Source organism: Phalacrocorax aristotelis, chromosome 1 (assembly GCF_949628215.1).
Source record: "Phalacrocorax aristotelis chromosome 1, bGulAri2.1, whole genome shotgun sequence".
Classification (NCBI taxonomy): Eukaryota; Metazoa; Chordata; class Aves; order Suliformes; family Phalacrocoracidae; genus Phalacrocorax; species Phalacrocorax aristotelis.
This window is the reverse complement of record NC_134276.1, coordinates 60,273,295-61,426,727: the sequence shown is the minus strand read 5'-3', so window position 1 is coordinate 61,426,727 and position 1,153,433 is coordinate 60,273,295. Positions and strand designations below refer to the sequence as shown.

At 39.8% G+C, this 1,153,433-nt stretch overlaps 10 protein-coding genes across 23 annotated transcripts; 4 read left to right on the top strand and 6 right to left on the bottom strand.

Annotated features, from left to right (window-relative positions):
- Positions 1 to 5,976: 5,976 nt before the first annotated feature.
- LOC142052098 (protein-lysine methyltransferase METTL21E-like) lies at positions 5,977 to 25,868 on the bottom strand. 2 transcript variants are annotated; one of them, XM_075081929.1, is made up of 5 exons: positions 25,793 to 25,868; positions 10,939 to 11,096; positions 8,370 to 8,487; positions 7,289 to 7,433; positions 5,977 to 6,425 (listed from the first exon to the last, which is right to left on the bottom strand). In XM_075081929.1, the coding sequence occupies exons 1-5, from the start codon at positions 25,854 to 25,856 to the stop codon at positions 6,359 to 6,361; spliced, it is 552 nt and encodes a 183-aa protein (XP_074938030.1). In that variant the 5' UTR covers positions 25,857 to 25,868; the 3' UTR covers positions 5,977 to 6,358. The 2 variants fall into 2 exon arrangements, with proteins under 2 accessions (XP_074938030.1, XP_074938029.1); XM_075081928.1 differs by having other exon boundaries at positions 5,977 to 7,433.
- A 3,690-nt stretch (positions 25,869 to 29,558) lies between these two features.
- Positions 29,559 to 45,371, bottom strand: ERCC5 (ERCC excision repair 5, endonuclease). 4 transcript variants are annotated; one of them, XR_012660217.1, is made up of 15 exons: positions 45,101 to 45,371; positions 44,119 to 44,294; positions 43,495 to 43,610; positions 43,307 to 43,399; positions 41,854 to 41,914; positions 40,788 to 40,931; positions 39,657 to 39,864; positions 38,400 to 39,380; positions 37,776 to 38,005; positions 37,269 to 37,388; positions 35,324 to 35,537; positions 33,090 to 33,625; positions 32,455 to 32,655; positions 31,572 to 31,656; positions 29,559 to 30,226 (listed from the first exon to the last, which is right to left on the bottom strand). XR_012660217.1 is itself a non-coding variant. In XM_075090299.1 (15 exons), exons 1-15 carry the CDS (start codon positions 45,354 to 45,356, stop codon positions 29,675 to 29,677), a joined length of 3,582 nt encoding a protein of 1,193 aa, XP_074946400.1. In that variant the 5' UTR covers positions 45,357 to 45,371; the 3' UTR covers positions 29,559 to 29,674. The 4 variants fall into 4 exon arrangements, 3 of the variants coding, with proteins under 3 accessions (XP_074946400.1, XP_074946411.1, XP_074946423.1); XM_075090299.1 differs by having other exon boundaries at positions 33,481 to 33,625; XM_075090310.1 differs by having other exon boundaries at positions 33,481 to 33,625; positions 45,107 to 45,371.
- A 459-nt stretch (positions 45,372 to 45,830) lies between these two features.
- On the bottom strand, positions 45,831 to 61,276 carry BIVM (basic, immunoglobulin-like variable motif containing). 4 transcript variants are annotated; one of them, XM_075090351.1, is made up of 11 exons: positions 61,125 to 61,276; positions 59,186 to 59,788; positions 56,995 to 57,121; positions 56,005 to 56,100; positions 55,813 to 55,917; positions 53,847 to 53,941; positions 52,479 to 52,611; positions 51,253 to 51,324; positions 50,311 to 50,394; positions 48,250 to 48,346; positions 45,831 to 47,329 (listed from the first exon to the last, which is right to left on the bottom strand). In XM_075090351.1, the coding sequence occupies exons 2-11, from the start codon at positions 59,673 to 59,675 to the stop codon at positions 47,045 to 47,047; spliced, it is 1,584 nt and encodes a 527-aa protein (XP_074946452.1). In that variant the 5' UTR covers positions 59,676 to 59,788; positions 61,125 to 61,276; the 3' UTR covers positions 45,831 to 47,044. The 4 variants fall into 4 exon arrangements, with proteins under 4 accessions (XP_074946452.1, XP_074946442.1, XP_074946471.1 ...); XM_075090341.1 differs by having other exon boundaries at positions 59,186 to 60,517; positions 61,125 to 61,256; XM_075090370.1 differs by lacking the exon at positions 51,253 to 51,324.
- Positions 61,277 to 64,407: 3,131 nt separating this feature from the next.
- Positions 64,408 to 76,326, top strand: POGLUT2 (protein O-glucosyltransferase 2). Its single transcript, XM_075090267.1, has 10 exons — positions 64,408 to 64,787; positions 66,963 to 67,168; positions 67,586 to 67,791; positions 68,561 to 68,638; positions 72,469 to 72,641; positions 73,710 to 73,947; positions 74,534 to 74,743; positions 75,111 to 75,200; positions 75,742 to 75,846; positions 76,064 to 76,326. The coding sequence occupies exons 1-10, from the start codon at positions 64,618 to 64,620 to the stop codon at positions 76,079 to 76,081; spliced, it is 1,494 nt and encodes a 497-aa protein (XP_074946368.1). The 5' UTR covers positions 64,408 to 64,617; the 3' UTR covers positions 76,082 to 76,326.
- A 1,889-nt stretch (positions 76,327 to 78,215) lies between these two features.
- Positions 78,216 to 84,307, bottom strand: TEX30 (testis expressed 30). Of its 2 annotated transcripts, none has more exons than XM_075090277.1 (5): positions 84,242 to 84,307; positions 83,019 to 83,249; positions 81,493 to 81,544; positions 79,736 to 79,941; positions 78,216 to 78,567 (listed from the first exon to the last, which is right to left on the bottom strand). In XM_075090277.1, the coding sequence occupies exons 1-5, from the start codon at positions 84,257 to 84,259 to the stop codon at positions 78,394 to 78,396; spliced, it is 681 nt and encodes a 226-aa protein (XP_074946378.1). In that variant the 5' UTR covers positions 84,260 to 84,307; the 3' UTR covers positions 78,216 to 78,393. The 2 variants fall into 2 exon arrangements, with proteins under 2 accessions (XP_074946378.1, XP_074946385.1); XM_075090284.1 differs by lacking the exon at positions 84,242 to 84,307 and adding an exon at positions 83,800 to 84,003.
- A 31,452-nt stretch (positions 84,308 to 115,759) lies between these two features.
- METTL21C (methyltransferase 21C, AARS1 lysine) lies at positions 115,760 to 123,582 on the top strand. The gene is made up of 5 exons (XM_075090259.1): positions 115,760 to 116,060; positions 120,122 to 120,282; positions 121,078 to 121,220; positions 122,656 to 122,773; positions 123,064 to 123,582. The coding sequence occupies exons 2-5, from the start codon at positions 120,132 to 120,134 to the stop codon at positions 123,456 to 123,458; spliced, it is 807 nt and encodes a 268-aa protein (XP_074946360.1). The 5' UTR covers positions 115,760 to 116,060; positions 120,122 to 120,131; the 3' UTR covers positions 123,459 to 123,582.
- A 236-nt stretch (positions 123,583 to 123,818) lies between these two features.
- Positions 123,819 to 182,710, bottom strand: TPP2 (tripeptidyl peptidase 2). 3 transcript variants are annotated; one of them, XM_075090243.1, is made up of 30 exons: positions 182,479 to 182,710; positions 175,948 to 176,076; positions 174,709 to 174,804; positions 174,183 to 174,287; positions 173,424 to 173,548; positions 170,122 to 170,285; positions 167,898 to 168,052; positions 166,799 to 166,875; positions 166,176 to 166,303; positions 164,186 to 164,285; positions 161,875 to 162,023; positions 161,643 to 161,758; positions 159,886 to 160,054; positions 157,926 to 158,083; positions 156,522 to 156,598; positions 154,550 to 154,656; positions 153,579 to 153,733; positions 152,291 to 152,407; positions 150,637 to 150,737; positions 148,479 to 148,575; positions 148,066 to 148,203; positions 146,057 to 146,301; positions 145,777 to 145,855; positions 143,946 to 143,984; positions 136,752 to 136,903; positions 136,561 to 136,657; positions 135,539 to 135,669; positions 134,019 to 134,226; positions 125,793 to 125,912; positions 123,819 to 124,734 (listed from the first exon to the last, which is right to left on the bottom strand). In XM_075090243.1, exons 1-30 carry the CDS (start codon positions 182,638 to 182,640, stop codon positions 124,645 to 124,647), a joined length of 3,786 nt encoding a protein of 1,261 aa, XP_074946344.1. In that variant the 5' UTR covers positions 182,641 to 182,710; the 3' UTR covers positions 123,819 to 124,644. The 3 variants fall into 3 exon arrangements, 2 of the variants coding, with proteins under 2 accessions (XP_074946344.1, XP_074946335.1); XR_012660195.1 differs by lacking the exon at positions 143,946 to 143,984 and having other exon boundaries at positions 135,528 to 135,669; positions 182,479 to 182,709; XM_075090234.1 differs by lacking the exon at positions 143,946 to 143,984 and having other exon boundaries at positions 182,479 to 182,706.
- A 77,108-nt stretch (positions 182,711 to 259,818) lies between these two features.
- Positions 259,819 to 671,344, top strand: FGF14 (fibroblast growth factor 14). 4 transcript variants are annotated; one of them, XM_075090213.1, is made up of 6 exons: positions 260,361 to 260,556; positions 489,583 to 489,622; positions 560,288 to 560,398; positions 569,550 to 569,653; positions 660,638 to 660,836; positions 663,440 to 671,344. In XM_075090213.1, the coding sequence occupies exons 3-6, from the start codon at positions 560,347 to 560,349 to the stop codon at positions 663,574 to 663,576; spliced, it is 492 nt and encodes a 163-aa protein (XP_074946314.1). In that variant the 5' UTR covers positions 260,361 to 260,556; positions 489,583 to 489,622; positions 560,288 to 560,346; the 3' UTR covers positions 663,577 to 671,344. The 4 variants fall into 4 exon arrangements, with proteins under 4 accessions (XP_074946303.1, XP_074946312.1, XP_074946314.1 ...); XM_075090202.1 differs by lacking the exon at positions 489,583 to 489,622 and having other exon boundaries at positions 259,819 to 260,556; XM_075090219.1 differs by lacking the exons at positions 260,361 to 260,556; positions 489,583 to 489,622 and adding an exon at positions 527,569 to 527,761.
- Positions 670,550 to 815,248, bottom strand: ITGBL1 (integrin subunit beta like 1). The gene is made up of 11 exons (XM_075090186.1): positions 815,036 to 815,248; positions 813,535 to 813,746; positions 754,420 to 754,566; positions 749,482 to 749,604; positions 745,768 to 745,908; positions 742,958 to 743,098; positions 737,502 to 737,648; positions 692,337 to 692,453; positions 677,742 to 677,888; positions 673,020 to 673,133; positions 670,550 to 671,524 (listed from the first exon to the last, which is right to left on the bottom strand). Exons 1-11 carry the CDS (start codon positions 815,131 to 815,133, stop codon positions 671,433 to 671,435), a joined length of 1,479 nt encoding a protein of 492 aa, XP_074946287.1. The 5' UTR covers positions 815,134 to 815,248; the 3' UTR covers positions 670,550 to 671,432.
- A 10,339-nt stretch (positions 815,249 to 825,587) lies between these two features.
- On the top strand, positions 825,588 to 1,072,479 carry NALCN (sodium leak channel, non-selective). The gene is made up of 44 exons (XM_075090175.1): positions 825,588 to 825,725; positions 835,696 to 835,842; positions 838,173 to 838,355; positions 858,191 to 858,274; positions 859,849 to 859,988; positions 860,818 to 860,946; positions 881,090 to 881,244; positions 912,319 to 912,461; positions 912,581 to 912,685; positions 915,471 to 915,557; positions 952,368 to 952,499; positions 961,507 to 961,674; positions 966,438 to 966,629; positions 973,847 to 973,984; positions 978,456 to 978,530; positions 1,011,107 to 1,011,243; positions 1,012,952 to 1,013,093; positions 1,027,063 to 1,027,136; positions 1,037,136 to 1,037,237; positions 1,037,672 to 1,037,741; positions 1,039,018 to 1,039,109; positions 1,039,272 to 1,039,394; positions 1,041,709 to 1,041,765; positions 1,042,140 to 1,042,260; positions 1,042,362 to 1,042,493; positions 1,044,220 to 1,044,387; positions 1,045,567 to 1,045,671; positions 1,046,366 to 1,046,472; positions 1,048,239 to 1,048,359; positions 1,048,445 to 1,048,543; positions 1,053,430 to 1,053,523; positions 1,054,058 to 1,054,164; positions 1,054,574 to 1,054,648; positions 1,056,547 to 1,056,666; positions 1,057,734 to 1,057,802; positions 1,059,628 to 1,059,776; positions 1,060,479 to 1,060,572; positions 1,061,363 to 1,061,495; positions 1,061,992 to 1,062,107; positions 1,064,416 to 1,064,573; positions 1,065,234 to 1,065,384; positions 1,067,549 to 1,067,698; positions 1,068,376 to 1,068,493; positions 1,070,215 to 1,072,479. Exons 2-44 carry the CDS (start codon positions 835,735 to 835,737, stop codon positions 1,070,406 to 1,070,408), a joined length of 5,217 nt encoding a protein of 1,738 aa, XP_074946276.1. The 5' UTR covers positions 825,588 to 825,725; positions 835,696 to 835,734; the 3' UTR covers positions 1,070,409 to 1,072,479.
- The last annotated feature ends 80,954 nt before the right edge of the window (positions 1,072,480 to 1,153,433 follow it).

Sequence of the window (1,153,433 nt, the reverse complement as noted above, 5' to 3'; positions counted from 1 at the left end):
CAATAAAGCTTGGCTTTTTTACATAGCTCAGCAATAATTTCTGTATGATTTCTTATCTCTGTAACCTTCTGCACAGCTTGTTCAATAGATTTCTTCCCACTACCTTTTGCTAATTAGAATTAGCTGGGACTCTTCTGACAAAGTTGTCTTACAGTACAAAACACCAGTATTGCAGAACATATCAGTTTCAACACACTTTGAAATTATTTATTTGCCTACTGTGCTGCTAGGAAAAACAGATTTCAAAAGTTGAAGAGGGTCTGTCTACCAAGTAGTCTGAGTGAAAGTCTTTTAGTTATCTGTGCTAGAGGGCTGTGTACCACCCATCTTGGGACACAGAGCACTAACAGGGCTCTCAGACATTCACTTTCACCACGCAAACCCCAGATGACTCTGAAACTGTGAGGCTTCTCATCTTAATTCAGACTAAAACACTCCCCAAAAACTTCCTTTCTTTGTTGAAGCACTGCAGTCTGGAAAGAGGTGGACTGTGCTGATGAAGTGCACTTTAAAATATTTTCAGAGTCACCCGTTTCAGACAGAAATGGCCAAGAAAGTATCCTTTCTGTCAATAGCCTCTCATCCTCTAAACCAGGCTTGTCGTTTATCTCTATCTGTGTCTTTCCATTGTAAATCAAAACACTGTCCAAGCTTCAATGAACTGAAATGAAGCCACAAGACTTTCTTACCTTTTACAGCAGCACAACAGGGTCCAGGATTTCACTGTCAGGGCATCAGGACCACTTTTTGTAATTGTTCAGGCCATTTGGGGAACATTGCTAATAATTTTCTTTTGAGAGATCAGTAGAAGAAATCACAAGAAATCATGTGTTCCAAACAAAGACGGTCTCCTCCACCATCAAGAAATCTGTTCAGTTACCCAGAGTGCCCAAACACTTCTACCAATTAACACAGAAGTGTTAATGCTACTGTAAGGTGATTGACCCCTGGCAGGAATGTAGCCAGTATCTAATGACCCTTTTACTCTGCTGCCAAGGCTGAGCACCTCGGAGTGCAGCAGCCACTGCTGCACACATGGGTGTAATAATCACAGGCATCATGAGAGCAATAACATTTTCTGTTTTCATGAACTGCTTTCAAGCCTGAAAGGAATGTGAGTAGACTCAATAACACAGAGGACAGATGGCCTATGGCTAATTTGTAGTAATAATAATAATAATAATCTGATAATATATAATCTGGGTAATTCAATAATGCAATAATCTGATACTAGAGATTGATCGTATCTAACAATTGATGAATAATGTTCCATAGCAAACTCATGTAATTATGGACCTCCCAGAACATGAGTGCTCAGGATTTCAGTGCATTCAGACTTTACGTCTGGATAGCTCCTAAAAGTCTGCAGCATCTCTTAAGTAATCCTGATTTACTCGTCTCTCTATTTCCAATAACCATTTTTCCTCAGAGATAGTAATAGAGTCACGCTGGTATATTTTAGACCCTTGTCTTTCAGATAAACAGTGCAATTGCAGTGCTGTGCTCTGCAGGCCTCGAAGAGAGGACAAAGACATGGGGGGCTGGATTTGCACTCTGTGTGAGGTAGAGGTTCAAATACATGACACCCTTCTACCTATGAGACAGTGGGCTACCCAAGAGCTTTTGGGGAGGATCAGAGGGGAGACCAACAGGGACATCTGCCACAGACCATCTGGTAGAGACAAGGTAGTGGACAAAGCCTTCTTTAAACAGTCTGAGGAAGCATCAGGATCATGGTCCCTGGTTTTCACAAAGGACTTTAACCAACGCTGATGCACATTGGAAAGGTAATTTGCAACACTGCAAGCAATTCAAGAGGTTTCTGGAGTGCTAGGAGAGATAGGGAAAGAAGTCTGCTGACTCTGTTACTTGTAAATAATGGTTAGGGATATGATAGCTTGTGGCTGCCTTGACTGCAGAAACCCTGAGATGGTGGCTGAATATTCTGAGAAAAGTGAGGAAGGCAAGAGCAGAAAAGAGATATTAGATTTCAGGAGAGGACACTTCAGACTGCTCAAGGAACCAGTAGGTGGGATCCCATTGTGGACTGCCCTGAAGAGCAAAGGGGCCAAGGGGCTGACTGATCTTCAGTAACAACCTCCTCAAAGAAGCTTGGTCTATCCCACCATGTAGAAAGTTGAGCAAGCTCTTCAGAAAACTACTGTGAAAAAGAGATATATCCTGACTGAGCTAAAATGGGAAAAAGGAAGTACGCAGAAAGTGGAAGCAGGGATGGGCTACCCAGGAGGAATACAGAGTCGTTGCTCAAAGATGCAGTGGTGGAGTTAGGAAAGCCAAAGTTTAGCTCAATTAGAAGACAGGGGTGTGAAGGGTTTTATAGGGACATCAACAACAAAAGGAAAATACAAATCCAGTGCTGAATGGGGCAGGGAACTGAATGACACAGGACATGAAAAAGGCTGAGTTAATCCTTTCCTTCTTTGTCTTGGTCTTTACTGGCAAGGTCAACTCTCAGGATTCCCATATCTCTGTGCTTAGTGACAGAGTTTGGTGAAAGAGGTAGTAGTAGGGTAGGACAATTGAGGTGGGGCCCACTTGAGTAAACTGAGCATACGCAAGTCCATGGGAATGGGCAGAATGCTTCTGAGGATGTCGAGGTTGCTGGCTGATGCTATAGTAAGATTGCTGTCTATCAGATATGAAAGGTGGCAGGCAGAGACGGTTCCCAATGGCTGGAAAAACTCAAATAATAGCCCATATCCCGAAAGGACTAGAGAGATGCTCAAGAGGACTATGGTCCAGTCTGCTTCATCTCAGTCCCCAGGAAGACTATGCAACAAACCCTCCTGGAAGACATTTCCAAGCACATGTTTGCAAACAACCAATACAAATTTGCTGAGGACCTGAACAAGCTAATTGCTGTCTATGACTGGTCCTGTGGACGAGCAGAATACAATGGATACAATTTGATTTTTCTTTGATCAATTTTATCACACTTTTTCCCATAGAGGCTTTGTAGATCAATTGTAGAGATGCAGCCTGGACGAATGGACTACAAAGTGGTTAAAAAAATGAGTGGACTGTTAGACTCAAAAGGTAGCGAGCAAAAGCTCAAAGCCCAGCTAGCAGCCTGTAGGAGTGATGCAGGTGCGATCAGGACAGAGACTGATATAATTAAGCATTTTCATCAGTGACCTGGGCAACGGATTAAATACATTGAAATGAAATGTTGTTAAGACCCCAAACTGGGATAAGGGCAGAGCTGCTGCTCAGAGGGACTTTGACAGGCTGAAGGAATAGGCTGACATGAATTCCAACAGAATGACACCATGCAACAGCACAGGCCATGAGCTGACTGGCTAGAAAGACCTATGCAGAAGAGGACTTGGAGGTCCTGATGGAATGGGAACAAAGTAGTTATCTGAGTATTTTTTGGCAGTCACATTTCTTAGGCTGGGCCTCCATTACTGCTTCTAAATGAAAAGGAGGTTTGCACAGTAGATCTGTATTGTCATTTGAGTGTTTTTTCTAAATGTTCAGGGCTACATCTTTTTCTTACAGCTGTTATAAGAGGCAAAAGCCCAAATCAGTGGGTTTTATAATGCAAATGATGCCAAATCACTCAGAGCTACAACATCACGATTCAACAAGACAGCGCCAAAAACTCGGTATGACCATATGGAAACCATACAATGTTGAAAGTGTTTGTTACTTTAATTCTAGGAAGGAAAAGGCAATTATTTGTAAAAGACCTTGATGAAGATGTTATATAATAAGCAGCATAGTAAATCACTGTAATGACTTTATATATACTTTATACAAAAAGAACCCTTCCTGAAAACATTAGCATTTGAAAAGCATATTGTTTGTGGAAATTCTAACCAAAAACTTCAAGTTACTTAAACATATTTTTTCCCAATAAATTATTCTTAAGTTGGAATACGGATAATCCAAGGAATCAATTGAATCCACACCATACATCCCAGTTTATCTCTTCAGTTAGTATGATTACCATAACACTCTATAAGACACTGTAAAAGCCTACCAGCTTAGGCAGCCTCTCTGGCATTCCTCATAGGTGGAGCTCTTTCACACACAAACTGAACTGACGTTTTTTTCACTCCACCTTTCACAAACTATGGATACAAATGCCATGTGTATTAGCAACATAATGCACTGAATGACAACTTGATTCTTTATTTGAAATATTAGAACAAAGAATCAGTTATTATTACAGTTATGACTGACTTGAGGAGTCAGCAATACTTGACATTCGTATGAGACTTGTTCTCAAAGAGCAGAAATAAACTGTAGGAAAATGTTACATACAACCTCACCCTCCATTGGTCATGGTTAATAACCTGCCCGTCATACCAGAGGACAAAAGGTAGCTGTACAATAGAGCAGTCAGTCCCTAGAGCTTTCCCAGGAAGCTTCACACAGTGGTGCTAGACAGACTTGTGAGAAAGAGGACTAATGTTACGTTACAGTAAACGTTAACAAGCTGTTGGGCCTAAAGGACCCAGTCCTGGATCCATTCTACAAACACATCTCCTGTTGACTTCAGCAGAAGCTCAGCTGGGGACAGCCTGAGGCCCAAACAGGATGGCTAATAGGCAGAACAGCTATTTAAAAGTGATCACACTTAACTACTTTGCTGTAGTCTTCCTTTCCTTCTTTAGCCTTCACCACTTTGGAGTTCACAAGATATTTTCACTGTTACCCATTAACTGCAGTGCCAATCCATTTATCCATGAAACATTTGTAAACAGAGATGCCCTTTAGGATGCAAGGATTAGTTTCTGTTGCAGTGGATTTAATGGTTGCAAGTAAGTAAGGAGGAAGGAAGCAGGGAGAGGAAATCTGGAAATGGCACAGAACCATGTTCATTTCTTTATTCACTTAAACTAATCTATTTCTGTTACACAGTATGGAAAACGTATTTCCGTTCTGTAGCTGTGTTTTTCTACAGCTGTAATTGTCTACAGACATAAGCATAATAACATCTGTAAGTAGAGGTAACACTCCATATCAGCTGGCATAGAGTCTAATTTTCTAGCTATACTGCTTGATTAAATAAAAGATGCTACTTCTACCTACAAACCTTGTCACAGGAAACTAACAGATGAGGATTAGAAGATTTTCATTAATAACCTCCAAGCCAAAATCTCACATGTGATCTCCCAGCAGGACAGCCAGATAGTAGAGTCAATGTACTTGGCTTGCTTTGTTCTCATTTTGCTGTCCTGGGCTAAGACACACTGATTGCTCTAGTATTATCACAGAGCCATCCTCTGTGGCTCACCAAGGATGTCCCCCTTATAGTCAGTAGCAAGGGAGATGGTCTGCTCTTGTGCTATGGTTCCTAACCCTTTTTGAAGTCAGTACTGCTATTGCCAGTGATACGTCTCTTTCTCTTCCTCCATCTTACCTTCTCTCTATAGCTACCTTTTCTCTGCAGTCCGCCCTCCAACTCCAGGTCCCACCTGTCACATCCTCATCCATCCTCCGCCCCCCCCAAATTCTCTTCAGCACCTCCTTTCACATCATTCCCACTGGAATAGCTTGGCAGCTTGCTCTCTGCACTGCTTCACCTCTAATGCCAGGAAACTCTGTCCCAAGAAACCAAACGTTCAGCTGGGAGTAAGAGTACATTCCAGTTACACCAGTCATTTACCATAGTTCTGCCCCATACTTGCGCCAGGCAGCAGAGCAAATAAGAAACATGCTTCTGTCACGAGAAAAGGTACAACCACTAGTATGTTCTGGAAGTCATCATAAAAAAAATGCTCAGATCTGACAGTGCATAAAAAACTCCTGGAGGGCACACAAATAGGAACTAAAAAGGCAAAGACTGACAGCCCCCAGAGACCTCATATTACTAGAGCAATCGTCTGCTATAACAGAGGTGGTAAAGCTCTGCCTGGACATTAGCACATGAGCTGAGTTTGCTTCTCTAGCCTGCAAGGGACTTGGAGGTCTCTCACACTCAATTACAGACAGAATCAGAAAATATGGGGTGTGCAGAGAATAATTTTATTAATCTTCCCAAAAGAAAGTTCTCTCATAGGCTTTCAAGGACATTAATCTGACCACTGACAACACAATACTGAGCAACTAGGAGAAAAGTATTTTGTCTGTCCATACTACAAAAAAAAAAAAAACCTAAGCCTACCCATTCCTCAGCTACGTGTCAGGTTGGTTTAGTTTTCTGCCTCTAGACACCACGAGCCGGCAGTGCAAAGATCCTCTCTTGATAGCCACTGTCATCTTCCCATTGTTGTTCCCTGAGGTGCAGATAACAGTCTATTTTTGGAGGAGCAGACCTCCAAGAATTTAAGGTCTTTGCAAAGGTCAGCTGGTGATATGCTGTACTCTTCTTATCCAAGACCTTTGTTCAAGCAACAAAACATTTAACTCCCTCTTGCCTCATGTGTGTGGCTGTCTGTTGAAGAATCCCTGATCTAAATGAAAAATGGAAGGGGAAAAAAAGCATAATCATTAAATCAAAGGGTAACTAATATATTCTGTCCCTTCATTATGACAGTATATTTCCCAGGTGGGTTTTATTCCCAGCTAATTTAATGTCCTATAAAGGCTATTCAAAGGAAGGAATTACACAATAGTGACTAGGGGGAAAGATCAGATTTAACACCACAGCTTCTAAACACAAAGATTTATCATAGGCTTAAGTTTTAAATGATTAGTTGGTCTTATAAGACACCATTCAAAGCTGCAATTGAAAGCTATTGGAAATATTCATTACACACCTGTAACAATAATGGTAAGACTTGTGAAAGTTATTAGTGTTGTCAGCTTAGCACATGAAAGTCAAGGAAACATCAAAGATACATTTCTTCTGTGTATAAAACTATCGGCAAATTGAATTTAGGAATTCATTAGGGATGCACTAGGAATCTGATGCTTTGTTTTAGCTGTCTCTAAAAATGTCATTCATGCAGGTGTTAGCAGCTACTAACATGGAAATTATTAAAAAGAGAACAAGCTGCAGAACAGCTGAAGCTGTCACCTCCCTGTATCTCTCTTTCAGACCATCAGTTTGGAGGGTCTCGTTTTCATCCTGCCTTTCCTCATTGCCTTATATAAGGTTATGTTCAAACTGGGGAAATTAGAGACCACCTCCAAGTCAAACAGTGACTGAAACCTGCCCACAAATTGGTTCTCTTTGTCCAGCCTAAATTTCATAGCCCACAGAATAACAGTGTCATTCTTGCACAAGTGATCAAAAGTTAGGAGGAGTTCATCCAGGAAGGGATGGTGGTAAACTACATCAGCAGCCATAATATAGTCAAAGTGACAGGAAGACCTAGGAAAGTTCTTTTCGAGATCGATTCCCCAAGACAATTCCTTAACACGAGGCTGGTGCTTGCATTTCAATTTTGTATTTTGGAGAACGTTGTGCTGAAGGTTTCCCAGCAGTTCTGGCAAATCAGTGGCAGTCACAAGTGCACCTGTGACAGGGGGAAAACAAACATAATCTTTGAATATACCTCAAGACTTGAGCAAAAGCCCATTCACAAAAGCTACTGCACAAGGAACTGATTTTACCAGGTAGTTCTCACTGAGGGCAGCAGAATAATGTAAATCCTTCCACTAGCTCTTAGCCATTGTGCTTAAAATAAATGTTTGATTCCCAGTAGTTCTGTTCTACAGATTGCCATCTAAATGCAGCTGTAGATGTGTGGGAAGAAATCAGATACTTACTGCATCTTGATCTCATATTGGTTAAAAGTACATTGAGCAACTAGGGATCAAAGAATACCAGTTACTGACTCCAAGAAGTCAGCACAAGATTTAAACATTGCCTCAGGTTCTTTCCTTTTTCACATAGGTAGAAGTTTTCTCTGACTACAGAAAGCCAAAATTCTGTTAAAACAAAGAAGTCACTGCTCTGGATTACTCTTAAGGAGGAACAGGCTACCATGAGAGAAAACACAACAGTGTCTGTAGCAGAAAAATCAAGTTGCTGACCTGTTGCTGACCAGTTGCTAAAAGAAAATGCTGGAAACAAATGGAAAGAAAGTGACCTGGCATCCAAGAGCTGTTCCGTCAATGGGAGTTGATGCATTGGTCATACCTACATCTGGCTTCACCTGGTTGCCACTGACATCCCATGAGGCCACTAGTTTCTTATTTTGGTCCTCTCTTCAACACTGTTAATGACATCATCATCTACTGGGACGTCCTTTATTGAATCAATACGCTCACAGCTTTACAGAAAAAAACCAACACAGCAGGTTTTCAAACAAGCCCTTTAGAGTTTACTTTTTCATGCTTTTGGAAGCTTTCAGACAACATTATTTCAGAAGAACTGAGCACTTCCTTTGTCCTCCAGTATTCATCTGAGCAATGATTCCAAGAGCATAAAAGCAATGGCATGTACTCACCCAGTAAACTGGCTACTATGGAGACTAACCCAGTTCCAGCTCCAATTTCAATCACATTTTTGTCAACCAAATTGTATTGTTTAGAATTAGTTTCCAAAAAATAACACAGAATGAGAGCCTGTAGGGGAGGGAATGCATTAACACACTGAACAATAAATGAAATAAATTCCTTCACTGAATATGCATTGTCATTTAAAAGCATGCAAAAATATTCTTGTCTGTTAAAAAATTCATTTCTGATCAAACGAGCAATATTCATTCAAGCGCTGTCCCTAAAGGATCACTGCTCACTGTGATCTTTGAGCTCTATAGGCTGACAAAATAAATGCCGCAACATGCCTCAATGTAGGCTTGCAAAGCATTACAGCCAGCAGGAACAACTGCAATTATCTAATCTGTCACGCTGCATAACATGAGCTATAACATTCCAGTCAGCAGTTCCTGCTTATAACTGCACTTACTTCTGGTTGAGTTAAAACGTGTCCTTCACAAAGACTTCTTGATATAAGGACTGCTTGTGAGAGAAAATCCACAACAACCCTTGTTAAGCTCTTCCAATAGTTAATTATTTCTAACAATAATTAATTACCATAATGATTCAAAAGGGACCAATAGATTTACCCCTTTTTTTCCAGTTAATTTTCAGTTTCTCTGTGCTTCCCTTGTTAAGCTTAGCAAGCTTTTATAGCAAACAAAGCCACAAATAGCCCTCTATAACAGACTCCTTATATATGCATTTATAAACTGTGATTAAGAAGCTTCTTCAGTTTTTTTGCCTTGTCTCATACTGACCAGTGAGCTTTTATTCAGTGTTGAAATAGAAATTGCTAATTTAACTTCTCTGGCAAAGATAGTTTTAGTTTCCAGCTTGTCTTCCACATTTTTTCCCGGACTTCAATAATTATATAGTCTTAGTCTCCACTGACAAATATGTACAATAGTTGCCACGTCTTCTTGTAATACAGATGACTGTTTGGAAAGGCAACTATTAGTGGCTTAGTCTGGCACAACAAAACTACGCTCTTAGTTTTACTTTTAACTAATTAAGAAGTAGAAGGAAAGGAACAGGAGGACTGTTGACCCAATGTCGATATGCTAGAAATTCAAACAAAGTTTTTGCTTTCTGTCTGTTAATTGAGAGCAGTAAGTGTAGGGTCTTTTATGCAAACTTACATATATCTCGTAATCAACAAAGCTTTGACATAGAAATAAACCTGTGAGCACGAGGACTAATTAAAGACAGGTTCATAAAGATTGTGTCTGATGTTTGACTGGCATTTAAAACCACATCATATTAAGATCTCCTATTAGTTCCATATATTCCTATAATTTCTTTTCTCAGAGTTTTGCCATATTCTGTTGTAGAAACTAGCTTGCAGGATGCAAATTCCTGTCAGTTAAATTAGGGAAACTTTGAAATCTGGCTTCCTTTCCATGCAACTTTTGTTTCCTTAAAGTTTCTGCCCTCTCAACAAATTTGGTGACTTTTTTCAGATACTGCTGGATGGAACACGAAGGGAAAACATGAAAAGACACAGACAGAAGGGTTGCCTTCTTTCCATAGCAAAACTGGCTAAACCATTCCAGAAAAAAAAAAATGCTTTTTAGTACAACCCATGATTTTGTGAGAATAATTGGCAGTCAGCCAACCTTTACTTGAAGATGTGCACTGAGGTATTGAGAGATACAGTATAAATGATTTGTCCAGGTCTGCTAAGACAAGGAAAATTATTTGGAGCTCAAAACAGCAAAGTACGCTAACTCTCTGAACTATGGCCATACTTCTTAAAAACATCCTAGGAGTCTGATACCATTGGGACAGAAATGGAGCCTCCTGGGTTTTAGTCCTCTCCCTCCTATAGGGGCTGCTGGGGATGGTTCTGTTTCAGGGATGTTCTTTGAATGCCACAAGTGTCAATGGTGCATTGTGGCATCTCCCTGACAGCGGTGGTTTCTTTCACTCTTAATTATTCCATAATGGTCAGTTAGCTGCATTGCACAGATTCAAAACCTTGAAGAATTCTCTTTGTATGGTGCGCATGTTGATTTCTGGCTGTTTAAGAAACTGAAAGCTCCAGCTGAACATTTTCCCATGTCTGTGTATTTACAAGGTAATTTTTTTTCCTACATGAGTAGGTTGAGTGGCTTCTATGAGTGTTAACACCTTGTGAGCTCATATCACAGCTGGTTCTGCAAACTGGATCTGCCTGCTATACAGCCATCTGTATTTATAAAATGTATAGAAATGTAATCATCGTAAGACTGCTATATTTCCTTCAAAATATGCTTGCAGTTGGCCAACATGATCAAAAGTTACTGGTACATGAGGAGGGGGACACAAGATCATAAATCTTGTGAGATAGGGGCACACACAAGAAATACCATTTAAGCTTTGAGAACCAGGAATCCATATGAAATCAGGCAAATTTGGGTTTGGGATTTGCAGAACAGAGAAGCATAGAATGTTTTCCTTGGGTTTACAACATACAACAGAACATATTTATCATGCAAAACAAATTAAAAGAAGACTCCAAAGCTAAAAAATAACAATATTGCATAAATATTGTACCGATGGCCAGACGACTGCCCCGTAACAATCAGTGGCTTCTGTAATTCTTATCTCATGACCAGCAAAGTGAAAGCCTTCCCAGGCCTTATGAGTTATAAGAGCAGGAAAAAAACGCCTTCTCATGATTTCTGCAACTATCTGTTCGTCTTCTTTTTCCCCTGGAAGCAAAAGTGTAAAAGGTCAAACACGCTGAGTGGACTGATAACGAAACTACCAATTTATATTGAAAAGCTGATTTGGAAACAAAAATGTTGCTTGAATAGAATACATCAGAAAGGCCTACACCCCATATCATGGCCACCTCCACAAGGAAAAAAAGACAGGTTATAGTTGTAGGCAACTCCCTTCTGAGGGGAACAGAGTCCAATATACCAGACACGCACTCCTCTTAGGGAAGTCTGCTGCCTCCCTGGGGCCCAGGTTAAGGACACTGCTAGGAAACTTCCTAGCCTGGTATGGCCCTTGGACTATTACCCATTACTGTTCTTCCACATGTGTGTGGTGATGAAGCAGCAACATGTAGTTCAATGGTGATCAAAAGACACTTCAGGGCCTGGGGACAGTTAGTAAGGGAATCTGGAGGACAGGTTATTTTTTCCTCTCTCCCTCCAGTTGTGGGCAGCGACATTGGAAGAAACAGATGGGTCCAGTCTATTAATACATGGCTCTGTGGCTGGTGTCACCCCCACAATTTTGGGGTTTTTGACAATGGGATGGCCTACATTGCGCCAGGCTTGTTGGAATCCGATAGGATTCCCCTTCTCAAAGGAGGAAGAAGATCTTTGCTTACAAGCTAGTGAGGCTCACTGACATAGCTTTAAACTAGACTTGAAGGGGGAGAGGATAATATCAGGATTGCCCATGGCAAGCTGTGGGATGACACACCAAGGTTAGAGGGATGGGGTGCTAGCGGGGGCCCTCAGCCTCTTGCTCTAAGACTTGCTGGCTACACTGCAGCACGCTTGAAGTCTTACAGAGATGAGCACCAGGGGGTCCTGAAGTAACAGGACACAACAGGGAAACCAGTGAAATACCTCAAAGGAATTAAGGGGTGTCCCTCTAAGAAGGTGACACAGCCAACAGCCCAGCTAAAGTGTCTCTGCACCAATGCACACAGCATGGGCAACAAACAGGAGGAGCTGGATGCCATTGTGCTGCTAGAAAACAACAACTTAGTTGCCATTACTGACACGTGGAGTGCAGCTATCGATGGCTACAGGCTGTTCAGAAGGGACAGGCGAGGAAGGAGGGGCAGACGTGTTGCCCTCTACATCAAGAATAGAATGGATAGAATGTGAAGAGCTGTCTCTGAAGAATAGCCACAAGCTGGTTGGAAGCTTGTCGGTAAGAATGAGAGACTGCGGCAACAAAGGCAACTTTGTGGTTGGTGTCTACTACAACCTGGCCGGTCAAGTGGAGCCTATTGGTGAAACCTCCTTACTCTAGCTACAGGAGACATCAGGATCACAAACTCTCATCCTGCTGTGGAACTTCAACCACCCCAACATCCACTGGAAAAGTAGCACGGTGAGTTGAGGAAATCCAGTAGACCCCTAGAATGCACTGAGGATAACTTAAGCCAGGTAACAGACAGCCCTACCAAAGGGGATGCAATACTGCGTCTGTTGGTCACCAAGGCAAGTGAGCTAATTGGCGACATCAAGAGTGGAGGCAGCCCAGGCTGCAGTGATCATGCACGGGTGGAGCTCGCTGTCCTGAGGTATATGGGTCAGGCAAAGGGTAAAGCCAGGACCTTGAATTTTAGGAAAGCAAAATTCTAGCTCTCCAAGGTGTTAGTCAATAAGACCTCCTGGGGAACTGTCCTCAGGGACAGGGAGCAGAACAGAGCTGGCAGATATTTAAGGACACTTTCCATACAGCGCAAGAGCTCTCAGATCCCAGGCGTAAGAAATCAGGCAAGGAAGGCAACAGACTAGCATGGATGAGTCGAGACCTGTTGGTCAAACTAAAGGTCAAGAAAGAAAGGCATAGGCAGTGGAAGCAGGGACAGGTATCCTGGGAAGAGTATGGGCATGCTGCCCAGTAGTGTAGGGATGGAGTTAGAAAGACCAAGGCACAGTTGGAGCTGAACTTGGCAAGGGACACAAAGAATAACAAGAAAGGCTTCTGCAGGTACATCAACCAGAAAAGGAAGGTCAAAGGAAGTATACCCTTCCAATGAGCAAGGATGGCAAACTGCTAACAACAGACAAGGAGAACGCTGAGGTACTCAGCAAAGTCTTTGCCTCAGTCTTCACTGGTAACCTCTCTCCTCACCCATCCCAACCTGATGGACTGCAGGATGGAGACCAGCAGGATAAAACCCCTCCCACTGTATGGGAAGATCAGGTTCATGGCCACCTGAGGAACATGAACATACATGAGTCTACGGGACCTGATGAGAGGCATCCCAGAGTCCTGAGGGAATTGGATGATGTAGGTGCCAAGGCACTCTCCATTATACTTGAGAAGTCATGACAGTCAGCTGAAGTCCCTGGGGACTGGAAAAAAGGGAAACATTGGGCCCGCCTCTAAAAAGGGTGGAAAGGAGGACCTGGCGATCTACCAACCTCTCAGCCTCACCTCTGTGCCTGGGAAGATCATGGAACAGATCCTCCTAGAAGCTCTACTAAGGCACATGGAGGACAGGGAGCTGATTTGAGACAGCCAGCATGGCTTCACCAAGGGCAAGTCCTGCCTGACCAACCTAGTGGCCTTCTCTGATGGAGGGACTACATCAGGACAGGACAAGGGAAGAGCAACGGATGTCATCTATCTGGACTGCTGTAATGCTTTTGACACAACAGGTCAAAGGTCCCCCACAATATCCTTCTCTCTTAACTAGGGAGGTATGGGTTTGATGGGTGGACTAGTTGGTGGATAAGGAATTGATTAGATGGTCGCACCCAGAAGATAGTGGTCAATGGCTCAATGTCCAGATGGAGATCAGTAACAAGTGGTGTACCTCAGGGGTCCATACTGGGACCAGTGCTGTTTAACATTTTTCATCAATGACTTAGACAGTGGGAACCTGTCTACCCTCAGCAAGTTTGCAGATGACACCAAGCTGAGCGGTGCAGTTGACACGCCTGAGGGACAGGATGTCATCCAAAAAGACCTGGATAAGCTGGAGAGGTAGGCCTGTGAGCACCTCATGAGGTTCAACAAGGCCAAGTGCAGAGTCCTGCACCTGGGTTGGGGCAACCCCTGATATCAGTACAGGCTGAAGGGATGAGGGGATTGAGAGCAGCCCTGCAGAGAAGGACCTGGGGGTACTGGTGGATGAAAAGCTGGACATGAGCCAACAATGTGCACTTGCAGCCCAGAAGGCCAACCGTATCCTGGGCTGCATCAAAAGAAGCGTGGCCAGCAGGTCGAGGGAGGCGATGCTGCCCTTCAGCTCCTCTCTGGTGAGACCCCACCTGGAGTCCTGCAACCAGCTCTGGAGCCCTCAGCACAGGAAACCATGGTCCTGTTGATGCAGGCCCAGAGGAGGCCACAAAAATGGTCAGAGGGATGGAACACCTCCCCTGTGAAGAAAGGCTGAGAGAGTTGGGGTTGTTCAGCCTGGAGAAGAGCAGGCTGTGGGGAGACCTGATTGCAGCCTTTCAGTACTTAAAGAGGGACTATAGGAAAGATGGGGACAATCTCTTTAGCAAAGCCTGTTGTGACAGGAAAAGGGGTAACAGTTTTAAACTAAAAGAGGGTAGATTCAGACTAGGTACAAGGAAGAAATTTTTTATCATGAGGGTGGTGAAACACTGTAAAAGGTTGCCCAGAGAGGCGGTAGATGCGCCATCTCTGGAAACATTCAAGGCCAGGCTGGACGAGGCTCTGAGCAACCTGATCTAGTTGAAGATGTCCCTGCTCACTGCAGGGGGGTTGGACTAGATGACCCTTAAAGGCCCTTTCCAATCCAAACCATTCTATGATTCAATGGATGTGAATTACCTTTTTGTAAATAAAAATACATTTCACCATTAACGGTTAGCATGGTACTTCGGAATTCTCATAAATTCTAATTGAAGTTTTCAGTTTCTGACTAAATTTCTTTCCTGTTTTGCTGAAGAAGCCAAGTTCATTAAAAATAAAGTGGAATGTTACCATATATTGTTTTCCATTTCAGCAAACCAAAAGAAATTTTTTACCTTCTTTTTCCCTTCAGGAACAGCTGCCCTTCTATAGACACTCATGGTCTTATGTGCCCGGATTTTTTATTGCTTTCCATAACCTTTTACTGTTCCCTTTCCCCACATCATGGTTCTTTCTGACAGTAAACAAAAGGAGCCACAGTATCATATATAAGTCTGTCACAAAACTTGTGAAACAGATCCTAGCAACACAAATTATGACAGACAGGAGCGAAAGCACTGGTGGTGTCAGGAAAGCTTATCCACCCACACCAGCAGAGCCCTGTCAGAAGGATTCTTTCCAGTTGGCTTGATATCCTGAATGCCATCCCCGTTGCTAAGCAAAGGATATTTATGATAGCTAACATAATCCTGGATAACTCTTCTAACAGGAGAGGATTCATTCTTTTTTAGCTGAATACTAAGCCAGTTTCAGTTTTGCCATCATCACACAAAGCTGCACCACAATGTTACCAAAAAAAAAAAAAAAAGTAAGCGAAGCTGTCCGGAGCACTTTCTTAGCAAAGTCTAAAACCATTCCAAGTTTTCACAGGAATTTTTCTTTCACGGCCAACTATGATCTCTTGACAAATTAGCTAAAGCAAAACATGTTTACAAGTTACACCTCCTAGAAAGCATGCTAGAGATTTAGATGACTGGGTTAACATCTTGTCCAACGCAGAGTTTCTGTATCAAGCCCGCAGTTACCATCAAAATCACAGATATCAAGATCAGGATCTGCACAGAAACTGCAGGTCCAATGGCTTTTAAAAATTAAAACATTTATGTTTTTATCAGATTGTAACACATTGTTCTTTTGAAGATTCTTCATGTTTTCTTCCCCCTCAAGTCACTGCAGTCACAGGATATGGTGGCCTCAATTGCTGTCATTTGCTCTGTCATACGCCTCACTATTTTTCTTGCCATAACCTATTGACAAAGTCTCTCTCCTTCCTTGTGATAGAAGGACCAAGGAACAAAAGCAGGAATGAACAAAAAAAGAGATGATACCAAACAAAAACACATCAGGAAGATGCTCAGGCTCATTATACAGTGCTTTAAGCTTGTAACAACGTACTCTAAGCATCAAAGGAAACTAGAGAATAGCAACAAACAAGGAAGAAAAAGCAAAAATGTTCATGTTCAATCTTAGTACGTTGACACCAAGACATAATCTGAAATGAAAACAAACAAACAAACCAACAAAAATATGCAACTAACCAACCCACAGTAACCTAAAAATTGGGGGGGGGGGGGGGGGGAGGGAGGGGCAGGGAGGGAACCTTAATAATGGGATACAGTGAAATTAAAAATAATGTAAGGCATATACTAGTAGAAAAAAAACAGAGAGTGTAATTTTATAAAGGTAACAAATAAAGTAGTCAATGTTGAAACTATGATATTTTAAGATGTTAGGAAACACGTAGTATGTGGCAGCCCATTACAATTTCTGCAAGCCTCTAGTGTTGAGTTGAGAGAAAACACATGCATCATTGTGCCTGCAAGCAGGGATCCCTGGGCAAACATCAGTTAAGTGCCCAGGAAATGCCGCCCCAGGGCAAAATTAATCTTTTCTTATGAAAGAATTAATATGAAGCTGTCTTATTACACATATTGTAAGTGTATTTAATATATTATCCTGTTTCCAGGCATACCAGATATAGTCTGCTTTTAATCTTCTCTGATTGCTTAGAGCAGTCTGATCTCTTTCTGTGATCAGTATTAGCTGTAGAAGTAAAAAGCTATTCCTTCTATTACCTCCCAATTACAACCATTTTTCTTGATTCTTCCTCCCTTGACATCTGTTTTGGATCCAATTTTGTTAGGAAGCCTTAACTTATTAAGTCTTAACTTATAAAGCTTCTGCCAGAAGGTCTATAAAACTTTAGCAGTATTACAGCTACCCCTCTAGCGCTCAGTAAACATTCACCTATCCCCTACATTATCAGCAATCTTGCTACTTAAGGCTCGCTTAGCACCTACACTAACAGAGTTTGTAGGCCACTGTTCCCTACCTGAGCTAAACTGTCCATACCCCTGAATGAAGAATCCCAATCCCAACCCTGGGATTTAATACCACCACTTAAGTCTTTGGCCATCTTATCCCTTTGGTAATCCCCCAGATGGGTTATCTGGAGAATTCTACATAATGTTTCTATTTTTGTCTTCCCCTTAAGAAGACCTGACTATTGTGGAGAATCAAAAAGAATATTTGTTTCAGTAAAGACATCATATGGTGGACAGGGTTAAAAACCCTAATAAGAAATTTTACCAGGACCAAGATGCTAATGATTCTGAGTAAGAGTGCTAACAAAATAAAGAGCACAGGCTTTTAGTCAGATTTGCTTACTTACATACAAGTTTCCCTTCATACTGCGAAAGGCACTCTTCTATTTTCTGCTTTATATCTTTCAGAATAACCAAATTCCTTGTGGGACTGCACAAAAGGAAAGAAGATAATTTTTCTGGAACTGCCTTCAGAGCAGTCAGAACAGAAAAATAATGAACTAGTGGGAAATCTTTCAAGCAACAAGAAAATTGTTGTCAGAGTAAGCAAAATCCAAGAGAGATGATGTCTTTTAATACCTGCAAACATTGAGAAAGTTCTGCTGGTATTTTGATCAAACTAGTTTCTTGACAACAGTTGTAAAAAGTTGATAGGAAGTTGTTATTCTGGGAGTGTTTATCTCTGTGCTATTCCATATTGTCTTGTTCAGGAAGAAAAATTCTTGGAATTATGACTCAATGAATGGATTTTAATTATTTTAATGACATTTTAAGAGAAGGACTGACTCATCGGTAGAATAAGGTCAGATGAGAGGAAAAGGCTCAGCTGACCTCAGTCTCAATTCTTGTAGGAATATAAGCACATAACGGGCATTTCCAGCAATACTACTCGAGCACCCATACTAAACTGTCAGACCTTAAAGGTCTGGTAGGACTCGTTCCTCCTCTCTTTGTCTGCCTGGGTTTGAGCACGTAGGTTTGCTGTCACTCTTCTGTGATTTGGAGCGGCATGGAGGTGGTATATACGTAGAATTACTTTCTTCAGCCTATTCATCTCTTTGCATGAGCTCATACACACAGAAACCACTGGAGTTCCAAGTGCTAGAATGTTATTTACATTAAGATGAGACACTCTGATCTTGTTCAGGTAACATATAGAAATTGAGGTAATTCTTGTTAGTGAAACAGATAATGCTCCTTTGGTCTTGAACTTGTGTTCGCAAAGAAGTTTCCATCTATAGATGCCCCAAATTCTTCTTGAAATAGAATTTTAATGTCTAAGTGTCTTAAGACTTTCTGACTAATAGGTTGATTTCTTATAGCATCCTTTGAAATATTTCAGGTAAAGTATTATCATAAAACTCTAACGTCTTTGGAGCATGTTCTTTGAACTCCCTTGATTTTAAGTTAATATCAGGGCTGAGGGAGAAAAGTCATATACTGCTGACACATCTTGTGCTATATCAACCACATCATTAAGAAAACAGCATAAACATCATTCTTAAAGGCAAAGCAATCATTGTTATTACAACTAAAATGTGAACATAGTTTTCCAAAGAGACATACTAAATCATGTGGAAGACTGGAGTTGTGATGTCGGTGGCAGGTCAGAGAAACACGTGTCAAGCTGCGAAATCTTGTGTAGGGAAGCAGAGGATTTTGCTGACACATTCAAATATCAAATGAAATGTTTTATATCAGAACAAATCTAAAGAAAGAAAAAGACATGAGTTCTGCTAAAAGAGTTGGAAAAGTCCTTCAAGCGAGGAAGGGAAGGCAGAAGGAAAATAACAGGAGATAGACCAGGTCAGAATGGAGCAAGTTGTAAACTGCAGCACCTTTTTTTTAACAAAGAAGAAAATGACATGAATGGACCCCAGGCTATCTTTATCTGCACACTTTTTGCTTGGAATGAGTAGAAATAGTACCTGTTTAGAAACATGCTACATGACCAGGTCTTCCCTTTATACCAATTGTTACGTAAAATCATGCTTGAGAGTATACAGCTCCATCAGGAATTCGGTTGGGTATTGTCCATCAATCAATAGCGTATGTTAAATCTCTCACTGCATAACTAATGATACTGCCTATATTAATGCATTCTCCACTGAATAAAAAGGGAACAGAGACAGGCACTGTTGAACAGCACTTAAAATGCAGGAAAAGCAGCAACAACAAGTAGGCTGAATTAAAATTATATTTAAAATGAAAACAGACACCACTGTCTAGATGCCTGAATTAAAACGTGGCTAAAAAAAGGAAGTAAAATGACCATTCCACATAAAAGCTGTGAAGCATATACTAGCAGTCAATATCTCCATTTTCAGACTCATTCACAAATAGCGCACAGAGTAACAAAACATCCTCCGAGTACTTTGCTAGTGGATTAGGACAGCATTAATTCAGAGACAATAGTTTCACCCAATGATTCATCAAAACAACCTACAGGGGCAAAAATACAGATTAGTCTCTTTCAAGTGCTGGCCTGACCCTACTTAATCTCTTGAGGTCAAATGGTGTCACAGCCCAAGGTGATAAGGAAATAAGACCCAGCCATCTTCTGCTTCTCTCCTGCTTTGATGGATCTTCTCCAGCTGGCAAAAGGAATGAAATCCAAGCCTTCAGCATGAACTTGACCTGACAAAGTTCAACCCTACAGCAACAGATTTTTCCCTTCTTCAGAAGCAGTATACTCTCATCTGTAGAGTTTAGATTTAAAATTTACCATTTAGACTTGTACTTACAAATATTTTAAGAACCATGTATCAACAGCTGTGAAGACATGCATGGTTCCTCCAAGACTTCTCAGCAATCGCGTCTGAGTGTGATGAACACAGAACTACCTGTGCTGACATTGCCGAGTAATGCATGAAAATTCCAACAATTCATGATATCCAGGACTCTTCAGATGTCCCCACTCTGGACACATGGAACATGGAACATGAGTCATCCAAAGTAAGATTCAAGATGTATTTTTTACATATATATGTAAAATATACATAATAGATAAAATACACATTACATATATATACTATTGTATAATAAAATAGCTATCTATAGACCCCAATGTCACGAAGATACCTGCAGAAAGGTCAGTAAGGGAACAGATCTGCAACTAGTTCTGTAACTGTAAAAGACGACTGGAGAAGAGTTACACTACTACCCTGATAGGCATCATCAGAGGGTAGTCCTGTGACTCCATCTGGGTATTTCCAATGGCTCAGAAGAATTCTACCCCAAATCTACATTAGGTCCCAATTCTAAGGGTCGCTGGACTCACAATTTTTACTGAACTACTGACAGCTCAGGATCAGAGCCCTGGTCTTGCAAGCATTAGAGATGGCTCCATGGAAACATACACAATCCTGAATCACAGAATAGTCCCCACATGCCAGGTGGTATCACTTTAGTATCTTTATTTCATTCTACTTACTTCTATTTCATTCCATTCCAGCCTAAGGATCCTTAAAGGAAGGTGTTAGGAGGGAAATCTAATCATGCCCTTGACTTTCTAGAAGTCAGATGTAACCTACACCTTTCTAAGAATATAAAGCAAAGTACTGTTCCAGTACTTATCTAAGCTACACAGGTAATTTTACTTTACTTTATCCCTACCAACAAAGGGGCAAATGATCAGGTAACCGGGTGTAGGCATTCTAGTACATTCATGATGAGCTCAACCTGCTGAAGTGATGGCAACGACGAGGTATATTTTATTGATTAATCTGAGATACTACAACAGGGTAATATAATGCTTGAAACTTTATACTTTGAAATGCAGAAATACAAAACTGCCACCCACGGGCAGCCTCTTCTCAGCCAAGAGACAAGACGCACTTTGCTCGGAGCATGAGGAGACAAGAACAGGAGAAGGGTTATGTTCACAGTATCCAGTCTGTGTATTTACCCAGGCTTGAGAGGTGTACTTTCAATTTGAAATTCACACCTCTGATATCCTAGCCTCATCCAAGTCACAGGTCATCCAAAACCATTAGAAAGCTGAAAATAGAAGTACCATAGTCAGATTATCTCTTGAACACATAATGAATTCAAATGTGCCAAGTATTTCCCTTGTTGCTTCATTATGTTTGTCTCTCATTGAAAACATCTTCAGGTCTAAACTTAGCAGCTATTTAATCTCTAAAGATAACTAAATTATTTCCCTTTGACTACAAAAGAAGACCGTGTTCTTAATTTAGATGGTCTAATGTACATTACAAAACACCAAGATGGATAGGAAGGCTCTGGGTAAGTAATTTAGACACTGCATTTTTTTTGTCTGGTCTAATCTTTCACATCTCTTACCTTGCCTGGTCAAGAGGGCTCTGTGCCACTGAAAGCTCTTATTTCCTTGTAATGACATGCCAGAACATGCCAGGTACCACAGCCACCAGACTCAACAAAATGCCCGCCAATTTTCCCCTATGAATAATACTCATCTTCTAAAATTTTTTTGAGGAAAGGACCTGAAAGTAACCTAGCAACAGCAATCCATACAAACATACCACCATTTTTGTGTGGCAGTTGAGAAATATTTAATTTATTGTTGAAATGCAGCTCCTATAAAGGGGAAAGATGAAAACAGACAAGGCAGACACTTGGCTGAGAGGGAAGACGACGTTACAGACTTCTCTATAGAGTTAACACATGCTTTGGTTATTTGAGTGTTACCTCCAACTTCTGTTCTATCCACACATGAGAAGTTTCCATTCGAGTTTAGTAACATCTTCAGCAAAAGCGGGTCTACTTGTTGAGGGAAGAGAAAAGGAACAGATAAGTCTTAATTCAAATTAGTATGTCTGATGTTTACTATAGTATTTGAGTGCTGTCACTTTCAAAAAAACACAAGAGCTCAGAGATAAGTTACTATAAGATAGCCAAGAGGTAAATTCAGAAGAGGTATTTTTAGACTATTCTGATTTGCTTGGAGGTGCAGTTTAGCTCTAGCCACTCCTTAATTGGCTTATACTCAAGTCTTATTCCAAACTGCCTCTTTTAGTCTTTTTTAGTTTGGAGACAGCTTGCTGCCCAAGGTGAGTAGGGTTTGAGTTCTAATATTTCGGGTCACTCCTGCAGTGTAGAAGAAGAATGTAGGAAACTAATGGTATGAATTCCATGAGTCGGGGGGAAGGGGGGTGGAGGGGTGGATGGTGTTGACGTTTTTGAAATGAGAATTAATGGAAGAGGTTGTTTGGGGTTTGGGAGGGGTGTTTGGATTGGGGGTTTTGGGGCGTTCGTTTGTTCATTTGTTTTTTGTTTGTTTTTGTTTTGTTTTAAGATATAAACATAATTCAAAGCCAAGACACAGAAATGAGGAAGATGAAAGACGGGAAAGCGGTAGTGGGAAGATATAGCAAAAGGGTCATTTATATATAGTATAAATAGGCTTATTTTTTTAAACAGCACTGTTACTTGCCAAAGTCCACTATATAAAGAATGGTTCAGCAATTTAAGCACTCAGAAAATAGAGGAACTGGGTGCTGGACCTTCCTCAGAAGGATTCAAATTCACAACTCACTCAGCCAAGGGGTATGTTCCAGCTGCCCTACAGAACCAGGTGCTTCCCCCCGCCCCCATCACCATCAGAGGCAGGCCATCAGGAAACCAGGATGGCAAGGATCATGCTAGATGGACAAGAAGCAAGGAAAGGCCCAGCGATGAACTGGTCACTTAGTTGTGAAGAAACAGACTTAGGCTCTGTCCTCTGGTCCCAGGATGTTTTTCACACTTTACAGCAGTCTTTGAAGTCCATGGAAAAGTCTCAGTAGGGAAGGGAGTGAGAAAGAGAAGGAAAACAGAATGAGACATTAAGTCACCCCCTCTTTCCATCTGAATATCTTAAATTCTAAGTTACAGGGTGTCTTGGTTTTGGCTGGGATGGAGTTAATTTTCTTCCTAGTAACTGGTACAGTGCTGTGCTTTGGATTTAGTATGAGAATAATGTTGATAACACACTGATGTTTTAGTTGTTGCTGGGTAGTGGTTACACTGGTCAAGGACTTCTCAGCGAGAAGCTGGGAGGGGGCACAGACGGGGCAGGTGGCCCAAACTGGCCAAAAGGATATTCCATATCATAAGACATCATGCTCAGTAAACTGGGGGGAGTTGGGCGGGGGGACAGCGATCGCCGCTCAGGGACTGGCTGGGCATTGGTCAGCAGGTGGTAAGCAGTTGCATTCTGCATCACCTATTTTGTATATTCCTTTATCATTATTTTCCCTTCCTTTCCTGTCCCATTAAACTGTCTTTATCACAACGCACGAATTTTACTTTATTTCTCCCCAGTTCCCTCCCCCATCCCACTGGGGCAGTGAGCGAATGGCTGTGTGGTGTTTAGCTGCCTGCCGGGTTAAACCACAACACAGGGTTAGGCTGCTTCTCACTTGCCTCCGTTCCAGCTACGTCCCCTTTAAGGCACCTTTCTGGACTCCACCCAGAGCCTTGAAATGATGGCAGGAATTGTTGTCAATTAGGACATCTGTCAAGCAGGGTGAGTAGAAGGAGTGTGTCCCTTCTAAAATGCCAGGAGATATGCGAAGGTTACCAGGTCAGCATTTTCTCAGACATTTATGGATTAAAAACCTGAGCCCTGGCCAAGTGAAGCAAGGCGATGGAGTGTCAAGGACAAGTACGCCTCACAAACTTGCTCTCCTCCTTTTGTATCAGAGACAAAATTATTCTGGAGTGAATTTATATAATGCAACTGTGGTAAAGTAATTTAGTATCCCAAGAAGTGAAGATGGGAGTGGCAGAATCTGATCTCAGAAAAGTTTAGCCAAGGAGAGTCAAAGGTAATGATCAAGAGAAATCATGAGAGGAGGGAAGAGAGACATCTAATGATGCAGGTGTGATGGAGAACTCATTGGATAAAGACACCAGAGGAAAGATCAAACCAGGTAAGGACCTATCTGTAAGATGAGAACCAGTAGTAATGGGAATAATGAACAATAATAAGGAGCTTTGACCTGGAGAACTTATGACAAGCCAGTTAAGAAGGAAAGGGGAAGGCACTGAATATAGAGAGATCAGACTGGAACTTGCAGAGAAACTGAACCTGAGAAACAGACACTGAGACTGGGTAGGTGATGTTAATGAAATGGGAATGGGGAAGGCAGCAGAGGTAAAGGATGAGAACAAGAAAGGCTCAGGGTGATCAATCAGGTAAGTCTCCGTGCAGCAGGTTCAGCACACTTCACCTCCAGAAGCTGGCATGGAATTTAATATGCCAAAGCCTGGTGTCAGATGAAACTGTAAAGATATCCCATTTTCCATTCATGTCTCCTCGGCCTCTTAAACTACTGTTTCTAGACATGGAAGAGAACCACCTGCTATTGCTGTCAACACAGTTACTCTGTTATCTAAGTGGAATACATTTCTGCATTTGATCTAAAGATTCTGCCCTACCAAGTAATTTTACCTACTTTGACCTAATGTGCCAGAGCTCAATCTATTTTCATAATTCAAAAGCTAAAGAAATTACACACAGACTCACTTCTTCCCACCCTAAATCCTGCATGAAGACAGTATCAATATTAGAGAACCAAGCTTGCAGAAGCATAGAAATGCCCGTGCAACTTTACCTCAACCCTTGTGTACTACAGAATACATGACAGTGAGCAATATTTCAGCCTTTAGTAGTCCTATCTCTAATATTTCTTCTCCTATATTTTTCTTACCCCAGCAATCATGCTTCGTTGCACAGGATCAACTTGAGCTCTTTGTTTCAAGGCAGAATTACACAATAGGAAAGAGAATTGCATTAAAGAAAATCTCCAGATTAAGGCACTTGAAGAGTACTTTGTGCAACGGCAATCTATACCAATCCCTGTCAGCCATCTTCTTGTGCAATGTCAGCTTTCCAGAGAAGGTCATCGCTTTGAGGTACTTTAAAAAGTATTTGAAAACAAAACAACAATCCTTAGTTTCAGTAAGCAAATAATTAGTTTTAAGTATTGCAGTCATGCCCAAAGCTCCACTTTGCTTTGCTGAACAAGTGGCAAAGCAGACCTGATGCTGGGGTCTTTTGAAAAAGCAGAAGCTCAAAAGCCTGGCTCTACATGGACCACGACTCACCTGAGATTTTCAACAAAAGTATTATGAAAAATAAAATAATTTAAAAAGAACCACCTCTTTCTTTCACATTCAGCTGTAGAACGTAACTAGACCCCATCCCAAAACAACACACGCACTTGCGCTAAAACCTTGTCTACTCCTGGTGACCTTACAAAGGGGATTACTCGTGATGCTTTAGGATCCTGAAAGATGTGCAGCCATTAATTTGCTTAAGAGGAAAAGCTGCCAACAGCCCCTGAAGGTATTCAAAGATTAGGTTTGAGGTTGTCTAGACAGAAACAAACCTTGTAATAACCAATTCTCCTTAATTGACACCCTGCAAACAAACCTACCCTGAACAGCCTGATCGTAGTCACAGCTTTGTTCCCTGGAACCAGTTGCAGGCAAATAGCCAGGGGCCACATGCCAGGCACTGATGGGAAACCGCCGGGACTGGCGTATGCCGCTATAGCAGATACTTACCGCATAGCTAGAATACCTCAACAGCGCTATCTGTTGTATTTTCTGTACAAGCGCCATAAATGCAATTCTTCACAAAAAATTAATGAGAAGATAGCTCATTGTGAGCAAAACACCTTGTTCCTTACACGCAACAATATTCCTAAGTGCAACAAGAAAACACAGTGAAATTAGAAACATTTTACCTTCTTGTCTTTCTCTTATCAGTTCATTTTGTAGATGATTATGATGTGATGATGTCAAATCCATACTATGCCTCAAAACCTGGGAGGGACAAACACAAGCCTGCCTGAATAAAATTACTCTCTTTCTTTTCCCCGATACAGCACTTCACAAAAAACCCCAAACTTTTTCACACGCATTACACTATAATTTACTTGTATTGATAATAAAGACATGCAGACACATAAATACCGATATTGAAAGCACCAGATATTCCATATTTAATGCATCAATATTCAAAGAACCAGAAGCAGCAAACCAGTTCAACTGTTCTTCTCTCAGAGGGGAATAAGAAGTAGATTAAAAACAAACAAACAAAAAATAACCAGCCAAACAATAAAAAACCCACCAGGAGCTTTGATAAATGTTTAAAGCTATTTTATGAAAATTTAAAATGAGAATCAATTTAAATCAGCATTGGTAAGCTTGTAAATGATTGAAAGAAAAGGTAGCAACGAACGTCTGAAAGAGAAGAAAAAATGCACAAAAGGATCTAATCTTGTTTGAATTAATTGGCTTGGAAGGGAAGGGAACAACCTATTAGTAAAAGGTGCACATGAAAATAAGTAGGAAGCAGCACCTACAGACAACATGCAGAACAGAACGTGTACGTGCCTGTATAAACAGACACAGAACATGCAGGCTCAGGAGAAAAAAGAAATAGGAAAAGTATGACAGAGGACAGCACAATTTTCAGCCGTTTGCAGAAAAGCAGACAGACAACAGCCTCCAGTTCTTGATGTTTTACAATCAGGAAAACACTGACTTCACAGAAAAAAAATATAAATCAGTGCTCTGATAATTTTGAAAGCTCTTGCACTGTTATATGGAAATTTGATTTTTGCAGGAATGGTTACAGTCAGCATATAGTTCATAACCTACATGTGTCTAAACAGCCAATAGGGATGCAATTAAATAAGGCAACGGATGAAGGAGTATCTCTACCTAGTTAAAAAAAAAAAAGGCAAAGTAAGAACATACACTGAGTATCGAGAAAACTGCCTCACAGTGGGAAGCCTGAGGCAGGTTTTCCTCTCAAAACTTCAGATGAAAGAGGAGAGTATAGAACAGCCCTGTCTTGTTGGAGGGCATGCACCATACTCTCTTGACTTCACCCTACAGAAGACACGCAGGTTTGATCTTTAAGTTTACCACCACACTGCCGGCAGCCATGAACCTATTTGAAGGTGGAAAAATAACTTGGGAGGCTCCTACACATTACCATAACACACAGAACCAAAGTACTGCTATTATATTCGTGCCTGTCTATGAAGTTAGCAATAGTCATTACATGGGGAACAGAAAAGAGGTTCGATGGGATTCAAAGTCTTTGTAGGCACCTTCAGAATAATAAGTAGCGTTAGAAACTACTGGGACATTAAGCAGTAAACGTTACATATATCCATCAGCTTGTCATCTACCTCAGAAGTCTAAAAAAAAAAAAAAAAGACAAATTTTCTTCCCATTAGAAGATAAAAATAATAGGTTAACAATCAGTCCCTTTGCACTCTGAAGGACAAGAAGCACTGCACCAGAAAATCACCCTAAAAGGGAAAATCTTTGTATTTTGTGGCCCTCTGTTTTTTTTTTCCCCCTTCTAAAAATATACTTTGTGGTACACTGAACTACACAACAACCTGTCCGACTTCAACACATGAATTCAGGAACACTACAAGCAACTAACCTGTGCAGAGCAGCTCCGTTGCTGAGTTATGCTGCTTAAAGTAAATGATACAAAGTAATTTAGAGTAAAAGGCGCAGACCAGTGAAATACCACCGGCATCCGCCGTGTTTCAGTGAACAGTACCTGAATCTCCCAAGACGGTACTCGAAGAGAAAAGCCCTTATCTGCCCGGTCGCGTCCCTCCCCGGCAGCCCCAGGCAGAAGCGTGCTCTGAAGCGTGTCACGCATTGCCAACATCCCCACACCAGGAGCGATAATAAATCACGACAGCTGCAGCCCGAACACAAAGTGGGCACCGCACACCGCGTCCCCTGCGCAAGGGAGCGGGTTTCGTAACAGCAGCAGGCACCCAGGCAAGGGAGCTCCAACCAACGAAGTAACCAACTTCGGAGTACTTTTTACAAAAACAAGATAGTGCTACCATGTCAGTAACAACCTCGCTGTTAGTAAAAAGTAACCGAAGAACAAAACATCCTTTTTCAGGGTCAAAAAAGTCTTCCGAGCACCGAGCGCTATTTACAAGGGGGAGGGGGTGCGTTTGTAGCAGGGGTATACGAATGCGTGCTCACTTTGGAATGCAGAACTGTAACAAGGTCCACAGCCCCCAAAATCCTAGCCCGCTTTACCCCGAGACAGCTGTCAACATGCATGATTACCCACATACCACTCCTTTTTTGGGCATACGGGATGTACTTTCACTCAACAGATCACGACCACTTACTGCCGTGGGAACAAATACAGGTATCGTTAAGACTCCTCTTATTTAGACCGTCATCAATTCAGGACAGGAACTGTCTCTACCCAGTTTGTAGCAAAATTAGACTTCAACCTCAACTGGGGTTTCTAGGTGCCATTGAAGAATAATAAATTATTGTACAAGAATGCTAAACAGGCCCGCCAGAGAACTGAAGGTCTCTCTACTTTACCACACTTGGCAGAAGAAATTAACAGCTCTTCTACATTTATAAACTATCAAACACATCACAAAGACCCAATCTACTCTTTTAAAACAAAATTCAGTACAACTAAAGAGTGATTGGCAAACCACGCGTGTAAACTGGATGAGAATTCACTTAAATTATAATCTTTTACAAAAGTAATATCGAAAGGGATTGGTTTTGCCCAGTAAATACCGTACATGAGTATTAGACTCTCTGCAAATATAAGGGCCAAATCCTACCCAGTTCACCTCAGCCCTCCATCCTTTCAGGGCAGGCTAATGTTTCGTAGGAAACTGAATTGTATGGACTTGGGCTTTCAAACAACAAAACAATGAGGAATGAAATAGAAATACCAAACAAGGCAGCAAAAGAAGCACGGACTAAGCTGTAACCTAAGAACAGAAGCACAACTGGCAGCATTCAGTGTTTTCCCACCTTAATCCACAGGAGCTATAAATAAATTCGACAATCGTTCAGAGAGGCAGGTGAGGTGGGGGGAAATCTGAGCCTAACACACTCTTTCTCTCTCAGATAAATCTGACATGAGTGCTGCAACCAGCGGGTACCTCTGAACATCACTTTTGCAGACAAATTCTGTCTTTGGACGTGGTCATCTAACTCCAAATCTAGAAACATGACATTTACAATCAGAACATAAACAATTATGGCACCTCAGATTATAGAAGGACTTACTGTACTGCGTGATCTTCTGTGAGATTTTACCAGGGCTTACACTGTCTCATGAACAGTTCGATACTACCTTGAGCACAAAACTTTTGAGACGGGCGTAACGAGGGGAGTAAGAACACCACCACTAACTCTTTTAGTGAGATTTTCCCTCTCTCAGCACCTTGAAAGCAACTTGGGTTATTTCTAAGTTTCATTTAAGTGGAAGTTAAGGAAGCAACAGACTGCATTTGGTTTTTAACAGCTCTCTCACCTCAGTTAGAATGCAAATGAACGGGCATCACATTTTGGCTCAATTTTAAAATCTCAAACCAGAAAACTTGTATCAAGTCCATTCTAGGTCTTTGTGAGTAAACGTCCTAATTTCCCCGCCCCTCCATCATTTAAAGTCCCCTCGTTTAAGTTCCGGACACAAAATGCATGACAAATAGGGATAATTTATTATTTATCAAAAACTCATTAGAATATATACACAGCTTAAGTCATTAAAAACACACACAGACACAGTCTCTCTTTTTACAGACTTTTTGCCTTTAAGACTTTTTCTTTTTAATTCCTCTCTTACTCTGTGATTTCTTTTTTCTGCCCTCAAACACAGGCTTGGCAGTCACCATGACTACATTTCCTGGTTCTTCATCCTCACCACTTGAGCTGCTGCACCCCTTTTTATGGTCTGCTGTCTCCACTGCAGAGACATTTTTCTTCCTTTTTCTCTTGCCTGATTCTCTGCTTTCCAATTCCTCTACTGAGGAGTCACTAGAAGTTTGTGAAAGATGCAAATTCCCAATAAAACCACCTCCAGATAAATGTTCTCTTCTGGAATCTGAATGTTTTCTTCTCATTCCTCTTCGGGCTTCTGTTGCCACAGCGTGAAGATTTGCGACGCCTGCAGTACCTTCCCCTTTCCTTTCCTCACACTGTTTAAGTTCAGTTTCCATAAGAGCAGTGGCCTCCCGGATTTCATCAGCTTCTTCCTCCTTTTCCTTTCTCTTCAGACAGGTCACAGCTCTGCGCAGTCTCTGACTTTTAATAGCTAGTTTTTCATGCTGTGCTAGTCTGAAGAATGAATCGATTCGAAGCTGAGTCTATCAATATAAAACAGAGAAACACCTTTGGATGTTTTTGTGATGGGAATTCAGTTGTTATCTTAGCTATACCACCAAGCGTCCAAAATTAAAGCAGGGCAAAGGACTAATGACGTTAATATGCATGAAAATAGATGTTAATAACAAAGTGTTATAGTAATACCTATACTTTGTTATAAACTATGCAACAAGAAGCTTTGCAGAAACTAAATAAGCAAAGAGCAGTGAAATTTTATAAACACTGCGCTGCTGCTTAGACATATGTTGCTACTTTCAACCCTAATACAGAGAATCTCTGTAGCTCTTTTAAGTACGTCCTTACAAACGCATCCTTAGCTTCAAGCTGTTAAAACAACAGAATGTTTACTAAGCAAACATTGTAAGTGCACTTTACAGTTGCATATGCTAGTGCAACAAAATGCCGACATTTGACTCTAGTTTGTTGTAACACATGCTGCTACACCAGAAAGATTTAAGAGTAGAACTAGAAGTAGTCACGCACAATGGGTCTGTGTTACTCAGCCACACCTGGGCTTGCTGTATAGACCAAGCTAGCCCTCTCTATTCCCTCTAAAACTGTCTGAGACAGATACTTCCAAATGATGTTCTACTCAACCTGAAAGCATATGGGTTTAACTACGGGTTTTGGCACCTTTCACTCCTTTGAGCAACAGAGAGAACCTAGAACACTGGTTTAGACCGTGAATCTTGCTTATGGCAAAAGCAGAAAAGAATCTGACCTTAGGTGGCCAGTTTTACAACTGGCTTTCACAGTATCACAGCGCGTACCACTATTCACTTTTTTTTTTATTCACAATTAAAGTTCACAGAACATTTATTTGGAAGTTAGAGTAATATTATTAACGAGCACTCACTCCATGATTCAGCCTGCACTCCTCCTCAAGGGATATGGCTGGTACCAAATGGTCAGTTTCACTTCACCAAAATCTCAGGGGTATTTTTATAAACGGTTTTTAGAGACAGCACGTTGTCTTTTAGAAGTACTGGAGGTGCTTGAGGTACCTGTAGCTTCAGCTACACCCATAACAAACGGCAACTTGGACTTGAGGTAAGTGCTTGATAGCAAAATTTTAAACCAACAATTGAAATTAGAAAGTGCCTCACAGCACACCCAAATCATACAGAAATGAAGTCTAGAGAAGTTTAATGACTTTTAAAAAATAACATATATAAAAGACAAAAAAAGACCAAATTAAGATTAAAAAAAAGGCCAAATCCCAATTTCTGAGAAATGTATTTAGATGAAAACCTTGCTGTTCATTTGAAAATGCTTCTCTTAAAATTTTCCAGTTACTCTAAAACTACACATAGTTTTATACTTTACCTGCTGCAAGTTCAGCTGTTTTATCACAGGCAAAAGGATTTCGTCTATCTTTGTCCTGGTCCAGCCGAAGTGATCCTTACAGAACGTGCAGAAAGTTAAGGAACTTTACAAAACGGCTATTACTAGTATTTTGTAAACACATAAAATGAAAATTCCTCAAACAGTGACTGGAGGAAATTTGCTCTACTTCAAACCTTTTTCTACTACAAAACCAGAGAAAATACTCTAAATTATTACAGCTGACTTACGTGGATGGTTCCAGTATTACGCTACGTATCTTAATCATGCTGTTACATCTCTATTAGTTACAGAGCTTTTTCTCTAATACCAACATTTCCAAAAGCATGAAGACAGAACTCATTTGGCTATACGGTACTGCCATATGAGAAAATACCTGTAAGTAAACCTTACTTTTGCAGTGTGTGCGAGTGTAAGTTTCATTTAATGTTTAAAACAGTATTAGCTCTGCATGCATTGCCATCTACTTTTCAAGAATTCACTGCAGCTCAGCCTGCAACGGGCACAAGAAACAGACATCACTGCAAGAAATGCAGTGAATAACTAGGGAAAAAGCGCAGACTGAATCACCATTTCCAACTAGGTTTTGAAACGTATTTGTGAAAGATGGGAAACATACAAACAGTCCTGTTCTAAGTCGCGAAACAGGTAACATCACAACAAACTAGCCAGTCCAGCTACAAGACTCTCTTTGCATCCAGAGCCGGCATCACTGGAGCAGAGCACATGCAGGCAGGGCAGGGGCCCCCTCACACCTATGAGGTGTTAAGAATTTGACACTATGTTACTGACTCACCAACCAGCCTCATGAACTTTAATCTGAGTACTTTTAGCTAACAAGTCCTGCCATGCAGTAAAAGGATATTCTCTGATCTGCTCTACATCAGGCTTCCCCCAGGAGAACAAACCCCTTGTCTCATCCACCACAGGCTTCAGGTACGCTTCTGCCACTGCTGGATTTGGGAAACCTGAGGAGAGCTGCAGCTCCCGCAGTTTCTTCTTGACTTTGGTATCATGTGGATTAGGTCTCAATTTCTTATTCTTCTGAGCCTCATTCCACCACTCACTGAAAAAAAAGAGGAAAGTATTCATTTGCATCCAAAAAATATGATTTGGAATGTCAAGAGCCACCATACTAATTTCAATAGCCTTAGTCTCCCTACTTCAGTTACTACATGAGATGAAGTAGGAAGTTTCCAAATAAAAAATGGCCAAAGGGACATATAATCTGAAAGTAGAGAAGACAAAACATACACAGTAAATGCACCCATTGTAAGCCACAGCAGCAAACATCACCTGGATTCCCCATAAGCTGCTAAACAGAAGGCCCTAAATTCAGCCTCACTTGCGGAGGATGTTCCACACATGATGATTATTTTTGGAGATTTTTCAGTATGCAAGGAAAAAAAAAGGAAGAAAAAAAAATACTTCTAGCCATCCTTGCCATTGCCAATACAACTGGTTGGCCCTCTTCCAATCTTGTTCTTTGCCAGAGCCTACCTGTCTGTCTCTTTCCAGGTCATCCATTCCTCACTCAAGTCTCTTTTCTCTACGAGCAAGCTACAGCACCTTCTCACAAACTCAGGGAGAATAAACCTCCACTCCACTACGGATCCAGCTCTGCAACAAACTCAGAGGCAGTCGCATAGTTCTACAGCTGTTCTATTGTCTTCGTTAGTCTCACTGCAATTGCTGTATCAACATGGCACCTTATTTACCTGCCATTTCAAATAGTGATACAAGGAGTCAGATATTTTACAGTTAACTTAGTCTCCTTAATGATGGTCAATGATGGTCATATGTTTTGTTGTATGCTTAAACGGCAGGAAAGTATATTCATTAATATTCATAATATGGAGAGACAAAAAAAGCAAAACGTGATGAAGCATACGCGAATTTTAAGAGAGGTTCCAAGCCATGCCCAGGAAATTCATTTAAAATCTCCATCGCTGTTACAAAGCCAACATTTGGGATGCCCTCAGTGTAGTCACTTCCAAGCAAGTATGCCAAGTTAATCAGCTTGCTTCGATCCAACCCTGCAAAAGGAAGTGCATAAACCAAATAAAACCAGTGGATTCAGCATCTGATCTCTTACAAACTAAAAAATAACATATTATCTGAAAGGCAAAAACCAAAAGGAATACAAAGGCATTAACTCTGTAAAAATCACATTTAATTCAACATCAGAATTTGCAAAATTATATTCTGGAGCAACATCAATACACTACTGCTGGCTCAAGCACCGGTAGTTGTCCTAACTCGGCAAATACATCTTGCCAAAATTAACACTTTACAGTGTAAAGGGCAATGGGAAATTCTGAGTTTCTATGAGCTCAAAGATATTGTTTTACATATATTACTCCAGTTACTGTCCTGTTCACATCTAACGCTGACCTAAATTTAATAACCCCTGAACCGGAAATAAAAACATTCAGTCTGAACTCTAGTCCATAATGTCAATGCCTCTGCTTCTTAAAAGAGTTCCCAAATTGGAATCCTTTTGCTCTGTGCTAGTGCAGTTACTAAGTAGACCAAAAGAGCCTGTGAAACAGCCAGAAAGAAGGAAGAACTCAGCTTACTGCTTCTACTTGGTACGCTGTAAGATCTGAGGCAACCAGACTGAAAATCAGTGACTAGCTTCAGGAGTTTAGATTTTTAAAAAAATTTTAAAAATTAAAACTTAAAAAAAAAAAAAAAATCAGTGGAGAAAAGGAGGGATGTGTGTCTAAGCACGGAAAGCAAGGCCATCTGCATGCCAGTTAGGATATTCATCAACTGTCAAGAGAGAAAAATTGTGCAACGCACAGGAAAGGAGTAAAGTACAAGACCACAGGAATATGACATGAAGATGGATGGTGACTATTTTCCCCAAATAAATAAATAAATAAGAACTCTGGTTTATTACACTAATAACAGCTAAAATCACACACATGCTTTTACAGCAATACTTTCCGAGTAAGCTACAGTAGCATACCTAAGTAGGTGTAAGTAGGGGAAAAAAAAATGTTTCAATTTGCTGGGAGAAGAAACCAAAGACGCATTTTTCACCACCTAAAAATGTTGTGAAATTTTACATGCTGAAGATATTAAAGTATTATTTCAAAGTCTATATCCCCTCTCAACTTTGAAAGTGTCAAAACTGATTTTAAAAAGAGTTCTGCTTAAACAAGGCATAAGAAAATGGTAGAATTGGCTCCCATTTTCCTTAATACACTATGTGTCACTGAAGTTTAGTAGTTCAACATAATCAGCAGCAATTTGACTGGACTGCTGCCAGAGGAATCTGAAAGAAGGAAAAAAGCTGTCAGCATTAACAAATGAAATTCCTTTTACAGAGCATATGCCAGATCCTTTTCTAATGCATTATATGTCAGTATGTCCAAAGTTAACTTCCATTGCCAAGAGACTACAAATCTGATGACATCAGAATATAGTTTTCCCACCACGTCAGAAAAGCCATGCTGACGTTTATGCAGAACCTGGTACCATACTTCATCCCTCCTGCCCTGATGATCACGTTAGCTCAATGTATTAAATGCAGGTGTCTGTAAATTCAGGGGGGGTCATCTGGCAGTACAAACAGCAACCCAACTGCATGTCTTTAGAGACTCTCCAAAGAACAGGCATTCTAATAACAGACACACAAAATTCTGTAGAAAATACAACTTCAAAAGACACACGGCAGCACTGTCTTATTAAAGATGGTATTTAACAAATCAGTACCTGAGGCTTACCTAGCTGGTTTTGAAAGTCAACATACTGATAATATTCCACATATTTGTTTTGACTGAAGAAGTTTTTATAAACATGTCGTGCACCAAATAACCAAACATCACTGTCATCCGTGATCGTCCCAGAGGTCTGGTCCGTAAGGTCCAATAAAGCACACTGTGCCTCTGCCTCCATTGGAGCTTCAATGTATGGAATGCCAAACAGACGGAGGAGTTCCTGCAGGATGGAGAGAAAAGAGTTAATATTTCATCTGAAGAATGAACTTCTATTATACTTCTGCTTGACTTTGAACTGCTGGATTCCTGCTTGGGAGGTATTTAATATTTCACAACAAATCTTAATTTCTGCTGAAAAGTGCCACGCAGAGTTGGGTCAAGGGGGAAACCTCACTTACTCATCTCAGGCAGACAGCGCCACTTAAATCAAGCACTACTTGGTCACACTATTACTACACACTTTGAGAATCTGCTGTCTTAAGTACACAAGCGTACTTAAGTATTGTGCTTTCCATAACATGGAGAAAAGTCCATGCATTACAATTATGTGGGCTCCATGAAAGAAAGATAAGGGTTAAATAAAAATTTTAAGAAAGTGAAAAAAATAATAAAAATAAAAACCAGTCATCACCTTAACACAGAAAATAGTATGAAAGCATAGAGAAACATTAATATCAAGCAGGAAACAGTGTGCAGACTGGTGATCCTTTGGATGGTGTTTTGATATATATGTATTTTGATACATTTTACATAATTTGCTTTTATTGAGTACATTATTTAACCTCAGTTAAATATCCCACACACACACGGTTTACAGGCTTGTGTTAGTTACACAATGCTGGATTACATCATCTCCAAGAATTATGCTTTCCATTTACTCTCCTGCTCCCAAGCTGGATGTAATAATCACTGCAAAAGCTAAGGTGTACAATTATTAAATACGTTTGATATGTGTACGTATACCTGCATATACACACCCTTTTCTCACTGCAGTTGGCTTTTGAGCCCTGATAAAGGTAGTCTCGAGACTTACAACTTTTATTGTAATAAAGACCAAAAGCACAAGGTCAAAAGACTTACAACAATAATGGTGCATCTACCATTATATGGCACATAATATTACAGAAGCGCAATCTACTGCCCTTCAAATAAATAATCTGAAGAAACAAGTATGAGCAAATATTTAACGAAGGAAACAAAAATGTCAGTCCTTTCAAGACTCTAAATTAAGCCTTTTATGCGAAGAAAATAAAAGCAATTATATTTCACAAAATTAGTTAGAATAAATTCATTACATCACAGATACTATCACTAGTATCTGTAACATATATATATTCTATATTTTGTACCTGTAACATAACATATCATAGACATGTTAACCCCAACACATTGTGTCCTTGTATTAGACTGCATTAACCTTCAAATGCTAATATTGGAACAGAAGTTAGAGGCTTATGCTACTGGGGAAATTCTTTGCAATCAGTTACCCAGGGCATAAACCTGGGTGACCATATGGATTCCTTATAAACTTTTATCTTTTAATCCCTAGAGGAAATCATAATTTACCTAACACCCAGATTACATCAATTCCATACTGCTGAATGTAACTTCCTCACTTCTTTTTTTGGCTCAATTTACGCCTTTCACAGCAACAGGCCATAGATCAAACTGACCGAACCTTTAAAAGTTGGTGCTTAAAAAGAAGTTAATTTATTCATAATTTTATTATTATTTTATACTATAACAGTTATTTAAAATTGTTGGAATTCAAGATTATCTCAATACTTTCAATATTTTAAATCAAGCAGACTGAAGAAAACAAGCTCCTAAGAGGAAAAAATGTGACCTATAATTAAGCAAAATTACTAACAACTTTTAAGAAAATGTTTGGCTTGGGTGGAGGGGGGGACCACATCACACTATCAAATCAAAATGATTCAACAAATACTACCTGGCTTTCCAAGAACATCTGTCCCGTTACAGAAGCAGCAACACGTTCCTGCTTCTGTTTTTGAGCCTGAAGCACATTCTGCTCAGCAGAAAGGTCATTTTCTAATTCTTCTAGTTCTTCCTGAAAAATAAAACAAGATTTTCATTGTTTCAACAATTCAGGTATACTTAGTTAAGTAAAGCATTAAGTCTCCAACTATAACTATCCTAGAGTTACATGCTTCATTAATTCACACTTGGAAGTTGTCATAGCTTCTCTAAGGCAGTAAATTATATGACCAGAGACAGGTCTATTCATCACAGTGGTAAAACCCTAAAGTTCCCCTCTGATTTCAGGGAGATTGTGGTTAACCATCATCTTTAAAGAAAAAAAAATTGGTTTCTATGGAATTAGATACTTATATGAGAAAGCAATGAAACAGTAAGAAACCATCCAACAGTTTTCCTTAAGAACTACTTGGGGACAGAGAACTTCATTAGTAGCTCAGAACAAACAACAAGGAGTTACCAAACTGATGTCTTCCCACTCATCCACTGCATCTTTACCATCATCTTCTCTTTCAACATTCTCATCATTTGCCGACTGCACTTCAGACTCCTTCAGCACATCCTGTGTGACAGTGTCATGTCTGTCCGTCTCCATTTCTGGAAGTGCTGTTTCACCACCCAGTTCTTCATCATATTTAGTAGGAAACTCAGCCTCATTACTAATTTCAGTATCCACTTCAATAAAGCTTCCTATTAAAGGAAAATAAAGATTTCAACTTCCTGCTGTTTGTGTGAAAAGAAGTATTTGTATGCTTCATTAACTTGGGCAGTGATTATATGCAGTAAATAGATATAAGGATTTCAAAATTACAGAAAGCAAGTGGTTGACCATTAATACACCAGTTAAATTCAATGTACACAACAGCATGCTGCCCTGACTCCCTATTGTATGCTCAGGCTTCAATGGTAAAAGATAACACCAAGGGGAAAAAACATAGCTCAGATTTTCTTCCCATCTCCTACATGTGTAGGAATAGATGTATTTTAAAGCACTTCTTACTAGGAGAAAAGGTTAACTTCAACTGACTACAAATACAATGAGGTCCTATTTTCTTATCTTTTTACACAATTAAAAGGCACATACCATCAGAATCACTGTCTTCAGACTGTGATATCCCTTCTCTTTCCTCCTCCAGACCTTTTTCTTCTGGAAAAAATCTAATATCCTTTTGTACCTCAGATACATTCTCTTCTGTCTGTGAAATTACTTCCTCTATATTTTCAGAAATTTTCAAGTCTTCCTCATTTTTAGAAAGGTCTGTTGTTTCAGCATGAATCAAATCCCCTATATTAGTCTGTGCAGGGGAACAGCTTGGCTTCTGCGTGTACAAGTTTATATCCTTATCTCCCAAAGAATTCAAGTCCATTTTGGAAACATTTTCTTCTCTGCCTACATCATCTTTGCCTTTTCTAGTATTGTCAATATAAGAAGAACTTCCAGTTCTGGATATACTGGTGCCCTTTGGTGTAATATGATTTTTTTCCAACTCCTGACTCTTTTGTTCAAATTCAGTGTCTTGCGCAACCACTTGGTTTGAGGAATGAATTGTAGAAGTAGGTGTAGATGTAGATACAGATATAGACATAGGTATCTTTTTTCCTTCCATAACTTCAGGAATCTGATCTTCCTCATCTGAGCTACTAAGCAGAAAATCCTTCACTTCTGATCTCTCTGGCAGCACTCCTTCAGTTCTAACAGTAACAACTTCCTCCCTCTTTTCACCATCACTCAGAGCTTGCTGAATTGCCTGTAGTGTTCTCGGAGACACATTCCCTTCCTCTGTTACAGACTGGCCCACGTTCAATCGTCCTGTATCTTCACCCCCAAGTTCTTCTTCTGAGCTGCTTTCTACCATAGCTGCCTGGATAGCAAGCAAAGTCCGAGGAGAGGGTGGTGCTGTCACCACATTGTCGTCTTGCTTTATCTCTAGCTTGTCAGATACAGCTAGCTTTGCATTAGCAGGAGATTCATTGGTTTTATTTGATTTAGTAAATTCAAGCATTTTTGAGGAGACTCCTGCAGTAGTTTCCAAGTCTCTACTGGTAGCTTCTTTTGCTTGAATACCTGAAAGAAAAATTTATCTTCATTTTCTTTTTTTTTAATAAAAAAACCACTTCATGCTATCATTCCATTTTACATAATGAACATCATTATATAAAGATAATAAACGAGTTTTCTATGCATTTACAGATCACATTTAATTATGGCTAACAGCAACACATATTTCATACAAAGTATCGGCTACATGCACCTGTAAACAATATTCAGGTGTTTCTTAAAACTGACAGCTGCAAACGGCACACACCAAACGAGGTTTTATAAAAATAAAACCTGACATACCCTTTATTAGGATATAGTGAGAAGTATCTTCAGAGACTACCCTCCTAGATTCCACTTCTTTCACAAAACCACCTTCATTTTCATATTGTGTTTGGATTTCACCCGAGTGCTGTTGACTCAATTCTTTTTGTACATTTTCTATGCACCGATTGAGGTTGCTTTTCTTAAGCAAACCCCTAAGCTGGTACTGGGAAAAGTCATTGGACTCCTTAAAAAAACACAAAACAAAACCAAAGAAACACAACAACGAACAACCAAGTCAATTTAAATAAAATGCCACCAGCTGCACCTTTCAAGCAAGTTCAGTTACCACACTCTGGAGAGCCTTTTCAGTTTCCTTTAAGCAGGTAACATTTGTCTTTTACTGACTGCTGTTCTCCCATGTGACAGCAACACTAGCCCCATTACACACAACAATCCTAAAAGGTACCACTAAGTAGCTCTGAATGCCAGCTAAACACAACAAGATCTCAATGACGTGACCAACAAAACTTAGCTGGCTAACAAGCCAGTCCCCATCTTCAAAACAATGCAATTTTAACAGAATCCACACAGATGGTTTTAAGGTGATGGTTCTTAGCTTACCCTCGGGCACAAGCTATCATTTGAAATTACAAATATTGTACTTTTAAAATCTAATTGTGCTCTGAAAAGGTATTGTAGAAGTGGCACTATAGGACAGGATTCCCCATTTGTCCCTGAATGGCTTCAGTAACACATCTACCTAAATTACAGAAGCCGCCTCCCCCAACAACCTGAGGGTTTGGAATTGAAGCTGCGTTCATTCTGCCTGGTTTATCCACACCAGTGGTATGTTCTTGCAATAGAAATCCTGGGTGTAATGCTGAGGAGGCATGAAACACAGCAGGTTTCTTTTTTCCCATTCTTGCCAAACTGAATTAGCTGTGCCAATTTTAGCTGAAATCAAGAGATAGGGACTCTGGACAGACACAGGGGAAGGCTCTGTTAGGAGTCATTATCTCATTGGGTTTTTTTCCCCTCCACATAACACCCTCTGATTAAACAGGCCTGGGGGTAAAGCCTTCCAGATGTGATATTCTTATGTAGTCTTCACCTGCATTAATGGCAAGAGCTCCATTCTGATGGCTTGAAAATTATTTTAAATATTACCTCTGGCATTGCTTCAAATAATGTTCTTTTTCGTTTTGTAAACTCTTTCATATCAGTCAAGATCTCATGTTTTATTTCTGGAGGCAGCTTGTTGAAATCTTCTGACTCAATATCTATAGAATGAGGATTTTCACACAACTCTTCCTATAAAAATGGAAATCAACATAAACACCTATACTACGCAGTAAAATATTTAGAGCATCATTCCAAACAACAACAAAAACACCCTCCACAAAATCTTTGTTGCTACTTCCTGTACTGTGAAGAAAACAGTTAAGAAAAAAGAATTAACTACTACCTAATAAAATAAAGTACATAATTATTGAAGTACACTATACAGAGAAACTTGGTTTTAGTCTTTTTACAAAAATATATTTAGTATAAACCACACAAGCCGGTCCTATAGCCTCAGCTAGTCTGATTTTACCTTTCCAAAGAGGTTATCCTTCTGAATTCCAACTACTTCAAAGATAAACTGTATTTCCAAGAGTTTTTTGTTTGTTTGGTGGGGGTTTTTTTGTTACTCTGATGAAAGCATAGATAATTTTATTATTCATTATGCCTTCTTCTTAGGTTATATATTTCTTTTTCTTCTCTTCCCAAGAGATCAGCACATCAGAAAGGAATACAGAATTTATCTATGAAACCTCAAGGACTGAAGTGCTTCAACATCAATTCATATTTGGAGAAGCATGGGAATTTTGTTAAATATGCTGTCTTCTTTGTGCATACACATGTGCACAAATGCACACATTTCACTTATATCATTATAAAAAACAATTTCTTTTCCACATATCCAGAGAAAGTAGTCAGAAAAAAAAAAAAACAACCAACCCATAAGATATTTTTATTCTGCGGTGTTCTAGTGGAGAAAGTTACATTTGTATTTCCTCATTAGTAGGAATTCAGAGAGTACTGAAAATTAACTTGTTTCCTTGACAAGTAATGCTACAGTAGGACGTATACCTCCAAACACTTTTTTTTTTATAACCTTGTTGTCTTGTAAGCATAGCACATGAACAAGAGGATTGTTTACAGTAACAGGGCCATTAGGACACGCACTTACCTGCAACATCTTTTTCTGGCTCATTCTCACTTCCCATTCTTTTTCTTCTTCCTCCTCTGAGCTAAAAAAATCGCAAAGAGAAAAAAGATGTAGATATTTGCCTAGGAAAATAAAGTTCGTATTTTAAGCAAAAGGACATTAGTCACCAATAAGTACAAAAATTCCCAAAAGCATCAAAGTACACACATACATACATAGGCGTATCCATACAAACACATACATGCACAAACAAATACATACACAAGTCAAAAAATCTGAAGAGAAAGCAAGAAGGCAGGCTTATGCCAGTTAAAACTAGATTGAGAGAACTGTTGCTGTTTAAATCATTAGCTGATTCTTATTTGGTCAGCACTTGAAGTATATAGAAGTACATATAAGATGTGCAAAGAATAATCTAATGGATAGCTTCATGTTCCCACTTAGCATTATTTTAGAAGATGTCACAAGTTTGACTTCTTCACCAGTATATACAAAGCCTACTCCTGCTGAGCACATCTACACTACTGAACGAGGGACTGCAAACCAGAATCGAGCTGCCACACACAAGCTACACAAGCTTGAGCAATTGGTTCCATTTAGTTGTAGAGATATGGCCACAGAGACCGAGGTAGCACTTTCATCCTTAAACATGAGTCCAGTGTAGAAATTTAATCTGTGGGCTGAAAGCTGCTTCTGTTACTTTACCATAAGTAACTAGAAGGCTTCTGTAGCCAGAGCTATAAACAAAACTCTCCAAAAAGAAACTGAAATAAAATATAAATTAAAGAAATACACTTCACATATTATGGAGTTTCCTGGGTCAAAGGCCTTTCGGCAGCATCAAAAAATGTGGTTCGTATATCTGAGTTTGTTACAGCTGTTGTCACAGTTCAGCCCCAGTCGGCAACTAAACACCACGCAGCCGCTTGCTCACTCCCCCCACCCCTGTGGGATGGGGGAGAGAATTCGAAGAGACAAAGCAAAAGAAAAACTTGTGGGTTGAGATAAGAACAGTTTAATAATTAAAATAGTAATAATCATAATGATAATAATAAAAAGGAAAAGGGAAAAAAACCAAAACCACAAACGATGCAACTGCTCACCACCCACTGACCAACACTGCCCCTCCCCGATCTGCAATTGCTGCCTGCCCCCCCCAGCCAGCCCCTCCCAGTTACCGTACTGGGCATGACGTTACATGATATGGAACATCCCTTTGGCCAGTTTGAATCCGCTCTCTTAGCCGTGCCCCCTCCCACCCTGGCTTCTTGTGCACCCAGCAGAGCATGGGAAGCTGTAAAAGTCCTTGACTAATACAAGCACTACCCAGCAACAGCTAAAACATCTCTGTTATCAACATTATTTTCATACCAAGTCCAAAGCACAGCACTGTAACAGCTGCAGTGAAGAAAATTAACTCTATCCCAGCTAAAACCATGACACCGTTTAAGCTATTTTTCTTAATTCTACCTACCTGTTCTTCTCTTCATCCTTTAAAGAAGGCAATACATACATATCATCAATTTCTTCCCTTCGAACTTCTGTAATACTGGGCAAAAGTTCCTTGCTTAGGGAAATAAAAAGAAAAAAAGTAGTGATTAATAGCTACATAAAAACACACCTGCCACTTATAAACAAAGGGAAAATAATTTTTATTCTTGCCTTTTGCCCGTAAGAGCAGTTTTGATGACTTGTCTCTTCAGAAATGTTTTCAAGAGTTTCTCTGTAGTTTTCCTGGAATCACTGACAGCGATTTCCTTTCTTTGTCTTCGCTTAGCCTATGAAAATAAGATTAACACCAACAAGATTTTGCTGGATTCTGAAGACACACATCCAGTGAATTACTGTTATAATTCTATGTGCTGAGTCTACGAGCAATTCCTAACTCATCCTACATAAATGGGGACATCACCTTCAGATCCTCTAAACCTCTCTATGTTGGTTTCCTCTGTGGGACCTGGGAAGAGTTCTCAGCTTCTGGGTACAAATGCTTGCAAGAGCTGCATTCAGGTCCACTCTGGAGCAAGACCCAGGCTTATACCATCATCTACCTCCCTGCAGTCTGGCTTCTAGGCAAATCAAACCTGAATGTATCAAAGGGAGATGCTGCATGCTCCAACAGCTAACCAAGACTGGGACCGCAAAGAACACCTGCACAGCAGTGCACTTCAAGCCCTCCATCCTCATGGCTCAGAAAGTTAAGCAGAATAAGAAGGAAACTGAAAATAGCTGCTTAGCACACATACATCCTATTTTGCATTGCAATGACTCAGCAAAGGTACTTACCAAGGTTTGTCTCTTCAGAAGCGGTGCCTCTCCATCAAAAACAAAGACAGGTCGAATTCGGAAAAACAGTAACTTGCAGAGTCGATGAAACAGAGTGAGGAGGTGAGCATTTTGTATAGAATTACCACCACGATCTCTGGCACCCTTTATTGCTTGGTTCAACCAAATACTGATATCTTAAAAAAAACGTTAAGAGGAAAAAATGTGCTACCATAAACATGTACCCTATTAATAGTTTCTATAAAGTGCGCATATTTGACTGAGTGTTCCAGGTTTGGCTTATTGAAACCAAGACTGTCCAAATCCTGGTGAACTTTGGAGAAGAATTCTTGCCCCTACTGCCCTGGACAAAAAGCAGAGTTGAAACAACCATACAGCAGTAGTACTTCCCCAGTTATTTCTATAAATACATGAAGGGTAACTTCTTCCCACATCTTTCCAGCATTTAACCAAGTATCTGATAGGAAAGTTGATGCAAAAGTATTTAAAACTTTTTCATCTTAGTCCTAGTGAGAGCAGCACATGTATTTATAAAGCACAAAATCCTATAGCCCAACACTTGTGTAAGGAAGCTAGTAAAAGTTTTTTTTAAAAAAAACCCCAAACATTAAAAAGATAAAGAGCTTAGTATTACACATACTATAAAGCATAAAATCTACTTATCATAATGTTTTCATAACTTAAAATATTTTTTAAAATGCTAAACACAATATATTACATCGGAATAAGTGAAACAGTTAAAACAGTCTCCCCCGCAAATCTGGTTCCTCAGCTTTCTTTCTAAAGGATACCAACAGCGAGAATTTTTCCTTCTAGGGTTTCAGGGTTTATAGGCCTCCCAGTGCATTCAAGGAGCTTCCAAAGCCCTTGAACTCCCATTGTCCCTTCTCAGCCACTTCGAGAGAGAAGAGCCTACGAGGCAGGCAGAAGGAATAACCCAGCGATTACACGACCCACGCAGGCTCCATCACGGAGAACGCACCATCACCTCGAACAGCTGTGAGGAGCGGGGCCGGGCTGGGCAGAGGCGCCGGGCCGAGGCGCCCCGCCAGCCGCTCGAGCCGCCTCCGGATGATTCCCTCAGCTTTCTGCACAAGAAAAACCTTTTTTTTTAAAAAAAAAAAAAAATCCCAGCCAGGCGGAGCGCAGCGGAGCGTCGGGGCGCCCAGGCACGGCACCGGCCGCCTCAGGCCGAGCGCCCCCAGCAGCCCCGCGGCCTCCCCGCGCGGCCTGCGCATGCGCCCGCTCGCCCCGCTGCCCGCCGGGAAGTGTAGTTCGCCGGGGCGGGGCCGGGCGCCGCGGCGGTGCGGGGGCCGGCCCCGCCCCGGCCCCGCGGGGAGCTACTGCCCTGCCCCGCTCGCCCCTCACACGCCCCGGCGTCGTCCCCTCTGGCCCCAACTGCCCTCTTTGAGGGACCTCCGCAGCCGACCGTGGGACACCTTTTTTTTTTTTTTTTTTTTTTTTGTAACACTCGGCTCCCCACTTCTCCTGCCTTTTCTGTTTTGTTCAGTCATCAGCCTGCAGAATTTGAGAAGTTAAATGTTAGAAGTCACAGAGGCCACACAGGCTTATTGAGCAAAGACATCCTACCTCAAGGCTGTCTTTGCTAAGCAAACGTCGCAATTCTGACCCTTCCTTTATCTGCTTTCCAGAAAACCTTCACTAAACGTAGGGTCATGGTTCCCAAGACAAAGGAAAAGCAAACAACAAAATAGAAAACAAATTTTATTGAATGAACAAAAGTCTAAAAGTCTCCCATTTTTGGTTAACAAAAGCAGCAACCTACAAAACCCCTGCATTCCATGACAAATCTGTTTATGTCAAAAAATTAATCCTTGAGCAGGTATGAACATTTGTACGCAGAAGTTACAACTGTTGAGATGTGTTTGAGCAAACAGCTGGATACATTTCAAATCAGGAAAAACAAAAAACCAAAAAGAGACTGCACATGGACACCTGAAAAAGCTTGAATTGTTTGCTGGCCAAGAGGTATATAATATCATCAGGGCTGCCAGCAGTTTTCGGCACTTGCACCCCTTTCAGACAAAATTAGAAGAGCAGCAGAAAAATGACAGAGGGTTTAAGACTGAACAAGGAAAAGAACTGCCAACAGAACAGAGCGTTCAGCTGGCTCATTTGGCTAATGCTAAATGCAGCTTTTTAATACTGAATTTCACAAGCTTGTATTAAGCAAGTCCGTGCTCTCAAGAGGCTTCAGGATAAGAACTCAGCCGCTGTACCCACAGAGCAAAAGCAATAAAGAAGGTCCGTCCTCCAACGTTCCCTGCCACAGGCAATTCCTCTCAGTCTAACACAGGCATCCAGCTAAGGGAAAAGTAACTGAGACCTATCTGACAAGGTATGATTACCTGACTGATAGAAGTCTGCGGCGAACTAAACAGAGAATGTACATTCAATTTGTAAATTCAAGAGGGTCTTCTAACCTATGTGATTTTTTTTTTGTTTTCACTGGATCGGGGCAGCCTTAATAAAATGGAGTGTTAAAAGGAAGGCAATGTTTACTTTTATCCTTACACCATTTGCAGAATAACCCTTTTTATAAAGTCATATAATAAGTTTTCATGCTTTTGAAGACTACGTATTTTCAATGAAGTCCCTTTATTACATTGACTAACTTCAATCTGCTCTTCTGTTTTCACGGATCAGGACACAGTACAATTATTCAAAAGAAATTATTGATTTTGCTGTCATACTTTTGATTGCAAAAGTACAATAATCTGTGCTTATTGTCACTTTATACATCAGATCTAATCCGTTGCAACCACATAATCAGATTTATTTAATAATTATGAAGCTGTATCTTATACCATGATTTCTATTCATACGGATTCTAGGATTAAAGATCCCTAATATGTCTTGATTAAAACTAACTTTAATATATCAACTCTATTATCTAAAGTTAATTTTAATCATTTCCATCATAATCGTTATAACTCTGATACCCACTGTTCCTCCTCTCACGAAGGTTCGATTTCTTCCACGTGGATTCCTGATGAAAGCCAGCACTGAAAGATCGACCCAGTCGTCCATGCTGTTTCTTAGAGATATTGTCTTCACTCTCAGATTTGGAAATGCCTTGTGTTTGGGATTGTTTATCCTGTCTAACATTTCCAAATGGAAAATTCCAAGGACCAAATCTTTGCCAGTTAAGTCTCTGAAAGGCAATGATGCAGTGAAGATTTCCTCCCACCTAATCGAAATAAAAAGGTTCTTTGTTAAATGCACACAGGCGCATTTCTAACAAACATAGATATTTGAAATTAACACCTTGGCAGGTGACAGAATTCATTTAAAAACAAACAAACAAACAAACCAAAACAAAACCCAATAAAACAGCACACAAGCAAACAAAACCCCGCACAAAACCATATCCACAAACAAACAATTCTGCTCAATTGATTTTGATTGTTTCCTAGATCCAATTGCTGCCTTCTTTCTCATCTTTCTAAGTTATCCTTTTCATTGTTCATGGGCTAGTATAACTTATGTTCTGCTAGTCTGTTTTACTCCCCAGCCACTTTCACAGGAATTTTCTCTTCTGGTCCCCTCTCAACCTGCTGACAGAGTCTTCCGTAGGGTCTCCACGTTTGAAATCCCTTCAGCCCTATTATTTCTCACAAACTTTCAATCTGCAAATCAAAAATACATCCCCTGCCCACAAGATATAGCCCTATCTATAGGAAAGCAAGCTACATGTATTGACAATAAGTCCGTGCAAGAGACAGACATCTGTTCTTTTGTCTGATCCTACTCAACTGTACTTCCGTTCCTGTGCACATATAGCTAGAAGGCTGTGCACCAGAAGGATCTGCCTGTAACTGGTCTGCAGAGTATTTCAATACTTGCTGCAGCCACATTTTAAGCCAGCAAGGTTAAATATTGTGACCAAATATACTGTATACGCAGATATCCTGGTTCTTCCTAGCACATGCCAGGTTTCTGCTGCATTGTATCTTGTCCTGCAAGTACATATAAATGACTCTGGTATATAACTACCCGCTTTTGCCTTCAGCAACACTTTTAGTGAAGTTATCTTACACTGCTGACGTATGAGTAAGTTTGCCAAAAATCTACCATGAATTTCCTCCCATCTTATTAAGTTTACCTTACCTTCTTTGTTTTTCGATGCTGCAAACCTCTCTCTAGGTGCCGAATATCTAGATATTCTGGATTTTGGGTATTTAGGTCAGTGACAATATCCGCCCACCTACGGAATAAGATTATTACTGTCAGCTGACACTTCCGAAACCTCAGCACCACTAGGACTCATGTCCACACACACGCAAATAAGGATCTGCAGCTTTAAATACTCTTATCAGGGATTTAAAGATAAATGAACTATTAGAGACATCAAGCTAGACATAAAAGCATCACTTCTAATCAAAGCATTCAGTGATTATTCCTGTTCTTGGGAAACACCTTCCAAAATGAGTAAGAGCACCATGAGTCATTGGTTGCATTGCTTACCCTTACCCATTCATCAGTTTGTGAAAGGAAGAAACAAAAGCGTGGTTCAGGCAAGGAGAAACATTAGCTTTTCTTTATTTAATCCTCTCTTACTCTTTTAAATTATTTTGGTCAAACCCTCGTTTGTTTTGTTTTCGCCCACTAAATCTTTTTTTACCAGAGAGCTCTCACCATAATTCACTCCTCCATTTTATTTAATTCCCATCTTTAACGCACTATCAATTCAATCATTCCCCATTCACTCAGCTCTTCAGAGTTTCCTAGCTCCTTCTAGCCCAACTGAAAGAAATATCCCCATATCCCAAACCTCTGTAAGCCTACACATCGCCTTTTCAGTTCTGTCAATGTCTAATTACCTGCTTCTCACTAACATCACCCTCCAAGTTCAGAAAAATCCATTTCTGCCCCAACCTTTGCCCTCCTACCTTAAGCACAGAACTTTCTCCTAGCCCTCACTGGGACTGTAGCAGGAGGAAGGATGTCTCCACAATCAAAATTAGGATTACGAAGGTTTGTATCCTATATTCAGAAACTCTTCCCGTGCCATTTGCAGCTCATATACCACAGGACAAAATTCTGTCAGTGGGATGGATAGCGCACCATTTCTCAGCACAGCAACCACATGCACAATGCAATTTTTATTTTGTTGCACTTCATCTCATTAGTCTAAAATATATGGCTATTTACAGTTATTGACATAGTCACATCACTGACAAAACAAACAAACAAAAATAAAAGATATCTGGGTTTTAGGTACTGGGATAGATCTGACTGGCTATGAAACTGTCAGATAAGCACTTTCAAACAATTTTTCAAAATAATTAGAGAATAGAGAAGACAAAGCAAAGAAGTAGTTGTGTGGCATTTTTTTCCCCCCACAGCTCTTTTTCGAATGTATCGAGAAAAATCCATAATTAACTCGGGGGGCGGGGAGGAGGGAGGGGAAGGGGGTGGCAGAGAAGCTGTTTGCTAAAACTTATGTTTTGGCCATGGAATTAGTTTCCTGAGAAATACTATTTTTTTGCACTGCTCCCTCATTTCAGAAATTAGTATTTGGCATTATGAACTAGCCCATCAAGCAAAGCCAAGAAAGCTGTTCTATTAGTTTATCATGACAAATACAACTGATTGATGAAATTTCTACATAGCACCCTCTAGCTCTCCTAGTCTGTCTAGTTTAGACACCAACTTTGTATGGGGTAGGCCTCATCAGAAACATATTGTTTTAACACATAGATAAGCTAATAATGCAACAGAGCACAGGCTGTACCAGTGCCTGAGCTAGAAGACCTTGGTAGCAGCGTAATATCCTGTGCACGCTCCAGACATAGCCTATGTACGTCCTCAACTGCGGCATGAAGTCCTCCGAGGTTGGTACAGCCTGTACATCACAACTGGCATGACCGCAGGCAGCTGAGGCACCTTTTCGTCTTAACTAACGTCAGCCATGTCACACTCAAACAGGAGAAACAGGCTTTGGCCTTCAGCAGCCCACACTTGTCCTGCCACATGATATAAAATTGCAGCACCAGCCTCGAGGTCAAAACATGAGGTTTCTCACTAAAGCATCTGTTTCTGTTAGAACTATAGTATATTCATTAAAAGAAAACCCTATCAAGTCACTTGGTGACCCTTAAAAGAGAAATACAATTTGTTTTGAAGGAAAACAGACCATTTTAAATTCTTACCAAGTGACGAACGTACCTTTTACAGTGTATTGTTGGATGTTTTCTGCTCGGCTCTCCAATTAAGATCCAATATTCTACCTCTTGCTGCAAGACACGACCTCTGTTCAATAGAAGATACAATCCTAGTAAGATTTATTGTGCATACTAAAAAGAGAGATTAACACTATTTTTTTTTTTAGGATTTTCTAACATTTAAAGTAATTTCCTCAACCAAACTAAAAACCAGCTCCTACACTATACATAGTGTCTGCAATTCCATACAGGGAAACATTTTGTTTCATAAGGCCTGCAAGCAAGATAGAAGGTATTGCTTATTATTTGGGGAAAAGACAGATCTTCCTAAAAAATAGTGTTACTCAGGTGAAAGGCAGTCTAGTGTAAGATCCAAATACAAATATGTACGTAACAATGGAAATAAGAGCTGTGGAAAGCCACCTGCAGGTGGAACAAATGTCTTCCTCCCTATCTGTGATGTCCAACAGAGTCACAAGAAAGCCCCTTCCGCTACTTTTACACTACACCCCAGCTGACAGTTGGTACTAAGGGCTGTAGGGTAACCTGTATGAAAACAACCGGTAACTTCAATCCCTTCCTCCTAAGCATCCAACACCACGTATTAAAAAACTAAACCCTCAACTGGTACTTGTTCAAGTTTGCAAGCAACTTCCAAGGAACTCAAAGCCTGTGGTAACCTCATCAGGGAAAACTTGTGTCAGGCAGGGCAGACTGCTGAGATACAGAGGACTGTTCTGTGACTTCCTGTGTATAATTATCCCATGAAAAACCGCTTCAGTTTCAACTCTAACAAAAACTGAGATTTTTCTGCCTAGGGAATTAGACATCATACGGCCTTACTGCTTGCAATAATTTGTTTACTTATAATTCCCTGTAAAATAACAACGTAAGCCATCATTGTACAGATGGGAAGCCAAGACACACGATAGGTTCATTGACTTACCTAAAGTCACACTGGAAGTCTGTGGTTGAACTGGGAACTGAACCCAGGTCTCCCGAGTCCAAATCCAGCAACCTAAGATCATACAGGAAGTCTGTGGGTGACCTAAGAACTGCCTCCTAAGCTCAGCCTAGCAACCTATCCACCCATTTCTTTTGGAACTTAAAACATTTCTTAGCTTGTTTTTAAAGAAAAGCTTTCCTTTGTAACTAGAATGCAAAAACAGGTAAACAAGAATTGCTAGGAAATCTATTGATAGCGCTTCTGGAGCCTAAATATAATTTTTCCCAGTAAGACATTAGAAGATATGAAGAAAACAGGATACTCTTCTGGTCTGACCACCAGCGTAAAATAAGGCTGGAAAAGCTCCTTGAACTCATTACTTCATCTTACATTGTTAGAAGAGATGTTTTAAGGGAGAAAATCTAATATTGACTTTAAAATATCTCTAGTGACTAAGAATCCATTTCAACCATGGGTAAAGTATTGAAATTTTTGCTTTCATCTTTGAATCGAGTCTCATCGTACAGAAATTTTGCTCTCTGGTCATTACTAAACAATATAAATTCAAACTAGATACAAGGCATGTGAAGTTTCCACACACTGGACCATATTATTTATCAAACTGCATTTTCAATCTAGTAATTTTTTTTTTGTACTCTGCTCTTCCAGTGCAGATTCTTAATAACTGATGAATTAAGCAAGCCATTAACTTTTTGGTAAATTTAAACAGACTGATGCGTTGGACTTTTGTTTGGGACTCATTTTCCAAACTCTTCTCATTCACATGGCATGTTAGTGAACACAGCCTTAATAAAAAACCTGGGTATTCTTTTGTTCATACACTAAAAGCTTTCATTAACCCCGTGGTCACAGTCTCACACTGGGAACAAATTCGATTCAGATGATTACGCTTTATTACCTCCACTCAATTACCATTTTGAACTCTAAAAGTAGAGTTAGCATTCTCCATTCCTTGATGTGACTCTACACCTTCAGCGCAGCCAAAGGTATTCTGCTTGGTAAGCAAAGTGGAGGACTGAGGTTCACTTTACACCAGTGACCTACTCTTTCCGTTGTTTAGCACTCCCCACTACCTGTATCTGCTAATTTTGTCAGGGATTGTCTTCTTATGCTCGTGTTATTCAGGGAAAGAAAATGGTATCAACTCACAATAAATTTTTCTGTACGTTTCCTCCACTAAAATAAGCATAAACACAGTATCTTACCTATACGCTTTACTAGCTTTTACTGGGGTTGCTTCAAATCCAATTGGGCAAAAATAATGGTTTTGGCAATGGTAGATGTAGGCCATTGACTCATCTTTCAGTCCACGTGTTAGCTTCGCAAGGGCCCCTGCAGCTACAAAGAAAGATCTGGTTACAGTCCAGAGTGCTTTGGATCCTGCACAACATATTCAGCAAGAAAGGTCTAGCTGATAACATAAAGTAGTTACACTGCTTTTTAAATGAGAGGGCACGACCCAACAGGCACGTACAAAATCCAGTTTTGATTTCAGACTTCTTAGTATTTCATTTCCTGCGTGGTACAAAACAATAACATCTGCCACACAGTCTGTACTAGGGAAATGCAATGTAAAGTATGCAATGTATTTAGATCTAAGTCATATTAAAAATTACTAGTTCTGCAAAAAAAAAAGAACCAAAAGTGTCTCTTAACCTAGGAAATACACACTGCAACACAACGCAGTCCCACTGCCCCAAGCCAGGTGTAGCACCTATCAATGGTGCTGCTGAAACCCCTGAAAGCTTTCAAACATTTTGGTATCATGAGCTTCCCAGTCTCAGGAACACCTCCCACACTTGGGCATACAGTATTTTGTAATGGGACTGCAGCGCTCAGTTTCAGGAACAGGCTAGAAAAGGCACTGAAAGAATTCTCAAGGGGGGTTCCCACTTGAATAATCTCCCCTCGAACTTTTCAGCACAGTTTTATCCTTTTAAAGAACCTTCCGGTTAGAAGATAAATTACCCAGACTACACCAAGGCTAATAAACTGTACGGGAAAGTATAACTTTCCTTCAGGTAGCACACTTAAAAGCCAACATAAAAATACAGCTTCATAAGCTAATTGAGAATAATCACCTAACTTTAGCTAAATCTGTCTCCAAAAGTCATGCAGAATGGATGAGTTCACTAACTTTAAAATGCATTTTTAAAAGTACAAAACATTTATTAGAGACATTAATAACTTTGTGCTGCACATTCTAGGTTTTTATACAACACGGATTTCTAAAATGCTGAAGTAAAAATGTGCTGCTTCCCTGGGGTATTAGACCAATCACTTCTTCCAGGACACCAACACAGAACTGGAAGTGCAGTGTCCTCCTGGATACCTTAAAATTCCAGTTCTGTGACAGGAGAATATATAGCACAGGATATATTTCATATAAATAAAAGTACAAATGAAGGTTTTAACAAAATAAGAGAAACAGTAAAATCAGAAAAATCAGGCAACTTGGAGCTATCCGGTGGCTTATCTCAAACTGGAAGTACTGTTACACAATTTGTCCTGTCAAGTACTACACATTGCAGGACTTTTTTCGGTTTATATACTGTAAGATGAATGCTACATACCAGTTTCTCCAGCTGTCTTGTTCTTCCCATGAGGTTTATACAGAACATATGAGCATCCCTTGATATGGAAGTGATCGTTTATTTGCCTAAACCATCTGAAACAATAAGCTTGAAGATTGTAGTAACTCAGAAGTTATTAAATGCAGTTGTCTTTCCTGCCACTTTTCCTCCACTTGACAGTTTAGAAAAAAGGCTTCTATGCACTACTGAGTACCTACATATCAGTATATAGATTGTAGATGACCATGGTACCCCAATACAAACAAAACTTAACATATCCTAGAGAGGTAAATAAATACCCAAAGCCTTTTCCTCCATCTTGTTTTTTTTCAGACCCAGCATAGATTCATAACAATCAAAGGGCTGGATTTGAAGCGTTGGTCCAATTATGTTCGGTCCAGTCACCTCTAACTTTCAGTTACTCAGCCTTCAGAAAGACACTCAAATTCTAAGACGCCAAGCTTCAACTGTGATTTGTAAGCTGCACAAAGGGAATCTTCTAAGATACCAGAAGGCAGAACCCTTCAAGTGATACTTCCTGCATATCACCTTGGGCTTCTACCACATAAGCTTCACAATGCCCAGGTGTTACAGGAGTCCCATACCACAACTCCTCAGAACAGCAGTAAGTGAGCATAGGTCTGCCAAAAAGATTCTGTCTCAGAAATTTACTTTTCTGCATTAGAAGATTCAAATTCACATCTCTGAAGAGAATACCTCAATCATAAAACCAAGTTGAGTCATGGGTTTGGCTCTTGGTGCTCCCTCCTGTTTCCCAGTCTGCCAAGTACTAAAAAATTATTTGACCAGGCAGGGAAAAAAAAAAAAAAAAAAACCAAAAAACTAGTAAGGGTAACTTTTCTGCAGTACTTAGGGCACTCACAGGGCACAAGGAAGAAGAATTCCAAGTTTAACTTTTGGCTGTATAGACTGTTGACATGAAGAGAAAGAGCATTTATCAGCTTAGTCTATAAAGGCTGTTACACCCTGACATACTCCTAAAGACATACAAAATCTGGATCCAAGTCTCCTAAGGCAGAGAAGGAAGTTTTCATGACACTCTTCAATGATCTAGCCAGTATGCTACTATTAAAGAACATGCTGCTGCCACATTTTCAAATCCAGCACCCACGTTCCATGACAAACCTTATATATCGCCTTCAAAAAATACTAACTAGATCAAATGCAACTCATGAAACAGGCAAGAACACTGCAAAATTTTTAAATTTCACAGAAGGGTACCACACCAAAGCCCTGTCAAGATGTTCAAGTACAGTATGCTCCTGGTCCTGTTTAATCCTAAAATTCCTTATGAATTTAATAAAAACCAAAGATTTTTAGATCGAACTCATCAAGACCAAGAAACAGCAGAGCAGAAGTGAAACAGAATTTGAAAGCCCAAGTCTTCTGTGACTCCAACCCCATCTTTTCTTTTTCTTCTCCCCTCCTCCTCCTGAGCAGCTCCACTGCAGCAGAGGTGCAGCACTCACTATCTCATTTTTGCTACTTACATTAATTTTTATATTTAAAGCTCCCAGCACACCAAGTGCCTTTTCAGGCTGTTTCAGTGACATTAACAAGCATTTAACATGCATTTTCAAAAAAACAAAATGAGAGCAAAGAAAAAAATTCCTAACCAGGATACTGGATTCATTAGAGTATTATACAACTGTTAAACAAACTGAACCAAAAATTAAATAGAATTTCATGTTCACCTGGTCTGTGTAGCAACATTGCACTATACAAAACAGCTAGTGCAAAGAAGTCTGGAAGGTTTCTTTGGGCACTGTCCGAGTACCCAGGCATGCTTCATTATTCTAAAACTTAAGAGGACTAACTTGCATCAGCCACTTTTTTTTTTTTTAAGTAAATGAACTCCTACTGTATTTTTAAAGGCTCTATACCTTAGTTTTATGTTATTTTTGCTACCTTAACAATTTAGCTACATCAAAAGTACCAGACATACCTCATTAAAGTTGTATTCCCAGTGAAAGGACCAAACCTAATCTCCTCAAATGGGGGCTGAAAGCCCAGTATATGCAAAGCTTCTTCTTGAGTAATAGGTGGTAAACTGAAAAAAAAAAAAGCCTTGTTTAATAAAGTAATGAGCAATATATTTCAGACTCTATAGAGACAAAGCGGTCTATGTGTGACTTACCTTCCAGCTCCCAGCGTACTATATAAGAAATTCCAGCAAGACACTAAAGACGAAATTCCACAGGAAGTCTTGTATTGAGGTCGACTAACACAATACCTAAAGCAAACAAAACCCCAAACACATTAGTAAGCATTCTTGATTTAGTTGCAGGAGCAACCTGAACTACTTCTGTGTGTGCCACGCCATTAAAGTTCCGTGTTACATTAAATACTTTTATTTTGCCTATACTTTAAAAAAAAATAATATCCTGAGCAAATATGTTAACCAATTTCTTTAAGTTTGTCAGATACTACTACCTTATTTCATACAAATTGGTCAAATTTATAACAGCTGCCCAGAAGTTCTGTACAAATGATCCTGTAGGAAAAAATGGTTCTGTACTAATAAAACGTACAGTTTGATCCAGTCTCTTCTAACACGTGAACTTGTAGTAAGCTGTATCTCTACCAATTTACTAATGAATGTCATTGCAGGTCGCAGATTCCCTAGGCTAACACGAACTTTCTGATGTCATAGATACACAGAAAGAACCAGACAGATTCAATAAATTAAGGGAATTCAGCGAACTATATTTGTATGATGTAGGTTGTATAGAACTGCGAGATTCTAATCAAGTATTTCCCAGTCAAAAGAAAAATCAGGAGTAAGACATATCGGTACTATGTTTAAGATTACTTTTTGCCTGACCATGGTAATGAACTTGCATTTTTTTTAAGCCATGAATCCCCACATAAATTTTTTCCTTATTGAAAGGCAAAAAAAATGTTTAGAAAGAAAACCATTTTTAGAATTTCAAAAGATGGGAGGGAAGCTCTCATTCTTCTTGTAGAAAGCATGAAATTTAGTTTATGTATGCTTAACATACCCCGATTTCTAATAAATAGAAAAAGCGTGAAGATATTATTAAGAAGTTTGAAATCAGAAAACCAGCAACAGTGTTTACCAACAAACTGTATGGGGGTAATCTTATATGCAATTCATAAACACTACCATCTCCGGAGGTCCAACACTTTCCTCTCCTTCACGTCTTCAAGAGCAGAACGCTGAGGACACTCCCTGTATTGTTTGCTTTTTTTGTCTAGGGACTTTTTCTTTGTCGTTTGTTTCTTCATGTTGCCTACAAAACAGATTTCAGAAACCAGTGAATGCCTAGTTTACCTTTTATATCTTTCTTCTTAAATATTTTAATAGCAGCATGCACCTCAAATAGAGTCCCTGGTTGTGTCACTAAGTGCAAACTGGGTCTAAACGTTAATTGAAGGAAAAAGCTCAGATGCATAATCAAGATTGTCAACAGGTTTGTAAAGCTTCCAGTAGCTACGTAAACATCATGTTTTCCTGAATGGAATTAATGATGACCTGCTTGACTTTTTAGAGCGAGCAGTCAATCTGATTATTCTAATAAGTTAAATCAGCCATCCCAGAAACAGACTCTCAGACCAGCATGGACTTCCCATCCCCGAGCATTAAATGCACAGGGAAATCTAATGAAACACTTGTTTTTCACAGCCAAGCTCTGTAACTAGCTACACTTTCTGATTAAAACTTCCGTCCAAATCCAGTGAGAGTAATACACCCTCAAGGTCTTTTCCTTTTTGTACGCCACTGAGACAGTGGAAAATGAAAAGAGTTGGGCCACATGCTAGAGCAGGAATATTTCTGTCCTATTTTGAAGCCATCATATCCAAATGAAGTATACCACACAGATCGTAGCAAAACTTATCAACCTATAAGATATTACCATTTGTTTCTTATTTTTAAAGACACTACACGTACACATGAAAAGGCAATGACAACTTGCTCACCGTATTTAAGTTTTGCTGAACTGGTTTCCCACTAACAGACAAAACAGGAACTTGACTAGCTAGCCAACCCATTAAGGAAAAAATCTACAGCAAGCTCTAGATAAACAGAGGGATTACAGGACAAAGAAAACCAAGTGTGTGTGAAAGTGCCTGATTCACAGTTGCAACCTGTGGCTAGGCAGAGAAAGAACAGAGGAGGCAGCAAAGAAGCCAGTCTTAAAGAAATGGGCTCCCTAACACTGTATGCCTACTGCAAATGAAAATATGTACAATTTTGTAACAGTAACCAACTGCTTTCCTAAATAACTGTAAGGATTTGATTTACTTCTTGTTATAAACAAACCACACCTTTAATTTCAAAATACATCTCTGAAGTACCTTGAAATGTTTCTGCAAATGACAAACCTGTACTTAACAGGTAAAAGTAATCACTGTGCAATGCACTAAGTCCTATGAAAAGAGAAAAAAGAGAGGAGAGAGAAAAAAGAGAGGAGAGAGAAAAAAGAGAGGAGAGAGAAAAAAGAGAGGAGAGAGAAAAAAGAGAGGAGAGAGAAAAAAGAGAGGAGAGAGAAAAAAGAGAGGAGAGAGAAAAAAGAGAGGAGAGAGAAAAAAGAGAGGAGAGAGAAAAAAGAGAGGAGAGAGAAAAAAGAGAGGAGAGAGAAAAAAGAGAGGAGAGAGAAAAAAGAGAGGAGAGAGAAAAAAGAGAGGAGAGAGAAAAAAGAGAGGAGAGAGAAAAAAGAGAGGAGAGAGAAAAAAGAGAGGAGAGAGAAAAAAGAGAGGAGAGAGAAAAAAGAGAGGAGAGAGAAAAAAGAGAGGAGAGAGAAAAAAGAGAGGAGAGAGAAAAAAGAGAGGAGAGAGAAAAAAGAGAGGAGAGAGAAAAAAGAGAGGAGAGAGAAAAAAGAGAGGAGAGAGAAAAAAGAGAGGAGAGAGAAAAAAGAGAGGAGAGAGAAAAAAGAGAGGAGAGAGAAAAAAGAGAGAAGAAAAAAAGAAAAAAAAAGAAAAAAAGAAAAAAAAGAAAAAAAAAGAAAAAAAAAGAAAAAAAAAGAAAAAAAAAAGAAAGCGAAAACCCACCCTAAAAACCCAAGCGAAAAAACCCCCAAACCAAAAGTCGCCACGAACAATACTCCAAAAAGAACCCACACACAGTTACGCAGAAGCCAGCCTTGTTTTGGAGCCACTTCCCCAGGCAGCCACACCTGACTGTCACTCCTCCTCCATCACTCCCTCCTTTCCCGCTGAGGAAATCGTTTGAAGTGACGTACAGGCTCTTCTATAGCACTGCCTCAGGAGACGTCTGTGCTGACCAGCCCCCCCCACAACCACGCTGTAAACAGGAAGCCTCTTCCTGTCACAACATCGAACCTTCACCACCTCACCTGCTTTGTTCTTCAGATTTGTGGTCACGCCATTGAACTCTGATTTGTCAATTTCCCATGCCAGTGGAAGCCTTCCAAGATCACCAGGCAAGGTTTCCAAGTTAGCATCTTCGCTGTAGATTATCTCCGAAGCACCAGTTTGAATGCTGAGTAAGCCAGGCGTGTTATTTCCAACGTTTAAGGCAGCACTGCCTGACAGGCAGGCACTAACTGAAGCACTTGGGCTTTTACAAATAGATGTTACTCTGTTTAAAAAAGCATAGTCTGAGCAGATGGTATAAAATTTCTCTCGTGTATGAGTCACGGGACATCCCCACGGATAATGCCCATCTCCCCTCAACACCAAGGGCGCGGCAGAGGCATCCGACACGCGGAATGGCTTCACGGGATCACGAAGAGAAGCTTCTTGGGTTTCTTTCCCAGGTTTGTTTTCAGTGTTTCCATTATCTCCAGAACCATTCTCCTTTTCATCTTCTGAAATGTTAGGCATTGAATGATACTGCAAGAGTATTGTACAGCTAAGAATATATTTTCTTTATGTTTCAATTACAACAGAGTTTTCATCGTTGCCTCCATCACCTCTGCAAGGTATCGCCGAAGTACCTGAAAGAAAATGAGAAGTTAGTGCAGGTGTCTCAACCAACACAAAGTCTACACAAAGCTTATCTTTGAACTCATATCCAAGAAAAGCTGAAACACCCTTTAAGACACACCACAACGTACACTGTGTCCTCTCCCACGCATCTCCAGAATTCTACAAACAGCACTTGTTATTACTTGTGAGGTGGCAACAGCATACACCATAGCAATACCATGATGAAGACATCATGAGTAACTGCAATTGTAAACCAGCGCATGAATAAAAAAAAAGAGATTAAAAAAAATGAAAAGCTTCTGCACTTCCGTGTTTGCGGTGGGTCGTTTTTATTCCGTACAGTCACGATACCTGGCATACGTGGAGTATAAAAGAATTTGTACAAGTTAATAAATCACAGAAAGAGCAATTTAAGGCTGAAGAATCCTGCACGCTTTTGCTGCAAGTGAAGGTCAGACTTACAGAAAACTACAGTAACTATTAGCTCTGTTGACTGTAGATTCACAACACTACCCCTCAACCCGTTTCACTGCTTTCCCCCTATGGCTGTTAACCTTCCCTTTTATTTGTATATGCTTCCTCTTCTTCAGGAGCGAGAAAGAGAAGTGTCAGATTTCACTTAGCGTAGCTAAGAACTACCAAACACAATTTTCAGAAGGCCGGCTTGCTTTTAATCATCTTTTTTTTAAAAGCGAGTTGACGGTCCGTGCTGTGCGTCACCTCAGCAGCTCGCACGCCTGCGGTGGGAAGACACGCGGCAGATGGGAAACCTGCCACGCAGGAGGCGGGACTTCCACCCGCGAGCAGGCTCCCGCGCCACCGGCTTCTGGTCCCCGCGCCGACCTGCCAGTGCGCGAGCGCTCCCCCGCCAGAGGCGGGTCTCGCAGCCCATCGCAAGGAGGGCTCCGCTGGGAGCATTACACGGAAATACCAAAGCGCGTGCCCGCGCTCCGCGGCCGCCGGCGGCGAGCGCACCCGAGCGGCGCCCAATCCCGGTTCTGCCGCCCAGCCCCGGCACAGACCGCTCTCACCACGCCGGGGCGGGAGAGTCACCCACGGGGGACCCCGCGGCGTGGGAGAAACCCTGCCTCGGCGCCAGGAGGGGGGCGAGGGAGGGCCTCGGCGCCGCCAATGGTTGCCCCGGCGCGGCTCCGCGGCCCCGCCCCCCGCCCTGCCGTCAGCCGGTTACAGAGTGAGCAGCCCAGCGCTGCGGGGAGGGGCGGTGGGGCCCGACAGGAGGGTGGGCCCGATCCCCTCCTCAGCGCCCGACGGGGCAGCGGAGGGAAGGGGAAGGGCAGCAGCCCGGCGGCACAGCCCGCGCTCCCCACGCTCGCGGCGTGTTACCTGCGCGGCGCCCGGCTGCGTCGCCTCCCCCGGCCGCGGCGGAGCGGGGACGCGAGCGCGCCGGAAACAGACACGGCGCGCGGCGGGGGAGGGTGCCGCGCGGCGGGCTCACCTGCGCCCCCACCGCCCCCCGCCTCTTCAGCGCCGTCGCCGCCGGCACCAACTGCCGCAGCCGGCCGGGGGAGGGGGCGCGGGGCAGCCCGGCAGTGACGGCCGCCCTCCCCCCGCGGGTCATCGCGGTATCTCAGAGAAACGGGCTGCGCATCTCCCGGCTGGGCCGCGACCGCGCCTTGGCGCAGTGAGAGCCACTTCTGGGGCCGTGTGTGTGTGTGTGTCCCACCGGCCCCCCCCATACGCGCCCTCGTGGTCTCGTCCGCTGCTGCCCCGCGGGCGGGCGGGGGAGGAAGGGGCAGCACAGGGACAGGGATGGGCACCGGGCCGTGCCGCGGGAGCAGCCGCGCTCCCCGCTGGCCTAACGGGGACAGGGCTGGGTTCTCACCCGTTGGCCGAGGTGGGGCTCCGGGTGCCGCAAGGGAGCCCGGGGGAGGCCGGCCGGGCGCTGGCGGGGGGTGCTGTCCGGGCGGGAGGAGAGCAATGGGAGGCGCGGTTCCGCCTGCGTGGCCAGCCGCGGCGGGGAGCTCCGAGGGCGCTTGGAAAAGTGGGGCTGTGCTGGCTGACGAGTGTGCGGCCACGGGGAGCCCCGGTACGGCCCCGGCAGGGCCAGCCGTGCCCCTGCCGCAGCGGCCCCTTGCCGAGGAGGGATTGGGTTGGGGTGGTAGGAGCGCTGGGTTCCTCCCGGGGAACAAGGGACAGATGTCCGCGCCTTTTATTTGCACTAGACGTCTCTTTGTTTCCCTGGCCGTAGTGAGAACACATGTAATAAAAATGCTTCTGGAAAACTGTATAAAGGAACAAAGGATTGCTTCGAGTAACAGTGGAACTGCCGACAGTACTCCCCCTCTCATATTCACTGCAGTCAGCAAATTTTCAACATGAACACAGTAATGCTGAAGACATGAGCAGAGCCCTTCTAGAACTGCCACAATTATTTAAAATCTATTTGTTTTTAAATATTCTGATTTGTAATATTAAATGATTGCTTTTATAACGAAGTAGTTATAAAATTTACAATAAAAACCAAAACAGATCTAGCAATGACAGCACGGTGCCACAGCCCCGGAGCCCCAGCAGTTGTTTCCGTGAGAGGTGCTGCAAGTGATGGAAAAAAGAATCTGGTTTCTCCTCAAATGTTAGTGAGTTATTTGACAGCTTTCAGTGGTGAGGCAGAGCAAAGTTGCAAAAGTCCTCCAACGCTTGTTGGCTCAGCCAAGCTTGCCGTCCCCTGGACATGGGTAAGACGACCTAGATCAGACCCAGGTTTTGGTGTGGCTTCATCCCGAGGCAAGGGGATGGAGATGGAGAGTGTACATTATGTCTTGGCCAGCTGGAAGCCTGCTGAACCTTCGTGAGCCAACAGTCTTTGCAGTAATTAAACAATTCTGCCTCCAAAGCATTTTTCTCTGAGCCAAATTACAGGCATTAGGATAGCAGCAACATTGGCTTTGCCAGCCAGGACTAAAATTAGGTTGCATGATTTATTTTACAACTTCTTTGGGTGCTGACAAATAGCGTGAGATCTCTACACGGATTCCCTGAGCTGTGCTTGTGTGGGGGAGAAAAGCTGGAGAAGAGAACGGCAGGAGGGTACAAGTGTGTCACCTTCATCTTCATTGCTGTACTTTTTTTAATGTGTCAATGTCACCCTACTAGGAAGACAAAGGATGTTCTGTGAATTCTATAGCTATGAAATCTCTTTTTAAATAACATCTTTAAAGTCCTTGTTTGCTAAAGGAGACTGGCATGTCTCCTACAGCAAAAAATAAGCTGAGAAGGAGTGTGATTTCAGCCTGTAAAATATATCAGGAGAGTAAAGATGGGGAAGGGAGAGGAGCTAAAGGGTCAGGGATATAAAATAGGGCCTGCATGAATTTTTAGACTGGAAACTACAAGTCTTCCATCTGCTGAATGTCCTGAAAAATCATATAAATGGGAAGGGCAGGAGACGAAAACTATGCCTGTAGAAGCCTGATAATTTTTTTTAGGTGTTTTGTAGCAAGGTCACTGGTTGGAAAACACTACGTTCATTGACCCAAGCGATCCTTTCTCAGCTTGCAATTTTCTCAGAGCAAGTGATTTTTGTGTGTGCTTATCTATAAACGGATTTACGGTATTTCAAAATGCAAAATACAAAATCTCTTCTAAATTCGTGACTCTTTGATGATGAGGTTCAATTTTCTGATATTGTTTGCCTTAACAAGAGGAAAGCAATAAAGAGCAAAACTGAAAGTATCTTTTAGAATCAAAGTTCTCTCACAAAGAAGCCTTAATTTAGGTGAGGTTTCTGTAGCTAAATGACAAAAGCAAAGCATGGTATGTGTACAGCCTACCTGAAAGGAGGTTGTAGCGAGGCGGGTGTGAGTCTCTTTTCCCAAGTAGCAAGTAATAGGATGAGAGGGAATGACCTCAAGTTGCAGAAGGGAAGGTTTAGATTGGATATTAGGAGAAATTTCTATTAGGGTTGTCAAGTGTTGGAACAGGCTGCCTGGGGAAGTGGTTGAGTTTAAATCCCTAGAAGTATTTAAAATATGTGTGGATGTGGCACTTCGGGACATGTTTAGTGGTGGACTTGGCAGTGCTAGGTTAATGGTTGGACTCAAAGATCTTAAGGGGTCTTTTCCAACCTAAATGAATCTATGATTCTATATGTAGTTAAGAACAGCATCAGCGTTTCATGCTAGCTTTCTGCAGCCTGAGGTTGGATCACCCGGTGGCAGCAGGCTGGTGAGGCGCCCTGTCACCTGTGCTCCCGGCAGGCCAGGACGGTGACCGGAGCTACCAGGCGTCAGCGGCCTGCTTCAGCTTCTCCAGGGAGGATTTTGAAAACTAGTTTTCGCAACAGCAAACTCTTTATTTCTCACCCTAATGTTACAGAAATGGAGCGCACGGGGGGAAACTTCAGCTCAGGACACGGAGAGAACAGTGACACCGAGACGTCCGAACGCAAAAGTCAGAGACGGGCAGAGCCGGCCTCTTCTCGGTCCCCTTCCTCTGAGGCGGGTCCCCGCAAAACCTGCCCGGGGTTAAGCCGGCGCGAGCCGCCAACCGCCCCTTCAACGGCTGCCAACGGCCGCCCCGCCCAACGACCCCTCCCCGTGCGGGGAGTGCGGCCCTGCCCCCGCGGAAGCTGGGGGTGTGGCGGGCGATCGCCCCGCCCCGCTCCCCTGCGGCGCCGCGGGGATGGTGCGCTGAGGGTCCCGGTGGGGCGCAGCGATAGTGCGGCGGCGGCTCCGCGATCCCCCCGCTCCCCCACACAGCCCCGCTCCATGCGGCCGCGGCGAGGGCGAGGCTCCCCGGCGCCGCGGTGAGGGAAGGAGGAAGGCCGCGTCCCGCGCCTCAGCGGAGTTCCTCCGTCCGTCAGGGAGGAGCGCTGTAGATGCGTGTCCTGTGGGCGCTCTGCGTCGCCCTGGGCGCCGTCGCCGCGGCGGGCGGGGGCGGGCGGCTGAGCCCCCAGCGCAGCGCCGTATGGGGGCCCGGCCTGCGGGCGGAGGCCGCCCTCCCCGCTCGATATTTTTACGTGCAGGCCGTGGACGCCGAAGGGCAGAGGTAAGCGGGGCGGGAACGGCGGGCACAAACAAATCCGAGAGATGGGTTAAAAGTGCCGCTCCCGCCCGCCCGCCCCCTCACGCTCGGGGCGGCAGCGGCAGAGCCTCCTGCGGCCGCTTGGCCCGCCTTGGGCCCGGCAGCCGCCTGAGCGTGTGCGGGCCCCGCGCCCGAATCGTGGTGCGGGGGTTGTTGTGAGGGAGCGGATCGACACGGCTCCCCCGCCCGCGAGTCGCAGCGGGGCCCCGACCTCGGCGGGGCGGGCCTGGCCTGGCCTGCCCCTGTCACCCCTGAACCCCTTTCGCCTCTTAGGCTGAAATCTGCTCGGGGTTTTACTGTGGAAAGGGAAGGCTGAAGGCTCCCTGCGTGGCTTTTTTTATGTATATCGCTTAGAAAAAGCTAATTAATCTTTTTACAAGTGTCAAGTAACTGCAGAAGGGGACGAGATAAGAGGATGAGAATGTTCAACAGCCAGACACGTATATTAGTCCAACCAACAATCTATGATTTATTCTGCTTTGTCAAAACCTTAAAAATATATAGTGTTAATAACATATATATATATGATATTATATATGTAATTAATATACCTGCTCGGGCATCCTGCTTGTTTCCACTGTTAGGACCACCAGTATTTCTCCTAAACACATAGGCACAAGGTCAGTAGAGTCCTTTAGGAATTACTCTGTAGGCCATTAGTTAAACTTCATAGGAATGAAATAGGTAAACTTAACTTTCAGAGGACACTCACGGCTTTCCATTTCTACAGGAAAGAAACCCTGACCGTACAAGCTAGATAAGAGCTCAGAGCGCTCCATCCAGGTTGTCCAGATTAGATGCACCATGGCACGTGCAAGTCCGGAAGCTGCCGGTTCAGCTTATCTTGGAGAGTAAATATTTCCTGCATTTAGTTGAACTGGCAGCTCCCTAGTGTGTCTGGACAAGTTTTAGGAAAGGTGACCAGGCTGCTGGGCTGTAATCTGTTAGTCCAGCCACTCCCACCACCTCTCTCTCTATCCCAAGCTCTCCCTACACATCTGGGACCATGTTTAAAGAGGTGGAAGAAAGTTGGCACATGCAGCATTTTAACTGTGCCAACTTTGTTAATACCTCAATGATATGTGATAACTTCATGATTTTTCAAATGATTTTATTTGGTTTTATGGAGATTTTTCTGTGATTGGTATATGGTGAATTTTACCCAAACGTCAAAGTACACATTGAATTGCATGATCCCACTATAATGTTTTTTCCCTGCCTAGATACTGGCTTCTGTAATATGATTTTTTTTCCGCTGTATGAGCTACCATAATGATTAAGAAGCTTAACTGTTTTCTGCTTCCTTAAACAATACCTGGAAAATAAAATAATCTGGAAACATTTTGCTTGTGTATGTAAAATAACAGATGTACTAAGCTGCTGAAGTGAAGCTTGCTCTGGTATGTTTTTTTTATAGAATCATGGAATGGTTTGGGTTGGTAGAGACTTTTAAAGATCATCTAGTCCAACCCCTCTGCCGTGGGCAGGGACATAATCTTCCACTAGACCAGGTTGCTCAAAGCCCCATCCAACTGTGCCTTGAACACTTCCAGGGATGGGGCATCCACAACTTCTCTGGGCAACCTGTTCCAGCACCTCACTACCCTCATTGTAAAGAATGTCTTCCTTATGTCCAGTCTAAATTTAACCTATTTCAGTTTAAAACTGTTGCCCCTCGCCCTGTCCCTAGAGGACAGGATACCAAGACATATCTACCAAGATCCATTTATCTGCATGCTCTCCAGCTTCCCATCCTTCTACAGTTGAGCTACTACTAATCAAGAGCCATAGCTCTGGATTTTTAAATGTGCTCTGTTCCCATATAATCAAAAGACTGCATTTGCAACACTGTTCAACATGCAGGGCACCAAATGATTTTGGAGATGTGTTCATGAGTATCTGAGGGGAACCTTCTTGATACCTAATGCTTCTAACAGCATGAGATGTTACAGGTAGCCTAACAAAATTGTCTTTGGAAAAATCATGCCTTGTGTGTGAATGCTAAGATGTGCTCATAAAGACTGAGCATGGCTCAGTGAAGTCGCTGGAAATCTGTCAGCTCGAAAAGGAATGGATCAGACTAAGAAAGCTGTTGTGTGTTTCCTTTTTTATTAAAGCTCCCACTTACTTTCTGGGTAGGTTCACTTCATCACCGGGTGAAAATGCATTCCAGGTGAAGATCACTGCTCCCGATGAACAATTCACTCGGGTTGGTGTGCAAGTATTAGACAGGAAAGATGGTTCCTTCCTTGTAAGATACAGGATGTACGCAAGCTACAACAACCTGAAGATAGAAGTCAAAACTGGAGATAAACATGTCGCAAAGTCTCCATATATTTTAAAAGGTAAGAAGTAGCGCTACGCAGATTTCCTATCATGGCTGCTTCTCACAAACTGTGTCCCAGAATGTTTTCTAGGATTAGCATAGGGTTCTGCAGGATCTCAGTACTGCTCCAGACTATCAATTCCCATTGGAATTATGGAATCATTGTAAGTGTCCTGCATGTACTATTAAAAATAATAAAAAGAAACAAACGCTGTGAAGCTGTTGCCCAGCAAATACATGTAGAGGGGTCACACAGAAGCTAATGTAGCTTGGCGTGACTCCATTGGAGTCAAAAAGAGTTCAGACATGTCCATTTAGAGTTGCTGAAGGTTTGGCTTTAAGGAGTGAATGGTCAGTGCCTTGACCCTCTTTTGTGATCAAAACAGCTCAATAGCATGACTTACTAAAAATAAAATAATAATTGTGTTCCTGATAGGACCTATTTACCATGAAAACTGTGACTGCCCTCAGGAGGAGAGCAGTGTATGGCTGGAAGAGATGAACTGCCCTCAAATCATTCCACAGATTCAGAGAGACCTAGCAAATTTTCCCATTGTTGATCCAGATAAGATTGCAAAAGAAATTCCACAAAGGTTTGGACAAAGACAGAGTTTGTGTCATTACACCATCAAAGATAACAAGGTATGGAATGCATTGATCTAAAGTCCGTACAGGGATTTGGTGGCAAGTCATACAGCTAGGCTCTTTGGCTGTTCCCAGTTGAAAGGCTTCTTGTAGTCTGTTCTGTAAGAAACTTCCTTTGCTTGCTTCACTGTCCTTGAATACTTTGCAGTTTGTATATGAGCCCAACAATATCTGTCCTGCTTTGTAAAGTGCTTTTTGTCCACGTCACAACACAACTGAAGCATAGTGAAGGCAAACTGCTTTCCAAGCAATCGATGTGAGTACTGGGCACGGACCCAAGTCTCGTACATACCAACTCAGTTTCCTGCTCGCTGAGTAACATTGCTGTGGAGTGTCACAATCATCTAATTTGACATGCACCAATAAATTATGTTGTGCATAATTGTGAGGTAAAGAAATGCCACTTTTAGCTCCACTGAGGATCAGGGCTACAGTTCTTTTTAACAAAATTCTACGGACTTCAGTAGAGCTTCATAAGGAAATGAGAACAATGGAACACAACAGAAACAGGCAACTAATTTTTACTTCTATGAGACAGACCTAAAATGTCTGCAAAAGTAAACAAAGCTTGTTTCTTTTTTGGTGACTTTTCTGTGACAAGTTGGAGGGATGAGATTTCTAAAGCTTCCCAGCTGATTCATAAATTCATATAGCCATACAATCTGTCTGACTAGTTACTTACTAAGTGATTAAAAGAGCTCTAAATTGTGCCAGCCGTTCTCTGAAATGAAAACACCAGAGCAGTAAAACCTTTGTTTATTTTCAGGTTTATATAAAGACATATGGGGAACATGTTGGCTTCAGAATTTTCATGGATGCCATACTGCTTTCTTTGACAAGAAAAGTGAGTACATCTGTACAGTCATTTATTCTATATGTCCTAATGTATAGAAGCTTGGGCTTAACAAGTATACTTCAGCATATTTGTTGCTATTTCTGTTAAAAAGCCCTTCTTGTTCTTTGATTAATAATGGAAAGGTTAGATGGGTTTTCCTTGTTTGAAGTTTCCATGTTCTAGTATGCTATCTGATCAATGGATGGAGTATCACAAATGTTAATTGAATAGCAGGCTTTTATAGGGGAGTTCGATAGGCTTGAACAGAGTGTGGGTTTGGTTTTTTTCCCTATAGACTAAATAAATCATCCTGTAGCATCTAATAGAAAATTCTGTCTCTGCTAGTACACTTTATAGGATGACTGAAAAAAATAAGGAACACATATCATTCTCCATTAAATTCCATGTGTTGAAAACAAGATGGGAAGGGTTGAGGAAGGGCACCAAAAGCCCACCAGGTGACACGTGGGGAAACTCCCTTGATGTACAAGCAACTTTGGGAAAAAAACAACGTTATGTACAGAGTGACAGAATATAGCAGGGCTGAAGTTTCAGCACACAGAAATATGTGATTATTATGTAAAGAGAGCAGTAAGAGAAATATTAAGATATCTGAGTTAATACCTATTTTTGACTGTAAAAAGACAAACTGCTTTGTCTTTTAAGAAGGAGAGAAACGAGAGAGGAGCTACTGAAGTACAGAGTTGTTCACCTAAAAAATGTTCCTTAAAAAGCTCATAAAAAATAAACACATTATTTATAAGCAGCTGAAAGATAAGGTAATTGGTATGAAACAATATGGATTTATCATAAAAAATAAGTTGTAACTATATAATTTCTTTCTATAACAAGATAATAGGCTTCCTGTATGGATGTCAGGAATCTTCATTTTAGTTAGGCTTTTGAGGGTAGGTCTCACAAGATAGGAAAACTTTGCCTAGAAGAGACTTCTGTGGCGTATTTGGAAAACCTTACTTAAATAATAGCTGCCAATGTTTCCAGAGAGACAAAAGTTGTCACAAATGTATTCTGCAGAGGTTTGTCCTAGGTTCAGTCCTCATTTAATAACTTAATAATATTTTGACTGAATGGTGGACTAGAGAATATGCTTATTGAATTTTAAGATAACAAAAATGAACGAACCGGCCAGCACCTCACAGAATAGCATGATAATTAAAAAATTTTTTGACAAGCAAGACAAATTGTACGGGAAAATGGATAAAATAAAGTGACCAGGGCAGGATACTACACGAAGGCTGGATACGTCATATAGTTACAACACCTATTTAAAACAGGGACTGAGTGGTTATTTTCTGCAGAAAAGTGTGAAGGTTGCAGTATCACAAATTTAACATGAGTCAGTAGCGGCATGCTGTTGCGAAAAGCTGAACACACACACACACACACACACACACACGTTAACAGAACAAACACATGAAAGAACTGTAAAGTAACCTTTCTGCTGTACTCAGGGTTAGTAATGGATCAGTTATGCTCCTGTGTGTGTCTCTGGGTGTCACGCTTTAGGAAAGATTGTTCAGTTACTGACATGGCACAGGAAAGTGCTGAGAATGACTAGAGATACAAATGAAGTTTCGTTTAAGTGGGGATTGTTTCATCTAAGAGTGTCTAACGGAAGACACGAATGTAACCTTTAATTATCTGAATGGTTGCTCTATGGAAGATAGAAGTAAGCTGTTCTCGGTGGCAGTAGTGTTGGACAAGAAATAATGGAATTAAATTGCATCAAAGGTGTTTAGGCTAAATATTGGAAAAGATTTGCTAACTCCAAAGACAGAAACTGTTTACAGATCTAGAAAACAGTTTGTCTCATCTCCATTAAATACTGCAGGAATTTCTATTAAGACGGTGTTACTGAAAGACAATAGAACTATTGGGTTGGAGGAGAAGGTTTACCCTGTTGAATGATTCTGCCATTGAGGATGTAGAACATGTAATTTGTAGCTTTTCTATATCCATTATAACCATTAGATGGCACTGTGCTAACAAAGTTTAGTGCTGAAGATTAGAACGTGTAGACAAACCTCCGGTGAAATGAAGGTACACGATAAAACCTTTTCTGTTGGTCTGTATATTATACTGAAGACAAAAAGTACTGCTTTGGGTCTCCATCTTTAGAATTTCTGGATGTCTCTGCCAAAAGTTTTCCAGTGTCGTCAAATTAGAGGAGAATATCTCCAACCATTTAGGAGGATGGTTGATATTTGGCAAATTATTAATTTCTATCTCATCTATAAATATCAATTAAATTAGAAACTGCAGAAGGATCCTGAAATGTTAGCCTGCGACCAGCCATTCTGATCTGAAGAATAACAGGGTTTGAGAGGAGAAACGCTTTGATGCATATGTATTATGAGTCAGCAATACGTTTAAAATCTATTTTTATATGTATATGTGTAATTTGAAAATTAACATTCATAACTGTTATTTCTTCAGAGAAGATACTTTCTCATGTAAGATATTAAGATAGCTGATTATAACACTTCAACAAAATGTGCGAATTACACACATACAATCCTGATCTCTAAGTTACCTGTTAGTAGTCAGGACAGAGATCTTGGAGTTATTCCAAAAGTTTTCCAAAAATGCCAGTGTAATAATCAAATGTCCACAGTAGTCAAATACCCAATTAAGATTTATTGAGGAGGGAGGCAAAAACAAAAGAAAAAAAGGTTGTGTCACAGTATAAAACCTGTGACATGGCTGTCGTGTGAAAATGGTGCAGTTGTCATTTCTCATTCTCAAAAAGAGCTACACAGCAAGAAGGCTGTTTGGGCATGCAAAGACAAGCTAATGTGACCAGGATTCTTTTGCTTTGAAAGCGGCAGCTGAGGGAGATGTAGTGGAAATTTATATTTAAAAAAAAATCAGTGTCACAAAGAGGGTGAACTAAGAACAGATAGGGCATCAGTTCTGCACTGACATTATACATGCCTTCAGGGTTCTGTAAAACTCAACCGTGTGTCACCTTCAGCCTTCTGCTCTCCATAGCGAAGTGTCCCACCATTTTCAGTTTCTCCTCCAAGGCAGCTGGTCCACCCCTATCACAGTAGCTGCCTTTCTTTGTACCTTCTCTTACGCCATCTGCAAATACTGGTACTACACACAGTGCTCAAGGTGGGGGTGCATCAAAGTTTAATACAGTGGCAAAATTGCACCTTCTGTCCTGTTGTTACAACATTTCCTGGCCATCAACACTATTTTGCTTGCTTTTTGGCTGCGACAGTGATTTCAGATACGGTTCCATACTACCAACTATTTTAAGTAAGTGAGGATGTTACACTTCATAATTAACCCCAGCGCTGACTAAATGTGGTCTTCCCATCATGGCTGTTCATTTCTGTTACTTCTGTTGGATTTAGTCATCATGCAGACACTGGGCAAATCAGTTCACTGATGCGACAGAGAACCAATTTACCACCCAACCGCAATTTTCTGTACGGCCAGCAAGGTGGTTCAACTTGTCTTGGAACTGTATATTATTGCTTACCAGATCCCAGTGCTAGCCTGGTACAAAGATTGTGTGGCCAATGATGTAAGGTATAACAAGAAACCATCCTCTAAACTGAGGTGTTTCTATCCCTTAAAAAAAGAGAGACTATTTATGCGACTTGTCAGATCTTTAAAGAAAAAGGAATTGCCTTGTAGGCTTTACTCTGTGGTCTCAAGCACTTCTAATATGTTTCTAAATTTCAACGATTTATTAGAGAGCTGGCTATTTTTTCCTCTTAGCGAGGTTGTTTTCAAAATGCAAGGTGCCAGCAGAAGACCAGTGCTTTGTATTAAAATGCATTTGTGCCTACTTTGCTTCTGTTTAGGTGAAAATGCCGGATGTAGAATTTTTTGTTAACTTGGGGGACTGGCCTCTGGAGAAAAAGAAGCCCCCGCAGAACCTGCACCCTATCTTTTCATGGTGTGGGTCCAGTGAGTCAAAAGACATTGTCATGCCAACATATGACTTAACAGACTCAGTTTTGGAGACTATGGGACGGTAAGAAATTGCTTAAAATTTTCACAAAATTCACAGTGAATGATCTTCCAAAAAGATACTTGCATTAACGGTATATTAGCCGTTTTACTCTTTATTTTTCATTGAGACATTGGCACCTGGTAGGTAGGCAATAACCGTGTAATCAATGTCTTAACATCAACCAAGTTATGTATTAGAACATAAATGACATATATTAAAATACTTCACTGTTTTATTTAAAAAAATCAAAATTCATATAAACATGGTCAAGTCACTGAAAACAGCACTTAGAGGGAATGTTTGAGGAGTAGGTATTTTGTTTGCTTTGTTTCCCCGCCATGAACATGTTGACAACTGGCTGGGTCTCTTTTTTCCTGAGTTTCCTAGAATCTTTTTTCTGTACCTTTTAAAGCCCTATGTAGCCAGAATTCTCGACCTAGGGCCTACCATCTCCCACTTTGATTACTGATCATAACTGCCCTTCGTACCTGCTCCATCGCTGTCTTGAAACACTACAAAGCCAGCTTCTAAGAGATCTTTGTTATCCACTTTGAACTTGTTCACCATTTCGCTGCATTCAGTGCAGGTTCCTCGTCTTTCGTATTGAGACTTCTCCTAAATACGCTCCCTCTTGCCTTCCCCCCCGCCCCGCCCCAATTTTTGTGCTTTAATTTAGCAAAGGAAGAGAAATATGTTGTATTAAGCTAGTTACATAAAAAACTTGCTTTGGACTATGAGGTCTGCCTCATCACCATTATCAGCTATTGCATTACCCTGTATCACCTTCATCTGTCCCGGCAACCGTATCCACTTTTAGCCACTTTTTTCCATGACAACTGGCAGGTAGGTACTCCTTCCACACACCGTGCTGTCGTTGAGCTGATGCTGTCTTGCCACAGGCCTGTGAATTTGACAATCCTTATCTATTTTTATCACTGCAAAAATACTGACACAATACATGTACAGGTGAGCTCATGACTTACCTTCATCACTGGTATTTGCCTAATGGCACTGTAAACTCTTTTAAGTAATTGCACTTAAAAAAATTTCCAGTAGGCTTCACTATTAAATCACTTCTTTCTCCTCCAGAGTCAGTCTGGATATGATGTCAGTTCAAGCAAATACTGGCCCATCATGGGAAGAAAAGAATACCACAGCATTCTGGAGAGGACGCGACAGCCGCAAAGAGAGGCTTGAACTCGTAAAACTGAGCAGAAAATACCCAGAGATCATAGATGCTGCTTTCACAAACTTTTTTTTTTTTAAACATGATGAAAGCCTCTATGGCCCCATTGTTAAGCACATTTCATTTTTTGATTTTTTTAAGGTAAGCCACTAGCCAGTTTTCGCAGAACTAGGTTCTTGGTGTTTCCCCGTATCAAATAACTTTGTAGATATTACTGATAATAAAGCGACTTTTAGTTTTTCAGCACACCGGCAATAACAAGCGTGAATAGGCATCCCTCCAGTGGGATTAACTGCTATGTAGCTCTTCCACTGAGGATAATAATGTTTGATTTACATCTAAAGGTTCTGTAGAACCTTGTGTAATCTTTGTAACTCCAAGTTCCTTTTTATCTCTTTTTCCTGATTCAGCGATCAGGACTACTAACATAACTAACATAGCGGGAAAATCAGTGGATGAAGTGGCACAACTACCCTCGCATCCGAGGATGAGCATCTAAGAATTTCCGGAGAACTTAACTGATGAAGAGGGCATCTCTCTGTACCCTGCACTGTGATGAATGCCAAACTAAATAATAAAAGCTACTTAAACATTGATGCTTGCCTAGCCAATCCTACATTTCTCAATATCAGCAAGTCAGTAATACCAGTGCCCTCAGAATAATATAACCTAACCAAGCTACTTGGATCTTCTGTTTGTTAATAACTTACGGTCATTTTCTTTCCAGTATAAATATCAAATTAATATTGATGGCACAGTGGCAGCATACAGATTGCCTTATCTACTAGCAGGAAACAGCGTGGTGCTGAAGCAAGACTCCATCTACTATGAGCATTTTTACAACGAGCTGCAGCCGTGGAAACATTATATTCCATTTAAAAGTGACCTGAGTGATCTACTAGAAAAAATACAGTGGGCAAAAGAGCATGATGAAGAGGTAAATATATGTTTAGAAGTACTCAGCGATGTTTCTAGACGAAATAGAGCAAAAAGTGCATTTCTTTAAAACAAAAAAAAAAATCTGCCAGAAGGACTTGAAAATTATTGTCATCAACTCTACAGATAAGAACAACACTTTTTTTAAAAATACATAATGCTGCCCTTAATATGAAATTTAATTGAACTTCGGAAAAATTAAGAGTATTTTCGTAAGAATACCTTACTTTTAAAATTAAGAATGCTTAAATAAAAATAGATACATTATCCTAGACTGTCAACACTATACTTAACCCCAGAATCAATACTGAAATTACTACTATTTTTTGAGAATTTTTTTTAAAAAACCCTTTCGTTTTCCTTGACAGGCAAAAAACATTGCAAAATCTGGACAAGAATTTGCAAGAAGCAATCTCATGGGAGATCACATTTTTTGTTATTATTTCAAACTTTTCCAGGTTAGTATATTTTTAACAGCTACTACCACAAAAATAGAAATCCCACAGAAAGAATTCAGGGTCCCGGAGCTGCTGGCGATCGGCCAGTCCAGTACACGAAGCCGCAAAGCAAGCAGCAGCAATTAAGAACCTCAGTTGGTTTACAAACACTGCATGCAGTTCTTCCCTGTGAAACCCCCTAAGGCTACGCTGGTGGTTTGAGAGAAGCAGTCGGATCCCATAAATCTTGATCTAATCTGCAAGAATATGTTGCCCACAATGATCAAAGAATTCCACGTCAGACGCACACCCTGTGAACCACAGCTGCAAATATCTGTGCATTAGCACCGGCATAGCGAGACGCCAGTGGGGCACCCGGCGGGGCTCCTGTCTGCAGTTAAGTATCTGCTTACCCTGTCATCAGTGACCCAGTACGGAGTAACCGACTGCGTAGCCCCAGAGTTCTTGGAGAATTACTCAGCTGAGTCGGTGCAGTATTTACCACCAGACGTACCATCTAACAAGTTTACAAATTAACAATACCTTCCTTTTTTAAAACTAGGAATATGCCAGCTTGCAAGTGAGTGAGCCAAAAATCAGAGATGGGATGGAGAAAGTGCAGCAGCCCGATGATGACCTTTTTCCGTGTACTTGCCACAGAAGAAAGGTACGGTACCTGCGCTGTTACATGGAAGGTGCTGGGTGTCTTCAGTTCACGTGCAACCAAGGTGGAACGGCCGTTGCGCAGTAGCCCCTGGTATCAGTTACCAGACCGACAGCACCTATCAAACTTGGAGACGTTTCTTAGTGTGCTTGCAGGACTAGACAGTTAAAAATCGAGCTTCCAATTCACTGAAAAGATGTTTCTTCTGTCTTGACTACAGGCCAAAGATGAACTCTGACAGAAAGAAAGGAAATAATTTTCTGAATATTTACCTATGTTCAGAGCACCTTCTTTAGGAAAGAAGAAATATTTGGATCAGAATGCCAATGGATGTCAACGGATATTATGAAGTTTACTGTATCATGATCTACATATGGAAGAAAACTGAGGACCCCGTTTCCTTTTTATCAGGCAGTGGTTGCAGAGCCTTGTCCAAATACATTTTTATAGTTGTTTTTTTTTTAAATAAAAAACACGTTTGTATCAGCCATGTGTTACTGTCCTGAGATAGCCTGGATATGCAGGCACTTCTTACGCATGCTTGTTATACCGAGTCTATTCGCAAGTGTGTTCTGCAAAAAAGGGCAGGTAAGAACTGTCGTCTTTTTCAGACCATGACTTTGTTCCTTCTGAGAGATGCAGTATTCTCAGAGACGGTGATGACACAGGGTTTACCCTCTGTCCTATTTTTTCATTGGGGTTTATCCTTTTATCCTGCTATTATCAGGTTTTAACCTGAAGGAAAAACACAGTGGTATTGGACACTAAAGGAATATTAGAGAAAAGTTTTAAGTTCCATATGATTTCTCACAGATGCTCTGTCTGTGAAATTCAGTCTCTTTGGCAATACGAAAAGAATCGGGTAGCACTCAGCAGCGACTACTGAAACTAAACCGATCATTGTTTAGACAGTCTATTTTTAAAATACTTGCTTTCCACTGATACTAAGTAATTCAACTGTTACTTTCTGAGCACATCAATATCATCTGAAAATGATCCATAGGTGGATTTAAAGTCAAGTTTAAATTAACTGAATTCTAAAGTTAGCGCATATGTTTCCAGTCCAAAGTGAGGGTTTTTCTCTGTAACGCAGCCAATTAAAAGACCACGTGGTTCTTTTGTTTGCAAACACTTGGATGGGTGCTATGCATATCGAACAACATTACTGCTGGGAGATCAGCATTCCTGAGGCATCTTGTGAGAAATGGCAGAAGAACATTGTATTTGATTTTTAACTTTCATCTGCCAATTCTTTTTACTGTATTAAAAGCAAGCCTAAGGAACACTTTGTTTGATCATGTGGTAAACAATATATGTTATAATTTAATTATGCTAACCTAGAGTCTTAAGTAGATCTTTTATACAAGACAGCGCCAAAATACAGCTATCCGATCTAAGCACATCACAGAAATCCTCTCGGCTCACCAGGGCTGACTCAGCCTATGTTTAAGCAGCGCTGCACTGTCTCAACAGCTCCTCCCAGGAACAGCCTCCAGGCTAAAGCTGCCTGTTCACGTTCACCTGCCACACTGCAGCTGCAAGCCGTAAGACGCAGAATGACTGGGGCAGGCTTTGGGCGACTCTTGGCAGCAGAGGCAAGCCCACCATCTTGGGAGACAAAACCAAGATGCTTTTCTCAGGACCAACCAGCCGTTTCATCTCAGGGTCATCATTCAGCTGATACCGCTGATGACTTGGCTGAAAGCAAGTAATATACTGCTATAACCTTTGGTTATTCCAACGGGTTACTCACAGCCCATGAGTTCCTCCACCAGTATAAACATAATTTGTCTTTTATCAGATCGAATACTCTTCCCTGCCCATCTCTCCCAAGGACCTCTGTGATCAGTCCTTCACACAACAGAAGTTACTGGAGGGTGACTTTTCAAAACTCACCCATGTTCTTTGCTTCTTGTGCACAACTGTGCCTGCCTTACCTCCTCCTCCTCCCTACACAGGGATCTTTAGGAGAGCGATGTTGTAAATGACAAGAGATGCCTCTGCCACGCCAGCGTGCCAGGATACAGCACCAAGGCAGAGCAGCACAACCCATGCTGCCCTGCCTCGGGGTGCGCTCGCAGAATTCTACAGATCAGCAGGGTTTAATTTCCAACCAGTATAGAATCAGTAATATACTAGGACACGAAATGCATCTAAAAATTTGCTGCCAAAGTAGATTCTTTCCAGTACATGACTTAAAGTAACAGGCAAAAGCGTTTACTCGTTAATGCAGAGCACTAAGTGTTATATCCACTTACTTGCATAGAAACACAGAAAACTCTCTTCATCTCAACCCACGAGTTTTCTCACTTTCAGCCTTCTGATTCTCTCCCCCATCCCTCCATGGTATTAAATATTTGGTAAATTTGCTGTCCTTTAAAAAGTTCTTTAATGTTTTGCATATTTTTTTATTCACACAAAAATGTTTTATTTGCATTTACACAGAGACCTCTGAAAAATAACTGTTCTAAAATATGTCTCTCAGAAATAACAAACTGATTTCCTGCATTTAGGAAAAGCTAAATGAAAATACTGCTTATACACTGCAGATCATCTGTGCTCCAGTTCAATATTCTCTCTAAGCCAAGAAAAAACTTGTGCATTTATTTCTTCCATGACATCGTCTGTTGTTCGTCCTTTGACTGCCATCCCATGGTTTGCTTTATCAATCCAATGGATTTTTTTAGGGGCTTTCATTTTGCTTGCCACACCTTCTAGCAATTGCTAAGGAGGAAAAAAGAATGAAGAAGTTAGAGAATCAGCTGCTACAAACTGCAACTCACAGACTTTTCACACTTTGCCTGCTCAACACGTAATAGGAGCTTAGAAACAAAATGGATCTGTGTGCATGTTACAAACAAGTTGATAGGGAAGGCGTGACGATACCGCTCAGAGGTTAGCCCTCAGTGAAACACAGAATAGCAGGAAGTCAGAACTTCTAAAACTGCCAGGGTCACAACCCTGTGCAGGCTGCTTCTCCACAAAGGGGCAAGGACGAAGGAATCCACTTCTACTGCCAGAGGGTAGCACCAGCAATAAAATGACGGAACTTCTTAGGTCAGATTTGTCTGCAGTGGCAGAGTAGCAATACGATTCCCTAGAGACTGGCTTTGACTCTGTTCAGCTTTCTCAGCAAGCAGATCTAAGAACCAGCTCAGAAAGTCTTAAAGATTCCCCATTAAGAGGGCACTCCAAGGACCTGCTGGCTGCTAGCCTGACTTACTTTAGTGACAACTCCTCATGAAAGCATTATGACTCCTTAGAAACTGTCCAAGCATGGAAAAAGCCAGTTGCACAGTCCCAAATTCAAGCTGAACCGTTGAAGAACAACAGATACCTATTTGCCAGAAAGCAAGGCAAAAAGCCACTGTGTTCTGACCTCTGCGCACCTGTTCTTCATCTCTATGAAAATACTGCTTTCTACCACAGAAGTCTGACTTGTGGGCAGAGCAGCTTTGCTAGAATTTCTCATGAAAACATGGTGAATGTGGACAGTAGCGCAGCACAGGGTTTATGTTTTGTAACCTGAAATGGTTAAAACAGAATAGCAAATAACTCGCTCCTTCCATAACCCACTTTCAATTTCTACAATCTTTCCCTATCAAAAAAAGACAAAACATTTACATGAGCAGCATTTTAGTGACCTAAAGATGAGTTTGCTAAAGTGGATGATCAAGCACAATCCAGAAGTTCCAAGCAGCAAAAGAACGCACACCCAGGCTTCCTTATGTCTGATGAAGTTTCCTGCCCAAGGCTTCCTTCAGAAGCTACTTCTATCTAGAGAAGGCTGTTAATCAAAGTCACAGCTGTGTGCGCCAGTACAGACATCACTCATGCTCATTCCCGTTCCCCCATGCTGCCCCTTCATAGCAGGACCGATGCGGGTACTCACTTTTTCACACATCTCATCTGCTGATCCTGAGACAAACAACACCGGACACCTGATGAATAATAAATCTTCATCCCGGAGCTTGGACTGAAGTTTTGGTCGATGCAATGGGTAAGATAAACATACTAGACCTTGAATGAAGTCATCATCATCCTCCTGGCTAAGATGGCGTATCACAGAGGCAGCAGCTCGTGAGCCCATGGAACGGCCTTTCTCCCATGTTAAAATAAAGGAACAGAGCGTATCTGCCGTCAACTCATCTACATTCTGTTTGAGAAACAACTCCTAAAAACAATCCAACTGAGCGTATTTCAGCATATTAGTAGTACAAGATGTTAGGGGTGCTTTTATTCAACTACTGCATGAAAAATATTAATCCGAATTTCAACATTTTGTGCTAAAATATTTGTCTGGTTATATTATGTTTTCATACCTCCATTTAAAAAAGGCGGCAGGGAGGAAGCTAAACAGAGAGGGATCCTTTGCAATACTGGAAGGAACAGCAGCCCATCCTGGAGGGGTGGGCATCACAACCAACCTCCCCTCCATCCAGGAGGAAGAGAGGGACGGGTCCTCTGCTCCAGACCCTTGAAATTCCAGATAGCAATGCTATTATTTTTATTGTTGGGTTTTTTTTTCACGCAACCTTAAACTATTCAAACTAAAAACAGTTTTGCACACCTTATTCTGAAAACAAATCCAGCAAGAGTTTATACACAGCTCAAACTTCAGCCTAAAAATAAAAGGGGGGGCGGTGTGTGAATAAAGTGTGAACTCGTAGCATGAGGTCAGTCAGCAACAGCAAGGGGATATCAAAATACCTCCTCAAAGAAGAGGCACATAAGCTGACAATTCTGTGTAATTGAGTGTTAGAAGTGGCTGATTCCACCGGGATTAACTTGCATCAGCGCAGATTTGGTTTCGCTTAGTCAGAGAACATTCAGGGTTCCCGTATCAAGTTATTCCTAATCACACCCATCTACTTCCCTCTTTCACATAATATAACTGATTCGCTATCTGCTGCTGGGTTTTATCTACCAAAAGTTCCTTTGGCAAAATGGTTTTCCATTTACCAGTAACTGGAATTCTTCAAGACCTGCAGTTAAAAAGTACACATGGGTTATCAGAGGACCCATGCCCTGTCACTTACAAGCGACAAGGAAGCTTTCTCCCCAGTACTGCGGAGAAGTACCTGGAGAACACAGTCTATTGCTCTTTCCTTCCTCCTTCTGGAGCAAGATCTGCGGCATCAGTAGGGTGAATAGTTCTGGACAGCCACGCTCCCAAGAGAATGCAGTGAAAGCTGCGGGCTGGATGTTCCCATTTGTGACCCGAGAAGCAGTGCTGCTCGAGCCACCCGTGAGAGAGCCGAGCTGCGCGCCCACCCCTCGCAGCCACCGGCTACAGGGCCCGCAGCATTCAGACACCTGAAAGCAGAGCTGTAAGCGGGCCTGGCACCTGCGTTCCCATGGCAGTCAGTGGGCTGCTAATCAATTAATGAAGATTACAGTGCATTCAACTCCATAAAGGAGGCCCTCCCGGATAGCTGAATTGCTCTCCCCAGGCAATGCTGACTAGTGGGAGTTTATTCAGCTTATTCCCAAGTTAGACAGCAGGCTGCTAGTGCCTACCTCAAACTGGAACCTGTCATCTACATCTGTTCACACCAAAGTGGGACAGACTTAAAAAATGGAGTAATTACGGACTGCTATCATCAGAGGCAGTATAAGAGAGAAAATTATAGGTGATAAAAACAATACCTGCAAGGAAGACACCCAAAAGTTTATAATCATCAGAAAGCTTTAAATATTCCTAAAGAAATAAGATAAACATCACAAGTTAGAATTAAGGCAGCTTAAAGGCTGGGGATTTTTTTGTTTGTAGCTACTAAACATAAAATGGGAAACTCTTTCAGCACTGCAGATTAAACAAAGAACAGATACATACAAGTTGCTATCTTGGTTTTTTCACATACATGATTTCATAACATTTTGCAGTAACAACATAATAAACATAGGCAATTTCACATTAGTTGTAAGCAAGATTAAAATTTCAAATGCCCTGTAGGAAGTTATCCAAATGTAAAAGGTTACTGTGTATCAACTTGGTTCTAGTAACAGACCACATGCACACTCTTAGCCCAGCAAAAGGCAAAATAAGTTAGCAAAAATGCCCTTCACTGAGGCTGAGGTCACATATTTCCAAAGGAAAGTTTAAGACACAATCAGATATGTCTGACAGAGAAGATAAAAACTGAAAAATTTGTTGCTGAATTTTAGGAGATAACTAATCAGATGCTATCTTAGCAGAGGCCTTTAAATTACGTTTACACAGCAGCATATTAATATAAACTCACTAACGACATTATGCTTCTTCAAAAAAGAATGGAGAACACTTCCTCACTAAAGCTAGCAAAGTCGAAACTCAAATTAATGTACATATAATCACAATGACATCATAGAAACAAATTCCTTAAGAACTGGACTTAGTTCCCTGATAAAAATGTCCAATACTTAATGCAAAGCACTCAAGCTACCTTCCCATGCCCCAGCAAAAGTAGTTTCATTCTTTCCTACGCACTCCAGAACAGGAAGATACACTACGCTGATACGATTATCACAAAGGTTGCTCATTTTAACCAAATCTAGGCATACAAGAACACCTTAAATAATGTAGCAGCAGCAGAAAAACATACACATATAACAGTTTGGAAATCAAAGACTATTTAGGTTCTTGGGCTCCCATATGCTACACGCAATCTCTCTTGCTTCAACCCCTCCTGCGACCCAGAGTCCACTACTCTTTCCCCAAAGCCTTGTTCTCCCAGCTGCCAACCCTCAAGAGACCCAGCCCAATCCCCAGGTCAGCCTCTTTCCTCTCAAAAGCACTCCCAAAGCTGCATCCCTTAATCCCATTGCCCTCACTAAGCCCTCCCAGCACACCACCTTCTGGATTCCATCCCAAATACTACTATTTCCCCAAAACATCCTTTCCTTAACATATATTCCCCCAAGTTTTTCTTTCTCTCCCTGAACTCAAACCCATGTATTTGCTGCAGCTGTTCTAGCTATTGCCTGCATTAAAACTTCTCCTGCTGTTTCTGCTCACGGGCACTGCTCCATTCAGCTAACCGTCATTCTAATCTTCCCATTGCTGCTTGACTAATAGGTGGTGGTAATTTAAGAAAGCCAGAAGCAGACAGGAGTGTTTTGGGGTTTGGTTTTGTTTTGTTTTAATCCTGCGCACCCGTGGATCTAAACTTTGGCATAATTTGGTCACTTCTTACCACAACTGTTTTGAAGGCTTTAGTCCTATAAGCAATGTTAAGGCCTTTACAAGTAAACCGCAGGCACAGAACTCCATGGGATGCAAGATAGGCTGCCAGAGACACTAAGTGAGGGAAATTCATATCTCCTCCAGCTCCATGGGTAAGAATCACCCCATATCTTGATTTCTTCTCTGGGACAGAAAAGATAGCATCAAGATATTTGTTTCCAAAAGGTATTTTCACTTTAACCTAGAAATTAAACGAAAAAATATAATTACAAAAATAAAAGCAAGCAAGCATATTCCCAGTCTACACGTTATGATGAAGAGAAATCAGACAATTGAGAAAGAAACCAAAATTGCAAGTCTACTTTTATTTCTTCTGTTTAAGAGCACTCAATGACTAACTCGACCTTTGGCTCAAAGATTTTCCACGCAATAATGGACAAGTCACCTTATCACTCCACACCTTATTTTCTCCATGAGAAAATGAAGCATCCCTGGCTTCAAAGGATGATTCAAGGCATAAACTGAAACGCTTCTTAGCTTCTCTATATACACCTATATACCTCTGTCTAGCTATTCAAGAGCCAACTGCCATAACTGACTTGAGTATTAAGTCCTTTAGAACAAGAAAAACTAACTCTTTTAGAAGACTTGAAAATAAATAGGGAACACAAACTCTTCTGTAGTTACAGTTTCCTGTCATGGAAAAAGTTATTTTCATCTCACATCTCTCACAGACATTATTACATAAAAGAACTAAGGAAGCCCCTAAACATTTATTACAAACAAATGACCTTTGGGTCTGCAGAACCATATGGAGTCTACATGGGTAAAAGAGCTCCGTGCTGGCGGCAACTGTTTAATGCTGCGGCACGCCTGGCCCTGCGCCCGCCGCAGCCTCTGCGAGCGAGGAGGGCACGGCGGGGCTGGGGCGAGCACTGTTCCGTGCCGCCGCTGCCCACAGCGCCGCTCCCGGCGGCGGTCCCGGGAGGCTCGGCACGGCGGGAGTGCGGAGGCTGCCGCTGGCCTCAGGGTGTTCCGCCCTCGGAGCACCCTCCCAAGGGAGGCCCGGCAGGCGGGGCCCCACGGACGGCGGCTCCGTGGGCTCGGGACCCCTCCGCCGGGGGAAGCGGCCCGCCTCCCACCCGCGGGACACCCGCCGCCGCCTGCAGGGCTGAAAGGGTGGGGGCGGGCCCCGCGCCGGGGGAACGAGGAGGACGACGGCAGCAGCCATACCTCCGCTTGCCCGCTCATCCCGCTCCCGCACCCGTGACGCCACCCAAATGACAGCCCTCCCCTCCACTGCCGCCCCGCCGCTGGGCGGAGCTTCACCGGGAGGGCGGGCGGCCGCTGTGCTTGATTGGCCCAGAGGTGTGCGAGGCCCCGCCCCGGCGGGCGAAGGGCGGGGTTAGTTGGCCGGGCCGCGCGGGGGCCGTGGGGAGAGGTAATGGCGCCGGGGAGGGGCGGCGGCCGGCGCCGGTAACGGTGTGTGTAAAAGCTGCCGGTCTGCCAAGAACAAACGTCTTAACAATCGTAGCGGCTAGACAGGGAATTTAAAACACAGTGGCTGTTTAGCCGCTGAATTAATCGCGTCTGAGCTGTGCTGCTGGGGGAGGTCACACCGCTCCCCCTAAATAGATTTTATTCGTCCATGAGTGGAAAACACAGACTTTATTTCAGAAGAAATAAAGACAGTTGCTTAGAAATTGCTTGGAAAAGCAGGTTCTTACTGGCTTCCAGGAGTGCAGGTGTGACCCTTACCGTGAGCTGGGCGACCGGAGCAGTGTCAACACACAGCCGTCCCCCAGGCTGTACTTTATTGTACAATGAAAGAAACTAGTCTGCTCAAAACACAGCCTTAAAGTGATGGAGGGCAGCACCAATATTCTGCAACAACACTTGCAGTATTTATATATTGGGTATTTCACAGATACATAAAAAAAAATTTCTAACATCCTCTGTGGCGAGGTATTTACCCAGACATCACATTTTCTTTGTTTATCAGTGCATAAAACTCACACAAATTAGGATGCCCTATCATTTAGCAGACTGAAGATGCCACCACCAAGTGTAACTTTGGTTTTCATGTGTTTACCTGCTGGAAAATAAGCGCACTCTGGCTTGTGCTCCGAGCGTCTTGCCATCACTCTGCCAGCTGCATGTTCTCAAATGCTGGGATCCAAATATTGCGGCCCTCTGAGAAGCGAGCCTGGCAGGGCAGCTCAGACGTACCCGCTGTCTCAGTCACCACCCCTGCCACCTGAGGACTGACTGCCTCATAGGCACTTTCCCAGCCCAGGCCTTATTACCATAAAATCATGGAATCATTAAGGTTGTAAACCACCTCTAAGATCATCAAGTCATCAAACCAACCCCGCCATGCCTCCTAAACCATAACCCAAAGTGCCATGTCTACACATCTTTTTAACACTTCCAGCGATGGTGACTCCACCACCTCTCTGGGCAGACTCTTCCAATGCCTGACCACTCTTGCAGTAAAGAATTTTTTCCTAATATCCAATCTAAACCTCCACTGACACAGCTTGAGGCCGTTTCCTGTTGTCCTATCACTAGTGACTTGGGAGAGGAGACCAAAACCCACCTCACTACAACCTCCTGACTGGTAGCTGCAGAGAGCGATAAGGTCTCCCCTCAGCCTCCTCTTCTCCATACTAAACAACCCCAGCTCCATCAGCCATTCCGTATAAGACCTGCTCTCCAGACCGTTCCCCAGCTTCATTGCCCTTCTCTGGACACGCTCCAGCACCTCGATGTCCTTCTTGTAGTGAGGAGCCCAAAACTGAACACAGCACTCGAGGTGCGGCCTCACCATCACCGAGTACAGGGGCACGATCACTGCCCTGCTCCTGCTGGCCACACTATTCCTGATACAAGCCAGGATGCCATTGGCCTTCTTGGCCGCCTGGGCACGCTGCTGGCTCATGATCAGCTGGCTGACGACCAACACCCCCAGGTCCTCTCCACTGGGCATCTCTCCAGCCACCCTTCCCAAGCCTGTAGCATTGCATGGGGTTGTTGTGACCCAAGTGCAGGACCCGGCATTTGGCCTTGTTGAACCTCACACAACTGACCTCAGCCTATTGATTCAGCCTGTCCGGGTCCCTCTGCAGAGCCTTCCTACCCTCAAGCAGATATAAGTGTTAAGGACAGAAGTGGAGAAGTTTAGCTCTAATCAAGCTGAAAAAGATGGGAAGCTTGATTTGATTTGTCTAAATTTCTACCTTGCCTAAAAAATGGCAAGGTAAAGCGAGATGTGGAAGCATAAAGCTGAGTGAAATCCACCAGCACAGCCTGCATGAGTTGTAGGTGTTTCAGGTCACTGGTAATGTTGACACGGTGGCTTCTTGAGCCATAGCTCACATTTGGGGAGTCCAGCAGATTAGGGGGAAGTAAATGCTTCAGAGTAATGCCAGATTAATTTGTCTTGGGTGGAGATTGCACTATTCTGATCAATACTTAATACCAGTTAAGCCTTTATAAATGAGATACTTGGCAAAAGGGGACTGATATTTGTTATCCTGAAGCAGTTACACCCTCAACCTCAATTCAGAACAAGATTATGCAAGAAAGAAGAGAGTTAAGGAAAAGTTCATAATATGCTTCTAGTTTATTCTTCTTCGTTGCTTTCTTACCTGTACTTAATGGATGCTTCTGTGTTCTGGTATAGTTTATATTTTTGGTGTTGTTTTTGTTCTTTCTTGGTCTGATTTTTGCATGCATTCTCTCTTTTTTTTTTTAGTTTTCCTCCCTCTTCAGTCTCCCTGCTGTATTTCTCCTGATTTTGGTTATTCATATGCTCTTTCCAGGGCAGGCCATGTGGAACGTGTAGCCTATTAAATCTCTCCATGTGTAACCCCTTGCCACTGGAAAACTATTTTCTTATGCTTTCTGCGTACAGCAGGTTGCTACCAGTTTACTTCCTATTTTCTCTGTTCATTTTTTTTAGCCCCAATCTCCTTTCAGTACGTAAAACTCTTCTCTGCATAAGCACAGTGTTCAAGGTAGGCGAGCTAATACCCGGGAGAGTCCTGAGCAATGCAGATGAGCCTGTGAATGTGCGGGGGAAGGAGAGACTGTTCTTTAATCCGGTGGTCCATGGAAATAGGGCTGGACCAGTCTATTTTGGCCACGCTTTTTCTGCAATAGCTTTCCTTCTGGAAAATAAGGGTCCTTTATAGTGGCCCAAGTATTGCTAATATGTCAAAGACTAGGAACTTTAGAGAGAAAAATATATGTATTAGATTCCAACTCATGGGTATGTATTTTATAGTGCATAAATTCTGTTTTTATGAATTTCTGCATATGTAATGAAATCTGTTTATTTAAATGTGAAGGAACTGTTTTTTAATTTTGCAATGCAAGGCAACTCTCATATCTAGCTACTCAAAATTAGTTTTCTGTGGTTTTAGGGGAATATTTATGTAGATTCAGGTTGATTCTCAAGTGTGCCGAGTAACTCTTCTGAAATCCAGAAGTATTCACTGCCAGCAGTCATTGAAAATCATAATGCATTTCTTTACATGCTTAAATATGAATTAAGAGTCTAAGCTCCCACCTTTGAAAATACCAATTATGCAGAACTTCTGAATTAATGATTTTAATTAAACATCTAAGAAAACATGGTTCCTTAGATGTGTGGCATCATTTTATAACTTTAACCTTGCATCACTCCTGGAAATAGAAATTTATTCTGAAAACAATATATGGTGCATAATAATCTAAATTTGTCACGAAATATGAAAATTATGAAAGGCATGTGATTTGACATGTCTCAATGAGAATATATGTTGTCTATTATGATAATCTATACACTGCTGTAAGTACCTCTGACAGATTTGATATGCCAAAGACAGCTGCGTTTGAAGAAACAGTGGCAGTTTATCAAAGAATGACATTATCCCCACTCTAAACTTGGGACCTGCCAACTTTTGGTAGCACATCAGACAATCCCTGTTCTTTTCCTTGGATTATAAATACAGCTTTTCATACCAGAGACTTAGATTTGCACCCAATAGGAACAACAGAGACAACCTTTCCCACTAATCTCATGTTGGAACAGATTTCTTTCAAAAAATGTATTAAAATAATTATAAAAGTATAAAATAATACATCTTTTTTCATAAGTTTCAGTGTGAAATAACTAAAGGCTGAAGGGCATGTGGGAATCAGAAATCAGAAGCAGACCTTTTTTTTTTTTCTCAAACTTCTTAATAAAAGACCATCAAAGGAATTTGTTGTTGGTTTAGGCTGGAGACATACATACTTATTTAAAAAGTTCAACTCTTACTCTAAATTAGAACCTTGGCTTTGTCCAAGATCCTTTATTTTTTCTCTTCCTGAGGATGTAGATGCACAGCAACCATGCACATGCTGTGGGCAGAGGTATCAAAAGCACCTTAACTGATTTTCTGAAAAGTGATCAGCAAACTTGTTTGATTAGCCAGTATAGTTTCCTGAGTTAAAAAGTAGTGATATCCATAACGCTGACTGATTTTAACTATTGCATCATACTTCTTGAGGGTCTGAAAAGATTTTGAGCTCCTCTGTGATGTAGGAAGTGTTGGGCAGGTGATAAGCAGAAACCACTATAATGTGCAGAAAAATGCAGGATTTTAGGGTGGCAGGTGTAAATCCCCATGTCTTTATGACAAGCCGGAGACCTCGGCTGTTTGCATTGGATGACTTTCTCCAGGAAGGGTGAAAGAGCAAGCCAGGTGCTCACATTCTGCAGGTGTGGATGTCACCACCCAGCGAGGTCAGAAACTGTCTTGGCTGTAACATCCCTTGGGACCTTAGGCTGGTCAGAAGGTGAATTACCCAAAGCAAACTGAAAACATTTCTATTAGTGGTAATTCTGTAATTCAGGCTGATAAGATGCATTTGGAATCATAGAATCATAGAATGGTTTAGGTTGGAAGGGACCTTTAGCGGTCATCTAATCCACCCCCTGCATTTATTAGGCTATTTGTTTATTTGACATTGATAACAATAACATTGTTTTATTATTCTAGTTTTTCCTGTGATCTCAGCTTTCTCGTTGTGTCCATCCTATTCATACTGTAACGTATCAGTAATACACTTACCGTAATGGCTATTTGTTAGATAGTGACTTCTATGAAACTATGACATATACAGAGGACTGGTGTCTTTTGTAGCATTATATTGGTCACAAACTCTGTGAGCACGGATAACGTCAGGTAGTAAATGTGCAATGCATAAAAACTTTCCCTTTCAAACTGCATGAGGCTCTTTGGAAACATCTCTGGTGTTGTAATTGTGGTGCTAAATGGAAGGTGTTTACTTTAACTAAGGAAGGTGTCATCATGACGCATGCTTCTGGATGGCCACTTTTGGATGCTATACATTTCTCAGAGTCTTTGTTAGGGATTTTGTATTCCCTCATTCTTCTTGATAAATGCAACCACTTTGTTTTCCAGTGGCAGCTGTTAGAATTCGTTCCTGTGCTCGGACTGCACGGGGGACTGCTGGCGGGACGTGGCTCTGGCCATTCTCTCCCCTTGGCTGATGGTGAACTGACATGGCCAGGAGCCAGTGGAACAAACGTTTCTGCTCCACTGCTGCAAGGGAAGAATTAATAGTTTTGGCATGTTTGTGCAATCTTTGAGTGCTGACCTCAATTCCATGTATGTTTTCACTCTGAAGTTTCACTCTGTTTCTGTCTTTTGCTTCTTCAGAAGATTAGCGTGGTTAGGGATGGTAAAGAACGTTATTGCTGCTGCTGGGATTACCTTTATTGTGAACATTGTGTTAAGATGTGAAACTCTTTCACATTTAACTCTCAGTCCAAAAAACTCATACCCTCTGCGGTCATATCAGCAGCCATCCAAGTGAGTTACTTATCTGGAGATTATCGCTATTTATAATTACAACCAGCATGTTACAGCCCCTAAATATGGGAACCTGGTGCATTTTGCATCTTGTTGCAAGCTCCTAGGCCATTTTCACTTCCATTAATAAATTGTTTCATTCTAAGATGCAGAAAATTACATTGTACCTCTCTTTAACTCACAGAGATTCACACAGATTAGAAAATGAAGCCCTTCGTTCATCCATAAATCGTCAGAGCATGGGCAGCTGCAGAGTAACCCTGAGACACTGCAGATGTCTGTTGTACCTTGCTCAGTTATCATTCCTGTAGGTCATTTCTTTCATATATGCAGACGTTTGCCGTCTAACCTCATTCTCCAAAGCATTCCAGCAATCCCTCTCAGCCTCACATTACCTGTATGCTTAAGAAGTACATTATCTTCTCTGTCATCCAGGATATTCCTAAACACAGTGAGTGCCAGAAAGGAGGGTGTGGAGCCCTCTTTGATTTGTTCTTCTGTTCCGATAGAATATCACTCGCATCTGAGAAGTGTTTTCTGGCTTTGCACATGTGCTGTTGGAAGCTTAATTTACATTACGAATCTCTAGTCTGACAGAAGCAGTAGCAAAGTTTAGTAAAGTCAACATCTACTGCTGTTCACAAAATCTGCTACACTGGGGTAGGAGGAAAAACAATTTGGTTTGACAAACTTAGAAAATCCATTCTGGATAGTGTTCATTTCTAAGTAGATTTCAGTGCACACAAAGAGTGTGTATTTGCTTTCGTAGTGCCTAGGAACTGAAGTTAAACTGAAAGGTCTAATTATTGGCTTCACCTAATTTTCCTCTTTTAACTTGCACATCGTCATAAATCTACATATGCAACAGGATCTAGTTTGCTACCAACATATGCACACTAAAAGTGTTAGCAAGCAAGGAAACGAGTCTGTAAATGTCTGAAAACTGACAGATGTGGCTATGGATGGCCTCAGGAATAATTTTGAAAAGTCCTGGTACTGCTCAGAGCCATCTTCTAGCTCACAGTCTGCCCAAAGGACAGTTCAGACATGGCCTGACTATATTCGATAAACCTTGGGTGGGGGAATGCTTACATGGCTATTGCCAGCTACTTTAAATCCTGCAGAGCTCTGCTCAAAGCTCAGCAAACTAGTGAACTCCTCTTGGCATGTGTGCTCCACGCACCAGTGCTTTCAGCAGTTCACATCTTGCTGCACTCGGTAGTCCCAAATAGGTGGGCATTCTTGAAGTCTTGCATTTACTGCCGTATCTAAAACCAGTCTGAGCATATCTGAAGAGATTACATTTGTCTTGGAGTCAAGTATCTTCGGCGCAAATATCTTTATTTACAGGACCTGCTCTTCTGAGTACTGGAGAAATCAGCTGTAGAGAGACAATGTCCTGCCTTACAGCCTTCCTGTGTTCCCAGCCACATCACTAGCTGAAAAGCCTTTCCCTTACCCTTTTCTTGGGCCCTTGTATCCATAGTCTCTCAACTGAGCAGGAGATCCCCACTTTCTGTTTCTGTATACTATATTTTTATAATCTCAGCTGTCCTACATTCAACCTCCTTTTTTTCCCACAGTCTCACTCCCAGGGAAAGGCCAGCCAGAAACAATGTTGTTCAGGAGCTTCCAATCCTGATGAATGGTACTTGTCACCTCAGATCTTACAAATGTGCTTCGCATCTTTTATAGCTACCTGGAAAGCAATGGTTAAGTATGGTGTCAGTGATCCCTACCCCACCTCTTTGTGCTCTGTAGTTTTGGTTGCAAAATCTATGCAAGAGATGCACAGAAAAATTGAGTATTATTTCTGGACCAAACAAAGAATTCTCTTTGAATAAGATCTGGTCAGACTATGCTAGTTTATTTCTCATGATGGGGTCGGTCTTCTGGAACTCAGCTGAAATTAATGGATCAAAGATATTACGAAGTCGTACAGGAATGGCTTTTATAGCCATCACAAAGACTTTGATAGGCTGGAAGAGAAGATCTGGGAACGGTGCACGTAGTAACACTCACATTGTACATGTGGCTCATTTAAAATACAGATTTTAAATAAAACTGAGCCTCATAGGACCTCCTCTGATACAAGTGACCTATTTCTTTTCTGTGATACACCACTAAATGTGTCCTGACCTATTTCATCTCTGACCTTCTTGCTATTGCAAAGTTAGCCATGCCAGGTATCCTGAACTCCACTCAAAGTTATGGGTTGCATCTCACTAAATCTGCCTTCCTTTTACAAGGACTCTGTTAGTGCCAATTGGAAAATCCTCTATGAGATGCTGCAGGGGCAACAAATTACTGGAGTCCACGTGATGGCTTTTAGTCCCAGATACATTTGGAAAAGATACTTCTTTTCCTCAGCACTTGTAAATCAATAGATTATATGACACAAATAAGTTTAGAAGAAAGATGAAGCACAGGACTTCATCCATAGTGAGTACTTCAAAGATCCTGTAGCGTCACAAGACTTCTATTTATGTGAGACTGGTCATCCCAGTTTTAACCTTTGAACTTTGGGACATGCAGCCTTGCGTCGATCACCTGGTTACTTCAGCAGGCAAAGCCCAATAATTTACCTCAGAGATTAGATCGAAGATCACAGGTCTCTCACATGTCTGTTCTGCAATTAATACCATTAGCTGAAAAACAACCACAAAAAAAAAAACTCATTGCACTTTAGAATTCTGGGAAAATGCTAAGGATAGTAACATTACACTCAGAGGCTGGAGGACTCGTTTCCACAGGGAATTCGTAGGTCTTCGCCAGTGGCAGTAAATCAGATTGAGGATGTCTGAGCAATGACATCAGGCACACCGCCCCTGGAGTCAAGAGGCAAGTTGGTGATAAAGTCAGAAGGAGGTAGGCTTGGCAAACTGCATCACGCCAATGCCAGCTTGCGCCGGTGCACACGGCGAGGTTTTGGCCTTGTGCTTTATAGTGTGATGGACAGGGGCAGAGCTAATGAAAGGGGTGGTGAAAAGGGGACCTACGGAAAGACCATCCGCAGGATTGAATTTATGGTGCTATTTGTTCTGTGGTTTAATTGGAAGGACTGAAAGCAGCAATTTTATATGCTCCAAAGGGAATATTTGCTCCCTGTGGCGTTTCTTGGTTTTGCTTTTGTGGGTTGTTTTTTGTTTTTTGTTTTTTTTTTTAATTTTCCAAAGGTAGTAATTGCAGGGTTTCTGGGCAGTGAGTTTAGAATTTTGACCCTTAATAAAATGAAACACTTCCAGATTAAGGGAGATCTATCAGCCTTCAGTTTGGATCAAGATCAGATTTAGCAGTGTGTTGTACTGTGGCCAAATCAGTCTTAAGTAGCCAACTGTGTTTATTAACTTGTCATTCTCTTGGATGCTCGGTTCGCTTTGAGCTCTTGGCCTTGTCTAAATGCTGAGATTGTAGGCCCTCACGTGGTCTGCACCCTATCTAAACTAGACATCAGGTATGAATTTGTATCAGCAAAGAAGGAGGTCAGTTCAGTTGATTGGTGAGATCAGTCAGTTGATTTGTCAAATAAGAGCTGGAAGAAAATAATGAGTTTGCATCAGTTTTGCATTAATGCATCAATCTATTAAAATTCTTAAAATCTTTCTTTCAATAACTATTAGTGGGATCCCACAGCAGAAGTGTATCTCAGTAGATGCTCTGACATCACTGCAGTTAAGTATCTTGTAAATGGTAGGGCATTTTCTGAGGACCATATAAATTAGAGAATCAGAAGCCAGGCATGTCATCTAGTCCTATACCTGCCAGTGCAACATTTTATGACATGCACCTTGGTAGCTGTTGAGAACTTTTAAGGCTACATGATGGCAGCAGTCCTTGCGTTTGCAGTGACACAGCCCCAAATAGGGGAAGGAAGAGACTGTCAGTAGAAACACAGCAGGTAATCTGTTTACTCCCTTTAGCCCTCTTGCCCCCTGTACTTATATACCTATATTAAAGATTATCATTAACATCAGAAGGTTGCCCTCTCCCGCTCTGTCAAGGGGAATTGTGCAACCAGCTGCATATCTTCTTTTGAAATGGGTTGCTTGTTTTCTGTTTGCACACACAATGCAGGTTAGTGCATATTTATTTTAATGTTCATATGACAAAGTACTTATGTGCAAAGTCCCAGGACTTGCCTCTAAAATACTGAATACTCTCTCATAATGTTTAATCATAAAATCATAGAACCATTAAGGTTGGAAAACACCTCTAAGATCAGATCTAAGTCCAAACACCAACCCAACACCACCATGTCTCCTAAACCATGTCCCAAAGTGCCATGTGTACACATTTTTGAACACCTCCAGGGATGGGGACTCCACCACCTCTCTGGGCAGACTCTTCCAATGCCTGACCACTCTTGCAGTAAAGAAATTTTTCCTAATATCCAATCTAAACCTCCCCTGACACAGCTTGAGGCCATTTCCTCTTGTCCTATCGCTAGTGACTTGGGAGAACTTGGGAGAAGAGACCAACACCCACCTCACTACAACCTCCTTTCAGGTAGTTGTAGAGAGCGATAAGGTCTCCCCTCAGCCTCCTCTTCTCCGTACTAAACAACCCCAGCTCCATCAGCCACTCCTCATAAGACCTGCTCTCCAGACCCTTCACCAGCTTCGTTGCCCTCCTCTGGACATGCTCCAGCAACTTGATATCCTTCTGTAGTGAGGGGCCCAAAACTGCACCTAGAGTTTAACACTGTGTTTATTCAACTACTCCCAAGAACATTTCCCCTTTCTTTGCTGCAGGCTGACACAGTTTGTGGGCACACCAAGTGGCTTGGCTTGAGCACTTTGTGCTGACTTGAGACTAGGCAGGGCTCTCACGTAACTACAGGTGAATTGACCAAGAAGGTGGAGGATGTTACATGCAGTTTGGGGCCTCTCTTTCCTGGACTGACCTCTGTCTGTCCTCTTTCACTTCATTCCATGGAGAATTGTAGAGAAGAGTTTGTTTTCCACAACGCTACCATTCTTTGACTCTTCCAGACTCACCTCCATGTTTTAGCATAGCAGAGTGGTCATAAATGCCACATTGTCATCTCTCAGATACATCCCAAGGAAACTGGTGTGCCAGAGTTGTTTGTTACTAAGGTGGTGAAACCAGGTGGCCACTAGTTGAACCATCAGCAGCCGAGTGTCTCTTCTGATACCCAGCTCTACTGGATACGCATGTAACTGTGTGAAACCAAGTGGTGACTTGCAGACCTTGCTGAGAAGTCTCATCACCAGCCAGCTGGCGAAATACCCAGAGACTCTGGGGGACCTGAAGGTGGAGACTTCACACCTTCATGAAGATGTACTCCTTTAAGTGTAACCATACTACTTGTGGGTTCTTGTTCTGGCCACCTTTCACAAGACCTCTAGTTTATTTTTTGAGGCTCACAATACCCCAAATAAGTCAAGTGTTGCTTTTTCTCCTCCAATCGTTATATCCCTTTCTCTTCTTTCCAAAGACACTCTCAGTTAGTTTCCTTCCTTCCTTCCTTCCTTCCTTCCTTCCTTCCTTCCTTCCTTCCTTCCTTCCTTCCTTCCTTCCTTCCTTCCTTCCTTCCTTCCTTCCTTCCTTCCTTCCTTCCTTCCTTCCTTCCTTCCTTCCTTCCTTCCTTCCTTCCTTCCCTCCCTTTCCTTCCTTCCCTTCCTTTCCTTCCTTTCCTTCCTTTCCTTCCTTTCCTCCTTCCTTCCTTTCCTTCCTTTCCTCCTTCCTTTTCTTCCTTTCTTCCTTCCTTTTCTTCCTTTTCTTTCTTTCTCCCTTAAATCCTCCAGTGGCAGTTGCTTTTTTTTGTTATCACCTTGAGGAAAGTTTCCTCATGTTACTTGTTCTAAGAGTTTCTCATACTAACTCATATCACTTTCTCATACTAGCTTGACCTACGCTGTACCTGCACATACCACAGGATATTGGTTCAGCAGCAAGAGCACTGAAGCCACCAAAGTGGTAGCTGTGCTGGTAAAGCTAATACATGCTGCAAGTTAGGTGTCATCCGTATGGATGGCCTGTTGCTGGCTCTGCGTGTTGAAGTGCTTGGTCCTCCTGGAGCCTGAGTTCCTGTCGTAGCCAGAACTGCAGGAGCATAGTAAGCGTAGGCTTCTTCCTTCTGCATCTTAGAGGTGGTGAAACTGCTGAAAAAAGCAAGGGAGGAAAATGGCAGAAATGTTAATAGAAAATGTTATCCATTTCCCAGTTTACTTCTCCCAGTCCCAAAGCAGCTGTAAAAATAAGACGACATCTTTGGAAGATACATGTCCGTTTATTACACAATTTCTGTGACAGCAGGCAATTCTTGACTAACATACAGGCAATTCACAAAAGGATTTTCCAAGCCACAAGGACTGGTTAGACCATCTTGAGCCTCAAAGGGCTACAGGGATCATCAGTAACACTTTCCATCCAGCGCACTGTGGGTTCACATGAAGACTTGCAATACATACACATCAGTGGGCTACGTTCACAGGTTTGGAGTTTCTCATTTTTCATTTGCAGTGCTAATGTGGTGCTTATTGCAGCCAATAAAATATAGCCAAAAAAACCCCAAGCTTGTCTCATGTCTAGATTTATAGTATTCAATCTTTGGCTAGAAACTTCATGGGGTGCATTTTCAAATACCAGCACATGGGAATACCCACAAAAATACACAGATGTGCACATGTAAACCAGCACTTTTTTCTTTTTACTTATACCAGAGATGCTTTCAAGTTCTTAAATATTAGGCCTGCAGGATGAAATAAACTTCCATCTAGAAGGTCTAGTACATACTCATTATTTAAGCCTTGTTAAAGCCCTATTTTGAGAGCTTAAATAGTACTACATGTATAATATTAATAAATAGTATTAAATGGCAGGAGCCTCATGCCACATCTCTGCAAGGGGAGTGGGTAGAGTTCGTTCACTGTGAAGTAATGCTTGTGTTAATAGTTACAGGTAGGGTGACTGGGAAACCATGCCTGGAAAACCTGTGATCTTGCTGATTTCAGTGCCCTCTCTGGCATCCTGTGAAAGGTCTCACATGACAGCTTTGAGGGCAGCTGGATCCCTTGCCGGTCAGCTGCTCCCTTCAGAAAATTCTTCTCCAGATATTCCCCAGACAGCAGAAATCCCCATTAAAATGCCCGTCAGAAGAGAAAGAGCAGCGGTGCTATGAAAACAGCCTGACGTATATCTGTAGTGCTCTCATTTCGGATAAGCCCATCAAAAACACTTCTCGGTCGGTAGCGTCAAACCAGTAAAACGTTGCGGCATGGAGCTCAGCTTGAGCTGGTTTGTTCATTTGTGGGGTAGGGTTTGAAGCCTAGACTGAACCCCATGCTGCTGTGGGTAGCCAGCCACCGGTGCTTAGGGTAACAAGCTTGAAGGCACATTCACGGGGCAGAAACACGTATTGAGTATCTCCCTGACATCCCGGTCCTTTGGGATCAGTCAGTCAGCAATATATAAATAAATACATCTTTGTGCAAGGGACACCATGTTTATGAAAGGTATCTAGTGTGCAGCTCAGGCAAAATGTGCGTGGCTAATGCCACAGAGGTGAGGGCGGCACATCCTCACGTGCGCCATGAGGCTTATGAGAAACCTCAGAAAATGCCTGCATCTGGGCATGGCTGTGTGCGTCGGCGGCAGTGTCCTCCTTGCTTTCAGCATTCAGCTGCCGCAAGATCAATGACCCCCAGGGAATATGATTTTTTAGATATGCTCCTCAGGCCGTGCTTGATATACATAGCATTAGTAGGCGGCCCATGAGGCAGCTCAGTGAGCAAGAGGTAGGCAGGTCAGGAAGTTTGCTCTGCTGATACAAGACTGTGTCTGAGGCTGTATTTGAGACAGGAGTGGTCTGGGTGCAGCACAAAGCTCTTCTCGGGGCCCACTTCCCTAACTGCTTGCAATGTCTCGCCCTGGAGGAGCCTCCCACCCTGCTGTCACCATGCCCCAAACAGTAATTTCAGGCTGCCTGGCCTAGCAGAGTGATAGACTTTGAAATGATGCCAGGACATGAGCAATAAATTGCCAGGTACCTGCAGGAAGGGCAAGGAAGGCAGTGCTGGGAACGATTGTGGAGGACATTGCCAAAAGCATGAGTTGACCTCCATCACGGCTATGCCTGGGTGTTCCCCACGAGGCAGCAGAGAGGTACCCACAAAGTCCCGACTGGATTGTGCCCCACAGCTCCCATTCCCTGGATGGGATCTCTTTTTCTGGGCTGCTGAGCACCACCATCTTGGCCTCAGCAGCAAAAAGTGCTGTTACCAGTCAGTCAGGAGAGGTGACAAACCTCGGTGGCAGGAGGCAGCCCCAGGGTGGCTAGAGGCCACTGGGCTGGGCTGTGGGGGATGACGTGATGACTACTTTTGTCTTTGTTTCAGTTGCTGGAGAGGAAGGATGCTCTGCCTGCATCCCCCTAGGGACCGGGCAGCAAGTTCACTGAGGGGCTATGAGCAGGGCTGTGGATTTCCTGCTGCTGTAGCAAGTCTTCGAAGGTTCATCTTTTTGCATTTTCTTCTAACTGCCAAAAGTCAGAGGCATGTGGTTCAGTCCCTGCAAGACATTGCCTCCACCCTAGTGAGGCCACATTTGGAGTACTGTGTCCAGTTTTGCACCCCCCAGTTTAAGAAGGACATGGAACTGCTTGAGCAAGTCCAGTGGAGAGCTACGAAGATGATCAGGGGGCTGGAGCATCTCCCTTATGAGGAAAGGCTGAGAGGCTTGGGTTTGTTCAGCCTGGAGAAGAGAAGACTGAGGGAGGATTTCATAAATACCTATAAATATCTGAAGGGTGGGTGTCAGGAGAATGGGACTAGGCTCTTTTCAGTGGTGCCCAACAACAGGACAAGGGTCAATGGGCACAAGCTGGAACACAGGAAGTTCCACCTCAATATGAGGAAAAACTCCTTTCCCGTGAGGGTGCCAGAGCAGTGGCACAGGCTGCCCAGGGAGGCTGTGGAGTCTCCTTCCCTGGAGACATTCAAAACCGCCTGGATGTGTTCCTATGCCCCCTGCTCTAGATGTGCCTGCTCAAGCAGGGGGGTTGGACAAGATGATCTCCAGAGGTCCCTTCCAGCCCCTGCCATTCTGTGATTCTGCAGTGCTGTGAAGATGTCCGTGTCCCATTGGCAGGTGGTCACATGAGGTTACACTCCCTTTAACTTTGCTCTTTTCCCTGTCAGTGACTGCCTGGCACTCCTCCCGCTCTCTCCTGTATTCCTTCAATGAGTTGCTTGATGATGCACCCGTATAAAGTCTTGCTGCATTCAGGGAACTGAATGGGCAAAAAGCTGGAGAAAATTATTCCCTGTTTTGCCCCTGTAGGGTTAGTTTCCTGCCCACTCTGTTTTCTGCATCGGCTCCCTATGGGGTGACAGGAGAGGGAAGGAACAGCAGCTTGCCGAGGCTGAGACACCCCAAACCTGTGTAAGAGAGTGAAGAGAGCAGCTATGTCTGCGGGTACACATGGCAGATTTTCTTTCATCGCTGCTTATTATGGAAGGTTGGGAAGTGGAGTGTCCCCAGGGTATTTTTGACCGTGAAGGCCTTCTGAGTCACGAGTAACCTAATCCCCACAGAGGCAGGGGTTCCTAAATACTGATGCGCAGAGGGTAATATCTGGTGCCATTCTTTGCATCAGCCTTTTTAACACAAGTAACAGTTCGCCACCGACTCTGAAAACCACAAGCATAAAAACCCATGCCAATGGACATGTGAAATGAACAGAATAGAAATGGAGAAAAGTAAACTGTGTTTCCGAATCTTAGTGAGGTCTTGGATGTTGATCAAGATAACTTTAGTTTTTGATAGTCCTAGACAGTTTAATTTCCCCTTTCTCATACATTAGCAAAATCTTCCTGTGCATAATGTCCCTTGTACTGTGGAAGAACAGCTACACATTAAAAGAACCCCTTGTTTTCAACTGAAGGGAAGCACACCTCACAGTAACTTAATTTATTTCATACTTGACAAAAACCCCTCTCTCCCAGGAACAAAAATCTCCAAGAACAATGGAAAGGCAGCATTAGTTTTTCCCTCGGTTGCAGAGCTCATTTTTTCCTGTAATTGGATGTTAACACCTCTGACACTATGACAGATATCAGAGGCGACTCTCTGGCACCATCCCGGCAGATCGGTAGCTGATGCAACAGCAGAGCTGTAACATGTGCTTCTGACTTCAGGTTTCAGTTTCCCAGGGAAGGACCATGCCAGGATATTTCCTCTTTCCTTGGGGGTGTGGGGACCAGAATCAGGACGGGGCTGGCCTGATGGTGCCTGGCCGTGTCGGGTGTCCAACTTCAGCGTATTTCCCGGTGCCGCAGGGATCCAGCTGCAGGGCTAAAGATGCAGGTGTGTTTGGGGGTGCTTGAAGTGAGACGTGTTCGCCTCCATTCAAAAAGCTCACTGCACGTTTTTAAGTAGGTGTATGTCAGAGGATTTGTGAGGTCTTTTTTTAAAGAAATGTGTGCATGCACATATGTGTGTAGAGTCCATGTACACACATATGGATATATATATTTCAACTGAAAATTAATTTCTCTTAGGTGTATAGTCAGGACCACTGAATGAGATAGCAAGGCTATTCCAGGAGGGTTATACATCTTAAGTGCACTGGGATCAGATTATTCCCAACACTGTCAGGATCCTTTTATACAGTAAAACCAAAGGATTTTAGGAAAAGTTGCTGAGGGAGGCTGGGAAGCTCCAGGATACAAGAATAATTACTTGTGAAGACTTGCACCCCTGACAGAAATAAACTAGAAGCACCAGAATAGCCACGACAGCTAATTAGGCACCTGGCAGAGGTCTAAATGCAGGTCTTTAAAGCAGAGGGAGGACAAGATTAGAAAAGCTCTTATTTCTGTGAAAGGAGTCTTTGCTTATGTAGAACTGGGCCAGCGTCCTGGAAATACAGCAGGGTAAGAGGGAGGATGGGGAAAAATGGGTGAGAGACATGACTCCTCAACGTCTCTGCCGCTGTCCATGTACAATGCAAACGTGCTGGGTCCGGGTACTCCTGAATATGGCTGGAGAAGGGGCGGCTGCAGAACTCCTGCAGAGGACAAGCCCTCAAAACACAGGCTTCATTCCTGGTGTGTGAGTACCCCATTGGATTGATTTAGACAAGTCAGCTGCAGGACGCTTGGCAGGGTGGGAGCCTCCGTGCCAGCACAGGATGGTGCATGGAAGCAAGAATGAGGTTTCTTTTGTTCCTCCTTCACCACAAAATGTCCTGCTTCCTGTGAGGGGGAGCTGCCGGCTGGCTGCACCAAGGGTGGCTACTTCGTGACATGGGGGTGGGTGAGCAGGTGGGTGCTATGTTGCCAAGCTCCCCGTGAGCCCTGGCTTGCTGGTGGCCCCCCTCCTGGAGAGCTCCTGGGAACCAGCTCGGGTGCCCACACAGGCTGTCCACTCCCACCCCACGGAGAGATCCACGACTGAGTGACTGATGTTGTGATGCTTGACTCAGGAGGGTCTCGGGGCTCATTGGAAACTCAGCCTGAGCTAATTAGGTCTTGAAGACAGCAGGTCAGAAACATCCCATCTGGCTCTGGGTGGCACGGCTGGAGACCAGGACCAGGAAAGCTCACCTCTCCCACTTCTGTGCTTGGGCAGCTCCTCACCTGGCACGTGCCACGAGGTTTGCATTAGCCATCTCAAACCCTGTCCAGGTGTCCCCTGCTCAACCCTGCCTTGTCTGCTGAGGGGTGATGGAGGAAGGGTTTCCTGAATGCTTTTTCCTAATTTATTTTGGCTCTGCCAAAAGGCCTGTAGCTTCATGTTTGGCTCAGGTTATTGTTCCTCTGGATTAATAACCAGAGCAGGTTTTCCCTGCGTGTGCTGGGCACCATTTGGATTAACCTCATGTGCTCAGCCAAGGTCGGCTCTGGCAGCCAAGGGTGAAGCCCACGAGGGTCATAGCCTTGTCCTTCGTATCACCAACAGGGATGCAAAGCAAGGCAGCCCCTGGCCTTTGCTTCTCTTCTGCCCCACCTTTCAGCAACACTACAGAGCCCAAATCATATCAAAGGGGCCTTTCCAGAGACAGGGGACACCAGTCGTTTAAATGCTTCCGATAAATTGGTAAGAACTGATACAGTGGAAAAAATGAATACCACATTTGTATTCAGAGATCGGAGCAATGGAACAAGCACAGAAGCTCTTTTAATAAACAGTCATCAGACTAATATTATAATTAGTATTTATATATTATATAATACATTATACCTATATATATATAATTATTTCCCTCTTACACTTAACAATTAATTTCTGATTCTTCCTCCCCTGGATGAGGCAGGCTGTTGCTATCATGCTATCTTTATGATTTCTGACTTGGCTTCTGCAATGAAACAAAAAACCAGTCCTCACTTAGCAAACATGTGGTCATGCTTCTTAAATGAAAGGGTGTGATGCTTGGAGTACCAAGTCTGTAATCCAAGTTGCTGATCACAAACTGCCAAAGTCATTTTTCTTTCAGGATATTGCCTTGCACTGAACCCAAAGATTGACTTACAATTTGTTGGACCATCCAGGATATCTGTTACCGTTAGGAAGAGTGATTAGCAAACACTGGCAAGGCATTCTCCTAAATAATACATCACTATTACTCACTGGTGAATTTAAATGAAACGATAAATATTACACACGACAAGCTTAGCTGGATGTGTGTTCTTCCTGTTGCTTATTACATATTGCTTAGCAGCAGATAAGAATTTTGATGTTTTGTAATCTGTAAAACCAACAAATTAAAGATCCTTATTAAAGGAGTTTTCGAGCATAGAAGCAGGTCTTCCCCTATTCAGAGCAGCATAGCCAGATATTAAATTAGAAGCGCAGAAGTAAACCTTTAAAATGCCGTGAGTTAAGCAGTACGTTTGCAGAAACTGTCCCCTTCAACTGAGGCTATATCCATTTTGTCAATCATTTAAAAGAAATGGAAAGTGCCATTGTTTTTAAGGAATTGCTGCTGCTTTGGCTACTTCCAGTTGACTCTGGTGGCTTTGGCTATTGCTGTCCTGGTCCCAGATAGCAGCTGGCTGAAAAGAGCTGTGCTAAGATGCTTGAAATAGTCTTGCCAGCATTGGTGTTTGAAGATGTATTTTACCACCAAGAACCAAGGCAATGACTCACTGGTCCCAAATTCTCCTATCAGACGAGCAGCAGAGAAACATTTGAGAAACGTTTTTCTAGTCAGACGACACACAAAAGGGTGATATGGCTTTATACAGGAGAAGGTTGTCAGATGCCACAGAGAATGCTCTTAGACAAGTCTTCCTGCTTTTACAGGTGTGCTACAGCACATGGGACTCGTGAGGTGGTTGCCTTCAGAAAAGAGCACTTAGCAGTTCAGTGTTGAAGGGGAAGGCTTGAAATGATGGAAAAGCTTGAGTGTGCATGGGGGAGTTGACAAGAAGGAGCGGAGGCAACCTTACCCTCATTAGCAACATCTTAAACCACAGAGAGAGAATGTCCTTTCTCATGTTTCCTGCACAGATGCTGGAGATAATTCTGAGTCTATAAAACTTTGCTGGATATAGCTCCGTTTGCAGGATCTCATTCCAGGTTTGAGGAGCGAGTACATTCTTGTCCAGTCTTCAGACTGATGCAGTTTGGAAAAATAAACATGCCAAAGCAAAGTTTCCTTCCATGCGGTCCTCTGTCAGGAGAGATGTCTGCACCAGCGGGTCACATCAAATTTGCAGTTTAGAAATAGTTTTGAAATTTAGTGGGGGTGGGACTAGAGCAGTGTATCTGTCTACCTATGCTATTAATTCTCTTTAAATGAGCATTTTCCCTGAAACCTCGCTAAGAAGCACAGTTTAACTCAGGGGACACTCAACACTTACTGTTCCCTGTGAAACTTGTTGGCTTATCAGGGGTCAGAGCGACTTCTTGCCATGTAAGTCTCAGTCTAACGAGGCACCAAGTGATATGGTAAGGCGGCAAGTAATCCCAGCTCACGCTCAAACACATTTGCATTTGTCATTCAGCAAAGTGCTTACATATATTTTTTTTCAATTTAATCTTATTGGATTTAATGGGATTTGGAACATCCTTAAAGACTGCGCTACAGCTGAGTGGTGATCTGACGTGGAGCTTCAACTGGAGGCTGTACAAAAACAAACCATGCAAACCAGCTGTCACCCTTGCGCCCAGGCCCTGCATCTGCAATCCACTGCTCATCACAGACCTCAGTAAAATGAAGACTGCATCTCTTTGGTGGTCTTGAAGAGCAAAGAAATGTCTGCCAGGAATGGTTTAGGTTTAAGGCTCCTGCCTTGGGCTGGAAGAATGGCCTTCTACAAGCAATTGCAACCCAATTTTCTGCAACTTCTAGGAAATTATGCTACGTGACGGTTAGACTATTACATGGATGACAAGTACAGCTACTAGTTAGTAGCCAAAATTAAAAATTATATTCATTAGGCAGATTTTTCTGTAGCTCTTAAACCTTTTTAAGTTTACCTAGATATCTTCCCCAAGAAGAGAAGATTGGAGGAAAGAGAATGTTTTCCTGTTGGGAAAAGACTCCTTTTCAACTTACTGATTGAGAGGATATACTTTCCATCCCATTTTACCTGCTATTTCTCCCAAGGGTTGACACAGACAGAAAAAAGTCTAAATCACAAAGGGCTATCGATCATAAGCCCCACTTGGGCAGCTAAATCCAAAATGTATATCCTGTGAATTCCACCCTAAGCTGCCACGTGACTCTGGCAAAATCTACCCTGTAGCTCTGTTTCCATGGTAGAATATCCATCCCATCAATTTCTGGCTGTAGTTAAAATTAGTCAAATCCAAGTGCTGTTGTCCAAGCACAAGACCCAGTAGATTTCCCCAAAAGATGCTTTCCGATCTATTTCACCTTGCAAGGGGAAGACCTAAGTTCAAGCCTAGCCTTCGCCTTACATTGTACTTTGCTGCTGACTGCCTGGTTGAGCGTGTCTATGGCACCCTTCTCTAGGTAATAGTGGATGCTCCAGCCTCCTCATATTGGGGGCACAGTTATAACAGTAAGGACTGTGAAAAACTGCCTTTAAAATAACCACCAGCCTGTAATGATTGCTGTTTTGGGAGGTCAGAGAAGGGTGGTACAGAGGCAGTTGCACCCATAAATCATCCAACTCCAGGTAAAAAGGGGCTTTCAGTGTCCCAGCTCTTGCGATTTTGTCAGTGAGGTAGCTATTTTGGGGAGTCAGGCTTATAGCTTCTCCTAAAATTTAGTCTCTTGGCTCCTACTATAACTGGCAGAGACCTGGTTGATACAGTCAAAGGAGCCTGGAGAGCGATTCAGATGCCCTACAAGCACGAACGGTCTTCAGTTCCTTTAACATTGGCTCCTCGCGCCATTTGATACTCCAGGGCAGTTGAGACATCTGCATGGGGCTGGCAGACACGATGCAAGACAGAGGAAGCCCATGTTCTTTTTGGTGCAGCAACAGGATGCCAACCGGGATACTCCACAACACCTAAAATAGCATTAGACACCTGCTTTTAGGGAACTGAATCCTGGTTTTAGAGAGATTAATTACTTCTAGATTCATCGATTTTACAGAATATATCTCCATGGATAGGAACGAACCAAATTCCCACATTGATGCCTGAATTTAGGTGTTCTCACCTGGAATCGAATCTCCTCCCCCAGCAGGATTAAGTGGCCTAAATATGGGTGTCTAGTACAAGCTTGAGTACCCCACCTAGACTCCAGCCACCGCTGCAGGAGGGTGAGGGTGCCCCAGCAGTGCCGTGTCTTCTCTGTCAGCCCCACGCAATTACTCTGGAGGTGCCGAGGTGTCTCAGAGGGCTTTGGGCACCCGTATTTAGGCCACTGCATCCTGCCTGTAGTGTCATGAAGGTGGCTGGGAGGACGCTGTCAGTATGGTCAGTGCCGGGGCACTCCGATGTCATTGGGCAGGGGAGAACCGAAGTCTGCACTGATGCTGTTCATACGATTTTTGTCACATCTACTGGCTGTGGTGGCTTCACCGCTGGCTTGCACGGGCAGCACTGCTTTGTTCCATGCTGATTTTGCGCTATGTACTGCTTTCTGGCTTGAGAAGCGCACCGGAGGCTGATGCTGAAATTTCTGGTTTTATCCTATGGTTCTCTGACCCGGTGACCCTAGCACAGTAACATGAGCTGCGCCCTCTCACACTAACAGCACCCATCACAGACCCCCCAGCGCTTTCTTATTGGAGCTGCACAGCTAGCTTTTTGTATTTTTACTGCAAACCCAGTCCTCGAGAGATTTGTGAATTTTACTCCAATATTCAGTAGTTTGAAATTCTTTTTTTGGTATCAGCACAGACTTTGCAGAGTGGCACCACGTATCTGAGTAATTCAGATAAAATTTATCATTGGAGGACACAGGCTTTGTCCGCTCACCTTTTTGGGTGAAAACACACCTTATTGTGCTGCTGTGCACAGTAGAAAGGGGGTAGAGACAGTAGAGAGTGAGAGAAATCTTGACCTGCACTGGAGCCGTGACAGGAGTGGCTAAACCAAAGAAATTAATGGGGGTCATCCCCAGACAAAGGAGGAGCTTGAATACCTTCCCATACTTAATTGTTTACGATGTCTCCTCTGACTTTGCAAAGAGGTTCACTTGGCAAATATACAGAATTGTCTTTGCATGTAAGTACTCTTAAACACTCTTGCTTGTGAGCATGTTTTTCTATTGTGAGACAACAATTCATGTAGTTCCAATCTCTTATTTAATCTCACTGAGCAGGTGTAAGGATAACAAACTCCCTTCCAATAAACCCCTAATGCTGTGTTGCTGTTTTGTGTCAGCCGAGGAGTAGCAGGGATAAAAGGAAACTTCGGTGCCGAGATGATGAAAGGTTTCCATTGTCAGCTCCAGAGGCAACCATGTGAGCATTACAGGAGACCAAAGACGACACCTAAATTCAGATGGGTTATTTGTTATTTGAGATCCCTGAACCCCATTCCCGGCTGTTTCAAAAATGGAAGCTTTAAATTAACAGTTTGCACAGGGACAGGCAATAAATATCTAGAGCATTTCTGTATTTGCAGATAAGTTCACATTTATCTTCTCTCTTACTAAAACAGGGATAAATTCTGCTCCCCCTTAGCCAGCTTTCAAACTCAACTCGCCGTGTATAATCCAAGGAATTCCCTGGCATCAAAATTCAGAAGCATAATTTTTTTTTAAGAAAAAAAAAAAAAAGCCATTTTAGTGCAAACCAGGAGGCTAAAAGCACGGCAACACCCTGCGTACGTGCAGGCTTTCCAGGATGGCAAATTGTCTTTCCCTGGTACTTGATTCAGTTGAACCAATTCACAAGTTAGCACTCACTGGGGAAGAAAGTAGCAGCAACTCCTTTAGACAAAATAAAAAATTCCTTCATTTAGTGTTTCAGAGACTTCTACAGCTATAGCGAGATTCTTGTAAAGGACTCCCCTCCCCTTCAGTTTGTAAAAAGGAGATGGGGACAGAAGAGTTATAGATGCTTCTAGAGCCCCAGGCACGAGCCCGGACCATCCTCACTCCCTGGCGCTCTCGGCTTCTCACCAGCACTGAACTACCCATGTTCAGCACATACTTGACTTTCAGTGGGACAAGTCTGCTCACAGTGTTTAGATATTGAATTTCTTTGTTGGTGGTGCTTAAATATAGGTTTAAGATTTAGAGCACCATGTATTGCCCTGAGGCCAATCGGGGTGGTCCCTGAGGAGCATCCGGTTCCCACCATCAGCATCAGTTACCAACGAATGCCTAAAAAAAGGCCCTGCTGCGGGGGGTACGTGAGCAGCCGCTCCTGTCGCCAACCTGCAAACCTGGCACAGAATCAGCAAGGTGTGAACATCACCGTGCTCTCGCGTCCTCCCCAGCGCCTGTGGGACATCGCGGGATCTGGTCAAGGACTGAAGAAAAAAAGTCCTGCAGAGGAAGACCTTTACTGGTGGGACATGCAGGGTCCAGCACTGACCATGTTCAAATCCAAGTGATAAACCATAAACCAGCAATGCCTCAAGCACCCACCTACAAGCGTCTTGCTCAGCATGGGAACGATAGGAGGCTGCAGCGAAAGAGGGTAGAGCTGCCTTAACTCACGCAGACGCTGGATATACCCACAGTAATTAATATTACAGAAATAATGTATTTAAAACTAGTGTTACAACACAGAGTTATGCAAGTTACAATTACACATTTTGCAAAAACTTGAGCCATATTAATTACAACAACAAGTTTTATTCATAGCAGACAATGTCTCTGGTCTCTGCTCCTGTCTTTCCCTTTTGGGTAGATCATGTTTTAGACAGACTTTGCTGAGGATCAAGCTGCTACCAACTGAACCAAGACGACTGTCCGGAGTTGCCAAAATGTTAGATCAAGGACCTGGGCCAAAGAAGATGTGTTCTTATAAACAAGTCTAATACTGCAAAGCTCAATTCTTGTTTGCTTATTTTTTTAAAGTCTTTGTAGCTGGCAGTTGCTGCAGGGAAAACTGGCTCAGCCCACATGGTGCTACCACTAACTACATTCTTTAGAAGAGCTGCATTGCAGAACAGGTGATAATTAAAACCAAAATAAGACTATTATTCTTCTAATTGAATTTCATAACTCATGCATGGATAACAGCATTGGAAAGCATTTACTTTTTAGCATCCACAATAACTGTTTCCAGATAAAACAGCTGGAGAGAGCTCCTTGCAATCTTAGCAATACATTTCAGTATTTCACCAGAAAGGGAAATAACATAAAAGCATCCATACAACAGCACAGTGTTCTTCTGGAGATACATGAATAATAATTTCCCTGCAGAAAGGTGTCACTCAGAGCAGTGACAGAAGAGGAGGTCACCTCTCTTCACGCAAGCACGAGCATCGCTCTCCACCACCCAAGCGCGTGGGGGCAAAAAGGCACCGTGCCTGCCAGTGACAACAAGCTTGCAGACAGGCAGATTAGAGCTCTGGGACGGAGGAGAGGATGAGTAAGGGACACAAAAGCGGGTTTTCAACACCAGATGTAATTGCCCAGGATTGCTCATGCTGTAGCTGTGGATTAGGCTGCACTCTGTGGCAGGATACTGTTACTCATGGCATACATTTCCCTTGATGATTTCCTACACAGCACGGCCACACCGCCTCTGAGCTTCTGTCTGCACTGAAATGCTGTAATCATGGTCCTGAAACAGCTTTCAGAATAATTGTCTTTTTTCCCAAGCGGGCTCAAATACTGAGACCCCGGCTCTCCGCCTGGGACCGCGTCCTCGGAGGGGAGCAGGCCAAAGGCGTATCTGCGGGGCCTATCACTGGCATAAAATGCATGAAGTGACCCCTCGTCTTTTTGGTAGTGCTGCTGGGGAATAGTTTTAACCTTGCCGTAATAGTCGTCCCAAAATATCTTTTCTGAACAGCCTTACAAAAGCTGCCAGACAAATCTTTCATAGCTTTAAGTACTACTGGTACTTTCCAGATAACGTAATTCTGCTGTCTCTGGGCCATTCCTAACATATTACACACACGCTGCGTGACTGCAGAGGCAGCAGGACAACAAAAGGTTTGCCAAGACCGACTACCTCCCTGGAGCCGAGCTCCTGGGACTTCTCGCTCCTCACCTCCACAAAACACTCTGATATAGGAGGTGAGGCTGAAGAAATATGCCAAGGTCCCAGTGTCCCTCTGACCAAAACAAACAAACAAAGTCAAAACTCTCCCTTCAAACAGTCAAACTTTGCTTTATATCCCCAAAAGGCAATAAAGGCCCACCTGTGCATCTGCAGACCAAAACCAGGAACTGGTTTCAATGTCCTAAAGAAATCATGATGGGTATGCGGCCAGCAGCTTCCCCTTTAGTGAGCTAGGAAGGGCTTAACAATGACTTCTGATTGTCGTAGGAAGAAAGCTGTTTCTTAAATATTCAGGTTGTAATCCTTTTAGACTTTTACAGAGCAAAGTCAGCATTCTAATTCCTACTTAAGAGACAGCCAGCACAGGTTTGCCTGTGAAGCAGGTGCCCAGCAGGATACAGCAGGTAAATCAGTACTGAATTTAAAGCCCATTTATAGCTCGGGACAGCAGTTACAAAAATGTGGTGATAGATCTAAGACCTTAAAAGATTTATTTTTTTTTTTAATAAATATTAGTAGTGACTCAGGATTACATTCTGCAGTTCTTGCTTAGACAAACCTGCTGAGCTTTCAAACACATTGCACACTGCAACATGCAGGTGTTGGTTAAAGCCAAGTGAAACTGGAGGCTTCGAAGTATCCCTTTCACACCTAAACTCATTCTCTAAATGCAAACAAAAAAAAAAAAGAAAAAGAAAAAAATCACCCAATGCACAAAATCCCTCCTACAGCTAAACCTGAGGAAATGATGAAATATTATATTCCTTGCCGTCCAAGGGAAAAATCCCACTGACTCCAGTGACACAGAAATTTACCTTATGGTCACAATCTGACACTTTTATTATGGTTTCAATAATGTCATTAAGCCAAGGACTAATTCGGGCACAGAGCTGCTCCATTTGCATTAGATTTTTGATCTGCGTGCACAATAGCTAAGGACACAGACTTTCCATTGCCCTTTGTATTTGCACAGATAGGGTCACGGAAGGTCAAGTTTGTTAAAAAACACTGCATTAAGGTGGCTGCCAAGTCGATAGAGACTTTTCCATCCCATGCTTTTTAATAAGGTCAAGTTACTTCTAATAATAGTCTGCATAGACTAATTTCTAAATAATTCCCTTTGCAAAACTAATTGCTTAGTTGTAAATGTTGCTTGAGCTACTCATTAGTCATTCATTTGAAATTACTTTAAAGCCACTTTTATCTGCCTTCTAGAGAAACACCAGATCTTCCCCAAGTGGAAGAGAGGCAAGGAGACTCTTCAGTGGGACACCATTCATCATATCTTGCACTCTTGTCATTCAGCCATTTAATCATCTCTCACCACAACAAAGCTCTCCCTGCCTTTGGCAGAATTTAATCCGAGGCAAATACTATCACAACAGGGGATAACTAAGTGTCCCCCGCCAAAAAAAAAAAAAAAAAAAAAAAAAAGGCTTTTAAAAAAGCCCTGCCGGTTGTATCTCTGAATGGTGGCAACTGTAGTCAACCAGAGCTGTGGCACTGAGCGCGGTGTGTTCATCCTTAACACAGCCAGATTAAGTTGGTCCCTCATTTGTGTGTACAGTAACAGCCCCAAACAGATCGTGTAAAGGCAGCCCTGCTGTAAAACCTCCGGTCCGGCACATTAAGACCATCACAATCTTTGCTCTATAAAAAGCCCCACAGAATTAGTTCAAGGTCTCTTTCCTTGCCATAAGGAAAAAATAGCAGATGGCATCGAGTCCTTCTCTGAGCAACCGGCTGAGAAATGGCAGAGGGACCACGGAAGGTAAGACAACACCCTGTGGCAGGGCAGAGGGCACCTTAGCGAAGAGGTAAAATTCTTCCCAAGCTTTGAGAGAGTTCAGGTGGAAGTTCAGCTTTAATGACTTCTTTCCCCAGGAGGCAGAGGATCTCCAAACAGGTGCGGTGAACACGCAGATGAGAAAGAAGTGGTACCAAGGGAAAAACCTGTCCCTATTAAAAGCAGTGCTGTCCAAACACAGAGGAGAACTAAGATTAACGAGGAAAATCAAAACTAAAACAGCAAATGGCTTCAGATTTTGAAAAACTAACTACAGAAGGCTTGAAGACATCCCCCAAAACTCATTGCTGACAGGAGCATAAGTGTGTGGCTTTATAATAAAACAGGAGTTAACCAGCTGCAGAGAAATCCCTGGGTGTGTTATCTTGCCTCTGCAGTCAATATAGTGAGTACGAGGGCAAAGCATCCGGTTCACCCCCGACTTCACACAGTCAAACACACTTTTCACATCCAGCAGTGCCAGATGTTGTGCCTCCCTGTTCCCTCCACTGCCTTCCCTCTGCAGTTGTAGCTCTCTGATCAGTCTCCCCATGCAAGTGCATGGTACCTAAATGACTTGTGTTCCTTTATGTAACAGGCCTTTGCTGGGACAGGAGACACAGAAGCTGGACAAAAACCTCAGCAAGGAAATTACTAATGAAAAAAAACCCAAACAAAACTGTTACATCTGGTATTACAGAGCATGTGCTTTAATAACACTCCAGGACTCTTCACTTAAGGACAAGCGAAGGGGGGTCCTACTCAGGGCACCCAAAGCCAAATTTTGACTCACCTGCCTCCTCTTCTCCTGCAAGGCAGGAAGGGCACTTGCTCAACAGATCATAAAGACAGGCACAGAAAGTACAGAACACATCTGTTCTCACATAAACGAGGCTCTTCAACCTAATCCACAGCAGCTTAAGTCACAGGGGGTGGTTAGTGGAGGAAATAAATGCTCCATTTATAGCCCCATTCCTCACCAGCCTGGGCTCGCTGCAGGAACCAAGTGACACAGCACTGGTTTCGCCAACAGCTTTGCTGCGGAGCTGCAGCGCTTGCACAGCCAGGGAAGGACAGAGCAGGCATTAAATGCACGATACGTGGCTAACAGCAGTCAGGAGCTGCTGGCCAGGCGGGCGCAGCCTGGTGTCCCTCTTCTCAGCATAAAATTTTGGAGCGTTTCTTCATTCTTCCATGCTGCTGAACATGAAGATCCCCTACGCCACAGCACAATTTTAAATAATTATTCATCTGGCAACACTCTGCTTTGCTCCCTTCTTTGAGATGAGTGACATCTCACTGTATGTGCAAATACGATTAAGCTTGATTAACTTAACATGCAACATTAAATCCATTAAAGAGAAAAAAAATCCAGAAAGAATGCTTTCGTCAAGCACTGGAACAGGCTGCCCAGGGAAGTGGCTGAGTCACTATCCCTGAGTCACCTCAGCGAGGTGAGGAAAAGAAGGCCTGTACCAAGGAGAAAGGATTTCCCATTTTAAAAATAATGAAAACAGTGGGTTTGGTTCGAGGATCAGATTCTGCGTTGCTCCACGCCTTTGGCTGCTGCTGATCAGGAAGGCCACCAGCATTACCTTTGGGTATTAGCGACTTTAAGCTGGGGATTCACCTCACAGCCATAAGGAATAGGAAAAAAAAAACCCACATGAAGATGCTAACCTGGAACAAATTTCACCTTGCAGTTGTTTGTACTTCAGCAAACGGCACAGGCCCTGTCAACACCACGCTGTAGACATTTAGCTGGCTGCTGACAGCAGTTAAGAAGTCCCTGCGATTTGGAGAATGCAAACGTGCTTTCCACATCCAGAAAAGTCCAGCAGATGCCTCCAGCAAGAAGGACGAGGAGAATCTGCTCTAGAACTGGGAGTCTGCCATCCTTTGCCAGTCATTCACCAGGCCACCCAGGACCTCCGGCAAATCCTGCAAGAGCTTTGAGACCCCAAATGCTTTAATCAAAGACTCGAGTCACACACACTGAACATGTGAGGCAAACTCTGACTTCCTAGAGTGGAAAAACATTGTTCTTTTTTGCTGTTTTGGGTTTTTTCTTCTCCTTATAAAAGAAAATGCAACAGTCCGTTTGTGTTTTTGATTACTGATATGGTTTACAGCAGTATTTTTATATAGTCGTCTCTGGCGCCATTAACATCTCTTTCCTAGGCGGTACTGAGCTAGTGTCCCTGTGTGTTACGTTATACTTGTCAGCACCGTATTTCATTTATCATATTATCACCTCTCATAACGTGTCAGGGATCCTTTCGGAACTCTCCAGCTTGTTTTTGTTTTCACTATCTTGAATAATTCTACATTATTGTCACCACACTATTTTCTTCATTTCCCGTTAGCTTTTAGGAATACACTCAGTAGCACAGCTCCCCGTGGGACAATGCAAACCCGACCATTTACTGCCTCCTTGCTGTTAACAAATTATTCAAACAAAAGAAAACTCCCCTGTCTTATCCAAGCAAAGATGAATTTCTGTAAGGATCTTTAGTGAGTGACCTTATCAAAAGCTTGTGGAAACCCACGTACGCTGTATTAACCAGGGGACCCTGAGCTACATACTTGTAGCCCCTTTCAAAGAACGTACAAAAACTTCTTCGTCTTCCACACTATGCCTTACTGTTTATCAGCTAACACCAACACTCTCAGTCGTTGGTTCCTCTCAGTTTATCTAGCACAGATGCCAGACCTACTGGCCTACTGTCCCCTAGATCCCTCCAAGACCCCCTCAGAAACACGCCTCACATTTGTGCGATTTCCTGTGCTCTGGTATCGGGCCGACTTTCAGCGGCAGGCACCGTGCCCTGGTTCGGAGCTGGTAATTTCACGGCAGAGCTCTGGGTCCATCTGGTCCTGGTGATCTGTGACTATTAATATAATTGATAAGAATATCTTTTAACTTTCCTGGTTTAACTCTGCCTTCTTTTGGCACAATCTGGCAAGCTGCTGGCTCCTAATGGGTTCAGAGAAGAACCATGGGGCTACCCTTCCAGGCAACACTCATTTTCAGTGTTAAACAAGAAATGCCTGGAGACAGACTGTAGCAGGAGAAGCATTTATAGAAATTATATAATGAATATATGCCAACAGCGGCTCCATTTCAGAGTACCAGTGTTGATTCCTGTATTGCTTATTATCAAGAAACGAAGCCATACCCACACGATCTGTAAATCAGCTGTAACAGTGTCCCTACAGTTGCCATCCTTTTTCGTTGCTTACACGAGACACACGATACAGAGTAAGCCAGTTCCTCTGATCTGATTTAAAAAAATAAACTATTTATGTTGAGCATCAATCCCATTGCCAAAGCTTAGGGCAGAACTTTAGCAGCAGCACTGGTCTGAGCTACATTCACCCCCGGTGACAAATACAATAAATATGACGGGGGGAACGTGCCTGCTAAAAAGACGACGTCTTTAAAAATGGTGTGGCAGTCATTCCGACGGCAGCGTATCTGCCTTTTTTTTTTTTTTTTTTTTTTTCTAATAACAGCTACTGACCTGGCTCGGCACCGCTCATTTGCACAACTTCTAAAGTCAGGCGGGCCCGAGACATGCAACGTTTACAACATCAACTTAATATCTTAACGCTAGGTCCCAAGTATAAAGAAAAAAAAGCGCCTCTTAACTATCAAATTTCAGGGGAACGACACCGGTGGGCATTTGAATGAGCAGCCGAGCGTTTCCTATCCTTGATGTAGCTGCTGGAGACACGTAGTGGCTAACGTGTGAAACACACACCCGCGGTGACAGAAACGGCTCATTTTTCCCTTTGCCACTCAAGAGAGCATTACCTGAATTTAAAAGCTGTTCCTCCAGGGATGCAGGTGCCTGTAAATTCAGTTAAAAATCTACACACCCCCTCACTCCCCCTCATTTCTATTGCCAACCTTCAGTTGTTCATTGATCAGCCAGGGTTTTTTTTCCTAGCTTTATGACTTTCAAGGTTCCTTTTACATTTTTCTACCCTCTAGTTTAATTTCTTTCTACAGAATCTTTTCCAAGAAGAAGAGGGAGGACAGAAGGGCAGCAAAGCGGTAAATGTATATATATAAAATGCTCAAATTCTCGAACTGTGTAAGGAATACGTATTTGGTTTAGCGCCAACGTCTATAATATCCATCTGTTTTAAAACAAGCAGCTGGGAGATCTTCTGATGAAAGTGTGATTTTTCACGTTTGCGCTCTCCTTCAGTAGATAAAATATTTTGCTACGGTTACAACCGTAAAGGCGACGGGAAAGCTGTTATTTCCTCAGGCCCATCAGTTCCCCACACTTGCTGTGGCTCAGGGCAGGGGAGGGTAACCCAGAGCTTCCCCAGGCAGACGCTCAGCAGGGCAAGGAAGCCTTGACCTTTTCCGGGTAGTAGGAGCTTCATGAACTTTTCTCTGCCTTTGGGCGGCTGCCAGGTGGCCTCACGCACGTTACTTACGCGCCGGCTTGCCCACGGTTCAGTAGCTTGTTTGGGTCAGCGCTGCAGACCGCGAGGCGAACGCAGGGAACACTTAATCTCCAAAAATGGAACAAGAGGTCGGAGGAAGCCGAGGTTTTATTTTGAAGGTTGGTACGCTCGGGGCTTCAATGCCTAAGAGCGTTCCCATTTTGTACTGCAAATGTGGAAAAGTTTAGTGTAACACAGTAAGTTCTTCGAGCGCTGCCTGGTAATGTTACTCTAAATAACCTGCAATCCGACTGGCCGGAGCAGAGCGTTACTCCTTCCAGGTGCATGCCTGTATAAAAACCTCTGGAGCGTGCATCCGCCCACAGGAGACTTCCAAGCGCCCTCTGCCACAGCAGGTACCCACACAGCTGCCCCGCTAACCTCATCCGATGCGCCTTTGTGTTCTCTGCTAACTAACGAAGGAAATGCGTTCGTCTGAATTCTTGTATTTCAGGTCAGCCGCGGTAGCCAACAAAATCCAGCTCAGCTCACCCCTTCTATTTTGCAAGGAGTGACTACCGTTGCTGGATTTCAGTATTTGGATGCATTTACCTTGTGGACTGAAATTTGATAGAGGTTTACTATAGTGATGTTCCTAGCACTGACATTTCCTTTATTTCCTAGCATTTATATTCACCTTGTTATAATACTTTTTTTTTTTAAATTTAGTGCATGAGAACACGGGAAAATTGCATGAGCTCTAAGAAACGCGGATGTTTGCGTATGGTATGAATGTATGGCTAAGTCCTGTCTCGCAAAGAACACCCTGCAATTGCATTTCCCACATGAGTAAATGGAATTGGATTTTGCCCAAATAATTCAGGCTAAACCAGACTGTGCTGTGTAACTTTGTGCGGAGGCGAGAGAAACACGTTTCAGCAGAACTATGTTTACAGCTGAAGAACCCGGTGACGCAGCACTGCTCACTGACCTACTTTTTTTGGGGGGGCCACGTAGGTAGATTTGAAAATCTCTTTCCAAGCAACAGAATTTAGAAGTTAAGAGCTACAAAGTTAATTCTTATAGGGGATAAACTGTTACCTTAAGGTTTATCATCATCTTACAACTTGCCCTTCAGTGTTTAATTACCTCGTTAATTTTATGTGGCACTGTCAAATAGATATAATTTTGTGAATTATTATTTCTTAAGTTCTCAGGAAAGCAAGTGTGATTTTATAATTTGTTTTGTTCACAACAGTTTAAGACTGTTAATGAAATCAATATGGGTTTAAAAACTTTGAAAAGCACAGAATTTAATTATAATTTCCCTTCAGGATCATTTTGCAAAGAAATCAGCTGCTAGCATTCAGAAAGACCCAACATTTTCTAAGGGAACAGATTTTGGTTGCAATATTATTATATTAAATCAAAATGATTTGAGAGATATACCATTTTCAGTGAAATATGGATCAGAAAAATGTCAAAATAGTAAGAAACGTCAGTATTTACAATTCTAGAAGCACAGCAGCAACTTGACCATATTACACACGGGGTGTGTAATAATGCAAACACCACCTGCCTGCAAATAGCTTACTCAGTCCTTGCTTGTGTCTGTAGTCTTCAGGTACAGTTTGTCATTTAAAATGATAAAATAAAGCTGTGCATTGTTAAGGCCAAGATGCTAATAGACTTGAATTCTCAAAATTAAAAGACTAAATCTGTCCTGTAGTTTGCAGCTAAAACAAGCCCTACTTTTTACTCCAGTTTATGAAATATGTAATTCATAGTTTTGGTAGTAAGCTACATAAAAAATACAAAACCAAAACCCACCAAACCAAAAACTAACACCACTTTTCTATTTTGCAAAAACTATACCTACGAAAAGATATTATTAGAGCATCTAGAAGTCCCAGCCATACACCAGAGCCCAGTGTGTTAGGTGACATACAAGCACAAAGAGCATGATCTTTACACCCACCCCACCCCGCCCCCAGGTGTACCACCTAAGAACTCGGGTAACTGATGGACTTAAGGACCACAGCAGTCTCACCACGGTACCGGTGTAACCACTAGGCGCTGTCTAGACCTGATTGTTTTAAGAAGGGATTTAATTAAAACAACAAAACATCTTGACTTAAGCAGACTCTTCTTTCAGAGGAGCTCAAAGGACCAAGCACATGGAAGCATAGCAATTTTTATTTTGAAAATTTAATGTAATGTGTCTAATTTAATGTAGAATTTAGTCTGTACTGCATGAGTGCTAATAGGGGGGGTGTGTGTATACATATATATATATATCATGATCAGAGATGCAATTGTATTTACTGCAAGTACTTAACAGTGAATTAACAAATATATATTTACTAAGCTTGCTTCCAAGCTATTTTATGGTATGCACTGCTATGCATAGCCAACCAAAATTTTGACCTGTTGCAGTAAAAACTTATCCAAGCAAAGGAAAAAAAGAGATACAGAAGGATCACTTTCTACCCAAACTGACAAGTCAAACAGTCTACTCGTTAAACAAGCTTTTCTGGTTTTTACATATAAGGGTATTGGACAATGCAGTTTCCCCCTGCTTTGTAATTTCAGGATCGGCCTTTCACTTAAACAGGACAGATTTCATGCTACTAGAGCCTTACCAAATAAAAAAAAACCACCACCCCCCCCATAAAAAAAAATATCAAAAAAACCCCAAGCAAAACTAAGCTTTGAAAATGTAGTGCTTTGCATGTTTAAACATGTCTTCAAGTAAGTGTTTTCTGGCTGTAGCCATCACCAGTTCTAATGTTTTCTAAAACATTAAAACATGACCAGATTTTATTCTAGCTCAAGATATGAAAGAGAGGCCTTACCAAACACCAGAAGTACTTCTGATTGCATGAGATTGCACAGAAACCACTGCTGTTGTAAGGAGGCACACTTTCATGTGTGAAACATGAACACGGATGCATTCACTCATGTGTCAGGGAATGCTGTGACTGCAGCATTATCTTCAGTCTCTGACCTACCATCATCATATCTCAAATTACCCACAAAAGGTGTGTAGCTAGAACTTGTTACTAGCTAGATGGAGGCCCTTTGAGGAAAAAAATCTGAAGTAATAATAGAAAAAAACAACATCTGCAGAAATTTGTTTACTTCAAAGCACTGTCTTTTCTGAAACCCTACAAAATCACGGCCATGAGCGAGCAAACGCAGTGATCGAGGAGTTAGAACACAAATCCTGTCCTTGTGAATAAACAGAGCAGCAATACGGAATATATGAGGTATCAGTAAAACTGCAACGGTGTCAGTATCATGTGTGCAAATAAACCACCCACACAAGTCAGCAGCCACTCTGCTCCTTAAACTACCTGCAGGCATCGCTGAGCCTCTCCCCCTTCTGGCCAGGATCTCTAGAAGAGCTGCCTGCAGTATGATGCAACCCAAATTCTACGACGCTGTGCCTGCAGTGCATGTGGCTGGAGAGAGCAGACACATACGCGTTCCCAAAAATGAACAGAGGAAGGCCAGTCATGAATAAAAACAGCACGCTCCAGCCATCATGGTACGTGGGAAGGGTGAACTCGTACAGCCTCCGGCCAGAGCAAGTTATAAACCATTTTTTTTCTCTTTATACATATACAAGCACGTGTACACACGCGCGCATATACATCGGCGCTATTGCTGAAGAACACTCCAGTTAAGCGAAAAGTTTCCCTGGCACACTTCTCCCCAGGCAAACTGAGATCCAGTCCTACTCCTGCTTTTACTGCTTATTAGCTGGTATCAAGCAGTTCCTTCTTAGGCTGGGTGCTGCCCTGTACGCTGAAGACGCACAGTCATTCATAACACACACAGAGTTCTCTAAAAAGGCTTACCTATCCAAACTTCTCACCGCAATTATTTCCCGTCTGCGATCTGCATCCTCTGCAGTTCACCACATTTCAGGGTGATTGACGCTGTTCTTGCAGGAAAAGGCAACTACACGAGGAGAGACAAGAAATCAAGAGTACTGGCTACAGCAAATTAACCAGTTTTATCACAGGATTGCCAAGTCCTAGGTTCTTTGGGAAGCTGCAAATTACACAGATGAGAAGTCAGACATTGAAAGACAGCTCATCTTTCTCAGATGTTGCTTCAGCTACCAGGAGCTCACTTTGCTCTGCGAGTAGCTCACCTTTCATACTGATTAGTGGCATCCATTTAGTGTCATAAAGCTAAGATTTTGCATAAATGGTAAAGTAAACATGATAAAATAATACATATGATAAAAGCTCTGATAGTATTACTGCATTACCAGAAAGTGCTCGCAGCAACTTCCAGCGGAGTGGGGATGTCACCACTCATCACGGCTTCCTGTCCCTTCAGCGTGTCACCAAAAAAAACAAACTAAAACCAAAGCCCACCCAAATCACTGTCTTCTCCCAATCATACCTCATACAAAGAGCGCCCCCCAAGCTTTTACAACATTATTTTCCCCCTTCCATTTCAGCTCTTTTGCCATGATCTCTGCCCAGCAGCCACCGTTCCCCAACAAAATTCAAAGAGCAATGGACTGCCAAACGGAGGAAAAAGAATCCTGCGAAGAGCAGAACGACTCTGAAAACTGCACTTGCGGCTCCAAGTGTGCATCAACAGCAGACTGCAACTCAGGTTTAATCCAATTTAAATACTGCAATTGCCACGGCAGGCTAGCATTTCGTACTTTCACTTTTCTCAGTCTTCAAGTAGTAGATGTCACCGTATCTCTATTTTCTTTTCCACCGTTTCACCTTATGTTTGTAATTATTATCAGACCAAATCTACAAAAGGGACTATCTCCATAATTAAGACGTATGTTTAAAGAGGTCTCTGGATTTTATTTAGACATCTAAGAATCATTTCAAGGTTGTAATCAGAGATACGATTATAATACCTATTAATTGGGCTGGCACTGTTGAAGCTGTGGTATTACAAATGTCAACAGGCTACACTGCTCGAACGCCTACCAAGGACTCCAGACAGGCATCAATTAAAACCCACGCAAGCCAGAGCAGAATTTTTCTTTGCAGTTAAAGATAATTTTGTATCCCCTACATGGCACACTCTGGCATAGTATGAACTAGAGCATACCCCAAAACACAAGCTAACTTGGTCCTGAAAGTCTTGTAGCTGTTATTAGCAGAGTTATATATTTGAATTAGTAGATTTTTTTCTAAAAGGCTCATTTCTGTCCATACGCTGCCCACTCAAACACTCAGAACGGCAGGAAATGAGCATTACTGCTTTCGCTCCCCAGCCAGCCAGACCATCCATGTCTGGGCAGCAACCGCTCTCAAACACAATGGCCTCACAGCTTTTCTAGTCCACGGGCCTACGCACCATCTTCACAAAGTACTTTCTGCTCTTTAACAAGCTGCATACAAACAGCTGCATAAAAAAATACAAGTTGTGTCTTTTCTCTCACAGATTCACCAGTAACTCTTAAAATACTACAGAACTGGGTTCCTAAAGTTTCCCACTACTTCGATAAAGAGCACTACACATATGTTGGCCACCAGATCGTCATTCAGGAGTCCATAGAACACTTTGGAGCCGTGGTATGGCCGGGGGTAAGTACGTGACACGGCACCCAGAAAGCTGACACGAAGAAGAGCAAACCACGACAGTGGCACACAAATATCAAGGAAGCTTTCTTAGATGACACTTCTGACAGCAGAGGTTTCCCTGTGCAGAACAAAGCTGAGAAGTACTTCAGCAGAAAGCTCTGCCTTATGCCAATTTGCCAGTTCACGCCAAAAGAACTGTGGCACGTAAGTATTTGTAATTTGGATGCGGATATTGAAAAAAATTAAGAAAGGTTAACTTGAGAAGAAGTGTTCAGCTTCTTCCACGTTTCCACTCAGTCGCTGTTGGGAAGCAAACGATCAGCAGTACGAAAAGGAGGCTGAAAAAAGAAAACTGTGAGAGATTAAATAAGGGAGTTTAAAACAACTAAATATGCTTCTTTTAAAGAACAGGCTGGAACAGTTCCATTGCAGTACGGAAAACCATACCTGAAAACTTCTTCAGTCTTTGCTTCTGCAGTTTGATGCGGACTGAGAAAACTGCCTTTGAGGGAAGGGAGGGGTCAACTCATGAAGACATGAAAATTAGGATTTCAGATTTTTTCAGATCCATGTTTATTGAAAAAGCTCACAGATGATGGCAGACAGTTTCAAAACAATAGAGAAAAAGCAAGCGTATGGGTGGGTGAAACAGTATCTTATTCTGAAATGTCAGATCATCAGTTCTCGCATTAATCAGGTGTCAGAATGCAGAGGGTGAAACTTTCCAAGAAAATCGAGAGCCTGCACAAATTGGACTGGTGATTCATTAGCTGTCAGCTTTCCCAGAGCAGGTAGCCAGTGTTGCATTATGAAAAGCACAAGAGTTAAAACAGTAACACAACTCTGAAGAAGCAAGAGAGGGAGATTAGTTTCTTTGGCATCAGTTTATGTTGTTTATAAACAGCCGATTTGTGTTCTGTTGATATTTACAAAGGTCTGATAAGCAATACTTCCATACAGTGCAGTTTTTCTTTTTTATCAACAGACAAGTGTTGAGCTGGTAGATAACAACAACAACAAAAAAACAGTTTTCAAAAAAAAAAATCTGCTGAAGCCTGAACCTACTTTATGAGAGTGATAATAAACCAGAACATTACTTTTTACATATTGTTAAACCTCTTTTTTGCTGTTCTGACTGTATGGTACACATCTAGACACCGTCTATCTTGAGCTGTCAGAGGACTCACAGTGTATGGAAGTGTGTAGCAAATCCACATCCCACAAACCTAAAACTAAAAATAAGCTGTTTAAAGTTTGGGGTTTTTTTTGTGTATATAAAAAACAGGACACAATAATTTTTTCCACATTACATTTCTATGTTACAGCCTTCAGTTTTCATTGTATTTAAAAAAAAAAACAAACCCTGTATAAAAACATCTAATGAGTTTTTGTGCAACTTACCTGTTACCCCCTTATGAATATGTGTTAACTGTTTTAGGCACTGGCTTTATCTCAATATCTGGAATCAAATCAAGAACAATTCAACCTCAAAGATAAAAAAGTTTTGGAAATTGGTGCTGGAACAGGCTTGGTTTCCATTGTGGCCTGTATTTTAGGTTAGTAAATTCACATTTTCTTTTGGATTTCTTGTGAAAGATGATCTACATCTGCCACTGTCGCTTTAAGGCAATGAAGCAACAGCTGAAGTAAACTTTGTCACTGCTTTTTTTTAAAATGAAAATTACTGTAAAATACTGTTTTGTTAATAAAATAACTACCCTAGTTACTGGTGAGGGCGAAGCTGGGGAAGTTACGTAGATAAAGTGGGTGTTTTTATACGTGTGTGTGTGTATATATATGCTCAACTACATACCTATGAATTGAAACAAATTTGTGTGTTCTTTAGGAGCTTACGTTACAGCTACTGATTTGCCTGAAGTTCTTGAAAATCTGTCATATAATATTTCAAGAAATATACAGAACATGGATATGCACAAACCTGAAGTGAGAAAACTGGTATGGGGAGAAAGCCTCAATGAAGACTTCCCTGCATCAACTTACCATTACGATTTCTTACTGGCAACTGATGTTGTATACCATCAGGCAGCTCTGGAACCCCTGCTAGCAACAATGGTGTATTTTTGTAAGCCAGGAACAGTATTACTCTGGGCAAATAAATTCAGATTCAGTACAGACTATGAATTTTTGGAAAAACTTTCCAATATATTTAACACAACCATTCTAGCAGAATTCCCAGAATCGAATGTCAAGCTACTTAAAGCCACAGTAAGAGAGAATTAAAGAGAAAACTATTACTAATTCTGATGTAATGGCAGCACCTTATAGTTTGGAATGTTTTGCAGCATTACGGTGCACCTTCTGTGCATCCACGTTTGTAAAGTTGCAGTTTTATCTGAGTTTTGCGTTACAAGTTATGAAAAAAACGGTAAGACAAACGACATAGCAATTTGTCTCTGGTTGATACATTTGACCTGTTCAAACAGACCACCTTCACTCCACTGAAGGAACAATGTTAGTAGCAATAGTAAAAAGGCTTTAACAGAAAGCATTGATCTTCCAGGCTGCACTGAGCTTCTGTTGTTTGTAAGGTCTTTTCTTTCAGCAAGTTTCATTTAGATACTCCTTCAGAAAGCAATACAGTTTTCAGCTTCATTATTTGTTTTTATTAATTATAAAATAATATTTTAAAGGATCAGTGTGCACATGGTGTTTTTTTTTGATCTTCAACTTCGCACATTTATTCTGCTGTGTTGTACATTTTTAACATTATTAAACATATATGTATAGCTTTACAATACCTGATCAAGATTTAACCATCTGGCACTTTTATACATGTATCAGCCTATCCTGATACTCAACTTCACATGGATTTTTGAGTTTGCCTGAAATCACTCCAAAATGAAGATTTACAAGAGCACCTATGCATCAGCAATTCCGAGTTAAACATTGTGACAGTTTGAGAGGTTGAATTTTTCTTAAAAAAAATTAAATGTAAACTCTTGCAGACAATACAGGTAATGATGTCCCGTTACTTTAGTCTAATAAATAAGATTTTAGCTACTCTTGAAGTAGCTTTAAGGCCTTCATACAATTGAAATTAAGATCAAACAAGTTAAAATTCTGTTTACTGTAAAAAATACAGAGCTTTTACAGGTTTGCAGTTAAAAGAACTGTTAAGAACCTAACATGCATGCAAGTAAGCCTTTCCAGCCTAATTCCAAATCCTTGGTGTTGGCAGTTCTGGCACATCCATTGCCAGCAATGGGATGCACAACAAGGAAACTCCCTGATGACAGGAGTTAGGTTAACAGGTATTAAGCTGTACCCAGGTGCCTTTACTGATAAATACACACAATTTAATAATCAGCATTCGGTAATGAAAACATGCATTCCAATAAAAAGTCAAATTTATCTTTTCATATCCTGCCCCATATAAAATCACTTAAAGTTTACAATTGTTGGTTTTCTAGAATACACAGTAATCAGGTGGATACATGACAGGAAGCCAATTTTCAGTGAAAGTTGCACAATGAGTCCATCCAAGCAACTTCATTAGCTGAAGAAAAAAAAAGCAAATATTACAAATTCAGAAGCTCTAGAGCCTTATTCTTTTTAAAGCTTAAGTCCTTCCAATAAACACTGCATGGATGTCAACATCTTACTAAAGATGTCTATTATCAGAAAGATAACAGACTGGAAAACTGGTGATCCTCAGTCCTGAAAGGGGAAAAAGAAAACTATTCTATATGATCTACTGTCTTTCAACTCAACACACAAAAATCTTGTCCTAGGAGTTACAGTAATTCCCATTAATTCTCCATCTATATTCTACTAGTAATAGAATAATAGAATCATTAAGGTTGGAAAAGATCTCTAGGATCATCAAGTCCAACCATCAACCCAACACCACTGTGTCTCCTAAACCATGCCCTGAAGGGCCACGTCTACACATTTTTTGAACACCTCCAGGGATGGTGACGCCACCACCTCTCTGGGCAGCCTGTTCCAGTGCCTGACCACTCTTGCAGTAAAGAAATTTTTCCTAATATCCAATCTAAACCTCCCCTTGGGGCAGCTTGCTGCCATTTGCTCTTGTCCTATTGCTTTTTACTTGGGAGAACTTGGGAGAAAAGACCAACCCCCGCCTCGCTACAACCTCCTTTCAGGTAGTTGCAGAGAGTGATAAGGTCTCCCCTCAGCCGCCTCTTCTCCAGACTAAACAACCCCAGTTCCCTCAACCTCTCCTCATAAGACCTGCTCTCCAATAATTATGGTTAATAATAGTAAAATTAACAGTGGTTAAACAGCAACATAATGAGATTTTAAATAAGCCGAAGATCTTCGGCTAAGTCTACTTTCTTTATATCCCAAATTAAGTTCCAGAAAGTAAACCTGATAAAAATGTCAGTTACCCACAAACTAGCTATTCGAGAAAAAGACGAAATCACGATTAAAAATGGAGGCCAACCCACAAAAGCCTGGATAAAGTTAAAATCTTAAGTTTATTGAGTTCTACAGTGTAAAAGGTATCAAAAATTCAAAATATGTATACCTTACTTTTAAAAAGCTTACTCAGCATGGACATAGTCCATTACTTTACCAAATACACCTTACCTGAATGCAGTTTTTCAAGTTGTCCTTTGTTGGCTTCTCTTCTGCAAGTTTTGTGGCAAACTTGAGGCCTCTCCCATACATTTTATTTACCAATGCATGCTTATAGGCAAAAGTCAAAACCTACAACGTGAAAACAAAAACAACTTAGATATTTTAATATTTCAATCTTACAAGGCTTAACAAGTAATAGTAGGTTCAGGTAGCAGAAGCGATTTAAACAAAGTAAAACATTTACACAAGATAGCTTGCATTTTTCTTTGCAGTAAAACAGATGATTCACAGTCGTAGTTATAAACATGAATTTCCTAGAGATTATTTCTGAGTTCATGAACATATTTGACTTCAGAACATCTTATGTAACACAAATGTCACTATTCTAATTTTTTTATTCATCACATTTCTAGCTTCTTTGGATTTTCATTCTCTAGAGGCAACTGTACGGTATAAAAAAAATTTAAGAAATCAAGAACAAGGCAGGTATATCTTTGACCCACCGAAACAAAGACCCAATTGAGAGTTTTGATTCCTAGGAAGTCCTAGACTTCCCAAAGAAACAAGTATGAATGTACACAGTGAATGATATACACACACACAGAGAAATGCACGTAATTATAAACAAGCAATGAAGACAGGAAAGCATGAAGACAAGCCTCAGGTTTTGGGTCAGCTCCTCACTACTGGTAATTTAAATTTATTACGAAGAGGTTGATAACACTAATTCTAAAGAGACCGCTTACAATACTTGTCATTGCTATAACTAAATTGTGCAAATGAATGTGTCTACTTAAGAGCTAATGTAAAATAAATCAGGTTCTTAACACCCAAACACTGACAGCGCTCAGGTGTTCCGAGATAGTTCGTACCATTTCACCAGTTACAGTGCTAAGAATTAGTGCAAGACATTGTTTCATATATTCCCTTTGGACCATTCATAAATAGCTTCCACCCCATTTTTTTACTGAAGAGTGACATAGCAGCAAAGTTGGTGAATATGGTGGTGTTTCTTTCTATTGCTGACAAAGTTTATGAAATCTCATATTAGAGTTTGCAGTTCACTTCCCCTCACTCATTACAGTATTCTTCCTTTCCTCTGACCCCTCCAACAAAAGCTACGTTTTCCCAATGTCCATTTAAAATACCCCATTAAAAAAATCTAATAGAAACACTTCAAGGATGTTCAAAAATAAATATTTTGCATTACAGAAAAAAAATTAAGAATATAAACATTAAGGAACCTGAGATGCAAATCCTCAAAGATTGAAGAACCGGCCTAATTTTAGCTCCCTGAACACTTCCATTGAATGTTTATCAGACACACAAGTCTTTGTAGGATCAATACTTAAAAGATTGAGCTAAAAAAACCCAAAAAACCCCACATGCTTAAATATCAAGCAAGTAATGGTGTAATTTCGAAGCTCTAAAGTATATGCCAAGCACTCAAAGTTGCTCATTCTTCTTCTGCCTTCAAGTACGTGTTTTGTTATGTTGAAGTATTCACTTAAGCTGTTGTAGCTTAAAACACACACATATATGCAACAATGAGCATACAGCACTATTCACGTACAGATTTTTCCAAATATTGCTATTGGAAGAATACTTTGCATGCTGCACTCTCAATCCAACTATTTTGGATGTCTTCCTAAAGCAACGCACATTAGCAAACACTTCTGAATAACTGCTCAGTGGATCCATTAGCAGGTTTAGTTAGTTAAACTAAACTTCACAAAAAGAAAAAAAATCCCTTCTGTAAAAGACAATAGAACCACAAAACCAAACCAAACAAAAAAAAAAAAAAAAGGAAAAAAAGAAAAAATGCATCAGAGCTCTCAGCAAATAAAACATATCGGAGGCTAACCAGAAATAATGTCACTGCTCTATTAAGAAAGCTCTTACCTGACCCTGTAAGTTTTGAATGGTTATTGAACATCAGTGATAAAGGCAGGAGGAAAGCCACTTGACAGCATTTCTTTCGTAACAGGGCTTCCTAGAGTTTTTGTGGCAAGAAAACAAAGCATTTTACGAAACACCCTTGCTCTGGCCAAATAAAAGTTTGGGTATTTCTAAATGAGAAGAAAAGTTCTCTGCTGGACCAAAAGGTTGAAAACAATGCTCCAAGAGCTCTTGATAAGAGACAATAATTTATGTCTTAGTGCTTGGAAAAAAAACCACAATCAACTGTATACGACTTAAGTATAACTACTAAAAGGTCATTAGCACTTCAGAAGTTAAGAATAATGCATGAGATGCTTTAAAATCAGAATAGGTTTACAAACAAAAAAATGTTAGATAAGAAATAATACTTTATAACTTGTACACATATTGTTCAAATTAAGCCTTATAATTAAAATACTGCAAGCTTTACAAGATCACGGAAGTGACGATCATGATTCCTTGACATGTGTAAACAATATGTAAACTGAAGTGCTGTTAAGCTGTAACAGAGAAAACAGCTGCTATCTGAATGTATAACAGCAGCAAATAAATGAGTTTGTACTATCTAAAAGCAGCTGCTAGATGAAAGAATAGGAATGAATTTTTAAGTATTTGATATTATTTCATAATTCCCATAAAATAATTAAGGTTAGCTTTCAAGTGATATGGCCCAAATATTGGCCAAACAGCAATAAACAAAGGGTAATAAGAGAAAGCAATGCATAATTCTAGGATACTGGGAGGAAATCACTGTTAGATACTATCTTCCCCAAGGTAATTGCCTGTAACTGTGCTAAAAGCCAGACCCATGAAAGTGATAGGATGTCCATCTCCTAATTAGCTGCCTCATTTGACACTGGCTACATAAAGATGCATATTTAGGACAGTAAAATGCTGAAACGATCTCTCCCATGACATCTGCCGGGGCAACGTATTTAAAAGCCTGAAAACACTCTTGAAAAAAAAGTACACTTTTTGGATCCAGCAACACTGAACTACCTAATAAAACTTTTCTAGTATCCTAATATTGTTACCTATGAAAAGGAAAACAGACTTGTATAATCAGTTACTTACATCTTAATCAAATGTTTAAATAATGATCTACATTTACAAGTGATTAAAATACTAGGTTAAGCAATATAATCCATAGATAACACACTCCAACTACTTGCAAGAACACTAAAGTTGTAATGTTTATAATTACCAGAAAACAAGTTTTTTTCAGGTCCGTATACATACATGGTAATAAACTAAGGTTTCTTAGCTACATTTGTTGACTCCTCTCTGCTCTATCAACTAGCCTATTACAAATAAAAGCAATATTCATATTAAAAAATTGACTTATCGTATTTTCAAGAGAGGGAGGATGTTAAGGGAATCAATTAGAGAGCAACAAGGTTTTGGCAGTGACTGCATATGAACAGCTGGAGGAGACAGCTGCATCTGACACTGCAGGCAGTAATATGAAAAAGAAATCCAGGTTAAAGATGTTTAAGAGACAAGATGGGAAGGTCTGGATCTTTTACTTGTTTTTAAACATGACTTTTTGCTTATCCTCAACAGTTAATTTAAAGGTTGAGAGGTATCAAATTCTACAGAGGAGTAGTCATCCCCAGTAACAAACAGGCAACATCCTACTACTCTCCTGTAGCACTTTTGTTTGAAACTGGGGATTTTGGCCTACAAATTTTAAAGCTATAATCTAGGTAAAAGAAAAATTGCACAACTTGTATCCCATTCATAAAACCCCTAAAGCACTATCACAAATGTGTTAGCATGAATCAAACAAATAGAGCTGTCTCAACTGGAGTTTATTTGAAACATTTTGTGTACACGGGGGACAAATATTTTCTTTCACATTTCATTTAAAATAAACCTTCAGAGACAAGTGATCTAACTAGAACAGCTGAAAGTGTGATCAAATGCACTTACTGTCAAAAGTCAGCACCAACTTCCCTACGTACTTGCTACAATATGGGGACAAGCACTTCAATGGAAAACAGGCAATTCAAAGCAACTAACAAATGCTGTGTGGCAACACAGATGTTACACCTGCAGAGGAGAGCTGAAACAAGTCATAGTACTTGGTTTACTAGAGGATGAGCAGAAACGCACAGAGAAGTGATGTTCCTGATTCATCTTTAAAAACAACATAGAAGAAAACATGGTCTCTTTGTTTTCAAAATTTTACTTAGCCTTTTAATCACTGACATCTGGATGAACTTTGACTTATAGGAAGCTTAGAAGTAAAAACACTTAGAGCAATGTTTCTACCTAAAGCCATATATATACTTGAATGGTCAGCGCAGTATTCAAGTGCCTTATTTCCATCCTTTCTCACTCAGTTGTTCCATCTTTCTAGTGTCAATGCCACAAAGCCATGCCCACATACAGGAAGAGCTCCACACTTTCGTTTCCAACATAGTGCTTTAGAATAAGCTGGCTGCCCCTTGGGGACTCTCAATGGAAGGACGTTCACACAAGGTCTAGCCCTGATCCTACATCAATACTCCACTCTATCTCTCCTCCTTCCAAACCTCTTCTACTCCCCAAAAGGCAAATGAGTCATGCAAGGTTAGGTGATAGAGCCAAGTCACAACACTTCATTTTATCAGTCTGGTTTAAGTCAGTCCAGGGTAGCATCACAGAAAGGGCATTAAAGCCATAACTTCTTGTTTTCTATACCAAGGTGAATTTTGCCGAGCACACGTCAGCTGGACTGACAAACATAATCAAAGCTTTTGCCCTTACCCTAGCAGAAATACTTGTTTCTTTGACAGGATCTGTTTTGAAGCCTTAAACGCTACTTGACAAAATTAAGTCCTCAACATTGTTCCTAATCTCCCCATCTCAAAGGAAGGAACAGCACAGTTCCCCTTAAACGGTCAAAACTCCAAATTTTCCTCTAACAGTCTGGAAAATAAAAATATTTGCACTAAGCTATTCAATCTGTTTTTAAAATAGCAAAATATTGCAGAAACACAACAGCATTTTGCATACAACACTGAGGTGGAGATTTATACAACTGTTTCTTCCAAATAGACAGAAGCAGCTGCAAAGGAGGAAGGCCAAAGGCCACTGCAGATATTTAAAACATTCTATTGGCTCATCTCTAGGGCAGAAGACACTTATTTTTATTCAAACAGGAAGCTGAGAGAGCTTTAAGCACAGTGCCACTTACAAAACTTGTCAGCCATTAGAAATAAAAATTAATGAATACTGATCAGACAGCTAGAACATACGATGCAGTTTTGCAGAAATGGGTGGAATGAAGGAACTGTAAAGTATTAAGTTAATTTTCGAAGAGAAGTTACAGCCCATGACACACCTGTACAGCTATTCTCACAGTTTACAACACAGACAGTAGGAATACAACTGTATATTTTTTTCTTATGCTTTTTTGTATCAGGTCATGTCATAATTATGTAGTCTTGGTCATTAGTAGTGACCCTTTAAAAAACAAAAAGCTGTATAAAGCATAACTGGATCCTCATCATAAGTTTATGATTTTGAACAACCACAGACTATTCTGTCATTGGCTGGAAACTGTAGTGATGACAAATGAAACAGCTGGTTTGAACAGTGTAATTGCTAACTACAGCCAGGTCCTAAGAAAACTACTAGATGGACATGAGACCTGTTAGTAAAGGAAATGAAAAAATATGAACAGCAGCAAGCATGAAACTTCTAGGAAGCAATAAAGGTAAAACAAAAAAAGTGTTTTCTCAACTAAAAATAACTCCCTCTGCCCTAGCCTGAGTCCTTTTCTCCAAATCTGTTATCATGGAAAATCATTAGAGTGCTCTACTATCTCCTTAAAAAGCAACATTCTCAATCCTATCAAGGCTCAAGTCATTTTTCCCACTCCTCATCCCGTTCAAAGAGTTTCCAGAAAAAGAAAACCTCAAAGTATAGAAGCGAACAATTAAAAGTCTCAGTTCCAATAATCATATGAAAGCTTTGAGTAGCAGCACATATTTCTTTCCCTTCCAACTTTTTTCCCCACCTTATCTATAGGTACGGCTAGGTTTAGAATTACTGAACAGTATCACAGGAGAGATGAGAGGATACATCCATCATGTGATCTTTAGGCATGCTAAATTGATAGCTAGCAAAACTACATCATTACTAACCAACATACATGCTCCCAGATCACAGAAAGCATGAAGAAAACCACCAGAGAAACTAGTGAGCTAAACAAATTACTTGCCAAGCAGTCATGAATCACAAAACGATTCAACATAGAAATGAGCTCTGGAGATCGTCTAGTCCAATCCCCCCGCTCAAAGCAGGGCCAACTATAGTAGGTCACCCTGGATCATGTCCGATTAAGTTTTGACTGCCTCCAAGGACTAAGACTTCACCAACTCTCCAGGCATTTGTGGCATTTCATCACCCTCACAGGGAAAAAAAAAGCCAAAACCAAACACCCTCCACCCACACCCCCCAGAAGAAACACAGAAAAACCAAGAACCAACTTTTTCTTAAGCAGAAGTTCCTGTGTTTCAGTTTTTGCCCACTGCCTCTTGTCCTCCTGGCACTGGGAACCACTGGGAAGAGTCTGGCTCCATCTTTACTCCCCCATCATATATCTATACACATACACAAAATCTCCTTGAACTTTCTCTTCTCCAGGGTGGAGTCTCAGACTCTCCTCGTACACAGATGCTCCACTCCCTCAATCATCTTTGTGGCCCTTGTAATACTGCTTATAGTAGCAATCATAACTGTACCGATATAGGGCAGTTTGTCCAGCAGCAAGACAACACAGAGGATAAACTGTATGAGGGCCAGGCAGGGTTGAGTAAGTGAGGCTATTCACAGGTAAAAGACAGAAAGGCTGCAGAAAAGCACAGTACAAAGATGTACCCCAGGGGTCATTATGATGAGGTACGACAGGCTTATTTATCCATTTTCAGAAGCCACCCATTTAAAATACCCAGAGCACTCTAGAATGTTTCTGGGCTAAAAGTACCACCAATGTACTCATTTTGGCTAGTTAATTGTCTTCACAGTAACTACTATGGGGCTATGTTTTGGATTTGTGATGGAAATAGTGTTGATAATATACAGATGTTTTCATTGAGAAAAAAACCCAAACATAACAAAGGGCGATAAACTCCCAACAAGAGGTCTATATTGGCATTGGCAGTTTTTCCACTGAAATTATTCCCATCAGCTTTAAAAAATCAAAATACAGAAGTAAATCAGGAGTCACTATACTGGAACACAGTACCGTATTTACAAATAGCAAGAAAATCATGTGCCAGACAATATGATTTCAGCACAAAACCTGCTACCGCAGGATATTATAATCACTTAAAGATTAGAAGAGGAATGCCGAAGGTAGGTAGGTGTACAAGAACATATATATTAAAAGAAGTGAGGGTAACCACTATCAACCTTTGTGTTCAGGGCTCCAGCTAAAGCACAAGTTCTTACCAGGAAGATTATTTACTAATAAGGAAATTAAGCAATTTTTTTATTTCAGAGTTTTTCTTTTGTAACTGTGTGAAGTGCTTTGGCAATTCAACTGAATGATATACAAATACATTGGTCACTTCATCTTCCACTAAAACACAGCTATACCCAAGAGTTACATACAGCAACTAATTAATATTCAATAACTCTACAGTTAAACATAAAGTCAAACTCTAAAGTTAAAAGCTATGCAAGTAAATCACCTACAATGGGTATTTTTTCTTCTTCTGGAATAGCTGTCTTGAACGAAGCAGACAAAAATTTAAATCTTAGGATTAGGAACCTTGAAATGACAGGGAAATCTGTCCTAATAAATATGTAAGCAATTATTTCTAAGACTTTCTTCCTTTACCTCTACAAACATTACTGAGAGTAAAACACAAAGCTTCTCTTGTCCATAGTGTAGAAGAGGCTACAGAATACAGGACTGAACAGAGTAAGGATGCTACATACTTCTCTGTGTGTACAGCTAGAACAGCGTAGAGGCTAATCAAAAATATTCCCTGAAAGGTACAGAAAGAAGTAATTCAGCAGAGCAAGCAGCTTTTCCATGGGAAGCTGGTACTGTTCTATACCCTTCTCTTAACCTCTACATTCACATGCACAGAGATGGGCTTACCACGGATTTGACAGGCTAGCAAAACCTCTGTGGAAAAAGGTCATTAAGGAATCACAACATATGGGGACAGCATGAAAAAGTAGAAGGGAGGAATGTATGAGGCTGTGCACACAGAGGCGGTGCATAATTCCAGGAAAAACCATCAAAAAACACAACATGCAAAAGACAAAAAAAAATCTGCTCTGTGCTCTTACCTTGCTGTCAAAAAGATCAGTCCATTTTGTTGTCTCCCAGAATGTCTCTGTCAAAGCGTCTGAGCAGCTCTCATGATCCTCATCTTTGCCTTCTGCATCACTGGAAGCAGCCCCTTCTTGGGCCTGTAGATGAAGAAGTTGGTCAGCCAGTGCACTTCCTTTTCGACAAAGTGCATCCACTAAAGTAGTCTTCTGTTTTTCCATTTCACTAGAAGAAAAACAGCATGAAAAATACTAAGGGCTTTTTACAGCTACCTCATTAAGAACAGACTGAGTGCTCTACTGAGTTTAAGCTAAAAGTTTACAGCAGTTAGTACACACAAAATGAAAATAAGCACAAAGATTGTTTTTAAAGTGTGGCTATTTACTATAAATTAATCTAACTGTAAAAAATTACCTAGAGACACCATGCATTAAACAAGCTCAATCATTCTTCTAAGTCTGAAATCCTTCGATGCCTTAAGGCAAGGGCAACTCAACATTCTAAAATTGAATACGCCAGCATCTAGAAATATAGCTTTATGGTTCTTGGCATTATAAACAGAGAGAGTCAAATCCACCACTAACATAAGCAGATACAATTCTGCTGACTTCAAAGGAATTGCACCCTTTAAAGCACCATTGAATTTGGTGTTCAATTTCAGATGTTAGATTCAACCACATGACCTAATGGGTCAACTTACCAAGAAATATTTAGAATGAAGTTTATTAGGTCATAGCTTTACTTTTATATCAGCAATTCCAGAACTCTACACAAATATTCTGGATAGCTAGAACAGACAGACTAGTTTTAAAACTGAAATCTGGTATTTTATCTAAAATAATCAACAAATATGCATCTCCCATTTTAAGAGACTAATCTCCAAGTCTGCTGCTCTATTTGCAACTAAAAGAGCACCACGCCACACACTGCAAAATCCACCAGTTATTCTCCAGACTAGGGTGTCACCTCCAAAATACTGTCTTCCTAAGGATATACACTGGGAATTCAGAGAAACAATCTAAAACTATAGAAGAAAAATTGGTCTCAAAAATACTCTGAAGCACAACTGTGGTCGGCATGCTTTTCACAAGTGAAATCTTTTGCAAGCAGTTACTTCTCTAACTGCTGTCAATTTTTCTTCAAATGCAGATCCAAAAGGTTGCAAAGTATTATGAAAAAGGCAGGTAGCATTCAAAACACACACCTCTAAACCAATATTCTAGTGGTCCCTCTGATTTGCAATTAAGCTTGACAAAAAAACTTAATACCCCATTTTTCTGACACATTTAAATACTGAAAGCACCCCTCTATTTTATTTAATATTTCTAAGTAAAAATTTGAAAGTTTCAGTGTTCCTGCATTCTGGAGATAATAAGAGAACAACACAATTTTGCAGTCAAGTTTGAGATTGCCTGTGCCCCAAAAAAGTAACACAAGTTATTCAAAAAGGTTATAGTCGTTCCATTTCTTATAAGCAGAGACAAAGGACATAGATTACAGAAATAGGATGCAAGAAAATTATTTACTGGGTAGGTACTTTTTTATAGTAGTTGCATCAGGCCTGGGATCAGTCTTCATGGCAAAATATACTGCTAATGCTGTCTGATCAATATGAGAGATTACAGTATTTGCAGCTTCAACAATTTCATCAAGTCTTTTCATTCGTTCCTAAAGGAAGAATAAAAAAAAGGTGTTTAGCACTATGAAATCACACTAAAACGCTGATACTACTAATATAGGGTAATTGCAAAGGTATGCAGCAATAACATTAGATAATTCAACATGTCTTTTTCTCTACTTTCTCCAACTTTTGATTAAAAAAACCCGACTAGAAGTCTGCATTATGAAGATTTCCCACATACGTAGTCTGTTTCACTGAAAACAAACTGTAAAGTATGAGGTGGGTATATGTAAAATGCAGAGTTTATAGAAAGAAAACCACCTTTCAGTACAAATGAATCCTCTTAAATAATGGTAGCAGTTATTCATTTCAGAAATAAATATGAAATCAGAATCAAGTAAACAGAAAAGTATTCAAGCTACTGACATATAAACAAAACTGTTCAAGTTAAACAGAAAAAAGCAGACATATGTAAACCCTTCTGTTCACAGTTCTCATTTTTAGAGAACAACGACAGATAGCGGATTTAGCTGCGTCATTTCAAGGGGTTACTGCCCTCAGCTGTCTGAGCAATTCTGCTAGAAGAAATTGCCAATCCAATAGAGGAATGGAATGGTCTGTGTGCTTCTTTCAGTAACCATCATTTAGAATTATATTCTTGTAGCCTAAACCAGTGAGGAAACTTACAATGTGTTTAACTTAGCAAGGAGTCAATGATAAGCAAACATACTATAGGTAGGCGTACTTTCTGCTGTGGAATTAAGTAAATCACGGTCAGTTAGGGAGGCATCTGTCAATCTACTTAGGAATTTCTGCTTTATACTATTGAGTACAGCTATGGCAGTCAGTTCAAGAACAAACACGTATGAAGAAAGACTCAGTTGGTCAGGCTACATGAATGTGTTGAGACAAATCAAGTTTAGAAAGTGGTAGATAACCTTTTCAGAATCCAGCTGATGAAGTCTTGCAACGTACAATGGAAGATGATTAGGAAAAGCTTCTTTCAACTCATTGTACATGTCAGAAGTATCCAGCCTGGAAGAGAGGAGGACATAGCATGAAAGTACAGATTCTGGATTGTTTTTTGTACACCTGATTCAAGCTTGTGTAGTCATGACAGCAGACGTACTTGGTCATCCACTGAATTTTTAGATCTCTTAAAGCTTCAGCAAATTCTTCTTTTACATCTTTTTCTTTTTCCTGTTCTCTTTCTTTCTCTTTGCTGCCATTTTTACTCTTTGATGGCGATGGTATCAGATGATAGTGAACAGTAAGGACATCCTGGAGGTAGGAGGAGAGACACATACTGAGAGGGATACAGCACACTTTTTTTCTGATGCTATATAAAAGCTAAATCATAGCAAGCAACAACACGTACACTGAGTAAGAATTCTGAGAGAAAAGATATTAGTCATTAAGAATTCAAGAACTGCCTTAACTTTTCATCTTAAGCATTGCAAGGATGTAAATATTAAAACAGCATACTAAGTGTAAGACCAGAAAGCCTAAAATTTAGCAAGTTTGACATTTTTGTATTCACATAATTTTACATAATATTAGTCAGGGAATCAGAAGGGTGGGTTGTTTTTTTTTTTAATAAAACAAGCAAATAACTTGGTTAAAAAGCAAAGGCAAAAAATCAGGTAGAGACCCTATCCTACAAATCTGGCAATAAACAAATGAATAAATATGATTGAGTTCTGAAAAAAAAAATACCACAGTAGCATAAATATGAAACACGCCACAGGATACAAAGTTTATTCTTCCTAAGACAGTATTTCTTCCATGTGCCTACTGAAGTAGCTGATGCATCCAGTGAACTGTTTTCCAGTTTGCTGCTACAGATTTTTCAATTCCACCTGTATCTGTGCTCAAATTAAGTAGATGCAACAGCAAGATTTTTTTCAACCCTATATGCTAGCAGAGAAATACCACTACAGTTTGAGTTCATGCTAGACTAGTCAACAACTACTCTGAGGAAGTCAGCTACAGGTATTTAGAAGGAAAATCCTAACTGATGTTAGACCACGCTCTGAAGTCCATTTCCTAAGATGATTTACATATAAATTTGCAAATAAGCCAGCATTAGATTTCAGTCATTATTTCTAAAACGTTACAATTGCTGGGGAAGGCAGTTATGTTGGTTTGGGTTTAATGTTGCAATTTTTGAAAAAGCCTGTCTCCAGACAGTGAGGGCCCATTTCCCATTATTTTACGCATAGGATATTTCGCGGAGGAGATCACTTAAGTTTAAACCCTCTAGATACCATTACTCTGCTGCAACATTGTAAAAATATTGTGCTGCATGCTCACCTGCTGTGGCATTTAATTATTAATACCAGTTATTTCAAGATACATTTGTGGGAATATGTTTCCCATATACGAGGTCAGTGTTGCATAATGAAATGAAATCTTACATGCAAAATGGAGTTATTTCAGGTTACTTGAACAGTGAGTATAAAGGTGACTGTTAGAATCTGCTATGCATAATCTTGAAATAACAGACCTCAACACTACACTTCTGAAACTATTCAAGAACATTGATGCAGAAAAGTTTTATTTGAACTGATAGTTCCAACAGACCAGCAGCTTGCTATGGGTTGCTGAAAACAATACAGGTAAGAGAAAGTTACATCAATATTCCCTTAAAACAATTTTTCCAGCTACTTTATATGTAACCACAGATGAACCACAAAATTCACATTTACGTATTTTTGTTTAAAACTTAGTTTAGATTACTGATCTACATTAAAGTGTAGCTTTCACAGGAACTATCCTGCACACGTGCATTTCAAGTATGAAGTGCATGACCAGGCAGTACACTTAAAGACTTCATCAAGACCTAGGCCAGTGCATGACAAAACAGGCCATGAAGGCAAACACATGTAGTGGAGGATACAGAAGTCAGGAACATGGTATGGGGCTGGCTAAGGTAATTAGAATGGTTGAAAGCAACAACATTGTTCATTAAAGCAAACCAAACATTTTAAGATGCCTAGGAGGTTAGTTCCGTAGAAAAGTCTGAATCAGTACTTTACAGAGTTTTTAAAAAGACTTCCTCTACTGAGACTACTAAGATACTCGCCTTCCTAGAAATATTCTCCTAATATTTCAGTATTTCATTCTTGAAAGTCCTCTTTGGTCTTACTTGGCAACATATGTTTGGAATTATGTATCTAAATGGTCTCTGCACTTTCAAGCCTTGTCTATATGAGAAGGCTCTACTACCCCTGGTTTAAGTTGCAAACCAAGTGTACCACTTACGTGGATGAACACTCATTTAAGAGATTAATCCTATGTAGCTAAACTATCAACAGTAAAATGGCATCTCCCCATTCTCTCAGGTAGCTATTTTTGGTCTCATGAGATCCTGCAAGCATTAAAAGCTATGACCATTGAAGGGAAAACAATGAGCTTCAGAACTAGGCACCCTCCTTTTTCAAAAGAGCTTACAGAGAGAGGCACACTCTACAGACATCAGACCTTTTTCCATGGGATAAATAAGGTGTAGGCGCTTATCACATTTAACTAAACTACCACAAGACCATAAGATGAACTGAAGGCTTCTTTCTTTCTCCATTTTGTCTCTAAACACTAGCATCATTTATAAAACTTGGTAAGCCCCTAGATACCAGAAGATCCCAGAATGCCACTGTCATTGCCATTACAGAAACATTCATCATTAGAGATTAAGGAGAAGAAAGGCAACTCTTCACAATTCAATGCTTTAATCTGTTTTCTTATTCAAACTTCACTCTAACTACTCCACAGCAACAGAATTGCTACAGTAGTGTACTAGATTTGATTTTATATATACACCTATAGAAAGATACAGAGCTATAGACAGAGAAAGGCAGCAAAGCAAGCATATTATCCACTGAAAAAATGACTTTAAGGAAACTTTCAAATTCATGAGAAAGCTGCCCTTCATTTATCCTCTTAAAAAAATAAGCAATATTAAAAACTTTGTAAGCATACAGAATATGCATTTTGGCCAGCGTACTCTGTGCAGTTTGATAAGCCTCAGTGAGTTTACTTTTAACTAGAAACTCCACACATAAGCAAGCACAATGACCTCCAAACAGTCACCTCTTAAAAAAGCTAATTAGTAGTTAATTTTGTTTAAAGATTTGAATTTAGATTTTTGTCTAATGATTCAACATCTGCTACTTTATGTGGAAAAGACATATGAACTACTGTTATTTGTACTTTAAAGCATTCACCGCAAAACTAGGCACAGAAAAAAGCTCCATGAAGGAACACATGCCAGGTCACATTTCCCATTTAAAAAATACCACGCCCATCTGTACACAGACACAGCTGAATGTGCATATGGAATTTGTATCTGCTTTAAGATGCATGCAATTTGTGCAACATTGCTTACTTTAACGGTGATACTCTTATTTAACTGAAAATTAATGAAGTTTCTTAAAGTCACCAGCCAGGCTTACACAAAATTATACCAGATGTGCTTCATCCTATTTTTGAAGGCCCCCTGAGTCACAGGGATAGTGTCTTAATGCTCGAAGGAAACCATCCTTTTATGTTTGACTTCACAATGGTATTTATTAGTCTTCCACTAGTACCTATCCATACTTGCATAATGATTTCTTGCTTCAAAGTGGAGGAAAGGATGGCAGAGTAGGAAGAAAGATGTAGAAATTTTCTATCCCTTAGTTAGTTGTCACATATTGCTGTTCAAAAGCTGCATTATGTAAAACAAGAAGAAAATTCTTCTTACAGACCAGAAAAAGTCTATGATCTGTTTTTATTCTATGTTCAAAACAAAACTGGGAGATAAGCGGAAAAAAAAATCAGATTATAACTGCATTACAAAAGTTAGATTGTGAAAGAAGAAAGGAACATAGAACCAGTTTGTTTTTCCCATGGTTCTTTAGCACGTGCCTCCCCATTACAGACCAAGGGCACTTTGAAGCATATATCAGCTTCCCAGACCACAACAGTAGGGCACACTCTACTTCAGTGGGGATCAGTTCAAAGGAAAAATCACTGAATTATCTACTTCATACATATCACAGGTTCAGCAGTCAGACAGAAAGGATTTTTTTTAAAAAAAAAAGTCCAGACATACTGAAGACAGGAAGACAATAAGTAAAAACCCATGCCCAAGGGTTGCTTTGGGTTTTGTTTCAAGTTTGGGGTTTTTTTTTTTAGATAAAATTAAGTTCCCCAGAGTAACTGTTCGAGCAGAAAAGTATGGATTAGGCATACAATTTTGCTGTATGTGTCTAGTAAAATAAAGACACCCGTTTATTCTGTGTAAAGAACCCATTGAGATTTTTGTCCAGTTATAAAAGAATTAACTATCATCTTTGGAAGATTAGGCTGCTTTTCCCTGGCATAACCTCAAACTGCTTTCATGGATAATAAAGAAACTGTTGAAGTATGGGCTGGATAAGCAGTGAGGTGGATTGAAACCTGCTAAATGGTCAGGCCCCAGAGGGTGGTGATCAGCAGCACACAGCTGGAGGCCAGTAACTGCTAGTGTACCCCAGGGGTCACTACTGGATCGAATTGTGTTCAACATCTTCATTAATAGCCTGGATGATGGGGCAGAGTGCACCCTCAGCAAGTTTGTGGATGACATCAATCTGGGAGGAGTGACTGATATGCCAGAAGGTTGTGCTGCCATCCAGGCGGCCCTTAACAACCTGCAGAAACGGGCTGACAGGAACCTCATGAAGTTCAACAACAAGAACTGCTAAGTCTTGCACCTGGAGAAGAACAAACCCATGCACCACTACATGCTGGGAGCCACCCAGCTGGAAAGCAGCTTGGCAGGAAAGGACCTGGGGGGTCTGGCGGACACCAGCTTAAATGTAAGCTAGCAATGTCCCCTTGCGGCAAAGAGGGCTAATGGTATCCTGGGCTGCATTAGACATACTACCAGCAGGTCGAGGGCGGTGATCCTTCTCTACTCTGCACTGGTGAGGCCACTCCTGGAGTACTGTGTCCCATTCTGTGCTCCCCAGTACAAGAAAGACATGGACATACTGGAGAGAGTCCAGTGAAGGTCCACGAAGACGATGGACTGCAGCATCCCTCCTGTGAGGAAAGGCTGAGAAAGCTGGGATTGTTTAGCCTAGAGAAGGCATTCTTGGGGTGGATGAACAGGAAGCATTTGGGGATTGATCTCATCAATCTGTGTAAAAATGTTTAGGGAGGGTGTAGAGAAGTCCAGGCTCTTTTCAGCAGTGCACAGTGACAGGACCAAAGGCAATGGCCACAAAGAGAAGCACAAGAGGTTCCCTCCGGACATCAGGAAATACTTTTTCACAGCGGGAGTGACTGAACACTGGGCACAAGTTGCCCAGATTGGTTGTGTAGTCTCCATCCTTGGAGATATTCAAAAGCTGTATGAGCATGATCCTGGGAAACTAACTCTAGGAGGCCCTGCTTGAGCAGGGGGATTAGACCAGATGACCTCCAGAGGTCCCTTCCAGCCTCACCCATTCTGTGATTCTGTGAAAATAAAAGCACTTTCAGCAACCAGAAATGCCCACCCTGGATTTCTGGTAGCATCATGCACATAGGTGCAAGCTGACAAGCTCCCTTCCCTCCTCAACCATTACAAAAAAAAAAAAAAAAAAGCTTTCCATAGACTAGTCACCAGTATCCAAGCAAAAAACATAAAAAATGGGACTTGTAAATTAACACTCCTAATCCTACAAGAGGGCCTGGACTTTTCTGTGGAAAATACGAAAATAATCTACACGTACCTTTTTGACTCACTGGGTCACAAAGGAAATAAACAAGATAAACAAGTTTTCCATGCTGGAAAACATCTTAACCACCTATAAACTTATGACAGGGCAGGGTGAATGTTCAAAACTTGTAAACTAGGAAGCCCTCAGAGTTGCATTCTCAGAAAAATATATATATATTAATGGAGCTCTTACGGATCAATGCTCTGAAATACACTGTATAATTTATTTGCTGCTAGTACGCTAACGCCTGTTACGAATAACGGAAGTATCAAGAAGAAAATTTTTATTTTGGCCTGGGTAGGTACACTCCTCAGATTGTTTATATAACAGAGATTTGTGGTCAAAGATCAAAAAAACAGAACATGCAATCTCTTGGATTTCTTTAATAGGTTTTGTTATGCAAATTAAATTACAGTTAGAGTTTAACTCCCTTGTTAGATATTCACTTAGTGAAGATTTCATACCCTAATCATCAGGAAGCCACACATTCACATGGAATTTTAAATCATCTTTCTAGAAGTGATATACATAATTTTCAGATGCATCGTGAAAATAAAACTGCAGCAACATGCATTAAAATCCTTCTTGTAAAGCCTAATCACATCCCCACACAGTTATTACACCAAGACCAGAATAAGTTAGCAGGCTCAATTACCAGTTCACTGTTAACAAAATAACAGATTACAGCAATAAACTGTGTTATTCATGATTCTCATGCCTTATTTCTAAGAAGAGTCCTAACTAGTTTGTATGTCACTCCAGAACACGGTCCCTTGAAAACAAAAGAATGTAAATAGCCTTACAACTTAAGAACAAAACGAGGAAAAAAACCCAGTGATCTAAAACAGTTTTTTTAATGAAGACTGTTTCAGTCTCTGACTGCTGGCAGAATATTGTATTACCTAATGTAAAAATATGAGAAAGCACAATATTCAACATTGCTATGTTAAAAGTCACTTATTCCCTACCTGAAATATCTTATATACACTCCAAAATTTTTAATGTAGATTCTACTACCTGCTACATCACTGTATAAACTCTAGCCTATAATGAGTGATATTCAGTTTGAGTAGAATCATAAATTGAGAGACTTTTCAACCAAGTCCATCTCTCTAAGAAAAAGCTGTTTGCTACACTATGGTTTTTATGACTAATGAAGCCAGGTCTCAATTCAGTAGACTTGGTATGCAGTTAGATATTCCATTCTACAACAAGGTGTTAGGTTCATATTCAGTTCTCAATTTGCAGACAGAATAGAATAGGCAGAAACACCTGCCACAGAAAACCTTGACCACAAACACTGAAGATTCCTGAGTATTTCATGAAAGGAAAAATTACAGACCACTAATCACCACATGCATTTTTACAGCACTTATTGCAGAAGTATCCAGACGCTCACATGCCTCTCAGCTTTGTATTACAGTAGTGTTTTGTCATTCTACCAGTAGACATACTTAAGGTGCTCAAGTAAATAACTCAAGACTAAGGAGGTAGATGAGGAAGACAAAGTAAAAAACCAAAACTGGTAGACAAATTTTTTAAGTCATATGCAAAAAGACTTAAGTATATCTTTTTCAAAAACTAACATTCAGTACCTTTTTAAATTTTCCTTGTCGCTTTGCTGCAGACTGCCCCTGGGAGTTAGAATAACATACTGTAAGAAAACATGCACACACCACACAGGATGGAGACACCTTCTGTGTACAATTACGGTTATACTTTCAACCTACAGATTTTTAAACTTTTAGAGAGTCACATCTATGATCAAACATGCTCTTAAAGCATGCTCTTTCAGGTTTTTTAAATTAATAAAACAATGCATTATTGTGTATACAGTCCATTATTCCTGTAAGACAAGCAAGTGTTGTTAACCACTTAGCTTAAATTAATAAATTACAGAAATTCAGCCTCAAAAGTGTAGATTTAGATTTTGACTGTTTAGTGGCATTGTTCTATTTCATAATAAATATACAGACATTAGATACATTTTCCCTCACGTCACATCACTTGCTGACCTAGAGACAACTTTGCTGCCTAGTTCTCCTTTTGTCTCCTGGTACATAATGAGGTTCACCACAGGCAGCAGAAAGTATCTGATGCTGTTTTATACCATCCTTTTTTCAGGGAAAAATGACCATAACAGTAATGCCTTAGACTATGACATCAGACACACCTCAGCTAGAATTTCTCTCCCTGTAAGCTCTTAAGTATTCTTAATTACATGAAATTTGATAGGCAATACCCACCTACCTCCTACTTCCCTTCCCAGAAATCACTGTATATAACCACTTAGTCTGGTTTTAAAATAAGGTAGATGAGAATTACAACCAACAGCTGGAAAGAAGTGCAGGATTCAAGTTAGGGAAACTATACTACACTACTGCAATGGATTTACCAAGGATTTCATAAAAGTATACTTGCAACCTTGCAAGAATCACAAAGAAATATAAAACTATTTTAGAGTTATTCGTTATTGGGTTTTTCCTCACTGAGACATAAATTCTCCTGACAGACATTATCTAACCTGCACTTATATGCAGTCTGCCCCCAAAGTACTATCTACAACCAACTCAGACTGAATTAACTAAACTTTTCTACTCAACAAGATCTAAAGGTATGTGCTCACCTAATCACAGCAACTTATTTTCTATGAAAACATATTCTAGTTTTATACATGTTGTTCAGCCACATCTAGTGACATATGGACATAGATGAATTACCTCTAAACACTAACAATCACCAGGATTGTTTCAAATTTATTCTCAGGTTTGCCATCTACTTAAGATTAGCTAAAGGGAATCTTCTAAATACCTCAGCACCAGATACACACAAGAGAGATTTGGTTACTATAATTACTGTTGCACTGCAGATTCATACAAGTTAGGAACCAGTTTTTACAGGATGCTGCATTATGAGCAAAAAAATCCCTACAGCTGTTTTCTAGCATCACATACCGAGATCTCACATCATTCTGTTGGAGCATACGGTCATATTAGTGGTTGACAACATCAGTACACAGCAGGTAAGAATATCTGCTTATGCATTTGAGTCAGCAAAATTCCTACTACTTTGTAACAGTAACATGTAGGTGTTAAGAAAGCATGTATTTTTGCTGAAAATTGTATGCATGCAAGGAAGAGTATAGCTGTTTATTAGAGAATCAACATGCACAAAACTATATATGCACGTATTTTTTATTCAAAAATTATACTAAGCTAGGCAATTACACAAAATCACTTTTAAAGGCTCCACACCAACAAAAAAGCAGTTGCTTCTAGAAATACAAGGATTCAGAGCAAAATAATTAAAATTCAAAATCTGCTCTTTAAAGTACTAAAACCATGAAATACAGTACTTCCTGGCATGCCATTTACTTTCTTCAAAAGTTTCAGAAGAAACAGTCAGTCATCCATTTCAAATACTCACAGCTTTCTTTCCAAGTTCTGTTTTAGACAGTGTAAGAGCTCCTGCAAGATAACATCCTGGTCCTGCTCCTTTAGGTATTCTATTCAAAGAAAAAGTTCAGTGTTAAAACCAGGCTCATTAATGTTCCATGGGGACTACGATAAAGAATCCAAACAGTGAAACAGCAACAGGAGGAATTACCAAGCCTAAACAGGCAGACATTATCAAAGTATCATTTTTACTTAGGTGCAGAAGCAGCTGCATAGATGTAGATGAGAAAAACAAGACTTCAGTAACTTACTTGTCATCAGGTAGAGATGTAACAAAGAATGGCTGACTGTGTTTTGGTGGTAATGTCAAACTGTTGGATTTCTTCTTCCCTAAGAGAGCAAGGCTATGGTTTTCATAAATATCTAAGGTCAAGGTACTAGACAACCTGTGAGAAACAATAAATGGAAGGTCTTTGATGCGATCCAGCTCACTGTTCTGTTCATGACGAATTTGTAACCGAATAGTGTAATCTCCTTTTTCCAGTTTCACAGAATACTGAAAGAAAGAAGTTCGCATAAATGTCAAGATTAAATACTTCACTGTTCACAAAGAAACCCAGAAATACGATTGTCATGTTCTTGATCCACAGAGCTATAGCTAGATTAAATATGCTAGATCGCTTAATTTTGGAATCTCCTGAAAACAGAGCGCTTTCAAGACTTGACAGTGGCCAAAACACATTTTGGATTGATTGGGGGGCGAGGGGAAAGAGTTTTCAGACCACAATAGGCTGACATAATTTGTTACTATTCTAAGACTGTATTAACTGCTCAAATAATAGTCAGAATTCTTGCTAAACTTTCAGTTCAAAACCTCTAGCAGGTTTGCCTTGATACACTTTTAGTTTAATATATAACTTTGGGTGCTCTGTGGTTTACATCACAGGGTATTTTCTACTGTCTCAAACATTGTACCAGCTTTCACGCTGAGGGACCCAGTATTCCTGTAAGATTTAAGGCTGCAGTTTAAAGAGGTGATACTCTTTGCCCTGAGATTTTTTTATATATTCAGTTAGGAATACGCAGATAACAATCTCCGTTTATTAAAAACAAAACAAAACCAAGCAAAAAAAAAACCAAAAAAAACCCTCAAACACAAAAAACACACCCCAGACTCAAATTCTTAGTTTTGAAAACATTCTTTCATTTTTATCAACCTAAAAGGGCACCATGCGGATGTTTTAAGCAGTAGCATGCTACATTTCCTTTCTGCTGCTGCTGCTATAATTACCCTGCTCCCAGAATCTCCCTCTCCTGGGTTAGGGAGTCATAATTCCTACTGGTATTTCTTCATGGATTAAATAATTTTGAATTGCTTTAAAATTGTCCTATGATGTACAACACCAGAGATTACGGCACGGTGGTCCACCAGGTGTAAGTAACAGACTACTTTGGTGATTTTTAGATTTTATAGCACCTTAAAAATGAAGTTTAAATAATGCGATTTCTGTAATTCTTTATAAGATTCAAGAGACAAGCTTTAAAGCTGATCTTTTGCATACTTCTAGGTTGATCAAAATAAACATTACATTGATGAAAAGTTCAACTGTGATTTTGGATTGTAAAAAATAGTTTCAAAACAAAAAACTAGGAAAAATGTTTCTTCTATGTTTTTTTAATTCTGCCTGCCCTCCCTCTCCCCTCCGTGATCCAGACACATGGTCTGTTCCAGCAGAAAGAGATTCCCACAGAAGGTAAATTATCTATAAATCTTGTGCAAAAAACTCCCTTTGAAAGAGAGCAACAGGAAGTAAAACAAGCTATAGCATTTAAAAGGCTGTTTGAAGACAGCGGCAGCACAGAAGACAGCCTTCATGGATACAGAAGTGCCTGATCTATCAGTGGACAAGTCAGACAGAAAAAATAATGGATTTTTTCCACCTTAAATACAAGAGTCCAAGGTATCATCTTTGGAAAAAAACACCCAAAAGTAAAGGCAAGAGAACCTGAATTCACTTCTTGAGAAGCACCAGTCAAAATCATAAGTTAATAGCTTTTTGTAGAAATAAAACACACCATAACTCTTCCTCCTTCCTTGGAAGGGGAAAAAAAATCATAATGTTCTATTTCATGGAAACAAACCTGTCATTACTTTTTTCATACAAATATAACAGCACTGAACCTGTCTTCTTGTGAAGATAAGAACATTATACCTATGTATCATGAAATGTTAGGAGCTAGTAGCAGGCCTGGGAGGTGAGAAAAAAAATTTTTGCACTGTGCAGAAAACATAAGGTAAAATAAAGAAATTACTCTGTACCTGGTGTGGATAGGCATCTCCTGAACCCATTTGTCTTTTGTTCTGGTCAAAAATAATCCATAGTTGACTATCAAATTCAGATTCGTACAACAATTCACAAAGAAGTGGGCAGCTTGGAGTTACTTCTCCACTCTTAGGCTATTAAACGAAAGGTCACAACATTTAATCCACTACCGAACAAAACAAGTATAATCTTCACACACACATTAAAAAGAATACCTGAACTAAAGCCTATTTCAAGCAACAGTAGCGCCTAAACAGAACCATATCAGAATTCTGACTGTAGAGAGTCTAAAGTGTGAATCTAGACATTGTTTCTGACAGAAAGCTAAAGTTAAAATCTGGATTTAGAAAACATGCTGCATTTATCAATGACTTTAAAAAAAAGAAAAACAACCGCCTATAACCCTTACCTGATGGAAGTTATAGGTCAAAATCATCTCATACAGTTGACGATTATTTGGTAAAATATCTCTGGAGCCCAAAGGTTTTATTTTTGCACTCACTGGTCTGCAGTTAAACAACAGAAAACAACAGAAGGTACTCTTAAGAAACAGGTATCCTCTATCAAAACTTGTCTTGCTTAAGCAGAAGCATAATCTGAAGTACAACTGAATTCAGCACATATAATAACATCTCTTAAAATATTTTAACCATCCAGGCAGCATAAATTCCTCAGTTAAAATGAATGTCAGTTCAAAAACAAGGTTTAGTGACACTGCAGGCACTGCCAAAGAAAGAAGCCAACAGAATATAGCAAGCACATCTAAATGCTCAAAATTAAAGGCCATTTTAAAAAAAAAAAAGAAAACCAGACTTCAGGATTAGGGAAAAAAAAGTGAAGTTACTTTACATCTCTAGTATCCATGTTGCAATCAGCACTTTTATTCAGAGATTGAAAGATTAACGGCACAGTAATTAGAGCACAGAATAAACAGTTGATAATTGTTATTGAAGGTTGTATCAGATGAGAATCTGCAAAAGGCTTTACAGAAATCAGACTAGTAACACAGAAGAATGTTAACATACACTACCTACGTAGCGTATGTTAACTCAGATACAGTTAGGACAAGCTATTGTTCAGAGCAGCACAAACACTTTGGACCTTAAGCATCAAAGAATATAGGCTGAATAATGATATAGGAAAATCAGAGCTTCAGAAATAAAGAGTAGCAAAATGAGGGTGCCCTGGCATCATTTAAGTTTGCACTTCATTCATTTATTCTGACAGCCTTTAATTACATGATCAAATTTTTTGCTTTAAGATTCTGTCAGCTCTTTCATTGTCAAGAGCACAGACTAGTCACCCAGCAAAGTATCTGTGCTGGCTCAGACCACAGGTCCATTTAACCCAGGCTTCCTAGTCTGGCAGACACCAGATAGACTGCTGACAGAAGACTTAAGAACCACGCAATACCACACATGATGTATCTCCCTAATACTCAGCCTGCCTCCAAGCATTTGAAACGCAAGAGACCAAATAAGAAGCCATTCTGTACTTTTTTTCCCGTGTTACAATTCATTACTTCATTCAAGAGATACTATTCATGCCTTAATTTAAATACATAAATATTTCCCATGAGTTTACTTAACTGCAGTTTATTTACTGTCAGATATGTGCCTCAAATATTACAAGGAGATAAGAGCATCTCCATTTCACCAACCAAGAATGAGGCAAAGACGTATTAGGAGTTTGGTTTTTTTCCTCACTTAAGGCATATCAATTTGGGTATTTCTGATTCTAACATTAGGTGGAGTGTTCATTAAACAACAAATTCTTAGCCACCTCAATTCCAGTTACAAGTATTCAAAAGCCCCATACAGAGTCCAAGGTCTCCACTTAGAGGCCCAAATAACGGAAAACTTTGGATTACTGACCACTATGAAATTGTCTGGCCCAAGTCTTAAGAGTACTGCTTAAACTGTATAGCATTTCTTTTTCCTCCTGCAGTGACCAACTTTAGTAATTGCTGCACTGGTTACGAATTTTCCAACAAAGCTTTTCCTCCAAACCAGCATGTGTCAAACCGACAAGATAAACACAACTTTCCATGCAGAATTCTGCACCAGATCCTACAAAAACACTTCTAATCAAGCAAGAGAGAAGAGACAGTCTTTCCAGGTCAAAACTGGACAGGATTTGAAGGACCTGCTTGAAAAAAAACCAACCAAACAACAAACAACTAAAAAACCACCCAAACAAACAAAAAAACCAAAACACAAACAAACAGTAGCACCAAATAACCCTACAATTTTTTTCTTTAGATACTGAAGTGCCTTTTGCCTCTAAGTGTCTCCTTCTGAAGCAATGGAACGTGTTTGTACTTTTTTTTTAAAATAGCTTAAAGAAAATAATTTATATGCAAAAAGTCACCATAATTCTCAAATTTTGTCAAAGGTGAAAGGAACCAAAAAAGAGAATGCTGAGAAAATTAATTGATATTTCCAAACCTACTTAAAATTTGACAAGAATATTGTTGTTACCCTAAATTTCACTGTTAACTTGTTACTATTTTAATTACATACAAATAGTTCTCCCACTTTCCCAATGCAGTTCCCCAGAAACTCTACCTGAGCGTTTGAACCCAGCTTTTCAGATTTATGCACGGAGCAATATCTTCATACTTCAACAGTGACTGAACATCAAATCGTACGATGCCTTCTGAAGCATGCTAAAGGAAAGAGTGTATAACAATTATTCTTCTGTGCAGTTATGACATCAGATGTGGACCAATGCAAGCTGTATTCACCTATACTATAAGAAGAAATACTGTGTGAGTTTGAAAGTGGCACAACACTTCTATTTTACAACAGCAGATACACCTGGACCTGCAAAACTTTTGCAATTGGAGCTAAAGTCTTATTTATATTTTTTCCCCTTTATAATTTAAGTGCTTTCTGCAGCACTGTACAAGTCACACTTCGGGCAGGGCTGGGTTTCATTTGTGATGCTTTCCTCTGAATATGTAATTCAATAAATACCAGTATTATTCGTCTAGAATCTTAAAACAAGTATTTTATATTTTATGGTGGTTCTGCTTCGGATTATTATTACAGAATAGTTTAACATTGCAAAAAAGAAACAATACTGCATATACAGGCTAGTGATGGGCAAATAATCTGACAACTTTTTTCTATGTATCCCATGACAAAACTACCAGTATATGAGCCCTATTAAAATTTATTTTATCAAAGTTACAGATGCTCAAGAAGGGCAAAACTGTTTGTATTCTCCCATTTTTAATTCTCTATTATTCAGCTGATGTAATCATGTTGAGGTGGGGGAAGGTGCTGTGCGCACACCACCACAACCATCTCTTTCTTTTACTGCTCTACTGTTTCAAGACCTAGTACCTTAGCACAATGCACCCACTCTTTTTTCAGTTTATTCAGCTCTTAGAGCCTGAATACATCCAAATTCACCTGTGGGGCAGCTATAATTTGCTCTGGCCCTTAGCTGAAAAAAAGGGAGGAGCCAGGATAAATAGCATGGCACTGTTTCATGTAGGTACTGCCATGTCAGCTCTCAAAGAGAGCCCTCTCCTGAGGGAGGGAAAGTCAAGTGAAGCCAGGTTGCACAGGACAGCAAAGAACACAGGAGCAAGACAAAGTACTGTAAATATTATGAAACCAATGTTTTTAGCAACTTTTTAATCCTTTAGTATCATAGAGCCTTAGGAATCTCCACACTGCCCATCCACTGTGCCTTCAACTGCCCTAAACAATTAATCTTAAGCCAATGAGCACATCTCAATAAAACAATGAACAGAAAATGAATTTTAATGATATTTTGTACTTAAAACAGTATTCAAAGTACTGTCTTTTAGCAATGGAAGCCTAGATATTCAAGTTCAAGAACTGTGGTCCCAGCAAAGTTTATTCACACAAACACTTGCTAAAATAAGTATAGTTACAATTTCATCCTTTTAGTATGTTCTTTCTATTGGTGCTGGGTTTGAAGTGTTTTTTGGTTGGGGTTTTTTTCCCCCTATTTTTCCCGCCTACTGATTTATAATGAAAAGGCATAGAAAAAAAATAATAATGGTAGTGGGAATTTCTGTGGCACTGAACTCCTATTTACCTATTTTTAAGAGAAAATATGAACATTTAATGTATATCCTTTTAATCTTTCTAAATACAGGCAAGAATGAAGAAAAGCTTTTTTTAATTCTGAGATACCACAAGATTTCTTAATAATTCAAAATAAACACTCTGGAAAACTTACCATGTTTAGCTGAGGAGTAGCACAAAGTACACCATGGAAAGAAATTGTGTAATTAATGCTAACATCGCTAAGGCTTGCCCACCACCGAGCAACACAAAATTCAATGGTTTTTCCAGCCTGGGTAACAAAAGCACAATGTTAGATTCAAGCTCCCATATTCCCCTTCTATTTACCCCAGCCTCCCTCATACCAAGACAAAACAAAAACAAAAACAAAAACAAAAACAACATCAGAGTATAGCTCAAAAAAAGACCCTCTTCTGTCCAGTTTACTGCAATTGTATAGGTTTGTACCAAGTAAGACATTATACTTGGTCCAGAAAACACAACACAGCTCCAACGAAATAGCATGACTGATGACCACATCAAAGCAAAGAGTGCCAGGGGTATACCCTACAGAGAAAGGCACAGCTTTTAAATGTTACTTCTTCCCTTCCTATCCTTCAAACTAGGTGGACAGGTTAGTTCATACATAAGTTCAATATATGTGCCCTGGAAAATGTGTATCAGAAAGAGATCCTACTTTCTGCCTAAATAAGAGGACATGAAGCTTGGGAAGTTTGGGGGTTTTGTTGTTGTTTGGTTGGGGTTTCTTTTTTGTGTGTTCTTTTTTAATTAACATGATAAAATTCACAGTGTGTCAGTGGGACAAACTTAACTTAGGGTCTGCACCTGATGTTTTCACAGAGGGTATGGAACTGAATAGCACAGAAATCATAATTACTCTTAGGCTTTAGAGCTATACAACTAAATCAAGCAAGGCAGGGTACAGACTTGAGAAGTAGACTCTCTTATCCACACCTCTGAACTGCTAGCTCACTCCTTGGTTCTGTTCTGGACTCTTGAGCTAGCATTATTCAAGCTAAGCCTGCTGTATCTAAGCAGTATGAATGTAAGCCAGTCAGTTCTATCACCTGGCTTCAACATCACAGAGATGTCCCAGATTACCACATTAAGCACTAAAGGCAAAATATGCTGAATTACATCTATCTGAGAAGTCACAGCCCCTATTTGAAAGGGAAACAAACTGATTTGTAAAAACAAGTACCAACAAACCAGAGAGATTAACACATATTATAAGGGCATTACCAAATAATTAAGAAACACTAGCAAGCTATTAGAGATCTTTTCAAAACTGAAACGCAGATGCATTCACTACTGTAACAAATGTATGATTTCCTGGGTTTGGAGTTTTTCTTTGGAAAAAAAAAATCCAGAATCAGTTATGTTATAATGCACTGATATATTACTTTTTCTCTCTTCCCCCACACCATCCTACGGTAACTTACTAAGACAGGAAATGCTTCAGTCACTGATCCTTTTTCTGGTAAGGATGAAAATTTGTAGAACTCATGACTTCTATACGCTTTTTGTTTCACTAGCTGAACAGCATGAAGCACAAACTTGGCAGTCACATCAGCTGAACACGAACATACTGTCACTTCTACATTAAAGAAAAGATTAAGTTTTGTTTCAAGAGCCAAGAATTTTAGAAGGAAAGCAGAGATTCACCAGAAAAACACTAGTTTCACAAGTAATTTGTAATTTAATAAGTTATGCAGTACCCCAAGTGGCTCCATATGTGAATAATGCTTATATATCAGTTATATACAAAGACCCTTTCAGATTAAGGAAAACTAGTTAAGTTTAAAGATCAGTTAAGAGAAACATGACTAAACTAAATTATGAAAATTAATTGTATAGCACAGATGTATAATCTGTACAGGACAGATTGCTGCTGAATTCTAAATTAAGAGTCTTACCACTAACTTCAGTCTAAATAAAAGATTCTTGAATGCATTATTATTTAGTAATCTCACAGAGAAATATTAGAAAAAAACCCAAACACAAACCTTCTTTTCCTCCTTGCAGAATTATGAGCTACTTGCCCATTATGAAAATCACATTTTCTTCAGTTAGGACATCTTTCAATACTACATCCATACACCTTAAAAACTAGGCAAACCTCAGACAGAAACAAGTTTCCATAAACATGGGGTATTCCCCAGTTATGGGCAATCACTTCAGATTGTATTTCCTGGTTTCTAGAAGACTGAAAATCAGGATTCTACTACACCAGAAACCATGGAGATAACTCAAAATCGCTCTTCTAACAGCTTAAAATCAAATAAATATTTTACGTATTCATGGGTCAAATCCTTCAGTTTCTTATTCAGGCAGAACTCACAATTATTTCAAAACAACTTTGTCAAGTCTGACATGCAATTTTTCATTTAATTAACATAGTCATTTTCCTTACCAGCCCACGTAGCTCCCTGTGGAACATCGATGAAGTGCCTTCGGATTTGACCAGGTTTAAAATGAACATCTGTATATGTCAGGTCATAGCTTGATGATTCGTCTACTCTGTAGATCAAAAAGAAGGCACAAACAGTAATCAAACAAGCTGTGAAGCTTTTTTCTTTAAAGTATTTTTAAATGCAAAAATACTCACAAAAAAAGTGTATCATGAGGATATTTAGTCCTCAGTACCGATTATTTTAAACCGTACTAGTACAGAATCTGACAGCACAATGTATCTACAAGATTTACATCAGCTCCACCACATTATTTAGGCACCCTCCCTGTCTCACTGAAGTTACTGTGCTTAAAGTTAAGTATCAAAGAATCCTAGTTTTCAGTGGATCTGTTTTTCCTAACTGAATAACTTTCCACTAAAGTGAGCTACCACGTCCCCAAGTGCCACATCTACATGTTTTTGAACGCCTCCAGGGATGTTGACTCAACCACCTCTCTGGGCAGCCTCTTCCAATGCCTGACCATTCTTACAGTAAAAAAATTTTCCTAATATCCAATCTAAACCTCCCCTCGAAGTAGCTTGAGGCCATTTGCTCTTGTCCTATTGCTTTTTACTTGGGATAAGTGAGTGACACCCACCTCACTACAACCTCCTGACTGGTAGCTGCAGAGAGCAATAAGGTCTCCCCTCAGCCTCCTCTTCTCCAGGCTGAACCACCCCAGCTCCATCAGCCGTTCCTTATAAGACCTGCTCTCCAGACCGTTCCCCAGCTTCATTGCCCTTCTCTGGACACGCTCCAGCACCTCAATGTCCTTCTTGTACTGAGGGGCCCAAAACTGAACACAGTACTCGAGGTGCGGCCTCACCAGCACCGAGTACAGGGGTACGATCACTGCCCTGCTCCTGCTGGCCACACTATTCCTGACACAAGCCAGGATGCCATTGGCCTTCTTGGCCACCTGAGGACATATTCAGCCAGCTGTCAACCAGCACCCCCAGGCCCTCTCTGCCGGGCATCTCTCCAGCCACTCTTCCTCAAGCATGTAGCATTGCATGGGGTTGTTGTGACCCAAGTGCAGGACCTGGCATTTGGCCTTGTTGAACCTCGTACAACTGACCTCAGCCTATTGATTCAGCCTGTCCAGGTCCCCCTGCAGAGCCTTCCTACCCTCAAGCAGATTGACACTCCTGCCCAATCTGGTGTCGTCTGCCACCTGACTGAGGGTGCACTCAATCTCCTCATCCATGTCATTTATAAAGATATTAAACATACCCCCCTTTACTCTTTTCTCACAATGCTGCTATGTGTTAATAAACTTGATGATCTTAGAGGTCTTTTCCAACCTTAATGATTCTATGATTTTGTAAGTAATATTTCTATGAATTATGTAGAGAAGTTATGCTTTGTTGTTTTTTTTTTTCCTCAAGGCAGATTGTCCACTGAATAGGTTTAATAAGATACTCTCCTTCCTTATCAACATCACTGAAGTCATATGTTTAAACCAATGATGGGCACAATACTAACTCTCTAAGTTCGCTGTATTAAAGTCATGACGGAAACTTATCCCAACTTTTACCTGCCAAATAACGTCCCCTGCCTTTATGTACTCTAGTCCATCAGTTAGAAATGAAAAAAACAAGCTCCAGCTGGCCTACACCTATGATTGTGTTGACTGACACTTTGGTCAACAAGCCAGAAGTCATCTGTATTCTTATGTACCAGGAAGCTGCTGCCACTGTGGCTTAGGCCAGCAGAACACACTGCCTTCTGGCTGCCAGGACCAGAACTACAGAAAAAGCCACTGCTGTGTAAGTCTGCTGCAAGAATCTTTTCAGATCTCCGTTCATTTATCAATGTTAGTAGTAAGTTCAATAACTCCCAAAAAAAGAAGGTGGTGAAATAAATGACAATAAGTGGGTAGAGAAAACCAACCTAAATTAAAAAATGCAGATAAAGCCTGGGTTTACTGACCTTGTCGGTATAACAACAGTTATTGGAACTCTGAACAGAGGGCCTGCATTAGGCATTGCTATATCATATCCACACACCTAACAAAATAAAATACAGCCACTTAAAACCTTCAGTCAAAATGAAGTTATAGAAGACAACATTCAGCTTAAAGTAGTTGCAGAATATTTTGAAACTCTGTAGTCATCACTGAGAAAAAAAAAAAAGATCTTTCTAGGGTGACAGTGGTCAAATGAATAGTAAAACCGCAACATTCGCCAAGAAAAAAATACTAGTTTTCACACTCATTTCAGTTTTTTCCCAGAAGTCTTCAAGCTTTCAACCTACGTTTGATAGTCCCTATACCAAAAGCTCAACCCTGTTTCAACTCAGAATTTGTCCCAAACAGCCTTATTATTTTATTTCTGCTTTTCTGTTGTTGTCTTAAACAGATTTTAACCCTTCTTTTCCAGGATTATGTCTGAGAAAATGCAGTTTGATTTACCATGCTTTTCATGGTCAAGCTTTAAATACCATCTCTGAAAATTTGTTCCACCATCACTTCGCTAAAATGTTCTCAGTGGTACCATAGAACACTTGAAGCTCCAAGCATCCTAAGCAAGTCACTTCTAAAAAGAAAGTTGATATCATCTTCATTATGATCAACTACAATGCAATGGAAACATTTCAATGTTAATATAAGGCTTGGGATGAGGATGAAAATGGCTGAAAAATATTTTTTGTCGGTGTGTTTCTTTTGCAGGAGTGAAAGAGGATGGTTGAGAGAGAAAATGAGAAAATTAATGGCTTTCGTATTAGATTTGTCCAAATTTGAACACAGCCGCTCAAAGTCAGCAAAATGCTTCTGCCGTACACAGCCTTTACCAGATATTTTTCTCCTTCATCTTCCACAATGGGATGGGGTTAAAGTGAGGAAACAAGAAAATAGGCTGCATCATTGTACCCAAACAAGTCCTAAGGTAGAACAAAATCTTGAGTCTGTATAAGACTGCATGGCAACACCACAAAAACTAGGCCAGTCCTCAAGCCAGCACAGAAAGAGAGAAATATTTACCATAAAACCACAAATCTCTATCCTCAATAATAATAAAGAACCGAGCCAGAGAGCCAAAGATGAAAATACCCCCAGAGAAAAAACCTTAATGAATGGTTATTTATCAGGTTTATATTTTTATATGCTTTTATTTTTTAGGCACAGCCATAGTTATGCTATACAAAGTCCCATGGCATAACTATTGCTGAATCCTGGATTCAGCCTGTACACTGAAATGGAGTGTGGCAGTACTTTCTGGTCTGTACAGCACATAGCTTTCATTTCCTTAAAAATTACTTCTATAAAAAGTGGATAGAGACCACAGGAAAAGGTAAGGGCACACAATCTTACTTAGAACACCAATACTTCGATACCTCTGTATAATGTAGTCCTTCTCTGAGGCCACGTGGATCCACACGAATATTTATGTGTCGACATTGGTTCATAAGTTCTAAATGACTAGGACACTGGACCCATGGTGCATTTGAAGTTAAAGCTAAATGAAGCTGGAGAGATATTCTTTCAGTGTTTTCTGTCAAGAAACAAATTCAAAAAAAAGTTCAATAACATAAATATGTGCTCATATCCTTCGAAAGCACAGCATTTTCCATTAAAATGTACACATCAATAAAATGTAATAGGAATTAATTCCTTAGGGCCCCTGGATGTCAGATTCTCCAAAAAGGACAGTGTTCTAGATTATTTCTTCTAACTTGAGAAAAACAGAACAGAAGCAGCATACAGTAAAATAAAGGTTGTACACAGCTTCAAAATTTCCCCCCGTGAGACAGTCAAACCTGACCGAGTCTTAGACAGGCTAGTAAGCAACACTTTAGTTACCCACAACATAGTCTGGAAGCAGGTATAAACTTTCTTGTATAGACACAAAGTCTTGCCTAATGCAGAGAAATACAATAAAAAGCAATTGTACGAATTCTGAAGGTTATGCTAATTACCAAATTACATTATAGAGGAATCCACGTGAGAGGTATAGTCTATTAAAAAATTACTACGGTAATCTAATCTGACTTTGCAAACAGTCAATTTAGCCAATCTCACAAATTAGCTTCCATGTCAAAAAAGATATGGGTTAAAGCACAGCTTCTGGAAAAGCATCTGACCCTAGCTGAAATGCTTTAGTGATTAAAAACTAGCTTTCTCCTGCTCTGAAGTTAAATGACACTTTGAAAAAAGACTCCCACGCTTCCTAGTGCTAATTAACCTTAGCTTTATTTTCAGACATTTCATTACATCTTTGTTAACTAGAGAAATGAGCACTCTATTATCAGACATAATTCCTTCACAGGTGCATGAGAAGCAATAAAAGCTCAAAGACAGCTTCAGACAGACTGAGCAAATCAGCCTCCCTCAGCCTTTTACTACAGTTTCTTATATTCAGTCTTGTTGAAAACACCAGACACAGCACAGAAATAACAATTGGACAGGTACTAGGGGAACAACATTATGCTACAAGACAGTCATCCATTACAAACGTTTATGTTTTCAGATTGGTTCCTTCCTGCAGAAGAACCTATTGTACAACAATTTTATTTCTGTGTGTCATATGGCAAATTTAAAAAGCACTGACTGCAACATAACCTGCCAAACAACTAAGTTACTCTGAGTCAGTAACCTGTCCTAATTCATACCCTTTCTCCCCCTAAATAAACTCACCCCATTGTCACATGCCAATCTTCTTGGGGATCACTGGTTTTAGGAAAATTACTTTTACCCTGTTAGTAATTAAAACCTGAATCAATTCCTGTATTGCCTTTAGATGTAGCCATGTTTATCCATTATTAGATACTGAATGTAAGCCTAGTTTGTTAAGCTAAGATTTTTCTCAGGTTATGGAAAGTTAGATAAAGTACAAATCTAGAAATTACAGTCTTTAAATAGCTGAGAAACTGATTTCTGGGTAAGTTCTTTCCTCTTTAGAACAGTAATCATTCTTTGTCAGGAGTTATCTACAACAAAAACCCAAAAGTTCTACAATTTCCTGAAACATTAGGGATATTCGATTGTTTTCCTGTATTCTTCCCTGGCCTCACAACTTCACTTTAAATTTCTTCAGAACAGAGAGACATCTCTTTTTTCAGTGAGAAGAAGCATGAAGTAACAGACTCCCCCAAAACATGAAAGTGCTGCAGTTATATATCTGAGGTTAGAATGGAAAAGTTGTTTAGCTGCATGCCTTCATTTACCATCAAATTTAGAGTTGCACTTACTCCTTTTACTGTACAGATTCCTATCACTCCTCATTATGACACCTTTTTTGTTTCAAGATTACACTTAATTTCCTCCCCGCCCTGGCATACAAAAGCTCTTTCCTACCTGTATTTTCAGGAAAGACAGGTTCTATGCCAACCCCATGATCAGAAGGTGCAGCTATCTGGGCAGGATCTCTGAGGTAGATTCCACGGTTGCTGCCGACAGTAACCGTAAAGCCTATGTTACTTACGAATGATGAATTCTGAATGAGGTAGTCATAGGCTTTATCAACCTGTTAGAAAGAACACATTCAAATTAACAAATTTCAACTTAGTAGTAATTTATGCCTATTATCTTCAATATGAAGTGTTCAGCAAACACAGCAACAAACAGCGAAGTAACTCACGTGCTACCTGAGGCACACTGATTGCACCTTACACAATATTCAGCATAGAAAATGAGGCAACATTTTCAGTCTGCAACAGCCACACAGAGCACAGAAAGTCAATTTAAAAAAAGACAAATCTCCTTTGCTATAAACCCATCAAAACATGCATAACGTAAGTTTTCAGAGATTACTTCAAAGACAAAGAGGACTTCAAAGGGCCCAGACCTACTAAACTAATTTAGGAGTGTGTCTCCTATGAGGAGCCACTCCAGCTAAGCATTTAAACCTTTTATGCAATACAAGACGTTGAACAGTTCAAAAGAGACAAGCAATATGGGATGCCCATAGAAGTTTTATATATTCAAAGGAAATAGGAGAATCAGGTCATGAAATCCAGCCCTGGATTTACGTAAATGAGCTGTCACAGTAAAGTCAGATGACAGGTTGACCTTTTTGTTTTGAAAAGACATCCTTCTATCTCACTTTCTATTCTACTGACTCCAATAATCTTACATTCTCTTCTCCATAGTGAGCTACTTTCACCAGCGGAGATTGGGACACTCTCCTTTGACACAAGTAGACATTCAACAGCCTTGGTCTCCCAGATCAGTTTTAACCACGTTTTAACATGTTTTATTCACAGACTGCTAAATCATAAGATATTACTGGTGCGTTTCATTTTTCTGTGGCAATGTTTTTTAACTGATATGGCTACACCATTGTTGCCTTCTCCATCAGTGTTACAGATGCACTTAGCAGACATTACCTACTAGGTTCTAGCCTCCCCAGAACATGAGTTTAGGGCTAAGCGTTTAATATCTAGCATCTTTAAGCATGAGAGCAAAATCTCAGTACCTCTATTTCACTAGGATGGGAGTGACTAGTCAAAAACCAGCAGCAGCTCTTTAAGAACCTAAGCTTCTGCATAGGGAGACTGTCATTCACTTCATCATACAAATGATCACATCACAGATTTCCAAGCTACTTAGAAGTCCACAGGATACAAGGAACATTCAGTCTTTTCAGCGCGGGCCCAGAGCAAAGTCATCACACAACTGCAGCTGTACTGCTTTGTGAACCAGCGTGGGTATCTCTGTATATTCACTGCCCAGAACTTACAGTTCCAGCTTTTGTCTGCACAGAACAAGTTCAGCTTGCTCTGACAATAGCATAAAAACATTTTTTGACATTAGGACAGTTTTGGTATCCAAATCCACATGTGGGTGACAAAAACCCACTTCCCACTTTTACGTCCACAGACCTTTTTGATCAGTCTAAGAATGTGTCAACACAATCATTCTACAGTAACTGCATGCTGAAACTGAGAGAACCGTCTCATTCCTCCTCCCCTCCCACTACATTCCCTTCTTCTCCCTCAGTCAGAATCAAGTAGCAAACTTGTGTAAGCACATCTAGAAAGCTACTCTTTTTTGTGCATTAGTTTTCCACTGGCAGTCATTTATATTATGTTAGGTTTTTTGCTAGCAAGTACCTGAATAATACCATGTCCTTGTGCAAATACTTCTATGTTTTCAGCTTTCACTGCAGTATTTTCTAAAGCTCTTCTGACAGAATGAACAGTGTAATGAATATCATTAGCTTTGAGTCCTGAAATTAAAAATAAGGGTATTATTGAATACAACAAAAAAATTGAAAGATACAGCATTTTTTTTTTAAGAAGAAGAAAAAGTATCTAATCTCTTTTAGACTATGTAGCACATTACCTGACAATACTAATGCAATGCCTCCACATGCATTGGGAGAAGACATGGATGTACCATTCATGAGTTGTGTTCCTCGCAGAGTCCAGTTTGGAACAGAAGCAATAGCACCTCCTGGGGCACTGATACTTACTCCAAGGGCTCCATCAGTGCTAGTGTTAAAACAGAATGGTTGAGAAACAAACATTCTTTTCTGCACACTTTGTCTTGAAGTTATCTATGCACTTAAAAAAATAATCTTAGGGAACATTCACAAGTAAATAACTTCACTAAATCCATTAATCCACTAAACTCAAGAAAAAGCATGCCACTAAATAGCAATTTAAAATGTCACACTAATCATCAGCTACAGCTGTTTTACAGTGAAAGTTTAGAAAACTTTCACTCCTTCAACACTCTTCACCAGTCTTCAGTTTAGTCAGCAGAATATCTTCTAGGATTTGAATTAGCAAATGCATGCAACCAAACCTATTGAACACTTCAACACATAAATTAGTATTCTACATAACCTGTTTAACAGTTGTTATTTTTAAAGAAAAATTGTCAAAGGAGAGGAAAACTAGAAAAGGTCCAAAATCCAGATCTCTAATTTTGCATGTTGCCACTTCACTACCAGGTCAAATTCTCAATTACAATAGAAAATCAGAGACTAGGAGAGCAAGGGGAGAAGACAAAAAAAAAAAAGTCAGAGGTGGGTCAGGATCTCAGGATCAGCTGGGCCCCAGCTACCTTTCTTTCTTGCCTGAGCATATTTAAGAATGGAGCAAGTACCTGTGGCACAGTTAAAGCAGCATCTATTTTTCAAGTGTATGAGCCACATATACTCCATCTTCCTTGCTCAGAATAGACAAAAATTGCACCACTCTGATAAGGACAGCGCTGTGCCTGAGCTATTAAGTTCTGCAGAGAGGCATGGTATTTTACGGGATTTATATCCCGCACTAACAGCTTCCTATGTCAAATCTGCCTCAAATCAGAGCACTCTCAGTATGATACTGTAATGTATTGTTTGTGGACATATTTTATGACAGCCCTATATAAACAACAGGTTCTGTCTCATGAAGCTTCTAGCCAAGCAGAGCACAGCTTATCTGCCTGAAAGCCTCTGCTGGACAGACTGATCCCCTACCCCAAGACTGCTCTAGCAAAGCTTCAGGAACTCTCCAGTTACCTGTGTGTTGCACCTTACACAAGGGGAATCCTCCTTTGGCCAGACTTGGCCTTTCAACTGACATATGCTCATTCTGACTGTTTTACAATGCAAAGCGACAAAGCACACAAAAAGTAGTTTTTGTATATGTGGGGGGTGGGTGGGGTGGGTGTGTATATGTATATCAATATTAATTACATGTCTTTCTGCCTTTCTCAGCTGAAGGGAGAGACCACATTTGTCTTCTCCCTACATGAAATATGACAATTCTACATAAGGTCTTGGAACAATATACTTGCCTGTAAACACACAAACACCAAGACAGCTAACTTTAAAGACCAATTTTAATAGGGAAGCATTTGCTATGTAACCAGCAAATAAACCAAGGACCAACCTCAAGCTATGTTTTTTATTTTTTCCTTCACCCAATACTATTGTAGGCTAAACTATAAAAGACAGTATACAGTAACTCCACGACTTGCAAGAACAATTCCAAACTCTAAACACAGGCAAGAACTCAGGAAGAGACGCTATTCTTTTCTTCTTCTTTTGGCTACCAGATTACTATCAAATGCTTCCCAAGGCAGGAAATAAAATGAAATTTTCATTGCCCCAAAATTTTATTTTATAGATATTTGAGATAGTTTTATATAATGTAAGGTAGAAAAGAATTTTTTTCTGCCTACTCACACCTCTACTGGACTGAAGTAAAATCCGAGTAAGTCATGCCATCACAGCAATGTCACTGAAGCCAGAAGTAACACCACTGCCATAACAGTATTTCTTTTAATCTTCAGAATCTTAACAGTTAACTTCACCACATTAACTTAATGAAATAATTACTATGGAAAAAAGAATCTGAAAAGATAAATTTCAGGAAAAACCCAAGCTTCCTAAGAACTTCTATCATTTCTGAAGAGGTCTGTGCTCATCAAACACACTGTCCTGAAACATACAGGTTGTGCCGAGGCAGTTTAGTGGTCTTCCCCCTTCCCCAGAAGTCCTAGAGCCCAACATACAAGGGCCTTCCAAGACCAGCAGGCTACCTACGCCCTTCCAAGAGAAAGAAATACTTCAATTCTGGTATTAATGATCAGGTTTTAGATATTTAATTACATGATCTGAATCCCAAAGTAATGATTTTGTTCTTTCAGTATAACCTACCTAGGCCCTCTGGATGACCAAGTATATTGATTTGCTGGCAGTTTCTCTCTTAAAGAGTATTCAGCAACCATCATGTCAGGTGATACATAGGCACCAACACCTGTAAAAAATATTGAAGCATTTAGTTGTACAATGAATTTTTATTAGAAGCAAAAATAAAATATTTCTGTTTAAAATTCATTATAAGAAGAATTTTTGCTTGGCATTTCAAACTGGAAACACATTTTCCATCCCATTAAATCCAGATATTTTTATAAAGCATGTGTAAAGCAGCATGCTACACCATAACAATGCTGATGGTCATATTGTACAATATTAAAACACTATGTAAACATCAAAGTTTCATTTTGATTCAACAGGAATAGAATGTCTTCACCGTCTACATTTCTTTCACAACAGATCACTTTTACATGTCTTCACTCTCTTCTGCACACCTTTGTCTGTGTTTACACTGTTACAAACTACATCAACCATACCTCAAAGCAATCTATGTGAATGGGTTCACGTTCACCTGGCTCACAGCTACACCACCTGGAGCAGACGGCCACATCCACGCAGCTCAAAGGCAGTGATAAGACAGTCAATACTTTCCTCTGTATAGGTTCAAAGTGCCCAGAGCATGTAAATGACTACATCAAAGCCTGCTGAAGTTGTATTTTTATAACACGACATCTAGGATTGACATTGCAGCCATGCCACGTACCTATTCTAAAGTGTACACTCTATTTTATTTATGGCACAAGCATTATCAGGATGGCAGAAAACTACCATACCAAGCCGACAAATTTGGCAAGGTCCATGTCCATACTGTCTCTGTGAACCAGGCCAACCTGCCGACTGTATTTTGCTTTACCTTCAAAAAAACCCAACACCCCCCCAGTCTGGTTCACCCCGGAAGGAGGACAGGAGGCAAGCCACTTTGTGTGCAAATTGAATGATCATCCAGTCTCTAGTGATATAACAAGCTGAACTGAGAGAGTAGATGCACTGTAAGAACTAAGCCAATGCAGACCTGGAAAGAGCTTGTTAGTTCCAGTTCCAACCTCAAGTCTCAGTAGTGGAGTAATTGCAGGTTAACTTTTAGAAAGTCATCAGCATTAATTCTACTAGCTGTCCTGAAACAGTGTCTCTCCAACTTCCAAGTCTACGTGCTAGTCTCCTTGCATGAGAATTCTAAGATTTAACAAGCATCCTGTGTAATGCAGTAATGTGGCATCAGAGGATTTATAGAAAAACTAAGACTAGGGAAGTTACCCATGAATGCTAGACATTTTGCTAAGTCTTATACCTCAATCTTTCACTGAAATATCAAAAACATATGCTAGCCCATCAGAGAGAAACCCAATTCTTATGCCAGTAATAGACTTGCACAGAAGTGGCACAGCAGCTGAAAGAATTCTTCCCCTAAAAGGACTTGTCTAGGTCACGTCATGGGATTATTTTACATCCAAATTAAAAAGCTTTGTATCACTACAGATAGGAATTAGAGTATCTGATGAAGACAGATGATCTAAAATTGTGATTCTGACAGTTCAGAATGCATTACAGGACTTTCCAGAAGATTAACTAGAATCCCACTTGCTTATATTTTTACAAGTTGCATTTACCAGCAGCTGAAAGTCTGAGTGAAGTGGTGTGCTCAGATGGTTACAGTTAAAAAAAAAAACCAAACCTTGAAATCTTCGAATAGGTTAAACCACAAAGAGTCCTTTTGCAAATTTTATACAAAGCCACATCAAATCAAGAGCATCTACCGCCTACCTTTGCTTTCAACATAAGGTCTTGAATTGTAAGACAATAATCTATTTTTTTTTTATACCTAAGCATACAGCAAGTGCCTCCCTCAGAATTAATCTTATAGCCCAGTAGTCTGATTTTTTTCAGATTTAGTTCAGCAATGAACCGCTGATCTCATGTGTAACAAAAGTACAAAGCTTGAAAAGACAGAAGCCAAATGCTGCCAAAAGTTCTTTCAGAACAAATTATTTACCTATTACACTAGATGTAGTTCCACCAGGACATCCTACTGTAGAAAGGCAAGGGCCATTATTTCCTGCACTTGAAACATAGATTACATTGTGTTTCCACACTGCTTCATTAATTACTTCACAAATTCTCCTGATGTAAGAGAAAAAAAAGTCATATAATCAAAAATATTGCTTTCTTCCCACAGGACAAAACTCCCATATTTAGTAGAATCTCTATGACCAGTCACAGAACAAGGAATATTATGCAGCCTGCTTCCCACACCTAAGAGAGGCTGTTCTAGTACAGAAGCTGACCACAAAAAGCATCTTCTGGTTTTCAAAAGGAGTAACAGTTATGCAGAAATGTTAGGTCTCCAAAAAACCCCACAGATTATGCAGTGTTCCAGCTACAAAGCCTCTTTATTATTCTAAAATAATCTTTGCATTGTAAATCAATAGCACTTTTGATAGGCTTACGTAACTTTCAAAGATAGTTAAAAATGTAAATGGCAACAGTTTAATGTATATGAGTCATTTGAGCCTAGACAATTCATTCTTAGTGACAGTGCGTTTTCACAAAGCTCAACAGATGTAATTCCACTTCCACAATACTGAAATACTTTATATTAAACACAGTAGTACTCACCCAGAATTTGGCCAATGTGTTGCCTCTCCATAGCTATAGTTGACAAGATCACATTTGTATTTTATTGCTTCTATCATCTGATAAAGTAAAAATAAAAGCCAAAACACATACCAGTCAAAGAATAAGTCACTTCAGGAATGGCAAAATACATCTGCTTAAACTGATCTGCTACAGATCTAAGAAAAAGGGATAAATTTCTTTTGACTCTACAAAAGAAAATAATTTACTTCAATCAGTTAAGTGGTATTTTCCCAGTGAACAGAATAAAAAACCCAAACCACTCCCTGAGCAGTCTTACTCTTGCCATGTTCCAAGCTATAAATTAAGACTTTACCCTAAGAGAAAACTGGAGACGTCATTAGTATTGTCTCAAATGTCTGTCCTCAATAATATAAAGTTTTCCTTTCCTGTGCAGTTTGGTTAAATTCCACAAAGTCACAAAAACATTCTTGTACATCTTCATGTTGCTATGGCAAGATATTATAAGGGTCCCCAAAATAATTTTCTATTTCCAGTTCCTTTTCTGCATAAAATTTTTCCCCATCAACTCACTATATGGAAAAGCTCTTGGGCCTTTCATCATTGAAAAGGAATGATGCTTTTCCTCACTATTAAGAAACAAAGATAAAACAAATTCAGCCACGTGGGTAGAGACTAGTCTCTATTCTAGATCTGAGTTCTACAGTTATCTAAGTAACTATAAAAATACACTCACAACACAGAATAAGGAACTTTAAATAAGCATACAAGTAACTTAGCCCATGTGTCAAGCTAGCCAGACACTGCAACTCTACCAATCTGAAAAACCCTGTAAGTGCACTATGCAACAGAAGTCTTGTTTCGTATTAAAACATTAGTCTTAAGATAGGTTTTAAAATATATTCTGGTTGGTTTTAGGGTTTTATTTTGGTTGGGTTGTTTGTGTTTGTTTTGGTTTTTTTTGGGGGGGTGGGAGTTTGGTTGTTTTTTTTTTCTTTCTGGAAATATTCTAGAACCATAAAAACACAGCCTATAAGCACGTAGAGCAGAAAGTATTCCATAATATTCCACAAATAAGTCACACTGCTGATATTAATCATTAATTCAATAAAATACCCACAGCTCTTATTAGACCAGTGCCAGTTTCCATTGTACTTAATCTTGTATCACCAATCTTGATTGCAAGAATCTGAGCTCCAGGAGCCACACCATTTCGTTCTGGTTCTTCCGGAAAGTATCCAGCTGCAATACTAGCCACGTGTGTTCCATGTGCTCCTGAGCAAATGAAAAGTTGTATCACTGCTTGTTTAGTGAACTTCATTTATACCAATTTAATACACTACAGCTCAATTAATTTTCACTTATTGAGCTATAAGTATATAAATCCAGTTAGCAGCTGGTCACGAGCGGGGTTCCCCAGGGCTCAGTGTTGGGGCCAGTCTCGTTTAATAACTTTATCAGTGAGCAAGATGAGAGGATCGAGTGCACCCTCTGTCAGTTTGCAGACGACACTGAGTTGAGTGTTTATCTGCTTAAGGGTTGGAAGGCTCTGCAGAGGGACCTGGACAGGCTGAATCAATAGGCTGAGGTCAGTTGTACAAGGTTCAACAAGGCCAAATGCCAGGTCCTGCACTTGGCTCACAACAACCCCATGCAATGCTACAGGCTTGGGAAGAGTGGCTGGAGAGATGCCCAGTGGAGAGGGTCTGGGGGTGCTGGTTGACAGCTGGCTGAATATGTCCTCAGGTGACCAAGAAGGCCAATGGCATCCTGGCTTGTGTCAGGAATAGTGTGGTCAGCAGGAGCAGGGAGGTAGGTGATCATACCCCTGTACTCGGCACTGGTGAGGCCACACCTCAAACACTGTGTTCAGTTTTGGGCCCCTCAGTACAAGAAGGACATTGAGGTGCTGGAGCGTTTCCAAAGAAGGACAACGAGGCTGGTGAAGGGTCTAGAGCACAAGTCTCATGGGGAGCATCTGAGGGAGCTGGGGTTGTTCAGCCTGGAGAAGAGGAGGCTGAGGGGAGACCTTATCGCTCTCTACAACTACCTGAAAGACGTTGCAGTGAGGTGGGTGTCACTCACTTATCCCAAGTAAAAAGCAACAGGACAAGAGCAAATGGCCTCAAGCTACCTCGAGGGGAGGTTTAGATTGGATATTAGGAAAATTTTTTTACTGTAAGAATGGTCAGGCATTGGAAGAGGCTGCCCAGAGAGGTGGTTGAGTCACCATCCCTGGAGGCATTTAAAAGAGGTGGCACTTGGGGACATGGTTTAGTGGTGAACTTGGCAGTGTTAGGTTGATAGTTGGACTCAATGATCTTAAGAGTCTTTTCCAACCTACATGATTCTGTGATTCTATAAAATGAGCCCACGGTTCAAATCACTTTACTAAATATCATATTATGCTACAAAAAAAAAAAAGCGCCAGTAAATAGCAGCAATCTGCAAAGTAAAACAGCTTTTTGAAGGAAGGAGGCAGCAGGCGGAGAGAAAGGAAGTATTAACTTAATTCCACTAACAGAAGTTACTTAAAAGGCTCAGCAATTCCTACTTAAAGTTATGAAATTTATACCTGAGATGACTCAGATGGTGGGGATTAAGAAAAGAATTAGCAATAAAACTACACAGGATTATAAAAAGGAATCCCTCAAACAAACTACCATTGATTTAGCAAACAGAACTGCTTCTGTAGTTCTACTGAGATGGGATAGTTTCATGAGAAATTAAGAGCAATTTTCAAATTGAATAAATCCATACCACCTTAACCACTCAAGATGCTTCCAAAACAAAACATGATGATATAAAGAATACACAGATACAGGTTCAGAGTGGTTGGTGCTACAGCTATAGCGACACGTGCCAACACAAGAAAGTTTGGATAAACCAAAATAAAGATTAATACCCCTTTTGCTCATGGATGTCTTATTTAAGATTCTTAAATTATACAAGCACAAAGGACAGCAACTAAAAATCAGTCTATATCACCCTATATTTAAGAAACAAAACAAAAAAGGTACTTTGAAAGAACATTCTATTTTAGGCTTTAAAATGCAGGAATATCTTAAAGAGTACCTAAGTATACACATTCTATATATACATGTGTATGAACACAAAGTTGACAATATTTCAGACAAAAATGCAGGCAAGTTTGATAATGAGCTGTCATTATAGGTTTAGTTCAGGAAATCTGAATACTGATCTTGATTGCCATAGTAATGAACACTGTATTAAGACAGCTGCCTTGAGCCATCCCAAGTATCAGAATCAGGATGCAATACAAATTGCTCCTTCTCATGATACCTACTCACAAACAAAATTTTCTTAAGATTACTTCCATTTACCTCCACTTGTCACAATGGAAAGAAGGTTTCCATCATCATATATATTCACGGAATAATTCAACATCTCAGATGTTCCAAAAGACCCATATTCCTGAGCCTCTTTGTAGGTTCTCAACACTGTACAGCTAGTTAAGTCACCACTCTCACTTGTATCTACGCAGGCTCTGTTGACAAAACAAAAACAAAACAAGGCAGTTTTCCAGCTTTTGTAAACTTTCAGTTATCTCCCTCCCCACCTCAGCAAAGAGTACCTCAAAGACTTCAAGAAGTCTGGCTCTGTGTTTATGTATTTTACTTCTTTAACTCAATATTTTTAAACCTGGTTGCTTACACTTCGATTCAGAAACTACAGAGATCTCCAAATAAAGCGATGTTCAAATGCTAACAAATTCAAATAAATCTGTCTTTGAAAAACAAGCATATGGAAATTCAGGCAATTTCTTCAAGGAAGAAATTTTACTAAAGCTGTCAGTGCTGGTACACAAACATTTGAAGTCTTACCCATTCTTTTCCATGTTGTACTTTATCAGAAGGGGAAAAGGGTTTTTGCTCAGGAGGTAGCAGGGCTGATTGATAGAGCTTTAAACTAGATTGGAAGGGGGAAAGGGATAATACCAGGCTAGTCAGTGACAAGCAATCGGATGGCATGCCAAAGACCGAGGAGCTGCATGCTAGTGAGATTCTTCAGAGTGCTCCATGCGGACATGGGCACAATGAGCTGCACCTGAAGTGTTTCTACACAAATGCGCACAGCATAAGGAACAACCAAGAGGAGCTGGAAGCCTTGGCCCAGTCCCAGAGATATGACCTCACTGGCATAAGTGAAATCTGATGGGACAAGTCCTGTGACTGCTGTGCCACGATGGTTACAGGCTCTTCAAGAAGGGTAGGCAGGCCAGGAGAGGCACAGGGGTGGTATTGTATGTAGTGGAGGAGCTGGAATGCACGGAGCTTGCAGATGGTGGCAGCACAGTTGAGAGCCTCTGGTAAGGATTAAGGGATAGACAAATAAAGTAGATGTTGTTGTGTGAGTCTACTGTAGGCCAGCCACCCAGCCAGGAGGATGACACTGGTGAATTATTCTTTAAGGAACTACAGGTTGCCTCTAAGTTAGCTGTCCTTGTCCTTATGGAGGACTTCAACTTGCCAGACATCAACTGGAAATATCACACAGCTAGTACAAACAGGTCCAGAAGATTCCTACACCATCTGGATGACAACTTCTTGGAACAGGTACTAAGGGAACCGACCAGGAAAGGTGACTTAACAGACAGAGAGGGTCTCATGGATGAAGTGGCAATTGGTAGCTGCCTTGGCCACAGTGACCATGAAGCTGGCAGTTTTTCTCCTGTTACCATGGATTATAAACTTGACTGCAAAAACCTCAACTCTGGACATAAGGATAGCAGACTTCAGGCTGCTCAGGGAAATGCTTAGTAAGGTCCCCTGGGGAAAACCTTTTCAAGGTGCTGGGGTCCATCAGTGCTGGTTGCTTTTTAAGTACCACCTCCTAAGAACACAGGAACAGGCAATTCCAAAATGTAGGAAGTCAAGCACACGTGGCAGAAGGCTGCTTGGCTGAGCAGGGACGTTCTTCCAGAAATAAGGTACAAAAACAAAGTATATGGCCAGTGGAAGAAAGGAGGACTACAGGGATCCTGTTTGCCACTGCATGGAGGAAATACGTGTGGCCAAAGATCAGTTAAGAGTTGAAGCTGGCCAGTACTGTGAGGGATAATAAAAAGGGCACTTTAAAATATGTTAAAGGAAAAAGGCAGGCCAGAAATAACATTGACCCATTACTGGATGCGCATGGTTACCTCACAAATAGGGACATAGATGAGGCTAAGATGTTTAATGCTTTCTTCACCTCATTCTTCAACACCAAAGATGGGCTCTGGGACCCCCAGAAACTTGGGCTAGGGAACCTCAGGCCTGTGGAAATGATAAATTTCCAACAAACCCTGAATTTGTGCAGGGCTTCCTGCTCCAGCTGGATCCCTGTAAGTCGATGGGGCCTGATGGGATTCATCCAAGGGTACTTAAAGACCTGGCTGATGTCATAGCGAGACCTCTCTCAGTGATTTTTCAATGCTTTTGGGAATCTGGAGAGTTGACTGGAAGCTGGCAAACGCTGTCCCAGTCTTCAAGAAGGGCAACAGGAATGACCCCAGTAACTATAGGCCCATCAGTCTCACTTCTGTGCCTGGTAAAATTATGGAGAAGATTATTCTGAGAGTTACTGAAAAACACCTGAAAGACAACACAGTCACTGGTCCGAGCCAGCATGGGTTCACGAGGGGAAAGACCCGCCTAACAAATTTGTTTTCCCTCTATGACAAGATTACCCACCTAGTTGACCAAGGAAAGACGGTTGATGTAATTTTTTTGGATGTCAGTAAAGCTTTCGATACTGTCTCTCACAGTATCCTCCTGGACAAAATGTCCAGCCTAGAGCTGGATAAACACGTAATGCAATGGGTGAGCAGTTGGCTGATGGGTTGGGCTCAAAGGGTTATAGTAAATGGGGTTACATTGGGCTGGGGGCCAGTCACTAGGAGGGTTCCACAGGGATCCATCTTGGGGCCAGTGGTCTTTAATGTCTTCATAAATGACTGGGATGCAGGACTTGAAAGAATAGTGATTAAGTTTGCTGATGACACAAAACTGGGAGGAGCTGCTGACACTCTTGAGGGCAGAGAGGCCCTGCAGAGAGACCTGGACAGGCTGGAGAGCTGGGCAGTCACCAACCGTATGAAGTTTAACAAGGGCAAGTGCTGGGTTTTGCACCTGGGGCACGACAACCCTGGATGTACATACAGACTGGGGAACAAGAGGCTGGAGAGCAGCTCTGCAGAGAGGGACCTGGGGGTTCTGGTCAATGGCAAGTTGAACTCTATGATCCTCGTGAGTCCTTCTAACTCAGGACATTCTATGATTCTATGATAAGAGAAGTGCTATATTACATCCTGAAGTTTGTGCGGAGATTTCCATTGGTTTTGGTTTTTTCTTTTCCACTCCCCATTACTAACGGATACTCAAAGCAATTTTACTCTGCCTCTGAGGAAAATCCCACAAGCTTACACTTTTTATCATGCTGTCTTTAGGAAGTCTTCATTCTTCCCCATCTCTGTTAGGGATCAGAACATTGTCATGAAACTCAACTCAATACAGCAGGATTATTTTAAAGCAAATAGTATTTAAGACCTCTAAAAAGTGGGTAGATTTATAAGTTACACAGTCTTCAATGCAAGCTCTTTAATGTGTAGAACAAGACATTTTAGACAAGTTTAGGCATTTACCTCCAGGTCTCACCATCATTCCATACTAGACAGTCATATACTGGGCCAGGATCACTATATTTTTTCTCAAAAGAATTCAACAGTTCCACTTGATTTTGAAGTTCTTCCTTTATTAGCTTATTTACCTAATAAAGCAACAAAAACACAGGTTATTTCTAAAATTATTACAAGATAGGTAATCCTATATTCCTTTCTGATGCTATATATTTGTTCTGTTACTTCATCAAGAATATAAGACTATCCTAGGAGTTGCAAACATCTAGAAGTTCAGTGGTCTTCAACAGTGCACTATTTATTTTTGGCCCATTTTGTGTAACCATTTCCAGTTTCTGTAACTAACATTTAAAGCCCTCATTTTTTTTTTTTACAGATTGCTAAACGATACAGAAGTGATCTGAGGCATTTCTGGTACTTCACTGAAATAGTACCTAGTTTACAAAGGAAAGGATATGTTTAGAAGATTCCAACTCTGAACATAGCAAGACCAACAGCCTCAAAAAAGAACATATTAAATTAAAAATAAAACTCACTAAAAATATGCTTCATATTTGACAAGTTTAGAAAGTTAACAACACTAAGCAAATCAAACCACAATTCATATGCAGACTTATTAAATTAATCACTAGATACACAGGAAAGGCTTCTGCCAAAATGATCACAAGTATCTCTCCTTCACTCATCTAATAAAATACTTTAATCCTCTCAACCAGTAACAAATTGTTGCAAACAGCAAGTTTACAACTTTAGACTTGTACAAACCTGGGAGGAAGAGTTATGAGCAGCATCAAATTCTTCTTGTTTCCTACAGGCTTCTGCAAGAGCCAGTCTGTGAACAGGATCCCAGAGCTTTTCTTTGCGTTCTTTCTGTAAAATAAAACCAGGTTCCTCAATATGTTGACAAATGCATACGTCAAAGTATGAAGACTACAAAAATAATTTGAAATTTCTGATTTAAGACACAATGGCTAAAAATTTCAATACAATACTATAAATGAACATCAATTGCTACACAGGAAAAAAAGAAATGATTGTCAGTAATTTCTAGACTTTTTGCCTCAATGGACCACTGTGAGGAGGACTACTGAGTAACCTCCTGTTGTTCTGAAAAATCACAGAAGAAATGGATCATATCAAAACTAAACAAAAAATCAGTGGCAGCACAGCTCTCAAATGCTGGCTAGCAGACTATGTGTGTTAGCAAATCACATCGTCTAGTTTCCTAGAAAAACCTAAGAATCAGAACAGTGAAATATAACTACACAAGAAGCAAAATGTAATTCCTTACCTGAATCCTCTCCTTAAGAGCTTTAGGATAGATATCATAGCCATTTTTTATGCCAATGTGATATTTGCCTGAAGGATTTACCCAGTTCGCTGGAATCTACAGAAAAGTATATTCAGAAATACGTTAACTAATGGTGTTTAAAAAAAAAAATCAACTCTGTGTAAGAGAGCTCAGCAGAATGGATATGCAAATATCTCCAGTTTAATTCCCTGCCTCCATGACAGTAACTACTGCACTAAGTTTCAACAACATGACACGGCAATTTCAATCCAATTCTAAAGGAATCAGTATCAATTTACTTGACACTGCCATTGAACGTCTTGTATCAGTTGCCTTAATACTCTACTTTTAAAACATACAGCCCCACTACTGACTTTATTGGGCAGAGGTCTGGGGGGAATAATAGCACTAGAAATGCAGAGAAGCACCCTAGCATGAAAGGGTATTATGGTTAGAGGTCATGACAAATATCTGAATGTCTAACTTCATATCTTGCTGCAGTTTAGACGCTCAGTATATCAGATCCACTCAGTATTCCTAGTAACAACAGCAAGAGAGCGCAACAGATTCACCCTTACAATCATATTCCGTGCAAAATTCAGAAGAAATCTGATAGCACGAAGAGATCCAAATATTTGATGCCTCCATATCACATCATCAATCTAAACAGCCAATCAAGAACATGACGGCATCAGCCATTCTGTGTAGCCTAGACTTCTAGATTTCATCATATCCGTTTTGAAAACCCTATACCATTTCTCTTCTATTCACAGTGAGAATACAGTGAGCCTCCAACTTAGTCCTCACAGATTTTTCAGTCTCCAGAACTATTTATGACAAGATTAACACGATTCCTCTTATAGGTTATACAAATGTGGAAAATATTAGCACTTTTAAAGACAGAACCGTGAATGATATTCTTAAAGCATGTTAGCATGTTTTCTTCAGCCAACTTCCAAAACTATATCAGATACTCATTTGAACAAAGAGTAATTAAATTATTATCAAGCCCCCAGCAAAACTCTGTATACCCCTCTATTCAGCTATAGAGAATATTCAATATAAAGGCATATGAAAAGCAAAAGAAAGGACAAGCAATCCTATGAAGATTAGTTTTGGATAATATCTGGCTAAAAGGAAGTGAGCTCTGCAGAAACCAAAACAGGTGCTAAATTTGTTGTTAAACAAGAAATAAAGAGAAAGATCCCCAGTGGTGCCTCTGTATCAGCAAATTCTCACCTTTAAAGTTCTTCCAGAAAGACCAGTAATTTCCCCATCTTTAGGTTCTGCAATGGTACACGTTGTTACATCACCACTGCCTGTTGTATCAATTATATCAATTATCTTGGGTTTCCCATCAGTTGTAATCTGAAAATACACAAGCACAGAAAATTTGAAAATGTAGTTGATTACCCTTTAGCACACAAGTCAGTGAATTGCAAATAAAAAGATAAACTTCTTAAGCGCTCAACCTTTAACTCAACGACATAAAACCAACTTGAATTTAGTTAAATTTTCAAGGAACTAAGAGGATTGTGCCCACCCTTTTGCTTTATACAAATTCACTAGGTCATTTCTAAAAAGGATTTAGAAGAGAAACAAGGAGAAACATTGTATCAATAAAGCACAGACACCTCAATTTAAAACCAGGCCTAAATTTGCAAAGCCATTTGTAAAAACTACTATTTGTGTTCAGTGATTTGCTGCATTGCTTCTATCCTACCATTCTGCCAAAATTTTACAGTAATGAGTGCACAACTAACAAAATGAAAGGTGCTGAAGTACATACACTCACAAGCTTGAGCTTCTTAACAGAGCTTAAACCTAACAGGAACACAAGCTCTTATTTTTCCTGTTTCAAGGATTCTGCTTCATGTTTTAATCAATCTGAAGTATTAGTAACTATAGCTATATACATCTAATACTGTATAAGGAGTATTTTTACTAGGCTGAGGAGAAAGAGTGCTGACTAGCTAAGAAGAGTTTACGAGCATAAATTTAAAGCCTTCTCAAATTAAATGAAAACTAGCCCTGATGGACTTTACAGTAGTTGCAGATAATAAACAACATCAAAGAAAACCACTAAAGTTCTTTTCACCTAGAGGAACCTTCTACACAATCACCAAGAGTATGATTAAGATTTTTTTTTTAACATCCAGCAAAAATATTCAATGTAATTTTCTTGTAATAAAATGGTTCATCTAATAGTCATTGTATGAGTCTATTCAGCAAATGAACTATAGTCCACAGACAGTAAATTTGCTTGAAGGGCAATATGAATTCAGAGGGCTGGAGCACCTCTCCTGCCAAGATAGGACGAAAGAGTTGGGGTTGTTCAGCCTGGAGAAGAGAAGGCTGCGGGGAGACCTTACTGTGGCCTTTCAGTACTTAAAGAGGGACTATAGGAAAGATGGAGACAGACCTTTTAGCAGGGAAAAGGGGTAACGGTTTTAAACTAAAAGAGGGTAGATTCAGACTAGGTACAAGGAAGAAATTTTTTATCATGAGGGTGGTAAAACACTGTAAAAGGTTGCCCAGAGAGGTGGTAGATGCCTCTCTGGAAACATTCAAGGTTGGACAGGGCTCTGAGCAACCTGATCTAGTTGAAGACATCCCTGCTTACTGCAGGGGGGTCGGACTAGATGATCTCTAAAGGTCCCTTCCAACCCAAACCATTCCATGGTTCTATGAATTGGCCATATGCACCTATTTTTACAGTTCTACATTAAAGATTGTTTTTTAAAAAAAGAAAAAATGAGATCAATAATCTTCCCAACATCTCCTATACACTAACTACACTGAAAGTAAAAAAAGTTTCTTGTTCAGAAAGGCAGCAACATTTGCTATTTTCTACCATTTAAATATTTGGTATTGTTGCCTTTATTCTCTACTAATAATTTTGATGCTGGTCATAACATTTATGGAGGGTAGTTTTGCTCAAATCACACTCTGGAATTGTGAATTCAGCTGCTTAAGTCAACAACATGATCAAGCTGTTTCATAAAAGTCGCTCTGTTGCTGCCAAAAAGACAAGGGTCAAGCTTTTATCACACCTCAACAAATAAGGGCAAATACTTCTGAGGTCTCAAATTCTCACGGTTAAAAAAAACAAAACCAAAACCACAAACTAAACCAACAAAACAAAAAAAAAATCAACACAGCTCCAAAAAAACTCAACCAAAAAACCCCAAACAGAAAAATAACAATGCCCCCCCATAAATACAGATTTAAACAACAGAAGAAAAAAAAAAAAAAAAAGAACCAAGTCCCAAAATCCCAAACCCATAGCAACCATAAAATGGACATTCATTTCATCTCCCAGAAGGTAACAAACATTGCTTTTGAAGAGGCTTGCTAAGGAACAACTTCCATTACAGAAACCAACACTGTTACTCTGTTCATAGAAATTCATATTTGGTTAAGAAAATTGTTAAGGCGTGTTAACATGGTAAAACATCTACTAAACAAGTCTCACAGTAGTGAAAATTTACTTGAGAAGCACAATGTGTAGGCACTCAAACCACATAATTTTCTAGCCTTTGTAATTAATGCCTTCAAATGCCAGTCTCCACGCACAGAAGAGCTGTTCCAATAATAAAGCAACTGCAATTGAGATTATCAGAATCAGACATTTTTCAATATGCCTCTAATCAAAGGGAATTATTCAGTGATCAAAGCACAAGAAAATAAGACTGAAAATGTAATCAAAGGCGACTTGTTTGAAGTAGACAAGTTATACGGCAACAGGTGGCCAGAACACAGATTTATGCCGTAGTGAGCTTGGGTAGTTTTAAAAGTTGTTTCCTAGCCAGGAAGACAATGCGCAACTCCTACACTATACAACTTTTTGCCTCCTAGCTGAGTAGCAGGTCCATACAAGCACATGAGTTTGTACAATTAGAATCAACAAATCAGAGTCTTTCCATCAGACACAAGACACTCAGAGTTTTGGGTGAAAAGGTCCAAGGTTCAATTCCTAACGGCAGCGATCCAGACAGGCACACGGTCATTTAGTGCAAGTAACCGATACGGCTTCTGCTGACATGAACCATTGTTTGGCATACTGCCCACCAGTAGTAAATCTACAGTGAAACTCAGAGTTCAACTGCGTTTTCCTTTTCAAATCTTGTCATTCTGAGGACAAGAATAATTAAAAAAAAAATAATCACGTGAACTTGATCAATTCCCTTGTGTGAACAGAAAAATCCTGAAGTAATGAATTTATTACAGACAGAAGGCATGCTTAAGTACTTTTCACATTAAAATTCAAAAAAAGGAAGAACTTGTATACAATTAAAAATATTTTATAGTGTATTTATAAAAAAATTGCCAATCCTACCTTTAATATCATGGTTTGCTTACAGCCATTAGAAATAAATAAAATAGGCTACTAGTATATAACTACTTCTAAAATGATTTTGTTTATACATTTTAATTTGAAGTTTGAAAAACATGCTTTTATGTTAGCTCTGAATTTGTAAAACAAATAGATTATTTTTAATGTGCTCAATTTACTAATTTGTATGCATAATCCTGACAGCCGATCAGTATAATAGAAGCAGAGGAGCACCAGTATCTGTGAAAATCCAAAATTAAAAGGCAAACCCAGATGCATTTGAACATATTTTTGCCAGACCATACAGTGTTACTGATTCCAACTGACAGCTATTGCGGCAACAAGAGATGAACAGGTTCTTCAGCACTTCGATCTCAGGACAGCAGATCATCATCCCAAATAAAATAATTTCCAAGAATTATTTTTTTTTAAACTCAGTGCTGAAAAACAAGTCAAACCAAACTAGCTGCTACTGCTAAAAGGTTGTCTCATAAAAGTACAAGCTAATTTTAGTAAATAATAATTCCAACAGGTACTTCAAAAAATACGCAAACTTGCAATAAGCAGATGAACTGACTTATCTATGGTGAAACATAACAAGAAGTGACAACAGCAACAGGGAAGGGACAGGGTGAGGCTGAACAAAGACTAACATACACAACCACAATGCTCCATTAAATGTACCTTATCTGCCCACCTAAAATTTCAGTCACTGTGCCTTAACGAGGCATTATAAGCCATGATTTGGCAGACAGCAATAGGAAATAGATTCTACCAAGGCTGACAGGGGAAAAAGCTAGCATGAAAGAAGCAGACAAAGTGAACTTACAGCTGGCATCAACAGGTGGAATGTAAAGCAATGGAAGACAAGGTGAAAAATGTTCCCTAGAGGGCACTGACTACAAAAGACTCAGAAAGACTCAGAAAGAAAAAGAAAATAAGTACAAGTTAGATTAATATTTTGTGTGGCAAAGCAAGCCAACAAACAGAAAACTGAAATTGATGCAAGAGAGTTTAAGCCCAGTAACTATTTTCTCTATAGCAGCAAGCGTCCAGGGCAGAATATAAACATAACGGTACTTCCCTGTTATACTCTGTACCCAAATTTTTTTGTCCCTCAGCAAGTGATCCTTTGCCATACATTTATGGTATCAGTGTTTACAAACCAAAGTATAACATTAACAAGCAAAGAAACTTTACCCAGGTATGAGACATTAGGGAGCAGCAAAACATGAACTGTTTTGTTTTGACTAAAAACCCCCACTATATTCAAAACAGAGTAGCTCATTTTGGCCTGTAATCATTACTGACATTAACCTGAACTCAGAACTGTAATACCTATTAACCTTGCCACATATAATGCCTTCTCTTCCCTCTGAGCAACTGACTCAATTCTCATAGTTCTAACTCAATGCCAGGCCAAGAACTAACAATAAGTCTGACAGTAACAAAAAGCAGCAGCAGAGAAGACAGAAGCATTAAAAAAAAAAAAAAACCAACAAAAAAACAAAACATTGTCCCAAGGTTAGAAACTACTTGTCTCAGTAGAGCTACACTGTCTCAACTGTCTCTGCCCAGGACACACTCTTGTTCTGTGGACGCAAACTGTAAACTGCCCAATACTCCACAGAGGACATCCACTTACTGAAAAAAACACTTATAAAGCTATTCTACAGACTGCACGCTGCCTACGTCTCCTTTATAATTCCCTGTACCCTGTTCAATAAGTCTCCTGTTCTGTAGTTTAGCAACTAGCCCAAATCAGATGTATTAAGTGGGCAGCATGGAGGGAGCACACAGCTTCTTTATGTGTTTTCTAACATCCCTGCAAACCCACTCTCAGCCATTGCAAGATGAATTTCACACATGCCCCCCCCCCCAAGTTCTCTACAAATCTTTTTATCCTCCACAGAAAGAAAACAGGTTGAAGAAAATTAGTATGGTCAACACTGAGATCATGAGGGTTCATAAGTACCCCTTATGAGCCTTGGGTTACCCATCTCAGAATAAACCTTCCCTCTACTACCAATAAACTCATGCTTTTTTTTTCCTTTGGTTGACCACTCCTCATTTATAACCTCTAGAGATTTAGGTTTTTTTGCTTTCATATGTGAAACTTCAGAACTTTTCACATCCCATTTATATTCACACCTTCCTAGTTGTCTTTTACTACTTCCTGGTCTGCCCATGGTATTATCTTGCTTGCTTTCTAGCTAGCTTTCTTTAAACTTCCTAATTACTATTCCACTTACCCACAATTTTTTGCCAAAAGCACCAGTTTCGTTCCAGCTTAAGTCAATCGAAGTTACAGCTGTCCAGTCCCTCCTTCCACCCTACCTGTCCTTGCCACTCATCCTTTCACTTACCTGAACCCCATACAGAGTCATTTCAGATCACTGAACTAAAGATCTGCCATGGTTAGGTCCCTGAGCTAGGTCACTTAAGGAGTAAAATATGTGCCTGTCCCAAGGAAAGGGCAGAAACCGAACCAGGCACTCCCTCGTTAAAAAAAGTAAAGGATGCAGTATCCAGGCAAGTTGCATACAACTCTCTCTGAATCATTTCTCACAGCTTCCTTTGCCACATCTCAGAGTAAACATGTTGACAAGAAATTTGAAGCAGTAGTGACATAAAAGACCACGTACAAACTTACACAATAAAGAAACGTTAAGAGACAAGAGTTGAAAGAAATAAGGAAATACTGTGAAATGCCAAGATTAAAACCACATACACAGAAATTTACAAATCTGAGACGGAGATCATAATGGCAATCACTGTGCAATACCAGCGACAATGCTAGCAGATCCAGATCTGATACAGAACTGGTATTGTAATACAATGCACACACGCACAAAAAAAACCACACTGAGAGATATGCAAATTTTCCCAGAAGTACGCTTTCCACGTAAAAGATCTAAGCGGCTGTTTATAGCCTCTAGCTACCTGCTGCTGAACTAACGCTAAGGTTTAACCAAAACACAAAGTATTCTTTCATAATGAGTTCTACGTGAAGGAAGCCAGCCAAAGAGATTTAAGTACCACAAATCGCCCGTGAAGGGCTTAAGGGAGGGACCCTTACACACACGCCGAGGTGACGGGCGGGGAGCCGCTGCCTACGGGACCCCTCCGCCCTGCCGCGCCAGAGCCCAGGCTCACGCCAGGGGACGCTCGGCGGGAGCTGTGCGCTCACAAACAGCGACAAGTCCCCGGGACAGCCCCTCAGGGGCCTCCCCTGCTCCCGCCGAGCCTTCGGGCCACCCCCAGCCGAGCGCCCCCGGCCCCGCACTCGGCCCCGTTTCCCCGGGAAAGCGGCCGCTGCCCGCCACGGGAAGGGTCCGGCAGGGCCCTGGCGCTCCCCCCGGCGCCACTCCCCCGTCCATCCACCGTGACTCAGGGCGGCCGCCGAGGCTTGGCTATTCCCCACCGCCCGCTACCTGCATGCCCGGCGCCCCTGGGTCCACGCCGGTGTCCAGCACCGCCAGCAGCACCCCCCGCCCATCGAAGTCAGGGAAGCGGGCGAGGAAGGCAGCGGCGCCGGTCTCTTTCTTGGGCAGGAGGCCGTGGAAGGGGAAGGGCTCCTCCGCGGCGGCCGCCATGGCGGGAGGGAGAGGCGGGGGGGAACACGGGGCCGCGCGAGACCAGAGCGCGGCCGGCGGCGGCGGCGGTTGGGGGAAGGGGGAGGGCGGGCGAGGCCACGGGGAGGCGCATGCGCCGTGTCGCCTCACCAATCCGTGGGGAGGCGCACCCTCTCGCGGCCCGCGGCGCGAGAGCAGCGGGGCTAAACCGGCCAATACGGCCGGGCGGTGGGTGGGGCGCTCGCGCTGGAGCGCGGCGGGGCCTGTGGTGGAGGCAGAGTAAGCGGCGTTCTCCACGCGCTGTGAGCCGGTGCGCGCGCTGACGGGTCTGAGGGGTGCCTGGGGCAGCAGCGCGTGCCGCGCGGGGCGGGGCCGCAGGTGGCCACGTACCGCGGGGGGGAGGAAGTCGCCTCCCGCAGCCGCCGGCCTGGGGCACCTTGGGGCCCTGCTTCCTGCATCCCCCGGGCGGGATGGCCGCAGCCTGCTCGTGGGGCTGGTCCCGCCTCGGGGCCGCTGCCCGGCCGCGGCGGTGGCGGGTGCCCCCCCACCCCCACCCCGCCTCGTGCACTGCTCCTCAGCCGTGAGGGGACACGCCGCTGCTGCAGCGCGGGAACGCGCGAAATCCTCTGAAGGGGAAACGGAACCGATGTGCAAGCGTTTACGTCCAATTTTTATTTTTTTTTTAATTTTTCATTTTGCTGATTCATCGTCTGGGGTAAAAACACGTTACGTGATTGCAGCGCCTGCAGGAACGCTGCATCCCCGTTGCTGTGGGTCGAGGCGGCTTTTGTAACGTGTTGCACGGCAGTTTGATGCCTGGGCAACTGAGCACGGCAAGAACTGAACACAGTTCTTCTTTCAGCAAAGAGAATAACTATAAAGACGACCTAAAGGCTGCGGCGAGCTCCAAATAAAATTTTTGGTGAAGTAGTTAAGGGAAAATCTCAAGTCTGAAGAGGGGTTTTAAATTTAGTTTCTAGCCTTCGCAGTCACATATCAACTTGCAAAGAAAGGTGAACTGTCGAGTATCTGAAACCAAATACACAGAGGACTTCTGTTAAAAAGATGTCTTGTTTGTAGTGTCTGATGTATGCCTTTTTTTAGCCATTTTAACTAGCAGTAAGGGTACAAACTGGTTACTTGGGTATCACTTCGATTTCCTCAGGCAAGTTTCTGTTCAGAGGGTTGCCTTGGGGGAAAAACATTATTTTTTTCTGGATACGTTAACAAATTTGCTGTAAAGCACAGGGGATTTTGGCATTTGAGAATTTTTGTGTAATTTTTTTTGCTTCATGGGTCTGATGAGATTGTTATTGAATGTTTGTCACACATTAATATTCATTGAACTAAAGCTGGCATTTGTTCTTAGCAGAAATGGGGGGAGCTTTGCTAGCAAATAGTGACGTTAAGCATTTTCCCTGTGTTGTGGGCCACCATCAGCAATGTATTCCAGCTCATCGGTGGCTTTAGAGATCAATGGAGTTTTTTATGCAAGTAAAGTACTAAAATAAACCTGAAAAGCACTGCCTTAAAAACACATATTATAAAAAAAAGTCAACGCGGTACCATATGTACTTACCGTGTAACTCAATCTGCTTCCCTTTTTGCTTTCAATCATAAATCAAAATTTTACATTTTGATGTCTAGATACCATGTGCTTGACTTTCTTAGAACACTGCTGGTGTCTGACAGCGATATTCAGGTTTTTTGGAATTACATAAAACCTTGGCTGAGCTTACTTCAGGGAGAGAATTATTCTGACAAGGTGGTTATTCACTTGTTTAATAATCTAATTCAATGCCCGTTTGAGCTGAGTTTTCCTTCTGTGTCTCATTGCAAGTGCATCTCCGTGGAAGATGCATGTATTTCTGGCAGCACGTTCAGATTAACAGAAGTCTAATATATCCTATTCTGAGTATATTTTGAGACATTAAACTACATCAGATTCTCAAAATATTTCATATCCCATGCAATAAACAAGCTCTATGTTACAATTTGGAAACATGTATTACTAAACATGAAAATTTCTGCTCTGTTCTGTTGCCTTGGTCTTAGGAGTTATACCACAGACAACTCGTCTAATTAGCAGGTACAGTAATTGTACAGATATGTGCAACCCAATGATGTGCACTGCCAAGTAGCAGGGCAGGTTCTGCAGGAAAAATCAGGATTTCAGGAAGGTGTGCCCAAACGTCTTTTAACAGACTTTAAAGCAATACAGTGAGAGAAGAAAGAACACCCACTTTCGGTTGCAGTCTTTAAAACATAACTGTATTGTATGAGTACAGTTGCTGGGTTAGGACACAGGGTTAAGGTGGTGCACCTTACTGAGCCTTTGCAGATCTGAACATACTGAGATTTTTTGAATTCTGCATTTGATTCTGAGCTTCTCAGCCTTCTGATCTTTCGTTTGCTTATAGAGCTTGTTACAATAATTCGGCAATGTATTTATTTTATAATGATAATATGCTCACTCAACATTGATTCCCCTTACTGTATCTAAGTTTGTGAATTGACACAGATGGAGCTATATTTTGCTCTGAGTAATACTGTTGCTCTTCCACAGACGTAAAGGCAAAAGTAAAGTTGCCATGTTGAAAACACAGGAGTGTTTGTCACAAAACTTCTTGAGACAATGTGGTTTGGCCATCATAGTGATGATTTAGCCTCTCTTGGGATCTAAGTTTGTACAGCAGTTTGTCTGGCTTTGTTGTGTTAAATAGATTCACATCTCCCTGTTAGGAACCATTTCAGCTGTTTGTATCCAAGTCTGGGGACTGAGCCAAAGTGAAAGAGTAAAGCAACTGCTGCCACATCCCAGGACTCTGATTTTCAAAGGTGCACATGATTTGCAGATCCTTTTGAAAGCATTGGAAACCAGGGCTGCTCATTTTCCCCAACAATCATTTCTCTACTGTGAAACAGGTTTCAGGCCTGGCAACATCTAAGTGTCTTCAGGTGGCTAGATTTCCGTGGGCATGTGATGCTCCATCCAGATTCAGCTCTGAATATTCCCAATACGGATGTGTGTCTAGGTCTGCTTCTGAGAACCAGCTGCTTCAGCCTCGGCAGCACTGTGCAGTTCCCCGTGTTGCTTGTGTTAGTCCTGTCAGGATGCAAAGCCGGGCCAATGATCCCCTTTGATTCCACGTGCAGCCCCAACACACCTGTGGCAAGAAGGTTGAGGATACTTGCTGTGTCTTCTGCCTGATGTTACACACAGAAGTTGGATGCCGGGATTAAAATCTCTTTTCTGTCTGAGCTTGTATCTTCCTGCAAACTAAATGCTCTAGCTGCTGCAGGGTTCTCTCTGCGTCAGGCGTTTCTGTTTTGCATGGAAGCACCCCAAAGTGTACAGGAGACAACATGACCTAGTATCGTGCTCGTGCAGGCATTGACATGGATGGAGAAGTACTGGGGTTTTCATTCTTCCTCTAATTAACACTTAATTATTATATGCAACATATTAATCAGAGTTGAGCACAAGAACTCTTTAAATTTCAGTTGCAAGCAATTACCTTAGTCACCATGTTACAGATTTCACCGACTCATGTCTTCTTTCAACCCTGCCTTGGTTACAACATGTCGAGAAGAGGAATGAGCCTACCAGTTAGACCGGGAAAAGAGGTGTTTGATCAAATCATGTTAGGTGAGGGAGGCACTACAGTATTCTGAGTGAGTTAATTAATTACCAAGGTGTTCAGCAAAGACTCCTCCCCATTCCCACTTTATGAGAGTATTCAGTATTTAACTTCTAGGTCACAATGGGGATAGACGATCCTTGAAAGAGGTGGACATCAAGATGTACTTAATTCGTGCCATCGCCTTTTGTCTCCCTTACCTTCACACTGGCTCTTGTTATTCCCATGTAAGTGTAAATCAGCACAAGTCCTCCAGAAGAAGTTTCCCACTCCTTCCCAGCCTGATCCTTGGCTGTTCACTCTCTTTCCTCTGCATCCCCAGTCACTTGTGCTGGTGTGGCTTCATGGTGGAGCAGATCAAGGAATAAATCTGGCTGAAAACTATCCCACAAAAGCAGTTGGGAGCGTTTACCCGAGACAGGTTCCTGTGCCATCTCTGTCGTGCTTGTTCTGGTGCAGTGTGGAGATGGTTCCTCACAACATGGCACTCCCTGGTTAAATAGGCCATGGGATGACAGTGCCGCATGGGGAGCCCTGGCCACCGCACACGTTCTGCAGCATGCTCCGGCAGGGAAGCTGGGTTTACAGGATTTAGTTTGTGTTTACCAGGCCCTGTACTGAGAATTCCATAAAGTGCCTGGGTACCTACAAGCCTGTGTAAGTTTTTTGGTGGATCTATTTCATAAAGATTTTTAGAGGAGGTTCAGTCCTAGTACTTTTTTCTCTGATTAGCACAAAAGAGTTCAGGATGGACAAAGGTAGCAGATCTACACGGTGAGCACTGTGGCACTCTTTCATCGTAGACAGAAAACCACATACCCGTCTTTTAGTTTTGATAACAAATCTTCCATCCTGGACAATGTGTCCTCAGCTTTGTCTTCATGAAGTTGTTTACCTGGTTGGGTCAGCTTGCCATGTTTGTCCCTTGATAAATATAAAATAAGAAGATAATTGTATACACATAAAATGATGAGATCATTAGTCATCAACAACTGGCTGTTACTCCCCAATATAATCGTATTTCAGATATGCCTGTCAGAGTTAGCAGAAGCTAAAATTAATGAGTTCTTATTGTCCTCTGTCACAGGCTTTTGAGGCCCAGCTAATGGTTTTAGGCTATATTGTCATTTATAAAATTTTTTAAAAATTTCTGAAATGATATCCATATGGAGAGCTGTTCATATATTGCGTTAAACACTTTCCCAATACTCTGTTCAAAGAACCGGTTAGTCCTGGAAGTTTAAGAAGGTGGGGTTCATTTAGCAAGATACTGGCCTCAGCAAAAAGCTGCAACTGAAGTTCAGTACCAGTTGAACCTCAAACATCTAGTGGTCTTCTGTGGCAAAATTATTAGTAGGGTTGCTGTTTAAAAAACATATTTAACTGAGAATAGAGGCACAAAGCCAAATGGCATACTCACTTTTTATCTTCAATGTAATGAATGTTTTTCAAGTTTGCTTTTTTTTGGTATAAAAAGAAGTAAAGAAGAGAATCACACCCTGTGACAACAGATGCCTACAATGAAAGAAGGCTCAGAGGAGATGGGCGAGGTTGATGCGCTCAGAGGAGAATATAAGGAATGGCCTCCAATTATCATAAGAGAAGCTGAACTTGCGTCAGCATGAAGGGTGTTGAGGGTCATATTTGTTTTAGATATCCAGCTGTACCAGTGGGGTTTTGATTTGTGTAAACAGCCTTGCCTGAGATAATGGGGGGAGAGAAACAGCATGGATGGAGAAGCGTGTAGGCAACTCAGCCAAACCTAAAAGTATAAAAGCTGAAGAATCAAGAGAACTAACTTTGAAGAGAGCAGCTGGCTTGAGCTCGTTTCAACTCACTCCTCCCTGGAGACTGGGATGCCCAGTGTTGTAATGGTGAGCATACAGGGACTGGTAATGGCAATCGGGTTTGTACTGTGATCCAACAGTGGACTGCAACTGCTATATTGCACTTGTGGTTTTAGTACATTGCTGTATCACTCTGCTAAATCAAAATCCTGTGTAACATCAAATATCTACAAATAAAGAAATTTGGCATTAAACATTAAGCCTTCCTCATGTGGAATATCTCAAAGAACCTGCTTAGAGATTATTGGGCTCTGACAGACACATCCCCCATCGTAAGCGTCTTGAGGGCCACCACAGGCCCTCAACACAGCTGGTAGCTGACCCTATGGGAAGTATTCCTTCTCTGAATTCAGAATCACCCACATCATTGGAGGTTGTGTTCCAGTTGCAGAGTGACTTTTAAAAACCTGTCTTCCCTGAAAAATTAGACATGCATTTTTTGCTGGACACGGGGGAGATGAGCAGACATTTAAAGGAATGAGGGAAGGTACTTCCCTCATTAACTTACAGCTGAGGTTTGCAATGGTGTAACAAAATTATGAGGATACAGCAAATGTGGCCTCCATGATCCATTACTTAGCTGGAGAGCATTCAAAGCCAAGGTAATATGTTCTGTTTAAGGACGTGAATGAAACCAAGACAGCCATGCCTTCATGAGCAAAGGACAGATGCAAGAAGGCCTGTGGGGCCTTCTTTAACTATGCTGCAGAAATGAGCACAGAAATTGCTGAATATAAAAAATACTTGCTATTTGTAGACCTGAGCATGCAGATTCATTTTTTAGGTTTCTCTGAAGCTGGTCACTTTTTAAGTATCACCTATTAAAAGCACAGGAGCAAGCAATCCCGAAGCATAGGAAGTCAGGCAGGCAAGGCAAAAGATACATAGATAACGCAAAGGGGACATAGATGAGGCTAAGATGTTTAATGCTTTCTTCACCTCATTCTTCAACACCAAAGATGGGCTCTGGGACCCCCAGAAACTTGGGCTAGGGAACCTCAGGCCTGTGGAAATGATAAATTTCCAACAAATCCTGAATTTGTGCAGGGCTTCCTGCTCCAGCTGGATCCCTGTAAGTCGATGGGGCCTGATGGGATTCATCCAAGGGTACTTAAAGACCTGGCTGATGTCATAGCGAGACCTCTCTCAGTGATTTTTCAATGCTTTTGGGAATCTGGAGAGTTGACTGGAAGCTGGCAAACGCTGTCCCAGTCTTCAAGAAGGGCAACAGGAATGACCCCAGTAACTATAGGCCCATCAGTCTCACTTCTGTGCCTGGTAAAATTATGGAGAAGATTATTCTGAGAGTTACTGAAAAACACCTGAAAGACAACACAGTCACTGGTCCGAGCCAGCACGGGTTCACGAGGGGAAAGACCCGCCTAACAAATTTGTTTTCCCTCTATGACAAGATTACCCACCTAGTTGACCAAGGAAAGACGGTTGATGTAATTTTTTTGGATGTCAGTAAAGCTTTCGATACTGTCTCTCACAGTATCCTCCTGGACAAAATGTCCAGCCTAGAGCTGGATAAACACGTAATGCAATGGGTGAGCAGTTGGCTGATGGGTTGGGCTCAAAGGGTTATAGTAAATGGGGTTACATTGGGCTGGGGGCCAGTCACTAGGAGGGTTCCACAGGGATCCATCTTGGGGCCAGTGGTCTTTAATGTCTTCATAAATGACTGGGATGCAGGACTTGAAAGAATAGTGATTAAGTTTGCTGATGACACAAAACTGGGAGGAGCTGCTGACACTCTTGAGGGCAGAGAGGCCCTGCAGAGAGACCTGGACAGGCTGGAGAGCTGGGCAGTCACCAACCGTATGAAGTTTAACAAGGGCAAGTGCTGGGTTTTGCACCTGGGGCACGACAACCCTGGATGTACATACAGACTGGGGAACAAGAGGCTGGAGAGCAGCTCTGCAGAGAGGGACCTGGGGGTTCTGGTCAATGGCAAGTTGAACGTGAGCCAACAGTGTGCCCTGGCAGCCAAAAGGGCCAACCATGTTCTGGGGTGAAACAAGCACTGTATTGCAGCACGTCGAGAGGGGTGATTGTCCCGCTCTGCTCTGCGCTGGTGTGGCCTCACCTTTACAACTTTGTGCTTATTTGGGCGCCACAGTACATTAAGGATATAAAGCTACCAGAAAGTGTCCAGTGGAGAACCATGAAGCTGGTGAAGAGTTTAGAGGAGAAACCGTACGAGGAGTGTCTGAAGTCACTTGGCTTGTTCAGCCTGAAGAAGAGGAGACTGAGGGGAGACCTCTTTGCGGTCTACAGCTTCCTCATAAGGGCAGGAGGAGGGGCAGGCGCTGATCTCTTCTCTCTGGTGTCCAATGACGGGACCCAAGGGAACAGCAGGAAGATGTGCCAGGGGAGGTTTAGATTGGATATTAGCAAAAGGTTCTTCACCCAGAGGGTGGTGGAGCACTGGAACAATACTGTACTAATAGGGTGATTGCCAAAGCAGTCGGCATTGCAACAGTGTTTATTCTGTTACACAAAAGTCACTTTGGGGTTTTTAGGCTTAGTCAAATAAAAAATTAGTCAAATTTTGTAAGACACCACAGCATTGTTTCTTTTCAAATTCAGGAACGCAAATACTCTTCTGCAAGTTACTCTGTGTTATGGTTTAACCCCAGCTAGCAGCTAAGCCCCACACAGCCGCTCACTCATTTCCCCCACTGGGATAGGGGAGAGAATCAGAGGGGTAAAAGTGAGAACTCTCGTGTGTTGAGATAAAGACAGTTTAACAGGTAAAGCGAAAGCTGTGTACACAAGCAAAGGAAAACAAGGAATTCATTCACTACTTCCCATGGGCAGGTAGGCGTTCAGCCATCTCCAGGAAAGCAGGGCTCCCTCACGCTTAACAGTTATTTGGGAAGACAAACGCCATCACGCTGAACATCCCTCCGCTTCCTTCTTCTTCCTCCAGCTTTATATGCTGAGGATGATGTCCTACGGTATGGGATATCCCTTTGGTCAGTTGGGGTCAGCTGTCCCAGCTGTGTCCCCTCCCAGCTTCTTGTGCACCCCCAGCCTGCTCACTGGTGGGTGGGGTGAGAAGCAGAAAAGGCTTTGACTCTCTGTAGGGACTGCTTAGCAGTAACAAATCATTCCTATATTATCAACACTATTTTAATCTCAAATCCAAAACACAGCCCCATACTAGCTACTGTGAAGAAAATTAATTTTATCCCAGCCAAAACCAGCACACATTACTAAAGATTTAAGTACAGCAATTCATGCTGATTTATCATAGAATCATAGAGTGGTTTGGGTTGGAAGGGACCTTTAAAGATCATCTAGTTCCAACCCCCTGCCATGGGCAGGGACACCTTCCACTAGACCAGGTTGCTCAAAGCCCCATCAAACGTGGCCCTGAACACTTCCAGGGATGGGGCATCCAGAACGTCTCTGGGCAACCTGTTCCAGTGTGCCACCATCCTCATAGTGAAAAATTTCTTCCTTGTATCTAATCTAAATATACCCTCTTTCAGTTTAAAGCCATTACCCCTTGTCCTATCATTACATGCCCTTGTAAAAAGTCCCTCTCCAGCTTTCCTGTAGGTGCCCTTCAGGAACTCTAAGGCTGCTATAAGGTCTCCCTGGAGCCTTCTCTTCTACAAGCTGAACAAGCCCAACTCTCTCAGCATGTCTTCGTAAGAGAGGTGCTCCAGCCCTCTGATCATCTCTGTGGCCCTCCTCTGGACTCAGTTCAAGAGATCCATGCCCTTCTTATGTTGGGGGCTCCAGAGCTGGAAGCAGTACTCCAGGTGGGGTCTCATGAGGGCAGAGTAAAGGGGCAGAATCACATCCCTCAACCTGTTGGTCCCGCTTCTTTTGATGCAGCCCTGGATACTGGTGCCCTTCTGGGCTGTGAGAGCACATTGCTGGGTCATGTTGAGCTTCTCATCAACCAACACCACCAAGACCACCTCCTCAGGGCTGCTCTCAATCCATTCTCTGCCCAGCCTGTATTTGTGCTTGAGATTGCCCCAGCCCATGTATGATGGAACGTAAATCATACATCCTTACAAGCTGTTTCTGAAGATTTCATATATCTGTTTCAACTCTGAAGCCCCACATTAGAAAGGCTGAAAAATGTGTCATGTATCTGCATACAGAAATATATACATATTCTCTATAATGGATTTCAGGAGCTTCTGCCTGAGAAATGCTTTGTTCACTTAGAAGTAAATATACGAGGTGATTGAAACTATATTTTCGTAGTCAGAAACTATACAATAAGCCAAATAGGAATATTGCCAGATTTTCCTGAAACCACTTTTACAACATTGTTTGGCAATGCTTTTTATTATTGATGAGCCTGGACTAAAATGGAGAGATGACCTGAGCTCTAAAGTCCTAGTTCTTGTCTCTAAGGGACAAATCTGAACACCAAGTGTCTCTTTGGCTTACACAAATATGAAATGGGCAGCAGCTATTGGATTCCAGTAGACAGGATTAAGGAATGTGCTTTAAGTACCAGCTTGTCCTGAAAGAAAAAAAAAGAAATTTGCATCAAGGTAAGAGAAGTTACTGTGAATTTCCTTTAATGTAAGGGGTGTCTTTTGTGAGAAATATCTCCAAACAGAAGCAGCTCTTTCCTTGAAGATAGGGATGTGCCTATCTCTCACATAAATCTTTCTTTGTTGTGCACCATGCAGTGGCACAAATAGCGAAAGTTTACCTCCATTTTAAAACCGAGGCAGCTGCAAACCTCATACAAACTAGTTACAACACGTAGCAACTTTTTACATCTTGTAAGTAATTTCCCCCTGTTTTTTTTTAATGACTACTTGAACACATTAGTAGCCCTCAGTGGGATATTGCTGTCTCTCTTCAGGGACATGGAGACAGTTATGTGACAGCCTGGACTGACAAGAGAAAAGGAAGCACAGGAGAAAATTACAAGGTCCTGTACAAAGTAATGGCCTTCTGTTTTCCAGTTGGTGACAAAGAACAGCATAACCTGTGCTGTTCTTGGCTTTTATGGAACTGTTGTCTCAACCTCCAGTGTTTTATATGCAGGTGCAGACATCTGGTACAACATTTTCTGTTGAGATCCCCATCAGCTAAACAGTATCACAGGCATATTCTCTGTATATGGCATATGAGCCTTTAACATAATTTCTTGAGCAGCGCAAGGCTAAAAGAACATCTAGTAATTAAGGAAAGTATTTCACAGAAGGCTTGAATGATACCTGAAACTAGATTGTTTTTGAGCTTAAATACTCAAATATTTCTTTTGTTTGTTTGTTTTTCTTAAGTTGCTCTCTAATTCCATTTGTTACTCTTCAGTTTTCCCAGAAAGACAGAAATGTGGCAAAACAGAAGTTTCAAATAAATTTGTAAATCCATTAGTAGAGTTTTGCTAAAAGAACAAACTACCAAGAATCTCCCGGAAATTTTTTGACTTCCAGCAAATACTTTTTCTGAAGAGCTGCAGAGCTTCTTCCAGAAATAATGAGGACACTGGGCTCCTCAGAGGCATTTGCTAGATTACTTAACCCAAGAGTGGCTAATGGGTCTGTCTGATCCAGTGTCCTGTCTCCCAGTGAAGCCCATTAGCAAACGCCAAGGGAGGAGTAAGATCTGTGCAAACACAAATTATATTTGTGAGTAGTCTCCTAAACTTCTACTACTTTCAGTTCAGGGGACTTCCTGAACCTGATGAGGCTTGCCTATTTAGTAACCTTACATGGATCTGTCTTCCAAATACATATTTAATCTCCAGTTGAAACTGTGTGTTGGCAATGGTGGGGTTACAGCTATCTAGTACATGTTTTTTCTTTTTATATGGTTTAAAAATATGAATAACTCTAAAGCTAAGTGTTTCAGACTCTGCAAACTCTTTAAAGACAGTCAGCTGGAGATTTAATGACTGGGATGTGTTTTTGTTTTGCAAAACATAAAAACGACACCCCTCGATCATTGCTTTTAATAATGTCATGGATTCAATATTTGTTAAAGTTCTCCTCTTGAGGGCAGCAAACAATCAGAACTAAACGTTGTTCATGTTTCTTAATGGTGTGATAAAGAATATCCTGAATTTGAGATAGGCCAGGGCTAGCTTGCCTGTTGGCCTCCATGGTTCAGAGTATAGCCCTACTTACAGCTTTACAGCTCTTATACTAAAGGACAAAGCCTGAAAGCTTAAGTGAAAAATTAGGTGAAAAATACAGCAGATGAAACCAAGGCTTCACCTTATAAACCAACTGAGAACAGAGTAACTGAGAAGTAGAAACATCCTACACTTCATAATGTCACCACTGTTTGTAAGGTCAGGTGAAAAAATGTGCACATCCACTAAAAATTAAGCAGTTTTCTTTTTCTGTGCGTTGTTGCAACTAACGCCAGTTGTGTGTGATAAAGTTTAAAATTAGCTTTTAAAATATGGCTTCATAATAACGGAGCTCAACCAAAGGCCCTGTGAGAAGCTCGGGTGCCTTGGACAGCTCTGATGATTCATGAGCCTGCCCAGCCAGGACAAGTGACATCTCTGGCTATGTTCTGTCTACTGTGTCTTTATCATGGACGTAGTGCTATGCCTTCAAACAGAGAAAAGGAAACAACTACAAACAAGATAGCAGAACCTACTAGCATACGTGCTGGGTCTGCCTGTATATTGTTTGAGTGTCTCCCATGTGGCTTCATTCTTCAGTGCAGTCTCATGCTGCTGAACAAGTAAATGCAAATGATTGCAGTGGTCAGTACGTCTGCGACAGGTTTCAGGAAGTATTTCTGCACCTCAGCATGACACCTGCTCTTGCTACTTCTTTTGTTGGTGCAGTGTACTGCATCAATGGTTGGCAAAATTCCTTAACTGCTGTTATCAAATTCAGTGCAAGCCTAAAAGGAACAATGTTTCTTTCATCATTCTTTAATTAAGAAAAAAGCTATCAAGAACAGCTTGAACTAGTGCTATATTTACTACTGAAGATAACTATGACTTCTATGTACTATTTGAATGAAGCTAGATAAAAGAATAAATTAGGCAAGTCTAAGTGTAACATTTCATGCTGGCCATGCTACAAATGCACATTGGCATGTCTTAATTTACTGTTACATTGATCTTATTAATAGAAACTCTGTGATTCAGAACTTTTCTCTTTGCTTTTGACCCCGAAAGTATGCCTGACCCAGGAACGACCTGCTTCCCTTGAACTCACTTCATGTACTAGAAAATAGAATGCCCTCAAACTTGGAGAGTGATGCAGAGCTCCAGGAACAATGGAGGGAGTTTGATTGTCCTTTGCTTGTTCTGTGGCGTACTTCCAGCTCCCAGGAAAGCTGGATTTCATTCTCAGTGTGGGGTAGCTGGTTTGTACCAAACTGCACTCTACAGAAATACTTGCAGTTTCGTAGCAAGAACGTATACTCTGGATGCATTATCCAAATCCCATACCTCAAATCCCCAGGTAGTTTACATATAATTAGATTCTTCATTCATGATATTGATCAGTTCATCGTAAGGCAGAGGAAATTTGGGGAAGGGATTTGGGGAAGGGATATTCAAGGAATATCATGGAGACCAGAAGAATGAAACGCATAATGATGTGAAAGGCAGTGGGTGTTGCATGCCCGTTCAGGCTTACGGAGGAGTCCTGCCCATGTAGGTTGTTCTGTATGGTGTGCAGGGGAAACTGCATCTAGGTTGCATCTAGGTGAGTGCACATATAATTCAATGCTCCATCTATCCTTATGGCTGGACTTACTCCCATCACTTTCCGGGATGGTTGACTTGTTAGCAGCTGTTGCAGCTTGTTTCTTGCTCATCTGTAAGAGGCTGTTGTTGGATCATGTGGAGCCTCCTCCTGCCTGTGTCATTGCTTGAAGAGAGGCCAGAGGACAAGATCAACATCAGATGAAGCATCCGTTCATCCTGCATAGGGCTGGGCTGGGGAGCAGAGCTATCCCTTGTCCATGCGTTGTGCCATATCCTCTCTTTCGGTTGGGGAACTGAAGGACTGGATGCTGCTGACTGGTCCTCATTGGGAATTAAGGCACTGGTGGCTCTGCAGGGAGCAGTCCGGAAGGCCAGGTGCCATGGTAAGTGGCTGCACTAGGGGACCCAGGGAAATCAGCATAGCTTCTTTGAAATCCTTGAGAGTGGTGGCCATGGAGCCCTCATCTGATCTCCATGAAGAGTTCCTTTTCTTTTCCCAAGCAGATCTCTCTTCTGCCAGAAGAGCAACTTATCTGGGCTAGCAAAGAGAGGAAAGTTTTTTGTCCATATACTCTAACATGCCCTGAAGGATTAGTTTTATAAAACATTGTAAAAGTCTGCTTTCTGTCATATATGGCAAGCCTCAGGATGGTCCTTCTGCTTTCAAGGGGATAAAAACCTCAAATCCTTGATAATTCTGGCTATATTATCATTTTACATGTTACATTTGACTGGATTCATAAATGGCATCATCCCCTGCCAAACTCAAAAAGGCTTCTTTATCCATTTGAGTATTCTTAAGTCTTCTTCCTTCTGTTAGTTTTGTAGCATTTTTTTCTCTAACAGAATTCAGAATTATAAAATATATATTGGTACACAGTATATGTGTGTCTTCCTAATATGGGTATTTCAAATTTTATTAAGATGCATGCAATGTAAATAGAAAATAATAGCATCAATATAAAAAATTCATTTCAGATTAGCCATGCAAGGTGTATAGAAATAATTAACTTTATGGCCACTAGATGTGACTGTTGCTCTATGTAAATGTAGCTGAAGCATCATTCATTGCTCTATGTTGTAGTCCCTTAAAAAAATTTGTGGGATAACTATAGCTTTCTAGTGCTGTGTCCTTAATTCTGTACAGGGAATATTCAGCATTTCTGTTAAAAATTACAGCTTAGAAGCTGAAGAGCAACAAAAAATATGTTATTTCATTATTCTGAAGTCTTAACAATTGGATCTTTGTATTAGAAGAAAACATTCTAGAAAATCATATTGGTAGTAGAAAAATAAATTAGTAGTTCTTTGCATGGAAAATCTGCTAGATGCTCTTTGATTCTCTGATTTCATTAGATGCTCAAAATATTTTATGGTTCAGATAGAACTGAGAAAATGGACAACATGCCTTTTCAATTGCTAATTTATTTCCTCCTGCTCCAAAATAACCCTTAGGCCTAAGCAATAAATTCAATAAATTTAGTGATTTTTTTTTCCATATCACACCAATAGGATGCCTAACACCTGTTTGTCCTGTCCAGAGAACTAGCCCAAACTGTCTCCTGCAGTCAGTCTTCTACTTATCCTTGCCTATGAATTAATGAGGAATACAAATATGATCAGGCAAGTGGAATCACCAAGGGGAATTGCAAGCCATTGTGAGGTGAAGACCAGTTCAGAATGGGACTCCACTACTTCTGAATCCTCAAAAATAAAAGAGCTATTTTCTGTGAGCCTTAAGAGACTGTGAGGCATGGGCATAACATATCGGTTTTTAAGTTTTGAGTCAGTGCAGACAGTCCACAGGTTTTAAAATGTTTTTGTTTGACAGAAAAGGTGAAACTTCAGAGAAGATTAAGTTTATGTCTAGTGTCTCTTATCCTCCCACTGCACACCACATTGGAGACTCTGACTCCCATCTCCTTGATGACTTCCCTGTAGGCACTGGGGTGGCTGTGAGGTGACCCCAGAGCCACCTCTGCCCCAGGCTGGACAAGCCCCCTGCCCCATGCTCTCCTCAAGGGCACTGCTCCAGCCCTGACCATCACTGAACTCGCTGAAGTTTATCAATGTCTTTCCTGTATTGGGGGACCCAAAGTGGCCCACAGTATCTACGTGTTGTGTAGTGACTGCTGAGCAGAAGGGGATAACCAGTGCTTCCTGATCTCGTGGCTGTGCTCCTGCTGATGCAGCACCAGATGTTGTTGGATGCCTCTGCTGCCAGGGGATGCTGCTGGCTCGTGTTCAAGTAATTGGTTGGAATAGGAAACAGCACAGAAATAAGTTTTCAGCTCTTTAAATGGGAGGAAGTCGTGAGTTCTGCATGGATCTGTGCTGGGACATGTGCATGTGCCTAGAGAAGGGGATGTGACAAGGTAGGTTTCAGATAATACTAAATCATTCAGGGAAATGAGGTCAAAGGAAGATTGTATCTTATATATGAGACATAATTATACATTTTATATGTCTCTATATATACATGTACTCAGAAATGCCATTTTGGATTATTGTGGATGTTTTGATGAAATCATCCGATGAGTGCCTGCGAGGTCAAAAATCCAAATGAAATATTAAGAGTTATTAGCAGAAGGTACAGAGAATAAGACAGAGCATCATTATGTCACAGCACGATGGTTCATTGCATGCAGTTCTGCTTTTTTCTCTCGAAAAAGGAAGAACACAAAAAGTGTCCAGACAGGAGAAATAAGAAAACAGAACTGGAAGAAGTTCAGAAAAGAGCTACAAGGATGATCAAGTTCATAGATTTCACAGTAAACTGGGACTAAACGTAGATCAACTGTCTGCTTTACAATTAACATTTGGATAGCCATGAGTGCTGGAAGATTGCAATGGAGAGTGGGAGACATCAGAGACTACATACAATAATGTGGCTTCCAAGAGGATTTGCAAGATCGCTTACAGTAAAATATGTAATTCTACTGGTTCTCCACCAAAAAAAAGAGGTTTTTGGTCAATTGGAAATGACTGCTTGATCCAGTTCTCCTTCCTCTACATTTTAGTGTTTTGACTGCAGTCAAAAGTTTTTATATATTTTTCTTATAATATTTAATTTGTCCTTTAAAAAAGAAATATTCCACATCACATCAATCTTTGTTTCTTTGTTTGCAGTTTTTACAGAATTTATTAATCTTTACCACATGCCCTTGCATATCAGATCTTGCATCGTCTATTGTCCTAAGGGAGTCACACCTTTTCAGACTCTGTCAGATGTTATAGTTATTAGATTTCTTTGTCTCATAACCTTCTTGTATTTCAGTTTGTCCAGCTAGAATGTGAACCAAATATCAAAAGCTGTCATTTTGCCAACAAAGTATCGTCAAACCTCAGAACCAGTTTTTTCTTGTGAGAAATAATGATGTTTGCCCCAGCTTCTGCTTTAAGCTATATGTTTCTTATTCATGCCCATTATAAAATTACACTAATATGTTATTTGATATGAAATGGAGTACAATCAAACGGCAAAACCATTACTAGCATGCTGCAAATGTTTGAGTCATTATGGTAGTTTTGTAATAAAATAAAAAAATATATAAATGGCTCAATGTGTTAATAGTACTTCAGGTAAAGATTGCCGGATCAGATTGTGACAGGCTAGTATATTAATGAAAACAGAGAGATAAACATTAAAAAAAAGTAGATCTCCCTTTTTCTCACTCCTTTGGGAGATCAGCATTCTCAGTGCCAATTTCACTACAGCTTTAATACGCATTTCAAACTTTATTAGTGAACCCTAGGCTGCAAACAGTGAAATATCAAGCTTTTTCTGAAGCATACGTAAGCCTGTAGTTTCACAATTTGCAGAGAAGGTTACTGTTCATCTCCCATCACGAAGAGAGGGTGGTGTCCAGCTGATCTTGTAACGTCCTCATGAACTTCAATTAGGGAAGGAAGCAGGGATCAGCCTTTACTGGAAGAGTTCTGTTGACTGGGTCATCTAGGACTTATTTGCCATGCAATTAAGTACTAGTTTAGGACATTTTCCTAAAATATGCCTCATATATATATGCATATATATAGACATATATACAGTTACCATTTCTACGTATATCTATATATACACCATTTTTTATATATGCACATACACCCCATATATATACACTCCATTTATATGTATACACCATTTAGGGATACAATTTTATATATATAAATATATATACACATACATGCATATAGTGATGTGTCATATATTTGTGTTGTTATTTGAAAATATCTGAATGAGAGAATTGTGGTAAAAATGTCCAGGGGAAGGAGCCACCTGAGTTAGCTGCTGTGGCCTTGAAAGGGAAGTGGAACAAAAAAAGGCCATCAAAGGCTGTCTCCCTTTTTGTGACAAAGGTGCAGGCAAAGGTTCTAAATGGCATTTGTAGATGATGCCTCTGACAAAAAGCAGACTTCTGGCAACTGAAGGAGTGCAGGCAGCCACCAGCACCAAAGTGGTGGTAGCAGAAATTGTTGTTAATTGGGGCCACGACCACTTCCTGCAGGAACCCTCCTGGTGGGCAGCCCTACTGTGTGGCAGAGCCACAACAGACACCAGAGCTACCCAGGAAGGTAATGAGGCCCCTGCGCATTGTCCATTTGGCAGGAATGAGAGACAAGAATTTCCCAGTATTTGGGGTCCAGGTTTCAGTGGGTGTACGCATGGAGGAAGGTGGTACCTGGTGATTCAACAGCTATTTACAACAACGGAAGGACTGAAGAGTAGGAAGAGTTGCTTCCTTCTGTCAGGAGGTGATAGCAGTAGTCCCCTGGACTAGTAACAGTTTGAGTTTCCTAGGCTGGTGCAACAGTAGGTTTGCCAGCCTTCTCTTCCTCACATACTGCCCCCAAAGAAAGTACTGTTGATACAAAACCTTTTGTTTATACTCATTCAAGTTATTGCCCAGGTGGTGCAATTTGATCTGACAGGATTCTGGCTGGCAGCTTGAGCAGCTTTTACACTGGTATTCTTAGAAGTCTAAAAGCAAAACCCTGATGTTCATGAGGTCAAATAGTGTCCTGCAGGAGAGAGAAGTAGTGACATGGCAGCCGCTGTACCCAAAAGGGGCAGGAGTCACTCCTTTTGGCGTCGTGTAGGCTCCAGTGTTCACTGCCGCTCGGAAGTGTGGGCAAAAAGAAATGCTGTTATTTACCTGTTGGTAAAATCAATAGTTACTTTCTCCATTTTATAAGATTGCTTAAAACTAATTTTTTTTGAGAGTCCTGTTGAGGATCTTCCAGCCTTGTGTGCTGTGAAGTCTGCTCTGTCACTGGGTTAGTATTTTTTTCCTTTCCTGACAGCAAGAGCAATAGCTATAATCCCAGCACTTCCCGTAGTATTTCTCAGTCCTGTGACTAGACCCTTTGAAGCCCTACTGGAACTGAAGTGACTGACCACTCAGGGCACCTTCCCATCTGTGAACATTATTAAAAGGCCTGAATGAATTATTTAAGCACTACTGGACATTTAAAATATCCAGGGCTCATCACCTGGAGCAGTAAAACTTGGGTGGGCAGTCGGAGTGGCTCAGGAAGAGAAGCAAGGCACTGGCTGGCTGCATTGCAGAGGCTGAGGACCAAAACCTTCCTGTACAAACGTGCTCAGATTTCAGCCTGCAGACTCATGTCTCAAAGCTGAAGGATGGGCTTGTGGCAACTGTCCATCTTGTACCATGCAGGCATGGTGCTCCTTAGTCAAGTGGAGTCTGCCAGGGATCAGTGTGGGCATTCTGCTTGCCTATTCCCTGAGAAAAGACGTAAAATTAATTAATAGGTGTTAAAGGCACATTTCTGAACCCTGAGACCTCAGGAACGATTCCTTTTCAGTCACTCTGGCATATGTAATATTCAGTTTCTTGGCTTTTAAAATTAAGTATGAAAATTTTGGCAATGCTCACCACCAGTAAGAATAACTTCACATACCATTAAAACCAGTGGCAGTTGTCCTGATGGTAACAGTGTTCAGGGTCCTGCTCATCACCTTCACATTGTCTCATATTTTGTATAAAATATACAATGGCCTCTAATGTCTTTAATGTGCTTTAAGAGAAGCTTCTTTTCTTTTTTGATTAACCTTATTACCCCTTTCTTCTCCCTTGAATTTTCCAGAAATTGCTGAGAACAATGGCAGAAGATAAGAAAGGCTAGAAAATTACGACAAGCTGTGCAATAAAATGGATTTCTAACTACTTTTGTTGGGTAAAGTTACATGTTTTAGGTTGGTTGAGCAGAAAAGGCCTGATTTGCAAAACTGCTAGTCAGTCAAAGCTCCCGTGGGTCATGAGACCATTGCACACACTGTAAAACACATTTGCACTGGCTGGTGGTAGCTACCAATCACATTTTTCACAGTATACTCCAAGTGAATGAAGAATCCATCCCATGAGGATCTCCATGGTTCTCTTAAAAGTAAAGGTAAGTAAAATGGCTTACCTGTCTCTCTGTGGATCCAAGAAATTACAGAAGTCAACTGTTTTTCAAAATTTAGTGTTGCAATCACCAGATCTCTGGTCCAAACCGTACCAGGTTGGAGGGATTTCAAAGGAACCATCTATTTTGGAAAGACTGAACATTAATGGAGCAGCACACTGCCATAAGAAACTGCTTTTTCCCCGGCCTCAAGTTTTGCTCCCTCAAACTTACGTAGCTGAGCTTAGCAGCACAACTGGGGAGGAATAATAGTGGGATTGTATCCACCCAGAAGTCTTCCAGATTCTTTCCCTCAGTGAGCTGCAGCCCATTGCTGAGTTTCATTCATGTAACTCAGGGTGATGGGAAGTTACCAAAAAACCATCAAGTGCATCACAGAGTTCTCGTCACTTCCAGTCTTGTGCTTGTGGATAGGTGAGAGACGAGATCCAGCTGAAAAGCTCAAATCAGCAGGAGCCCCAGGAGAAGAGCCGTTCCCTTCAGGTTGGGAATGTGTGAGGTGCTCCATATATAACATCGAAGAGTCAACATGAAAATGGTCATACACCAAAAGGCGTGGGTTCTTTGTTATCTATATGAAAAGGGACTGGAACAGTGTAACAAAGACGAAGCTGATGGTTGTTCCTCCCAACTAGGAACTGGTAACTACGAATGCTGTGCTGCAGAGATTTCTGTTTAGGAACATGTAGTAAAGGAGAATTATACCTGTGAGCTGTTTCAGCGGCTGCTGGTTTACCATGTCTAGGATGGCCAGCTCCTCATGTTGGTACTCACTGGTCTCAGGTGAGTTTGCAATACATTTCTGAAGCCCTCTTCTCCAAGCCAGCCTGGCACCACCGCCTGCTTGGTGTTGTTGGAGTCTAAACTTCCTCCCTAATTCGTTGGCATTGCAGTTAATAATACCTTCGTACTTACACAGCACTTGAATATTCAAAGCGCTTTACAAATATTCTCTAATTAACTTTGAAGTGTTTCCTGGCAGCATCATAGAGAGTAGAGATGGAAAATGCTTAGAGATAGAAAATTGCTTTACCCAAGACAATTTTCAAAATACTCAAAGACAGGGGCACCAGTCACTTCCTTCGGAGACAATTAGAAAAAATTATCACCAACACTTATTAGCGCCCTCTCTTCTTCTACTCCCTACTCCCACTCTCCAAAAATCTCCCAGGATTTCATAAGATGTCAACTAATTAGATATTGGCATGTGTCTGGACCAGCCTCTGTAATTCCTCTTCTTCCTTCTGGCTGATGGAGTGTCATCTGCACTCTAATTTGACTGATAGTATTCTGTCTCATTATATGGCATTAAAGTAAAGGATTAGGGGAAAGAGGATGGTGAGTGAAGCAAAGATGAAATATCTCTTGAAAAACTGCTTAGAGTAGTTGTGGGAACAGCTAAAATCCATTGAGTGAAATTATATCTTCCAGGTGATAACCAGGACTGATAAAGCTATTTTTTCAAAGGCAAAACCAAGAGTTTTTGTAGAAATGGGATTTAGGGTGTGTTCCTAATGTGGACAGGGTGAGGCACTGACAAAGCAATGCTAAAGCATTGATGCACCTTGAGCAATCTCAATAAGCATCTCTCTGCAGTTAGCTTTTTAAATGAATGGACTGAATTGTTGGTTAAATTGCCTTGAATTGCAGTTAGGTAAGAGCCATTTTAAAGTCACTAGGCTAGAAGCTACTCATCTCTCTACGTTCATAACCTAGTTTCACAGGACGGGGTGAACAGATTTAAAATCCACAGCTGCCAACTGAGAGGTCTTGCTTCTTTTTCAGTCTGCCTCGCTGCCTTCTCCTGCATGCATACTCCTCCTGCTGAGCTTTTGGAAACAAATTTGATTTCTTAACCTAGCACAAAGCAAACCATTCTTTTTGTTTGTGTGTTTATTTGCTTTGGTGTTTTTGGTTGCTTTTATTGTGGGAAGGGAGCACGACAGAGAAGTGAATCATCTCCTTTTTGGTGGTGACAAGCCATTATATCAGGGCAACTGTCTGTGAGATCACAGGCTAACACAGGGGATGAACCCTTGAAGCCAAGTGAGATGCAGTTGTTGCTGAGGAGATGCCCAGTGTGTTTATATGGCAGGTGCTGACCAGGAGACCTGACAGCTACAACTCTTAACCCCTCATCAAGAGGGAAAAGAGAGTTTCTGCCACGCAGGTACGCTGATGGCATTTCCCACGTTTACCTCAGAAAAGCTTGCCTCTGTGGTTAAGTCCTCTGCCAATGTTCAATAAAAACCTTGTTTAAACTTGCCAAATGAAATACAACCCTGAGCTCATACTGGACAAGAAGGTGGACACTGTGTTACAGCATGGGCCCATGTCCTTTTGGATCCAAGCCTGTCTTGCACCTGCACCAGCCCAACGTGACTTAAAGGCTTAGGGCTTTGAGGAGCTTCAGGGCATGTTAAAGGGGAAAGCCCAGGCCTCTGCTTCCCCTTGGCATGGGCTTTGCCTTTCCTGCAGTATGAAAGGGATGGGCTCAGCAGGTCTGCTGTTCACCCCACCCACCCTGGAAGAAGCATTACACATGGACACAAGGTGGGCAGGTCAGCCCAGGGGCCTTCTGGTGAGGAGCTCAGGACAACCTCCTCTTGTGGCACCAGAATGAAAGGTGGGCCAAGGAGCGCTGTGGACATCTCAGACTAAGTCAAAGAAGGGACAGGAAAGCATCAGTCTGGTTCACCAGCAGAAGAGAGTGGTTGCTTGTCAGACCTGTTTATGTTCCCAGGAAAATCGCAAAGACCAGCTTTTTATTGCTTTAATTATTTCCCCAGACGTTTACAGACCTTTAATTAAACATGGGTTTTTTTTATAAAACTACAGGTTTTTGGCCACATAACTCCCGGAGAGAGATTTTTTGGTGCCTGTACCATGAATCTTGTCCCAGACTCCTGCTCCACAAGTGGCTCTGTCTTTAAGGGGAGATATGTAGGAGGAGGGATGGGCATATTAGGAGGTCAGACAGAGGAGGCAAACTGCAATTTGCCTTGTAAGCAACAACAGCGCTTGCTGAACTTCTTCCTCACCTGCTCTCCTCTGCCACATCGCAGCAGTGATCCTTGTGTATGGGCACGTCTCCTTGTCTTCTCAACCAGACACCTACAGAGGAACGTTGTCTCCATGATTCTAACTATCTAACTCAGAGCTGACCTAGGCTCCAGGTCTTTGACAGGCAAAAAAAGCCGAGTGTTATAATTTATAAGAGCTAAATATGGAACAGCTTTAAATTATTAAACTCTTACATGCTTTTAATGGGTTAATCTAGGAGACATGGCAAGGATAGATGAATATAACTAAGTATTAGCAGCAGTTTTCAATAACTACTGAGAGAGGGATGTTCTTGCTTGACTGACCATGGCTGGATAGCTGAACTTACCTTTACCCAACATAGGCAATGAACTCATTTCAAATCCCTGCTCTTTGGAAGATGTGAACCTGTAATCCTGAGCTACAGGGAATGTAGTATATGCAGTCTCTGAACTGCAATTAGGAGCATTCATATGTTTTATAGTGTGCTTCTGCCGAAGCCAGGAGCAAAATAAATGACTGAATGAATAAGTTCTCTGTACGTCAGTGGAGACCAAATTATCTAACAAATTAACAGTAAATACCTTGCTAAATTAAATCTTGTTTTCTTCAAATAGCCACAAGGAGTTTGAACATTCAGCAGCAAGCTGATTGCATAAAAACAAAGACATCTCAGGCAAATGCCAAATACTACAAACAAGATATTGTTTAACATCCTGATACTCAGATAAGACTTTATGAATGTTATTCAGATTTTACATAAGCATTCCCTTTTCTCTTTATAGGAAATCAAAGGCCAGACTCAAGGCAAAGCAATGCTTCAAGTCAAAATTATTGTACTATTAAAATAGGAACGTATAATGAAAGCTTATTGTATCTTTCTCTATAAATACCTGCTTCCTCTCAGTGAGATACAACCTACTCCTCATAATATTACACTGCCCATAGCTATTTTCTCTCCTCCCCTATATATACACACATGCATGTCTATATGTATGCATGCATTCCTGATCTAACATACACAGAGACACTCTCACACGCCACTTTCACACATCCTCAGGGGCTTTTTCAACTAATGGAGCACTCTGGCATCCTTAGGCTCAGATGAAATATTCAACACCTTACAGAGGTTATGCAATCCTTTTTTATATGTAATGAAACTACTCTGGTTTACATGGATTAAAAAATTCATAAACACTTCAGTCATTTTGGTTAAAGCTTCTGCTGGTACAATAGAGTCACTCCCTGCAAATATTCTGTACAGTTTCTCATGGTGCCAGAGAGCGTTTTCTTCCTTTCCTCCTGAACAACTAACAGGAAGAGACTGACATTAAAATTATGAGTTTTTTGTACTTTTTGCTTTCTTGTTATGGAAGCAACAGTCTGAAGCAAGTTGTCTGTAAACAGTAATCCAACTGCTTTACTGTATCCTTTATCCTCTCATCTGCCTTCCCCCAGTATGCCCTAACCCTAACTGGCGCCGCGATGCTCGTTTGCCAGAGCCAGCCCTGCTGTAGCTCTCTGTGCAGGCTGGCTCCTGGGCTGCTGCCACACTGGGTGCATTGCAGCTGAATTTTGCCAGGCCTTTTCTCAGTGGGAATGTTAATAGAAGCCCTTTTCTAGAACGACCAATGGTTTATCGCAGACTTCTCTTATCTTTTTCAGGTTTTGCTAAAAACAACCAGCGGGTTCAATGCTTTTTGGTGGGTGTGAGAGACACCTGGACACACAAGCAGGTAGCAGGGCAATAATATGAATTCCTTTTGCCCTCAGAAAGCCAACCTAGAAAAGAGAAGTGATACAAAGCATCATGTTCAGCTACAGCTGAAAATGTTCAAGCTACAGATATTAACTGAGAGGGCATGGGAATAGAGGTCCCACTGTGGATGGGCAGTTCTGTACTTCTACAAATGGGTTTTTTGTTCCAGCCACTGCTGGAAATAGGATATGGGTTAACTGATTTTATGGGCTCATCAAAAAGGACAGACACATTTCCATCTCTTATACAACAGAAAGATTTTTTTAAAAAAGCAAATAGTTCTCTGAGTAGAACTGGCATGTTCTGGTTTTCCCTAAACTGCAAGGGGACATGAGCTGGTTTTCCCCACCCCAGCTCTCATCTTCCCTGTCCTTTGGTGTGGCAGACCATGCTCCCAGCTCCTGGGCACCCAGTATGAGCTCTGCCAGGCTCAGGGCTGTCATGCCCTGGCCAGCTGCCCCTCAGGCACTTGCTGTTTGCCGGGGGACAGCTTCTCCTGGGGACTGATAGGAGGCTGAGAAATCTCTACCTTTCCTTTCATGGCAGTGTTCTGTGGGGACCTTCTTCTACCCAGCCTCCGCTTTGCCTGGTGCCCAATATATTTAGGACCTCAACCAGTCCGTCAAATTTGATTGAAATTGGCTAGTAGGTTCAAAAATTATTGGACAGTGAACAAACAGAGAGGTGAACACAGAGGTGGATAGGCAAGACAAAAATACCTCTCCTCTCAAATCTACACCTTATTAAAGTTTAATTAAACTTTCTCATGAAAGTCACCTGGATGAGAATCCTGATTTATGCTCCCATGATTTAATCATATCATCATCTGGCTCTGTGCCCGAGGAATCTAAGTATTACTGTAAGCGTATAGATGCCCCACCAAATTTCTTGCCTAAGAATCAGAAGTCCTTAGGTGCTGGTTTTCCAAGCTCAGAGTAATATTTTAGCAATAAATATACCATGAATTTTATTTCCTCCCATGTGTTGCTTTGCCCCCTGTTACTAAGCTATATGAATGAAAACCCTCTGGTTTTTGTAGACAGTGACCACAGAAAACAATGCATAATTCAGAGAGAGGTCCTGAATTCAGTTACTGGAAGCTGCTTCACTCTCCTCTTTTTTTTCTTTCAGCTTTTGCTCCTTAGGTATCTTTTAAAAATCAGTTTAGTGCTTGTTTAGGAGCCTTAGTGACTTTGCACAGTGTGAGAGCAGAAAGGGGAGTGATGGGGAGGTTGTTCTGGGGGAGGGTGAGAGAGGGTGAGCTTGTGCAGAGATTTTCCTGGATCTCAATAGTAAAGGGCTGACAAGAAAAGGCTTAACAAGATAACTTCTTTAATATGACAGAAGAGAAATATAAGAGAGTGAGTAAATGTTATGTCCCTTCAGACGCTGCGCACCTGCATTTGTGCAGCATCAGAGGTAGCCTGGGTGGATTTGCCCCAGCTGTGCAGAGCAGATCCTGTCTGTGGAGAGAAGCTCTCCCTTTTTGGCCGTACAAGATGGCATTTTATAAGTCAAGGAGATAGTATAGTACAAGAATTGTGCTGTATACAAGAAAACAATTCTGTTCCTAAAGGATGCTCACACCAGAACTTCTTGCTGCTCTTTTCAACAAAGGCCAGGTCAGGCAGGCGGTGTGATCCCGGTACCGAGTGAAAGCTGCCTGCAGGCTCCCCGGGTACAACCAGCTGGCTGAGCTCATCCCACAGCCAAGGGGCATGTGCAGCACAACAAGGCCTGAAGGTCACGCTGGACGTGCAGCCCAGCACAGGACTGGCCTGTGCCCACTCAGCTTAACCGTGATGTGGCTCATTCCCTCCGCAGAAAGCAGTGCTCTCCTGGACAGGATCAATAAATACCACCCCTTAATCTATGTAGAGTTTACCCTTCCCAAAGCTATAGTATAAGTTGCAGGTTATATTAATAACATCGGGGCTTCTCAAGCCCTAAGTATGAGCCCTAACAGAGCAGATGTGACCTGTCCAAGACCACCAACTCCTCAAATCAACGTCTTCAGCAAGGCTCCCCGTACAGATGTGTGTGTCTTCAGGTTTTCCTCTACATCTGCAATTTAAAAAATAAGCTGGTACATATGAAATGTGCATGAATCATTTAGAAATGTCACCAGAGAGTTACATTAAGGGGTAATGTAACATCCGGTAGCAACTAGAAATAAATCCTTTAGCATGGAAAACTGCTGTACTGCAGAACAGCAATTACAAGCAAACAAAAGGAAACAACACGATTCTTGAATGTTCTTGTTGGATCTCTGAACCTAATTAGTATAGCCTCCAACCACGTCGAAGAGTGCTTCATTAATGAACCTCTGAATCATCTGTACTCCTCTGTGACTGATAACCATGACTCAGTATTACCAGCTACGATGGTGAGTTTGGTAGTAAAGGCATTAAATTTCCCTCTATTTCCAAGTTCTGCCATGAACTTGCATGGGCAGGCTGTCATCTCTGCACCTCAGTTCTTCACTGAAAGGCAATGTTCCTCAACACCATGACATTTATGTTACTCATAGAATGGATCATGCATTGCAATGAGCCCTGAGCCCAGCAGAGTCTTCTAGGCAGTCCTGAGGTCCTTGAGAATGCAAAGAAAGTGTTCACAGCTGGAAGTCCTCAAATACAGAATGACCTAACTTTCCAGATGTTTCACAAGGAAGAAATTTTGGAAATGTCTAAGTTCTAGCAGTTGGGAAAGTAGGAACATGGTTTTAAGGAAATGGTCATTAAGGGTTCATAGGAGACGAATGGATAAAGGAAAGGGGAAGAAATAGCGAGCAAAGCCAAGTTTAAATAAACAGAGAAAAGACTGGGGTAATTCAGGGAAAGAAAATGAAGTTACTATCAGATTTTGTGGAGGGAGATTAATGAGTAAAGTGAACACAGAAATCCTGGTAGGGAAACAAGAGAAGCCTGTTTAATAAATGGAGGAAAGAACTACCTCAGATAGTTAATTAAAACAGAACTGCTCTTGTAAGATACTAGGTAAAACTAATATCCACAGACGCCATCATATCCAGATTGATCCTGATGACAAAGACACATTTTTGCTGCTTCTTTTCTTGCAGAGACACATCAATAATGCATATCTTAATTACATTCAACTAGAGAACCTATGTATTACAGCGGTGCCATTTTGGTGATGAATAGAGATGTCTACCAATTTGTCATCTTGCAAAATACAGTACTGGGAAAAGCCTAGCTTGCCTGTGTAAAGCTATAAGGGCTGGTCTGTAACAGCAGACTGGAAAATATGTATTAAAAGTGCACTATATTGAATAGTAGTAAGTCCCTAACATGAATACTGGGCTGAATTCTGGCCTCCTCTTTTCAGCTCAGATGTATTGTTAGATGTACCTTAAGTACACACAGTCCAAAAAGTGACGGCAAAATGGAATAAAGATGAGGCTCTACAACACAGAACATTGCAAAATCAAAGAACTCTTAACCTGAAGATCAGAAAAAAATAATGAAAATGTAACATTTCAGGGAAAAAAGGTTTTATAGTTTAAGGAATTTAGATACTCTAAGTAGGTTTATCTGATTTTTCTAATGTTCTTGTAAATCCATCAAACAATAAAAGCTGAAGCTGTCTTCACATCACCTGTTTTCAAGTATCATCAAAAATTCTGAACAGTTTTGTTGCATATTGCACATATACCACTTACTCTGCTCTACCGCTAACATACTTTTCACAATACAAGGATGGTAAGATTCTCTCCCTGAGAAGCTGTCAGTCAAAATTCTGTTTACTCTAGCATGTCATAAAATCCAAGTATAAAAAACTTTTCTGTCAGTTTTAGGTTTTGGCTATAGCTGGATCTGACATCAGTTCCCTATGTAACAAATTTTGACTGCCAGTTTAGATACTATAAAACCTGCTTGTTCTGAATCAAAATATGGGTAGCAATGTTGGAATTTCACTTCTTTAAATTGTAAAGTCTAAAGTTAAAACCTCTTCAACCATAATTACTCTAACTGGAGAGCAGTAACTGATTGCTGGTTGACATCGGAAACAACCTTGCATGGCAGGAACTGAAGTTGCTTATTGCTTTTCTTTTCCTCTTTTTTGCTTGACTGTAGACAAAGACACACTTTCCTCAGGGATAATAAAGAGCACCTTCTCCTAGGAATTGATCTGTAAGCATGGAAATAGCATTCAGATACTTTGGCATAGCATTAAAAGTCAAAATATTTAAATGCTATCAGATTTGACTTCCAGGGAGAAAGATATTTATTTACAGGTGAAATACTGAAGGAGGACTGTATGGGCTATGTCTATGACATCTTGTAGGAGAATTTCCAAGAGCATCTTCAGGACATGAAGATGCACAACCTGTGTTGGCCTTGAGGCTGTCTTGTAGGGAGGCAGGAGTGCTGAAGAGGGGCTGCTTTTGCACAGTTGGGAAACTGGTCCCAACTAGGCATCCCTCGAGTACTCTCAGCAACCTCACATCATGGAGCTTGCCACACCCACAGGCTGCTCCCTTGCCCTTTTGCAGTCTGATGTTGTATCTTGGGGCCCACCCCCTTGTGCACAGCACTCCTTTTGATAGGTCCAAAGTGCAAGATGCAGCTTTTCCACTTCTGGGTGCTAGGGATGCTAATCAGAGGGGTAACTGCCAGGAGGGACTCCTTCCCTTCCCTGCTGCACAGAAATTTTGATGCTGGACAACGCACATCTCTACAGCAGCCGGAGCCTCATTCATGATGGACTCTGTCAAATGCGTCAGAAACATTGATCAAAGCAGGTTGCATGACATGGAATGGCCCTGCCAGGGACAGTCAGCACACGATACTTTCAGGCCCTCCCCTCCTGCCATGCACTAATCCCATGGCAGCTCCCAGTACACCCAGATCTCTGCTAAACCCCTCTAATCCCACAGCCCAGCTTCATATGTGCCTCAAGCCTGCAAACTCCAAGTCATAGGAGGCAACCAGGCCTCTCTTCATGTGGAGGAAGCTCTATGGGGCTTAGGTGCTTCATATGGTGTCAGAGGGACCCCATGGTAGAATGCCAGTACAAAGCAGGGCGCCTACTTACTGGCTATCAAGGGTTCTCCCACTGCCCTTCCAGGATGTTTTCAAAGCTCTCCTCACCTCCTCATTCACAGCTGAGTGAAACCTTTCCAGGAGTTGTGGAGTCATGTACAGTGCTGCCACACCTAGTAGTAGTGTCTGTGCAAGGAAACTCTCCCATCAATGGGGTGTTCAGATGCTTCTGTATCTGTAAGCGCTCAGAGCTTGTGCCAAATTCCAGTTCCTCTTAGGCACGTGTAAGCTGCTACATCTAGGAAACTTCCGTGTGCAAAGAGATGGTTGGGGAAGGAAACACTCTTTTTGGGGCACAGTTTCCTGGCTCCTGCACCATACTGTCTTCCCACCTTTGTTGCTGTGTTTCTGAGATTCCTCTAGGCTATCACGCAAAGGCAGTGTGGAAACACTACAGAAAAATAAGGCAGATTTACTAGCTGTGCTACTTCTATCATTGAGATGTCCCAGAACGGTAGAAGAAGTGGAAGGAACCTCAGGAGACATTATAAATCCCAGGTTCAGTTTCTTGGCTGTAAGACCAAGACCTTTGACACCAGCTTTAGATGGGGATGCCATAAACCCAGTGGAGCAAACACTGAAAATCTCTGTCTGAAGCTATCCATGTAAAGGAAACTTGCAGTGCTGAGAAGAACTTAAGGAAGCTGATTTATGTCAGTACTGTTAGTCTCTTTTCCAGGGATCTGACTATCTAGTATTTAGTTTTACTTTTTCTCACTCCTCAAACAAAACCCTCTTATAGTCATGTTCCTTCTGCTTTCATTGCCAGACTGCAAGGACCACTGATCAGACACAAATGAGGCTTTGTCCTCTCTATCAGAGTGCTGTAACATCTTATTTCACACTTCCACTCTCACCTTTCTTTGAAAGCCCATTCATGTTGTCTGTTGTTTTTGTTGAACTTCCTCAATCTCTCCTTTCTACAACTCTGAGCTCAGAGCACTTAAGCATTTATCTTCATGTGAAATTGCACTGGAGTGATGTGAGGTGTTATCTCTGAATAATTTTTCACTTAAAGTAATCCATCATATGAAGTCAGACAGGGCAAGCTTTAAAAGTTTTGTGTGGCAGAAATAAAGCTCTGCAGTGGCAGTGGAACAAGCTAAAAAGATCATATAGGAAGTCTTACCCTTCTTGAATATTAACTCTGGATTGACCCCTCTTTCCATAATACCTGTCAGTGAAAAGAGTGGTGATTTTTGTGAATGGAAAGGAAGACACAGGTAACTAAAGTCTTCTATTGCTTTTTCCTGTCAATAGTATTCTAGAGAGAATACAAATTCAACAAGGCCAGAATTTTTGGTCAGTGAGACATGGCAGTAGATGCATGGAAGTGCATTTCTGTGGGAAAATGACTGATCAGCTCACACTATTTCACGCAGAGAACTGACATGTGCTAGAATGAATGCGTGTCTTCTGTCCTGTGAGACCCTCTCCTGGGAACTCAAAGTACAACTAGGACAAAAAATAGAGTTCACAGGCAGGTAGCATAATCGTTCACTGTTCAAGTGAGTACGACAAAAAAAATGTGTCCTGTAAAGATAGTTTCACCTCTGCAGCTTTTGTGGTCCAGAACCTCTCATTAATATTTGCTCTGTCATTCAAGTCTAAGACAAATATTTTAATTGAAATATTACTCTCAGTGCAGTTTAAACATAAAATCAAGGAAGGTTAAAAACCATCTCCTGACATGAATGCTTTGATATTAAAAGTAAATCTGACTTGTAGAAATAAAAGCTATGTGAAAAATACAATTTGAAGCAAGCACTCCCTGCACATGAAAACACCTTGTACAAGTGCCACAATTACCAATATCCTTCAGATTTAAAAGCGTGAATTCCTCTGCTCTCCATAGCAATCCAACTTGAAGATACTGTTGCCCCTATCCACTAGGCAATGACCCAGGGAACCATCGTTGAACTGGAAGGCTGAAGACAGACAAATAGGTTTTGGATATAGGGAGTTATAGGGAAAGATGTACCTTAATATACTACAAGAAAATCACTAAGCAGAGGGAAGAGTATAGGAGAAGACACAGTGGGTGGCTGGCCCAAGAGAAGCTTGCTGTCTTTGCCTCTTTCCGTAGTCAATGGAGAGAAAAAGAGGGTCCTGCCAAGCCAGCCAAAAGCAGGAGCTTACCATCACGTAATTTTGCATTGCCCCTATCTCTACCACCTTAAGCTAAAGCTACATAAAGAAGCTCAAAAAGAGGGAGAAAAGGGAGAGAATGGACAGAGAACAACAGAGAGGGAGTGAGGGCAGAAGGGCACTCAAATGAGAAGAACCACAGTTGCACAGCAGCTTAGCGTGGGTTCTCTCATAGAACCATGGAATGGGTTGCGTTGGAGGGGACCTTTAGAGGTCATCTAGTCCAACCCCCCTGCAGTGAGTAGGGACATGAGAAAGAGTTCTGCTTTCTCTCAACAGGAGAAAGCAGAGTTAATGCTCTTTTAAAGCATTGTATAATATATATATGTATCATATATATATAAAATAATATAATTAAATAGCTCTTAAACCTCTATTCAAGAGGTAAGAACCCAACTGACAATCTGGGAAATCATGTTAGTTGAAATTTAGAGCAGAACTGAATGAATGTTGCAAGCTGAGCAATTATAAGAAGGAAATGTTCAGCAAGAGAGACTGAGGAAGAGAAGGATACTGTAACCTTGGATAAACTAAAAAAAAAAAAAGAAAAAAAAAAGACAAATAGTCATGAGGCTTTTCTGGTTGAGATGTAAAGAAAAGGATGGATTTTGAAGGTTGTTAGAAAAGTAAAGCTGCCCACAAGAAGCATAAGACAGGTCACGGAATGGCACAGCTGGAAATCTGAATTACCAAAAGTTCATGTGAAATGTCAATGACAATAGCATAAAAGAGGGATAGGAAGAAAAAAAATTCAGTGTTAGTAGTCTTGAGCTGAAGAAATACAGGCCTAAACAATATCCCATCTCTGCATCCAGAGAGTCACAGAACATGACACACAGTGTGCCTAATTTAAGCTTTTAACTTGCACTTAAATTTTAGGCAGATAGGGCCTCCTCCTGAAGGTTTTCAAAACCACACTCTTCACTGCATTAGCTACACAGGACACTTATCCAGTTTACAAGGACCGATGAACTAGGAACAGAAAATGGAGGCACAAGTCTGTTTTCTAAGTCCTTTAACCTAGATTTTCCCCCTCAGAAATATTTGGGCAGATGGAGGTTTAAGAAGCTACAAGTATACAACAGGGTGATTACAGAGAATATGGAGCCAAAGAAGTCTCCCAGGAAGTGGGATTCCAGAAAAGTAGGAAAAATGAAAATATATGCCAGCAATATGAGGAACCGAGGAATGGAAAGACTGAAGGGCAAGCAGGTATAGGACATTGAAAACAGTAAAGAGCCAGGGAGAAGCTAATGGACAAGAGCAGAAGTGATGCTCTGGTCACTCAGTGACTCAGAAAGATGATGATTCCTTCAAAAACACCTCAAAATTGTACTACAGTAGAGCTTAGCAGAAGATCTTAAGTTTTCCTGTGCCCTGGATATGTTAATAAATCAAGAAAGAATTGCAACTTGGTAATTCAACTGTTGAAGACAGGTTTGAACCACATAAACACAGATTCAGTTCTAAATTTCACTTGTCCACTTTGAAGGGTACTTCCATTTGGATTTGATTCAGTACCTTTATTATTTCCAGTGGAACTCAGGTGCATATTGAAATCTGGGGATATTCCTAAGTTTCAGTGGTGTTTGGATTCAAATGTAATGATTAGAGCAGCTCTGTGGAAAGGGACCTGGGGGTCCTTGTAGACAGGAAGCTCAGTATAAGCGAACAGTGTGCTGCTGCGGCCAAGAAGGCCAACAGGATGCTGGGTTGCATCAAAAAGGGCATCACCAGCAGAGATAAAGAAGTCATTATCCCACTCTACTCAGCACTTGTCAGGCCACACCTGGAGTACTGGGTACAGTTCTGGTCCCCGCTATACAAAAAGGATGTGGACAGGCTGGAAGGGGTCCAGAGAAGGGCCACCAAGATGATCAGAGGACTGGGAAGCCTGCCATATGGGGATAGGCTGGGAGAACTGGGCTTGTTCAGCCTTGAGAAAAGGAGGCTCAGAGGGGATCTCATCCCCATGTACCAGTACTTAAGGGGTAGCTACAAAGAAGATGGAGACTCCCTTTTTACACAGAGTCACATGGAGAGGACAAGGGGGAATGGACACAAGTTGCTTTTGGGGAGATTCCGATTGGACATGAGAGGGAAATTTTTCACAGTGAGGACAGTCACCGTTGGAATAATCTCCCCAGGGAAGTGGTTGACTTGGCCACATTGGACACCTTTAAGAGTCGGCTGGACAGGGTGCTGGGCCATCTTGTCTAGACTGTGCTCTTCCTAGAAGGGTTGGACTAGATGATCCCTGAGGTCCCTTCCAACCTGTGATTCTGTGATTCTGTGATTATTAAAGAAGGTAATTGGTAGGATATATTTGAATTGGAACTTCTTTTTTTTGCCAAGGTAAGCTATAGCATCATGAAGTTAGATCAGATTGTATATACATTTGTCAATACTATGAGGGTAAATGGAAGCTGATCATGTAGATCTGAGAGTAAAATTTGGCTGTAGCTCCATAGACAAGGCTGTCCCTCTGCAAAACATTAAAGGCAACTTCTGTGAAATCTGTTGTCCAAACAAACCAACATTTTTTACACCATAAAATATAGTGGTACAACAAAAAAACCTGTTAGATGTCTTATGCATGAGAGGTGATTACTGTGGGAGTGCATTTTGGTTAAAATCTGTATAGAAACCCAGCCACCCATGTTTTTGACGCAGTCATTCATTCTTCACTGCTGTTATGGTGAACTGCGAAGTAGCAGTGCATAATCACCTCCTGGTCTGACGTAAAGATGGGATTTTTTATTTTAAATAGCAGTTCTCACATTGCCTTCTCGCCAGCAGAATATTTTAGGCAGTACCGCATATCATAGTTCTCCATACTATGATCTGTATTATATTAAAATTCAAAGTGAAAGGAGATTGATTCACGTATCTAAGCTATGAAGCATACATTCTGTTATTGATGATCTGACTCTAAAATCTTGACCTCTGTAGGAATACTGGCATAGGAAATTACATGTGGTAGCTTTGAAACAACGTTTTACCATTAGAAGCCTTCTAAATTCAACCTGAAGAAAATACATAAGATGAACACATCTTCTGAAAAATACTCCAACCTATCTTATTTGTGTTCACTTTAAAATCAGTGGGAAGTAGCTACATGACACATCAATTTTTAATCAGAAATATTTTAGCAAAATATATTTGTTTGGGAAGCTACAACAAAATGAATTATACAGTTCTTTCACTGTACAACTTAAAAGAGAATACCTAATAACACCATGCAGCACAAATTGTGCTTACATAGTGATTTTCACAGAGCGTCTTAAAGAAAACTACACATAAAGGATAAAAACCCACAAGTTTAGTTCATTCAGTGAAAGCCACAGAGAACAAATAAAATTTAGGTCTGGATTTATAATCAGAAATTGAATCAACAATACAAACCTCACTGGGCAATAAGCTCCAGATGTGAGAAATAGTACCCCAGCTAAATCTCTAGCTTCCAACAAATGTTAGCATACCATTAAAACAGCTGAAAAAAATAGCAGTTATTACCATAGTGACATTCTGCCACATATGTGAACAAAAGGCAGTGGGTTGTGCTAGGTTAAAATAGAACAAAAGATTAAAGGAAATATAGTGTTTTTCATAACAGGCCTACTGGCTGAAAAATGGAAGGATGAGTTAGAAGATACTAAACTATGGTAGTCTGTATTGATTAACATGTGTGTTGAGATACTCCTAACAGACTAAAAAAATTGGCTAATAACAGTAATCCAGAAACAAGTAAAGTTTCTGGATCAGTTGATGCTTATATATCAGGTGATAGTTATGCAAAGCTGAATTTTAATCTACCCAGGCCTTTGAGACAGTGACTTCCCAAGTGGATTCATATGATATTCTGTGGTTTTCTAGCTAACTTATATACTGTTGTCATATAAATTTAATGCTATTGCTAACTGGTAACTAAGTAGTCCACTATAAGCAATACAGTTGCCACCGGAAAATTCTTAACACTCTCAGTCGTCAGTAATCTAAATAAAGGGCTTTCATTAAAACTTTTAAGCCTTTGAACACATTTGGAAAGATATGCGCCAGGAGCCAAGTGTGGTATGCCAAATGCCTCTAACAATACTCCAAACACATTGTGACTACAGCAAAATATTCTCTCTTCCCTCCGAGCTTTTCTACATTAGCACGTTCTTCGCTGCTTTCATCACTGGGCTCAGATACATGACCAGGTTGCTGCAGGGCAGAATGTTAGTGAATATCTGCTGAGAAGCAAGAGCTGTTGGTGCACATGTTCCTGGACCGTGACGAATGTACAGGAAGCGACTTGCTGCTATCTTTCTTCACAGTGGGCTAAGTAAAATCATATTGCAATGCATTTGTCATCAGCTGGGGCACATTTGTCGACAGTGACTGTGGCTCAGCCATCAGGCAGTTACGGTGGCTGTGTGAGTCTGAGCTTGGAGACCAACACTTCTGTGCTTGCTCAGATCAGAAGATCTGAGCTGGTGTCTGTGTCAGCTTCCCACTTAATGTCACAAAGCAGTCAGGACTTCAACTATTGTATCTGCTGCCTTGTCTTGCCTAGTCAGAGAAATCACAGTTGTTAAAGTCGAGGAAACTAATCAGCAAACCAGTCCATCGCTCTCCAAATTCCAAGGGTTGCTTTAGGAAAAAAAACCCACACAACCCACAAAAGTGTAGAAACAGTCACAGAAGGAAAGAAACGAGAGTAAAACTTCTTTTCCTTCAAGGCTGAATGAGACTGGAAAGCTGAAGGGACAGGAGTTCTGTAGTGTTTTATCATTCATTTGGTAGGGAATACTTCTGCCTCCTTACTGCCCAATAGCTGATGTTATGTGGTGGAGTTAAGGTAGGATGGATCACATGGAAACTTGGCAATTCTGTTTACCACTCTTTAGCTCTGATATATTTTTCCTTTGGAAGAGAGACTTGCAACAAAATCACAGAATACCAGTGTTTAAAGGAGAGACAATTGAAGTTCTTCTAAATCTGAAGCTATTTTTTGTCACAGTTAAACAGAACATCAACAATACAATGGCAGTTTGTTTACTAAAGAGAAAATATCATAAAAGATAACACATTAAAAGTTACATCAAAATGTCAATAAATGAGAGAAGGGAAGTGAAAGACTTTGTGTCTTTATCAGAAGAAAAGCAAAAGTAATAAATTAATTTTTAAAGCATTAATACTTACACAAGGATACATTAGGTCAAACACAAAATACTGCTGTCTTGGGAGATACAACTTGCTTCAGACAAAACCGATCTGCTTTGTTGTGTCCACGGTGTGGTAATGCACAGGTAATGTGTGGTCCCTTGGGGAATACGGAATATAAATTCATCCATCTCCCCAGGGCTGAAACTTCAGCAGATGATAAAATATACATTGATTGATCAACAGTAAGTTTTGTGGTTTTTGAATGGGTGAACACTGGAAGGCTTATCATGGCTATGCTACAGGTTGTATAAGCATGAATGAATCAAATAGTAAGTCAGTAGGATCAGCTACAGAGATTTTGTTTAAATTTTTCTCTATTTCAAATGTGAATGCTGTCCTTTTGGTGAAATCATATAGAAGAACTGCAGGTTTTCCTATTGACTTATTATATTACTCTGGAAACTCACCTACAGATATATACACAAACATAGTATTAAGAAACATTGCTGACTAATAACAGCCAATTTACTGCACAGTTAATCAAAATAATTCTTTTACCATGGTAATTTATTAAATTATTAGAAGACTGATCACAAAAAGAAGAACAGATAGATTTTTTAAGCATAACACTGATAATTAGCACTTTGGGAGAAACCAAAGAGTATAAGATGTTTGTTTCTTGTGCAGCATCTTTTCTGATTTACATGTGGAGTTCTAAAGCACAGTAATGATGCTCCAGAAATCTGTTCGTTCTCTCACTGAAGGGTGAGGATTTAATTTTTAAAGGGTAGTGCTGAGAGATGAAAGCCTGGGTATTTGGGGAAATTTCTTCAGATCTCAAAGTCCTGATGCCATCCATTTCCTCAGAAGTCTTTGGAAAATGCCAGCTATTTGAAATTAAACACTGACAAAAATACCGTCCTTAAGAAAAATTCCTTATGTCTGATACATATATGGTTGGTTCACCATTAGTCGGGGATTAAAAAAAAATGAATGGCTTTCTGCTGCATGAATTTTCTTCCAGCCTTCCTCTATTTCCTCACATATTTAACAAATGTTACACTAGCAGGATTTACAAGTTCATTAACACTCAGGTTAATTCTGCCTTCATTACAAATACCAGGAGAAACTTCTGGAAAAGTCTGGCCAACAGTAGCTTAGTATAACTTTGCAGTTGCTGTGTTAAGGCATGTAAGTTACACATGCTTAAACACTTAATTAAATGTTATCAATATTATTAATGCTTAAACTGAAACCTGACTCGGTATCATCTACATTCCTTTCCAGATCAGACCCTTAATCCTCAGTTCCAAAAAAAAAAAAGGATTATGTCAGGTGTTAATTAACTCACAGCAGTGTTACAAGTCTCCATTATTTTGTAAAATGCCTTGAAAATCTCAGAAGTTTAATGCTAAATTAATGATAACAGTCCTTATTACAATAATTATTAACTGTTTACAGTTGTAATCAGGGTGCTCAATGCCCTGCTCATTGCGGAGATGCCGGAAAAAGTTCAATTTGTTGCGTAATCAGCGATCTGCTCTTCAGTACACAAGCTAAATATAGTAAAAGATGTCAGTTACTAAATATGTAAGACTTGATAAAACAGGTCCTCTCTAACCTCAATTCTTCCAAACAAGTGCTATCAAATTCTGTAGAATTTTAGCTTTATTTAAATATCAGTATGGAAATAAACAGGCTCTAGCACATGTAGTTTAGGTGAAAACCCTCTGGAAATGAAGCAAGAATGACCAGAGCGATGCTGTCTTCCTTGAGATTACGGGCACACATCTGCCAGTGCTTCTGCTGCTGCTTCCAGCTTTCCCAGGTGTTATGGCTGGATGAGGTCCTTGGTGCTCTTATCTGTCCTAGGTGTCTATTTTAGAATAAGATTAATTGGTACCCCTGGGATTGCTGTGGACAGTGGTAATGCTGGGGTCTGTGGGGACAACTGAGCAACTGACAAATCTTGGGTCAGAGTCATCCTCCATAAGCCTGGAAAAGCTTTGAAGAAGAATCACGGTGACAGTCTGGAACTATTTACAGCAGCAGGAGATACAAAATAGGATAAGAAGGGAAAGACAAGCTGTGGCTTCTTGCTGAACAATAAATAGTTTAGCGTTTCCAAAATCAAAGGTGGGAGAAGCAGAAAAAGAAATCTCCATCTGGCTTGACACTATCGGAAGTGCTCATGGGGAAGAAGGACTTTCTTTTATTTATTGGACTCTTATTCCTTAACAATGCAAGTGAAGGGTTTCTCCACCAGGGACAAAAGCCAACAGCTTCATAAAAATCCATGTGTAACATGTTGAGAAGTGGAGATGTGATATTCCATCAGAGCCATGAGGGAATTTGTTTTGGATCAGTTTTCTCAAAGTGATAAAAATAAGAAATTCTTGGACTAAATTCGAGGGAAATCAGAACCCTAATTTTTAAAGAGGATTTTAAATAAAAAATTGGCCATGCTATGTTTAAAAATGGCTTACAGATCCTTCTTCCTTTAGATTGTTATGAACTTGGATAACAACATAGCTTTTAGATGTGGTTAGTCCTCAGAGCTGGCAGATGTGATTGGGTTATTAACCTTCTGTTTATTTGACTGCGTATGTTTGAATTTGCCTACTTAGTATTTGGGTTCAGGATGGTATCCTCACTGCTCTTGGAGAACGACAATAAAATGTTAGATGACACCTGCAAATGAAGGCGAAGATTTTGTGAATTGCTCGTTTCTTTGTTCATCATCTGATGGTGAGGAGAGTAATAGCGAATAACTCCATTTGGGATGGGATTAATTTCGCCTAACTTCAGACACTTCAAAGCTAGTTATGTGCAGAAGGGTCACTCAAGAAGTGGTAAAGGGTCTTATACCACATTTTCTCCTGGATTTAGTTCAAGACATCTATGTTATCTGCATGCCCCAAGAGGCCAGAAACAAGGACCAGGAAGATCCTAGATCATCAGACAATAACACTAAAAAGAGCTGTTACCTGAGGTAAAACCTAACTGCAAAGAAAGCAAACCTGTGAAAAAAGGGTAGTTATGATTAACTGCAGTAACGGTGATGTAATGAACAATTATCAGTCTCAAATAAGCAAAACTATTAGGAAGGGTGCAGTGCTCATGCTAGTCATGTTTTAAGACATATAGTGGTATCTCCAATAGAAGATGAGTATAAGAAATCGTAGGCATAGCTGACAATCCCTCCTACAGTTCAATTTGCCTGACACATCCCATTAGAAGACTCTGTTTTCAGTTATCTAAAATGTTGCCAAAGATTAACCAAAGTTCTGGGATAATTTTTTTTCCCCAGGCTGGGAATTTGTAATTTCTTACAAGATTTTAGGTAAAAATGAGACTGGGGACAAGATCTTTGTCTTTCTGCTATTAAAAGCATTTTTGTGAAGAACACTAATGTTCCCACTCTCTAAAGAAGAACCTTCAAGTTTATTGGCAGGATGTATGTTTTCTCTCCCATAAGGATCTGCACAAATTTAAATGATTCAGAAAATTGCCAGTCTTGCTCAGTTTGGCAGTAGAGGCAATAGAGTTTGATCATCGCAGCGGCTGAAGATGTTGTCTATGCTAAGCACTGGTTAGATGGAACTGCAGAGTTCCCTGCACCCCTCAAAATGAGCATGGTGGCTTCACTTTAGAAATGGTTAGATGCTGGATTGAGATCCCAAAATAAGCACTGTGATGCTATTATGAAAAGTACTTCCTGGCTAGCACCCCAAACTCTTTCCAGTAGGCTCTCTCATTAGCTCTTATACAACCGGCCCAGTACCTGCGTGTCAGGGGCTGCAAAACAATAACAACTTTGACATACCAGAATCTTGTTGTCTCAGGCTTGGCACCAAAATTAATGGCCATGTATATACTTTTCTCCTTGATATCTGTGTCTAAACAATAAAGGTCAGGTTGTCTTCCAGCTCCTGGAGGCAGGTTCCTATCCCAGCCATATCTGGACCGCACATTAAGATAACAGCTCTGGCTGTGTTTCCTCCATTCTCTTCCCACAGGCTGGTTTCCACCAGAAGAAAAGGCAGGGTAGGAAACAGAGGGTGCCACAGTAGCTTCCTTGATTTAGGTGATGGGGGAGCAGGACTGTGAGCTTCTCTGAATCATCTGTTTCATGGCCCTGCATGCACGAATAGGCTCTACAACCTCTTCAGCCTTCTCACCTCCCTTGGGTTTGGCTGTCCATGTTCAAGCCAGCTGTGGTATGGCCCAGCTCTGTCACCTGAGAGCAGATGGCTGGGAAGGAGCTGGGTCAGAGAGAGCAGTCCTACCCTCCCTTAACTTGGATCTGCTTTTAAACCCAGGCTTAAGCTGAACTTTAAAATCATAGAATCATTAAGGCTGGAAAAGACCTCTAGGATCACAAAGTCCAACCGTCAACCCAACACTACAAGCTTAGCCCCCTATTCTTACCTGAGCTACATGACAGGGAAGGCAGCATTCAGTCTTGTACTGCATTAAGCCTGGCCTTGCTGTGCTGACTTGGCTTCCCAGCTTCACCTTGGCCCTGCCTTGATGCTGTGAACTGCGCTGGCCATCTGGACTCTCAGCTAAACCAGGCAACCGTCCCCGGACCTGCTCTGCTCCTCTTGTTTGGGTGCTGTGGGTCTGCGCCAGGTGGGCCAGGGTCCTGCCCCACTTCCTCCCTCTGCTCCTAGCTCCTCTGCCTGCATGGGCAGCACCTGCCCTGCTTGTTCCCTGGCACAGAACCTGCCCTGGTGTAACTAACAGCACATACCATTAGCACGTAAACTCTGCCACCCACATCGAGATGGTTGGTTGGCAGCTATAATGGTGTTTAAACATAGCCTTGTTTTTTTTTAAATAAAATTACATTCAGTACAAGAGAAGGTAGTCGTGAACATTCAGGAACCTAGAAGTCCGAATATCCAGACAAATATCCAGTGAAACCTATCACTGCTAGATGATCTTGCAGTTCTCTGCGGTTGCTGCCAGCAGTGTGCAGTTTGGGGGAGTCAAGAGGGATGAGGCTCCTTCCACTTGGGAGCTGAGTAATGAAAGTGCCATGATGAAACCGGGCACCTTAGGCGATATCTTTGTACACCTGAAACTAAAGCTAGAGATCACTTATGCCTTATGCACACAAAGCATAGGTTTTAGAAATGCAGCAAGCCAAAATAAAAATAAAGCATAGGAACACAGGAACAGTTTTGCCAACCAGCACGTACCTTTTTAAGTTAAACATGGAGAAGCAGCACATACATCCTGTTTGCACGTACACATAGCCGAGGCACCCTGTGGGATCAGCACAGAGCAATATCAAGCGATATGATAATCATCCTGTCAATGCTTTGCAAACCTGGCTCACCGTACCGGAGCAACAACAGATTCTAAAGAAGTCCAGCATTCAGATGACCAAACATACAACTGTACTCACTATTCAATAGAGATACATCAGCCATTTGCCAGGAGTTACTGGTAGGAAGATGTATTGTTAGTACTAGCCCAGGATCGTTGTCTACTGAGGTTAAAAAACAAAAAAATAAGAGAAACAAGAAGAAAAAGGAGGGTTTAACTACCAACTGTAATGTCTAAATAAAATGGTCAAGAGATTGATATTTTTTCCAGATGCGTGACTTTTACAAAACAAAAATGTTAGCAAACCCAGCTGTTAAGTTTATCACAAGTTTCAGCTTTTCACTGTGAGATGTTTTTTGGAAACTCTGAATTTTATGTGCTATGAATTTTTCATTGGATGGACCATTCTTACACTAAAATCAGGCTGTGCTACTCTGCAATAAATTATTCTGGCACCTGTATATTCCTGAACCGTGAACTGCACTTGAGAATGACTGAACTTTGGCTGTCTGATAACCTCTGCACAATGTAAAAAAAGAGAAAAGTAGAAATTTTATGGAGCTACTTATAAGCTTATCTCTCCCAGAAAGCTTCACTTTCCAAGTCAGTCAGTAGCAGAAGTCAATCCAAACCTGCCAGTGACACTATTCTCATAGAAAAGCATGCACTGATGCATCTAGAAGCAAAGAGAAAGCAATGTCAAACTCCAATATGTGCTAGCAAAAGAAATCCAGACAAGAAAAGGAGCTGCTGGCAGTGTTCTTTTTACTTGAAATTCTTCTGTTTGTTTTCCTAAAGCATTGATCTACAACTGGAAAATCAGATTCATCTCTCATTCTCTCTCCTGCAAGGCAAAGGGTAATCCTGAACATGCCTCAAAACCTGACAGTCTGAGGAAGAGTCAACCCACATTTCACTGAGCACAGTGATTAAAAACCACAGATCTATTACTGTAGCTCAGTGTCCTCCCCTATTGCTTTGTCCCTTTCCTTACATTAGCTGACACCTGCCCCTTCCTTTGAACTGCGCTACTCCACACTTAGGGCCAGCGTAGAGCTGGATTTTATTCTTCCATGCCTGCTATTTCCTTCCTTTCTCTCTCATCGGACTGCTCCAATAAGGTCTTTGCTAACATTTCCTTCTCTATGTTTCTTAGACACAGCACTTTGTGTCTGTCCACAGCTCTCATTTTTTCCAGTCCTTTGACTTCCCTCCCTTACTCCAATGCCTCTGGGTTTAATTCTGCGAGTCTCTGCCTCAGCTGCCGCACATTTCTTTCACCTTCTCTCTTGCCCCTCAGCCCTAGTTCAAGTCCATCTCTCACCTACCCATCAAGGTTATTTCTGGACCTGTCTCTATTTGCCTGCATGATATGTTTTCTCTATCATTTCCTCTACCTAAATCTCTTCTTTTGCAGCCAGCCTTTTCACATTTGGAGTAAAAAATAATAGCTCTAATGCTCTTTGTCACTTCTGTTTCTTTGACCCCATTTAAATCGAGGTAATAGTTCCAAACTTTGTGTACAGCTGGTCCCTAGAACTATTGCATGGAGGGTGGGCAAACAGCTGATCCATTTGCAGAAAAGAGGAGGTTGTTCTTCAGCATCCAAGTGCCAGGTTAGGTAACTTCTCTCTCATACAGGAGATCCACTGACCATCCATCTTTAAGGAAGTATTAACTCCTGCTCTCGTATTTGAAAACTAAATAAGCCTGAGAAACTAAAAGAAGGCTTCACTAGAAGTTTAGAATAAGAAAATCTAAATGTCTGTAGCACCTTTCTGTTGTTTCACTGGGCTGAAGCGTAAGGAAGAAAGAAGGCATACATTCAATATAGATCATAAATGGATTGAACAATAAATAGGTATACATAGAAAAAATTAGTTATATAATTAAAGGTACAAAAATGAAAATATTTTAGCTGTAGCAATGCAGTTGTATCCCTTAAATCTCCCAGTTCAAGAGAAGATTTTTTTTCCTTTTTCTCATGCCCATTTTACACTAAAGTAACAGCCCTCTTTATGCTCTGCATAGTGCCTTGCACAGCAGAACTCTGCTCTGCCTGGACAGTAAAATAAGCTATAAAAATGATTATGCATCCACAGTTCTACAAAGAATAAAAATGAAGAGCAGTAATGTACACTGCCGCATTTATAATTTCCTCCTGTTTTACATCACTACTGGAAATGAAAAAGGTGAGGATGAAACAGGAACTCTGAACCAGAAGGAACAGCACTGCTATTCTTCATTCAAACTCTTTATGAGAGGTAGGAAAGGAGCAGCCTCAATTGAGTAAGACAGTTTTCGTCACATGCTGCTTCACCAAACGGGCTTTTGACATAGTCATATTTTGTGTTCCCCAAAATAGCACTTCAGCATGCTTCAGTTTCTGAACTTGTTTTTTTTTAACTCCTTTGAATTTAATTAGGCTATTCATCAGCTTGGTAAATGCAAAGAACCTTTTAAAAGGGGAACAGTGATTGATTTTTAAAGTGCTATAATCACTCCATCTAGCTGTAAAAAAATATATTTTCCAGTTAGGTATTTCAAAGGATATTAATATTCACTTTTATTAATATTCATTTTAAAAAATAAAAAGTCCTCTGTCCTTATTTTAATACATAACCAGGAAGCTGCCATAACATCACTGGGTGAAGTTCTTCACCCAGCAAAGCCACTGTATAAAGCTCCCATTAACATCCATGCTTTGTGTGAATCTGGCTGACACAGGAGGAAATTTGGGGAGTCAAAGAAAGTTTGCTCTGCCCAGAGTCTGGATCCGGGCCTGAATGGACTCGCATGCAAACCAAAGCTGTATGGCCATACCAGCACACCACTCCGCTAGCGTAAACTACAATTTTCTGCATCCAGATAACAGTCTTGAGAGGAGTCTCAAGTGCAGGGGTATGTCATTGCACTGGGCAATGTTGAAAAACTGCAGAAAAAAGGAAGCCCAGATCTGATTCTTTTGCCAGCAACCCAAAAGAATCAGGTCCAATTCAAGTCCCCCATTTTGCAGAGCCTTGCACCGAGTTACATCAGAATAGTACTTTATAGACTGCAGCACTGTAACTTAAACAGTCAGTTAGCCTCAGGGAGGGAATTCACCCCTGAAAGATGCTTCTTCCGATTGTTTTCAGTCTTAGATGGTGTCACAGACATGCCCCTGCTGAAGAAATGGAGGTTATTCCCTAAATGGCAGAGTTACTCTTCAGGCAGTGTGACAGCTTGCAACTTTTGCGTTCTTAGCAGGGACCTAGAGCAACAGCTCAATCACCAGAGGCATTGCCTGTGTGACGAGGCTGACTGACCCCCAGGTGTGTTGTCACTACCACAAATTTGGTTGCTGAGACCTCTTTGCGTCTTCCACAAGGCCACTCTGCAATCAGCAAGTGCTGTCATGTAATGGAAGCAAGGCAGCAGGACACCTTCAGCTTCTCAGTTCTGTACAGCACGTGCTTCACAATGCTCCCTCATCCCTTCTCTGCACTAGCCCAAGTAGTTGTCCTCCCTGTCTCTCACTTCTTCTGTCTGTCCTCCTCACTTATCCCTCAGCTCAGGTTCAGCTCTTTGAGCTATCCATTGAGTATCATCCTGCACTTTCTCTTTACTAAGTATTTTTCTCTTGCTTTGTCATTAACAACATTTCCTTTCCACACATCCCTTCATGTCACTTACTCTGCTGCTGTTTCTTTGCTTTCCTTGCCTCATCTCTCTATCGTCTTTGCTTGAGCAACGCACAAGCAGACTTGATCCCATTCCAGCCACAGCCTACAGTCCACCAAAATCCTTCACGGGGACAGCGCAGTGTGGTGGTGAACACCTGCAAACTGCCATACCTTCAGAAAAGATGCACATGTTCTGTCCAGCCCATGGAGATTAAAAATTACAGAACGTGTGTGGGAGTATAATTGCCATTCCTGTCATTTTACTGTTGGGTATAAAGCATGTTAAATTGACCACTGGAAAAGTATTTCAATTCTCCCATTAACGGCACAGGGAAAGCCAGTCATGAGTCACACCAGTAAATTTTAGGAAAGACAAACAGACTCATACTGTGTGCACACAGTCCTCTTCTATTGATATAATACTTTGTAATCCCAAAGTGCCTGACTCAGTGCTGCACGTAGAGAGCGCTGCGTGCAGCTCAGGAGCCTGCTAGTGCTCAGGGATGCTCTCACACCTCCTCCAGCCACCGGTGGGCCCCCAAAAAGGAGCCTGGAAGAAGCAGAGCACAAGGCAAATGTCCTTCTCCCATGCCGGGGAGGAGGGGAAGGTGGCACCAGAGTACGTACGCTGTTTTGCCAGACCATGACTGGCTTCATGGAATCTGGCCTTGCAAGATGAAGCAAGCTTCAAGCAGAGAACTCTAGACCAAATGTTTTTGTTTCAGGACAAAACAGCATGCAAATGGGCACGTAACTGCAGCATTTACTGAGCTTTTACTCTCATCTGTCGCGAGTCTGCAAAAGGACTGCACTTTTGTTTTGGGAGGGATTTTCAACTCCCTTCAATGGAAAGCACTAAACAGCAAATGAATCCTCTTCACTATCCTCCATTTTATCTAACAGATTTAAATAATACATGATATAGCTACAAAAAATCCCGGAAAGCAAAAGTGTTTTAAAATTTGCTTCCATTTGTGTACTTCAGGCTTCAGAGAAACCACTTAAAAAATATAGGCCCATTCAAGCTGAAACGGCACAATTTTGGGGGTTCTTGCACAAAATACTTTTACACTTAGTCTGCTCTGTGTGATCCTTTTCTTCCTTGATTTTGTTGTTACAAATAGCAAAACCTCCTGCCTCCAACCTGCATCACCTTGAGAGAACAAATGCTACTTACAGGATTCAGAACACCATACATGTCATCAAAATATTACAATGCGTTTCAAGTCTGGAGACAACACCATAGAAATATGCCCCAAGAATGCCAGAGGTGATGAAAAGCTGATGAATAGAACATGAGATGAAAGAGCCCTGCTTCTTTTTTTCCTGGGAAAGCTGATAGCTTTTCCTTTTCCCAAAGAATAAGCTATTTTCATTTATTACAGTTCAGTCCCCCTGTTATGTGTACCCTGCCCCTGATGGCTACAGAATGTGTAAGTGCTTAAAATGGATTCTGGTTGCGAAATTAATTTCTGCTTTCACTCAGATTACAGGAGGTTTTAGCTATGGTTTTTATAAATGTTTGATGCAGATACCTTGTCCAGTTTACTAAAGTCATCAGGTTTTGTTCTTACATAGTAAAAAATAATTCTTTAGAGATTGTACTTTTTTTTTTGCCTGTAAACTATTTTTATACATAAAGTAAATTAGCCATTAATAAGCCCAATATAATTCCAACACAAGAAATAAAAGAGGATTGTATCAAGTTGGCCTAATTTAGCAGTTTGCCTGTACATACATTTTAGGTGCCTAACAGAGCGATTGTTCTGAAGTAAGGGCCACATTTTCCTGTATACACAATTAAGATGCGTCATTGACTTTGATGGTTTCCAGAGGGAGAGAGAGATCCTGTTTCTCAAAGCAGAATGTCCTGGACCCTGAGTGATGAGAAGCAGGAAGAGACTCCTTTTATCTGAGATCCTATTATATTGAAACATTTCTGCTTGCAACTTTAACTAGGTAATCACCTCTATTTAGAAGAAGGAGCATGTTAGCAAGGTCTGGAGTTCTTTATGCTTTTGCACATACTTTCAGTTTGTTGCCTTTAGATGCTGAAGAGTTAAGAGAAGGTGCTCTTTCACCACACTATGCTTTGCAGAAAAGTACTGCATGTCAAGGTCTCATCTCTGGCATCCTCCATTGTGCTTCATGACATCCATTTATACCAGGCTTGTTGTGTTCCACCCCATGACCTGGGATAATGAGGTGTGTGGCTGGTGTGCCAGGATTTCATGTGTTGCAACATGGCATTATCTGCCTTGGGAAATGTGAAATGAAGGCATTGTATGAAAAAATATAATTAAGGAAAAGGTTTCTTAGCCCTTAATAGCAGAGCAGGAACACTACCAAGATTGCTGCTCTTATCTAAAAAGAAATAGAATAACTAATGCCATATGAAAATGTTTTTATTCTTACTTCTTTGGTTGGAGGAAGGATTCTGGAGAATACACAGCTTCAAGAAAAATGGAATGAACTGAAGCAACTGAAATCAAGGCTATATAGTGCTCTTGAAAACTTAACTGAAGCTTTGTGTTTGCATAATATATTATTATATTTTCACATCACCTGCACACCATTAAAAGGAGCTATTCCTTGAAAATAAGTATTCAGAGGATTTATATCCTCACAAAGGAGTCACATCATGGGAATCAAAAGCAAAAGGTTTGCTGGGTGATCAGGACTCTGGGGTGAATTTGCTCCTGTAATGCCTGCTTATGAAACCAGCCTATACTGCTGCTGACCTCACAGTGCTTTTTTCATAGGAAAAACCACAGTTGCATAGTTCACAGTTATACAAACAAAAATGCAACACTAATCATATGCTCTTTTGACTATTGCTAATACTGTTAATATCTGTAATGCAGTGGCACATATAAGTAGTCCTAATATGCACTTGGGATCCGTTGCACTGGGCACCCTGGAGTCAGGTGTTATACAAGCATAAAAGATGGCACATGTGCTTGGAAGAGCTTACATCCTAACTTGACATAAGAAATCAATGAACTTCATTGGTATCAAATTGGAGGGAACATGGAGAGAAAGAATAAAATATGGAGAATAAGACCATACACTTATATAAGTGAGAAGGAATGCTCATTACTTTTCCCTCCTAAGGACTCCTGAGAAAGGCAGAAGTATATCTGTGTAAGACATCAAGGCTCATTGTATGTGAGGATGTGAGAGCTGGGCTTGCACTGAGCAGCCTCAAAAACAAGGCCCTGGCAGGGATGCTGCACTCCCCATGAGAGATCAATGTGTGGCAAAACACTATGAATATGTATCATGAATAATACAGGGGGACAAATGAAGTAAAACACCCCAAACAAGAAAATGTTTGTAGGATCAGGGCCGTAGCTTTTTATCCTCTACAGAGTCCTTTATATTGAGTTCAGTGGAATTTAAAACCCATCCTTTCCCTTTACTCATGAGATGAGCTGTGTAGAGATGATGAAGTGAGTCACGCAAGCGAGGTGAACACTGTTTGGCCTCTTTGGCCCATTGGGGAAAGGATGTGGAAATTCTATTTTCATGGTATGACAGAATATAAATAATAATAAGTGCAGCTGTACCTTTGCAATGATCTAAAGCCCCTGTATTGACAGCTAGGTCAGTGTGAGAGGGCCTTACTATAAATGAGAATTAGACCGTGAGCATCTACGTTCTTCTCTAGTACTTTCCTCAAAGGGATGAAGTGCACACACACCTCTGCCAGGATGTCTTTAGGCCCCCCACTTCAAGAAGACTAGCTGGCCCACTTCTGCTTGACGTTGTCAGAAATAGCTTCTTGAAGTAGCAGAAATAAGCGGAGTTACCCTGCCCTAATACATCAGTCAAGAGTGCATTGATAAAACCTTAGCAAGTTCCTCATGTTGGCTCTGTATTTCATCCCACCTTTAGGTTTTAAATGTGCAGTTGTGGCTTTATGAAGTCATCGAAGTATGACAAGCAAGCAAACCAAGACGTCCCACTACTTGAAGAGCTGAATACTGGTGACAGCGCAATTGAAAGAACACTGTACCCAAAAAGGGCAGCAGTTCTAATTTTGCCCTGTCTGTCCTGCATGTGTTGGACATCCCATAACTGTCAAAGGAGGCCAGTGACAAATGCCAGTAAAGTGGAATTGCCTTTTCAGCTGTTTCAAAATAACAGTCACCAGGCTTTGGGTAAAATTGCTGAAAATGGTGACATGAATATTGCACATTCAATCACATGCTCCTAAACAGTCACTGATGTAAAAAAAAATTGATTACTAAAGATGCAAGACTTTGTTACTTGCCGTCACGCACAAAAAACACTGGTTGTCCAATAAGGCAAGTGTTGAATAAATGGGCTTCGCTGCAGGATGTAATTACTTACGTTAATAACAGTCACGAAAGACATTCCAGGCTCCTTCTGAAATATTTGCATCTGTTGAATTTGCATTTTTTTGCTTATATAAGGAAATTTAAGCAATAATATTGAATTCATACTGAACCACTTCTTCTCACAGATGGGGTCTCTTCCATGAAGAAGAGATGCAAATTTAGGACTAAGTTTTCAAGGCTTTCATGATATACAGTTATATCACTGCATAATTATATTGTTAGCAGAAATCAAGCAATAGCATTCAAATTCACTTCTGGGCTAGACTAGGGACTGGAGTCCATATTTAAGCTTTAAGCAAAGATTCATTTCAGGCTTCGCTAGTATAGAAATCCTCAGAGTTGACCTTGCAAGAACGTGGGTGTGCCCAGATGGGAGGATGCAGGTGTGCCTCTGAGCTCAGGGGTCCCAGACTGCTCCTTGGTGGCATCCCGTCATCTTCTCACATTTCCAGATGAGCTCTGTGTGCCCATCCCAGAGACACTCTCTTCATACTGCATGAATCCTCTAACTAAATGCTGTGAACTTCCTGGCATGTAGAGAAATGTTCAAGTAAAATGGCCATTTAATTAGCTCACTGGCAATTTCACTCATTAATTGTTGGTGTTGGTCTATTGTTAGAAATGCCATGTTGGTTCTGGTAGTTTCAAATATATACATCGTCTCACATCAGCCTGTAGAGGTGAACTGCAGGTCCTGCAGGAATTTCCATTACAATGTACTGGGTTTATCCAGAGCGACCAGCGAGAACAGAGAGACACATTTTATCTTTCAGCTTGGCATGTGCACATATATTTCATGCTAGAACCTGCAGCCGCATAGAAAGTTTCAGAGGGCGAGCAGGAACGGGTTGAAGGAGACTGACTGAAAATGTTCCCTCCTCAGTTTTCACAGAAAGTCAGAGAATATGCATAAGATATTTTTAAAAGTCTTTTTACCACTTCCATTCTTTTCCTGGTGGTTCACTTTTCAGCTGACAAAGTGATTTATTAACTGTCTTTAAAAAGTTCCATTTCACTGAACAAATGATAAATACCAAAACCTGAAGCCTGACCCAACATCAATATCAAACTGGCTCAAACATTTGCAGGCTTAGTTTATTTTTCAAAGAATAAACAAAAGGAGAGTGAATGAATACTCAATATAAGAATGCACTAGAAAAGAATTATTGTTAGTCACACTGGCTGGAAGACCCAACTTGCTGCGTTAATTCCACTAAAGGCGGAAGATAATCACATTTAAAAATTGTGAATCGGTTACTTTTTCCCCTCCTCCCCTAGAGAAAGGGGCTCCACATGAGGCAGGAAATGTAGTTTTAATAAGTGAAATAAAACAAAACACTAAACTCTGTCCTTCTAGTTCGCCTTCTCCTCTCCACCATCTACCTTTTGAAGGTCATGTGTTGTCACTTCCATTAAACTCCTACAGGGGCATGATTTGGTACTCCTGCAAGTAACCACAACAGGGAAGATGGTATCAATCTCAAATGTGCACGTGTGCACACACACACACATATACAGAGAGAGTGCAAAGGCAAAAACTGTGAAGGAATCACAATTCATTCATTCTTTAGAAAATGTGATTTCCTACTGTTCATGAATGCCATTACTTTCACATAAGCAGGGTTTCATTTAAGCCATTTATAGCTTCTTCATTATATTTTGTTTAAGCTGCAGTTTTAAATGGACTTTTTTCCAGATGAAATACTTTTTAAATATAGAAAGACATGTAACTATGAAAATACTCACAATTTTGGTACAACTTGTTTTACATCTTGTTGATGCTTGCTGAACTGGCTGTCAGAGGAGTTAAAAATAGAAGGGATCAAATGGTGCCCAGCGGTGACTCCTGACAATTCTCTACACCTACCAGTGTCAGTCAACTCAAGCCCAGGGTCCTGCAAGAAAAATGGAAAATCCACGTGATCAAGTGAGACCTCTTGCAACAGCACCATCACCTTCTTTTATCAACATCAATTGTCACTCACTCCTTCGAAGGTAGTGAAGGGCTGAAGAGGTCCTAAACCTCCCAGAATGGACCCAAAAGTTCTGCAGCTTCTTGTTCTTAAATTGCATTTCAGCCCCAGTAGGAGAGGAGCAAATGGCACATGAGTTTCTTTTTTTTGGCACTGTAATACTCTTTTCCCCAAGCAAATCCTAGGCATTACCTAAAAGATGATTTACCAGCATAAGCCAAGCCAGAATACCTTTAGGCTCTTAGAAACATAGCTACTCTGCACATTTCCTGGTGTCCATATGGCACAGCAGCATGTATCAGAAACAAATTCAGTTTTCAGAAAGAATCTGGAAAACTGCTCAACAAAAACTGTTTTTGAGAAGGGGGAGAGGGTCAGGAGTGAAAGGAAAAGCAAGAAGCTGGAGGCAATCAGGACAATTCCTCCACTGACACACATGTGTCCTCAGAGGAAAGATAATCCCTGAAGAAGACCAGAGGGAAGGCAGGTTTGAATCAGTAGCTGAAGGAATTAAAGGCTTTCTGGATTTACTTCCAAGCTCAACCTTTTCTAAAGGAACCATTGCATGCATTTCCTTTAATGATTTATAAAGTAAAAGTTAATTCTACATCATCTTGTGATTTCCAGAAAGATGAACAAGAGGAAAATTTTTTGCAGCTCAGGGAAGAGTGTACATATTTATTTTCAGCTGCTTTCATAAAGGTCCCCACTGTATCAGAACCTGCTGAGAGATAGAGAAGCCCCTGCATGAAAGTGAGGAGAGAACAAAGAAGAGGAGAACATCATTCTCCTGCGAGACAAGAATAGAGCAAAGAGAAAAATTGGAGTTTCTGACCTATCTTTTCTTGTGTAGGATACCAGATTAGTAAACAGTAAGTGTAGCACGTCTCCCTGGCACTAGCTGAAGGCCAAAGATAGCACATCGACCTTCTCCAGGGTCTGCTGGGACAGGGGTGACCTTCAGGGTCTGCCTTGTCAGATTTGCTGATATCACAGGAGGTTGTCTCCATGGTTAAAACACAGGCTGTTGTGATACCTGTTTTTGCTGCTTATCCAAGTGACCATAAAGAAAGATGAATTTAGTTTCTCTGAAGCAGAAATGCACAAAACTTGTGTGGGTGGAAAAACGTGGAGCTGAACGGTGTTATGGTTTGTCGTAAGAGTAAATATATTTGATGATATGGCCCAAACCTCCACCAACATTTAGCTTTCTACAAAATAATAAGAAACTCAATTTATGTGAATGACTGTAGCATCAGGAGGTTGACAGAGCCTGTGACACATGCTTCTGGGGGGTGAGAACAGAAAGAATTAAGAATAATTGTGCAATACGGACTGGAAACTTTCACAGGGAAACCCTTCATTTTAAGGGGAATACTCAATAAGCTCAGAACACTGAAGTTGAAGTCAAAGGAACTGTGTTCCTGAGCAATCCCATGTGTCATCCAGGTCCAGCTTAGTCACAACCAGCTCTGATTGGTGTTTCAACCCTCAGCATTCATAGCCAGATGCCTTGTCCACAATGTTAATTACCCTGGTTACTCTTTTCCCTAGACTTTCCCAGAGAAGTTGTGGATGCCCCATCATTGGAAGTGTTCAAGGTCAGGTTAGATGGGGCTTTGGGCAACCTGGTCTTGTGAAAGAGTTCCCTGCCCCATGGCAGGGGCATTGGACTCGATGACCTTTCAAGGTCCCTTCCAACCCAAACCATTCTGTGATTCCGTGATTCTGTGACTCTATGACTTCTGCTTGTACCTCCTCGAATAAAGCCAGAATACACTTATAACATCTCAGCTCCAAATTTAGATGGTAGCGGCAACTCTATCATTTTGGTTTGTTTTGCTTTTATTTGGTTTCAGAGATCAGATCCTTTCAAGATGCTAAATTCCCATTCTGGGAGCTTCCTGGTAGGGATCGATCCTTCAGGACTGAAAACATCAGCAGAAATTGAAAATCCTGGTGGGCTACACCCCCCACTGATGATTTGGTAGAAAGAATATGGCTTCTTCTAAAAGAAAAAAAAAAGTAATTGTGTTTCTTAGATCAGATGATTGCAGGAAAGACTTTTAAGTGTGCAAGAATCAGTTAAGGACCTAAGTTCCATAGGGAGATGGTGGAAATCATATGTCTAACTAGCATTTGTGTCTTACGAAACTTTCCTCTTCAGAGAATATTAAGTTATTCATTTTGCAAGCATAAATGAACAATTTTCATTACTTACTTAGGCCAACATATTGTACTGCAATCTGAAATGGTTGTAAACTATTTATATGTCTATTTTACTGTCAGTATAATATACTTTTTTAATCTGGAAATGTTCCTTTCACTTAGCTTCTGCTGATGATTGAAGAAGAGAGACATGTTCATTACACTTCATATAGATGTCCATTTGGTGATGATAAATATGTTCTGAAATATCTATCACAAATGGTTCTCTGACATTTTTTTTTCTTTTCTGGAGTAACAATGTCCAATTACTTTCTGTGTTTTCCCTGAGGATAAGATATATCCATTTCGTCAGATACCTCCAAATAAGTTTGCTTTGGTCACTACATACATTTAAAAATATTTTACTCTATTTGATATAAATGGTTATTAATAAAACTATACTTTCAAAGATTTTCTTGAGAAGTATCTCTAGAAACATTGATCTGTTTTTCTTAATGGCCTCCAAACCATTTTGAAGGGATATATTTTGGACAAATTAGAATTTTTTTGACCCTTGCATGTAAATTTTAAGTTACCTGCTTAATCAGGGAGTTAAACACCTCTTCCTCTAAGTAGGTGCACGTTACAGGTTTCAAATGCATTTTTAGAACTACCCCTAACCAAATATTTGCTATCAAATGTGGTATGTGTTCAGCTTTTTTCTTCCTTTTGGATTTGAGCCTCACTCTGAGAAGTCAGGCGGTCAGGATATTTCTTTTCTGTTTGATTTTCTCCTTGTCCTGTCCTTGACTCTTAAAATGTTGTAATTTCTTGTTAGTAAAGTGGTTATAGGTCCATAATGACAAGGCAGGTGTCAGCCAAGTAGTGCATTCCTCTTTCTTTTTAAAATATAATACACAAACATTCTAGTTCTCCACTTTCTTAACAACTAAAAACTTATTTCTTTTTTTTTATCCCTAGAAATATTTTCAAGAAATCTTTTCCAGAATTCAGAAACTAATTTTTTTTCTTTTTTGGCTTACTCAATGTCCATCTTCATCACCTAACTGTCAGCTTTCAGTCTTACACTGTCCTTAGAGATATCAGCATCACCCTCGATCAAGGTGATGCTTGTCCTTGGTCAAGGAAAGAAGAGGGAGTATCAAAGTGAAGGGGGGGATATAATATTGCCTTTGCACACAGGAGCAACACACCACTGTAATAGTTCTATTTCTGCAATAGCTGTACTACTGTGCTGCAGTAATATGCTGTGCTACTGTAATAGACTGGACTATCATAGCAGCTCTGCTATCCTTACTTCAGGAAGAAGAGTCACAAAATGAAATCGCTAAAAATAACTCTTAAGATGGGAAGCTGGTCCTATTCAGCTTATAAAAGGGAGGCTGAGATAAGATCTCGCACAGCTACTCATACATGTAGGGGAAAAAAGGATCTGAAAGCGTGTAGTTCTGGCTTTTAGGAAAGAAAGAAAGAAAGAAAGACTGAAAGTCTGTTTAGTCTTACATAACATGAGACAACCAGATCCGATGAGCAGAAGTCAGGCAAATTCACCTTGACATATGATGCAATTTTCTAACAGGGAGGATGATAAATTAACACTGATTTTGGAGGGTGGTGCAGTCACTATAATTGGAAGGTGACGTTAGTTGCCGTCCTAAAGATAGGATTTGATCCAGCCTTTGAGAGCTTGAAGACTGCATAGGTAGGTACCTAAGTAACCCTAGGTGGTTGTGTTCCATCTTTCCTTGGATCTTGTGGCTCCAAATACCTCTATGTCATCCACTTTCATCCACATATCCCTAGGGGAAGGAACATTCAACAGTCTTGCCTGCATGATCCCACAGAACTGGCAGCTCTGCAGTCATAGAATAATAGAATCATAGAATATCTCGAGTTGGAAAGGACCCATAGGGATCATCAAGTCCAATTCCCTGCTCCTCACAGGACTACCTAAGACTAAACCATATGACTAAGAGTATCATCCAGTTGCTCCTTGAACTCTGACAGGCTTGGTGCCGTGACCACTCCCTTGGGGACCCTGTTCCAGTGACAGACCACCCTCTCAGTGAAGGACCTTTTCCTAATGACCAGTCTGAACTTCCCCTGATGCAGCTTCATTCCCTTTCCTCGTGTCCTATCGCTGGTCTCCAGAGAGAGGAGATCAGCACCTCCCCCTCCACTGCCCCTCCTGAAGAAGCTGTAGACTGCAATGAAGTCACCCCTCAGTAAAAAACTGTAATCTGTTCCCAAGGTTCTTCACTTGAATAAGAACAAGAATTGGCCAAATTTTTTTTCCTCCATTTTCTGCCTTTTTCTAAAGCATCAGACTTTGACTGGAGCTGGATGCAAGACAGCAGATGGACTGGTACTCTGAGATGCACCAGGTGGGTCCTGTCAGTTAACTGATGATTGACACTTGCTCAAAGTCCAATTGAACATCAAATCTGTGATGATAAAGGAATGTTTCTGGGATGAAAAATATTTCCATACTGGAAGGACTCGTGACACTTTTTCCAATTTAGGTAAAAGGAACACAGGTCCTTTCTGTTGTAGTAGGTCCCCTTCACTGCAGACTGATGCCTCAGTCTTGTCTGTTCCCTCTCTGTGGTACAAAAGGGTTTGGTAGCCTGATGATTGAAATATTTAAGTCTAATTAAAGTCATTGTGTTCAGCAGAGCAATGAGTGGGTGACATTTACATGCCTTTAATATATAAGAAGTCAGTTTAAGTAATTTAACAGTCATCTCTGGCCTCTGAAGATGACATACGCCATGAAAAGATGAAATCACCACTTCTTTTAATGATCTCCCTCATGAATATAGCATCAAGTTCACCCATCAAATGTCATTTGTTACCCCAAAGTTTTCTGCCTAGGCTTTTTGGACCCTTCTTACCCCCAGCTTCTTTCAGTCTCTCCTACAACATGCGCACCCTGCCAGCATGGATGGGCAGCCCACCTCTGCCTGCCCTGGTTCCTCTCTCTTTCCCCGCAGGGGATTCTGTGGGTCTCTCAACCAGGAGTAGAGAGCTGGTGCACTGAGCCAACTTCTGCAACATCTGGAAGGCAGCACCTGGGACAAGACCCCAGATCATCCTCCAGAACTGGGAGCTGGTGCCTCCATCCAGAGCCAAGGGGTTTAGGCTTGTAGCTGTCACCAGCACAAAGGTGTCACATCTTATTGGGAAAAAGCAAAAGGAACCCAGTAGCTAATAGGCTCTGAGTGCGTGTCCCCATGGCTCTAAGATACGGAGCTCCAGAAGCTATAAATACATTCAGAAGGCAAAGACAAATGGAGAAGGTGCAAGCAAACAGAGGAACAGTCCTTCTCAAACAGGGGATAGGTATCCACCACCTTTAGCACATCTGTATCAGAAAGTGAAGCAATCTGTAATGAGGTCTGCTTTACCACTTCTGTCCAGAGCTAGCATAGTTGTCCAACACCTCAGATTCACCTCTCCCTGGACCTGTTCTACCTGGATGATCCACACCCTCACCTTGGAGCATTGCTTCCCATCCCTTTTCCCACAAGACCAAAGTCACACCATTTGCTTTTGGTCACACCTTCGAAGTTTGGCTCCAAGTTCTTACTAAAATCCTCTTGAAATAGACTTTGCAGGCAGGGGAAAAAAAAAGATGTTTTGAGATGAAATAGACTCCTCATATACAATCACATTAGTCATAGCATCCCAGAACTCCACTCCCTGCGCAAGGCTCCTTTGAGCTAGACAGAGTACAAACACAGAATAAAATATTGCCATGCCACAGACACTTATAATTCTTTGAGTATTAGCTTAAAAAAGCCAAGAAGTCTGGTAGATGGTGTTTTACATTCACTTTGTGCTGTACAGACAGACCAAAGATAGTACAAGTGGACAGTCAGGTTGGTTCCTTGATCCCTTGGAAGTCAGCTGATCATTTCATTGTATCCTGAAAGTACCAAACACATATATAATGTGATGTGACACAGTTTTTTTTTACACTAGGAGTTTTAAATTACTTAATAAAATAAGTCCTGTGGAAGGGGAGTCTGTGCAAGCAAAACACAGTGTGCCTAACTGATGTGCAAAAATCTGCAGAAATTTTAGGCATTTGGACCTGTAAGGAGGAAAGTAAGTGCCTACATTTCCTTTAAAGTTAATGGAGTGGGGTAGATGTCTCTGAAGGTACTGGGAGGGAGGTGCAGCCTAAGTCAGATGTTTATCTTTCTTCATTAACTACACAGTCTTAAATGCTAGATGACTTTGTCTATTCAGAATCCACTCTGTGCAGTCCTCTTTGAAGACATGGACCTAATATACCATGACCAGCTCTTTTTAAAAACAAAAATTATAACCATGATGTCCCACTTTCCTATCATGGAGATACTAACAGAGCGATGAAAATGCTTGCTCCAGAGCAGGACAGCCTTGGTTATGCACCCTCATAGACCCAGGGAAGTTTGTCTCCTTCTTTCGCAGGAAAATCTCCTAACAACCTGTTTCTGGTGTACTGAGTAGGGGAGGAAATTTCCACCCCTTCTTCTAAGGTGAAAAGGTTATAGACTACCAGGTGAAAAAGGACAGGCATAGGCTTTCTTACTTTGGACACTGTCATCCAGGGATTTTTTGAGTGTGACTTCTGTCATTTTCATACACTTTCCCTCATCTTTTCCTGGAAATAACACAAATACGTCATGCGATTGAGACTGCTCCCTTTCTGAGTTGCGCGGAAGATATCATTTTGCTGACAGCCGTGTCAAGAAGTTGCCAATATGTATGAATTGGATATGACACCTGGGTGGAGGACACCATAATACATGTAGTATAGTGAAAGCTTTAACATAACCCCTGAGTTTTAGCTACTAACAGAAGTATCTAACTTACCCCTGTGGGGACTGCTGATTTCCACTTTATAGTGATGTGCTATCTTCAAGTTTATCAGCTGGCTTTCTCCAACTCTTACCAGCTATTGGCAACATAAGCACATATCTATCTTATTGATCTGAGGCTTTTATCAAGCAAATTTTTCCACAGTAACTCAGTAACGAACAAGAAGAAGCAGACAGAGCAAGAAGTTATGTTTGCATGGGAGAAAAATGCAACTATTATTTTAAAAATTTAGGTTAGGAGGCTTCTTCCTCCCTTCCTTCTCCTCCTGTCAAAGGTAAAAGCCAGTTTGTCTTAAAAACCCCATGTGCAGGTTTGTGTGAATAGGCTCTATAGAGACATAGGGACATGGATGGAGAAATTGTTACTGAAAACAGCTGGCCAAAGGCAGGCAATGGAGCTGAGAGGGAGTATGTGAGGGTCTCCTGAGAGCTGATAAGCTCTGTTGATCACTCCTCCCCTGAGCCCATGAGAACCAGTAAACTTAGAGCATCACAAGTTGGCTGAATTGGAGAGCAGCTGCTAGTGGGCACCAGCCTTAGCAGCCAGTGGAGTGTCTTGCAGGAGGAGGAGGAGGAGGCGGAGGCGGCTGCTGTCCTGCAAAGGCTGCAGGTGCACACCTGCCCCACGGGGCCAGGACCCTCGGAGGACAGCGAGCAGCCGCCCACCCCATAGCCATCCGCCCCCAGAGCGAGTGTGTGGCCAGAGCAGTGATGGATAATTACCTGCTACTAATTATAACAGCCTATATCTGTTAAGAGCAATGGCTTTAGTAAAAGAAGGTCTCCTAGCAGATACTGGCTGTGGTCTGTCTCCCCTGATTTGGCAGCATGTCAGGGGAAAGGGAATTTTCAAATTTTCCAGCCTATTTTTCAGTAGAAACCATCTTTTTTTTCTTCTTCTTCCACCCCCACCCTACAAAATTTTGTTCTCAACATTTCACTTTTTTTGAAAGGTTGACTACTATTTGGGGATTTGAGTTATTTACAATTATTCTTATGTCTTTTCTGTTTATCCCACTGGCAAAACTATATATGTGGGGAAGAGAATGCATCTTGTCAAAGCATTAAATGCTTGTTTGTTTTTCAGGGAAAAATAATAAAATATTTTCTTAAATTCATCAAGAAGTGTACCTGAAGAAGAACCAACATTTTTCAGTTAGCTGTAGGAAATAATTGAGATACATCCTTGAGCATACTATGATAGGAACAAACCAATTCAGCTGTGTAACTACCACGTGTTCTGGGTAGAAGAGGGTAGCAAATGGATTGCAAAAGCGAGTGTCTTCTATCCTCAAGATTCACAGGCGCTTTCTGCCTAGAAATAAGCTCAGGTTAGTCTATTAGGAAATGAATAAATAGTAAGATCATTCCAGAGGCTTTTTGTAAAATTGAGTCTTCAGCAATCCTAAATATAAATCCACATTGCTTGGTACCAGTCTTGTCCTGCTCTATCTATGGTTAGAGTTTGTCTGTATATGGGAATTTAGCTACAAGATAAAATAGTCCTTTATATAAATATCTTATGAGTCAGTCCCAGCTGTAACTCCAAAGTGGTGAAGTCGTTTACTAAAAGAGAAATGTAAAATGAGCTATGATTTCTTCACAAGAAAATGCTTTTATGGCATTTCATATAAGAAAAAATGCTTTAAAAAGGCAGCGTTGAACCCCATGTCATGCTATACAAATGACTATTTGAAAAGCAACAGGGTAAAAATAAGGTGGAGATAGGAATCGACATGCCTGGTATAGCTACCATGACGGGTTTACACCAACCACACTGGGGCATCCGATGGTGCTTCTGTAGATCAAATCTCGTAGTCTTTTCATAAGAAGAGAAATGGATCTTTTATGAATATGAGAAATTATGTGCCCTGTGCATAATGTGTTTCTGTCTGTAGATAAATCTTTGTATTATTAGCTCATCAACTCTAGTCTGTTATTCTATTATTAAAATTGGATAAATTATTTATATAATTTTAATCAGTTGGATTAATGTTTATAAAGGTGGCTTGTGATAACTTTGATTTCTACTTCTTCTCGCTATGAATTTAAAAAAAAAGATAATTGAAAATCGTACCATATTTCTGTTTCCTTTTTCATCTGTGGTATCTCATGGAAATGTAATCTATGCTTTTTTTTTTTTTTTTTTGTCACAAAACAGTTAATTTCCTTGTAGCTTCACGAAAACTGGACTGCCTGGGGAGCAAGCCAATTTTATCAGCAATTAGAAAGGTCATTCTTTTAGATTTTAAAATTTACTGACTAACGTTTTTTATGGACCATGTGTTAAAATATAGCCATGTTCTGATAATTGATCATCATGTACAACTGGTTTCATGGGATTCTAATTTTTATTGTTCCTCAATGGTTTCATCCCACATCTGTCACTTTACAACCAAATTGTGATTGCCAGCTATGCAAATGTAAGCAGTGGAGCATATGCTATGTTTCTTAGGTATACACAGCCAAATTGGAAAACAAGCATCATCAGCAACAAATTTTGTTTCAGTTTCATTGATTTCTTTAGATGTTCCTGGATGTTGCCATTGAATTGTCTTATAAACTGCCAGTAGCCTAAAACTGGTAACAGAGCCTTGTTCCTGGGTGATCACATCTGGCCTACATTGCTAACAACAGCAGAAAGCTTATAAGCAGTCCCTTTTGATCTGATGGCTTTACATAACTCCGAATTGGCACTGAGAACAGGTCTGTGGCTGATGGAGGTCCTGGTGTTGCTAATCTGGAAGCAGATGAAGCTGACAATGAAGTCAGCAAGACATTGTACAGGGGAAAGGTCTGCCCAAGCAAACTGTGCTGACCAGAGCCTCAGCATCTTCCTAAACTGCCAGCACCACAGCGGTCTGGGTCGCTCAACAGGAACGTGGCAGGCTAAAGAAAAGGGTGGCTTCGATAGAAAGGAAGGGAACTGAGAAGCTTAAACATTCCTACTTGTTTTGTGGGCGAAAGCAGGAAACCTGAAGTCCTGCTGTATTTTCCAGAACAACTGAGGAACACACCAAACTTAAAACAATGTTCACTTCTTTAACAGTGGAAACTGAGCAGAAGGTCAGGCAGAAAAGAGGAACAGCTCCAAAACTCAAGACTCAAGACCAGATAGGAAGGCAGCAGAAACAACAAAGAAGAGGGGTGTGCATAGGCAAGGTCTATGCAAAACAGCCTCTGTCCCAGGAGAGAAAATGAGCAGCGTCATGTTTTGTGTGTGTGTGTGAGGATGAGCATTGTGAACGATTCAGATCGACCTACTCAGCCGCTTAATTGCACCTGTACAGAGAAGTGACATCAGCTGCCTGGGAGAGAGGCGAGGAAGAGTGGTGTGGCCTACTTGAGCCAACTGGCCACCCTCAGGCAGAATGGAATAGATAAGCACCGGGAAGTGGTGGAACTAGGAAGTGTGGCTATCTGAATCATGGTTTGTGGGGCTATTTTCAAAAGCACTTGCACTTTACGGCAATTATACAAAATTTCTTACATGGAAAAGGTATCATTAGGAAAGCATGCCAAAAGAGTAGTTAGCTTTCTTTGATGCAGTTTAGATCTGGCGATAAGCGCTGCTATCACAAGAGTACTGCCAATGTTCTCTGAAATACCACTTTTGGAAAATATGACCTGTGTTCCCAGAACTGTTCAGTTTGAAAGAAATTATTTCCGATTTATTTCTTTGCAAATGAAATGAGTGTCCCTTTGGTCAGTGTCATGCCCTAGTCTAAGGGATGAGAAATGAAAATCCAATAGTCCTGTTTCTTCTAGGATGAAAGCCTAGACCTTTTAAATATGGCTTCTTAAATTTAAAGCATCTGAGCTGCAGTTGAAGTTACAGAGCTCAGCCAGATGATAGTAGGAAAATGTTATTTACTAAGATTCGTTAATCTGTAAACGTTTTCAGTATTCAGAAAATGTGTAGGTCCACACAGCAGCTGGTGAGTAGTAGTTTCTCTGATCTGAATTCCTGCAGATGAAAAGGAAAGGACTGTTTATCTAAGAAGCTGCTCCCTGTCTCAGAAGCATGTGGTCAGCCTTCATGATGCCCTGAGAAAGAAGCAGGGACAGAAGATATCACCCTGGAGAAGTCAATCCCCTAATGGATGTGAGGAGGAGCTTTCCTTTTCTACCTGCCCAAAAGACTTAAGGGGAACACAGAATAGCTGCCATGTATGGTAACCTGATGCCAAGCTGGAAAATAAACTATTTACTCTATTTGGTGTGTTAGGGTCTGAATGATGTAGATCAGGAAACAGGATTTTTAGTGTTTTCTTGGGACACCTCTGATTAAAAAAACACATAATGGAAACATGGATTCTTCATGGAGGTCTGAGGGCCTTGAGGACTTAATGGCATCAGTGAGAATAAAGGCAAAGAGAATATTAAGGACACATTCAAAAGTGAACTTAGATGTTGTAAAGATGAAGGTAATTGGGGCAGATCTCTGAATGGCATCCTAATAGCTATCACTGTTAAGCAGAAAGATGCCTAAATACTTTCAATACTTAAAGGGGGCTTGTAAGAAAGAAGGGGACAGACTTTTTAGTAGGGCCTGCAACAATAGGACAAGGGGTAATGGTTTTAAACTAAAAGTGGGTAGATTCAGACTAGATATAAAGAAGAAATTTTTTACAATGAGGGTGGTGAAACACTGGCACAGGTTGCCCAGAGAGGTGGTAGATGCCCCATGCCTGGAAACATTCAAGGCCAGGTTCTAGTTGAAGACGTCCCTGCCCACTGCAGGAGGGTTGCACTAGATGACCTTTCCCTTCCAACTCAAACCATTCTATGATTCTATGATTCTGAAGTCAAACTGCTGATTGCAGGGCTGTGAGGTGAAAGTCAAGATGAGAATGATGTATACTTAAGTACATCCTTGGTCTCAGTCTTATCATAGATATCCCACCCCTTTTCCTTTTCTCCTTACAGGTTCACGTCCTTCAAGAAGGGTCCTTCAGTCTCCTTTTGAAGCTGGGCAGGACTTGCTCCAACTTTTTAAATCTTACGTGCTGCTGCTGCTGCATTTCTGTGGAATAGGGTAGTGGACAGAGCAGCTGCTCAGGATGCAAATACTACAATCTATTCTCTGCCTCAGGTTTTAAACCCCCTTTGTAAGGTCTTTAAGCATCATAATGTCATGCTAACTAAGCAAGGGCAGTTAAGGTTTACAACATCAGACTTAAGTGTTTTTCCCAATTTGCCTCATTCTGCTTGAAGCAAAGGAAGCGGAGGAACAATGAACAGACACAGGTGGGCGCATATGGGCGCAGAAAGCTCTCACAGCGACATGGCTGTGCATTAAGGGTCCCTGAGATCTCAATCCTACTTCCAGGCGTCCTCAGGGGAATCTTTGCAAGCTGCTTGCATCTGTGTAGGGGGAAGAAATGGTCTCACAGCAGCAGAGAAGGAAAAAGTAATAAAAAAATTAAATTAGATAAAATTAGTTTAAATAATGAGAAAGAATATAGAGGAGATGATCTCAGAGGTAGGTGCCCTTTTGAGAAAGTAGCTTTATTAGATTTTGATTTAATTTGTTAAAGCTAGGTTGACAGTGTCCTTTTTTAATGCTGTGTAGAACATTATCTTCTACTCCTGTTGATGGACAATGACAAAAAGCAGTGCACCTAGCGCTGAGTGTGGTGAGAGGGAGGAACTTAGTTTTTCATCTTTTCATCATATTTTGGCCCTGTTTGACAATTGATGCCTGCTAAATAGGCTTCCTACAGAAAAGCCCTAAAGCTTTCAAATTTTATGATACCTTGTGGCAGCTAACTTGAAAATAACCTCAATAACATAATGAGACTTAGATTTTGTGCCTAAACATTAAAAAAAATCAAGAAATTATCATTTTAGTAGCTATTTTATGTAAAGATTTTCAGGTGTTTCCAGCTGGCTAAGTAATCCTTTAGCTTCCTGGCTCTGTCAGATGAAATAGAAAGAGTCATAAGTGTTTTTTCTATGCCCAGAGCAGGGATAATCTAAACAGTCTTGTTACCAAACCATATTTCTTGTGCTTGCTTAACTCAGCTTATTTACAAAGTATGTTGTAACAAGGGCCTTCATACTCCTAAACCAAAATACTTACATTTAGAAATAGCAATATGCCTATACCAGCTCTGGGCACTCCTTGCTGACACAGTACACAGCAGCAGGGGCTCTGCCTGTTTTTTTTCTCCTTGGACTCTCATCTGCTCTAATGCCATTTTATTTCTTTGTAATAACAGTTTATGAAGATACTTGTTAATGAAGCAAAATCTGATTTTCTCATACGTGTGGAGCTCTCTACATCACTCTGTGATCCCATGAGAGTTTACAAATGATGTGAAAAAAGATTAGCATAAACCAGAATAGGAAACTATTGAATCAGCCTGAACTGTTTACTTTTCTCTGTGTAAGTCCAATACAGTCCAGGGATAGCTAGATCCTGGATGTCTAGATATCTAGACAAGTCTCCTACTTCCTATGGTCTCATTCTCAGTAAATGGTCCTCCAGCCTCTACCACTGCAGAAGGGAAGGCATGGGAAATGTTCCCTCCTGCCCAAATTCAGGCAGTCCTGAGGTGGGATTCAGGATATATTAGGAATATATTAAAAAAATATTGGACCCTAGGTTATTTATTGAAGAGTGCAACTGTTTTCTGCTTTGCCTAGTTTTCCACAGCAGTATTTTCGTCCTTGCCAACTGCCACCTGAACTGGATTCTCTCCAGTTCTCTCCAGAACTCCATTGAAACCTAATATATGTTGGAGGCAGGATTAATTAATATAAACAGTAACTTCTTCACTCTTAAATGACTTCTGCAATCCTTGTCTTGCCATCATCCAATGCGAAAATGAGTCTTAGCTGAAGAATTAATAGCAGAATTTCTGCAGCTCCTGCAACATCTGAACCTATATCAATTTTGAACCTGTATTAATTTTAATTTCTAGATTTGTTGATTTTGCTGCTCTAGATATGACTTCAAATTTGTAAATGGGGTTAAAAGAAATAAATTTAATTCTGTTTTTTAATGCTTTGTTGCCTTCTCTCTTAAATGAAAACTAATGAAATGCTGCCCCTGAGCAGTCCTTGTTTTACTTAAAAAATAAAGGCAGAATTGTTCAAATGTCCCCATGGAGGATGATTAGACATTATTCCAACCCATCCTCTGCTCTTACTTGTATCTCTATTAATGAATAGCAACTCCAGCGATTTGACAGTTACTCCAGATTATCAAGAATGCATATGGGAAACAAACTTGGGCTTTGTTTTCCAACAGCACTCTCATTTTAACGCGCCTCATTTTAAAGTACCTTGTTCTACACTTCCATGACACAAGCCACAGAGTAGTCATTTAGTGTAATACAAATGCAAGATCTAAGATGTGTGGTAGTTACACTGTCGGTCTCTCCTGTAATTTATTATTTACAATATGTTCTCATTCATTTGCAGTGATGTACAAAAGTACATCACTATGTGTTTTAATTTATTAACTAGTAGATTGTTACCTCTGAGGCCTGTGCTCCAAGTACAAAGTAAAGGCTTTAACTGAAGTATTTTTGGTGGTGTCTGTGCAAACTCTGTGCCGTGCAAGTGGCTACTCAAAAATTAACACATTAATGTAGCTGAAGAGCTGGTAAATTGCCCAGATCAGACCCTAAACGAATAATTTGGGTGGGGAAAAATATGAAAAAAAACTGTGAACACGCAGTGAATATTTCTCCTTTGGAAAAAAAAAGTTGTTTAGAAAGATATTCTAGATTAACAGCTTGTTCAGCATAAGCATCTACTAGATATTGATATGAAGAGAAAGACCTGAAAAGAGAAGTTATATGTGTTTTATTTAGTTCCTTTCATCCTACGGCAAGATTGTGCTTATTTTGTCTTTATTGGAGCTGCTAATTTTTAATTGGTATAGCAAAAAAGAATCATTCCAGATTTTTGATTTAAAAAAAAATTGCCAAAAAAAGGACTTAAGACATAACTCTCATTTGTAGATAAGCATTGCTACTTTATTCTTGCAGAAGACAAGATGTTACAGTGACTGCAACTGTAAATTCCTTCCAGATTAAAACCTTTCATACACTAGAGTGACAGTAAGGGGGTCTGAGTGTAAATGAGGAGAGCATATGCCTCTGGAAAACCTTTGCCTTCCACTGCTCTGTCGTCACTTACACTGCTTTTATAGTCACTTTCACCTAAGCAGAATAAATGTAGCATAACGATAAATCAGAGGTCTCGACTTATCCAATCATTTCCAACTCTCTGTATACATGATAGCACAAGGAGAAAGGCAAGGGAGGACGTGGCTTCAGTGCCATGCAAATCTCTACACTGTGCAGGAACCTGTAAGGGAAGAACTAGAAAAAAGCAATGATGCTACCTGGAAGAACGTTAACTAGAAGAACATGAAATAATCATCGTAGGACCAGACAAAGAGACTCGCACTAGCTGTGCGAAGGTACTGCTTGCTTTCCTCACTGAAGAAGCTGGCCAACATTTTCAAGCTGGGTATTTAAATCAACATTGCCGCAGAGCAATCAAAATAAATGTCCCAATTTTCAGATTGGGTGTACTGTTGCAGTTTTTCTTGGCTCCAGAAAGTATGAATTCTCAGCACCTCAGAAGATCAAGCTGTTTATGTGGGTGGTGATCATAGTAGAAAGTTACCAATGTAGCTTAACTTGCACGTGCAGAAACCAGCATGTCCGCACACTGGGTATTTTTCATCAGTAGATGTCTGACCCACCTAATATTTTACTCACTTGATTGCCAGTACGCTAATTTTTGAAATTAACCCAACCAGTTTTCACTTTCTGTTTATTGGTATTATATGTAATAAGACATTGGATTCAATTTGCAGATTAAAGCTCTTAAATGTAATCTCTACTACGGAGAGCTAGTCAGTAGAGTTAGTGGAGTCAAGAGTGGGTTTCAGCTGAAAGCCACTTACTATGACTATCACCAGGCATCAAAATATGAATTCAGTCTTGAATAGTCACTTTACACATCCATTACAGGCTAATTGCATTCCTAGATGTAAAAAAATTTAAGTCCTGTTATAGCTGTCTTCAGCAATACTCATCCGTTAATAAGACTCAGAAACAGAGAATACAGAAAACTCATACTGTTCAACTGAAGCAGAAAGCATGGCTTTGGAGCTAAACAATGGAGAATGTTCTTGGTGCAGTCTCCACCAAGAAAAGATTTTTCTTTATTTAGACAGGAAGAAAAAGCACAAGTGGGTCACCTGGGAGGACAGATTTCCAAATCTCAGTTGTGTCTTAATGGTACAGCAGAATTGCCTATCACAGTACTCAAACTAGATCTGAATTAATTCTGTCTTGGGTAAACCTTAGCTACTTTTATGGTTGAGAGAAAAAAAAACAGGAGAATAAGTCTTTGTTCTTCTTGATCACTTCTGCTGTGGAAATGGTTAGTGATAATGAAATCTGGCACGTAGAGAGCTCTCACTGAAAAAAACCAACAACTCTTGGCAGTGTCTCTGCTTACTAAACTCTTTAATTCCTTTAACTGCTTTTGTCTTATTTACCTGGGCTATTGACAAATTGTTTTATAGCATCTGACATATACATAGTATACAACAGAGAAAAAGTCTGAGTCAGTGACCTTAGCATTATGATCTTGGGTCAAGTCCTCAAAGTATTGCTTCCAGTGGGAAATACCTAAATATCTGTAATGGTTGTGCTGCAGCCTCTAACGTTAGACATGAAAAGAGTGGAGAAGAGTAGTGTCAATACCTCTTTTCAGCAAGCAATTAAGTGGAATGTTCATTTGCTTTTTGTCTGAGCCCTCATGAAAACACATGCATAGAAATTTCTCATCGTTCATTATGCTGATGCCAGGAAGGACAGTGTCTGAGACTGTGTTGGGAATGGGGCAAAACCAACTCATTTTTTCCTTACAATGACAAATTTTTACAGAGCATTCACAACTCCTATGTCTCCCTCTCCTGAATGGGGGAGCTCCAGCAGCTTTCCAATACAGCTCTGCATTTGTAGCTGTGCCCTGCTGCTGAAGGATCAGCCTTTGTCGTGACCTGGGAAATGAAAGGAAAGACACCTTAGATCCTTCTAAGTTATGTTTAATACCATGTTTTCCTTTGCCAATTGATATTTTGACCCTCTGCCTATGCTGCACACAGCTATCCGTTCCCTCACATCTGGAGAGGCAGTGCTGTGGCGACCACATCCCTTTCTAAGTTCACATTGAGGGATACAGCCACATGGTTCTTCGTTAGGCTACTAAAAGATGCTTCTCATTTGTACCTAACATGGGAAAATCTACACACCCCTGCAGTGTGCCAGGAAAAACAAAGGAAGAACTAGAAATCTGTCCTAGCTCTCTCCTGAGCTTGACATGTTTCTGGGCATGTCTGGAAAGAGAAACCCTGAATCTACTGTAGGGCTCAAAGATCTTCACATAGGTGGAGACATCTAATGCCTGGTTCATGTATGCTTTGCTCTGTTGGACTGTTACAGCTAATGGCAATGATAGGATCTAGTGATTAGATAATCACACTTTTTAGGCTGAAGAGGGTCTTTTGCTGCCAGGTCTACAACTGGCTAATTTTGTGGATGGACTGGATTCAGTTCTCTGCATAATCAATGGAAAGATAAAGATACTCAGGTAGAGTGGACTGGGTTTCCCCTCTTGCGTCATGTGGCCGAGTGTCTACAATTTCAGTGAGATCAGTTCCCATGTGGGGCAACTATACAGTAATAGGTAAGTCAACTTCTATCTCCAGCTATTTCTTACTTACCTATTGGAAGGGCATTTCTCTTATCTCATCTTTTGACAGTTTCATATTGCTGGCTAAATTAGATGCGTTACACAACAAGCCAAGCCTGGACAATAATTTATTCTAAGGGAAAAAAACGTGTACTTGATTCATGTTTTGAACGGTTTGGATTCTCTTCTTTCGGGGGACTCTGATTTCCTCCTGTGGGTGATTGTTTCAGAGAAAATATATTTTTGTATGAAAATACTGCAGATAAAAATACTTCAGGAAAAAAGTCCTCTGTGTGAAGCAGGTACGCGTTTGCAAATTTCCCTGGTCTGCTTTGATGGCAAACAGATTTCTGCTGTTCTTTGGTGATCTGTGCTCACAGTGCTGCATTGTCTACGCATTTCACTGCAATTTGTTTAAATAGCTTGGCAGCCCACCGCACCACCTTTTGTGCCCACCACTTTAATTGGTGCAGCTGCTGCTTTAGGGTGCTCTGCTAAATGGCGCCAAGGCAAATATAAACAGTCTGCAAACACATGTTCAGGCTTGTCACCACTGTACTTCTCTTTATCTCATCAGGAACTGAGTCTCTGCTTTCTGTATCAGTTACACTCTCATTTAGAACAACATATATTTTATGCTTCCTTGTTGGATCATAGCATGAAGTATAAGGTATCATGCTTTGCTTATGCTTTCATCAGTGTTTGCTGGTTTTCTATTCTAAGGATCTTTCAGAGACTTCATTACTCCTAACTCTCAGGTCAGTGACAAAACACTACCGTATCTTCTTTTCCTAATAGTTTGATTTCTTCACATCTTTCAAATACAATAAATATAAACTGAGACACAGACGTAAAAGCTTTTAGGAAGCTCTGCTGAAGCAGAATTATTTAATTCCAGTTAAACCATTTGAAGCATTTCGCTGTCCTTCACTGACACAATTTTTAATTTAGCCACAGAGCTGTAACACAAATGTTTTGCCCTTTAAGAACTACACAAGTTTCACTAGTTGGTCTTCATAGCAATTACACATATCTGAAATTAAATCAAGCAACTACAGATACAAAACTATTGTACCACCTAAACAACTTAGACTAAACTATTAAGTCTTTCCTCTGTCCTAAAATCTGCAATATTTGCTTAGATTCACAGTTAAGCTCCTTCAATGCCATTGCCCTTAAGTCCTTGAGACTTTTCTTGCCGTGTATTTGTTTTATCTTAACTGTAACTGCTTCTTCAATGTTTTTATATTTCTCAAATTACTACCCTCTGCCCTGTAGTACATGCTCTTGCACTTTATGAGACTTCTATTATTGAAGGGAAAGAAAAGAGCCACAACCTGCATTTGAAAGTGATTTGTTTAAAAATGAATGCCTTCTGCTCTTGTTAGTACCCATAGCCGTCTTTTGTTTGTATGACAACAAGGATCTCAGATTTGCTATAGATTGCGGTCTCTGCAACAACCAGCTTGCGTTTCCACAGAGCAAAACACTGCAGTATTAGCCTTGCAACTTAAACAGAGATATTGCCCAGTTCCCTCCTATAACCAGAGTGCTTTACAGCTGCAAATATGTCATGGAGTGGCCAGGGCTCTGCTCACCAAAGTTTCTGTTAGTTGAGCCAGGCTCTGTGCTGAAGCCGGCTGGAGTCTGTACAGGGCAGCCCCCAAGAGCTCAGCCAGGAGACGGCTGCAGGCAGAAAAACTCAATCTGTAAATCGCTGTTTCGTCTCTAACCCCTGCCAAGTGCCTTAAAGGCGGTCATTGCCATCTGGTTGCCGCAGGTTAGGCAGAGGTTAAGTACGGCCATCGCAACCTGTTCAGGCACGTCTGCCCCAAGTCCGATGGAGGGAATTTTAATAGGCTTCCTGAAGACAACTCCTACATGTAAACCTACACGGGTCCCTTGCGCATCGTATGTCACCCTGGTTGCTGGACTCTGTGCTCTGCCAGACCATCTGCATTTAGCTTCTCCCTTGGAAAAAGCAGGGGTGATACATACCCCAGTGGACTGATACATACCCCAGTGGACTGATACATGTTTATGGCCGTCGGGCCTCCCATTTGCCAGGGGAGGTGTTCATACAGTTAAGGCATGCAGGAGCATTTCTGTCCTTCTATGAACATCTCGTGTTTTTTACAGGTTGGTGAAAGAATTAAATTTTTTCTAACATGGGACAATATCTGAGTTGTCCCAGTCTGGCTGTTTCTTCCAAGTTAGGTCTTTCATTCTTTCCTGCAAAGATACATATAGTCCAGGCACAGCCTTTTACTGTGTTTACCGGGCCCAGCATGCCGAGGTCTTGATCTTTGACTAAAGCTCTTTGGCATTACTACAATAATAACAACAAATTGTTCAGCGAGGTGATCTTGGCACCTCCCTCTAAAGCATTTCACTGTGCTTCCAGTCCAAAACAAGGTAACAGACTAGGGTTTCTGATCTGGGTTTCCAAGTGTCAGACCATCTCGTGTAACACTCAGTCAATCACACTCACAATCCCACCCACCTCCCAGTTACTCTCTCATGAAATCTTACTATACTGTATGGAGACAGTAGGATTCCTCCCAGAATTGCTCCTCCTGAACACCAGGACCTCAGGCCCCTACTGAGCAGGCAGCTCAAGGCCCTTTTGCTCCCATTCATTTAGCTCCCTCTTTCCCACACAGGCAATGCCGTCACGGGATACCAGGCTGGTAAGATAGAGACGCTGCTTATGCACATGAAAATATCCACTTGCCCTAGTGAGCTAAAACAATCCCAGGACCTCAGCGTATGTTCACCTTTACCCAGGCTACCCAACCAGGCATCACCAGTACAGGGCACCAGTTCACCAGTGCACCACCGGTTTAGGTCACTATAAAGCTGAGTTGCCCTGCAGTTCTTTCTTCTCCTTGGAACAACAGGGAAGGCTACCTGATATTTGGTGACTTATTTTTGTATATATGTAGTTACAAATTTGGCTAACATCTGCTTGTGAGAATATGGTCTATTCTCCATTGTCTCCCTTCCTTTCTCGGATACCACTGGGATAGAACTGGTGGATCAGCATGTTCTAATTTGTAAGATCGTGCAGTGTTCGAACTCATCCTCTTCGTTCCCTCAGGGAGAGTGCGCCCATATGCTGAATTGTGGGAGAATGACAATCCCTCCTTCTTCCCATTCCCACTAGGAGCATTTCCAAACATTTCCAAAAAGGCTAGATCCCTTTACCTCCATTGTTCTTGGTACTTGGGCAGTGCTTTCTGATGTTCTCTCTGCGGAATAAGTAAAAAAATCTACCATGATTATGATGAAGAGTTCAGCCTCATCTACTCCTCTAGACACTACCCCCAGCTCAGAAGAGGAAGAGATGAAGAGGGTTTCAGAACTAGCTGTCTCCAAGGATGGCAAGAGTATACAGCTACAAATATTTAGTTTGGGAGACAACTTGCGGGTAAGATGCCTAAACTGAATTATCTGTATATGTAAACCTGTGAGCTGAGTATCCAAGCTCCAGTCTAATCAACAGGGATTTAGGAGCTCTGTACAGTTGCCTATGCATAGATAGCCACGGCTGTCCTTTTGGGTTGCTCTAGGATGTACCGTGTGGCCTCCATCTGCAGCTCCAAAAGGGCCTGGGTCTCCCATAGATCCAGAATCATATCTGCCATGCCAGGTATCCTAGGAAGTCTCGGATGCCTCTAGATGCCTACGTTTCAGCAACCAAATCAAGTTCCAGATCTTCATGGACTATAATGGAGTATAACCATCTAGTTCGCAGGTAGACATCTAGATGTCTTGTTCTGCAGGCTCAATCTCACCAAATGGTAGCTGCCATCTTTGCATTTTCTAGACTATAGGGAAATATGCAGGCTCTGCATTTTAGAAGACAAAGGAGTTTACGGCTGATGTGTGAACAGCTAACCATGTCTAATTTACTCTTGCAATCAATGTGCATAGCAAAACTTTGGGTTGAGGGGGTTATTCAGTCCACAGTCTTACCGAATAATGTACAGGATGCTTCTATGGTAGGTGTGCTTTGACGTCTTGGGAAAACTGTCTCTGTTCTCAAAGGGCTTCCAGAACAAGGCTTTGCTTAGTTTTCCTTGCATAAAAATCAGTCCTTTGATGCCACCACCCCATGAGGATGGGTTACCTAGAATTTGCCTTCTCCATCACCATCACTGTGGCCTCCTGCATGGAGTCCCTAGGTAATGACTTATTTTCTCTTGTTCAGAAGACAGGGACTCTTGGTGGTGTGCTATAAAAGCAAGGGACCTTTCATTTTCTTACATTCTTCCTCTCTCCTAAACCTGCAACATTATCCATCCATCCGAGGTCTTCTTGGTACAGCCTGAGTGGCCAGAACACCCCACTGCTGCTTTCACCCTTTCCCCCAAATGGGAACCTGAAATCCTTGGAGGAGGAGCTGAACCAAATACCACCTGTTGGTTTTTCACTTCTCTTGACTTACAAGGACTACGCAGATGACATTTTCTTCCACAGGTCTGCCCACCTTTTAAGCTTACATCTCTCTTCAAGTAAAGTCATCTTCTCCCATGGTCCTAAGACAGATAAGAATCCTTGAGGGAATGTTTCCTTCTCTTTGGCCAGGCCATTTTTTGATTTGATCTCTTGCACATTGTACGCAGTAAAGTATGAAATTTATTTTTGTTCGTGAATCTTCCTACTGTGATAAAATGCTTACACCCAGTTCGGTGTCAGTTAATGACAGGCCATTTATAAATTAATTAAAGTGTTGAAAAGGATAATTTATACTTAGGCTAAGTAGGTCTAAGTGTATGTTTTAGACTTTTTAAGGTTGTTGTACATATATTGCCTGAGAAGAGAATTCCTCTGGTTTTTTCCACATTAGGTCAACTCTTCTTTTGAAAGGCTAATCTTTCCACGACTTTGTTTTTGCATAAAGAGAAATTCTGAATAAATTCTTGCTCCTGCTCTCGGGTTTTTCTTCGCAGGCCTGCCATGTTTTGGGGACCTCTTCAAGGGCATTAAGTTACCAGACAGGCAAGGTGAATGTTAGTTTTCTCTGTTGAGATACGGAGTTTCTGCTTCTGTTCTAATTGCGGTAAACCTTAAATCATACAGCACCATCAGAACCAGCCCCCTTCAGTTCTGTACCACAATTCCTGACATCTGAATGATGGTGAGATGCTAAAGAGAAGTTTTACTTTCATTTAGAAAGTAGGGAGTTACCTGCTAGCCTGAGGGAGGTATATAAACCAATTACTTGGGTGGAAAGCTTGTAAATGACTTTTTATTTTCTACAGATCGCAGACTGTTCCCAGCTATATAATGTTGGCTCTTGTGGTCAAGGGAAGATAGACATAGACCTCAGATATTTTGGGAAGACTCTAGATCAATTTTATGTTTGTAGGCAGTCGTGACATATGAGCTACCATGAATAGCACTTGGGCTGCTGTGAACTCCCAGCCAGCTGGCTGCAAGGTGTCCGAGCCAGCTCGTCTTCCCGGCAACCCGTGTAACATCTGCGCCCCAGGAAGGGCAGGCAGTTGGTTAGCTCGCCAGGCACCGCAGCCGAGGGGATGGGACAAGGGACCAAGCCACTTCTTAGCATTAACTCCTGCTGTGACCTTTGCATCACTCTCTTTCTAACCTCCCTTAAATTTCATCAATCAAGTTTTTCTTGCTTATTTTTATCTTTGCAGACTGGGGTGCTGAGAGGTAGGCACCTATCCCCCTCCCCCGCCCCCCCCCCCCGATGTTCTGCAAACTCCATGGGTCACCACTCACAATATAGCCCTTCATTCCTGTCCGTCATCTTTCATCTCTGTAAAACAGGGTAATGGTGTTTAAATATCATGTAGAGAACGATCTGGCAACCAAGCAGTTCATCTATATGTATAAATCCAGAATCTTGCTGAAATTAAAACTATGGGAAAATTTTCGGTTCCCAGCGCTATCGCTGGTGTGCTGACCAAATGTTTACTGTAAGAGTTTCCCAAATGTTGGTAACAAGACGAGATCCTGGCAGGACAGGAAAAGCACACACACAAACCTCTGCATTTTTCATACTTTAGTCTGACACTTCCTGGGGCAACAGTGGCTTCCACACCAACATCTGACCGTGCCTGAATGCAAATATTAATGGAAATGACATAGGTGAAAACAGTGTCCTGGTACTTCTATTTTGTACTCTGTTACTGGAAAAAGTTAATGGTCAAAGAGCGAACCTTTGTCCAAAGAGATGATCATGAAGGTTGTTATTGATGACTTTGGCACTGAGGGACAGAGGAGAGAGGGGAGGAGAGGGAGCTGTTTGCTGTCCCGTTTCCATCACCTCTGTTTTCTCCTTCCACCTTCTTCTCAGCAGTTCCTTTCTACTACTACTTCATCATCTTTTCCCTCATTTATTCACACTCTCTCTCCCATCACTTCCAGCACCTGCCAGCATCCAGCAGAGCATCTAAAGGGGAGAGGGAGACCACGGGCATCGGTTTCTGGCTCTTTCAGTGCCACCGCTGCCACGCATGGGTGCAGCCGCTGTGGGCTTGGTCGGTGCAGCCCTCCCTCAGAGGTCAGGGAGGACTGGTGGAAGGGCAGTGCTCCAGGGTGGGACTATGGGGAACAGTGAGGGGCACTGCACGGGAGCTGCTCCGTCTGCCGCTGGGCCTCTCAACGTGTACGCGTGGCAGGTGCTTTGTGGGGTTATCTTAGCATTGCCTCTGCAGGTATAACGCAGTGCTTGGGAACCCCAGTCACAGCCCAGGACTCTACCGTCCTAACGTGAGAGGGACGGCACTTGCCTCTGCTGGGGCAACCCCAAAACCTCACCTTTGAGAACGCTTTTTAGGGATGACGCCTGCGGGCAGAGCATCCAGAAACACCGTCTTCAGGTCGATTGACACGACTCGCTGCTGCGTTGACCATTTGCATTGAGACCACGGCATGACCGAGACGGGCGAAAGCCAGCCTTCCCTTTTTTTCTTTTTTTTTTTTTGGGGGGGGGGGGCAGGTATCAGCGAGGGGGTCAGGACGCTTCATGGCGGCGGCGGGGTGGGTGGGGTGAGGTGTCCGCGGCCTGCGGGGCACCTCTGGGGCAGCCCTCCTGCCCTCCCCCGCGGGCGGTGCCGGGCCGGGCCGGGCCGCACGTGGGTACGTGACGGCGATCGGGGCCGGCGGGGGCTCGGCGGCTCCTCCTCCCCCGGCGCCCGGCGGCGACTGGGCGCCGAGGCTGCGGCGGGCGGCGGGGGGCGGCGCGGGGCGGGGGGTGCTGCCTCCTGCGCGGCGGTGCGGGGCGCAGCGGCAGCCGGGGCCGGCAGGAGAGCGGCCCGCGCGGGCGAGGGCGGGCGGCGGCGGCGGCGGGGCTGCGGGGCAGCGGCGGGACTGCGGGGCACCGGCGGGGCTGCGGGCGGGGTCGCGCCCGCGGCCGGCAGCCGTCTCTGCGCCCTGAGCCAGCCGGGCTTCGCCGGGTGCCGGCGGTGCGCTCTCCCGCCGCGGGGCTGCACAATGGCAGTCGTTCCGTAGGATGGATCCTGCCGTGGCTTTTGTTCTGCAGATCCACCCATCCTCCTAGCAGTCAAGTACCAGGCTATGGTTTTTTTTTTCTCTCTGGGGATCTTTCTTCCGCGTTTTGCCGGTGTCTCCGATGAGGTTTTGGCCTCGGCTGGGATTTCACTACCTTACTTTTCGTTTGGCTTCGTGCTGAAACAGAAACAAAAACCAAACCAAAACAAAAAAGGGATTTCTTTTATTTTCTCTCCACGCTTTTGGTTCTAATCCAGCGTTGATCTAGGGGGAATAACCATTCAGCCTGGCTGAAAAAAAAGCATCCGTTGAAAAGTGTCAAAGAAATACACCACGTGAGGAAAAAAAACTGGGAGAAGATCGGAATATAATCGGTTTTTCTATGATAAAACTGGTGCCCCTCTTCAGGAGAACTGGTCTCAATTTATTATTATGCAACCACAAGGATCTCTTCTTTCTCAGGGTGTATAAGCTGCTGGATTGCTTTTCGCCCAAATCAATGTGGTTTCTTTGGAACATTTTCAGCAAAGGATCGCATATGCTGCAGTGTCTTTGTGGCAAGAGTCTTAAGAAAAACAAGAACCAAACTGGTAAGCAATCCATTGCACTGCGTTGTTTTTCTTTTATGCTACCCTGTCTGTTGCTCGCCGAGGTAGATCTGCAATCCTGCTGAGGGGAGAAGGGGGGAAATATAACGAGACAGCACGGACATGCATGGCCATACGTGTATGAATAAGCAAGGAGCGGTATGGATTAGCTTCAGCCACTGTCACCACGGGGAAAAAAAAAAATGAAAGGCGACCCTAGCCCAGCCCGCATCTCCTAGTTTCTATGTGCTGTTTCCAAGGAGGAAACTTTTATATCGCTACCCTTTTTGAGGGAAGCCGGTAGAGCCCCCCTACCCCCAGTCCCGACCCCGGTGCGAGCCCCCCCGTGCCCACCCCCACGCAGTTTTGGGAAGAGGAGCCCGGCTCTCCCGTGCTGGTGGGAGCCGGCCCTGCCTGCGGTGGGTGAGTCTGCCGGGGCTCAGGTCCTGCACAGCACTTTCTGATTAGCTTGCAATATGTCAAACACCACCACACCCCCCGCCCCCCGCAACACACACACACACACACACACACACACACACACACACACACCCGCCCCGCTCGGCTTTTTGAAGCCAAGCCCGACACTTCCTCACCCACCCACCACCGCTCACCCCTGGCTGGGGGCTCCCCGTTAGCACTCACCCCCTGGGACTCTAGGCCAGGAAGGTGCAGGGGGGGTGAGGAAAGGGGGTGGACACTTTCTTGGGGCTTTGTGGCCAGACGGCAACTCCTATGCCAAGCGGCGGCGGCAGCAGCGCCCGGGCGGCTGCGTCTCCTCCGCCTCCCCGTGCCGGGATGACCCCTCTGGGCGCACGCCGGTGTCTCTGCCTGCGTCTCCGTGTCTGCCTGGCAGCCGGGATCGTGCGCTTCGGTTCAGCCCGGCTCCGAGGGGGAAACTTGCAGTACATTACATAAGAAATGCAAATGCAGGTGCTCTGGGCCGCCCGGTGCCGGGGGGGTCACGCCGCTGCTGTTGCATCCCTCTTGCTCGGGGCGGCCGTGCGGCCAAGCCCGCCGCTTGGCGAGCAAGGTGGGCGAGAAGAAGGGATGCTGGGCGGGCGGGCGGGAGAGCCGGGAGCTTTTCAGAGGAAATACCGGCCCTCCCCGCCCCCCCCCTCCCACCGGGCTCTGGTGTCCCCCCGCCGCCGCCGTGCTCGCTCCCCCCGGCCGGCAGGTTGTCTGCAAGCACTTTTGCGTGCCTGGGGAGGCGACAGCGGCTGGAGCCCGGGCTGTGAGGGGATGGATGCCGTGTGTGTGTGTGTGTGTGTGTGCGCCGGCTGCCCTGCAGTGGCAGCTCCCGAGCAGGAGGCTCCTGACGCTGGCACTGCAGTGTAGTAGATCATAGGCTCTCCTTGCTTCTCTGACACCCCAACATCAACAAGCAGCAGCCCTGGCAGCCCGCACCCCTCTCCGCCCCGACAGCCGGGGTGCCGGCTCCTGCTTCTCCCGGCTCAGGGCCGGTGCAGAGAGTCGTGGTGGGCACCTCGGCGGCTTTTTTTCTCTGCCCGCCCCCCCCCCGTTCCCGTTTGCGAGCTCGTCTCTCCCCTTTTCTCCCCGCCGCTGCCGCTGCAGCAAAGAGCAGCCACTTCTCAGCATACCAAAGAGGCCGAAATACCCCGCCGGAGGCTCTCAGCCTCCGGCAAAGTGCCCTTTGCTTCACTCGGCCCTTGGCGCTGCAGCGAGCGGCCCCCCTTCTCCTCCTGCCCCCCACCCCCGCCCCCGGGCGGAGGACACCTTCCAAGCCGTGTGCCCCCTCGGGCGGGACGGGGCGGGGCAGCCGACCACCCTCCCGCAGCCCATGGGGACGCCCCCTCATCCCCCTGCCCGGGCCGTGACCGCAGGGGCAGAGGAGAGCCTGCCCTGCCCACCCTGCCCGCCGCCGGCCGCCCCCCACGGGGGGCCCGGCTCCAGCGCCGTGGTGCTCTGGGCGATGCTCCGGACGAAGGGCTTGGGGGTGGTTTCTAGACCTTTCAGTTTGCATACCGGGGCGGGGAGGGGGGGAAGGCAGATACCGCCCTCCCGCCCCCCCAGGGCCCATGTCCTTTGCTTGCGGAGGGGAGGCTGGTAAAGAAACGTCCCCTGAAGCCGAGCCGTGTCCCTCGGGGTGCCGGGGACCCCAGCATACCATTCCCCCTCCCCAGTGACTTTGCCGCACTTGCCCCCTCTGCACGGGACGAGTGGGTTTTGGTGGCAGGAGTGTCACTGCAGCCCGCCCGTACTGCCACCCTGCCCGGGGAGGGCTGAGCAAGCGGGGCAGAGCCCGGGGGGAAAGGCGGGCTGGGGGTTCGCTGCCCCCCGCTGCCGCGGGTGCCCTGGTGGGGGGGGGAGGGGTCACAGGGCGGCGGGAGCGGTGGGGGCCTGCGGTTGCCGTCCCCGCCGGCCGGGTGCCCGGTCCCGCTTTCCTCCCGTGATCGCGGCGGAGGAGCCGGGACGCCGAGCCCAGCCGAACCGCATGCCCCGTCCTGACACCACGCTCCCGCTAAACTGCGGCTGGCTGGCTGCGGGGGCTGATAGCCCGCCGGGCCGGCTGAGCTGGTGGCTCGGCCACGGGCGCTGTGGCTCTGGGGGCAGGTCGCCTCCGCCTAGGCTGCGGTCGCCCGCGGGCGAGCCGGGGACCGGTGCCCTGGTGCCCTGCCCGGGCCGTGGGGCTCCCCCGCCGCGGGCAGCCGGAGAGCCCTGTCGCCGCTGCGGCACGGGGCTCCGCTACACCACACCCCGCCCCACCCCGCCGGGCCTCCCCCGGACCCCTTTGCCCTCCGAACTTTTCAGGAGCGACTGGGCTTTTTGGTCTCAAAAAACACCACATGAGCGAGCAGCTGCTGCGGATCAAGCCGTGTGGAAAATCAAGCAGGTTAAGCAGCCCCCCCCTCCGTGGGGTGCCCTCCTCCCGGGGCTCCCCTGCCATCCCCGGGGGCCCCAGCTGGCCCCCCCGGGCTTCCCGGCACGAAGCAGAGCTCCGGAGCGAGGGGCGAGAGGGGCGACAGGGGCAGGGAGGGATGGGGCGTCCCGTGGGGTGTGTGCAAGTCTCTGGCAGGGTTGCATCAGGAGGCTTTGGTTTTTATTTGGTAATAATTTTTTAATGGCCAAATATGTTTCAAATTTGGTATCCCAGAAAGAGGAGCTGCCTTTGATTGCTACAGTTATTTACCTCCTTACGTTTCTTCATAAGGAGAAAAAAGTTTACGCATCGGTAGGTGTGGCTTTGCTTGCACCGATTGAATTTTTTTGTGTTTTCCGGAGTTTAATAGTAGAAAAAGTAATGAAGCCGACATATCTTCAGCATCCTGTCCAGCATGAAAATATTTGCAATGTGTTAGTTTCCATGAGCCTCACTTGCTTTTGTAATTATTCCCATCTAACTCTGCCATTCTGGCTTATCGTACGTACAGAGAGGACTTCACAAAGCCTGAGACTTTAAAAGAGACTTTTTCTTGCACAGAGTTAAAAATTGCTTGAGACCATAAGGCCTGAGCCAGGGCTTGTGATGATAAGATCCCATCCTGGTGGCTTCCCACCCCCGAGGCTCTAAACTGGATACGTTATGTTAGGGCATGGCTGAGTCACGGGGAGGATTTGGGGCTTGAGGGGGAAGTGGGGAAGGAGGGGTAGCTCTGGGTGTTTTTTGAAGCAAATCCAGCAAGTGAATAGATTTTTTTTGTTGTTGTTACCAAATGACAGCTGTTAGGGTGCCCATGGGAGATGAGTTAGTTGGCTGGAGTAGTAGATGCCCCCATGGCAGGAACTGCTATCACATTTCACTCCTGGTGGCAGCCCAGCAGATAGAGGATGTATCGGGTTTCCTCTCCATTTACCTCCAAGGAGAGGCATCTCTCCAACTCAGTCAGGGGTGTTGACAGGAGAATAGATGGAAATTGGCATTGCTATAAATATGGTGCTGATAGAGGAGCTTGGGTTTTGGTAGTATCAATCTCATATCAATCTCAAACACAAAACATAAAAAGAAGAGCATCTGAGATGCAGGCTGTGGCTGGGCTGGGATCTCTGCGTAGTCCCTTGTTAAATCTCTTCTCTGTATAACAGACTGTTCTTTCATGGCCGCTTATCGTTTTGACAAAGTTTCTAAGCACAGCCATGTGAGGATGTGTTTGAAGGAGAAGCTTGGGTCCTGCCCATAAAATATATACTGTGTGTCTTTGAATTCTAAGTAAATTGCCCCCCCACCCCCACCGCTGCCTTCCTTACTTGTAGGAAACAAAGCTCCCACTAAAAGGCAAAGGGTGTTTTGCCTCAGTAAGGGCTGTGGGATTGGGTCCTTGAAGTTTCTTGCATGTAGGTCTGAAAAGCAGCTCTGACTGCCTAAATACCGTAATTCCTATAGTGTTAATCCAGCCGTGGTGTGTGTCTCGCTCAGATGTAAAATTGCCTATTTACATGTATTTCACCTACTGAAGTTTTGTCCTCTGTGGAATACATTCCCTGCATTTAACAAATTTAATTATTCTTGATCAAATTAAACTGCATATTCTAGTTGTCAAGGGGTAAAATTTATGCCTGCTCATGCATCTCCCTACTGTGATAAAATGTTTGCACCCGGTTCGATGTCCGCTAATGACAGGCCATTTATAAATTAATTGAAATATACAAAGGATGACTTAGGCTTAGGGAAAATATGAAAAATGTATTTACATATATCATTGGTTTAAATATTTAGATGTATGCAGTTTTTGTTTGAGTTTGATGTTTATTCTACTTACCTGCTTCAATTATGTTAAGTATATTAATTTTGAGCTAAAATTCCTATTGACTCCAGATTTAGATAAGGAGTGATTCAGATATTCAGAATTTGTCCCTTTGCAAAGATTTGCTGTCTAGTAAGTGCCTGTAAAAAGACAATCTGGAGAATAGAGAGAGTTGTTTGAAACTGGAAACTGTTTTTTCAAGAGGGCTTCATAAAACTAAAGAAACAGGAAGCAGGGCATTACACCGACTCTGAGGTGGCATTTTGTAGTTGGTGGGGGCACTGCTGAGGTTTTTGGGTAATCACTCAACACATAGGGTGAAACGCTGCAAGTCCAGAATGTGGCTGGATAAATGAAGTGGTTGTGTGCGCATTAAACTCTGCTGCATATTTACAGACGTTTGCCAAATGTGCCTGCGAGCACCGAGTCCTGCTGGAGCAGGTTTCATTCAGTGGAGGATGATCTTATTACTTCGGGAGCAGTGATTTGTTTCTACACCTAATCCTGTTTCATGTGGCTTTTGCAATTTTGGACACACTGTTACTTCCCTATGCCTGTTTTTCCTGCTTTTTAAAAATCGCAGACAATGTCTGAACAGTGCACGAGTGTGCTGTTGGTCGTTTTGTTTGCTTTTCGCATTACAGTGAATGATAGCTTTTCAAAGACAAATTACTAGTTTACCGAACAACTTGCTGAGTAGCAAAACATTGAATAATCTTAAAATTTTGCAGTCTCTGTTGTGGACAAAAAAAAAAATACTTGTTGCGGTGCAGCACAAGGCTTGAGGTACCTGAGAGCTACTTGACGCTGTACCGAAAGACTGTATACAGTAGAAAATAAACTTTGCAGGACTGGGGCCATGTTTAGTTCAGAAAGAGCCCACTTCTTACACAGAACGTGTTTCTACTGTCAGAACAAATGAAGTGACTGGGAAGAAAATCTTTTTGTTGGAGACCATGTGATGAAGTGCACGATGGAGTATATTCATCTTCAGACTGGCTATTAAAAAAATTATTTATCATGTTCTCGAAGCGGATCCTTAGAGGTTCTGAGCCACTCAAAAGTACTGAACATGATAGTTGCAAAGGGAACTGACGGTGTTTGGCACCATGATGGACCGAACTCAGATCGAGCAAAATGTATCTAAGTGATGTGTTCTTTTTAGTATACCCTGCAGCAAAGGTAAATAGTGAATGGGTAACTAACCAACTTGCTATGCAAATCAGGAGCACACTGAATTTGATGAGGATTTTTTGAGGGCAAAACCTCAAATATCGTTAAGTGAAAGGCTTTTAATGGATAAATGGAATGCAGGTTTGGTCTGTCTGTAGCATAAGCTGTTAGCAGCACTCACAATAAGTATTAGCAAGGAAAGGATGATGAGACAGCGCTGGGAAGTCAGGATAATATCTGTAGTAAAATTCAATGCACAAGTCAGAACAATAACACCTTCTGTAGTAAAATTCAATGCCCTAGTTTAGTGTGTATGCTGTGTTGAACATAATCAACATTTTAATAGTTTGAGGGTCAATATTGGATTGTTGTGTGGGGCAAATGACAATAAATGACACGCAGTTGCTAGCAGAAACTGACGGTGTAATTTTAATGTCCGTATTTTGTGTTTTCACTCTGAAACCACCTGATTTTACTTTTAACTGGGAACAGCATGAAGAATTGCACTCAACAAGTTTAATGTTTGCATACAGAAGGTAATGTCTTGGAAATTACTTGGCTTAATCATTTTGTGGCACTAAAATTAACCAGATCCTGTCAGACAGTAGAACTGAACCAAGGTTAAACATTTTAACTCCACTGGAATTGTTTGGCTTTTGCTCTCGACAGTGGTACAAATAAGTTGTAATCCTCTATGAAAAATTTGTTTTAAGGAGATTCCAGAAAGGTCCGTACTCCACTGAGCTGGTAGGGGAATAGACTTCGCAATTGCCTGAAAATGCATCATGTCACCCGTGGGGTTTTTTTGTGCGGATTTGTCATCTGGAAAGCTAAGAACATAGTGAGGACACAGAATGTGCGGGACTTGCACCTCAGCTTTTAAACATGTCCTGTCTCCAGCTCTGGGCGTTAGGTGGTGTAAGAAAAATATAAGGCACGGGTCAAATCTAGGTTTGATCCTTCTCCTAATCTATCCTTTTCAGCTGTCACTGGACTGTCTTAAGTTGGAGCTTTTATTCAGGCCACTGCACAGATAGTAGCCTCTGAAGGAGGTATATACCTTTACTTGTCAAACAGCATTTCTATTTTGGGCATCAAAAACCACGTGGCATTGAGCTCCACGTAACCACGTGCTGTGTGGAAAGGGTGTGGAGGGGTTTGTGCTTTCAGTGGGTACTCCTTGGTTCTTCTCCAGTTGAAAAACGGAGGCTAACCCTGCTACTCCTGCTCCATGTTTGTGATTACCCATTAAGGGGAGCTTTTCAGGGGTATCTCGTGTGTAAGGTGAAAAGCAGTTCCTTCATGGTGCCTTCTCCTTCCTTGAACTATCAGAAAATCCTCTGTATTTCTATCATCTTGGTTCCAATGCAGTATACCTAACTTGCCTTTGCTGAGGATTTAGGATGACTCTGGCTTTAGAGGACATAGATGAGACAGTAGCTGACGCATCCCTTTGCATGGGGATCTGCTGCTGTGGTCCTCCTGAAGTCGGTGGAGGTTTCTCGTTGTGTGCATGGGTGTGTGCAGAGTATTGCCCATAGTTTCACCATAGACCAGAAGCTCACAAAACTGTAGGGCTAGGATGAGTTGGGAGTCCTGTGTTGGTAGGTTGCCTCTGCTTTCGTCCAGCTAAAAGGAGTTCATTCCTATGGATTTTCTAGGCCTATGGGATTTTCTAGGCCCTCCTGCAAAGGGCATGTTTTCACAGAGTCCTTTCTCTTGAGGGAAGAAGCAGGATATTTCTCCCTTGAAAAAGTTTTTAAAGAATTAAGCTCTAGCGTGATCAAAACCTAGAATTTTGTATCAGTGTTGAATGCGGTTTGAATGGGAGAGAGAGCTTGCATATAAGAGCAAAGACTCCTGTTTACATATAAATCTCTTGGTTCTCACCAATGCTAGCAAAGGAAATATAAAGGAATTTCATTGCCCTTTAATGAGGTTTAAGCTGAAAATGTTAATTTAAGGAAGGCGAGTTTGCCAGACTTGTTACTCCTTCAGTAAATGTACTTCTGAGCATGTCCTGCTACATTTAAACAAAACGTTCAAATTAAACAGTTCCCAGCTCATGCTTCTCATTAGAGAAGTGCATTAGGGAACATTACTATTGCCCAGTAGTTTCTACAAGTATCACTTGTGGCTAATATAGGTACATTTATTGACATGGAATAAGATGAACAGGAACTACTACTGCAAAACATAGCGGCAGATATAGAAAAAGATGTGGAAAAATTATGGAGTAAGGAAATGCTGAAAAAAATTAGTTAAATCATTAGTACAGCAGTATCTTGTAAAATAGAGTATCCTCTCAGGAACATCTTAATAAGGGTTAAATTAATAGTAGTGCTTACTAATTCATAGTGCTCAGGATATGACAAAACACTTGACAGTTCTGATTTTCTTGCAACTAGAAATTGCAAGTCAGTACCCAGACTGCTAATAGCCCCTGAGAAACTGAACCTAAACGTGATTTAGGCAGATTATCCCACTAGGAGATCAACCCAAGATCTCAGATGTGAATTAACTTCAGTCTGTCTAAAACCCAGGTGAAATTTTGTGGCTTGGACTCTTTCAGCTTTCACTAAAATCCGTGTTTTTAAATGGCATTAGCGGATGGATTAAAATTTGTAAAACCTTGTTCCCCACTGAGATTTCCTCCTAGCCCCTTGCCAGTATAAATCTTTTTTAATGTTTGTCCCCATGTGAAGGAGACTTCATGCCTCAAAAACTGGGGTTATACGGACTTTCAGAACCGACATCGGCTAGTCTCCTGGATTTACTCAGACCTGTTTTATCTCTGTGAATATGACCCTGACCTGTCCCAAACACTGTCACCTCCATTATAGCCACTCACACCTCTTTCAGGTCTTTCACCTGCTGCTTTTACAGGCATCTCACCTTTTGACATTGGGTTAGGGTCCCTGAGGAGAATTAGCCCTTAACTATATTTCTTTCAGATATTTTTAAGTTCTCTCCACCAGTTGGAATAATTAGCTAGTGGCAGTGAGCAGAACAACTGTACAGGTTGTTACTGATGTAATAGATGTTTATGATGGATGAAGGGTAGGCTGACGGACTATGTCTTATTGGGCATGAGTTGTACGAATGATTGGTTTCCCACTTTCTGCTAATTTGCAGTAGCAGAACAGTAGCAGAAGTACATAAATGCAGAGGCAGTAAAGCAACTGTGATTGATTAGGAAAAGACAGTAAAAACAGCAAGAGGATTCAGAATACCTAAGAACAAATGTTACCCTTTCATTTATTTTGAGGATTGTTTGAGGATATTACTTGCTTGAGGATAAAATGCTTTATGTGGGATTCTGCTGTTAAAGCAGGACTCCTCAGCTTCCAGGAGAGTTTTCTGGATAATATTGCTGAGCAATTCTTACTTGACCTAGTAGGGAATTGGTTCCAGGTCCTGGCTTTGCCTGCTCACATGGGTGCTACGTGCCTCCTCGAAGCTTGTGGCCATGGTACCCTGCTGAAGAGTTCCCAGAGAATTGCAAAATCCATGTGGATGCAAGGCATGCCCCATATGTCCATACCTTCTGCAGGGTACGGACAGAGTGAACTTGTGGTCTGGATCGTGCTCACCTTTGATTCACCTTGTTCACCTTTGACTGAGTTCACTTTTGATAGTCCAGTCTTGAGATATTATGGTATGAGAGGGTCATAACATGCCACTTCAGTGCAACATGCTCTAGGGTTTCTGCTGACCAGGGACATTTGTGGCAAATGCAGTGACTGTATGTATATGTGAATGCCGTTACCTTTGAAATTTGTGGCACGGTCTCTTTGCCCTTGGAACAGGGCACTTAAAAGCAGTATGGGATTGTTTTACAGCAAATATGTCATTATGTAGTGTTTGTATTGAAGACCCACATTTTCTGAAGGAGGCCTTACTTTGTTTTAGGACTTCAAACCCTGATAAATGGACTTTAAACCCTGACAATTTTTGTGGAGTTGTAAAAGTGTAAAAGAAAAAATGAAGCTGTTGTAGTTTCCTAGGTAATACATATCTGGGTAAAATCAATGAGTTCACTCACGGCAGGAGGCGTGTGTGCCTAGGTAGTGGGAATGGAATCACTGTGATTTTGTGTTCTAGTGTCCTTCCTCATTTCAGCTTTGCAGTTTATAGCAGATGATGTATCTGGGCTATTACTGACATGAAGTGGAGATGAGTCCTGTGATTTGTGGGCCACAGAAGACATTCTTTCCTCATTGAAGGTTTTTAGTGAAAGTGTGTCTTAGAAGACATTGGCTTTTTTTAGCACTTCAATGTCACGCAGGTTGATTTTGAGCGTTGCTATACACCATTGAGGAAAACACAATCTAAGGGGTTCCTCAAGATACCTAAGTAAATATGGTGCTCTTGAGTAAAAAAGAAGTCTTTAAGCACAATGAGAAAAAATAATTGAACCTAAGGATATGCAGGAGAATATCATGGTAGTTTAACTGTATGGCTACTTAGTTTCATGGCCTCTTAGATGCTGGATCAGAACAATTTTATTCCAGTTGTGCCAGCTGCCATCAGGATGAAAATGGAGGCAGCAGTTTAGGACCTTATAACCAACATAGAAATAAGCTGTAAATTGTGCAGGCTAGGTTAAAACCTTTTAATAAAATATCAGGAGAAACAACAACATGAGGGTTCATTATGTTTGCTGAGGCCCATTTTCCTCGGCTTTCAGTGGCTACTTGGAGTGACTGTGGTCTAAGCTGGCTGCCAAAAAGAATCCCTGCTAATAGGTTTAAGATGTAAGATGAGGAAAAGATAAATGCTAAGCCCTTCTAGTCATATATGTAGGTTAAGAATTTGGGGGTGGAACTTGATGAAGTTTGAACAAAAGTAAGTCAGAATGCGATGTTAGTACATTAGGTGAGATTTTTTTCAAGTGCTGTGTGGATGATACATGAATAGTGTAGGATGCTTTCTCTCCCACTTATTCTCAGAGGGAGATGAAAAACCAGAACGACAAAAGAAATTATAAAGTAAATAATAAAGGGATTAAAGGAATCTATAGTCATTTAGAAAGGTTAGTGATAGAAAATCCTACAGGCAAGCAGAATTTAGAAATTGTTTAAGCTACTTATCAATTGAAGAGCAAATAGATCTGAAATTTAAGGACATTTTCATGGAAAACATCTATTTCTAGAAGTTATTCTTTCCCAAGGACATCTAAAAGAGTTACAGTTGAGAGTCTAGCTTCTCTCAATTTATTCCATTTATAGCTATCTTGCTAAAGGTGAGATATCCTTGTAAATGTTGCTTTGCTTTTATAAATGAAGGTGCTCCCACACTCTCATGAGTCTACCAGCTGTCAACGCATAGCTCTGAAGGAGTGGCCTCCAGGGTGACCTTAGGCTGTGTCCAGTGCCTCCTGCGTGCCTTCCTGCTGTCGCATGGCCGGTCTGCAAGCCGTCTGCGTGAGCACGCTGGGCAGCCCTTACTCATTTGGACCTACGTGGTTGTGTGGAGTCCTACATGTGCTCCAGCTGCCTGGGCTAACACCTGCAGGCTCACCTGCAGGGGACATGGCACATGAGTCCTCTCGTGAGGGTGGCCCTCAAGCTCCACTGGAACAGTCAGCGTAGTGCTGGTGAGAGGAAATGTATTGTTTGCCGCCCCCTCCCCCAACTGATTTACAACACAACTTTTAAAATGCAGTGTATGTGCTTCTGTGGGTCTTAAGGCTTTGTAAATCTTTGTATCAGACACCACGCACTGGGCAGTATAGGCTGTAGAGCTATCCAACACTGGAAGCATTTCAATAGCTTTTGTCTCTATCAGGAGGTTTCAAAGGCATTTCTGCACACTAGCAAGCATTAGACACTGTGAAGGAGGGTAGTATAGGTTCAGTATTAACTTGTCTTTTTCTTCCAATAGGTTATTAAGTCCACAATCAAATAGGTCAAGAATGTTAGGTGCCATTCAGACCTAGCAGATCACCATAACTCTGCGTCAAGAAGCTTATACTGGAGATCTTAAAGTAACTTCAAAGGGAGAGCCAGGCTCTTCTTCTCATTAACAGATGGCAAGTAAGAATTGTGAGTAAGAACTGTCCACCTTCAGTTTGGCATTGATATCTTTCCCCCACCTTAAACTCCTCCTAGTTGCTCAGAAACCTGAGACTGAATTTATACTGATTAATTAAAAAGGGCCAGGGACTGATCCAAGCCAAATGGCTTTGGCTGGCTCATGGCCACATTGCTTGCAGTTACCACCCTCCCTAGCAGATTTGACTTGGAGAGAGCTAGCTGAAGTGGTCCAAAACCGCCTGGTGCTTAAGGAACAAGCATGGGGGTCTTGCAGGGGTCCAGCACTTCTTTTATTTAGCAGTATTAGCACAGCCAAAGGGGATCAGAAAACTCCTTTCACCTCCACTAAGGACAGTTAAGGCAAGCTTTGCTCGTAGGGTGATTTACTTGTGCCCCCAGCCTCAGTGTGGGAACATACGTGGACTAATAACAGCGTATGACGCCTTCCCAACCAGGCAAAGGGGGTATTAGAGCTTCAGTAGAAGGGATGAATTCCAGCTTCATCCTTTGAGGAAGGAGTATGTAGAAAGGGGTTTCCCATGGGGTCTTGGTTAACCCTGTGAAAAGCTGGTGGAGAAAGGAGACCAGAGTATAGCAGCTGAACAGCAGGGACACAAGTCTGCAAGGAATGAGCCATAATGAATTTCTGAGGAGGGAAATTCAGACAGGAAGGGAGGCACAGTCTTGCTTGGTGAAGCAACAGGTTTCCCCTTTCTCCTCTCTCTGACAAGAAGAAGATGCAACTCCAGGGTAAGGAAGAGCTACAAGACAGGAGGTTTCCTCTGTCTCTATAGAAAACCTTTTTCTTCTGCTTCACTGACTTGTACCTGCTTTCCTCCTCACTGGCCTTACTAGGGATCACCCCTTCACTTGCGTGAGCTCGTGCAACGAAACTGGTCAATGCTATCAGTCATCTGAGTAACCTGTGTTTTACTGCACACCCATCTTCTGTTTGCTGAGCTATATGGACACTGACCTGAGTTGCTGCTGCATGTGCTTCTTGGTTTTCCTTTAATTAAAGGGTATATATTTCTCCCTGCGTGACCACCAGTTCCTCTCTTCCCTTACATAGTTGTGAGGAGCACAAGTAAAGAAACATTTTTACTGATTATTGATGCTTTAAATATTTTGGCAGGCTAAATCTGGTCATTATGAATTAAAAGGGTCTGTCTTATAGTCTGACAGTACGCTCTGGTATATTTATGTATTTTGCCTATATTAATGAAAATCAGAAATCATAAAGGATTTTGGGTTTGGTTTTTTCTCTGTTGTTTTTTTTTTTTTAATAGCTTTAGGGAAAATTGGTTTATAGCAGTTGGAATCTCTTGATTCTTTTCTCTGAGGTTGCAAAGGGTTTACTCTTGCATTTAATGCTAAATATGAAAAGGTTGAATTTAAGCAGTGGATTCTCCGCTTTTCATGAATTCCCTGAAAACCCCTTAAGGAAACTGTTGCTTTACAAATTGAAAATCTGAAGAAACACAGGTATCATTACTTAATCTGGGACTAAGAAGGGTGTTGCATTTAACAAGAACAGAGATTTTTATGTTTTCATGGCCTACAGTAAAGCCAATTGTGAAAAGCTCTGACGATGGGACATAGTTTTGTGGTGCCTTAAAATAAAGCACAGTGGGGGGCTCTGTTCAGCATGGGGGATTGTTATGAAGAGCTGGGATTTCTGAAACCACTCCAACCACTCTGTAAATTTGGTAGTGAAGTCAAATCTTCTAAGCTGGTAAAAGTTTTTTAGCAATAGAGGAGTAAGAGACTTCCAGTAGAAATACTTCTCAATTTATCTTGGAAACTGTTTCTTTGGTTAGTAGCACATTAATGTAACATGTCTAGGACCTTTCACACGTTGTGGTTAGCCAACTTGGGCCAGACTAACTGCGCTGAGATTCCTTCCAAGAGTGAAAACATCTTTTCTTCATTCCCCCTTCCAGGCTGGGGAAATAAAGCTTTTTGCTGTCTCGTCATTTTCAGTGTCTTTCTTTTTGGCATGCTATCTGAAAGCACCAGCTTTAATCCTTCTTCTGGAAGTTCCTTGTTATTTGCTTTATGCTACAGTGCTCCATTGTCAGATTAGGTCATCAAAGACCTCCAAAGCAGGGTTTTACAGGAGGAAAAAGGGAGCATGCTCTCTGTGGCCAGAGCATGGGACCATTCTTGTGATGGAAGTCATCTTTGCCCTCGGAGGAAAAGAAGGGGGAGGGTTTTATGGCCTTGGCACTCTGCTTTGGGTTTATAAAATCTAGCTAAATTTAAATACTCAAATCTTCTATTGCTAATCCACCACTCCTTGGTCTCTGTATGAAGTGGCCCCTGTTTCTGTGGAAGACAATGATTTTCATGTTAAGATTAAATGGTTCTGTGCTTAATCTGCTATTACTTGAATAATTCTTACAGCATCAGACTCAGTCTGCTCCATCTTCTTGTGTATTTTAACTTACAGTGACTAATTTGCAGAACAAGCATGTCTTCCCTAGTTTGCATCCAAGGGCATTAACATACAGTGAAACTAATCTACGTCTACAGAAACCAAATAGAACAAGCAGCAAATGAATGGTTGAGACAGAACGACAATTTCCTCCTATGTGAACATGGTCCCCTTGGGTTTTCCCTCTAAAGAGAATTGAGCTTTTTCTCAGAATCACAAAGTTCTTGTCTTTTTCATTGCTTTCACTCTATTAGGTACAGGCAACAGCAGAAGCCAGAACAAGCTGGAGGTTACACAAATAGATTTCAGAAGTCTCAGTGTGTCTTCACTGAAGGCCCTTGAAGCAAATTTCTAAAATGAAAGGCTGAGTTAGCAGGAATTCCTAATAATTTTGAAAAATACTTCTCAAAAAGGAATATCAGAGAATGGAAGTTCAAACTGCCAACGTTGCAATATACAAATTAAGAAGTGGGTCACCTGGTAGTCTCCTTGCCCTTGACACATGGCACTAATGTTTTCTCCCTGAGGGGCATGTGCAACAGCAATATCCTAAGTCCTTGACAGAGGACTGTCTTTTTAAAAATTATTATTATTATTTTAATCCAATACAGAATGATCTGGCCAGTGTAGAAGTATGTGGTATCTGTTGATATTAACAGTACTTTTCAAGGAATAGCACTAAAAATACTTATTAATGTCAGATATAATGGTGAGTTTATAAAGCTTCTGAAAGAGCACTAGTGTAATGGCCGGTATATAACATGCTGCTATGTGGACAGCAGCACGCTCTTCAACTAATTATGAAATAAAGGTCTATCATCGAAACAAAACATAAAAATTCTTGCTTTAAGTTCAGTGCTGTTCGACTTAGGAGGGCAGTTAAGCCAAAAAGCTCTGTGATCCTAAACCCAGTGTTCATGGCACCCCCTGTGAGTGCCTAAGCCTTTGGAACTGAGAATACACTGAGACAGTCAGGCAGCCGAGGCAGTGAAGCAGTGTTTTCTGGAGAGTTTATAGGAACCGGTGATATGCAATTTGTTTAAATTACCAGTGAGCAGTTCTACATTAACAATTGCCTTAGTCCTAGTAAGTAGGAGTGTCTGGAGAGTGGTGCTTTGCGTGCTCAGGTCATACCTGTGCTTCCAGAGAAGCCAGATCTTTCATCACACCCAACGCTTTCTTACCAAAAGGATGGAAGCTTTATTGCTCAGATACTTTCACACTCGCATTTTAAATCAGTGTGCCTTTGCATTCCTGTCTTCTTTTTTCTGTTTTGTTCATAACTGTGCTAACTGTTACCACACTATTTTCAAGGTCATAAATTAGCCACGGCTCCTATACTTCCTGTCATAGCCCCGTTAAAAGACACCATTTTTGTCATTGTATTCCACAGCTGATGACCGGTGGGCTGTTCTTGCCCCTAGATGCATAGTTACCTAATTGGAGATTAAGCAATACTTTAATTCAAATATGTAAATAATATTCCATTACAGAATTTCTTTAACTGTATTTCTTCTTCTTTGCCCCCAGAGGACACGGGCATGGGAAAATTACTTTTGCCAGTGTCATGGTTTCTACTACAGTCCATCTGCTTCTTCCCCTCCTTCCTGCTTCAGCTCTCTCTTCCCATCTTCCTTCCGGATACATTTGTTCATGAGAGAGTGAAAATCCTGCTTTTAGAGCACTCAGTGTGGAAATTTTTCCACCTGGGGATGGGGTGTGGAGCAAGGCTTTCTCACCGCTCTCTCCACTTCTGTGGGCACAATACAAAGCTCCTGTCAGTTCACATCCTTCGCTGCGGTGCGGGGCCTTGGCAGCACTGTATGTTTCCGTGTATTTTAAATCCTGATGGACTTTAAAAAGCCTGAGAGCTAGGAGACCTGTGCTGTGCTCCATGAGAGATCTCGTGGTCTTTCTTCCACGGTTCCCTTCAGTGATGAGAGGAAATATCTGGTGCCTGCTTTCAATGCCATAGTGACAATTACCATCACCCTCGGGGCGCAGCGCGTGGCCCTGCCACCTGATGAGGTTCAGCATGGTGAAGCTGTTTTGTAACCAAAGAAACCCTTGCTTTGGAAGTGAAGAGATTTTGAACTTTGAGTTTATGGTAGTGAGGGGCAAATACTGCCCTTCTGAGAACAAGCTCTGCTCAGAACAAATTAGGGAGGATTTGAATAACAGATGGGAAGGGAAAAGGCTTCTGAAATTTCTCTAGAGAGAGCACAAGCCCTGCTCACTGTAGCATCCAGCCTGTGTGCAGAGGGATTTGTGTGAGTAGAGTAGGGGGAGGAAAGAATAAAACCAGTAATCCAATGGTACCCAGATGTCCTGCAAATGGGCTTCAGGTTTTGTGGCTGAGATATCAAAATTTTGGGCTATTTTTACTGAGCTGTTCTGTTCTACAGAAGGTGAAAAAAAGTTTTAATTTTATGATTTATTTTATGATAGAGAGCCTTCCTGTACTTCCATGTACTATACTGACAGTATTCACTGTGTACTCCTCTCCCTTCCATGGATACCATGAGTCTTAGAAAATGACCTTTATTTTGAGTCTTCATCATGCAGCCACCATTTAAGCTGTGTGCACTTGACTTTGCTGCATTTCTGGCAATGGGGATTTAAGAAGACAATGTCTAAACAGGAGCCAAAGCATCACATTTATGACGGATATACAAGGACCTGAAAGAACACTTACAGGTCGATTTTGATATTACTGCCCTGATATCTCATAGTTTGTCATGTACAAAGAAACATGAAGGATTTTTCAGTGGATGCTAGTTATATTAGATTTTTGGTTCTTAGTAGACAATTTGTAGTTTAAAAGGTCTAGTGGTAATATGAGAGATAAATAGGTTAATACACATTATACCAATTCTCATTCTGCTGTTAACAGACCACAAAATATCTTTAGAGTATAATGTTAATGGTGGGATCGGGCTTATGGTTTACTTTTCATGCTTTGGAATATCGGTTGTGTTACAAAAAAAAACCCCTTTTTGTCTGGAGCATTCAACCCCAGCTCAAAGACCTTTTCAGTAAGGGGAAACACTGTCCTTGTCTTGGATGAGTGTTGGAGAAAAACTTTCCCTATGCTGATTCAGTGCATGGGATTTATTCAATAGCAACCATGTAGAATGGAAAGTGCGATTGGCCTGTTTGGCTTTTAGGATAGTATTAACGTTCAGTTTCTTAACAAACCTTTCCCAACTGTATAGTTTTACCAATGCATTTTAATATTTTATTGGGTTTAATGAAAAGCTCAACCATTCAAAAATTGTACCAATTCAGTAATAGCAGGGTCAAGGCCATGTCTGTGTCTCAGTCTTTACCCAGGTGAAGCTGCTAACCTTTGATTACGTTACAAAGATCAGTAGCAAAAAGCAAGTACAAATTTGCTATATTTATGGTGCATTATTCGTGCAAATGATCCAGTTGTTTTATTTATCCTTCAGAAATTAAGAAATTATTTCTCTGAGTACCTTTCCTCCCACCTCTTTTTTTACCCCCTTTCCCTCTGCTCTTGGAAACTGGAACAAAAGTGTTGCAGATTGCCTGTCCTCCCTGTTTACAGGTTCAGACTCTTCCTAACTGTTATTGTACCTCAAGAGGCCTGGACAAGGACTGATTTTACTGTATCCAGGATCTCAGCATACAGCACGTTCATACCGAGCTGCACGCTGCACAATCTGTGCTGCATCACCGAGTCTCAAGCTACAGCTTTGAAGAATTGTATATGCAAAGATGACAATGCCTACAATTCACAAGCTCATGTCTGAACAGATTTTTTTTCACATACTGTATTATAAATAAAATAGAAAAATATTGCCTACATGCAAGTCTGAGGAGATACAAGAACCCCTGAGATTGCTGGGCCGAAGTTGTCACTGGTGTAAATAGATGAAACTGTACTGACCTGTTAAGGATTGTCTTTTTATAAACTGGCATTAAATGCTGTATACTTTTTTCTAAAAGACCCAGTTAGGGAGCGGTCCAGTGGCCTAATGTAATAAATAAATAAATAAATACAGCCATATACGGGATCTTTTTAATAGAGGCAGCAAACGTATGCACGTCAAAGAGAGAGCAAACCATGTAAGAAATAAAATTAAAGATTTTAGGGTATTTTTATGCCCAAACCAAGAAAAAGTTTACATTTAATAAGAAGCATGAAAACAGATTAAAAGTGTATTCTATTTAATTTGGTTGATTACTATTTTAGCCTAAGATGATTTTACTTATATAGGAGAATGTTTAAGTAGGAAATAAGAAAAGTATTTTTATCTTAACAATGTCTTTTAAAAGATAGTAATTACTCACTGTTTAGCTAACCTTGATCCATGGCAAATTTCTCTGTTAGTCTTCATCGGTCTTTGAAAATGTTCCAGAGGTAAAAGCAAGGTAATTCTTCATTTGTCTTATCAGTGGCTTGTTCTCTGTTGTTAACTAAGTAGGTCACAGTAGCTGTAGGAGTGGAGGCTCTGAAGTCGTGGTCATATACACCTTCACTTTTAGAACCAAGATTGGAAACTTGTCTTGCTTGAAATACCTTTTCAGGGACAAAAATGATTAAGAATAATGTCACCATACAGATAAAATGGAGTTGTGGATGGTCACTGTTCTTCATCCCAAGACCCCACAGTACTTACTGCTTTCTGTCCAAATTCAGCATCTCACTGGGCGGTGACAAAGGATAGGGTTTTATTACTGAGTGCCTCTGCTTTATCTGCATAGTATTGCCACAGTCATGAAAAAAAGAACTAAAAATATGTCCTGACTGTGCCAGATGCACCTCAAGAAAATCCCCATACAATAGTGTGCGCTGATTTAAATGGTACTATTCATATGGTAAGGGCGGGATTATACTTAGTTCTGCACTTGGTGTACCAAGGACAAGGCAGTACCTAGCTCTTTCTGTTCCTTGTTTTCCTGCAAAGTGGCTGATGCAAACTGATTTATTTTATTCTGGGCATAGAGGGATGTTCAGGAGGTTGATTCTTGATAAGGTGGGGAAAACCAGGTCCCTGCTTTTTCCTGCAGTAGCCAGAAGGTTAGAGGCAGACCTGTGTGCTACAGGACATAGAGTAACACCCTATTTCTTGCAGTTACAACAAATGCATCTCTGTCATCACACAGAGTGGTGTGATTCTGCTGATTAAAAAGGCGCCTGATTCCCAGATCCCAATGACAGGTGAGATACAGCCACAAAGCCAGTAATCTGCTTTAACATAGATAGCAATTAAAATTGACAGCCCTACCTCAGCTGTTCGTAATATTTTTTCAAAGTGTTGTTAGGTGCTTCCTGCTCCTCACTCACTTGTCCCTGTGCTGTAATGTGTAATTCTGGTTGAACAGCAGTTGAAGTCTCCTGTTTCCCTCATTTCCTCTGATCAGTTGACAGTGTATGCTACTGTCGTATGTTGCAGAAATTAAAATAACAAGTTACAGGATGTTATTTCAAATCTTTGACAAAAGAGTGACTTCAAACGGCTACTACTTGTGAGTGTAAGCAGGTAGATGAATGGCGAGAGCTTTTATCATCTTTAATCTCAGAATTTGAGCTGTGACTCACATAGAGTTGGTAACATTCAGCATTTACATGAGTGGAAGCAATATTACCTGTTCTACTGCACTTTGGGCATCTGTTCAACGCTGGATGTGGTTGATACCCAGACAACTTGAACACAGCATGTACAATGCAGGCAGAAAGACCGGGATGTATTTTCGGCTGTTTACGCTTGAATGAGGGTGACTTTGGCAATCAACAAGGTGATTACAACAAATGAACTACCTCCTGCTGGCTGCAAAATTGAAATCACTCCTTTTTGTAGTATTTATGGTGTTTTCTTTTAAGGCCAGTTCCTTGACTATGGCTATGGCATGAAGCTAATGCGTGTACATGTTAACTAAACATGTTTACTGCAGACATGCATTCCTTGTCTGGTTTTTTAGTTTCTTGGTTCAGGTTAGAAATGCCATTCAACATGCACTCCAGGGGGCTGAGACGACAGTGGGAGAACAAAGAAAAGAAGTCATGCCCCAGTTCCTCTGACCACAACCTTCCCCTCTGTCAACACATGAAAGAAAATTGCCCAGGAGTCATAAGTGTTTCTCTATGTGTTGTGGGGATGATGCTGACAATTCTCTTATGTTTAAGGTACTGGATCTGCAGCAAGATACCAACAGCCTCAGGAGAAAAATCAGCCAAACCCCTCACTGTAGAACAGAGTCTCAGCTGATGAAAACTGAAAGGGTTTCTTTCACATCAGTGATGCTATGGAGATTTGCTTCTGTCACAACAGCACTTACCTCCTAGAAGGACTGTCGTATAATATGATATCTGAAACAAGTGCATTACCTTTTTTTCTGTATGAATAGAAGTAATGAAAAGTGCTCCAGAATATTTTGCGACTGTAGTGATTTTAAGGAGAAAGGGGTAAAAGTTCTTGGCTGGTTTCATTGATAATGCCAAGCATTTTGATTTTTTGGGGGGAGAAATATTGCAAAGAATAATTAGTGCTTTGGAAACTATCAGGTGCATGGTAGTTTTACTTTTATTTTCTTCCTTTAAAATCAGGTCCATTTAAATCCATTTGTTCTGTAGTGTGCTGAAGGCTCTGAGAGAACAAGGCATAACCAGGAGCTCTGTATTCCTTTGCTTTCTACACGGTAGATAGAAATTCCAGTTTGCAACATGCAGGTTTTTTTCAGATACACTACAGAAAAGATAGCCAATAAAAATTAATTGCTTTGAAGTAGTTGTATCCATCCATGATCATAAATTATTCTGCAGATGTTAATTAGGACTTCCAAAATTTCTGTGGGCTAAGGGAGTCTTACTAACCTCTATTTAGAGATAGGGAAAGGAGGAATAGCAAAGCATAATGACTTAATATTTTTGTATAATACTCTTTCTAAGAACACAACCGTATTTTTCAATGCCTTAACCATAAAACCATTCTTTGCTCACCAGCCTTCATACCCTGGCATCCAGATATCTGAAGAAAAGTAAATAGCTCCCAGGGATGTGAGGCAGTTAAACCTGCATGTAATCACAGTGCTGGTTTTCAACTTGTTTTTGTTGCTGCTTGACAATATTTGTCAATACATTATTAAAATCAAACAAATACATTAAAATTCATTCAAAGGAGCTGCAAAATCAAGCATTCAAATGTTAGGTCTAATTGGCTTTTCAAAGCTGTAATGCTTTAACTACAGCAGTAGGATTAAACCCCTTAGTTTGTAGGCCATTGTACCAGGAAGGAATGAGAAGCCCTGGTATAAAGCAACCTCCTGTTGGCGGAGCAGTTAAGTTTCTTCTTAACTGATCTCCATTAGATGTATTAATTATGATAGATTTGGGCTTTAATTACTTGATTGCCTGTTGGTTTTTATTGTTCGTCTTCACTGCCTGAGCACTGCAGGAACACCGGAGGGAGTACCTCCCAGATGGCTTGAGAAAGGTGTTAGGAGCAACCAGAGAGAAAATCCTCCCTGACCACTGAGCAAAGTCCTGGGCTGAAGCATGCACAGCACAACTCCAGCCTTTAGCTGCTGAATTCTAGTAAGTCTATTATAAATACACAGTCTGAGGTTTTCTGTGGTGCTTTTTCAGATGTCTGCTCTACTTCATGGATGCAATAGACCTTTTCAGAAGAATGACTGAGAGTTTTTTTTTTAAATTTGTGCAAGATATTTCCAGACAGCTCAAGCTGACACTAATAAATCTCAGGAGGACTTATTAGCTCAGGTGTGATTAGAAACCAATCTGTCTCTGTGTACTTGCGCTGCACTGTGCCCAAATGAATAATGTTTCCTCTAACGTGGTGTGCTGAAGAGTGTAATGCAGAGACGTCCAAGTGGCTCCAAGAAAAGCTGTCTAGACCCGTCTGAAACTGGTGCTCATCTGGAGGTAAAAAAACCCTGATGGATGTGAACTGATACCAGGTACCTCATGCCGTCTTGTTACTGGTGTGAGCCTAACTGGGGAGAGGAGGTGTTGCTCCCCGTGCAGAAAGCAGTTAAGGTAGGTGCCAGTTCCTTACTAAGAGTTCAGTGTCCAAACAACTATGAGGGTTGAGTAAACCCTGAACATGAGCCCTGGCCACCTGGTTAACTACAGAGGCTGTGGACTTTGACAAGAGAAATGGTTGCAGTTGCTGTTTGAGTTGACAGCTACTGTATGTGAACTGATAGAAGTATGGAAGATTCATAGTTTATTTGTTCCCAGATTTTCTTTTTTTATTATTATTATTGTTTCCTACTTATATGCTTATATGGTTTCCTGACTGTATGTCAACATGACCAGACACTAAGTATTTTCTTTGTGGCTAAACTTTATGCTCTATTTTTATGAACTAGAGCACAAAGTTTCACCACTAAGAAAAAGAGCTATGGTGACCACATTATTTAAAGCTGCAAGAGGACAATGAAAAATTAAAGGTGGTGTTTCACCACAGAAGTGGATGAATTTTATTTATGATACTGGGAATGGTTTATTACTTTGGGCTTTCTAACGCCCTAATAGGAAGTCTTTATGGAAGACTTATTTTTGTTGAATGTATGTAAGTACCTACATATCAAAGTACTGAAGCAAAATCTCTACAGCCACTGCAACATTTCCCTTTGTGCACTTTCTGAACAAAAGCCTGGGTTTTGCATTGTTTTTTTCAGAAAGTGTCACACAGACACACCCAAGACACTGTATGGAAGTCTTGAAATGAGGTCTAAATATTTTTTAAATATTGTTTTGAGAAAGTAGCTTCAGTGCTCAGATGTTCACACTGAGCAAAATACGGCATTCAAAATGCTGCCTAAGGTATTGTAAAGAAAATTTAAATAATTTGATACAGCTTTTCTCATAGTAATATTTACAGTTGACATAACACATATTTATGGAATAAAGAACGTATACCTTTGGAACCAGGAGGCAAGGGAAAGGAGAGGTTTTAGTTTTAGCTCATGTGTACAGACATACGTATTTTGGTTTGTGTTTATTACAGACTTTCAGTTTTTGTTTGTGTAGCATATAATATCAGTGATCATGCCAATTTGCATATTGATTGGTATTTGCATGTAACCATAACCTTTCCAGACATGAGCTGGAGAGGCTGCTCATTGAGCTATGGGTGCCAGGAAGGCACTGAGGAAAGTGGGCTGAAGGCAGGTGGTTGTGTATTGCTGGGAAGATGGCTCAAGATGGTCGAGCTTACTCCTGCTTGACTGGGAAGAAAGTTTTGCGGCAGCTTTGAGAGGGGTGTAGGTTTGAAGGGAATTGGCACATGCCATAGCTTGGTGGATAAAGACACAGGAAATAAATCTGGGTCCTTCCTCTTGGCATGAAACCACTTGTCCTTACTTACTTTGACTTCCCAAATACACTGGTGAGATGGGATGGGTTGGGGTGGTCCCATGTGACATGATGAGCAATGACAAGGCTGTCAGCTGCCTTCCCAGGCAGCTCTGCTGGAAGCAAGAGGCCAAGCTGTGGGCTGAGACTGCCAGATGAAATGGTTGGTTGGCAGTCCTGGCCACAGCCTGAAACAGCATTTGTCATCTGAGCCTCCACAAGCAAAGGCAGCATCTCAGGACCAAATTCTTCTGCAGGGCCAGAAAATGTGACCCCAGCTCTCCTCCCTGATTCTTCCTGCAATGCCCTGATTTCCAGTCTCAGAAAATATGCCCTGGTCAGTCTGGCAAACTGATGGAAATCTTGTCTGTTCCTGGTGTACAACTTTTATAGTCAAGCCTGGATGGCAACTGCATTTTTGACCTTCTGTCACTGGCTGTCTAGGTGAGCCAGAGCAGGTCTCCCATCAACACCTAGATCTGTAACATCTTGGCTGCTTTTCCGTACGGTGATCTCAGTAGTTTGAACTCTCAGGCTCAGGCTATGTAGGAGATATATAAAACTGCCCCTGACAGTGACTTCCGTAAGCTTTGTTTAGCCAGTTTGGAGCCTTCTTTTCTAGATATCTTGTGGGGAAGCGGGTGGAAGAAGAGGAATAACTGTAGGAAAGTGTCCTATTTCATTTTCTGGATGCTTAAATAAAGATGAAGCTATCAAATTCCTTTTTCATTCCTATTACTGTTTTTCTTTATTTTTTTGTTCGTAACTCCCAAGCAATGTGAAATAAAATGTTACAGTTTCAAAGGAAAATTGGATTATACTCACTTGGAGGGAGGGAAGAAAGAAGAAAAAAGGCTTTATACTTCGACAGAATTCAATCCAGACTTCTAAAAAATTAAAATGAATAATTTTTCAATATTTTGTAAGACTGTGTATTCTAAAGATGCAGCTAATCAGATATGCATGCAAATTTAACACGGGTTGCCAACTCTCATGAATTTTTTTTTTTTGTGCTACAATTATGCGGCGTAAAAATTGGCCTCTTGTGAGAAGTTGCTGACAGCTCAGCAGTTCTGCTTCAGTGCTGGCTGCAGAGGGTGGGATGGCTGCCAGAGCGGGAGGGTAGAAGATGGCTTTGGACCGGGGTGCGGGGTGCAGGGTGCTTCCAGCTGAGGCAGCTGTTGCACAGCCTGCACTGGTTTCCACTGTCCTGGGAGCAGCAACCTGTGGGGCAAACCCAGAATTCTGCTGTGTCTCCTTACCCACCCTCTCCCTTTACTTGGGGGCGAAGTTGGGAGAGAGAGAAGCAAAGGAGCATGTGTAGCAGATGCCCAGAATCTGTGTATTTCCCCATCTTACCCACGTCTGCATGTAATCAGAGGCCAAGGGGGAAAATGTAAGATGACGAAAGGGGTAAGAACTGTTTAGAAATAATACCCACAGGGTAGGAGGAAAGACATTTAGTCATTTGGTCCTCTAATTAGGACCAAAATGTGTGGAGCAAAAGGAGAGCAGCAGTTTTGGAAGAGATGGGAAACTGGGCAGGAGCAATGCCTGGTGCTAGAATTACTGAAGGAACAAGGTTGGGGGCTTGTCCATGGCCATGGAGGGCCACAGGGAGCAGTACAGGGAGGAAGGAACCAGGGGAAGTACCTCTGCCTTTTTGCAGAAGCAGAAAGTTGGAAGTCCCTGTGGAAGACTCCCCCAGAACTCTCCAAAACAAAAAAAGATAACCCCTTCCAAAGAATGGCCAAAATCAGGATAAAACTTCTTTATTCAGCATTTTGACTGTGTTTGGTTTTGTTTGAGGGTTGTAATCTTGTATGGTTAGCAATGCTCTGTGTGTGTGTGTGTATGTATGTATAAACCTATAAAATTTGGGAAAATTTACAATTAACAAAAAACAGGCGACAAAAAAATGGAGAGTATTTCTCCATTACAGTGCTATTTAAGTTCTGAAGAGGTAGCTATGACTTTATTAATTTGATGCCTTATATATTTGGCTTTTTGACAAAATACGTAATTAGTCCTGCCAGGTATTAGTCTATTGATATTAACAATCTTATGCGCAAGTATATTGCATATAGAAGTCAGAGATGATATTGTTAATTTTCTTTTATATTCTTGCATATGGTGGTGTTTATTTGAAGACAATAATAAATCTTAGCCAATATTATTACCTGTAGTAAGGTCTGGTGAACATATAGCCATGCAAACCCAGGAAAATAAGCCTGTACAGAGATTTGGCCAATACAGGTGCTTTGGTTTGTGCCAAATGGTGGCTGGGAGACAGACCTTCACTGACTCACTTGTCTCATTACAGGCCCCCACTTGGTTCAGTGGTCAGATTGGAAATTTCAAACCATGGGAGACAGCCAGTAGGAGCCAGCTGAAATGAAGAAATGTTGTCATTTTTAGCAGTCTGCAAATATGTGGGAGTGAGAGCTAGCTGGTAAACAACTTGGAGAGATGTTAGGCTGACTTCTTTACTGCTGTGCATGGTGTGAGGCCTCCTGTATTTGTGCAAAGCATAAATGCTGAATCTGATCTGTCTGCTTATTGCAGTCTCATTTTGCATGGTTGTGAACTTCAGGAGTTACAGCATGAAGGCTGGCGTGTATGGGCTGGAGATGTGCCACATGGACCCGAAGCTGATCAACTTTGTTGCCTTGTGATGCTCTCGTCATCAGCCTGACACTGTTCCCCCAAGTCTGTGGGATGGAGGCTGGATGCGTAGTGTGGCTTCTGTGGCACCACGCTCGAGCTTCTGGCTCAGAGCCCCCTTTATGCCCAGCTGGGAGCTGCTATGCCTCCTGAGTCTCTACCTAATAGGGAACATGGCATTATGTTAGCTTTTTGGGTGTTGCAGAAGAGCGTTTTCACATGTTGTAACCGAATTGGTGAGATTTGTTGCTCGAGCTATAATTCCCTAAGTGTGAATGTTTTGGAGTGCTAATTTTAACTTAAAGACCAAAGACTTGAAGACTATTTTTAAATTAAAGACTTGATTCTCTGTGCTGGGAAACTAAAGCTGGGATACAGTCAAAGGACGTTATAAATACAGTGTGCCTATTCTAACTCCTCGCTTTCTATTTTGATCACGTAATGAGTATTCAACCTGAGTAATTCCTATTGTAGGGGGATGCTGACTTTTTTGCAAGTTATAATTGAAATTAAAAAGAGAGAGATGGCAAACTGTAACTTCATAGTAGGTGTGTGGTTATATTATGGCTTGAAAAAGAAAATGGTCCAGAAAACCATGTCTGGTCCTGCAGACTTTGTACATATTTTAAAAATGTCTTTGAGGTCAGACACGTACTTTGTGAGACAAAGCTGATGAATACCAAATGGATCACTTATGTATTTGCTATGAAATTATTAGTGATTGACACTAAGTGCGTGGCATGGCGAGACAATAGCTCATATTTTTCTTTTACTCAAACAGAAGAGAAGCAGACTGATCTTAATTTCACGGCAAAGACACCGTATTTTTCCTCTTTAGAACTTTCTAGTCATATTTCAACTATATACCTTATTGGATTTGTGCTGAAAGTAGGAACAGAGCTGGACGGAGCCATTTTGCTCTGATTTCCCCCTGTATGTAGTTTGACTCTGTTCAGGAGAACATGGTTACTCATAGGTGTAGTTATAAAAATGGGTTTTATTAGTTATTGGAGAATATTAATGAAAAATAAATATGTGATTCAGGCTCATGAACGGACATCCTGCAGATCAGATAAGTTATGCTTGTGTAATCAACAAAAGAGACATTTGACTTGAGACCTGTCAAATTAACTTTAATTTTGAAATGTGAGTATCCAACTTATGATACGTTCTTGGAATGAGCAGCTTATTAAAAGTCTGTAGGAGAGGAGGCACATATATTAAAACACGCTGAAAAGGATTTTGAACAATGAATGCATTTATGGAAAACATGTTCTGTTCCTAGGCAATTCTTCTTGAGTAATAAGTGCTATATTTGACTTAATTGCTGGCTATTGTTATTTCTCACTATTTCATGTGGTAAACCCATTGAAAATGACCCAATTTTGTGAATTGATGACTAAGTGAAAAGAAAGTGAAATAGCAAGGATGATTTGTTCCATTTTGTATTGAGAAATGCTTTCTAATACACTGTATAAAAATAAGGTGAGTCCAAAATATCTTGGTAAACCTCTGAAAAGCAGAGAGACTCTAATATATTGTAATGGCATGAGGTTGGAAGGAGCAGTGCAGTCAGTAAGTAAAACCAGCGGTGACAGTGTGAGTCTTATTTTTGAGTTTGTGCCAAAGACACCTCATTTGATCCAGTTCTAGCTGGGCAGTGGATCATTAGGGCTTGGGAGTCAGGTGCTACAGGAGCTATGGGAGCTATATGGCTCTCCTGAATCGCTCTCTTGGCTGCAGAAACCAGGATGCCCTAACCAGACTAGTCAGCTTAGATGGGTATGGAAAAAAATTAGGCTGTATTTAGGTGCTGAATACATCCCTAACTGCTTTACTAGGTCTTTGGGCTGTGGACATGGGCACATGTGGATGGCATGCTCAAGCTATAAAAAACCTGTAGTGTTGCATACAATATATTAGCTAATTTACCATGTTCTTACCATGGGATAATGATATTTAATGGTTATTGTACTTGAGCAAAGTAAAGCATTTGTGGAGCAAGGAAGGGTCACTGACCACAACCTTGTCGTGCACCTGAATGTCCTTAAGTGAGGAAATAGTTTTGTCTTCCATTGTTGCTCCTTTCAGAAATGTTAACAATGTTAAGTATAACATATTAATACATATTTATTAATAATGTAATCGTTCTAATAATAGATAATATACAATATATGCTACCATATTAACTATTTAATCCTTTTCCTAAGATGAGGACTATTCTGGCTTTTTAGAAAAGCGCATGTGGTTGTTAGAGAAGATTCAAAGAAATGCAACTTGCCTTTGAAGTGGAAGGTGAGCCCTGGGGTGTCAATGCATTTTACTGAAAAAAACTTTACTGTAGGAAGTTCCATTGTGCCAGAAAGGTGACATTATCTGCCAAATCCTCACTGCTTTTGAACTATTAGACATCTTGTTGCTCAACCATTGAGTACTTCAAAAATAGGAATTAGGGCCTTCAACCTGATATTGCATGGAAAACGCATGCAATCCAAAACGAGGTCTGATAATCAAATGGGTATGGAGATGTGCTCCGTTGGGCTGTGTCACTTGGTATTCGCTCTTCTGTATAGATTAAGCTGCTGATATGCAGCTGAGCGTTGCTGAAAGTGTAAACACCATAGGGAGGTGCAGGACTCAGCAGCTAAGGGAATGAAATACAGTTTCACTGTAATAGGGAAAACCAAGTAAACTCTACTGCCATCATTCCTCTAGACAAGTAAGTATCCACCAGTCTTTTGTGCTGCTGGTCTCTGTGTATGTATATGCACCTGCACACACACACATACATGTATATACATGCATCACCTTTTCAAATCCAGTCTGGAAGGCTATAGAAAGTATTTTATATCATTCTATGTACCATCATATGTGTGTATGTAGAGTTATATGCCAGAAGGTAGTCTTTATGGTTGCATACAGCTTGATTATGCACTGCTGCCTGTGAACACAATACCTGTGTGTGGTTTGACATGTCAAGGGGTGCAATTAAAAGGTGAGTTTTCAAATTAGCTATTCGTATCTGGTAAGAATTGAAAAAGGAGGGTGAGCCTTATTGAATTTACATTTGTGTGTACACCTGCAGTTTTGATAGAAATGAGTGTAGTTATAATTAAAATGGTCTTTCTGTAACATTTTCTCTTCATGCAATTAGAAGAAGGGTAACCTTTGTATGCGTCTTTCTTCAAGAATGGTTTCCTTAGGGAGAAACTGAAATCCCTATTTTTGCTCCCGGGCTTAATTACTGTTGCATGTAGCCTACACGGCAAACCTCTCCTTTTTGTCTGCCTTTGTTTTTTACAGCAATTGCTGGGAAGGATATCTTCTTTCCAGAGATAGGTGAAAAGTCGTAGGACAGAGCAGCATCCATGCACAGCTGAGACAATACTGCAAAACAAATGAATTGGATTACAACAAGTAGTCATCCAAAAAGGCTGAAGCTCTAATTTTGAGTTTCAAAAGCCTGCATTTTTCTTAAGTGCAGAGATCTTGTTAGGCAGTGTACCAAGGATTTGGGTTTGATTTAATATAGTCTGGAATAACTAGTCTAAATCAGAGGACAGTTGCTGGCATTATAGTAATGTGCAGCTGACATAAGCAAAGAGACCTTTCAGACTATGTGTTAGAGTTCTTAACCACAGACAAAATAATTTCTCTGTTAATGCCTTAACCATATGTCCCTCATGTGACTGTCTTATAGAAACTGGTAGCATACTAACATTTTAGCTGCAGTATGAAAATACTGTTGTGTATTTCCTTTGCTTTATTCATTAGAAAACACCATTAAATAACCAAGTTAAGTTCAAAAAAGGTCTTGTTTTCTTTTATATTCACTAAAGCCTTTAAGGGTTATTTTGTAAATAAGGACCTGATTCTCTTCGCCATTGTCTCTTGCTGATTTACTTCTTTAAAAGACAGTGAAAATAATAAGTTCTTGAGAGAGATACCAAGAGAACCACTCCTGCACACATGAAATCATCCATGGAAGCTGCTTTAAAAAGTGCTCTCTAGAGGACAGGCTCCAAAGACATAATTAATATTGGTTTTTTTTTTAGTATATGGACATGTAACTCGGGTGAGTTCAAGATTTTCCTTTCTCCTGAAGTTACAGATAATAAGGTACTTTTGTCAGAAGGCAGTTTTGGTGCTGCAGCAGAGCTGCATTTACTATATCTGAGGGGGAGGTGGGATTCATACACTATGATTCATCGGGCACGCAGCATGTGCATCTCCATTACTGATGGGTGCAGCACGGAGGGGGAAGGACGAGGCCAACCCATTTTGTTTTGAGGGCTCAAAGTGCACATGATGGGTACACTGACAATGAAGTTCAGGCCAGTTGCCAACTGTAGGCACCCACTGTGTGCCTAAACTTACAGGCTTCCCCAGGAGGTTGTGCAGGCTCCAGCCTTGGAGGTTTTCTAAAGTGAAATGGACAATGCCCTGAGCAACCTGGTCTGATCTTGGAGCAAACCCTGCTGTGAGCAGGAGGTTGGACTAGAAAACTGCTGAGGTCCCCTCCAACCCAAATTACCCTATGATCCTAATAGGTGATCAGTAGCAGATTGCTGTTCAGCCACCCAGTCACCATCTTGCCAACCAATCTTGTGGTTGCTAGTGGAATCCCCTACCTGTGGGCCGCTCCAGCTGCTGGAGGATCCTGTACCCACACAGCAGGAGGGGTGCTCCAAGGGCACCCTGGCACACAACTTCAGCCATGGGACCACTGGAAGCGTCGAGCACACCAGCAGTGCAATGCAAATTTCAACCTAAAAAGACCCTCTCCTTTAGAGTAAATGGCTGTGTAGGTGCATGCTGTGTTGGCACTACGTTGCTGAGGGATGAACTGGATCTTAGCATGGCTTGGAAAAATCTCAGTGTTGTCCCAAATACTGTCAGACTGTCATAGATCTCACAGGTCAGTTTTGCCAACAGACATTGCTCAAATATTATTTCTTCAATTTTTTTTTTTAATCCGGTTCTTAGTAATAGGAAACAGTAGGACACAACTTGTTCTGTATTTCAGCTAGAAAACTCTCACATATTGGTAATCACTACATTAGATTAGCCAAAGCTAACTGGTTCCATTTAGAACTTTTTTTTTTAAAAATTATCAGGCATAGGTATTATTCCCCATTCAGCTCATCTTAATTGTCTTTTGCTTGAAATAAGTAGTCAAGAGTGGTTTCCCTCTTCACTTTCAGATGAATATAGACATGGTCCTGTTCCAAACAATTCTTTGTTTTTATAATATTTTATATATATATAATATTATAGTTACAATATAAATCATTCAACAGGTAGACATATCAACAGGTGCTGATAGCTTTGGCCACCAGGCACAAGGAAAATGAAATTGTTTCTTTATTGAAATAAAGCACGCACTTACAAATGCAGGATTATTTTTTTTTTCTGCTTTGCATTTGGGTGTTAATATTCTCTTCCTTTTATGTATTCCGGCGAAATTTCCCTTTTCCACTTGAAAAAGAGTTCCTAAGTTCAGTTAAATTATCCAAGAAGTGTTTTGCCTTGACTTGCTTAAAAATATCATAAATATATCAGAGTCTATGACATAGCTACATCTCCATTATTGCTGATTTATATATTTTTCTGGATAATATACAATGATGCAATTGATTGACGTTTTACTTACATGTACCTGAATGCCAAAAATTGTGTATGAAAGCCTTTCTTTTTCATCGCATAATAGTATCCTTCAGAGTTTAAAATTTTATAAATACTATTTTCCTTTTTACCTCTCAGCATAATTGCTTGTCTTGAATAAGTGGGATATCCAGCCTTATATAGACTAACTTCAATGCATAGCTGTGACTAGAAATCTTCCAGTCCGATATTTAGATAATATTGATGCAGATGGCAACAGTTTAAGTGACTCTGTGTACTGATTCTGTGCTCACTGGAGACTCAGTTGTATTTGAAAATACCACATTATATTGTTTCAAAATCTAAACTGAATACAAAGAGGACAACTGATTGCAAAACCTCTTCAGATTTGCTGGGTACTCATTCAGAGTAAATGGTGGTGCAGTATCTCTACCTTTAAAAGGTTAAAACCCACAAAGTATTGGGATATATAGATAACGATACATTTCCATCTATGTCCACTTCAGTATAGCTGAAGAGTAAGGGCAGACATCATAAAGGATGAATGCCAACTGCAAACTTGCTGATGTCTTCCAAGTAACATGTTCAAACAGTGAGCATCAGAAGGGGGTGGTCTGAAGAAGATTCATTCTGTGCAGCACCTCATTCAGAGTCTGCTAAAGTTTGTAACAAAGTTTTAAAATTTCTGTGAATTTCATTCCAAACTTGTGGACTGTTGGAAAGATCTGGGAATTTGCATGCTAAATTGCAGATCTGTGATCTGCTAATAGTTATCTCTTTATTGTTAGTAAAAATATTTTCAGAATTTGCAAATATCTTCAAGAAAACTTCGATATTTTGCCATGGAGGTATACTCAGTGCAGCATGTTAGATTTTGTTTGTTTGTTTGTTTTCATGGATTATTTGTTCACAGAAGATAAGGATTATCAACCCAGTTTTGTAAGAAACTGAACTCTAATTACCATTCATAGGAGTAAAAGTCATGCAGTACTTCATAACACTCAGTATCTTGCAATATCACAGTTTATGTTTTTGGAATAAAATATGACAGGGTAAATTGAAGGGGATTTAAACAGTGTGTGCCATTACCGGTTCTCTTGTGTTGGAAAGAGGAATGGTGAGCAAAGCTTAATGCAATGAAGCCAAAGCTTGGTTTCAAGAACAGCTGTTCGTAGTTCTGACGATAAAGCGGTCCAAAGAATGGTAATTCTCACCAGCAAGTACCTGCCTGCTTATCAGAGACTTACAGCTAGAGTGAGTTATCTAGTGATCTTCATAATCAGGCTGAAAAATTTTAGACTTGAATTCAGGATCATTGCTCTGTATGTCAAGTCTGTTTCCCTTGCAGATTCAAGGACTGAGATTTAAAGTACTAGTATGATGTTGTCACAGAAGTTAATCAGGAAGAGAAAGCCAGGGCTGGGAGTACAAAACGCAGGAGAAGTAAATCGTTTTAGTTATGTATAATTGCAACGTGATGTATTATGTACTGCAACTGGTATATGACATACTCTATATGTAGACAATATTTAGAGTATCCTTTTGGGAGGCTTATTTACTGGCTTGAAGCTTGTGGGTAAGTATGCTGTAATGATGTAATAGCAGAATATTTCTTTAATATGTCAACTAATAGAACTCACTTTTCATTTTAAAAAAGCAGGACTCTGCATATGCTATGCCATAGTTTTGTAAATGCCTTTGAACTGTGGGAGGCGCTGTATCTTTGTCCCAGGTCAAACACTAGAATACTTCACATTGCAGAGTGTGGTATTTCGGTGCTTAGAATTAAAGAAGTTTTGTTGTTGTGTTGGGTTATAAGTTTGAATCAAAATAATACAACAATTAATGCAAACCACAACCTGCCCCCAGCAAACTGCTTTCTGATAACTCTGAGAACTAACATGCATGTGCAGATGAAAGGAAATTCAGAGATTTGGGGCACACAGCAACTTCTGTGTCTCAAGAGAATAGTAAATCCAGATGTTCAGAAACTCCTTTGAAAAGCAGATAAAACAAGTGAATTAACAGCATCAATCCACTGCTGTTATTGAGGATTGTCATATGCTTTGTACTGAATTTTTCAACTTGAAATGTCAGAAACGATGCTGAATGTAGTAGGAGGGACGCTAGCTGGCACTGCAGAGACCAAGTTTGTTCCTTTCATCTGTAGATTTCCCGGAAGGTTGGGAAAACCAGATCATCTCTTAAGTCCCCAGCTATAACATGGGGAGGTCACTTCTCTACCTCACAGTGGTACTGAAAGGATAAATATGTGCCAAATGATGTGCTCAGAAGGGATGCAATCTTTGCCTGTATTTATAACATGACTTTTGCAAAGCCTGTTGAGCCACATTCATTGCTTGAGAAGGAAGAACAATGCCTCAGGGGTTTCTGTGCATCACTTGTGTGTTTTGTGAAGTCTGTTTCTGGAAATGCTGCTATGTTATATTTCTATGACTAAAGAAAGGTACAAAGAAAACATGACAAAAGTCAGCACTGTTATTGGAAACCCACTGTAATATAAATGATCGGGGTATTGTATGGGTACCCAATACCAATATCACGTTACGAGTTATGGATCTCATTTTGGAGTGAAATGTGCCTACGCAGGTCATTTAGCAACCTTAATCTCATTTTATAAAAGAGTAATTTATAAATGTTATGATCTCTGAAGAAATGAAATTGCTTTGTATACACTTTGTTTATATAGGGTAGACTCACAGCCAAATCATTGCATATATTGTAATTTATTAGTGTTACGTACATCACTCTCTCTAAAACACATAATAAAAGTGAGCATTGCCAACAGTCTTTACAGGAAGGAGAGTCTGGAAAATGGTGCTTTAATATATATATTATGTATATATATTATATTAATACACACATATATACTATATACCATTATATGTCGTTTTTGTACTGTCTTCCAGTTGTTTCAGACTCTGGATATCTCTGTTTCTTTTCAAAGATCATGCAATCTTAAAATCTATTGACAGGTACAGCAGCTTTTGGGTGCATTGCAGGTACTTTGCCTGCATTGCCTTAAGGTCATGTAATGCTGTAAATGTCAGAATTAATTTCATTACATATATACTGCCTATGTTTTAAATATTCATAGCAGTAATCTGTTTATTATAACGACAATAGCCGCATGCTTATAATTCTAAGTGTGTAATTCCTCTGTAGCATTTTATGGCTATTCAAACCTGGTAGAGGACATATAATACCCACTGTTTTATGACAGTGGCATAATGCTTAGCGCGCTCTATTTTTTTAACTTTTTTTTCAGTTACTTAAGGGTTATCACCATTAAGCGTATTTCCTATTATTGACGCCTAGCAAACCTATTCGTTCAGTAACAAACACTTTGCAATTAATATGAGGTTTTTGTTTCTTATCAACCTATATCTTTCTAAACACTCATACTCTTTCGAATTCTTCATTTTAGTTCATTCCTTTCAATTACATTGTTAGCATTTGAAATACTGCTAAACATTGTATTCTTACACACGGATAAACAATGTCAAAGTAGCTCTTTCAGTTAACAATTACATGTTGCTAAAGCACTGTCTTACACAGCAGGCCACTAAGCAAAGCATGTGTATTATCCTGTCTCTTATTTAGTTTGAGTCACAATTTCCTTTCTGGAAAATGATGTATTTCTGATTTTCATCTTTCCTATTGCTGTAGCTGCTGCTTCTTTAATATTATCATTTTTATTGTACTGGCTGGTTAAAGCTGGGCTTTGTCACTAGAAAGTGTTTGCACCTGTATGCTATAAATAGTATCTCTCAGTTATTCATTATTTTATTAATCATGAAAAACTGCAACCCCTTTTCTTTATCCACTTGCAAGCTGCTGTGTCTATCATTCATTCCTATTCTTTTGAAAAAGGCTGAAGACTAGCTGTATTTCCATCTTCCCCAGTGACTGGAGAGAAAGATCAAACACATAGCTGCTGTTGAGTCAATACTACTTGCCGTTGAGAAAATGACTGGCAATTAGGCAGGCGCACGAGCATTGATTTCAGCAAGGCCACACAGATGCAAGATAGAGCTGAAGCCTGTCAGAGGGCTCAAGGTTAGCACAGCTCAGGCTGTGCCGTATGCACCCCTACCTCTGGAATCCTGGTTGTAATGCTCCCAAGTGCGACAGTAGCACCAAGAAGTGTTTGAAAATGTGCCGGTAGCGTAATACCTGGTTTACAAGACAGCCTCTAAGTCACCTTCTCCTTTCACATATAGTTTTCCACGCTCAGGCTTTTTTCTGTTTCTCTCAGAGAGGGGGTGAATATATCCAGTAAACCAAAAAATGTGTTTATGTGCATGTGGGTGTATATATAATCTTTAATCTGTCATTGGTTTCCAAAGAAGAAAAGAATTTTCCATAGAAACCTTGATAGTAACAGGACTAAAGATTGTAATTTCTTTACAGAAAGTTATAGAACTGTGGAGCCATAAATCTCTGTTAAAGATTAAAAAGACCATTTTGGAGTCTGTAACTGCAATAGCAGTGATTGCTTTAGTTCAAAACAATTCTATATTAAAGGGCCTTTTTGGTGGCTTTGAGGAAATGCTGCTTTTGTAGAGTGTAACAGCTTCATTCCTGCAGCTGTAATTTATGAAAAAGAGAGAAAACTCGTAACTATTTTCCTAGTTCAGGCTCTGACAAGAAATGTGATGACATATGTGATTTGTACCTTGCACAGAAGGAAAAAGAGAACCAAAGAAATAATAAATGTGGCTTGAGCTAAATAACTGGCTTTGGCTTGGCTATGCCTGTTGGTGAGGATCAACAAAGCCAACAGGATTTTCTTCTGTCTTTCTGCTTTCTGCTCATCTCAACATTCATATCCATCACTTCATGCATTTCCCTCTTCACTTGTAGGTAGTCAGTTCAAGTAACTTGCAGTTATTCTTTGATCTGTAGAACCAAAGCACTCCACAAAGAAGAGCAAAGACAGATCTTTCTTTGCTTGTGGGTTCATTTCCGTATTACTCAGGTACATTGCAAAACCTAAAAAGTGCATGTCAGTGACAACTACTCTGTCTTTTCCACTTCCAAAATATAACACAACTATATTATTCTTTAGATTTCCTGAGGGACGGTAGCTTTTGCAATTTTCTGTGAAGGCTGAGAATCAGTTTTCTCTTCTAGGAGTTAATTGCAGCTCTGATTGTGGTGTCAAGAAAAAGCTCTAACTCTTTTATGAATTTTGCTGTTGAAAGTGGCAGTCCTATTGCCGTAGTGGGATATAGGTTTTCTGGAGGATCACATGAAGATGGTTGCATGACAATCAGCTTTTAAAGAGGAGGTCTTGAAATTATTGAATTTGACTCATCGTTTAACAGGGCAGCAGGTAGTGATGCACTTAATCACATGCTATTGATTTCTCTGTTCTGACTGAATTAGTTCCTTTAAAGATTGGAAGTGTCATAAAGAGAGAGGTGAATTGTAAAGACAACTAAGAGCTATAGCTATGTAAATAATAAGAGGCTTTACATATGAGTGCATTACAGTTCAGCCTTCATTTAGCAAGATGAAGTCCAGCCTTCTTTAAGCCCTGGAAAGAGGAAGGTGTTTTTATAGCAGCAGCTACAGTTAGATATTTAAAAACTCTCATAAATCCAGGTGAACAGCCTAGTTACTGAAGGTCTTAGTGATCTCAGGGCAGGCATTCATCGTGGGGAGTTCTATTATGTGTGTATTTCTATCTGCTTTTTTCCTTGCCAGCATCACTTTTGTCCTCTGAGCATTCAGCCAGTTGCTTGCCTCAGACACTGAGTATCTGTTGTGCCTAATGCGGCTAACAGAATGGCTGTCACTGGCATAGGTACGTGTCTGCCTTGTCCTCGTTACTCCGCAGGCACCCTGGAGGATGGAGAAGAAACTCTGCTGGACTTCACAGGAGACTGGACGAGCAATGCAAAGCATATTCACTGAGCAACAGTTATCTGCAGGTTACTATGACAATCATTGTTTTAATACTGGTTGGATCATGCTGTGCGTTATGCATGTGTGCTTGTTGGAGGCAGAGTGTTTCGTACCCTTAAGGGAGCTGGTATGCTCAGCCTCACAAATGCAAGAGTTTCTGGTAGGAGCAGGAGTGCCAGAATCACGGACAATTCTGCATGCTCTTTCTGGGACTTCATGCAGATGAGCTGAAAGAGGAAAATAACCTCTATTTGGAGGTATATTTATTGTATTGTTCTTGGCAGGAGAATGCATTTTGGTTTAATGAGGGGTCTTTTGCCTCTCCTGGTCAATTAATGATAGCCTCCAAGCATTAATACAGCATGTATCATAAATCTACTCTAGCAAACTTCTGGTATGCCTTTTCTACGCTGAAGGCTCCAGGACGGAGTAGAATCATAGAATCAGAATTTCTTTGTGGAATCATAGAATCACTAAGGATGGAAAACACCCCTAAGATCATTGAGTCCAACAGTTAGCACTACCAAGTCTACCACTAAACCATGTCCCTAAGTGCCATGCCTACATTTCTTTTAAATACCTCCTTAGCCTTGTTGAACCTCACACAATTGGCCTCAGCCGATTGATCCAGCCTGTCCAGATCCCGCTGTAGAGCCTTCCTACCATTGAGCAGATCAACATTCCACCCAACTTGGTGTTGTCTGCAAACTTACTGAGGGTGCACTCGATCCCCTCATCCAGATCATTGATGAAGATATTTAACAGAAGTGGCCCTAATACTGAGCCCTGGGGAACCCTGCTCGTGACCGGCCACTGACTGGGCTTAACTCCATTCACTACAGCTCTTTGGGCCTGGACATCCAGCCAGTTTTTACCCAGCAAAGAGTACACCTGTCCAAGCCATAAGCAGCCAGTTTTACCAGGAGAATGATATGGGAAATCGTGTCAAAGGCTTTACTAAACTCTAGGTAGGCAACATCCACAGCCTTTCCTTCATCCACTAAGAGGATCACCTGGTCATAGAATGGGATCAGGTTGGTCAGGCAGGACCTGCCTTTCATAAAGCCATGCTGACCGGTTGTCCTGTAGATGCCATGTGATGGCACTCAAGGTTGTCTGCTTGATAACCTTCCCTGGCTGACAGGTCAGACTGAGAGGCCTGTAGTTCCCCAGATCTTCTTTCTGGCCCTTCTTGTAGATGGATGTCACATTTGCTAACCTCCAGGCAACCTGGACCTCCCTGGTTAGCCAGGACTGCTGATAAATGATTGAAAGTGGCTTGATGAACATTTCCTCCAGCTCCCTCAGTAGTGCAGAAGCTAGTTGCACCAACTGCATGGCTACTGTTTGACTCCCCTGTTAAAGGTTGCTTGATTCCTTCTGTATACTGCCAAAGAAGTATGAAAGTCTGGAATGCAGTGAAGAATTTAAGCAATGCTGTGGATGGGTTTTATGTGCATTAAGGGCATATGTGAATCAGCCACAAGTATGAGAAGGTTGGCTGAATTAAGACTTCTGAATTAGTTTATCATCTGTCTGATTCCTCTTACGGCCTTGAAATGCTTGCTTTATCACAGCAGATAACTCTAGCTGCCACAGCTTTACTGTTATATTCTTTATCCACTGTGTCTAGTCAGAAAAAAATATCATCAGATTCTTTCCCTCTTCTCATTATGTTTATGCCATTGGCTCAGGGAGTATGTTGCAACTAGGAATTCAGCTGAGTCACAGCAACGTGCTATGGTTAACTCATGATAATGTGATGCAACATTTTGTAAACGACACAGGTGGTATGGTACAATTTTATTTTGAAATACACATCTTTGTTGTTTGCTAAGAATCCATCCCTTACATTTAGGTTATTGCAGTCCTGTGTCTTATTCAAAATAAAACCAAAGTGCAACTTAATGTGGAAAGTGTCCAAGCAGCCACCATCGGCAGCAGGAGAAAAATCAAGGGCTGAGGTTGGGAAGGAAGGAGTTAAACTTAAGGAGCCAGTCAACAACATGCCCATATTGCTTATGCCTCAAAATATATCCATATTCTACACCATATTTTGTTTTGTAAAAATACAGGGTTTGTATCTTATGTTTGTTTCTTAGAATAAAAAAGAGGTAGATATTTGCTAGGCCCTGACTGATTATGGTTTTAGTAATACAGGCCTTTCTGCCTCTCACAGTGCCCAGATCCGCTTCCCTGCCCCCTGTTCCCTAAACCTCTCTTGGAAGTCATATGTTGGAGATGCGGATGGTTTGAACAAATGTGAGACTTTTCTCTCAGATGCACAACATTATGTGATTTTACTGCTCTAAGGGCACCCACTGGCCATGGTTTTGCTTCTAGAAAAAAATGTCCATTATCTACTCATTTGCTCAGGGACTGTGCACATATATTTAAAAAAACTCTGCTTGCCAAGTAGCGCTGAGCACTCGTGTAATAAGGGATTCAAACAGCAGTCGTAATGGGTTTAATAAAATTAACCGTTTTTCTGAGAACAAGTAAATGCGCACTCTAATCTAGGATTTTGATTTGCAGTTACTGTTAAGGACATGTCAGCATTTTCATCGCAAAGACCTTTCATGTTTTGATGGACAATAATTTTCATCAGTCTGAAATTTGGTATGCTAGCTTAGCCCTTATTTAGACATCTAAATAAACAGATTGGTTTTATCAAAGTATTCATCATACTAAAGTCAACACACCACAGAAGTAGAAAGCATTGCAGCAGGGCTTGCTGGTGTTCAGCACTTTTGGAAATAAGGCACTTACATTTGATTTAGGAAGCTGACTCTAGACAATCATATTTTTAAAATTTGAGCCTGAGTGCATAATAATATGTACTGCAGAGTTTTTGTATCAAGAAGACACAGTCTTAAAATAATCAACTATACCAGCCAGCATTTCTGTGTATATGGATGGTTTGTTACCATGATGGCCTGGCTCTTCTTGATGAAACATTTTAAAACTGGTTGCTCCTGTATCTGAAATACATTTTTTTCTAAGCTGTGTCAGATCTTCTACATTACAGCCTGCCTGTCAAAACATCATCAGTGTCTTGACACAGTTTTAAAATGGGAAGTCTCAGCAGCTGAATGCAGATTGGCAATGTGAGTAATGCGATCTGGGGACAAAGAAGATAGGGAGAAGTTGAAAGATTTGGGTAATACATAATTCTGAGTTGGGTTCAAGGAAAAAATGAGGGATTTTACTCATTGACTTTCTAGGTGCTAACTGATACGTGCTGGTTGGCTTGGATCTGGTAGTCTTTGAATCCTTGTCAGCAGATCCCTGGAAGTCTTTGAGGCTACAGAAAGTGGTACAAAGCTGTCCCATGAAAGCAAACAGCTGAGAGTCTTTGCTGACTCCTCCACTGGCTCTAATGTAGCACTGCAGCGTCTTTAGGCCTTAAACAGTACCTCAGAGCCCCAAACTCTGTCATACCAGTGGCTGAAGTAAAAACACATGGAGTAAGACATAGAGATAAGAAAGATGCAGACCAGGTTCCTAATATGCTAAAGAGGGTGTAGCAATGACTGTTAGAGACCTTTTATAGCGTGCTATGAAAGTTATTGCCTTTTGTGTTTCACCTAGAACAGATCAAAAACAGATATCAAGGGAAGAAAAGTCAGATGAAATAGTCAAAGGTAAGAAATGGTAGAATGAATAAACTTTTTGTCTGCATATGTGTAACAGGCTACCAAACAAGACCATGGTTTAGGGAACCACAGGCTGTAAAAATCAGGCTTAAGCTTTAGACTGAATCTGCCTGGAAACAGGGTGATACCATAATTGTAACAACTTATCATATTTATAATAAAGCAGCTTAATTTTAGTGATTAGGTAATAAAAGACGGGCTTTGCCCTGGAGCAGTGTTTTTCTGGCAATGACTCATATTCATGCTCAGTTCCCAGTTACAGGCACAAAAGGACACCCTCTTCATCCCAGAAGTGACATCTTTAGGGAAGCTTAGGGAAGATACAGCACAAAAAGGCTGACCTCTTGATGAAGTTTATTTACATCTTTCAGCTTACATAGATGTAGTTGTAAGACTTTTCTTTTGATAAGTTAATAAATTTATACGTCTCATGCCTTTCCTGCAATGTTTATATTACATGGCTTTGATTTATTTGCCTTGTTTCACAATTAATATTTTTGGTAGCAGTCTTCTAGAATAAGTCCCATGGATTACTTCATTTCAGTCTGGGACTCTTCTGGTGAATACTTTTACTTTCCTTCTCATTTGGGAGTCATCACTTCTGCCCGTAACTCAATGTGTCCCTTGGCCAGTGGTAGGCACATTGCTTAGTGGCACAGCACTTAGTGGTTCAGGAGAAGTGACAAGGTCTGACAGCAATCTGTTGGTCCAGACTGCTTGGGAACCACTAGTCAGACTAAAAAATGCTTTTCATAGCCTTCTCAAGCTCTTTCTCACCAAGTGTTAGCTACGTAGGTTTCTAGTGCTGAAGCAGGTCAAAGGGCTGTGCCAAGTATATGTAGGAAGGTGTGGGAACAGTGCTTTTGAAATACTGAGTCAGACTGAGTAGTGAGAGCTGCCAGAGTATTCCAAAAGTAAAGGCAAGGTAGCACACAACAAACAGTACGCCCGTTTAATGTGATTGCTGACTGTTGGCCTGGGTTTGCTGTTGCTGGGGAAATTAGCCTACCCAGCGCATCAATGGTTATGTCAGTGCACTTAAGAGAAGGATGATATAGTTACTTTGTGTCAGAAATAGTGTGTAGCTTAAAAGTCTTTGATTATTTCTACTTCAAGAAAGTAAAAATTAGAAAGTCATCCAATATAAGCATTTTGAAGAAGTAAAGGAAACCAGTGGAACATGCTGGTTTAGTATTTCTTTTGCTTAGGTTTGTTCAAATTTAAAAAACAGGGAGGCTAGCCCATATGTCAGGAGTTGTCTGCATTAGTGCTTGACCTGCCATGTGAGATGCCATGGAGACCGCTGGTTGGACTTCCCTCTAATAGCCGCCAGCTTTTCAGTCATCGTGCGAAAAACTCATCTCCATAAACTCCGAGGCAGATTTCCCTTTAATCAGGCACGAAGCGGGGGCAAACTGCGTGTATCTGTAACAGGTACTACCTGTTCCACTCTATGGCACAGCGTGGAGTGAAACTGCAGGGGCCAGCGCTTTCCACAAGGGAAATACTGCTTCCCACTGAAATGGTCTCTAGTGAATTGCTGCCCCACACACAGCCACAGCTGTGTTACGTGTGCTGTGCTGGAACTGGGAATAAAGGCTCTGGCAACTGTAGTGTGGGCACTCCTGCAAGTACTTGCAAATGAGGCCAAATTCTCTATGTGCTTCCCGCTGGGGAAATAAAGAAAAGGCTGAGAGGCTAGAAACCTGCTGGGGGAAGATGTGCCATTGCTCTTCTACCTCCTGCCTGGATGGTGAGGGAACTCCTCCAGTGCTCAAGGCAGTCAGTTCCTGGAGAAAGTGCTAGCTGCTGTAGTTGCTATTAATGTAGCCTTTTGTTTTTCATATGGATGAGCAAAATGAGTTGTCAGTCAAGTGGAACAATTATGTCAAATTATGTTGGTTTTCCTGCCCTTTTCATGAGGAAAAAAAGAGAAATCCTTGGATCTTTTCCTTGCTTTATCAGTTTAGCAGCTGGGATTGCTTAATCACACAGCCATACTTTACTGAGCCTGCATATGGCACATGAATGTAGGAAAAGCAAACTATACATCACGTGCTTCCTCCTCTGTAATTTATGATATATGGTAAATTGCTGCTTCTCTGTCCAGAAGCGTATTGTCCTTCATAGCCTTTAAAGCACAGGAGGATGTGTCAGTGGTTAAATGGAAGCGGGTCTGTCTGCAGAGCATGCAGGAGGGTAGCGCCTAGTTGCACGGTTCGGAGGTGCCTGTGCCGGGGGCGAGGGGTTAGCGATATCTCTGTAAGTTGCTGCCTTGCGCTCTGCCTCTAATACGAGAGCAGCTCCGGAGTTACAGATCCCCTCAATGATCTGTCCACCTCGGTGATACATGTGTGCAAGGCAAGAGATGTGTCTTTTTATCTGTCAGCCTTAATAATGCTGTGCTCGGTGCATGAGGCAACAAAATAATCAGTGCAGTTTTCAGGGCCACAGGTACCTGCTGGCAGCTGACTACTGAGAGAGTGGGGCCAGGCTGGGGGAAGGGGGAGATCCAGGTCTTCCCGTGCCTTCCGCTAAATCAGGTGGAGTTGACGAAACCCTGGCTCTTGGCATGCAGATGTCTGCCAGGGAATGGCACACCTTAGCTGAAGGAAGCTAATGTGGGGATGTATTTTCCTCCCGTGTGTCTGCTGGTGGTTTGCAGTGTTGCCTGTTGGCAGGCACATTGCACATTAACCAGTGAAAATAAGACTGTGTGTTTGTTAGGGGTGTTAATGGAAATACTGCTGACCTGAAAAGTTCACAGTGAACATTGGTGGTCCTTAAAGCATCCTTCCCCAGAACAAATAAAAATACAGAGGTAAAGTCACTTGATCATAATTCATTTAATCTCATCATGCCAAACAGCAATGTTTTTCTTAGATATAATCGTGCAAATGCTCTTATCAGGTCAGTGATGTCTCTGTGTGCAGAGGGCCCGCACTATGCATGTTAGCGACTGGGCGGGACAGAGGCATTCAAACAAATCATCATGTCTGCTCTACACCCAGTGCTGCTCTAGAGATGTTGTCTGCATAATATGGCATGGCTCTCTGTGTTACCTCCCAGTCGTTTTCTACTGAAGACTGAATGGAATTGTTGGGAAAATCTGTGTGTGTGATGTGGAGGAAAGATCAATCTAATGATTTGAAAAGGCAAAGGGGCAAACATAAGAACTTCAGAGACACCTTTTTGTTATAGTAATATCTCTTATCCTTATTCAAAAATATTTTTGTGGTTGTGCACACTATACTTACTTTTGTGAGGAGGTTGATGATGAGGATGTCCGTAATAGCATGCAGAAAGAAAGCAGATTTGAAATAGGACCCTATGCTTGGCTTTGATTTCTTATCTTTTTCCAAAGGTCACATCTTTCAATTTCTTTCTTTTAATCTCCTCTCTGCGCTCCCTTTCTCTCCTCGTTCTAACCTTTTTCTTTTATTGTATAGACATGGCTAAACTTATTTTTACACAGTAGCTGTTGATACAATGGTGATAGTGGAAGGTGAGAAGCTGAAGCAATGAGCAGTGCGTCACTGGTAGGCTTGACCTCATTTCTTTTCAAATCCTTTCTTGAGTGAGTAAAAAACACTTAGAAGAGTTTGAAGAGGGCACACGTGCACTTTCAGGATCTATTTGCACATGTGAAGGCCACTGAGATCTCTGTTCTTGCCTGCTTCTTCCCACCTTCCCACCTCAGCTCTCCAACTTTGTGACTACTGGTACAAGGGGTCTGTGGATCTGTTCTGCACACAAAGACTGGGAAATAATCTGGGTTAAAAATAACTTTTCAGAAAAAGTGCTCAACTGATGCATCTAAGAGCTGTGACAGATGAACAGGGACCTGAAACCAGAGTAGGACTCTCTTAAACCGGCTTTGCCTCTGAGAAGAAGTACTTCTGGAGCTACATCCTCACATAGAGAAACACTTACACAAGTACTCACATATCTTCCTCATGCGATCAGGCAGAGGTTGTTCAGTTCTTACCACCCCTTCTACTATGCTCCGCAAACAGTTACCTGGGGGGACATCCCTTTGGCAGGTAGGACCAGCACTTCTGCTCTGAACGTGCGAGCTGTGGTCGGCTGAGCAGCACAGTCTGGCAGCAGGGAATGGCAGCAGGAAGGAAGGACTGTGACAGGGAACCATCCAGGGTCCGAACACTGCCCACCCGGAGCTTGGGATGCCTGCCGGGGGGCTCCCTGCAGGGCACACTTCTTTTCCTACCCATCCTGCTTTGAGACTCCAAGCAAGCTTCAAAGACTTCCACTTTGGAAACCAGTGCTTTAAAAGAGACTGTGGGGTGATAAGAAATAGAAGGACTTAAGGCGGTTACCAGGGGAAAGAAAAATCTTCAGCAAAGCATTCCTAGTAATTTATTTTTTTCATAAGAATGTAAAGCATTTGCTTTATAAGGATTGTTTTGATCTATGAAATTTTGTTTGTGTGTGTGTGTACTTGCACTTTAGCGTGTATCCTTAAGACCTTTTCCTTCCTTGTTTCCTTTAAACTAGGACTTTATATTCTAAAACTAAAATTTGTCAAAATAGGTCAAAATAATATTTATCATCTTGCCAGGTGCTGTTGCAGTGACATATGCACAGTTCTTTAAGAATAGTTTCCTGTATGAGGGAGGTAAAAGAGCTGAGATGACCTTTTCTATTATAGTTGTTTGTTTGTTTGTTTTTCCCCTGGTGGTTGTTGAATATTTTTACACTTAGCAGGGCTGTCTGGTTTCTAAAATAGTTTCTTCATGTATAGAATTAATAGAATTAAACCTTGGGTTTTTTTTTTTTTTAAAGGAGAATTAATAGAACATCTCACAAATTAAGACCAAATGAAGTTACATTTGCAGCAGAGCTAATACTGGCAGGAACCCAGCATCTGTATTCCACCATAAAGCTGCGTGGAAGGAGAAGGGCAGCAAAGACACTCAACTTGCAGACAATATTTTCTTTCAGTAAGCTTCCATGTATTCTCAGATCAGATACAGGCTCGCAGGAGATTTTTGTGCAGGTTGATGACAAGAGATCACTAGGCAGAAGCAATATATCGCCTTCGTATTTTGCTTTGGTCACCTGAAGCATGTGTTGATAGGGGCGATTGTAAAACTTATTCCCCTTTGTCGGTTTTCTTCCCTTCCATTTTCTTTTCATCAGCTTCATTGATAGAAAATAATGTCTCATTTGAAATTCTCACAGTTTCTTAAATTTGTGCCTAGAAAACTGCCTGCTGATTGTGTTAATATAAAAGAAATTTCTATCTATCTATCTCAGCTGTTGATAAAGTGGATTTTTAAAGTACTTCTCACTGTGATATCTAGATGCCAAACCTTGATTAGAAAAATAATGAAGACTCCTTGGCTCCAAGAAGGTGACAATGATGGTTTTGAATAATGTGAGATGGCATGGTTTCATGAGACTGACAGAGAATCACTAATGTTAGTCACTTGAGAAACAATTTATAAACGAGTTACTTCTGAGCATTTGATATCAAGAGATATTCATGTTTATAGGAACAAAGTTTACTGATCAGTGGGACTTAAATCACCAAATTACGAAACACTGACGGTGTGATTTTTTTAGGTTATAACAGTCAGCAAGGCAGGTATGAAGGAGAAACAGCCTGACACTAGTCCTGCTTTTGAAATTTTAACTATCAGCTGCTTTCCCCGCTCTGTACTAATTCTGTGCAATCAAAGATTTGAAACCAGACATCTTGCCGTGCATTTCAGGACAGCAGCACCTTGACGCGTGCTAAGGAGGAGCTCCATTGGTTACCCTGCAGAAACAGAGACTGAAATTCTTCCTGAGATGGAGCTAGTCCATCAATGGTGCACACTCGCACGAGGGTTACGCTGCAGAGTCCTTATTCTGCTGAAGTCACCGTTGGAAAAATCCTGGTGGATGTCAGTGGCTGTTTGGGTTAAAAACTCACTGGAATAACTGGCAGCGGGATGGAGTCCCAATGCTGGCCACAGTGAATACTGTTATTAATCTTGATTAATTGTAAGTAATGCTTGAATTTTCAGAAAGATTAAAATCTGTTAAGTTTGAAGGTGTAACAGCAAACTGCCTTGCATTTACCAAGAGAGAAACATTATATACAAGATTTAATATTATGTTAATCTGATTAGCACTGCAAATTTAAGTAATTTCTTTGCAACACTTAATTAAGTTGAAATATTCTTCAGGTTTTGAGAGAATATCCTTTCTGTTCTCTGTATCTAGCCATTTTCTAGGCCAGGTGACTGTTTTCAAGATGAAATTATCATGTCAGATAGCCACAAAGCAGGACTTTTAATATGGAGGTTCATTAGTAGTCTCTTCAGAGTTTAATCTTCCCAGCTGTTTGTTATTTGCAAAATTAAAGCCACCTTTGAGAGCCATTTCTAGTGTGTGACAGCAGTGACTCACCACGTGTAGTGCACACACATGTACATGTATTTAAACACATATACAAGTAGTGTGCTTTATAGGTTTCAAAAGGAAGATGAATCATGTCGAAATGCAGTGACTGCAGCCATGTGTCTTTGGAAATGGGATAACTTGGGGGGGTGGGAGCTAAGTGGATGAGAGAAAAGGCAGCTGTCGATAGGAAAAAATTTCCAGAAAAAAATTCATCTTTGTTGGTCCTGAAGTAGTGCATTGTTTGTTAGTACAAAAATTAATGGGAGTTTCCAGTAAAAATTTATTTTGAATAATTTGTTTGGTATAATAGTTCTGGAGACATTTTTCTAAAAAACTGCCAACAGTGTGACCGTGTAAGCAACTTCATAAGTTTCTTGAGGATGGACCCAATGCATTCAGAGGTCTTGGTTAGTTTCCTATAAACATATTTTAGAATGTCAGCACGTTACGAAATAAAGTTCCAAGAATTTTTTTCAGTCCATTTATGCATAGTTGGGTTCCCCTCCCACCCAACGTTTTCTCATGCTCTCTCAGGGGAATAAAGTTTTATTCTAAGATGCAGTAGAGACCAATCTTACTTTATCCGACTATAAAATCTTTGGATTCTCATGAATCTATGCTTTTTCTTCCGTTTATTTAAATAGGAATACCTTGAGACAGGACTCAGCTATTCAACTTCCTAATCACTGGTGACCTGATACTCATCTTGAATACCATCTTGCTTCCCCATTACTTTTTGTTTTTCAGAGGTGTAAGCAATAAAACAAATTAAAATTGCACTTACGGACAGTTTCTAACATTTGTAATAAGATACAGGAATTGATGTACTATTACATAGAACTAAGTTTCAGTACTAGAAGGATGTAATTCATAAAGTTTACTGGAAGTTATTAAAAGTTTGGTTCTGTAAGCAATAAAAAACCATGCCCTTAGGCTGGTTTGTAATGAAGCCTAAATGTAATTCATAAGAAAAGAAAATTGTTGGCCACATACTTGATTATATTCCAGTACGCTTATATGAAAAGGAAGGGGAGAAAGACTTCTTAATTTTTTTTAAAATCAAATGTGAGTTATGTGAGGAAATGCTGTTCCCACACAATTATCACAGAAATCCCCTAGCAGAATTTCAGTTCCTTAAAAGATAGATAAATGAAAGAGGACATTGAAGTCTGGCGTGGTTACTCCAGGCATTTTCTCAAGGACTGTCTGATGCCTATAATTCTTTCTCTCCAGGGATTAACTCCCACATCCCACTTTTGATGGGATGAAATCTTTTCATTCATTAGGAAGATTGTTGGTTGTCAGCATTATCATTACCTACAGATACCGAGGACTGTTAAAAGCAAACAGCACCAAATGATGGCTGCCACCCCTTCATTAAGCTAATACTGTTTTACCAGGAGTTTCTGTAAGTAATAAAGCAAGGAAGTTGTTCTTCTCCACAACCCAAATATAAAATGTTTGTATAAATTAATTTGGAGGTCAGTAGTGGTGCAGGGAAGTCTGTTCTTAATGTTAAAATAGAAATTAGATTGAAAACTGACCTAATCTTAAAAATAAGTAGTTGAATATCTGATTTTTCTAGTACACACCTGTAAACAAAAGAAACACCCAGCTATTGTTCATTCAGCACACATTAGAGGTGTGCTCAAATGAAAATAGAGAAAGGATTTTTTAATGGTATTGTCTAAGTCTTGCTTTTGAACAGGGAGATGAGGAGAAACCAGCTGTTAAGTGGTGAAAAGCAGAGGCCACCAAAGATAGGACAGGCCAAGCAATACAGCATTCTTCTGGCAGCAAAGACAGGAGTTTGAGGGATTTATGTGATTGAATATGGTACATTTGCAAGCTCAGCTTTCCACCTTCCATCATCTTACCAGCGGCCAGCCTGGTGACTGCCTGGTGATGGCTGGTCGAGGACTAGAGAAAGACCCAGAGAAAAGTCTGCCTGTTCTCTGTCTTGGCTGCATGGAGCTGCTTGACACTGGTGCAGCAAAGCAGAATCACCATAGCTATCTGGCCCCCATCTGCCAAAAACTTTACTGGCTCCTGATAGCCATCTGAAGGGCTGTGAATTACTTATGAGGCTTATAGATGTTCTTCCCTCCTTTTCTTGCATTGCTTCAGGAGCTACATGACAAACATGGAGGAGAGAGAAGGATTTCCCCTCTATTAGGGAGGATTTCCTGGTTCAAGCTGTAAAATAACAAGGGAACGATGCAAGGATGCTGGCCTTTCTACAGCAGGACTTAGGCTGAGCCGCCAGCACAGCACTGAGGATTGGCCTTGTGACCATTCAGCTTGGTCTGCTTCCACTGCAATTTTTTGTAATTTGTCACCACACTGAGGCTTTCCTCCTTTTTCTTGTGGAGGCAGGGTAGAGGGAGAATAAGATGGGTTATACCTGTTCTGACTTGATGTCTGCTAGTGAAATAATTCTGCAGGAAGTCCTAAAAATAATTGGTGTAAATGCCTTAGAAATGGAAACATAATTCATACTGGGAAAGTGAAGGGACATTTTGCTAACTGAGCTGTGGTGCTGGGCTTTCGTGGGAGACGGTCTGGTACACCAGCGGCACAGGTTGTTCTGAGGTGGATCCGCGATTCAGAGTTGTGGTGTCTTACTCTGCACTTCCGAAAATGTGGTGGAGCTCAGGCCTCGATTTGAGAGGCTCTGGGCTCTGGGCTTCATGAGCTGACTCATCTGAGGACATACGCTGCTCGAATGCCAAGTGAAGCGATGCAAATGAGTTGTCTTTCAGAAAGCTGTAGAATGTTAAAAAAAAAATTTTGTAGAAGCTGACCTGAAAGTAACTGAAACGAGACGTCTTTGTATCTCATCAGATTGCAAAGAAAAGAATGAATAAACGCAGTATGCATTTCCTTAGGAAAAATGTGCATCAGGGTGTGGGCATAAGAAAGTAGGATCCAGGTCTTGATATTTGTTTTGGGAAATTTCAAAGGTTTTGGAGCCAAGAATTTTATTCAGAGGCAGGACATCCTACAAAGATCCACAAGGGGTAGGCAGATGGATGTTCAGTGTGTTCCCTTTCCCACTCCCTTGTTGAGCTTGGACCAATTTTATGACAATTAGCATGTACCCAGAATAACAAGCCTTAAAAAGCTGGAGGGAAAGAAGGTTAAGCGTATGTTAGAGTATCCTGGGTAGACATATGGGGATGAGAAGGAGGTTTTGCCTCTTATCTTTCTATAGATGCCATAGAATTAAACGTCTAAACCTGATCTGGTAATCCTAATCTCATTTTATAGTTGACAGAGAGAAATGGACAGTTCCAGAAAGCGCTTCCTCTGACTTTTTTTAGACATGTTGTTTGGGTTGAGCTGGATCGCTCTTTGGAAATGCTAGGTTCTTTCCATTGAACACAGAGTGCTTAGGCTGATTCGCTGAGACTTGGATGTCTACCGTTATATGCCTATGTTAGACCAGATGAATTTCACCTGGATTGTAGGAGACAGGAAATGTTGATCCAGACTTGATCAAGAAGCATATTTTATCATGATAATCTTGTTCTAGTCCATCTGCAGTGACTGTGGGACTCGATATGAGGATCAGTCAATATTTACCTGCCTCATTCTCAAAGTCAGACTGTCTCCTCACAAAAAAAGGCAGCTTTGGAAGACAAAGACAGGAAGGGTCACTAATAAGGAAACATACTATTTCCATCTAATCCATCAGAAAGTGTGTAGAGAAAAATGGTCTGTAATGATCTAGTAGGCCATTTCAAGAGACCTTATTATCTAAAGCAACTATTTCTCAAGGGATCCTCTTTAAGGAATCGAGGCAGGATGGTGCTAACTTACTGAACTATTTTAGTCCACATGCAGCAGCGTGACAGGCTGCCACACAGGGCTAGGCTACGGAGGCTGAGCAGGACTTTAAAGTGCCACGCTCTACCACTTACCTATTTCCTAAAGTCTGTTTTACGAGCACATTGTGTGGCACTATGGGTTGTTTCCTCCAAACGGTAATTAAATTTCTACCTGGAGTCTTAGTCCTTGGGAAGCAGCTTTTCATGAGATACTAAGACATCTAGCCTGGAGGGGCCTCCAAGGAATATTATGCGGTGTTCAGTGTTACAGCGGCACAAAAACTTAAATGCTAACATTGTTTTGTCTCTATATGTGGGTGTTGCAGGAGACTCCCCAGTCATATATATAATCTAGTTCTCAAATTCCAGCATTTACCTGAAATGTTAGTTTTTCTTTCTTCTGAGGTTTAAACATGTTGAATAAAATGTATGTAGAGTGTGAGGTTATGTTTTCCTGCTACACAAGTTTATGGAGGTTTCCTGATTTTATATTGCAAATATTGGGGCACAATATGATCTTGATGATCTTGCTTGCTCGTTTGTCTCTTCAGGCTTCCTTCTTCTCATTCACCTCACAATACCTTCTGGGAAATGTGGGGAAAGAGAAGAGGTGGGCCTTGCAGAGTACATTTCCGTGCATACGTTTGTCTGCTACAAAGTTATTTTTCTAAGCTCTTACTTCGACTGTATTCCTGGACTCTCTATCACTGGCACCTCTTATCTTCCTTCTCAAGGCCCTTCATTACCTGTTGCTAATGACATTATCTGTCATTCACTGTTAAGATCCAGTTGGCCCAGGAAGGTCAAGCGTATCTTCCATTTGTTAATTATCAGACAAGCATTTTTGGCTTTGTCCTTTCAGTTAGGAAGGGCTTCTACATGAACTTCTTCAAAACTCTTTCTAAAACTTTATGTGTACAATGGAAGTGTTATCTGTAAAAAGTGCTCTTTCTTTGTGGACTGTAAGTTCCTGCCTCTACAACAGAAGAGCAAACTCTATGGATTTGTTTGACATGTCACTCAAAATTTTCTTTTAATTTAGTGATTATTCAGTCTAGTTAATCACCCCCTTATCACTATAAATATGCAAGTGGGTATAAGATTTACTTACTCATGCACCCTCTCCCTTTTTTTTGTTTTAGTTTTATCAAGGTATTTTTTTGTCTACCTCACTGAAGTCTCTCCCATTTAAGCCTTAACATTTTCATTCTCCACATCTTCTGGTCTTTCTGTGGTTCTGGAGGCTTGGGGTCGCGTGAGTTTTCTGCACTCTCTGTTGCTCCTCTTTGCTTTCAGAGAACTAAACACAGTGTTCAAGTTAAGGCTGTACTGATTCATGTACTAGCCTTATAATCATTCCAATATTATTTCCTGTTCAGTACCTTATACATCCCAGCACTACTCGTTTTACTGATTTGCAGGGTGAGTGGAAGTCTTCACTGAACTATTCTGTAGGTGTCCATGGGCTTTTCCCATGAAGCATTTTACTTGCTATCATTGCTTCCTATTGACTTGCCTAAAATTAAGTTCCTATGCTCTGAAGCATAGAAGTACTCCCCCCTTCCCCATTCTTTCTCCTTTCTTTCTCTTTTCTTTCTCCTTCATTGGTATTTAGAGATATAAGTATTAGTATTGTACCACCTAAACTGTTTAAAAAACCTGAGTTTTCTTCATGTTTCCCTCTTTACTACCGTGTCTTTTTGATTAGCTTCTTTACTTTTTTTTCTTTTAATTCCCCTCTCAGAAAATTCATATGACGTTATTATTTTATGGTATGATTACTTGGTGAAGGAAGTTGAATTTAATTGTATTTTGTCACTGCTAATTAGTGGCTTGGCTGTAGTTACTTCTTAAACTGATTCCAGTACGTTTAGAGGAGAACCCTGAGAATAGCTTCCAGTCCTACATACTGTGAAAGAAGCTGTTCTGGGATGCCAAAATTTTAGGGGTTAAGCACGTATGACATCTTTTGCAAATGGAGCTGAAATATCATATAAACACTCGACATTTGGAACTTTTTCTTAAATTTGTGCAACTGACTTCCTTTGCTTGGTCAACTGGCTTTTGAAATATCAGTACTATGTTATATATTTATACCTTGAGATTTGTATTCACTCATACTCTGAAAATATCTCTTCACTGATTTCTTATCATGTTTTTAGATGTAATCCTGCTTCCTTCCACTACAAAAACTCTGTGTTTCCTATGTGTTTTAGGGTCAGGATTTACATTTTTCTTCATTTATAATAATTTTCTCTGTTTTGTTATGTCTTATATCATTACCAGGCAGACTAAATCACCTAGTTTTGTTTCTCAGATTCTCCCGTTGCTTGCTGACATTTATCTTTTTTTTTATTACGATGCTGCAACTATTTGAATAGAACTCCTGCTGTCTCACAGTGTGCTACTTTTCAGATTTTACCTCAGATGTTCTGCTTCATACTTACACTACATATTATGATTTCTCCCCTGTGCCTATCCAGCTACAGAGTTGTGTGTAATATGAGGAAAGAGATACTGAATTTGGATGGTCTGTGCTCAGTTTCACACAACAAAAAAAGATAGGGAGTAATATCTGAGCTGAAGAATATCGCCATCAGGACAAAGTAAATCATAACTGGTATGGTGGATAAAGATGAATTAGCCATAGTACTTGAATGTGGTGGCTATTTGGGGACCAGGGACTAGAGACCATAACCTAAATATGTTTATTATAAGTAAAAGCAGAAAATCTCATTAAAAAGTTGTCAGGGAAAATCTGTGCCTGACAGAGCTAACAGCACTAGGAGGTGGTGGTTTGGGTTTGTGTTTTTTTTTTTTAAATAGATTGAGGACAAAAGAAATGTTGGCAAAGGTGTCCATTCAATATGGAGTCAAAATTACCAAATTATTACTATGATTCAGGAGAAATAAAACTGTTCAGGAAATATTTCTTTTCTGTATTTGGAAAGAAATAGGATGATGTATTCTTATTACATGAAAATAATTTAGTCATTCTGATCCTTTTCATAAACAATTAGGATGTTAAACAACATCTGCTAGGGATAAGCAGTTTTAAATCAGCAGAACTTGTAAGTAGCTGATTGGGAAGATATCTGCGGCTCTGGTGTTAATTTTTAATAAATACCAGAAAACATTGCAATTTGAGAGAACTATCACAGGGCAACATTGTTCCAACGTCAGAGAAGAGTAGCTGGTCTGACATGGACAACCGTAAGTTGACATCAGTCCTGCACTAATGGGAAAATTGATACTGGCTGTAATTATTAACATCTTAAAGGATAGGAAGTTAATTAATGCCAGTCAACATGGTTTTATGGAAAATAAGTCTCATCAAACAACCCTTATTTCATTTTGTAGGGATTATAAATTAGATTGAAAGACTAAGAGAAAACTGTGTAAGTAAAATCCAGTTTCATAAAACTGTTGATTTAGTTCTATATGTCATTCTGGTTTTGAGACTTTCAGGACCCGAGAAGTTGCTCAGTTTTTAAATAAAGTTTCAAAATGAAATTTGAAAGTCACTGCTGGTTTAAAACAAACAAAAAGAAACACGTAACAAGTGGAGAACTGCGCCTTCTAGGAAGAGCGATCATGGGGTATGACTTGGATTGTTTGAGAAGGTCTATCTGCTAGAGCACGTATATGCTGGGACAAGGATGGAGACCTTGTTTAGAGAAAGGAAGACTCTGTGCAGGAAGGTAGCGACTTTCAGAAAGACTTGGGAATTATGGTGGGTGAACACCTCAACATGGGCATCAGGGTGATATTTTGGCAGAAAGTCTGTATTCAGTGTTTGAGCATTTTAGGATAAATATTGTGGGTAAAAGCAGACGGGTACAGCATTGTTCTGATTGCTAATAGATAGTGCAGTGTGTGCAGTTCTGATGCCACTGTTTTCTCAAGAGACTTGAGCAAAAGGAGAAGATGCAGAGAAAAAAGCACAAAAAAGGACTGTAAGGTTGGAGAGAAGGCCCTTTGTAATGTGCCTTGATTACAAGTTTGCAAGAGCTAGAAGAAAATGTCAGAAATGAAGTTCTTTAGCTGGGGAAGGCACAACAGAAACTAATAGAGGGTATCTGAAACAGGACAAACTCAAGTTAGAAGCTGGGCACCCATTTTTAATGGTGAAAGTGAATGATAGATTGAACAAATTATTGAGGACTACATTCTCTGTGTCCTTATGCCTTTCAATCTAGACCAGGTACCTTTCTAGAAATCATACTTAGGTTAAAACCAAAATATTTGGTTTAGTAGCTCTTCTAAATTGGAAGGAACTCGCCTTGAGTCACCAGACACTGCTTAGGGAACAGGCAAGGTATTGCTTTATCTTTGTCCCTACTAGGCAAAGTGTCCACATGCTGTATTTATAGTTAATACTATGAATAACCGCTCCCTAGGTAACTCTTTTTTGGGTGTTTGTTGGTTTTTTTTTTGCTAAGACAGTACCTATCCATAAAAATAGATGCTTTGCCATAGTTTCAAAGTTTTTTAAAGTAAGGACTTGATATTAGTACCATAGGCATTTCCTTCTTGTATACCCTGCCTATAGCCTGCCTCCCTTTCCGCCATTCCCCTATTCTTTTTGGACATCACTAACCTCGGTGCTTACCCAACACTCTGCTTTGGGAATGCAGAATTCCCAGGAGACATTCCACACAAACCCCATAAAACAAACCTGATTTGCTTTATTTAACGCCAAGTTTTTGCCTCAAATTAGAGTTTTCAATTAAGAAGCTAGGAGGGAATTTTTAAGAACATTCTAACTGATTTGATGGTCCCTTATGGTTTTTCTTTTTTTCCTCCAAGATTTTATGAACTCCTGTATTTTTGGCTGATATGTCTTCCCACGCTCATAACTGAAAAACCAGCCTAGAAGTCAAAGTAGCCTTTTTGGCCTTAAAGAAGCATACTTTATTAAATTAAGCACATTTGCTGCCTTTCATCTTGTTTGATATATCTTAAGTGCTACAGGGTTTTTAAAGCAGCATTTTCCTATAAGCTCTTTGACAGTCTATAACATTTCTTCTGACCTCACCCTTTAGAATGTATCCTTATTTAATAAGGGATCTTTGAGATTTCATATCACAGAAAGTTGTTAAAGGAGTTGTCAGATAACCATTTTTTTGCAGCCTTTTCTAGGGAAAACAAGCTCATTTAGCCTACTTTTGTGTTTATCAGCTGCATAAATGGGCCTGTTCCATACCATATGACATCGCGCTGAGCATATAAACTGGGGGGAGTTGGCCGGGGGGCAGTGATTGCTGCTTGGGTCTGGCTGGGCATCAGTTGGTGGGTGCCAAGCGGTTGCATCACTTATTTTTCCTGGGTTTTGTTTCTCTTTCTCTCTCGTTGTTTTCCTTTTCATCATCATTATTATCATCATCATCATCATCATTATTATTATATTTCAATTACTAAACTTTTCTTATTGCAAGCCATGAGTTTTCTTAGTTGTGGTACTCAGCTTCTCTCCCCCATCCCACCAGCGGGGGGAGGCTGTGCGGTGCTTCATTGCCAAATGGGGCTAAACCATGGCAGTAGGCAACTTCTATTTTCCTCTCCCCTAAATGCCTTCATTTTTGCAGGGAGGAAGCATCTGCACAGTACTGTGATTTCTTCCTACTGATGTTCACTCTGATGAGAAACACAGAGGAGAAAAATCAGTCCTTGTTATAGACAGATTTAGGGGGTGGTATTTGTTTCACTAAAAGCCTCCTCACTCCAATTTTTTAAAGCTCCACAGTGATAGTGTTTGCCATAGATGTACCCTCTGTCTAACTGACCTTGCACTTGCATGAAAAGTGATCAAGGACGACTCATGCTATTTGCATTTTGTTATGCATGCAGGCTTATGTTGCAATAGCTTTTGTAAATATTGTCTAGCTGTCACCAATGAATGTTTAGACAGGCATGGTCACATTGAAATCTAGTTACTTTATTAGGTTCCTTCATTCCCTGAATTTTGAATCTCGATGTTGTATTTTAGATTTTTCTTTGAATATGAAGTTCACAATTCAAAATTAACCTTATTTTGCCTTACATTTTAAAAACACAGACCAGTTTCTTCTGCTTTCTCATTCATGAAGGAATAATAGGCTTTTCCTTCTTTCAAGTAATCTTTCTGTTCAGCCCTTAAGAGGCTATGCAATTCATCTTTTCTGTCTCCATTCTCAGAACATGGCCCGGTTTAACAAAGGCTTTTGTGAGTTCAAGCCATATTAAGTTGATATAAGATGAAAGATGGTCAGATAGTCAGATAGTTCCAATGGAAAATACAAAAGAAGCTCATATGGCCAAGAAAAAGATATCATTCTGAAATATAACAAAGATCAGGATTGTCAAAATCTGAAAGCAAGTGGTAGTTTTTCAAGAGCATGGGACTTTATGGCTTGTCAAAAATTTATGCGTCTCCCATTTTGCCCTGAGCAAGAGGTAGGTTCAAGGAACAAAAAAACTTGCATTTTAGTATTTTACTGTCACAGTAGCCTTGGATGGTCTATAGATCATGTACCTTTAATCTGAGGCCCTCTTTTCTGTAAGCACTGTATTTGGGTCATTGATACTTGCTTCCTTACAGGAAGAAAGCTTGAGGGGGTGGGGGTTGGTCAAAAATGTACACTGCCTGTTAAAATGAAACATTTAAGATATGCATTACAGAATTGTGGAGTTATTTATATTGGACCTCTCAAGTTCTTCTGGTCCAACTCCTGTACAGTGTGGGCCCAACCAAATGAGGTTGCTCAGGTTCAAGTTTTGAATATTTTCAAGGATGCCAGTAACCTCTCTAGACAACCTGGTTCAACGTTTGAAATCCATCTATATATCAGCAGACAAATGCAGGCATTTAATGGAAAAGCTCTTCTTTTACACAGTTTGGCATTACAGAGCCTCTTTTTCTAACCTGCTGCATCTGCAACCTCAATGAATGTCGGAAAATCAAGGGAGTTTCCCATCTTGCTTTTCCACTATCAGGGCAATGTGTTCCTCTTTGCTCATGGATAAACCATACAGTAGAGTAGCCAAAGTCCAGATGATGTCTTACTTTACCTCCTTCCTATTAATTGAGTCATCTATACACAGACAGAGGAGACCCCTTATAGTTCTGTCTGTCGTTTTGGAAAGCACAATATTGTATGTAGTCTGTGGTCATCTGGAAGAATTTTCAGCCATATTATTTTTAGTTTGGATAATGTCTGATCAAAGAAGACAGGGTTAAGGTTGATGCAGGAGAAACACTGCTTAAGTGTATTCTGTGATTACTCAGGAGAGGATCAATTAAGAAAGATGTTAGAGTAAAAGGAAAAATGAGGTGTGCGTGGCAAATCAAAGAGTTTTATAATAATTGGTGCAACAACAGCACAGCCACGTATTTTTGATCATGGCCTGGAATAAACTGAAGTGGAATTATACAGATACAAGACACCTTCTTGAAAAAAGGGAAGGAAAGGAAGGAAGGAAAGGAAGGAAGGAAAGGAAGGAAGGAAAGGAAGGAAGGAAGGAAGGAAAGGAAGGAAAGGAAGGAAGGAAGACCCTGGCTTTGGAAAGGGCAATGTATGACTCAGAAAGGTCATTTTCTCCATGCTATGCTGAGGAAATGGCAGCATGTTTTTTGATTATTAATAACAACAGAAAGGTCAAAGACTGTTCTTTCTGCTCTCAGCCCTGTGTTCTGTCTGCTGCCTTCTCTAGAAAATTCCTAGGGCCTATATTAAGGGGATAAAGGTCATGTTGTAGGTTCACATCAAAAAGTTAATGCTGTCTGCTTCAGGATGTTACTCAGGAAATTATAGGCAGAATGAGCACATCGTTGATTACTGGCGATGTGTGTCATGGATCACAAGGTCAAAGGCCTGATCACAAGGTCAAAGTGCATTTGTTCCAAGTTTAACACATTTTGCTGGTATTTCTATTTTAACATTTATTAATAAACTGCAAAGGCTGTGGTTTATGTGGCTGAGTGCATAAGGGCTGGCACTTGCTTTTCAGTCAGCTGGTATCACACAAAAGACTACAAAGGTCCCATACTTCCTCCACGGTAGCACTCCCCTTTCCGTGTCAACTTCCTTAAGTGGAGCCTGAAAGAGGAGGAACATGGGTCCTTTTTGCATGTGAGGTCAATCAGTAAAGCCAATTTTTTTTTATTCTGGGAACAATCTGGGGGATGCTGTGCTCTATGTTGATTAATATTATTCTACTGATGTACTGGTGTTGTTTTTTTTTTCCCCACCACTGTTAAAAATATGACTTGACCTGCTGGAAAGCGACTTTGCTGAGAGGACCCTGGAGTGCTGGTGGACAGCAAGTTGACCATGAGCCAGCAGTGTGCCCTTGTGGCCAAGAAGGCCAATGGTATCCTGGGCTGCATTAAAAGGAGTGTGGCCAGCAGATCGAGGGGGGTTATCCTCCCCCTCTACTCTGCCCCAGTGAGACCACATTTGGAGTTTTGTGTCTAGTTTTGGGCCCCTCAGCTTAAGAAGGACAGGGAACTACTGGAGAGAGTCCAGCGGAGAGCTACCAAGGTGATCAGGGGACTGGAGCATCTCCCTTTTGAGGAAAGTTTGAGAGACCAGGGTTTGTTCAGCCTGGACAAGAGAAGACTGAGGGGGGATTTCATCAATGACTATAAATACCTAAAGGGTGGGTGTCAGTATGATGGGACTAGGCTCTTTTCAATAGTGCCCAATGACAGGCCAAGGGGCGATGGGCACAAGCTGGAACACAGGAAGTTCCACCTCAATATGAGAAAAAACTCCTTTCCTGTGAGGGACCAGAGCAGTGGCACAGGCTGCCCAGGGAGGCTGTGGAGTCTCCTTCCCTGGAGACATTCAAGGCCTGTCTGGACGAGTTCCTGTGCCCCCTGCTCTAGGTGTGCCTGCTTAAGCAGGGGAGTTGGACAAGATGATCTCCAGAGGTCCCTTCCAACCCCTACCACTCTGTGATTCTGTGATAAGAACATTATTTAAACAGACTGGAACAGTAGAAGGAGGGAAAACCTGAAAGGTGAAAAAGATCTGAAAGATTGTGACCAGTCAGTTTAGGAAGCAGATGGATAGTAAGAAATGCAGAGGGATGGAAAAGGTAAAATAAAAGCTCTGATTGCTCACAGATGCAGGAGCAAGCAAACTAAAATACAGCTAGATGAAAACCAGGTGAAATATTTTTACTGTAGAGATGCCTGTAGATCTACAGTGCCAGTGGATACCAATAAAGAAACGAGTTAGGGTTAATAGAATGACTGAAGGTTTATACGGAGTATAAAGCATTCTGACATACAGCGGGGATTAAAAAGGAACACCGGTAACTGGGCTGGTGCCCCAGCCATGGCCATTGCATTGCCTTCAGTGCTGTGACACCTGCCTATATGCTGAGGATCCACCTCTGGGACTCCAGAAAATTCAGTATCTCAACACTTTGAGACATAACCCAAACTTTAATTATTACTGGGGGATTAGGAAGATTTTTTTTCTAGAAAGAGTCATTTAATAATTGCCTATTTCAGGATTTGTCTTCCTCTGAAGAGATCTGAGGATGCTGCTGTAGGAGACATTACTGGACTAGTCAGGCCACCAGCGAGGCCTAGCTTACTGTTTTTGGGCTGTGCTGGAGCACAAGCTCTGTGTGTTTAAAATGGATCTCGAGCCTATTTAGTAGTGCAGTGTGATAATTACAGTGTCACCACGATGCTCCTGAAATAGGATTTAAAATTCTGCAGACTCTCACAGCAGCTTTCATAGGACCAGATGCTTCAGCTCAATCTGTGTTGACTCAGCTCAAGTGAAAACTGCTTGAAGTTTTTGCAGTTGAGGGAGAAGTTGCTGTCTCCAGGAAAAAAAAAAATATATTTTTAACTTTCTTTTACTGATTTAAGAAGCTACAATTTTATTTTATGAAAAAAATCTTTTTGAAAAGACTTATGCTCTACTGTGGAAACCTAAACCTTGGACTGGCTTTATAATCACTAGAATAGACAGATAAAAATGGGTTTAGATATTCTAATAGGTTGAGACATTCTTTACATTTATGCAAATATATATTAAACACACTTTACCCAGATTCCAACTACATAATCATAATAAAGCAGGTTAAAGACCTCTTCTAGTTTCCAGCTCTATCAGTAAGCTCTGTATATGTCTCCCTCATCCATAGAGCTCCTTCCAGTTGGAGTGCATTTTGTCAGAACCAAGCAAAAATATTTTAAAAATCAGGTGTGACTTTAATGATTTCATTATTTCATGGTGGATGACATGACCTAAGTGGGAAACATAAGAAGATATTTGTTACTGTTAAAGTTATTGATACTTTCAAAATGACATACAGTGGTTTTTTGGAGGGGAGAAGGGTTCATGACTTCCCTGTCAAGTGTCATTAAAATGTAAATCATTGATTCCTTAGAAAAAACAAACATGGTTTCTTCAATGATGATTCACTCTGAACTATATATGACCAATGTTCTGGAAAGTCATCTCTTTTTTCCCCTCTTCGCTACTGTTTTGAGTTGGTAAAAATGGGAACAATTTTTTTACAATAAGTCATTGCAGCTGCCTGACAGTTCAGATAATTTTTGTAGTGTTCTGTCATCCAAATGACTTGATGCATTTGGTATGAATAGAGATGGGAACATTTTGTAAGTTATAACCACAAGATAATTTATTCATACAGAGAAGGCATTGTATTTGATAACTGATAAATTTCGTTCTGTTTTCATGATAAAAGCAAAAAAGGGTGTGTGGATTGCAGCTGCTTGCTTAATAGTGTTACTGATGACTAAGGAGGGAATGGATCTTTTGTGAGTTATATAATCAGTTTAAAAGCTCTCCACATTCTGCCTGTGACAGTTTATTAAGAAAAAAATTAAAACAAGAACCCATGAAATAGAGATCTTTTTTTTTTTTTTTTTTTAAACACCTAGCTGTTCTAGACGAATGTAACAGCCAGATAAAGATCAGGTATGAATTATTGGAACAATAGATCTAGGAATATTTTTAAAAGTAAGCACTGAATATCTTCTGTATTAAAATGAAACTAAATATCATGTTTATTTGGGCTCAGAGATTCTCATTTAGGAAACTATGAAGGGAAGGGTTGATCCTTTAGCTCAGACTAATTGGGAACTTGCTTGGAATTATAAAAATTATTAGCAACTGAGGATGTAGCAAATAAGACCTCTTTTCTCAATATACCAGGGGATAGTGCTTCCTAAAAGAGAGCTTTGACTTAAACTGTGATAGTCTAAGTAAATTCATATCCCAATCTGGTTGGAATTGGAACTAAAATCTGGTTGCTTTTTAGCCTGGGACAGATTGTTGGCTCAGCAAAATACCGAGTAAGTGTGTGCTTACCCTCTCTCTCACTGAAGGTCTTTTATACACATAACATTTGAACCTATCTAGATTCTCTTTAAATGGAGTGGTGTTTAGAAGCCAATGCAGAAAAAGCCCAGAAAGAATAAAAGGGGTGAGTCCATAAAGAGAAGCCCGCTCCACCCCCACCCCCCAAAAAAACCCAACCAAACAAAAAAGAGAGATATTTCAAAAGATATGGGTTTGGGGTTTGGTTTTGTTTTTTTTTTTTGAGTGAACATAATCTCAGAGTAGAAGAACTTTTTATCATCTAAGCCCAGAGGTTCCTTGTCATCTCCAAGGAGGCTGAAGGTGTGTTTGCGTCACTGGTTTTCTTCTCTGGACCCCAGAGAAGGTTAGCAGAGATAGGCATTAAGGTGGTAATGGAAGATTTCTGCTTTTATTCCCTTGCATGGGAACAGAGTCTGTCATAAGCGGACCCAAAGCTAGGAAAGAGAAACAACACAGAAAACAAAATAGCTGGTTGATTAAGGTTGGGAATGATTTTAAAAGATGTAGATGGAAGGATCCCACCACAATTACAGTAGTCTCTGGCCTTCCTCTGATCTTGACCTTCATCCTGGGACCAGGCATGTAACACCACAGACAAGCTGTATTTCTTCCACTACATGCATTTTTCTTTAGTCTTTGTTTTATCTTAAGCAAGTCACGCAACATTTTGAGACCCTGGCTACCTTAGGTTAGGATGGAAGAATTATTCCCAACAACTGGTAAAACACATTAGCTGCTTCCGTGAAAGGCATTTGTTAAGTAGAAAGTGTCGGCACTGTATTGTTGAACACTTCTTTCAGATTATTTTCTACCAGACATTCTATTTTACTCTGCATTTTCCAAATTGAATTTCACCTTTCTTTCTTCACAGGATGTTTTAGCTTCTTAAGGTCCTTTTGTATTTTCCATAATACCTCTATGACATCACATTTTTACAAAAACAATACTTCTTTTGTGTCAAAAATGTATGTTGAAGAAACCAAAAGTTAAATACAGCAAGCTCTACTAGCTTTTCAAAGATCAGCCTTGCAGAGTAATTGGTGGAGACTGGCTGAGCTATACAGCCCTACGTGTGTGATGTGTATGTGGCAGGGGGAGAGGTGAGAGACAAGGGATTTATGATCATAATTTTGTGACAGCTTGACAAGAGACATTAAAAAGACTAGAAAAACCCATCCGTGATATGAAAGTGGTTCTGTCCTTTTCCAAATCCTTTTGTGCTCATTCGTTTTCCTCCTATGTGATACTGGAAGCATCCACTTATCTCTGGCAAAACTGGGCTTGTATGCCAGGTCTGGAGGCAGTTCCAAGCAGTTTGGAAATAAATTGATTCTGGGAAAACACCTATCTATATATTCAGATAGTTTTTCTCAAATTGTTCTTTTCTGTGATTTTCACCATCTCAGAGGATATTTTTAAAGATTCAAAATCTGGTGATGAAACAAGGCTGTTTGCAGTACTGACAGCAATTAACAGAGTAATTCTGTGGCAGTGGATGGTCTCAAATACTCCTGGAGAGAGAACTCAGGAAAACATTACTAGGAACCACAATGCAAGCTGTAAGTTTAGCATTATGGCCAAGTTCAGCAAGCAAGTTGTTGCAGACAAGGGCTCCCACAGTCCTATCTCGGTGCACCTGCAGGCTTAGTTTCTTCTTGATCTTGCATCCCAAGCACAGGGGAAGTTGGTGACTTCAGTACTCGGCACATCTGCTCCATCTGACCATGTGCGATGAGTCCAACAGCCAAATTCTCACTTCTGTGTTGTAGGGGAGCAGCACACACGTTTGTCCATGCACTCAAAAGCACGATGAGAGAACGAGCATAATCCTTTTCAGCTGTCAGCTTCTGTATAAATAAATAGTAGAGTAGGTAAAAGTGTTTGCTGCAAGATTACCTAGCACAAAATCTGATGGTTTTCATTTTGTAATTATGGAAAAAGTACATTGAATTGCATGTTCTTTATACCAAAACACCTTGGACTTACAGGCAAAGAAGAAACTGAATAGGTAATATTTTACTAGCCTTTGTGGCTTCTGTTGTCTGCAGATAACACTAAGTTTACAGTCTTGAACAAAGCACCTATTCAGAAATACTAAAATTTGTCATATTTATCCCAGCTATTGAAACTGTTAAAAGCTTAGTTGTCTTGTCAAGTAGATTGACAAATGGCTACCACATCATTTATTATCTTCTGAGATAACTGGGGCATACATATGAAGTTGGAAGGAGCTATTAATGTATTGCAATTTTAGGTTGTCTGATAGGAGATTAAAAGACAGGTAACAGTCTAGATCACTCATCTGACTGCCTTGCGTACCATACAGTTATGGGAGACTGTATCTAGGCCATCTGTGCAATAATAGTTGCATTGTTTAATAAAAAGATTGTCAAATGGCATGCTTAGCTCCTGATATGAGTGTTAAGGTAAGCTATTACCTACTACATTACCTACTGTGACGAGAGCGTTGTGCCCTGCCTTGTGCTGTGTTGATGTGCAAGCCACAGCAAGGCTGTAAATAAAGATCTTTTTATCTCGCTCTTTACAAAAGCAGTGCGTTAAGACATCCCCAAGTGGGTCTGGCATAGAAGGAAGCAGTAAACATGTCATTCTGGGCATCAGTATCACTAGAAGGAGCGTAAAGGGGAGAAAAGTATGCCTTGCGTGAGTCTGGTATTCCTACCTTCTTCAAACAGCATTGGTAAAAGAAGATGGTCCCATTGTACACGCAGTGTCACTGTGGCTGCAAGGATAGGAGGATCTGTCATGCTTGTCTCCTGGAAACACAAGATCATTCCCTGTACTTCAGTAGGGAATTACTGTATTATTACTGTATTATTGAAATAATAGTGACTTCTATTTTAAAACCCCCAGAAAATGAGATTTGTATTTCTTCTCTTGCCAGATTATTTTGTGGCTGAATGTGAGGCACTTTTTTCTGGAAATATGCATAAATGTGCTTCTTCCTGATTTAATCCTAACATTTAAAAATGGTGTGGGTGTTTTTTTTTTTTTTTGCATTGCATGTTAAAATATGTCTTTTCCCAAAAATGGCTTTAGTAGTCGTCAAATACTTGTAGGGTGCTGCCCTACTCCCAGAAAGAAGCATCTATTTTATAATAAATGCATCTAATCCTTTTTCATGCTAAACCACTTTGTGCTCCTTCTTATCCTCTTTATCTGATTTAGCATTGCTCTTTAGGAAACATGGTGCCACTAATTGAATCTGATGATTCAAAGGTAGTCACACTCAAGGGCTAAGGAAAAGCACGCACCAGTTGCTAAAGAAGGTGTTTTAAAAGGGTAGGAAATGATTCAGTCATCAAAAAACCTGAAAGACAACATCTTTGACTCGAACTTGAAGTTCAGTATCAGTAAACACCTTTCTTGCATAAAGAGTGCAAATCCACTGAAACAAATGCAACCATTTTGCCTACATTCTGAATATTAACTTTCACTAAGAAATCTTTTCAGTTGTATTTTTTGAGCAGTCAGTGGCGCTTATCTTCCACTGTCAAGTATATTTAACTGTCCAGGACTTGTGTACTTTATTTTCAAACACGGGACACGTACTTCAGCACTTAATACTGGTAGAGTTTGAATGCCTCAGATACAAGTGATATGATCACTGATATTAGTCAATTTACTCAAGTTGTACTTTTTTATTTCCTCCAAAATACAGGAGCGGCTGAGTTGGAAGTTGAGTGCACCTTCTTTTTCTTCAGTAAGAGTACAAGATCGCTGATATCTCCTTTCTATTAACATCCTTACTAAAATTAAAACATTATGGAATGTATTTTTTCCTGTAGGTAATCTGTAGATACTACTTATTTTAATAGAATGTTCCTCTCTGATGAGGGGCAACAGCACTGAAGATATGGCATGTTCCAAATTGTTTATTCTTTTTTATTTTCTTAGAAAAAAACTTTCTATTTGGGAATAAACAGTTTCTTGGTTCTTCCTATTAATTCACAAGCTTTCTTTCACTGCATGTCTTACGCAAATTCGCAATGTTTCCATTTGTTTTCTTTATCTGATATTTAGTGCAGACGAATGTAGTTAAAATTGCAAAATGCATATTTTGGAGCTGAATCTTTAAGGACAGGTTTTGCCTTGTGCCTTCCCCAGCTCCGCGGCAGGTATTATCACCAGAACCAGATTGCAAAGGGTACTTACTGTATGGGGCTCCTAGAGAAAATACTCCATGGTCCTTTCTTCCCCTTCGTGGATGTAAAAGATGAGATCCTCGGCAGTTACAAGCAGCATCAGTTAAGCTTTAACTTTAAACAGCATTATGTTGACGTCCATTTTAGCACTTCAGAGAACTGAAAATATACAGATGCCATAAATACAAGAGCATATGCTAGTCCTTAGCAGAATGAGTCTGTTTTATCTGGGATAGCAGTAACTGTGTATGTGCCATTGAGTTGATCTGGGCATGAGCAGAAGGTCTGACACACAAAAAAATGCTTCAGATTTACTGCATCCAAATGCACACGGTCTGCTCAGTTCATAGGCAGGCATCCCAGGAAGGGAAGACTTCATGCATGTGTACTTTGGAGCTGATCTATATGCAGTGGACATTTGCCTATGGTTTTCTGAACATGTGGCAACGCGGACAGGGCTCCTGCTACTGTACCGACCAACCTGGTAAACACTCAGACTCCTCTCATAAACTCCTTCGGGTATTGCGTTAGTATAATTTCTAGGTGGAAAGAGAGATGTGTGCAAAGGAGGTGTACTCTGTGATATTTGGTTTGTGTTTCGCAGTGTAGTGCTTGGCACGTCAAGCCAGACAGAAAATTGTCTATTTTGCATAGGGTCTGGACAGGCAGCAACACCACGGAAATAATCATTCATATGATGGGTCAGGAAATGCACAGTTTACTGCAAATAAATAGAATTTGGACTAAGCTGCAACTCTGTTTTGATGATATCACAACTTAGAATCATCTTAGTCACACTGAAAATCTAACGTTTTCAAGAACTCAGTTGCAGCAGAGTTGTTTTATCTCATTTCCCTCAGTCATTCCAGAAATTTTAAACTCAGACCATAATTGGTATGCTTTGGTTATAGATGTATAAAACTATGCTTTTACTGTCACATGCTCAGGCCGAGGATAACACTGATCTGGTGAATGTGTTAATCTCTGTTCTCAGAAGTATTTTATCTGAGGCATTCCTCAGACAGATTGTCAGTGCCGCTGGGGAGGTTTTGGCATGCCTACCTATAATGTATCACCTGCATTGATGGTTCTTACTGTAGTTGACAGTTCCACCGTCCCTTTCTTCAGACGAGAACGTGATTTTTCTTAAAACTTTTTTCTAAAACAGCAAATAATCATTATTCCAGTATAAGTCTAAGACAAACATTTTCAGCTCTAGTTCTATTAGTTATTCAAAGCCTGTTGATGCCTATGTTCAACAGCAAAGCCGTATGCTGGGGCCAATTCCTAAGTATTTCATGTCCTTAGTTCCCAGTTCAGATAGGTGCTTTAGATTCGCATGTACATTACAGCACTAAATCAGTACTTTTGAGTAAACATGCATATAACTGTTTTGCTCTCATGGGGTACAGAGTATTTCTTGGTATGCTTTGTGTGATTTCAGAATCTGAAAGCTTAGCGATGATATTGTAATGTTTTCAAGAAGAGACTTGAAACAAGTCTATGTGGATTGCAAAAATCAAATCAGATGTTGCGTAAAAGGAGAGCTCAAAAAAAAGTCTATGGAAGTTGTGCTTTTTCTCCTACTTTACCAACATCCTGAGAAAAATGAGCGCTTATTAGTTTCCCGAAGTAGCCTATCCATAGATGGACATTGTGCAGAACAGGTGAAAAAGAAATGCAAGCTGAGTGTTCCTGAAATTTCAAAAAATCATTTTTTCTATTCTTTATAGCAATAGTAAGGGAGCCTCTTGAGATGTTTCTTTGCTCTTGTGCATTGTAGCACCCTTAAATTCCAGTGCAGAAGAGGCTGAAATCTTGGTGAAACAGAGAAAAAATGTTTTGCTGTATGGGTTTACTCTACAGCTTCAAGACACCATAAGGACCGTGGATGGAATCCATTTAATTTAATTTCTGACGTCTGAAAGACTCCTGAATGTGAGCTATTCATCCTAGGCCCTGCTAACAGTGAGTAAAGAAGAAAAGGCAACTCCAGAAGGCGATACGTCTCATACTAAAAAAGCCGTCTGTGTTTCATCAGATGAATATCAAATGCCTGGCCCAGAAATCCGAACGCCTTAATTTTAAACACCTAAGCTCAGTTAGATGGAGTCCACCACCCTAAGTCAGGAAACCGTCCTTCTAGTTCAGTATTACCCATGTGAGGAGTTCAGGTGGCATTTTACCTTCAGTGGGCAAAGTTCAGAAATGACCCATTAGGAGGTAAAGCTTGCTTAGCTTTGTGCAGTGTGTTGCTGAGGCAGTAGGCCAGGCAGGGATTTACGAGATGAGGGTGCACTATAGCTTTTTTAAGAGGATCAGTTTTTTTGTGGAAAGTTGTATTTGGTCTTTGTAACTTAAGAAATAGAAAACAATGTTACGGAAATCCAAATTCAAATTCTGAATACTACAGTAAACACATGAAGAAATATTCTCTATCGAATCCTTGTGTGCCAGAGAAACATAAGCCTAAGAAAAGTTAGCATTTGGTAAAGGCAGATTTCAGATCTTTACGTAGAGTGTGATATACCAATTTATTCTGGTCTTCATGAAGTATTAATGCCTCATGTGTGGATAAAGGAAACTGTTTTGTAGTACCCTTTTTAAATTTCTTCCCTAAGATAATTTGGGCATTTGATTATCTCCTATTTTCATACAAAACTGATGTAAAGAAAATGGTAAAATAATTTTAAGTCATTCCACAGAGTCTTTATAATCATATTCATAGGAAACAAAAAGCAGAGGTTATAAATAGAGTTAGATCCAGCTAGAGAAAATTCTGGATTTCCAAGTTGCATGGCCCTCAGAAAGTTCAGGGCGCTCAAGACAGTTCTTCACTGGCGCAGATCTGAATTGCTTTGCAGAGCCAGAGAGAAAGCAGTGTATGCCTACAAAGGAAATTGTGGTATAATAAAAGGCAATGAGAGTTCATCTAAATTAGCCCTTTATTACCACTACAATATAAATCAGTATTTAATTGGAAGGTCTTGGTTCATCACCAGTGTTTCCCTGCATAGGAAGCCTAGAGCAGGCAGTGATTCGCTTGCTCCTGTGCTGCCACCAGCTCTGCTGCCTCTGTGTCGTGCAGGAGGGCTGGGGAGGGCAGTGCAAAAGACTTTACTGACCTGGGGTGACCTGAGCTTAGATCAGACTGGTCCTAAGCAGAATTTAAAGTGGTGCCAAAGCAGGAGTGGGGAGGGGAGAAGGAAAAGACATATGCACACCCTTAGGTGAGCACAGTGAGAGGAGGGGAAGGCAGCAGCAGCAGCAGCAGCAGCACCTTCCCCGTACTGCTCTGTAGGCAAGACTGTGTTTATCTGATTGCATACCCAACAGGGTTTGCTGCCTATTTTCTGTCCCTTTGGGCTAGCACAGAATTGGATCTACTGTAGGAGCCGTGTCCATGGCAGACCCTGAAGTGATCTGCCTGCTAGAGCCCAGAGGACCATGGCTTGGAGCAGCTTTTGAATCAGATAAGACAGCAAACAGAGGCAGCTGGGAAGTATCTCTGCAGTTTAAGAGCTTCAATATGTAATCAGAGTACAAACGAATGATCTGGCCAGTAATTGAGATTACTGAATTGTTACATTGAGTTACTTGATTTTCCTTTATTAATATATTTTCTTACTTGGAGGCTGCAAGAGAACACCACCACTTTTATTAGAGTATCTGACCACAGCTTTTACAGAAGGAAAGTGTGCCTTGTTGTTTTTTTTTTTTTTTTTTTTGCTTTTAAGATATATTTTATGAGAAAAGCTTTTTTTAAATAAGTAACACAGTGAGAAGTCTGCTAGTCTGTGTATCGGGGTTTCTGGAGAGAGTGAGTCTGTAGATACTGAATTTTTCTCATACTAATAATTGGCATCTGGACATCAAAGAAACGAAGGTGCTCCAAAGGAAACCAGGAGGGATCAAATACTCTTTCAGTCATTCTGTACGATAGGTTAACTTATTCCTGCCTTACAGTCAGAATAATTCAGCTTTCTTCTCATTGCATCTGCTGCCCTGTAGTTTTAAGTTGTCCCAAGGCTTGGTTTATTTAAGCATACGCTGCATGACACTGGACATCTGATGTGACTCCATAACAGTGAGGGCTTCCACCCCGCAGGCAGAATTTAGAGAGCATTGCAAATTGCAATGCAACGTTTTCTTCAAGAGAAAAATGCTCCAATTTTCCTCTGCCTTCTAATGAACAAACTGTTTTGAGGAACGCGTTATTTGCTGAAAATGTTTTTGTGCCAGTGAAAATGTTTATCTAAGTTGCCTACCCGGTTTGTCTGCAAAAATGCTAATGCTATTTTATGAGACCATTTTGAGCTTTGAGGTGGGTTGGAATGGACTGCTATCATGGTTGAAATTGTATTTTATTTCTTCAGCTTTCATAGGAGCCTGATACTGTTCCATATCATTGCAGAGGTCTCTGTAAGTTACTGTAATGACACTTCTAAAAGACTGAGGTTGCCTTTTGGGTGATTTCTTGGATTCAGATTGATGAATCACATTGCATAGCTGTTTCAGTGTTCAAGATGCTTGCTGTTATAATTACAGGGCTTTGACCTGTCTCTCTTCCCTTCTCCCATTTTTGGAAAGTCAAACAAATTTTGCCCTGGTATTCAAATAAATTTTACACTGAGGTAAGGGGCTAAGGAGAAGTCTCATCAATCTATGCTGTTAGAATATATACATATATATTCTATTTTAAGCTAGATAAATTCACATAAATAAAGTGGTAGCTGAGAAAACCAAACATTTATTCATCCTCACCACTCAAATTTATCTTACAATTACCTGATTTTCCCTGTTCTTAAAATAAGGCCTATGCAAGGTACAAGCTATTGCTGATGAAGAAGGTAGCCTTGACATGGTCTTTCATCTCTGTGCTGGTATCAGATGCTCATGACTTCTCAGAATACAACAAAATGACATTTCTAACATTTATCCCTTTCTCCCATTTTTCTGTCCTTCATGTGTTGGACTTCCGCTCTTTTCCTACATATTTTCTTTCTTTTTTTTTTCCTATTATAGTGGAAGAAAGTTCCTATTATAAAAGTTTCTATTATTAAAGCTTCTTTTTTCCTACTATAGAGGAAAAAGTTCCAAAAGTTAAAAACAAATGCCAGCAGCAGTCATGATCACTGTTTATGAATAAATAAGGTGAGTGGTATGTGAGCATCCAGCAGATGCGGAGCTGATAATCACGTGGCAGCGTTCAGGGGCAGAAAATGAATTATGCTTAAACACCATTGACCATTCACTAATTTGTGCCTGGCAGAGGCACCAGTGTTCTAAACGCCTCAGCTGCTTTCAGGTGACTGACCTTTAATAAATCTGCACTGCTACAAATAATTTTCTTTCTTCTGACAATTCATGGTACTCTGTCCCCTTTCGTACAAAATATGCAACCAACCACTGTATTTTCAACTGTTGTTTAAATTAGGTGAGTGAGAATTAAAAGTTTGGTGTCCTATGGTCCTGAAAGGCTTTCACTGCGGTAAAGGTTTAGAGTTCTGAAAGGTCTTAGATATATGAGCAGCAAATATTATCTCATCAGACATCTAATATCAGAAAGATAGTATACTTAAAAACTGTGATACTTTTATATGTAAATGAGTTTTTATGTATAAATATACAGAGAACAAAAAAGTAGCTATCTCTCAATGTTATGCATTTGAACTTATTTTGACTGAAAGATCTTCTTTAAAAAACAGGTCCTAGACAGAGTTCGTATTTTTAGAAATGCTTACATAAAATATCAAATATATTTCGTTTTCAGAAAGTAATGAAAAAAGGTCAATAACAATAGCTGTCTCCAAGCAAATATGCTTAGTGTATTAGAATGGTGAAAATACAGCTTATAAAGCTAAAGCAAGATAACAATAATTAAAGGAACTGAAAGAACTGTGCCCCAATTATTTAATATGTATTATTTCTATTTTTTGCCTTACTTAAATGCCTGTCCAGTTAATCAGAAAGTCTAAAAGAATGAAATGAACCCAGGAAAATGCAGGAATGGGGGCGGGGTGGATAAAGGCAAAAGTGGTAAATGGTTATATGGAAAAGTGATGCAACTGTGATTTAGTTGTGAAATTTTCAATTTACAGGCTCTTTGAGATGCCTCATAATAGCTAGGAGGTAATACAAAAGTACTTATCTAGACTTCCACTTCTTGAGAGGGTGATGTCACCTATTAAAAAGGCAAGGAGGAACTAATTTCTGTTTAAAATTCCTGGTTTTATTCTTTCCAGTGGCGTGAGAATATTTTATTTAAGAGTTTCACAACTTCCCATGCTGTGTTTCCACCAAACCATAAAACATCTTAGAGCGGGAACCCCACCTGTGTGATAGAAGAGAGCAGTAAGAAAGACAATGACACGTACAGGACCGCTGCTGTTACAGCAGTGACTGTTTAATGATATAAGAGATGCTCGGTTTGCAGGGAGAGGCATTATCTTTTGTAATGTCAACTGATACAGTCAGAAAAAGCAGTGAATGTGTGTGCACCATTCACCCTGGTGTGTGAGGCTGAAAGCTCACCTGAGGCTTCTTGCTCTCTCAGGTGACCAGATAAAATATACTGCCTCTCCCTGAAAACTGAGCTGTCCTCACGTAATGTGGAGGTGTAGCTGCTGCTGCTGCCTTCGGGCTGGGGACTGGGCTAGGTGCCTTCTCGAGTTCCCTTTAGGGGGAGTCCTCAAGCACGGATCTCCTTTGAACATGAACTTTCACCCCACTGATGGCCACTAGACCTCCTGGTAGCTCCTGAACAGCTAAGCCGTTTTTGAAAGAAGTTCAATTCCCTGATTTTGTCAACAAACACTGTTTCTCTTTTGCCATCAGGATGAGCTATGCATGCACAGCTATGCATTGCCTCTTGTCTACTGTGGATCCATTATAGCCCGTGTACCTGTAAGAGGATCACTAAGACTTAGCAGGAGCTATTAATGCACTTACACACCCATCTCAGTTTACTTACTTTTTTTTTCTTTTTGCTAAAATCCTCTGCTTTGGATTCAGATGAAGATTATACATATCATTGTTGGAATGAGGTAAACGTTTACAGGATCAGAATTTGATCCCTATGCAAGCGTGAGGCTCACAGATATAAACAGCACTCAGTGAATCCTCCTGCTTTGACTGACTACAATGAGAAGAGAACAGATAAGGTACTTGAAGAAACAGACCTTCTCTAATCTAATCTACTCTGTATATAATTCGATTTTATTCTGACTCAGAGGAAAGGTGATTTTTTTTTTGACATCTTTACAGAAACCAGATCAGCAGCCTTTCCATCTTGAAGACTATGTATTTTAATTAGTTTAATAGCCCGGAGGCTGCAAATCTAAGTCTCTTGATGTGAAAGATGGGGAGACAGGCAAAGGAGATGCCACAAAGAATGTCCATGGAAGATACATAGCATACAGGGTAGCAGTCACCAGCTTTTGAGGATCCCACTGGGGATACGACACCCCTCTAAGGGTTTTACAAGTGCTCTTACTCAGGCTCAAGACTGTTGTAGCATATTTAGGCCCTCAAGCACCTGTCTCAGCAGGACCCCTAAATAACTTCTATCCAGGCCTGCCCAGCTTGGTTACTAAATCCATCAAATAAGCAAAATAAGAACCAAGCAAAGAAAAACCTTTTCAAGAAAATACCATCTTCTTCCCAGACAAATCTGTTTCCCTACAAGTTTCTCAATCCTCCTACAAAATTTGGCGGCAGAATTAAAAGCTTGGATTCATTCTTTTTGTGGTGCAGAGATTATTTGAATCTTCTTGCCAAGGTGCCCCCTTCGTTATAGGGCAAAACCCTAACCTCCCTCCTTCCCTGTTCTTCCTTCTGTGGCAAGGGTCTACATCCTCAAAATATTGACTCCAAGACTTATTAGATACTTTTTTAGACACTAAGGCTAAATCTACTGCCAAGTAAAAGAAAACCAAGGATCTTGATGTAGCTCATAACCATTTTCTTTAGGATTAGCTTCTCCAGAGCAGACTGGCTGTATGGAAACAAGGTGCTCCCTGGCCTTGGTTCTCCCCTGGGACCTGTGTGGGGAACGTGTTGCTGCCCTTCAGAGCAGCATTTCCATATGTGGTACCCAGGCTGTTGCAATCCGTGGCGAAGGAGCGGGTGCTTAACCCTGCAAAACTTGGGACACAGTTGGAGCATACCACATGGTGGTTGTTTCTGTTGCCTCTTGGTGCAGTCTGTACTTTATGGGGTAACGTGCCCACAGAAATGTGACTAGGATTTTTTTTAGAGAGGGTAGTAAATGCAGGCTTCAACCATGTGAGGAAATAGCAAGTAAGCAGTGGGAAAACTTCTGTGATTTAGCAGCATAGGTGTACCACAAGAATCTGGCAAGTTGAGGTGCAATGTTGAAAGGCTGTCTTTGAGCTCTGTGGCTGAGGTGACAGTGTGGGCCTTTGAGATATTTAATATTGTGCAAGCAAGAAATCTGGGAGGATTTAAACATTAACATGACTGCACTGCTTCTGGTATTAGAATGGTGCCAAATAGGCATGGCTGTCTGTTTGCTATTGCCAGGATAGTCTTTGCTTATAGTTCTTGCATGTGGCTAGCCAAAGCACCAAGACCCCTTCATGCTGCCTTAAACACCATCATATCCTCCTACAGGTCGTGACCTGTAGCATTCATAGCTGGACCTCTCGTGACTGACTAAAATAGATTTCCTCCTCTAGGACTTTCATCTAGCCTTTTAAATAGCCTACCTCTTTCTATATTCCTCCTGTATATGTTGCATCACCATTTGGGGACACCCAATAAATGCATAGTATGTTCGTTCTACTATATATCCCCAGTCCCTGCCTGTTTTCATTTGTGGTGCAACTCTTCAGATTTTGTTGTGATGGAGAAAAATGACGAATCAGGAAGTCCACACAACCTGAAAGAGGTTTATTTTATCTTTCACTTCTCTGTCTAGACTTTGGGTCCTATGCAAACTTCATCTTGGTAAGGATAAGTAGAAAATACGTAATTGTTATAGCCAAGGGCTTTCCAGTCATTTACAGAGTTTTCTGATGTCTAAAATTCTCACAGTGAGGTTTGAGCCTTGCTGCAGTACAGTCTTTGACTCCCACTGACCTTTAAGAGAGACTTGCAAAACAATCATTAAAATTTTTCTGCCGGGACAGATTTTCTTTTACTTTCTGCCATAATATATAGAAAAAGAAATGGAAAAACAAAGTTGTATTTGTTGAAAAAATGCTATCCCTCAGCAAGTATTTGGCATCTTATCTTATGACTGAGGCAAATGTTGAAGCTGCATTATCCAGCTCCTCAATTTCCCTGCTAGGGTTTGGTGAGGGCTATTGCTGGGGCCTTTGTATGGCAAAATCTGCAAGCAGATGGCCCTCTGTGCTCCTACAGTGTCCTGAGGGAATACAGAGGTTGGTGTCTACATGTGTGTTAAGTAGCACTGTCAGTAACAGTTACAGGCCTGTCTGGAAATGGTCAATACGAATCTCTTTGGTTTAAGCATTTGATGCATAGATTAAACAGGTGAATTGATTTATCTATGGAAAACTCCGGATTTATACATTAAGAGATATCCCTCTTTTAACAGGCAGTTGCTCTTCTTTTCTCCCAAGTGTAGGAGATGATTTCTCAAGGTTCTTGATATCTTTCTCTTCTTCCCCATTCTCAGCTACTAGAATCAATAGTGGGTGAAATGTAGACTTTTATTTTGCTTGTAGATTAAAAAAGACTAAATCTGTAACCCTTTCAAAGGAATCAGGGTACCAATGCAACTGTTAACTATGAAGAGCGGTATTCTTGGGCCCAGTCACTAAAGGCATCTTAAAGAAGAGTCTCCAGCTGACATATGACAACTTTTCCCAGTATTTCTTTGCTTCCTAAGATGTGTCAAATGCTGTAGCATGAGCAATAATTTTTAAAATGATGGCTCAGCAACTTCCTATTTTGTCTGAGAGGAAAGGTTCAGTAGAGGAATAAAGACTAGGTATTTTGCAAACAAACTGTGATATAAAATATAAAGCTTCAAGAATTCACTTTAGCTTTCTTGTTAATTTGTCATCTTAAACTGAATACAAAAAGCTGTTGCAGGGAGATCAATGTAAGGGGTGTGCACTCATTGCTCTCATCTTGAACTGTGGTTCATTCTTCTGTATGCTTCATGAGGATTTTGCAGTCTTCATCTTTAGACAAATATGGAGCAAAAATAAAGCTTGAAGATGCTTATAAAGCTTGCTTGAAGAATGTGATTAGAGAATATATTTTCAAATTAACATAATAATTCATCATCCTTCAGTACAACAGGAGGTTCTTTCATAGTAAGTCTGGAGCTACTGAGGAACAAGTTTGTTTTATGCATGTGGTTTTGCTTGTTTGTTTGCTTTTAACATTCTGCAAGCCCACAAACTGCCCTTTTTTCCCCACCAGGAGAATTCCTTATCTTCTGATAATCCCCAAACTCTCAGACAGTTTGTGGCTGAACTACCTTGCTCTCTAGTCTGCTCGGAGAAGACAGGATTTCCTAAGCTGCATTCTCTTTGAAGGCAGTTTTTCTCAGGGAATTTTGCCCACCTCTGCCTTTCTTTCTTCATCTCCTGAAAAATAGCAAGAGGATTCCATTAGCAAGCTAGCAGGCTTGAAATCTCTCCAGCCAGCGCTGCTGCAGCTGAATAGCCCCTCCCTGCTCTTTTTCTCTCCAGCAGCTCAATAGTCACTGGTGAGTCTTTACAGATGCCCTTTCTCCATAACATGATTCTGCACCCTCTTTCAGGTTGTGGATATGGCCCCTAGTTGGATGGTTTTGATCAGAGGTGCAGATTTAAGGGGTAAAATATTTTTTCAGGATTGTCATCCTTTGCTTTCAAAGTGAACTGTCCAGCTGTCATCAAAGGGTACCCGTCATGGTCTCCAGGAATGTGTCTCTGCAATCACTGAGTTAAATCATTGCTTTGAATACGCACTTCAATTCTTCAGCCAAATCCCGTTAGATAATGAGGAAACTATAGCTCCTAACAGTGAATTCACGCAGTAGCATACCCAGTTTTTTTGCGCTCCTAATAGCAGTTACAGAACAGGCTCAAAATGTGTATTAGATCATCTAATCTGGCCTTTTTTCTTTGGCATAAATTATTCCATCCACATTGGTGAACTTGACATGCCAAGGCGGGGTGAGGAAGAAATGTCCAGAGTACAGATGTCAATGCTTAATTTCTACAGATTTGGTAATTCATTTACTGGAGCTCGAGCCTTTCCAATGTGTTTGGTTTCACTTTCGTCATTGTGCTTGCCAGCTGCCTGCACAAATGAGAACTGCGCATTCAATCAACAGCAGCGCAAGGGATGCACCTTTGCATGAAGTTGATTAGAACAAAAAGGTAGATAGACAGAGCTGAGGTAGTGGAGCTGGCTGCCATACCTTGATAATCTGTACAGTTCTATGTTTTCTTTTTTCCTAATATTATGCTGACACTGTATCAAGTGTCTGCCCTAAATGCATAGGAGAATGGGGAGAAAATATTACAAAAATTGGATATTAGAATTTATTACTGCCTCTGAGAAAATAGTGAATTTGACTTAGTCTTTGCAGGCACAATTTATTGAGATAAATTTATTAATCTCTTACTCTTTGCTTTTTGCTGGTATTTTTTATAGGTCCTTTCACCATGTATCTCCATTTTTTTTGTTTTTAAGGGCTTGATTCAATAAAAAGACAAATTGGTTCTCTGCTGCATGTTTCATACCCCAAATGATGCAGGACGCACTGAGACATATGGAAAATATATACTCTGAGATGCTGTGAATATCAGTTTATACGCATGATTTACAATAGCTACTTACAGCTGGAACTTCTAGAGCGAAGAGAAGAGATGCGGATGACAGATATGCTGAATAATAAAATGTATTTCATTTGAAAAGAATACAGAAGTGACAATTACTCATGTGTCTTATTTCCTTGCTTGTGGTTCGCAGCAATCACTCCATGAAGAGCTAGACAAAAATATAAATGAACAGGAGATATTCTGAGGCCACTTTTGGGGCATTGTATTCCAAGCTGACAGCCATAAATAACATAAGATGATGAATGTCAAATTGCATCCCATCACAGCACAACCCTAGTCAGTTTAGCTACCAGAAAGGGTGTTCTCCTGCCATATGGCACACTGCAAACGAAACCACATTTTCCCTTGAGCTTCCTTCAGTTCGGGCACGCTCCTCTTCTGGCGTCTTTCTTGTCTTCTTCTTGATCAAAAAAAGGGTTCGTGGTTAATGCTCCAGGGTTAATGCTTCAATGTGAGGCTGTCGTTTCGGCTGTGCAATGAGCAGTGTGAACTGGGGTGCCATGAGCACGCTGTCAGCCAGAAGCAGGACCGCACAGGGCCTCGGGCTTTCCTGCGGCTTCCTGAGACACTGGAAACAGCCAGCACCCACTTTGCAGGAACTCCAAGTTTTCACTTAGTACAAGAAACTATAGATGCAGGATCTGATTTACTGCTCTGTATGCTTAAATCCCCTTCTTTCTCTCACCTATAAAGAGGTAAAGGAGAGTCTATTTTTTAAAAATTCAGCCTCCTTTTCTAGTTTGGTTCACTGGGGGATCTTGATAGCTGGACTGATGTTCCTTGTCTGGTAATGAGTTACTTTTTATTTTTAAGCTGGCTTCACTTTCCTGATCTGACCATCCTCTTGGATGGTAGTTTCATTTAAACAGAAGATTTTCAAGATTCAAGAATCTCCATTAGTTGGTGATGTCACCACTGCTTTAGATTTCATATGGAAATGGAAGTAAAAAGAATAACAGATATGTCAGGCTATTTTCACTATTAAAATATAAGCTGTCATTTAACAAAGATATACACAGGAAGTTCATAAAATCAGACTAGGATCTACACCTTCATAATACTGTGTTCATATGGCTACATGGTAATTATATTTTATGAACTCCACCACATCAAACCATGAACATGTCTTAAATTTCTGCAGATTCTATTACCACCTGCAGTTTTTCAAACAGAGAAACCCAATAAATTATCAGCGTAGGGATTCAGGCAGTAATAGGAAGAGAGCAACTGTGGGATTCATGTTTTTCATTACAACAGTACAAAAAAAATCTAGTAAAATGGTTTTACCAATAACCTACAGCAGAGCTGGGAATTTCCTGGGGTTCAGCCATTGTGCAGCAACTGGTTACTGGGGATGATAACCAGTCTAATGACATGTCTGATCTAGCTGAAATTAATGGGATTTCAGTCCCTGGATACAGCTGAAATTCTTATAGAGGCTCCCTGCTGCCTCAGGCACCTTCGCGTGTAGCAGTCTGGCCCTGTCTTCTTAAATGCCATATGAGGAGCTCTTATATTTGCTGGAACTTTGTTCGCCAATCTGAGCCCCCAGGTTGCCTGCACTAGAGTAACCCTTGGGACGGACAGGCAAAGCGACTGCATGCTTTGGTAGGACTGACTTTGCTTCTAGTTTAAATCAATCCCACTAATTCAAATAATGTCTTTCCCCACCAGCACCAGAAGATGTGTTGCTAAAGCTGAAACAACAGCAGATCATAGCTGTACAGAGGCAAAATCCAGTGCTAGGTGCAATGGCAGAGTGATGCCTGAATCACTTGTTTTAAGCTTCTCTCATTCTACATATGTGTCTGCACAAATACATGCACAGTTATGCAAACTGTTTCATCAAAGATGCTCAAAAAATAACCAGAAGCAATTAAAATCTGAAGGTACTGTCAATTGTATATCATAATTTGATGCTGAAACATTCATTATTTGAAGCTGCAGTTTTCTGTAAATGTACTTTTTTTTTAGAGAACGTGACAGTATAGATACTTGCATGAAGATAAAAAATATAAACTAGCAAAACCAAGTTAACTTAGACAATATGTTAATTAGTCCACTTGTTGCCCTCAAAGAAAAGTAGGGAAGAAAAAGCCACTGAGAAATATGAAAGAAATTACAAATTCACTTTTGCTGCTACAGGCTGCTTCTTCTTTTTATGTCTTTTCTATAGATGCTATAGACATAATTTTAACTTTTTTGTTTGTTTGTTACAAATTATTTTATAGTCTGCTGAAAAAAAGTCACAGAAAGTGCAGAAATGCTATACAATTATCAGTGCACAGCAATAAACATTTTTCCTCGTGATGTAACCCTTGCATTCTGACTTCGAGTAACTGTCTCGGGATCACAGGATGCTGGTGTTATGGAGGTTGTCAAATTACTCGCAAATAACATGGAGGGAAAAGGAAACTTTGTCTCTGTGTGATGTTAATAAAAGTACCTTGATCTCAATTTATATTTGCACCATATATTAATCATTTGGCAAACAACTTTTACAAATGCATGTTAAAAAGGCAATAGCTGGCCAGACTAAGGTATCCAGTTTGCTTATGTAATACGGGGCCAAACCCGGCCTCTCTCAAGGACCTTTAAAGGCACCTACTCCACTGGTTGTGTCAGCAACTGTGGTACTTACTTCAGTTGTGATGCTTAAGCAGTGCTTTAAAACATATGTTCAAGTTGGAGAGAATGGATTCCTGCTACCTGCTTGCTTTTCATAACATGCATCCAGCTTTGGTTATTTTTTGTTGCAGGTGGAAGCTATGATCAGCAGGTACAGATATCCCCAAACTAGCGGTCACCTAAATCTGACAAGGGGGTGCAGAAGCACAGATTTCACTGTAGGCTACACAACTACAGCCTTATTACCATCTACAATCTTATTACTGTACTTCAGCGTTATCAACGCCTGAGCAAACTGATGCATTCGGGTATGCTTCAGCCTGTGCCATACCGATTTGTCCACAGAAAGTGCAGCATACATATACTAAAACTCTCCCTGATAACAGCCATTCTTGGCTGAATGAATTACCACAATTTGTGCAGTTGGTTCTTATTAACCATAATGCCAACACGCAGATCTCTCTATTCAGGCTGAGCAATCCCTGTCTTTTCTGTGGGAATTTTCATGCTATTCTCAGCAAAGTCAGTGCATCGACTTCCCAGTCTCTTCAGATGAAATAAGAGAACTTCAACATAGACGTAAGAGAAGCCAGGATGATGGGACTGTAACACTATTGAGATTTTTTAAAATTAATTTCCTTCCTTTTCCTCCTCTCCATCCTTTTACACCTCCTCCTTAAACTCCCTGCTTTAGGGAGTTCAAAAGCCATAAAATGATGATTATCACCTCATACCTCCTCTTCACAGCTACTGTGTCAGGAACGGAAAAGTTTTTTGTATCCATCATTCCACCAGACCTTTAGGCAGAGCAGATGTCCCTTGAAATCACTTTAAGGAAAGGAAAATTGTTCGCTTAGATTTGTGTTATGCGGTTTAAGCCTAGTGATTACACAAATATTATATAATTGTTACTGGGTGTGTAGTTGTTATAGGCTGAACAATTTTATTTTTCATACCGTGACGTAACTTGCATTAAAGGTCGGTGTTAAAACTGTCATCTGTTGTGACTTCTCGGCACAGAAGGAATCAAGATTATTCCTCTGGAGGAAGATGTTGCTCAGTATTAGTCTGTCCTTCATTATCTATCCGTATATTACGCAGTTGCATCATCAGTGTGAGATCTGATGCCGGTGCCGTGTTCCATATCTTACAAGACTGAGTAAAGTCAGATGGCTATTACGTAGAGGATATGATCTGATTATACTCTCCATCGTTAGGTCTGTTCTGGTGCCTTGAGATCTTGAAAGCTTTAACTTCATAATAGGGATCTTTGAACTGAGTGTGGTAAGATAGGGACCTGGGCTCTTGATGTTGACTTTGATGCTGTTGTGGTAATAAAAATACTAACACTGAACAGAGCATCAATATTCAGTATTTTCCCATATTGACACATAGCATTATCTGTAGTGGAAAGCCACCTTGCCCTTTGTCTTGTCAGATTACAAGGATCTGCTTCCTACTGAGGACTTGGCTAGTTTGTGCCTTATGTTACTCCTGGTCTTTCTTTTAGTGTTAGTCTTCAGCAGGTGCCAGAAATATGAGAGGTATAATGCAGAACTATGGGTAATCCTCTCAATTGTCTGCAGCTTCAGAGTAGATCCACTCTCCAGCTCCTTTTAACAGAATTTGCTGAGGTGGAAAACAGAGGCTGTGATACCAAAAAGCTATGAAAAGAATAAGACTACATATATGGGTAGAGAGCGGAATAATAACTATATGCATTGCATTTTCTGTTTTATATTTAGGGCAATTCGCCCTTTGTAAAAGCTTTGACTCGGATATTTCTTATTTCCTCCCTTTCCTTTAAAATATAAAAAATAGAGACAAAAGTTCAGTGTTGTAACAAGTTTATTATTTCGGCTGCAGTCCCAAGACATTGATATTCTAGTCCAAAATAATGTGAAGTCTTAAGCATTTATAATAAAGCAGCACTAGGGGTCTGAACTATGTATAGAAGGTGTGCGCTGAGGCTTTGTAATGTATGTGTGGCATTGTTTTTCATCCCCTTACATATCTGACTCAAAAGTGGATGATTATAGTGGAATCTGGGGGCTGTGTTGCTCTCTGTGATTTCAAGCAACAAAAATTCTGAAAGTAAAAGGAAATTTAACTCCTGTGTTTGAGTTGCCTTGGCACCGTAGAAGATTATGTCATTAACCTTGATGGAACATTTCATGATGCCAGTTGACATTCAAAAACAGTCTGGTGTATTTTTTGACTCCCTGACAGAGCATTTTGAGGCAGGACACATTTGGGCAGACTTTGAGCTGCACAATCAAATGTAAGTATCCAATTAGTGCTCATTGTTCTCTGAGAAGACTGATTGCGCTCACTGACCTGACCACCCATTTTACAGTTAGGACCATGCCTAAATGACTGGCCTCCATGAAAAGATCTGACAGGTTCTTGGTAGCCTGTCAGGGTTGCCTTGCTTTGGAATGGATTGGGTATGAATTGTTTTCTCTCTGAGCCTATTGCTTCTGGGAAGGGTGGCAGTGAATACTGCAACATTATTCTACCATTTCAGGATCTTTTAAAAGAAAAAGATATATGAGAGACTGTAGGAATTTCTTTTTAGCCTTTATTTCCAAACAGAAAACTCTTTCTTTCATGATCCTTTTTAATTCCTGAATACTCCATTTATCTTTCCCAATGGCACTACGTGTCACTGTATCATAATAAGTAGCAACCTCCTATTATTGCCTTAGCCTCGGTAAACTGACTGTCTGCTGCATGTCTCTCCCATGTTATTGCAAACGAGAAAGCCAGACTTGTTCTGGCATCCCTGTTAAAGTGAGGAGTGTGTAACAGTATTATATCTGGCAAGTCATACGGATGCCTTGTTTGATCACATCAATCATTGGCTTTGTGGCTGAGACTTTTTAATGATAGTACCAAGCACATTCGAGGAATCTGACTGAAGCAGAAAAGGCCAGACCCAAAAGGAGGATGTCAAAATCTAAATGTGTCTCAAGCAGAATTCAGAAATCAGTGCACAAAATTGTGATGTGGAAACTGCTGTTCATCTGCTCCCTAACCCTGGAAGAGCAGCATGACTGCTACTCTCTTTGACTGTAAAACTTCTCGGGCACCTGGACTCTGACTTCTGTGATGTGCAGGCTATTTCATCCTTGATGTGGTCAAATAGCTTGCATTTAGGCCCCATTTGGATCCAAAGATGAGCTTCCTCTCCTTAACTCTCTGGAGCACTGCTAGCATAGACTGAAGACACTGAGCACAATGAGTCCATGCCTTCTGCTGCTCTTCAAAACAGAGTTGGAGAAGCCTGAGACAAAAAATGGTTTCTTGATGCCTCTGGGGCCAAAGCCCCAAACTCTTGATGGTTGGAGGGTACTAGAATTAGATATGGGGAGGGTAGCATTGTGCATAAAATGAGCCCAAGCTGCTAAGCTCTGCTCATAGTACTAGCTCACACTCTGAAACTGTTCACGGGAAGAGAAGAAAGAGGAAGCTGAAGCCATCTGATATAGGGGACACAACGTGAAAGTGTGTGTGGAGGGTTAGGGACCATGCCAGGAGGTCCGGGAAGGAAAAGGCAGCTGGTGGGAGTGGGAGGAGGTAGGACATAGGAGGAGAACACTTTGCAGTGAGGCTTGCCAGGTAAAGTGCTCACGCAGCAAGTAGCAAATGTTGGTTCAGTTCCCTAATGAACCAAATATTCTGCCTCTCAGGAAAGTGCCCAGTACCACTTAGTAGGCATGGCTCAGTAAGGAGGAGGGAAGCTTCTCTGCTTTCTCACTTCATACCTCCATGTAAAGCAAGCTCACTTCCATATGAGAAGGAACTACTGTGGTCCCTGGCTCAACTCAGAAATGTTCATCTAATATTATTGAAATGAGTCTCTGGAGCAGGAACTGTCATTTGCACGCTCTCAGTTGTGTATCGTAGCTACAAAATGCAGTGTTTCTAGTGTTTTTGGTGACGTTGCCTGGTAGGAGGTAGAGTAACTGTCGTAGGTAAAAAAATGGATTCAGTTGTGAATGCCGTGAGGCAGCAGATAATTGGATGCATGCATGTGTGCGGGTCAGTGTCCCAGGCTGAACTGCTGAACTCTCAAGTAGAAGCCTGCTACTTGCTAGCTGCCACCAATACAAGTTGCTTGTAAACTTTGATAACACCTGGACTAAACAAAAGTGTCATGTCCTCAGTTCTCCAGTTAAGAGAGACATTAGCCAGCAACAGCAATTAGGAGGCTGATCACACATTGTGATTCTGCATGTAGACAATTTATATCAGGAAAACTGTGGGCTTGGGGTGCTGGAAGTTAGAGCTGATGTCAATAAGAAAGGGTTTCTGAGGAGCAGAAACAGTCTCTGAAAAAAGAAGGGAGCCTGGGAAGACAAAGGTGAAGCTCCTAGTTGGAAGAAAGATCCTGGAAGTGAATCTGGAGACCAAAGGTGTCACCAAAGACTTGAGCGGAGCTGAATGCCAGGGGATGCCCAGGGACCTTGGCCTGTAACAGCCAAGATGGGTCATGGTGAGCAGTGACGTAGCAGGAACTGACTCTCTGCCTGACTGTCCTGAGCCCCTGCTGGAAAGGGATGCAAGATCTAGTAACTATAGCAGTGGGGGCAGTGAAAGAGTGGGTGTCTCATAATCAAGTAGAGTAAAATTCTTGTCTCACTGGTTGTTAAATAAACCCCAGTATCCAAATCCACTGTGGGATGTTGGTTACTCTGTCTTGCCTGTGGCACTCTGAATCATGGATCCCAGGGCTATCGGAGTGCCAGTGACTTGGAGCAGCCTTACAATTGCAACTCTGCCTTCCTTTAGGGAGCAGGACTTTCTAAAGCTGGAAGGATTTTTGACCGCATCTAATTTCCCTCCGTCATGCCTTAGCAAAACCTACAGCTATTTCAGGCCAGGAACTCATATGAAGTTAGCATTTTCTACTAAAACTGGGTCTTTGGAAGGGCTTATAATTATCTAACTGAATGATGCGACCTGAACTTTTGTAAGACAGATGGTTTTAAATATAAAAATACCCTGACTGTAGATGCATAATATATTTTTGACTTATTTCTCCTCTGCTCTCCTCTCCTAAGTGAGTGACAAGTATTTAAGGCTTGCAGATTCCTCAGTCCAACTACAGCTTGGCATTCTCATTTTCTTCACCTGTTTTTCCCTTTTACTTGAGTATCTTACCTTTCTATGGCTTGTCGTCCACCCTATTCTTTTTCACTGTTGTACAGTACGTTCAGAACTTCAGTGTACTTCCCTTTCCCTAACTGCTCAAAGGGCTTTTATCAGTGCAAGTTCATTGCTGTGGAAGAGTCTCTGGAATACTTCCAATGTCCATGTACACTCTATGTCAAGGATTTACAAGCAGAAAAATTTGGTGTACTATCAAAGGAGGAAAGGCATTTATTTTTTTTAGTTATGGAAAATCACTAACAACAAATTTGGCTTGGATAGAATAACCTTATTAGTGCAATGCAGATTATTGCATTTTATTTGAGGTTTTGATTTCCTGACTGAGATGCTTCTGGTAGAAGTCATAGAACCAGTAAAACCACTGGATTGGTGATGAGGTATTGGTAATGAGCAGTGTTTTTGTATCAAAATGAGAACAGAAACAGGCCATATGGGACACAGCTAGTGATACCCCTGGAGGTACTTCTGGCACAAGAAGTGTACACGTGCTAGAATTAGGTCATGCTCCTCGTCCAGTTTCTAGCACAGAATTGTCTGACCCTGGCACTTGCCCCAGTGCACCTGAGGGAGGGCGATCTGGCCCGGCATCTGTTGTCAGTTCGAAATCTTGAAATGGAGGTTTATAGTAGTCTGTGGAAAAATCAGTGCTTAAAGCAGATCTGCCATGGTCTGCATTACCTTCCCTGAGGGTGTCTGTGATTCTTGACAGCCTCTTGGTTGTTAGTAAGGAAAACAGGAAATTGGAAGGGTTTTGTCAGAAGGACAAAAACCTCTTCTTACAGGGTTACCCTAAGCAGAACGTTACGAGAAAATATGTCCCTATAAAGACTCAGGGTACACAAGCTACGTACGGTACCTCAGCTCTGATAGGCACAGACCTTGGGGATTTTTTCTTTTTTTTTTTTTCAGCATGGACCATGGATCACCAGCTGAAATCATCTTGATAGTTCTAGCTGACTGGCTCCTTGCCGTTGCAAGTCTTGGGCATTGTCTACATGTCAAACTCTTCTGTTCTCTACATGTAACAAGTGACTGCTCAGTCTCTTTGTAGGTTGAATTGCTTGTTTATGTCTTGAGTAGTAAATAAAATGGGCCAAGAGATGGCCTCTGGCCCTGAAAACAGCTCGTGCAGCTTGCCTTGTATCCTTTGGGTGATGCTCTGCCTTCCTAAAGCAAGGCTACACAGACCTAGCTAAAAGCTTGTAAGAAACAGCTGTAACATTTTAATACTCTGAAGGAAAGCTTGCCAATGCTCGGACACGTATATTGGTGCCCAATGGGTAGATGTGAATCTAACCAAAGTCTGTGGGCCTTTTCTAGAGGCATTAATGAGCCAGCTAATGCATAAAATCTGCCTGATGTGCTGCGTATGTCCCATATTAGGAATATGGAGGATGCCAGTGCAATCTAAACATAAGGGCAAATGGGCAGACACCAGCTGTAGTAACCCAAAGATGCAATGTCAGGTTTGTATGTGGCATGGGACTAGACCTGCTTGGTGTCCTCTGCCAGTATGTTGGCTTGGGATTTGAAAATTAGATGCTGGCATTATCATCGCTGATAAAATTTACAGTGGTGGGGGAGGCAAATATTTTAAGTTTCTCCTGTGAAGAGGCTTCTCCCTGAGTTCTGTTACTAATGCTCTCATCTAGAATTAAGCAGATTTCAATGTTTTAACTGTACAAAGGTTGGTATATGTATTATAAATATTTCAACAAGTTTGGGTTTTTTTTGTTCCTGCAGCGTAACGTGACATTTATTCTATTTATTGCCCAACTGATCCTGTGTCTTTCTGTAAAACTGCATGATCCTCTGTAATAGAAAGTCCTTGTGGGCCTAATGTCAATGATGCAGTTGAAGAAACGCTGTCGTTTTGCTCACAAAAGGAAGCTTCTGTGCAGGGGAAAAGGCACAACTATTTTGGATTTTAGTTTTACATACCACTGTAATGTTGGATACATAACAATGAATGGATAACACAGCAATACATTACACCCTTTTAAGATGATTAAACGAATGCCTTCTCTGACTGATGAACAGCTTAATGCTAGAAATAACTTAGGAGGCTCTTTTATGTCAGCCTGCTTGTAGAGAGACTGTGGCAGTGTTTTAAGTAGTGCAGTATGTTCTGTGAGTTTGGTGCAGTGCAGCAAGCTTGTATAATATTAGCATCATCTTGATGTTACTTTTGGATCTTAACTTCGAGATATGGAAAGCATCCAGTGTTTTGCCTTTCTTTTCTATGTCTCTTCCACTTGTCTTCTTTTTTTAAAAAAATAAAATTGTAGCCCAACAAATGAGTTCAAGTACAACGTTGCTACCAGCAAGCCCACCATTTGCTCAGGTTTGATTTTAATCTAGATGGTTATAGAGTCTTGAGGAAACTTTCTGGTAACCCAGGGAGGTCATGGGTCTAAACCCTTTTTTTACCCCCATGTAGGTAGGGAGTAGACTTTAAGGTGCTTCTGTGCTTTTCTCAGTTCAATGGTATACAAAATCAGTTTTAGGGTCAGACCCATTCATTGCCAAATATTAACAAAAGCCCCAGAGCTGGCAGTTGTTGTAGGACTAATATTTTATACTTTCCTTTCTCTGAAATCTTTGGAAACATTCATGCAACACATCTTCCTTTTGCTACCAGATTTGCTATTTTCTCACTTGCATTTGTTTCAGTGTACAAGGACTCCACAACCAATTGCTTGAATTACAAAATGTGTATCTCTCTTAAAAGAGCAGAAGACATTAGCTGCTTTCTTTAAGACTCTTCCTGCAGTGAAGGTGTGTTTTTCCAGGCCTTTTTCTGTAGATCTGCTTAGTCTCATAGTAATCTTTTCTGCTTACTCATAAAGGGGCAATCTAATTTAGAAGGCTGCTTCTCCTGAAAGATAATTTTTTTATCTGCCAATTTTAGCCTCGTTTTTTTGGAATGAAGTCATCTTTTTCACAACTGAGGACTAAAAATGATGAATGATTCCATTTATTTATCCAGACAGAATAATGCACATTTTTTATATATCAGGCTTATTTCAAAATTAATGCACCTAAAACACAGTCAGCAGTCACCTTTCTCATTTTCCTCAGTTCCTTGTCATGATCGTTAATTAAACTGTGCCTTTTAAATGTAAATATACTGCAACAAAGTAGAAGTGGTTTATGGCCATAACTCTCATGGGTGTTGTTGCTATGCACACTGTGATTATTCTGCAGCCCTTAGGAAGGGTAACAGTGATGCAGGAATTCATAATTTCATAAAATATTGTTTACCGATCATAAGATTCAGATGCCTTTCAATAATAAAATCTTAGTGGTTTTTTTTGCAATGTGTCTCTCCCGTTACGTTTCCTAATGGCAAAAGCATATCAGGAAAAAGAGAAAAGGCTCAGGCAGGTTCTTTCTAGTACTTTGAATATATTGTTACATGGTATTTTATATATGCTGTTACATATTTTCAATCACCCTGTCAGCCTTCTTTCTCCTTTTTCTCCTTTTTCTCCTTTTTCTCAGGGCTTTTTTTTTGATTTCGAATCCTAATCTTCTTTCAGTTTCCTGAACCTAACTACTACCAGCAGAAGCAGCAATTTCTGATTCAGTTCTATGTTACATAGTTTCCGCCAAAGGAAATTCGTTCTTAAATGAGGCTTATAAATTAGCTTTCCAGCAGAAAATGAGTCTTGGTGTTGGATGCTGGACCAAAATCTGATGATGCAAAGACATCTGGGCTAAAGCAGAAAGGAGATTTAAAGCTGACTTTTTTCTTCTTCTGAACTCATTCTGCCCTCCCACACACAGACAGGCAGAATTTCTCTCCTCTGCCTCCTAGTACATTTGCCAACCCTCTTCTTCCTTAGTCTTTGTTTTTCTCCCTCAATAAATGTCTAAAAACTAGAATTAGAGACCAGCTATATTCATGTTGCATTCACTGTAAAAGGAAGCTCTGACTCCCTTGCCCAGGGAGCGGAGATTAGCATTTCTCGAAGGACATGACATGCAGGGGTAAGGAAGAAAAAATATCCATTGAAATTCCACTCAAACCTCTACTCCCTATTTTTGATAGCTTCCTATTCTCAAAGTTTTGATTTAAACCCTTTTTTTCTTCTTTTTCTTTTTATTTTTTTCTACAGAGGGGCCTTATTCTCCTAGTATTTTTAACACAGAGTGTAAAGGGTGATGAATTTAAGGAGAGCCACTGCCCAGATGGTCTCTCAGTTCTGTTAACAAAGACACTTTTTTCCTCAACTCTGCCTGGGCTTGTTCACCATAGGATGAAAACTACACTCCTTCTTTAGCTACGATGATGCAAAATCCCAGTGAACATAGGTTTTTTTATACCTCTCAGATACAATAACAGATCAAAGGATAGATTAGGGGGGAGCCTGGAAGTCCTAAAATGTTTCTGAAACTACCAGAGCCTTGTCTTCACCAGGACTTCATCTCACAGGTCGTTACCACAAAAATACAGAGTGGGTTTGTGCTGAAAAAAAGGCTATAGGAAGGAAATGGGACCTGTCTGATACTCAGAACACTTTGAAATACTAGCAGCCTGGGATACAAAGGCTTGGAAAGAGCTGGTGATCATTCCCATGGCTTATTCCTCGGAATGCCACTTTTGAAGGTATTTTGCTGGTTTGTTTAAAGGGAAGGATCTAGCTGATGCAGTTGCAAAACCCGAAAGTGTGAGCTGAGTGAAAGCTTCATCACTAGCAGTTCAGAAATATGATGTTAGAGGTAATATTAAAAAGCTTTAAAAATGCCATCAGATCTCTTGCTAATTAGTTGTAATTTCTGGAGGTTGAAGTCTCCTGCTTATCATCCTTTGCACTTCTCAGTAGTATTATATTTTTTCTTCTCCTCAAGCTCTCTTAAGAAATTTTATTGTCCTCTGAAGGAACAGCATTTTTTCTGTGTTACTTAAAGGAATGAACTTTAGGAAGACTTCTGCACTACTAAATATCTTCTTTGTTCCCTTTTGCCTTTGGGGCTTTTAAGGTTTGCACTTGCTCCCCTTTTTTGTGTTTATCTCCTTCTGTGGTACACAGAAAAGACTAAACGGTCCGTGATAGCTAGATCATGGTGGACAGAGCGAGATGATTGTTAAGAATAAAATCTTTGATATGATCTAAGACATCAAGATGTGTGATAGAAAAACCAGATGACTGCATGATATTATTGTCATTACCCTCCTCCGTGTCCTCCTCTTCATCAAACCGGCCGGTAGCATTTTGTTGCAAATAAGGCTTTAAGTCTCTGAAACACAGTTTGTCTTTGCTTTTGTCCAGTGTTAAGCAAAATATGCCTAGAGGTTTTGGGACTTTGGAAGACCCTACCTCCAATATTTTATGACATCCACTCTTCAATTTCTTTCGGAGACAAAAAAAAACCCCAAACCCTTCTCTTCAATTATTAGGGACACAGATTTTCTCATTCATTTGTCCTATGAGCAATAGGAAGGCTGAATCTGTCCAACCTTGTAGAACAACCTGAAGCAATGTAAGCGTTGATTAAACCTTCTCTTCAGGGTAAAATGCAGCCTGAGAAAAGCATTTCTGATAGAAAACAGCTATAAAGCTTTAAGGAAGAAAGGATCTCCTTCTGTGTTTTCCCGAGGTTGAAATATATACCTGATACAGAGAGCACAGATGTGGCTTTACACATGGAACTTCCACTTATTATGCCAGTAGGGCAATGGAGAGCAAGGGACTGAACTCCTGGAGAGGGTCATTGGTGACTGTGCAGACAGTAAATCTGTGCCATCTTAGCTGTGCTATTATGATTTTTTGAAAAGGTGCAGTGAGTACTTTGCTCTGAAATGTGATAGGCCAGTGAAACAAAGGGGCAAGACAACTCTTTCTAGGAAAATCTGGGCATTTCTTCCTTCACCAGGGCTCTCAAATTTTCATCCAGTCCCAGCAGGCCATGTGCAGGAGTATGGGGAGATAATTTGTACTCTGGTGATGATTCGTTCTGAGTCACTATGAAGATGCTGGAAAGTTGGTGCCAAAATGGTAAGTGAAATGGGCACCCCGAAGGGTAAGGACTGAATATAAGTTTTAGAGGAGAACAGAGGTGAGACTGATGCTAAAGAATTCCCTCGTTTCCAAAACTGGGACTACAGTTTGGGGGCTGAATGATCTAAGAAAAAAGAGACAGTAAATTCTGAAGGAACTATAAATGTTTGTGCCCCAAACTGGAATTCTGATTTTAATTTTTTTTTTCTTTTGGTTGGCAGTTCTTTCTGTTCCCCAAATCACCCTGCTGTTTGAAGTTGAGCAGTGTATATTTAATGTGGGGTAAATATGAAGTTAGGTATTGCATAATTAGATCTCTGCAGTAACTTAATAAGACCCTAAAAGAGCCTAAATTTCTTCTTCAAATTTATGAACAGATTACTTAAATAGGAAATGATAAATAACGAAAAATAATCCCAGAATAACTGTAGGTAGATTACAGAGCTGAATACCACCTTTATCGGGTACAGAATCTCAGGTCTATTGGACGTGAGGGATGGAAGAAAGAACATCTAAAATTATGTAAGTCTACATTTTGATATTATAAATATATATTTTAGTCAATCTGTTCATATTTGTATTCAGTGCTACCATGGTGGTAACATCACATTGGTGAGTCAAAGTACAGAAGGAGAGACTTTACATTTTCAAAAATGAGTAGGAGAGAAGTTTTCATGCATCTGCAGAGATAGCAGTAATTGTCACAAGGCTTACTGGAGTTTGTGCAGAAGAAATTTCTCAATCGTTTAAAAATGACTGTCAGATGTAGGGCAGCATGCAAATCGAGCAGATCACAAATGCAACCCTAGCAGAGCTCAGGAACAGGATTCTTGAAACTTTTGCAGTGCTAACATTGTGAAATAAGAAAATACAGTAAGTGATGAGGATTCTGGAGAAAATATGTTGCTTTACTACTTATAATGCGTAATTATTCACACTGATCACTTAACTGTGGTGGAAAATTAAGTACTGCGGTTTGCCACACAGTAGGATAGAAACTTTATGCATAGTCAATCATGTATCTGTTCTTAAAGTTAACGACTTTTTTGAAAGGATGTATTTTTCTCTGTGGCAACTCATGCCTTAAACCAAGGAAAAACCAAAATATTTCCAAATTAATTATTTGTTATCACGTAACAATAAAAATAATCTGTTGTTTTCTTGATTATTTTTCAATAGTATTAGGAATATTTTCAAATATAAGAATACATACTGTATCAACTGATTTCAGTTTTGACAGGATACCTTCATCTGCAGCTAATAATGCTACTTGTAGGCACTATTTGTAGACACTATCTTGCCTAGAGATAAATGACATTTAGGATGAGTACTTGTTTCCAGGTATTTACCAGCTCTTGTGCTGCAGTGTTCAGCAAAGCCAAACATCAACCGTCACCTGAAAGCTGTGTATTACCAATTTTTATTTCCACCTTGTTGTAGGCTCCGTAAGGTTCAGAATTGTTTATATGCAGTGACGTTTTCTCTCACCTCTGACACTGTCTTTCTTCAGCCTGCAGTCAAAAATACATAAAAATATTTTCCAAGTGGTGTAAGTTGCTTTCTACTTTGCAGGAAACTAGCAGTTTTAAAGTCCTCTTAGGGAAGCCTAAGATGAAGAGATGCTGTCAGTGACTACTTCCTATTTCTGTCACAGTATATTTAAAGTTTTTATGAAGCAGTGTGAAAGCTAGAAAAAAAATATTTTATACATGACAAACTTTATGACATAATATAGTCACCTGAAGGGTGAACGATAGCAAGTCACTCCTGAAAAGAATTACAATAAATAAAATTTTTCTGTATAAACATATCATTATAAAGCAGAAAGACACAGAGAGGCTTTAATTCTGCAGTGTATTAGCACTTAAATACCTGCCTTCACACTTTAATTTCAACAAGAAAATTTACCTTAACTTGATTTAGCCATTTACACTTCTCTCAATTTCTTAGTCATTCTGGAGTTATGATGTTCAGTCTTGCCTTGAACACAGCAGTGGGAAGACCATGTTGTCTAAGGAGACATGGACAGATTGCAGAACCTCCTGCACGTTGATTCTGCTAAGCCTGAGCTCCCAATTAAGGTTCGGTTTTTCATATCCAGAGTTCTGTGAATGAAGAAAGATATATTCAAATGTATTAAAATTGATAAGTGCTACTTTAAATAATAATTTATTTTTTTAAATAATTGAAAAATACGCTTGGAGGCAGTCAAATTGTACATTTCAGGAGAAGTTCATGTCATATAGTATTGCTTGAAAAGATCCTGATTCATCTCATTGTTGTTTTTCCGTCAAGAAATATTTTGCCCCCAGTTTGACCCTATTATCAAAATAAGAATTAGTGGTAAATTATTATGCTGGGTAAAATCCAATAATCAACAGGTAAATCTCCCTCAGAGTTGACTAGATGCACTAAACACCTACTGGCAATGACAGAAACTGATGTTTAAAAGAAAACTGCATCAGGTATTTTCTCGCTCCAGTACAAACCAAACCAGACTCCGAACTAACGGAACCCATTAGATATACAGCATGTTGTTGATGGCAAAAGAAAATAAAGAATCTCTTTTTAAATGATGAATCCTCATTTGCTTCATAGCAATTGAAAAACCAGATAACGTAAAAGTTGTTTGCACAAATACAACCCTTCTTTAAAATAGTGCATCTTTGGGATGACATCATGCCGAAATGCGTCTCTTTTTATAAGCTGATTCATTTCTACTGTTTTATTAACAGATTAATTATTTCTTTATGCAATTTTCTTCTAAAGAGGCTTGGTGCTAATTTGCTTCTTGTAGCATTACTGTGTAATTAGGCAAACACCTTTGTGTCTACATGCTGGTAGAAAAAAAGAAGCGACAGCATTACACAATGGGTTCATTTAAAACTGCAAAATATAAACTTGTACTAACAAAAGAAAGTGAGGTTAAAATACAGCTGAGGCCTATTAATAGTGGTATTCTTGATGTTAGCACAACCCCACTGTTGGGGTATAATCCATGTTTTTGTGTGTAAAGTATAACAGAAGTTTTCCAAACACAGCATTATTTAACCTGGTAATCCTTCTAAGATTTGTAAACTCCTTGAAAACCTTATGTTTATGGTTGACCAGATTTTTCTTCCTTTACTTGAGTGATGTCTTTTATCCTTTAAAATTCTTACTCTAATCCCTGAGATCACTTGCAGGATAAAGTGATGCTTATTGTACCAAGAATGTGAGAATTCTTAATAGATTTTAACATCAAGAATAACAGGTGAATCAGGCTACGGATGCACCTGCACATAATGTCATTTGGAAGGCGTAACACATAAAATCAGCAAGTTCCTTCCTTTCTGAAGCATACTTAAACAATTCAGGGATTTCTGGGACAACATATGAAGTCAATTTCAAAGTTATGGGTCTCTTAAAAAAAAAAAAAAGTCCTGGTAGCACCTTCATTTTTTCTGTATTGAGAAATCTCCAGAAACTGCAATGAGAGCAATAATATTCAAAATCTCAAAATACAGTCCAGAGTAGCTCATTTTGAATTGCACAACATGGAAGAAATCAAAGTTAGTGAACATTTCTGAACCCTGGGTCTCGAATCATTTTAATCCTCTGCTTTTCCACCTGCAAAGTATGGGGAGCCATAACTATACAGTGCTTAAAAGCTTGAAGATTTATAAACAATGAAAAGATACCCCAAAGCTATATTTGTATACTTTGTTTAAAAATATAAAATTACTCTCAAACATATGAAATCGTATTTTATAGTGAAAATAATATGCTTACAGGGTTGTTTTTTTCTTGGAGGGGGGGTGGGGGTGTTTGCAATTTCTTTCTACCCTTCTTTACGTGGCGTTTTCAGGCTTTTCATCATGAACGTGAAGACTTCACATTTATTAAAATGTTGTTTTTTAAGAAAAACTCAATTTGTAATGAACATTCATTACATGAAATTTAAAGGAAAAAAGCTCCAAAGTGCCGAAAGACTTTTTATAAAGCAATGAGTGATTGTGCTACCCTATTAGAGATTTGCTATGTCACTTCTGGCTTTAGCAACTGTCACTGCTTGTGGCAGAGGAGGAGTAAAGAGCTTTCTCTGTTCTTGCATGTATCTTATTTTTTCAATTAAGCATGATAAAAACGTTCATGATCACTTAAATTGTTCATACAAGTAATCATCCCATTGAAATGTGCTCTTTCGTTCTTCTTTTGTTTGACACTTGAGTAATCTTTGTCAGCTTTGCAAAGCTTAAATCTCCCTACAAAACGTTTGGTTTTGGCCTAATTAACATAGAGCTTTACGTGATTGTGTGATCAGTGCAAATTAGATATCAACAGGGGCCTTTGACCTAATGTGCAGACAACCCCCAAAACCAGATCCTCAAAGCTTTGCAATGAATTCAGAGTGTGGAGTTAGCACCACATGTGCTGCATGGCTGAGCCCTTGGATTAAAAATAATTCTCCTGCAGCTCAGACTTTAGAGAGGACTTGAGCGTGCCCAGAACACTTCATGGTGTCTCACTCCTATCAAAACACGGAGCAGCAGAAGGAAGCTGAAAAGTGACCTCAGTCAGAGTTGTTTTGTCATTACAGAAGTTAAAATGACATTTTGAAGCAATCCACCCCTTTCTTTGGGAAAGCTCAATCTCCATATGATACTCATTTTACTGGAAAGGTGAAACAGGAGGTCACACTGAGTTTGCACATTTCTAACAAATGAAAAAGTATGTATATTTCTGATGGAGAAAATATCTCTGAGTTTCTGTAATTATCTCATCGAAATGACCTTAAAACTATTTTCAAAAGTTGACGGCCAGTACTAAACAGGGAGCAGAGCCAAGGGTATTTTCAAAGCCAAAGCCAAAGCCAAAGCCAAACCCAAGTATATCTCTCGGGTCTGCTTAACTCTTCTCTATGACCGGTTCAGAAATACAAGGCCTGATTCTGTTGGATTAGGGTCAGGAGCATGTCTGTTGCTAAAATTTAGGGTTGACAGATATGAAAACACTCTGTAAAATACATGCAAGAATGCCAGTTTGGGTTTTCTCTGAGACATCTACCTGTGGTGATATATTTTTAGAATGAATAGGCTGTATGGCACATAGCAGTGTGGTTTGCCTTGTTAGAAACTCAAGAGTTTAAGCAGTTGTTTCATCTACTTCAGCTGTCTTTGCTTGAAACCTTACAATAGTTTTGCAGAAGTTTCTTCCCCTGACATCCCAGTTTATTCCATTACACCGCAGACATGTCACCCACAGGTAAACCAAACCCACCCTTACCCAGGCAATACAGTGTGGTCTGCCCTGGGCCAGCAAGCTTTTGCTTGCCTCTGAAAGCATGAGTGACACCAGCAGGGATCTTTTTTCTTTCTGATACTAGATGACGGGTGGAATAAAGTCCTGTTTGCTGGAAGGTTTTCCTGGCACCTGAAGCCAAAATATCCTTTGTAGCACTTTAGAGTGAACAAGTGAGCACTTCAAAGCACAGACGTAGGGTTACTGGCCGTTGTCTTTCATTTTTGCCCCCTGTGTACAGCTTCAAAAGTGGAACAAAGGGGAGTGTATTGGAAGAGGCTTCTGGTGCTTTCCATTTATTTATTCATTTATTAATTTATTCATTCATTCATATATTTTGCAAAACTGCTATTCATTTCATTTGTGCATAGCAGATAAAATTAATTACTGCACTGCAGATAATAGCACATAAAGGTCATCCTTTGAATTGTGTTTCACTTTGGTATCTTTTTCATGCTTTGAAGATAATGGTGTGATGTTGTTTGTGCACTGTGGAGTGTGCTTCTATCCCTTGGGAAGCATATCGAGAAAACAAATAATAGTAACAGGATGGTGCAGCATAGCTGTTCTGCAATGTTTGTCCCTGCTTTAAATGCCTCTGCTGCTTAAAGCAGTGCCTGATGTCAGTGCAGAGGTTCCTCAGTCTGTAAATACGAAGGCATCGATCTGAGGACACTGAAATAGATGTAACTGTGTGAGAAAAGAGATGTGTTGGGCTGGAGGTTATTAAATTATTCCAAATGGTTTGCTGCTGTGGTGTCTTTCTGCAACGGCCTTCCTGTGCATCCCGCTCGCACCCAGTGCTGGGTGAGGAATGACAGTTCAAAATAGGTCTGGGCTCATAGAAAGGTGTTTTATTTATCAAGTGTTTTACTCCATGCACAGTGCAGGACTGTAAATAAGGCTACTTGGGAGAAACGTGTTAGATTTTGTCAGTACAATCATAGCATTTTTTTTCCTTTGGACAAGTGCTATGGGTTTACTAATGGTCACAGAGCATATGGTTCAGCTTCTCCACCTTGAACTGTGCGACAAATGTGTCGCATAGGCAATGAAGATGCAGATAGCAAGCAGCGTGTGTTCAGGGCCTACTTTGGAAGAAATGTCGTCTTTTTTTAATTTCTGTGAGCGGGGACAGGTATAATTGTCCCATGACAGAGTTGGCTGGGCCCCACCGTTATGTTTGGTCCCACTATGGGCCTGTGTGGGTCCTGTGATGGAGGCAACGCAACATGCCAAAGCTTCAGGGGTAGGGGAGGTACGCACATACACCTGTGGTGTGGCTTTACAGCTTCTCCCTGCTGCCTGCAAAGCAGCTGGGAAGGCATGAGCTGCCAGGACTACGGCAGCGAAGGGAGGAGAAGATGAGTGAGGGACGACGTGAGGAACTTGGGGGTTGGAAGTTGATAAGGGCTTAAGCTCCATCTCCTGTTCTTGAAAACTAACACTTGGAGTTCGCTAGAGGAGAGGAATGTTTTGCTGCTGAGAGATGATCATACAGCCTAGACAAGCATTTTTTTGTGGATGCGAAGAAGCCACTGAAAAAGAGAGAAGGGTGGTCCCATTACAGCTTGCTTTCTGATGGGGAGCAGCCTGTAGATTTAAAGTAGTTTCTGGCCTGTGAAATAAAAAAAAGCATTTAATTTGAAAGATGCTGTTTTTCATATAAAGCGTACAGTATGTATTTTAAGTCTTTTGGGAGAATTGGTACATTAGTAGGGATGGTAATGATGCTTGGAAGTTTCTTCTTGTAGTTAATGCTTAAAATTCAGCCTGGTTAATGCTGTCCAAAAATGTACATAATTTATCCAATATCTTACTAGTACAGCATTGGTTTCCATGCAGCATTCACTAGAAAGATGCCTATTTCTTTTTTCATTAATTAACAATTAATGATCTAAGTCTAAGTCTATTGTAGAGAATGAACTTGAGTCCTAACAGTAGTCATGACAGTAACATGTTGGTGGGCTACTGTGAAAGTCATCTGCCTATGGCCATAGGGCTACAGACAGCATTACAGTCCTTTTCTCAAGTGCACGGTCATCCCTCAGAGAAACTGAAATAACCCTGTTGGAATATCAACTCAACATTCAAAGAATGTGGCTTGCAAACAGGGTCCTTATATAAAAATTTAAAGAAAATCCATTTACTGCTCTAACTTCAGGTGTTGTTGGTGATGGGGTGAGTTCTCTCTAGGAGTATATAAGCTGTACAAAAGCAAGAGATATGCTACTCTGCATTATGAACAAGCCTTGTGTAGGTCAGAGGTATTAAATAGGAAGCTGTTTAGAGCACATCTGGGTCATCTGCACCCAGGAAAGAATGCAGTATATCAAAAGTACTTGTAATAGGCTACAGAATAGTTTGAATTACCTCTGATGCCTTTGATAATTACCGTGTGATCCTTGTCTATTGATAGAAGTGTTTCAAAGGAGATATAGTGCTGAGTCTCGAGGACGTTGTTAGTGCTGATGAGATTGCGCATAATCAGTAAGATGTTCATCATGCTGTTAAAAGGCAGTTGGGAAAGCCAATATACAGAAAAAAGCCTCAAAGGAACAGTGTCACTGTGTCTCGCGTTACTCATATTGATAGATGGATTCTCATAGTAGCTTTTCTTCTGGAATTAATTCTTCATGACAGGTAATATTTGTGTCATTAAATGATTGTGCCATGTAATAGGACCCAGGCCTGAAGAGCATAAGCAAAGAATCAATGAGATATTTCGATGCTCAAAAAGACTTGTGATCCTACTGTTTTCAATGAAAGAACAATAAATATAAGGTAAACCTGCAATTAGGAAAAAAAATCCATTAGTGAACTGCTTTGGTTTCCATCCTTAATTTATTACAGTTATTTAAAGAAGATTCGGCATGTTTTGGCAGTGATTTACCTGCCAACAGATTAAGGCTGTAAGGGAAAAAAGTATGTGTGCTGTGAGTGCCCCTTCAATTTTGGGACATGCCTGGTTCTTATCACTTACTGAACCTAAAGGTAATAAAATCAACTGTATAATTCTGATATCCTGTCAAGGACTTTTAAGAGGTCCAGTAAACCAGCTGTGGATATCTGAGACAACTGTTCTGAAACAATGAAAATATTTAGCATTCCGGGTTTATTCAGGTTGTTTGCTTTTTTTGTCCTGTAGAGTTGTACAGCATGGTTCTTTCAGGACACGTCTACTTTACCCTTGGTAGCTACTCTATGACTGGAGGATCTGTAGGGTACTTCCTTCTTCAGCAACTGACCCCATCCATTTCTTGAAGGGAAATTGTCCAATCAAAGGCAGTGCTAGAAACATATTCTTTGTGAATTTAGGATAACTTAAAAACAATCAGTCAGCTGACTCATCCGTTTGGTGCTGAGACACAGGCTGCACCCCAAAAAGGCTGCTTGTGAGTGGAAGCCCTGCATTGGCTTCAATGGCAGCTGGGCGCTCGCCTGCCTTAGAGGATATGGACCTTGTTGTGGAGGGGGAGCAAAGGGTAAAACCCTTCAAAAGTAGTGGCTTTCAGTGTTGCCATGCATCTTTTGAAGATGTGCTGGTGCCTGTTAATTCATTTACCTAGATTGTTTGATCTGTGTTTTCTTTTGACAGCAGACAAAGGTGCACTTCCTTTTGCAGATCTGTGCAGCAGAGCATATTTGGGAAAATTTTCATTATTTTATACCCAATAATTCTCGAGTCTAAAGAGAGTCAGTAGGAAGACAGTAGGTTCAGTTCTATTCAACAATTCAGGAAGCTGAAACGCTTCCAGAGTGCTTGCTTTGTCTGCTGGCAGACTCCCTGAGACAGGATATTATGGGAAGACACCTCTTTCCCTCCTCCACCGCTCATCTCCAGACCTTTATGTAAGAGATTCTGCACTCTTTTGTTTTTGCAACAAAGACGTGGCTCTGCAGAGCTGCTGGGAGGTGGGGCAGCGGGCCTGCGCTGAAGGCTGTCCTCCCCAGAAGGGTGTGTGGGAGGCGTGAGCATGAAATACAAGATGATTCATATGATAGCCCTGGAGCAGGGGGCCATGGGACTTTCACAGATGACCCGTGGCTCTTCATCTGGCAGAGAATAAAGTTTCCCTGCAGAATAACACCACGGGACAAGGCTAGCCCCACATGGGTGGTCCCCAGAGGAGGAACGGGAAGCACCATGTCCATCCCCAATGGGCCTTGTGCCTGGAAATAGGTCTTGTGACAAAGCACAGTATCAAGTAGTGGACTTCCTTCTCCAGAGCAAGCACAGACACTATACACTTCTTATGTACTTCCTACTGAATCAGGCAGCAGGCCTTCTCATCACCTTTCTTGATACACTCAGTACAAAAGAGTATTGAGGGTAATCAGCTGGATCAAGACTGGGAATATTTTCTTTGCATCAGCACAAGATGGGCAGCTGGAGTTAGAACTCCTTTCAGTCTGACCTGGAATACAACTTTGTATCCTCAGAACTGTCTTTTCCTTATTCCTGAATGTGTTTGGCAGTCATTCCCACTCCTCATATAGAGGCAGGGATCACATCTGCACCTCGACGTGCTGCAGTAAGAGCAGAGGACTCATAAATTCCTAATTTCCTATAGGGCTTATAAGACTGATGATAAGCCTTTCTCTGAATCCATGAGACAACATCATCTAATCTAGCCACAACAGCTTTTGTCACTGTCATAGCATCAACTTACTTTAGCCTTCATTCTTAATTTTAATCTTGGAAGATTTACATCTCAGTGAAGCCTTGGATGTGCCGGTTTTCTTCCTAAAAGCTCTGTCTCAGCTAGATGAGGTAAATGCTGAATATTTTAGATCCTGGGGTTTTTTTTTGTGGCTTCATAGCTAGATTGGTCAAAAAAGCTGATGAATTTGTGCTGGTCGTCGGGTTTAAGAATTTCTTCTGCTTACTCTGGTGAAATCACTAGGGCTGTGCTATTACAGATCAGGTGTTGCAAGTGTATGAGGCCTTGCCCAGAAGAATGCTCTAAAATGGCTACTATCTCTGTACCAGAAACATTTTTTAATACATTCAGGACACATCTGATAGTTGAGATCTGCAGAGCTACTATGTTGACCAGAGCTCAGCATTCAACTTTGTGAGGCAAACTTGGATCCATTGCACAGATTTGGAGGTCAGCTGGGAATTTCTTTTTAAGTGACCTTCTTTTTCTCAAAACCTTGGGAAGGATGGGAATCTCTTTGGTAACCAGTGTGCAATAGGAACAGAAGGTCTTTGAAGAAAAAGTGAGAATTACTTAACCGTACTTGGAATTAATCAGAATCATAGAATAATAGAGTAGTTTGGGATGGAAGGGACCTGTAAAGGCCATCTAATACATGAGCAGGGACATCTTGCACCAAATCAGGTTGCTTAGAGCCCCATCCAACCTGACCTTGAATGTTTCCAGGGAATGGGGCATCTACCACCTCTCTGGGCAACTGTTCCAGGGTTTCACCACCTTCATCATAAAAACTTTCTTCCTTATATCTAATGTCAATCTACCCTCTTTTAGTTTAAAATCATTACCCCTTGTCCTATCACAACAGGCCCTACAAAAAGGTCTGTCCCCAAACAAAAGGCCTGACCTAACTTCCTCCCTACCTGTATCCTGTTTTTCTCGCTAAAGGCTTTGCAAGTAGCAAGATTATAGAAAACTGAAATGCCTTTCTGGCTGTTATAGGCTTTTAGACTTATCACTGGATAGATGTCACAGTGAATTTTTAGGGGTTTCCATTAGCACAACTCTTCTGTTGTACTGCAGGTGTTCACTAGAAGAGATGCCAGTTGCCCTCCTGTTTGATACTGCAGTGTGCAATTGCAGTGAGTTGCTGGATGCCTGGAAACGCCACACAGCTGTTTCTGCCTGTTTACACTGTGGAGCAGATACTGATTGCCACACTTCCTTCCAAATATTGCCACGCTTAATCCTTCTCTCTTTAACCTTGAAAAGTCAAGATCACAAGGAGCAGTACAGTCTACTGCATAATCCATACAGAAATTTAAGAAATGCAGTAGCATTTTCTTTCACTGAAGTACTTCACAAGAAGACTTGATTCCTCACAAACCTTCCTGTGAGCAAAACAGCAAAGTGATGGCAAGCTGGACACGTACTCAGGACAAGTTTGTAGGGAACTCTATTGGTGATGGAAGATACCTAAACAATAGATATATGTAATGGCCTTTACATTTTGTGTAATTGGGGTGCTTAGTGATTATTAGATAGCTGTTAGGGAGAGAGTTAAGGCTTAATGTAGGTTTCATTGTGTTTAATTTGACAGAGGCCATGCAATTTTTTTGTGACACTGTAACATTTATACGCTGATTCAAGTGCTTCATGCAGGAGTGCTGTCAAAGTTTTCATATTACAGTTATGCATAATAACATCACAGTTACATGAAAATCATAGTGCTTAGGCAATCACAGCTCCATGAGCATTTGCCCTCTATTCTAAACAGCAGAGAAGTGGAAAAGTGCTGGACTCGGGGAGAGGAACTTAACACGTGCCCTTGCAGAACACCGTTCTTCCACCGGGTTTGCATACAGCTCATCATACTTCTTCTGCGGCTCAGTTACGTTCCTGTCCAATTCAGCAGCATAACTACCTTTACTTGACACTGGGGGACAGGTCTGAACTTTGAATAATTAATTTTGGTTATTCTCCTGGGAGGATGTGAATAAGCATCAAATGGTTTTCTCCGTTTGCCTGACTCTTTTCAAATTCGAAGAGTACTGAGCATTGGTCTGACTGGTAAGAAGCTTCACACTGCACAGGGTGGCAGCCATGCCTAGCTTCAGACATGTTAGTTTCCAGATAAATAGTATTTTCTGTAGTGGCTCTATTCTCATGCTGAAGGCCCTAGGTGTTAGAAAGTATGCCTTGACGTAGCTCCTTCCAGGCCTTATGTCTATCCTCTGCAAAAGATACTAAGCAAATGTTTCCCAGGGAGTATGTGGCTGCTCAGCACCATAGAGCATACACAGCAGTGAGTATGCTTGATGAAGTTTCTTCAAGACCACTTTTTAGTCTGTGACTTGTATAGGCTTCTCTTCTGCTCTTTGACATTGCTGAAATATGCTCGCTGCTGGGTAAGGGGACCTTACTTTGTGGTCAGAAATTTTGGCCAACCCTTCGAATTCTTCCCATGAAAACTGGTGAAACCCCAAATACAGCTTGTTGACTCCTCATATATAACTGCATCTATCTGGACTTCCTTGTCTTCTTTCTAGTGAAGTCCTTCTTCAATGAAAACAAACCAGAAACACATGTCGGTTTATGCGCTAGCAACTCTTCTTTGAGTAGCTGCTGAGTGCTGGGTGCAGGGGTAGCGATGTCGTGTCTTCTCCTTCCAAACAAGCTGCTTGTATTTCAAATACTTTCAAAAGTCTTTGAAATATGTTTCACCTGTAGTATTTAACATGTCAAAACATGTCATTTTTCACCTGGTTAGTATTATTTCCTATACTTGCCTTCTATTGCATTTAACATAAAATACAACATAGTCTTGAGTTTTATGTTTCTTGGCTAGTTTATACTGTTTTTAAGACTTCATGTACCTCAGCAGATGGTGCTAAAATTTCTGTGAATAGTTTAATTTCTTCCCACTTTCTGAGCGTCACCCTTTTCTTTTAATTATTTTTCTGCAAACTAGCTGAACATGCTGAAGACAATGGATTAAAGTTACGATATAAACTTTAGGATGTCAAATTGTGAAGCAATTAACAGATTTTAAAAGGAAAACCTTTCAAGAATATGTCAACCTTTTTATTGCAGGTTATTAAATATATAAAAAAATCCATTCTAGTGTAGTGTGATAAGTATTCCTGAAATTTGGCTATATATCATCTTGGGCAAACTGGGTTTCTTGTCACAATGACACTGAAAAGAAGAAACACAAGGATAAACTCTATCAGGCTCCAGTTCTGCAAAAAATGTCTTTTTCTGTGGGATCCATGCAGAGCTGGAGCCCTTGACAACACAAACACTATGAACAGAGTTTTACTCAGAATTATGTCATAGCCTCATTTTCAGACATCTAAACATGTAGTATTTTATCAAGTGTCCAATATGTGCTATTATCATGGATCACAAATGTCTGTAGGCTAATTTCTATCTTTCGTTCTGAAAGTTAAATACTTCAGGCAGGACTCAACTGACAAAACATAGGTGTGAAGTGCCATTTAAAGTACTGCTGGCTAATGTTAACAGGAGTTTTAAGAAACTCTCTGCCTTATGGAAGGGTAGCTGAGGTTAGACAGGACAATGCTGTGTGTCTTGGATGAGATAACTGAATCCAGAATTTAGCACTAACACAGTAGGAGCTTCTGAAAATCCACCACCTTTGAAGTCCTGAATGAATTGAAGCATATGCATTGCATCAGATCATCTTCAGGAGTTTAATTTTAGGCAGTCAAAAAATAATAATTGTACTACATTCTAAAGTACTGGCAAAAACAAATAATCCAAAATTGTGACAATTTTCATAGTTGTGTATTCCAAAAATAGTGTTCTTGCTGTCCTGTCTGTTATTAATGGCAGCCTCCACATCTTGCAATCATATATTTTCTGCATCATTTACTGCAGTATTTTGAATGTCATGCTATTAACAAACTGCATCTGTCAATGTAGGGAGTAGTTTTACAAGGTCTTGTTGATGCCAGTGATATCTGAGTTTTAAAAAAACAGGCCTAAGGAACATTAAGTTTCAGGTGACTTTTTTATAGACTGAAATAATGAACCAAGTTTAATTCAGCATATTTTAATAACATTTCTTTATATGAAGAAAATTATATTTAATTGTATTTTTTCTCTCCCAAATATATTAGAAGTGTCTAAAACCTACTTAATTTTAGAATTTCACATAATATAAACTTTCTCATCTAAGAATTTTGGTTAACTTACCTGGAACCCAAACTTATTCCAATTGAATTTTAATGAAAGAAAGAAATACATGCGCTCCAACTGATGACAAAAAGTTATTGTTTCTCCCATGACTGTAAAATCTCATTTTTCTCTATCTTTAGAACTTCCTATGCCTTTCAACAGCTACCCTTTACACTCTTGCAAGCCACAACCTTTCTGTCTCCTTTTCCACAACCATTACACTGTCCCACTCCTTCTCAGCTCCATTAAAAATATCTCTTTCACTCAACAGTGAAGCATTAATTATTTTTTTTAACCTGGGCACCAGCATCGTTTGCCATCAAATGAAAAAATTGGTCCAACTACTTTGATAGAGTTGCACAGGTTTCAGGTTTGTTTTTATAAAAAAAGGAAAAGCTATATTTAGCTAGAGTTACATTTACTGAACTGTAGCCTGAAGCTGAAACTAGTTTTCAATTTGAAGTTCTGTTTTTTCCCAGCTATAGTACTGGCTTGTAATATTGGCTTTACATAAAAAAGACCAAATTCATGCTGGAAGCGGAAACGAGTGTCTTCTGAAAATTTCAAAACGAAAATTAAATCATCTTTGTATCATCCCCTTCTCTGAAATTCTGCCTTTAACCTGTCCCTCTCCACTGCTTAAAATAGCCCCTTATTGACATGCCAAAATGAATATCCGTACACACCTGTATGGTAACTATTTTATAGGCACAGAAGCTGTATTAGAGCAAAGCTGTAAGTGATTCTGCGGTTTACAGTGCGTGGTGCAGTTCTAACCTCGTGAGCGGGAGTTTTTCCCCTGCTGCAGAAGCATGAGAACATTATTCTATGTGTGAGCATGGAAATATGCAGGGAAAGTTACAAACATGGACACACTAATTGAATGCTTATTTGCCCTAACACTGAAAGGCATTCAGTAATATCCAAGGCTTATATGGGTGTGAACAACAGGGTTTAATGTTAATTCTTCGCTTTATTTACAAGGAGTGTTGCCCATCCCTTTTGAGCATTCATTTATCCTTAGAGTTGCTGTCACAGGTGAATTAAAACCTTTTCTTGGCTTCTTTCTGTGTCATTTGATAGAGATAAGATACTCAAGGGTTTTGTGTTGGTATTTTGAATTGCCCCTGGTATTCTTTTTCCACTGGACTTTACCTGGAGAAGAAATAGGGTTTTTCTTAAGCCATCAGGATCATACCATTGCCTTCTCATTTAAAGAGCTTCAGATACCTTTTCCATGAACAGGGAATAGATAAAAATCAAAATTTCTCTAAGTAGAAAGAAAAATGAAAAGAACAAATGACAAAGCTTAAATACATAATAATATCCTTTGTATTATCTAGGATATATATGTAGTGGAAGCATTTGATTGCAAAGTCTCTTGTGTTCTGGCATTTTTTAAATTTTAATAAAATGTTTCTGGGACATTACATGCATTTTTGTACCCACACATACATTTCACTGGTACTGCTGTACCTGTTTTGCCCATTTTCCTCGGTCTAATAAAAGACCATGAGTAGTTACAATGAATAATGTATTTGAAAAAAGTTGTCCTTCTTTTCTCTTTGTGAGCCAGTAGCACGTTCTTCCAGTTTTCCAGCACTTACTTGCCTGTAGCTTTTCCAAGACATCTGCACAGTATGATAGGCTTCATCCAAAGTAGCATGCATTCCTTTATCTTCATTTTCCCAATATTGTTGTACAGTGTCTTCACTGCTTGCTGTTTATTCAGACTTCATCTTCCTAAAGATGGATTTTAAAAGGGGTTTCAGTATCGCAATCATTACTGAAACATCACTGATTTAATCTCTCTTTTCAGTTGTTAATATGTTTTCTTTTTCTTGTAGCTCTTGGATTTGATGTTCGTAAAGGCTCCTATTCCTCTTAATCTCTATGGAATAAGAAAAAAAATTAAAACATACATTATCAACCATGTGTTTCTTTGGCTTTCCCTTTTCATCTGCTGATTTTCACCCAGGTTTACCGATCCGTTAGCATGAGAATCTCATCACCAGCTTTCTCATGAAGACCAGAATACCTTTGCCTAAATTTTCTGCTCAGCTATGCCTCCATAACTGAATGCATTAACATCGCACAACTGAATAAATATTTAATTAATAGCAATATATGAGGTTGAGGGGTCAGAATCTGTTGCAGGTAAACGTTGTTGCCAAACAGCTGACTGGTGAGGACCTTTACCTAATATGGGCTTAGATTTTAGTCTCCTAATTCACCTAAATTAATTTAATCTCCCAAATTGTCTTCATAGAAGTACAAGTGGAAAGAGTACTCCATAGAGTACAAGTGGATACCTCAGAGCTGTCCAGAGATAGAGCCATTCTGCCTGAACCTGTATATTTATGTTAGATGGACGTGCTAGTCCTCTGCAGGCATTTCCCCTTCTCCATTTGCAATATGAGGAACTTGATTATTTCCTTAGATAAGTGCTTCACCACCTAAAATTTGAGGGCAAAATAGCTGCTGGAGTCTGGCAGATTGAGCCAACAAGGCTCAGCACGGACATAAAATCTTGCTTAAGAGAAGCAAAATGAGCGTGTAGTTGTGCTGTAGATTGCTCAAGATTTCTGCTCAGCTCCAGGTCAGCCCTTTGCATACTGGCTGTTATGTGGTTTAGGAATTACACATGGCTCAAGCACCTGTACTAAAAAAGCTAAGCAGACTGCCCTATCTGGGAAGCGAATGGGGAAGGAATTAAATCTCCTAGTCACAGAGCAATTGGGACTGTCTTTATTTTTGTTTGAATTTCAGAGCCCTTTCTTTATAGCTTGGCTAAGCCCAATGCGTATTTAAAGAATGGTACAAGGGATAACAATTTAGTGCAGAAAACTGTGAAAACAATTTAAACGAGTCTTTCAGTTAAGCTTAAAATTGTTTTCTGGCTTGTATCCAGACAAGAATGGCACACAGAAATGCCTACCATTTTATATCAAATCCATTATTTTTGGAATAACAACAGCTGAATGAACACAACTCTAACTCAGGATGCATGTACATGCGCTTTCACACGTGCCCACAGTAGCAAGCAGTATGTTTTAATCCTCTGCAACAGCCTATCTCCAATCATTTTTCAAGTGTGTATTGGCATGCTGGTTAGAAGAACTTTTGCTTAAACAAGAAATGAGAATTATTGTTGCAAATAGTCACCATCAGAAAATAACAGCCCGATTCCAAGTTGCAGTTTCATGATCAACGAAGATTTGCTCTGTAGCGATTAATTTCATCACAGAATAAGCTTAATGAAATTTTTGTTTAATTATCTGTTTGGGTAAATGGCAGGTACAAAGATTTAGGATACACCAGAAAAGAACTTCTGTAGATAAACTGAAAAGGACTACATTGCCTGTAGGCCTTCAATGTATCACTCATTAGGAAGTTTTTTTAAGATTCTAGTTCTTGCAGCAATATAAATATGATAAACACATTTTTAGTTTTTGTAGATTTTAGTATGATCTTAGGTCTCAGCCCTGCAACAAAAAAGTCAGGAAATGATTCAAAAATGCTCAAAAAAAGCAGAAAGAAAAATAAAGGCACCCAGTGTGATTCTCCCACCCACCCAAAATGCTGCCTTGTAGTGTGCGGGGACCTGGTTCAAGACTTGTGAACATCTGGCATCATCAATAGCGTGAGGTCTGTGGTGAATGCCTCAGCTTTTTTTTTTGTACTTTGCTTTTTCCCCCCCTAATATATTGATAAATTTCCTGTTCAGAAATAAAGGTGGCTATATCACAGGAGTAGGGGAGTTGCTGATAGTGAGTAGGCATCTGAGACTCTAATTCTGTAGAAAGAATGAGAAAACTGTATGGCTTGCTCAAGAGAATAAAATAAATGCACGAGAAAGAGAAACAATTAGTACTGGAGGAATAGCTACTTAGAGGAAGGATAACAGTGTCAGCACATGGCCATTGGAGGGCACTTAACGGTATCAGTATGCTAAAAGTCTTGTCAGTTGGTGTGCTGGTATCGAGATGCGGTGTGTTTAGTTTCCCAAGAATGCATTTGGTCAACCTAAATCAGCTGCAATCTGATCTACTTTTTTTCTGGTGGCTGCACAAACCATCAATAGATTTTATTGTTATAAATGTCAATCTCTTTAACAAATCTCATCTAAGCAATCTCTTGCAAGGTAATAACCTTCCAGTTCATTCTTTTTTCAATTTCCCACTTAATAAAACATAAGGTTGTCCTGGAAACTCAGAAATCTGGCAGAAATGAATTGTCTCCTCAAAACTTTTGGACAATTTGCACCTTTTCTTTCCTCATGGCTTATTGAACTGACCTGCAGTTCGGTCCTATTCCACGACATTGCAAAAGAAGATGCTGACAGTGACACAGATTTATGGTATTTTGGCATTAGCTATGCCAGGTACTTCTCCTGATAGATAAACTTAATTTAGATAAGATATCTGCTGGAACTCTTGCCCCCCGCCCCCCCATATGAATTATGAGTTACACTCGCTAAAAAATGTGTAACCGTCAGGCTTTGAGGATTGGTATGGAATCGAGTTGCACCTTATTTGCACTACAGGAAGTTCCTATTTCAAAGGTAAAACCAGTACCTAATATCTATCTGTTAGGTACAGAAACTTAACAGCTTTTCTCTCTGGTTCGCTGCCTAAACAAGGGAAAGAAATGGGCAAAGATTTGAGGAGGAAGAGACGGTGCATGTGCTGTGTCCAAAGTGAGGACACAATGCTTGATGCACATGAATAGGCTAGACATTCAGGAACTGTTTCAATTGAACAAACCACATGCAGATATAAGGTTTTGAAAAGCAAACATGGAAGAAGTAGCATATGAGAACTGCACACTCCCAGGCTGCAATAATTTGCATTTATTAAATTAGTAGAGTAAATTTCATGATCATTTCCCCTCTTTTTTTAAATGATAAAGAAGTAAAGTATGATAGCTCAACCTGAAACCTGCAGAAAAATTACAAAGCACATTGTCCTGGATGTTCGCAAAACATGATCCTATTGTACAGCCTGCTCCAGCACACGCCAGCCTGTGCGAGGCAGTCAGGCAGACTGAGCTGCACAACCTAAGGACAGACTTCTGCCACTGCTATTTCCCTGTCATTTTAAGAGGTGGGTGGGAACGGTATCAATGATAACGGCTTTTAAGAGGATTGTCATTCTTAACATTCTTTGTGGGTAGCATTTTTCTAGTCCTGACGGTCTAAGGGCAAACCAAGATGTGTTGGTAGGATCGATAGCTTTTGTTAAACCTACCAGTGTAGCCAGAAAGAGACAGTGCAACCGTTACTGGTAATCATTTCAGTGATGGTGACCTCATGCATGTCAAACCAGCTCTTATTGGTACCGTTATGCACCTGAGAGATTATGGTTCTTGGAATTATTTTTTTCCCCCTTTATGTAACCAGCTACTTTTTAAAGGAGCATGTCCTTCTCCCTGAAATATATTTACTACTTTGTACTTCTACCCTGAGTGCACCCACAGGCCCTGGTGGCTCTGCCCAGCCTTACCTGGGACTCCCATTCCTCCCCGTGGCCCAGGAGACACCTGGGCCATGATACCTTCATGGGTGTCAGCTTGTGCAATACGAAAGCCATTAAAATTAATTGGGACTCTAAAACAATAGCCCGATATAAAGGATATTAAGCTGAAAGACAGCACTTTAGAAGGTGGTGTAAAAATGCATAGGGACATAACAACAGAGAGGGTTGCTTCCGTGGGTATCATGGCAGGATTAAGACAGATACAAAGGGTGTAGATCTGTGAACATCATTCTGTAGTCTGTTAACTTACAATATGAATAGTTTCCAAGCAGGCGTGACCAAGCAACTTACAGCAGAGAGTGCCATCTTGCACTTTCCTCCATGTTAGTATAGACCTTTAGCAAAGGCTTGTAATGTTAGAATAACAGATATTCTGTCACAGAAAATACAGGCAAACAGCATTATTTAATTCAATAAAATTGCCCTGTTTAATATATATGTCTCCTTTTCAAGGGAATAAAAAAAAACTGGTTCACAGAAGCCATGTTAAAAGCTTGGAAGACTTTTGACTTCAGACATTGATATTTGATCTGTTAGTGCATATCTGTTCTTCTCGATTTGAATAATAGTAGAACAATATTTAAAAGAGGAATTGGAAAGAAAACGAGTGGATAGGAACAATTTTAAAGGATATTTTATCAAGGTCAATTTGAGATGTTTAGCTTGAGAAGGCTTTAGAATGTTTTATATATATACCTTTAGAGAAGTTTTCTCTATTTTTGCCTGGCTCTGGGCTGCTATCTTCCCTTGGATAATAAAAAAGTGAAGAATAAAGAGCACTAAGATGCTATTGAAAATCTGATTTTCAAATTTACAGCATGCCTTTAAATCTCTGACCCATTCAGAAGATATCAATGGTGTCATCAGTGAGATATATATGTGTACTATTGAGCCAATATGTACTCTTGTCCAAGAAAAATGAGCCATAATGTTGAAAAGTGTGTTTTAAAAGTGAGACGGTAATTGCAACTAATAAACACACCCCACCCGCATCAAACAATTGGCTTTCTGTCTTCCAAGCTACAGCTACCCTAAAACTTAGAACAATGATTTCCATATATAGAACCACAGAATCATTTAGGTTGGAAAAGACCCTTAAGATCATTGAGTGCAACCGTTAACGTAGCACTGCCAAGTCCACCACTAAACCCTGTCCCCATACCCACACATATTTTAAATACCTCCAGGGATGGTGACTCAACCACTTCCCTTTTTCTTAAGGCCAAAGGGTAAATGCACTGTGGTAAAGTCAGGACAAGACAGGGAGCTTTCGCTCTGGCAGCTGGGTTGCAGGGACAGACTGCTGCTTCTAGGGTCACTGCTGTTTCCTGTAGCAGATCTCAAGGTGGGCATGGCAAATCCCTCATATCCACTGGAGCACAGCTTGCCACGTCACAGCCTCAGTGTGCCAATTACAGGTTTTTAACAAAGCCATATGTTTGGTTTTAGCATTTTTTTTTATTAAACACACAAATGACTGGCAGCACTCACGTGCCTTGGCGATGAACACTTAAAATATAGAGAGAGAATTACGGTAAGAAGGTAGTTTCTCTATGGAGGCACCCTCGAGCATTCTTGTTCTGTTGAAATTATCCTTTCATTCATATATCTGATACTTTCTTCTCCCTCTTCAAGAGGAGAAATGAATGCTGAATCCAAATGATGATCATTTTTGCTACCTTATACTTGCATATTTTCTTTGAGCCACATAAAGAAGAGAAGTTGTTAGATATGAAAAATTCATCGCAGTTGCAGGGTTTGAAATACACTTAGTCATGAAAGAGGTTGTAATCCTACAAGCGTACACCTAGCTGAATGTAAATGAATAGTTCCATTTCATTCAGTAATACTTTTCGTATACATAAAATTAAAATGACATATTTATTTTGTGCTGTTTAAACCTAAGACTACACAATACTTTTGTTTTCCTCACAGGTGGGTGAGTTGATGCCTTTGGGATTGGAAAAATAAGGCTTAGAAACACAGAAAAAATCATATAGAGATAAAAGTTATTCTGTTTATTATCTGCTTCTCACACTTTCACATGATAGCTACCATTTAGGAACTGGGAAAACTTCACAGAGCCTGTTTTTTTACAGAGCCTTTAATATTTATAGCTTTATTTTTACCTTCATTTCTTGTTCTTTCAGCTGCACATAGTGATGCTTAAAAGGTGTATTTTCAGTTCAAAAGGAGAATTATTAGATACTCCTCCTTTCCCCAAATTGCCCTGTTCTTCAGAATAGATTTATTCCTTTACAAATTGTAGGAGTGTACTCATTCCTTAATGAATGAAGAATTCATGAAACACTGTCTTCGTCTCCCTTTTTGTGAAGTTGTCTGTGCTGCTGCTGCTTTTTTATGTTGGTGCATGGTAATGTAACCTCTAACTTGTGTGAAACATGGTTAACTTTTTTTTCCTGAAGTGTATAGACTGTAGTTCTACTTGGAAGGAAAAAAGCTGCGGTTTCTTCAGTCACACAACTTGCTTCTGTATATTTGCATGTTTTACCTTCATTATCACTGAACTATAGTATCACCATTACTATGCTGCTGCAATATTTTCACTATTACAACGCAGGGTGCTTGAATACCGTAGAATACTTTTTGAGAGGAAAACCACAAATTTGTTCTTATATCAAAAGGGCCAGAAGGCTTAAATCTTTACATTATTTTATTGCTTCTCCAGCTTGTTTCCTTCGAATGCAAAATGTCAGTTTATTACTGACATGCGTACATGCTCGTCAGCGTGCACAGTATGGATAAATGCTAATAACAGTATCTGAAGTCACGGTGTGGGGCAGGGTTTACAAACTCTTTCAAACAGAAATGGTTAATGCAGGCACTGGCAGGACAGCAGATGGGATGATGAAATGCAGCTGCAAGGGATAAATGCACTCAGGAGAAGGCTGCAGAGGAGGGGAAGTGCCTAAGGAAGTAGGGAGAGCACTTAGAGGAGTGCTGCTAGAAGGGCATGCTGTGAAGCTCAAGGTGACTTGAGCCTCTGAAAGAAGGAAATAGAAAAGCAATTCCTATATGAAGGGGAAAAGATAGAGATGCACTTTTGGGGATGGGTTTGAGGATGAGTGAAAAAGACCCTTTTTTCCTGACAAGGCTGCACCTGGCAAGGTCGAGTCCTGGCACCTCAACCTGTTTGTAGGGTGTGGGTGGGGTTCAGCTTCCCGAACTTCAGAAGTCTTCTGTGTGGTAGCAGTTTGTGTTTGAGCTTGTCGGTGTTGGCCCTTTCTCTGTCAATGGAAAGAAACAGGTGCTTTTAGGGCATGATTCATCTGACCTATTTTGGACACCTGCCTTAGGAGGAGATGAATCATGCCCTAGAACTGCTTCTTTCTCCCCATTGACCATAAAGAGAGCCTAGGGCGACTAGTTCAGATTTGAATACCTATATAATAGATATCTTGGCTTGGCCAGATATAAATGGTCCCAAAGAATACCATGTAAGAGCTGAAGTTAATGTTTGAATGTCATCATTGTGACAGCTCTAGGGCACCAGCACTACAGCAGATTCTCTGTATTTACCTTTTCCTCTGCTGCTTTGTTTCTATATAGGATACAGCCAGTGGGATGTGATGACCTAAGCACAGCCACGTCGTGCCGCTGGATGTGTGCTGAGGTCTGGTGGCTGCTGCAGAAGTGGATGGCTCACTCTCCCAACCATTCTGCAGCCCTGCTGGTTCTCAGGAGTTGCTTCCCTCTGAGCTTCAGGGAAAAGTTTCACAAAGGAGAGAGGGGAAAAAATACCAACCCAGATCCTTTCTAAAAATTACATTTGGCAAACCTACCAAGTTTCTCTATATGCTTAAACTCTCTCGCACCCTGTTTGTAAAGTAGCTCTGCAGCACTTCAGTGACTAGGAGGAAGACATTTTGCATTTTGCTGGGAGGTTATCTTCACATCAGCTGTTTGTCTGTCCCATGGAAATATCCTCAGTTCTGACTGAATGGTGAGCCTCCACGTGCCTTAGTTCACGTAAGCTTGGTGGGAACCTGCCAGTTTTCACTCAGTATCTCTGGACATGTCGAACATGACATCACTGTGTCACAGCTTCCCAGCTGTGAGATCAGGATTGCTGTTATTTTATTTATATATATTTGCGGCCCTCACCCGCAAAGGAGATGAATTTTCCCAAGGCCTTTGGTTAGCATAAATGATGGCTGCCTTCAAAAAGCCCACAATGAAATTCATGCTTGTTCTTTCAGATGAGGATTTCAGTACTTTGTAGTAAGTAAGATATTGGGCTAAGCCTCGAACAATAATGAAACATTGAATAGCTGTTCATCAAATGAGCGCTGTCAAGCTGATGTACTTAATAAGACCTAAGCATTGTGGAAAAACATTTTAAAGAAATGGGCACTCTTAGTTCTGGCATTTGCTAAAGGCTGAATATGAGCAAATGACTTCTGCAACCATAATAACATTCTTTAAATTAGCAATTTATATGCAACTTTGCAATATCGCAATATTTTTAAAACAGGGTTTTTATGGTTCACTGTAATTATAAACGTGTATATAGTCTTTAGAAATATAAGTTTGAGACTTTTATTATTCTATTTATAATATTTGTGCTAAGAACTGAAATGTCTTTTCTGATTCCTGAGTGCAGGCTTAAAATCATTACAATTTCTCTGTAAGCTCAGCACAAGCCAAGTTTGGCATATCTACTTTTTCTACAGTAAGAGCTTGGATATGTGTCAACGCAATGGAGTTGGCTAAAGAAGTGAACAAATTTAGGTCAGAATACAGATCTATATTTTATATTTATCCTTCACATTTACAGTAAGCTGGTATCTTCAGTGAATTTTTAAAGATGGCATTATTTGAATTTAAAAATTATTGGAATTATAATTCTCTTATAATTTAGGGTTTTTTTGCATACTTTTTGTATTAATTTTCCAATTATTTCATACTCAAAGAGATCATTTTTCAATATCACCATTTTCCATTAAACCACCTCTTTAACAAACCAAAGCGCAAAGAAGCAAGTGCTATCACCATTAGGATATTTTTTGGCTTTCAGCTGGTTTGTATACATTCAGACCCCATGCTTGTCTTTCACAGGCAGTTCAGCTGACTCAAGGAGTATTAAGTCTTCAATGACCAGTACACAGGCATGCTTGCAGAACTGGCCCTAAGAAGTGAATTCAAATGAAGAACTATTTTTGTCAACTAACTATACATTTACCTGGCATTTAAAAGAAAATTGGCCTTAATGGCAGATTTAGATTGTTATCTTACCTACATCTGTTTATGTATATTTTATTCTGTCTCAGTTCTGGAAGTTAGACTAAATGTTCTTTAATGATCCTTCTAGTTCTATGTTTTTATGATACTCCCAGATAAAGGGAGAGGAGCACTGAAGTGACACAAATGAAGTCTGCTCTCTTGCCAGGCTTGTATGGACACTGAAGCGCTCTTACAGCTGAAGAAGAATCCTATAAGCTCCTATTGCAGTAACAGAACTAGGGGAAGACCTGACAGGAGAAAAATTCAGGATGGTCCAAGACTGTGTTCACTGCTTATTGTATATGCCATATATGCCACTCCAAAGAAAGGACCTGAGGCTTGCATTTAAAAGATTAGCAATGTTTAGCTGATGTTATCTAATTATTAGATATAAAATATGAAACTTCCAAAATGACAAATCATGCCACACTACAGAAGTCAGGTAAAACAGATGAGGTTATTTGATGAAAGGGTTAGCAAAGAGGAGTACTCTCACATCCAGCCAAACCCAAGCGGTTTAACAAGGCTGCCTAGAGCTCCAGTTAAAAATTACTTAGTTTACTTTCTTTTCCTTTGTCTTCACTGCAGGAGTGGTCAGGCGTTGGAACAGGCTGCCCAGAATGGGCATCCATGGAGGTGTTCAAAAAAACGTGTAGACGTGGCACTTTGGGACATGGTTTAGGAGATGTGGGGGTGTTGGGTTGATGGTTGGACTTGGTGATCTTAGAGGTCTTTTCCAGCCTTAATGATTCTATGATTCCATAATAAAAGGCAAAGCCAGGAGTGCTGCTAATAAAGCTAATGCTGCCTTTTTAAAGTATCTACTTCTTTATCTGCTCTGAGCTGTTAATGACATTTGATGCTTTGGTTAAAGATCTATTATTTGAGGCAGAGGTTAAAAAGATCATCAAAGCTATGTGGAGTGAGCCTTTGTGAAGCAAAGACTATCAACCTATTCTTTGTTGATAGAGGTTTCTGACTCAGTGTAGCTGTGCATATTGTATTTGCGCATTTTTACTATTACTGAACACAACTTACCAATAAGGCACATAATACTGTTTCCGAACTCTGACTAAATTAAGAAAATCTCTGAGGCAGAATAATTTATTACTTTCATCACATTAGGATGTGATTTGAATATGTGAAATAAATACAGAAAATTACTATTTCCCATGCTTTTGTTGGAACAAGTAGTTGTAATTCAGTATCATCCTCATTTCTGTGAACTCTTCCTGCATTAAGTCAAGGAACATGTGGCTGCTGAGTAAACCTCATATCTGGGATATTGGATGTTTATTCATATTTACATGTATTTATATAGAAGTTGTTTTTTTTTTTCACATGGAACTTTTGTCACTGTTAAGAGTTCTTTCATTTTGAATATCAAATCTATATTTCCCTTTGCTGGGATTTTTATCAGTAATGTATCTGAAAAAGGTCTTCATCTTTGGTACCTAGTAGACTTAGTCCACTTGGATTGATTTTTTGCAATCGCTGCTTAATTTTTTTCCAGAATGAGGCAGTAGCATGTCTGCCCTGTATTTGATGAACAGTTCTGACACGCATGCTAAAAACTCACTCAAGAAATTTATTCTGTTCACTTTTCAATAACAAGGTCTGGTTTACTAAGCTGAGGGAGTAGAAATACTCCAATGAAAGAAAAGAAAAACAAAACCCAGTAATGCCTAAAACTTCTGAAGATTTAGAGCTAAGTCCTGATAATTTCTATTTTGGGAAGCACATGGCCTGTCTGCCAAAACCTTGTATATTTTTTTAGAGTGGCAGTTGTTATCACTAAGGACAAGCAGAACAGGTTAAATCAGTCACTCTCCACCTGAGTGTTCACCTGAAGGAGTCTAATCACAACTGATTTTTGAATGGTTTCATTGTCAATTAAATATACAATACGAGGGCATTTTTGTATCTCTATATGGTAAAAAATACCAAACCCATACAACCAGCCAGTGAAATGTGTACTTTTCGGTACTTAAGAGGCACTTTGAGGTGCTCAGGAACAACCATGCTTACAAATTCATTGTGGTGAGTTTAGTTAGTAGGAGGAAAATTCAGGGCTTAAATCTCTCTGGAAGTCAGTAGCTGTGTCAATCGCTCATCTTCATGACCCAGGAGCAAAAGAGGAAAATCTGTGAAAATAAATAAACACTAGTAGTTTTGCAGGTTTCAGTCACTGCTCTGACTTGGCACTGGTGGATGGCCAGTTCTTTTTTTCCATTCTGATGTAAATGGCCAAACTGAGAGCTTATTTAAAAAAAAAATAAAAATCAATAGCTTCAGCAGAAGGAAGCACAAGTTTTAACTGACTTTTTGCAGTGTGTTGGGACAGCTCCGTTCTTTTCGGTTTTTCTTTTTTTCCAGGTGGTCAGAAGTGTTTCCCTGTTTGGTTATGAGAACAATCACTATGATCACTGGATTGCAATGGGTGCATAATAATAGCTTTATAGGTATAAATGTCAAAATGCTATTAGTGCTGAAAAATATTGTTTTGGCAACTGGATCTTGTGTGGAACAACCTCATTTTTAATAATATAATTTGCTTAATGTTACGTATTCACAAAATGAACAGTCATTGAAATTTCCCATGCATTTTCTTTTTTGAATGGAAATAGTTTTGCCTGTCAGATGCCATGTTATTAAAGAACATTAGTTAAATTAAAATTGCAGTTAGGCTGAGGGTGTTCATGACTCTTAATGGACTTTTTGCAGTTTGGTTCCAAGTACTTGCCTACTAACAAGATTAAAGGCACATTAAGACAAGTGTATTTGTGGGGGGAAACTGTTCTTAACAAATAAAGTTACTTTCCGTTGCATGTCTTTTAAGCCATAAATTTATCACACAGAAATGTAAGCAAGGTAAGCATCTCTTCTGCCATCATTGCTGCAGTCTGGCAAGGCACTGAGCTGTAGCAAGGGGGAAATAAGATGGGTGCCTGTTCCAGGCACTCTCAAAGAAAAAGCTGAAGTAGCAGGAAAGGAGGTCGGAGCCCCACTGACCAACACTGTCATGCAAGAGGGGCTGCATGTCTCCAGTGGCAGGCTGGTGACGGGTGGTAGCTGTAAACATCTGGAGGTGGAAATGTGGAGCATCTCTCCCAGGAGGAATCGGCTTCCCTCCTTCCCACCCCATCTCTATGCCACAATATTTTCTTACAGTTATTCTGCGATAACCTACATTTACTGAGAGCTTTGTTACGTGTTTATGGTCTTGTGCAATCCAATAACTCCCCCAGAGAGCAGAGGCAGAGTAACTGTCCACAATACAAGCATATTATTTCCAGAAATTGTCAGGGTCTTGGGAGACTTCATCGGTATTTATAAAACGTCTTTAGATGTTCCTGTGAGAGGTGTTTTATACTGTGATAGATGTTGTGGAACAGGCCCTCCTCCCTCCCTGTATCTCATACCCAAAACATCTCTACAACAGTAATGAGAACTTTCCATAGCACAAAGACAATTTTTTCCTCAAAGGGCTGTGCCATACCTGTTGCGGGTTTCTCCATGTCGGTATTCAAGTCTCACTGTGGTAGCTATGGTAGAGTGGGGCTATGGAGTAGAAGGAACTGGCAACTGTAGCTGGGTTTTAGCTTCTGCGGCTTTCAAAGTGAAAGATTTGAGACTGTGCTTTTCAACTTCAACGTGGAACTAAATAAGCACTTTCTAAAAGTGTCATTTTAGGTTATAATCACTGGGAGTGACACAGAGGCAGGTAACAAGAGTACCAATGACCCAAACCCAAATCAGAAACCCCACTCTGAGCTTTCAGAAGTCAAAAGCTGGAAAGGCAGATTTTAGTTCTGCATCTTGGATGACAAACTTGTGTAACAGTAATATTGCTAAAAATTGATACTGCTGTTCTACTCATTGTCAAAGCCTTTTTAATGGGGGGATTTCTCCAGTTCGTACTTACTTCTACAAAATATGTCTCATTTTTATAGTTTTCTTTGTTTCAAATATACAGATTTAAATATGCTACTACCCAGGATAGTACTTCTTAAATATGTCAGAACTTTTAACTACTGAAATCAGAAAGGAATCTTGCTTTTATTAAGGAATAGAGAGAAATAGAAGTTATGTTTCCATCTTTAATAACTGGAGGCCTAAACCTAATCTTGATAAAGTCTGCAGAGGTGACTCCCACATACAGAAGCTAATTCATACATTTAAAAAGTGACCAACCTTGATTACTTAGTTTTTAAAAAGAACTGTGCGCGTGATTATGTCTCTAACCTGCATCTGTAGGACACATAGTTTTCAGCATTCAGCAAACTGCAACCACCTGTAAATTAAGAGTAAGAGGAAACAGGTATTAGACAGATGTGAGAAATCTGAAAAGGCTCATTTGGGCCAGAATAGGCTTTACATTGGTTCAAATGGGACAAGCCGTAGGAGAGATTAACTGCTGGATATGCATAATTCAAATACGCACGTGCAGTGTCATCGCCAAAGTACCTCAGGCAGTGCAGGTTGCCCCTGAATGACTATACCAGTTCCAGGAAATAGAAGCAGTACTGTTATTAGCAGGTGCTGGAAATCAGTGCCAAAATGAAATATCTTGAACGCTTAGAAAGTAATAATATTGTACTGTTGAAAAAAAATATCATTAAGGCTCAGCAATAACTTTACTCAAGTGGAAGATCCATATGTCTTCCAATAAAATTAAAAGACTCACAAGCATTCATTTCAGTAAAAGATTCATAAGCATTCATTACTGTGAGAGCAGGACTGAGCCATAAATTCTTTAGGAAGTTTAGTTGCTAGCCAGTAGGAATTTCTTTTTTGTGTATATTAAGTTATAGAGCTGATCCCACAACATTATATTTAAACTTAGTCATCATATTTTTTTTTCTTAATTTCAGCTTGTTTTGACACTTTTTTTTGCCAAATTACACTTTAGATTATATCTCCTCTTAACAAAAGTGATCTCTTGTCTTTGATGATGTATCATACCTGCAGCTTGCAGCATTTATTATGACTAAAATTCAGATCCAGGTTTTCATATTTTTAGTTTTAGGAGAGGAGGGCATTCTAGAAGATCAGTTTGATAACATGTGAAATCAATACAATGTGTCAACTAGCACAATAATCAGCTGTAGCAATTGCTGGAGACAGGGCAAGCATACTGTGAGCCTTCTTTTCACTGATTATTCTGAATTTCAGTAGTCAAAATTTTAGAGGTTTTCCTTTTATGCTTCCAAACTGACAAAAGGCTTGCTTAGGGTCAGGAGGGAATACATCCGGAAAACTTGAAATGAAATAGATAGAAATATTTTCCTCTAGGCAACATCAGCTGTTTCTTAACATTCCTAACTTAATATCTAGGGAAAAAAAAAATCCTGGAGACTAGTATTGTACTAACCTTAATGTACTGTTCCAGTGCCTTAAAAAATAGCTAGTTGTTTCTGTAATTCTTCTCCTAAAATGATAAGTAGACAATTTTTTTTTATGTCTGAGAAAAATTAGAATGAGATATTATATTAATTTTCACTGCTGTATTCTCAGGGCTATAAGTTTGTCTGGATATGCCATTTTAATGTGATAAATTATCTTTCCTCTGTCTTGTTATATAAAGACCTACATATGACATGTGGTGACTTCTACACAGCACCACAGAATCACAGAGTGGTAGGGGTTGGAAGGGACCTCTGGAGATCATCTTGTCCAACCCCCCTGCTTGAGCAGGGACACCCAGAGCAGGGGGCACAGGAACGTGTCCAGGCGGGTTTTGAATGTCTCCAGGGAAGGGACTCCACAGCCTCCCTGGGCAGCCTGTGCCACCGCTCTGGCACCCTCACGGGAAAGAAGCTTTTTCTTATATTGAGGTGAAACTTCCTGTGTTCCACCTTGTGCCCATTGACCCTTGTCCTGTTGTTGGACACCACTGAAAAGAGTCTGGTCCCATTCTCCTGACACCCACCCTTCAGATATTTACAGGTATTGATGAGATCCCCCCTCAGTCTTCTCTTGTCCAGGCTGAACAAAGCCAAGTCTCTCAGCCTTTCCTCATAAGGGAGATGCTCCAGTCCCCTGATCATCTTGGTAGCTCTCCGCTGGACTTTTGCCCTTATATGTAATTAATTTATTCCATACAAATGTAAAATTTTAAGGTATTTTCCAAAATCAAGCAGAGCAAACATGCGTTAACTAGGAGGGTAATGCACAATGGCAGCAGGCTTTTACTTTCTTTTTCTTTAATTCCCAGCTAGCATTCTATGAGGCCCATAATGCCCAAAGCAGAGAGATAAAAACAGCCACTGAGGTCAACAGGTAATTAGTAGTAGAATGCAAAAGTATACTTGTTGATTTTAAAAGGGAGTGTTTTTATATAAAGGCACCAAGTGGGCCTCCAGCTCGCTTTCTGAACAGGTTTTGCTGGATACCAGATAAGTGCTCTTGAAAGAGCTACATTTCACAGAGCTGTTTCACCTTTCAACAGTGCTGTCACAAGAGTAAGGAGGGGACAGACATTTCAGGTGGATTTGACATGAAGGCTAAGTGGCTATTCACTTTTGCTTGTCTTCTGCACACCCTGGCCTCTGGGTGCTCAGGAGGGACAGCTGTCCTGATTTATCCCTGTCCCTTGAAGCAGTTTTTGCAGTCATACTTTTCCTATTCCTAACTTACTTTTTGGGACGTATTCAGATATGAGCCCGGTAAGGATAAGGTTTAATATACTTACATGGCTGAAACAGCACTTCATAACCCAATACTATATCAACTTCACAATCTCCAGGCAAGAGATGGTTGATAAGTGTTGGAATATAGTATTTGTTCAAGTTGAGAGGTGTTTCTCTGTTTTCGTGGCTTTATTCTAGTTTGTCCTCAGCAATTAGACCTATACATGCAGAAAATATCAGTTATGGAAGGACAACAGTGACGTAATACTAACTCAATATAATTGTTGCAGTTTTAAAATGTTTCATTTTTCATTGCAGTGGTCAGTGTAAAGCAGATTTGATACTCAGAGTGGAAAGGTGAAAATATGTACTACCAGAGATTCAACAACCACAGTGTACTTGAAGGCCTGTTAAAATATCTCAGATGGAATTTACATAGAAATTTTAGTCGCAAATGCTTTGTCATATTTTCCTGTTCATGTAAAAGTCTTCTACCTCAGGATTTCATATGTATTAGTAATATATAATGATTTGGTAATTGTCTTACATAAAGCATAAACATATTTTTTCTGTTTCACTGTTGAATTCATCTGAGACAATTATTTTTGTGGTGGTAATAGATTATACTGTACCCTGCAAAGTGGAACAGTGTTTGCAATAGGGTATCCAAAGCCAAGGTTTCCTAAATCTATACTGAAATATCAAAATAAAAGGTTAGATACAAGCAAGTAATTTCTCTCTCCTAAGTAGGTGAGGTTTGTTAGATAGTGTATCTGTCCTGTGGGGTTACTTATGATTATGCATTTCTTAAGTATTCATCAACCACAACACCTGCAAATATTTGACAAAAGCATCTCCACAAGAGGCAGAAGTTGTCCATGTGGAAAGGTATCACATGTAGAGGCACTGCCTCCGGTTTAAAACTAGTAACCCCTGCCCTGGCATTTGGGCAGCCGTGCCAGCACCGCATCCGTCCTGTTCCCTGTGCTGGGTGGCGAACAGTGAACAGTGGTGGCTCTCGGTTCATCTGGCATCTTCTCTGCACTGCCGGGGGGAGGGGCTGGGGTGGTGGTGGGGGTGACTTAGCTCTCTGCAGTTGGCTTCCTGCAAAACAGATCCAGAGTACAAGTAGTGTCTGATCTGCCACCAGGTGTGGTCAAGGCTATATGGCCTGCAGGAACTACACTAGCTAGTTCAAAGCTAACTCACAGCTGTCTGTATCATCTTTAATTGTAGTTTCGTTATGCACCACTGACCTGTAGAGTCATATAGTTATTATTGTGCTAATGGGATTACAAGAGGTGAGAAAATGACATTTTTTTTTCATCCTGACAGAGGTGGTTCAAGTGCAGGCTTATAGGCTCTACCCAAAGATCACCTCTCTCCTTCAAACTTACTACGTAGAAGTGTGGAGAGTCTAAGCTAAAGCCTAAGTTTTTTTGGTAGATGTGCATACAATGTTGTATATGAGTAATTTCAAGATCTGTATATGATAAATAAAAAATAGATCCTAATTGATAACATAAATCATATCCTTTCTAAATGTAATGTAAAAATGCCTTTTAGTTTCTGAATGTCAGACATAATCATAGTCACTGTAGAAAGTTTAAGACAGAAGTGTAGTAAATAACATTGCATAGAGGCTGAGAAATAAATTTGTGTAATATAAGATGGAAAAAAGTGGAATTACCGTATACAAAATTAGAAGAAAAAGATTTCTATGAACTGAGTACTTGGCAGCTTGTCCTTTCCAAATAGCATGCTTACCTGAATCTTCTCTTGTAAATACTTAGAGAATAATTAACAGGAAAATTGGTGTATAGTTTTCGTACAAAGGTATGATGAGTGACTATTCCAATTTATTTTAATTTATTGGAATGCTAAAAGCAGTATATACTACTGAGTACAGGTAAAATAACATATTTTAGTTATTAGCTATGTATCACTTTTATAACTTAATTGCACATTTAATAATTTTTAATGTGTTGGAGTAGAAAGGAGGGTAATGAGAATGCTGGAGTTAATTTTAAATTGAGTAGACCCTACTAGAAGAAAAATTGGAGGGCAACTGTCATACTTTTAGTTTTGCAGTTGGAGGGAAAGTTTGGTGGGAAATTACAGGATCAGCTGGTGTTTCACCAGCTAATGTGAACCCAGATGGAACGGCTGTCTGCTCAGAAAAGAGCTGCAGCATAGACAGTTGAAAAAAAAAAAAAGAACACCTAACCCAAAAATCAGTAACTGAATTTTCCTACAAGAAGTTGTATGTTGAAGTAGTTTCTGGATACCTACCATTGTGTTCACAAAACGCGATACACAAACATAATTGCAAACTTGAGTGTAAGAGTTTTTGGACAGTACAAAGCCTTTAAATTTCTAGGTAGTGGTTAATTTTCAAATTGGTTCATAATGAAATTTCTCTGTTCTGAGCTGAATTTTGCCTTAAATTGCTCTGTTATCTCCTAGTAGGGCAGTTTCTTTTGGTACATGAGTGTCAGGATTACAAGGGTGATCATGTGCAGTCAAAGAATATTGAGCGTGTAAAGAAGCACCAGGATTAAGTGCAGATCCTTTCCATCTTAATAAAGCCTTTTTCTCACTTACCACACCCTTCAAAGCCATAAGCTATACAGCAGCACTCATGAATACAGATTTTTTGTTTCCCCATACTCCTCGGAAAGCTTCCTGGGTTTTAATCCACATTTATACGCCCCAAACTCTAGAGCCCAATGCAAGCAGTATGTCTTGTACAGGCTACTTGTTATGTTAGGATTAGCTGAGTTATAAATTGGTGTGGGGGAGAAACAAGTGGTTTGTGCTTGTGCTGAGGCCTTTCATTTGGCTACTTATTGCAAATAACCTGCAGCTGCAATATTAGTGGTGCAGTAAAGTAGTGTTAGCTGGAGTTGTAGGGGGCCCTGCTTTCTGCAAGCGTGGTTTTGGTCTGGTGAGGTTAGGTCTGGGGCTGAAGGAAGGGGGTAACTATAACAGCTCTACCACAGATTAGTTTGAGCTGTCATCAGATCACACCTTGAGTTAATTCAGTCTCCCAGAGAAGTCCCTCTGTTTCTGTCCAGACTTGGCTTTGCTACCTTCTGCTTCTCTTGTAATTGTACCTGTACAGATATACCTAATCTCTTGGGTTTGGGCAAGTTGCACAGGGCCTGTAACACAGAAGCATTAACATGAAGTGTGTTAAAATGGAGTAAGGTATAATTCCATGTGTAGCTTAAACAGATCTAAGATCACACTGCTGCTAAAGGAGGTGGTTGACATGGCCACCCAGCCCACTGGCATCCCTGGACCTGGGCACACAACCTGCACCTGCCTAAGCAAAAAAAAGTGTAGCCCAGTGAGGCCACCTCACCCATCCAGCTGAGCGTGCTCAGCAGAATGGGGATGAACATCGGTTGCTGGTGGCCATGTTGCCCCATGGATGCCTCTGCACCAGGGCCTCTTGGCAGCCAATCCTGGTTAGATGTGCCGCGAGGTGGCTGTGTTCACTGCACCCTTGCGGTATGGGTGTATGAGTCGCCTTGAAGTAGCTGGGAAGCTGTAAATTCGCATCGGCCCCATCAGCTCCCTTTTGTAGACAAGCCTTCAAGCTTATTACAGCACATTTTTTGAGAGCGGGGAGAACAATATTTACTTCAGTGGTGTGTCGTAAGTCTGCAAAGACTTTCAAATCTTGGATGAAAAGTAAATTTTAAATCCACAAAAATCTTATTGATTATAAAATTGAGGATTCAGGGATTCAAGGATTGAGGATTCAAGGAATTATTAAAACCTACAGATTTTTAATGGGTAGGAAGTAAAATCCTGGTTAATATTTATGTTATTTTTAAAGGGTAATGCCATAATTCCCCAGGGTAGCTGACTCCATTAAGTGTACGTGATCTTTAAATTGCCAAGCAGGTGAGGTGAATGCAAGCTCTAGCAATAAATTGCTTGCTTGGTGGGCTCACCTTAGTGCTCTTTCTTTCAAATCCCAGGCTCTGTCAATGTTTCTTTCAGGGTGTTTAATATTTTAGAAAGTGGCAGTTGCAACTGAAAGGGAGCTGACAATAATAATGTGAAAATGCTGTCCTTTTCTTTTTGAGAGCCCATGGGTGTTTGCTGGATGTGGAGAAGTGCAATTTAAGGCTCTTTGTTAGGATGAGGCATAAAGCTGTATAGAATAACACCACCTGGGAGTATCTCTTTTCTTTAGAATTGCTGCAAGCTGATGTTTTACTGTACACCTAATAATTGCATTAACCACAGTTGTTTTCCTTTTCTTCCCCTTTAACTGTTGTTTTCTTCTTTCCCAAGTCTGCATTTTTAATTTTTTGCCTTCTAATTTGATATTTGCATCATAAGTCTTGGGTTTTTTGGTCATAGATGAACAAAATGCAAAGTAATAGATTTTTCCTGATTAATTTAATCTGACATATTTGACATGCTTAAATTTTGTTCACATGGATAGGATGGCAGCGTAGTGATTTTTTTGTGTGTGTAATTAATCTTTTTTTGCCAGATGAAAATCTGAAAAGGTAACTTTTCCTGATTCATAAATACAGTAAGTACGGGTGAATCCATTTAAAACCAGAATAAATTTGAAAAATATCACATGAAAAAGAATAGATGAAAAAAGATGAAACCCTTCATGAATAAACATTTCCTAAGATTTTTTTCCCCATTCAGTGTTTTTTTGTAGTATCAGACTGGGTAAACTTATTATGTGGGGTTGTTAAGAAATTACTGTGAAATAAATTGTTGAATGAACTTTTTTGGTAGGGAAGAAAAAACTTTTAAAATGAGAAAACCACTCATTTTTAAATCTACTTTATTTCCACTTCAGATAGAAATTTCACGAAAGGGAATAAAAGTCTGCTTTTTTTTTTGACAGGCTAGGCAAGGTTGAGAAGGGTTGCTGATTGCTTTAAACACGATACTGCATGATGTTTTCACAATCGATTTTCAAAGGCAAAACCAGAATATAAATGCTTGCTGTTATGGCATGTGTTTGGATGATGATATGACTCCTAACCAGATATTTAAGACCAGAGGAAAAGGCCCCTGTGGAAAGGTGTGCCAAATGCGTGGCTGGGGCTGAGCTCAAGCTTGTCCACGTGGCAGGTAGGACGAGCGCACCGGTGAGGCGCAGGCCCAAACTAAACCCCAAATACTCTGTCCTCGCTAGCCGGGGGTAGCTGGTGGGTAGGTGGTCACCCACGGCTGCCCCTCAGTGGGGAGGGTCAGACGGCAGCTACATGTGGGAGAGGCAGTGGTGAAGAGATGGCTGCTGTGATCATGAAGGGGTGACACAGATCAGCCTTAGAGGTCTGAAGATGTTGGATGCAGGTTTAAGTGACTGAGAGTGGACTGTCCATGAAACAGTGACAAGTCCAGGAGAATTGTGTTTTCATCATGTTTGTCCAATAACTGGGCTGTCACTGGTGAGCAGTTGCCTGTGCCTGGTGGTGCTTTTTCCCTAAAAAAATTGAATAGGTTTTGGTAAGTTGCTACGGCACGAGCAACGCACCTCCGGAGGATCTCTGAGCTGTAACTAATGGGGTTTGCATAGTGCAGATATTACATCTCCAAAGGAAGGTCCAGCTGGAAAGAAGCCTTCGAGGTATGCCATATCACCTCTCGGTTTCTTTAGTAGGAAAATGAATGCCCTAAGAAAGGAGTGAATTTTTGTTGCCAAGTAATATTTTCATATTAGACCATGCTGATTAAAGTTTTTCTGTTTTATGTGATTTCATGGAATAATCATGCTTAAAATCTCATTTTTGAGTGAAACGTGAAATAAAGTTGTTATAACAGAGGTTCTCTAGGGAAAAAAAGACAGAATTTATATCCTGATATAAACTTATTTGACAGGCTGAGGGGATACTAATATTTTAGTGAATTGAGATTTAGGATGGTGCTGTGCTTACCAAATCTGCCCCAAATATTTCAGAAGGTATAGCCTTGTAAAACATGCACTTCTTACTTTTGCTAGAAATACCTAGAGCAGGGGGCACAGGAACACGTCCAGGTGGGTTTTGGAGACATTCAGAAACCACCTGGATGCGTTCCTGTGCCCCCTGCTCTGGGTGTCTCTGCTCAAGCAGGGGGGTTGGACGAGATGACCTCCAGAGGTCCCTTCCAGCCCCTGCCATTCTGTGATTCTGTGGAACAGGTTCATTAGATGTCTGCTGGTTTAATTATTTCTGCAGTGAACATGAGGTGGGTGAAGAGATGTATGTTCTTTTTTTCAACCATTCCTCAATAACCTTGGCTTTGGGTAAGGCAATTCTCATGATTTACCACATTCTGATAATCCTGAAGATTTGTTTTAAATGTTCTGGAATGGAAGAAGCAAGCTTATTTTGTTTTACTGTAACATAGACACAGTCCAGTTAGAATGATTGAAAATGTGTTGTTTCTCTTGAGTAAGAACCACAAACTTTTATCAAACTTTCATTTACCAGTTGTTTCTTTCTCTTTTTTTTTTTTTAACTTCCTTTTGTTGTCAGTTTTTGGGAAAAAGGCCCCACAGTCATGACATTATCGCCTCAGCCTCAGCCAGAATAAAACTGTTGCAAGGGCTAACAACCTCTGAAGCACAGAGTTTCGGTAGCAGGGCAGCTTAGTGATTCTGTTTTGAATTATAGGGCACTTGAATAGGTATACAATTTTATTTTTTTTAACTGTGGTACTGAGGACATGCTTCAGTCACTCACAGCCCTCTGTGAGAAGTTAAATTCACTGATGTCTTTTCAAATTTTTCAGGAGGAGGATTTTGAGGCTTAATCTTTCATTAATGAACTTCTGTGCTTCCAGCTAGCATCAGTGAAATTGTACGTGTGGATAAATCGGTGAAGCAAAAGAGCATATTTTGAATTGGTTTACTTTTCCACATAAATTGAATCAACAACCAGGCTGAACACTGGCTTCTGCCTTATTGCTGAGTTAATACTGTACACAACTACAAAGTTTTTAGCACTTCTGACTTTGAGGTTTCGACTAGTTTTGTTCTTCAAGTTTTCAGATTCTGAGAAGCATTCAAGTATTTGTAGGCTGTTTCTAGCTACCTCAAAAAAATAAACCCCTGTGTTTGAAAGTAACTTTGTATTGAACATGCTGTTGGTTTATTTTTGAAATACTTTATTTTGTTTTAAAAACAAGGGATTTGGATTTTTTTTCGAGTAGGATGAGAGGACTCCACTTGTAATTATCATACTGAGGGTTGGTGGAGGGTGAGATCTTGTTCAGATATATACAGGATGCTGCTGCAATGATTGCAGTCCTTTTCTTTGAGTTTTTAGCCAGGAAAAGATGAGGAAACCTGTAATGGGAAAATCACATACGTGGGTGGAAATTTGCAAGGTGCAAATATGATGAGTTGTTGAAATAGAAGTGTTTAGAGACAGGGTCCTAAGAAAGGGGTGATGGGAAGGTAACTGTGAGACTAAAAGGGCTTTTTTCCTTAGTTGTTGCCAAATTCCCAGAGCAACCAAGCCACATGGGTACAGTCAGCCTCTGTGATGGACAATGAAGCAGGCTCCTTTGGGTGCTGGCATTTCTTATACCTACATTGCATCCCTGCCTCAGTGCTCAAGGATGCAGAATTTCTGAGAGGCAGGACCACATCTTCTTCCAGCACCACAACCCCACCTTCCCTTGTGCCCCAGGGCAAAGTGCCATTGTGGTTGCAATCTGTGCTGAAACATCTGTCTTGCATTTTGTGTGAAACAGCTGTGCCCAAAATAATTATGTGGAGAGCACTATCCTTGGGGAACAGGAGCAGGGGTCAGACCTGCTCTGTGACCCTTCTGTGCCTACCAAGCGAGAACAAAGAGGTGGTTGAAAATTCAGTCCGAGTGATATTTTTTAAAAGTGTGCTTTGTATCTCTTTCCACAAGTTACTTAGGGGTTTTGGCTGTTTCTACTAGGTTTTGGTTTAGCTGCTTCCTTCTTGTACACCCTTAGATTTCTTTTCTTATGCATTTAAATAAGAGAAGCAAGCAGTTCTTTAGGGTATTACCTGGTATCAGGGCCTGGATCAGGGCCACTCGGTTCAAGGAGTTCTCTCTGAGTGCTTTATCCACTGCTTTTCTAAGGTCTGCATGCCTCGGCAAAGCTGACTCAAGGCTTGCCCTTACATTAATGTGATTGTACGCTGTCCGAGTGGGTTTATACTGACTGCTGCGTCAGTACGGTACTCAAATGGACTGGGTAAGCGTTGTTTACAAGGTGGAGCACTGTGGCTATTTCATTTCTTACTAAGCTACAAGTTGTCCTGGAATGAGTAAGTTTCACATCATAGAAACTCACCTACAGGCATATACATGAGTCACCTTTTAGAAGGTTTCTCATTGTCTAGAAGAAAAAAACCTAATTGTATTTGAAGAAGAAGAAACTCAGATGTGACTGATTCATCTGACCTGACATTCAGGCAGGTGTTTACAAAGCACATGGTTGATCAGAGTATTACTCACCTGTGAAAAAAATATATACTCCGTATTTGCTCCATTTATTTGTAAATTCTCAGCCAAAAATTGATTTATTTTTGGAGTAATGTATACTGTGCCTTGTTTGTTTGGAATTAGTATTTTCTTTAACCACCACTTCCTGCAAACCATTTTGCTCAAATCAATATTGGCGACATTTATTCTCCAAGGTGCTGATCCTGTCACATCCTCAAATCTTGGAAGTGCTTATGGCATTCGTGTATGTTCATGATGTTCACGATACTGAGTATTGCAGCATTAAACTCTGAATAACCTTTTACTCTCTCCATTGATTTCTGCACCTGGAGTCTGCCTGCTTGAGGAATTTTTCATTTCTTAACATTATTCTTTTCAGCCTGTGTACTGTTGTTTAGTGAAATTTTGAAAAATGCATGTAAAGGATTAGTCTGTTGATTGCATTGGGTCCTTTTCCCAACCTTCGGTGGAGTTGACTACACTGTCCCTCTGGACAAGCTTTCTTTGCCTGAGCAACAACTGGAAACAAATCTCCCCGTATTCCCCTTTTGCCGTGCAGTTGCTTATTGATTATACTGAAGATTGGCATATGTAAAATAACAAGCAACATTTGTTCTAGCAAACCAGATTCAACTGATGTTAGTTAAAACAAAATGATTGCATTCAGACACAGTACAGGCATATAAGAGAAGAAAGGGTTAATTTGAAACATAATTACTTGAGTAGAGTTACACAGTTCCCCAATCCTTTTCTTAGTGTTTAGGACTACATACAGAAAAATAAGTATATTAAAGAATTAATTAAGAAGTTGACACATTGAGTCTCACAAGCCAACAGTAATCCTAAAATAAAACCTTAGGCTTTGAACAAACCCCCCCAGCTGCCAATCCTTTCCCAAACTGAGGCTTGTTGTATGTGAAGGACTGTATTATGTCTTTTGCAAATAGGAAAAAAACCCTTGTTATTTAAGGCATTCGGACCTTAGTTACCAAATTGGCTAAAACCACTCTTCCTTCTTTCTGAGGAATGTTTCTGGCTTCAAACAGCTATATCATCCTGATCTTCTGTGCTCTCATGGGCTTAGAGGGAGGATCCGGCAGTGAGGTTGAACTCTCTCATTCTGGGAAAAGCAACAAAACAAGTTTGTAAGCTTAACTTCAATAATGTATATACCAAAGGAAAACTCTTCATATGGACCATTTGGAAAGATTTGCATAAATTACAGAGTGAAGGAGCGCTCACTCTGAGGAAGTAGTGATGCTCCTATGGATTAAAGTACAGATCTATATAAAATCTTAATTTACTGTGAAAAAAGCTCTAGCAACCCATGAAGGTATGTGTAGGATGAAAACCAGAGGGGAATATTGCAAGGTTGAGGTGTTCTCAAAAGATGCTGAACTGTAATGCTGAAATTAAAAATATCAGAGAAATGTAAAAGAATTTGCCAAGATTTGCTTAGAAATCCTCCTGGGGAAAAATGTTGCCATTATAAAATGCACTGTTACAAGGACAACAAGATGTGGTGCAAGCAGTCCAGGAGGCTTGGAACCAATGCCAGATATCACTACATCACGTGGATGCTAGATTGGCTGGCCAAGTGTGATAGTCTCCTGGATCTGCTATACAAAACAAGAAAGCATTTTGTTCAATGGGATATGATAATTAATCTGTGACAGCCTTAATTGTAGGGACCATGAAATACTGGAGTTCAAAATCAGATGGGATTGAGGAAGACAGGTAGCAGAGCACAGACCCTGAACTTCATGAAAGCCCCAGCTTCTGCAGGAAACTGGTAGGTGGGATCCCAAGGGAGGCAGCTCTGAAGAGCAAAGGAGTTCAGTAGAGCTGTCAGGTCTTTAAGGACAGCAGCTAAAGGTCTTAAGGACAGCATCTTCCAAGCGAAAAAATGCTCCATCCTGATATTCAGGAAAGCTAGTAACTATATCAGGAGATCAGCTTGGCTAAAAAGGGAACTCATGAATAAGCTCTAGCCCACAAAGGATGTACACAGCACATGGAAGAAAGGACGGGTTACAAAGGAGGAATATGGAAACACTGCCCAGCCTTTTATGGATGGTGTTGAGAAAGCCAAAGCTCAGCTGGAGTTGTAAGTGGTAAGGGATACCTGGGGAGAGAAAAGTTTCTAGTGATACATTAATAGTAAAAGGCTAAACAAGGAAAATGTGACCCATTGGTGAACAGGCTGGATGATTTAGTAACAGGAGGCACAGATAAGGCTAATGGACTCAATGTCTTCTTTGCTTCAGTGTTCACCAGAAAAGTCTCCCAGGCCTCTGTCCTTAGTGAAAGGCTTGGAGGAGGAGGAGAATGACCAGCAGTGGATGAAGACTGGGGTCAGTTTTGAGAGCACAATCCATATGAGTCCATAGGATAAGATTGGCTGCATTCAGGGCTGCCTAGAGAGCTGACTGATGCACTTGCAAGGCCATTCTCTATCATCTTTGAAAGTCAATGAGATCAGACTAGGTCCCCAATGAGTGGAGAAAGGTAAATGTTGCCCCCATCTTCATAAAAGGCAAAAAGGACAATCTGGGGAACTACAGGGCGTCAGCCTCACTGTGGTCCGTTGGGGGGTATTGAAGAACAGGTCGTCTTGGAGCACATTTCTGGGCAGGTAAAGAAGGTGATTGGGAGAAACCAGCATTAATTTATCAAGGATAGATCATATCTTGCAAACCTGACTGCCTTTTTTGATAAAATTACTGGATTAGTGGACAAGAGGAGAGCAGTGAATGTCATTTACCTCGACTTTAGCAAAGCTTTCATCACCATCTGCCACAACATTCTTCTGTCCAAGTTAGGACGTTACAGAATAGATGAATGGACTACCAGATGGGTGAAAAAACCAGTTGGATGGTTGGGCTAAAGTTCAGTGATTGTACTCTACCTGGAGGTCAGTTACAAGTGCAGTACTGCAGGGGTCTTTCCTGAGTCCTATCCCATTTAATATCTTTATCAATGACTTGGAGGAGGAGACGGAAGGCACCATCAACAAACAAAGGCCCCCTCAATATGCTTGAGGGCAGGGCTGCCATTCAGAGGGACCTAGACAACCAAGAGGAGTGAGCCAACAGAACAGTCATGAAATCCAACAAGGGAAAATGTGAAGTTTGCAGCTGGGATGGACCATCCCTCTGCAACAATGCAGGCTGGGGCTGGAGGTCTTGGCAGACAGTGAGCTGGACAGAGCCAGCAGCAAGCTGTGGCAGCAGGGACGGCCAACCATATCCATGGCTGCATCAGTGGGAGCACAGCCAGGAGATTGGGACAGTGGTTTTCCCCCTCTGCTCCACACAGCACCTGGAGTTCTGCCTATGGCTCTTACCCATTCCGATGCAAGAAAGACGTTGATAAATTCAAGCTCAGCAGAGGACCACCAAACTGGTCAGTGCTAGAGTAGGCTGAGGAAGAGCGACTCGTTCAGCCTGGGACATTGATGCCTTCGGAGGACCTAACTGCAGGACCATGGTGCCTACAGGGAGGGGACTGAGAAGTCTGAGCCAGGCTCTAAGGTGTATAAGTGAACAAGAGGCAGTGGCCACAGGCTGAAAAATGGGAGATTACAACCTTTTATAAAGCAGAACTTTCTCACTTCAGGAGGACGCTTGGGCAGTAGCACAGGTTGTCCGTGGAGGTTGGGCAGGCTTCACCCTTTAAGGGTTTCAAGATGCAACAGGGTAAAGCCTTGAGCAACTTGTTCTTATGTCAGAGCTGACCCTCCTGTGAGCAGGAAGCTGGACTATATACCTTCTGAGGTCCCTTCCAACCTGAGGGTTTCTGTGATTAAACAGAAATAAAATTATATTCAGTTTTCTCAGAATATCAGGTAATAAAGTGATTTGTATGTGTTCAGACAAAATTTTTAAATTTTGAAGTGAGGGATTGAGGTATCTTAATCTGTAGCATGTGTTTTTTTCCAGAGTTTGAACATCAGTATTAATACGTGCTGGGTATGCAGAGGCAGAATAGATGAAGAGAGGGAGATTTATCTTCTGAACTGGTGGTACTTCACCTGGTTCAGTCAAAAGGAATTATTTTATATAAGAGCTGGAACCCATACGTTTCAAGTTTTCTGAGATAAACTGATTCCAGTATGTTTATTTACTGCATGTGTTCCACCGAGTACAGTGTTAAATGTTTCTTTGACTGATTGTTCTGACAGAAATTTCTTATGTAGTCATAAAAATAAAATGGGAGGGAGGGAGCTTGAATTAGCAGCCTTCCAAACAACAAAATCATAAATCAACAACTGGGTAGCTTTTTCTTGCCTTAAGCCTGACGTTACTTTCTTCTGGTTGAATTTGTATCTTCTGAAGAGTGAAGAAAAAATAAATTGCAACTGTTTTGCAAATACGAGAATCTGTGAAATAGAATAAATTACCAACTATTGGCTTGATTCTGAAATCTGAATTCAAGCACATGGTTGGTTAGTCATACAAATATTCCTCAAGTAAGCCAGCATCATATTCTCAGGTGTCAGGTTTTTAGAACTGGTTATGATGTGATGAACAATTTAAGATATTTTGAGTTGATCTGAATATTAGAGTGATAATTATACCTAGCCTGGATGTGTGGTTCCTTTCTGGTTAGTATTTCCAATCTACATTTATGTAAGTGCTTCGAAAGCACAGACTGTTCTTTGTGTAGGAAAGGTACGTGCTACCAAAACATAGGGCAACTTTATGGAGAATATAAGGTATATTGAATATTCCTCTTCTCCCTACTCTCCATTAAAATACATAAAATCTAAAAAGACCAAGGGCCTAATCTGGTATATTTGTTACTGCCTGAGATCTGCCCACAGCTCTCCCTTGAGGCATGCGGAAAGATTTGATAAGCAAACCTTGCCAGATGGCTAATGCTTGAAGGGAACGTTTTGCTACAAACATTGCAAAGTACAGCAATGTTAAAGCATAGCAGCAGTCTGCAGGTATAGGACTGCATTGTACTTCAATTTACATGCTCACGTATCTCATCTTCTGGAGCAGGGGCAGAGGGCTGAAACAGCTTTTCAAATACCCTCAGCACAGCTGGCATTAGCATACACATTTGTAGTGTTGACTGAATAAAAAAACGAACCAAAATTATGTAGGTGTGCACTGTAGGAAATTAAGGTACCTCCAGTCTGCAGCTTCCTCACTGTATTATAGATATATGAGGCTCTGGACAGGGACAAAGAAAATTTAGCGAAGCTGCACACACCTGTGAGGGGGCACAGGAGCTCGCTCAAAGTAAATGCCAGCTGGTGGCCACTGAGAAAGCAGTCTGCTGTACCTCCTCTGTCCCTGTCCCTGCCCTAGCTTACAGCTGGTATGCAAAAAGGTATCAGAGTCATGAAAACAGCTGCTCAAGCCAAGTAAGAGGCTTTTGAATAGAAGGAATGCTCTTTGATGCTTTGGTTGTTGTGTATGTATCATCAAAGTAAACTTTTTGTGGTGGATGTGTCATCAAAATAAACTTGTTGCGGTAACAAGACTGCCTCCCGCGAGGAGTATGATATCCTGTGAAATAGTTGTGCTCGAACAAGCAGTTAAAGCTTCTCCTGTACAGATGAATGGGTAGAAAATAGATGCAGGTCGGTATTGTTTATTTGTAATTTTTTGTTTTAGAAATTGTGTTTTGGGAGGAATAAACTGAAAATTATGGGGTTACATATATAATATATATATTATTAGTTTCTTATATCCTATATTATCAGTTCTCTTAGATTTTGGATGCTTGTGAAGAAATGAGTCTGATTTTAAGACGTAAGGATCAAGTCCTTAGTTGTAACTCCAGAATATGATCCACCATGTCTAGAAGTGTATGTGACTGGTGCATACACCTAGACTTTACATCTTCAAGGCCCAGCATCACATTCAGCATGGATTTTGACAAGGTGGAGCCAATGTAAGTCTTCTTACAAATACCCAGCTCCGTGGTTCTTGGCGTAACTCTACCCAACCTGTAGTATAGAACTGTGGTCTGAGGTGATGTTGGCATCCCTCCCAAATTTGTAAACTTCTACCTTCACTTGCTTTTTTATCTTCTTCCCAACTGTCTTCTGTCATAGTTACTTAAAATTAAATCCTCAACTACAGAACTACTATATATAACATCATACAAATGCTTAGATAGCTGAATAGTTTGACTAACCTTGAACTGTTGGAAATGAAGTAAAACACCGAAGCAAAGCAATAACTTTGGATGCTTGTGTTACCATAAAGTATCCCGTGATTGCTTCCTAAAACACTTAATCATGAAATAGCTTCTTTGTTTCCCAGACTTTATGTAATCAACAGATCACAGGTCTGCTGGAAAAAGAAACCTCAGCAAACTGCAGAGGAGTTTTACTGTCACAAGCTATGGAGCATCTCTTCACTTGGTGTTCATCACTGTGAGCTGCTTGAGAAGGCCAAAATTTGCTTCCTTCATGCTATGAAAGTGATTAGCTCAGCCACTCAGAGGACACAACTGCCGTCCACTTTTGGACAGCAGCACATTTCGATCTGCAAATGGATGTTGTCGGAAGAAGTTGTGTCGCAAAGGAGTTTTACTTGCTGGTTCTGAATCACGCTTGAAATGCATGAGTATTCATTGCTAATTTGACAGGCAAGTGCCATTAAGTTACAGAATAATGTGCCTAAAGTTACTGCAATATTAAAGTGTTTGTAAAATCAAATTAGAAACATATTCACTTAAATGCTAAAACAAATTTACTGCTATACTTGCAAAAGCTGTGAACGTCTTTGTTCATGTGAAAACCCATTCTTCTAATACATGAAGTAAAACCCAGAGCTGCTAGTCAGTGAGGACCATGTGTACAAGGTTTCAAATTTTAGCAGTTATTCCTGTAGTCTTTCCTTAAGGAATAAGAAAAGGATAAAAATATCAGCCTAAGAGCATTATTCTTCACTCCTTGACTTTTGAAGGCAAGAGAAAATATACAGTAAGATTACCTACAGCGCTACCAATTAGTGCCTGGTAAAGCACTGCATAGGGGAAATTACTTGCAGGATGAGGGGGCCAAATACTTGTACAGATCATATTGATAAATAATGTACCTCAGCAGCTTCCTGTGGTGTTTAATCTTAACTGTTTCAAAATGTTTTCCATAACCGTATGAACAAACCACTCATTATACACAGTAAAGTGGTTTTATTTCATTATTTTCTTCCCTGTATTTGTTATGACTGATCATGTAGCACACCTTACCTCTAGAAGAGAAGAAATGGAAAGCTAGCAATGCGTGCCAACTGCTCTTCCTTCAGAGGTGGAAAGATCCTTTTAAGCTGCACGAGCATAAATAACCCTTCTGGAATCAGGGCTGGATGAGGTTTCAGTACCTCTATATAGAAGGTGCTTCTGTATTTCAAAGGGAGCCTCATCTGAGGCCGCAGGGAGGCACCCAGAGCCCCACAGACACCCGTCATGATTTTGAAGAATACGCACTGGTGTCAGAAGTGTTTCAGGTGAAATCTTTCTGCACAAGGCAGTCAGGCACTTGTGGAAGATTTCTTAATGGAAAACAGAGCATCGCAAAGCACATTTAAATTAATTTTTTTTCTTGAAGCAGTTAGGATGGCTTGTATCATGTAAATGATGCCTTTTTTTTTAAAAGAAACCAAGTAGTTTTGTTTTGCTTTGGTTTTGCATTGGAAGGTCGTATTTTGAGTGGTTTACAAGTTTAACAAGTGGTTGTTGTTTTTTTTTTTAATCTTAAAGGAAGTATATTGAAGAGACACAGAAATCATGGCATTCTAAGCAATTTGGATTTATGACGGTCTTTGATGGTCCATAGCTGAATGTGATTCTTCTTAGATCTGAAATGGACAAGCACAATTGGTTTTTTCTTCTTTTTTTTTTCCCATAATTTTCCTATTGTAAACAACCACTTATGTATGGAAACGACAGTGCAATTAATGACTGATACATTTTGCTTGTACAGAAAAGACTGAATTAACATTTTATAGATGCTTTCTTTTTGGATACTCTGACTTTTAAACATTTGTTATTTGCAGCTTTAGCACGTTCTGATATAATGATTTGTAGTGTTAATTTTATATAAGCGGTTTGGGCTGATTATTTGTTTATGCCTGTAAGTTGGTCATAAACGTATAGCACAGATTGAAGGTGCATAAAAGCAGATCTCCCTCTAGAGACAGCTTTGTTTTGTTTCCTTCTTGAACTTTAAGCAAAACAACATGAAATCTTGGAGAAGACCTGACTGCTTTCTTTAAGAGCAGTTCCACACTGGGTGATGGCAAGCCTGGAGGCAGCTGATTTCCATGAGCTCCATCCATGTAAGGATTGGTCACAAACATTTTGTTTAACGCAGCTGCTGCTTTTTTCCTTCTCCTTTGTATCTTTTGGAAAGGAAAGAAGATTTGTTTTAACTTTTGCCCATTTCTACTGAATGTTAAGGTTGAATTAGAAGCCTGAACCTTCGATACCACTTGAGTATGGAGCTCCAACACAAGCAGGGTATGGCATGTTTGGAAAGGCTTGCTGGTTACAAGAGCTGGCTTTGCTGCTTACAAAGTGCCCCTCAACACAGGCACTTTAATTAGAATTCCTCTTCAGTTGTTCACTGTATATATTAAAGGCTGTGATTTTTTTAAAAAAAATGTGTGAATATTTTGTAATGGAGCTAAGGAGACCTGAACAAAAGATATTTATCCAGCAAACTTAGAAGTAAAATGTTGGTCCAGGAACAAGTGATAGTCAAAGATCTCTCAAAGGAGAAGCTGCAGTGAGATTCCAACCCTGACCCCAACAAACAGTGGATGTTCGAGTTTTGCTAAGCTGAAATACCTTTTTAGCAGAGAAATAGTAGAAGACTCTCTTCTCTGTCTTTACTGTAATAATGAGAAGGCTTATATAGTGTCAGAGAACATTACTTCACTACCCTGGTACTTTCACCCGCTGGAACAGGTAATTCTGAAATCCATATAATGGGGGTTTTGCTGATACTAATATTAGTGTAATGCTTTTTTACATAGAGGAAAAAGCAGAGTTACATTGTGTTTCTATAAATAAACCTAGCGAATTAAAGCTGCTTAATGTGTTTCTCTCACTGTGGGTGATGAATTCAGAGATCATTTGCACTTTTGAGTAACCAGGAGTGCATCTGTATCAGTGTTTTAGTGGATGCCAGGTCCCTAGCACCAGCTGCTTTGCTCTACAGATCTGTTCCTATTGCAGTAGGCTACTTTTTAATGTAGATGCCAATGGGTACTGTGGGCTGCTTTGTTCGTGTTAGCAAATCTTTATCAAAGACAGGGCAGGATGGATCAGAGAGAGGAGAATAAGTGAAGACCAGCAATGGAAACATTAAACAGAAACTGTTTAGTGCAGCATATTAAAATTTTTGTTTTGCTTTTTAAAGTCCATTTTTTTTCCCTAGAAACCGTATGGATTTGTTTTGGTTTTTTTCTGTTTTTTAATGGGGAAAATCCTGCTTGACTGCCTTCTACTATATTTAGAACTAAAGACCATTCTCTTACATACTAGGGAAGGGATGGAAGAGAACAAGTTAGTTGGGATGGACTGCTACTTTAAAGGTTTTTTTTCTTAAGACAAAATGTACTAGAAAAAAGTAACAAAAATAGAAAAAGCCATTCTTGTCTCAGGTGCTGGAAAGACGTAGGCAGAACACATGGTCTCATCAGCTGCTCTGCGATGTGGCAAACCTGTAGCAGGATTGGGCTGTTGAGAAGATTATTGAGTTACCTCATTTGTCACAAGTTCACAGAAATGTTGCCTTGTGAAAAAGATGGCCTTGCTTGCCAAAGTGAGATTCTTGGAGAGGAGACAAATAGGGAGCAGTAGAAAACAGACGTCTCTCAGGATTTGCTCAAGATTTAGCCAGAGGTGATGGGCATGGTAGTAAAATCTGCATCTGCCTTTCTGCCGGGTCTTGGGACAACATTCAAAAAGTAGGAGGTTCTTCGCTGTCCCAATGGGTCTGTGACTCTGGGGAATGAGGAGGAGGGCAGCAGTGAAGGTTGTTCATCCTCTGTGTCCACTTGCTTCCACTGTTTTGCTTCCCACCCCAAGTCTTCTCCCACCCCTCCTCTTACCCCCAAAACAGAGATAAACAAATCTAAAATGAGATACAATTTATTTCTCATTCTTTTTGATCCTTTATTGTTGTTCCTTTGTTCACCTGTCACAATTTTTATTCCTTCTGTCAAAGATATGAAATCTTTTTTTCAGATCATATCTGCCTTTCTTCTCCTTTTTTGTGCCTTAATCCATTAACATTAGGATATTGGGATGCGTTATGAATCTTCACACAGTTTTCAAGAGTGCAACCTGAATAATACATACTGTTACAACCAGCAACGTGGTAATGCTTATGTTGTCTAGATGTATCATAAAGTCCTAGTGGTCATTCCTCTGAGATCATGTTTTTAACTTCAAGTATGTGAATATCTCAGATGGGATATCCATACCACCTGATTATAGATGCCTAATGTAGGAATCTAGGCTGGCCTTCTGGTCAGGAGAGATGTACCCTGAACCTGGAGGGCTTCTGAGTTATCTCTGAGTCTATAAAAAGCTTAAGAAAATGATCTTCCAAAACTACATATTCATAACGAGGCACTTAAAACCCTAAAGCTGGTTGGTACTAATGTCGCTTTCCACGCCCTGGCCTGTGAACAGCTCTCATGCCTGCCTCTCTCTTCAGTGTAAGCTCATTTGTCAGTATTGCTATAATTTGAACATGAAGACTTCAATGGGTTTGTAAGCCTCCTTTTTTTTTTCACTCGCTCTCTTCTCCCCTCTTTTGCCCCCCTGTTGCACTGTGTTCTTTCTGTTACTTTGTTTGACATGTTATTATAAAAAAGAATGGTCTCTGGAAAGAAAGTTCTGGGCAATAAAGCCTCTTTTTTTAAAAAAAAACAAACATGTACATGAAGTAAAAATAACAAAAACTGTCAAAAGAAGCTGTTAGTGTGAATGTATTTATTTTATCATCAGTGGAAAAGCCTGAATCAGCTGCAGCACTTCAGGACTACAATAATCAGTAATTTCTATGAGTAGAACATTTATTTCTCTTTTAGAATATTGGACAATCTGAACCCCAGGTTAACAGAAAGACCAACTACTTTCTGGACCATTTATCAGTCAATAATCCAGGTCACTTGCAGGAATAGGGTAAAGCATACCCCAGCACGGGTGAATAGAGCGATGAGAGAAGCAGCTGCTTCTTTGACTTAGAGCCATACTCCTGGAGGAAAGGGGAGAAGTGGAGGCATTTCACAGGTGAGGAAAGGCAGCATGGAAGAGAAAGGGACTTTGCAGAAGGTACTGGGGTAGTTCTTGTTGGGTTATGACTTCCCACAGCCAGGGACTGGGCTCTCCCAGCATCCCTGCTGCCCTGCGGTACCCAGGCAGCACCTGAGCTGTGCAAACGCCACAGGTGGTCGCCCACATCTACCGGGGTGGGAGAATTGCTTGCGTGACTGAAATCAGGAGCTGATCTGTGGGCTGCCGCTTCTGTTTGGAGACTCTGGCTGGGAGGAGAGGAGATGCTATGGAGATGTGATTCATTCCTGATAATGAGTGGGTGAAACTCAGGCAGGCAAAGAAGCTGTGATTCAGTGGACCTCCTGAACAAAGAGAGGACAGGAAGAGAGCAACTAGCAATGGTGCTTGGAGAGTGAGTTAGTGTGTACCATTTTAAAAGCTATACCAATGATGTGTTTACTTCAAATATTTTTTTTGGAGACAGTCATGGTTCCTTATACCAAAACACCCAAATGTTGTAATAAAAATGTGCTCCTTAGTACATTAAGACATTTCTTTCTGTGATTTCCTTTATTTGCTAGATAATGGATTGATCCAAACATCAAAAAAAAAAAACCCGAAAACAAATTGTAAATTAAAATAAATAAATCACCTTATTAAAAAGTATATTGAACTATTTTTCAAAATTTGATCTGAATTATATTTTCTCTAGTGCAACCAGAAACGTGGAAGGACTAGGAGAGGAAAAGAGTAAAGAGAGAAATTACATAGCATGCTGCCGCTTCATAGATCCTGGGTGGAATGAATTATGTGGAGAAACAAAACCCAGAGCTGAAGGTCTTTTCAGCATCTTCAAAAAAAAAAAAAAAAATCTGATTGAGAAGAAGAAATGGGAAATTGGGAAATTTTCCACTAATAATAGTAAATTTTAAACACTTGCACTTGTTTCCTTGCATTCCTCCCACCCTGCTACCTTTTATCTGTAGCTTTTCTTTTAAAGCACTGAGTCTTTCTCAATTTCGTGAGCAGAGATGACAGACTATGCAGAGTTTTATGGCTATTTCAGGGCTGTGGCATGGACTGAAGAGCCGTGCTTATGAATTTCAGTGCAGCATGAAAATGTCAGAGGGTGTGCTCTCTAGGGCAGAGATTATTAGCCCTTCACTTGTGCTTTGCCGAGCCTATTCTTGATATTATCCCTGGACAGACAAGGGCTCTGTTCTGCAGCGGTGAGGCCCCGGCTGACAGCATGGTGACACTGCGGCACCACTGCCTGATTACCCTCGCGGCGCTGGCAGAGTCCGAGGAGTCCTGATAAGGTTCGAGCCTGAACTTCATTTCCTGGGCTCTGGAGTATAATGTGGGTCAAAAGAGATTTGTCTGGCATTTTCACTGGCTGTGTTTCTAGCCCTCACCTAATAGGGCTATATGTATTCTGTTTCAGTAATGTGAGTTCATTTGTTGCTAACCAGGGTTTCATTTCAAGATGAGGAATACATTTTAGGACAGTAATTTAGGAGGTAGTTGTATAGATCTCATATGTGGGAATCAAGATTAATATTAGCATGTCCATGCATGATATTGCTTTATTTTTGGACAAATTTAATTAGGTATTTCTTAAAGAACTAAACACGTACGAATTATTTATTAATTTGCTCAGTTCTAGACAAAAATGTCCTGAGCTTTCCTCCAAGCTCTCTGAAAACAGTAATGATAGAAAGTACACATCATGAAGGAAAACTGAGAGGTCAGATGAAACATTAAAATGTTAACTTGTAGGCAGTATCCCACTATTCACAGGTACACCTGTTAACTTAAGGGAGAAAATTTCCACATATACTTCAACACGGAAATAAATTACCCTATTAATAAAAGGTAAGCAGATGAAGCAGGTGGTGTATTTTCATATATCAATTTATGTGATGTGCATATATGTTTGAAACGTGGAAGACTTCTGCTTCTCATGTTTATGGCAACAAGTTACTAGCTAGCACAACTGATCAGTGAAGCTAGTATCTTCATGAATTGCTTTAAATGTTTCTTCCATTTTTGTAGACTTCTGTTTTTGAAATCTATATGTATAACTGATAGACTACATTATATCTTAACCAAAAAGGCTGTTCGGAAAACTCACACAAAGCACTATAGAAATCCCAGGGAGGCCTGCCATTTACACAGTGGGCAGGGGCCAAAGTTTATAGGGGCTCTAAGTAAGTTGAGAAAATCCTGAGTTAAGTGTCCAAGGTTTGTATTAATCAAATGAAGGTTTGTGTTCATGAAATGGTTCCTATTAAAAAGCTTCCTTTTCATTAGAAAATAAATGTAATCTATAAGGCCAACATCAAACTCCATCAGGTCTGAGCTGCTGAGTATTATTTTGTATGTTTAAAAAGCCTTTCAATGAGGTTTCTGATGATGTTAGTCCATGCTGAGAATTCACCTTTCTGTGAGCATGTTGGAAGGAAACTTTTTAAAAAATTGTTGAGAAACATCCTGATATTGCAGTTAGAGCATTGGTTTTAGCACCTGTACTGTAAATGTAAACCTTGATGACCTATTTGCAGAATTCGTATGAGCTTAGCAATCTGTACTTTGTGGCCTTTTTTGTCTGTGTTCAGTAATGCTTTCTATTTTAATCAGAACAGTTATGGTGGCAGACTCCACACTTGGGCTTGGGATGTGGAGCTGTTTTGTCAAGGCATCCTGTTCTCACATTCGAAGTACAGCCTCAGTGCAAGCATTGCTAAAAACACATTAGGAAGCTGATTTAGGTGCTCTCTATTCAGGGCATGAAAGTGCTTGAAAGAAGTTTCTTTAGAGCAAAGTGAAATATAGTCTGTGAAAAAAAGTTCAAAGAGAAAAAATGTTAGGAGCAGCCTGGCCTGAAGGCTGCCTGGTGGCTGTTTTCACGGTGAAGTCCTGAGTGCTTAGGCAAGAGTGCAGTGAGTTACCGTGCTATCCTAGGAATAGCCTGGGCAGTGCACTCTTCATGTGGGAAGGACCCCATGGGAGTCTATCAGTCTCAGATTTTACAGGTAGCCTAGCTGTGGGAGGTCATCATTCTGGGCACGCAGGACATCCCCAACCTGCTGTGCTAATAAGGGCTGGTGGTTCTTCACACTAGAGTTAGTAGCTGTAGGTTGGGTCGAAGACTGCCATAGTTGACCATCAGTGGAGAATCAGTAATTACACAGCAGTGTTCAGCGGTGTATGTTTCTGATGAGCCACGTGCAAACTGCAGAGGGCAAGATGAAGGGTTGCATCAAAAAGGGCATCACCAGCAGATATAAAGAAGTCATTATTCCACTCAGAGCTTGTCAGGCCACACCTGGAGTACTGGGTACAGTTCTGGTCCCCTCTATACAAAAAGGATGTGGACAGGCTGGAAGGGGTCCAGAGAAGGGCCACCAAGATGATCAGAGGACTGGGAAGCTGCCGTATGAGGATAGGCTGGGAGAGCTGGGTTTGTTCAGCCTTGAGAAAAGGAGGCTTAGAGGGGATCTCATCCCCATGTACCAGTACTTAAGGGGTAGCTACAAAGAAGATGGAGACTCCCTTTTTACACAGAGTCACATGGAGAGGACGAGGGGGAATGGACACAAGTTGCTCTTGGGGAGATTCCAATAGGACACCAGAGGGAAATTTTTCACAGTGAGGACAGTCAACCATTGGAATAATCTCCCCAGGGAAGTGGTTGCCTCGGCCACATTGGACACCTTTAAGAGTCGGCTGGACAGGGTGCTGGGCCATCTTGTTTAGACTCTGCTCTTCCTAGAAAGGTTGGACTAGATGATCCCTGAGGTCCCTTCCAACCTGTGATTCTGTGATTTCATTGATTCTCATGCAAACCTCCTAAACCTGGACTCTGTTGCATTGGCTTCAGTGAGGCCCAGTACTATTGGCAGAGCCAGAATCGAAACTCAGCTTTCCTGGTCCCTGCAGTCTCCTTTGGGCCCCACTGTGTTACCTCTGACTGTGGGAGGCTAAATGTATCAGTTGCTTGCTCCTGTGTAGACTGGTTGTCTTTGGGAACCCAATATCTGACAACATGCCTGGGTGCAAATGTTGTGGCTTGAGCAAATCTCCAGCTTCAGGAATGAGTGTAGCTGCCCTCAGTTGTTTCACTAAGAGCAGAACTGGTTCTGCTTTTAATTTCTTTGCTTTGTTAGATTACTTTAGAAGTTCCCCGAAATATGCAATTCTGCTGTGGTTTGTAGAAATAAGTCTATATATATTTTTGTATTTTCTCTGTGGAACCTGATTCCTGCTTTCAGAGAGAGTAGGGGTCTCACAGGGCAATCCGGTCCTGAAGCAAAAACCAGCTACTGTTGCAGACATCTCTTCAGTGCTACAGGAGGCAAGTAGAGTACAGTGCTTGAGGGAAGTGCTGTGAAGGCATTTTGTCATTTAGAAAGCATGGAAACTAATGAGTCACTTCTTTCAAAGAGGGGCTTTCCCCAAAGGATATCACTAGGACAACTAGCCAGTGTTTGTCATTTTGTATACCTCATTTAAAGTAATCTTTATCTTGCTTTTGAAAAGGTCAGAGGGGAGAGCAGAAAATGATGCTGGTTGAAAGTGAAGTTCTGTTGTTGACATTTTTTTGTTTGTTTCTTTTGCGTTGCCCATATTGATGTCATTCAAATTTCACAGGCAGTCTTTGCCTCTCTGGAAAAGGGTACTGCAAAGCATCTACCTTCAAATGTATCAATAATGTCAGCGGAGAAGTCCAGTAAAGGACAATTCTGAGAATGAGGGTGAATTTTTGATCTTGCTGAGGGAGGGAATCTTAACCCCTTGTCAATGAAGAACTGGAGATGAAGGTAAGTTTGAGAAACTCCAAGGTTGCTAAGAAAAAAAATAATGGTATTGATAACTTTGAGCATCATCCTTTAGTAGTGAACCACAGACTATTAATTATGAATAGATGAGCCACTTTAATAAGTATCTTGTAGTATTAATTTGGAAAAAGTTTTTGATAACATCACATGGAAAACAGTCAAGGTAAAGAAGATAGAAGTTAACAGGAAAATTTCAAATAAAAATGGATGAGAGATACGGGGACGGTTGGGACTGAGGGGGATGCTTCTAAGAGTTGCTGAACTGCACACAGAAATATGCAAGTAAACAAATCAGCTTAGATTAAAAGAAAGGAATCTATTAATTGCCATAGTAGTGGCAAATTAGAGGGTGTCTAGAATAGATAGGTCAGAAAGGCACTGAGGTTTGTTGTTTCAGTTTTTTGGCATATAATGTTTGTACTTCTCAGAAAAGTCTTGTCCTTTACCATATTAGTTATTTTTGTAATTTTCTTTTAGATAAGAAAAAATTGTGTCTAAACAGTCAGGAAAGTCTGATGCTTGGTTTGCTTCTGTGGACAGCATTACCTCTTGTTACCCAGCTGCCTTGGTTTTTTTTTCTAACCTATATCCGTATGCACAGGGTTAATTTTCTTTCTCTTGTTTCCACCACAAATTAATCTTTGCTTTCCAGTCACTTGATTTGAGATTGAGAATTACTTCAAATTTAACCCTATTGGTGTAATTTATCCCTTTCTAATACAAAATCAGAAATCAAGAAGTAAACAGATTAGCAATTCTCTCTCCTAAGATGGAAAAAGGAATACTATTAAAAAGTCATTATCATATCCATTTGAGCCTTCTAGAGCTATTAAAAGGTTACATTCTAAATTAGATATTAGAAGATACATGCTGCAGAGTACATGTGCACTCTCGTGATTGAATGAGCATTATAGGTATGAATTTCATTTTCAGCATGTGATTAGATGCCTCTGAATTTAACCCTAAAATTCATTCTCTTCCTCGATGGGGATCTCTGCAGCTTGGAGGAACTTGTGTTCTGCTGTTTTTTTCTTCTCCAGGTCAGGGTTCAGAGGGGAAAGGTAAATGTCTCCAAAGGGATTTAAGTGTATCACTATTCAGATGAACATTGTGCCATTTGGCGAGACAGTAATTTGCTGAAGTTTTTGTCATGTGTTCCTCTTTTCCATAGCTGATGCTCACTTCTAAGTAATTTTTTAAGCCTTTCTCCTGCCTTGACAGGGTTGAAGGATTCTTATTTTTCAAGCTGAAATAAATTGGTTAAGTCATTATTTCCCTTTGGAAAAAACATTCCAAAAATCCTAAGAGACTTTTACTAAGATTTTCAGTTGTCATTTAGCAGAAGTCCAAAAGAAAGAATGAAATAATGGTGATGGAAGGCTGATATTAAATGAACAGGAAGCAAGCGTCTTTCTAAGGCGTGTAAAAGAACAAAACAGATTAACTCAGTGGTTTCAGATTAATGTGGTTTGGCTCGTTCTTACTTTGTCCCTTTTCCTTCTCAACAAAGTGACTCACAGTCTTACCTGGTAGAATTAATTCTTCTATCTGCGATATTACTCTTCGTGTTTAAGGGTTACAGACCAACACAAAACCTAATGGGATCGATGAATTGAAGAACAAGCTCTTCAATATCATGTCTCTGGCTGAAAATATCCAAAGGTATTTTTAGCTGATGAACTGTAGGTTTGCTTAAAGTAGTCATTGCATCAGTGTGGAGTAACACTCTGACATTAATATTTTTGAACTTTGCAGGGTTCTGAAAATATTTCTAGTATATCTTGTCTAAGACTGGATTATAGCCAGCTCTGGGCAAGGAACAGGTGATACTTGGAGAGGCCCAAAAGTGAAATTAATTCTCAGGTCCAAAGACTTGTGCCAAGTTTCTGACTATTATATTGTAATGGTGGAGGCATGCTCTCTCCAGTCATCCATCTGTTCCAGCCCTTGAACAGTTCTTCATAAGCTGTTGAAAGCCACTTCTGAAAAATAATCCTGTAGCCTTTATAATTCCTATGAAAGGCTTCCTGCCCTAAGCTGTGTATCTTCATGTTTTTGGATAGTTCTTCTCCCTGCCAAAACCTCCTAAATATACCCTTTTTGTGGTTTTTTTTTCTCTCCCTTTGCCTGTTTTCTGGTAGGTCAACAGCACCGCTGACTGCATTGATTGAAAGGAAAGGAAAGAAAAGAAATAAGCACTTAAATCTTTCTATTAGGTAGTTTTCAAATCAGATGCAGAAATTGTGTTACTGCAGAATGTTAACTTCTGAATTCTTAATAGTTTACAGTTTTCACAGCTCCTCTAAAAATTAAAATTCGGAAGCAAGAAAGGATACTTTGTGACTGATTAATTTCTTGATTCTCTTAGAACGTGATACTTGGATTGCTCATCAGTTTTATAGGGTAATGTATCACACCACTTATAAATATCTCATTATCTTCTTTATGCAAACACATGTATCAGAAATACAACAGTTGAATGCATGCAGGATTTATATTTCCCTAGGGAAAAGTAAAACTTCGAACTCATTATAGCATCCCTGGGCCCAGCTGGTTGGCATACCAAGCTTCACCTGGCTTACTGAGCGCCTGTTCTAGGTTCAGGGCAGCAGTAAGTATGTCCTAATCAGGTTGTTAGGCAAGTATTCAGCTTGGCCATGGGCAAATCAACATTTTCTTGGTCTTTGTGAGACTTTTTCCCTTTGCTCCTTTATTTGCCACATGACTTAGAAGTTGAATTAATACATGAGGAAAAGTAATGCTTTGCTTATAGGGCTTGTTTGCTCAAGCAAGAACCATACAAATTATTTTAACGTTCTTGGTATTTTCAACTTTTTGCTACTACTAATTTTCATCCCACACATACAGCAAATATATTTTTAAACAAAAGCAGGGACATAGTAAGTTAGAGGATGGGATATTTTGGCAAAGGAGCCTGGAAAAAACTGTTTCTTGGAGAACCAATAGCTTCACAGACATATTACTGATGATAACAGTTACTTTCATAGTACTACTATCTCAGTAATAACCAGAAAATGTCGAGTATTAGGAATTTATAGGGAAAGAATAGAAAAGTAAACAAACATGAAAGGAAAGACATTAAAATTGCCTCAAAGACTGTGAGTGACCTGTTTTCAGGCAGGTATTTTTGGGTTGTTTATTACTGTATTTTTACTTTGTGTTTTTGAGTGTTAATGTATTTTGGCTTGGAAAAATAGTTCATCCAAAACAAAAAGCATATTTTTAAAAAAACTGTTATATTCAGTCTCCTATTGAATTAATAAGCCAAAATTAGTGTCTTAAGAAGTGTGCTGTGAGGGAAGTGAGGGGCTGAAATTTTTGCACCACAGCCTAAACTATTATTTCAAGTTTTGACAAACAGATTAGGTATCTTCTGATTGACAAAGACAAAACAATATCTGTGTTACCTAAAATGTGGATCCTTGCATCAAACTTTATGAATTTTCCTTATCTGGAATAAAAAAAAAAATCACAGAACCAGTTAGGGTGGAAAAGACCTCTAAGATCATCAAGTCCAACTGTAAACCTAAGACTGACAAATCCACCACTAACCACATCCCTAAGCACCAGATCTACATGTCTTTTAAATACCTCCAGTGATGGTGACACAACCACTTCTCTGGGCAGCCTGTTCCAGTGACTGGGAAACCTCCTAGTGAAGAAATTATTCCTAATATCCAATCTAAACCTCCCCTGATGCAGCTTGAGGCCCTTTCCTCTCGTCCTATCACTAGTGACTTGGGAGAAGAGACCAACCCCCACCTCGCTACAACCTCCTTTCAGGTAATCGTAGACAGCGATAAAGTCTCCCCTCAGCCTCCTCTTCTCCAGACTAAACAACCCCAGTTCCCTCAGCTGCTCCTCATAAGACTGGCGCTCTGGACCCTTCACCAGCTTTGTTGCTCTTCTTTGGATGTGGATCTAACCAATTTTGAAAAACTCAACTTGCATTTATCATCTTCAACTGTTTTGACAGCTTGTAGGGAGAGGTTACTCACCACTGCTGGTAACTATTGGTTTCATCCCTGCTTTCTCTTAGAAGTGCTTACTGAATGCCAGAGGGTTTTTGCAGTTTATTACCCGTCTCTTTTAAGTAACTGTAAAATATAATATGGAAGTCAGAGGTCTCCTTTACTTAGACCCACCAAAATAAGGATTTCAGCATGAAAGTCTGCTCAGTTTCTTTTACAGTGAACAGTAACACAATTTATTTTATTCTTTGCAAATCATTGGAATAATCTCCCCAGGGAAGTGGTTGACTTGGCCACGTTGGACGCTTTTAAGAGTCGTCTGGACAGGGTGCTGGGCCATCTTGTCTAGGCTGTGCTCTTCCCAGAAAGGTTGGACTAGATGATCCCTGAGGTCCCTTCCAACCTGGGATTCTGTAGTTCTGTGAAACCTTGTCGTCTCTCAAGCTTTTCTTGTGTACTTTGATCATCAGTTGCCAAGCTTCTTGCTACTAATGTGTCTGAGGAAAGATTTTGTATTTAGTTCTACTTCCTTTTGCCAGTTGCCCTTCAAACTCTCTTTTGGACCCTCCTAGTTAAGTTTTTACATTTAATCTGGCAGAGTTCACGATCATTTCCTTTTCCTTAGGATTGGCACAGCTTCAGCCTCCTGACGGATGCCTTCTTGGTTCTAATAACCTCCTTTACCTGCTGTTCAGTCCTCATGACTTTTCCACCATTTCTAAAAATAATTTCTGAAGAAAATCTGTGGTATGCATTAATCAGTGCTACTCCTTCGGTTATCTCCACACTCTCTGTAAGGTTTTAATTCTCTTAGCTGCTCATTTTAAACAAGTTTCTTCATCTTTGTGTGGCTCTACTTCTTGAAACAGAGCAAAGTGGTGGCATATCTTTTTGGCTTTTGTTGCTCCTGCAGGATTACAGAATTTATCTAGATTTACAAGTGCAGTTTTAACTTAAGCCATGTCAAGCCAGGACAAGGTTGAGAGAGGTGTCCCACTTTGTGGGCTGCCTTCACAGCTGCTTCAGGATGTATGTATTGATGGCCTCATAAAAACATGATCTCTGTGTAATGTATCAGTGTGAATCTTCGTAAGGGTAATTGAAGGCTCCTACTGTTCTCATATTTCCTGCCCTTTCTGCCTCTAATCTCTCATGGCATAGCAGTCAGTGCTGCCATCCTACCTGAGTGGTCAGTAATGTCTTATGTTCTTCCTATTGAGGCCTTGAATTTTGGTCCCTAAGGACATTGAGGCACTTGATCAGGTAGGTAGTTTGTCAGTTTTGATTCTTATCAAATTGTGCTTCTCTGGTCCAGTGACTGTTAAGAGGATGAGTGTAGACATAAGGCCACGAGGCAGGAAGGGAGCAGCAACAGAGTTCAGGGAAAGGGGTTCTTGCTCCAAGCATTCACCCAGATTTTCTCCACAGTCAGAGGAGAGAGGGGGGCTTTTCCAAAGAACAATTAATCCTACTTTCTTTGGAATAAGACAAGGCATTTTATTCTTAAAGTTAGATTGGCTGTTTCTAAGTTATTTTTCCATTTGCAAAATACACATTCAGGGTCTCACTGAAGAAGGATTTAAGTGCCTAAAGTGTGTCACCAGGGAAACATAGTCTGTGGTGTACACTGACTGGGTTACCCTCCTTCCTTCCGCTGAAATCAGCTCAATTAACTTGCTTTTAAATATTGAGGGCAGAGCTTCTTACCAGTAGGGCTCACAAGGGGGGGGGCAACAGAAATAGGATACAGTGGTTCTGGCACTTGGACCAAGGACCTATTTCTATATTAAATAGTTAATGGGTAAGAGAAATCCTTGGAATGGAGACTGTCTGCCAAAAAAAGTAACTTTGCTCCTCAACCCTCTCAGTCTTGGGCTAGTTCTGCATAAGCATGGAAGCACGTTCCAAGTTCCTGAAGGATCTTGAAGTCCAGATTTTGAAGCTTAAAAATTTTACTTTTCTCAGGGAGAATGGATCACTTCTTTACATAAAGAGAGATGGATACATAAGGATGGGGAAAAAAGGATAAAAGTTGTATTTTTATGCCTGATATATGTAAAAGAACCTAACCCTCCTTAAGTAGCTCAGAGAGATATATTATTAATTTAAGAGGTTCATGCCAGTTATATTGATTCAGCAATAATTGGTTGAAAAATAAAAAAGGTTTGCCTAACACATAAAGCTTAATATTTTGCAATAATGAAATGATTAATCAGAGTCTATTTCTATGAGGCAGCAAGGTCTATGTACCGTTCCAGTTGTAAAGGTGCAGGCACTAAAATGGCTCTGGTTTGAAGGTGAGAAAAGCTATGGCAGCCCATGACAGCTGGTGAACTGCCTATAAATACACAGAAGATGTTTTCAGCAGCTGCTGCAATTTAGCAGATTTAAAATCAACTGTCTTATTCATTGAAAGATAAAAGGACAAAATCTTGGTGAATGCCCCAAATAATGAATGTCTTTACAAGTTTTGGTCAATTTCAGATTTGGCAGATGATGGAGTTGCAATATTACTGCCTGAATTCTTTAACACTAGGCTAGAATCAGCTCCTTGTGGGCTTACTAAGCACAGAGCGTGCTGTTTTGTTCTGGATCTTTTTTATGACCATACTCAGAGGAAGCATTTAATGGGTGACAATTCAGAGATTTGAACTCAATTTTCAGTGTATATGACCCTGTAGACTACATTTCATAAGCAGCATCATAGCGGTTTTAATGATTACCTTTTTAAAAAAAGATATAGAAACTTATATGACTTTTACTTAGCAAAAATATCAACCTTCCACTGATATGTATGTTCCTGTTTAACAACCCAGTGAAGCTGCGTTAAGCAGCTTAATGACAACTCCCACAACAGCCAGAATTATTCCTTATCTGTAATCTCATATATCTAAGCAGTTATATTCTTCTGTTACATTTCATGTCATGTAGATTTTCATACTGTAGTGTCTGAGCAGCTTTCTGAAGTGCAGAAAGTAATGTGACTAGCACCCATCACATCTACTCTTGCATCTATTCCCTGTGGGAAAAATGAGAATAATGGACGTGCTTTGAGTTTATAAATAAAGTCAAAGCTGAAAGTAACTTTTGCACATCGATGCCTTTTGGTTATTCAGGAAATACACTCTTCACCCTCACTATAGAAAATTTCAGCATGTCAGAGAAACAGTGCTGTTGGCAGCATTGCTGATGTTGGCCTTTCAGCTAACCTTGGCTGAAACAATGATGTACTTGAAGATAATAACTGAGACCTTGGGCAAGAAAGCGTACTGTACAGAGAGCCAGTTCAGGAAGCAGAGGACAGATTTGCTACCCAAACAGTAGGCAACGTTGTTTGAAGGAGGTGCTACAACATTTTGAACTTCTTGGTGTTTTCTAAGCGCTGAAGGCTACAGAATCAAATGTGCTGTTTTACCTTCTCAGCTCTGAATACATCATGAGATAATATGATCACTGCCCACTGGCATGAAATGGAGAACTTCATGTCAGTGAAGAAAAGCAATCCAACAGACGGGCTGATGTCACTAGCTGTGGGTGCCTCTAGCAAAAAGATTATTTCAGGCTGACTTTTAGGTCTATCCTGGTAAAATACCAGCTTTAATGCCATGCTCTGGCTAAATAGAAATATTAACCAGCTGAGAAACAAGATCTAGATTTCCAGCTAGAGGGATTGTTTTTTCTGGTATGGGCGTCTCACAGCACCCAGCCATTAAAGCTAACATAAGAATTGGTCTGACACCTTCCCACATCCTCCATTTGATCTAAATAAATAAATAACATCCCTCAAAATATCCAACAGTTAATCTCTCCATGCCAAATTTTGCTCCTAAGCCGTGTACCTATTATTTTTAACTCTATGGGAGCTGCTTTTCTGTAACCGTGGCTGGAATTTGGCCCTTAATAGTGACTGTGTCTTCACTCGTTCTAATGTAGGTCAAGAGAATAAATTAAATGATGACATTGTACTGCTTACTGTGGCATCCCCCAGGAGTTTGTGTGGTCCCTACTGATTGACTTGAATCATTAATCAAAGGGTAACTGCACTGCACAGCCCACAATATATTCTCAGCAGGCACAAGCATTGATGATGCTGCACCGAGAAAAAAGTCTTAATTGCATTGAGAGTACAGTTTTTTCACAGTTTAGAGTGTTTATCAAAATTATGCTTGTAGCACCTAAAAATACTGTAATTAATGCAGCTTTTGGCCTCTTCGCACACTGTTTTCTTTTTAGTTTCTTCTGTTAAAGAAGACAGCTGTTTGCTAGGAAAACAAATTCATCTCTTTTCCTTCTCTCTCTCGCCTCCTGTTTTGTATTTGAGTGCATCAGTAGGAGGCTCACAGTTTGTTGTAAATGTTCATTCACAGTTTCTGCAGATTCCTACATTCAGATTCACAAAGGCAGAATATTTCAAGATGTCCTTCATATCAAGTTACTGTTACTTCACATCAGACTTGCAGAATACAAAATACAGATTTTAGGGGCTTTGCTTCCCAAGGCAAAACAATAATCCTTAAGGGAACAAAACCCGCTTTCCTCAGGGAGAGTGTGAAAATTTGGGTCAGCCATTTCTTCATTCTTAAATTGTTTCCTTTCATTGCTGATCTAAATGTGACTTGCAGTTATTAACATCCAGAGCATATTACACAGTGAGGAAAGCAGATCTTCTTCAGTCGGATAAAGCATCTGCAAGAGCAGGTGAAGGAGATGCTGGTGAGTCAGCTTGTGACACCACTACGCAGTTGGGCCTTGGCTCCTGAGTAGGCAAGGATGGTGCTTTTCGTTTTCCTATTAAATATTCATGCTGCAAGAACACGAAAGGACACAAGAGAGTTCCATGTGGTTTGGGCCACCACCACAGGCTGTTGCTCCTGGGCTGGGCAGGCTGTGCGCATACGGGGACCTGCAAACCCATGAGAAACCCAACCTGCTGAGCAGCGAGCAGGCTGGGAGTAAGGGTGTGGTGTATGCCCTCCTGGGCAGAGAGTGACAGGAGCAAAGGGCATTTGCAATGGAAAGAGATCTGACTTAGGTTAAAGAAGATGCTGAAAAAAACTATTTGAGCATCAAGAAAAAGGAGACTTAACATCTGTTTTGCTCACATTTCTATAGAAAAATAGTATTATCATGACTCATTTTTGTCATCCATCCACTACCATTAACCATTGTAAAGTGCTTTGCTACTTCAAACATCCGCACCAGGTTTTAAAATGTTCCGGTTCCTAAATATTGCTTTGTAAATCTTGTCTTACAGTGAAGAAGGCTGTGTATGTAGCAGAGCTTTGCAAGGCTGCAATTTCACTGAAATGACTATTATTACCTTATAGACTGCAAGGGTAAATCTCAAGTGGTGCAGTATATGAAATCCTAAGGTTAAATAATGGACTTTGCCATAATGTTACACTGGACTTTATACTTGTGCTGCTGATGTAGGACTTGCAGCTCTATTAAGACAGGAGCCAGTTGAAAATCTTTATCAATGTCTGGTACAAAAGCCTGCACTCTGTACACACGCAGAGCGAAGGCTCAAGATCGCAGAGGAGGTGGAAATGCTTTTGAGTTCATCTAATGCTTTATGCTTTGTGAATGAAGATATTCGGAGCCAAGCTGCCATTACATTGCTAGTATATGGTGCATGCAAGAATTGAGATTTTAAAGCTCATTAGTCTAGACCGCAGCCCCAGAGACCATTTAATTAAACAATCCTGTGACAGTTTAAATAGCTAAGCATTAGGATCCACAACAGTTAAAATGGTGCCTGTTGAGCAGTACCAGACCTGGAATCGGGTAAGATACTGGTCCTGCGATGGAGCCTGCACCCACTTAAGCCGATACCCACCACAAAAAAACCTGTACTAATTAATCAGTAACACATACATAGCACTGAAGAAGGAAATTAAATATAATTAAAGAATAAAATTCACAGTAGTTAACAGAGAAAATTAATGAAAATAAGATATAGTTTACATATTTATGGTTTTAATGAAGGTGCTCTTAACACGTCTTAATAGACGTTCAGTGCACTGAAACCATTCTTTCTCCTTTGGTATGTTAAAGTGGTATTTTGTATGGAATGAAACAAACTGAAAATTTCTGTATGGTAGTCTTCAAGAAAATTTATTGAACAGGCAGATTACTTAGACTATCAGTTGCTATAATCTTCCAGAATAATTTGAGTTTAATGTCCTTGCAAGAAAAGATGCCACTTTCTTTTCTGGTACGAACCCTGCTCTTGGAAGTGCTTTTTTTACAGATTATATTAAATTCAGTGCATGTGGATCCTGAGTCTTAAAACCACTGAAGAAGCAAGGTATCTCTAGAACTGATAGTGCAGCTTGTGTGGCATCTCTTTTCATTCATTAGCAATACAGCATTAAACTGTAGTGATTATGTCACTGCTATTAAAATTACATCAGGACTTCCATTTAAAAGGTGTGAAAAACACAGACCAAACCTTCTGTACCTGATCCTCGATCAAATGTTGAAATTGACAGTGATCTTTGCATTGCAAGATTTTTTTATTTTGTACAATGTGGAGAACGATGGGTGCAGCTTATGAGTTTTCCTTTGTCTGTTATGGAAAACTATAGAAGGAAAATTATTTTGTTACTGATTTTCTGCCTTCAAAAAGAGTGGCACTGTAAGGTGTTAGATGAATAGGAATGAACCCTCGCTTTGCATAGAGCTGTTGTTTTGATTTATGACTGTAAGCTGCTGCTGAGGCTTTTCCAGCCTTTCAAGGAGGCCATCATTATGGATGAGAATACTGAAATTTGAAAACCCTCTTACATGCTGATGCTGGGAATTGACAAGACTGGCTTCCTTCTCCCCGAGCCGTGCCCAGCTTCATTCACTTCTTAGCAGAGACCCCCTTGTCCTGCAGCTTAGTAGAGAAAGAAAAATGGCAGAAAGGGAAACATTGCTCATTAAACCTTAACCTAAATATGTATGTGCATTTTCAAATAAGTGAAGTAGCAGCTTTTTAGCCAGTTGTCCGACAGCCTCCTGTTTCACTGGCTCCCCCAGATGGGGGGGATGAGGCAAGAATGGTGTACCACGGGTGGCTTCAGAAAGCTGCCAACGGCCCATGCAGAACCACCATGCTGAGGGCAAATACTCTGGTCGCAGCCCAGCGTTGGGCTGCCTGCAGACACCGACCCACAGCATGAATGCTCCCGCCTCTCCTCCTTTCCGTGACCCACATGTGCAGCCAGAGGGACGCCGTGATGCCATCTCACTGCGGTGATGTATCAAATGGCTTCAGACAAAACTGCTGTTGCTCCCTTAAAGAAGCAAGTGTGAAAGACATCAGAAAAGAAACTAAATGCTGGGCCACGATCAGCCTGAAAGAGAAACTGGAGTTTACAAATTATTGGTTACAGTTTGTTCAACACAGGGTCATCTTTACACAGGCAGGCTCAGCTTTTTACTAGTGTCTTCGCCCCTTTCATGACCCACCAATTTACAGAGCATTTGAGAAAATTTGTCAACTTTAATGAAAATACAGAAGTAAAACAGTAATTTAAGTTCAACCTTCAGTCTAATACTGCTACTAGCCTGTTTCGTTTAAGTAGGCTTTTGTCCTGTGCTATTTTTAAAGCGCTTAGTAATGTCAAATGCTAAAATGCAGGTGCTGTTACTGATTTTTAAGCTGCACAGTTACACTAACATTACAATTCTTAAAATATTCCTGTCTAATTTTACCACTGAATGGTGAAGTTTGGGTTGGAACTCCACAGGAATCAGTTCTGGGGAAGCAGAAACCAGGGTAGGTTGCAAGTGATTCCTGTCAGGCAGCCATTCAGATAGCTGCGGCTCCAATTGCTTTACAAAAAGCCAAATTGTTATTTTCAATAACCAACTGCTGCGCAATACACCTGCTGGTATCAATGTCTAGTGATAAAAAGTGATCTAAGGCTGATGTCTGTTATACTGAAAAAAGATCAGGAAAATGAATTTTTTTCATGATGTATGTACTTTGGAAAAAGAAGTTTTAAACAATTCACTATATAAAAGCTTAGTCAGTTCCTGCTTTTTAACACAGAAGAGTAATTTTGAGTGGTATTTCAGCAGCCAGTAGATTTCAAATGTTGTTAAGGTCTTTATTCCTCATTTAAATCTAAACACACTAAAATTCTTTAGCAGTCACAGGACTATTGGACAGTGCTGAATGCTGTATTGCTTGTTCCTTATTAGCCTCACACATAATTTTGTGAGTATGAATGATATATGAACTTCCTTAGTCACCAAAAATGTAAAGGTTTTGAATAAAACCAACTGAAATTTACTACAGCATCTATGATATTTTACTTTTCCTATACTCATGGATTAACTTGTTGCACATTCAGGTGAGTGTTCTTGGCAGACTGCAGGGCCATTGTGAAACTTATGAGGAATTCATGTGAAGTAATATATATTTCCCTTGAATTACAGAAACAAACTATATTTGGTCTCTTCTCCCAAGTAACTAGCGACAGGATGAGAGGAAATGGCCTCAAGCTGCATCAGGGGAGGTTTAGATTGGATATTAGGAAAAATGTCTTTATTGAAAGAGTGGTCAGGCATTGGAACAGGCTGCCCAGGGAGGTGGTGGAGTCACCATCCCTGGAGGTGTTCAAAAAATGTGTAGACCTGGCACTTCAGGGCATGGTTTAGGAGGCCTGGGGGTGTTGGGTTGACGGTTAGACTTGGTGATATTAGAGATCTTTTCCAACATTATTGATTCTATGATTCTGTGAAATTTATACCAGCACTCCATTCTAGGGAAAAGGCAAAAAACCAACCACAAAACACCAACCAAAACAAAAAAAAAAAAAAAAAGAAAGAAAATATTTCTAGGTCCGTGACTGAAAACTGCTTTGGTCCTTTTACTTCTGTGGCTATGTGTTTTGGCAGTTTAAGAGCACTAGGTGCCGTTTGTGGAGTTACAGTGTTTGCTGCCCTTAAATCTGGACTCCACCTCTTACCATCACTCTTTGATACACTGGTAAATCATATAAACTGGGTCATTGGACTAGAAGTCCATAATCTACAGGGTTAATAATAGTGGGTCACAACGCTTCCTCAGCCTCACTTGGACATGTGGTTTTGGTTCAGACGCTGATTAATACAAGTGTATTAATCTTTCCACACTCTAACTTATCTTGAGCACACATGTGTACCAATTTGTCTTACCATTCATGCCTTCAGTGCTTCAAGTGTTCCTGGGGCTTCACTGCAGTTCACCACTCTGTAACCAAGGTTACTATGGGGCTTTGTTCCTGTTTTACCCCCACACAACCACTTGTTAGCTGGATCCAGGTGAGACCATTTCCTATCCGGAGCCCATTTCCTAAGGTGCCATTTTGCTCCTGTCTTGCTGAATTCAATACCACCACCCCTCCCAGCAGACTTGCCAGTATGCTCCATCCCCCCGCGCCCAGTGTGTTTCAAAACATCAATAGCAGCACCAGGTTCTATTGACAAGGTAGGACCATTCATTACATCTACAGCTATCCCAGTAGGGTCGGGGTACTATAAGTCTCTCCTGGCTGATCATATTTTAATCTAAGAATGTGTCCCAAAGGGTCAAGCAAGGGGACCTGCCCAGTCTTAAAATCTGACTGCTAGTGGTGCTGGAATTGTTGCTATCTTGTTGCCAGAGATCACCTGCACTGGTTTTACAGCCTAACTCTTGGGATTTTCTCTTTTACTTCTAGCACACAGTTCTGCCAACCTACGCATAAAGGTGGTAACCAGTTTCTTAATCATTTGGCTATATCTTCTCCCAGGCACTCCGTTTTTTATTCCAAACCCTATTATTGATCTATTTCAAATGTCATCTTCGTGACTCATCCAGCATGCCTGGAAAAATAAAAATAAAAACACCCTCTGTGCCATCCTGCAGGCAAGCCCCATACCCAGAATGGCAGGGATCCATCTTTTCCTTCCCTTCCAGGGGCCTGGATTGTTTGTCCTCAGGGCCTCTATTAGCAAGCATAACTTCTTGTATTTCTTTTACTATTGTATTTATTTGCCTTCTCCTTTTTTATTTTGTTCCTTAGACTCTTCTACTTCCTGGAGAGATTTCCCAGCCCTGCCAGCCTGCCCTTCCAAATTCACCCGGTTTATATTAGCAGGGTTCAGAGGCCATGTAATCACATGCAATGGACGAGTGAATGCTCCAGTGCCACAGTTTTGAATATTAGCTCACCATAACTAAACTCCACTTCCCTCCAGCACCAGTTTAACAGCTGTGGGCAGTAACTGCTTTTAACAATAAATGAGTCTCAAGCCATTTGTTTTTTCTTCTTCCAAATGAAGCCCTACAGACACCAAACCAGCTGCCTTAACACATCTCAACATTGGCTGTAACCATATAATTCCCACAGCCGGTGTTTCTGGTGGCTCAGCATTGTGCACGGCTCATTTGGTGGCCGCACAGGCTGCCTAAGCCAGGTGATTTAGATCAGCATTTGTCAAACCACGCTGTGCTCCTTAGCCACCAGCCAACCCACATAGGTATTGCTCTTCAAAAGTCCTAATTCTTTAGCCAAAACTGAAATCTGAGTAGTAGCTGCTTGTATTTCGATGGTCATAGTCTCAGTGGCCTCCTTCTCCTGCATTTTTACCTGCCCTGCTGTTTTTACCACTGGAGGTTGCCCTTGTTCATTCATATGCCTGTCCCTCATCATGCAAAGGGCCATATGGACTCCAGGGTCATGGGAATGATTTACTTTCATGAGGTGTAGTCAGTCCCAGATGGACTGGGATGGTCCCAGGTGTCTCTCTGCCAGTCCTCGGGACCCCATTTTGCTATCTGTCTTCTGGTTTGTTTTGCAGCCACTCTGCTCATTGTACCCAGTCACTTCTATTTAAGCTTCTCAGTTATCTTCTTGTAAGAGTTGTGCTCCTTCCCATCTTCTCTCCTGTGTTTTCTCCAGCACTATAACAGCTGCCTCAGCCCAAGACAACTGTTGCTCTTTTTCCCCTCCCAATTTTATATATTTGAAACGTCCTTCTTTGGTCTGTCCTCCCACCCTCACCATCTACTAGCAGCAGCTGTTTTTAGCCCTTCTGCGGCAAAGGTACATTCCCTGGCCTTGTATTCCCCAACGTGATCCCCACAGCATTTGTTTTCCTCCCCTAATGCCCTGCTCTTATCTTCACGTGCTCTCACGAGCTGCTGCCTGCTGCTCAGCATTCCTCCAGCCCAGGCCACCCTCCCTATTAACTCCTCTTTTCCCATAAGCAATCCACTCTTCCCAAGACCCACAAAAACTCATACAACTTTACTTAAAAGACCTTTAAAAGCCTCAGATGTCCAGGGGTCGACGTCCCACTGTCTTGCCTGTGGTTCTACCATAGAAGCCGTAGTAGTCTCTCTCCTTCAAAGACCATGACTGTATTCGCTGGTGGATTTGAAAACTCCTTCGCTTGTCCTGCTTCAGCATATAAGGGTTATGACCTTCCTACCAACCTGGTGTTCAAGAGTTCTTGTTCACTGTATGTGACAATGATACAATTTCTATTTCTGCTCCACTCAGGCTCTCACATTCTTGCTCTTATACCCTTGGTTGTTGAGTTTCCTGCACTCTCCGCCAATCTGCTACAAGAAAAACAATGCTTTTTGCTGCTTGCAGGACCCGCCTGGTGCAGAGTGGATGAAAGGGAACTGGACTGATTTTTTACTACTTTTACTAAGCAAAATTGAAAAAAAAAATGGATAATTGCTAGCATTTCTGTTGTGCTAGGCAATTTTTTTTTATCACTTACCCGTATATCAATATGCACAAAGTTGCAGGGAGGACACAACAAAAGGGGAATCAGTCCTCGCCTGGAATCTTGCATGGTAGGTGGACTCTTCTGTCGGTGCTCATTGTGGTGTCTGTGTACTATTTTATTTTCGTGTTGTTCTTTATATAGTGCATTTTCCCAGGAAAACACTCTTTATGTAGTCTGACCAAGTTTTGGGTTTTTTGCACGGTTCACTTCGCACGTAGTCTTGTGTACACAACTACATCATGTATCAGTGAAACGTTTTGTGAAGTGGCCTTAGTTTTATAGTAGTTTACAACCTACTCACATTGGAAGCATTTAGCTCCGCTAATCTGCTATGCTCCTGAGAGTCCATGGCAGCTGTGTTCTGCAGCAGAAAAAGTCATGGTCAGCAGAGGTGACTGGGATTTTCTGTGCTGGATATTGTCCACTTGTAGGAAAAGTTAAGTGGAACTGAAGCAGTTTGTGGGCTCTTTCAGCCGTATCATGAGAATTACAGTTGCATTCCTCACTTAAAGCTTTCAGACATGAACGAGTCTGTCAAGTCACTAAAATTATTAGGGAGTTACATTGATTCTTTCTTTAACAAGGAAAAGCTTGGGATGGAAACTACAGCATAAAAATGCTCCAAAGTAAGAGGAAAAGAGTTGGGTTTACTTTAAGTTTTGCAGTGAATTCAAAATTTGCACTCCTTTAGTGTATCTGGAGGGGTGTTGTCTGTTGATTACCAGTCCGATAACCAGCCCTACATGGGGCCTGGTTGTGAGTGTTGGCTGCATGAAATTAAATTTCATTGTCTTCTTTTTATCTTGTTTGTGTTCAGTTTCCCAATTGGTTTAATCAATATTGAGCAAACCTATGGACTTAATGAATTGTACATCATTTTCCATGAATGGAAGCAGTGCCAGTTTATTATTACTTGCCATCCAGGTGTCTTTGGCTTTGTCTTAGCAATTATTCTCTGCAATGTGTGGATTTTGAGATGTTCTTAATACATCTAAAATTGATAACACAATGTTTTCTGTTCTCTTGTCAGAACTGCCAGTTTTGGCAAGGAATATATGCTGGATTTACCACATTTGCTTTGTATTTTACACATGCTTTGGTCAGCTAAACTGGTTTTCTCTCTCCTTTTTTCCTATTGATGACAAATGTGCAATTCTGGAAGTCTTAGGCTATTCCACACCCTCTTCCCACTTGCAGCTGAAATATTGGTTATAACTCACCAGAGATTATTCCTTGCAGGTTGGGTTTGTAGGATCCCCAGGAGTCTTACTGTCATTTGTGGGAGGAAGAAACTGCAATACGTGTTCCAGCTTACCACAGCTTTCTGATTTATGGAGGCCAAAGTCTACCAGTTAACTCCATTTGATTTAGGATTTCCAAAGGAACAGAGAAGTTTGTACAAATCAGATGATTTAATAATCTTCACTAGCTATAGACTTTTTAAAATTTTTTAGACTAAATAAGATTTTGTTAATGAAAATGGGTATGAAAAAGTAGCACATATTGAAATTAATGTAGTTTGCTCCTTAACTGTTTAGTACTGGCTAATCTGTGAGACTGGCCACTTAAAATTCTTAAGATCAGGAATGACGTAGCACTGCTGCTGGAGAAGGCTGTTACTAGAATGGTCAGCAGACAGTCTCTGACCTCCCTTGCATTTTTGGCAGGTTCACGTGGAATCTCCCTCTTTCTTTCCAGAGAAAAGAGAAAGACTAGAGGTAGAAAAGGGCAGCACAGCTCATTCCTTGTGAGTTCCCTGTGCTCCTTTCTGTCCCTGCTCCAGACAGAATGCCTCTTTCAACCAAGCCTTCCTTATAAAGGTTAAAGTTATAAGGGTATAAGGAGCTTTGTGACTGGGCACAGATATACCCCAAGAAATACATTTTTGTCTTCATTCCTCCTCCAAGGTGGGTTTTTTGGGGGGGATCCACATGTGGCTTGCATGGGTTGCATTCATGGATTCTTTTTGAAGATGGCTTTAAAAATGTTTAGGATTTATCATATGCATAATCAGACATGTATCTAGCAAAGTGACTGAAATCTATTTCAGCCTCTCCCCAACCTATACATTTCAAACATGATACACAAATGAGTATTGACACTATGATGTCAAGCTTGGATTAGTTTGTGCCTTGTACTCCTGTTTTGTTTTGGGTAACGTTCTGAGAACCAAAGATATCTTTTCATGGTACATCTACCTAAAACCCAAATAACTCCAAAGGGTGCTAGCAGGGACTTTGTCCTGAAAATTGAAACTTGTTATTCAAATTGGCCAGATTATTCCTTTCTTTAAAACATGTAGAAAACCTCCCCCCACATACAAAAACCCAGCATACAGACAGTCATTATCTGAAATGCACGAATTTCAGGTAGGATTTAGGACATGGAACCAACAAATCCTTACAGAAAATAAGGGGTATGTGTTTCCTGGTTTTGGTAGCCAATGAGCTGTCCATTTTCTTATTTCAAGTATGGAATAATTGCAGTACCTTTTATTTTGTTTTATTGTAAAGTGCTATTTTAAAAGAACAGGAAATGCATATTCAGTTATGATGTCACCTGTTTATTCTTGTATTAAATTTCTGTAAGAAACAACATCCTTTCACTCAGATTTATAGAGAAAGAGTGCTCTACCAAAGAAGGATATAAAATGCCCTAACCCTGACTGGACCCATGTTTAGCTAAGGACTTACAAGAAGTTGCAGTGCTTTAGTGTATGGGCATAGGGTGCATTTGCAAGAGATCAGAGAAATGAGCTAAGCTCTCTGTTTTCCCCCTTCTTTGACCTAGCCATTGAATCGCTTGTAATGTTTCTTGAAGTGGATTGGAAGACAAAACCATGTACTTTAAAAGGGGAAAAAAAAAAATGCTACAATCATCTGAGAGATGGGCAGATGCAAAATGTATGTTTTTATATATACATATATATATATATGTGTGTGTATATATATATGTGTATATATGTGTATATATATATATACATACAATGCATGTATGCCAAGTCAAATTTAGGTTTGCAAATATTATTCATCCTTGCGGAAAACAGATATCACTGTACTTGATAAATTTTCAATATATTAGAATAATAGTAAACGGAGAGTTTATAGGTTTGTATTTAAGAATAGTTAATGTTTTCATATGTCCTTTCTCATTGTACTATAGCAAATTCAGTGCTTCACTGAGGAAGATGAAATATTAGGAAGGACTTTGTTTCTTAACAGCTGCTGCTTGATAGGAATAGGTAGAAGTATGTATCATAGAAACGTGGTTTAAGACAATGTTGGTTTTGAGGCTGTTTAACAACCACTGATGGCTGATGTAGAGCAATAAAGAAGGTTCTTTGCAGTCTAGACTTTGTCTTATACCTTGTTGACACTCGGATTAATCAAAAAAATAAATTTAAACCACAACAAACACAGAAACCACTTTTCTTGAAAGCAGATTACAATTTGATTCTAGCCCAAATAAATAGTTGTTTTTAGTTTTGCAATGGCAATATGCTCTTACACCAACAATATATGGTAGCACTTTATAAAACATATAGCTGTACATCTAATAAATGCATTGTGAGCCTCTGCTCGTTGAGTATGCTGTCATCATTTTCTTAGCTTATTAGGAGCACAATAACTTGAACTCCTTGAATACTTCATTTTATCTTTCGTTTTCTTTTTTAAATAACCTTAAATCCTGCACTTCCTCTGTTTTGTGTTTGGTTTGGTTTGGTTTTTTAGTTAGTTAGTTTGCTCCTTCTTTTGCAATGGCAAAGAGCCTCAAGGTTTCTTTGCATCAACTGTGAAGTTTAGTTATTGTTCAATCAGGGTTTTTACATGGCACCCCCAACCTCGCAGTGGCTAGCTTTAAAATGATGAGGCATTCGTGAGCATAGGAGAAAAGACGTTGTAGAATGGGGAAGGAAAGCTTTTAATAAATGAGGAAAATTTAAACTGAAATTTGCCAAAAATTTTTCTTACTACTATAAATAAAAACAATTTGAAGTGTAATAGCTCTATGTTAATTTAATATTTATTTTGCCATCAAAAAAAAAAAAAAGCAACACATTTAACATGTAGGAAGTTTCCTACTGCAGAACTACCATGAAAGGGAGCAAGAATCAAAGAGAACTCCAAGAAACTACTCAAGTACTTTCCTGGAGATGTAAGAATAAGTCCTGATTACAGACAGAAACTCCACCCGGGTGTTCATGTTCCACCCAAGCCCTTGATATTATCTCGTACCATCCACACTCCTTCCCAGCTGCAATAACTACTTCATTTTATTTAATTTTATTTAAAGTTATGTAGCTATTACCTACATTTTACACATCTCATCTACATGTTCTCTAGATAATGATATGTAACATGACTCTGGGCAAACAGAAGCCCAAACCAAGAAACTGAAGAAAAGAAAGGGCAGCTTATGATTTTGGGGACAGAATGTTTGACTTCCCACTGGTTAAGGCTTAACATCAAAAAAATGCCCAAAACACCAAAAGCAGTGTTCAGAATGTGTATGGCTACAACTGAGCCTTTAGCTGCGATTTTTTTCTTTTAAGCTGGGCAGGTGGATGGCACCCCCACCAGCCCCCTGAAAAGCAGCTTCTTCAGGTAGCCCACTTCCTTTACCCAGATTCCAGAATTAAGTCCTCTGAACCCCCACCCACAGTATTTCCCTTTACTTAACATTTACCTTATTTCATTTACCTGACTCTCTCCTCTCATCTTAGTAGAATCCTTTCCTTTCTGACTCCCCCAGAGCAACAAGTTTTAGTCACAACAGCTCTAACTCTATCAATACAATGACAGAATGGTTTGGGTTGGGAGGGACCTTAAAGATCATCTAGTTCCAACCCCCTGCCATGGGCAGGGACACCTTCCACTAGACCAGGTTGCTCAAAGCCCCATCCAACCTGGCCCTGAACACTTCCAGGGATGGGGCATCCAGAACTTCTCTGGGCAACCTGTTCCAGCGCCTCATCACCCTTGTAAAAATTTCATTTTTAGCTGTTTTCCTGCATTACTGTTCGTATTTGTACTACTTCTAGAGGTGCACTTAGTAACTACTCCCATTATGAATGCTATCTTTGTAGGTTTTATGGATGCCTACACAAGCCTTTGAACAGCCATCTGGTGAAATGTGCTATGGCTTATTATTTACATGGCATTTCACTATGCCTCCATAAGCTTCAGGAATATAATGAAGAGCAACATGTTCTACTGAGCAACCACTGAAACCAAGTTGTATAGCATTCTGTATCCGACTGCTAAAGAAAAGGAATCAATACTAAACTGTAGGGCAATTCTGCTAGAAAAATAGGAAAATTAATTGCTACTTTTGCTTTGTGTGATCCTTCCTTTTATGTTTTTTTCTTTTAAGAAGTACAGTCAATCTCAGCAGTTGCCACAGGCAGCATCTTCAGCTTTGGACTTTTTACCTTAATCCTCACCCCCTTTCTGGTTTAGCTAATTTGTCTTTAGGGACATTCTATTTTGTTTTCCTAACAGCAAGCAACGGGAATAGAAGTGCTAGGAATGGAGTCATATTGACAAGTTCCCCAACATAACATACAAAGGAATATGGCAAAGCTGTTAATTTTCTCTGCTTCACTTGATGCAATTTGGAATCATTATGACGCTGGCAAAGGAGACTATTTAGCCACATTGTTCTGTTGCTATTAATAAATGGGATCTCATTTAAATTTAGAACACAAAACCTTCCTGGGTGGAAAACTGCCATCTTTTGTATTTGCACACAGTGTGACACAACGGATCTGATCTGATCACTGTCAATATCACTGCTGCAATACTGATAGCAATAATGAGAATAGCACAGAGTTGCCCATACGGCTCAATTTTATAACCTTGCCGCATGTAAACCTATGCCCTCATCAGTATGTGGAGTTTTACAGAGACTATGTATTTAAATGGATGCATTTATCACAGATCATGGGGCATCTGATGTTCTGACTGGGGTGTACCGCAGAGCTGCTGGAGTGCTGAATGAGGGGTGCCTCCTAGCTGCACTCCAGCGGCATCCCAGGGTGCACGGAGGATGCACCCTCCATGCATAAAAGGATATACCCGCTATCTCTTCTCTTCTCTTCTCTTCTCTTCTCTTCTCTTCTCTTCTCTTCTCTTCTCTTCTCTTCTCTTCTCTTCTCTTCTCTTCTCTTCTCTTCTCTTCTCTTCTCTTCTCTTCCCTTCCCCTGCTGGCCCTTTCTTTGATCCCCTGGGAAGCAGGATGGGTGTTTGGGCAAGGGTAGGTGGGAGTGTGGGGAGCACTGGGTGCTTCCTGAGCCTGCACTGCAGTTCAGGTGTAACTAACAGGAACTGGCTTGGCCACCCTGTGTTTGCACAGCTGCCAGCGCTGGAAACGTAGGCTAAAAAGAGTCAGAACTGCTGCTTTGCTGCAAAGGTAGAGAGAGGAAATGTTGTTATTAAATAGGACTATTTGTAGTCCAAATTAGATATTTTGGATATTGACATAATCCCTCTTGATCTGTTGACAGTCTCACTAAGGTATGTAAGGCTTGGAGTCCTGAATCCAGCTCTGCTTCTGCTATTCCAAATTCTTAGAATTTGTTACAAGTAGTGGCCTTCATCCATGCAGAGCAGGTAAACCTATTGCACTGACAGTGATTTTTCAAAGATGTAGTAAAAAGCATCCAACAAATGTCTGGTTGTATTTTTTTTACATAGCAATCGTAGATGGAACCTTTTATGCATCCAAGTAATTGCCACTTTTATCTCAACTGAGATAAGGAGGAATGCATTTACAAAGATTTATGAAAGATCTTTGTCTTCCATGTAATTTCAGTGTGCTAGTAGCACTGTCAGGTTCAAAGCACCTTACATCTGCCGACACTGTTTAATAAAAATTGTATGAAATGGTGATTGACCCCAGTTAAGAGTTGGGGGAATCAGAAAAACAATGAAGTGATCAAGGGGTTTTGAGACAAAATTTTTCCATGTGGGAGAGGCTGATTCTCCCAAGTCTTAAGTATCACATATGAAGTAATTGGTATTCAACAGTGGTTACATGAGAAGAGTACAGTCACATAAATCACAATAGTTTGACCTGTTTGGATTAACTCAATTTATATGCAACTTTTCTTGATGCTATATATACTTGAACTATTAAGCCAGCACAAGTTGCCTATACATAAATCTACAATATCAGTTTTTCCTTTTTCTTTAAATATATTCGTGTTGTGTGAGAGATTTCAAACTGGCAGAGTCTGCTGTTTATGGTATTGTAAGATGAGGTTTCCACCTTTTGACTGTGGCAGTTGTAGGAATATTATATTTGTCAGATATCACAAGAATGATAAGAATAAAAACCCCATCATTTCTGTGCTTGGAAGGAGATTTCAGGACACAAGGATGTGCTCTAAGTAACTATAACAGAAGTATGCATTTTATTATTTGTTTGTTCAAGTTTGAAGTGGAATATAACTACCAATATTGCTAGAAATTATAGACTTGCAAGTGCTACAATTCACACTTGTGGATGCCTACAGTGGTAGGCACTATGTATATAGTGTATATGCTTGGCCTTAAAATTTTTTTTGTGCATTTGAAACACGTTGAGCCAGTGTAGAGAAATGCAAGTTCAAAGTCTGGAATTCAATACCTGTATGAACAATTAGAATAGCTGGTGAAATCTTGCACTACAGGGATCAGTTATAACATTCCTATGAGTTAAGCAGAGCTCGGACTTTAACTTAAATTTCAGAAATTATGTACAAAGGATAGATGTATCTCCATCCCTTTACTAAATATATTCCAAGTTATCTACTTCACTGGCTGTTCATTTATAGAACTGTTAGTTCATTAATCAGTGAGTGATAATAAACTGTGAAGACTTTGAAAGGCTTGAAAACTTCTTTTTAACTTTGGAACATCAAAAACATTTCCTATGTTTCAGCTCTCCCTTACAGTATCACACCATGAATTCATAGCTTTGCCAGCAGTGCAGGGTTTCAGGCTGTTGAAATATGCCTCTGGCACTGATGGCTGCAGAAGATCTGCAGATGCTGCTTGCTTTGAAAGATTTTTCTTTCTGAAGGGGGCTCGCCATCGTATGGCGTGGTATGTTGTAAAGGTATAAGCTGGCATAGCTACAGGATCCATCCACACCCATTCAGTTTGGTGGTGTGTGCCCTTTTTTTGTACATAGTTCATTACAAAGTCTCTTTTCCGGCACAGGTGTGGAGATGAGAAATTTGATGGGATGCGATGTTCAGCACAGCTTGATTCACAGTGCAGCAGTGTCTCCTTCAAGTGCAATCTGCTCAGATTTCAATAATCAGAAACAGGACTTTGTCATTGCAAAATGTGATGAACCTCCTCCATGAAAATCCACTGTCAGGGCACAAAGGGTCTGAAGGGGTCTTCCTGGCCTTACCCAGCCTCCCCTGAGCCTCCCCTGAGGCCTCCCCTGAGGCCTCCCCCAACCCTTCCCATTGCCCAGCGCAGGGCCATCAGTCTTTCCCTCTGTGATGCAGTAGCAGTCCTATAGGACAGCTCATAAGAGATTTAACTTTGGGGTTTAAGTCAAGTTCTGGTTAAATTCTTTAGCTTGAATAACAGTATACTGCATACCGGCTTTAAGCCACTACCAAAATACCTATGACAGTGTCAGCTTTGCCTAAGTTGCTAAGAATTTGGCACTGAGCTGCTGTACCTTCACTGCTTTCTTTTGGAGGTGGCAGCATTTCCACAGTAGACAAGTGATTGATACATGCAAGTGTAAATTTGCAAAAGCACTTCTGTGGGGTCACCAACAGGCTGCCTGTGCACCCCTTGGAGAGTGACCGCATCTGCGGCACTGGGAGAGAAACAGCAGGTCCAGGAAAGAGGCCAGGAACTAAAAATATAACACACACATGCTGAGAGAGTGACGTGACATTGAAAAAACAGCTTAGCCTGATGGGTCATGTTGAATGAGACCTAGATTTCCTGATCGTTCAACTATGCAACGGGCACTGCCTTAGCACCTCCAAGTGGACGTTTATGTTGTACAGTTATCAAAGGGCTCTATATACAGTGAGCTTTTTTCTTCCCTTCAGAGTAAATGCAATTGATGACAAAGTTACCTGTAGGCAGAGAAAACAGATCACCCCATTCTATCTTCAGCATACTTCCACGTCTAAGCAGCAAAACCAGTTCTGGCTGTTGGCTTCCATCAGATTTTTATCTCTGCTCTTGAGGCACTTGGTCCTCAGTTTCGGGGCTTGGTGATTGCAGCCATTATTCAGTCCTAGTTTCTAGGTACGTAATGTGCAGTGCTGTGGGATTTGAGACAACCACCCCCACCCCCCACCCCCATTAAACTGTAAAACTGTAAAACCAATGAAAGATAGGGCAGGGGAAAGAAGATTTTAGAGAAGGTGGAAAAATGATCATACAGAGATGCAATTATATGGACAGTACATCTAGGGAGGTAGGGAAGAAAATAGGTGGGGCAGCTGTAATCAGTGGGAGGAAAAGTACTTTAGTGGCTATTACCAAAGCCCATCAAAGAAGGAAGAATGGTGGGCAGCCAGATTTGTTGAAACAAAGGTTAGTCATAGACCCAGAGTAAGATGGGGGACCCAGGGGTACAGTGAAAATGAGGAGAGGAAGCATGTGCAAAACTGAGCTGCAGTAAACAGTAATAGGTTTTGTTTTGCAGAGATGAAATAGTAGCAGGCATTAATAGTAATGAGGGTGAAACAAAAACTCTAGAAAATACAGTTACTAAACTCTTACATTCAGAGATGAGGTGTGGGCAAGAATGCTGGGTTTCCCTAAGAACAAATGGGCTCCAGGTAGGCACCAAAGTGATCCAAGCTTGTATGTCCACTGCTTGTCTTGCCATTCAGTCAGGTTCCAGCGGGACTGACTGAATTCCAGTTTAGGTGAAATAGCATCTCAAAAGAGCAAACTCTTACCAAGGACCATCCGTTCCAGACAGTCCCAATAGTGGATTTCTCTTGCTGGTCTGAAGCTTAAATTATAGCGCCATATATTTCTGAATTGTGATGAGCCTCCTTCAGTATGCCTTTCCAAAGTAAGCCAATGATGCCTTGTGGTGCTGGGAGCAGGGCAGGCACCTCTGGAAGGCAGTTCATCCTATTTATTCTACACATACTTTGGAAGGGATGAACTTTCCTTGAGAGGTGTTTATTTTTCTCCCTGAGTTTAGAAAAGAAGCCTGAAATACTGACATTGATGAGGGATGTGATTCAGGTCCAAACTAAGACACCCAAGAAGATGCCAGTGCATCTGGAGCAGGTGCCTGGGCAGTTCTTAGAGTCAATGGAGATGCAGTCAGTACACTCAGTGGGGCAGAGAGTGCTGTTTGGTTCAACAGCACTGGTGGTTGCTTATGGTGAGATGACTCCTTCTGTCCGCTGTGAAGATACTGACTAGGTCTCAAGTGAAGATACTGACTAGGTCTCAAGTGACTACAAAGGGACTACAGGCGCCTGAAGTTGGGTGTCTGAATCAAGAAATGCATCCCAGCATACATGCGTAACTTCTAAATTACTGAAGCCAAATGAAGGGAATTTAGGCCTAGAAGAACAATAAAAGCCTATCCTTTTCCTTAATCCTAGCTAGGAGTTCGTTCCTCAAAGATTTAGGTCCCCTCATTTCTCTGCTTTCACTATAACATTTGCCTTTAACAGTTTCTCTGCATTTCCATTCAATTAAAAATGTGGCTATAACTAAAGAAGGAAAAAAACAGTAACAGAAGGAGGTCTGTATTTTCAGATGTTGAGGTGAAACCAGGAATTACATTAAAATAGTCAGACATTCTTTTACATATTAATTTTCAATTTTTCCACAGACTTGCAATTTGTCAGTCTTTACCAGAATACATCTTTCCTTGAATGGTTGGCCTAGATACTTTGCTAAAGGGGAAGGGTTTTCCCTCTTTCCTCCTGAGCACACATTCTGAAAACTGAATGAATGATACAGGCAATCGGCAGCCTTTTTTCCCCCTACTTAAATATTGACTTATTATTTGAATTTGGAGGTTGGTCTGAGAATTGGGCCTTACTCCTGCAAAAGATGTATGTATATTCTCTACATTTAATGACATGAATAGTTCCACTGAGATCTGGGAGTGTATTATGGCGTAAAAATTAAAGAGCTATAAATCTTTGCAAGATGAGGCTGTTGCAAGGGAAAAATAACTAAATGCTTGTAGTGGATCAAAATAATACAGAAGTTGGCATGCTACATTTGTAAGATTTGTCTGATATTGATGCTTTTACATTAAGAAATTTCATTTGTTTGAAATAATGAACCATCATATTCTATCATTTGACTAATATAAACAATTTGGATTTTTTTTCCTCCTTTCTTTTAAGAAATCTATTTGTCAGTAATTCAGCATTTAATGAAGGTGAATGAACAGCACTGCTTTTAAAAAAGTTATAATTTATTATGCATTCAGTTCCTTTGCTCAAGTTCTCGCACAGATAAAGTGCATTTTTGTGTGTACAAAATTATTTTTTAAAAAGGTTAAGAAATGTCCTTGCTTACCCATGCATCAGTGCTTCTATTCCCAATTTGATTTTATTTCTGTTTGGGTCTTGGTAGGATGCCCTGTGTCATGGCTTAACCCCAGCCAGCAACCAAGCACCACCCAGCCACTCGCTCACTCCCCCTGGTGGGGGAGAGATTCAGAAGTTTAAAAGTGAGAAAACTTGCGGGTTGAGATAAAGTTAGTTTAATAGGTAAAGCAAAAGCTGCACATACAAACAAAGCAAAACAAGGAATTCATTCACTCCTTCCCATCATCAGGCAGGTGTTCAGCCATCTCCAGGAAAGCAGGGCTCCGTCACACTTAACGGTTACTTGGGAAGAAAAACGACCAAATGTCCCCCCTTTCCTTCTTCTTCCCCCAGCTTTATGTGCTGAGAATGACTTAGAATCATAGAATCATTAAGGTTGGAAAAGACCCTTAAGATCATTGAGTCCAACCGCTAACCTATCACTGCCAAGTCCACCACTAAACCAGATCCTCAAGCACCACGTCTACCTTTCTTTTAAATACCTCCAGGACTGGTGACTCAAACACCTCCCTGGGCAGCCTGTTCCAATGTTTGACAATGCTTTCGTTGAAGAAGTTTTTTCTAATGTCCAACCTAAACTTCCCCTGGCGCAGCTTGAGATCGTTTCCTCTCGTCCTATCGCTTGTTACTAGGGAGAAGAGACCGACCCCCGCCTCGTTACAACCTCCTTTCAGGTAGTTGTAGAGAGCGATAAGGTCTCCCCTCAGCCTCTTCTTCTCCAGACTAAACACCCCCAGCTCCCTCAGCCGCTCCTCATAAGACTCGTTCTCTAGACCCTTCACCAGTTTTGTTGCCCTTCTCTGGACACACTCCAGCACCTCGATGTCCTTCTTGTACTGAGGGGCCCAAAACTGCACACAGTACTCAAGGTGCGGCCTCACCAGTGCCGAGTACAGGGGCATGATCACTGCCCTGCTCCTGCTCCTGCTCCTGCTGGCCACACTATTCCTGATACAAGCCAGGATGCTGTTGGCCTTCTTGGCCACCTGGGCACACTGCTGGCTCATGTTCAGCCTGCTGTTAACTAGCACCCCCAGGTCCTTTTCTACCAGACAGCTCTCCAGACACTCCTCCCCAAGCCTGTAGTGTTGCATGGGGTTGTTGTGACTTCATATGGTGTGGAATATCCCTTTGGTCAGTTGGGGTCAGCTGTCCCAGCTGTGTCCCCTCCCAGCTTCTTGTGCACCCCCAGCCTGCTCGCTGATGGGGTGGGGTGAGCAGCAGAAAAGGCCTTGACTGTGTGTAAGCCCTGCTCAGCAGTAACGAAAACAGCCTTGTTTATCAACACTGTTTTCATCACAAATCCAAAACATAGCCCCATACTAGCTACTGTAAAGAAAACTAACTGTACTCCAGTCAAAGCCAGCATACTTTGACATTACCAACGTTTTTAAAAAATTGCTGTCAGGTTAAGTTTACATTTGAAAAGTTTGCTGGGATTTTGTTGGAGTTTTTTTCTTTTTATGCTTTTAAGAGTACTAGCTCTACTGAATGTCAAAAGCATTACTTGTAAAAGCTGTTAAGAAGCCCAGCCATGTGCAATATTTGAAACGCTTGGTGTGTCCACAGTTTCACTTCTGAAAGTGTACTATAACGCAAACTGAAAGGCTTATTTTTTCATGGTAGCGTACAGCCTTTAGAGCTTTTCTTCAGTCTGTATACAATTAATTACAAGTATTGTAATTCAGCTTAACACTTCAGGTCTTTTAAAGATTTTTTTCCACCTGAAAACATTCACAGGCAGGTGACAACCAAGAGATTCCCTGTGACTTTGAAATGCTCCATCTGCAGATGTCTGTCAAAATCTCATATCAGAGAATTGATAGAGGTAAGTAGCAGAATGGACAAAAGAAAACTCTCTGGAAGAGCTTTACTATGTGTGCGTTCCTGTCTGGAGATGCAACAGCAGGGATGAACCGCTGGCTGCTTTTGCAGGCACTGCTGCTCCTGTACAACCATAGGTACAGACGTTTATCATACTTTTATGTTGTCTCTAAGCAGGCAGCATGTCTTCTGTTTTCATTGTATGTTTAGACACACAATGTTTATAGGGTCAGTTTGCTAGAGAAAGTTTCGCCTTCCATTCTTCTTTTATTTTCTTCCACATTGTTTACAATAGGCTTTTATTTTCTTGATCTGATATAGAGAAAAATCAAACTTCAAGCTCTTCAGAGGTGGGACACTCACAGAGACCTGATTCTTCCTTTGAATGGTTATCACTAACAAAAAAAAATGTGGGTAGTTGTTGAATCTTTGCTGTGGAAGATTTTTTTTTTACTTGGAAATTCTTGTCAACAGAAATCAGCTGAGAAATACAAAGCCACGCAAGCAGTAAAATGTTAATTTTTTTATTTGCATCCATGGTTCAATGCTTTGCTGTAACATAGTGTTTAATAAGAACTGCATACTTTATGGTGTAGAGAAGCATACTCAAGCGTCTCATATCTTTGAAAGCTCATCTGTCTGTTTTTACAGGATCCTAAACACAAAGGTAAGTATACACCAAAGACTGTGTTTATGGTAGCATACTTAGAGACAGGTTTTAGTTTTAGTTTTAATTTAGAAAGTCTGTCATTGGTCAACAAGTTGTTGCCTTAGATAAGCAAGAGAACAAACTATTTTCCCTACGGAAGCAGCATGTGCTAAGAAGTTGTAATCGTGTTTTCCTCCTGGGCATTTTAAAACTTGTTCTACGGCCTTTTCCTCAGTACAAGGACTCAGAGCCTTCCCTCAGGTTTTAATGAGGAGGTGCCACGCCCAGGTCTAACCACCTCCCAGGCAACCTCCCAGCGTCTCATTTCAGCTTTTTCTTTCACAATGAAGTTAGTCATCAATCCCTTGGATAACATATTGGAACTTGAGGTAAAATGGTAATTGTCCTTGAGTAGTTTTCTTCAATTTCAGTGTCTCTTTTGTGACGCCTGGAGCCCTGGAGGAAAATGCAAGCCCATGAGGCTGGCAGTCTCCTGCAGCTGTAATTACCAATAAGGACACTTGTGTTCCCCTTTCCAGTTAGTCATACTTGGAGACGTGTCTTTTTTAGCAAAAAGGAGAGGATGAGCAGGTAGAGAGAGCCTATAAATATTCTTGAATAGATGCAGTACTGAAAAATTGGGAGTTCTTCAGTAATTTGTCAAAACACACCAAATGAAGCGAGTGGTGAGATCATTTTTTTTTTGCCATAGCAGTGACTTATTTGCTCTGGGAATGAAGCTGGGTGGCTTTAGTCAGACTTGAGTCTCCCCGCCTCCTGTATTATTAGGTATATATTAAATTAAGAAAAGCTTATTTTAACCATTTGTACCTTGGTTGTAGAGAGTATGTTAGCTGTGTTGGTGAAATATAGCTTCCCCAAGCCATTCGGTTTGCCAGTACCTGTAATTTAAAGGGTACTTTCCTCCCCCCTGTGTTTTTCTCCTCTGGGTAGTGTTTTCAGCCTTTTTCATTTCAGTCCCACTGACAACTTTTAGAAAGATATGGTAGCTCCTTTGATACTCTGTTGCATGGATTCTGAGATGACTGCCATTTTCCCCCAGCTATGGTGGGTTATATTAAGCTTCTTTATGAAGAGGGGCTGCTGCAGCATTAAGCACAGATGATTTCCCCTTCTCTGGCATCCTGCAGGATAGTTCATTCCCTTGTTCAGCCAAATACAAGGGAGAAAAAGGCTTGTTCCTTCTCCCTGTGCACACTGATTGTCTCTCAACACAATGCTCGTTCAAACTCCCTCTCTTCAAGCACTTTTCTAAACCCAACATCTTTTATGAAAGAACTGAAGAGGTCTTACTTGCAGTAGAGCAAATTATATAACCTGTTCCCAGATCCTGTTGACTGAGTGATGATCTGGTATCCCAGGATTGTAGCTTCAGGTCCTTTAACAGTCTCTCCTTATACAACGTTATTGGTAAGATGCTGGACAACTACCGCTGTTGAAGTAGTACTTCGCTACAGGAATACGTTCCCTGAATGATTTGTCAGTGGCAACATAAGGCATGCAGGAACACCACTGTACTCACATTGAGCCTAATTGTCATCACACAAAACGTGTGCAGCAAACTACGGGCTTTTAAAGTTCTTCCAGTTTTGACAAACACCTGGTAAATAATTCTAAAAGAAAAAAAAAATCTGTGTCAATATATTTAAAAGCATATCTTTATAGATTAACTCTGAGTATTGTTTGACCATTGCACTAATGAGGCAATGTAAGCAGTAAATAATGTTAATATTAAATAATGTTAATGAAACTGTGGAATTTTAAAAACACTATTCTTTTTCTTGTCAGAAATTTCACTAGATTTGGTACTTAACTTTTTTTCCCTGCTGCTATTTTGCGGACTTTGTGTTTGAGATTCTTGCGATAGAGAAGGAAAGCAGGGTCTGATCTGAATGGGTCTTCTGATAGAGCTTGCTGCTGGTAAATCAGTCCTTATGCAGCATGTTGTGGTTCGAGACTGCTTTCTTTATCTCATTATTGGCTGAAATTCAGTCTTTGAAGACAAACATTAGAAGAACAGTGTTTTGATTTGGACTGAAAGCTAACTGGTCCTGGAAGTGGAGTGTTGTGAGGTTTTCAGATGTCCTCAGTGTTTCACAAGCAAGTCTGTTGAATGGTTGTAACTCCTTCATGAAGTCTTAAAACAGCTGATGTAGAATTGGTTTAGATGGCTGTTGTCACTTAATGTCTGTACTCTAGTCTGCGTTAATTTTTAACAGACTTATTGAGCCATGTATTATTTTTTTTCTTTGTGAGAAATGAGCATATTTGTATTATTGTCACAGATAACTTGCTATCAAAATAATCTAACACTTTTGCAGAATTGGCAGGGGGAGTTTTGGAAGGGTGAGAGTTTGGGATTGAAACTGTTATTTGCTGACACATACAGCTTTATACCAGAATTGCAGTTTTCAGGGTTTTTTTTTTGTGTGCAAGTGCACGTCGTTTCAAGCAATGTGACATGTTAAATCTGTAGTGTGTGTCTGCTGGCAGCTACTGTAGAAATTCAGACTAGAGGCAGTGCCCCCATCTTAGCCAGCCTGTCAATGGAGTTCAGCAATCTCACAGGACTAGCACCAGCAACCTGTTTCCAGGGACTCCCATAATTTGTTACAGCTCAATAAATCTCTGCAGGAGATCTGTGCTGTAAATCTGTCCTGTAAATCCATCCATGTAATCAGCTAAATCTTACAGTTAGAGCAAAGGAAGATACTGGGCTTTCCTGTGTGTCTGTGTGTGCAGGGTCGGTTGGGTCTTGCCACTCTCTCAGTGGGTAGGTTTTGGTCTCTGCCCCACAGCCTCTTGATTCCAGTCATCCACCTGGGTACATATAAAGACTACTGATCGTGTAAACAAGGGAATTAAATCATCCTTATATTTTTGTATGTATTAATAATAAAGTTGCCAAGAATTCTAACTGGGAAAAAATTAAAATGTATAAGTGAAACACTTTTAGGTGAAGACGGAGGTGAAATGGATGTTAGTGCTTCCCACATCAATATATTATGAATTCTTTAGTCTGCTGCATTTTGTAATGCTATTGAAAATGCTTTAAGAAAATTAAATATTGCAAAGTATAATTGTGCTTGAATTTAATTACTTTTAATGAACAAATATTTCACCCTGTGAGAACTGTGCCAACTATGAACACACCTAAAAGTTGTATAAGCAAAAGACTGAACTCAAAGGATTAACATTGTTCATAGGACAGAATTTAGCGTTCCAGTAGTAAATAATGAAGGTAACTTAGAAGAATTGGTAAAATTATGTTATCTTCAGACACAGAAAAGCCTTATACTAACAATACCCAATGGAGGTGTAATCTTCTTTCTATTAAGATCTCACTGTCGTTGTGCCTTAAATGTTCCTTTCTCTAGAGAGAGTGTTGTAGGCACAGAGCTGTAACACTGCCAGGGAATGGTATCTCTCCCAAAAAACAGAGCTTTCTGTTTCAAAGGGATCTTGTTAATGCTTTGAACACCTAACTTTGCGTCTCCTGTGAAAATGGATTTAAAAGACAGTGAGACCCCACTCTAGGATTAGAGAAGGCATTTCCCTTTTTCTTGTTTTGCTGTTGGGCTGAACTCAGAAAGGAAAGAAACTGGTTAGCTCCTGAGTGGAGTGAAAAGCAAGTGAAGCAAAGTGTGTGAAACAAAGTTGTATTTTAGAACTTAGCGTTCTTACACAAGGTCAGGAAAAAGTCAGGAATTTTAAAAATTAATTCATATCAGAGTATCACAAAATGCAATGAAAGGTAAAATTCTTTGGAAGAAGTGTTTTCCTAAGATCTCTACTTAGAATGAAGACTGGCTTTTTTTTTTTTTTTTTTTAAATCTAGGAGAGAAGAACTAACCAATTTGCATCATTGTTCTCAGAAAGATTCAATAACAAGACCAATATGGATTAATTTCCTAATTCTTCTGATAGGAAACTGAAATTCTGCTGAGTCCCATGTGGAGGAAACTGGGCCTTGGGATCCTACAGCATAGTTTCCTTGCAAATATAGACACGTATTTGCCATTAGCATGGAGGATCTTCAACAAAATTAGTGAAGACCCTTATTTAAACTTGAGATGGACACCCAAGTGAGTGCCAAAGTGAATATTTTTCCCACTGCAAACTGTATTTGAAATTTAAGTGAGTAACTGCTTCACATATGTAAGATCTAAACAGGCTTCTTTCAGAAGGCTACAGACTCCAAGCAGGTCAAGAGTCAAAGCTCTAAGGAAGATGAGCTCACATCTGTTGTTAATGACATTTCCCACTGTTTGGCTTCTGATGACTTGCCACTTGGAGCACAAATCCCTTGCCTTATCTCTAATTCTCCTTGTGCGTTGTGTTCTTGCTCTGTGCCTAGCTCTGAATTTTCTATTCTGCTCTTTGACCAAGATTTTAAAAGTTAGACGTTATTTAGACATTGCCATATAGACATACCTAATTTAAGACAGCTAATTCCTTCACTGGATTATTTTTTAAGTAAGTTTATGGCTTCAGGCCCAGACATTTTAAGTTTTGGACTTCTGATGTCTGGTGTTAGAATACTCTCAGTCACTCTGTAGATTTAATAGCAGTAAATTATCTTGAGAGGTTTATGGGAGAGGAAGAAATGGAGTCTGTGTCCAAGGTTAGGACTTTAATCAAGGACTGTTTCCTGTGCCATATGTTTTTCTAAGTTGCTCTGCTTGTTTGGCTGATGGGTTTCAGCACATTTCTTTGCAATTAAGCATGATTCTTACTGTCATGTTTCTGGAACGAGGATTGGATGTCTATACAGCCAAGTTGGTTCCATCAGTAGTCTATTAGGATAAACTAAAAATCAATACAGTTATGCGGCAGTATGTATGTACAAGTTCATCCAATTTATTTTCATGCTTTTAATGATCAACCAGTGCCCTGCCAAAGTTGTTTTCAGCTCTGTTGGGGTGTGGTGTCTTTTTACAGCTAATCAAAACCAACTGAGGGTCTAATCCCCACCCAAACCTCAGGCACCTGCAGCTTCAGCCCCCTTTGCACTTGTGCAGCATGCCGATGAGTCACATTGATTTCTCTTGTGGAGAACTAACTCATGAAAGCATGGGGTCCAGGGTTTCACTGGATCATCAAACTTACCCCATTTGCCCTGCAACCATGTGCAAATGAGATCTGGCGGGAGGTAGAATGGAAATGTGCTTTTGGCAGCAGCATGTGATTAGGGTGGGTGTAACGTATTACATCTCAGCTAGAGAAGGCCACGAATTAATGTTTGTGTTAAGGTAATACTGAGTAATGTCATTTTTAGGGTAATATTGAGTAAAATGAGGTAATATTGTTAGGGTAGCATTTTGAGATCCCACTCATAGACTAGTATCCCTACTAGTCATACATACATAGACTAGTATGCTAAGCACAGTACTAACAGGTAAGAAAAGGATGATCCATGCAGCAGAGCAGAGTTATGATCCTAAGTATAGGTTATAATGCATGCTAAAGAAGTTTGGGAGGAAACAAGAAGGAAGAATTACTAGCAGTGAATATAAATACAGACATTATTTCTTTTTATGGAAATTATTGAAGGATGTGCACTTATTTCTAACTAAATAAGAAAACAAAATGCATTGATTAAGCCATGTGAACTTTGGGCAACTTTTATAGACTAGTGGCATCTATATTAGCTAATGGTTGGCTTTGAGAGGTGCAAAGAGCCGTGAAAGAACAGTGAGGACTCTTATTGTTAAACTGATCTGTGACTTGCTGCAGTTCAACAAGTACAACAATTTAGGGAGGCATATAATATGCTGAACTTTCTGAAACCTTAGCAGTTATGACTGGAAAAACACGTTAAAGTGGATTTTACAACACTTACTTTTCTACAGATCCAAGTAAAATTATGAAGGAATGCAAGTCAGGACAAAGTAGCATATGCTGAAAAGATCACAGGCTCACAGAATGGATGAGGTAGGACAGGACCTCAGGAAATCATCTAGTCCAATAAGCCTGCCTAAAGCAGGGTCACTGTTGTGGTTTAACCCAGCAGGCAGCTAAACGCCACAGAGCCACTTGCTCACCCCCTCCCGCCCTGGTGGAATGGGGGAAAGAATTGGAAGGGCAAAACTAAGACTGAGATAGCTAAGGTTGAGATAAGAACAGTTTAATAATTAAAAAAAAAAAAAGTAATGAAAAGGAAAACAATGAGAGATAGAGAGAAACAAAACCCAGGAAAAAATAAGTGATGCAACCACTCACCGCTTGCTGACTGACATGCAGCCTGTACCCTAGCCTCAATCGCTGGCCCCCAGCCAACTCCCCTCAGCTAATATACTGGGTATGATGTCATATGGTATGGGATACCCCTTTGGCCAGTTTAGGTCAGCTCTCCCAGCTTCTTGTGCCCCGGAAGAGCATGGGAAGCTGGAAAAGTCTTTGACTAGTGTAAGCACTACTTAGCAACAACTAAAACATCAGTGTGTTATCAACGTTATTCTCATACTAAGTCCAAAGCACAGCACTGTACCAGCTCCTAGGAGGAAAATTAACCCTACCCAGCCAAAACCAGGACAGTCACCAAGACCAGGTTGTCCATTACTGTACCCAGTCTCATTTTGAAAATCTCCACAACATACCTTGGCAATCTGTTCCTCTGTTTGACCACCCTCACAGCAAAAAAAATTTCCTATGGTTAAACAGAATTCCCCACATTTCAGCTTGTGCCCACTACTTCTTGTCCTGTCACTGGGCACCACTGAGAAGAGTCTAGCTCCATCTTCTTTACTCCCCCATCAGGTATTCATACACATTGATAAGATCCCCCTGAGCCTTCTCTTCTCCAACTGAACAGTCCATGCTCTCTCAGCCTCTCCTCATATGATATATGCTCCAGGCCCTTCATCCTCTTCATGGGCACTTGCTGGATTTTCTCCAGTATGTCCATGTTTCTCTTGTACTGGGGAGCCCAGACCTGGACCCACCTCCCCAGATGTGTCTCATTAGTGCTGGTGAGAGGGGAAGGATCACCTCCCTCGACCTGATGGTACCACTCTGCCCTATGCAGCCTGGGAGGCTGTTGGCTGCCTTTGCCATGAGGGTCAATTGCTGGGTCATGTTCAACTTGGTGTTCACCAGGACCCCCACATCTTCCTCCGCCAGGTTGCTTTCCAGACAGTTTGCCCCCAGCTTGTACTGGTGCATGGGCCAGGTAATATGGTCTGGTAAAATAAGCACATATCCAGAGATTAAATGTAGCTATCTATGCTATTCGTGTTTACTTCTTATAATAGTTTATGCAATAAGAAAATGGTCAGCAAAATTTCTGTAGGAAAAAAGGGTAAATTTGAAAAGACCTCTTGAACTGAAATTTGTAGTTCCTGCAGGTAAGAGTATACAGCACAAAAGTAATAGCATAGAGGGTTTGGAGTTTTGGTTTTTTTTTATAGTAAGAGGTACTGTGCTGGCTTTTTTTTTCTGTCAATAGGACAACAGTTCTACATAAACAGGATCCAGCTACATGAATCTAAAATAAATCTTCATCTTCTCCTTTCCTCTCACTTCTATCCCTCATGAAATACAATTATTTTCTGTGCATATAAAAATATATAAACACAGGATTAAGCTTCAGTTTTATTTTTAAGGAAGTTTTTATTTCAGTATTTCTGCCAAAATGCATATTTCATGAACTGAACTCATGAAAGCTGCAGTAGTTAATAGCATAGGGAATGAATAAGATTCTTTCTAACCTTTTTTATTTTTCACAGTGTGTATGTGTTGGTCCCTTTCCCTCATCCCTCATCCCTCCGCACCTCTTTCTGGAAATAAATGTCAGTAAGGTTGAAGAGACAGGTCAGGCCCGGTTTTTACAAGATACTGAAGGGATTTTTTTCTTCTTGCCAAGCATGGGCATCTCAGCAGCTGGGCCTCCAGCCTTCCACAGCAAGCCTTTGGCAATGTCTAAATTACAGCTCAGCCCATTCTACAACTTCTTTTAATTTCCTTTCCTTTATGTTCAAAAGTCTTAAGATGCAAGTCCACATCCTCAGCTGTGTTTTCCTGGGAGTTCGGAGTAAATTTTAAGACCAGAGATTTGGCATGCTGCAAATTGCCACGTGGACCTAAGAAAAGCATCAAAAATGAGGGGAGTAACACACTTCTCATTCTGATAAAAGTCATGGGGACAAACCACTACCTTTGTTTTCTAGTTTTCCGTGTAGAACTTTGTCTGCCCTCTCCAAACAAAGGATAGTGGTTGGGCACAAGCACAGAGTGAAAATACAAGTAATGCAATTTCATGCCATGTTCTGCAAACTCGAATTTGTAGGATGCTATTTTTATTGAAGAATTTCATTTTTGTAATGTCTTTAATTTGCTAGAAATTCACTGAGAGATGAGCAGGAGAGCAGAGGAGGGAAGGGATTATTAATATTAGAATATAGCCTGCTTTTCAATGGGTTTATTCCCCAGTTAGTCATGAGGTTGGACAGAGGCTTAGGGATTCATGATCAGAGCTTAAGCTCAGTCTTTTAAAATATAAGACAAACAGAAACACCTCTGTAAACAAATAGCCACTAGGGAAGAGGTCCATCTTTGCTTTGTTATTTTGTATCCTGTTATATATATAAAATGCTAAAATATTAATGGGAGCAGAGATTATGGTATTTTCTAGACACTTTGTTCACTAGACACCTCTCACTCTTCTCCTCCTCAAATGTTATGGAACAGCTTCAGCAGTCAGAGTTGCAGAGCTCAGGAACGTGTCCTCTGCATTAGAAATACTTGGTCGTTATGACTACCAGTTAAGATAGCTGAAGGACCTATTGTTCTAACTTTCACCTACAACCTGTATTTCCTTCTACTTCACTGACACTTTTAGTGTAACTAGACACAGACAGGGTGCTAGATAATCTCATCTAGACTCCCTTTCTTTTGAAAGGTGGGACTAGATGTTCTTTTGAAGTCCCTTCCAACCTGAGCTGTTCTATGATTCTGTGATATTTTTTCTGGGCCAAGTTGAAAGACTAAAAGTCTGTAATGTATATTTGTGTCTTGAAGTTATGCAACAAACCACTTAAACTTACATTTCTGTTTCTTTTCTATTTTGTGTTGTAAAATTTGATCGTGTTTTTCAAGGTCCCTTGTATACAGCCAAATGAGATTCTTTTATTTAAAGAATATAATATTCTTTTAGGCAGTCTTCAGTATTGTAGAAGGAGATTAGTTATTTAAGCTTGCAATAGAAACAACATTAACTCGGCTTCTGGTCAGGATTTCTCACTGCTAGAATCTGAATACTTCTGCAACTATTTGGTGAAAAAGTGCTTGAAGTGTCACTGGAGCAAAGGCCAGCAAAAGTATTAACCTAAGATACCGTGAAAGTCTGTAACAGAATGCATGAAGGCATCTGTTACGTGAGCCTATACATTGTTCTAAATAATTTTTCTAAGTACTAGATTACACAAAAATGTTTAAAGAAATTGGTATTTTTTACTTTTGTGGTGTTCTGGTAGGTCAACAGATGTACTTTGAATATATAAGTGTCATTGGAAGAGTACATTTTTAAATTAAATTACACTTAGAATACACTAATATACTGATATGCTAGTGGTGTGCACTGAGGAACTTCCTTGTGGAAATAAAGGAAGTAATATTACCATTCTTTGGTGATGGAGGCTATTACCGACGTTAGCTGGTTTATATAAATCCTCCCTAAGACTGTCATAATAAAATGCCATTGCTAGTAGATTTCTCCTAAAACAGGTCACATAATACAGAAAGTTTACTTAGAAACAGTGTCATGCTGAATAATTCATAGTTAAGCCTGTACTTAATGAACCGTAGCTCCTGGGAAACAACGGTTACTTGGTCAAGTATCCAGCATACATGCTGTACATGTTTCAATATTTAGACATCAGCCAAAGCTGGAGATAAGTCTCAGGGACAAAATAATCTGTAGCATTTCTGGTATAGTATGGAGCATGAGCTAAGAAAGAAAATGCAAAATGAATCATATTGCAGAGTTCACATAGCTGGACTTTGCTCTCAGAAAAATAAACATGTCCTCAAATAGCATTGTTTTCTACTAGGAGCTACTTTATCTTTTTTTTTTTAATCTTATTTCCTAAAATGTCTGACATTATTGCCCAAGCAGGGAAATATTTATTTACAAACATAGGTAATGGTGGAGATTTTGAAAACTGCTGTCAGAGATTTAGAAGTCTACATGGCCTTGAATTGAGTTTCCTTATGCCTTCGTTATGCATCTGCAAAACATTTCCTAGAGCTCTTTGAGAAACACAACACGCAACTTTCCCACTTTGTGTTCAAGTGTGGTTTACTTTTATTTTCTCTTCTTATCTCTTATTTATACCGTGAGCTGGTGATGTAAAATTGAGCTTCTCCTAATTTACACCAGGTATGTTGCCTTCAGTATTTTGTGAGGTTACAACTGGATATTTTGTTCCTCCTTCTGCTTCCAGTTAAGTAATTTGAAAACATGTGGTTTCCTTAATTTTATTGTTATTATGCAATAAAAAGTAAAAAATTAAAGTGTGTGTAGAATTCATGTGCATAGTCATGCCTGAGCTTTCTAAGAAAGTTTGATAGAACAGCACAATTATATGTGTAATTTATGCTAGTGGTTTGAACCAGGAGTTATCTCATGCTTCTGTGAATATTAACAAGTGTCCTATCATAAATGCATCTTTGATTCCAATGCCTGGAAGCTGGTAAAAGCCCTATTTTTATAGCACATAAGGGAGCTTTCTAATCAATAGCCTTTTTCCTTCAGACCTTCCCTCTTCCAGCCAGTATCTTTAAAATATTGGGAAGCATATATATTAAATGGGTTACAGTTTGCTCCTGAGAAAATGTAATCGAATGCAATAAAGGTGATCTAAGGCCAATTGAATGATCAAGGGAAAAGGTCCCGATGAATATTAGGTGTATATTACTGTATCACAAAGTAATTAAGCTCCTTCACGGCCGCGGTGAAGAAAGCTGCTTCTTGTTAGAAGTATTGGAGCTAAACTTTATTCAGGATGCAAACCGAAAAAAGTTCTGCTGTCCAAATCCAGGAAGCCGGACATCTTAACCATGTGGGTACTGAAACTGTTCTCTCTGATGTGTGAAGACCACACATGCTCTTCTGTTAGCATACAGTCTTTCTAAGAATGTCAAAATGAAACATACCTATTACGTCTTTCATAAACCAGGTCTTTATTTGATCAGAACAGGTCTGCAGCATAAATAATTCTAATATTAGAATTGTGAGAGTTTCTGAAGACTGAAAAACGCATTTTGTATTTAAGCCTGTCAGTACATAGTCACAAAGCCTAGCTTTTCAAGAGAGAAATAGGCAGCCACTGAGATGGGAAGGACCCCATGATATACAGCCATGGAGGCACTGTTCTCTGCAGTCTGCTTACCTGGTATGGCTTTTTCCAGGTTTGAAAAAACACATGGATTTCACTGAGAATAGTGCCTACAGATGAACAGTCTCTGATAAGAACAGCCTATTTTCTCACCTTCAGCTGAGTTAGTTGTGTATATTTTGCATAATAATACTTCATTTGGCCGTAACTTGATTCTTTTTCCATCTTAAAGATGGTTTCAGTATTGGCAAGATATAATTATACAAGACAGTATCTAACCAGTTATGGAATACACGTTAGTAATGTCCTTAATCTTTACTGAAGCTAATGGTTTTCAGCGCAGGTCTGTATCCTAGTCACCATTTGAGAGCAATTTCAAATCTAGTACAGCAGGAAGACCAGTAAGAGACAGCCATGTTGTCCTTTCTGCTCTTAAGTTTTATGGTTGCAGATAACAAAACATTTTCTATAAGTTTCTTGACCTTCCATAGGACCTCTCTCGGAATATGTTTTTCTGACTAAGGTTGGCTGTTCTGACATCCTACAGGACGTGTCAAAACAATCTGTGAGTTACATGGAGGGGCTGCTTTAATAGATCAGGGTAAATGATCCAATAAAAGTTCTGCATTATTCCAGGATATACCAAGTTAGTTCCATGAATTTAATTCTTTCCATTATTAATGACATGGGAACGTAAAATAAACATATCCGCTAACAGGACTTGTTTCCTAACACGCATAATAAAAAAACTTTTTTTTTTTAAACACTATCAACTTTCTATTCCACTTTTGTTCAATCCCAGAAAGGAACGGGCCCTGACTTTGCTTTCACTTGTGTTAATGCAACTATTTTAGTCAACGTAGCCTAAAGCAAGCAAATACTTCTTATACTTAGCATGTGTATGCACGTGATGTTGAATGTATGTAGTAAAATGCCTATTGTATCTATAATACAGTTATAAAAGCTAGTTATTTATATTGTAGATTTACTGCGACTCTGAGAACAAAACTAAAATGTTTTGTCACTGCTGTTACTTTTGCTTTTTTGCTGTGGAGAAGGGAATATTGGTTAGCATTACCATTCTCTCTTGTTTTATAATGGATTTGCATTTCCTTTGTTTTTCTGAAACCTTATATTCAAGGGATGATGACTAGAGAGCAGCACATAGTGAAATTAGAGAAATTAATACTATGGTTAAAAGTTCAATCTCTACTACAACCTCTGGACTTTTTTTTCCGAGTCAGACTCAGCTGACAGTGAATAATGGTTTTCTAAATGATTTCGTGCATTACTGATGGAACAAATTATGCCTTGATTGCATGACTGTTGGGAAGTGGCATGATCATGGCTAAGTACCAAAATAAAGGAAAAACCAGGAGGCAGTGGAAAGGTAAGGGAAGGACTGTCTCTCAGATTCCAGTACTTCATGGTTCTTTGAGGAATAACTTTTCAGCGTTAATACTGCAAATAACGCCCCCTGCAACCTGTATGGTTTTGTAACATGAAATCTTACAAGGCATTGCAAATATATATGATATTTGGAGGAAATATTGATTTTTATCTTGAAATAGTCTATATTGGAAGTGATGGAAAATAATTGCAAAATAATTGTAAACCTCCTTCATACCCCAAATCTTTGGTCATAGTTTCCTGAATGTTTAATGTCAGCTCTACTCCTGAAAGAAAAGCCCAGTGCAGGGCTGACCCCCCACCCCTTGTTCCTACATCTGTGCCAGCCAGCGCCTCAGACTGGCACAAACCTTTAAGCAGTAAACAGTGTTGGAGGGTTTCTCCAGGTTAAAACTAACCTGGCAGGACTGTTTCTTTCAGTGGCAGGTCCAGGTTAAACTGGCGTTAAGTGTTCTCCATTACAACTAATTTACTAAGCTACTAATATGAGTTAAAATACTCAGGAAAAAAATATGCAAAAATGCTTCAGATACACACGTCCTACAATAAGTCCTGGCTTGTAGAAGCCTTTTTACAAAGATCCTGACTGGAATTTGTCTACTGATTTGCTACACGATCAATGTGAAAATGAAGTCTTTACCCAGCCCCTGTAAAAATGTCAGGAACAGGTTGGCAGATCCAGCAAACAGCTCATGCACTCTACTTTTCCTTCCCTCAGCAGGTTGCCAGCATTAAGGACTGTTGGGGAGGAAATTTCTCCAGGTAGTAATAAATATAATAATAAAGCTCCTGACGGCTGTCCTCTCTCACACAGAAATTATGCTCTTCGCTCTGTTTTGGAGACAGAGAAATAAAAGGGGAGGAAGTGAAGGGTCCTAGTAATCCATTTCCTGGACAGGTCAAGCTGATAAATACCCATATCATGTGTGCTTACTTTCCCTTCATATTTGTCCACAAGAGTGAAGCCTATGATGCCTATTTCTTCTTTCTTTTTTTTTTTTTTTTTGTCCTTGTACTGAAGAGAAGCAGGTCTTGTGGTGTGGTGGCAGTTTTCATCAGTAGTATAAACTCTGCATCAATTCCTTGTATGAATTTACCTGACTATCCATTTTTTATTTCCTAGGGACTGTAGCTGCATATCTAACTTCTGTCTGCATAGGAGGGAAGCAGGGGTTTTCCATAACTGTCCACCTGTTTTTCCTCTTTCTTGTCAAACTTTGGAGAAATAGTGAAACTTTTTTTTATTCTGAGAGAGGACCAGTTCTGTCCTTGATTATGGATTCGTGTGTATGTAATTATGTTTAACCTTCACCCAGATGGCAGCAATAAAGGGGACAAGGTTCAGGCTCACTAGAGCTCTTCTAAACATAAATCCAGGTAGTAGAAGAGCTTCCCAAAAGCTGTCTCTGCTCACTTCTGGTATTGGGAAACTAAAACATCACCTCTTTGAATGTGTTCTTGGTGTCATTTTCATTCACACAGAATTATGTGTTCATGCTTGGAAATAGGAAAAAAAAGAAACTTTATTTGGGAGGGGAAGGTGAGAGAAAGTGGAATAAAAGGAAATATGTCAACCAAATATATAATAAAAAAAAGCAAAATTTCACCTACGTTCAGGAATCTAGCTTGCCTTATAGATAAAACAACTAAATTCTTTGATTTAAGAAGGATGTGGAACTAACTCCTTGAGCAAGTCCAGCGGAGAGCTGCCACGATGATCAGGGGGCTGGAGCATCTCCCTTATGAGGAAAGGCTGAGAGACTTGGCTTTGTTCAGCCTGGACAAGAGAAGACTGAGGGAGGATTTCATCAATACCTATAAATACCTAAAAGGCGGGTGTCAGGAGGATGGAACTGGACTCTTTTCAGTGGTGCCCAACGACAGGCCAAGGGGCAATGGGCACAAGGTGGAACACAGGAAGTTCCACCTCAATATGAGAAAAAATGTCTTTCCCGTGAGGGTGCCAGAGCGGTGGCACAGGCTGCCCAGGGAGGCTGTGGAGTCTCCTTCCCTGGAGACATTCAAACCCCGCCTGGACACATTCCTGTGCCCCCTGCTCTGGGTGTCCCTGCTCAGGCAGGGGGTTTGGGCAAGATGGTGTCCAGAGGTCCCTTCCAACCCCTGCCATTCTGTGATTCTGTGATTGAATCATACAACGAAAGAAACCTCTCTGGCAGGTTTTTAGCATGTCCATGGAAGTTAAAGGCAGTATCCCACTCTTTCCTTCCCACTTTTTGTGCTCTTGCACCACCAGCCACCACGGAAAGGTACAACAGGCGTTTGTGAATTTTTGCAGCATTTCTAACCTGGGGCTCTCATAGGCTTATTCCAGAAAAGGTATTAAAATAAACAGAATCAAGAGGATTTATTTTATTTGGTCTCTGGACAAAGTCTCTACTCAGTGCTCTTTGATGCAAGGTCAGAACCCTCACAAGCTTAAATTGTAGGATGCCTTGGCAGTCTGGCTTGCCCTGCAGAATCTCTCCCACTGGCCAGATGTTTTGTGCAGTAAACGCTTTTACACGATGCTGTTCAGCTTGAACTTGGCCAGTGATGGAGCAGACCCCTGTCATCCTTTTCCTCCTTTGATTACTGAAAAACACAGAATAAACTGCCTCAGATCAAGGTGACCCACTTGCCTATTTGTAAGTCATTACAGCAGCACTCCAATATTGCACATACAGTCAGAGCTTGAATTCCTAATAGTACTACAAAATGTCATGTGTGGAGCTCTGGGTAGCCTTAGTCACATCAAAATTAATGCCAATGAGATGGGGTAAGCTGATTTCTTCCTCAGAGAGGGGGAATGTCATTCTGTCCCCTAAGCTTTGTAGCACCAGACCTCACGTAGACCAGAAATAATCCCTATTCTGATCTATAAGCAGGATCACAAATCCAGGATTTTCTCTGAGGCTCTTTAGCATTTTCGAAGTTTCCTGAAAAATGCCCCTGAGATTAAAGGGAAATGGTTTTCCATTAACGTTTCTCTTCCTGCTTCAAGGAGTTGTGGTGAGTGTGCTGTGAAAGTAGATAATTTGTCCTGAGAATGTTGTGAAATAAAATTATGCAGAAAATAGTCTCTAAACTACAGTGTGTCTTCAGTCTATAAATAAGACTTTTCATGGGAGAAAGAGGAAAACATAGCTCACGTTTCCATGAGACAAAAAGGAAAATAAGATCAGGTTCTCGTTTGTTTAAATGCAAAAAATCTGAGTAGAAAACCTTCCCTGAACGAGCTGGGGGTCAGATCTTTGTGGATTTGGAGGACCGCTTCCTGACCTGCTGCTGCTTCTGTAATTTCACATAATTAACTTCAACATAAATAGCTTCTCCTCCTGGATGAAGTCTCATTTCTTGCACAGTTCCTTTTTCTTAACAGTTTAATCAAAGTAATTGTGACAAGCAGTGTATTTGTATAAATATTTAAATGTGGAGCATGAGGATTGAATTATTTATTCTGCAAATGTAAGCTTAATGTAACTATCTTTGGAAGCCATCTCATTCTCATATGGTTGTGCAATTTGGTCGTGCATGCTGTCTGCTGAATTCCATGTTTAATGTTGCCAATGGCTCAAATAAATTATATTATTTGCATAAGCGCTAAACAAGATGCCAGAAGAGACAAAACACAGGAGATTATCTTGGTTTAACACATGGGAAAACTAGTTATCTTTCTAAATTCAACTGTCAAGGGACCCCAGTTTCCTGAAAATGGGTTAACAAAGATACAGATGATGTCATTCGTTGTCCAATCGTGTTATCATGCACGAAGAGGCATATGTTCTGAGCTGGAAAGAAAAATATCGTATTGATGGCAGATGCCAAGCTGCACAGGGAGATGCTGAATCTGAAATTCAGAACCAGATTTTTCTCTCATATAATATTGTGACTTGCAGAGCTTTTGCACCATTCCTCTTAGGGGAGGATGCAGAACTGTATGTAACAGTGCATCCCACTGTGTGGATGAGTTATTGCTTTCTAGGCAAGAAAACACTGCATAAAAAAGACACCACGCCGAAAACCATACTGCATCCCAGTAAGTGGGTGACTGGTAGAGTCTCATGCTTGACTGCCTGCATTAAAGGGTGACTTAACAGTGCATAAAGGCTTCTTCCTTATGCTTTCCATACCAAACCTGGGATCGGCTGGCCCCGGCCGCCGCTGTCCCAGCAGTGGAGGTTACGCTCCGGTTGCTGCTGCTCCCCTGGGCATCAGCCACCAAGCCAAGAGCTGTTTCGGCAGCTGTGCTTCAGAGGTGAGGCAAGGAGGAGACCAGAGAGGAGATTTCACAGGGGAAATAGTGCTGGTGGTATCAATACAAATTGGTATTTGGTGTGTTGACTTTCATGTTCATTAGGCACTGCGTTTCCCAGCAGCAATAGGGTCTGTACCACGAGACCATACCTTGTGCCTCCTTACTTCTACGCTTCTAGTTTAGTGGGATGGTGGCAGAAAAATTCAGGGTTATTAGCCAGTGAGCTGAAACTGCTTAATAACAGTAAACTCCAAACCTTGCAAGAGCAATAAAAAAAAGTTATTTCCCCTCCCATATGTCTTCTTCCTTTAAAAAAGTGTGAAAGCATTTTATGAGGACAGGATTCAGTTGTTCACCTCCCACTGACGGCCCCCAGTGCCGATATCACCAACAGCACATTTGGAGAGTGCTTTTGTTTTCTGAATTCTTAGACGTGCAACAGAGCTGCAGCAAGATAATTCTCTTCTGCTTTTGAAAACACCTTATTATGAAGATTTTCTTGTTTAAATAATTCAGTATGTCAGCACTACTTCAGACAGGTTTACTGGTTGATGCTAACATTGGGAGCCTTCAGTGGGAGGTGAATTATAATCCTAAGGAATATCTCTACAAAAACCGGAGTGTAGACAGCAACGCCTTCTGGGCTTATTTTTTTCCCTTCTGTTTTTTTAATTCTCAATAAAATTTGCACAGATTCTCAGCTATCCTGCTCAGAGACCTAGAGAAGCCAGTTTGCCTGAGCACAGCTTGTTGTGGGATTGCAGTTTTATTCACAAGCAGCCAAGTTTTGGTACATTCTTACTGTTTAAACCCCAGAAAATTGTCCTGGTGCTTGTCCTCAGATCAAGTATTCAGGACAGGAACTATTTTTAATCAGCTCTTGCTCTTCAATATTTCACTTGCCTCTGGCAAAAAACATCCAGTTTTATCAAAATCAGGTGTGTCTCCAAATGTTACTTTTGAAAGGGTTTTCAAGGACTTAATTTCTGTTTTAAAATGAGGCAGATCTGTCTTGGGATAAATGGTATTTCAGAGCTTAGATTATTTCTCTGAGGTGTGAGACCTAGGCACAAGTGCGTGTGTTGGGTCTACACTGGTGTAGTGCCTTTCTGGCTCACGTGCTTTTGGTGGAGAGGTGGTTGTTTTTCCTCTTTCATGAAATGTCAAAACTCTAAAAAACTGAAGAAGAAAAACAACTTACAAAACAGTTGTGTGAATGTTGCTTTTCCATCCAGCTCTGTCTGCGTCCTTCAGATGATTTCATTCTCTGAAAAGAAGTGGTATGAGTATTTCTAGAGATGCTTCAGGGCTCAATGACATCAGTTTTACTAAGTTTAGCAGAACTGCAAAAGTCTAAATTAACAAACCACTTCACTGTGCTCTGGTGCGAGAGCTAAATCAGCAGATACTGTTTTCAGTGAAGCACTGCTACTTTTTTTCCCCCAAGGTTTCTTTCACTGACAGTCTCAGCAGAGGAAGGAGAGATATTCAGCAATCAGATCAGAGCACGGCTAAAATTTTCTTAATGTCACAGTTTTGGAGGACCTTTTTTTCTCTCTGCCATGGACACTGATCAGTACAATGAATATAATGTTATGGAATTTACTACAAAGATGCCAGTTTTAATTGTGATTTTATCACGCGAAAAAATCCAACTTGGTCTTTGGCTATTGACCTCTATCAAAGGAAATGCCTTTTTCAGTTGCGCGTGTTGTCAGAGGATGCTTTACAACACCCACAGCAGCATTTCAGGGATGCCGAGAGCGTGCACATGTACTGAGATGCCACGCAGAAGGCTACAGCAAGAAGGGAGTTGGTACCAACTGGGCAAAGCTTTCTGCAGCCAAGTTGGTTTTTCTTTTCTCATTAGGGCCAAAGACAAACTCCTCCCTACTTAGAGGGAGCAGAACACCTCTAGCATACCTCCGTTATTCATTCCTGCTATTTGGCGGGTAGAAAGCTGCCTCTTTGGGATTTTTTTCTTGAGCAATTAAAAAGCTCTGCTACTTAATTTTTATCTATCTGAAGAACATTTTCATTGGGAATGTGTAGAAGTCAGAGATTTTGACTATATAATGGGACAAGGAAACCACTCACAAACTCCTCAGCCCAAAGCGACATAGTGAAGTGGAACGCGTTCTGCTGAATCCTGTGCTATTGCAAATGACATTAGAATTTTGCTGCAATATTTGTCTCTGATAAGATTATTTGTGGGGCCTTACTGGGGAACTGGGTTTAAATATTCATTGTGCTTTACAGCAGAGACCAAAATCAATTTGTTGAAGCTTCTATTAATGCTTTTTTACGGAAGGAAATTCTCTGTGCATGAAAATGACAATGTAAATATGTGAAGCGCTGCAGTTTGGCCATAATTTTGAAGTAATAGAACTTAGCTGAAGACCTCGGTCTGAAGTGCTGACTATGGTTATCTTCTGGTAAAAAAAAAAAGGCATATGTTTCTGCTTAGTTTATGCCAAGAGTGTTTAGATACCTAATAAAGCAATCTTTCCAAAGTAAACCAGTATTACTTTTCTTTTAAAGGACAATAAACTGAAATAATAGATGTGGAGGTAAAGAAATCATTTTAATGGCTTACAGAGGAAGGTTTTGCCTGCCCAGTTAGCCTGTTTACGCAGCACCTTTCTCATCTGGGCTTGTGTCAAGCCACTTACAGAGTATGGCTACCCAGAGCAGCAAGCAGCCTGTGGGTTTTCACACTTCTTTTACCTCACTTCTTGAAATGGGGGAACTGCTAACTTCAGCTGGGTCTGAATATGCATGAATGATGACTGGCACACGTTTTTCAATGGAAAGGGGGAGGTTAGGGAAATATGACACAAGCTTTGGAGGGCATAGCACTTGTGGGCTGTGTGCTGCTACCCTCATGTCTGTTTTTAGCTCAGTTCAGTGATAGCCCCTTGAGGGAAGGAAGCATCTTACTTTTATAAAAATTAGAATATTTTCATTTCGCTTCATTTTTTTTAAATTTTGCTTATTCTTGCATTTTAAGATTTCTCTTTCATGTTGTATTCTTATTTAATCTTTTGAAAAAAATATTTTTGCCTGTTAAGAGTCCAAAGCTATAAATATGTAGATAAAACTATTTTAAGTAGAAATTTTCAATGTAGATTTTCCTTTAAAACAACTAAGGTTTTTAATCTTTCTGTTAGAGTAAGGAAGTAATTCCATAAAAGAGCAAACACTCTCCAACATAAAAAAGGAACCTGTGACTTACCATGTTAACAGAAATTAAACCCAATGTGAAGGTGATAAGGAAAACGTGGTTGCTTTTGTAATGGATGAAGCTTATATGGCATTATATGTTATAACACTGTATGACTGGTGAAGCTAATGGAAGTGATAATCATGGAGAAATGTTGCAGGAAGCCTTGAAAACAGGCAGGGCTTTTGGAGGCGGATGAAGGAAACAGTAAAATAGACTAAGCCTGTGTTTGGGGATTGTTGGTAAACAATAGCTGTCTTACTCAGAGGTTAATATTTTATTATTTCTTCATACCAGGAATACACCACCTTTATTTGAAGCAGTGTTGGGACCCTTAAACGTCTTGCATGACAGCTTGCAAAACTGTGAGATTGAGTACTTTATGCTATGTTGATATACTATGTGACTGTTTCTCAACTGATAAAAATGAGACAGTCAGAAATTAGTGTCTGGTTCAGACTGTTTATTTATCTTACAAGTGTTAAACCAACATATACCTGTCAAATCTTCCAGAATATTTAAGGCTTAGATTTTTAAAAAATCCTAACTACACTGGAGTGCTGAAAGACTGTTTTATTTTCCTACAAGTAGGTGGAAAATGCCAAAGTTCTGTAAAGTGCTTATTTATATGCAGTGTTTTTAGTATACATTCCATTAATTTAATGGAATATATTCTATGTACAAGTGCTGGCTGAGGTGACTGACATTACCTAGACTCTTAGGGTATGTTAAATTATGAGAGTAAATTAATTTAGGAAGGAAAGAGTGAGTGACTGAAGCAGTTAGGCACTGTTAGGCACTCCAGTAAAGATTATGTGCATAGCAAGTAGTTCACTTAACATCTAAGCTCTGACATATTAGAATTTCTGCACTGGGGTCAGTTTGAATTATGAAGTTATCAAGCAAGATGGAGAAGAGACAGAAATAATGAATTGCTTTTCTTTAAGGAAAGCTGGGAGGGTATCGGAGCACTAGTGCCACATTACCTATTCAAGCAGAAGTCAGAGAGGGGTTAAACATCAGCTGAAAAACAAAAGCATTTTTCTATCTGCAGGTTTGATAACTTATACGAAAGACATTTGGAAGAATTAACCACAAAGCTCTGAGTTAGTGACAAAGTTCAACAAATCTGATTCTAATGATGCATTTAAGAGAGCTGGAAAATGCAATGGGTCAGTAGTTTTTGTTTGCTTTAAATATAAGTACAGGCTGATGGAGAATACTGCAACCCGGTTAGCTCATCGTCAGAGCTTGGAGATACCACAGGAGATGGAGTCAGTAAGATATCAGAGGATGAACGTTTGCCTGAGTCAGTCAGTGTGATTTTGTGAAAAATGGGACCTGTCACAAAACCATCAGTGATACCATGCCAATCAGAGATGACAGCTCTGCCTGCTGATTGTACTTCTGAATTTCCGTAAGGCACATGATTCAGTATCACCTGTGTTTGATGTTTGGATTTCAAACAGTCGCATGCTGCATCGGTTTGGTGCCCTTATTAAGGCTTCTAATTTAATAGGTGTTCTTAAAAATACTATGGGTATTTTCTACATTTCTTAAACTCATTATTATAACTTCATCTAGTTTTCCTTTAATAACAGAGTTTAATATTGAAGCCCCTGGGCAGAGAAACTGACATTTCAAAAACTTTGAGCCTTTCTGCATTTAATCAACATTTTTGAAAGCCTGAAGCTGCTGAATTATATTTTATATCAATTTGTAATTAAAAATTAAAGGAAAAAATGTGAATGTTTTTACTTAAAGGCACAACTTTTCAATATTCTGTTAGATAATATTGATAATATCTAACTGATAATAGCTATTAGAGATTTTATAGAAATAATTTCTTAATTTCTGTTTAAAGTTATTTGCGTTCTAGTCCACATTTCCTATTGGATATGAAGTAAAACAGATATCTTAAATAAAGATTTATTCAAGACTTTCTTCTTTTGGCCAAAATACCTGCTATATTGGCTTACCTTTCATTGCAAACTGCAGGAATTGACATTTGGATGCAACTTGTCAAATGGACACTCTTAACATCCTCGGTGTGTTGGCACAAATGGTTTGGCTGTGCACGGTGGAAAAGCAGTACAGAGAACATCTTTCAGTTATTTAGAAGCAAATGGAATGGCCAGTAAGTGACACCGAGTGCTTGAATCTTCATGTCCCACACGCTGAACCACTTCTCGGGTATGAGGACAATGAACTATTCACAAAAACTTTACAGCTTTCCTGGTATAAGATCGAAAGTGAGGTAATAAAATGGAAACATAGTTTATATGACTTACTAGCTGTTTGAGGCACAATCATTTTGTAGGATGCTGCTCTGTAAATGTTTCTGAAAATCAGTAAAACATAGATTAGTGTAGAAAAGCAATTTTTTTCTGAGCATTTCCTGATGAATGCTAGCATTTTGCATTCCTTTTTTCCCATGCATCCAGCATCTTAAAATATTTTTATTAAACAGCCACACCATATATGTTTAGTTACTGCATAATAAACCATTAGTATAGATTCTTGTTTATAGTACACCAGCTGGCAGTATTTACAAAGGTCTGTCTGATCTGTGTTGATTTGTAAGAAAATGACTTTACTCTGTCATGCTGTTTAGCCTTCAAGGTGTTACTATCATATGAGAAAGGTAAAAATAGATTTCGGGATAGTGTCATGCTTCAGAAATACATCTGTTATTTAAATGTTTGGTATTCTAAATAGCTTTTATATTGAAAAGTTGTAAGAGCTAATGCAGAAACTCCCTGTGGACTAGAGTAGGTGCTTAAAAGATCATGGTCCTGAAGAGGAACACTAGGAAGATATTGGCAAAGACGCCAACTCTTATTAAAACTGAGCAAGAACATTGCACCAACATTTGTATTATAAGAACCTGTTGTGTTTACTCTTTGCTCATTTAAAAAAAAGTTTCAACTGCTCTATCTAATGTGCTTCAGAGATTTCTTGAATCTGAAATGTCATCTCTGACAGTCAAACTTCAGAGAGGAAAGTTTTACTAAATTCATTTGGGTGAATCACTAAGTAAAATCTCTGATTATGCCCACAGCATTGCAAGCACAGTTATTTACCTCCTTGCACACGCTTTTATTATTTATTTCCAATGTTTAGCAAACTTATCTGAAATAATTTTGAAAAAGTAGCAGGTGAGTTGGGAAATGTCATCTTGGCTCCCCCGAAAGCAGAAGCCTCACAGCCTAGAGCTTCTTGAGCAAGTTTGTGCGCTGAAAAGGGCAGGAAACTCTCCTAATCTGTCCCAGCCTGACCCGGCTGCTCTGCGGGTGGCTTTTCCCAGCTGGCTGCCTACCTCTGTCACACTTTTTTAAAATGCTTGAGTCAATCAGAGGGTGAAAGAAAGAAGTGTCTCATGAACTTCACCTTAAGCACAGCCCCTTTGAGAGGTTAGGGCATCCTGGTGTCATCCACAGCCCCTGAGGCTGAGACAAGCATCTTTTGGCTTCTGTTCCCCATACGTTCGTGTTCTTAGACTTGCAAAGATTGCTCATGAGATGATGCTAGAAACTATACAGGTAGTAGACTCAGATGCTGTATGAACATGTACATATTTATTTTTAAAATACGGTGGAATATAAATTTAATTCCAGAACGCAATTCCATTTTGAAACGTTGAACATTAAATCCAGAAATTCTTTGGAATATGTACATTCTTTGTATGATTTGTAAAGATTCTAGTTTGTAAGGACTTTTTTTTAGGCTGCAATTAACGGACAAGACAAAAAAACAATACATGTGTAAATGAAAAAGAAAAAGCTGTTAAAATAAGTGCCTGGAAAATAATTATAGGAAGAGTTAGTGGTGAATGTTCTCCTGGAATTCAGTACTAATCATTAGGGTTGGAAAAATTACATGTCTACAGCCGGCATCTAGATATAACCTATCTGTACCACCTGTTTGGTAGGAGAGGCTAGCACAGTACAGTTCCCTTAGAGTATAATAGGTATTTACAAGCCTGAGTTTTTTTCCTTCAAAAAACAACTGTGGGAAGGATGCTCTGTCTCAACAGGTCTACTGCTTATTTGTATTCAGGACCTCATCTGCTCACTTGACCAAAAATAATCTATATTTTGCCTGTGATTTCTACTCTTGAAAGGGAGTGAGATGAATTCTAGTTCACTTTAAGCATCACCAGAATAACTCTCCAAACGATGCCTGTTATTTCTAAGTAAAAACAATGGGACTGTGTACTCAGAGCTTGTGTTCCATCAGCCCAAATTTCATTACTATCACAAATGCCTCCACCTCATTTCTTGGGTAACTGACTGACTACATCTTTGCCATAAAAATTTATAACATCTTCTTTCTTTCACTTCTGACATTTTTGGCAGAGAAAATTCACCTGCTCCAAAACTGTGAATTCATCCTTTGCACCTGCATTTAAGGGATTTAATGCCTGCAAGCTGGAAAGCCAATATTAGCTTGGTTACTGTGGTAACAGACTCATTTTCAGCAGCCTGTAATGAATGCTGCTAGAAGCAGGGCTGCTATTCTTGAATTTTATTTATGTAAATGTGTTTTAAACACTTTTCTCCCGTACCGTATCTCCTGCTAATCGTCTCCAAGTATGAAGGTACTGGTATTTGAGGCTTTCTCATAAAGTTTGGATTTTAGTGGGACCGTTCGTTTGGGTGAAGTTGAAGTAAATTCAGATGCTTTTGCAGAATTCTGGTCTATCACCCCAATTAGTACTGTACTGCAAGCCTACCCTCAGAACTGGCTGCTTCACTGAAGGTCCGGTCTCCTCCTCTGTTTGACAAAAGCCTGTAAATTGAAAGACCTTGCGGCCTCTTGGATTTTACCCACATTTTTGAGAGACAGAAAGCGCTTGCTCACCCATGCCTTTGAAGCTGGGTATATATCTCAGTTTAATAATTATGTGTTGGAGACAGGAACATTGATCCCCGAATTTCTTGTAAAGTAATAAGAACTCTTTAAATCGCATCACAAAAACATTGGAAGGATTGCTTATCATTTATAAAGCTGCCAGTACCTTTATGAGATGCTTATGTGTTTTCCCCTCAGTGCTTAGCTGCCTTTGGGATTAAGTTTTCACAAATATATTATTTGCTCACATTTATCCGTTCTGAAAATGTAGTATACCAAGGCTTGCTGGCCTGCTCTTCCTTGTCCTGCCCCTTGCCCTAGCTGCTTTTGTTGCATTAAGGTGAGACAGTCTTACTACTTCTTTCTCCCCCTCGTATGAGATCATCAGATCTTTTTTAAGTTTATTTATGCCAAAACCTAGAGACAAAATTCTCTAGGCATGATCACTTTGAAACAAGAAACAAATATGTTAGTAATCAGAAATAAAAATAGAGTTTAAAACAGTGGTAAAAAAAATTATAATATTTGCTGACCACTAAGTCTTTCTTACAGAGACTAACTTATTTTCACTACAGAACAGCTGAACAAGGCAAATAAAATCAGCATAATTGTCAGAGTCATAGTTACAATTCTTAAGGGGATTTATACAAACATGACAGAAAGTTAATGATGAGAGAACGATGAAGGAATGAATTAGAGATGCCTGCATTAAATTAGTTCATTGCTCACAAGTACTTTGGAGGATGTTCCCTAACCTGCAACCAGTAGCTTCCCAATGAACTCAGAATGACACAAGCCTGCCCCTCCGAGGGGGCTAGTATGACCGTTCATCACACTTATTCAATCTTTAAATAAAGAAACCTACCGGCAATGCAAGTAGCACCACTCTTTCTTCCCTGTCTGCTGTGAAAAGTTCTTACTATAACTCAGAATGATCTCCCTATCATTTAAATATTTGTCCCTAGTATTAGGATGTTGTCTCCTCTGACTACGCCTGAAAACGAGCTATGAGAACGTGCATAAAAAATCTATGTATGAATTTGAGCACAGTGGTCTCCAGGGCCATCCCCAGCTCACCTTCTTTCACAGGGCTGTACTTCTCCCAGAGTTTGTAAGTACAGTAGGTGGAACAAACCAAAGCAGCCGTGCCTGTATCGCGGCATTTAAACCATGGTTATTGTCACAGTATGATACTGACTGAATTCAGGTTTTATATTCAGTACAGGAATGCTATTGTCTCACTCTGTGGTTTCTCCCCTGCAAATCTCTCAGCACATCTTTTAACATTTTTTCCCTCTTCCTACTCCACTCAAGAGTTAATAATGTGTTAATTTTACCAGGCACATGCAGAGGATTTCAAGAAAATTGAGCATCTGTTTTTGATTCTGCAATCATTACCTATTTTTTAAAGTGCTGCTAGAGATTTGTTAGAAACAAGGATCAGACATCTTACTCTGCAATAGCATCTCATTATCTGTCCTCTGAAATTCCCATTTTAAATTTTCTATCTGAAAGGCAAAGATAGTTACCAAACAGTCTTTTTCTTAGCTGAGAGGACTTTTAGCTAATTCTAGAACAGCAAACTGCCAAAAATTCCTCGGCTACTTTATGCTGGGCTGTAGCATGTGTGGATTATGGATGTTAAACTGCTGTTATGTTTAGCTGTCTTCCAGAAAGTGGTGTTTGGTGGAGATAAGCACACAAGTTCAGTGATTTGGCATGGCTGGTGCTGCAGCATGCAGTTCGATGAAGGGAGAATGACCTGTGGTAGCTTCCGTTTCCCTACAGCAGCCGGTTTGCCCACACCGATGCTCTGCAGAATACCATTGCCTGCTGGCTCATACAATTTTAAAAATACATAGGATGGTGTGTGATGATCCATTGCTTTATTTAAGACAGAGGAATGATGGGTATCAGCCTTATGGGCCAACAAAGCTCTGATAAATCGCTGGTGAGAGGAGAATGCTAACAGGTGTTTCGCATGCATATGGAGAGCAGCAGAAGAAAACGCATCGGCAGTACCTTCTCTTGGAGGGGTCAGTGAGAAGACACAGGGTGAACAGATGTCTCTGGCTCCTGCAGGCTGTTGCTAATTTCTCTGATCGGACTGTTCAGGACTAAATCTGCTCACAGACCTCGGCACAAAGCAGCCTTCACCAGATCGAGCCTCTCTGTTCATGCTTCTTCACTGGCCAAGGAGGGCAAAGTCCTGCCTGGCAGGAGGGGCCAGGAGCTCCAGCTCCTGTATTTCTGCCATTCCCTTTTCAGTTTTGTTTTGATGATGCTGTTGTCCTGCACTGCTGACATGGACTGTGTAAAGCTGTGACTGAATTACGGGAGGTTGTTTCCCATATGATGCCTCAAAGACCCGGAGATGAAGATGCAGGAGCAGGGCAGCCTCCAGGGCTGTATTGCTGCTTCTTTATTGAGGCTAGTTTTGGTTTTCATTCAAAAGTTTAAATTGTACTAGGAGACAGTGCACAGTCTAATCTTGTTCTGATATTTCCATGGCCTTGCCGGACTGCCTTGTATTGCATATAAAAAGCCAAAAAGCTGCATTTGACGTGTGATTCCCCAGGCAAGCTATCTGAAAGCACGCTGCTGCTAGCATCAGAGTTGAATAGATGGTGTTGTAAATTATCCTGTTCTTCTGCTCAAAACAGAGATTTGGATCAGGATGTGAGGGGAATAGGGAGTTGTTTTAATATTCTGAAATAGTTAAAATTTGTAACAATCTGCAAAATGTTGTGCTTCAGGGAGTATAAATATCTTGCAGGGGATAATGAAAATGTTGGTGGTAAATGTGTTTGAAAATTATGAATTTGAATACAGTCTTGTGTGTAATTATTGGAGGTTACCATGCGATTAATGTGATCTTGATGAGGAACTGGGATAGGGGAAAGAAAATGAAGATGCTTCTCTTTACCTGTGCCCATGAATAGAATATTTATATATTCTTCTTAGTAGGCTATTTCTATTTCCCTCCTGCTGCCCATAGGAAAGTGCTTCAGAGAACAATTAACAGCATTCTACTTCCCTTTATGTGTTGTTTTGCATAAATTTTGCAATAATTTAACTGATTTTTCCAATACTTGTGGCAGTTAGCTATTTTGACTCCAAAGATGAAGCACAGTCAAACAAACCATCACAGTTTCTTTGAGGGGAGAGTTTGTTTCCTTATTAATAAATTAAAAACAGATTGTGCTTGTTTTTTCATTTCAAATCCCTGAGTCACTACTGGGAATGAAATAGTTTGATAGTACTGGTAATGCTATGGTTTATATTGAATAAGGGAAAAACTGATATTTTTTCAGTGGTTTTCTCCTTTGGGTCATTAATAGCAAGGGGGCATGGCATTTGTTTTTCTGTTTTTTGGTTGTTCTATTTTTTTTTTCTTGCTTGTTTTTAACTGGTATTGATAGAATCTGCTCAGCACTGAAATCCATTTCTCCCACGTCACTGCTGTGGGTGTCAGGATGACCCCAATCAAGGTTGGCCTGAATAAATCTGTCTCTATTACAGTCATGTCTCCAATTGCACTGCTGTCATCCTGTAAATAGACATCTATGTAGACCTCTTTCTGCTTTAGTATTTCTCATTGACGTGATTTGTTCCTGAACACCCTTGCTTTAAGAAAATGGTCTTGGGTCATTGTATTCACCACTGGTCACCACTCCTGCCAAAGAGTAGGTGCTACCAAGAAGCAATGCTGAATCCTGTCAGACTACCTAGCTAGGCACATTTGATATGTGGGGTACTGTAGCATGAGAGCCACCTGCAGGGTTTCACTGCAAGGTTGCGAGGCACTGGGACATGCTCACAGCTTCTAGGCAAAGGTCGGAGAGTAGGAGGAGTAGCTATAAAGGTACTAATGACATATTGCAAAAACAGTGCAGTGTGAAAGCTACAGATACTTCTGTGTACCAGTAAGAAATTTGCATGAGTATCTGCTCCCTGCAACATCCAGGGCCCTCTGTCTCCAGTGACATACAGGTATGCTCTGTCGTCCTGGCTGCGAAGCTTCACCTGAAACTTCCTCTAATGGACACCAAAGTGTTTCACAGTCCCAACAGAATGAATTCAGCCAGCACAGCAGAGTTTTCTCATGAAACTTTACTGTGTTACAGCAGCCTGTGGTCATAACTAATACCAGCCTGTAGCAAGTTTACAGGAACAGCTGCAATATTTAAATTCAAATAGTGCTTGATGTCAAACTCTTAAGGGAATGAAAAAGATTTGCCAGCTTTAAATATTACCAATTTCTTGTATTTCTCTCTTTTCCTGATGAAGAATTCCATCACGGTGACAAAGAAGAGTCATGCTGTTTATTTAAAAAGCTGAGAGTGCATATTTGTAAGCAAGGAGGATAAACGTTTAAGTGTCAGCAGTAAGGCCTCCACTGCAAACTGACTGTTGAAAAAAGAGAAATAGTATTGCTTTATGGTTAAGCCTTTTTTCTCCCCAGTACCAGGCTTTCTGGTGATAAAGCAGTATATATTTATAAGGCAGTAATAACCCCCTTCTTAATGAAGAAAAAAAGATAATTTAATATTAATACATTTCCTAATGGGCTGTATGCCATAGGGAAATTGAGCCTAGAAATGGGAACGATTGATAAGAGACTGTTGTATTTTCTCTACCAAATGAGAAAAATGAAATACGTATGCAAAAGACCCGAAAATGGGGCTGGTTTAAAAATAGGGTGATTTTGTTAGGAGGCATTTCCTTCCTCCCTCTGCTGTTTATTTTATTTTAGGATGTGTTCCACAGCTTGCGCCCTCACCTTCTGGAACTTGTACATCTCTTTAAACCAAATTGTTGTAATGCATATCGAGAGCTTTGAGTATTAATACCAAGCTATATTAATCATCTGAATTTCTACTAGCATGCAGTAAGTGGTTTAAAGGAATACTAACTCAAATCAAATTTGCTCGGTTAAAAATACCATATTTCAAGCTCCTCATTGTATAGTATTTTGATCAGGTTTTGTCATGTTAGTGTGCTTTTGTTGGGGCTTTTCAGTTTGTTGCCCTGTGTTCCGAGAGAAGAGAAATATCTGCAGCCACTGCTTTGGGGAGTGCTTCAAAGCTCTGCATAGGCAGACCTTCCTCCAAAACCCATTTCAGGCTGTTTGTGTCTTTTCAGGGTTTGCAGTAGCTTTTGGTTCAATGTGCTGGCCAATAGTATGTACGCATAGCAATGTGCAACTCATGTTTTAGTAGTGTTACTCATATGCTTTTTCACAAGTTTATTTAGATTTGATTATTTCTATGGAGCTGACTTTGTATTGCTAAAAGCAACACTGACATTTGCTCTTCTGAAGCAAATACCTCTTGTGAACAGGTTCACGATGGACCTCAAAAATATATTGCCATATGAGCAACTGGAGGATGATCATCACTGGCACACTGGGAGCATGACTGTTCTTCATGTGTGCTCTGTGTGCTTCCTGGTCCAGATTCGTGCTGAGGAGGAGAGAGGCAGGCTGAGGTCCTCTCTGCCTCCCCACTGCCACGCATGGCACCCAGGCTGGTGCCTTACAGCACGGTGATGACTTCCACTCAGGCCAGAGCTGTGCTCACTTTTTTTCCTATATGATGTGTTGGGCATTTGCTTCTTTGGGAATGATCATGGTTATCTAAAGGCAAGCATGCAGGCAGTTATATGTACCAGTGTTGAAATTACTCTACTTGTTCAAACCAAAGGTCCACCTAGCTCTGTTTGGCATCACTCAGTAACAGGTATTTGGGAAATAATAAGAATAGGGTGGGCAAGTAGGGATACTTTTTCCAGAAAGTTGTTTCCCAGTGACAGTCACTTTAGAGGCTTCCAGAGTCAGAGACAGTATATTTTGATTTAGTTTGACTCAGAATTTTTGCCTGAGAACTGGCCAAACCAGTTTTGCAGCCTGTTTATGCCTTGATTCACCTACAGTATCCAGTGACAAAAACCTTGACCACTGAATTTTGTTTCTTTCATATCTGTCTTCTCCCAGCTTCATTTGGTGTCATAGTTCTTGTACGCTTGCTCTCTTTTTAACTTCTCTATGGCACTTCTGAGTTTACAGAAAACAGTTATGCTCCCCACCACCACAATATTGTTGTCGAGGCTGAAGAATCCTAGTTTATGTAACACTTCAAACTTAATTAAAATGCTGAAAATTTTCCAGTCTTTTCTAATATCCATCAACAAAATTTAATCTGAACTTTCACCTGAAATCCAAAATGCATTATGGGAATGGAAGTAACCAATGGCCCAGTTAGGGGATTTTTATTTTTTCCTTTCCTATATCAACTGTTTGCTGTATCTGAATAATGCTTTTATTCATTTTCTTTAAAAGAAGAAATACACACACCACACCACCCCCACAAAAAAAAAGGAAAACTAGCTATCCATTCTAAGATGATCTTCTTAAGTTTAATTTTCCCTGCCTATGGCCTAGATTTTTGGTTGCATCATTAGGAAACAATAGAGGATTAGCTTTTCTTTTATGAGTGTACATGTATGTATGAGTGTGCATGTGTAATAATAACTTTTTTTCAGCAGTTGCTGTGGAAAACAGCATTGTGTGGTGAATCATACTTTGACTTTTACTGAGTAATGTCATTCTGCTTATTTTACAGTCATTTTAATTACAAATATTTGTTGCCAATTAAAATGTTAAGAAGTGGGATGTATGTTTAAGTGGAGTCTGAATACACTTTAAAGGTGATGTTTTTTGTAGTTTATTGCATGATGTGTGGCATTTTTATTGTCACTCTATAAAAGAAAAAATAACATAGAATGTTACAATACCAGGTTGGAAGGGACATCAAGGATCATCTGGTCAAACCTATCTTGGCAAAAGCACAGTCTAGGCAAGATAGCCCAGCACCCTGTCCAGCAGATTCTTACAAGTGTCCAGTGTTGGGGAATCCACCACTTCCCTGGGGAGATTATTCCAATGTCTGATTGTTCTCGTTGTGAAAAATTTCCCTCTTGTGTCCAGTCAGAATTTCCCCAGGAGTAACTTGTACCCATCACCCTTTGTCTTTTCCACATGACTCCTTGTAAAATGGGAGTCTCCATCGTCTTTGTAGCCACCTTTAAATGCTGGAACATGGTGATAAGGTCTCCCCTAAGCCTTCTTTTCTCAAGGCTGAACAAACCCACTTCTCTCAGCCTTTCCTCATACGGCAGGCTTCCCAGTCCTGTGATCGTCTTTGGTATAAAATTCTTTGTCGTAAAAGTGGTATGTAGGAGGACTTGGGAGGGGTAGTTTCCCTGTCCATCAGACATGTCTGAATTTAAATTAATTCTGTTCTGCAGCAGGACTGAATGTTTGGGATGAGCTGATGGTCATGTGCATCTGTCACAGAATAGCTAATTACCCAGTTAAGACATAACTGCATTTTTTTTGCCATTTCACTGTATTTAGTCATTGGATCAAAAAGAGCTTTATAATCAACATTCACTGGGGTATGGACACCGAGGTTAAAAAGTACCTCCTGTAAAGTTTTTCAGTGAGTGGATCTTAAATGGGGTCTCCATATTCCAAGTGTTGCCCTTGCTGGGGACGTTATTTAAATATTACTTCTTTAGGCTTTATTTTTGCTCCTTTTTTCTTTCCTCTTCCCACCTCAAAAAAACCCCCATCCATTCTTGTGAAAAGTTACAAATGTGTTCCAGTCAAATGTTTGGCTTTGGTAAATCATTATTTTGAGGTCTTTTCACATCTGCTCCCTCTTTTTTTTTTTTTTTTTTTTTTTAAAGAAGACGATATCACCCTGCACTGCACAGAAGAATTGCTGATGAGCTGCTCTTAGACCATTAAGTGAAACAGACAGGAAGTGGGAGAAAGCTCCTAATTTCAATTAACATTTCTGAGCAGAAGCCAAAATAGTTTAAATAAAAATAACAAGAAGAAACAGAAAGTTGTCATAGCAGACTAGTATTTCACCAGTCAGTTTATGGTAAATACATATTTAAAGCTTCATCAATTACTTTTTTCATTCCCTATCAACTTCCTTTAATGATCTTAACATCATACCTGATTTCTATAGACTTTATAAAAGGGACTAAACAAAACCAAACCAGAATCTGACATAACCATTTTCATGCCTCTTCCTTCTCCTATATATAATTTTTCTATATTAAAGCTGTTTCATGAAAACTTTGAAATCTGTAGTTGGAATAAAAAATCAGAACTGTTCAAAGAAGGTCATAATAATTTTGGTGTTTAATTGTCACTTAATCGAGTAATTCTTTTTAACTCATGTATTATATAACAAATTCAGTGAGTAATCGGTGGTTATCCAAGTGGGGAATTCAAGTTGTCCTCACGCTTGTGACAGAGGAGCTAGGGTAATGAAAGATGAACGTGCACGTGAATAAAACAACAAATCCCTGGCAGTATTAAATGTGATTCAACATCCAAACTACAGAAAGCCTATAACTTAATTTCATCTAGATGATAAACTAAATCCAAGTCTTGAAAGATGTTAGTCTTTGTCTTACCCCTCACTTAAGGTAATAACTCTTCTTCATCACCAGAAAAACAAAAGAAGAGAACATCACATTAGTTTTCATTTTAATCTTGTTTTCTCTTCACATCTTAGTATTTTTGCATTTTTTTTTCAGTGTCTAGTTCCAAATTTTTAATCATATGAAAAAAAGTGATAAAAAAACGTTGCTTCCGTTATTTACCACCATTATTTACCACCTCTCTTTGGCATCCGAACATACTTGTCTTCATCTGCAGGCTTCCTGAACCCCCAGGCCAAACCTATCAAGCCTTTCCTTTATGAGGCCTAAAAATGATGTAAAACATATAATGAATGGCAAATAAACAGAGACTGGAACTCTGAGCCTTATGCCTCCTAATTCTGTGTCCTTCATATGTTCTTCTTGTTACTCTTGATTCAGATAGCTCTCCCATATCTGATTTATTTTTCCCTTGTTAGCAGGAAGAAAAACTTTTGTGATAATAAGTGATGCTTGGTTTCAAGTCTTCAAATATGGTATGTCTCAGGGGTCTAATGGCAACTGGATTTCTTGTATTAGTGTTTTGCGTTATTATTCTAATTCCTTTTTTCAGCACGAGCTGATGTAAAAAAAAAAATAAAATGAAGCATTATGGAAATAAATAACCGTGATGCACCAAATATACCTTGAAAACTTGCAAAGTTAAGCAGATACAATTACTTGCATCCAAGTTAATCCAATGATGCATTAGCTAGATTAACAGAATTTGTATTAATTAATCTGTATAGAGGAGGAGAACAGAAGATTACACAAATTACGTTTTGCCCTTGTATTTTCGAGATCTTTCTGTTTTCTCATATATTTTTAAAGGCCTTTATTTTATGTGGACTGTCTAGCCAATAGTTTTGTTTTATATTTCTAAATGATTCAGCAGTAAGCATTATACAGTACTTAATAACCTGAAAACAGCTGATCTTACAATTTACTGATCTTTATGAGTATATGGTGGGGTCCTTGTTTTTATCTCCAAATTAAATTTCTTCAACTGTAACTAAGTAAAAAGGAGTGCTGGTGAGTTTTATTTCTTTTTTAACAGCCCTGGTATGTATTGATCAGGATTATTTCAGCTTTATGATAGTATCAATATTATGTCTTGTGTTCCAGGTTATTGAATCTTTCTCAGAGCTGTCTTGTGTGTCATAACATTTTGTAAATGTAATTGGAAAGGTGCAACCGTTCACTCCCTTAGGGTATTTTGGGTTTTTGTTATTCTACTAGTGCATTTAGAAAAAATAGAATAGCTTGTAGAGCAACTCCTTGAGTTTTGTTTATGTTTTTATTCAACATTATCTAGGAGAATGTCAATTTTTGGTTTTAGTGATAAAACCAGATATCACTATTGAAGCAAACTCAGATGAATGGGCCAAGGTGTGGAAGATAACAAAAAGATGGTGAAGCAGCATAGAGGAGGTGGACTGTGAATGGTTTGTTTCGTTTTTGTTGGGTAGCTTCCCCCAGTGCAGACCTTACCTGAATCATAGCTGTTTAGTGGAGATGATGCATTGAAGAAAGCTGTGTGTTCAATGGAATATGACCTTAATTTTATCACTCACATTATTTCAGGAATTCTTTATGGGAAAAAATGCTGAACCATCTCATATTGCAAATAATTGTTGTTATGAACCGATAGCTGATAAAAAAGTTTGCAATTCTAAAGGTACATCCAGAAACTAGTTGAAAATGAATTTTTTTTGTTAAGTTTCTTCTTAACTTCTGAGTGCTTCTATATTATGTTGATGCCATTTGACAAGTAAAACAAAGATTTAGGTTAATATGACAAGTCAGCTGTTCTTTTGCTCTAACAGAGCCTCTGAAAGTTGGTTGGTTGGTTTGTTCCTTTGTGCATATGCTTGTCTTAAAGTGTTCTTTGCTTTGTCCATTACATCTCAGAGGATGAAAAACATTTTTTTTTCCAGAAATGTGATTCTTGAATTGGTGCAAACATGTGGGTTCACCTGTATCATTAAAAAAAAAACCCAATCATTACAGTCTACCCTTCTCAAATGTTTTAAGTTTCTAATAATACTGCAGGTTAATAATTATTGGTTTCTAAAGTAGCCAAGACATATTTTTCAGGGTCCACCCAGAGGTTATAGATATATTCTGCTAAACCTCTACAGGCCTCTGTCAGTTGAACTTGTCCAAATACAAGGGATTTAACCAGGATGCCTCTCCTTCATAGTACCTTTTCTAGTTAAGGTTGCCAGTTGTGTGCTGAGTCCATCCACCCTTGTGAAAAATTTTGGAGGTCTGAAACAAATTATGGATGAAGAGAATTTTAACTTGTGGTTGTGCTTTTTCCTCTCACTTTGCCAAAAAGCAGCTGGGGCACACTATAAGAAAACTTAGGAGTTGGAGACATTTTTGGTGCAGGTAGCCATATACACTGTCAAGAGCATGGGCTTCCAGAACAGCATGACGTTTTCAGCAGTAAAAAGGCCACTATTCTCTATATGTCTTAAGTACGTAAAGGACAATGTGCTTTCTTTTACATGCACCAGCCAGTAAAATACTATTTTATTTTTTAATTGCAAAATACTAATTTGTAAGTATCACCTATAAGGTTATATTTGAAGAGAGAAAAATCTTTGAAAACACAGGAAAAAACTGGTTTTGAGGACTGGTCCCGAGATGGTATTTACAGATATTTGTATTTAAATACCATATTAAAATATTTATAGATACTTATAGAACATATAAAAATAATATTATTTTACCACTAGTAAAATAAAAACCCAGATGGGGGGGTGTGGGAGAGTGGGGTGTGTTCATTAGATGTTTTCTGGGATTTTTGCCCTTACGCATGTTTAGCACCATTTCATCCATTGCTTTTCAGTTTTCCTTCTATCTAAAAAGATTTATTTTTGTTCAAATAGAACTGCACAGGGTTGTATTTCCATGAAAGTAATCTGGCTGTATTCCGCAGATCAATGAATAAAGTGCTTTCTGTGGCTTCTCATAGTACCTGCATGACTGTCTGACCTACAGGAGATTGGCCTTTCTGATTTTTCTCTTCCTTCTGTTTATTTCATGTATTATTGTACATAAATGAGTAAATGCAAGCTTTAGTTACTGTAAGTTTTCTTCATTCAGCACTATATACGTTTAAATGAACTGTTTAAGTGTATAATACTTCAATTACATGAAAAAAAAAACAAGATCACGTGCATTTTTAACAAGTTTTTTATAGTTTTTCTAAAAATGCTCGATCATTTCTATTTAATAACTTGCTCTGAGGTTGTTCCAAAGTTTTATTAACTGAAAGTAATCCTCTTAAATATGTAAAGCATCCTCTCTCAATTTTTGTTCCAGTGTTAAAGTAGTTGAATCAAAACTGTCCTCTGTAATCTGTGCTGTATATGCAGCCAGGCAGAAGTTTGAGGCACTAAATTCCATAGATTAGTGGATAAAAAGGTATGCATATTTGCATATATAAATTTGGCTTGTGATATGGCTTGTGTTTTTCACCGTTGTGATGTGCAAGTCTTCTTTCCCTTGCATGTGGTCATCTTTTCCCTGTTTCCTGAGCAAAGACACTGGGTGAGGGGGCAGAGTTGCGTAGCTGCAGCCAAAGAAAAGGCTGGAGAGTGCACAGAACATCCTCTGCACTTGCACAGCCCGTCATCATTTCTATTTTCTTGAATTTATCATTGGCACTTCCCTGTCCAGATAAGAGTGATTTATTCCAAACTGTGTTATCAACAGAGCTTTTATTTTGGTGTTTCCAAGTTTATCTGGTATCGGTAACCACATCTCTACTTTGCAGAGGCAAAAACATAAGTTAACGTGAAAATGTAAGCGTCACGCTGGCAGTGCTGAAGTTATAATGTTGCTTATAATGCTCTTCTGAATGATATTACAAAACCCCACATAAATGGCATATAAATGGCATGGTTACTGTGGAAGACAAACAGTGATTTACTGCTGTGTGCGACGGTGCTTTCACTCATTGTGGGGAGTAGCTGGGTGTCGCGGTGGTTTTCTGAAATGCTGTAATACATTTGAAATGTTTCAGACTGTAACACTAGGACGAATAGTAATATTGAGTCACAAAACTGAAGGTGGGGAAGCTTAGAAATATAGATAAAATTGCACATGGGAGCTGTTGATACTACCTAGGAGTTGAGTCTTCTGTTTAAAATATGGTATGTATCACTTCTTCCATAGATATGGCAGCTAACGCGTATTTCCGGACACGTGGTTGCAATAAATGATGGTTGCAATTCCAGAGAAGCTCCTGCGCTTACCAAAGCTGTTCTTTTGAAAACATTATTTACAGAGCATAATTAACCTCCTGCCTTTTCATGTTCCTGCTGTATACGAGTAACTGGAACAAACAGCTCTGTTATAATTATCTTCCTCCACTTTCTTCCCTCTCAATTTTCTCAAAAATTTTATTACAACTTTCACTTTTTTGTATTTCCTATATTATTTGCAAGATTTTAATTTTATGTTGACTTTACCAGAGTCATGGAGAATCATTTTGTTTGGACATAGCTGTCAGGAATTTGAGAATACAATGATTTAGGGACTTATGCAGAGCTTTACACTCTTATTATTACAGTCAGCAGAGCTATCCATTTTTTAAATTCTTCCTCATCAGAAGGTGATATTTTTCCTTCTACTCCACTAGTCTTCTGAGTAAGATGTTCTACAATGTCACTAGCCTGATATTTGAAAAGTGGTTTTTTTCTTCCACAATTCATTTTATCTTCCATAATTTGCATTCATATTTTCTTCAGCCAATTCTGTTTTAATTTTATCCCAAAGGAAGGTTTAAAAGATCCCATATTTTTGAAATATAAAATTTTTCACAAAATTATTGTTTTCCAGAAGAGTAACTAAATACTTTGTTGATTTTCATTTAAAAAACAAAGCCTTGAATTATTTTTAATTTTGTTTATAATACAAGTGCTCAGGTTCCCACCATTCATCACAGGGTACAGTTCCTAGTGTAACACACAGTTACAGCCAAAAGAGCATCTGTGCTGTCTCTGCAATGGTACCCATCTTACATACTTTGCTTAAACACAAATGTCCTCTGCAAAGTCTTTTTGTGAGGCAAAGGTGGCAATTTACTGCTGCTATTTTGACTGAGGTTGCTGGGCATCTTCAGGTTTGCCTTCCTAGATCTGATTTCTAGGAGAGACTTAGAGGCTGAAAAAAACCACATCTGTGGGAGGGAAGAAAGGGGAATAAGAATTAGGTTGTAGAGCTTAAAAAAGAAGACAGAAAAGCTATAAAAGGGCAGAAAGACAAAAAGCAAGGGTGTTATGAAGGCAGCGAAAAGGACAGCAGTCATACCCTCTCCATGACAAAAAATCCAGCAAAAACTGAGTAAAGAGGTTTAATATGTCATTTGTCTTGTACCATTTGTTAACAATCAACAGAGATGCTATTCCTGCATCTCTGGTAACTCTTCATCCCTGTGAAGGGGGGAAATCCTAATAGTGATGTACAGAACAGCTGTGGCCAGGACCCCAGATTTGGTGGGTCTGACTTGTGTTGTCCTAGTGCCACTTGCTGGTTCATTGCCTGACTAAACAGCATCAGGGCAAAGTGCAGCGTGGACTAAACCCTCTGATAACTGCTGGTCTGTAAGGAGAGTGAAGGAGAGTGTGGGCAAAGAACTACTGAAGCTCTGGAGGATAAGGAGCACTCAGATGCTTTTTCTTGTGAAGGTGGCTCCAACTGTGGTCTCCCCAGCTGCAAGGCAGTGGGTTCATACCAGGTTTTGGAGGCAAGGCTTTTAAGGTCTTTACATGAATGCAGAATTTACCCTCATTAATAGTGTTTAATCATTTTGTATTCTGGAGGATGCTCTGGAGTGGCAGATTAAGTGGCTGCTGAGCAGAAATGTGTCTGACCTGTTGTACCCCTTGGACTCTTACCTCCTCATAATGTCAGAGATGGTAACTGGAAACCAGTACTTTTTCTGTCTTTTCCCTCAAATGACTTTGGATGGTGGACACTTGATATCTATTCTGGAATTTGACCATTAGGTGGTCTTTATAATATATAAAGTAAATGACCTTATGGGAAGAAAATTTCTATTTCTTCTATTTTCTTCTGACCGCACTTTTTCATGTGACTGGCAATAATGTAATTGCAGACATGTCTTGTTTGTATCTTATGTTTTGACTAGAATGAATAACTAAATATTTTTCCCCTTTATTCTGAGCATAGTAAATGTTTATAATCTGGGAATTTTTCACTCCATAGTAAATTGATTCACTCTTTAGTAAAAATACATATTTTTGAAGCTTCATTAAAGACCTTGTATTTTTGCTTTTCATAGTAACAAAGCAAGAAGTATTCTTTCAGCCTCAATCAACAGGAAGAATTTTACAGATAATGAAGTAATTCACTCTCTTAGGTTTTGTTTAATTGATATTTTTTGGGGGTGGGCTTGAGAGGTGCTTTAAATGAAACTATAAACAGGTATCACTTTCAGTCTTCATTTCAGTGGATTTTCTTAAAGAGAATATCTTGCTGGGATGAATTGGAGCCCAAGAACTGAGGGAGAGCAATTATGAAAGCTGAAGCTGTACGTACAGAAGAAAACATTTTGTGAATACTCCTTGGCATGGCTCTGTAAAGCGTGCTTAGCACAGTGAGAAACATGGCCAATAGTCAAATTCTTCAAATGCAGCAAGTTCCAACCAATTGTTAACATTAAAAAAAAAATATTATCTGACAAGCTGCTGAAGTCCTACTGGCTTCAGAAATCCCATATACAAGGCTTTATAAGGCTGAAGACGTTGTATTCACTTGCTTCAAGTGACTTAACAAGTGGTAGTTTCACAGTGGGCTGAGGTAGTCCCATGTGGGGACACCGCGTCCCATGTGGGGACGTGCGTTCTTGGACATGCAGTCTCCTTGAAGTGTGGCAGCATCATCCGTCTATGCCAATAACAGCTGATTTCCTCTTGTCTCAGTTCAAGAACAGCTGATTTGTCACTCGTCATGCTGCCAGCTAAGAGGGACATTTTATCTGGCAAGAGGAAGATCTTATCGCTTTTGTTTTCTATTTTATTTTAGTTTATTTTTAAAAACGAGACCCTTTATCCTAAACAGTTATCAAAGACTTTCCTAGCAGTATGAGAAAGTGTCAATAAAATTTGGCAACCTTAATTTCAAATAGAACTTAGTGAAAAATTGCTAACTGGGTAGAATTTAGAAGCTTTCCGTTTTCCAGAGCCAAAGATACTAGTTTACAGCAGAATAATTTAATTATATTTCACACTGCATTATTAAAAGTGCTTAAATCAAGAGAATGTGCTGAGGCTGTGGCCTGTTGTGCAAGCTATTGATTAAGCTGAAATACTGATTGGAAAAAAATCTAGGTCATTTATCATTTAAATTTGCATTTGAGTATAACAATTAAATCCCTAAAATCTGGATACAATTTTTTTCATAACTGGTCTGCTGCCTTTCGATTTTCTTAATAATTACATGCTAATAGTGATGATACATACTGAATATCCATCCATGTGATGAGTTGTAACGTGAACCTACAGCAACCTATATCCTAGTATAACTTCTTGTATATGTGTAAGTACAGAAGAGGTTCCTTTGAATCAGCTGGGGTGGTGGTGGTGGTGGTGAGATGAGGCATGTAAGATGTTAGCTAAAATTCTCAGCTGTTCACTAATGATATTACTCCTCTCCTAAGCTGAAGTGCTGGATGCGGTGCGCCTTCATGTTACAAAAATTAATTCCCAGTTCCTATGGATGTGTACACAACTAGTTGACTACAAACAGATGACTCAGAGAAGAAGTGTTCATTTGTATTTATTTGCACAATATTTATCTATTTTGTTTTTAATCACCTATAAACTGGAAGACATTTGACTTCTGATGTTTTTAGCTAAAATAATCCATCTTTTGAGATGCAAAGGTTAAAACAGAACTAGTGATGTTATTTTCTAAACCATGTAAGATTCTCAGAGGTTTCTTTAAATTGATCTGCAACAACTCATGTTATCTTGAGAGGTGCTGAGAGTCCTTCAGACTTTGCAGGGAGCTCTTCAGTTTGCAGGGCCTGACTCCCTGAGCTAAGAAATGCATATCCTCTTCCAGGCAGCGCTTAGTTCTGCTTCCCTTGAACTGCATGGCAGTGTCTTTGTTCAGGGATTAATTTTCCCCTCTGGTGATTGCATAATGCTGGATTAAAACCAATTTTGTGATGTGGTCATAATATTCCAAAACATTCTTGGGATAACATCAGAAACCTGAACATCTGAGCAGAGTAATGGATTTTTCCCTGGCTGATGGACTATCAGTCACCTACAGAAATTTGAAGGAGGCTGTGGGTTGTGTGGCCTGGGATTTCCCTGGCTGTCAGCTGTAGAGAGGTCAGGAATGGAGATTACTGTCATCCTTAAAAGATCTATGTCCTCTGATCCTCAGAAGAAACTCCACAAAGAGAATGGGAGGAGGCACTGCTGGCTTCAGAAACTTGTGACGAGCAGTGACAGGTCCCACCTCCTATACTGCTGCATGTCATCTGGCTGGCTGTTAGTGTCCCTGGTATATAAATACCGTTCATACATGAGAAATAAGAGAGAAAGGACATACCATACATGCTGGACTCTGCCACTCCCAGGTGTTTACAGATGTTGCTTGTTGCCTAATGACGGGCAGGTTTAGGGGGAGCAGTGTTACAAGGCAGGGAGGATCACATACATCTTGGGGTTCATTTGTGGGAATGTGGATAGCCTGCCTGTAGGCAGCTTTGCTGCAGCAAGTCTATGATGTGTTTGATTACTATGTTGAATGATATGAAATAAAATTTTTGTTGTGTTTTCCTTATTTGTCAAAAATTTTTGGGACTCTGTGAGACTGAGATCCATTCAAAACTTTTCCTTAATGCTAGACCTGAGACCTGTGAGAAATTCAATAGTGGGATGTGAAGCCAGACTAAATTGTATTGTTTTGAAGGACAGGTGGTTAGGAAATTAAGCTTTTCAATCAGTCTAGGGTAATAAAGCTTTTAACCTAGATGAGTCTTTTGTTGTACATATTAGGAACTATCATGTTTTATTCACTTGGTAAATATACTTTCTTTTTTAGTAGCTCTGAGTACATTGACGCGAGCAGATTCTTGCCTTGTATCTTAATTTTATTATGTCTTATATTGTCCTTCCTTATTATTTCACAAAAGTCAAGAAGGTGTGTAGCAGGCTGTATCTTTTTCCACTTAACATGTTTGCAGACCTGGACATCATGCTGGAAAATGTATTTAAAGTTCAAACTAAGTCCAGTACCATTAAGGTATTTTTCAGTTGGCATGGAAGAAGATTGGGTTTCCCAAACTAGATTTTTCTTCTTCTAAAACACCAGCAAGAAACTCCAGTCTTATCTAGCTACCAAAATAAGGCATCAGCTTTTTTCTGAAGATGCTAAATATGTCAGTTGCTAAGCATTTCGGAAAATCTTTTTTAGGTACCTGAGTGGAAGCTGGGCAATTAGAAAAATCATCTACAAAGCATTTCTTAACGTCCCTTTCTGAGGCTGGCATGTAGAGGAGATAGCTCAGTATTCATTTATTCACTCCTCGGAGAGTTATAGCAGGACCAAGTGAATGTGCACAAATCTAGTCTCTAATCACTAGTCTTATGTAGCAAGTTACAACAACTTAAGAAGGATGAGTCATACTAACTGTAAAAAGAAGGGGCTTTAAAGGGTGGAAGAGACAGGCAGGCACTTCATTTTTCATGGAGTGTGCAGTTCATTTTTCTTTCCTTTTGAGCCTATTCCTGAGATTTTTCAGACTTTTTAAAAAATAAATAGGTTAGGAAATAAACAAGGCATTTGTCATTCTATACAATGTGCTGGACCCATAATAATTGCTGATGCAAGATAGGTACGGCTCAACAGCCGTCGGATATGCCGACTGGACAAAGTGCCAGCCCTGGATTCAAGCTGTTACAGCCCAACATAACGTGTTCTTGTTGCTATAGCACATAATAGTCTTTGAAGAAAAAGTTAATAAGCAATGCACTGACCCCTCAGCACTTCTACAACTGATGTTAGTCAGCTTAGGTCCTATTCTAATGCTTGGGGGGATACAAGTTTTGAAAACAACCCAGTTGTTACATGTCAGAGTGAGTTATCATAGCATATAAAAAGACCTCAGTAATTCAAATGCAGTTCTACAACCTTAGGCATTTAAATACTGTGTCTAAACACACAGATATATTGTATAATTTTTATAGGTTCTGGAAACTATTTTAGGCAGTCAGAATAGTATGCTGTTGAGACCTACAGAAATACCAAGATTTCTAGAAAGATGTTGAAGTGTCATTTCTTCACCTGCACTCTACTTACTGTGTGGATGTTTCCTTCATGTATTTCTTCTTCTTAGGACTAATTATACTCTCTTAAAATCTATTTTCAGCTCTTTTAAATGTCTGCTTCCCTCCTCTGTTAATTATCGTCTATTTTCATTTCTTTTGATGTCAGTCTCCCCCCCCCCCCCTTCTCTTATTCTGCTGTCTCCAATCCTTTCCCATCTCTCCAGAATGTTCTTTTTCTCTCCTCCAAGTGTGCTTCCTGACTGCTCACACAGGGATTCACCTGTGTAGTTGAGATTCACACTTTCTCTTCCAGGTTAGATATCTTGTCATCACCCCTCTTGACTTTTATGTAAAACCTGCATGTAGCACTGTATCTTCTCATCACATGTTCCTGCTTTTCTGTTTTATAAATGCTTTTTCATCTGTTTTCTAAAGTCTTTCATGATGGTCGTCGTGTGCTATTCACTGAAGTTCAGAGGTATCAGATTTGCACTTAGATTGCTGATTTACATTAGAAAGCATATCGTTCATTGTGTATTCTCAAACAAAAAAAGCATATTTCTGTGTCCAGCAACTCAAAATATTACAGATAAATGGCTTTATCTTGAGGCAGAATTAAAGAAGCAAGTAGTCTTTTCAAAGAAATGATGGACAAATAGCCACAACAGTATAGCTTTGCACAGAGATGATATAGTTAGACCTGTTACTTATACTGCAGTAGTACCACACAGGCCCAGTTATAGCCCAGAAACCCACTGTGTGCTGTAAAAACTGAGAGCAAACTTGCTTCACATGCTCTAGCTTTCATATAAGTGAGAAATGACATCCTTCCTCAAGGAAGCATCTCTCTTAAATGTGTCAGTGCAGCAACTATAACAGAGGTCAGCTGAAATATGATGTTATTCTAGTATTTCTTGGATAAGCCTGGTAGAGTAGTACAAATAACTTCTACTTTCCTGAGATCCTGGTGTTCCCTGCAGTCCCCATCATCATATCCCATCAGACCTGCACTTAACTACAGTGTTTATATCCTAGGGAATTCATGCTCTTCTTTCCTTCCCCAAGGCACCTTGAACGTAATTGTCTTTGTGTGCAAATGGCTTAAAATAATAAACATGGCATTGTCAAACTGCAATTGTTTATGAAGCAAACTTGGGATAGCAAAAGGTGCTGATTTATAAATAAAATAAACTAATTTAATTATATGGCTGCATTTTTACAGCTGGTATTTGCTTGACACGTTACCTGTCTACAGTACAGTGAGTGATTAACTGTTGTGACTAGAGAATAATTATTCATTATATTGCAATTTGTGAGCTGTTATGTGCATATCTAATAACTTCAGTTGTACTGTGTAGGCTCTTGGGCCAGAGGATGTTAGTTACCTTTCCAAACAATTATGAAATGTCTATAGTACACTGTATGCACCAGTATGTGCATTTATAGTGAGCTGTCTAGTATATAAGCCTAACTGGCCTAGACGATAAATCCCTGGTCTAGAATCTTTTCACCATTATTTTCATTATGAGGATTACAGTTACAAATAAAACAGGTTCTAGAGAAACAAAGTTGTGTGGTCTTGTGAAGGTTGTTTGCATGCCCATCTGAAATGCGTGAAAAATGTCTGCTATCCTTCATTTAATAAATGTTACCATTATTGTAGATTTGTACTTTTTCACTTTTTTGACCAGTATCTGTATAGGAGTAAAGGCCTGAAAGCTGCAATCCATACTGTCATCTAGTAGGTAGTTTATTCCCTTTTTCCTTCCTTCCTTTCTTCCACCTCCGGCATCTAAGATGTAGTTGTTGGGTGGTGATAGCAATACTACTCTCTATGCTCATCTTTCAGAGATAGCTGAGCCTCGCCTAAAAAAATTTTGTCCTATTTTTGAGATTTCATCTTAATTTTATTTTCATATGTCCCTTCTTCTCTTAGCCCAAGAAATAACTTTCTAAACAACAAGCAATATAGTTCCACCAATTCGAAAGGAGGAAATAGAAAGAAAATTTAATAATGGAAGGTATAAACAATCCAGTTGCATGCTACCTTAGTCCACTGGCTCTCTTAACACTTGTGCTTCTGAGCCCAAGCCTTTTGCTTCCAAAGGGCAATGGGGTGTTCAGGCAAGAGGTATACGGTTTTTTGTACATGCCTTAAAGATAGCTGGGGAGGGGGGGAAATCGTATTCAAACTTTTGCCAACGTTATTGGCCCGTGTGTCACAGGTTGCCTCTGTTTCTTGGAGAAGTGGGAAAATTACATTTTACTAGCTCTGAGCACTGCATGTTGTCATACAAATACCCAACATCGCTGCCACCCTGGCACAGCGCAATCGGTTAGTTGTAGCTGTGTCATTTCCTTGGTCTACTTCTCAGTGCCCCAGGGTTCATTGGCTGGGTTTTTTTTTCCCTTTTTTCCCCTTTTTTTTCTCAGGTGTGTTTCTTCTGCTTGAGCTCACGCTAAAATGCAGGCCGCAGATATAGCTGGGCATAGTCCCTTTTCAGAATTTTGGGAGAAATTTCTATTTCTGCTTTTTTATTGTTAAATCATTAGATGATCCCTCCATAGCCTTTTTTTTTTAAGTCCTTGTATATTCCTTGGCTTTTTTTCTTTTTATTTTCCCCCAAGTATTCTGGCAGCTGATGTGTTCTTTACAGTAAAGCTGTCCTTCATCTCCTCTGCTCAATAGATCATCTTTTTGTAACTGTTATTGTTATTTAGTCATCCTCTTTTTTAATAGTCGTTCACTCTGTACTCTTTCTTCTGTGTACATTCACCGCTTGCTAAACAGAGCATGTTCCAGCTAGAAAAAGGCTGTCCCTTTTGCAGAAATAGGATATTTTCTTTTTGTTTCTGCACTGCCTGACTCTGATGCAGCTTTATGTCTGTCTCCTGCTCAAGCCAGTGGGACGTGTGGTTCAAACAATATTTACATGGATACAAAGCTTTACCAAAAAACCAATTGTTTTGCAGATCAGTAGGAGAGCTCCCAAGTGGGATAGTTTTCTTCTGAGAAAAAAAAATCTTTCTAGCAATTTTGAGTTGAATTTACAAGAGCCTTTGGGATATGAGATTTACCACTAAAAAAAAAAAAAGGCCAATTCAGATTTTGATTTAGTACAGTGTTTCAACAGGTTATATCTTTTCTATCAGAAAACCACCACTCCCCATAAAGCTTCTGCAACTTCAGTAGAGCTGGTTGGGATCAAACCTTTTTTTCTGTAGGAGAATGATAAAAAGTTCTGTATTTCTTTTCAGTAAAAATATGTTTAACTAAAATCAGTACTTTGGTGATTTTTGTCAAAGAACAAATTTTGCACTGTAGGAATTGCTTGTATATTTTTTTGGCGAACTTTTCATTCTAAAGGATCTTCCAGGCACCACAACTGAACGACATCTCTTACTGTACTCTCTGTGGGTTTCATGGCCATTAATGTGTTTTTGGTGAGAAAATCATATGTATTATTTGGAATGAAGATAACTGAAGGCAGAGTTTATGGGCCTAAGAGCATTACACTTGTGTTACCAGTACTGCACAGGGAGATTTGGGCCTCCTTCAGTATTCTGTACTATGTACACTGCGCAGGCTTTACTCCATTTAATCTGGGCAGGCACCACGTATCTGACAGCAAACTGCATTTAATGATGATGTAATCTGACTGCTAGGTCTATTAGGATATTCCTGCTTAATAAAAAGTGTATGAAGGAGGGGAGTCTGAACTTGTATGGGAAATCCAAGCCTGCTGCCCTCTGTCTTCAGTGGCTGATGTGTATAAGCGAAACTTGGCTGGAGGTCAAGGTGGCTGTAGAGTCAAAAACAGGCTCCACTGCCAAAAAGCCAGAAATGTGGCCCCATGCTGCACAATCTCAATCTGGTTATACTCCTTGTTGGAATTTCTACCTAAGATCCCTTCTCTTCTGGAAAACATTTCTGTGGGTACAACAGCAGAGGTGCTGTGTGCTCTGGATCTGCAGCAAGATGCTGACTTTGAGCCTGCTTGAAGGCTCTGGTTCAGGTAATCCAGCCATGAATGGCATATTTAGGGAGCCAGAGGTTGCTGGGTATCATGGGAGCTGTACCACTTGCCAGTGTGTAGTAGCTATGTGTTCCAGTTTGCCTTGTCCTCCCTGACCCACTGGGTCATCTGGTGGTGCTGCATTCTCTTGTGACTTGTGGGTTTTCAGTTTTCTTGGCCATCATCAGCCAATATCTTCTCTTTACTTACTAAAAATAGAAGTTTATAAAGCATTTTGTAGCTACAGCAAGGCAAATAGGTAATCTATTTTGCTTTCAGTGTATTTTAATTGCTCTGTTCCCTGGGAATGACAGAACATTTCTATTTTCTCAGTTTCTCTGAGTTTATTTCTTTTTATATATTAAGTTATTTGATCTTCAACCTGCCTTCAAAGTTTACTTCTGTTGGGTTTGCTCTTGGCAAAAAATTACCTATAGAAGATGAATATTTATTTTGAGTCTTTTCTTGGATTTTGCTTCTTCCCTCACACTGCTGTTCCCTCTTGCTCTGTCTACTCCCGGTGACTTAATTCAAAAGGAGTTGAAGAATTTTAACCTTCATATATTCAAACCTTTGCATCTGGTGTAGATAAAAATTTTATAAAGATCTTTTTATTTAAAAAAATATCACTCTTTATAGTTTGCAAACTTCCCAATACTGTAGTAATTATTCCAAAATGTACAGCTTAATTACATTTCAGTTCCAATAGTTTACTGAATGAACTGTAGGTCCTCTGTAAACTGATACAAAGGAGTGATTTATGTTTTTCTCAAGAACAGCTCTTTTATAATCCAGAACCAGCAGTTACAAGAAACATGTGCTTAAGGTGTCAGAAAACTACATTTCTAAAGCTTGTCCCATTGTAAAATTTGACCAGTTAATGCACGAGTATCTAACTCCCCCTTTCCTACTTTTGGCTAAGCTGCCTACTTATACTTTGAGATTTAAATGTGTGTAGAAATAGTGACATTGCCTCCTCCAGCAAGGTATGTATTTCAACAAACATTCTTTCAATCTTCTTGAACTTATCTGTAACCACCTTTGACCGACTCTCTGTTTAGTAGTAATTCCATCATATTTGTCTTATAACTACAATATCAGTTTCTCTTTATATTTTTAAACATTGAAGCTGTTTTACATCTATTGAGGTCTCTTATTTTAGGATAGTTTTGTTATGAAGTGATCTCTGAAGTTATTGGGTGTTAATTCCCCTTTCCATCAAAAACCATCAAAACCCACTTCTCAGGGTTCAAGAAGTTTCTGTACTTGGTGTATTCAAGATACAACTTGCCAGACAATAAGGAAAGGATAGTCTGTATTTCAAAACCTGAATATTCCAAATTTTTCTCTGTGAGTCTTTTTGAGCCCTCTCATTTACTTCTACACAAACACCCATTGGAGTCAGACTTCATTATTTTTCTGAACCAACTGCTTCCAGATGAAGTTATTTGTGTAGTGTATGTGTTTTTCCTTAAGTTTTCAGCATTATATTTGAATCTCTATACCCCTTGGTTTTCTTAAGAGCCAAGAGATGTACTTGAATCTTCCCTGACGTAGACCACACTTACATGAAGAGTTTTATTCTATGAGAAAGGAAGTTTTCAGTGATTCTTGTGCATTGCATAGTGCTGTGAAGATACTCCACTGAGTACAGAAAAAAAATTAGATGTCTCCTTGTCCATGAGCAGTATATTGGAAGCCTTTTAATCTTGTAGACCAAAGGACTGAGGCAGCAATGCCTGCTATATACAAAGCTGAGATTCAGTTCTTGCCACTATTGTTACCAACAAGACTTATTGCTTAATCTGGATGATTTTGATTGAAGAGTTCCTCAGGCTGGAGATTAAGAGGGGCCTATCTCCCAGTTTCATTTCTTACCACTTCTGCTTGTTGTATGGAATCTTGTTTTGTAGGATGGGAGGAGACAGGACAGCCAAAAGTGTAAAATTTCGTACTGGTAATTGTGTTTGTTATAGTCTTGTTTTCTGCCACCCTATCTTCCTCCCTCTTTCCCCTTTTTACTTTATACTGACTTTCTCTATACTAGTATATTTCCTAATTCTACAAATTTTTTCCTACTTTTTTAAAGACTACAAGAGGGAGAAAGGGTGGAAGTTTACTGTATGTAATACCCCTGTGATTGACAGTCTTTTTACCTCCTGCTTCCTAGTAGGTAGATAACACTTGCTGTATGGGATCTTGTTTTGTAGGGTGGAAGAAGAGGGAGGACTACAACAAACACAAATAGTGGTATGTAATTTTCCCTTTCTCCTTTGTCTCTCCCTACTTACCAGTCTTAACACAGAATGTGCTCAATCCTATGATGATGCCTTGTACTGCTATTTGCTGCTTTTTATAAAAACACATCTTCCCAGTTTTTGTTAGTTAATTGCCTGAAGCATTTAAAAAAAGAATACGAATGAAATATGAACGACACAGAGGTAGTGGGTCAGATTGTGCTCACTCTTGGCCACAATGTGACTGAACTTAAACTGAGCAGCTTCTATATCCCATTGCGACATTTGAACTCCTCTAGTCATCCATTATCTTTTAAACTATTTAACAGGCTACTGTATGTGGGATTTTGGAGAAAACAGCTGTGATGGGGAAAGGGTAATTATCCTTCTATTTAAAATAAAATTGACTACATGCATTGAGCGTGCTATCTTTTTGAGAAGTTAATACTGTGGAGCTAATAGAGAACTGCCTGATTTTCTGGGTCAAGTTTCATCAAAATATTGTAAACTTAAATTCTAGTTGCAGAACCTTAATTAGTTTGAATGGCACAGGGAGATGGTACCCAGCCTTGTGTAACACAGAGTTTCTGGAGATCAGAAGGATTTTTCTCATAATATGAAGGGGAAAATTGCTGTTAGACAGAGGAGTTGTATTATTTCTAAGGGTAGGCCAGCACTTTAAAAAGTACTGAGTTGTGTAGTGTTTGAACATTTCATTTGAAGTTGTTCAAAAGTTTTTGTCATTTGGGTTTTTTATGTCATAAGGATCACACTTCTGCCCTCTTGTTAGAATGGTACAAATTGGCAGTGTTTATCAGGCAGATATATAAAGCATCATAGCTGCAGCACAAAGATTATGGAAAAATGCTTTGCTTTACTGAATTCAGTTATCAAGAGGAATAGAGAAAAGCAAATGATGTGTCAAAAGCTTGTTTCAAGAACGATATCATCTTCATTAGACCAATTTTTCTTAGTGTTGTTCTGGGTTGTTGGTTCACCGTTGACTGAGGAGGAACATGTCCGCCCAGTGAATCATTCCTAGTTTCTATGACACCCCTAAGATCTGCATAGTACAGCTACAGCAAAAAACAAGTCACATTTTCAAGTTCTGAATAGCTGTGATAATTATGAAGCAAAAGCTGCATTTGTATTTGCCATGATGATTGGAAGGCTTTTCCATTTCAGTTAAAAACAGGAGCAAAACCCAGTAAATCCTCAACAGAGTAGTGAATCTGCACTCATCTTGGTAAGAGCACATTAGGGATCAGATCCTGTGTGTTAACTGATCTGCACAGATTGTGTGTAAAGAAAGTAAATGGAAAAGGTAGAATAAACTTTATCTGTTTGTTACTCAGTAAAATAGAACCTTTTCTTTTTCCTGTGAAGAGAAGAACCTGTTATAATGGATTACTTTAATCCTCAGCATGCCATTGTTGTTTATGGGCTGACACGATGCCTATGGTCAGGATAATTCTTTTCTTTCTACTGTGAAACTAGAAGCAAAGGGGGTTTGGATGATCTGTCTGTACTTGGTTCATTTAAAAGGAAGTTCAGCCATTCGGTGGAGAGATTCTTCCCAGACTAGGATAAAACCTAAATTCACATTGTCAACACAGAGCAAAATTACTCCATCATGCTGGAAAATGAGTCCCCAAAGTGTGTTTTATTTAAATAATAACTACATGTTGTGGAAAAATATGAAGCAAAATGATAGAGAACTAATTACGATGTAGAAGTTTTGTACTGTTGGCATTTGGAAAAAAAGTTAATTGCTTTTATTCTGAGGTTCATAACATTACCATTAATTTTCATGATAACTTTATTGCGTAGACAACACATATTGAATGGAGCTGTCTGTTTGATAGAAAGTGCATGGGCTACTAAGATGTCAAGAAAAATGGCACTTTGAAAGTTTCAAAAGCAGGTATAATTACTGTGGATTAAGTTTTACTTGAGTGGGATGCAGAGGGGTTGCTTTCTTTTTTTTTTTTTTAATGAATGTTATTTGTCTGCATAAGCATCACAAAACCTATGGATATGATAGGCGCCTTCTCCCCATGCAGCCTAGAAGGTTGTCCACTTTGATTTCAGGAGTTGTTCTTGGCCTATAGTGGAGTGGCCACCACCTCCGGGTTATACTGGTACATATTATCTTTATCTTGGTACTGTGGATGAAAGATATTTTAATGGGAATGGGTGTCGAATTGTGACTCTTTCACTAGTTGGAGCGGAGAGGAACAGTGGAACCTGGGGACTCACAGAGAGTCCTTGCTACCTCTGCAGCACCTAGAAATCCTGGTTAGGAACAAGGACCCCATTATCTGTTTTGGCTGAATGCTGAATGTAAAATATATGGTGCAGCGTGTCGGTCATATTTGCCGTGTTTCCTGCAAACAAAGTTTGCACTAACCCTCCTAATGTGATGAAGTAGATACTTAGCAATTTGCTAAGACTATAACAAAATTTTGTAAGCAAAATTTTCCTATGAACAAAAGTGGATATATAGTAGCAGGTGTGGGGGTGTATTTTCTGCCATTTGCTAGATTTTGGTAATTTTTCTGTTATAAATAATATAAGGCAACCCTTAAGAATACTGAAGGGTAGAGTTTGAGAATGGATATTTAAAGCATTAAGTTTAATATAATTTTAAAAAGTCACATTCTGGTTCTTCAGTCATATTGAATTTTTACAATGTAAATTAGAAAGATGGCATGGCTTGAATTGCCTCAGTACCTGAAAACTGCCCTTCAGGTGTAAGAAACCAGATTAATAGTAGTTCTATGTTTATGCCTTTTATTTTGCAGCTGGGTATACTTTTGGCTGGCTTTTCTTTGACACGTAGCTTATAATTTTCTTGTTTTAGCCTAAATATGTTTATTTTACCATGAGTGGAATGATTGTTGCCTTTAAAATAATTTCTGGTGTCCTCTGTTTTTGATCTTTTAGCCTATAATTATTATAACAAGTTTGTAAATATGCTTATTGATTTATTTCTGCCTCTTTCGAGCTATTTATAACTCTCATTAGCAGTAGTAAGAGAGGAGGTGTCTCTTGTTAAACACTGAGATGCGATTCTGGAGGTACTGTGAAGAGAAAATTGTTAGTCATGGACTTGATGTCCAAACAAAATGGACGTCAGCCAAAGAGAAGCAGCAGCCTTCTTATGCATCTGCTTCCCAGGGAAGGAGAATTACTGAAATATTGTCTTTTCTCAGGCTGAGGTGAGGCAAAGCTGTAGTGCATATACAATGAAACCCAAATCATTCTACAATTCTTTGAATCTATGAGAATAATTCCAGTCTAATGTTGCTCAAAGAAAAATATCGTGTCTTCATGCCATCGCTTCCTTCATGTTACAGCACCACTGACTGGTGAAGCTATGTCTGACCTCCGCAGTATTGCTGGAGATGAGTGACAAGCAAGGTGATGAATCATCCCATCTCCCTTTAGCCTCACTAAGGTGCTAGCAATGACTGTGGGCTACCTATTCAGGCTCAGCAGAGACTGGCCTCATCAGAAGCTGATCCTTCCAACCGTCTGAGTAGAGTTAGATACCTCTCTCATGGCTGAACTGCGGTAAATTTTTACTTTCTCATCTCAGCGCAAGAAATTTGAAGCTGTGAGAGTTCTGCTGGTTTTGTTCATGTGACAGTTTGATAACATCTTCTGCATTGTAAATAGGTGTATTAAATTTTCTCTCTAAAGGAGAATGGGAGAAGCAACGTTTCTTATTTCAAAAGGTGACTTTTTTCTCAGTGAAAAGAACTACACCCTTTACAACAGTTTATCACATAAAGAGGGATTAATTATTTCAACAAAATTAGATTTCTTTATCTTATAAAGAAGAAAAGAAAAACATTGGACTTTACCCTTTTGTCTAAGGAACCTCATGCTATCATTGGGTTTTCTGGTCAGGAAATTGGTAATGGTCTTCCTCAGAGGCTATCTAACCTTTCCAACGTTGTCTTACACATGCTAACCTCCTTTAAAAAAATAAAACTAGACATTTAATAGAGAATTTTCTCCTCGGTCCTTTTGTAAAAGAATTTATCTTATATTTAATAGATTTGTAGCATATTTCTTCAATAAGCATAAAAAAATAAAGACTAGTCCATTGTGAAGGAGGGGAAGCTTGCAGTAATATTAAAACCCCCAGATTTGGTAAAATTGCTCTTTGGGAGGTGTGTTGAGACCCCAAGCCTAAAAGATGCTGAATTATCAAAGATAACCAGACATTTAGTAATTTCTCTAAGGTAACTAAAGTTCTCACTGACGAATATGACTTATTTGATACTGAATGGAATAGGACTCATTACTCTGGGTTTTTTTTTTCAGATTCTTTCTCAAGTGTTCATGTTAAATATGCTCATTTTATAATATCTGTTCTACAAAGCCTTCAAACCCTAGAGAATCATCCTAGAAATTGAAAGTCACTGCAGTCTCTCAACTCTCCCATTGTGACCATCAATACATTTCTTCCATCGATATGTTTCTTGTCAAGTTACGTGCTGCTCTCTCCATTGTTTCCAAATGCCAGCCTAAGCTGCTACTGTCAATGGCTTCTTTTTTTTTCTGAAAATATTTACTTTCAGGGGAAAAAAAAAACACTCTGAGGTAGACATTTGTCTGTATACGAACACACATATAAAGCAAATTTTTTTATATATAGGAGTCTGTCTTATATATTCATTGCACAGAGCAGAACAGCACTCTCTGGTCTTATGCTCTGGACCTGTAGAGGAAGAAATCAACAGTGGCACATGCTAGGACGAGTGATCTGGAAAAAAGTGGTCCCATGTTTATGTCTGGTCTATATTCTTCATGTACACCAAAGATGTAAATAAATATGTATAAAATCTATCTCAAGCTTTATCATCAGTTCAAAACCAGAAGGATTATTTGGCTGGTTTTATGTCATTTTGAAAAAAAAGTCTAACACATGAATCATTTATCAATCAAGTGACTCTTAATAACCAGATATGCGAAATAGAACCATGGCCAAAGGAATCTAATTTAATTAATATTTAGTGGCACTTATATTCTAACTAAAAAAATAATGCTTATTTTATACCTGTGACAGTTATACTCTTTTCTGCTTTAGAGCAGAATTCAGAGGAGTTACTGAAATGTCAAAATGTAGACAGGAGGGAGGCCCATGATTGAGAGGAGTGTTACTTCTATATCTGTCCGACTGGCCTCATTGATAGTACCTATTTGATATTTTGCTGTTCTTCTGAGTTTTTACCTTATTTATTTGACCTAATAACTGTGATTACATTATTTCTATTTGACCCACTCAGTAGGGAATGTTAAACGTGTTTATTAAGTGTGTTAGAGTCAAATGATTTACCATGGAAACCGAAGGTTTCCCAGTCTTCATGTGATATTCTTGGAACCTGTCCTATTAATAATGGAGTTCATTTTGCCATCTGCTTAATACCACTGATTTTCTGTGAAGCAAAGGAGGTGAGATGGATTACGGGGTTTTGAAAACATCACTCCTTGAAAAAGTTTGAAAAATAAACCTTCTCTGTCAAAGGCAAGAGGACAACTGATAAGGTTTGTGACTCAAACATTTTTTAAACTGCTGCTTATGCCCTTCATTAAGATATCAAAATCACATGACTGAATTTACAGAGGTTCTGACCGGGACTCTGCAAGTCAATAGGAGCTGGGGCAGTCAGCCCTCTAAAAATAAATGGCCTGATTTTTATACTTTGGAGGAATTTTCACTCAGGCAAGAAAATTGTCACTGCCAGATGGTGATAGAAGCATTACTACAGCATGGGGACGTTAACAAAGATGCACTCAGCAAAGCAAATTGTTACCATAGTTACAGGATGCTAAGCATTTGCAAATAAATAAATAAATAAATAAAATTAGACTGTATTATTTAGACACTCAATGGCAAAAAAAAAAATTTGGATGATTTTTCCTGTTTGAAATGGATGTGTTTTTTCTACAGTCTGCTTAAAACTTTGTTACAACACTCTCTTGCTGACTAGGTGCATTTCTTTCTACCTAAATACCCTTATCAGCTCTATTTATATTTTCTCTAGAACAAATCCTTGTACTCACTCCCTTTCCTTTCTCCATTCTTACAGCATATCTGTACAACTGAACGGAGCATAACAGTCCATAGGATTTGTAAACATCCTTTAGGCTTTGATAGAAGGATATGACAAACAGCAAAATTAACGTTGGCGGTGTAACAGCTCTTGTGCGTCCTTAGCCAGTGACTGGCCTCCCACTGTGTTAGTTACAACACAGAGGGAGTTTCATGGAAATGTGGCTACATTAAAGGGTCTCAAATTTGGTGTTAGTCACCATAAAGTGGGACAAATGAAGTCTCAGAGGATGGAAGGGTTTCCAGTACACAGGAATGTTAAAGCAAGTGTACTTTAATACAGGAAGCAGTAGTAACGTGCTTGTTAGCTACAGGGCTGAAGGTAAGATCTTTACGGTTGGGGGTGCGCTGTGGAAGTTGTGTTTTTTCTTAACATCTTGTAAAAGTTGTTTGAGCCACACTGAAATTTGCAGAACATTTACAAAGCAACATATTTACATGGAGCAGGGAAAGGGAGGGAAAAGCAGAGGAAGAGGAGAAGGCTGCTTGGATATTTCCCTCTTCTTTTGCTAGAAGTAATCATCAGATACCTCTTATTTAAACAAATATTGTGACCTACTAAATCAACACAGAAAAGGTTAAGGCCAATCTAACAGGAGTTTAAAGGTGAGAGATTCCTCATCTTTACAAAGGAGAGAAAGCGGAGCTTCTCTTGGCTCCATGAAGCCATTTTTCTGTGTGTTTGAAAATAATGTCCTGACAAAGTCCTGGAAACACAGAGAGATGGCACAAGGTGGTTCTGGAACTAGTTTGACAGCGTGTTGGTTTATGTAGGAATTGTGGCAATTCTGTTGCTGTTGGGACCAAATAATTTTCTCTTTAAAGTACGCACCACCAACCTGAACATATGGAATATTGGTGTTGCTCCCATAGCTGGGCTCTTCTTCCTGCAGGATCACACTGTGTGTTGTATCGGCACCATCTGCCACTATTTTAAATATTTAAATATTTAGATTAATGGTCTAACACTAATCCAATGTCTTAAACTATTAATTGCTCTAGATCTGTAGAAAGGGAGACAAAGAGAAACTGATTTCCTCCAGGAAAAGTTATCTAATACGATTTTTCACTTAAAATATTTTGTAGATTGGGGCCAAATGCACTAATGCAGTTCAAGCAAGCGAAGTATTCAGATGTGAATAATCCATGAATATACATAACAAATCATACTTAATTACATTTTGATGTCTGGATAGAAGCCAGCATGTTTTGTCAAGTCTCATGGGGAAACTGCACAGACTATTTATGCATCATTTCGTAAATTGTTTTACCACCATGCTTCATTCTGTTCTTCAAGCATATTTTAAAGCTGACATCACTTGTTAAGACCAGCATCATATTAAAGGGGAAACACAAATTTCAGTATAAAAGCACCAAAGTATATTCCAGTGAAACTTTTTCACTCAGTCCATCTGAAAATTTTTCACATCTTGGATGTGTTTTTTTCTTTCAATGTAATAAATTTCATCCATTAAGAGCCTGTAGCTATTTAATGTAATTTAATTTGTTGTCTTAGGTAGTCTTAGAAGCAACCTCTAGCCTTCTTTATAAAACGGTATGTATTAAATTTGCTAATCATTTTACATTTGTGGAATATCAGCATCATATCTTGAGAGAATGTGGTGCCTAACTGTTATAATGTTGTTAGCATTTAATAATCATAATACATAGTCGTCCTGAAGGAAAGATTTGTATTCTGTCTTGTGTGAACCTACATACACACCTTTTAAAATGTATAATGCAGTTCCTTAATGGTAAACAAACCTATTCTAGCTTTTCTACTTACTCCTGTCACTATTTGGGATGCAGCCTTCAAAAATTGGACCTTTAATTGCTTTCTTACTTAACTCTTTGTCTTCTTTATGATAGTAACTGTCTCATTTTCTGTGGTTCCACAAATAGACAAAGCTAAAGATTTCAATTAAATTTCCAGCTAGATTGAGAGCAAAATCCAGAGGAACCAAGGAAAATAAACAATTTTAAATATGTTTAAGATTATGAGAGACAAACTGGATTGTTACTTTAGCCATTTACTAAATGCATTTATGTGATGTAGGAATGTGTGAGCATACATTTGTCTTTGTCTAAAAATCAGACATTTTCCCAGGCATTCATCTGCATAAATACTTGGTTTATTATGATATGCATATTTAGTCTTATTAAGATAGTGCTTTGGTTTACTAAAAAGACCTATTATTTTCTTACACGTGTAGCTTACTTCACTGCAAGAGGCAACAAATTAATTCTGCTTTAGTTGCCATGCAGGCCTGCAAACCCAAACAAATTAAATAAAGTAAATCTGGCTGAACTAAACAAAATATCAGGAGGGATTTGGAAATGGGTGCTAGAATATGACACCGGTATTTTTCTTTTTGATCAATGGTAGTGAATCTGTGCTAACATTAGGTAAATATTGCTGCTGACCCAAACCTGTGTGAAGCCTTGAAGTAAAAGAGGCGGCTCCCTAGGAGTCTTTAGGCATCCATGCCATAAGCAGCACCACCTCTTCAGCCAATTACTTCCTTCTGTGTGCTCATATTCTCCAAAAATGGATGGTTTCTTGGCTGAGGCAGAGTCATCCTTCTGCCTTGAGGTTCTCCTCCTGTTGCAGTTAATGTCGGCAGAGCATTGCTGGCAAGCCTGAACTGTTTATGCCACTTTTCCACTGTCAGTGTTTTTGTGCCTTTCATGAAATAAGTTAATTGTCAGAGCCCGATATCAAATATCTAGGACGTCTTATTTATGAATCTAATCGGAGAGAGTTTCTTTAGTTCTGCTCTGATGGAAAGTGACCTTTTTTTTTGGTGTTATATACATGATTAAAATAGTTTGCAATGAAAATGAAGTTTCATCCATCACAAATTGCCTCGGTTGAATTGCATTATGTAAATTTATTACTTTAAAAAAACACTTTTATCACTTCGGAGTAAAGAAAAATTGAAACTGGAAGACAGATGATCAATAATATGTGCATATAGTTCAGGGCCCCAGAAAGTATATGGTCTGCAGGACACTTGTGTCAATAATAGCTCTGGGGTTCTTGGCTCCTTTAGCAGCATCAAGGGGGGTGGTGGAGGAAGAGGAAGGTGAGAAAGCAGGCCTATGTTTCTTTTTTTTTTCTGTGAGCTTAGACTCTTAGGTAATACTAGTAGGTGCCACCGAAATACTTTTTATAGACATTTTAAATTCAAGCAATAGATTTTAATTTGTGTTTTACCTGGCAGTATTCTCATCATTTGTTTCATAAATACCAACTGTTTAATCTTCATTTGCAAGGAATATTCAGCAAAATTGACTTGTTTGTATAAACCCCCCCCAGTTTTGTGGAAGGAATATAGATCAGATAAATGTCTACATTCATATTGAGCTGTTTCTATTGAAAACAAGTACGAAAGAAAATATATTTTTGTTAAATGTTGAAATTTATGTGACAACTTGTGATGTTTTTATTCCCTACTTTTTTGTTAATGTAAAAAAAGGCTTTGCTTTGGGTTTTTCGTAGTTCTGCTCTAACTGTAGCTGTTCAAACCTTTCATTTGACATCATCAGAATCTTGCTAAGTGTTAGAGGTTTAACCTAAAGTTTTTGTGTGGGTAAGTAGGGCTTGTTCGCTCTCAAAATATGAAACATGGGGTGATAGCCTGGCTGCACTAAGTTTAAAGAAAACTTGCATTTGCCTCACTACAACATTGTGTTGATTTTCTTGTGTCATCAAGCTTATTATATGTACTTATGCTTTCAAAATGTTAGAAAATGGCATTCTCATTCAGTGAGGAGCAATGCATAGAGAGAACTACATCATTAGGAATAACACCTCCTTGGAAACCAGGTCCAGGCTGTAGTCCAAAGAAGCTCTTCTCAGCTTTCACCTAACATTGGAGGGACTGAAATTCTTAGGGGCACTTTTCTTAGCCTAAATAATACCTCAAATTTTGTTTCAATTAATATAAGGAAGCACTTTCTTGTCAACAGGTTGAGGCAACCTGGTAGCAAGCTCCTGGCTAGGGGTGGGTGGGAAATGGGATGGCAGTGCCTCCAGCACCAGAGCCTCGGTGTATAGGACCCATGCAGGAAGAGCTGCTGTCCAAAATGCACTTAAGGCTTTCTCTTGAAAGGAAGGGGAGACAAGAACTGGGCTGAGCTCTGCCAACTGCATAGCAGAGTTTAAACCATTTTAATTCACCTGGGCAGACCTGAGACCCAAATCCTCTGGGGGTGGTTCTGAGGCATCATACTTGCAGTAGGGTTGCTGGACTCCAAAGGTGAATTACCTCTGACAGTGAAAACAAGGTAGTCTAGATGAGTTAATTTAAAAAAGACTGTTACTTTCTCAAAGATGTGCAAGCAATCTGCTTTTAGGAGACAGGAGTAGACTTTGGACCTTTAGGGAAATTTTTGGTAATCATCAGATCCCCTGAAGAGAAGTGTCTTCTTGCAGTGCTCTGGTGGTAGGTGACTCCATCATCATCACGCTCCTGGTTCTTAACCATGTGTTTTACAGACAACCTTGCTCCCTGATTTGGGATGCTGGGGACTGTCCTGGGGTTAGACAGGTCTCCCAGTGTTGCTGTGAATAAAGAAGGCATTGAGCAAACCCCTTAGTCAGCCAGTGTATTGTTTTGACCCTACTAGCAGATGACTTTGACCTACTAGGTTTTATTAGACTTTGTGTTTAGGCTGCGTAAAGGTCCATGGAAATCAGCCTGATATCCCAGGTTTCAGAATTGAGTCCCACTGTGGGTGCCTCTTGTTTGCCAAGCTGACTTTGTTTACATTTGTATCCAACAGGTTTAAACGTGGGGCAAGATCCAAATATTTAGGCGTCTTATAGCCCAGCGTCACAGAGCCTACAGACACTGGATTAGTTGAAACATTTAATAGCTTAGGTTTTGGACCTGATGTCTAGTGCTTCATGAAGGATGACAGATTTCTGATAAAAGAGTCAAATATTTCCATTTGTCTTCTCCACATGAAGTTCTTCAGTACAGCAGTTTTCCACTTACATAGTTTCATTAAAGTCAATGTAGTTGCTTGGTGTAGTTACAGCTCAAGATTGCAAACTGTTGCAAGTCTCATGAGTTTTCAAATCCCAGAGACTGTTGGGTGTTTTTCTTTTCTTTTTCCTTCCTTCATATTCCTGGAAGGGTTTTTTGTTTGTTTATTTTTAAGAATTTTACTCAGAGGAAGCCAAATACAAGACTGCACTCTTGTGCATGCACCATGCCAGCATCTTCAGTTGTCTCATACAAGTTTCTAGACAATACAATTTGCAATTTTTCCTACCAGACTTTCAGGAAAAAATGCAGTAGATTTCAGTTATTCCATATCTTAAACTGTTAAAATTATTAGGAAGTCAAGGTCCAAGCTCTGTTCAAAACTTTTAAATAAAGACCTTATTAATTTCTTGCTGGAATTTTGGACTATGTGCTGAGGCAACTGAATAGAAAAAGTGCTTCACTATCAGAGAAGCAGTTTGGTGCTGAGTGTTCTTTAAGATCATCTAATTTACTGATCAGTGACTAAACATGGCCTTTTTTCCTGCTCAAGTCAATTAGGTATTTTGAGCTGAAATGATATATCTTATGGAAAAATCACGGTAGCTTTCTTTTGAAATACCTTTCAAATTAGTGAAATAAAAGTAAGACAAACAAAAAACATACGAATTTCTATTTTTTAAGCAGTATTTAACAAGTTAGAAAGAAAAAACTAGTATTTGAACTTCATATACTTCTGAATGTGTGATGTACTTTACTCGATCAGAAACCTATTTGAAAACAAGTATGGAAAAGCTCTACAGTTGCATTTACTTAGAAAAAATGGAGCTACCTTAGAATATCAGGTCTCCTGCAACATTATCAAGTGAGGTTTGATAATCATAGAGGAAAAACTCTGAGCTAGTATTTTCATTCCTCTTACTGTAGAGTTATATCTCAGACTATTCCCTGATTCAAGTGCATTGGGCAACAGATTTAACTTAATTTTATTCTGAGGCAATTTTCTTCAAATTTCTATATGTATATGTATATGATATACATTTTCTAAGGAAAAGCTTCAATTATTCTCTAAATAATGGTATTTATATACCAAATATAAAACACTTTTCAGCTTAGGGGTTCTGTGATTTGAAGCATCAGTGAGCATGTTTTTGTTGTGCCTTTTAAAGATATTTCACTTTAAATGTATCTGCATTTAGCCTGTCCTAAGGTTTTATTTTTGCTTATAGTGCCCTCACCTGTAACTTAGGGCCAATTGCACACATTTAGCAGTAAAACCGGCAATTTTGTCTTTGAATCTTAGCTGGCGAAATACCTCTCAAAATGTCTTGTTTTGACAGCCAGTAACAGCTACCGTGTTCCAGCTGACTTGTATTAGTTTGTATTAGTTTGTATTACTTGAAACATTACTGTCGTTTTTAGTGTACCCTAAGCACAGTTTAATTTTGTGTCAAACCTCAGTTGCATATTTTTACTCTATAATGGAGGCTGCAAACACTAATGAAGCAATTGATTCACACTTCAATTTCAAGTACCGTCCTTAATTTAACCGTTTATCAAGTTGTGGGACACAGCAGATCAAAATAGAAAGCAATTGGGGTGGGTGAAACAAAATCAGTGTAGCTGCTTTTTTGGTGTTTCTTTATTTCTCCTTTCCTCACTTCTGTCATCTGCCCAGGTAAAATCTCTCTCCAAAGTTCACAAGAATGATAAGCACACCTTTCAGTAACGGACTTCATTTAGCAAACTTTTCCAAAACAAACAAGAAAACTGGAAAGGTTTACCAATATAGTCTGGATGTTTCTTGTTTTTTGTTTTTTTTTTTAAGATCACTTAGAACAATTCTCCAAACAGTCATCATTTATATCTGAACACAAAACTAAGTGGATAGGCCTGTAGGATGTGAAACATCTACGGTTTTCTCATTCTCAGGTCATCTTGATTTGGTAAACAGACAAATACAGTGTAGGCTCCCAGTTTAGTACAAGGACACAAGGTGACTGCTGGTAGAGTACAGATATTTTTCTAATGCCAGAGCAGGCGAACGGGGTGCAATAGCTTCTCTTTGACAGGGGAATTTGAATCTGGCAGGATCTTGCAGTACTGAGTTTCTGGGATTCCCTTTCTTTGGGAACTTTTCTTTCTAGAGAGGTCTTCCAGGCTATGGATCTTCAGTGCCTGTGTTGCCAATCAGGCTACAAAAGCAACCAGGGACAGAGTTGTGGAATGTCAGATGAAAATAGAAAAGGCTTGCTTTATTCATTTTAAATGGAAAGCTCATCACATAAAAAGACAAGATACTGGTCCAATGAGTAATGGTGCAAGATGGGAAGAGGTGCAATGAGGACAGAGCCTGCACACCAACCATTGGGACTCAAAACATTGATATTCCTGCACAATTTGCGGGAAGCTTTCCTTAGGTATGTCTTCCTGCCAGGAGCTGATTGTAATTTAGGGGTGTTCTTAATGAATTCTTTCTACGAAGGTGAAGCCTATAACCTGTAAATCAAAGCTTGCTCCCTCACATGCCAATTCATTCTCTTTCCCTCCCTGCCTTCCCTACAAACACACACTTCCATTTATTTCATTCATACTAATCTTAATCTTTCTCTTACAAATCTCTGCCCGGTTAACAGTGGATTGTGTACGCCTTGCTTGCGCCCGGTTAGACACTAGTGGGTTGTGTTTAAGGACAAGTATCTGATCTTCATCCAGATACATTTCAGGGAGATAAATGAGGGGTGGGGGAGAACAGATATGAGGAATTTTGTATGGATTACTGCGCATTGCTTCCTGTCGGCTTTATATATATGTGCGCATATTTACACATGGTTACTCTTCTCCTCTAATACCTTAGTGCCTTGGGCCAGGACCCCACTGTGCTGAAGCTGTTGCAAACAGCCTTCCTGGGTTTGAAAGCCAAAATTAATGGGATGTATGGGATCACAGCCAATCTAAATTTAGTTTTCACCATATGTATTGCACTGTCACAAAAGTAATTTAATTTTTCCCCTTTTTTCTTTGGCTTCTGATTTTAGTTTTGTTCACTTCCCAGTTCTCAAGCATTAGCATTATGGCACAATAGCTGGACAAGGACGAGTGAGGAGATATTTCTTTAAAGACAGCTGTTTTCAATAAATATTTATTTCATGAGATTTTATTGAGCTTAGGTTTTCAAAATCTTTCTTTTGAGCCAGTTTACGTAGGTAACAGTTCCTTTCAATAGCAGGTTGCCTATCTTCCTCAAAATTTGTTCCAATATACAAGGTTTACCATTCTTTTTTTCTCTTTTCAAAACATGAGGCTATTTTAGAAATCATGTATAAGCCTCTGAATACTAATATATGTATGTTTTATTTTGTAAGCATTGGGAATTCGTATGGGTACAACAGATGGAAAAGCGCTCAGTGATTTTTGCTGTCTTGTAATGTGCCTGATACTACAACCTTGGGCAAAGATTTTGGTTTGGCCTTCCGAAAATTAAGATTATCAGCCTTTGCAAATGTTAGAGGTGGATATGTTGAAATACTAAAAGCATTGCCTCTGGAGTTAAGAGCCTGCCTTTGAAAGCCTTGGCCTAGGTTGAGAGGTTGAAAGTTGGGGTGATAAATACATAAGTGTTTCCTAGGAAAGCAAGATTCTCATTGATGTGATTGAGGAGTGGAAGGATTTCTTTGGAAATTTCTTTTAGAAACTATTGACCAGAGCAAGCTGCATATGATTTCTGTCCAACAGATAATTTTTAAAAGGAGATTCAACTGCAAGAATCTAGTTTAAGAACAAGACGTTCTTCTAGCTGCACAGGAAGAAAATAATCCTATTCATTTGGGTTTAAATGTAACATAACAGTGCTTTTTGTGCGCTTATGTGTGTCTGCCATTCTACAGCTTATATGATATGTCCGTGACTGGAGCTCTGATTCTAATGGTATTTGAGCTGCAGCAACATTTTGTTTCTACTAGTCTAATGATAACATCCTGCAGAATATTCCTTTAAGGGCATGACTCCTCAAACTGTGACAAGTCTCAAACAAATAATGACTTTATTTTAGAAAGCATCAAAAAAAGTGTAAATATCTGATCCTGGAAACATGACAGTAACTTCTAATTTTTCTTTTTTTTAGAAGGACACTTCTTCACTTTGGTAGATCACAATTAGTTTGCTTTTAAGTTTCAAAGTTGCCATTAACTTAATCCTTAACTAAAACATTGTTTGATGGCTGAAGTAAATTAATTCACACATTTAAAGAAGGTCTAACAAAGGATTCTCACGTGGAAAACACGTCAGGCATAATAACTGTTTTCATAGTTCGGTTGGTGTACCAAAATAATGCATGTCAGCAAAACACTGGGCTAGTTAAAATTTTTTGGGAAACAATACATTCTGGTTTTTATCCCCCTTCCTAAACAAACTAATTTTAATTCACCTACTTCTGTATCTGATTTCTATGACTGTCCATCCTTGGAAGGGCAGTTTGGGCTAGTATAATTGTTCTGCATGTTAATATCTATTGCAAGGTTCCGCAAAATATTGGTGTTATGAGATGACTGAAGATACTGAACTTTTGCCAAGGACATGCAGCTTTTTTTCCTCCTACTTTTTAGGATTGAATTATATTTGCTTTTAAGTCCCAGGAAAATTTAACTTTCCAGCATATTTGTTTACAGTACATTAAGTGAAGTAGATCTTCTGAAAATAACAATATACTCTTTCTTTCCCCCCAACCCATTTCTTATAGGATATAGAATACTGTGTTTTTACTATGTATGTTTTAATGTTAAACTTACCTTAAACCATTCTCAGCTATCATTTGTTACAGAAGGAAATATTTTTTTCCTCAGTGTAAGTTCTAACTTTATTTCAGTGTTGTATGCTTTAGGCAATAAGGTCTCATAAGTATATCTACAGTTATTTTGCAAGCAAGCCTTAGTAGGAACCATTCATTAATAATAAGCTCAAACTATCAGATATTCAAAAACATTCTGAAAAGATGTATTATAAAATTTTAAACCTGCATATTGAACTTCCAATAATTAAAAAACCCAAGATGTAAAATAGAAAACAGTTAGTGTGGCTAACTGCTTATTCACTAATGCCAAACTTTTGAGCCAGATGTTCAGAAGACCAACGTGTGTTTCTCACCAGCTCAATTTCTACATTTATAGCTGTGACTCTGTTTCCCTCTGCTTCACTGTGGAAATAGAAAGTGCTCCCTTCATGGTTAACCTCACAATCGTCTGAGTATTTGGATCCAGAATTTATTTTCACGTTCTCTGCATACAGGTTTAAAGGAAACCTTTCTGATATGCTTTATTTCATGTTATCCACAATAAGTAATAAGCCACATGTTCTTGTTCTGTGTGAAAATCTATATCTTGTGCAATGTAAAATCTTGATGTAACTGTTTAATGAAAGTCTCTGACATTTCTTTCAGTTCGTAGTATATGATATTGAGAATGAGCTCAAAGGTAAGACATTCTCACACAGCCACCAGTGTGTGTGAAGCCATCAGTTAAGTGCAAATTATCTTCATTCAGCAGAATGCATAGCTCAGCAGTGTTTTTCTGAATCTCTAGTGGAATAAGACATTTCTTCCAGGAGCTATTTTCAGTTCATTTTTAACTATTTTTAGGAAATATCCCTCAAATGAAAATAGTTTGGTTCTCAGACTGTTAAAATTAGATGTAAGCAGAGCCTTCTTAACACTGGTTTTAATCCACATGTCCTGCCTCCTTTCATTCATTTTATATAAATCAGACTTGAACTGATATCAGAAAGTTCAAATGCTTTCACCTATTATTCAGGCTGAGTGGGCATTTCTTTAACCAGTAGTTGGACTCGAACTATTAAAAAAACCTATCAAATATCTTACAAAGAAAAACATGCCTTTATAGATACAGGCCACACCAAATTAAGCTTTGGTATTATTTGAAAGGAATAACATAATAAACAACCTTCTTCTTGAGGATGACACCTTAAAACTAGTTCTATTAATTTATATTTGCAAACCTCCTTTCTGAATTATTCTATATACTTCTTGTGCACCACTGAGAAGCTATTTTCTTCACATTTTTGAGCAGCGATTACTTTTCTTTCTTCCTTAGATTTCCCCCCCTACTTTCCCTTTTCCCTCCACTTTTATCCATACTACTTAAGACAAATTCAGTACTATTACTTCATACCAGGCTGGAGTTCGGGGTCCAGGGGTTTAAACATCCTCTTTTGGAGGAAGACCCACAAATCTTCTCATCATTGAAGCTATTTCTTAGGTAGGACAGTTATTTCAGCATAAGTAATTTTTGGACATAAATTTCTAATGGTTTTCATTAAACTTAGTGCATAATGTGCTCTGACCTACCACAACAGAAAAGCAGAAACTATTTATAATAATTTCATTACGCCTTTCTCATATATCTTGTTGCATGAATAAATTTGCAAGCTGAAATAACAAACAGTTCTCCCCCCACTGCCCCAACAGAGATAAACATTTTTAAATGCATCTGAAATAAATTTGGAGTACTGTAATTGGCAGATATTTTGGGTCTGATCTATCAAAACCATTGACATTTTGCCATTGATTTCCACGAGAAGTCACTTAATCAGTCCTATGGCTGTAATAAAAAGAAGTACTTGTTATGAAGTGGGTTGGCATGAAAGAGGTTTTCAACATCATAACAAATATAAATATACAGTTTCTATGATGTCTCACACAACCTAATCATTGAATCTGTATGTTTCAAGTAATTGGGAAAATAGGTCAGTGAGCAACTCAAAACAATGTTCATGTGCAAGCATTCTTTCTGGTTTATAAACAAGGTTTTCATCTATATGTTGTTTAGATGGATTCACTGAATCTGTCGTTCATACTTAACTTGTCCAATAAGCAGCATCTTTGAAGAAACAGTGGAAAGATAATTTGATCTGATTATTGCTTCTGTTTCCAATACTAATTAGCTCTTGAGTACATCATGGCCTCTTCTAGATATTGCTTTTATTTGGCAGTGGGAGAAGACTTATATTCTAATCAGAAGTAGAGGTCCCTGGCCTCTGTAGTTCTTCATGGCTTTAATTCACTGTTCATAGTCTTTTTCCCTCTCTTGAGCAGGATAAGTCTTCATAGGTGCCTGCTACTAGCACCATAACATAATCTGGAAAGAAGCATTATAGAGGAAACTATAAAAGGTCTGAATGCATTACTAGCTTACTAACGTCACTCGCTACACAGGAGAGCCATGGTAGGACCATAGCACCCCAGACCTTCTTAGGACTTGTCTGTGGAATGATGATAGTTCTTGCGCCAAGTATCACTGGACACCAGAGCAGAGGTCATACTATGACAAGCCTTGTGGTTCAGAAGTCATAACTGAGACTTGAGTCAGACGAGACTTTATATTCTCAGAAAGGTGAGGGCACATACTGGGTGAATCAAGATAATTTGCTTTAACTTTTATTTTTAAGCTTTGCTTTCTGAGGGGAGAACAGTATCTGATCTAGAAATGCATGCAGTCTTGAACAACAGAAGAGCATTTGTGAACATGTTGCAATCGTCCGAATATTCCTTGAGTCCAAAGCATCTTCTTTTTTCCAATAGAAAAGTCTTTAAATTATCCTATGTCCATGGCATTGCCTTTGAAATAGACTCCCTATTTGCATGTAATACTATCTCTTTATAGAGTCTCTGGAACATTCATTAAAGTACGGTTCCATTGATTTAAAAAAAATGTAACTTAATTATTTAAAATATTTATGAAGTTCTTGTGATAGAATATTACAGTCATAGACTTCCAGTAGCAATGACACCTTCTGTGCTAACATTTTCCAGACTAACATGTAAACTTCAGAAGTTCAAGCATGGAAGGCAACCATCTCTCACAGAGCACTAGGCATTTTAATAAAATATACTAGGCATTTTAATAAAATATACTAGACATTTTAATAAAATATAAAGCCATTCACCTGGGAGGACTTGTGTTTTTTGTGGCCTCGCATTCTTTTTCTCTGCCCTCTACCACTCTGGCTACAGGGCAAGCAGGATCAGCATGATGATACAGCAGATTAATCTGCTAAAACTAATGCCATTTTTTTCTGTTGGATCAGTGAGTGGCTCTGACTCTCCCTAAAGCTGCTGGTCATTGGAAGAGGGAAGCAGTGCTCAGCTGAGGGAGCTGGAGACTAGTGGTTAGATCAGCATAAAATGGAACTGCGTCTCAGCCAGCACCTGAATATCCATGTAAACAGACACCAAGCAAATGCAAATAGTCATGTGCTCTTGGCTAAGACCTTTCATCTCCACAGAAAGTGAAATCATGTCTTCTGTGACCAGCAAATTGCGTTGCTATACCGCTAAAGACCTTCAAAACAAGCAATGGATTCCTATACCTGGCTCTTCTTTACTGGGCCATACCTCTTGCCTTCTCCAGTCTTTCAAACTTGAGAAGAAGGTGCACAAGAAGGGATAAGCTGTCTGAACATGCTGAATGACTTGGTAGGAGCATTCATTGACTAATCATTGACATTTCTTTTGTGCATCGTACCGACATCTACATGGCAATTCATTTTGCTTCTATCACACAATTATATATATGAGAAGTGGAGAATGGCTAGATGTTTCCAAATTGCTTGTCAACCTTTTAATTTGTAGCTGTTGGTTTTGTTAATGGCTAAGCAACCTGCTGTGAACTTTCCTTATTAAAATTGCTCGTAACACAGGCAGCTGACAGTATTACTTGAATTTACATCTTTCATTCTAAGGCTAAGTCAGAAAAAAAGACTCGCTTGTTTTGTGCTAACTAGAATAACAGCTTTTTGTATGTTAACTTATTAAACTCTGCATTCAGATAAAGTTTTATTTGAACCTAAGAAATATCATCTTTTAGCAACATTGCTGAAAGTCAGTTTCTTCTCTGGCCAAAAATCTTGTTGGAAGTTATTTTATGATATGCAGAATAATAGCTGGTATTGCTAATTTTTTATAGACAGCATGGACAGTTGACGTTTTCAGAAATGACCAGTAAATATGTATGTATTATATTTATTAATTTATTAATTTATTAATTAATTTATTTATTTATATTATATATGAATTATATTTTGTATAACTACTTTAAAATTCATTTTAAAGAAATGTCCGCTATACCTCTAAAATGTTCCAATGTTGCCACCCATGAACATTAGTCCCTTCTTTATTTCCCTTAATGCTTCTGATTGTTTCTTCACCAGAATGAAAATGCCCATGTTTTTGACATGTGACTTCTAAATGTGAAAGTTTTCATGTTATATGACTGCAAAGGCAGTTTTCTTGTCAAGCAGAGTCATGCATTTTGTGAATAATATTTGTTTCGTATGTAGTTCCTTGTCTTTACTAACAAATAGAAATTTTATTTCTTTTCACCAATTGTGCTATAAACTGCTCTGGAATTGTTTCTATTTATCTGACTGATATTTACAGCCAATGTCCTCTACTGAGGTGAGGCCCAAAACCCTCTTCATTACTTTAAATATTAGAGCTTAGTTAATTTCTCCTGCCATAACACACAGCTGGCACAGTAGAAAATTATGCTAATTTTTTTTTATATAGCCTCTGTAGTTGCTTGGGACTATAGAAGTAATGAGGGATCTTAGCTATACATCCTTTGCAGATAGGAAGGGGTTCGAAATCGCAGTTCACAACCAGGCAATGAGATGGGACACACTGTTCCTTCTGCTCAGGCTGTGGCCCTGTGCAGCAAACAATGAGAGAGGGGAGTAGTGGGCATGTTGGTAGCCTTGTGACAAAGATTTTCCTATGAAAGAGGGGTTTCCTGGCTTTCAGTTCCTATTGCTACAGCAGTTCTTTACCCTGTTCAGTAACTGTTTAGTGTAAAATCCTTTACAGGATGGGTGAATAAGTACAGGATTTAGAAAGTTGAAGAGAAAGGCAAGGATAAGAGAACAAAAAGTCAGAGGTGAAAGGTAGTGAGAAAGAAAGTGCTTTAGATAATTTCTGTCAATGTTAAGTACTGGAAGCATGTCTGATGGCATGTGATTCATAAAGGTTAATAGTTTAGGAGATGAATAAAGTATTACCTAATCAAACAAGTGCATAATAATCCTCAAAGGTTGTATATCATTCTTACTGCTCAGGATAGGAAAAAAAGAAAAAATCATCAATATTGTCCCTTAATCCCCAAGATGTTCTTATAATGAATCTAGCATCTCTAGATGCTCTGCTGAAAGTGACTTTTGCAAGATTTGAATGTTTCCATGAGGAATTATTTAGCTAAAATAAATGTAGCTAATGAATTTTAATTGCTCTCTTCTCATTTGAATCACTTTCTAACATATCTATGGAAAGTTAGGAAATTTATGACCATTTAAACAGAAAGACAGGTTGACTGAGCTAGACAAACCAATGTTTCCTCCCCTGTTTCATCCCAACACAAAAACAGCACCATGCTGACTGCAGTTTGGCACAACGTGGATGCTCAGAAGCAAGGCCGCTTCACCTTGCCTGCCTTGCGATTTCTTTGGTTCTGCTCAGAACCTGCCCTTCAGCAAAGGAAGAACAGCTTCTGCAGAACCACTTCTGCACCCGGAGGGAAGGAGACAGAGATCCAGAAAAGAAGAGAAGGAATAGTTAGAAAAATACAGGACAGGATAGAAAGAATGGAGGTAACCTATCTACAGGTTGTACAAAATAAGCTTGTAAAATCTTGATCTGGATTATGAAGAAGACACAACTATTGAACCTAAACAGGCAGAGGAAAACTCCATCTACGTATCTGGGTGCAAAAAAGTTTCTGTTGTAGCAGAGCTATTGAATGCTTTCCTCGAGTCTCACCTAATTCTTAGGAGCATGGATTTCTTTATGATCAGTAGAGGCTGGCGAGCATTTTCCAAAGGCTGGGTGGGTGTTCGTCTCCTTTGGACATGTTGGTCCATGACAGAGGGAGCCAAAACTCTGAACTCCTAGTGATGAAATTTAGGTGAGCTTAATCTAGTTGTTTGCATCTTTTGACTTTGTAAATCCTTATCAACAGCGAATCTGAGTCATTAAAGAGCTTTTGTTGTGTGTGTATATTATATATGCGTTCCTGCATGATCTCACACTCTGGATTCACAGTGTTTTGTTAGTAATGTTTCTTTGATTAGCTCGAAGATTTCTTAAGAGGCTATAATAAACATTGGGGTTTTTTTCCAAAATTTGAGTAATATTAACATTTTTTAGACCTTGAGTTGAATCAGTGGTACACAGAGCATAAAAGAATTATCTTTGAACCTGTTCTGAGGAAAATGTCGTACATAATAATATGTTTTCAGTGAGTTTAAGCATTTATTGTTGCTCTTTGTGCCACCAGCTGGTTAAAGTGTATGGAGGGGGGGAATAGGGTAACATTTCACACACTCTAATATAAACTTCTGAGTGAGATTGTATTACCTTGCCTTTTGGTTTTGATGTTTGTCATGAAATAGCAACTAGTTTCATTTGGAAAGTAATAAGTTAAGGCAGCATTACAAGTGAATTAGCTGTTCTGAGTCTCAATGATCTCGGCTTTGAAAGAATACATCCTGATTTCTTTTTTATACTCACTAAATTTTATATTTTTTAATGCCTGTTTTAGGGTTTTTGTTCTTTTATTTAACATGTGGTGGGGGGAGAGGGTAAGCAAGGAAATTACCTATAACTGACAATAATAATGAGTGTGTCAGAGAGAAAACTACTTTTTTTGTTAAAATCTACCTACTGTTCTTCAGATATCTATTCCTTTCCTATATGATGAATTGCAAATACCACTATACTAAAAGAGCACATAGACACCAGTGAGAATATGGCCCTATTTATACTAACGTGAACTAGTCTTTGCAGTCTAATTTATATTAAAGGAAGCAGTTTTGTGCTATACATCCGAACTTTCCAAATGCTCTGATGCTGTCAACAGCACTGATTTCCTCCAGCTGTTTTTTATTACAGGGGGAAGCCATTACTGGGATGGACAGGTGAAGAAACCAGAAACGCTTAACATGTGGGGATCACCAGTGGGCTGGAGGCTTTGTCTTGGCATAGCTGTCACAGAGTTCACTCCTTGTGCTAGATACCAGACGTACAGAGAAGTGTGAGACCCCCCTCCAAAGAGTTCAGTCAATAGCTATCAGGTTGTAACACTGGGGTGGGACTTCAGTGGTAGACAAAGGAAAGCCCGCCACAGCACAGAGGATAGGATTTGGTTATGATGGATCAAAAAAAAAAAAATTAATAATTAAAAATAATGCAGGTGGGATATTGACAATGTGCAAGAATTGGGTTTTTGGTAGCATGGCAAAGTTATTGAAGACAAAGCGATGGAGCAGAATGGCAGGGGAATTAACAGTGCTGTCGACCAAAAAGAGAAAAGGGACACAGAAAATATGTTTTAGGAAAAGCCAGTTTGTTGTCATTAATATCTATATGAAAGCTGAGTATCCACAACGAGATCTTGGAAAAATAGAGGGGATTTTTTTGTTTGCACTTCTGTGTTCATCTGGAACAGAGCAGCCCAGGCAGGGCAATGGCTTTAGCGTGCCTTTAAATACAAGCGAAATTAAAATGCAGCTTCCCGAGCAAATGTCAAAATGTGCTGATGGTTAAAAGGAAGGAATTTGTGCCTTCTGTCTCAACAAAATAATGTATAATATTTAATTTTCAATGGATCTGCATCAAGTAGGGTTTTTTTAATTAATAGTTGACTTAGTTCAGTGAACAAAATTAGCGTTAAGCACATACAAAAAAACCAATGAACTACATAGTATTTTAATACAAATATTTACCTCAATTAGGAAATAGGTTTTAAAATGGAAATATTATTTTAGATTCAGAGTATGTGAAGGATACCGATGCTTTTCTTCCATCTCAGAAAATGTCTTGCAATCTAGGACTGCTTTACAACAAAGAGCATATCAGATTCTTGTCTAATGCTCTCACTCACTTTCCCCAACCCATCCAAAACCCCCACCATTAACTCAATATGTTGCCACTTAACTGCAGAGAAATAGTGGAAAAGAGAGCCAGCTCTTAAAGAGAATAAGTGTGAACACTACTATTAATTTCTGTTAGCTAGATAATAAATCTCTTATTTTTTCACTTCAAGGGTGGGGCCACAATGGGAGTCTTTGTATGTAACAAAGTACATGCAGACTAGGTTTTCATGGTATGTCAGAATATTGATTAAGTGTAGTGAGAAGAAAGAGGAAATCTGTCCTGTGATGTGTTCAGGCATCACTGAATAATCAGGAAAAAATATCAGAGGTACAATACAAAATTATTAAACTTTCAGCAGATATAACTGAATGTGTAGAAGTCAGTAATCCTTGATAATTTATAATGTTTCAATCCCTCACACTAAAACTGTTTTACATAATCTTTTCATTAGCACCCTTGTTGGCTTTTGTGAGAAAATTTAAATGGCCTAAAGATTTCTGATGAATGTGAGCATTACAAACATGAAAAAAACAGAAAATCCAGGATATTTCAGTTGATGCTGCAATAGAGAAAGCCTACTTCAAACAATGATTTATTAACTACTGAAAATTAATAACTTTTTTTCATACCTTTGAAAATTTCCTTTTTCAAAAGCTTATCTCAAACTTTGATGTTGTTGTTGGTATAAAGCCCTATAGGAACTTAAATACTCCAGCCTGTTTTAAACCTTAGAGTTGCATTTCAGACAAGCAGGATTAGGCTTCTGAATCTAAACCTAAAAAGTACCTTTAAAGTCAGTGGAAGAAAAGCGGGGTCTTGCTTGCAGCAACTCAGGATACCCCTTGGCCAAATGCCTCCACATTCGGGGTGTTGAATACCACTGTGAAGGTCTTTGTTAACTCAGACGCTGCGATAATTCACGTTAAGGCAACTTTGTCATGAATGGGATTTGCCTATCAAATCCACTGATATTTCCTAGTTTTTGTTTGAAAACAAAAGGTCTTGTTTTTTGTTTGGAGCAGATCAAAAAGAGGCACAGAGCAAGGTTTTTCCTTGAACAATCTCTGTACTTTTCACTAGAAATTATACCGTTCTTTCTCATTTAGTCTAAAGGTTGTTAGTGATGATTGAATTGCTAAAATATTTGCCCTAACTCTGCCATATATATTTTGCTATGATTTAGGTTTCCATTTCAGTAAGATCAGATTTCCTCATTGGTAACAATAAGATACCCTTACCTAGAAAATGTTTTTGCTTCTAAAAAATAAATAAATATCGTTTTGCTGGCATTTTACTCCATATACTTTTATTTCTATAGACAAAAAAGGCCAATTTATTTTTCAGTTTGCAAAAAAAAAAATTGCTCTTTCAGTTCAAAAAGGTTTTTGTTTTATAGCCTCATTGTTTTCTTGAATACTTGGAGTGAGGAAAGCAAAACTCCTCCAGTATTGACTAGATTTGAAATTTGCTTGGATCACTAAATTGGTCACTGGTTTCTTTGAAGAACACCTTCAGTTATATTATTGTCTCTCTAATGTTTTTGTGTTTTCAGTTTGAGTATACATGTAACACGTAATTTTTTTGCCTTGTAATAAAAAAATTCTGAGGACTTTTAAAGATACTTTTTATATTCACTCTTGATAGGCTATGAAGTTTTGTCTTCTTGAGTCCAGTTTTGCATTTCAGTTTTAGCAGTGGAATAATTGTATGTAGCTATGTGTTGCATGTATAAATCTATGCCTTTTAAAAGCATAATTACTAAAGAAATCCTTTTTAAGTAAAAGTGCAAGAAATTATGTCCCATGATAAACTTTGGAGAAGTCACTCAAGCTTTCTCCGATAACCACTAATACTCATATTTAAACCTATGTAAACCACCGATAGATTCATATCATATAGAGTAAGAGTTTGGATCTTTGGTTCATAAATCAAGACAATCAGAAAATAATTTTTTGATACTTACTGGAAGTTGTTAAGATTGTCTGTGCTTCAGAAAATCCCATGTCATGTGAAGCACACACGGAACCATCAAGGTTTAAACTGCCAACAGCTCCACATGTTTAAACGTGATGTCGTCTGGTCATATATAATTTCAGAAATAAATGGTGCTCTGAGAGCTTATCAGATAAAATATTTTTGATCCTTTTCTGCATACAATTTCAATTAAAAGATCCTGTTGTAACACGGAAGTGTTCTTCTGTCTTCGGAAACAAAAATATCAGATTTAGAAATACCTGTATGTTGTTCGGATCCAGATCTGCGTGAACAGATTTTTGATTTACAAAATATTTTGGAAAGGGCCTTCCAGAGGTCCCTTTCAACCTCAACTATTCTACAGTCAACAAAAGCCAGGTTTAGAGTAAATGTGCGGGTCATTTGCATGCTTTTAATTAAGAAAATTCATATTTTTAATAAATCGAATTGTCATCACTTGACACTTGTAAGCTGGTATTTTTTATGTTTGCAAAACCTTCCATAAAATTGTGAAGTGATTTGCAGATGATCATAACCAATAATGAATATCACAAAACATCATATTTCATATCATTGAGCTGGGTTTTTTTGTTTTCCTTTAAGCCTTCAACAATGTTAAGCAGGGAAATTACTTTAGGTATGGGTCAAATCTTGAAATAATGAAGAAGCTGGTCTGCAAGGTGCTGATATTTTTCAAAGGAAATGATATCCAAGATTGATTGTACTTGCACAACATACTGAGAGATGCTGTTTGTTTGTTGTTGTTTTTTTAAATAGGAGATATAAAATAATAAAGCTTTATTTCTGTGGGAAGATGACCTACCTGTATCCAAGGTTTTAGCACTCAATTTAAAAAATGTGAGTGGCATTAGAACATTATTATGTTGTATAACACAGTTGTAAAGGAAATAATTAAAAACTTACTTATATGAGTGATACTTACAGCATGGTATAGTACCCTATTCCACATGTGTAAAACTGCAATGGTAAGCAAATTTTTTCTTTAAAATAAATGATGATTTGTAGATTGTTTATATTTGAGTCTTTAAGGCCCAGAAAGGATTGCTTTGTCTCTGGAGAGAGAATATTAGTCAAGGAGCTATGGTTCACAGCAATTTGGCTGCCAGTATGTTCCATTCCTAATGGCTTCTGTTCTTCCTTATCAGTCTAGCATAGCCAGAACCGCTCACTTATTATTTACAGAGCACAGTTTGGTTTGCATCAAAGAGAGCTTCCACTCATCAAGCTGTTTCCTGGTATTAATTTAGCTCTTCCTCCCTGCATCTGTAGCTGAAGCAAGTTTCCATAGCTGGAAATAAGTCAAAAAGCTTTGAGATGTGGTGAGAAATTTTTATTTTATTTTGTTATTTTAAACACGAGGTTTACCTGAACATTGAAGGGCAATGCAAGGGATATTTGGAGACTTCTCGTAACGACTGAGTTCCAAAGGCTGAAGAGTGACCTTGTACACCAGTAGCAAGTTTGGTTTCCAGGTGGATGGATTGGGAAAAGCAGGCTTTGGGAAGGGACGGTGTTCTGCCTACCTGTGTTCAAGGCTGAGCAGGTTTGAGACCTGATGTGACTGGAGGGCAGTTTCAGCAATCTCTCTGTCTAGTCCTACTGCTCCGTTTTGACTGGGTTCATGCACTGACTGATGCACTAGGTCACTTCTACCCAGATAATAAGAGGCTGTGAACAGAGAGTTGCTGACCCAGTGGATGCTCAGGGTTCTCAAATATTGAACTACAGCCAGCCAGAAGCTAGACCTCACACCAACCTTTCTGAACTTCCCAGCTTTCTAGGAGGCAATTTCACAGCAGTCACAGCTGATCTGAGACCATCCCACCACTGATAAAGGCACGCCCCTCTCCTTGCTTCATGTGTAACTTTGCCAGCTCTGCATGGCCAGACTGCACGGCAGGTCATATCAATTTACTAATTGAGGTAAATAGTAAAAAGAAAAAAGTAGGCTGGATCTGCAGCTGACTTTTCATGTGACAAAAAGCATAGTTCTTGTAGACTTTCTGGGTGTCCTGTGTACATGTACTGGCAACAGACTGTTAGGCCCTGTTTGTAAGTTTTCGGCTGCATTAGCCAGACAATGAGCATTATGCTACTAGGGTGCCACACAGTCTTACATGAAAAATGCATTTAAATAATAGTGTTAGACTGATGGGAATTTGAGGGGAAGCTTAATGGGTCATTTGAATATTGAGATTAGAAGGTGATTGCTGTAACACTTGTAGATGTGTCTAAGAAGATAATATTTATTATCTGTGATTAAACCTGTGCAGTGTTTTTCTTAAATGCATAGATTTTCTTTCTGTCTCTAAGATGAATGGAAACTCTCTTCCACCTAGCTAGGCTGATTCCTAGCTAATCCTTCTGCAACTCTCTGTGTTGGTCTCATAGCTATCTATTTTTATTTCCTAGCCAAAAATCTATGCTTCAGCTTAACTCTAAAGTGCCTGTAAAAGTATCAGTGGGTAAAGCACGTCCTTTGCAAATTTTGAACTATTATACTGTTCAACAAATGGTACCAGCTACTGAAGTAAATATACTGTAGAATTTTTTAGCTTGCTCATTTCATTACTTGTAACAATTCTATAGAAGCAGTGCCAAAGATGTACAGTTTCATTGTCATAACTCATTCTGTGAAAAAAGGATTGAAGAAATCTTCGTTTTTTGTATCCAAACACTTTCTATGACTTTAAATTATTAAGATTTAAAAAATGCAATCCCATTTGAATAAGTCAGTGTTCATTTTTCTTAGTTAGTTTAAAATAACAGTTTTTTAAAGACAGGGTCAGGCTATCTGCTATCACACGGATGTTGAAAAATATTCCTACCATATAATTTTTACTCAGCTTTTGTCTGGTACAAATAGCTCCAAGTTCTTAAAGCAGTGCAAGTAATAGAAGAAAAATCTACCAGTGTGTGTTGCAAGCTATTCCCCAGTCAATATATCTGTGGATAACTAGAGTAACAGTGTCCACTGCTGGCAAATCAGATAATTGCACTGCACATTAGAACGAGATGCTGTTGCAAGGTTTTGATGAGTTAAGTTTTCACTCTGAGACATGTCATAATTTAGGTTTGTAGGACTGTGTTGTAAAATCATGTCACTCATGCTATTACTGCTAATAATAAAACTTGAACTAATAGCCAGGAACATCAGCATGGTAATATGAGTAGGTATTGCAATATTCTTTTCAGGACTTAAAAGTATTTGTAGTATTCATTATATTCTAGCTGTCACATCTTCAAAATAAAGAAAAAGGTAGTAAAAGTCTATGAACTTTGGATGTTTTCGTTTATGCAAGTAACAAGACAGGCAAGACGAAGTTCTTGAATTCTTGAATTTTTATTTTTTTTTAGGTCAAAGCATTCATTGCTGGTTTTGCTACATTTTTCTTAAACATATAAATGAAGTGTAGAAGAAATCAATGTTCCTATTTGGGAGGAAGTAAAATGGAAATGTGCAGCTTGATATAGCAATTAGCACTGGTAATGATGAAGCTAGAGCTGAAGTAGGCTGATTATCAAAGAGAGGAGGAGAAAAGGCTGGTATCTAAAAAGTTATTTTAATCAATTTTCTTCTGGTGGTTTTTTGTAGTAGATAATATTTGTTTGCATCTGTTGCTTAACATTAGTACGTCAGTACAAAGAAAATTTTTCAGTCACAGAAAATAACACAGAGTGAAAGAAACATCAAGGGGTAAAAAGCAAATGTCACTTCCTATGCTAATATTAGCTGCATTATCATGTCAGATACTCCTGAAAACCTAGACTAACTAAAAAGAAGCTAAGGCATACTTGTTTTCAGAGATTTATATCTGTCATTAATTTACTCCATTCAATAGAAATAGTAGACAATGCACTGAATTTTCTGTTGGTTTGGAAATACAGTATGTGGCTTTTTTAAGAAAACATTAGTTGTGTCTGATCCCCAGAGGAGTGTATGTTCCTTTATGAAAAATCTCAGGGGAGACCAAAGCTTACCCTATGGATGAATGTGGCACTAGCCAGCATTGTTCTACAGCTACTTTTTATCCCTTCAGAGACTTACCTTGTCCTAGTTAGTACCCAAAGAAATACTTTATTATCTTGTCTCTGGAACAAGAAAAGAACAGGATTTTAGGTTTCAGGGATTTTTTTTCCTTGCAAATGCCTTCAAAATAGTATAAAATGGATTGCAAGACAAAAGTTATATGAAAATAAATGGTAGAAGAATTGTAAACAGACAGATGTCTATCAAAAAGTTCTTCTGCCAAACTAATTACACTGCCAATTTTAGGTTAGATGGCAGACAAGGCGACTATTTTTTTCTAAATGATTTGCCAGGGAGTGTCCTTCATCCACCACAAAACAGTATTGTGGATGTGTGTGTGTAAGTATGCATGCAAGTGCACAGCCAGCCATGTTCCAATCCTTCCTGTCACTGGTGACAATCACTTTCTATACTTATAGGATTACTGGATGTATTTTGGGGGTATCATCCTTCTGCTTCTCAAGCTAGTAATTTATGTATGTCTCAGCTCATCCTGTCTTTTCTGCTCAGCATTTTATTGTGTTGGATATAATATGCTTTTTTTCCTATGTGAGATGACCAAAATCCAACACCTCCCTTGTTCTTAAAGAGCAGAAATAGAACGGATTTTTTTCTCACATTTTCATGCATTTCATATCTGTTCTGAGGAAAGCAAGAAACCCTTATGTAAAGATTTAAAATTAATATTTTGGAGGACTTTAGAAAAACACTGTCAGTAACCTGCAGCTGTATAGGTTGGTTTGTTTATTGCTTGGATGGCATTTGGAGTTTCCTAATAATTTAAGACAGAAGATACAGGTTCCATGTCTAAGTTTGGATTTACATGTCATGTCATGTGCAGGCAAGTTATTCACTTTTAAATGATATTTAGACAAGGCATCTGAGTAAATATATCTCCTTACTAACTGCCCCAAGTTCTCAAAAATAGAAAAATGCTCATGTACACATGTGTAAAAATTTATTGTGAAATTTTACATATTCATGCATTTTATACTTGCATATGTTGTGTGTTGTGTGTATGCACTGATATTATTTATTTCATTAGCAAAAGGACTAAAGGATTTGATTCCTCTGTGAAGATACCAGTTGGAAAGCGAACATCTAATGAACCAATAAATATTGTGATGTAATGTCGGAGCCTAAGAAAGGAACAATCCCCTGTGTGTATGCTGGGAAACGTTCCCCAGATCACTGTTATGCAGGGAGCTGATATTTTTTCCTTATAGTTTGAAGGTTTCATATTGATGGCTACTTTTCTGTAGGCCATGGTTCTTTTCCTAGAACTTGTGCAGCAAAAATCAATGTGTCTTTAGGATAATATTTGCGATGATTAGAATCAAGAGGCTGCGAGTAAGTTCACTGCAATCTCCTTAACTTTTTTTCTGTTCTAGGAGTAGAAAACCCTCACAGTAGGGTATTATCAAGCAGGTATAACAGCTTACAGATTGTCATGCTCTGCCAGCTGTACCGATTCCAGAGGAAGTTCACCATAGAGGCCAAATTTCCCACGTATGGCATTCTTTTTGTTTCAGTAGAACAAAATTAAGCAGACTCACATTACAGGGACTTTCAGTTACTTGGGAGAATAATAGCAAAGTCTGTTGCATGTTTCAGAAGTCAGGCAAAACAGAAGAAAGTCCTGCTGTGGCTAGATAAGCAAATGCAACAGATGTTGTTTTAAGCTGTGTGTGTAAGAAATTAATGAAGAAGATTTCCGCGCTGTTTTTAGGTCTCTAAATCTTAAACTGCTCTGTGCATCTGTGTGGACTAGAGATGAGGGGGGTGCGGGGTGGGGGTTGTTTTGTTTTTCTTTAATGAAAGTCATTGTTCTGGCTTGTGTCATGGGGGCTGTGTCTGAAGCACTCTGGTGGCAGATCTCTTATTAGCTTCAGGGGGGAGCAAAATAAATAGCAGTGTGTTTCTGTTGTTAGTAATTAAGAACCTCTCTTTAAAGGGACTATTTAATATCTAAGGTTAAAATCATATATATATGTTGCTGCAGAAACCACAATGTATTTAATTTTTAATTACCTTTATGGATTTGTCCCTGAAAGTGATCTTTATTCTATTTTTGTCATTGTTGTTGGTCATTGTTGTTGTTAATTGTTGTTTAAAAGAGATTTGTTGGAGATAAGTTTTGGGCCTGGGTGAGCTACCGTGGAGACCCTCATATAATCTGGGTGCTGTTCAGATTCTCCTATCAATCCAGCTGATTTTTTTGTTCACCTGGTCTCAGGAGAAGTGGTATCAGAAGTAGAGGATAGATAGAGTGACAGATAGAGTCATGAAAGATGTCACAGGAGGTGTGCTAATAGATAGGAGCTGTAATCATGCATCTTATCTTTCTGAAAGATCAATTGTTGAAAATAGCATAAGAATCTTCATTCACTTTTCTCTTCCGTGTTGAAGAATGAGGAGGTAGCCAATGGAATTGAAAATGGAACTCTAATTAAAGTAGGTATTTTCCTTGATACAGCACTATTCGTAAGACTCATTACTACAGTATAATCAATGCTAAATTTAAGGGAAGTAGGAAAGTAAAGTCAAAAAAGAAAAAGCAAAACCAAGCAATTTAAGAATTATGTATTTTCTAAAGAATAAGCCAATATTTTTTCAGTGCTGTCATATTGGTCATCTGCAAGACAATTTTTTTTCAGTTCCCTAAATGAACTGGAACCCTTACTAGCATAGAGGTACTCAGTCCTTTGAGTTGCAGACATATCCCAGGTAATGTGTGAAAGAAATGTCACCTGTCGATGCAGAACGAATATTGCATTGGCTAAGCCATTGGCTCTGAGCTGGTATAATTGCTCTTACTTCTCTAGATGTTATGTATATTAATGACTATGTTTTCATACTTCTCTGCATAACGAGTCACCTAATATAGGACTTCCTTGCATTGTGGATTAATTTATTCTAGCATATACATTAAGTGCGTTTTAATGGTTCTTTTAATTACTTGGATACATAAAGTCGAGTAAGTCTAAAGCCGGTGAAGAAGCTGGCTAAAATATGCACGGTCCTTTAAACAACGTACTGGAAGCTTACTTTTGTCTTATTTAAAGGGATTCACTTGACCTGTTTAAAAAATTGGCTATGTAGGACCACCTATGTGTTCAATAAATTTTAATAGGTATGAGTTTGGCTCCTTGAGTGCCTCAGAAGTCATAAACAAGTATTGTTTCCACTTCTTAGGCATATCTTGCAATTGTTATGCCTAAATTGGTATTTTTACCCCTAGAGTAGCCTTTCCAGTTTGAGTGGAAGTTTATGGAGAAAGGTATTAATCTTAGTTGCAACTAAACCACTCACCATCCTCAGAAAAAAAGGGGAAAAAAAGCCTTTTCAGGGACATGAAATGATCCTCAGCTCTTTAGAGTCTGGAAGTACATCTAGATTCACAATACTTCACTAATGATTTCTAGAATATAAGATAGGTTGCCTTAACAGCATCATATTCTAGAGTATTTAACTGGACAAGCAAGTTGTGTGTGCCTACTGTTGGCAAACAGGTACAACAAAAACTTTACTAGAGCTCATGAAACTAAAATGTGTTTAGTAGCAATGTAATAATCTAGCATTTTATACTTCTAGAAATCTATACTTGTGAGGACTTTGGGGTATTTTTCTTAGGATTTGATTTTATTTGTTTTGGTTCTGATATGAGGAATGGTTTCAGGATATCTGGGAGGAAAAAAGTGTGGGTGGAGTGTGTGTGTGAGATTGTGAACATACCTGTAGAAAGACTTTTTTATTTGTATTGAAATGGTTTAAGAAAGGAAGAACTCTGTAGAGTTTTCATGTCTACATTGACCAAAAGTGACTCTGTAGCTCGTAATTCTATCCAACCTAATGCAAAACATAGAAACAGGGGGGAAAAAAAGACCCCAAATAACATAGCCTTTAACACAGCCTTTAAACCATAAGGATGACATTCTTGATTCTGTAAGTTTCATAACCTATGGATCAAGGTTAGGATAGAATATAAAGCATACAACCTAATTTTTCCAGATAGAACCCCTTACAAAAGCAATTTATGTATCATTAGCACACATATATACACAAATAGTAATCACAGAATCACAGAACCACAGGTTGGAAGGGACCTCATGGATCATGTAGTCCAACCGTTAATGGTCCATATTTTAATATGAAACTTCGATGCCTGGAAATAGCACATTGTAATATACATTTTAAACTAGGTGAAATGGAATAAGGTTTGTCCCCAGTAATACAGAAAAGAAACCCCAAACAAACTCAAAAGGATTAATAATCTTTCATACCCTGGTATATAATAAAGCAAGTATTTTCTGCTGTTGAATGCTTTCCTCTAAAATTTGTTCAAGCAAGTAATTTTAAAGATCCTAAAATGTTTTTGTTTTAGAAAACTCCTGAAATCCATGATAAATTAGTAGTTAGAAATGAACAGATGGGAAAATAGAAAGTATTGAAAATCCCTTCTCCCCCTCTTTTGCTTTTAATAATTTGTTTTCACATCCAGAGTTTTGTTAATCAGAAGTAAAATTCTATTTTAATGTAGCAAACGTTGTAACTAAGATATTTCCATTTGTCCTAAATGCATAATCTTATGCAGTTACTAGTGTTTAAGGTAGCTGATATGTTCATACTTCTACAATCCATCTGTTAGAAAAACCTTCGCTCTGACTAGAATTGCACACATTTTATCGCAGGTTAAGACAGCAGATGGCTCTCTTGAGTTTTCTTTGCAAAACCTCAAGCTGTAAACAACTGCCCTGCATTTCTGAGATGCAAGTAGAAAGCTATTGTTTTTGATCTCTGGAGTAAGAAACACATTTTCTCTTGCCTATAGGCGTACTGTCTATTTTCACCTTCGTTCTTTCCTTTCTTTGTCATCACCTCATAGTGTTGAGAAATGTCAGCGTGTTTTGGCAAAGGCCCAGTACTTGAAGGAAACTGCAGAATAGGAACAATAGTAGTAGATAGTATACAGTGAATAGCATCACTGGGTAATATCAAGAGGTCCTTCCAGCAAAAGGAAACGTGGAACCTGCATCTTTTTGGAGAGAGTTCCTCGTGCAAAAGTTAGGGCTGTATGCATTCCACTCCTAAAATCCTATAAAAATTAAAGACAGAGAAAGGGCTGGGCTTTATTTCACTCCACTCCCTCTCATTCATTCCTTTGTCTGGAGCCAGGTCGAGCAGCAGACTTTGGGCTGTGTCCTGTCCCCTCTTCCGCCGGCGGCAGAGGGTGCCCCGGGGCCGCCCGCAGGCGCTGCCTCCCTGCGCGGCTGTCCGTGGTGCTGAAGGCGGGGACCGCCCCCACCGGCACCGGCACCGGCACCGGGGGCTGCCCGGCGCGGGGGGGCACAGGCACCGGCACCAGGGGAGCCGGGGGGAGGCCCGGAGCGGGGGGGGACCGGGACTGGAATCAGGGCCGCGGAGGGGGGAGCCCCACTGGGGCGGCATTTGGAAGAGCCTTTCTGTCTTGAGGAGACTTGAGGAAGGCAACATTTTCTCTTGCCCACTGATGGGAAGTGTGGAAAAGGGAAGAGGTATACAAAACTACTACAGTGACATTTAAATTAAAAAAAAAAAAAAGAAAAAAGAGGGAAAAAACCCAACCCTCTTCGCCTAATTGTATTAATTAAGGTAATTGTGACTGTGGAAAGTGCTGCTCTGTAAAAATTGCTGGACAGAAAATTCAATGCGAGCGTTTTAGCTGAATGACTTTAGAAACACTTTAAATAGAATTCAAATGTATTATCCAGATCTGATGGCGCGTGTTCTGCTCCCACTTGGTCCAGTATTAATACAAAATCCCTGTGTAAGGGAGTTCCCACCATACACTTTTGTCCTCTGAGCAAAAATAGCCCTTTGTAGACTAAAGGACTTAGGGAAATAATGGTCAATATCGGAGATGCTGAAGCCTCTGCTGAAACAAGAGCCTACTCTTACCTACAATGTTCTGTACTGCAAAGTAGCAAATTATTCTGGATGGATATTTACACTTCAAAGCCTGTTTTTTTTTTTGTAAAAAACTGTCTAATAAGATGTTAGAGTATTCTGAAAACAGTATAAAAATTAGATATTTATTAAATGATATGTCCTGTGCGAGCATCTGCCCTTCCTTACAGAATAACTCTGCATTTTCTTCTGTGTAGCTGCTGGCTGACTTTTTCTACTTTGTTCTGCTTAGTTACAACTTCAGGGAGTTTCACCATTAGGCTGGCAGAAAGTAAATCCGAAAAACACAGGGCCCTTATTTGAAAAGGAAAAAGACCCGATAGAAAAAGAGGAAAGGAAAGAAATTAGATGTCCTATTTTACATGGTATTTATTATCTGCAGTGCATTGTGAACTCCTCGGGGCAGAGACTCCTTAGGCATTCTGTGTCTGGTAAGCTTGGCTGGTGCTTGCTCAAGTGCTCCAAGACACAGACTACGAAAAAAATTATGAAATAATTTTACGTGGTGCCAGTGATCCACAAATCTACCTACTGCGGCTGTTTGCGGGTGCCCTATGGAATTCCTTCGGTATTTCTGAAACCTCAGAAATCAGTTCGTGTTCCGAGTTAAAAGTCTGCTGGTGCTGTAACGTTTTCTCCTAAAGAGCGCTTGTTGGTTTGGGTGGAAGGTCCCCTCCACCTCGCATGTGTGTTTCTTTCTCACGGCTCTGAAACCTTGGCATGCAGCAGGAACCCCTCTCCCGTCGGACTGCACCCCCAGCCCCGTCCGTTCCCGGGGTTTGGGGCGAGAAGGGGCGGATGGGTGCCCCACCTCTGCCCCTGAGCGGGCCGAGGTTCCCCCTCACCCGTCTTTCTCTGCCCCCACAGCCTCCCCGGCCTGGGGACGGGGACAGGGGCCGGTGTCCCCGCCGGGTGCGGGGGCCGCCCGCGGGCAGGGCGGCAGGGAGCCGGTGCCAGGGAGCTGGCGAGGGCTGGGGGGGGAGGGACGACGACAGGGTCCCGGCCTGCCTGGGGGTGCCGGGGTGGGCGGCGGAGGGTGTGGGGAGGGCCGTGCGCCCCTCCGGCAGCGCCCAGCGCCCTCCTCCCCCGCGGGGAGGGAGCCCCGCACGAAGCCATCCGGAAAGCTAAAGGGGGAGCAGGGGCGGCTGGCGGCGGATCCACCGGCAACCCGCTGCTTCCCACCAGAAAACCGCATCCGCAACACCCCTTCCCTCCGCCCCTCGCCCCCTTTGCTTTATTCTCCTGCCTTTCCCCCCTCCTTCCTCCACCCCCCCCCACCCCGGCCGCCCCTCGCCTTGGGGAGGACAGAAAAAGCTCCAGCGGTGCGTGTGTGTGTGTGTGCGTGTGTAGGGGAGGCTGGAGCGGGGTGGGACTGAAGAGCTGTGATTACAGCTCTCCCCGGAGAAGAAGATTGCTCTCTCCAGATGCTGATTTCTGAAGCACTTGGCAATCATCAGGCGGGAGCCTGGAAGAGGCGGCGGTAGCCGCCCCGGCCGCGGCGATGGCAGCGGCGGGCGAGAGGGCGGCGGCGGCGCTGGGCTGAGGGGCGGCTCCGGGTGGCGAGGCTGCCGGCCGGCCCGACCCGACCCGACCCGACCCGACGCGACGCGACCGGGCTCTGCTCTGCCCCGAGTCCCGCTCGCTCCCCTCCGCTCCGCGCCGCCAGCCCGCCCGCAGACACCCGCCGCCCTAGCAGGTGCCCCCGGGGCGGCGGGGCACCCATGCGGTGACCCGCGGCGGCGGCGGCGGCGGCAGCTCCCGCGGGCTGCGGGGAGGGGGTGCCCCGCTGCGGCCGCGCCTCGGGCCGGAGGAGGCTCCCGCTCGCCCGCGCCCCGTGGGGATGGGTCCCCGCCGGGGCTGAGCGCCCCGCCGCCGCCCTCCTCCTCCTTGCCCGTCGCGGTGCCGGCCGGCGTGGGCGAGCCGGCGAGCAGCCATGGCAGCGGCCATCGCCAGCGGCTTGATCCGCCAGAAGCGGCAGGCGAGGGAGCAGCACTGGGACCGGCCCTCGGCCAGCAGGAGGCGGAACAGCCCCAGCAAGAACCGCGGGCTCTGCAACGGCAACCTGGTGGACATTTTCTCCAAGGTCCGCATCTTCGGGCTCAAGAAGCGGCGGTTGAGGCGCCAAGGTGCGTCCCTGTGGCCGGGCCCGCCCGACGGTGGGGGGGGATAGCGGGAGGGGGGCGGGGGTGGCGGGCGGGAGGGGGCAACCTGTGGCGACAAACTTCCCGGGCCGGGCGCCGCCGCGGCGGGAGGCGCCAACCGCCGCCCCCACTCCTGTCAGCGGGCGGCTCCCGGCGCCCTGTCAGCGGGCTGAGGGGCGCGGCGGGCTGAGGGGCCCCCGCCCTGCCGCCGCCGCCCGGGCGCTCAGGTGTTGGTCACGGCAGGTGGGCTCCGGGGCAGGAAGCCCCTCACCCGCCTGAGCCATGCCCGTCGCCCCGCGTGTCCCTGCCTCGCCCGTGTTTTTCTTTAAAGGACAAAGAGCACGTAGCGCGCGAAGCTTATAAGCGTCCGGTGGCCGGGAGCCGCCGCCGTTCGCCAGACCCGTCATTCAGCTGCCCGCTTTTCTTTCGGCCGGCGTAGCCTGGCCGTAGCACAGGGGTCCCGCTCCCCGGTGCCCCCCCCCCCCCCCCCCCAGGCGCCAAAGTGAGAGATAACGGCACAGCTGGCAGCTGTGGGGGTGCTGCTGTTCGCCCCTGTGTGTAACCCCCAGGGCACCTGTGGGTACGGGTCTGCCTGCTCCCTCCCCAGCCCGGATCAGGGCCCCTTCGTACAGACCAGCAAGTTTTGCAGGCAGTTCTTCGGGGTAGATGGCCAGCAGTCGCCCGAGATGACTAAAACTAGTGCCGTGGTGATTGCGTTTTATCGGTGCTTTGTATTAGAACCCTAGAAATAAAAGGAGTTGATACTGCAATGACTTCTCTACTTTTTCAGTTTTGTGCTATTCAACCCAATATTCAACAGCGTTCGGAAACGGCAGTGACTTATTTTGTACTTGTCCTCAGAAAACAGGTAGTTTCAGAACAATAGGATTGTATTATGAAGAGTGAGAACGTTAAGTATCACTCGAGAAACGCGGCTAATACCTACCAGTCAATGGTAAAGTATAAGCCATCCTGTTACATTATAGAATGCCACCACGTGTTGTAGTTTGGTATGTATACTATAGCTCCTCTTTAGGTTGGGTCCAAAGATAATTTTAAGAAGCATAATCGGTGATCTGCCCTGATTGATCCTTCCTGCTTTTTTTTTCAGTGCTTCATCCTTGAAATCAACAAAATCCATACAATTTTATTTTTACATGGCTTTATTACTGTAAGGATTATTTCTTGTAACTCCTAATGCAAGCTAAATCTTGCCATTTTTAGATAGTACAGTGATACAGGGAAAACAAGCGAGAACATGCCAGTGGCAAAATCTATGGTGGCTTATTTTAGGCAGTCTGTATGTGTGCTTAAAAAGAAGACTGGAGTATTTGCTTTATGATGGTAGATTTATCGATGTAATAGTTGTTCACGAAAACAAGTTTAGGGGGATTTTCTAACTAAGCAATTGTCCTCAAGCACCTGTGCAGTCTTATTTGGGGGGAAAGTGTGTATTTGACTGTATTATGGTTTGAGGAGGAGGTGACTGTCTCACAGCGCTGAGACGCCAAACATTTTCTTAGGTAGGAAGGGGCTTTAAAGAGACTTCTGAACTTATCCTTATTCATTCATTCTTTGATTTTTCATAAGGCACTTTGTGACATTCTTGAATAAGAGAAGTGGATTAGAATGTAACTCAACTGTTAACCCTGACCACTGGTACAGATCATTTCAGTAAGAATAATCAGAACTAGGGCTATTCACGAGTAAAGTCTGCAGCATCAGACCCTGAGTTTATTTTGTCTAAGAATCCTTCAAATGGAGACATGCTGATATTTATCCATTGATTTACCTTAAGGTCTCAGAATTACTGCTCATCCATAAGAATTCCTGCTGAAAAAAATACTACCATGCCTTTTACTGTGTATGTTCATGATGCGTAAGTCATACGTGGAGTACCTGTGGATTCAAAGTTGCACGCTCTTTAGGAAGGAAAACAAAGAAGCAATCAAGCAGAAGTCGTTACTTAAACATCGTACGCAGAATAATTTAGAATGAATAATCATTTGGAAGAAAACACATTTTATAAGGCTGAGTGCTTTATAAGTACCTTATATGAGTTACAAAATGGACATCTGTGAGAGTCTCTTTTTGGTTTTCCTGAACGGAGTTAAATGAGCACTGAATTCTTCACCAAAATCATACTGTCAAACCCATTAAAATAAGTCTTTGCCAAACAAAATAGGATGCATTTAAAAACATCTGTTGTCAGAAAGGTGTTATGGGATTTTGAAAAATAAGCCTTGTGTAAATGATATACAGAGTGTCATGAGAGCATTGTGAAAAATGAGCTAATCGAGATGTGACAAACCGTCTGTAACATTCTCGGGCAATTCAATGGAAGAGTGGAAGTATATGTAAAATACTTGTTACATAGAACAGTAAAAGCTAGGCTGTATTTCTCATGGAATAAAAAAGTGTTTTGTTTTGTACTTACATATGAAAATTAAGTGTCTTCTCATCTTTGAAATAGGCAGCAAAAACTAGTGCTGCTGCTTTTAAAATTAGAAATGTATGTTTACTCTTCTGCATACCTGTGTATGTGAATTAGATAGATATACACAATGTATGCACACTTACCAACATGTTAGCAAACTTTTCAAAATATCCTTTATTTTTAATCTCTTCTTAAAAAATGCCTGTTATTACTCCTCTTGTTCAGTGGGAGTTATTTGTGAACAAGCGAAGTTATTATGAAAACGTAACATGCTAAAATCATATGCATCCCCAACGGAATACAAATTTTTTTCTGTCATTGTGACTAATTCTCTGTTCATGGTCCTTCCTTTAGGGGCATACCAAAATATCCACAGAAGGGTGTTTTGGGAGACTAACATTTAGGAAGGTTAGCATTAAAGATACATCCAGGAGCTCACTCAGGGTAAAGGGTAATATTTGTATTTGCTTATATATTGGCTCTAATGACAGGCACAATGGTAGTTTCAAACAGCTTTTCTAAAACTTTGATTAATTAATTGAACTGCCAAAGTGATTTCTGTGGTAGACTTGCCTGATAATCTACTGACTGGATGAAACCATTTTTGTTTACCAGACAGCTTTGATTCATATTGTTTAGTATTATGATGTTTCAAATTTATTTCATCTTTACTTTATCCTACCTGTCATCTGATGAAGAAATCACTGTCATTAATTTCCGGGTAGCCGTGAAGCCAAGATCTTGCCTGACACTGATGCCAGACATCAATCAATTATGAATTATCTTGTCCCGGATTAGAGGTTGTTCAGTTATAATGGTTTCATTTATGTTAATATAATCACAAATGGGACAATTGACAGACAAGATTTTCAGTCTTCATGTGAAATAACCTTATATAACCTGGGGCTACCCGATAAAAAGAAGAAAATACATGTCAGTTCTTCACCTCATGCAACTACAGTGCGCAGAGATTAAAAACATATGCTTCTCACTAGTGCAAATTCAAACTTCTTAGCCTCTATTTCCATCTACATTTCTAGCTTCTTTGCTAATCTGAAAAATCGTCATTTGGTTAATTAGGTCCCTTGAGAGTATTCTACTGGAAAATACTCAACATTTAAATGTATTAAAAACCAAGTGTGATGTTTACTGTTTCTGTGTGCTAATACCACATTAAAACTTCTAAATTTATACATAGAGTGTATGAATTTTGGAACGACTTGGCCTCTGATTTTGTACATTAATATTTATGAGAAAGAGAGACCTAGGGAACGTGTTCAGAAAATGCACTGATTAGATTTTATTGCATCTACAAAGGTAATTTAATTCTCCAAAGAAAGCGTTTTTGGAAAATTCCTCAGTATATCAGCTAATGTTTTGCAGCAGACGTGGGAGTGGCCCATAATCTCAGACGTTTGATAAGTCCCCATATACATAGTGCCTTAAGTAGTTTTTAGTTCTCCTACTTGTGGAATTACGTAAGTGGAATAAAAATGGCGATCTGTGCATGGAGGTGTACATGCCTCGTTTCCCAAAGCTTAAGAAACCGCATGGAATCCCAGTCAGTTAATTCCAGCCTCAGATGATCGGGCTTGCTCAAAGTTTCAGTGGACCAAAACCTGTAGCTGCGCTTTCCTGTGTGGCTATCCTCAGAATTAGTTATTCTTGGCAATTCACTAACGCGCACAGCTGCTACATTGTTTAGGTGCAAGGCCGTCTATTTTTTCTGGGTGTTGAACTGATGTTGCTTATTCTTCACTACTTTTCCTAAAATGATACTGATTAACCCACAACCCTTTTGGAACCATAAACCCAGTCTTAACAGTATATAGAAGAAATTTTTGATTTTTCGAAATTTGTTCTTTCGTTGCTGCTAATCTGTTCAAAGGACTGCATGATCATAAAAAATTGAAAATGCGTAAATATGCTGTATCTCATGTAAAATATTCTAAGCATATTTAAAAGCTATTTTTGAGCATGTGGTTGGCTAGACTCAGTGTCACGTTTTCTTTCCCATGCATTCAGTATTTCACATAGACCCTGTGCTTGCTAAGGGAGGCTTTAAAAAGATGTGCAGTAAAGACTGGAATGTAATTCTCTTATTCTGAACTGCTCCTGGTGGGTGTAGAAGTGATGAATGAGAGGCTTTTGAGAGGAAATGGGGAAAGTAACTTTAAAATCGTAACAAAATTTTAGGGAATACTGATTTTTAGAAATATATTAAACATGGGTGTTAGAAGAGTGGGCATTTAACGTACATGTAGTGCTGTACCAATGTTATTTCAGAATATCTCCTGTTTTAGTGTAAAGTGAGTAAAAAACTTAACTATACCCTTTGTATATCTTAAAATATTGTGCTAAAAGTAGAAAGCAGATAACTTCAGAGAGTAGTAAGTATTTTTACTCTGTTTTCCAAATATTCTAAGTTTGGTAACAGGTGCAAGTTAAGATTTCTTTCAAATTTCTCACAGGCTTCATAGTTGTTTTGGCTTAAATTCCTTGCTTGTTTTGTCTATAAAGTACTGTAGTGTTTGGTTATTTTTTGATTAATCCTTTCTTCCTGATATGCATTTGTTTACATTTCTTTACCTCAGGAAATTTGCATATCTGGAGGATATGCAAAATTGGAGGAACCCAAATTTCACCTTTCCTATATACAAACATTGCTTTTCACTCTCTTCACTTGGTAATTGGAGATTTAATGCTTCATGAGCAAATGAACTTGGCGTTCTTGAGTGATCTTGCTGGACCTCTGAAGTTCAGGCAGCTTCTGTCCACATATAGTGATCTTTTTTTTAAGGTATATCAGTTATTGATACTATTAAATACATTGTAGACCTAAAATATCTGGTTAATAGAGATATTAAGGGAGATTTCAGTATGTATGTGGTTTCTGATTCATGGTGGTGTAGCGATAGAAATGTTATAGGAGAGGTCAGGTTGCTATACTCTATTTAAAGACAGAATTCTGTCTTTTAACAATATCTAATCTTAGTGGGTATCATTTTTTTAGGGTATTTCAGTCTGTTAGTTTGAATTAAACTAAAATGAGTGCTTAAATCTAATTTTGAGTAATGAATTTTCAAGTCAGTAGCTTTTAAACTGCAGTAATCCATTTTAATATAGACCTAACACTCAAAAAGTTTATTACAGAAAACTTTGCAGATAAAGTCTTTTGACTTAGACTCTAAGTATAACTTAGAAATTTGAAGACACACAAAACTGTGAGACTGGATACCCATTTTTCATAATGACTAGACAGAGGCCTATCTTGCTCCGTCATATGTAAGTGCTTTTCTACCTTGGGCAAGTTTAGAGTTAGTGGCAGACAGGAAGATACACCCCAATGGCATGTATGCTTACTGTGCCATCAGCTTTTTCTGAAACCCTTTGAAACCAGTACATTTTTGTTTTCAAGAGTTATTGGTGCTAATTCAGACCTTACGCTCTGCCGTATGCTGAGTGGTATGAAAACAGAAAGAATATATGATATGATGCTAAACTCCATGGTAGAAAAGGATGAGAAAATTAGTAAAGCTCTGATTTTCTCTGTTACGATCTAAAATCAGCAACCTGCTTTTACTGCATGTAGACCATAACATTTCTGTGCATTAGGCGTGTAGTTTTGCATTTCAATTATACATCAGATAACTTGATGAGATCAAGTTTAGATCTTCCAATTTATTTTCCTATGGGACCGAAGATGAGGGAACATACCCTTTCCTGGAGCCAAGAAAGAAACTAGCTGCTTTTGGTGCCAGGATTATTGGATCAAGTTAGAGACGGGCAGGACTTTCCAGTCCAAGACTTTCAAGTTCTGATTCTGTGTTACAAACTATAGATGATTTCAGCATATCCTGAAATAGGTGGCATCATTCCTTAAATTTTCATTTCTGTAAATAAATAAATAAATATATAACCAAAGAAGGTGGAGAATTTGGGATTTCAAAGAAAAGCTAATATAAGATTGAAAGAAGAAAATAGTAAAAGGTTGATAAAAAATTTAAACAGACAGACTATGATGAAAAAAAAAATACAGAAACCTTGTTCCCTCAAGGTTTTCAGGATCCCAGGTTGTTTTGTTTGCCATTTTGTAAAATGGTGAGTACAGGCTAATAAACATGATATTGGTTGTTTCAGTAAGATTTTCATAAATGAAGCTAGAGAAAGCTGACTGAAATTGGAATGCGAAGTACATCCTTTCTCTAGGATATAAAGTATAATCTCTAGGATGTAACTAAATTAAACAATTTAATTAAATCTGTGGTCTTGATTCTAATCCCTTGCCCAGGTGTAGAACTTTTGAAAGGCATTGGAGCTGCTGTGCTATAAACCTGCTGTAAATGGAACCAAGATTGGACTGTTGATTGGCAGTAAGCAGCATAAATAAATGATGGAACTCAGCATTTGTTTAAAATATTAAATCAAACATTTTATTTCACGTAAGAATACTTCAGTATTATGAAACACAAGCACAAAGTCTTTTTCTCTCTGTAGAAGTTAATTTAAAAAAAAGGTAAAAAGAAATAGTCCCTAATTATCTATGCTTTCCACCTCAAAGCCTGTTTATTTTGCAAACTTCAAGATGTATCCAATACAGTAAGTGTAGCTGCTGCTACTCCTGGTTTTCTACTGTAAAGCCTGGCTCCAGAAAACATCTAGTTTTGTTTGCTAGTCTGTTTCCAGTGTTTTTTGTAAAATGCAAAGCCGAGAAAGGAAGTAATGATTTTTTAAATTAGTCTCCATTGTTTGATGGTTCATTGTACAGGTAAACCTGAGTGGAATTTCATGTCCCAATTTCAAGCCTCAGGGCATTTTTGTTACTGAATTTCAAAGTCACTCAGCAAACAACAGATATGTCAGGCTTAAAAGGTCAGCAGGTTTCTTTACAGTGGAGATTCTTGTGGAACTATGAACCTTGAGGTGGGAGCTGGTATCAGCGTCTCCCTTAACGCAGTAATGCATTTAGGTATTTCTAGTTTGGTTTTGATGAGGATTTGCACTCCCTGAGTGCTATAGAGAGACTCACTTCCTTACTTACCATATAAAACTAGAACAATGGTGGTTTTTTACTAAAAATACTATGCTTTTATTTTAGTATTTTCTGTAGTGTGAATGAAAGATGTATTTGAAAGGCAACTATTTCCTTTAGATTTCTGTGATCATAAGCACTAAATTTATGGTTTATATATACCTTCTTATATGAAAACCTGACATATCTATAATGCCTAGATTATGTTAGTGCTCTTTAAAAAGTACATTCTATATTGGAACAGTGAGTACCTCATCAACAGAAAATCTATTTCAGTATGATATTTTCTTTCCAAGTCTGTAAGAGTATTTCACATAACAGCAGACTTAATTTTTGTGATTAGAACAACATGTGTGAAGCTTATGGTAATTCATAAAGAACAGCCTGTTTGCTAGAGTAAAGTAAAACAGGTATTTGTGGTTTTATTTATTTTGTTTTCAATCCATGATCGTTTCTTCTTCGTTTTGTTTTTAAGAACAATCTCATGACAAATTGGTATGTTCATAAGTGTGATGAAGTAATGTTTTCCTCCAGTTTCCCTTGTATCCTAAACTCTGTAGTTCATGGATTATAGTTCATAACTGTTCCAAAATCTTGCAACATTTACTGAGTGTTTAGTTGTTCACACACGTACCGTTTTATGCATTGTGAATATCCCAGCTTAAAGAGATGCTCCTCTCATTTTCGTCTATGTAGTTTATGTATAACTGAGGCCTGAATTCCTCTACCTTAATTAGTGGTTTGTATCTCTTCATGTGAAATTCTGATGAGTTGAAAAATTTGCCACTGTAATCTGTATACCAGTGCCTGTGAAATAAACAAACTCTCAAACTTCCTTGCTCTATTTTCTTCTTTCACTTTTCTGGCTGTGTAATCAGAACAGTTCCTTCTTTGTAATCAGAACAACTAAATACACATGAAATGTGTAATATTTTTTTCCCAACAGTATTTTAAACTGTGTTATTTAAGCCAACAAAAATAAGATTCCATCCACTATGGAATCACTTTCTACACCACTAGAAAGAAACTTGCATGGCAGAAAGGGCTTTGCTACGACCTTTTGGATTTTAGCAAGGCTCCCCTTATGTCCATTGCAAGTCTTGTCTTACCAGAGCTCTGGTCAGGCTTGTACCTGGAGGTATACTTAGGCCTGAAGACTCCCCATGCTCGCCCTCAAGCAAGTATGATTACAAGATGAATACCTAAATATGAATATCTATCCTTTTTCTTGTGTAGGGACACAAAAAAATTAATAATGGATTCCTCCCGCTATTAGTTCCTTTTCATTATCTCATCAATTATCTTGGATCATGACTGTGCCAAGAAGTAGGACTAATTCTAAAATAACACAGGATACTTCAGAATTTTTTAATAGAAAACTATTCCTGGGGTTGAAAAGTGGAGAGAGAGTGATCCCTGCTGATGCGGTACTCTGAAGAGATGCAAACCTTTATTTTAGTAGTAAGGATTATAGAACTTAGCTTGCGTAAGTTTTAAGAATTTGAAAATATATAAGTTCCTCCTAAGGAGCTCATTAGAAAATTGTTAATAGTGAGCAATATACATCATCATCGTCAGTTCTCACTGCCAAGCAAATGATTTTTTTCATCTGAATACTTTATTTGGGTTTTGAGTTTATCACAAACTCCAAACAGAGTCTGGTGCACAGATGATTTTTACCTTTTCTATAAATACTAGAAAATTAAGACCATAGTCTTAACTTCCTTACTAGCATAGTTTTGGCTTGCTTAAAATAATAGTCTGGATTCTGAGAACCCTTTTTTTACTTACCTCTTTTTTGTCCCCTGTCTGAAGATGGTTTTGTGCAGAGATAAGTTTATGGCTGAATTCTTCCAGGCATTAGATGGGTAAATCCCACTTTATTATTGCTTCCAGTTATGTCTTAGTTTTCTGACCAAATAGAAATAACTGTCATTCTAGTTCCTGTGTCCATAGTCTTTTGCTAAAGCAAATGAGAGACCTTCTTCCACAGAGCCTCAGTCATGATTTTTTGTGGCAATGTTTAAGGAAAAAGAGAGACAACTTTTTGAATTCCAGCTCTAAAGGTCAGATGTCCCCAAATTTTCAATTTGTGTGCAAGTAAGAAATTTAGCACTTTAGCCTCTTTGGAGATGTAAATTTATTCATTAAATTGTGCTGTCTAAGTAGCTTACACTAAACAGCTGCAAGGCTGTGCTATTACTACCTTAAAACCAGATCTTTTAATGTAACACACATGATTCTGGAAATCTTTGTAGAATTGATATGTAATGCTCTGTATAAAAAGTATTCTGTTGTACCTTCTACGCAAAATGAGCAAAAAAGTTATGCGTGTAAATAAATAAAAATAAATATAAATCAGATTTATATAAATTATGGCATTTAGAAAACCCTGAATGTTACCAGTAAGTAGCCATCTTTCTTTGGAAATAATAAGTATCACTGTAGAGATTGGATAATTTACTCCAAGTCACAGAAAGAAAGAAAAACTAAGCCATTCCCATTAGTCTTACTCTCTAGTTCTCTACTTACAGACCGGTATATCATCACTCAGACGTTTTTTTGTCTCAAAAGTGTGTCTCTGTTAACAACAGAGAAACAGAGACTCATCAGGCTTCCCATACAGTTAAAAGGTACTAAAATTAGTGTGGGTTAAGCCTGAATAATGTGGCTGTAGTTAAACTAAGGTATGAATAGTCATTCATGCCTCATTGTGATGACAAAGTGGCAGGATCAAGCCAACAGCCATCTCAGGGCCGCTTCGCATATTCACTACAATTCAATGAATCAATCGATCAATCATCACCCTGTTTACCAGGGTTTTATGTTGCAAACATAATGGTTGAAATGAACCCGTCGCATAAGCAAACATTTTTCTTCAGTTACTGGGGTAGCTTTCTAGGTCATTGGATGCCACTGGGCAGGTCCTATTCAAAGTTTGTCATGGACAAGCAGTCAAAAATTCAGGATATGACTTACTAAAACTCTCCACTTGCAAAGCTCCAATAATAGCCGCTAAATACCCCATGATCTAAGCAGCCCGAGTGGCACAAGTAAGAGGAACGTAGTGCATCCTATCTTAAAAAATGTTTATGCTTAGGGGTTCTTAACTGTAATTTTGTCAGCTTGTTACCATCTTCACACACTGTCAGTATTTTGGTTTTCAAAATTGGCATTTGTTTTAAATATAGAGAGGGATGTAAAGGAAGATAAGCCAGTTTTCTACTCTCTGCTAACGAGTGCTTAGGTATAAGTAGTATAAGGGTGGAGTATTAGTAGTTAAGGGGCGGGGGGGATGCATTGCTAGTAAATTGCTGATGCTGTTATTCCAAAAGCATTCACCACAAATTTTGGCTAAACTTTAAGAAAATACAATCATGTTAAGGTGTGGAAAGAATAAGTTGAACGCACCTGAGCAACCTGACTAGAGATGTAAGTACTTCTAGATTAAATGGATGTAATTTTTAATTTTTTAAAATTATTTATATCCTGATGTTAGTATACATCTAGGAAATAATTTGGGTTGTTTGAAGCAATTTCTTTGAATTTAGGCTTCTTACTCATGTAAGTAGTGTGATTAACTTCAGTTCCTAATTATAGTAGGGAAACCAGCCACATCCGAAGCCTGAAGCAGCAAAAAGGTTTTGCTTCTTTTTAGGTATTTTGGTTGCTGTTAACCATATCAAGGATGACAGAGACTACTACAAACAAGACATGACATAGAAAGAGTCTTTAACTATTTGCTATTTATTTTTATTTTATTTATTTATATGAGGCGCAGCTGGTTTTTGATTGTGTAATAGTTTATATGTATGATAGTGTTAGTTCCGGTTGATTTCCAGATAGATATGTGCTGGTACTCAGGGACAATTTGGGTGTATGCTGTTTATTTTCCAAAGCAGTTCAGATGTGACACCAGAGGACTACTGGCACAACTTTCATCCTGATTCCAATAGATTGTGGCATGCTTAGTTCTTTTTTAGGGATATGTCATAGCTGTGTAGGTGGTGAAAAAATGTTTCCTCAGTTCTGCCATAGTATCAGCAATGTCTCGCACAGTGGCTCTAGTATGTTGACAGCTTGGTGCATCCTGAATGCCTCCATTTGGTTATCGGGTTGAATTTTAATCTTTTTTTTTTAAAGTAACATGAAAATGACACAGTTATGAATTGTACTGTCTAGTGCCATGCAAACAGAAAAGTGTCTTCAGAGGGCAACTACTGAAATACAAGTTGGGTTTTTTCTTTTCTTGTGTCCCTTGTTGAGCTTTGAGAGAACATTGTCATGATTAATTGGACCTTGGTCTTTCTGCATACCGGATGAAATTGGGCTTTCCACATTTTGGGTGTGTGGCGCTAGTTATGTTTATTCTTCTCTTTGTAGGGAGGCACTGGATCAGTGTTTTTTAAACAACTGTGTGGCAGTTGATCAGTGAGCTAATTCTTTATTAGTTTGTCTATTTATTTACTGGTACCTAAGCTCCTCTTTCAGGAGGAGATGAGGAGACTGAATAGATTTTCTTTATTGGGGTCATTCAGACTATATTTGGAGCAGGATAGAATTTTTTCTATTTGCATTCCCACAGGGGAAGGAGAAATATGAATTTCTATAGCTCTGCAAGTCCTTTGTCACCATCTTTGCCTGTAAACTTCAGCAGAGGTGTTTTTGAAAGGAAACAGGATTGTTTTCCAACCATCCCTATGTGCAGTTGCTTAGTTCTGCCATTCAGAGTCACAGGGATTTTATGCTGCCACCCTTCTGCATTGCAAATGTAAGTCTGAAGGAAGGCTAGCCATGAGGCTGTTGCTCAGTCATTACAGTAAGATCAACCAGTGCTGGATCTCATCTCTTGCTCCAGTGGGAGCAGTGAAACAGATACCATAGTGCTTATATGCCGTTTGGGTAACAATGTATCTGCAGATTAAATTAGAAGAAATAGTAGAAGGGAGGGAAGAAGTTGTTTTGACTATCCTAGCAACAGGATGCAGCTATAGATACATAACACATATAGATCAGTTATCATATTAGATGTTAAGGTTGCCCCGATATTTACGTGACTCCTGTGGCAAGTGTGTACAGTGGTGGTGGTGCTTCCACAAGCACCAGGACTCTTGAGGAGAAGGATATGACTCTCTGATGTAGGCATGGCCAAAGTTATCCTTGTCACAGCTTGTCTTGTGACAAAGCTTAGACCGCAGGAAGGCATGCTGCCTTAGGCCCACACCTTGAGACCACTCAAAACCCAAAAATAGAACAGAAGTGGTTTGTGGTCTGCTTCATAAACAGCTTTTAACAGAAGGACATAGCAGCGCATTGGAAACTGCTCTGGCTGCTTAAAAGCTTCAGCTTGGAAATCAGAGTAGTAGTAATACCAACAACTTATTAAACAAAGCTGTTCAAAAAATGACTGTACTGTCGTCTGGGAAAACAAACCGACATTTAGGTTTGTGGAGTTTTTCCACTGCAAAGCGTGCTGTATTTTCTGTTTTGTCAGTACAACGTTTCCAGTTAAAGCCTGTTTTGACAGACACATCCTGACTGGGCAGTACTGTATAGCCATATTGGTAAGACACCTGATTACCTGAGGGTGGGGGGAAAAACTCAAACAGATGAGCTATACATATTTTGTTCTGTCCAAAAAAACATGGTAGGTATACAAGAGTTATTCAGAAAGTACTGTAACATTAATTATTCAGGCTTTAGGTTTTATTTTATTAGTTCTGTAATGCCTCTTATCTGGCATGATCCTGCAGTTCCATGAATTAAAACACAACCAAGGGGAATATCAGTTGCTTTGTGACAACCAGTTACCTGACAGCAATTATGTAATTTCGGTCAGTGGAGTGGAGCTGGCAGCAAAGTCAGGCTTTGCTACCGATGGAGACGCATTTAAAGATGAACAATATAGATATGCAGCAAAATAACTCTGATTTTCAGGTCTATCCCTGTATCCCCAGTGTATTTCACTACATTTATTCTTCTTATATCTTTCTGCTACTAAAGTAGAGAGATAGTTGGAATTAGTTTCAGTTCTCTAAAGGGAAAACAAAATATAGCCAGTTGATTTTGGGACTGCAAGTTTGGAACCTGCTGGTGACCATAACAAACTTTTGTACAGGTTTTGGTAAACGAAATGAGAGACTTTTAATAAATTTCACTCATTTTTGTAGGTACAGAAGTTACATACATCTTTCAAGACTGAGATTTTAATTTTAGCACATGAAGCTGCAGAACTTGCTCCTCATTTTGAGTTCTCTACTGGAACTAGCGAGCAAGGCTGTGAGAACAGCCATTACAGCACATTAGAAGTAGCCCTGGCAGTAGCAGAGACGCGAACAGACTTTTGATAAGGAGAAAGTGCATTTAGCACTGTGCAAAAAAAGCACATTTCTGTGCATTAACTGTTGACGATTCTGATGTCCCTCTGGCCTTGTTTACATTTGTAGGTTTTAATGGTCTAGTTTTAACTATGCAAATTTCAGAGCTGCTAATGCTCAGGGCATCTATGAACCTGTCCTTTATACCTGCACCTGACCTCTTTCTACACTACTGCTGAAAGGGACCGGTGAGGAATGAACTGGTAAAAATTGCTAATATATCCTTAATATGGTCCATGCTGCTGATTTTTGGTTTAGTTTGCCTAAGCAGTATACAGTGAGCTTAGTGGAATCTTACATAAGGTAAGATATATGGCATTGTATAAAATCCCCTAATCACCTCTAATGGATTGCCGCCTTCTTTTCATCGCACATTCCACACTTGTTTTGTCCCTGATTTCTTCTTTCCAAACACTCCTGACTGACAATGAAAGTATGCAGCATTTCATTCCTGATATTCCTTAGTAGATGCATGAAGATCAGTGTTGTGGTTTAATGCCAGCCAGCAACCAAGCCCCACCCAGCCACTCGCTCACTCCCTCTCGGTGGGATGGGGGAGAGAATCGGAAGAGCAAAAGTGAGAAAGCTCATGGCTTGAGATAAAGACAGTGTAACAGGTAAAGCAAAAGCCGTGCACACAAGCAAAGCAAAACAAGAAATTCGTTCGCTGCTTCCCATGGGCAGGGAGGTGTTCAGTCATCTCCAGGAGAGCAGGGCTACATCATGCATAAAGGTTATTGGGGAAGACAAATGCATCACTCCGAATGTCCCTTCCTTCTTATTCCCCCAGCTTTTTATTGCTGAGCATGATGCCATACAGTATGGAATACCCCTTTGGTCAGTTGGCAGCTGTCGCAGCTGTGTGTCCCCTCCCAGCTCCTTGTGCACCCCCAGCCTGCTCGCTGGTGGGGTGGGGTGAGAAGCAGAAAAGGCCTTGACTGTGTGTAAGCACTGCTCAGCAATAACGAAAACATCTTTGTATTATCAACACTGTTTTAATCACAAATCCAAAACACAGACCCACACTAGCTACTGTGAAGAAAATTAACTTCACCCTGGCCAAAACCCAAACATTCAGGTACTGCAAGGGAAGGGAAACTGAGATAAGATGGATAGAGCCACGCAAGCTACACAAGATGTAGTGAGGGACAGTGAAACCTGTACGCTGCATTATATATTCCCTGTAATTCATATATTTTAAAGGGAAGGTTATGTTGTTTCTACTGATGGGATTTGAAGGAGAAAAATAATATTAATGAGAATGTTTGTATTCTTCTATTTGAGAAATCAGGATGACCTTAGTACTAATTTTAGGAATTTTTAGAGGAAAGAAGGTTATTAAAAATATATCTTTCCAAGTAATCTTGCAGATACAAAGTTACTTATGCCACAGTTTTGAAAAAATAGAAATATTTTCTGCTGCAAGTAAGGACAGAGGTAGTGTTGTTTTTCCGAAGGATAAAACCATCTCTGCAAATACTTGCCTTTCTACACCTTTAAGTAGAATCAAAAATGCATCTGCCTTTAAGTTCACATTCACTTTGAACAGAAGGAGAGATACCTATGGATTCATTAAACTGCTATGGCCTGTTAGAAATAAATGTTGGGAGGTTTAGTTTGAATGGAAGCTTTTAAAAAAAAAAACAGGTTTTTTGTTATTGTTACTATCTGTCTCGTAAAGAATTAGACTTGATTTAAAATATAACTAAAATCATTCTATTGATGGAACTTTTACTGGATGCTTACTGAAATAAGCCGTGTTTGGCATGCAGACAGATTTCAGTATATTGCATTGCTCTTATAACTTATATTCTTAGAGGAGCTGCATTATCAAATGTAAGTAAACATGCTAAACTTCAGATATGGAGGCTCAGCAACATGTTAGGTTTAACACCAAGAGCTGTGTAAGTTAGAAAGTTCCAGTCATCATTATAAGGAAGCAGAGATAAGTATGGTACATGGTTTAGCAAAATGTTTTAACAAATTAAATAGCTTCGTTTACCTAAGATTTATTTCTAGCATCTCTACTGAACGTAAATTTTGTGAGGGTTTGTGCCACTTTGTGTTTTTGCATAATGACATAGGAGTGATGACAGCAGTAAGTAGGCTTCACCTTTGCTGGAGAGGGCGGAACGGTGCACACATGCGTGTGTGTGCTAAATTTGAGACTGTCTATTGCTTTTGTAGCAGTGGTGAAACTCTGCCCTACAAGACTCTTTAGAAGACCTGGGTAATTTATTATGTGACTTGTTCAAGTGACCTGCTGTTGTGCTATGCTCAATTGCAGTTTGCTTTGTTCTTTATACTTGTAACTATAATTGCTTTTATTTAAAAAAAAAAAAAGTGAAGCAGTTCTTTAGGACTGTATATTATCATCAGGGGAAGGAGAAAAGAATTAACCAAGTGTTTTATGGTGAGCAAGTAAAGTGAAGTTGTCACGTGTCTGCAGTAATCCTTCTTCCTAGACAGATGAGCTACATTTTTTCTGACGTTCTGGTAGAGTTTGTTGGGCTGATATTTTGATTTTACCTGAAGCTGTTTTACTGTTCTGTCAGGTTTGGCCAAATGCCAAGCTTCCATCAGAACAGGGTAGTTTTGTTAAAATTTCTGTTGGAAAAGTGTCTTGAGGCTGGAGCCTTTTTTGTGTTAAGCCCCAGGATGTAACAAGCAGCTCAGTGGCTCGAGCACTCTCCTATCATGAGGATGTTTCAAGTCTGAGTTCCTGCTCACTTTGGTTCGGACAAAAAGCCTTTAACCTGAATCTCCGGTGGGTGCTGATTGCCAGGCTGCTAGTTATTCCTGTGTGAGTAACTCTGGTATTGTTTTTCCCGTCTTTTTAACCTTTCTTGAAGAAAGCTCTGTTCTGGGCTTTGTCCTGAAAAAGCATTTCATGAAGGGAACGTTATTTTCTGCCTAATTCTAGCTGGAAAACTTTTTCAAAATACATTACTGTAGTAGGATAAGAGGTGACTGATGTTTGTTACCAATGCCAGGACATTATCAGAGAGCATTTGGTGGTGTGGAGTGCTGGTAGTTGTAGGACAGCTGCAGAGCTGGAAGCTCATTCTTCATTGATGTGGTGAAAAGAGGATTACTGCAGAGCACAGGAGAATCTGTATTTCGCCCGCTGGTTTTGAATATTTCTAGGCAGCTAATCAAAACAAAAAGGATCCCTTCTGTGTCTTAGAACCATTTTCTGCTGAACGAAGGCATAAACTTCATCCCCTTGAGGTTTGCTTTATGTATTTTCCCACATCCACATGCTGGTTTTGGACATCAGCTGGACTAGCTGAATACCTGTGGCACCTGTACACTGGTGTTACCTGCACACTATGATAGGGAGCTAGGTCTTTATGCAATCTGCTTGTTGCTGTTGAAGGATCTCATAAACTTGTTTCTTCAAGGGACTGCATAAGACAGATATCGAGTCGGACAGGGAAGTAATTTCTCTTCTGGAACGCTGCAGGTGAGTGTCACAAAAGCAGAGAGTCTGTTCCCCTTCAGGTGTGTCTTTCAGGGAAGATTTAACTATTACCATGTGCTTTCATAAACTTCTGACTTTAAGGTAGCCATCCTAAGTTCTTTGGAGAGAAACAGAGTTACTGAGCACATTTCCCAGTTCCCCCTAGTAGGAAGTAATGTCTTGTTAAGGCCAGCTTTGAAAAAGTTCTGCCTTCAGGATGGTATTTCAGGAGGGTTTTGGTATTGACTGGGTTCACATGACTCAACATTTCTCAGAGAAGTTTCATTGCAATCATCTGTTACGTCATTGATTATTTGTTGTGGTTATTTACCATTGAATCAGAATATTCTTCTGGGATATTTTGATTCCAGTGAAGTTCCAGGAAAACCAAAGTATGTTTTCCAACCAATGAGCTGGTGGCCATGGAGCTTCTCCTGACTCTTGGGATGAGATTCACCTGACTGAATGCAAATTCTTGTTATGTACCAAAGCCTGAGCAACTTATAGGTTCATATTTTGGCTGTCATGCAGTTAATGAAAAATATTTACTTCTAGGGTGTAATTCATGGCATCCTGAAATAGATGGCTCTGCTAGCTGTGAAGGGAGCCTAGGAGGTCTGTATCAGATGCACGCTCTAGAAGTCTTAATGGCTCTAGTCATAGAGTCTACTCTAGAGGTAGAATCATAGAATCATTAAAGTTGGAAAAGACCTCTAGGATCATCAAGTCCAGCCGTCCAAGTAGGCTACTAGAAGGTGCCAGGAAGGAACCAGAAGGTTCCTGAGATGCTGCCTGGCAGGCCTAAGGAGAGCTGAGCCCCACAATAACACTGTGGGTCCCAAAAGCTTTTTGAAAGCCTCCCAGTCTCCAGCGCCTGGACAGGCTGCAGGCTGCCTGGCGGAGCTGTGAGCCTGAACCTTTGGGAGCCTTCCCTTGCACTGCAGTTGCAGCTCAGCTTCCCAGAGCCTCCAGCTCTCATCAGAGCTGAGAAGAAAACTGGATTCTTCTCTCACAGGAGAAGCTGGATTTCTAAAGAAGGAGGAGTGTTTTATGGTAGAATAAGTAGATTTTGAAGCCTAAAATTCCCCAACATTTACCTGCAGTAATCTCCCTTCCATTTGTATTGGTCAAAAAAATTCTGATTATCTTAATTTTAGCTTCCATCACTAACATTTATCCTCTTTTAACATGACTGGAGTACAGACATTCTGTGGAAGAAACCCGAAGCATTTACTAATGTTTAGTTATTTAGGAGGTTTTGAGAACTTGAACATTTTAGATTTTTGCTGGTGTCCCAACACTGTGTAAGGTAATCTTCATACTAATTTCCAGTTTACTCAACTTTAAAAATCTCAGGAGCTTAAGAAAAGTCTTAGAGCTATTTACAGTGTACAAACACTACCATTAAAACTCTTTGTGGCTTTTCAAAGGAGGCAGTTCCAGTGAGAAATTATTTATTCTGAACAAGACATATCCAGTAGTTAGCATGAATTGTCCAAAATATAATTTTAAAGCAGATTATTTTATTCTGAATTATTTGGAAACTGTTGACAAGGGTTTTGGTTTTTTTTTCCCTTCCAGTTGCATTCGTCACTAGATATTAAAGTCCTGCGGAAAGATTTTATAAGCCGTCATTCTGCTACACGGATAGAAGGCTCCTAATAAGTGATGTCTATTTGCGCTGACATCTATTTATTTTATTAACAGTGGCAAGCCATTTTCCCTTGCCTTCATTTGCCCACTTTAAATTCCTCTATTAAAATCCTTCCATTTGCCACAACAGTGGGATTAATACTGTCTTACACAAATAAACACATTCAATTTAATGTAAAACTCAGGGTAGTAATTGGCCCCTGACATGCTTGTAAACAGCAGATTCTGTCTATCCAGTTGTTAATTGTGTCTTTTCCAGTCATATTAAGTCCTTTTGTATAGTCTGGTAGGGGCATCTACTTCCTGGACTAGGATGAAGAAAACCTCGTTTTTATTGCTGCTTTGGACAAAGCATCTGTCCTCTTTGTGCTTCTGTTTTGTTGCCTGTAAAGTGAAGGTGATGCTGACCTCCTCTGTTTAGATTCTGCCTGGAAATCTCCTGGCAGCATGTTTTTTTTTATTGTGACTTTGCCCCAGTGCTCTGGACCAGCCTGGTCCCCTCCGAAGTGGAGCCTGACCCACACTCCCCTCCTGACTGAGACTTCTGGGCTTTGCCCACGGGGCCATCCTCACTTTCCTCACACTGGTAAAGTCCCGGCATAACATTATATTCATCAGAGTCTACAAAATGTTGTAATCAACAGGACACACAAAGTCTTGTATATACCACAGTAGCCTGTCTTTACTTTGACCTTGAATAATAATTTTAATTAATAACTGTATGGCCTTTAAAATATTTATGTCAAAATATTCAAAACTAACTATGTTCTAAAATTAAAAAATGCAAACTAGAAATAGAGAGGCAACTTGTGATGCAATTTGGGCAGAAATTAAAAACTATAGTTTTATTTGCATTAGAGCCGGACATCTGGAGATTTCAGGAAGCAGCCAGGGAAATTCAGTAGCGGACGCCTGTCCTCTCTGAGTGCATGACACTTTCCTAACAGGAAGGGTGTAGATTCTGCTCGTATGAGAATTTGAATCTGGTAGTAATACTCTGCTGCCTCAGTGTCTCTGTGTTTCCAAATAGGCCATATATCTATGATGAGGTCTCTAGGTTTTGGGTTCTTTCACATATATCAGAACTACTCTGGTGAGACCAGAAGCCACAAAATTGATCCCGTTACCTCAGGTAGAAAGGATTTGTGTGCCTCTTTACTTTAGATGGGATATTTGGTAGGACAGGGCTTTTTTTAAAGGTACTTTTCTTTGCAAACTTGTTGATTCTAAAATGCAGAACTCAAAGTAACAAAAGAGCCTTCACAGACATGTTAGTTTAACCATGCTGCTCTTTGCTGGAGGAAAAGGGGTGAACCTGGAAGCAATCTGGAATAAGCCTTTTATTTTCAGGTAGACATTTAAAAATTATTATTACTCTTCTTTTATTCCAGTTTTGAAGCAAGTCTTTATTTCAAGTTGTCAGTCAATTTAATTTTAATATTATAAAAGTGCACTCATCTTTGAAATTAAATATTTACTCTTTGACTGAATTAAGTATTTATCTTGTCAGGAAATGGAAAATTTAAACTCTGAGTTACTGATTTTGCTTGTTTTGGTGTGACCCAATATTTTGACAGCTGCCAGTAGTATCCCATTGCTCGTATTGGCCTGTTAGAGGAGAACAGAAAAACTTTTAATCCATTCATTTTTGCTTTTTATTTCAAGGTTTCTTTTTCTTTTATTTCGGTAAACTACAAAAAATCTTGTTGATCCTCGTTCTGAAAACAAAGGCCATTTATCCTACTTCCAGGCAGTTGCTGGTGCTTTGCAGACTCAGATCCAAGTTCTTTTCCAGTTGCAAACATCTGGGGTGACACTGTGGTTCCTTTATTCACATCATGCAACTTCAGCTGTCTGTCTTCAGCATTGGGCACGCTGAGTAGTTTCTGACCCTTCAGAGTGTGAGTCAGGGCGCTCATCTTAGAAACCTGAAGTCATATGACATAAATAGTTTCTAAGCCATGTGTGTCAGTCCTTCTCAGTAAAGTGAGTTGCCACTACTTCTCTACTTACTGTTACAGTAAGGAAGCACCTGCTGAAAACCCCCTCTGTTGCTTTGACAATACAGTGGCATGGTTATCTTAGGTAGGCAATGGCCTGGCATCGTCAGGCCTTGTACTGAAAGCAAAGTTGTTGCTCAGCTGCTTGCCAATGTTTTGCACATCCTGTGCTATCTTGTTATGTTCCCTAGAAACAGCTGAAGTGACACTTGATTATAAAGCTGCAGATTTCTGGTTTGTCCACAAAATACGCACTAAAAAACATAGCGGGTGAGTTTTGTGGCAGCGCACAGCTGACAGTGCATTAGTTGGGGTGACAGGAGCTTTTACCTTCCCTTTCCCTTTTCCTTTTCCTCCTCTTCCTTCTCTGGTAAACCCACACTTTGCATACAGCTCAAAAAAATTTCTTAGAAAAATCAAGTGTCATCCACTTGATGGAGGCATTGACACAGATTTTAGTGAAGAACCTAACAAAGCATAATCAAGGCCCATACCTGCCCCTCCTCTGTGTGTAGGAAGGGGAGTTTGGCTTGTGTTTCAAATCTGAACAAGATTTATGTTGGAGATTTCTGCTGTATTTGAGTGTAGAAATAGAGAACTACATCAAAGGCCTCTGAAAAATAAGCAAGGACTTCCGCTATAATGTGATCTTGGTTGAAAAGGGAGTAGATTAATTTTGGACAGTTTTCTGAATTATCAATATCCTTTTTCCTTTCTGTTTGGTGGTTTGTGTTTTTTGTTGTTTTTTTTTTTTTTTCTCCCTTCTCCTGGCTGCGCTTAGGAGCTGAAGACGCTTGAATTTATGCCCTGGCAAAAAGTAAAAGTGTTAGGTATTTCATGCTGTGCTATGTTAGTTTTGAAATATATGTAAATATGCACTGGAGATGTGTTATGATAGTAACCTGCAGTATGATAGTAATCTGCAGTATTACACATGAAGCACAATACCTATGGTTACAGTACAGAGGAGCAGTTCTTGGACTGTGCATCAGGCGGCCCGAGTTAAGAGCACATAAGGTTTAGAAATGGAAAAGGGTACAGGCACCGATTTTTTTACACTATGCTGAATCAAGGCAGGATTTTGAAGTTAGTGTTCCAGCCTGCCGACCAGCCCACAGCTGGGGGGGATCTGCCAGGCCAAGGCCTGCACTGCGGGCACAGGGCTGCGTGGCCAGCCCTGAGCTGCCGGCCTTGTCCTGGCCTTGGAAAGCTCAGGCCCTGGGTTGTGACACTAAAGAAAGATGAGGGAAACATTCAGTTGAAGGCTGTTGTTAGGACATTACTGCAGAGTAAAATTTGTGCCATTTGTTGCAGCTACTCAGTGATATGGACTAATAGCAGTGCTGTCACTGCAGCGTTGCCAGGCATGGGCAAAAATGTTGCTGTGGAAATCCTGGGGACAAATTTCCTGCTTTTCAATATCTAATCTTTCAGCTTCAAATAACATTTAAGTTGTCAGTATAATAAATGTGCAGGAAACATAAGAGATTTAAAAAGAGTTTAATATTAATACGCAGATAAGGTTGTAATTTGTTCTTTAGGAGCATACCTGTTGGCTCTTCTGAGTGCTGGCTCGCATGGTAGAGCCTCAGCCTTCACTGGGGCTAGCAAGATACTGCAGTATCTTGTATTGCATTACAAGCAACAGATCTGGAGAACAGCATTGCTCTTGATTTCTGTTTAAAACATGCTAGTTGAATGTGTATGTTCTGTAAAGCAGTTTTCAGGACAAGCTTCAAAGTAAAGGCTGGAGTGGAAACCCTGGTGTGAGAAAAGTCAGCAGCTGATAGTTGAGGATGCTTAGCAAACCAGTTTAAATTTAGTTGTGCCCATATGGCTGCATTTTTATAGCATAGGTGGGTCTCCTAACACAACGTAAGAGTGAATGAGTGGCTGGCTGGGTCAGACCATAAGTCTAGTCCAAACAGGATAGTCTGACAGGTGCTGGAGTTGAGTCCTGAGGAGGAAAGGCTTGTCCAAAGGGTTGGAAGCATTAGTGTCTCCAGGCGGAGAACAGGCCTGAAGAGCACATGATAGATGTTTTGGGTGGATAAGTAAGCTCTCTTGGGTGTAATTCCTTCAGTGTATTTTTGACCCGTCCTTCAGAATGAGGGAAATCATACCTAGAACTGCCTGTTTCTCCCCACTCCTTCTTGAAAGAGTTCAAAATCACTAGCTCAGGGGCAGATGTCCATACCTGGTCAGATGACTGTCACTTGTTATGTCATTGGAAGGCACCAGCGGCAGGTCTGGAATTTACCTCATTTAGTATCTTCACACACACAATTGGGCATCTGTAATAAATTAAGAGATGATCCCAGACTTGACAAGGAATGACGGTGGTGTAACTGGTTTTGGCCAAGCAGACAGCGAAGGGAGGAGTCGTCATTGTGGAAGTGTTGTTGGCTCAGCAGACTTGAGGAATATGTATTGGTTTGGGGTTTGTTTTTGTGTTGGTTCCCCCACAGTTTTGTGTTAGACGTCTTGGGAGAAAATACACATTTGGAACTGCAATGGATCTTCAGTCTGACTCACTACTCTGCAAAATGCATGTGATCGCTGATGAAGTTGCTGGCGGCTTTGGCTCAATGTGCTGATAGACTTCTGTGTATACAACCAGAAATTATAAACTATGTATTATTTTCTGGTAGCTACAAAGTGGAGTTTGTATCTTCTGTTAAGTGCATAGTTAGTGTAAAGAGGATCTGAGTGTTTCTATATATTTGTGAAGGAGGATATATTTGACTGATGGCATATTTGTTTTATTTGCTTACAAGTTTACAAATATCTTTTGTTATTAAAGTTAATATGTGATTGGGCAGCAGGGAGGAGGGCTGACTTCTTATGTTCTCTTGACTGCTCAGCATGGTCAGCAATGCACAACTGCGAAATGATGCTGGACTGAAGAGTACCACAGGGAGGGAGTGAAAGACAGGATGTGAGAAACAGGGCAAGGAGAGCACGTCACCTGAACAGATTAAAAAAAATACAGGTGGTAGATGTATAGCCAGTTCTTCATGGTGAGAGAGCGGGACAGGAAGCAAAGCAGGATGAAAAAATGCATCATAAAGTCACTACAAAAATGCACTACATAGGGTGGGAGATTTCTTCTAAAAATCCTGCTTACTTTTATTTACTTTCAGATTACATATTTAAAAGCTATTTGTTCTGGTTTGTGTTCTAATAAAATTTAGACTTAGGGATTTAAATCCCTTTTAGTGTTTTTGAGGTGTTTTGGGGCAGGTCTCCATCAAAGCATGAACCAACTTTGAGCTCCCTCAAAATCTGGCAGACATTTGCAATCTTGTGAGACCTTACAGAATGCTTTCAGGTTTTTGTAAGTGAAGAGTAGATTTAGTTCATGGTGCCAGTGAGAGACTGATGTAGTCTCTGCAGACTGTGTCTCTACCATATCATCAAAAGACTCAGAATTGGAAGATTTATTCCTTAGTAGTCAATAATCAAGTTGACCTGAACTGTTTCTGCTCATTTTCTCATAGCCACTATGAGTATAATTCTGCTTAGTTTCTGGTTAGTAATTAAATATCTGGACCAAATAGCCTTTCCAAGAGAGCCAGAGTAATCTAGGTGGGATAAACATTTGATGTTTGGGGATTTTTGTCCTTTTTTTTTTTTTCCCTCTAGGAGCATTAGGTGGCATAAAAGGAGGCTGCCACTTATAGCCTTTTTTTCATTGCTAGAGTCATTCTCAAAGCAAGAACAGTTCCAGAGAAGCCAAGCTGTTTGTGCTGAGATCACTCAAAAAGATTTTGTTGAGTGACTGCCTGTCACGGTTTTCTGTGATCTGTCCTGTATTGTCAGTGTCAAAATCTACTGATTTCCTTAAAGCCCAGCTCCTGGGGTCACATAACTTCGTAAGAGTTTGTTTTCTTTCTGTGTATTCCAAGTTTTCTTGGATATCAGAAATTGGGAGAAGGCAAAAAAACCCTTGAAGTTGTGGCCCAAGTTAAACTCAAATGCAAAAAATAAGCAGAGAGCACCTCCAGTAGAGGCACGGCTTTGTCGTACCAATGATAGAAATGAGGCTGTAATTCTGAATTAGAAATGGTACAGACTGTGTTCTTCAAGTATAGGGGATTATTTTCTTGTCACACTGGCTGAAGATCAGTTTTCCAAGCTGCTTCTCTTAAGATTTTTGAATTGCATTTAATACCTCAGATTACGAGGCCCTGCAGTCTGTAGGCTGAACAGGACTCATCTTTCTCACAGGGAGGATTTGGGAAAAACGTGATCTCATAAAACCAAAGCAGCCATGCATTGCTTCTGTCTCTCCATCTCACTGCATTCTTGCAAATAAAATATACAAGTGCTTGTGCATATGGTAGAATAAAGCATAGGAAAATGTCTGTTATTTCTTCAGCAGGTCCCTGATTAAATAGTATTCCAGAGTAACACGTAGTTACAGTGGACAAATGAAAGAACAACTAAAATATTTAGTATGACTTGCTATTTTCTGGTTCAAGTAGTTCTTAATAATCCGCTTCCTATAACTCATGACGTTTCTTGGGTATATCATTTGTTAAAAAAAAAAAAGCAGTAGATCCTCAATTATACTTTTTTGGTCATATTGCCTTCCTTTCTTTTCTGTTGCTGTTAGAGATTTTGGAGATTAAACTGAAGAAAGCAACCCTTTGTGAAAGAGCAATGGATTGTTATAAAGAATGTTAAATAATTATTAATGATACTGCATGTATAATGATATTAAAAATTCTTTTGTAGAGCTTCCATATGAATTAATGCCAGTGCAGTCATGCTTTCCTACACAAATAAATATTTTTCAAAAAAAATAAGGTATTTTATCATATTAACAGTGAAAACTTCAGTTTGTCTGATGGGACCTCTGTAATCTTGCTTTATACAGAAACAATAAAGAATGTTCCTCACTAATAACAAAAATGGAAATGCATTTATTTCCCTTTCACAATGGGATTGTCCATTTCTCAATCAATTTTACTTTCAACCTGGCCACATATCTTTGGAGTCCTATGTCTCCAGTAATATTACTTGTTCATGAAGAGGACTAAAATGCAACTTGCATTTAGCAGTCCTCATTTTGCTGGGATTTTATGTCTTTTTAAACAAATGTATTGTAAGACCTAGAGACAAGTTGTCAGTGCACACAGATGGAAGGGAGCACATTTTGCAGATAACATAAAAACATTTGCAGTACAAAGGGAAGGACACCATCACAAAGGGTATGATGCTGTGCTTTCAAGAAAAGCAACCATTTTTCAGAACTCCAACCTGCTTTCATAGTTTACCAAGAAATTTCATAAATGCTGTGGAAGTGCCAATGACAATGACAGCGCAGGAACGTAGGAGGACTCTCTGTCTCTCTTAAATGTGCTCTCAAAGCGAGGTTCTGCGGGAGACGAGCTTGTGATGTGAGGCATGAACAGACAAAAAGTAGAGTTAAAAATAAACACTGAAGTTGAGTGCCCTGTAATCATCGTGAGGACAGAAAAATAAGTGAGCACAGAGAAATAGGCTCACAAAGCCACCGCGTTCCAGAATAAGTACTATTATTACTTACGGGAACAGGGAATAATGGAAGCTATTGCTTTTCTGAGTTCACATTATATCCTTCTCCCCTCTGTCCTGAATAGAGCAAAACTTTCTTTTAAAAGTATTTTGCTTTAAAGTTTTTAATTAAATTTTAGTTTTCTTCTGTGTATTATGAGATATTGAAAACATTATTATTAAAATCAGAGTGTACTAGCATATAAATGGCCATATTTTATCACTTCCTATTAACAATGAGAGAAAGTAAAAGCAACATGGTCAAAAACTTTGAAACATTGAGAGACCAGGTGACAGGACAGTCAAAATAATAAAGTTAGGAGTTTGTAAAGTTTTTGAATGCAAGAGCTGTATCATAAGAACAGTTGAAGAGTTTAACGATGAAGGAACATTACAGTGCTAGGTGCCTATTTAGGATTTTATCCTCTTTAAACGAAGTACAAAATTCTGCATTTCGAATTCCCCACTGGCTATTTGCTTCAGGAAGCTTGTGTTTGTGACTGTGTAACATGCATATCAAAGGTTCTTGCAGTTTTATCTGCTGCAATGATGATGCAAAACTTGCCAAAAACAAGGCAAAAGGAGTGTAATATGATCTTCTGTACCAACTGTACCTGTTGCAATTAAATATAAACAGTATGCTTGAGAGGAAGACAACTTTTAGAAACTGGGAAAAGCATTACAGCAGCAACTGAAATCACTGAAATTAGAATCCAAAAAGAAAAATGTAATTTTACATGGGATTTGGTCCCTCCTTCTGGAGCTGAATTGCCTAGTGGTAATTGTTTCTAAAATGCTGAGTAGTACTGCCACATGTTTAAAGTTTTGAATAGCATCCAGACATTAATCTGAGGCATCAGGAGGTTTCTGTGCAGAAGTCAGCGAAGGGCTGCAGGGTTCCTTGAACAGTAGTCTGGTGGATGGGCTTTAATCCCACCTGTTGTGGTGGGTAGTTAATTATTATACTGCAAGAATCCCAGTCCAAAGCTCCACAAAACACTATTGTCAGGATGATCTTGTGTGAGAAGTCAGAAAAAGTGGCCGTTTACACATCCCAGGCCTTACGAACTAACTGGGAGACAGGTCTGGAGTGGGTGAGACACTGTGCTTTGGGTGGGTACTTTGCTTCCCAACTTCACGAGAAATCTGGGGGTTGCAGCTTTTTGGGAGTATGACTTTTTTTAATCCTAAATCAGATTATAAATAATTTTGTTATTTCAATTAAAGTTCAATAGATAAGGAAGAAGACTCTTAACAAATGCTGATCGTAATATCAGCAAGCAAGAAATGACAGTCAAGTCATGGTGACTATTGGAGCACCAGAAATCTCGAAAAAAAAAGACACCTGATTTACTCTGGACCAGCATGAATGGTATTTTTAGTACTGAAATATCATAAAGTAAAAACTGCAGGAGGAAAATGCAAAGAATAAAGGGCAAGGAAAACGTGAAGGACCTGGAGCTACCAGTTACTAATGTGAGCCTGATGCTATGCTGTCTGAGCAGAATGTACCTCTAAATACTGGCTTTCATTCGACTCGCTGAGCAACTCATTTTGTGACAGACTGGTGATTGACTGCATAGTGCAGTTTATTCTCCGTAAGAATGTGATATGAGACTAACCCACCATTAAGCATTTGCTCGTCAGCCCAAACTGGCTTTTATTTAGTACCTTTACTCAAAAGAGGGAGTAAGTAAATAATGACAGGCAAAAAAAGCCCTCCTATGGTAAAAACTACAAATTAAAACTCTGGTGGATGCTAAGGGATTCATTTTTCATGGTGTTAAAACACAATGGGCATAATCACCATTGTTCTTTTAGCATTGTCAATTCATCTGTCTCTGAACACAAAGGTTAAATCCTTAACACCTGTATTTAACGAGTTTGTCCCGTATTTGTTTTAAACCTATAGAATTTCTAAAGAGGTCTGTCCTGGCAGCCCCTGAGGGTGGGGAAGGAGATGCTAAAACCATTCTGTCTGTGAACAGAAAATATTCTTAATTCGAAACATAAAGTGTCACAATTGTTCTAAAGCACTCAGCCTGTCATGAGTTAATGCGAAAGCTGTTTTTGTAGCCACTATTCGAGGGAGAAGAGAAGACATCTTAATTAAACTCTGCCTTTGTTGAAGACATCAGAAAAGCTACTGGCAGAGTGTGCATGCTAACTGCAATCATGCATCCTGCCGTCGCCACTGACAAGGAAAAAAAGAAAAGTGGGCTGCAAATAGCTGCTGTTTAGTGACAACCTCTAATAACTACAAGTCCAAATAATTCTTTCCATGGTGGGGCATTGCAGGCTTGTCATGCTGACCTGTTCAACATCAGAAGTCAAGGTGCAAAACAAGAACAATAAAAATCATTCAGAGATGTTGAACTATCCATTGATTTTGATACATGGTGAAATTTGCTGGTCTGGGGCTTTTTTCCCCTGAAGTCAAGGTGTTTAAAATTAATTATGTTTAATTAATTAAACTAATTATGTTTAAATAGTATTTTTCACATAATCACCTTGCTGTGGTGTCTAGGACTTTAAGAGAAATAGTAGCAAATATCTATAATAAAATCATTAGAGCTGGGAACTCTTTGGTGAGGTCATCTACTCCCATCCTGTTTGTTTATGTTTTATTATTTTGCTGTATTCTCTTGCTATTCCCTTTCTCTTTCATGTGGAAAGTAAAAGGCATGTGTTGGGTGTAAAGGGTAGGAGTAACTGCTGGTGTAACTGCACCTGCGGACAGGCAGCATCAGTCTTCTGCTGGTGCTCCTGAGCCACTGCTGGTTGCTCCTGCTTTCTAGCAGCCAGTAAAAAAAAATTGTGGTCAAGAAGGATTTGAGAAACTCGTTTGTAAAGCGTTTGAAGCTGAGACTGTTCCTGTAATATTATTAAGTGACAACAGGTAGATAAAGTGCTATAGAAATACAGTGACTAGCGGATTTCTCTTCTCTGCTTCCTGCCCAGGTGTCCCAAAAAGGACCTGAAAAAGTCAATTATCTTTCTGCAATGATAAAAGGTGAATTCCTTGCCCAGCAGGACTGTCCGCTTCATCTTGGAGATATTTACCTTGAGGCTGTATAGAGTAGTCTTTTTGACTTTTACTTATGACTTGCATTGAGATCAATGAGTCATTTCATACAACTCCATCCACTAAATCTGGGTTGCTCTTTGGCTAAGGTCAAAGAAATACCACACCTTTTTGTCCAGTTGCCCCAGTTTTTTTGAGCACTGTTCAGCTAAAGCATTTAGTTATTATTTACTTTCATTTGCAGTTACGAAGTGCTGTGTGATATATCAACTGTGATCAAGAACTAGTAAAAAAATGCATGATTACTTCTGAGGAATAGAAGTTTGAATCTTGCTAAGGACAGGTAGGAACTCTAGGGTAGAGGAGATGTTCTTAGGAGGGTGGGTGAAAAAGGTTATGATAATCCACAGGAAAAAGTAAAAAGAAAGTTTCAGTTGCTATGTTTTGTGGGAAAAAAAAGAGACTTTTATTTTTTCCCCATTTACTATTCTACAGAGATCTACTTTGCACAGTGAAAATATTAATTAGTATCACAGTATTAGTAGTAAAATTCCAGTCTTCAATGAAACATTCAAGTGAAAGAGCCATGTTTTGGGACAGTTTTGCTCAGTTCTCTGACAAATGAAACCATTAAAACTGTATACAAATGGGATGTAACACATGACTAGGGTCCTCTGGTCTCATGATACAATAGCTATTGTTTTGCTGTGTTTGGACTTGGGTGGACAGATGAATGGGGGATTCATACCCTGTCTCATCACACACAGCCTGAAATGCTAGCTGAAGTGCATAGCTATCCACCAAATTATTTTCATTCAGATATAATTTTGGATAGCTGGTAAAGCAAGGTTAACTTTAAATAATGCTTTTGGTGAAAACAGAGAAAAAATAATTGTGCAATTTCTTGCAAGAAAGTAGATTTTATTTGTGAATTTAGAAAAATGAATAGAATGAGTATAAAGAAGAACTTTGAAAGTCACTTCTGAGTTTCACATTTTTCCTTTGAAGCAGTAGATGTAAACAGCTGGTACTAGTGAGTTGGCTGTACTTCGCCTTCCTGTGATACTTCTTTGAGCTAGAGGTGATAATAAAGAATCACTCATTCATGATTCTTTGGGTGTAGAAACTGTTTTTCAAAATACTGATATTTTTCCTGTAAATACTTTTTAAAGCTCTAGGTGTAATAATATTTTCAGAATATTTTTCTTTAGTTGTTTAAGATGCCATATTAATATGTGTAAAGCAAGGATGTTTAAAATAGTCAATTTGGAAGTGCACATTGAAAGCATACGCTGATAGGAATAGTGCCTGTGTAAGAGGAACTCACCTTTCGTTTTTACAGTATGAAAATAATTTTGAGTTGCCTGATGAAGTTGATTGAGACAGTACATTCAAAGAAAATACAATGTAGTCTGTTTATAAATTTAAAAAATATTTGTTTCTGAGTATTCTTATACGAAGACAGGAAATTTTTGCTAATGTAAAAAATTCACGGGAAGCAAAATTTGCAGTTAAAAGAAAAAAAAGTTGTAATGTGCTCACGTGTTGATCATCCAATGTTTATATTATTTATTACCATGCCTCAAAAGTCTTACAGTGTTAATATTTATAGAAACAGGTTTTATGATATTTACAGTTTAATCTTACAATTTTAATTTAGATGGGTTCATTGTTCAATATGACTTTGTAATTTGGATGTTCAAGAAAAAACATTTTCATAATAATTTCATGGAACTGAGTCTCTATAGGAAACTTCAGAGCATTCCACTCAGAGGCAGTTTTGTTTATTAGTGTTTACTTTCACCTCCCCATAGGAAACTGTAAGTAAACCAGCATGATTGATTGTGAGGGCAATTACACACAAACTGAAGGAGGATTTTATGTTCTGGCCACAGGGTTGCACGGAAATCATTTCTGTCTCACTTAGAAGTTCACCTGTTCATTTTATTACATATCTGTCTCAAAGTCTTTATGATTTTAGTTCATTATTGCGTAGATAAGCATGATACAACATAGATGCTTTTAATGGCAATGTCCCCACAAGTTTGTCTACTGGCTGCCTGGAGTTGAGGCTAATAGTTTATGTTTGACAATATTAATACCAATATCACACAGAGGTAGTGCTGTTGATTTTTTTAAGATGCGATGTCATCTTCCTCAGCACTGAACCAGTTCTGCAGCAGCTTATTTTATGATTTGGAAAGGCACCACCCTTGAGATGAATCATAAAGTTGTGGCTTGGCAACTCCTGCCCAATTCTTGGCAATTTTCATAAATGCGGAGTATTAAACAGGTTAGCTTACCTGTTCAGCTACCTGAATTTCCCATATACTTTTAGCTTACTAAGAGCTTTTTCAGTTTTGTTCCTCCATTGCAGGAGGGTTATGGCTTGCCCTGACTGTGAATGTTATTCCCTGGGAGGTGGCAGACAGCAGGTGAATTGTATCCACTTCTAGACTCATAAAATATTTTGGGAACTCTTCAGATGGGACTGTTACACAGTATTTCACCAGCTAAGTTTATCACTTTTGGTAGAGAGTGAAAGGAAACAGACCTTTTCCTCCAAGTCACCTTAAAACTTATGTGAAGTATAGGAAGTCACTAATGCATATGAAATGAGTAGGGTTTTTTAAATGTTTTGTTAGTTTCTGTAAGGCTCTATACTTGTTGCTGAAGTCTAAAATTTTTTGTAGGGCTTAATCTGGTTTAAGTCTTTTGACTATGGGGGTTTGGGTTGTTCTTTTGTTCTGTGTTTTACCTTGTTAATTATAATGAAGGATGTTGGAGGCAGAGAACAGGACACGCAACTGGCCTAATAATACTCTGCGGTGAGATTTTTCTTCATCACCATCAGGACCCATCCTGTTGTAGTACTTTTAAGACAGCAATGCTTCTTCACCAAACTTCCTCCTACAGTGAGAGAAGCAGGGATAACTCTTGGAAAAAGTTTTGAGGCTAGTGACAAAATATGTTTGTCTTTCAGATCCCCAGCTCAAGGGTATAGTGACCAGGTTATATTGCAGGCAAGGCTACTACTTGCAAATGCACCCCGATGGAAGTCTCGATGGAACCAAGGATGACAGCAGTAATTCTAGTAAGTGACTGCCCCAGGGGAATGTCTTAATCGCACCTGCAGATTGCATCGCTCGAGTGTGTATGCGCAGACACAGTATTAATGCCTTTGGAGGGTTTCTGAATGTGTTTTGTCAAAAGGAGGAGGGTTCTGTCCATTTGAAGCCTAATGACCACCAGCACAACTCGTGCAGGACGTTGGCCTAAATGTATTACCTCTCAAGGGGAAGGCGTAAGTGCCGATGGACCTCAGGGGTGAGGTATTTAGGCCAATGGTTGTCTTCTGGCAATTTTATAAAAGTGGTAAAATTATATTTAAAATATTTTTATAAAAGTTATATATTTAACATAAATTTCTTCTCTTCAAGTAAATAACAACAAAAAAAGAGAGATGGAAACAAAAATTCCTGAAAAAATCTGATCATATAGGCCCTGATTCAGCAAAGCAAATATGTGTATGTCTAACTATCAAAGTCCTGCTTAAAACACATGCTGAAGTACCTTGCTGAATTAGGGCTAAAGATCCTACAGTCCCTATACCAGCAAGAGTTCCAATGATTTTAAAAGAATTTCTGCCAGTGTAGGGACTGCAACAGTAGCAGTTTTCAAAAATATTCCAAACGAAAGTGCTTTTGAAAGGCCATGTGAGTCGCTGCTTTGCTACTGTTTTCCTATGATACTGCCACATATTTTCATTCAATGGGCTAATATACATTTGATAACTTCAGCTACAAATTATAATTAAGCAAACCTATTCTTACTCTGGAAACAGTTGATTTTTAATCTTCTATTTAGCAGAGAACATCTGTATTTTGTTTATTTTATTGATAATGGCATATTTAAGTAACATATTTCTGTGTGATCTTGAGGTCTATTTTAAGCATTTTTAATAGAAAAGATTTCTCTTCTTATTATGCATATATTAATAAACCTTTAGTTTCCTCAAAAATGTTTGAATTAGGCTACAGAAATTAAAGGATTTGAGGTTTCTGCTTTACTTTGGTTAGTTCCCTGTTTTATCTGTTAATGCACGGCTGTCATTTTTAACACATTTCATCAATAGTTAGCATGTTCATCTTTCGTTCTATTTTTTTTTTCTTAGAATTGAGAAAAATAGTTGATTAATCTATTTTGATGTGTATTTCTCTGCTTGTTTTCCAAGTGGGTTTCCCCACCCGGCCCCTGTTCCTTGTTTCTTGTCTTCCCTCAGTATGGCCATCTCTCATGCCCACTTCTGCACTGGACTAGATACTAAGACCTTGTATGGACAAGATCTTTATTGCTTTTTATAGAAGCTTTGCCTGTATGAGGTCTGAGAAATGTGTCTTAGAGTATGAGCATGTATCCCTCTCTCCCTCTCCTCTCTCTGCCCATCTCTCTCTCATTTTCTGCTTCAGTAAGGAGGTGTCTGCGACTGAAACAATTTTGGAATGTTTTCATGTTATTTCAGGGTTTTTCTATCTTAGAACTCTATGGATTTTGAATCTTTGCAGAACTAGACCATAGTGCCTTACTCTCCTCCTTTTGCTGCTGTCAGCTTTACAAATCTTCCCTTTTTTTGCTTACTATGAAATTTTCCCTTTCTCTCCCCTCTTCCCTGCCTTTCTAGATTTCCATCTGTCCATCTGTCTGCCCATCTATCTTATTCCTGTTGTTCCAAAATGCAGAACAAATACACTATATGAGAAATATTCTGAAATATAGAACTTGTCCAAACTCAGCCAAATACCAGACAGCGGTATTGCGTCTTTCGGATAAATACTGTTAGATAATATTGTGTTTTACTTCAACGTGATTTTTAGGCTAAAACGTCTTTTTTCCATAAAAGGACTTTTTTCTGTCTTTAACTGGTGTGATTCACTATTTGTTTCTTCACTATTCCAATTTTACAATATGGCTTAGTAAAGACAGTTTAGACCATAAGCATGTAAAATTAATGTGTTTGCCAGGAAAGCATACAATCTCCACCTTAAATTTTGCTAGTATATATGCATCAACACTATATTAAGAGCTGAAAAGATTGATCCATTTGATATATTCATGAATACATTAATATGTGTGTTTCTTTTGTGCTGTCAGTCTTCCTCTTCAGTTCTTGTCCCTTTCTACGCTGTTTCCTTCCATTTCCTGTTGATATTTTTGTTTCGTATTGCTTTTCTTTATTGCAGCATTTTTTTTTACTTTAAAACAATAATTTTCTTATTTATATAATTCCTTGTATTTTGATCTTCTATTTTTGGAGCTCCTTATCGTGATAATTTCTGTCTGAGGCTTACTGGTAAATAAGTTTTAGCAGCTGCCAGAGGGGGGAAATCCTGCTTCTGACTATGGAGCTTGTAGGCTGCCTGTTAAATGGGCCCAGTGGGTGAAGGGACGGACATATATTATCTGTCAATAGGACACATAGTACCCTTACCTTGATAGTGACAATGACTTCCATTTGAAGTGTGTTTCACAAAAATGGAGGAAATGCAGACTGCCGAAGGGTGCGCATCTCTGCCAGCCTTCCACTCATCTTCTGCTTTTCACTGTCCCTGAAGCATGTGAAAGAGTCCTCCTCAGGCACTGACCATCTGAGCCACTGGGTGTCAGGGAAGCCAGAGTGAGTAGTGAGGGACATAGAAGAGAAGTGGTTTCTTTTTTGTCTTCAGCAAGGAAAGTATTTGAAGCTTAGTCATGCTGCTGCTTTTTGCGCTGTTGCTCTCAGGAAGTGTGCTTGAAGTTAAAATTCCTTCAAGTGCCTGTATGATTTTGTACTCATTTTATATGTATGTCAGTAAACATAAGTTGCACACTATTGGAGCCACAGTGTTATAGAGAGGTAGCGCAAAGTAAGATTATGATGTAGTCTGTTCAAATTGAGTGGTTCTGTTCACACCCATTTTTTGTTTGTCTTTAAAGCTTCTTGGTAGTCTCTTTAATGTGACTTTTTGCTTCTATCTGAAGTAAAAATGAGTTTTACCAGTGGTTTTGGTCAGCTGCTGTAGTACAAGCCATTGTCCCAGCTTGCCTTGAGTAAAGGCTAGAGTCTGCGGAGATAGATGGCAAGACTTTTAATGTATTGCTGTGCACAAAGCCTTGCATGAAAAAGGAAGAAAGATGTGACTGCTTGTAATTGCATCTCTGAACGTACTTCCATCTGCTCATGATGGTGGCCATGCTATTAGAACCCAACCTAAATAGACTGATGGGATTCTGTTCGTTGTTGTAATTTCTTTTTATATCTTTTCCAAGTTAGGGGTGTTTTGTGACAGTATGAATTAATGCACTTATTGGTTAATGGTGCTGAGCTTCCTTAAATCACATCACCAGACCAAGGCTGTTAGCTTAAACCATCTTGTGTGTACAAGATGGGTTTTTTTGCCAAAATCTCAGTAATATGTGGAAAAAGGCTTTATTTCATTGCGCTTTTTTTGTTTGTTTTAGCTGGTTTTCTCTTATTCCTTCCTCTAATGCCTTACAGTTTCTAGTTTGCTCTTGTGGCTTGCTTGTAGTGAAAGTAGGAGTGACTGTGGTTAAAGCTGTAGGCTTGGTTACTGAGGTCCTTCTCAGCATAGCTGTCCCTCTCTAGCTCTGATTTTCCTGGATTTTACAGAATTTCTCAGTATTATTTGGTGTGAATGGAACTTGCTTCAGTGTTGTCCATGGGACTCAGTATTAATTAGGAAAACCAAGCTACTAAACAGAAACTATAAAGAAATAAAAGAGATTTCCATGTTGTGCTTGTGGTAACAAATGTTTCATTCACAGAATCACAGAATGGTAGGGGTTGGAAGGGACCTCTGGAGACCATCTTGTCCAACCCCCCTGCTTGAGCAGGGACACCCAGAGCAGGGGGCACAGGAACGCATCCAAGCAGGTTTTGAATGTCTCCAGGGAAGGAGACTCTACAACCTCCCTGGGCAGCCTGTGCCACTGCTCTGGCACCCGCACAGGAAAGAAGTTGTTTCTCATATTGAGGTGGAACTTCCTGTGTTCCAACTTGTGCCCATTGTCCCTTGTCCTGTCATTGGGCACCACTGAAAAGAGTCTGGTCGCATTCTCCTGACACCCACCCTTCAGATATTTATAGGTATTGATGAAATCCCCCCTCAGTCTTCTCTTCTCCAGGCTGCACAAACTCAGGTCTCTCAGCCTTTCCTCATAAGGGAGATGCTCCAGCCCACGATCATCTTGGTAGCTCTCCACTGGACTTGCTCAAGCAGTTCCATGTCCTTCTTAAACTGTGGAGCCCAAAACTGGACACAGTTCGTCTCCTGTCGTCTTCCCCACCCAAAACAGCTCATTTTCAGGCTATGGTCTGTCTTCAAAGTTTTGTCTCATGATTGAAGGGTAGATTTAGTAGGAAGATTAATTAATTTGGGAAACAGGCAATTCCGATTCTTTAATTTCTAAGATTGAAACCCTGAGTCCCTTAGCCCTATGGCTTCTTTTGATTCACCTGAAGAGTGTATATTAGCCAACAACCACTGAAAAAAATTAAACATAAATTATGATACTTTCCTTGATGGGTGATAAACCTGATTTTAATACTCAAATGTCGCTATTTGTGCCTCTTATGAAATTATAGTTGTGTTTAAAACAGATTAAAAAAGCATTACTCATTTGTAGTCTTATTTCATAAACTGATAAATGCCAAAGTAAATATTACCCAAGCAACTTTGATTTGGCTGTGCTGCACACATGTCTTGCTTAATTATGCAGCAATGTGCTTTACTTCCTTGGTGGCACTTGGTACCTGGTAATGTTGCTGTTCAGGAAACCATGCAACCATTCAACATTCCTTTATTTTCATCTTTTAATGAATACTCCTAATGCTGTATTTATATCTTCAAATTGAATATGGAAGTATTAACTTTTTTATGTCTTTCTAAAGTACCTACCACTGTCATATTTTGGTTTGAAGATATTAATAAAATAATCCTCACAGCACCCTGTTAAGGTAAAGGAGATAATTAGACAGAAATAAAGCACATGAAGATTAAAAAACAACACCTGCAACACTGTTAAATTTGGATTACTGAACTGAAATATTTGCAGTCTTTTTGCAGATTTTTGCACTGATTTTTACTTCAGTTTGTCTTCAAAGAATTATGCAGCCATTTAGTCATCTGTTTACCTCACCTTTGGGAATTAGGTAAGCCTGTCTCTCCCATTAGTATAATCTTAGTGTGACAGGATCAATGGGAGGCCATGTTCAGCCATACTAAAAAGTACATTTTAATTGTCCTGTGCAACATCAGGCGGGTAGAATGGGTTTCCTCCATAAGAAATGAATAGACAGATCTCTGAATACCAACCACCCTGCACTCATTGGCAATCTGAAAGACATTCTGATGGAGGCGTCATTTTTTGCCTGTAGGCCTGCAGATGGAAATAAATTAAAGAAGTAGTTGCCGTGATCTGATTGCAGATTGGTGCTGGGGGAAATTTTGTTAACTGACACCAGGGCAGTGCACACACAGAACAGAGAGTTTATAAGCCTTAAGCAATTGGCCTCTAGCAAGGTTCTTGAGAAAAACAGTGATCTGTAAAAGCAATTTTCTTGTAGCTACAAGTCAGTTGCACCTAAATAGACTTTCACAAGTCTATGGAATATCTGATTTCAGGCATTTCAGATTTCAGGTTAATAGACTGCGATGGTGATACATAGAAAAAGGAAAAAGAAATGTGGTGGTTTTCTCTTTTGCTCAAGGAAGGAGTTATTGCTTATCAAAAGGTGAACTTTAACTTTAGCTAAAACTTTTGGAGGATTAGAATCCAACTCAAATTTTTTCCTGCAAATCCCCTTCATGACACCTAAAACAATAACTTTTTTCATGCCAGTTGTTCGTGTTAACTGCCCGCTGTCCCCATTTGCAGATCTTGTGTGTGGTGGGAGCAGGCCTGCAGGCTTAGGAAGAGGAAGAGAAACCATTTGCTTTACAGTCGTGTTTCAGACAGAATACAAAGCAGACCTAAGGGAGCATGTACAGGCTCAGCACTGACAAGGAGAGAGGGTTTTACTCACACCATTTTTGCCAATTGGTTCACTTCATTTCCCTGATGTTCCCACTTCTTCTTTACAGTTGGATTTGCCAGGCTTTATACTCAAAGCATGCAGCATGGGACACTGAGCAGAATGGCAGCATCAGGCAGAATTATGTTTCCTGGGCTGTTCCAGGGTGGTTTGTCTCTCAACTAATCTGTGGACTCATCGGGCTAGGTTTAGGTACATAAAGATGTTGAGGGTCCTCACTCCCCACTTAGTTTTAGTTTTGAATCTGTCATAAAGTTAGAGGGAGGCTGGGGGCATGGTTCTTTTTCACACCCACCTCAGGTAAGGGCACAGCTCTGACTGTGCAGACCTGAAATACCAACAAACTCTGGAAGGCTTTCTGCTTTGCTCAAGGCAGATTCTTATTAGAGTGGAGGCTAGCACAGGTGAATCCTAAGTTTTGAAATGCGTAATTCGGCACAGAAGTCCTGCTCAGTAAAGAGTACTGCACTGCCAAGTTCTGGAAGAAACTGAATTTCCTTTGGCCAGCTTCAGAGCACGTAAAAACCACATGCTGTGCCTTACTGGTGCAAGTTTTTCTGACCTCAGTATGGAGCACATTGCTGAGCGTTTATTAATCAATAACTGAATGTAGACCAGCCTCCCTAGTTTCACCCAAATCTGAAAGATTTTGTGGAAATTACTGAATATTCTGTATGTGCAGCATTACAGCATTTCAGATCACACTCAAAAATTTTATGGTCTTAGTCTAATTACAGGAGCTCTGACAATCTCCGACTAAAACTTGGTGGCAGTAAAAGATACATTATATGCCCTCCTTGGTGCTTTCTAAATTCACCAGCAACTATAAGCTGCTCTAGTAGTTTTATAGGTTGCATAAAGCACTGCCATGTTACAGGCCTCTAGTTCTCCTTTGATGGTGGTTGGTTTTTTCCAAGCTCTGCTGCTTTATTTTTATTGGTAATTAAGCAAATTGTGTCTACTTTCCAGAAGGTTTGACTGAACCACTATGATTCAGAGTTATTTTTCATTCACAGTTTTCCATGCCTAAGCTGTCCTTTGTGTTCACCTCTTTTCTTCATGCGAGTATTGTTTGTTTTTCCTTCCTGGTGTCCCCTCAGTTGTTGCTGCCCTCCCTCTAGCATGGTGTTCATATCCAGGTTTCCTCCTGGAATTTCTATTTTTTCTTGGAAAAAAAACAAAATTAACTGCCACCTGAAACCTAGTTTTGCTGTGACAGCCTCCCCCTCCACCACCCACAATAGTAGTCTTCCTGGTTTTGACGTTGTTTCATTGAGGGTAATGGCTGATTGGTTTTTTTAACTTCCAAATGAAATAGCACATTTGAAAGCCCTCAAGTCATGCAGTGTTTAGCCTATATACTCTTAAGATATCTTGTACATGAGTGCTATATAAACCATCACTGGTTTACATTTGTCTTGTATAGATTAGAGAGGGAACCTTGTCTGTACCCAGTATTTTTCTAGTGAACAGCTCAATAAGATCCTAGCATGGCAGAAACTTTTGGAAACTACAGAAATGAAAATGCTATATATTTGTGCTAATTCTGGTCTGATGTCATCTCTTCTGTTCTTCTTTATAAACCCATAAATTTGTTTTCTGTTCTTCCAGAGCTCTTTTGAATATGTTTTTCTTTCTACAGCTGTAGGAAGTGCTCTGCTACAACAATTCCCAGCTTTATACTGGCTTTGTGCATTCCTAAAAAGGTGTTATGTTTCATATTCTTTTCTGCCTGACAATGTTGAAGGAAAGGAGGTTTTTTTCCACGCACTTCTATCTTTAAATTCTAGTAGTCAGCCTATGTTTTTTTCTCAGTTGTAAAGGTTTGATCATCTTCATCACAAATGATCTGTGGCTTTGTGTCCTCTGACCAACCAGGAGTTTTTATACCTTGAGAAAATGTACTTACCCACTGCAATTACATGTCCCATTTTCTCTTGCTTTGGGCTTTAATCCTGGAATTCTGATTATAGATAGCCTCATAGGGTACGCTTTCTGGCCACATCTACGGATGTCATTCCTAAATTTTGAGGAACTCACTGTAGGTGTTTCTGTGTTCCTGAGACCTGACTTGGTAGAACCATGGTCCTCATTGCATATGTTGAACATACAGATTGCACTTTTGGTTTTCATCCAAGGACTTATGAATCCTTGACTCATCCACAGTGGAAAAACATGAACTCTGGCTCCTCCAGATCTTTTCTTCTAAGACTGTTTGATGTGTGCTTTGCATCTGATTTCCTAGTATGAGTCAGTAAACTTAGGATAGGTGTGTGCTGGCATAAGTTTTAGAAGAATTGATCTGTCTCCTATGTATATCACTTACTCTTCTGTTGTTCTGTGGTGAGGCTGATAAACTCCCTCCCTTCACACTGGTCTTTTTCAGACACTAGTCAAAGCTGTGGCTGTTTTTGTTATTACAGAGGTATATACCATTGCTAGGGTATCAGCTATTAACCTTTTTTTTAATATCCCCCCCCCCCCGAATTTCAGTCTTTGAACATATTCTATATTCAGTTCAATAGCATTCATGTACATTTAGAGTCAAGCACATATTTCTGTCCTTTTCTGAGCTAGGATAAGCCTCTGCCATTACCTGAGGTGTGTGTACTACTGGTTGTATCAAATATATCATTCACAAAAACAAAAACAAAATTTTCATTTGAAATCACAGACCCCTTGAAAGCAATCTTTAATGAGAGCACATCTTAATCCAAAACCATAAAAATGCCTATGAAAACAAAAAGCTACTTGCCAGAATCAGATAATTTTTCCATAGGGTATCTCGCAAGTATTACCCTTACAATCAGTCTACATTGATGAAGGAACTGTTGGGCTCTTGATTGTTCTCAGATTGCCTGAGATACTCGTGTCTGCAGTGCTGCATAAATGATTACAGCCCAGTCTGCTGTGCTTTCTATTTGCTAGTTAGCAGCTGTGCCAAGTACTGAACTATTACAGGACTTACTGGTAGAGAGATACTTAGGCTTTAATTTTAAGGATTAACTTTACTAGACGCAAGATTTTTCTTTAATTTTAAAATCAGAAAAAATTATACAGGAGTAGTTTTTTTTTTTCTTTTTACTAATGATATTTATTAAAATATTTTAGTAGCCGTAGTATATTCATATCTGGTCATGTTTTTTCTTCACAGCATTATTCAACCTTATACCAGTGGGACTTCGAGTTGTTGCTATCCAGGGTGTAAAGACTGGGTTGTATATAGCCCTAAATGGAGAAGGTTTCCTCTACACATCAGTAAGTACCTTTCTGAACTCTGTTTAAGAGGCACAGCTGAAACTGAAATCTACACAGGAATAAGATGCATATTCACTTTCAAGAAGTTCTATATTGTCTATATATGTACATGCATATAGTACACACATCTGTGTACCCATGTATGCATGCGGCATATGGGGTACGGTAGAAGTTACTGTGTGCTCTGTATGTTAGCAGTCCTAAAAAAACGCTCTGTAGAGCTCTTCTTATGATAGGCTATACTGGTAGTGTGCAATACACCACAATGTTTATTATTTTCAATTAAGTTCTCCAGAACTTTTAAATAAAGACCTGCAATTATTTCCTTAGTGACTTGTTGATCAGAATCCAAAAGCTGCTCCAGCAGTTACTTTCATTGGTAAGACTTACAAGAGTAACTTCCATCTAAAAAGTCATTAACAGCCTCAGAGTTTATCACCATAATCTTGTAATTGTAAGCTTAGCATTATTGATTTTTTTATTGCAGATATCACAAAAGTAAAGAGTTCTGTGAGAAGCCATATCTTTGTATAATGATCAAAGTTTAAGAAAAAAATCTTTCGAGTCGCAAAAAAGATTGCTGGATAAGGTGATCAGAAAGGCCTCAGATTGTTCGAGATATTCCAAATTATTTAATGCTGATCATTCAGTCTGTTGTTGTGAATATAAAAATCCTCAGTTTTGTGTAAATTTAGTGTCTCAACCTCCTTTGAAAGGCAAACAGACTTTAATATGAACCGGCAGTTCTGTTGGGTATTAACAAGGTGGCTTAAAGGATTTTTCATTACTATATTTTTACTGCTGTCTATGTTGAATTTATTTACATAGTGCTTTTTCCATTTTTTACGTCACATAGGTCTTAATTCCCCACTGAGTTACAATGCGCTGCTTTGTTTTTCAATGTCCGTTGAAAGGAAATTGGACAGATTAAGTTTCTGATGCCCTGAGGGAAAGTATTCTGTTTGTTTCAAATATACGATTGTCTTGGAAAAGCTAATTAGGAAGAAAAAAATGGAACTTATCTTGAATGTCAATGTCAAGACAAAGAGAAAATTCCTCCTCATAAAATGTCTGCTGGAAACTCCAGCAGTATGATCTAAAACATTTATTTTCTTCTGTTAAAAATAAAAAAAATCTATCGCAGGAAAACATGCAATATTTGCTGTCAGAAGGAAGAAAACTAGAAGAAAAAACCTAGAGCTATAAGAGAAAATGCATTGCTGACTTCCCAGTTCCATCACTTCATGTGGGTGGTTCATTTCAGTATGATGGCGTGAAGAGTACTTTTTTAATGTGTTGGTAAAGTTAAGAGTACATTCTTGCCCAGCGCTGTTTCTGAAGTTCTCAGTCCTTCAGAAATAAATATAAATTTCAGAAAATGTACCCATTTCCTGATGGGCAATTCTGCACAGGGAGGGACCCTACATGAACAAATTCTGGCAGCCACTGTATTTATGTATTTTTCTGGAAAAGGTCCAAGTTAAATGAATGGTGTCATCTAGGGAAGAGAAAGGTGTGGAAAGCACAAGGCAAGATAAGAAGAGATGGCTGGATCCGAACTTCAAATAGGTGTGAACCCAACCCTTAGAGCATCCTCAGGTCTAACAAGATATTTCTGTCACACCAGCAGGAATCTGAATTACTTTGTTCCTATGTCTTCTTTTTGAGCAACACAGATTACTTAGGTTGTGATCAGTCTCATGGATAAAAATAAAAGATTATATATAAGGAAAATGTAATCCACATGTTCAATGTTTTGCAGGATTGCATATTCTTTGCCACTAATGGCAAAATTTTTTGACTGGATGACTTCATATATTCCTGTAGTTATTGGCAACTTGTTAAGTACTTCTGAGTTTTGTTCTGTGAATGTTGTTATGTTGTGAGTGTATTTCACTTGACAATTTCTTTGGAGAGTGTCTCAGTCTGTCACTTTACCTTGTGTGAGGTAAGGAAACAAGTGGTTTTTAAATGTACTGCTTACTCTTCCTTGTGTAGAGAATGGAAGATGAGTGGCCCATTAAGTGACAAAGAGATGTGACTCATTAGAAAACTCAGTGGAAGCCTTTAGTTTTGGTACGTCTACAAAATGATTTTCAACTTACTCTTTTGTCAAGTTGAAAAATAGTCATATTTGTTAATCTAATGCAAATTTAAAGGTAGTGATTTCAAAACATCAGTGCTGTAATACAGGTTTGATTGTTTCATATTAATGTGTTGAAAACACTGACAATATATTTTTGTCTTAGCAATTGCCTGCTTTCAGCTTAGAGGTTAATGGATTTGAAAATAAGAAGGCAAAGCGTTAGAGAGAAGCCTATCTTCTCCCTTAGGATCACGATGAAGAAATACTGCGTGTAGAATATTTTAAATACTGTCATTTGCAGAAAAATGTTTATAGTCAATCACTTTCTATTACCATCTTGTTGGAGGATTTTTTGGGTCTTTGTTATGGTCATGTATCCACTGCACCTGCAATGCAGAAGTTCTGTATTACATACCGTACATGTTTTTCCCTTGGCTATTCAGGGGAGGGTGGGAGATAAAAGTTCCCTAAGTTTTGTATGCCAACTGTCATCATTGAAAAGTGTCACATAATGGGAATGCTACTTAAAATTTATATCTATGTAGATATATTACCAATTTCCTATAAACACTTTAAAAATGGAAGCACGCACTATAGAGTAAGTAGCATTTCTAATCTAAGCTGAGACCAAAGTCGTGTATAGTCCTCTGCAAGAAACCTCAGTGTCCCTTTTCCCATTCACAGTGTATGAAACCCATAGCTTGTGAGAATATCCTACATGTTGATGCCTCCCTACAGAGCTTGAAGGCCCCAACTCAATTATTTTTATCATAAGCTTCCCATGATGTTGACTAATTAAGCAACAGCACTGACAGGAAAGGTATTATGTGTGATCCTGCTTTCTATGATATGAAGTATTTGGTAAGAGGAAAATGAAGGTAGAGTTTTATGACAGACCAGTTTTACATATAGATTATCAAAAGCAGATTTGCATTGTCTTCTTGCTTTGTTTTTTAGAAAAAAAGTTAATGGTTGTGTCAGTTTGGGAGTCTCTTGGGTTTTTTCTTACTTTATTCTGCCATATTTAAGCTTTTTTCAACTAATTCACAGAATTAGAACTAGAAAAATAGTGCAGAAATATCATAGAAGACTGTTATGGCAGTATTTCTTTCTTAGAAATAGAAGGACAGTAACTTGTGTAGGAAAGTCAGTCTCAAGGGCTTTTCATACCTATCTTACCTGCTGCAGCAGTTGAGATTTGTACTCCATCCTTTGGGGATTGATCAAGTCAGGGTCCCTAACACACACCATCAAAGTCTTGTCAAATAAAGGAGAAGCAAAGTCTTTGGAGTTTGATATGGCTTTGCAGAATTCCTGAGAGAAAATACTCTTCCAAAATTATAACCTTATTTTTCAGTGCATTTCAATAATTATTGTAATATCATTATTTGTTATTTTCTACCATATAGAACATGAGAACAAGAGCCTTTTCATGTTCACTTTTTTTCCTTGCACTTTTAAGAGTTAGCCCACTTAAAGACTATCCATTAAGCTCACCATTTTTAAGTTTTGGTTTATTCAATCCAGCTTCATTTCTGTGTGTGTATGTATACCTAAAGATATATATGTATCTCCATATATATCCACTCATAATTGTATTTATTTAGTGACAGCTTCCCAATTGTAGGAGCATGTTAGCAAGCAATGAGAGCTGTAAAAGTGAGTTGAAATTTATTTTAGATGGATTAATGAACTGTGAATAATTCAGTATTTATGATTGACTTCATCAGTGTGAAAGCTGGTTGGAGAAGCTGGATTCTTCCACAGAGAACCGTCTCAGTTGCTAGCAAGATTTTTTACATAATAGTTATGGACTTTGTATGTTAAATTCCAAAAATATGCCTTACTGCTATGTCACCTTTGGAAGGGGTGGGCAAGATAAAGTTTTATTTCCAGGGTTGATCCTGACAGAATCAAAAGGGGTGGAAATGGCTCCATGCACTGAAAAAATGAGCACAGCCGCAGGGATTCTCCATGGGGAACAGGTATTGCCTGCAGCAGGAAGAGGGCAGTGCCGTACCTGGCAGAACCCTTTGTTGATTTTGATGCTAATTTTGGTCAAGTCACTTTGCAAAAGGTTCATTAGTTCAACTTTCAGGAGGACTGCAGCTTCTTGTTTTGCTTCTAAGATTTTCTGCTCTCATAATAGGATGAACTCAGAGTAAAACTTATTATACGTTAGTCCATTTTATGACTCCTGCTTTCCTAAGGTGAGGGTATGAGAGTCTTCTTGGATTATACCAATGAATTTCTCTCAAGAATTACTTGGAGTATCTGGGAGGGTTTGGAAGGGCTACTCTTTGTTTTTTGTTTTTCCATCCTAGGAGGAGTTTATCAGGGTGTTACCAACATTTGGTGGTGTTGTGGTTTAGCCCCAGTCAGCAACCAAGCACCACACAGCCGCTCGCTCACTCCCCCCTGGTGGGACGGGGGAGAGAATCGGAAGAGTAGAAGTGAGGCAACTCATGGTTTGAGATAAAGACAGTGTAATAGGTAAAGCAAAAGCTGCACACAGAAGCAAAGCAAACCAAGGAATTAATTCACTCCTTCCCATGGGCAGGCAGGTGTTCAGCCATCTCCAGGAAAGCAGGACTCCGTCATGTGTAACAGTTACTTGGGAAGACAAACGCCATTACTCCAAATGTCCACCCCCAAATGACTCCCCCTTCCTTCTTCTTCCCCCAGCTTTATATACTGAGCATGACTCCATATGGTGTAGAATACCCCTTTGGTGAGTTGGGGTCAGCTGTCCTGGCTGTGCCCCCTCCCAGCTTCTTGTGCACCCAGCAGAGCGTGGGGAGCTGAAAAAGTCCTTGACCAATGTAAGTGCTACTTAGCAACAACTAAAACACCTCTGCATTATCACCACCGTTTCCAGCAAAAATCCAAAACACAGCCTCATGCTAGCTACTATGAAGAAATTTAACTCTACCCCAGCTGAAACCAGGACAGGTGGCTACCAGAGTAAGAGGAAAGGGAAAAACTAAAATGTAGAAAGCACCTGCTTGTGCTTTCTTCTTTGTGTTTCCTTTTTAATCATTTCTTCCGCCAGTTTTCACTGAGACCTGAGATGTGGACGGAACGAGGAAGAGAAGAGCATACCTGTGATATTGTCAGCAGCAGATATAAAAGCCATATCAACCCACTGCCTGGTTTCTTAGTGAGACTGATGAACTGCAGAGATGCTTTAAAAGATGACTGAGCCTGCAAGGCCAGGTCTGAACTGCCTGGTCACCGCTTCCACCATGGTGCCTGGCTAAGTTGTGTGCTGGGGCTCCAGAGCTCCTCTTCTGGGCATGGGGCAGGGGGAACCCCTCTGGGAGGGCATGGAGAGTGAGAGACATGGTTGTGTTTCCAGGGGGTCTTCCCAACTTTTTATAAACTATTTTAGAATTAGGGATGGCACACTACTCGCTTTACAGAATAATCTTCTTGTAAGATGGGGGTTTGTGTTTGATCTGCCATGGTACATGGTGTCGAGGGTATTGGAATGGTGTTGGTTGGGTAGTGTTTCTGCAGCAGTAAGATGTCAGTCTGTGTCACAGCCTTCATGAATGAGAGAAAACTTCAATATCTGTTACTGGGAAGTGTATTTGTTATATCACTCTGGCAACTTTCACCTGAGGGAAAAGCCTTTGAGGGTTTCTGCTGACATTTCAGCAACTTCCTAGTGCTGGTATTTCCACCACTTCTCTAAGCCCACGTAATTGACCTGTCTGAGGAGAATGAAATTCAGCCCCAAGGTGTAAGATAGGAGCACAGACAGTACAGCCTGCAAAAGAGTGAGAACTGAAATAATCTATATTTCTAGTATCTAAATCAAAGTCAAATGAAAAACAAGTTTCTGGTAGCTTTTCATAGAGCCTCTCTTTGTGCTTTAGAACAACACTTAGCTTGTGCAGTACTTTGAAGTTTCAAAGGTGCATAAAACCTTATAATAAACAGAGCAGAAGGAAGTTTAAACTAGGGAAAACCAAAGAGGAAATGCAATGTTTTAAAATTCATTTTTCTTTACAAGAATAATCAAAAAGAGGCTAATGTGACATCGAGGCAGCATTTTTCTGTTGATTTTATATTGTCACAGTATAACAGTGGTTGGCCAAGGTTTTGGCAGATATTGCTCCCCACCTTGCAAGGTACTGTAGAAACAGTTTGGAATATATCAATTTAGAGAGACATGGACAAATACGAATTTGCTGTATGATTTTAAAGAGGTAGCCTTTTGTTCTAGGAGTCAGAAGTATACTGAATAATAGAATAGCGTAAACTTGTTGCTCTTGAGGTGTCTGTGGTTTTGTGAATGTAAGCACATCAGAGAGGAGTGACTCCTTTAATAATAATATGATCAGTAGGAAGCCAGACTTATGCTTTAGGGTGTCAACCTGCTTTTATGCTTTTATCTCCCAGCATAGACTTTACTAAGACAGGGATAGGACCTTAGTTCATTTGTCATTATGTGTGTCTTGGAACTACTATGGCACACATTGGAAAGAGGAAAATGGGTGAATTTAATTATTTGAAGATAACTGCTTCTGATAAAGACTTTTGAAAACCAGTTATGTTAACAGTGGTATTTTTAAGAGCGTAAACACACAGACCTTATGCAAGCTCCATCAACTGATTTTAAGGGCTTACTGCTAAAGTGCTTTCTTACGTATGAATACCTTCTTTGCATAACCTGTTATCTTTTATTGAATTTGGTATTGGTTGGAGGGTGACCTATATTTGCTTCGTGTAACAAAAGTTTGGTTGAGAGTGGAGTAAATAGCATATTTCAGAGCTGTGCTCCTCTGTAAGTTGGGCTGCATTGCTCAGGAGGTAAACAAGTTCAGCATGTTCCAGAAGTAGTTAAATACACTGACAGGGAGGAGGAAAACATCTGCATGGTTTATGCTTATTTATATCTGTGTTTAGAGGTACATTATTTGTCTCTCAAGTTGCCTGCCAAAAATAAACACAGAAATTGCTAATATATTTATTTATTCTATGGTGGAACTTAAGGAACAACCGACAACATAGCCCTGCTCTATCGTACAAAATAGTGCCAGATGTCTCTGCTAAGAGTATAGTAGAGAAGGGGTATAAAACACATACTAAATCCATGACTTTTTTCAGTGGGTTAGGTTTTCAGTACGTTTTTAAATTGAATGTGCTGAAGCCAGTGTTTTTACACACAAGATAAGGGAAAAAGGAGGCATGAACAGACACATGAGAGTTTGATAGGACAGAAGTGAGAAGGAAAGAGGTGAATGAAATAAGGCTGACAAGAGTAGACTGTGATAAGCAAGGATTTAAGAAAGTGGAGGAATATCACAGTTGAGCAAAATGGAATTGTAGGAAACCTTATGATGATATCATCGTTGTAGAAATGTGTCTGATGATGTCACCATTGTTCAAGCCTGATGCTTGCATTTGTGACTACCTCTCCGAGTCTTTCACATGCAGAAATGGCTACTATTTGAACCACAGTCATAAACAATACTTAAATAGTATAGTTAATACTTAAATAGTTAAAGAAATATGCTACTTTGCATATACAGAAAGATAATTAGTACTATAAAGATACAGTATTTTAGTGTGGCTTCATCTGTGGCAGCTGTTTCACCTTCCTGCCAATTAAGCAATATACTGGGAATAATAACAGAATTTGACTCAAAGCTCACAGTGGTTTTTCTTGCCACTTAAACCAAATATGTGTGTTCTATTTAGTTCATTAATGTCCACAGTATCCTTGACAGGATTTAGCTGAAATTTTTTATCTACAAGACACTTCCATATTCGCTTAAAATATTTATTTTCCTTTCCCACATTTGTCTCATACACACATGCAAAAAATCTCTTAATACATGTGTTCTGTAGGTGTGCTGAAAGAGTTTTGCCTCTGAACTATTGTGCAATGGTCACAGCCAATGGCTGAGCACAGGCTTGATTGACCAGCAGCTTAATCTAGTCTGTCAAATTTCTGCTGCTGGCAATCCTGTCTCTCATGGTAACCTCCCTGAGTTCGGCCAATGTTTGTTTTGTTGCATAAATACAACCACACTTTTCTGGATGTTTCTTTATTCTCAACTTTGTTGTTCTTAGACATTTGGGGTTGTCTGTAATCCTAAATGTTGAATACTGTCTCACTGTGTATTGTATAGTCTTCCAATACCCCTCTTGTCTTCTGTTCTTTTACTTCCCTGGTAACTGTCGCTGCAAAAGCAAAAGGACCATGTTTGAAATTTCTAATTTTCTATTCATTGCTATTTAATCTTACTCATTCATTGCATCAAAATATGAAAACTAGCTAACAAATTTTAAATGTCTTCTATCTTAGACAATTATCAAAAGCATGATTCAAAACAAAACCCTACTACTTCTTTCCATTAATGGTTAATGAATATTCAAAATATTGAAGGCAATTGTAGATGGACTTTATGGTAAGTTTAACACCCTTTCATCATACATTTGCTTCTCATGATGTAAAGAAGACTTCTCACTACATCTGCAAGATTTCTAAGTAAGAAACAGAAATTAACTCTGTGTGGAGCAGAGCAACATCTAGACACATGTGGTGCAGCCTATCACCACAGTAGCCACATAGTTAATGCACCTTCTGTTATTCAGGGCTATTTCCAAAAGATATATGGCTAGATACCACGACAGATGAACAGAAATGAACAATGAGCTTTTAAATATAAAGTCTATTTTCAAAGTAAAATCTCTGGTGGGCTGAAGAATGGCTTTAGTCAGGCAAAAATGTGCTTTCATTATGCCAGAAATGTTCAGTGTTATCTTGCAGAAATGAAACAGTCAAATGCATGTTTTGTTAATTTTTAATAATTTCTCTAAAGCTTTTAACTAACTGGATCAGAATATTTAATTTATATCCCACAATATTAAAATGAAGTAGGAAATTGTTTTATTTACCTATGTAATTAAAGAAAATTATGCAAGCATCCTATAACTTCAGGGAGCTTGGTAAGACACCCTGCATATCCTATAATAAGTTGATGCGGACTCAAGTATGTGAGTATTAATTTATCATTGTACCTTTGCAACACAGTTCTATATAATGTGTGGTCGTTAGGATTGAGCTGCGAAAGAAGGATGGTAAGTTTAACACGTTATTGTAGTGTGCAACTCTACACAATAGGGCTCTGTATAAAAGATACTTTTTGATAAATACGAAATGTTGAAAAAGGCCACAGCAGTCCTCACCACTGCTGTAAAATGAAAGCATTATTTGCTATGCAATAGCCATAGATATCTTCTGTATTAGTGTTATATATGGTAATGGTTGATTTATAGATAATATCCATGACATTTTGGGAACAAAACAGGTTTCATATTATTCTTGATCTTTTTGGTCTTGTTTTACTGTGCTATTATACACATTTATCTTATTGTCGCAGTATAATTGTTTTTTCACTTGAATAGGCAAGTGTGTAGGTAATATTAGTGAGTGATGGTCAATGATAAATTTATATCCCCTGTAATCTTCCCATATGCCAAGTACCCCTGTGGAAAAATTTGGGATATTTCAGTTTCTTTGTCCTTGGTGAGGCAGCTTTAGCCGCGGGCTGGATCCTGCGTGGAAACTTGACCATCTGGGCAGGCCCATAGAAATGCTGATTCTGCATGTCCTGACTAATCACCCCTTACCCTGGCCTCTTGCTTGTTGGCAGAGCCTATTAATCTGGGAGCTGCCCTAGTGTGTTCATGGCCCCGTCTTACGTGTGCGTGCTGGAGGGGATGGGAGATGCTTCCACCAGCTTTGCCCTGCTGGATTTTCTGTGGCCGGAGACTAGACACAGCGTACGTCTTTGCAGAGCTGTGACAGTCTGTGGGTGAACATGTCCACATAAACATCTGGGATCATCTCTGAAGCCTTTTCATTCCTGTGGGGCTAAACCTGTCAGAAAGGATAATTCAAGACCACTTTTTTTTCCCTTTAGCTACATTTGTAGTTAACTATTTGCTGATGAGAGTTAATTTACAATGTACGAATGTGTTAGGAGTGATTTTTAGGTGGCTATACAAAACTGACTAGGAAAGCAAGCATCCAGTAACTTCTTGTACATAGTTGTGGCAAACGTCAAGTCTTCATCTCCCTCTTGGTTTCTCGTGTTAAATTCCTCAATCCTCCACTTTCTCTGCTGGCAACTTTCCCTAAGAGTGATCCCTGGGGTATTTCCGTGGAGAGTCTGTGATCATATGTGCTCATGTAGATAAGTATCATGACCCTTAAAACCTACTTTTGCGATTTTTCTTTGTAGAGTGTGACTCTCTCCTGCCTTCTCATCTTTCCCTCATTTGGGACACTATTCAGAGAGGCAGTTTTACGTGGAGACATGCAGATACAGGCCTCCAGGAAGAACGTATGAGGTTCATCTGCCTTGTTACTTGACCAAGCGCTAGCTGTGGCATGGCATCAGAACAACACCTAGAAGTGGCGGGGCCCTTTTCTTCCCATAGCTCTGTGTAATCACCTGCATCTTTAATCAAATGAAAGTTCCAGTTTCAAATTTGTGAAATGCTGACTGGATATTGGAGGTCTCCAAAATTCTTAGAAGTATCAAGTTTTGGCCTAATTCTGATGCTAATCACAGCCAGTGGTCTCATAGGCAGCAGGGGTGGCATAACTGAGCACTTTCAAAAATCCCTCTTGCAAGACTTATTGTGCAATGTTTATTCAACATATTCTATTCCCTGTCAGATGAGAAACTCTCTTGACTGATTCCTGTTGACTTGACAAGGATTCTTGTTTTTTAGCAGACTACAAATACAGCCTTGGGGACATACTGCTTCTCCCCGAGGGTGTCTCAAAAGGAATCATAAATCTGTGGAAAATCAGCAGTCAAACCTGAATCCTGGACTAAAAGCGTTGGAGTAGGGGTGGGTAGACGACTCACCCCATTGTGTCTGAATTCAGTTGTAACTGTTCTCTACATTCTGTTCTCCTGATATATTTGTCACTAAACATTTTGTAATAAAAAGTGACATGATGCCACTACCTGGCAAAACATGAACCGCTGGACTTAATATGCAGGGTCTGCAGGAAATCCCTGTACTTTGAGTAAGTGAAACGAAAATCTGAAGAGTTAATTCCTTCTGTGCGCCTGTGGATTTCTTTTTCCAGTAGCACATCAAGTTGCAGATAGCTTTGGTTTATTAATGGGATAATAAAATTTTTTAGCATTGCCAGGCATTTACATTATATTACTTAATCTTTAGTGTGATTGTGACTGTAAAGCTGAAAACAAAGTGTTGCAACATGAAAATGAAATACCAGTGCTTTGTGGCTCCGCAGATGTACACAGCTAAAGACCTAGAGTTTTCCACAAAAGAGATGTGATTGCCTAATTCACCATGGAATTGTTTACTTATTGCAGAATTGCCTAACGGCTGGTGAATTTTAAAAAGATAGGGAAAGGCTTTTATACTGCAGGCACAAAACAAAATACAGACAACATTTCAAAAGCATAATATGTTCTCTTTTTCATGTCCCTCTTGGCCAGCATCTGACTTCTGTGTTGTGACTGATGTCCCCTAAGCAGTTATAGCCTGTCACATTGCCATTCAGGCTACAGGCCAAAACTGAGTACAGTCCAAATCATCAGGAAAGAGAATAATATTATGAGAAGATCTACCTCTAAAAGTAGCTTAGAAGATGTTAAGAACAGGTAGAAGTATAAGATTTTTTAATCTATTTGCCAAATATTGCTACTATTTGTCCCACCAGTGTTTTACATTATTGGCTGAGTATGGCTTTATTTAAAAAAAACAAAGGGTTTCATTTTTATAACATTTTAATTAAAAAGTAGACCTGCCTGTGATTAACCACATTCCATAATCCTTGCTAGTTTTTTTCCTTTATCCTAGAGTGTGTTTGGATGTTCTCTGCCAGCGGAAGAGCAAGGGGCATGTTACTGCGATAAAGTGAAAATAGACAAAAAAATAAAGTATAATTAATCAAGAAAAATCTGGAAGAACTTTCTCTGTAAATTATTGATGTTCTCAGGGATATACAAACTGAATGTATTTTCCCATAACTGTTTTCTTTTTATAATGGCATAGAATAATTTTGAGATTTGGTAGGAATTTTTCCATTCATTCCAGTGGGATCTTGAGCCATTGGGCTGTACTTCAGTAGGTACCAGAAAGATTTGGGTAAATGTAAGCATCTTTCTCGTTCAGCTTCTTCTTGAACAAAGTATAGCAGGGAAAATCCCTCTGTTTACTTCAACATCTGAATGCTGTTAGTAAAAAGTATGCTTAATTTCAGCCTGCATACCTTGTGCTTTTTTCCCCCTCTTCTGTTTTCTGGAGAACTTCTTTTAAGGCTTAGGGTAAGAGAGCAAGAGGCAGCATTTAATATTCGTTTTCAACAATTATGTTGTTTGTGAGGGGGACTGAGTTGACTATTTTCTTCTTGACATTTGAAGATCAGGAGTGTGCCCTTGTCTCTTCATTTTTGAGTATCTATTGGCACAAGCTGCAAAGGAGTTGAAGGAATCGGCCTTTCAGGCATTGGAAGTGACAACTTCAGAAGCATCAGCTAAGGCAATTCTATCACCCATTTAGCATTCATTTGAGCATTGAAGGTGGCTGAAGAATAGCCTCTGAAAACAGAATAAGAGATAAAATTTATATTTCCCCTAATACGTACAGAAATTTCACTGCAACTTTGACAGCTGACAGCATCCTGCCCTGTGCTATCCTACTCAGAACTGTGGAAGCCACTTTTCTTCAATTGTCATGATTAGAGTAGAAGATAGATCAGCTGATTTTTGATTTTCAAAGATTATTGTATAGAGGTGACTGCTCTGTAGATGGCATGTGAGGAATAGTAAGATACTGTCTGAACTACTGTGTCTGACTCACAACTTTGGGTGTATAAATATGGCATTGAGAAAGACAGAGGCAGAAGGAAGGATTAGTATTAGATGATTGAAAGGTAGATCATAGTAGATTCACTTCAAACTCTGCCGATCATATGAAAACTGTCTCACTAGTTAATTTTGCTCAAGGTGAAAATAGCCTCACTTGAAATTGTTGGAATTACCTTGATAGGAAATGTGGGGGCACTGGCCATGTCAGAGGCAGACAAGATGCAAAGTTCACACAAAGTGTCCTTTTGTTCTGGTAGATCACAGATTTTGTTAGCTTTGAAGAGGCAAGTTCAGTTTCATTTTTCTGTAGATACACCAAACTCAGCAAAAGAGCATGGTGTTCTGCAGTCCTGGTCTTAAAAATAAATACACTCTAACCTTGTTATCCTCGTGACTTCTGTAGACATATTTTTGTGTGAGCCTACTGTGGTAGATGTTTCTTGGACAGATTTGTGGAATGAAACATTAGTCATGGAAGTGTGAAGAAAATGTTGAAAATGTTGATGGTTTGTTTAACTGAAAAGTCACAAAAGAAGTCCATGAGTGTGACTGTTAACTTACGATATTACGGAATAAAGGAAAGATGAATAACAGTTGTGATAGTGTAGCTGCTCACCACACCAATACCTGAGTGTTAATGGGAGCAGAGGAAAGTTCATTGTGCTCAAACATCACCTGAGTCAGCAAAAGAAGTGGGTTTTTTAAAACACCTCATTGGACTTAACACAAGGTAAAATGAAGGCCCTTACTTATCCTAATATATATTGTCTGTTTTCTACATTAATGGAATTTAACCAGAGTATTGCACCATTAATACTAAATACTAGAAAATCTTGTTGCTTTGTTAACAGTTTTGCAGGAAAAAAAGTAAAAATGGCAATTAGTGAAAATTAAGATATTTTTATTTAAGATATTACCTAAAAATTAAAAATATTTTGAAAGAGATACTTTGAAATTATATAGATAAAAAGTTTACTTTATTTCCAGAAATAATAACTCCACAAAATTTTCAAGACCTTGAATTGCGTTCTTATTTAGGCTAGGGGAGAATGCTGAAATATTCCTGGAATTTGTAATCAAAATTCTAGAAAAATCACAAGAAAATAACAACATAAATACAAACTCATTTAATAATGTTCTTATTGCTTGTATGTGTAACGAAGTGTGGTAGTATATATTCCCCAAACATGCATAAAAATAGTGTAAATTATACATAAAAGTGTAATCTAATCACAGACATTAAAATTAAAAAAAAGAAAACGACAAAGCTATTTTGAGAATGAATCTCTTAACACAGCTGGAATAATCCAAATTATTTTCCAGTTTTACAAGAACTGAACCTGTGTATTCTGCAGATTCAGAGTATTTCTGTCATGCTTTCATCAATAAAAGGAAAGTGTCGATAATCAAATCAGGAAGCATTGCATTCAAAGGTATGTGACAGTAACTTTATAAAAGATCAGAGAAATTTAGACAATTTTTTTGCCTTCTTAGTTATTACCATCTGTTGGTGATTTCTAATCAGACTGGGTGGTATTTTTTGTAAAAGAAAAGGGCTTCAAGAAGTTCAGTAGATATGCTTGTGCATAAGTGATGTATTTTTCTCCAAAAAGATGAAACAACCTTTTTTCTTCACATTGTTCCGTTCAGCAAAGCAACAAATGTTGGAAAATGCCTGCATCTATTTTCTCTCTTTTTTTGTTAAGTCCTATTTGTTAAAGTAGTGCTGTACTCTTTCCCTTTATCTCTGGATGGAAGAAGGAATTTTATTTGGCATTTCATGGCCTGCTGCTTTTTCTAAAGGTTTCCAAGTCAATTCCCCTCACTGGTAGACAGCAGGGGGTTCTCTAGCGCATGCTTAAGATTGTTAGTAGTATCTTTCTGTTAATGTCAAATTGATACCGCTCTGTGATTGGAGTGACCTGGAAAGCAAGCTCTGCTGGATAAGCCCTTATTAAGGCGATATATTGTTCCTTTATTCTGAAGGAAATATCTACTTCCAACTGTAAAAAAACCCAGCAAATATATAGACTCATTTGTTTATTCTGTAGTATGAGTAAAACAAATAAACATAAAACTAAGCAAATATTTTAATTAATGTATTTTTCTTTGCCATATGCATTCTAAACATCAGTGCTGAAACACCGACAGGAAGGCAGGTTTTTCTAAGGCAGGTTGTTAAAATGATAATCTTATATTATGCTAATAAAAGAATACGCCGAGGAGTTCTCAGACACATCAACAGTCTCATACTTTTGGGTAGCCTCAGTGAGGGGGGAGCTCCGCTGCTTCTGCAAAAAAAGCTTTGTGAAAGCAGAGCCTAGGTGCCAAAAAACACCCATACTATGGTGACTGAAACTTCTTATTTTGTTAATGCTTCCACCTGGGGACCCCAAAGAACTCGATATGCAGGAATGAGCATAGCTTTGTAACTCCCACGCGTGCTGTGCAACAATGCCAGTAAGCATTCTTGTCTTCCTAAAAAAAAAAAAATTAAAAAAATTTGGGAAGCTGTTTAATTTAGAAGAGTTTAACTGACCATGATATCAGAAGTATGTGTCAAGTGTTAAGTACGTAGCAAAGATTTGAGATATGTAGGCACGTAACAGTAGGAGCTAGCCTGCAGAGAGCCCCTAGTTCTTTCTCTGGACTGTTTTTAAGCCAGGCTCTGACAGGGTTAGAAAGCAGGTACCTGAATTTCTCATTGTTTTCTTGAATTTAAAAGTCATAATAAATTCATCATAGCGCCATAGCGTGTGGTTTGAATGTAGTCACAAAGCCATCTGTCACCTGGAAAACCTCTACTAAAATGATTGACCTAGATTCAAATGATTTGAGATAACTTTATGGTAGAATGAATTTACAAAACTTTGAAATTCTTTGCAGTTCTGCAATGTAGGTTGAAGTGTGGAATATCCTAATTTCTGCCACTACCCCATGGAAAAACTGCTTTGTTCATCCACATGCTGTCTACAGTAGATTCTACAGAATCTACTCTTAAGTAGATTCTGTAAAAGTCCTGTCTCTTTATCATTTTAACAAAATGATGAACACAGTGGCAGAACAGTGAGAGAACAAGTATGGGTTTTTTCATACAGTTTGTTTGCCGTGGGCTAAAACCTCATGTTCAAAGTAGCTGTCTAAAATGAGCTTTTTTCCTTCTCTCTTTTTTTTTTTTTTTCCTATTTCTGGTGACTGTTTCTTACCTCAAGCCTGTTTTGTTAGCTAACTGGATTACCTGAATACTGGTCCTAAAATGTAATTTCTCCCAGGGCAATTTTATATAGAGACACCTTATCACTACACAGATGAAACTTTCCTTTCACAACCTGATCTGGCTAGTTTGGTCCTGAGAGCAGAAATCTCCTAGCTGTGCTAGAGTAATACAAAGCAGCAGTACCAGAAACCAAGCGACAACTTATAGTATGTTTTACTGCTTCTTGGAAAAGTTGTGCTAAATATGACTCTGTTGTCTTCTAGGTTTAACTTCTGCAGTGGAGAATAGTAAAAGAGAAGTAATATTGATCAGATTAAACAAAAATAATCATTTCAGGTGTCAGACTGAGCATACAAATTGAACAACCCATAATTATTTTAAGATCCCATAGTTCAAAAATATAAAATCCATGTTTATTGGGTAACAATTAAGTGAAATGCAATGAAATTATAAGCACTGCAGGCCACAATCCTGTTAATGCTGCAATTAGATTAAGCCCTTACATTTTAATAGCTTCATAGGTGATTTGAAATGTAAATATCACTTAGAAAGATAGCTATATTTTTGTATAGCCCTGTCTACTTAATTAAATGATATGACTTGTAATGTTTTTATGCTTGAAAGGAGTTATGTCAATAAAATTGGAAAGGTCTGTCTTTTTGATAAGATGTACTTACTAGTTTCTGTTTTATCTTAAAAGCACCATAATAATGAAAGATCTTAGGCTGAAACAGAAGGAACTCCTTCGTTTCCATTTCTTTATATTAAAATGGCTTTATTGTACAGTAAAGATAGTATGCCACCAAAGTATTACCTTAGCATTAACTTACTATTTTTTAAGATGCGGACAAATAAAATTAAGTAACAACTAAAGGTAGCTGTTAGCGTGGCATCTCAAGAGACCTGTCTTCTCACTTATCAGAGCTTCTGGCCCCGGTGAACTTAACACAGGTCCTTTGATGCTTTTCCTAATTGTAGCTCACCATATATAGAGTGTATTATATGATTGCATTTACTTGGGCCTTAAAGAATTCTTCTCAGCATTACTTACCTGAAGCCCCGTACAATCTGTATATGCTTTCTATATTTTCAAATGCTGCATGCCAGGGAGCATTACACATGAAAAGATATTTTGCATCTGTTACCCCTTTCACTTCAGAGACCAGCTTCAGATGTTTTGTGGATTGTATGTTGAAAATTAGTGGTCTAGAAGGCAGGATGAACATTTGTCCTATAAATGGCCTGCTAGTCATGCTAGTACTAAGAAATTCAAAGACAAGTTATGCCTTTTGCCAAAAACCTAAAGAAACCCTCAAAGAGGAGCATAGGACCTTACTTATATGTGCGTTTTCTTTTTTCTTCCCTACCTTGTGGTGTGGTTTAACCCAGCCAGCAACTAAGTCCCACACAGCTGCTCGCTCACTACCCCCTGCTGGGATGGGGGAAAGAATCAGAAGAGTGAAAGTGAGAAAACGTGAGGTTTGAGATTAAGAGAGTTTAATAAGTAAAGCAAAAGCTGATAAGCAAAACAAGGAATTCACTCACTGCTTCCCATGGGCAGGCGGGTGTTCAGCCATCTCCAGGAAAGCAGGGCTCCATCACGCCTATGGTTACTTGGGCAGACAAACATCACGACTCCAAATGTCCCTGCTTCCTTCTTCCCCCAGCATGACATCATATGGTGTGGGATATCCCTTTGGTCAGTTGGGATCAGCTGTCCCAGCTGTGCCCCTTCCTAACTCCTGTGCACCCCCAGCCTGCTCGCTGGTGGGGTGGGGTGAGCAGCAGAAAAGGCCTTCACACCGTGCAAGCACTGCTTGGCAATAGCTAAAATATTGGCGTGTTATCAACACTGTTTTCATCACAAATCCAAGACGTTGCCCTATACAAGCTACTGTGAAGAAAATTTACCCCAGCCAAAACCAGCACGCGTTGCTTAACAAATTGCTAAAAACGTAATGAAACATCAGAAACATCACTCACATTTGTCAGAAAAAGTCAACGTTAGAGCCTAATTAACAGCTCCCTTTATTGTGAGAACATGGTGAGAAATCCACCCTGCAGTATCACTGTGGCTAAAATTACAGGTGCTTAGTGCAATGGGGTATTAGGCTGCAAAAAGTATGTCTGAGGGGGTCAAAATTGGTGAGTATTATGCAAGTAGCTTATGCAATACCCAGCTACAAATTATTTTCCAAGAAATGTGCATGTGTAACAGATTCTAGCATCCAATTGTCTGTTTTTGTTCATTAAGACTTCTGCTTCCTTTCCTGAAGGGTGTGGAGGGTACACGAAGGGCGGCTATACTTTTCATTCTGTATTACCCTAAGAATGGCAGAGCCAAAGATAAATACATCCTTCTGCAATAGAATTAGTAAAATATATATACATGGAGCTAGCAAACTCTTAAGCAAAGGTATTTCGATAAGTTTTTCCCCTTTTCCATGATGTATAATCATTTGTGTTGCCGCTCAAAGGAAGACTTTTGTATCAGTTTCCAGGGAAAAGAAAAAGACTTTTCGAAGGGAGTGCATCGGGATATGTCATACCACCTAGCCAGCAGCGCGTAGTATGATGCTGGCTTCCTTAATAAATAAAATTACTGTAATAAAAATTTCCTGTTAACTTGGAAATGTAAGATGGTAATGCGAATGCAGTTTTCTAATGCCCATCTCCGAGTGGCTCAACAGGACAATTACCAGGAGGAGGTAAGAAGCGAACATGTGCACCTGAAACCCCACGTATATATATGAAATAGAAATTGCTGCAGAGATGATTGTTTTGAAATGAGAAAGGCCCATATGAGTAGAAGGATACTGAATCAAAACTGTTACTGGAGGTAAATGATGTGAAAACCTGTGAATAAATGTATCATACTCTCTCCTGTTGAGATCTGAAAGGTAATTTGTGATTTTGAACTACAGAATAGAGGTTGGTTATGTAAACTTGAATGCTATCTATAGGACAAATAGAACCTTCATTAATATGTAATGAAGCTTTTCCTTTGTTTCTCCCTTCCTCTTTACATACTGTTACTATGACTTGCTACATTCAAGAAGCTGTGTCACTTCTCCACTACCAAAAAGAGAAAAGATTTTTGGAGGACCTTTTGTTGATGGGAGGTTTTGGAATTTATGTTTCTGTGGGTTTGTTCTACTCTTTGGGTGTTTTTTTTACATGGGTAAATATGGTATTTGGTCTCCCTTTGGTCCTTACCTATAAACTAAGTGATACATTGCCACAATATTAATTTACATTATTCATATTTGTTTCCTGTCTGCTGTTCACAGAATCACAGAATCTTAGTTCGGAAGGGATCTCAGGGATCATCTAGTCCAACCTTTCTGGGAAGAGCACAATCTAAACAAAACTGTTGACTCTTCTGACTTGGTTAGAATGTGCTTTTTGTCTCATAAATGTGTGTATAACTTACCTTGTATCCTTAAACAGTAATTCCCTTATGTTAATTAAAAAATGGTTAAGTAGAAGATCAATAATTTTTAAAGAGTAATGTAACTATAAATATATTACTTTTGAAGACCTGAAATCTCTTTTACATTGTATTTATTTCTTAAGTGTGCTTCCAGCCTAACCTTCTTTCATGTAGAAATTAAATCAGTCAAATAAATTATTTTTTTAAGGTGAATCCTTAGGAAAAAGTCCTCTCATATATTCATGGTGTTTGAAGGTCTGCTTCAGAGCATTAAAAAAACTGAGTACAATATTTTAAGAACTTCTGGTAGCGTCAAGTTTGGGTTAATATCTATTAGTACTTCCATTTTAATGTGACATGTGCTTATAATGTAAGTAAGGAACTCAGTATTTTTTAATTATGCGACAGGGTGAGACAGGAAAATTCCAAAGAATAGGATTTTTTCTTTAATTTTTTTCATCACAAACACCTCTTAACATAGGTGTATTAACCACAGTGCATGTTTCTCATTTAGAAGTGCAGTTATGTACAAAACAGAAATTATATGTTAAATAGAAGCAAGTGTTTTCAAACAATATAGAAGACTTTTAGGAGGGAGTAATATTTACAGTACAAGTCAGTCTTCCACATTTTGTTAATTCAGTGTTTAATGATCATATGATACATGTGGCAGAGCATATTATCCTCCCCCAGAGTGAAAGCTGCAAGTGCTGATAGTAATACCACGTGCCTGATATTGTTATTGTAGTCCTTCTGCTTTCCTTCCCTCCTCCTCTACTCCTTGTCTGAACCAATTCTTGCCTTTTGTCGATTTTTTAGACAGACCTATAAGTGGATCTATGTAGATGTCCTGCTGCACGTCAAGCAGAGCAACGTTAATTTCAGTGGAGCTTTGTCTGGAACCGTGCATCAACACAGATTTGCAAAGGAGTAAAAACGTGCCCAGACAAATCAATATTCCAGATAGATACCTTAAAACCTTTCAGGCCTGTTCTTTCAGTGCATAAATTGGAATTGTAGGTTGATGGAGTTAGGGAAAACCTGAATTTGGGGGCTGCTTTCAGGGAGAGGTGGTCACAAAAGTGTAAACTAATGGACCTTCATGCTCATGAGAGCTGACAGTTATTAAGAGACAAGATTAAGCAAAAACTTACCAAACTATCATAATACTAAAGAAAATAAGAAACTGCTTTGACTATTAGCCATACAAATTCTAGAACAAATAGAGGCAAGGTTATGGGACCAAGGATGGGTAACAAGGAATAACTGAAGCACATAATTTGGAAAAGATAAAACTCTAAAAGTTATAGTGTGAAACATAACAACTGGCAATAAGAGCCTGAATAAACACAACCAAGTAAGAGGAGGAAAAATTAGGCTATAGGTCCATCTTTAACAGGACGAGGAGCATAGCATTATGCCAGCATGGCACTGAGAAGGACAAAGTGGTCCAAAACTAATCTGAACCTAATTGGACCCCCTGGAGAGTGAGTCAAAACAAGACTCACTCAAAGCTAGAGGATTTTTAGACTGGTTAGATGTATTTGATCAGAAGCGCCTGCTGTGACTGGCCTCTAATGCCCCAAAAGAACTTGAAGCTGCAAGGGATAAGGTAGGAGCCAAAAACCCAAAGCAAGGCAAGCATCGTAGCTAGATTTGAGGGATGGGATGGAGTGGGAGGGGAGGTAGAATCTGGCAAGCAGTATCTTTCTAGGTATCATAGATAAATTGTTTTAAAAGTTAATATTTTTATAAATATACAAATATTAATATAATAAGAAACAGCCCATATGAATTTATCAGGAAGTTACTGGATGAATTCAGTCTCTTTGCTTTCTTTGAAAGTGTAGCTCACCTACTGGTAAGAGGAAAGCTTTGCGTATGCTATATCTTGAATTTAGTAGGGGTCTGATGTTGAGGGAACTGGATTACATTAATCTGTGCTGCAGAGGAGCAAGGAAAGCAATTATTTTTATATTCATCTAGGACAGGACAAGAGGTAATTAGTTTAATAGTCAGTGAAGAAGAAGTCGAGAAAAAATCTTTAACTACATGAGGTACTGGGAAAAGCTAAAAACATATGAATCATCTCACTGGAGGTTTCTAACTATGAGTTAGACCAACTCTTGTCAGAAAAATCTAGACAGACTTGCTCCTGATTCAGAGCAGGCAAATTCAGCAGGGTCTATGACCTCTCCGACCAATAACCCTTTTCCAGTCTGACACTTGTGTGATTACTCTGATCTACGTAGTCTATGACTCTTGGCCATTATTTGATTGGACATTATTTGATTGGCCATATGCAATCAAATAATTACTGACTGCAGTCTTCTTTACCTTGGACCCATTGTAACTTGGGCTGCAACACTTAATCAAGCTGTTTCTTGAAAAAGAAATAGTTAAGGGACTGCCTGTTTCAGTAAGTCTGGTAAAAATTAAAAGATTTGACGTTGAGTTTTTCCTTCTAGTAAACTTACTTAATTCTAAATGTAAGAAATGTATTGTCATTTAGGAAAGGTAGAAGCCTGAATCCGAAAAAGTAGTGTCTGCTTTTATTTCTGCTAAGAGCTGTACGGTTCTGAATGTTAGGTCTAATTTCACAAGCTTGATGAATTTCAGTCAGTATCTGGTGGATTTTAGAAATAAGATTTCTTCAGGTGATGTGCATGCTCAGACTAGTTAAATATGGTTGATATAGGTTCTGAATCATTATTTTGGAGTCTTTTGGATACTTCCCACTTAGACATATAAGAATATAGCAATCTAAAACTAGGCTTTGATTGCTTACTTTACAGTACATTCAACCTAATTAACTGAAGACTGTGAGAGCCCCATGGAAATCAGACTGAGAAGACTGAAACTGAGAATTGCCTGTTTTTTCGTGAGGAGTACTTTTCCAGGGTCAGTAACATCTTGCAGTGCCATGGGAATTTGGTTTTGTTTGAGAATTTCCCACAGATGTCATGTTTGTTCTAGGAGGCTTAAAGGATACCAGTGAACTTAGTAACTGGGGACGCTTTGATGCTTCAGAAGCTGAGATGATTTCTGAGGCTGCTCAGCTCCATGTGTGTGACTCACTAGACAGAGTTTTCAGAGGAAAATTGTTTGCGTCTGCTTGTAAAGAAGTAGGACTGTAATTACATAGCACTGGCTTGTACAGGGTAATAGCAGATTGTTGTCAATTTTGTGTATAATACAATTTTCTCTCTTAATTTACATGTGGGCTAGCGGTGGATTGATCTCCCAGAAAATTAACTAATTTTTGTGCTCCAAAAATTACACAACCCCCTGTTGTACTCTTTTTGGCCTCCTGGTCTGCAAGGGTTGTCTTCCTCCCTCCTTCCATCCCTCCCTCCCTCCCTTTTTCTCCCTCAATTTTAGTGTCCTAAAATATTGTCATCACAAACCAAGATACTGTTCTGGTTTTGTTTCATGTCCCTAAGTTTTCATAACCATGTCCTGCATACAGGATACTTGCTTTATTCCGTTTGGAAATTTGTATTCCGTACTGAGGGAATCACAGCTCATTGTTAGAGCAAGGACTGCCCCACATCGAGTCTCTCTTGAGAGGATATTTGTAATGTTCCCACAGCAATTAGAGAAAAAGAAGGTACATGGCAGTGTTGTTATTGTTTATTGTGGAGGTAAGTCTGCCTTCCTATAAGGCATCAGATATACCTTCTTCCGCATGTACTTTTCATATTTAACATGTAACAAAGTTTTATATTAATCAGTGGAATATGAAAAATAACAGTGGTTTTCTTGAGTTCTGAAAGCTGTCAGTTAAAATCTGCTCTACTTCATTTGGGGTTTAGACCAACTTTAAGGAATACTGTGTATGTATGAACATATAGGAGGCTAAATTTACTCTAAGACAGGTGAAGTTGCTTGATACGTGTGATATTATTTCAGGAAAAAAATCAATCACTGTAATTGGTAGCTGTCATCATATCATACAATATGGACTTAACATGTATAATTCAAAGGTAATATTTATACACTCCTTTTTAAAAAGGAGTCATTTGTTACATGACAGGGAAGCTGTTGAATTCAGTGGCAGTCAACAGACAAAACGCAGTGCTTTGGAAATCTGCAGTGAGGTAGTTACATGACTAATATAAATCACAAATTTCTTATCCTGATCCTTCCTTACAAAATACAGCTAGAGTTTTATTCTGAATGGTAACACAGAAAAAGAAGAATACAGGAAGGGAACTGGGAATGATTCAAAATAAAAATTAAATCCAGTTAGCACCACAGAGCATAGAAAAAACTTTTGTTAATACTTTGTCCACTTCCTTCCTTTTTTGATTTGCTTTTTTCAGTGTTTCCTACTGGTTATTTTGCTAGTTTCTTGCCCAATGTTAGTGTTGTAGAGAGTTTCGTTTTTATTTGAGTGTGCAAAGCTAAAAATGAGCACAGAAAAATCTTTTTCTCAGATGTTTTAAATTTGAGGTTGAACACATTGGTCTTCGGTGCTGTCCTTTTTCACATGGAAGTCTGTACCTTCATTTTTATCTTTGAGGGAACAAAATGAAGCAATGAGATGTAGTCTAAGTTATTTGTCAGAAAACAATGCATGCAGTGGTCTCCATTTGATCTCCAGCAGAGTTCAGAAAAGAAATAATGTGTGGCCTATGTCCCTAGCTGAAATCTGATGGAACAGCAGCACAGTTTTGTAGATATAAAGTAGGTAGCACCTAACCTCCAGTGGCAGCTCCAGTGGCCCAAGCATACAAATGCTAGTTTTTGCATAAAACTCACACTAAATTCACCTGGAGCAAAACCCAGATAAGAGAGAATACTTTTGAGAACTCCACTCCCTTTTTCATTAAACAGAGTGTAGGAACAACTGCCTTTTTTTCTGGTGTAATGATGTTATCACAGAAAATGAGATAAAGGACTGCCAAGTAGTTGAACTGAAAACACTTAGAAAAAAAGTACATTTATTTCTGCGATGTACATTTTTGTTTTCCTGGCATTAGTGTCATTGAGAGGTCTGAGCAGCTTTGACATATTCTTGAGAGGTGGTATTTTTGTGGAGAGACAATGATAACAACTCTTAATTTGTTTAGCAGGTTGTTTAAGAATAAAGTTATATTTTGATTTAACTCTGTGTTTAGGGATAGTTCATATTTTCAAGATTTTCAGTAGCTTTGCTCTATGTTGTTCTGTGTGCATTTGACTTTGAGTTGCTTTTCACTATAAGGAGCAAACAGTGTTCAGGAAGGGGATGGCATGAGGCCAGCTGACAGTTCAGAAATGGCATAATAATCCTTTTACCATACAATGTTCCATGCTATCGAGGGGAGAAAAGTTAGTAAACCACATGAAAACAATTCTGATAAGCTGTGTTAAGAGCAGAGAAATATTCCACTTAAGTCGCAGATGAAATTTAAATGCTGCTTACCCTTTCATTTGTCCACTTCTTCAAAAAGCAGAAGTAACCATTAATTGTCAATAAATGAAATTTTATCACGAGTAAGAAGTAAGCTAAGTGCCACAAGGTCCTATTAGCACACTGTATAGCAGTAATAGCTAAGGTTTATATTCTTTTAGGAACTTACTCTGTAAACTTTATTGTGACTTTATTACATTCCAAAATGCAACTTAATAAGAAGCTTCAGTTTAAGCTTGCAGTGCACACCACTTCTTCATTCCCCTCTTACTTTCTTTCCAGTAAAAACTAGAAATAGTTTTAATGCCTATAAATTCTTCTTGAAACCAGTTTAGTATGACATGGATGTGCAGTAGGGCACAACCTTTGAGCTGCTGAGAAGGTAAAGTATACTTTAGAAATATTACAGAGATTAATAAGCAATCTGACAGATGGTTATGACTTCAAGACTTAAAAAGCCTCCACAACACAAAAAAAAATGAACTCTTGAGTGTTTAACTTTTTTTTAAGTTAGTCAAAATGTTTCCAAACAAAATATTATTTTGTCAAGGAGCTACTTGAACTTTGGATGTATGTAGTAAAAGATAAATAGCAAAAGCTCATGTTCAGCCAAAAATTTTGGAGCCACATAAGCCTACCACACCAATCTGTTAATTTTCTTCAGTTATCACAAGTGGATCAGGAAATATTTGAGGTAATCCATTATACTGCTATGATTTCTCTAGGGTTTTTTTTAGGTTGCTTTCGTAGTACATAGGTATAAAAGATTCAAGAAGTAAAGTTATGTAGACCTTGGCATGGAATACAACTACTACTGTTACGAAGAGAAGTCTGCAACCTCCTTTGGTTCAATAAGCTAATAGATACTGGTGATGAAGACACCCCTCTAACCTTACTTCCTTCAAAATACGAGAATATAGTTCAGTAGTTTTCATGGACCAGGTCCAAGAATTTATGACTGAAAGAGCATATAAATGAGTGTGGTGGCTTCCCCACAACGTACTTAGAGATTACAAGGTTACCTTGATGTGATTTGCTTAAGAAAAAATATAAATCCCTGAATTTCTGGGGTGCAAAATGACTACTGACCTGATTGTTCTCTGATACAGACATATATTTGGAGATATGTTAATGAAAATAAATAAACAAAATTAGTGCTGCTTATCAGAGGCTATCATCCTGATAATCAAACTCTCTTTGAAATATGCTAAATTTGAATGAAGTCTCCTAGGGCAGGTAGTTCTCACTACACTGTAATTGAGTATTTCATCAAGAGATGCACCTGGTGTAATTCTTGTTTTTCTTTAGAAGAAAAATTCTCCTTATATGATAGAGTTTGTTTCTTGGCACACAAAATTGCATTCAGTGTCACGGGGGCATTGCTTTCTTGATTGGCTTGTAAAGTTAGGTCGCAAGGGCTGCATGTTCAGTGAATTAAGTGATAGATTAGATGTACAGTTTTAATTAAGCCATACAGTACAGCAATAGCTAAATGCTTTGAAGATTTTTGGTTTTTGGCAGAACACTATATTGTAACTGGAGTCATCACAAAAGAAACAGATTTGTAGTTCGGTACACCCATTTCCCAAACCTCCTTCTCCATTGGTGTATAGCAAATTGATTTAAATGTTTAATTGAAAATACAAAAGTTCCCCAATTAAAAGTCCAAAACCAAATTATAATATCACTGTATCCTTTATCCAGAACTAATCTTCTAGTTTGTGCAAGTCACAAATAAATATGGTGCCCCATGTCTTCTAATACATCTGTAAGGAAAGTGTTCGTGTTTGAACATTATTCATCCTCACTGGAAGAGGTCTGCCTCCATCCTACTCCATCTCCCTTGGACTGCATGCAGATGTTGTTGCTATACCTCTTGTAAGGTAGGAGGGGATGCAGAGTGTGTAAGCAGCTTCCATTTTATATAGGCCATCAGCATGCTAGGAACATACCTGAATATGGCTTATAGGTTTCGGCTTCCCCCCCCCCCCTTTTTTAAAGAAAGTAGACATTCTGATTCTCCGTGTACAGTACGCTTTTGATGTTGTTGTTGGGTTTTTTTTTTGCTCTTTCTGTCTGAATCCGTTTTTGGCCACTACCCTGTGTTACAGGGCTAGATGGACTTTGTTCTGATGTGGAGCCTTATATTCAATGGGATTGCAGTCGGGTTTGTAGGGCTGCAATCCTGCTGTGTGCTGTGCTGTTGCTAACTACACAGCATGAAGCAGGTAAAGTAAAGGCATTATTTAAACATTTTTGGAGGCTGCATCCAAATCTGCTATACCTCTCTGCATTCCCTTTAACTTGTGTCAAAGAGCATATTTTTTCCCTATTTTTGTGTTCCCCCAAATCACATTACTCTCAGCAACAGATTTGTGGTGATAAATCTTTGGTAACAGCCAGCAGCAGGCATCATGTTACATATTACTCCTTGATGGTGAAAAGATATTTATCATATTTTACAGGTACCAAATTCAATATGAAGAGTTAAATTGTACCTTCAGGAGGTGGGTTTCTAAAAATGCAGTTTCTCAACTGAGTAGCAGCTACCTGTGCTTTTTACTCTTGGAAGGAAATATCACTGCTGTTATTTATTTTTTTTTACAGTAATTAGCCGAGAGCTGTATTGGTGTGTAATTTAAAAGCGCCTGTGTCAAGGTGATGCCGTCTCGGCTGTTTCCTGAGCTTTCTGAATCTGCCTTCATTCCTGGTCAGAGTGGTCCCAGGAGACAGGGCTGGACACCTAGGAGATTTCTGCCTCTTATTAAGACCTGCCAATATTTATTATTCATGCAAAATGGAGTCGGCGTGTGGGGGCTTAGCTGTGGGCACAGGGGGTAATGTAATCAGCCTGCAAAGAAGCTGTGTTTACTTCTGGCAAGCATTTATTTTGCTGAGACCGTGAGCCAGGAAGGCAATGCAAGAAGGGATACACAGGGTGATGTGCAGACAGGTTAGTGCTGCCTCTGCGCTGTCTTGTGGGGTACCTGTAGGGTACCTGTGGGGTACCTGTGGGGTGTTGTGATTGGTTCCTAGGCAAGGATTGCAACGCTGGACCTTGAGGTCACAGGTGTGTGGGTCCCTGTTGCAAAACCTGTTTCTGAGAGGATGGGTACGCAAGTCACTGCAGGCTATAACTAGTCACAGACGGCTGAAAACAGCTCATTTTCCTTTCTATTCCTCTTTTGGAGGAGTCACTATACCACTGCCAGGCCTGACAGTGCTACATTAAGATAGATGAAGTATGTTGGATACTTAGTTATAGTTCTTTGCACTAGCTCCCGGAAATTCTAGTAGTAGTATCAAATTTTTGTGTGTCTGTTTTAATTAGCATGATTTTAAGAGTCACATACCTGGTTTTGTACATGCCCTTATCCAATGAAACCACAGTAATTTAGTTCTAAGAGCGTTGTGGTTTTAGCTCAAAATGTGAATGAAGAGTGCTACTGATGTAGCACTGACAGTGGCTGTGATTTTATTTTTATTTTTTTTAACTAGAGCTACTTGTTAAAACCCAGACCATAAAGGAGACTAGACACGTGTGAAATAGGTATTGTTAAGCTTTGTTCATTTCTTAACCGCTGATTCATATAATGCTTTCTGACACTGATCTTTCGCTAAAAACATAAAACAAGGATAAAAGAATGGAGGTGGAACTTTGGTTATAATTTCTTTTTTTTCCCCACATACAGAAATAGAAACAAATGCTGTGCAGTAAAATATATATTCCTAAAATATATTCTCTTTCATTAGTATGGAATATTTTATCTTAACTGGCAAACACAATTGGAATAGCAGTAGGTGTATATAACGTATAACAATATGTGAGGACGTGAATTAAGCAATAAAAAAAGGAAGTCATTAGCTCACAGAACAAGCAACGGCACAGTTATTATGGAACTAATAAAAATCAATGTTTGCCTTTTGTACATACGAAAAATCAATTTTTCCTTTTTGTACATACAGAAATCAATGTACTATAGTGAGTCCCTTGGATAAGGAAAAGTCCTTCTGACTCTCAGTTTGGGATTTTCATGATAATGCTGATTATTAAGCAGATGCAGCAGACTTTGATGGGACTCAGGAATACTTTATTTCTGATAAAAGGACAGATTTATTTTACAGAATCTGGAACGGTTTTCTGATTTGTGGTTTAATGAGGGTGCTGTGTTGGTGAAAGAAACCATTATTACCGGTGGTGATCACATTCATTTCAAATGGCTGAAGCGATGCAGTTCAGTGATCAAAATTTGCAAATCAATGCTATAAAAATGATTTTATGTGCTTGAGTTGAACAACTGATGTGCCTGTTGCCTATAAAACTGAGATATAGCACATAGTGCAATGATGTGTAAGTGGATATATAGTAAGTACAGCTAGTTGTTATTATTCTTTTTTTGCTTACATTTCCTTTCAGCACCCATCAAAGGTGCATCTGTGTTTTATGTAATAAAGACAGTGCTTTCAAGGGTATGTTTTTATTAATGCTTTAATATTTCAGACAGAACAGATTTAACTCAAGCCACAGCAACACATTAACATGACATTTCAATAACAGTTACTATTAGACAGTAGTGACATAACTAATTTTGCATGTTTTAGAAGTGAACGTAGGTGTAAAATTGATGTCCCACATTATTTTGTTTATTTGAGGACACTGAACTCAGTTGTTTTGCATTATGTTCATACCTTGCCTTGCCTTTTCAGTTAAATCTCCTGTTTTCATATATGGCAATGCTAGGTACACTTTTTCTTTTCCTTTTTTCTCTTGAGTTTTCACTGCAATGAATAACCAATGGCCTTTTCAGAAGGAAGCCTGGCTATTTTGATAAAAGTTTTAGCTTTTGATTTTGCAGATTTTGTGATGGTTCAGACCAGGCTTTGCTAAGCTGCCAGATAGGATCTTTTTCACTTCTGTCTATATAGGAGAAAGTTTCAGTGTTTGCTTTTGTTCTTGAAAAGCATCTGTCCATCTCATGACTGACATTTAAATCAAATTCCATTTGTAATGGTTTGTTTATTTATTTTATGAACTACTAAATGTGAAGATTTGAAGAAGCAAGAAGAAACACTTCTTTTAAAATAATAATTAAAGAAAAAGCTGTTCAAAGCATTTCTTTTCTTACTGTTTGGCTTATTATTCAGACCTCTATAAATCTACGGATTTATGGGTTTCAAATAATCTGTTTTTGCCATCAACTATGGCTTTTAGTGAACTGGATCTCCTTCAGAATTCAAAACTAAACTAATACTTTCCTTCTCCAAGTGTGCTTTGCAAACATGAACTGGTCAGTTCTAGCAGTGGTATTACCACTTTCATCATTTAGCAGGTAGCGAAAATATCATCCTTGCAGTTTGAGGCTCCAGACTTGGTGAGACTCCACATTACTGAGCTGTCACGCTGGAGATGCTGGGGAAGGGGGAGGTCTCCACGCAGCCCCCAGTGCTGTGCTGTAGGGTGCGCTCTGCTCTTCTGTATTGCACAGCTGTACAAGCTTCTTCCAAAAATTCAGTTTGGCCAAAATATTGCATTACTCCATGTGAACAGAAGGAATTCATCTGGGAGAAGGTTTTAGGCTGGAGGAGAAAGGAGGTCGGTTCTCCATGTGGTCACAGTTGATCCAAATTTATGTAATTTGTAATACTGCTGATATAATGGCATTTGACCTCCACATGTCTCAGACTGTGTGGTTTTATAGTTTTCACCTCTGACTTCCTATCTGACCGTAATCCATTCCTTAGCAAACTAGAACAGATAGGATTTCTCTTATGGTTTTCGCTCCTTCTGTATTCCATTTAAAAAATAATTTTAGCTCAGCCTTACTTGCCATGTTTAATATACCACTAAAAATGGTTACATTTTTTAATTAAGAATTAGGAATAGATGAAACAAGGAATGGTTGCACCAGCATATTTCTTAATAGCTCCTGTAGTTTTGGTCATACCTACAGTGAAGTTTCCTATGTATCCTTCTGTGTAGGGCTTTTCAATGCAATAAGAAGAGTAATATGTTTGTAATAGTTCTGATTCCACCCACAACACCTTCAGTGAGTAAACAAGGCAGAACTTTATTGACTTAATGGTGTGCGAATCCCTGTAGTGCATTTAAGTGCATCATTTATAAGCAATTTTTAGGAATTCTGTACCACAAATGTTAATATTAAATTTTAAAAAATCACATTTAGGATCTTTCATGTAAAATTTCACATTCTAGTTTATAAATATCTTGTAAAAAGGTCATATTAAACATCCGTTAATCTTTTTATCTAGAAAAGTATTATAGAGAACTCTTATGTTTGGTAGGGGATCTGATATGCTGAGACTTCATAGCACAGTTGTAGTCTGGAGATGTCTGTAGAAGCATACGCTGAATTTCACAATCACTCTTTTGTGCATGGTAAGCATTTCAAATCCAATTTAAACATTCTTTGTAGCTCCTAGGGAGACATGTTGCCTCAGGTAGCTGGATTCAGCACTAGGATGGTTTTAGTCACCAAATCTGTAGTCTGGTGGTCACCCTCAGAACTTCAACCGAGTCAAGTGTCCAGGGCTGTACCTAAACCTGGATATGGATAAGCTTGAGTTCATCTTGCTTATGGAATTAAGCCCACTACGTAGGTTGTGAAAGGATTGAATGTGAATAGAGAAATGTGAATAGAAAAACATTTTCCCGGTCATCAGTTAAACTACAATTTTGTGACTTGAATTTCTATTAGGTTAGTAATATGCACTTAACGGCAGTGCAGCTACAATGAGCAGATTTAACTTCTAAAGCCCAAACCAGTTGTCCTCTCCTAGTCATTGCTTAGTCAGAGCAAGTGGTACCAAACATCAACTTAGAGCAGGGCCATGCCTGACTGGGAAACTTCCTTCCCCAGGTCACAATTATCATTCCCTCACAGAGTCCTTTGCTCATGTTTCATGGTCAGTTCACCTCACATTTCCTATACTCTCTTCAGATGTGTTCAACCTTGGTCCTTAAGCCATGTCTTATCCTGTAAACCAAAAAATTTAAAACTGTAACAATTTCAAGCAATGGAAATGAGGAGAGACCAAATAATTTTCTGTCAAGAACTTGATGCAATTATGTATTTTTCCCATGTGTTTAGTTAAACTCTCTTATGCCATACAGTATTGTACATGTCAAAACACAGCTTGCTTCAGTAGATGTAGTCAACTGCTAAAAATCAATAAATCTTTTTACAGTTTATCACCAAGGAACATTATAGTGTGTTTATCAGTTGGTGTTTTTACCCTTCAGACGTAAGAAATAACAGATCTGTTGAATCTTAGTGTATCAGACTCCTTCTGTGCTGGTTGACTGTGCTACGCTGCAGTGAAGTGTTGGCACAGCTAATGTGGGCAGCAGCAATCTAACCATGGTGGTGAAGCAGCTGTAGTAGGCTAGATGTGGTGTGGGACCTCTTTTCACAACACATTTTTTGTATCCCTTTTTTTGAGTTTCATGCTTCCTCAGCTGGACTCTCAGCAGGTCAGTGCTAGGTAGTATAAAATCAGCCGTGGTAGAATAGACTGCCACGTAGGCCTTGAGGGATATCACCTTACCACACACGGCTGTGAGGGCTGCGTGCCACTTCCTCTCCCTTGTGACTGGGACCATGAGGAGCCCCCAGACCTGTTTTAATCTCAGCATTCCTCAGCTGTCCCCTGCTTACCAAGGTGCTCCCCGCTACATCCAGATCTGGTGATCAACACACTCAGTTGAGCCCCATGTCTGATTATTGTTTTCATACTACCAGACTAGTAAATTAAAAACATCACCATAAGAGATTCTGAGACATGAAAGCGTAAGGTGCTTTTCTCGTACATTTTTCTTCCTTTTTTTTAATACTTCCCTAAGGTTTCTAGTTTGGGTTTGATTTTTTTTTTAAAACTCCAGTTTTACAGACCATTGGTAAGTGACATGGATTAAAGAAACTGTATTTGGATCTTTTATGAACCACGAAAACTGACAATTTCTTAGCTTAAAACAGCAGTCACTAAAAAGTGTTTGCTTAGCAATTCATGCAAGCAATGTAAATGCAAAGAAAAGCACATTTTATTCATGCTGGCAAAAAGGGATGTAATTTTATAGTTTTCCTATTCTTTAGTCCCTGAGCCTGGGGGAGTCCAACACACATTTTGTCCTAGCAACATGTATCACAAAGGGAAACCGGTTACACGTCTGTTTGCTTAAATGGCAGTTTAAAAGTTCTTTTACATTTCTACTAATTTCAAGTGCTGCTCTTTTTATAGGTTTGGGAAGTGGTGGGCTGGAAGCTGTTATCAAAACCCGGTAATGAAGACTAGAGGCAAAAATCTGAGGCAAAGTAGGCAAGTGAGCAAAATTAAAACAGAAGTTAAAAATGGTCCTTCTTTCAGCTATTCCCTGAGTACTGAAGAAGCTTCAAATAGATTTTTCTGTTGAGATCTAGGCCAAAATAGACAATCTGAAGTTGAGATTGTCACCACTAACCTACACTTTTCCTGCTTAGCACAGGTGATGTTTACAGTCTTAGAGTTGTTTAAACATGTCCATCATTTGTGCAGATTTTTAAATACGCAGGAGAAATTGGTACAGAAGGCAAAGCTACAATAGTATCTCGTTATCCACAAACATAATTGTGCTTTCACATGAACCGCTCTTTAAAGCAATGTGATTTTGTCTTTGGTTTGTGATTGCATTAAAGCTTAAAATCTTTCATTCCTGTAATGTGTTGTGTCAAGCTTTGGAAACATTAGGTTGCCTGACACGTTGTTGCTACTTTCTTTCTGACATATTATCCCGTGAGGCAAATGGGCAATCTGCACTGGCACGTTCCCTGGTGGCTTTGTATCGGCATAATTAATTCTCAATTTAAATCCCTTCACATGCTGTTCTGTATAGTAGTCGTCAGATGGAGCAGGTGTGCCAAAGGGCTGTGTGAACTCTTGAAGGTAAAATGATGAGTGAAAAGGTTAAGGTACAAGAATTAGCTTTATTTCTAATTGTAGTTAATTGTAAGCATCACTATCAGGAACAGGACGTGCCCTGAAGTAATGGGCAGTCAAGCAGACCCAGCAAGTCCCTGAAACCTGCAGTGACCAACCTCTCTACCAAACTGGACAAGTCCTGCGAGCTCTTTCTTAATGGTTGCCTGCACAGGTGACCAGTATCTGTGTGACAGGATCCCAGGGGCGAGAAGGAAGATTCCCTAGGATGTGTTGTGGCATACTAGTCCAGATTAGAGACCCCTTTTAGCATCTCCTATGCACTGAAGCTCACTGTTTTCTCTGCTATTTTATAGGTGTAATATAGGACAAAGACTAGTCTGTTCACCTAAAAAAGGGGGGGAAATGGCAAACAGTTCTACATAATTATTACTTGAAATATTCCACACCACCTTCTGCTTTTTATCTTTATTCCCCAAGGTGCCCGCAGGTGTTGTTTTTTGCTATCACGCACTGGCAGCATTATTGCAGCACTGCCTTTCGGTGGTGTTGGAGGCCAAGCAGTGAATTTCCTCGCCTCCTGGTTCTGCTCACCCTAAGCAGAGCTGCATCTGTTTGGTGGCAGCTTACAGACAGATACTTGCTACGGCAATGCTTACTGCAAATGCACATCTGAATTCTCAGCTGTGGAGTTTCATCCAAATGATTCTTTGGCAGTTCCCTGATGCCCATCTTTTCATAATTAAGCCATCACACTCTGTTATGTATTGTCTCCAACCCAGAAGTACAGAAATACTTCTTTTAGGGAGCCAGTCTGGGCTGATAAAATAGTTAATATTTTAAGGTCACTTTGGGGAAGACTTATTTTAACACACACAAATATATCCAGATTTGGGTGTGGTTGCCTAGTCTTGATGAATTTTTGTTACATAACTCTTCTCATACACAGATCTCCAGCACAAAAGCCCTCTGAAATGAGCTCTCTAACGAGATAGCATAGGTACTAAAGCTAAATAGAGAATGATGATTAATAGAGTCTCCTCCTCTCTTTCCTCCCTCATCCATCTGGAACAAAACTGTGGCAGACTAGAGAGATACACATTACTTATTTTCTGTCGTTATGATCTGGGTGGATTTATTCAGAACCCCTGAGAGGCTGCAGAACAAGCACATTTTGATTTTGCTTTCTGATTCTGTCAGAGAAGCATTTTCTGCTCATATCCCAAAATATGGATTTAGGTTTGCCTGCGCCCTAGGGCAAGCAGCAATCACTTCAGGGTCAACAGCAGCTTTTCTGTGTGTTAAAATGCCATCACTTCTAAATATTGTATCTTGCTACATTCGAAGAGTGGGATCTGAGGGTTTCCAGATTCTCACTGGATCACAACACTGAATTTAGCCCTTAAAGGCATTCAATGTCATCATGTTTTTAAAAGTAAAAGAGTGTTAGGGTTCCTGTGTAGAGACCTTTTACTGCTGATAATTTAGACTTCTTTCAGAAGGATGAGAAGCACACTTCTAATACTTTCATTTTACAATCCCTAGTACATTCTTGACATGGTTTTCCTCCCAACAAGGTTTATGTGTGCCACCTCACACAATTGCAAGGTATAAATATTTTGATTAATACTTGTGTAATGTGACATATATAATCAGCATTTGCTCATCAGTTTGAATTTGATATAGTTATGCGACTAAATTGTAGTGATCACTGAATTTCATTTTTTTACCTCACAGTTTTCTATCCCTTCATTTTTAGAGGAGTAGAGCTGACTTGTGCCCAAGGCAATGAGAAGGTTAATGAAACACAAAAGGAGCATATTTTCCATCATTAAACTCTCTGTGAACCATGAAGCAACGAGCCAAATATTTGTACTACAGCTTAATATAGTGCTATTTATTCTCTAGATGTTTATAACATGAATCTTGTAAACCCAGCGTACAGGAAATAACTGGGTAAAAGCTGTGATCCAGAATTATTTCTCAGACTTTAAATTTGGGGATTGTACAGTCCCTTGAGTGACAATTGCAACAATGTACTTAGAAACTGGCATTGCAAATCTAAGATTTGCCTTTATATGTTACTGGCATTGTGATATCTTAGTATGCTCGGCAGAATATGTCATAGTATTCCCTAGTAATTAGGCTATATTAAGGTCCAGATTCATATTCCACAACAGCCAATAAGTCAACAGACTTTGAAATCAGTACGAGTCAAACATGCTAAAGTACATCTTAAAAGTTTTTTATTTTGTGAGAAACATTTTTTATGCTACTTCAGGTTATAGATTGCATCGTGTTACATAATAGCTGGATACCTCACATTTATTCTTCTAGGATTTCAAAAGGTATTTATTTTTAATCCAGTGTGGATACAAAGTCCAAGCACTGCCACCTGCAAGTACTCATCAGTGCACTAAAATATAGCACTAGTTAAATTTCTGGTAGTGCACAACTTCTAACTTTGTTATGATGCTGGATTCCTTTCATATTTTAATCTTTTTCTAAGGCAACCGTTTCTCATAACAACATTTTGCAGTGGCAGAAACTAATTGTAGCAGTATGCAGGCACCCTACTATCCTGATATTACCTTCAGGCATACAGCATTGTGCCATGCTGTAACAGAGATGCTCTCAAGGTATGGTAGGTGATGAAGATCAAACTCCCTAAAATCTCATTTTTCCATCTTCTCCTGTATATGTCTTAAGTGTCCAGCCACTATCTCCAACTTGTTTCCTAACCAATGTTTCTCAAAATGACTTCCAGTCTCGTCACCACTTCCTCAGCAGAAGCTTCTATTTTGGAAAAATGAGCTGAGATACTTTGTTTTAGACTATGTGTGACCAATTCTTTTATATTCCTTCATTCAAAGCAACTACCAGAGCAGCCAAGGGTGCTACACTGGAAATGAGATAATTTGAGGGATGCATAACGAAGACAGTAAAGGAAAGTCACCAGATGATACAGAAATTTACACCCCAGTTACTTGCCGTGGAGTAATAGCTATGAGCCCATCAAATATTCAGTGGGAAAGTGCAGCTACTTGTTGGCTGTTGCAGAACTTCATATGGGGGAGTATCGTTCCTGCAATAGTGCGTTGTGCTCTTCTTATCCCTGCAATGCAGTCAGCTCTGAGACCAGCAAGAGCTGGTTTGATGATGGAAATATAGCTTGCTGTCCTGCCTAGGATTGGACAACGGTAATTAGTTTGGCACCAGAAAATCCAGAATAAGCATAGTTATTGTTCACTGACAAGTTGCAAGGCTGAGCAGGATGATTCAGTGCCATTACTATCCCAATGGCAACTCTTGTGGGCCCAGAATGAACTTTGCCTCATGAAACTGAAAAAGAGATGACAAAGAATTATTTAGCAATTGAACAGGCACAAGTTGGTTTGGAGACACTGAATAAAATTATATAGCCAGCAGAAATATCACCAAACTAAGCCAGATCCTAACTCACCAAATATAGCTGCTGTTGTTGCAAGCCATCTCAGAACTACCAATGCTCACATGTGCCACTCACTTCTTCATAGAGGTGACCTGCTGGAGCAGAGTAGCAAAGAAGAGTGGATGCATATGGATTGTGGCACGTCTGTCCTCACCAGAGCATGAGCACATCGCATGGCACAAAAGTCTGGGCAAGCACCTACTCTACTGCCATCTGAACAGGAGGAAAGTCTTTGCTTTTCTTCCCCCCCATGTTAAGACAAAATGGATTTAGAAAAAAAACTGAGAGAACAAGGCAGTCATTACTCTATGAAAATTTAAATAAATGTGCACTGGTATACAAAAGCTAAAACGAATCTCAGTCCCTACAGAGAAGAACTGTTGCTGCTGTTTTGTTCTTACAACATTCAGTAATTTCCACCTGATCATTGAACTGAGGTGCAGCGTGCAGGCAGTTTCCTTTGTACTTGAACTTTTGATCTTGAATACAAAAAAAAACACGTATTTTTGAGTAGAGCCACTACTTTTCATGAGTCCTTATTAGTATGTTTGCATTGTGGCATAGTCCAGTTGCTGAATTCTTTCCAGATATGCTTTGGTGTTTTCATCACACTTAAATTAACTTGAATCAGTACTGTTTCATATACATTTTTGTTTCCTTTGTTTGTGAGCATTTTTATTTTTGACTACGTTAGATGCCTCTGATAAAGTATTTTCTCTGGGAATCCAGACTGTTTGGTTTACTTTATTGCTTTTTTTTAAAAAAAAAAAACCAAACCCTACAACAAACACCACCACACACTAGATTTCAGGACAGATTTGCTGGGGACACAATGTTTTTTGCATGCTCCTCTTTGTAGGTTGTGATTGATTAACAATTTGTCACCCTGTGTACTTTCTTTTACCTCATACGTGCCCCAGAAACAAACTGGCTACCTTGAAATAGAGCGTCTTTGTTCCCTAGCATTTACAGGGGGCAGAGAAGTGTTTGGAGATTATGATGGAACACTGGGAGTGAAATGCTGAGGCAATAAAGAATGATAGTTTTTCTTCTTTCATTTTTTAGTGCTTGTGGTATGGAGAGTTGTAAATCACTGGTTTTCTTTTCCATCTTTCTCCATGGTTTTGTTGAGTCTGAAGGAGCTCCTGGGTCTGGTGGTCTCTGCAGCTTCTGTGTTGCCTTTCCTTATGAACTCTTCTATGCCATTTGGTATTTGGGAGCCTTCCTCTGGGAATTGCAAAAGCCTTCTGCATTCCTGGAATGGTACTGAGTCCTTCTGCAAAATGGCATTTAGCTCTACACAGTACTCACATGTGGTAGCACTGTCTTTTTTTGTCCTTTGTCTTCTTGCTTCAGAGCTGTGCTTTCCCCATGTGATGAAGAGCATCTTCCATTAGATTTTGTCTCTTTTTTTAAAAGTGTCCAAAGGAATATCTGTATTCCCTCTGACTTCTGGCAGCTGGACTTCTATGCTGGGTTTAGTTTACCGTCAGGCTGGAAAAAATCCAGGATCCCTTTCCTTATCTAGGGCACTAGTATCCACTTGTGCTGATAACCTAGGCAAAGAAGGGACATTTCCAGGACACAGTGACATCTTAAAGCTTATGAATGTATAGTCATGTAATCCTTGGGCAGCAGAGGTAGGAAATCTGGCCAGCAGAGCCAGTGTTGCAGAGACAATGGAACTGTCACATTGATGTTAGAGCTGTTTGTGCTGACAGACACCTACACAGACTGCCACAGTGGAGAAGTGTCAATCAAAGGCTCACGTAACTCCAAGGATTGCTATTACTTTACTTGCAGAAGGTCAGGGTTCGGCTGTCAGGACTGAAACTAGACTAGAATACATGTATGCCCTGGACTGCGCTGGTAGAAGATGCTTTATATTGTAAACCATGTCTGATATATTTTCAGGAAGAAATCTCTCTCAAGATAATTCCTCAAATAGTTCTCAGCCTAGATTTCTCTCTTTAGATGTCCTTGGTTGCTTCATAATCTTTCTTTTGGGGGACTGTTTGATACCAGCCCCCAGGCTGCGTGTGTTCCTATCCCACTGATGGCAGCTCTTGTTCAAAGGACATTTGTAGCAGCTATTTAATTCTGTGTGGGGAGCAGAAGCCTTTGAAATGGATGCAGTTGTGGTGAACTGTCAGAAAAGAGCATTAAAGAAACAGTTTTCCTGTATTTAGAATATTGTTAGCATTTTACATAATTTAAACAGTTGGGAAACCATGTTTTACTTATTTGAATGCTTCTTACTGTGACAGGTCTTGCAGCAGAGCTGTGAAGGGAGTGGAAATATTTCAGAGCAACCCTGCTTACTTGGGCAATACTAAATTCTGTGAAAAGGCGGTGATCTGAGGGGATTAGGCTGTGCTCATACATCCCTAAAAGTATTAGAGAACAGCAGCAAGCAAAAATACTAATTTAAGAAAGGTCTCATCCTTTCCCCCTCCTTTCTTTACTATTTCTGCTAGGCACATCTGCCCTCACACCACTGTGGGGGAAGCGAAGGTTGTCATTGTTCAGAGGGCATTCAGTGGTTTTGAAAGCTGCAGGTGAAATTAAGAAGGGAGCCTCAGGAATTTCAGCAGTGGATGATTTTGCTAGAATTAAGAGTAAACATAACTGATCGTAAAAGGACTGGACAGTTTCATAAATGTAGCTGCATACTCTGTGGAGCCTGTTCAGGAATATTAGAGCCTGACATCCTAGGGCCCTCAGCTGCTTTTTGTGACTCAGTATGCTGAAGGTATTTATATAAGGACTGATAGGCAAACTCTTGCCATTTCACTGTTTAAAATAATTTTCTAATAATTAAAAAAAAAAAAGTTGCCAAAAAAACCCCATGCGATTTTGTTGTTTTGTTACCAATCCTGCAGATAAAATTAGGGAATATTTTCCTTGGTTTCTGGTTGTTCACTTTTGTGCTTCTTCGAGAACTTGGTCTCTCAGAGGAAAACAGTGACTCCTTTTACTGTGCTTTTTGGGAGAGCTTTTGAACAAGCTTCTTGATCATAGATTTTGCAAAATACAGTTCACTTTACCTAAGCCTGGAGTAATAAATAGATGGACAATGGGTTTAAAGAGAAAACCTGAAGCATTTCTATGGGCTTGTGAACTGAGGAAGATCCAGCAGCCGTAGTTACCAACACAGTGGTACAGAAGCGGTACAGGGCCAATGCCAGTCGTCTACATCTCTTCATCTGTTTATTTGCTAAGATGTTAAAGATTGGCACTTACTGTGCAAGTGCAAAACAGGAAAACTCTGTGTTTGGGAACTGGAGAGAAGGACAGGGAGGGGTTATTTATGTGGTAATACCCTGTAGAGCATCATCTGAACTCAAATCTGCCATCCCAAATGGCTTGGTTACCATCACATCTGATTTCAGATAAAAGCCAATAGTGAGAAAAGTGTGTTATTTTTTTTCTGTGATTATGCAAAGCATGACTGTCATGCCTTGCACACCAAAAAACAGCTGGGATAATGCCCAGGTTCGCCTCAGACTTCGGGTATCTATCAGCCATGCCTAACTCGTGAGTTCAGTTCTCCTATCACCCTCTGTAGACCGTGGGATAGAGGTTAGAGGAGTCACCAGAAAGTCACTTATTAGGCTGAATTTGGTTTCTGGAGGTCCTTTTCTCTATCAACAAACCTTCAAACTGCAGCTCCAACTTGGACATCTTTGGTAGGATGAATTCTGGCATAATCAGGCTTCTTACTAGGGCAGGACGTCAGTGCTAAGATGCTGAGGTACACACACTCAACCAGCTTGTCTTTTTCACCATCCATTTGGTTAACGATGGTCTTGAAACGGTTATTGATTCTTTTGTCGATTTTAAGCTAAAACTGATTTATTTAACCAAAACTAAAAATTTTATTTTTGACAGAAAAAATCCATTTCTTCTACCAAATATTTAGCATTAATTATATTTAGCTTCCAAAAAATAATAAAGAAAAAATCATGTAAAGTTTCAAATATATGTTTTTCCTTTTCTTCAGTTATCAGTTTCAGTAAGTTACACGTACAAAACAGATATACTCTTGGCTTCTAGCGCTTCATCTTTGACACTCTTATTCCACTTCATGTACTGGAAAAAAATGCTGTCCGTCCTTTGTGTGCCATTTGGTTTGACAGGGTCAAAAGCTTCCAAATGACTGAAGCCATGGGTTGCCATCTCTCCATTACCTCCCTCCATAGTAGCAGCCACCAGCTGACTGTACAGCTCCTCAGGAGTACTGCTCAATTACTCATATGTTGATGGTCGTTCTTTCTCCACTTGTTTACAGTCTCAATACAAGGAACTTGTAAATTAATAAAAATGACATTGCCAAGATGTGAATCGTCTTAGCTAAATACCACATCCCTTGCTGCAGAGAGCTGAGTTACCTGGCAAGGATATGGGCTTTATCAGTGCACTTTGTGCGTGTTTTACCATGGGCCACTGTAGGGAAATAGACAGGGATCGGCGACCGGAAGATCACGGGATGTGACGGAAAGATAGACTCCTCCCCATAGGAGTGGCAGGAACAGGAAGCGCAAGAGCTATATAAGCGTGTGACGCAGCTAAATAAACGGACATTTTGTAGCCATCATATTGATGTCTGTGCATCACTGTCCCCAGGGTGGGTAGAGCCCTGTGTCCCGGAGATATGCGGCCCAAGATAAGTTCTCCCATAGAAGCGTACAGCTACAGGCCACGTTACGTCATGGCACACGGTTTAGCATAGGAGGGGAATCAAGTCAAGACCCTGCCATCCTTAGCAGTGCGCTAAGTCTAGCTATGCTTGTCTAGACATGACCAATGCTGGGTATAGATGAACCTGGTTTCTGCCCCACTTTCCTCAAGCGATATCCCCCAAGTGATCATAGTAGCAAATGCTACACAATTATAGCTGATTTTTCTGGAGTGCACATGCTAATGCCAGAGGTGCTTTATATTGTGCTACTGTCGTCAAGAGTTGTTCTGTGGTGAAGTGAAGAATCAGACTATTATACTGATTATTTTTTAATTTATTTTGAATACAGCTCAGTGCCATCACTGGAGTTTCAACATAAGCGTGAGACTGAAGTTATGACAAGATACCAAGTCAATGGCAAAACTATCTTTCTGCAAGTCATCAGGCAGAATCATGAAGTCATTTTTAAAAATATAGCCAAAATTAATTAATAGCGTAACAATTCATATTTCTGCGAAACTAATAGAAACTTTACGAGAAAATTTATGCTAAAATAGCAAGATCTACATTGTCTTCTAGATGGTTGTCATAGTCCAATTTCAATATACCTTCTTATAATAACAGCCTAGTCTTGCCGTCATTGCAACAATGCTTTCTTGATATAAACATTTAAGCATCTGGTGAAATATGGGGCACATTTTAAACTTCATCCTTTAAAGTCCTTTAAAAGATAAATCCTTTAAAAATGGATTTAGCATAATCTCAGTTTGATAGATATTTATGATACAAAAGATCTATCCCACCTGCTCTTCTCCTTTGTTGAAGTAGAATTATTCTTTGTTATTTGATAATACTTTATTAAATGGATTAGATATTTAAACTTGGTTTTCCTTCCCGGAGTTCCTTCCTTTTGTTAGTGTTTGGCAGCAGTGAACGGATTAAATACATTTAGTATACAAAATTTAAATAAAATAGGAATGGCAGCTGTCCAATACAGAAGTGTAGCTTAGCATAATGAGCACTAATAAAGAAGATAACAAGTCTATTAACTAATATTAATTCTTAGAGAATGGGTGCAATTAAATGCAGCACAATACAGAGGAATTTAATGGTTACAAAGACATTAGTGTGGCTAGTTTAGCAATATATGTTTTTACTTTTAGAAACATGAATCCTGTTATTTTTAGTTATGTCTCCTTCTATCTCCTTGAACACTCCTTTTTCTACATGCACATTTGGATGTGGAATTTTGGATTTTGTCCTCTCCTCCTCAACCTGTCTAATTTTTTTTTTTTAAATGAATGAATGAATGAATGAATGAGCCATTTCAACCACTTCTGTGCATTTCCTCCAAAAATGCTCCCATTCAGCAGCATGGAGAAGCTTCAAACTGCGTATGATATTCCAAGTGTAGTAACAGCAAAGTCATATGGATTAAGAAAACAGTTCTGTGAATAGAGCAGAATATGACCAAAATCTCAGATTCTCAGTGAGGAGTTGCACTACACATGCCTATCAAAGACATGACTTTCAACATGCCAAGTCTCTTTGGGACTTACATGGGGAAATGTGTCATCAAAATCTCCTACTCTGTGCGTGTGTTCTAAGATACCTTCTCCAGTTGTTTTTATTTCATATTTACTATACGTAAGACAGACTTTCTTTCTGTGTCTGTGTATTATCATTATTATTACTTTTTACATCAGAGTAAGCACATTTTAATAAAATATAATGGGTGATGTCAAGAACTTAAAGTCTTAACTTCCGATTAGCTGTTAATAGAGCATACCGATACAGGATGGTCCTCGGGTCTGGGGAGGAGTCGCTCTTAGTAAGTTATCATTCCCCAGACCCATTAGTGCTTACAGCAACTTTAATTTCGTATTATCTCTGAATTTAATTAATGTTGTTATCCCATCAGATTAATTATGAAATTGTTAATTAAAACTGGAATTAGCACCGTTGTCTATACTTCCCTACTGAAAAACTAATGCTAATTAGGCATGTGTGGAATCACTGAAAACTGAAACCAAATATATTGTTATGTTTTTACTACCTTGAATGACCCATACGAATGACCTAGACCAGTTTTTCTTTGAAAACTTTTTCAGCAATGACATGCAAACTATTTTTTATATTTTTTTCATTGAATAATTTTTTCTGATTTTCTCTGTGGTGATACAATGGAAACCTTGGAGGACATTTTCAGTGAAAAGCTAGAATTATAATGATACAAATTCTGAAATACTATAAAATTCATGAACAAAGTTATAGAAAAAAGTAAAGGAGATGATAAATCCAAATGATAAGGACATTGTAAGATTTGATGAGGTTGATGATTGCTTTAGGCTGGAAACAGATCGTGGAGCTTGAGTTTTTCACTTTGTGAAGTTTGGGTTGTTTTTTCCCCTGAATTCAGTATGTTTTAGAAATGATCTGTGATAGTGTTCCTTCTTTTCACCCCTCAGACTTCTCTACCCTCTGGAGCATAAAATCTATTTTGAAAAGCTTCTCTCTGTTAGGCAGAATGCAGTGGCTGTGTCCCAATAGTGGTTTGCTCTTTCCTCTCATAAGATAACCAGAAATAATAGCCCATTTCTGGTGGGTTTACACCCTTTCAGGATTTAGTAAAATTAAAGCATTTTGTTGAATTTTTGCGAAGGTATATTTTTATAGCACGCTCTGTCATATCATGTTATTTCTTGCAAAGCTTTGATGTGCACTGTTTTGCTGCTTGAGTAGATACTGCATGCCTGCTTGAACAGAGTTTTATTCAGAGAGTATTTCTCAGTGGGCATGCAGTCAATTGTAGAAACATTTCCTGATTTTGTGGTATAATGTATGATGATAAGTCATATTACTATAAGTCACAAAAAATATCTTTTCACATCTAAATGCTTTACAGTCTTACACTGGAAGACAAAGGTTAGCATTCATTGCTTCATAACTATACATTAGAGATTTAGTAATAATGGAATAGAATGTATTTTCATTATTAATATTTTAATATACTATAAAATAATAATACAAATAAGGAACAATTGATTTTAAAGTTAAGGTTGTTCAGTGGTTTTGCTAGGAATACTTCTTTCCATATCCACATACAAGTAGTTGCTTTTTATATAGCTTTCTTTGAAAAACGTATTTCTTGAAAAGCATATTTTTTCTGAGCTATGCTCACCAGAAGTGCAATAAATGAATTCTAAGCTCTTCTATACAAGGATCATTAGTTTTATCTTGGTACGGAGTACCAAATAATGAATACCTGTTCCTGGCGTTAACACTGGTATGCTGTGCATTTGCCTATATGGTAGATGGTGAGTTGTCAAATTTGACCTGTATCCTGGCAAATTAGATTACAAGCTATATCTAATTGAAAATTCATATATCTGCATTACTACTATGACTTGCACAGCCATATACTCTCAACAAACCTCTGAGCTTGAGCTCAGAACTTTGTTATCACAGAGTTTACGGACTGAAAATGTCATGTGCCCCAGAGCACAAGGCAAAACTTGCTCAAAATTATTCACTGTGTCATATAGGCATCCCTTTAAGTTTCATCAGTTATCACATTTAATTTTGTATTCGTTCCTCATTACTCCTATAATCAACACGGATACTGGGGGGTGCGAATGAAGGGAAAATCAGTAATATTTCCTCTAAGTGTAGGGCACAGCCTGTAATACATAATATAAAACCATTGTTAACCAAGCTAGATGCAAAGGAGCTGGCTCTAGCACAGCTAGCAGCATTGTAACTGCCTCATTTTAGCACTATGCCCATTCTAATTAATTTCTCATGAGAGTAATGAATATGGATACAAAAGTATGCTTACTGTATTTTCTTCTTTCCAAAGCCAGCTATCCCTGCATAACTATTCCGTACTGAAGAGGTACACTGGATGCTAGAAGTTAGCTTGATTATGTCTCTTTACATGGCATAGCACTAAAGGATGCTACCAAGTGTCTCAAAGCAAGGAATTTTTGTAAGGCTATCTGCAGTGGATATCGTGGTACTATATAATTCATGCAAGATAAATTTTGATGCACCTAAATTTCCATTCCGGTCCCCCTTGGAAACTTTCCTGTAAATTTAAATGATGGACAGCATACACTGGGAAATATTTCAGAGGAGCTTTTTGCAGAGGCAGTCTATTAGACACTAAGATACAAAAGTAGCCAGTTAAGGATGACTAGTTTGTTTACCAGCTTTCAAGGTTTATACATTTTAAGACCACACATCTCATAATTTTGAACAGTCAACCTTGCATCAGTCCTCAAAAATATGTAATATACATCTTCCATAATGGCCTGTGGTGAAAGAACAGGTAAATGCAATGCCAGCCAGCTTCACAGCATTTTATTCTCATGCCTCCAAATTTGAAAGAATGGACATCAGAAATGTAAACACTATTCCATCACTGACCTGATCATGCTGTACAGAGAGGGAAAGCTACCTTCTCTGAATATTATCTGGTCTTTGCTTTATCAAGTCCAGGCTACTCTAAGCCCTGTTGGCCAGAGCATTGTGCAGTGAGAAGTCATGCTAAGTCGCTTGTCTCTGCTGACCTTCTGTCCTTTTTAAAGTTAGCATTTTCCATCATTCTTCTTCCTTGTTTTAGAAGTATTACTTGCGTCTTGTCCCTAAATGCCTGAATTTCCATGTGGATATATTAACATGTGTTTTGTCTGAATTTGCCCCTCTTACCAAGCGTTCCACCTAGTACCTGTCTTCCTTATCAGCTATTCGTGGAGTCACTGATGAATATGGCACAGCACCAATCTAGGATGATTACTTAACAGAGTATAGTTGAGACATGTCTTAATTTTTTTCAGTCAAAATGCTGTAAAGCATCAAGTAAGATGCTTTACCAAGTTGAAATATGGTGTATATAAAGACAGTTTCCTATGTCAGATACCAAACTTAGAGTAATATTAGAGAACGAAACAGGATTTCTCTGACAAAATGTATTTTGTGTAATATCATGTTGAATTGCCTAATTAAATTCCTAACGTTTCATTCTTCACTAATTAAGTCCAATATAATATTTTAATATTTTCTCTTTTTTTTTCTGGTTGGTTGGTTGGTTGGTTTGTTGCCTGGGATTGGTGCTGTATTAACTAACATGCAGTCAGTCCATTTGCCCACTTCAAATATCGGCACAGCTTTAGAACCAGAGTTTCCCCACAAATTCCCATTTGTATTGAAAATGAACATGGTTGTTAGAGATTCTTCTTAGGCAGCACTTTCACTTTTGAGAAAAAGAATGCATGCTTAGTTTTTTCTGCAATACCAAAAAATTGTCAGCTGTTTGTAGAGATTTTTGTGATGGTTATTGTTACCTACAGAACTTTGATAGTGTAAAATAGTGCAAAACATAGAAGATTTTACAATACACATTACTTGTCAGTCATGCATATTCACACATACTGTGTATGTCACACCTACCGACACAACTTTTCTCATCAATGGGCTGAAATTGTGAAGTTACATTATCTCTCTCACAAGGGATAAAAAGCAGACTGACAATAGAAATCTCCTGCCCCTAAAGTAATTTGCATTGTAAGCACTATTTCAGCAAACCTGTAATGATCCCCATGTCTCAGTGACCTGAGAAATTGTCTTTTTAGTATTTTGTAGTCTACTGGGTAGCTTAGTTTCCAGAGTTGTTAGATGGTTTCTGTGCCACTGGAGTCGGGACTCAGATGGGCCCACACTTTCTCCCGAGCTGCAAGTCAACAGAGACTCAGCAGCCCTTTGGGAGCATGTATATTTTATGCCTAGATGAAAGCAGGCTTCTTATGCATTTATTATACACTTAATTTGGTGTGACAGGTTGCATTCATTCTGTAGTTGTGAGTTTTGAGAAAAGGAGTTCTTTCAGTAAGCTTTGCACTTACATTGTACCATGTGAAGTTTGGTACAGGTAGTCCATTCAAGGGTTGGTCTGACATACGTTACAGAATCCAGTGGAAAATTTGGATCCAAAGTGAATGCAATACCAGCTTAAAGATGTACCAACATAATGCGTCTAATATAAGAGGAGAATTAAATATCCAACAAGTGATAGGCATGGTAATCAGCGTTCCAGGTGGTGAACTGTTACCAGATCCAGTATTGCATGCAATCTTCAAAGCAGTTCTAATTTGATTAATAAAATGAAACTTTCTTAAAATAAATGGATACAAAGCCATTAACCAAATGCAGTGTCCGCAATAGTCTGTGTTGCAATTAATCAGAACAACATCATATGGTCAGTTTTAAGGGATGTTTTAATGACGGAACGGAGTCTTAGAAACTACGTTTGAAGTCATCTTTACTTACATTTCTTCTAGTAACTCTGAAAACAGTAAGATCAGATCTTACTGAGGTGGCATCTTACCATCTCTCTGAGCTTTTGTGTCTTTAGTTAGTTTGAAACTTCTGCAAGCTTTGCGTAAAGCCTGAAAGAAGAGGAAGGTAGGGAAAGGGCAGGGGCGTGTATATGAAAGAGTGTCACGTTGAGACACCAGTATGAATTCTGTGGTCTGTAGTCTTTGGACCCTTGGTCTCTGCGTGAAGCGGAAGTTGGGGAACAAATACTTGGTGAGAGTGACCATTGAGTCTAAAAGACTGTGCAGTTCCAAACGAAAAGCAGAAAAAACTTTACAAAATTGAATATTTTTTGCAAATTGTAGCTGAAAATTTTATGACCCTACAAAAGTAGAGTTTCCTTACGATCACAATTTCTGGAAGGTGGCTGTATTCATATTTCTGTCAAACTTAATCAATTATATTTTGGCACTTACATTGTATCTTTATGTCAGTTTCTCCTTATCTGTCGAATAAGAAGCAAATAATTTCTTGTTGAAGTTCAGAGAAATTATCTGGTATGTTATTCCACAAACTGCTTCTCTAATCTTTAAAAAAAGAACAGTGTAGGCAGATGATTTCACCTAAATAGAGGTTTTTTTGGGAAGTCAGGGGACTCCATGTGGGCGTAATGATCTACATTTATGCACCTGTGGACCTCAAGACTCAGGCAATTTAAGGCATTAAAAGCTTTATTTGCTTGAGTACTTCCATTAATTTTAGTAAGGGTATTCACGGTAATAAGCACCAAGCTCAGAAGCATTTGCAAGATCAGCCCCTCCAGTATTTAAATGATTGCACAGTTCTGGCACCTTTGCTGCTGAATTTTCCTCCTTTTTTCTTGTGTAAACAAATGATGCAGCTGCAAATGTATGTCTGAAAACAGTGGTTGTCTTCTGTACTGGAATGTACTGGGCCACAGATACTGTATGTGATTCTGTAATTCTCTAGTTTTCTCCTCTGCTTTGGGAAAAGCCCAACAACAGTGACAGTGATACCTGTTAGTAAACAGATGATGTCCAAATGCTGACAGCTGTACTGTAAAATCCCTATTATGGATAACCTTGCCATGCTATTTGACTTTGCGAGGAACGTCTGTCCTTTTCTAAATTGAATGATTGGATGGAAATTGTCATTCTTAATATGTTTACCTTCCATTTAATGAGCAATCCCATTATGAAGGCTGAAGACAATGCAGCCTTGCACTCAGGTTTCGTTACAGTTCATCAAAGAAAATACCCTTGCAATGTCAGAGCTCCTCTGCGGCAGACAGTACCAGGAGCTGCTTAAAAACGCGCCATGAAAGAGGGAATCGTTTAAAGCCAGTGCAAAAAGATTAAAGGGAGAAAATTTCAAACTAGGACTTATCTAAGGCCAGGAAATGCCTCAAGGTACCATCTGCAGAATTTCAGTATTTTGCACCGTCTGGTAATATACTGCATGAGGTCTTCCAGTAATCAGGGCTTCTCCTCCCCCAGCGCCCTCACCCCCCTGTTCCTATCGCCCAGGCTTCATCACTGTAACAGTCTAAAGACAACAGAAAGACTTTTTCAGAGATTTTTTTTTGCTTTTGTGAAACTTCTTTGACCAATTTCTGCCTATTGAAGTTAAAAGCGCTGGAGGTGGCAGAATCTGTATTGCTGACTGAGGTTTTGGATGACCCACATTTTATTTGGCTAGTCAATAAGTGTAAAGTCAAACAAGTGTAAATTATAGACAAAAATCTAACATATAATGGCCAGGGTACATGTGACGTACCATATTGATGCCTGCCTTTTGCGATCTATTATTCCAGTGGATGATTTGCATTGGTACAAATGCTTCCACCAAACTTAATTTCATTAGTAAACTGTGGATGATAACATGGTCACAAAAAGGGGCTGGCAGAGTTTGTGGCCATCATATGGTAAGCTCCATGTATGTCTTGTGAAATGCTGGGTCTATGCGTCCCATCGGTTTCAAGGGCAAGCCAAGTTTGATGAGCCATTCAGTAAAGGCCAACTCTGTGATTATTTTTCATCTTCTATCATCTGGAGCTAGCAAGACGGTTGAAAAGCCATGTTGGGTTGAGATACTTTCATTGTGGCTGTTTATTTCCCATGCCTCTGACTTTCAAAGACTTTCCATGACTGTTCAGTCTCATTTAATTCCTGACCCCTGCCTTTTTTTTTTTCCCTGTCATGTAAAAATTTGAAATCAATGCTGCATTTTACAGTGAAAAAGCTGTATGGACACCACTTGTTCAGTTCTCTGGAAATCCCCCAATTTGTAGCATTAAAATGACATTTTCCACTGCATCTTAGTAAATGAACAGATCGTCTTTAAGGCATTCTATATGCTTTTTCTATCTTCGAGTCCCAGGCATTCTTATCTTCCCGATTACACAGATCATAAGTTTCTAAGCTTTCCTACAGCTTTAGGTTGAATTAGAAGCATAACAAATTATAGCACATGAACATCAAGACCGTAAAATCATGTAACATCTGACTATAGTAACAAAACCGCATATTGACTGGAAATACAGACACTGTGCTAAATTTGAATCTGTATCTCAGCAGAGTTAGTTTCCCATAGTTCAGATTAATAATATAGAGACCCTATTTTAACAAGGGTAAACAAATTCACTAATATTGTATATATTTAGCTGCAAATGGAAACTGAAATATGTGTAGGTGACTATTAAAAATTCTTTTTCTGCTGTGTTACCACATACTCAAAGTGAAATTAGGCATTATAGTTAAGGATACTTAGGGACAGAATTTTGTTATTTATGCTTGCATATTTTAGACACCTTTCAAACTCTCATTGTGAACTTCTGATTTTATTTTCTTTCCTAACAATTACTTTTAATTTGAAAGAAACAAGAGCCTCAGAAATCTTCAGACAAAGTTTGAAACGAAAATTGAAATTATTGTAAAGAAGTACGATGAATCTATTGAGAATAAATCATAACCATTTGCAAATGAGGACTACTGGTTTTTAAAGTACAGACTGAACGTTTACTAGGAGCATACTATTTGGTTAAGCACAGCTAATTATATATTAAATTGAAATAATACCTTTTTTTCAGATTCTAGGGAAATCCTCATGTAGCTTCTTGGAGGTGATGGTGGAAATAGCAAGTTAAGTTACTTCTGTATTTTCAAGGGCTACTGGAAATAGTAGAGACAGCCAGGCAAGGAGGTTAAAATAAGGATAAAACAATTGGTTGGTGAACCATGATAGCCAAAAGGAAAAAGAAATAGGTTTTTGCCTTACCCAGTAGATCAAAGCAGTTTCATGTTCAAGGCTGTTGCAGAGAAAGTCAGTTGGAGTCAAGAAGGGGTTTTTTACATTCTAGGGAGAAGACGAATATCCCGTTTGTTCTTTTTTTTTTTAAGAGTATTGAAATTTCCATTTACAATGCCATGTGAAGCAGCCTGAAGCAACTTACAACCCTTTACACCAAAAAGCCAATTTACTCATGGGAAAACCGCTGAAACGGAAAGCCATTTACTATTAGGATACCCAGCTGAGGACTGATGGGATTTTTTTGAGTATGTACATGTGTGTCTTTGTGGTGCTACCTAAATGAGTCACGTCAGTCAGTCATCTTCCAACTCGAAAAGTACCTGCAGAACAATGCCTATATGTAATGGGGATCTATTGGAAACAGTCTGCGGCTCCGGAGCTCAGAAATGTAAAGGGCCTGTTCTCCCCTCCTCCCATTCTGACGGAAAAAACAACTTTTCCTTCAGTTTCTTTCAAAGCCACATTTGGCATAGTAACATAGGCCGTCCTTGACCACCCTTTGCACTGCGGACTCCCTAAGACTTTGTTTTCCAAGCACAGTTTTCCCTTGCAGTCCTCCTAAATTTTAAATTCACTGTACATTTCAAAGTTTCTTTTTTTTTTTTTTTTTTCTGAAGGAGCTACTCTATGGTGGTGGTGGTCTCATGGCTGTATTTGCTTACTTCGTGTGGAGTAACAGTGACATCCAGTGGTTGGATATTTCAGCCAGATGTATAAATCACTGTACCAAGCAGTATTTCAGTGAATGTACTCCTGCCAGTGCTTTGGTTAAAGCCCTTTCCAAGGTTCCCTTGGGTGGGAGGTGAGGGGAAACACAAATAAACTTTATAGCAAAAGAGATTTGCTCTGGGACTTTGAGCAAGTGTTGTGCTGAAGTGGAAGAAAATTCTTTATGATTTTAAATCCAAAAAGCTTTTTTTTTTTTGTTCATTTCTGTGGTTTAAAATCTGTTCATGCAGCAGTGGAAGGTTGTTACTTATTGCATCATGACTTTTTGAGTTTTATTTTGTATCTAAAGTTCACATAACTATGCAGCTGTGCACATAAAAGAAGACATTTTCCTTTGCCATCTGCAATTAATATTCTTGTAGCTGAATAGAGGAGAGAGAGAGGAGATAATGGGAAGAATATTTCATTTATTTTCTTTGTGGTGTGACATGTGTTTATTCTAGAGACTTGTTAAACTAAAGGGTCTGCTATTACATATATAAAAAAATCCCAGTAACAGCATTCATTCTATACTGTGCAACTTGTTGGGTAATTTTTTGGTTGTCAAAGCTTGAATGAAGCTCTTAAGCATGAAAAGAAACTTCTATTATTCTTCATCTGAACCAGTCACGTTGGAAGGCATTTCAGACATAAATTCTTCCCAGTGTGTTACTGTGCAATTTTTCTTGTAGGCCTACTGGCTTCCTTTCTCAACAGATGAACTATCAGATAGCAATGTAAACCTAAATAGATTTTATTATATTAAGAAAATACTTTATTTTCAGTCTTATCTCAAGTTCTGTAATAGTCTTTCCATAAGCTTTCAATAGTCATGATTTTCCTGGTCAGTAAAGAGAAAGAACAGTGGAGGTACCTTTCTGCACATTCCTTGCTGAATGGTAAAGGTTTTTTGGTCCACCCAGTAAGGAGTCTTTGTTTTGAAATGCAAAAGCATTTGAGATAGAGTCTAAGCTTTGTAAAGGTCAAAGTGCTGGTGCATTGCTTCTGAGTTATGGTGGTGGTCAGTCCTGAAACAGCGCTCAAACTGATTAAGACAGATTGCAATGCCTACAGAGTAATAAAGAAGTGTTGCTTTACGGTCCCCCTTGGTGATGTAACTGAAGAAGTCAACACGTTGCAAATCAAAACAGGCAATGTTCTCATAATTTCAGGCCAAATACTGGGAAGCCTATGAATTTTATTACCAGTTAAGGAAGTAAGAAACATTGATTTCATTTTGAGAAAACAGCAGTAAGTTTCTGTTTCTCTCTGTTTTGTGTATTTTCCTGCTTCTCTGTGTACCCTGGTCCTAGTAGTTCTTGAGGAAATTTCTCATTATAGATCAGGGAGAAAAGCTTTGAACACAGAAAGCTCTTGTTGACCTTTCAAAATCTGGTGATTTGTCACCAATCTGTTTCAGGGTTAATATGAACAATACCTTTCAGTTAAAGGCTGAGAACTGTAAGATTTACTTTGAAGTCCCCCTAGGCTGGAAATCGTGGTTTCAGATGTGTGTGCAGTGAAACATTTACTGTGGAAGTGTCTGAGAGGACATGTCAGCAGTTATTTTGGGGCAAATCTTGTGCCTGTACAAGCCTTTGTATGTGCCCAAGCTGATTAAAAAAAAAAAAAAAAAAAAAGGGTTATTTTAGCCCTCAGATTTGTGTAGTTTGATGCTTAGTTTAATTTTATGGTTACCTTTCAGTTCAAAGTTTAAGGAAAAAAACTGGTGTTCGCTCTTCTTGGCCTCAGTTGTCATTAAGATGTAAATCATTCAGTGCAGTCAGGTAGGCGAGCTGCTGGGGAGACACACTTCAGGGCTGATTTCTGATGTGTGAAAAAGAAAAGAGGTGGTTGGCTTGCTCCAGTACTTTGGCTGTAGATGGAGACATCTCTCTAATGAAATTCTTTTAACATGAATTATATAAGTTTCTTTAAAAACTGCTTCACAGCATAACATGCATAGGAGGTATAATTTGGAAAAGCACTTTTCTCAGTTACAGTTAAAATAATGCTTTGAATAAAAGGGGTTTTCCACTTGCAGTTCGTGTATTGCTAGTTAAGATTATCTTCTGCTCAAAATACTGTAATTACTTCTCTTCTGACTTGGAAATCAGTTGCAACAGTCCAATGCAACTACTTCCTTCAAAGCAATCTAATTTAGGTAATGAAGAAAGAAAACCTCTCGATACTTGAAAAAACAGATTATGCCATGCCTTTATCAATAAAATAAAACTGATATACAAGATAAAAACTAACTAAAGATAATCTTGGTTTTGATAGCTTTATTGTAACAGCTGCAGTCATACATTTCCTTCAAATCTGTTGGATAAATCCTTTGTATTTTGAAGTACAGGAGTCTTAGATAAAGTTTTAATGTGAACAACTTGTTAACAAAAGGCTAGAATGATTCTAGCTGATGATCTACACATGGGGAACAGTACCACAAATTACTGTTCAGGCAAATCATTTCATCTGTCATTCTTGCATGACGAGGAGATCATTTTAGGGGTGCTTTACAAAATGGCTTATTGTATTGCTTGTTCTGGAAACAGCACCAAAACACAATGAGCTGCCCAATATCTGTTGCAACATTTCTGGCATTTATAACTTTAGCACCCCGAAAAGCTGTTCCTCTCCTCTAGTCCACATAATCCTGTCCATAATCCCTCCTCCTGGGACTGGGGAGGCATTGGCTTCCCTGGTGAAGTCAGGACTGCACCGTGTCTGTCAGGGATGTTCTGGGCTACTGTGGGCTGAGTGGAAACTTCAGGGATTCACCTGACCTAACCTAGGGATTTTACCTTTTTTTTTTTTTTACACAGCTGGACATTTCAACAAATTCTTTTCTCTATTTACTTAGTAAAAAGTGAAGGCAGTGAAATGCAAAAGGCTGTTGATGCACCAAGAAATTATATTGTCTTTAGTTAACAATGACTGTGGAAACAGTCACTGGATTTCAGTGTAGCTATACAATTTGGATTTGGTATGCAAGAGCTCTTGCTAATCTCTTTCATACCAAAACTCTCTTGTCCAAATCAACAGCAGATTCAACCAGCATTCCTAGCACAAGTCATAATTTAATAAACATGTTTGGTGGTTGAGGCATTTTTGAGGGTTTGGTTTTGGGGTTTTTTTGTGTGTGTGTTACCTCAGACTATTTAACTGGGTTTTCCTGACTTCTTTGCGTCTCTGCAGCGTACAGCCTGTTACTGATTCAATCTGTTTCAAAGTTGGCATAACTAAAACACAGCTCTGCATGAACCTTTTCTTTTTTTGTCATGTGAAAAACTTCAGATATCTGTTTCTTTCTTATTTTTAACCTTGAGGTGTGATCTTTAGTGACAGTTTAGATTTCAAATCACTTCCTACTGTATCACATCAATAAAGTGATTGAAGGGAACTGGAATCCAAGCTGTTTACTCAGTTAGCTGTCAGAAAGTTTCCCTTGAAGGGAAACATTTCAATTAGTGTTATACAAACCACAACAGCAGTGGAGACCGGCCTGAAGCCATATATACGGGTGTCAGTTAAATTCAGATGTCAAACATGCTTTTAATTACAAACCTACAACTGCAAATCAGTGGTGTTTGAAGTATGGTGGAGATCTCAGCTTCACTTCAGTAACCCATGATATCTGAAAGTGAAGCAAGAGCCTACAGGTGAAGGTATATACATGGGCTCCTTGTGCTTTGAACTGTGACTACGAAAAGTCAAATACTCCATTGCTCATCAACGAGGATGTCTAACGAGTAAACAGACTTCTGTTCCTTTCATCATATCTTCAAATGATGGAAATGGCATTCTGGAGAGGGTAATTGTGGGGTAAAGGTACCCAAGAGACCTTCCAGCTCCTCCAGCTGTAACCTCTGTATATCCTGCTTGAGACAGAAAGCACACCCTTTGGGCAGTCTTTTTTGGAGAGCATGTTAATGTTTGTGTGTATCTTTCTTTTATTATTTTTGTAATTGACCTCCTGGCTATTCACAGATTTTAGTGTCACCTGTAACGCCCCTCATTTCATCAAGAAAAACATTTCTCAGATTTCTTAGAATATTTTTGAGGCGCTTTTGAGTCAGTGTTGAAAGAAAGGAGGACCGCCATGGTTTCCAAACAATGGTGAAAAAATTGTCAAGTTGGCATTAATACGGTGCCGCAGAATCCTCCAAAATTAATTCTTTGAAAAGTCTGAATGAAACAAAAGAATGGCAGTTCACCATTCAATTCAGTTGGAGATAACACTATTCCAGGTAGAAGAAAGTACCTTTTCTTCCTTGCTTATTGAGCATTGTGCTCACTTCGCCTTTTAACAAGCACCATAGTAGCACACCTCTTGGTTAGCTTAGTGATATATACTTTAACATCATTCTCAGTACTTGAGAGTTTTCCTTTTACTATGGAAAGCAGAAGAAAAGTTATTGTTCAATGGTGTAAATTTACAGATGGAAATCTGTGATTTCCAATTGGAGACTATTCTTCAATTTTTTTATTCACAGCCAGGAGGCAATTAGACATTTTACATTTTCCAGATTTGTCCCCTTCACTTCTCCAAGACAAAAATAATTTCTCCTTTGAATTCTTGCTGCAGTTGTAGGATCACAACAGCAACACACCTCTAGTATTTAAAACTCACCCTTGCTGAAGCAAAATTATGGCTGAAAGCACAGGGTGAAATGAGCCTGACATGCTATCCTGAAAATGCACCTTTGGAAACAACCTGTGGAACATTATTGCAAAACACGAAGTGAGTTAACGAAGACTAAAGTGAAGGGTGTTTCACTACATAACATCTAGAGCTCTGCTTCAAGAAATACCTGAAGATGTTTTTTCCTAACTTATGCAAAGATACCGAAGTGTTCTCAAGCCCTTCAAGCCCTTCACAACAGACCACCTTTGCTAGAAGACCCCCCGTGTCACTGTAAGCAGATGCCCTGCACAATGTATAGGGTGGGCATCAGCCTGGGTGCCCCAGGGACCCCGGAGCACTCCTCCTTACCCAGAAAGCCAGCCAAACCCTGCTTCTGCTGAGTCTTCTGGACAGTGAAATAGGTTCAAGTAATCAAAAGTCCTTGAAAAATACAGTGTCGTTCTAAACAAATGATGAAACACAGGCAAACATGGCAGTAAAACTCCCTGACAGCTGCCTAGAAATTTTCATTAAAGTGGAAAAAGAAAAAGGTCTTCCATGAAAAAAAAGATTGGGAGGATTAGAGTAAGGGTAATTTTCACGAAAACGAGCAGAAATTAAAACTGGTTGCGGTTAAGGGGTCTTGATTCACAGGGTGAGATATACAGTGCCTGGCAGAAGTGTGGATGTGCTTCAGTTCTTGATAGTGAATCCTGGGGTGGCAAGGGGCAAATCCAAATCTAAAGTAGTTTCTTTTAGTTCAAAGAATGAAAGGCAAGACCTCTGGAGTACTGATCCAGTGCTTTTCAGTAAAGCACTCATCTCTCTCCACTGGCGCTATATGAAAGTAGTAATTAGAAAACCCCAGTGTATGCATCCTGAGATCTGGTCTGTGTCTGTTTGAGGACAGGAGCCTAGAAGAGTCGGGTTTGTTCTTTACAAACATATTGGTGGGGTCACTAGCATCCCACACCCTTTGCATGGAGGCAGGAGGCTGGAAAGCTTTCCCAGAAGCATGGGTATGGGTTTTTGGTCCTTTTGGGTTTGAAACCACCTCTTTCCTTGTAGCACAGAGTGTTCAGAAGAGAGGGGTGCCTCTGCACCCACAGGACAGGTGCTTCTCAACGTATGCAGATGTCTACAGAAATCTATCAAAGAGGCAGTTAGGTTCCTGATAAATTTTAGTATGCACAAAGAAAACAGTACTGCGAAGTAGCTGCAGTAGATTTCATTTCCGGTGATAAACAGATTTCCAAGCACAGAATTTGTTGTTTTGTTAAAATTTTGGTAATCTTGTTTCCCTGCAGTGCATTCTTCATTAATTTCTAGGCTCAGCACAGCAGAAATTTGCATAGTAGTGGTCAAACTTTCTCCCAGAAGCCTCATTTCTGGACAGCATACATTTGATAATTCTAATATAAAGCCAGTTTTAGTGGGGGGGGGTTTCTGGGCATGTTCTTTACAACACCTATAAGTTAAGGGGAGTGCATTATGCTTATGTTTGAAAATATAGTATGTTTTTTAATGCAGAGTACCCCATAAGAACCATTTTTCTATTTGTGCAGATGGGCGTATGTATGTTTACATGAATGTTTCTCATCAGTGAATGTACCTGCACTGTGTCTGGAGAGAAATAATCTTTTAAAACTAACAATTATTTCCCACTAATAGTAGAAAAATACTCTGTACTATTTAAATTCCTCATTACACACAGCTGAACATGCTTTCTCATTCCTTTTTCAGAACTCATTTGAAGAAGGTGCTGATAAGGGTTAGATACAGTGTTGTGTTACGTTGTACCTGAGAGAGAGATGAAGAAGGAAGACAAAGTCCTTGCTCTGATGAAAAGGGTGGAAATGACCACATGTCCCAGACTTTTTTGGCAGGTGAAAGTGCTCCACGGAAAGCAGAAATAACCCACTGCTGCCACTGTAATCTCTGCTAGCAAAAAATATATGCCATTAGCAGCATGTGCTTACAGAAAATATAATTATTCCTCACTGGCTGCATCTTTAGATTAATGTACACAGTCCCTTTGCTGTAGGCTGTAGGTGGATACCACATCTGTCGTGTTATCTGAAACGGTCTGCCCAGTGATCACTGCAGACAGGGGCCAGGGCTCAGGTCCCTGTATGAACTGCCCGCTGTAGGTGCCAAGGCATGTTAGAGCCTAAGTTGTGTCTAAATTTAAGGAGAATAATGAAGAGTGTTTACTACTCCAGACCACCACACCCCGTCTGCTGCTGTAGCCAAAGGCGAGCAGGATGGCAGCGTCCAGACTGCCAGTTACAGATGGTTCATCAAAGCATCACAGCTGAGTCTGGATGTCTGTGGGAACATTGGCCATATATTTTTATCCTCACCCTAGTTTCCAGTATTGTCAGTAAATGTATACTTTTACACTACAACAATTTCCTAAAATTATTTTGCTCCCCTTTTTTTTCTGTTTCTTTTGGTTTTGAAAATATTGACTATTTTTATACAATTAGCTATCAGGTAAATTACAATGTGTAATGCAGGAACAACGTTATTGGAAAATAATAATGAAATATTTGAAATCCTGTGTGGCTTGGCTACTCTTAAAATACATCACTATAATGGCACTAAATAAATCATTTTGTTACTCACCGGCATTTATAATAATACTTGTTATAACTCATGCCTTCAAGAAGTTTCTGCCCAATCTGTTTTAAACAGTGTTGTTCAGCTCCATCACAGGAACATCCTTTGCTGACTGGCCATAACACCAGAAAAAGGCTTCCCTCTTTTAGAAGAGCTTTTTGGCACCGTAGTTTGGGAATCTGCTGGTTTACTTCCCCATCAAGGGAAGGGCGAGTTGTTTTTGTTTGGTGTGGATTCATCTTTCTTAGGCAGTTAAACTGGGCGTTGTCTGACTGTCAGTTAAAGGAGGGAATTGGGTAGCCCTGTCCGCTGCAAATGAACGGCATTAACACAGCCTGTCTTCCCCTGTACCTACTGGTGTCCACTCTGTTTTACAGATTGAGAGGTTCCTTCAGCAAAGAAGGTTCACATTTGGACTTGCTAGAAATTGCATGATCAAACTAGAACAAGCATTTACAAACAAGACATTAGACCAAGGGATTCTTAAGAGCTTCACATAGAAAAATGAAGCAACAGCCTCACAGACATGACTGATCTGCTTCATGGGCTTCACAAGTGGTGTCCAAAAAAAAAAAAAAGCATGGACACACACAAATGCAAAATTTTATATGTAGGTAGGGACAATTTGCACATTAAGTGAAGTTTCACTCTATACATTTAGTTAGGCTGCAGCTGGCTAAAAATGAAGTAGATTATTTATTCCCCTGCATCAAAAAATGTTTAGGCTTGCAGTGTAAGCAAGTAGAGGATCAGTGTGTTTTTATGTGTGTAACTATTTGTGTAAATGTTGCCAGTCTTCCTCCTATGTGTAACCCACAGATGAAGCAGGTTGCTTTAGTTCCTCTCCCCCCTGTCTACAGTTCCCTAGGTTTTGCCTAGGTTTGCTTTAAGGTATGTGAATAAGCTGAAAGTGAATGAGGTCTCAACTTCCCCTTCATCTCCATTCCTCAGCCAGCTGGAGGTCACTTGGTTTACGTGGCCTGGGGGTGTTTCCCCAGGAGGCTGACTCTGAAGTAGCAAAGCTTTTGGTGGTGGAAAATCCAATATGCCAAATCTGTAAATTATTTAAATTGAGATAAATTACTTGTAATTTGATGTTGCACTGCTGTATGAAGAGACTCTTCTCCCCTGATTGTCAATATGCATGGACAGTATACCCAAACCAGATGTGATTTGTCTAGTATCAATGTTAAGTGCACTCTATGCATTGATCCTGGGTCACTGGGGAGTTATCAGCTCCTGTGCAAATCTCTTACAATGGATTAATCAAGGATGGACTCCTTAAATTTTCAGAGGGGGGATGCAGTGTCCAGCTAAACCCATGCTGAGATAAGCGTGGAATTTGTCAGGTGAGGCTGTGACAGTTTTACACAGCCTCACCAGGAGGACTTTTGCATCTGGTCTGCCCAGACCTGCGGTCTGAGAAGCTGACTCAGGAGTCAGATGCTTTTCTATAGGTTCCGGTTCAAAAACTTTTATCCAACCTCTTCCCTCCTTAATGAAAGGCTGAGGTGAACAGGAATATTTTTCTGATATAAATAATCAACTGAAGTGGGCTTCTTGATTGCCACTTCAGTGTAGTCCCACCAGTCTGCTTCTTACACTTGCTATTACTGTGACCTTTGCAATATTTCCACGTTTATCAATAACTTTTAAGAAAAGATTGGTGATAGTGGTCAAGTAGTAACTACGTGGTGATAACTGCCTGCCCAAAGATTAAAAGGATAAACGAATGGCAACTGAGGGACTAGAACTAGCAAAACTCCATGATAAATTTAGGACCAGATTACCAGAGCCTGTGAAGAGGAAATAATGATAATCAAAAGTTCCTCAAGTGGTTGGCTCTGAAAACTACAAGCCAGGAAGGGAGAGGCGTCCCTAGTAATGAAAGCAATTAAATAAGATTACTAATGATGGTGAGATGTGATGCATGAGTGCTTGCAGGAAAACTGCAGTCGGATTAAGGACGATGAGTTTGAGGAATAAGTAGCAGTTGTTTCTGTTGATGCCACCTCAGATGTTACCAGGACTGGTCAGTGCCATGGTCTTTAGGAGCTGCCCTTCTCATGCCCAGAACATGCATGAGTTGGCTTTATGTATGTTGCCATTTCTCTCTGTATTTTACGGCATGCTTCAGAAGTGCAATGTTCTGTCTAAATTTTCACTGGTAGCACTGGTTTCTGAGGTGGCCATAAGCCAGGAACAAGGTGGTGACGAAGAGCATGAGTTTTTTGATAAAATGCATAAGCACCCAGGTGCGGCACCAGTAGTGAAGGGGGACCGATAAGAAGAAGGGACTTTCTTCCGCATTTGGATTTTCATGAGATATTTGGATTGGTCGCTAAATTTCAATCTCTAGAAAACCACATGTACTTTAAAATGTACTTACTAAAATTAATCTATGACCATAGTGTTATTCACCCTTCTATCTAGAAGATAAAGTCTCTGTCTGGAAAGAAACTGTCTTCCAATGAAATCACGGCATCTTACAGCTGTCTCAACGCACTTGCTTGTGTGTGTTGGTTTCCAAAATAGTGAGTGTGCAGTGTGCAGTGATGATTAATAAGATGTTTTGTTCCATTAATATGATTTTTTGCAGGGACATTCCTAGTTGTTATTAAAGCCAGTGACATGTTAGAGTGGTCTTCAGCTCCCAGACCAGAAGTACTGGTGTCAATTCCTGTTTAGTACATAAGCAAGTACATAAGCAGACACCATCTGGTTTCCCCGTCACCCAGAAACAGTGACCAGGCTACTACTTAGTCCTTTGTATTTGCTTTGGATCAGCTCACAGGTTTCCAGTCCTTGTGGACTGAGCACATTCTTCTTCTCTGCCTTCCTAAAATTTACCACTGCATGCATGCAACCTGTTATTGAATAACGATCTTCACTATGAGTAAATGATTGTAGGAAATAAATCGTGTTAGTTATCATATTTGGACTCTTGGGGTACTTGGTGCACTCCATCTAATTCATTTAACGGAGAAAAAAAAAAGAATAGGGGTACTGTTTTACATCTCCTGGAAAATTAATTGCTCTTACGAGTCTTGGAAACACCTCGGAGGCTGCCGTTGCTATGGTGATAGATGTAGTATAGAGATGTAGATAGATTGCCTGAGCAATACTAGCCAATCAGCTTTTAAACTTCACCTTTTATAAACCAAACAAATGTCATTTGTTGGGTTTGGGGGGGGGTTGGGGTGGTTTTTTTTTTTGTTTTTCCCCTCCTCTTTTACAAACTGCATTAGCCCTGAACCTATAACTGAAGTCAGGTGGTCTGTATCCATGAGGTTTGAGTGCAAACTCTACAGTTATGGACCCTAAAGTCCCTCTATGTGAACCCAATTTGGAGCATGAGCCAATGAATGTTAGTTAAATCTGCTTTTTTTTGAGAATTAATTTATTCCAATGTAAAGAAAATGTTCTCAAATGTATATGCCATTTTGGTTAGTCATACTAGTTTAAAAAATGTCCTTGAAAGTTATGATAAAAGAATCAGATTTTCCTATTACTTAGTACACTTCACAGAAGATTCCTGAACAGCAAGTAATTCTCTCTTAAAACTACATTTTTCCTGAGATATGTTCCTCAGCCTGTTCAGGCAAGTGGGAACGTGTAGGACTTTCCATTTGCTGTTTCTTAGTTACTTCTTATTTTGTAAGTGAAGAGCACTCACCCTTCCTGTTCCTCTAGTCCACGTAATTAAACTGGGAAGCAGGATGCGAGTCCTGTTGCAGCGTCTGAGAGGTGAGGGTAGAACCAGCTTCTAATCACCTGATTGGTTTTTCTTTTTCTGTAAGGTGAGAAACAGACGGACCCAGGTGTGAAACACTGTTCTGTTTTTAATCCTCTTGCAGTGTGCACTAGGTGAAGCTGGGTAGTAAACACCAGCACCACTTCAAACCCTGAGGTTCCCCGTTACTAACTGTGTTCAGGTGTTCACCTAGCATTTTCTTTAGAGAGGTATCGCTGCTAGGTACTTGCAGTATAGATCCCTGTGATACTAAACACAAAATAAGAGGAGTTAAACATTCATTTGTATAAGTTATTAAAGGCCACGCTGCTTAGAGTCATAACACTTGGCCATATATTAGCTATTCAGTATTTTTTCCACATGCTTTGGGGTTTTTTTACGGACTTCAGAAATTAGCATGGGATCAGTCTCCTATATGTTCTTTATGACCAGAGTAAGAGAAGAAACATCCTAAGAGGGCAATTAATCCTATGTATTTTCAACATCATGGGTTGCAAGGGGTCACTCTGTGAAGGTACGTCTTTCTCTCAACTGGCTACATAAGAAGACTTGATAACTAAAGTTATGCAAAAGAGAACCTATATATCCATTACTCCTGGATATATATACTGTAGTATAGAATATATGTCCTATGTCCCAGGAGTGTGTACTCATGGTAGTTATACCCTAAACAGACTGTACATGTATTAGTGTACATACCCTTTCTTGTTGGTTTTTTTTTTATCTCTCTGGCACAAGTGGGTCATTTATCAGTGGCAACTAGTATAAAGTAATTCCCTTCTGAACAATTCTTGAGGATTTTTTTTTTTTTAAAAAAAGGCTTGGGTTATTTCCTGGAAGACTGGAGGAGTGCAAGAGACTTTGAATGAGAAACAGCTGCCAGAGCTGGAGCTCAGCAGTGGAGAGGCAGACAGGGCACTAAAAGGTGCTCTCCGCAGCTGCGGCAGCCAGCCTGCCCTAATGTAGGTCACTGCCTGGGATGAAACTCTTCCTCAGGGCATCTGTGGAAAAAACAACAAGCAGAAAAATTTGGCTGATGCAGATGTAGTCTGAGGAAATGTGACATTTACAACCACTGCCTTTGAATAGCACCATCCAATGCCACCCAACAGCTGTCTAATATTGTGGTATAAGCAGAATACTAAGTGAATAAATATCCCGCAAAGCATACAGCTAGCAGTACATAGAGGCAAAAAAATCATTTGGAGCAAGGACCCAGAGCGAAAGCTGTGCAGTCATAATATGTTTTTGATGTCTTTGCTGCCAAAAGCTTCAGACAGCTGGATAATGACTCATCAGAAAACCTCTTGGAGCGATTCCACAGTCCTGCAAACCCCCAGATTTGGGGTTTTTTTTCACATAAAAAATGCCATCAGCTGTTCAGTTTCACGCTGGTTGGCCAAGCAGCATGGATTAGCACAGGAAAAAGTCAAACAATGAGCCGTTTTTATTTTGTCACTGCTCTTGAGAATATAGGGCAGCTTGCAAAATGTGTCAGTGTGCGATGCTTTGCTCCAGGAGTTCCACGGAAGTATCGCTCGGTGCACGGACACACAGGCACCTGGTGCACCACCTCGTCTGAGGGCCTGGCTCATCTGCACCGTGATGGAAGCTTCAGGGAGAGGATGCTGAACCTTTCCAACATCCCCGTTCTGAATTTGTGGATTTGTTTGACTAAAACCAGCCGGAAGCCTGCAGGGCAGTGCACCGGTTTATTTGTAACTCTTAGGGTCTGAGCAATAATTTTCACTTCAGTTATTTACCCTAGCCTGCCAAAAGTGAGATCTGAAAGATCTTCAGCGGGGTGAACTAGTCAGAGGATTGTTATTCTGGCAGAATGCACTCAAAACTGTCCAAAAGCCCCAGAAAGAGACCAATTTTATGTCTTCACAGAGTTAGCAGCATATTATCCACTTAAATTCATTATAGGTTAGGGCAGGAGAGCTCAGAAATTTGCAGGACAAAAACCTCACTCTGCTGTTTATGTACTTTGGCTAAGAGTGGCTCTGTTTTTACAATAGCCCGCTGTTCTTTTATTTTCTTAACTGTAAATTGTGTACATCTGCACTCTGGTTTGCTTCTGACCTGAGAATTATCTCCTCGTGTGCTTCACAAAAAGATGCTCATTTGCTCCCTTCCACAATTTCAGATAAACAACTTTACCACTTCATCCCATTTTGGGGAGATTTTTTGGTAGCTAAATCTCCTCTCAAACGTTGTGGGGTGATTGTCTCTGAAACAGTAATTTTTCTGCACTGAAAAATTATAATAAAGATTGGCAACAGTCCTAGTCTCTGACTGTAAGTCATTACAAAGCTTATTTCTCTATGTACTGGAAATGTTGCACATAGGCTGCAAAATCCATGACAGGCTTTATATCCCAGGCTTAAGAATTATCAGAGTAAACATTTAGTTTTTTGGCTGTGGAAGAGATGTCAGGAAGCGTCCCTCACCTTTCTGTCCTGTTGTTTCTATTTATTAGTTTCTGTCCGGACAAAGTGATGGTTAGGGAAGAAGTCTGTGTTTTCCCATCCATTTTACTGTTGAGTATTGCTATGGGTAAAACCTGTTATTTAATAATAAGGAAATTTTTTCTGAGGACTGTGGAAATCACAATCTGCAATATAGCTAGGGCTATGTTTATGCTGCTGACTAGAAGTGGGCAAAGGCTAATCCTCCCCCTCTGAGGCGAAGAGGGTTTGCAGGTGGCTGGTGAAGCCAGGGCCCACCAGGCGCACGTGCTTTCGGGGGCTGCATGCCTCTCCCTAGCCCCAGGCCCAGCCGATGCCCTCGCCCAGACCTGGAGACGGGCAGAACGCTGGAAGCGGCATTAAGGAATTTGATCAGCGCAGGGTGGGAGGTCGTGCAGGTGCTTAAAAAAAGCAAGACTGCTGTAGAGAAAAGATCAAATCAGAGAGGGTAAGCACAGAGTGTTAGGTAGAATTAGAGGGCTTTTTCTGAGCAGGTATTTTGGAAGGCGCAAATATGCCTTTGCTTTTACTTGTCACAGGGTTGTTAATCTCAGGATCTGCCTTTGCTTGTGTTCCAGCAGCATGTGTTCAGCTCTGCAAAGCAGCTAATAACATATAATGCCGAAACCTGCCTCGGTGTTACACATTTCTGATTGAAATACATTAGAATACTACTGATATATTTAAGTGTAATCTTGATAGAATTTAAAGGAAAGATTAACATAAGCTGCTCTTAAATTTTGCTAAACAAACAGAATTCTCAAAAATGTATTCAACCTCAGCCGTATGTTGTTTTAAAAGTGGTAAGTGATTAGAAGTGGAACAGTAGGTTAATTCTGTCTCTATTTCTTATGGTACTATAAAGGGTATTAACAATACGGTGAGTAGGAGTCTTGAAGCTGATATACTGCAAAAGTTTACTGCAAATCAAAGCTAAGTGCAATGTACAGAAAATGAATTATTTACTATTCTTTCCACTAATGAAAATTTTTAAAATAATAATTTCTTTCTGAAGCTGTAAAATTGATCTGGAAAACAATGTGAACGAAAAGTGGTAACGTCTGTTTTTTTTTTGCCTGAGAATTGGGCTTCTAATTTTCTTCAGAAGTAGATTGAAGATATGTCTACAGACAGGTAGAGTGCATGGATTGCCACTAAAATAAGAAATTTGCAACTTCTTGATTAATTTTAGTATCATTTGGCATTGGTTTCCCTGAGCATTGTTACCTTTTTTATAGCATTGGATCTCTAACTGTTAGATCCCGCTTGACGGTCTTTGTAGCTTTTCCTTTTTTTTCTTGGTGAGTCAGTTAAGAGGGGATACTTACTTCAGAGGAAGTTTCACACATTTTAAAGGGAACGCTTGGAATTTAAGGAGTTTGGGTTTGCAGTACAGTAATTATCATCTGATAAAAGCTGATTTAAATACGGCCTGAGTTAAAATGCCTTAATAAGTTGTTAATGTTTGTTGCTGGTACAGTGCTGCACTGTTCCTCCCAAATCATTGGAAATCATTGATTTTAAAACTGTGAGATCTGAAAAAGGATAGCAAATATCGAGTTTAATTTTATTTTCTCTTGTCTTCCAAGCACTATGTGTCCGCCTGTTCAGAGCCTTTTTAACAGCTGCGAGAACTAAAACTTTTACTTATAGGAGAGTTGAAATTCTCCAGTAGTTGCTTGTGGCCGGTGTAGAAAGTAAGCTAACACCAGAAAAAAAGCCCTCTGCAGCCTCCTCTCATAGCTGACTCTGCTTCGAGCAAGAGGTTGGCCCTCCTGAGGTCTCTTTAACCAGAGTTATTCTGGGAGTCTGTGATAGCTGCTGCTACAGCTAAACAAGCTCTTGCAAAGCTCCAGGCAGGCCAGGACGAGCCCAAGCAGAGCCTGACAAGTCCCAGGTCTTGTGCACTGGCCCAACGCGCAGCCGGTGGCCTGATGCAAGCAACGGGGCCACCCTTAACTGCTTCCATGTCTGGAAATCACAGCTGGGTCTCTTTCTCCTTCAGAGAAGAAGGGGGAAACGCATTTCACTCTCACTCTTGTGGCTGTAGTAAGCATGAAGGGTGATTGGGAGGCGACATACCTTCACCCTTCTTCTTTCTGCTCCACAGATCCCCTTCTGTTGTGGGCTCCTCTGAACAGGGAGCTGTTAGCAATACTTTGCAATAAAATAATTCAGCTCACCTCTCCCAAGGCTTTTCTCATCACCTCTCTGTGTACCCAGGTCTCATTTACTTATCAGTAAAATCCCAGCTGGTTTTACAGCTTTTCTTTGCAACTATACAGGAATTTACATCCATGGGTGTTGAATAGTGTCTTGATCTTACACCAATTTCTGTTATAGCATTAAACACAGTATTGTGGTCCTGCATTGTGTTCGCCATTGGTGCTAATTGCATTCATCTTCTGTTAAGAAAGATCTGCGATGACAGAAATTCAGCTCTTGTTGGATCCCTGATATTTTTTTGCACGACGTAGCTGTGGTTGATTCAGGCTGGTTCATGGAACTGCTCTGCCACAAGACCATGCTGGTTCTTCTCTTGTGGGGAATTATGTGAGATCATTCAACCGGCTGCTCAGCCTGGCTCAGGAGGGATACTGTGGATTAAGGGTTTTGGGTAAATAAAAGGTCAATGAGCCTGTAAGCGGATGCATGGTTACTATGCTGGTTTTCTTCAAACCCAAGTGTTTAACTTTGTGACTAAAAAAAAAAAAGATTTGTTTTGTAACTTTCTCCCTTTACTTGTAGAGGGGCACTTGAAACCGGTTATAAATTAATAAAGAGATCAACAAACAAAGGGTAAATATAAGGGATCTCAGATATTTTAAATTATTATTTTAATGTTATTCCATGCTCATCTAGAGGCAGAGATCATCGTGGTTTTGAATGTTCACACTTGGGAGTAGGGCCACCATATGACTGAATAACTGTGGTCCTTATAGTTTGTTCAGTGAAACTTGGTCTTACTTTTTACAGTTGAGTGGCACGTTCTGAGCTAGATAGAAATAGTGGCATCTCAATCTCCCATTAATACGTTATCTCTGACTGCTTTTTTATATCGCTGGTGTGTTTAGGTGCTGAGGCATTCGAAATCCAAAGAAAGAGTCACTCGGGGGGACTGAAACACTTAATGCTACAACAACAACGAGTTTTGTGGGTTGGCTGTGTTAGTTACTGCCTGTTCCTCTTCAGGAGTTTCATATATCTTTCAACGAGCGCTTGTAAATCAGTTTCATGAACTGGAACTCAAAATCAGTGATTTCTTAAGGTTACTGCCTGTATCCTGTTGTTTTGGTCTCATGCAGTATCTCATATATTTGGATTCGCATCATAATAAACTGTGTCCCAATTCAAAAATTCTCTCAGTGGGTTTGTAAGGAAGATGCACAAGAAGCAAAGCACATCAGCATCGCTGGAGGAAGAACCTTGTCTAATTCAGATTTCAGGTGAGCTCAGAAAGACAGGGCAGTGATGCTGAAGCTGGTATCAGCTTTATTTAGAGAAGGGAGAGGCAGTAGAAGGGAATGTTTTAGCAAGGGATTGTTTTTGAGGGGGTATGTAACTTTTAGTGTGGTAAAAGTGGTCGTTACTTTGCCAAAACAAATGTTTAAATGTATTGACCTGTTGAATCAGCTGATAATGTTTGTGCTGTAATAAATCGAACGTAAGATTTTTTGCCATTGAGGAAATGGGGATCTGGCTTTTCACAACAAAAAACTTGGATCAGCTTGCAGCATGAGGAAAACAGAAACACAGAATAACATTTAATGGAAAAATAGGAAGGGGCTTTTAAAAAGTTAAAACAATCCAAGACCTTTTTCAAACTTTATTATTTGTGTTCTGTGTTCTATTTCAGAACAGCTGCTATAATCACTTTATTTTAACAGCAGAGCTGACCTAGTTTCCTTCACTGTCATTCACATCATGTGCAGCTAACTTACTCATGCAGAGTAGTTTTGTGTGAAAGCAGTTAGCATTTTGGAATAAATATCTTAGCTATAAACGCATAGGAGAGCAATGTATCCCAGTCCAGGCATTTTGTTTTAGATTAGGTTTCAAATCTCTGTATTATAAATTTATGTGTTTTGACAGTTTTCAACTCTGATTTTATCAGTGACAGGTATAGATGAGGTCATCTCCATACATGTTTACAGCAACCTGCATTGATAAATACCTGGAATACTTCACAGAGTACCTAGATTCTGTTATTCTGTGAATGATGTTATTGATTGCAGTTTTTTATATATTTTAGATTAAATATATGAGTGTCCTCCTAATGTCAGGTATACCAATTAAGGTTATTAATATTTGTAAGTGTTTGCAGGCTGCGGCTTTGTTTTCCAAGACAGCTGAGAGGTTTTAAGACTGCTGTTTTATTCCTGTGAAATAAATAAATATAACAAACACTCTCCTGGATGTTGTAAGGCCTCTTTATTCTTCATGAAGAACAGTTGCTCTCTAAGTAATGTATCTGCAGCTTCTGCACCTTAGAAAGAATTAGAGAGTGCCCAGCAAAAGGGATTCAATTCAGAGGAGATTATCCATACCAGTAATTGAATGTTCCTGATTTTCATTTTAATAAAATAAATTATAGCTCATAACATTTTATGTTTCATTAAGTAATTTCATAAATGAGAGTCATAAATATTATATTTAGACAACTAAAACATTGATGATTATAAATTATTCAAGGGTACTTTTACTCAGCTTTGAAATATGCTCTTCTATTTGCCATTCTGCTCATTGGCCCTGAGGATTGACTCCTGCTAGAGGTTTCATCAAGTCAGAAAAATGTTCGTGCCATTAAAATAGAGAAGATTATGCTAATATTGTAATTTTTGCACAGTGTTTAGCTTTCCATTTAAAAGCAAGTAAACCAGAATATTATTAAAGAATAATTTCCCCTTTTGTGTCCATTTACTATTTCTGTTTTCCTTTAGAAGTAGTGAATTGCCAGGAAAGAAAAATACGCTTCATGAAATATAAATGGTAATTTATTTACTTTTAAATGTGGCGATACCTACAGAAGGCCTTTACCCTGAGATGTAAACAGGGAGCGACATATGAGCAGAAATATTCCTTGTAAGATAAAAAGAGGTGAAAATTCGGTTGCTCGAGGGCATGATTTTAGAAGCAAAATCTAATAAAAGCATAATAAAGAAATGGCTGAGATAATGAAAGCCTGCATATCCACTGAGTTTCAGTGAAGGGAGAGAGAGTCTGTTTTAATATTCATAAACTGGTCTATGACCCAGCCAGGAGCAGCTACCTTCACCCACCCACCCTGGCTGGTGGGCTTGCCTGGAAGAATACAAAAGCAAACAGTATTTAACGTCCATCACGGCTCAACGGTGTGTCTGGGGGGCTCAGGTCATGGCTTACCACTGCCATGCTCTGTGGCAACTTCCAAGGAGGCCCCAAAACCCAGGGTCTGGCTGTGCATCCCCCAAAAGCTGGGGTCTGGCTGTGCACGCCCTGGGTGTGTACCAGGGTACCAGGCTGCTCCCTGCCCCAGCACCTGTCCCCTGCTTCCCCCACACCAGGCACCCGCATCCCTAGCAGGAACCAGGCTGGTCTGGGAGAAATTACTTTTAATGACATCCCTGCAGTGTCCTCACAGTGTGATCTGTTTGTGCTTAAACTCAGGGCTTTAACTGACTTAAGGACCTTTGAAGCCCATGCCCTAAGGTCCCTTAAAAAGTCGAAGGAAATGAGTGTGAGTGAATCAAGCAAGGTTTATATTTTCACTACCTATGTCACGCTGTTAGTCTTCACTCTTAAAATTTCAAAACTTTACCTCTACTTTGTAACCCAGTGTAAATCAGGTTTGAGTCAGCCTTATGTTTAATAGCTACACAAGCTGAGGCACCAGATAACTCTTTGCAAAAAGGTATGCAGACTGTGGGTGTTGTACAAGTCATGAGCCTGAGAAGTGTCAGGCAAGAGACAGACACTGTGTGGGTAGAGAAGGGATAATTTTTTTCTTAAATATTGCACCTCTTTGTTATTATTGATAAGAGCAAATAATGAAATACTTGCAGTAGCGTTCTGGAGGCAGTGATAGGTTAGAAAAATAAAGCAGAGGGATTTTTTCTCCCTTTTCTTTGTAAGCATGACTCTATTTACTTAATTTCAGTTTCTAAAATAGCTTTGCTAACACAAATTGATCGGCTGAGGCCAGGGGCGGATGGTTCTCCCCTGGATATCATCATGAACAAATACACTGTTCACTTCAGAGCTCTGAAAAAGTGGTTTATACAGATTTCTGCCTACTTTTAGAGTCACAGGCTGCAAAACATCTCTGGAAACTTAGTTGCCCTATGAACATACCCTTTCACTTCCCAGATGTAGCTGTGTGTCCTGCATGAGTCCAAAGGTCCACAGCTTGGGAAGAGGCCTGGCAAAGCTGGGTGATTTATATTATCCTGTGGGATATTCCTAGGGTCAGTGTCTTTGCTGGCATCACCCAGGCCACGTGCAGGGAGAGTGATTTTTAAAAAGGGAGGAGCGGCAGGAAGGTTCGGCCGCTAAAATGTTCCCCTCCTGCTGAAGAAATGAGGCAGTGCCGCATCAAGTCCAGACTTGAGAAACGGGACGCCCTCAGGCCCACCAGTTGGATATGTTTAGCTGATGCCAGGTACTTTTTAAATATGGAAAACATGATTCTGCAGTGATAAAATTTACAAGAAGCTCTGCAGAAAAACCCTAGCCCTTCACTGGATATATGATGGGGAGAGGTTTCACAGAACCACGGAATGGTTTGGGTTGGAAGGGGCCTTTAAAGGTCACCTAGTCCAACCCCCCTGCAGTGAGCAGGGACATCTTCCACTAGATCAGGTTGCTCAGAGCCCCATCCAACCTGACCTTGAATGTTTCCAGGGATGGGGCGTCTACCACCTCTCTGGGCAACCTGTTCCAGTGTTTCACCACCCTCACCAGTCTGAATCTACCTGCTTTTAGTTTAAAACCATTACCCTTTGTCCTATTGCAACAGTCCCTGCTAAAAATTCTGTCCCCATCTGTCTTACAAGCCCCCTTTAAGTACTGAAAAGCCACAATCAGGTCTCCCCACAGCCTTCTCTTCTCCAGGCTGAACAACCCCAACTCTCTCAGCCTTTCTTCATAGGGGAGGTGTTCCATCCCTCTGACCATTTTTGTGGCCTCCTCTGGACCTGCTCCAACAGTTCCATGTCTTTCCTGTGCTGAGGGCTCCCGAGCTGGACGCAGCACTCCAGGTGGGGTCTCACCAGAGAGGAGTTGAAGGGCAGAATCACCTCCCTCGACCTGCTGGCCACGCTGCTTTTGATGCAGCCCAGGATACGGTTGCCCTTCTGGGCTGCAAGCGCACGCTGTCAGCTCATGTCCAGCTTTTCATCCACCAGTACCCCCAGGTCCTTCTCTGCAGGGCTGCTCTCAATCCCCTCATCCCCCAGCCTGTATTGATACCAGGGGTTGCCCTGACCCAGGTGCAGGACCCTGCACTTGGCCTTGTTTGAACCCCATGAGGTTCTCACAGGCCCACCTCTCCAGCTTGTCTAGATCTCTTTGGATGACATCCCATCCCTCAGGCGTGTCAACTGCACCGCTCAGCTTGGTGTCATCTGCAAACTTGCTGAGGGTACATTCGATGCCAATGTCTATGTCATTGATGAAGATATTAAACAGTACATGTCCCAGTACAGACCTCTGAGGGAAATATTGTTTCTATGAACAGTATTTCTGGACCTATTTGTTTATCTGCAGTGTCTCAGTCCATATGAACTTTCTTTCCAATTCATATGACTGAACCCTCTGAATGTCTGTACTGCTTTTTCTCTGAATTTCTCTAGTCTCATCAGACAATTTTGTCCCATGTCCACTCCTCCTATTTGTCCAGGTCTTCCCAGACTAAGTAATGACCATTTTTTTTCCTCTATTCTATTTCTCCATATATTTTCCTGCTTGCAAATTTTGCCCTCCAAGCTCATTTTTGGATTATGTTAGTGGATTCCCTTTTCCTTAAAGACTTAAGCTGCTGAAACATCAGCAGAAAATCTTTTTCCTTCCACACTAAATGGGTTTGCAACCACAAAAGCTTTGCATTTGATCTGCATATGTGTTTAAATGTGGGCTGGTTTAAGTTACATAGCAAAATACTTAATTATGCATGGAGTGTTGTGCAGTAGGTATAGACAGGACAGCTCAGGGATAACAGTGACAACCCATGGCGAAAAGGCCTCTGTCCACTCCTGGGGCTTCCTGAGGAGGCACTGGCAGTGCATTTTAGCTGGCTTGAAAAATGGGACTGATTTTGTTTGTTTGGGGAAGATTGTCTCTGAGAGGGTTTCCATAGTTGTGTATTTTGGGCATCTAAATTCCTGACCTGTTTTTCAGAAGCACTGAGGCTGCTGAGAGCAGAGCAGGGGCTGCCCTGCACTGTGCAGCTGAACATCTGGCCTCCAGGTATTGCTGCTAACACAATAACATCAAAATCAGAGACCGCGTTTGAGAACATTAGCTCTAATCTCAATTTACCAGGTTTTCCAAGTTATAAAATGCATGCCAAAGACGTTTTCCAACCTATTTGCTGGTGATGGTGGGTGGAATTACTAGTACAGACATTTGAAGATATAAAGCCTAACAGAAATTGAAAGAAAAAAAAAAAAGGTTTTCTGTTTGTCTTTTTGTGAAATACCAGTCTTGTTATTGAAGTAAGTAAGTCATGCACAATGTAAACTGCATGATCTTCTGACTGCTGGGGACTGAGTTTCTCACCTCAGCAGAAGCTGGGATTGCTATTCACGGTGGCTCCCTGCTTTACAATTATTGATCTCACACAAGTTTGCTCTCTGAAAGTAGTGACTGGTGTAGGCAGGTATACCCAACACCTCTGATTTTGTATTTGCTGGCAGCATTGTTTTAATTGCTGTTTTTTTCCATGGGAGAGTTCAATTCACAGGTTTTCCAGAAGCAGCAGAAGTGACACACCTGCACGCACACAGCCAGAGGTAGCTCCCCGCAGCAGCGCTCGTCTGTTAATCGCTGACAGAGCATCTTATCAGTGCACAACCTGAAGAAGAGAGTTTCTTCTTTCTCTGAGCAGTCTCATTTGGAACTTCTCAGCCTGTTACTGGCAGCCAAACTACCTGCCCTGCACCCTGAGATTTCCCAAATATCTTGGTGCTTCCCGCTAGCACCTCTGAATGCTTGGTGAAATACTGAATCTGCGAGGTGACTGGGTCTTAAATGCCAAAGAGATGTTACATCAGCAGGAATCCACACAAACTGTACCACGAACCAATCTCCATTCAAATGTGGATTTAAAAAGAAATGTTTATTTTTTACTTAATGTTAAGGGTATGTGCAATAATTTGCAAATAAACCCAACATAATTGTTCCTGTCATGTTGTTTTAAGCACTATTAGGTTTGATAGATGATTGTTAATTAGTTAACAAGAACATATAATAATTGTCTTTTCTTCCAGCTGTTTGAGACCTTCAGTGTATAAAGAATTAACCCTGGATTAGCCAAGTGGTATATCTTTACTAAAATATTGTAAAGTATGGAATAGAAAGTTACTCACATTTCCAAAATAGGCAAATGTTTTGGGTTTTTTTTTCTCTTGTTTCTTTGCTTTTAGTTAGGCCAGAAGTACAAACAATTAAAAAGACCTGACAAGCAAACTGAAGAGGCAGAATAAGGGGGGGTGTCACCTGCTGTAAGTTTTATACTCTCAATGGTATGTTCTTTTGGTTGGTTTCTCCTATAATGCCTCTGCAGTCTCAATTTTGATGAATGAAATACAGCAGCTCCAATTGTCTATGAGCAGACTTGGTCTCATTACTGTTATTTTCCCACATCTCTATACTCAACCCATTATAGAAATCAGATATTTGAAGAGAATAATAGGCAATACTCCCTAAATTCAGTGCTTTTTTTCCAGTAGCTACCAAAAATCTTTGCAAAGGAATGGAAGTGGCATGAACAGAGTCCCAGGGAAATACCAGTGATGATAGATTAAAACTTACAGCTGAATTTCTCTTAAAAAGAAAAGATGACGAAGAAGAAATAAAACAAGGCAGCATAACACAGAAAGTAACTTGGAAAAGCTTCCATTTACGGCAGTCAAATCTCCCTTTCTTTGTGCAGTCTTTCATTTGTCCTTCCACAAATGATTGGGTTCATGCATTTTAAAATATGCCTGTGTTCTGTCCTTACTTTGGCACTTGGCTATCACGGACACAAAAAGCGTGTTCCTCATTTACACTTTATTCCACTGCAGAAGTAGCCACTTTTGCAGGCTCGCCCCTTGTTGTAAGGGCTGTGCCAGTGCGGGAGAGGGCATGGTTAGAGATGCGGTCATCTGGCAGTCCCTCTGGGCCACTGCGAGTTAGCACAGATGAGATCAGCCCTGCATCCGTTGAGTCTAACCAACTGCTTCAGCCTCAGCTGAAAAGTCGTATTTGCCTGCTTCTTCAGTGGAGCTTGGGTATCTAAACCTCTGAGTTAAAAGCTGCCGCAACATTTAAAGTATTCTAGTTCTGTATGGAAGAAACGGGTGTTTTTTATTATACAGATATACACAACTGATTCCTACATTCCCAAGATCCTGTACCGTATTTGAATACGATATTGAATATATATATTGAATGACATCTTGTGTTGTCATATTTTCTGCAAATGAATTTCAACTCCATTTAAAAAAAATCAAAAAATACTGCAGAAGAGTAAAAATAAGTCCCTTTTTCTCTGGTCCATCTTTCTTTCCATATGGTGAAACATATTTTTGAATTATATGCATGGTGTTTATCTTTTACCCCATGCCCCCTCTATACAGGTACAAATGGTTTTGTGAAAAAAATCTAACAAATCTGATGTCTCCTTTTTTGGCTGCCTGTTTCAAGACTGCTTGTTTTAACTTTTCTTTTGATAAGGATACAGTTGAAAATCATGTTTTGTAAGGAATTACGAGCAGCAAGAAGAAAACTACCCATTCACTATGCAAAGGCAACAGCACAGGGAATTTTCAGGGAAAAAAAGAACTCATTCATCTCTATTTCTGTATTTATACAAGTGTGAGGATCAAATTCAGTTATGGTGAGTAAAGTATTGAAAAATAGACTCTCATACACAGGCTTACATGGGACTGCTTGTATCTATCTGGACCAATGTGAAAGGTGGAAGCTAAAAGAAATGTAAACAAATGGAACAGAAGTTAAGCGTAAACGTAGGTGCTTTATCTGCATCTTTGCTTAATTTTGAGAACTTACTGAACTAATTCAATAGGAATAAGAGGAAAACATATGTGCAGTTTTGATACATTATACGAATGCATGCCGTGCAATGCCTTTGGGACACAGCGGGAGAAACTGGAAATCCAGATAAAGCTGAGGATGAGTGTTGTGTGTTTATAGCTCAAAGGATGAAAGTATAAGCAGGAAGTCAAATCGTTGCCCTATTTGATGTCAGTTTAAGGTCGAGGCAAACAAATACATTCCGCAGTGTAAGTGGGCATGGAAACAGGCATGCAATCGTTGTGACATTCTCAGGAAAAAGGAGTTCGTATGGCCTGTAGCAACATTGCCAAAATGCTGATTGTTTGATTATTGTGGGAGAACAAAAGAGAAAATACAACTCAAAAGGTTCTTGAAAGACTTGAAGGAAATGGAGAAGAAAAATGGAACATAGACCAATAAATACAAAAAACCCCACAATCTTGTAAGCAAGAAGCCACAGTCTTACGGAAGTGTATCCAGTGCTTGACAATCTGACAGCAGTCAATTAATTTGTTTGAATATCCAGGAAAAGCAATTACAAGGAAATTTGCTCTGGAGGAATTAAAGCATGGTCTGGTGGTGGGACACCTTTTTCTTTTCCTTGCTGAAGCATTTTTCTTTTTTTTATGTGCCAAGCTTCTCTCAAAATAACAAACCTGCTAGATCTTCTTTGGTTCTGTTGTTTTGTTTTATTTTGCTTTGGTGGGTTTTCTTAATGGCTGTGAGACCTGGGCACGTACAGAAAAGAAAATGGACATGTAAATACATATTAGGAAACAAGAATATAAAAGAACCAGTGGGGAGGAATGACAGGAAGAGATATAATTTGAAAACCAAGTCCAGAAATTTTGGTGAATGTCCATGGGCAGGTAATCTAGGGATATATCTCCATTGCCTTTGGCCACTACACTGAAGTTTAGAATGAAGTTTGTAGGGGGAGAGGGTGTGAATATGAATCACTGCATGTGTCTTCTTGTCTGAATTTCCCTGCTTGGGGAAAAGCCCCTGGCTAGAGCAGGAGCCAGCATGTGGGCACAAAGGTTGAGGAGGACATTCTGGCTGCAAGAAATAACGCCTCAGCATAGGCACAGTCTTGAGCATAGGCTCACCGCCATGGCTAAGGAGAAATTAGGAGTTTTATTACAGGAAAAAACCCCAAAGCTTTTCAGGTAAATTATAAACAATGAAAAAAGGTGTAAAAGAAAAGACATGTGAGTTATCAAGGAACACTGAGGTCTACAGAGCCCGGAACTAAGTGATAAATTAGTGCTCATAACCCACAGGCAAAGTAATTGCTCTCTGAAAAGGCAACTGAGGTCAGGGTAACTTCAGAGGCATCAGCTGGGGGTAAGCAAGTCACTGGCTGAAGTCCAGCCTGTTTCCAGCCTTTCTGAATTATCCCTTGCAGTTCAGCATTTGTGCGCAGGATGGCTTGATGCATACCTTTCTTGTGAAAGAAAGATGTAAAAAACTGTCCTTAGCTTTGCTGAGCCAGTGAAGAATTGTGTTTCCAACAGATGTGGAAATCAAAACACCTGATATTTTCACCTCAGTGCCTTTTGCTTTAGAAATCAATAGGCTGTTTGTAAGACCTTAAACAGTCTTTTCTTTGCATTCAGCAGTTTGCTCCTGCTTCTTACAGGTGATGTAGTAGGGCACACCTTAATATGTGTATTGACAGTGTTTCCTTTGCCAGTCGAAGGTGGGTTACAGATCTGCTTACTCTTTTGAGTAGGCTGTAGTTTTGATCCTGATCCTATGCCTCCAGTTGTTTTTATACCCAGTTCAATAGCAATATATGTTTTCTATCTCAGTTTATCTTTGCAGTTAGCCACTCAAGTCAATAGATAATGCATTTTCAGTGCGATGTTGGCCAAGAGGAAGATCCTCAATTTTGCAGGAACATAGGTGGAGTAAATTCACTTCCAAGAAGCTGTAAAAGCAACCGTAATCTTGAGTAAAACCTCATTGCTTTCTTTGAAATGTATTCACTACATCTGATCTTCTTTGCAAAAAACTGGGGGGTGTGTGGTGTGGTATAATGAATTCTGCTGGAAAGCAACAGGATATAGAGGAGTTAGCCCTCCCATTAGAGTACTGTAGATGAAAAAAAAAAATATTTTTTTTTTTGTTTTCAGTCTGCATTCCTCAGGTGCAGATTAGAAGGGTTAAAGCTGGGTATTTGTACATCTCATTATTCATCAGGGTTGTTCACGAATAGATTGAAGCTCCTCTAGGCTCAATACGTGGTTATCCGTGCAATATTAAGCTTTGACTTTCCACAGGACAGCTATAGGAACACGCTATAACAGACAACAGGTTAGGTAGGGGCTTGAGAGCAAGGGGCTAACTGATTTTAGGGGAAATTGTCAGATATCAAACACTTTGAGCAAGTAGTGGCACTGATTATCACTCAGTTGCCAGCAGCTATGGATAAAAATCTTGCTTTGTTTATTGTTGTTATGAACGCTAGTTCGTGAAACTATTTCCAAACATTCTTTTTTCCAGTTCTGCAATGCATATTGTAACACTGGGGTAAATAAAAAGCCCTAATCTGTTGCTACCACTCCGATTTTTATACCTTTATGGGTTTTGCCAGACGTCTATATATTCACATTGTTTATAATCAACCTTTATTGCTAAAGAAGAGTTTTATCCGAGCATCAAGATGTATCTATAATCATCATGCTGTTACCCATCCATACCAAAAACAAGCTTTGCTGCTGCATGTGTGTTAGGAGTTGCATGTAGTCATCTCCTATGTCATGAGATATATTAAGTTTCTGCTTTTTTTAACATACGATATATGCAAAAGTGTCTGACTTGCTTCCTTTCGCCACTTCTGACTGGTTAACAGTGTGAAGCCATTCCAAAAATACCTTTTATTGGCTGACATTTTATATCCCATTAATTGTTTAGCTGAAAGAGGAGACAGAATGGATTTTCTTTTGTCTTTGGTATTGATTCACTCTACATCTTTTGACTGTTTGGTTGTGAATCTCTGTATTTCAAGGTTCTTCTGATAGTGAATATTTGAAATAACAGTTACATAGGTGTTGTGAAATTCAAATAACAACAGTAAAATATTTTTAGACCTCTGGATGAAGTGAAATATATCAGGTGAGAAGAGACTTTCATAGTGAAAATTACTATTTGCATGAGATAGGTAGGTGGGGGGCAGGGGGGGAGAGAGAGAGAGAGAGAAAAATATTTTCTGCACTTGCATTTCAAAACTTAGGGTTTTTTTGTTGGTATTCATTATTTTCAGGACAGGAAACTTTGCTCCTGTGTTACCTTTTCTGGACAGACATTATGTGGTGGGCAGCACTCTGCTAGATGTCCCATCATGTGTACACTGACTTTTTATATTTAAGTGAAACAGTGCTGTAGGCATCCATCTCTTTGAAAGAAAGAAAATGCATAGCAGGAAACAGTACAGAATATTTGCCTGTCAGCCTGTCAGGTTTTGGCCATCTTTAAGATTTGACGTTCATCATTTTCTACCTTCTCCTTGGAAAAGGAGAGGAGGAAGGAGATCGAGAACGGATTTGGGGCCCTTTGTCTTCAAACGTGAAAGCTGCTTTGGAGGGAAGTGGGGAAAACCTGTTGAATACTTACAGCAGCGCTTCTGCGGCTGAAGGACAAAGCTGGGCAAAAAGATGCACAGTGAAGGAAGCAAAGAATTGCTGTTTTTCTTTTAAAATATATATTTGCTGAATAACAAGGGTTAAGTAAAAGACATCTGAAAGTGGTCTCTCTTCCATTTGCTTCCCAGTCTTCAGTGGTCATCTGTAGCTCATTTGAGTTATGAAACTAAGAGAAGACTTAGCTAATGCATTTTCTCAGAGTACTGATTACATTTATTACAGAATGGTTTTGCCTTGCATTAGTCTTCTCAGACTGAGGTTCCTCTGGGCTTGCCTCTCATGTTCTTTTTATGAACACCCAGTGTAAAACAGCAAAAGGATGACACTGAGGCATTAGCGAGAAGTTCATATAATTGACCTACCCTAACGAACTTTTATTCATTCCAGCCCCTGTCTTTTATAATAGTCGATTCTTTAGGTGGTATAATTCATGCACTGAGAGGTCATAAAAGAAGGCTGCGGGCAGAAAAACAAGCTCACAACTGTAAAGAAAAAAGAAGTAGAAAAGAGTACACTGAAGTAGGCTACTGCTTATAACTTGAGTGTTTTTGCAACTTTTTCTAGCTTCTCAGCTTGTAAATGACACCCATTTAAAACTTTCATAAATTCACACATCTTTTGGAAGGAACATGTAGAACTGAAAGAGTCTGAAGTATACCTTACAAAATACCTCTGAACTTGCATCTATTTATGTTTACTTTTGCATCTGTAGATAATTATGGACATGTCATACTGTCATACTGAGGGATGTCAGCAAATACCGTGTATCTGCACCATATATATGAAAATATACCATCCCATCTGACATTGCAAAATAGTAGCTAATTAATGCTAATGTACCACTCATGCAGTGGCAAAAACTGGAATCAGTTTTCTTTATCCAACATTCAAATGTATTGCAGAGGAGCAGAGATTTAATTACTGGTAAATTATAAGAAAAAGTCATCATCCTCAGTTTTTTGGCGGGTACTCGGTCATTTTAATAACTATTTTGCTTCTTTTCTTGATATTTTATATTACTTGAGGCATTTGGATTACAGCAGGCTATCTACAGTAATGACTGTAGGTGTCTGGATAAAATTGCGTCAAAAAATTCTGCTGTCATTTGAAAAGGTTTGGTCTATATCTGAGAGTACTCTGTATTCCTCCTGCATTATTCATCCAGGGACCGAACGGTGAACTGATGGGTGACTGGATGAGAATTTCTTCCCCAGCCCATCGTGGTTTGTTTCTACAGCTACGTGGTTAAAACCTTCCTTTCAGTCTCTTAATTTAGTGCTGTCCCATTTTTTCTTTGGCACTGACCTTTTCTAGCTGAGAACCTGGTGGTGTTTACAAGCTGATGAATTATGGCTGTTCTGAGTGGAAGTGACTGGGAAAAATAGGCTGGTTTACTCACATTCTTCTCTGAAACGTCCCGTAACAGTAGTGGAAGAAAATAATCCTTAGAATGCATGCAATTGCTCTTAGTCATGCCATGGGGCGTGTGCCTTTCTTATTGATACTGGATTTCTTTAATCACAGATGCTGTACAGGAGATAAAAGATGTCTTTCTGTGTTGATATAGCACTGAGTTATAGCTGGTGTTTAAGCTGAAGCCTTAAAGCAGATTTTTACTGCAAATTTAAATCTTAAGGGACACTAGGTGCTGAGGATTAGGTGGGGAGGAGATTGTGCTCTTGGAGAAAGAATATCCCATTTCACTGGTACAAGGATTCTGGCTGCATTTCCTTTAAAGCCAAGGATATGTTCAAACCAAAAAATAAATTTCTGTGGAAGTTCAGAATGGGACTGAAGCAGAAAAATAACCTCAGGCTCCTTTTTATGCCTGTGGGGATGAAGGAGGATATTGTACTTGACCACGTGCTATAACGTGTGATGGCTGTCAATGGGCTGCAGCTCTTTCTAAATCCATAGCTGAAATTTGGCTTATTGCTAGTATTTCTAAAATTCATTTTACTTCTTTTATTCAGGTGAGGCAACACTTCTTTAGCAGTTCTTCTCTTGAACTGCTGTTGAATTATTTTAGTTTTGGCACATAAATGCCATAAAGACAGTTTTAAAAATCAATAACCTTTTCCAGGCTGCTACCCCAAACCTTCTTTCGTATGTTTTTGAATTTAAACAACCTTGACTCACTTACTCCTAATGTGAGAGTCATGATTCAAATCTGCATGATGGGCTTTATTTCAAAAACATTAGTTCACTTTTGGAGTCGAACTGTGCAGCCTTAAATAATATATATCAGAAATGCTTATATGAAGGAAATTTTTTCTATTTCAGCCACATCCCACTGAGTTGACAACTCTGAATTATAGGTATCTGTCAAAAGAACTTAAATAACTGAGCACTGCTTGTGATATAATACTAACTTCTATGTGGATGGGGAGGGCGATATATAAGACTTCTCTTGACTAGTGTATGTAAGTAGTAATTTGGGACCATTCCTGAACTTATTATTTAGAATATGCTTTTACCTGACATCATTGTTTAGTCTTGCAAATGGTAAGTTTATGGAAGTGATCAGTATGTGCGCTGCCTTCCATTCAAAATATTATTGCCTGTAATTAATTGAAGTTTAATCTGACCATAGCTGCCAGTTGTAAGCAAAGCAACCTTTCTCTTATGAAACAAGGAAGTTTTTGTAAGCCAAGCTGTTTTATGTTCTGTTTCAATCTGGACAGAAAATGAAGCCAAATTCAGGCTGAGATCAATACCATCCTAAACACACAGAAATCTGTCCAAGCTATGTTTTGTTAGTTTGTCTTTATGTGTGCTATGGGGCTTTTATTCATTACCTTATTTTAGGTGCTCATGAATGTACATGAATAAACAAATTGCTACATTATTAATATTACCAGTCATATCCCTGCTAATTAGAACCCCAGTTAAGTAAGTGCTAATATTTGCAAGACCATTAATTTACATTTATTTTTTGCCTAAATTTAGTCAAAAGCTGTGTTTTGTTTCTTTACAAGCAGTGATAGTCATATCTTGGGTCTTTTAAAAACAAAAAAAATGAGAGAAAGGAATTATGGCTAAAAGTTTAGCTTGTACATGCTGACAACCTTACTGCACTCTCAGTGATTCTTTAACCAGCAAGAATCATCCCTGGTTTTTTTATCTGCATTATATCAAGTCTTATAGGGTTTGCTTTGGTTTGGTTTTGGTTTGTTTGGGTTTTTTTGAAGTCCACATGTTAGGAGCCTAACAGAACAGAAATAACACTAGCTCTGAAGAACCGATATTGGTGTTCTCTGACTGTTGTAGTCTATTAAGGAAATTTTCTTTCTGAAGACTGTGGAAGGTATGTGACCGGACTTCTGAGCATTTGCTGCTTTCATGGCGCATCTGTAGGGTTGGCAGGTTACTCCTTTTTATTTTGAAGCTTTTTTAGTAAAGTCATTGCAAGGATTGTGGTATGGCAGCTAGAGCCTCCTGTTCCTTGGTATCTTACTCGGCCAGTTTACACATAGAAAATTCTGCCAGCTTTGCTTGTTCTTGTTGTCATGTTTAAAAACTATGCTTGTATTAGGGGCCTTCTAGGCCCAGATCAGCTAAATGTCTTTTCAACATACAGGGAAAGTAATACCAATTTCACTTTAATCTGTAAAGTACCTAACTGTGTGTTGCTGGGTTTTCTGCCATTTGAACTCTTGTTCAAGATCATTTTGAAGTGTAGCCCTTTGGCCAGCTTAAGAGTTGGAAAAATTTGGTGCTATGGATGGGAAACCTTGAGTAACTGGGTTTTTTTCTCTCTTACACCAGCCTTTGTCAAATAGGTATACTGTAAGAAGGCTCACCTTGAATATTGTGTTCAGTTTTGGGCCCCTCACTACAAGAGAGACATTGAGTTGCTGGAGCATGTCCAGAGATGGGCAATGAAGCAGGTGAAGGCTCTAGAGCACAAGTCCTACGAGGAGCAGCTGAGGGAACGGGGGTTGTTTAGTCTGGAGAAGAGGAGGCTGAGGGGAGACCTTATCGCTCTCTACAACTACCTGACAGGAGGTTGTAGTGAGGTGGGTGTTGGTCTCTTCTCCCAAGTCACTAGCGATAGGACGAGAGGAAACGGCCTCAAACTCTGTCAGGGGAGGTTTAGATTGGATATTAGGAAAAATTTCTTCACTGCAAAAGCGGTCAGGCATTGGAACAGGCTGCCCAGGTTGGTGGTGGAGTCACCATCCCTGGAGGTATTTAAAAGACATGTAGATGTGGCACATCAGGGCATGGTTTAGGAGACATGGTGGTGTTGGGTTGACGATTGGACTTGATTATCCTAGAGGTCTTTTCCAACCTTAATGATTCTATGATTCTATGATCTAATTCAACGTGCAGGAAGCCAGAGAAATATCAGTTTAGATATTTTCCAGTTCTCATGTGCAGGTGTAGCTTCCAGCTCTTACAGGTCTTAACTGCATAAATATGTCTATGATATGGCCTTTTGCCCTTCTACAGCAGTGCAGCTGGTTTCTGGGATCTCATCATTTCACACCACAGTTACTCTAGCATCTTCCCCTCCTGCACTGAGAAATACAGTGCCACCCCCACAATCTCTGTTCAGAAGTCTGCCACAAAGTTAATTTCACAGCTTCATTATTTTAACTGTATTTCTTTTCTGAGTGTCTTCTCCTCATTAGACACAGAGTGCTTGTCTTCATTTTTAAGGCCCTTCTTCATGAGTCATTTCCAACCTTTCTATCCACCATTAAAATGTCACTTCCTTCTTTTGATTCCTGTGTTGCTAGCCTCTAACCCCCAGCATACCTTTGTGCTGACTCTATGCTGCTTTTCTCACTTTGCAGAAGTCTCCCATAAGCCTCCACAGAGCTAGTGTTGTCCTTTCTTCAGTCTCTCCTTGGTCATCATTCCTACAAGAAGTGCTCAATAACCAGCTACTAGCATGTAGATATTATTGCTCACATGTTTTGGTGGGTTTTTTTTATACCCTGTATCAAGCTCTATTAGGATTGCAAGGTGTTCACGTCAGGCAGACTCCACTCGGTCTGTACTTCCAAAGCGCTGAGCTCCTATTCCATGGCCTGGACTTCTAAGTACAGGTAATAAATTGTATTAAACCAGGATAATTTTCAACTGCTCTTAAGTTCTGAAAAGGTTCAGTAATCAGCTTTTTTGCTGTGCTTGACTGGCTGTTCCTTCCCTGGCAATCTCTCTGAGTTTGTCTTGTGCTTGTGCTTTCTGCTTGGCACCAAGGAGAAGCTGTAGCTAGTTCAGCCTGCAGCTGCACTTTTTCCACCTGGTGTGATGAACGAGTCCTGGTGTGCCCATCTCCAGGGGAATCCACTGCCTCCTTATTTGTTACCAGCTACAATTCAAGAGGCTGACTGCTAGCTATATCAGTTCTGTGAGCTGTAACTAGAATGATACCCTCATTTCCTATATTTCAGAATAAAAAGCAAAATTAGAGAGGCTTGAAGGGTCAGGAGTAGAAGGTAGGCAACTTTTGTAGGAGCCCTGGTCCTTGGATCTGCCTTTTTGATGACCATGGTAGAGCCGTGGTCTTATGCTCTCCCTCATGGTGTGCGATGGAAGGTTACTTTTTGTTCAGCCCCAACAGTTCATTATCGATTGACTTACTGAACAGAGGGATAGTTGAAAATTGCAGGTGTTCATGTAATTTTTAAACAATATCTAGAAGCGATATGGCTAGCTGTGTTGTCATGCTAGGTTTTACTTTGCCACTCCATGGTTCGCAGCATAGGTATCTTGTCCATAGCTGCATAATTATTTCTTCTTTCTGAGAGCTTAGTAGAAAAACTCCGTGTTTTGTGGTGATTGTTTTAAGTGAAAGATCGTGGCTACAAATGGATATGCGCAACCTCATTAAAGCTAGCTAAATTGAACAGTCTAAATTGTGAAAGCCCAGCAACTGGAAGTTACGCTGAAAACTCATTCAAATATTTTCATTGACTCAATGACTTGCGGGACAGTAAAGTTTGCTGTACTTTGAGTTTGAACTATAGCCTTTTCCTAGTGTGCCATATTATTGATTAGCATGGAGTCCTAGCTTCATCACAGAATCATAGAATCATTTAGGTTGGAGAAGACCTTTAAGATCATCAAGTCCAACCATAAATCATGTCAGACTTCAGCCTCTGATTGACAGAAAGACATTACTCAGCAGGGAGTTCATATCAGTTGTCATCTGAATTGCTTTCCAACAATCCTCGTATCTCCATGTTGACAACACAGGTAACCCGAGCACCTTCATTCAGGCACTCCTAAGTTTGAGAGGTGGATAATGGCTCTTTTTTCTTTATTTCATTTGTGTTTTGTTCTTAAATGAAAGTAGATTCCAGCACATGACTCCTTGAGCTAAGGCTCAGCTATAATGATGTAATACCACAATGCTGAGTTTTGGCAATACTGGTGGGGACCCCAAAACTAAGAACTCTCCAACAACAGAGCTTCTTGATTTCAAGAGGTTGAACCCACAACCTGTGTGTTGCAATACTAGTGCTACAGCAACCAGGAGAATTAAAATATATCCAGATAGGACTCACATCAAGTGAAAGCTTGATGGGAAGCAAGTAAAAATATCCAAGTGAAAATTCATCTCAGCAAGGTGCAATCCTTCACTTCTCTAGGGCCCAGGAAGCTGTATCAGATTGCAGTTTACAGCCAAAACCCACTCCTGGGGTTTTGGAAATTGGCAGCTGGTATATACTTTATTTTTCAAATGTTGCTTTGACAGGAGAAAACCACCTTTTATATAAGGCTACAGGTTAAATCTGGGCATTGACCTCGGAAGAGAAATCCTAAGCACAAGTCCTTGTTTGCAAGTCATGTCTGGTTTTGCAATGTATTCGTTCACTTCCTAATACAAAATGTAAAGACTGTCCTGGCATCAAAACCCAAAAAGTCATTCTTGCAGGGAAAATCTAAATGATTCATGTCAGCCAGATGCAGATTTGGATTCCTTCAGGTTGGATACAGATAGGCAGGTAGCCTAGGGGAATGCCCTCCCCATTGCGTTTCTCTTACAAAATGCCATTGTACTGCCTTTCCTTCCAGCAATGGATTTGAATAAGGCCAGCTGTGGATGATTTTTTTCAAAGTCGGTGCTGTTAGCACATTAGTAATTTTCTGAGAGTTATTACTGGGTTGAGTCTTAGGTATACAGATCTAGATTTGTCCTAGGTACATGCAGAAACAGCGTTTTAGGTGTCATAGCTGGTTTACTGGAGAAAATAGAGGTGCTTACAGCTTTTCAGCCAGCTGAGACGCTGCCTGAGGCAAGGCTTCAGATATCACTCTTAACTTAGAAATACCCAGTTTCCACTTGATGCCCAAGGAAGGTCCCCATTTCAGACGTCCCTTTCTGAGTAATTCTTTTCTCAGACTAACTGGTGGCTGCAGTTCAGCATAGTCATTGGCAGGTGCCTAATTTTCATTCATGAATACTCTCCACACCGGTGGAACTGTTAGCCTGCTTTGATGTTAACATATATTTAAGTGACTTCTTGACTGAGAGTTTATGCCAGGCAGAATTACATCCTAATATACTGAGTGAATGCAAAGGTATCCAAAGCTGTTACACTACCCAGACATCTGGGGTAGGATAGTTGCAGTAGTTTTCGGGCAGAATACAGTATTGAGGTTTGGCTTTTCCTCGTATACCAAAAAGAATTAGCAGACTTTTATTATGCTTTTCATAACTAAAAAATAGTAATGATGCCAATTTGTCCAGTCTATCAGTCATCATCCAGGAGTAGCCAAGTAACTGTGTTGATATCATCCTTTTTTTTTGACATAGTAAATACCTACCGCTTCATATGCTGTGCGCTACCAGAAACACTACTGTATGTGCCAAAGAAATGAGGAAGAGCCAGGTCTGATTCAGAGGTGGGATATGATTTGAAGAAATCTTGTTTCAGTATTCTAATGGATATTTTGGGGGAAAACACACAAATAGCATTTATGGGCAGCCAACCATCTCTAGTACAGAGGAGCAGGGAATGACAAACAGCTTTTGTTGATAGCAAAAAGTGGGTATTGGCTAAGAAGTAGCGTTTATGGTAATTGAGCTTTACAAGGAAGTAAAACTTAGTGGGGAACACAGGGGGTAGCATTTGCAGTGAGGCAGGTAATAAGGAGAGCTGTGTAGGCATTTCCTGATTAGCATCTGCTGTTTCAACAGCCGAGGAACATGACTCGCATGTAAATGTTTGCGCTAGGCTTTAACAGGCATTCCCTCTAGCACACCACCCTGCCTTCTGCTTTTATTTTGAGTCTCCTTGAGCCCTACTGTGATTTGAAATCAGTGGAGGAGAAAGGAGAGTAACACAAACAACAGATGTCTTGAAGGCTTGGAACAGAGAGAGAAAAGGCCCCGTGGCAAAGGAGAAGGTGCAGTGAAGGTATTTCCCTTCATTAGTTTTTGGTGCCTGGGACTGTATTTGTAGTTCTGCATGTGTATATAAATACAGCCGTGTACATAGGTGGTAAATAACTGGCAGTGCAAAAAGATGGCCATTGCACACATCAGAGAATATTTTTTGCATCCTGTAAATGCGTGTGACCTATAGGCACTAAGCCTACTTGCTCACAGAGACAAAGCAACCTATTTTAGGGCAGGTTGACAAATTATTTTCCAGCTGCTGCAGCAACTGCTTTTAGTCGGTTCCTGGATAAAATACACTAATTATTTTTATTTGAAGTTAAAAGTTACTTCACAATTGAGAAAGCTAAGAGTATGCCTGGTATCCCTCAAGACAGCTTTGCTTACAGATGGTAAATTAAGCCATGGTAATACAAACAGTGTGTACCCCATAACATAGGAGAGCTTGGTTGGGCACTAAGTGACATTTAGTGCAGATTCAGAAAAGTACTTCATCTCATCTGTGCTTGCTGCTGTGGGAAACTGTGTCTTTAAGGCCTTTGATTTTCAGAAAGGAAATCTGACAGAAACAGCTGTGAAATTCTTACAATATATAGGCAGCTGGGGATGGCATACAGACCCTGAAAACACTTTACCTGCTGAGTGTTAACTCAGTACTGCATGGGGCCAGGAGCAAAAAGGAACGGCGGGGCAGGAGGGGGGGGAACCCAAAAACAAAAAGAAAAAAGAAAAATACTGTGAACAGAGAAGTGAAAATACATGACGTTTCCAGATTTTTTTACTTCCTGGGAAAGATAACTGAAAGAAAGAAAGAAAACTGAAAGAAATGTAAAAAAAGGATTCAGGGCTGAGAACTTGGTGCTCTCAAAGCTTAGCAAGCCACCTTCCACTTTCCCACATCTATGTCCTCCTCTTATGTCTTGAATCTTCCACAGGTTTCAGCAGCTGGGTCCAAAGACAGGAGTTCACATTCACACAGAATCCTATTTTCTCGTGGTATTTGAAATATAATTTTATTTGCTTATTAACTTGCTGTGTTTTTTCAAAGGATTTTGGTAAACTCTGTCTCAATATATGTTCGCACTATTTATTTTGTTACTTTTGTTATTTGTGTTATTAAAAAATATATATTTAAATTATTATTTGGCTACTGGGCTACAGAAGTTTGTGCTTAGGTTAACCTTAGTAACCAGTTTAGGGTGCTGCTCTGTTACTGAATGTGACTTCTGAAAAGCACTCCACTTTTGGGATGAATGCTGAGGATGTCGGTAGGAATTATTTTTCTCTGTGCAGAAATTTGTACATCAAAATAATGTTTTCCTGGAGTGTTTCAGGCAATGCGGTCTCGAGGAAAGGATATATATTTTAATATGTCGGTAGCAGTGATTTTTAAACATCAAATATTAGTTGTTATAAACCATAAAGGGCGTTTGTTGCATTTAGTATGTTAAAACGGAACAACTGTTTTCTCATTAATGCTGTTCTAGCATAGACTTTCTTAGTCCTTTCAAGGATATCCTATCAGAAAAATAAGCACAATAATAATTATGCCTGTATTTTAAATAGTGGGTTTATGCCTGTGTCGCTTCCTCTCTACTTTGAAAATATACTGTCCCTGTTGCACAGATGGGAAAACAGAGACGTCCACAGGAGATGAAATAACTTCCCCTGGAGGTCATCTAGAGGAAGGCAGATCTCCTGGTCTCAAAGCAGAACCTTATAATAAGTTGTATATTAAATTTATCAAGAGGTATCTGTAAGTTAACAAAACAGAAGCCGCACTTCAGAGATATCATTTAACATTTACCTTTCCTCCCACAGGAACTTTTTACACCAGAGTGCAAATTCAAGGAGTCTGTTTTTGAAAATTATTATGTAATCTACTCATCCATGCTCTACAGACAACAGGAGTCCGGGAGGGCCTGGTTCTTGGGGCTGAACAAAGAAGGGCAGGTCATGAAAGGAAACAGAGTGAAGAAAACAAAACCAGCAGCTCATTTTCTACCCAAGCCATTGGAAGGTGAGGTTCACTCCATCACTGGCAGATCGTCCTATAAATCTCACAAGAAGAGGAGGGAATGGTTTCTAAAACACCCTTTGTGTATGTGCGTGCCCCACACAGGGGCCATTCCAAATGACAGTCCCCAGGATTCATGGAGCGGTTTTGTGCTTCGGCATAGTGATGCTAGAAAGGGCATATGTAAAAACATTTTTTCCAGGGATTAAGAGGTCATTTTGCAAGAAAAGGAATCTTTTGTGGAAGTGCATTGTGCTGTTTTTAAAATAGTCTCTCGGTAGGGACAAAAGCTGTTGTGGGTCTTGCAGTGAGAAAATAGTCCTTTCATTAAGCAGAATGAAATAACAGATATTGTAGGATAATTGGGAGTTAGAAAGGGAGTGGATGAAATGTCAGCATTTCAAAGTAAAAGCTTTCTAATAAAAAACAGAAACGTCTCTTTATAAAACAAATCACACTGTATTATTTAGCCAGTTGATGTAATGCACACAACTTGTGTAAGTTGGCCTTTAAACCAAGACAGAAGCAAATAAAAGTCACGCTAACCTTACACACTAAAAAGATGTCACACGTTCTCTGAAAAACACATTCACTTACATCTTGGAACTTTGGGGTTATCCTACTTCTTCAGCAGGCCTCTATAAACCTATGCTGCTTTTTGCTTCTTGTCCTGATGGCACTCCAGATTTCATTAATCTTATTGCTGTAGCACAGTCTCCATCATTCTGAAAATTATCTCATTACTTAACATATGAAAACACACACTGAGTAATGCTTTAGTTAGCAGTCCCATTTCTTTTAACATTTTAACTTAACATTTTTGATTAAAGGATCAGTTTGTTAAGTGCTTTAGAGTTTCCTCATAAGGAAAGAAGCTGAATAATCCTATGTTTTAACTTTATATTTGAACTCAGGTTGATGCCTTCGTTCTTCCCTCATCTTGCAAGAGCTTACAGTATTTCCACAAGCTTTTAACAAAACTGACACTTTATATGTCAATCCCCTTAAATTACATTATAAGAATTGTAGGGAGGGAATGCCAGTGCATTTTTAAAAGCAACATCAATTCATATGGATTAGGAAAGAAGAGACTTTTTTTCATTAATGTTTGTATGGCCAGACTCTATCAAAATAGCTTAGACAAGGCTTAGAAATAACTTGCTTTACATTGCCCACGAGAGCCATCAACTATGACAGCTCTGCTATATAATTCCTTACTTTATAGTTCCATCTCATGTTATTCGACTTAATATTTTTGTAGGTCAGGGTGTTATTTCATCAACCTCTTTTAATTAATCAGCAAAGTGTCCTAAACACAGTTATGGGGGCACTCTGAAGCCATAGATCATAACTGGCCTTATGTACTCTAGAGAAGACGTTTAATTTCAGACTTTCAGAAGCCATAAAAGAATTTAGATTATGTCATTGGAGATGTTAGAACAAGTATTTGATTAGTTAGTGATGCTATGGGGCCCTTCGTATTTATTATGAAACTTCACACCATTGAAGATCAAGGTCAGTACGTTGGTGCTCCTGCCTCCTACTCTAATTAGACAGGGGGTGAAGGGACTGTGCTCTCTATGGCTGCACAGAGTCCTGAAATCATAGTGTGATGATTAATTCCTTTGACTGCTTTGACAACTCTTTCAATGTGCTCTGATATAAATAAATGCTAGTGAAGTTAGGTATAAGTGGAAATATTACCTGATTCAGTGGCATGGAAAATGAAATTGAATTATCCAAAAGCATTAATCATTAAGGCAGCTTAATACTGGAACTGTGTAATTGAACACATGTATTTTCCTCAAAGGATTTAAAGTGGTTAGATAGGGACTGAAGCCCAGGGGCAAACTTTTAATTCCTCTAAGAATTCAGTTAATAGTTTAACTTGGAGTTTTCTGCACTTCTGCATTCAGTGGAGATCAGTAGCTGCTGCATACATTTTTGGAAAAGAGGGAAAAAAAAACCCAAGCCCCTTGTGTATTCTCTGCAGCATTGTCCTGGACATTTCTTCAGTGCACGCTGGAGGAGATCACGGCCAAGCTCCTCAGATTTGGGAGGCAGATGTACAAATAACTTTGTAGAACTGGACCCAAGCCTAGTCTTGCAATGTAGGACTAAAAAAGAACACTAGAGCCTAGAAAACCGAATCGTATGATGCCATTTGTTAAACACCATCTGTCTTATTATCATATTTTACTTCTGACAACTTGCAGAATATTTATTTAAGGGGGGTGGGTATATATACACACACACACATGCGCATATGTATATGTGTACACTTTTGTGTGTCTGCCTCATGCAAAGACAGAACAGTAGTTTTTAATTTCCAAGGCTTCTATAGTTTCCATTAAACAAGCAAGCATACAGTTTCCTACTGTGTTTTTAAGTCAGATATGGACAAAGCGAGAAATTTTGAGGGTCAAGCAAAGGTATCAGTCATGCAAAACAAGTGCCTGTCAAAGGAAATAGTTTCCTTCACATGCAAGAGGAATGGGATTATATTACAATATCAGTTATTGTAGAAAATTAATTCCATTTGAGAGGAGCTCTTAAATGAGATACATTCTTAAAAATGTCTCTCCTTTTCTCTTTTCTCCCTGCAGTTGCCATGTATCGAGAACCATCTTTGCATGATATTGGAGAAACAGTGCCAAAGGCTGGGGTAACTCCAAGTAAAAGCACAAGTGCATCTGCAATAATGAATGGCGGCAAACCAGTTAACAAGAGTAAGACGACATAGCCAGATCCTCACAGGTGTTGTGACTTACTGAGTCCCGAGTACAGTTGAGCGATTTATCCTTGCCAGACTTCCCCTCTGCAGTGTCTGTGGATCAGCTTGCGGCAAGTCACTGGCTTGCCCGTTGCTGTTTCTGAACTGAGTCGTTGCAAGCGGATAAATCTCAACATGTAGCTCTACCCACAACAAGAAGACACCTGGATGAACCAGCTAAACTCAGACCATGGAATGCCCTACCAGATATTGGAATGCCTTTTTAATATCTTTTCTGTGACTGTGACACTTCATGTGAATGACATATTTCACAAGTACACTTGATACCTTGCCTGCTGACAATTGCCCATAATCCCTTTTTGAGTCCAGTTTCAGCAAAATCCATGTGTTTAAGTTCTATTTTGTAGCACACAAATAATCAAGTAATTTCTAGTTAGATGCTGTAAACCTGTGCTATTATGGATTTCTCTTCTTCCCTTTTTTATAAGGCTGCTCGCTCCACTGTCTGTGACCTTTGGCAGGGATTGTGTTTCTCTATAACTTAAGTGTTACTGGTGGCTTAGTTTTGAAAGCAATCAGGGAATCAGGAAGCCTTCAAAAATCTATTATTACAAATTATATCTATAAAGAATAGGATTGTTGTCTCTGGCTTACAATATTGATTAAATGTGAATACTCTTTAGTAACAGGTACTGTGCTTCTGAGGTTGGCATTATAGTGGAGGGAAGAGTGTCAAACACAACCAACCAACAGGAAGTTTTCTGCAACGAGTGTTTGGCATCCCCCTATAGTTTCTTTTTGTGTGTGTGTTTTATACATATCACAGGCTTACTGGTAATGGTAACATTTGCCTTGCCCAGCGAGCAAGACCCACTCATTTTTGGGAAAGTGGGTCCAAAGAATTTTGTAGGCCTTGTAGGCCTGAATTAAGGCTCATTTTTCATCTACTAAATCTTCATTGTTTGAAAAACAACCACCACCAATTAAAAACAAAACAAAACAAAACAAAACAAACAAACATAAGACTAACCAGAATTACGCTACCTAAATCCATTTCAAATATAATCCTTTCCTGTTTTTAAGGAACTGAACTTAATGCCATTGTTATTTTTGGCTGAATCCCACACCTACTTAGCAAAGCATGGGCAAGGATGTTGTTGTGTTCTTTTTTGCAGCACCAATGCAAAGGGTAGTTACAAATTATAGTTTAATATATCTGGTGTTTTAAAAAAAGAAGTTTTAAAACTGGACATATTACCAAACTTTATTTTTATGTTTCGCTAAGCATGCAAAGTCCGGTCCTATGTATCTCACTGATATCCCAGTATGTACGCCCACCCAGCTTCTTAGGATAATATCCCCTCCAAATTGCTAGATTGAAGGTGCCTTGCCTTGATCTCTGTATACTGTACTTTCTCCTACATGAACCTAGAAGAAATCAGAAACATTATAAAATTGAAGCCTTGGATCATACTCCCAGAAACACAGTCAACACTTTGAGTTCGTCACTTGTGAACTGAAAAAAACCAATGGGGGAGGGAGGAGGGGGAAGATTTAGAGAATGCCACAGAGATGCCACTGAAGTGTTGCACGTTTAGTCACGGGCTTTCAGAAGACTGAAAATATGGGTTCTCTCTGTATGCTTAAGAAGCAATTTGTTTCTCAGAAAGGGCAACAAGGACCAAACTGTACCTCAGTCCGGAAAATTGTGTGGCAGTGCCCTCTTGGCCTCTTGTTGTTACTTTGATATTTAAAGACAAAAAAAAAAAAAGAAATAATCCTTTCCTTTTTTAGCATTGTGTTTCTGGAAATTTGTTTTATCATATCTTCGCGCTGAAGTCCCTAACAGAAACCACTGGTTATTTCAAATTCCCTGTCTGCCCAGCTGAACAACTAACTCAGTCTGAATGAACTCTTCATGCTAGTTTTCACATGTTCTGTTTTTATAGGCAACATACAGTGCACTCTCCAAGGAGGCTACTGTAAAAGCTGCTAAAATCTAGATAAACATTTTTTTCCCCCCATAGGCCAGACTTCCTTGTTTATTGATATAATATGAGAACAGCAAGCTAACACCTGATGTTGGGTCTTTCTAGGGAGGGAATGAGTTAAGCATGAAGACCACTATCCACGCAGAGAAAAAAAATACAAACCTACTCCAAAATTGCGATAAAAATGCAAAGAAACTTTGACTTAGTCTGTGCCCTTGCCTGCTAGCACTAAATACGTGTGCATGGGAAAAACAACGCTTTATTAAAAATATTGGTGCACCCTTCTCATCCCATCTGGTCCAGTGGGATTTGTGCACCATCCCTGAGAAAACAAAACCAAAGCAACTCATGTGGTGAGCTGGGGGCTTGCTCTGCCTCTGGAGGACCCATGGGAGGCAGCAGCCTTGGTGTTGTGCTATCTGCTGGGTCCCAGAGGAGGCCCCAGGCTTTCCTGCAATTATAAGAGGAGCACTTCACAATATTTTGAGTAAGATAATACTCAAATACTTGAGTAAGATGTAGCTGAAGGCTACATTCTCTTTCTCTCTCACCTGAATGTCATAAGAGTTCATGAGGAGGGAATACGTGTCTTCATGTCCCCTCCAGCCACCTTTTTACTCTCCCAGTGTAAGAGGCTGGGGAGAGACGGGGCTGGAGACCTGGCTGAGCCATTCAAGGAGGTTCTGGGTCATGGCCTGATGCTACAGAAGTAATGTTTCCAACACTAAACTTTTGATCCTGGGTTACTGTGATCTGCAAACCAGTTTGGGGGGCTATAATCAAGGCCAGATTTAATTTTTGTAAGCAGTCAGTACATACTGGAAATACAGCATTAGGGTTTTTTTAGTATTGTTTTCTGGTTTTGTTTCTATGGGATAAATCCATATGTGTGTTTAATCCAATGAGTAGATGTCCTAAAAAATATTTTTTTCTACAGTCCGTTTAAACATAGCAAAGGGGGCCTTTGTGCTTTGTTTCCTCCCTTTAATTTTGTCTCTTGTCTCATCTGTTGCATGGGAAGACGATGGCAAGGATGAATTGCATGTAATAGGTTGTGTCTATCAAAGAACTGTTGGTCTGTATTACTAAATTTACATACATATATGCAAAGAGTTTGTCTGCATTGTGCAGTTTGTGTTTATTCTTATTTGTTGTATACACAGATTCACCATGATGAATAAAACATTTATACGAAGGCATACCAGAAGACAACAAAAAAAAGCTTATGTAAGAAGTAGACTGTGCAAAACATCATTGCACTGGCCACAGGATGGTGAAACTTCATGTAAATAGGTTGGCAAACTCAGTTCTCCCCTTCTACCATGCCAAAGAAAATTTTAGCTCCTTAATACAATACCTCTCTTGCTGTTCTCCAAGATGAGACGTCACCATTTTCTTCCCTCTAAAATTAATTTTGCTGTTAAGTGAAAGCTGTTTTCGACTGTCTGTTACTACTAAAGTACTGTATAGTAAACCTGATGGAATCAATTTGTATTTACAGATTGGGTTTTTTGTACTTACATGTCCAGCTGTCTGGGAACCTGCAGCGTTCCAGACCTTTTGCATGCTTGCTTTGTATTTTGTTGTTCTTCTGGGTTTTATCTAATCTCCGAGAGACTGTTTGCACAGCAATCCAACCTCCTCTTACCATTTCATATGTTAACACTGCACATAGTCATTATCTCTTTCCTTTTTTTTTTTTAATCTGTATTTCAGCTACAATTCTACTCGGCAAAATCAGTCACACCTGCACAGTCTTAGAAATCCAGTTTTAAGTAGATAACTATTTCAACAAAGCACCGCTTTGTTGTACTTCAAAAATTTTATAAATACACAAAAATCCTTATGAGATTGCGCACATAATAGAGCCTATAGAAAAGTGTCTATAGCTTTTAAGTGCTTTGTAGTTCACATAACACAGCTTTTGCTTAATTTGCTGGGGTTTTTAGCCACTCTCGGTTTTTTAATATACTGTCATTTTCATAAACTTTAACTTGTGTAGAGTCAGGTTGGTTCTTAACAAACCCCCTCCTCCCCCAAATATAAAGTAGTTCACTTTGGCTATGGTGTGTACCTGAAACAACACTAAGAACTGTGACTTTTTATATAAATATATATTAGGAAACGTTTTGTCTTGGTTTAACACCACTGTAAGCAATGAGCTATGAAAGCAGGCAGTTTGGTCCATTCATTAAAAGTGTATCTTGCTGATCCTTCTATTTATTGGTATAAAGAAGAAATTATTCAGCTCCCTTCAAATGGGAAAGCAAGTAAAATTAGACTAAGTAAGGAGGTTATCTTTCTTTTAAATGCCGCTTTAGATAAACTCATATTCTGTGCAATGCATTTTAGAATGTCTAATAATGGGTTTTTTTTTTGTGATGACTAATGCAAATTCTATGACTTATTTTTAAAGAGGTAATAAAATTTTCATTCTGTTACCTAGTCACAGAAATATTCAACTTAGCTTTCTTCATCCCAGTATCATTTAGCTATATCACTTAGCTGCAAAGTGAGATGTCATTCTGTAAAGAAGCAGGGGCGGTGCATCAGAAGAGTCAGAGCAGGTACATGATTAAACGTTCATCTACGTGTTTCTAAGGGAGTACGGCCAGGGAGAAGAAGATCATAAGTAGGTTAATAACATATACAAGCAAATCGATCCACAGGTGTTTCATGGGTGATATTACAGATATGTTATATACAACAGGCATAATCCTGCAAGCCGACTGTAGAAGCATTCAGCACACCTCTGGACTGTGTGCTTTCTCTCGTAAGAAGAAAGCAAGGCTACAGTACCTTCTGTTTATAAGGTTTATCGATCTGACCAGTACAAAATCCCCATTTATCCAATTTGGTTTTGCCACCTAGAACTGCCTTTTGCCACAGACCTGGAAACAAGTTTTTACAGTCACCAGGTGTGAAGAATCAAGCAGCATGTTTCACTCCCTTACGCCTCTCCCTGCTTTTACAGTTTACGTATCAGGAATTCCTGTCACAGGGAATGAGGTGTAAAAACACAATTTATTAATACAGCTATTATTTTCACGTATGTGGAATAATAATCTTATTCCTTCCAATCTCATTTTTCTAGTGAGGAAATGAGCCACAAAACAGGTCTGCTGGGAGTTACATCACCAGTTACCTCAGCATGAATAGCGGGGGGATTGTTCAAGCAACATTATAACAATAAAAATTGGAAAGGAATTTATGTATGCATTACATTTTTAGTAGTCTTAGTTAATACTTTAAGGTTTGTAGCAATAGCACCATTTTGTTTGATAATTTACATTTTAATGAACCACCAACAGTAGCTGTCTTAGAATATGCTAATATTTTTCCATACGTACCTTAACAAACAACTTGGACAACACTTTTTGAAATGCTATGGCTATGTAATCCATTCAGTAGCTAAAATGTTGGAGTTGATTTTTTGTTTTAAATTCTAATGAAAAGTCAGAATCATCTTATATCCTTTAAGTATATAAATTTAAAATGAAAGCAAATTACAAAGTAAAATGCATCAAATATGACATTGCAACCCTCTAAGGAACTGTTCTTTTGTCTCTGAATAAGAGTACCTGAAATACCACGGCTGATCTACAGTATATATAAATCTGCCTATCATGCCATGAAACGAATCAAAAGTAGCCATTGAACCTAGACAAGAGTTTTGATTATCTAGTATTTTCTTATTACAGTACTACATATAAATGGAAGGAAATCACGGAAAACTTTGCATCCTTCATTGTTTACACTCTGATTCAGCAGATGAATGTATATGCGAAAAAACACTGATTGTAAGATGATTCAGGTCAGCGGTATTCATAAATATAAACAAAACCAACATTCTGTGCTCTCCAGACACCAGGGTTGACAAACGCAAATATGTTAAAATTTAAGCAAATATTTCTGTTAAGCTCTACAGAGTTTAAGGGTTAGAGGTATAAAATAGGAACTATAATTTCAAGATGAATTTTACTTTGAAGATTCTTTATACCGTATCAGTACATTTTAGAACTCTGCCTGATATTTTGGTTATCTAAAAAGAGAGCAGCTAGCAGCTTTGGGATGTATGTCTTGTTATTTATCTGCATAACTCCTATGTAAGTTATGCAGGGATCTTTGGTGATTATGCTCCCTGAGAACATGGGTTTCACAAGCTTCATTTTTAGAAAGAAAGAATCCACATTAAGGGGAAAAAAAAAAAAAAAAAGGGTAAAAGAAAGAGCAAGATACATGGGAAGGGGGAATAATAACAGTGATGAAATTCATTCACAAATTTTTTTGCATTCTATTACATGTCTTTACCACTGTATTTTCCTATTTCAAAACTGTCCTTTCTAAAAGAAAACTAATTTCTAGACTAATAATAGAAATACCTTTTTTGGTTGATATACAGTTCCCTTATTTCTGGGTCATGTACCTCTTCAAAAATCAGGACCTTGGCACCTAAATCACAATGTTACAGTTTGGTATTAAAAAGAAATATTTTCCAACCATTTAAGCAGTTTCTCGCTCAATCATGGTTTCAACAAATGTAAACACTTTTGAAACTCAAATGTATGTATCTTTTTTTGCTCTAAAGAATTCAAGGGCTGCCAAATCTACATGTACAAAAAAAAATTTAGAGACTCATATGTAAATAAGTTAGGGAAGTCCCAATAGTTGTGCATCGTTCATAACTCAATGTGAATTTCACACTGAGCAGCATTTCACCATTGGAAAATAAAAATAAAATTTTTGTTCATACCACTGCTTTGTTTGTATTTACTGTATTAAAACTTCAATGACTTTGTTGCCATTGTCTGAACGTCTTTGGCTGAGACCAGGCCACTGCACAGAAGAGCTGATTTTTTCAAGTCAGTTGACCTTCAGGCTCCCCACTTCTATAAAAGCAGTTAAATTCAAAGAATACCATGTGTGACGGTGCAATCTGTTCCAAACAGTGATTTCTAATAGCACACAGAATTGTCATCCTAAAAGTTATTAGTATAACAAATTTTCATTTCCTTTACTTTAAAGAGGACGAGGCAACCGTGCATACATAAAACGGTATGATAGAAGCACATATGAGTTGCAGGATACATAGTCAGAATAGGTAATCACACGTTTATATCTTTATTAGTTTAATTCCTTATAGTCCTATAGGTTATTTATTTGAAAGTATCGTAGTATGTAGACTAGATAACCAACGTACTGACACATTAACCACAGAAACTAAGAAGTTATCTTTTGGACAAGGGTCTGTTTAAACATTTTGGGCCTTCAGTGTATGGTTGTCAGGTAATTGGACCTCAGTTATACAAACACAATTCTTTGACCAAATAAAAAATCATTAATATTTTGATAAGCTTCTTCACAGCTTCTCTGAATTTATGAGCTGGTGCATAATCAGGATTGTTAGAAAGGAAAAAGGGCCAAACAATGTATTTGTCAAACAGCATAAAATTAATCAAATTAATTATTTGGCAAATATTCAACTAGTGCTACTCTTCTACAGGAATATTGTTGCACACTGATACGGAGAGGTGAAAACCAAGTAAAGAGTGTTAAAAAAAGGCTTTCTCACACCTTTTCCAAAGATTGCTTAAGAAATAGGCATTATGGGTGTAATCTCAGTCCCACTGAATTTACCAAAAAGCTCTGAAGAAGATCCACGGGGCCAGTATTTTATGACTTCCCCTTTTAGAGCTTGGGACTGTCCTGCTCCCAAGGCATTTTAAATTTTTTTCTTTTAGTTTTGTCATGAGTGTTCTAAAGTATTTTCACCTATGTACGTGTGCGTGCATGCACACCCACACACTGAGTTAAATGTTCTAGCAGCCTAAAGAAAAACAAACAAGAAACCTCCTCAGTCTTTGATGTCCTTTGTTAAGGGTATTCTCTCCCCAGCCAGATTTCACAAGCATTTCCATTCCATCCTTCCCAGCACTCACAGTTTCCACAGCTACAAACACCATTGCCTAGAACAGAATGAATAAAGGGCAATTATCATAATTGAAATGCACTACATTAAAATGTGTTTTATGGGAAGTGAAAAGCCATGCTAAAGTAGTTGCATTGTTCCCCACATCCCTTTTTTTTTCTTTGGAAGGAAGCAATTACTGTACCATTGCACTAAAAAGCCACCCCAAACCTACACTTACAAAACAAAAAATAGCATCCTCTCAATAATTCCATCAGCAGAATTGCAAATATTGTAATTATGCCACCACTATTTGCACCCAGCTGTTGAGGCTCAGTGTTCACACTGTACCTCCAGGTACAAGGAAAAACAAGATTACTTCTAACTATTATACAGAAAGAGAAAAAGGAAAAGACATAAAAAGTTACAAACGGAATAGCAATAAAAGCATCACTTTGCACAGTAAAAACCTTTAAGTTCTCAGAAGTGCGATACAAATAAATAATATCTCAAACTCTCTATTAGATTAAAAATGTGCACGCCCTATTTTGCAGCGGGGTAACATAAGTACTGAGACCCATATTTTGATTTTATTTCAATATCTTTCCTGGCTCCTGGATGCTCAGCTGGAGACCACTACAGCCTGGGTTTCCAACGTGAGCTCCTCTTCCTACTGACTTTATGAAGATCCATGAATAGCCGCTGCAGCTGAAGATAAGGCTCCTGTTGCCTCTCTACTGGCTACTTGCCCCCAGAAAAGGACCCTTGCTAACAGCGCTGGCCGGAAGACACAATTTACTACTGCCAGCCCTCCCACTCTCACCGTAATCGGCTTGCAGATCTCCTCCACATCTAATAATTGCTCAGCAAAGACTTTCTAAAATTAAGATTTGTAACAGGAAGCAGCCAGTCAGTTAATTCAGCAATTCCCCTGTTGCTTCTTGTCACCAGATTTATCATGAGGGTTTGTTGGCAGCCTGCCCATTTCTAGCCGCGTCTGCCACCTGAACGCTCAGACAATGTTAAGGTGAAGCCACTTTAATCACTCGCCATCACGTCATACGAAAAACTGTCAGGTATTTCAGCCTCCCACTGAGAACTGTCTGCCTGCCAGGAAGCTCTGTTAACCCACACAGCTATGCCTCTCACCTACCAAAGAGCATCAGACAAGTGAATTTTTTCTATGACTTAAATACATTATACGCACAGAAAGCCCAGTAAGAGAACAAAAGTTAAAGACCTCATGATCACAACGCTGACGCTGTACGTCCTTTGCCAAAAAGCAGTTAACGTGTGGTCAGTTACAGTGAAAAATTGTTGATGGATTTCATAGCTGGCTTACTTATTTAAATTCATACTCAGGCTTTCAACTGTTGTTTTGAAACCTTAAGTTGATTATCACGCTGCACGAAGAAACAATTATAGCAGGTTTGAATAACCAGCAAATGCACTTCCTCCATCAGTGGAGAAAGAAGAAGCTGGGCTTTGTCTAACATAATTCCCATCAACACAGTTTGTTTCTTAGAGCAATTAAGTGTTAGCCCGTACTGCACCTGTGCAAATGAGACCGTCGTGTTTGTCACAGTCTCTGTCATCGCATTCACAGAAATCGCCTGAAATGTACCATTCCTGTGGTGAACAGATGCACTTTCCACAGTGGCAGGAACCTGAAATCACAAAAATTATTACTTGCAGTCAAAGAGCACTGGCATTTTCAGACTAGAAAATAACATCCCCAGACACACACGTGCAGACACACACACGTGCGCATATGCACAAAATTGCTGCCTGGGAAGCTATTGCATAAAAGAAAATAATCAAGCTAAAAGCTTTTTGAATAAAAGGATTATTTGGGGGTGAGTTAGAGTATGGTGGGATGTTACTGCTAATGCTTTGATTCTGCTATTTCACTTAATCAGGACTCACATTTTGAAGCTTTCCTTTGGTTTCAGAGACCTACAATCAGGGCTTCTCTTCTCTTTTTTCAACCAGAAAAGCTCAAATTGTCCCTGATCCACTGTTACTGAAGGCAATAAAATCGTACCCAGGAAGAAAATGGGCCTCCTCATCTACAACCTTTAAGGATGAGTCCACATAAGACCAGAGGTTCCCAAGACTAAAATGTAGACACCCAAAATCCTCATCACCACAAACGAAGCTGCTCCACCTCCCATGGAATTACTAAATATTTGCTCTGGATCAGAAAGGGTTTGTGCACTCAATTGCGGTTCAGCAGTTTGCTCATTCCTGCAGAGTTCCCCAGTGCTCCTTGTTGGGATAAGCTGCTCTCCTCCTCCTCAGGGATGTCAGGCCATACCCCCACAGGCAAAGGAGGGACTTTATGGTGACATTCAGGCGATGCTTTAACCCACTGAGCACCAGAAACCTCCCTTTAAGGGAAGACTCAGAGACACCCCTACCTTCAGGAGAAGGTTCATGGCTCTCAATCCTGGAAAGGGACAGTTGTGCCCAGGCAATCATGTGTCAGGAAGCCTGTAGCCTGAGAAAGGTGTGAGAGAGGCTTTTCTGCAGCTCGAAATGCCATCAGGAGATGGTAACTCCTCCTGGATGATTTCAACAGCTGCCTATAAAGAGCTGGCTTTTACAGAGCCCACCCTCAGCTGCCTGACCCTATACAGAGTTCAGACACAAACGCCAAGGTGGGGCGCTTAGTAACTGCTCATCAAAAGTCCTTTTGTGGACCGAGCCCTAAGAACTGGTTACAGCACAAATCAATACAAGAATCTCAAAAAACAGAGAGCAAAGAATACACACAGGGTTTTCAATTATGGGAGGTGGACTTTAAAAAGAAAAAGTCCCCAAAGCAGCTGTCGACCTTTAACAGAATATGCCTACAAATGAGCTAGATGCTGTTGAAAATCCCACCCTCTTGCAATATTTCCAGAATGAGTCCAGTACAAAGGCGCTAATGTGTTTAATGGAATATTAAAGAAAAATATGTATAGTAGGAATCCCAGCTAAAACCATGATAGTTATGTCAGAATATCACCTAAACAGAATTCATGGGTTACTTAACAGGGCCTGAGCCAAAGTGTATAAGATGATGCTTTTTCCATCTTCCTATTCCTTTCAGTCACCTCTGAATAAAACCCATAGTAAAAATCCAAATCCACATTTTTAACAAAAAAGTGGATCTGACCATATCAACCAATTATCCCTAGGTTTTTCCCATAAATACTGAAGTGACTCTGATCACTGAAATTTAACTCTTTAAAATTCTTCAGAACAGCCTCAGCAGAGTATCTAATTTTTTCATTAAAAATGTAAGTAATTTAGTGTTTATTGTAAGTTGACAAAAATTAACTCATTGCTTAATTTTAGAGAAATGCTGTTTTAACTTGTAACATATAGAACACGTAAATATATACAGGAAGAGCTAGTGATTGGAACACTTGGGTGTGGGAGTATTTGGTGAAGCATCTACTTTTTCCATGAGTTCTGAGTATTGTTTACTGAGCCACGGGCACAGAAAATGCTGACATTCCCTACAAGGTTAAAAAATGCCACTCGGTAAAGAGGCAGTGGAGGATAGCATACGCATTGCATGGTTACTGTATAAGAGATACACTAAGACATACTTGAGGGCAATTTAAACTAAATGTCTCCATTTATACAAACTACAAGGGTACTGACAGCTGAAAATTATGATGAATAGTATGAGAATTCTAGTGAAACTAAAGCAGTTAATAAGAGCATGATATTGTAAGAAACCTGAGGTGACCCTGCATAAGCAAGTATTGATGCTGCTACTGAGGGATGCCCACAATGTTTAAAATTATTTTGCAGAAGATACAGCAAATTTAACACCAAGTCAACCAAGGAAGATCAGGCTCCATAATGTAAAATCTGTTAGGGAGAATGAATGTATCAAGTCTTTTCCCTGAACAGAGCATGCTGCTCTGGGAGGCTCCTCAGTTTAATTAAAACGAGTCTAATGAGTTGCGGGGTGTTCCCTGGGATCCCAGCCAGATCCTCTCGGATGGGATTTGGCTCATTACCTAGTCCGCGTCCTGCACCGTTACAGCAGCCATCTGCAGCCCTACATTTACTGCCAGGGAGGCAGCAGCGTGGTGGGTGTTGCTGTTTTCCTTGGGAAGAGCTTTTACTACAGGTGGCATAGTCAGCAAGCCAAGATTTTGAAAACAGCCAAGGGATGAGGATGTCCAACTCTGTTTATATTATCAGAGTGTAATTTTCTGAAAGTGTTCAGCAGTTATCTGCTGAAAACTGGGACTCCTTAGAGTCTATTAAATCCTACATACAGACAGTCAAGCTCCCTTGATCCATTATAGCACTTGCATATATTGGCTATGTTTCCAGCTAAGACAGAATAACCACTGTTAGTGCACAGGTTCAAAATTCCTCTTTATTTGACCAGTAATGAATGGTTACTTATTGCTCAAAGAAATGAAACAGAAAGAACAATTTGTCATTTTGGCCTCTGGATAGTGCCAGTACCCAGTAAGAGAAGATTTGCAGATGCATATTTAAGCATCAAGAAGAGATTTGCCTAAAAAAAAAATAAAAGGAGAAAAAAAGGCAAAAAAGAGCTAAGCGTAGAAACAAAATTTGCAAGTAATTAGACTGTCTTTGCCTGTGAGCCCCATCCTGCTCAGAGAGGCAGGAGGAAGTGGCCTCCTTGTATGTTCACTGGCCGCATACTTCTGGAAGTTATCTTATGTAGGTATTTCTGTGCTGGGACAAGCACTTACAGGCATCCAGCTGTTCCCACAATAAAGCTGCTACAGCATCTAATCTGACACAGCTTTATTATATTGACTGTCCTCAGGGCTACCTTCCATCACATTGGAAATTTACCTGTGCCAGGAGGTCAAAGACACTTAAAAAACAAAAAAGAAAAAAGCCACTTAAAAAGCCTAAAAATTCCACAGGCTGGAATAAATAGCTCTCAGCCATCCTTACAAAAAAGTAGCAGATAATACAAATACTTTAAAATTCAACATAATTTTTCATGTTTAGACTTATATAGTGCATTTTAGTGAAACGTATTCTCTCACCTTCGCGGTTTATATAAAAAATCACAAGGAGACCTTGACTGAGAGAAGAAAAGTTAGCTGCTGCAATAAAACAGAGTAACCCCATTTCTCCAGTAACTCAGCATCTTCTTACACATATACTAATTTAAAGATAGCTACATCTTCTGGAAACAATAGAGAAACAGTGCAACTTCCTCATTTTCTATGGCATTGTGACAACTGGAGGGAAAAAAGCAAAGTAAAATAGCACAGTGGGGACAATTCTGACAACTGATAATACAGGTGGAAGAAGGCCAGCCCGCAAACCCCATTTAAATTTCCTTTGCACTGAAACAAAAGTTACCAAAGGGACAGCTGAAAATCTGGTTGATGTAGAAGGCTCTTAACTGTCTTTTTTTCCAGCTAGCAGGTTTCTTCCCTGCCCACATGAGGGATATATGAACAGAGGAAATGGCACGTCCAGCCTGGAGCAGGTGAATTCAAGCCTGCAGCCAGTCCCACCACCTATTTTTTGTCTAGTCTCTTTCAGACATCTTATATACAAAAATAGGCAGTTTGCACTATGGGGGAGCTAAAAAGCCCTCTTTCCAGTAATGCAATTTCCTAGCCTGAAAGACTGCAAAATAAGAACCTCAGAGAACGATCTCAGATAATTATCGAGATTTTCTGAATTGTATTCCTCCCTGCGGCAATTTTTTATAGCTGGACAGAAGCTGATGCCACCACCTGAATAAAAATTAGTAAATGAGAGAGTTTGTGGGATTCTGTCATGGGGAGTGCAGGCATCTACCTTTGCTTTGCTGCTGTTTTGGGGCGCGGGGGTGATTAAGGTGTTGCTGTTAAACACTCTCCCCACTTACTCTTGCCTGAGATATTACATTTGCCATCTTGCCCACTGCAGTGTTGGTGCAGGTAGTGCCTCTGCCCCTCAAGCTGTATGGGGCACGAACGGTTAGTCTATAATGTACAGCTGCTCAATGCAGACCATCAGATAAACACATACAGGAAATTATATGCTATTAACAAATTGCATAGGAGAGCAATGCTGCAAAACACGTACGGCTGTGGAGGGTGTTTGACAAAATGGTTGTAAGTGCATTATGTAAGTGCAAATATAACATCCTTTTAATAACGGGTGCCTCTGAAAAAAAGGGTTACTCAACAACAACCTACTGCCCTGCACATTACTCTTCCAGAGCATGATAGCTTTCTTCTGCCAGGGCACTGACATAGGGCAGCTCAGCTGCCAGGTCTTACCCTTCCCCGAGCACAATACGCCATCCGCTGACTCGCAGAGACTTCTGCTCTCCTCCTCCGTCATGTTGCACTTCCTTGAATGCTGGCACAACTTTCCAAACCACCCATCCCGGCAAATGCATCGGCCGCAGGAGCAGATACCGTGGCCTGTAATGACACCAAGGTTGGTTACGAGCAAATCAGGCAGAGAGCAGTGACTGTGGTCACGACTGAGATCATCTCCAGACCTCTGCAGTGTGAAGTGTGTGCTATGGGATAGACAGACAGATAGATGGACAGCACAGCTTCCCAGCAGGGTGGCCTTCTTTAGTTCTGTCATTAGTGTGTTGAACAGGGGGCCCTAGTGATGTGCAGACAAGCATAGGCATGGCTCTCCCCATCTGAAAAGCTCAGCATTAACTCAAATTTATGGGATGTCCCCTAATCCACAGTGTGCTGAGGACATAACCCCTTCCCTCTCATGCGTTTAATCCTGCAGCCCAGCGCTAAAGTCTCACCTGCATATCCCATACTATCACCTGAAGCAGCAGACCCCAGCAGGGGGCTGAGCAGCGCAGCACACAGCAGAACAGGCAAAGGAGATAAAGCTACAGTCTCCTCCAGCAGCCCATTACTGATGGTTATCTGCTGCAGTGCATGGACCAGCTGATGCGCAAGGCCTGGACTCAACATACTCTGCAGTTAACTTATACAGTACAGGATGAAGATAATTCCCTCAGGATCTCACGCAACCGCTAAAATTGGTTGCATGTAAACCCAGATGGCTACCTGCAAAGAGTTTCTCTCATCACCCTAACAACATCCTGTTTCTTTTCTGCATCTCTTCTCCAGACATAGGTATCCCAGCTCAGCAGTTTAAAAGGTTTGGCACTTTCACTCCTGACACTGTAGTGAAATGCTGAGGGAGGAGCAGAAAGGAGGACGAGGCCATAGCGTTCTCCAGAGCACACGCTTCTATGACCCCAAGGCAGGACTTCGAAGAAGAATGGGAAGGCTAACATGGTGGTCTGTCTCCACAGGGACACAAAGATTTCCATTCCCAGGTCAAGACAAGAAGCCTGAACGAGAAGGAAGATAGACAGAAAGAAGAGGAATACAGTAGTGAGAACATAGCTGTCAAAAAATGATTAACAGTAAGGGTGAAAATAGGGGGAAATGAAAGGACAGAGAGAAAAGAGGAATGAGAAAAAACATAAAATAGAGGGCAAGTGGACAAGAATAGACTTTGAAATGTTAGGGAAAGAAGGACAGGAAATGGCAAGTGAGGGAAAGGTCAAAGAAGTGCTAGAACATGGGTCAAATATAGAGCCTAGAAGCTATAATCGATGCTTAAAAACAGGAGGAAAAAAAGAGATTAAATAGAATTTTTGAGAATTATTTTTAGGAAGACTGATAAAAAAGAAAAATATGTTGAATAGTAAACTGAGGGGAAAATCTGGCCAGGAAGAAGGGAAAAGTGACAACAAATGCAGACAAGAACATGGAAATGGAAAATAGAAGAAAAAGACATGCCTCCCAGCCAGAATTTCACCTTTCAATCTGGAATAATATTTCTGCCGCAGAGAAGATCATTCCTTAACTAATCAGTTTACTGGGTTTAAAAGAAGCAAATTATACATACCAGTGACTGTTGGCCTATCCTACCTGCTATGTAGGGCAAGCGAGTGGAAATGAGGGGACTGAGATAATTTGGGAGCATGAGCTGGGAAGAAGGGAACAAGCAGTAGGAGTATCTGGCAAAGCATTGAGCTGTAGGACACAGAAAAGCAAACCAGCAATTTTGCTCTTCTAATTTGTGGATTTCTCATGAGGCAACCGTGCAACCTGACACTGTAAACTGGGAGGCAGCACTGACAGAAGCCAAAAGGAGAGACAAACCTTGTGGTTTGCTATAAGTGGAATTCCCTGTTTTACTCACGGCCAAATACTTTACTAATTTAAATTAGAAAATACTGGAAGCTCCAAAGCCTTGAAGCTGTCATTTACAGCGATCTAAGTGATCAGAATAATTTTTGTACCCCAGACTGTGTATTGATCTTTTTCTTTTAAATCTCATTACCTCTACAACTTCAAACACTCGGTAACAATGATGCAGTCTTATTATGACAGTGTTCCTCCCCACTTCTGCAAGTGACATTCAGCAATTACAAATTTACATATATGCATTTAACGTATATCAAATATTACAAATTGATAACTAGCAACAATAGAAGCCTGATGCTACTTTAGCTTCTGTGTTAGTCTGGGAAACAAGAACAACTATACTACAAACCAAAATACAAGAGGTAGAGAAGAAGCCCATATATTTTCCCATATGCTCCTTCCAGGTAGATGGCATGCAATTGTCTACATTAACTTAACTATAGCTAAGGTCCTGTCAGAGCACTTTTATCCACCTTATTTATTTTTTCTTAGTAACTTCTAGATTAGATTTGAGAATAGCTCAATCACTGAAGAGAAAAACATACAACCGGATGCTAGTGTTGGAAAATTATTTGTGGAGACACAAATACTGGTACTTATTTTAGCAACAAATGGTAATAAACCCATGCTGATTTCATTGAGAAAATAGTTTTGTGTCATTTTTCTTGTATGGTCGTTATGATTTATAAAATGCAGAGACTGATCATGTCTGTAAAGCCTTTACGCAAGACAAATAAAAGGTAATGAATAATCTATTAATTTACATAACACAGAGTTTACAGTTTACCACATAAAATTTTGACATGCATTTTTCTGAAGTGACAATTACTCTCCACCTTTATGCCATATAAATCCTCAAAAATTAAAGGATGCTTTTGTCTGAAGTAATCCATTTTACCAAAAAAATATTTACTCCTAGCTGACACCAGCTTAGGCAGCTGCAGTTCTTTGGATGCCCCATCCTTCAGGGTGGTGAGTACGCAAGTACCTAACCCAATGCTTGTTAACTCCTAGCTATCTTCTGTGTGTGTTAGCCTGTGACTAGCTGCTTAACATGGTTTAGTTTGTATATCCTCCTTGAAGAGGTTCTTTGTAGTTGTCTCAAGATGTCCAAACAAGCTGACCAAAAGGACGGGCCAAAACATTATGAGCAATGGCTTTCAGTTGAGTGTAATATTCAAATTACATTCAAAGTGCCCCAGTTTCATTCCAATGAATCCCAGAATCTCAAAATTAATGGGCAAGGGCAGCAACAAAAAGGCGTTGCTCTTGCTCATAGCTCCTTTTAGATCTGAATATAATTCCCTCCATAGAAGAGTATAAAACTCAAGAATGCAGCAATCAGAGAGTAAAGGGGAAAAGAAAACTCTGTAATCAAAGAAGCCCAGCCCAACTGAATTGGCGAACATGATAAAATACTGATTTAACTATTCAGGTTAAGCAGATTTACTGGAAAGTGTTGGTCTATCATCAATTCAGATATAACATGAAACACTTAAAATCACAAACAAATTGCATATTGCAGTGGCTCTGAGACTATAGATCTTCATTCATAAAAACCTATGTTAATGAACATTTAAATAGGTAACAGAATGTTTTAAACATTAATCTCAAATCAAGAAGGAAAACTGTGACGGGGGAGAGGCAAAGGAGAGAAAAAGATGTTAAAGATACTGTTACTTTGTTTAGAATTATCAATAAATCCAGTAACCACAAGATTTAAATGTGAAATACAAATGCAGCAACAAAGCAAGCTGTGACAGATTACTAGCAGAGGTCCATTATAATCCAAATCGACCCAAATCAACCCGGACACCATGATGAATTATTTAGAATCATAGAATCATAGAATGGTTTGGGTTGGAAGGGACTTTTTGGAGGGCACCTAGTCCAACCCCCCTGCAGTGAGCAGGGACATCTTCAACTAGATCAGGTTGCTCAGAGCCCCGTCCAGCCTGACCTGGAATATTTCCAGGGATGGGGCCTCCGTTTCTTACCTTGCCTGGAAAAAGAACTGTGTGGTTGTGGAGAACTTCAGTTTAGAACTACTGATGCAACTGTTGTCAGAGTTCCCAAAACACTTGCATGATAATTTCCTTATACAAAAGTCGCCAATACACAGGAATGTCAGTGTGATGAAAAAGGTGAGGTAATCATTGCAGAGGAAGCTGGTTCATATCTGTAGACTAAATGATTACAACAAGATGACGTTCAGGAAGGGCAAACAGGCCAGTCCCAAACAAAATTCGGTACCTCAGGAGAACAAAAGTTTCTCAAACTATTATAATAAATACATAATAAAGTCAATATTAGCCAGAAAAGGGGAAAACAAATTTTCAGCTATGAAAATATGTATTTGTCTGTCCTCTATGAAGAATTTATCTGATAGTCTTCAGTAAGAGAGAAGTCCACCTAGGTCTAATGGTAGAGAGATGCTACTATTTAGGAATGAGAAGGCTTTACAAGCAGAGAAGAAAAGATTAAACAGATACCAACAAATATAAATGAGAAATTTTGTTGTGGATAAAATGGATGTAATAGGAAAAAAAACCTTAAACCCAAAAATCCATAACTGGATGAAAAATAAGGAGTTTTAAAAGTGTGCTAGGAATATGAAAAATCTCAGCATAATGCAGGAACCCTGCTTTAGAACAATGCAGTGAATGCAACAAACATCCCCCTCTGTATTTGAATAAAACCAGGATTTTCTGTTTTTTATTACAGGACTATGATAAAGAACTTTCCATTATATTATTAACATAAGATAATATTAAACATCTATCTGGAAGAAAAATTTCTAAGTGAATGGGCTTCATTAACCTGCCCAAATATGCTAAAAGGGTTGGTAAACACATTACTAGGTCACTGATTTTTAATGTTATTTTTATTTTTATTGAATCTGAAGAGAATGCCTTAAGACTGGAACAATTGTGACAACTGGCAGAAAAGGACCTACAGGTGCTGGCTGACAGCTGGCTGAACATGAGCCAGCAGCGTGCCCAGGTGGCCAAGAAGGTTTTCAACAGCATCCTGGCTTGTATCAGGAATAGTGTGGCCAGCAGGAGCAGGGCAGTGATCGTGCCCCTGTACTCGGCACTGGTGAGGCTGCACCTTGAGTACCGTGTTCAGTTTTGGGCTCCTCAGTACAAGAGGGACATGGAGGTGCTGGGGCGTGTCCAGAGAAGGGCAAAGAAGCTGGTGAAAGGTCTGGAGAGCAGGTCTTATGAGGAGAGGTTGAGGGAACTGGGGTTATTTAGCCTGGAGAAGAGGAGGCTGAGGGGAGACCTTATCACTCTCTACAACTACCTGAAAGGAGGTTGTAGCGAGGTGGGTGTTGGTCTCTTCTCCCAAGTAAAAAGAAATTGGACAAGAGGAAAAAGCCTCAAGCTGCATCAGGGGAAGTTTAGATTAGACATTAGGAAAAAGTTCTTCACCGAAAGGGTTGTCAAGCACTGGAACAGGATGCCCAGGGAAGCGGTTTAGTCACCATCCCTGGAGGTATTTAAAAGCCATTTGGATGTGGTGCTTAGGGATATGGTTTAGCTTGGTAGTGTTAGGATTACAGTTGGACTTGATGATTTTAAAGGTTTTTTCCAACCTATACAATTCTGTATGTATTCTGTGTAACTACAGTTAGAGAAATAATGTAAATGTGAAGCAAAATAGATTGTCTTATATTTTCATAATAGGTTGCCTCGTGTTGTCCAAGTCTAATAAAGGTGGACCGTGTCTCCAATCTGAGCAACACAACAGTCAGGCAGCTCAGTAAAGTCTTCAAGTGAAACACTGCAGTGAAAAGGGCTAATGCCGTCCTCATGCATATTAACAAGACAGAAGTAAGTAGGAACAGAAATTAGTAGGAACGTTTAGAGCATTTATGAGATGGACATTAAAGTCCTGCAACTCACTGTGATATCCATGTTTGATGAGATTTTTAAAAACTTGGAAGAGTCCCAAAAAGTTCCAAAGAAAGTATTCAAAGGGCAGAGAAAATGGCTTGGTGAAAGAATTTCAAAGATCTGTATCTGGCTTAGCCTATTTGGGGCGGGGACGGAAGGAAGATAGAGAAGAAAAAAAAAGCTAAGTCTTTCAGCAGTATCTGAGCTACCTTCTTTGAAGGTGCTAGAATGGGAATTCTCAAACTACCAGAGAAAGACAGAGCAAGAACCAGAGACAAAAGCTGATACTGACAAATTCATTTGAGAAACAAAACAGCATTTCAAACAAGGATGATGACTACTGGAACAAACTTTCTAGGGATGTTTGCATTTGCTGCAGATTTCTTAGGGTCTTCAGAGCATGGCCTTCTCAGAAACAAGACTTTAGATGCACACAGTACACAGACTTTAACATAGGGGAAGCCTGGGTATGGTGTAATGGCTATTTATAGCCTAATATATGAGGTTCGACCTATAAGCCCCTTTTGGCTTTACAAATTAATATCCATTAATCAATTTAAATGTTGATGCATTAGCAATTCCTTTACTGCTCATTTCAACAGAAAGATTCCATTAAAGTTTTAATTTTAATTTCAATTAAAATTTTAATTTTAAGATTCAATAAATTTTTGCAGACCTAAATCATATTTTATGCTATATGAAAAGCTAAACAAAATACATTCTCTGTGCATCTATGTAAAGTCACAAATTTTCAGACACCTGCACAAATGTCTGAGTGACCAGGACAGAAATATGTAGTGTATTTAAAAGAAAACTTAGGAAAGTAAAATTAGGTAAATAAAACAAAACTAATTTAATACAAAATATACCATACACATTAATACCTGTACCGGCTACATTAGTAACTCTTGTATCTAATTCAATACCCACTGATCCTTTTGAATTTTTCTGTTGCTGCCCCTGGATGTTCCTCAGAACTAGGATGAAGTAGTTAAGTGCAAGGACTGAATCATTAACTCTCTACTTAGTGTTATCAAATTAAAACCCTGATTCACAGTAGCTTTATGCCGGGTGGAGTCTGAATTCTCCGCTACCTAATACTGTCATCTTCACTTTTTTTAGCACCAGTTTTACCCAGTAAGTATGTGTTTGAACTTTTTTCCCCAGAAGAATCAACTGTGTTTTTCAATAACAAATACCATAATTAAAACTCTCTATTAAATAGTATCAAAATGTCTAGTGAATTCTGTAACATTTATATGCATTTCAGATTTCTCAGTCAAAAGAACACGGTCTCTGCTCTGAAGACTCTTCAATGGAAAAGATGAAAACCCTGTTATATAGGAAATAAACTATTATTTTAACATAACAGGAACCACAGAGAAATGATGGGTTCAATCCAGATGCCTAGTGCCATGTTACATACCCTAAGATATCAAGGACATCCTCATGATGGTGGCAGGCATCCCTGTGTCCTTGTGGAATCAAGCTGGGCTCAGGCAAGGGTAGCCTTGGGCATCAGCAAACATACAAGGTGCCTAACTTTAGACAGCTGAAGACTTTGAAATGATGCCCCATGTAGTCTGAGGAGCCATGGTAGAGTCAGGAGATGAATTCATATCTCTGAATTTTCAGACCAGTCAATGCCAAAAGCTGTCTTCATCTGGGAGACAGGCTGGGATTATTTTTCTCTCCTAATTTGCATTTTAGATATATTAAAGAGGTCCATAAATGTCCTATATACTTCTGTTTCTATGAAGCAACATTAGTTCAAGAAATGAGGAAAGTGTCTGACAGCAACTGCACCGTAATATTAATACTTAGCTTTGCTTAATGAAGTATATCATTAATCATAACTCTCTCTTTTTTTATGGTTATGGTCTTATTGGTCCTCACAAGAACATGCTATCTGAAAATATCACATTTCTGCTTCAGTGAACAGATGACAAAAATAAATGTAAGATATGATTTCTGTGGTATGCACCTAGAACTTTCACAGAAAATAATTCACAGTTTCTGTTATATATATTTATCATATAATAACATGTAGTTATATTAAAAAAAAAAAAGAAAGGCGGTACTTCCTCTGAATCAAATTACTTAGCCTGGCTGGGTAGTAATTGAATCTTTTTATTCAAAGGAGCATGGTAATTAGGGGCAACTTATACCAGCCTTTTGAGAGGGAGCACCTCCACTGTACATCCTGGTGATGATTACGTGATCCTAGAATCCTTCACTAATTGTAAGAATGTGATGTGGAAGCTTCTGTCTCTGTTGTAAAAGTTTAAAACATTGGAAAGCCAGGAATTGTGGCTTTAGGTATATGTATGCCTTACAAACCACAGCTTTTCCCTTGTTCTTTGCCAATACACAGACTTATATTGGACATTTTAAGACCAATGTGAATGACATATGAATGGAAACATGTAGATAAGCAGCAGAAGAAACACCAGAATGAGGTTAAAAGCGTGGCAATTTTGATAACCAACAACACATTCACAACAGTAAAACTGAGTAAAGTATTATTTTGTCAAAAACAGAAGATCTGCACTGTTGTAAAACAATGGTATGATGACTTCTATGATGACCTGTCAGCAGAAGACAGTGAGGTCAACGACAACAGATTTCAGCACAGACACAGCACGTAACTTGTATCATTCTTTTCCTTGTGAGCCCAACAAGAACAGCATTTTCCTAAGAATGTAAAAAATGTGAAAGCACAGACAACAGGCACCAGACTTGCCTAAAACTTACAGAGATGATAATAAGCAAAATCATGAGTCAAAGGATCATCCTAACTGTTGGGTTCTAAATGATATAAAAGATGTGCCTAAAAACCAGCTTCTTGTTGTCAGTCAAGATGAAACAAAAAAACCCTACTGAGAACATGATGGGTGGCATCTGTTGTCCATCTTCTGTGTCACACACAAGTCATCCTGACCAAACTACTTAAATCCAGACACTTTGTTGCTTGTATGTTGGACGCGAGAATGTGAGTCAATGAAACCAATGACAGAATGTATCTGAGTGGTAAAAATTGACTTACTTGAGGATTTTATTAAAAAAAAAAAAATTAACTTCCCCTCCCATAAAGTCTCATGTAGAGTTTTGCTTCACTGGTTTCCTACAGTTATAGGACAGAGACGTCTGAAGGCAGACCTGAGTAAGGAGGGAAATATTAACTACCTCAGCATTTCCTCCAATAATAAATCAGCTCCTCCATCTTTTACAAGCCCTTATACTACAACCAGAATCTTGAACTAATGAGAACTAATGCCTTTTACCAAAGGGCATTGGTATAAACGAACAGAAAACATAGCTGCATTTACTCCTTGATGTGACAGGATGTGATATGCCATTACACTGGATTCCCTGTAGTGTTAGGATTGTATTTTGATGTGTTGTGGCCAAAACAAATAGTTAAAAAGTCATCAGAGTGAATTTGCTCACTTGAAAATAAACAAATCAGATTTCCCAAAGTATTCTATTTTCACCAGTCAAAGAACTGGCTTTCTAGGATGACCAGAGGCTTAGTTGTTCCTAAACATTGAGGACAGTGCAAACATCCATGACTAAGTATTAAAAGGTCTTTTTGAAGCTGATTATCTAATTGGTGGCCCACTGTATGAAGGGCAGGCTGAAATACTGACATAAAACTAAATGGAAGCATCCCTAGAAATAGGTAAGGGCTGTGCTATGAGTTACCTGTTGTGAGTTTCAGCCTTTGCTAGTAGCCCTAGTGAAGAACTTGTGTGGAGCTTCAACCAATTTTTTGCCTTTTCTGGGGCGGGGTTTATTTTTATTGTAGGGTTTTTAAGCAGTGTAATCCTGCACCAACCGGTAGCATGCAGAGGACCCAAACAGGCTTCTGTTTTATTCCTTCAATGGTAGCTGCTTTGCTGTATCAAGAACTTAGAGCTAGGCCAGGATAGTAATGGTCCAGAGAACAAATCAAAATGAATGGAATTAAGAGAATTGTTGAATCAAGTTCAAATTGATCTTTACTGTTGTCCTGAATCTTTGTTGCCTGCCAGCCCTCAATTCTGAAAAAGAACAGAACATAATGGACAACAGTCAACCCAGTGAGGTGGAGCAGGCAACGATGACATCAGATGAAAAACATGTCTGGACACAGTAAGGGAACAAATAACATTTGAAATCTCAGGACACATCTGCAGCTAGCAGCACAGCCATAACCTCAAAGGACAGAGAGGTGTATCTCTCACGAGGATACAAGACGAGTAAATATCAAGCCTTGTGTACATCAGTGACATAGCCATGCCAAGAAAGAACTTGTGCTGTGATTCTCTGGACATGTGTGTGCACCAAAAAAAAATTAACTTGCACATGAAAGACTCAAAGAACCAAGTAAAGCGAAAAACCCCATGATGTTAAATATTGCCATGGATCAACACTGCAATACACCCCGTCAAATCCTACATCATTAAAAAAAACCTGAACTGTAGGAAATGGGCCTTTAGGTAGAACACACCAATCTCAGAAAGGCTCCATGAGACACCTCCTCCAGCCATAGCATATTAAGTCTCTGTACAGAGGCAAGACAAAGGAAGGGAAAGACAAAAGAAGGACCTGGCAAGCAGGTCAAGGGAGGTGGTTCTCCCTCTCTACTCCACTCTCATGAGACCCAGCCTAGAGTACTGCATCGAATTCTGGAGTCCCCAGCACAAGAAAGACATGGACCTGTTAGAGCAGGCCCAGAGAAGAGACACAAAAATGGTCATAGGGGTGAAGCACCTCTCCTTTGAAGAAAGGCTGAGACAGTTGGGGTTGTTCAGACTAGAGAAGAAAAGGCTCTGGGGAAGCCTTACTTCAGCCTTTCAATACTTAAAGGGGGCTTGTAAGAGAGATGGAGAAAGACATTTTTTCTAACCCCTGTAGTGACAGGACAATGGACAATGGTTTTAAACTGAAAGAGTAAGTTTAGATTGGACACTGGGGAGAAATTGTGTATTATGAAGGTGTTCAGATTCAGGAACAGGTTGCCCAGAGAAGTTGTGGAGGCCCCATCATTCAAAGTGCTCAAGGTCCCTTTGAAGGGGCCTTTGGGCACCTGATCTAGTTGAAGATGTCCCTGCTCATGGCAGGGGGATTGGACTAGATGATCTTTAAACATCCCTTCAAACTCAAACCATTCTATGATTCTATGTTTCCATAATTCAATGAATCCATTTCTAATAGCAGAATGCTGTGGGATCTATGCCAAGTCCTCCTCCAGCCTCTGTCTTTGTGGAGACATAATGTCTCTATTCCCGGTACTGCAATGATGGACAGCTGAATTTTTAAGTGAATGACTCACTACAATCATGCAGAAACATGGTAATAGGGTCTCACTCAGTTGTACCCTAATTTATCATATCTTTCGCCTCATGTCTTTCTACCATTGCATGGACAGCTGGTCTGGAAAGCAAGCTATTAATCAGTCTCTGCTGGTCAGAGGAGGCCAGTAACAATTCTTATTCAAATCATTTAGGTTGTCATTCACATTTCTCATTTCAGCATGCATTTAATCTGAAAACACTCATCTTCCTTTCTTGTGCTTTACAGACACCCAGTGCTCACTGTCAGGCCCTGCTCATTCACGCAGTTCAGCTTACAATTCTCTGAAGCCAGAGTTACTAACATGGGCCTGTGTCCTGATAGTGATTGCCTAGGTAGCAACAGTGGTAGAAAAATAGTAATGAAAAGAGAAGGAGAGAGGAAGGAATAAGCAGTTCAGCAAGAGGTGTCAAGAGGTTCAGGCTGAGATAAAAGCACGGACAAACCCAAAAGGAAGACAGATGTGTGTGGAGAATTAATAAGACAAGTGTGTGAATAGATAAGGTGCAAAAGGGGAAAGAAAATAAGGTTAAAATTGGTAGAATCTCCTAAAAAGGGAGATATGAGAAATACTGTATATCAAAGGAAACATTCAAAATATTATCAGGATAGAAGGTGATAGCCAAGCAAAACAGTGGAAATTACTAAAGAGTAGGGCTGAAGCTATCAGTACACCAGAGGCTATTGAGGATCTGAAAAGTCACAGAAAATGCATAAGGGGAAAATGGCTCACATTATGAGTTTGAAGGTGAGGGAAGGTGAGGGGAATTCACTTGCTAAATGGCGAGTGATCAGAAAGCTGCATCTGATGGGGCCTCTCTGAAGATAAACATTCCTGTACTTAGTACTTACACCTAAATAGGTGCTGCCTTAAGTTATTGGGATGGGGGGTGACCTCTTGATGCAGGTGGATTAGAAGCAGAGGTGGACACTAGATTGCCAAAGAAAATAAGATTTCAGGATCTGCCAGCATTAAAAAAAAAAAAAAAAAAAAGAAGGAAAAAAAAAAAAAGAAGGAAAGAGAGGGAGAGAGGGGGAAATGCGGGAAGGAGACACTCCAGAGCTCCGGCAGCCAAGAGGAGGAAAAGTGGTGTATGGAAAAGAGCTGAGTGATTAGTAAAGCATCTATGTTTGTTAATTTTAATCTCAGCACACTTCACATGGAAGAACCAGACAAGTGCAAACAAAGAAACACTTGTGTGGTGTGAGAACAGAGAGGAAGGGGAAACCAGTTCTTCTTTGTAAAAGAACAAAAGCAGAAGGAATATGGGTCAAGGAGTAAATTACAGTTGAACCTTGAATAATCTAAAAATGTCTCAAATTATTTTTAGAAATACAATAGATGGAACAAGAAATAAAATATCAGCCAATTTTTTACCACTGGAATCCCAACAGATCTACTACAGAAATCTAAAAAATTTTAGAGGATAGTATTAGTAGTGGCATGACTTGTAATTGGGAAGACTCAAACTCTAGAGGCAGCTTCACCTCACCAAGTTCAGACAGCTGTGAGTGAGCAAAGATGCTCTAGTCTCCCTTGAGGCACTTCAGAGGTCAGCTTAGACCTTGGTGGACTTAATCATCACCTTATGCTATGCTTCCTCCTCTCCCTTTACTTACAAGAAAGCTCAGGACCAGAGGATTCTTGATTTGGTGCTTATTCTATGATTTTGGGGAAAGATTAAGAATAAGCTCAGCTCCCTGGAACAGCAAAAATCACAGCATGGGCCTTCTGAAGTCCTGTCAACAGATGCTGTGCAGTGCAATTTCAAACAAGGCAGAGTCTCTTGAATTGCATTTTCCCATGTAATTCCTTTCACCTGCAGAGAATCTTCACTAACTAAGCTATTAGCCTGAAAAAAAAGTGGAGAAGTTGAGCTTGCTTAGGACTACAACTGGTTCATAAATTCATAAGCTGGCTTTCCTTTCTATTTGTTCTTTCAAAGTTTGAAAAATCAGCTAAAGCATATGGGGTTTTAATTAATTAATTATTTTCTGCCAATTTCTTTGGACAAAGCTAATTAGACTAAAAGTGAGAGTTTATTCAGGTAATAGTGTGACCTAGAGTGTCTCCTGCACAGTAAAAAATTGGACACTGGCTCATATGTAGAGGTGATTATTCATCTAAGTGTGAGGTGCTCTAGCCAGCAATAAAAATTAAAATTATCACTGTAACCTTCCTAATAAGGAAGAATGGAATTTTTGTCTATAATTTCCAAAATGTCCAATATAATTATCATTATTAACATTGAAGGATTGTCATAGAATATTGTAAAATACGAATGACATAAATGGAAGATATATTTTTAATCACAAAAGATGATGACTTTTGGTTCCCAACTACTTAATTTATAACAAATAAGGCCCAGGTTTTCAGTGCTTTTATCTGCTTTCATGTCCTTTAAACAAAATTTAATTTCAAATTATTATTTATCTACACATTCATATTATTGAATTACACTGAATATTACAAGCTATTATTATGGCCGTTTAGACATTTGAACTAGAATTTTCCATATATGCCTACATTCTGCATAGCAGAGACCTATATTTCATGTAGTCAGAATTCTTTATGTACACAAAGATTATGAAGCAATACATTCTTTTCTTACATAGAAATAAGGAATATCATAAAATGTGTCATTGTTCATATCAACTGCTTTGTTGATATTAAGTATTAAAGAATAATTTTAAAAATAAAGCCAATAAAATCTAGAAAGAGAGCATGTAGGACAAATACTACTCACCTGTTTTTAAAATACCATATGGTATGTATACATTTACGTATCTAAAACTAACTTGAAATACTGCTTAACACCAACATACATTACTGAAAAATCAACAAGCGAGGTTTTCACTGTCAACATTAGAATAAACCATCTGCATGTACAATTACTATGACAATGTAAGTCAAGCATTTTAGATTCTTTCCTAATATGTTTTTACTACTTTTTTAGAAAACAGACATATCTCTGTCAGTAAATATGAAATATTCAGAAGTATTACTTTTCATTTGTTAGGTAAAATACAACATTCTCAGTAAAACATCAACTGTACTAAACTTTTTTTAAAAAATTTTTTAGTTTTTAAAAACTAAATTTTTTAGGTTTTCTTTAAGTGTCTGTATTCTTCTGTAACAAAAACTGCTGGATTTTGGGATATACTATAGCACTTACATTTATGCTATTAGGTGTATTTAATCTGCTTCCTTGTGAGTGTTTCTGAAGTTTTAAAATAAGTATTCACTAACATATTCAATATTTATATAGCTTGTTTCTTACAAAAAACTATAATTTATTATAATTAATCAATGATGTCAATAGTCTATAGTGACATTGCATTATAAAATCAGAGAGAACAGAAAGTTATAAGTGTCAACATTTATATTAATTACATTACAATATATTACATCATATTATATCAAGTGAATGCATACCCCCACAGACATCACCATCCACATTTTCACACTGTCGATCATCACATTCACAGTTTTTGCCATAAACTCTGTTGTCTCCTGGAGGGAAACAAGTGCACTGGCCACATTCACATCTCCCTGTAAGAATAAACAATTGTCAGAGTCATTATTTCAGTAATGTAAAATAAAGGAAAATAGAAACCTGAACTTATTCTACACCCAACCACCCAAAGACAAACAACAAGTTTCTCCGCATTAATTAAAGTATGCACATAAACACTGTTAAAAAAAAAACCAACAAACTATCCCTCGTCCATGGCAACGAGAAGCAGAGTATGGCACCATTATGCCTTGGTGGAAACAGCAACAATAAGCAGTCATTGGCATTGTATGTTTTTCGTATCTCAGTTTTGCGTAACAGAGCTATGGCACATGTTTGACTGCATAATTAACCTCTATCATTGATCTAAAATATTTAGCACATACCTCAGAAACTCAAAAATGAATATGATTAGAATTAAGTAGTCTATGCATGGGGCTATCTAAGATATCCTCTATTTGTGTAGAAACATAACTCTACAAATACTCTGTCGGTCATTTGGAAAGCAAAAAACCCTACAATTTTTCTTGGCTTGACCTGAGGAAATAGAAGTTGAAAGCACAACCTCTGTCAAACTCTTCCCTTCCATCAACCTGTTCACAGGACAACTCCCCAGAGCTTAAAGGGGGAACAGACTCAGCCAAATTCCCACAGATCTTCCACTGCGAAGTCCTCAGAGCAGTGAGTATTAAATGGTCAGATGTGAAAAAAACTAAGACAGCCTTACATTGCACATGTATGAGGCAGACTCAGTTCAATGTAACGCTGGTTTTGTTATTTCCTAACTTCTAAGAGTTTGCCTCCGTATTCTTTAAATTGTTTTAACGCAATGCTACTGTAAGAATGCTCTAAATATGACACAAACCATGGGTCAAAGTAATACATTTGATGAGCTTGGGAAAATACATTGTGTGTAAAAAAGGGCCGCCAGAGACGTGGATTAGGATGCAGAAAAGCCTGTTCCTCTTGATCTAAATTAAACATAGCAGCAGTGAGCCTCAACCTGGGCCTGGACACTGGCCTACTGACTGCAGAACCCACATTTATAGTAGGAGCAACTATAGCTACGAAGCAAAACAATCCTCCACGTACAGCCTTTCACTATGTAACCAAGCAGTTCAGCATGCACAATATTTTTCAGCATTTGCTGAAATATTTTGCTGAATGGGAAAAGACTGTTAAGGAGAACCTTAATGGGAGTTTTCTAACTGTGGGTGACAATAAAAACTTTTAGGTCAACATACCGCCAGATCATTGCTAATCTATTTTTGTTTCAGCTTCTAACCTAAATTTGTTACATTTAATTTTTCAAAAAAAGCCAGTCTAATTAAGTTGGACTAGGGGGGGATCTTATTACTTATTGAAAAATTGCCAGCTCATTTTATAGCTGCCATACTCTTCATCTTCCTAAGCATCAATATACATTGCACTTTCAAGCTGACATGCTGTGTGTCAGGATTCAGCCTAGAAGGACATTTTATGATCAAATTAAAGTGCAAGAATCCTAAAAAAGACATGCTGATAGAGAGAATTAACAGCAAATACTTCATGATACCTTTATAATATACATAGTTTTAAAACTATGTTGCATTGGCAATTATATGAGAATATTCGTTCCAGAAAGAAACTTATTATAGGAAGTGCATCTACCACATCAAGAAGTACGGTTGTATTTGGGAATCACGTCAACATTTAAGATACGATTGTCTACAGAATGATTGATGTTATTTGCCTGCATTCTCTCAGCTACAATTATTTGCCAGGGACAGTTACATTAGCAACTGGAACAAAATAATTTCTTAGTACTTAAATATACAGAGACTCTTAATGAGTCCAGCTTGTCACTATCTGGGGCTCTCTTAGTCCCTTTCTATGCATCCACTTTAGACAACCTGGCTATTTTTACTAAAATGTCACGCCGCAGTGTCCCAGAGCAGTCACCCATAGGCAGATAGGTATGTGATGAACAGGACCCATCTGTTGTGAAGACTCTATAAAAAAACCAAAAGAACCATCTTTAACAGTGGTACCCTGGCCAGTTAATGCTATAATAAGGAGGATGCCTGAAGGACAATAAAATCAGTTTAAGCAAGTTGCTTTGAAGAGAGGAGCCAGCAGAGATGGTAAATCCTCCAGAGGGACGAGTAAAGGATGGTTCTGTAATGAGGCTCCTGCATGTTCTGTAATTAATTTAATAAGTCAGAATGACCTGAGAGCCCAGTGGTTGGGCACTTGCACTGGAACAGGAACAGGTTCCTCTCAGTCCCTGCTGCAATTAATATTTATTCATTTTAGTTAATGTGCAACAGTTTCACCAGCAAAAAAACCTAGAATCATCCCATCCCTCGGCAGACAGGGCACATTTTTGTTGTGTAAGAGATACAAGCTCAGGTTGGCTTCTGAAAATCAAGCACAAAGGGGATTTAGGCCCTACTTTCTTAATCTTCTCATCTTAGCTAATGAATAAAAGACCAACACATATCTTCAAAAAGCCCAAATTCCTTGCTGATATCTGGGCCTTGTTTTTTATTTTGGCTGGCTCCCACCTAAGCTCAGGGTATGATTTAGATCATCTGACAACTGCGGACCTCAGCAGAACTGAAGGTGTCCTGAAAATGGACAGAAACCTCAGTCAGTAAGTGCTCTGGAAAATGAATTCTCTGAGATACTTCGTTACTTTAAAATATTCAAAGATACAGTTACGGTAGTTTAGTACTCTGCTGCTGAAATTGATACTCAAATTATTAGTTTATCATTCCTTTTCTTTTACAAATGTGCTGAAATGAGCACTAGGAGCATGAGAAGTGAATTTAGCAGTGGTACTAAATAACTGCAACTTTGTACTAGTTTAAAAAGTGTATTTTACCTCCAAAAGTACTGAGATTTTGGGTAGATTATGTAAGGTGGACTAATTCTGTGGAGATAATTTAACAGAGGTTTAAAGTCCTTTTGCTTCTCAACTGCTAACTACATAGGATGTAGCAAATGTAAAATTCAAAGGCTCAGCGGATCACCATATAGATAAACACAAAAATTAATAGCATTCTGTAACAATAAATTCGGGTTACTTCCCTGGGAAAACCAGGAGTAGATATTGGCAGGGTAAATTCGCTTCAGCCATTCGACGACTTTGTCGGATGTATCTGCTACTGAAATAACAGAAGCCACACCTTATTCTGTGACCTTCTCTTAGTTATTGTGATAAAATACTTACCTTAAAAATTCAATTGTTCAAAAGTAATTTGAAGCTCACATTATGCTGAAAAGGGATCAGCACTTTACTAAACATACTCTTTCGTTGTCTAGAATAATAGGTTTACCATAGCAACCTGATTATAGAGGGAAAGCTACTGCCAAACACATCCTAAGTTCTCTTTAAATTCCAGGGCATACAGAAACAATTAAACACAGGAGGACTATAATATTCTTCACCCTCTCAACCGTCTGTGCAAGAGCTACACTTTATGAGTATAGCGAAACAAGTTCACCTCAGATATTTCATAGCAAGTGGCTTCCTCTCCTCCTCGCTAAACGGGGACAGTAAAATTCATCGTCTGATGACTTCAGATGAAGGAAGCTTTGTAATGGAGAGTGTATTAGCTATTAGCATTGAAAAGCCTAACCTACTTATTGCAATGCAAGATTCTAAAAATAGAATAATTATACAAGACATTTATTTGTCTGCAATCTTAATATTTGCTCACACTCTTTCCTCACATTGTTGTCAGTAGGACTATCAACTTATTGCTGATAATCATTATTACTTGAAGACTGAAAAAAGACCAGCATAGAGTGGGGGTTTTTGTTTTTAAAGGGAATTGAAATACCACATCTCATTAAAATGTGTAAGTTTGTTAGATAACTGACTCTAGAATTCTAAAAATCCGTGCCCTGAGTATTTAGCTTTTGATTTTATTCACCATTTACTATAGCATTTTTTCATTCCTCTTGTCCAACATTTATGATAGCCTAACTAAAATAAGCAGTGCCTAGACTTGCATTAAACTTGTTCCCATGCAAACTGCTGTGACCATTAGCTGCATGGTCAAACCAATTTCCAGCTGCCTATATAGACTGAATAAAAGTCTCTTTTATACCAGTAATTTTCATTTTAAAACACTGTGCTACAAGTATATAATTTGCGTAATAAAACATTTTTACCCTGTTGTTGCCGGTAAAAATATCAGGAAGAGACAGCAATATCTTTCAGTGTAAAAGTAAACACTGAATATAATAAGATGTACTTCACTGTCTTTTCCTGTCTACATGTCTACAACATAAAGGATTTTTTTGTGCCTGGTGCTGAATTTTTATCTTCTAAATGAAAACAAAGAAAGTAATCTATAAATTTATATTTTTTTTAACGTGTTGGGAATACAGCACCGAATTGCACTGAGATTGTGGTAAAAGCAAACCAGGTTCATCAGTACCTCAGAAAGATGGTGTTTCAGGCTAGTGATAAATAGAAGCAAATGTGCCTTTAGGAAGGACTTTTCTGCCCCACAGCTGTCCTAAGCTTAACATCTGAAAGCATTACCTATGAGAAATTGGCAATTTCATTGCTATCAAGCAATCTCAGGCAACCTGAGCACATTCAGTAAAGCTGCTGCGTCTTTCTGCCAGCAGAACCCATTTCATGCTGGTTGGGAAGAGATGACCTAAAATAATGTGCAGAAATGGCAAATCAGAGATGGGGAATGGGAAGATTTGTACAGAAGTTTCAGGGGACATGGAGGGGGGAAGCAGATATGACTTAAGGAAGTAGTAGATAGGATGTAACACCTTCAGGTATGGAAAAGGAAAATTCACTGAGTGGTGGAGGGCAAGAAAGACCAGTAAAGGGACTAAACAGTACCACAAAATGGGCAAGCAAGTGCAGTGCTTGCCAAAAATAGGGCAGACAACCTAATCATGCCTTGCACAGTCTGAGGTGTTGAGAGCAGTGTAATCCAGCTGAGCTTGATCAATGCGGAGAAATTTATAGACTCAAACAGAAAACTACCTCAGACTTCTCACTGCGCACACAGTTTATTTTGCATGTCCTACTCCCAAAATGGCCTGTAATGGCTTCCCGCACCTAGAATGGCTTTTCATAAATAAAAAATAATTTTTTGTATTAAGATATTTTACTGACTAGACAAAAAAATAATTCTGCCTCATACATGGAGGAATCCCCCTGGCTTTAAAAATGCTGATAATTCTTGGCACTGATTGGGTGGTAGTTTATGAGCTGTCAGAAAAGGGAACCTTTGGAAGCATCTTTAGTATGTGCAAAAGTATCCTAAGAACCTCTTAAAATACCTGACTATCTGGCTGATCTCACACAAACTATGAAAATCTGGGGATTAGTTTCTTACAAGGACTTTGTAAGTGGGCAAGCGGGAGCAATGTTCTACTTGTAATATATGAACGTCATCTGCAACCTCTAGCTACGTTGGGGAAAAAAATAAGTTCCCCTCTTCTAAAAAAGCTTTATGAACTTAGTTCAGTTCAGCTCTGTGTGTCACCAATGCTGCAACATGTCCGAAGGTTTGTGACAAAACAGCTAGATGGGCTAGATAACTCTGGTGCTACCTCTTCAGCAAAACGAGTTCAACATCCACATGAAAAAATCAATTCTCCTGCTGGACTTAAACACTCCTTTCTGCACAGAAGTGATATTTCACCACCTCAGGGAAATGAAGAACATCAGAGCCCTTAAATGCGGTTTGCCCTCTGTACAGAATGCTCAGCTGTAGCTACAGCGTGAGGAAGGTGCGCTGTGCTGTTCATCACAACACGCCAACCTTTTTCACAGGTACCCATGTTAGTTCATCCCCCGTGAGCGGCACAATGATAGAAGCAGAGGCGTGTATGAGATGTATCAGTAGGGTGGCATCCTGGCTCTGCTGTGCTCTGCGCCTCATGAGTCTTTGCAGGGAAGATAGAAAGCCCGGGAGAGGACATCTTGTACAGCAAATTCCCTGCATTTGAAACATCAGACGGAAATATTGATGGGTTTGTATTTTAACTGAAGCTACAAGAACCATGAAGGATCTCTTTTCTTACTGTGCACAGGATTGCTCTATTAGGCTGTTGGGGGTTTGGGTGGGGAGCTTATTTCTGTGGAGGGCTTCCGGTGAAAATTGGGTTTTCCTCACAAGGTTCAAGCAACAAGCACTTTTTTTCCTGCAGTACATCGTGAAAAATGAAATCATGCATTTATCTTCTCATATGCTAGCAAAAATGTGCTGCAAGTATTACAAGAACAACTACTTGTTCGGATTTGGGTTGGAAAATAACTTTCTGCTTCTAAATCATTACACAGAAAACAAACATGCCTTAAGTCTACTCATAAAAAGATTATTTGCAGCATGACTGACCCAAGACCTCAACTAGAGATATAAAAGCTCCAGAGAAGAGTTTAGCTGAATCATACAGACATAAAATGAAATTAAAATTGCTTTAATAAATCTAAAGTAATTTCCAAACTTCAGATTTTTAACTTTTTTTTTTTTCAAGAATTTTGTACACTGAAGTGAACTTTTAGCAGCAAGCTCTGAGCTTTTTATTTAAATAGCACCAACAGTAGCTAAAGCATGTAATCGGGTCAAATATCTGTATTTTCCTTAGTCTTACCAGACACCTCTCAATTGCAATAACTGCATCAGCTACTGCATTCAGCACTATAAACAGGACTGAAGTAACTGCAATCCCCTAACTACTATCATGTAACTATATCACATGCTTAGAAGGCTTGTATCTGTAACGGATGACTTTTTGTTCCAGGTTGCATTCTCTCACTTTAGGCCCATCTGTCGCTTCAAATGCCAGGATACTTTCACTAATTGCTTATGTTGATACACCTGTTTTTATTTTAGGTTCCATATCGTGCTTGGAAAACCTACTCTAAATCGGTGTGAAGTCCTCAGTGACACTGGACCATCCGGTGCTACACAGAACATCATAGTTGCATGTGAAAGGGCTGGGAACAGGTTGAAAGGCTGCACAAGGTGTGTGCAATGCAGAGAATGTCACAGTGGCTCTGGGGACTTTGTTGTGTACAGTTTCTCTTACCCTTTTCCTTTAGAAGAGGTACCTAAAGTCCCATGTCTGCTCATCACCTACACTCAGTATCTTGCAATGACTCTCAGTATAAAAATTTGGCCTAAGGAAAACAACAGAAATTCATAAATCAAGAAATTCCTTTGTTAAAGCTGCCTGAGACTTTCCACTGTTGTATTAAGTTTTATGAAGTTGTTCACTGGTAGAGAATACCAAGCTTTCCCACATATAATAAGGTGTTTGAGTTTTTTCTCAGACAGAAAATGTGTATTTCTTTTAATCTTTTTAAAAGCAATTGCTTTATAATGTGAAAGAGTATTAAAAAAGGTCTGACAATTTAGTTTTTCCTTAAGGAAGAAAATTAAAAAAAGGCACAGAAAATAAATATCCCTAAGATAAAAACCCTGGAGAAATAAAAGATAAGTATGTTATCCCAGACAACAGAACTCTCACAGCAGTGCAAGCAGCTGAATATCCAGGATTGTAAGAGTACGGGTTATGCAACAGCAATTGCAAATGGCTGACACTTGCCCCCTGCTTTAGCGCACACGGCATGTATGACTGGAAGCCTAATTACACAGTTGGCATATGGCATCTGAAGTAAATGCTCTTCATTTGTGACTGCCTAATAGTGAAATACTTCTTTAGATAAATCCACTCAACAGCACCACTTTACAGATTTAGCATCAGATAGTCTTTTACAGCTCTTGCTGATCAGCACTACTGATTTGTATCTTCTTTTCCATGTTGCTTTTCTTTTTTCTTTCTTTTTTTTTCTTCTCCCTCCCTTTAAACATTTGGGTAAGAAGCACTGCTGTGCTGCTAGTTTCCTTTTCAGATTGTTAACTTGTTGACATCTGCTATCATCATCAAGCCGGCATGTCTCCTCCATCTGCCTCCTCTCAGTAGCAGTGCTTTGAGGATGCACTCCTTGAAGGTTGCTATTGTGTTTCTACACAGCCAACATGGAATTTCGAGAGGAGTTCCAGGAGAGGAGTCATCGAGAACACCCCTGCACACTTTGCAAGGGCAGGATTTTAGCTGTATGCCTCGCTTCAACTAGTGACATCTTCCTCAAGCCTCCTCTTGGGGGCACGTCCTTGACAATTCACGCACTATATTAAGGGGACAAGGACTACAAAGACAATTACTTCTCTGTTCAAAGGAAATGTGATAGTCAATGTCACCACACAGAGGACAGATGTGAGAAGACGACAGAAAAAGAAGGTGGCAAAATGCTTTCTAAAGAAATGTGCTGTTAAGGCAAAGAACAGTGGAAATGGAAGAAGAGGAGGAGGAATCCATTGGGGAAAAAAAGATAAAAACTAGACAGCGTGACAGCATGGCAAATGTCACTCCAAAGATGTAAAACCCTAGAATCCAGCAAGCCATCTTCTGATTTTTTTCCACCCTTCCTCCCTTCCCCTCTTCTCTCACCCCAATAAAAATAGTTTCCTCTTTCTTTTTGGCTTCTCTTTCTACCTCTTTTTCCTCTTTCCTCTTTGTCCAAAGGGCCCTCCCCTCCTTTAAAATGTTTCATCGTTGGGTACTGAACATCTTGTACCTCTACAAATCACCTCATCCTTCAGATCACGCCATGTTACCTTCTCTAGCTTGCACTGAGCTCTGTCTTTTCATCTCTTTTTCATTCTTTCCCTCCAAAATGCTTTCAATAACTCAAACTATCAAGAAGAACTACTGAAAAGAGATGCCAATAAATCAAGTAAAGGATACAAGGCATTCTACTAAAACTAACAATTTCTCCATGGGATATGAAAAATTAAGTATTGTGTTTGATTTAAAGGACCTGACTTGAGAATGCTTTTCTCTCACCTTGACAACTATCAGGAAAAATAAGTCTCATTTCCCTTTCAGACTGTCCAACTGTCTGATGCTTAGCATAAGCTGCTATAAAATATTTTCTAGCAAAACCCAAACGTAATAAAGAGGCACAATCCAACAGTGAAAGATAAATGAAACACAAGGACATTGTTCAAGAAGCCATGATGGCTTTTGAGCCATTTACAGCTTTATACATTTGACTGCCTTATCATCCAGAGGATTGACTGCTTACTCCTTTTTTACATGATCTACCATGTAATGAGTCATAGCACTAATTCCACAGAGATATTTAATTTGCAGATTAATTTACTAGAAAATGTCAACTGCTTTGTGGAAGTTTAATCACCAAAATGTTAACCTTGTTCACTTCCTGCTGATGCCTGTTGTTTATTAGGTAGTAAATTTAAAGATATTTTGGGTTTGTAATACAAGCCTATCTATTACAACGTTTAAGCTCCTAGACCCGCTGCTCTTTGAAGCTTTAGTCAAGATTAAAGAGCTTTATAATGGCAAAACAACAATATGAAAAGATTCAACTGCATAGCAACCACCAATATTATTTGCAGATAACAGACTGCTAAGTTCAGAAACCATGGCAACAAATGACATCACACTTTATCTACCTTATTGATTAGCTTTCACCTCAAGACTTTTTCCAGAAATGAAAGACATTACCTAGCAACTGCATCATCTACTGAGTTGTTCCAAGCTAAAATGCTCTTACCCTTCACTTGTAAGCAAATTTTTCCTTTTTGTTGCCAACTGGCCAGATTGTGCACTAGCCTCTCGTTACAAGGCTCTCTATTTAATGTCTTGTAAAGACACTGCCTTATGGCTCCTAAAATCTTTGCCCCAGATATAATTGCATCTGTGAAATGATGCTTCTTCCTGGCACTCAGAAAGGTTGGCTCTGAGGAAAAGCAAGTAGTGTCTAATGAGGGAATTAAAGGCATGACTGTAACTGCTTTTTAACGCAAACTTTGTCTTTAGAAAACAACACAATCCTTCATTTTCCCACTCCCTGATTTTAAGTATTAGTAGTAAATTCTTCATTGCAGGTAACCCTGAGTTTACAGATTTCAGGAAGAATGCATAGCAGTCACAAAACGGTGAGCCAAGATTTACCGAAGGAGACTAGCTAGGTACATTAGGTATCACCCTACAGGCGTACTTGTTTAAATTTCTTGAAAGGAATCCCCCTTTGCTCATCTGTCTTGATAGAACCCCATGAGCAGGCAAGGACACCATCTGTTAAGACTGAGTTAGAGAGAACAGGTATTATTATGAGCTTCACATATTTATACTCAGCCTCCTGTTTGGAGAACCTAAAAAAAACTCCAGCAACTGAAAAGAGTTAGCAGTTTTCAAGCTAGTTAAAACACACGCAACAAGTAATTAAATCCTACCAGTGAGGTCACGCTGTTCCTGCAATGTCTGCCACAGGAAAGATAGATTTGTGATTAGTCTCCAAACCTTCCTGACAAATACAACAGTACTCTGAAACACTAAAATGAAGGCATTTTCATTAGTTAACTCAGGCAACTGCTACAACTGAAACAATTGCCTATGCATTAATATTTTTGCTAGTTCTGAGAGCAAGAGATCAGGTATATAGCGTGCATTAGGCCCAAAATTTCTAGAAGGATCACTGCTACATAGACATATGTTCCTGCCAAGATTTCTGCTTTGACTGGAACTGACCTGCATTTTGCCAAACGGTCACAAGGAACAGAACTACCTGCGTGCTTAAGCTGGAGCTGCAAAACACAGCTGTGTCACCATGCGGCTGCCTGCCCCTTCTCTATCACCTGCTTTCAGTCCTGACCCATATTGCCACCAGCTCCTCTGTGTCTGCTCTCAGCGGGACAGCCCACTGAAAACACGGACAGGAAATATGTCTGGAGGAGCCTCAACCCTCGGTCAGTGTCACCCACTGGACGGGAGAAGAGGAAACACCACTGATGAGCAAAAGAAGTGCTTGAAACTGAATGGAAACTAGGGACCAAGAAAGTGTTTTTCATCCATCAGTGCAGGGACTGCTATACTACCACACAACATGAACTTCTGGGAGTGCCAGGGAATGTTTACATAACTCAAAATTCTCCCTGTGATTCCCCTTTCAAAAGAGGGAGGGAGAGAGAAGAAAGAGTCCAATGTCCTCCAGAAAGTATTAAAAGCTCTCCAGCAGATGGAGGATTCAAAACACATGACCAATCATCAGTCCCTTGAAAATTTCAGTCAATAAGATTTTGAGGAAAAATGGTCACATAAAACGTCACTAATATGCTTTATATTAAATATTGCATCACTTTTGTTTCAAGGATATGGCTAATCTTTTTTGTCTTTTAAAGTCACTCTTTAAGAAGTGAGAATTTTATCAACGTTGATATAGGGAAAAAATTAAGATTAAGAATAATGAAACTTCAATTTTTTATAGCGTTCTGAAGTCAAATGAAGCAAAAATAGGAAAGCTAAGGTCTATTATATAAATCAGAGAGTAAGAGGATCTTTTACAACTGATTAAAAATATTAAGACTGTAAAGCCTGATAAGTACTGTAGGGAATTCTATGCTAAATTGAAAACATCTATCCTCTTCTGTTTTGGAAATAAGTATAGATATTACACAAAGTACTGCTTTGTCAATCTCCTCAGTCATCATGTAAGAACACAAAGACAATGCAAATAGTGCTTTCTACAGACCAATGGCTTTATTAAATATTTAAAAATTCATCAGAAATGAGACTGCTGGCTAAAAACCTTTCAAGGAAAAAGCAATATTCACTACAACGGTTTCTAGCAAAAAAGAGGAGAAATCTTTACCTAGCCAGTGGACTGAGTGGTTTTCTCTTTGTGCGGTGAAAGGGAAAAAATGTATCAAAGCCATCAGCTGTACTAATCTGTGTGCCTTTTCCCCCAAAAAATACTTTGTCTAAGCAGGTCCCCTAAATTGTAAGCTAGAACTTCCTATACCCCACCAATGAATTTATGGATCCCAGGGACAGTAGTCACTATTACAGAAATATGAAGGTCGATGCAACTCCCTGCCCACTCCAGCTGTTTAGGAGCAGTTCTTTGCAACGTCAGAGCAAGGTTACTCCAGTGGAGAGGAAAGCAAAAACTCAGCCCTTCAGATAAACCAGGCTTGTGAAATGAGCCCTACAAAAGTCAATTTCAGTACTTTTTTAGCCTTAAAAAAAGCTCACTGATAAAAAAAACAGTGACAAACTCAAGAAAGCAGAAACACAGTGGAGAGGTCATGTGAATTTAAAGGTGGGAGAGGTTGCTGGGAGCTTTTTATTTCTTTTTTCATGCCTTTGCATATAAGGGTAGGAGTAGGAAAAGTTATCTAAGCGGTTCCTAAGGCAGCAGAAGACAGGACATGGAGAGAAGAGAAGACCACTGCAATGACCAGAGGCACATTGGTAAGCATGCTTTAGAACATGTACGTGTAAGAAATGTAATCTAATAGATTCTACCAAAGAAAAGATCCCAGGGCTAAAGCCACGGCTGTGGATGAAGGGGAAATTTGGATGGGAAATGAAAAGGTATGACAGAAGAGGGAAGGCTGGATATACCAAAATCTTGCAAATCTTGCAAACAAGATTTAACAGCAGATTCCTAGGTGTGGAGAATGGCAAACATCTGGCAATGAAGTCAGGATACAAAAGGAAAACCAGTAATAGAGAAGAATCAGGCTTGAAGGATAAGTTTGCAGTGCTCCAAACACCCTGAAAAAAATGAAGAAAAGGTGTAAAATGGAAGGAAAGAAGAGCCAAGATGCCTGCAAGTCTTAGAATCACAAAATTGTTTAGGCTGGAAAAGATCTTTAAGATCATAGAGTCCAATCGTTAATCTAACATTACCAAGTCCACCACTAAACCACATCCCTAAGCACCACATCTACACATCTTTTAAATACCTCCAGGGATGGTGACTCAACCAATTCCCTGGGCAGCCTGTTCCAGTGCTTGACAACCCTTTCGGTGAAGAAATTTTTCCTAATAACCAATCTAAACCTCCCCTGATGCAGCTTGAGGCCATTTCCTCTTGTCCTATTACTTGCTGCTTGGGAAAAAGAGATTGACACCCACGTTGCAACAAGCTCCATTCAGGTAGATGTAGAGAGCGATAAGGTCTTCCCTTCTCACCGAGGAACAGACAAGGCAGGTAGGTAAGTATCAGAGCTCACAGAAGAATGAGTGAGTGGTGGTGTGAAAACAGAAGGTGAGGTGATCTGACGAAAGAAAGAACAAAGGAAGAAGGAGAACCTGTGACTGACCTTAGCAAAATAAGGCAGATTAATCTCAAAAATGTAAGGGATGCAAAAGGGGTCAGGATGAATAGCTCTGGGGAAGATGCTCCAGTAAGTGGAAACCCAGGTGTCCTCAGTAAAATTTTTCCAATTTGCAGAAAAGAAGTGGCATTAAAAGAGAATTAAAGACAACAGCTAGCTCAAGAAGGGGTGTGAAGGGAGAGAAAAGCTATATTATCCTCTAAAATCAAAAGAACTTCTGTCCAAGTCAAAATTACTTTATCTATGGAAAGAGCCAACACATTTTCCATAATAATAAATAATCAGACCCCATTTCCATAGGAAGACAGCTCTGATTAATCAAGACATTCACCTTGCTGAACTAGGAAGCGATGTATCATTTTACAGACCGCTGAGTCTACAGAAAGAAACACTATTTCCTGCACCACCATAGTTCAAAACTTTGCCAGCTGATTTTTATTGTCTAAGAACAATTCTTCTGTCACTGCTATGGCCACCTTTCCTCTCGCACAGTGGCACCAAACTACCTCTGAACCACTCTGGCTCATAAGGATTGAATGGTGGCCATGACACATGGGAAACATGGTGGTACAGTTAGAGAGCTTGTGCCGACCCGCAGAAAAACAGTGTTCCCACCTGGCTGTTCAATCAAGCTAGATCTTTCTTTCAGTAAGAACAATCATTCCTGTATGCTTACTCATTATCATTAGAGAGGGCAAGGGGGATCATGGTGCATGGTTGCACCTTCTGAATTTCACCATGGATCTGAATTTAGGCAAATCATTAGCAATCCACCTTCTTGTCTACATGGATGAAGCAGGATTACAGCATCTGGGAGCAGAGCACCAGCAACCATTGTATTAAAAGCAGTCAGCATGCAAAGTGGTGCTGTAAAAAAACCAACCCTATAACCTATGCCTTGAAAGAAGGGAAAATTTGCAAAAAGCATCTACAGATGGAGAAAGACACCATGGGGGAAACTGCCCCTTACAGTTGCAAGATACCATTTAGCAGCTGACAGGACCTCTTGTGCTTCTGTGAAAGTCAGGTGCTCCCAGCCCTTGGCTTCTGCTGCACTCAAAGGAGCCACAAGAGCTGGCAGCTCTTGGTTTGCCTGAGAGCTGATGGCTCACAGGAGCTTGGTGCTTGTAAATCCATCAGCTCTGCTGCTCAGGGAGGTATTGCCATGCTTGGGACAGAAGGCATTCGTGAGTCCTGCTGAGCCCTGGGCTCCAGGGCTTCTTTTGACAGCAGCAGGATCCAGCCCTGCTGGAAGGTGGCTGCCCCCAGAGCTGAAGTCAGCTGTTGAGCTTGGACCTGTATATCCACAACAAGCACTGGAGATGAACCAGGCAGCTTTGCAGCTAGCATAAAGTAGCATTTGTTGTTCATGGCTTTCACTGAGAGGGATTAAACTGGTATGAGAGAGCAGACAGGAGGCAAATCCCAGTGGTGAGAAACATTGTTCCAGCACCAGGATGGCATCTCTGATTTTAGCATTGCATTAATTAATGCTAAAGACATGTTTGCTCATATGGACTTTTGCAGACTATCAAAAATTCATCTCAGTCCTTTTCCAGGAAATGTCAGAGTTCTGTTTAGCAAATAAAATAAAATTAAAAAAAAAAATAAAAACAACAAACAAACCCAACAATTACTGCAAACCAGATTTAACACAATGAGTTTGGCAAGCTCTGTCATACCTGATTTCAGCTGGAAATCAGGCTTAGATGGAGCATTCCAGATTTATAATAAAAACCTTATTAGAGAAACAAAATAGGTCTGGTGTTACCAGTTTAAATTTGACAAAATTGCTTTAAACACAGCATGAACGTGGGATTTACTTTTATTACTGTTTTAGAAAAAGGTACCCCAAATTACTCAAACAAATAGAGACAACAGTTTAATGCTATGCTTAAAAAGCAATTAATTCTGCAGATCTATTTTTTAAGGTAATAAAGGTTTGGTTTGGTTTTGTTTTGCTTTGTTTTTAACAGCAAGCAGTAATGAACTAAACATTTATTTCATAAAAAAATAAAGGTGGATCGGCTCCTCTTTGCTAATATAGTCATAACAAAATTGTATTTAAGCTTCCTTTCAGTTGTTCCATGCAACTGAAAATCTGGTGCGCTATTAAATTCCTGTGCAGGAAGACATAAGGTCCCAGCAACTGCTTGGATTTTAACCCTTCTCCCCAGGAACCTGACTTGAGGCAGAGCACTGACAGCAGCAAATAAGAGGCTGCCAGAGAAGAATTAGTAATTTTGTTGCTATTTTCATTTCCCCATGCTGGAGTGGGGGGACTAGTGAGGTTTGGTGCTGAGGGAGTGGGAAGAAATAAGGAAAATAATCAGTAGAACTCATTATTTTTCTGTGAGAAAAAGTGGGAGGCATAAGTTATAGGGGGCGGTAATTGTAGATCAGACAGGGGCAGAAACTGATACTCGGTTGTGAGAGGGAAAAGAGCAGTGGAGACATCAGCTGAAAATAAGCAGCAACCACATGTACTATAACATCAGTAGCATGCAAAACACGTCAAAACTCTTGCAGCGCACACACACGCACACTCACAGAAATGAAGCATTTATTTTCAAAAGTCAGTCACTCTTTGCTTCCTTCCCAAGAGCAGCAGCCCTGCCTCCTCCCCAGCAGTGAGGCTGCACGCTTCTCAGCATCACTGCCGGAGACGTCGGGTCTCTCCACCTCGCACAGTAATAGTTTGGCTTTCAGAAGTTATGACAGGAAAAGGGGTCAGCAGGCAGACCAGCAGCGGGCGACTGCCAGAGCTGGCTGCATTGCAGCAGACCTGGAGAGCCTGGGATTGCTGCTCTCAGGATCAGGAGCCTGAGCACTGGCAGATCACAATGACAGAATTTAATATTTTCCTTGAAGCCTTCATTATCAGCACTGCTACTTAAATGAATGACTCATTCATCTATCCTGTCTCAGAGATCACAACAGGAAACATTACACCCATCCCTATTGCTCCTCCACTACTTTATTTATAGCTGCAATTAATGAAAAAGAAATGTATTTTCCCAAGAAGTTTCACTACACAAGTGAAAACTATCTACAAACCAAATAGTTTATACACTGTAAGAAATACATATAAAATAATACACACAAACCACCTTCACTTTTAGTATCTATCTGAAATACAATCCAGGCTTACCCTAAAAAAGCCACCACTGCTAAGCAGAGGTTCAGTGATCAGCAGACCAATAAAATCATCATACAAAACCAAATGAACCCCACCCTAAATGTCAAGAGATGTGCCAAAGGCAAAATTTGGATAGGACAAGGGGTAATGGTTTTAAACTAAAAGAGGGTAGATTCAGACTAGATATAAGGAAAAAATTTTTTACTATGAGGGTGGTGAGGCTCTGGCACAGGTTGCCCAGAGAGGCGGTAGAATGTTTCCCTGGAAACGTTTAAGGCCAGGCTGGACGGGGCTCTGAGTAACCTGATCTAGCTGAAGATGTCCCTGCTCACGGCAGGGGGGTTGGACTAGACGACCTTTAAAGGTCCCTTCCAACCCAAACCATTCTATGATTGTATGAATCTACATTTCCCTTTCTGTGTGACTAATGCAATTATTTTCATGGGTATTTTTTTCCCAAAAAGACCTTTATCTGAATAAAATGTAGTACAGATTTGTTGTGGTTTAGCTGGCAACTCAGCCCCACACAGCCGCTCGCTCACTCCCCACTGGCAGGATGGGGGAGAGAATCAGAACGGTAAAAAGTGAGAAAGCTCGTGGGTTGAGATAAGAACAGTTTAATAATTAAAACAAAACAATAATAACAACAACAATAATGCAATGAAAAGGAAAATAACAAGAGGTGAAACCCACGGCGGGGGGAAGGGGGAATGAACAACAAGAACAAACCACATGCGACGCAGCCCCTCACCGCCCGCCGACCCGACGCCGCCAGTCCCCGAGCTGCAACCGCCCCCCCCATGCACCAACTGCCCCCATTAATGTACTGGTCGTGGCGTCACATGGTGTGGAACGAACACCCCATTGGCCAGTCGGGGTCACCTGTCTGGGCTGTGGCCCCGCCCCCCCGGCCTCCCGCCCACGTGGCAGAGCGCGGGGAGCTGGAAAGGTCCCTCACTGCTACAGGAGCTACAGTGAAGGGAATTTACTTGATACCAGCCAAAACCAGCACAAGATTGATAGAGGTACCTTTGGTACACAAAGCCCATGCAAAACAACAGGCATGCAAGTGTTTCTTAAAGGCAAAAAGTAACAAATGCTGAGCTTTCAGAGCCAGCTGTACCAAAATCACATGATCGCATGGCTTATCATGACACTGAAAATCAATATAATTCTAGGAAAAATAAGCCCACCACCCCCCCCAAAATTTCAGATTAAAATAACTTCCAAATAGAGGAAAAATCGGAATGACAGGTACAGTATAGTTTGCAGCATGTGCACAGATCTGCAACAGTGTGAAAGACAAGTCAAATGGTGCAATTCTGTTTCACATAATTTTCAACAAGTATACCTAAAAAGCAAACACAGAACAAGTCCCTGGTTGCTTCTATACTGAAGGGTAAGAAATTACGCGTCAGCTTTAACCCCATTCTTCTGCTTCTGCTAGGAAGGAGATAAAACCTTTAAGGATTGATCTGTATAGTCTTTCCAAAAAAGCTGGGTCCAAAACTCAGTTATCAGCATGAATACAGATGCTTAGCAGAGTTTAACAACTCAAGCATGCTGCTATGCTAATGTGGTTTCACGTCTCGAGCTAGACCTTGTACGGACAACATCCTGTGAAACACAAACTCAGGACTTTTCTGTAGAAGACCCTATGGACAAGCTCTTAGCAATACTGAAGGGTTTTGAGATGATGGCCTATGTTCCTAATGAAATGATATATCTTTCTGGAGAATTTCATTAACTCCTAGAGAGCTGTATATACCACATAAGGCCCTTGATTAGATGTGATCTGTGGTAACTAGGGAGATGTATTCTTGCAGAACCTGAAGCCCAGAAGAAGCAGCTCTCTAAACTCCTTCCTCTAGCTCTTCATTTGCCATCCATGCTCTCTTCCCAGAGAAGCCCAGGCAGTCACAGGGATTGCCTGCTGCAAGGGAACGAGTCACAGTTAAGCGATGAGTGACCCTCCAATTGTCATGAACTTGTTACATAAGGAAAAAACGGAACACAGCACAACATAAATTAGGAGCAATATCTGCGCAGATCTATAAACCAGAGAGATACATACACTGAGGAGTGTCTTAGCTTTTCCCTTTCGTTAGAATATATGAACAATGCTACTCTCAGGTGTTAGCCTAATACCATGGAATCACACCATCGCAAATTAGCAAAAAGATGGGCTAAGCGTCTACTGCTGTCTCCTACTCCTAAGGGGCTTCAATACATTATCTTTAATTGAAATTAATTCATTTGTATTGATGAGAAAATGAAACTTGCCATGAAGAGATGCCACAAAATTCAACAGATTTATGTGTCCTTGTGGGAAAGTCTTTTCGGCTAATGTGACTAACAGTTTAATCAATGGGGATCACAGAGGAGTTGCAGTGGGAAGGCACCCTTGGAGACCATCTAGTCCAACCCCTCTGCTCAGCACGGGGTGACCTACAGCAGGTTGCCCAGGACTGTGCCCAGTGGGTTTTGAATGACTCCAAGGATGGAGACTACACAAAACCTCTAGGCAACCTCTACCACTGTGTGGCCACCCTCACAGTAAATACTTTTTTCATCTTAGTCCTTTTCCTCCACTGATCTACTATGGCACAGGATGTTCATGGGTTTCCATTACCCAGAAAAATCACAGAATTTTAACATAAATTATTACAATACCTCCCCTGTAGGAGGCAAAGAAAAAAAAGAAGTTGGTTGATTACCTAGAGATCACTGAGATTTGGGGGAAAAACAAATACAAGTTTCCCAAAAGCGTGTGGTGGAAATGCACAACATGCATTTATAGTCAATACTTTCTGATTCACTTCAAATAAGTCAACATTTTCTGATACTTTATAGAACCTAACATCTCCACCTTGTATTCCTTTGAAAACAAAGTTATGTATCTTTTTTGCAAAGGCTGTATACTATTTTTGACTAACAGATTATACTTTTTCTAAATACATAAATTAGGACCAGAATCAAGACAGCAACATATTTTACTGACTTCTAACTAACACAGAAATTAATTCTTAAAAAGTGTGTTTGCCAGCTACCTTTAAAACAGTGATAGATTTCAAATTTCTATAAAGGATGCACTTCAAGTAACTCACTTTTCTTGCCCTGCTGGGTGCAGGGTCCTCAGAAAGAACCTCAGAGTTAGAAGTGAAGTGACATTCATTAAAGCAGAAAGAAGTACTCTACTTTTCGGTCTTAGACTATTAAAACTGCGCTCCACATTTATTGTAAATGTATTTCCTAGGGAAGATGAATGTTTGTAAGACATCCTGTCAGAAATGAGCCAATTTTTAAAATGAAACAATGACAGGATTAATCTTCCTAAATGTTCTATCAAGAAATTTCAACATTTTTTCCCTGTTTATTTTGATTAAAGAATCAAATATCTTATAAAAAAATACTCAGTGTTCTTATCTTTGAGTCAGTCAGTAGCACTGACTATAATAACTGATGGTTTGTCTTAAGCTCTAGTACAAGATCTACAGTAAGATCTCAAATCCAGATTAGGCACAAAGGTATTTTATCAAAAACAAAACAAAATCTAATCTACGCTGCACTGAGAGATTCTCAGGAGCAGGTCTGCAACTGGAAAACAAAAATGTACAGAGCATGAGGACTGCCACAAATATTAACATCTTCTGCCCTGAGGACAAGGTGTCATTCTTTTTCAATGTCTCCTAACATAATTCAGCAATTCACATCCTCAAAACAAAATACTCTTCCATCGGTAAAGGGTGAGAAAAAGAGCAAATCTCAAGTGGTAGCACTCTTCCTTAGCAGGCAACTGAAAGGCACTTGGATATGGTTGGCATGTTGTGTAAGAGCATACATAGGTTAGAATGAATTCCAAACACCACAAAAGGTTATTCAAAGAAATTCAAGAGGACAAACAGCCTTGTGGTGTTTAACAAAGCAAGACAGCAAGCCTGAAAAGCAGATCAACAACTTGAATGCAAAGCTAAGCCAAGAATTTAATAGGGGAATTCTCATACAAGGTGGTCATGAACAGGGCAGTCTGCAAGGAAAACATGGATAACTAAAGCAAATTAAATGGACTGAAGACAGGTGTGAAACAACCTCAAGCTGTTGAGATTTCTCTAGTTTTAAAAACAGATTGCTCTAAATCTTTTAAACAATGCATTTTCCTGTACTTTGTTGAGATCAAGTTTGATGTATAACAAAGTTCTCACAATAGCATCATTTCAAGTCTACAACTATGAAGAAACAAAGTGTCAGTATAAGTCTATGAGGGATATCTGGTTTTTTACCAAGACAGGTTCAAAGCACATCAACGCACACCTTCACACACACACACACACACACACACACAAAAATTTTTTTAAATGAAGTGTATTCTAGGAGGTACTAGTACAATTTATGGCAAAACAAGTGTGACAGTAGGATAAAGCCTCAAAAGTACAAAAGTTTGGCAATTCCACATTACACAACCCAGATCCCCTTACCTGGGCCCCTTTTGTATAGCAGGATATATTACAGCTGAACACAGGACAAATTATGCAACAGTGCCAAGCGTCATTTCTACTGTGTTCATTCACTTACGTACATGTATGTAGATAACTCTAACTGCTTGGTTCTTATCATATGCAATATACAGAAAAAGCTAAAATTACTAGAACTGGAATATTTATGATCTTAAACCACAGGGTCTCTAGTCTATAGAGCATATCATGAGACTCTGCAGGTTAAAGACAACAGCCATCTCTCGTTCCACACTAATTTCCTTTCATATCCAGTCCACAACACCTGAAAAAAAGGGCTGTGGGAAGCTTCATATCCAAATGTCACTTGAATGAAAAGAATTGCTCAGTATGCCTCCATTTTCTAATCTGTGAAAGATTATTCAAGATCATGGGTTAACTCCTGCCAAGCATTGTTTCTATGTTACAGTGTGTAGATGAAAGGGCAATAGAAGCAGTTTTTTCTCTCACTCTTTCAAACAAATCCTTTCAGTGAATTATTCCTGTATAATACCAGGATGAATTATAAGTGCTAACCTCAAAAAAGCAATAGTAGTCTAACAATGAGTGTAGGGGCTTCCAAAATACAGCCACTTGAATTACTTGGAGTTAGTAGTATGATTCACCGACAGTCATGAAGAAATAAAGGAGCTACCTCAGCACTGTTTGGTGTATTGAGATGGGTGCACTGAATTTAGTCAAACAAGAAGGCAATAAAAAGGGGAGAAGGACGTACTAGAAGCCCACCGTTCATGCTGCATGATCTGGGCAAGGCAACTGGCTGGCTCCACCTTCTTTCCAGGAAGAAAGTAACATATCAAAGTGTAGAAAGTTACAGGGTCATGGCCTTGTTGACTCCTTGCAGCATGCTAAGAAACACACCTGATTCACTGAGAGATGGATCTCATTACACCACTATAATAGGCACCAACCAGACATTGCCCAAACCCATTGATGAGCCCAATGAACGGCTGTATCTTCGGCTGCTCACTTCTGTTCTTCCTTAGGGACTTTTCATAATATGGATATTCTAGCCTGAAACTTAGATAAGGGATAGAGAAGGAAGGACAGGAAATTATCTGTTGTTATTCAAACCCCAGGATTTTTGCCCTTGAGTTTTATCTTTTCTTCAAATCAAGTATTTCTGTGCATTGTCTTTCATGAAGTTATAGTCCTCCTGATATCTGACTCAATAATTAATGTGTAAAGTTATTGCTTGCATGCATAATCTTCCTCTCTCATGAATATGTGAAGGAGGAAAGATTAGAAGTTGTCAAATGCTTCCAGAGCCTCTCTCCATGACAGAATGATAGATCCCAATCCTGTATTTAAAACACAGCTGAATAGATAAAAATAGTGTTTAACTTTTATAGTCATTATGAACCACAGTAATTTATTGAACCCTTCAATCAGCTGAGGAAACAAAAGATTGGGAATGGGTGAATGACTCATTTCTTTTCATGCCATGTGCACTGATGCTCCAATAACTTGATGATCTGAAGGCTAAATAAGACTGCACAAATGTATCATAGAAATAAAGAAAACAAAACACATAATAAACAAAAACAGATCAGTGGAAAGCACTGAGGGAAACTCCAAGCAGTGGTTGGCTCTTAATCAGCTGTATCTGCGGGGTGTGTCTGAAATATCTGGGAGACAAATGTAGATTTCACGGTGATTCAGAAAAAAGAAAAAAAGTAATTTCAATAGAAACAAGAAGTTTCTAAGTAAATGGGCTCGGATATTTGTGCACAACAACTTGACTATGGAATACATACATATGTTTTGCACCCTCTTTTTCTCTTTTCCCAGAAGTTAGGGCCTATCCACGGAAGGAATTTGGATGCCACTTTAATGTTAGACAGTTTGACTGTAACCTCATAATGTATATTAATGGAAGGCATCATCTATTTATAATTACAGATGACTCTGAAAATAGTTTTGTGCTACCCTGTTTATGAACTGGAATTCCACCTGTCATAGAATATTTGTTAAGGTTATAGTTTGAATAAATCTGCCAAAACACAGAAAGACATCCTGATTCAGCGTAGACAAAACAGAAAAATGCAGGAATTCCTGTACTGAAGCAAAGCAATAGTATATCTGAATCTGTACCCCTTCACTGACCATGAAAAGCTTTGGAAGATTCAGATATGATGTGCCAACCTTCATGTTACAAAGCTCAGCTCCCTTCCATGCATCCCTCACAGAAGACCAGTGATCACTTCAAAAGTGCCTACAGATCCACAAGCAGATATAATAGTCTATAAAAAAGTCAGATGAGAAAAGGCTTACAACATTCATGAATTATAACCATTCTTGTTTGACTCACAGTACAGAGAAGCCCATTTCTTTCCAGGTATCAAAGGGATAAACCTTTAGGAGGGAAGACAGGGTGGGGGGTGGGGTTGGGGAGTGGACATCACTCCTTGCCTTGTTCTGTTCTCAAAATAAGGGTGGGTTTTTTTACCCAAAAGGAAATCAAACAACAATCAGAAAAATAATTTCAGAACCTTCAAATGAAGGTCAAAAATTTGAAAGAGTTGTAGGCAGATCTCATTGGCTCCTAAGAATGAAAACTCAACCATAAATATGGGCAGCGTTATGAATGCAGCCATGAATATGCACTCTTCTATATGATTTGGAATACACTGATGCTGTGGGTTGAATTGTAAATGTCATCGCCATTGATGCATTTGCACTTTGCACTTGTGAAATGAACATAATCCTTCTTGCAGCTGCTATCAAACAGCGCTTCAAAAAAATAATAATTCTGCAAGAGTTTGCATTTCCTTTTGAAATTTTTCCTGTTCCTTACCATATCCCAAAGTCCTTTTTGAAGCAGCTGCCAGAAGCTTTGAAGGTGTGAATAAAAAATCAGGTAGATAAATGTGTTGAAATTTCTCATCCAGGTACCAAGTCTGGCCTAATTACTAGAACTGTGCAATATTTCTCTTTGTCAGAAGTCTTCATAACAAGAAATACAAACCCAAATCATACTAAACAGAAAGCAGTGCAAAGAATTCCTGACAGAGTAAATATGAAGGAAGCAATAAACATATGGTACAATCTAATTAATCTGTGTTGTTTTGAAATGTTATATAATACCTGGAATTACTCCTCATTCTTCTGCCAAGGTGGTAAGCAATTAGGAAGGTTATTGAGCCCCACTATGGGCAGTGAAGGCCGGTGTTACTTGGTATTTCAGACTAAAAGTTTGAAATATTCTTTCATGCTGTTTTTTAGTACCTGCTTATGTATTTTTGACTGGGGAATATCAAGCTTCACAATTAAACATATAGTTTGTTGAACCCTGGAACAAAGAAAATATTATAATTGATAACACAGAAGAACAATTAAAATCTCAGCTAACACTAAGTCTGAGAAGGCAGTGCTCCCTTTCATCTCCCATATGCCATTATTCATTGTCAACAGAACAGAACGGTCCCTCCTTAAACAAGAAACCTCTTCAGACAAGAGCTGTCACCTGTTGCCACATTGGCATACAGTACTCACAGAAATACTGCTGCCAACTCCCGAGTGGAGACCAGAGGCACTAAGAGAATACAAATGATCACAGAGTAATTGAAACTAAGCCCAAGATAGCTGGTGACTAAATGCAGACCCTAAATATAAACCTCAGTTTATTTTATTAAACATATAGACACAGTAGAATCATTAGTTTGCCATTATGCATCTGCTCTCACACAAATAGTACCATTTAAAAGACTCACCATGCAGTATTTTATGCTTCCTTAACACTAATGTGGTGTCTTTGAAGGCAAACGCTAAGAAGGATCTGAGCTATCTCAGAAGCAAGAGGTTACCTTGAAGCTACCTGCAAAACTACAAAACTATCCTGTGATGTATTTCTCTGTGAAATTCACAGCCCTTTACACAGCTGTAAGGAGTATAAAATTTGTGTAATACACTTTGTTACAGGCTTAATTAGAAACACGGTTATTTGCGGCCTTTTGGAATGGAGAACAGGTCCCACTCACCACATCATTACCATCCAGAATATTACCTCAACTTTTTGGTGTGTTTTAATAATGAAACAGATGGTGCTGGGGAAAAAAAGAAAGAAAGAAAGAAAAAAACTGGATAGTTTTTAAACTCTCAATTGTTCAACTTCTCCATTAATAAGTCACTGCTTGATCTAAAGATATCTGTTGTTACTTGTGAAAACAGTAACTATCAAAATCAAAAGCCTATCCTTTAATGCTTTTTTGTAGAATACACAGTTTTGCTAAATAGAAAAGCTGAACAAAGGGAGTATATACCTCTGAGTATTGTTTTTTAAAATAATATGAAGTAGAAAAAAAGAAGAGAGGAAGGAATTGAAAAGAATCTTCCTTACTACTAACTTTTTTCATGATTGTGTAAGTTTATAGAAATGTATATACTTACGCTTAGTATAGCATCATTTTTTACAATTTTTAGAGATGTAGGCCTTGATTGTGTCATATCTACCATTCTTTCCTATCCTGGTACCTATTTAGTGCCAATTGTAAAGAAATTCCAAACTCAGTACTACTGGACCTTGTTTAAGACATACTCAAAACCAAGTACAGTACAATGGCTACGTTTTCTGAATGATGATTTTAGGATTGTGTATTTGTACTACCCAGATATTTCTTCTAATGCGACACCAAGTGAGGAGCTAATAAGACCATGCAGAACGTAGCTATAAAGACATTTTGGTAAAATATTGGCCGTTTGTGCTTCTACCTGCCCAGATTATTCAGACCAGGTATTAGTAGTCACTATCCACTCTTAGTACGTGACTGCCAATGCCACCATTACACAAAATCTCACATAATGATTTTTGGGTTTGATTTCATCTTGGCTAAGGATAACTACCATTTGACAAACGAATTACTACAGCAGCATATGTATAGATAAATACAATAGTAGGAATAAGACTTATTTTGCTAAAATTAAAATGTGATGATCACGAACTTTCGATTTGTGGGAAAAGGGAACTATTTTTCCTCTTTCCATGTGGGCCAGACCAAGAATCTGTTCTTGGTTATTTTTCAAATTCTTGTAGAAATTAGAGGAGACAGTATCAATTACTTGTTAGGTATTTATATTGCAAATGGTTATAGTAATGAAGGTGTTTAATCAGCAGAATGCCACCAGAGAAAGTGCTATGTTCACCTTCCACATCAGGGTCATAGGCCTTTCTTGAAGATATGGCTTTGTTCTTAAATGAAACAGAAACTAATGACCTCAGTACGGAAGTGTCTGTATGGAATCTAAACACCTGAATTGCAAACTGTCTTTGCAAAGTTAAATTCAGTGGGCAAAACAGATGGAACTTGAGAAAAAAAATTATTTAATTTTAATAATTATATATTTAATTAATAATGAATATTTAATATCTAGTACTATTAAATATATAGTTTAATTGCTAATTTGGCTACCGGGAAATGAAAAGACAAACATTAAAACTAACCCTTTCCCATGTTCCTCTTCGCTCCTCCACTCCCGACTCATCTCCTTCCCTGCCATGAGCGGCACAAGGGGGTGGGAAACTGGAAGATCTGCTCAGTCCATAACAGCTCCCCTCTGCTGCTCCTTTCTCCTCATGCTTTTGCTCTGCCCAGGTGTGTGTCCTCCATGGGCTGCAGTGGAAATCTGGTCTTCCATGAAGTGTCTCCGCCTCCTTTCTCTGACCTCAGTGGTCGTACTGCTGTTTCTCACCTATTTTTTCCCTCCTCCTTGTCCATAATTTTCTTCCTTTCTTAAATATGTTTTCCCAGAGGCACCACCATCTTGACTGAGGGGCTCAGCCATGCCTTGCAGTAGGTCTGGTGGAACTGAGTGGAAACATCTGTGTCCGGCACGGGGCAGCCTCCCCAACCACCACCACCTTGCCGTCTGCACCCAGTACAGGAGGAAAATAGAATGGATATTTTCCCAGTATTTTTTCATTTCAATTTATTGCACTGGTGTCCTGGTTTCAACTAGGATAAAGTTGGGTTTTTTTTCCTAGTAGCTGGTATAGTCCTGTGTTTTGGATTTAAGATGAGAATAATGTTGACAACACACTGATGTTTTAGTTGTCACTGAGCAGTGCTTATACTAAGTCAAGGACTTTTCAGCTTCTCACACCGCCCTGCCAGCAAGGAGGCTGGAGATGCACAAGAAGCTGGGAGGGGACACAGCTGGGACAGCTGACCCCAACTGGCCAAAGGGATACTCCATACCATATGATGTCATGCTGAACAAAAACTGACCGAGGGAGTGCGGACACCGCTCAGGAACTGGCTGAGCATCAGTCAACAGGTGGTGAGCAATTGCATTGTGCGTGACTTTTTTTGTACATTCTTTTATCATTGTTACTATTTCCCCCTTCCTTTTCCGTCCTATTAAACCTACTTTTTCTCAACCCATGTGTTTTACCTTTTTTCCAATTCTCGCCCCCGTCCTACTGAGGGGGAATGAGCAAACGGCTGCGTGGTGTTTAGTTGCCTGCTGGGTTAAACCACAACTGGTTTCAAGGTCCATTTTACGTTATTTGGATTTTATCCTATTTTTATCTTTTTTTTTTAATTGCTTCACTACTGAGATGTACATAGATATTCAGATACAGCAGGAACACTTCATCTTGCCATAAGGGTTTCTACATTCAGTCCCCACTATTCCCAAAGGAATTTTAAAAAGCTGAATGAAGATTTACATGATACATGACTGATTACACCTTTTTTTTTTGTTATTGATAATAGTACCTTACACAGAAACATTTCTGCCACTATTAGGCAAATCACATTATAGAAATACATCATTAGTATGGCAATTCAGCAAAAACATCTTGAGGAAATGTAGATTTAAGTACCTTCCCACAAGTATTTATTTCAGTGAATGAAGAACCCTCTGAAGGCCTCCTATGTGTAAAACTATATAGAAAATACTCAGCAGAACTCAAGGGCATTAACCACACCAAAATCACAGAATCACAGAGTGGTAGGGGTTGGAAGGGACCTCTGGAGACCATCTTGTCCAACCCCCCTGCTTGAGCAGGGACACCCAGAGCAGGGGGCACAGGAACGCGTCCAGGTGGGTTTTGAATGTCTCCAGGGAAGGAGACTCCACAACCTCCCTGGGCAGCCTGTGCCACTGCTCTGGCACCCGCACAGGGAAGATGTTTTTCCTCATACTCAGGTGGAACTTCCTGTGTTCCAACCTGTGCCCATTGCCCCTTGGCCTGTATTGGGCACTACTACAAAGAGTCTGGGCACATCCTCTTGACACCCACCCTTTAGATATTTATAAGTATTTATGAAATCCCCCCTCAGTCTTGTCTTCTCCAGGCTAAACAAAACAAGGTCTCTCAGACTTTCCTCATAAGAAAGGTGCTCCAGTCCCCTGATCACCTTGGTAGCTCTCCACTGGACTTGCTCAAGCAGTTCCATCTTTCTTGACCTGGGGAGCCCAGAAATGGATGCAGGACTTTAGATGTGGCCTCAGTAGGGCAGAGAAGAGGGGGAGGATAACCTCCCTTGACCTGCTGGACACACTCTTTTTAATGTACCCCAGGATACCATTGGCCACCTTGGCCACAAGGGCACGTTGCTGGCTCAGGGTCAGCTTGCTGCCCACCAGCACTCCCAGGTCCTTCTCAACAGAGCAGCTTTCCAGCAGGTCAACCCCCAACCTGTACTGGTGCATGGGGTTGTTCTTGCCCAGGTGCAGGACCTTGCACTTGCTCTTGGGGAATTTCATGAGGTTCCCCTCGGCCCAGCTCTCCAGCCTGTCCAGGTCTTGCTGGATGGCAGCACAGCCTTCTGGTGTATCAGCCACTCCTCCCAGCTTGGTATCATCAGAGAACTTGCTGAGGAGCCACTCTGTCCCTTCATCTGGGTGATTGATGAATATGTTGAACAGGACTGGACCCAGCACAGACCCCTGGGGAACACTGCTGGTTACAGGCCTCCAACCAGACTGTACTATTAATCGTCACCCTCTGACCTCCGCCGCACAGCCAGTTCCCTATCCTCCTCACTGTCCACTCATCTAACCCACTCTTCCTACACATACCTGTATGGATGTTATGGGGAGATAGTGTCAAAAGCCTTGCTGAAGTTGAGGTAAACAACATCCACTGCCCTCCCTTCATCTACCCAGCCAGTCTTGCCACCACAGAAAGCTAGAAATATCTTGCAAAGTTTTCTGCATGAGACACAAAGTATTTGGGATTCTGGCAAAGGGGTTTAGAGACTATAACATGTTCTCTGTAAAATATACGGACTACATTGCCTTTAGCACTGCACAATCCTTACTGACATAAAGTAATTCCATGTAAAGATTGTAATCAAGTCCCTGACTGGCTTATTTAGTTGCCTCTGGAAGAAGATTGAAAAATTCTGCCTGTCTGCTGAGCCAAACTTTGCCCTAAGACTAAGAAAAAGAAGTGTAGCAATTAGAGTGCTTTAAGCTTCTGAATCTGAGACTCACTTCCTGTGAGTGCCTGCGCTAGTAAATCTCACTCAGTAGTTCACAGATCTGAATTCTTACAGAGGCACCAGCAAGATAAAAGAAAATGATGTTTTAAATTTGAATATTCAAAAGTTATGGTGCCTAAAGGATAGTCATCTACCTTAACTATGGCTAAATGGTTCACCACTGGAAATCTAGGCATGTTAATCCCCGAAGAAAACTTGCTATTCTAAAAGGTGGAATAGCCTCTTCCTAGCTTATCGGAGATAGTTGTCAAAAAGTCATCCCTCAGTGAGGAAATTTCCTTTTTACAAGTTTTAAAGCAGAACAAATCATTATCACACTCCATTATCTAAAGGATCTATTGCTCCACAATCCTTTTAAATGAATCTAGACAAGATTATGTCACCTTTCTGACTCAGTTCAGTCAACGTATAACACACTGAAGAGTACAACACTAAGCCACATGGATAAGATGGAATAAAACCTGAAAATGTCACAATATCAAATCTGTGATGACATGAGTCATTCCCATTGAGAAAGAAACACATTTACCACCTCAGAAAGAGCTCTTCTGAAACACAGCTATACTTATCATATGACAAAATGACAGTCAATACACAATTCCACATCAGTAAGCCCTATTTATAAGGTCATTTAGTGTGAGTTATCATTCAGAGCTAAACCAGCCTCAGATTTAATTTAGATATTACTTACCACTGGCTATGTTTGCATGTCCTAGTTACACAGCAGCTAAGTCTAGATGACCCAAACCTATCACATCAAGTTTCATAATTGTTTGCTATAAAGAAAATGAACTTAATCTTAAGAATTTACAAGTTAAATATAGAAGCAAGAAAATCTGCCGAACAGGAGAATGGACTCTAGTAGATCACTTTTTTCTTTCTATATAGTATCTGCTTATTAGATCATCCTTGAAGTTCTTCATCTGAGGAAAGATCTACCTGATTTCAACAGAAACTGATACAACTTGCAAATTTACAGAAGTATAAGATTCCTACCAAAAGACTGATGATCTCTTCAAGATTCTCATAAGCCTTGCTATGCTCAACATGAGGAATGAGAAGTTTTCTCTGAAATTCCTGTGACCTGCTGTTAATATATTCACTGAGATGACCCACAAACAGACTGTAATTAATGTCTGAAGTTTGGCATGCTTGATAATTCAACAGGTGACAGATTCTTGCATATCTTGCTTTGATTTAGATACAACTGCTCATCATTATCCACTTCATTTCAGACCTCAGGAAAACCTGTATTAATATTAATGAATGCATTTATATTTATATTCATAACGCCTTTCCTTCTGTCTCTTCAGACCTTTATTCCCGTCTTTCGCTTGGTTGCCATTGCCACCAAAGAACTATTAAGGCATAGGAAATCATAAAGCATATTTACACTTCTTATTATTTACCCTCTATTTATCATTACCCTTTTCTTTTTTGCTGTGTTAATTACTTGAAATGCTTATAAAATAATAATTGGCTGTTTATTATTCAATTACGATTCATCTGTATCCTCACAAAAACTGGACAAATTCATTCCTGACAATAACATTACTGTGATATCTCCAGTCAAAAATCAGTCACCTATGACTAATGAGTGTAAGATGCCAATAATGAAATTCAATACAAGGTATACATGAGACCAAGAGGCCTCTGAGTTGATTATTTCTTGCAGATATCTGTATTAGCTCATAATCAATGGTGCATCACATTGAAATTGCGAACGGATCAGCAGCAAAGGTCACAGAAAGTTATGTAAAAATATATTTGAATCTGTGATACAAAATAAAAACATAGCTAATATGAAATAAAGTGCAGGCTGTTCAGACTAACTACCCCATTCTTTCTACATCCAGAACAGTGAGAAAAGATCAGCGTATTTCTTGTTTATGGTAACAGATTTTAAGTATTAAAACATGCCGAAACTAATAAACCAAAACTCTTATTCATTTGGGTACAAGCCCAAAAAATGTTCGGGGAGGTAAAAATTTGAATTAAAGGATCCAGAATTTATAGCATTTGCATGCCAGCTCAAGTTAATTATCATTTCAATAATGATAAAACAGGTTAGTATCCTGTGCTTTTTGATAAAGGCATGGATTAAGGATAACAATCAAATTTACTAATCACAACAAAGATTAAAGTTCACCTACAGTTTAATCTAACATATAAGCAGCAAACAGAATTCCAGTATGTCATTACATACATAAAAACATAAGTCTGCATGTGTGTGTGATATTTCTGGTTTCTGTTCATTCCTTTGACTTTCAGAGTCCACTTAAAGCTTATATGAAACTTTAAAGGGTGGGAGACACTTTGAGCTGCTCTTCAGATATGCTCCAGTGTGTGTTCTGCATAAAAATCTGAACCTCTGTGCAGTGAGGGTTAAATACCTTACTCCTCAAGCTACATAAAATGAATGCAATTCCTTGTGTGGCAAGGTAGTATTTGGGACAAATTCATGTGGCAGCATCTTCCCTAAGTAAGCAGCATTGTGAGCATTTCCAATTAAGATTGGGTAAATAGAATAACCTCTGCGTAGCGCAGCATTATTGATGACCTGAATATCCTTCCACAGGCATTTTGTCCATAATCATAGACATAATTAAAACACCTTTGTTCTTCCCTGGCCCTCAGCTTGGTCCTCTAACTACAGTGTCTTGACAAGAACCACCACTAATTCCTTTGTATCCAGTAATGCTGCAACCAGGTCACTGCATACAGGACTTCTAATGGTCCTGGGGGTAGTAGAAGATTTTTTCCAATAAGTAAAAATGTGCAGTAAGGTAAAATTCTATTTTGTTTCTTCAGTGCTACGGGGTGTAAACCTATGTAGGTCTGTTGACCTATGAGGACAGAGGGTCTTACAACATAGCTCTTGAGTTTGACACTGCTGTACATTATTAAGGACTGAAAATCACTGCCATTCAAAGACCAGGTTTAGAAACAAAGCCATTGCTGGTATGAATCCATTACTTAATAGATATATATTCATCATCACCAACAGTTGTATCTGGAAAGTGTTCCACATTTGATAGTACCTCCTCCAACCAGAGAAGGCTCACTTGCCCAGAATCTGAAAGGTTGCTTCTCACACTCACCTCAAGGTCACATCTGGGTAAATGGTGGCTGTACAGGCACAAAGTGATGGACTCAGTTCACATGTGATAGCAAAATGAACCAAGTGTACAGTATTCCAGTACCCCAGCTGGGGACATTAGACTTCTAGTGCACACACCCTCAGGGGTGTCTGGCACCTACCTACTGGTTGGTGCCTGTGAAATAAACATTCAGCACACACAGAAGCCACAGGAATCAATATCTGGATTCAGCAGTGGAATATGCAATACATTTTGAAATGCAATGGATCTTGAAATATCTTTTACACTTCAGTTCCTCATTCATCATTGCAAAGGTCATGGATTCCAATATGACTAACGTACTAAAAATCTTCTGGTTAGCTTCCATCAGAGCACCTCACTTTGTAAGCAGCCCTCTCATTTCGGTATCCATTGAAACAGGTCAAAAACACCTGTTGCCAATATACATCTTGTGGGCTTTGGATTAAGCATCTTGGGTTGCTCGGTTATTCCCCCAGATCTGCCACAGGTCATTACAGATCTACTACAGAAAAAATGATTGTGTCTATAGTCTGTAGGTGTTGCAGACAGTAAGCAATAGGGCAGAAGAAATATCTCTTGAAGAAGTTTTCTGGATTGAAAGCAGCAATATTAAACTCTAAGCTCACCATTAAATATTGGGGTTTATCTTCCAAAAGAGGAAAACAAAAATCCTTTCCTCTTCCTCACCCCAAATAAAAGCAAAAATTACTGCATCAGTTGAATTGCATTATTACATGAATCTGAAATGACTGCTCTATTTTGAAGAAAAAAAAAAAAGTAAGATTGTTTTGTTGAATTGAAATAAGGAACTTTTACAAAACATTTCAAAATAGCAGGTATGTGTGATTTCTGTGAATACTCTGAAAAGCAAATATCTATCAACACCCATCTCCCCCCACAAAACAAAAAACTGACAAAAAAGTTTCAAACTGCTAGTTATTTAGTTTATATAAAGAATGCCATCTACTGGCAATAACAATAAGTAGCACTGTTTGTAAGTTGTTAGGTGTGGTAAGGCTGCCTCTTTCATGCAGTGCAAATGGTTCCAAAGGTCATTTAAGAAGAGAACTCTCTAAATTTGAAACAAGGTGTTATGTTCCAGGTTTTTCTTCAATGTCTATTCTTAATCGTTGCCTTATGTTTGGACAAAAGTCCCTACCAGGAAATAACAGGCTGCCTTCATGACCCACTTAGAAAGATGGAATTTTTTGTGAGTGCGTGTTCCACAGCCTTATAAACATAGACAGTCCTGGCAGAATTACAAAACGGACACCTTTCACAATGAGATGATAGGTACATATAGCAAGAAAACAATAGCATAAATTAACTCCAAAGACACAGTTCCAAAGTTGTCCGGTGTAGAAGAGGCAGAAGATGCAGTTAAAAGATTCACAATTAAACTGGTAGTGAAAGGGACCCCATTAGACACAGAGAGGTTGATGTTCAGTTGTCTGTCATTCAACTTCCAAAAAACATTCATTAAATAAAGTGGTGTCATTCTGAAGTAGGTATGTAGGCAAAGACTGATAAATAAGGGTAAGTAAAGTAGATAGTAATTATTTATTCTAGTACAAATATGAAAAAGAAAGGGTGTATACATAGCACTTTATAAAAAATAAAAAATTAGGAAGAGCATGTCTTCGGATACTTGGCCTTTAAAACCATGACTATGACCCATGAGAAAGAAAAAAAAGAACCACACTACCAAAAACCAAAATACAACCAAATAAACAAAACCCCCAAAGCTTAAAAGAAAATCATTAATGTTTACTATCTCATTCATCTGCCCTTCTTGCCTCCTTGCTCAGAGGGAGCAGATTCAGCAAGTATTAATACTTTTATGACTGCAGGTTCTTGGAACTGGTATTTATCTGTCTTTCTGAAAACCTCTATAATTGTAAGACAGTTGTTTTGTTTGGTTTTACCCAACACTAAGCTTTCAATTTTAGAACTGGAGAGATGAAATTCCAGTAAATTTCACAGGAATTATGATATAATCAGAAGTACTTAGTGCTTTGGGTCATGTCTTGCTTTATTGGCTTTCTGAAGTGTGATTTAGATGACAAACGGAAAAGAACACAGACAAAGACAAATATCAGACTTCAAGTGTGCCATAAAATAATTTTCCTAACAGAACTGACAAAGCTGTCTGCTGAAAGTATTTTGAGTACTGGACAAATGAAGATGGCAAGGAAAGGGCAGAACATTTGAACCCAGGGGCCTATTACTTGGAAAAAATTGCAGCAGCTCCTGTAAAAGAAATGCATTAATGGTATTCAGGAAACAAAAATGACATAATGTATTAGAGCAATTTCTAGTTCCTCTTTGTGAAACACTATCTCAGAAAGAGATCTGCAACATCTGGGATAAAGATTTTGACTTGGAAGAAGACTTTGTTAGGAATTTCTCAGTATGAAGACTGGCTTTCAGCCTGATTTTTCTTGACTTTGAACTGTCATTGAACTTTGCACCAGTTTTCTCCAAACATAAACTGCAGAAAACAACTTTACCTTAGAGTTATTCCCCAAGGTTTCATATAAATATTTAGACATATCCAGGAAAGACTTCAGAAAGTATTTTGGCCCTTAGTTGCTAACCATACTTCCCACTCTACGCTGGTAACTGCAAAAACTCTCGATGGGAGATCAGAAGCCTAAATACTTCCCCCCAGTCTCACTTCTCCCCAGGTTCCTTGCTTCCAGTTAAACTATTTAGTCCAGTCTGCACCCAGTTCTCATAGCACACAAATGTCTCTGGAAGCACTTAAAAGTCGGGAAACAACGCCACATCTCTCTCTCTCTCATGGAGCTTATGCTATCACTTCAGTGGCCTGCGCAAAGCAAGGATGCAACTGTTTATACGATCACAGGGAACAGAATACTTTAAAGGCACTCTCTGCATTAAAAGTGTTGCTGAATTTTACCAGTAGGTGTTTGGTAGACCTTTAAAACACTGAAGAGCTAATTTTCTGAAGAACATCTTTTTAAAGATGTTCTTTCTTAACAGCAACTGATAACATTTCTTTTTTAGTTTCCTTAGAATAAAAAATAACCAATGTTACATGCTTTTGCAAGATACTGTTTTTTTCCTTATAAATTGTATCAATGATGACTGCACACCTTCATACCAAATAAGCAACCTCAAAAAGTAGTACAGTAAAAGTTCAGTGTAAATATCATGTTGATTTAAATTCAGCATTTGCTAAATGTATTTTCTTAAAGTTACTTTACTAAAAAAAAGAGATACTTTTGTTCCTGATAGGAAAGTCTACATACTTCAAAAATGAGATGCTTTGACATAATAAATTACCTTTATAGTGTTCTGACTCTTACAAATACCTGCTTCTCTAATGTATCGGTCAGTGCTTCTCCCAAAGTCGGCAAACAGCACTTTACAATTTAACTAAAGCAGAACATAACTATTGATATAAATATGCAAGATTATTTTTGCCATTCAGAAAAATAAAATTCACTTACCTTTTTAATAGCTTTCTGCCTTTCAGAATTTAAAGACGTTTTTAACCTTTGTACCTATGTGCTTCAAATACAGTGTACTGGTATGCTGTTAACAGTGGGAGTGGAATAACTCATTCTGCACCATAAGCATGACATAGCAAAATACTTGAAGAGAAATAACAAACTCCTCAAGCAAGAAACTATGAGACAGAGAAGCAAGTAAGCATTGATTAGGCTAGAACCTGCTCCGGTCTCAATCCAGTTAAGAAAAAGGGTGGGGTGTCATTTTTGTACAATGGAAAGTTGGACTTCTAAAATTATGCCATGAAGTCCAGGCTTCCTTTCCAAAAAGCAAATTCTGGGAAACAATGTGTCATGGTATTCACCAACAATCTGAACATTTTCAATTCTTAACAGCTTTCAGCTTAAAAAATTGCTTCCATTTGAATTTTGGGGGCTTTTAAGGTATGTTTAAGTAAAAATTCTCATAAAAGAAGCACAAAAGGAAGAAATCAAACTACTTAGTCAACCTGGAAATCTATTCATCTTCTGTCACACTATACAAAATCAATTTTGGGACAGCACTGATCCATTTATTTTACACAAGCTGCTGTCTTGGAGAAGGCACAGAGCAAGTAATAGCTTCAGAGCAGGCAATGGGTCCCTGGCAAGGTGTGCTGGAAACTCTTTTCTTTCATCTTCTCCTGTAGGCTACATAGATACCACACCAGTGACAGTGCAGAGAGTAGGTCAATCTTCATTACTATCACAACAGCACAGTACTTGATAGATGTCTCTTTACTAGTCAGTTAAATGGGATTGGGACTGTTCCCTGTCACTGAGGCCAACTGGCACAAAAGAACTGGCATCCGTACTACCAAGCTGTCTTTCATGAAGGTGGCCTCATACAGACTGCCTACTGGGACCAGTCACTGGCCCACACTAATTCCTGAACTATAAGCAGGAACTGTTTGGAAAGAATACTAACTGGCACAGGGCAAAAGTGGGCCAGTGGCTGTTCTAACAATCTGACGTTATAAGCAAGCAAGCTGCGGTGCCTGGGGATGATCACTAGCACTATTTCATTTATTAGTCTGGCTGTCACTGCTAAGGCAGCTCAAAACACTCCATAAACTACAAGACATTCAGAAAAAGGACTCATGTCTGCATATCAACAGCAGAGGCTCTTTGCTGCAGCCCACACAGACTTCTATTCATTTTATTTGTACTATGGTCAAACATTACAGTTGGGGTAAATAATTTCATATACCGGTTGGATTCACAGAACTCAAATGCAGGCATCTAAAGGTTAGCCTGATAGTCATTCTCTCTAAGGACAGTAGGGGAAAGTATGAACGATGACAATTCATTTCATAGTAACACAGAAGTATAGAAGAAATGGGCAAAATGTCTCCAATTTAGAGGTACTATCATTCCACTGAAAACAAAGGCTAAAGTATCTCACATTTTGATGTCTAGATAAATTCAAGAGATGAGCCTCACCCTGAATATTCTACCGTATTTACAATAGGTAACATATATTTAACATGATGACTTGACTTTGGTTTTCCCCCTTGTAGGCAGCTGTACAGATAAAAAAAGAAGGCTCTGCTGTGCATACGCCAGTCAGTTCTGCCTTTCCAAATGCAAGCTGGCTCATGCAGTAATGTTTCAACATACATTTATTATGGAGATGAATGAAAAATTTGGACAATACAGGCCTTCATCTCACTTTTTGCTGCAACGTACAACTTCATTACTTTATATCAGGTTTTTGTTCTAGTCAAGAAGCTGTGAAATCTAATAAGCTCTCACACATAAATATGTACACGCACCTCAATTGCTTCTTTTTTTCCCAGCAGAGGTTCTTTTGGAATGTCTCTTGTTACTGTGATCAAACTACAAATAGCTGATATACCAAAGTTATGATAGAGAATGTGCTTAAAGGTACTTTCATTTTAAATAGCTTCTATGCTTCCACAAATGTAAAATGAACCTGCATCTACCTCTCGTGTTGGATGCATTGCGTAAATGTTCCTTCATACAATTACCCTTGCACATTTCAATGAATAATTTTTTCGGCAGTGTGAATCATTCTTATATCTCTGCAAGTACTCAAGACATTGATAAATCCTGACTTCAGGTCCGATATCATTTCTGAAGTGAACCAAAATAGGATGACAACTCAGAGCAGCAAATATCTAATCCACTTTTTAAATTATTATTAAATTTAATTGGTAATATCTTCTCTGACTGGAATAAATAGCTTACATTCTACCTCCTTACAAATTATTTTGGTATATCAAAACAGCAAGTATATTTAATGCTTATTAGGCATCCTTCAGCAGAAGCTAAAGAAATTTTACCACAAACCTCTGACTATCACGATTTACTGCTTAAGTGTATGCAGTTTCTCCATCCAGCATTGACAACAATATAATCCCTTTCTAGGCTCTACAAGCACATACTCTCTGTCAAAGGTGTGGATGTGTTACAGGTCTGTATGCATCTCACTCTCCAATCAAGTGAAAGAGACAGGCTAGACAAAAGATTCAGAGGAAGTCTAGCACAAATGAGTGTCAGTCTGTTCTTTGATTAGGTAATGGCAATTATGATAATTACAGCAATCCACTACAGGGAAATGTTCCAAAATTGCCAGCCTGCTGCAAAGCATAGCACTTGCAAGTGTCCACTTATGCAAAGCTTTGCCTGAACTTTTTGAATACTAACCATGTTCTTTCAGTTGTAAACAGCATAGGTTAGCCTGATAATTTAAGACTGTGATCTATTACATCTTACTAATACATGGTGAATTTCTGTAAGTTAGATGCATCATCTATAGATAGACATCTCACTGGAATGTAAAGAGAACAGGCACTATTGAAAGTTTAACCCAAATTCACACACAGCACTGTGGCAAAACTATTACTTCTCACATACTCTTTTTCTGGGTAACAATTTCAGTGCTGAGACTTGTATATTATACAGACATAAGGTAAATACATTATGAATTTTTTTCCAGTTTGCCTTCTCTGTTATGCTCCTGTTCTGCTAAACAAGAAGCCAGACTCAGGGAATTTGAAAAAAGAGGGGTGTCTGAAAGAAAGGCCAACGATGTCTAAAGACACACTAACAATCACTGAATATTGACATTTAGAAAACAGCACGAGAGACTCCCACCGACTGAAAATGGGAAGATACAGGCTAAGAACAATAAAGTAAGAGTGGGATACAGAAAAGACTATGTACAGAAGACAACTAGCTGTCAGAGAGAAGGCAGTCCTGGCCTTCAAGTTCTTTCACAGATGTCTTTCACAGATGAAAGAGGTCTTCTTTGTCTGCTGGAGGAAAATTAACAATCAAGGGAACAAGAATAAGGAAGACCACATCATATATAAAAAGAAATTTGCAACGTCTTCGGAGATGGTAGCATTTCAGAAGCACTGACTGAGAGATTAAGAGGAGTCTTGTGATGAATGCTTACAGCCATCATAAAAACACATTCCTCCCTGACCTGTGAAATGAGTAGGTCCAATTTTTTACAGATTTGTGTCTTTTGTACCCTACCCATTCTTATCCACCAGATTAACTCTACCTAAGCCCATCCCTCCAAATACACTCCAATAGGCATATGGCTCATTAGAAACAAAACCATGCAAGCTGGCTGGCTAGTGGGCTTGTGCAGATTGGCCCACTGAGTACAAAAAAAAATGTATTGCCTGCATTTTATCCCCTTTTTCACCGGTGGAGGCACAACATAGAATCTCATCTCTTAAGAGCTGCCAATAAAGCATTTGCATACTGATTTCTTTTTTCTGGAGTTCTCAGAGAGAAAAGCTAAAGCTGAGCTGAATGATTGAAAAAAGCAAGGAAACACACTCTTTTTTTTTTCTGATCAGTAAGCAGAAAGAACGCAAAGCTGAACTATAACACATATGCCAGGCCTCAAAATTCTGAAATGAAATGGCCGGTGCTAATCTGTGCATGGATCACTTATGTTGCTGTTATCTCCTGATAGGTGAAGCTACATACTATGATTTAATAGCCATTAATATGATGAAGAGGACTGACATACGACAAAGCCAAATGGTTGCTTTTCAAATTTTGCAGCTGTAGGTGATCTATGGTCACGCTAGATTTTCTAGCTACTCTGGAATTATTTCTACTCTCTGAAGTATATAAGCTTTAAAAACAGCAAAGGCACGTTCTTAGAAATAACAGATTCCATGGAATGGACAGCTACACACTTGTGTCCCAACCTCTTCAAGGTTGCGCAAGAAATCAAAGCTGATTGACTATAAGATATCTTGTACACAGGTTGCATCACAGACTTATGGAATCATGTATGCTGGAAAGGCCTCCTGAGGACAACTGGCCCAAAGGATGTAATGTTTCCCTTTTCTCCAGTTACTGGGGACTTCAGCTGACTGCCATGACCTTTCAAATATGATTGAGAGCAACTACATCTGCCGGATCACTCAGGACCCTGGGATGCATGTCATCAGGTCCCATGGACTTACATCTTAAGGCTCCTCAGGTGATCTCAAACCTGATCTTCTCCTACAATGGGAGGGAACTCATTCCCTCAGTCCCTGACTTGAGGTTCAGGGGCTTGAGAGATGTGGGAAGAATCTGCTAGGATACTTGCATTGAGCTGTCCTGATCTTCCAGCAGGTATCGAGGTGACTGAAATTGCCTGTGATTAGCAAGGCTGCCAATCTTGAGACTTCCTTCAGCTGTCTAAAGAAGGCTTCATTTATAACCTTTCTTGATCAGGTGGTCTGTAGCACACACCTACCACACTCATAATAAATAAATATATATGAATATATCACATATGAATGATTACATAAATACATAATATACAAATAATTGTACCTGCCTCTTGCGTTTCTATTTAAACATCAGAATTTGTTTTCTCCTACACTGTCTTTCTTACCTGTGAGAATAAAATAAAAGATATTTGAATCAAAAAAATGCTATACTGAGAAAAAGCATGTCAAGTTATTCTCATTGCAAAGTGGGATCCATGGTTGTTACTGTGCCAGACATAGATGTCATGGTTTAAAGGTTCCTTTGTTATATTGGGCTTCTATCCCACAGTCCTAATTCTAAGTATCATCCTAAAACAGATGTTACTTTTCTTCTGTTCTTTACCTCTTCTCAAACTTCTCACTGTGAAAACAAGTGGGAAACTTCAGAACATTAACAAATTCTATCACAGAAATTTTTGTGAACTACTTCACTCAATATCACCTACATCTCAGAAACAGACAACTTCCAACACACCTTGCTTCTACCAGAACAGATTAAAAAAGCACTTATGCAGAAATAAGCTACTGCCTGAACCATTTATTTATTACTGAGTTACAAGCACTGCAAGTATGGGTTCACTGCAGAAATGAAATGTCCTCTTGATTTACAGTCCTTCCTTGGTTCCTCTGTCTCTACTTGCTGTCTCCCCAAAAAGACAAGAGTAAAAGGCAAAAACAATAGCCAGGAGTGCTGTAGGTGGGTCACTGACAAATAAGTAGCTTTCTCTACAGAGAAATACCAAAATATTGAACTGCTGGACACTTTCTGATAAGGAAAGATAAATACATTTTTAAAAAATCAGAAATGGAAAAAAGTGAACTATTCTCAGCTGTTCCATATTGACTTTCCTAACAAAAGGCAGCTTCCAGAGGATCTTGCTTCAATTAACAGAAAGAGACAGGCTCATACAGAGCCTGAATCAGAGAAGTATTTTAAAGTCAGTGATCTAAACTATTGATAGACAAATCCAGGAGGAGTGTGATGCAACTATTTAGCTGTATTTTTATTCTTAGACTTCAACACACTACAAGTGGAGTTCAGAGGGCCAGTCCAGCGTATAAGGGTATACCAAGCTGTATAACAAGTACTGTTATGACAGCTCATTCAGCATTAAAGTACTAGTATAGTAAGAGTGCCTCTCTGCTTGAAGCACACAGATGTGTAACGGAGCTCAGCCTCAAAGTTGATGAGGTGAAAGCGAGAGATGTGACGCATGACTTGCATTTATGTTCTGTTCTTGTTACACTAGCTAATAACATTGCTGGCTGCCAGGCTGTCTATTACAGTGCTTTAATTAAGACCTCCTTCAGAATGCACGGGTCATACAAAATGAATGAAAACAGCAGGCCAAATTCGGAAATGATGTACGTTAGAGTAATTTACACTTCAATTAAACAGTGCAATTTGCATAATAAGAGGCTGCAATAAAGAGCTGGTAGCAGGGATAGTAACCTAGATTTTACCTTAGGATTGTTTACACTTTTGCTCTAACCCCATCCTGTCATATATAAAGTATAGTGAATTATTCAAATGGCAACTTCTACTATCTTCCTTTACTAAGTCAACAAGCAATAGGCTTTAGAGACAATGTTTTCCTATAGGCACCTAATAGAAATAGGAAATATTTTTGGTTGATTGGTTTTGGCGATATCATACTAGAGGGGGACCCCAAAGTCCTTAATTAATAACTGCACTTAGAACAAAAGAACCAGGCTGTGAGGACATAGAAGTATAGTAAATAAGACTCCAGTGATAATAGCACAGAACTAGTTCTCATGATCTGGCACATGCCATCAGCAGCCCTTCTGCCCTTTTAAGGCATCATACCTATCTGTAGAGACTTACCTGTTGGAGAGATGATCAGATTGGCATTACTGTATTACGGTTTGTATAGATTTAAAAATCTTGAGGATATACCAAATTATGTCATCCAAAGGTTTATATGAAGCTGTAGTAGTTGATGAGCTAACCCTAGAAATTATTTACAAGCTGAATATTTTATGTTGTATTTATGATCAGTCATGTAAGACTTCACAAAGGTCAGAAGAGAATTGCATAGTTACACCTGCTTTTAGACACCTATTTAGTGCATATCATTTTATTGAGTTTGTATCCACTCTTGTTGGTACACAGATATGATTTATTCCACAGGTGTTTCTCTTTCCTTCTGCATATCACGGTGTGTTTTATCAACAGGAATTTACAGCATTTCCTGTATCAGCCAAGGTTTTGATAAGCTATGTCTCAAAGCAGCATAAAGTGTATATTATACAATAGTACAGCCAAGATACCCTAGAAAGGATTAGCACTTTACAGCAGGCACTGGCCAATGGCACTGCTCTTTGGGGTCATCATTGGCCCTTATCCCTAAGTTTTGTTTCCAGACTCCAGGAGATGGTATGTTGCAGACTAGCAACATGCATTACAGAATCCACCACTGAACACAATGGATTGATTCACTGTCTCAGTTCAACACAAGGAATCTTTAATAATGCATTGAGCACCTAAACAAAATTGTTCATAAAACTAAAACAAGATACCATATTCCATTTTAAAATTACAGATTTCATGGGGTTTTTTTTAAGCATGGATTGTAGAATGTCTTGTTCCTTCATTACAGCAGCTGTCTATCATACTATGCCCTGGATCCACATCTGCACCATTTGCACTCCTCATAAACCTTGTTGATCTCCTCTTGTTTGGAACTCAAAGGAAGTTCAGTGACAGCCGCTACCAATTAAGCTTTTTGTTCCAATCAATACTGCTTGTACTGTATTTGAAAATTTTGACCAACAGATCATTCAGTCAAATGAATTCATCTGAAAGGGATTTATTTCACTGATAATATCTTAACAGGAGAACACTGCCAGCATTAGTACTCAGGTGGTTTTTTCAAAAAGTCAAAACAATAGAAAAATTGCCATTAATATTGAAATCCTTAAACTCACTCTTCTCACTATATTAAATAAAACTTTTCAAAATTTAAAATATAAATAGAACAATATGTGACACAACTTAAGACTGTATTTTTATTCTAATTCAACTTGGTTTTATGACTGTAATTCTTTTCTCTGTCATTTGACTCTCATAGTGCACAATGCAATTAAGTCATCAAACTGACTCCAGAATGCTCAACATACACAACTCCTAGAGAAGCAGATGAGAGAAGAGACATTCAGCATCCAGTGAGAACAGGAAACGTGTGAGCCAGTATTTAAAAGCAAAAAAAACCCCAAAACAAATAGAAAAAACCACAGATGTCAACACCCCCTTTCTTCTAGTTATAATCCTTGCAATGATGAACAATAAACTGCTGTCAATTCTCTACAGATGCCTGTGTTTCACCTAATTTGTAACAAAAAATTCCTTTGAGCATTTTTAGCAAGAAAAGAGAGGTGTAATTCACTGCAAAACTGTAGCTTAATTAAGAAAAAAGCAAGCAACAATCTGTGAATACATAGTTCTTTTAAGATACAGCTAATGCTGCATTTACTAAGTTATGAGCTGCTATACTTTTACAGGAGGAGAAAATTACAATTATCACAGTGCTAAGTTGGGTGGACTGCCTGCAATGTTTGAATATGTTAGATAGCATTAGTGAAGGAAGATATTGCAAATGAAATGACATTTAGGGTCAAATGCAATATTTCAAGAGCAGCTTTAGACCTTTCCCAGCAAATACTTAAGTGGGCAGAATTCATAACAACTTCAATTACCAGTTCTAGGAGAAGTCTGTCTCATATTTACTTTTCTCTCTTCTCTCTGCAGAAAACCACATTTCACACAGTGACAGATGAAAATTAACAGGCACTTTTCCTTCCGAGAAAAGTTTCCTTTTGCTTGCAATGTGTATTTCAATTTTACATATGTCTTAGTATATTTTTTTTAACTTTTGAAAAGGCTACAGTGTCCGTAAGAAGTATTTTCAAATGAAAAGCCAGTGGCAAGCTGCACTGAACAACAGCATTTTAGAAGTCAGTCCTGCACTCAGCAGGGCAGGTTCTTAGGCAGTGTAAATCCAAGCAGTTCTTATCACAATGGTGCCACAACATTTTGCACAGGCTGAAAATCTCATGCTGGTTTTGTTAAAGAATGCATAGAATAGGTTCATATCTTTAATGTAGTGTTAGTAAAGACTCAACTGCAGCAATCTTCAAAGCATCCTTGAAAACCTCCAAAACAAATGTTGAGATATGTAAAACAAAATACAATGCAGTAGATTTCAGGAAAAATAGGTGACCTTGTATTCTTCTCCTCCCTTCTCATAACTCATATGTTATGCAGGTGTGATTCATGTGCAGTAAGCCAAGAAAGCTCACATTTTGCTGTACTAGTAATGCTGGACATCTGTAAAATTTCTTTTAAAGGAAGTACATTTTAAGGGCATGAAAATTCTTCCAGAAATGCGCTTACCTCTTCCAGAGCAAAGTAAATTAGAATTTCCTTGGCATTTCTTAGCACTTTCCTCAACTGACAATGGACAAGAATGTGGATGTTCACACTTCTTCCCTGTCCATCCTTCTTTACAGTCACATCTTCCACAATTACACTGTCCGTGACCTTTACAATAAATACAATCATAGATTAGCCTCCATACTGATGACAGGTGTTAAAACCTCATTATTAGATGAACTTTATCAAAGTTGTGGTTTCATTAAATAATCAGACTGGCAAAAAATAAAATCAATTCACTATGTCTACTTTTTTTCTGAAAATAGCACTGGTCTATCATTCTATTTGAGACACGTTTCCTTTTAAAATTCTTTCTTAAGGGATGTTTTGCCACCTGGCGCACAATCCTCATGCGAAAAGGTGGAACAGAAGTTACAAATACACATTTCACCACTGTCTGGAAAAGTGGGGCCATAATAAGGCAATATTTAATTTACCTTTATGCTCTTCTTTTTCTACCACAGTTGCAACATATTGTCTAAGTAATATATCAATACCATCTTTTACTTGAAATCAACATGATCCACGAGAGACAAGCAATGTCACACCAATTCTACTACAAAGAAGATGGAGACTCCCTTTTTACACGGAGTCACATGGAAGGGACAAGGGGGAATGGACACAAATTGCTCTTGGGGAGATTCCGATTGGACACCATAGGGAAATTTTTCACAGTGAGGACAGTCACCATTGGAATAATCTCCCCAGGGAAGTGGTTGCCTCGGCCATGTTGGACACCTTTAAGAGTCATCTGGACAGGGTGCTGGGCCATCTTGTTTAGACTGTGCTTCTCCTAGAAAGGTTGGACTAGATGATCCCTGAGGTCCCTTCCAACCTGTGATTCTGTGATTCTGTGATTCTGCGATTCCAAGTCTCCAAGCAGTGCCTTCTACTAAATAGTGTTATGCAAATAATAAAATACTAGTCATAATAAATTCTTATTTCAGTAGGGCAGTTGGATGTGATTTTGGTATCTCATTAGCTAACTTAGCTGTTCCTGACCATGTCTGAAAGTAACAACATAAACGCAACTTTCACTATGCAAGCTGAGGTGAGGAAAAGCAACTGAACTCCACATAAGCTTTTCTGGATAGGTTCTTTAAAAAAAAAAGTAACAACCAAGAAGTTCAGAGTGAATCCATCCTGAGAACTTAACCTGGAAAGCCATCCAAACAATCTATTTCCTGTATATGAATGCTAACATATCCAGACCAAGAAAAACCCAAGCTAATTGCCCAGCTCCCTTCATCATGAGCCTGATGCTCTTTGCATAAAGCAATGGGAGTCTGGCAATACAAAATGCTCCTTGCACTGGATGAGGAAAGCTTGAACAGCAGCAAAAACATTTCTTGCCACAACATCAAATGTTTTTCATGAGCTCTGACAGCAGGTTAGATCTTTCACAATTTTCATATAGTCATCATTCACTGGACACAGGACCACAAAGCATTACTCTGATGTCCGTCTATTGGGGTTCTTCTTGAAAACCATAATGACACAAATTTTATATCTTTCTAACCATACTTACATTTTAAGACTGGCTTATATTATATTTCTACAACATATGCATTTATCAGTTCAGAAGGAGAAAATGGGAGGAAGCAAGAATTCTATGAGTTCTCAGAATACAAGTCTTATTAATTGCACAGGAATAACTTTTCTTTAGATTAGTTATTTGTTCTCCTTGAAAAGTGTTAAAGGCTTCCTCTTGTTTAGAGGGTAGATTTAGATTAGATATTAGGAAGAAATTATTTTCTGTGAGGGTGGTTGCCCAGAGAAGCTGTGGGTACCCCATCCCTGGAAGTGTTCAAGGCCAGGTTGGACTGGACTTTGAGCAACCTGGTCTAGTGTAAGATGTCCCTGCCCATGGCTGGGGGGTTTGAACTAGATGACCTTTGAGGTGTCTTCCAACCCAAACCATTCTATCATTCTGTGATTCTGTCCCTTGCTTTCATGTGTACCTACTAACAAGTTGCAAATTGGACCTACGTTCCCTGATCCAGATACTTATGAGAGGATGACATTCTTTCATGTAATATGTTCTTTGCTAGAGCCACAGTAAAGGAGCTAATGAGATGTGTGAATGTAGGAATTCTCTTATGGAAGCCTTTTTTTCTTTCTGTGTCAAGTCATGAAAGCTATTCTCTCTTTAAAGGAAGAGAATCACTTCAATGATGCGAACACCTCTGAAAGAAAATAATTCAGTAACATACTGAACCGCACTTCAGATGTTAAAAGAAGGCATCCAGTTGCCAATATGAGGTACTGCAAATTGACAGTCACCCCAAGCCATATGAAGCTTCTGGAGGGAGCTGCTGTTGTGTGATGGTAAATCCTCACAGCAGGGCTGTCAATTCCTGTCATTTGTAGTTTATAAAATAAACACAGCATTTCATTCAGTTACACTAAAACTCTTTACATGTAAACATGATTTCCTATCATTTCAATCTACTACTCAGGACAACGTGATTTCCTGTCTCAACCTATTAGGTAGGCAGAACAAGGCAGGAAAAGTTCTGTATCAGCTCAATTTGAGGTAGATTTTAAGAGAACTGGATTATTTTCCCTAATCTGACTAATCCCTCTTGGATTTATCCTAAACCAATTTGCAAATAATTGTAAGAAAAATGAGGATATTTTACAGCCATGCCTAACGCGTGCATACTTTGTGCACTAAGTAAATTTATTTCACATAAACAAATAAAAAAGCTGTCTAATTACCATTCTGCTAGTAAATTGCAGATTCTCTCTAACACAATAAACCAAAATTAATACTTGTCCATTTCTGAAACAGGACTAAACCGCAGGACTGTAAGACATTGTTCACACTGTTTCATGTGAAAATTGAGAGTTTTGCACAATCTATTTGAGGAATGCGTACTTGGATGGCCAGCTAAGATTAAATTAGGCTTTTCTAAAACATAGGAATAAGAAGTAGGACTAAAATCTTTGCTGATTAGCTAGAAAAATTAAGCTATACTTCAACATGAGCTTTAGTTACATCAAGCAAGCCATATGAGTACCTCCTTTTATATCTCTCGTAAGGTTTGCTCATTTACAGTTATGTCTGTGTAATAAAGAACACTGTACCAGTCCTTAATCCAATGACAAATGGCAATGTCTTCTCCCCAACTCCTTTGTAACTGCCCATACTGTCTTACACTCCGCTTTCTCACAACCATTACCACCCTGGGCGGCAGCAGCAGCAATGGCAATAATGTCCAGGCAACAGGGAGTTCAAGCCCTGTTTCAGTGATGCAGCACTAGCTGCAGATACCACAGGTTTGCTTTAATCTAATTAGGTTTGAAACTTTTGTGTTCAAGAGTTAACTATAAAACACATTTACCATGCTTTTTTTCAGCTTTGTATTCCTTAGCTGATGCTGGCATTTTGATCAGTCCCTGAGTGCTAAAAATATACTCAGCAACACAACACACTCAAAAATTTGCAACATCCCAAAGTCAGTCCTCCTGCTGCTCTCATGACTGTAGTTTTCCATCCTTCCAGCTTATTAATTAAATAAACCTATATAACATTTCTAGGTGGCTGGAACAGTAACAAGCAAATGAATTCACTGAAGGTTTTTAGAAATGCTTCTTTCATTTTCTTTCTCATTTTATTAGCTAGTGATTCATCAATATTTATTAAAAAAAATACAACATTTGAGAAACTTCACCTTTAACAGGCAAAGAGGCTAAGAATTTTATGCATCGTTTGATTCAGCTTTCTCTCCCTATTACAGACAACTCCTATGATCTTTCTATGAGGGTTGTCGCATTCTACTAATTGGAGGAGAATCTACCACATCATTATTTTCCTTGACGTGACTGCATTCTTCCTACTATTAATTAGGCCAGATCAGGTTTCTACAAGACACATTAGAGCTGACAACCTGTAATCTGTCAAGTCCCTTTGAAACCACCCTCATTTGTTTTTGCAAAGTTCCTGTGTTTACAAATTGCATGCTGTGTATTGATCAAAGCCCTTCTCTCCTGCCCAGTATTAGCATCTATATCAATAATTATATTGTATGCAAGGTTTCACTCAGAATCTCAGCTTTTGTTAGCTGATACATGGAGCGTCAATCTAAATACTCTGCAAACATTTGAATATAATTCTCTGAAGTACAAGTAGAAGAAAAAAGGAAGGTGAAAGTGTCTAAGATGTACAGTCAGGGATGTGTAGCTGGACCACACATTCATATTTTCCACATATTGATGCTCTACTTCCTCTCAGGTCAATTGGTATTCTCAGGGTACTGTTTTTCATTAGCTCATTAACTCACTTATCCTCAAATTTCTTCCTCTCGCTTGTCCTCTCCCTGCCATATAACATGAAATAACAAAATCAGATCTAACAAATTTTCAAATTTAAATTTCCCCAAGGAAGGAGAGATATAAGTATGTGTGTGTGAGTGCGCGTGCGCATGCGTATGTGCGTGTATGTGCTGGTTTTTGGCTGGGGTAGAGTTAATTTTCTTCACAGTGTCTAGTGTGGGGCTGTGTTTTGGATTTGTGCTGGAAACAATATTGATAATACAAAGAAGTTTTTGTTATTGATGAGCAGGGCTTACACAGAGTCAAGGCCTTTTCTGCTTCTCACCCCACCCCACCAGCGAGCAGGCTGGGGGTGCACAAGAAGCTGGGAGGGGACACAGCTGGGACAGCTGACTCCAACTGACCAAAAGGGATATCCCACACCATATGACGTTATGCTCAGCATATAGAGCTGGGGGAAGAGGAAGGAAGGAAGGATGTTCGGAGTGATGGCATTTTGTCTTCCCAAGTAACCCTTACGCGTGATGGAGCCCTGCTTTCCTGGAGATGGCTGAACACCTGCCTGCCCCTGGGAAGCAGTGAATGAATTCCTTGTTTTGCTTTGCTTCCGCGCGCAGCTTTTGCTTTACCTCTTAAACTGTCTTTATCTCAACCCATGAGCTTTCTCACTTTTACTCTTCCGATTCTCTCCCCCATCCCACTGGATGAGGGAGTGAGCGACTGGCTGGGTGGGGCTTAGTTGCTGGCTGGGGTTAAACCATGACAATATACATATTTTAAAGTTTCAACCATTCTCCAATTTATGTTAGGTTACACTGAAAACAAGAGTATTAGAAGGAAGATGGACACCTAAAAGTATTTAATATTTACAGAATATTGTTATGAGGCATAGAAAAAAAAACATGTTTTAAGAAAGATTTAGAACTGGAAACTTTTTCTTTTTATGGAATTTTGTCTTTTATTTTAAAAAGTCCACTCATCCACTCCCCCCCACCAAACACAAAAAACAACAGCTAAATCTTGGTATATTTTTAAGCTAGGAAAATGAGAAATGGAGCACTAAGGAAGAGCAAGATCAGACCAATTGGATGTTTTTGTTATAAAACTACACATAAGTTTCTTTTATATATATTCCTTACCTGAACAGAAGTCATCAGAATATCTATCATACACTGCTTTGCAGTTTCTTTCATCACACTCACAAGTAGCTCCATGAATATCTCCCCAGTCACCAGTTGGGTCCACATCATGGCATGTGCATTCCCCACATACACATGTGCCTGGGAAAGAGGAAAAAAAAGACAGAGATAGAAGATTAACTGAGCAATTTAGAGTAATAGTAGTTTGATTATAGGAATTTACACTTGTGAATTTTCTGCTCTCACAGGAGCGCAGTTTCAAAGCTGCAAGTGTTAATCATGAGCTTATGCTCATCTTCTATGATTTAAAATCTTCTATGATTACTCAGTAGTAATACTTTATATGAACAAGTTGGCTTCCTGTTCAAGTTTCTTTTTGCTGTTGAGCCTTGTTAGGAATCAACAGAAAAATGTAGTGCACAGAACAGTTGTAAGTCTTTGACATCAACACTAATTTGCCCTGACACTAATGACAATAAAAATCAATGCTGTTTAAATGACTTGGGCTTAGGCACAGTGGATAATTAATGATTGTTAAAGCATAAACATTTAAACTAGAAGGGAATCCAAATTCTAATCCAGCTGAAAATGTCTAGGAGGTCATTCTTTATCGAAGAAGGACATCAGCACAGATCTACACGAAAATGATACTTTTCCACTTTTCCCAAGCCAACATTCAGGGCCACACCCTGTTGTTTACAATAAGGAGGGAAATGTGAAATATGACTGAGGCACTAATTTGGCACAGCCATACTGATATACAGAGAACATGCACCCTACTTACTTAAGAAAAGTCAGAACAAAAAAAACCAGTTTCCTTATTCAGAAATTCAAATATGCTTCAGGGCCATACACTCACTACTTTTTCTGAGATGCCAACAGGCACAAAGAAGCAGTCTACCCTTGCAAAAGCATGCAGTTCATTCCCTGGAGGGTAGCTTCACCTTCTGCTACTCCACCAAAGCCTTTGTCTTCTTATTCAGATTACTCTGAACAATATTATGCATTTGGGGACAATGGGACAGGGTGACTAAAGAGTACATATAGATATGGGCACATTCTCTAAAGAGAGAAGGTCTACACAACCATACCTGCATGACAGTTACATGAAGCAGGAAAAGCTGCTGCCATGTTTAGTGCTAAAGCCACCAAGACAGCCCTCGAGAAATTTGCACATGATTTTTGATACTTTCACAATTCAGTGACATTACTGAAGGAGAAGGAAAAAAAATCCAGAAAAAGAAGAAATGCCTCTGGAGAGTGATTAATCCTCCCAGAGACAACTTCAAAGTTGATTTGCATTGGCTGTCCTGGATATCGAAATATAAAACACCATCTCACCGAAGTTTAAAAAATCTAAAGGTTCACATCTTGTCTCAGCTGGTTGACTTGACAGTTGGTGGAAAGGTACAGGCAATTTATCCATCTTAGCACTGAAGGAGGCTGAACAGCAAGGTTAGCCTCGATATTTAATTTTTAGAAGGCTCAAGACTGGCAAGATGAACTGCACGTATATCACAAGATGTATAAAAAGAGAAAACTGGGTAAATAGGACTAAAGAGAGTAGAAATACTGTGTTGGAAAGCAATGTTATATAGTCAAAAGCCAACAAAAGTTTAATGTGGATAAAATCACAAATACATGAAAGGCTAAAAATACAGAAGTGTCCCATGAATGTACCTTTGTATAGGAGTTTGTAGCTATTCAGAGTATCAGCTATACTATACCCATTTCCCCCAATTACAATGTAAATTTAAAGGAATAATTGTACAGTAAAATTTCAAATTTGGATAAAAAATTGCTTTGACAAGAAATTACTTTCTGGATGCAAACACAGAATCTAATATGAAACCACTTCGATATTTATTATTTCCAGAATTACAGAAAAATTTTTACTGCTGCAGTCCCAAGACTAAATGAGCCTACATGATCTCTGTATTTGAGCCAATCTTTCAATTTCCTCATAATTAAGAGAAGAGAGTTTTCTAAATGCTCTCAGGATAATTAGATGTTCACACTATAGCAGGTTTTGTCAGGCGAAATGTTTTTGAGAGAGGTATCTATGTGATTTGCGCTTATATTCTACTGTAATTATTCTGGGCTGTTGCCAAAACCCCCATGTTATTTCAATTCTTTGTTCAATGAAGCCAAACATAGCAACTACTGAAGAGCAACCTTATTTTGTACTATTTTTTTTCCCAAATGGCAAAATTAGACAGAATTATAAGCTAAAATTCAAATTCTGGAACTTTGTGCAAATAAAACCCCATGTAGTTAGAAATATTGTGTGAAGTCTACCTTTCCAGCTCTGTATGCATTCCACAGCATTGTTACTGAACACTTCTTAGCTATTTTTTCACATTGCAGTTGAAGTTAAGAGCTTTGTGTTTTCATTTTCCATATTCAATTGTGGGTCCCCGGTCTTCTTTAAGAGTGAATTGACATAACAGCCCTGTTGACCTTACAAGGACGAATCCATTCAAAGTCAAAAATCTGCTAATATTCTATTTTGCAGGATAGGTCTCTCTCCAAAGCAGATGTATTAACAAATTATCCTGCTCAGTCTTACTACAAAAATGAAGGATGAGAACAACTTAGGTCAGCTTAATCAAAAAACAGGTGTGAATTTGTTTAAGTTTATACCAAAACACAGGTATCTACCCACCTGGAAAAATAGATCCAGATTTGAGAGTGACAACAAACTAGAAACTATCAGCAAACACAATCTACGTCCTACTGCAGAAAATGCATACTGTAAAATAAAAGCAAGCTACATAAATATGCTTAGAAGGAACATGCCAATGACACACCTCTGTTGCTGCAGATTTTGCCATCTGGAGATGTGCATCTTTTCTTGATCTCCCAGGGGGTGATGTCACATTGGAATTCACATTTATCTCCATGCCAACCAGCCTCACAGTAACAGTTTCCACAGTAACACTTTCCATGGCCTTAACCCAAAACAAATTTTATACAGTGAGAGAGAGGCAAGTTTTTAAAACACATTAACAATTTAACAGTTTTGGTCTCTTCTCTTGAAAACTTTTAGTGCTAGACTTAGAATAGAAACAATTTATAGACTGCATATGCCTACATAAAATAAGACAAAGGATATCTGAATTATACCTTTCCCCAAGTCTATTTTAGAACATGCTTTCATTTACTCATAGATTAAACCCAACCAATAAACACTAAGAAAATAACATCAATATTTCTATATTTGTAAGCTTATTTTTTTAAACCGTATATGTAAATTTGGAAGATGGTAAATGTAATAGTTAAAATTTAAGCACAGCTTTAAATGTTAAGATAGGACACACTTGCCCACCGTACTTGGCATGTCTAAGAAAGCGTTGTGTGTTCTTGACTTCTCAGATAATTCTAGCAGAGGGACCTTGATTTACTAAAAACTGTGTACATTGTATATGGCTTCCCTTCTTACCTGTTAAGAAGATTTCTGAACACGGAAAAAACAGTTCATGAAAGATAAGAATTAGTAAAATTAACCTTTTAGATGTTCATTTAACAAACCACACAACTCCCAAAAAGATAGCTGGGTCATCTGAGGCTTGATGAAGCCAGCTCCTGAACATTGTGATCTACTAAGGTACTTCTGCCATGTGCTTCAATGACACAAAGCATTTAAATTAAGTAGCTGCAACTCATATTTATCTTAAAGCCATCAGTTAATTCTTTACTAGAAGGATCAGTTCAGGGTCTTGTCCTTTTTTCCCTCTAAGTATGCTAAGCTTAGTAGACCTGGTCATCTCTATCATGGTCTGGTCAACTTATATCCTTAACTACCAAAAGTGCAAATTTAGACCTGTGGAATACAGTTTTTTTCCTGTTTTTACAATTACACGTGACATTTTCATTACAACTGTTTGGTTACATGTCAAAAAAGAACAGAAGATAAAAATACCATCTTAGACAACTAAACAACACCAGTATAAAATTATGTTTATTACCAAAAGGTTGTTCTTCAACAGTGGACAAGAAATAAAGGGAAAAATGGTGAAGGAGTAAATTAATTCTATCTACAGGCAATTTTTGCAGATTAAAACATCACTACTTCACTCACACTTGTATAGTCCTCAAATAAATATGAATTAAATGAGACCATTTGCCACTACCTCTTGCTCTTGACTGAAGACAAAATCACTCCTTTGGAGCAAAAAACCTTTAGATAAAAAAGATCAGGATCAGAATCTAATTTGCTAGAAAATATGATACTTTACTAAAAACTAAGCTGCAACTGGATTCCAAAGTTTATGTACCCTTAAGTAAACAGTGATACAGTGAACTGACTTATCAAAACCCGACTGAGGCTGGAAAAGCTTGATACATCTTTGTAACTCTGCCCTACCTAATAACTGATGGGCTTGAAAAATGCAGTCCCCTTGTGCAAAGATTAAAATGCATGTTATCCATATCTCAGCACGGCATTTTATGCTTTTCCAGGACAAAATCCCAGCTCACAGCTGCGGGCTTTAGAAACGTGTGCAAATAGAAGCTTTTGTTTTTTCATTAGTTTGATCCTCCTGACTTGGTTTTCTTTGAAGACAAAATCTTCAAGACCTGTCTATCCCTTCAAGGGCAATAAAAGGTACGTAGCAACTGAGTAGGTGCTACGCAAACTGTGAAAGTACAACAGGCACTGATTATGTATACCCTGTCTGTGGAGAGTATTCAGGGGCCATTGCTAGCTAAGCGGAACTGGCTTGGAACGCTGTTTCTTTATTACTTCATAAATAAACCTAAGTGGTTCCTGTGCTGGAAATCCTCTGGAAGGAAAGACTGCATAGAGGGTATTAAAGGAGACATCGGGATGGGAGAGAGAAGCAATAACCAGATAGGCATGTGGGGTCTGCTTTTTCTGTGATGAGTTTATGTTCCTTTGACCTTCAGTTCACGTGCTGCCTGTTTTTTCTGCTTAAGGCCCAGTTCAACATATGGTTATGTACTGTAGAGGTTTGTTTGAAAGCAAAGCAAAATCTAACACTCATAACCTATGTGCATAAACTTTTCATCTTACAACAACCAAACCAAGTCAAGCACACCATTAGTTTATACCTTGTATTTACTTTAGAAGGCTCCAAACCTTACATAAGGTATCAGGGCTTTTTTATACTGAATGAATGGCAGACCTTAGAGACCTGAATGTACCAACTTTTTTTTTTTTTTTGTCTTTTTTTAATGAGCATACTTTGATTTCTGCATGCACATAAAACTAGTTTTTTACAGAAATGCATCTGGTCTCTTTTGGACTATGGCACCATTGGAGGAAACAAGGGGAAATAAAAGCTAAGAAAAACCTAAAACCACAAATCAGCAGCAACACAGGTGGAGGAAAAAAAAATTACAAAAACAGCACAAGGAGAATTTACTGGAACTAGGTAAATGGTAAATTTTTACCATATCTGGTATCATATGTAATGGTTACAAGCAAATAAACATAAATGGAGTCACAGGCACATAAAAATAATTGCCCTCCACTCATTTTAGGCAATTACTGGAAATACTGTACTCTAGTCCTGGATTTGGACTTCAGAGGACCATTCTGTTTACCTTCATTTAAAATCCCTATGCAATCCTATGCAAAAAAAAAAAAGTTCTTTTTGCCTTCAAAGGCACTTAAATAAATAGAATTCGTTTTGTTCTCCATGTAAGGATAAAGACATAAAGCTATTTGACACAAGTACTCTGTCTCTTTATATACACACACAGAGCAAGCACTGTAATCAGAGTATGAATAGTCTAAGAGCAGTTCTGAACCCTCCTGTATGCATAGAGACACAGTAGGCATGTGTATAGATTGAAAAATATTTGTACCACCTTCCAGCTCAAGAACAAGCTTCCCTACTAATATAGGCAACAGACATAAATGGTGTGCATTGCAGAATATTTAATTGCCAGGTTCCTCTGTTATAATGAAATGAAAGCACAGTTTGAATTTTGGGTGCTTTTCTAACAGCAGAGTTCACTCCATCTTATACTCTTGCCTTTCTTATCAGAAATTTTTTCTTCATTCATTCCTTCCCCTTTTTATTTACAGAATTGCTTCTGACTTCTCATCCTATATTTATTCTTGTTCTTTTTAATTTTTGCTTCCTTGACAAAATTCTTAATAATCTATTTTTCTTTTTTATTTTGATTTTTTTTTTTCTGTCCTCTATCTTGCTCTCTTCTGTACACAAAGCATTCGTATTTCTGTTATTTTACCAAAGACAGACACACTAAGCTATAAATTACCTTAGTGATTTACCTTATATAATACTCTTTGCAATTCTTCCAAAAAGAGGAGTATGTCACAGAATATCTTCATTCTTTAACCTCCTGCTCAGCTCATTTTTGCGTTTGGAATTCCCACTTAAAATTTGCAAGCTAAACTCTTGCAAATATAGTTACTTTCATTCTAAGTCATACATTTAGTAAAGACATCTTTTAGTTCCACATAATCAAATGATTTTATAACAGCCTGTATTAATCTTCACCATTCTGCTTGTACTCACTAAAATACATACCTGTACAAATCTCTTCTGTCTCATCATCTATGCATTCTCTGTCATCACATTCACAAAATTTACCATAGACCAGTCCGTTTCCTTCTGAGTTTGCACATTTACACCTGCCACACTGACATGTGCCTGTAAACATTTAAGACAGTACTCAGTGACTGCAGTTTGTGGAAAAAATTTCCTTAGTCCATCAAGGATGGTACATATTTTATTTCTGAGAAGGCTGAAATCTAAAGATCATCCAGCGAAATAAAGAAACACAGAGAAAAATATCCATACCGACAAAAAGCATAATCTTAGCTGTAAATAGATACAATATTCAAGTGGTTCATTTTTAACAAGGAGAACTGTGTTTTCCTAAGTAAAATTCACTCCTAGAGCTAGCTGTCTGACTTCATACAACTGAGGTAGGAAGTCAGCTTTGGACATTACATCTCCTGCCTACTGAAAGGAGAAAATTTAACTTAGCCATCTTCTCAAGAAGGAAGCTTGTTTTTGTCTGGTTCCACAGCCATGTTACATGACAGTAAAAGGGCATAGCTACTGAGGACCTGAAAATGTCTGCCTAAATTCACAAAGTTCCTTTGCACTCTAGTCTCTAGTCCCTTTTCTACAGCTGTCATCTGAGGATTAAGATTTTGTAAGTATAGCCCTGGAAAAAAAAAGGCCAAGAATCAAAAGAAGGAAACTTTGGTGAGGAACATCTGCTTGAAGACCTTATGATCAGATGTCAGGAAAAAAGGACTCAAGCTAGAAAGCAATTACCACAGCAATACATTAATTAGACAAGCTAATTGCAGAGAAATACATTCATAGCATTATTAAACAAACCATAAGTATTATAATAGCGAATCAACAATTTTACCGCTAAGTGCATGTTTTTTCAGTGATATTGATGCCCACATTACAAGTTACATCATTCATTTGAAGAACTGCAGGAACCTCTACAATAATATCTTGTTATTTCAGGACTCTGACCCAATCTAACTTTAAGCTATTAGGGGTTATTTTTTCTTTAGTCTGGGGGTGATGCCTCAGAAAAGAGAGATCTTGCAAGAATGTTAAAAGCTATAATAAAAGCACTTGCTGATTTGTCACCAGTAAGATGGGTTTTACCCATATCAGACCAGTGAGTGGTTTGAGAACATGGGTCTACCTGAGATTCTCCCTCAATATAAGTACCCCCAGAAGCCCCAAATGCTTTGGAAGTGTAGAGCTGTCTTTTCTCACAACACAAACCACAGCAAAACTTCCTGACATAAGGAAAAGTCAGAGCACTGAGGTGATTCAAAGGATGGAAATGGGTTTGTAAACAGATCTCTCTTCTGTCACCTGTAGTCTGGTCACACATGTGCTTCTTGGTCCTTTGAGTAGGGTTGCCCCCCTCACCTCAGTGGCTGTCTCTCCATGACCCACCCTCCCAAACAGAAAAAGGTTGTTTTGCTGTTCCCAGGAAAGGAAGAATCCCAGCTTTTCCCTTAGAGAGTCTGTCTGACCTGGAGTGCAGTTGCCAGGGCAAAGCAAAAAACTGCCTTCTCCTCCTTCTCTTAATATTTTCTAGTTTGTAAATTAATACATAATAAACAGAACAGCCATAAATAAATGTATTAAGGAGTAATACAGTCAAAAAAGCAACAATACTATAAAATCATAAAAGTACAATGATATCAAGTTAGAAAGAAAAGTATTACCATGCCGAACATATAAGACACCCCTTTTCCCTACCCCTATCACTTTTATTAAAATTGTAAGGGTAGGAACTTTGCACAGTACCATGTTAACTGGGGTCCTGTGGTCGATGGGCTTGCACAAGCTGCTTCAGCAGTCACTGGCATCATTATGCCAGCAAGTATAGATTTTTAAAAAAGGGAACTTAATTCACAAGACTTACACTCCTCACATTCCATCCATATATATTTTTGAAAACAGGGTTATTGACACAAAATAAGTCTTCCAAAACAGAAGTTTTATGCTGATATTACACAACTAGTTTGCAGAAACCATTTTGTGTTTCATGACTACAAGTATGGTACAAGTTTTACTAAACATCCAGAAGAATGGGGCTCTGTAACATACATGGCCAGTCTAAAAAGGTAAACTTTAAAAATGTTTGCAAGAGCTAATATAATAAAATAATAATTATAAAACGGATAATACAAAATGAGTAACCTACAGAACTAGAATTATTTGCTACAATTACTTGGAAGATAAACACAAACAAAAATTTCAAAAAAACTGTCCTTTTTACAAATAATTTCTAAAGAGTAAAAAAGATAAAATCATAGAATCACAGAATCATTAAGGTTGGAAAAGACCTCTAAGATCATCAAGTCCAACTGCCAACCCAACAGTACCATACCTCCTAAACCATGCCCTGAAGTGCCACGTCTACACAGCCTTTAAATACTGCCAGGGATGGGGACTCCACCACCACTCTGGGCAGCCTCTTCCAATGCCTGACCACTTTTGCAGTGAAGAAATTTTTCCTAATATCCAATCTGATGCAGCTTGAGGCCCTTTCCTCTCGTCCTATCACTAGTGACTTGGGAGAAGATACCAACACCCACCTCGCTACAACCTCCTTTCAGGTAGTTGTAGAGAGCAATAAGGTCTCCCCTCAGCTTCTTCTTTCCCAGACTAAACACCCCCAGTTCCATCAATCTCTCCTCATAAGACCTGCTCTCCAGACCCTTCACCAGCTTTGTTGCCCTTCTCTGGACACACTCCAGCACCTCAGTGTCTTGCTTGTACTGGGGGGCCCAAAACTGAACACAGTACTTGAGGTGTGGCCTCGCCAGTGCCGAGTACAGGGGCACGATCACTGCCCTGCTCCTGCTCCTGCTGGCCACAGTATTCCTGATACAAGCCAGGATGCTGTTGGCCTTCTTGGCCACCTGGGCACACTGCTGGCTCATGTTCTACTGGCTGTCAACCATCACCCCCAGGTCCTTTTCTGCCAGGCAGCTTTCCAGCCACTCCTCTTCAAGCCTGTAACATTGCATGGGGTTGTTGTGACCCAAGTGCCAGGACCCAGCACTTGGCCTTTTTGAACCTCATACAGTTGGCCACAGCCCATCGATCCAGCCTGTCCAGGTCCCTCTGCAGAGCCTTCCTACCCTCAAGCAGATCAACACTCCCGCCCAATTTGGTGTTCTCTGCAAACTTTCTAAAAGTGCACTCAATCCCCTCATCCAGATCATTGCTAAAGATATTAAACAAGACTGGGCCCAAAACTGAGTCCTGGGGAACCCCACCCGTGACCAGATGTAATAGCAAATGGTAAATGGATTCATAAATTGGGCATTTAAAGAGGTCAGACAGACTGTGCCCTAAAAGTGTCCATTCCTTCCCATTGCCTAGAAGTGAAAATTGCTCACATAGAGAATCTCAGTTTAGGTAGGATATGCTAGTTGTTCTGAAAAATGCGAAAAATTATTAGGAACAGTTGAGTCAGAAAAGTTAAATTTTAGGTGGATCTTGATGGGTTCATGAAAAGAATTACAATAAATGGTTAGCTGTGTGACAGCAGAGGACTGTTTTTTCCAGCAACTAATGTCATCCCATCTTTTATTGGCAATTAAAAAACAGATCCCAAAGGCAATGATGGGATTGCCTTTCAATCTACTGCCAACAAGACAAAATATGCATGGCTGCAGCCCATCAAAGTTACCCCAAACTCCCTAGCCAGTCTCATTGTAATTCCTGTCCAGTTTAATAGAAGCAAAACCAAAAGCATTTGTTCTTCTCCTGATCTCACAAACACTCCCCTCAGCTACTTTTAGTGGTTATTCAGCTACCTTGGTTTTCCTGTGAAGACTCAGTGATAGACAGACAGGGGCCACTTCTAGCCAAGGAAAGAAAGAGTAAAAAAGGTCTTAACATTCTTGTTTATGTATTTTGACTGATCACCATGAACTATGCTTATTTTTGAGGCAGTTTCTCATCTAGATGTCTCTCATTTGTTAGCCAAACTATCATGAGTTTCATATAATCTATATTATTGTCATAAATGAAATGTATCGTTTACTCAGTAAGCTGTATGCTTAAAGTTTTACATTAAATTGGTTTCACATCTTGAGTGAGAACCTTGTTTCTCTGTAGCAAGTCCCACAAATACTTTGGGTTCTTTGCTCATGTCAGCAGCTACTTTGTGAGAAATTTAGTTGTATGACAATGTATGGTCCCAGACAGAAATTGAAGGCCAACAATAGTGGCCAGAAGTGGGGTTCTTGAAACATTCTCTCACTCTGAGATCAATGTAATGTTAAAACTGGAAGGCAGTTTCTGGTCTCAAACCTTGACTAGTAGCAAATGCCCTTCAAAATGTTACCATTCTGCAGAGAGGTGTTCTAAAAGGCTGTTTCTTTTCCCTCTGAATTTTTTAAGGAACAGACTTCCTATGTAAGTTAGGATGAGTTATAAAATTAAGGAATTGGAGAAAAGAGAGTTACCAAATCGGAAGAGTGAAGATGGAAGTACCGCATTAAAATTATTCAGCAGATCTTCCACAACTGTTTTTAATAATCATTGTTAGAGCTCAAAAGTGTCTCAAAAAATTGTATAGCTTACAAATGTCCTGGAAAAATATTTGCAAATGCCATTTCTGCATGCTATAAAGACAAAAACAAACAATGACATCACTTTCTGTGTTAATGCCATTACCATAACCTTTTGATGGGTGAAATACATGACACAGCTGCAGTTTCATCAACCTGAAATAGCTATGGATAAACTAGAGTACTAAAGTAGGCATTCTAGATCAGCGCGCATCATATGCACAGGAAGAGGCCTATAGGAAATTATGTGTTTTAGTATACATACAGTTATTTCTCATTCTCTTGACACATACTCTACAAAATTCCTAATTAGAGAAGAAATTACAACGATTCTCAAAATAACACAGGGAGAACATCAAGCCATCAAAAGCAACAAAAGACTCCTTACCTGTACCAGAACAGATGATATCTTGAGAATTCTTGCACATTTCATTGCTTTTCTTCCGTGTAAGATTGCAAGTAGTTGGATACTGACAAGCTTCACCATACCAGCCTTCATCACATTTGCACTTCCCACAGTCACACTTCCCATGGCCTAGCAATGGAAGGAAAGACTGTGTCAAGTCTTTTTTTTTTTTCATTCAGAAATTGGTATTTTCTGATCCAGCTTTTAAAATAGACTCCATCATTTATCGTTTTAAATGAACATGATTAACAGATTCACTTAATGTAGTTCATCTTCAATTAAAAACAGAAATTAAAAAATATGATCTTAAATATGAAGAGACACCTGAAATCGCCATGACTTTGAAATCTAATGTATGCAATTTTGATAGGCCTACTTACAAATTCGTATTTTAAGAAGGAATGCAGAACTGTAACCTCCTGTACGAACAATGGGCTTTCTTACTGCTTTCATTTCTTTCTTATCCCCATAAGAGTCTACTGTTAACTATTATTAACACAACAAAACTCCAATCACAGAGATTCCACTCACCTCCTTAGGCCATCTGTAGGCAAAGAACAGCTAGAAACTGCAGCCTGAGGACACAGGATTAACTATTATGGTACAAACCCTGAAAAGGAGCATGGAGAGGGCCAGCTACAACAGCAAGCAGTAACTCCCTTATGCAGCAGCAGCTGCAACTCCTACCTCTGCTTAAAGGTGCAAATCCTTCCTCCTGAAGCCTCCTTTGTCTACTCGTTTCTCCAGCCCTCTCCCACCCACTTAGACTATACTAGGCTGCTGCTTCAAAACTGTATTTTATCTTTAAATATTGACACAATATTGGCAATGTAGTATATTTTGATACTCATAGGACTATATTTACTTATGATTATTTGCCAAGTGTGAAGTATCTTATAGAACTAATGTAGCTGCTCAGTCTGTTAGGACATGGCATGCAAGCCTTCAATCAGCTGAATAATACATTTCTTAAAATTTGTAATATAGCATGAAGAATTATAGAAGTAAGGGAAGTTTAAGTTTTTAAAAATTATTTAGTTTTCTTTAAAAATACCCAAATATGCAGATGAATTGACAATTTACATTATATTGCACATTAAGTATCATGTTCCACACTGAAATCCAGATGCAAATTTCTGTCACTTAATTCTTAGGCATTCCTTTACAATGTTAGGTAATAAATGTGAAAACAATTGCAAATCTTTTAAATTAGAATACCCAATTTTAGAATCACAGAATCACAGTTTGGAAGGGACCTCAGGGATCATCTAGTCCAACCTTTCTAAGAACAGCAGAGTCTAAACAAGACGGCCCAGCACCCTGTCCAGACGACTCTTGAAAGTGTCCAACGTGGCCAAGTCAACCACTTCCCTGGGGAGATTATTCCAATGGTTGACTGTCCTCACTGTGAAAAATTTCCCTCTGATGTCCAGTCGGAATCTCCCCAAGTAGTATTTTAATGTACAACTGACTGACAGATTTCCTTACAATCACTACACCTCAAAACCTGAACCGTATTGCAGTCTATTTTAAACGCATCTGTTGCCTGCAGTTGAGTCAACTGCCTGAAAATACAAGCCCGGTCTGCTGACAATAAGAAGAAATTTAAATATCTATTGTAAATAGAAAATTTTAAAGAGAAAGAGGAGTATCTTTTGTTGCTCAATAAAATTTTGTTTGCCTTCCAAGATTGTCCTAAGACAAGATACAGTTCAATAGTTGAAAAAACCATAGTTCAAAAACATATCAGAGAATCACATTAGTTCTTGTTTTAAAACAGGAGTTGCCACCTTAAAAATTGCTGAATAACTCTCTGTTGGACAAGGAAAAAAAATAGGGTATAAAATATATCATAAAAAACCTACTTTGGTGATTACTGTGCTTCACTGATAGGCAACAGCATAAACCATTCCAGAAAATGGTGTTAAGTCCTAGGGTAGCTTAAAAAAACTAAAGACAAAACATAACCTCCTCCCTCTATTTTCCTTCCTTTCAAGGATTACTTATCACAGTGACTTTGCATTTTCCGTGTTAGGCACTCCTGTGATTTAACAGTTTGATGTCTGCTGGTGAAGAAAAGATGCTCTAATAAAAGGAGGACTGATTCTCCTGTTCCCATGTCTAAACGACAGAGTAAGGCAGAAGCCACTGCTGGTTAGTACTGATGGTCCAGCAGCACTAACCTCTCTCAGCTGGAGATGCACTCACCTAACATATGGTGCATAAAGGAAAAAATAATTTTACTTAAAATTCATACACCTTTCTTAAAGAAAGTGAATGAAAGACTTCCATGAGAATAGCCATAGAGAGCAGCTTCTTGGCTTTATTTAACAAGAAAATATAAAAAACCATGAAATTAATGAAATGAAACTGAGAGATATAATGGAAGTTCTCTTGCATGCAACTGAAAGCAACTATAAGGAATTTAACTAATATGAATTTGTAAGATTGTATTAATGATTTTCACCTTGACCATCCCCCTAAAATATACTAATTTTGCCAATTGGGTATTTTTTAATTGTAAAGCAATGGCAATATTCTGCCCAAAAAATATGGGTGAGAGGACTATATTGAAATGTAGAAGGCCATAAAACTGCCTACAATAGCTTGTATAACTCACTGTATTTTCCCAACCTTTCTGAACGATTACTGTGCGAAAATTAAAGAGGGTACACATGCTTGGTTTATAGTTCACCACATCACTATGTGGAAGACCATAAGATTGTTTCTAATTGGTTTCAGATTCCTTTCAGAAAGGTTTGTGTAGGATCCCGTTTGTTGTATTTAAATTTCTGTATTCTTTAGAAAGCAAATAATATTATGAATTAGTAAATAAGGAGTAAATAGCACAATGAAACCTGCGAGGTGATATTGTAACTTCCCAGAAAATAAATTTTACCAATAAGGAGCAGACCCCAGTATGTGAGGATGTGACACTTTACACAAGAAAAGTGAGCTACAAAACCTTATTACATAGTTGGTCGAGAAAGAGATATCTCCGAGTAAGCGATGACACATTCATTCCATTTTTAAAAAAGTGGCTTTAACATGAATAAATGCTAAACATAAATAAATCAGACTTTCACTTTAAAAAATCAGAAAATAAGTGAAATAATGATGACTCAAGGAAGTACTAGAATTCCTTTAAGAAAAAGACTGTGTCTGTGGGCTGTGAAAAACTTGCAGCTTCAAACATGTGGAAAAACCTTTTATAACAAAGGGCTCCATTTCTAACTAGATGAGCAGTCACCTCAGAGAGTATATCTAGCGTATGCAGAAAGCTTGTGGGGTGGAAAATTAAACTAATATGCAAGGAAAACTGTCAGATGTCAGAAAATATATGGAGAAAGTGAGAACAGAAAATGTTAGGCAGGGTCAGATCTTGCAAAATTGCAAGTACTAAAATGTACTTTCATCATCCAAATAAAAAGAAAACAGGAGAAAGGGTGGCTTCACCAAGCAGCAAAAAGCAGTTAAGATTAAAGATAATTTACAGACAGTCCGAAATAAAATTAATATGGGGATGTTGACTACAGTACCAAATGCAGTGTGGCTAATGATGCAGACTGTGGAAATGAAAATTACTCATCTAAGATGAGAACAAAACAAAGGCATAAAACTGTTTTTAAGGAAGTGTCTAGACCAGGAGGGTGAGACCCCATAATCTCCACTCGAGGGTACTTACAATATTGCACATGAAAGGCCAGTTTAATAACAAAGAATTTTAATGAATCTATCAGCCTGGCCATTAAATGCCTGAAAAATAAAAAACCCTATTTTTTTTCTTTTAAGAAAAAGGGACGTACATGATCCAGGCAACATAAAAACAAGTGGCTCTGACCTCATGAGCTGTGCAAGGATTTGAAACAAATTATGAAGCATTGCATAGATAGAGACACTGAGGTAATGAAAAATGGAAAATAATGATTAACAGCTTTTTCCCAAAATAGACTATCAATATGCCAAATTAATCTGGCATCTCTCTTTATAAGATAACTGATATTTTAAGAAATCGAACACCGGAAACCTAGCTGATATGATCAAATATATTGGACACAATGCCACTTAGGCAAAAAAAATTATTCTGGATAAGGCACTCTAGAAATGTAAAAGAATCACAACTTGATTTAAGGGAAGGAAACAACATTAGGACCAAAAGAATAGAAGATTACTGGTGATGTTTCAAAGGATGTTTTTTGAACCAAATGTGTTTTAGTGATATTGATACAATAATTCAGAGTATGCTAGCAACATTTGCCAATGACACGAACTGGTCAGCCCTCAGTAGAAGGTGAAGATGGAAAATCATACAGAGTTAACTGGACTGACAGTCTGAAGGACTGAAGTAATGAAAGTGGGCTGAAACTAGAAATACAAAGCACGGGGTCACACACCACGGACAAGGAAAAGATGCCATAGGCTAAGGCCTCCCCAGTTGGAAACAAGAGCCTGAGAGTATACCCATGTCAGCTGTGGAAAGATGGTGTGTCTAAGTCTTTAGCTAAAAAGGGTCTAAGTTTTACCCATGGAAGATATATCAATAGGGACAGAAAATGGTAGCAAACTTGTGTTTCAAATGCTACACACAATGTATACAAAATGGACATGGGTCCAGTTTATGCTAGAAAATTACCATCAGGTCTCTAAACCTCAGAATAATGAGTCAAGTTTTCCAGGGAAACCACTTGTAGAATTTTAGCCGCTTGCAAAATTGCAATAGGCTACGAATTAAAACATATCAGCTAAAAGATGGTAATTTAAACCAGACGTTTGTTTCTGATCATGTGCTTTTGCCCTTATACGCATAACTTCGTTCTAAGTACATTCTAAAAATGCTTTCTACTACATGTTTGCATACATATAGGTCCAAGACCAAAGGCACAAAGGTAAAATCTCTGACAAAAAGTTCTGAATCTACATCTGAACCGTATGTATTCAAGGCACCAATTTGGAAGCCTGATTTCGCTGGGATCCATCTGTAATCCATCATGAGAGACAGGCACCTCTGCAGAGTGACTCAGGTCCTGTGTGGGCTGTATTGTCCTCAGAGGTTGGCTGTCTTCCTTCACGAAACTTCTGGGAACCGTACAATGATTGAACAGGATACACAAACTTAACTGGTGGGACCTGGGAGTTTGGTATATCACTAGACATGTATGCATGCAAATAAAGTTTTATTCATTTATTTTCTTTGCTTCACTTATCTATACAGTAGACTATGTCAGGTCTTAAATATTCTGACGCACCTTGAATAAAAAAGGAGAAGGACACCATCTGAGTTATAGGTTGAACTCCATCAGTTTATGAAAACAATTATATTACGTAATTATTGGGTAAACCAGAAATTGAATTTGAACATTGCTTCCATCTCTATGCGCCTACAGAAATTGTAGCTTTCAGCAGTGCTATTGCTATTTCTGTGCCTCCCACTTGAAAAGATTGTCTCCACCTTTGTACCAGTTTTGCTTCCGATACTTTATTTCATGCTAATGATCACTATGGCTGAAAGCTCTGCTACATCCTAGTGGTTAAACTTTCCATAGGCAATGCAAACAGTCAAAATAAATTACTTGTTTTGTTACCTACCATGTTTTTGCCACTAAGAGCATATGTGAATGTACACATATCTATGTGTTGTTATTATCTTGTCTACTGAGCAATGGTGGGGCACAAAAATACAGACTACTCAGAACCACTTGGCAGAAAAGAAAAATAATAAAGGACTGATCCTGAGGTGAAGACCTTGAACTGAAAGAAAGGTGACTGGGTTCAACTCTGGGATCTTTCATTTTCTGGATAACCTCTGGCACAGGACAATGTCACCAGGGCTCCAAGAGATGAGCTTAAATTCTCTTCCTCATAAAGCCAATAATGATAATTAACTTTGTCAGAAATTTTGGTAAGGACAAATTTCTTGGTGTTTGAGAGCTTTCAGATGTTATGTATGATTAGAGATAGCTAGTTTAAAAAACAAACAAACACACAAAAAACACCCAGTGACGCAACATACTATCTTTGAAATTAAATTCACGCTTTTTCTCAGTAAGATGAAAGGAGCACTCCCTGCCTAGGGGCAATTGTAAAACTATAATCATGTACTTGTTGAACTGCAAGGACCAAGCTCTTAAATAAATCCTTGGTTCATTAAGCCAACACTATTGGAGGTACTGCCTTTGGTAGAATACCTGTTTATGTGGTTGTGCATCATTAGTTATAGCACGGTAACTCTCGCCACAGAATTCTCTTACTGGAGTACAAAGATCCAGGTTGTTTGACCAGACATTAAAATAGACTCAGATATCCTCACTGTCACTTATTTTTAATAACAAAAGACCAATTATTCTATGTGAGAGCACAGTTGAAGGCAGCTCTCATTTTAAAATTGCAATTGAATCCATTTCCTACAGGCAGGTGAGATTTAGCATAAGGATGCCTCTCCATAGCATAAAGTCAGCCATCAGACGGAAATCAGCAGCTGGCATGATAATTGAATTGGGCTTATTATCATTCATTTCTAGCAACCACCGAGTGATTCATGAAGTGCTTTCCAAATCTAAAAAACACTTCATGAAACAGGTGAAGAAATATGAAGAACTTGTTATGGATTCCCACTTTAAATTGGGATGTTAGATAGGAAGGATGATTGAGTTGTAAGAGTTGAAAATTTTGGGAAAGTAAAAAAATAAAACATTGTTCTGCACTTTCAACCTAGACGAGCACCGTGAAGAAGTTTTCAATAGTTCTTTCCCATTGGATGACTTTCTTTCCTGCAGCTAGTGAAGCAGATTCTGCTGCTTTACACCAATACAAAACTAGCAAAAATATTTCACATTACACTAGCATAAGATTAGCAAAATGGCCTATTCTGTTCAGTTGTATTTGAGATTCTCAATAACTATGTCTTGCATTCAGGTGAAGTATATCTCTGAGTCTCTTCTTTCAGAACTGTTGGAGTTGCAGTTTCTGAAAAACTTCTTATGGTTTCTGAAAAAAAATGTTGGCATCATTACTTTTTTTTTGTCTATGTCAATATGCTTGAAATGAATCTCTTTTTAAGGCTGGGGTCTTGGTTGTTTGTGTTGTGCTACCTCCAATGAAAGAATTTGGAAACAACTCAGAAAAAATGGGGAAATTTGAGGGAAAACAGCTGCTTAAAGATAGTAGAACATTTCAAGCTAATTTTGCCACTCAAGCCCCTTTATCACCAAACCACTGCCTGATAAGAACTGCATCAGAGATTTTCAAAGTGACGCAGTAAGCCCAGAAGTCTTTACGGAGATAAAAAAACTTAAACCTTAATTTACTTACTCTCAAAAGGTTATTAAAAATGCAAAAATCTTTGAACTTAGAAGTTCTTATGTTAAGCCAATTTCTCTGTGTTTATTTAGGGTATTCAGACCTTGAAGTAGCCCAGAAAAATGGATACAAATATTCAGCACTGGCCTTTGGGCAGCCTGGGAGACCGACTGAGTCACGGTGACAAGGGCACACGGTGTCTGTAACACAGCTTGTCTCTCAGCTCTCTTTAGTGATTGGATTCCCCCCGCTCCTTTAAGTCCATCTGAAATGGATTTTCAGAGTTAAAATAAAAAATGGTGACAAATCATCTCAATTTAGGTTGTACTGGATACACTTTAACAACAAAAACATCATAAAAGTTGTTAAATCATAACTGCAACAGAGGAGCTGGAGAGGACGGATAAAACCAAATGAAACTACTGCATATACTTCTTAAGAAAAAGCCCTCTAGCAGATAAAGAAAAAAAATAGTCCTATTGCACTTGCTGTGCTCTGTGTTGCAGGGATTGCTTAGCACAATGCTTTAGTAAACAAATATTCAATAGTGTTCTAAAAGAAGAAAATCAATCAGAACCCAGATTACAATATAAAAAATATGCCAGAGGTGTGTGTGAGGGCATGACTATTGATGTTATTTAATTTTCACATTATAAATCAACTAATTATAATAGACATTTATATTACACATAGCCTGCAATATTATTTCCAGCAATATCCTCTTTGTCCCATGTTGGCATAAGGAACTTAATACTTCGGTGTGTCCTCCATCACCTGAGTCAACGTGATTACCGCAGTTTTAAAATCTTCTACCCATACTCCAGTGCAAGTTGTGCAAACAAGTTGATTTTAAAGGACTATGGCTGAATTGGGAGGTGAAAAGTGTATTTGCAGAAGAACATTTTAAGAAAGCAGTTAAGGTTCACATCAGAAGCATACATGATCTGTAAGTAATGTGCTCTCATTAGATAAAAAATGTTATTTATTACAGTAATAGAAATGAGAATCTATGGATCAGATCAAACAATACTTTAAAATCAGTGCCATTAGAAATGGAAATCGACTAGAAAATTAAACTGGAATTAAAAAAAATCCAAATGTTGCCCCCTGGAGGGTATTTTAGACATTAAAATGAATTAAAAAATATCAGTAGAAAACTATTTCTAGAAGCTAAAGACATCAGACTTTAAAGAATTCAAATTTTTACTTAATTTCTTTAAGATAGGGAAAAATACTAAAAAATACATTACTCTCCCCTACTGAGATTACAGTTATCATTCTCTGTCCAAAGAGGTCATTGTGCATGATTTTACTTAGTCTTGAAATTTAAAACTACACTTACTGTCAATTGCAATTCCGCTGCTGAGATTAGAGTTTAAATTACAGTAATGCTTATAAAGACTTTAAGTGCTGGCCATAGGTTGTTTTTAATGTGCACTGCTCTTACCCTGTATTTCAGAACTTCAGAACAACAATTTCTGAAAGAGGCCAGGAAGGATTTTTACTCTTTTACTTGTTCCATTACTTTAATTTTTTTTATATTTTTTCTCTCTCACTGTTCTATTAAGTACTGAAGATCAGTCACAGCAAGAGACAGACCTAGGTGAAATTGTCTCCTGTGCTCTTAAAATTTCTCTGCACACAACTCTGTGTGTCAGGTAATACGGTTATACAGCCCTTTCTACATCTCCATCTACCTGCTTCTGCTTAAACCCCAAATAAGGCATTAGAAAATAAGTTTGCAGCAAAAGTGTATTAAAACACTATAATATGAAGGATCTAATCCTATAGTGCTTAAGAGGGATGCTTAGTTAACCACAAACTTTTAAACCAGAATACCCCACTGCGGGTGTCCAGACCCATCTCTTTTATCCCTTTTCCCCATTCTGGTCAAAGGAGTTATTTTAATTTTAAATTGTCCAAATTTCCACTTAGTAAATACTAAATTATCCACCTGCTAAAGCCTAACCTTGCTTTAGTTAATAGTATCAGTTTGCACAAGATTGTACAACATTTGGCAAGTTCAGTCATTGAGAAGGCAACTGATTTTCATTTTACAATCATTTTGCTGAATAATCTAGCTACTTATCTTCATACTTTACATTTTATATCATAGTCTTTGAAATATTAATTGACATATGGTACCAATGATATATCCATTGGTATATGTCATGACTAGAGAAAGTCACAAATAACAGAATCGCAGACTAGTGGAGGTTGGAAGGGACCTCTGGAGGTTATCTAGTCCAACCTTCCTGCTCAAGCAGGGCCACCTAGACCTGGTTGCCCAGGACCATGTCCAGGCAGCTTTTGAATATTTCAAAGGATGGAGACTCCACAGATTCCCTGGGCAACCTGTGCCAGTGCTTGGTCACCCTCACTGTGAAAAAGTCTTTCCTGGTGTTGAGAGGGAACCTCCTGTATTTCAGTTTGTGCCCGTTGCCTCTTGTCCTGTCACTGGGCGCCACCAAAAACAGCGTGGCTCTGTCTTCTTTGCACCTTCCCTTCGTGTATTTACATACATTGATGAGTTCCCCTCAAGCCTTCTCTTCTCCAGGCTGAACAGTCCCAGCTCTCTCAGACCTTCCTCATAGGAGAGATGTTCTGGTCCCTTCATCACCTTTGTGGCCTTTTGTTGGACTCTCTGTGGTAGCTCCGTAATACTGGGGAGACCAGAACTGAGCACAATAAGTTAAAACAGTTTCAACAGGCTATTTACTAAAACTAAAATATTTAAATAAACTGTTAATATAAAATTTTATTAAAAGTAAACCACAAGGTTTTGAAAATGTTATCCTACTTTGTGAGGAAAAGAGAGGATGACATGAATAAGAAAAAAACCTCAAGAGAATAAAACATCTTCATTTCAGCTACTTGGTTTAAATGCACTGTGTTCTATGTAGTTTTGTTAGATTGCTTGCAAAATTAGAAAATAAAATACATTTCTTTTTTAATATCAACAAATTTCAATTGACTTAAAAGGATCTTTTGGAATTTCATTTCATGGCAAATTCTGAAATCTTTTTTGGCTACTGTTTAAAAAAATACAATGTGCAAGACATGAAAATTTCCAAAACTTTGCTACTGCAATTTAGTTGTTTCCAGTTGCAACACATGGCAAGGGTAATACACAGTTTTAGCACTTTTATGTTCTGGACAGTGCTCTGACACCAAATTGTCTTTCATAACTTGAGTCTTTTACTTGAAAACTATATAAAACCTACATTTATAAATGTAAAAAACTATGTGGTTTATTACTGCATATGTGTAATTTGTATAAATAAGTCTGTGTCTATGTATACATACACATACTTCAAGATTCAAAGACAATATGCATTTTTCCTCTACCTGTACTAAAAGGGTACAAAATATAAGAAAAAAACCCTGATAATGCCGATTAGTGGCATTTCCTTTTTCCCTCTATTGGCTATGAATTCAAATTCCCTGTAAAGTGAACAGACTCAATTGTGATAAAAATCAATTAGATATTGTGAATGATTAAAATGAAGGAAAGCACCACTCAGTTGAATCAGCTCCAGTTTGTTACCCTGGAGGTGGCACAAGTTGATATCATTTTAAATGTGATTCATGCTGTTTAGACAGATGATATAAATATCTCAGGGAGACAGAGATAAATTAGTTTTATCCATCAAAACAGTCTAGAGTCAAGGTTTCCGTTAATAATTCAATGGTTCTGTAAAAGATTCCTTACTTATTTTTAACCAAATGGTTTCTCATTTTTTGAAGAACAAAAATAATCAACTTTTAAGTAGGAAGATCTTTTAATAGGCAGAGCAAATATTCTTTGGCTTCTCCAGAAGACCGCTTTTCCATATATTACTTTCCTACTGTAGACTTCTGTACAGATACTGCACATGTCAAATAAAATTATACCTGAGATATGGACAATTCCTTTCCATGAAATAACTTGCAGCAAAGGAAAAAAATACAAAGGAGCTTCACATATTTAGCTATGTAGACACTAAAACCTGTAGACACTCTAAAAACAACATTCTTGTGGGAACGAAAGATTTACAAACCCAGCAAGTTTACACTTGTGTTACTGTGCTCAAGAGCTGAAATAAGAGTTAAACAAACCCCATTTCCTGAGCCTGAGCCGGTTTGGTGTGTGCTCTGAGTCCACTAACAAATGCTGGACCAGATACCCTTTGCTGTCTCCTTCCATGGTCCATGGCCGCACGTGTCCTTTGGGATCCATAAGCCCAAAATGGATGATCCAAAACTGACTGAAGGAGACCTGATTCATTGTGCGATTAAACAGTTGATACTTGGCTTCACCACCACCCCCCTAAAAAAAACCCAAATGCTGCAGGGTTTTTATTTTCAAAAAAAGCGGCACATAAATTTATTAACAGCTGTGCCACCAACCAAAGGCCTGCCCAGCAGCTACTTGATCTAAGCCAAACCATCAAAGGACTTACAGACTCCCATTGGCACAAGAAAAGAACCTGTGAAAACCTGAGGGCCTCCACAGTTTCACCTCTTTGGCTGTCTGCCTGTAAGCCTGGAAACCTTGGAACCGGTGTTTGTGTCAGAGCTCTTGAGGCTTCCAGCTGTGGATCTTAGTCCCAAAGACAGGCAAAAGACCCCCAATGCTTCTAGTCTCAGATATGTGTGGAAGTGACCTGAAAATCTAACGCTCAGTGGCTATTGTTTGAGAAAAGCTCTCTGAAAAGCAATTTGAGGAAAGCTCTTTTCCTTCTGGATTCCACAAATGTGAAGTTTCCAGTGAAATCCCGTTTCATTTGAAAATTCCCTGCTGTCCCTACTGCCGGTAGCACCAACGCTCTGGTCTACAGAGCTACAGCTAGGTGGTGGTGCTATGGCTACTGCTGCTCTCCACCTAGTCAAACACCATGCTTCCCACCCCAACGTCCTGGGGCTTTGAGAGTCTGCTCTGATCAAGCATGAGTGACCATGCATACAGCAAAAAAACTCTGGGATCCCCTGCCCTGCAATGTTTTTATTTCCTTCAGCAGTTTTGTGAGCCTCTCAGCACCCTGAGGGCACCACCAGCCCGCCCAGTCCATGCCCAGCCTTCCAGGGCTGCCCCCACCCTGCCCATGGCGCAAGTCCCCATGCCAGCCACCCAGGCCATTAGCCCCTGCACCATCAATGCTGCAGCAGAGCTGGTCTCACACTCCCCACAGCCCTGCCCTGCCTGGCCAGGGGTCCTGCTGAGCCAGGCCCACCCATGGGCTCACATCCCAGCCCACCCTTGGCCCGTACTCATCCCCAGGGAGGTGCCCAATGCCTGATGGCTGGGGCTGCCCCAGTGCCCCCATCTGCCCTGCTCTTGGCTGTTCTTAAAGACAGAGCTGCAGAGAGTGCGAACAGCCTGCTGGAGAAATCAGCCATGTATTGTCAGCAAGCATTCACTGCAGTGAAGTCAGGGTTTCTAAACCCTGGATACTGGAAGACATATTGTGGGAAGAGCTGCTTTTAGTTCATCACTGGGTACGTGAAGGAAGAGCAGCATTAATGGGAAGTTTGCAGCTAAATCTTAAAAGCTTAGTTACTAAACTGAAGATTTAGCTAAAGGTGATACGGTTTAAATATATTCAGTTAAGTACAAACTAACTTCAAAAGTTACTAGTGTATCAGATCACTGAAAAAAAAAAAAAGTTATTTAGGGGTAAAATTATTTTATATACATAATACATTCAAAATGAATGCAGCTGGTACTGCAGACTAAGTAGAGCACAGGCTGACACCATGAACTTTGACTGGGTGAGCTCAGATTAGCAGTAGTAACATTCAATTTGCCAGTTCTGAAATATGTGGCCAGGCTCATAAGCAGTGCCTGGCGAGGATGCCACCTGCATGCCTTTGCCTTTGTCTTAAAGCTCTCATGTGAACATCCTTTCACTTGACAGTCAAAATGACCCATAATGTTTACTTCCAAGAAAATCCTGTAAGAGGTCTGAAGGCCATAACACTGGTGAACCTCAGTGCAAACTGGATCTAGTCAGCCTGTGCTGATTAGAGGCCCACCTGACATAGCACAACTTAAGGTTGACAGCATCTGTAGAGAAATAAGATTATCTGTGCCACCCCCTTTTTCCTGCTTGTTTAATCCCCAATAAAAGGTATTTTAAACAATACCTTATGGAGTCCGAGTGCCTTTCTTACTGGAATCCATCACAAACACTAGCACAGGTGTGTTACAATTCTCTGTAGCATTCTCAAAAACAAACAAACAAACAACAAAAAAGCAGACCTTCTACAGTTTGTTGGTTAGCAGCTGGTCAAACAAGCTCACAGTAAACATGTCAGTTACATAAATATTACACGGAACTAGTCGGCTGGGTAAGACACCTCCAGAGAGTACAAAAATGGGTCTTAGATATTGCTCGCAGCATGGTAAACCTAATGCCTGAGAGGTCCAAATGACTACCCTGGCACAACCTGTACATGAGCTGCACACAGGAGAACCTATGCCTAATTCAAGCCAACTCACTGCACAAGGCGTATTTGATGACTGTGTCGTCACCAGTGAGAGAGAAACTAATAAATTTATGCTACTTCTCCTTTGCTTAGTGAGCTGGAGGGGGGAAAAGGGGACACATACTCCTAAAACAACTACAAGCCTCCCACAATGACTACACTTAAGTGAAATTTAGTAGCATCATGAAAAGTTATCATTACTCAGTAATTGTGCTTGAGGAATGACTGACTGGTGATCCAAGGACTTTTTTCAAACCCAGGATCTCCTAGAAGATGTACTTTCTTATCTGAAATAATTACATTTAGTGTTATCTATTAATGATAGATTAATTTTTAATATTTGTTATCAGAATTGTCTATATGCTTTACAAAACATAATTTCTCCATAACTTCATTATAAGTATAGTTAGTTAATTGGAATGGATAACAACTCTATTTAATGGTGTTTTTTACATATGTAGCAAATTAAGGGATGTACTTGCACATTCTTCCTACAGCTTTTGTTAAAAAGCTTAGTTTAAAATAAATTCTTTGTAGCTGTGCTTTGCACAGCAGCATCTCAACAAGAAAGCATAAACAAAGTTAATGAGTTTCCTCAGATTTAAATTAAAAACATATTTTTTCATTCTTTTGGTGAAAAAGGAAAGTTCTCTAGTAATTTATGAATCCCTAAGCCAAGATCGTAAGTATCGTTAACTGTCTCCTTTAGACTTGTGTCTGGTAGGAAATCTGGTTCATTTCTCTCCAAAATAATGCAGATGCACACTTGACACAGAAAATATAAATGGGAAACAACAGTTCCATAGCTTGGCACAGCATAGATTTAAATTATTAAATACCAGCTACTAATCCCTGAAATTGAGTCACTACCCTCTCCAAAACTTTTGTTAGTATATGGGGAAAACTCATTACAAAAACAAGAGGTGTACAAAACCAGAGTATTCTAGCATGTGCTAGCTTGCAGTAATGTTTAAAAACAAACTGAGCATTGCATATAATTTAAATAGTCCATTATTTGGGGGGAAAACACAGAGGCAATAAAATCTCTTCTTAAAAATATCCAACCACCAAGGACACATAAGAGGAGCACACCCCGGCATTCCAATGAAGAGCTTGGGTCAAAAGTGAAATATAATTCTGAGCACATGCCCAGGTTTATCCACTCTTTTCAGCAGTGCCAAATGTTAAATGCTTGTCAAGATTTATTTTGGCTATACTCTTCCCCCACTCTACTGCTAACTATTAGGTTTTTTCTTCCCTTGCTTTTTGAACATTAATCATCTCTTAATACTGTCTAACTTTTTGCTATGCTTTTAGAAAAGATAAACAGCCGTGACCTTTTAACCTTTTCAGAGATTGTGGGGTTCTTTATAAGCTTTAAGAAGAATCTAAAGTTCAGCAAAATAAAGATGGATCCTGTTTCCTAGATCGTGCCTCAGGTTGACAGTTTCTTCTACAGTCCAGCCGAATGTCCTGCAGCATCTCCTGTTGTTATCACAGTCTCTAAAGTACAGACTTGCCAATTTACCAAGTTGTATACTGGCTCCTCAGTGAAACTAAAATAGACTTCACTTTCTAAAACACGCTGTTGGGTATCTGGGAAATTTTAACCCTAACCTAACACAGATGAAAGGCTCAAATATACTGCAATTGCAGTCAGTCTTCAAAAAAGTTCAGGTCTGCATGGGTAGCATCCTGACTTCCGAAAATGTTCTAAATGCAGTGACTTGATTCAGTCAGGAGGAAGACTCAGCAAGTGGAATAACACAAGGATCAGTGAAGACATAAGGTACTCAAAACAGGATTCCTTAAGAAATCAGTGCACCTTCTTTGCGAATAGGAAGGCTGGCAGAGAGAAGTGGGGGGGGGGGGGCGGGAAGCTACTTTTTCCAGATATTCGTTCAACAAAGGTTAAGAAAGCACTCTAGATTAGCCTGGTATCTAAATATTATTAATTCCTACAAGGTCCTTCAGTTCTTCCTATGGAAACAATGCACCTGAGTTCCTTGGTTAAGTTAAAAGCTGGATCACTCTAAATTTGCCTATACTCAAAGGGAGAGAGATAGCTGGCTTTAGCAAGTGGCTTGGTTTGATTCAGATCTTCAGGAGGCCTGCTTGTTTCCTGGAGAAAAAAAAGTCTATACCAGGATGTGCATTATTCTAGTTTTACAGACCCCTAGACATTTTCCAGCTAACATGTTATCCTTTTCAGAAAACTCATCTATTTTGTCAAATATATACTAGAATCTGATTTCTTCTGTTGCCTTCTGTGAAAACTTTACATATTGTTCAATGTAAGCATTTCATCAAGATAGATAGGCTCCTAAATTAGGAGCCCCAGGTACATGATCAAAGTTGGGTGGGTGAATATGCTTAGACATTTCTGTAAAAGAAATGCTTAGACATTTCTGTAAAAGGCACAGTCGGACAACATAGGGAGATACAAAGTAATGCACAACTTTTGCAGAGTAGGCACCATTATATTATTTATTTTTAATGTCAGATAACTGAAGAGCAAAATTAAAAACTACAAGCAATAGGACAAGAGGAAATGGCCTCAACCTGCGCCAGGGGAAGTTTAGGTTGGATATTAGGAAAAAGTTCTTCACCGAAAGGGTTGTCAGGCATTGGAACAGGCTGCCCAGGGAGGTGGTGGAGTCTCCATCCCTGGAGGTATTTATAAGAAAGGTAGACATGGTGCTTGAGGATATGGTTTAGTGGTGGACTTGGCAGTGATAGGTTAGCGGTTGGACTCAATGATCTTAAGGGTCTTTTCCAACCTTAACGATTTTATGATTCTGTGATTCTACTTGTCCAGAGACACAGTGAGCTGGCAGGTGGGAACAGGGCTACAACTGTGATAGTATGCACAGATTACCATCCTTTTAAACAAAGAGTAATCAGCACAGTATTATATGTTTTTAAAATACTGGAGACTGCAATTCATGGCAAACTGAAATTAACTCTATTTTTATTCCTTGGTTTGAAATAAATTAGAGACATCTCTTAAACTAGAAGAACATAATGGATAAAAGGTGAACAGATTGTTTTATTTGCTCTCAAAACATTGTTTCAGATTCCTAGTATGAAAAGATTATTTCTAGGTGTGGGTGGTATAATTGAACTAATCAGTCCCTTTATGTTATTCTCCTTGATGCACATTTAAATGTAATGCTAATAAGTAATGAATTTAGGGGGGAAAAAAAAAATCAGTCCAAACAATTGAATGACACTTTCCATTTCTGACAAAGTACGAAGCACAGGGAAAAATAAATTTCAAAGTTCTGAAGGAATTTCAGGTGGAGTCCTGAATTCTTTTAATGTCAGGTATTTCTATAGTTCCATTGCCATATCATCTTAGCATATCACAATCTACTATTAGGCATTTGTGTGCCCATTTACATTCACAATGCCCAAAACTTGTGGGGAAAAGAAAATTACCCATTCTTTACAGATAGGGAATAAAATGTACTGGAAAAACATGTAAGACAGGTGAGATTAGCTCATGTTCCCAAGGTATTCGTATGGCAGAGTAAAACAGGCTCTGTCTCTGCACTCAGGTCATGTAAGTCAGTGGTCTTCTCCCTACACTTTGCACTGTGCACTTCCTTCTTAGATTAGGTACTCGGGAAGGAATGGAAGAGAACACCAGCATGAATCCTGAAAGCAGAGGAGGAAACAGAAGAGACCGGCCTGATGAACTGAATGGCAAAACTCAGGTTGATTTTCACGTCTGGTTTCAATCTCAAGTCTAATCATTCTGCTCATGACACATAAGTCCTCTCATCTAATGAAACTATCAGGGGATCTTCAAAAGCTCAATCACGGCAGCAGAAAAGAAGGCTGCTCTAACAAAGGATGATGGGTAGCTTTTGTTAACAGATCTTTCACATGCAGACAAAAACACAGATTCTCTGTCAGCTTTCAAAGGAGAAAATTCCTAAGAACTTTGGTGGAAATAAAAGAAAAAAAAATAATAAAGAAGAGAAAAAACCTCCATCACTGAAATTAGCGATTCAGTAAACAAGACTCTTACTGTTCTTTGAAGTCTAATCTTGAGATGAAGATGATGAACCTTTTGAAGAAGACTATAGAAAAAAGAAGGGTTTTGACTCTTTTATGTTTTGTATTGGTATCCGAGTAACCTCAACCAGTTAAAGAAGTTTCACCAAGCTGGCTAGGTAATTGAAGACTATTTTCTTCTTTTTATTTTTTTTACCTAGGCCTTCTCTTAACTGTACACTTTAGAAACATTTTGAGGAGGAAGGTGGGAGTGGAAGGTCTAGAAAAACTAAAAGGTCCCAATAAGGGAAGTTCAGAAATCAAGGATAAAAACAAGGCATTTCTGCTTCTGACTGAGACACTCTAATGGGAACTCTAACACAACGTGTATTGCAGTCATAATCCTTCTGTTCGTGCTGGTTATTCATGCCTTTTCAAGCGTGACATAATCACAAACCCATCCAGCTACAGCAAGACCTTGGCTAGTCAGATAATTAAATGGTTAGTAATAGAATTTTAAAGAAAAGACAAAAAGAAGGAAACTAACTTGGAAAAAGAACCTACTAGAGTCACAGAAAATAAGAATAATGCAATTAGCTGTTGTTAAAATAGTGTCTGGAAAGACAAAAACAACCCCAAGTTCCCCTTTCCCCCTTTTGGTAGCATAGCTTTGTGTCAAAAAGCTTTTCCAGTGTGTAACCCTGGCTAGCTTTCATACTCTGGAAAATCAATTATCACAGAAATTAATAATGTCTGCTTATTATGGATATGTTAGTTGTTCTAAGAAGTAGATCAATTTGAAAGATAGATTAGACAAGGTCAACAAATCCATGCCAACACTCTGAAACTTATGAATATGGATAAGTGTAAGACTGACAACGATGTCTTAAACCAACAAATGTAAGTGAATGACAGATCAACACAACTGTTTTGCAAATGGTACTTAAAATATTAAAATCTAAGAGGAACGTATTTCTCCTTAATTAAATATCCTCAGTCAATGGTCTCCATAGGGAAAAAAAAAAGTATAGCCTGAAAAGGGAACATAGTATTAGAGAGGGGAGGAGGGGAGAGGAACTGGGTAAAAATGTCAGAGTTGCTTTAAGTGCATAAGGACTATGGCAGTAGGGGTAGGCAGAGGACATTACATACAGCATGTGTAAGGAACTTAGAAGCAAACAAAGAAGAAATGACAAAGTCTGAGGGAGTGAACAAAGAAACTAAGAAAAAGAGGCAGGCACAGATGAGTAGAAAGTACCGGGATACAATGTGGAGCAGAAGGAACAAAACCGCAGGACCACAGGGAGGATTCAGAACAAACAAAGGAAAGAAAATGAAACAGGAAGGTGAGAAAATATAGGCAATTGTTAAAACATACTTGAAATGGAGAAGGAAGTGAAAGAAAGAGTGACATGGGGAGGAAAATGCAAAGAAGAAAAAAAACGCATAAAAAATAGCTTGCCAGAAAGAGTCAACCTTGTCAGTCAAAAGGACGAGATGCGATCACATCAACAATCAGTTCTGTCCTTGCAGAAGATATTCCCAAACAGAATGCAATTTCCCTAAAGGAAATGCCTTTATAATAATGAGAATTAACAAATCAATAGAGCTGTTTAATTTTCTTGCCAGTAGTTCAAATTCATGTTTCCTGCAAGAAATGTCTGAATGACAATCATTGAGCAAAGCAGAATCTCATTTATATTACAGTTGCCAATCAAAGCTACAAAGCTCCAAAATGTATACAACTGGGATCTTTGGTAGATACCTACGGTATAGCAGTCCACAAGAGAAAACTGAGTTAGATTGTAGTGGATTAAAGGAAGTTTTAGTCTTCAATTGAATACAAATTAGGCAAACATTTTCTGTTACCAACATTTTAAAGTAAAGGTATACGTAATAATGTGTGACGTTCTACAAAAAAGGTGTATCTTAATGAATTCAGCAAGAACACTGCTTGGTTTAATCCCAGTTAAACAGTGGATTTTTTAAAACCTTGGAAAAGCTTTAATATCAGACAAATAGAGCATATAAATCATTACATATATTTCTAATTGCTTCTACATAACCCACCCGAATGCACATATAATATTCAAACATAATTTTCTCTCATCTAGGATGACTGACTACTTGCTGGTTTGTTTGCGTTGTTTTGGGAATACAGATGTTTTGGGAATAAGGATAAATCCTTATTTGGGAATAAGGATGTCTTCCTGTGACCTCTCCAGACCTCAAAACCCATAATCCTTTCCCTTTCACTTCAGCATCCACAGCATGCCACAGAGCAGAAGCAAACACTGAACCTACACAAAATGGTAGCTAAATGCCTTTGCTACATCCACATCCCTCCCAGTGTCATACCTCTTCAATACGGGTGCTGATTTTCAAAAGCCAAATTGTGTGCATTACAGAGCGACTGTGAGTTTTGTTAATCCCAACTAAAATCAATGGTCTTCAGAGGTGCTCAGTACATCCCAGTAAAAAGCCCCCCCGAAATGTTTATTTCTTTCCCACATGAAGATGACAGCCTACGGAAGCAGCAGGGTTTACATTCTGTGGGCATGAATTATTGGTTAGGAAAAGAAGTTTACATTCATTTCAGAAATACTTTGCAGGCAAACTGTGTTGGAAGCAATTTAGCATTCCTACTAGTTAAACTGCCAGATCTTTGCAGATTACTTTTAAGTGCTGTGTTGGTAGACACACTTTGCAAAGCAACAAGTGCCAGATTTCATTCAATTTTCTGCACACAAAAGAGAAGTCCATAAATTTCTTCAGGCTTTAAGCATTCAGGAATTATAGCTGCTGCTCAGAGTGTATCTAATCATAAAATCTCTTGCACATAAATACTGTATATAATCCCTTCACATAGATGAACACGTCTAGAGCTAAACATGTGATGGGGTGTTGGTTTGTTTAGCGTTATTGGGTTGTTTTTTTTTTTTTCTCCAAATGCCTTTGGTTTTCCAAAGGAAAAGTTACATTTCATATTAGCAAAAATATTTTTCCAAACACATATTTAGAATGAGAAGACAATATATCAACATACATAGATGCCAACAAGACTGTACAGAAAATTATTTAAGAAGTCAGACTGTAAAATAGAAAATTAGTAATACAGAAATATTATAAGGACCTAACCAAGTACAAATGTTTATTGGAGAACTGAGAGTTAGAATATAAATCTAGGTAAAAAATAGTGTCTGCTAGCACAAACCAGAAAACTTGACTATGGAAAGCACCAGCTGAAAGATTATCCGTTAATGAAGTCAGGGCCTATTGAATGTAAAAATAGAATGTGAAAACATTTTAGGATGTGCATTCTGCATGAAAGTAGATATTCTGAAAGAACGAAGATCTGGAAAATACCTGTGATCAAAGAGAAACTAAAACAATATTTAGAAAACATCACCTAGGTGGACCAGGTGGTCTGGATAATGTTAGCCTATGTATTATGTTGGTAGGTCTTTAGTTGTTCAGTGATAGGGGTGCCAGATCACAGTGGAAAGGATACCCTGATATCTGTGTGAAGTGAAAAGGAAGCTGGAACAGATGGTGGAGAATAAGGTAGGGATAGGATTGGGGAAGGAAATACTGGAGTTCAAAACAGAGGAGTGCTGCAGGACTCTGCTGCTGCCCGTTACCAGGTTAGCAGAAATTATTATAATTTAGCCTTCCATACTCTACTTTTTATCAGGAATATCATTTGAAATCAAAAGCAGTAAAACACGTCCTAAAAGAATTTAAATTCATTTCACTATCCCAGATAATGCTGTGACATTTCTCCTGCACTTAAGAGCTTGCACCTCCAATGGGACCTAGAATGGAGCAGGATCACAAGTTTGAAAGAGTGTTTCCTCATCAGCTATTAGGTTGGAATTTCCTGTCACCAGACAAATAACTTTATTATTCTAAAGACATTCCAAAGCAACAAATAATCTACATTCCCCACCCCGCACTGCCTGCCAGTATTTAGCATTAACTTAAGTGTTTACCACTCTTCAGGTAAAATCTGTTTCATGGTAATTTTTTGTAACAGAAATAAAAATAATATTTTGCCATTTTTATAAAGCTGGCCATGTAAATAAACACTAGCAGGGACAGTACAAAATTTCCCTCTTAGAACTTTAGTATATGTATCTTCTGCTCAATTTCTCCATGGAATGTCTAATATAAGAGTATATAGACACTTTTTTAAAAGAGGTAAATATTATACATTGCTTTTTGTGGCATTAAACAATTCAAAAATCGTTACCTGGCAGTTTTTCCAATGCTTTTTCAGGCAACTCCTTTCTACATACAGAGATGTACACACACACACACAAAATATAGCTACATATATGCCTATAGAAGTAAAAATACCTTAATTAGTTAAAAAATATATACACTATTTGGGGATGGTATTGCATGGGGGATAGACCAAGATCAGAACTAAAATGGAAGATGAAGGTATTTACTGTTGTACATGTTGCCAGAAAATATCAAAATATTAAAAAAAAAAAAAAAGTAAAAATATGTTAGGAAAGTAAGCATCAACCACACATCATCAATAATGGGAAAAGCAGGGAAATGTAGTAGACCTATTTTTAATAATTTTGCGTATAGGAAGGGGGCATTTTTCAGTACAAATCATCAAATGCTAAAGGCAATTAGATCAAACGGGGTTTTGTTCTTTTTCTTTGCACACTCTTTTTCAGTCTTTCACTTTTGTAATTTTTTTTCTTAAACTAGCTTTTCTTCTGAATGAAATTGAAAGATCAAATACTAATGGCAACAGGATCTTACTATGCATACTTTTTTACTTATTCATTGAATATAAGAAGCAAGCTATCCTCTTTTCCTTTTTCACACAGAATGGCAGCCTTGGAAGAGCACTGCAATTTTGTTACCTCGGCTTTTATACTGATTTTTCTGCCTCTACACCCTCCGAAACAGAGCTTCATCAAAAACTCTGGAATTTTTGATCCTGTGGTTAGGCCTCACAGTTAGCGGGACTCTACACGTCAAGGAGAATTGCTTGAATTGGAAATGCTCCCTATGATTCAGGGACACACACATAGCGCAGGAGCAAACAGGGAACAACAACTCACTAGCTCTTTCCTCATGTTTTGGCTGAGGACTGTACAACAGTGCTATTCAGTACAAGAGGAGAAAAGAAAGTGAAAGGAAAAGGCCAACTGGAAAGTGATTTGGGTTCCCAGAATACAATATCACAGAATGGAACAGATTTTAGGTTATTTTTTTCCAAAAAGTTCTCTACAGTCTTCTGTAAATCATATACATTTTGTCTTAGCTCCTCCACTTTCCGTCTGCCCTTCTGGAACGTAGCCTGCTCTCCCCATCACTTGTCAAATTTGTTACTTTCGAATAGAGTACGCAGGTGACTCAAGGGACAATTCGACACTACTATTCCAAGTAATGAAATGACATAAAATTATTAAAAATTTATCCTGCCTTCATTGCTCTGTGAATCACACCATGACAATTGTCCCAAAAAATGCATGAAACATACGTCAACAAAGACGGTATCTCCCTAGTGTTCCATTTATAAGCACAATGCAAATTATACTATGAATTTCATCCTCGCATGCCTAGTGGTTTTGTATAGAGATTCCAAACTATACGAATAGGACAATTATTTCATTTCAATATCTACCAGTTTCTTTCTTTAACCTCAACAGGATTTGGACCAAGCCCTAAACAGCTGATAAACTATTATATTCTTTGCCTCTTTGGAATTGCTTTTCCTCTATGTTAGTATGAACAGTCTTGCAAAATACCTCCAGACCTTCCAGCAATAACATACACCAGGTCAGGATGGTTTGGGTGGGATTACACATAGAAATGTGTGTAGAGGTAAGAAATACAGAACTCCTTTATTTTTTTTTTAATAACAGTAATACTATTTTTTCTGATATTTATCAGGCTGTAAATTGCAGAATGCTGAATACTCAGTTTGTTTCAAATTCAGTTCAAGGTGAGACTGAGGTGCAGCAACCAACTAGCTCCTGGAAAAGCCATGCACTATATTTGTGGCAGTTAATTGGGACTCAGTTCTTAGTCAAGTTACAGTATCTTTTTCTGCATGCTTTAAGTTGTTTCGGTATGCATTTTCCCCTCCCCTACTTCACAGCCAGAATCTCTCCCTTTCACTATTTCTGGCAAAAATAGATCAGTGAGAAAATTCTTCTAAACATATTAACCCACTTTGTGGGAAGGAAACACCAGGATTTGAGTAAAGCTGAAAAGCTAGATCTTTGCATGATCTTGAGGTGAACTGAACACAGAAGACATCCCACGTGCTATCAAGCTACAAAGCCAAGGGGCAGTCATATTTCTAACACCAGGCCTTTAATTTGCAGTGAAAACTATCAAAATGAAAAATAGACTTGGTGAAATTGGATTTCATCCTCAAGATCTCGTGTCACCCACAGTCCCAGCACATTCTGTCCTGGTACTCTAACTCAGCCTCTCTGAAGCAGACAGAAAGGAAAAACACCAGGGAACAAAATTCATGCTATTTTCAGTAGCAGTTTCCACCCTAATTTCACCAGTGCAGGATAGAAACATCTCACACAATACTAGCTTCCCACCTCTGTTTCAAGAATTGGCTTACCAGAGGGTCTGAAACTGCCACGGGTGTTAATTAATGCAGAGGAACCGTGCAGGCTCCTGTAAGAAAGAGAGGACAGAACATTCTGCAGAGCCTCTTCCTCTGCAGAGGCCGGGAAATTTTTGTCTCGAATGAAGACGTGAGGGGTCACTGTGATCTTACATCAGTAAGAAAAGCTAGAGGGGCTGTACACACTGATTTGATCCATCATCTGTATTTGGGACTTTCTACGACTAATTTGTTTTTAATGTAGGTATTTATCGTATGGGTCTTGTACTTCTACAAAAAGCTACAGCTGTAAGCCATTTCTTGCCCTTGCAAGATCTTGCAACGGCACATGTGGATCTAAGGCTCACTATGATTCTTCACTGGTTTTCTCAGCATTTTAGTAACTATTTGTAAATTTAGAGAATATTACATTTTCTAAGTGTTGAACAAGTGAAATAATTCCGTTGCAACATGCCATGGAAAGCAGACAAATATAGCGTCATGCATGTGTTTTAGACAGTGAAATTGCTCCAGTACAGTGAATTTCAATTGCTGAGTAGTCAGATTCTATTTGACTTTGTTAACCTTCCAGTTGCTTTTGTTTGTTGGTACTTTTTTATCATTATGTCCTTTTTTTTTTCCTACTAAACATAAATACAAAATACAAAAAATACAAAAATTATTATTTTTAGACAGCTTAATTAGAATATTTTATTATTTATTAATTTTGCAGAACCTTCTGAATGCTCCTGTTAGGAACCTGATATCCTTTGTAATTGGCTTTGTGGAAAACACCCATGTAACTTTGATGAATATTCACTGCTAGCCCCCACTCACTCTCTCATTAACTCCAGCTGGACTATGGTTTTGCACATATTTCCTATAAGAGAAGTAGAAAACAAAAGATTTCACAGTTCTTAAAAGTTATATTCAGGTTTCAGTGAAAGTACTTGGATTGAACAAAGATAGTCCTATCACATATAAATCATGATGTAAACAAATGTTCGCTGACGGAGCCCAAAGAACGCTGCCAGTGAGCTTTGAGAAGTTACCTGCTGGAAACAGCAAAACGGATGTGTGTGCAATAACGAGCTCATTCAGGACACTTGCCAGTAGTTTGCTACACAGGTGCATCTTTCTGAAAGTAAAACCAGTCAACTTGAGCAGACGTAACTGAATTCCACTACTCTATTTGACGAATAAACTTGCTGCTAAAGCAGGAGTTTGAGAAGGATGACTTCAGTCTCTATCACCCATCTAGGAGAGAGTTGAGAGCTAATAGAGCCCGCACCATTCATCCAATTCATCCCACCATCCATTCATTATGAGGCTAAGTGTTACATGGATGTTAGCAAAATGGAAATGAGAAGTTGCTTAGGGCAAAATGTATGTTGTAACCAACAGCATCTGGCATTTGATGGATCTAGCAATTTTGTTTCTGTAGTTAATAAAACATGACTCTGCCAATTATCATGACTAGTAGCATGACAAAATGGAAGAACAAAGTCTCTCTCACACTTCCATGTCAAAATAGCTAACACCAGGATTTTCTAAAACTGAGTATGCGAGCATTCAAAGGGATGGGAGGGGAGAAGGGCAACAGAGACATATACATACCTCCATAACTTTTCTAGCTCTCTTCTGGTTGTCTTTGTCCCGAGAGATACAAGCATGCAATTAGCTACTATTTAAAATAAACAGTAATTATGAGAGAGCTTAGAAGGCACAAAGCTCCAAGTCCCCCAAGAAGGAAGACAGCTGTTATTACCCTGTTTTTCCGGAAGTTGAACCCCTGCCTGAACATCACAGAGCAAATCATTGGCAAAGCCAGGACCTGAAAGCAATTCTCAAGCCCCACTCCAGTTGTCTGTCCCCTAAGCATGATACTCTGACTTGGCCTCCCTTTTCTCTAAAAACAGACCTCATACATGAGTTTCTTATGTCCTGTACAATTTCAGAACCTCCCCTGCTGACTGGAATGAACAACAGTAAAGAGAATGAACTGGAAACCCAGTCCTTTGCACGTCCCATCAGTGGGCATGTCTGCTTGCATGTAATTTCCAGCCTTTGAGTGCCGGGGCTCTCCAGGTGTCATTGTTTTAATAAGATCCCGGTGAGATTACAACAGGAAAAAGTTAACAAGCTGAAAATTTCTAATGCTAGATGTGCAAAAATGTTCTAATCCAAACGTTCTACTTAACAATACAACTCTGGCATTCAAAAAAAATCTTACTTGTTTGTTTTACTTTTTAATTTTTTCTCTAGTAAGGCTTTCTATATATCTTTGCTTTGCTATTTTTCCTCCAGAGGTTAAAATAAATTTCCCAGCTTGCTGTGGAACTGTACTGTATTGCTTCTTGCTGACACTGAATTGAAACATACAGTATTCTTCCCTACAGTATTCATGCTATAATAATCTACCATGGCATGCTCCCACCTCAGCAGTCTAATATCAGCGGATATTTCTCTAATAGTCTAAAAATTAGCATTTAAAATGTTAATTGCTTCCTGACTAATGATGAAAATGATGAGTTAAATGTGCAAGAATTATTTATAAAGTGCAACGGCACACTAATTTTCTCTTCATATTTTAAAAATACAGCAGCCAGTGAGGAATCTTAGAGCAATTAGTAAGGTAGACCATACAAGTCTGTGCATGTCAAGTTTCTGTAGTTTGTACTGCATGTTTTTTTGGTCCCTAAGGATAGTCACATTTCCTCACCTAAGATCTATTCTTGTGCTTGCCTCACTTCCCCTGAAGTGTAAAAATTTCCTGGGCAGAAACGCACTATACCTATCAGTTAAATTCTGCTCCCATTGCAGTCAATGTGTGAGCTCTGTATTAAACGCAGCAGTGGAATCACAACAGCTTAAAATATAGTTAATCACAGTAGGACAAAAATCTTCAAGCACATACTGTCACCATAAAACAGAGATTAAATGTGGCCACCTGACCAGAAAAAAACCTACTAGATCAATTAACTTTCAGTGGTTTTTAAACTTCCAGACTGGATAGTTGACTTTTGTAAGGACTCAGTGGGGAAAAAGGTGATGGTTAGTTTCATCAAGTTTAACATACACACATTACCACAAACAGCTGCACAATTTATCAATACAGACATTTTTTATTCCATTGGTTCTTCTAACACTTAGAATTTTCTTAGGTCCACATGCTGAGGATGAATGAAGCCCCTAAATTTCAGTATGATACAGATTATGCAAGACAGCTTCCTACAAGTTAATATTCACACACCTATATAATTTTACTGCATGGTACAGAAAAAAAAAGTATGTATACATTTTCTGCACAGCAAAGAGAGAAACTGGATTTTTAAGAAGGAGTCACTTAAAGTGGCTTCTCTGGATTCCCAAAATATTTCTACTGCAAGCTCCACAGCTGTGGTTCTGGCTCCCTATTCATAGCCTTGAAAGCCACAAAACTTGTTCCTTTCTTCATCTTTCAGTCTGAGACTCCATCCAAGCTGATTCATCTATTTGGAAAGTCACAGAGGAAAAGCCATTGTCTGATTGTCAGGTTTCCCTGGCTTTATTTGGTGGCTTGTTGAAGAAGAGAGATGTGTCCAAAAAAGTAACAATTCCTTCCCAACAGTACAAAAGATAACCTAAACATAATAGCCTTCTTTTACACGCTTTTTCTAGCCTTTTTTTTTTGGGGGGTGGGGAGGTGGGAAGAAAACCCCACCAGTAATTATGGACGCCCCTCCAGCTAGAGCACAAGAGGCCCCCACTGCAGTTTTGGTAGAATGTAAGAGAAAATCACAGCTGACCCAAAATGAGGCATAAAAAAAACGTTATTTATTTCAAAAGAAGAAAATTAAATCAAAATCAATACCTGTAAGGAGCAATCGTAAGGTTAGAAGATAAGATAATTACTGGAAGCTTGTAAACAAGATGATAGCAATATGCACTTAGGAGATAAAAGTAGAATGCTACAGTGTCATTTTACAGTCAAATTTTAAAAGCCAGCCTCATTTTTAGTGTCACACTCCTCTTTTGAGAGAAAAAACAAGATGGGTGAAATAATTCACTCTTATGTACCTCAAATTATCACTTCTGCAAGAAACGGGAGCTTTGTATCATAACCTACTTTTAGCCTATGCAGATCTAGTGTAGACTGAATTAATTCATCATCAGAATTCATTTATACTGAAGTGCCTATGCCTAGAAGTAGAACAGACATTTTAAAAAAGAAAAAAATTAAGCTAAAAAAAAAAAGAGAAAGATAATATAAAGGTATTTGTCTACTGGTTTTGAAAGAAAGTAAATTACAGCTGCATTTGCTTGTTTGTCCACCACTTTTTGCAGTAGTTATGCTAAGGTCACAGTTATTGTGATAGCACCACAGGGAACATATTTTCATGTGGGTGACATGTTCTTTAATAATTGTTCCAGTGTATTAGGAATAAAAGCATTCAGCAGTGGCTACACAGGGTTACATTCATCCTTCCAAAATCTGAATATGTCAGACCCTGCTCCAGCATTGCTTTTCTTTTCATTGATAGGTCGCTAATACAGCAGTATAGCACAAATTTATGTACATAAAGAGATGGGAGTGCTGCCAAATATGATACCATTCAGACAATTTATCTTTAAGTTATTAATCTGGATTCATTTTAGAGGCTGATCACCTTCAAAACACTAAACTGAGTTTCATTTGAAAAGGCTGGAACAAGTCTGTAGGTCCTCACAAAACCTCTTCCAACTTTTCTGCTTTTTCACTAGGTAGCATTTACATGAATATTCAGTTATGACAGTTTAGAAAATGTCTCCTGTTCAACAGTTTTATCCACAGGCAAACCATGATTTGAGGATCTCAGATGAACGAGGCAGGCAGCCTGTGCACCACGCAGCCCTGGTACACCTAGGATCTCTGCATGCACTATAGAGCGAAATTAAAGAGAAGTAGCAGGTGGAGTCATGAAAACTGACATTCAGCAGATGTAACCGGATGAATGGTCCAGCTGTAATTAAACAGGCTAAAGAATTGCATCCTGAAGAAACTGCCTAAGCCCCTTATGATCCCGTTAATACCTAGCCTTGCCACCTGGTCTTGGCATATGAAGCAGAATTTGCATCAAAAGAGATTAACATTGCCTCTGAGGCTAGTCAAATTTATTCTAGCAAACTAATGTGAAGCAAATAACCCTCCCTAATAGCATTTATATGAATGAGACAAAAGAGATCAAAATTTAAATATCTAACAGGATTATGTTACTCATCTATTGTCTAGGGAGAGAAAAACTCACTATAGAAACCATAATAATAAAAAAGTATGAAAGTAAGCACAAGCTAAAATGCCATAATCAGCTCTCACCATAAATGCACCTGATTTGTAAAAGCAAATGTGGGTATGAGGCACCCAAATCCCACTGTTTTTCCAAGAGCAGCCACGTAACAGATCAGTGTAGGTACACAGAAAAAAACCTATTTAGAGCATTCTGTCCATAGGTAAATGATCTATTAATAGGGCAGTCTCTTGGAAAACATTAGTAAATTATAACGGTCTGCAAAGTTGAAAATGCACACATGCATCCGTTATTCCTTGTCATTGTGCACAGAGCGGATGATGCTATTGACACAGCTCGGTATATTTTACAGGCACTGTATATTACCATGATGTTTGTTCTCGATCCTTAAATGGCATTAAGGAATCCGAGTCAATCTGCCAAGAAAAGCCAAATCATGAGGCAAATGAGAAGACAGGTCTGAAGCTGGCAACACTTTTGTCTGCAGAATCTGCCAAATAACCAGATGTTTCTGCTACACGAGCACACCCAGAGCTTAGCACAAGAATCCTACCAGAGACAACTACGGTACAAAATTAATGACTAAAGCCTAATTTAGGCAAAAATGTTAATTTTAGACCATTCTTTCACCAATTGTTGTCAAGGAAGTTTAGAATAATCACGGAATAAAGAAACTTACCAAGCAACTAATTGATAAATGTATCTCTAATTCATTCTAACTACTGTCATACCATAATGAATAATTGAAACAGAAATCCATTTCTGCAATATTTAAATAAAGATTTCTGAGATGAGTCATAAAAATAACTAAACCAAGTTCACCAGTGTTTCTGCAGAGTAACAGGATGCTTGAATGAACTCCAGATCACATTGGCATATATAAGAGTAGAAAAGTAGTTAAGAGGCTGATGACAGAGTATGACTTTATAGCCTTTACAAAATCAGTGTTTAGTGACATCAATGGGAATTGTTCCTTTGACAGAATTGCAATACACCCTCCTAGAGCCATACCAACGGACCAAAATTTTAAGTACTGTCCTTAATCTTCATTCTTCTTTTTCTCTGCACTGAAATAGCAGAGGCATTAAAAAATTCAAACTTCTAGTGGCCATTGATGTGATCCTTTCACTGCTTTCTGTAGCAAGTACATGCTGAATATCTTTTGTTGACAAAATATAACTAATAATGCTAAGACAGCCTAGACCCTAGCTGGAGTTCCTTTGTCTCTAATTACCAAGCATCAATTATGAGTTTTTTTCTTTCTTTAATGTTTTAACTTGTTACTGGTTTCCATGGGAAAAGAGGCAAAACTTAACTGGTAGCAAGTACAACAGAGGTGAGTTAAAGTAAATATAAACAGTCATTTGGATCCCCAGTTGACCATAAAAAAAAATTAAAACCTAACCTTTGGCATAAACTCTGAAGGCCTATGTGAATAAAATGTCTCCTAGCACTGAAAGGAAAAAAAATATGGGTTTTCAAAGTTCGCAGACCAGGAGTTTGCTCTTATAAGGAGTGCAATAACTTTCGCATATAAGATGTACACATTAAACTTAAGTTTAAAAGATTTTTAAAACTTACTGAAGTCTATTCTATTTACAAGGATTCTACCAGTTACAGAAACATTCCCCAACATTGAAGACTGTGGTTAAAATCAAAACAAATAAAACGATTGCTGAAATTTATTTCCACAAGCTCTGGAGACCTGAACCAGAATATTACTAAGGCTAATACTATTTCGAAATGTAAACTCTTTTGATGAAGTGTATTTTGTTTTCAAAAGCACATTTAGGCATTTTGTTTACTTCATTTCCAAAGAGGTTCATGAAAACTAAAGGAATAACTAGGTATATCTTTAAAATTAATTGAGACCTTTGTTTAAAAGTGAAAGTCCTTCCTTCCCTGACCCTCACCCCCAGAGCTATATAATCATGCTTGATATGCTGCAGGTTTCCCCTGTCTGTATCACATGGAAGAGCAGCAGAGTTAATAGTCTGAGGGCTGGACCAGGCTCAGCAGTCTCCCCACAGCTCTGGTCCATGCCCCTGGCAAAGCACCCTAGGCAGTAGGTTAGGACACAAGACCTTGGCCTCTGTCCCCCACCACAGCAATCCCCTGCTACTGCCTCCTGGTGCTGCTGTGTGGCTCAGGATCAGCCAGCTCTGGTTCTTCACAGAACATAGCTCCTAGCCTCTCATATGCTACCAGGGCACTGGCCAGGGCACTGAACCTCTTCTGTGGGTACCAGAAGGCACAAGCTTCCAGCCTTTGTCATCATTTCCCAGCCTGAAAAACACAAACTCTGTCTACCCCTCCATCAGTACAGCTGGGCCCTCAGGCTCCTGTAGCCACACGGTCTTGGAGAAGATCTGGCCAATCTCCCTTTGATCATCTCTGATGCTGTGCAGTGTGCTGACCTCCTGCTGCAGCTCCTTTACTTGGTGACACAGACCCTCCACCTGCAGCCAAGGACACCTACCCCAGCCTCTGTCTCAGTGAGAGGATCCGGGCACCCCATGCATCCCCAGACCTGGAGAACTGCATCCTCTCTTGGGAGCATTGTCTGACTTGAGGCTTCTGATGTTCCAGAAATAGTTGCTCCGGTTGGTGTTGAGGGACAATCGTGCTCTATGCTCAGCATGTGGATGCTGTTCTCAGCAAAAGTTCTGCCTGTCCTTCTTTCTACTGCTTGGTTTTCATTGCCGTTTGCTGATGGCTCATTATCAAGAAAAGGTGTGCTTACCATTCTCTGCAAGCTTGCTGCAAAAGCAGCCCTATTACTATCATTCACCAGTGGGTTAATAACTGAATCAATAAATTCATGAGTTGCATTGAAAACACTGAGTATATCCTGTATATTCATTAGTAGAATGCGTGTAAGCACCTTTAAAAGTCACAGTCGCTTGCCTATTCTTTTAAATGGCATCCCTAATTCATTCACAATCTCGCTGACATTATCCTGCCATGACAGCATCTACTCCTGCAGTTTGTCTCCCCAGCTTATGTGAAAAGTTTATTTGCATATCCATTTTACATAAGCCGTAACTCAAAATAACACGAAAATCTACTGGAAGGCCAGTGGCGCAAAGTGCATACCTGCATACCTGGTAAACATGTAAATATACACAGCATCCAAAACATAACTTTGTGAAAACCCTGTTTCCTGATTAACTTGTGACTTTCCTAAGCTTGCACCTACTGATGTCATCAACTTGTTTTACTAAGGGGGATTCTAAATTGTGCATTTAGTGACAGCATGAAGACACACATTCTTTCCTTCAGTAACTTAAAAGCTTTTTCATGTTCCATCACGCATACGAAGATGCTCTCAGATAACAGTATTCCAACAATGCCTGTTGTGAGAAATTTTGTGCAAACCCAAAAAGTGCAGAACTGTGAATGGTGAAATGACCTCCAGAGGACCAAGGGGTCCTTCTTCCCTCACATTCCCCAGGACACATCCTTTCTTCTGCCTTCATCAGGCAGAGGACTATTGCCAAACTCAGGCTTAAAAAGGAAAAAAAAAAAAAAAAAAAAAAAAAGAAAGATTAACATCTCAGAACTCTTGACAGGCCTTTAAGCAAAATTCATTCCTCATCCAACTGCGCTGGAAATACTACCCCTCACAACAAGAAAAAAATCCAGTTAAATAGGAGCTGGATTTCTCCAGTTATCCGCATGTGCTTGAGTGTAATAATCACCCCTTCAATCCCATGAATCAGACTTTGTTCAGCTCTGAAGTCCAACAGCTCAGTAAGTTTGCAGAGAACACCAAATTGGGCGGGAGTGTTGATCTGCTTGAGGGTAGGAAGGCTCTGCAGAGGGCCCTGGACAGGCTGGATCGATGGGCTGTGGCCAACTGTATGAGGTCCAACAAGGCCAAGTGCCGGGTCCTGGCACTTGGGTCACAACAACCCCATGCAATGTTACAGAGTGGCTGGAAAGCTGCCTGGCAGAAAAGGACCTGGGGGTGTTGGCTGACAGCTGGCTGAACATGAGCCAGCAGTGTGCCCAGGTGGCCAAGAAGGTTTTCAACAGCATCCTGGCTTGTATCAGGAATAGTGCGGCCAGCAGGAGCAGGGCAGTGATCGTGCCCCTGTACTTGGCACTGGTGAGGCCACACCTTGAAGTCTGTGTTCAGTTTTGAGCCCCCCAGTACAAGCAAGACACTGAGGTGCTGGAGTGTCTCTAGAGAAGGGCAATGAAGTTGGTGAAGGGTCTAGAGCACAAGTCCTATGAGGAGCAGCTGAGGGAGCTGGGGGTGTTTAGTCTGGAGAAAAGGAGGCTGAGGGGAGACCTTATCGCTCTCTACAACTACCTGAAAGGAGGTTGTAGCGAGGTGGGAGTTGGTCTTTTCTCCCAAATAACAAGTGACAGGACAAGAGGAAAAGGTCGTAAGTTGTGTCAGGGGAGGTTTAGACTGGATATGAGGAAAAATTTCTTCACTGAAAGGTTTGTCAAGCACTGGAACGGGCTGCCCAGGGAAGTGGTTGAGTCACCATCTCTGGAGGTATTTAAAAAATGTGTAGAAGCGGTGCTTAGGGACATGGTTTAGTGGTGGACTTGGCAGTTCTAGGTTAACAAGTTGGACCTGATGATCTTAAAGTTCTTTTCCAACCTAAACGACTGCATGATTCTATGATCTGGATAAATTGTTATCTGGGTAACTATTCACATCTATTATTTAAACAGTTATTCTTTTGCATCAGCAGCTTTTAGCTTTCCTTCTGTAGCTTCTCTCCTCATACAAGCATCAAAGTTCTTCTGTTTGAACTCCCTCAAAAGGCAGTCTTAAGCTATTTCCCATCTAGAACGATATAGGGACAATCCTACAAAAAGCCTCCCTCAGCCACCACTCTGTTGTCCCTCACCTTTTCATGCCTCGTGGTGGTTCAGAAGGGTCAGTTTCCTCTCGGTGCTTGGAAGCAAAAGTGTTTGCCCTGTAGTGCCCAGCACTACATCACACAATCCTCACTTGAAAATGCTGACAAAAGGCCTGAGCATTGCCACAGAAACACTTTACCTAATATTTTGGTTTCTTGTAAATCTACTTGCCAAGGGAGACATAGGCCTCATAAGCACTAACAGACTCTCATCTCCTAAATAACGAGCACATATTTTCCTCAAGCAAAATGTTTTTGCCACTGTTTTAAAGCCAATGCCACAAGCTTTTTTTCCTAGGAACTGCAAGTGATGTTTGGACCCATGTCATGGTTTTAGCTGGGATAGAGTTAATTTTCTTCACTGTAGCTGGTGTAGTGCTGTGCTTTGGACCTAGTATGAAAACAATGTTGATAACACACCAATGTTTTGGTTGTTGCTGGGTAGTGCTTGTACTAGTCAAGGACTTTTCCAGCTTCCCATGCTCTGCTGGGTGCACAAGAAGCCGGGAGGGGAGGGGGCACGGCTAAGAGAGAGGATTCAAACTGGCCAAAGGGATATTCCATATCATGTAACGTCATGCCCAGTATGTTACCTGGGAGGGGCTGGCCGGGAGGGGCAGGCAGCAATTGTGGCTCGGGGACCGGCAGTGTTGGTCTGTGGGTGGTGAGCAGCTGTATTGTTTGTGGTTTATTTTTTCCCTTTTCCCTCTTTTCCTTTTTTTATTATTATGATTGTTGTTGTTGTTATCATTATCATTGTTATTATCATTACTATTTTATTTTAATTATTAAACTGTTCTTATCTCAACCCGCAAGTTTCCTTGCTTTTGCTCTTCTGAGTGAGCGGCTGCATGATGTTTAGTTGCCAACCGGGGCTGAACCACGATAACCCAGCAAGTAATTCCAATTTGCACAAGCAGGATTTAATTTCCTTCTCGCCTCCTCAATCAGAAACACTGCTTTCACACTGAGGCAAGGCTGTAACACCACCTGTTGGTGAAAATGCTGCCGGTTGTGACCTTTACAATATACCAGCTTTTCTTACTGCAGAGGGCAAACCCCTAGGATCATTTAAAGCCTGAGCTGAAACGTGGGAGAAAGCGAGATAACGACGATACGGCGAAGCCTCTCAGCAGTCTGTAAATTCCCTCCCTGCAGCTGGCCTTCCAGCCATCCTCCCCTTGGTTGGGAAGGGAAGTGATGGCTTTCTACCACAGCAGCATCTCCCTGGACAGTGTTTTCTAGAGTCACTCTTTCCACCACCCCCTTTAACTGCATTTAAGACTTAAAGATTTGTTTCTATACTACATCACTTGCATTCTCCCTCCTGGCCTGTGCTCTCAAACAAGCTTCCTATAAACAGATACCACCATATTTTACTCTGTATTGTTACATATTCTTTCACAGTTAAGTGGATTGAATAGCATTTGCCATCTATTAACCCATCCATTTAATTTATTTAAATCCTTCTATAATCTGTCAGATTGCTTGGTTTTTCACTGTTTTCTACTAAATCTAATTGAACAGTATCTCAAAAACTTAAAAGGTTATTCATTAGCCTTGTCAAACTAATTGAAGTGCATAACAAAACCATGAAGGAATACATAATAAACTTGTTGATAAATAATTAATTTGATTACCTCAGTATTATTTTTCTCATTTCAGTCATTCAATTTAAGGCTAATTTTTGTTCATTTTTATTCATTGTTATATCCACTTCCAATTTTCATATTCAGTAGTTCATTGTATTAATAATTGATTTCCAACGTGAAAGCTTTCTAGATACACACAGACTGTCTACTGTGAGTGGTCAATGCCAATTTCAATCAATATTTTCCTCCCTGCTCATACAGCCAGTATCTTTCTCAAATAATCCCTAGACAGCACATCAGTAAGATGCAATCATTTCTTCTTGTTACAACAATAATTGTTGTAAATACTATTTTTTCATGAGTTTTATGAGTTAATCGAAGTAACATCCTTGCATTGGTCACTTTCCGTGACAGCCTTGAGAGATATGGTCTTTATTCTATGTATGTGTCTGAAAAGAGAAGTCTGGGTGGTAAAAGCTGAACATTCCCATCTCCCTGCCCCAAGACAATACTACAAATCTAGTGACGAAAAGAAAATTCTGGTGTTTTTTCCACTTCTTTTAATAATCTTGAGCTTTTTTAGCCCCTTGGACCTATTTCACCTAATCATCAAACGCCAGATCCGTTAGCAGAAGATGGATCACATAAGCATCACTGGTGTCAGTTAGATATATCACTGTTCTAGTGTTATATGTCCTGCTTATCATCTTAATATTGACTCACAAAACCTAGGCATCCCATGACAGCAAATAAAGCATAAAGAACCCTGGCTGTCTCCAGGCTGATGCTGTAAAGCTGCTTTCCCGTTTTAAAAGGAGCGCATTTAGCAAACCCACAAATTTATAGTGGAGACTATTAAGCCTGATCTGAAGAGGCCAGATGTAGTTGTCCATGCACTGAGCCCAAGGACTTATTCTTGACTGAAGAATTCTACCTGAGCCAGGACAACCTATCACACTAGCATGCATAAGGCACACCCATGCTGATGGCTCAAACTCATGGTTCTGGATTGGCAAAATTCTGCTACTATGCCACAAAATATACCTTTGCTAAAGACACTGAAAAATAAAAATATTATTTCTGTAGGTGGCTTATTTCAATTGCTACGCCTTGTGACATGGTCCTTTGAGTCTGACTGCAGATAGAAAGATGCTTCATTTAACATAGAGGTAAGGAAGCAGGAATTCTTATGTCAGGTATTTAATCCACAAGGCTGAAAAGGTAAGCACAGCAACTGCAAATAATAAATCTAGCTAAGCATAGACAGCGAAGTGCAGGCAAGATCTGGAATTGTGAATTCTTGTCCCAGGTAGCTCTGTACTCATTTTCAGATGCTGCCTTAAATGCTAGCTCAGTCCTGGGGCCTGTGGCTGGAGCCAATTAAAACCAGAAAAGTGGTGCTTCTCTGAAGAAGAAAACCCTCTCAGTTCCTCAAAGGGCAGGTAATTTCTGAGCTGTGTGACACCACCTCCATTAAAAAACATGTACTTGTGTTCCAGTATTCTGCTGTGGTCATCTCTTATCCATATGGGAAAGAGTTTTTCTGAAAAGGTGTGAATATACTACCTAATTGTAATCAATGCCTAATGCCATTTTAAATCAGCAGGTCACTATGAGAAAATAAATTGAATAGTGACTGTTATTGGATGTCCACTCAGTGATAGCAACCCATAATTTCTTTAAAATCTATCCAAAAGATTAAATACATCAACAAAAGTAAATCCATCAAAAATTAAGGGCCTGGTTCTGAGACTGCTTAATATAGACGTTAATGATGGGACAATAATTGTTTACATTGGAAGACTTTCAAAAACAAAACAAACACCACACAAAAATGTAGTGTCCCAGCTACGTAACCACTTATAACAACCCAACTGCAATCTCTTCAAAGAATTAATTCAAGTTAATTTGAAGATAAGTAATTTTAAAAGAGTTATTTCGATAAAACCAGGTTGACTGCTATAAATTATATTCTTATTCTTTATCAACCCAATCCCATATCAGTCCTTCTATTATTTCGCCCCAAACTTAGAATACCTTGTAGGACACCTGGATCATTTGATTTGGAATTTTTTAATAGTACTATTATACAGCACCTTTTAATTCTTCTAAAATAACGTGTAAGGTGAGCATTACCTCATAGTTTTCACGCTTAAATTTTAAATGTTTTACTTTCAATTTTAAAGACAAGATGGAGTATTTCATAGCGATATACTAGATATTTGTAACACCAAACAGCAGTGTGGAAGTCTTCAACTACCATCTGAAACAGTTTTTTTATGGCAGGATGGTAAACTTTATGTCCCATTTATAGAAGGGAGGATGAGACACAGAGAATTTAAGTTAACCTGTTCCATAGGCAAATTGAGCCAGGGCAATAAGACCTTCCTATTTTTAATCCAGTGTTTAAGCAGTGTCAAAGCAGCTGGCTTTGCAAGGCTGTTATCAAGTGCTAGAAAAAAACCTTTGGCTGAAGCCCCCAGAAATTTTGAGTCTTGAAGTCATTAAGCCTTCACTGACCAGTGACAACACAATTTGATATAGCTGTGATGAACCATGTCACAGCTTTTGATTATTCGTGACCTCTTACTAGGCACAAAGTCTGAGACACAGATAGTAGCTTTATGACTGCATCCTATGATAGCAGAGATGCTTGGACCCAAGCAATAAAACCAAAATTTCTTTTTTTGTTGTTTTTATTTGAATTATGAAAATTTCATGTTCGTTCCTTCAGGGTATCTTTGACTGATGAACTTTTAAGGTCTTGCAACTTCAAAAATGCTTAATTGCAGGACTAAGAAAGTCTATCCCTTTGCTTTCTGACATGTATCATGTACCACCTCTGCTTGCCTTCCAACAGGAAATACCCAACAGTTCAGCACACAATTCATGGAGAAACCCAGGAATAATCAACACAACCACTCAGCATATATACAGTAGAAAAAGCCAAGTCTGCTAGAGGCCTAAGGTCAGGGAAACATGAGAAACAAAGTAACCTGGGGCAGATGGACTGATTGTGTGCTAATGAGGTAGGTAGAACTAGCCTAATTAACATCCTTTCCTCAAAAGACAATACAAAACAAAATTTTTCTTTTCTGCCTCTGTGTTTATCTCAAGGCTTGCTTTATTTTTCTGATTTAAACTACAGAGCTTTAAAAAAACAACCCTCAGGATAAAAGTTTTATACTTTAAAAAAAGAAAATGGCAAAATAAATAGGTTTAGTTTCATAACCCACCTCTCCTCGTGTCAAAATTTAACTGTTTCTAATTTTTGTCAAATGAGTCAGATAAATAAGTGCTATTTCAGTAGAAGGTCCTCTGTACTTCTTTGGATTTTTTTTATCCTGTCACATAGATGTGTTTTAACTTCATGTCTGTGACAACCCTGAGCAACTGATCTCACTCCAAAGCTGGCCCTCCTTCAGCAGGAGGCGGGACCAGCCAACCTCCACAAGTCTCTTACAACCTCAATCATTCTCTGATGCTATTCTAATAGACTGGCTACGAACCAGCCCATTCTTTCTGTTTTCACAATTTAACTAATGCCGTTGAAAAAGATGGTAAAAAGTAAGAGCTCTGAGACTAGGCAAGTCTTATTTTGTGATGGCAAAATATATTATTCTATGTTTATAATAAGAGGTATATAGAAAAAGGGATATGCTTCAGATGGGTTTTTAACTCATGTATTCCATTTTTTCCTGTCAAAATTTCTGCTTGACCACGGGAACTAGCACATTTCACAAAAGCAAAAAAAATAACTGATGGATTCTGACACATGATGCATTCCAATAAATTATGGATTCCTGGTGGGGAGTACAGCTGGATATGTACAGCTGAATTTCAGAAAGAAGCACCAAAATTCCTCTTTTGATCATGAAGGTAAGTCTGCCTGTAGTGTTGAGTGTGCAAAATAATCAAAACTGTGACACAAAGACAGCTACTGTCAATAGCAGTGGTAAAAAGAGCCTGAAAATGCTGCCTCATCACAGCCGGTATTAATATTCCTGAAGTTTAACTTGCCTAACCCTGTCATTTCTGTTGCTTGAAAAACAAATGCCTGAGTACCCTTTGCTACTTGTACCTACTTTTGCTACTTGCTACTTTTTCATGTTCTAATAGTTTTGCATGTTCTAATTTCACTACTACCACTACACACACTGCAGACAAAGTAATTGAAGTTTTGCAGGCAGGCAAAATAATGAAGCAAAATGACTGTTGTTTCTAATAGCTATTAACAGCTGTATCTATGCTGATTTACTTCTTCCTCAATTCATCGTCTAGGACGAAAACCTCTCTTTCATCCTCTGTTGAAACCCTCCTGCTCATCCTCTAGGATAAACAGTTGCCTCTAGGCATCCTCTATAGTATTTGTTCCAACATCAATGTTTCTGTCAATTCCCTGTGCATTTACCAACTGTGCAATTCTTTACAGGATTCTGAGGACCATGTCTCATTACTCAGGAACCAAAAAATATGTCTTGAAAGTCCATGACAATACTAGCTTAAAACATTTACAGAGAGAAGCCCACAAATCTATTCAGTGGAATGCACAGCTTCGTATCACTTTTCATTCCCCAGGATTTGTACTCAGGGAGTGGTCTTGCGCTCCTTGCAAAACAGCAAAAGTTATCAAATTTCCCAACCATGTTAAAACATAGATGGAAACATATTTAAGACAAAGCACAGAAGTGGAGAGTTGGGCTGATATAAATGGTATCTAATACGCTACCTACAGAGAGCCTTCTGTACAGCATCCTACCATTAGGTGTTTGGAAAGTAGCAGAAAAGATGAAATGAAATCCAAATACATCACTAGGACATCTTGCAAATTAAAAACCCAAGTGGTTTCAAGACATGTTCATAGACCAAAAAACTCCTGACAGACCTGATCTTCTTATATCGTCTCTGAAACTGGTTGAAAGCCAGGGATATCAAAGTGCACCCTTGGCCAATGGACATGCTATACCAACAGAAAAACTGCATGCAAGAACAGCAAACAGATGGTACTTAAAAGCATTATGGATGCTTCTATTCCATTTACAATACAAGGAAGCTTTGTTGTTAAGGTTTACCTCTCAAAACAATAAAAAATTCAATACAACTTTGCATTGATTTGTCTCTATAGAAACCAGAAGCATGACTCTTAAGTGTTTAGATGGTGATGCTCTGCTCATCAAGCCACTCCACTGCATTTGGACAGCATCTGTTTTAGTTTTCAAACATAGAATTTTAAAACCTATGATGCAAGTATTATTCTTAACTGCTTATTTTACATGTTATGGTATTTTGGGTGGGGAAGGAAATAATACTTCTATTTAAATTGTATTTCTAGGTGCAATTATTATCACAAAGGGTGTGAAAGTGTTTTCTCATTAAAACACTACCTTGGAAGAAGCCGTTACTGGGGGGGGAAGCAATGAGGACACTGAACTATGTTCATTTCCCTGCTCATTTCATTTCAATGCCAAAACATATCTTGTAATGCCAATACAATATGTTGCAGCACAGCAGTCAAGCAAATAATATTTTTTGGCTCTCTCCCACATTTTTTCCAGAAATATATTTTGCCTATCCAAGTGTATAAAATAGGATTTTCCTGCCTGGAAAGGTGCTAGTATTTCCCTATCAATCTTTGGCATCTGCCAGCTTGGTCTCCCCTTCCTATACCACACGCACAATGTCTTCAGGCAGTCATTTGCAGGCTGAATGAAACCACTGGGTTAGGAATTCTGTGAATGTTACCACCACAAAATTAATTCCCTATTTAAAAACTGTGGCTGCTATAACAGACCTACATTTTCCTTTTCCGAGGAACACTTTGTACTGCAGGTAGTCTCATACATTCCAGCTGCCCTTGTATACAAAGTCTGCACATTTGTTTCCAACCTTCAATCCTTTTCTTCTTCTCACTTCCACCATATTAAATTTCCTATGTGCGCTTTGATTCTTTTTCAGCCAAGCAATAAGCCACAGCAGAGTGGAACTCTTGGCTTCTGATGTTTGCCAGAAGGTGCTAGGAGGTATGCAGCCAATGTAATGCTCAGTCTCATCCATTTTTGACAAAGGATTTAGAAATTCAAACTGATAGTTCAGAATACAAACAAAAGCTTGAAGTTTTGACATTGTTATGACCAAAAAAAAAAAAGTGTGCTTAAGAAAAACAAGTACTTATTATAAAGGTGTCAAGTAGATGACCAAATGAAATGTTAGCTTTTAGGTAGCAAAGAGACTGTATATGGTGACATTAAAATAGTGACAGAATTAGCAAAACTATCCATCAGCAATACTATATGACTCACCGAAAGACATTTAAAACCACTTATGTGACTCACACAGGGAGGAAAGACAGAGCAAAAGGGGAAGAATAGCGTGTGGTGGGAAAGTCCATTATGTCAAGACACTGTGGGACTCTTCAACACCAGCCTCCGTCACTACACTTGCGAGGTGACGATTCTGTTGCACAGTACAGCTGGAGTAACATCACCCTTTAAAAGTACTGTCTTTTCTTCTGAGGCTAACCTAGCAAAAAAATGTAAGCACTACAAAGTTATTTGGTTTTATAGAATACACAGTCCAGAAATGCAGATAGCTCTCTGAAATCATTGCTTCTCAGGAGCAATAATGAATGACACCATATCAGCAAGACCAAAACATAGCTCCATGAAGGGCTCACCTAAAGGGATGTGGGGGGCACTGGGCTTAAAGGAAAAGTTAAGCAGCAATGTTTTCATATTTCTTGGATGCAGGAGAAAATGAGAAGACTGGGGACGCCCTCTGTGGGGGTGGAACTCCCCATGTCCTTCCTACAAATGTGCACAAGAACTGTGATGAAGACCACATGCCTAGGCCATGCGGGAAGACCAACAGAGGGAAAGAGGGAAGAAGAAACATTCTTATAGACTTGTGCTGTATGCTGTGCATATAGCATTACCCTCTGTACAGCTGGGTGTTTTTAAGGTCGAAGGGAACAGTAGGGGCAGTTCCCCAGTTCCCGTTGATATGAAAGGAATCAGACTGATAGAAGTGTTGCACCACCACGATGGCAACATCTGTTGACTTGCCATGAACTTACGCAATGCTTTCAGCTATCAACACGCGGTTCAGTCCATTGCCATCCAACAATAATTAACTTTCTGGAGGGTATAATACTGCATTGAGACAATATAGGGAATACATATCCCCATGGCAGCACTTAAAAAACTGGCATATTTCAATAAGTTTATAAGCAATGTAATTCTACTTGCTACCCTTTTTTCATTACCTGACAAAACACTTTTACATATTTACTTCCAGTGAAAAAAGCAGAACAGATGTTGTTCCTGTTTAAGTAGGAAATACGTTATTTGCTATTTAATGGAGCCAACAAGGACAAGGAGCTTCTAGAATATAATTTTTATCATTGTCTATATCATCCTACATCAAACTTCAGGGCAACCATTCACTTTCCCTTGTTTTGTACATTTGGCCAGTTATCTATAAGGTCAGTGGTTGACTAAGAATCTATTTATTTAAACAAAGCAAATAAAAAATTATAAATGTTTCTGTTTAATGCTTCCACTGCTAACTTTCCATCAAATTACAAGTGTTGGATAAAAAATGTTTTCCATCACTCTGAGCTTGTTACAGAAGCCAACCCACCACTTACTTCTCTCTAGAAAGCATTAATTTATGCCTCTCTGTGAAAAGATGCTTAAACTTCAAACCAGCAAGATTGTTCTCAGGATTGTTCCTGCTTAGAGTTTTGCTAGTGGTCATTTAGAAATGTGGTCATTCAGAAACTTGAAACAGACAGTCATATTTTATAAAGTATTATAAATACTGAGAAAGGTGAAAGTTCTTAGTCTTAACAGATTAAAAACAACAGTCATACATCTCTTTCAATAAATTATTATATTTGGAAACAGAATAGCACGGCAAATACTATGATTATACTACCACAGATCCTCCTCACTAAGGCAGAACACCAGGCTGAGAATTGGTTTCACAGCAGCATCAAAGAAAATCAGCCTCAAAGAGACCTCTGGAAGACATCATCTGGTCCACTTCTGTGCCTGGAGGCGCAAACAAGTGTGTGTTGACCCTTGCTGACAGACTGTATTGGGTTTGCATGGCAAGGTTTTGGTAGTGGGGGGGCTACCGGGGTGGGTTCTGTGAGAAGCTTCTAGAAGCTTCCACCATGTCCAATAGAGCCAATGCCACCAGCTCCAAGATGGACCCACCGCTGGCCAAGGCCAAGTCGATCAGCAACGGAGGTAGTGCCTCCAGGATAACAAACTTAAGAGGGGGAAAAAAAGCCCCTGCATGACTGCAGCTGGAGAGAGCGAGAATATGTGAGAGGAAGAGCCCTGCAGACAACAAGGTCTGTGAAGTATAGGGGAGGAGGTGCTCCAGGTGCTGGAACAGATATTCCCCTGCAGCCTGTGGTGAAGACCATGGTGAGGTAGGCTGTGCCCCTGCTGTTGACCATGGAGGTCAACAGTGGAGCAGATATCCATCCACCTGCAGCCCATGAAGGATCTCATGCCAGAGCAGGGGGATGTGCCCGAAGGAGGCTCTGACCTGATGGGAAGCCCACACTGGAGAAGGCTCCTGGCAGGACCTGTGGACCCATGGAGAGAGGAGCCCACACAGGAGCAGGTTTGCTGGCAGGACTTGTGGCCCCATGGGGGACCCACACTGGAGTAGTTTGTGAAGAACTGCAGCCCATTGGAAGGACTGACGTTGGAGAAGTTCATGGAGGACTGCCTCCCATGTGAGGGACCCTGCACTGGAGCAGAGGAAGAGTGTAGAATCCTGCCCCTGAGGATGAAGGAGCAGCAGAGACAACGTGTGATGAACTGGCCGCAACCCTTATTCCCTGTCCCCCTGCGCTGCTTAGGGGGAGGAGGTAGAGAAATTAGGAGTGAAGTTAAGCCCAGGAAGAAGGGAGGGGTGGGGGGAAGGTGTTTTAAAATTTAGTTTTTATTTTCTCTTTGCCTTACTCTGATTTGATTGGTAATAAACTAAATTCCCCAAGTAGAGTCTGTTTTGCCCGTGACAGTAATTGGTAAGTGATCGCTCCCTGCCCTTACCTCAACCCACAAGTCTTTCGTTATATTTTCTTTCCCCTGTCCAGCTGAAGGGAGTGATAGAGCAGCTTTGGTGGGCTCCTGGCATCCAGCCAGGGTCAGCCCACCACACAGATATTTGTCCAACCTCTTCTTGTACCCCCCAGTGACAGAGATTCCACAGTCTCCCTAAGACAAACTTTTTTACTATGGTCAAAAACATTCCCTCTCTTGGGAACAAGAAAAAAAATGCATAGATAATTCAGAGTAACTAAGATGAACTGTAAAATGTGTGTGCTGTGCCACATACTCCAGGAAGCAGAAAGGGGTTAAGCAGGAAGAAATGACAATACAGTACACCTGATTTATGTCTATTTTAAAGATTCCATGGTTTAGATTCATATCCTACCAGGAGCCTCTACAACTGAACAACACCTGCATGAGCTAAGAAGCAGTATTTAATTTCATACAACTGTGGTTCATTTCTACAAGGTCAGTGAATACCAAAGTCAGTTCAGCTCCTCTTGAAGGCATGCCTACTCTAAGAAAATACAGTTGTGGGACTCAAGTGTGAGAGCAGAGGTCATTGGTTTGAGAAAGAGCCACCAGGAATTGTAAAGAGAGCCAAGGTGGGTCTAAGTTCCCCCAGGTCCTCATGGAAACTTCTTTGGTGAGCCAGAGGAATGGATTAGGAAACCTGTGAAGAGCAGTGCCAAAGAATTGGGCCAGATAGAGACCACCCAAAAAGCAGTAAAGACTCTGAGAACAGGAATTATGAAAAATAATTTGGCAATTGGAGATAATCAAAATCTTCAGAGTGGGGCTGGCAACTACTGCTCATACAGAAAAAGATGGAGAAAAAGCCAAGACAACACCTGAAATCCTGAAAGACAGAGGACTAGAAGCCCATATGAAGGGCCAGAGGAACTATGTGCTCATTTTGAAAGTGCTTCATAAATGGTGTCCCAGGCAGACTAAGATTATTTTAAAAACCTCTAACTATGAGGTCCTTTGATAGGCACATATGAAATAAAACAACGTCTGCGGTCACTGTATTATTTAGATATAGCCTCCAAGATATTATCCTGCAAGAATTTCATTTGAAAAATTCTCATGTGATATGTCTCTTTGAAACCACCTAAGGAAAAATCATGCTATACTTTCTGGATAATATATGTAAATAAAATCTCTTATAACCTGCATGGAAGCATAGCAGACATACAGTTAAGCAATTAACAGTTGCATTTAAAATGGAATTTTCTTATTTACAAAACAAAATCCCACAGAACTCACAAACAAAAGTATTAAGGTGATGAGGGGAGAGGGGATTGACACTTACCCTGCTCATCAATTACAAAATCTTAATCTTATTGTGACTTTCCAAATCAGCAGACCATTTAATAAAACTTGGGACAGTTCTGTCAGTGTAACCGATTCCTTAATTAATACAGCTGAGTCTAACTCTTTGAAAGATTGGTTTTCATTTATCAGAATGTTTTCATACAAAAGTCTCATTTCTGCTAAGTCCAAGTCTGCCAGTCTGGAGGAAAATTATTTTGGTAAATGTTCTGTCAGACTACTGCTGAGTAACATGTAACTCTTTAAAGTAGTACAATACACAGAATATTAAAAAAAAAACCCAACAAAAACCACCAACAGAAAATAATGTAAAATGTTGTCAAAGTTAAAAGGATTCTAAACTTCAGAGATTTCATTATTGCTATTACTGTTTTACCATTACTATTTCCAGGTAAATGACAGGGTCTGTATGATGCTGTTGTACTTTTGTCTGCTATTAACTGGAGATTCTGGTCAAACAAGGGAAGGAAATGTTGTTAGACCAATTCTCTGTTGGCATAACTGTATTGATTTCTTTAGACTTATGTCAGCAGAAAACACAGACTTCTGTTTAGATTAAAAAAAAAAAAAAGCCACACCATTTGCTTTTATTAAAGCATTTTTTTAACCTGAAGGGTAGAGATGAGTGACAGGATCCACTCCTAAATCTAACAAAGCACATGACTGGGGTTTGGTAATTTTGCCAATCCCATCTCCAATCAATTTTTTGTTTTATTTGTGCGTCACATACACAAAGCTAGTAGAAAGTCAAGTGTTATAAATCTTGAAAAGACCTTGCACAATTGTTTTTTATTATGATACACAAATTTATGGCACAGTTTAGCCTCTCTGTTTAGAAGAGGCCACATATAAAGGAAAGCAGTTTACAACCAATGCCAATGATATGCTCTAACATTTTTCCTCTCTGTTTCAATTAATTAAGCAGTCCTGGGATAAAGCAGTAGGAAAGGTACCAGTCCCTCTCACTGTAAAATAATGCCCTGAAGCCCTGGGAATGAGAAATAAATACGTTCGGGAAAGAGAAGAAAATTTCGCTGTATCTGGGGCTGGTGGAGGAACAGGTTATGCAGAGTGCCTGGTTCTGGGAAGTTCTTAGATGGATTTTCAGTAACAGAAGCAGGAAAGATTGCTCCAAGAGCTCTCCAGGGCATGTCAGCCTTAGGTTAAGCTGCAGTGGCTGAATCAGCCAGGCTTAAGAAGCTAAATGTGATCTGGGCCAGCTAAAACTGATCTTTAGGGTTTTTTTTTTTTTTCATAAAGGATAATTGTAAAAATAAAACTTAGGCATTTTGCCTTAAACAAAAGGGTTTCTAAAAACGTAGACTGTAGGCAAACCCACATAAATGGAGAGCAGTTGTATTTGATTGCAATTACTCCTACATTCTCAATTCCCATCTAGAGAAATTGCCCTTTCTGAAGGTGATGGGCAATTTTCTTTCAGTGATAGCTGGCACCTGGATCTCTTCCTAAGCACAGAATGTGCGTTGTGCTTCACTACATTTTCTGCGTTTGTGATGAGGATTATCTGTGGCTTGAAACAGAAGTGAGAATGAAACAAAATTCTTTCAAAAGATGGTCATTAGAAGTACCAGTCCTACAACAGTACTCCAGTGAAGTGCTTCAAGACGATTTCTGGTTTTAAATAAATTTCTTGCTGGTTATCTGCGTCCCACAGAATTTATCCAACTACAAAGGCACCAGGTAAATCTGTAATGTTGACTTCTATGATTCTGTAACAGAAGGTCTCAGCCTTATCACTGCAAATCAGACTACAGTTGTACAGTTAATTCATTGCTGTTATTCTTTCCAGTTTAGAAACTGCTTGAGAAAGAACCAAGTCGGTGCAGATCATTAGGGTGAAAGTGTGGCATGTTCTGAGAGCCCGCATAAGCAGGATTTTACATGTAAAGCATAGAGTGATTAAAAGGCATAATTATGCAAAAACATTCAGGAGAACCACACTGCAACATGTTCTTACTTGGCTTTTTGTCATGGCATTGCCACTGTTCAGCATGATTTGGACCTTCTGCAAGTATGCTCATAAGATGAAATTCGTTGTCCTTTTCCATTTCAGTTCTTCCTTGCTCCTGAAGTGAGAGGTCAGAACTTCTCCAGTAATCCTTCAAAGCATGACTTTACAAACCACAATTTTGAGGACTGTTCTGTAGAATGCAGTCTACCACGCATATCACTGCACCTGCAGTTGTCAACATTTTTTTATGACCTTTTCATAGTAAGCTTAAAAGGATATGAACTTAAAGCCTTCTTTCTGTTTAAAAGCCTATCATTCTGGAATAGCTTTGAAAATGGTTACTCTTAGCTTGATTAATCAAAGTTATTTCAGAATATTTTGAATGAACAAACTCTTTGTCTGACCAATTTTCTGGGGGACTGACCTGCTACAAATTCACCTCCTTATTTAAAGGTGGAACACATTTAAGCGGGAAAAACACTGGGTATGTTCATAAATCAAAGCTGATCTCACTTGAATACATAGGAATCAACGATTCAGTAGTATGTAATGCACAGATGGTTCTTTGGAAAAGGAATACATGTCCCTTATTTGTATGAAAGAGTATTTTTAACATCTATCCATGAAGAAAAATGGTTTTTTGACACAGCCTTAACTGATGATTTTCATACTATCTCATTTTGTTCTTGCACCTGATGGGGACTCAGTGGTTTGAGAGTCCCTAGTGGGATTCAGATACTTGGGCTCTCTTCTGAGTCTCACCATCAGTCTAAGATGGCCAGGAGGCATATTTTTGATCTGTGACCCTCAGCTTCCCCTCTCCTCAATATCAGAAGAAAAATAGATACCTTCTAGTAACTTGTTGCAAGAACTGCAAAGAAAGGTGTACATGAGAGCTAGATGCTGTGATCATTACAGTCCAGTGCCATATACCAGACATGTTCATGTTCATGACCACCTGAGGAGCCTGGATATACACAAGTGTATGGGACTTGATGAGATGCATCCCAGAGTCCTGAGGGAATTGGCTGATGTAGTTGCCAAGCCACTCTCCATGATATTTGAAAAGTCATGGCAGTCAGCTGAAGTCCCTGGGGACTGGAAAAAAGGGAAACATTGCACCCATCTTTAAAAAGGGTAGAACGGAGGACCTGGGGAACTATCAACCTGACAGCCTCACCTCTGTACCTGGGAAGATCATGGAACAGATCCTCCTAGAAGCTCTGCTACAGCACATGGAGGAGAGGGAGGTGATTCAAGACAGCCAGCATGGCTTCACCAAGGGCAAGTCCTGCCTGACCAACCTAGTGGCCTCCTCTGACGGAGTGACTACATCAGTACAGGACAAGGGAAGAGCAACGGATGTCATCTATCTGGACTTCTGTAAGGCCTTTGACAAGGTCCCCCAAAACATCCTTCTCTCTAAACTGGAGAGATACAGATTTCATGGGTGGACTGTTTGGTAGATAAGGAATTGGTGGGATGATTGCATCCAGAGAGTAGTGGTCAACGGCTCAACGTCTGGATGGGGACCAGTGATGAGTGGTATCCCTCAAGGGTCCATACTGGGACCAGTACTGTTTAATATCTTCATCAGTGACATAGACAGAGGGATTGAATGTACCTTCAGCAAGTTTGCAGATGACACCAAGCTGAGTGGTGCAGTTGACATGCATGAGGGATGGGTTCTTATCCAGAGGGAACTGGATGAGCTGGAGAGGTGGGCCTCTAAGAACCTCATGAGGTTCAACAAGGCACCTGCACCTGGTTCAGCGAGGTCCTGCACCTGGGTCAGGGCAACCACTGATATCAATACAGGCTGGGGGATGAAGGGATTGAGAGCAGCCCTGCAGAGAAGGACCTGGGGGTACTGGTGGATGAAAAGCTGGACATGAGCAAACAATGTGCGCTTGCAGCCCAGAAGGCCAACTGTATCCTGGGCTGCATCAAAAGAAGTGTGGCCAGCAGGTCAAGGGAAGTGATTCTGTCCCTCTACTCTGCTCTGGTGAGACCCCACCTGGAGCCCTGTGTCCAGCTCTGGAGCCCTTGGCACAGGAAGGACTTGGAACTATTGGAGCGGGTCCAGAGGAGGCCACAAAAATGACCCAAGGGCTGGAGCACCTCTCCTACGAGGACAGGCTGAGAGAGTTGGGGTTGTTCAGCCTTGAGAAGAGAAGACTGCGGGGAGACCTCATTGCAGCCTTTCAGTACTTAAAAGGGGACTGTAGAAAGGAAGGGGACAATCACTTTTGTAAGACCTGTAGTGATAGGTCAAGGGGTAATGGTTTGAAACCAAAGTGGGGTAGATTTAGGCTGTATGATATAAGGGAAAAAAAATTTACTATGAGGGTGGTGAAACACTGGAACAGGCTGCCCAGAGAGGTTGTGGAGGCCCCATCCCTGGAAACATTCAAGGTCAGATTGGACGGGGCTCTGAGCAACCTGATCTAGTTGAAGATGTCTCTGCTCATGGCAGTGGGGTTGGACTAGACGACCTCCAAAGGTCCCTTCCAACCTAAACCATTCTATGATTCTATGGTTCACACCATCTGAAGTGAGGCTTGCATTCTTTTCAGATGGAGGAATCTATCCTATTTGTTAAGCATGGCACTACCAGCTGATTTTACCGTCAGCTTGTGGTCCCTGAGAATCCAGTAAACCCTCTTCAGAGGGAAAGAGAGATTATAGTTGAGTGTCTCAAGGAATCCCCAAAGTAAACAAGATGATCACCATGCAGCTATATGAGAAAGAAAGGGAAAGTGGATAAATTTCAGCTTCTGAACTACACATTTGAAAAATAGGTTATTCACAACAGAAATGTATTTTAGACATCCAGATTTGTTACTAGTTTAAACTTCACAGGACGAGTCAAAAACTGTATAGGTGTACAACTGAAAAGACAAAGAAAATCCCTCAACTATTTTCACTTTTTTAGAGCACATACTCACCAGGACATACAGACATAGAAATGGGTTGGATTATCTAAGTTTACCTCTTGTTCACAGACAAATGCCATTCATTATTCACCTCTAAAAGGAATGCCTGTATCTTTATCTGCTGACAAGCCATTCAAACCATATACCAGCTCTACTTGTATCCAAGGATTTCTGAAGGGGAAAGGACAGACAAGAAACTAGTCTGGGGGTTTCAGGAAGTGTAGAGGAAGAGGGTTTTCTTAAGAGGGGCTTCTGGCTTCTGAGACTCAGTCAGCCTGCACCACTGAGTTTAGCAAATATCCAGTTACTTTCTGCAAAACATAGTTTAAAACACTCGGAGTGAGGAAATAAGGCGTAAAGAAATCTGTGTTACATGAAAACAAACTGCTTTGCCATAAGTGTTCCCCACATTTCAGACAAATGGATGGACTAAGGTAAATTATTAACATTTATATCTTGCTTTAAATATGTTATCAAGTTTGGAAACTACACCATTTCAAATATCAGGAAGCAACCATTTCCCTCCTGTCACTGAAGCGTAAGTCCATTGGAGAAAACCATAATGAATACAAAATTAAAAGGTGTATCATGTGCACATGCACAGGACTCTTCATTAGAAGTAGAGTCAGATTTAGCATTTCTTAACCGTCAAACATGTAACTTCGAGATTTAAATAACTGTACTTCAATGTGTCCTTTTAATTAAATAGGAAACTACATGCAAAACAGGAAAAATACTTAAAAAGGGCTATTTGTGCATTCAGTAGCCTCTAACCGTGGATCATGAAAGCTAACATCTTCAATATTTAAAATGATTGAGACCACCTGATTTAAAAGACTGAACTGGAGCTGCTGGAAGCAGAGGACTGGAAAAAGTATGGCCGAGGAAGGTGGATTGCGGCAGTCTGTTTGGGGCATGGGAGGGTTGTCCCACGGCCCACTTGCGCCTCTCCTTATCCCCAGCATCACCCCCAGCAACATAGTACTGTGACTCCAGATACATCTGCTGCTGCATGCTGCTTCCAAGGCAATAGCATTTGGCTGTAACATTTTCCAAATCACAAAGTGATTAGTTCACTCCTGCCAGTGTCAGAGTTGGCACTCCTGGTCACTTTCCTCATAAAATGCCCCAGACATGCCTCCAAGGACTCTGACTGCCGCTCTTTAAGCCACTGGCAAGAAACCGCCTCAGATTATATCACTGTTACTACTCAGGTGGACAGGCAGAAGGGCAAAGCAGGTCTTAGGAGTGTTAGAAATGTAATTGCTCTTTCAAGAAAGGGAATAGGTACAGCTACAATTAAACCCTCTTGAATCTTTATTCCTCTTCATATGAGAATCTGGTCATGTAACTGCTTGGGTTGGTGTTCCAGCCCACTCTCTATGTACCAACTCACAAACACCTATATGCAAATAAAGACTCACTCCATCACTAGGAAAGCAAGCTTTTAAGACGAACATTTTTTCATTATGTACTCAGACTTGGAACAGAGGAATGGAGGAAAACGTACCTCACTGGGTCTGGATATGTGTTTTTCAATTTGGAATTATTGCTATGAGCAGGGCTTGCAAGTGGTTTGTGCCAAAACAATCCTTGCTTTCTAAGGAAAGTAAAAAAACCTCAAAGAAATCAAAGATAAAAACTAAAATAAAAACCCTCAAATTCCAACTCCTTCACCTTTGCCTTATTCTTCATAGTCCTTCCAGCTCCAAAAGAAATCTGACTCCAGCAATATAACAGTGGTACACCACAAAGTAATGTGGCCTCCCTCCACCACCATATACTCCAGTTAAAACACTGAAAAGTTCCAGTACCATATATACACTTTGAGGTCTTTCTTTGCATGGAAGTCAAGCACTAGTGCTTTTTAGGCACAGATCACCCTTTTACCAGGGACAGCACTAGCAATGTGTTCTTTCCTCCTAAAAAATCTCATAGAAATTTCTTAAATCAGTGACATGTTCCTCATCAGGACAAACTGCCTGCGAACACCTACACTGAAAGGTCTACAGTCCAGTGGCAGAAGTGATGAATGGTTTGAAGCCCTTTACACGACAAGCAATCAACAATAAAACTTTAAATCAGCACAGATAATCTTACCAAGCCAGTCAGTTTGTCTGACAAAGGCTGTCATTAAGAACACTTACTGAAACCCATCCACGGATGAAGCAGGTAAGATCTTTAATACACTCTTCAGTAACATTAAGCACACCATCTATTTTCTATCATCCATATCTTTTCCTCATTAATGTTAATGAAACACAAATGCTTTTAAAAGGACTCAGCCTGTGAAAGCCATGTTGTCACAAAGGGCATGCTTTCAAATAAATAAAGACAGACTTTGGTTCATTATGAGCCCATGAATAGCATAAAAATTCAAACCCACTTCAGAACACTTAGTTACATTCTCAAAACTTGCACAAAGGTTTGCTTTTTCTCTGCAACAGTTATGCTTGTCACCCCAGTCTAAAGAAGGGCAAAAGGTGAAGGAGATGCTGCTCCCCACCCTGCTTTACTGTTGGTGATGGCCTGAGGGGCTGCATTCCAGCTCTGCTAGGTGCTGCAAAAAGCCTCTCCTTCCACAAGCCCAGTGTATGCACTTTTCGTTTTTAAACTAGCACGTATTTTCCATGAGTAGTATCTGCAGATAAAGATGCTCAAAATGAGGGCTAGGCATTTAGCTACAAACCATTCAATAAGATACTCTTAAAATGCTTCCCTTCCAGTGATCTCCCTGGCAGTCCCTCCCTCTGAGCTTCCTCCTTGTGCCTCACTCCCCACTGCTATGAACATGCATGCTGAATTTGGAACTCCATTAATGGTAGATGTATCAAAGGCTGCTTGAGTTTAGCTAGATAGTTTACCAACAGCATAAAGCTGAGGATAATAGGGGCTTTATCTTGCGCTTTGTAAGTCTGCCGGGACCTCATGCACTTAGCAAGGCAACGAGTCTGCAATGAGGTCTACGGTATCACAATTTCATTTCTACTAGAGTCTGGGGGACCTGTTTTGAGATGAATATGTATGCTATTATCACACCTACAAACCCCTGCTCCAGGAGGAAAAGTCACTTAAGCCAAGTTCTGAAATTCAAGCTAAAGCAAACCACATCAGTAAAGAACGGCAACCTCCATTTTCATCAGTGCCCTCCTGCCCTTTTTTAACTTGGTCTTTTTAGGAGGCTGTGTCTCCAATGACCACATGTGCCACAGCTGAATTTTCACAAATGTGGCCTCTGACAGGGAAGAAGCCTTACACCTGTTCTCAAAATCCAGGGCTTTGAATTTCACTTTGGATCAAATGGCAATCAATGCAAGTAATTTCTTCTGGCTTTTCTTCACACATTTAGCAAGAAATGCTGCTCAATGAAAAATCAGCGTGTCAGGTCTCCCTTCAGTACAAACACAAAGGTACAGTTGTTAGAGTATTTCCAACTCAGCTAAGATAGCTCTACCTAAAAACACTATTCAGCTTTTGTGCAAAGAGCAGCCCTTAGCTCAAAAAGTTCTCCAAATTCTATTCTTAATTTCCTAACTCTCTCCAACTGATATATAGGGCCATATATCCAATAAACTCACATGGATGCGTAACTATGTATTACATCAATACTTTAATTTGGATTTATCTTGTATTTCTATATCCACTCCTTGCCAATTTAACCTGTGTTCTCTGCATAGCTTAAAGCCTTAGAGAGCGGGAAATAATGGCACTGATATCTTTCTGTCCTTTACTTAACTATGATAACACTTCTGGCTGTGAAAACCTACGACTAACACTGCCATTACATTGCTGAACCAGTCTTAAAATAGGTACAGCACTTAGAGCAACTACAGCTTTGGAGAAAATAACAAAAATCTTTCACTGGCCTGAACAGCGGCAACGAAAGTTCCCCAGCAACTGCTTAGGGCAGTGATAAATCACATACTGCCACTACTATTCATTAGGTGTAAAAGGTATTTCAGTTTGGAAGAAAAATTGTTTATAAAATCTTAATAACTACAGAAAAACAAAGACAATTAATATAGCTCTGAACAAAGAGGAACCTTCTTCGTATGTTGCTCTTTATGCTGTCACCGAATCATATCTGCTCCTTGATCTCAACAACTATGAGCAGGGCAATCATACCTTCTCATGTCCCAGCTGGCAGTTCCCATGATCCATTGTCTAGGAACATCTAGAGTGTTCCCACTCCAGGTGGCCATGGATGTCTACACTTAGTTTACTTTTTCCATCTTCATTAATCACAGGCACAGTAAAAAAGATTAACTAAAAAAAAGTCACTACAATTTATTTTCCTATATACTGCAAAACCACAGAAAAACAGGTATCCGGCAGCGATGTGATAGGAATTAGTGCCACATTCCACTTCCCTTTGCAGACAACACAGGCTCCACTTATTCTAAGAAAGCCCAAGGCAATATGAAACTGTCTGAGGTCAGACCTACTATTTGCAAATAAAGAGCAACAAACATACTGTCTGCTCTAAATGAGGCATAAATCCTTTGGGGGGTTGATTCAGTGTTTCATTCAGTCTTCCTCCTCTTAGCTCATCTGCTTGAAGACCAGCAGCAAATGACAAAATAATGATGTCACCAACATTGCAAAGTGAATGACAGTATTGGGACTCTACTCTTCTTTACACCCTATGATACAGCAGGCAGATTAAAAGGCCACTGAGAAGGACAGCAGAGTCGGTGACTACAGACTACAGCACTTCATTTTTCTCTTCTTCTTTGTTTCTGTCTCCATGAGAGATCACCTATTGCTTTATCAATCCCAGTGGGATAAAAGGGAAAAAACCCAAAAGATCCTGATTCCCTCTAAAGCAGCTGGAAACACCATGGAAGGCAAATGCAGCAGAGAAGTCTCAAGGGAGAATAAAAGGACAGAGGCATTTACATCTGCTCTTCTTCATTACTCATGGCATAATCTCTTTCCCATTGCTTGTATAAGGTGATAAGAAAAAGCAAATCATAAACAGATGGACATCTTCTCCATCTTCAGGCCTTCCCTCATCAGAATATGGGTGACCAACTGGCCCAGAACGTGTATCTGACCCGGAATGTGCCTTGAAGATAATGAGCTGTATATTGAGCAACTAAGTATTTTGTTTAGCTTGGGACAGGAGAGGGAAGTGGAGGTATGTCTGAACCGACTGGCAGGGAAACATGGTTATCTTTGGCACTTGTGACTCAAGCAGCTCTGCCTGTCCAGCTCTGAATATGGACGTTACTAGTGAGTAGGTATCAGTCACCTGAAAATGGCACTGCTCCGGCAGCTTGAAAAGTAGCTTCTTTGAAACAGCATTAATCTCAAATACCATGGCTCTCTAGAGGAACATTCAATTAGTGTCTAGAAGTTCTGCATGTCGTACCAGTCAGCAGTTATTTTTGTTGTACTCATCAGGAGAGACCCGCAATGACATAGGACAGCAAATATCAAAATAAAAGTAGGAAAAAGAAAAGCAAAGCAAGAAACAGGAGTAGAACTGCAGTACAGCATTTTGGCTATTCACCTAGAGGAAACACAATTTCATCACTGAGTCAAAAAAATATGCTCATAAATGCAAAGAAAGGGAAGTATGTAATGCATGGGAAATCAGCTCGGTGGCGTAATGTTAAGAAACATCAGAAGATGAGGTTCACTGAATGGTTGAGTGGGGGGGATGTTATTCATACAACATAAGGACCAGTCTCCTGCCAGTTATACTAGATCTGACCATCTTTTCTATGTTCTCCTCCTCCCATATACACACAACTTAACCTTAAGTGACTAAAAACATGGGGGGAAAATGAAGAGGGCAGCAAGAACAGCCTGAAAGGAGAAGTTTCACCACCTGGATCCAGGCCCTGTGTCCCAGCCCTGAAGGAGTTGCCCAGGTCCACTCTCCTGCAGTGCTGGGCAGTGCCAGACTCCAACAAAGTCAGCTGGACTTTCAACACCAACAAGGAAAAAACCCTAGGCCCTTCACAGCTGTTTCCCTCCCTGTGACTTTGTACTGAATGTTTTACTACTTTTTTTTCCAGAAGAGTGAATTTAAATTATTTGACATCTCAGTGGTAATGTGGCTTCAATACTCCAGCTACAAAAGGTGGCAACTACAAAAAAAAAGCTTTGTTTTTAAAAAAATGTTTAATCACTTAATATTCACAGCTTTGAAGTGCTACACAAAACCCAAATATTGTCAGAAATCTTGGGTTCGCTTGTCCTGCCAGCACCCCTTCCCACCAAATCACTGACAAAACTTGCAGCCACTGCTTGTGACATTAACAGGAACATAATAATGGAGTTCGTAGCAGAATATTAAAATTGAAGGAGCTTTCAGTTTCGCTTTATACAATTACCCCAGCAACAATGGCAAGCATATTGAAATCACACCACCAATCAGAAAATTCACATTTGGGACAGCAAAGCACTGAAATGATTGGCAGACCCCCGATATATCTTATGTAACTGGACTTAACACTCCTAACTACAGAGTCTATAAATCAGTTTGTCCACAAACTTCTGAAGTCATAGGTGCCAAATACAAATATTTTTCTCATAATCCCATCCTCGGTCTTTTCATGTTACTATTGCGCTTCTTATACTTAGCTGCATTGTTGCTAAAATAAGTTGCTCTTTTTTCCTACAAAATTTGCCAAACCCACTGCTGGAATGCATTTGTATTGTCCTCTTACAAGTAGAATTCCTGTAACATTCCCATTGACCTAATTGCAGTTTTTTGGCCTGAAAAGATGACACGTTTGTGTGAATCTGGTAAAGCTGTTGAAACGGGGATACTAGAAATGAAGTACCGTTCTGGCCCTTTCATCAAGCTCCAGGCTGAATCCCCTTAGGAATGTGATGGCATTTCTTCTTGCTGCTTTTTTCTAAAATACTATTCCAAGCTGCTTAAAAAAAAAAAAAAAAAAAAAAGGTCCAAAATCTGACCGAAATAGCCCAGAAACTTAAGTAAAGACAGCTGGAAAGATGAAAGAGTGATAATGTTTAGATGCAAACCAAGCAACATGTTCCAACAACTGGCAGGGACTAAATTCTGTCCCAGAAATGTATGTTATTTCATCTGTCATTAAAGAATACAGCGTCAGTGGGGAAATCTCTGAAATCACAATACAATTACATTGTTACAAGTCTCTATTTGGAAAGCATTATCATTACTTGGAGAAAAACAGTGTTTTCATATACATATACCCTCAGTGTGGTATCCGTTACAGCAAACCTTCTTCCTCATAGCAGAAGAAAAAAATATACAGGCAAAATTGATTGTTCAGAGATAGTTTAAAGCCTTGTTAGATATCATATGACATCATTAGGCAAGCAGTTCAAATGTAGCAATATTATATGAAAAACGCAAGCAATATTGTGTCCTGTATTAGGTTCAAAACACAGTTTGCAGAGCCTCCAACCCAAAACAACTCCTGCTTTTGTCCCTGCTGCAGATGAAGCTCGCTCTGGGCAAAGTCCCATTTTACGGCAGAGACAGTGCCTTTGACTTGTATCCTTTAATCTGATGAAAACCTTGGATGTGCCCACAATCCCATTTAGAGTCATGGTTCAGGGACACATGCATAACCATGTCTCTGCTGTATCAGTGTGCTGTGTTCCCAACGTATTTCTGGATATAACATATACTCTTACTTTTCTAAGCTTCTGTCACCATAGCAGCTCCCTTACCTGCGCAGATCTTCCCATCATAGATCTCGCACACCCAGTCGTGGCACTCGCAGAGCGGACCGTAGTATTTGCCGGACTCCATCACTTGGCAGATGCAGACTCCACACTCGCATCTGCCTCTGTCACTGCACAGCTTCCCCTCTGGGGTGCGGCACCTGAGCTCCGACTCGGTCCGGGAAAGCCAGCACGAAGAAGGGCTACCTGAACCGCTCCTGCGGAGGACAGCAAAGAGAGCAAGCTGTGGTCAAAGCCAGTGGCTGCAGCTCAGAGCTGAAGAGAGCTTGGCTTATGGGAAACCACCCTCCTGACATGGCTTCAGCCAATCCCCAGAATATTATTTTTATCGCCACCACTTTATTTATGGTTGTAAACTATTACTTGCCTCAAATCACCCAATTTTCTTATCTTTCATCAGAAATCTCATTGATAACCCCAGGAATGCTTATACTGTATTTTACCTACCTTGTGAACTGCGTTAAACTCATCTCCTTTTTCATTATGCATATCTGGTATATATGCATATACATGTATAGTTTGATTATCTATCATGAAACACTTTGATCTGAATTATTCCAATAGGTTTAGTAAAGATGTATACATCCAAGCTTCTAGGTAGCATAACAGGAATATATGACACCAAAAAGCAAACTTATGGTTGATTCTAATAAAATACATTTGACAAAGTAATCCTTCCAGTTGACAGATATATAGGATCCATGCTTTCATTGGAAAAGGAAACCAAAGTAATCACTGATTTCCATGCAATAGTTTAGTTTGTGGCAGTGGTTTTAGTAAAGTCAGCAGAATCCGGATGCTAGATCTGAAGATTTGCAGCTCTGCCATGTAATTGTACCATGCACTGGAGCACATAAAGATCAGGGTTTTCAGGACACACAAAGGGAAAATCACACGTTGCCTCATCAGTAGCTGGATTGTAGGAAAAAAGAACAAAGGACTGGCCAAGCCAAAAATAGGTGATCACAATGCTAGCGAATACCGAGGATTCAGGTTACTAGTACCTGCACAAGAAGTGCAGACACGAGATTTCGCAGGCTCTGGAGCAAAGGAGCTGCTGGCTCTGAGAGCAGGCAGGTGCTGGCCCTGGTGGAGGGGAAGAGCAAAGGGCAGTGTGGCTCGCTGTGCTGCTGCATCAAAGAGCAGGAACACACTGGGGTTTGTGGTTAGGTGCCTGCTCCACTCAGGCAGCAGAATTTAGAGATTTGGGTGTGAAGTATCATCACTATCCAACTCTTCCCCCTTCACTGCTTTAAAGATCTGCATCGCGGGCATGGCATACATCACTGCAGCAAACCCCCATAGCGTACACAACACCTATTTAGGTTATTAGTGACCCAGAGCACTTCCCTCAGTGTCACTTTTAAGCAGGCAGAAGAAGACCTTGCAAACCGCTCCACTGCTCCCTCCGCAACCCCAGCCTCCACACTCCTGACATCTCGTAAATCAGTCGCTACCCCCCAGGAAGCTTCAGAGACACACTTACCGCAGGGCCAAGGGGCCGGACGGCGGTGCGGGGTGACCGGCTGGCAGCGAGATGACCAGCAGCAGCATTGCCAGCCCCGGCGGCCCCTGTGCGTACATGGTGTGAGCTGCGCTACGCTGCACCTGGAGCACTCCTGCAGACAGCCGGCCGGACAGACAGCCGGCCGGACCCACGAGGAGTGCAGAGAGCTGTGAGCTGGACAAGCCCAGCTCCAGGGCTGCTCCCCCCGTGCTGCAGTGGCTCTGATTAGCTGCCTGGGAGCGGGATTTGGGCAGCGCTCTGGGAGGGAGGCCGGTGCCAAACCCCGAAGTTTACAGTCTAGGCAGGAAAGTAATTAGAAACAGTTGCGCAGCCAGATGGTTTATTTTGATGTTTTAAAAGTGGCCCGTTCACAGATGTGAACAAACTGTCTCATTCTCAAAGTGCAGGCACCGTAAATATTTGAGGTATGTGTATCCCCCTGTCCTTTGATGGATGGCTGCTTGGGATAATCTGCGTAACATGGTGGTGGAGGGAATGTGCACCGCTGAGGAGACAGGACCAGTGCTCCCCAGCTGCAGCATCCCTGCCTGGCTGCTGGAGCATCTCCCTCCCACCTGCTTCCCAAGAAGGTCCCTCCCTCCCCTCCTTTCCCCAAGGTTATCTGCTCACGGCATTGCACTGTGCAACACTGCAGGCTGCCAACCTACACCAGTAGAGTGACTGCAAATTAAAAAATATTATTTGTTAGCTGTTTCTTAATGCCTCATTAAAACACACGATTACAATACTTCAGAGCAGTGGGAGATTTTGGAAGTGCTTTAAAACTAAGCTAAAATGAGGGATAGTCTCTCTAAATGAGTGAAATTTGTCAGGAATGGCCATGGGCATTTCTTTATGCTACAGAAAAGTTGCAATACTTTTTGACCCCTTTGGTTGTCCTGGGAAACTGCTGATTGCCCGATACCTCCTTAGGATGGAAATCTCTTAAAGAAGCAAACTTCCACCACAAAAGATGGTAGGATATAAGTGTCCTAGTCTACACACACACACACATTTTTAAAGCAGGCAGCTGACAAATTGTCACTGGTTCCAGAGCCTATGCTGGAGATTAAAGCTCTCAGTAGCTTTCTCAAAATGAAGAACTCTTGGTTTATTCTCATATTAAATATCTGGTGTACCACAGATTATACTGTTCTAGAAAACATTTTAAGATTTGGTTAAAACTCCTTTGACTCAGATGGTGCCTTTCCCAAAAGTATAATTAGGTGTCTTACATTCAACATAGTGAACTCAAGGGTACAATTCCCAGGATTCCTGCTAACATAACTAGTTCTGCTAGTGATTTTCCTGGAAAAAAAAAATAAAATCAAACATTTCACTTGGCTCTATCAGGAATAGTGTGGCCAGCAGGAGTAGGGCAGGGATAGTGCCCCTGTACTCGGCACCGGTGAAGCCACGCCTCGAATATTGTATTCAGTTTTGGGCCCCTCAGTACAAGAGGGACATGGAATTGCTGGAGTGTGTCCAGAGAAGGGCAATGAAGCTGGTGAAGGGTCTGGAGAGCAGGTCTTATGAGGAGAGGTTGAGGGAACTGGGGTTATTTAGCCTGAAGAAGAGGAGGCTGAGGGGAGACCTTATCGCTCTCTACAACTGCCTGACAGGAGGTTGTAGCGAGGTGGGTGTTGGTCTCTTCTCCCAAGTTACTAGGGATAAAACAAGAGGAAATGGCTTCAAGCTGTGTCAGAGGTTTAGACTGGATATTAGGAAAAACTTCTTCACTGCAAAAGTGGTCAGGCATTGGAAGAGGCTGCCCAGAGAGGTGGTGGAGTCACCATCCCTGGGGGTATTTAAGAGACATGTAGACACAGCACATCAGGGCATGGTTTAGGAGACATGGTAGCATTGGGTTGTATGGTTGGACTTGATGATCTTAGAGGTCTTTTCCAACCTTAATGATTCTATGATTCTATTATCTTGTAGATGCCAAAAGAACCTTTAGAGTCCAGTTCGGGGCCTGCAAAATGCATTTTTCAGTCAAGTACTCATTCAACTGAAATATAAACTTTTACTGAATGACAAAAGAAGAGATTGAACAAAATCTATTCTAGCATATTTGTAAAGAGACAAACTTAGTCCCTGAAGATATACAGGTTAAACCCAAACACGATTCCATTGGACTATTAAAAACATAAAACTTCTGTCTTATTTTAATAGGTTGTCTTGAAATTGTGAAGTGTAAACCTTTGCTCTCTACTTGTAGTCTACTATCCTCTACATGGCACATAATTTTGCCCTAAAACATGAACACGGAAAATTAGAGGAAAAAAAAAATCTCAAAACCCTGTATACAGCTGTTGCACATTGTATACTAAATTTTTAACAGTCCTTCTGCCCTTTATAGTATATTTCACATAGCAAATACATCACAGAATATTCTCATGCAATGCAGCTGGTAAAAAACCTGTATTAAGAGTGATCTGTTGGCTTCAGTTTTGCAAATGCTTACAGTTGTGCTAAACTCATGCTAAACTTCGACATATCTAGTGAAAAGGTAAGTAATATTGGCAGGCATTTTTTTTTGACAGTCCTTGAATTTTGAAGTCGATGCTTAATAGAGCACCATGTGTTCTATCTGTGTGATAGTTTTTTAAATTTATTTGTAGTGCTACAATGAAAAAATAAATAATTAAACCCCCTTAGATTCAAAAAGGGAGCACTTTTAAGAACAATATGATTGTCAGAAATTGTACTGCCAGAAGTCTGGAGTTAGAGAAGAATAAATAGAAAGCTTCACATTTTAAACAATGGTAATTCCCTTTTGGCACTAAATTTATCTTTAATCCACACACTAAACTGTTGCCATCTGTTCATCTTCCTCCTTTTTCCCTGTACAGACTGGTGCTGATAAGTATTCACAAGAGACTTTCAAGCAGCCTGCAAACTATAACTTCAAATGTTTGAGAAGACATCCATCACGATATGTTGACCTTATCACACTCTTATTTTTTGTTTATTTACATCTCTCAAGGTTTTAAGTAATACACACCTTTTGGCTGTGGACCTTTTCCATTTGGAGAAGGCGCAGTTACATAGGCCAAGGGTGCAGTGTTTAAAATGTGCACCCAGAGCTTAAGTTTAATAATTGCTTTCACGTGCACGTTTGTCTCATACAATATCTCAGTGCCTGACACGCTGTCTTGAAGACGGCTCACTTCTTTCAGGCACAGCTGTATATAAACTTAAGGAGCTTTGTTCTCTACTGGATAACATACACCTACACAAAGTATAGCACTCATGAAATATTACTTTTCCTACATATTGGAGTTTCAGACTAAGGCTTCAGACCCGTAGGTGCTTGGTAGATGTACACTTTACACATTGTAATGTTATGACCTGCAAAGTAAAGGTAGAGAAGAGGAAGTCAACACAATGCTGAGAAGGAGGAGGAGGAGAAGCTGGAACATACTGCTAATACTTAACAGGCATTTGAAAAGTAGGCAATAGGTTTAAATAATACTTGTCAGACAAGAAATCTCTTCCAATAAAGATGTGGGATCAAGAAAATAAGTGCTGCTACACACACCTACACTTGAACCTCAGTTTAAGTACATGGCTATTAGTGTTCTTATTAAAAGTCTGCAGGATTTGGTATGGTCAGAGGTTGGGACAAGCCTTTCTCCTGCAATTTTATTTACCAGGAGAGGAGCCAATAGTGTAATTTCCTATCCAAACTGGTGATGGCTCTTTTGTGGTTTCATAGCCTTCTGAACTGTGAAGTGTGATGTAACATATGTGTGAAAACCAAGTTGTAAGCCCTGGGGTAGACTAGGCAATTCATAAGCAGTGATTTATTTAAGTCAAGCAATATCTTCACTTTGCCAGAATTGCTTTTGTAGTTGTCATGGTTCAGCCCCAGTCAGCAACCAAGCACCACACAGCTACTCGCTTACTTCCCCAACCCCAGTGGGATGGGGGAGAGAATCTGAAGAGCGAAAGTAGGAAAACTCATGGGTTGAGATAAGTACAGTTTAGTAGTAGAAGTAGTAGAAGTAGTAGTAGTAGCAGTAGTAGTAATAATAATAATAATAATAATAATGTTGATGTAATGAAGATGACAATGAGAGAGAAACAAAACCCAGGAAAAACAAGTGATGTAACTGCTCCCCACCTGCCAGCCGATGCCCAACCAGTCCCCAAGCAGCAACTGCTGCCCCCCAACCAACTCCCCACAGTTTATATACTGAACATGACATCATATGGTATGGAATTTCCCTTTGGCCAGTTTCGGTCAGCTGTCCTGGCTGTGCCCCCTCCCAGCTTCCCTCTGGCTGGGCATGAGAAGCTGAGAAGTCTTTGACTAGTGTAAGCGTGACTTAGCAACAACTAAAACATCAGTGTGTTATCAATGTTATTCTCCTACTAAATCCAAAACACAGCACTGTATCAGCTACTAGGAACAAAATTAACTCTACCCCAGCCAAAACCAGGGCAGTATTAAAGTGAATTAGAATAATATTCAAACATCAGAAAAAAAAAAACCAACCCAGAGGAAAAAGCATTTTTGTTGTCAGAGTGACACTGCAACAGGTGCCCGGAGAGGCTGTGGAGTCTCCACCCTTGGAAATATTCAAAAGCCATCTGGACAGGCTTCTGGGTAACTGGCTCTAGGCGAACCTGGTCTGAGCAGGCGGGTTGGACTAGATGATCTCCAGAGATCCCTTACAACCTCAAATATTCCATAATTCTATGGCTCTGATGACATACTGTGCTACTGAACAAGATTTGATTTGGTGTGGAGAGGCAGATGGACTCTGCCGACTCCTTTATTACAGCCTCTTAGTGGCCAGCTTAATTTTGTTGTCACTTTAACAAAGTAATTTGGTTTGCAAACCATGTTCCATGCTATTTTTAAGGATTTTTTTTAACAAAACGAAAGAAAAATGCACATCCAGTGAATAGTCTATGCCTAAAAAGTAACTGAAGACCACCAAAATTTGTCAAATAATCCTCCTGGGTTCCCATGGGAGCCATTTTAGTAACACCATGGGTTTACATCAGTGGAGACATTGCAGAGGCATTCACTTACATAGCAATTTTCTAAAACTGACCAGAAGTTGAAAAACCCACATATCACACAAGTTATTCTTTCTCCATAAAACACAGAATGAGGAGAGCTGGAAGCTTCCAGTGATTCTTCGTCACTTCTGTCAAGGATATCAGTCACTAAATGAGACGGCTGCACGGATCTATGACAAAACACTTTAACATCCGTAGACCAAAATACTTTCTGGAATTAACTAAAATCTGTCTAAATTAAGCAGTTTAGAAACTCACGCAGCCATTGAGAGTCACTGCTGTGCTAGCTGATGGCATCCTTGGAAGGGAACAAGAGACAGAGCACACCAGAGCTGTGCAGAACAGAAAATCTTGTGTTCATTTTGCTGACGTGACATGGAATCTGGGGCAGCCAATGGTATCACACAGGGAATAGAAATAGCTTTTGGAGTTACAGGATCAAGGTTAGAACAAGATTAAAGCTGAGCTGCCTGAACGTAGCTGGCCTGAATAGTAGTGAATATAAGCTACCCAAACAGTTCATAGGCCAACATTAATCAAGATGTTATTGTGTTATACTCTAGTGTAAAACCTTAGCTTACTCTTCCAGGTCCCAGCTGAAACTTTAAATAGAAGGTAGGCTTTTTGTTTGTTTAATGTTTACTAGTTAATTCCCCCAAACAGCAATAATACCCTGCTTTTACAGAGGCCTTAAGGCAGCATGAGATTTTTAAGCATGAGCCTGCAAGACAGCTCAGAATGCCAGCAATAACAGTATGTTTTAAAAAAAACATACTTCTGCGTTCTTAACCATTTAGCACTTATTTCAGAAAGTGAGTCAAGGTCTGGTGCAACCCAAGCTAGCAGTGTTGTTGAAGAGGACAAGAAAGGAAATAAATTCTCATTTTCCAACACAAATTCTCATTCTGCAGTCAACCTGTGCCTTGCTTCGCAAAGGGAAAATATTCTTTGTTGCTGGGAATCTTGACAAATACAGAATAGTGGCAAACACAATAAAAATGATGAATGTTTATGATTTTTGTATTTTTTGAACTAGTTAACTGAATCAGTTATAATGAAAGATCATTGTCATCTTTTGGACCCAAGAGTTGTTTCGAGGGTTAGTAAAATAAAAAATAGATACTGCTGACTTCTTAGGGGCAAAACTGCAGTAAATCAGGTTTAGTGCCTGAGTTGAACATATGCACACCAGATTCTCCAGGCAATGACAACCACCTCGTATGGTTTCAATGCTCTGTCTTGCAGTGGGTCCTGCTGCTTGTTATTAAATCAAAAATGAAGGAGAGACAGAAACTAAGAAAAAGGACGGGCGGGGGGAACATCATTATCACCCCTCTTCTGAGTACTCGATACTTTTCAAAAGCAAACCAAATATATACATAGTTGTAGACCTATGACCCTACTTAAGGTCTGAAATCTTGAAAACCATACTCCATGTCCTTTATCCTGGTTTGTCAGTGTTGACACTACTCACAGACCCTCAAGAACGGCAGTTTTGTAACCAAACCTGATCAAAATTACTTGTGAACGTTAACTACTGATCTACTCTCACAATTGTTAGTCTGATGTGCTCTATGAGGTTTCTGTTATGGTTATACACTTCAGAGCAAGACCACCTCTCAGCCTGAGCCACACGGAGCAGACGGATGGCAGAAAACCGGGCTGCTGGGCTGGTTTGGATCACACAGAGCCCTGGCAAGACTGGGGTGCTGCTCAGTGTGCGCAGAGCGGGACTTCAGACTAAGGGACAACTTTGTGGTAACCGCCATTAAGATGACTAAGGACTTTGGATGCCCTGGAGCTAGAGAGCAACAAAGCAGGAATAGAGCAGTTTTTGACTTGTATCCTATGCCTAAATGATTAAATATTTCTTTGGGTCTGAAGTTTAATTCTGAATTTCTAAATGACATTTTGTGACCTTTTTTAAAAGCTCAAGCATCATTTTAAAATGAATATTTCATTAATTCTTTTACTCATAACGGAATATCAGAAATCTGATCAAGCAGTGCATTCTTTCCTAAGTGGTAAATCAAATTCCAACAATGGCATTTCCAATAAGCTCAGGTCCTTGGGATGTTTTTAAAGATGTTTACATTACTTTTCAAATCCTTAACAGATACTTATGAAAAGTAAGGACAAGAGAGCTACAAATAAAGCTCAAATACACTCAAGAAATAAAAGCCCGTAATTTCACTATTTCTAACATGGCTCTTACCTCTTTTCAAACACGGCAGGATAATTAAAATGCACATATTGCTGTGGAAACATACATATTTATATGATATCAGCAAATGGGAGAGTAGCAATTGGATTTTATAAGATGGAACAGTCAGTACCCAACTTGTGTTGGGGACCTACTAGTGCTTTCCCTTCTTAACTCTTGCCCCTCCTCACTAAAAATGGGGAAGAAGAGGATGTTCATTACTTGCCTGCTTTGGAACAGCCTAGAAACACTTCACTCTAATTTTTATCCTTTTAATTGCCTGAGTTAACTGCCTCCAAGAAAAAAAAAACCCACAACAAAAAATCCAAACCAAACCAAACCAACAAAAAACCCAAATAGGGCTTAAGAGCTATCCAAATTATCTGACAAAACATGCAAAACTAAGCAGATGCTTCATATTCCTTCTTTTTCTTCAGGACCTACTGAGTGAGCAGTTTTAGGAAACTTGGGTTTATTAATTACCTTTTATTCAGGAGGATCTTACTCTGTTTGCAGATCATGTTAGAGAAATTAAGGTGATAGGTAAGGTTGAGAATTCTCCCCCTGAATTCTCAATATCAGCCTTCTGGCATTTCCCAAAACTTCCTTTTAAATGGAAGTTCCCCCTGGCCAGTTTAAACTGTGTGTTGAGTCTGAAGAACAAATAAGGAAAGGTACTTTATCTGTTCTAGATTTATAGAGATTAGAGGTAAATCTTTACTAAGACATATCTTTTCTTTTGACCTATTTCACATTACCATAAAGTAACACCTTAAGGTTAACTCCCAAATTCAGTCCTTATCTGTGTGTTTATGGCTTGGTCTTTAGGGCAATAGGAATTTTCTAAATCAGTATAAAACCAAACTTCAGCCCTAAATATTAAACATTGGCATGGATTTAAATGACTGATAGGCTCTTTACAAAATTACATCAGGTTATTTTATAAATACCTAAGTTTCCCACCTTATCCTCACATAGATGATATATGCCACTCAAATTCTAAAATGTTCATAATCGCTTTTCACGTGACAGACATGAAAGTAAATTTCTGGTGAAAAAGCAAAGCAGGAAAGGGCTTTTTCTTGCAAACAGCAAACCTTCACTGCCTGCACAATTCTTTAAATGAAAGCCACTACTATTTTTCCTTGGTGCAGAGGCAGTTACATCAAGAGCTAAACTCTTCTTCCAGCATTAGCATCATCTGATGCAAATCATGCTCATGGACACACTGTCCAAGAGAATCCAACCTTCTCCTGAAAGTGTAGGTCCCCATCTGTAGCCTGCAGTTCACAGAAGCTCAGTACGGGCAAGTAGGGCAAAATTTAACACTGTGGTACCACCTATGGTGTCAGGTAAAAGTAGAAGTTTGAAATACATAAGGAAATATATATTCTATAACACAAACCACATGTAAGGAAATTACTTCCCTTTTATTTGCTCTCATTAAACAGTATCTAAAATACTGCATCCAATTTCGAGCTCCCCTTCAGTACATGAAAGCTGTTAATATGCGAGTTCAGTGGCAGGCCACCAAGGTGCTTGGGGCTGGAGCACTTGCTCCATGAGGAGAGGCTGACGGAGCTGGCCTTGTTCAGCCTAGAGAAGGGATAGCTTTGGGGACACTGAAGAGCAGTCTGCCAGGGTCTATGAGGAAGCTGTCAAGAGGATGGAGCTGGCTCCTCCCAAGGGTGCATGGCAGGGGGAGGAGAGACAGTGGACAAGAGAGGGTCCAACCACATGTCAGGAATAAATCCTTCACCATGAGGACAGTCAAGCACTGGAACAGCTTGCCTCGGGAGGCTGTGCAGTCGCTGTCTTGGGAGGTTGTCAAGACCCAAATGGATAAAGCCCTGAGCAAGCTGGTGTGATCTCATAGCTGAGCCTGGTTTCAGCAGATCGGTCAGACCAGACAGCCTCCCCAGGATTGTTCTCTCAGGAATTATTTTTCCTAGGCCAATATACCCACAGAAAAACTGCTGCACAAAGTCACATCTGCTTGCAAATGCTGATTTCTTTTGCTTAGATATAGCTGCAACATTGCACTGTTTGCAACTGGGGAGGAAAAGACAAAATGTGAAGATTATTATTTGTAAGCACATCTATTCTTAATCTGATTTTCTTATTTTTTTATCAGCTGGCTAATTTCTATCAAAGACACTAGTCCTGCAAACACTAAAATTAGGTGCTTACATTTACTGGCATTGCTAATGCTGGTAATACACATACATAAGCCTGGCAGGACTGCATCCATAAGCCTGAGGGCACGTCCCCAGCGGGCTTATTTTTTGTTGTAAGTAAGTGCCAAATAATCTAAAGGAACCTAATACAGTTTATGCCATACACTTTCCTTCTGCTTTCTGGGGTATTTTGCTAAGGGTTTTGCTTTTCAAATCCTATTCTGTATATTTAATGCCACCGTAGCAACAACTGCATTTGCAGGATTACATCTCTAATTTTGCTAATTTTACAAGCTCCAGAAGGTTATGGGTTCACATTATTTCATATCATCTAGTATCATTTAAAGACAAAGCATAATTTACAGAAATTTACTTTTTTTTTTTTCTTCCCAAGAAGATAAATATACAGATTGGAACACGGTGACTTTGTTTATAGAAATGGCTTCCCAAGTGTTTATTCATTTATTTATTTATTCATGGTATCTCCTTACAACAGATTATGTTATTTTATGAATGTATTTCACTGTGGAGCTCAAGACTGAGCCTTTACTTGGCTCTTCAGTAATTTGAAAATTAACCACACCACCCAGCTGGTGTTGCTGGTGAAGTAAACGCTCTGCAGCGGCGAAGTGCACGAGTACCAGAGGCTGAGATCCACGAAGAGGGTTTCTTACCAAAATAAGAAAACTATCCTAGTTCTTGAAGACCATCACGAGGGAAAAAAGCCCAGAAACCTCGCAAACCCCCGAACGCAACCCTTCTGAAGAGCGGCTGTGCCCGCTCAGCCTCAGGGGGGTGACCCCCGGCGGGGTCTCCCTCCCTCGGCTCACCGCTTGGGCGCTTCGGGGCGCGAAGAACACATTTCGAAGCCGCTGTGGGGGTGTTTTGCGTGACGGGACCGCCGGCCGCCGTGGGCTGAGCCCCCCCCCCCCGCACCGGCTCCCGAGGCGTTAAGCCGTATTCTCAACCGAGCAAACCGAGGGTGGTGGCTGCGTGGGGTCGGTACCGTCTCCTCCCCACCGGCTCCCTCCCCGCCGCCGGCCCGCAGGCCGCCCCGCCCGGCCCCCGCCGTCCCCCCGCCCCGTCCCCGCGGCCGCCCCGCTGCCGTTGCCGAGAGACCGAGGGCGGCCGCCGCCGCCATCCACCGCGAGGAGGACGGCGTACGAGGCAGGCACACAACCCTAACACCCCACACGCCCGCGGGGGCCGGGAGCGGCCCCTCCCGACCGCGCCATGAAGGGAGATGCTGGCGGTAGGTCGGGAGGCGTCGTGCGCGGCTCGCTGCGCGGCGCTCGGCTCGGTACGCGGCGGGCCCCGGCTCCTCCCCGCCTTCTTTCCCCGGGCCCTCGATCGCCGGCGACCGACCGCCGTGGCTCTCCCGGGGAGGCTGGCGGTTCCCAGGGAGGGGACGGGCGCGGCGAGAGGTCTGGCCGGCTCCGCGGGGAGCAGGGGCGGCGGCACCCTCCTCATCGCCCGCCCCGACCCTCCTTCCCCCCGCGGTGGGAGGGGGCGTTCCGGGCCGGCCTCGGGGCCTGCCACCGCCGGGCCTCGCCGGGGCCTGCCCCCGCCTGCCCCGGCCCCCCTCCGCATCCGTCAGTGGGGCGAAACGTGTCTTACTTCGTTACTGAGGCAGGGCAGGGCCGTGGGACGAGCAGGCCTCTTCATTTATCCCGGGCCAGGGGAGCGCTAATTCAATGGGGTGGTTGTGGATGGGGCCGGGGTGCGCTGAGGGGAGCTGCTTCCCTGAGGGGAGGGTTCTCCCGCTGGCAGGGGCTGGTGGCTGCGGGGTCCGGGGTGGTCGGGGAGAGCGAGGTACCCGGGACCGAAGGCAGTGTCTTTAACGTGTGGTTTCAGGGGTCTCGACACCGTCCATTGAGTGGGGAGAGGCGTGCTCAGTGTTTTGTTGTTGTTGACATCTTTTCACTTCAGCACTCCTGGTAGCCGCAGAGACATGTTTCTAGGAAGGATGGAGGTTTCTGGGAAGGATGGAGGTTTCTGATGGCCTTTATGTGTAGATGTAACTTTTAAGTCAGCAATGATTTGGTCGGTTACCCATTGTTGCGTTCTGAGTTGCTCATAAGGGAAATACTAACAGTGAGAAAATACTAACTAAATGCTGCTGGAGTCTTTTTGTCTTAAGCACCTTCAATTTCCTGTTTCATCTCATTGTCCCTCTCTTCATTTCCTTCCACAGCAGCTGCATCCCACCTGCCCTCTAAGTGACCAACAGAGAAATGATACATATTAACAGTGAACTAAATTTTGCTGCATAAATCACAAAGTTAAGAAACTTTAATGGAGGGAGAAAAAATTTGCATTTCTTTGAGCTGGCCTCTCTGGCTGCTACAAGACTCCACCTCTCTGCAAGTTCATGCATATATACCTTTGGGGGAATGTTTGTTTAACTGTTTGAGCTCCGTACTGTTTTTTAAAATGAAATTTCAAGGCCGTAACCATCAGCAAGTCATTTGCGCTGTAGAAATGTAGGCCCATCGTCTTTTTGTTTGGTGCGTCTGTTCTGTTTCAGTCTGAAATTTGGTCCATCACAGTTCCTTCCCATTTAAGCTATACCTCCTGGAAATACAGCTTACTCTGTTTTGACTTATTTCCAGCTTCTGGACATTGCTGGTACCATGAACACTATGTAGACCTATGTGGCATTTATCCAAACCCAGGTCTTTAGTCACAGAAGTTTCAGGTCTTAAACCTTCACCACAGGAGATGAGTAGTATCAAGCTGTGTTGTAGGGAGTAATGGGCTACTGGACCATGCTCTGGAAGACGTGGGGAGTCTTGGATTTTCACAGATGAGAATGTCTTCTTAAGGCATGAGTATCTCATGATGAGATAGAACTGTTACTGGCTTCTGTGGATTTGTGTTTCCCCTCCACCCCCCTAGGTATTTAGGAATTCAGGCAGCTGTAAACAAGATTTTTGATGTGTTTTTTAATAAAATAGAGGTGTTGCACTCACAATTATTTTTACTAATAGAATAGTGCCATGGTTGGAAAATGACTTGGATGTCCTGTAGATTTTGAGCATGAAATCTTTTTGGAGGTAAAGAGCAAAGTCAGCCTAATATGGGCATTATGGGTTGAATAATATTTTATTTCCCTTTCAGTCTTTTCCCATCCTCCCTTTCTTTACCTCCATAGCCTCTTTTATTTAATTCGAAGTTTCCTGTATCAGTTAAGTAGTGATAAATGTCTTGCTTTGGGAGATACCACTCCTAGACTATGTCTGCAAATTGACTTGATTCTACTAGGTAATTTCTTCTTCCTTTCTTTATTTTCTGTGATATTTTAATCTTTCAACTCTTCCCTCCCCTCCCCCCCCCCCCCCCCCCCCCCCCCCGTGAAGACAAAGTGAACAAGATGCGCAAAGAAATTGTAGTCTCCATCACTGTAGGTTTTCAAGACCAGTCTGAAGTAACCTGAGTAAACTGCAACAGACACCAGAGTTGACCCTGCCTGAGCAGGAGATTGGACTAGAGACTTCTTGAGGTCCTTCCAACCTGAGTTAGCTTATGATTCTATGATCTCAGTTTTCCATCTATTTGTTTTTTCCCCAAATTAAGCCTTTAGGTTTGGCCTTTTCTTCCTGGGCCATTACATTCAATCATTGTGTTTATGAGGATGGTAGTACAGTACCAAAGGTTATGGCTGCAATTTCTAGGAACTGCCCTGCAGCAGTGAGAATGTATATCACATATTAACTTGTTTGCCTCAGAGGAAAGATAAGAGGACAAAAAAGAAGAGTCCTAATTTTGTTTTTAGGATTTCAAGTTTAAAATATATAGGTGTTAACTGTTTTGCTGGTGATTCCTTAAATGATGGAAAGGGAAGAAACTGGGAATCATGGCATCATAGAATACTTTGGGTCAGAAGGGACCTTTGGAGGTCATCTAGTCCAACCCCACTGCCATGAGCAGAGACGTCTTCAACTAGATCAGGTTGCTCAGAGCCCCGTCCAACCTGACCTTGAATGTTTCCAGGGATGGGGCCTCCACAGCCTCTCTGGGCAACCTGTTCCAGCAGTTCGCTGCCCTCGTTGTAAAAAATTTTTCCTTATATCCAGTCTAAATCTACCCTCCTTTAGTTTAAAACCATTACCCCTTGTCCTGTCACAACAGGCCTTGCTAAAGAGGTTGCCCCCATCCTTCCTATAGTCTTCCTTTAAGTACTGGAAGGATGCAATACGGTCTCCGCACAGCCTTCCCTTCTCTAGGCTGAAAGGGAAAGGAAGATGATCTAGAATATTCAAATCTCTTAAATAATTATTTTAGCAAAAATACAGTGCTAAAAGAATAAAACCACTGTTTATTTTAATTTTTAATGTATTTCAGTTTAATTAAGAAAAGATGTGTATACAAGGTTCTAGGCACACTAACATGTAATGAGTGGTACAACAAAATCCCAGCAACATTAATGTAATCACTTAAGCAGGCATGCTGCCAGCCATCTGCCTACAGAGAAGCTCCTTTCCACCCCTGCATCATTCTGGGAAGGATGACCTGGAGCCTTTCTTTAAAACCCTGAAAAATAGATCTGCAGTATTCATAGCAGGTTACTGAATGTGGGGTATTTCAGAGAGAGGGTGGTTTGCTCCCTGAATCCTCTCAAAGAATGACCTGCTGCTACCTGCCCCCTTACTTTCACAGAGGACTACAACACAATTTCCCCCCTGGAGATGAGTAGTCTGCAGAAGCAAATCCCAGAACACTGCTCATGTACTTTTTCCAGCATGATTCTTACTAAGCATATTGCTGCACATCTTTGTCAGCTGTGGGCTCTTGAGGATTTTCAGATGGACTACGTAGCAGTAGACTAATCCTAGGGCAGCAAGACGAAGTGAACTTTTGAAGTAATTTGGCTGTTAAACCGTGCTGTATATCCATGAAGGGAATATATTGCCATCAGTATGTTTTTACATACAATTACTGCGCATTCAGTGGCCATCATTAAATTTTAGCATTTTATCAGCCATTCTGACAGAGTAATGTCTAAGTATACTTAAATTGTAGGGCCTAGAAAGGTGTCCTCTTCTTCAGCCGTGCCAGCATGTTGGAGGAAGACTGAGTGTGTTCACTGCTCTTATGCTTTGGTTTCCACTGAAAGAAAAAGCAGGTTACTTGTACAGAGAAGTAGCCGCTTCATGCTCAGATGTGTCCCTCCTTTTGGGATACCTGGGCAGCTGGGACTGTGAAATGTGAGTATGCCTGCTTTTTATTAGAGAAGTATTTTTGAGTACTTTGATCTCAACTTTGTATGTAAAAGAAGTGATGTGGTGGAATGTGTCATGGTGTGGTCTAACAGTGCCGTTTGAAGAATCATCTTCAGTTGTTTTTTTCTTTTACTCAACCCAATTTTTTAACTGAAAAATATCAAAAACCTAACCAATTCTATTTAAAATTATGAAGTTCGTTATCTGGCTGCATCATGACACTGTGTATATGCATATGTAGTTTCTTCATCTGATTGCTAGAAAGCTTGTGAAAAGGACTTGTGGTATGATGGTATGTGATAGTAGTGGTAGGCTATATATCTGGCTCATGTGAGATATGCTGTTGTATGCAGTGTGATATTTGATTCTGTCTGCTGAGTAGGTCTGAATTACTTTGGTCTGAGAGGAAGAACTTATATTTAAGAAATAAATATTGTGTGAGCGTTGTCCTCAGCCGATAATAAGACAAGATGCCGGAGGCATGTTGGGAGCAAAAAGCTGAAGTCTGACACCTATTTTCAGGCTAGATGTTCTTATATTGGGAGCCTTAAGCAATTGTTAAACCTTCCTTGATCTGTGAACCCCAGTCTGGTATTTTTCGTCTGGTGTCCTCTTAGCAAGTACAAGATTTCACCATACGCTCTTTCCTTTCTGTATCCAAATGATTTGAAAATGTGAATGTAACTGATTTCTAGGATCTTTCATTCAGTATACCTTCTTTGTGAAGAATCCTGTTTGGTTTTAATAAATACTGAAGTTTGGTTGGCTATTAGCAGAATACTGTTTTCAAAATAATGAAGAGATCTGTTAGGACATTTTATGAGATGCAATAACAGTACCATTCAGAGATAAAAAGTACTGAAATAACTTTTTCCTTGAAACTAGTTATGACTTAATAACATCTGTGCATGTGCCATGTGATTATATTGATTAGAATTCTGTCTTTACCCTTCTAAAATTAAATATATCTGAACTGTCAGGTATATAACTTGCTCACTTAAAATATTTTGCTACATAAAAACAAATACTGAAATGCTGTTCACCTGTACCTGCGCCCAAAAGCAGGGATGGAATATGTGAGGATGGAGGGAGCAGGCAATAGGGAAACAGCAAATATTTGCTGAGAAGGAAGGAAGTCTATTGAGATGGAAGAATGAGAACTTACATTTTTCCTATAACCATATAATGCATACTACAGTTAAGAACAATTTCTTCTTTAAAAGTAGCCTGTAGTTTGTGGTTTTTTTTAGTGTATAATATGGAAATGGGGTTTTATCATCATGCTATGTGCATGGGTGTTCACGTCCTTTTCCTGTCACCCATTATAGCTTTCACAGATAGTAAAAGGTTCAAAGCTAATTATTCTCTTAGAAGCGTATCTGCCACTTTGCATGTTTCAGCTCAGGGAAAAGTTGGAAGGGGAGTTGGCATTTTCAAAGAGAGAATTGGTGTTGAAGAGAATGCTTGTAGGTGCCCAGCCCTGGGAGGAAGTTCAGGCAGTGCTCACATGATCTCAGGTGACAAAGTCAATAGGCAGTGAGAAAGAAGTACGTTGGAAGCAAGACATAGCTGATTCCAAGGATATGTCTGATTTTTAAACTCTCTCCGTAAATCATAGGTAGGAATACCTGCTTTATCTTCCAATTTATTTTTCTGTGGAGTCATTTTTCAACTGCCTTCTTTTTTTATGAGAGCATTTATAAGCATGTTTTCCTGACTCTGTGATAGAGATTTCTTGAGCAGATTATGCTCTCTGCAGTGAGCTTGCTTTATAAATGAGACACAGATTTCTCAGCTTTTGATGTTGTGTAGGATCAGCTACTTTTAAAATTTGTCTTTTGATTTTTGTAGGAAGTGCAAACTTCCATCAGCAGGAGTGTCTTGTGATTAGTGTGGATATCACAAACTGGGATTAGACCTTCTTCAGACTTCTTTTTCCCAACTGCACAGTGGGTCTTAAGTTCACCAGCTATTCTGCTAGCATACTTTAATTTCAGCAGAAGCTGCAAATTTAGCGGTTGCTGGTTGTTTAGACAGTGTAGTGGTTGCTGAACATACCTGCAAGTTCAGGGAGAGAGAGGAAGAGAAAATGCTGACCAGATGGATCTGAAGGGCCTCAGTGTGTGAATAATTTTCTATTTAGTTTTCTTCCTTTAATTTGTCTTTGCTTCTAAAAATAGAGGAGAGATTTAAAAGCAAAGATACTACATTCTTCTCTGAGAAGGTTGACACCTGCACTGTGGATTTTCATTGCTACTGTAAAAAATACTCCAAAGAAACATGAAGTGGGTGTAGCCCCAAAACTCCATTATATTTTCCTCTCAACACCTGTCTTTTCCCTGCAGCCAGTATTCCTTAAAAACTCTGGAGCTAGAAATACATCCTAGAGAACGTATTAAGCCTCTCATGTTAATAACAGTTTGTGATCAAAGAAAGACCTAATGATGTGTGTAGGAATCAATGTGGGAACTGCAGGGGTGGATTTGTGGTTGGGGTCAGGGAGGACTGGAGCCTCCCCATTAGCACAGCTTGGTGTGGTGCCCACTGCGTGTCACATGGTGGAAGGAGTTTGTGCACAGCTCCCTTCTTCCTCTTCATCTTCCAGCTGGTTCCCCCTTGCAGAAACAGGAGCAATACGGATTGGAGTCCAAGAGTTAAAATTCTTCACAAACATGGCAGAGTCCCAAGGCTGCACCAGGCTTTGTGTTACTTTACAGTGACAGATGTGTGTTCCCTGGAAAAATAAAAGTAGTGAGAACAACAACAAAAATTGCATAAAAGCTTAAGAGCAACTGTGCAATACTTTACATAATCTTGCTAAAGACCATTTCCAGAAGATTCTCAGCTTGTCATGTTTATTCTGCATTTTTTTTTGTGGCATTTCTGCATTTCAAATAGAGCAGTAAACAAGCTGGTTCTTACATTTCCATAAACATTTCCTCCCTTCCACTGGATTTATATACATGGCGATTTGTTTATTCAAGGCTACCTCTTAAAAATAAGAATTCTGATCTCCTTAGTCACAACATTTAAGCATGTGAACTGAATCCATTATGGACATCTAAAGTTCACGATATTTCCTGTGCCCAGATCAATTAAAAAAAGTAAAAAAGGAGGCACTGGGTAAAAGGGTAAATGGGAATTTCATTAAAAGGATATGGCTAACCTTCCTACACATTAGATGTATAAATAAGAAATACTGAGAAAAGCATAAAAACAACAGAGCCTCTCTAATAGCCAGCTGATAATTATCTACTTTCTTCCGCAAATGGACATAGCTTGTTATTTAAAATGTCATTTATTTAAAACAAAATCAGTAGTGTCTTGTCAGTGTTTCATATCTTGAGTCTTTTTTCATAGTTATTGATTGTGCTTATCTTATTGATTCTCTGTTTATTGGTACGTATTTTCTTAAGAGTTTACTAGCAGCACTGTCATAACCATTACCAGAAATGGTAAACATAAAATTATTATTTTGTTAATTCACTGATTAGCTTTTGAGTAACAGTTTCCAAAGGAACATATGTGCAAGAAACATTTTGGTAAGTGTCTTTTTTTTTTTTCCTAAGGTCTTGAGAAATGCAGGTCCCAAGACATTGCACTGAACTTCTTATCGCTGTGCTAAATGTAGCCATTTTAAGGCTTCATGACCTCAAAAAGTACACCAACATCTCTGAGGCTTCACGCATTTCTAGATATGCTTTGGTCCAAGTAGAGAAAATAGGTCAATATGTTAGGCTTAGAAATAAATAGGAGAAAGCAGGAAAAATTGCTGAAGAGGACGAAGTAGTGAATTCGGTTATGAGAAAAAAGTCAGAATGTGAAGCTTGAGCATGAGGGTTAAGAGAACATACAGCGTGTATGGATATTATTTCAGTCTTCATTTGTTAGAGAAAGACTATTAATTTATAATGTAATTTTACAATATCTGCATATTTTTAATCACAGCTTACTAATTTCACTTGTTAAGGTTGCTGTGACTGACCATCCAACACAAATAAAGGTGTCAGAAGTTGTCCCCTATTTTGTGTGTTTATATAATTTCTGTTTATTTTAAAAAATCAATTATTGCATAATGTCAGCTCCTTCAGCTGGAAGCATCAGTCCAAGACCTCAACCCTGTTGTTTTATGGTCTATACAAAGATAGACCAATGGTTCAGACTTGGTTCTTAAGTATTAGACAGGAGATATGAGATAGGTGCATACAGGCAGGAAAACACAAGATCGTGCTAACAGCGCAGTCATCATGATCAGGAGTTTTTGTTTACTGACAGATACAAAAGAAGGTACTGAAAAAAAATTTTGTGGAAGCTTGCAATGAGTCAGACATGGAGCTCGTCATGTATGAAGATACACCATAGGAGAAACAACAAAATCACTCTTCTGAAAATGTAGCAGGGGAATTACAGAGACAGGAGCTGACCTCCTGAATCTGAAGGAGAGAAAATAGACAGAGTAGCACTAAACTCTGAGGGACTTGGAAGAAGATGAATAGGTTATGTTTGCCATAACAGCTAAAAGAAAAGACAGACAAGGATGCATAGGTGCATAGTGTTTGGACATGAAGCAGCAGCCTGTGTGGTTGGAAAGGCCAGCTGAGACCAAGCACATGGATGCTTCTGCAGTCCTGAGCCTGCTGTTTCCTCCAGCTAATCGAGGACAGTGTCTCTTGCATTGATGTTGCAGTCATCATTGTGATGCTTGAGCCTGTAATTACCAGGGCCTGTAGTGACAGGACAAGGGGGGCAACAGTTTTAAACTGAAAGAGGGAAGATTTAGGTTAGATATAAGGAAGAAATTCTTTACAGTGAGGGTGGTGAGACAATGGAACAGGTTATCCAGGGAAGTTGTGGATGCCTCATTATTAGAATTGCTCAAGGTCTGGTTGGACGGGGCTCTGAGCAACCTGATCTAGTGAAAGATGTCCCTACCCATGGCAGGGGGGTTGGATTAGATGATCTTTAACGGTCTCTTCCAACCCAAACCATTCTATGATTTTATTTTATACTGGTTTTGACAAACTTTTCAAAAGTGTAGTGTCACCTACAAACTACAGTTAGCCCAGAGTAAAAGTCCAGAACAAGGTCCCAAGATCTTGCTTTCTCATTCCCCCTCACTTTCCTAAAAAAAAAAAAAAAATTCCTAAAGGATTGTGTTTTATGAATGACAATTGTATTTCATGGGCAGACTGTTACTCTTTGCAAGAGTGTATCCTCATCTCTTTGGATTTATTTAGACTGGGATCCATGAACTCTCTCTGTGGGAAAGTCAGTAAGATCTAACCCACCTTTCTGCTCTTGTGGTGTGTCCATTAGTTGTGGCTCACATCGCTAAGCACACAGAAGGCTCAGTCAGTGCCACCCACGCAGGAATGTCCAGACTTGGCCTGACCCTCTGGAAACGACACATTTTCCTCAGTGCTTCCATGTGCCAACACAAGCCTCAGAGACAGCCAACTGTCTGGCTGTTGGATAGATAATTGCTAACATAAGAAAAAGTATTAGAAAAATACATGTTAATGGTAGTATATAGCACAAAGGCTTTTCTGATTTCAGTAAAGAACATTAACATCTGTTGGCTGCTTAACATTGCCTGTTTGCCTTTGGCATGTTGGGCTTCATCTTAGCCTAGTGTAATAAATGGAAATGTCACCATTAAATTAAATGGCTCCAGGTCAAATCCATCCAATGATTAGTCTGGGTTTAAGTTCACAGCAATAGCATTCTTTGCATATTGTTACAGATTTTCTGCCAGCATTGCTATGGTTCTGGTAATTGTTTGCATTGCATACCTCTATGTAAATTTTTGTAAACTAGCAAGAGTCATGTCAGTGATTTCTATAGGCAAAGCTTTTTAATAAAATGAAGATCCTGTTAATCAGTAAGTACAAAAACAGTTTGCATGAACAGAAAATGCTTTAGGTTATTTATAAAACTGTTCAAAAAGCATTATAAAATGGTTTTAGTGAATTAATGTCTTCTTTTTTTTTTCTTCTCAAGGAGGTTTCATGATTATAGATAACAAAAGTTAACTTCAGGATGCTAAAAAGGAAACAAAGTTCAAGGGTGGAAGCCCAGCCAGTTACAGATTTCGGTCCCGATGAATCCTTGTCAGACAATGCAGATATTCTGTGGATTAACAAACCGGTAGGTACCTCTTTTCATAGTACTAATTTTAAGGTAAACGTAGCTTGTTGAAGCATGACTTCCACAAAAGATTCTGAAATATATATCTGTCAGAAACAGGTATTGAGCTATAGTTGCTAATCTACCTGTTTGGTTTTTTTTTTTTGCAAATAGTCCAAAACTAAGTAAAAAGGTTTCTTTTTGTTGTTGCAAACTGATGGGGATGATCAGTGTTTGCCAACCAGTTCATCTACTGATTGTTTTTTTAAACAGCCATCCTTTCAATGTCTCTGGTTCCTAACATGTTTATTGATATTAGGTTTGTAAAATGAGCTTTTGAAAAGGATGTTAAAAGGAGCATTTCATTGCTGAAGTGGTAGCCAGCAGTTGGCACTTTTGACCTTCAAATGTCTCCTTCTACATCACTTATGAATATAAAAGTGTATTTTGGCTGGTTATTCTGAAGTATAGCTCACACTTTTCTGGTATCATTAAACCTACAGCCTGTCCTAAGAAACAGATAGGTATAAAAGTGTCTGGCAACTTGAAATTGGGGAAAGCTTCTTTGGGAGTGGAGTTACTAATAGAATGTGTGGTATTAGGAAAATGCCTTTAAATATGGTTATTATGATTAAATTATTCAGCAGTCAGTGTGCATCTGGGATTCCTGTATTCTGAATGATTCATGTTTTTGCAGAGAAGGCATTTCTGCATTTCTCTTAAATTAGTGTATAAATTTTTACTTTCTAAAAGCAGAAAGTCAAATACTCTATATTAATACACATTGTTGACATTACATTCATTTAATGGAACTGTCATCTCATTTGTGGTATGGATGCCAGATCCCCTCAACTTTGCTTCTCAGTTTTAACACCTAAATCATTTACAATTATATTAATTCATGCTAAGTAATCTTAAGTAGAATGTTTGTATTGACTGCTGTAATAAGCTCAAAATGTCATTGCAGAAATATATGCTGGCTTATTTACCTGTGTTTCTCAGCACACAGTACGTGTGTTTTTGATGGAATAATTTTTTTCTTGTCACACTGATGGACTAGTTGTATATTGCTTCGCATGTATAGTACTGACATTTTACTGTGGCAGAGAACAGCTTTTGTATCAGCCACACTTTAATATTTATGTTAATTTTTTCAGTTGAAATGAGGTTTGAAACAAAGCAGGTGTTAAAGGGACATAAGAGATCAGTCATCAGGTGCCTTCCACTTACAGATTATAAATTTGGGCTCAGAGTATGCAAATGATAGGGCTATTCAATTCAGGTCCAATATAATTACATTTAGGTGAGTGTACAGTGAATATTAAATTAGGTGAGTGTTCTTAAATCTTCTTGATATCACAAGGTCTGAGGTGGTGTAAATGAGTGTAGAATTTTTCCCCAGATGAAAAATTATTATAAAGACACTTTAGTTCAGTGGGTTTTGTTTGGAGAAATTTTTTCTTGCTGCAATGTCTTTTTTTTTTTCTTCTTCCTGTTTTGATAGATAGGACCTCTCAACTCTGATTTATTACACTTGTCTAGTTCAAGATGTTTCAATGGTGCTTAGATTTAAGAGAAAAAAAAATCCAACCTTAAACCTCTGTATTGGTACATTCTGCTTTTTCATTAGACCTCCCACTGTGACTAGCACTGAATATCAGCCTTATTAATAATGACTGTAGTGGGACTGAGACCTAGGTAGTCATAGAAATGACCTGTTCTTTTATAGCAACAAAACTTGTTTTGGAACAAAAGTGAATCCTGATGTTAAAAAGTAGCTTTCTGTGACATAGTTCCTTCTATATTTCTTCTTTTGATAAATGGAAGGATGCTTTTAGTCCCCTTGCCTCTCACTTAATTTTTGGAATTGTAAACTGGTTTAAAAATCAGTTCCTCTAAATGTGGAACTAAAATTTTCTGCAGATATTTTCATTTAATATATTCACCCAATTTATAACATCAACTAATTCCACTTATTGTCTGCACATAAATGTGACAAGTTGTCATTTGGAAAGAAACTGGATTATAAAAGCCACAAAGTAGAAATGATTGAATCTTAATTCTCAGTTTCCTGGCTCTTAATTCTTGGTTTCTGAATTATACAACCTCTCAGATTAACTAATAAAACTATATATATATGTGTGTCTGTACATATATATGTATGTATCTAAAAAAATGTCAGGAGTGCTTATTTTTGGATGAAGACCTCTAATATGTGGATCATAATGTAAAAGAAAAACACAAACGTGTGTTTACAAAAAAAGTGCCAGTGCAAGTTATGGAGGCTAAATATTTGAGGTTTTTTTTGAACATCAAAGCAATCTCACAATGTCTTGGTTTTTTTTTTTCAGTGGGTACACTCTTTACTACGAATCTGTGCCATCATCAGTGTTATTTCTGTTTGTATGAACACTCCAAAGACCTTCGAGCATTATCCTCCTCTCCAATATGTGACATTTGCTCTTGATACTCTACTGATGTTTCTTTACACTGCAGAGATGATAGCAAAAATGCATATCCGTGGGATAGTTAAGGTAAGCGTTTAAACAGTATTCTACATGTGCTTAAGAAAGTGATCTGAATATGTGCTGGTGACGTTTGATCTTTGATTTTTCACTTCTCAGCTCTTTTTGCTATGATTGGTTTTAACTGCAGGCAATATTATGGCGTATAAACTGAAAAGACAGATTGACAAACATGCAGCTTTACTGCATAGTTAATTCCCCCAAAATATAATAATGGTTTCCTACTAAGAAATAGAGTTTAATTGTATTAATATAAAGAATGAAAGGAAAAATAAGCTACATAGACATTAGCAACAATATTTTGTGAGTCTAGAGATCCATATATGGACATAGAACTTTGATTTTCATTTCAGAAGATTGGATGTGTTGTGGTTACGTTATTTAAATAAGAACATATGTCTTACTGTGAGCTACATGAGAAAGTTATCTTGCTTTACTGATTTTTTTCCTTAATATAATGCATGTTGGTAAACAAATGCTTCTGTTACCACATTTACTGTTGTTGCTGGATGAATTTGTGTAAGTTGATATGATACTGGAGAATGTAAAACTGCAGACTTTTCCGGTAATCATTATTTTGTAGCATTATTTTACTGATTGCTTCCAGTCTTCTGAGAAAAGATAGAAATTCAGCTTACATATAGAAAATACATCTTCAGGCCTTATTTGACAATACAATTATGTCACTATTGTGCAGAATAGATAATCAGAGTGTTATCCTTCCCTTTCACTCCTGAAAGGTCTGGTGACTCCCGAGACATCTGAGGTTGTACTTAGCTCTTCGCTTTGTTCTGATTTTGCAGGTAGCATTTTTTGTTCACTGCTAAACTCAGCTGTTATGTCATCATGCTCAATGAATATTAATATCAAAAGTTGAAGTGTCATTAATATTTAGAAAATTACTGAAATAAGCTGATTTTGAGAAAATCCTTGCGTGTTGTGTAAAGCCAAAGCAATCCTTTGTGAAGTGCTATTTCTGGCTGCTACCTGTACTCTCTTATTCAGAGATGTCCATTAAGCAGGTGAAGATGGAGACACAGGATCATGAATGGGAAATTAGTGACCAGTGTGCACATTTGAACAGTGTGTGAGTAACAAGTTACTGTTACAGCCAGTACAGGCTTTGCAACAAAATGGGCACATACATAGTAGCACTGGGAGAGGGAGGGATGGCCAGCAGTGTGACTTCTGTACAAAGCTTGATTTCTCAGCCTTTATGTATGGAAATACCAGCTTCAGTCATGGTCGACACTTAGGGGCTATGAATAATATGTTGCTGCATATTCTAATGTCTTTCACTGCATTGTTTACATTTGTTGTTTGTGGATATAGAATAGACTAGAAATAGACTAGAAATAGACTAGACTAGACTAGAATAGTTTAGTTGGAGGGGACATGCAGTGATCACCTAGTCTAACTGCCTGACCAATTCAGGGCTGACCAGAAGTTAAAGCATGTTGTTAAGGGCATTGTTCAAATGCCTCTTAAACAGTGACAGGCTTGGGGCATCGACCGCATCTCTAGGAAGCCTCTTCCAGTGTTTGACCACCCTCTCAGTAAGTAAATGCTTCTGAATGTCCGGTCTAAACCTCCCCTGATGCAGCTTTGAACCATTCCCATGTATCCTATCACTGGATCCCAGGGAGAAGAGCTCAGCACCTCCCTCTCCACGTCCCCTCCCCTGGAAGCTGTAGAGAGCAAGGAGGTCGGCCCTCAGCCTCCTTTTCTTGGAACTAGACAAACCCAGAGTCCTCAGCCGGTCCTCATAGGATGAACTTATCTTTGAAGCATGTCTGATGAGTCTGTCCACACAGAATGAATAGCTGTCTGGAGTTGGTTCCATTGCATTGATTCATGTTACACATCTATAGATGACAATCCAGATTATTTCATTTGCACACTAATGTTTTACTCTGTGCTTATTAGATAAAAATACAGTAGAATAGATTAGACATAACCACTGTTACACAAAGATAGATTGTTTAAGTAGAAAATGATTGCAGTTATTGTTATTTTAACAACTGAGGATTTGCTTACAGCTTAATGTCTTGCAGCATTAATCAGTGAATATAGTTATGCTGAAATGAAGTGCCTCCACTTGCACTATTCTTGGAGTCATAGAATAACTTAGATTGGAAGGGACCTTCAGAGGTCATCTAGTCTGACCTGCTGCCCAAAGCAGGTCCAGTTAGATGAAGTTACCCATGGCTTGGGTTGTCCAGGTGAATCACAGACTCCTCCAAGGACGAAGATTTCATAGCCTCTCTAGATAGTCTGTTACAGTTCTTGACCAACCTCATACAACATTTTTTTTTCCTAATACTTTGAGGGCTTGTGTCCCTTGTATCTTGTCTTACCAGTGTGCACTTCCAAGAAGAGTTTGGCTCCATTTTCTCTGTATCCTCTGATTAGGTAGTTCTAGACAGCAGCAAGGTCTCCCCTTTGCCTTCTCTGCTGAAGGCTGAACAGACCCATGACTCTTACCCTCTCCTATGTCAGTGCTCCAGCTCTTTGGCCTCTTTGGTGGCCCTCTGCTCACTCCATTTTGTCTATGATGTCCTTCTTGTACGGGGGAGCCCAGAACTGCACTGAGCTCAAAATCAGGCTTGTGGATGTGGTCTCACAATTGCTGTGTAAAGGGGAAGGATGACTTCACTGAATCTGGTGGCTACACACTATTCATGTGGATAAGAGAGGACTGTAGAACATGGGCTGTGTCACGTACAGCAGCTTTTGTAAAACTATGTTAGAGCTGGATTGTCCTTTTTTCAGCTGTTAAATCAGAGCTTTTTGAATATGTTATCAAATTATTTCTTTGAATGCTAATCAATGAATAATACTTTTTTAGTGAACTGTTTGACTTACTCTTTGGATTGTCAATTCTAGGGAAAATATTGGTTAAATATAATAACTCTGCCAAGAACATAATGATCCATGGACTTCCAAAGATATTGGCAAACAAAGTAAAATAAGGCAGTGTTTAGAAACCCATTAGCATTTATTAAATATGTTTGTATATGAAACATCTCTATATAAGGAAATTTGTTTATGAACTGTAATCCTAATTTAAGTACATTCAAGACTTTCAGTGAACGTAGGATCAATTAATGTATTGCCATATGGTTCTACTGACCTTTACCATAAATCAGTACTTCTGTAAAGGCCTTAGGAATTGAAATGCTAATAAACTTTTGAACCATGATTAATTCAAAATTTTAGTCCAGCGAGAAACCTAATTTATGGAGGAGGTAGGCACCATCCACTTAAGTCCCAATTAATAACAATATAAGTACAGCTGAGCTAAGAAGATTTTGAAAATGTTAAGTCATGTCTAATTAACACCTTCTGAGGACAAATGAGAAATTTGCTTCCTTTGGTTCCCAGGGGTTTTTAGAAAAGGAAAGTAGCTTCTGAAGATCCTAGCCTTTTGTCTGTAAAAAGTTTCCCTTTTCCCTGGGTAAACTAAGTGACAAAATAAAGCGATACATCCATTCAAGTGTTTTGTTACCCCAGAAGTAAAGTTAAACTGAAATGTTGCTGTGACGTTGTGCCTTTTATTATTCATGTTTCCTTCCGAATAGTTGTTGCTGTGCTAGTGAGACCTATTCAAAATTTGGGCTGCCTATGCCTCGTGAGTGTTGGTTGTTGCTTGTTCCATTTGCAAAGACATCCGGTACAGAGGACTCTGAATCACAAGGGCACTGCTCATATAAATACCCACCACCTACAAATAAAATAGATAGTGACATATGTTTAGACAAGAATCATAAAATACAAATATTAAAGAAACCGGAAGATGACAGTATAGGCTGTATCTACTATAGGGTCCAAGGTTCTTTTGCTTTCAAAACAGTGTATTGATATTCCTTATTAATGCTATCATATACTGTTTGCTTCTAATAGGTGTTACGATAGATTGACTCCTCTTGAAGAATTGAAATGGGTATAAATGTGCAGTGTAACGGGTTATATTCAGTGTATAGGCACTACCTCAGAAGAAAATACTCAAAAGGCTTGTGATATGATAATCATATTATAGTTTTTGGTATTGCAGGCTATTGTCATGAACAAGGGAACTAATGCTAATAATACGTCTGTCTTTACCTTGCAACTCATGTCTGAAAAATGAAATACAGGCTATAGTTTCTTACTGATTGAGGTCCTTTTAAATACAAAGTTCTAGGACAGTCGGCCTAATGATGGCTGGCCGCATTGTAGAAAATGTATGTACAAACAGTAAGACAACTTGTAATGGTTTGTGAAGTTTTATATGAGATAGAGACAGAGAATTAGACCAAGTCAGTTTGTTTCTTAAGACATATTTTTATGCTTGTATTCTAAATTATGTTCTAAATTGAAGGATGATGGCTTGTGATAGAGCTCACTGTAAAATGGTACAGTAGCTCAGGAGAATGCTGTGTACACAGTATTAAATCTATTTCAAATAGATGAAGTCAGTAAATATATAATACCACTGACTAGAGAATAACTTTCACGAAAACTACCTGGCCTCCAGCCAAATATTTTGACAACATTAAAAGTTAGGTGTTAATTACTTCGTCAAGCAAGTTATTCAAATAGTTTTAAGAGAAACTTTTGTGACTTGCTATTTTATGTTTAACCTGTTAGGTTTTTATGAGCAAATAATTTTGAATATGGATTTCTGTCATGAAAGTATGCTGTAATAAGTACAGCAATATTTAAATACTATTTTTAAAAAGTATTGCATTCCTAGATGTGCAAGTTTCATAGTTATATTTTTTTTCCAACCTTTCTATGTCCGTCACACTTTTTAATGATTTCAAAGCTGAGTAGCACATGAATTAATGAATGGTATGGCTTAGCTACATCAGTATTTTTGTAGGAAGAGCTTATGAGGCATGTTATTAGATGCCTATGAAATTGTGTTACAGACATACCGTAAAAAGACCTAATGTTTCAGAAATTAAAAATTCTGATCTCTTTAAAAGTCATTGAAAAAAAAAAAGATTAATGGTAAATATCACAGACTCTCTACACATTAAAAAACTGTGGAGTGTGTAAAATAAAAAAAAAGAGGCCATTTTAATAAAATAGTGAATGAGGTTCTTTTAGCGTTACCACTTATGTGTTATTTCTTTATCTCCGACCTAGAAACAGTAAATGTAAAGTACAGCTCTACTTCAGGGTTGATTGAAGGTAAGAATAAAGGCCAGGAGACCTCCTGACTTTGACTTGTTAGAAGGTCAAAACATGGTATGTGAGGAAAGGCTGCATGTTGACACAAATTTTACGTGAGATTTAATGACACCAGAGTAGTGTGGATTTTAGGAATAGGAATGTTTTAATTGAATGAAATCAAACTTCTATTTTAATTATTTTTGACAGTAGAGCATGAACAATAACCATCACTGTCATGGACTTAGAAGTCTCCCAGACCTAATGTGATGTCCAATGTCATCATTCATTCAGTTCAGTGAATAGTTCAGGGGTGTTTCAAGAGATTACTTAATTTAATTTTATTTGTTATTCTCTCATATAAGATGGAAATGCATTAACTTAGACCATCTTCATGGTGTAATGTTTTCCCCAGGTATGTCTGCTCAGCAGGTACAGGCTGGATCATAGTAGCCTGAAACACAAAGCTCCACTGGTACCAGGGTGGCTGAATAACACAATGTAGTATCAGTGATTTAGCAGAAGTCAAGGTTCTCTTTTATGTTGGTATAGTAAACAGTAATGGGTTTGTTATCAACTAGCCTCTCACAGAATATATTTACTTCTTTGGCAACAACTTTTTTATGCTCTAAGTAATATTTTATTAGGTCAGAAATACTCTGTGTTACTTGGAATTTATCAGGAAACATAATAAGGTGATTGCCAGATTACCTAGAGTATGAAGATTTGCAGACATAGGCAAAGTCTAGATAAGTGACTAACCTCTGGTTCATTGGGATCATGAAACTGGAACTTCCACATTCAGCTGGAAATTATCGTTACTTTAGTTCTTGCTACTGATTTATATTTGTATAAAGAATCTAAAAATTTAACATTGTGTGCAACCATAATATACTACTTTGGTCTTGTGAGTGAAATTACAGCCTTCTAAGGAATAAATGCAATTTTAGCCACCACAGTACCACACTGTGTACCAATATATAGAATGTAATAAATTTAGTGCAATGGTGAAAGTTACTGAAATCAGTTTGACATTGGTATTTTCATGGTCTCTTCAGTTCAGAATTCCACTTCTTCAAGTGATCCTAAATATGCTTGCATTATCTTTATTTGCCAGAATGTAAACAGAGTTCAGTGACTCCCTGGTTCTGGCTTCTTTTATGTCTCAGGCTCCTTGGTCAGAAAGAGCTCAGCTATCATCAGCTGCATCAAGGAAGTATTAAGTCTGTTTAAATGAAAGCAGATCAATCTCCTTCAAGGTATCTTGAATAAGATTTAAACTGGTCTCCCAATCACATGCAGTTTCTGTCTACTGCATAACTTACTGATTGATTGGCTGACTTCTGAGAGCACTGTGAATTAACTAATGCTTGAGTCTGTCGAAATAGTTCATGAGTCAACTTGTAGCCTAACTGACAAGACTCACAGTCCCTCAGAATCAAAGCTCGCATCTACATGCCCACTCATATGTCACTTATGAGCGTGACTGTATGTGCTTGACATAGGTCTGTTTGTTGATTCAAGGAAAGCTTCCAAAATTATCTCCTCATTGAAATAAGGAGGTGGGATGGAATTAGACAAATGAAAGATAACTCTCAAGCCTAAAGCAGATGTGATATTAGATGAACATCAGACTTCTGAAGGAAAACAGGGAACCTTACCAGTGACAAAAGGACTTTGTATTTCTTTTAATCAGTGTGTTGCAAAAATTATCTTCTGCTTTCTAATAAGGTGTCTTCTGAAGGTCACCTCACATGGGTATGAGCAAGGTAAGGATACCTTACTTTAAAGGTATCTTATCTTTATTAGAAATTTTTACTTTTCGCCTTTGTATTAGGAGATGGAATGATGAGATAGAGAAATATTCCAGGTAAATTGCTTGTATTAGACACAGTCGCACTGATGGCGTTATATATAGTAAAAGAACAAAAGAAGAAAATGTGCCAAAATCTAAGAAATTTTCAGGAAACTGTCCCCATGATATGAAATAATTTACATCCACTACAACAAAAAAGAACCAAGTAACAGATGTCTCAGGAGAAAATTTAGCCTTTAGGGAATGAGAGATGAATGGATATCGTTTTACTCCATGGACATGTTGAGCATATGTGAGATTATCTTCATTATACCACATCCTCATTGCGGCTTCTAAACACAGTCACGATGGTATTAGAAAACCTACACTGAAATCATGTTGTGAAAAGGAGGCATGGTTTATCCTGTTCCTCTGTTAGAAGAGTAACACTGTAAAATGAAAAGTGTGAGAGTTCTCTCTCCTGTCTGTTAAAAAAGCCTAGCTGACACTTATTTTAGTATCATCATGCTGAAAATTAGAATTTTTTTTATATAGCACAAGTAGTGCACTGAATTTAATAGAAATGTCTTTCTTTTCACTGTGTAGTTGTGACACATGTCAGCTAACAAAGGAGATTATAGGAAGTCAGAAGTAATGGTCCTTGACATTTCTGCCATTGTTAAATCAATTACATTCACAGCGAAACTTTTGTACTAACTGAAGTAGTTGTGAGTGGATTTGTCAGAGTTTATTTTGGTAGCACTGAGCGCTATTCAGTGACTTCAGTACTCCTGCAAGGGGCTGAACTGAATGGTTGCACCTTTAGCTTTCAACACTCCTGGTGAATTCATGCAGGAACTGAAACAAAGCTTAATCTTCTCCCAACACAGTCACAGATACATGGGAGCCTTTTCCTTTGCCTCTGTTCAGTACTGAAGGCCAGTTAACTGAAACCAGTGGCTTTCAGCATGTCGGGTGTTCCCAGGCAGCCTTAGCCCTGTGCAGAGAGCACATTTTCCCCTTTGTTTTTCCGATAGGTGCTGTGGTTGCTGTAGATGCTATCTGTCTGCTCAAGAGGAGAGAATCAAGGACAGGAGCAAGCTGGAGCCATGTGGGCTTAACTCTGTACATTCAGTTCTCTGCCAATATACGAAATTTTCACCTGTAGTGCAAGCAATGTGAGGTGGACATGGGCTTTTTATGCTGTAATGAAATACTCCAGTTGCCATGATCTAAACTGGGGTCTGCAACGGTCTCCAGTTTCTATATTCTGACACTTTATCTTTGCTTGCGCAAAATAGATTTTTGGGCTTAAGATAGAAAAACTTTTAGTAGGATTCATCAACTCTAGTTTGAGGGTCTGCAGTTGCCTGTAATAAGTTGTGTCTAAAGCAGGCTCTTCCAAAAGGTAATTTATCTGGCCTATTTTTCTTCATTGACTTGAAGTACCTAGGCTGACACCTAGCCTTTAGGTATCCCACAGTCAGCAATTACTATAATGCATTATAGATTTGTTGTGAGTGGACAGGTGGGCACTACAGAAAGTATTCAGACAACTGGATGCCAGCTTCTTCTTAATGCTTATAGCTTTAACTCATTTATACTTAAAATGAGTTTCTTCCATAATCATCCTAATTCAGAAGCTTGTCTTGAGTTATGGATTACAGAACTGTTGTTTACTGTACCTTATTACAAATATCTGGTTTACCTTCTTTTTGGTACTTCTAATATATTCCACCTTCATCTATCAAGAATGGAGAAATTACAAAATAAGTTTAATCCTTCTGATAAATGATGTAAATATTAATTGAGTTGCAGTAGAAGACTGTCAGTTAGCTCACCAGCTTTTAGTAACTTTGTCAAGGGAGTTTCTGCTGCGTTACAGACTGAAAACGGAAGATGGAAATTCTGAAATTACTGCACTCTGTGACTTTAGATATGCCGTGCCCCATGGCATATAAATGAGTTATTAGGAAGCTGTTGTTTTCAAAGGTCAGGTAGTAAAACAGAATATGTGTCTCCTGTCATCCCGTGTCAGCATGCTCTGCTTGCTTGTGATGCCTGGTGCTCAAAGCTCAGTCTTGGGATGTGCAAGTCACAAACAGGAGCGAGAACCTCAGTCTGCAGTGCAGGGGCATAACCACTAGAATCAGTGCCAAGAATGAGAAAATGATGAGATGCTTTGATTAAACAGTGTGTAATTATGTGGAGGGGAAAAAATAGAAAACTACTTACCTGTGGTAGTGAAAAGCTCACAGAGCAAACATGAAAAGAGACCTAGCTGATTTAGGCTTTGTGTTTCCCCTTTGACTCTACATCTTGGGACCATAAGGTAAAAATTGTTTGTCTGTATGACAAATTATTTTACATATCTATATTTAAAAAATAGAATTCTGTACTATGTATAATGCTGTTGGAAACCTAGATGGGTAGTGCAGGTCTCATGCTATTCTGTGTTGGCAAAATGTATGTTATTTCAAATTGTCTTAAAATTTAATGTAAAAATACTGCAGTATTTTGTTGTTGGCAGCTGTGATTGTTAATTTTAAATATTATTCCATATCCATTATTTGAATAAGAACATTCAGTCTACAAGAGTTGATTCTTCTTCGCCTTTTTCCTCTGTTTGTCTGTTGCTGTTTTGCTAAGTGCGTATGTCCATCACAAGGACATCTGTTTCCAGCCTTCTGGGATCATGTTGCTAGTGAAATGCTCCGATGCTGTTCCCAGCCACAGGAAATTAAAAAAATTAAAACCGGTTATCATGAGAAAAACAAATACGAAGTTGCCTGCAGCATGCTGCTAGTTGGGTGTTACTGCCTGTGGGCCAGGGAAGGTTAGAGACCACGGCACTAGAATATACGCACCTGTTTCTATGGTTACTTGTGCCTGGTTTTCTTGGAGTGTTTATTACAGGAAAGTAATGAGTCATATTACACAGTGGGGCTTTTTGCACCATCTTTGCATTAGAGTATTAGAAAATCAAAGGCATTTAAATTACTTAGTGAACTTACATAGGCAGTATTTCTAAAATAAAAATGGTAATATTTTTTAGCCAGTCAACAGGTCATAGAAATTTCTAGTGATAAGTTATTTTTGGCCGTGGTTTGAAGTATGTGTCCATATAATACTTAGTGACTTACCATGGTGATCAAAATTCAACCTTAAAGTTGCTACAAAAAATATACCACATACTGACTTTCATAATGTATTTGGAAATTGCTCTTTCAATATACAGATCAAGTAGATGAACAAAACTTTATGGTAATGTTAATTTTTTCCCTTCCTAATGGCACTTTCAAGGATTACTCTACTATTTTTTTTATGAAAGCAGCTGTTATCAAGGGATATTTTTAATGTATCACTTCATGTAAAATGTGTCATGTAAAATGACACATAGACTGGGGTAGCAGTGAAATCAACATATTGCATAACATGTTATGTATTCTGGTAGGAAGAGAGGGAACTTCATCCTTAATGTGCCTTTCTGTGTTGAAACTTGCATTTTCAGGTAAGTCTACTATAATTATTTTGTATTATTTTGTATTATTATGTTTTATTTTATTTTGATTTATTTTGATTTATTTTGATTTATTTTGATTTATTTTATTTTGATTTATTTTATTTTATTTTATTTTATTTTATTTTATTTTATTTTATTTTATTTTATTTTATTTTATTTTATTTTATTTTATGCCCATGCTGTCTTCTCTCTTAATCTGAGAGAATAAAAGAATACATCAGGATGAAAAAAATCTTAATGACTTCTAAATCCCTGTGGAAGGGAATATTTCTGTGCAGCTGTATTTTCATGAAGATGACAAAATTTGTGGGGGATTTTTAAGGCAGTAAGTGAATGTAAAATTTCATTTCAGAGTGTTGTTCACCACCACTAATACAAATACTGCTTTCTTACATCTACACTATGATTGTTGTTTAATAAACTTTTCCCGACCTGCGTAGTGTAAGATAGATTCGCCAGCTTTTAATAATGCTAATTAACAAATAATAAAATCTTCTTTCTGAAAAGTGCTTCCTTCTTATCTATTCCAACTTTCATCACTCTGGCTTTTTTCTTTTCGAGGAGAGTTGTGAATGATGATCGTAAATCTGAGTTTCGTCATGTTAGACGAGACCGTTTGCGTATCACATCTCCCTATTCAGTCTCCAGGCAATATTTGGTGCTTTGGAGTGAAAGCTTTCACCTTGAAACATCTGGATCCAAATCCACCCATTGCATCCACCATAAACATTGCAGCTGTGGGAGAGCAGGTTACTGCTGGATGAAGCACAGCAGAGAACTTCGAAGCATGAGCAGACATCCATGAATGTGGAACTGGAGGTAGAACTGGAGTCTACCCCAAGGAAGTGGCATCTTGAGGAGATTGTCTTAGATGCACACAACCAGAGAGAAGTCTGGGTTGGAAGGGACCTATGGAGATGGTCTGGACCAATCTCTTACTCAGAGCAGGGCCTTAATTTGGTTTTTCAGGGTCCTATCAAGCTGAGTCTTGAATATTTCCAGCAAGCGAGATGCCAGCACTTCTCTGGGAAACATATTTAATTGTTCTCACAGTGAAGATTTTTTTCCTGTGCATTTCCTGGAAACAGTGAGTGCGGTTCCAGATAGGGGGATCCTATTAATCCTCCTCCTGATCAGCCATTTTTAGATTTGCTGAACCCTTAAGACATCCAAAGGAGGCGAGTCAGCTACTAAAGCAATACTTACGGCACTGAATACAGTTGGCTAATAGACGGATGGAGAGGGAAATGAAATGTAGGCTTTCAGTGTAGGAACACATGAAATCTTTCTGCAGGACGTGTTGGCACCCATCTGCAGTGGTGAAGTGGTGTATCAAGAAAGCAGCAATGCATTAAAACAGTGAAGCTCCCTTCCCAACATGTTCTGTAGCCATACCTACTGTTGGGTATTGATAAGGAGCTATTATCATCTGTCCTCTATTGACTATACGTGAAGGCTGTGCCTGGCAGCTCTGAATGTTGGACAATCTGAATTACCTGTCGCTCAGCTGAACTGAGATGCCCTACAGTGATTTGGCTGATACGGGAGGTGTGTTGAGGCATTCCTTTCCATCGTTTTGTGGAAGTGGTTATTCCCCTTGATACTTTTTGTACTTGAGGAAGGGAGTGTTATGTAATGTTTTCATGTTTGCTTCTGTTTTGTTTTTAAATTTTCTTTAACAGTTTTGGCTTAAAACACCATTTTTAACTCCTACAGCCACCCACCCCCCGGCTTTTTTTACTGCAAACACTGGTACAGGATTTTTAGCAAGTAAAATGAACGTTATTTTTCTGTTTCAAAGTCTTGATTCTTACTTCATGGCTGGGATTGTTTCTTCCTCTACAGGCTTTTTGGTGGATTATTTTTTTTCTTTCTATTAGAAACAGGAAATGGTATGGTGAATACTATAGTTTAAAAACCTCCCATTACAATATGAAATATGAAATACTAAGTATGGTGAAGTTAATTACAAAAATTAACAAAAGTCTAGTGTGCCTTAAAAATACGTTTGAGACTAGTCTTTAATGAATGAAATAGCTTTACATCTTCATTGATAATTCCTAAAATAATCTGAAAATCTCAACAAATTACTTTTTTATTTTCTTAATTATGGCAAATGATGAAGTAGTGGTTCTGTAGTGATCATAGCTTTTTTGTAATAATAGATGGGAACTGTGTCTGTTGTGTGTCTGTAACATGCATGGAATCACCCTCTAATCCAAAGGACGAGCAAGAGCTGTATTTCATTTTTTAAATTATAAACAGAGTAACTTTCGTTTGTGTGCTGTAACATCAAGTGATTTTTCCAATGTTTTTCTAGCATAGACTACGAGATTACTATAAATATTACGTTACATGTTATGACAAAGATAAATTATGCACTATGTAATGTGTTACTTGGAAGCATCTGATAACAGAGCAGTTCAATACAATACATGAGTTGTTACAAATTGAAATTGTTTAATTCAGTGATGAAAAAGTGATATTACACCCACTATAACTGTTTAGAGTTCAGCTTCACACAGCAATTTAATTCTATTGGCTGTTACAAATCAATTGCTGTTATGTGAATATATTTTAAATAAGTTCTTATATATATTTTATTTTTTAAAAATGTATTTTAAATAAGTTCCTGTGAATTAAGCTTTATGAGAAAATGAAGACATACAGAAATGAGAAGTGGTGTCCCACCCCCTTATTGTTTCTTTTTTTCCCAAATACGGACTTTTATGAAAAAAAAATGTTGGTTCATTTTGAAGCGATACTATTACCGTTGGAGAGGACTAACTTGGAGGTAACCACCCATTTTAAAATATGCCAGTTTTTCTTTTGTTATTAACATGTTCTTAGCTAAGCAATCCACAATTTCCTTTGTTTCCTGCATGGATCATCATTTTATGGTTACAGAAGTATTTTGTATTAAAAGATGGCTGGTATATAATTTACTGATTGTTGCATAATACAATGTTTCAGGTTGAAATTTTCTATGTCGCACAGAGTAGGAGATGGGCTTTAAGTAGGTAGTGCAGCTGAGAGTTGTCTGTCTGTCTCAGGTCCCGCTTCATGGAATCATAGAATCATTAAGGTTGGAAAAGACCTCTAAGATCATCAAGTCCAACCAGCAACCCAACACCACCATATCTCCTAAACCATGCCCTGAAGTGCCACGTCTACATGTCTTTTAAATACCTCCAGGGATGGAGACTCCACCACCTCTCTGGGCAGCCTCTTCCAATGCCTGACCACTTCTGCAGTGAAGAAATTTTTCCTAATACCCAATCTAAACCTCGCCTCGCGCAGCTTGAGGCCGTTTCCTCTTGTTCTACCGCTAGTGACTTGGTAGAAGAGACCAATACCCACCTCGCTACAACGTCCTTTCAGGTAGTTGTAGAGAGCGATAAGGTCTCCCCTCAGCCTCCTCTTCTCCAGACTAAACAACCCCAGTTCCCTCAACCTCTCCTCATAAGACCTGCTCTCCAGACCCTTCACCAGCTTCGTTGCCCATCTCTGGACACACTCGAGCAACTCGATGTCAGTTGGTTCCTAGGGCAGCTGAGGAGTTGCAAAGCTCTGAAGAAGGAAGAAGGGGGCTAATGTTTGACACATGAGCACATTTGAGAAATAGTTTTATTTTGGGGGCGTTGGAAGAGGAGAATTGGGAACACAAGTCATAGGCAGTCTTTCTTCTTGGTTAGGCTGTATCTCTTCATTCTCTTTTCTGTGTGACAAAAATGTTGAAAGTATTTGACAGGTTGGGGGCTGAGCTGGGTTGTCCACATCATTCTACTAAACAGACCTGTAAACTGCAGGTTTTTAAGGAAATGCGGAAAGTTTGAAGTTGAGCCAGAAACATAAGGGATGTACTCATGCATGTGACCGGGTAGGAGACACATACCCTCTGTGTGTGTATGTATATCTTTATCTGCATTTGCAGGGCAGAGAGTGAGGTTAGGCAAGGTGCTCCCTTTAACTCTCTTTTAATTTTCTGTTCCACTCCTGCCTCCGTGCCCTTCTGTGTTTGTGTGGAGTAAGGGAATGGGGAAGGGAGGGTGAGTCTTGTTCCCCTAACTCAGCTGTGCCCTCTCTCCTAGCTTGCTCTTTTTGCATTACATTGAGAATAGCGGAAGGGGGAAAAATTATACTCCCAAATTTTGATTCCCTCTATTCCTTCTGTTTCCTCCTGTGCATTTATGCTGCTCCTAAAACACCAGTAAATGTCAGCCTCCACCCTTTAATGTTTATTTGAAGTGCTAAACAAAGTAGCCCACAGGGTGATCTGAAAAATTTCCTAGAGTTGTTGATGTGCTTTATTTACCAGCACCACATGGCAGGATCCCGTGGCCATGACGGAATAGCAAGGTAGCTGGTTGCTGCTGAGCTTGCTGGTGTCTTCACATTTGTTCCATCTTTCAGCTATCGTGTTTGTCAGAGACTGTAAGGAAAAGTGGGAGACTAAGGTTCTCCTAAAGGCAGACCCAAGACTATGGGACTCCTTTCCAGAGCAGATGATGATAAATCTGATTACTCTGAGCTAATGTCATATCACTTATTTTATTTAGCTTTCCCACAGGGGCAGCTGAAAAAAGGCAGGAGGGAAAGATTCAGAGAACAGGTTGTAGTCAGGGATGAGAGAGAAGAAATTCCTGAAGGCAAGCAGGGAGGCAGAGGAGGCTTTTAACTTGCAGGGATATGCTGTTCATCCTGAGATGTTAAGAGATAAGCAGGGCAAGAATGGCCTAGGAGATGACTGTGCTATCATCTAGCTAAGCTGTCTACTTTACCGAAGAGATACTGAAATTGCTTAACAAAATTGGCAGACATGATCAGTCTTCTAGCATACTGCTTTATGCAATTTGGATGGTGATTTCTTAATGTATTTTGTTTTCAGCAAGGTTGATAATGGAATAAACATTTATTTAAAAATTACAGTCTGGCTAGTCTTCCCTTCTGGTGTAAGTTAAACTGTAATGGCTGTCATGGAGTGACTGCCTCAGATAGTATTACTTCTGTCTGTGGTTCTGTCTGTATTTTGTATTGGCTCACATTTCCAATGAGTTAGGTCTTACAAATTTTTTTTTCTGTGAACTTGTGTAACGACTGTGTAGGGCACCTAATACTGGCTATTGGTGTTTCATCTCTAATATGCTGGTTACAATTGAGAAAGTGTATCTTTTGCATCTCAGTGCTGTTATTGTGGTATTGGTATTGCATGTGAAAATAAAAAATGAAGAAATGAGCTAGTACATTGTATTTACTTAATGTGATGGTGCTAAAATTAAGCAAAAACTGGTGAAATAAGGGGAATGTAGGGAGAAGGGAGGAGATTTATTTGTTGGTCCTATTTTTGAATAGGTAAAGAAATCTTATGCTGAACTTGAGGTATGATTCCTTAGTTATGGCAACATTGCCATAGAAAATGAAGTTCTTATAGGACAGAGAATATTTTAATTACAGACCGTTATGTCAAGCTTGTCTATTCTTTTGGGATGTCAACTTTCAGATTAATTCAGATTAGCATCTCTAAGAGAGAGGCAGACTTTTAATGCATTTCACATGTGTGGTTTACCAAGAAAGCTATTTCCATGGTTGTGTACAAGCCTAACAGTGATGCTGACCTGTCGTAAATAAACACTGAGGGAAAAGACAGAGGCATAATAGGAGAAACTGTCTGGGAAGACCAGGAATAGTATTACAAAATAATGAATAGGCCTCTAATTAACAAAGAAAAGATTGATCCATCTAACAGCTAAGCGGTATTGCTGGTTTAGACTTCAGATTTTTAATGTATCTTAAAATGCTTTGTGTTTAATAGCTGTTAGTTAGTTAGTCCACTGAGTTCGAGTGGTGCCACTTAGTTTGCCTGGGAGAGGCATTAAGTGAGGGCACAGTTTACTGCGCAAAAGTCTTCTGAAGGCTGTCCCAAGCCTGCAGTCGTGGACCGTGTAAGTGGACTGGCGTCCACTGCTCTGTCAGAAGCAAATGATTTTGTTGTCTAGATAGACAGTAAGTCATGTTGCTGAAGAAGCTTTCAGGACTTGCTGTGCACATTAAAGGATCCACTGTCCACAGTAGGCAGTAGAGAGTCAGTAACTTTAATGACTTGAAGAGGTTTGGATTAGTCTCAGTGTGAGGCATCTAGTTTACAGTACTAATCCTTCATCTTCTGCAAATGTTTAGATCACATTTCAGAGACTTAAAAATAATAATGTAAATGGTCTGGGATAGTGCATTCACAAAAGAATGCTAAAACCAACCTCAATAATTCTCAAATTTCAGCAGACATGATGAAAAAGGGGTGAGGGATTAATGCATTGCAATACTTCAGCTATTTTAGGTAAGATGCCACCAGATGTATTTACATTTTATGTACCTCTATTCCTTTCCAAGTCTAAGAACCAGACTGCTGTTGACCATTGGTCAATGTGAATGTAACTCACTGTTCATTGCTATTCATATGTGAGTGCTAGCCTGTGTTTAGTCAGAATTAGATTTTTCATGGAAGTAGTGCTAGAAGACAATATCAGAATTCATACTGAAAGGTATATTCTGATTTCCACATTAAGCAGGACGTGGTCCTGCCTTAAAAATGCTTCCAACACCAAATAACATCCCATATGCCAATGCGCAGTATAAATGCATTAAAGATTCCCCACCGTGTCCGCTGCCAGCCAAATGACAGACATGAAAGTAATTTAGCCAAAGCCTCCCTACATGCAAAGTGGAAAGAGCCCATCCCCTAAAATGAGTGGTTTCTACAGATGTAATTCAGGTGCCCCAGGTTTCTGTGGGTGATCCACTGAAAGCCTCCCTGTCAGGGAGGATGTAGCGGGGGAAGCTGGCCTGAGGTGAGAATGAGAGAAGTGAGGTGGTGGAGCAGCCTGACTGGTGAGAAGACTGGAAAGGGTCACGACAAAGGGTCTCCTTTGTAAGGAGAAAACAGGAGAGCTGCTTCAATCATGCCACACATGCTGTGCAGAGACAAAGCAATTTCTAAAAAAAGATTTGGCTTTTAGTGAGTATTTGACAGGTTATTCGGAGGAGTGTGAATACAGGAACTCCGGCTGGGATCTGCTCATGCTCAGATCTGTACAGCACAGCTCAGAGAAAACTACTTGCTTTAGACAAAGGGTGCTTAAGAGAAGAAAAGTAAGTTTCAAAGAGTTCTTCAGGGAGAGAAAGACCAATCAGCATCTTTGTTCAGAGCCACAATTGAAAGACTCAAGTTGCATGTCGATACAAATCTCACCAAAGATTTCTTCACTAAGAGGGAAGGGGGAGAGGAGAAAGGGTAAGAGATTTAAGGCATTGATAGCTGATCTTCGCAGAGAAATAACATGTATCTGCTTACAGTTAATGAACATAACCACTGAAACAGCTGAGTTTGTTCAGCCCTGAGTGAAGTTTCTGATTAGCTCAGACTTTACTTCAGGAACCAAGTCTAGTTTCTTCAGGAAGGACAGGTTAAAATTATGATGCAGAAGTTCCTGTTCTGTTGCTTCCCTGATTTGCAGTCTATCTCCTCTTAATTCTTGGATTGAGAACTGTAACATCCTTATGTGTTAGAAAAACCTCCATCTGAAAATAGCATTAAAGTTCTCTGTCCTTTATTTCTGGTTTGAAAATCACTTACTATGTTTTCCTTATATTCTTACTTTGTTCACTTCTGCCCTAAAGAACTTTTGCCACTGAAATAAAATTTTTAAAAAACAAACCACGTATTTTGTTTCTATTTACAAAATATATCTTGCTGTCACCTACTGCAAGGAATGATAAATCATTTTAAGATAGTGTATGTCATGGGAGATATTAGATTGAAACAAAACATCTTGTCTGTGCTTTTAGAATCAATGAAGATGCTGAGACATTTAAAAACAAGTACAGGTTGACTGAAATAACTATCACTGAGAAAAGGATGTGTATCAAGGCAGGGATCACGTAACAGGCCAAAGCCCAGTAATGTCTTTAAGATTCTTGAGACCTTACAGTTATTTTTTCCCCAATTATACCTGTGTAAAGTGGATGTCAAACACTGTAGTTTGTGTCTGGAAGAACACTAAAGAGAGAAAAGGAACCAGATAATGTATAAGGCAGGGGAGGGTATATTCAATCCTAGGAGAAACCTCTTTTGCAAAAGGGTTTTTTTGTGCCCCGAGATACACTGCCAATGTCTCTGCATGTTTTTACCGCTATACAACATGAAACCGGGATATCCACTTTCCTTAAGCTCTGGTCTTGTCTAGTCTCCCTTTCAACATGCTGCATCTGTCTATACGCATTTGGCCCCCAATTTACTCTACGCTCCATGTGGTACACAAAACCGTCAGCTGTAACCTACTTAATAAATGTAGATTCTTTTCAGTATGGCGGTTGAAATTAAGTGTGAGGCATTAGGAGCCCACCAAAGAAGTGTTTTTATAGCTTGCAGTGGAGGGCCTGTGTTGCAAGTCCTTGTGAGACATGAGGATATCTAAGCATGCAAACTGGAGCAGTGGCTGAGAATAGTGTGGTATGGAGGAAGCTGAGTTTGGATGCAGTCTTCTCCATGCTGCCTCTTAGGAGTGATCTCTGGATTTGACAATCACCAAAACCATGCTCAGGTGTTAATTTAGGGAGCTAGTTGAAGAAGTGTAAAGCAGAGCCAGAGAACAGGTAGGAAGGCATATGGGTCATCAGGGATCCAGTGCTCAGTTTTCTTTCCTGTGGTTTTTTCCAGTCAGTAGTGCAAAGGTATGCCCTGAATCCTTGTGCTGGACAATTAATGGAGTGTAAAGAATGAATTGTCATTTTGAGATGGTAAAGAGTTGCTCAGGAAAGGTCCAAAGAAACTTGAAAGCCTACACTGTGATGAGATGGTAGTTACTGCCTAGTGTTTTGGAAGTTGCAAGACTTTTCTAGAGCATGAAAAATTATTGAAAACTTACAAAAAAGTAATGTAAAAGTATGTTGATTTAATTGAAACTGTTGAATATTGAAGCAGTTGAATGGCACAATACTAGATTGCTAGCATTTTACACTTACCTTCCTATGCAAGTATTTTTTAATGGGCAATACAGTGAAAACATGAGTCCAATGTTAATTTTTTGTGTATTTTTTGATTTACAGAAAAATGTAAATAGTAGGTCTCTTTATAAGTTCTTTCTGACACAAGGTGAGGAGAAAAAAATGAAGCTACCATTTATTCACCCAGATGATGTGTTTATATGTTTCCAGCATATTCTAACTCAGATACTAGGCTTTGGGAGGCTTTCAAAAGTGGCATTTTAGAAGTGATGCAGGGAAGACTTTTCCAAGAACTTTTGTTTATGATATTTGTAAATCCTGACAGTAAAACAACAGCAATTTACCTCTTAGCTTTTCTCTCTCTTGTAGGGTGATAGCTCCTATGTAAAGGATCGTTGGTGTGTGTTTGATGGATTCATGGTCTTTTGTCTTTGGGTGTCACTGGTTTTACAGGTAATTATTTCATTTACCTTTTTCAATGAATAGTTCCTTAATTGTGAAAAATATACGGCACAACCAGTAATTACGAGTTGTGGAAGTATATAGCTGTACATGGGTCAAATTTTTCTTAAAAAACTGTGCAGAATTCAATAGCTCCATAATTGCATATTGCTGTAAGTCTACATTAGTACTAGAATTTATCTGGTTTAATTTTTCTTATTGAGAAGTTATGGATTAATCTGAAGTTTGTTACCATAAACCCTCTGCATAGTCAAAAGCAAAGAGAAGCATCTTCAGAGAAACATTGATCTCTTACTCCATGTGAGTGTTGTGCTCATCTCCTCGCACTAAGTCTAGTAGGATGCCTTGATGACTTGCTTAGGCAGCTAAAGGGAGTATGATTCCAGTGGTAGATATTTGCCCTGCTGTAGGCATATTGACATGGTGAGTGGAGGGGTTTCATGTAATTTGGCCCACACCTAACAAAACCTTTTCCAAAATTCAAGTTAAAGTACAATAGGAAAAAAAATTTGGAAACAGTTTGACAAACCTTTATAAAGAAGGGAACTTGGACATTTTGCAAAAAAGAGTGTTAATTTACAGATCAAATTGTGTCCTGCAAATCAGTCACCCCTTAACCATAACCAGTTTTTTGCATAAGAACAGACTGAAGATTGTGAGTTTGGGCATGGGATAGTGTAAGGATTGTAAAAGTTCTGTAGTGATTGCTGTTAGGCGTAACTTATCCACTTCTGATAAATTTAAGATACATTGTAATTTTCTGCTTTATACACAGGGGAAACTTTGGTACGTCATGTACACATGTAGATGGAAGGTTAATCATTACAGATAAACACTACAGAATACCAAGTTTATGCGTTGCCAGGTTCCCCCACCATTTTCTTAGTGTTATGAGCAAATACTAAATTAAGCAGTTAGTCTCAGAGAGTGAGAGACAAGCCATTTTCAATCAATCATTAAGCTAAATAGTCTTTATGGAGTGCCTAACCTGTCAATGTATTAAGGAAATGGTTCCCTGTTCTGTGGCTTGGCTGAAATTTGTGTTGCAAGTGGAGTCTAGGAGAAGAACATGTACAGTTTTCTCATGCACTTGGAATTAAATGAAGAATTTACAAGCATGCTGCAACTCATAAAGCAATCTGTATATGTACTTTTATATCATAGTAAAAACCTTAGTGATGTGCAACATAAACAGATACTGATTTTCATAGTTGGAAATGTAAATTATTCACTTTTAACAAAGCTGTGGGAAACATGGGGTAGGACTAACAGAAGCAGGCAGCTGACAGAAGCTTGCACAGACTTCTTCAGTTGTTTGAGACAGAACCATTACGAACATAGGCAGAGTATATTTTTGGAATTTCATTAGGGTAACTTCGAGATGGATTAAAGGATTTACTAAGATTTTTCTTCTAAAAATATGGTTAAAATGAACGACAAAATAATAGAAGATTGAAAGTGAAAATAAAAATCATATAAAGTGCTCATAATTTTAAAAGTTCTGTAAATGAATTCAGGAACAGGACAGGGTCATCAAAGAAAAATCCTGATTCTTTTGTTTGTAGGTGTTTGAAATTGCTGAAATAGTTGACCAGATGTCACCTTGGGGCATGTTACGGATTCCACGACCACTCATTATGATTCGAGCATTCCGGATATATTTTCGTTTTGAGCTGCCAAGAACTAGGATAACAAATATCTTGAAGTAAGTAGAGCTGTTATCTGAAAAACAACAGAGAAAATGTCAGTTTTGACATAGAAGACTGACTACGCAGCTCAGATAATGACCCTTCATGTTTAATGGGCATTTTCTTTCTGACTCTTGGTTCTTGCCAAAAAATTCTTGCTATTTTCCGTATTTAAGGAATCACCAAGTTTCCTAGAAAATTATCAAAACTGTCAAATATTTAAATAAATCTTGAAGCATTTTGCTAATAGCTGTAGCCAGCAATTTTCAACCAATGGCAGTAAATTCTGTTCCATTAATATGGGCACTTAGTAGTCAAGGTGAACACTCTTAGTAGGGTAATACTCATAAATAAAAATACACGCGCACACTCCCTAACCATTACAGTTAAAAGTGTACATGTATTGGTAAATGTACAGAGATACTTACATGCAAGCAAACACTCATAAGTATGTTTGATACAGCATGTAGTGGTAAAAGCCATGTAATGATAATGTGAAAGGGTATTTTGGTCTGTATTTGGTATCAGCTTTACTTCATCATTATATCATGTCTGTATAAGGCATTAGATACTATTTTACAAAAGCTAGATGTTACACATTTTGTTTTTGTTTTTGTTCCATCCTTTGTAGTTTACAGCTGGTTTAATTACCCTAATTTGTGGGTTTAGAAGAAATCATGGCTCTCTCCTCTATCTCTGCACGGAGCGAGAGATCAGTTTTAAGGACAAATTTTCTGCAGGGTGAAATACTACTTTCCCTGTGTGAGCATATTTTCTATTCTGGAGCTTTTCAGAGGAGGCTTCACATTGCCTGTGCATTCAGCATCATATTTATCTTTTTGCCAGGCGTTCCGGAGAGCAGATCTGGAGCGTTTCAATTTTCCTTCTGTTCTTTCTCCTCTTGTATGGGATCCTGGGAGTGCAGATGTTTGGAACTTTTACGTACCATTGCGTGACTGACGACACACAGTCAGGGTGAGTTAGCCTGTGCGGGCATGACATGGGGCTGTTCCTTCAGTGCATATGTATAATCGTAGTTAGCATCAGTGGGTGTAAATTGGATTTGATAGACTAAAAGTAGTCCACTGAAATACACTAAGAAACTGGGGAAACAAAAATCTTAGCAATTTTGAAAAATACAAATTTTAACTGTGACAGAGATATTACAAATTATGGCATTAGGCTGCAGCCTGAGTTTAGGGGGTGAGTGACTAGGGTGAGAGAGCAAGAGAGCAGAGGAGGCTTTAAGAGGAGCATTGCCACTTGCAGCTGATTCTGGTCACTGCTGATTCATCAGCTTTCTCTGGATTCTCTTATCTTTTCCCAGAACACCTGGGTATGGGGCCAGACCTAAAGTATAGGGCAAAACTACTCCTAGAATCTCACACCCTTTCTGAATTATGAGGTCACTGGAACCTGATTCTCAGATTTAAAGACCCTTTTTACCCAACCTTTGGAAAATGCTTATGATTAATATTTTGAACTGGTGATCAAGTATACATCATGTTTTTGATTCAGCACATACCTTAACACAAGATTAACTTCAAGTACAGTATAGCCTCTTGTCACTGAGGTGGCTCATAAAATCACAGATAAATACATGCTTACATGTCCTCTTGAAGTGAGGGCTTGACTGTACACTCAGCCACCATTACATTGTGAGATTCTGTTAAATCTATTTTTTTGTTTTCCCCATTTCTTTGGGTAGATAAATGTTAGCTCTGGAGTTGTAGCCTTTGCTTTAGTCAAAATTGGATCCTTTTATTCCTGTATTGAATTTGTCAGAACATAAAATAAATAGAGTAGGCATTATAAGAAAGCAAAACACCACTTAGTCTGCCAATGTACTGAACAAAAAGTCTGATTATTGCAAAACTCAGTTTTAAAAGCTTTTTCTAACCTAGGTCCTATAAGCTATCAAATATGAAATTAAGTTATTAAAAGTGTCAGGTACAAAAAAGGTTACAAAATTATTTGAGAATATGCTAGACATTATATGGTATTTTGTTAAATGAAAAAATTGCTTTTGGACATTTTCTTATTTCTTTAATCAATACTATAGTAAAGTACGGGGCCTAGACTGGAAATGAGATATTTTGTTCTGACTTTTCCTCCTTTTTAAGAGAAAATCTTTATAGCACAGAATTTTTTACAGTTTCCCATAGACATGGGGAAAAAAAAATCTACAGGAAAAATTTGTTTGTGGTAATGAGACGATCTGTGATTCTGTGATTTACCTATGTTGTTTAGAAAAACAAGAAGTGGAATAGACAGCACAGGGAAAATTTGGCATCATATTATTGCATGTGTCACTGAATACAGCTTTTCCCTGAAATCAACAGAAAAGATGAAGTGGAACATAATAATGTTTGCAATATTGAAAGTTAAGTTTATAACTTTAAGGTTGCCCATAAAAATTTTGTCCAATTTCTTCTGCATGGGTTGCTCTCTGAATACTGCATTATTTTAAAAAAAAAAAAAAAAAGTTTACAGAAACACCTCAGTTTTAGGTTCTTGAAAAGTTGAATTGCTCAGGTAAGTTAAAAGGTTCCAATATACTGTACATAAAATAAAAACCTGTCTAAAATGGGTTAAAGTTGGAAAAGTCAAGCACGCAGAATTAAGGAAATTTTAGACTTGAGGTTGAACATCTAGGCTTAATTCTTTTTTCTTTAAGTATCATCAAGTATATATATTTTTAGCTGTTTAAAAATTAGAAATCTAAGTTAAGTTACTTTTTAGGTACCTGGCATATGCACCTTCAGAAAGTAATTAATCACTTTTGCCATCTCCAAACCAGAACTGTAATTTAAATGGCTCCCGTGGTAGTATATGAGGACTACAGTTACATTGAAAAACACTTTTTCCCTAGAAGCGCTGCCCCATTTATTCTGACAAATGGTGTTCACAAAAGGAACAATATATTTTTTTCTTTGTTGCTTGACATGTGGATTTATACCTTACTTTTGGCATACTGCTCATTCCTACTCTGAAAACCCTTATTTCTTCTTCTTGTCTGTAACATTCATCATTATACCTGATCCTTTTTCACTTGTTGAGGAATGTGGTGCAGAACAACTGGGTGGAGTTAGGCTGTGCCTTCTTTGTATAGGGCAGGGCTGACCTTCCCAGAGGTGGCTGCAGAATTTATAAGAACAACCACCATGGGTGGGGAAAAGAAACATGGAGAAAGAAATAACAGTTCTGATGCCAAAAGAGAACAATTTAGAGGCAGACGTTGGTCCGAAATGTAGTTAAAAAGGAGGAGACATGCCACTTCTGAATTCAAGAGAGTCTATTAGCTGAGATGTGGTAGAGCACAAAAGCACACAAATTGCCTAGGCAAATTTTACTTTTTGCCTTTGAGGTTCAATTTGTCGACTTTACAATGAGGATTAAACATTCCTCTCAGAAGTTGAGCCTGACACTCTCAGGTGGTTCTGTTCCATCCAATGGAGGGTGGCCAAAGTTGGCTGTACTTGGCCTTAAATAACTTCAGAGTCTTTAATGAGCCACAGCTGTAAATGCTCAGTATTTCTGCAAACGAGATCCCAGGCTCCCAAGTCAAGATTAGAAAATGAAAAACACCCAATTTATGGCCACCTGTGAGAACTTTTATTTTAGATGATTTGCCTTGTATTATGCAGAATTCTATGGCAAGCAGCAAGGGTAAAGTCTTATTATTGAGGTCAAGACTTCATCTATTTCAGAAATTGTAGAGATAACTCTTTTTAAGTCTCCTGCTTCCTGAATTATTATTATAAGGGAGAGAAGTGTGTTTTGAAAATGGCATCTTAAAATCTTGCTATTCTTTTTTTTATTTGAAAGGATGTGGCAGCCTCATCAGGCACTCATTGCCTCTTTGACTGCTGCAAATTCTTTTGTCTTTCTATCCTTCTTGACACCCACGCTGCCTGACCTCCCGTCTTTCCACCTCCAGTCATTTTCTAATGTTAACTCTGACAAACAGAAATACTGAAGTGAGCTAACTGTGGTCTGAGTTTTTCATTCCATCTGTAAAATCCGCAAAATCTCGCTTCCTTCCAAAGGCTGAAAAGTTTTTCGTTGTTATTGTTTAGTGGTAAATCTTTTATTCCCTCATTCTTATAATCTCTTCATTTTGCCAGACTTTTTTTTTCCCTACAGGGAACACTGTCTTCTTCCTAGACAATTTTCTCACTCATTATTCCCTTGTGATTATTACTTATCTTTTTACAGTTATGCCATCACAGCTTTCCCCTGATGATTTCTCCAACTCGTATATCTCTTTTTCTGTCAATAAGCAGTATATTACATGGATTTCCTTGGTATGGATCTTCTTTAGTTGCTTGAAAGACACACAGTATGGTTGGAATTTAATGTATATATAATCCAGTTACCTAGATAAGTCCATACATTATAAGCAGTTATTTTGTTATATCTGAGGTTAATTTCAAAGAAGTGAAAAAATACTGGGGAAATAGGTTGTGTTCCCAAATCTACTGTAATTTACTCTTGGGCACCTCCAGTATACAAAAGGTACTTCCACAAAGACAGGAAAGAGAAATTATTTCCAAACAATTGCTTTGACTCTGTTACAGTGTTATATAGATCCTCACACATTAGCTACTGAGTGTTTTATTTTTGTTACCGAGACATGTTTGACTACACAAAAATCCTTTCATACTGCATGATTAGATTATAAGTATTCCACAACAGTAAATTTTCCTTTTGTAATTCTCAGCTTGCATGGGAGCTAGGGGAAAGGAAGCCTTCCCTCATCAAAACAAAGAAGGCTAATTAATTGGCTATCTGCCATAAAATGTAGTACTTATCTATTTCTTCTCCCAAAGTTATCCTTTAAGGACCTTTTTTTAAAGCTTTCAGTAAGGTATACTTTGAGTATTTCTGTAGACCTGTCTGCCTTGTCACCATGGCAGTCAATTTAAAATCCTTCTTTGCAAGGTTTCTTGTTTAAAGTAGAAACTGCCTAGGAAAATAGATAAGAAGAATAATTACCGAGTAATAGAAAGATCTAAGAGGTTCTTGGTCATCTTTCCATCTGTCTATGGATAGGCCCTGAAAATGTCAGAAAACAGCTTCAAAGACTCTGGAGCTGAAAGTTCACTGCAATATCTAATAGAGGAAGTAAATATGATTAAAAAGAACAAAAGGGATTCAAGATACTGTCTCACATCAGCAGTGGGAAAATATGAATGAGTAATTGGATTTCTGAGAAAAGGAAGAAATCAAAGACCAAGATTGGAAAATCGACGCAACAAGACTTCTTTAACAGGGCACATTAATTTATTGATGCTAGTTGAACAACCAGCACTGCTTTAATACTGCCTTTGGGATTTACTCACAATCTCTGTTAATGCTGATATGTCTCTAGTATAAACTCCTCAGGGAGAAAAGAAATAGAGGAAATCTTACTTATCCAGGCCTGATGGTGTTTAAACTCCAACCAAAATCAAGGAAAACACAGCATCAGACTAAAAGGGAAGTAATTCAATCCAAATGGGGTCCTATCAAAAGGATGGAAGAGAATGCTGAGGTGATGGCCAGTATTGGTGCCCAACAGAAGCAGTCTTCAGGAGTGGACTCTCCTCAGTTTCAGAGGGCATGTGATTTCTGAGCAGAAATCCTGATTTTGTCTAGAACTGTTACATAGACAGTTATCCAAAGCAATTGGGCTGTTGATTCATTTCACACCGGCTTCATAGGTTTCACAAAACCATTTCCAGTTGTTTTGTTTGCCCAGCTCCATTTTGAGCAAGAAGGAGACCTTTTAATGAAGATCTACGATAGAGTGATTGGAACTCAATAACCTCAGCACTTGGTGTCTCAGTAACGAGATGTGCTTACCTGTATTAAGATTTCGAGGCATTCGGGTTTACACAATTCTTTGTCCCAGTGAAGATATCAAAGTTTATTGAACTTCTACTCAGCCTGTCAACCCTTATGGGATTCCTCTCCTTCTCTGGCTAGTAAATACTCCTGTTGAGTAAGCTGGAGCAAATTTTTTAGTCTGTAGTGAAACTGGATGACTATAAATACAAGAATTTGAGTAACATAACTGCCACACCTCTACAACTACCACAGCTCCAAAAGGTTTCATGCTTATTCAGAAGGTTTTTACCTTATAATCGCTGTACAGGATTAATGCCTGGGGAGTAGTGAACTTTCCACAGGCAAGTGGAACCTGCAGGAGGCCAGGATGCTGCAAGTAGGACATCCCCCAGTATATCATAAAATTGAAGGAAATGCCAGACATCACTAAAAAACTAGAACTGTAAGAGTGGTCTCCACTGAATCTGCTAGGTGGGCAGTCAGGTGCTCTCTTGAATAGAAATGAAGCTGGAAAAGTTCTCTTCTTTATATTCCAAGAGGAAGCCAGACAACCAGTGGAGAAGTCTGTGGATGCCCTGACATTCACAGGTTACACGACAGTTATCACTGACCAGTACATCTCCCTTAGCCTGGAAACAATATGAGGAAGAGCCACTTCTGGATATGCAAGCAGTTACAGGAACTAGTAAGAAAGAAGTTCTAAAAGAGACTTCAACTCTGTTTCCATAAGAAATCTCTCACGCATTGTTCTGAAAACCGGGGGACTGTTTTCAGTTTCGTACTGCTTTATGGAAGCTGACTGTGATGTCCTGTCCCAGTCCCTTGGATTACTGTGATTTGAGAAGCTCAGCATGGCCTGGCAATGTATGCTTGCAGCCCAGGCGGCCAACCGCATCCTGGACTGCATCAAAAGAAGTGTGACCAGCAGGTCAAGGGAGGTGATTCTGCCCCTCTAGTCTGCTCTGGTGAGATCCCACCTGGAGTACTGTGTTCAGCTCTGGGGCCCCCAATGTAAGATGAACATTGACCTGTTTGAGTGAGTCCAGAGGAGGGCCACAAAGATGATCAGAGGGCTGGAACACCTCTCCTATGAAGACAGGCTGAGAGAGTTGGGGTCATTCAGCCTGAAGAAGAGAAGGCTGAGGGAAGACCTTATAGCAGCCTTCCAGTACCTGAAGGGGGCCCTCAAGATAGCTAGAGAGTGAGTTTTTACAAGGGCATGTAGTGATAGGACAAGCAGTAATGGCTTTAAACTGAAAGAGGCCAGATTTAGACCAGACGTAAGGAAGAAATTCTTCGCTATGAGTGTGGTGCACACTGGAACAGGTTGCCCAGAGAAGCTGTGGATGCCCCATCCCTGGAAGCGTTCAGGGCCAGGTTTGATGGGGCTTTGAGCAACCTGGTCTAGTGAAAGATGTCCCTGCCCATGGCAGGAGGGTTGGAACTAGATGATCTTTAAAGGTCCTTCCAACCCAAATCATTCTGTGATTCTATGACATGATATGATGAAAAGGTCTGGGAAGTGCTGCAAGATTCATCCTGAGATACTTATGAGCAGACTGAAACTATCATCTCAGATATTTTATTATTATCGAGAACTTGTGGAGGGTGGGTGAGGAAGGTAGGGAAACAGCAGAAGGTTAAAAGGAGGAAGGGATTAGAGACAGGGAAAGAAAAGCCAGGTAAGCTTAACTTCTGTTCCTGCAAGAATTCTGTAGTGAATAAACAAACAAAAATTTGCAAGCAGCTGGAAGATAACAAGGAAGTGAGTAGCAGCTAATAAGGATTTATCAGGAATAAACCATGTCAAACCAATATAATTATCTATGGCAGGGTAACAACCGTGTGAATTGGAGAGAAGAGTGGATGTCATATATCTTCATTTTAGGAAAGCTTTGTAACAGTCTCACAGGACATTTTTGTAAGCTGGCAGAAGAAACATGGTTAAGGTGAAAATAATCATAGAATAGGTGCAAAACTGCTTGGAAAACATGCTTAGTGAGTTGATATTAATGGCTCGTTGTTAGAACAAAAAGAGCGGGGATCCACGTAAGTCTGTCTTGTGCAATCTAAATAAGATGTTTCATTAACATCCTGGATGATGGCAGAGAGAATATACTTATCGCACTGAGGATAGGATGTCATGAGGTTGGGAGGGACTGCAAACATTTTGGAAGGCAAGATTAGAATGAAAATGATCTTGACAAATTGAAGACGCTGTGAAAAAATCAGATGAAAGTCAGCAGGGATAATATACTGCACTTAGGAAAAATGAGCTGTACAAATACAGTGTTGCGAATGACTTCAGGAGTTAGTTCTTTATAAAGTGATTTGGGAGCGTAATGGAGGAACAGCGATCGACAGAATTGTGCTCTTGTAAAAACATATCAATTGTAGTATCAGACAACATACAGGCATCATTTGGAGAGAGTCTAAAGGGGTTGAAAAGGGAATGAGCTTAAATCTATGGAGTACAGCTGATAAGCAGCATAAGGCAGTTTTTTAGCTCAACTGAAAGGAAGTAGTGGACATGTAGCAGTTTTTGAGTGGATAAAAACTGTTGCACAGAGAAAAGGAAGCTGGTCTTGTGCTGTACTACTACTAGGGTAAGAAGTACTTGTGTTAAATTTCATGAAGAAAATTTCAGGTTAGATAGGATATCAGTAAAAACTTTGTAGTGCTGGGGATAAGGTTGCACTGGAGTCCATTCCTTGAAGTGGTTCTGAATTTCCCCACTGGGGCTCTTTAAAACAGGCTGTGAGAACTTCTCTTGGGAAAGGTAGAAATAGACTGTGGGACAGAACTATATTTAATGTCCTGTTGAGGGTTCATATCCAACCTTATTTTTCAAAGATTCTATGCGGTCCTTCTTGACATAACGGAGGTGAAGTATCATTGTCTTCAGCATCTGAAGAGCTGTTTGCCTTTGCTGCATCTCTTTTGAGGGGGGCCATATTGAAAGAAGGGAGGATTGGATGTAGGAGTGGAACTACTGTGTGTTAGGACAGAGGTGAGAGAGTGGCTTGTTGTTTTCTCTCTGTGTGTAACTGAAGTTTGGAGTTGGGGTGAGAGTGTGTTCTTGAGTGTTTCAACTTCCTTTTTCATCCTACCCCACATGGCAGATCCAATTCTCTCACCAAAACATACTTTTTACTATCAGAGTTGTTATTTATTTTTGTTTTACAGTAATGTAAAATATGTTTCTGTTCAATCTTTACACACATCCCCTTCCCCCACTACTGCTTTTCCAGCCTCTTACCTAGTGAGTCCCTCAGTCCCCTGCCTCTCATATAAGATAGAGGAGATTTAAATAAATTTCCAGAAAAAACGTCAAATCCAGCATCACTCCCTATCTCCTTAGCTTCGAACAGGCCAATCAGCTGCCTTTATTCTTGGTCAACCATACTGTACTTGACACAAGTGCATCCCATTCCCTCTTTTCCAGTGCCTAAAATACCGGCCACCATTCTGTCCCTGCTGTAACAAGCTCTGCTGGGCTCACTGGTGCCTGATTTGCCCAGCTTCCTTCACAGATTAATAGTTTACTGCCCACCCTCTCCCTTCCAGCTCCTTGTCTTCATCCCTACCCTCCTAGCTCACCTCAAACAAAGGCGTAGCCTCTTACCTTATGTACGGTGCCTGGCAAGGCAGCAGGAGCAAGCGTTATTACCTATTACAGCTTGATCTTTTATGCTGCCTGCCTCTTTTCTTGATCATCATGGCCATTGCCTAGGGGCAGTATTAAAACTACAATCCAGAGCAACTTTTTGTACACATTCTACCTACCAGGTTAATGAGAAGGGCTCTTCAGCTGGCATTGGAAGAAAAAGTTTTGGTTACAGAATGTCAATGGCTCATTTAGTTTTCTCTCTTGAGCTGGAGGTAGCCTGTAGGCCTGAAGGCTAGACCAGTTGGAGCTTTTACATTTGGGTTTTTTGGAGCCCCAGCAGCATTTCACATCCCTTATTGACAAAATTATTTGACCATACTGGACGTCTGCAGCTGCACGTTTTAATGATACTGTTCGCTATAATGCCCTGTCACTGAAGCCCTTTCACCAGATAAAACAGTGATACAGTTTTGGCATTACTGCCAAACTGGCATTACTGACAGGTCCTCCTGTCCACCTTGTGTACCAGTCATGCTATAAAATGGAGAGATCAAGCTGCTTTCTCCTAGGTAAAGTGAGAGCTTTGGTGGAACAGCCAGTTCCACCAAATGGAACTGGCCAGTCAAACAGCCAGTCATCAAATGCTAAATAGTTTCCATTTTGAGCTATCTGGATGACGTTGAAAATTTATTCTTAGGTTCTCAGTGATATCAGCCCCTTTCTTTTGCTATGCTACGAGCTGCATCTCCTGCCACTTCAGATGTTACATTAGTGACTGGCCTGTGTAAATGCATTTCATGAAGGCATCCTTTGTATGGTCTTGACACTTTGCAACACAACCTTTAGGAAGGAATTTGTTTTGCATGTAATTCAGATTTGGATTCAAGGCAGTATTCTTTTATGATACTGAGGATTACCCTGTCTTGTGTCTAAGCAGCAAGTTTGTCGAGATAAAACTGCATGGTGCAGTGGTCCAAAGACAGAGCTGGGAAAACCTCCCCCGCTTGCTAGTTGTAGCTAACTCTGCTATTGTGGATGACAGGTCCGAAAGTGCTGTGAGCTTTGGTGGAAGTGAATCCCAGGTGGACTTCAGCTTTATGACTTTCAAATCCTACAGTGTAGTTTAGTGGCCTCATGTTTTCCCAATAGTTGGTAGACAGCTACTCAAATGGTATTTTTCGATGTTTAATCCAGGTAAGTCTGATACGCAAACTTAGTTTCTTTGAAGTGATCCTGAACATACTTTAAAATCAAAATGGATGCAGTCTTCAGCTTAGATTGTTTCATAGATTTCAGTTCATGTCCTTGCAATTCAAAAGAGAATGGGGGTGTTTTGACTCTTCCTCGAAGGAAATATTTTATTGGATTGTAATAAGTACTATAGATATGAGATCATTTCAACTTGTAAATAAGTCTAATTTGATACACCTCGGTGAAATGCAGATTCATGCAAGCCATCTACATTTGGTTTTAACTCTTCCTGTTTATTTCCTATGTATTAGCACTTATAGCGACGGCCTCCTTCATCGTGCAAAAGCCATTAATTTGATTTGTGTGAAACAAGTCTTACATTAGCATACATACCTTACAATTGCTATTTGAATTCAGCTCCCTCATGACTGATTGTAGCAGTCACAAAAATGGGCTGTCATAGTGTTGTTATGCCATGTAGCATTTGATAAGATCTCAAAATAGTACTGTTAATGCATACTACTTCAAGAACAAATCCATACTGGAACTTCTGAAAATTTTTGTCTTTGAGCTTTGCTTTCCAGTGCCTGGATGTACATTCCAGTGCTACCCATAGGAGAGATTTCTTCTTTTACTCATCTTTTGTGGTTAACCTCAGTGGCTTTGTTAATCCAAAGGATAATAACAGAGTGATTTGAATTTAATTTCCTCTAATGCCAGTAACTAGTGATCAAACAAATAGATTGTCAAAACTGTTAAGTAGCTGCAACTATCCTGTTTTCATTTGGGCAATGACATCATTGGCTTTATGTAACATAAGCGATCTGCCATGACTAGGGAGTCACCTGTTTTTGATGTTAGCACCTGTGTTAGGAATCTAAATGCGTTGAATTACCTCTCTGGCTATCAGAGAGAGAAGGGTGCCTCTGGAGTGTGGCTGAACCTGTTGACCTCTGAACTTCTGGAGGTGTGTTTCTCTCTGTGTTCATCACCTGAAATGAGGTGGGATGAGTCAGGACAGCAGAGCTGCAGCCTTCTATTGTGCAGCTCCTTCTAGTGATTCAGCTAAGAGATGCTGGGTCTTTGAATTTTCACATCCTGAAGTGTGAGATAAGGTTGGTGATTTAATTTGAATATCTTCAAAATTCCTGTGCAGAGGATAGGAATAGGTGGAACATAGAAAGGAACGTTTTGTAGTCCCTAACTTAGGTCATGTATGAAACGAACCAAAATCAAATCAGACTTTATCTAGTATTACCGCCTCATGCAATAGGCAGTCTGATTTAATCATGCCTTATTACTGAATATGGGTGGGAGAAGAAAGGGAGTAAGAGCATTACTTTTCTTAATTTGTTGAATTATGATGTAAACAATTTTCTTATTGAAAAACTGACTAAAAAACTAAGAATCTCCAAGTTCTGTCCACAAAGGCTCAAGTGCAGACACTAGAGGACTGTGAAAACTCAAAAAACCCCAATACTGAAACCTGAAACTGAACGTATAAATAATGAATAAAAGATCCAAACTAAATGATAAAATATAAAAATCCATGTACCTTGGGGCAAATATACTGAAAGACAATATATGAGCAGTAGTAAAATATTACAGTATCTATATATTGAATTTAGAGTCAGAAGAAACAACTGGATCATCTGGTCAGGCTTCATTTTATTTCCCCTCTAGGAAACCTGATAGCTTGCGCCTGACTCCAGTGTGTCTCCTAGATATGTATCTCTTCTCGATTAGTTGGCAGAACAATTTGTAAGCAAGGAAACTTTTTGTTCATACCAAAAACTGCTTCACTGTTAAAAAATACGTGCCTAATTCATAATCTTAATTTGTCTGGCTTCAACCGTTAGCTTTCTATGTTTGTTATCCTTTTTTATGCTAGATTGCACAGAACCTTGATTCCCAGTATTTTCCCTGTGGGAATCCACTTACATACAACAATTGAGGCACCTTTCAATATGCTTTTTAATAAACTAATATTATTTAGCCCTTTAAGTCTCTTACTGCAAAACATGTTCTCCAGTGTTCTCACTTTCATGTTTTTGTATAATTTCCTCAATTTTTCAAATATTTTTTAAAAAATGAACAGAAGACTTGTATGTAATGTTAATTATGATTTGTATGAGTGCCATACAGAGAGGGACATAATTCATTATTGTTCTGCTTGTACAGTCTAGGAAAGCAGAGGCTTTTCCTTGCCATGATGTTATTGGGACAAATATGAGAGGATACCCTATCATGTCCCCTCATCTCAAACTCTCACGTAGCATCTATATTCTATAATATAGTATTTCCCTCATCTTTTAACCCTTCTGTTCCATAGGCCATAGGACATAAGGTTTGCTTTCAGTGATCCTACCTCTATAATTTTGCATTTGGCTGTATTAAAGCACATTTTGTTTTATTTGGTTCAGGTAATCGAATGATCCTGATAACCTGTCAGTTCTGCCCTGTCATCGTTGTCATTTATGTTTCTGTCCATATTCTTGATTTTATACCTGTTTCTCCCTCCCTCATTGATTACGGTAAATCATGATGATCGTTTCACTGGCAAATATTTTCTGGCATGTCAGTTAATCAGTTTTCGGCCCATTTAGCATGTGCTTTATTGATATTATATAGTGTCAACATTTTACTCAGTCATGTGTTACTGAATAAACTGCTTTACAAAGTCCAAGCTAGGCAATTTTATTGGAAAAATCTGTAATCTTACCAAAATCATGTTAGTAGGATAATTGTTTTCTCTAAATCCATACTGCCTGTCATTAATTTCATTCATGTTCTTTACTCTTTATCAGTTAGATTTTGTATCAGCTCCCTCTTACTTTTGCCTTGGTTGATGTCAGGCTAACCAGTTGTGCCGCTTGGTCTTTAAAAATTAATGGCACATTAGCATTCTTCCGGAATTTCCCTGCTATTTCAAGATTTATTAAAAATTAATAGAAGAGATGAGAGATGCCCTCAGTTATTTGGGCCTGTTGATTTGAATATAATTATCCCTAGCAGATGCTGTCTGATATTCTCCTCAATTACTAATTCTTGAGTAATGAAATCTGTGTTTGCCAAGTTAAAATGTAAAATATGGAACATTGCCAAAGCTTCAGCTTTGTGTTTGTAGTGTTCCTAAAGTCATGAGTCCTTTAGGCATGCCCTATCTTATCTTTTAATGCGATAAAAATAATAAATAGATATCAGAGGCAATCTGTTACCAGAAAGGTTTGAAAGCGTTGTAGTTATAATTACAGATATGATTATGAGAAACATTAAATATGGATGAAGTTTTCACACTTACAGTTTAAAAGATAAAACAGATTTTGTTCTCAGATTAAAAACAGGGAACTGGTTCTGTAAGTGTGGTACATGTTGACTTTAGACCTAAGTTTGTCTAGAAGTAAAACAACGTTTAAAAGTGACCCTTGGGAATGCTAAGATTATAAAATATCAAAGCAATAATTGTGCCTGGACATATCTGTAATCCTTAAGCCAGAGAGGTAGTCTCTGAAATTTCTTGAACTATCACCAGTGATTTTGGATGATGCTGTTACTGGATTATGTAGAACCTGTAATGACTCCGGCAGCAGCGTTCTCCTAAGTTGCAAGCTCGTTCTGCACAAACCAGAAGATCTGCCACTAGAACTCAATTACAGTATGACTCCCTTTCACTGAAGCTAACGGTTATATATGTGTGCAGGAGAGTTAGTTGGCAGTGAGTACACTTTGAAAAAAACATGCCCAATAATGATGATAAACTACTACTGCAAATTTTAGAAATATCGATATCACTGATTTATACATTATCTTCCATGTTAAGCTGAGGTCATAATGTGATAATTATGGAAATGATCAATAGACATCTTCATGAGAGAAACAGATTTCTTATAATAATTATAACATAACATTATTATTCCAACAATTGTGCAGGAGAGGCTGTTGTTGTTAGGTCTTTCTGTAAAAAGAGCAGTAGGGTAAGGAAGTAGTCTAGGAACAGCCTGTTAATAGCAGTTGTATGTTCGGAGCTTCCCCCTGGAGAAAATGGACTCGACTGGATCAACACAGTAAGAATTAAGATACGGATTTGGGAATAAAAGACACATTTAAAAGGACAAATGAAAGGAAATTTGCCTGGGTGCTTAGATTGCTTTCATGGTCACCAAGCAACAAATGAACTTTAACTCCTCTCCCTTTTATTTTTTACAAGGAGTCAGATAAAGAGCAAGCACTTTTCCATCTAGGCTTCCTGTCTTTTAAATTCCCAGAGTCTCTGAAAACAAGTGTAACTTGGAATATGAAAGAAATATTTTTAACTACTTAGTGATACTGGCAGCTGTATAGTAGTTGGCATGAGTCATCTGAGCTTTTAAGAGGACATATTCTAACTAGAAAAGTAATTTAAAACTTCCCTTCTGCACAATGTTAGTGGTATAATATTGTCACAGGAATCTTAATCTCAAATTTCCTGGGTTTTATTGGTATAAAATTACAGCCATTAATTATGGGTATGCCAGGAGTTTCTTTCTTTTTTTTTTCTTTTTCATTTCTGTAAATTATCTTCCTTAAGGAAAGTCTGTTGATTGGAAAATAAGGTTCTGTGCTCTAAAACTGGATGGTGATATAAGGGGAAAGCAAACTAAGGCTAATGGCTTGGCTTATTGATCATAGGAACCATTGTTTTTTTAACTTGAAGGGCCTGATGCAGTTATCCATGTGTAGGCATTTAGTACTACTGGGAATAACTGTGTCCAAGACACTCAGGTATGACACAGGGCTCTCAGGTGCTGCTCGGGACCTAGGGACACCTATGGCCTCCTAGATCAGCATCTAAAGGTTACGAAGGTTACCATCTGGCATCCCAAATGGCTCTAGCTATCTGTGTGAGGAAAATCAAACTGAGTTACAAGTCTTGGGTATTTACATGGACACAACTGTAGGAGGGAGCTTTAAATCTAGAATGCAAAGCTTTTGTGACTAAGTAGAGTTTATTCCGCATTTGATGCGGAAATCTGTTCTTTCAGATGATTAAAAATATTTGTAAGAAATTAGCAAGAAAGAAGTTAGTATTGCTACCCTAGAAATTAATATTTGCTATATCAGATCTGTGACCTGAGAGGTTCCGATGTCATTACTCAGCCAGTCTATACATATCTTGCATTTATATTTTGGTGCTTCAAAGAAGGCTCCAAAAACATCGTTAAAATCAGGATGCTCATGACACAGCTGACCATATTTTCCCACTATCAATCCAGCTTGTAAATCACATCTCACTTCATAGAATACTGAGATAATAGAGAATTTAAAGCTTAAAAGAATGTTTGTGGGCTGTAATAGTTATCTAGAATTGTGCAGTGAAGGTGTTTCATTGAAGTATATCACCCTGGTTTTCAGAAGAAAGACAAATTAAATTATATATCATTCACCTATATAATGTAAGAGAGCTGTATTGACAATACTCCTGAAATAATGTCTCTAAAGTCATTGTAGAACCACAGTATTACTTCAATCAGAAAATGTTTATTGAGTGATCCTGGCCCAGAATCAATTTAATTTGAGCCTCAGGAACAACTTCTCTTCAGCATGGAGCTCTGTGCTCTCTTCTGGATTTATTTTAGGTTTATTGCTCTATTCTCACTAGTTTGGTGCTTTCGCCTTGTGTTCTGGCAATATGGCAAAACCGAACCATCTTTTAGAAAAATGTATAGGAATGGAAATTTTTTTTCAAAGTTGCGTGCTCAGAGTTAGACATCTAAATTCATACAGCAGAAGAGGAAACTATAAATTCTTGATATCTTAAAGAGAAATCTATCTCTTATCAATCATATGATCCAAGCCTATTTCTATATTAGTACTTTCTATACAGCAGTGTCCATCTGCATTTATGTTCTATCATTTTATGAATTCATCACTTGACATTAAATCACAGTTATTGAGAATAACCTTTAAGCTCTTTAGAACCACATAATCTCTGTATTCTCAAAGGATTTTGTCATCCTTCAACATATGCTTTGTGTGATTTTGATGAAGCGGGATTCACACAGTCCTGCAGGTCGCTAATGAAAATGGATAGCAGAGAACCCAGTGCCAATTCCTCTGGGGCCCCAGTTAATGTATTGCTCCCTGTTGTGAAGCTGTACAGTTGCTACTTACTTGCTTCATGATCCACCAGCCATTTTTTATGTCTGCTGTCGTATTTTTACCGACACAGTAGTTTTTTAGTCATCAGCTGTGCAGCACCTGGTTTTGGTGCAAACACAGGGTTCCTTTCAACTAATACAGAAAATCCTTCGACTCCAGCTAATTCATTTTTAGTTATTGACTTCTTTATCTAATTGATCATTTGGAATGTTTTTTTTAATATCTTATCAATAAATATCCTTCTTCATTTTTTCTGTATTTTTTTGGATCTGGAAACTACATGAGTAGGTTGGTAATTTTGAATCGCTTTCTGGTGATATCTTAGAAAATTAATAGAATACCAGAATTTTAAAATTCCATTTTTTCTCCATTTCTATTTTTGGCAGAGAAAGTCAGGCTAACAGAAAATAGGAAGTTAGGAGCTACCTCAGGTAATTTGTCTTGTAAGTTGTCAAAACCTGTCTTTCAAGAGCGGCCCTAATAAAGAGTTAGTGCTCAAAGAGAGATTGCACTCACATGATATGCTGGTTTTGGCTGGGGTAGAGTTAATTTTCTTCACAGTAGCTAGTATCGGGCTGTGTTTTGAATTCATGCTGGAAACAGCGTCCATAATTCAGAGATGTTTTGGTTATTGCTGAGCAGTTCTTGCACAGCATCGAGGCCTTTTCTGCTCCTCATACTGCTCCACCAGGAGTAGAGGCTGCACAAAAAGTTGGGAGGGGACGCAGCTGGGACAGCTGACCCAGACTGACCAAAGGGATGTTCCATGCCATTTGATGTCATTCTCAGCAATAACCTAGGGGGAAGGTTGGGGGGGGCAGGCCGCTGCTCAGGAACTGGCTAGGCATCGGTCAGTTGGCAATGAGCAATTGTTTTAATTTGCATCACTTGTCTGTTTTGGGGTTTATTTCTCACTTTGTTATTTTCCTTTTCATTACTATTGTGATTCTTTTCTTCTTCTTCTTCTTCTTAGTATTATTCAATTGTTAAACTGTTCTTACCTCAAGCCATGAGTTTTCTCACTTTTACCTTCCCCACATCCTCCTGGGGGAGAAGGGAGCAAGTGGCTGTGTGATGCTTAGTTGCCAGCTGGGATTAAACCATGACACATGAGCACACAGTGGTTGAAAGACCAGTTCTGCTAGAGATGCCATGGAAAATAGGCACATGTACTGCCAAGACACATCAATTCATGTTCTTCTTTTGGTGTACATATGTATTTATGTAGTCAGAGTGTTCTTTGGGCAGTGAAAAAACATGTCAGAGTAGCACTCCTATGTGTTTTGCAGCAATCTTATTGAAGGATTCTTATCAAGCAATGTGGAGTCAATTATCTCCTTCTGCATTCTTTGTATTCCCGTGCAGAACTGATTTCTCAGCTTGCCTGTTGGGCTGATGCTGTACTCCACACACACTGAATACTCTGCATAGAAATACTCAGTTGGTCTATTGGGATGAGTTATTTCTTTGGTCATGTTGCAAGAGTTCGTAATTTTATCAAGGCACCCTATTCAGCAAGATATTTAAGCACATTGCCTAACTGAACTTTTGGAATGCTTAAAACGAGTTGTGTGCTGAATCAGCATCTCAGTACTTAGTTGGTGTTGATGGCCTATGAAGGAATAAAACAATTTAAATAATCTTATACTGAAAATATATGGTGATATTCTAGTCACTTTTAGACTGGATATCTAGTATTGTCTAGTCCATGAGTCTGTACTTATTTACTGTCTTGAGGCAGAACACAAATTGCCTAGTGTCATTGATCCAAATAAGCCTGTATCTGTACAGGTACTATAAGAAGAGATTCTTCCTTTTTAGTCTAAATCATACTCAGTGCATGGAGACAGCTTTTCTTCTTCAGAGGGAAGTTTGATGTGATATAAAAATGACGTAGGTTTAAATGAAGTACTTAAAATGAATGTTTTGCATTGCAGTGATTGAGCCAGCAATACTTTTAATAATTTGTCCTCACGTTGCTAGCCTCTTGGATCTGAGGGATTTTCTAATACAAACTATAATGTAAAATTCATTAGCTACCAGTAGCCAGGGTTCTGAATCTGCTTGAGTGAATGAATTAATTTTCATTTCTGAAAATATTCATAAAATGTTGTTTTATAGTAATCCTATATATTATAATAGCTTTTAGATGGCAGTATCATAAATCTAACATACTTAAAGCATACAACTGGGTATGAATTTACATATAAAGGAATAGTATAGCGGAGGTGTAAAGGAATTAAGGGGCCCTTAGTACACATCTGCTTGTGTATCTGTCTGTCTTTCTGGTTATACACATAGCTAAATTTCAGGTGTTCTTTAAAACTTCAGCTGGAACTGTATGTATCTGTGTGTGCATCCATGCAGATATGTATGGCTGTCTGGTATCATGAAGAAATGACTACAGGATGGGTGCAACTACAGTTATTTCTCTGCATTTATAATTGCCTTAGAAAAATTGTGTAGGAAGCTTTAGTTTCACACTGACACATTTAGACTATTCTATTGCTATCGCATGCAGTGCATAAAAGCAAGAAAAATAAAGTAATTAAAGCTTCTGTTCACCCAATTTAGTTGTCAAAATGCATCTGTGAGATAGATTAAAAGAAGAGGACTTTCAGAAGAACAATAAGATACTAATTATACTAAAGGGCAGACTGAAAAGTTTCACCTTTTTTGTGGACATGAAAGATTAATTAAAATGATGAATTTTAAGGCACTGGTCTGAAGCCTCAGGATAACGGGGTGAATACTACAAGATTTTCTTTGTAACTTTCAGCAATGCATTTTGGGTGTTTCTATATCAAAAGTCTGTGCTGTGACCAGGAAGTCAGAATCAACCTGAACATGAATGGAAAAATGTTATTGACTGTTTTTTCTCAGACCAGAACTCACCATGATTAGCTTTTCAAGTCTGATTTGAAATTGCCTCAGGACTGAACCAAAAATCAGGATTTTCATTTGCTGGATGAGAGAATACAAGCAAGGAGGAAAACGGATGTTGCTTAGCTGTGTGCCTGTTCAGGACAGTTGGAGCTATGTCATGCTGCGACCTTTCTTCTCTTCGGTTTATCCAGCTGACTCATAGCACAAGTAGCACGAATCCTCACTTCTGTGGTGTAGTACTGTGATGCGTTGCTTTGTAGACACTAACAGGGACCTGCTCAGGCTGGAGGGGGGCAGTTTGCTACTGTTATCTCTTAACTGATCTACTTCTTGGGAACTGGGCTGACCAGTGTTTGGTTTTTGCAAAGGACTATGTATTCTGATAATTAACTGGGTGCTGTAAATGCTTAGGGGGAGTCAACCGCCTGAGCTTCTCCTTACCAAAGTTTGGGAGTACTTGGATACCCATCTTTATGAGTACATGCCACAGGCGCAGATTTAACAGGACAGGGAGCTACAAACTTGTTCTCCCTCTCCTTTTAGCTTCTATGTCACTTAGCACTGGACCAACCTGAATTCCCATTGTGGTGCAGCGTGAATGAGCCTCTTCAGCAGCTCAGCCCCAGGTGCCAGAGGAGCTGGGAAGACAAGAGATGGTCAGCCTCTGGCAACAGTGAAAAACGGCCAACACACTGTGTTGTAGTGCTGCCCCTTGCCACATGATCTCTCTGTGTTTACATTTACCAACATAAATCAGTTTAAATTTTTTCACTTGTTCTGCCAAATCATTACAGGACTGACCTAAAAGTGAATCAAATCTGTTTTAGTCACAGCAATACCTAGACACTAATAGCACTAAACATATAATGATTTGACTTCTTGCTGGTGGCTATCCGTCTGTGGTGGAAACCTGGCCTGACAGAGGTACGAGGAGCTGAATACATACTGAGGTGGCTGACAAGTCATCCATGAGGATCCTTGTAAAGAGTGTCAAAGCTAGCTCAGGTAATGTCTGTGGAAGTCAAAGTCACACTATTGACTGCAGTTGAACACACTCTCAGGATTTGCAAAGGAGCCTGAAGCAGTAAGTGTCCAAACTGCATGAAAGAGCTGCATGGTGCAGCTGTATGTTAACTCCCCTGTGTCTTGGGGAGTCTCCTCTTTTTGATGGGGTCTCTAGGCATTAGTATGAAACTTGTTACAAACTGCTGTTACAAATTGCTGTTACAGCAATACAAACAAATAATCTTGTATTATCATTACGTAAGACTGAACTCTCAGGAGACAGTTAGCTTGTCCTTTACAATAAGTGCTTAATTTGTGAAAATAACACATACCAAAGAATAAGAGAGAGCAAAAATAATAGCTGATGTACTTTCCACTTTAGTCTTCTTGCTTTCAAGTATTCAGTTTTGCTATGGGTTGAGTTTATGTAACACCTTAATTTTGTATTTTTCACAGAAATGTAACCTGGAATAATTTAGCTATCCCAGACACCCACTGTTCCAAAGAGCTAGAAGAAGGTTACCAGTGCCCACCTGGATTTAAATGCATGGACCTTGAAGATCTGGGACTAAGCAGGCAAGAGCTGGGCTACAGTGGCTTTAATGAGATAGGTCTGTCCTACTGGTAACATCCATTTCAGTATCCATTTAAAAATGTTTATGAAATGAATAGAACAGATAAATCATGTCTGTGCTGAAAAGATATCAAGTGCAATTAGTATTCTGCTCAAGTAGAGCACATGCCAGAAAGAGAAGCTGTGCTATTTGCTTTGGAATGATGAAGTTATCATCTGTTTTTACATTGCCTGGGATCCCAGGACTTAAATAACTTTAAAACAATGTCTTTATTTAAGAAGAGTCAACCGTTGATTATCACCAGTATGCAAATGCGATGACTAATTTCTGTGTTTTATTTATGATTCATTTTAGAGTATATAATTCATCCTGTTTGTCTAATTTTAGTAATAATTCCCATGCAAAAAAACCCACCCAGAATTACTTTTATAATCATCTTGGTACTAAAGAGAAACAGGGAGAGAAAATGAGATCAAGTGTATCTGTGGCAATCTCGGTCCAAACTGTTTAAGTCAGAACATAACCCAGAAAAGTGAATGGGAGTCAGGCAGATTTTGTAATACTGGCACAATTTGTGTTCTGTGAAAAACTCTGCAGAATCACCAGGAGAATACACTTCTCTGCTGCTTGCAATGTGTCACGCCATCCCCGTGGGGAAACGAACATGGAACAATAATTCAGGAAAGGTGGCAGGAGCATGGGCAGCTGTGGCAAGATCCATATCCAAATGGAAAATATGCAGTTACCCTGTCAGAACATTGTAGTTATCTCACATTTATTTAACAGACGAAGGTCCAACAGGAGCCTGCAGCTGTAAATTTTCATTCCAGCACAGGTAGGGAAGTCCCTTCAAATGATAAAGCATGCCTATAGGCCATATGCTTTCTGATGCATCTCTCTGACTCCGATAAGCTTTTTTTTTTTATCTTTCCTGGCTTGAGCTCCAGACTGTTATCCTGGCCCCAGCTGAACTAGAAGGTAATAAAAAGGTTTAATGACTGAATGACTGCAATCCAGAAAGTTTTTTTGAATGTAGAAAGCCTTTGCAGCTGAAATCACCTTCAGTTGGTTCCCAGGCCGCTGGATGAGCTGGATGAGCTGGATGGTTACAAGAAGTAGTCTCAGCGTCCTGTAACAAGTATTCTGTGATACTGAATACTTTCTGAACAAAACCTACCATTTGCGTCCTTTCTTTTTTCTCATGAGAAAGGGAGAAAACACTGATTTCAACCAAGCTCCATTCTGTTTCCTCTGGGAGTCAGAAGCATACCAGCTGTACCAGTACTGCGAGCTGAATAGCACTACTGATAGTATCTAACTTTTATATAAGTCTTTTCTTCAGTAGATCTCAAAGGATAACCCTGTCCGATCTCTCACACAACTGTCAGGTTCCTAAGTTAGTGGCATACTGCCATGCCTGCATGAACATGAGCTGAGTTCATGCTAGAAGCTAAAAACATCCACATGCAAGTTCTCTAGTTTGAGATGGTTTGGCAGGGGAGCGTGGGATAGGTGTATCACCAGAAGAATTATGCCTCAGATTGAAATCATCCTTCTTATATTGACATGCAAAATGATTTGTGTCATTGAAGGCTGTTATTCTAGCTGCCTGCCCGCTCACCAGGGAAAAGTAGTTGCAATGCCTCAGACAAGCTTAAGTGGGTAGATGGTTTGACTGAGGCTCAGAGTGCTTGATAAAGGAGGCCAGTATGTTTTTAATGATGGGGGCAGGTTGGCAAAGACAGGTGAAATAGTTTGTCCAAGGGTGCCTGCAAAGCTGACTGAAAAAACAGGGCTCAAACTCTGGTTTCCTGAGTCGCAGTCCTATACTTTATCAATATGTCATTCTGAGTGCTGCATGTTAAAGATCTGATTGCTAACAGACTTAGGAGACTGCCATTGATATATTGCTTTTGTCTAGAAATAGGTAACCAGCATATAACACCTCTCGGTACAGCAGCCAGAAGTTAAGTTGAATGTCAATTGAAAGCTGATAACTAAGCTTTAAAATACTGGGTAAGACACAGCAGCTTTGCCACAAAATGTTAAATGAGCTTCCTCAAATTAGGAATGTCATAAACAGGGTTTAACCAGAAAGTTTATCAATATTTTATAAATCTCCATTTTGTGATGCACCTTTGTATGTAGGTAGCAGGTAAGTAATGCAGTAAATCTTTTCTGTGTAATTATACTATTTTATTGTACACATTCATTGATATTTTACTTGCAGATATTATTATGCAGCCTGTCCTGTTGGTTCCTGAAATCTATCATTACAAAAATCACAAAAGCAGAGCAGTTTGGCATCTACTGTACAATTAGTACCACTTAATTTGCAGTCTATAAGTGATGCATATCTGAATTTGATAATTTATTTTGTATTTTTTCTCTTTAAGGAAGAAGGGAGGGTTTTTACAATTTTATTACTGGGTGAAGACCAAACTGTCCTAATCAGACACGAGTTAATAGTTTTTTGTACTGTGAGGTCTATGCCAAGTAGGTATTTTCATATTTGGAAACCCCCTTAATTTTGATCATACCTTGCTCCCACTTTTATAAATGGCTTTGGCTTTAAAGGGATGAAAATCAGAAAGATGATAGTGTAAGTTTTGGTACTTGACAATATAATTATTTGACAAGTTTTCTTTTTTTTTAGTTTTGAGGTGTTGTGTTTATCCGTTTTATGTATGCTTCTGTGTGAGTAGTATATATTCTGTAAGGAAGAACACAGTTATAGACTACTGATAAATATGGCTTGAAGTAATCTTGTCAAGATAATCTAAGCCATCCCCTTCCGATGTGATGCAGACTTCACAATCTTTCCAGGCCATCTATTGCACTGCTTCATTGTCTGTACTCTTAGGAAGGTTTTCCTACAGTATAACCTAAATATTTCTTTTTTTGCAATTTAAGATCATAATTTCTCACTTTATTCTCTACTGACATAGAGAAAAATTTAAAAAAGCTTTTCCACATCTTCCAAGACTATCACTATGCTTCTTCTACCCTCTATGGCCCTGCTGGGCCATATAGCTCCAAATGTTTCAGTTTTTTGCTATAGGACCTATATTTTATACCTTAAATTATTCTTATTGTCGTTCTCTAGACTTTCTCCAGCTGATTCACCTCTTTGTTGAAGTGCAGTACTGACAGAATACCCCAGCTATTACTTTATGTGTTTTTAAGCTTTATTAGAGTTTCTGCATCCCAGTGAGATGTTTTCCATTTTCAGAACAGCATGTTGTGGGTGATTCATGTGTTTTTCTGATTTGTTACAGCCCTGTGTCCTTTTGAAAGAGCTGCCATCACTGTTTCCCATCCTTTATTTGCTTACTTGATTATTTCTTTTTAAATGTAGACCCTTGCATTTGTCTCTGTTGAATAGCATACTTACTTTTTTTTTTTGCAAAGATAATCTAGAATTTTAATTCTTTCCCCGTGAATACTTTCAGTGCCTCTTAGCTTACTTTTATGTGAAATTTCATAAGTATAATTTATTTTCTATCAACCTGGTCAAGAGTGAAAAAATAAATAGAACCAGACCAAGATCAGACTCTGTTGGCACCTCATTTCACAATCTTCTTTTCTGACAATGTTTCATTGATAGCTGCTCATAAGGACACTTAACAAATGGTTTTGCACCCATCACACAGTAGTTTCACCTAACTGTATTTCTGTATGTTGTCATGGTAAGACAATGTTAAAAGCCTTTTAAAATCAAGATGTAGACCATTAAGTGCTTCTCCTCTCTTTACAAAACCTGCTTCCATTCTGCATTTGTACAGCAATAATACAGTAAGGTTTGTGGCATAGGTTCTCCAGTGCCTGCACCCTTTCAATATGTATTAATAATATAATACTTACACCTAATGTTTGTGAAGGTAGTTTTACAAACATGGGCCACATCAGTATATGTTTACAGCTAATGCCTCTGTTCTTCAATGTGTGTATTTCTGGATTGGAAGTAGAATGAAATTAACACCAATCAGTTTTGCCAACTTTTCCAGTGTAATCTCTAATGAGAGTGGGAGTACTAAAAGCTGGGGCAGTTCTGCCTGGCTATACTTCTAGGAAAGTCATGAGCAACAGTCACAGAGGTCTGTCTTAGAACTGTGAAACTGGAGAATTAATGAAACATTGAGTGGAGAACCAATTAGTTAATGCCTCAGTACCCCAAATTCCTTTCTCTGTGAAGTTCTGAAATGGGAGGAAAAATAGTAGAGAAAGAATAATCTCCCCCCCTTGGTGAGATGACTTCAGATGTTTCAGGTTCCAGCTGATGGGAGGCTACAAGAACTTCCTGCTTTGTTCTAGTAAGTTGCTCATGAACTCCGTAGAAACCCGAGTACTATTTCCAACAGTTTGACACAGAACTTGACTTCTTAAGTAGGTGTTGTTCTTACACAGTGGGAGCCTTCATATTAAATGAAGACTTTTATCCATTGGGATGCTTGAAAGATATTTCAAATGCTAGCTGTGGGGCTGAGTGGGAGTGAGAGAAAGGATATGAATGAAAGGCGTGGCTGACTGTGCGGATGTGGGTAGCAAAGCTCCTTACTATTGACTATACCTGTATGGTACTGTCAAGCTCTTCTCTCTCAGACTTCTTAGATGATTTTGATTCAGGCTCCTATAAAAAGGTTGGTGTTTCCTTAATATTAGAACAGACTCCAGCCTTGTCTCCCACTGAGAGCATCACGTGCATTCACAGTTGGCCTGTTTATTCTTTCTAATTTTATGCTCTGCTTTGTGTTTTTCCTAGCTGTGTTTAATTCCATAGGGTGTAGCTGGAAGGATGACAGTATCACGAAGTGTGCAAACAATGTGGAGCTAAATATTAGGAAAAATGACCTTTGTTTTGTGAATAAACCCTAGTAATTGTACAGCTCTTTAGGCATGTGATTGTATTTGCATAAGTATTTTCATCTGATATCTCTAAAAAGCATAAATATAATTGTTGAATTAAATAAAAGCATGCAAGACCTGTCAGTTGGAGAACTATGACAAGTACTTCTGCCTTCTGTGTCGCTGGTTATCTGAGTGCACATCTACTTTTAGTCAATATTTGATATGGCAGTAATTGCTATTAGAGCCACACTAAGGATGTTGGTAGAGCTGTCTATGTGGGTGCCACTGGAAAGGGTGCCACATGGACACAAATGTGCCAAAACCCGTGCTGTTAGTGGTTCCTAGGCAGTTCTCCTCCTTACCTCTACTTTCCACACAGTACAGATCCTTTTGCATTCAGATTTTTGTAACATCTGTCTAGTAATCATTCCACAGGCCTCATGGGTACAATCATCTGTAATCATCTACAGATGTACACTTGCAGCTAGCTACATTACTGATCTTACTCTTCATGTAATCCTACAGAATGTTTTTTTCATGATTTACAGTGCTACATATTGCTTCAAATATTCTCAAAAGGAAAAGGAAGTCCAGAATAAAAGGTGCTAAAAATCAAAAAAATATTCTACAAAGGGAAGGAAGTTTTATGCCACGAAAGATCATTTTGAAAGGAGAAGGAGGAGATCTTATGCTATGCTGTATCATCAACCCATCTGTCATTTGCTAGGGCCAGTACCCTATTAAATGATATTAATGACATCTTGTACCTGCAGAGAGTATTTAACAAAGACTACCATATTAATGTCCGGTTTACGTACAAGAGATAAACACACACAAGTTGTATCTTGGAGGCAAATAATGAAATTTAAATGGTAAGGAATGCTTCAAAGCACTTATACAAAAATTACGTCTGTATTAAACCTTACTTGCCTTACAGTAGAAGTGAACACTGTTCAATGGCACAATGACCCAGCAAAATCATCTTACTACATGTGCTGTAAAATAGCAATAGAGCTTTAGGTCTCAAATATCTCCTACTTCCATTATAAGGCCTTTTCCATTATAATATGTGGTGCAGAATTTAAATATTCTTGGCATGCCTACAGTTTAGAGTCTTTTTTAAAATTGGAAATTAGAATAAAAGGTTTGATATGTCACTGAAAAATGTCTGCCATGATTAGATTAAAAGTGAGCCTGATTTAGTGTTTGTTAAAGGAAACATCACTGTGGGACCAAAGTCAGCTTCCTCAATTCACTTATAGGTATTGTTTTGTCCCTTGTACAGGGATCAAAATAGCCCCTTTGTTTACCCATAAGTTAAAATTTTATCTACCAAACACAGGAGTTACATTGGTTCTCTTAGGAGTTCTTTTATGATGGGGAGAAGACTTGTGAGTGTGAGAAAGCATTGCTCTTAGACTGGAAAAAGGTTGGGGTGGCATTAGGTCCATTGCTTAGAAGGAAGAAATCAAGGTTAGGATAGTATGCTGTGAATCTGGATTTTGTGCCTCACTGGAAAGGGAGGAAAGCTGCTCACATCGATCTGGAATAAAAGCTGAAGAGTCAACCTAAATCATATCTCCAGTTAGGTACTCCTAGTAAGAGCAAACATTCAGAGCTACAAGTCCATTTGTTTATGTGGATGCCTATATAATGAATTTGGCTGCAGGAGGCCAATACAGGTTCTTAAAGAGAAAGTAGAAGTGACCCATGTTTTTATATAGTAGTACAGTGGCCAAAGTGAGACACTTGCATTCTGGAAGGATGCCCTACTCACCCCCCTGCAGGGGCTGGGGCAGAGCATGCTCCCTTCCACCTCCCTCCCTCTGAGTCTGCAGCAGCAGGAATTCTTGGCCTCAGAGGACAGTGAGCAACACAAGACTGGTGACTAGAAGGAGTACTATAAAGCCCTGCTCCTTGTAATTTTTCTGTGAAGTTATTTCAAGTTTTTCTCCATGGACTGCCTAACACAAAAAAATGTATAAAACCACCTTAAAGTTTAGGAGGCTGAATGTTAACTAGACATACCAGCGTAAAAGAAAACACTTAAAAATCCAACGTGCCATTCCTGCTGTCACTGGATGAAAAAAAGATCCTGTCGCTGGTGGCAGAGGCTGACCTTTTCATTTGTCCATCACTCCATGCCCACCTGACACACTTGTCCCTTGGTGGCAGTATTAGCAGCCACCTGGTCTTTCCAGTTCCCTGGCATGGGCAAAAGAAGCATGTAGATTATAACTGATTAGTTGTCAAGTTGTCCTAGATGACTGCCTACTTTGCCAGCTCCAAGACTTCCAGGTCCATGAAGAACAGTGAATTATGAGTTGATGAACAAAATAAAAATTACATTTGGAGGTTATTTGTCCAAAGTAGGAGACACAACTGATAGTGAAAAGGATTGCAAGGATGTTTTCAGCCTCCTGTATGCCTCCTTCGTCCCCCCACTGCCTGTTCACAGAGTCATGTCCACCTGAATGAAGCCAGAGTCGTTTTGTACATAGATGTCCAGAAATACAGATCCTCATCAACACCAGAGCCTGACTCCCTTGGCTCTGAGTCAGTTGATATCTGGGATGACAGAAAGCAATGAGGGGATGTAATTGTTAAGTCAGAGCCTCCATTTAATTGTACCTGTTAAAGCCTGAGGGATTGAGCTCTTATGAAAGAAGTATTGGCTTAGTAATGATTTCATCAAAGTTTGTGGTCAGACTCTTTAATTCTACAGATGATATGTACGCTTGATATACGTATAGAGTCTTAACACCCTGTTTATCCTAGCAAGTGCATCATAGTATTAAATGCTTTCATAAGCAGGTCTAATCTTATTCCACTTATACAGCTCTTTGATTCAGGCATTTGCATGCAAAGTGCCTAATAAAGAGGCCTTCATCCATGACCGCAGCCTGTGGAGTTACCATGTGGTAACGTGAGAAGTGATAACAAAGTTAATGTGTGAAGGTGTCAGAATGTAATTAGGGAAACCATTCAGACTGTCTAGTGATAGAACTGTTTTCTAAATATGAGCCAAAATGACTTAAAGCATGCCCCATTAGTCCATTGATTGAGAAACCAGTGAAAATCATTATTTCAAAAACAGTGATATATTTTTGGTTTTCTCACTAGAATTCCATCTTAGGCCTCGCTGACGGAGAGCAATAAGGCCCTGATCCCAGCTGAGGCACTGTCATGGCCAAAAGAGTCTCTACTCAGGGAATTTCACTTATTTGTTTTACTGCCAATTAACATAAATTTATAACCACTCATTCAGGTATTAAGAAGTAAGGAAGACAAACAGTTAAAGATACGCTTAGGGAAAACATCTTTCTTCCTTTGCCTGTCTCAACTTCAGTCCACATACCTCTCCTCCCCATGTCCTAGTCCTCACTCCTCTGCTTTGGCAGCATGGGGGGTGGGGAGTGGCGCAGGAAGCTGGGGTTGGTGCATAGTAGTTTCTTTTTGTTGCTACTCCTTGTTTCTTACTCTTCTGCTGCTGCTTCTTCCTTTTTAATCATCTCCTCTGCTCCAGAATGGGCTTAGCCATGGGCTGCAGTCCCTTGACAGGAGTCCCTGCTCTCCTGTGCCCCCTGCTACCAAAAGCCTGCCAGTTATGCCCACTCCAGGCACCTAAATAAACCCACACGTGACAGCTTAGACCACCTTTACTTAGGCACCTTCAAAAGGTATACAAGTTTTTGGTGAGCACAGGAGTAAAGAAAACAGTTCATATGCCCTGCGCACAGGAGAACAGTTTGCAGGCCTCATTGTGTTGTTCCTCTTGGGAAATAATTCTAGTCACGAAGGATGTGAACGCTGTGAGGAGTGAAGCATGGCTATGTGAATAAGGTAAACGAGTTCAGTTTGTTCTTGAGATATAATGAAAAATTTGAAAGGGGGTCAACTAATAAATCCCTGTTTAGGCTTAAGGCACAATACTGTTTTCACTGGTTGCAGCTTCTTAAGGACTTGCTTACAAGGCCGTTTGTTGCTCATCAGAAAGAGTTTAATAACAGAAGGCTTTGGGGGTTTTGTTTTTCCTCTGGCGTTTCTTTTTATTTGGCAGGTAATGTACTAATGAAATTCTGTGGTTGGAAGTTGAATGTAGACAAATATATTTAGAAGAACATGAACATTTTGTAGCAGTAAGTGTCACTACCTATAAAAATAATCACCAGGAAGTCAAAGTGAAATTCTTTGATATCTTTACTAAAACCATGCTAGAGCCCATACATAAGTCACTGGATTTGGTGTGGGAAACGCTTGGTGAAAATCTTAGCTTTTTTTGCTATACAAATTAATTTTAAATTCTTCTCATTTAATGCTGGATTGATTTATCCCAGTGGTTCCTTTGGGCCTTAGGACTGATTTTGTGTACTATTAATTCTTTAGCTTGACAGTTTTGTCTAAGTCTCGTGTGTGGCTGAGAAGTGAATGGCCTGCAGTCATAGTGTAGGAGAAGTAGTCTTCATCTTTTGCTTTGTGTTTTTCTAACTATGGTTCTGATACCTCGATACGTTAAACAAAAGATAACAGAAGAGAAGTAATGCCAACCTACCATGGTCAATAGGTTAGTATTTTCTTTCACTGTAAATACCTGTGCTGTATTTTAGCATTTAGATTGTGAAGTGTTGTTTGACTTTACTCCTGGTTTTACATTTTCCTGTTCTCAAACATTACTTAATGATTCTGAACCTGTTCTTCCTCCCCTGCAGTGAAAAATGCAGAGCTACAATATATTCAGTTTTCACAGAATATGAAAAAGCATCTTTTGACACAATATTCCTCTCTCTCAATGCTCATCTTTAATTCCACTCACTGTTTAGCCGCTTTTTCCTTTGAGGTTCCAAATGCCAGTTTGCATAGAGGCTTAGCTTCAGAAAGCACAATAATGACCATCTTTCTATAAGTACTTTACCCACAACCACCCTTTTCCATTATGCTCTTCAGCAGAATGTTTAATTTTTTCCATCATGTGAGTCTGAAAGCATTGAAAGCTCTGTTCATCTTACATTACACTTGCTTGTGTTCTTTTTTAGTTATATATCTTGTATAGGATACAAGATAATAACTTTTAGATAGATTTTTCTCTCACTGAAATTTTCTTGATACATAAAGTAGAAACAATGTTTTAGGGACTTCTGTCATGATCCAAAGCAATAAAGGTAGCTTTTCCTTGATGATTTTTTTTCTCAGAAATTCTATATTTTTATTCTATTTACCAAGTCGTGTCTTTTTAGATGCCTTGTTATGTGCTGCCTCTCATGCTTTTATGTCACCAAGGTGGCTGAGTTGCCACTTTTTCCTTCCCTCAAGGAAGTTTCTCATTTGAATGCCTTATCCTTCATGTGCAATTCATATCATTATTAATGTACTAACCAAAAAATTAAAACCGTTTCAGGCATTCTGGTCCATCCTTCCGCTGCTGCTGACATGCTCAGTAGTTTAGTTGAGATCTTAACCTTAAAATAGAAAATAGGATTGATGCAATCTTGAACTGACAGAACTGAGAGATTTGGCAATGCAGTGTGTAGAAAATTCATTTTGCTATTAAAGAATTACACAGGCTTGTCTAAGAAGCAAGATGACATGATTTAGTTCTCAAACTGGTGCACCAAAAAAGAACTGTTGCTTATGAGCAGAAACAGAACTGAAGACGACTAGGCAAACTTCATTTACCAGAATGTGCTTATATGACACAAATATTTCCAGCCTTGGCAGTGTCCATAGGACATGCATATCTTGCATTGCACAGTAAAGCAGAGTCTGGTAAACCAACACCTTGCAGACAAACAGACAACAATAATTTTTTCCCCTTGACCTATCTCCATATTCAGCAAAGTAGACTTTATATTTTGGTCCTGTTTCTGTGCCTTTTGAATAAAAAATACTAGCAAAAACTTTAAAATTAACCACATAATTTTCCAAGTAGGTCACCAGTTCTGTAGTTGCCACAGCTGTGGTGGTGTGGTGGTGGTCCACTGTTTCTATGGCTTGGCAAGGATATTCCACCTTATGGTTGTCACTTCTCCCCTTTAAATGAATGCTTATGGACTATTTTTATGTGTACTTTAGCTCGTCTCCAAAAGGTGTCTCTGTTTTTTTCAGATACAATGCTGTCGGAACATTTGTGCTGCTGCATTAGGTGGGCTCGAAGATGCTCATACTCAGTTGTTGCCTCTGTGAAGTTATTTCTTGATTTGGAGGCAGCCCTGTCCTTATTATACCTGTTTTCTCCATTTAGATTTAAGTTAATTTGAGGTTTCATAAGCCTCATAACCACAACACCAATTTTTAAGCCTCATAACCACAACACCAATTTTTAAGCCATTTCCCAGGATGACTGGCTAGCAGCCGACTGGTTTTAGAAATGCTGATATGTAGTTTATGATATAAACTAAGTATGGAGTTTTCTTCTGAGCAGACACTGAGTCATTGGCCCTTATTTGCTGACTTCCCTTGATCATGAATATACTGTTTATCCTTTGCAAATCACTTGCTCCTGCAGCCTGACAGGACAGGGTTTATAACCCTCTATTAACTATACATGTAAGTGAATATCCATCTACATTATACTTGGAAAATACAGTTTTTCGTACTTAAAAGTTATGCAGTAAGGTTTGTAAAAAGCAGAGAAATACCTGTGACTCACTATTTTTTCCTGATAGTGATGAGATATAGCAGTTACCAAACAACTTGTGGGTGATAGGGGTTTTAGGGTGAGTGACAGTTAGCTCAGTTTAGCAAAAATTCTGTGGCACGTGACAAAATTAATGTTGCTGTAGAAGGACTGAACATGCCTTTCAGACCTGAGGGCTTGATGAGCCTCCCACTGAAGAGGTGTAGTTTGCCAGATGTCTTCAGGTTATTTCAGTTTTGTTCTTTAGCGTGGGAATTCCATCTAAACAAGCAGAACCATTTTAAAATGGAGGCTCTCTTATGTAAGGCAGCGCTAGTCAGTGCGTTTGCATGGATTGTGGATGTATGTGGAAAGGAGGCAACAGGTCATCTCATGGTTTGCAGGGAACACAATGCCAAAATGATCAGGCTCTAGCAGGGAGCATGTTTCTTGAAAATGTTCAGTCCCTTCAAGCTCTCTAAATTCTTACTGTTGCTGAAGGGAGTCACATCTGTTGTATCATTGTTGTGTGGGTGATATAGATTAAGTTTTAACGGAGAATGTATTAGCAAAGAACCATTCATGAGAAACTTTCAGCAGATTAGAAACTGTGTCTTAAATACATTATGTAAGGCCCTGAATTTTCAGTGGAAAGCCAATGAGCTTTATTTAAAGGCTATATCTCAGCTGTTGGACCTGCGTGTCTGAGGTCCTGGTCTTGTATTCCCTGGCTGTGTCATTACCTTATACCAGAGAGATACTTCATTGCTACTCCTTTATTCCTGCTTAATTTCTGTGGGAGAAGGAATGCCGATATGTAGACCAGAGGGCAGCTCCAGTCTCCCCCAGCACTGAGCACCAGTGTTGTGTCACTCCACAGCACACACTGACTGCTTAAACTGGTTTTACTACATGGGTCCAAGGGCACAACCAAGATGTAAATATTGGCTGTCACTGCTGGACACAGTGGGCTCTGTCTTTCTGTGTTGGAAGAGTAACAGAGATACCTAAACCCACAGATTTTCAAAAAAGGTTACTAAGACAATTATTCTGATTTTAGACAACTGAATAAGTGGCCTGAATTTGTGTGTGGGGTGAAGCAGGATGCTCCAGTTAACACCCTTAGCTATTTGATGTCTCTGTGTGCTTGCCACTTTTCTCCATGAAGCCATTTTAGTTGCCTAGTTAATTAAGACTTTTTATTTTTTTTAAAGCAATAGTTTAGAGACACAAAAAAAATTGTACAAATAATGTTCATTGAATTAGCTCTGTTACACTAACAAATGGTGTGTGGGAAGTTTTAGAGTTTTGGAAACTTAGAGTAATTTGAGCAGCCCTCCAGAATTTTAATTTATTGCTGTGTTAATCCCAAAGTAATTGAGTCTTGCATTAAACCAGGCAACCAGGTGAAACTAATGTGAATAGATTAGTTTCGTTGTCTTTTACTGACAGTCAAAGAAAACTTTACTGCTGCTGAGAGAATTCCATGAAACGTACTTTCCCCTGCCATTTCAGGGTGTTCTTTTTTAGTTTCAGCAGCTAAATACTTGGATCTACAATGGAATAAAACAACTTTCCAGAAATTTTTACTTTTTCTTTTGTTCCTAATTTTGTTTGTAATTGTGCATCTTTCCTGGTGGCCACCTTTTACTGCTATAATGTAATGACCTGTCTGACATCTGTGCTGTGCGCTCCCTCCTATCTCTCTTTCATTCCCATCTGCGCCTGGGAATGGAGAAAAAATGGTTTGCACGCTGAACCAGTATGTTTTGATTACATTTCATTTTGAAAGCAAGTATTTTGAAGTTGTCCTTCTAATATACCTTCTGATTAGTACTTGCATGATAGGGATAGCAATGTTAAAAAAATAAAATCCTACTTGCTGATGTTAAGTAAAACGCCCGTAAACTGTCACTGATCATAACCTGAAGAGATGGAAGAGCAAAGTGGGGCAGAAAGGCTGTCTTAATTGAAGGGTATAAGTAAATGAAAATAGAGGCAGGTCAAATGAAAGATTTAATTGCATCTTGTTATGTTTTTTCCTACTGTAAGCTATATCACCTCAGACATATTGATCCCTTATTGACGTACAACTTCATCTGCTGTTTCTTAATTTATCTCAAATAGCATAGTCTTAAATTCTGTGTAGGTTTTCCCCTGCGATTAGTAGGAGATCACAAGCATAATAATAAAAAAATTGAAAATTCAGTAGAGCTCACCGGCATGAGCACAGCTGTTGGCTTCTTACTGTACCACCTAAATATCCCCGCCCCTTGCTCCTTACTGCTTTGTGCCTTAAGAGGGCTTATTTGCTCCAACATAAGTGTTTAAGGAGTCCTGGAATTGAGTTTGCTGGGGAATGTGGTGCTGGAGACATTGTAACTGGCTCTGCAGGGCCCAAGCTGACAGAGGGCAGCCTTTCCCCTGTGTCCCCCAGAGAGTCTGCCATGTGTCAGCGCTCGCTGCTGCAGATTGAGAGTTAAATGTAGTTTAAGTACTATTTCCGTAGATGACCTTCTTATGCCTACTTTCTGCTGCCCCTGCTCCAGCATAGCAAGGCCTCCCAGCGTGATTGTGAGATGATACACAGTTTGTGAAGGCGAAGGAGGAAATATGCTTTTGTACTGCTGCTACTGTTTCCTTATAATTCCTATGGGAAGCATGAGTTAAAACACTCAGGTCTATTATCTACAGTGACATTTCTTTTTCCTCTAATGCAAAATGGTAACCGAACAGTCAGATAAGTTTGAGAGGCTAAGTAAAGCAGTCAGGGGACACAGGAGTGCTAGGAATTAAGACCATCTCCTTAATGAGGATTTACTAAGAAAATAAATAGAAAGAGCTGCTTCAAGTAAAAACAACCTCCCAGCCCACCAGTGTGCACTCTTCATGAGAATTGAAGAAAGGCTTATGTCAAAGACAATAACTGTTTGTGTGCATGCTACTCAACAACTCACAGTCTGACAAAGAACAGAGAACAATGTGAAAAAATAGGAAGAGGAGTTAAAGGTGTGACAGTGGTGTGAACAGCCCTGAAACAAAAGGCGTGACTAATTTCAGCCAGCTAAGGAGCAGGAAGCTCTTAGCCAATAGGCAAAGCATGAAGTTAGGCAATTAGAAACCTGTCATTCCATACCAAGAAAATTAGATCCTATCGGTTTAATTATCAGTCAGTGCCATTAAGACAATATAGCTCTGCATAATGAAAGCTGCAGTTACTGGGTAATAGAGGTAATTGTTTTCGCAGTGGAAGATTTTCTCTTTCAGACAAGAGCTTCAGTATGTGACTGGTTTACAGGCTTTGACCTTCAACACTTGCATAACACATGGGACACAATGTTTTTACCTTGCCTCCTGAGATTTGATTATTGTATCCTAAACAGCATTTTCGTAAAGATGGTGGAAATGAGTAAAGCCACCCACTACAAATAAGATCTACAACAGTCCTGCAACATGCCCTCTGTTACTGTAATTAGAGCAGTTTACCAAATCATCTTTGATTTAAGACCTTTGATTTGATAACACAGGGCCAGCTTGCAGCTTGGCTTTCCTCCTTCTGCTGGGGAATAAGGGAGAATAATGCTATTCCAGAAAATCTAGATCACAGATGGTCACTCTAGAGGGGGTAGCACACACAGAGCAGAGGCTTAGGTGTGACTCTCCAGCACATCAGCTCATCTGTGGTAACGGACTTCATACATGCTGCTACCCTTGCAGTACCCTGTGGCAAATGTGTAATGCAATGCTCCTTCTTCATTAAATAGTGCACAGCCTCGCTTTATTACTCTGTTACTCAGATATTTAAATATTAAATGTTCATTTTCCTAAGTGTCTTTTCCCTACTGTTCTTAGGGACTTTCAGTAGTTTCTGTATTCTACTCCAGGGTCAATGTCATGACATTGCCATGTGAAGAAATTCTTACACAGCATCTAGTACGCACTGAGTGGTATTGGAAAAGACCTAGTTACAAGCTAAAAGGATAGTATACTTTGGATCCCCTGTGGATTACTGAAATACTTCTCCAGAAAACTGTAAGACCATTCACTTCCAGTTACTGCCTTTCTTATATCAACTGATAAAGAATAGAAATTACTTGAAAGACCAAAAGTGTTATAAGAACACTAAATACCTTGTGTGTACTTCACTCTGATCATAGATTTTGGTTGTCATGAAACTGAGAGCTAGATCTTGCAGTATCTAGTGGGTGATCTGAATAGATCTTTAATATGTCTAACAAATGGTTATCACTTCTGTGTTTCTCTGTACTTAGGACACAGTATTGGGAAACACATCTTGATTTATTTGCCATGGGCATTTTTGTTCTATGAATTGTTTCAATATGTAAAAAAATGCTGTCTTTCCTAAAATCTCTATAGATGTTTTTAGTGGACAGTCTCTTTAATGGTACAAGCTGCTTTGGAGGTTCTCCGTAATACTCAGCAGAATTTAAGACTTTTTGAAGACATGCTATTCTATCTCCAGAGAAGGTGCAACTGGTCATCTTGGGAAGTATCAAGATACATCTTCTCCCATACTGCAGTCATCATTTTCCACTTTCATCCGAAAACTCCTTTGGAAGGTTATCCTCTGCTTTTCTAACAAATCTGTGCTACTGTGTTGTGGTTTAACCCCAGCCATATCAACCAAGCCCCGCACAGCTGCTTGCTTGCTGCCCCATCTTTTTAAAATAATGATGCTGAAAGAACTAAAATTATTTAAAATGATTTATTGCATAAAATTCAAAAGAAGTTAAAACAGTTAGGAAATTTTAAGTCAGACGACCTCGTTAGTCACCAGTGGGACAGGGACATCTAACTGTTCATAGAGCATGTTCTGTGGTAACATGTACAAGATAAAAACTTCAGAAATCTGTTCTATTTCTCGAGGAGCTGACTCTATACATAGCTGATTCATCCTGACAGAAGTTACCCAGGGGCTAACAAATTCAAATAAAGTAGATTAGTCACAACAGGACTTCTCTGTGTCTCTTCTGATAAATTGCGGTATTGTTTTCTTCTAATTACCTGCCTGTGGCAGGTTTTGCATGGTTTTTATACTGGTATGTGTACTACTGACATATCCTTCTGTATTAGCCAACTTTGCTATATTCTACATACGAATATTTTTCATACATTTGTTTTTCATCTGCTGCTTTTAGGCATTTTACTTAGAATTCTGAGGTTAAGTGACAATTAATTAAATATGTCTATCATCATCTCTCAAACAAAAAAGCTTCAGTTGTGTTACTGTTTAATCATCTTCTCCAGAACAAACTCTATGTGTGTTTTCTTTTTCCTATTTTCAATTTTTGCATTTCATGTAGAATCATAATTCTGCCATTACCTGGATGTTTTTTGTTTTAGTTGTCAGTATCTGGTACAGAACAATGGAGCAATAATGGTGATACATGAAGGAGTAGTGGCAGCAAATGGAAATTCTATACTGCAAAAGCCATTTAAAAAGTCAGCATTCTACCATTATTATACCATAGCCACAGATACGTATTTCACTGAAATTCATATATCAAGATAGTAAATGCCCTGGGAAGAGCTACGGATATTGACTGCGGTCTTCGGGGCACTAAAAGAAATTCTGAAGAGAGTTTGGAGTATCAGGGGAGAATACTGGTTTTGAATAGTTGCTCTGGGAAGCTTGTAGGATTAATTTAATAGACATCTGAAAGGTTACTTCACAATCAGATTAGTCTTTGCAGTCTTTTAGCTGGTCATTTTATCCAGTGAAGAATGCTGTTTCTACTGCACACTTAGCCAAACTGAGGTTAACCTGCTCTCTACAGTAGTTTCACAAGTGTCTTAAACCTAACCAAAATAGACTGCTGGTTGCTTCGCACCTCTCTCTTTTCTGTCTATTCTCAGATATTTTGCCACATTTGTCAGATATGATGCTTTATGTTATAATAAACTAGCTAGTCTCCATCAGCTTGTCTTCCTCCAGATACCTTCTGATTTCATTCATTCATCAGAAGTGCTTTGAAATCTGTAACACAAGTGCTTTCATGGATCTGCAGACTCTTGGTATCTCCTAGAGCTATGACTTTTGTTTTTTTTCCCAAATGGGTTTAGTTCCTTCTGGTCCTTCAGCAGTCCTTCATTTCAGTTAAATATTACAGTCAGTAAATTTGAGCCACTATGCTGACAGCATTTTAGAGTGTTCAAATGGTTAGGGCTGCTGTAGTGAACATTTTTGACCAAAGTGTGGGGATATTGTTAGTTTTGTATGCAATTCACTTACCATAGATGCAGGATTGCAGCTGTGTCCACAGTGTCCTCAGGTACAATGGGGAAGGTGCAACTTAGGAAGATTTTCACTGGAGAATTGCAGTGGGGTTCAGAATAAACAGATCTTTTGTAACAAAACCAGACTCTCTACCGAAGAATGAGCTTCCTCAGCTGTTGTGCAGTACTTTATTAAATCAGCCACATTGCTGAGAACTTCCAGAACAGAGCACAGTGTTAATCCTTCCTGCATAATTTCATTAGAAGCATTCTTAGAAATTTCCCCTGTCAGGATGTCAATGAAAGTGAAATAATTAACATTTTTGTACTATTTGCTACTTGAGGATTAAGCCTGTGTTATTTAAAACAGCTGGACTCTGTTGGACTTAGTGGGGTTTTGTTTGGGCCTATATCACATTTACTGATGAAACCTTGTTTTTCAGCTGGAAGGAACCTTGGTGATGCTCTTGTCCATTCCTTCTTGTGGCCTTAGGGAACTGTGCTGTATTCATTGTTCATAAAAGTATGAGGTCCCAACTTAGAAAACTTAGGAATGGAAGAGGCAAAACAAGATGAAAAACTCTTTCAGGACTTAATTTCTCTGATGATTAGAAAACGCCTAAAATCAGCCCACCTCATGTGCATGGCCACTTGTTTCCATGCCAGTATTACCTTTTGTCTTTCTTTATGATCAGAGGCAAGTACTTAGTGATATTTACCCTCTGTATTTTCCATTTTTTGGCAACCTGAATGTGGGAACTTCCTACTACCAGAGGTTGTATTTGCACTTAGATATTTGGTCGTGTATCTTTCTGATGTGTAGCGCTGCTGAACCATATAGTGTGAAAACATGTGTGAACTATGGAATTGAGTCAGAGGCAGGATCTGCACTAATAAAATCATCTGCCTGGCATTGGTCTTTGGTCTACAAACAGTGCGATATAGATTGACTCATGTTCACACTCCTCAAGCCTGGTACCTTCTGGAGCTATGTTGTGTACCCATAGGTAGTGTGGTTGGTTTTGATCTCCACTGGAGCCCATGAGTCACCCCTGTGGCCCCAAAACATAACTGAAAAATGTCCAAAGTCCCCCTGAGCATGTGTCACAGCTCACCAGGGTTGTGATTGTATAACCCAGTACTCAAGGTATGTATGGCACAAGGGAATGTCAGCCTGTAGAAGATGTTGAGGATGTGAGCCTTATTTGGAATAGTACTAAAGGTGTGTATGGGTTGGAGGGAGCTACACTTGGTACAGGCACATAGGAAGACAAAATCAGGGAACAGGAGCTGCAGTATTTGACTACGTAAGCGCTTGCAGAAGTGCTGCTTTGCTACAGGCTCATGCTGTGGTTTGACATGTGTTAAGACCCGCAGTAGGGATTGCTCAGGATGAGGCAGGGTACATGAATGTGTTACTGTCAGAATCACTGAGGGAGGCATACAGTACTGAAATTATACCAGCTTAATGCCTTTGGGCCAACTTTATGTTGGAGGTAGGAGAGCAGACAATACCGACTGTGGCACAAGTTAGGGTGCAGATGGACAATACAAGTTGCAGTGTGCAACCTTTCAGTACAAAGTGAAGCCCTCAAAAAAAGGGTATTTTTTTAAGGGGCAGATCGGCTTATAGTAAATCAGTACTTTGTGTCATGTGGCTGTGTGCTTTTAACACAGTATTCAGAGCCTTACAGACAGAGTTAATTTATGATCAAATCATGTCCTGAGTGACATTTTATTTATTCACAGCGTTACTTGACATCTCTTACTCCACAGAAGTTGGTTCTACAACCTATGACTCACAAATGCTTCCTTTATGGAAGAAAAAGAAAAGGGCTTTCTGCTGAAGAATATAATTTAGCCGGTTCAGAAGCAGTGGAACTTGGCTCTGCACCACCACTCGTACAAAAGTTTTCCAGGCAAAACCCTAACGCAAAGTGCCTTTTGCACTTTGAACTATGTTTCTTTGTAGTGTCTAGTTGCACCATTTAGAAAAGTGAGTGTCTATGTGTAGCCTAAACAAACACAGATTACTTTATGCATGTTAATATCATTCTTTTTATACTAGTAAGAATAAGATGCTGTACTGGCATTACAGAATTTTCAATGCTGTAAAAATGGAGAAAACTAGTACGAGCCTCTAAAGGATATCTATTTGAAGATCAAGCTCATTGCCTGGCCACTCCGGGATTGAGTCACCTCTACCTACATCATTCCTTATAGATGCTTCTCTGATATATTCTTAAAGAGCTCTGAGGAAACAAATTCTACAGTCCTCTCAGTTATTCCAGTGCTTGCTATTGCCTGCTGGTAGTTGTTTCCCCTCTATTTCAATTATTTCTGACCTGAGCACATGAATTCTGCTAAAAGCATTTAGTTGGTACTTTTACAAGTTCCTTAGGAAAGTCACTGGAAACAGTTTTAATGCCAGGGCACCACAGACCTGCCTCATGGTCAGTTTTGGAAGCAGACATTTTTTGAGATTCTCTGCTGGATTTGTCTTCATTTAGGAAGCCCATCTCCCAGATCCTGTAAAATGAATGGGTCTGGAAACAGTTGTGCCTTTTTTCTTCTGACTACATCCTATAGTATCAATCTCTAGTTTTATTTTTAATGTGGCAGGCAATTTAATAAGTGTTCTGAAAACAACATATTGATCAAATACACAGTCTTCCCAGTATCTTTTATGTTTTGTGGGGAATTATGTGGTAGAATCTCAGAACTGTAAATCTAACCTGGTTTCTACTAAAGGAATAATAAAATTCCCTTTGGCTTCAAGCACTAGCATTCAGGCCAGGACTGAAAATTTCAAACTTGTCTCCTTCAGCATCTCAAAGAATCAGACTATATCCTATCCAGCTATCTGAACATCAGTTAATATGCCTGACTTTGGGCAGTGTGATTTAAAAATTGTGAACATAGTTTTCTCTCAAAAATATTACATAAATGTGCTGGCAGAGCTTCCAAGTTAGGATCAGGATTTCTTCCCTGTTCTGAAAAATATGGGGACATAATGTAACAATATAAAATTGTACCCAAACCATGGCAGGACCTGCAGACACATTGCTGAGGATAACAAGATGCATTTATAATGTCCAGCAGTAACTGTCCTTACGTATGCTTTTATTCCTAAGGTGATAGATAATTAGTGGTGCCTTTGATTTCAGTGAAGGGAGCGGATAGACTTCCAAAGGTCTTTTTTAAGGTGAAGAGGAGGCAAAAAGGTAGCCACTATGAAGTAAATGGCATGCAGAAAGTCATCCCTGAATTTTTGTGCGTGTCACTTGTTTGCGCCTTCAGATAGAAAAGCTCTGATTTCATTTCACCAACTGAAAATTACTTTCATATGGAAAATGAGGTCTGTTTAGTTCATCCTTTGATAAAAAATTGCTGGGAGTAGGTCTGCTCTGTATTTCTTGGGAAACTGCTTCACTGAGCAATGCCAAAACTTTTTTTTTCAAACACAGTCCTTTTTTTTCAAACCACATGTTCAAGTGTCTCAGTACAAAATGCCACATTTTCCACTTTAGCAAAAAGCATTGGAGAAAAATATGTTAAATATCATAGGTCTATATAAATTAAAAGCAGCTCTGAGTCAAAGCACAGAGTTGACACACACCTACACAAAGAATAAACATCTTTGCAGGTAAACTCAATGCTGAGAAAAAAGGAAGAGGGCATATCTGAGAGAAAAAAAATAATTGATTTGACAGTGAGAAATCCAGGACATTTCTGTTACTGGTGTGTGGAACTATCTTCAGTAGTGCATAAAGATCAGAAAGGATTTCTGCAGGAGAAGATAATATTGAAAACAGGGTTTAAACAGAGTGTATAAAAACTTAGAATGTTCTCTCTCCAAAAAAATACCTGGCAGTTTATACAGCTTTTCTTGCCAAAGGTTTTGATTTTCATCTCCAAATAAACCTGCCAGCTGCTTAGTCTATTAGTGCTAGTCTTCCAAGAATTCTTCTGATAACCAGTAGATCTCTGGTCATGTAAGCACTTTCTTTAAGACAGTCAAGAATAAAAGAAGTCAGATGTTACAAGAATTGGTTTTCTTTTCAACTCAACTTTTCATTTTCTGAAGGAGAGAAAAAAAATTGTTGTCTATTCTTGCTGACATCCATGTATATTCTTCATTTTAAGAAAGTCAAGGTCTTTCTCTTTTGACATCCAGTTAAAGAACAACAATTTTGAATACTCTAATCCCTCTTTTGAAATTAGAGATCTTTAAGATAGTCCCACCTTAGACATTGACCCTGTTGCTGATTGAGGAAAGTCTTAGCGTCTCTAACTTTATACAGCCATCTCTGAAATGGAATTAACAATATACTTACCTCACGAAGGTGCTGCGGGGCTTAGTGAGCTATCAGCACACTAAGACACTTCTCCCTCTCTCCTCCTGCTCCCTTACTGCACCTATTAGGCTAGTGGGCAAACCTATCTCTCACATCAACAAAGTAGGTAAATTGTTTTTCTTCTAGTGTCACATAAGGGATACTTGGGAGTACTTAACTTATTAACAGCTAAAGAGGTCATTGAGTGCGTGTTGTTCGGGTTTTCTTGTAACAGTCAATCATAGAGCTCCTTTCTCCCAGTTAGGAAAGGAAGATTTTCTCTCTTCAGTTAGACTAGTCTCTTAAGATGCCTTTGGCACTGTATATTTGTTCCTGTTATTCAGATGTGTGGAGGCTAATGAGATTTCTAACATCTATCTGTTTATAATATCTCCTTGGCTTTCAAATTTCTTTGCAAGCTATGCTGTCTGGTTTTGGTTTTTTTTTATTTCTCACAGAAATGCTTTGAGCAAAGTGCTGCTGCTGTCTTATTTCTGGTCACTGAATACTCAGCAGGTCTTGCTAGTTGGGATTTTCTACTGATGTCCTTAGATGAAACTTTTATACAGAAAAGAATAAAGGCTTCTTCAGACATACAGCATAGCTGGGGCAAATTAAATTAGGATGCTTTGGGGAGGGATTTTTAAAAACACCTTATTTAAGATGACAGCAGTTTTACCACTGATTGCAGGAGGGGTAAAATTTCATGCAACTGCTTTTGAAATGTTATCCAGGCAAGAGGAAGGGAATCTCTTCATTTTAAGGGAGAGAGTACATCCTCAGAGAAGTGCATACAATTCACAAGTGATGACCAAAGGAACCGAATGATGCCAAAATGGAGCCTTAGGGCAGAGCAGCAGCTTTGTTTGTCTAGGTTTCCTTAAACTGTTGTTTCTCCTACCCTATGATAAAAAAATAAATATAGCCTTCATAAGCTATCAAAATGATACACTGTGGAATTTCCTCCCTGAATACCTTCCTGTCTACCTGCATACCTGGCCTGCTGTAACTCATCATCAGACTGGCCAAACACTTCACACACACAGCCACTAGCATGGGTTCTTGCAGGGTGAATTTCAAGCTCTCTTTGGTCCTCTTGTGTCTCTTAAACCTCTTCTGGGGGCAAGGAGGTTCTTTCCTTTGTTAAATATTTGTGCTACTGAGTTTTTTTAATTACCTATTGATTGGACTGTTTGAATCTTCAGGATGAAGGGGTTGCACTACAACTGGAAATAAGGAAACTCTTTGTGGTGGAAGTCAGATAAAATATGCTGCAGTAGGTTTGAAAAATCACTTGCAAGATCTTTTTTAGCACTTTTTTAGCCAGTCTGTTTTTTCCTGTAAGACTTTTTGTCTTGAACTTCTCTGTTCAGTTCTTACTAATATAAATATCACAGTGGAAATGCTCCATTTAGGTCAGGCAATCTCTTGTAATCTGAATTTCCAAATATGCACACAATTCTAGGGGCTCTGTGCATCTCCACATCCCCCAGTTATTCTTCTGTTCAGCTGAATCGCTAATGCATGTTCTCACTAGCTCCTACATCATTTCTTCTAGTGCATTTTTTCTGCCTCCACACATTTTCATGCTTTTGAGACAGTTTCTACTCATTGACCAGACTCAAGGCTTGATAAAATGATCTCTCATGGTAAAGCTTACAGTTATGCTTCTCATGTAACTCTGCGTTTGGGTTAAGTATCATCGTGGTCACTCTAGATATGGAAATGCTACTATGTCAATATGTACTACGGTCTCATTCTTCGATGCTTCATTCTTCTTATAAAGCAGATAAGTTTTTTATTAATTAAGTAAATTAGTTGACGCTTTGCTATTTCATGACTGCACCTAAACTTAATTAGAAAGCTCTGTCTATAACTATTGGGGAAAAAAAAATTGATGCAACAAGTGAATAGTTTTGACTGACAGTGTATGAAAGTCAGTGCTGAATTTACATGCTTTGTGTCAAGGAAGATTTGCATACTTCGTTTTCCCTCTAACAAAAGGATCCATCACTACCTTCATTTTAATAGTCATTCCCAATGTTTAATATATGGCTGAATGACAATTCAAATACATAATGTCTGTACTGAGAACATGCCTTAAATTTGTCAGTTTAATATGGTAGCCCTTAAAGCGTTCATTAACTTTTAAATGTAACAATTTGTGTGAATTTCTGAATGTTTGATTTCTGGATGGCCACTTTTATTGTATGGTTTTAAAGACATCTACATACATACTATATTTTAAAAGAAGAAGAAACAGTCCTATAAAAAGATGGCTTATTTTAAAAGGAATAGGTTAATATAAATTATAGTTTCTTCTGTTTAACATTTTTTGTTACACAGTTTGTCATAGCATTTACTGTAGCAGTCATTTGCTCTACTGTGACAGTACTTCAAATCAGAGGCACTTCATTAGAAAGGCTGAAGTGGTGGCAGGTCCATCTTCGCAGCATTTGTCGCTCTCAAAACCAAGGCCTAGGGATTTCTGTATTCTTGGTTTCTAGACCTGAGAAGTGAGTGTTATTAGTTTGATTCCCTGATAGGGGAAAGCACAGCTATGGCAGTGTCCTACTTCCAGGCTCCAGCCTGAAGCTCTGCCTGTTCTGCTGGGGACGGGAGCCCAGGGATCCAAGAAGAGTTGCATCCTTAAAAAGACTCTCTAGGGAGAAGGAGTGGTGGGAGTTGTTGACTGTGCAGCAGAGCTTCCAGGTAGTGGTGTGCGAGGTGAGAACAATTCACAGCTCAGCATTTCCTTGATTCTCATCAACTGCCGGTAAATTTTGTAAAGCTGCCACATACAAAAAAAGCAGTGATTATAAGAGAGAGTGTGTATTAGCACTACAGCTGTGTAATTGCAAAAAGGAAAAAGCAGACAGTATTTATGCACATAAAGCCAGCTTATGAGCTCTGCTGACATTTTGGATCCCTATTTGCTAGATTATTTGTGAACATATAGCTGAGGAGCATTTTAATCAAAAAAGTATTAAAGAAAAGCAAACACAACTGCTAGTCAGGCTTAATATCGATAAACATGCACACCTAAAGTCATTTTGAAGAATGGTTGTCCCTATTTACACCATGGACTTGTTCACAAAAGCAGAACAGATTTCTCTCTGTAAAGCATAAAATATCACATCAGGGAGCACAAGCACTATCACATGTAAGACACTAATGGTTTAACGAAGCAGGAATGGCCATGCCCCTGTTTAGCCCGTGCGGTCAATACATATGCCGACGTTGCCACATTCATACTAGTAAGCTAACACTTCTGAATAGTGGACAGATTTCTAAAATACTTGCAAACAGTGCAACTAAGTCCATCAAATTTTTTTGCAGAAAGTTGTCTGACTTTCTGTCTTTACATTACTAACGCTGTAGAACAAATTGCATCAATCCTAGCACTTATATTTGCAGTGTTTCTTTCTCTCTTTATTGGTGATTTTATGCACCCTGTCTCTGTGTATAGTCTCTTCTCATACGTAGAAGCTTCATCTTCTCATAAGGAAACATTTTCAAAGTGAAGAATCAATAACACATCATTACCGTGTGTTTGAAGCCACTACACTTGCAAAGGTTAAAATATTGTGTTCAGACTGGCAGTGTGTTTTTTCTGCTGTGGTAAATCACGACCCTGCAGGGTTTCCCTTTTGCCATCTTAACAGCTCAGTCACAGGGAAATGGCACTGGGGTTTGAGGTTTCAAAGGAGGAGCAGAGCACTGGCATGTTCCATTTCTCCTCTTTTCCTCCTCTTTTCTGCTGACTGGCAAACTGGCTGATAGGCGTTGGTTGGGAGAGTAAAATAGGCTGGACTGCTCGCTCAGAGTCAAGCAAGAAACCCCGTGAAGCTGTTCAGGATGTGATCTTTTTGTTGGTTTCAGTCCTATCTACCAGCTGCCTCCCAGAAGCACTAACAACTTTATCCTTGTGTTTCTGGGTAATTTTTATTCCCTCCTAGTTTCACCAAAGCAATAGTGTAAGGCAGCTGGCAAATCCTGACTGCACGCACTGTTTTACCGAATACCTTGGCACTGAAAGGTAAGACAAAAACTAAAAGCCGAGTGGTCAGTAGGAATATCCATGCCTCGCAGGATCATTCACCTGCATGATTTTATCAGTGAAAGCGAGCAGGGACAGGAACAGGGTTGGTCACATTTCTATAGCCTAAGCGAGAGGTCGTTTCCTTACGGACCTAACAGTCACAGACCATCGTCGGGAAGGCCGCCTTTCAGCATTCAGCACAGCAAGTCGGGTTAAATTAGACAGCAGCACCTGCTAGAAGGCTGCTTAGCTTTGCCGGGAAACAGGAAGGTCGGGGCCGCCGCCCGCCCGGGGCCGCCGCCCGCCCGGGGCCGCCGCCCGCCCGGGGCCGCCGCCCGCCCGGGGCCGCCGCCCGCCCGGGGCCGCCGCCCGCCCGGGGCCGCCGCCCGCCCGGGGCCGCCGCCCGCCCGGGGCCGCCGCCCGCCCGGGGCCGCCGCCCGCCCGGGGCCGCCGCCCGCCCGGGGCCGCCGCCCGAGGTGCTCCGTCGCCATCTAGCGGCTCCTGCCCGGTAAGGAGAAGGAGCCCGGTACTGGCTGGCATCTGAGCGTTTTACGAGCGGCAGACGGCACGTGTGGCGTTTTAAGCTTTCCGTAGCAACGCAGGCGTTTTTACTCGCCTCAGTAATTCCTGGTTCAAAAGAAGTAGTTACAAAATCAAACTTTTGTCGTGTTTGTTTTGCATAAAGTGGCCCTCCTGTAGTTTTTCTTTCTCAGCGGCTTCATCGCAAGCACAAGAAAACTGAGAGATCCCTGATGTGGTATGACTAAGGCAGTCAATAAACGTAGGTTACACATGCAGAAGATACTGGATTTAATGGCATAAGCTTAGTCTTCCTTTTTTGTTTCTCACTTGGAATAGCTACAAATCGTATTCATGAAAGACAACACCTTGACATCATGCATCCCCCAGTAATACGGGATTTTGAATCTAGAAGCAAGAACGTAACACAGAGTTAGGAGGAAAGGGTTCTGTTTCCAGGTTTAATGGATTTTCCATGGGACCTTTTAGCTCTGCTCCATTAATTCTGCAGTTGTAAGATGACAGCGTTATTCAGTGCACTCCCTTTTTCATGATGTCCATTCACAAAGCAAGCTGATTATAGCAAGAGCATGGTGGTGTGACAGAGGCACAGAACCAAGCAGAAAATCCTGTGTGTTTACAAAATATGCAAAATTATAAAACACACTATGTAAAATAGCATCCCTGCATAGTGATACCGTTGTTCTCTTCTGTCAGCTATGAGGCCTTTTTTTAAAATAAATACCTTCTATATTCTTTAGGTATTTAGAAGGTATGGTTTTGGCAGGATAGGTCTCCTCCCTCCCCTGTGGAAAATCATCACCTATGTGCTCTGGCTCTTTCAATTATTTTCTGCCTGCAACTCCGTTAATTTGTATAGCATGTGACCTTGCTCCCTGGAGTGGCATGGAAACCAGTAGAAATTTTGTTTATTACAACCATTTGGGTGTTAAAGCAATCACTTCCTCCATGCCCCGTCAGGCTAATGCTCCCAGCCGGTGGAGCTGAAACAAACATAGGTATTGAAGAAGGTATAAGCCCCTTGCATTTCGGTGCTGAATGCCCGTATACCTAAACATGCATATTAGTAGGGATACAGTTTGTCTCTTTTCTTCAAGTGAAAATGTTGCATAAGTTGAGCAAGTTTCAACATCTTTCCCCATACTTCATGAAATCTTTCATTTTCTGGACTTTTTTTTCTTTTGTTCTTGATAATGACCATATACTGTTGTAAAGCATTTCCAAAGGTAGAAGTGTTTACTGCTTGCGTAAAAGCAGTCTTTTGAGGATGATACAGATTATGATATTGATATATTTAGTTTTAATCTGTGTATTGAGAAATGTTTTCTTTCCTTGTTTTGATTAACCATCAGTGTGGTTAAAGGAATTGTTTAATTGTAACACTAAAATGTGGACTTTATTGGACAAGTTCAAACAAAAGCACTGAAACAAAAAAAAAAATTGAAAGTATATTCCCTTATTTTATTTCTGTTGGCATCAGAAAGATCCTCCTAAAAGACTTTAAACTTTCTTGCCACCAAGGTTTAGCCATCTACTGAAATAAATAGGAAAATTATCATAAATATTTTCTAGATATTGTTATTTATTAAGAGTTAACAATATTCTAGGTGCAGCTGTTGAAATCCTAGCACCAAATCCAGCAAGTTACCCATGCCAACATGCCTAAACTGATGAGTAATGTCATTATAGTCATGTGTTTAACCCTCTTCACGGTTCAAAGCTTTTTCATGACCGAAATGTCTTGCCGATGCCAGTAGTTAGATTGCATTAATCTTGATCTAAATGTTCAGGACACTGACAAGAGATTTACTACATTTTGAAGTAAATGGGGCCTGTCTGCAGGTTTTCAAGCCCTCGTTCCCCCTGCAACCCATATTCCTGTTTGGGTTACACAAGATCCTATGCTCTCACATGCCCTAACCATGGGACTGCTAGCACTATGTGGTCAGGACTGACCTCTGAACTAGTAGAAGGCGACACTATGTCACTGGTAGACAGAATACTGACACCTGTGGAAAAGAATTTTGCCATTTGATCTAAGGGACATAAGTTAGGTTTCATATATGGCAGCATTGCCATGTCTGTTTTTTTGCAATGTATCCCACCATCACTTAAAATTTTGATACTCTCTCTTCCTCTGTGTGGATTTGAATATGGTGAGAAAAACAGGGCATGCTGCTGTGAAAGGGGAGTCTTTTTAAAAACTTACATGTTGGCTTTAGGAAGATGTAGTCAGATATTAAAGAAATACTCAGAAAAAAAAATAGAATCAGTTGCTGATTGTCTTCGAATGTAACTTTTAGAAGAGGGAAAACATCAGGTAAGGCAGATGTTAACTAAATTACTCTTCTTTTTGAAAACAAAACATTGCATGGTGTTGGGTCCCTTACTGCCATGCCTTTATTCTGTATCCAGTTGAAACAGTATTTACGGACATAGTTAACAGCGTGGTTCCTGGCATCAGTACCAAAAGCTTTATTACTTTCTAGTCACATATGTTAAGTAGGAATGTATATTCTTAGCGGTGATTGCTTTCTAATAGCCTTAAGAACATGTGTACCGGTTATATACAACCCATATTTTTACTTTAGTGTCACAGATGAACACATATTGTTTTAATTGGGTTAATTGTGCATTTTTGTCCATTCACAGTATTGCTTTACTGTGGCAGATGGCCCAGTGTATGTGTTATAAATACTTTGCATGACATCCCCTCTATTTTACTAATCTTCACTGTGACTTTCCCATTGGTAATGACTAATTACAGTTTCCTAGCCAGCAACTTTTAATAGATTCCGTTTTTTTCTTGATCTCTGCCTGTCCTCAACAGCACTGTTTTGTTCAATAATTTAATCAGTTCAGCAACAGTATAATATTAGATAATTGAACCATTACTTTATGAATTTTTGAAATGCAAAATAGCCATGAAGTAATCACTGATGAATATTTCAGTATTGATAGAGACCACTCTCTTTCCTGAAGAAACAGAAAGAGTTTTGTTATCTATGCTTGAATGCTTTCCCTTTCCTTTGATTTTTATTTCTGTGCTGTGGTCCTGACAACCATATGCAGTAAATAGGAAGGAATCCAATAACCAGAAAAATTAACAGAAAGGATTAACATTTTGCCTACCCACCATGACCATGTTAACCATTAACACCTACATATCAAACGAGCAAGTTTATACAGAAGAAAAATCCATTCATCCCTGTCTTCTCTTAATGGTGAATATTTATCTGCAAAAGGGACTCCCTAAGGCAAAACCACTTCCAGGTTCGTCCCAGCTGTGTTAGCAGACAAAAAGGATGTAGGTGCTGCAAATTCAGTGGGAGAATAACCACGCAGGGCTCCTGATGGACTGGTGTGGTTTTTTTGGGAAACTCCTGGACTCAGGCCTCAGAAGTTCCTATTTCTGTCCAGAACCACTCCTTTCTCTGTGAAAAGGATCAGATAGTTGGCTGGTTCATTCTTATTATTTGTGTGTTGCTAGCAGCTGCTATGTTTTGCTAAAGGCAGTACTCCTCACGACCCCTCTCTTTTACCCAAGGTATTTCATGAAACGGAGTAGTAGTGGAGCAGAGCTAGCAGGTGGCTGTAGGACAATTCCACAATTTCATGGCACAATTTGTGAGATTTCACAGTTTAATTTCACAGTTTAATTGTGTTCCTTCTTAGAACAAAAAATTACTTCAAACAAGAATGCCATATGAGCCCTAACCACAGTCTGTATTTTGAAGCTTTCACTGCAGACATAAGGAGGGAGGGGGAGCTGGCTGGAGCCTATTATCCCTCAGACATTAGGATGAATTTGGATCTTAAGTGTAAAATGAGTAACTTTTTAGCTTTTATTAAAAAATGGTTTATGCATACATGAACCCCTCATAACTTTTCTTTCATCTCCTCCCCACCTCCCCAGAGCGATATAGGAAGTTCAACTTAAAAATGTTTTAATGTTTTTTAAGGCAGCACGTGTATGTTAATGCAGCTACCCTGGCTACCTGCCTGAATTTTGAAACTGTTCGATAGCTTGTTGTAGACGCTTAACTGTGCTTGCTAGTGTTAGACACCTTCTCAGTGTATTGCTGCTTACTCAGTGTTGCTGATTTTGTGATTTCTTTCACCTACTGAATGTTGATCCTGACACTTTTAATTAAGTCTGCCTTTTCTCATGATGCTGCTGAAGTCACATGATGGGACAAATTCTGCCTTTGGAGACATTTGCATACTGCCAGTGAACCCGTCTAAGGGATTATGCATGTGTGTCCAGGGAGAGAAGGGCATCCAGTCTGATACAAAACCAGTTCATATGCAATTGTAAAAGGAAGAAATGTGGAAACGCGCCTGAAAAACTTATCTTTGAAGAGAGGAAAAGAGAGCTGATTGATACGCTTTTAGAGATAAGGAAAATAAACTAGATAAAAGATTATTGTTTGCTGATATTGAAAACTTTCAGAGAGGCTTAATGCAAAACATTTTCATTTTTCCTCTGACAGGCACAAGCATATTTACTGTTTATGAAGCTGCTTCTCAGGAAGGCTGGGTGTTCCTTATGTACCGAGCAATCGACAGCTTTCCCCGGTGGCGTTCATATTTCTATTTCATCACCTTAATTTTCTTTCTGGCCTGGCTTGTTAAGGTACTGAAAAATGTGCTCTTTTAAACCTGTCTGAAATGTAAATCATATTAGAATGAATTCCTTCTCTTTTCTGGTTGCTGAGCTTTGTGTCAGCCATTCTCTCTCGTTCTTTTTTTCAGAATGTTTTCATTGCAGTCATCATTGAAACATTTGCAGAAATTAGAGTGCAGTTCCAGCAGATGTGGGGGTCCAGGAGCAGTACTACTTCAACTGCCACCACACAGGTGAAGCACTTGAGATACTGAGATTCTCTGGGGACTTGATTGGGTTTGGTTTATGAATGAATAGTAAGCCAAAATTCCTATTAGTTTTTTTTTTTGTTTGATTTGACTTTGCATGTTACTACATATATTTTAAAGTTTATATATGAATTTTCATATAAAATTAAATTCTAGGGTGTATTATTCAACCAGGCTTTCTTAAATAAGAATAATTAAGATGACTGTATTATGGTTTTCTATATGGCTGGGTGTGTCATCACTAAGCTTTTATTTGCTTTTAATGAAGTAGGATAATGCTTTTTTATCATGCCATTGGTGGGTTTGGAATTAGGGTTGCTATTGAATATCACTTTCTGTGCTAAGGAAGAGCTGAAATTGCAAACTGTAGCTGGAAGAAGAGAGGTCAGAGGGTAGCTGAAGTGTTTGCGGAAGCTGGTTCTGGAACTGTGAAAGGCATTTTGAGACCAAGGAGGAATGAGGTGCTGAGGCAGTGAAAGAGCCGTGCTGATATTTGAGGTAGCCACAGAAGTCGAGGCCCTGAATATGAGATAATGGGTAGGAAGAAGCTGTGATAGGAAGGGTGCTATGTGTGGGCTGGGTGGTGTTGAAGACCCAGTATGAAAAACGAGGGCTAACAGGCTGAGATTTAAATTCTCCCACTCATTATTGCAACAATCATATTATGTATCCTGAATGTACAAAAGGCTAGGCTTTTCCAGGCTAGTGCAGTTTGCCGTCTCTAAGAGGGACCAGTACCGATTGCCTGGAAAAAGCCCTAAGGAAGGCAGATTTGAGAAATATATCCATGAGGAAAATTTTTCTATCCTCTGTAGCTAGAGGTTATTTATTTTCTTAAGCCAGAGGATTTAAGTGTTTCAAAATATTTTATTAAATATTTTCTGATATTCCTTTGGATATTCCTGTAATCCATATGTAAATCTAGCCCTTTTCTGCCTGCTGATACGTTTTGCGCCTCAGATAGACTTTGCGGCAATAATTTCTACTCTATATATGTCTTTGTCAAAGCAGACTTGGTGATATCAATTTAAAATCTAACAAAAAAAGGACTTTTCCACATGACACGTACTTAGCCTGAAGAGCATAGTGTTCACTTCATCTCTGATGAAGCAAATTCCTGAGCTGTATAGGCTTAACCAACGTACTCTGAACTAGAAGCTGGATCAGAGAGATCAATGTAGGGAAACTCAAGAAGCAGCCAACATTAAGGAGTTTCAAGAATAAAAGAAATTCCAAAAATAATGTCATCATGCAAAAGAATATGAACAAGTTGAATATCAATTGCATCATGCAGAATAAAAATAGCGTGTTTACTGCAGACAAGCGAATGGTTACTTTGTTCCTTGAGTCGCTGGCATAATGGGACATAAAAGGAGTTCAGCTTACCAAATTACAAAAACAAGTTATGTTCTTCTATATTAAGAACGACATAAAATTTCTTGCCGTTTTTCTTGTTCAAAGTACCAGATGAAAGTTAAAAACCTTGCTTGTTTTGTGCATGAAATAACCTTGAGAAAAAGCAACATATCTTGCTTCATTTGCCCACTTCATAAATCATTAAATTGGTCCCAAAACTTAGCCGTAATGAAAAGAAAACAAGTGTCCGAGACTCAAAGTCAAGGAAGGGGTGTCTGGAGAATGATAAAAGGAGGTTCTTCTTAAGCACTTCAGCATGGCACATTAAAGTGTGGTACAAAGAGGAGTAGCTCAGTGCTGATCTGAGTTGGCTACCCTTCCTAGTGCAGAGATGCTACATAAGGACTCAGCAGCGTTACAGCCATATTTGCGTGACACTGTCCCCAGTCTAATGAACACTTCTCTGAGGATGCCTTTTAAGCTTCAACCACGCTGCTGTGGCTGTGTTCTCGAGGTGATTTGTTTGGGTGCTGGATGTCAAGGAAAACGTAAGAGTGAGGTAGGAACTTCGCCACACCTCGTTACATAGTAAATGCAGACTCCCAGGAGGCAATTCAAAATGCTACAGCTATTAATTTTCTTTTAAGGACATTTTCAAGGACAGTGCTAATAACTTCCAGACATGGTTTCTCACTGTTCCTGTGTCCAGCAGTCTGCATCTTTTTATATCCTAATTTCTGAGGGGAAAAAAAAAAAAAGCCAGAATGCCTACACCTATGCTTCCAGAGGTTATTGGTAAAATGTGAATATTTTCCAGAAGTTATTGGTAAAATGAGAATGTGGTCAAGAGAGCCTTTTCCACTGACATTATTAAAGCCTGGATATCATTGAGCTATTTGCAGAAATTATAAGCTCTCAGTAACAGTACAGAAGGACTGTACAGCTACTCTTGATATGCATCTGTGCAACAAAAATAAGTCTTTGAACAATGAATGAAAATAGTGTTGCCAGTAAAAAAAGATGAGGTTGTCTATAATTTCCAAATGCACCACGAAGCTTATTTTTTGGTCACAATGTATTCGTGTTTCCTTAGGGTAAGCTTACCTTAGTAAGGAATTTATTCTGAACAGGTACCACCGTCTAATGATACTGATCAGAGATTAATTGAATCTGTTTCCACATCAGGACTAACAGAGGCAAATTGTGTTTGACGTTACCTGAGTAAAATTCAGAATCTATTAATGTGGGAAAAAGAGCATGTTGCTTTTTTTTTCTGTAGCAGCAAGAACCATTTCCCTCTTATTTTAAACTAGCTATCACCAAAATGTATGCAGGTCCTTAAGGGGAATGTATTAGATTTCACTTGTATTTATTGGCATGTAAAACATCTCTGACAACAGTTTTCCTTTTCAAGATGTTTCATGAAGATGCTGCTGGAGGTTGGCAGCTTGTGGCTGTTGATGTGAATAAACCCCAGGGCAGAGCTCCTGCATGTCTACAGGTATGACATTACTTTGTAATAAATCAGTGTGTGTAACCAGTACCACTCAAATGTTGGCATAAGGAGACCGTGATGAGAAATAGCCACAATAGTTTTAGTAATAAATTTCTTTAAATCCATTGCTTTCTGCCGTGTAGGCTTGTTCTTGAAAATCACAGGTGAACAAAAAAAGATATCCCACACCCAAAGGGAGAAGATGAGGAAAATGCAGTCCTTATAAAGGCTCTGTTTTGTGTGCTAATGAGAGAAAGATCTTAGATTTTTTTAAATATAAAATAACGTAAGTAATTATCCTTTAGCTCTCAGACTTTATATACAAACTGATTCTATTCCTAGGTTATTCACAACAGAAATGCTTGTTTATTAGCTGCAAAATACAATAACATTGCCAAGAAGCATGACTAATCATAATAAACACAGAAGTACCTCATTTCTCTTGTTCCGTCTTGAAAATAGGCCCACAGAAGAAGGGGGAAGAGGCATGTAGGTAGTAAACCATGCAGTGTTTGAAACTTCCAGTTTTAATATTCTCACTTGGATATAGGTGAGTTTGTAAAACTCTGTCCTCATCGTTTAAATAAATCCAGACTAAGATAAGTCTTATTTTTATGAATCCCTTTTTATTACAGCATATTGTACAGCAGCTCAAATTTTTATTTGCAAGATAAATAATGTCACTTCTGGATGAAACAAACTTGCTTCAGAGTAGAAAGCCAATTCTATAGCAATCTGATAGCACGATGTTTGCTGGCAGCTTTGGTTATGTTTGGTTTAATGTGTAAACTAAAATACACGTACTTGTTGGCAGCGTGTACATTGCTGAACACTAAGCTGGCAAACACCTTTCATCCCCTCCACAAGCTGTTCATTCTCAAGTATCTCTGCTTTGTCAAACCACTGCCATATATTTAGTTATAGCATATGTTGTAACTGATAATTCCTCTTCCCAATTTTAATTCTTGGTTTTGACAGCAACAGGAACATCATTTGTGGTGTTCTCAAGTAACAGTGTCAGGTATTTGGATAAAATGTAGCTGAACTCACAATGAAAAACTCCTCCAGATGAAAGTTAAGATAGCATCTGAAATATCTGGTCTGCCTTGGTCTGTAGTATCGCATTTTGCCCCTTTTAAGAATCATGTGAACACACAGTAAATTGTGTTCCAGAGAACATAAATCTCATGCATCAGTGGGTGCTGCAACTTTTTATAATTGCAGCTCAACTAGCAGTTTTTCTTCTCATTCTTCATCCCTTTCTGCAACATCTGCAGGGTTTCCAGTAATCTGTGACTTTGCTGGATGTCAATCTAAGGAAAGCAATCCAAAGGAAAGCAGTGCGTTAAAATATTCTTTTATTAGGATAGTGCCCAAAATAGGCTTTATTCTTATTAAATATAGAGTAAAATACAGTTCAAAGAAAGCAAAATGTCAAAGTCTGGATAAACACACACATCTTTATTCATCTCACCACACATTACTGTTTCAGTTCTATCAATCCAAAGTAAAAAGAAAATAGACTTCCTAAAAAAATTCATCTATTTATAGCCTTTGCAGTATATTAAAGGCGTTCTTTATGCATTAAGTCCCTAGTGAGAGATGTGGTAGTTATTTTCTAAGGGCTTGGGTGGGTTTTGTTCCTTAAGAGGAACATGGTGCATAAATCTGAATCTGGAAAGCGTTAATCAGGCTGGAGAATATATACTCTGCCTTTAGGACACATTCAATTAATATGCATTCTTCTGACCTTTATTAGCTAAGTATATTGTCATTCAATATCCTGTGAAGGATGGAGTTCTTAGAAAAAAGTAGTGAAGACGTGAAGACTCTCTATTGCCCTGTATCATTTTAATTAAATTTTGCAGTAAGTTTGTTTTTATTAATTCCTCTCTGGGCTCTGTAACTATTACTGCTCCAAATACAAAAGGGAACCATTATTAAAAGCTCTGTTCAACAGTTACATGAGTCTGGGTCTGTGCTGTGATGAAACTCCACTTTTTCATTGTATTAAATTATTTAGAATTTACTTCCTCAACAACCTGTACTATGCATCGGGAGAGGAAATATCCTAGGGGCTAAGGGAATGGAGAGGGACTTTGGAGACCTGCATTCAATTTATTGGCAAAGCACAAATTTTCTGTAGACCTTGAGAAAACTACTTAATAGGTATCCATATGCTGGAAAAGTGTATCCCTCCCAGATTTGGCTACTATGGTGTTTAAACCTACTAACTACTTGAGAGGCACTCCAGTAAGATGGGCTTGTGCTATCTAAGTTGGCAAATAGATATATCCAGCTCTCTAAAGCGGGGAGTGATGGAGGAAAGAATAATGTGGTTTATGTGTGGTGTGTAACATAAGAACCTCCCTAATACAGGTTTTACATGGACTAGCTGGATCTGTTGGGTTTTACTAGTTTGGCCTTGGTACAGCCATGCTTACTCCCACAGATCAGGTCAGGGAGTTCAGCCTGACAGACCGTGCTAGCCTAGGTAGGACATTTCAATGGTGCATGGAGCAATGCAGGTCTGGTGTTATCCCTGAGCAAATAGTAATTCAGAGATACCGTATAGGCTCTCTGAAGAGCCTTTGTAACTCACTTTGTTTCACACAAATGTGTAGTTGTTGCACCAAACTGCTTAATTAAGTAAAAAGAATAAGCAGGCTAACCATCTCTTTATGCTTCTGTCACACCTGATCTGCAAAGAGGGGATTACAAGGAGTTTCAGAATCCCATCTAATGAGCAGTGTGCCTTGGTATGTCTAAAATCCTGGAGAGGTGAGTGCAACTGTGCTTGCCAGGGTACCTCCTCTTGTTTCTCCCAAGAGCCACCTGCCTTTCCACTGGTTGTATGGCATACAGGCAGAACAGAATCATAGAATCATAGAATGGTTTGGGTAGGAAGGGTCCAAACCCCCTGCAGTGAGCAGGGACATCTGGACATCTTCAACTAGATCAGGTTGCTCAGAGCCCCGTCCAACCTGGCCCTGAACAATTCCAGGGATGGGGCCTCCACAACCTCTCTGGGCAACCTGTTCCAGTGTTCCACCACCCTCATTGTAAAAAACTTTTTCCTTATATCATACAGCCTTAATCTACCCTCCTTTGGTTTCAAACCATTACCCCTTGACCTATCACTACAGGCCTTGCAAGAGAGGCTGTCCCCTTCCTTCCTATAGTCCCCTTTTAAGTACTGAAAGGCTGCAATAAGGTCTCCCCACAGCCTTCTCTTCTTGAGGCTGAACAACCCCAACTCTCTCAGCCTGTCCTTGTAGGAGAGGTGCTCCAGCCCTCTGATCATTTTTGTGCCCCTCCTCTGGACCTGCTACAACAGGTCCATGTCCTTCTTGTGCTCAGGGCCCCAGAGCTGGATGCAGGACTCCAGGTGGGGTCTCACCAGAGCAGAGTAGACGGGCAGAGTCACCTCCCTTGACCTGCTGGCCGCGCTTCTTTTGATGCAGCCCAGGATACAGTTGGCCTTCCGGGCTGCAAGTGCACATTGCTGGCTCATGTGCAGCTTTTCATCCACCAGTACCCCCAGGTCCTTCTCTGCAGGGCTGCTCTCAATCCCTTCATCCCCCAGCCTGTATTGATACTGAGGGTTGCCCCAACCCAGGTGCAGGACCCTGCACTTGGCCTTGTTGAACCTCATGAAGTTCTTACAGGCCTACCTCTCCAGCTTGTCCGGGTCTCTTTGGATGACATCCTGTCCTGGCGTGTCAACTGCACTGTTCAGCTTGGTGTCATCTGCAAACTTGCTGAGGGTGCACTCGATCCCACTGTCTGTGTCACTGATGAAGATATTAAACAGTACTGGTCCCAGTATGGACCCTTGAGGGATGCCACTCATCACGTCTCCATCTAGTCATCAAGCCATTGACCACTACCCTCTGGATGTGACCATCCCACCAATTCCTTATCTACCAAACAGTCCACCCATGAAATCTGTATCTCCCAAGTTTAGAGAGAAGGATGCTTTGGGGGACCATGTCAAAGGCCTTACAGAAATCCAGATAGATGAGATCCATAGCTCCAGCGTAGCTCCAGAACAAACATGTGCATACAGATCTGGGATCTGGAAGGGGTTCTTGTATACAGCAGCATAGTAGTTAAAAATAAATAAGACTAAACTATGAGAGATGGGCAAGAGAGATGGGCATTAATCTGGTGTTTTCAAAGAACTTTAACTCACACACTTAAGTTTTCTTTAGTTTTTTAGAAGTGACTGGAAATGGCAACATGAAACATTAGTATCAGTATGGTTCCTGATTTTGACTTGCAAATCTATCCAAATGTGGAGTAAAGAGAGAATTTTATTTCAGTATAATGGTTTTATATTTATTGCATTTTTCTTTTGAGTGTTCCCAAAGGTGCTTCGCGGTCTTTTGTTACTTACTCTCACTGTTCCCCGTGACTGGCATTGATTTTAAATATTGATTTTCTTTTGTCACTGAAAAATAATCTTTGTGTTTTCCATTTCAACATGAACCATTTGGCATGAATGCATGCTGAGGCTCCCACATTGCCACATTATTTTGCTGTTGTTGATATTACTTTAACACACTGTAGTGCGTTAGAACTTCCTGCCTACCGTGATCTACTCCTACGAGCACAGTAGGAAGCTCTCAGTTCACAAATAAAAAAAATCTGAGCACTAGGTTCCAGAAAAAATCCTTTAAAAAACTCTTTGAACATGTATTTACCCCTTTAATCCCATGTTAAAGGCACACTGCGTTTCTTATTGTTCCTTTCCTGTTAATTTCAGAGGTGGTTGATGTTTTTATCAGTCCTTCCTTCTCCTTCGTCTTCCTGTCTGCAAAGACTTATAAAATACTCATACTGATTTAAAGCTGAACTGGAGTTTTGACTCATGTCTTCCATGAACCTGTGGTTGGTATTACTAACACCAAGTAATGACATCTTCAGTCTTCTCAATACTTAATTTTGTAATGAACAGAGAAAGTCTGGAACTGTGGTTCCTGTGGGGAACAATAAGGCAGACAGCAATTCCCTGTTCATGCTATATATTTTGGGGTTGTACGTCCAGCAGAAAAGAAACATACAGCTGGAGATGGAATGATGTTTAGAAAAAGCTTGGGAACGCCGTGTGTGATGTGTCAGCATAAATGGAAGTGGTCACCTACTCACAAACTGTATATGCGCTCGTACTCTGATAATAAAATCCTCAACAGATTATTCACTTTTAGTTGTATGTGCTCCATCTAGGGAAGAAACAGAAGGTCACAAAGCTATGATCTGAGCAAGCAAGTGGCATTATTGTGATTACAGTGCTCTTGAACATATGATTAATGTCAGAAATGTAATCATATCTTTCTGCCTCAAAAAAAGATTTAGTCCTTCATGCTACATATTATTATAAGAATGTGTTACAGAATTCTGTACAATTACAGAATTTTAAAGAACCTTGAAGGAGAGACAAAAAGATCAAAAGTAATATTGAAAGAGTGAAAACATATAGAGGGTGGAGGAGACATGGCCAGAGAAGCAGGATTTGAGTGTTTTAGCAGTTTCATGATGGATATATTGAATGAGAGGACTGAGATAAAATAATAATTAGGGATTTTCACTGCAGGAGTAACAGAAGGGAGCACAAGTGGGTTTTCTCCTCTTCTCTTTCATGGGAAGTAATTATTGGTGAACTAGAAAAGTGTGGTAGTCTATTTATATACTAATTTGCCTTTTGGTGTAACTTTGGAATCGAGCAAGAGGTATGCCTACTCAGTCCTATTCTGTTCTTACCTACAGTGGCTTTCATTAAATTATATAGATATAGAACACATTTCTTCCAATTAACTGAAATCCTCTTTTACAGTGAAAGTAAAATCTTCTCTTTCAGTTGGCTAAAATTAAGTTCTGATTTGAATGAGTTTATCATTTGAGTATATTATATGAGTTTATTCAGAAGCAGATTAAATTGATTCCAAATCCTAAACTTCTGAGGCTGTCATTAAAAGAAAATCTACTTCTTTTTTCTATGCCCTGTTCTCATTTAGAAAGCTTAGAAATTGCACCAGTTAACAGAAGCTTGGATAGTTCAGTGATGTACTTGGCACTGAAACAGGGCTGAAAAACAACCATATAAGTTTTACTGAGGAAACTCATGAGCAGAATATGTGAAGTGTAAATGTAAAAGCAAGCTGTTAGTTTTGATGAGGTAAAAAAAGGTAAAAAAAAAATGAGGTGGAATGGAAGACACTGCAGGGAACCTAAATATACTGGCAGCAGCAGAACAAGCACGAATGAAGTCCAGCCCCATCCAACCTTCCTATCCTCAGTTGTATATACGTAGATAGTAACTCCTGGACATTATGAAAAGAAAAAAAAGAGACTTCCAGTATTTTCCACTTGTACATAGGGTATGGGAAGGAACGGTGAGGTGTGGTGAATGGAGTAAAGGGGTAGAAACTCCAACAACTGACTAACTCTCAGGCTCTGGCTGGGGATTCACAAAATGAGCTGTCATTGAATGTGTGCTCAGTTTCAGCTTTGTGCCGTTTCAGATGAGGAAGATAAAGCTGTTACCATCCTTCTGTCTGCTCACCTCCTTTTTTCAGGGGCTTTAACCACAGTAACAATGGCAACTGAAGAGGCAGTGAGTTTACTCCTGGGACACCTCAGCTCACTGTCTCATCTGGTAATGTAAACTGGTGTTCAGTTTATGTTATTAAAAGAAATCATGAATTCAGACAGCTGAAATGGTTACAGTCTGTTTAACTGGAAGAAGGAGGGGACAGGGCAACTATAATGTAAATGAGCTGCTGCTGCGGTGTTCAGAACCACTATCTTTTTCTGATATGAATTAAAAAGGTAATCTCTCAAAACTGGAGAGCCACACATATTTTGCCCGTGTGCATTTTTTTTCATGCTTAAATTTGCCATTTTTTACTAAAAGGGATCTGAAAAATAGTAAGCCCCATGATGTTGATATTGGAGAACGTATAAAACTAGCAGACAAACAATGCATTTGTCATGTCTCCAAAATTGGCCATTACCAGAAATAGGCATATATATAGATCATCCTTCTCTGAGCTTCTGGATATTCATTTATGTCCTCATTCTCTATCTTGGACTCCAACAATCATTCATTTAGGGACTTTCTGAAGTGGATGTTAAATTTAGGCCATTATATTTAGTATGCATTGATGGATTTATCACCTATCAATTTGTCTAGCCTTTTTTTGAACCCATTTATCATTTTGGCCTCCACAACGTCTTGTAGGAACAAGTTATGTGAAGTAACTGTGTAGCATTTAAATTGATTACAATTGAGGAGTTAATTTACTGATTTTTCTGAGATTACTCAGAAACTACAAAAAACATAGTGCAAAGATTATTGGTTGTAATTTTGAGGTGGATGCTCCTTTTCAATAAAACAAAGAATTTGAAACAATAAAATTTGACAATGACAGGATCACAAGCTGTTGTGACATGCAGTCAGTAACAAAAGGAGGGCAGACAAGAGTGTCTGAGGATGATAAACACCAAGTATGGAGGATGGTTGGTTTATGTTTGTGCTCATGTATACAAACAGAATTACCAGTGATGAGGAAACTCCAGGAAGGGAGATAGACTTTGAATATCAGGAAGGACTGTTAAAAAAAGAGATTAATGTATTTGATGAGAAGGCTGTCATTTGTAAGACAGCTCCCAAATCTCCCATAGGTAATGGTCTGACATTAACAAACATTAATTAAATTAATGGTGTCCTATTGTAATTTTGTCTATGGTTCTATTCCTCTGCTATTGTATCCATGCATCTAAAAGAAGACTAATTTCAAAGGGATGCAGAACGGCGTGCATATTTCCAGTCTGCAAGGCATACAACCTTCCTTCCTTCCTTCCTTCCTTCCTTCCTTCCTTCCTTCCTTCCTTCCTTCCTTCCTTCCTTCCTTCCTTCCTTCCTTCCTTCCTTCCTTCCTTCCTTCCTTCCTTCCTTCCTTCCTTCCTTCCTTCCTGCCTTCCTTCCTGCCTTCCTTCCTTCCTTCCTGCCTTCCTTTCTTCCTTCCTGCCTTCCTCCCTCCCTCCCTCCCTTCCTCCCTCCCTTCCTCCCTTCTCACTCCCCTTTCTTGCATGCCTGTCTTCTTTTCCTTTATAACCATTATACCAAAGCATGTATGTTAGCAACTTAGAGACATAGTTCTTTTATGTTCATAGTTTCTTCTCCATAGTTTTCCATTTACTTGCTGAATTGTCTGTTCTTGTTCATTACAATCAAAGTAAATTACTAGCCACAGTTTGTAGCAATCTAACCACAGAAACTAAAAAAAAAGAAAACGTTATTGACTTCACTGTTTTGCACTTGAACAAATAGATTTCATGAACATGACCTCCTCAGCTTGACCATGTAATTTTCATGCAGACTTGAAGTATCAGAATCCTGTTGCAAAGACAAAACGGATAGGAGTTAAACTACGATTAAGCTTATAAAATGGTAGTGGTTTTTCTTGGCAATATTCTTTATTAGAGGAGGGCCTGCTGCAGCAGCAAACATGGTCACATCAGGGTCTTGGCATCTCCTTGGGAGATTTAGGATCAAGTATTTGGAATTTGTCTGAGGCAGTAGGTGTTCTAAAATCTTTGTATGTCAGAGTTATGGAAGCCTTGACTGATCCTAATAATCAGTCACGATCTGTGAACTTCCCCTTATTTTTGGACAATCTGGAAGTAGAACCTTTTGTTTAAGTCATAATTTTCAAATGATGCCTCAGAAATATTTTCTGCTCCACAAATAATAATTTTTCATAAGGAAATTTTATAAATCTTGACCCTCTTTTCCACAGGCCTGATCAGTTCACTGATAAATGGAATTAAGTAGTGACATTCAGTTCTTCCAACATCATGGTCAAATTAATAAGCTAAAAATCTCCCGTGACAAAAATATGCAAGTTGTTATAATATTTTTAAAAGACTGCTTCAACTATGTGGATATCTTTTTTACCCCCAGTCTTTTTGCTATGATCTGAACAGGCAGAGTGGGCCATTTTTCTAGCATTCTTTTCAGCAATGGACTGCAGTACAGCTTGTATGGAAGTGATTTGCACTTAGAAATTTTGGGGCACATCAGTGTCAGTGGATTATAGAAACTATTCAGTAATGCCAATAAAATTAAAGTTCAGCTGAGTTTCCTTTAGAAAAATTTATTTCTCGGGTTAAATATGTCCAGTGTTTCAAATCCCATCAAACTGAAAACAGGTATTTAAATTGTCATGTAGCTTTCTTGTGTTTAGCAGAATTACAGCAATCAAAGCGTTGGAAACAGCAGCAGCAGCAGCAGCATGACTTCCTTTAGAGCTTTAAGTTGGATGACAAATCTGAGCAAAGTGGAAGACTGCAGAGTCTTAGAATAAAACTAGCAGGGTTTTTTTTTTCTTTGTGTGAGTTAGTTTCCCCACAATATTTTTCATATTTCTAGTGTTTCTCAAAGAAAGGTCTCTTTTCACTAGGACTGCAAAGAACATCATGTACTACAGCTCTATAGGTTATTAGATTGTTCTTTATAGACGTTCTTTTTAGGTTTTTGAAACTTTAAGAAAATCACTTTGTGATATCTTTTTGTTACTGTTGGTGTCCCTAATCCTTGGGTTTCTCAGTAGTCGGTGGAGAGAGTAATTCCCGTCATGAATCTGAATATAATTCACATGTTGGGGATGCTGAATTGCCTCTCGCATTGTCTGTATTTCTTCGTTGTCGTGGGAAGGCTACATAAACTCTATGGCCTTCTCAGCACCTCAGTGAAGTTCCTAAGCATAAGTGGGATGAGCCTGAGCCAACAGGTATTTAAACAAACAGCTCTTAATAAATTCTGAAATTTTAAAGTGGCTATTTCATATTCAGATTAGAATTTTTACTTTCAATTATTCATAAATATATCTCACCAAAAAAATCTATGAGAAAAAGTCTTTGCCTTTTATCATATTCTTGGTATTCTAAACACTGACTCTAACTTTTGAGAAGCTGTGTGGTTCACTGATTCATCTTACGTGTCTTTAAGCCCTTAGCAGATGCCAGTGGTAGGATCATAGTGGCACAGAGCCAATAGAAAGAGATGGCCATTGCCAGGGTGCAGCTGAGGATCTGAATCTGGTGTTGGCCATCACTCTACAGACTGCATCAGTGTGTAGGGTGTTTACTTTCCTATTTTAGGTGTGCCAGTTCTTTTGTGGTGAATCCCTGAAGCCAAAGTCTTTACCTCCTCTTTCTCCAGTAGGGCATAATAGTCTATATTATATATTTTTGTTGTGCAGATTTTAAGCAAACTTAAGTCCTGCTTCAGCAACCATGCACACTGAATTTTCGTAAGTATTTTGCATTTATTAAATCCTACTGAAATCAGTAGAAGGTACGTTTTTAAATGAGTGATTTCATTGACATAAATACAGTTGTTATGCAGAGAAGTATTTGCACTGTCATATCAAAGTCTACATCCTTTATGCTTTGTGAATCGTTGAAGTGCCAGCTAGAGAGAAGCTTCTTCAGCTGACCTATGCACTTTAACATGTTGAAGGCTGCAGTGCAGTACAGTAAATTCAGATCTTCAAGCTGCTTCTCTCACAATTTTGCTTCCCCTTCCTACAATACCCTTGCTTTTCTACACTTGCCTCAGAGCTTTGGAAAGAGAGTCTTTGAGGTCTGACAGGAGTGAAAACGAAAGCTAGCAATATGGCTTGTGGAGGAAGGACACTAAGTTTCTTTGTGTTTAGTGTATGTGAACTGATAGCACATGTTTGCAACCCTTCTTTGGCATAGATGTACTTTGTTTTCTAGCCTGAGATTTAGTTTGGTATTCAGGGTGAGTATTTTGCAGTTTGAGATCTTTTTTTCTCTCTGTTATTTTAATTCTTCCATGCAAAAAGATAAAATCAGTTTATGTTCTTGTCTTAGAGTTTTCAGACAATGTACAAAACCGAGCTGTCACAATAAGAGTGTGCTTTCCCTTTTGTAGACTTGTTATCTTTATTTTTCTAGCCAAAGAGGGCCAGGTATCCATCCTGGGGCCATCTGACATGAACTGTGGCCTTTCATACTTCCTTCTCCAGAAAAAATCGATCATGCCCACTTTACATAGTGCTTGGTCCCTTGTCTCTTCTGGGCCCCTGTGGCATCCCTGTGTCCTTCAGGCACAAATATTTCTTTGTGGTTTTTTTCAGTTCTGAGTATCCAAAATAATGTCAGGCTTGTGTTGTGGCCCACCAGAATGATATTTTTATGGTCTGATGCTGAGATCATGTATTTCATGCTCTCAGGTTTGATACCACAGTGAGTGAGGTTATTCAAGGCTGCAAAGACTTCTTTGATGTTAGAGGATTGTACAGAACAGAGGGAGCCATGCTTGGGTGTTGTTTTAAGGAGAACTAACTGAAGAGGTCCAAACCAGAGCTGTGCAGCCAGCTAGCAATTAAGCAGACTGGATGTGGTGATCAGTTTTTGTAGTTGCTTCTTGGCTTTCATTCCTTTAACAGAGTAAAAGTACCAGATCACAGAATCACAGAGTGGTAGGGGTTGGAAGGGACCTCTGGAGATCATCTTGTCCAAACCCCCTGCTTGAGCAGGGACACCCATAGCAGGGGCACAGGAACGTGTCCAGGTGGGTTTTGAATGTCTCCAGGGAAGGAGACTCCACAGCCTCCCTGGGCAGCCTGTGCCACTGCTCTGGCACCCTCACAGGAAAGAAGTTTTTTCTCATATTGAGGTGGAACTTCCTGTGTTCCAACTTGTGCCCATTGACCCTTGTCCTGTCACTGGGCACTATTGAAAAGGGCCTAGTCCCATCGTGCTGACCCCCACCCTTTAGATATTTATAGGTATTGATGAAATCCCCCCTCAGTCTTGTCTTCTCCAGGCTGAACAAACCCAAGTCTCTCAGCCTTTCCTCATAAGGGAATTGCTCCAGTCCCCTGATCATCTTGGTAGCTCTCTGCTGGACTTGCTCAAGCAGTTCCACGTCCTTCTTAAACTGGGGGGCCCAAAACTGGGCACAGCACTCCAAATGTGGCCTCACTAGGGCAGAGTAGAGGGGGAGGATAACCTCCCTTGACCTGCTGGCCACACTCCTTTTAATGCACCCCAGGATACCATTGGCCTTCTTGGTCACAAGGGCACATTGTTGACTCATGGTCAGCTTGCTGTCCACCAGCGCTCCCAGGTCCTTCTCAACAGAGCCACTTTCCAGTGTGTCAGCCCCCAGCCTGTCCTGGTGCCTGGGGTTGTTCCTCCCCAGCTGCAGGACCTTGCACTTGCTTTTGTTTAATTTCATGAGTTTCCCCTCAGCCCATCTCTCCAGCCTGTCCAGGTCTCAGTGAATGGCAGCACAGCCTTCTGGTGTATCGGCCACTCCTCTCAGCTTGGTATCATCAGAGAACTTGCTGAGGTTACACTCTGTCCCTTCGTCCAGGTCATTGATGAATATGTTGAACAGGACTGGACCCAGCACAGACCCCTGGGGAACCCCACTAGTGACAGGCCTCCAACCAGAGTCTGCTCCATTAATCATGACCCTCTGAGTTCTGTTGTTGAGCCAGTTCTCAATCCATCTCACTGTCCACTCATCCAACCCACACTTCTTTAGCTTGCCTGTGAGGATGCTATGTGAGACAGTGTCGAATGCCTTACTGAAGTCAAGATAGACAACATCCACTGCTCTCCCTTCTTCTACCCATCCAGTCACGCCATCATAGAAGGCTATCAGGTTGGTCAAGCATGATCTTCCCTTGGTGAATCTGTGTTGACTAGTTCTGATAACCTTCTTGTCCTCTTCATGCCTGGAGATGACCTCCAGGATGAACTGCTCCATCACCTTTCTGGGGATGGAGGTGAGGCTGACCGGCCTATAGTTCCCCAAGTCCTTCTTCTTGCCCTTTTTGAAGATTGGAGTGACATTTCCTTTCCTCCAGTCCTCGGGCACCTCTCCTGTCCTCCACAACCTTTCAAAGATGACGGAGAGTGGCTCAGCAAGAACATCCGCCAGCTCCCTCAGCGCTCGCGGGTGCATCCCATCGAAGCCCATGGATTTGCGAGGATCCAGTTTGCATAGGTGATCACTGACCCAATCCTTCTCAACTGATGGTAAGTCTTCCTTTGTCCCAATTTGTCCTCTCACCTCTGGGGGCTGGGATGCCTCAGCGCCAGCCTTAGCAGTAAAGACCAAGGCAAAGAAGGCATTCAGTAACTCTGCCTTCTCTGCATCCTGCGTCGCCAGGACCCCCACCTCGTACAGCAGCGGGCCCACTGTATCCCCAGTGTTCCTTTTACTGCTGATGTATTTAAAGAAGCCCTTCTTGTTATCTTCGACATGCATTGGCAGATTTAATTCCAAGTGGGCCTTGGCCTTCCTTGTCGCATCTCTGCACACCCTGACAACATTCCTATATTCCTCCCAAGTGGCCAGTCCCTTTTCTGCATACTGTGAACCTCCTTCTTCCATCTGAGTTTCTCTAGAAGCTCTTTGCTCATCCATGCAGGTATCCTGGCTCCTCTGCCTGACTTCTTCCTCCTGGGGATGCACCAAATGGTACCAGATGGTACCAGAGAATGAATTTTCTTCAGGTGAAAAGTTTTTAACAAATTATTTCATAACACAGGGACAAAAAGGATATAGTACAATACTTAGACACATAAAACAAACGTGTCTGGTTGTTAATGCGAAGTATTCTAAAGGAGTGAGTAGCGAGGATAGAAAACTAGCAGAGCATAGAGGAAGGTGTACATTATATGGTACAAGCAAGTATGACTAAGACTAATGGGATAAAATTAAGGAAGAGAGAATTCATGGCCAACAACGAATGTTGTAGATTCTGTGGAACAGTTTGTGTGGTAGCAGGGAAATGTCCTCCAATGTCTGCAGCCGTTTTCAGGCCAAGCTGGACAAAAGCCTAGGAAATAATTCTGTGTTGGTAGGGATAAGGGTGTGGTGCAGTGGATATTTTTTCTAGACTCTCATAAGATGAGAAAGACAAAAACAAATCACAACTGAAAAACCAGCACTCAGCTATGTTGGGTTCTTTCCCCAGCTTTGTCTTTTGTCCACACAAGGAGACTTGATCTTTCCACCGCAGCTCAGTGCAAAACTGATACATGGCCTTCCTCATTTCAGGGCAGCTGGCAAAACACTAGCATATTCTTTCCTAGCACACAATAACCAGTTGTTCCTATGGGCAGGAATGGGCATTTAACTTCCTTTAGATATTTAAAATTTAGTTTTCCAGCTAAGGCACAGAAGGTTATACTTAGTGGAGAGAAGCAGGCACTTTCAGCAGATAATTTCTTTTCTAGTTGTGGCATAGATTTTTTAATATTTTATAGGCCTAGACCCACAACATGCTATTTAATATTTAAATTGCAGTGTTTCAGGATTTTTCATAATTGCTTTCCACAATCAGTTATTTTCATTTAATATTCACCTCATCCTTTGAATAGTAGCTTGAGACATCATACTCTAAGTAAGTGCCACACATTATTTTGCCACCTGGTCTATATAATCTATTAGGTGACATTTTATTAATTGCACAGTACCCAGAGTGTATATAAATAATTTCCTCTTCTCAGTCACAAAATTTTCTAGAAAAGTTCAACTAAAGAAAGCAGATATATACACTAGTGAGCTTGATTTCAGAAGGTATTTTACAACAGGCAGTGCTAATATAGCAGAGTTGGCAGTACCTGTGCTGTGCTCCTTTCTTTAGTTTTGGCCTCCACTTCCTTTGTAGGATCCTAGGTGCTCAGAAGAGGAACTGAAACACTAATTAGTGAAAGCTGACTGTACACCCAGTTCCTTCCCTCATGCTCTTTTTATCTGCATACAGTTTTGCCATCCAGTCTGTTATTTTGTTGGCTCAGAACTATGATCTCAGATATCTTCTCAGTTTTCCTCAGTATATTCTAAGCCATTTCTCTTATACTGAGAAACTGCCTCCTACTGAATATTCATGGTTGTTTGCAAGAGAAGTCTTACTCTTTTTACCCTCAGTCACTCCATTTCATCCCCTGCCCAAAGTAAAATTCCCAGTACTGTGTAGCTTAGAAGCCACCACCAACAGATCCATTCACAGATCGTTAATTTCTTCTTTCTTCTCTAGCCAAGGTTCAGCAACCTTTGGTCTATGCTGGGAGTCCTTAGCTACGGCTGATAAACCTTTATTGTTCAGACCTACTCTCCCTCATCCATTTAGTTGCTGCCACTCAATCAGATCTGTAAAAATAAACATGATTCTCCACTCATATGCATACACATGTATATACCTTTATGCATATCGGTTACTGAAACAGGGCAGAAGCAAAGCAAACAACTATAAAAGCCCTCTGAGCAAGTTTGTTATGGGTGAGCTGTTGTGGTTTAGCCCCAGTCAGCAACCAAGCACCACGCAGCTGCTCGCTCACTCCCCCCACCCCAGTGGGATGAGGGAGAGAATCAGAAGAGCAAAAGTAAGAAAACTCACGGGTTGAGATAAGAACAGTTCAATAATTAAAATAAAACAGTAATAGTAATAATAATAATAACAATAATAGCATAATGAAAAGGAAAATAATGTGTGTGAGAGAGAGATGAACCCTGAGGAGTGGAAAAAAACCCCAAACAACAAGTGATGCAACCGCTCACCACCCACCAACTGACACTGCCAGTCCCTGAGCCGTGATCGCTGCTTCCCCCAGCCAGCTCCTCCAAGTTACCGCACTGGGCATGACATTACATGATATGGAATATCCCTTTGGCTAGTTTGGATCAGCTGAATTGGCTGTGCCCCCTCCCTTCCTGCCTTCTTGTACACCTGGCAGAGCATGGGAAGCTGGAAAAGTCCTTGACTAGTACAAGCACTACACAGCAACAACTGAAACATCAGTGTGTTATGAACATTATTCTTATACTAAATTCAAAACACAGCACTATGCCAGCTTCAGTGAAGAGAATTAAGTCTACCCCAGCCAAAACCATGACAGTGAGCAATCCCATGCTCTGTCTCTGGAAGATAATAATCTGAACTGTTTCTTCTGATGGGGGGGTCTTGATTTTCTCCTGAGTGCATGCCTGTTGTATGCTTTGTGGAGCCAGAATAGCTCTGGTACTGCTCTTTTTTTGCATAGATCAAATCTTTTCCTGTTAAAGCAAACAGTGGTTTGTGCACTGCTAGGTATCAGGTAGACTTTAACCATACCTACCCACAGTGTAAGTGTTTTGCCGAGATCGGAGTATGGCTGTTTGTTTGGTATTGTTCCGTAACACCCTCATAGTAATCATTCTACTAAGTGCACTCAAAGATGAGCCTATTTGAAGGGCAAAATTTTGGTAACCATAAATTCTGCAAACCACACGTTTTTCTCATAGTTGTACATTAACTTTTTAAAGTAAAGTTCGCATTTTTCTGTACATTGCACACTTCCTTTAAAGTGATATTGTTGAATACAGGTTTGAAGTACCAGTATCACTGAATTTAAAGTTAAAAAAAAAAGAGGAAACTGTTCTGTGGCAATAGTAAGGCTGTAAAGCACAACCACCTAGAACTCAGCACTCACCTACACGTTTGAAAAGCATGGCAGGACATGGCAGGCAACACACTGGAAATTCACATTTTCACCCTGAATTCAGATACCTTTGAAATGAGGAACACTCTAGTAATGACTGGCTAGGAAAAGTTACAGCCAGTTTGTTTAGCATCACAAAGTTTTCAGCAGAGGTAGACATCAAATACAGTTCTCCAAGGAAGTATTCAGCTGCCTTAACTATGAAGCCATTCTTCTCCCTATGCCATTCTCTGCTTTACTCACACCACATGTTACAGGATATTTCATCTACTGGTGTGTATCCTACAGCCCTTTGAAGTTCACTGAAAAGTTCAGGACTTCGGTGACCATGGCATTAAAGGCTGTATTGTAGGATACACGCACCAGACACAGATGACCTTAATTCCAGCATTTTGTAATTCATAGCTTTGCAGATGTAATAACATTCTGTCGTTACTAGAATTACTTTTAACAGGAAGCAATTTTCAACTAAGAAGCTATTAAGCATATAGGTCCTTATTTTACTTCCTGAATACCAGTAGTTTATTCAGCAAAAATCCAGTTTAGCAAGCATAGGCATATATATGAATCTCATTAAAGTCATTGAATTATATAAGGATTTTGTGCCCCTGTCCTTTTATTGATACCATTGTCATTGTCTGCAGAAAGGTAAGGGTGCAGGTATGAATGGGAGTCTGGTTTACACCGTGTCTTGTAGTGAATGGTATTTGTTTTATTTGTGTGCTCCCGGTCAGAAGGATTCCCATGAGAGAAGGGTGAGCTGTTCCTTTTTCAAGGATTCTACTGAGCATGCTTCACATGGAGATGGTTGCAAAGGATGTGGATGAAGTCAGGCAAGGTGTAGCTATATTACAGTGTTAGGATCTTGCAGCTTACGCCAGGAGACTTCAACGTGGCAGTGAGTAGGCAACCTTTAAGAGGTCATAGGAGTAACTTCCTGGGGGATGGAGAAGACTGAGCAGTGTTTATTGCGGCTGAGAATGCCATTGCGTTAACTAGAACCAAACCTGGAGCAACGATCAGCCTGCAAGGATACTTGGGCAAAGAAAGAGCTGCGGATGATACAGAAATACCAACTTTGGCTTGCCAGGCTTTCAGCTGACTGTTCTGAGGCAGGTTGTTATTTACTGATTGAGCTGCCAAAGAGGGTGATTCACTGCTCTCGGACTGGGTTTCTGAAAGAGAATTGGTGGGGGATTCTCAGTCTTCTGCAGAGCTAAGTAGAGCCAAGTGCTGATGCTTAGAGACCTTATTCTGCCTATCCCTCAGAAGAGGTGAGAAGGAAAGGGCAGGTGACAAGCACGGTATTTTTCACTTTCTGTTCCTCCAGATTTTCTCTTTTTGTTGGGAGAGGTGCAGGAGGGAAACTGTAGAACCCTGGCACCATCAAACTGAGGAAGCATTTTGCCACTGGGCTGTACTGCAGAAAGATTTAATCTCTAATGGTGTGAATATACAACATTGGTTTTGCAGTCAGTAAGAATGGCAGATTGAAACAAATCTAAATGCCAAACAGTCTTGAAACAAATAAAATACCATAAACCCATGAGGCAAAAAGGACATGCTCTTGCTAAGTTTTTCTTCTTAAGAACATGAAGATTTAGGGGTGTATGGGAGAAACTAGCTGTTTATTTCTCCCAGCTATAAATATAATGAAAAAAGGGAGTTCCATAAATTTACTGTAGCTGTAAGAAATTTATTTTACTGCTTAGGTTTAACGTTGAAGACATTTCTAGAATACTGCCTAGGTCTCAGAATTAATGATGTCCTGTGCTTCAGCAAATCCAGGAATTGTTTTGTACTTATTTCATTCCTTCAGTGGAACTTACATGTCTAAATCTACTTGACTGCTTTGAAAATCTTCATCTCTATGACGACTGTTTGACATGCGAGTTTGCTGTGTTTTCATAAACCAGTAAGGAGCTTATAGTGGGGCAGATAAGTGTATGTACAAGGCACATAGTGAACGCTACAAACTTACTAATTTTTGTAGATTGTGATTATGCAAATATAGTCACCTAAAAACATTAGTAACTGGCATTATCATTTAAATGAAAGGACAGTAATACCAGTGGGTATATATGAACCAGTGTAGTTACTTTTGCAGATCATCTGGAAAATTGTCTGTAGTAATGCTGGCACTGAAGCTCCTTTTTTTGCATAGAAAAACCTCATTATAAATCAATGTACATTTTATGCAGTACGCACCATTTCAGTTCAACATTAATCATTAATAGATAGCCAGTGAGGTTAATGCTACTGGTTGTTTAAGAGAAGAATAAGATATGGTATGCAGAGGGTGAATAATTGAATATAACGTAGCTTAGCTTAGCTTAGAAGGGGATGTATGGCAATGATGGATGCAGTTTTAATTTAAATGTTTTTACTCTTTGCACTTCTGGAATAGCAACATTAACTAGAAATTAATATAAAAATTACTTAAAAGCCTTAGGGGTGGGAATGAGGGCAAGAATAGATACTTATGCGTAGGTGTGATTGTACAGACATAGACATAGAAGGAATGGAATTTATGTAGCTGTCTTAGGAGTCTGGCAATTAAATGTGCTGATAGGAGCTGATCATCTCAGGCACTTTATAATCAGAAGAAACAGACATCAACAGGAGGTGATTCGTATAATTTTAAGACGGTCATTGATGATAGCTCAAAGTCTAGGTCATTTAAACGTTGAAGACTGCAGCTGAATTCACAATGCAAATACCGAATCACATATTGTGGTGATGCATTTTCAGTAGGCCCTACTCTTTAAGCAGATATAAAACCCCACCATAATAACAGTGAGAAGCATTTGGGGGCACATTCTAGTTTACAGATACACCAGATTTCATCTGCTAAAAATGAATATCTAGTTATCCAGAATTGGACATACAGATCTAAAGAGTTTCTACTTCACTGGTGTTTAGAACAGCATATTAATTCAGTATACCACAATATGTCCGTGACAGCGGCTCCCTTTAGAGAATTTGTGCAGGATAAAAATACACCAGGGGTGTATATATCATGACGTCTTGCAAATAGTTCTTCAGTTTTGGATGTATTTCAGTGGCCATAATTAAAGAGATGGTTTTCAGTAAAGACAAATTTCTTAATACTTGATGTAAGCAAAACCCTATAAACCTAACGCTTACCAAATGGCTGGAATTTCTGTATTTTCCTGTTTTTCAGGGATGGCTGTATAAATGTAAATATTACTTCATTGTATATATTAATGTGACCATTTTTAAAAGTGCTGTAGATCTTCCTTGGAAAAATGAATTCAGCTGAATGATTTTCAAATGAGAAAACATCTGAATTAGCAGAAATTCATCAGTATTGTCAGACTTATGTTATTAGTTTGTTTTATCATTTAATTGCAGCATCCTTCTGCTTTCCTCAAGTTTTATGAGATACCTTATAATTCCACTGAGAATTATCAAACAAGAATTATATATTACAAATATAGGACAACAGCATTTTCCTATCAGAGGATATTCCTTTGTTGTTCAAAAAAATGTTTGATGCTCATATTTTTAAAGAAAACCTTTGAAGTTAACTTCAATAGAAACTCTTACCATACAGACCAGAAGAGATTTAGTTTACTAATTAGCTGCTTCATTTTGATTTAGTACGTATCAAAATCAATTCACAATTATAGATTTTTTATTAATTAAACTTTCAAAAACAGCTGTGTATGTGCTGATGGCAAACTTTTAACCTGCCTTCTCCTTTTATTTAATTTTCTTCCTTCACAGTTCCCAACTTGATCTAACGTTCTATGTTTTTAGGCAAACACTGCACTCACCAGTTGAAGAGCAGAAACTAGAAGTGAGGCTCATGTAAATCCTTATCCTAGAATGAGTTTAACAGTCCATGAATGGCAATTCCCCTATCATTGCCACCCACAGTCCTGTCAACTACTCTTACGAGCTCACCATGGTACTAAACCCTTTGTTCTCCTTTGCACCTGTTCTGCTTTTCTGTCTTTCCCCTGCTGTGAAGATAAGATTTCTTAATTCCCACCCTGTGTGCTTTCACATCAGGTAAGTATTTCTGAAGTGAAAATTCATAAAGGACATATGGGAATAATCTTTGAAAGGATGAGTTATAGGGAGAAGAGCATCATGAGAGCTCAAGAATTTGTGGGAAGGGGAAGTTACAAATTTTCTTTCCTCTCCCTTGTTTAATCAACGTCTTTCTATCCACGACTCTTCTCAGTATTGAGGGCATGGCCCAAAATTTATTATTTTGGCCAAAATCGCATATTACCTTGTGTGTCTTTACTGTTTTCTCAGTCACATTTATTCTGCTGTAACCCCGTCCATCTCTAGCAGCACTCAGCAAAGCAGCTCTTAATTAGGTGGTGTTAAAACTGTCAGTGTTGCAAATCAGCTCTACCTGCAGCTAAACTGCTCCTCTAGTTTGCTGGATATAGATGAGCAGGAGTTGACACAGCTCCAGCAAGTTGTGATGGTGAGAAGAGTCAAAAAATGCAATTGTACCCCCCTACGCACAATCTCCCAGCCTTTGAAAGACGACTCACTAGTATCTGCACCTGGTGCATCTGTTGATTTGCCTTTTGAAGGATCTGCTAGGTTTTATGCCCTAAGTATGCCATAGTTATGAACACTACACATTATGCTTATCTCTTTCTATAGGGCATCTGCCTTTTTAACTCTTCTTAATCCTGTCTGGAATAACAGTCAAAATAATGGAAATGGTGTGTAGGTTTCCAAAAGATTCTTTGTGATTTGGGTTTTGGTTTTTTTTGGGGGGAGTGGAATGATTTTCAAAAAGGACTGAAATTTGGATTAATGATGCATATGTTAGGCTTGAGATAATCTCTCTGTCTTAGGTCTCTTACTTTAAATACATTTCTTAAAAGAACACCTTCTAAAATAAAGCTGACAATGTTGAACTGTGAACTTGCTGAAAATGACCAGTACGAGTCACCTTTGCTTGTGGTTGTGAAACCAAAGAGCTATTGTGTTGCTCATTCGATTACCCAACTAAGTCTGAGTTCAACTAAATTTGGAAAGGTGAGCTTCAGAATAGCCAGAAGGCTGCAGTCTCCTGTATCCTATGACTCCAGCTTCTCCAGGAGATCTACACAAAAGGATTCCTGTGTGGTCCAATCCAAATCCAACCTTACTTTCATGACTTTTTTAGAAAGTGGGGAAATAATTTTTTATTATTGTTATAAATTACCTGTGAGAGGGAAGCAATTAAAAATGTACAAATCTTTGACCTTAGAATCAACTTATTTTCATTCTGAAATACTACTGTATTTTATCTCTTTCCATATCTCTTTGGTTAGGCAGGTCTACACCACTGGTTTTACCTTAGTGAGGGGAAGAGGGCTACCACAGCTTGAATGCAGTAAAAGTAGCCTAGCTGGTGAAGTTGGAGAATAGATGCTTTGCATAAAAAAACCAAACAGTAAGTACCTAGGCAATCACTGCCCCTTGCCCTCCAAATTAATAGCAATCAAAATCTCTGATTAGCTCTGCTATCCCCCTGCTCAAGGCAGTAGAGCCTGTAAGTTGTCAGCAGTTTCCAGCAGTATTTCAGTTAGGAAGAAATACTCCAATGATTCTCTTCTGTGTGTTTGGTTGAATGAAAACTGCTTTACTAGAAAGTAGGTTTTGAGTCTAAGTGCAAAAACTCTTTTCTTCCTTCTAATTATTCATCTGATCACTTTAATGGTGCAGTTGATTTATTTCAAAGTAATCTCTGCTTTTATATGTAAATCACAAGTGTTAGAGTGTGGTAATTAAATTATGCAAGGAAAATGCAAGGTAAAACTGTTCTAATCAAAAGGTGGAAATTCGATTAAAATGTTTGATATTTATTTATATAACCACGTAACTCATTTTAGAAAAACATTTTTCCTGAAAATTAGGTTTTCTGTAGTGTACCACTGTGGGCATGTTCGTTATGTTTCCCATCACATAGCTGACTAGCTATTTCTGGATGGTCTAAGCGTTTTAGTACGAAGGGAAATTTTTGTTGCCTGGTTCAGGTGCACAAAAGTGTAAAAGTGATAAAGACCAGAAGCAAAACTATTGTAAGGGAGGTAGCTATTGCCAGTCTGAACTATACTGTACACTGTGTTCCTGAGATGAGTACGGTACATATGGTAACCAGGAAGATTAATGCACTCTGTTAAGCGAGATGTTGCAGTCAGAAACCAATAATTGATACAAATGGCTAGTCTGACCCAGGAAAAGATTTTCATTAATTCTGGGTACAGTTGTCTTAATTGCCTAAAGCGCACGTTTGACAATTTTTAGTTCGGAAGGGAAGTTATCAAAGAACTGAAGTATTCTACTACTTCTAATGCTGATCAAGTCCTTCCGTAAGTTTTAAACAGCTCAACAATACAAGAGCTGCAAAAAAGCACTGAAATTCAGCTCAGCCTTCTAAAGAATTTCAAAGCACACATGCTATAATAATCATTGTAATAAGAAAAAAAGCTGCAATAAGATCTAAGAGAAGGCTGGGATCCCTAGTTGTGTGTAAAACTTTTCCATGAAGGAGGTTTTTTTCTTACTGTCTTTGCTGGGAAATACAATAATAGTGGAAAGGAAACCCACTGGAAAAAAAATGTTTCTTTCCTTGAGGAATTGCTTTCTTAGAACCTTATTTTCCAAGTTTTCATGCTGTTTGGAAATAATGACAGCAAGGTGTCCAAAGAGAAAACTGAATGTTTCCACTTGTGTGTTTTGATATTAGAAAAGAAATTATTTAGAGGGACATATTTTTTGCTGTTTCCATGTCAGACAACTCTTGAAGCATTTGGATTTCATTTTTGGTTTTTTCACCCTCACTTCTTCAAAATGAAGAAAATTGTCCCCCGTCTTTTAATTTTTTTTTCTTTTGTTGTTCTTTTCTGATAAAACATGTGGCCTTGCTAGTGCTTTTTCAGTATGGAAGAAGCAAGGAGTAGCTGGGAATTCAAAATGGTGCTTCATCCTTGTACAAGAGGTTGCTGGCAAATAGAGACTCAGTTTCTGCTTATCCTGAATTGCTCTGTATGTTGTTTTCTCATGAGCTTAGAGTAACTAGAAGATATGCCTGAAAGTCTTCCTAACAGCAGAATTTAAGTTTCCAGACCTCCAACTCAGAACGAGTAGTGTCAGCTCTCTTCTGCCCTCTGTCACTTTAAACTATCAGCAAAACACCCACGTAAGTCACTCGTGGTACGTGAACACTGTTGCGAGGAGAGGTGGGTTAAAGCACATGCACACAGCACTAAGCTTGGGTTCCCCATGAAGAGCCTTCTTCTACAGTCTATGCAGAATTAGTAGATGCCAACTTTGATATGAGCAGCTTGGTTATTTGAGTTGACACAGCAATGCAGTTATGCTGAAACTGAATCCAGGCTAACTACTTGAGAAGGTGATTTAAACTGTGAGAGGGCAAAAAGGGAAAGGCAGGAAGTGTATTTAACTCCTCTCTAGCCCAGCTGAACCTGTCTTGGTACATGGGTAATGCCGTATCCTAAAAATAATGCCAAGGACTCTGAAGGATTTCGTGATGATCCTGAGTAAGTATCAATTGAAGGGTGTGATGCAATACTTGTGGTCTGTTGCCCTTTGAGCTCATCAGCTTCTGCTTATATTAAGAGCAATGTTTTCCTTCATATGTATAAAGCAGATAGTAAATCTACACTGCTGCAATAACATAAAAATAAAAAGAACACATTTCTAATGAATTGAGAAATAAAAAGCCAAAGAAAACAGAGACAGTGAAAATGGCTGATTCATGCCTGGTTAATAAATGACATTTCAAAGACATAGTTCTTGAATTGGAATGTAAATGAGAGAGTAAGTAGCCTACTGAAGCAATTTTAAGGAGGCATTCCAGGTAAGGCATTCAAAGACATAATTCAAGGAACCAGTGTTAATGGAAAATTGTTGGAAGTGAGGCTCCGAGAGTTGTAAAATGTAAAAGTTTTGGAAATTTTGAAGGCATGGAAAAAAATTACAGTGCAGGTAGGTTCCAAATTCCTTCTCTCCTCACAGGCTTTCCCTGCAATTTGGGGGAAAGTTGAAGCACATGTTATAAACAATTCCGTGTCAAAATTATATGTAATGTGTTTCTGAAGGAGTGAGCAATGTATTATTTACCACATCTCATACGTGGTACAGCTTTTGAATAATGGCAAACAATTTTAGTATTAGAGTTTTTTCCTTTTGTGCTTAACATACTTTCAAAATAAAAATATACAAACATAGCAAATGTCAACATTGTTGACATACATAAAATAGAAGATTACATCTAGAGGATTCAGAAACAATATGTAAATACAGACAATGTTACAATGCAGATACTGGAGCAACTTGAGTTTTCAGAGAAAAATTTAGAAAATGTAGATTAATAACATTAGATGCATCCAATATAATATGACTGACAGAGTACAGCATCACAAATCAGCTATAAATTTAGCCTACCCTATAAGTGTGTACCTATATTCAACAAAACTAAGTGCCGGGTCCTGCACTTTGGTCACAACAACCCCATGCAACACTACAGGTTAGGGGAGGAGTGGCTGGAAAGCTGCCCAGCAGAGAAGGACCCGGGGGTGTTGGCCATCAGCCAGCTGAACATGAGCCAGCAGCGTGCCCAGGTGGCCAAGAAGGCCAACAGCATCCTGGCTTGTATCAGGAATAGTGTGGCCAGCAGGAGCAGGGCAGTGATCGTGCCCCTGTACTCGGCACTGGTGAGGCCACACCTCGAATCCTGTGTTCAGTTTTGGGCCCCTCAGTACAAGAGGGACATGGACGTGCTGGGGCGTGTCCAAAAAGGACAGTGAATTTGGTGAAGGGTCTGGAGCACATAAATCCTATGAGGAGCAGCTGAGGGAACTGGGGTTGTTTAGTCTGGAGAAGAGGAGGCTGAGAGGAGACTTTATTGCTTTCTACAACTACCTGAAAGGAGGTTGTAGCGAGGTGGGTGTTGGTCTCTTTTCCCAAGTAACAAGTAACAGGACAAGAGGAAAAGGCCTCAAGTTGTGTCAGGAGAGGTTTAGATTGGATATGAGGAAAAATTTCTTCACTGAAAGGGTTGTCAAGCACTGGAACAGGCTGCCCAGGGAAGTGGTTGAGTCACCATCCCTGGAGGTATTTAAAAGATGTGTAGATGCGGTGCTTAGGGACATGGTTTCATGGTGGACTTGGCAGTTCTAGGTTAACAGTTGGACTTGATGATCTTAAAGGTCTTTTCCAACCTAAATGGTTCTATGATTCTATGATTTTATATATGTGCATATGCTTGTACATATATGTACATCTATTTTGTAAGTGTTCGAAGTCAGGTTGGATAGGGCTTTGAGAAACTTGATCTAGTGAAAGGTGTTCTCACCTATTGCAGGGGATTTGGTCTAGATGGTCTTTAAAGGTGTCTTCCAAACCAAACCATTCTATGATTCTGTGGGGTTGTATATATGCATATATGTGGTGTATAATATGACCAGGTGGAAGTGTTAAATTGGGTCTGTTCTGCTTCCTGTACCTACGGTTAAATCCATTTATCACTGTGCTTTGAAACTAGTCCAAATACCTAGGTTGCTGCTAAGAGATCAGCAATAATTTGCAAAGTTAAGAGTATTTTTTTATTGTGAAAGGAAAAGAACTTGTAGGCTTTCATTTTGAAAGTACTATGGTGTGAGGGACTATACTAATCAACATAGGACAAGCAGGTGATTAATTACACCTTAGTAAAGTACAGGTCCACTTCAGCCCTACAGCTGAGATTAAGTCTAGTGACTATGTCACTAGATATAAACCAAAAATTATTTTGGCCTATTTTATTTCAGGTTTTATACAGTAATTATTTTGTCTCGTTTTATTTTCTGAATTGAACTGTGTTGCAATGTTTAGGAAAGAGTTAAATCTGTATTCATATTATTTGGGTTCTGTTTTGCATTTCATAGTATGTAGCTTTAAGAAAATTACTGCTGAGGTGATGATATACTTACTAACAGTTCTAAAATCTGAGGGGAAGGTAACAATCTCTATGCATTATTGTTATTATGAACAATTTAAGTAGTATTTTTAGGTTTCTTTTATGTTGCAGCTGCTGCTCTCCATTTCTCTAAGTCAGATTGCAGTCACTGAAAGGCTGCTTACTTCCTCTCTATCTTTTTGCAAAGAAAATGACATATCTGTGCTAGCTGATTTATAAACTGGTGAGGAGGAGCTTAATTTAGTTTCAAAGAAGCCATTATTTCATGGATTTTTAGGGTAGAAGAGCCACCATTTCTCTTTTTCACTGTTCCCTTAGAAGATTGTGGGAGGAGAAAAGCGACTACTGTTAGTAAGAGGCATACAGAAGTGTACCTATACTACTGCTTTATTCTGTTACTGCAAGGTATGAATTAACAGGATGCAGCTAGCCTGAAAGAGGCATATGCAACATTGATTCTTTAGCTCTATAGCAGAAATAGGACTGGCTATCAAATCTAGAATGTAAGGAGAAAAAAGATACCTAATGTCTGACAGAAACTTTTGCCTTTAAAGTTTGGTTACTCAGAAAGGTCATATCTTAGAGTTTTCCAATTCTCTTCAGTAAGCTTTCTATCATTTCCATTCATTTACTTTCTAAGTATGTATTTTCTCATTCTTCCTGTGTTACTGACTTTACTTCATTTCCTTGACCAAAATTCAGTTTGCCTTTTTTACGTAGTTTTTTTTTAATTTTTCAATCAAAAATTGCTATGCAAAAAGGCAGGAGAGTGTGGTACAATATGACAGGTTCATTAATTGTTTGTATTTTCAAATATTACAGAGACATTCAGATGATTGGAAGATAGTCTTTGCCAATTGCTGATTTCTGTATAATTTTAGCTATAAGTGATGTGAAAATGACATCTTTAAAAAACAAGTTGTGATTGCACAAAAAGCAGGACCCTGCTTACCTATCAGAGTATGTATTTGCATGTCCTGAAATGTTGCCATTATTCAGTAATAGTCCAATTTCCAGCATATTTTGAGGCTGCGTAATGGGAAGCCCTGTAAAAACACATAGTTCAATACAGTGCCTACCTTGAGTTTTACCTAATCAGATTAGGTAGAAGGTGGAAACAGAAGCACAGTAATGTGAAATGCATAAAATATTTTTCAAGCCAGGATAGTTTACTGTCTGTGCTGCTCTTTCTGCCAGGCCAGGGTCACCTCTGCTGCAGCCAGATAACATTTATGGAAAGGTTTTCAATTGCATATTTTAAAATTTGCAAGAGTTATGATGTTATTTATTTTTTGGGGAAGCCTTGTGCTTCCTTAAATATCACCATACCTTCTGTATTATCTCCTGCAACTGGTAACAAAGGTCCTCTATGCTAAAGTAATCTTAAAGTAACTAGAGTTTCCAAGGAGATTTTTCATTGGACTATGGGTCTTGAACAGTCTTTACATTCATCTCCACTACATTACTACCCTGAGAAGTTTCTCTGCCACCATAAAGAATGTTAAAGCAAGTCTCTATAGCCTAAAGTAGTGAACAATCACCCTATTCTCATTGCACTGGGACAGGCAGCCTGTATAGGAAAGCCAACACTGCCTCCCTGCCATCACAAAGTTAATAATGTCTGAGCTGAGACTGCTGACTTATTTTCTCTGCAGTGTCTAAAAGCCACCCCTTTTAACATCCTTAATTAAAAACTCTACCTTGTTTCCTAAATGAAGTTGCATCACTTGAATGCATCTAGCATCTGGAAGTTCCTCTCAAATACAGTAGATGATATCTCAGATTTTCAATGATTTTAGTGTCCCACACTGATATATAACTGCATCAATGTGAGATATTAAAAGCCTGTTCCCTTAAAATTTGTGGTTAATGCTTAATAATTTTCAGAAATGTTCAGATTGCAGAGCATGAGAATACTTTGCTAAATGCTCCTTACAAGCATATCTTTGTCAGGCAGTCACAAAGTTGAAAGCAAAATGGTTTATAGAAAATTAGTTACACAGCTTGTAAAATGCTCTACAATGTTCTGCAAACAAAAGGGAAAATTTCCTGCAATTTTACAATTTTGTACTTGCTCAGATGGCCATTAACCAACAAGATGAAAATCAAATTTATCCTATTCATGCTATGAATTATCTATGATTAGCAGTGTATAGAATGTGATTTTCTAAAGCTCCTTTCATAGTCAAGGTATCTTCAAGCACTTTGTAAAAAAAAAAAAAAAAAGGAAAATAAACACCACAAGTATACTAAACCTGTATGGGATCAAAAACTTGTCCTTTTCTTTAGGTTAAGGCTGAATCTTTGCTCAGTGGCTCTTAGAAATCATGTTGCACAGAATCCCAGAAGTCAAGTTTTCTTGGCTATTTCTAGTCTTGTTCCAGGAGGCATGTGATGTCTTTTGCTTTCAGTGTGAAATCTATATTGGCTAGCACCTTGAGTGACTTGTTTCCCATGTTACTTTCTTAGTGGTATGAATTCTATGCATACAACATAAACGGTCTGTGTTGTATAAAACCTATGAACCCTCTAAATGTATTTAGAAGTTGTGGTCCAAGCTCTGAAGAAATTGCCAAAAAAAAAAAAAAAAAAAAAGCTAATTTACTCACAATAAATGTTCATTTTTTATTTGACTTACTGTTTTCCATGCTGCTGTAATGAACTTGAGTCATGGTTTGTTTAGGTCTTCTGGACAAGGGTTCTGTATTCTGTGATACTCATATGACCCCAGCTAACGGCACTTTAAGAATTCATCAGGTACCATAAGGCTTGCAGTGCTTGCAGTGCAGTTACAGAACGTACCACCACCACAAGTCGTGGTGGTGCTGTACACTGAAATAAGCTGGTAGTCATATTTGCCTTCATGCAACTGCAGTGCTGTCATCTAGGCGGGAACAGGCCCATAAGTGAAAAACACTGGAGAAGCACAAATGTAACCTTCTCACTTGTGATAACTATTTCAAAATATCACCCAACTATTTTGTACGCATCTATACAACAATTTCAAAAAATCAAAATCTATTCTAGCTACCAGAGAGGATGGTCTTCCCGTAGGCATATGCAGACATGAGTACAAATAACCTACAATATCATTATAGCAATAGTTACAAAATTAACCACAATAATCATGTAGCCATTATAAGGTCTTTCAACAGCCATAGCTGGAAGCTTGGCTGAAGTCTTTTAGCAGGACCTAGCTTTCCTGGCAAACAGCAAAAGCTGATGAAGGTGAAGAGGGAGTAAGCAGCTTGCCTGAGCCATCCTATTAAAACATGGAGGAGGAGATGCTATTGTTTTATGAAGTGTTAAAGTATATCTAAAATATAAAGAGGTACAGGCACAACCATATTTTTCCTGCAGTTGTGTGTTGATGAATACACAATTCAAGAGTATCAAAATTAGGAAAAAACCTGCTTACCCATATAGCGATTATCCAAGTCTTTTAGTTAAATGATGTTTACACTGTTCATTAATTGGTTTGGTACTTTTGAGAGCTACCCTGCCTGTCTGACAATTATGCACACACTAAAGAGCCAAAATAATCAGAGCTTTTCTTCATATCTAATTCTCACCATGTCTTGCTCAGTACTAATAAGTTTGAGGGCTTCATCAGTAATTTTTTTATTCTTCAAGCCAATTTGTCTGTGGTTTGTTTTTTTTTCTTAGACCATTACAAAGAGTGTTAAGTATTGTCAAATGCAGTCTGAATTTCTGTAGGTCTGAATTAAACCATTGAGCCATTTAAAGACACCTCTTTCAAAGTTTCACATGGTAATATTGAACATTACCAGCCCGGCCAGTTTTGAGCTAGTAATATCAGGGTAACATGGCCCATGCGTTCTTTTATTACTAAGTCAGTCAGTCAGACCCTAGAAGTTTGCAACACTTGCCTGCTTGCTTAGTAAGCAAGAACTATTATAGACTTGAAACAAAAATCCCACATAAAGGATGGTGGTACAGGGAATGACCTGATGTACACATCAAACCTCAAAAAGGCACTTAGAATTAAGAAAACGTAGTTCCATCTTCAGTTATTCTAGTTTGCTTAGTGACTGCTTTCCTGAGCCAGGTCTGTGGCTCTGGCTGTGTAAGTGGCAGCTGCTGTGGATTTTCTCCATGGCAGCGAGCTGACAAAGGCCAATTCATGTCACTCATCCTCCCTCTGCCATGCAGGAAGGTGGAAGGAGTATTGGAGCCATGTACCCCATTCTGGTACTCCTGGAGTGACAGAAGACTGCTTTAGGCCATACTTAGACTTAGTCACATAAGGCTAAGTGACCCAGGTAGGCTCCTCCTGTCAGCAATTCCAGTGTCACTGCTTACTTGAGCTTTTCGAAGAATCCAGGATATTTTGTAATTCTTCATTTAGAGTTCCTCAGCTGTAACAACCACATTCCTAATGTTAAATAAATGAGTAGTATTTTAGAAGTCTTTTCTGCTTTCATGACATTCCCATCTAGGCACTAAGCAAATCCTCAACTCCTTTGTGTGTTTCCGATCACTGAAAGAATTTGGATCATTAATGGTTTGTCATGTATTGGCTTTTATGGCCATTGCATCTTTAATGCGTTGTGCCATCCACGTTCTTCACAGTGTCCTGGACGCTGAGAATTGTCATCCTGCATGAAGCCAGGTGCCAGCATTAGAAGTGATTCATAGTAAACATAAGAAATTCTTCACTGTTGTAGCTGATTGATGGCAGCAACAGGGAATTTCACTTGAGACTGCTTCAACGCAGCTAATCTTAAGTCCAATTTAATATTAGACACAGTTTTCCCATCATGCAACTGGCTGACAGCAACATCAGAACATTTCTCTCATCTTACTCATACACAGTTTAAGAAACACACATCCGAGGGCTGAAAAAGGTCAGTAAATTAAACAAGAACAAAAACTGGCATTATGTCTCCTCTTTCAAGTTTGCACAGAGAATTTTCCATGGCTGTGTGCTCTGAAAAGGGCTGTAATCCAAATGACACGCTGCTGATCCGGTGGTCCAAAATGATTTTTAAGGCTTGGGCAAGTGCTGTGGGCTAAATTCAGCTTTCTCTCAGACCTCATTTGAAATACAGAAACATGTAAAGAGACAGTGAACTGTCATGGTCAAACATTACAGCAGAGGTGCAGTTGAACCATTACAAGGGTACAAATCCAAATTAAAATTCTGTGGTGCAGAAGGAACAAACTAAGACAGATTAAAGTAGGGGGGAAGTTGAGCACAGTAGGTGTGTGGGCTAGAGGACTGTGATTGATCTCCTAAGGATATTGCAGTCTGTCTCTGAGAGGCCAAAAGGAAAGCTGCTTATCACACATAGCATTCATGACAAGTGAGCAGCTAGATGCTGACATGCTGTAGAAAAAATTAAGAAACAGATGCCAGTCTGTCCCCCATGAGCAGGCCAGTCCCAGGATTTAAAAGCAGTGATTTTCTTTTTTGGGTCTCCTCAGCATAGTGTCTTTGCTGTGCATGTGTATTTGCTCAGATACCTCCAACTTGCTGGCCCCATGGGCTCTCTGTCTTTCTGCCAGCAACTAGCTGCTTTTCACATTGCCTGCCACAACCATCTCCTAATTTGCTGCCTCAGCCAGCTGTTCCTGCTTCTACGGAGCCTGTGCCTAGTTTGTATCCTGTCTGAACCTCCTTCCTTATTATCTTGGTGTTGAATTGTGTTATGCCAACATAATACTCTCTGTTAGCTAAATCATCTCCTTTCAGTTCAGCTGAGGTGGGAGGGCGACCTTTAGTAATTGAGAAGAAGCTTTATTGAAATTTACTGAATCATACTGCAATTAAGATATTATTTATGTTATTGTAATTTATTTCCCAGCATTAAATATACCACTAGAAAATCTTTTGATGAGTGTCCGAAGGTACAGACTGTATGAGAAATTATGCATGTATGTACATATATACCAAGGTGGTTTATGCATTTTTATTCTTCCTGTATTACCGTTTTGCTTCCCTGTTGTTGTTTTTTGTGAAGGGAGAGAAAAGTGCATTTTACAGCCTCAATTACTAGTTTCTTTTAGCAAGTCCTTTCACAACTGAGGCAGAATACTTTGTTACTATGAAGGAAAATTTGACACTATTAAAAACACAGTGTAAAATAGGCAGAGAGACTAACTATCTGTTTAGAACTTGTGTGAAATAGAAATTTAACAGATACGATGCTACCTGTTTTGAATCACACCACTGACAAAAATGCATGATTGATGCCAGTAGCCCTATCTTTAATTCTAGTACTCTTATAGCTTGTCTTGTGGAATAAAAATAAAACCAAGATCTCATGTAGCCATTCCATTTTGGTGACTTCACTGCGCTTTAGGCATTGTTCTTAGCCCGGGCTTGTTCTGTAAATTTCTGACTGTCAGGCTTTATCTCCTAAGCCTCCATTTCTAGATTGGAATATACAATCATTTTATGCCGCTAGGGTCAAAAGGAAGTCAGCTTGCATGAGGAGGGTTGGGCTGTCTTCTGTCTGCAGTGCTAACGGTGATCTGCACAAGAAGTCCTGATGTTAAGAGACAGGCAGTCCTGTTAGCTGAATGCTTGTAAATATGTGCTTAGTCTCCACTCAGCTTCAATTTAAGCAAACTATGTTAAAACACGAGTGGAATTCAACAGGGGATGAATCCTCCTGTAGGCTGGTACAAGTTTTGCTAAAAGCCTGAACAAGTGCTAGTCCTTGCAGCTTCCCATACATACCATGTTGAGTTCTAATCTGATCACAAAAAAAGCCCAGTAGTAGAATGAGTAGCTTGGTCAAGTCCCTGAGCTCCAGGCAGCGTTAAACATAAAATGTAAATGTAGACAACTCTTTATCAACATAACAACCTTAGCTCACTGAAGACTGAGACAGTATTTTACAACTGTATATATGAATCTTCTAACATGTTATTATATCTTTAAAATGTAAAAATATGTGTTACTTAATTTTTTCATTCTTCCATAACATCTTCACATTAACAGGCCCGGGTTCTCCTGGGGCAATTTACTGTGACGTCTGCTAGAAGGACAACACAGCAGGAAACAATTCAGGTTTCTTGATTGTAGTGATGGTAACACATGTGAGCTGATGAGGGCAGGTATTCTGGCTCGACCTCATACAAGCAAGGAGGAACTGGTCAGACTGTGAGGTTCAGGGGTAGTCTTGGTTGCAATGACCATGAGATTGTGGAGTTCAGGATCCTGCAAGGGAACAAAGCCAAAAGACAGGACCACAACCCTGGTGTTCAGGAGAGCAGAATTTTTCATGTTCCGGTATCTGCTTGGAAGAATCCCATGAGGTACAGTCTTTGAGATAAGAGTGTCCAGAAGAACTGGTTGATTTTTAAGGATCTCCTCCTCCAAGCTCAAAAAAGGTCCCCTTCCAAGTGCAGGAAATCAAGCAGATGTGGCAGGAGGCCCACATGGATGAATAAGTACATCTGGACAAAACTCAAAATAAAAAGGAAGCATACAAGAGGTGGAATCAGGGCCAGGTGGCCCACGCAGAATACAAAGATTCTGTCTGAGAGCAGAGGGATAGGGCTAGGAAAGCCAAAGCCCACATGGAGTTGAATCTGCCAAGGAGCATGGATGGCAACAAGAAGGGCTTCTACAGATTTAAGAGCAGCGAAAAGAAGACTAGGAAAAATGTGGGCCTGCTGCTGAATGGTTTAGGGGACCTGGTCACATAGAAATGGTTGAAGTACTCAATGCCTTTTCACCTCTGTCTTGATGAGTAAGACTGACCTTCAGGAACACCAAGCCCCTGAGACTTGTGAGAAAGTCTAGAGCCACGATGACTTACTCTTGGTGGAAGAGGATCAGGTTAAGAAACATTTAAACAAATTGGACATACAGATGTCTGTGGAATCTGGTGGGATGAACCCATGATTGCTAAGGGAGCTGGCCAATGTTATTGCAAGGCCATTCGTGATTCATCAACACCCTCTTAATGATCTGGATGATGGCACAGAGTGCACTTCTAACAAGTCTGCAAATGATGGAAAACTGGGAGGAATGCTGGATACACCAGATGGTTGTGCTGCCATTCAGAGGGATCTCGATAGGCTAGGGAACTGACCACACAGGAACCTTATGATTTTCAACAAAGGGAGAAGCACAGTCCTACACTGAAGAAGGAATAGTAGTATAGGCTTGGCACCAACTAGCTGCAATTTAGCAGAAAAAGCCTTGGGTGTCCCAGGGGACAAGAAGTTGCACATAAGCCAGCCGTGTGCTCTTGAGGCAAAGAAGACCAACAACTTTCTGGGCAGAATTAGAGCATTGCCAGCAGGCTGGGAGAGCTGATCTCCCTCTACTCAGGCCTGGTGAGGCCATCCGGAGTGTTCTATCCAGTTTTGGGCTTTTCAGCACAAGAAAGATGTGGACATACTGGACTGAGTCTAGCAGAGGGTCACAAAGGTGATAAAGGGGCTGGAGTATATTTTGTATGAGGAAGGACTGAAAGAGCTGCAACTGTTTAGCCTGGAGAAAATAAAGCTCAGGAGGAGATGTTATCAGTATGGAAAAATACCTGATGGGAGGAAGTAAAGAACATGGAGCCAGGCTCTTCTCAGTAGTATTCAGTGGTAGGATAAGCGACAATGAGCACAAACTGAAACACCAAGAAATTCCATTTAAACATGAGAAAAAGCTTTCACTGTAAAAACACAGGATGAGGTTGCCCAGGCAGGTTATAGAGTTTCCATCCTTAGAGATATTCAAAACCTGACTGGATGTGGTCCTGAGCAACCATCTCTAGGTGGCACTGCTTTGAGCAGAGGGGTTGGACTAGATGATCTCAAGAGGCCCATTCTAATCTTAGAGATTCTGTGATCATATTTTTCTTCTGCCACTGGGACATTGTCTAATTTTGAACATCTGAACACAAGAAAACACTCATTCACTGTGAAGGTGGTTGAATAGTGGAATAGGCTGCACAGTCAGGTTGTGATATCTGTTGAGATATTCAAACCCTGACTGGACACAGTCCCGGAATCCCTGCTCTAGCTGACTCTGCTTCAGCAGGCAGGGGTATACTAGATAATCTCAAGAGGTCCCTTCCAACCTAAATAATTATGTGATTTCAGGGCACAGTTTAGGAGGCATGGTGGTATTGGGTTGACGGTTGGACTTGATGATCCTAGAGGTCTTTTCCAACCTTAATAATTCTATGATTCTATGTGATTTTGTGAATATAAATCAGTACAGGCACACAGAGTCGTTAGGAGGAAGTTGAGAAGAGGCAGAGTAGTTCTATATTTTGGGTTTTATTTTTCCTGAAATTTTGTCAGACACTTTTACATATAAACTGAGGAGCAAATAAAAATGGCCTTTTCCAATGTGAACACAACTTAAATTTACATGCAAACACAAGGAACCTTAATGGTGCATAACTTACTTGTGCTGTGTTTGCAAATAAACATTAAAGACATAAATTGTCTTACTTGTGAAAAGACTGTTAAAAATGTAGATACTAGTGGCCTTCCATTCAAAGATGGTTTAATGTAAAATAACACTACATTCTGCCTGTTTGACTCTAGCTTCTACTGGAACAGGTATGGCTGGCCTAGTAAGGGTAGTGGTTAAGTTTTCAGGGTAAATCGTAAGTCCATGCTCTCTGTGGTGGGGGCCTAGAATTTAGTTCTTTGAACTTCTGGCATACCTTCTATCACTACTGTTTTGGCAACGCATAGATGTAGACTCCTGGCCAGTGCTGCGTGCCTCCATTTCTCTTTTCTCTTGTGCGATTGCAGCAGCAGTGACACAAAGCATTAAGAGCACAGATACGTGAATTATCTGTGAAGTACTTCACAGTTCATTGTCCCAGATGTGCGTACCTATTATATGTAGATATGTTTTAAACTTTTAGGGAATAGTTTGACTTCAGATGAATCCCATATTATTTATCTTTCTTAAGCAAAAGCAATGCACAAGATAGAATTGATGTTACTTGTTCCTGAAAAATAAGTCATTAAGATCTGCATGAATAAATCATAATGAAGGAGTATTAACCACAGGCAATTGAGTAGTTAGAAGTACAGTTTACTGAAGCAATGGATATCATATTAAATGATAAGCCTTCGGTAAGTAGGCAATAGTAGTCAATTGGCAAATAAAAAACTGAAAAGTAAAAAAACCACCAACTTGCACATACAAACCAGTTGAACCAATATACTAGAATATATTTTTTAAAATTTAAAATAATGTTAAAAAGCTTTATAAAAACATATTATTATAGTAGATTGTGTTTTGGCAGTGTAATAAAGCTTCATAATGCATGTGGTTTGACTCATTTTGATGATAAAATTTTCTTTTTCTTTTGCAGAAAATGATGAGGTCATCTGTGTTTCATATGTTCATACTAAGCATGGTGGCTGTAGATGTGATTGTTGCTGCTAGTAACTACTACAAAGGAGAAAATTTTAAGAGGCAATACGATGAATTTTACCTAGCTGAGGTGAGTATGCTGAAAAGACTATCTGGATATTTTTCAAGATAAGCTAAAGCAGAAAATGTGAATGTCAAGCACATTTTAGTATATAGTTTTTTTATTCCCTTAAGCATTCCAAGAATTCTTTGCTAACTTGTTCAAGTTCCTCTGTCTCACAATGGCTGACAGCCCTATCTTACAACCTTTTGAAAGGTAATTTCCTGAAACAAAATGTCAGTAGTAATGAGCTGAGGCTTAAGTATAACATCTGCAGGCAATACATGGCTGCTGAGTTGCTATCTTTCTGTAGCAGGAGTGTAACATCCAGAAGAATTTAACTTTAAAAAAATGACAAAACACTGTATTTAAAGAATATAGTACTCCTTCCTAAATCATCTTTATTCAACCTATACTTAGCTGCAAGAAGGTCCTTAAGCATAACCAAAATAGGGTTGCAAATAACCTGACTTCAGTAACCTCAAGACCACTCTGCAAAAGGAAAAAAAAAGAGCTATTCAGTCATTAATTCAGTGAAGGAGGAGGCTGTGCTCCTGAAGCAGTGAAGTGGAGGTAAAAAGTTTCTTTATAAGTGACATTCTGGCAGGGAGCCTGCCTGAGTCATTAACTGGTCAAGGATTTTACTGTAGAGCATGCACTGAAGATACTAGAACCTTGCCTACGTGTCTTTTTAGTACTACTTAGTTAAAAAAATACTTGAAGTCTTTGGCACTAATGTACAGGCATAGCTTCAAATAGATATTTGTTTTTCCTGAATCAAGAGTGAAATCAGTATTGTGTCATTCTTTATTAAAAATACTTATTTCCACAGGCACTGTGAATTCTCACTTTAGCTAAGTATAAAGCCACCAGTGCTGAAATTCACTGAGATCAGTTCTCTGAAAGTGTTGATTACAGTTGCCTGGATTAGGCACATGTCTAGCTTTATGGTTACTGCAGTTTCCCTGGCTTCAATAATTACACAGTCCTCCTTTGGAGACAGAAGGGACATTCTTAGGCTAGAGTGCATGATAACAGTATATTCCTTGTGATTCCTCTGCCATTGATATTGCCGTGTAATAGGAGTAACAAGGCAATACCAATGGCAGAGGAATTACAAGTCAAAAAGTTTGATGATTTGTACTCTTGGGATTTTAAATGTCTAAATACACTTGAAAGTCAGGCTCAAGCACCCAACTTTAAACCCTTTAGTCTGTAACATTATGATGCTTTATGAATCTCCCTTTTGTAAAGGAGGTTGAGTAGATACCCATTTTTTTAATTTACCTTAGTTGACACTTCACCAGTGCTGGGACAAAAATTAAATCAAAGAAAAGTTGAAGGTAGCACCAGAGTCCAAACACTTGAAAAAGTGCAGACTGTAGAGACATCAGTGCTGCATCATGCTCTGCTGTCTCTCATGCCACTGGAGATAGCTGCAGTTTGTATGAACATTGATTCAATGTTGGCCCAGCCAACAAGACAAATTGTGAAATCTATTATCTTTATTTTATTTCAAGTTTTGAGCATATTCAAAAAACAACATGAATGTGAAAGAGTATGACCCTGGGAATAAGACATCAGAATAAAACCAAGAAATGCTGGGTGCTCTTCTGACACCCCCCACATATTTGACAATAGAAGTGAGGACAGGGAAACTCATTTTAATCTCCGTCACGGTTTAACCCTGGCAGGCAGCTCAGCCCCACACAGCTGCTCGCTCGCTCTCCCCCAGTGGGATGGGGACAGAATCAGCAGAATAGAAGTGAGACAACTCATGGGTTGAGATAAAGGCAGTATAATAGGTAAAACAAAAGCTGCGTGTGCAAGCAAAGCAACATAAGGAGTTCATTCACTGCTTCCCATGGGCAGGCAGGTGTTCAGCCATGAAAGCAGGGCTCCATCACACATAACAGTTACTTAGGAGGACAAATGCCATCACTCTGAACATCCTCCCTTCCTTCTTCTTCCCCAAGCTTTATATGCTGAGCATGACATCATATGGTATGGAATATCCCTTTGGTCAGTTGGGGTCAGCTATCCCAGCTCTGTCCCCTCCGAACTCCTTGTGCACCCCCAGCCTGCTCGCTGGTGGGGTGGGGTGAGAAGCAGAAAAGGCCTTGACTGTGTGTAAGCCCTGCTCAGCAATATCTAAAACATCCCTAAGTTATCAACATGGTTTTCATCACAAATCCAAAACATAGCCCCATACTAGCTACTGTGAAGAAAATTAACTCTATCCCACCTAAAACAAGTACAGTGTCCTAGGCCAGAAACAAATAATTAAGACAGCCTTAAAGCCCGAGATCATGATCTTTTCATGGTAGGCATTTTTGTTTTTTGCCCAGGATACAGCAAGCAGAGCCTAGATTCTTAACAAAACAACATTAATTCTATTTATATTCAAAATAGGAAACGCTGCATGTGCTATTTCTGTTTTGGCACTGAACATATAGTATAATTATGCTTTTATTAATCAGTGCTAGAAACGCTCTCTTCAACATCTATTTCAGATGTAAGGTTTGGGGATTTTTTCCAACAGAAATACTTGCCAGGGTTTAATAATGCAAGATGAGTACATGATGTGTACTAGTATATTATAATTCTGTCCTATAAGCGATGTCTGGTTTTCTTTTAAATAAATAAAAATATATTTTTCTGTCTCTGCATAGCTTAGATTATTGATTTATTAGTGGGGAGGTTGTCAGAAAACTCATTTGTTAACATTCTACATGTTTACATCTCTAAGTATGTAAGGTAAATTAGTTTGGAATAGAGAAAGGTATTTTATTTATTTGTAGGGCATACTCTTTTGATGTCCATTTGTTGGTTTTCTTTTTTTTTTTTACCTGTGATGCTTTTACTAGAAACACTGTAAAAAACAAGAACAAACCTCTAGTATCTTACAAGAGGAGGTATGAAGTACAGTCATAGAAGAGCAGAAGAGTAAAAGAAATCCTGGGAGAGAGGAGAAATTGATAAGCTGGTGTCATTTCCTACTTGGTTATTGTGAAACTTGTTCTTTGCAGCACAGGGCGTACAAATAAATTGTTTTTAAGAGCCTTGAAGAGGCTGAATACTCAAACAGTGTGGATTATTCCACAGTGGCTAGTTTGTTTCCTTGGTCAGGAGCAGGGTGCTTGGAGCAGGGTACACTGCTGTTGCTCTGTATTTTCTATTAGACTAGGCTGCAGAAAGCTCTCCCTTCAGAGGGAGCTTACTTGAGCAGTACATAGCATTGGGGCTTCACTTTGCTAAAGGAAATAGCCAGACAGATTACAGCAGACATATCTGGATTTCTGATACATTTTCAATAAGTCATCTTGGAAGCTGCTGGCCTTAGGAGCAGACATGATCTAATAAAATAGCTCACTCAGTCCATTCTATGGACCACATGTTTTAGTGGCCTTGAACTGTAGACATACATCCACTTAAATTCAATAGACAGATCTAAGTGAAGTTACCTAGATAGAATAATAGAATCATATAATGGTTTGGATTGGAAAACACTTTAAAAATCATCTAGTTCCAGCCCCCCTGCTGTGGGCAGGGACACCTTCCCCTAGACCAGGTTGCTCAAAGGCCCATCAAACCTGGCCCTGAACACTTCCAGGGATGGGGCATCCACAGCTTCTCTGGGCAACCTGTTCCAGTGTGCCACCACACTCACAGCGAAGAATTTCTTCCTTATGTCTGGACTAAATCTGGCCTCTTCTGGTTTAAAGCCATTACTGCTTGTCCTATCACTACATGCCCTTGTAAAAACTCCCTCTCTAGCTTTCCTGTAGGCCCACCCCCTTCAGGTACTGGAAGGCTGCTATAAGGTCTTCCCACAGCCTTCTCTTCTCGAGGCTGAACAATGCCAACTCTCTCAGCCTGTCTTTGTAGGAGAGGTGCTCCAGCCCTCTGATCACCTTTGTGGCCCTCCTCTGGACTCTCTCCAACAGGTTGATGTCCTTCTTATGTTGGGGGCCCCAGTGCAGTAGTCCGGGTGGGGTCTCATGAGAGCGGAGGGGAAGGGGAGAAGCACCTCCCTCAGCCTGCTGGTCACGCTTCTTTTGATGCAGCATTCTGGGCTGCAAGCACACATGGCCAGGTCATGTTGAGCTTCTTATCAGCCAACACCCACAAGTCCTTCTCCTCAGGGCTGCTCTCGATCCATTCTCCCCCCATCCTGTATTTGTGCTTGGGATTGCCCCAACCCATGTGTGGGACCTTGCACTTGGCCTTGTTGAACTTCAAGAGGTTCGCATGGGCCCACCTCTCATGCCTGTCAAGGTCCCTCTCGATGACACCCATTCCCTCCAGTGTGTACCACCACACCACACAGACTGGTGTAAACTTGCTGAGGGTGCACTCAGTCCCACTGTCCTTGTGTGCTGGTTTTGGCTGGGATAGAGTTAATTTGCTTCACTGTAACTGGTAAAATGATGATGGCACAGTGATGCTTTAGTTGCTGTTAAGTAGTGGCTCAGTGTTGCTAAGTAGCTCCTGTAGCAGTGAGGGACCTTTCCAGCTCCCCGCGCTCTGCCACGTGGGCGGGAGGCCGGGGGGGCGGGGCCACAGCCCAGACAGGTGACCCTGACTGGCCAATGGGGTGTTCGTTCCACACCATGTGACGCCACGACCAGTACATTAATGGGGGCAGTTGGTGCATGGGGGGAGCGGTTGCAGCTCGGGGACTGGCGGCATTGGGTCGGCGGGTGGTGAGGGGCTGCGTCGCGTGTGGTTTGTTTTTGTTGTTCATTCCCCCTTCCCCCCGCCATGGGTTTCACCTCTCTCTTGTTATTTTCCTTTTCATTGCATTATTGTTGTTGTTATTATTGTTTTATTTTAATTATTAAACTGTTCTTATCTCAACCCACGAGCTTTCTCACTGTTACCCTTCCGATTCTCTCCCCCATCCTGCTGGTGGGGAGTGAGCGAGCAGCTGTGTGGGGCTGAGCTGCTGGCTAAACCACAACACCATGTCACCAACAAAGGTGTTAAATAGTGCCAGTCCCAATACTGACCCCTGAGAAACATCACTCGTTACTGGTCTCCACTTGGACATTGAGCCATTGACTGCAACTCTTTGAGTGCAACCATCCAGCCAATTCCTTATCCACTGAGTGGTCCACCCGTCAAATCCGTGTCTCTCCAATTTAGAGACAAGGATGTTGTGTGGGACACTGTCAAATGCTTGGCAGAAGTCCAGGTAAATGATGTCAGTTGCTCTTCCCTTTTCCACCAATGCTGTAACCCCGTCATAGAAGGCCATCAAATTTGTCAGACACAATTGTCCTTAGTGAAGCCATGTTGGCTGTCACCAATCATCTTATTTTCTATGTGCCTTAGCATAGTTTCCAGGAGGATCTGCTCCATCTGTGCCAGGCACAGAGGTGAGACTGACTAGACTGTAGTTCCCCAGGTCTTCCTTTTTTCCCTTTTTAAAAATGGGTGTTATGTTTTGGCTTTTCAAGTCAGTGGGAACTTCACCAGACTGACATGAATTCTCAGATATGATTGGTAGGGGCTTAGCAACTTCATCCGCCAGTTCCCTCAGAACACTCAGATGCTGAGATCATCAGATCCCATGGCCTTGTGCACCTTCAGGTTCCTTAGATAGTCTCAGACCTGATCTTCTCCTACCGTGGCTGGTTCTTCATTCTCCCAGTCCCTGCCTTTCCCAGTCCTTCTGCAACACAATAGTAGATACCCAGTACCCAGAAAAAAACAGTGTTTTCTTTGTTGGAAAGAGAAGACAGACTCAAGAGAAAATGAGGGAAAGGTAAGACAAAAGGTAAGACAAAAAGGTAAAAGACAGAAATTAGTTCTAAACCCAGATCCCATCAGCTGCATAATTTTGTATACCCAGTAGCAAATACAAGGTTCTGATGAGCATTTCAACTTGTGTACATCAGCCCCGCAGACTAAGAAAAACCAGACTTTTAGCAGGATGACTCAAAACCCCAATGCAGTATGTGAGAACCTGGAAAGAACAGAGCTTCAAACTCACTTTGGTAATTGTTATTGAGGATGTTGATGTTACCTGCTGAATACCTAGACAGAATAGTGACAGACTAAACCTACAAACTGAGGTTTAGAGGGTTCTTATATTTGCCGACTTAATGGTATCAATGGATGTTTGTTTTTATATGCAACTGCCACATTGTCTTCCATTAAAAGAGGTTACAGACTAGAAGGCTTATTGGAGACTTCTGAGATTCCTACAAACACTACTTTAGAGGGTCTGAAAATCAGAGTTCAAAAACAGGTGCTCCTACACACTTCCTCCTAGGTTCCTCTTGCAGTCTGTCCCCTTGCACTGCTGCTTTTGTGTAGCCTTTGCCCTGCCCTGGCTGAAGGAAAGATTGAGTGCTGTTTCAAATCTGGTAGCAAGGGAAGCACTGGAAGTCTGTGCCCTTAATCCCACTGATGCTGCTCAGAAGAACTCTTGTCTTTCCTAACAGCTTTATAACCTTTCAAGTAAGCCACAGTTACAAAGAAAACAAACTGGGTCTGTCACTGTTGGGTGTTGGCCTATACTGAGCTCTGCCTCTGCAAAAAAACATTCAGGGGCTACTGGTGTAAGTTAATGTTGCTGAAGGCAGCATTAGTACCATAAAACTTGCAGGTGACTGAATGGGAGGTAGCCCTCAGAGAAGCAGCCCAATTGTGGAAGCTCATCTATGGCCTCCCCAAAGCAAAACTGGCAACCTGGTGGAGCGTGGCTGCTCGTGTGTTACACCTGCCTTTTCTGTGTGGGTCTGCTCTGGCTTCTTATGTCAGTTTGCCTTTCCCCTGCCTCTACAGCAATGAAAGGAGTGATTTCAATTTTAAAAACGTCTATAAAATTGTATTACATTTCACACCTAACAAAGAGTTCTAGTCAGTTATTTTGAATTTTCTCCTGCAATTAAGTACAAGGAAGGAAAAAAATGCAAGCTCTGTCAGCAGGAAGACAGGTGTATAAATGTAATCAGATGTTATGCAAACCATTTGATACATTTTTAAGTACTAGTGGTTTGAATTCATTTGACAAGCATGTAAAATGCAAATGATCCCGCCCACACATTTTTAGAATAAATTAAAATACACTTAACATCGTATTTGTTCGTTCTTGTCCTAATAGGAAGTCTGTGTGCTGTGAAGTATGTACGTGTGTGTGTGTATTTAAATGCCATTGTTATTCCACCTGCTTTGAAGCTGAATTCCAGCTGCTTTCTACCCACTGCTCTGTTTTTCCTAATTTGCCTCCTTATTCTTTCAGGACTCAATTAGATGTTTTTTCCTTTAAAAGTGAGGTTTCATTTTAAAATTTTTGATAGAACATTTCCCTTGTGTTTCAGGTAGAGATTTTAATGTAAAGGGGTATTTTCTTGAAACTTGGCTCATTGTTCTCCTTGAGCTCTTTGAGCTACCAGAACAAGGGCTGAAAAACTGGCCAGATACATTCAGGAATATGAGCATGAAAATGTCCCTACACTGTGTGCATGGATCATCGTATGTCTGAAATCACACAATTATTTATTAGTAGTATTGCTTTCCTAATGTAAAGAAAGTTTTTGAGCGCCCTGAAGCATTTCACATTGATTTAATCATTCAGAGGACATTTGAAGCCTGATAACTCTTTTGCATGCCATGAGGAAGCCATATAATATAGCTGGTGGCACTGCTCCTAAACAGCTGTGTGAACTAGGGGAATAAACATAGGACATAAACGTCAGTGTTTAATTTCCACCTCCACTCCTGCTTGTGACAGTCCTGTACACATAAAATATGTGAAAATTTATTTAGCTATCACAAAACCCGCTCTTTCATGTTGATAAATGTATTTTTGATGGACTGGAGAGTTTAAATTTTAAATAATGTAAGTAAGGCAGCATCGCAGAGATTGTCACTATCAGATTCAGGATTAAAATCTTATTTTCTAACTTTGTTATTCCCTGCCAACTCCAGTAAACCTTATGGCCCACAGTCAGTTAATCTTTCCATCTTAAAACACTAGTAACGCTTTCGCTCAAAGGAAGCTTGACTTGTATTTTGTTAATGTTTGCACTGTACTTTGAAAGTATTAGTTGTATATAGATGCCACCTAATGCTATTTCAGTGTCTCTTTTAAGCCCTAAAGTGTGTAAAGGGTCAGAGAGGACAATTGCTGAGTCAAAGAGAAAACATATTTTCCATTGGGTTTTCTGGCAGCTGGGAAGTGAGGGAGTGTATACAGTGGTAAATTAAGAAGACAGGTGAGGAAGAAGTATGTCTAGCCAGCAGGATTTTTGGTAGTGAGAGAAGAAAGAGAAAATAAATTTTGAAAATGTAAACCTATGCAAAATTGTCTCCCGTTTATCAAGCTGAACATCATGCATTTTAGTGTGGAAGTATTTCAGGAGAGGCCTCTGGAAGAATTCCACGGTCATCCAATGCCTACAGGTAGAATTATTCCCCTGTAACTTCCCACCTTACTCTCTTTGCTCAACTTCTTTAACACCATCTCTTTTTAAAACTGTGAAAATTTACCAGTCAGGGACTGAGTTTGAATTTCCTCTTTTTGCAAATTTGTTTTGATGCTTAAGCACCTTCACCCCTTTTCTACTGTTTCACCTGTTGTACTATGGATGTTTTAGAAAATGGAAGTAGCAATTTTCAAACAATAAATCTTTAAATTTTGCTTTGTTCCTCAGATGTCTTAAAATTCTTGAGGCAGCTTATATGTCTTGCTTCACATTTTGAAAAAAAGTCTTATCAGCTTTTTCCTTTCCATCTGTATACAGGAAGTGAAAGGTAACTGGATGGGTTTACAATTTCATGCCTTCCAAATTGTGGAATCTACATGTCTGTGTTGAAACTTCAGAAAATTTCATAAAGTCTACGTTTTGAGGAAGAATATGAGCCAATATGAGGAAATATATTATTCATTGTTTTTTCTGCTTACAGTATGAGTGTTTGTCTTCATTTTTGCCATACAAAACCTTGATAGACGTAGTGACATAGAAACTTATTGATTTAACTCAGTGTTTTGAACACATCTTTCTTGTTTCATGTATTTGTCTAGGTTGCTTTTACAGTTCTGTTTGATTTAGAAGCTCTCCTGAAGATCTGGTGTTTGGGTTTCACAGGATACATCAGCTCATCTCTTCACAAGTTTGAGTTGCTGCTTGTAATTGGAACCACTCTTCATATTTATCCAGACCTCTATCACTCTCAGTTTACATATTTTCAGGTATGATCAGCTACCTTTCCATTTTACCCTATATACCAATTAAAAACATTACCCATCAACATTTTGCTCTCATTTACTTCCATTCTCAGACAACTGATATTCTCACAATATTGTCTCATTTTGAGAATATCTTTAAAATAACAAATATGTCTGCTCTTACCTATGTTTACTGGATGGATTTACAGAAATAGGATTCTTCTTGCTGAGAAGACCTTTCTGTTTTCAGTAACTCCAATTTCTTATCTGAGCGACACTGTTCAGTATGTTCTGGATTAGTTTATTCACTGTCCTTCATTCAGCCTTGAGCTTGCATACAGCTGTTTACAGCATCACCTTCCTGTAGTGTCCACCACTGCTTTGCTGGCTTCTGTGCCTGAGGCCTCGGTATGCTTGCTGTTGCTTCTCCAAATCTTCATCTCTGTGGCAGTCACACACCTAAGAGTTTCTCTCTGCTCCAGTTATTGTGAGTCTTCTGAGGTCATTCCTCCAGAATCATCATAGTGTTTGTTTTTATAGGTCTCCAACCATTCCTTATCTAGAAGAAGGTATGTTTATTGAGACTTCTGCTACATTTTTACTTTGGGGAAGAGCAGGAAGGAGAGACGAAGAAAGATTGATTAATTCAGACTTCTGATTCTTCCTCTGTCAGCCAGTCTGACCAATTCCCCATTCATCCTTCTTGAAGTGCTTAGGGTTGCTCCAGTTTTGGGAGAAAGCACTGAGATTCTTTATAATGTGCTATATTCTACAGTGATAAAGAAAAGGATTTTCTAAAAAAAAAAATTTGAACGATTCACATCTGTCCATTATTCAGCAATGGATTGGCATGGTGAATAATCAGTAATCAATAAAGGCAAATAAATCGTCAGACAGAGTCCTGTCAATAAATGTGATTAACGACACATATTGTAATCAAGTGAGTACAGTATGGGGGAGAGAACTGTCCCCAAGTGTGGGTTGAAGTATGATGGCCTTTTCAGACCTCTGCAAATGCCATCCTGTATTTTTTCTAAATGGCTCTACTAACCTTCTCAAGAAAGCTTTCACAATGACAAATTCTATTTTGCTTTCACCTGGTATCATTTGAAGGCTTTTAGATGGTGGTAGCTCTGATTTTGCTGTCCAAATATGTCAAATGTTGTTACTCAATGTGGAATGATATTCTAACCTGCAAGAAAGGATGATCTATCAGGAGCATGCCATTGTGTCAAAAGCACACAGGAAACCTAGCTGGGAGCTTTCAGTAGTAGCAGTCAGCAACTTAGTTAATAGTTGGTTTGCATTTATTGGGGCAGAGTCCACTTACATCTGATGATTTCTTTCTAGGAATTTTTAGTATAAATTGTGAACATGCTGTACTAAATAGGTCACATCATCACTAACTCATAGGATTGAAAGTATAATTAAAATGTAGCCAGATGTTGATAATAAAATAATGTCTTTTATTTTTAATATAATGGAATTAATTTGTTTCACGGGTCGGGGGGGGTGGTGTTAGTTTTGGTTTGTTTTTTTTTTTAAGTGCTAGCTTTTATGACAGAAAATGTCAGGATGTAGTTTTTTTTTTTCCCAAAATACATGAGACACATACATTTTACAAGCAGAACCACCTGCTACACTGAAAGATTTGGGTTGTATTTTGCAATCAAAATCCCCTAAGAGGCAAATGACAGTAAGGTTGGAAAATACTTTACCTTTGACGTCAGTGTGTAAGGGAGGTACGCACCGTATTCCCCCACAATTAAGCTTCTGGGCAAGCTAGATAACACCTTTTCAAATCAACCAAGGTCAAAAAGTCTTTTTCACATGGGTACGTCTTGACATTAGGCAGATTTCCAGGCCTTTAGGCATTAATGATGACAAGTTAAATGTGTTTCATGTCAGCCAACAAAACAGATTACTGAAAACAGAAGTCATATTTGACACATTCCAGAATAGCAACCAGAAATATAGTTTGGCTTATCTAGTCTTCTTTAGCATGTATTTCGGTCTGCATTATACAGTGGTCTTTATCTTTACCTTTTGCCAACACATCCTTTGCTCTTCACCACATTGGCTACTGTCCACCCTCCCGGCTATCTTTCTTGCATTTGTTGTACATTCATTCAAAACACTTTGCAAAGCTGTCTGCAAAAGAATACAGCAAAGCACCATTCCATGGCTGTAATCTATAGAGCACAAAATCAGTGGAGAAATGACACAATTTGCAAGTTATTGCAGAAATCTGTAATGAACCAGCATAAAAGGGAGAGATTTAAACAGTATTTGACCTATGCTGGGCTGAAGGGATGGTATTGTATTTGTACTTGGGGAAAATATTGCTGAGTCATTTTCTTAATAAATATTGTCCCTTTTAGGAGATGCAGCCGTTCTTTGTAACAGAGCTGTGGTTTCTCTTTTGTATTTTTCATTTTGATTTGGTTTTTAACGTATTTTTATATTGAATCCAAATAGTGCACCTTCTACAGCTCTTAAATTTAATGCAATTTGTGATCCGATTACATAGAATGCATAAATGTTCATTAGAGTGTACTTTTGCTAGATTCAGTTTGTCACCTAATGAAAATAAATGAAAAAAAACAGGTAGTATCAATAAGATTAGTGTGTTGCTTAAAGGTCAATTGAAGTTCCCCTAAGGAAGGGGAAAAAAAGTAAGTCAGATAATAGAGTTTATCTAAAACACAGCTCAGAATACTGACTGGCATGAAATCTTACTGGGGTCAGTGTCAAAACTAGTATTAATGGGACCAGAGCTAGAATTAACACTGCAAGGAGATCTTGTAAGAAGCCACCATGTTTATATGTTCATAGTACTTGGAAATCTCACTCATCTCACTGTCTGTCACTGTCTTGGTAACCAGTTTCATGTACTCAGATCATATATGATGTGATCATGGTAGCAATGTGAAAGAAAGGACCTTATCTCACCTTGTTCTAATTTTGTGAAAATTAAGGTGTCTAGTGTAACTTCTGTATGTAGGACCCTTTTTAACTACTGAAGACAGTGAAGGCCTGCCCCATCTGACACAAGGGGTCTGGTGTGTGTTTGGAATAAGTTGCTCTCTTGAGTTGACTTTCTCTCTCTCCCTCCTTTGACGGTAGAGCCTAGATGACTAGCATATTCTGCGTACCTGATGGATAGCTAGGGAGATGAATTTCATGCAAAATGCAAGGGTGTACATTATTAGCAAGCTACAATGTGAAGTGAAGTCCTTCTGTAAACAACTACCATAGCTTTTTGTCAAACTTATTTTCTCTCCAAAAGCCGCACAGTAATTGTGTTTGACTTGTACACCAAGTCAGCCTATAATTGCACTGTAATTCCTACCTTTCAGTTTCAATATGATTCCTGTGGTAATATAGGCAATACCTTGGGCTGGAGACTCTTTTTCTTCGTAAGAACTGCAGAATCTCATTTGCCTCATGTGCTCCTGTCTGTTGTCTCTAGCAACTGCTGTGGCTGCCACTGCCTCTTGTTGATACTGATCTTATATCACTGTTTGTGCCACCATGCGTGGCAGAAATAGGAGGATCAGAGCTGTCAGCAGCTTTTCCAAGGTAGAGTCAGCAGTGAATGGGTCAGGAGTTCCATGCACAGTCACAATTCAGCCACCACTACTAATACTGAGAGGTGTCAAATATATCGGTGGCACACAATGCCATTTCCTCTGATATTGAGAAATGCCACCCAAAATTTCCCTTGTGGTGTATAGTACGAAATAGAAAAATATGTTCATTACCAAACTTCCTAGGTTGTACAGTACACAATGCCAAGCAGTTTTGTCTTGGGTCACTGAAATCAAAGATGACTTGTGGAAGAGTTAGCAATTCTTTATGTGAATATGTGACCTGGTGTAACAAAAAATACAGAGTCATATAAAAATCTAGGTTGGAAGTAGCCTCTCAAAGTCATCTCATCTAGCCTGCTGCTCAAAGCAGAGCTTTCTTCAAAGACTGTTCTGGACTGTGTCCATTTGGAATAAGTATGAGTTTTTAACAGTGGTGATAATCAAACTGGAGCAATTTACCCAGCACTGCAATAGATTCTCAGTTGCTAGATCTAGACTGATACATTTTGACCTCTCCCTGAAGCCATTCTTATGTTTGGTAACACTATAAACCTTCATTGGTCTGTAATTCCACATTACCTTCAGGCTTACTGTCTGTGGTGTGTTTTGCCTATGTCTCTGTCCCCTCCTTTCCACCAAAACCAGCTTTACCCAATTGCATTTCTGTGATGACTGTTGGTGATTGGCAAGTTGATTGTAGCCTGGGGGTCCTTGAGTATCCTCCTGTGCCTGTACTGTCAAGGCGTCTGCTGTCATCACATGCCTGTACACCTCAGTGCTGCGTTTTATGAAAGGGTCATAGATAGTTCATTCTATGTAAAATTACAGCTTGTTATTGCTATATGTTGGAAAAAAAAGAAACATGTAACAATAAGCATTACACCACATGACTGTAAAAAGCTAAGCAAAAGACAAAGTAGGTTAACAGTTACCTGGTCATTAGGTAACTGCTGTTACTAGCTGAAACAAATCTCCAGTCAGGCCAAGAGAAGTATAGACAGAGCTTGACCAGCGCTTGTGTTCTTAACCTAACACACAACTTGTGGTCTATTACGAGTGGTGGCGACCTGATATTTACTGGGCTAAAATGCTGCAAGTCCCTTTTTGGCCTTGAAGTCTCTGATCCTGTGAAAAGTTGTTGGTTAATGTAATAATCAGATAACTAAAAAAATTCTATTTTCTCTTTCTTTGCAGGTTCTTAGAGTAGTTCGGCTGATAAAGATTTCTCCTGCTTTGGAGGATTTTGTGTATAAAATATTTGGACCAGGAAAAAAACTTGGGAGTTTGGTGGTATTTACTGCCAGCCTTTTAATTGTAATGTCAGCAATCAGTTTACAGATGTTCTGCTTTGTGGAAGAACTGGATAGATTTACAACCTTTCCACGGGCAAGTATAAAAAGCATCAAACTTATTGCTTGTTATTCTTATCATTGATATATCATATTTGTTATTATATTAGCAGTCTTCCTTTCCTTCTAAGAACCATGGAGCAGTTTATCTCCGTATGCATAGGTAAAAGAATTTTATTTTCTGTGTGTAACTGTCTTCCTGTAGCCCTTCGGGAGTGAAGTTTGTCTTTCTTTGGGTTAGGTCTTCTGTTTGTGTCTTTGAGAGAACATAGAGAAATTTTATGTATGCACCCTGATGATGACACAACAAAGCATGTGGCATAATCGTAGTCTAGCATGCTACAGAAAGAGGATTCATGTGCGCAATTGTGAATATTAGCCACAAAATGCATATAACACATGTCTACACATGATTTATGTCTTCATATTATGGAAGTGGTTGTTCCCGATTTGTACAGGAATGCTTGTTTTAAAACCTGTCTGCACTGACAAAACAAGTATTTGCCTGTGGGATATAAATAATGGATATTTATGGGCATTGCGTTAATTTAGAACAGAACATTGAAAATCAGTGGAAATTGGAGCTAATGTATTTATTGAAGCACACTGTTCTGAATGAAAATACTGCTATTTCTTTAATAATGGATTGGGCTGAGTGTACATGGATTGGTTCCAGTCGCAATTTATTTGTTTCTGTCATTCCAGCTTGGTTATCCAATGTATCTATTTCAGTGAAAGTGCATTGGTTGGAACAATTAAATAACAATGAATAAGACAGCCTCAAGGGTCATGCATTTAGCAAACAAAATGTCTAGGCAACAATTTGTAATTATCAACCTGGGCTTGATGTATGGGAAGCTAGCCATCAAATGCAAGACAAAAAATACCACCCCACAGGGAATAATGTAACACCAAGCTTTCTATTTCAGAAAACATGCTTAGAAAAGCAGCCAGTAGGATCATTAAGAATTCAGTATAATTCATTTATAAATGCTGAAGAAAGCAAAAAGAATATAATAAAACTTAAGCTTTTCTAATGAAGTCAGGCCTCTGTCTCTAAATTGAGTGATAGTACCACCATATTGTATGCCCAACTCCCATGTATAACTTCTGAAAAATCCTTCCAACTGCAAGTCTGAAATCATCATGGAATTTAGTTTTACAATTATTTTTTTTCTTTATGCAAGATGGCAATGACATTCCTAAAGAATTATTGGAGTATAATTAAATTAAGACAGATTTACAACCACCTGCATGTTTTAACTAGATGGGGTGCAAGTGGCTGAGAAAGATCCTCTTGCAGGAAAACATTGCCCAAATATGTCAAGATGTTAGTAAAGTTTTAAGTTATTTTGGATATTTCAAGCTGAGGCCCTTTAGGCCTCCATAAGAACTATCATATTGAATTTTAACAGATAGATGTATACACTTAAATACATGTTTGAAGAGTGAGAAAATATCTGCTCCAGTAAATTATACAGGTTTTTTACAACCAGAAAATAGCCAAACTTGTTTTCTATTTTCTGACTTAAGTTTTGGAATAACAGAAGACGTGTTACCACTAATAAAGGAGTGTTCCTACAATATTGAATTGAAATATTTTTTAATACTTTTCATATGACAGCCAGAAGCAAAAGTATTTCCTTGTTTTTTAGTTATTGTTTATTTGTGTACATATTCATCTCATTATGAATGCTTCAGAAGTATACTTTATAGTATGTGGTTTCATTTTCTAGTTTTCTAATGAAACATCTCTTCATAGGGTAATAGGGTAAGTGACAATTTTGTGCTCAAAAATTGTTACTGATGGTGTGAGTGAGGGTGTCCCTCTGAAGGAAGGGGGATTGGGGGATTCCCACTGATGTTATCTGCTCTGAGTAAAGACCACTGAATCAGTTTACAATACGACAGTTATAAAATGTGCAATTTGAGGTTTGCTTGGAATGTTTTATTTTCAAAATGTGACTGAAGAAATACTTGCATTACTATATAATGTAGGAGATGGTGTGAGGTCTGCACCAGCAGAATTTGCTACAAGTAATTTTTAGGGGCTTTCCCCCAAAGAAGAGCAAACCTAAAATGGCCAGTACTGTTGCTATGGACTTTTTCCATTATAAAAACAGAGAAGACAAGCACACTAAAAAAAGCACACCAGAGGCTAGATTTTGAGCTTGTACATTAAAGTGCCTTCGACTCTGAAACAGACAAAACCTAAAATCATTTTGAAAATATAAGTGCTTTATAAGAAGACACAGTATGGGTTTTGGAACAAGTAGACCTCCTCCTTTTGCTAATGCCTCTAAATTGCATGTTTTCACATGGTTTCCTGACAACAGTCAATAGGCACAAGCTCAGTGTTGCCATGGCTACAAATTTTACCCTTCTTTTGGCCATCGCAGCTTCCCAAATGGACTGGCTTTCTCTCTAATACTAAGTATAAAAATATAGATGTTTGCTATACTGGTTTTAATCAATCCGCCATCTCTATTTTTGCACGTCTTCTTGGGCTGCGCATACTGAGCCATGAGAAGGACAGGGAGCAGCTGGGCCCCGCAAAGAAGGAAGGAAGGGAGGGATGTCTTTTCAAAGGCATTGGTGCAAGATGGCCACTAAGAAATTTAAAAAAATCATTGTATGGAAAACAAAACATGTTGTTAGTGTCTATGACTTCCATGCCCTGGTTTCTCTTGGGGTCTGGGGCCATGTACTGGCTCCTTGGTGTCTGAAGTTACAAAGCTGGGAACGCTGCTCTTCTTTTAAATGGTTCAGCACAAGTTGAAAGCCAGGCCCAACTGATCTCAGCAGCAAAAATCCCCCAGTCTTCAGCAAAACCAGGAGTTCACTCCTAGCCTTGAACTTGGAGAAAGCTTGAGTTGTGAAATGTTGGTTCAACCTAAGCATCATCCATTAAAAAAGTTGAACAATGTAGTCTTAATTCTCTGATGCAGTTACAGTCTGAGTACCTCTGCCACATTTTTACAGGGCAGCTACTCTTCTCTCAGGGTGTTATTGAGCACTCATGACTATGTTAGGAGAAAAAGCTTACACAGGTAGAACAGATTGCAAGCATTTCACAGCACTTGCCTAAATCCTGTTAGTTTAATTTCCAGAAGTAATGCCACTGATGGTAGGACTGCTTCCATGACTAAGGCCATTGGGATTTGGCCCATAATATTTTATGGACAAGCAGCAGTTACAAGTCAAGTACATTATAACTGTAAGTAGTAATTTGTGTGGTACTAACCCTGTAATAGTTGGACAAGATACCAGAACTGGTGCTTTGGCTCGTATGTTCCACCAAACCTTTCACAATCATCCACTATAAATAAAAAAGTAGTTTGACTTCCATCATCAAAACAGCTAATTAAGTAATAGGACATAAATACTCAAAGAAATTGACAGTCTTTTCTATAACACAAATTAATTCAGAAATCACCATTTGCATAAATCTCTAGTCTCATCTTCACAGATGTTTATTCTGTCAGCTAGTTGCATTTCAAATTAATTTTAAAATAAACAGTGGGAAGTATACCTTTCAACTAAAAATAACTTGCCCCAAAGGAGATTGCTGGGTGCAAAGCACATAATCATTGTGCAGTGTCATACTTTGTTAAAACTGATGTTTTGTCATATATTGGACTTTAATGTTATAATAAAATGTTTAAATTATATTGAAACTCCATTTTTATATAACTATATGCTTTATGGACAGCTGTTTTAGATGGAAGATTAGATTTTTATGATGTTAAAAGAGTGTCTTCCAAATTAATCTAGCACTTGTATTAATGAGGGGTCCACAACATAGTATTGGAGTATTTATACCTTGAAGAATTAATTAAAATATATCTTTTTTAAAAAGCAATAAACTGTAGTAATTTAGTGTGATTCAGAAGAAAGGATACTGCACTGGTTCAATTATCCAGTTCTTCAGGTGCTTTTGAAGCCAGCAGTGGGGTGTGTTTAATGTAATGCCCACCTTGTATTTCAGCAAGGAGTGTCACACTAGTCACGTACAACCACCGCTGGCTCCAGACATTCTCTGAGTGCAAAGAGCGACTGGTGTAGCCCACCTCCTCCCCACAAAGGGAAGCTGAGAAGCGGTGCTGGGCACTGATGGGGTGGTTGTCTTCTTCACCCTCAAGCACCACCAGCAGCTCTAAAGGAGGCTGAATTTCCTGCTTGCTGCATGCAGAAGGCTGCAGAAGGCCTCTCCTGAGCTAAAGAACTCAAATGTTTCCTTCTCTGCAGGTTTTGCATAGGGAGAGACTTGAGGTACTTTGCAGAGCTAGATAACATTTGGTGTTTTGTTGGAGATTTTTTGCAGGACCCTTATAATGACTTTTTTGTAAGGAAAAGAATCACTGGTAAGAGTCTGTAGTTTTGTGCAGTGTAAGGAGTCTGCGTGTGTGGTTGTGAGGGGGCACTAATTCAAAGGGGTCAGGTCTGGGGGAGGATCTGGCCACAGGTCATCAGCATTCTAGTTAAGGCCAAGCTTACTCGCAGGAACATGCAAGTGGAGGGCACTCAAATTCTAGCCCCCGTATTTGGGCTCTCCTAACACATGACATAGCAAAGATTTCAGCTGACATAAAGGATTTACAGAAAACTATTTGCGAGCAGTTTTCTCTGCTGCTTCTAGTTTATGCTAGCCTTTGTCCTCTGTGGGATCTGTGTGTTCAAAGGCAAGGTTGGGACATTACACTCCGTCAAGATGTTGCTGATGTAGAAATTAAAGTCTTAAGTTTAACTTCATCTCCCCATGTATGCGATTGCTCACTTGGATGCCTTGATCTGTGCTATGTACACCTTAGCTTCGCTTCTTGTAAGTGCTTCGGACTTACAGGTTTAATCATCTTTGAAAAATTGATTAGTGTGATTTAATTCTGAAAAGCACCTGTAAAAATAGCTCTCAAACTCCTTGGTCTTAGCCTAACTGTGTGTTTATGCTTCTGTCTGCTTCAGAGTGCCACAGAACATAGCAGCAATAAGAAACCAACCTGGATTTTGGTGTGGGGTTTTTTTGTGAGAGACAGCAAAAAAATTTTTACAAAGCCCTTCACAGCTGAGTGTTTGGGACCTCCCTAACAGAGTAAAAATGCACATTTCGTCCTCTGAACATGACCTAGAGGCAACATGATCCAATTTTTGTACTTTAAAATATGTACTAGTTGTAATCAACAGAGGAGAAAAAGCTTTACTCCTAGGATCCGTATCAGTGGTCAGTAAAAGAGGGCCAGACACTGAGCTCAGGCACTGGCCTGCTGAAACTGATGCTGCTTAGTTGTTAACTTTCTTCCTGCTTCCAGTGCACTCTGTCTGAGGCGATCCCTGGGCATGGGCAGGGGAATAGTTCTGTCCAGCTGGGCACTTCAAAAAGGCAGTGCCTTTTATGCACTGCCTTGCATGACAAGATGCACCAGCTTAGATTGTCCCTGCCTTACTCAGGCCTCCTACACCACCCCAGCAAGCTTTGCACTTTCAGGCCCTCCTTTCAAATTTGAAGCATATAGCATACACCCTTGACTTCACAATACACTTTCACTAGTGTGGCAAGCTATGCCACATCCCTACCATTACTTCAGATAGATGGAACCAGCTCCTTTTCACCAAATAATAACGACATTTTATGGCCATAGGGACATCACATAGGGCCAGGAGGAGATACAGGACCAAGTGCTATATGCATGCACATGGACAGTCTGCTCTAGAGTAGATGGAAATCACAGCCTGGAGTGGACTCCCTTAGAGGTGTGGATGTAACCTTTAGGGTCCTGTTTGCATTGGGAGAAACTCCTTAGAGAAGACATTATTTTCTTTGAAAAAACTCTGCAAACTTGATAAGGAGCCCAAGTAAAGTACTTGCCTGTAGTTAATATTAGTAATATAAACTTGAAGTCTCCCCCCAGCTAGTTTTGCTATCAGGTTTAAAAATTAATTAGAACCCATTTTATTGTTTTTCAAGCGCATAATTTTATATATCTACATGTTTGCAGCTTTTCCAGTGTGCATTTGGGCTTAGGGTAGGTTGATGTGAAGGGCTCTTGAGGTACTGTTTTCTCATGGGTGTGACAAGAGTCATCTTCTCTTTGTGTAAAGTGCATTATTGTGTTAATCTGCTATTGCTGGGGGTGTCAGGCATGCTGAGCATAGACAAATATATCTTTATCACCATGTCAACATTTTGAATTCGAGGAATCCTGTTATCCAGCAGCTGCATTGTTAATGTCTTCAGTTTCTAACAGTTTTTTGTTACTTATTAAACTTCAGCAAGATACCAGCTTTGATCCTTGTGGTCTGGAAAAAACAGTACTTTTGGTGTCAGGCAAAAACAAAACAAACCTTTGCAACAGTTTGGCGTCATTGAGAGATTTGGGACTATCAAGATCCACACTTTGCTTTGGTACCAGGGTCAGACTTCTGTGGCTGAGGCAGAGCCCAGTCCTCAGTGCCTGTGTATGATGTACATGTCATCATGTTGAGTTAGATTCTAGTCTGTGCTGTAGGCTGAAGTTGGGCTTTCAAAGGTCTAAGACACCTGCATTCTAGGGCTTATCTGGATTCATATATTCCTATCACCAAAGACCGTTGGTTGAAACATTTTCATTATTCCCTCTATTTTTGACATGCACCCCCAGTTCAAAGGGATTTGAAAATGTTACTGAAACAGTTCCACAAAGAATGCTGTTTACAAAATGTATAGGGAAAGAGTCTGACTGGCTGAAGTGGGTGGAAGAACTGTGACTTTGCTTTACATTGGTTAGTCTCTTTTGCGGAATGCCTAGAATGCTTCTGCTGTTAAGATAACATAAATATATGGTCACATTTAATTATAACACTTTTTTATAAGTATATTTATAGAGAGGTAACACTGAAGAATAAGCATAGTTGCAAACTTACAATACAGCATAATATTCAAAACAATAATCTCTAATGCTCAGGGCATTTCTCCTATTTTGTCAGCCCTGGAGGAAACCAAAAAGCACTTCAGATGAGCTAATGGAGCTAGGACTATGCCTACAAGTTGCAGATTACAGTTCTGTCAAAGGTTAAGCTAGTTATTTCTCCTTCAGCTCTGGAATAGCGTTTCACCTGACTTTACAAATTGAAATCCATTTGTGTATAAGGATTAAAAAAAACCCCACCAAACCAAAACAGGTGTTCTGCTCTGCTAAATCAACTTGAGGAATGTGTCTATAAGACCATATTAATATAATTTGTGAATTGATAATATGTTTGTGATTCTTTTTCTTGCAGGCATTCATGTCAATGTTTCAGATTCTCACACAGGAAGGATGGGTGGATGTCATGGATCAGACACTGAATGCTGTAGGACATATGTGGGCACCAGTAGTTGCCATTTATTTTATACTATATCATCTTTTTGCTACTCTGGTAAGTTTTGACTTGCAAATGTGCTGTGCTTTTCTTTGTTTTGAGTTATTCTCATAACTGTATTACTTATTTTTCTCAGCTAGTTAAAACTAATTGTGATGCTCATTTTCAGCATAGAAGACTTTAGGATTAGTTCTTTGATGTAGTAGAATTTACCCTTCAGCTATGTGGCATAAGGTGGTGAGCCTTTTTTTAGGTGTGAGGTGTTGTTCTTCACAAGATCCAAGTCACACTGCTAGACTAATAATATAACTGTTAATTGTCTCGTAGCTTCACAGTTCTGATGATTGTAGAGTGAAGCAAGTGCTTTTATTTGTCACGTAGAAATGGTCTCCTCAACTTCCATACCATTCTCTTTGCAACAGTAATTAAAGTGAGAAGTGTAAAGCCTCAGGATGCAAATTCATAACTATAAATTACTGCTTTCCTGTTGACTAATGCAAAATCGATGCATGGAAAATATGTGATATAGAATATCAAGCAATAAAAGAATGAGAATTAATAAAGCAGTTCCTGCGCATGAACGGCAATGGAGATTATATCTAAATGCATATTTGTATGCATTTCAAATGGGATGATTACAACTTTGTAAAGAGAAAATGGTATGGGGAACAGCTTTTTGAATATCCTGTATCAATAGGGGCTTGGTACTGTATTTTGAATACCAACACAGAGAAAATACCACAATAAGGGGAATAACCATTTTAGCCACTTCTAATTCACTCCTACTTTTGCTCATTTTGTATTTTGTGTTCATTGCAGTTTTTGGTGCACTTATTCATGTCTTCACTTTCTTCATTATATTTTATTTCTTCGCTCAGCTGTCTACTTATATAAGGTACTAACTGTATTTATACAATCTCCATCAGTTTCCATCTACTTTTTTATTACTTTATCTGTCCTGTTTCACTTCTAAAGACTGAATGATCAGAGTGTAATCGTGGATGCAGCAGGTTCCTTCACGTGGGTTGAAATCTGAACCACTTTATAAATGGCAGCAAAGGGCATTTGATTCTTCTAAAGCTGCTTAACCAAAGTATAAGGCAAACAAATGTAGGTATCAGTGGATATATAGGACATGTAATTTGCTTGCAATTATCAGAGGAGTCCTTGGGGTCTGGAAAAGCAATTTTTCATGCTGAAGTGATCTTTAAAACTCCTTGGGAGGTGGGGATGGAAAGCAAAAGTGTAATGGCGTTTGGTCAGGGATTTGAAAGCAGTTACTGGTTAGAGAATCTTATTGCTATTTTTCTGATTTTTTTGCCAAGACCATTATCTGAACTGTAAGCCATTTTTATTTCTTAGATGAGTGTTAAGCAAGTCCATAAAGTAAATTGGTGTCAAGTGGACTCTGTGCTAAAAATTCACACCTTAATTGAGAAGTAACTTAGCTGTAAGAGCAGTTTTAGTATTCTGCTTTTTGTTTCATGTTTTGAAAGAGTCATCTGGGACTTCTCCATTTGTTTACCCAAAGCGCTTATTTTGCTAGGAGCCAAGTCACTTTTCTGTACACCATCCTCAGTCCTTTTAGAGGGAATTTGCATTTAAGTACACGGTCCTTGTGTTGCTTCCTAAGTGTACACATCTCATTCACCTATGCAAATTTTACATGGGTGAAGAAACTCTGCTAAGACAACTTTGCAGAATTACCTGGCCTTACAAAGTTGTTAGTTTCTGTTCTAAGATCTTCCTCAGACCCTGCAAGAGAAAAGCAATGTAGGACAGAGTTGTCTGGAGGCAAAAGAAGCTTAAATAAAGAAAATAACACAGAATTGGTAAAGGAGCACAAAAACGGTTGCGCTGCTGCTGAAACCAAAAAGAAGAGTTCTAAGAATAAACAGCCATCAGTGAATAACAAGAGTGAAGTCAAATGAAGAAATTACTTTCATCAGCCAGAAGAGGGGGGAGGATTAGAATTGAGAAGTGATAATTGCAGTCATTTGGCAAAGCAGACTGTGGAGCCTTGGAAAGAAATGAATATGTTTCACATTAGAAGGCAAAGAAAAGTTGAAGCTCAAAAAACAAAACCTCTGTTGGAAGCAAGGACTGTTATTAGTTGAGATGGCAGTGGAGGAAGTTAAACAAATAACAAGTTTGCATTTAACTTTTCTTTTGTGGTACATTGTCTTTGGCTTTTGTTGAAAAAAAAGAAAAGGGAGTTAATGAAAGTCTTGATTCCTTGATACATACCTATGCATGAAGCAGGAAGGCTGTAAGCAGTGATATATTTCATGAGTACTATACTTCTTTTTGGTGTGGAACTGTACTTACTTAACTAGTATGCTCTGAGCCGCAGGTACCAGAGTATCATAAACTGTTTAAAGTATCTGAAGAAAAACACCATACTGTATCCTGACAGGATGATAGCAAAACTGCTCATCAGCAATTAGGGATCAAGGTAGTTTGTGCCAGGGACTAGGGATTATAAGCTTTACCAGAATTCTCTCTTGTCTTGCCATCCTGAAGGTCATCTTAGCTTCCACTGTTTGTAGTAGTCAGATCATTGAAAACTATATGAGGTACTGTTGATGTATGTGGCATATATAATATGTCTTTTCTAGCAGCTGCAGGAAATTCTACATATTGCTAAAGCCAGTTTCCTATTAAAAGAACATTTCTTTTTCTGAACACTGACATTTTATAAGTCTATGAGTGGGAGTCCTTCCCATGTCTTCTGTACCTTTGTAGTTCATACAGGGAAAGGAAATCATGCTCTGGAACACGGTCCAGACACCCAGCTCAGATGCAGACATCTGCATTGGAATATACAAGTTCCAAACTCATTGTCTGGTGTACTAAGCCATTTAAATGTCATCTTCCATGTAGGTGGGAATAATTTTCCAGTGTGATTGAATGACAGGTAAACTTATACTTCATTTGCAACAGTGGTGGACCAATAAACGTGCTCTGGTTATTACTCAGCAGTCCAAGGCCACAGAAAGTTTTTAGGCCTGTAACTTTTTAAAAGAACTTAGATTCCTTCTGATATCTCTAGGAAATTGGTGCTTGCCTATAGGAGCTCAGTATGTTTGAGGATATTTGCCTTGAACCTCAGAGACTAAAACCTTGGCAGTTGCAGACAGCTGTAAAGCTATGTATATACAAGTATACTGCCTTAAAATGTAAGTTGTCCAAGGATATATGCTGAACAGTGGTATCATTTCTCACCTACATCCTTGATCTCCTAGCTCTGTCTCCTTCTCAGCTGTATCAGTCACATTTTCAGCTTCTTTGGCCTCCAACAAGTATCTCTACACAAGGAAAAAAAAATAATCTGATATATACTTTTTCCCCCCTGGGGTTTTTCTTCCTAGAGTCATACCTACACAATTTTTAATGTATAGTAAATGAAGTTACATGAGTTTCTTACACTGTGGCTCCTGATGCATGCAAATAATGAGGTAGTGTCATGGTTTAACCCCAGCCAGCAACTAAGCACCACAGAGCTGCTCACTCAGTCCCCCATGGTGGGATGGGGGAGAGAATCAGAGAGTAAAAGTAAGAAAACTCATGAGTTGAGATAAAGACAGTTTAACAGGTAAAGCAAAAGCCACATGTGCAAGCAAAGCAAAACAAGGAATTAATAGACCACTTCCCATGGGCAGGCAGGTGTTCAGCCGTCTCCAGGAAAGCAGGGCTCCATCATGTATAACAGTTACTTCAGCAGACAACCCCCACACACCCCTTTCCTTCTTCCCCCCAGCTTTATATACTGTCATCATCATATGGTGTGGGATATCCCTTTGGTCAGTTGGGGTCAGCTGTCCCAGCTGTGTCCCCTCCCAGTTTCTTATGCACCTGGCAAAGCATGGGAAGCTGAGAAAGTCCTTGACCTAGTGTCAGCACTACTTACAACAACTAAAACATCTCCACATTGTGGTTTCAGCACAAATTAAAACATAGCCCCATACTGGCTAGTATGAAGAAAATTAACCCTATCCCAGCTGAAACCAGGACAAGCAGTTTACTTTATTTTCAAAGTGGAGTTAGGTACTTTGCACAGAGGCACTCTGAGCATTAAAAAGTCCATAAAGTAAATTAGTGGTAAGTGGCCTCTATGCTAACAATTCACACCTTAGCTGAAAGCCACCTTAGCTTTACGAGCTGTTTTAGGATTCTGATTTGTGGTTTGTTTGGGTTTTTTTAATTATTATTTCGATTAATTTAATTTTCTTTTCCTGTGAAATAATTTTTGATGGCTATATTGTTAAACATATATAATGCATTGGTCATAAAACCTAGAATTCAAAAATTTTAAATTCATATAATAATTCTATGGGAAGCTAAAAATCAATTTACTACTTGCAGAAGGGCTAGCAGACATATAGTAGCAGGTGATGTCAGATCAACAGATGCCAAAGTCAAGCCTCCCATTTACATCAGTAGGGCCCTCATTTTTCCATGTCATTTCATAATATGTCTTAAGAAAAATAAAACAAGCTTTAATAAATAATTTGAAATTGTTTTGTAGATTCTACTCAGCTTGTTTGTTGCTGTTATTCTGGACAACCTGGAACTTGATGAAGATCTGAAGAAACTTAAACAAGTAAGAACATGTTATTATTGTGCCCAGAGGTAGTTTCAATAAGGTATTACTTTACTTGTATTTTTATGGTAAAAGATGTTAAACATCTTCATCAAAATAAACAGAACAGTAGATGTTGAAGAGAATAGCTGTATTTTGTTAGATAGTTGACCATCACACAATGTGAGGTAGAAATTAAGAGATTGTAAAAGAGATTTAGAAATTGGTTTAAATATTCAATGGAAGTAAATTTAGATCGTCGGGTAATTGAAATAATTTTAAAATCACACCTAGGTCGTCTTTTTGTTTATAATCTAGTGAAACCCCACGGCAGGGGGGTTGGACTAGATGATCTTTAAAGGTCCCTTCCTACCCAAACCATTCCATGAATCTATGTGATACTATATGAACACACCATAGAACCACTGCAGGGGAGAGTATTGGCAAAAGGCCACAGACAGGAAGCAGTAGGGAGGACTAGGTTGAATGTGTTAGGTGAGTACTAATAACACGCGGCAAACTTAACTTGCTCACTTGATTCTCCGGATCTGGGGACTGAGATGACCAAGAAGCCATTCTCTCATGCTTGAAACCCCAAAATTACAATCACATAAAACAAATATAACCTAGAGAGTTCATGTTGGCCATTCTGACATTGTGCACAAACCACCAGAGAGCAAGGTATCTGTAGCTTTAAATAAAAATATAGCTGTGCTTTAATCTGTGCAAAGACAAGCAAAAACCAGCAACATTTGCCTAATTCATGCATATAATAGCAAATTGAGAGCTTAATATGTGGGAACCTCTGTTGTAATATTTGGGTTATAGCCTTCATTCACACATCATTTGCTGGTTTTGTTCATCTTTCAGGTGCATCAGCAACTGTTGCAGAATTATGTTCTTTCAATTCTTGATAAATAATTTAGACAATTTCATTATTTTATGTTGAACTGTTAAACTGAAACTAATATGCCAAATAACCACTCCCTTGTTTTTCCTTCTATATTATTTTTCTTTTCGTTTTAAAACTAAAGTGGTGTGCTTATTAATTTATTTTGTTTATATTAATTGTGTTCATTTTCTACAAGCTTCTCATTTGTGGATTTAGAGATTGTATGTTTCATGTATTCTGACTGAATATGTAGAATGTGTCAAACTAATATCGCATCCCAATCTTCTGTTGCTTCAAGGCACTGACAAATGAGAATATTGTATAGTTACTTTAAATTCTTCATTATAGAATTCAATACAGAAATCAATATTGCTTTTGCTCTTGCAGTATTAAATATCAGTGTGTATTTCAAACTTTAGGTAAGTTAAAAGGACAGGTATGTTCTGCCACAAAGAAATATAAATACAGGATTTCAGTTAATCAGCTCACATAAGTGAAATGAGAGATCTTATAGATGATTTTGGGATGGCCAGACAGTTTTTGAGTATGCAAAGTGAGTATAACAAATCAAGTTTATTCATTTTTCTCCTTACCAGTCTCGAGAGGTAAAATGATCTGAAATGAAAATGGCTCAGATATATGGTAAGCAGTGTCATATCATACTGATAATCTTATAGGAAAATTTTCATAATGTCTATGTGAGTTAGGAGCACAAATCAATTTTCTGAAGTGAGCTTAAGATTTGGAATCCTGTGGCTTTTCTGGGAAACTTGGCATCTTCAATTCATAAACCTCTTTAAAAAGTCTACACCTTTCCTTATGAAATGGCAGCAGCATGACTTCAAGTTTTAGCAGCCCACTCTGGAACTGGTGAACAAAAAGCAATGCTTGCCACTGTGTCAGCCTGAAATCTTTTTCGCCTGGTAGGAATCCTGTCTCCGTAACAGCAGAGCACACTCAAGTAAAAGACATAAATAGAATTATTAAAAAAAGGCCCTCAACTTCATAGCATTGAGCCTGGCAGCAGCATAACTACATGAGTGTGGTGCTGGGCCAGAGTAAAACTGCTGCCTGAGTCACCAGACCTTCTAGCTACCATGCAGTGTGGCACCATGTTGACAGTGATAGTCTGTTTCCATGACCCAAGAGCGTATTTAACCAGCAGTCAGCACTTTGCCATTGGACATACCAGTTTGGATGACTGGCATAATAGTATATGCATTATACACCATTATGATGTATAAAGATGTCCAAGGTGGCTGGCACTGGTTCACCTGTATTTATGCTTTTGAAATGTTGCTTTAAACAGTAGCCTCGCTTCAAAGTCCATTTATTACTCCGTACTGTTGAATGTATTCCCTTCTTGTATTTCATCCAAACAAATTAATGTTGTACGAAGTGTTGCTTGTTTTAAAAATGCCTAAGCTGAAAGGAGGCAAGAGGTCGGTTCTTGCAGCTGAATCATATGGAATTACTGGAATGGCTGAACAACTGATTAAGTGTCTAGAACAGTAAAGGTTTCCTGTAGGGTGAATGTGATGGTATCACAAGCTCTGCGCTGATAGTGACTGCACTATTACACTGAAATATTGGTTGTCTTATCTCAGAAGATAAAGCAGAAAGTGTTTTTAAATCAGTGATACTTTGAATTCTCCACTAAAAAAAAATGGACTGTAAGAAGAAGGAGGATTTTGAGGTAATTGTTAGGTTTTAATCATGACCATTTCTATAAAGCAATAGATCTGTATTGCTGCAAAGGAAAATTTTTAACATCTATAATTAAAAGCTGAATGGTGTTCCAAGGGAGGAATCAAATAATTCAAACTGTTAATGTAAAAGACGTTGATTGGTTGAAAATGGTGCACTCAAAAGTGTTTCCATCATTTTGTTTGCATTTTTTCCTTGCCTTTAATGGCTGTAAAGCTTGATGCCCAGGGCATTTTCAGATGATAAAATATTGAATGTTTTTCAAGGAAGGAAGGAAAATAGGCCAGAAATCACACCTAGCTAATAAAACCTTTTGGGATGTGTCATTCTTAATTATGACTTAATTCCTTTTCTTGAACTTGGTAAGAGAAATACTATTACTTATCTTCCAGATTATTGAGAAAAGACTAATTTGTGAATATTTGCAATGTACTGTAAAATGTAAAATGGTATGTAAACACTTGGTATTCATGTTGGTTCAGTAAATGTGTTCAAATACAAATAAATCAAACTAGGAGATTATAAGTAAGATTGTAAAATAATGTATTTAAAAGCTAGTAAACCTTTACAATTAAATTTGCCAGTGCAAATTTAGTTAAAGATATACATAATGATTCAGTTTCTAATTACATCATTACATAATATTCTTTCCAAAAGTCTGTCCTCATTTAGTGCAAAGAGTAGATAGAGCTCACTTTAATAAGCCACTAGCCGATATTCTTTTTCTTTATTGTACAGTGTGTGATCCCTGTGCATTATTTATTGCACACTATCCGAGCTTTGCTACAAAGACAGAACAATTAGTCTCCTTCCTGACTTTTTTATGGTACCCCTCATAAGTATCTGGAACAAACATAAAACTTGTAAAAGATTAATTTAAGTGATTTAGTTAGCACCACAGGCACACATAGGAATAGAATCTGTTTTTCCAAGACACCATTCAGCTGGCTTAAGATCAGAATTGTTCTTTGATCAGAATCGTTACAGCTCCGTTCATTTGCAATATGTCTCCCGTCCTCTGCCATGATACCTCAAGCCAAGTGAAAAGGGGTTGTACTCATAGTCAGCATCTATCTGTGCAACAAACTTGATCCTCTGCAGCAATCCAGACTGACCATAACGTGCTACTTAACCTCCAGGTATGAGGTTGATCCTGTTCGTCTCCCTGTGAGGCCCCTTTCTGTGGTGGTCGGTGCATCACTAATGCAGATGACATCATTGATCTTAGGCACAAGAGATCTATCAGTTACAATCTTAACTTCCTTCTCTTTTATTCCTGTCTTCCCCACCCTCTCCATAAACCATTGCCACAAAGTTAAAAAGAAATAGAAAGGATTTCTTTGATTTCTTTGGCCTTTGTGATAAACTTTAGACTTCCTTTGTAGACATGCAGCACTCTAGCAGATTGTGAAGCATGACTTCCCTTTACAGCAGCTGTGTTAACTTTTCTCATTATATTTTCCATATATTTACTAATTCCTTTGTTAGTACATTTCTATCAATTTGCCTAGATATGAAGTCAGACTGATTAGTTTCTAACTTCCCATGCTCTATCCTGAAGCCCTTTTTTAAAGTTAGTCACATTTGCTACTTTCCTTTCTCTAGCTACCGAGTTTATTTAGGTGACAAGTTATTTACCACCGCTAGTATGTCAGCATTCTTATATCTAAGATCCTTTAGAAGTCTTGAGTGAATGTTATCAGGTCTTCGAAAGTAACAAATTGACCTTGTGTCAGCTATCTTCCAAAAGCTTTTCTCCTGGCATTTCTGTTGGAGATTAGTCTTGGGTGCGGTATCGGGTCTTATTTGACCTCCTCTGTGGTTGACACTATTAATTTTGCTTTCTTGCTTTGGTTTTATTTTTCTGAACACTCTTGGTTAATAGTCTGTTGCTCTTTTAGACTTTGTGGATCTTGCTGTTTCCTATATGTTCTTAAAATCATCCTTATCAGATTTTATTTATTTAGAAATTAGTCCCTCAAAATCTTCCATGACCTGCTGTATTATTGTTTTATAAAAAAATTGTCACAATTTATGCTTTTTCTCTGTTCTTTGCTTAGCATATGGCTTTGCTTTCTGAAACATATCCATTTACTTTTAAAAGCCTTCTTTGCACCCCAGTTGACAATGCTGGCCTTTTCAACCTTCTTGAAGATTTTCCGTAGGTGGTAGATGTACTCTGTGCTTCCTGAACAGGATATTTGACGTTACTCCATACAACGCCCTCCCAGTTTCTGTCATTTGGCCGTTCCTGTAAATTTCTTTTCAAAAGCTTTCTGATTTTATGAAATTCATTTTTTAATTTAAATTCAATGTAGTAGATGGTTTTGACCTTCTACTTGTAAAAACAATTCTGAATTTAAGAGAGTTTTTATCACTGTTACAGAATAGCTGTTTGATATTTATTTCATGAACTAGGTCTTGCTCAGTACTAAACCATGAGCTGGTTCTTCACTGAGGTGTTCTCTGACTATACAGTTCAGTGAGGAGTCACTTATGAGTAAAACGCTGATCTCTTCTACCCTTTCCTAAACATACATGAGGGTAAACAAAGGCTTCCCACTGTTGCTACTGCTTATCTTCAGGCCTTTAATACTACCTCGCATATTGAAGTTACTTTCTAATCTTCATCTACATGTATGCAGAGTATTTCTTCCATTTAGGCACGCAGTTTCGATAGAGAGGGATCCTATGCTGTTTGTATAAGCATTGGCCGCCTTCACTTAGTTAACTGTGGATTTTCTGTAACAACAGCAGTCTTTCACGGGAGCAGCGTACTGTCAGTCTGGATAATATGTTGCCTGGTTCTGCATATTCTGATTATGTAGGATCCTACTGCTTGTTACTTCTACCAAGTTTCTGAGATGTATTCCATGTCAATATTGTGGTTTTTTTAATAATAGGAATTCTAGTTCAATCATGGGGTTTTTTAGGGTTCTACTATAAAAGCCTGTATATGTGTTTTTCTTGTCTAGCGTTATGTCCACTCCTTAACATGGCTTTGTTTCTTACATTTTTCTGTTTCCTATCAGAATTTTGTAAACTTTCAGGATTCCCATAGACTCATTCTGTACGGAGAAGCTCCCTTTACCTTGTTGATTACTCCATTTTGGGCTTACTCTACTGTTTTAGTACCTGCTCCCTGAAATAGCTTTTGCAGCCAATGAAGTTAATTTAAAATGCTATGGAGTTTTAAACACCTGGGTAGAATTCATCCCACTTCACTAATACGTTACAAAGTTGTATATGCAGTTTGAAATATTCATGCAGGTTTCCTTCTCCAGGCATTGAAGAGAAATGGATATTTTTGGAGGGCAAATTTTATAGAGGAATGCTTTGTTTGTAGGGTGGCTACAAGAATATTTGAAGGCATTCATGAGGTTATACTCAAGCTGCCCACGTTGTATGAGTTATCTTTTCTTCATCTGCAGCTTAGTTTGTAGCTTCCAGCAATGACACCTGTATGACACTACTTCTCAAGTGTATATCCCAGCTTCCCTTGTACCATACAAAGTGGATCACCTCTAAGCTTACACGATTTAAGAAGATTTTCATGTGGAATAATGACGAAAAGATAGAAAACAAAAGGTAGGGATAAATGATTGGTTTTCAAAGTAGAGGAACGGTACCAGTAGAATTCCATGGTGGTCTTGGCTGGGACCTGTGCTGCTCAGTATTTGTAAGTTATCTAGAAAACAGGGTGAATAGTGAGGTAACAGAATTTGCTGGTGGTTCAAAGTAAAGGCATGCAAAATTAAAGCTGACTTTGAAGTGTTCACATTTTGTGTCTGAGAAATGTCAGATGAAATGTAATGTCAATAAATACACATGGAGAAGCAGCCTACTAAATACGTGAATTTGTGCTTTAATTAAGCCATTGCCAGTCCAGAAAGATTTTTGAGTCATTGTAGGTATTCTCTATCATGTCAGTTCAGTGCTTACCAAAAGAGAAGGCAAACACATTGTTAAATATTATTAAAGAAAATTGTTAAAGAGAAGTGAAAACATTCCTGTTCCGCCATATACATCCAAGATGCTTCCATGTCTTGAATACTGCATGAGGGTAAGTTCACACCATCTTTTTAAAAATAAGATACAATAAACCTAGAACAAGTACAGAAGATGATAATGAGGATGATCTTTAGCTTGTAAATTGAGGTGACTGAGGAGGCGGATAAGGCAGAGTTATATGAAATCACGAAACATGTGAGAAGTTGAATAGAAGATGACTATTTTACTTATTCCACCATGAGAAAATGAGAGGACACTCAATCAAATCAAATTGGTTTAGTTTTAAGACAAATTAATGGAATAAAAATCCTATAAGGGCTGATAGTTTAGACATAGCTTTCAGCCCCAGAGGTTGTCAAAGCTAGGAAAGCATGCAGGAAATGTAATTGCTCTGTATTCGATCTGCTCTTACACTTCTTTCTCAGACTCCTGCTGGTCCTTGTCAAAGACAGGGTACTGGTGAAATGGATCTTCAATCTAACCCAGTACACTCATTCATATTCCTCTAATGTTCCATAATCTGAATGGGATTTCAGAAGCAATTTGCAAGTAACATAAGGAGGAACTAAATTCATATAGCCCATTGGTGGCTAAAACCACATGTGCCACCAGTTTACTGAGTTGTATTTCCACAAGGGAAAGAGCAAGCATCTCAAGCATCTCTGAGTATAAGCTGTGATCTAACTTCCTTGGCCATGTAATCTTATTTCTGTAACTCCATTTCCTGGAATTCCACTGTTAAAATATAAATCATTTTAACAGCATTAAAACATAAAGCGTTCTTGATTTGCCTTGTGCTTATGATAACAACCCCAGTTTACATCACTAACTTTGGAGGGTTTATCTTACAGCTTATATTAGACAAGATTATTGGGTTCCTATTTTACAGTGCTGAAGAAGTGACATCTCTGCATTCATATATAAATTCCCAGTAGAGCAAGGAATCAAAGAAAGTCTGTTCTAATGCTTAGGTCTTTCAAGTCAATCAGGAACATCCATCCACTCTAAATTGTTGAAATCTCACATGAGCATAGTTCTGCTGCTTCAAAGGAATATTGCCTTAAGGAAGATCAAATTTCTGTCATATCACATGTGCACTGTCTGTGCTTACTAGTGCACACTCGCAACATGAGTGCAGATGGCATTCATTACTAAAAATATTTTCCCGATACATGCCTTACTGTCTAGCAACAGAAATTCTTGGAGGAGTAAACAAGAGTATGTAGTAGGGACGTTATTCTTCTAATTTAATGAAATTCTCACTCTCACCAGTGAAAATATTTGTCAGATATACACGCTTCTTTCCCTCCAGTCCTGCTCCACACCATGAAGTATATACACTTTTTTCCCTGAGTCCATATTAAAGCAGCAAATTCAGGAGGCTGCAGAGGCATATATATATATCTACTTATAGTATATATATTTAAAAGTATAGTCCTTAGAATTATATTATTTTGTTATTTTGCCTCTGTGCTTTTAAGAAAAATAGATGTTTACCATGTTCATTTTCTCTTTAACTATTTGTTGTTGAAAACAGAAACTTTCATAAACAAAGCATCTTGGAGTAATGATAGCTTCTTTGCTGGTTTTGTCTATTGAGATGGATTCTTGTTTTCGACAATGGTTAATGTCTGAACAGCTCCATTTGCTGCCAGTGGTTCGGGGTCAGGTTTTGAAATGCTTAGAAGCTTTGCAAAAAGGAGCAGTTGCAGTTCAGCAAACGTCAGTGGTCTTGTCAGGACTTTCATGGCAAAAGCATAAAAGGAAGCCATTAGGCAATCTATCTGATAAGAAGGAGCAATTGCAGTAGAAGAGAGTTAATTGGGAGTTGGGTGCCATCAAAATGGCAGAACAATCATGGAATCTAGTTCAATAATACTCTTTTTTTTTTTTTTTTTGGGGGGGGGGCGGGCATGGGGAGGTCTATACTGGGATCTACTACCACCTAACTACCCAGATCTACAGCAGCAGGGTACAGAGGTCTTTGAAGAGAATTGAAAAAAAAAAAAAAAAAGGTATTCATTTGTAGGTGTTAATCCCTCTGGTCTTAAAATCTACCCTGTTTTTTTCTGGCTTTGTTGTCAGGGAAACAGAGCAATTAACACTTCTCTCTAAGTAGTTACTTTTGCTTCTTCACTACTCAGTACTTACGTTGGAAAATCCCTGACTTATAATGAAACTTTTGGCCTCCTACTATCTAAAGGGAGAGTCTCTGATGTTTTTTAAACATTGTTCAAGATAATTCTGGCACAAATCTTCTAAATACAAATTTGGAACTGCTCCCCTTTCATGCAAGGATACATAAGTGAAATTTTGGTTAATGTCAGTCAAGACAAAGCAAGTTAGTCTCTGAAGAGATTGTGCTGAGTCCTTCTACATTTTGCTCAAAAGTAGAATGTATTTGAATAAAAGATTCAAATCAGGTATTTATATTAAGTACAGTAAAGTATTTTTTCAGTGTTGCAGGACTCTGATCACCATAGCATCCTGTTGATTTTAGCAGATACTCAGTTGCTTGTAGCGCTGGAATTTTTATTAAACTAAAGCGGACATACGTGCCAAATAATTCAAAGTTCCATCCGCAGAGCAAATGTAAAACTTCCTTTCTGTCACTACTATAGTATTCAGTTTTGATTGTCTGTAAGCTGGAGAGAAGCAGCACAATTGTATCTTTGATCTTATTCTTGCACAACCTGTTGTTGATTATGCAATTATTATTTTGATGCAGTTAAAAAATATTTCCAATGTCTCTTCTTTTCGTATCTAACTTGGAGCAATTTGATTCACATTTTTAATCCCTGTAAAAGGAATCTCTCAAGAAGAAAAAACTTTGTGCGCTTAAAAAAATGCAGTTATTTTTAAGAAAGAAGTAAGAGTATCTTCTGACATACACTGAAAAAATAATAATGAGAATTCTGTGTGCTTATGCAGTAAGGGGCAGAACAAAAGTTTTAACGCTTTTATAGTTAATCCAACACTCAGAAGTGAAGAAGCAACTATTCTCAAGTTTTGGAACCATTATATATGAGGAAAAAATTTTCATTCTTTTAGATAAAGGTTGGAATTTTCTAAAGTGTCAAAGGATAGGATTCATGTCACCTTCTTAGCCATGCAAAAAGTTAGACATGTAGTCTAAGCTAGTCATCTGTGCTTGCCTGTAGTCATAGTTACCCTCCTCAGAATGATTCATCCCATCCAAGTTGGGTGCTCTCTTTTTCTGTTACAGAGGGAATCTAGACAACTCATTAGGCAAAATGCCTGATTTTCACGACAAAGTTAAATGACTTGAATCTCCAACTTTAATGACTTAAGAACCCACGTATTATAGACATCTAATCATATGGGTGCTTTTACATTACTGAGGCCCTGAATCACAGTGTGTAATGCTAGGCATCTTACTCAAGTTCCTAGGTTGGAATCTTAATTTAGGTTAGGGGTTTAGATGATAATGGCAAGTAAGAAGGATAAAAGTCAACATTCAAAGCTGGTCGCTCTCTTCACTCACAGCAAAGAATTAATTCCTTGTTTGTGAACTTCAGTTCATAAAACAGCAGGTCCCTGGCATTGGCACTTCAGTTAGTTTTCTAAAGGTCATGATGTGAATCCGACAGGGTCTTTGTGGAGGTTCCCAACTTCCACCTGGGTTGGCTCAGGAGGAAATACAGGCCCTGGCTCACTTGTGCAGCAAACGGCATGCTCAGAGGAAAAGGCAGTGTGGTCTGTGTGAATTCAGTATTTGCTATGGGAATATGTCAGAAATGTGGCTCTCCCACATTTTAATGTAGCCTACTAAGTTTTTGTAGTTATGGTTTGTCTTAAAAGACAAAGATACAAATAATTGCTTCCTCAGACAGTAAGGTTCTCGCTGCGCTGCACTGCCAATGTTGAGGATGTCCATTTTATGTTCCCTGCAATGATATGTTAACCAGCGCATCAATATCAAGATACTGGGAAAATTTTTTTTATTCTTTACTACGGCACTCCAGTATTCTTCTTGCCAATATGCTCAGCACCTTTCTCCTCTCAGAGATCACCATTATGGTTCCCATTTTCTCAACTACTGGTTCTTTTTCTTTCATATCCAGACACAGTTAGTGCAGTCTTTTGTTTACATTAGATCATATATTTGTTACTGCCTGTAGTCACTTCTCCATGATCATTGTCAAAGGAATTTACCAATCCTCCCATTGCTGGAAATTTGCAAAACAACCATCTGTTTATTAAGAAATCCTCCTTCATGGATGCAGCACTGGTTTCCTTGACACCTTTCAAGGTGTTTCTCCTTTCTAAAGTTGGCTTGTACTCTGGAATGATCACTACTCTCTTTTGGACTAAAAATTCCTTCTAATAATTTACGTGTTTCTGTATCCAAGGCATATACTTATTCCTGACTTTCATGATGTGAAAGCAAGCTTTCACACAAACTAGGTTTCCAATATGGAAGTCACAGTGGCAAAGAGAGAAAAATGAGCAGTACACTGATCTTTTCCAGAACTAAATGCAGATTCATAGAATCATTAAGGTTGGAAAAGACCTCTAGGATCATCAAGTCCAACTGCCAACCCAACACCACCATGCCTCCTAAACCATGCCCTGAAGGGCCACGTCTACATGTTATTGAACACCTCCAGGGATGGTGACTCCTCCACCTCTCTGGGCAGCCTGTTCCAGTGCCTGACCACTCTTTCAGTAAAGACATTTTTCCTAATATCCAATCTAAGCCTCCCCTGATGCAGCTTGAGGCCATTTCCTTCTCATCCAGAAGTCAGGTCTGCAACCTAATCTTCCATTAGGTTTTTCGTCTGTCTCACACATAGCAGGTTTCTACTTTCAGTGCTGGGTAATGTTGCAAATTTCAACTCATTTTCAGTTTGGGTTTTTTTTGTTGTTGTTGTTCTGTTGAAATCAGGCATACAGGAAGAAAGGCCAAGGTTTTGCTACCAACCATACATTCATATATATATGAATGTATACAAGTATACATGAATGTATATATTCATGGTGTTTGCTGAAGCAGTCTATCTGTATATTTACACCTTTCCAGTTTTTGTTTGATTTTTAACTCTTTCTAGAATCTAAAATATGAAATTTGGTTTCCATATGCTTTTGACCTCCAAATATTCATCATCTCTTCATGTAAAGCCGTTCTAACAACTGAAACAGCTCACTGGTTTTCTAGCTAGTGAAAATACATGCTATTTTTATAGCTTCTGCTAGATACTCCTGCTGCTGTTTTTTTCTATTATTGTCTGCAGAACAAATGAAGAAAGCAACCTCAACTAAGTGCTATGCTTATTTTTCTTTAACTTTTTACTGTGAACTTCTAAGAATAAGTATTTCTGCATTGATCCTTACCTTTGTTTTGGTCAAGAAATCTTCATAATTAAACCCCAGTGAGAGCTTTGCAAAGGTGAGGACTAACAAAGTGATTTATTCAGCAGAACTATTCATAGAGAGAAAATAAGTCAAAGTCTGACTGTCAGCCAAACTGAAGCCCATGCACTCCAGTATCATGTGTGAGGCCAAGAAGTTCTACCTAAGCCTGGTTCTAGTAGGAGAAGGAAGTCTAGATTGTCTGGTATGAAGGATAATTGAAATGGGGTGCCTGAAACAGTACAAAAGTAAAAGCTTTTCTTTAAAGTGGATTTGGAAATTCAGAAAATATAGTTACACACTGTAAGAGAGCTCTAAAATGTAGTTATTTTCATCTCTGTTAAAATGAAACCACATAAGCTAACTAAGGCTCTACACAGCTTTTTTTCCTATGGAGAACCCTGGTTTCTCACAGAACATGTTCAAATGGCAGCTAGCCAGTGGTCTGTGAACTGCTTGCCACACTATCATGCATGACTTATTAAAAGCAAAGTACTTTCCTTTCGGGAGGGAAGCAACTCCTGGGAAAGCAAGCCATTTTAAAGAGGACTGTGCTAGGGAAAAAAAAATAATGTATTAGAAGAGACCTTCATCCTCCCTTTGTCCCTGTTATGAAAACTAAACCATAAACAATTCAGGTTTTGGAGTAAAGCACAGTTACACAGCTCTCTGCAGCCCAAACTATCAGTGCTTTGATATTTAAAATGCAACAGCCTGCATTATTCTGAAACCAGAACATCTGCAGTAGTGAAGTGTTGTGGTTTAACCCCAGCCAGCAACTGAGCCCCACGCAGCTGCCTGCTTGCTCCCTCCAGGTGGGATGGGGGAGAGAATCGGAAGAGTAAAAGTGAGAAAACTGGTGTGTTGAGATAAAGACAGTTTAATAGGTAAAGCAAAAGACACGCATTCAAGCAAAGCAAAGCAAGGAATTAATTCACTTCTTCCCATCGTCAGGCAGGTGTTCAGCCATCTTCAGGAAAGCAGGGCTCCATCACACGTAAGGGTTATTTGGGAAGACAAAATGCCGTTACTCCAAACGTGCCTTCCTTCCTTCTTCCCCCAGCTTCATGTGCTGAGCATGACGTCATACGGTATGGAATATCCCTTTGGTCAGTTGGGGTCAGCTGTCCCGGCTGTGCCCCCTCCCAGCTTCTTGTGCAACCCCAGCCTTCTCAGTTGGTAGAGCATGAGAAGCTGAAAAGTCCGTGACTTAGTGTAAGCACTACTTAGCAACAACTAAAACATCAGTGTGTTATCAACATTATTATTTAAGCGGTTGGCACTTTTACCAACATTAACAAAAAAAAACAAGGTTACATTGAACAGGGTAACTGTATTCAATAGCCTATTGTTTCAGAATGCTCCTTAAGTTAAGTATATGCCTGTGGGTCTAGATAGTTACATGGATAACAGAAGAGGAACATGTAGTGCTTTCATTGGTTCACTGTATGTCTTAAGCAAGTTCATGATGTGTATCAACTAATGCAGAATTCATGAAAAGATTTAGATGAGCTGAGAGAAAACAAGCAGCTTGCAGTAGCTGCAAGTAATTTTAAGACTTGCCAGAACTACTCTAGGACCCAAAACTGTCAATGCTGGCTGTCTTTTTTAATCTTTGAATTGTGATATCAACATATCTGCATAAAGCTGCTCTAAAAAGAGTTTCCAATGTCAGGTCTTCTGCATTACATCTACTGCATACATCTACTGCATTGTATAAAGTTATCATAAGCCTGGATTAAAGCCATTCAAGAAGCAAGGGACACCAAATTTTTATGGGATATATAGGATGCAGTCTTCCACAGTATAAAACTGTATCTCAGCTGTATGGTTCTGGGCTATCCTTCATCCTATTCCTCTTCTTCCTCTTCTTTTTCTTCTCATTTAAAAACACTGTGAATCTCTCTCAAAATTCTTAGAATTCATTTCTATTTTAAATGATGAGAAGAAAATTATTTTCTGGTTCAGTCCTAGGAGATCAAACTTTCTCAGTTCATTTACTGAAGCTGTAGCTTATATAGAAGCTCAGGAGATGTAACAAATTATTACTAGAAGATTTTCTCCTGTGAGTGCCATAATGGGATCTTCATTTATATTTGGCACCACTTATATTTTCTTTTCTTTCAAAATGTGTGTGTCTTAAAAAACTGACTTGAAAGTCTGTAATGCATTTAAGTATTAGTAAAAAAAGTAGAAGAATATTTCTGGAAACTTGCTGAAAGTTGTAATTTCTAAGAGATGGTGGGTTTCAACAAATACTTTTTTTAACTCACAGTGTTACTGAGAATGCATGTTCTTATGCATATGTGTGGAGATTTTGCTGACTCTCCCTAAGCTCACAGTAATGTGGCAATTTGGACTAAGCATGAGCAAGGGCAGGAGAAAGTTATACAGTCATTCATAGTGAGATGGCTGTTGCTTTCTAATTTCCAATGTATAACAACTAAATCTTCTTTGTCTTGTTAGTGATACCTTGAAAATGAATAGCGTATATTCTTGCTTTGAATAATACTTTTCTCCCAAACCTCCTCTGTGTTACACATGCAAATCTGCACACACACACACACGTCTGCTATAAAGTTTTCTGTTAAGAACCCCACTAGCTAAAAACCAGTTATATCTTCCACTGCAAAATACTAAGGCTGACTTATTGGCACAAGTGAAGTTGGCAGGAGCTTCAAAATTAACTTCAGAAAGAATGAAGTTCTATAAAGCCAAGGTGAGCTGCAGTACAAACTACGTAATGATCACTTTGTGTAGAAATCAAACCTGTTAGTTCAAGGTTCCCTGTGGGCAGCTGAAGTGAACATATTTCAAAATGGAGCTTCCTATCACCCAGAGGAAGTGTAAAATCTAGAAGAATGTTACGTAGCCATGGCAATACTTGGCATGTGCTGGCCATCACGGTGTGGCGATGATGCATTCCTATTGGCACAGTGTTTCAATAAAACTTTCACACAGTGATCAAGTAGCAGCTAAGAGATCTGAATTGTATTGCCAGCTATCTGGTCACTGGCTTTTTATGTCAAGTACAACCTTAGGACAACATTGCATTGTCATCACCACTGCTGTCTTCCAGGACTGTCCTCACTACATCATGCCCAACCGAGCAAAAGTGACCCCTTGTATAGTTTCAAACAACAAGGGTGACCCATAGGCCTGATCTAATCTTTTCGTTTCTTCCATGCTTCTCCCACTACCCCTTTCATTCCTGAGCTCCAAAAAGGCTTTCAGTGTCATTGTGATATCTGGGGGAAAAGGACTTTGTTTTCTTCAGACCTGTCTTTGTTTTTTAATTTGGGCAGATCACTAAGGACCAGTCCTTATTTGTGTGGAGGCCTCAGTCCTTATTTGTGTGGAGGCCTCTTACTATCACTTTAAAGCATAAAGCAAGTTCAATATGAGTGATGTGCTAGCCTTTCACTTCCATATTTAGCAAACAGGGGCAACAGTAATTCTTCCAGTCCAATCTTCCTGTGTCTTAGTGAATTCAGATTCCAGCTTCATGAGGAACAGAGGATGCCTGTTCACAGTGTGTAGATACAGCATGTGAACAATATGGTGTCCCAGCCTCTGCTGAAATCTCTTAAGCACTACGGTAATATCCACAAGTATTATTAAAGGGCCACAAGTATTATTAAAGGGCGGTGAGGTCTTTTGCTAGGAGATCAGAGAGAAAATGGCTCCTTGTGCTTTCTCCTTTTTCTTTATGTAAGTGCTTAGACTGTGATGATTGTGTCCTAAAGAAAAAGATGCATGATATGCACAAATTGAACTTTACTCTCATATAACCAGCTTCTGTAATTTCCATTTATGTAAACAGGTCTTTCAAAAGCAGTAGACAAAACATAGATCTGAGTTAATGTGTTTATGCTGCCACTAGCTGGGCAGTGGCACTAACTCAGCGTGGTAAAATAGTATTGGCAAGCTATTCTAGAAACTTTTCAAGTGTTTGGTTTTTGTTTTTTTTCTTTCTAGAAACATGAACAAACACATTTCTGGTTTAAACTACTAGTGGTAGGGTAATCCTTAGAAAAATACAGTGGCATATCTACTAGATATACTACATACTACTAAAGATTCAGCCATTCCTGTAAACACTTAAATAGCAAAGCCATCATAAAATATCAAACAGAATTTTAGATTATAATGTCTTACAGCTATTCATTTAAATGTTAAAGCCCTGATCTGACTAAAAGTCACTGACATGAACCTTGTAGGAGCTGACTAACGCTTGGGTTCATTCCCTCTAACTTCTGGCCTTGGCGATATGGTTGCCTCAGAGAACTGAGAGGAATGAGAGAGGAAGAGGCTTCTTCAGAGACAGAGTGAGATCTTAGGAGTGCTAAATGGTCTTCTGCAGATAACCCTCTCTCTTTCTGCCCTCCTCCTCCTCCCATGTCATTCTTTCCTGTGACCGGAGCCCAGGGTACCTGTTTTACTAAGCTAGGTGCCTTGATTAATTGCTTACAGTTGAGAGAACTTGATTTACTGTCAGGGTGCAACTTTTCCTGGAGAAGTAATTCAAAATTCAAAGTCACATTAGGTTCTTATTATGCCCCTATGCATGGAAGTGGACAGGCTATAGAAGGGCATCTATTAAATATGCAAGCCAATAGCAATTACTTTTTTACTTACGGGTCAGAGATTTCCAGACAGCAGGTTAAAAACTAGGGTGGGGGAGCACAGACTCATGCAAGGAGCTCGTAGAAAAGGTATACTTCAGCTCCTAACAAAGAATGAAGAGGCTAATTTTCATTTGCATTGACCATATCCTTCTGAAAAGAAATGTGTGCGCTTTAGTCATGTTTAAAATATTTCATACAGGTTTTAAAGAAGAGAAAAAAAAAAACTAAAAAAGAAAAAAAATCAGTATTTGTCTTTTAAAACATACATACTCTGAATCAGGTATTTTTTGGTTTTACCACCAGTGTCTTGACTTAGTTATAATGCTTGCAATGTGCTACATTCCATTCTGCACTAAAAAAACCGTGAGTTTTGGGAGGATGAGGTACCCTCTAGGCAGTAGTATAAGCAATTATGTTTGGGGCAAAAATGTACCGATTGAGATGTCAGGACAAGCTCTACTTTTTGCAGTTGTTTTTATATTATTTGAAAAGAGTAAAGGGTATGAAAACTTCCTGAGAGTGCTTGTAGATGCATATTTTTTTGTTCTAGGCATTTGATTATCATACCCTAAATGTATATTTTGGGTCTGCTTTCCAGTCCAACCATAAAAACATAAAAACATATGTTTTTGCTCTCTATAGCAACCTATGTGATTTTGAATCTACACAGACACACACATATGTGCAAAAAGTTTCAGAATCATAAAAGTTTTCCTCCATTTAAGGTCCTGCAAAATCCTTTGTTACGTATGCATATGTGAATGTACACACACACCCACGCACAGTAAACTTGTCAAATATACAGAGTTTTTCAAAATGCCCTGATTTTAACAGCTTGCAGAATGACAACAGATCCCTTTTAAAATCGAGTCAATTTTATGTAAGTGCTGAATATATTCTCAAAGCTTGAAAATATGTGTGCATACATTATAAGAATATTGTTCTTCAACAAAAAAAAAAAACCTTAAATCCTTAACAGCTACAACAGTGCCTCTAATGAGCTTTCTTGTTTGTAGTACTTTTTTTTTTTTTTCTACCAGGCACAATATTATTTTATCCATTGTCAGTAATAAAATTATGTGGAGTACCTGCATACCTTGTTTGTAATGCCAGTGGACTGTCCTAATGAGCGAGTCCTACTAGAAACTTTTACTTTAATGACCCAACAGTACTACATTCAAATGTAAGTCCTTTCAGACCTCTACCCTAAAATTACTGCTCTTTCGGTATGCTGTTGCTTGGTATTCGAGATGATGGTCACTGGCATCAGAGGAAAGACTTCTGCAGCCCTTAACCCTGGATACCCCAGTTTCTGGGGTATGGATATGTTATGGTAACCCATGTCTTCCTCCTAGCTCTAATTATATCAGTGTCAATGTCACCTGAAAGTAGAACCAAGGCACTGACAGTCGCTTGGCAGTGTCATGTGGCCAATTATTGATACAATTCCATTATCTATGTTCCTGGCAAAAAAAAAAAATTATGCCAATATTGTGCTTAGACATTTATTAGGAAGCTTACTGAGGAAGAACCTGTAGGCTGGGAATATAACACCTACACTGGGTCAAAGCAAGGGTCCTCCTGGTTCAATATCTAGTCTCTGACAGTGGCCAGTAAAAGATGTTTAAGAACTAGCATAAGAACAGGAAAGGCACATAGTGATATTTCATTCTCCAGTGATAGTCACTCTCCAGGGTTTTGGGAACTTCCAGAGTCCAACGTAGTGTATACTTGTCTAGTATTTCTTGACAGATTTTTTCTTGCATGTGTTTGTTGAATCTATTTTCAAATCTATGTATATTCTAGCACTTACTGCTTGCCATAGGAAAGATAAATTTAACAATGCACTATGTGAAAAAATATTTCTTTTTCTACTTATGAATCTGCCACTTGATTATTTCATTTGATGTCCGCAAGCTCACTATGTACAGTCATTCCAGTCAAATGCTTCCTCAGTGCTCTCTCCTTCCTACTGTGCCTGTTATTACTTCCACTGTATTGTCTTTATGCACCTGTACATGCAGCTTTAGAATCTGACCAAAGTTTTTTTTCACTGAGTAAGTCTATTTGAAGCAGTCTGCATTTACAAGAAAATTTGGCAGTTTAACTAACCCATCTTGGAAAAAGTCATGCTTAATATTCATTGCAAACACACTTAGTTTTTTTCTAAGTAAATAGATTACCATGTGGAATTACTAGGATAGAATTTCTGTAACTTAATTTCCTGGAAATTATTTTCTTTTTAACAATAATTCAAAATTAATATAGAATAATAATAGAAAAAATACTAGCAAGAAGTCTGAAATAATCAGAAGTCCTGTCTCCCTGCATGCAGCTAGCTTGCTGATGCTTTACTGGTACTGGTTTTCAGGGATTTCATCTTTTTGCTTTCCCTTCACCCCTATTTGCTCTCCTCATATCTCTTTTCTGGTGAAGCAGCTTAGTATTTGAAAGCAGGCTATTTCTAGGGGAAGTCCAGGCCATTCAGATACAGTCATTATTCATTCAGAAGATAGTTTTGACCTTACTCCTGTTAATACTAAGGAATCTCACTGTCCTGGCAATGCAAACATCATTTTGGCAGACCTATTAACAACTCCTTTATTCAGTGAGGAGCAAAACTATACTCACACTTTATGACCCAGTTGTACTTTTCCGTGTGAAGTAGTTTTTCTGGTTTTTTGATAAGTGGAACCAAAGCACGTAGCTCAATGCTGCCTTTAATGGAGACCAGCAACAATGGTGGGTCAAACACTGGTAATTGACTTTTTGGGCACTTTGCTCCAAAAGCTATGTTGAGTGATATCTCAGAAGAGGCATTTTGTCTATCAGTAGAGGAGGAGATGGAAAAGATAGGATTTGGAGGCTTTCTACCTGTTGGATCTAAGTGTTTTCACATGTATAGGAGCACCTTGTAAACCAGGAGCAGAGCTGTGAAAAATCAAAGGCTTTGAGAGAGGCATTAAGAACAATCTAGCTATTTCTTTCCTTTTAAAAGAATTTTTTCTTTTATTCTTTTTTCATCTTGATGATACCCTTTAGGATTGCACAGTGAAGATCTACAGAAACCTCATCTGGTCCTGACTGTCTTACTGCACCCTGTTCTGGGATGCTGAACACGTTTGGTCAGAACACATTGCCAGAGCCGTGTGCCTTTCACCCAGCACCGCCAGGCATTCCGCAGATCTAGGAAGATGCCAATGACAATTTCAGCAGTAGCATTACTTCCAAATTTTGTGTGCTGAGGTTTCAGCTCTGAAGTAGGAGTTTCAGCATGGAGATTTTTCATGAACATATTGTGCAAACAAGTGCTATAATTGTTATATCTAATTTAAAAACATTCGGCAGAAAATTTTATGTGTGTGTATATATATGGGGGGGGGGGAATCAAGGAGCTTTTTAAAGCCAAGTTAGATTTACTTGCTACCAGAGTATTATTATTCTGAGGGCAGTGCTTGAGGTAATTCCAAATGAGAAATAATTACAAAATAGAACACAAATTTTAAAAATGCCTTTTCATTATATCTGATCCCATGTAAATGGATTTTTAACAAGTGGCAGGAAAGATAAGTGTCAAACACATTTTCTTAACAAATAAAAAATACAATAATGGTTCCAAACTGAATTTTAAGTACTACATAAAATGCATTAAGTCCTTTTTTTTCATTATAGAGAGAAGACAGTAGGAAGTTCACAAAATTCAAGTTAGTCCTCCATTCCCAGGCCATATACAGAGCATTTAAAGTAGTGCTGTTTCAAAAGTAGTGAACTTTACAGATAATATATCAATTTCTAGAAAACAAGCTGTCTTCTCAAGACTTGAAAATATGGTCATCTGGAAAACTGCTTATGCCAGACTCTTTTCTCTTTTAATAACTAAGAAAGTTTTGAAAGTCTCCTGAAGACTGTACCTCTGATCTCATCTATCACCTTTTTTAAAAACAATATCAATGGATCATAAGTTCTGAATTACATATTTGATGCCTAATGGTAAAATAAACACCTAAGTATTAATTCAGAAGTTGCCTATCCCTAGTATATGCGATACGGTATTATTTGTCAAGAAAACACGTTAAAATCAGGAGGAGTTCTCTTGGAGGAAGGATTTATTGTATCAAATAGGGACCTTCGAAAATTCTAGTCAAAGGTAATATTCAAAGCATACACTTTTCAAGGAGGAGAAATGGGAGTCAGATTTGCTATGAATGTGTGAACAGCAGTAACAAAAATATAAATGTAAGCTTCTGCTGCTTCATTTATATCTCCAAGGAAGAAAATGCTTACCTAGCTTTTATATCCCCAGGAGCTCATCTAGTCTTTATTTTTTGTTTTATTTGGTTGATACCTAAGAAAAATATAAGTGCTTCTCAGGGCACATAGGTGATTCTAGATGCTCCATCCTCTGAAGAAGGGAACTGTCCTGTAGCTCTTTGGAAGGAAGGAGAGGGCTTGTGTAACATTACTTGTTATTTTGGTGGATCTTTGAAAATCCATTCTGTGTTTGCCTTTGGGTCCTTCTGTGTCACACAGGAGGGCATTACCTTTTCTGAACTGTGTCTTAGGCCCATAAGAGCTTGTGGATCTATGCACTTGTGTATACATTGTACGCAACCTTTGTATGCTTATAAAAGTAGAGGCCTGGCCTTTGCAAGAGATTTAATTCTTTGTTCAGTTAGGTTAAAAAGCTAGCTGCTTAGAAGGATTAATTCATTACGTTTTTATTGAGATTTTTAGGTACCTCAGTCACTTATTTGCCACTTAGAATTCAGAAGACTTCTCTTTATAGTTCCTCAAGAATGGATCAGGGACTCTTTTTAAAACATGACTGAAGATGAGGAAGCCTGCACAGTTTTCCTGTATTTCCAATGAGTGGGAGCACTATTTCAGAATTCAGGGTGAATTCGCTCCAATATCTCCTCCTTTAAAGAAGCAATCCATCACCACAATAACTCAGAGAACCGTCCCCATCTCTTATGAAAAGGAATAACAGAACACAGGAATCTAGCCCTGGCTAAAATTTCATCAGCAAATTTGTGTGGGAGAAAGGGCAGCCAGTAACACCAAACATTTTCTGTTTTCAGCTAGTCCAGCCAAGAAGGTTTCTGAAGTAATTTGGATCAGCCTCTGTGTCCTCCCAGTTAGCATTCATATAGGTTTGCCTCTGCATGTCCTTTGGTTAAATTATCTTCCTGTGTGAATTCTATACTGGAGAAATACAGTGAAACAACAATGAATCTAAAACTCAGGCCACTTATGTCAAATTAAATGCACTGCCTCTTGTTCAAAACGAACAAACAAATGACAAAAAGCAAGGGGCAGCTAAGTTGTGCAAAGAGAGTCTTTCTGTTTAAAGAAATATAATGGATTATGGCCTCAGCTACAGCTATGAATTTTTTCTCAACTTCAGTTACATTTTCTCAGTGTTAACGGTATTCAGTTGTAGAAATTTGTCCACTATGTGGGTTGCAAATACTCACTCAAATCTGAGTTATATTAATTACCTTCTCTACAAAATCTAACGGAGCCCTGTAATGGTTGGAACGAAAGTAGGTCTCACGAGAGATAGCAGATGCGTATACACAACAGTGAAAACCGAAGAGCATAATTATTTGTTGTCTTGCAGTTCATAACTATCACCAAATCATAGAATCATAGAAAAGTCTAGGTCGGAAGGGACTTCTGGACACCATGTGATCCAACCTGCTGTTGAAAGCAGGCCATTAGATGAGGTTACCCAGAGTCTTATCAGGTGAAGCCTTTAATATCTCCAGTGATAAAAACTCCACGACTTCTCTGGGCTGGCAACTTATTCCAATGTTTGTCTTCATAGTGAAGAATTGCTTTGTTCTATCTAGACAATTTTTTCATGAAGCAAATGGTGGTCTTTGTCTCTTGTCCTATGACCAAGTCTCCCGGTAAAGAGTATGTCTTTATATTCTCTAGAACTACCTTATAGAGAATATCTCTGTGGCCCCTCCACAGGCACTCCAATTTTCCAATCCCAAACAAATTGGTTACATGGAGATCAGATCAAGTGTACAGCCTCATGCATATTTAGCTGAATACATGTAATGAAACAAATCCACATCATAATGGTGTTTATAATAAAAGCACTGTGGTTGAGGTTTGCTTAGCTTGTCCTGTGAGTAAGACCAAGAATAATGCATTCATTATCACATTTGATACTTAGGTTTTTTAGGAAGATTTATCTGGTGTCTCATCTGAATTGTATTCCTTGTTCCAGATGAAGCATTCTTGTTCTAGCTACAGTGATCATGAGTGGATTATCCTTTTTGTCTTTGTAGAGATCCTTTATGTGTTAGAAGATAATATTATATTGATCTGTGCCAGCAAAGCATCCCTTTACAAGAATATTCATAGACACTGCAGCACACCTAAAAGGAAAGAAACACAGGTTTGCATTGCCACAACCCACAGAATCGACATGCAACCTGCTGCACAAGCACCTGCATCACGATCTGTGACAGATATCATTCAGCATCTACACCTAACTGCTTCCACCACAAGCAGCACTCACAAATTCATAGGGAACACGTAGGTTGGTTTTGGAATCTGAGATTAGGTTCACACAGGTATGTTTCCTACCATGCAGATGAAACTATGTAGTAAATCAAGTTAGACATGCCTTGTGTCCACACCAGTTGTTTGGTGATCTCTCCTGTGTAATAGCCCGGACAACATGTAGAGCAGCCTATACAAATCACATGCAATAAAGGGTTTGCATGTGTAGATCAAAATCCAGTCTTCCTACTGGATTTTCTACTTTGGTATTGAGATGGCCTAGGTCAAAGTTACATTGCTTTGTTAAACTGTGAGCAGGGACACACAGATTCTCTGCAGACTGAGTCTTTTACCCCTGTGACCATGCTGCTGTTCAGCATTTTATATACCTCTCACTCTCTGTGTCCTGATGATGTCAAGATGATGACTTCCTCAGTCAGTCACAGCCTGGTTTGAGCGTCTTCAGCTCTTTTTTAAGTAAATGGGAGCTGCCTGTGGTAAGAACCTTTGAATGTCTGTCTGCAATTATAATTTCCCAGACTGGCTCTATTTTTCTACGAACCCAGCAGGGCAGGTGAAGTTGTCTGTCTTGGCTACATGTAGGTAAGCGCCATTTACAAACCTACCTCCAGGAATGTTCCTTTGCGCAAGGTCTGGAAGAGCTAAGCAAACATTAAGAGTCTCGGAATTGTCCCACAATGCTACTTCTTGTGCTTCCTGCACAGAAGCACCCTTTCAGGTTGTAATCAATTTTACCCTAAGTCTTGAAGATGAACACAGTGTACTTAGTCAATATTGAATGATTATGTTTGTACAAGAGCAGAATTCATGCATCTTGTGCTTTTGTTCCCTTGAAAATATTTTAGTTGCTTATTTTTCATCAAATATACAATTCATAACAAATAAGGATGCCTAGTTTAAGTGAAGTCTCAAGCAGTTTCCTCTGGTGAAATGGAGCACATAATGCATTTTTTTATTATAATGGATGTTCTTTTGTGACTCACTAACCTTTGTACGGAAACAAAAATATTTCTGCTACTTATCCCAAGAGAAAAATATTGAATATGAAAATGGTAAAGCTGCATTTATACATGAAAAAGCAATTAAAAGAATAGTTATGCATGTTAGTGTTGGATTTATGTTTCATTTGTATTATTTATTTCAACCTATCCATCTGAAAATACACCTACCCCTGAACTGTTTTAAAGTAAGTGTGGGATTTATCTTAGATAAGCCATTTTATCTGATCTAAACTAGAGCATCTTCTCTAAGCTAATCATTTAGCCAATCTCTATCAAGAGATCAAGCTGTCCAGGGCCTGCTAAAGCTGGCTGTCCAGCACAGCCTGGCTTGTACAAACAGTTAAGTTATTTTCCCTTTCCAAAACTACCTGGCACTTAAATAGGGAGTATACATGCTGAATGTCCCCAGCTGGGATAAGTCCCAAACTGTGCTCAGGCATGATATGGGAGAGTGCTAGCTGGCCAAGGCCAAAACTGCAAGTGGCCTTGCTAACAGTGTAACACAATGGACAATCTTATTCCAATTCTTAGGCCTATACCCCAGTACATTACTAGTAGAGATGTAGCCTTATACTGTCTCTGCATTCAGTGAAGGAGTTACCCTAAGCTGATATTCCAACTTGCTTGTCTTACTTATGTGTTAGTATGGGATGAGACAATATCTTGGAGATAACTTTTTCAGTTAAATATAGGAAGTGCCTAGGTGATTACACGATGTACTTCACATTCGGGCAACTATAATTAACTGAGATGAATACCATCATAGATGCTATGGCCTAGATTCATCCTGCCTAACACTGGGAATCACACATCTGATTTAAAGAACATACTGGATTCAAGTTCCCTACTCAGTCAATGGAAAAAGATAAGCATGTCTGAAATATATAGCCAGCCCGACATCTGAACTGACCCCTTACAAGTGCCTCTGTGTCACTTTTGGCTATGAAGAGAGACTAAGACAACCATAACTTAATTAACTCAGGTTGGTACCTAAGTCTAAAGTCAAGAAGGTTGAATCTGGTCTGGTAAGCACATTCCTGGGACCCCGATTACGGGCACTGACTGCGCAGAATCTCAGATCTAATTTTTTTTAGATGGCAAATTCTTGCCACTGCAGAGCGGGAAAAGATTGGGAAGCATGGCTGAAGTGTAATCAGTGTAGCAATGTTTGCCTGAGTCTGTAGACAGTATGAAGTAACACCTCTGAAAAATTCATCTTATTTATCTCAGTTAATCAAAGGGAAACTCTCTGACACACTGGATTCCTGTCCTCTATTAGATAAATGGGCTAAATCTTAGCCAAATTTTGCTAGAGGGATATTGTACATTTCAATTGCAATCACATCTTGTCAGCAGCATTTGTTCCTGAAGAACTGATAGGAGCTACAATTACTGGAAAGAAGTTATTAAAACCCCCACATTTGTGACACGTTACTCAATATCTTAGTAATTTGGAAGAATGCATGCAAAATTGAAGAAAAAGTTATTTAAATGAACAATTGGGAAATAGCAGTCACAGCATCAAATTGACTACACACAGCATATAAACCCCATGACACAGAAAAAGTTGTTTATAAAAAAAACCAAATCTTGTGCGTATGAGAACTGTATGTGTAATCTTGTTCCTCCATCTGCCAGGACTTTTTCAGTTTATTTTACCCTTATATTATCAACAGTGCAGCACCACTGTAATCATATTTTTTGGTACATTTCACTGCAAGTTCCCCAAGGCAGCACAGAATGTGGTTAAAATCAATTTAGGTTCTGTTTTACAGTCCCTACATGGGAGAATGTTTTATTGCCTGCAATGTCCCCATTTGTTTAGGTGAGCCCAAAGGGCAAAATGCACAACTGGTACATCGAGGCAGTTAACTAAAAGAGGTCAAGAGAGCAAGCTCAAGTGCTAACCTCGTGTCTGTGCACGACGCTTAACTGTTAACTCACTGCTGGGTCTCTCCTGTAGCTCTGGTTGCTTTCTCCCAGACAATACTTTGCTGTAGTTCAGGGAATATTTTAACTGACAGACTGCTTTGAAAGAAAGGCTTCACCAGGTTGGACTCTAAGCCACGCAGTCCTGTAATGCTATCCCACCTTCAGCCAAACTCACAAGCTCTTCTGTCTCTCAAAGTAGGCAATACACAACCCAAATTTCATCTGAAGGAGGTGCCACTCAGGGGAATTGCACATAACATATTGTTTGAGATGCCTTGAAGAACTGGAAAACCTGTAGAAACCTGGCTGTTGTAGTTATGTCTCCGGCCTACCACACAGAGCCTAGAGGAACCAAGAGCCAAATATGAAGTAAGGTTGAAGTCAGTGGGTACCATCTGACCTTAGGCAAGGGGTTAGGCCCTTGTCAGTGTTTTATATTGCACTATAGACATACGAGCAATATCTACACATCATAAACACTGCTTTTTAACAGTGCAAGTGTTACTTTTACCCAAATTCAATTTGTCTGGGTTTTTTTTACCTTGATTTTCAGATTGGTTTTTACCTTCCTTTTTTCATGGTGCAGTTTGCTCAAACAAAATTGAGGTTTTTCTTCATTGTTAATGGAATTGCAGGTGTAAATAATAGTAACTGAACAGCTGATTTGTACTGAACTTTAAACCAAATGCAGGTGCACAAATGTTGATACGAATTGAGGCCAAAGCTAAGTGTGGGCTGTGAAAGCTTATCCATATGCATATATTCTTACAGTATAGCTCATTCATGTCCAAAAATTTTTAAGGTCTATACGGTTTCAGAATAATAACAGAAGGGAAAAAAGTAGCTCATTTAACCTGCCTTTCTGATTTTTAATTGTTTAATTTACATGTCATTTAATGCTAATTACTTGGATTTCATTCAAAGCTCCTTTTGACAAGCCAAAGGTGATGGTAAGTCTGAGAGTTTGGATAAGTGAAAAATTCCGGAAAACTGCAGGGTGGCTGCTGCTCTTGTCAGTTTGTGACGTCTCTTGTCCCTGTGCATTTTCATGCTCAAAGTGTTCAGTGTTGGAGCACATAGCATACCCTGCTAAGAGTGTAACACAGACATTGTATAGACATTTTATTCTTCAAATACAGCCCCCAAAGGAGATTTTGAGTGCAAAATGTTGATATATAACAATGCACAATAATGTACCAAACAATATTAATTTAATACTGTGCCGTAGTGAGACCCCCCTGAACTTTCTCAAAAGCTTTGAACTTTTCAGTCACCGTGAAATCATTCTGGGCAGCTGGCCAGTTCCTAGATAAACTGTGTGTACATCAGTAGCAAAGCTTTTAATTTTTAACGTGATTGATCTCAGCCTGTTATGAAAACTGTCAACTAAAATGAAAGTGTTAGAGCATTGCAGTAAATTTTTCATAATCATTTAATTTCACTGAAATATTTACAGAGTGTTTAAGTGAATTTCACATGCGCTTGCCTCACAGACCATATGAAAACTGAATCTTTCACTCTTTACATTTTGCACATCACTGGCTCTTCTTCCATGACCAGAATTAAGTGAATAGAGAACAAAACAAAAAGTTAGGAAGGGTAGGTATTATCCCTTTGGCTATGGTTAACTCTGTTTCTCCTTTGGCATGTTCTCACCAAAGTGTCAATGACTGAGAAATTACTCAATGACTGTGTTAAATTTGAGCTTTTGGTTTGCTTTGCAAGAACGTTACTTTTGAGGATGCTTCTGTCTCTAAATGCAAATTGGTGATATTAAGAGTTATTCCTCTTAGCCCTTTGAACTGTTCAAGTGATCATGTTCATATTAGCAGACCCTGGAGCACTTCCACGTTCCAGGCTGTCAGCTCCCGCCTGAGTCCATAATGAGACCTCTGCATGTGCAGATACTTCTCACATCCTGCTTCTGTATAAGGGGATGTAGGTTGGAAGGCACGCGTGACACCGCCCTGCATTCACCTGAAGATCTGAAGTGCACTGTGGCATGTCTCTTCTGGTGAACGTAGGGAGAGACTGTGGGAACACAGCTCTCCTCATCAGGTCCTGCTGCTTGTCTCACATCAAAGCTTTAACACTTTTTCAGTAACTCCAGTCACTGCTGTCGAAGAAGTTGCAGTATGCACTTTAAAAGAACTTACTACTTTTACCCTGACCACACTTGCAGTGTTTAATACCTGGGTGACTATAGTACTACAGTGTTTTAAGATTAAAAAAATTAAGAACCACCATTTATTGCCTTACTCTCCTCTTTAGGTTCTACATAACACTGTGTATACTGCGTGGCTCAAGCACTGTAATATACCTTTTTTTTTTTTTTCATTTTTAAATGTAAACACTTTCATTTCCGAAACACAGATGAGAAAGCTTTAGTAGCTGACAGAGGTGGGATGGTTTGTGAATAGTCTCATGGTGTGACTCTGCTGGCCTGGTGGGACCAATGTGGTTACGTAGGAGAGGCCAGCTTCCTGCCAGGAAGGCTGCTATCTCCAGCAGGGCAGCGATTGCTTTTCTGACCATCCCAGCACAATAGTCTGACCTTAGCCAGGATGTGTCTGTGTTAAAGAGCGAACCCTGCCCCTTTTTCTCATTAGTCATTACCTGCTGTCTCTTTTATTCCCCCCGCCTCTACCCTAGTCTTCCAGTTTCACCACCATTCGTGCTACTGTGTGTACTTAGGACAACCACTTACAGGTTCTGTTCAGTTTTAAGGGTCCACATCTTAATTATGCTGAAGCTGGTTTTAGCGGTTTGTAAGGTTTGTAAGGAAACCTTGAGGTCACAAAGAAATTTACAGCTGAAGCTGCATTAAGTAGTATGAATGAGATCGTCCGGCATTAATGCCTGGGCTGCGCCATGAGAGAGGATCAGTACCATGAAGCAGTTGCTGCTGCCGCTGCATTTACAGTGTGTGCAGTTCAGAGGGTTTTGCTTCAGAAAAGATTCGGTCTCGCACTGGGCTACGTGCCCCATCACACATCGGGTTTGAAGCCACCCTGAGGACCAGCCATTGGTTCTGAACCTTACGTCAGTCTCAGTGCCTGGAGTGCATTTGCGTTCAACCAAGATGGAGCTTGGGGTTTTGTCTCCTCCAGGAAAAATCTGTTTTGCTTACCAACACAGCTCATAAACTAAACCAGCAAACAGCAAGTGCTGATGTTTGGGGGATTGAATTCAAACTGCTCCGAACCGAATGGAGACATGGCCATCATGCCTTTCTGGGAGAAAAAACACACAGACATGCTCTCTTCAAGAAGTCTGCCTTTCTCACAGATGTCTTTTGTATTGATCTCAAACAATTATGTGAACAGATCAGGGTGACCTCGGATTTCAGGGATCCGTATCTGAACGTGTTTTTCAAGCTACCATTGGAATCCCAGATTAAGATTTCCTCTCTGCCACTCCTCACCATTTATGTACTATTTGGATAAGTTGTTCTGATGTAAGTTCAGAGCAGACAGTTGTACTGTATGTATTGTGACATTAAATCTGCCCCTATAAACTCAAGCACCCATGGAAATAGTGGAAATAGACATAAATTCCTTCTATGGCTTTACAGGAACTGTTCTAGCAGCCACAAGAGAATTTAGCCAAGCCAGGCTGACAAAATGTCGGTTACCTGCTCCCAGTAGGCTCATTGGAGCTGGAGATGGAGGGCCACACAGAGCAAATCAGACCAGTGTACATTTCCTTGCCAATAGTAATAATCATAAATAAAATTTAAAATAATAGATAAAATGTCCTCTTATTTTGGGTTTAGCTGTTACTAGAAACACTCTGCACCATCATCGCTATGTTTCAACATGGTCTTGTACTTTTGAAAATACGTTTGTTATGCAGTAAAAAAAGTTGAAATGTAAAGGTTTTAAGCAGCAATACAAAATAAGATGTATGTCACGTGGAGCACAATTACACCCTAAGCGCATAGAGGAGAACTTGGTGAAGCTAAATGCCTCATGTTCCCCAATATGTAATATTATCACAGCATGAGTAATTGGAGATATTCTGTAGAACTGCTTTGACTTCAGGTTATTTTAAAGCCTGTCTTGAATCATTCTCCTATTTAGACGGGATATTGCTGAACCTTTTGAACTATACAGTTTCCTACTTCCAAGCTGTCCCTGATCTGTTCTGCACTGAGACTTCAGACAACATTGCAGTCTGTTGTATGCTCTCTATTCTGTATAGACTGACTTCTGCGAAGAGGAGTACGTAGCTGTAAGAGACGTTGTTTGTCAATGCCAAAATCCACATACTTATGCAATGGTTTCTTATTAAAAAGCAAACCAGCAGAAACTGGAAACCTTTTTTTTCCCTCCAAAAATTAGCCCTTCCCAAAGCTTTTCAACAGTACTACATTGCCCTGTTAGATTATCCAGTTCATTTCCTTGTCAGTGAGGGATTTCTTGCTACAGTACTCCAGCATTTCGAAGGTTCTGTCTAGTCTGAATTTGAAATGATGAGGCACTTCCCTCCAGAGACTTCTCTGAACACTCAGAGGTTTCCCTGTAAGAATAATCTTTATTCTCAGCCTAATAATTCCCTTTCTTAATTTCATCCTCTTACTCCTATATTTGGGGTACTCTATTATATTCTTGAAATAATTTGTTTTCAAACATTTCTTACCTAAATTTACATCATCTCACCTCTCCTTACTTTATTATCAGTGATGGTAGGTGTAGTATAAATACTGGTCCCATTTCGTCTTTCTCTTCTTTTTTCTCCCTTGCCCCAGTTGGTTTATGTAGCTCTCCCCTGGTTTTCATGGCTCTCTTCTGCACTGTTTTGGCTTGTCAGTGAGAAACTGATAAAATGGCATTTAGAAGCGAATGCATACCCAAGTGTGGTCTCTTCAAGCAGCATAGAGAGGAGCAGTGGAATTCTGTACCATTTTCTAAAACTATATAGTGTCTAACCAACAGAGATTGGTTGTGAGCATAGCCTTTGGCTGGTAATGTAATTGGTGCCCAAATTGGCCTTTTGATGCTGTACTGAAGTACAAGTTCTTGTTTAGTTTCTGCTCTTATCCTTGTTCTAGAACCTCTTCAGTCTGTTATTTCCTGCCCCTATTTCTAAATCTGTCTTTTTCCTTGTCCGCCGTGGTATTTGCAACTCTTCACATTTTATATCAAGTGAATTTCATTAATGTCATAATTTCTTCCTTCCAAGGATCATTAATGAAGCAATTGAATAGGACTGGACATAATACAGATTTATGCAATATTCCACTTCTCTTCTGACTCAGTGCTTTACCATTAATCACTAGTCTTTGTTTGTAGCTCTTCAAACAGTTTCCAGTCCACATGACAACTTAAATCCAATCGAATATGAATTGATTTTCAATTTAAGCTGCACTATGGCTGGAAGTGGTGATGTTGCTGATAGCATGACAGTGCAGCAGAGCAGATGTTCTTCTATAGCATGCTGTGGGAGCATGACATTTGCACTAGGCAGTGCCAATGAGAGTTAAAGCTCCAGTCGACTTCCTGGGCTATTCCCCCTGGTAAAAAACTGTAGCTGATATCCATCAGCAATATTCCCTGCAGGTACTGCTGGTGAAAATCTGTTTTCAAATGTAAGCTTCTAAGTCTGTGCTCACAGGCGGGTGGGAGAAAGAGAATTGAAATAATCTTAGTTAGATGTATGCTTATTGAAATAGTATGCAATATGCATACCATTTAAAATAAATGTAAAAATGAATTTCACTGATTCTTTTTGACTTGGTATTTTGTTGCAATGACACAACTGAATTGCTACATAAGGTAATCAAAATTCAGGAATCGTGTCTCCATATTGTATCTTTTTTTATCTTATATCATTAGTTGTAGCCATCATCTGTCCACATAGAGAATGCCTTTTCTGTATTTAGAAGTGTCATACTCCATGAAATTAACTGTTTGTGCATACTTAATAATGCAACATTTGTTATCATATTTGCTGCAGCTCAGTATCAGAATTGCTGATGTAGATGGATTCTTTTGAGTCCTTTGTTATTACTTGCAATATTCATCTGAATGTAATTCGGTTATTTTCATGTTCTGAGAACTGGATTTCTTTAAAGTTGCTCCCTTTTAAAATGCTATGTTCTATTTGAAAATTGAACAGCTGTCAACATATGCAGAAAGATATGCCTAATAAGAAGAGATCATGGATGCTTATGTGCTTGATAAAGTGCTAGGGATCTGTGAAGAAAACATAGAAATAAGCATATTGATTAGGACACTAATATGCTTAGTATTTTAAAATTAAAATTATTAGCAATCCTCCCCTTTATGACTTTCAATTTAAGGCATGGTATTGTTAGGTGTTTGTCAGCTTCTAGCGCAAGCAGAGCAATAAACTTCCGAGTATCAAATTCACCCTCTGTAGTTCTTTGCTGCCATCTTCTGTTTCTTTAAATGATTGCCGTTATTATTTAGATTCTGAAAAACAAGGCTGGGATATTTCAGAGAAAAATTTCCCTTTCTATCATTTTTTTCATTTCCTTGTTTTCAGCTAAAGCAAAGTGAAGCAAATGCAGATACGAAGGAGAAGCTTCCATTGCGTCTACGCATCTTTGAAAAATTCCCAAACAGGCCACAAATGGTGAAAATCTCCAAGCTTCCTTCAGATTTCACAGTTCCAAAGATAAGGTATTGAAATATTTCTGTTGCTAGTATGCTATAATCCTGCCTGGTGCCACATAGCACCAAAAATATGTAACTGTTTTGCTTGTGGATTAGGCAGATAGTTCAGAAAATCCAACGTGAAACAGATATAACATTGGTATTGAAAGGAGGTGGCATTTTGGGTTTACCTCATTTTTACTTTTGGAAAAAAAACCCCATAGTATTCCTTATAACATATTCGTGAATGCAACTAAATTGACCGGAAGCAACACAAATGCAATATGATTGAAAAGTGTGTTGTTGTTTTTTGACTCCCATTTGGATTTAGATTCTTGGCTGACATAGACAACTAGCAGTCTAATCAATTCTCATGTAGCTTTTTAAAGATAAGGTCAACTGGCAGAAAATCATTAGAAGGGGATAACACAGGCCATCCAATACCAGTTAGGTTGTGATGACCTTGTCCCTTCTTTGTATTTGCATAGTTACCACTTTCCTGTAAAACTCACCTTAATAAAGGATCGGACCCTTAGCTGGCTACTAGGTCATCAGTCACAGTACGATTATTCTTGGTGTGGTCACAAAAAAAGCTACTGATATCCAAGGGTTGCTCTGGCACGTACAGGCTGCTAAGGCCCCTGAAAGAGCGCAGGTTGACCAAACAGGTCCTCTGGTGATGCCCGTTCCAGTATACCCATGGAGCACGTGCTGGAAGAGAGGATGGTGTGAAAGACAGCTGTCAGCATTCTGGGCCTCCTGAGATTATATTTCTTTTGATTAAGCTCACAGGAAGCTAATGGAAGTGGTTTGTATCATCTTAGCTGAATCAAAAGAATAATGCTGGTCAGAAGGTTCAGGAAAAGCAACCTTCCAAACCTGAAGGAAGCAGTCATAGATATTTTGCTTTCAATACCAAAATACTGTTTGGTTATATATTGAGGGTGTTCTTCTCCTAGTCTTTGTCTTTTTTGGTATTTCTTTCTAGCTGAGGTTTTCCCATCGTACTCTAGACTAATACGTGATCATGCTAACTACTGAAACAGACTTCGAACTATCACCAGCAAATCATATCTTTAAATCTGAAGCTTGTACTACGTAGAGCTATTTCTTCAGATAAAAATTAGTTTTGACGTAGTCAATTTACACTGAAAATAGGGCAACTGTACTAAACTTAAAATACAGCAAGATAAATGTACATTATTTGTAAACAGAAATGCTTCACCGTTTTAAACACGGCATATGTGAGGCAGAGAATTGCTGAAGGGCCTTAATCCTGGCATTCAAAGCAGTTGTATGAACAGATGTTGTCTGAAATATTGAAGAAAGAATTTCTTCCAGAGAGTATGTTTCATTTGGATTATATCAGCGTTTGATTTACACTGAAGTAACAACTTAGTGTTTAATGAGCTCAAAAGAGCTGAAAACTGCAAAAGGCACTTCAAATATTTAGTGCTTTAACTGGTAAATAAATAAATAATCGGTATTAAAAGGAATTAAATTATTTTCTTCAAAGCTAGCCACCCATCTCTCAATTCAGTTATGGATTTCTTTAATTAATATAAGCTTTAACAGTTATTTTGACTCTGTCCATTTATATATCTGTAGCCCAGTACAACTTGGCCTTTGAGTTTATCCATCTTAGCACTAATGGGTTGTGACGTGTCATAAAGAAAACCAAATATTAACTCTTCCTACATTTTTAATCCATCAATATCTTCTGCTTGTTCACAAGGGAAAGTTTTATGAAGCAGTTTATTGATCGCCAGCAACAAGATACCAGCTGTTTGCTGCGAAGACTTCCTTCAGCATCTTCTTCCTCATGTGACCACTCTAAAAGATCAGCAATCGAAGAAAACAAATACATTGATCAAAAGGTAAGTCAAGAATATAGAGCAGTATATGTCTTTCCTTGAGTATTGTGAGGAAAGATCTCAGATTATTCAGTTTGTCAACCTATGTAAAAGTGAACACAAGCTAAGACAACTAAACACAGGTTAAAAGGCTATACTTAATTTAGCCTAAAACAGACATCACAGCAGATCCTCATTTGGTTTAAATTTTCATGTCTCCTTTCACTTCAAAATTCAGGATTTGATACGTAATTTTTTTTCCAATGCATCCATCTGATAAAGCTATTTTTTTAAGTAGTCTTTCTGTTAATCACTTAGAAGCTGGTGGAAAGTTAAAGTTTCTGAATATCATATTGGATTTTTGAGTGTCATGATACTGTTACAATGTTGAAAACACACTTCACTAAAGCACGGTCACTGTGTAATCACTGGAGACGAGTGAAAATTTTAAAATTATTCTGTTTATTTAGAGGATGTTAGCCTCTCTGTAGGCCTTGGAATCACTAGAAAACAGATGCTGAATACATATATTTGAGACCCATTGTGTTAAATGCTGCCAGTCTCCGAGCTGGACTAGCATCGGTAGTTGGATGTGAAAAATATCAGGACTGCTTGGAATGATGATGATGATGACGCAGCATAAGTAAATGTGTGTGACTTCTTGCACCTTGCAAAACTACGGAGTCAGAAAAAACATTCACGTGCATCATGGAAGACAGTGGTTTCCCAGATTTCTAGTGGCATCTACACCGATGTGACTTCTCGGTCACTTGTAATATTGTGTAAGTTATTAGTGACATTTTAACAGACAAAAGAAAAGTCCTTTCAGTATTCATAACAGGGTGCTGGAATCCTGCTTGAATGTAAACATCAGGCATTTGTAAATAAATTTTAAGTCACAGAATCACAGACAAGGAAAAGAAAGAGGGTATATACTGGAGCTACACAGTATAACTCTGGATTTCGTAGTATGTGGTTTGCAACTGTAACTCAGGACAGCATTCCTACAGGCAGAAAGCAGAGCTGGGAAAAACAATGCTCTTCTGATAGTGAACGAAAAGAGACCATTTGCAAATTACTGTTAATTTCCATCCCTATTTCAGTGCAAGAACCCATTCCTGTGGCCAATGTGTTCTGTGGCATCAGTAAGCCAAAGCTGAACAGCACGGCCTGAGAGGGAGGTCTGTGGTAAACTATTATTTGTCAGACAAGGAAGGTCACAGGAAGGAATCAAGCCTAAATGGACATCATCTACTCTAACAAGCACAGCAGAAAAATTGGATAAATTATTAAACTACAAGCCTAGGGGTCAGCAGAACTATGCCAAATATCCCTAATGATGGACCTCAAACACTGCACCAGGGAAATCAGAGTACATTTCTACCATGTAATGAAGAGATGAACAGAGACCTTAAACTTGTCCCAGCCACACCGATAAGTCCACAATATGCAATGCAGAGCTATGCAATGATTCCATAGATCTGTTTGCATAAATATACTTCAGGTATATTAAATTGCAATCTTAATTCCTTCTGCCTGCTGTTCACAAAAGTGAATCCTTATTGTGTTTCAAGGTAGATGAATACACGGCACAGTTTATTCAATGAGATTTTGCAATATGAAAACAGAATGCTGCATTCTTTTCAAATTTTCACTTCACTCCGAGAGAAAATATGCATGGTGTGACTTTCATTTTTTAATTAAGTGTTTGCAAATTGATTTTGCAATTTTCAATGTACTTTAAGCACACAGATTCCCATACCTCAAGGGGAGAATTGATGATGAGTAATATATCTGATAAATGCAGTTTAAAACAAGGTATTTACACATTCCTATTAAGAGGGAGAAACCACTAGGAAGGGTTTTGTGGAAGTAATTACTCTGGCTTTCTATAGTTACAGTTGCCAAGGCAACCTCACTTTTGTATGAACAAATCTTCTTAAAAATATATCTTTAAAACAAGCTTAGAATGACTGGTTGCACTTAAATACAAACCTTGCATGCATACTTTACTTTTCTTTGTAAAAAAAGAAACCTGACCAAACATTTTACTGATCTGAGTGCCTAATAGGATGCATTTCCACTGCTCCTGATAGCAGTGTGATGGCTTCAGAAACTTCTCACACCTTTTTTGCATTGTAGTTGATGAAAAAATAAGGGTGGAATCAAAAGTCGGGATTCTGCTGGCAAATCAGATTTGGCTCTGTCCTTCCTGTATGGTGGCTGAACTGTGGCTAGTTCCTCCATTTTCTCCTGGACTTATCAGTATTTCCACATTCCACACCTGCTGAAGTGATAGGAAGTACTTAATACATATATTCCCTTATCTCCACTTCAGCATCATTCTTTTTTCTTTCTCTAAAAATCTGCCTATATATATATTTGTGTGTGTGTGTACATATATATATATATGGTGTTGGGTTTGTGTTCAGAATCAATCTGACCCATAATTTGTGATGATTGGTAAAGCAAATTGGTTTTTGTTCTCTTATATAATGGCTTTAGTAAGTCTTTTCAGTATTATAATTACTCCCTTGAAAACATATTTTAAGTTGTAAAAGGGGTGTAGACTTTCATTGAATTCTTTCTTTTTTTTATGGTATTTTACCTTCTCAAAGTAATTGAAAAATTTATTTATTCGTATATATTACCATAACCATGACAACAGTCGGTTTGAAGTTATTTTCATCCCTGCTGAATCAAAAGAAGAGCTTTGGAAAACAGATTTCTCTGCTATACTCCTTTTCTCTAGCCAAGTCTGTGAGCTCCAGAAGTTTTTCTAACTATTCCAAATTTTTAAACTATTATCAAAGTAATAAACTAACCAAACACTAATATAAAAAATAACTTTTAGATACCTAAATACCCTTTACTTTGTATACATCCCATAAGAGTTCTCTCTCAATGTGTGGGGTCTGAGTGGGTGTGTGGGGACAGGGTGTGCCATCTTCACTCTTCTACATCTAGTGCCAGCAACACCTGGGCTATCTCAGATGCGGATGCTTGATGGGCAGCTTAGCATGCTGCTTTGCTTGAGTCGTTCATGATTTTTTTATAATTGTTTATGATTTATATCTGTAACTTTGTGTGCAAGACTGGGATTCTCTGGGGTTCTCTGAACTTAACACTGCTGGAAGTGTGGGATGGTGACTCTTTGCTCTCTGCTTGAGGTCCTGCTGAGCAAACTTTCTTAAACCCATTGGTCTTGCCGCACACCTCCTCCACTCCATGCTGAGCTATTCTATCCTGATGTAGTCTGCAGGCCATGAGTTGAAGAGCTCTGGGTGGAATTAGAGAAATCAGGACTGCTGAGGTTGATGAAGATACCCCTGTTGTAGTATAAAGTTCCATGAGGATGCTTTCTGGTGAAAGAAGGAAGGCTGCTCAGAAAAAGTGCAAATATAAGGAGGCAGTGCCATTATAAAACTAATGGGAAAAGTATCTGCAGAAAGGGTTAAAAAATTAAAAGGGGGAGTTATAGTGTTAAATTAACATTGCAGATGTGGGAGAAGGGGAGTTTTAGAGACAAAGAGGGAAGCATTCTTTATATTTGTATGAAAATTATTCATGGTATGCTGGGAATTTCCTTAGCTAACCAATATTTCAGGAAATTCTTGGACAGGATAACTGCATGAAATACAGAAACAGAAATTTTTTGTGTGAGTTGGTGAATGAGAAGAAAGGAAGTTGGCAGAAAATAAGGACATCTCACTGTGGTGGCTCTCACAAGATCCTGAGGGGTAGTCACAGCAAGTTTTAGGGGACAAAAAAACTAAACGAGCTGTAAGTTTTGCAACAAAACAGGTGTCCAGTAAAATACAGCTGAGTTGGCTGTAGAGCATTGGCCTTGGCTTCTTAACTTCAAGACTGGAATCAGAGGAGCACAGAAACACCTCAGAGCACGTTCCTAAGAGACATACAGCTTTTACCAAGCCCTGTGAAAAGTTGTTGTGAGGAGGACACTCCTGGATCGGTTACTTATCTTTGGCCACAGAACACAGCACATTGCTGTTACAGTAAAATTCAAAACTGACAGGCTCATGAGATGAACCTTGAATATGCCTATAGCTCAATATGTACAGATACCCACGTGCAGGTTTACCGCACTGGCACAGCAGGAGTGAATTCCAAAACAAAGCAAAAGAGTGTTTAATATATCCATATTTCAGACTTTCATTACTTCATACCCATAGCTCGGACTTTGAGCATCTCCCATTTAATTGAAGGAATATAAACAAGCCAGCCCTCTTATTTCTGCATTTCTAACATTAACTGGATAGTAGCAGACATGCTTTCTCTTTTCTGTCCTCTTTATTATCCTGTTTCCTTTCACATGTAGGAGTTTTGGTTTTAGCTCTGCAGGCAGTGAAGTTAGTAGTCATTCCTTTTTCCTGTGGGAGCAAGATCCATCATTAAGGTCTAGCTCCTGTTAAATCTCGACCTCCCACACCATATGCCTCTCCCGTTGGTTTCCTAGTTACAGCAGAATCTACCTGTATGACAGGAGCCATGGTCAGAAAGTGAGAGCTGATCTCGGAGGTAGGCAGAGCCATTAACACGAAGGACTATGAATATTAAGCAGCAGACCTCGTGCTGGATTCTGCATTCTTTGGGGAGTTGGTGCACAGAACAGAGCACCGAGGTGATATGTTTGTGATGACCTGTTGCCTTGCAGGTGGGCTGCTGAGCTTTGCACCCGCCTTTTTTTATGCTATTTGGCTTTATTCCCAGATATGATCCTGCTGGTAACCGTTAAAGTTAGATGGGAATGAACACAAACATCAGTTTAATTATAAGCCTCATCCTGGAAAGGTCTGAGTACTTCCTTGGAGATCAACTCCCTCTGGTTTATGTACAAATCATTGTCTCAACACCTCAGGGAAAGTTTATGATTTTATCTGTTTACAATTTCACACACAAACTCAACACACAAGCTTGCCCACAACTTCTAACGCATGTTTAGTTAACATCACAGATACTCCATTTGTGAGCTGCTGAGATATGCCACCTATTCTTGATAAGATGTTGTCATTTAATCTGGCAGTTTGTTCCAGCATGTCTTTTTCTGATCTGTGCTCGGCTTCTTTCATTAACTATTCTTTTTCTTGCAAAAAGAACCACATGTAGTCTGAGAGTATTCTGGAAGGACTTTTCTTTGCAGAAAGTATGTGTAATTGTAAATGCTGGAATAGCATTTCCGCTTTTCTAAGGCATAGCTTTTAGTATTGAAGGCAGTGTCCCAACATATCTTTCAGAAGATCATGGGGCATGAAGACATACTCATAAACTTTGGGTTTTTTTCTTCTTCTTAGAAAAGAACCAAGGGTAGAATATTTATCCATAAATTGTCATCTCCAGAATTTCTACTTCTTATTGTAATAAAATTATGTCCCAAGTTAATCAACCTCTTCTGAACTTTACTTTGGGCATTCTATTGTGCAGAGCAGAATATTGGCAAAAAAAGTATGACAACCTTCTGTTGTGTTCCTGGTTATTTTTTTCTCTAAGTAATTTGAAAGAATAATTTTATCACATTAATTTTGAATATAGCAGAAACTAATGAAGTGTAATTGCATATGAATTCCAAGCAGAAGAAAAGATGATTTATTTTAAACATTTTTTCTGAAGTAATTCTTGCAAAACTCTATGCATAAGTATCCAAAAAAATCATTCAGACTTTATCTTGATCTCCCTTCACTGAGTATCTGAGTAGAACTCTGTCCTACAATTTCAGTTTCCATATACCACTTGTTAATTAAACACAGCCAAGTGCATCAGTCTTACCTGTTCATGTCATTCACAGGATACTGCCAAAATCTATCTAGCTATAACATTCAGAAAAGTCATTAAAACAATCTACCTTGCTGGAATGAGAATGCCGTATGAATCCAGCATTTTCTTGCTCATTACAGTCTTGATTTCCAAAGGAGATAATTTTTGTCCCATGTCTATTCTTATCAGATCTTTCTAATGAAGTTGATATATTTAAATACAGTAATATATTTCAGGTTTTCTAAAAATCAGGAGATGTCTTTGTCTATTTTGCATATTTAAAGATTTCATTTATTTTCAGATAAAATGGATATGTAACTATGTCCCTGTGTCTAAATAACCAATTTATAGAAAAAGACACTTTCTCATTAAGTATTTTACCACATACACATTTCAGATGGTGATGTTTAACTTTGTGACCAGGTTTGCTTCCAGAGCAGAGAAGACAGAACTGCAATAGTAACAAGACTCTCTTCTTGATATGGTCTGTCTCTGGTTTCTGATGATTTTAAAGTGCTTTGTCACTCTTGCCTTTCCATACTATTTCAGAATTCTGCCTGGAAAAGACCAGTTTTTAATTACATTCTGAGAGAAAAGAAGCTGGTGACTGGATACTTTGCCATTTTCAAAGTGCTGTAATTCAGCACTTCTTGCTGGCATTAGCTTTCTACTTCATCAGTTTTGCACTAAAAGATTTCAAGGGTTTGATACAAAGGCTGTGAAGATGCATTAAAATGCAAGGGGCTGATCATGCTTTTCCTGTTTCTTCAATCAAACAAAAATTCAGACATTGCAAAATTTTTAGGGATGCTGTATTTTAACAGAAATGAGCATGCATTAGTTTGGAGTGAAAGGAGAGGCAACAAGGGGCTGGGTTACAGGAAAACCCTTCTATTTGAGCTTTGTATTCTCCCTTTCCCCACACTTGCTGAGGAATCCAGCTCTCCTTCTCCAAGCCCTTTGGTCTCCCTCACCCACCCGCAGTACTCATTCACAAGAACTGATTAAATATAGTTGCAATTGCTTTGTTCTACTGAATGGAATTATATGCATATGCTTGTACAACCAGGAGTAATGTTCTTCCTTGTTCGCCCAACCCAAGTTACCTCCCACTTGAAACTCCCAGTCCATATCAGTCTTCTTCCATTCCCAGTCCAGCCTGGCTGGCAGCCCCTTTTTCCATAGAACCTCAAGATCCCCAGCTCAAAGTGTGGAGTGAAACCTTCTCTTCCATTGCTGTGCACCCAGCAGAATGTATTACAACCCCACATCAGCTTAGCCGGGAGTCCTCACTCCTACCCTGCTGTTGGCTGCCATGAGTAATCTACCCAGCCCTCTTTACTAGCTTTTCCCAAGGTCTCCCTGTCTCCCGCATCAAGTAAAGACAGAAAACAAAAGAAAACGAACGTATCCAAGGTGGCACTTGCCAAAATGATCAGAGGAATGGACCACCTCTCCTATGAGGACAGGCTGAGAGAGTTGGGGTGGTTTAGCCTGGAGAGAGGAAGGCTCCAGGGGGACCTTATTGCAGCCTTTCAATAATTAAAGGGGGCTTATAAGAAAGATGGAGACAAACTTTTTAGCAGGGCCTGTTGCAATAGGACAAGGGGTGATGGTTTTAAATTAAAGACGGTAGATTCAGAGTAGGTATAAGAAAGAAAGTTTTTACAATGAGGGTGGTGAGACACTGGAACAGGTTGCCCAGAGAGGTGGTAGAATGTTTCCCTGGAAATATTCAAGGTCATGCTGGACGGGGCTCTGAGCAACCTGATCTAGTTGAAGATGTCCCTGCTCACTGCAGGAGGGTTGCACTAGATCACCTTTAAAGGTCCCTTCCAACCCAAACCATTCTATGATTCTATGGAAAACCTACACTTCAGACTGCTGAAAGTAGGAAAACTCAGATATGCCAAAGAGAAAAACCCAAGACAAGACATGAAAGAGAGGGATTCTTCCTCCCTAGAGCTGCTCCCCCATGTGTCTGAGATGATCTATCATCATCCCTTTAAGTCTCTAGGGGTTTTTATGAGTATGCTAATATTAGCCTTGTCCACATTTTCAAACTTAATTGAAAAAGGTTTTTGGGTATGAAAGAACATGTAGATTTTCCAGACCAGTAGTCAGCTAATTAGAAGGACATGGCTTTCCTTAAGAGATAGGCAGCAATCAAGGGCAACAAAAGGAACTAAGGCTATTTCAGGTCAATGACTCCCAAGAGTTAAGGAGATTATGCCCACTTCTCATTCTAGACATCTGATCAAAAGGGACAGCCTTTGACTCCTTGTGGCACTTACCTAATGCTGGAACACTTTCTTGACTGTTTAGCGAGCCTGTTTCTTATACAGGACAACCTCGCCAAGGGCCAGATTTTCAAAGTCCAAATGAAAATAGTTAGCTGTGCTTTGAGAGAGGGAAATGGATTAGGTGATCTCTAGAGATCCTTTGTAATTGCATCCTTTATGATTCTGTAGGCATTAAGCAAAGTTTTCAGAAGAGCTTAAGAAATTCCCCACTGATTTCTATAGGATTTAGTCACTTGACCTGCTTAAATTCTTGTGAACATTTTGTTAGGTACCTACCAACAACTTGCAGTCTGGCCTTCCATCACACTTCATATTTTTGTCATGTTCATTTTGGTATAGTCCAGTCTCTTCAAACCAAAGATGCATTGGCAAAATGTTATTGAATAAATAACAATGTATGCATTAGAGAGGCTACACAGCAAACTCTTGTGACAGAAATATCCTATATTTAATGGAATGCTCAAGCTTTGAACAGATTCTGCCTAAATATTTCCTCTCTGTTTCTTAAAAATCACTCTGATATATTGCTTGCTTCATACTTTCCCCAGAAGCTGTACATATTTAAGTAACGATATAATACCTAGCAATCTGTTCATTCTGCAAGTCTACATAAACCGTCAACTGGCATCCAACAAATACCAAACTGAAACAGAAGCTTTGGATGATTTTTTTTTCCTTGCTTGGAATTTCTGGCATGGTACAGAAGACTACTCCCATATGGTCCTGCGTTTGCCTATAAAAGATTGCTATTAACAGCACTAGGCTAAAATTCCTAATTTTCATATGACACATAAGAAAGCCTTAGAAAAATATATTGCATGCACTTCTTTTTTCGGTTGTCAACCAAACATTTCAGACATTTATATCATTACTTACTTATGACTTTGTCTCACCTTATGCTGCAGAACACCCACTGACGCTCGTCTGTTCTGCCAACTCTGCAGTGAACTGATACAAACCAATGTACTACAATCACCAGTTTTTACCTGTTGATAGCATACAATTCTCGGTCAAATTCAGGTTGAAAACAATTGCTTTATGCAGTGCTTGCTGGGGTTTGTACACCACAAATGTGTCACTAGGAAAATATATCAAAACCTTGTCAATGAATAGCATTTCTCAAAACTTAAAACCACTGAGCCATATCTTAGCTGTTATAAATTGGCATAGATGCCCCTGAAGTCAGCAGTGCTGTTGCCAATACCCCTGGGCTGTAGGACCAATCCACAGTCATTGGCTGTCACCTAGCAAAGGTACAGTTCTGTGTTGCTTTGCTTTTAACCTTATGCCAAGGATTTTCTTTTTCCAGGACAGAAAGCCTGGATTTTTAAAATATACTATTAAATAAATATTGCTGTTTAAAATGTCTGCAGTTCCTTTTCAAAGCAGCGGGTGGCACTTGCAGAGCAACAATGTTCTGTGATTTAGCTTCTTTTGCAACGTTTGCGGTTGTTTATTGCTTTGTCCTTGTCGTTTTAGACAAATGGGATTTCATAGGATGTAGCATTCAGATCAAGTTCACACTGACTGGACCGGGTCATTTTGTCTGCCTGAACCCTGTCCTGCCAGCAGCAGCACTGAAGGGTGCCAGCACTTGTGGAAGACACACTACCTGCAGATCTCCTAATTCTGTGTCTCCAGGCCCATCTGTGTAAATAAACTCAAAGGAATGTTGGAAACAAGACATGAGCTTTATTCAAGGCTTTGTAGGAGCACATGCTTTCCATCCAAAACCTTTTCATCCAGGAAATATTATTGGTAATTTGCTGACCTGTCACAGATGTTGCTTACAGATTAAAATAACCTGCAGGAGTCCTTAAAAATGTGTTGTTGAAAACATATTTAACAGTAATCAGATGCTGCTAGGTGTTTTCAGGACAGTGTCTTATGCTAAAAAATAATGGTCTATAACAGAAAGCTATATGGCACTGTTATATCTGCACTGAGTGTATTTATAGGCTGCATAACAAAGTAAATAAATAAATAATGGCTAATAAAGATACACTGAGGGTGTCCTCACAGTACATCACCATCTGTAATAAAAAACCCAGCAGGCTAAACACATATACTCTAAAATAACCTCAGTAGAGTATACTGTACTTATTTAATTCCACATCATCTGATTGAGTAATGTCTTTTGTACATTAACACTGCTAATCATTTCCTCTGCAACATTCAAGAACTCGGTAGGTATCAGAAATTTTAATTGCCAGCCTCCTTCTACACCAGCATGCAGTATCTAGACGTTATTAAACAAAATACTGATCATCACCCCCATTTTCTGTTTGTACAGTTCCATTGCATTTGCCTGGTGTGCTATGCAAATTTGGAAAATTAAATGGGAAGCAGCTTGGTTTATTTATCTGATATAGAAATAAGAACACATATTTTAAAAATCTATAGTAATGTTTGATTTTCTTCAACACACATATTAACATATGCATGTTGCTGTTTGCTGACTCCTTTCAACATGAGAAAGGGATCAATCATGCATATCTAAAAATATTATCTTGCATTGCTTCTTCTGGATATTTTAAATTTAAGATAGATTCACCAGGCTTCTGCTGAAGCAAGGACTCCTAAGTCATAAAGAGCAATGAGGCCCATCATCTTCAAAAGCCGTAACCCTTGGAAGTGCCTGGGTTGTATTACCAGTTAGTTCCATTTTGGACCACTGAGATCCCTAAGCACCAAAGTGTCAGATCTTGTGCATGCTCATATATTCCTTGATTAAAGAACTGGATACCTGGCTCCAATCTAAATCCTGTCACAACACAGGGGGAGAGAGGTTGGTAGCAAGCCTTCAAAACTTCACCCAAGCCTCAGTCCATTGGGTATGCTTAGACCATGGTCAATGCCCAAGGACGTACTGCCTCAGGTACAAGTTTCACAGCAAGTCCTTCTGAAAAAAAGTGCAGGAACAGTAAATGCACTCTTTGCACATATAATCTGGTGCAACACCCTGTGTTCTGGTCCCTTTCCCCATTCCCATGACTTCTTAGGCATTTCTTTGTTTAAGTATCACTGAATAAATTCATGAACATCTCTGGGAGTAGGAATTAGAACCCTGTCTAGATCCCCTATCTCAGTGTCTATGGACATGGCCTCCTTCCTACTGCTTCACTTCACCTCTCTGGCTCTGTGGATGCTGCACCTCTGGCTGTGCAGTGGCCAAATACCAGAGTGGAGGGCTGTCCTTGCATATCCCCAGCAGAGAGCTAGGATGTTCACTGAAGGCATCAAAAATGGGGTCAAACCATTTCCAGCTGTGGCATGCAAACGATTTGGCAGCATGCTTTTGTGCAAAACATAGGCCACTGCATCCTTCTTCGTAAGTCTTGCTACCTAGCAGGAGGATTCAGCAGTCCCTGGTAGATGAATGTGCGAGATATAAGTAGCCCTTGGCCTAGGCCTGCTAGCAGCTTTGCTTGAGATGTTCTTCTCCCTTGCTGGCTCTAGATGGTTTAGCACTTGGTTTGGGGAAGCACTAAATGTGCCTGTACAAGCAAGCGCCCAGCCTCCATATAAGGTATTTGAAAAGAAGTCGACTCCATGCTCCCACTTTCCCAGGGCACGTTCCTTTGTTGACAATCTGGGTGAACTTCCCTGCTTGGGCCATGCACTTAATGCCGAGGTGTTCTGACACCTGTCTTGAACACCTGATAGAAGTGGTCTGTGCCATATAGGAAGCTGTGGCCAATTTCAAGAAAAACTATTTGGATCAGCTTTTTTCTGAAGTCAGATGAGCAAAAACTAGAAATTTGACAGGAAATTAATGCTTTCCGTGCTCAAAATCTTTTCAATTTCTAAGATGTTAACAAAGAAAGAATTGTTCTTAGAAATAAATGGACATAACACTAAGGTAGCAGGCAGCACCCTTCTTTTTCCCTCGTGTTTGATGTAATTGCAGTTACTCTAAAGCAGTTATTTCTATCAGGATATTAACAACTGAAACAAAAAAGCTGGTTTTCCACCTTCATGATTCCCATAAGTTTGATCATCCTAGCTGAACCCTAAAAAAATTATTAGGTACACCTTGCAAAAGGATAGATACTGAGGTTTGGACGTTTCCGTCCACAATCAGGACGGGGGGAAAAATCAGTTATCTGTGATTCCAGTTACTAGTCACTGACAGTAGAAGAAACGAGGTGTGAAAGAGTTGCCATTGCTTTCACCATTGTCAGTTATATCTAAGTCCGTAATAAGGTACCGTGCTGATAAATCCACTTAACCTGTGCTGAGCTACTGCAAACAAGTTAAAACCTACACAGATATGTTTCAACATATGAAATATTTACCCCTACACAATATTTAATATAATGCTACCTACCATACTGTTACTTTCCGTTTATTTTGATGTTAACCGTATCCAGGAAATGGAACAATTTTTTAGTTTAATATTCAACAAATCTGTTCCTCTTTTTTTAGTCGTACCTGGAATTCCAATACCTTAATTTTCAAACTACATTCCGAAGTGTTGCATGCTTTATTTAAGTTTTCAAGGTGCAGGTTTTTTAAGGAATCCATAGAATTTCAAAATAGTGGTGTTTTCAAGTCATCTATGTTCTTACTTCCACAGGCTGTACAGAGATGGGTTAGGACTTGAGAAAGGTTTAAGGGGCCACACTTGAAAAGGCACGTGTTAGGAAAGAGATTGTAGCTTGCTTTTACAGGTGTGGCTTAAGAAGCAATAGCCATTTTATTAAGGACAGCCAGTATAATTAACAAGTTTTAAGGCATTTTCTAGGCTTCTGTTTTTCTCCAAAGTAAGACATCTTTACTGTGAATCGGAGTCAGTCTGAGTCTTGAGAGAAGTTCTAGCAAAGTTGTTTGAGTGACTCCGCGTTTGAGGTAGTGTTTTAGAAATTTATTGCTTACATCCTTAGGTCAGACGCAGATCAATTAAACAAATCCAATATTTATAATAAATAGTGTTAAAGAAATGTGCTTAAAGATTCCATCTCAGATTGATCTAAAACAGGGCACATATTGCTGGGAGCTGCCAAATCTCTCTCAACCATTTGCTTCAAGATAATGATCTCCAAACAGTTGACAGAGTTAAGTCTTACAAGGTGCCGGAGGCTTTCTGTTCATCAGAAGTGTGATTCCTCAGCTAAATTCTTCGGCTGTGATTTCTTCCTTGATTTGCCGTGTTTGTTACTACTACCTTAGGAATTAAATGCTTGTTTTATCTTGTATCCCAGTCCCTTCTTTTAACGTCCAGGAAGTCCCGTTCACAAGAATATGCCTAAAGCACTGTTCAGGACCAGAGGCAAATACAAGCACATTTTGCTCACCACATTTCTTGCTCTACATCGTGGAGGAAAAAGGAAAAAAGGATAGTGGAGAAGGCAAGGGCAAGAACAGGCAGGCAGCCATGTTTTCAGGAGAAACAGGAGACCTACTTTCATCTTACCTAACTCTAGGCACTAAAGTGAGACATTTAAGAGCTCTTCTGTACAGTCAAGGCATCTCCAGACTATGATGCAGCCTAGTCAAAAACCAAAGTGGTGGAGGAGTGGCAAGGAACAAGACAAAGGTGTGACTTGGCCAACTGGAGAAGAGAAGAAATCTAATAAAGGGAATAATGTTAATGCTAGTCAACAAAACTATTGGCTTCTTTGCACCCAGAACTAGCTAAGGGTTGGTACAGGGAAGCCAAAAGCTGCAAGATAAGGCTAGGATCTTACACATTCCTCAAGGAATTTGCTCTGTGTGACCATTTTGATCTTTTTCACCACCCTTTACCTGGAAAAGAAGACCTGTGCCACAGGCTGTGAAAACAGCTTTATGATAGAGAACATTATGTGTTTAATTTTACACCCACTCAGCATCATAATATTTCATTGTTCTGTCAGATACACATGCTATGATTTATGGTAGTTAAAAAGTGTACTGTCTTTTTCTTAATTTTATAGCTCCGTAAATCTGTTTTCAGCATCAGAGCAAGAAATCTTCTGGAAAAAGAGACAGCAATCAATAAAATACTAAGGTAAGAGTCAGAAGTAATTTGATATTGTTTTGACTGTCATCTGATTTCTCATAACCTTGTTTTTCGTTAATGTTACTATATGTATAATATTTATGATAGTGTATCCTTTTGTAGTTCATCTGTTAGCTTCATTAGCAAAGATAAATTGCTCTTTTCTCTGGATATATTATATGCTTGAACACCAACAAGAGAGAGATTGTTCTTCTTTAGTACGTATTTGAATTCTGTTTCATGCAGAAAGATAATTTTTCAACTCTTCTCACATCTTCCTTCTAAATTAACCAAAAAGAATTCCAGCCTGGTTCTTGCATATATATGCACATAAACATTCACAGGAGTTGCACACTAGAAAGCATAGACTACAGCTAATCATATTCCAAGTAGGAAACGTACAATGAAGAAGACTTCAGACTGTGACTTCTGGAGAAGGTTCTCCTGTATCTTTTAATAATGATCACTCATTTCGGTACTCCATATCAAGTAAGTACTCAGCACTATAAGTAAATAATGCACTCCTAAGTCTCCAAGACCCATATCTAAAGTTATCATATGGGTAACACCATGCTGCAGTGTTTCATGCCACTATTGGTTTTACATTAGAATTACTGTCATTGATATGAGGTGCAACAATTTATAGATCATTCTTTTTTTATATTTACACTCTTACCAAAGCAGGTGCATCTCCAGAATATTGTGAAAGACTGGTCCCAGGTAAATATGCAGTATAAAGAGGAATAACTGGTCTAAGAAGTACAGCTGTGGGATTAGATTAAGTATGGCAGTGTTTAGGAGGAGCGGTGCAGTAGGAATTCAGTGTGATTTCTGAATTGTGAAGTTTCTTGAAAAGTGCCTAGTGATTACGTGCCATTTGAGAAATACAGCTCTTTAGTTCTTTTTAATACTCTGTAAGAATACAGCACGGGAAGACTGCAGAAATTAATGTGCAGCTTTATCTGTCTTTAAACCCATGGTATTTAAAACATGAACAATTACTAACTCAAATGATTACTCTTTGTAAAATATTACTGAGTTGTAACTATAGGACTATAAGTATTCCATTTTAACAAAACTTAGAGCTCTATTTGTAAGCATTTCTTTCAGTTAAGTGAAAGTACCTTGATTTTACAGGCATTACTGTTATGGATAGATAAATACAAATCTCTTTGTCCTAATAAAAAACCTTTTCAAAGAATGGCGTTAGATACAGGCTTCATTACAGTGTTTCAGTAAAACATTTCTAATGAAATTCTATGTTATATCACAACTGTGAAATGTTATTGACACCTCTAGGGTTACACAAATGTCAATTTGTTTGGCATGTTTCTTACACTACACCACAGAGGAAACGTAGACAAAGAGAATACCTTACTGGTTTATACTTTAAAAATTTTAAAACCTGTGACATCTGTAGGGGCTGCATTCTTTCTTACGCAGAAGAAAAAACGAAGTTCTGCAAATTGAAATTCAGACTTCTGATTAATTCTTCCATCAGCACAGAACTTTCTCCTCTTCAGAAGTCTGAACAGAGTGGGAGGAGAAATGAAGCAAACTATTGTTTGGACTTCATTAAGTTCTCAGAGGTACTAGGACAGAATCAGAAATCAATCCTTCCAATTTCAGTCCTACTGACTTCCACTTGGTCCTTCAGAGCACTGCTTCTGCCAGAGTTTTGTATCATGGAGGACTTCTCATCAATTCACCTCTGAATTCCTCTGAAGAAAAATTACAGCAGCAGAAAAAGGACATTTGAATCTATTAATCTACTGCTTTAATTGATCTATTAATTTAATATACATTTATTGTGCTTTCCCGTCTATTTCCTGTGTCATCGTTGATGAACTTTTGAGGAACACAGAGAAGAGGAGGGAACTTCTGTCAAGTGAGCAGAATATGGGATCATTTGTTTTCTAATGCTTTCTAGGGATGCTTTTAAGTCATATACAAAGAGGCAGTCTTTATTCTCCTCCTGAGAAAAGGGACCAAGTACTGTTTATTGTTCCTTGTTACTGCCTCAAAATTGTTAGGTAAGCTCTGAACTGTGACAACTCCAATGCATCTGTTCCAGCATAAGAAAATTGTGTTCATGGTATATCTGGTGGGCATGCTGATAAAGAGCATTTACAATGATGGGCCTGCTGGTCCTGAGCACTGCCAGTGTTTCCATGATGATGCCCGTGTTGATACAGGGGAGTTCTACAAACAGAAAAAGAAGTTATAAGAGAGGATAAAATTTACAGCTGAAACTTTGGATTCAGTTCAAGGAACACAGGAAAACTCAAACTCACAAGACATGAGAGATTGTTTTTCTTATTTTTACTTTAGTTGTAAATGCTGTATACTCCTTAATAAAAGTCGCTGAGTCGCAGCTATTCAGTATCCAACAAAAGAAAAAATGGTGTTTATGCCAAGAACAATAAGACATAATTCGGGATGCCCATTCTGAAAAGATTCCTTTTACTATCTTTTTAATTTTTGTCTACCTGAATTAAGGAGCTTTTATCTAAAGCAACACCTCTACACAGTAAAACTGCCCATGGGCAACTTCAACTTGATCAAATTGCCACACTGAAAAGATAATTTTAAGTCAGTTCTAGCTTAAGTCCACCTCATACCTTTTTCCCCCTACTTTTTAAACCTTGTCAAATTGTATTTTAATTCAATTCTGAATGTTTCAACATAACCACCCATGTAGAAGGAATATGCATTACACACAAGTAGGTACCTGTGTCTCTCCTGTGCCTATTCCTCTGTCCACACCTTGTTTTTCCCTTTATATACTGAACTGCAGCTTGACATCTTCTTCCCCAAGAGGATGGGGGAAGACCCCAGAGACCACCCAGAGAGGCAGTTCATACATTCAATCCTAGGTGTCTCACCTGCTCATCTAATGTTACATTATGCAGCAAAATGTAGGTCTCAGGTCTCTTCATCTTCCTGCAACTTCCTTACTGCACTCCAATGAAACCACCTATTTTCTGGAGATCCTTGCTCGGAAACCAACCTTCACCTTGCCCCCTTGAGGTCTTGGTGCAGTTAGTCCTGGGAACAGAGTCAAGGATGTAGCAACTACTGTCATGGGTACTTTGACCAGCGATTTGCATCACTGCTGTCAGTGTCAGAGCACAGAGAGGCTTAACTCTTCATATAAATCCATTCTGAGGTGGGGACTTCACCCTTCTGAGGAAGATGAAATAACATAAAAGTGAGTTACAGACAGTTAGAATACCTTTTTCAAAACACAATCACATTTAGTAGTGCCTTTGAATAACAAACAGCTCCATTTCTTTCTGAAAATTATGATGCATTTCCTTCAGCAGCAATAACCACAGCTTCTAGCAAATTTCATCACTCCTGCATATCTTCAGTGTTTCCCACTTTTGTCTCGCTCTCTTTTGCTGTGGGCACTGCTTTTTGTCTTGAAAGCAAGTTTTGTGTCTGTGGATGTGGGATCATTCTCTAAGAATGGATGTCCAGTCCTTTCATTACAGCTGATGCTATAGACAAACTGTAAACTGATGCTAGGGGTGTGCAATAGGATGTTCACTGTTCTAGTCAAGATCTGTCTGATGTGTTTACTGGACCTCAGGGAATAACATAGCTCATGCTTAAGTGAAACTTTCAGTTTCATAAACAGCTAATTGAGTGAAGCATGCTTATCTTATGCTTGAAACTGAAACTGCCCTGAGTACATCTTTGGGGAGAAAAAAATTGCTTCAGTTAAGTGTCCAGTTCTACTAATTTGCTAATATGCTAGAAGATAATTCAGACTGTGTTCATACAAGTGTTTCTGCAAAATACACTGGGCTTTTTCTGAATATTAGAATGAGTAAGAAATAAGATTGTGCTTCTAGAAAAGTTACAAAGTTAATCTCTAAATAAATTATCTCTGGACGCTAATACAGTAGTATAATACACCACCTCTCATAAAAGAGTGAGCAGACATTTTCATTAGTTTGTTTATCACAGGAACATAGATGTTTTGGTCGGAAGGGAACTTTGGAGGCCATGTTATCAAACTGCCTGCTTGAAGTAGGGCTATTACTAACCCTGACTCAGATCAGGTTTGCATCTTCCACCTGCCCTGGTTCCAGCACTGCATTACCCTACCCTTGAGAGAGGGTTTTCCTGATGTCCAGTCTGAACCCCGCCAAGCCACAGTTTCTGGGCCATCGCTCACTGCTCTGTCATCTCGCAGTAACAAGAATTCAGCTTCATGCTTTAACCTCTTCTTCACAAAAACAAACAAGCCCAGCTCTCTCAAGTCTTCCTGGAGGTCATGTGTTGTAGGCCACTGACATCTTGTACCTGCTCCTGTGTTTCAGCATCCCTCTTGGAATACTCAGAACTGACCCAGGGGCAGCCTCTCCAGCTCTGAGTAGAGGAAGGATAATAACTTCCCTCTATCTGCTGGCTACACTCCTTCTTAATATAGTAGGCAGTTTGCCTTACTGATGGCAGGAGCACATTCATCCAGTTATCATCCAGGTAACTCCATCCCGTTCAGACCCAGTGCACAGTGTAATTCCCAGATCATTTTCCTCAGCCAGAACTCCACAGCCTGCATGGACACATGGAGCTATTCTGTACCAGGAGTGAAACTTTGCACATTTCCTTGTCTGACTTCCTGAAGCTTTTGCTGACTCAGTCCTCTAATTTATTGGGGTCCTTCTGGTTTAATGCTCTACAATTCAGCATGTCAAACACTGCTCTTCTCTTGTCCACATAGCCAGCTGTTTCATCATGGAAGGCATACCTTTGGTATTTTTTATTAGAAATTGGCCTGCATTAAATAACTGACTTGCATTAGTCAGTTCTAAATCACTAAATCACAACCAGTTTCTCTGTATATAATTGTTTTCTCTCTTAAGAGTGTGATTTCTTTCTTCATAACTGCAAGGCTTTGATACCATGCATTTATCAGAACAAATGTTCCAGTTAAGCTCAAATGATGATTGTTGTCTTCAGGAGCAAAATCCAGACTTAGTCACCACCTACTTAAATCTCCACAAGCATATGACATCATCGGATTTCACCTGCCTCCTGCAAAGACAAACAGAAAGAAATACTGGAATGCACATATCCATTGGTAAGAAGTAGCTCTGTTTTATGGGTTTTGTGCCAAGTGGCCAACATGGTATAGATCATTGTAAAGCTTTGTTATGAAGCAGAGTTAGCGGGCTGTGGAGTCTCCAACACTGCAGGTATTGCAAAGGAAGTTAGACCAACATCAGCCCAGAATAGTGTAGGTATCATTGATCCTGCTTTGAGAGAGGTGATAGACTAGATGGCCCTTTGAGGTTCCTTCTTCTCCACAGATTCTATCAATTCTTTTGTAATCCAAGGAAAATAATTATTATACAAACATCTGGTAGAGGAAAAGCTGAAACAGCAAGGTAAGAATGACAATGAGAATACAAAATGGCTAAAGGAAATAAAGTATGCTACCATAGTTCAATAGACCGAGCAGACACTAAAGAAAGTAAGTGACTATTTGTTTACCTTTAGAGGCATATGGAAGGAAACAAGAAAAAACATGGAAAACAATGAATTATCCAAGTTGCATTAATAATTTATTTTATTTTACTAGACAAATTCAGATTTCTTAAAAAATAGTATATTTTTCCCAAAGAACAGTAGCGTAGATGTGGTGAAAATGTGCATTTTGGTTGCTACTCGAACAGTGCTTTATTGAATTAAATTTATAAAATGAAAGAAAGAAACACAAGAACACCTGTCAGGTGGATTTACCAGCTGTCACGTTTAACCATATTCTCCAAGTTAGATGGAAGTATAATGAGAGCGTAGAAAGATTTAGTAAGAGTAGAGAGTCATAGTGAAAACGGTGCTAAATGATGATGATAACCGAGTGTTTTACTGAAGCATACCACACTGCTAAGACTTCAGTGCGAGCACATTTCAGGGAGAACAAGAACAAAAGTACATAGTAATATATGCAGTTACTACAGAACACATAAATATTCACTCATTAAAATAATACAGAAAAACAACAAATTGGTGTTATACTGGGATGCAAGAAGATGAGTAAACACTTGTTGTGGAAAGGATGCCTCCCTAACAAGAGTGAGCCATATGCATACTGTCTGCAAGAGACCTCATAATTATGAAAGGTACAGTATTTTGAAGTATTGATCAAAGCATTTAACATCTTCCATTAGCTCAAAGAATATACTTGAACACTCTGTTCGCTGCTTATTTTTCAGGGGTTCCAAAGCAAGAAATAGTTTAAAGGACTTCAGAAGTTTAGGCCTCATCATTGTATGCAGGTAATACGAACTATGTAGTATTCCAATATTGTATTGTTCTGTATGGTCTTAACCTCTAGCCTGGCTTTTTGATAACCTACCAAATCACATTTTCTTTTTCAGGATATTTGATTCCATTTGTGCTTTTCAAGGCAAATTTAGAGTGAGTAGTTTGCAGCTGCTGGACTGTGCTTGGAATTTTTGTCTCTTCTCCTTTGTTTCATAACTTCCTCTTTCCTCCACAGTGAACATGAACCTATCTAATATTTCATGGAGGTGGAGGTGCTATGGGAAGTTGGGAAGGACAATTTTAGCTAAAAAAAAAAAAAGGCACTTTGCCTGCATTGTTCAAAGAAAAGTCGAAAGATTCTGACCAGCTACAGTTATGTGTAGATGTATCAAGTCAAGAAAACATTTATTTTGAACTCTGATTTGCAAACCACTAAGTTTTTAAAACTGTGACACAGTGATTGTCCCAGGTGTGGATTAACCTCCAGACTAACATATCTGCCTGTGAGCTAAGTGTTGGAGCTGTCACTGAGTTGATAGAGGTCTAGTCGATACAGGCAGTGGAGCCCAATGAGCTCTTTAGCTGACTGCTTTGTCTTTAGATGGCCACCTTATGATTACTTGAACAGCTTCCAAAAATCATTAATTAAATTAATTGACCAAGTGTTCAATGAAGGTGTCCACATATGGACATCTAGTAACAGTATGAGATGCCAGAGGATGTCCAAGACATCCTCTCGAGGATGGCTGGTGACAGATAAGTTTGTGCAGGGGACCCATACCCCACTGGAGCAGCAGTCGGAAGCAAGACAAAATATTCCAAGCACGACAGGTGGAACTGGCCACCTCTGTACAACCAATTTAATTGAGTCCTACATTTCCACTGATTATGAAGGGAATTCTGGGCACATGGCTCACCTCTAGGCACTAAGAATAAGCACGTAAGTATAGGTGTCTGCAATAAGAAATCAAATCCTATTGTAGATTTTATAATAGACAACTTCACAATTCTGAAAACTTCATGGCTACTGGCCTCTTTTTCAAAAGTCCCCAAAGATCTGCAACTCTAGGTGTCTAAACAGCTGAAAAATATCCAGATCCTGAGTAAAAAAGATAACAAAGTGTGGCTTTTACTAAGAGTTAACACAAGGAAGGTTAAGGCACTAATTCCTGTCAAGTGGAGAATGCCAGGAGAGAGGCTGTCTAAAGTAGCCATGGCCTTTCCAGCACAGCATTTTTTTCTCTGAAAATATCAAAAGTTTCTTTGCAGTTACTCGATAAAGAATTCTGATCTCTGTGCTATACAAGTGGCATTTCATTATTTCTCTGCTGACTTCAGTAGGAGCTGCAGGGTTTTCAGAGTTATTGAAAATAATAAATTACTGTGAAACTTCAAAATAAGTTGCCAGTGTAGCAACATTATTGTTGGATACAGGTTAGGAAGCATTGATTTACCAAGAGGGTGGCCAAACACTGGAAGAGGCTTCCTAGAGAAGTGATTGATGTCCCAGGCCTGTCAGTGTTTGCAAGGCATATGGATAATGCCCTTAACAACATACTTTAACTTCTGGTCAGCCCCAAAGTGGTCAGGCAGTTGGAATAGATGATTGCTCCAGGTCCCTTCCAACTAAAGTAGTCAGTTCTATTCTATTCTCTTCTAAAATGAGGCAATGAAAAGAAATTCTAAATATAGATTTAGGAATCTAACTTAGGAAGAGATCATAGACAATCCTAACACTCTTTCCATAGGTCTTACCCATTATGCATGCCCATTCTGTATAGTATGTGGCTAAGTGTGTTTTGTTATACCATTAATAATCAAATAACCCATCTTTTTTATTATTCAGGTAAAGAATTTTTTGTTTGAACATTTAATCTTGCTTTTTATTATGGACACTAAGAGTTTATGTAACTTGGTATTCAGGTAACCTATGTACAAGGACATGAAAAGTTTATGTGCAAGTCACTTTTTGATGTCAAGAAAATAATTTCTAGCTGTTAAAAGCAGGGGACAATAATTCATATTTACAGGAAAAAAAGATAAATTACCCTCTTTGTCACAGCAAAAAGCCTCTATACAGAAGTCAGACCTCAGAACTTCCTGTTGTCTCTGCTGGGAAAAACCGAATTGTCATTTTAATAAAGTTAGGTAGGATCTATTTTTAGGAAATAATTTTTACCTGGTTTTTTCTTTTTCAAGAAAATTGCACAGGTATTCAAATGATATCTCTGCTGTCTTCTGACAGTATTATGTAGTATCATGATCCATGATATAATGCTTAAAATCCATTGGTATTAAAATGTTCATGATTTGACTAAGATGAGCTTTGTTTTATAAGACATACAGTAATTTTCTGAAATGGCATGATGCTTCAGTTCAGTGTATGTAATATAATGCCTTCTGTAATGAGTGTAGCATAATGTATTCTTCTAGCATGCTGGTATGATTGGCAGTGATGACACTGACAAGCATTCTAAGCTTCTCATTTTTGTTCCAGATCCCATTTTGGATCCCCTTCTATCATTTATGTGTTTAAAATCAAAAGAATGAGAAACAGTGGAGAAGAGTGAAAAAGAAAAGTCATAGTGGGGAAAGAACATGCCTGGGACTCCTTTTGCCATCAAGCGTGATCATCCCATGGTGTCAAGGACAGCATTTATCCAAGCCTCACAGTCCACTGGTGAATAGAGTGGTCCCTCCAATAGCATGTAGTTTTTGTCATGTTTTCAAAAAAAATGGAGGTTCAATTCATTAAAAAGTATGAAATATTACCAGCTGGGTCCTGTGTGAGTTTCTCTTAATGACTATATAGCACAAAAGGAGGAGTAAGCCATGCACTGTGTAAACTTAAAATTGCAGCATTCCTGGAAAGTTAAAATATGTTTCCAAAGTTGGCCAAAGTCCCATTTCTCAGCAATCAGAGGAGTTGTGTCACCGCTCTTTTAGTGGAAACCTCTCTTTTTCTTAAGCAAATCCATTTCATTGTAGCCAGTAAAATAAAGATATGCGTGCTCCATTTCACCATAGCACACTTACTAACCAGCCATCTGAATGAAATACTCACTTCTGCCAAAATAATGTAAAATATGTTTGCCAAAATTCAGGAAAAGCAAAATGAAACAAATGAGCAAATAAGTGAAAAAACGCACACAACAAAATGCTGCAAGTTCAGTGCATTCCCGGAGAGCAGGCATTTCATATTGCAGGATATCAGCAATGTGCAGCTTTTCATTTCAGACCACATATGGTCTTATGCAGAAGAACACTCCAAGATATGCTGTAAGTCTTGAGCGTGTACATAAATATTTTGCCACACACAGCCCTGAAAGGGAGCTGCCCTAAAATAATAGCTGTACTGGTACTGTTCCCTTCTTTATTGCTGAGAAGCTGGTTTTACTGACGATTAGTGCTTTGCTTGACCCTTTTCACAGTTAGTAATGTCTTGAGGGACCACAAATTTTACAGCAAACTGAAAAAAACTTCAAAGATGGGCCTTGATAAGGCATGGAGAAGGTTCATCAGATGACCAGTTATGTTGCAGAGTAGGGACCATTGCCTTGGAAATACCATGTTTTAATGGAAAGTCCATTGCTGTTTTGTTGTTTTTGTCTGTTAAGCTGTGCACTTGCTTCCCAGAAAGCCAAGCTGACTTGTCTGAATGTACTACCTCGGAAATTATAATTTATACTGAAAACTCTCTGTCATCATCATTGTATTTCTTTGTAGGGCCTGTACAAGGCAGCGCATGCTGAGTGGGTCCTTTGAGGGGCAGCCTGCAAAGGAAAGGTCAATACTTAGTGTCCAGCATCATATACGACAAGAACGCAGGTAAAACAGACAGAAAGGATGGTTTAAAGTATTTTTAAAATAAAGGTGATGAAAGGAATTAAATTTGAGCAATACCTAACGTGAAAAACTGAAATGACTTGCTTGTAAAAAGAACTGAATTCTACATTCTTCATTGTAACCATAATGAAATTCATTGTACTGTATAAATGGAAAAAATGCCTTTTTATTTCAAATGTCATTTCCTTCGCCAACTGCAAAGCTATCAATTTAAAGATCAGAAGGAAAGAAATTGGCTTATGTTAGACCGGATTGAAAACAATTGAAGAACATACAAGCTTCTGATGTTAGCGAGAGAAAAATGATAAGAATTTGAGATATTGGGTAGCTGGAGAGCAGTGCTTTATAACGGCCATCCTATAAAGGTCAAAATTTCATCTTGAGATGTATCGTTAAATTGATTATGATTGTTTCAGGTCACTGAGGCATGGTTCCAACAGCCAGCGAATCAGCAGAGGAAAATCTCTTGAAACATTGACTCAAGATGTAAGTCCTCATAGAAATGATGGTTTTGATTTGAGAATATAAGAAATAAGAATATGTACTACATAATAAATTCTTGTGTAAGACTAATGGCTATCTATGATCTTGTTTACAATTTGTCATTTGAAATTTTGAAAGGAAATCATAAAACAAATACTGTAATTGCATTAGAATTATCCTCAGAAGAATTGGCATGGTTATTTCAGTGATAGACTTACTGGTTTTGAAACACTTGCTGAGATAGATTCACTGAAGCTGTAGACACTATATTAGGAACTCAACAATTGCTACCCAGGACACCTTAAAAAGCCTTACTCTGGAATTACACAAATCACTCAGGCTAGCAAAACAGCACTTCAAAATTTCCAGTAGAGGTTTAACAATATTTTTCAAACACGAGAACTGTCAGACAAAAGGACAAAGCCTAAAAGGGAGAACAGTAATCACAGATTTCACTGTGATATACTTAATGCAGTTAAGTGCATTTTCACTTCTGCAAATTCATGATATTTTCAGATCTCTGCGACTATGAACATTCAAGGGGCGATATTAGTCCCTCCATTTCCAAACTATGATAGACATTTATTAGATATGCTTCATATTTAAAAACAATTGCAGAAGAAGAAATTAATGAATTTTTCTGCACAGTGGTAGAAAGAAATCATAGATTACTAGTCTTTTAAAGTAAATGTGGCTTTGCTTGTGCCCAATAGTAAAGGTAACACCCAGCATTACCCCTCCAGGAGTGCTCCAAAGACTCACTTAACTCTGAATAGTACGTAATACTGATTGTACCCTCCACTGGATGAGCTCAGGCAACCATCCTACCTCCCTCTCCCCTCTCCTGGCGCTCTGCAGTCACTACCTGTGTGTTCTGCACAACTTGCTGCCTGGCAGCACATGCAGCAGGCTTGAGGAGCTGGAAGGATGCCTAAAGTCTTTTCTTTCCCAATCTTTGCCCTTAGTAACTTTGATGGTATTCATTCCAGTTCACAGAGATCAGCTGAGCTTACAAGACCTTTGCTCTTAAAGTTAAAAGTTGCATTGGATGGGACTTCACGCATGAAATTAAAACTGAAATTAACCTTGATGAAAATAAGCAGCCTTGTGCTGTAGATAGAAAATACTGTACAATATGCTTGACTGAGTTAATGTGCAGTGCATTTGGAAATAAAGATTTTTCATTTGAATCTTCTTATGTAACGTGTCGTATCTTGCTTTCATCTGAAACATTAAAAAACAACGCACAGACCTCATTTAAAAGTTGTTTTGCTTCTAGCACTCGAACACAGTGAGATACAGAAATGCACAGAGAGAAGACAGTGAGATAAAGATGATCCAAGAAAAAAAAGAACAAGCTGAAATGAAAAGGTATTTAAAAATCAAAAGTCTGAGCGCACACTTTTCTGTACTAAGTATTCTCTGTATGAAATGAAAAGTATTGAGAGTCATGATGAAAAAAGAAAGTGTCAGGGATATTCTTGACAGGTATAATGCATGTCACTTAATAATTTACATTCTGTCTTTCAAAAGGAAAGTCCAGGAAGAGGAGCTTCGAGAGAATCATCCATATTTTGATAAACCACTTTTCATAGTTGGTCGTGAGCACAGATTCAGGAATTTCTGCCGGGTGGTGGTACGAGCTCGCTTTAATGCGTAAGTTTATTCCATATCACCAGTTGGTTCCAACAAGTGTTTACTTTCTTGTCCTCAGAAATCTAGGTCTAACTTTTATTTTGAGAGGAAAACTGTGTTTAATGTCACCACACAAGCTGGCAGTCAGTTGCCTATGGCATAGTCCTGCTGTTAGAAGAAAGGAAGCAATAAAATGCTGTGTAAGGGCAGACATGTTTGAGTAGTCTGTAATGCTGACACGGGACAAGGCTGTGGGGAAACTGCAGGCGTGAACTGAGAGGGAAGGGGTTTATATCCCCATTTTTAGACCTTGGCGAATCAGCTTGCTGTTCCCTTCCTGCTCCTGATCATAAGGCAGGAAGTCTTTATACACCAACAGTTACTCAAATAATAGAAAAAAGTGAAGAGAAATTAATCCCACCTATGCTCACCTGAAGACTCCTTAGCCAGTAACTAGAGACCCAGAATGGGATGGGAAGGTGTTCAGCTGTGAGAAATAAAAGGAGAAAAGCTGAGACCAGGTGAAAACCAGGAAGACTCAGTAACTAAACTATAGGTGTATGTGAGTGTGGCAGATAGAGATCTGTGTACAAGCAGCTTGATATGAAACCATCTTATAGCCCTTCTTTTAAATCTCTGTCTATGGCTGGCACCCTAATTTTGGAGGGTTAATGCATGTCACCTTGCAAACTGACAGTGTAAGACAGAAAATAGCTCAAGGCTATGAGCTTGGCACTTGGAAGACCTGGTTTCAGCACCTGCTTTACTATCGATTTTCTCTGTGCCCTTCAATAAATTACTTCTAGGTAAAGCAACAGGAAGGTTACATACTCAGTTTCACCATACCCATATTTAAGTGTTCTGCCACCTATGCAGAAGCATGTCCTTGAGTTACATGCCTACTTTTCTATGCAACTGCTAACTTGATTACAGTTCACTGGTCCGTGAAGCAGTTGCAAATTAAAACAGCAAAACCAAACACAGAAACATGCATTCCAATCCACTTGTCAAATACATGACAGTGCTTCTTAGCATTGCGGAGTGCCCAAGGATAACAGGATATTATCAACAGTTTAATTGAAATGTTTGCAATTATAAGGGTAAACTGATTTTGTTAAACAGTCATTTTTTTTCATTTATTTAAATCCTACCTACTTGATTCATTGTCCCACCCCACTTGCCAGGTAAGATATTTTAGATATCTTTTTCAAACTGGTAGGATACATATTTTCTTCCGGTAAAAGAGGCTGAGGAATGCCACCTTATACAACGCAGGGAAGAGCTATGAGCTTAAGAAGACAGAAGAGTCAGTGGGTTCAGTGGGAAGGCAAAAAAACCCAGTATTCTCTATACTGACTGGTGTAAGTGGGTGAACCTGGCCTGTGGAAGATGCCTCTTGTTCTCCTTGTGTGCATTCTTGCATTCTTGTAATTCACAACCATGAAATCTCTTCTGGTGGTAATGCCTCAAGTCAGGTCAGTCCATTTTTCACTTTAAGCTCAGCGAGGAAGTGATGGCAATTTCACATCCCAAAGACTAGAGTCCTCACATGGGATATAGGATACCTCAGTGCAGATCCTGTCTCAGCATGATTTGCTACAAAGATTCGAAAGTAAAAAATGCCCCTAACCACTGGGGCAGGGGAGGCTTCTTGGATAGGATTCTTGTAGCTTCTCCTGCTGAACCCATTCTGCTTTGTAGAAAAAGGCTGGAGCAAGAACTTAACTCATGTCACCTAGATATGTGCTTATTACTTCTAGAGTGGTTCTCAGTCTCTCTGGCTGCCTAATGGGTGTTTGGATACGGTAGATGAAGCACAGCAATTTCACAGGAAAATTCAGATATGGAGAATCTAGAAAAATTAATCAGAAAATGGTTGAAGAAATAATAAAAGAAATAGGCCTTCTGGAAGGACTTCTTTTTTTTATGTGTCAGCTGAGGATATGTTCCAAGAGGTTCTGAAGTAAAAGAAAAGAACTCCTGAGGAAGCACTTTGGAACACAAAATTCAGTAGCAGGTTATCCACGCCCCCATCCCCAAGCAAAGTACAAAACTAAGTCCTTGCTTACAAAAGCAAGACCTAAAACCTGAGCTGTTTAAAGAATCATTAGAGGAATTACAGGCAGGCCATGAATTAAAGTGATACTAGCTGTGTTGGTAATATGACTAAAATTGCATAGAGTTAAATGAAACTTATACAGATATTTAAAATTAAGCCAAGATAACATGTAGCCTTGATTTTGAATATAAATTACTTTGAGGTGATGGATGCATGGTGTAATTATAATGCTGACTAAAATAAAATGTAAATGACTGTTTTTTCTTCTTTTTATAGTTCTAAAACAGATCCTGTTACTGGAGCTGTGAAAAATACCAAATACCATCAGCTTTAGTAAGCACTGCAAAAGTATCTTTGCTTGGTCTCATAAGCCTGCAGTATAAGTGTGTGAGCGCACACATGCATGTGTGTGTGTATGTGTGCATGCACATGTGTATTTCTTTCTTTTCCCAAAAAAAGTTTTTCCTTTCCATGGAGTGGCTAGGGGAGGAGGATGAATAGGAAGAGGATTTTTTTATCAGACTTTCTTCTTCACTTGCACGTACTTCCCTAGTTTTACTATGCACTTCTGAAATATTGAAATCTTTGACACTCCTCAGCTTAATTTATTTTTCAGAGGAAAGCATTTAACTGTGATGTAGACACAATACAAGTGACATAGCACTCTTGGCACTTGTGTAATGTTTATCCTTACATATTGTTCACAGTGACTTGCTGGGTTTGGTTACTTACCTGGACTGGGTCATGATCATTGTCACTATATGCTCCTGCATCTCCATGATGTTTGAATCCCCCTTTAGAAGAGTTATGCATGCTCCAACACTCCAGGTACTGTCACTGAATCATTTTACATTTAATGAGGCACAGTCACCTTGTTTTTCTCCACTGCCTATTCCTAAATTATGACTGTTCTCTGCTTTGATTTTCAGATTGCTGAATATGTTTTTGTAATATTCATGAGCATTGAGCTTAATCTGAAGATTATGGCAGATGGCTTGTTTTTTACACCAACAGCAGTCATTAGGGACTTTGGAGGAGTTATGGACATATTTATATATCTTGTAAGTTTTTATATTTATGGGAGGTTTCTGTAGCATTCTTAATTTTTATATCTTTGAGTACATAAATGTTTGGTAATGTGCAAATGCAGTAGTGTAATTTGTGTACAAACACTACTGGTTTAACGTGCAGTCTTGTCAGTTGTGTGTACAAATACATGTTTAGATATCTAAAAATACATTGATATGTGATAAGCACCTGGCAATTTAGCATTAATTATTTATTTGTTGATATGTTTTAAGTATCAGGCCTGATTTCATTCCAAAGTAAGCTCGAGATCTCTGACCTTGCTTCAGCATTTTTATGCAGGAGAAACTTTATCTATTTCTTAGCCATTCATTGCTTCCTTCCCTCTCAGCAGTTCTCCTGCTTTATAGAAGGTGTTTCAAAAGCATTTGACAGAAGGACACATCCTTCTTGCTGGTGTTGCTATAGCAGAAACATGTCAAAGCAGCATCTTTCTATATTCCATAGCTATCAGTAGTAGTTCTCAGGAAAAAAAAATTTCAGCTCTTTTCTTTGTCCCCTGGAAATTTCTTGCATTCCATTCAAATAAAAGAGAAGGGGGTCCATTTCCCTTTCATGTATGACAATAAACACCACAGAATGTGTCAAAAATAGTACTTGGTATAATACAGTATGAAATATTTTCTAACTGAAGAAATTACTAAGCAGAATGGCTTTTATGGATTTAGATTAAATCTTTCAAAGATTAATCCACCAGACAGATGTGCTGCATAAAATTTGTCATGATCAATTTGTATCAAAGATTCCATTGTTAGCATAAATAAAAATATGCATACTTATACAAAACTCCTACTGCAGTGTGCATAATCAGTATGTGCATTAGTTTCTTGAAATCCCTCTGGATCCCTCTGCTTGTCTGAAGAAAGATTTAGGTGGTGTAGCTTGGCTATTCCAAATTTTGGTCTTAAAAGAATATGACAGACAGTCAAAAGCATTGGCAAATCTTTTTGTTTTGGTGGGGCAGCTGTCTTTTACCACTGTTGTTTTTAACAAATTATATTATGTTTTAAATCATACTGGTGATACCAGGTTGATCCTCCATTGTTTGTGCACTTACATCTTTGTAACACTCTCACCTCTGTCCCCCTGTAATAACACTGGTTTTTTATAAAGTAGTTTTAAAAAATAAGAAGTATTTACCAGACTTTAGAATCAATAACAATCTGTCAGAGATTGTTCAGACTACAAGACACAACTATGCTGCTTGAAAACACTTCTGAATGCATAATATTTGTGTGATAAAACTACTTACGCCTTTGACAAAGTGATAGGAAAGACTGGCGATGAAACTGTTAACAGACCTTCCAGGTGAGCATATCCCAGTTTCAGGATAGAATCTCCGTTTCAAATGAGAAGGGGGGGAGAGACGATGCTGCCTGCTCCAAGAATATAGTTCATGTCCCTGCTCTGAATCAGCCCATTTGATTTCTTCTGTTGGAACTGTTCCATCTGCTAAAAAGAACAAAATAGATTTTCAGTCAAAGGGGGAGACAGAGGCTCAAGCTGATGCCCATTAGTTAGGACGATCAGCCAGGGCACAGGAGATCCAAGTCCTTTTTCTAAATTAGGCTTTTTTTGCCTTGATCTTCCCTTCAATTTTAAGAAAGAGAAGTGTTTATTGATCTTCTTTGCTGTGTCTATCTCAAGTAAGACATTGTAAGCCTAATCCTTCTTTGCCTTTTTCTGCTCTGTCTCCTCAAGGTAAGTTTGATATTCCTGTGCTGGATGCCTCAGAACGTCCCTGCCAAATCAGGAGCTCAGCTCTTGATGGTACTCCGCTGTCTCCGACCTCTTCGAATTTTCAAACTGGTCCCTCAGATGAGGAAAGTGGTGCGAGAGCTGTTTAGTGGCTTTAAGGAAATCTTTTTGGTATGTGCCAATTATTTTGTTCTTGTTAAAACGAAGATACGGAGGAGTAACAAGATACCATTTTCCTATCAGGTTTATGTTTTCTAATCGTTTACTCCATTGTTGTCTGTTTGCTTTTTATTGTAGCTACCACTGCAGATGACCACAGAACAGGTTAAAAACGAGGAATATGAGTAACTCATTTAGATTTATACTGAATAAAGCTGCTATACAAATTCTTTTATAAATTATATTATTTGTTCCATATATAGTTGGCCATAATTACATAGGAGGATGACTAAAACAAGATCTGCCCCTTATTCACAGTTCTAGTTGGGGAAGGCAGATGAGAAATAGGGTATGGGAGCTCTGCAAGAACAAAAGTAAACCTGGTTTCCGAGCTGAAGGTCTCTACCTCCAAGTTTTCTGAGAGGCAACCAGAGACAATGCAGCTGTTCATCACAGATCTGGATCTCATTGTTATATCATTGTTATTATTATGATCATGATTTATTAATAATAATTATTATAATAATAATAGTGTCTGTGATTGCTTGATCAGAACTTAATTTATTGTCTTGGGACCCAGGTTCCCCTAAGTGATATGTGCCAGCCTAAACAACAGACATTTTATTCCTGAACAGAATACTGTATTACGTCAGGCTCTTATAAAAAGCTAAGATAAAAAATATTTGCAGACAGTAATAGAACAAGAACAAAAAGTATAAAGCTAGCTAGCTAGCATGTCATAGATACTGCATCTTACTAAAGATACTTACACCAAAATTTACTTATGCATATCATTATTGTAGCTATCCTGGATTTAAATATCTAACCATGGCTTAATCAGATTAATTAGAAAAGCCTGACTCAGCGAAACAGAAGCAGTACGTATTTAAGTACTTGAAGAGTTCTCTTTAAATTGAATGGCAATTCTTACGTATGCAGAATTTAGCAAGATTGTACACTGAGTGCAAAAAAGCTTTGACCCTTATGTACAATTCTTAGATGCGATGTTAATTATAAGAATAACACAGCACCTGGTTACTGGATCAGAACCTAAAGTAACATGTCAGACATGAAAGCCTTATCTCCAGGTGTATGTGACAAAACAATCCTCCCTGCAGCTCATGGAAGGATCAAGCCCCTTTCTCAAGTCTGCAGGAGGAGAGCTTGACAAGTCTAACTTCATCTTTACAGGTTTCTATTCTTTTGCTGACATTAATGCTTGTTTTCGCAAGCTTTGGAGTGCAGCTATTTGCTGGAAAATTGGCTAAATGCAATGATCCGCACATCATCTCTAGGGTAAGAACTGCTTTCCTGATTCAAAATGATGGTATGCTGTGCCATTTGTGCCTGCTGGGGAGAGCAAGTGGGGCAATCAGAGCTATCAGCTAAGAGATGGAGATCTTGGGCACTTTCTTGTTTGGAAGCAGGATGGTGAAGGGAAAGGTGATAAAGGTGTGAGTGAATGAGGGTAAGGCTGGGTTTTCATGTAAAAAAGTAAAGTAAGTTCAGATATTGGGGACTGTCTGAAAAAGTTGTCAAATTCATGCCATATTATCTGCAAAGGACTGGATGTCACATGGAATTAACCATGAAAAATGACACCTTTGCATTCCTAGGTCAGCAGCTAAAAAACAGGTTAGGCTGGTAGAGGTCAAAAGCGCTGGTTACATGAAGAAAGCTAGCTGTATTTCTTAGTCCTTTTGGAGAAATATCATCACCTAAAGAGAGCGATCATCTTTAGGAAAGAGGTGGATGGCTAGATAGTCTTGCAAAATGAAAAGCACTCTCAGTCCTAGAAGGAGAAGGGTTTTCTGAATCCTTCCTAAGATGCATTTTTTATTTGGTTAAAGATCCATGGCTGTTAATCCCATACCTGTAAATCATTTCTGTTTACATTGCTCTCCATCATGGCAAGTGTGCTGTGTATACTGGCATTTTGGCATTTCTTACAGGCCATTATTTAATCAGGATGTGGTTTATTTCACTGTAGGAAGATTGTCATGGCATCTTCAGAATAAATGTAAGTGTTTCCAAAAATCTCAATTTAAAGCTAAGACCTGGAGAGAAAAAGCCTGGATTTTGGGTGCCACGAGTCTGGTGAGTTGCTACACAGTAATTTCAGCTTTTGATGTAGAATATGGCTTAAATCTCATGGCATTAAACTACTGATGTAAGGTTTTTATTGTAAGTCAGATGATATTAAGGGTAAAAATTCTGGTATATTTAGTAAAAAGCCACATATATGAAACTTTTCCAGTCTTAACCTGCCATTCTGTTCACAAAGCAGAGAGGAGAAGAATACCCATAGGTACTGAACCTAGATAGAAATTAGACATGATTATTATTGCAGTAGCAGTTATTGGCTTGAACCAAGATTATCACTTAATTATGCTTTAGTGCTATTATGAAGATGTACTGAGAGCCATACCTCAGCCACAGAACCTAAATCAGCCTGCCTAGAGCTGCTCACAAAAAAATTTTAAAATTAGGAAGTCATGCCTAGAACCAGCCTTTCTCTTCTATGGCCATTAACCATGCCAGCGAGCAGCTTCTTACTCTTTCCACAAGGGAGTTCTTGTGGTCTATCTGGTGCAGTAGTGCAGTAAATTTTATTTAAGAGCTAACATTATGTTTATGCTTAGTATTCTGATAAAGCCCATTTAATATTTCCCAACACCTGAACAGGCAAACCCCCTTCTTTTTAATTGTTTACTTTTTTACATTGCTTGGCATTTTGCAAAATCAGCTAAACAGCCACAATTATTTTAACTGACCATGTGCGTGGATAAAGAATGTACCAGCAGTGGTAGATTCAGAGCCATCCTACACTAATGAAATAATATGCTGTGATTTGAACAGTCAGTGAAACTGACATCTGCAGAAGTCTTTGTTTCTGTGCACTTCAGACAAATTCTTCCTCGAGTAAGCAAGTTCAATCCTCTTCAGCTTGATCCAGAAATAAGCAAAAACTGCCTTAATCAGCATAACTGTAAACTTTGGGGAATGTTTTGTTAATGCAGAAAAATGTTTTACTGCAAGGACATTTATACCACCTGTTGGCTGTGTGAGGCCAGATTTTCAAGAGCCAGATGTCAGTATTATAAGGAGCACATTTAAAAGAAATATCTACATCTTAGAGCTTTCTTTTCCACTGAATGGTTGGATTTTCAGAAGCACCAAACACTTAACAATTCTTGTGGAATACAACTATTTACCTTATAAATTCTTGAACATTAATTGGGCTCCTTGGATTATTTATCTCAGATTGTAGAGGCAGAGCTATGTGCTAACCTAGCCTAAAGAGGGTGCTTTTAATATTCAGCTAGAAACATCCTCTTGGATCTCAACTGATACTAAAGGTCAGAGTATATGATATAGAAAGGCCAAGATGATGTGATGTCCTCTCAGTAAATTTTGCTTTAGTCTGTCAGTTCCTGAGGATATTGAAATAAGAAACGTTTTCTAAATGATCTCACTGTCTTCAGAGTCCAAATCATTTATGTGGGTTTGAGACTGATCTCCTTCAGGTAAATTTATTTTAGAATCTGGCCAATGCCATCAGATCCATTTTTTGATGAATGCTGTATTTTGCTAATTATTGACAAAAACACTAACATGCAGCAACATGTTTTAAGCTTTATTACTGTGAATCAGATTCTGAGTAACAAAATAAAACATACATTGGGATCAAAAAAATTATGCTGTACATATTTATTGCCATTGCTATTGTTTTGTTATTCAGAGGCTTTCACGCCAGCTTTGCAAGGTACTTAAATGTTAGTTAGACTATGAAGAATCAAGGTAACAAACAGAAGGAACAACTTCATTGATGAATTTACACCTATTTGTGTACTGCATTTCAGGGCAAATCCTCGGAATTTTAATTTTGATAATGTGGGGAACGCAATGCTGGCACTATTTGAAGTTCTTTCATTAAAAGGCTGGGTGGAAGTCAGAGATGTTATTATTCATCGTGTTGGGCCGGTAAGGAAACACTTCAGGGTCTTTGAATTCTACCACACATACTTTGATTTCTTCTAAACAACTAATCTTATTTTTGTCTGTTCAGATCCATGGAATCTACATTCATGTTTTTGTATTCCTTGGCTGCATGATCGGACTGACCCTTTTCGTTGGAGTTGTCATCGCTAATTTCAATGAAAATAAGGTACTGAATGAGGTGGTTTATTGTGTGTAGAACTGGCTCTGTAAGAAACTTATATGACACACTGTTACCTGGCAAGACTGCCTTTAAGACTGAACTACCAGTCTTACATTCTGCAAGCCTGCAAGTATGGCTTCAGACACACCTGATCCATATTTGCCGCAAAACTCAAGCCTGGCAATTCATTGCACACTCTTTCAAAGCTGTCTGAGTTTATTTACAATGCAGCTGCGTTGCCAGATGGAGATTGAACCTAAAGCACAATGTTATTTACAGATGCTCCAGATGATGCTTTTTTCATTTGATGTGGGCATACATGAGTGGCAGGTAAAAAGACATGTTATGCTTGTATGTGTTACAACTAAGGGGTCTCATTAGAGCCCTGCAATTGCAGTATTTCGGATCCAAAGGAAAGCTGCATGGCTTTTTCCTGGCAAACAGCGGAGTACATTGTAAAATGAATTGTCCGTCACACAGACAAAAAAGTAGCTAGTGTTCTAGGAAAAAAAACTGCACTTCACAGGGGCTTTGAGGATAACCCTGAAAAATAGAAGAACCTGTCCCCAGATGAATTGGTACACAGCAGCTCACATCTACACTTGTTAAAGATAGCACCCTCTGGATGGGACTGCTGCACACACACTGCACAGCCCTTCTGTGACTTCTTTTTCTGAGCCTCTTGTCGTGTCCCTGTGGCACCAAGACATAAGTATTTTTTTCATCTTTCAGTTCAAATTCCCCAAAATACTGAGAAGTCTGTGTTGCAGCTAGGTAGGGTGCTATTTTTATTACTCATGGCACTGGAGGGAAAGGATGATTGTGTACTCTGGGGCTTGGGGATGCGAGACAACCCTGTGTGCTATTGCTGGAGACAAACTGAGTGCTGGCCATGGCCCTGGCCTGAGCTCTGTCACAACCACAACCATTGAGTTTGCCCCTCAGGGAAACCGCTTGACGCCTTCTGGAAGGGAGCTGAGCAGCACGCTATTGTGTGTCCAGTGCAGGCAAGCAAGGCATCACGAACCGAAGTCAAGCAGATTGCAAGCCAAATAAATAGCCTAAAACCTCTGCTGTTCAGAAGGCATCTTTATGTATGTGTGACTCTACTGTAATTTTGGTGAGATGAAGTGCAGTCATTCTTGTTAAAATACAACTGTTCTAGAGAACAAGGAGCAATGTGCTATTTGTTTATTTTCTTATTCACTAAATTGTGGTTAGTGAATTAACAAAGCTGAAATTTCTGCAGTATCAGAATTCCACTGGATTTTTATAGACGCTTTTGCCCCTTCCTGATCAGCTGTGTAATATTACTTTTCCTTCAAATGTGTCAGCCTTACACTAAAGAATACAAAATATTTTTCAGCAATTCTTGAAAAACACCATAAAATCATTTTATTTAAATTGCAGGTAATTAAAATATTATTTGGAATTGTATAATTATTTTTATGTTTTTCTTCTATAGCTACGATGTATTTAGCTATGTATGTTTCTGTCATCTACGTCATAGTTCATAAAACTCTTACTGAGATGTTAGCTGAGCATTTCTATCATATAAATTGTTTCTTCATTCCCCTTTACACTTTCTACACAGGTCGATTTCCTCAAAAACCTGTTCATAGGCGCAAGCGTAGGTGAGAAAAAGAAATACCACATTACAGAGTTCACTCTTAAATAGCTTTTGGTCGTGGCAGATAAAACATCTTTCCTTTACCCTGCTGAGGTGTGGTGCATGTGGTGTCGAGGACTAAGGAAGTGGTGCATTTCCCCTTTAGTTTTGCATGTGGTCTTGAATATATCTGCAATGAATTCTGAGACAGCTCTGTGGGCAACTGAGAATCCTCAGGAGCCACTTGTGGCTCTGGGTTGCTTTGCTATACCTACAGACGTTTACTTTTGGCCATTGTCATAGACAAAAGGTATCACAGGAGCTGGATCTTTGCCCTTACTAGTATGACTTTTACTATGCTTTTGTGACAATAGGCCAAATCTTACTACGAGCTGTCAGTCTCTTAGACAGTGTTTTCACCCTTAGTACCCACTCTTTCCAAAGGAGTCACTCACAGGATCAAGTTCACTGTGTCAGCCTCTCTCCTGCAAAGGCAGCTTGTAAGATTCCTTTCACAAATCAGTGAGATGTCATTAACTCATAACTCATTATTCATCTGTGTAGTCAGCTGTCGACTATGGAAGCAGATAATCTGGGCCAACCCACAGGTTACTTCTGAAGTGATTTATCCACAATATCAGCATACATCTTTCACTAGTTTTTTTTATTTTTAAGGTTTAAAATATGAGCATGAACTGGGGAAAAATACCTTTAATTATATGACTGTGTATCAGATTAATATTTCATTCCCTCCTCCTAGCTGTGCAGCTTTAAGACACAGGACAGCTCAAACTCATGGAAACTGAAAGTTCGTTTATCTTCACTGTGATTCAAAATAAGAGGGAACAGGAAGGTGTGAACAGTAGGCTTATGAGGGTCATGAACACAGGAGATAAACAATTGATCTTAGCCCAGATTGACCCTGCATGAGCTGCCAGTGTAAATGTGGAAGTCTGAGGTGTAGGGCCTGAATTGGGGTTCCCATTATTTTCGGAAAATTATCTGATTTTTACATTTATCTTTTTGGAGTGGTTTTCTCTGCTTATGTGTTTTCCTCAAACTACAGCCACTTTTTCAGGTATGAATGCTCCAGTCCCTCAATTCCATATATGAATACAGGGAAAGGATTAGTCTGAACATGAGAAAAGCTACTTATTAGTAACAGATCCCTGTAAATTACACTGAACAGGCATATCACGCACTATCTCCATAGAATTTACATGATACTAAAAATACAGCCTGTATAAATCATTCACAAGTAATGTCATCTGGTTCAGCTTCTTCAGTTGTTTCTTAGTAACCTCAGGTAGCTGCTGGGCATGTAACATTTGGTTTTCTCTCTCTTGAATACCTGTTACTTTTAATGTATTTACTGTAGAGAAAAGAAAATGTTTTCATATTTGAGTTGAAAAGATAAATTAGTTAATTATGCAGTGGGGGGGAAAAATCTCAGCCCAGTCAGTATTCAAGTAGAGTGAAGAAATGTCCAGGAACTGAAAAAAAAAAGTGAAGTAAGAGACGGAAAGACAGCAATTAGTCCAGAAAGAAGAGAGCAAAACAGTCCACTGTGTGAGGTTAAGTTGCATCTTCTTAAAACTGGCCAAGCTGTATGTGCTTTAAGTACATGTTGACTTTAGAAAGTTCATGGCTGATACATTGTTAGAGTAGTGCCAGGAGTTGGTAAGGAGGGTCAGAGTTGGACAATTACTGAATGAAATACTTTGCATGAGAATGAACAATTTTCTAAAACAAAAAAAAAATTATTTTTAGATATGCTGTAGTTTCATGTGAGCTGTCGGAGCTGCAGGCCTGGAGGCGTTGGTCTGGGAAGTACCTCGGGGGCTCTGGGCAGGGTCCTCAGCTGGCCCAGTGACAGAGCAGTAGCCCAAAGCATTCCACCACCACCCATTTCACACCCCCTGCACATCACTTGTCGCAGGTCCCAAGTGCCACATGTTCAACTGGCAGTGAAGATGTGATTGACTCCAATATTATCTGGAAGTTTTGAGCTTAAGTCTGATTGCAGACACAGCTCCTCCAGCAGTAGTCCTGCTCGTGGGGCTCTGCTCTGTGGTCCCCTGATAATGATCCTGCTGGTGGAAGTGGTAGTTTCTGAGAAACAGGGTGACCTGGCATTACTATTTCTAAATTTTACAAAGTTCCACTTTTTTTGCCACCTTTTCTTGTCTTTATGGTGAAAGCTCTACCAGAATATAAACTACACACGCTCATTTGGGTGAACGAGTTGCTTTTTTATTTAAGCTTTTCTAAACAGTACGGTCTGAGCCTGACACAATAGGCATCCTTATATCTGTCACTTTGTCTGCATCGTGTTGGAAGGGACCTCCTCCCAGGGTGCCATTTGGGAACACAGTTCCATCAAGAGATTATGTCCACCGAGAGGGAGCTCTCCTGACCTTATCAGTCGCACAGCCAGCCGCAGTTCCAGCGCCTACACAAACCAATGCCAAGGCGAGCCCCAAAGTTCACACCAGCCCTCGCCCAGCTCTGTGCGGCTCTGTGCTGACTTGGGGAGCAGCTGAGTGTCTGGGAGACAGGCTTGTGACATTTACCTTGAAAAGGTCTCACTTGTTTTTGTGACTCCAGACTCTTTCCATTAGATTTTACAGTTCTCTGAAGTGATAAGGGCCTCATTTTGTTTTGAAGGTCATTTTAAATAACGCTGAATTCTGTTAGAGGCTTTTGTTTCTTCCTATGTTATGAAAACACTTACATACATTACCATCTACCACCACCCACTCTAAAGGTGAATCTCCACCTTTCCTTGTGCTTCCTTTGTGGAGAGCTCTTGTAGATTCATAGCATACTATTATTTTATTTCAATTACACCCCAAGCAGAAGACCTGTGGAGAGAGGCAGCGGTCTCCTACAGGGCTCATTCCCCGAGAAACTGTAGCGGCACTGACGAGCCACAGGATTTCCTGCAGCAAAGTCCGGACAAAATCGACCACTCTTTAAAACAGTGCTTCCTGGCAAATGATGTTCAGTCAAATGGAAGACCTCCTGCAGTGTTTCACTGCCCACCACTGCTGCTACAAAGAGCAACAACTGTGCCTACTGAGTTGAGTCCCAGCAACTCACAGCTAATGCATCCAGAAATCCTCTTGAGTACCTACCAGCTGATACTTTGACTCCTTTAACCAAACTGTGTTATTTAAGGAGCGTTGCGTATGTAACCCAAGAGAATGTTGTTTTCATGTTTACAGCACTAAATGAGCTTTTATATGACAAAAGCTTGATGCGCTTTTCTTTGTTTATTAAGGGGACAGCTTTACTGACTGTAGATCAGAGACGCTGGGAAGATCTGAAAAGCAGACTGAAGATAGCACAACCTCTTCATCTCCCACCTCGTCCTGGTATCAAAGATATTTTGATTTTATTCATGTTGAGCCCTAGTGTTCGTAATTCGCCAGGAGTCTGCAATTCAAATTAAAATTGTAATCGTGAGGCCACTAGGAGGTTGTGCATAAGTTAATGTGGAAACAGGCTCCAACTACAGATCTCTGCATAAGGCTATTAAAATCAACCCCAAAAAGGTTGTGCTTTGATGGTTTTAGGATAAGCCTTAATGAAAAAATGAATTTCTAAATGAAATATGTTTGCAGTTGGCCGTTAATGATATGAATGGAATGTATTAACCTGACAGCAGTTGAATGATGCACTTGCCCTACAAGTACCAAAGCCTTCATGCAACACTAGTGTTCAGTATTTGAAATTATATGTTCAGAAGCCCTATTTAATATGGAAAATTGTAGCAGAAAATTAGAAATGTATTTTGAAACTGGTAAAGGATTATTTTGCCACTAATGAACATGGAGAAGACGTCAAGAAATAGGGGGAAAATAACACTGTGTATTTTAACTCTCCTCCTCAAATTCTTTCTTTTCCAGATAATGATGGCTTTAGAGCTAAGATGTATGATATAACTCAGCATCCGTTTTTTAAGAGAACTATTGCTGTACTTGTTCTGGCCCAGTCTGTGTTGTTATCAGTTAAGGTAATTGTGTTTCTTTTTTAAGTGTTTGACTGTAGTAGTACAACATGTGTTGCACATTTCCTAACACCAATTAACGATCAGTTGAGCTATTACTGTGATGAATGTAGGGAAACATGATTTCTAGATACAGCAATCTCAGTTGGCACTGATCACTGTAGATTAATTGTAACTTGTGGAGCTGAGTCAATTTCTGCCTTTTTGTAGTCTGGTCCACTATTTTTAATTTCCAGTTGAGCTGTAAATCTATGAAAGAATACACCAAGATGCCATTCCTGTCTGAGTATATTTTAAAGTCAAATCTATTCATTAACAAAACCTGCAAGAAAAGTTAAGGCAGTGAATGTAGAGGCATTTGTTTAGTTCTCTTTAACAGCTACTCTTCTATGAGCATATTTTGTTTGCATTTCAGTGGGATGCTGCAGATCCGGTGACTGTACCTTTAGCAACAATGTCTGTTGTTTTCACCTTCATTTTTGTCCTTGAGGTAAAGTAATATATTTTACGACTTCTTGATATTAAGACTGGTATGTATATATTTGATTTTGGCTTTAGGGATGTTGACTCATTCTTCACTATGGTTTTTAATTCTGAACATGTACATTTGGGGTTCTCCATGTCACTTGTCTTTAAACATGTATTGTAGGAATAAACTTTTAATTTGTTATAGTCACACTTCACCACCACCTTGAGCTTTGTGCCCTGAGCATTTCAGCTTGTGTTTTGGTGAACCCAGCGAACTCTTCTCTTGCAGAAATCTCAGATTAAATTCACTCCATACAACACAAGGTCTGTGTTTTATCATGGAAGTTCTGCTAGTCCATTTATATTTTGCCTGGTCCTTTGGACCAGGGTGTGTTAATCTGTAGCTGTGACATCATCAAACATCTCTCAGTTTTGTTTTAGTTTTGTTAAGTACCATATTTCATTTTAATACCTTTTAATAAACTGTGTCAAATTCCAGTATTGTCTGTCTCTTGTCATGCGGCTCTGGATCCTGTGTGGTAACGGTTCTCTATCTATGAGAAAATAGTCACCACAAACAACTGTGCAAGCTGTAATTAGCCTGTTTTTATAAGACTGGAATCTAAGGACTTAAACACATTTTTAAAAGCATGTTTATTTTTTTATGTATAAGGATATCTGTAGTGTAACAAAACACACATGTATGAGGTTAAAGAAGATGCTTCCTCTGTGGTTAGGTTAGTACATAGTGCTTTTATAAGTTTGTGGTAGAGTATTTTTCTTTTCAGTCCCCTCTGAATAGCTGATACTGACCACTATCAGAAACAAGATAGTAGACTACGTTTCCCACTGCTCTAGTCCAATATGACAGTTCCTATGTTCCAGTGACAGGTTTTGCTAGCGGTGATGAATAAACAGTGAAGTGACTACCTCCTAGCAGCTGTAGCTAGAGTATGTCCGTATTGTTGCTTCTTTTCTTTTTTCCCTACCCAGGAGAAATTAATATCTCTTGAGAGACTGAGCAAACACAGAAAAGTTTTATTTGTATCATACTCAGACAGGTTTTAATTTACCTAGTAACTATGTCTTTAGAAATGCTTTTTTCTCTTATACTGCCAGGGGAAACAAATACACTTCTAGAATTTCAAAGGAACCCTGTCAGAGCCAAGCAATATTTGTTGACTGTCTCAACAGACAAGCTATCACACTGTGCGTGCACATGATTTATGGACAGAGGAAGCAGCTTCCTGCCCAGGATCTTCACTAATGCAGAATGGTCTGGTTACCGAGTCTGCTATGTACCTGGTCTGCTACCACTAGCAGTGGTGGTCCATGAGGAAGGCCAAAGCTTTCTGCATAGCTAACGGCCCTGTGTCCAGTCTAAGGACTCATGATTTAGTCTTAAAGCTCTACTGCTTATATCAGTATATATGGTATAGAAGAACAGGAAGAATTCAGAGATCTCACTTTTGTTACCACACTGATGATCACAAAATAGAGTGAGATGTGATTTTTTTAGTTTGCATGGTGTGGTATTCAGTTCAAGATTATAGACACCTGAACAAAGGTGTTTAAATTCTACATGGGAGGTAGGTGTTTAAGCTGTCACTGTGATCAAGGGAGACATAGGGTGAGATTCAGTTGCCTAAATAACTGAAGGTATCAAAAGCATTTTTGGATACTCCACTAGCTGCTGCAGAAGGGCAGGGCTGTTTGCAGGTCTTGTGTCATCCCTGCCAGCCCCCTGCATCTACCTCCAGTATTCTAGGGCATCTCAGCTGACTGGACAGAGGTGAGGCAAGATACCTTCAGGTACCTCAAATGATAATTAAAGACTCAGAGATGGTATTCTTCATTTTGTGGTAAGGCATGAGAAAACATTATTCTTCAGTATAACTGAGAAATTGTTTTTATCCATAGGTCACAATGAAGATTATTGCCATGTCACCTTCTGGCTTCTGGCAAAGCAGAAGAAATCGGTACGATCTCTTGGTGACATCTCTTGGAGTTATATGGGTGATACTTCATTTTGCCTTACTGGTAAGATTTACAAAACACACTTTCAGTGATTGCAATTAATCTGGTTTTTATCTGCTAAGCACCAGCAGTAGGATCACTGCTATACATCCAGATAAACCCTTGGGGGTTCAGTAAGGCTGAAATATGGCTGAAACAAATTAAGCTTGATGCTAAGAAGAAGGAATCCTTGTCTCAGGCAAAGATGAAGTACAAAAGTTGTCTGATATGAGAGTCCTGTAAATGTGGTATGAAACTGAAGTCTTTAGAAGGGATGTGAGTGAGGAAAGGAAGGAACCTGAAAAGACTGAGAGCTCTCGCCAACAGCTGTCTCATGAGCAGCAAGGAAGAAAGATGCAATGCGGAAAGTCCAGACAGGAACAGAGGAGTGGAGGAAGGCATAGGTTTAGAACTGCTGAACAGTACAATCTGTCCCAAACCCAGCAGTGATTCTGGACCACTGGTTTTTATTAAGGGACTATGTTTAATCCAAGAAGACATGGAGGAAAGGGGAGGAAATCAGCTCTTCCTCCACCTCGTCCCTTTTTTTTTGAGGTTGGCTAAACCCCTGGTTCCCTTACTTATGAGGGAAGGAGAAAGGATAGTTGATGCTTGTCACCAATCACAAGCTGTGGAAGTCACCACCCTAAAATGGCAGGGGCTTCTCTCTTGTCTGCCCCAGACTCAGGAGGAAAACCTGTCTTGTGTGGCTAGTCATTTTTGCCCTGACATCCACAGTTTGCTCCCTGCTGCTCAGTAGCCTGGAAAGCCAGAGGAGTTTCTGTAAGCCAGCAGCTGCCTAGACAAGTAGACTGGGGCTTCTGGGAATAATTACAGTCCAGCTAATAGAGGATTGAAGGGGGTTTTTTGGTTTGATGTGTGCGGAGGTTGGGTTAATGTTTTCAAAGTGGTAGAGCATCTTCTGTTAGTTTCTTACTGCTCCACTGTTATTGAAATATTGGTGCTAGTAGTTTATGATTTCTCTTATTTCATATGGCAACTGCCCTATGTTATTAAAGGACCAATTATCCTGATATTTCCGTGAGATCCCTGGGGGCCAATGTATTAAGCCTTCTGTGTTTCTGTTCCAGAATGCGTACACATACATGATGGGGGCATGCGTAATTGTCTTCAGATTTTTCTCAATTTGTGGGAAGCACGTAAGTATAAATTAGGAACTGCAACCATTGCAGCACTCATGCGTAGATGAAAGGACTAGTTGCTACGAACCTCTACTGCACATTCTGTTAGGCTCCATTTTATATGCCTAAAAAAAAGGAGACTTCAAGCAGCAGTCTTCAATTTTACACACTGTCTTTAAAATGTCAGAATTTTAGGTATATTGTATAATAGCACTATATTATGGTGACTGGAAAAGCTGCATTTTTTTTTTAAAAAAAAAAGTGCAACTGCAATGCCACAGAGGTTTTAAAAAACGCTCTCTAAAACTCTGAACATACATTGTGCTGCTTTCAGTCCTTGCCATTTCAGTGTGGTGTGATGTGCATGCTATTTTGTTATTTTCTCTGTGAGCCTAGTGGGGTGGTGGTTGATGCACTCATCTTGTCATGACAGTGCTCTCTTACAAAAGTTTCTTCCAGATCGCAGGTCTGTGTCTTGTACCTGTACAATGTATGTCTTATCAGAGTAAAGGATTTATGTTCAATTTTAAAAGGTATTGGGCCAAGATATTCTTCTGGAAACACTGAGACGGTGACAAAGCAAAGTCACTTCTAAAGTTTACATTTCTTTTGTGTTTGGATTTGTTCTGGTGTAATTTGAGCGTAGGCCGGCAGAGTAAGCATAGGCAGAGAACAAACACATTTGTTCAACAAGTGGTGACACTCTGCATTCCCTTGCTGTAGAACTTTTTAGACTACCCAAACATTCTCTGTGAAGTCTGACATATTAAAGTAAATGTGATAAAAAGACTGCTATACTGGGTTGCTGGGGTTAAGAACAGTAAGTCAGAGGGTTTGTTAAGTAAAGATAAAAAGTTTTCGTTCAATCAAACTACACAGAGCCTATAGACCCTTGGAAGTCACATGAAAAATCCTTGTTTCTCCTATGCAGCCAGGCCAAGTGGTTGCCTTCAAAGCCTTCTGATTGATTCTGAAGTTTTGTCAAGGTTTTAATGGACTCATTTGTGCTTTCATGTTAGGAGCTGCGTCAGTTTCACTAATTTATCTGTTGCTATGCAATGTGATGGCTAAAAGTCAGCATGAATTATCAGCTTGGCATGATTCTAAAGAAAACTACTACCCTCAGTCCCATTAAAGGGAGTTTTTCATAGCATCCAGAGTGGTTAAGGGTGTTAGGACAATCTAGGGCAATAACTTTTTATAAAGAGTAAAATGTACAGTATGCATGCATGGTAAAGTAATATCTATTATCTAGGCCTACTGCCTATGTCATTTAAAAATTATGCTCTCTTCTTAAGCTCTTTTGCCAGCTTGCGTGAGAAATTAACTAGTTTAATCAAGCTGCACTGATCTTAAGGAAATTCCCTTCTCAGTACATCAACCCATTTCTTTAGGTAGGCTGCAGTTATCTGTGATTTCCATCTAACAGTTAGCATCACTTTCAGATAAGCCCAAAGCAGTACCACTGTTCATGCAATGCTAATTTTGATACTTCTGGAGTATACTAATCCAGAACATCATAGTTAAGCTTATGCTGTATTATTGCTGTGTTATCCTACCCTGTATTATCCTATACATCCTCTTCGAGGAGCAACGTTTTGACCATGTTAATGAGGCAGATACGCTGATCTCTTTAACAAGTAAAAAGCACACTGAATTTCAGAGGAAGACCAAAATGTTCAGTTCCAATCAGATTCATAATGTACCATTTCACTTAGCTCATCTACTAATGTATATATGCAAAAAATTCATTGTCAAAATGGCAAGTGCAATAAGTCTCGTTTCCCTTTTCTCTCTGCTTTCCTGAATGCCATCGTGGTTTGCTTTTTCTCTGTCCTTCCAGGTGACACTAAAAATGCTACTCCTGACTGTGGTTGTCAGCATGTACAAGAGTTTCTTCATCATAGTAGGAATGTTCTTACTGCTTCTTTGTTACGCTTTTGCTGGAGTGGTTTTATTTGGTACAGTGAAATATGGAGAGAACATTAACAGGTACAGTATGTACTACCTCATTTGGATGTTCTTTAAACAGCCTGAAAAAAATCCCATTCTGCTAGAGAGAAATTTTTCCGTGGTGAAAACCAGGCAAGTCCCCAGGTCTAGCTGAAGAGCTCTAAATAGAATTTCTGATAGAAGGCACCGAGCCATCTTCCCAGTCTTTGTGCATTGGACCAAATGACACCCGATCCAGCCCAGAGCAGACTGAGAGCTGTTCTTCATTCTGCCAGCTAGGAAATGCTTCAAAGCAGCACTGCACTAGCCTCAAGCTGCTGGAACACTGTGTACCTACTGCAGCTTATCAGCATCTCCCAGGAACAGGATCCATATACCAGGCTGATACAGAGAGGGGGCAGTTCTGTGAACTGGCTGTTAAGTGGAGATTTCCCAGTCAATAGCATCATCAGACTTTAGGAAGAGAATGGAGACGGGAGATAGGGTCTGGCCCTGCATCTGGTTTTGCTCTGTGACAAAATGAGCCAAAATACTCAGACCTGTGTCTGAACTAAGATTCAGTTATTCTGTCTTAAGTCACGGAATAAATAATTCACTGAGCTCATTCAAATAATACTGTAACTATTTTCAGTTTAAAATAGTAGAACAGTAGAAAGTGGAAATGATTTGCATTTTTTCTTGCCAACGTTTTAGTTCTGGGATGTGAAATGATATCTCTCTCTCTCTTATTCTTTGAGACAGACATGCAAATTTTTCGTCAGCTGGCAAGGCTATTACTGTACTCTTCAGAATAGTTACGGGAGAAGACTGGAACAAAATTATGCATGACTGCATGGTAAATACAATACTGCCAGTGATAAAGTAGGCAAGAAACAGGAGACACCTTTGCATCTCAAAGTGTTTCCGGTATCTTAGCTTTGTACAAGGAACGTTGTGATTGCCTTTATCTGTTCAAGAGATATAATGTTTGCCAAACCTCAGAACATGACACATAAATTGCAGTTCCAATCACACACTCACAATGTAACATTTCATGGGACTAGGCTGTTACATGATTTAAAAACAAAAATAAAAAGATGCTTTCAAAATCAGAAGTGCAGTAACTCACTTTCCACTGTTATCTCTGCCTTCACTGTGGCAAGGTGACTTTTCAGATTAACTTTGTCTTTAATGCCTTCACTTTGGCTTATTCTGTGTGAATGGTAGACTTAGTGGCCTCAAAATTTGTCCTGGAATAATTTTATTTTGCCCAAGTAAATTTCTGACTGTGATTTCCATTGCGATGAAAATCACATTCCTTTCCTTTTGAAAATCAATGTGCAGGGAAGGTTTCTGTAAACCACCATGTTTCAGAGCACCAAGTTGCTCTTTTGCAGTGGCATAATTCACAATGTGCTTTTTGTGTGGTAGGGAGATCCATGCCTAGGTCTTTTTTGTCATTCCTCTCTCAGTTTTCTAATTTCTGATTGCTAAAGGAACAACAAACTGCCCACAGTAATGCCCACAGCATTATTACACATTTGTGAAGCTTTAAAAAAATTATAGGTATAAGTATTGTGTTGATTGCAGAGAAATTAAGAATCTCTTCTTATGATTGATTGACTTTGTTTTCTTTTGTTTTGAAGGTTCAGCCTCCATTTTGTACACCAGATAACAGCACCTACTGGAAAACAGACTGTGGAAATTATGCTGGTGCTCTTATGTATTTCTGTTCATTTTATGTCATCATTGCATACATCATGCTAAATTTGCTTGTTGGTAAGTGAAAATATACATTAATAACAAAAAGATCCATCTCTGCATGTAGTATGTGAGATTTTAGTCTGTTGTGCTATTCAGGTATGAGGTTACTTGTACCTTCACTATGACCTTATATGCATGCATATGATGTCATGGTATACGCGAAAACTCAGGAAGTTTGGGAATGAAAGTTTTTTGTAGAGTGTAGTTACCCTAAGGAATATTGTTTTCTGAGCTTTTTCTTTCTCCAGTTAACATTTTTCCAACATCGTTGGAATTCTCCTAATTGATTTTAGAAGATGTTAGATTAAGCATCTCACCAGCATTTAAGATAAAGCTTTTAAAAAGTGAGCACAGTGAATATTGATGTAGCGTGACAGCTAAAGGCATTTATTAGTGTGAAGTTTGCACAACAGAATTCATATTCTGTTGAAATTCATTGCTGCTTATAGAGATGAACCAGTTAGAATGTAACTACAGACTTTATAGTGTATTTTGGTTTTGTGGTTTTCAGCTATCATTGTGGAGAATTTCTCGTTGTTTTACTCAACTGAAGAAGACCAACTTTTAAGTTATAATGATCTTAGGCATTTTCAAATTATATGGAACATGGTGGATGACAAAAGAGAGGTAAGAAACTTGATAATGTGCACAGAAATCCAGTAAACTTACATTTTTCCTTGAAAAAACATAAAGGGAAAGCAAAGTGTGCTGACAAAACTCAGAGTGGTTACTGTTAGGTCATGAAAGTTCAGTGAGCATGATCTAACATTGTTCATGGCCCTTCAAATACTAATCTGTATTCTTTGCTACTGTGAAGTACTTAAAATAGTAGATTTAAAAACAAATGTAGATATTCATAGGATCAATCCAACAGCATTTTTTCCTCCCAGCTCCCTGAGAGTTGTTCCCTTGGAAGTCTACACTGTCATCTTTTTACATGCCTGACCTTCAGAAGGGCTTTGCTGAGATTTCAGCACTGTCTCCCATAAGATCCTCATAGAGAAGCTGATGAAGTATAGGCTGGATGAGAAGACAATGATGTGGACTGAACACTGGCTGAATGGCCAGGCCCAGAGGGGAATGACCAGCAGCACAGAGTCTAGTTGGAGGCCGCTAACTACCAGTGTACCCCAGGGATCAATATTGGGTCCAAACCTGTTCAACATTCTCATTAATGATCTGGATGATGGGGCAGAGTGCACCCTCAGCAAGTTTGCAGATGACACCAAACCAGGACGAGTGGCTGATACAGCAGAGGATCGTGCTGCCATTCAGAGGGAGCTAAACAGGCTGGAGAAATGGGATGACAGGAACTTCATATCGTTCAACAAGGGAAAGTGCAAAGTCCTGCACCTGGAGAGGAGCAACTAGTACATGCAGGGGGATGACAAGATGAAAAGCAGCTTGGCAGGAAAGGACCTGGGGATCCTGGTGGACACCAAGTTGAACATAAGCCAGCAGCGTGCCTTTGTAGCAAAGAGGGCTAATGGTCTCCCTGGCTGCATACAGCAAAGTGTTGCCAGCAGGCCAAGGGAGAGAATCTCTCCGCTCCACTCAGCACTGGTGAGGCCACAGCTGGAGCACTGTGTCCAGTTCTGGGCTCCTTTGTACAACAGAGACATAGACATACTAGAAAGAGTCCAGCGGACAGACACGAAAATGATGAAAGGACTGAAGCATACCTCCTATGAGGAAAGGCTGTTCAGCCTGGAGGAGAGAAGGCTCAGGGGAGATCTAATAGATGTATGTAAATACCTGAAGGGAGGGTGCAAAGAGGATGGAGCCAGGGTCTTCTCAGCAGTGCCCAGTGACAGGACAAGGGGCAATGGACACAAGCTGAAACACAGGAGGTTCTCTCTGAACCTCAGGGAACACTTTTTCACAGTGAGGGTGACAGAGCACTGGCACAGGTTGCCCAGGGAGGTTGTGAAGCCTCCATCATTAAAGATATTCAAAAGATGTCTGGACATAGTCCTGGGTAACTGGCTTTAGGAAGCCCTGCTTAAACAGAGGGTGTCGGACAAGGTGACCTCCAGAGGTCCCTTAGAACCTCAACCATTCTGTGATTCTGGAATGATAAGATCATCTGGGAAGAATAAGCTGTTCAGATACCCACACAAGTTAAATCATCATCTGAATGATTCATGACATCACTAAGGTTTGAATATGAGCAAGACTACGGTGAAAGAAGTTGGTTGCCTGTAGCTGGCACATGGCTGTGCTGGAGATGGAAGCTGCAGTCTGTACTGATGGAGGCAGAGGGTTCTGCATCCATCATGCCCAGGACTGACAGTATCTCTTTCAGATGTGGAACAACACATCACAGCAATAATAGTTCCAGTCAGGCTTATTTAGCAGAACAAAATATTTAAAGAGTATGGATACCACAGTTTTGGAGGGAAATACTTTCAGTCTTATTTTTTTACAGCACGTCAAAACTGTTGTCACAAAAAGTGCATCATGTGCTAGGTTGACTCTTAGAGCAGAGACTTTTTACAAGCCAGTAAACTCCCAACATTCTCCTTTCCAAGGAGGTACAGAGGACGGTTTTACAGCCAGGTATAGGCCTGGCTGTGAATGTTTAAATTGTAGTTTAATTTCAGTTTTTCAAAGGCAGCTATTTGGGCATGTAATTCTCATTACAGATTAATGCAAATGGAGAAACTAAATCCCAAGCAATTTTGAACATTTCTGACAAAATTGACAGCACAGATTCCCATTTTCTATCAGTTAAGTAACAGCAAAGACTTCCATGAACTACAGCTGATGTGCATGTGTATATTCTTCAATAATGTATTCACAGTGGCTTAACTAGGCCAGGCTTTGACATGGAGTCTTTGGAGAAACAGTGTTTCTCTCACTGATCAAGTTGAATGTCTGCATTGGTTGTTAGGTCACAGTAATAATTTACCAGCTATTATGCAATTTTACCCAGGGAGTAATTCCTACCTTCCGAGTGAAATTCCTGCTGAGGCTTCTGCGGGGCAGGCTGGAGGTGGATCTCGACAAGGACAAGCTGCTGTTCAAGCACATGTGCTACGAAATGGAACGGCTCCATAATGGTGGTGATGTCACTTTCCATGACGTGCTCAGGTACGCTGAGATTTTTCTCTAAATTTGTACATCAGGTATAAGGGCCTGTGTTTCTCTCCAGGCTGAAGGGTATTCATTAGGCATGGAAAAAGGCAAGATTGTTAGACAGAGAGATACTGCCATTTTAAATGTAATACAAAATTTAGATGTCCCTTTTCCTTGCAAAAAAAAATATTTGTGATGGAAAACACAGGTCCTAAGAAATGAGCTCTAAGTAATTGTAATGTTTTCATTTGAGAGAGTTTGTCTTAAACAGCAGTCTTGTGGTGTTCTTGTATCCCAAGCCATGCAAAGTTGTGCCCACATATGTAGCAACATGAAAGTGAATTTGACTAGAAGTAAAATTGAGATGGGGACATTATCCAGGAGTAAACACTTAGGGGGAAAAAAAATCCAAAACCCACAAATGCCCTAGTTGCTTATAGTTCAGCAACTTACCTGTATCGGACAGCTAGATGTAGGTGATGGGGTCTTCATTTGTTCTGAGCACCACAAGTCTCTTCTGGACTCATCTCAGCATTTTTTAGCTTCAAATGTGAATTTATTGTGCACACCTAGATTACATATTTTTTGCACTGTTTTAAGTGTGAGCTTTGATTTTTCTAAATTAAAATGTAATGTCATCAGCATTAAAAAAAAAAAAATCTGTGTTTCTTCCAGCATGCTTTCATATAGGTCTGTTGATATCAGAAAAAGTCTTCAACTGGAAGAGCTGCTTGCTAGGGAACAACTAGAATATACTATAGAAGAGGAGGTGGCTAAACAGACCATACGCATGTGGCTGAAGAAGTGCTTAAAGCGAATCAGAGCAGTAAGTCAAGCTAAACCAGGATCTAAATGGTTGCAGAAATTGTACTGCTCAACAATGCTGGAATTTGCCATCACTATGCTTCATTTACTCTGGAGTCACAATAAATTTATGTGAAGAAGTATGTAGCAGTTGCTAACTCAGCAAAAGAATGTTACAGCTCAATTGAAAGTGCTACAAAAATAAGCATCTTTTGAAGGCAAAAATTGTCTTCCTGCCAAAAATTTATCTGTCTTTTCAATACAGCAGGAAGATGCTTGTGCAGAGACCAAAGTCAAAGGAATAAAGAAAAAACAATGTAATTCGATGAAACTTCATAGGCCTAATCCTTCCTCACAGAATGTAATTGTATCAATTCCTTGCCTCTGCTGGGAGAAGATACCGTGATCAGTCACCAGCAGATGATTCTTCAAAAGGAATCCGTATCAAGATGCATCATTTGAATAAGCCATTACAGTAACTGTGTTTGCAAATTAGCAATGTGTACATGCAAATCAGGTATATGAACCGTGGCACACAGTAGCTGTGTCTATGCCTGGAAACGAAGCAGGGCCAAGGCTTTGGCTCGGCACTGGGATGGGGACACCCATCATCCTCGTTAGCATGTTCCTTGGCACAGTTTTGGCCCGTGCATACTTTTACTCTCCCAGATCACTACCATATGGTCTCGCAGACCACTGCCATAGGAGCATCACTGCCCCCCAGGCGTGATTCAGGGTGGAGACTGCTCCCAGTATGCAGTGGTTGAAGCTGTCTGATGTGGTAGTGGGAAGATTAGCCAGATCCTGCAAGTCCTGGCCTGTCACTAGGCTTCAGCACTGCAGGAAATCCCAGTCTGTTTAATTTACTAGGATAGACTTAGCCAGTGCTTCTGTATTCTGTTTACACAGTGCTTCTGATCGTCAGAAACATTTTTGCCTTTGCTCAGGATAGCTACAATATATGCTGGTCAAAGTTTGTCTTGGATTAAATTTCTATTTTAAAATTTCAGGAAATTTTAATTAGATTTTGCAGTTACTTTCCTCTTTTCTTCCAAAAACAACTCTTCTTTTATATAAAAAGTCACAACCTGGTTGCCTTGAGGACTGATGTTTCAGTTAATGTAAGGCTGAGTTCAGGTTTTGGTGCATGTACTTTTTATTTTTATAAAAGCTTACTTGTGGAGGTTGTCCACAGTGATCTGTGATCATGGGATCTGGCTTCTTCTGTTTGTAAATTTATAAAAAAACATAACTGGACAATTTGAATGTAATGTACATTCCAGCTGAAACATTGATGTTCAGGGCATATTCAGATAGGTAGTTTCATTTCGATCTCACCTCTAATAATAACGGCAGTAAATTTAATCTCAGCTCTCAGATCTGGGTTTGTTCAACTCTGTTGTTCATTTCATTATGATATTGAATTACACTATGTTAAAGTAAATATGCTATTCATTTCACTCTAATAATACAGTTCAGATCATTTCACATTATACGAACCTTTTATAAACTGAATGTAATTATGGAATTTAATATATATTTTCTAATATATACTCTCTTGTTAGTCTCTACGTCTCTCTAGAGGGAGCATGTGAAAAATACCCAGGAAAGTGAAACCCTTCCTAAGAGCTGTTTATTTTGATTTAAAAGCAAATTAGATTGTAAGATCAGAATGGTAGCGGTTTTGTTTTTCTATTTGTACTGTAAATCTATACTCAGTCCCAAGGTTTCCACTACTGTTTTATTCAGTCTTATTGACAGCCTGTTCCAAAGTCCATGAAATAAATCAGAAGTTTTTCATTGCCTTCATGTAATTCTTAGTGAATCTCTACCAGTTTCCTTGTTTCTTTTTCTTTTCAAGAACTTCTAAGTCATAAATTCAGAACTTTATGTGTTTTTACGTTCTAGGTTTAAAACAGCAATTGAGAACTTGCTTTCCACTTCATATAGTATATAATTTTCATCCTCTATCCCCTACATAAAGGTTAGAGATATGCTGGAAGCCACTTTATTTAAATAGAAACCATCTGATAAATGTAGCTTTATCAGTGCACCTGGTATCCACATCTGATGCTCACTGTTTGGTTAAATACTTAAGCTTTAAAAAAGAACAAGCTTTAAAAAAAATCAAACACTGCGACACATCACTGAGAACGTTTTTGTTGTCACACATTGTACCTTGATAGAAACAACAGCAGTCATGCAGCATTATCCATAGTCTACGAGAGAGTCAACAGCAGGAGTTGAGCCGATTTCTGAATCCTCCCAGCATTGAGACAACACAGCCGAGTGAAGAAATGAATGCTATTAATCAGGATAACAGTGCACAGCCAGAGGTATGTTAGCCAGAAGACTAACAGTTACTCAGAACAAATCCAGAAAACTTACAGGGTTCTTATTTGTTCTTTTTTAAACATAATTTTAACTGGAAGAGTTGAAAGCAATATCTTGTTTTGCTTCAGTCTTTGCCTTCAGGTGTGAAGGCAAGATGGGCTAAGGCAATAATTCCCAGGCTTCGTTAGCTGTCTTGCTAGCACCATAAAGGGCAAACTCAGCTGTGTGACTCTGGCAGCACCAACTTTCAGCTCTAGCATGAGCTGTGTACAGGCTCAGGGACTTGAAGTTTTCCTGTTCAAGTGTTCTGAAGTAGTTTTTACACTGAGAGTGATAACGTTGGGCATGCTGGGAGCTGTGAGTAGGAGTCCTGCCTGGGCTCTTCCAGGGTAGGGAATGAAGAAGGTACAACATAAGGACTCCACTGTAGAAGGATGAGAACAATTTTATACCCTTCAGTGGGACTGTATAATGGAATTGAGCCCAAATGTCTGGGTTTTTTCCTGTTAGTAGTAGTTTTTGGGGGCAGTAAACAATAGAAGCCATGCTACCTTAAGAAACGGCAATATATTTTGTTTGTATTCATATCTAAAGCTTGGGAATAGAATAGAATAGAAAGATAACCCTTAGGATTATGGGGATGGGGAACTATGACTGAGATTCTTTTTTTTCTGTGCAGACAAGCAGCCAGCAGCAGCTCCTTAGCCCAACACTCTCTGACAGAGGTGGTTATCGACAAGACTCTGCAGACGCTGGGAAGCCTCAGCGGAAATTTGGTCAATGGCGTTTGCCATCAGGTACATTAAAAATGTGTATCAGTATGGTCCCCACATGCCAAATCACTGCTGTACAATAACAAGGCCATGAGAGGCTTTGTGTTTCAGAGTTCTACCTCCCATCTGCTGCTTGCGCTCATGTCAGGGTTTTTCTGCCCTCATGCATGCTGAAATACAGCAACCTCTCCCCTTCCTCCCAGTTCTGAAAGTTTGGAAGATGGGCTCAAGGACTACCATGGGCAGGTTGTTGGGTGGGTTTTACTTTTTCATATATTTACTCAGGATCTTTGGACTGGGGGCTGTACTGTCCCATATGTTTGGATTGCATCTTGTGCATTTAGAGTTCTCTTTTATCATATAAAGCACAGTGAAAATGAATGAAGTTTTTTCCTAACAAAAGTAATAATTTCTGAGTGCCTTGTCTTGCCTAAGCATACCAGGTGTATGATTTATTTTCCACCAAAAAAAACTTTTTTATAGCTTCATTTCAGTCAGGACTTGGCCAGGTATACAACCAGTTTCCCATTTATTTTCTCACCAACAGGAAACATCCTTAAGTTATTCTAGTAACTAGTCTGCTAGAAAAGAAAGGCTAGACTATGCCTTATAGGAGGGTGCTTATAGGAGGGTGGGACAGGTGCATAGGTACAGTCTGAGGCCTTATTAAGTCTTTATCTCAAGAGCACTCTCCACCACCTGAAATAATCTCTCTTAAAGTGCATATTGACCTCTCCCGCCTGCCACATCTTGTGACCAGCAAGTTAGGTGTATGCTTGCTTATCAACCTGCTTTCAGCTGTCATCAGTCAGTCGTACTGAGTCAGAGCGCTGCCACTGTTCAGACCTTAATCGTATCTAGTTGGAAGTAGAAGAGATGGTCATGCTATGAGTACCGGTAACCCTAGTTTTGTGACCAGATTGCTTGTTCAAGAAACAGGACAGCTTAATGAAGAGCTTTCGATCTACGTTTTCCACTTAAATGTTATTGAGCAGCAAAGATCAACATTTTGTTGGAACAGAGAGAAAGAGTAAAAGAGGGAACATGGTAAGGAGGAATCGGACTACTGTAGCCAGCTGGATAGGTTTTCAAAGTAAGAATGAAGAGTTCAGGGTTTCCTTTCTTAGCACTGATCTTGGTCCTGTCACTCTTGAATGCTCCTCAGTGGATAGTCTCAGAAATGGAGGGTCACCTCTGTGCACAGTACAAGCTAGCAGATGATAAAGTACTCTGTCCCCAATCCAACAAAGACTTGTATTTAAGATCATGAATAGCATCATGTGTTTTCGTGCTTCCCTAAAGCCATACTAGCACCTTGTTCTGGCTTCCACCCCTAGGCTGTAGCTGGTAGCTCGGTATAGCTGCCCTTCTAAATGCACTTTTCTCTCCCTTTTTCTGCCACTTGCCATTTTCACCATTTTGTCAGCTCAGGTAAGTACTGCCTAAACCATATAGGTTGCAGTTAGCCAGGTAAGAAGAGACCTATTGCGTCAGCTATCCCAGAAGAAGGAAACGAGGCCTTGCTCAGTTAAACTGCTCTGACAGCTGATTAGTGGGAGCAGGGTGAACAGCTGGAGCTGTTGAACAGCTGAAAAAAAACCACATTATTGCAGAGCTCTACTCTTTCTATACTAAATCAGTTTAAAGCTGCCCCAGTCCAGCTAGTTCTGTATACCTGAATTCTAAGCAAAAATGCCCAAGAAGTAAATCTACTCTAATACAGAACTTTCTGTTTAATTTCGTAGCCCCCAAACCAATAAGCCATTCAGTGTCTTCAGTCAACCTTCGCTTTGGTGGACGTTCAACTATGAAATCTGTTGTATGCAAAATGAATCCCATGTCTGATGCTGCTTCTTGTGGATCAGAAGTCAAGAAATGGTGGACAAGACAACTAACGGTGGAGAGTGATGAGAGTGGAGAGGACCTTCTTGATATCTGAGAAAAATTTAAGTCATACTGCAACAACCACTTCAAGTACAATCTAATTTTCTATGTCTAGAACTGAAGATGCTGTGTAATGTATGATTTCTTTAAAATCAATGTCATAAATTTTTTTCAAATGCTTATCCTTCTGCCATGTGAAACATAGCACACACTTGTATGTTAAAATTCACCTCTACAGGTACTAACTGTACTCTAAGAAACCTGTATATAATAGCACTACTAACAAAGCCAGAGAGACTACATTGCCTTTAGCAGACAGAGCGTTGAAAGCTTTCATATGTTCTGTAGCTACATAATGAAAATGATCAATGTATTTTGATATACTCACCTCTGTGTTTTTCTTCAACCTTTACCGTACTTTAAAGTGGCAACACTTTACAATACAGGGGTAATGTATTTCTTCTTTTTGTGTTTTCCTTCAGTTCTTATTTAGTAACATTTCTTTAGAAAGCTTTTATTATTCACAAATGACCTGAAGAGGTCAGCACTGACTTCATGTTCAAGGGAAGTATTTTTACAAAGTACAGATTCTGAATTACAAATCTAAGCTTTTTCTGGACCTTTTTTTAAAATATGCAAGATACAGGATAACTCATTTTAAAATCAGAAGGTGAAGGATTGGCTTTTAAAATGTAAATATCTTTGGGTTTTGGTTAATTATGCAAAGAGCTTGATTTTCATAGAGAAAACAGGAAAAAGGAGAAAAAAAAAAGACATGAACACTGTATATTTAAGCATCCAGCAAAAGACCTCCATGTGAAAAACATGGTTTATGCTTCATTTTCAGAATATACTGGTTACATATATGTATGGTGTTATTATTCTCCTGTTAATTGGGTCCCATTTCCTTGTATAGTCATAAGATAACTTTCTTCTTGTCTGTGTGATAAAGATTAGCATGTTGGGGGTTCTAAATACAGAGTAGTATTGTATGGCTTTTAAAATCCAGTTCAGTTTTGCCTGTATAGGTAGAAGTGAATTTTACTCTACCCACGTTACTACTCATGCTACAGCACTGCAAAGCTAAGGCATGACACTGTACTGTGGTTAAGTACCTTTGTCCCTTTTATCCCGGTGCATCGTATTTGACGTATTAGCCTTCTTTTATTTTAAGAAGCACCAATAGTGCTACATTATCACTGGTGAAATAGCAGCTGTCCCTTTCGTAAAAGTTTTTCCAGTGAAAGGCCAATGCTATACAGAGGAGGAGGTAGAAAAGAAATGCCACAAAATGCAGCAGAGTTTGTTAGTTTCAGAATTGAAGGCTGTCTAAAAACGTGGGGTAAAACGTGGCCATTCCTCATGGAAGAGCTAAGGTTGCAGATTTTGTTGCTCAGCCCCCAACTGGGTTTTTTAGCGTAGCTGGGACCTTTCTATTACCATTGTTTCCTATGGAAATGATAGGTTGCTCTAACACGGCCTGATGTGAGATCTTGTAAGAGGCTCACAGTTAATGTACATCATGACTTAAAAAATATATCCTTTAAAAAGCAGACAGAAGCCAGTGCTTTGCGATGCTTTCTGGCCAAAATGTCAGTGTAGAGCGGTCAGAATACAGCATTGTTATCACAGATGCCTTCACCATAAATGCAAAATTAGTTTTGGCCATAAAATACAGTTTTCTTGGCATCTATCAATGTTTTGTTCCCTGTGTATGGTTGAACATCGTTTAGGTTTTTTTCAAAAACAGTCATATTGAACACATCTGTATTTTGTGGTTTCTTTATCTGTTTTGGGGTATATTTAAGTTTAAATCTAGTCAGCTGTAACTCTATAGTAACAGAACGTGTGCGTTCTCTTGTTTACTCGATTATGAACCATCAACAAAACTTCATGTGCAAATCCATTATTTTGTGGTCTGTTTGTGCTTGTTTAAGTTGAGCTTTTGTATATATGACAAAAAGATAAATACTGGATTTATAAAATATAGTATCTTTGAGAGTTCAATAATATATTGAACTGCAGATCTTTCTGAGTCATTCTTGCTGCAAATCTTCTTTTTAAAAAATCTGGCGAACATTTTTTCCTTGCCTTACAGTACTCTGTCAGTAAAAGTGAGTTGCTTTAAGCAATATTCCTCCCTCTGGTCTTCCTTCTAACTGCATTCGCTATATCTGGCTCACCTGTGATAATGCTGCATAGTGACTAGGTGTGTGGTTTGGGCAGGGTTATTTAAAGCGATGCTTTCAAACTCTTCTAATTGGAGGGCCTTTGTTTTTTTCTGGTGAGAAGTCCAGCCACCAACCTCATCAGTACTGCCACAAGGGGCCTCACTCACAAAATGGGACCGAATAAGGACTGTTCATTATTTATTTTTATTTAACCCACTTTCTTTGTTTGCTTTAGAGCCTGGATGTAAATAGGTGCAGGTGCACGTGCAGGGTGTGTGGCAGGGGAAAATTTGTGGTAGAAACATTGCAATGGTTTCATAGACTGCCTTCCAGTATCTTCCAAAACACTGGAGATCCCTCAACAATCTAATTTAACCGGCAACGTGGCTTTAAGAATGCAGTGCTCACCTGTTCGGTCCCCCGTTTTACTTTTGCGAATATGGGAAGTGAAATGGAGTTACAAAGATATGAAAAGAATATACACTAGAGCACTAGAGACTAGGTTAAGGTGGAAACATCTTTAGTAGGGCACCCCCTACTGAAGTGATAACCTGAAGAAAGCGATAACCTTCTACTCTGCAGCAGAGCAACCAACGCACATTTGCACATGAAGGTGAAGAAGCAGAGAGTTGAAAAGTGACTGAAGTTCAAACAGCCTGCACAAACAATGGAGAGGCACAAAGAGGGAATAGTGCATCAAGAAATCAGAGTCAGTCCAGACAGCCTGAGAGAAAAATTCAAGCAAAACCAACCCTAGACAAAGGTAAACAAAAATTTGCCAGGGGAATATTCTTGGCCTTCGGAATTAAATCTAGAGTTATCCTATACAAATGAATAGACTCCTTTTCATCCACTAGGAGAGCTCTGTTCCATAGGAAGCAAGTTGTAAAAGTCTTCATGACTTGGGTGGGCAAAAAGTGTAGTGCACGTTGTCAGTGCTCAAATAAAAAACAGCTTGTGGGAGGTCTGAGAACATGCAGCAAAGATGTATCTCAATATCATTCCAAAGTCAAGTCAGATTTCAGACAATCACTTTTGTAATGAAGAAATTAATAACCTGAAACCATTTGCTACTGGAAGATATCCAACTGAATTAAGAGCTAAAAACATAAAGTACACTTTTATCTGGCAAGCTGAAAATACCATCATTGTTTTAGCTAATGAGAACCAATCAGGCTTAAACATCTTCAAAATAACATTACATTCAATATTGTCTGCATTCACAGACCAGTATCAGAGCTTCTGAGAAGCCAAAGAAGATTCAGATGCCAAAAGAAAGTGAATGACTTTGTGAAAATAATCTTTTTTTATTCTCCTCTTTTATTCACAACATGCCTGCAGCTCTAGTTATTGTGCAGATAAGGATGTCCATGCGTAACTGAAGCAGGAGAAGAGTTCGTGCTGTTGTAACAGTACATTCGGAGCCCCAGCAAGCAAGATCTGCGCTAAACCTCCCATCCAAGAATGCACACTCCTTCTCCTGCGACATTTCCACAAGTGAAAACAAACACTGGCCTGAGTTGTCAGTCAAAGTTACCACCAGAATTACCTCGGCCTCCCTGAATTTAGCTTTAGGAGGCTAAATTCATTTCTTCTACTGAAGGCAGTTTAGTCACACTGCAGCTGAACTTGCCGCAACGCATAGGCTGACGCTGGGAAGTTGGCTGCCCTGGTTTGTTCAATTGCTCTGCAACACAAAGCGGCCTTCACTAGGATTCAATTAACCTTCCTCTTCATCCCAAGGGCGGTAGTGTCCTACCCCATTAGCAGCTGCTGCCCATTGTTCTCAATGAAGAACCTCTAAGCACCAAGTTATTAACCCCTCAGTGAGCTAAGTGTGCAGGCAGTGGCATTGTATCCCCTTCCGCAGGTTCCTGTCTCAGACACTTATTCCGGTACCTTTGCTGGTTTCATACTTTTACCTGACTTGCATATCTGTACTAGGGAGTTTGGTAAATTACTTGGGCACCTGCAAATTGTGTTTCATAAAAGGGTAGCTTACTGGAAAGGCAGGAAACTTCTACGTATAGGTAGGAAAGGAAAAAACCTATCCATCAGCCTGAAGAGCTGTTGACATCAGCCTTTTCCTCGTTCTGAATTCAAACAGCAGGCTCCAGTGGCAGAAGCCTCCAGTGTCTCAGTGGGTATTGCTTTGTTTCGGGAAAACTTTTGCTGAAGTTGGAAACAAACTGATTTATACCAGATGGAAATCAGTGAGTCCTAGAGGCTTGGGCAGTCAAGTTCTGATTGGATCCTCCATATGACAGGAGTCACTGCAGTGGGACTAGTGTTTGTGAGTACGTTTACCCCCAAAGGTAAGAGAAGAGGGTTTATCCTTGAGCTCATTGGCAGAGAAGCTTGATGGCACATCCTTTCTCGGGCCCTGTATACTTTTTTTCTTTTAGGTTTTGCTCCTCAGCTGCATGTAAGGTGGGCAGTGCCTCGCCATACTCTGCATTCTCAGTATGTGTTCCCGAGAAATGGGGGATTCAACAGTTATGATTTCATTATGTATCTGATGCCAGTTTGTAAGGGTAATGAGGCCTGCTTTTTTATCTCAGCACCCATTCCACAGAACTGTATATCCTACAGATCAGGTACTTTCACCTCTTGGATTTTCTAAACTCATACCACCTGGGGAATCTCTTTACCGCACATTTAAAAACAATAAAGAAAAAAGAAAAAAGAAAAAGAAGAAAGAAAAAGGAGTTACCTGGGTGTTGTTTTCAAAAAAAAAAAATCTGTGTTTCTGCATAAAGACAAGCTTATCAGTTGTTCAGACCAAGCTAAGAAAAAAAAATATTTTACCTTTTTCTTGATGTGTCCATTTCTCAAATGCACCTGTTTTGAAATGAAGAGTTTTCATGTTTTGACCTTCCTTTTAGTTTAAAATGTTATCAAAACCTATATGCTGTATTGGACTTAAAATTGTCAATATTTTCATCAACCAAAACCTGATTTTCCCCATGAAGTTTTATCATATACAAAAAATCACCCAGATTTTTTTTCATCCTGGTTGAATAAAAAACTGGACACGACCCAGCAGTGTGCGCTTGCAGCCCAGAAGGGCGACTGTATCCTGGGCTGCATCAAAAGAAGCATGGCCAGCATGTCGAGGGAGGTGATTCGGCCCCTCTCCTCTGCTCTGGTGAGACCCCTCCTGGAGTCCTGCATCCAGCTCTGGAACCCTCAGCACAAGAAGGACATGGACCTGTTGGAGTGGGTCCAGAGGAGGGGCACAAAAATGGTCCAAGGGCTGGAGCACCTCTTCTATAAAGAAAGGCTGAGAGACTTGGGGTTGTTCATCCTGGAGAGGAGAAGGCTGCAGGGAGACCTTAGTGCAGCCTTTCAACATATAAAAGGGGCTTATAAGAAAGACAGAGAGACTTTTTACCAAGGCCTGTAGGGATAGGACAAGGGGCAATGGTTTTAAACTGAAAGAGTGTGGGTTTAGATTGGACATAAGGAGGAAACTATGATGCGGGTGGTGAAACATTAGAATGGGCTGCTCAGGGAAGTTGTGGATGCCCCATCGTTGGAAGTGCTCAAGGTCAGGTTGAGCAGGCCTTTGAGCAACCTGATCTAGTGAAAGATGGCGGGGGGGTTGGACTAGATGATTTTGAAGATCCCTTCCAACCCAAACCGTTCTATGATTCTATGATTCCTATAGTTTTTTGTATCTTGTATAAGAACAATGTCATACGGGAAAATGGCATGCAGGGAAAAGAGGAACACTGCCTTTGTTATCAGTACGTTAAAAACCGCACCACAATAAATATTTTCCTCTATTTGCTGAAATTTATTCAGCCAAAATGTTGGTTTGCTGACATCACTGGGGGTCTCCTTCCCAAGCACCTCAAATATTCCAAAACCAAACATCACCAAGGAAAACCAATGCCTCCTCAGCTGCCCATCAAGTCCTCCAGTGCGACCAGACACATGGTGGTGAGTTTTGCAGTGCCCCTGTAGACACAGCTGGCCCCAGCTGGCCCACTGCTGGAGACATCCTCCTCCTCATCAAAGCTCATAGATGCAATAGGTGCCTGTGCCTCTCCTCTGTGGCAAAACCTGGCTTTTCTGCCGCACCCACTGTGGAGGGGAGTTAAAGTTCTACTGAGGTCAGCGGAGGCTGAGCAGATGCAGGGCCCTCAGGCTGCTCCGCTGGGAGAGGGACACCTGTGGCACTGGGGCAGCTGAGAGCAGCCAATGGTTGCGGCAAGGCTTGCCTAAGCTTTTCTGCCAAAACTTTCAGATTGATGATGCAATTTATCCACTCCTGTGCTGTGGACACTCCTGAGGACATAATCAAGTGAACTGTTTTAGCTGCTGTTAGTAAGAAGGTCTCAAACACAGTGGCTTGTAGCCAGCTCCAGGTCTTCTCCCACCAGAAAGTACAGTGCCCTGACCTCAGTCAGTTTAACTCTTCACACAATTGTTTCTTTTTCAGAGCTCTGTAAAACCTCTAGGTTTAAAAATCCAGGTATTAAAACCTTCATCTTAATTGGATCAGCAACAGCAAGAACATTTCTCTGACCTTGGCCTATAGATGTATTTCAACTTCATATACATATGTCAATTCCGCATATATCTGTGAGGGCTTATCTACATGAGAAAGTTGCACCATCTTAAATTTAACCTGTTGTTGCAAATCGATTCCTCCAAATCAGTTTGGATACTCGTGGAAATGCTTATTTCAGTTTAAAGATTTTTTTCTATTGATCTGTGTTAAAACCCAAATAACCTTGGTTTTATTCTAATGGCAAGAGTGCTCCCACAGGTCTACACATCAGCTGTCTTAACTAGTTTTAAAACCGCACCTTTAATTATACGGTTGTAACTCCTTCACACAGAGGAGGCCTCTTTTATGATCTCTGGGGGTGGATGAAGTGCTAAATAAAAGCCATCTCAGGAGCAGCTTGCGCCCAGTGCCCCAAGCAGCCACACCGCCCGGTGCTAGCACAGCCCCAGCTCTGCCGTAGGCCACTCCAACCTCATTGCCCTAAGACATTGCTGGGCAGTTTGGGGTAATTCGCTCCAGGAACCACCTGCCAGGAGACATTTCGGATGGGACTGTGCCAGGTGTGGCTCCCTCTGCCTTCTGCAGCACTCAGATATGATGTGAGCAGCTTTGTAGCCTCAAGCCTCCCGCCATGCCACAGAGCATGCAGGATATCCTCTCAGTTTCACGCTATGGCCGGTGCAACACATCCCTTACCTTATTGCAGACAATTGAGCTGAATAAAACACACAAAGAATTTGATGTTTATTTACTAGGCCCATATAAACACCAAATGGGGCCCAGGGTATCTGCTGTGGATGCGATGGGGCTTCTGCAGAGGGTCTCACCCCGTGCAGTGTGGCCATACAGCTCCTGCCACGTGCCCCTAGCTCCCTCTTACTTCACTTCTGGACACAGTCAGCTTGGGCTTGGATTGCTTTTATGAAGCCTTTCTTCTTTCAAGTGCTTCTCAGTAGGAGAAGTATGATCCATAAGACGGGTTTTCTGAGCCAATCTAGCTGCAGTACTTTATTTTAATATATGTTCAGTCATCCACAGTTGTAACCAAACATTATATTCCTCCTGAGCCAGGCAGTAAGAAGTGCCAAAGACAGGCCATTTCAACTGCTTTCAAAAGCTGAGCCTTCTACTCAGTATCACAGCATTATGTATCTGTAGTATCACAGAACTATGACAGATTTAAACTCTTTTTTAACACTAGAGGGCTAGCGTTACTTTACATAGGCTACCTGCACACACACACACACACACACACGCACACAAGATTAGTAGGTTGATCATCTTTGTGGTAGAAACTGAATTTTTGTTTTTCTTTGTAGAGTATTTAAATTGCACAGTGACAAGAAATTTCTAGCATCATTATATGACATGGGCCCTTTCATTAACCTTGTAGTTCTTACTGAAAAACTGCTTTATTTTGTTTGTGGAAGCATGACTTTTTGGGGAACTAATAACATTTGTATTCCCACTGGTATATGATGTGCACAGAAGTTGTAATAGAATATTGAGTTAGCAAAAATGTTTCATTTGCTCTGTCTCCAATGATTGTGGTATTTGCATGTCAGCTAATGCAGCTTATATTTGCATTTCAATTCCCAGGAAAATTCAGGAGTAACGTAATTTTCAAAATCTAGCTCCTGAAGTTGAAGAAACAAATAGCTAAGGATGTCAGAAAACTTATGCCACAAAATAAATGCGTATTTCATTTCTTGGATACAGAAATTATGCTCAATAATTTGACCTGTGACACCTGCTCTTTATGATGCCTGCTTTTCAATTCTGGATTTTCTTTGCCTGACTATAAGCATCTACATATGGTCACTTACAGGCTATGGTTAGATGAGAAATGCTGCTACAGATGATATTTGTTGATGGATAGTTAATCATTTTGAGAAATATTTGAAAGTGCAGCTTTCTTTCTGTGCTTTAGCATGAAAAGCAGGGAGTGTTTGGGGTTATTTTTTCATGACAATTTTTACAGTAAGAGGGAGAAGGAAGAAAAAGCACAGGATGGTGCACAACGTCCACTGAAAGCAGCGTGAAGTTTCCCTTTGGCTGCAGTGAGCCCATGGTGTCCTTCCTTAATGGGCACTTTAAGCTAATGCGGTTTATTTCCATTTCAGATGCCCACATGTGTGCCGTACCCAGCTGTGTGCAGTGACTTGTCCAGTTGTGGTTCGCCCACATTCAGTTACATGCTGACATCTTTGCTTAACATTACTGGTTACACTAGTTATTTGGGGCTTCCCCTTCAAGTGTTCATCTAACATGAACAACAAGACTTCATGCCGTATCGAAATATTTGGCGGGTAAGTTGTCTCGCCAAGGGATTAGTTGACATCAATTGCATACGAATTTTATTTAAAAATCTTTGATGCACGTCTGCATCTGAAATTTGCTGCAAGTGCACTGCTAAGCAGTGCCCGGGAACTGGCACACAACCTGTGAGTATGCAAGGTACTGCTGCCTTGCCATCTGCTGTTGTGACTGCCTATTGCATTTAGCCTTACGGTGAAACATCTCCTGTATTGCTCAGCTTCTGTGTGCTAAGAAAAGGGGTGAGAGATTGTCCTTCCTGTGTGTAGTGGGATACCTGCCAGCAGAAAATGTAATCTGGAGCCCAAATCAGAATTAAAAAACCTTCCTTTTCTATCCCTTTCCATTTCCCCCCAGCATTTAGCTGGGCGGAAAGGAGCTAAGGGTCAGCAGGTGTGCAGGAAATGCTGGCAACTTCTGTGATCATCCTGTTGATAAATATAAGCAGGCTGCTGCAAAGGTAGAGTCATGCGGTGGGGACACGGAGGAAAGAGGAAGGAGAGAAAGCTGCGGTTGAGGAGGGTCTGGATGTGTTTTCCTGGGCATCGCTCCTTGGGAAAGCCCTGCTACAGCTGCGAGTCCTGCTAAAGCTGTGCAATGGCCAGCAGCAAAGGCAAAACGTAAGGTGCACAGAATTAATTCTTCTGGAAATCTTTATAGAGCTTCCCTACAAATACTAGTTTTCTTTTCCTCTGAAGAAGTACGTAGGCAAGGCCTCGCAGGGGTTTGCTGTCCTGCCGTCACCACTGACCGCTAGCTGGCTGGCATGGGGCTCGTCCACAAGGTGCCAGGGGCATCACAGTAGTGGTGTGTGCAGCCATGAAGTGGGTGCCAAATGCAAGGGTAGTTATGGTAGCCAGGGGGGCTTTAGGAGTTACTTTGAATAGAGTATTTTCAGTTGGAGAGGAGCTAGAATGATCACCTAGTCCAACTGCCTGACCACTTCAGGGCTGACCAGAAGATTAAGTGTGTGTCATTAAGGGCACTGTCCAAATGCCTCTTAAACACAGACAGGCTTGGGGCATCGACCGCCTCTCTAGGAAGCCTCTTCCGGTGTTTGACCACCCTCTCGGTAAAGAAATGCTTCCGAATGTCCAGTCTAAAAGCCCCCTAAGATTTGCAGAGGACATGGGACCATACTGGGGCCACCGTCACACTCAGTAGAAAGGGAGGGTTCATCACATCAGCGGTGCAAGGCTGGGTAATCAGGGACAATGGTTGTCTCAGATGTGTCTCCATTAGCTTCTGTTTAAAATTATATGAAGCAGCTCAGGAAGACAGGTCATGCCACTGTTTAGCATAGTGCAATCCCCAAAGCTGAGGTGTGGAAATAAGAGGAAAACATATGTTCTCTAGGTAGGAGAAAAGCAACTTGCAAAGTTCTATGATCTCTGTGCCAAGTCAGAGCTTTAATTGGCACAAAAATCATCTTTACTAACACCTGAAAGAGAGTGTACAGTACACTCCAAAATTAATAGTCAGAGGGAAAATGGATTCCTTAGAGCTCAAAGGGAAAACATTTCCTCTTGTAGATGATGGTGTAGCATCTCAGGCTGCTTCAAAGCCAAGGGCATTAGTGAAACCAAGAGCCAGAACCATGACACCCTGCTTTATTTCAAGTGTGAACCTCTTCAGTAAAAGTGCTCTCCCTCAAACAAAGAAACCTGGCTGAAGCTATAAAAGCTTGTTGGCATAGAGGTTAGTCCAGTGAAAAGAAGCACAAGCACCACTAGAAAGAAATCTGGGATAGGTTGAGATAGTGGAAAAGAGAGTGAGGTTGGTCTCTGATGAGGTTTTTCTGTTAACAGAGCAATGGGTAGGAGATGTTAAAAGCATAAGCAGGAGTTCTCTAACATGACAGCCTCCTAATCAAAGGTGCTTACGGCTTTCTTTTGTAGGTGTCATATGTGTTTCCTTCTGTGCTTTTCCCTGCTCAGCCCTCACAATGGGATCAAAAAGGATCTTCCAAATCCTCCTCTTTTCCATGATCTGCCTTTCTGCAAGCATTCGTGGATGACACTGAGGACATGCCTGCAGGTAAATCATATTTCTTGAATGTTCTGCTCTTCAGGTGCCGGATAACCCTCAGGGCTGCTTCACTTCTGTGGCAAACCAGCATCCAGCAGAGTAACTCAGCTGGCATGGCTGAGACGTCTTGTACCTCATATGACCCTTCACCAAAGCAATCCCTGCTGCAGTTTGAAAGCTATAGGCTTCTCCTTTAGGCTGACCCAGCCAGTTGTTCAAGGCCTGGGATGTGAGGGACTGGTAGGGTCTCAGTAGCTGTGTCTGCCTCAGAACAAACAGGTTATTTGGTTCTTGAACTTTAATCAGTTAGTCATTCCCAAAAATGCAGTGTGGCCCATCAGCAGGTATATGGATGTGTTTTTCACTGTAACACAGCCCCTGAAGGCCTCTAGCTCTCTAGTAGCTAAGCTTTGGTTTGCTAATTGACTGCAGCATTAGTTGTATCCCAGATCCTGATGTGGTCAAGTTCACAATCCTTCTGCACCACACAGAGCAGAATTACAGAGCTGCATTGTCCCAGATGGAGGAAAAATTCAGCAATTCAGCATAAAAAAAAGCACATCTCAGTAATAGGCAGCTTTGGGGGAGCCCTCATACAGGACCTGGGAGGAAGCTGAGCCCAGCAGTGCTTCCCCAAGGTTTGACCCTGGGCCATTTAAGTGAAGTACAGCTTGTCCATGGCTCCAGGATAAAAAGATCTGTAAATTGTTTGGGGTTTTTTACTTTTTCCTCTCCCTTTTTGGGCCCTTTTTCCTCCTGGAGACCATGGCCAGTGCATACTCCCAAGCGCACTCAGCCAGAAGTCTAACCCCATTGAGATCAGAGCTGCCCTGCGCCCTGTGCACACACCTGGTGCTGGAGTGGTTACAGGGTCATGTAACACCCCCAAACACACAGCGAGGCCTCTCACATGGGGATATTGGGAAAGTGTTAGCAGATCTGAGCACAAAGGGAAAAATAATGTGAGGGAAGAAACCCACTTGGAATTATCGAAATTAGATTTATCGAATGTATTCTAGAAAGTAGTGTCTTAGACTTAAGGGAAGAAGCAGTCATTCAGTCACTTAAAATATTCATAAAGAAGGATGCTCAGTTCCTGGAAAACTATTTCAGTAAACCATGGGGAACTGGGTATAGGTTTTACCTCTTTTTCCTGAAACGCACCAAATTACAGCTTTCCAGTGGTAAAAGCTACCAGGAGGGAGGGCTCCTGGAAATGCTTGTTTCATATTTCTTTCTTTTTTTTTTTTTCTTTAATTGTCACTTCATCCTGAGGAACAACATCACAGACCAGAGCACCTGTGTGGGGTGGGTTTGAGGGCGGCCGTGCTGGTGGCCGGGGACTCGGCACACACAGCCGCCTGCCGCCTGGGGAGCGGGTGAGTGGCAGGTCCGCCTTTCGCAGGAGGGTGCCAGGTGGGGAGGTCTGCCTCTGGGACTGCGCATCAGAGCCCTTTTCGGGAGCCGTCTGGACTCTGCCCAGCTCCAGCTGGCGCAGAATTACTCAGGACCTAATTACAACAACCTGGTGACAGCCCAGCGAGAGGAGTCCCTCATTAAACATGATGGTCTGGATGCCATGGCTGGCGCTGGAAACTCTTAAACGGTTATTGCTGGAAACGGCGAGTGCATACCAGGGGAAAGATCACTCTATAAATGCACTATTTCTTACATTCTTTCTCTGAGCATCTGTTACTGCTCTCTGCCAAAGACAGGATATTGGATCCTTAGCTTGGCTCAGTGCAGCCAATCTTCTGGTTTTATGGTTAGGTCTGTAACAGCAGCTACAAGAAAAACTTTAAAATACTTGAGTGGAAAAAAAATTCTTTAGTACTACTCATGCCTTTTTGTTTGGCTCCTGGAGTACCAAGTGATACAAATGAGATGCATCACTATTCATAGAATCATAAAATGTCCTGAGTTGGGACCCACAAGTATCATCAAGTCCAACTCCTGTCCCTGCACAGGACAGCCCCAAATTTACACCATGTCTCTGAGGGCATCATCTAAGTGCTTCCTGAATAGCGTCAGGCTTGGTGCCGTGACTGCCTCCCTGGGGAGCCTGTTCCAGTGCTCCACCACCCTCTGGGTGAAGAACCTTTCCCTAATACCCAACCTAAACCTCCCCTGGCACATCTTCCTGCCATTCCCTTGGGTCCTGTCATTGGTCACCAGAGAGAAGAGATCAGCGCCTGCCCCTCCTCCTGCCCTTGTGAGGAAGCTGTAGACTGAGATCAGGTCTCCCCTCAGTCTCCTCCAGGCTGAACAAACCAAGTGACTTTAGCCACTCCTTGTACAGTTTCTGCTCTAAACCCTTCACCAACTTTGTGGCCCTTCTCTGGACACTCTCTGGTAGCTTTATATCCCTAATGTACTGTGGCGCCCAAAACCGCACACAGCACTCGAGGCGAGGCCGCACCAGCGCAGAGCAGAGCGGGACAATCCCCTCCCTCGACCAGCTGCAATGCAGTGCCTGATGCGCCCCAGGACATGGCTGGCCCTCTTGGCTGCCAGGGCACACTCACAGTACTGATCAGCATGGTCCCACTAGCAGCATTTGCTTTCTATTTCCATTATATTATAATAATGTTTCCTTTAAGCAAAATGTATATATATTGAAATATTACATAAAGCAGAAGACAAGCTTTTTCTGATACAGTTAGTTGTACTGTGGTGAACAATAGCTCTCACATTGTGTGACACACAGTGGGAAAGCTTTTTGCCTTTTTACTTTGATGAGATGGAATAAAGAACAGTTGAGCCAGTAGAAAACTGTCTGATCTAAAAATAAAATAAAAGGCCTAAAAAAACTGCACCATGCCCAGGGACCTTTGACAAGGTCTAATCAGGTCTGAATGTGTGGTCTCCTGATTTCAGAAACATGCTTTCCCTTCTCTTTCTTCACCTTGCTTCGTAAGTTTTAGTAGCCAGTTGCCATGTAGCCGGTTTGGTGATTTGGGGCACCAATGGCTCATCGTTGGCCAAACAGAGGAACAGTAACAGGTGTCTCCCTGCATTTTGTTGGGCTCTGAAGGTCTCACTTTTCCTGTCCATTAGATACAGCATATCCCTCCAGGCCACCACCAACACAAATGGACCTTCATTCATCCTTCCCAAACATCTTCATACCTGCTGTGTCCTAGGGCTTGTCCAAGGATATGCTGTTGGTTCCCTCTGGGTCCAATTCTTCCTCCAGCTTTGGTTTCCCAGTCCTCCTCTCCTTTGACGTGTGTGCTCATCTGAGGCATCCCTTCATTGATTATATCTCCTTGGGTGTCAAGTTTCCCAGAAGCATCAAAATATGTGATCTCAGCGATATATGGCTAGAGCTTCTCTGGCAGGAGTTCCTGCAGTAGTAGTAAGCCTTCGCTACATTGACTTGTAATTAGCATTTCATTGCTAATGTCACAAATAATCAAAAATGACCTGAAGTCACTCCAGCAGTTTTTTAATTGCTCCTCTTCTCCTGTGAATCTCTGTTAGTAACAATAGACAAAACAACAATACGACGTAAAAGCAGATTTTAATTTCTTTTTTACTGTTTTACAGTGCTGTTTCCTACTGATATGAGGCACTGCAGGACATGTAAGCATAAATGCAATATGAGCCGCCAAACATGAAAGCCCTGGCCACCTGTTCATTTCCTGAGATGAATGATGAAAAAAACCCAGATAAAACAAACTTTAAAGTAGGTTTACTTTAAAATTACTCTGATTTTGCAAAGTCAAGCCTTTCAGGCTCCAAACAGTAATTATTTTAGCATCTCATTGTTTTCAGAGGAAACCCTCCTCTCTAAGAATCGTCCTTTTTTCTATATTTTCATAGAAGTTAGCCTTCAGGAGGAACATCTTCTAATTTTGCTGTATGCGCTCAAGTTTTATCAGCCAGCTCACTTCCTTACCTTGCCCAAGCTGATAAATGACCCCCACACTTAAATCTATTTCCAGAGTTCTGCTCATTCTGTTTGATCCGGTTTCACATCCACAGACAACTATTTTCATCTACATTTTAAAAGCAGAACTTAAAAGTATAAAGGTTATTAATTTCCAAAACCTTCTTTCCCCGGGCAGTCTTATAAGGTCCCTGACTACCAACAGCAGCTTGCTGTTCGTTCTCATTATGCTGACATGTAAGTTTGAAGAACTGAAGGCTTTTTGCGCACATAAATTTCCCAGGATGTCTGCCAGAGGCATAACATGTTCCCAACTATCTGAAAGCCATCAGTGAGCTCTGAGAAGGCAGTATTTAGAACCAAAGCTAACAGTGAATGTTTGCACTTTATACAAATATAGTTTTAAAAAAAAATCCTCGAAATAGTTTCTTGATGTGATTTGGAAAGCTGATGATATGAAAACTATGGAAACAGCTTTCTCCCTCTCCTCAGAGAGAGCAAGTGGTTTCACTAGCCTTAGGTAGAAGAAATGTTGAAGAGTGCCTGCTTGTTAGGCAGTCAAGCCCAGTCAAAACTGTAAGCAGAAATCCAGGGCACTTAAAGACTGGAATTGAATCCAGTATGGGGAGGGCATGTCTGTGAGGGCACCTCCAGGTGTGTGTTAGTTTGGAAGGAGCAGCAGCAGCCCCAGAACTTCTCTAGGAGCAGCAATAAGAAATTGTGACTTGACTTTGACATCTTACACTAAATTTTGGAGATACCTGAACAAGGTAGTATCCCTAGTCTGGGGCAATCAAATCAGAGCTTATTGCTGGTATTAGCTTTAACATTGTTTGTGCAACGGAAGCCTTTGATAATCTGATTTAGCCAAACATAATGAAATGGAAAACAGTATCCCATGAGAAGCTGAAAATTGTGCTTTGGCCGTGCATGGAAAAGAAATTAGGAATAGAATAGAATAGAATAGAATAGAATAGAATAGAATAGAATAGAATAGAATAAATTCAGTTGAAAGGGACCTGCAGCTACCATGTAGTCCAACTGCCTGACCAATTCTGGGCTGACCAGAAGTTTGGCACTGGCAAAGCATAACATGCTAGGTTAAGCATTCTTGCATGCAAGCTAAAGCAATAAACTTCTTTTCCTTTTGTATAATAAAAGCTAGGTTAATGTAGCTAAATCTCCAGATGAAGATTCAACATTCTTCTGGAAAGTTTCTTCCCTTGGAAGCCATCTTGCATCAGGTGTGGGAGATAGGATAATGGCCAAGGAAAATTTGGCTTCCAGTCTCAAGTGAAGCTAACTGCGTCACACTGCATGTAAAATCCTGTATAATAATGCATTTATTGGTTTTCATCCAGAAATCTTTCCTACTGTTGCTAGCATTCCCCTCCAGCTGAGAGTCTGGCTTCCACACAGCTCTCTCACCAAGCTGTTCCCCCATCCTTGAAGAATTCCTTGAAAAATGGATTTAGGATGCCCACAAGTCTGCCTGGCTGTTGGGGCTTCCTACCAGGCATCCAGTGCTGCAGCCTGTGAAATAGCTGTTATTTAGACTAATGAACATTGCTCGTGCAAGAACCAGTGGGTAGAAAGTGGCCATGAATATATTTAGAATGGAAATTAGACAAATATTTCTAAGCCTCAGAAAACGATGGTTCTGGAAAGGCCTTTTGTTGTAGCAGTGGTAGCTAAATCCTGAGCTACTTCAATTAAAAATAAAAAGTTCAAGCAGTTTACGTTCTTCCTGCAAAATAAAAGACCGAAGCAGCCTTTTCAACCACTGTATTGCCAAGCCCAAGTACTAACACAGGCACGTCAGCACCTCCGCACTGCTCAGCGGTAACCACAGTCATACTGCAAATAACACACATTTTGCACCTCGCTGCTGCAGGGTGTGGGAACAGAAGCGTGACAAGCACATAGCCCACAACCTGATGTTTTAAGTAAGGGACAGGGGGTAAGTTAGGCTAAACCTGTCAAACTGGAGGCAGGGGAGCTGGCTCTCTGGAAATGCCAGGACCCCCGGGGGCTCCCTGTGTGGTTCAGCAGGTTGGGGGAAGCAGCAGGGCTACCCATGGGGCTGAGGCCCCACACATTGTACAGGCGGGGTGCGCACCTGGGGGATCCCCACTGCCAAGGGGAGTGTGTGATGGCATGGGATTAAAACATCCTGCGTTTCGTTACAGAAGGGTCTTCAGAAATCCGTAGGCATTCATTAATGATTTTTCAGTGTCTAGCACTGTGGCTTACCTGTTGCATTCGTCCTGAATGTACGCTTCAGTGGTTGCTCATTACTTAAATGTCAATAATAAGTAAATAAACCTCTTTGATCCAGATTGGCTTTAAACAGCATGAACAGTGTAGTATTTCCCTGTGACACAGCAGCTGAAAAGGTGATCCCTACCTAAAAGAGTTTATGAGGGATGGGTAAATCAGAGGGAGGCACACGAGAGACCAGCGAACTGAAGTGATGCTGCCGGCCACAGCATTAGGCAGAGGTCTCTGCCCAGCTGCAGCCTGACTACTGACAAGTTCTGCTGCTGGCATCGCAGTGGAGGATGGTTTTAAGAAGGGATTAACTACCAGACCATCTTCCTTCTGCTTCCTTTCGTGCTTTTGTATTTTCTCTGCTGGCTAGAAAGCAGCAGGTAAGTAGTCTGCATTATCTTCAGAGTTTTTCTTGCTGTTATTGATGATCTGCAGCAGCACAATGAGAGTGAGCAGAGCCTTGGAAAGTAAAGCTGCAAAGAAACAAAACTGGGAAAATCAATGTTTGCTAACAGAGAAAAGAAAATCATCTGCGCTGAAAGGAACTGACTGATGGAATGGGGTCTGTGAGTCCCTGCCTCAGCTCCCGTAGGCAATTGCCTCTGTTTAAAGGAAAGAGAGGAGAATGGTAAACCGCTGCTCCATGAATTGGGGAAAAATACGCCTCCCATTCTTGGATGTTTCAGCTTTGCCTGCAGAGTCTGTGGAAGTCAAAGCAGTTTATGGGATCTCTTTTCATTTTATATCCAAATAGCTGTACGTTACCTTCCATGTCCCTCTCAGGTATGCAGTGGCCATGAACTAACCTGTATTTAAAGCAACACCAAGAGGAAGAAATAAAATACTGTTCCTAATTTGTGGCAACAGAGAAAAAAGATCTTTTGTTTCTTTTTTTAATTATTCTTAGCAATGCATGGAGCTCATGTGAATGGGCTACCCAGAATGGGGAGGTTAGTTCTTATTCAGAAGTGTGCGCTATATGAGATTACTGATTTCTTCTCTGCTTGCAGATAAAAAACAGAATAAGCACGAAACAGTTTTCACACTTGACCTCATGCATGTTCAGCCCTGAATTGTTTCCTAGCAGGTTCTCCTGCATCCATTTTTAACCTTTAGATACCAGTGTCTACACACCAGCAAGGACATGCCGCACACACACGGTTATCTCCTCCTAGCCATCAGCTAATTGATCTTTCAAAAATACACCTCATTCAGCCCCAATGGAGTTTTCTGAACAAATCATTAATCATTTTATCTCTGCTTGTCTGGTTGATTTTGTGTAGTTTTCTACACCTCCACCTATGTTATTATGTTTTCTGTTAATGTCTTCTACTATTAAAATAGAAGCAATGACGGTGCTGACACAGATCTGGAAAAAGAGGGAAATTATTAATTGGAGCATACATCAGTAATCACTTGGCTTTTTCTTACTGCAATATAGAATTAAAGGATTTAGCAACTCCAGAACTAAAAGCCTATTAAATAAATATCAGTCCCTTTTAATTGAGAACAAGACTTAACTTACAAATTTCTTTGAAAACAGACCGTGAACTTACCTGCTCTGTGATTTCAAAATCAGTTATTTTATAAAAAAGCAATTTTCCTTGCTTGCATAGTTGATGTACTGCTATGCATCATATAGTGTAGAAAAGGGTACAGAATTGTTCTCGTAACTGGAGAGTTTGTTTCAAATACCATTTCCTGTTTGTTTTGGGGGGTTTGGTAGGGTCCCATTGTCAGTTGTTCGCAGTATCAAATGGACACAAGTGACTTACACAAATGGTCAGGACATCAAACCACGTATTTCTTGAATTATATACAAACCCGGTTTCAGCCTTGTACATGCACATGCACATATTTTGTTACCCATTAGTGCTCCCCCTCATGCTTAGAAGCTCTTGGTCAACCAACCCTGGATGAGGCGCAGCAGTAGCCAGCCTTACACTGCCAGCAAGAGATGTCTAGTTCAAGGTCAATATATTCAGAAGCAGTTCTGAAGTGTTTTGCCAGCATCCTCTCCACTTGCAGCAAACATATTTTAAATGCTGAGATGGAAGAGCAAAAGTCTTCAATTGTGACAAAAGAGCAAAATATGTAACTGATATACTTTGAGAAGTAAGGACGCAAACTGTTGGGGTTGGTGTATGTCATTTAATGCCAAATTTCAGTTTGTGTTCTAAGGTACAACAAAAAGTTAAGCGACAATAACAGCACCTTTGGATGGCTTCCTTTTGGCTTTGCGCTGCTTATAATTAACTTGTTTTCCTGGGCTGACCCTTTAACTCCCCAGTTATTTTAATCCAACTGGCCTCATCACTAGCAGTTATTTACAAAGGAAATGTGGATTTACTGTAGCTAAAAAGCTGGTCTTTAAGGTAAGTAAATAATTTTAGCTAGTTCCTATTGGTTTTCTGGTGGTGTCGTATTTTCATGAACAACAGGACATTTTAAAAATATAAAACAACAATTGAATTGTCACAGTATGGGTGGTATTTCTGTTCTGCACCACTTCCTCACTGGACCAGAAGATAAAAGGTTGAAATATTAAGGGAGATGGAGCCGGACATGCTTCATCTGTTAGCATCCCAGTATGGCACCAGCAATGTGCTTCTGAGAAAGAAACCTTTAAATGAAGTCGCCAGGGATGTTAACCCTTGTGTCCCTGTTCTTTACCTTTAGCCCACACATTCTTCTCTCCTCAGAACATGAGGGTAATGTCACTGTGGAGGCAAACACCAGGGTGTTTTTTAAATTATGATGGTGAAATTGCATAGAAAAGCATGAGCTGGCTACTGAGGACCTCCACCTCTCACCAAGGGCTAATGCAGTGAGACTTCGCCTGGAACCTCTACATTGCAACCAACTCCTGGCATCTCCAAAGCGTTTGGACTTCATCCTTTTCTTCATTTTTCCCCTTTGAGTTCTTCAGCTGTGACAGCTGAAACCCTGGGTCCTCTCTGCAGCCCTTCTCCAGCTCTCTCCCCATCGGCTTTGATCTAGCTGTTGCCGTGCATCCCCTCACTTACATCTCTCACTTCACCTTACCATAGGAAAGGCAAAACTATTTCCAGCTTTATGCCTGTTTCTTCCCATGCCCTTTTTTCTTTTCTGAACAGCTTTCTTGGCCAAGGTTCCTGAACTGTGACTTTATCCCAAGAAGTATTTGACATTTACTTAAGACACATAATTGAGAGGAAGTGAATATTTGCCAGTTTGCTGTCTCGAGCCAGACTATGCAGTTGAAACTGGTACCCTCTGTGTGGTCTGGCATGGTCCAAAAGCATGCCAGGCACTGTTGTAACAGCTCCCCGGTACCACAGGTACATCGCAGTGTCCTGACACATCTAATTTTCTCAGTGGAGAGGCAGCAAGGATTTATTATTTAGTCACTATCGCCTGTATCTCCACCCATGTAAGGACATAATGTTGTTTCTAAGAAGGTCCTGTTTGCATTCCATTAAGAAGCAGTCTCCCCTTTGAAGCTAGAGAAAAGCCTGTCTGGTTTCTAATTGTTTCAAGACAGAAGAGGAATGAGGAAATTAAATGGGACAGAAATGTAATGTGAATGGTAGGCTTTCAGCTGCTTGGGAATCTTAAGTAAAATGTAAAATGCTTTTTTGAAAAGGTCATGTAGTAGAAACCATCAATTTTAATAAGACATTCCTCTCTGCTGTTGAGGCAAAAGTGTCAATATGCAACAACCCCCTACCAAAAGTGCACGAAGCAAAAACCTCTGGTGTATTTAAATACTGCTGGAAATTATGAGAAAATATACTCTTATGGAGTAAGAAATTTATCGCCTAAATAAAAATGATATATACGGAAGGTCACACTCAGTCTCAGTAAGGCTGAATGGCAAGAATGAAGAAGAAGCTGACTTGTGTGGACTGAATTTTCAGAATAGTGCCCGGGCATCTCTTCTGCAGGACTCCATGTTTTGCCTGCAGAGAGAAAACACACCTCAGCAGCACATGGTGAAGCACCAGCAATCTGAATTTCTGGGCTTCTATTTAGTGGTGATCAGGTACCTGCACAAAACTCATCATCAATTCAGTGGTCCCTGGAGAGTCACGTTAATTAGAAAAGCCTGGTCTCAGTCAGCAATAGCGGAGGTCACAGCTCCCATGCAGACTGCCCCAGACTCTCTGAGGCTTAATGGATGAGTTTACACACGCTCAACTGATTTTTGCCCATACCATTTAACTTGTTTTTCCTTCTCCCAATCTATTTAGTAACAGGTCTCTGTGTAGTAAATATAGTTAGTCATTTTCTTTGAAGCTGGCTTTCCTTACTAGACACAAATGTCTAGTAGAGGCAAAAAAGCCTCTAACTACTGCAAGTATGGATTAAAGATATAACTGGCTTTTTGTGACTAGCTCTTGTTGATTTGTGCAAAGATACATTATATGAATAAAATCATGCCACAGCCACTTAATGAATGACTGATTTACTCAGTGCGTTTCTATTATTCATTGACAAATCTGAAAAAGTCGTTTAAATACGAAAAAGGAAGTGGATGTATGGATTGATCAAGTCATTTACCTCTGCTTGCAAGCATTGTTACTTAGCTCCATAATACGCTGAAGTATACATAAACCCTCAGTACACAACTGCTAATAGTGCCAATAACAGAGCTAATAATATCTCTAACCAAAGTTGTTATGCTCCTTGAGCATCTGCTTACACCTATGGCCAGTGCCACCAGTGACGAAGATGGGATGGAAGAATGAGAAGGCTTTTTTTCAGCAAGACAGCAAGGAAGGAGGAAGAGTTCTGCGATAAGAAATTAGCTTGGATATATAAATAAGCACAGCTTTTTGTCTGGGCTGCTGAGGTGAACCAAATCTGAGTATTTGCCAACAGATGAGTAAAGACAAGACTTCTGCAGATTTCAGTGGGTCCAGAGTTTCACTTCAGAAATGGAATCATGATAAAAGGAAAAAAGGGCAGCTCATGAGAACATTTTAAAACGTGGATGGCATACAAAAATGCAGCTAATAACAGCAAACACCAAAATGCGACTGCTCCTCTGTGTTACTTAAAGAGAGCTACAACTTCTCTTATTCTTATAGCTTTACTCCACAACTTCTTTGTGACAATCATTTTTGAAAGGAGCTCACATCTTTGGGTCCTTGTCACACACCGACCCAAGTCACGTTGCAGAGCCGTGGTTCGTGTTTTTAAGTGATTGCTTCATTGCTTACAAAAGGGAGTATTATGGCCATTTTAGGCTTTATGTGTGATTTTTAAAAACCTTGTTTTACAGAAGCTGAGTGTGGGATGCCTGCGGGCTTAATGAACAAAATTCATTCTCAAGATTACATACGATTGCCATCATCCAGCTGTCATCTCACTGTCTATTTTGTATGTTCAGTCACTATTTTCTTTCTCTAATTCCTTGGATGGGGCGTTTTTCAATGTACCAGACAAGCAAAAACATCAGATTTCCCTCTGGCTAATGGGTAGCAAAATTAGCAGGGCACAGCAAGCCTCTGATTTTAAGGAACAGAAAATATCCTGTCTCTTGTCAATTGTGCTGTTATAGTACTCTAGTTAAAAGTGGCCAGAAAAGTAGCAACAAGGCTGAGAAAGGGCTGAAAAATGCTTACATCAACTGTCTTCTTCCAAATCCTTTACAAATGATAAAGGGAGAAATACAGAATGTGGTGGCTCCGTCTCTTACTGTTTGACAGTTCTCACTTCAGCTTTTGCAGTGTTTGTGTCGGCTGCACCACGAGAGCTTTCTGCAGCCATGGTGCCAGCTGCTGACACCAAAAGGCTTGCTTTTGAAAGCTGTGTGGCATGGGCAGGGCTCAGACTCACCCAGGTTCATCCAAGACATCAGCTCTCTAGAAAAGCTGTTTTCTGAGTGTAGAAAAACCTGCCCTGGAAATCGAGCTCCGTTGAAGTGACAATTTAAAAAAAAATCCTTGCCTGTTATGAGACTTCTGTTTCCCTGTGACTATTCCTGAAAGTCTGTTCTATTTTACAATTAATCCAATTAACCAATCTTTTTCACAATAACCTTATCGTGTGGCTCTGCATTTGTGGGTGCACAGCTGTTATCAAAGCCTGCTGTGGAAGGTCTCAGGATTACAGCAGAAAGAAAGAATTACATTTATGCATCATTCACTTCTCACCTGGGGCATAATAAATACAAGTCCTTGTGATAACCAGTTGCCTGTCTCAACCGGAAGAAAAGAACATGTAGAAACATCGCAATTCTGTTGTTCACCTGAAATATGGTAGAAATTGCTGCTAGCCCCCAGAGAAAAATCTGGCATCCTGTTCTTTTCTCAGTTAACAAGGACCTATAACAACTCAGTCCTTGGCATTAATTTTTTCCTATCCTATGCCATATTTTTTCATGGCTGACTAACTTCATACTGAGGGTATCCCTTCACTCTTTTGCTTTTTTCACATATGTACTTAACTTCTGGCATTCCAGTTTAGTCAGGGGAGATCTCTGTTTTAGCCTTACACGGTGGAGTAAAATCTCTCTGTATACTGGAAAGACTAGACTAAGAGATTTCTTACATGAAATATAGTGACCTTCAGAGCCACACTTGGGATCACATAACGTCTCCTCTTTCAGTGGTACTAGAAAGACTTAAACTTGCCTAAATGCAGTATCCCAGGACTCCCCAGAGTAGAAGAAGCCTTCTGTAGCGGGAAGGGATGTTCAGACAGCACAGGGAAGACACCAGATCTCTGTCTGCTGGGGAGAAGCAGCACATCCAGGCCAAATGGGTCTTAACGGTCTCAGCAAAAGGCAAAACCTCACGGCTTCACCTGCTCGGTTTAGTTGCCCCCACACAAGTGTCTACCTCTATTTCAGACACCAGCAGGTGCCAAAGGGGGCCCCATGGGGCTGGCAGAAGCACAGAACCTATGGAAATGTGAGCCCTTGGGAAGAAAAGGGAACATCTGTACAGGGACCCACAGCAACAAGAAGCAATATGACTGCAGTGTTTTAAAATACACCCTTTCTTCCCCAAGTTTTCCATTTTCCCTCTGTGATCTTTGAGCTTAATGGTTTATCCATCTCTTACCTACCTGAGACTAACCCACCTATTCTTACACTGGAGTCTGATATCACTGTTCGGTACTTTAGAAAATGACATTAGCATTTATTAGCATGTATTAGCCTTAATAAAAAGCAACAATATATTTGTTGTTTGTTCCTTCAGAGATGGTCCACTAATCTGAAACAATTTTTGAAACTCTTGTAGCAAAACCATAATACAAGGGAAACACAGTAGTGAGCAAATTAGAAACGTGCTTGTCTTTTTACATAAAATCCATATGGAGAGAGGCAGATCTGCATCTTGCAACTGAAAATCCATAATTTGGTGTGCTTTTCTAATAATGCATTTGGGAGTTTAGAAAGTGTGCAATAGAAATTTCAAAATACATCACAGAATGAAAAAAAAAAAGCAACCAGACAAAGACAGAGAGCAATAGTCTGGAAACTGAGCCAAAAAAACCCCATTGTATATGCAATCATTGCCTTCGATTTTTTTCTTACACAAAGGAGAATATCTCACTTTTATTCGTACAAATGGGTAACATCTGGTAGTACAAATACCACAGGATTAAATATCTATGTGAGTTTTAAACTGTACATGTTTACACCTTATAACAACCAATTCTGTTCACAGATTAAGACAGCTCAGGGTGTCATGTTGTGAGCTAGGTGCCTTAGTTCCCAATATACTCCATGGAAATCTAGATAATACGTCAGAAATCAGTTTATTTGCCCATGCTCTGGTCCATAAGCCCATGTGAGATGCCCTAGGGCATCCCACCCTACCTCCAGCCACCACTCCACACCATTCTCTCAAGGGATGAGCCTCAAAACATCTCTGTCAGCCCAGAGCAGATGTATCAGATGCTTTAGGGCATCAGAGATGCACAAGATGCCTGTATTTAGGATAACTTGATAGACCACTCCTTATGCCGTGTGTGGAGAGGGATTAATCTCCCTCCAGAGACACCCACATGTCAGCTGAGCAATTTCAGATGGCCAAGCAGGGGGGGTCCCACAGGGGTCTGGTACTACTGGAGATGCTCAGGAGCATCCCAGATACCTACACAGTGTGGGCAGGCACAACACAAGCTTATGGGAGACTGCTCTTTCTGAAACAGACTCTGGAGACTAAACGGCATAAAATTACTCTATAGCCCTATGTTTAGCCAAGTCGTTTCCTCCAGAAATGTCCATCCTGTGGCTTGTAACAGAGATTTGACTCCCAGTTCATATGTAGACCTGTAAGTGCAGACATCTTTAGTTTACTGCATCCCACCTCCACGGTCTAAAACAAGGTAAATTTTTTTTTACAGGTCATGTTAAATAGTCAAGGATCTTTTGTGATAATTTAAAAACAATATACCAGATTCAATCATATTTTCAAGCCATGGCCCACAGAAAGACAGAAACTGATCTCACAGACTTGATATGCCTTACCCTCCCTCCTTTAAAGAGCTGAAGCCAGACACAAGACTAACTCATAATCTTTCTCTTCAATATACAAAAACCTGAGACAGGTAAAAGGGAGCAGGGCACCTTCATACCCAGGTCTTCTCTTAACCAGAAAGAGAGAAAAGAAGCAGCATTCCTCCAAAAACATATTCAAAAAGACAACTAAAGAGCAGCCTGGGAATCCTGTCCACAAGGGTAAATTCCAGCATTGCTAATGCTTTGGCTTTTATTAGTAGGCTCATGATACGGAGAGTTTTTCTTAAAGTCCAGGATCACATTATTTCTGAGAATCTCAGCACCAATTAAAAAAAAATTTTAAAAAACCAAGACAGGACAGGACAGAAGATGGGAAAAGGGAAAATGGAAAGGGAAGGCAGGGCAAGGAAAGGTGAAAGGAAAGGCAAGGTGAAAGGTAAGGCAAGGCAAGGAGAAATATCTAGACCTAACTTTCACAAAAGAATCCTTATGATAGTGACTCATGTGCACTCTAATAGCTCATAAAAGAGAATGAAATAAAAAAGCTTTTTTATTATTTTTGTGTTTTCCTTAAAAAGTTCTGGCTTCTAACTCAGTATCACTTATAAGAGTGGGATTTGTGAATTTTGAGCATTTTTGTGAATTTTGTGAATTTGAGCACCCCATACAGGGGTGGGCTGTATTAAAACACGCATGGATCAAGAGTAATGGAGGATGATCAGATCAGTATAATGCGCCTTCAGGTTTTACATCTGATGAATTTCCCTCAAAGAGAAATACATTAGAGGGAACATCACTGGTAGTAAAAAGCTGAGCACCTGGATGCCTGCCATGCCCAATTCCCTGCTGACACTGAAGTGCCTGAGATAATGCAGAACAGTACCTTGCAAGACTTGCTTTAGTTCTCCTTCACTGCCTGTAAATGTTTCTCTTTCCTCCTATGGCAATCACTTAAAAAGCCGAGCGGTTATGTTATCCGAGTGTTTCAAATATAAAAACTTACTGTAAGGTTAGGAACTTACTATAAATATCTCCCGACTGTTTGCCCTGCTTAAAACTGAAAATGGATGTATAATTTCAATCTATTGATATGCAAAGTGCCACCTTCCTCTCTTAAAGATGAATAAATGGCAATATAATTTGAACTAACGCCTCCCTTGTGACCAAAGGGATGGGGAGGTGGAGAGAGATTTTCCAGTCGCTGGGTGCAGAACATCAGAAGGGGACCCTGCCGCCTTGGACAACATTAATGTTCCTCCAAGGGCTTGAAACAGAGTTCCTGTGACTACACAAGTTGTTGGGTGGGCATCAGCTCAGACACCAGAGAGCAAGAAAGGGATTAGCAGCTGGGCAGTAGCCTCCAAGCTGTAATGTCCGAGGTCTGTAGAATGAGAAGCTGTCATGCTCACACGTTTCATCCCTCCTTAGAAGAATTGCCAGGCAGGACCAGACCGATTGTCCATGAAGTCCAAGCGATGCTGTTTCCAGATTGTTCCAGAGTCTCAGGCTCATCTCCTAGATGCACCTGCTAATGCTGCACTTTCACAGAGGACAGAGAAGCCTTGAAGCTGCCAGTCCAGGCACGACAGACTCTTCCTGAAACCATGGGCCTCCCCTAGGGTGTATATAGATCAAATGGGCTGATTCCCTCACAAAACAAGCAATTCTGAACTGATATATTACCTGTCTTCCCGCTCTGGAGGGCTGATCATCTGCTTCTGAAGTTACGACCCCTTCTTGGATGACTAACTTGTTCAGGTAATTGAATACTCCATGTCATCAAATTTTAAGCACCATTGCTTAAAGGCGTTCCACATTTTGGAATTACTTCACAGCAATTGCTCAAAAAAGACATCGACAATTTTGACAGTAAATAGCTGCTGTTTAGAGCAGAGCTTTTTCTCATAGAAAACAATAAATGCCTGTTTCCAGGGGATGCAGTATTCTACAAGACAACCACCAGTACAAGATGACCTAAAAATTAACTGTTGCCTAGGTAGCAATGATCATGATCTAATTACATTTGTTTTGTACAAACAGATGTGGCACCAATAGATGATGTATAAACTTACACCTCTAAAACCACCAGTTTTCTAAAAATTAAAGCAACTGTTGGCATAGCTGACTAGTTTTAAATGTGGTTCAAGAATGCTCTAAAATTAGCTTGCATAAATGCTATGAGCAAAAAGTCCATTGCTTTAAAAAAAAAGGGTTAGGCATTACTGTTTAATAAAAATTTGAAAGAAATTAATACATTAAGATTGGATGCATAAAGAGTGGATGAAAGGGAATGCTGAAATATATGGGCAAGGAAAATAAACAATCAGTACTGATAAAGACACTAAAAGCCACTCAAAGCATACTCAGAAAAATACAAGCCTTCCTTCAAATAAAACAGATGCAGATGGCAAAATGGAAAGTAATGATATAAAAGTATTCAGTATATATATCTATTCTGTATTTTAAACCAGGCAAGAAGATATATCCACCCTATCTGATGCTGATTGAGAATATTACTATTGACATCAAAAAGGGTGGCAGGGAAGTACGTGACAAAGTTCACATTTTCTGTTGCACACACACGGATAATCTATATCTGAAAAGGAAGCAGGTGTGGAGCTTTCTGAAACCACCTTAATTTTGAACAGATATTGGCAAATAGTGACATCTTCCAGTGGCAGTGCCACCGGAATCAAAATGCAAGTCAAAAAGGTGTACTGCTATCCCAAAGGGTATTGATAGCACTTCAAGGACCTGGTACAGACTAGTGAAACTCCTAAACACAACCAGTGCAATTCCAAGCATTAAATGAGCACAAGTGGTGTGCAAGTCAGTTTGCCTGATTTGACTAACAAAGAAAATAAACTAAAGCCCCAAGCTAAACTATGGGTAACCATAGGCTCTGCCGATAAGTAATTAAAGGTTGAAAGTGGGATACAAGAAGTATTCAAGACATGAAGAAAAACTGAAGGTACCTACCTATCACACACATCCAAGGCATGAGGTTTTTTCTTGACCAACGCTTTCCAGGTTGCCCAGATGTGGTGCAGTTTTGGTCAAACTAAACGTTAGTTTAGAATAAACCTGTGGTTTAACAACCTGTAAAACCTGCTAGGAGATAGAGAAGCTAGGGATAGAGGTCAGAGATGTAGAAGATTGATATCAAAACCAGGCATCCTCATACCTAAGTCAGAAAGAAGAGGCCCTTGCCAGGTATTCCAGGATGTCTCAAGCAGCAGACATCTCAGCTCAAAACATACAGTAGCAGTTGTCCTTGCCACGTATGGCTGAGTGAAGCATCTGTGTGAGGTGGCTCTGCCAATTCTACATCAAACCTGGCTCATGCCCCTCTCACCGTTTTTTCCTAAAAACTTCATGCCCCTGGTTATTGAGCCAGGTCAAGAAGGATAACAACCTCCAAGACAGGAATTTGTAAGATATTGAATGATTTAAGGGTCTGAAAGCCAACACACAGAATTTTGGTGAGACAATGCTGGAGTGCCAAAGTGGGGCCCTAATTTTTGTCTGTGAGGTCCTGGGTTAAATTACACTGTAATGGGTCTTGACTGTAACGCCCTACTTCTGACCGACTTCCCTTTCAAGTTATCCAAAGTAAGTGGTTTGCCTCAACTCAGCTCTCAATGAGAGTGCAATCCTACCACCACAAATTGCAGGCTCCTTCAGGAGATCAACAATTTATCTGTCACAGGAAACTGGCATCTTACAGCTAAAGGCAGGCTTGTCAGATAAGCACTGAAAAAACTTTTCTGCTGCCTCCCGTGCTGCACCTGTTCTGTGGATAATGAGAGGACTTCAGGCTCCAGGTCTGTCAGACTGACACCTTTGACAAGCTCTAAATCCTAGGGCAGGGACAGAATTGTCTTTCTTTTTGGTTTTTTTTTTTTAAGCAAACACTTATGGCTACAATTGACTGCCTAGCCCCGGTGACAGTATGTTGTCGTTATTTATAACCCACTTTCTCCTTTTCAGAGTTGACGCAGACTGCCTGGAATGCACATGTCCTGTCTGTTTTGCTGACTTGCTCCCAGCATTATAATCCCATGTCTTAGCTGGTGCAACAGCTTTTGCTCCAGCAATGACAAATGTCACCTTGTGCTGTTGACGTGCAGCCAGAACATCACCGCAAGGATTTTCTCCCTAAACCTGTGACTTTGCCATCTTGTCCCATCCGCATAGCCATTCAGCGGCTCTGCTGTGTCAGGCAGAGGTCATGTGTGCCTTCCTCCTCTGCAGCCCCCTCTTCCTCCTCCCTCCCTCAGCACAGGCAGGTCCTGGGGAGATGCTTGGCTTGCTACCTCTCACACATCTCAACATTTCTGTCATTTCTTTAAGGTCTCCTGTCTGTGGATATTAAGATTACAAGCTGAGAGGAGAAGGACCATGTCTTCGTTCTGAATTTGTGTAACACACAGGGACACAGAAATGCCTCATTTCTAGCTGCGTTGCTAATACAAATTAAACAAGAGTAGTGACATGGCTGCCTAATTACCCTGTTTTCTTCCCTGTGTCGGCAGCAATTTCAATCAGTTGAATTTTGTAATGACAGAGGTAAGAGTGGGCACCATACCAAGTCTCTTCTTTTGCCCTCTGATGGCTGAGAGTTTCTGGGCATGGGTCCTTAAAGAACTAATGACATCATGAAAAGCCACAAGCCAGAGTCATGTGCTTCTTCTCCAGATCCTTAGAGTGACCTGGGGATGTTTCTCTTCCCTTTCTTTGACTTATTTTCCCCTGCTCAGTGCCAGTCTCATTTTCTTGCTCCAGCCCTCTGAAAGGAGGCTCTGGGGCTCGCCTCCTTCATTCTTCCACTGGGGGAGGCAGCTCCTGCTGGTGCCACCAGCCATGTCCCAGGCAAAGACCACTCATGTGTTGCACTCCTAATGCCAGCTGCACTGCCACGTTACAGCTATTAGATGTTCTGCCACATTACGCTTTTAAAAATGTGCAACTTCTGCTTTGATCTTGGCAGCTTGAGACAGTGATTTAAATGCTTCCTACCTCCTTTTCTGAGTGAGCACTTCAGCATCACTGCTAAGAAGCACGGCTGGCTGACAGCTCTTCGGGAATCAGCCTCCTGAAACAAGTCCCAGGAAGAAGGAGATATGGCATGGTGCCCTGCTTGCTTTGCAGATGTGAAATACACAGGGGCTCAAATGACTAATTCTTCAAAGTTTTATTTTTATAAATGAGCAGCTTTCTAAATAGGGTAGGAGCACTTAGTGCTGGTTTTTACTCAAACAGCTTCTAGGTACCTTCAACCCAGCACCAGCTCTCCTGTGCTGCCTTTTTTTTTTTTTTTCTTTTTGGTGGTAGATTTTTGGGTTCAGGCAAAGCCTGACCATCCTCCTTGCATAACGCCACAGCTGCACGGTGCCTGCAGGGCTCCCTGGGGCAGCCCTCCCCTCCCTGATGGGCTTTGAGAACTCTCTCTTGAGAAAATTAGGTTTACTTTTGTTATGATGTTGAATTAAATTGACTGACAAAGCTATGAAAGCTTTGAAGTGAAGAATGTAGGGGTGTATTATCCTAATGTGCATAAATCTTATTGTAAATCTTCATTGCATTAGACTAGTTTTTGAAGATCAGAAGAACAAATGATCTATGGCCCATTGCATACCGAATTGATTTTGTCTAATTCTTTGTCAAAAAGCTGTACTATAGATGGATCGAGGCAGTGCTGTCTGTGCCATAGCCTTCTAGACCTTATCCAGGCCATAATTAAGTACTAGTGGCTAGTCATCATGTTTAAGGCAGAGTAAGTCAGGAAGTTCAGTCTTCATTTGAGTAAAACTTCCAGTCACTTCAACCTGAGATTGTTTGCTATGTTGGGCAAATCAATCTACCAGCTATAGAAAAGTTAGAGAGCACATGAAAAGTAAGTATGAGTCATATAGCATAAGAACCACTATTCTTAACTGCTTAATAGCTTTTTACCACCAAGCAGATATTTTGCTATACAGCTGAGTGGGGAGGAACACTCCGATCATGTTGGCTAGAATGCCAAATAGATGTATTAAAGCTGATGTTTACTGAAAAGTATTTCCCTATAATGGCAAGAAATTGAGGCCCTCATTAGACAGTTTAACAGACATTCCAGGAACTGAATAAGGCTGAGGCTGGAGTTTCTCTTCATTACTGGACACAGGCCTTCTGGGTTACAATTAAGATTTATCAGCAAAACAAGGAAGGAATCATATCCTGCTTCAGGTTCCTGTGACTGTGGACCCAGTCAGCTAACTTACTAACAAAAACAGTTTAAAATTTCACTTGTGATTTAAAACTGAATGGAGGTGATATTTAATATTACCAGTTTGGCTGGGAGCTGAAAAATGGCAGGCAATGAAGGAGGTTATGAGTTGTATAGGCTTTTCTAATAATCATTGTCAAAGTTTGCTTTTATAATGCTATTAAAAGAAAGCAGGAAACATAAATTTGCTGAATTATAAACAAAGATAGATGCACTGATAAGTTCTAGTGCTCTCCTGAAGGTCTACATCAGTTTTGGAAGCTTGTGTAGCACAGTACCACAGATGGAAGATAAAACTTGAAGCCCGCCTCATCCAAAGGGAGAGGATTCTGGTTAAGCCAAGTCTTGGGCCCAGAAGCCTCTGAGCCATCATGGTTTACAATGGCTAAGGATCTGAACTATTGTCTCCATATCCTTCTTACTGCATAATTCAAGCGAATTTAATTTGGGTGGCCAGGTACATGGATTAAATAAAAACCTCTTTGCCTTAAAATACTGAGCATTATAATGCTTGGTAATTGAACCTAGAAAAAAAAAAAAGAAAACAGGGCGCCACTGTCATAGAGAAAGAAATGCTTCTACCCTTTATACAAGCTTTTTCTATTCAAACACCTCATCTAGAAGATACCTGTGCTTACATTTTGTTCATAGTGGAAGCTGCCTGAAACAGGCAAAAGCCCACCACAACATCTTTGGTAAAAATGAAGCTAGATGAAAAGCAAGCAGAAGTTTGCTACTACTGAAGTTGCTTTGAAGATATTGAAGCTGAAAATTAGGCAATGTGAGGTACAAAGTGTGTTCTTTATAGCAGACTTTATGGTCAAGTGCAGCTGTCTCGTCACAGAATGAAACCAGTGGGGACCTTCCATCAGAGAAGATGGATGTGCCTTGCAATTAGATGTCAGCAAGTTGTATATGACCCTCACCACTGTATTGCATATCCAGCAGCACAAATGAAATTAACTGTTCCCAAAAGACCACACACTTTGTTCTTTTTTTATTAACTAATAAAAGTACCTCATCTCTACTGGGTTGCTAATCCCAGCAGATTCTCTGCAAGGAGCTGTCAAAAGATCATCTGAATCTCAGCATCAGACAGGAACATACAGAGGCATTGAAGAAGTGTAACTCACAACATCCTCCACACCTATCATGAGTAAATGGGAAAACTGGTAGCTTTTTATGCTGGGAAAAAACCGTTGATGCTCTCTTAAAAAACAGAATGAATGAAAGCCAAGGTTGGCCTAGCTGATAAAAAGCTTCTATGGGTTTGCCTTTTATCTTGTTTTTTATTTCATTGAACGTATGTGATCTTTAATTGCCTGGTGTTGATCTGAACATACACATTCCTTATTTGACTATGAATATAAAATTAGTGAAGGTTAAAAAAACCAAACAAACAAACAAATATTTTTTTTAACATTTTGTCAGAATCTGGATCACTTTCTTGATCCAAATTAAAGCATAAACATACATATATCTGAGCTGTCTGAGCGAGATTCAGAAGGGGAAACTGGCTTGCTTCCAGAGGATAGGCGTGTGTAGCTGCGTTTGAGAGGAGGTAGGAACTTCTTTCGTCAGCTTATCACCAGAAGAATCATAGCATCCAACCACTCCTTAGTATTAAAGCTTATAGTTAATGTAATTAGACTGCCTTAACCTCCAAGTGAACTTGTCACCAGAACAGAATAAAGACAAAGCAAAGCAATGCAGAAATATAATGGAGCTACTTTTGTTTAAACTCCTGTTCTATTCCCAGGAAGGAATTGAGAAATGGATGGGTATTAATAACCATGCTGGAAGAACTGAACAAAAGAGAGCCTGCCTTTTTAATTATAAAGTTTTTTATCATCCATGTTTTTTTGTTAGTCACAGGTGAGGTTGTGCCTTGTCAGGAGCATGACAAATGCAGCCTGTGCTGTTTCTGTTCGAAGAGGTGACTTGACATTCTTCATCATTTGGCATCACTCAGATTGGTGAAATGGGATCTAAGTTTATCTTTTCATACTATGTTTGCTGAGCTGTGAAAAAGGAACACAATGTTTTTTTAACTTCAGTTTCATTGTGATTTTGGAGAAACTGAATAGGCTGTTTTGGACACAAATATGTATTGTAAATGCACTGCTAACACATCTCTTACAACTACGATAATGCTGCAGGTAACTAAGTCAGAGAGTCACTTATTTTACATGCTAATTGGTAATATCCTCTTTGCTATTGACTTATCCTGTGCTGCTGAATTTAAGAGGAAAACCCGGTTGCAATGTTAGGGTTCAAGTCACTCTGCGTTCTTGGTACCCCTCACTGAAGTCTAATTGAAATTTTCAATTGTGTATTCCCCTCGCACAGAAAATACACTTTGTGTTGCTGTAGAGTTAACTCCAACATTGTTTTTAAGTGCTCATTTAGACTAATGTAGGTAGAATAAATTATTTTAAATTCCTGACACATTGCAGCCTGTTTTTCTATGGAAGCAGTCTTGCATGACCAGTCTGGATGGGATTCATCCTACCTAACTTCAGATATCTACAGTGCAGATGTTTATCACTAGGTTTCCTTAGACACAGATCGGTCTTATAATTGGCTATAATTTCTGTGAAATATGGCAGCTTAGCAAAGAAGATAGATCCTGTAACTATACCAACCAAGGGAAAGGCTACAGCTGATGTTCCTCCATTTGCAGACCTCAGAGAGTCACATAGATGTGATCTGGCAAAAGTCCCAGGCGGGCAGAGGCAACTAGTCCCCTAAACTGGGCATCTGTCATGGATATAAATCTTCAATAACTAAGATGAGAGTAAGCCTAGCCTTGGAAGCTGTAGCTCTACAGTATGGATGTCTGCACCTGAACTAATCACCTAAGGCTCCCTTTTTCATGGAGAAAAATAAAGGCATTCAGAGTGCTGCTCATCTGATCCATCTTAGAAACCTAAACGAAGCTCAGAAATGCACCCTCAATGTATCCCTGTCCATGGATAATAAAGGATTTTAGGATGACCAGCCTCATTTGATACGATTGATTCCTTCCTAGTCTTTTAAAACTAATGCCTACTTCCCCTGTATAAGTAGTGGAGAGTGGAAGATGCCTTCAAATGATTAGAGAGGAGAATACCATCCACCTGAATAAGTTGTCATTAATTATGTGGCAACCCAAGGCATTTACCTCAGATGCACTGTCCCACTACTCGCTTAAATTTTAAGAACCAGCTTGATCTCTAAGTTAGGCAGACTAGATCTTACTGCTAGCTTTGTCAATTCTTCTTAGAAAAGAAGTTGTTAGGTTTTCTCTCCCTCAGGAAAAGTGTAAGTAAAGGATAGTTCAGCTGCTGGGCTCTCAGGTTACCTAGATAGTCTTACTTGAAGCCAACACTGTTATCCAAAATCTTACAAAGTATTTGCTAGATATTATGAAAGTAAAGAACAAGAAGTGAATGAAACAATGAAGACTAGAAGAGAGAGACAAAGCTCATGTAAAAGAATAAATATCTATTTTCATTTACTTCCAGAAAAGCCTATTTATGTTTGGAAACAAATTTTTGATAAATTCCCAGCAAATGCATAACAGCTAGTCGTAGCTTCCAAAAAAAAAGCCTCTATCACTATTAACTATTTCTGGCAGCATATATGAGTGTAGTTTAGATGTTTTCTGTATAAAAATTAAGCCAAGTATTGCAGTACTTCCATAGCAAGTTATTCTTATTTTCCCAGTCAAAGGGGTGGATTCATTTCACCCAGCTTCAACCCTCTAAGCATTAGCTATCTACATTTCCTATAACTAAAGCAAAGAAATATGAAAATCTGAACCGATGTTCATCCTGGCTATGGGAGGTTGAAGTTTGACAATTACCTATTACCAGTCCATGGCTGTTGTACTGTTTTAAGCCTTGCCTAATGCACTCTCACCCCCAGCCAAATCTATAGTGTTAGTAATGCTGATCACAAATTGAGTCCAATCAGCTTCGTGAAGACTAGATGTTTTGCTTTTGTAGGACCAAAAGAAAAGAACAGAGATCCACCTCAGTCAACTGTCATCAGATTGCTAGACCCATCACAGGGAAGGCAGCACAGGTGCTCAGCTGTGGACAGGAGGGAGCTTGGGGCCAGTCATTTCAACCGCATCACGTCTCACACAGACAGGCTGATCATGACACTGCACTCCCAAACCACTGTCCAAAGAAGGGATAAGCTGCTTTCTTCAGAGCCTCTTTCCCTCTACTGACTGCAAAAGGAGTTTAGATTTGTGCATTTAACCCACAGATGGCTAAGATTAGTTGAAGAAATTGCATCCACACTTAATCAGAATGAAGATACCATGAGAGAGACGACGAGTGTTCTCAGCCTGTTTCACCACAGAAGTTGTCCTTTCCACAGGGGTGGACCAAACGAATGGTCCAAGGAACATTTGTTTATGTGTGAATCTGATTTAGGGCTTTTTTCTCTTCCGTGATGGGAATTTGCAGTGCTTTGCTCAGCATCAACATTCGGGGAGGTTATGCTGTGATATTCAGCTTTTCAGGTCAACTTGGAATTCCCAGCAAACTGTCTAACCTTTACTCATGGATTGCACACACACTAAAATCTTGCCGGTAAAATCTGCCTGTTCACTACATCCAAAATTTCCTTCAGCCACCACTAGTTACAATTCAGAAAGCATTTTTGTAGCATTACACTTGTGCATGCAGACTGCAGAAATAATGTATTGCGTTTCCATAAGCTTTAGCTAGTCTTCTGTCAGGAAAGCAAACCAGATCTGTATTTAGGTCCTTCATAAGAAATCTGACAACAACTATAGAAAAATATATGCACATAAAAAAATTCTGAAGCGCCTTACTCAAGCCTTTCAGCTAGATTCTCACCTCACTTATGCCCCTTTCTCAACTCCACCAACTTGAATTGTTTATTTCTTGTTTACACTAGGGTAAGTGAAATCTAAAGGAAAAACATGAATCATTAGTTCATTTGTGGGGGGAAAAAAATTCTTGTGAGGACCCTGCTCATCTACAGTGTTCTACCATTCATAGACTAAATTACAATATCACAAACAACATATCAATTGACTAATAAATATGACCATCTTATACTGAGAAAAAAGGAAACCAAGGAAATGAACAAACAAAATTAAAATACAAAGGAGTTTAGATTAGAGTCACAAATGTTCAGAGGAGTATATAAGCCTTAGCTAAAACATCTAAATCTCTTAACTAGACTCTGTACCATATGATCTTACATGGTGCTTATTTGGATCGAGCATGCAAAGCTGCTGAAATTTTGCCAAATGTGAGGTTTGTGGTATCTGCTGCTAGTTGTGCCCAGAACATGAGTGGGGAAAGAAGGAAAGTAAGGGAGAAAACCTCCATTCATGTTTGGTTTGAGTTTTCTGCAAAAGATGTTTATCTTTATAGGCAAATTTGACTAGTAGTTGCATAGATGCTGGCATCAGATCAAGTAGTAAAGCCCTGGAAAAATAGAGAATAAAATAAAGAAACTGCTTTCAATATTCTTGAAGATAAAAGAAAAGCAGACACAGATATAAAGCAGAGGAGAAAAGAGTAAACAGTTTCCTGTAAGGCTGCATATATAGCCCTGTGAAATGCCTTTTATAACTTTAATGATCACTGGCTCTCTCCCACCATTTCTGAAGGTTGAGACATTAGTCATCAAATGAACAATTGCCACTAATAACTCATTTGGCCACATTCCAAATAATAGTGAGTCATGGGACAGTCATGGTGTTTTATATATGAGAAGACATAGGAATATTTTCCCAGTTACTGACCAGTTCAGAAAATCCCTAAAGACACATTAAAAAAAACAAAAACAAAACAAAAAAAAAAACCACAGAAAAATAAATTAAAAGAAAGAAAGACAAAGAAAAGAAAAAAAAAAAAAAAAAAAAAACAAACCAAAACCAGAGGAGGAATATATGCAATGAAAATTTGCTGGAACGGTCTTTTCCACTGCAAACAGGTCAATACCACTGTTTGCAATAAAGCATGAACAAGTTTCAAAGAGAAGTTAAATGAGAAATCTTCCAAAGTACATGGTATCTCAGGCTAATACTTTAAAATTTGACTAACTATGATCAGACTTCTGAAATGAGCGCCAGCCACTCAGTTCTGAAACTTTCCCTTTTAGTCTACATATAGATTCAGAAATTAACATTTGGACTGAAATCAACGAGAGAAACAAAGAACAGACTACAAAATGAAATAGTTTTAATTTATGGCATACTAGAATGCAATATAAACCATTTCATATGAAGAGTCAAGTAAAATATGATCTGGGTCTACACTGCTTTTACAGTCAGCCCCTTTCTAACATAGAAAACACAGTTCAGAAATGTATTGAAAAAATGGTGAAAGTCCCTAAGAACTCAAATACTGTTCACATAAGGTCTAATCCTAAATCTTCTCATGTCAACGGGAGACCTGCTTCTCTAAACAAAGTTGTTATATTGTCTCAAGTTAGGCTATTTCTAACTCTTGTGAGATGTATACTTATGGAGTTTTTTCACTAGTTGCCCAGACTTAGGCAGCTAAGTACCTAAACTTTAAAAAATGTAAGCGGGTAAAATGAACTTGAATCAAGGGAAGTAATGGTCTTACCAAGAGTTCAAGTAGCAAAACCGATGTATTTTATAAATTGATACATAAAGCTTGTATGCTACCTTTGGCTGAAGTAATAAGCCACTGAACTCACACAAGTTCGTGGGATTTTGACAGTTAATTTATAAGTGGCAACTCAGAACAAGCAACTAAGACTTCAGGTCTCTCTGTGCCAAAAAGTAATTAGCTTAAACCTACATGACTTCGCTAGCAGTTAAAGACAAGCTGAGCTGTTTTATATACCCTGTAGAACATCGTCCTTTCAACATTGTGCAAATGAGCTTTCTTTGCAGCCTTGCACAAGTCTATTGTAAACTAAAGCCAGATTCTATCTCAGAGGAGTTCAGTGAAATCTAGGGACAGAATTTGGCCTATACTTTTTAATTGCCTGCAAAATTAAAAAATGCCAGCTCTTCCAGGCACAAATTTGTCATCTCCTTTCAAATTAAGCATCTACAATAAACCATAATGGCACAGTAAATTATAATGAATATCACTAAAACCTAGCATTAATTAAACACATATGTGAATTCTTTTATAACAGAACTACAGAGGGGTCCAGATCTATGAGGCTGATGAATGTAGAAATGAATGCAAGTTCTACCACCCCAAACAGTCTTTTAACGATGCGTGGGTAGCTTGATAAAATGACAGGTCGATAAACTATTACATTTTACTTCACAGCTGAATCAGTGCTTTAGGAAGTCTCATAGCCTGTAATGTTCTGAGCACATAATAATAAAAAGTGAGAGGATGATATAAGTTTTTACTTCAGCCTTTGACCTTTAAGGATGAAGGCTTTTGTTGCTCATAGTCACTGTCACTGAATCTCTGGACTGCATCTAGGTCGTTCTTGCCAATTAAAACATTGTGAACCCTAAGGGGCTTCACTGAGAAATAAGGGGAGGGTTATTTCCTTTTGAAGACGCATAAAGAGCACAAGTGACTTGAACAAGGTCTTCCAGTGTTTGAGTCGCAGAGGTAGGACTAAAAAATAGTTTTCTTCTAAATCTTCATTCTCTCTTTTTTCCCTGGATCTTGCTGCTTTAGTATAATAGAAAAACTGTGGGACAAACTTTTGAGCTGCAACTCTTAGCACAGAGTAACTATTTTCGTTGAATGGAACACTTTCAAATTGAAATGAGAGAGCATGTGCTATTTCTACAGTAACATAGTTAGCAACTATGATCTTCAATCAGTATGAAATGGCAGTCACTTGAAGCCATGCCAGTACAATAAAGAAATAATTAGGTCATTGCATTTTCCAATTTCTGACACAAAAACATTTAATAAAGGAAGAAAAGTCATTTCCATCAAACACACTGCTGCTAATTTCACTCTGAAGACATTCTCCGGCATTTCAGCCTCAGCATCATTCCCTCTGCTCTCCTAGTCCCACAGCAGTGACAAATGGCCAGCCCTGCTTAACTGCAGCCCCATTTCAGTTTCTCATTTTCTCTAATCTCTCTCAGTGGAATAAAACCCCTATAAAGAGTTGCCCAGCAATATTTCCTGAGAAATTTCATTCATAGATTATAAACATGAGAAGAGAGATTGTGGTCAATTTTTAAAAATCACACTTGCTGTAACTCTCTCCAACTTCTTAAGAGAAGAAGGTACATTTGCTTAAAAGCCACAGACTTCAAACCTGTGTATATAGAACTTGCCTTTGAAAAACAGATCCAAACATCACTGCCTACACTTGGTTACAGGCCTAGCTTTAGGCTGGCTTGGAAGTCTCAAAACCTTGGTGGAAACGCACAGAGATAAAATACATTTTTCCTTTTTTAACAGAGATTTTTTAACCAAGACTTCTTCTCTTCATAGTTTTATAAGTTCTTACACTTTGCAGCATAAAACACTCCTAGGCACATCCAGGTAAAGTGGGATCTAGGTGATTTCCCATCAAATCTTGCATCTATCAAGGAGGCAAAATATCCTTTCTGTCATAATCGCATATTTTTCTTCTCTTTATCTCATATGTAATAAATGTTTGGGTGTTACAGAGAGACATTTGGTAATCTACGGCCTGCTGATATTTCACAATTGGCAAACAGAGAAAATGATCACAAAAAATATCCCTGAGAAAAAAGGCACTTGTTAGTTAACAGTTTTTACAGAATTTACAGAAAGAGGCCAGGATGAAATTTCTGTACTGCGAGATGAACACGGTGCAATTCTGCGGCAGAGATGAGAAATTAATGCCTTAGGATATAGCCTCTCTTGCTGCACATTCCAATCTCTCTTACTGTTAATGGAATTACATACACTTACTGAAATGCAAAAACACATCTTTCTGCTGATGTCTAAACAAGAAAATTAAAAGTGTGTTTATTACAGAAAGAGAACTTGTGCAGACAAGGTATGGCACTGACATTCCTGAGGCTGTTCTTACGACAGCTGCCTTATGTTACCCTGATGGACAGTCAGGGTTGTCAGAACCTTGAAGGAGGGATTGCACATCATTATTTATGGAAGCATTCCTTATATGCATTAAGGGTCTAAAGGATGTCTATGCTGTAATTGGCAACAGGATTAGGACTTCATTTTACAAATAACGGGACATTTGTACACAGCTATGGTTTCAGCTCCCACAAAGTCATTAAAAATTTGAACATATTTGGTACTTTTCTGAAGTGTCCAGCCTCACGTATGTATAAAGGTATCAGAAACCTACAAGAATATTGCCTTTCATTTAAAAAAAATAAGGTATGTTAAGTTCTTGCAGTGGAAGGTTTGCTTTTTAAGGTGTTTTGGATTGAATAGCAGCTTGCTTGCTTGTTTTTAAATCTTCAGCTAGACTAAAGATTTATAAATAGCCTGGCACTATTATACTGTTAAAGAGATCAAGAGCAGGATTCAGCTCACAGATTAAATGTAGCTGTCTCTGTGTAGGAATCCTAATGGATGAGTCCAAACTCCTGTTCCAGTCAATGGAGATCTTGTTAACTCTGTCAGAGGAGCCAAGAGATATATTCAGCTGATGAAAACCAAATTGAATCACTCTTTAGAACCCAGTGGCAATGCTGATTAGGGAGTAAATTTTGCCTAAGCAAAGGCACTCAGTGTGTTTGAGATGCCATGTGGCACCCTGCCTGGCCTTCCAGCATGTGGGTCAACCCCGAAGTCCTGTGTTGTGTCTGTTAACCCTGTAGAATCATAGAATCATAGAACGTTTGGGTTGGAAGGGACCTTGTAAGATCATCTAGTCCAACCCCCTGCTGTGGGCCTTCTGGGCTGCAAGCCCACACTGCTGGCTCATATCAATTATTTTTGTCCACCACTATTCTGAAGTCCTTCTCCACAGGGCTGCTCTCAATCCATTCATCGCCAAGTCTGCATTGATACTGAGGATTTCCCTGACCTGGGTGCAGGACCCTGCACTTGGCCTTGTTGAACCTCATACAAATGTCTTGCAGCCTCAGGCATCTCCGGAGCTGCCCTTCTACAGGCAACTGAATCCAGCTCCTTTCCTGCAACTGAGCTTCTGAAAGTAGGTTTCTATATGTTCATGACCCAACAGGAACTGGTCTTTCAGTGCCCCTTTTAGTCACTGGAAAGCAATATTGACCAACATGAGTGTTAGAGACACAGCTCATTTCTAGCTCCTTAAGAGTGAAATCCTAAATTTAGGTGTCCTAAACTATGGGTGAATCCCCAGGATGCCACTCTCCTCAAGAAGCCTACTCCGTTTCATGTTCAGCAGCTCCCGCAGTCCTCCTTAAGAAAGAAGCACATAGAGTCCTCAGCAGCCCTTTCCTCCAGCAGAATGCAGCTGTAGGGAGAGGACACAGCCACAACTAAGAGAAGTGACAGAGAACACCAGAGGCAATGGCTAAGGGAAAGGACCCTCCCACATGGAGAGTGAAAAACATGACACTCATACCTGGGATGGCACAGCAGGTGAGATGGCAAGGAGTCAGTACAGGCAGTGCGCAACACGCACACTGTTGGTTTGGAAAAAGTCCTTCAGACCTACTAGGTGGTGTTGGCAGATATGGTTATTTTATATAAGAAACATTATTAATTCCAAAATCAGCACTGACCAGCTTCTCCCTTGGGGCTGGGGAGCAGGGTGCCATGGGGACCTCAGGGACACATGTTGTAGGCAGATCCAGGGCCAATAACAGGGCCACCAACAGCCCCTGACACAAGCTGGGGCCCCAGCCCAGCTGGAGGCAGCACAGAGTCAGAACTGAGCATAGGCTCTCCCACCGCATCACTGGAGCTGGGATGGGGCATGGCAGAGCCGAAATGGGGGCTGGGGTCCTGGGAGAGCTATCCCAGGTGAGGCCTACTGAGGACAGTAAAGCCTGGTGGTGCCTTTAGGGCCATGCACCATATCTCAGAGGAAATCTTTAATAATGCTAAGAGTTTCCTTACTGAATCCCTTTAGTGTCCTAAATCTACTGAGGAGCTGAGTACCAACGAGCCAAGACACACACTAAATAAAACCCATAAAATCTATATGTAGCCATGTACATTTTCCCACCAGCATGTCTAACAACAACTTCCCTCCCTTGCTACAGCCAAAGACTCAGCTATAAATGAAGTTCAGATGGTCCACCTGGAACTGACACTACCTCCTAAAGGCTGAATCAAGCAAGCATTTTTAGGCCACAGAGAAGTTTTGCTTTTCCCCATCCAGCCCTAGAGGTGTTGACTGCTCCTTGTCAGAAACCATTGCCCAATCTGATAGCAGAACAACGCTTTAATTCTTCTCAGGCAAACTCAGACAGATTTTCTTAGACACTTTAATTCTTTGGTCGAACATTACCTGACTGATTTTGCCCATAGCAAATTAGGAAGTACATGCATGTGTGGCTTTGCAGGTCTATAGGGCTAAACATTGCTCTTACTAACATATATGCCTGCCTTAGATGTTTAATTTCTGAGGCTGAGAAAGCCTGTCAAACAGGGGGTTATATATATACACTTATATATAATGGAAATGTCTGCTTTTGTCTGTTAGAATGTGAAATAAGACATTGAATAATAAGGGGTTTCCCTTTTATTTCAGTTGCATATCTAGATTGCTGCTTTTCATGCTAATTTTTAATTAACAAATGGTATTTCTTTTATTTCTGTAGCCTCAGTTATTTCCTGTGCTCCTTAGCAAAGTCATGAAGCAAGTTAAATGGGGAGAAAGTCCGTAAGGCTACAGAAGATGGCAGGGAAGAGGGCCACAAACAGCAGAGAGATAAGAGCTTGTACCTCCTTCAGAAAGCCTAAGGGGTTTTGGTGAGGTCCATAAAGCCAATGGCCAGGCCTGAGAGGGGATGGGAAGAACTTCCTGGGGGGCAGAAGGGACTAGGAAAGCTGTGGCTCATTCAGGTTTCCACACATCCATTTAACAGCCTCCAAAATCAGGTGTGTGGATCAGCAAGTCCATAGCTAGAGAAGACTAATGCATTCATCTAGCTATGCACCAAGGGCTCGTAACTGAAGATGTATAAGCTAAAATCTTAGGTGTTGTTCAAACTAACCAGGAAGATGCCAACAAAATTTAAAAAGGCATCCCAGAATCCCTGATAACCAGAGAAAGGTCAAAGGAGCTGCTTGCAGATAGTAAGGAGATAATTTGGACAATTCTGATATTGATTGCTCAGATCTTGCTTACTTCCATTATATGAATCTCAGCTTTGACAGGCATGCAGTTTGGGCTCCGCTGAAGCCAAAGTGGTAAATCTGAACTTGTAATTAGGTATAACAGGTTTAGCAAGTCAGTAACCTCCAGCAGGATGGGATAATGTGCACGCAGAGATTGTATCTTCTTCCATTGGCTACGCTATATCTGGAAACTGACATTTACTTATGCACCAGGTTCATAAAAAGAAGACAAAACACAACACCTCTACCAAAATAAGAGGGTCCATGGAGTTTTGTAAGATGGTATAATTATACTAGTTTATATTTACCAGTCTCAGTAGTGTGATTTCTATAGAGTAGTAAAGAGGAGGTGTGGGTGTGGGTGTGCTTATGGAGGTCATTGGCAGCCTTCTGCATTCTGAAAAAAAGACAATTATTACAGTAGACCAAGGATCTCGCTATCTCTTAATTTTCTTTCTGCAATTTTTTCAAACTCTGCTTTTGATGAATATGAACCTGTTTGTACACAAAAAGAAAAAGTAAAGTCTGCTCACTGCCAGACTGCTCAGAATGCAAGCCAGAACTACAAACAAGAGTGTTGCTGGCTTTTCTTCAGGTGCATTGCTACAGCTAGACTTGTACTACATCTGCCTCAACATTTTGCAGCAGGAGACACTGCCACTATTCCCTCACTTTCAGGAATTTTCAATCCATCCAGGAAGCTAATGAAAAAAAGTGTTGTGCTCAGCCTTTTTTTTATTTAAAAATATTGTCAATGGCTCAACTTTTAAAAAAAGTTATGGTTGCACTCTGCGATGACACTTCTTTTTCAGCTCTGCAGTTTTCCTCTTGACATGAAGCTACATAATGGCTTTGTGCCCCATAAAGTTACCTCAACCAAAACCTGATGCAACACTTACCTAGTCAGTTCTAGTACTAAGATGGGTCCTCCAACATCAGTCCTTACTTTATAGGTCATATCAGCAGAAATCTTGACCACTGCCAGGTGTTTTCTGTATTTTTGTTCTCCCACGTAGAATTTTCAAATAATCTCCAGGCTGCACCTAAGGAAACCACAGCTTGCCTGCTGTTAGGTGACTGTGAGCCTACTTTGATGTCCGTTAGGACTAATTGAAAGGCGCATCATTTTCATAGACAACAGGGGCACGGGGACTACTAGATCATGTCCTCTCAAGTTACATATATCATAGAATATCACAGGCTGTTGAATTTCACAATGTTACCTTTACATTCGGCCCAGCCAGTATTTTTAAGCTGATCAAGTCTATATTCCTGGCCCCCTTCAATGCGAGCAATGCCCTCCCTGGCTTGAGAGAAAGAGCTTACCTATTCTGGGATGCAAAGAGAATGAGCAATAACTCTTGGATGCTCACCAGGCCACACATGTATCTGTCACGTGTACCACTGTGACATCAGTAAATCCGTGGCAGTCTTTGCTGTCATGGAGGCCATCCATCATTTAGGCTACTGGTCACAGACACATCGTTGTGTAATTTAGGAGGAGAGACACTGCACTGGGCTCATCAACAAAACTGATGTACTGACTGAGGCTTCTGTAGGACAGTTTTTAGAAGATATAACCAAAGTTAAACATCCTCAAGGGACTGGCCAATATTATGAGTGTTTATTGCATGCTGGACACACCCAAGGTGTACATAATCTTCTCATGTTTTGTAATGCCAACCTCAGCCTCCTCAGTCAAGCCAGCTTCCTCCCTCTGCCCAGTTACAGAAAATGTTATGAAAGCACATATCTGATTCGTTAGCAACACTATCTTGTTACCCCACTGTTTTGCTACTATACTAAGCAGCAGAGCACAAGTAAATGCGCCACCTCCATCCTTCTCTCCTGCTGAGTTTTAATGGTGTTCAGTACCACTGATGCAGGCAACTTTATCCAGGTGGATTTGAGGAGAACTGAGTGCTTTTGCATATCATAATCTGTTCTAACACTAACTTTTCGTAGTCTTGGTGGCTATGAGCTAGTGGAAGAAATGGTTGGGTGTGACACAAGGGCCACTGGTATTGCCAGATCCACAATGCTCAAGGGAAAATCATGACCAATGTATGTGTCTCCACCTGGACTCAAGATTCCGGGCTGACCCTCTCATCCTGGATACCTCTCTTTTTAAGTTGCTTTCTCCACCATCCATATTCACCCTGGAAGCTCAACCAGGGAGTGGAACAGCTTCCTCTCCTCAGGGTGTTCTCTGTCATCCCAGTGGGGAAGAAGATGCATTTCCCAATACAGCCTGCCAGAGAAGGTCATCAAACCTGATCATTCCTAATATATGCTTAAGGTCATGAGGGCCAATTTCCTTTTGTATGTTGACCTTCTGCATTATTCTGGATATTCCCACGTGGCTTTCATTATGTTCCCACCAAAGCTCTTTGCCCCATGGGATAAATATGGTCTCAAAAAACATCAGCTTTTAACCTTAACGCTGATCCCTCAGGCACTGTTGGGGCCTGTTACATATGTTCTGCATAGGTTTAACCAAAGTGATACCCTGGAGCTACAGAAGTCCTTGATACTTGTTTGGAGATTCTTGGACCGCACCACATATGTCACACCCACTGGTTTATTTGCTTAGATGTCAACAAAGGCCTGTCAACTGTCCTTTTTCCTGAGGGAGAGAACAGCCCAATCCTGAACTGGACAGAGTTCATAATGGCTAGGTACAGGACCCACAGAAGGAAATTTCCACTCTGTCCACGAAGGAAGCAGGGGCAATGAAGGGAGGAGACAGACCTAGGGGACTTATCAAAGCTACTGAATCAAGAGTGGCAAGGTTTGAAGGGGAAAGACCCTTCCTTACATAAAGGAGGTTTTGGCATGAAGTGAGCCCTAACAGCCAGACTAGAAATGACACAGGTTTTCTTTTCCTCCTTGGAGATCAAGAAGCCATGCAGAGCACACATATAGACTTGTCCTTTTTGAGACATGTAAGATTACTTAGATTTCATTTATACAAAAGCCAGTTCCTCTCTGGGGCCCCAGGCAGAATATTCAAAGAAAGATGGGAAACATAAAAACAGGCTGCCTCCTGGCTTGCCTTATTAGAAAATCAATCATTCTGGTGAGAATGGGACCTGTTAGACTTAGCTGATTCTAGTAGAAAAGAATGCAAGCTCTCCTCCTGCCTTCACAGCCATTTTCTTCATCTATCTCTTATTTAACTTTTCAGAGCACATCAAGAACAGAAAACAACCCACCTTTCCCTCCCACTTCAGAAACTGTTCTTTAACAGAGGCTCAAGATCGCACTTTGCGATTAAGTGAGGAAGAGCAAGGCAGTTGTCAGGGTGTGTTATCAGGGTGTGTTAACGAAATTTGAACTGTATCATAATCCTATGAAGAATGCAACTTGAAATATATTTTCATATAAGAAGTGAAAAATTATGGGAAACTCTTGGACTTCATAATGTTGCTCGGTGCCTGTGGTACCTTTTGCATCTCTGGGGGCCTTGCAGTCACAACTCCACAGCCCACCTTTCACTGCCAGCCCTGCACCCACTCAACTAGGCTGCTAAGGCAGCATTTTCCAGAGCCATCAGAACTCTATTTTTCCCTTGTTTCTCTCATAGTATCACCCTTATGTTATGATTCTCGTGGCCTTGCATCTACAAACCCTGTTAGTGTTGTTATAGCAGATTCTCATTTTTGCCATTGGCATGAGAATCCCACCTTCCTTACCTCATTTTCCTATCCTTGGTTGCAGCTTTTGGTTTACATTACAGGAATCAATAATATGCATGCACTGAGTTTAACAACCAAGAGCAGCAGCTACCCCTCATCAAAGCATGCTCCTATCAGTGCTAATAACACCATAAGGGAAAAAAGCAAGGAAGGGTTTGAGCAAGTCCTGGCAAAGAGTATGTAGTTACCACAGGAAATGTTTTACAGGTGGGAGGCGAGGGGTGTGGGGGTGTGGGTGGACGCTGTTGCACTGGAGAGGGCACTTGGGGAAGATGCTGACTGTGGACTCCCATCAATTCTTCTCCTGGCTGGTCCTGGGAAAAGTCTTTCAGCTTTTTCTTTTGCTCTCTCCTGTTTCTATTTTTCCCCCAAAGTAGCTTTCACAATTATAGTCAATGTATGTTAGCAGCTATAGACCCTGCTAAGAAATCTTTGAGCATGTGAACCTGGCTCAACATCCTTTGTGAAGCAATAACAAAGCTAAAAGTCTCCAGTGTTAGAGATACCGTCTTGGTAGGCTTGTACAGTTCCCGAGTACAATGGGGATTAGCAAAAAAGGTAATTAGAAGAGCCAGAGCAGAAGAGACAGCCTCAGATCAGGATTCAAGTCTTGGAAGTAAAATCAAGACAATACAGAAGTTCACTGAACTATGAGATCATAAACCATTAGGATGATATAGAGTTAGGACAAAACTTCCAGTCAAAAGCCTAAAAAATGCAGAGTGTGTCTGTAAAAAACAGCATGAAAACTGTTCAAAGGGTAGAAGCATAGACATTAGAAATGTTCAGTCTTCAGACAGCTTTTGTGGTTTTAAGGAGCAAAATCATTTTATGAAAGTCTGGAGACATGGACTGACAGTACTGTAAAAGAAACAAAGTGAAAATGCTATAATAATCTCTATCGTTGTTAGCAAGACTTCACTAGTAGTCAAGACTTTTGCAAGCAGCAGATCAAGATGATTTGTTCTGCCAACTGTTTAAGATACAGCAACATCCAGGGAGCACAATAACATAGTTATTAACCTATTAACTTAACATTATTAGCATATTATTATCAAAATACAGTTATTAATGATAAAGGTTTGGTAGGATTCATTGTTTATTTCTGCTGAAAATTAACCATTATAATCAGTGCTTCAATGTTGTGCATTAAATTTTATGTACTAGATAACAGACTACAGTCTTACTGTTTAGAGGTTGAACGCTCTGAAAAACTGAATGATTTCAAACGTATTTTTTCACATTCTATATGGCAATAATCTTACTTGCCTGCGGAAGTGGTGTGAAAACCATTTCAAAGTTATTTCAATAGGCAAAGGAATCAAATTTAAACTGCTTTGAATCTGGCACCACTGAGTTATAGGGCAGTCCCTGCTTCCAGGGCACTTGTTTAACATAAAGCTTGGAATTTTATCTGGTTACTAGCTACTGATGTTAAAAGCAGAGAAAATGTGAATTCCTATAACGACCATGTAAAAGCAGAGTGGATTATGATCCAGAATCACATCACTTATCACTTTGGCAGGTCCTGTGAGGTGGTTGGGAAGGAGTGGAGACCAGGAGCCAATACAGGAGGCCCTTTGGCTCTTCCACAAGAGGCAATGGAGCCCTGATCCACGTGGCCCTTTGACAGGGTGACTTTTTTCAAGTTGAAAAAGTAGTATTTTAGAGTGAGTTGCCTCTATGAGGCCAACAGGGACAAGATCTCTCATATAGGTTTTTCCACATATATGTCAGTTGACAGACACCTGGCTGCTCTCACAACATGACTAAACCAGTATTAGACAGCGACAACTCAATGTGAGTACCAAGACACTACCCAGTCCTCCAGCCAGCCTCTAACCACAGCCTCGGTCATACAGCCTTGACCCATATATGACTTTACAGGGTCACCGGACATTGGCAATCCCATAACATATCACCACACCCAGCTCTTTCTCATCTTTCTGCTGTTTTCAGTTTATGAATCCACAGCAGTAATTGCTACAGCAATGCTTGTTATTCATCCTTAAACTCCCGAAGTTTCACTTTGTGCTATTAAATTTCATCACAGCTTTAACCTCCTAACCTGCAGCGTCATCTACTTTGTACAAAAAAAATCATATACTCTTTGGTATTAATAGTACCAACCAGCTTTACAGTATCAGCATTAGAAAATTCATCTGTGGAATGCCAAACTTTTTTGCCAAAGTCACTAATGAAAATAACAGCAGATTATTCACAAGATTAATCCTCGAGGGGATAAAAACTAAACCAAACTCTTTTCCCAGTAACATTTCCCAATTCTATGAAGAAATTTGGTACCTGAAACATTGGCTCCTTACTTGGAGCTGTTGGACATTTCAAAGCTTGTTCTATGTGTATCTTATAAATTATTCCTTGAAGAGGTATAAAATGAAATTTTTAATGTATGAATAATTTCCCTCAGATTAAGGAGGTTTTTGTACAGATAGAGAAAGAATTTGAAAAATCTAATGGCCAAGTCACATCTGCAAAGCAAAGTGCCTTTATTTACTGTTGTAAGCTGCACATTTGTGTAAGTTTTTCATGTAGAGAGTCTTTGAATTTCTAGAAACAAACATATAGGGTTTTTAGACCAGATGACATCAAACAGATCAAAAAGAGCTAAATCACATATACTGGAAGACTGGCAGCTGATTTACTAGTATTTTTTACTTCCCCATTTAGTATTCTGAGATTTTTTTCACATTTCACATGCATTTTGCTGATTTCTAGTAGAAACTAAGACTGTTACTGTTATTTTAAATTTAGAGAAAGTGATCGGTCTAACTGAGACACTAACAAAATGCAAACCCATGACATTTCAACATTCTGTGTCACCATAACACATTCTGAGTAAGTGACAGAACATAAAAAGGTTTGTCTGTATCTATTCGTTTCATGAAAGACCACAGAGTAGCAACCTACATAACACATGCTTCACCCTGTAGCAGGTACAACAGGACAAATACACCTCCTTGCCCTGCTCTTTCCTTTCCACCAATGCCACAGCAAAGAGCAAAGGCAGCAACAAAGAGAAGTACCAGACCTGTGCTCTCAGTCCTGGGACAGCCCAAACCTGGGAACTGCCTTGGCTAGTGATGCAAATCGTGTGCTACATCCCATGTCTCCCAAGTGCTAATTGTAGCCGCCTACATCTCCCATGTACGTTACATAATTAGCAAGCAGTGCTCCTCAATGAAACATGTAATTCCCTTTTGCTTTTGTCTTTTAATTAAAACAACTCCCTGTCATATTTTCTTGATTTGTCTGAGGTGATAGTCACAGTTTTGCCTGTGAGCAAACAGCAGTGATTCCACAGCTATCTCTGGGAACCAAAAGACACAAGTAAGGGAATAAATCCCTCTCGTCAGGGGCTATTGTTGATTCATTCTACAGAGACTGACAGTCAATCTCATATAGTTTCTGAGGTCAGAGTACATAGATAGCAGCTTATGCTGTTTATTCCCTCATAAGCCCATATCTTGTATGGATTAATTTCATGCAAAGGGGTTCGTACAATGCCTCCAGAAAATGTTCAGAGACAAACTTTGTAATGGAGATTAGTGCTTTTCCGTTTCTGAGATGTTTTTCACTCGCTATAGCATCTGGTCTCTTTGGCAGCATGGGAACATGCCATTAGTAAATAATACTACTTAAAAGACTTTCACATTTCTGGCTGGCTCTCCCTTATGGTCCTCAGTATAAAAATAACTGACAGAAACAATATGGGCAAAAACTTTCCAAAAGGCTGAGGTTGTTTTGGGAAGTGTTGGCGGCGGGATAGATGTTGGTAGTATTTAAGTACTGGAACATATTTTTCACAACTCCTTTGCTTACGCTTTATCAACCCTAATGATGAACAGGAGATCAGAGCAACAGTGATATGTCTTTCCACGTGTTCCAGGGCATGTGACTGAGGGCAAAATTCTTGGTCACTGATGGGTTGGTCACAAACTACCTGATGGGTTTTCTGCCTGTGTTCAATGCCTCTGGATCCTGAAGGAGTCCTCACTTTACTGTTAGCTTATTCAAAGTTGTCAAAAAATGCAGACAAATGCAGAATGAGAATTGAGATTTTGATTCCTCTGAGGAAGGCTAGATTTCAGTTTACAATCCTTGTTGGAAGGTCTGATCAATGGGAAGTATAAAATTGCTCCATTATTTTTTCAACAGAGAACTTACTTAGCTGGAAGATACTACATGTTATTTTTCTTTCTGGATCAAAAAGGTATGAGAAATGTAACCAAGACATACTACAGGAGCAATTATTCATGTAACATCATGGAGAAAATAATATGTTTCAGTCAAAATAATTTTTAAAGGAAAACAAAGGAACAAAGGCTCATCTTGAGGTTAAAGCAATACATAAAGAGTCAGGAGATAAAGTTTCATTTTCTGGGCCTGATACTTTACAGCTATGTGACCTTGAGTAGACCATATATGGCTCAGTACTGCTCCCATGGAAGCTAGTGACAAATCTCTCATAACTTTCAGTGGTAGAACAGCTAATGCAGTAAAATGTGAGGCCCTGAAGCACTGTAAATTGTTAATGTGATGCAGATGTGTGGAGGGACCTCATAAAGCCAGTTCTGGTCCTTGACTCCATCTTGGGCCAAACTGCACACTGTCTATCTGGAAATTAATTGGCTTTACTCTTTTTCATACAGCTATTTAGGTTATGAAACCCCCAAATATACAATGCAATATGATATGTTATGATATGAACAATTATAGTAGTATAATGTGATACAATGTAATTATAATTATGATTTATATATGTATCATCCTTACATAACATCTAAAAGTTAGAAAACAGCTTCAAATACTTTTATATTATGGAAAATGTGATGAGCAGCAGTAATGCAGAGTAGGTACAAAAGAGAAGTCCTAACTGAGCTGTGGGACTCATTACACCAGGATGGTGTACTTACTAAAAGTTCAGAACACTGTTTAAGCTCATGGAGGGCAAATCCACTGGCAGTTACTAAATTCATAGTAACTATAACCCACTCAAATTCTCCCCCGAGCTGCTAAAAGTCAGAGGCTGGTAGAGTATTCAGAGGAAGCATCATACATGTCGTCCTCTTCTTATATTTCTGCCTGAAATATAGCTTTAGCCTGTGTGCAGGTAGTGAATAAGACCAATGTGGTCCCTATATTCTTATAGAAGGAGTCTGTAATTCCAGACTGCCATGGAAAATTACACTGGGGGGTGTGTGGGGGTGTGGGGGTGGGGGTGTGTGTGTGTGTTGATGCTGCAGACAATTTAGCACATGGTAATTTTAATCATGTGAATGAACCCCCTGGAATTAGGTCTTAAATCAATAGCATATTTACTACATTACAGAAAGCTCTGAAGCTCTGAGAACAAGGCTGGAAAGGAGAAACTGTCCCTGAGCTGCAACAAACCCTAACGGGCGGCTGCACTGCCACGCTGCGAGAGGGCAGGGAAGGAGGTGTTAGGGAGTTTTGTCTGGGGAGTAAGTGTGAGCAAAGTGCAGGATGACTGGGAACTCACAGCCACGATTCTGGATAAGAAATTATTAAAAACTGGCTGGTGAAGCATCCATGGTGTGTGAAAAAAAAGACCTAGGCTGGATGGCCACCTTTGTAAACGCACAATGATTATCTTCAGGCATGCAGGGCTGGGGTGAAATTCTCCGCTAGGGATGTAGTACTTCAATTTATACAGAGGAAAGTCTTTTAAAGGTGGTAGGACTTACTGAGTCTGGCATAACTAATCAAACAGAAATTGAGACAACAGAATTCAGGATAGTTTTCTTGATTAACAGATTTTTGTTTTATTCAATGCTTTTGCCTGAAAATTTCCATTTTACTCATGTTATCTTTAGAATGCAATCACAGAAAACTAAGAAAAGTGTGAGATCAGTTGTTTCTATAGTGCAAAGGCTGGTACAGAGGGTTCTTATGTTTATTAGATACCCTATTTATTATAAGTATGATTGGAGTACTGAAGCTTCATAAAAGCTTGGTTCAGGGGCCAAGGTCCAAAAGCCTGATAGCACTGCATTGTGTTCCTTGAGAGAAATAATGTTCACATTTGCCTTGAAAGTAGTAACATATGTTAGAATTATACAGCTGGTATGCTGGCCGAGTTCAGCTGTAAAAAAATAATCTGCTCAGTCTGCCCTCAGGTCTGCTCTTGCCGTTTGGTGTCAATTGGCCATAAATGAGAACTATCACTGTGAATCATCAGATGACATTAGGGCGCCTAATCATCTAAGGTATTATTTTAGAAGAAAAACCTTTACTGTGATTTTTCTCCTCAGCTAAAATAACTTGTAATAAAGCAAAGGCCCTAAATAAAATCTAAGATACGATTTTCTCTCTTGTGTAACCTCTTGGACAATTAAAGGTTTGCACTTCAGAGATCTGTAATGATAACCGAACCTCTGCATAGAGGCTAGGCTATTGCAGGCTGAAATAGGAATAATATTTTGGCCTCAATGAAAAAATGTGCTGATTCTTTCAGTAAGGTAGGATTTAATTTCAAAAGGCTAACTTACATTTCAAGACGAAATGCCATTCATTTATAAAAACTGTAATAAAAAAGTGGATGCGTTATATGCAGAGATAACACACGTACTTCTGGAGTAATTCTTTGAGATGCTGGTACCGGGTTGCCCAAGTGGGTGGGAGGAGTTCTGTGATGCAAAAAAAAAATATATGTAGATTTTAAAACCTTCTTTTCTGCACAGCTTTTCAGCTTTCCCACTGACATTTCCTTAAACATCAGTTTTTCTCTATGCAAAGGATGTACATTTTAGAATTGGCTTGATGTAAGCTCAATTTTTGTCTCAAGCTTACTGTTCATGGTAGTGGAGCAAACAATGTGTTTGTTCATGACTATGGACATCGCTTGAAGACGGCCTATCCAAATTTTTCCGCAATTATATTACAAAGCATTCAATGAATAAATCACAGAATGTGTTCTGCCTCCAAATACAGTAATACAGTAAATATTCAGGATTTCAGAACATGTGGCTTGTACTCTGCATTTCAGAAAAGACTTCAGTGAAGGCACGGCTAATGAACTTAAAAGAACCATGAGGCATCTGTAGTAACTATCAAACACAGGAAGCGACTATTTCATGTTCTTCCTATCTCAAAAGACTGTAGTGAAGACTGAACCCTGCATTCTTTAAAAACTAGCTATCCTCTGTAAAATACAGCCAATATTAACAGAGGGAAAGATAGAAATTTTTGTTATTAATATTTTGATATTTTTACTACATGATAAGTAAATATTTCTAAATCTCTGGGAATTTTCTGCCTCCATACACATACCTGAAATGTGAACTAAAACCTTTATAAAAATTAATTAAAACCGATGTCATGAGCAGTAGGCTAGTGTCTATTATGAAATATACTCCTGAAGACTGCATTGGTTTCAGTGAAATAACCGTAGGTTGTCTTGGTGCCTGAGAGTACAGAATAACCTCCTGGGAATACACCGCATTTGCAATGGTCAAAAAGGGTCTGGAGTTAGTAGCACCAGACAGAATAACAGTCTGAGGGGAGGCCACAGATCAATTCGGGTTTCATGAAAAATGATGGGCATGCACCAGAGCATTGCTAGCCACTTTTGTCCACGTCTCCCAAAACAAAGGCAAGTGAACCCCCTCTTAGTTGCTGAAAAACCCTTTTTTGACACCAAAACTCAATTTGCTTTCTACATGTCTCACTTGGTGAAAACATCAGATTGACTCTGACAAAAAAAATCCAAATATTTACAGCGTTTATGTCGGCCTTTCCATGATAATTTTTTACTGGTTCTGTAACTGGCTATTAACACAGCAGACCTACAAAAGCATTTTGAGAGGTTTTCTTTTCATCTTTAGTTAAACCGATACTTTTGCTGTTGCTGAGCTAATCTGACAGAAGCAAAACCCTTTTCCAAGGAAATTTCCTGTGCTGGTATGTGCATCTGGCATTTTTTTCTGGAAATGTCCAGCTAAGATGGTACAAGTTCTTCCTCGCTAACCCACCAGGCAATGGAGAGAAAGAGGTTCCTCCCAAGGGCAGCTTGTCCTATCTACCTGACGCTTACCTGAGAACAAGAAAAATCACCTGCTAGAGCTGCCTCTTTCTCTTTAGACTCAGTAGGCTCCCAGAGGACTAATTTTAATCAGATATCTCATTTTTGGAAGTGAGCTGAATAGAGGCAATAAGAACACCTTCTAGACTCCTTCAGCCCAGCTTCTCACCAAAGGGAAGGTGAAAAAAAAGAATCTTAAGATTTTGTGTCTATATGTTAGAAAACTATATTGCCACTGTGTCTAATGTTATCAAGTTTAGAAGATCAATTACAGAGAGGCTGTTGGTTGCACTAATTCAATCACGGAGCAGTAAGTGACAACCAATAGACAAAACACCATTGGCAATGTATTGATTTACTGTGTTTTTAATGGAGCTATAGTGAGTTCCCTTCTGAAAGAGTCTGTAAAAAGCTATTCAGAGTCGGCCATTACAAGCATTCCTTCTGGTATGCAGAATGAAGGAGTTATTTGTTTCAAAATACGTAGAAATGAATTTAAAAAAATATCATGGAGTTTGTTTTCTGTATATCAAACATTCAAATATCAAAACATTCTTCTCATGTGTCAGTTGTTTCTTTCTTCCTTTTTTAAAGGAGAAAATGTAAAAAACAGGGAAAAAAACAAATGTTATCTGCATTTTCATGGCAAGATAGGTACTGTTGAGTTTATAAAAAAAAATTAAATACAGAATCCTCACGTACCTCTACTAACTTCCATTGGAGGGACACTCTAGGTGCCAGTTTAGCCCAATAGGAAAGATATTCTTTCCAAGCTGTCTTCATGATATAATGATGCTGAGTATCATTATTTTATCATGGTGTATTTTGATTTTTATTTTTTGTTTGTTTTTAAGCAGCAACTTCTAGAATGGAGAAGGTTATGGTTAGTGTTTTAAGTAAAGGTAATTTTCTCAACAAGAAAAAGAAAAAGAAAAAGGAAAAGAAAAAGAAAAATAAAAAGGAAAAGAAAAAGGAAAAGAAAAAGAAAAAGAAAAAGAAAAAGAAAAAGAAAAAGAAAAAGAAAAAGAAAAAGAAAAAGAAAAAGAAAAAGAAAAAGAAAAAGAAAAAGAAAAAGAAAAAGAAATAAAAAAAAGAAAAAGAAATAAAAAGAAAAAGAAAAAGAAAAAGAAAGAAAAAGAAAAAGAAAAAGAAAGAAAAAGAAAAAGAAAGAAAAAGAAAAAGAAAAAGAAAAAGAAAAAGAAAAAGAAAAAGAAAAAGAAAAAGAAAAAGAAAAAGAAAAAGAAAAAGAAAAAGAAAAAGAAAAAGAAAAAGAAAAAGAAAAAGAAATAAAAAAAGAAAAAGAAATAAAAAGAAAAAGAAAAAGAAAAAGAAAAAGAAAGAAAAAGAAAAAGAAAAAGAAAGAAAAAGAAAAAGAAAGAAAAAGAAAAAGAAAAAGAAAAAGAAAAAGAAAAAGAAAAAGAAAAAGAAAAAGAAAAAGAAAAAGAAAAAGAAAAAGAAAAAAAAAGAAAAAGAAAAAGAAAAAGGAAAAGGAAAAGAAAAAGGAAAAGGAAAAGAAAAAGAAAAAGAAAAGGAAAAAGAAAAAGAAAAAGAAATAAAAAGAAAAAGAAAAAGAAAAAGAAATAAAAAGAAAAAGAAAAAGAAAAAGAAAAAGAGGCAAAGGGATAGGCAAAGGGATAGGCAAAGGGAAAGGCAAAGGGAAAGGCAAAGGCAAGGCAAGGCGAAGCCAACCCTGATAAATCAGTGAAACTTGCCCACTGCTAATATGAAATACTCTGGTAACATCAGGTAAAATACAAATTAAAGAAAACTTAGCTAATGCAGTTGATAAGAAAGTCTGTTGACACAGATAACATAAAACAATAAGTAAATAAAATAATAAAAAGTGAGTTTAAACTTCCAGATTGGTGGTGCGATTGACATGCCTGAGGGACAGGGTGCCATCCAGAGGAACATGGACAAGTTCAAGAAGTGGGCCTCTGAGAACCTCATGAGGTTCAACAAGGCCAAGTGCAGGGTCCTGCACCTGGGTTGGGGCAAGCCCTGGTAGCAATACAGGCTGGGGCATGAAGGGATTGAGAGCAGCCCTGTGGAGAAAGACTTGGGGTAATGGTGGACGAAAAGCTGGACATGAGCCAACTACGTGTGCTCACAGCCCGGAAGGGCAACCATATCCTGAACTGCATCAAAAGCAGCGTGGCCAGCAGGCCAAGGGAGGTGATTCTGCCCCTCTACTCTGCTCTGGTGAGACCCCACCTGGAGTCCTGCATCCAGCTCTGGGGTCCTCAGCACAAGAGGGACATGGGAATGTTGGAATGGGTCCGAAGAAGGCCACAAAAATGATCCGAGGGCTGGGGCACCTCTCCTGTGAGGACAGACTGAGAGAATTGGGGTTGTTCAGCCTGGAGAAGAGGAGGCTATGGGGAGGCCTTATTGCCGCCTTTCGGTACTTAAAAGGGGCTTATAAGAAAGGTGGGGACAAACTTTTAAGCAGGGCCTGGACAAGGGGCAATGATTTTAAACTAAAAGAGGGTAGATACAGACGAGATATAAGGAAGACATTTTTTACAATGAGGGTGTTGAAAGACTATGGCAGGTTGCCCAGAGAGGCTGTAGATGCCCCATCCCTGGAAACATTCAAGGCAAGGTTGGACGGGGCTCTGAGCAACCTGATCTAGTTGAAGGTGTCCCTGCTCACTGCAGGGTGGGGTTGACCCATATGATCTTTAAAGGTTCCTTCCAACACAAACCATTCCATGACTCCAGGGAATTTACAAGTAGCATTTACAGGATACCCAGTGGCATCACAGCAATCTTCCTATTGACTTAAAAGAAATTCAGGTCAGTCATCATAAGAAACCTGGGGACAAGGAGTTCCTGAATCATTTGTGCATTTCTTACAAATTCTGTGTCAAATACAGTTTCCCAGAAAGAAAAAGCATACCTGTGAATAAAGCTTTCTTTGAAAGGTAGCCTGGGGCCACCAATTACTCGTTTGAAATTCTGTTTTTCAGCATGATATTGCACTGTACATGGTCTATTAGTGTTTGGAACTCAGTTTTAAAAGCCGTTGTTGCTGTTTTAATTGAGGCTAGGGTGATTGTCTGTTCCTAGTGTTGTGCAGCGCCTGCCTTTTTTCAGTCTGCGGTGATCACAAAGCAGCCCTGATTCAACTACAGTAACTTCTTACATAGGGGTGTCATTTGAAGGAACAATTTAATGGGGTTTTGCCTTTTTATAGAGGAAAAAGGATAGTGAGCATCATGCAGATGACGTCTTTTCCTCACATTACTTTTCCTTACTAAGGACCCAGCACACATAGCACCACAGCTACCTGCCTGCATTGCCAGTGCTCAGCATATTCACTCATGAAACAACCCTGGGCTGAGAAAGAAGCTCCACTGAGTATCCCTGAGCCATCTCTTGGCTGCTGGAAGAGTGCCACAACCAGTTTGTGGCATCTCAGACCAAAATACTCATTTTGGAGAGGAAGCTCGTCTTTTCCTTCAACACATCCAATTGTCCACTGATCCTTGAAGAAGTTGGTATTTGATTCAACCTGCTGTCAGCCCAACATCCATCTTCTCAGTCCTAAGCAAGCAGAAACAGAAATGAGGCAAAGGCTAACTATGTATTCAGTGTAAGTTATAACCTGAAAACAGTCAGTTGTGGTTGGAGGCTGCAAGGTATAATGAGAACAGCTACAGCACTGCCTATGATTGATCGGCTGCTGTCAATACTATCCCCATCTGCTGGGATGTCTCTGCAGCATTTGGCAGTCTCAAGTATGAGCAACAGTGGTGCCAGCTGAAAGTAGGGCTCAAGAAGTTCACTAAAACAATTTACATTTGTTCTGAAGAATAGTAAAAGGAGATTGCACCTCTCTTTGTGATGTCTCCCGATGTTTATTTTTACTTTTTTCATATTCAACATTTACTTACAACTACCAACTAAACAAGCAAGTTCATAGAAAAGCAGAGAAGAACATTCCTAAAAGTTTGCAGAGAGGGAGATTCACATCCACAAAGGTAAATTCAAGTCCCCACCCTGTTTTCTTTACTGACACTAAGCTTTCCAGTAGCAGCATTCCTAAGCAATCAAGTAGTTCTGTGAAGTTAGGAGACTGCATCCTGTCTTCTGTCTATTGATTTTTCCTTTCCTATATATGCCTTTATCTCTTCAATATGGACAAAAGCAATGAAATATCCTAGGCCTCAACTAGTACAGAATATTTAGGGAGAATCTTCAGCAAAACAGCATCCTAGGAGCATATAAAACCATTATTCTGCTTTTTGCATTGGCTTTCCAGAAAATATCAAATAAGGGTCAAAGTCTTCCACTTCCTCTTTAAGGCTTCCTCTTTAAGCCTGCTGCAGGCTGACTACACAGCTGACAGTTCTGTTCTGCTGGCATAATGCTCTTTTCTATTATAAGTGTATAGCTGTCCTGTTTCAGACAGGCAGCTTTCTCAAGTGACTGGACTATAGACTGAACTCATGTGGAAACTAAGGACCATCGCAAAACTCAGCACCTTCTGCTCCTTGGGCTTCTCTTTCTTTAATGCAAATAGAAGTTGACCTGCACAGCAGAAAAAAAGTCTCCAAACAAGTCCCACCCAATCTAAACACATCACTGCCCATGTGATTCTTTCTCCAGAAGAAAATGCAAGAATAATAATCTTAGTATGACAGACGTTAAGTATGTTGCTTAATACACTCCTGAAAAATGCTCTTTGCTGGTGAGGCTAGTGTAAAGAATAGAATAGAATAGAATAGAATAGAATAGAATAGAATAGAATAGAATAGAATAGAATAGAATAGAATAGAATAGAATAGAATAGAATAGATCAGGTCACCCTGTAGCCATGGAACTTGGTAGTTACAATAGTCAGGATGTTACTTCAATGGCTTTGCTTGAATATCAATACAGACAAAATCACAGAATGGTAGGGGTTGGAAGGAACCTCTGGTTATTATCTAGTCCAACTCCCCTGCTTGAGCAGGTACACCCAGAGCTGGGTCCTGGTGCACAGGACTGTGTCCAGACGGGTTCTGAATATTTGCAGAGAAGGAGACCACAATCTCTCTGGGCAGCCTGTTCCACTGCTCTGGCACCCTCACAGGAAAGATTTTTCCTCATACTCAGGTAGAACTTCCTGTGTTCCAACTTGTGCCCATTGCCCCTTGTCCTGTCATTGGGCACCACTACAAAGAATCTGGGCACATCCTCTTGACACCCAACCTTTAGATATTTATAAGCATTGATAAGATCCCCCCTCAGTCTTCTCTTCTCCAGGCTGAACAAAACAAGGTCTCTCACCCTTTCCTCATAAGGGAGATGCTCCAGTCCCCTGATCATCTTCGTAGCTCTCTGCTGGACTCTCTCCAGCAGTTCCCTGTCTTTCTTGAACTGGGGGGCCCAGAACTGGATGCAGGACTCCAGGTGCAGTCTCACTAGGGCAGAGTAGAGGGGGAGGATAACCTCCCTTGATCTGCTGGCCACACTCCTTTTAATGCACCCCAGGATACCATGGGCCACCTTGGCCACAAGGGCACAGTGCTGGCTCAGGGTCAGCTTGCTGCCCACCAGCGCTCCCAGGTCCTTCTCAACAGAACCACTTTCCAGCAGGTCAACCCCCAACCTGTGCTGGTGCCTGGGGTTGTTCCTCCCCAAGTGCAGGACCTTGCACTTGCTTTTGTTTAATTTCATGAGGCTCCCCTTGGCCCAGCTCTCCAGCCTGTCCAGGTCTCGCTGAATGGCAGCACACCCTTCTGGTGTATCAGCCACTCTGCCCAGCCTGGATTCATCAGCAAACTTGCTGAGGGGACACTCTGTCCCTTCATCTGGGTCATTGATGAATATGTTGAACAGGACTGGACCCAGCACAGACCCCTGGGAACATGGCACATTACAGGCCTCCAACCATATTCTGCCTCCTTGATCATGACCCTCTGATCTCTGTCATTCATACATTGGTTTACTACCTCGGTCTTTAGCATGAACCTGTACTTACCATAAGAATCCTAATTCTGTACTGCCTGACAGTCATGAATGCAAAGTGAGTAGGAATGTCATTGTGATGCTGGTTTTTTAACAGCCTTGGAACTCTCTTTGCTAAAGTGGAACTGACTGCATAAAGGGAAAGGCAATGAAGAGCCAGATCTCAGTAGTGCTGGGAAAAACGGTTTTGTCATCTTGGTTACGTAAAAGAGTCGTAAGTTTGCTTTTGCCTGTCAGTTCAGTTAGGTTTCATGACATAGTTCTTTTTACCAGAATAGCAAAAAGAATGTGGGTTGATGCTTAACCATTTGTACAGGCAAAGAGAATTACCATTAAAGAAGTATAACCAAACAGTTGTATTGCAAGGCTTTGTGACCTAAGTGGAAAATTATTAACCTAGTGCTGGTTTCAATCTATATCCCTGTAACTCTTGTGAAGATTACATAAAAATAGATTTGTTCCTGGTGGTTCAAACCATACAGGACTGAAAATCTGTGATAGCTTAGTATTCTCCATTTTTTTGTTTAGCTGCATTTCACTTTAAAACAGTGGTGAGTTTTATTCACAGAAAAAAGAAAACATTTGAATCGTTGTATTACTTTGGCCTTATCTTTTAATTCTTTACAAAATTGGAGGGTATGCCTTTCACATAACTCGTAAAAAGAGTGGTAAATACTGAAGTTAAGCATTGTTTAAAAAAATGTAACAATATGTTCTAAATTCAGCCAGTTGCTTTTGTTTTTCTCATTAGCTGGTCATGACCTACCTGAAATACCAAAGGTCAATACACAGTTTGACAGGCTGTGTTACATTATCAGCATTAATAACAGGCATCCTAATGTAGAAATATTGCACATAATTATATGGTGAGTTAAAATACAGCTCCTTTACAAATGTACGAGAAGCAAGTATGTAGCTGCTGTAGTAAGCATCACAGAACTCCAGCCAGAGGGTGGGATACGGGACCACTTCCAAGTGTGATGAAACTCCAGTTGGGTCCCAACCACATGACAAGATTAAACCTGGGTCCATATCACCTACCTCCACACTTCATTCTGTTTTCTGTGGGAAGGCACTTGTAGTGGTCAAGCAGGGATGGAGCTGTTGCATATCCTGACCACAGTGTAGGAGTATCTGTGTAGGCCTCCCAGTCTGACAGCTGGGGCACCAGGATCCCAGGGAACACTGTACAGTTCGGCAATCTGCATCTCACATAGCCACAATGACTGATGAGTATTACAAAAAGCTTAGTTCATCTTTAAGGGCCATTATCATTAACAGTCACTGCCATTTTTAAGCAACGTAAGAAAACTCAGCTGCATGGCCTTTTGAGAGTGTGGCCCTACCCTCTTGCACAGCCAAGTTGTCTATGCATGCTGTATCACACCATGTTGTGTAACTTCTAAGCACTATGCATGGATTCCACTAGATAAATTTTAAGTTAAATTTGTCATTAGAGAAAATTAGTAACAGAGTTTTGAGATATGAAAGCTCTTCTAAGCGAGCAATTTTGGAGAGTGATTTTGCCTCTTACCAAAATCTGTTGAAATACTAATCAGCATATCACAATTAGAGACTGGCATTGCTGATAGGATTTGGAGAGCTATAAAAAGCAGAGTTAAACTCTTTCTTATTTACTAGGCTACTTTATCCTTTGGCAGCCTGATATGTGCTAAAATGCATGAGTTTGTTAAGAAGAATTGCAATTACATATATGCTGTGCAGCCCAGAAGAATTTGACTAGTTTATATCTCACATAATACATTAAAGGAGTATCAGAAGAATTATTGTAAGGAAAATATCAGTCATATTTAGTTCTCAGGTACCTTGGTTTCCCATTGAGCACAGGGCTTTCCGGACATCATCGTGTTTTAGAGTTCAGACATTCACACTATGAAATGTTTCCAAACCCAACCTTAGGCCCAGCTGAATGTTCCTTTCTTTTATTATTATTTCCTTTTTATTTGTGATTCACCACATTTACTAAGATAAAAGCTTGCAATGCAGAAACAGTCTAAAGTATACCCCCTACGTACAAACTGATCTCCAGATTACTAGCAAAATTGCTGCCTTTGTATACTTATGGGCTGACGTGATAACTGAAAATAACTTCCATTAGCACTATAAAAACTCCAGCTGATACCAAATGAATTTCATTTGATACCAGCAGAGAAAAATATTGGCTACTGAGTTATTCTTTGTTCATGGTTATTTACAGTTAGCTAGCATCCATGTACCATTCAGGAATCAGAAGTTGCCAGATGTTTTTCTTTACATCAGGTTCTTAAACACAAGCTTTTCCCTCTAAGACTACCTAACATTCATATATTTATATGACATTTCTCTCTTTTAGTCAATATGGCTTCCATGTCTTTGATTCATTGCAAAAAACATTTCTTGTAAAAGGGCTATAGGAACTTGATTACTACCTAGTTCGATTTTATTGTATTCCCACAGAATTTGCTGAAAAGATCACTCTTCAGATTCATGGAAGGCAGAGGTAGCCAGTGTTACAGGCTATAAGAAATCATTTTTTTCCTGGTATCTTGCCAAACTGTATTGCACATGCAGAACCAGGACACTTTTGTACCCAGACAAGAACAAGACACCATGGAAATATTTAATGTCACTGCATCCCCAAGTGAAAAATCTTGTACATCATCTGCTGAAGGGCAAGAGACAGAGATTATGTTAGGGCATTTCAGGTGATCAGCAAAAGACAGTATCGTGATGGTTAGTTTAAATGCCCTGCTATTGTTGGTAGTTCCAGTTGCTTTCTTCTAAAACACAGGGAGACTTTTTTGGTTGTCAGGAAAATACCGCTGTGGAACAATGCTGCTTAGATCCAGCTACTGATTGCTTTGAGTTTGTCTTCACTGTGCAATTACTGACTCAGGTCTACAAAAAAAAAAACAAAACCTCAAAACCATAATCCAAACCCATAGTTGAAATTTGTTGGCTATCTATTTCTCTATGCAAGAATAAGGTCATAAAAGGAGAGGTCAGTGGATTTCTTAAATGTGAGGTTCTTGTTCACTGAATTGATTCTCTAAAAATAGTTCTTTTTTAGTAATTCAGTTAGTGCTTTTCGGTTTCATTCTTAAATTTAAGTATAATAAAGAACTGTATTTCTACAAAGGCCCTTTACATAGGGTTTATTTTGTCTGTCTTGTGTTTCTGTACTTTCTATTTTCTATGTGTTTACACATTTTCCAAGTTTTTATTTTTCTGTCTTATTTTTTCTATCCATAACTGGTAAAAAGTAGGCTTCAAATGTAATGAATTATTTAAGTCTTCCTTGTAGTCAGAGAAGAAATAAAGACACTTTCCAACAGACGCTTATCCCATGTTAGGTAGGTACCTAAGACATGGGGGATACAGAATCCTCTGGAAGTCTTTGCTGGCTACAGCATGAGTCTAAATTATTAGCTCTTAGCAGACATCTGACTCTTCCATTGCTCCTGGTGGATGAGATAAATTCCACATGTGACGGTTTGTTTCATGCTTTTTACCAACAGCCCCAGTGATATTTAAAATTATATCCTTTAAGCTTAGTTGCCCAAATGTAAACATGTGTCATGGACTGGTATTTATAGAAGTTTCTGCTAGTTCCTTATGAGTTAGCTTTCCTATTTACCGATTCAGCAGACCCTAAATTGTGGATTTGTTGCTTCTATTTGTCTTTCTCATAGCTTTTCTTGAAAAGAATGCTAGGCACAAAAACATATTTCAGTCACACTTAATCCCAGCTATGTGAAGCCCTGCTTCCCCTGAAATCAGCAGTTTGAATGTGTTCTAATTTTCTGAAAATTGAGCCAGTAAAAATGTATAGAGATTTCTTTCCACATGTTTTTCAAATTCATATTCACTTTTAAGTATTTAGGTCTGAATAAGCTTGGTCCTGCTTCTGGAGCCTTGCTGAGGACATAGCAGAAATTTTGTAGCATGGCTGTGGTCATCACAAGTGCTTTCCTGTTGTGAAGGGCAAGGACATGTCTCTACCATGGAATGGAATACAGAGATCTTCAGCTGAGCTCTGGGCAAACTATAACATCCATATGACAGGCCAGCACCGATATCACTTAGGTCCCAAGAAGGACACACGGCCAGGCCCAGCTAGCACCAAGCCTCGGCCACCTGATTAGCCAACGCTGGGGTATGGAGCTAGCTCACTTGAAGGTAGCCAAAGGACTTGTTCACCACACCACAGGGAACTGCGCAAATATGCTCTTAGGTGCTCAAATGCATCTCTAGTTCTAAGCCAATTTCTGCTATTTCCAGCTTAGATGTACTGGGTTCTACTGGGTGCTCCTTGACACAAGTAAGGACAGTGAGATTACGTTCCCTGGTAGGCTTCAGAAACAAGTATGGAAGAGGAAATCTCAATCATTAGAAAAGGTCACTTTGCTGGAAAAATACAGTGAAACATCAGCTAATTTCATATGTTCATGTCCAGCACTCATTATTTTAGGGAAATATGTTTGAGATAAAATTGTGAACTCATACAATTAACATTTTAATGCAGCATTTACAAATGTTACCTTGAGGACACTAAATTGTAGACAACTTCCCATTTTCTTTGTTTAAACTCTTTCTGAAGGAACTTTCAAAACTTTTTCATCTGTTTCCTTCATTGGGAGACTTCCAAACAGAGTGTTTCCACTGGATCTTACTATAAAATCTTCATAGCTGTTTAAATATTTGTGGTTTGGCTTTGTTTTCAGGTTATAGGATAATCTTTCCAGTGTAAAATTCTTGACGACCCAGAAATAACAGATGGATTGAATATACCAGACTGAGAAAATAAACTAATTCCACCATTTCTTTATTTTTAGGAATATTGCTAGGATATTTATTTCTCCAGTCTCCAGGCTTCCCAGTTCTACTTACCAGGGCAAGTACTTGCTCTGGACCTTTCTGCTGAAACATCTGCTGCATGCAGTTTTAACCTTCAAAAGCAGTTGGATTTTTTTTCTTTCTGTTTCCTGAAGAAAAACAAAACAAAACAAAAAAGACTAAAACAGTGGGGAAAATGGAAGTAGGCAGCTTGAATTTTTGCTGTTGTCTAGTTTTGGGCCAACTGGTAGGATTTAAGAAACAAGATTTTCTTTTGGTCAGCAAGCAACTTAGTAGAGCCTGCTACCTCGTAGATCTCTACTTGCTGGAGATTGTCTATAACGCATTCCTAATAATGACAACTTAAGACCTTGCAACCTGTATCATTGTCATTAATTTTCTTTCCACAGTGCTCTGGAGTGGAACTGGAGCCAGTGAGGTTTTCCTCTTAGAGGGTTGTTATGGAAAACTGTGATAGCAAAAAGAGAATGAATGGAACATCCCTGTAGCTCGCAATGGTGAAATGAAGAACTGGCTCTGAGAATAATGTGATGAAGTCCAAAAAGTAGAACAGGGCAGAACTGTCTTAGCTTTGAAGATAAAGTGAGAAAGTTTAAATTTGTTAATCGACTTTAGCATTGAAAATGGACCTTGTAAATAAAAGATAAGGCATGTCATAATCAAGGATGTATAATCTTTGGTTTACACATAAACATAAATGTGGGATGATTTTCATGATCACAAAGGTGTAATGAGACTCATCCCTGACACATATTTTCTCCAGAGCCTGTTTGTCTTGGCAAATCCTCTGTACAGAGCCACTCAATGACCTTCAAAGTGCTTGGTATCAGGTCCGTTCAGCTGACAACTGGCCAATTTTCAAAGGTAATGACAATGAAGAAGTAGGGATGCATATTGTCTGTTAGGCAGCTTAAGCTATACTTACTGTCGAATAAGTGTTTTGTTTCTATGGAAAAAACAGAATGTGAGTCCTTTAAACTCAGATCAGATTGACAGATTGGAAACATAATACTGAAAGATTGCTTACCCTGCAGCTAAGCCTGTATTTTTAAAATGAGGTTATACGTTGAAAAGTGACTGAATAAATGGCCCAATTTTTATTTTATTATTTATTTGGATTTATGAGTATATAAAAAGTGGGTAAACTGTGTTTTGACATTTTAAAACCCCCACAAATCAAACTACAAAGGGAAAACCAGCAGCAAATACCATTATGTACCAGAGAGTGGTAAGGAGGCAATCCTCATAAAAGATTACAGAGTATTTTATTTTCTGGCTTCTCCAGCCTGAATCACTCTTGAAACCTAAGGAAAATCATTAGTTCTGAGACATACTATGAGGGTAAGACTATGGACCTGGACTACATTTACAGTTGTTCCCCTTTCCTGCCTTTGCTAGTGTCTTTGCTGAGAGCAGCTGTAGCATTGGTTTCCACATTTCTCTGTTAATATGGAAATAGCTAATGCTGATTTTACTCACTATTAAAATTCTGTTCAGATTTGGCAGACAAGCCAGCCTCCTTCTAACTTGTGCAGCCACAGCAAGATAAACATTGCCATGCACAGCAGGTGGTGCTGGAAATTAATTAATCGTTCTGTTGAAGATGGACATGCCCCCAGGGTACATGAGCCCTCACTCACATGCTTGCTTTGGTTCTGCAGTACTAACAGTATCATACCATACTGGTTAACGTGAAAAGGAGCCAGGTGCAACAACCTGAAAAAGACTCATTTCTTACCACCACCGCTCTCCAGAGAATTATTGTCTCTACCACAAAACCTCATCAATACCAAAAGATAACTAAACAGGACTCTAAGACAGAATTCAAATTCACAAAAATTTTATAAATTACCAACTTTAGTTATAGGCATTACTCATTTACCAGGAAAGCAGAGAGCTCTAACCTTGTACATAGTAACATCTCCTTTCTAGGTTCTTCCTCAATCCAGATTTCCCTGTACAAACACAGAGTACGACTGTGATGACCAGGAAAGGTGTCATTCACAGAAACAATAATTCAGCATCTGAAAACTATTGTTTTAGGAATACCTAAGGGCCATATTCCTACTGCTTGTTATAGATGCCCAAATTAAACATCCTGGCAACTGTCAACAATATCTAAGCTCAAAAGGCCAAGGAGCGATTCAGATAGAAAAGCACCTAGGGCTACTAACGTTGGTTCAGTAGGTGGCCAGTGAAAACAAGTAGTTTTGATGCCTGTTGAACATTTGAAGTTGTTGATTTGTCTAAGTTCATCATTATTTTTCTCTGCTGCCCGTATAAGCAGGAGCTAGGATCTCCCAGTCATGGGTGATGTGCATCTCTCCTCCTTCTCTTGAACTTTGCATAACAGCAAGGACACCAGTGGTACAGATCATTATTTAATTTTAACTGCCTACTGAATAGATACCTAGACTAGGATAACCTTCTAATCAGTGGAGGGGCAGGTACCTTTAAAGGCTATGCATTCTCACTTATCTCAGGCATTTTCAGTATCTCAGTCTTACCTGAATTGAATACAATTCTGGAAGTATCCATCTCTCACTCTTTCTCCAGAAACTATGAGGAGAGACTACTGTGGACAACTTAGGCCACACCTTACCCTTGGACAGATAAGGTGATTTTAGCATGACCCCAGCTCTGCTAAATTAGCAACAATTCTAGCAAACCAATTTATTTACTCAGAGAGTTGGCAGATAATTTTGGTCTCATGCCAGGATTAAGTTGCTGTAATATCAATACACTGGAACAGGCTTCTCTAGTATTTGCTTCTAGAGACATTTTATTTTAATCTATTCAGTTATTGATTGGTGGACATTTGCAAGGGGCCACTGAAGTCAATTAAAAGTCAAATCAGCAGGCTTGTATCAAGTCTTGCACAGCTGTGCCTCACACTGTCCATACACTGAGACTTCAGTCATACACACAGTCCCAGTTTTACCATAACCTAATTCCAGTGCTAATGAATGCCGAAGATATTATTTAGCTGGTCAAAAAGATGCTTATGTCTGTTCTTGCTTCTGGGAGCCTCCCATTTAGGGTGAGTTCTATAAAATGGTGGGTGCTGTAATACAGATATTGCTTTAAACTCATGCTCTTTGCAATGGAAGAAAGAGAGAAATAATGTGGAGAAGCAGCATCTACACAGTAAGAAATGCAACAGGCCTATAGGATACATAAGTTCTTGTATTATATTTGGGCGTGAAAATTGCAGAACTATTTACTGGACTTTAAAAGCAGTTCAAAAATAAATTTATTATTTATTTGATATAGCTTTTCTCCTTGGGAAAGTATCCTTTCCTTTTGCATATGCCATAAAATCTGGGGTTCAACAGCATTTCCTCAGGATGTTAGTGCCCTGGAGATTAACTAATCCCACTGCTTTCACTGGAGTTTGTAAGACAATTTGTAGGCTAAGTAATATTTCTAAAACGTTTATCATTTTAAATTTTGTGTAATGTAAGTATGCATTTTGGCTCCTTGCCTTGCTGCGTTAACTCATCTGGTTGTCTAGAGTTCTCTTTTGAGGAAATCTCTTCACCTCTCCTCTTTTTTGCATCTGCCACTTTCTGCCATTAAGATTCCGCCCTTCAGCCTTCCCTGAAGTATAGCCAGTATCTTCCATATCCTACTTGCTCGTCCCAAACCCCGCCCCCATTTTTGCCCTTTCCAACCAGCCAACTCTACTCTTTCTTTGCTCAGAGCACAGTGCCCTCACGAAACAGGAAGGCAGTCCCGTAATATGACTGTAAAATCTGAAAATAAGTGTCTAGTTTAAATTAGAGTCAATTCACCAACTCCCTCTATTACTTTCTCCGTATGTAGGTTATTTTGCCCTGAACACAGAAAACCTGAATCCTCATGGAACAATATGGTCTCTGCACATTACTCAGGAAGTCCCTGACTCCAGACACACAACAGCAGTTGCTGCACTCACACAGACAGGCAACATAATGCCTGTGCTCCTTGTTGATGCAAGAGAGAAAAAGAACATGTTTTTCCACAGTCTGCTTATTTTTGGTGCCTGACTCAGGTATGCCTCAGAATAGCTGAGGCTCCTAATGCTCAGCGAGAGGGGATGCTGTTTCTACCCAACATAGCTGTCAAAACACTTGGAAAACACCCCTCCTGCATTTCTCATGTAAGGAAATAGAGTACTTGACATCCATTTCTGGTAAATATTTATTGCTTCCATTAGGACTGCAGGAAAACCACAGGAATATTGAGCTTCTTTATCAGGTCACAGCTGTGTCCACCTGTGCCCCTCCTCAGAATAAGCACCTACCACAGCTGCCCTGGGATGATCTGAGCAATGGTTGGCCATTTTACAGCCATGGATGCAGGACACATAGGGCTAGACAAGGAACCAGGATGATGTCAGTAGCAAGCCACCTCCTCACCCAGCCTTCTCTGTGTGCCCCAGTGATGGCTGGAAAGGGGCATGCCCTCAGTTGAGCTTGCCCTGGGCTTTTTGATGATTCTTTTTGAGTTTCTCCCACTCTGGATGAGTGCTCCAGCTGCTAGACCCTTGTGCACAATGTAAGAGCTGTTCTGACATAAGTTAAGCTAGACCTGAATATATCCAGCTTTTTGTCATTCTCCAGGAATTTAAGCAAGTGCCTGCCCAAAACCTAGAAGCTACATAGCTTTAGGAAAAAAGTAGGTACCCATCTCTCAAAAAAACAGTCATTTCAGGGTGACTGTTCATGGGCAATTAATAATAAGCACCAGAAGGGTTTTCAAATTAAATAGGGAGGTACCTAGAGAGCTGAAGCACATAAAAAGTGTCAAGCAATCCTGCAAAGTGAAGGGACCGGGTTGCTGTCTCACCCTCGGACAGGTTTTAATCACTGCGAGTGAGTATTGTTTCCTCCAAGGTCAAAAAAGCCAGGACAGAGTTTTATTCATGCCTGTCTCTCACATCAAACATGAACATATCTCCATAACATTTTCAAATGCAGGGCAGGTCCTGACCCCTTGACTACTTGGTGATTGCTGTGACTTTTGTGAAATGTGGAAGACTCTGGTACTGAAGGGGAAATAAGCTTTTTGAGGAAGAAGGATTATGTTACTAGTAGGCAGAAAACATCATTGTCCTAAAACCTCTTTGCCCCAGCCCCAAGACTGGTCAATGGACACATTTGCAGCACATCACAAATGTTCCCTTTACCCTAGCACACTCGTGTGAAAACAGGCTCTTGAATAGAGAAATGTGTTTACTTTGCAATGTCAGGATGCCTCAACTTATTTAAGTCTGCATACACCAACGTAAAGTGTACTTAACCCCAGATGTTGCATAAATTTGATCTGCAAGCTAGTAACAGCATATTTAGGGGCTAGATATCGTAGCAAACAAATTTTTTCCTTTCTACACAAGTTCCTTTTTTGTTTGTACATTAATTGCTTTTGTTTCTAAGTTGGAAAAAGGCTAATCTTCTCTAATAAAACCCCATTAGTACTGTGAGATATATAACAGTGCAGCACCCTGGCTCTGCTACAGCACAACGCCAAAAGAAGCCACGATGGAATTAAGTTTTCCCATATAGAGAGAAGCATACATGCTTTACTCACTGTCCTACACCCAAAATTCACATGGGGAGAGGAGGCACTTCTCACCATGTGGAAACTGTTAAGAGGATGTGAAAACAAATGTTTTTAATTGAAATTGTCATTGCTGAGCCAGACTGCTGTCTGGGGTATCTTGCTGAAAAGTGACAACAGCAGCAGGGAAACAATGTAAGAAATTGTAAAACTGGTTTCCATTCTGCACTAATTCAGGGACCACATATGGGATGCTATCATATTGTTTATTTTAAGAGCTAACAGTAAGGGTGGAAAGGCTCTTAGTGGTGCGAGGCTGAGAGTCGGGGAGGAAGCACAGTCTGGGTCAGACACTGGAGATCTGCACCCCTCTGCCACTGTCCTGCTGTGCAGCCTTGTGCCACTCATGTCATCCTCCCTGCCTTTGTCTCCTCTCAGTCTCTGTGATTATTCTGTCTCTTTACATCACCATTTCACTGGGGACAGGGACAATCTTTTGTAATGCATCCTTAAGTACCAATGCAATGCCACTGTGAATAGTAACAAACAATAGTTTGCACGGGTAAGTGGCTGTGGAAGGTGTGGCTTCCCTCCAGTCCAGCTCTCCAAATCCATGGCAAGAGAGCCCAACCGAGACTTGTCAATCCTGGAACAATTATTTGTCAAGACTAATATTTCTTTAATTTGTGTCCATAAAATTATTTTATGTACCTGCTCTTCTTTAATCAGTAAAATCTTGAAAGTTTGACTGTGTGAGTTTTGTTTGTGCAGGCCTGGGCACCGTGCACGCGTGTGTTATTGCCTAGCACACACACCAGCAAAGTGTGTCTCTAGTGGGTCAGTGCCCAGGTGCAGGGTCAAGCTGCCCCTTTATCTCACCCAGAGAAGATCAAAGCTGTGACATATCAGCCCTACCTCTGTGTTTCTCACAGGAATATTTATAGCCCAAATATGTTCTGTAAGAACATGTATCTAAAGCTGATCCCGGTATCTGAATGTCAAGCACAAAGCTGAGAGACAATGCACATGTGCCTGCTCTCCAGCAGTTCCCTTTCAGCTCCTGCTTCAGGCTTTAAAACACCCATGAAAAGCAACGTCATCTAGTTTTCTTCTGCTTTCGCACGAATTTACCCAGCAAAGGGTAAAGGGGGGTGAATCCCAGGATGAGAATCATTTTGATTTTTCACTTCTATGAATGAGACAGAAAGGCTTTACCACTTTCATGGGAGGCAGGGAAAGCAACTCTTTCTAAGCGCATTGATCTTTCTGAACTCAGAAGAGAGAGTATTGCCAATTCTGTCAAAATGGTCTCAGTTTCATGAATAAACATGATATTATACTCAGGCAGGCCAAAACTGTCTGCAAAAAGCTTCTACATCAGTTCACTGCATGAACAAACTACAGGCAAGCCTTTTCTGTTTCAGACAAAGTAGGACAGAAATCAAAGAATTAGTGCAATTTTATATTCCGATTCAAAGAATTATATAACTAACACACTACTGCTGAATCCATAAATAGCCTTAATCCTCCTGCATGCTCTCGCCTCCCTAGTTCTTGAAATATTAAACCCTTTTTGATAGCATCCTTTGGAGCCTCAATTTAAACACTGAATGAGCAAATTATGTTTGTATATTTATATAAAGTAATGTTCATGTGAGGTGCCTCTTGACTTTGCATATGTGTGTCTTTGATACGGAAATGGGAATGCTTTGGGCATGTAGCATTCTGTAGACCATCCTGGACTCATGCACCTATGGCAAGGAGCCAGCTGCTGCATCTTTCTCCTGGGATGGGGGAGCACATTTCAATGCCTGCTCAAGATGTGCACTCTGAGCATACTCCACACAGCAGGTTGCAACCAAAACCTGAGTAAACACCATCTCTCCTGTCTCTGTGCCTGGTCTCTAGAGGAAGGTAAGCTGGCCCTCTGAAAATAGAAAGGATGACATGCAGCTTTCCCAGTATGAGTGACAGGGGAAACAGGACATGGTGCAGCTTAAGCTTGCTCTGCTGTTTAAACATAACCAGAGTCTGTTCAGCATTGCGCCCCCTCCCCCATAAGGGACTAGACTTGATCCCCCAAGCAGCCTCTTCTATCTTTGTCCCTCAAGTCACATTTTAAGCACATATCCCCCCGCCTTCTGAGGATGATTCCAATTCTAATTCAAAAGTCACCTCCCTTTGGCACAGATTTGTGTCTCCACAGTTTTGTGATCGAAAATTATGAGCTGAAATAAATAATCATGAGCCTGTGGTAGCAGAAAGAATGATGTCCCCTAAAGGAAGGAATCCTCAGCAATTTCAGTTGTCTGCATAATTAATTTTTTTGTGTCCCTCATTTGGAGTCTCTGTCACACTTTGCAAATCCACACCAGGGCATTGCAGCTATTGCTTTAGGGCACAAGCCATTTATATTCTCCAAGTCCCATTTTGGAAGTCTCAGTCCCACTGAGTAGATATTACACATTCAAGGAATCTCACTGATACCAAAATGACTACCCGTGTGAGTGCAACACACAGCATCAATAAGCTACGTGACCTACTGTATAAATTAGTATTGCTTTGCAAATGCATTGCAAAGTAATGCAAAGGCTGTGTATTACTTTGCAGAAAGAATGGGATGAATCACCTGAGACCCATGCCTTACAGCTGGCTGAGTGGGGGAGGAGGGGTTGTTTTGGTTTGTTTTTTTCCTAAAAGATTTGTATGGATCAAACAGAAAACGTGAACTTGTTGGGGAAGAGTAAGCAAGGGTCTGAGTGCAGGAAGCTGGACTGAGTAATCATAGCACAAATAAACGCCAAGTAGATATGATCTTCACAGAGTTTGTCTCATTCTTCCAGCTCATATACGTGTTATTATTAATATTAATCTCAATGTAAAACTCAGCACCAAACATGAAATGTTAAACATGCTATGGAAATGGTAGCTTTTGTGTATGTTAAAAGTCAGTCAAATTCAGGCTCATATCCAAAGACACCTTTCAGTTTTCCCCACTGCTTCCACAAGTGTCTGTAGTAGCTTAGTTATTCACATATTCCTATTATGCTGTTCCCTACTCTCTAACGGCAAATGCAGAGTTCATAGGCTGGCATTTTTTTCACTCCTTATATCCACTTCAGAAATAGCTCAAAATATTTTGAACTATATTTTCTATGACCTAAATTACTTTGTTTGTGAGTTCATATCTATGAAGTGTGTAATTTTTGCCATGACCATCACATGATATCTCTCATCTTTTTCCATAGCATCTGTTCTACAAAAAGCGTGATGGAATTGTTTTTGGTTTGTTTTGCCTTGAATTGTTTTGTATTGTTGCTTTCATTTTTTTAAGAGTCAGAACATGCAAAGTGCTCTCGTTGCCCTTCCTCTGAAACAAACCTAGAGTCTCTTCTGGATTTAATTTTAGTTTCCCTAAAGCTGCTGCAATACCATGCCTCCTTTTAGACTGACTTCACTGAATACAGCTGCCATTTCTTACGCATTAACCTCTACTAGATCTCAGAGTTACTTAAAACAATGGAAAGAAATCACTGCCTCTACCTTTCTTCCCTTGAGGTGACACTCTGCTCCATAATAATGAATAATCCCCCTAAGATGGCTGATGTGATTGGGTTAGCAACTCAACTATTTGAAAGAAGACAACCTGGGTCAATTAAAAAAAATAATTGTTTAATAGATTTTAAGGCATAGGGGCTGCTGTGATTATATGGGCTAAATTCCTACAAAACAGTAGGCTAATTCCTGGCTGAGTTAAATAATATATTTCTGAAGCCAATTCAGTTTTAAATTAAAGATACATCCCTTGGCAAATCACTCCAATGATTAATTACCTTTGCTATTTAAAACTGCGAACCCCCCTTGAAATGTCAAGCTTCAGTTGGTAGTCCAAACACATACACGAGTTCTTGCTTCTTCCACGGGGTTAACTTCTCTGGTGTCAGATACTCCCACCCTCTCTAGGGGTGTTCAAAGACTGCTCTCAGCTCAGCTCAGGATCTTCTTTCTTTTTTTTTTTTTTTTTGATGGGCTAAAGGGGCTGCTTCCACAAGACCGTTATGGCAGAGTATATTTTCCATACTTGTAGTCATTGTTTTTCCTCTCAAAAATCCCTTTAGATTTCTAAAATCATCCTTTCTAAAATCTCTCCAGTTTTCATCATCTCTTTTTTTTTTATCCTCTTTTAAGCCTGGCGCTAGCATGGGGCACAGTATTCTGCAAACAATCCTGCTGGTGCTGTACGGGGGGCAATATGGCCTCCTGCTCTTGCCTGACATCCCGCTGTTTACACCTCCTTGGCTCTCATCTGTGCTCTCAGCCAGCACATCTCAGTGGGAGCTCATGTTCAGTTTGTTAACCAATGAGACTGACCAAATAATCTTAAAATGTAACTTCTTTTTGATAGAAAATTTTAAGACTATTTTTCCTGCTTCCTGTCATGCTCCAACATACACACATACATAAAAGACCCAGCAAATAAAATTATTCAATCAAGGCTTGCTGTTGTAATGCCCCTCGGGTACGACAGCTTGCTTCCTCCCTCATCTCAGTGGGTAACGCTTCCCAGTCAGGCTAAGAGCTGAGGAGAGGAGATAAAAGTGGTGACAGGAATGAGAACAGCAAGGAACACAGCTTTCTCCCCAGCAAGGCACTAATGCCGTGCTACTCCTGCCACGCATGTGTGCTGGTGCCCAGAGGAATGGCAGTGGCACAGCATGGCATTGTCAGACCTGACGTGCAGAGCAGCTTGGTACCATTAAGTCATATAAAATGCAAATGCCAGGGTGCTCTACAGCCAGCTCTGAGTACTGGGCTTTTTCCATTTAAATCACAGCAGTTTGTGGAGTCCGGACTCAGGCACTCCCACCAAAATCTGCCCTGATTCATGAAGCGGTCTACCACTGCACCTTTGGTCCTCTTCAAAGTCTCCATTACCTAGAGTGCAATCCCCTCCTTCTGCACCCATCAGGCAGGCACAACCCTTTTGAGATGTGGTTACAGATTCAGAAATCAGTGTTTGAACTGGGCACACAAAGCAGTGGGCAACAGACTCCTTCAGACTGGCCAAGCACAGTCACCACACCTGAACTCCCCAAGTGCCCCTGCACCGGGAAAGGGTGCAGAGGGGCACCAACCCTCTCTCCCTGGCCGGCACTTCAGGCTGCATCCCACACCCTTCTTATAGAGGATTATTGTGCCTTGGACAGACTTAAGAACAATACAGACAATTGGTACTCTCTCCTGTCATGGTTTCATGTCCATATTTCAAAGACTCTTTGCTTTGCTGTCCTGTAGCAGTTGCTCCTCAGACAGAAATGCTGCCACAGGCATATCTGAAGGCTCCCAGTTTCAACTTTATACTCCACTATAACTTCCTCCCACTCCTGTTTTCTTTATTTTAGCTGAGCTAACATTTTTACCCCGATACACTCGCTTCAAAATTGAGCAGTTGTTTATTTTTTGCTTATCTTGGTTTTCTTCGTATGCTTTCTTCACAGCTCTTTATGTCTTTGAGAAGAAATATTCATGTCTTCATGTCCAGTATGAGCTATAGAAACAGCAACCAAATGGCTGCTGGTTCATGTCGAGTCAGCCACATTGCACTGATTTGGTATGCACACATTATATAAACCTAAAAAAAAAATGTTTTATTACATATATTATAAGACATCATCTTTTTGATTGTCACAGTCTGGTGGGTATGATACAGAAAGTTAACTTTCAGAAGAAACTCAGAACAAATGGCAGTTCAGTAAAGTTTCATATAAAATTGCCCTGGTTTTATTCCTGCCTTGGTATAGGTTGTCAGGGTTTGTTCTCTCTCTTTTTTTTTTCATTTATGTTTATAGTATAGTTTTGCAGATTACAGATTAGCAATAGAAGAGATGTATTAAAAGAAAAAAAATTAATAAGTCAGAAAGAACCAGGCAATTATTTCTTCCTCTAACAACTAAATATAAATATATGTGCCACCTTGCCTTGCGAGTCACTATAGACATGACTTAGCGAAGTTCCCAACCACATGCTTAGCTGTATGCCTGTGAATAGTCTCTACTTAAGGGGTAGTTGCAGAGAAGATGGAGACTCCCTTTTTACACGGAGTCCCATGGAGAGGACAAGGGGGAATAGACGCAAGTTGCTCTTGGGGAGATTCCGGTTGGACACGAAGGGCAAATTTTTCACAGTGAGGACAGTCACCATTGGAATAATCTCCCCAGGGAAGTGGTTGACTTGGCCACGTTGGACACCTTCAAGAGTCGTCTGGACAGGGTGCTGGGCCATCTTGTCTAGATTCTGCTCTTCCTAGAAAGGTTGGACTAGATGATCCCTGAGGTCCCTTCCAACCTGGGATTCTGTGATTCTGTGACTCTGTGACTCTGTGATTCTGTGATTCTGTGATTCATTTACTTTGCTTAGTCACATGTTCAAGTTTGAATCAAGACCTCTAACAGGTGTACACAAGTTTTATTAAATGCAAACCTGAGGAAAATAAGGTGCCTGGCTTTGTGAATACTCTGAAAATCAGGCAAGAACATTAGAAAGTTGACTTGCATTTGCGAGGCTTAGTGTGGAGATCAACTAAAAAAAACATTAACTTTTTCTTCACAAGCACTCCTCTCCCTTCCCGACTCAGATGTTGCTATCTTGGATAAATTCAAACCCAGGTTCATATTATTGTGTCCTGTTTTGCAAAAGCTGTGTCAAAAGGTTTTGCAAAATCAGAACTATAGTCAGCATTTTCTGGCTGTGGCGGTGTGTCTAAGACTGAAAAAGGGTGGTAGAAATAAGCTTGGACTCAGTAACTTAGATGCCTTTGATTACCATCCCCTGCCATTATCTTTCACTCATAGCCTGTCTTAGGTCACCCCACACTTTTCACTATTATCTCTCCAAAGGTTTGATTTCAGCAGAGGACTCAAAACATTTGCTTGTCGTTCCTCCTTTATTCACCCCTTCAGTAAAATGGGAAGGGTCCTCTTCAGGTAGCACCACATCCAGCTCCACTTCCTAGAAAGAAAGCAAAACATCATATATGGACATTGAGCATGCAGAAGGACAGGAGAAATAGGATCTTCCCTGAAGATAAGTTATCTTTTGAAAAGGTAGCTGAATTTTCTTGGTTTGTGGTTCTGGTCCCTAATATGTTACAAGGAAGAATGACTGCCTAAAATAATAAAGCAAGAACTGTGAAATCAGAGCACCAAGTTTTGTACAGCTTTATACCCCTGTTCACCTGACCTGACCTGACACTGATCGGGAAGCCAGCTCAGAAAATGAAGGCCAGGGAGCATTTCATTACTTAAACCTGGAACCGTGGGCTGTCTGGCTGCGGCATTTCGAACAATCTCTAGTTTTGTAATTAAAGTTCAAGGGTGGCCAAAATAAAGAGAATTACACCAATCAGCAGCTGCTAATGGACACCAGCAAGTCTTCCATTTCAGTGAAACTACAACTTCATAAGGATTAATTGTCTTGCCTGGCAGAGGGATACAACTGGATAATTACTGGAAATATTGACTGATGATGGTGAAAGCAGCAAGACCTGGAAATTGTTCTGTACCCAGAACTTGGAGAGTAACCAGAGCTGGAAGAGGCATGAGACAGCCTCCTGAGCATCACCAGTGATCTCAAGAGACATCCCTCAGGGTACTGGATGCTTATGTGAATACAGTGGATTGAGCCCCTCCTCAACTGAGACATTGAAGTCCAGACAGATGTTCAGCATCATTTTCAAGGGTTAGACAAATAGCTCTCTGGATCTCTCAGACTGTATCGACCAGGCGCATGATTTAGTTGCTTATGCTTGAGCATCTGGTATCGTTGTTAGGTACCGTGGGATATCCTGTTTGTCATTGAGCAGACTCACAAGATAGAATAAGTTGTGTGACATGCCTGGTATCTGCAGAGAAGTGTTTTGGATAATCTATGGCATCTCAGAAAGCACTAATCACCTCTGCATAAGCACTGACCTCCTCCTAGACCTCCACTGACTGTAACAGGGGCTTGTACTTACAGCTCACATGTAGAGACTGACATGCAGACACATCAGTTTGGGTGTCTTTATTGTTGAGCTGAATCCCATCCCTGCTGACCCAGTAACCTTCATCTATCGCACCCAAAACACACACCCAGTAAAAGATTGGTGCTTATTGGCTTTTTCTCACTTCTTTTAGGGCTCTTCAGATTCAGCATACTCATGAGGTTGCTTGTAGCTCCTTTCACATTTGCTTTTTTTGTTTTGTTCTCCAGTCCCATTGCTCCATCAGTTATTTCAACATCTTTCCTCTTCCTTTTCCACATATTTTATCCACTGTGCCCTGTACACAGAATGGCCTTCCTCCTTCAATCCCTGCAACCTGAGTGCTGTCACAATCTTCAGAAATTATTAAGGCTGCCTGGTCTCTGGGATTTACCAATGCACCCTATCAAGGACCACGGAAAGAACATCTACCACAGTGCTGAGGTCTTTGTTTTGCCAGCAGGGTGGTGTGAATCTGACATTTGCCTGGTTGAGGAACACCTTCAACCTTAGTCCAAGTTAAGCACTGGTGAAATGCTCTTGTACTAAACAAGGTGCCATACAAGAAAAAAAAGTAGCAGCCAAGATTTTGAAGAATGATGGGATTCAGATATGCCTGCTCTTAGCATTTACTGTCAGCTAACTCTAGTAACTCCCCACTCTCTGTGTTGGATATGTTCAAATGGAATGATACCATGTCGTGAAGATACCTGAGCAATCTTTGAGCCAGGTAGTTTAAATGTGCATCACTGTAATTCTCTTCTCAGGTAACTAGACCTGCTGAGAAAAAAAAAAACAACACACAGGAGCACTGGAATATGTGTTTAAAAAGTCACGTGCAAGTGCTGAATTACTGATTCAGTTCTTCCAGGAATTTCTGCCTTCACTGGATATAAAGCTGCCTAAGACTATGCATAGATTAAGAGACTGGACCATTTCCTGGTTCTTAGTTACATGTCCCAGCAGTATCCCAGCTCCAGAAAGGTCAAGAGCCCTTGATGCATCTCAGTTTCCACAGAAAGGGAACAAATAGCTGTGCGTAGGAAAGGAAACACAGAGCCCAGACAACAGTGGGCGAGGACTGGGTGCACCCAGCCAGTAATCCACATTCACACTGTGTCTCCTAAAACTTCGGATTGTGTCTGATTTTTAACCCCTGAGATCAAAAGCTTTCACAGGCAGAGAGTGTACTGCTTTGCGTGCTTAGCGCAGCCAAGCTGTCAGTGCTGAGTAAATAATACATAACAAGTTTTATAACCAAGACTTAAAGTTTCTAACAGGTCTCTCGTGGCAGCTGCATATTTGCTTACTGTGGGAACTGAGTGACATTCGAATACATGCATCCAGGCAGCTAGTCAGTCTGGGGACCTATGCCATCATTCCCGCCAGCTCCTGGTTCTGGCACTCAGTCCACGACATAAGGGTGACGTTTTGTTCCAGCTCCAAGCAAATCACAACAGGGGCATGGATTTGCCTCTTCAGAGGGATTTTTAGGGGTGCAGGAGAACCTGATTTTCTAGAGCTTTAACATCTTTGAATACACCAAAGGTACTGCTACACCATAGTACTTGGGCAGCAACATCCCTTTGCCAGGTTTGTCTGGCATGTGGAGGCATGAGGAGGCTTGCCTGTCCCTGAATCCACCTCTCTAGAACTGGAAAGTGTTATGAAAATAGGGAAAATATATGCATTTTGAACTAGTTTTAATTTGTAGTTCTCATCGATATTATACCCAATATTTTCATTCAAACTGTAGAAAGTAAACAAGGTCAAATAGTTCACCTGGTTTTGTTTGTTTTTAAAGCAAAAAAACATTTTTCATAGGATACAGACCTGGGAGGAACCTTCTAGACCACCAGATCCTGTTTCCTGCTGCCTCTTTCAATCATGTCACTTTATCCCTTTCTTCAGCTGATCATGCTTTATCTTAAATCTACTCAGGCCTCTTGCAGCCACTGTTCCTACTGGGAAGCAGCTCCAGAGCCTCATTCTTCCTCTGCTTAGAAGCCTATTAATCTGCAGACAATGTATAGTACTAGCCTGTTTATATTACTTAGTGCTGTTCTCTGCCTTGTCTTCTGCCTTAGAGAGTCCTGTTTCCCTGAGGTACTTTGAGGGAGTAATCAGTCTCTGTTTCACTTGGCTAAACAAGCTGAGACCTGGTTTCTTTTTTATCTCATCTTCAGCAAAATCGCGTCCAACCAAAAGCTGTCCAAGCAATTCTGCTCCATGCCCCTTGGGAATTTGTACTTGGGAAGAAAATCCATCTTTGTGGAAAAAGTCCATGACACAGGGTGACATCTTCATTTGCCTGTCCACGGGAAGGGTGTTGACCACCTGAAAATGTCATGAAAATGAGTGCTTGCAAAAGTGTAGAAAAGCCAGGGTGCAGGATCATCCCATGCATTTCTCACTACTCTTTCTATCCTTTTCCTCTGTGGCTTTATTCTCATTTCAGCTATTTCAGCTTATTACCTACCTGGAAGTGTCCTCTGCATTTGGGGTAACTGTGAACATGGCTCCATGCATCCGATAATATTCCCACAGAGAATCTCATCATTTACACCAAGCCGGGTTTCTCTGCCTGAAGCTCCAAAAGCACACTCCCTCTGCTTCTCCCAGTGTGAAGGTTTATGCAATGCCTGCCCTTTGCACAGGGATGTGAAATGAGCAGGATTTTCAATGCACCCTCTCAATCTGCACACAAATCAGTGGGAGCCTTTGTAAGCTTTAGCATGTGATTAAACTAGCATGGCCTACTAGTGCTGTAAGATGAACTCTTCTGCTGCAGGTTTTAACCTTGTCT

Coding starts and splice junctions, on each gene's coding strand:
- TPP2 (XM_075090243.1), bottom strand. CDS start 182,640: ATGGCGGCCGCCGCGGAGGAGCCCTTCCCCTTCCACGGCCTCCTGCCC. Junction 162,024..164,185: donor TGGTCATCCAGAGGGCCTAG/GTAGGTTATACT, acceptor TTTTAACACTAG/CACTGATGGAGCCCTTGGAG. Junction 135,670..136,560: donor ATCAGCTGGATTCTGAAAAG/GTTATCTACCAC, acceptor TTCTTCCTTTAG/GAACGAATGAAAAGACTTGA.
- ITGBL1 (XM_075090186.1), bottom strand. CDS start 815,133: ATGTACGCACAGGGGCCGCCGGGGCTGGCAATGCTGCTGCTGGTCATC. Junction 813,747..815,035: donor TCCGGCCCCTTGGCCCTGCG/GTAAGTGTGTCT, acceptor TGTCCTCCGCAG/GAGCGGTTCAGGTAGCCCTT. Junction 745,909..749,481: donor GACAGAAGAGATTTGTACAG/GTATGTATTTTA, acceptor TTTTGGGTTAAG/GCCATGGAAAGTGTTACTGT.
- FGF14 (XM_075090202.1), top strand. CDS start 260,349: ATGATAAAACTGGTGCCCCTCTTCAGGAGAACTGGTCTCAATTTATTA. Junction 560,399..569,549: donor GGATGACAGCAGTAATTCTA/GTAAGTGACTGC, acceptor TTTTCTTCACAG/CATTATTCAACCTTATACCA. Junction 660,837..663,439: donor TCTACCCAAGCCATTGGAAG/GTGAGGTTCACT, acceptor TTCTCCCTGCAG/TTGCCATGTATCGAGAACCA.
- TEX30 (XM_075090277.1), bottom strand. Junction 81,545..83,018: donor AAGCCTTCAAAACAGTTGTG/GTAAGAAGTGAC, acceptor TTATTTCTTTAG/GAATATTTAAAGCTTTCTGA. Junction 79,942..81,492: donor TTTGGGTGTCTTCCTTGCAG/GTATTGTTTTTA, acceptor CATGGGAGAAAG/GCCGTTCCATGGGCTCACGA.
- POGLUT2 (XM_075090267.1), top strand. CDS start 64,618: ATGCGTGTCCTGTGGGCGCTCTGCGTCGCCCTGGGCGCCGTCGCCGCG. Junction 67,792..68,560: donor ACACCATCAAAGATAACAAG/GTATGGAATGCA, acceptor GTTTATTTTCAG/GTTTATATAAAGACATATGG. Junction 72,642..73,709: donor GTTTTGGAGACTATGGGACG/GTAAGAAATTGC, acceptor TTTCTCCTCCAG/AGTCAGTCTGGATATGATGT.
- LOC142052098 (XM_075081928.1), bottom strand. CDS start 25,856: ATGGATTTGACATCATCACATCATAATCATCTACAAAATGAACTGATA. Junction 8,488..10,938: donor GGGCAGTCGTCTGGCCATCG/GTACAATATTTA, acceptor CCTCCCCTACAG/GCTCTCATTCTGTGTTATTT. Junction 7,434..8,369: donor CATAGTAGCCAGTTTACTGG/GTGAGTACATGC, acceptor CCCCTGTCACAG/GTGCACTTGTGACTGCCACT.
- ERCC5 (XM_075090299.1), bottom strand. CDS start 45,356: ATGCGCAGGCCGCGCGGGGAGGCCGCGGGGCTGCTGGGGGCGCTCGGC. Junction 43,611..44,118: donor TTCTGAAGAGACAAACCTTG/GTAAGTACCTTT, acceptor TTATTTTCATAG/GCTAAGCGAAGACAAAGAAA. Junction 38,006..38,399: donor TGAAGACAGTGATTCTGATG/GTATGTGCCTTT, acceptor TTCCTTTAATAG/GAAGCTTTATTGAAGTGGAT.
- NALCN (XM_075090175.1), top strand. CDS start 835,735: ATGCTAAAAAGGAAACAAAGTTCAAGGGTGGAAGCCCAGCCAGTTACA. Junction 952,500..961,506: donor ATGAATTTTACCTAGCTGAG/GTGAGTATGCTG, acceptor GTATTTGTCTAG/GTTGCTTTTACAGTTCTGTT. Junction 1,041,766..1,042,139: donor ACCAAATACCATCAGCTTTA/GTAAGCACTGCA, acceptor TATTGTTCACAG/TGACTTGCTGGGTTTGGTTA.
- METTL21C (XM_075090259.1), top strand. CDS start 120,132: ATGATCTCTGCCCAGCAGCCACCGTTCCCCAACAAAATTCAAAGAGCA. Junction 121,221..122,655: donor GAGCCGTGGTATGGCCGGGG/GTAAGTACGTGA, acceptor TAACTGTTTTAG/GCACTGGCTTTATCTCAATA. Junction 122,774..123,063: donor CATTGTGGCCTGTATTTTAG/GTTAGTAAATTC, acceptor TGTGTTCTTTAG/GAGCTTACGTTACAGCTACT.
- BIVM (XM_075090351.1), bottom strand. CDS start 59,675: ATGCCTAACATTTCAGAAGATGAAAAGGAGAATGGTTCTGGAGATAAT. Junction 55,918..56,004: donor AGTACGCTGGGAGCTGGAAG/GTAAGTCACACA, acceptor TTTTTTTTTCAG/TTTACCACCTATTACTCAAG. Junction 53,942..55,812: donor GGGAATACAACTTTAATGAG/GTATGTCTGGTA, acceptor TTATTGTTTCAG/ATGGTTTAGGCAAATAAACG.